This window comes from Vicugna pacos, chromosome 5, assembly GCF_048564905.1.
Source record: "Vicugna pacos chromosome 5, VicPac4, whole genome shotgun sequence".
Lineage (NCBI taxonomy): Eukaryota > Metazoa > Chordata > Mammalia > Artiodactyla > Camelidae > Vicugna > Vicugna pacos.
In genome coordinates this window covers 15,257,030-16,387,313 of record NC_132991.1, presented here as the reverse complement: position 1 = coordinate 16,387,313, position 1,130,284 = coordinate 15,257,030, and the positions used below count along the sequence as shown (strand labels likewise).

Genomic DNA, 1,130,284 nt, shown 5'->3' with positions numbered 1-1,130,284 from the left:
TTTATAGGTATGGGTAAAAAGGTTTGCCAAAGATCAGAACCAGGAACACTTGACTCCAAGAACTAAGATTTGTAGAGTTTTCTTCCAGAGCTACAACTGTATGGAGTTAAGACTGTAATTCTGAATAATAATCTCACTCTAGATTTTTAAAAGTACAAAAGAACAAAAGCTATAATAAGCCATTTAACATTTTCAAGGAAACGCACATTGTTAAAAGCTAATGTCTATAAAGGGCGGAATGACTATTTTTAAAGACATCTGAAAGATTAATGCCAAAATTCTCTCAGTGTCATCTGCTTTTAAAGTCAGTTTCATTTATACTTTTTTTTGGTGCAAGTAAATACATCACAACTCTAAAAGTCCTATATAGCTCTTCCATCTTCCTTTGACAATTTTGTTGCCAATACAGAGAACAGCACAGTTCTAAGGTGAAGAAACTGAGCATAATGAGATCTAAGCACCAGGAGATACAATACTAATACTGCTAAGCACGCACCACAGAAGGTTTCACATCTTGCACTAATTCTTCGAAAACGATTTTGAAATATAATCATTTAGAAACCTGATACAGATTCACATTAGTTTTCACATCTCAATTTCACTATGTTTGACTATGGGATAACAGAAAAGGAGTATCATTAACAAATGTCAAAGTTGTTTTTTAACTGACATTGTCATTGCAATAGGACCAAGGTTGCTGGGCCACTAAATCAAATGCGTTTTTTTTTTTTTCAAGTTCCACCCAAAACACACAAAACAAAAAATACTTAAGTATAATTTTTCTCATTTAAAATTTTTTCCTCTCATATAATGGTAGACACAAGATGGCGGTACTCACTAAGCAGCTAAATTCTTTGTGTTCTTGTAAAGTGGCTGGGTGATTTAATGACAAATCCTTTAAATACGAAATTCTAAAAAGGGATGGTTGTAATCCATTTAAAGTGAATAAGGCACTGGCTAAGGTAACAGCTGCTAGGGGTGAAGAGGAGGGGCGCAATGTGAAGCGGTGAACGAGGATCAGACGATCCTCTTAGGACCCCAAGGTTTTAAGGAATCTTAGAGATCACCTAGTCCAATCGTATAATTTATTAGAGCCCAGAGGAAAAATGACTCGCCCACAGTCACACAACTAATTTGTGTGACCAATATTTGCTAATACGCTACTCCACTTGACAACAAGTGAATGAACGATGGTGAACCACAATGGCCAGTTATTGCCTGAGAAGGAGGCAATGGTATAACAGAAGGATCAAGTGACCTGGCATTAGACCCGAGTTGAAATCCCAGCTCTGCCAGTTATGATTTTGGTAAATGACTTAATCTCTTTAAGTCACCATTTTCTAACCTGTAAAATGGGAAGAAAAATATTTAGCTCATAAATTGTTGGAAGAATTGAATGGTTTAAATGTAAAGCACTTGCCACAGAGTGGGCCTTCCAAAAACGTTAACTCTCTTCCATGGTTAGGATCACCCTAGCCCAGCAGCTAGCCGAAGCTGGGTCTGCTGAGTCCTGGCTACACCCTGCAGGAGAGCAGACTGAGAGGAGGCGTGCCAAGGGTGCTCATGGCTTTGCATGCCTCAAGTTTTCTTATGCATGTACCTGCAAATCTCAACGGAGAAGACCGGCTAGAGTTTGCATGCACGTGTGTATGTTTGAGGGTGGGGGTGCTTGCCTGAGCACACAGGCTCTCATTAGAGCCTTCGCATTTAACATTAAAAATTCACATAAATTTTGAATTCTTCTCAGAAATATTAATGCATTGTTTAAAATGTTTTCCAAACCTTCAAGTGAAAGAGATACTATGGATTTTTGGTACTCACTAAAATAAAAACCCTTTTATCTTGGCACAAAGCCTACACTTCTGGGGTTACCTAAGGCTGTGTGGACATGTAGCTGTCAAGTACAGGAAACCACAGAGAGATATGGCACATCGTGTCTCGGCCACAATATTTAGGAGTCAGTTAAATGCAGCATCCTAACCTAACAGTTATACAGTAAATAAAAGTGATTAAGGAACTTACAAGAACTTGGTAGGTTTCTACAATAAAAAGACAACTTAAGAGGAAAAAATAAAATGTTGGCATCTGTTAAGTGCATACATCTGAGTATTTGTTACTGATATTTAAAAACTGAGTTTCTCAGAATCTGCTTCAACCTGGAAGAGATGGATATATGTGCTCAAAATTCATATTCAACCTTGAAAAAACGTTCTTCCAGACAGTAACATGTTATTTATTAGGGACACACCAGAGATTTGATTATATACAATTTCTGTGCTACCAGGCGGCCAACAAAAGAAAGGCCACATATATGGATGGATATATAATAAAATCTTCAGAACATTATGCATAAAAAGGTTGGAAGTCACCCAGCACCATCAGCAAAAGAGAATTAAAAGGAAAATTAAAGATTATAATATAAAAAAGGTAAAACTATAAGAGTACAGGAAATATTTTGTAATTATCGCGCGGGAGATTCCTTCTTAAGCATGATGTAAAAATCTAGAAGCTATCAGAGGAAAATATTAACAAAACTTATAATGAAGTTTTAACATTTCTGTATGACAAAATATAACAAAGATTAAAAGGCAAATGATATAACAAAAAATACTCCCAACACAAAAGGGTCAAAATCTCTAAAGTAAAGACACTCTTGAAAATCAAAGGGGAAAAAAGAGAAATGGTGAACAGGTAATTTACAAAAGAAATACTAATAACCCCCACCAAAAACTAATACTAATATATAGTTTACTATATACAAGTTCTGGTCTAGTATTTTTCATAATTCATTCATTTACAGCTCACAACAATCCTGGGAGGTAGGTTCTATTAATACCCTTGTTTTATAGCTATGTAAATCTGGCTGGCAATAAGGATTCAGTTTGTGGTAGAGGAACAACGTGATAAATATGCACAGTTAAGCACCTTCCTCAGGGTAACAAAGCAAGGCAGAATCGGCATTAACATTTGGGAAGAAAGGCACACGAGTTTACACAGTCCATGAATGAGTACTTTCTCTAGTGAAAATTTCAAATAGACTATTTAGCACTAAAAATGCAACACTGATACTTCTGCCAAGGGCCTGATTTTTGGTTCTACAGCACAAAAGAACTGAAACGTGAGGCAATCCAAAAAGTAAATATTCTAATTTCACACTATGAAAACCAGTTTATTCTAGGTAAACAAAATGTCAAAAATTATTGAAGTTACATTTTTTATGGGAAAGAAATCCGGCCCTACAGATAAAGTTCTCTTCACATGAATATCAGGAGGCGGGGAAGTTACATTACAGAAGTTATTGGGAGAGAATCTGGCAAAGCACACTGCATTGTTCTTCCCGTATGACCCCCTGGTTATTCAATATCTTTTCATTAGATGCACATAATGCTGTATTTCTTCCCTTGCAGAAAAAATATAATCAGGCAGGCACATTTATAAAATAAATGGAATGCACACAACCAATACACATCAGCTTCTCCTAAGGTTACATATTGACACAACCAATTGGTCAACGGCCTCTGGAAAGAAAGGAAAGGAAAACTGTTCATGCTGTATTTAGAAATAGTGGAAATACACATTCTTAGAGTTAATCACTTGACAGTTACTTGAACAAGAATACAAGCACCAACGTTTCAAAATGCTAAATGTCTACGTGACTTATATAAACAGTTACTGTCATCCAACAAAAATTTACTGAGTAACTGCAGAAAGCAGTACAGCCACAGTATTAGCTGTACTACTGGAAGTGAGCAAAAGAAAAAGAACTACCTTGACCTGAAAAAGTTTGTTAAACCAGAACAAGGAGGTTAATTGTGACATTTGTCAACAGATACAGAAAATAATTTTAAGAGGATATTTAAAGAGAGAAGACAAGGCTTTTGTTAAAGAATGGGAGGGAGTAATTTATTAGTGGAGTCTTACAAAATATGAAATAAACCACTTTTATGGAAAAAGTTACACGGAGAGGTAAAATGTTACATGAATTTGTTGACTTCTGAATGGAAAAATGGAGAAGAAAGGAAAAAGAAGGCCATTTAACAGAAATAGTGTACGGACTGAGGCTGAAGACAAAAAATTTGATGATAGCTAGGGTTGTCAAGGGAACGGGGAACTCTCAAACACTGAGTCTACTTAAGTAAACAATTTGTGGTAATGAATGAAGTTTAAATTCCTCCTATCCTGTGGCCTGACACACCCACTTCTGCATCTATACACTGAAGATATCACACATGTGCATGAGGGGACATACAAAACTATTCACTGAATTGTTTTATTTAAAACAAAAGAACAGGAAAGACCAAACGTCTATTAGTAGGGAAACAGATTAAAATACAAAGCTTAACAACTATGTGGAAATTGACACAACACTGTAAAATGAGTATAACTCAATAAAAAAATGTTAAAAAAAAAGCTTAACAACTATGGTATACTCATATTGCACAATATGATAAAACAATTAAAACTAAAGCTGTATCAACATAAGTCCCCCAAAGGTTAGAATGTTTAGTGAAAAAGCAGAATGGTTTCTGCAATACAATGCAATGTAAAAATTTTAAAACCACACAATCGTGGATGGGAAGGATACACACCTATTTCAGGTTAGAAATTCTCTCTGGAGAGGGAAAGGAAAGGGCTTCTGGTGAGATAGTAAAGGGATTTTAATTACGTTTTCATTATTTTATTTCTTAAAAAAAAGGTCTGTAGCAAATAACAGCAAAAGGTTACATTTGCTAATTCTGAGTAGTAAGTACAGAATGCTTTTATAATGCTCCTTTTTTTTTTGGGTTCTGACATTTTTCAGTAAAAATGCTCTAAAAACAAAGAGAATAATATCAAAGGGTGGATATATTCGAAGTTGAGGAGTTTAGTCCTGAACATCTTAATAATAGAGGGACATACTTTAAGAGAAGCCATGGAGAAAACTTAAGGTAAAATACAGATGGATTCTGTTCTAGCAGGTAAAATGTAATGAGAACTGTGATGGAAAGTGACTAGGGCTCAGACAAAGAATTAAGAGGGGAAGGCTGAAAAGGAAAAAGGAGATTTAATCCGTTCATCCTAATATTTTGGCTGGTTACTGCGTGCTAAGCACTGCTCTGAATGCAGAGGATACAGCAGTGAACCAGGCAGACAGGATCCCTAGCAGTCAAGGTGTTAACATTCTATCAGACAAAATAAACAAGATAATTACTGATTGTGATACATGCTTTAAAACCAGTAATATTAACAGCTGACTCTTAAATTAGCTACTTATTATTCACAAAGTACTTTCCCCAATGCTTTAACTGTATTTATCCATTTGAACCTGTGCTTACTATCCCCATTTTACAAATGAGGAAACTGAGGTAGAGAAAGATGAAGAAGCTTGCCCAGGGCTGCATGACTAGTAAGTGGCAGAGTCAGGATCTGAATTCTGGTAGTCCGGCTCCAGAGTCCTGGCTATTAGCCTCTACCTATAATATACTGCCTCTAGAGATGAAGAGGTAAAGAGGTACAGAAAGAAAGTAACTAACTGGGGGAAGCCAACTAGATACAGGTACTTGCTACCCACTAACAGAGGAAAATATATGAGGTGAAAAAAAGAGGATCTGCTGCAGAACAGTAGTTTCAGTTTTGTACACAGCTGTGTACATTCACGACATTCAGACGGAGAAATCTAACAGGGAGCTGGACAATCAGGACCTAAGGAAAGAAAGCAGGGCTGATGCCATTTACTGGGTAGAATTACCATATAGACGGAAGCTCTGAATTATCTACTGGATTTGGTAAAAAGGTTATCAGAAGATGCAAAGTTAGGAGAAGTCTGTCAGGATAGAAAATGTGTAGGCCAAGGAGAAGCCTGTAGAAAAAGGAGGGAGAGAGGCTGGAGGCTTAAAAGGAAAAAAGGATGAGAATGAGGAGGAAAATCTCAAGTGAAAAAAAAATGAGGACTTGGGGTCAGAAGCACAAATGAAGGGATAAGCCTTACCAGTATTCACTGTCCTCAGAAACTGGAGGGAATGCGGCAGAGAACTGATGGAATTCGTATCTAATCAACGCTTTCTCTATTTTATCTAGAACATTTACTAGAAGAGATGAAGTTGGGATGGCTGCTGGATTTTGGAAGAATGATGGGTGAGGATGGATAAAGAGTGGAGCGGGGAGGCTCATCACAGCTGACCCCAACACGCAGGGCTGTTTAGGCACAGTCCTTCTGAGGGGAATTCTGCCGATGACAAGACTGGAGGTTTCTCTGATTCTGTAACTAAGTCAGTGCAACGGGAAGAAGTGACATGAGACAGCTCAGGTGCTACTTGGCTATCGGACAGGGTAAACGTCCTTCTATGGCCATTTTCAGATTTGACATTCCAGCACTATGTGGCACAGGGCTTAAGAAGCCTAATAATGCCAAATCAAAATGTAAGAAGTTGAACGTTAGGAATGCTAGAGTACTAAAAGAAGTCTATATTTTTATGTAGCAGGGGTCTCAGTCTGAGTCAGAGCAGAAGCTAAAGGAAGAGTTTCACTCAGAGAACCAAAGCAGGGGAGAAGTGGGAGACAAACGGCTCCTGGTGCGCAGGTGGTCAAGCCCGGGACAGAAGGTCCTAGTGAGGATGGTGCCCTGAAGACTAACTACACTAGGAGCTCTGGAGGCAGAACCTTTGGCAGGGACATGAGTAAATTTATGGTAAGCACTAGCAAAAGTGGCAGTGGGCAGTGGGCCGGAGAAGGACAAAACTGGAAAAGCATGTAAGGGCTGTTCATGAGCCCATGAGAGATACCTTGGAGGATCCTGGGATAACTTGGTGAGATCCTGAAGGCGTTTAGATATTGGCAGATGAAGGTAAGAGACCACGCAATAAAGTCAGTGCCATTAATGTAACTCTATACTTGAAGGCTTTATAGATTACCTCGCAATATAGTGCTAGTGAGAGCAAAATGTATTCTGCTGTAATTCTAAACCTGTCATAGTTCGGATTACATTGGGAGCTCCCTCCGTATGTGTTAAATGTAAGACTGAAATAGGGAAATCAATCAGGTTGTAGTAAGATCTCTTGTCACATAACAAGATCTCTTTTAAAGACTACCTGGAAGAAAAAAGACTGGTCTTACTATCTGACCATGCTCTGGAAAATAACCAAAGAACATTCAAAGGTTTAGATACCTGGAAATTGAGCACAGATAATGATGATGTGAGAGCCAAAATTAAGATAATAGGCATGTATAAAGAGAGAATATAGATTTTTTTTGTTCCATACTGAGTTTGAATTGATTATAATTTATTCTTGTGTATATAATTATAATTATAATTTATATTGTCTACTTAGGGATGCTTTTAAGATATGGAACCAGCTAAAGGGAACCATTTAGAATCAGAAACATATTTATTCAGACTTGACTTCAGAGTTATCTCTTATAATGATGAGAAACCAGAAAAGTAAATTATTTCCCTAATACAGAACACCAAAGACACTATCACTAGTTAGAGCATAAAATATTATGTAATTAAGAATTTGGCTAGCCACTGTCCCTGGCTGCTGGGAAGTAGCTTCTAAGTCTTTGGAATTTTTGGAGTAATGGGAATGTCTGTTATTGATGGTGGCTCCTGATACCTCATGCTAATAAGGTGACTTACAGTGCAGACCCTACGTGGCTTATGCTAATGAGATGACTAAGGATGTGGACTGACCACATGTGAAAGACTAACCATGCAACTAGAAAGTTGGGGCTGTCAGCCTATATGATACCAGCATGACCTCTGGGAAGGGAAGGGGGTCAAGAGATTGAGTTCAACTGCATGGCCAATGACTCAATCATGCCTATGCAATGAAACACTAATAAAAACTCTGAGTGCCGAAGCTTGGTTGAGCTTCCCTGAATAGCAATACTCTGCACATTGTCATGTATCTCTGTACCAGGAGGGTAACACATTCTAACTTCATGGAGAGAGGACAAGGGAAGCTCTGCATCTGGGACCCTCCCAGACGTTGCCCTATGAGTTCTTCCTTTTGGCCAGTCCTGATCTGTATCCTTTACAACAGAACTATAATTGTAAGTATAGCACTTTTCTGAGTTCTGTAAGTCATTCTAGGGAATTATCAAACCTGAAGGGTAAACGGGTAGCCAGCGGATCAGAAGTGAGGGTGGCCTGGTTATGTGAAGTAAGAGCAGACTTATGGAGGACTGTGTCCTTAACCTGTGAGGCTTGGCCTAATTCTAATAAGTGTCACAAGTCGCTGCAGTCATCAATCTTTTGCATAGTCTAGTCTCAATCATTACACCCTTACTAATGTATTTTGTGCTGGGTTCATAGCATGATAATATCTGTAGTTAAAGTTCATGAATACAAGTGCGCAACATGAGTGTAATTCCAGTTGATTCTGCCATCCCTAATATCATCAATGAAAAGGCACATGCTTTACACAGACTGTGGCAAGTGCTAGGCTATTCTTTAAGAAACCTTCATTCTTCATGGTATTTTAGCTACTCTCATGTGTTATTTCCTTTACTCCTTCAGAATTCTATTTCACTTGATGTTTTCCCCTCTGTACTACTAGTATAACTAAATGAAATTTATCTCTATGTACTTTTTATCCACAACTAGCATTTCATTCTTATCACAGGATCACAAAAGAAATTCTTTGAGAGCTTTAAAAGTGTTAAGCTCTGTCATCAAAGACTCTTAGCAAAACTCCTGCTGGGCTCCTGGCACATTTATCTAATCCACCCAAAGGTTCTTTGATGGCCTAATGTATTTCATCAACATGAGAAACTTCATTTTCTCTAGCATTTGAATCAGTAGATCTAACATGACCCATTTCCTTTTTATGACAAAAATGTTTCCTTTATAGGATTTTTATTTAGGTTACAATTGGCAGGCATTCTGTTTCATAACTACTAATGTGTCACCCTTCACTTCTTGAATTGCCAACCACATTCTTTCTAACAAAGGATCACAACCCTCTTTAAAGAAAGCACCTAAGGATTATGTTCAGCGGGAAAAGGCTCAAAAATGTTTTATTTCTTCTTTCAGTCAAAGAGCATTTCATGCTCAGTAAAAATAGGTTAAAAACAGCTTGAGGTAGAACCGGTGTTGTCTTTCAGCTGCCATCATCTACCTGCAGACTCCGTAACAGGACGTGTACAACAGAGTGCACATACTTTAATTGCCTGCAGATGCTGCTCGGAGGCATGAGCGAACACCACTGAGAACCTCATGGTCTCCAGAAATGCACACTATACACTGCATTTGTAGAGTGAGCAGACAGAGCTTCTCTCTAAAGTACCTAAGGTTCCGTCCAGTTTAATTGGTTCAAATTCCTATGGCTATGAACAAAATGAACACATCCAGTCTAGTACACTTCAGATTCAATTGTTAAATGGCTTTCTTTCATTATTCCTTAAGCTATGCCCACCACATCAAATTGTTTTAGTAGTTATTAACAGTTAATGTATTTCTTTTGCTTTCTCTGCAATTGTGTCATTGGAGTTCAACGGGGGTGATTTAGTCCACAATTTTTGCTATCATTCATTTTCTACCTGCTAAAAGAGGCTGTGGTTTTGCCAGCACCCTGAAAGTACTGAGATGATAAAACATTCTGCTGTCTCTCTCTCTGGCGATCCTGTATAACAGCCTGACATCAGACGTGCTTGGGACTCAGCACTGTGTATGTTCAAACTGTCTGAAAAAAAGCCATGTGATTTTTGTGGAAATGCCTGCTGTTAAAAGAGGAAACCATATACTCTTCTAAGTATTTGAATATAAAGGAAAAGAGAGGATGTCGTCAAATCAACATAGTAGATTGAGTAATGATTTACAGATACCATAAAGCAGTAATTCTTAATTACTTTCAGACCACAAAAGGATCTCTCCCGGTTGAGAAGCTTATTAGTAAACCCAAGGATCTTCTCTGCAGAAATGCAAAACTGACACATGTGTATGTTCACAGACATTTCTGCATTTAGTTTTGGGAGTTTTTTGGTTCTCCAGAAGCTTATACATGAATCAAATTAGCAACTAGGATATATATTTGCATGCTATATATAACATTTTTGTATTATGTTATATGTAAGTTATAAAACAAGGGTTGTTAACTAGGATTCATGTATAGGTTCTGCAGAAACAAGAACCACATATTTGTGTGTCTGTGTATGTGTACATCCATATGCATATATGTTCTCTTACACAAATTGTTAAGTTTCAAGTGAGAAGGTGGGGCTGAATCAAAAGACAGTAATTGGGCTTCAGGCTTTTTCTCTAGTTACTAAAGTGTATCTGTGGAACTCTAGAGTTCAGAGGAACTTAATTGAAAAAATAAAAATCATTGTATTAACTCTATTAAAGAGATCATGTATCAATCAGAAAGGGGGTTGGTCAGCTATGGAAGTGTGACAAGATTTGCAGAGACAGTGTTTCTCGGTTTCGTTTTTTGTTTTTTGTTTTTTTTTTTTTTGGTTCTATTTCACCCCCACTCCATGCCCCACACAACTAGGAGTCTGATTATACAGCAGAGAAGAGAACTATGACAAGCAGCAGGGGCACCAAAAGAACATAGAAGAGAGGAGCGCCACAGAATGTCACAGGAGGCAGTTATACATGAAAATGACATTTAACACAGCTGTGAAAAGATTTTCCTCTTACCTATCTTTCTTTGCTTCTCAAACATACATAACTTGTTAACTGTACATTTAATTGTCTTTCCTGACAGCTCTACTAGTTATCACAAAACCACAGTCCTACTGAGACATACTATCTTAATCTGTTTTACAAAACAAAATAAAAACAACATGACACTTGTAGAATTATGTAAGTAGGCAAATGCTAAGCGAACTTCTGTTCCTCAGATCATTTTAAATATGGAGATAAAACACACACTATCTTGAGAAAAACATTTTTTAAATGTTAAAAGTCTTTAAAAAGCATACATAGGACTTCTCTAATATTTTTGCTACTTCCTGCGAATCTTTAAGTATTTCAAAATAAAAAGCTAAAAACGAAAGAAAAAAATCCCAACATGTATCCTCTGTAACACACTTGGAAAATACAGAATATTTTTTAAAAAGTCATGTAGGCATAAAAAATACAAGTTTACTTATAAACTGGAACACAATTATGAAGTGGATATTGTCTTAAGTACCTTACAAAGTGAAAACTTAAACACTGCTTTCTAAAAAAAACAGGAAAATTTACAGAAAAACCATTTAAAAGAAAAGTAATTCCCTTTAACAGTCTAAAATGTGTATCTTTGGAAGACAAACATTTTAAATGACAATTTCAATATGTGATCATTTCAATCCACTCGAAAGACCTGAAACATAAATGTCTGAAAATTACAGAAACTAATAAGTAAAGGGTAAAATCTATTTATTTAAAATATAATTATTACCTAATAGTTTCTTTTAAAAAGTGCAGAGTTTGACATAAATTAAAATCTGACCGGTGACTGCTATTTAATAACCAAAAAGCATTTAAAGTCAAGCGCAGATCTGGTTCCAATGAAAACTGAAGATCTGTATGACAACGAAAATTTGGAGTGTGTATGTGTGTGAGTGAAGCCTGGACCTTGGGAAAGAGAAAGACTTTGGGGTAGGGTGGAAAAGGGCGCAAAATGCAGAAAGAAATGGAGAGAAATGGAGGCAGAAAGACTAATAGAACAGCAGCAAGGAGACTGGGAAAAACAAGTAAGGACAGAGAGGCAGGGAGAAAGTGAGGCACTGAAGAGTATAAAAGAAGGGTGAGAGAGGAAGAAGGAAGGGGTAGGGGGACAGACAGAAAGACAGAGGAAAGGGCACATCGAGGGGCACCCTGGAGACAAAGGGAGAAGAAGGATGGGCAAGACTAACAAGAAGGGAGAGGAAGAGACAGACAGACACAGAGAGGGAGATACAGAGATAGCTAGGGAGGGAGAGAGGCACCGAAGGAGAGAGGGAGATGCCAGGGTGAGGGAGTCAGGTGAGCGGAAAGGGAAGACAGACAGACACACAGACTGATTCACACAGGGAGGGGAGAGGGATACTGAGACACCAGGCAGAGATGATCAGAAAGGGAGACAGACTGAGACAAAATGGGAAAGACCTACAGGCAGGTGGAGGATGACAGAGGGAGAGAAAAGACAGAGGAAGAGACAAACATTCAGAAAGTCTCACATACACACACACACACACACACACACACACAGAGAGAAGCTGCGAGGGGCAAAGAGAGATATAAAGAGAAACCTAAAGGGAAGAACAGAAGAAACAAAAAAGAGGAAAGATATTTAAAGAAGAGAGAAAAGTAGAATTCAACAAAGGATGGCTAAAAGCAGTTGTATGTAAGAATTGAGTATATACTGTTTATTTTCATTTTTTTTGTTTCATAGTTTGACATAAAATCTAAAATCTGAGGCTTAAAAAAGAAATGATGATGAAATTCTCCTGGCATTAGGTTGAAATAATATATCTGATTAAAAGACCCTAATTTTAATAATAGCTGTTAATGTTTTCATGATCCTAATTACACAGTTGGAAATCAGAAAGAAACAAAAGAAAGAGGAGTAATTACATTCAGCATTGATTAAAAAAAAAGGCTATTTAATGAGTTTTGTCCAATCTCCTCTAAAAAAGAGATGAGTTATTTCTTAGGTCAAAATAATTGTTTCATATTGCAGAGAGGAGCTGAAAATATCACAGCAATTCCAAATACTGTTAAAATTTCAGCTAAATCCAGGTAAAAAGCAAACAAAACTTCCAAAAATCTTCCAAACAAGTCAATTTCACACTAATGGACATATTTAGTTATTCAGTCTCACCTACGTGGCTAGAGTCCGGTTTAGAAGAATCATAAAATATCAAGGTAGATGTCAAAGTTTGCAGACAGTATGGTTAGAAATCAGATAGTTCTCGAAAATCACAGTCAGTGTTTGCTCTCTTTTGCAACGTGGTATTTGACTATGCTAGTCAGAGCAATGACAGATCTAGGTGTTGCTGTTAAGAAGCACTTTAAAAACAATTCTGATCTATTCTTCCAAAAAAGGAATATAAAAATTAACATCCGTTTTTACAGTTCAGGTTCTTAGTTTCTTAATTTCCAAAAGATGAGTCTTATCCACACTGTATTTGTTCCACAATAAAAATTTTAAGATGAAAAAGCCATACAGCATTTCTATTTTAAGATGAACCTGAAAGAGAAATCATTTTCCAACTGAAAAACTGTTCTGCCATACACAAACACCAATGAGCACACCGATAAACCATTCTATCTCAAGGTACAAAAAGTATCACAAATGTAGGGGGTAGAGTAGAAGAAGCTTGTACTACTGCTGAGAAATAAAGGAATCCTACTCCTTATTCTACCAAGCTAAACAAACATATCTTTGCAAAAATAAACAAAAACCATTTAAAAACATGCTCTCATTTTGGACACAGTCAGGATTTTATCACACAAGCCCCTAGCAAAAATTAGGGTACTAAGTGAGTATGCATACTTCATACATTTGATTACCTTTTGTACACATTATTAAATCAATTAAGAGTCACATACCTTCATCGTATTGGTATTTGCTTCATCATACAGAGTGAATGAAGGTGCACTTTCCATAGTATCTGTAAACTGATGCTCTGCATTGCTCCTCCACAGAGCTCGCGGCACACACAACCAGCTGATTAGTCAGGCATTGGGAGAGTGCAGCTAGAGCAGGCTCCAGCACTTGCCGAGGACTCAGACAATAGAAAGTCAACAGCTGTATGTTGTGATGTCAGTAACACTCTAGCCAGTCACCACCCAGAATATCTAAGATGCATCGGAAGCTATATTGAGCTCTTCATTAGCAATTCAGAAGCAATGATGTAAAAGCCCATGAAACTGAATGTGCAAAGACTATCAGGATTTCTGAGATTTCTCGCTATTAAATTTTTGATGCACGCTGATGGAAAAATGTTGAGATAATTATATTTTTCTCTAATTCCCTAAAGAACAAAATGTATGGAATACAGGCATGGTTAATATATCAGATTTTTAATGACTCTTTGACACTTTTTATGTTAATAACAAAAAGCTTTTTAAAAAAACCCCCAAAGACAATGCCTACAAAAGCTGACATCCCATGACAGTTTCGCATCTTCAAACTGACTTAATTGTCACAAAGAAAGAAAACGCATTAAGAGCATAATTCCTTATTTCTCAGTTTGTGTTTGTTAAAATTAAAATGAGCTGGCTTATACTGGCAAGAGCATTACTTCTTTATACCAACAGATGGAGACAGCAATAGAACTGCGATCAGAAGACGATTCTGCCTTGTGTCAGATGCCTGTTGTCTATATTAGCTCAAGTGGCAGACTTAAAAGAAAAGGAATTAACTGAAACTCAATGTTCAATAACCATGAGAAGAAAAACAAAATAAAATGAAGAAGATAAAAAACTAATGTGTCTACTGGGTGAAACAATGAGTAAGCAAGAGAAACGTGATTTTTAAATTCTAGACGCTGATTTCTGTGATTGCTGGGTAAAGCACCTGCCTCTGTTTCCTATCTTATGAAACAAAGATCATAACTTCCATAAGCATACAGGAATGCTGCAAGGATCATATCAGACAAGACTCATACATTACCTGTACTATTTGAAGAAAAAATGTATAGCACTAACCAGAAATACTACCTTTCTCTGCTACTGAAAGGTTGGTTGTCTTAACACAGTTTATGTAACCCTAACACATCAGCAGTGCTCTGTATACCAGCTTGGAAAACAGCAAAATAAAAGACACTGACTTTATAACTTAAAAATACGTTACTGCTTTTTCAAAATTAGGCTCTATTTCAGACCTATATATACATAAATCCACAAAACCCTCACCGATTATTCAAAGAACAAAGGTAGTAAGACAGTGATCCCTGTCCGAGAGGTTTCACATTAATTTAAAGTTTCCTTAAACACCTATTTCCCAAATGTATAATCCTTTACCATTTCATGTACTCTGTGATAGTCACCTACTAGTAAGAGGTAAAAATCAAGTACCACCCTGAGTACCCAAAACACAAATATCCAAGCCCCTGACTTTTCCTTAAATGAATTCTGCTTCCTTCGAAAGGTACAAATGATATTTTCTCAGATAAAATTTTTGTTACTTATGAGAAATATAAATTCAAGGCAGCTTTCCTTAAAAACCATAATGAAAGCTCTTGTTATGAAACAGATAAACTGAAATGCAGAATATGTGGGATAAATTAAAAACCTTAAAAACCATAATAAAAGCTCTTGTTATGAAACAGAATAAACAGAAATGCTGAAATGTGGGATAAATTAAAATGAGTATTTCTACTAGTCAAAAAGGTCAGGATAAATCCACTTGTATATATGGATGATAATAATTCAAATGATTTTATTTATTTTTGTGCTTTGAAAATTGTTAAGCCTTATGAATTCAAGTAACTCTGAAGTAGTGAAAAATCTTAATTAAGAATATTTTAAAATGTAGTTTCATTACCGTCAATTAGAGGTCTCCCTCTAATTCTGAAAGGAAAGGACAGCTGTTAACAGTGAATTCCACTGATAATGAACCCTTAATTTAGGAACAACCTACAACTTGCTAATAAGACACAACATCTCAATATTCTCTTCGATATTACATCATTAATTACATAAGTTAGCTTTGTCTGTACCCTGTAAGAGTTCAATACAAATAGCAGTGAAACAGATTTAGAAATGTTTCTTATAATATCCTGGAACTGTGCTTAAAACATGCTATCAAGGTCAGGCAATAAAGAAGATTTTCAAAGAATAAAATCCTCAATAAGAGCAAATGAATTAGTAAGATTTAATTTTTTGCCTGCACCTCAAAATTCATACTGTACATCTTAGAATGCTCAACACTTCCTCTGCAAACACGGTGTTTAACTTAACTGTAGTTATAAGGTAAAAACATAATTCCCAACTGAATTATGGGAACTGGGGCAACTATGGGACTAATAACAGAAATTTAATTTTCTAAATCTAATTACTGACACTGCTGATAAACTTTCTTAATTTTTATGTGCCTTAGCTCTTAGGTGCCTTTTTAAGTGCTCAACCCTTGAAGGTGAAAATAACATTTGAACCTAATTCTCTCACTTACTTCCTAAGACATTCTAAATAAAATGAGTAAATGATTACCAAAACCAAGGGCCATCTAATGGAAGCTAATTTTTAGAAATTTAATATTTTTCTTAGAGGTAGAAAATCAGTATTTTGCAACCACTAATGTAATAAATGATTCTGGCAAGGACTGCAAATAGATGACAGAAAACTACTGGATGAAAGATTGTTACTGAACAAGATACTTTTGATTACTGTTAATTTTTAATTTCAAAGAGAAAAAGGTATGCTTACATCAACAACTCTACCTTAACCAAGTGAGCAAGTTCAACATCACCAGTAAATAACAGGACAGGCTAAAATTACAAGCTTCCTGATGTAATGTAAATAGGGGACAAAACCAACTATGCAGTATTTCTCTGAAAATATTTAAACTGAATCTGTGAGGAAACAATTAAATTTATACTATGGACCATTCTATAAGACAGCTTGCTTGAACTCTGCAGATACCAATATTATGAAAGGAAAGACAGGCAAAATTATTAAAGACTTGAGAGACCACCAATGACCACCAATATAAAGCAGTACATTTGAGTGAATTCAGAATTTTTCAAAAAACTATAAAGGATATTTACTAATAACTGGAGTAGTATGAATATGGTTGGTATGTAAATAACATTTTAGCAATGTTAAATTTTGGAGGTGAGACAAAAATACGAGCAAGCGAGAGAGAGCGTGTACACAAATGGGGTGAAATGTTCAGAACTGGTAAAGCCAGAAAGCCATTTGGTCACTCACTATAACCATATTTAAACTTTTCTGTACAACCTTTTCCAGCAGACCTCCTCTCCTTTTTTCTTTTTGAAGTCATATTACTGCAACATTTTTTACTCATTAATATAATAATCTTAGTGTAAACTAGTTAATCAGATGCTATAGCAAGTTTCTATCACACATAATGCAGTTACATCAAAAAGTATATAACATATATTGAGTGCTTCAGTACTGATCACCTAAGATTAATGTTAATACACCTTTGCTACCAATATCATAAAATGTGACATGTATAGCATGCCAAGTAGTAGTTTGCAAATATTAATTAGCCCTCAGACGATAACCCTAAAGGAGACGTTACCCCCTCCCCTCAATTTTAAAATTGAAAAGACAGAGGCATAAATGAATAAAGTCATTTCTCCTATGTACTGTTAGACCCGAGATGTGAGGCTGGAATTAAGTTCTCAGCCTTTGTTCTTAATTGGTACACTATTCCCTCTCTATGTAGAAATTATGGTTAAACAAATATTGGCTCAATTACGAAAGACCTTGAAAATCAAGCATTAGAGTTTAAAATGAAAAAAATCTAAGAAAGGAAGGGCTAAATCAAGAGCTAGGGGATATATATTTACAAAGTACTCATCTATTATCTCATTTAATGCTTCAAATTCTGTGGAAAAATTCAATTCACTGAGATAATCCGACATCAAAGCTTAGAATCAACATAATTCTTGCAAATTTGAGGATAATGAGGCAAAGAAATGAAGAATGCAAACTTGGAGGTTCTTATAATAATATAACAATGTGGATATGAGAAGACCATAGTTGGGGTAAAATGAAGACAGTGGACAGACTTCAAAGCAAAACTTGGCAAGTTATGGATGACTCATAAAAGAGAAGGTTAAATCAAAGATAATCCAAACACTTTAAAAACTGGATAACTGAAAAAAACGTTACAAAAGAACTATAAGAAGTAGGACGTTTAACATGGGAAACTGGTGCAGGGGCAGAAAAGTTACTAGTTTTCTTATCTACTCTTGGCCACCACCCACCAAAAGCCAAGTAAACAAACAAGCAAGTAAGCAAATAAACAAGCCCAGAGTCCAGAGTGGTAAGAACTGAGATATTCCCAATTAGTCAGATGAACTGAATCAACATTTCACAGCCAGTGGGATATACAAAGTGCCAGCCTCATAGACCTCCACAGATAAGTACAGAAAATAAAGTATCAAGACAGTTAAGGGTGAAGTGAAATGTTCCACAGGCAGGACATGGAATTGGAATCATGATTGTAAGGCAAGATTTTTGAGAGTTTCCCTGCTATGGATCTAATGGCAAACAGGAAATTTGTCAATTTCCCTCAAGGATCTTACAACCTATTTTCTACATATCTTTGGATTCCATCCTCACGGCCAATATCCTGATACAGGCAACCATGAGTTCCTGATTGATTTCCCTAAGGGGCTTCTTGATGGTCTCTAACCTTTAAAATGGTCTTACCCCCTTCTACTTTATTCTTTATATCACAGAGGGTCCAGAGAAAGATACAGACATTATAATGATACTGTGGGTAAATGAGGACAGGGAAATTAAAATTAGGTTGCTAGGGAAGCACCTAAGAGGGCACTGAAGGCTAGTGTTGGAGGGTCTGGGAACGTTTTGTGGAGAAAGCAACATTTAAGCTATCATTTGAATGAACTTGCCAGGCAAAGTAGTAATAGAGAAGAAGGATTTGGGGGAGAAGGAACATTATGAGCAAAAGTCCAAAGGCACAGGTTGAGTGACTTTGGTGAACTGAGAATAGTTCAGCAAGGCAAGGGCTTTATGTTCAAGGAAGATCAAGAGTCTTTAAAATGAGGCTGAAGGAGCAGACCAGGCAATGCCTTGAGAGTGAAGTTTAAGAGCTGACTTTTCCTGAGGCTGATTTAGAGAGACAGTGAAGACAACCAGGCTAGTGGCAGGAAGAGATTTTTCACTTAAAGAGTGACAGCTGATACCAAATAAATGAATGAGCACTCTAAGGAAGAGTACATCAAGAGAATAAGCAAGGAGTTTTGATGGTTGACTCCTGGGGAATAAGAATAAATTCTAGACCAAGTTTCAATAATATTGCAACAAAAATGTACATAATAAATACAGGTATCTTGTGAATCTACTCAGCCTTACTTCAGATAGTGAGTTCTGACAGCAAAGGTATCATCAAAATCTGTCTGGTTTCTGAGTGTGCGTATCAAACAAAAAAAAGTTCAGGCAGCAAGTTACTTGTACCTCAAGCTCTTACTTATTTTTAAAAACTTTCTATTTGGAAATAATTTTAGACTTGGAGAAAAGTTGTAAAAATAGCAGAGTGTACCTGTATATACTTTCAATTTCCCCTAATGACAGCATGTTACATAATTAAGAGTACAATTACTCAAATCAGAAAATTAACAGTGATAGAACACTACTAACTAATCTACAGACCTTATTTAAATACCTTAAGCAAATGAATTGTCCAGTTTTGCACAAATACCCTCTGTCCTGATCTAGGATCCAATCAGCATCTCATGCTGCATTTATTTGTCATGTCGGCTTACTCTCCTCCAATCTGTGACACTTTCTCACTTTGGTCTTTTGTGACCTTTATACTTTCGAAGAGCACTAGTCAGTTATTTTGTAGAATGAACGACTGTCAATTTAGGTTTACCTTGCATTTCCTCATGATTAGGTTAGACTAAATTGAGCACATATATTTTTGGCAAGAACAAGAGAGAAGTGAAACTGTGCCCTTTTCAGTGCATCATATCAGGGTGTATATGATGTTGACTTCTCTTATAACTGGTGATTTTTAATTCGATTATTTGGTTAAGGTGGTGTCTGCCATGTTTTTCCTATACAGTTACTACTTTCCCCCCTTGTAATTAGTAAGTATCTTGTGGGGAGATACTTTGTGACTTTGAAAATTTCTTGTTTCTCATCATAGTTTCTCTTGCTAATTTTAGCATCCACTGATCATTCTTGCATGCAATAATTACTACAGTGCTGTTTGCTTGACGGTGATTTTAATTTCCCTCTTTTCTTCTATACTCATTGGAATTCCATTGTAAGAAAATGCTGTCCCTTCTCCTTATTTATCTATTTATTTACATGTATGAATGCCCAGATATATATTTTACCCTGTGGGTTAAAATTCAATACTCCTGTTTTCAAACTTACTTCCTGGTACCACATGATGTTCCAGGATCTTCTTGAATTTTCCCTACCCCAGCCTCAGACTCAACAATTTCTCTAAGGATCTATGGTTCCTCTCTCTGGAGAATGGTATTGAGAAGTCTGGGCATTAAGGTGTTCACTCTAACTAGGGTCTCACTGCTCTTTGTCCTCTCAGGACAGAACTAGAACATGTTTGTATGTATACTAACACATTCACAGAGCTATATTTGTTTTTGAATTCTGCACCTGAAAATATATACTAAAAATCACGGGTTCATATGGATACCTCCAACTCCAAAGAAAACAGGGTTCATTCTAGGTTATTTCTTTATCTGTAACTTCCTTATCCAACAGTGAAAAATTATACTTTCATTATCTACAATAAATTCACTTATTTGTTCAAACTCAGTATGCACAAAAGACAGTTTCATATGCCTAGCCAATACCTCTGTGAGAAACACATTTACTACACACAGTACATTTGTTCTGTTGATCTTTAGCCCTAGAGCATATAATCAAACTCCTGTTTTCCAAAGTTACTTAGTTCCTTTCTTCCCCACTCAAGCCAGTGTGGTTTTGTTACTTGTTTGTAATACAGTTAAGTTCACTTCTTATTGTTTGTATTCCATTTTAGAATCATGCCCCACCCAACACACCCATCTAGACTGACTTTTATTCATTTTTGGAGAGTATGTGAAAAATTATCAGAGTTCTCAGAATCAGAGTTATACAAAAAAAGTTTAGTTGGAGAAGTGTCACTCTCCTCTGCTCCCTAGTATCTTGTTTCTATTATTGCCAATCTTTCTACTTCATTTCAACTCCCCTTTCCTGTAGGAAAACAATTTTATTAGTTTCTGGTTTATCATTCCTTGATTTCTCTCGCAGGAATAAGCAAATACATGTATACACATCTCCCTTCTTATGTGAAGAGTAGCATACTATAGATACCTTTTGTGTTTTACTCTTTTCACTTAATCACACCGTAACAGTTCAGAGACCTCCCTCATTCTTTGTTGTGTGGCTGTCCCGTAATTTATGCTATTATTCTGCTATATGAGCATTTGTGTTTTCAATATTTTGCAATTACAAACACTCCTAAAATGAATAAACTTGCGTACATGCAAGAGTGTCTTTAAAGAAGATTCCCACAAGTGGGATTGCTGGGTCAAAAGTGTATATGTGGGTTTATTAAGTACTGTCAATTGCCCTCTAGAAGGGCTATGCTGGCTGGCATTTCCACCATCAGTGTATAATAAGGGGGCCTACTTCCCAATAGTCCTGCAACAGAATGTGCTGTCATTCCTAAATTTTTGCTTATCTGATAGATAAGAAGTGTTATCTCAATGCTGTTTTTATTTGTATTTCTTTAAATTTGAGTAAGATTAAACTTTTTGTGTGTTTTAAGGGTTACTGTTCATGAGTTCCACCATTTTCCTATGAGGTCTTTGGTTCTTTGTCTCTCAATTTCCTTTTTTTCCCTTTCATCCTTTAATTGTTAAGAATTCTTATCTATGAGGGATATTAGCCTTTTTGACTGTGGTATATAGTGAAAAGATTTTCTCCAAGTTTTTCAGCTATCTTTTAACTTTTTTCATGGTGGTTTTTGCCATGCAAAATTTTCTTATTTTTACATACTCAAATTTACCAATCTTTTACTGCTTTTGGATTTTGAGTCATAGTAAGTCTTTCTTTAAACCAAGGTTAAAGAAGAAAACCCATGCTTTCTTTTAGTACTTCTATTGTCTGTCTCCCTCTCTTTAATACTTAGATTCTTTTTTTACATTTTTTATTGATTTATAATCATTTTAATACTTAGATTCTTAATCTATTTGGAGCTGCTGCTTCTTTTTTTTCTGTGTGGTAACAGCTTTACTGATACATAATTCAAATACCACAAAATTTACCCATTTAAAGTGTTTAATTCAATGTTTTTTAGTATATTTATAGCGTTCTATAAACATGACTACAACCAGCTGTAAAAGATTTTCATCACCTAAAAGAAAAATACTGTACCTTTTACCAGTCTTTCCCTTTTCCCCAAACTCTCTCAGTCCCTGGCAACCACTAATTTACTTTCTGTTGCTATAATTTGCTTGTTATTGACATTTCACATAAATGAAATAATACGTGGCCTTCTGTGACTGCCATCTTTCACTCAGCATAACATTTTCAAGTTTCATCCATGTTGCAGTACCAGCACTTTTTATTGCCATGTAACAGTCCACTGTATGGATATACCACATTTTATTTATCCATTTATCAGTTATACATTTGGGTTGTTTCCCATTTGTCGCTATTACAAATAATGCTATGAACATCTGTGTACACATTTTAATGTTGAGTTTATTCTTGTGCAAGACTGGATCTAATTTTATCTAAGTGGCTACCCAGATATCCTGGTACCACTTTAAAAAGTTCATCTCTACCTCAGTGACTTGAAATGCCACCTTTATTGTTTCCACGTATACGTTGGCTTGTTTCTGGGCTTTCTATTCCACTGCTCTGTTTATTCCAGTGACAGTAGTGCACTGTTTTAGCTGTAGAAGTTTTATAGTGCATGTTTTAATATCTGGTATGGGTAGTCCCTTCAGGTAGCTTTTCTTTTTATAGTTTCTTTCTGGATACTCTTGTTATGTCCCTCCCCTCCCCTCTTATAATTTAGTACCAATGTTATTTAACTTCATTAAAAAAAAGTTTCTTGGTACTTTCACTGGGATTGAGCTAAATTTAGAAACTAAAGAGAACTGACATCTCTATAGTGTTGAGTCATCCTATTTAAGTCTACTTTTGTGACTTACAAAAATGTTAAAATTTTCTTCATACAGGTTTTGCACATTTCTTAAATTTATTTCTAAGTATTTCATATTTGTTGCTATTGTAAATGAAGTTTTCACCACCATTGTAACTGCTAAATGGTAACTCTGTGTATATGAGGCTACTGATTTTTCAAAGTTAATTTCATACCCTGTTTGTTACCTTACTGAATTATTTTTATTGTTTGAATTCATTTTCCCAGTGACCCTCTATGGGTTTTCTAGCTACACTAGCATATCTGGAAGAAGAGAGTTTTCTTCTTTACCCATTCTCATATTTCTGACTGATTTCTTATCTAACTGAACTGGTTAACACCTACATTACAATACTGAATATTACCGGAGATAGTGAGCACTTGTCTTGTTTTTGTATATTATGGAAACACCTCAAGTATTTCCCATTATATAAGATCTCTGGCTTTACGATTAAGATACAGATTTTTTTATTATTTTTAAAAAGTATCCTGCAATTTCTATTTTATTGAGTGTGTATGTCTGTGTGTTTTATTTTTATCCTAAATGAGTGACTTTTTTGGAAGCCTCTTTCAGTATTTATGTAGATAAATGATTTTTCTTCCCAAATCTATTAATACGAAGTATAATTATTAATGACTATGTTAATACAGAACCATCTCTGCATTCCTGGGATAAATCTCACATGGTCATGGCATATTATTTAATAATAACACTATTATCCTATTTAGCATTTTGTATCAGTATTCATAAGGAATATTGGTTTGGAGTTTTTTATTTGTACTATTCTTACCAGGTTTAAGTATCAATACTATATTTGCTTTATAAAACAAGTTAGGAAGCTTTCTATCACTCTTAACACTCTGGAACAATTTATAAATTTTATAATCTAGTCTTTAAAGGTCTGACAGAATTCCTTGGTGAAACCATCTGGGCCCAATGCTTTTTTGTAGAATAATTTCTTAATAACATTATTTCTTCTATGAACATTGATCCATTTAAGTTTTCTAACTCATTTTGGTAATCTGCATGTCCCTAGGAAATTATTCATCTAGGTTCCAATGAGTTGCTATGAGGTCTGCTAAGTAAGATCTTGTGATTTTTTAAAACAAACAAAAAATTGTTTTCAGTAGTTATTTTCAACTTGTGATCTTATTTTGCATTTTGGTAATTTAAAAAATCATAATATAGATTAATTAGGTCTACTGTTTTTCTATTTTCTACCTCCATAATTTCTGCTTTTTATCTTTATTATTTCCTTCCTTGTGCTGTCTTTAGGTTTACTATGTTGTTGTTTGTCTAGATTTTTTCTGAGCTGGAAATTCACTTAATTTCATTTTTACAGATAAATTTGTTTACCACTATGAATTTTCATCTGAACATGTTCACTAGGGTGTTTTATAGATTCCTATTTTAATGGTGCCCTCTTCTGTCAATATTGCAAAGTCCAGGTATTTCAGCCAACTGTTTTGTTCTGAGAGAAGTTGTTTACGAATCCTACAATTTTGAGGTTCTTTGTCTCACTGGACTATGAGTTACCTCCCTTTGCTTTACTCTCCCTTCATCATCCAACTGCCAAAAGCTACATTTCCCTTCCTTATGTGCCTTTTTGTCTCCCCTATAAGCTATGCATTTTGAAGGCTGCTTCTTCAAACTGTATGTACTTTTAAGTCCCTTCCCTATAGGCCTTACTCCAACCTAGATCTTTTTTCTTCCTTTCAGAATTTTCAGGGTAAAATTAGTCTTTCTGGCTAACTGTTTAGATCAAGTTCAGCTTCTCTTTCTGTCTTGCTCCCTTCTTTTTTTCTTTCAATTGAAGTATAGTTGATTTACAATATTATTAGTTTCAGATGTACAACATAGTGATTCAATATTTTTATAGATTATACTCCATTTAAAGTTATTACAGCACAGGGAACTACATTCAATATATCTTGTAGTAACTAATGGTGAAAGAGAATATGAAAACAAATATATGTATGTTTCTAGATGACTGAAGTATTGTGCTGTACACCAGAAATTGACACATTATAAACTGACTAGACTTCAATAAATATATATATAAAAAATGAAAAAAAGTTATTACAAAATAATGGCTATATTTCCTTATGTTGTACAATGTATCCTTGTTGCTTATTTATTTTATACATAGTGGTTTGTAGCTCTTAATCCATACCCCATCTTGGCCCTCCCCCTCCCCTCTCCCTACAGGTAACCGCTAGTTTGTTCTATCTGTGAGACTGTTTCTGTGTTGTTACATACAGTTTTATCTTTTAGATTCCACATATAAGTGATACTAGAATATCTGTCTTTCTCTACCTGACTTATTAATGCCCTCTAGGCCCATCCACATTGTTGCAAACTGCAGAATTTCATTCTTTTTTATGACTGAGCTCCCTCCTTTTTCTTTTTCTTTCTTTTTTGTTTTCTTTTTCTTTTGCCCTTGCTTGCCACAAAGTTTTGTGGCAGGCAGGAATGGAGTAAGGGTGTGAGAAATCACATGCTGCATTTGATTTTTTTTTCTTTTTACTTAAAGTTATTTTGAAGTTTAAATTCTCTTAAATTATACTATGTCTTTAAATTTGTCTTCTTATTGTTAAATATAATACTTGAAGGAAAAGTGGGAGGCAGTAGCTAGACGGCCACGGTTGTTTTCAGTTATCTCGAAGTCCTCCTTGGTGTTTATTTTGGCAACAGATTTACTGAAATATTATTCACATATCACATCCACCCATGTAAAGTATACAATTCAATAATTTTTAGTATATTCACAGAGTTGTGTAACTATCATCACAAACAACTTTAGACCATGAAAATCACCCCATAAAGAAAACTGATACCGTTTAGCTATTATCTCCTAATCCCTCCACCTCCTAGCCAGCCCAAGACAATCTCTAATCTGTCTCTATAGATTTCTCTATTCTGTAAATTTCATATAAATTCTTTTTTATATGTCAGTTGATGAACATTCAACTTGTTTGGCTATCATGAATATGCTACAAACACTCATTATTAGTTTCTGGGTGGACATGTCTTCATTTTTATTGGCTATATACCTAGGAGTCAAACTGTTGGGTCAAATGGTGACTGTAGTTTTCAAGTGGTAATACAATTTAAATGCCCACCAGGAGTGCAAGAGGGTTCCAATTTTTTTACATCCTTGTCAATATTTATTATCTGTCTTTTTGATTACAGTCATCCTAGAGGGTATGAAGTGGTATCTTACTCTGGTTTTGATTTGCATTTTCACTGATGGCTAATGAATATCTTTCCACATTATTTATTGGCCATGTGCATATCTTCCTTGGAGAAATGTCTATTCAGGTCATTTGCCTATTTTAATATTAGGATATGTGTCTTTATTACTGAGGTGTAAAAGATCTTTATGTACTTTTCGCATTTAAGTCCCTTATCAGATAAATATTTGTAAATATTTTTTCCCTTTCTATGGGTTGTCTTTTTATTTTCTTAATAGTGTCCTTTGAAATACAAAACTTCTAAATTTTAAATTCTAATTTATCTATATCTGACATATTTGAAAAACAATTTCCAAAAAACTTTTTATAGTGTTCATAAACGAAAAAAAAATACTAACTAGCAATTCTAGTGGTACAAATATATGTTAAAGAACAATATATGGTTATTTTTGGGCCCAAGAGAAGTGAGTCAAAGTAAGCTAATAAAGTGTATACTGACTTTTTTTAAGGGGTAGAAAGGCAGTTTTTGATAAAGTCACTGCCTTAAATGAGTCTTCTCAAAGGAAATTAGGCCACGAAGGACACATATATCAAACAGTTTTCAAAATGAGGTAACAAAAGTGGAATCAAAAACCAAAGGACCTAGAATAATGAAAATATACATCTGATATCACACAAGAGCAACAGGGCCTCTGGCAAAACTGGCAAGAAGCTTTATTACACAACAGTGTCTGAGTAAACTTACTTAATTTCTTTCTTCTCGTGCTCATTTCTACAACTTTAGGAGAACCAGACAGCTTTAAGGGGAAATTGATTCTTATTCTTGCACTAGGTGTGGGATGTATAATGTAATTAATAACTTTTTTTTTAAACAAAAGAAGTTTTCTGTCCATTTGGGTATATGAACTAGTTTTCCCAATGCTGATTATTCCCTTCTTCGCTGATAATTAATTACATAAAATAGATTTCTGAGAGGCTGAAGGTAACCAATTATGATGCAGTCACCTAATAACGACAAACAAAGGTAACTCTTTTGCCAAGGCAATATGCGCAGACATCATCACATGTGCAGAATAACACTTTAGAAAATGCTATACGGTCCTACACGATATTCAACACTCAGATCACTTAACTCATCAACAAAGTCAGAGAATTAATCCAGAATCAACTGGTGGAACTCAAGGTTAAGAAGTAGAGAATAAGGGTAATTTAGTTGCTTATATCTTAAAATGACTCATCTCAAACACCCTATTAAGTAAAAGAGCTGTTGACAATCAATAGATTCTTCAGCAACTGGTTGTACAGAGGTGAGCTTTGTTAAGATGAGGATTCCCTTGGTTGGAGGCAGGGGAATGGGAAGGCTTCCCTTTGCTGTCTCCTTACACCATCTTTGGTTTTGAAGGCAGAGAAATCACAGAACTGAATGGTTAGACCTCTTAACTACTTGAGCTGGTTCCCTATGTAGAAACTCTTCCCTTAGCATCCAAGTGGTAACTCTTTATCTCCTTCCTCTCTAACCAATATTTCATTTGAATATGGTTTCTTTTAATGAAAAAAGTAAATTTAAAAAGCACTAAGGGGGGAGGAGGGTATAGCTCAAATCGTAGAGTGCATGCTTAGCATGCACAAGGTCCTGGGTTCAATTCCCAGTACTCCCATAAAAAAAAATAATAATAAATAAACAAATAGATTTAATGACCTCTCCTCAACCCCCCTACCCAAAAAGAGCACTGTTAAACTTACATTCACACTGAACTTCATTTCAAAGAGAAAAAAAGAAAAACTCCATCCAGAAATAAGTACTGAAATGAGACCAAGATGATTCTTGGGCATAGTTTATAGATAAGCCTTTCAAAGAGAAGAAGTTATTATGAATATCATGCCAATTTAGACATTTAATTAAAAATAAAAACAGAGCTAACTTTGTTTTTTAGAGGGAAGATATAACAGCCGCACCTTGATGTGCTCAGGGATACTCATCTGGCCGGTGTGTATCAGGCCTGGAAGCACTTCAGGCAAGCAGGGAGCCCTGGCCCTCTCTGCAGTGGTAAGATAATACTTTGGAGGTAAAAAGTAAAGCCTAGGTGTATGTGCCTGCGCCCATACGCACAATATAATTATCCATCTTTGGGAATCAATCAAGTCACTATCTGTAAATAACTCCAGAGTTCAACAGTACACAAAGACACTGGGGATATAACCTCAAGTAGTGAGTACTAATTAACTCTTTGGGGTGCTAACTGGACCAAGTCTACAAAGAGAAGGAGGACTCTGAGGCTACATCATGGATTACCAGACTATGGGCTGCAGATGGTTAGGGTACTGCTGAGTTACAGCAAGGGGTTCATATATCCATCTATATCCAAAGCACTACTATTGACTTTTTTTGAATTTAAAAAGAAATTCTTTCACACTTGAAGTTGAGAACCTGACCTTGGAGACAAATAATAAAGCCCACAGCACCAATCTCAGCAAAGGGGAAAGCACTTTGCCCAGGCCTACAGATTCAATTACTTCCTTCCCTATTCTGAGTGGATCTCTAACCAACCAACTCACCTTAATCTGAACCCCTGCTTACCAAACAGGCTTCTAGTTATAATTTGGCTAGTCCATGCAGATTCATCTGAAGGGAATGCACTGGTAATGCTGACAGAGGCCAAACTCAACCCTTACAGTAAATTAGTAACTGACATTCAGATTTATGCAGTCTCTATGAATTTCATTAAAATATACAACCTGAATGTTTGGTTTACTTCATGTGAGTCTATAAAAATAAAATTCTTGACTTTTCAAAGCTGAGGCCCCAACACTAGAGGCATGTAAATCCATCAACATGATAAATATTCTATGAGGTCTCTCGTACCACCCTTACCCCAACCCATCCCCTTTCTAATAGAGAGGGCATGTAAAACAGTAGAGTTTTACCTATACCCTAGGTCAGTATTCCAAAGAAACGGCCCAGTTTACAAAGAAAGAAAATCTATTGTTCTATTTACTTAAATAATGAATGTCTAGTTCAGGGAGAGTAGAAGTTGTTCAGGAGAGTATTTCAGATAAAATAAGATGCAAGAGTGATACGTGAATCATAAATCAGTTAAGAAAGTTTTCAGCTCATTGCAGCCTTATCTACAATAGCCAAGATATGGAAACAACCAAAGTGTTCATGATGGATGAAGAGATAAATAAGCTGCGCCACAGAAATACAACAGAATATTGTTTAGCCATAAAAAAGAATGAAATCTTGCTATTTGCAACAATATGGATGGACCCTGAAGGCATTATGCTAAGTGAAATAAGTCAGAGAGAGAAAAACAAACACAATAGTCCCACCACTGGATGCCTGAAACAGCAGACAGTATCAATCCTTATGTACATTATGTTTTTCCTATACATACCTTTGATACGGTTTAATTTATAAATAGACACAGTAAGAGATTAACAACCATAACTAATAACAGAACAATTGTAACAATACACTGTAATAAAATTCGTGTCAATGTGGTTTTTCTCCTTAACTAACTTCTTCACCTCTGCTGGAAGTGTGGCAGCAGCTTCTCAGAAGACAAAGCATCTCCAGTAACTTTTGTATCGTTCAGTCCAAATCTATTTCAGAATTTGTAAATGCAGTAAATGACTTGGTGTCACCCATTTTAGGGGATTCCTTGCTAAAGTGTTCATATAAGCTAATGCTTTCCAGCACAACATTTTGCCATCAATCAGGACACATTTTCTGTTCATGTCTTCCATCCACAGATTAAATGCCTTTTCCATCTTAATGAAGCACTTATGCACTGTGGCCATAACGTCTGCAGTTAGAGGTGCAAAAGCTAAACTAGCACAAATTCTTTTTCCTTCTTAACAAATTCATAAATAGGAGATCCACCCTTACCCCAGATCTTAGCAACCTCAGCATACAATTTTTTTTCTTTCAAGTCAGCAACTTTTACCTTTTTTCATTTGTAGGAAGCACTTTACGGCATCATTAAATAAAACAAAGGTTACCTGAATATAAACACTTCAATATCTGGGAAACTGATTTGATAACCAAGGTGGAAACTAAGTGATTAATGGGCGGCATACTAGGGAGAAAGGGATGATTCACGTCCAGGGCAGGAGGCAGCAAGACAGCACAGAGATTTCATCACTCTACTAAGAACAGCTCATGATTTAAAACTTATTGTTTATTTCTGAAATTTTCCATTTAATATTTTTGGATGGCGGTTGACCCCGGGTAACGACAGTCACAAAAAGTGAAATCTCAGGGGATGAGAAGGGATAAACTGGGAGTTCCACATTTGCAGATACTAATATATATAAAATAGATAAACAAGTTTACACTATATAGCACAGGAAACTATATTCAATATCTTGTATTAACTTATGGTGAAAAAGAATATGAAAATGAATATATGTATACTCCTATATGACTGAAGCGCTGTGCTGTACACCAGAAATTGACACAACACTGTAAACTGACTATACTTCTATATATACACTTGTGTGTGTGTGTGTGTGTGTGTGTGTGTGTATGTATGTGTATATATATATATACAGAAAAATAAAGTGAACTCTCAGGTAAGAGAGTACTACTGCCCTATAGGATCTCACTTACATGTACAATCTAAAAAAACCAAAAACCAAAAACCAAGCTCACAGATACAGAAAACAGATTGATGCCTGCCAGAAATGGGAGGCAGGGGAGAAAATGGGTGAAGGGAATCAAACTGAACAAACTTCCAATTATAAAATAAATAAGTCATGGGGATGAAATGTACAGCTTGGTGACTACAGTTAATAATATTGTTTATATTTGAAAGTTGCTAAGTAAATCTTAAAAAGTTCTCATCACAAGAAAAAAATCTGTAAACATGATATGGTGATGGATGTTAACTAGACTTACTGTGGTGATCAATTGACTTACAAATATTGACTTACTATGTTGTAACCCTGAAATTAATACAATGTTGTATGTCATTTATACCTCAATCTAAAAAAGGGAAAGTTTTCAATTTTACTATACATATATCTGCACTTAAGTCTCAAACATCTTTGCATTGCACAAAGCAATAAGTTAGCTTATTATTGCTGAAACAGTAAAGAATCTTCAGTTAGCTCTGTGCAGTAATAATTACTATTAAAGGATATTTCTTATTTTGCAAATAAAGAAAAAGATGAACATGCTTGTGAAAAATAGCCAAAGAAATAGGTATTTCACAGAAAAGAAATTAAAGATTTTTTCATTAAAGAAAAGCAATTAAAAAAAAAAGGGGATTTTCCACTGGCAATGACAGGAGAGAAATCTGTCTGCCAAGTAAATAGAAGGCCCAGAAAAATGGACATTCTTATACACTGTCTGTGGGAGTAAAAATGGTTCAAACTCTTTGCAGGTCAACTTAGCAGAATATATCATCAAAAGCCTCATATTGAACACAACCTTTGCAGGAAGACAACGTAAGAGAGTCTTATCCTAAAGGAAGAATTATAGTGTATATCATAGCACTGTTTAAAAACTGAGAAACTGTAAACTCTATAGGACTGGCTGACTAAATGGGAATACACTCAATAAGAAACTAATTTATTGGCAGTCAAGATGATGATGATGACATTTTAGGTTAAAGAAAAACCAGATCATAAAACAGTATGTACAATATGATCTGATTTTTTGTTACAATAGGAAAAAAAAAAAGGAATGACTTATTTACTTAGTCTATTTGCCAGAGAATGTGGAAAATAACATCTCTAAAAGTCTCGGATATATATCAAATGTTAACAATGGTGTTCTCTGGCTGATAGTAATTTACTGGTGACTAGTTCTCACAGTTTTGATTACATTTTCTTGATTGTCTTCCATGAATGTATATTATATACTTATTTCTAAAAATATCTACAAAAATCTATGTACTAGGATCTAAGGGAAATGTGACTTTCAGACCTATCTTACTCTGCTCTCTCTTATTTCTGAGTACAAGACTTTGCACATAGTAAGCAACTGCTCATAACTAACTGCCTAGGTAGAAATACAAAATACACAGGATAACACATAATAAAGAGTCAAACTCTAGTCATTAAAATTTACTTTACGGTTAGTATGTGCAGCTAGCTTATTTTTAGTGATTGGTCTTTTTTCTCTATACCAAAGTTTTAAAAGTAATCCACTGGGCTTTGGGTACTTTTTCCACTCAGTCTGTTTATTTCAAAAACAGCAATGACTAACATTTATTGAGTGCTGAAAAGGTACCTGTTATGATTTTATATCGAATACCTTGCCAAAAACTTAAGATGCTTAACAAAGAGCCAAGGAGTATACACTTTATAGAATCACTTTCACCAAAAAGAAGACATATGCTAATCATTAAATTAGCTAATAGAGATACTTGACTGAGGATCAGATTTGGGTTTGGGTGTAATAGCAGTAAAAGCAAAAAGAAAATAAGACAGACGTGCAGTTCTCATTCTCAGAAAATGAGAAAATGTACCAAATCCTTCAGAATAGAGAATTTTCTTCCTTGAAATTAAAAGGTAATTCTTATATCTGCTTTCACAGTACATAAACAAAAATTAGATTATATGGGCCTTGCACAAGGATGACACATACATTCATGAATTATTCCCCATCCTAAGGATTTCACAATGTCCAAACATCAGCTCGTGGACTACTTGCTGTTTTAAGGGATAAATGAAGAATCAGGTTGCTATCAGCCAAATAAACTGGAACACCTGAATACAAGATATTTCTGCCAATCACTGACGAACTGAATAACAGAGAAGATGATTATATAATTTTTTGTTCAAACTGGGCAGAGTGAAAGGGGGTATATTATTTTTGCTGGGCAACAGGCATAAACTGGAACATGCGGTCACTCTTCGTTATCAATCTAACAGCAAATGGTAAAGGTAGGAAGTAAAAGAAGGAATAGCTCATTTATTTCCACCAGAAATTCAATGAAATGAACACTGAAGTTGAAACAGGATGTTTATCTTTCCTATAATTGAGTTTGTTCCAGGCAAACAAGGTTAGTTTGGCTTTAAAAAGGTATCTGCTAAAAGTACAGGAATGAGGTAGGGATAAGAAGGTGACTACATCTAGCCAACTTAAAATTAGTTCAGCTGTTCAGGTTGTCTTGAACCTGAAAGCATAAATAAAACTGAAGTGAAAAACTGTATAAAACAAAGATAAAAATTTTCAAAAATCTAGATATTGGTAAGCAATCTCCAACAAGTAATGTAAGATTGGTAAATGTATCAATCCCCAGCAAAATTCTTACAAGAAAAGCAACTGAAAAAGAAATACATGTTCACTAATTACTAAGTACTAGCACCGAGTAAATCATATACACTATGATAGGGTTATTATATTGTTAATACACTACAGACTATATGCTTTATGATATCAGAAAAGTTGTTGGTGAAAGTTTTGGGGATGATGCTCAAAAATACACTGGAAAATGCTGGCTAGAAAGATCAAATGCAAAGCCAACATTCACCTTTTAGAGTAAGTGCTTAAACCTCACAAAACATGAGAATTTGTTCTCAATCTCATTCAAAGCCTGGATGCCTATATGCCTTATTCTACAACTATTAGTCATCATCTGTGAATATATGGGAAGAAAACTAATGAAAGATATTATTTCATTATAACCACTTGACTATCACCATATGATGTCCACCGGCCTGCTTCTCTTAAAACAAAATATCCATGACTCCTTTAATTATTCCCTGATATGGTTTCTAGATATTCAGTCTAGTCATCCTGGTGACCTTTCCTCTGGACTAACTTGTCAGTTTTTCCTTTAAAACTTGGTTGCCTCTAACTGAATAGATGTGGTTGGACTGGTTCCCAGTACAAAAGAAAGATACCTAACCTTAACGAAAAGCCGTATCTATAATTGGTGTACTTTGTCATTTTACTCTTATAAAACAGTAAAGCTGAACAACTAAGCTGACAGTCTTTTTCTCATGAACTGTCTCAAATTGTCTTACTATTTGTGCAACTGTTTTCTAAACTTAAATGAGGTTTATCAACTTTTATTTTGAGTCTAATTTTTTAATCATTTAATATTTTATTTTGTTTTCTCCTAAGTTAAAAGACCAGGGAGACCTTAAAACTATCTCAGGATAATAAAAAGCTGCCATAAAGCACAAATTTATCCAGAGGTAGAGGGTAACCAACAGATTAAATGAAATCAGGAACCTGGCGCACTAAAAAGAAAACAGTTTCTCACAGATAGAGCTGTCCAACAACATAACAGGCCATTTCACAGTGTGCACTACAGAGATTCCTGACATCAGAAGCATTCTTCAGGAATCCGGTGGGATTAGGAAGTCATCTGAGATCACCATGTACTAGACAAGTATGTTGTGATAATTAACACCTACAACTTACTGGGTTAATACAAAAACTTCTGTCTCACACCACATATTTGATACCAGTCAGGTGACTCTAGTATAGTTAGTAAACTAACTAGGACACATGGCTTGTTTTCGTATGTCCTTTGAGCCACAAATGGCTTTTTCATTTTTAAAGATCTGTGAAAACAATATAAAACAACAACAACAAAAGAATATGAGACAGAAATGGTATATGGTCTGCGAAGCCTAAAATATTTACTATCTGCCTTTCATGTGGTGACCCAGAGATTTGGGGTACTTCCATCTTCTAGCTTCCATCTCAAAGTGGCTCAGCTATCTCAACACTTAGCCTTCACCAAGGTCCCTTCTGCTCACGCTCCAGAATAAGTCACGGGGCACCACCTCACTGCAATGGGGCTGGGAAGTGTACTGTGCCAGATGCTCAAGGAAGCAGATAAATTCTGGCATGTGAAAGCACTGTAAGTCTCCACCACAACTTGTATATTGTCTTCTAACTCAGAGATCCTATGATTCGAAATAATTCAACTATAATTTTCATTTCTAGTATAAATCTTAATGAAATGGTTTTAAAACTGATTTAGAAAGAAATGTATCAAAATATCACAGCTGGCGTTAGAGTAAAAATGCTTTATGTTTGAGTTAGAACTAAGACAAAGGAACATGTCTAGATTAAATTCTTCAGTTTGCATAGCCTTCAAATTTTAGAATGCCCACGATGTTCCTAATGAATCATAAAAACTTGAAAGCTTAAACATTAAATGATTGGAACAGAAGACTTGATAGATCTTGTAGAAAAATATGTACGTGTACTGACTTTATAAATAAAAATAAAGTAAGTTCTATGCCATCACTGCAGGGAAAACTTGGTCATTTTAAAATCTCAACATTTCTCACTGAATTGATTTAGTAAGTAAGGAACAGCTGCAAGCTGAATTATACATGACGAGAGAGAAATATTTTATAGATTGTTCAGCCATGTCTACTGGGCATACATACTAAAAGACATAAATTAGAGTATCTCTTTTTCCTTTAATCTAGCAAGTGAATGTTTCATTACTTGGTAAGAAGACTTCATTTACACAAACACACTGAGCTTTAAAAAATTAGTCCATATTTCAAAATCGGTTTAAAAAAACACATAAAAGTCTACATACCTACTCTATACCAGTCTGTTAGGCACAAGAGGAAACTATGTAAATATGGTAAGAAATATTTAAAAACTTACCGAAAAGATTAAATGACAGAAAAAAAGAGAAATTAATTGTACCAAAATATGCTGTTACATTAGGAAGACCGAAAAATAATTTTGAGAGTTTATATCTTACAAGCAAATCACAAAAAAAGGAATACCCTTTCAAGAGATTATCAATTGTCAATATGCAAAACAATGAAGGAGGTACAAGAAATTAAATAAGAGGATGCACTAAAATATTTAAACTTCTAAACAAAGATCACCAATATAACTATGAAAAAGCTAAAAACTTGAAATTGATTTCGGTTGCACATTTCAAAAGGGCTCTATCAGGGCATACTTGTGAAACACTCGTTGGGATAGATCTTTCAACTTACTAGTGATAAGACACAATGAACTACAAAACAATTGTCTAAAAATATTAAATTGCAGATAGCAGATAGGCGGATTGTAGTTTGGGGGGTAGGGAAATGCAAATCCCAAGGGGCCTAGCGCTACTTAAGTAACTAGCACTTAATAGTATAGCAATTAAGGTAATATTTTTAGTCAAAGATTGATGGAAAAACTTAACAAAAATCATAGTAATCAGAAGAAATGCAAAATGAATCCTGTGATTTTCTAACATCTCAGAACATTTTAGGGGACAAAATATTAAACTGGTATTACGGAATGAAAAGAAGGATGATAAGTAACATTCTGTGAAATCATGAACACCAGTGACAAAGGTATCTTAGTTTCATGGTTTCATTAAACAAGTGATTTTAAAATGGAAGTAGATTAAAATGTAGTAACCCCTAAGTTTTGTTTAATTGTACTTTGACTTTTAGAGAAGGAAAGTCTTTAAGAAAAATTCTGCTAAAGATATCTATTAAGAATGCCACAGGTATTAACAGGCAAATAACTTAAAATATTTTAAAATACTTTTAAAAACATGCTTATAACTTTAAATATTTAGAAATATATTTATCCACCTTAAAAAGGGAAAATACTGACCAAATCACCATGAAGTATGTTCAGGGATCGTGGTTTGATAAAAATAAAAATGTCCCCACCTCCCTTGGCAATCAATTCCAAGAGTTGACAATACTTAGACTGAAATTTTCTTCCCTAAATCTGTATTTTAACCCCATTTTCTGTACTCACTCAACAAGAATGTACACATTATCAATAAAGAGCCCAAGTGTTACAGCTCCAAAGACCTTCAATAAAAAATTTTTAATTGTTGGACTACTGGTCCCTCATTTCCTTAGCTTCCATTCCAAGGTGGTGAAACAACAGTGACAATAAAGATAATGACCAACACCTGAGTGCGGCAAGCCAGGTGCTGTGGTCTGAATGTTGGTACTTCTAAAATCCATACGTTGAAATTCTAATCTGATATGATGGTGTTAGGAGGTTAGACCTTTAGGAAGTGCTTAGGCCATGAGGACATAATCTATCAAGCCCTCATGAACGGAGTTAGTGTTCTTATAAAAGAAACCCCACAGAGATCCCCAGGCCCTTCTACACTGCAAGCAGTTAGCAGTATGCAACCCAGAAGAGGGGCTTCCCCAGAACCCAATCATGCTGGCTCCCTGATCTTGGACTTCCAAACTCCAAATCTGTGAGCAATACATTTCTGCTGTTTAGAAGCCACCCAGTCTATAGTATTTTGTCACAGCAGCCTGAACTAAGACAATGAGTCTCTAACACATTTACATGAATCAAGTCATTTAATCCTCAAAATAACCCAATGAAATAGGTATACATGTACCCCATTTTACAGAAGGGGTCTAATGTCCTAAAGCTATCAAATAGAGGGGACAGAATACTATTCAAGGTATTCCAAGTCTAGTGAGCTGTGCTGTCTAATAAGGTAGCTAGTAGCCCCATGTAGCCATTTAAATTTAATTGATATTAAGTGAAATTAGAAATTCAGTTCTTCAGTTACACTGCCACATCTCAAGTGCTTAGTAGCCATATAGGGCTAGTGGCTACCATGTTGGACAATGCAGATATGGAATATTTCCATCACTGCACAAAGCTCCATTGGATTGTACCTATCTGTCTGCAATCTTAGTCACCACATAATAGACCTTACTTGTATGTGAAAAGTGATGTGTGCTTATGGAATTGGCATTTCACTTGAACCAACTAATCTATAACTCAATATTTCCAGTGTTTTATTCTTATTCCCCTCCCACTTATTATCATTTAATGACATCTATTATACCAAATCTTTTAAAACGTATACTTCTCCAGCACTGTAGACTCCATGCCTCAACTTGAAGAATTACAGGTCTAATGTATCCTAAGATCTTAAGTCAAAATTTATTTTGGACTGTTACATTCCTTCATATATGGGTCCATACACTTTGTTCAGTGAATAATGACTATGTACATATTGGCATTTATTATTTCTGTCTATTGAGTGTCCTGTTCCTCTGTTTCTTCTGGTAATAGTATCAATCATCAGTGGCCTTGCTCTCCACTGGATTCAACCTCCACTTTTGGCCCCATGGGTGAGGGCATGACCTAGGCATGTACTATACACTGTGTACTGTACTGGACACAGTTCAGTGTTGAACTTATGACCGAAGCTGGGTCATCCAGAATGTGCCATAAGATTTTCCTTGTTAACAAATCATTTCTATAGGGATCAAAAGCTCTAAGGACCAAAGAAGACAGGATTTATAGGCAACCAGTTTTTCCTGGCAACATGGATAAAGCTGTCTACAGAATGCCTACAGAGGGGACACAAGAGTTAAATGATACTATTTGAGGTTTGGACCTGTTTCCTAACTTCTGGATCTAGCATTCATATGTGTTAGGAAGCTCCCCTTTTGCTTAGTTAGTATGCTTTGGATTTCTATTGCTTACAATGAAAGAAACAGAAGACTGGAGAGAGAGATTTCAAAGACCCTTGGTATTGTTTGGGAAGGAGATAATGACACTAATGATAAACTTACATTAAAGATGCATGGTAAAAAAGGGTAATCACTAAAAAAAAAAAAATATATATATATATACATATACATATATATATATACATGTAATACATAACTTCTACATTAGTAAAGCAAAAGTAAAAAAACAAAAACAACAACAAAAAAACTCCAAATTAAAAAGCCAGAAATAAACCAACAACAATAAAATATTACCTTAAGATAACTATATTGTTAATTACCACTGGAACAAGTGGGACAAAAAGGGCTCTTGTCCTAGACTCCCAGTTCTGGATCTCTAAACTAGAGCCAGGGAGGGGTTTAAAAGTCATTGAATAGAAAAGAAAAAAGGCTGTATGATCCTAGGTTTCAACCTGTGACATATGCTCTTCAGTCTTTAAACAGTGGCACCTTCCCTACAAGGATACGTTATATTTCTAAAGTAAGCTATGCTAATACGATCTAAGAATATAGGTAACTGATAAAATTATAAGATCTAGAGAATATAAGCAGAGGAATTTTAAGTGTCTCCCCCATCTGAATTCTAATGAGTGTTGCTTTAAAATAACAATTTTGATTTTTGTTTTATTAAAGTTAGTTGTTAATGATTCTGTCTCTACAACTAAGAAGGAACCTAAGTCTCCCAATCATCTTTTTATACCTAGTATTTAACAAAGAACCTGAAATAATACATGTGTAATACATGATCACTCAATCAGTTGTTCCTCTTGGCCACAAATTCCTGTAATTTATCACCTGTGTTGTTTTCTAAAAAAACTGCTTTATTGAGACATAATTTACATACTATACAATATACCCATTTAAACTGTCTAATTCACTGGCTTTTTGTTTATTTGTGCATTTTGGATAAAACCTTCATCACAATCAATTTTAGAACATTTTTACGTCACTCCCCTTAAATCTTCCTATTTCCCTAAACCTAGGCAACCACTAATTTACTTTGTGTCTCTATAGACTGCCTATTTTAGACATTTCACACATATGGAATCACACAGTATGTGGTCTTCCATAACTGTCTTACATAGACTGTTTTCAAGGTTCATATACTGTGGAATCAGTTCTTCACATTTTTGTTGTTGCCATGTAATATTTCATGGTAGGGATATACCAATTGGTTTATCCATTCATCAGGTGATGAGTATTTTGGTTGTTTCTATCTTTTCCCTATTATTAATAATGCTATTATGAACATTTGCATACAAGTTTTAAGTAGAATTAATTTTTTTTTCTCTTGGTTATATACCTATGAATGGAATCCCTGGGTCACATGTTAACTTACATTTAAATATTTAACCATTTGAGGAATTGGCAGTTTTTCCAAAGCAGCTGTGCCATTTTATATTGGGTAGTATATATATGATTCCAATTTCTCCGCATTCTCAGTAATACTTGTTATTATTTCACTTTTTGATTATAGACACTGGATTTGAAGTGGTATCTCATTGTGGTTTTATTTTGCATTTCCTTGATGGCCAATGTCTATTTGCTTTTTAAGTTGACTCCTCAACACAATAGCAGGATTATTTCATCAGTACAAAGGAGGACGTTTATTTATTTGCTAGGACAGGATGGATGTGGACCACTTCATGTTTATATTAATTTGCTAGGGATGTCATAACAAAATACTACAACTGGGTGACTTAAACAGAAGAAGTCTTACTCTCTCACAGGCCTAGAGGCTAGAAATCCAAAAATCAAGGTATTGGGGGGACTGGTTCCTTATGAGGGGTCTGTTTCAGGCCTCTCTCCTTGGCTTATTTGTGGTATTTTCCCTCTTTTAAGGACACCAGTTATACTGGATTAAGGGCTCACCCTACTCTACTGCGACCTCATCTTAACTATATTAGCAACAACCCTGTGAAGGAAACTGTATTATTAAATTCTCATAACCCTTTAAAATTAGTAGAGCATTTCCACCACTTAGGGTTACAAATTTGGCTTTAAGATAAACTGTTGAACTGCTCATGTGTATTTCTTTATATTTTAAACACATCATATTTATTTAAACTTCATATTTTATTTGTATACCTAAATTAAGAAATTAGTAAACAATACGATGAAAAGAAAAAAGAAAAAAACTCTTCTGTTACCCTCAACTCTACATTTATAATCTCTAGGGATCCTTTATGACATTCCAAAAAAAAAGGGGGGGAATATTCTTAAACTGAATGTGCTTCAATTCTCTAAATATATATTTAAAAATAAAGGTCAAGAAAGTGATGAGACAGTACAACCTTGGCTCATCAGAGGCTACAGGGGCCCAGTATCTCTGAGTCTCTCAGGACCTCAGATGCCACCCAGGATTCCTCTTACCTGAAAACTCGTGTTTTCTAAATTGAGCCATACTCTGATTCCTCAGTAGAAATAAGACACCTTTTTCTCCCTCTCTCTTCCAGGTCTGGTATTACCATTTTATTTATATAAGTAGAAAGATTTGGTAATACTTAGAAAAATAAGGAGGTGACAGATTGACTATAAAAGACAATTTGAAAATCAATTTTCTGATAACCACAATGAAAATATGAAACGAAAAAGGTCTCCAGCACAAAGAGGCAGAGGTGACGTGGAAACACACTGTCCCAGTAACAATAAGGCAATGAAATCTGTATCAACACCCTCCTGCTTTAAAAACTCTCCAGTAGCTTCCCTTGACTCAAAGGACACAATTCAAATCCTTTAGTTTGGCAATTAAGACCCTCCACTATTTTGCCGAAATGTAACTTTCCGTTGTTATCTCCCCACAGCCATCCTAGACTGCAGCCGAGCTAGGCCACTCACCTCCCACCACCTGTACTCACCGGTCTCCTCTCTTTCTAGAGAATGCTCTTCTACCCATTTTTGCCTGGTCAATCACATCAATTCTCTACACTGGCTCAAACTTCAACTCACTGTTTCTTCTACCTGTTTCATGATCTCCTTTCCACCACAACCTTCCCTAACCTCTCCAGTCCAGCCATTTCTTATTCTTTGGAACTTTTCAAGCATTTATTATCCCCTGTCCTTCATCTGGCATGTAATTATTTGCTCCATTTTCTCAGTTAAATATGCACAAATGGAAAGTCGCCAGCTCTTGAAGTTTGGAGAGAATATGTGCTCAATAAGTATGGACAAGTCTTAATAATAACAACTCAGTGTAATTATTTCCTGTGCATACTTCACAGTTAGCTCAAGCTAAATTAACAGGTGATTTCATTTCTCTATCCAGTTACTCTATGCTTAAAAGACACATTATAATGGCAGACTTACCAGACTATCAATTAAAAGACCAGCACCTCTTCAAAATATGTACTTTGAATACATGCAATTTATTGTACATCAATTATATATCCAAAAAAAAAAAACCTTAAGAAAAGTTCCTACCCCCCATTCAAAGAGTTTTTGGTTGAAATATTATGATATGGGTACTTATATTTAAGGCAGTGTTGCTTGGTACTATGGCCCATAGAAGAGTTGTTTTAGCTCCAGTTGCCAGCTAATGGAGATACCATGGGGCAACAGCTATGCTGGGATACAGACAAACTTCTACCTTTCCAGCTAAAGGTAGAAGTGCTAAAAAGGTAATCAAATGAGCATGTATGAATGGCTCAGCACACAACCCTCCAAAAATGATGCCTATTTACTAAACCAAATGTGTTCACTCTCATCTTAAAAACAAAATTATACAATTAACAACAACAACGGAAACCTTAAAACCCAGATGGTCATCTCTGACACCTATATAAAAATATAGATATCTTACAAGTGCCTGACTTACAAATGACCATATGTGCAAATATTACCAAATCCCACTGACCTCCAAATAAACAAAACGCAACAGTACCACATTCTATCTTCCTTCTAACATAGCCTCAGAATCTTAAAGTACTTCTTCTGTCTCCCTCTACCCCCATTAACTCTTGCTCCTAGTTCTCAGACATGAAGAACACCTTCACGAATTTCTTCTCTTACTCTCACTTGACTTAAAGGAAAATATTATTGAGAAGCTCAGCTTTGCTCATTGCCTCTTACTAGAGCTCCATCCTGAGACCACCTTACTTCCAGAAAATTATTTCACTTTACTTGCTGTCCCATAGTCTCTTGCCCTTTCTCACAAGCCAGTCCTATGTGCATGTATTAACTTCTCTATTATCACTTTAAGGAGATGGGTGGTGCTAAGCTATCAGGTGAGATTATTTCTCTCCAATTTTAACTTGGAACTTACTGTCCAGCTGAAACAATGATAATGGGTTTTGGGTCACAGAGCAACATCAGTATTCTGCTAGAATAACACATTACAAATGTACTTGACCTTGAAATTGCTAAAAACATGTTTTCAGGCCCTTTTCTTAGAGATTCTAATTCAGTAAGTAGCAAGCATTGTATTTAAATAGGTACTCTAGGTTAACTGTCAGTAGAATGGCCACATAATTTATTGTCCAAATCAGGGTGTACTTCAGAGGGAAAGAGGGCACTTTTATAATTCTGCCGGTACAGCAAGTATAAACTGGGACTGTCCTGGACAAACTGTTAACTACTTTATCAGGTAAGTTTGGAAAACACTAACAAGTCATTTTCACTCTAATTCTCCAATATGGCTTAAAGCTAAGCCTTTAATGTGTTTGTATACATACTGGTATTTTGTATGGAATATAGAACCTAAAAACGGATTAACTGTAGAGTGCAGAAGAGCTACACAAACAACATTTAGATATCAACATCTATATAAAACTGTCCGGCCAATAATAAACACGTAAGAGTCTTAACAACTTTAATCATTAGAGAAATGCAGATCAAAACCACAATGAGACATTATACTCACTAGGACGGCTATAATCAAAAAGACAGACAACACTAAGCACTGGTGAGTATGTGGAGAGATCAAAACCCTCTTATGTTGCTGGTGGGAACGCAAAATGGTGCAGCCACTTTGGAAAACAGCTGATCGGCTCCTCAAATGGTTAAACATAGAGTTACTCTATGACCCAGCAATTTCACTGGTAGGTATATACCCAAGGGAAATAAAAACATACATCTACACAAACAGTTGGACAAGAATGTGTATAGCACTGTTGTGTATAACTGCCAAGAACCAGAAACAACTTGAAAGTTCCTCAACTGATGAACTGATAAAAAAAAAATGTGGTATAGTCATATAGTAGCATATTACTCAGCCACAAAAAAGGAACAAAGTACTGATTCATGCTACAACATGGATGAACCTTAAAAACTTTATGCTTAAGTGAAAGACAATCACAAAAAATGGTTTCATGTAAATGAAATTTTCAGAAGAGGCAAATCTAGAGATGGAAGGCGGATTAATGGTTGCCTAGGGCTTAGGGAGGAGGAAAAGAACATGGTGCATGACTGCCAACGGATGTGGGGTTTCTTTTTGAAGTGATGATAATGTTCTAAAATTACACTATGGTGATGGTTGCATAACTTTGTAAATATACTAAAACCCAATGAACTGTAAACTTTAAATGGGTGAATTTTAACGGTTACATTAACTATATCTGAATAAAGCATTTACAAAATATCAGCAGAAAAAAGTCAACATCAGCCAATAAATTTCAACATGATTTATATGTCAGGTATTAGATAAACCCTTTAAAAAGCACACACCACATTTTGAAATCTTTTTTGTACAAATTTGTAATAATGCTTGATCGAGAGCATCTGACTGTAAGCCAGAAAGAAAAAGAAAAATGCCATATGATACTGCTTATATGTGGAATCTAAAAAAAAAAAAAAAAAAAAAAAAAAGGACACAAATGAACTTATCTACAAAACAGAAACAGACTCACAGACATAGAAACTGAACTTACGGTTACCAGGGGGTAAATGGGGGTGGAAAGGGATGAACTGGGAATTCAAAAATTACACCTCTGGGGAGTGATGGAAATGTTAACTATCTTGACTGTGGTAGTGGTTTCATTGGTGTATACATCTATCAAAATTCATCAAATTGTACATTTGTGTAGTTTACAGGAACCATATCACAATAAATGTGCTTAAAAAAAAAAAAAAGGAGCATCTGACTGACCAGAGTTCAAAGGTCTGCTCTTGAAAGCCAAGTTCAACTCCAATTATCTGTGAGATCATAATACACCAGAAGAGCCATATGCTGAGGCTCTTCAACCCCCAATTTCTGCAACTGCTGCTCATCTTAATTCTTGCCTCCTCCTTTCATGGTGATGTTCTGTAAACATTACTGCTAACCTAGACTTGTTGAAAATTTATGTAGATCACTGGTATCTGGCTTTTGTCATAACACATTTGTTGTGATCCTAAAAAGGACAAATCTTCCCTTACCAAAAAGTGGAATCAAGTACTGTATTTCATTTCAGTCTGAAATACACGGAATTTCCTCCAGTTTGGCTAAACTTTAGTTCAGAAAGACTATTTCAGATAGGAATAAAAATAACCTAGATTCCCAAGAAAAGTATTCATGGAACGGATGCCAAGCAATGTTAACAACAAACCAGCTATTAAAATGTTCTACTTCACAAAACTTACTTCATTTAAAAAGTACATACTGGTTTACAAGATAATTAGGACATTACTTAGCAATGACTGGTTGATTTTGACTGCAGTGTGAAGAATTTAAATTTTGGGTTAGATCAAGTTATCAAGTTTAAAGAGATGTAGGCATGCTTTCATATTTATTATAGTGTGTACTTCCTTACCACTAAATCTCACAAGGGTGAAAGGAAAACTCCTGCAGAGAAGACACAAAACAAACTTTTTACTAAACAAAATTATTTTTCAGTAATATCATTGACAACTTATGCTAACTTTTCAATTTTGTAATAAGCACACTCTGAGTAGCTCAGGGTCATTGACAATACAGTTAGAACACTAGCGCTTGAGTCAACAGGGAAAGTCTTCTAAGTATGTAAATAGTAAATAGTTTTAAGTAACTGGCAATTCTAGGAGTAACATTATTAAGTCTAGAAGAACAAAGTCTGATTGTAGTAAGTTTGAAAAGCTATCAATTTTGAAATATTCCTCAATAAACTTGCCTCTATTAAAGTTCAGAGGCTAAAAAATAAATACATTAATTGACCCAAATAATTGCTATACCTGACACAGTATATAGTTGGACTTAGAGTAGAAAGTCCTGGCTGGGTCATTAAATGGTTATGTTAACTTTGGGTAAATAATTTATTATCTCTGAAGCATAGGATGCCAGGTGAGCTGTGAGAAAAAAGAGGGCAAGACAAAAATGCCTGTATTCAAATTTTACAATAGGATATGTAAAAGCAAATCAATTATGGTTATCTGACCAACAACTTTCACTTCGTTCTCTACTGTGCATTTATTTAGAAGGTGTAAATCTCATGCAATCCTTGGAACTTCATATATTTAATTAAAAAGAGTAACCATTGTGACTCTCGCTCCTACTTTATCATACTTCCGTTAATCCTGTTTTGTCTTTAAGCAAAACTGTCCAAAGACTGGGGGAAAGAAGAGTGGGACAAGCAGGATGACGAGCAAAAGAAAAGGAAATGGAAGCTGTAGCTATTTACAATATGGAAATTTTGACGCAAGTGGATCGCAGATAAGTCATGAGCTTCTTCAAAGCAGAGAGTTTATGTCTTTAAGGACTGAAGCAATTTAATTACTAGTCATTTTTGTGATCTTTAGTGTAACTTTTGCAAACAAGAACATCAATTATCCCCTACCAGCATTTCTGTATGCATTTTCACAAATGCCACATAAAGCAAGAAAAAAATGACATGAGAAAAGATATATAAGTTCTTTCTAAAATTAAAGTATAAGTGTTAGGTACCAGTAAAGTAGATATAAAGCTTCATTTAACATTTAAGTCAATCCTCTTAAACTGTCACCTATTTTATCATTGGATTTTCCATTTCAGTACTAAGGTAAATGCAACTGAAAAGTCGTGTAGCTGTATGCAGTTTTCAGAAAAGCCATGAAATAATTTTCATATGCCACAAATACAGCTTGACTACTAGACTAAAAATACCCTTTACTCTTTTTTTTACTTTAATTGAATTTCAAAATCAGCATTCATTGAAAAGAAAATCAACACTCACAGAAAGCTGTAGAATGTGTACATTGGATATAACAGGATAAAATCCTTTCTGTAATCCGGAATGGTAACCAGAAAATGTCATTCTTAATTTATTATATGGATTTAACAAAACGTTAAAGCTAGAAAAGACCTTCCAGATAATGAATATAACACCTTAAACTTGGGTCTTTAAACTGCCATTCCAAAACTAAAACAAGTAGAAGTAATAATTTTTACTAAAAAGCAAGCAAAATGCACTCATAAATGAAAAAGTCATATCTTTCTGGACAATTCATATATAATGTCAGACTAACATATTCTTTAAAAACTTCTACCTTTAAAATTCAATGACTTTATATGCTAACTTCTAAGGAAAGACACTCTTAACTATACCTAATTAACATAAACACCTAATTACCTAAAGTCAATCAATGAACTAGGGAAGACAGATTAATTCTAGAATTTCATCAAGAATATTCAAAACTTTTAAAAAAAGGATGATTTTAAGTACTCTTCCTACCTACTCTTTATATTACTGAGAATAGCAAGAAATCAAAAAGCACAGCAGTATTGTCATCCAAGTTATGACTTAATTTTGTATTAACAAAAATTCAAGAACAAGAAAATAGAATAAAGATGGAATGAAAAAATTTGTGCAGTATATTGCATGTTAGCAGGTATGTCTAATTTGAAAATTTAAAATTTATTCTCGAATATTCTTGTCAGTCACACAGCTTTATTTACAGAAACTAAAACCCAGAAAGAGCACATAGGTTGCCATCAACAGACCAGAAAAATTATATATTTGTTTATATTTATATAAAAATACTATTGTTATAAAAAGGAATTATTCATACACATAACAATTTGAATAAATCTGAAAAAATGTTGAGTGAAAGAAGCCTTACACAAGAGTACACGTGGTATGATTCCACTTATATAAGTCCGAGCACAGGAAAATAAAACATATAGTGGAAAAGAATCAGAACTTTTCGTTCTTGTTTCCTGGGGGATCATGATAATGTTCTACATCTTGATAGCGAGTGATGTATGCAATTTAAAAAAAACTCCCTGAATGGTACATTTGTGACTTGTGCATTTTTGTTTGAATATCCACCTATAAAAATGTAACCAAATACTGAACTCTAGTTAATTACATGAACATTAAAGTGTTCAGTAGTGAAGTATGCTGATCCTTACAATTTATTTTGAAATGCATCAAAAAATAAAATAGAATTATAGGATAAAACAAATAGTGCAAAATATTAATGTAGAATTGAGTAATTCATCAAATTTTTGTATGCTTGGAAAATTTCAGCAAAACATCTATAAAAGGAACCCAGACACTAGAATACACTAGTGATACACCTAAGGACAAAGGGAAAACAATTTTGAACTTAGCATTCTATACTACCAATCAGGTGTGATGGCAGAAGAGACTTCAGGGATATAAAGTCTCAAAAGGTTGACTTCCTAAGCAATCTTTCCTGGGAAAATACTTCAGGTTTATTGACCAGCCAAATGAGTGTAAAACCGAGAGAGAGGAAGGATCCACAGGATCCAGCAAACACTGATTCAACGTAGGAGGGCAGCAAAGGCAAGTCCCAGAATGGCAGCAGGACACAGAATCCAAGAGAGAATATCTGAAGAGGTCGCCATGAAACAGAGACTGAGTAACTCTGAGGATATGCTGATGGTACATTAGTATTTGTCAATCAGAAAAAAAGAAAGAAAATGAGAATCTCCAGGAAAAGTATAATAAAAGAATTATAGGAAATCTATGCTTCTAATGTATAACAGAACAAACTGAGATGATTTTGATAAATTGCTGGAAGCTTAAAAAAGAATCCATTTGATCTCTGATGCTAAGAACATTCTACTTCTCTTCAAGTGATTCACAAATCCTGATATTAAAACAGTAGACAAGAGAATAATAATCAATTACAGATCCACTATACTATTTGATTCTTTTTGTAGGCATTGTTTTGTTTTTTTTTAAAGTTTAAAACATACATAAACTTTCCAAAAAGTTGATTTCAGAAATGTAGCAAGTTCTACAATGGCTCAGTTTTCTATTACAGTTAAAAAAAACAAAAGCGTTTACACTGTTGAGTGTCTTGAATAAAAATAAAATGTTTTTGACTTCAACTTGACGTATAAAAATGATCTAAAAACAGGTTTTCAAACTGTCCTTTAAAACTTTTCTGTGCTCAACTCACCTCAAATAAGACAAAATTTAAAATCACAAAGATACCATTATGATCACCGTAAGTTGCCCTATTCTGTGGTAAGACCTGATGTGCTCTGAGGACTAATTCTAGTTTCTCTATGCGCAACAATATGGAATATAGCCCAGCAAGTCTAAGAAAGGTGCTAAACAGCCAGGGCAAGTATAAACGGGTGAAGTACGTGCTGAGGACGTCTGTAAGATTAGTCCTCCACCATTTCCTTCATTTTAGACAATGGTGCAAAGCAGGAGGGTCTTGGGCCTGGTCAAGTAAAGTCTCCCACTTCTACCTACACTTTAGTTTCTACTCTCTGGGGGCATGAGGGGACAGGTGACATTGATACTGATGCACCTTTATGATAACATTTCAATTGTGTCTGGGACAAGTAGGATCTCCTTTCCTCTGACTAAGCCCTCTCTCTCTCTTCTCTCTCTTCCCGCCCTCTCTCTCTCTCTCTCTCTCTCTGTGTGTGTGTGTGTGTGTGTGTGTGTGTGTGTGTATACACACACACATATGTAAAAATAAAATGTAGAGATGAGTTCCTTAAGAATATACTTCTTGCGGGAGAGTGGGTATAGCTCAGTGGTATGGCACATGCTGAGCATGCTCAAGATCCTGGTTCAATCCCCAGTACCTCCACTAAAAAAAAGAATGCCCTTCTGTCACTAGAATATTTCAAGCAAAGGCTGAATGATTATCTGGTTGATTTCTCTGTCATGTAAGTTCCCCCACAACAACTTGCCCCAAAAGGCATGAGTGGCACATCTCTCCATCTTTCCATTCTAGTACCTGCTAAGAAGAAAGGAAAGGAAGAGAGGATAACTTTATGAAAAGCTGCCCAGGTAACTGTCACTGGACTGATCCTTGAGAACCAGAGGATGGACCAGGTGACTTCTCTCATTCCAACACAAAGACTCATCTATTGGTCTATGTAAATGCAGGTAATTCTAAGAAAAACTATTGCATCTTTTGGGTTAGCACTGAAAAGACAAGAAATCTTTGATAAGTGAAGATTAAAGATTTGGGTTTAGACTTTGCAAATGTTTCTTAAAATCCAGTACATCTGGGATTAAGAGGATCCACAGTGAAAATGATTCACTTAGCTAATAAATATGTATAGTTGACAGCCCCAGATCCATACTTCAAAGTGTTTTTTTTTTTTCCTTTAAATTTCTGGACTGAAATGGTACCCACAGATCCTGAGAAAGAGGATGCGGCTGTGTTTTTTCTGAAACATTCCCCAAGCACACTAGTTCTCAGTGGGGTCAGAGTGATACATTCCCTGCAGAATGTTTAGGAAATTTGTTGGGAAGAATTTTTTTTTTTAATGGAGGTACTGGGGATTGAACCCAGGACCTCATAGGTCCTAAGCATGCACTCTTCCACTGAGCTATACTCTCCCCCTTTAAAGTGTTCGTAATGTAATTGTTCCTTTAAATTCTGTCTTTGGGAGAACACTGCTGAAATTACCGCTGAAGTAAACAAGTGTAATTTTCATCTCCATCCATTTATGCCCCCATTTCATGGCCTTTGAATTTTCTGTTCCTTCCACCCAGAATGTTGTTCTTCCCTCACATAGCTTGTTTACTTCAGTTCAATTAGGTGTTTGCTCTTATGTCAATTGGTCTTCCTGACCACTCTGTCTAAATTACACTCTACACCTCATTCCATCTCTCAATCTGCTTTAAAAAAATAAAAACTGCAATAATGTCCATCTGACATTTGGTTCAGTGTTTATAGAATCATTGAGGATTTGGAGTCATTTATATATTAATTTAATTTAATTTATTTTTAACAGGGAAAATACATGCTAAAGAATCATTTTCTAATTTAAGGCAGAATATTTTCAGTTTCATTTACTCTTTGAAAAGTTACCAGCAGGACTGCAGTAAAGGCAACAAATGGTCTAAAAGGAGACATCAATTTACTCCACCATTTCTGAGTAATTACTTTACCATCTTTGTTGGCCTTTCTCTTCTCTACTTGTTCACTATCGTAACCTGTAGTTAAAACGACTGACAGTTAAGAAACTTACATAAATAAAGTTCAGCTCTTAGGTAAATACTACTACAATGAACCAAATTTATATGAAGGTTACCATGCTGTGGTTATGTACACTTTCAGTGGAAAAAAAATTAGCTAAATCCTAAGTAATAGAGAGACATTGACAAATATACATGAGAAAAAGACAAGCATTTATTCTTCGGTGGTTTCTATACATTGAAAACTTTACAGGCGTGGACTTGTTTCCTCCTTATAAAAACACTAAAAGGACATGTCATTATCTTCATTTTACAGATGAAGAAAGACTGAGAGGCTAAGTAACTTGCTCAAAATCACATCAGCTGTTAAGTGGCAGACTTGTGACATTCAAGCAAGTTTTTGACTTTCGAAATATATATTTCTTTCCACTGGACAAGCTGTTCTCAAAATGTGTTCCAATGATCACTGCAGATCATCAAGACACTTTCAAAGGGTCCATGAGGTCCTTCCTTTTTCCTCTGTTTATCTGTAAGAGGCCAAATTTCTCACATTTCAATCAAAACCATATATCATATCAAAATGAATGCAAAAACAGATATGAGAACCCAGTTATCTTCATATAAGCCAAACATTACGGAGCTTTGCAAAAATGTAAAACAATGCCATTCTTTTCATTATTTTTTTATTAAAAATTTTTTTTCCATAATATGGTACAGTATCCATGGGGGTTTGTTCTAGGACCCCCCTTGGATACCAAAATCCAGGTATATTGAAATCCCTCATATAAAATGGCATAGTATTTGCATATAACCTACACACACTTCTTCTCATATACTTTAAATCATCTCTAGATAACTTATAATACCTACTGCAATGTAAATACTACATGAATAGTTGTAAATACAATACAAATGCTATATAATTGCCCGAACATGGCAAATTGTTTTGTTTTTTTTGGGGAACTTTTCTGGAATTTTTTTTCTTTTACTATTTTTTGATCCACCATTGGTTGAATCCATTTACTTAGAACCAGCAAATATGGAGGGCCAATTGTACTTATGTTAACAACCTATAAATTTATTATTCTTTTAAAATGAATCATTAAATACTAAACAAGTTATCTCAGTATTGTTAAAACAGCAATACTCCCCAAAGTGTCAAACTGATCTACCTGTTTGACACAATCCCTATCAAAATCCAGTTGGTTTTTTTTTTTTTGCAGAAATTGGCAAGCTGATCTTAAACTACATCCAGAAATGAAAAGGATCCAGAATAGCCAAAACAACCTTGGAAAAGATTAACAAAGTTAGAGGACTTACATGTCCCAATTTCAAAACTTTTTACAAAGTTACATAATCAAACATTGTGGACGCGTGGCATAATGTTAAAACATATAAATCAATAGAATAGAAATGAGAATTGAGAAATAATCTACATTTATGGTCAACAAGGGTGCTAAGGCAATTCAACGGGGAAAGAAAAACAAATGGTGCTGAGACAAAAAAAAAAAAAAGGATATCTGCATGTAAAAGAATGAACCTGGACCCCTATCTCATACCACACACAAAGTAGATCAAGGTCATCCATATCACAGGAAGCATATCCTCCCCACGTTGGTGGTCTACAATTTTACTTTTGACCTCCTCATATTCCTCCCCTCATTGCTGCAAAACATTTAATATTTTAAAATTTTTAGTTCTGTATGAAGTTTGTGGTCACACAATAACCATAGCATAATTTAACGGCATTTATATCACTTTCTTCCCCCAAATTATATCTCATTTGCTGTCTTCATAATAGAACAAAATCTTCTGTCCTACAGATAATCTATAGACTTAAAATGCAAATATCTAGTTGAATGACGAACGTACAGCCTCTTGACAAAATCCTTTTATAGCAAGTGGAAAATGAACAATATACATGACTAATATCAGATTCCTTCTAGTTTATATGAAGAAGGGTTGGAAGGTGAAAGTGCAGCAAGCCCTTAAGAAAGAAGAATAAACTGGCATTTACAGAAAACAAGGCACATAAAATGAAAATGGAAACTGCACCTTGGATATACTCAGATGCACGTAAACAAGACAGTATAAATAACACAAGTGAACAATATGAACTGAATGAATGGCATTTTGCAGAGAATATTTGTTTTAAAACAGATACTTCCTCCCCAATACTATACAGAAACATATATATATATATATATAAATATTAGCATTTTTGTAATTGACTTGATAATTTTAAAATAATCAGATTCAGATAAAGTTGTAAAACATAGTACAGCAAGTGCCCACGTACTCTTCATCCAGTTTCCCCCAATGAGAACATTACACAGTTAGCCCTCCATACCCACAGGTTCCACATCTGTGGATTCAACCAACTTCAGACTGAAAATACTTCAGAAAAAAATTTCAGAAAGTTTCCAAAAGCAAAACTTGAATTTGTCATGTGCTGGCAATTATTTATATAGCATTTACATTGTGCTTACAACATTTACATAGCACATGCATTACACTAGGTATTATAAGTAATCTAGAGATGGTATACGAGAGAATGTGCATAGATTATATGCAAAACAATGCCATTTTATATAAGGGACTTGAGCATTTGTGAATTTTGGCATCCAAGGGGGGTCCTGGATCCAATCCCCAGCAGATACAAAGGGATGACTGTTAAGCGTAGTTCAATATCAAAACCAGGGATTGACATTGATATAATCCACAATTTTACTCAGATTTTACCAATTTTACATACACTCCTTTATGTGTGTGTTTCCATGTGATTTGGGGGTGAGAGGTAATTTAGTTTACTCATTCATTCATTATATTAAATAGAGGTACTGGGGATTGAACCCAGGACCCTGTGCATGCTAAGCATGCACTCTACATCTGAGCTATATCCTCCCTTTATGTAATTTTATCTCATGTATATAGATTTATGTAACCGCCACCACAAGATACAGAGCTGTTCAATCACTGAAAGATCCCTCATGCTAACCCTTTATTGTCACAACCATCCTGCTCCCCCTACCCATCCTTAATGCCTGGCAACCATCAATCTGTTCTCTTTCTATATAATTATGTCATTTTGAGAAATGTTATATAAATGAAGCTACATGGTTGTTTCAATTTAAGATTGTTTTTTCACTTCGCATAATTCTTTCAAGATCTACATTGCTGTGTATTAATGGCTTGTTCCTTTTACTGCTGCATAGTATTCCACAGTATAGATCTAGCACAGTTTAAGCATTCACTCACTGAAGGGCATTTGAGTTGTTCCCAGTAAAAAGACACTTATTTTTAAACACAGCTATACTGTAATAAGCAAGCTGCTTTCCTAAGAGGACTTTTAAAGGCCTTATGCTCAATTAAGCCGTTACTTTTTATGTATGTAGAGTTTTTTCGCACAACATTAAAACTTAAAAAAACAAAACAAACAACCCCCACGAAATCGCATAGCTTCCTTTTCCAGTGAGGGCCAAGGCAACAAGGTAAATCTGCAGTTAGTTAAACTTCTAACTCAGACTGTAAGGTGTTATTTTAAACCAGTTACAGAATTTCTTTCATGTGGAAGGCAGGTTAGTGAAATTAATTGCACAACTAGCCCACAAAAGTAATTTATATCTCTCATTGATCAAACAAAAGTTAGGAGAAGTCAAATTATAGCACTTTAAACTCTTAGACAATACCAAATCACTGCCTTTTAAAAACAAAGGTCAAGAATAAAAACAAATGGAGTTTATGTTCTGTATTTAATTTCCTTTGGAAGTAGTTCTAGGGGGTTGTAGATGAAAACATTTGTCAAGCAGGCTGTAAGAACAGTCACTTAAACACGTTACATGGTCTAGTATTTATGAAATACATAGGTTCAAAAACCTCACAACTTGCTTGCAGAAGTGGGCTTATAGATCAGATATTAAGAAAAAGGTTATAAATCTACAATTTTGAGGGCAAAGAGAGAGCAACAAAGATCATAAAGTGTAGGCTTTCAAAACTCACAAGAAAAAAAATTTAAGTTAACAGGAATGTGTGGAAACTAAAGGAGGTAAGAGGCAAAATAATAAAGAATAAAATCTGGGAATAAAAAACCAAACTGCTGGAAAATAAGGTAGACAGCTAGTTTTGAGCCAGGATTAAATAACTCGTATCTTATTTCAACCATCAGCCAATAAATAATTGAAGTAAATCCTAGAAAAATACACACACTCACGTCTTATCAGGTACAAGGAAATTTGTTTAATTATGTAACATATCCTTATTTGTGAAGCAAAGTTAACATAATAAAATTCATCATATAGTTTGATTCTTTCTGCATATCTGTATTATTAGTAAACATCACCAGAATTAGCAGGAATGAAGTGGAAGATTATTTTTCTTTTTTAGAAAAAAGACTACTGTTACACTGAGGGAAAAACAGACATGCTCCCTTCCCTTTATGATACCCATCTTAGTTTATTCATCTCTAGTTATAAGTAATAAGTTATGATCACTGTATGCAAGTATGTATGACTAAAAAGACAGTGTATTGATTTTGTGGTTTGGGGCTGCAAGTGCATTTGAAAAGTTCACTACCATTTGTAATCACACTTCTTTGCCCAACATATTTACAATAGATCGTGAAAGTGTTAACAGTGAAATTTTCTAATCCAAATAGCAACAATATCATATAAACCCATCAGTCTTAAGTGTTTATTATTGTAACATTTTTCAGAATATTAACTCTCAGTACTTCCTTTATTTCTAAGGAATTAAAACTTAGTATTAACTCAAATGGGTACAATGAGGTATCCTAATGTGCCAGTACAAGAAAATCTCTTTCATTGCTTGGCAATTCTTGTCTTCTGCATAGTATCTGAAAAAGCTAATTTCAATTTTATAAAATTTTCTACTGCTGCTGCCATGTAAGGCTCTTCAAAGGAGCATCCAACTCTACTGGGTTCAGTAATTTGGGAGGCCTGCCATAACATTATATACTTCAGCTCACTATTCAGCACAAGGTGCAGCTGCCTTGAACCCTGGCCAGGCATTACTATCAGAAGACTTTATAAAAGAACTGTTTTCATGCAAACCTTCAATTTGTCTAACTGTACAAACTCCAAGGACACTATTATGTGTGAAGATCCAGTACATTTTCAGAAGTGCCTGGGCAGAGAAAGGAACAGTGTGTCAGGCATGTTGTTCCACAGATAAGAAACACTCAAGAACTGATAAATGATGAGAATTAAAAACAGCAACAAAACAGTAGTCAGCCTACGGCCATAACAAATTCAAATAACTTGCTTAATTTTAACTCTGTTAAGGAGTTCAACTGTTGCTTGCTGGCACATTGTTAGCACAAAGAATACGGACCCCAACTGTAAAAACTAGATGGTGAAACATATGCCAGCTAAATAAAATTTAAAAGATTATAATAATTTATCACTAAAATAATTTACCACATACTTTTTAATTCCAGACACTCCATTTGAAATATGTTCCACAAATACCTGCATTCTAATGAAAAAACAACAAAAAAAATCTTCTGTAAAATAAAGAACTCTCCTGCATCTGATGACCAATTTTGAAAATGGTTAACTACAAAGTTGCACTTCCAGTCACTTTATAAATGCAAACCCCCACAGTACTCCTAACAGAACACGTTCTCAGGCTGCAACACCACCATGTGCGTCTGAATGACAAACTCATTCTCTTAATATGCATGAAAATAACAATATTTAATCATAATGTTTAATCATACATACTATGTGTTAGGCACGATGCCAGGGGCTTTATATACTTCATCTCTAATCCTCACAATTCCATGTGTTAAGCATTACCACACCCATTTTATAAATGACTAAAGTGAACTGAGGCTCATTTTGGGGGTCCCACAGCTGATAAGAGAATATAGAGGTCTCCTACATTCTCATCAGCCTTTTCTGTACATATGGCACATGAGATCTGAAAGCATTATTTATCAATTTATCTAACTTATCAGTTAACCAAAGAGTTTTAGACATGCTATGCAGAGTGATGTAACCTAGGGGTACTTTTTGGGGCACTGAGGGGACTTACCTTACACGGTTATATGGTTCGTGTTTTAATTCTAACACACATCCAAATTTCTTCCAGGTCCTGAATCTATGGATCTGTCAATTCTAGGTGTATTAGTTATGGAATATGGAAGATCATTAAGCCAGTAAAGTCTTCTCAGACCCAGAAGTAAGGTCAAACACTTAATCAAAACTCAGATATTGCTTCAGAACCCAAGTTTATTTTGGTACCAAGTAAAGCCTCAGAATTGGGCCTAGAGTTTGACCGCTGATTACAGACATGTCTACAACAAAACATCCATATTCCATAACCATTACTTAAGGACATATTCACTCAGAGAGAAAAGCAAGGACTGAAAAGATGAGCACTCAGTCAACACATAAGGAAGACGCATTCCCTCTCAAATACGGCCAAATATGTCAAATTTTGTTAAACTGAGTTGTGTCCAATCACTCTAGTCACACTGGTAATCTCCCATGCTACACAGATTTTACTGTTGCAAATATTATAAGTAGGTGGGCTGCCAGTTTGACTTTAACCATCTTTCCATTATTCAAAAGTTTCTGTAATCAATGACATTTAGGATAAAAGCAAAGGATTTCTTCAGAATAACAATTAGGCAAACTATACCTTTAGAGATACACATACCTACACACACACACACATAAGTATACACTTTTTTTCTGGAAAATCTTAGAAAAATCATCTGCTATTTATTAAACCTCACTATTTTAGAAAGCACCTCTTCCCCGTTTACTTAGTTGACACGCTGTCCCAATTATACACGGGACATGAGAGCCTCGACAGTTTAAGTTTCCGCATAAAAGCAAGCTCAAAGAATGGAAGCACCCTCCTCTGAACCTAGCAACAACAAAAAAGACAACGACAAAAAAAACTTCAAACACACAGGGATTTGGGGGGAAGAGCCTAAGCCTCAACCATAACGTGTGTAAATCTGACCCCCGAGGTCCGTGGCACTGACAGTCATTCAACTTTCTTTTTAATATTCCCATTGTGCTTTCTCTAGCACCACAGCCAAAATGTACTACCTAACATTTCACCGACCATTCGGAATGCCTTATTTCCTCTAAAAATTCTCGGGGTGCGAGGCCAGGGTCCGCGGCCGTGGGGTGGGCCGCGGAGCCCAGGGCACCGACGCCAGCCACCCAGGAGAGCAGAGACACGTTCGGCACCCGCTCCTGGCAGGCCTGCTGTGGCTGGTTCCCGAGTCCCTGGGGCTGCAAGGGCAGCAGCAGCAGCCATGGCTGGGACTCGGGAACCCTTCCCCTGCCTCCTCCGCTAGGCCTCGAGGGGTTTGCTTTTCACATGGCCCCCGGGTGGGGGCGGTGGGCACAAGGTAGTGGATGCAGCTTCAGCTGCAGCGGCGGGCCAGGCTAGCCGGGGCTCCCTCGGAACCCGACCTCCCGGCGTGCTGCCGGCAGCAGCACCCCGATGGGGCCCCGGCTGGAGCGCCGACGGCTAGGCGGGGAAGGCCACCTTCTCACACACCACATCTCTCCCCTGCCTGCCTCCTTCTCCGTTAGCGCTACCGGTTGGCGGGCGGGGGAGGGGAGCGAGGCGCGTTATTCCCGGGGAGCTGGAGGGGGGAGGGGAGGGCATCTCTTACCCGCGTTACTGAGGAGGAGGAGGAGGAGACGGCTGGAGCGCGGCGCGGCGGGGCGACGGCGGGGCTGGGTGGGTGCAAGTAAGAGTCTTACGAAAGGGAATTAACCCCATCACCAGCCCGGACACCGGCTCCAGCGGCAGCCGCGGCTGGCAGAATCCCGCCCCTTCCCACCACGCACTAGCCCCGCCTCTTCGTTCTCGCTGAGGGTCAGTCGACAAATCATAGGTTGTATATCCTCCGATTGACATGAGCATTATCCAATCACGTCTGAACAAACTGCCTTCTCTCCACCCCTTCATCTCCTCCCCGGCCGCGGGAGCGCCTTGCCAGGTCTTTCTCCACCCTCCAGGGAAAAAGAGCCAATCGGCGGTAAGTAACCGCCCTTGAAGGACGCAAAGCCCGACCAATGGTAAACGTAAGAGGACAGCCATTTTGCCCACTTGTAAAAGAGCCACCTTTTCCCACGAGTTGGAGCCTGAGGTTGGGGAGTTCTGGGAGTTTTTACTGACCTGGAGGTATTGGAAAGACACCATGTTTCTTCAAGGAGTACTTACAGTGCTTTATAGGAATAAAGGAAAATTTTCATCCTCCATTTGAGGGGAAGTGGGGGAATGCTGCTTAAGGGCTTCGCTCCTCCCCTCGGCGATAACGGGTTCTAAGGCCGAACACCTGGTTTCTCCAGCCTCAGCTGGGAAAGGCGGGGTAATTGCCCTTTTCGGCCTGCAGCTGACTACAGCTCCCAACGTGCTTTGCTCTCGCCCGTTTCCTTTTCTCCGTTTGCTTCCCGAGGGGCCTGACGGGAATTGTAGTTCCTGGGAGGTGCCCATGCCGCCTCGTTGGCCAATAAAGGACAGGGCTTTTCAATGATTTAGAGTTTGGGGCGGGGAACCAGTCGCTCCGCAGTGGTGAAGCCTTTTCGCTCGCCTAACAGAAGAGAGAAGCGGTAGGAGGGAAAGGTAGTCGGGAAGTGTTTTCTCAGAACTCTGTAGGGGTTTTAGATTACTGGTATTTTGAACTCTCCTACTTTCAGTTTCTCCCTTTGAAGTCACTTCCGCTTTGAGGAGGACACATGCCAAACCTGTGGCGGGAGTTGGAGATTCTGCAGCGAGTGCACCAGGTGTGGCCTTCGGGGAGTGCCGTGATGTGGCGGGCAAGTTGGGGGTTTCTTGTAAGAGATAGGAAGTGGAATGGAATTCAATTGCATTTTACGAAAGAGTGGGTGAAATGGGATGGGGGGATAGCCCCCAAGTCTAGAGCGTCGTTCTCCACCCCAGTCTTCAATCCCAGAGCCCCACTTTTCTTGTCTTTTGACTTGCTCACTGTTAGGTTGCACCCGCACATTTGTGCGGGGTGCCTCTAAAGCCTTCACCTCTTCTGTTTGACTAAAAACAACCAACTCAAAACTTCTGAGCTAACTCCTCCCACTTTTAGAAACTTATAAAGGCTGGTTCGAAGAAGAAAAGCTACAGAAGTAGTGGGGCTAGGGATTGATACTTAAGAATGGTCCCCATTACTTTTTTTTTTTTTTTGAGTGAGTAAGTAAGTGTTGACAGGGTGCCAACTGATGAATACAGATCATTATAAAGACTTTGGAGCCAAAAGCCTAATAAGCTTAACACATTCGACCCTGGTTTCTGCCCCTGTTGGGGTGCAAAGTTGAGTGTATTTTTGCTGTTGACATTCCCTTTGCGGTACCTTGGGAAACTCATTGAGTAAAGGAGATGCAGGTGTTACCAGAAAAAGCCTTCCCTCCGTAAGCCTGATAGCTTTCATTCTTAAGCTCCCCATCATTTTGACTGAGATTTCCTCAAATTCTAACTCAAATTTTCCTGCGGTTTCACTGAGACTTTCTCTTATGAATCATCTTGTAAATATTTATTGAGTACTTGTACTGTATTAGGCTCTATACCAGACTTTGGGGGAAGAATAGTGCCAAAAAGGCTCCTTGTCCAAAAGTAGTGAGGAAGATAGAGGCCAAGCAAAATTAATGTTCGTGTTACTCATTCTTTTAATCTCTAAGTTAAGTCAAATCTTCATTTGTCATGTTTTGCTAGTTAATTTTCCGTTCTATCTCTGGACTAAAATAAGCATATTTTTTCTTTTTTTTTTTTTTTAACTGAAGCCCTAAGTCTGTGCCCAAATCTCCTGAGTGGTATTTATGCACTAACTAATTGGTTAATTTTATAGTGTAATCCTTTTAGATATAGGAATAAAATCATACCTTTTGGCCACTGTTCTACATCCACCAAAGTCTTGTTTCTTGCTTTTAACGCAGTTGGGAATTTCTTACAATTTAGCATAATAGTCTTCTATAGATGCTTAGTTGTTTTTTTTTTTGTCTGAGCTCTTCCAGTGCTCAAGTCAACAAATAGTAACAATGGCCATCATTTTATTGTGTGTTTCTTCTGAGTCAGGAATGATGTCAAGTGCTTTAAGTACATGTTCCCTGCAACAATCCTCAAGTATTGTTCTGTGACTTTTTATACTTGAAATTGAAACTTAGTGAAGTTCAATGAGATTTTAAACCCTTGATCAGTAAATTTTGGAGCTGAGATTCATATCCAGATCAGTCTCATTCCTGTGCTCTTAACCAGTGCTCATCCTGACTCTGAAATATTCATTAATCCCCCAATATATGCCAGATACATACAGAGAAATGTGAAATTCCATCCCAGGATTCTGGAATTAATGGTGGCAGTCACTTTGTCTTTTGAGCTATCCTTTGGCATCACATAACACGTACTTACTGTATTTGAAAAACAGGAAAACATAAGAAAGTAAAGTTCATCTGTAATCCTGTTACCCAGAGATACCACTATTAAATTTTGGTGGATAGCCTCACAGATCTCTCTCTTACAAAGAGATTATCATTTTTAATGGCTATGTGGTATTACATTGTATGTTTTAATGTACCAATTCCTAGCTCATGGATACTTACATTATTTTTGATTAACTTTTCTTTTGATTGTGGTAAAGAATATATAAACTTCACCATCTTAACCATTTTTAAGTATATAGTACAGTAGTGTTAAGTATATGCACCTTGTCATGCAACAGATTTCTGGAACTTTCATCTTGCAGAACTGAAACTCTGCACTTGCTGAACAACAGCTCCTCTTTTCCCCCTCCCACAGCCCCTGGCAACCACCATTTGACTTTGTTTCTAAAAGTTTGACTTTGGTTGCTTCATATAAGTGGAATCCTGCAGTATTTGTCCTTCTGTGACTAGTTTGTTTCACATAGCATCAAGTCCTCAAGGTTCATCCATGTTGTAGCATGCGACAGGATTTCCTTCTTTTCAAGGCTGAATAATATTCCGTTATTTGCATATACCATCTTTCACTTATCCATTCATCTGCCAGTGAACATTTAGGCAGCTTCTACTTTTTGGCTATTGTGAATAATGCAGCATTAAAATGGGTGCAATTATTTCTTCATATATACACAGAAGGAGGATTGCTGAATCAATTAACTTTTAAAAGCAGTGCTGTCATGAGCACCATATTTGTATGCTTGCCTGATTACCCCTTAAATCTAACTTTTTAGAAGTAGGATTATTTATCCCCAAATACTGTGTAATTTCTAAATTGTTCAGAATGGTTGTTACCATTTTCTTTTCTACCGAAGGTGTTTGAGAGCACCCATTTCCCATCTTCTCTTCTATCCAATCGGATTGCAAAAAGCAGTCCCTCATTTAATTCTATCTAGTTGAATTCTGTTGATGTTGAGCATCTCCTTGTGTACTGCTGTTCAATCTCTTCTGAGTAGACTATCATAGTCTCTTAAATTTAAAGAAATTACTTCTGATGTTTTTAACTCTTTCTCACGTATTTTGTTTACTCTCATTTTGCAATTTATCTATTTAACTTTTTAATGCTATTTTTCTGTGACATAGTTTAAATTATTTTAATGTTGAAATTTGTCTTTTCCTTTTTAGTTTCTAGTTTATTTTTGATGCTTAGCAAAAGCTTTTTGATGATTCAACATTGGATGATAAAATGTGTATATAATTTATATTTGTTTTTAAATTTATTTTCACAGTCTATATATACTTGGTTTTGTTTGGATTCTGTTCTCTTTCATTGTTTTGTCTTTTCTTTGACTTGTACCATACCCATTATCTTTATTTCTGTAACTTTATAATATGTTTTAATATCTGGCAGGTAAAGTGTGCTTTCACTTTTTTAGACATTTTCTTGTCAGTCCTACATTTCTTGTATTTTACTAAGTTGATTTGGGTGTCATTTTGTCAAATTAAAAATAAATATCCTCACTTTTATATTTTAACAAAATACAGGTTTGACATTTATAGGGATACAGAATACTACTGAAAGGCAAGTATTTCATTTCATATTAACAATACAAAATTTTTCATAGGTACAGTAAAGGTTCAATGGGGGCATCCTGTGCTTTGTTACAACGTGTTTTTATTACAGAGTTGGATCCAAATGGTTACATTTTAAGAGTGCATCTGATTTTTTAAATTAGAGAATCACTTTTTATACAGAGGTTTACATTTTATAGGTGGCTTGCTGTAGGCCCTGATGACTTCAGAGTGCTTACCTATAATTTATAACTACTTACCCTGCTCTACCTCATAGCCTTCTCAGAGTACTTCAAATTCAACATACCCCTAAATCTGTTCCTCTTTACTCTATCTCATTTGTTTTGGTCAGGATATATTTATTGAGCATCTCCTTAGAGAAGTACAGGGTAATGGTCAAGAGGATGGGCTCCAGGCTGCCCAGGTTCGATTCTGGGTTCTGCCCTGAACTCATTAGGTGACCTTGGGCAGATTACTTAACTATCTGTGCCTTTTTCCTTATCTGTAAAAACTGAGATAAAAGCAGTCACAGGCCATTGTGAGGCTTCAGTGAGTTAATACATGTAAAACACTTGAAATGGTGCCTGGGGCATAATAAGTGTGGGTTAGGTTTTGTTAATATTGTTTCTGTTGACCTGGTTGATCCTAGAGGACTGAAGTAAAAAAAAAAATAGTAAACAAAACTGTGGTCTTGAGATTATCAAGGCTTTCTGTTTGGAGGGAGTAAACAGATGAAAATAATTGTCATTCCTAGTAAGTGCTTAAAGGAAGCCAACTAATACTAAAGAAAATGTAGGCAAGTCCAGTTGGAAACTACTGCAGCTTTCCAGTTGAGCAGTGGTGACTTGAGGTGGGTGAGGGTAGTGAAACTGGAAAGAAATGAATGGATTTGAAATATATTTTGGGAATAATTAATAACAAGTGGATTTAATTTGGTGGTTAAGGAAGAAGGAGAAATCAAGAATGAACCCAGTTTGCTGGTTTGAGTAACATGTATGGTTGTACTGTTACTGAGATTGGTCACAGAGCACACAATTTGGTGGAGAAATCAAGACTTTAGTTTTGGACATTTAGGCTAGAAATGTCTATAAGATATCCAAAATATCATGTAGGTAATTAGATGTAGTAGCCTGATGCTAAGAGATTATAAATTGTATTACCTGGACTATTTGTGGTAGCTTGCTAAAAGGTTGTCCCTACCCCGACATCCATTCTTCCAAATTTGACCAGGGAATATTTGTAGAATAGCGACTTGGTTAAACTTTAGGAAAGGCTCCTGATTTCTTACAAGATGAAGTCTGAACTCTTAGCATGGCATATGAGAACCTCCCTAATCTGTCTTGTGTTTAAGTCTTTACTGCTTGTCACAAAGCCATCTTTATTTTTTTTCTTTAGCTATACTAAGTGGCTTATGATTTTCTGAAACTTTGTGCTTTTGCAAATATGGCTTCTTTCTCTCTAGAATATCCTTGATTCTCCGTCTGTTAACTTCACTCTTCCTTCAAGGTTCAACTTAAGAGTTACATGAGATATTTAAATAAGGTGTACCATGTACCAAGCATTTTTTTTCCTAAGTGAAGCCTTTTTTGACTGCTTGTTACACGGAGTCAGCACACCCACTTTTGTATAGGTATTCTCATATATACTTCTTTGATAGCGCTTATTGTATTGTGTTGCACTTGTTTATATCTCTTATTTCCACCCCAGATTGAGCTGGGAGGTGAGGCTACATTGGTGCAAATTCATCTTTGTGTACTGGTACCTTCTGCAATGCCTAGTACATAACAGGCACTTAGTAATTTGTTGAATGAGTGATTTTAAGTGGCAGTGTTGCATAATGGAAAAATTCGGACTTTTACATTAGACCAATGAGAGCTCTGGGCTTAATATTGTTACTGGGAACAGGGAAGTAGGAATTACCTCGGTTCTTAGTCACCCGAAAAAAAAAAATTTTTTTAACGAGAGGCAGAAAGCGTGATATAAGCAAGATTTTTATTAGTAAAGTAAAAAAGTAGTGAAAGATAGTACACTCCTTACACTTGGGAGCGAGCCAATTCAAGAGAGGAAAAATGGCGCCACTCCTTTGTTTTTCCGTCTTGGATCCTGGCTTAGGGGCGTTTTTGTGATTGATTGATTAAAGGCTCAGGTTCTTTGAGTGATCAGGGTGATTGACAGCTCAGGTTCCTTGTGCTCTGGCACGCCTATCCCCTTTTGGACAGGTTCTTACTCTAGAAGCACACAGAGAAACCTAAGGGAGGAGGCTCAAACTGTAATGTTAATTACATTATAATGAGCATTGGATCAAGTTACTCCAGGTGCTTCTCTTATGCGCAGCTGCTGCGTTTTAATTTTAGCTGGCCTCTTTTGCTGGCCCTCATTTAGAGAAAATAAAAGTTTCTGGAGTCCCTTATCCTGAGTGCAGATGTACTATCATTTTCTGGATTGTTCCTTTCCCCTTCCTCTCCCCCTCCCCAGTGCTCATTTCTAACTGCCTAACAATATCACCAGTACTGGTGATAAGTTATTTAATACTGCTGAATCTCATTTTCCATGTCCTTAATGTGCAGATAATAATACTTATCTTTGTGAGTTTTGAGAATTGTAGGAGATTTTCTTTAATTTTCTAGTGTACTGCCTCAGAGAAAGAGGTCATTCAATAAGTGGAAGTTATTTTGTTATTCTGAAAACGGTTGTCTTTAGAATGAAAGATTCTAGTGTCTTTGCTTTTAAAGTAATTAGCTATTAACATATGGCAGTTTTTAAAGCCCCGTAAGTGATTTTTAAAATATATAATTTTATAATTTACTGAACTTGATCTTTTATCATTTTAGAATATTCTGTTTTTACTGACAAAATGTGATTTTAATTTATTAAATTTAGATTGTAGCTTGCTGACAGTTCATAAATACAGCTTTATCAGATAAAACATGTAAGCAGAATGTACACTGTCATATAAGCATAGAGTATGTTAAAATATGAAATAGGTACATTTGCGAGTCCAGATCAAATCTGAAGAGTTTCTGTGATTGAGTAAAGGACTTTGTAATCACTGAAGATATTTGAGTAGATGAGACATCTTCTTTGACTACCTCTTCAAACTCATAATCAGACTGTGTGTGAGTATGTCTGTGCTTTATGGATCCATGTACTTTGTTTTTTTGTTTGTTTCATTTTTGGAGGAGAAGTAATTAGGTTTATTAATTTTAACGGAGGTTCTGAGGATTGAACGCAGGACCTCATGCATGCTAGGCCTGCACTCTACCTCTGAGCTATACCCTCCCCTCCAGATTCATGTACTTTAGAGCAGGGGTGTCCAGTAGACCAACATATTCACCATTTTTGGGAACTGGCAGTTTATTCAAGTTAAATTTCTATTTCTAATAAGGAACTTGGAATTACTTATGTTAATACATGTTTCTGTACTTACTTAACTCTGGAAAGATATTTGTTGAGGTTACTAGATTCTAGCCCTCCTCCCTCACCTCTGTCCACCTGCTTCCTATTATCAGTGGATGGGAGGGGAGGAGAAGTGAGTGATCAAGTCTTTCATCATAGGTTACCCAGCATTTAAGATATTGTATCTTCACAGTGTTTACTTGGTGTGTCCATGTAGCTAAATTGCTATAGTAATCAGGACCATTTGCACTAACAATTTTTGTTTGACTATCATGAATTTATAAAATTTAGTTATCTAAATTAACTGACTTTGTTCTCAAGTTGAACAGAAGATTTGCTTGATACTGTGCATTAGGAAGAATTTTCCATATGTAGGCCTTGTTTCTAGCTTAGAACTTTTTAGGGTGTTTTGGTACCCTAAAATCCTAATATGGAGCCTTAATCCATATTTAATAAACTATCCCCTTTAATCTTAATCACTCTGCAAACTGTGTCCCCATTTTCCCTGCTATAACCTGAACTTGTCTTGGAGAGGGGGTGAGGTAATTCAGTTTATTGCATTTTTTTTACTTTTTTTCTTTTTTTAAAAGGAGGTCCTGAGGATTGAACCCAGGGCCTCATGCATGCTAAACAGCACTCTACCACTGAGCTATACCTCCCCCCAACCTGAACTTGCCTTTATGTCCACGTACGTTCTGACTTCTACATTCAAACGTACGGCCCAGCTGATGCATGTTAGTTTCTTAGTTCCTGGACAGCCATGTCTCCTGTGAACTTTATTTCCACATTAGTTCAGCCATGCACTCCAGTCATGGCACCTTATACTTTCTCATCTCTTGGAACTAGTCTAGTGTTGAAAAGGGAGCAAAAACCCAGATAATATGTCTTACTTCTACCACTAGCTGCATGATCTTCTTGGATTTTTATTTTTTTGTACATCATTATCCCATATTTTCAGATTCATTGAAATGTGTTAAGCCAGAGTGTTTGCTTTTTCATTTTTTAAAGTTACAGTTTTAATTTTAGATCATTGTAAATTCATATGCTGTCGTGAGAAACAATGCAAAGAGATCCTGCATACTATTTACCCAGTTTCCTCCGGTGGTAACATCTTGTTAAACTATACTACTTGATCACAGCCAGGATATTGACACAATCAAGATAGAGACCATTTCCATCCCACAGGGATCCCTCATGTTGCCTTTTTAGAGTCACAACATCTTCTATCCATCCCCACCTTACCCCCTAGAATTACTAATCTGTTCTCCATTTCTATAATTTCATCATTTCAAGAGTATTATATAGATGAAATGAAACACATATAACCTTTGAGATTGGCTTTTTTCACTCAGAATAATTCTCTGGAGATTCATCCAGTTTGTTTGTACGTATCAGTTTTGCCTTTTTGTTGCTGAATAGTATTCCATGATGTGTATATATACCAGTTTGTTTAACCATTCACCCATTGGAGGATAGCTGGGTTGGTTTTAGTTTTTGCCTGTTATGAATAGAAATACTGTAAACATGCATATTTAGATTTTTGTGTGAACATAAGTTTTGATGTAACTTTCCTCTAGGGTAAATGCTCAGGAGTACAATTGCTAGGTCATATGGTAGTTGCATATATAGCTGTTTGAATGAAATTGTAAAACTATTTTTCCGAGTGACTGTATACTCCTTCTTCCTAGAAGCATACATCAAGCCAGGAATTGTTTGTTTGCTTGATTTATTTTATTTGTGTTTCAAATCTTTGTGAGGGACTTTACTTCATTGGAGGCTTTATAGCCATACAACCTTGCATTTGAATGGCATAGTGTAGTCATCTGTGAACAAGAACACAGCACTTATTTTGTAGAGTTCTTACGAAGATTATAGGAGATAGCCCATGTTCAAGTTCTTGGCATGTAATAGACACTATTAATTCAAAAGTACTTGAGAAATATTACTTTTATCCCCACCTTCAGTATAACTGGGTCTGTTTTTGCTGGTGTTCATGTTTCAGTGTCATGACATCATCTTAAGAGTTTCTTGATACTATAATGAGTTACAGTGTATAACAATGAGTTCCAAAGAAGGACTACCACTTTGATTTAAATCTTTAATTTTTCTCACATATCTTTTGTAGTTTCCATATATAGATCTTGCACATCTTTTTATTAGATTTCTTTCTGATATTTCTGGTATTTGAATTTTTTGATGTTGTTAAGAATGGTATCAATTTTAACATTTTATTTTCTGATTTTTGCCTAGATAGAGGAATTTGGTGCATTGTGTATATTGATCATATATATGCATTAATCTTACTAAATTTGCTATAAATCTGCTAGATTAATTTTACTCTGTGTACATAATCCTATGTTATCTGTAAATTAAATTTTTTTCTTTCTGCTTTTCCTTTTACTCTATTCACCTGATTGGATTCCACTGTTAAATAAATTTTCAGATAGTAGGCATATTTGTGTTTTTTCTGACCTTGCAAGAAAAACTGTCAACATTTTACCTTAAGTATGATGTTTGCTCAAGGCTTTTGGTAAAAACCTTTCATAGTATGAAGTAAATTCTCTCCTATTTTTTCTGTAACATGGAACCTTTGCTCTGAATGAATTTTGAATTTTATCAAATACTTTTCTCCCCCCATTATTGAGATTATCTTATCAATTTTTTTCTTTATTTTGTTATTCTTGAATTACATTGTTTTTTTACAATGTACTTTTTTAATGGCTTCATTGATATATAATTCACCAGAAAATAAAACCATGAAATTCACTCATTTCACAATTCTTTGGTATATTCATAGGGTTCTGATCATCCCTCATCATGATCTAATTTTAGGACATTTTCATTACTCTAGAAAGAAACCCAATATTCATTAGCAGTTTCTCTTTGTTCTCTGCTCCTCTACTCCACCGCCCAGCCCCATGATTCCATCCCTAGGCAACCACTCACTTGCTTTCTGTATGGATTTGCCTAGTCAACACCTTTCATATAGATGAATGCACAATATGTAGTTCTTTGTGACTGGCTTCTGTCACTTAGCATTTTTTCAAGGTTCATTCATGTTGTAGCATGTATAAGTATTTCATTCCTTTTTATTGTCAAATAATATTCCGTTGTATAGACATACTACATTTTCTTTACCAGTTCATCTTGATAGACAGTTGGGTTGTTCCCACTTTTTAACTATTAGGGATAATGCTGCTATGATAATTTGTATGCAAATTTTTTTGTGGATGTCTATTTTCATTTTTCTTGAGTGTATATCTAGGAGCAGAATTTCTAAGTCTTAAGGTAATTTTCTTTAACATTTTGATGAACTGCCATATTGTTTTCCACAACAGTTATACTTTTATACATTTCCACAAGCAATATTTGAGAGTTCTAATTTCTCCACACTTTTGTCAACATTTGTTATTATCTGTCTTTTTTATTTTATCCGTCTTAATGAGCATAAAGTGGTATCTCATTGTGGTTTTGATTTGCAGTTTTTGTATTACTAATGATGTTAAACATTTTTGTGTGTGCATCTTGACCATTTATGTAACTTCTTTGGAGACATATCTATTCAGATCTTTTGCCCATATTTAAATTGGGTTGTCTTTTTATTATTGAGTTGTAATTGTTCTTATATATTCTGGATATCAGACCCTTGTCAGATGTAATTTGCAAATATTTTCTCCCTCTCTATGGATTATCCTCATTTTCTTGGTGGTATTATTTGCAGAACTAAAGTTTTTAATGTTGGTGGAGACCAATTTACCTATTTTTTATTTTGTTGCTTTTATTTTGGGTATTGTATTAAGAAACCATTGCATAGCTCAATGTCACAGGGATTTATTCTTATGCTTTCTTTTAAGAGTTTTTTAGTTTTAGCCCTTACATTTTAGTATTTGATCGTTTTGAGTTACTTTTTGTGTATGGTGTGAGTTAGGGGTCTAGTTTCACTCTTTTATATGTGGCTATCTAGTTGTCCCAGCACCATTTCTTGAAAAGATTATTCATTTCCTATTGAATTGTTGACACCCTTGTCAAAGATCAAACGACTATAAATATAAGTGTTTATTTCTGAACTCTCAATTCTATTCCATTGATCTATCTGTCTGTCATTATGCTAGTACTACACTGTCTTGATTACATGGCTGCATAGTAAGTTTTACAAAAAGGAAGTGTAAGTCCTCTAACTTTGTACTTTTTCAAGATTGTTCTGGCTATTCTGGCCCTTGCCTTTCCACATGAATTTTAGGATCAGCTTGTTATTGATTGGGCTTTGAAAATTGAACTAGCCTTACATTCCTAAAATAAGCCCATTTCAGTCTTGATATCTTAGTCTTTTAATTTACTGCTGTATTTGGTTTCCTCATATTTTGTTTACTGATGAATGTGAGAAAATGGCTTGTGTATATTTTTTCTTCTAATGAGCTTGTCAAATGAGGTTTAGGCTAGCTTCATTGAATGAGCTTGAAAAGAATATTTCTGTCATTGCATCAAATGGATCAGGTTTGTTTATTGTGTTCTTCAGATCTTAAATATCTTTATAGATTTTTAACCTGCTTTTATAATTAGTTGCTGAGAGAGATGTATTGAAATGTCCCACTATAGTTATAGATTTGGCTATTCTTTGTTTCTTTCAAATTTTCCTTTTATTTCTGTCTGTTTTTACTTGTATCTTTATATACTTTGAGGCAGTGTTTATCATTCTAGTAAATTAAATTTTTTATTATTATAAAATGCCCTTTGTTGCCTTAGTAATTTTCTTAGCCTTCAACATATGTTGTCTTATGTTAATAAAGCTATAGCAGGTGTGTTTTGGAATGCATAATATGTCTTTTTCCATTCTTTTACATCAAATGTTTGAGTCCTCCTATTTAACATGTGTCTTCTTAAAGCAGCATATAGTTATTAATTTAAAATACAGTACGATAATCTTTTTCTTTTATTTGCCATTTTTATTTCACTTACATTTAAAGTCTCTTCTAGTTCTCTCTTTGTCATTTCTCTGTTTTATTCTCTCTTTGTCTCTTCTGCTGTAAATTCCATCCAATAAATTCTTCATTTAAAAAATAAAAATAACAAAATTATCTCTTCAAAGTGCAAAATTTCTCTGACCAGCCACTTGCTTATTTCCACAATAAACCTCTTGGCAGTATATTTTAACAATACTTGATTCTCCTCAACACAGTTCCACCACTTACTTAAGAATGCATTAGTAAATTCCAATTGAATTTACTTTGTTCCCAATTGATTACAGAAATGCCATCTTGAGGTTAAAGGATCCTAAAAGATTAAGAATAAAAACATTTCTTTATTCTGTTCTCAGGTGTTGCTTTTCAAAAGAATTGATTAGAAAATGAGTTCTGCTAGATTTGCTTCCACTAAATTTCCCTAACCAATAGTTGTTGTGTTGATAATTTTAATAACATGGTATTAATAGTTATTTATTGCTCATTCCATCTTAATAGCCCCTCCAACCTTACTGAAAGTAAACTAGTACATATACATTGAACAAAATGTTTTTTGCTAAATCTCTGAACTAAATCCTCTACAGTTTTCATGATTAGAGAGACATGTTTATTATAACTGTTAGTTTCTTAATACTTGAGAAAGAACAGTAAGCCTGAGTCTCTTGTTATTAATGTAATGTTGGTTACAATGGACCTTTTGCAGCAGATAAACCTGTATGGCTGACCTACATGAGTTGTTTTTTTTTAATATAACAAAATTTTTAGACTTTAGAAAAGTATAAATGGGAAAGGGCATTTAAAAATGACTATTTTGAGTATTAACTAAAACTTTCATTTTCTGTTAATTAAATTGTACCACTACGTATTTTCAAGTTCTTTATATATCCAGGTACCTATTTGAATCATCAGTGAGCCAACCACACCATAGTTTTTAGTTCAATTGAAAATTTTTCTGAACAGTCTCATAGTGTTTTAGACTTCTTTTATCTTCATATTTAAACAGTTATTTTTTCTCTTACGATTTTATTAAAACAAATTTTTCTTTAGATAGCTTTAGTTGCATTGTTTATTTTTACAAATATAGTATCTGATTCAGTCCTCATAAAATAAATCACATAAGTTGCAATGTGACCTCAACTTAGCAGACACATTTTTTTCTTGGAATATTTGTTTAACTTTTTTACAATGTAAAAAAAAAGCAAAGATAATAGATAGGAAAATAGTTTTTGTGTATTTTTCTTAGCTTCTTGCCAGTGTTCCTCACTAAAATATGATATCCCTCATACCACTTGCCCTGAAAAGTGCTTCTGAGCCCCTATTACTTCTGGAAAGTGGACATGCTCTTTCTGCTGCTCCTACCCTGGCCAGAATGGATTTCACTTACTCCTAGCTCTTTGAATTTTCACTTTCTAGATAAAAGTCTAGAACAGATTTATCTGATTAGCAAGCTCAGTAGCTGTAAGGCAGGCTGGGAAAGCAAGAATCTGGTATTTCCAGCTTTACTATTGGAAGGTGACATCTGACTCACACTTATATTTGTAATGTGAGGAAGTTTCTAAACATAGCAGGGATACCAGATGTTGGGTAGCTTCAAAAAATGATGCAGATTTACTGTCCCATGTCAATACCCAAATGTGTGTATTCACCCTTGTTCTCTTTCTAGAGTTTCAGACTCATGTATTTCCAAGTCTGTTTGACATTTAGACTTCATATCTTATAGCCATCTCAAACTTTATATATTCTTAAAAGACCTGTTGATTTTTTTTTCTCCCCAGTCCATTTGTTCCTTAGTCTTTAATGTCTCAGTAAGTTGTACAACTTCTTCACTCTTAAATGATGTGATCTCACATATACATTGTGATTTCACATTTGCTTCATTCTCCACATGTACTCCATCAGCAAGTCCTGTTTGCTTTACCACTGAGACATTTCCGAAATCTCTCCAATTCCACTGCTAGACATGACCCTTGCCTTGCCTGTTGCAGCCTGATAATAGGTTTCTTGCTTTTGCACCTTCCTCCTTTTGAACCATTGTCTATTCTATTCTTTACTCAGGGTTTTATTGTTGTTGTCGAGAAGGTACCAGGGATGTTGACTCATTGGTGCTTATGAGGACCTTATCAGACAGTCCTGAGTCATAAATCACCTCTAAATCCAGTTGCCTACTGAGGCAGTGGGGACTTTTTGGACTGGTCAGGTCCTATAGGAATATTTATTCCCTGTCTTTCTATTGATAACTTTGTCCTCCTCTGATAGTTTTTGAAATGTAAGTCAGATTGTGTCACTCCCTTGCTTAAAACTCTCCAGTAACTTGCAGTGAAGACTGAAATGTTCTACATATGGACCATTTGGTATAATAGCCACTATATCATTAGGTACTTGAAACACGGTTGATGCAACTAAGGAACTGAATTTTTAATTGTAGTTAAATTTAAATAACTACATCTAGCTAACAGTGTATATGACAGCACAGCTCCTTTGGCTTCCCTTCATTCTTTTTTGGGGGGCAGTAAACAAAGTTTGTTCTAGAAAGAGCAACTCCTTGAGAGATAAAACCATTTTAAATTTACATGTATGTACTGTTCATTGCTTCTAAGAACTGTTTAGAGCTTTAGCTTTTTAAACTTACATAGTTATCAAAGGAATAAAGCCAACCACAAAATAAGAATCAACAGAATGCAATAATCCGATTGTAAAGGACAATCAAATGTGTTTACACATATTCAAGAAATCAATCATCTAAGTAATAAGTAGCTCATTTGTGTCCTTTTTTTTCTTTCTTTTTTTTTTTAAAGAGTCCACATATAAACGATAGCATATGACGTTTTTCTTTTTCTTTCAGGCTTAATTCACTTTGAATGATGATCTCCAGGTCCACCCATGTTGCTGCCAATGGCATTATTTTATTCTTTTTATGGCTAAATAGTATTCCATTATATATATGTACCACATCTTCTTTATCTAGTCATTCTTTTTTTTTAACATTTTTTATTGATTTATAATCATTTTACAATGTGTCAAATTCCAGTGTTCAGCACAATTTTTCAGTCATTCATGGACATATACACACTCATTGTCACCATTTTTTTCTGTGTGAGTTATCATAACATTTTGTGTATATTTCCCTGTGCTATACAGTGTAATCTTGTTTATCTATTCTACAATTTTGAAATCCCAGTCTATCCCTTCCCACCCTCTACCCTCCTGGTAACCACAAGTCTGTACTCTCTGTCTGTGAGTCTATTTCTGTACTATCTAGTCATTCTTGATGGACATTTGGGTTGTTTCCATGTCTTGGATATTATTTTCTCAGGTTCTTTCCTTCTCTCTTCTCTTTCTGGGACCCCTGTAATGCAAATATATGTGCACTTCATGTTGTCCCAGAGTTCTGTTAAACTATCCTGATTTCTTTTCACTCTTCTTTCTTTTTTCTGTTCTGCAGTAGTGATTTCCACTCATCTGTCTTGTAGCTCATTGATCCGTTCTTCTGCATTTAGTCTGTTCTTGGTTCCTTCTAGTGTGTTATTCATTTCAGTAATTTTATTCTTCAACTCTGTTTGAGCAATCTTTATATTTTCCAGCTCTTTGCTAAAAAACTTTGCTCTGTGCATCTATACTCCTCTTGACTTCTGTGAACATCTTTGCCATCATTCCTCTAAACTTGTTCTCAGATAAATCACCTGTCTCCTCATCACTTATTTCTCCTTCTGGGATTCTATCTTGAGTCTTGGCCTGGAAGATACTCTCCTCTAATGCCTCATATTGTCTTTCTATTCGTATTTTTAGGTCGGTTAGTTACATTTCTCCACCTTGGAGAAGGGCGCTCTGTGGGAAATGTCCTATGCATCAGAGCAGTACATCATTCTTAATGATGCAAAACTTGAAAATTTCCTACTAAGATTAGGTACAAGGTAAAGATGTTCCCTCTCACCACTCCTTTTCTACATTGTAGAAGCGCAGAGTAGAAACTCGAGCTGAACCGTCTCTGAGAACCAGTGATGGGGGAGGAGAACCTAAACTGGGGTTGACAAACTGCTGGAGGCTCAGTGCAGACAATTCTGAGTTTAAAACTACAGGGGAACCCAGTCACTGGGAGGACCTCACACTTCTGTGAATTTTACTTCCAGGAGCTTGCCTGACCAGGGTCTCACAGTAAATAAGAGAAAACCCCCCTCCTGCTTCTGGTCTGGCTTCCCTTTATTCTTGGAGTAGAATCCAAAGGACTTACCAACCCTTTTGTGATTTGACTCTTGCTTGTCTCACTCTTCCTTGGTTTAATCACATTGTCCTCTCTGTTTCTAGAAAACACCAAGCCCTTCCTCAACACAGGGTCTTTGCACTTATGCTGTCTGCCTGGAGTGCTCTTCTCTCAACTTTGAACCTGGCTGCTCTTTCACATCCTTTCAGACTGTAGACCAAGTATCACCTCAGAGAGGCCTTTCCTGGCCAGCCTCCCTAAAGTGGCCATTACCCTCATAAGTTCCTTCATGACATTTGTACAGTACTGTAATCAATCTTCTTGTTTATTTATTTTCAGTTGCCCCCTCAAGAATATAAGCTCTGCAGGGATGTGATTCTTGTTTCTCCAGATTGTGGCATGTAGTACCTATTTGTTATTAATAAATAGTTGCTTAATTCCTGAGAGTCTTAAACATTGGACACAGAGGTTGATCACTTTTTTGGGAGTGAGGGAGGCTGAAGTTTTATCATTCTGCAAATAATGGAGGAAGAAAGCAAATTTGTTTTAAAAATGAAATGAGATTATATGTAAACAGATGAAAGTTTCAATCTAAATACAAAGTGTTATTAGAAAAGCTTTATAGTTCACTGATTTAATTGGGCCTTTTTTCTTGCTGAGTTCTGAGAATTTACAGATACAGGGAATTTTTATGTGGTAAAATGTTAAAATTATATCTGTGGAAACTGGTGAGGAAACTGCTAATCAGGCAGAGTTTATGCTGTGGATTCAAGTGATTAAAGAAGTCATTTTAATATTTAAAAATATCTCATTTAATAATGAGCTAATTTAATTGTTTCAAATTTGGAGTTAATGTCTTTGTATTTTATTTTTTTAAAGTGCAATTTTTCCTTATAGCTACTATAATATGAAAATATACATCTATGAAAGGATTAATTATAAAAGGATTCATCTTTCTATAATAAATACATCTCTTATTTAAAAAATTATTTACTATAAAGATCTAGTTGATTTATAACTTTTCTTTTCTCTTTTTTTTTAAATGGGGGTTCTGGGGCTTGAACCCAGGACTTCATGCATGCTAGACATGCGCTCTACCACTGAGCTATACCCTTCCCCTGATAACTTTTCAATAATACATTTATTACTTAAAACAAGGATGTGGCTTCATTATGGCTCAATTAGAAATACAAATGAAATAGAGAATGCTAGTTTCTGGGAATTGCATTAAGTAATTGCTTTTGGACTCAGTACTATGAATTTTCATAATAGCTTATTCTGGACACATGATTCAACCAGGTAGTATCTATGTAGACCATATATCAAGGCTACTGATAAGTATTTTAATATTATTATTTATGTTTAATTCTCTAATATACCTAGTAATATCTATTTCACCTACCTCTCTGTCTTGTGATTTTTTTTGTTTTTAGGATCATCATGCCCAAAGGTCATAGCATAAGAAAGCCTCTTACACCTCAGGTTGCTTGTTTGACAAGTGAATCTTGCAAACAGCTGGATTTTTTGCCTGACAAACTAAGAGCAAAGCTGCTTCCTTTCCAGAAAGATGGCATCACATTTGCCCTCAGAAGAGATGGCAGGTAAGGTACTTTCTTCTAGACATGCTAAGATGTTAACTCCCGGGCAAGTGTATGAAAAACAACTCTCTGAAAAAATTCTTTTTGTGTATGCAAAGTGTTCTCATTAATTTCTTTTTACTGGATCATGAGATAATTTCAGGATATGTCTTATTTTGCCTGCATTCTTGAAAGATATTTAGTTGGCATTACAGCTCTACTTTAATAACCAATTTTTTCTTAGCCCTCTGAAGATTGTATTCTGCTGTCTTCTGGCTTTCATAGTTGCCTTTAAAAGTGTGCTCCCAAGTCTCAAAATGTTACCCCTACAAGTGACTTACTGATTACAGATGGAAAAATTACACAAAATGGTCAAGGTTCATATTGCCAACAGCGGTACAGCTACAGGTATAATGTGATACACAAGAGGTATACAACATTCCTGAGTGGTGTTCTTCCTGGAAATGCTTGACCTGATAATCACGAGGAGACAGTCAAATGAGTTCAACATGTGGGTCATTTTTTCAGGACAACTGACCTGATCTCTTTAAATGATTAAATGTCATGAAAAACCAAGGGAAGTGGTGAGAATGTTCTAAATTGAGAGAGACCTAAGAGCTAGAACATCTGAAACTTGTCCATAAACCTTGTTAGATCCTGGATAAGTAAAAAGAAAAGTTTTAGAGGACATTTTTGGGTTAGTGGGGAAAATTTTATCTGGACCCTGTTAGAGTGATATTATTGAGTGGATGTTGATTATCTTAGATGTGGTAGTGGTGTTGTAGTTGAGTAGAAGAATGTTCTTATTCCTGGGAAATACATGATAAAGAATTTTGGGATTTAGAATCCTGCTATCTACAGCCTAATTTCTACATTTTCCCAAAAGGGAAGGACATGTATATGTTTGGGGAAACTTTGAGTGGGTTATTCAAAATATTAACAGCATTTTAATATTAACATTTGTGTGGTGTAAGTGTGTTCATTGTATTGTATCTTTTTTGGCTTCTCTGTGAGTTGAAAAAATTTCCAAAACAAATGGAATCTGTAATTTTTATTCCTTTGTTGATCATCTTTTTATTGTATCTGATTTTATTATTTATTTATTGTTTTTAAATTGAAGTATAGTCAGTTTACAATGTTATGTTAGTTTCTGGTGTAAAGCATAGTGATTCAGTTATATATATATGTATATACATATATATATATATATGCCATTTCCTATGCTTTTTCATTATAAACTAATATAAGATATTGAATGTAGCTCCCTGTGCAACAGTAGGACCTTGTTGTTTACCTATTTTATATATACTAGTTAGTATCTGCAAATCTCAAACTCCCCATTTTTTCTGTCCCCACTCTCTCTGCCCCCCAATAACCGTAAGTTTGTTTTCTATGTGAGTCTGTTTCTGTTTTGTAAATAAGTTTGTTTGTCTTTTTTTTTAAGATACCACGTGTAAGTGATATATGGTATTTGTCTTTCTCTTTCTAGCTTACTTCACTTAGTATTATAATATCTAGATCCACTCATGTTAGTGCAAATGGTATTATTTAATTCCTTTTTATGGCTGAGTAGTATTCCATTGTGTATCTATACCACAACTTCTTTATCCATTCATCTTTCGATGGACATTTGGGTTGCTTCCATGTCTTGGCTATTGTAAATAGTGCTACTCTGAACATTGGGGTGGGTGCAAGTGTCTTTGCAAAATAGTTTCCTTCAGATATATGCCCAGGAATGGTATTGCTGGATATGTGGTAAGTCTATTTTTAATTTTTTAAGAAGTCTCCATACTGTTTTCCATAATCGCTACTCTAAACTACATTCCCACCAATAATAGTATAGGAGGGTCCCCTTTTCTTTACACCCTCCACAGTATTTTATCTGTATCTGATTTTTAAGTTTTCTGTCTTTGGAGTTCTATGGTTTCACTATAATTTATTCTATATGGTTTTCTTTTTGTTTATTCTGCTTGGGATTATTGTACATTTTAAATCTGGAATTTGTGTCATCTTGATTCTGGAAAATTCTTACTCTTCAAATATTGATTCTCATCCATTCTTTTTGTTATCTTCTGCAATTCCAATTAGACTCATTCTTGACCTTTTCACTTTATCCTATGCTTCCATTAATGTCTCTTATTTTCTGTGTCTATTTGTGCTACATTATGGCTGTTTTTAAAGATCTCTCTTACAGTTTATGATTCAGCTGTCCTGATCTGTTAACTCACCTATTTAGTTTTTAGAGAACTTGTTAAAAATGATGTATAACATACATGGAAAAAAGTGTGTAGATTATAAGCATACAACTTGAAGATTTTTCACAGTATAGTCATCACCAAAATTAAGAAATGCAACATCACCCACATTCCAAAAACCTTCTTTTTGTCCCCTCCCGATCACTACTGCCTCCCTCCTTTCCAAAAGTAATACCATGATGTCTCACAGGACAGATTACTTTAACATGTTCAACTATATCATTATAATTATTCACATATACTTCTTTGACTCAACATCCTCATGAGATCCTTCCTTAGTGTTGCATATATTTCTAATTGGTTCATTCTCGTTGCTATGTAAAATTCCATTGTGTAAATAATACCATAATTTATTTATTTACTCTACTGTTGATGAGCAGTTGGATTTTTTCTAGTTTGGAGCTCTTACAAATAACAGTACTGTGAACATTCTTACACAGATCTTTTGGTAAACATATATACACATTTCTGTTGTGCATATATCAGAAGAATTGTTGAGTCATGGATATGCATATACTCTACTAAATAAATGCTGCCTGTATGAGTTTGCCAGGGCTGTCATAACGAAGTACCATAATTGGGTGGGTTAAACAACCGAAATTTATTGTCTCACAGTTCTGAAGGCTAGAATTCCAAAATCAAGGTGTTGGCAAAGTTGACTCTTTCTTGGGGATGTGGGGGAAGGCTCTATTCCAGGTCTCTCTCCTTGGCTTCTAAATGGCTATCTTCTTCCAGTGTCTTTGCATGTCATCTTCCCTCTGTGTCAAAATAATTCCCTTTTTATAAGGACAGCAGTCATACTGGATTTGGGCACACCTAATGACCTGATTTTCACTGATTACATTGGCAAGACTGTGTTTCCAAATCAAGTCACATTCTGAGATGATTGGTGGTAAGATTTCAACATACGAATTTTGGAGGACACAATTCAACTTATAACTTAGTCAAACATTTTTCAAAGTGGATGTACCATTTTATGCTTGTATCAACAGTGTGTAAGATTTCCATTTGTTCCACGTCCTCACCAATACTTCATATTGCTTATCTTTAAGTACGTTTTAGGTATTCTGGTGGGAATATAGTGGTATCCATTGAATTTTCATTTACATTTTTCTGATGACAAATGAAATTTAACACCTTTTCATATGCTTGTTAGCCAGTTGGATATCCTCTTTTGTTGGATATCCATGTCTTAATTCGTTTTTCTATAAAGTTGCTGCCTGCCTTTTTCTTATCATTGTCTTTTATCAGATTTATGTTCTGGGTGAGTCTTTTGTCAGGTATATGTGTTGTAAATGAGTGTTCTCAGCCTATGGCTTGCCTTTTCACTATTTGAATGGTGCCCTTTGATAAGCAGAAGTTCTCAGTTTTAGTGTTGTGTTAAATACTCTTTATTGGTATTGGTCTTTTATGGCTGGCACTTTTCGCATTCTATTTTAGAAATTATTTTCTACTCCAGAGTTGTGAAGATGATTTCCTGTGTTTTCTTATAAATTTTTTTGTTTTATTTTCACATTTCAATCTACAATCTACTTGGAATTGATTTTTGTATATGGTATGATGTAGGGGTGATGGTGGACTGATTGGTTATTTATTTATTTGTTTACTTTTGTATACGGACATATGATTGATCCATCACAATTTATTGAAGAGACCAGCTTTTCCCTCACTGCACTAGAGCGTCACTTTTGTCATAAATCAAGTAATTTTGTTTGTATCTTTCTAGATAAGTATTGTCTAATAGAACTTTCTGCCATGATGGAGATGTTCATGTATATATTATTCAATTCAGTAGTTGTTAGCTGCTTGAGGCTCCTGAGATTTTGAAATGTGGCTAGTCCTGCTAAGGACTGAATTTTTAATTTTAACTAATTTTAATCTATTCAAATTTAAATAGCCACATATGTTTAGTCGCTACTATATGGGATAGTGTAGTTGTAAGTTCTCTGTTGTATTTGCCTGATTGCCAGCCTTTGTGTCAGTAACTTTTTTTTTTTTTTAGTATTTTTTCTTTTTTCTTTTTATGAGGCGGTGGGGGAGGAAGGTGATTAGGTTTACTTACTTATTTATTCTAATAGAGGTACTGAGGATTGAACTCAGGACCTTGTGCATGCTAAGCACACACTTTTCCCCTGAGCAGTATCCTACCCCCAAGTATTTCCTAATTACTATAACTTTATAATAGATATTTAAGTGTAAGATAACATTAATATTCCAGCTTTGTTTTTTCAGAATTGCCTGGGGTGTTGTTGACTCTTTGCATTTCCTATAAATTGTAGAACTCATGTGTCAATTTTCACAAAAAAAGTCACTGAAATTGTGAATGGGATTGTTTTGTATCTATAAATTAGTTTGGAGAGAATGGGTATCTTTACAATTTAGAGTACTTTAATCCATGAATGTGACTTGTTCTTCCATTTCTCTAATTACTCTCCATTTACTTTCAACTAAATTATTCCTCCCCTTATTTAATTTCTTTTTCAAGTAGGTTTTATAGTTTCCAATGTATAGTTCTTTCACATATATCATTAAATTTATTGCTAGGTACTTGATAGTTTTGGTGGTGGTAAATATTATTTTCCCCTCCTCTTGCTGTTTTTAAGGTTTTCTCTTTGTTCAGCTGCTCAGAATTTTACTATGTTATGCTTAAGTGTGGTTTGCTTTGCATTTATACTTCTAATACTTCTAAATCTGGGTTGATTTCACCCATTAGTTTTAGATAATTCTCAGTTGTTATCTCTTCAGGTATTATTTTTGGTCATTCTTAATCGTCTTTGCCTTCAGTTGTATCTGTGTTAGACCTTTTCTTAGTGTGCCATATGTCTCATCTTCTTTTCTGTATTTTCTGATTTTTTTAAATTTCTGTGCTTCAGTTGAATATTTTTGTTTACAAGTTGAGATTCTTATTTACTAATACTATCTTTTGCTGTTAAATTAATCTGCTGACTTCACTTAAGGTAGAGACCTTCACTCAAAATACTTGAAACCAAACCCATGCAAAATGTCTGAAACAAGCTGAATTTATTACTCGCTAAGCAAGGGAGAATTGTGCATGTTAGACATGGGATCTTTAAACAAAGCAATTAGTATTGTATCTGGTTTGGGGGAAGTCTACAGACCTTAAAAAGCAGAAGTGTTTAAGGATTTGCTGAATTTCAGAGTATAGTTTAGAGATTAGCTGACTAATGTCAAAGAACAGTCAGTCCTTTCCTTTCTTGAAATTGGAGAGTAGGAACATTTTATTTTCTGTTCATAATATCAGATAGTGTATTTTTAAGTCCTGAAATATCCAATTTCTATCTGCCTGGTTATGTTGATGGTATCTTATTTCTTGACATGTTTTAATTACACTTCTTATTTCTGTAAATATTTAGAACATTCTTACTTTACATATCTGAAGTCCACTGGAGGCTAATTTTGCTTTTTATTATTGTTTATGATGCCTTATTTCCCAATGTATTTGCTAATTAAAAATTTTTTTAATTGAGTTACAGTCAGTTTATAATGTTCTGTCAATTTCTGGTGTACAAAAAATTTTGTTTTAATAATTAGGTAATCTTGATCTCTGGGAATCTTTAGAGACCTAAGTAGTGGGTAAAACCTTCTAGGGAGGATTTGCGAAATTAAGTCCTTGGTTTGAGGTTTCCCAGGTCACATAGGCAGGATAAATTCAAAATCTCAAATTCATTTTTAGATAAGATTATGAATATGAATTTTGGTCATTAATTTTTTCCTCATCCCAAATGTTAAGTTTCCTTACTGGCTTTTAAAAAAATTTATGTATAATTAAATTTAATGAAACGCACAAGTTTTAGGTATGCAGTTCAGTGAATTCCGATATATGTATACCTCTGTGTTTTCAAACACTAGTCAAATTATAGAATACACCCATTGCCCAGAACAGGCCTCTTTTTTAATCAATTGCATCCCCTGAATTAGGCAACTTCTGATCTGACTTCTTTCACCAGAATGTACTTTTTCATAAACAATTGCTCAGTTTTTTTGAACTTTCTATTTTGAAAGAATTTCAGCTTATAGAAAAGTATAGAAGTTACTTCCATATACCTTTTATCTAGTGTAACTAATTTTTAACATTTTACCATTTTTCCTTTTTTTTTAATTTGTTCCCTCCCTTTGTGTGTGTCTCTCTGTCTACACACACACACACACACACACACACACACACATATGCATTTTAGTATTTTTTTCCTGACTCACTTGAGAGAATGTTACATATGTCATGCTCCTTTAACCTACAACATTTCAGTATAGTACGCAGATTTTAAGAACAAAGATAGCCTCTAACATAGTCACGGTACAGTTATCAAATTCAGGAAATATAACTTGTATACCATTCTTTAATCTACATATCTGTTGTCAGTTGTACCAGTAATATCCTTAGAGCATTGTTTTTCTTTTAATAGAAGATCCAGTCTTGGATCACTGTTTGCATTTAGTAATACCTCTTTCTTTCCTTTAGTGTAAGACATTTTCCTCAGTCTTTCATGATGCTAGTTTTTTTTTGTTGTTGTTGTTTTTTGAAGAATAGAGAGGCCTGTTTATTTAATAGAATGTTTCTCAATTTCTTTTACTGTTTTCATGGCAGGATTTAGATTATGCAGCCCTTTCTGGATTAGAACATAAGTAAGATCAAGGTCTTGTCCATGTCAGGATATCACTTTTGAAGGGACACTTTTAATGATGAACCCTCACTGGAAGTATTAACTTTGATTGCTAGTCAAAGTGTAGTAGTTTCTCAGCCTTATATATAGAACTATTTTTCCCTCAATCCTTGCCTGTTTTACAAACAACTAACATGAGATGTTAACACCATGCAAATATGCTTCTCTTTATCCAATTTTTCCTCTTGGATTTAGCATTTATGGATGATTCTTGCTCAAAATAATTTTTGCCATGATAGTTGTTAAAATGTTGATTTATTAATTGGCATTGTACTCTAAGGAAGAGCCTGCCTTCTGCCCCAGCAATTTTTCTCTCTCTCTCTGCCCATCCATCTATGTATCCTTCCTCAGGATACGCTCATGGATTCCTACATATTCTATGGGTTATAATCCTTTACTGTACCATAACTTACTATGTCAAGTTTGAAATTTTTTTTAACAGAGTCATACAGTTTACTTGTGTCTGACTTCTTTGGTTCAACTTGTTTTTGAGATTCATATGTGTTGTTTTGATCTCTGAATATAGGACAGTCATTTTGTTCGTTCACTTGCTGACAGACATTTGGGCTGGTTCTAGTTTAGGGGTCTTATGAATAAAGATAGTACTAGCATTCTTGGACAAGTCCTGTTTTGGGCATGTTTTCAATTCTTTTGCTAGGTTTTAGGGTAGGTGTCTGTTTAACTTTTAAGAAAACTGTCCACCTTTTTTTCCATCCCATCAGGCTATATATATATATGAGAGTTCTAGACGCTTCAAGTCTTTGACTTTTGATATTGTTAGCTTTTATTATTTTACTCATCCAAAATGAATGCATCTTCAAGTGGTAGCTCATTGTATTTTAACTCATATTTTCCTAATGATTAATGATATTGGAGTCTTTCCCTGTGGTGATCTGTCTGTATGAGATGTTTATCTTATGTTAATGTCTTGCCCATGTTTTATTACTGATTTGGAGGAGTTACTTTTTATATTCTGTGTACAGGACCTTTGCCAGCTATATATAAGGAGTATTTTTCCCAGTCTGTAGCTTGCATCTTAATTTTCCTTACTATAATCCTTTGATGAACAGAAATTTTAAATTTTGATAAAATCCAATTTATCCAATTTTTCTTATGTGGCTAATGCTTTTTATGTTGTCACCAATGAGTCTCTTCCTTCCCCAAGATCACAAATAAGATCTATGTTTTATATTGGAAGCTTTATAGTTACAGCTTTTCTGTTTTGATATATGATTCATCTCAAATTTTTATAGATGGAGTGAGATAAGAGTTCTAGGTTCAGATTTCTTTCATCCTGATATCTGTTATTCCAGCACCGTCTGTAAAAAAGTCTGTTCTTTCCCACAAATGACCTAGGCGCCCTTGCGACAAAGCAATAGACCATACATCTGTAAATGTATTGTTTCCCATTGGTTTTACTTTGCCATATATCTCTTTCTGTTGTCACCCCTTTTCTGTATTCACTTATGTTGTAGCTTTCTTAGGCTCGTGTTTTGTTGAGGAATCTCATTTCCATGGTCTACTTTGTGTAAATCTAAGATCGTACTCCGATTGCTCTGTTCTGCTGTTTAAGTCTTTTTTGGTTCCCTATTGATGGTGTCTGCAGAAGCCTTCCTTGTGATTTGTGGCTATATCACTCATCTGTTACTCTTGGTTTGACTTTCTCTTTTTCTAGTCATTGTAAATTTTTCTTACTTTTCTTCAGCACAGCTTTGCATTTTAAAAGATAGTATTTTATCTAATTTAGTATTTCTAGGTGTTTTCAAAGGGAGGAGTTCTTAGACTATCTAAACCACCACAGTACTGGGAGCAGAAATCTTACTGTTAAATTTTCATTTAGGATTATGTTCTTTATCATTATAAGATATCCTTATTATAAAACTACTTAATTCTTTCCTTTTATACTCTAAATTTAGTCTTGTGTAATTAATATCCCAATAACTCTTTGTTTTCTGACCATATTTTGCTAGCATACCTTTAATGATGTATTTTTAACATTTTTGGGGTACTTCCTTTAGATGAGTTTTTAAATTCCAAAGTTAGATACAGTAGATCCTTCTTGCTTATCTATTTTATATATAGTAGTTTGTATCTGTTAATCCAATACCCCTAATTGGTCCCTGCCCCCTTTGGTAATAAGTTTGTTTTCCATATCTATGAGTCTGTTTTGTATGTAAGTTCATTTGTGTTATTTTTTTAGATTCCACATATAAATGATATCATACAGTCTTTGTCTTTCTCTGATTTATTTCACTAAGCATAATATTCTCTAGGTCCATCCACATTACTGCAACTGGTAGTATTTCATTCTTTTATGGCTGAGTGGTATTACATTGTATGTATGTATGTGTGTGTGAGTGACAGAGAGAGAGAGAGAGTTTGTGTGTATCACCTCTTCTTAAACCAATCATTTGTTGATGGGCGCTTGAGTTGCTTCCATGTCTTAGCTATTGTAAATGGTGCTGCTATGAACGTTGGGGTGCATGTATCTTTTTTAATTAGTGTTTTTGTTTTTTCCAGATATATTCTCAGAAGTGAATTGCTAAATCATAGTTGTATTTTTAGTTTTCTAAGGCACGTCCATATTGTTTTCCATGGTGGCATAATTACATTCCCACCAACAGTGTATGAGGGTTTCCTTTTCTCCACATCCTCTCTAGTATTTTTTATTTGTAGACTCGTTAGTGATGGCCATTCTGAAAGGTGTGAGGTGATACCTCATTGTGATTTGGTTTGCATTACTTTAATAATTAGTGATGTTGAAAATCTTTCCATGTGCCTGTTAGCCATCTGCCTGTTGTCTTTGGAGAAATGTCTATTCAAGTCTTCTGTCCATTTTTAGATTGGAATTTTTTTTATATCGAGTTATATGAGTTGTTTATATATTTTAGATATTAACCCCTTATGAGACGCAACATTTGCAAGTATTTTCTCCCATTCTGTAGATTGTCTTTTTGTTTTGTTGATGGTTTCCATGCTGTGCAAAAGCTTTTAAGTTTAATTAGGTCCCGTTTATTTCTTTTTGCTTTTATTTCTTTTCCCTTAGGATATTGATCCAAGAAAACATTGCTACCATTTATGTCAATGAGTATTTTTTCTGTGTTCTCTTCTAGGAGTTTTATGATGTCATGTTTGTGATGCTATTGTTGTATGAATTTATTTCTTTTGATTATATTACCTGAGTCAAAAAAAAATCAACATAGCAGGGTAGCAAGACACCTATCCTGGCCTCACTGTGCTTGCCCAATTTGGGCTTTGTCATTGAGCCTGGCCTCTGCTGCTTCTTGAAGCCAGACTGGACCCAGGGATCCTCTGGCTGCCAGTCTACCTTGCCTCTTGTTTAAAGAAGGGATTCTTGGCAACTCAATCCTCTCCTCACCCCCTACATTGGAACTGTGTCCTCCTCTTTTGTTTTGTTTCCCTGGGATGTGTAGCTAAAAGTGGTCTTTCCAGATACACTCGGTTGTTGTTGTTGTTGTTACTGTTTTTAGTGTTTAATATTTTTGGTAATCCATCCTCATTTCGTCTAGTTTTCAAAGATGAAAAATAGCCGTGTGTTAAGTTTTGAATATGTGCTCCACTAAGCTCAGTGTTAGATACATTATTTAGGTATTTAGTAAGTGATTATTTATATGTATGTGTTTGTGTCTGGATATGTGTTCCTGTGGATATATATGGCTAAAAATAATTGACAAACTTATTAATATGTGTAATTTTTAGTGGATGGTTGAACAAGGTTTACTATGTATGCCATTTACTTATTCACATCTAATAAGATGCAAGACGCCTGTCACTGAATGAATTACTAGGCTTGGCATTGTACACTGTCATTGGTACCTTTATCATTAGTTAATACTCTTTGTATAGATGGTTTTCTGAAATAAACTGTTTTATTCCTTCTGGAAATTCTGGCAGAACAATTTGATTTAGTTCTTTGTCTGCATGGGGGAAGAGAAGACTGGTATTAAAGGCTTTTACCAAAAGAGTAAGAGATGATTTTGTAGTACTTTTTGTATTCTCTGAAGGTATCACTTAATGACAATGTCGTTTCTTTCATTGTTGAAGAATTTTTGTTATATTAGCCATTTAGATACACTGTTTTTTATAGTATTGTAATTCCTACTTGTTTGACTGAATATAAATTGAATTTTTACATCAGTGAACAAAAATATTTTTAAAATACCTGGTAGTTTTGCTACAAGAAGTTTCTTTGTTAAATTATTTTAATATTACGGTGTATATCTCCATGCTTATCTCAACTTAATAAAATAAGGCTAACTAGATGAAAGAATGAACAAACCTTGGAATATGGTATAAAAATTTTGAAGAAATAAGTTACAAAATTTACTTATTATTTTCGTACAGCTTGAGTCATCTAATTCATGAGAAGCGAAATCTTGACATTCCCAGTAGTAGCTCAACTTAATTTGAGTTGTAGAACGTCATCATTGCTTTGCCCCCTTCCCAGGCAGTGAGGGCCTTACAACAGTATCTATACAGAGACTGAGCTATGTTAAAAAGTGTCATTGATGCATATATCAATAGGTATACTTCAGCTTGTCTTGGCTTTCGACGTGCCTTCCTCACTGTTTAATCATTTCTAGCTTTTGATTTAAAGTGAATGACATGTGACTCTTTCTTCCATTTGAACACTTAAGAGGCCTTTGTAGGGTTATTAATTGACCTGTTGTCAATATTGTTATGTCTCAGTGTATAGCGAGACCTGAGGGGAGAGAGAGAGAGAGACAGTTGGTGGAACAGTCAGAACACCTCATTGTGTATTGATTAAGTTCACTCTCTTACATGGACGTGGTTCCTGGCACCCCAGAACAGTTACAATAGTAACATCAAAGGTCACTGGTCAGTGATCACCGTAACAAATAAAATAATAATGAAAATTTTGAAGTATTGTGAGAATTACTAAAAATGTGACAGAGTCACAAAGTGAGCAAGTGCTGTTGGAAATACAGCGCCAGTAGACTTGTCTGATGTAGGGTTGCCACAAACTTCATTTTGTAAAAAATGCAGTATCTGGGAAGTGCCATAAAGCATAGCATAGTAAAATGAGCCATGCTGCACTACTTCCTTAGTCACTTCTGTCATGAAGTAGAATTTTCCCCACATGGTTCAATTTAAGAGATTCTATTGAGGGACTATTAGGAGGTGTGAGTAAAGTTGAAAGAGCCAACAATTAGTTTGAGCCATCAAGTAGGACCAGCAAGACATAGTAAGTAGCTAGTCATTGTCACTCCAATGTCTAAGACAAGGGGAGAAAATAGTTATTACAGAAACCTTGTGAGCACTGCAGCTAAGGAGGACGGGCCACAGGAAGTACCCACTGTTCTGGAGGGACCCAGCCACTTCCAGACCTTCCTCCTCCCACTGCATAATCTCCAGCTGGTACCCCCACTGATTGAACTCTGTGTGAACCTGGCAAGGAGTAATCTGTAGGAGGGAGCAAATGGAAAATAATCAGTACAATTACTTGGACTTCGGAAAACTTCTTCTACAGAATTTGTCTTACCTTTTGCCTTGAAGTTCCATTTTGGTTAATTTTCATGTTATATGTACACAGCCATCATAGACACACACACACACATATGTGTATACACACATATTTCACAGGAGGTAAAATGAAAATTAACACTGAAGTTTAAAATCACTAATTAAAAACAATGATGGTTTATAAGTAAATATGATGGTAAGTGTTTAAAACAGTAAGAGAAATTTATGTCATTAGAAGTATGGAGATTATGGTAGCTCACGGAGAAAAAAAGTGACAATATATATATGTTCATGTATAACTGAAAAATTGTGCTCTATACTGGAATTTGACACAACATTGTAAAACGATTATAAATCAATAAAAAATGTTAAACAAACAAAAAAGAAGTATGTAAAGCTAAATATTTGTTGGATTTTCAGATTCTCTCTCCATTGAGTTTTGTAGCACGGTTACCCAAGGTTTTATACTAGAATGAAAGTTTACAAAGTGCAGAGCTACCCTTTTATTTTATCCAAACATTATACTATGGAAGTTTCAAATTATTTTAAAATAGAATAGTATAAGGAACCTCCATGCAGTAATCCCCCAGCTTTAATAATTCTGAGCATTTTGCCAGTTATTGGCTATTTTATTCTCCCGACCTACATATATACTTTTCTTTTTCTGGAATATTTTGAAGTAAATACAAGAAATTATATTTTATTCATAAATACTTCTGTTTAATCTCTAACAAATAAGGACTTAAAAATAATTACGTCATTGTAACAGCTAATAAATGAAAGATAATTAATTCCTTATTACAGATGTTCCCTGACTTATGATGGTTCAACTTACAATTTTTCATCTTTACAATGATGTGAAAATGATACCTGAATTTTGGTCTTTTTCCAGGCTATGGAATGCTGTACAAACCTTTCTGGAGCTGCTGCTCCAGCTCCCAGTCAGCTACATAATCACAGGGGTAACCCACTGCTATACTCATAACCATTGTGTACCCATCCAACCCTTGTGTCTTTCAGTACAGCATTCAATTAATTACATGAGCTATTAAAAAGTTTATTATAAAATAGGCTTGTGTTAGATGATTTTGCCCCACTGTAGGCTGATGTAAGTGTTCTGAGTACACTGTTAGGCTAGGCTAAACTATGAGGTTCAGTACATTAGGTGTTTTAAATGCATTTTCAACTTCCAGTGGGTTTATTGAGATGTAAACCCAACATAAGTTGAGGAGGATCTGTGTATCTATTAAATCTCCCCGCTTACTACAAAGTGGCTTTGCACTCTTGGTTTTTTTGAATTATGTCTAAACAGGTTCGACACATTGCATTTCATAGGCTCTTAAACTTTTAGATCAGCACATCTATAGGATTATTATAGTATTTTCATTTGTAAACTTGCCTTATTAACCTTTGAAATATTTCCTTGGTTGAGCTGCAGTTTATTTTTAATATAAAGGGACATTCTATGATGAATTTGAATACCCACTAGCACTTTGTACTTTTTATGAATCATCAAAATAACCTAATGGAGCAAAGTTAATGGCTGCTTTTCCAGAAACTATCTATGTAGTGCCTAGTAGGGGGCTATGCACTTAACACTGGTGTGGAGCAAAAGCAGCATGTTTCTTGGCCATAGCTGGCCTCATGGTCCATCTTTTCCACCCATCCTACCGTCATGCTCATGGGCATATTCTTTTTTATTTTAATTGAAGTATAGTCAGTTTACAATGTTGTGTTAGTTTCTGGTATGCAGCACAATGCTTCAGTCATGTAGGAACATACATATATTCATTTTCATATCCTTTTTCACCATAAGTTAACACAAGATACTGAATATAGTTCCCTGTGCTGTATAGTATAAACTTGTTATTTATCTGTTTTATTTGTATTAGTTAGTATCTGCAAATCTCGAACTCCCAATTTATCCCTTCCCACCCATTTCCCCTCCCATAACCATAAGTTTGTTTTTTATGTCTCTGAGTGTGTTTCTGTTTTACAAATAAGTTCATTTGTCTTTTTTTTTTTTAAGATTCCACATATGGGTGATATCATATGGTATTTTTCTTTCTCTTTCTGGCTTATTTCACTTAGAATGACATTTTCTAGGTCCATCCATCTTACTGCAAATGGCATTATTTTATTCTTTTTTATGGCTGAGTAGTATTCCATTATACAAATATACCACAACTTCTTTATCCAGTTATCTGTCGATAGACATTTAGGTTGTTTCCATGTCTTGGCTATTGTAAACAGTGTTCATAACAGCATTGAGGTGCATCTATATTCCTGAATTAAGGTTCCCTCTGGATATATGCCCAGGAGTGTGATTGTTGGATAATGGGCATATTCTTAAAACTCGATGAAGTTGGGGATGATAACATGATGCCCAGTTCAAAAGAGATACTCAAAAAGTATTTGGTTTAATTATTATGAATTACTTATTTAAATATTCATGAGTAGATGAATTATCTCTGGAATCCTCAGGCTTTCAGAATGACTGCAGACAGGAAGGTAGATGGAGGGCAAGAAGAGCCTACTCTAGCAGTGAAGACACAGTCACTGAGACCTCAGTTAGGTAACAGTTCATGTATGAGTATAGACTCAAAGATTAGACCTGGTTAGACTATTGTACATAGAGGAATAGCAGATTTTTATCAGTAGCAAGTCTTCTTTTTTACTGAAAGACTAGTCTTTGAGGAATAGTGACAAAATGAAAAGAATATTACATTGATTAATAGTTACTGATTATGGCAGCAGTTAAAACTGGTCACTGGGAGAGCAAATGGTTGATTTAATCTCACAAAGGGAGGAGACCACCAAAATAAAACAGCCCTTTTGGTCTGCAGAAGAGAAATCCCACTGTTCCTACCTGCTCACTAAGGCAGAGGCAGATGGCCAATATCTTTCTGTAAGTCCTGGTGTGTGAATGGAGGGTGTGAGTGGTGTGTGTTTGGACCAGGGTCATACCCTTTTGAGTTGTATCCCAGTTCTGGGTCTATGATACCTTGTTGATATACATATATCTCTCCCAACCCTTTTTAAGAAAAGGTTTCTATCTTAGAACAAATAATATCTGGCACTTAGATGTTGAACCTTCAGTTTATCATGGTAACAACTGTATAGAAACCAAAGAACAGGTATTATTGAAAGTATTTCAATATTATTCTTTTGTTAGAGGACATTCAGGGCTAGAGTTGGGTTGAGTCAAACACATGGCAGAATCCAAAGAATTCATACTTTTTACAAAAACTGGATTGAAACTAATTTTTCATTGTTTATTTCTGTAAGTACATTTGTCTATCAGGCAAGGTAAGGTTCCTTTTTAACAGGGCATGTTTTTATATTGGGAGCTCTGTTGCTGTCAAAGTGAGGTCTACTGCTCTGAGCCACACTGCCACCTGGGGGTCAACAGGAAAGAATGTCACAGTGTTGTCATAGTGCCAGAAATCTTTGACATTGACTTTGATTCTGTTAAGACAAATACCTTGACGCCATTATCTATTTGTAGGCACCAAAATAATGCTGTCGGCTTACCTAGTGATACAGTATGGTACAATATTATAAGAAAATATTTAAAAATTTAATGTGATAAATATTTTTGTAGTTGAAAAAATTGGGAAAAAATTGTGCTTGGATTGTGTTTAGTAGAATCTTCAAAATTATACTGTCTTGTATTGCCTAAAAGTACAATTAAACCTGAATTTGTGATGATTTCAGTACTGAAAAAAATTTTAATGTAATACTTCCATATTACATTTTTGCCATCTTACATTTTTGCCATCTTACACCTTTCCTCTGTTGCTTAGGGTATTACCAGCTGTCTTGAGACAAAGTTAATGTACACTTCCTGGATCTGTTTATGTCTCTACTGCTACTTAGTACTTACTGAGTATTATGTGAGTACTCGTGATAGTTTCCCATTTACTCCATAAAATTGATTAGTAAATGAATGTACTTTTTTAGCACAAATATTTGCAACATATAAAAACATTTTTATAATGTTGATATGTATACAGTTACTTATTTTAGTGTTTTTCTGAAATATGATTTTCTTTTACCAAGTATAATGCCATTGAATTATTTGACATTTAATGTATAACTGAAGAACAAAATAATGATGTGATTGCACTTATATGAGGTACCTAGGATAGTCAAATTCATAGAGACAGAAGGTAGAATAGTGATTGCCAGGGACTGGGGAGAGGAGGGAGGTAATGGGGAGTTGATTTTAATGGGTACAGAATTTCAGTGTGGAATGACAAAGTTCAGGAGATGGGTAGTCAGTGGTGGTGTTTATACAACAATGTGACTGTACTTAATATCACTGAATTATACACTTAAAATGGCTAACATGGTAAATTTTATGTTATATATATTTGACCACAATAAAAAATGTATTACTTATCTTGTATAACCTATAATGGAAAAGGTACATATATCTGAATCACTTTGCTGCACACATCGAACTAACACAACATTGTAAATCAACTGTACTTCAATTTAAAAAAATATATTTCTGTATTAATAGTATCAAGTGTCAAGTCATACCCTTTCTTAGGGTACATGAATTTGATTTTCAAAAGCACATATCATGTGCTAGAAGCTTTACATATGTAAGGCCACCCTTTGAGGTATATACTTATTACTAACTTTCTTTTATCTATGAAGAAGCTAAAGTTCAAAGAGGTTTGTTTCTAGCAGATTTACCAACAGCTTACTGTTTGCTCAGCTCTCAGGATAGTCCGTCTGAAGTACAGTGCTTAGAAGCTAATAAACGATGTAGCTGAGGCTTGGACCTCTTTCTACTTGACTCTAAGGCAGCTGCTTTTCCTCTTATATTACCCTGCCTTCTGTGAGAATATTGCAGCTTCATGTTACAGTGAAGTACTGACATGGCATTCTGTTATACTGTAGGTTCTGACATCTTATGGTTCAAGACTGGAAATTTTTAAAAAGTCATATAGCATCAGTGTGAGCACCCTGAGATAATCCCAAGCTATGTGTAACATCTGTGGGGCTTTAAAACGGTCATGTCTAATTTGAGTAGATGTGTAAGGTGGAAATGACTCATGTACCATGAGGTCATCAACTACAGTATTTTTTATTTTAAATTAGTTTCCCATCAGATATGAAGTGCTTCTATTTAGAATACCATGAGTTTCCAAGGGAAGAGATTCATTCCTGTGTCTGTGTGCTATTTTAAATTGCATCCTTCATTCCTAACTGCTTTTCTTGCTTTCCTTTGGGAGACTCCTTCCTTCTAATGAAAGAAAAATAAGTTATCTCACCATGATAAATAATTTAATAGAAAGTATCTCAATATAATTAAGATTTTCAAACTCGAGTCATAGAATCACTGTTTTCCAGTAGTGCTATAAACAAAAGAATTTTAGAATAAACAACAAAAAAGGTCTAGACATTCCCTTTATATTTGTAGTAGTCTGATTTCACTTCACATATATACCTTTCCAGTTGTCCTTCAGAAATGGAATATTTGATGTAGTGTGGAGAAAACTAAATCAACCGTACTTTTCTTGAAACCTCTACTTAACTGTCTTTAGTAGCCATGAAAGTAATTCTGCAGTAAGAATGTAATTACTAAATCCCTCCCTAATTACTGGATTTTCTTAATGTATAAAAATAACTAGTATTTGGTAAAATGCCTAGATTTTTAAATAAAGTTATGATATCTGATTATGGTAGAACAATTTACATGTTTTCTTAACATGTTCCCTAAACCCTTGCGGTCCTGAAACACCCTGGAATGCTTCTTTGGAAGCCAAGGTGCTTGTTGCTGACATAGTAATAATTTGATTGTTTGCACATTTTATAAAATATTAAAATGTTCCAAGTTACCATTTTCCTTAAATAACTTATGGTGAGATGTTATCTCCGAAGTGTTAGCTTGTGAGTAGGAGGGAAATTATATGTTACAGTGTTATATAAAACTGACTCATGTAAGTGGGTGAAAAATCCCAAGAATACCAGGACACCCACACTTGTAAAAGCCAATATGTGCCATTTCTCTTTACGCCACGTTCCAGCAGGCTGCTTAATGGAGCTGTATTCATTAAAGAAATCTCTATACTTTCTTTCATTGCCTTGGTGAAAACTTCCTGTTAAAAAAAAGTGAAAGAATGTTTTTTTTAATCATTTAAAAAAATCATTGTTCATAGGACGAAAAGTTTGATTCAGTATTTGAAGTAATTCACTTCTCTATGTTTCATTTTTTTTTCTAAGTAAAATCAAGAGAACACATCTACTTTTAGTGTATTTTAGAGTATTTGTTAAATCCTGTATAAACATGGTTAAACATCTTTTAGCAAGTTGTATTCTGGGTCTTGGTCAACAGCTCATGCTGTTTAATGATAGTGACAAATGAGAAGCATGGTACGTTGATCAGTAGTTTCTGTTTCTGGCAACAGTTAAAACTGGTCACTGGGAGAGCAAATGTTTGATTTAATCCCACAAAGGGAAGAGACCACCAAAATAAATATCATTAAATATTCTTAAATATATTTATTGTATTATCCAAAATATTGCTTTGGTAGGATTTCAGAAATTAGATTTTGTTTGTATGGAGATTTTGTTGTTGTTTGATTTTTAATGAATGCTTCCTAGGTTCTTTCACCACTTGCTAAACTAGGCCTTCTTGTTTTATTGGAGTCCTCATTCCTCTTTTAACCAAGTTTCATTGTCCAAACTGAGACTCTCAACCAGTACTTTAAAATGTTTCTATTTTGTTGACAAGAATGTAAACTTCATTTGAAAATAGCAAAAGGGCAGCCCTTGCTGTGAAACAGGCCCTCAAGAAAATACTTTTTGGTATGATTTTTAATTGTAAGTTCTCTGCAATGGTGGTGGTGTTATCCCAATGTTTTTGAAGAGAAAGCTGTTGGTTTGAGACAGAAATTAACTTGCCCACCTAATGACAGAGTTGGAATTTGAATTTAGACAAAGCCTCTATTCTCCATTTTTATTGTGGTATAGCCGTAATCTATCTACCTTTGTACATAAATCTTTTATAGAGGGGTGTTTTGCTGTTTACGGATGTGTCATATGTGTGATTTCTGTTGCATTGCAGTCCTGTCTCAGACTGTTGAAAAAAAAAAATCTAACAAGCAGTTTGTCTCTTCATCTTCTCAAATGAGCTTTTATTTAAACTGATTTCTATTATGATTATTAAGGTTATTTTTAAAATAAATTTAAAATTATTAATCATGTTCTTAATTTGATAATGATTAAAAAAACTCTCCTTATGATCAGGTCATTTTTGATCTTAGACTGTTCATACCTCATCATATCACTAAACTAGTGATCAAATAAACAATATTTTTGTGAGCTTCTTGCTTTGGTAAAGAAGCATGAAAGTATTTTGAGTTACTTTAATTTCTGTCATATACATAGATTTAGACATGTATGTATGTTTATCTTTGTGTCTGTGTCAGATAAAATTTTAATTAGGCTATGTTGTACATGTGGAAAACTATTGGTTTGCCCTTCTTCCTGAGTCTTTTCTTAGTCAATGAAAAGTTGATTTGATTAGCAGGCACCTTAGAGGTTTAATTTTAAATTAACTTGTATATATGGTGATCATTGCTTGGATTCATGTAGCGTCTTTATTTTTCATCATTTACACTTTAATTTCTATGATCTCATTTTAGGTGTTACTTCTACTGAATACAGACAGATATGTTGGTGGTTTTCTCAATGCTGAATATTACAAATAGGAGTAGAATTCAAGCTGTTTATGCAAACTGATCTTTGTTCTCGCCACCAAATCATTGTTTGCAAATACGTCTGTCAGATTTATGGGAATTTTTAATTCTGTCTTTTTATCTTAATGATAAAAAGTTATTTCCGTAGGTAAAAACTAATTTCCAGAATGAATTCCCAATTGGAGTGACATTTCACAGCCTATGTTTCTCAAACAGGGTCCAAATACCCTGTTTATTTTCTGAAGTCATTTCAAGTATCCATTGTATGCATTGGGCACAGAGAGAGGCCCTTGAAATGCAGAAATGGGTAAGGCATTGTCTTATCTTCAAGAAATACACTGCCTCATAGTAGAACATACATAAAACATTTTATTAGATTGTGATAGAGGTCACAGTAGAAGGGTGTTCAAGGTATGGAGGGGATACTGAGTGAAGAGGAAAGCATGAAACAAAGGTGGTCAGAGAATGTTTCTCAGGGAACTAATGTCTAAGCCAGGTTTTGAAGGACAAATGTGCGTTTATTAAGATAGGGAATGTTCATGGGCTCATTTGAGCAATGCGAACACAGTGTTTAGGGAAATACCATATAGAAGAAGAATCCACTATTATTCTAGATTATTTTAAACACATTTTGTCTTGCTTTTTAAATAAAATGTTGCAGTAACTAGAGCATTTGTCAAATAGAACTTGCACTGATCTCGGTTTCCAACCATCTGTGATAATTGCTAAGCACCATGGTGGCACTAGTGAGTGATAACCAAGCAGCAGGTAGTAAGAGAGAATGGAAGGATTATTCTCCATCCAGATGCCTGGATTATCTGCAAACTTTTTATATATAACTTTATTATAGTTAACTGAAAATTTAACTCTTTGTTGTTTAAAGTATAAATTCTGTGCATGATTTATTTATTCTGTGTGTGTGTGTGTGTGTGTGTATAGTTGGTACTCTCACTTTAAAAATTACTGTCTCCACTTTACAAGCCAGAAAACTAAAGTACAGAGGTGAAGTAATTTTCCTACACTTACTAGTATGAAAGGAGGAGCCAGCATGCATTTGGTTCCAGAGCCAGGGCTCAAAGAAATTGTAAAAAGGTCAGTGGGTCTCAAGGGGCGGCAGTGAGGGAGAGAGGCACAAAATGAAGCTGGAAGCTTGTCTGTGCATCTAGAGAGGCAAAGTAAGGACCTGGGAAGCATTCTTGTTTGATCCTACGATGGGTAATGCTTAGCATGTGTGAATGCTAATGAAAATGATCCAGCAAAGACAGAAGTAGAAGGTCAGATGACAGAAAGGATAATCAGTATTGAAGATTCTGAGACAGGGTGGGACACCTCCAAGGAGGGAAGAAAATGAGCATGGTACAGATGCAGGCGAATTCAGGTTGATATTGGGAAGTTAGAGGTGGTTAATATATCATGTATATCAGCCTATCGGAGTGCTTTGCTTGTGTACATTATCTTTAACTGATCTGTTTGATAACACCTGAAAGAATAACCACCTACCGGCTAGAAGTGCTCATGAAAGTCATCTGGGAGTCTAACTCCTGAAGAGGATGGGACAGGAGGCTTGGTATTTGGAAATTTTTTTTTCTTTAATATTTGGGAATCTTAAGGGGGAAAGCTGTACAAGCATAGTACAAGGGGGAAAATGAAGTAATAACTCTGCTCGGTTGTTTATATGGGAAATGAAAGCCACTTAGCACAGTCTCAAGCTGAGTCCAGGACAAGGCATAGCCAGAAACACAAACTAAGGCATAGGAAGAAGATTTGGACCAAGAGAGACAGACCTCCTAAAATTCATCTACTTTAACGGAAATGAAAACGGATCATCTACAGTGATAGCATCACCTTTAAAGAATCTAAACTTTTTCTAGGAGTTTTTATATACAGTAACTTTTCAGATCACCAAATCATCAAATTCTAAAACTGAAGGATCTTTATATACTATTACTGTCTATTTCATAGAAGAGAGAACTGAGATCCATCCACAGAGGTTAGTGATTCAGCTGAGATCTGAAACACAACGTTTGGTGGCAGGGTCCACACACGAACTGCAGGTTCCTAACTCACAGTTTACTGTTCTTTCCACCACACCGTGCTGCCTCCCATTTCAACAACTTAGTAAACTGTTTTTGCAAGGCCTGTATGTGTATTTGAAGATTGCTCTGATGCCTGATCCTTGCCTCTCCAAACATTTTTTTCTCTTACAGTAATTTATTCATCCATTCTTTGTGCGTTGTGTTTTTCAGATTCTTCACTATCCTAGTGACTCTCCTCTGAGTTGTCAGATATTTAATATTTAATTGGTATTTCTCTTCAAGCATCTTTTTTTTAAATTGAAGTAAAGTCAGTTACAATGTGTCAGTTTCTGGTGTACAGCACAGTGCCCCAGTCTTGCGTCTATCTCTTCAAGTGTCTAATTTAGATTCTCAGCTACTTGGTCTGCAGCATATCTGTTTGGTGGAGACATCAACTTTATTTTGCTACTCAATATTGATGATGTGGTAGGCTAAATACTCCCAGAGTGAATATGCTGTTTCCTTATTAACTTACTTTTTAATTACCTTATTTTAAAATTATATCAGGTTACCCGTTGGAAATTTTAATTTTAACTTTAATTTTTCTTCATTTAGAAATCATTTCATGAAAGCTTTTTAAAGTCTAAAAATTCAGGTCAAGTAACAGTTCATCATCATTCTCAGATGTAATCAGACTGTCTATTCCAGAGGGAATTTGGTGAATAAATGCAGCAATGATATTTCATATTTTTCTGAATTCCATTTTTTTCCCTTTGGTGGATTGAATCAATTTGCAGAACATGAAACTGAATATGTATGTGAAGTTGAATATAAATGTTTAATGACTCAGACTTGTACTCTTGGATATAGGTTTCATTTAAGTTTCTCATAGGAACAGATGGGTAGGATGATGACAGAATTAGGTAACTGCCAGTTAAGGGGGAAATGTTTACATGAACTTTAATAAGCAACAAGAATTAAGGATTTCTGAATCTAAGATATTTTGCATGGGTCTCCTTTGATAAGTGTGATTAAGATTCATTTTATTCATCAAAAGACTGAAAACACTTACCCATGCGTGCAGGAACTGTTACATCATACCTACTGTGCACCAGCAACCAGGAGATACCACTCCCCTTCTGACCTTCTTGTATTTTCTTCTCCTGCTCTCTGGTGGACTGAATAACTCCTCCCACTCCATTTTTGGTTCCTCTTGGTGCTAGTTTGCACTCAGGCTGAGGTTGTTTCTGAGCTGGTTCTGCCTGCCTAAGCTACAAAAGCCACTGCTGCTTTTTTTTTTTTAATTGAAGTACACTCAATTATAATGTGTCAATCTCTGCAATCTCTGGCGTACAGCACAATGTCCCCCAGTCATGCATATACATACATATATTCGTTTTCATATAAAAGCTTCTAATTAAATGGCATTGGAGTAGTTTGTAGAGTTTTCTTTTGAAGCAGGGCTGGTATCTCAGCACATCTTCCCGTTTAATGCTCCCATTTAGCGCTCTCCTCATCAGCTTTTAAAATATTAAATGATAGAAAGATCCTTGTACCACAGAAGTTAGATGACTGGCCTATCCCAGCTGTCATATCAGCACATGTACTAGTTACCTTTCTTCCCATAGATCCTCTTCGGAACCTTCCTCAATTTTTCATGAAACCAACTTGCAGGGGGTCAGGCAAGTAACATATTCCAGTGTGGCAGGTTGATTGCAAAGTGACACATATGTCATGTCTCGGGGGGATACTTGGGTTTGGCCAATTATTGTCATGTCAGAGGACCCATCCAACAATGCCAGATTTCTCAGTTTCTTTAAGATTTGTGTGTGTATGTGTGTGTGTGAAATATTCTGGTTTTTACATAATACAACTAATGTGAATTTCCAGAGAGCTCTCTGGGGCCAAAGCAGATCCTCCTGTAAGCCTGACGGCCAGTTTGCAATCTCTTCTCTGAGGAGAACAGTGTGACATGCATCCTGTACCTCCACTTGCCCTAAAAGCCATCACTGCCATTTCTACCCTGGCTCTGAAAACGTTTGAGGGCTCTGGGCTGTTAAGGAGGAAGAAGAACAAAAGGAGGTGAGAACTTACTTGGCTCAGTGTGTTACCTCAGGTCTTATACTTTTCATAGAGGAAAAGTGTTAAGCAAACTAAACCCTGTTTTCTTTTGAGAATCACTTTTTTGGGGGTAAATTTAGGTAAAAATGATAACAGCTCAATTTGGTTTCAAGAATTGATGTTACTTCTCTGTTGAAATTGACTATAGCACATCTCTGAGTCAACTCTTTTTTTTGTCTCTTTTGCTTCCTAAAATTAGGAGAGTTGTGGATACTGGCATCTTCCACGGATGCAGCAGACTTTAACATGTAGAAGCTCATGATTTTATAAATGAATGGGTTTGAAACTTTTCCTTTCAAGGTCAAAGCACTTGCTTTTCTCCGAATTAAACTTAGTTCCTAAACTTGTAACTCTAAAGTCAGTATCGGAAACCAATCCTTATGTCAGTCAAGAGGAATTTTCTGATACTTTGTGGAAAAATAGAAAGAAAAGTAGGGGTAATGCAATTTCTGGAAAGATAAGAATATTACAAGTGACCCATTAAAAAATTTCTAGTTATGTGCATGATCACCACATTACACTGTTTTAGATGTGTAATATAGACCTTTTGAGATGTGTGTGTATTGAAAGAGGAATAATATGATTAACCTTCATGTACCCATCAACTTCAATGGTTTACCAACCCAAGTAGATCCCCCAAGCCCTATCCCCCAATTGGAATTTTTTTTAATGCAAATCACAGGTTTTTAAATGCTATGTGTGTACTCATCTTTGTTATGTGGAATCATAGCCATAGATTATTTCTGTAACTGGATGTACCCTTTGGGAACAAGTTTTTAAAGTGACCCTTGGAGTCTCATTTGCCGGGAAGTAGGAGCTTTGTATTACTTGTGATCATTTGAAGTGAAGAAAACATACCTTTTTTAGATTTGTTGGGGGAAGTGTCTTGGCGCATTTATGTTTTCACTCAGTAGTCGGTGTGTGTTAGTGGCATAGCAGTTTATTCATATGTATGTGTTAAGTTTACCTATCTGGAGATTGAATAAGGTAATTAATGTTTTTATTCTACTTTATATTACATTTACCTTCTAATTTGAATTCACATCTAATTCAGTCTTTTCCAGGCTAGGATGTCTGTTGAATTCTCAATTTGCCTGGAGACTCTGCTAAATGATTTACATGTTTTAAGTTATTTAATCCTTCTAAAAAATCTTTTGAGAAACATACACTGTTGTCTAGGCTTTACTCATAAATAAAGTAGGCTCAGTGAATTTGATGTTTCTCAGCCAGAAAGTGGCAGAACCCCTATTTGAATAGTTTGCCATCAGAACTAATGTCTTTTAATCGTACCCCAGTGCCAAACAGCCCTTATTTATTTCAGAGGTGTACTGTCAGCTAAAGTGTGGTATTTTCAGTTTATGAGCTCACAGCTTTAGACTCATACTTGTAGTACTGAACTCTAATGCCATAATCTACTATAATATTAATACTGATTATGCATAATAGAAAACCTGCTTTATGAACTTATCTCCAAAACTAATTGATAGGCATTTTGTCTACCACTTATTTGCTTGCAGAGGTCAAACCTCCCATTCTTACTGATAGTGTAATTTGTGAATCACTTATACATCAGCTATCCAGGGGTGATGAAGGTAATCACACAGATTTTTCACACTCATTCCTAATGGGAACATCAGCCTCACTGATTGTGTTCAAGCCTATATCACTATCTAATAGAACTTCCTGTGATGAAGAAACTGTCCTGTATCTGTGGCTGTTCATTATAGTACCTGCTAGCTACTATGGCTTTTTGAGAACCTTAAATGTGGCTAGTGTGACAGGACTGAATTTTTAAATTTTATTTAATTTTAATTAATTTAGATTTAATTTGGCTACTGCCTACTATAATGGACAGCATAGCTCTATGGGATTATAGTTTGTATTAGATATGATTTATATGTGTTATATAAAAGTGTTTCTTTTAAGACAAAAATAGTGTACTTAAATGAATTCAGTCTTAAGAAACCTTACTGGAGCCAAGGAGCATAATTTATTAAATTCAACATCTAAAACCTTTGAAGAAAATGAGAAATGCACCTTACTCAGATAACAGGGACCTTATGGAACTAAACTTACTTTCATTTGTTTTATGTAAAAAAGTCATTAAGCAGGAAGTTAGAAATATTACTTACTTGATACTAGTGCTTCTGGATGAATGGAAAATTTTAAGTTCAAAAGTTGTTAGCCATTTGGTCAATTTACTATTTAAGCAGTAGACGGGAAAATAAAAATTATCACTGGAGTAGGAACTTCTTATTGGCTGCATTTATAAAACATTTTGGAATAGCAAATCTTAGCCAGGTCAGGAAGAGAATTTTAAAAATCTCAATACCTAGGACTCTTCCCACCCCTCACTGATCATCTTCCCACCCTTTGAATATTCTGATGTGTTCCTTTTCTGTTTCAAGTGACTTTGTATAATGAGAAATGTTACTGGAAGTGGTGGTTTGCCTATGAGAATAATAAAGACAAAGGGGGAAAAAAACGTCTTGAGAGCCTAAGTTTTAAAACTTCAATGTTTGGGATGTAGCCACTAAAGATTTGTTACTCGAAATTCTTGCTATTTTTACTTAAAAGGTTTTATGGCCTCTATCAATTAAGTGTACATAAATCAGCCTGCAGATTCCTTTTTTAAAGTTGTTTTTCAGAGTTGGTACCCCCAGAAGTTTATGTTGTCATTGTGACTAGATCCTGCTAACGATGACTACATTGTAAAAAGGTTTTCTTATTTAGGAGAATTTCCAGATAGGTTTTGCTTCTGAAACTGGATGCAAACTTTTTTCTTTATTCAGTTCTTATTTTTAAGATCTTTATTTTTCTCAGATTTTAAAAGGGAGGTAGAAATGTAAAATAACTTTTTACTATTATTATTAATCAAAGAGGTAAACATAATTCCTTGGTGAAGCAAAGGATCCTGGTTTCTTTTCTCAAGGTCTTTCTTGAACAGAATAATAGGACATTTATAACAGGAATTTGTAGTAATATTCATTCTTCTCTGGGCATGCTTCTTTTTCCTTTTATTTGAGCTTCAAACTTTGCTCTGGACAGATTGTTAGAATAACAGAATAAGCTGAAAATGTTAAATCTCATTAAAATGAGATGAAGAGATAAGTTTTATTAGCATATTGATGGCACTGCAGCCCAAAATACCTCATGTATACGAGAATAGTCTTAGGTTTTAATTGAGAGAAGAATGAGGCAGAAGGAGTTTAACAAAGTAGAACCCTGGTTTCTTCTCTCAAGGTCTGTGGCTTCTGTTCAGCTTGGGTTTCATGTTTTTTTTTTAAAAATTGTGGTAGTTGCACAATATTGTGATTATTCTAAAAACCCCTGAATTGCACAGTTTAAAGGCACAAATCTTAACATTATGTGACTTACATCTCAATTTTAAAATACTGAGTTTACTGATGTCCTTCCCAATCCTTCTTCTGGTCCCCCGTTTTAGAAGTTACGGGGAAGTTTGAAGTGTGTCCTGATGTTAGAAGTGGGGATTACTGAATCAGAAGGAGACCCAGAGGCAATCAGTAGAGTGATAGTTTGAGGTTCTCTAGGAATAGGCTACCTCACTTCTGTATCTTCCACCCATGCAAAACACTTTGGGCATCAAACAATGCAGTGTTTCACTGATTCAGATGAGTCAGAGTGTGGCTTTCTTGGAAAAGTCACCAAAGCTTTAGGTGGCTGGTATCCCCCAGGATGAATGAGAACTTCCTCACTCAGAAGATTAACTCTTGACACAATCTGTCCCAAAGCACCTCCATCTCTCTTCTGAAAATAGATTGTCATAGATAGTGCTTTAACAGAATGGGTGTGACAAAATTGTTAGCTGTTCACCTCAAATTCATTTCTTCTTCTTCTTGGGTAGACAGCTGGACTACATTTCTCCACCTTCCTTATGGACAAAAATAAAGCCATGTGACAGAACTCTAAGCAATGAAATATTAGCAAAAGACACTTCCCCCTGTTCTCCTAGACAGAGGCATGTTGGTGCTGGGTATTTTTATATTCTTATGAATGTTGTTGTGCTTTCTTCTGGGACACAACTACTTTAATTGGAAATGGTTTGATTCTTTTAGGTCTGTTTTTTTTAAAGTTTTGTCAAGTAGGAAGGACCAAAGCAGTGTTTCAGTCTAGGGCCGATTTTGACTTAATGGAGCAAAACCCTTCTGCGTACCAAAGTCTGGTGAATTATAAGCAGGAAGTGTTCCTGGCTTGGGACATTGTTCCCCTCAACCTCTCAAATGATTCTTTCCCTGATCTCAGGTAGTTTGCTCCCAGGCATGCCCTGATCAGTGCTTGGCTAAAGAGGGAATCCTCTGTAGATGTCTGGAATTCTCTCTGGGCACCTTCATCCTCTTAGATACTCTGCCTTGTGGAGTTTAATCTCCTTGGTCTCCCTAGACTCCCAGAACCTTTCCAACACAGGGAGGCTGTAGAAACTCCTGGCTTCTGCCTGGGATCCTCTTGGAAGCTCTCCCCAGCAGCAACTTTGGCACTTGCAGGGCTAACATCCTTTGACTTGCGTCTTTCAGGGATTTCTCCCCTTTGTGGCCCCATGTTCAGTGACTTAAAAGTGATTGTTTATTTTGTGTGTGGGTTTTTGTTTTGTTTTGTTGGTTGATTTAAGTAGGAGGATAAAGCTAGTCTCTTTTACTTCATTTTGACTGGAACTCTTTCTATACTTTTAAGAAAATGTAGAAGCAGTATGAGAAGCCTCTGGAGCTTTATTGCTTCTGTTTAAGTGGTGGCTCTTCCACTTATTAACTGTTTGACTTTGAGCAAGTTCCTTGAGCTCTTTGTGCCTCAACTTCCTAATCTATAGAAGGAAAATAATATTTTTTTACATCATAAGGCTATTGGGAAGAAGAAATTTTTCTCTAACCTTCTGGGTTCTTCTGGCTGGTCTAAGAATTAAATTGACATCAGGCAGATTGACAGGAGAAAATCAAACAAAAGTTTAATAACATATATACATAGGAGAGACCCAGGAAAGCTGAGTAACTCACCAGAATGGCTGGAACCCTTATCTTCAGCTAAAGAGAAAAGAGGATGTTGGGGGTGGTGGTTTGGGATTTCAAAGGAGAGGAAGGCAATGCGCATGGAGATGAAAGAGCTCATTTGATAAACAAATATTTGCTGGGATGGGCAGAGACAGTGGGACACAGAGTGGACTCTGAACTATAGGCCCTGCCGGTGTTTCTCCCAGCCCATCTAGCACGTATTCTTTGCAGGTACCTCAGGTGACAGTTCTATTCCAGAAGCAGGCCCTTTACCTAAAACTCTTTAGGCAGCTAAGGGGGAGGTAAAAAGAAAGTCTTCCTGAGTCTTATGTTCCTTATAAATAATCAGCCTAAATTAATCCCCATGCCAAAGAGACACATTTTGGAGTGGCAAATTTTGTTCCCTTACATTGTGTTTGTGAAGATTCAAAGAGTTGGTACATGTGACATGCTTCAAAAAGTGACTGGCATGTAAGCTCTGAGTAAGTGAGTTACTGTTGTTATTACAGAAGATTTCTAGTGCCCCCAAACTCCAACTTCAGAGTGAAAGGTCTTTGTTTCAGTGTCACCTCTACCACTTATTGTAGCCTTATTCAGCCTCTTTTAAATCTCATTTTGCACTTTACAAGAAGTGGATAATAAAAACATTGACTCCTTAAATACTTGTATAGATGAAATAAATTGATAATCGCAGAGCACAATGCCTGGCACAGATTAGGTGCTCTGATCGTTATATTCCAATTATCTGTTGCTACATAGTAAGTTGCCACAAAGCTTAATGGCTTGAAATAGCAGTTGCTGTTTTATTGTCTCCAATGATTCAGAGGCTTGGCTGGGCCCCGCTAGGTAGTTTTCACTCAGGGTCTCACGCAGTTGCAGTCAGACAGTGGCAGGGCAGCAGTCTTCTTGAAGGCTTTCTTAGTCACATGTCAGCCAGTTGATCCCAGCTTTTGGTTGGGACCTCCACTTCCTCATGTCATGGCAACTGAAATCCAGGAACAAGCATCCCAAGAGGATTAGGTGGAAGCTGTACCACCTTTTGTGACAGCTTCAGAAGTCACCTAGTGTTGCTTTGTCTATAGTCATAGACCAACCTAATTCCAAGAGGGGAGTCAACATCACTTTGCAAGAACATGTGTGTAATGAGAGGTAGTGATGCAGTCATTTTTAGACTATATAGTCTGTCACAGTTAGCTGTTAGTCCTGTGTTTGTTTACAGGTATGCAAACATTTTACATAAAATTTTGATGCCCCCTACCACACACTTTATAAAGTTTTCCATGTAAGCTCTTTTTTGTAAGCTCTTTGGTCCATATCCAAAGTACTTTGTGGCCAGCGATGGTATTGGCATTCTTCTAGCTTCCAGTTGAGACTTATAAATCATTAGTGTGCCAACTCCATCTTTGAGGCTAATGCCATAATTCCTTCTCATTGCTATCATTTATGAACTCTTTGATCACTCCTCTGTTTATGCAGGATGTATACATGGGGGGCAGTCTTGGGGAATCACCTCAGAATTATGCCTGTCAGAAACCCCTCAAGGAAATTTTTACTTTAGTTATTATTTTTTCATTCTAGAATTTCCATTTTTTTATAATTTCTGTATTTTTATTAAGATTTCCTAACTGAATAATAGTCATAATAGTTTCCTTTAATTCTTTGAACATCCTTATAATAGCTTCATTGACTTATTTGTCTGCTAAATTCAACATTTGGGCCCACTCAGTTTTTATTAACTGATTTTTTTCCTCCCTGTTTATTTGGATGTCTGGTTATTTTTTATTGAAAACTGTACATTTTAGATAATAAATTGTAGCAGATCTGGATTCTATTTTATATTCTTCCCCACAGTTTGCAGCCAATGATGTTTTTATTCTTATTTTTCTTTTTTTTAGCCTAGATTTCTAGGTGTTGTCTTTCTGTGTGTAGTGTAGTTATCAGCCAATGATTTGGGTAGAGATTGTGCTTGAACATCTTGAATTTTTAAGGCTTCCTTCCACCTTTTGCCTGTTGATCTGTGTGTGGGTTGAGGTACTCATTCAAAATTGCAGTCATTTCTCAAGCCTTCTTTAGTTTTCACTTTTCACCAGGCTCTCTCAAGTCCCCCAATGCGTGTGTCTGTAGTTTCCTAATCAGACAGGGACTGCGTGGAGAACTTAGCCATTTTGTGACTCTTTAATTTCTAGGATTCTCCATTAAATTTTTGGTTTGTATACTGTTTGTCCAGCTGAGACCACAACCTTGGATGAGCAGAGCTGCATGTTTTCTCTGTACATTTCCATCTAAGTCTACTACTTCTTTTTTCTACTTGTATTTTTTATTAATAGGGTAATATACTTTCAAGGCAGAATGTCAACATGTTCTTACTTAAGTATTAACAGGGCTGGCATCTAATGCTAATTCCAGTGTATTTGTTACACAGTGAAAACTTAAAAAATGTTCTTCTGGTATGTTATTTTATATCCCCCTCTGTTGCTTTTCAAACTTTAATCGCTATGTAAGTCTGATTTATTTTACTCTACTTTTAAAGGGTTCTTTTGTCCTTTACTTCTAATTGAGTCCAAACCCTCTGGTTTTCACTGCCAGCCTATCAGTAAAACTGTTGTTCTTAGAGTAGTCAGATTCATAGAGACAGAACATAAAGTGGTGGTGGTAATGACTAGAGGGACAGGGGGATGGAGAGCTTTTGTATAATAGATATAGAGTGTCAGTTTTGCAAGATGAAGCGTTCTAGAGATTGGTTGCACAACAATATGAATATACTTAACACTGTACACTTAAACTGTTACACTTAGGTTGGTAGATTTTATGTTATGTATTTTATCCAATTAAAAGCAAGGAAACTACTGTTCTTGCCAATAGAACTTGGGGGTGTGGAGGATCATGCAGATGAGAGCAGCCGCAGGCAAAAAGGCCATAGACTTCTGCTGTTCTTACCTGAAGCTTTAGTACGACTTTTAAGAATAAATGTTCTCAATTTGTTTTCTGCATCAATCTACAGCCCTGAAATAGTTATTTCTGGTCCTCTTTCTCTCTTTTCTCTCTTTTCTTTCTTTTCTTTCTTTCCTTCCTTCCTTCCTTCCTTTCTTCCTTTTTCCAAAATTTTGTCCAGTTTAATAATTTTTTGTGTGGAAAGAAATTGTTGACCTCTTCACACCACCATAACTGGAGGTCACTTCTGTGACTACTTCTTACAGTCTTCTGCAGCTTTTTACTCATGGTTTGTCCTTCTAAATGATACTGTCCTAGAGTGTAGTCCTTGGACCTTTTCTCTCTCCTTTTTTATGCCTTTCCTAGGAGATTTCATCAAGTCTCTACATTTTAAATATTATCTGTACGCTAATGGCTTCCTCATTTGTAACTCCAGACCAGACTTCTTCCCTGCTCTTCAGACCTGCGTATCTACTTGCCTGTATGACATCCTACTTAGATGTTTATTAGAGATCTCAGACTTAATTAGGGTGAAACCAAACTTCTGATACATGCTACGAGAGGCTGGCTTCTCTCTTAATCCACCTCATCTCACTTACTGATGTCTTCATTCTTTTATTTCCTCAAGCCAGTAACTTTGGGTTGATTCTTTTTTTTTTTTTTTTACATTTTTATTGATTCATAATCATTTTACAGTGTTGTGTCAAATTCCAGTGTTCAGTACAATTTTTCAGTCATACATGGACATATACACATTCATTGTCACATTTTTTTCTCTGTGATTTAAACTGACAAAGGCTTGATCTCCAAAATATATAAGCAGCTCATACGACTCAATAAGAAAAAAATAAACAACCCAATCCAAAAATGGGCAGAAGACCTAAACAAGCAATTCGCCAAGGAAGACATACAAATGATCAAAAAACACATGAAAAAATGTTCAATATCACTAATTATCAGAGAAATGCAAATCAAAACTACAATGAGGTATCACCTCACACCAGTCAGAATGGCCGTCATTCAAAAATCCAAAAATGACAAATGCTGGAGAGGCTGTGGAGAAAGGGGAACCCTCCTACACTGCTGGTGGGAATGCAGTTTGGTGCAGCCACTATGGAAAACAGTGTGGAGATTCCTCAAAAGACTAGGAATAGACTTACCATATGACCCAGGAATCCCACTCCTGGGCTTGTACCCAGAAGGAAATCTACTTCAGGATGACACCTGCACCCCAATGTTCATAGCAGCACTATTTACAATAGCCAAAACATGGAAACAACCTAAATGTCCATCAACAGGTGACTGGATAAAGAAGATGTGGTATATTTATACAATGGAATACTACTCAGCCATAAAAACCGACAACATAATGCCATTTGCAGCAACATGGATGCTCCTAGAGAATGTCATTCTAAGTGAAGTAAGCCAGAAAGAGAAAGAAAACTACCATATGAGATCGCTCATATGTGGAATCTAAAAAAACAAAAACAAACAAACAAACAAAAACAAAGCATAAATACAGGACAGAAATGGACTCATGGACAGAGAATACAGACTTGTGGTTACCGGGGGTGGGGCGGGGTAGAGGGTGGGAAGGGATAGACTGGGATTTCAAAATTGTAGAACAGATAAACAAGATTACACTGTATAGCACAGGGAAATATACACAAAATGTTATGGGTTGATTCTTGACTCCTTTCTTTCATACTGTAGATCCACCACATCAGAATATTCTGTCAATTTTACCTTCAAAATAGACACAGAATTTGATCCTCTGGCCACTGCCCTCACTGCTGCCACCACTTTCAAGCCACCACCATCTCAACCTGAGATTATTAAGTAGGCTTCCAACTGTTTTCTTCAAATGGTCTTTTCCTCCTATCATACATTCTCAATAGAACAGTCGGAAGGACCCTATTTAACATTAGTGGGATCCTGTCGCTTCTCTGTTCAGATTTCCCTAATGAGGATTTCTCATCACACTCAGAGTAAGCACCAGAGGCCTTACCAGGACTCACCAGATCCTACAGAACCTTGCTCCTTCATACTCCTCTAACCTCAGACCTCCTCCTCTCCTTCCCTCAGCTCACTTTGCTCCCCTGGACCTCCAGACATGCATGTGTCTCAGAACTTTTTACTTATTTTCCCTTTGCCTGGAATGCCCTCCCCCGCCCCATGCCCCAGCTTCCTTACTTACATTAGGTCTTTATCCAAAATTCACTTTCTGTTTAAGGCTTTCCTTGGCCAACCTGTCCAAATTTTCATGCCTACTTCCCTGTTATTTCTTATTCCACTGCCTTGCTGTATTTTTTACCCTTAGCACTTATGGTTATCTAATGTACTATATATTTAATTAATTTTGTTTACTGTCTGTTTCCCACACTAAAATTTTAGCCCTGTGATGGCAGAATTTTTGTTGTTTTTATACATTACTACCATCCTAGAACTTGAAACAGTACCTAGCACTTAAGTTTGCAATATGTAGGATGTTTATGTGAAATGTGAAGAAAGGCATGAATTTCCAGAGTAAAAGGTCTCTTTGAGTACATGGAGAATGAAGGAAATACATTCTTGAGAAATTTCAAAGTATCAGGGTTATAAAGATCTCAGAAAGCTTCTAGAGAAAAGAAATGAAAGTCTACAAATTAGCACATATGGATGCTACAAGGTAGTGGGTACAAGTTTATCACAGTTTTGAAAAAGGAATTTTAACCTACAGTTCTTTCTATACCCAAGCAAACTATCCAAAATGTGAGGTCAAAATAAAGTCATTTTCATATATGCAAATGTATAATGATAAATGAAGAGATAAATGACATTTATCTCTCTGAGATAGTGGAGGATTTTGTTTATCAAAACAGGGATGAAAACCAAGAGAGAATACAGTGACCAGTGAAACTGACCCCAAAGTGCAGTGATTGTAAGCTCCAGATGACATTTGTTCAGCAGGCAAGAAGAACAATTAGACCACATTAAAGTAAGGATTTAGTTGTATCCAAGAAGACTGCAATGAAAATTGACAAAGTGGAATTAAAAAGAGACAAGATAATATTGGGAGTGTGGTAAAGTAGCATGTTTATTATATCAATCAAGATAAGAAAGATGGTTGGAAAGTTCAGAAAAAGCAAAATGACTAGGTAAGGAAGTTAGTGTCTATATATTAGGGAGACTGAAACTAATATAATTTTGAGAAATTAATTGAATAGAAGCCAGGCGATGTCTTCTGACCTTGAGGTAGCATGGAAGAGAAGGAAACGTTACCCTAGCACACTTCTTATTTCTGCTCTAAACAGTGTTCATATGAACCCTGATACTGGATATGTTGTGTATTGATTTTCATTTTTTAAAAGAAAGAATTGACTTTATGTCCAAACTATGAACGTCTTAATGATGGTCATAGACTATAACTTAAATTTTATCAACCTAAGAAATCTTAAAAAAAAAAAAAAGTAGATGTGACAGAAGTTAGAAAGGACAGGCATGACTGCTATACTAAAATCTTCATTCTTTATAGTGGTTCTCAAACTTTGTTGCATATATATATATATATTTTTTTTTAATTGAAGTACAGTCACTTTGTTGCATATTGTAATCAGCAGGCAGGCTTTCAAAATCTTGATACCCAAACTTCATCAAACTGCATCATACCGTTAAATCAAAATCTTTGAGGGTGGGACCAAGCTATCTGTTTGTTTGTTGTCTTAAGTTTGCCAGGTGATTCCAGAGTGTAATCAAATTTGAGAACCAGTGGTCCAAAGCTCATGGGACTAGAACTAGAAGTTGAGATATCTTTTATGAAGTTACAAATGTGAGGAATAGTGGAATCATTCTTATGACTATTATTATGGGGCAGAGAAGGAGAAGGTGAGGTCAGAGGGTGCTGGAAGTGAGCCACATTTTCTTTAGTGGGAAGCCAAATCTCTGGTAATGAATCAAGATTCTGCGTTTTGTTTCCAAGTTAGTCTGTTAGTCATTTTATTTTACTTGCAAAGAGGAAATGTCTCTTTAGTCATGTTCCTGATTTTATATGAATCAGTACTATCTTTTTATAAATAGTTTGAATTAATTACAGCTAGATCAGTGAGGTTATTATGAATAAATTATTATTTGGATGTTCAAATCAACTTCCTATAGCAAACAGTGTACATTTTTAAATGAATAGACTGTTTTCTATAAAAGACATTTTAATAAATGCCATTTCCTCTGACAAACATTTTAGACATAAAGTTACATGTTAATAGTCCTTAAAACTATCCAAACAAAACTTTCAGCCATTTGTCGATAAAGTCATTTCTCTTTCTTAGCAAACAACTTGGGCAGAAACTCAACTTTTTGAATGCAAGGTACAAAATAATAATTATGGTTTTGTTGTAAATCTAATTGTAATAGCAGTGTAAATATATTCCAACCTTTTCTTTCTCTAATTGCCTCATCCTTTATCAACATTGGAAATGCATTCAAATCCCTTGGGGCACTTTCAAAAGTCAGTCTCCTGTTTTTAAAAGTTCTTCATTAACAATTATTGACTGGATCCTAGTGCTCAGACCTCAGAGATGCTTTTCTAGTGAAGCTAGAGTGAAAGGATATGAGTCTGTAATTTTCTGTTTCCATAGAAGTCAATAGATAATATCTGGAGTTGATGAATAATGAGATTGCAAAAAAAAAAGTATATTAATATTATCAATGTTGCCTTTCAGGAGTGGTATTGGGACTAGGGTGTGAGGAGGGATGAAGGTGGGGGCAATTGCTCTTTACTATCAGCTCTTCTGTACTATGTGCTTTTTAAAAATAAAAATGGTGCTCATAAACACATTGATTAAAATTAATGGGTATAAACGCATTGTTCCATAATTTGAAATAATAAAATGTTCTTTGTGAGAATCAAAATGGATAAAATCGACATATGAAAATGTCTTTGGTTTGTATTAAAAATGATCCTAAACTTTAAAAAAGATCCTTTTAGGAATTTTCTTACTGAATTTTTAAAGTAAACTTTTTACTGAAACATATCTTTAGTAAAAGGAGGTGAATAGCTGTTTTTCACAAAGGTGAAGAATTCTGTGTTGCCTGAACTCAAAGAGTCCAGGGTATGCTGTCTTGTGTCCCCTCCTCCTGTTCTGACTTGGAACACCATTTTATAGTTTTTTTGTTTTCGTTGTGTTTCTGAACATTATTTAAGTAGAATCGTACATGATGTGCTTATTTACCTTTGGTTTCCTTCACTGAGCATTATGTTTGTGAAGTTTATCCTGTCGTATCGTGTAGTTGTAGTTTGCTCATTGTCACTTCTGTGTAAAATTCTGTTTTAAGGATATGCCACAATTGATGTCTCTGTTGTACTGTTGATAAGTATTCACATTGTTTCCAGTTTTAGTCTGCTAAATATGAAGGATACTGCTATGAGCATTCTTTTGCATAGCTTTTCTGTTAGGTTTGACTAAAATTTAACTAGGAGCTATTGCCAAGGAAATTACAAACATTAAATTATTATGAAAATAAGCATGAAATCAGCTTTCATTTTCAAAAGTCTTGTGTGTGGTTTTAAGAATGCATATGTGACATACCCCTCGACTGTTCAGCTTCTTTATGGATAATGAGGTTGGAACTAATTTCTGTTCTACTTTTTGAACAAATACGTAGTTTGGCCTGTGAAGTGTACTTGATATTAAATGGGAAGTGCTGGGCTTATATACCTTAACCTATGCCTCTTCAGATTTCCCAGTAGCCTGCAGGATGACATCAAAGGGTAAAGGGTAACAGGCTTTAATTCTGATACCTGAGCTGCAAAGCAATCTCTGTCCCCTGCAACATTCACTTCTGGCCCTATGTTTGAGATGTACTGTCGCACCATTTTAGCTGATGGATATGTTCCCATAGTTAGCTCTTCAGAGACCTCTCCACTTGCCCACAAGCCAGTATTTTAGGACAAGCCATCTGATTCTGGCTTTGCTGTCTAATCCTAGTTCTACTGTAATTTACCTCCTCAGCCTTGACCCCGTTCAGTCTTCTCTTTGTTTACTCATAGCCTTTTTCATTTTGGGGGGCAGCTATCAGACTTTGTTCCTCTCGCCAGAGTATCTCCACAGATTATTAAACAGAGGACTCACATCCATTTGTCAATGTTGGAGCATTAAAATGTGTTCCCTCATGAGGTTGCCTTGTATCAATTTTCTGCCCCAAATTGTCTTTATGTGCCAGATTCATCTAGTGTTTTCAATTGGAGTTTGAGAATTTTAAGCTCCCATCACAGGATGAGCCTTTCTTGGGTGCTTTCTGAAAGTGCTGTGTGTTCCATCTTTGATTTACTGCTCATTTAACTCTGATGTCCATCTCAGGGCATTCATTCCTCCTCATCCCCATAGAATACCCTGTGGTCTGCCTCAGTTTACTTAGACCTGCCAGAATTCCAGCCCTGGGTATTCAGGTTGGACCACCAACCCTAGCACTTGATAGGGTCTCTCCAACTGTAAAATATGCAGAGTCTGCTGTTTCATTCAAGGATTTCTCCTTGGGACAGGGATAAGTGAGCATATCAGTCTAGCGTGGACTTACTCCTGATTCCAAATAGCTGTGGCTGTTTCAAGTCAGAGAGCATCCCCCGGCTCCCCTACACTTGAAACAGTGACATAGAACATCCTTGCCTGCCTCTAGAACAGGAAATTGCCCTTCTCTTGAAGACATAGCCCTTCAATTCCAACTCTACACTTTTTCATTTGCTCCTTTCTGATTTGGATAAAGTTTTTCAGATAAGACTTTCCTGCTTTTCAGATGTTCCTCTTTGGGCTAACTGAAGTCTGGAGGAGGGGAAGGGATGGAAGGATAGTTGGTTTAAAGGTTAAGATCTACCTCGGTGTCCAGGATTACATCCTATGAAAATGCCTGGCATCTGTATATGCTATCATTTCAGCTTGTCAGCTACCTTTACCTCTTAAAATGACAAAGTTTACCAAACTTTAGATCCATGCTTTCTTAGTGTTGTCAGAAAAATCTTTCTGATACAATCTCCTTTTACACTAGTTCTTACATTTGGGTTTTATGTTGATTGCTTATCTTGATTTAAAATTTTACAGCAAGAAAAACAGTATCATTCTTACAACTTGCTGAGAGCACTAAAAACCCCCGTTTTTTTATGTTTCATATGTTTGAATGAATGCTTATTTTTAAAATTATGATCTATTTGGGATTATTTTGACAATTAAAAAAATCCCAATTGAGTGAAATTTATATCTTAACTTGCTGATAGCTTTGTATTTCTTCACTCTAACATTCTCCTTTTATTTTTTAACTAAGACAAGGGGACTATCTCATCTTAAAAATCACAAGTACATAGAACATAGTGACTTTTATTAGCTTTATAATTTGAATCACACTGACATCTATATCTCTAGTAGTAATGGTTTGTTTATTGCAATACCTTTTAAAGATAGGTTTATTGAAGTGTATTTACATGTGGTAAAATTCACCCTTTTCAAGTGTGCAGTTACATGTGTTTGGACAAATTTATACAGTTGTGTGATCACCACTAAAATCAAGATGGAGAAGACTTCCATCACCCTAGGAAGTTTCCTTGTGACCCTTTGTAATCAGTCCCCTCCCACAACATCTAACTCTTGGCAACACTGTCCCTGTAGGTTTGTGTTTTCTAGACTTTCATATAAATGGAATCATAAAATGTGTAGTATTTTGTTTCTGGCTTCTTTCACTAACCTAGTACTTTTGAGATCAGTTTGTTAAAAGTGTCATTCCTTTTTTTTTTTTTTTATGAGTAATATTACATTGTATGGATGTGCCAAAATTTGTTTAGCCAGTGTAATGCTGAGGGACATTTTGGATTGTTTATCATTTTTCATGATTATGGAGAAAGCTACCGTAAACATTCACATGCAGATATTTGTGTGGACATGTTTTTTTTTTTTTCCTCTTGCTTAAATACTTAGGAGTGGTATTTCTAGGACATATGATAAATGTATGTTTGACTTTTTCTGAGACTAATATGTTGTTTTTTAAAGTGGCTGTGTATTTTCCATTCCTACCAGCAAATATAAGAGGGTTCTAGTTGCTCTGCATCCTTGCCAACATTTGGCATTATACATCTTTCTAATTTTAGTCATTCTAGTAAGTATGTAATGGTGTCTTACTGTGGTTTTAGTTTATGATTCTCAGATGACAAAGGATGTCGAGCACATTTTTATGTGCTTACTGGTCATCTGTACATTTTTGTTGGTGAAATGTCCTTCAAATCTTTCACCCATTTAAAAAATGGATTATCTTATTATTGAACTATAAGTTATTTATATATTCTGGAAACAAGTTTTTAGCAGCTATTACATATTCTAGCCTGTGGCTTGTCTTACCAGTGTCTTTTGAAGAACAGATACTGATTTTGATGAAGTTCAACTTACCAATTTTTCAATAATTTCTTCTTTTTCTGTCTTGTCTAAGAAAAAGCATAATTCAAAGCCACAAAGATATTTTTTCCTATGTTCTCTTCCACAAATATAATGGTTTTCGTTCTTACATATAGTTCTATATACTTAATTTTCGTATATGGTGGTGAGATACAGGTTGAGGGGGTTGTCTTGCTTTTGCATGTTCATGTCCAGTTATTCCAGCTCCATTTGTTGAAAAGACTCTCCTTTCCCCTTGGTCCCTTTGTTGAAAATCAATTGATTGTGTATGTGTGGGTTTATTTCTTGACTCTGTTCTGTTCTGTTAGTTCATATACTTGTCCTGGTGCACATACCACATTGTTTTGGTTATTGTGGCTCTAAAGCAACTCTTGAAATTGGTTTATTCTTATTATGGGAAGGCTGGTAGTGAGCTGAAATTTTTCTTCTATAGCTTCTTCCCATTGCCCCGTGTATACTCTCTAGAATAAGCTCACCTCCTATTTTATATAACAATCTTTTATTTATTCAAATAAACGTTCACACATTTTAATTTGAACTAGAAGCTCTAGACCTTTTCATCTTAGGATGTTTTTGTCTCTTTATCTTAAGAGCTTAGCACATATTAGAAGCTCAATTAATATGTTGAACTAAATTGAATTAAACTCTCGATGGAATAAATGTTCATTAGTGTCCTTAAAGCAGATTACTTGAATTTAAAATAGTGAAAAGGCACATTTCCAGTGATATATTCATGTCATTAAGAAACCATAGTTCTCTTAATTAAGAAATGAATCTTGCTAGACAATTGCTTTGAAGCTGATTTGTTTCTACCTACTAGAAAGGTCTTGATTTAATTTTTATCAAAAATTTGTGCTATGAGACTCCTTATGAAAAATAGCTTTATCCTACTGTCCCTCTGCCTTTCTCTACAGAGTTTCCAATTCTCTAGAACTATTCCTTATAACTCTTTAAGTCTTTGGTTATTCATACCATAGCTCTAATAATAATGTGCTTATGTTGCAACTTTTTTATTTTGCAATTTAGATAGTATCTGTTGGATTATTTTCATACTTTGTGCTAGGCACTGGAAACTCATTTCTTTTAGCTGAGGAATTTTGAAAGAATTATTAACATTATTTATATCCTTGTTTTCTCCACATTGTTTTTTTCTTTTTCCTTTTCCCCCCACATTATTACTTTCTCCCCCTCTCCATATTATTCAGATATTGGACATCTTTTTTTAAAATAGATTTATTTATTTTTATTTTAATTTTTTGAAGGGGGGGTAACTAGGTTTATTTATTTATTTACTTATTTTAATGGAGGTCCTGGGGATTGAACCCAGAACCTCGTGCATGCTAAGCATGTGCTCTACCACTGAGCTATACCTTCCCCCCAGATAATGGATGTCTTGAATTGGTCTTCTAATGTTTTTAATCTTTTTGCCTATTTTTCAATCCATTGTGTTTTTGCCCTCCTTTGTGAGAATTTTCCTCAACTCTATCTTCCAGTTCTTCTATTGAGCTTTTTATCTCTGCTATTACATATTTAATTCCCAAGAATTATTTTTTGTTCTCTGAGTATTTCCTCTTACTAGCATTCTGTTCTTGATTCATGGGTGAGATCTCTTCTCTGAGGCTACTTAGGATGACTTTTCTTGAGTTCTCTTCTTTTAAAGAGGTCACTATTTCTTTCAACTTGCTTTGTTTCTGTGTATTTTTAATTCTGTCTTTTATATTATTCGCTACTCTTAATTTCTAGTGATCTATCTCTGTTCAGCGATATACTCTGTTTCCCCTCTTGAGGATAAACTCAGAGTTTTGATAGGGTATGGGAGGGCATTGTATCAAGTAGGGGATCTGGGAGTCTCATTGTTTCATACATTTTTAACCAATCATCCTGTTTTCTTCCCTATCTTCACCCTACCTGCGGAATTACCTTGTTCTGCCACTCTAAGGTCTTTAGGGGTTCTTCAGTGCCCATCAAGTTGCTTTTCAGCTTTATGTTCTGATGAAGTAGGGCTCTACTTGTCAGATTTGCCAAGACATTTTTCAGTTGTTCATCTGCTTTCCACCTTCTGAAATTTGCTTGCTATTTTCTCCTTCTGTCCTGTGGGTTTATGGTCTTCTAAAGAAAATCTGTTTATTGTCATTTTTAAATGGATGTACTCTAATAAAGAAATAAGAAAGATTTCTAGTCTAAAGATAGCATTTGAACATGTTCGTGTAGCTCTGCTCCTTCTCAAAACTTTTCTTTAATCAGAAATCTTTATTAAGAGGGGAGGGTATAGCGCAAGTGGTAGAATGCATGCTTAGTATGCATGAGGTCCTAGGTTCAATCCCCAGTACCTCCTCTAAAAATAAATAAATAAACCTAATTACCTCCCCTCTCAACAAAAAATTAAATTTTACAAAAATCTTTATTAATTTCTTTGGCCAAGAATCCAGTGCTAATCTGAATTTTTTTTGATGCTTAAAATCATCATTGTTTTCATTAGTAACTGATTATATATGTGGAATATAGTGGACTTCCCTTGCTTGTCTCCTGCTGCACTCTTGCAACATGTTGGTTGTTGTGCTTTCAATGTGGTGTTCTGCTGTTTTACAGCCCTAGATTAAGAGTGACCCTGAAGTTAGCATTTAACCTTTTTGCCTACCTGCCCTCCCCCTAAACACACACAAAACAGAGAAGACATTTATACTTAGGGTCATTGTTTTCATATGTAGCAGAAGTGTCTGTTTCTTCACATCTTGCACATAAATACTTTTGGTATCTTTTGAGAGCTACATCATTAAGCATCACGGCCATTTGCCCTCCACATTTTACATGCTTATGCTTAAATTCATCTCTTGGTTTTTGATTCTTGTTTTCTGGTGTTAAGCATATCAAGTTCTGTGCTATACATTTCATTGCCTCCCTTTACCTGTACTCTTCTTTTTAAAAAGAAAATAATCTCTTAATTTTTCACATCTTTCAGTGATCTTCTTGGATTTTTTTGTTTTATGTAAAGTAACTGACGTTTATGGACCTAAGTAATCAATTAAAGTATTTCTCCTAATGTGATGAAAACCAGCTAATGCACTGGGTATCCTTACTGAATTTTTGGCTTGTTTCAGTTGCATTGGTTGGTTGTTTCATTTCCAGAGGAGACCTCTTTCATTTGAGAAGGGCCTATGCTTAGATCTGAAGATGATTCTGGAAAAGATAAGGGTTTTAAAAAAATTTTATTTATTTACTTTAATGGTAATAAATGTACATGGGAAAACACTAAAGAGGCACAAAGAATATACAGTGAAAATTTTCTCCTTTTCACTTTCACTTGCTCTTCAAGCCTTTAATCCCCCAGTTCTTCTCGGAAGTAGCCACTGGAACCATTTTATTCTACATCCTCCTGAGGACTATAAATTTTTATGCAAATATGCATATAGATCAGAAATGTAGTGTTTTTACTGTTGCACTTCTATTCAACTTAGTACTGAAAGTCTTAGACAGAGCAATTCGAGAAGAAAAAGAAGTAAAAGGGAGAAGTAAAATGTTGTCTGTAGATGACGACATGAACTTGTGTATAAAAAACCCTGAAGACTACATCATAAAACTGTTAAAACCAAGAAATAAATTTAGTAAAGTTGTAGGAAACAAGATCAGTATACAAAATTAAGTTGTGTTCCTATACACTACTATCAGAAAGATAAAGTTAAGAAAACAATCCCATTTACAGTAGTATCAAAAAGTATAAAATAGGAATAAATTTAAACAATGAAGTAAAAGATCTGTACACTGAAAGCTATAAAACATTGATGAAAGAAATTAAAGAAGATACAAATAAATGGAAATATATCCGATGTTCATGGACTGGAAGAATTGTTGAAATGTCCATATTACCCAAAGAAATTTACCAATTAAAGGCAATCTCTATCAAAATTTCAACAGCATTTTCCCTAGAAATAGAAAAAAAAATCCTAAAATTCATATGGAACCACAAAAGACCTTGAATTGCCAAAGCAATCTTAAGAAAGAAGAGCAAGGCTGGAGGCATCACCCTTATTGATTTCAAATAAAAGTTGACCCTTGAACAACACAGGGTTTGGGGCACACAGTCAAAAATGCTTGTAACTTATGGTTTGCCCTCTGCATCCATTGTTCCTCCACATCTGTGTATTCAAATCAGCCAACCTCAAATTGTGTAGTACTGGAATACTTACTGTTGGAAAAAACCCATGTTTAAGTGGCCATACAGTTGAAACCAATGTTGTTCAAGGGTCAGTTATATATTACAAAACTGTAATAATCAAAAAGTATGGTGCTGGCATAAAAACATGCATATAGACCAATGGAAAAGAATAGAGAGCCCAGAAATAAAGTCATGCATATGCATTCACCTAATCTTCAACAGAGACACCAAGAATACACATTAGGGAAAAGACAGTCTCTTCAGTAAATTGTATTGGGAAAACAAGATGTCCACACCGGAAAGAATGAAATTGGGTCCTTATCTTACCCCAGATACAAAAGTCAACTGAAAGTGGGTTAAAAACTTAAATATAAGATCTGAAACTAACACTCCTAGAAGAAAACATAGGGGGTAAGCTCCTAGACATTGGGGAAGGCAATGATACTTTGTATTTAACAGCTAAAGCAAAAATAAATAAGAGGGACAACATCTGCACAGCAAAGAAAACCATCAACAAAATGAGAGAAGCCTATGGAATGGGAGAAAATATTTGCAAACTGTATATCTATTAAGGGGTTAATTTCCCAGTAATATAAGGAACACATACAACTCAAAAGCAAAAAAGCAAGTAACATGATCAAAAAAATGGGCTAAAGACTTGAGTAGGCATTTTTCTAAAGAAGACATACAAATAGCTAACAGGTGTATGGAAAGATACTCAATGTCACTAATCCACAGGGATATAAAAATAAAAATCACAATGAGATATCACTTCACATCTGTTAGGAATGCTGTTATCAAAAAGTCAAAAGATAACAAATGTTGGTAAGGATGTGGGAAAAGGGGAACCCTTGCACACTATTGGTGGCATTGTAAATTGATACAGCCATTGTGGGAAATAGTATGGAGGTTCTTCCAAAAAATTAAAAATAGAGCTACCATATGATCCAGTTATCCCACTTCTGGGTATATAACCAAAGGAAATGAAATTACTATCTATAAGATTTTTGTATTCCCATCTTCATTGCACCATTATTCATAGTAGCCAAGATAAGCTAGCACTTTGTTGATGGATAAATAGGTAAAGTATTATATCTGTATACAATGGAATATTATTCAGCCTTAAAAAAGAAGTCAGTCCTGCCATTTATGACAACATAGACAAACCTGAAAGACATTAGGCTAAGCAAAATAAGCTAGACACAAAAAGACAAATATTACATGACTCACTTATATATGGAATCTAAAAAGAAAGTCAAACATGGTAACAATACAATAGTAGTATCAAGGGCTGGGGGGTGGGGGAAAAGGGGAGATGTTGATCAAGGGTTGTAACATGAATAAGTTCTGGATACCTAATGTACAGTATGGTGACTGTAGTTAACATATATTGAAATTTGCTAAGAGTAAATCTCAGGTGTGCTCACCACATACACACAAAAAATGGTAACTGTGGGAGATGATGGATATGTTAATTACCTTGATTGTGATAATGTTACCTCAGTATTTTTTGACAGACATGGAAACACAAGATGCTATCAGTTTGAGACTACTTTTCTCTAATCGGCTATCTCTATAACATTATTGTAGCTCTTTATATGTATGGGATCTGATTTCTTTTTCAACTATTATTTTGTGTTTCCTCAATTACAATTCTGCTTTTATACTGAAGCATAGTGCTTTGAACTTATTCTTATAAAATTCCATCTGTTGGTATGGGCTCTGGGTGTTCACTATTCTGATAAATCCACATTTTGTTTCTTTATCCAGTCTTAGTAGAAAAGTTTTACATAACAAGGTAAACTCATAACCCTTTGGCATTGCACCAGAAACTTCCTCTAGGTCCTCATGGATATGTTCTAAGACAGGGATTTCTATATTAAGGGCCAGATAATAAATATTTTAGACTTCGCATGTTGTATAGTCTCTTGTCACTAATACTCAATTTTGTTCTTGTTGCACAAGAACAGCCATTAACAATATTAAATGAATGAGCAGGTCTGTATTCCAATAAAAGTTTATTTTCAAAAATAATTGGTAGGCTGGTTTGGCCCATGGGCACTAATGTGCAAACCCTTATTTTGAAAGTCAGAATTATTTCTGTTTATTGTTAAGTCTGAATTTTCCTTTAGAGTATAATCCAAAGAACAGTACTATAAGAATATTCTGGATTTTCTGAATAACTACTTTAAAATCAGATGTGTATATATTTGGTACTGTCTTTTGCATTTAGGATTATATGAGGCATCTCTCCTTCCCTCCACACCCACACCAAATACTTCTTGTGGAATGCTGAATGAATAAAGGGTTTGACAACAGTTACAATAGAGAAAAGTGGATTGATTGAGATATGACCTGGCCCATAGGGGTGCATGAACACAGAGCATCATACTCATGATGGAGCTGATTTTTTTAGCTTCCAAACTTTAACTTAATCAGTAACTCTGATAGTATGAGATAGAGTTTTTCTCTTTATTACAGCCATAGTTATTATATGACTAGTTGATACAGATTTCAATAGCACCTCAGAGTTGACTTGATCTTTACCTGATAGAGGTGTCCACAGTGTTTCCAAATCACTTCTTAAAATTGGGTTTGGAATTTGTGGCAGAGCCTGATGTTTCTTTCCTCAAGTCCCTTTTTCCCTCACTGACATAACCTTGGGAGTCTGGTCTAGACGACCAGCTAAAACCCTGCTTTCCTAAGCTGCATTTCAACTAGCAGTGGTTATGTGACACAGTGTGGCCAATGAGACATTAGTAGAAGTTTGCTGGGTAGTGATGCTGGGAAAACTTGTTAAAATAGGGTCAGTTCAAATTGGCACATGCCCTTTTGTCCTATTCCTTCCTTCCTGCATCAAACAATGATGCCAAACCTGGAACTGTGACAGCTATCTTTTAACCTACTAGGAAGGAAGGACAAGAAGATTGCAGGGGTGTGGCTCTGACATCCTGGCTGCCGCTCCAGCGTGGACTACCCAACTCCAAGCCTCCTGTTAAGTGACAGGTGTGGGTAGCAAGGGGGAAAATAGTCCGGTCTATTTTGACCATTACCATTTGGCTTTTTATTTTGTGCAGCTAGACTCAATTCCCTCATGCTGAAAAAGTAAATACAGGATATGGATAGTTTAAATATTAAATGGACAAGAGGCTGTTTCTTTTCACCCCAAAGCATCAATTTAGTTTCTGCAAAATGACTCTGTCTATCATATTAAATTAATATTGTTAAATCGATTGTTCTTATTTTGTGGTTTAGTCTTAATTTTGTGAATGTGTTCTCATTTTTAAAATACTTTATAAAATCTATAAATAATTTATACCTAGTTTTGGGTCTGTACTTACTTAACATAAATTTTTTTAAATTAACAATAAGGATTTCGGAGAATATTTTCCTTTGAGATGAGTTTGATGATTACTCAGACATGAGGACTTGCTTGAGGCATTCATTTTGAACCCAGCCAATATTTTAATATTTCACCATGTCTTTCTCAATGTAACCTTTATTGCACATTTGGAAAGAAGTGACTTCTCTCCCCTCTTGTGTTATAGTTTTTACCCTGAAAGGACTTCTACCATAACATCAGTACCATTTAGTACACTTATTTGCTTATATGTTTGTCTTTTGTTCAGACTAAGAGCCTAGCACTGTGCCTGTGCTCAAAGGTGTATTTGTTGAATGACCAAATGAATAACATGTGCTTGGTGATTATTGAAATTGAAAATAGTTTTTGATATACACTTGTCCTAATTCATGGCTACATCTCCACAAGATAGAGACTATAATAGAAGTGCCCAGGTTTTATTAACATGTAATTCAATAAATCCAAAAACTAGGCAAAGATGAATTTATAAACAAGATTATTGTCCTACTGTATTCTGAGAGAGCTCTCAGTTTGTAATAAAACTATTTAACTTATTCCTCCATCTACCTATCAATATTTGAGTATCAATGGTGAACCTGTCTTTATTAAGTAATTTTAATACTGTGAATCATGTTTACTTCTTATAAAATCACGTTAGACTAGATCAAGCAGACCTGACTTACTTCTTAGTTGCTTTCTATATGAACTATATTTTTGTTTTTAACTCCAAAATATTCTGATGTTATTGTCTAATTAAGCCCTAAAAATTCTCCACTAATTGCTGCAGGAATAATCAACTTTTTTGACCTTCACTTTTATAAATAAGAATAAATAATTATGTAAAAGCTAATGTGTGATATAATGGCCCAGTGGGAATTATTATACACCCTGAAAACAATAATAATTTTCTCAAAACAGCTGAGATACATCTTTTTTGTAAAACCATCTAGGAGGATGCAGAGATTATTTCCTGTTTTGCTCTTTATTAGTAAAAGTTATAGGGCAATTTTGTGCTAATGAAGTCAGACTACTGAAGCATAATATTTTCAAGATATTAGCAAGCATTAGGGACTTGTTTAATTTTTTTTACAGCTCATGAACAGAAAATGTAGTTCTTTTGAAAACATTTGGGTTTTGGTATACACAAAGGATTTGTTTATAATACCCCACATCTCTCATGTACCTTGAAATTATTACCAGGCTTTTATGTCCTTCGTGTATGTGATTGGTGTTTCATAATGGGTGAAAAGAACTAAAACAAAAGAAAACACTAAGTGTTATTTTAACTTGTTTTTCAAAGTCATAACATACACAGCAGATGTGAGTCACTTCACATGAAGTCTTTATCTTCTTCCCTATCAACAGACTCTAGAATCCTTTGGGTGTACCTTCCATGAGCTTCTGAACATTGGTGGGTAAGGTTATGTTACCTAGAGCTAGTTAGGATGACACAATAGAAAGATGACATGAGTGTGTTACCTACCTTGTCACCTGGAACCATCCCATCCCTGGATTTCTTCTTATATATTATGTGATATATTAATTCTCTTCAGTGATTAAGCCATTTTGAGTTGAGTTTCTTTTCTTGCACTGCATCCTCATGGAAACAGTGTTTGTAAAACCAGTTTTTAAAGTAAGTCACATTTCCTTCCATTTTTTACGGCTAAATTAAAAGCTACTGTCCTCTGTCACTCCCCTTTATCCTTTGCCAATATTTACTTAGAGTGTATATAATTATTTGGATTTTATTGAACAGAACCTATCATCACCACGATAAGAACAATAAAGCTCTTATGGTATCTTTCCACTTACAAAGTACTAGCTTATCTCAATTTATCACAGCTCAGCTTACTTGGCTTAGACATTTCATAAAGCAGAATAGACTAAGAAGCTGGATATAGAGGTCTAGGGTATATTTAATTATTTGCTTGCAAATAAGATCAGTGCTTATGCTTTTACAGAAATGGAGCAGACTGATTTGGTATGCAACCGAGAAAAATAGTGTTGTTTTATAGTTTTTAACAGACATTTCTGACCCAAGGGTAAGAATCACAGACTCGAATCAATTGTTTAAATATTTCCTATAGAGGTTTTTAGTTTTGTTTTTTAAATCTAGCTTAAAGTAATTAGCTTTAGTTTCAACATAAACATGCACTTTATGTCATAATAATTTCAGGATATCCAGGGGGAAAAGTTCAAAAATGGTTTTAAATGTAGATCTATCTGGAGCACATGCTAGAAGACTTAGGTGCAGATTTAGGGCTTGTAAATGTGTCATAGGTAAAATATGAGAATGGATGATAGCTTTAGAAAGTTACAAGAGAAGTTAACTAAAGATTAGTTACTGAAGAGGGTGAGCAGAAGAGGAGGCACCAGAGATTGAGGCAGAGCAGAGAGCTAAGAGAAGCATCAGGAGCAGCTGGGGGGCCCAGGAGATTTTACACAAGATCAGGAAAGGGGTAAATCTTCTGTTATTATTTGTGACATCTATCTATATGTATACTATATAAACATGCACATGCTCACACACACATAGTAACTTGTACTTGCAGAGAGTATTTCCAGAAGTCTACACAAGAGATTGGTTTTTTTATTGCCTCCAGAGCAGCCAGTATCTGTGACACCCTTGAGGAACAGGGCCTGGAGAAAGATTTTCTACTTTTGTACCTCTTGAATTGTTTGCATATGAATGTATCCCCAGTTTCAAAATTAAATAATATTAAAGCTAAACAAATAAAATAAAGGCCACTTTATCATATTGAACTTTTATAGTTATGTGGAAGATATTTTAAGACAGCACTGTGCCTGGAAAAATATTATGACTTAGTCCTCTGAACTTACGGTCCTGCAGTTTGATCTGTAGGAGACAGTGGGTGGAGTTCATTAAAGTAACATTAAATTAGCATTGGTCAAATATACCACACTAAAGAGTGGTATGGTAGTATGTTATCAACCATTTGTATATTAAATTGTTGATTCCTGCTAATAGATGATTACATGTAAATATCCAAAAGGTCAGTATTCTTCCTGGGTAATAGCCCACTTCTGAGACCAAAGCATCCATGGTAATTGATTAAGCTAATCCTGTTTTCAGATACTGAGTCCTGAGTTCTTATGATTCAAAACAGAATTAGAGCATTTGTCTTATATACGTTCACCTCATTAACTTTTCAGTATAATCCAAACTAATTTTCTTGGAGAGTTTTTCTGTTTTCTTTTTATGAACATGATTTATTCATAAGAGTTGTGGGTGTTAATTATAGAAAAGGTAGTTTTTAATATGAAGAAATTGGAAAAGAGCTTCAGGTTAAACACAAATTATTCAGTTCAGTGAGTCTTGGCTTAGAAATTTAGCTGATGTGTAAAATGATTCTCTGTAAAGTATAATGCTGTTCAGTTTTCTCTTTTATATCTGTATAAGAATTGGGGTTAAAAATAGCAAACACTAAGCATGTGTGTCCATAGATATGGCTGCTGCAAACGCCAGAGTGTGTGTGTCTTGATATTGTAAGTGGATGATTTATGTAAGGAGCCTCAAGATTTTGGAAACAACTCTGTGAAACGAAAAGTTGCTTTTTGATGTCTGCAGCCAAGCTGGATATATGTTTCAAGCAGTTAACAATGAATTTGGAACAGAGAGTATCATTTATTTTTTGTAAAAATGGAAAACTGAACTGCTTGTAAAATTCAGATAAAATTGTATAGCTGTTGGCACACCAAACCAGGTTTGGCAAATTCAGTGGATATTCTTCATTGAAGGAAGTTTTCTTTTCAGCTGTAGGTTAAAATCCCTATAACTTCAATTGTATTTGCCATTTCCCAGCAGGAGAAAAAGCTGTTTTTATTTCCATGGATATAATGTGATTATGGGCAGTCCTTCATTTACAAAGTAGACTTTAGTTTCATTCAAATGTGGTGTAAAATTTCCATGAAGTGAGAAATCAGATTAGCCGTATTACCCTTTTTTATGTCTTTGGTAGCACATTCAGGTCTCCATCCATCATCTTTCTTGTTTTCTTTCTCGCTGTTGACTTCATGCTCACCATTCAGGTTTCCAGCATGTTATGTAGTTACTGCCCTATTTTTATTTATTTATTTATTTATTTTGCTACCAAAATTCCTTTCTGCTTCCTCTGTATTTGTTGCCTCCCTTTTTTACTATCCAAAATCCTCTTAACCATTTTTGCATAATGCTGACAAGTGAGCTCCTGATAACTTAGTTTGGTGGCCTTTTAGCCCTCATCCTTTGCAATATCTTGCATTTGACACCATTAACCCTTTACCCTGTTGCGAATGTGTTTCCCCTGGACTTCTTAGACCCTGATTCTTATTCTCTTCCTCCTTGGTTCCTCTGGTTCATTTCCTTTGTTTTCTTTTTCTTTCTTTCTTTTTTTTTCAGTGGAGGTACTGGGGATTGAACCCAAGATCTCAGGCATGCTAAGCATGTGCTCTGTCACTGAGCTATACCCACCCACCTCCTTCGCTTCCTAAGTAAGAATGTTTCCCAAGGTCCTAGTCATGAAAAAATTTCCCCCACTTTTTGCAGTTTACACTGAACCCCATTCATTTCTTCTTCTGTTGTCATCATCATGCATAGCTACTTTCTCTTTCATTATTGTATTGACTTGATTCCCAAGTTCCTGATCCACATTTATATCTTCCTGCTAGATATTACACTCATAAAGTCAATAAGATATTTATTGGGTTATGTTATACTAGTCTATCTTTTAAAAATCTTCTCTGGGCTCTAGTTTTCCTGCCAGCTACTACCATATTTCTTTGTTCTCCTTAGAGGATAATTCCTGAAGACAATAATCTATACTCACTCTCTCCCCTTCCTCTCCTCCCATTCTCTCTTGAATCCATTCAGGTGAGGCTTTTGTTCCCTACTGTCCTATCAGTTTCTCTTGTCAGAGTTATGAACGATCTCTTGCCAAAACAAAGGATCAATTCTTAGACCTCACTTCTCTGGAGTTCTCAGCAGCATTTGATACAGTTGCTCATTTTCTCCTTCTCAAAACAATTTCTTTACTTGATTTCTAGGGCACTGTATTCTTTTTGTGTCTTTTTATGTTACTGGACACTCTTCAGTTTCCTTTGCTGGATCCTTCTCCTTTTCATGACCTCTAATTGTTGGAGTGCTTCAGGGCTCAGTCTTCTCTTCTCCTTTGGTAGTCTCCTTTAGTCTCCTGACTTTAAATATCACCTATTTGGTATTCTGTTTTAGAATAATTTTAACACCCCCTCTCCTTTGTTACCTCCCTTCAATTTTGCACATTCACATTTTCAAAATGTGTCCCTTCTGCTTCTAGAGTCCTCATTTCGAATAACATCATTCATTGAATTAATTGCTTAACAGGTTTCCTTTTCATCTCCTATCGTATAACTATGTTAAGGTGTTTTTTTTATTGTTTGGTTATTTTTCTTAAGTACTTTTCCTCAGATGGTTTGCTAGAATGGTATAATCTTGGAGATGTTGGTTAGCCTCAAATAGTTTTTTTCCATCCCTTATGAATAATGCATATCTCATCTGGATATAAGATCCATGAGTTCTTCCGCTTTTCTTTCAAGTAGTCTAGATTAACTTCCATTGTTTTTTAGCTTCTGGTGTTGATAATAAAAGTACAATGACAGTTTTGCTTTTTCCCTTTGTGGATAATTGTTCTTTCTGTCTGAACATTTAAAAGGTTTTCTCTTTATTTCTAAGATTAATGAATTTTATGTGCTGTACACCAGAAATCCACACAATGTAACTGACTATACTTCAATTTAAAAAAAAGTTAATGAATTTTATAAGGATATGAATAGATGTTTGTCTTTTCTCTTCAGTTCAGTCTGAAGGGTGCTTATTGATACAGGAAAAGAGGGGGCATGTGAGGATGGCCCTGTCCCAGGTCTCGGTTCCAGGTCTTGGTTGAGTCCCTGGGACACGCCCTGCCAAATGAAGGTCCAGAAAGAGAGAGTGACTGAAAGTTGCTGTGTTGCTGGTTTTTATACGCTCACAAGTGAGAGGACCATTCCAACTACTTTCGGGAGGAGTTGGGGACTCCTAGGAATTGGGCCACTGCCCTCTCTTTGACCTTTCATGGTTAGCTTCGGAGCTGACGTGGAGCCTGTGGGTGTGTCTATCACCATGCTAGTACACTACAGTGTGTATAATGAAGTGCAAGGTCCACTGGAGGTCAAATCTCCTGCCACTTAGGCCTCAACGTCTATTGGAAGTTGATTTTTTCCACCATTTTGGTGCTAATTGCTGTAACATTCCTTCGATGGCTGTTTCCTGCCCCCTTCCTTCCTGTCTCAATTATCAGTTATCCAACAGAGATGTTTCTTTAGCCTAGAGAAATTTTCTTTTATTATTTACTTAATTGTTGTCTCTCCTTCATATGGTGTTGATACTGAGCAGGACCCTGTGGTCCTCCCTGGTACAAATCTTTCCCCCTATTTCTTCTTTGTAAGAAATAGGCTTTACTCAGCCTCCTTGACTTTCCCTGAATTCCAAAGGACAGATTTAAACAGTTGTTAGTCAGGGAAGGGAAGGAATGCGGGAAGGAATAGTGGAGAAACAGTAGTACAGCCTTGGGGCAGGGTCTTGGTTCCTTCTCAAGGAATATACATAACAATACCTTTGAATTCTGCAGAAACAAAGGTCCCCCTCAACCTCTGCCTCTTGTTTATAGAAAAGCTAGTCTCCCAGGCTTCAGATGGTTTTCTCTGGGGGACACTGGGTCCATTACAGTGCCAGCATTCTGATTAAAACTAATTTTTGTTACCAAGGTTGTTGCCCCCCAAGATCATATCCCTGCCCCTCCCTCGAATAGAAACCGATTACTTTTATCTAAGTCTCAGAAGGCAGCTGCAAAGAGAAGAAACAAGAACTGGTTAGAACCTGTGAAGCCAAAGATGGTGGAGAATTTGATTTCCAGTGGACCTGGAGCCTCACTATATGGTCCTTGTAATACTTTAGCGTGCTAAATGACACCACCAACCCCCCAGCACCTTGATTGTTGACAACTACCATGACAAGCAACCAGTACAAAGAGAAAGGCAGTTGACTCCAGCACACCCAGAATGAGGACGTGATGGCAGAAGCCCATGTGGCCCAAGCCACAGCTGGAGCTGTGTCTACTGGCCATCTTGGCTGACTGCTCCCAGTGCCTTCTCCTCACTTGAGTGCCTTTCTTCCTCTTCCCCGCTCAAGCCCTTTCTTTCCTTTTCCTCTTCTGAGCAATAAAAACGCCATTCACTTTGTCCCTCTGCCTCTGCGGCCAGTTCCTTCACACCAGCGTCAAGGACCCATACTTTCGTGGGCCCTCTAATTTAAAGGTCTCTCTGTCTGCTGACAGTGTGTCTTTTCTCCTTTTGAACACCTGTTTTTCACATACTAGTTTTCTGGATCTATCCTTCAGGTCTTTTTTTTTTTCTTTTTCTTTACTATTTCTGTTTATTCTATGTGCTTTGAGATAATCTTTGCACTTTATCTTCCAGTTTATTTATTTAAGGGTCAATAATGATCGTCTGTTTAAAAAAATTTATCTACTCAGTTTGAAAATCATTCAAGAGAGTGTGTGTGTGTGTGTGTGTGTGTGTGTTGCATTAGAGTTTACTTAATTACTGCAACAATTTTTGTGCAGGTGTTTTCTAGCACTTCTCTTTCACCAGATATGTGTTCTTATTATTTACTTGTATTTTGCTCTTTCAAATGTTGAGGCCTCCAGTGGGGAGGATATAGCTGAGTGGTAGGACATGTGTTTAGCATGCATGAGGTCCTGGGTTCGAAATCCGGTACTTCCATTTAAAAAAAAAATAATTAAATAAATAAATAAATCTAATTCCCCCCTCCTCCCAAAAAAACAGCCTAAAAAATAAAAAAGAAAATACTCAAATGCTGGGACCTCTTAATATTGGTGGCCCTATTTTTCTGTGATGGCTCATTGGAAATCAGGTCTGGTTGCTGAACTATCCTTAACAGAAGGAATCCCAGAGGTCAGGATAGATCAAATGCCTAAAGCTGAAGGACAGTCAGCCCCACTAGAGACGCCTAAAGGAAGTCTAAAGCCCTCTGATGTACTTGAACTGTCCTGGTTTCCAAAGTTGGGAAGACCCACCTGTCTTATGTTAGGAAAATCCAGCATATCCTGAGGGCTCAAAGGTAATCTTACCACTCGGGTTTTCCAGTACTTCAAAGCCAAACTATTCCAGGGATTCATAGCTCTCTGTTATTGCCTGGGGCTCTGATGCTTTTCTGTTAGCCACCCACAGGGCAGTTTAGCTCTATGCTAAATTCCCTCTGCTGTTACTTCACTAGAGTTATAAACCTTATCTCGCAGCCTGCAGGTCAAAGCAGCTGCTTAACTTAAGAAAGTTCAGGAACTTGGAACTGGGCATAGAGAAGAACAAACCATAGTCAAGTATCCCTTAAGCCCTGGATCATTCCAGTGCCATTACATTCTAATGACTCTCAGCTGTATTGTATCTCCATTCCCTACCATTCCTTAGACTCACAGATCTAGTGGCCCACTCAACAGTTGGACTTAGATATCTCATGGATATCACAAAGGTTACATGTCCAAACTGAACTTTTGATTGTCATCTCCAAATCTATTCTCTTAGCCTTTCCAATTTCAGTAAATGCATCACCACCGTTTTTCACAGTTAATTGCTTAAGGCAATATCTTAAGATTCATTTTTGACTTCTGTCTCTCATTTTACATCCACATCCTAGTTGGTCAGCAAACCTTATTGGCTATACTTTCAAAACGTACCTAAACTCTAAACTGACCACTTCTCACCACCTCCACCTCTACCCATGTATGTTTCTCTCCTGGTCTACTGCAGGTGGCCTCCTGAATGCTCTCCATGCATCTGCTCTTGCCCTCTACAGTTTATTCTCTAGAAACCAGAGTAGTCTATTTAAAAGGTAAAATACTGATTACCTCCAAAGGATTCTAAGAAAATCCAGACTTTGTGCCATTGCTTATAAAGCTCTCCATGGTCAGATCTCCAGGCACCTTCCAACCTTATTTTCTACCAATTACCATGAATCTGTGCACTTTAATCACATTGGCTTCCTTATTCTTACTTAACTACATGATAACCATCTTATCTCAAGGCCCTTATGCTTGCTCATCAGTTTGTTGAGAGTACTCTTCCTCCAGATTTTCTCATGATTGCCTTCCTCGTTAAACTTGTGACTTGTTCAAATCTGTTTGAATTGCCTATCGTAAAGATTATTCCTGACCACTTTATGAAGTAGATCCTCCCTTACTCCCCCTATTCCACCTTAACATCTTTTAATTTTTTTAATAGAACATAGCACTACTTGACTCATATATTTGTTTATTGTCAGGAATTCTTCCTGTCACCCTCAATGAGGAAAAGACTTTTTAAAATTCACTGCTATATCCTTAGCATTTAGAATAGGGCTAGGTACGTAGAAGGCACTCAATAAATAATATATACTTCAAGTGACATCTTTACCAAATTTGAGTTGTATTTTAAAATGAAAAAGCTGGTATACATATGAATCTTCCTGGAAATAAGTCATGTTTTTCAAAGCATTGCTTTTTCGTTTTCTAGTTTTTAGGCTTGTTAGCAAAAAATGTAATAAACTTTTTACTCTTATATATATTTTAAATTTCATTTAAAGTATTTGTATTTTACTTTTCCATGAAAATACTTATATACCTGGCATCTTTTTTCATTTTAAGAATGAAATTCTATTTTCCCTGTAATGCATTCCTTGATAATATATTTATTACCAAATTCTTCACTTGTGTGTTATGTTAAAAGAAACCAAATAACACTGTATAATGTTAAGGCCATTGGGAATGAAAAAAGGAAAAATACAAATAGAGACTTGATTCCTTTATAATTTTGCTAATCTTCCAGTTTTTTGGGAGTTTTTGTTTTGTTTTGGTTTTGGTTTTTTTAGGTTGCTTAGAAATCCTCTTAGTTAAGAGATTAGTTTTTCTCCTTATGATGTATTCACTGTCTCTACAGGACCCCTTGTGATCCTGACCATATCTGCTATTGTTTGCTTTTTTCTTCTACTTAGAACCTCACTTTATGCCCCCATTCTCAATTTTCGATGGATAGAATCTACTTTTTTTTTTAATTTTTTTTTTCTTGAGGATGGGAGATAATTAGGGTTGTTGATTGATTGATTGATGGAAGTACTGGGGATTGAACCTGGAACCTCGTGCATGCTAAGCACGTGCTCTACTACTGAGCTATACACTCCCCCTCTCGGTGGATAGAATTTATTTCTATAGATTAATAAGAAAGAATAAAGAAAGAAAATTTAGTAAAACATTAGTAGAAACCAAAATTCAGCCTGAAAATAGGATTAGGATACATAATATAGCACATATAATTGTATATGCAACATACTAATGCACTTTAATACAGCATTCTTCTGATCTCTAGGAAAGACCAATTTTAAGGCTTGTTGGTGAGGAGAGAAGTCATTGGTACAATCACTTCTCATTTCGCTCACATTTTCGAGGGGCTACTGCATATTGCCATGGGTGGGCAGTGGGAAGCAGCACATCTGAAACTCTGGCACTCCCGCGTAGCCATATGCCATTGGCAGCTGGAGAGCCTTAAAATCAGTGGCCCATATTCTCATGCACCCTTATAAACACCTGACTGGCTTAGGACTTTAACATTTCTAAACTATTTTGTGGGAAACTACTTAATCAGAACTTTATAAATGGTTGACTTTGGTAATTAAGACATTAATTTGATTTTATTTTTGTTTTTTCCAGGTGTATGGTGGCTGATGAAGTAAGTATTTTCATGATTTTTATGTCTTTTATAAAATTTCCCAACCAGTTATATTGACTGTTTACCATATACTCTGTATCTTTCATATTAAATATATGTCTATATATGGAGAGAAGAGGAGGGCAGAGAGAATGAGAATGAGAGTGTGTGTATGAATGTGTGTGCAAGGTGTACATTTGGAGCATGTGAGTGTTAACAATAGTGATCCAAAATTCTACATTGTTGCATTCAGAAGCATGGATGCAGCCCAAATGAAGCTGAACTCTTTTCCTACTTGTCATAATACTGCTTGTTTTGAAGCTAATTTTTTAACATTTTGTTTTAAAGGTTATTATTAATTGTTTTGTATGAGTGTGAAACATAATGTGAAAGTGGTATTTTACTATCACTAGAAAATTTGATACCTTTAAGTAGCATGTACTTGTATATATTCATATTCATGTTTTTTCCACTAAAGTGGGGTTTCTTATTACATAAACTATGATACTCTATGTACATTCTCAGATTAACATAAATCAATAAAGTTCTGACTTTAAATATTTTGAAAAATGTGTTGCTGATTTCATGATGCCTTTAGGGATAACAGCAAAACATATACATTTAAAAATATATTAGAAATGAAGAAAATGGATACTGAATTTTTTAAAAAATAGAAGTGAAACCATAAAAGATTCTCCCAATTAACTGTCTTATAGTTTTAGTTATATATAGACTCACCACTGGCTTATGTTGACAGTCTCTTCTTGAGGAAGAAAATGAATAAGAATGTAACATGAATGTGAATGCCATGCAAAGTGTTGATATAGAGTATCTTGGTTTATGCTGATTTATAATTACCAAAGTTTTTAGTTTTAAATCTTCATTCTATAGGTATTTGTTTATATTCTTTTTTTTTTTTGAGTTATAATCAGTTTACAATGTTATGTCAATTTCTGGTGTACAGCACAATTCTTCAGTCATACATGCATATGCATATATTCATTTTCATATTCTTTTTCACCATGAACTACTACAAGGTATTGAATACATTTCCCTGTGCTATACAGTATAAACTTGTTTATCTCTTTTATATATACCAGTCAGTATCTGAAAATCTCGAACTCCCAGTTTATCCCTTCCCACCCTCCTCCCTCTGGCAACCGTAAGTCTGTATTCTATGTCTGTGAGTCTGTTTCTGTTTTATATATGTTTATTTGTATAGTATTTGTTTAAACTAGATGTTACAGATAGAACTTCAACAATGTAATTAAAGAGACAGAACACAGACATTTGGGAAACAATGAACAGAAGTTTCTATTTGGCGGGGGTGGGGGGACAGTATAGCTCAGTGGTAGATTGCATGCTTAGCATGCATGAGGTTCTGGGTTTAATCCCCAGAACCTCCATTAAAAAAAAAAATCTAATTAAAAACTAATTAGCCCCCCCAAACAACAACACAAATACAAACAATTAAAAAAAATTTTTTCTTTTGGAACAGGATGAATTCCAAAAGGATCTTCATAAAGTAGTAAATTTGAGAGTCTAAAATGAGTAAGAGAGGCTTATGTTTTTAGTCCCTGAACATGTTTTCAACAAATAGAAATATAAACTCATCCTTCAAAACCTCAAAACTAGGCATAATTATTTTACATAATATGTATAAAATAGTGTATGATATATGCACGGATGTGTGTATATGTGTATCAATAATTTTTTAAAACAAACCGATTTTATGTCCACAGAAAATATACTATAAAAGGTAACATTATCTTGACAGTTTTCCCAAGCAATTCATGGGGAAATCCTTAGTAGCTATGACATGTCATCAGTACTTTGTTCTTCAGTTTGATGTCCTAGAGATTTGAATAGGCCTTAAATGTACAGAATCATTCATGGATTGAGTAACACCTTATCAGCACCTTAACTCTTCTTAACTTTTGTTTTCTCCAGCAAACTCCTATCTTCCCAGTTAACATTAGACTAAGGATTATGCCGAGTTCGTGATGAACACTTAGCCAGAAACAGTTTTTCACTATACCAATTACTTTTCATCTCCTATTAATTACAATTACACTTGTCACTTGTTAAGAGATTTGTGATCTTCTTTCAAAACCATTCTGAGTTTTTGATTTACTAAATTTAAAAGAACAATTTGATGTTTCCTCAGCATTTAAAATTCCACTTTTGTGTCCCTCATATATCTTTTATCTTTTCACCAGCATTTTAGACTCTCATTCTTCTATACCTGCTTGACTTGACAGGATTCAACATAAGAAACCTTATCAGTAAGGTTAAGGAGAAACTCTCAGTTTTACATACATACAAGTACAAAAAACAGGCTACAGAAATAAATATCATGATGTACAATTCTAAGATCATACTTAAAACCACTAATATGCTCTGTTAATGGTAGAGTTGAAATGCATTTCTTTTTTTAATTAATTAATTTATTATTGTATTTTTTTTTGACAGGGGGGAACGTAATTAGGTTTTATTATTTATTTGCAGAGGCGTACTGGGGATTGAACCCAGGACCTCGTTCATGCTAAGCATGTGGTCTATCACTTGAGCTATACCCTCCCCCCTGAAATGCCATTTCTGTGGAATCTTACTGGGTTAGTATGGATGAAGGTTAGTAAATTAGAAGTCTTGAAGTAGAAAGAACCTGTATATATGTAAATTATATGAACCCTTCCTTAACCTTCATTCTGTTTCTTCATACTGTTCTTTTCTTGCTCTAATCACAAAATGGTAGTAAAGTCCATAAGTTTGTACATAAGTTCATTTGTCTTTTTTTTTTCTGATTCCACATGTAAGTGATAATACGGTATTTTTCTTTCTCTTTCTGGCTTACTTTACTTAGTATGATGATCTCCAGGCCCATCCATGTTGCTGCAAATGACATTATTTCATTCTTTTTATGGCTGAGTAGTATTCCATTGTATAAATATATCATAATTTTTTTATCCAGTTATGTGTTGATGGACATTTAGGTTGTTTCTGTGTCTTGGCTATTGTAAATAGTGCTGCTATGAGCACTGGGTGCATGTATCTTTTCAAATTAGAGCTTTCTTTAGATGTATGCCCAGGAGTGGGATTATTGGATCATATGATAAGTCTATTACTAGTTTTTTAAGTACCCTCTATACTGTCGTCCATAGTGACTGCACCAACTTACATTCCCACCAACACTGTAGGAGGGTTTCCTTCTCTCCACCTCCTCTCCACCATTTATTATTTGTAGACTTTTTGATGATGACCATTCTGACTGGTGTGAGGTGATACCTCATTGTTGTTTTCATTTACATTTCTCTAATAATTAGCGATGTTAAGATCTTTTCATGTGCCTATTGGCCATCTGGATGTCTTCTTTGGAGAAATTATCTGGTTAGGTCTTCAGCCTATTTTTTGGTTGGGTTGTCAATTTTTTTTATTATTAAGCTGTATGAGCTTAAGCTGTCTGTTTATTTTGGAAATTAGTCCCTAGTCAGACACATTGTTTGTAAATATTTTCTCCCAGTCCATAGGTTGTCCTTTAGTTTTGTTTATGGTTTCCTTTGTGCTGCAAAAGCTTTAAATTTAATTAGGTCCCATTTATTTATTTTTGGTTTTCTTTCCATTAGTCTAGTAGAAGGATCCATAAAAATATTGCTGCAATTTATGTCAAAGAGTGTCCTGCTTTTGTTTCCCTCTATATTTTTTATAGTATCCAAACTTACATTTAGGTATTTAATCCATTTTTTACTTCACTTTTGTATATGGTGTTAGAGAATGTTCAGTTTTATTCTTTCACATGTAGCTGTCCAGTTTTCCCAGCACCACTTAATGAAGAGACTGTATTTTCTCCATTGTATATTCTTGCCTTGTTTGTTGCAGCTTAATTGACCATAAGTGTGTGGTTTTATTTCTGGGTTTTCTATGCTGTTCCAGTATTCTATATGTCTGTTTTTGTGCCAATACCATACTGTTTTGATTCTTATATCTTTGTAGTATAGTCTGAAGTCAAAGAGTGTGATTCTCTCAGCTCACTTCTTTCTCAAGAGTGTTTTGACTCTGGAGTCTTTTGTGTTTCAAAACAAATTAAAGAAAAATTTTTTTCCAGTTCTGTGAAAAATGCTGGTGGTAATGTGAGAAGGATTGCATTGAATCTGTAGATTGCCTTTGGTAGTAGGGCCATTTTAACAATATCAGTTCTTCCAATCCAAAAACATGATACATCTTTCCATCTGCTTGTGTCATTTTCAGTTTCTTTCCTCAGTGACTTATGTTTTTTAGTGTACAGTTGTTAGTGTGTAGAAATGCGACAGATTTTTTGTGTATGAATTTTGTATCCCTCAACTTTACCAGATTCATTGATGAGCTCTCGTATTTTTCTGGTGGCACCGTTAGGATTTTCTATGTATAGACTTACATCATCTGCAAATAGTGACAGTTTTACTCTTCCTTTCTAATTTGGATTCCTTTTATTTCCTTTTCTTCTCTGATTGCTTCTAACACTATGTTGAATAAAAGTGACAAGAGTGAGCATTCTTGTCTTGCTCCTGATGTTAGAGGGAATGTTCTCTTTCAGCTTTTCATGGTTGAGTATGATGTTAGCTGTGTGTTTGTCATCTTTTCTACAGCCAGCAACACTTCATATCAGGTCTACAATTCACTAACACCCACCTCCAGATACTCTATGCATGGAGGTAATGGAGAAAAGATTCCTTTAAGTGGGTTTTGGGGCTTGGAGGTGTTTTTAAAAACTTTATTAAAATGTCTAGTATAGAGTCTTCTTGCTTTCCTTCAGGTCATCCTTCAGTTTGAAATTGTCTTGAACACTAGCAATGTACAAATGCAACTGATTGGATTTTCAGTTTTAAAGACATTTACTCTGGTTTCTTTGGAATCTGATGTAATTTTGTTCAGGGCTCAGTTATTACAATGTTCTCTCAGTAATCTTGAACAAGTATCAAAATGAAACACCAAGGTGACAGCAACAGTGAGTCAAGATAGAGTCAGACACAAAGCATCTTCTTGAAATATAATGTTCACAATTTACATAAGCATTGAAAGGCACAAAGCACTAATGCCGTTATCTGTATCACCCTTAAGCACTGCTATTATGCCTTAATATTTCCAAGTACGTTGTCACAAGGATGCTGCAAATATTCCTGCCTCACCAGTTTTTATTAAATTGAATGTTCTTAGTGGGATAGAAATTATTTCAAATCAGGAGTGTTTACAATTAATTTTCACCCTATAATTTACCTTTTTCTATCTTTTCTTTTTTTTTTTCTTTCTTTTTTTTTTTTTAGTAATAGGCTTAAGTTTCTACAGAACTTAACAGCCCAAAGGGGCCACATCTGCATGGGGAATCAAACAACAATTCTGAACATACATAAATGCTCCAGACTTTTCATAGCAGCTAGAGATTGTTCTCAATCCAGTTCTTATTTCTTTGCATTAGAACATTTTAAAAATCATTTTCCCCTTTAGCCATTGATTAACCTACCTTTTACCCCTTTATTCAACAGTGTTATTGAGGGGCTTCTATTTGACAAGTTATTACTAATATAGGTTAAGAAACATGCCCACTATCTGAGAAGCTTTCAGGAAGGAAATGAAGGGTGTCAAGTGTAGAATACTGGAAATGTTGGAAATGAAATTTACAGTATTAATATCACTTTTGTGGTACCTTTGTGGATGGAACCATTAATTTTAGCCTCATTAAGTCAGATGGCTTGGTGAAACAGGTAGATTCGAGGTGAGTCTTATAGAAGAAGTAGGTAGAAAACCAGTGCTGAAAAACGGAAAAGGAAAATGGAGGAGTTTTTTGACTGGGTAATCTTCCATGCTTTGCAAGCTGCATTTCACAGAACTGAGGGTGGGACTTGAGATTATGAGGCTGTGAAGTTTCTACTTTACTACAACTACAGCTCCCTCACTTTTTCTGCTTTATAAATGTTGAGTTTCTGTGTAATGTTTTATTTGAAAATGACTTACATTGCTTTTTAAAAAATTAAGAACTGCTTTTCTAGATTCTTTGTGGTCTCTTTGTGTATTACAGTAATGCAAAATGTGTATCTTTCTTAACTTTAACCTAATTATCTTTATCTAATTTTACTCATAAGTGATCCAAAAGTTTTCAATAGAATGATTCAATCTTTGGCATTTTCTGCAAGTTTTAATTTCATTCTCGTTTTCTCAAGCTATAAAGTTAATTCAGAGAGTTAAACTAGAATACATTTCTTTTTAAAAAAAATAATTTATGTCATTATTTATTTATTTATTTATTTATTTTAGCTTTTAGATTTTTATTCCTCTGTATAACATTTAATTTTTAAAGGACGTACACACTAGTGGCCTGTGAATATACAGTATTCTTTAGGGTATATTTAAAATGGTAATTTGTGTCACTTGATTGAAAATTTAGGCTGAGGAATCAGGAGATGTCAGAACTTATGAGTATAAAGCAAAATTCTGATCCTTCAGTTAATTTGCAATGTTACAAAAGCATCCTGTAACCACAGTTTGGGGAGCAATTTGCATGGCATTGTCTCTTTAAACTAGAATATATTTCAGTGGTGATTGTATTTTCCTGTTTTTCTGAAATTTTATCTATTTAAGCATATAGTAAATGACATATTTCCAGAGAGTAAAAGTTTTTAGGACATCCAAGCATCCAATTTTTTTTACCAAAGCAGTTTTGAAAGAAAGATTTTTTTCCAGATGTTTTCTATATATTCCTGCTTCTTTAAACATTGTACACTACTCATAGTTTAACCTTTTTTTTAGTTACTCAAGGTTATCACCTACTGAGACAAGTTTGGTCCCTTACTCAAATCTCTTAGACTATTTGAAGTGTCTACTTCTTATTCTTCATTTTTGCTACTCCAAGGCCTTTCTCTTCCCTGTCCTGAGTGTTTACGTATAATGAAATGGTTCTTTATGTATTTTTATTAATGTTAGTACTGAGGCTATTAATGATAAATAATATTGCCAAAGATAAATGAAGTAATACTCTTTTCTATTCTGTCACTTTTCAGTACACGTTTATTTAAAATCCATATTTTAGGGTATTCATAATATATCAGTTCATCAATTCAGTTGGGTTCTTACTTTTTAAATTCTTCCTTTTGTCTCTAACACTTATTACTTTTTTATTCCAACATTTTCATAATATTTTTAATTTTCTTTCTCTTATTATCTTATGACATAGTGTTCACTGTGAATTTAATAAACTACTTTCTTTACTTTTAATGTCACTGATATTTCAGTAAAGTGAAATCAAGCCCAGATTAGATCTTAACATATGCAACTTCTCCACATAAATTAACTTTCATTATTTATTGTTTATTGTTATAGTCAGTAATACTTTGTAGGTAACATTCATTTTGTTTCTAAACCCAATTTGAATTTATTTCTCAGGAAGATTTTCTTAGATAACATTTTCATTAAAATTACTGAAGTTCAGATACATTACATTTTCTCTTTGTCAACTAGTTCCACAAAGCCAGAGTCAATTTTTTATTTTGACGTGAATAATATTTAATAAATGAGGACTGTGACTAGCATATGATGCCATTATCATAATTTTAATGTATCTCATTTCTTTTTATGGATTAAAATTGAATTTCTTAAGTAATAATTGACAAGCTGTGCACTTTTGAGCATATTCTGTATATAGATTCATTTAAGAAATTTGGAGCTGTTATTAGTTTCAGTAGAAGACAAAGGAAGAGACAGAACAGAGAAGTTATATTGAGTTTATTGGGAAAACAAGGTGCATCCCTATCCAATAAAAATGTCAGAAACCAAATATATTTCACCTTGCTAGGATACATCCCTGGGGTTTGTGTGACATTGCATTGTAAGAGAAATTATCTGTAACTCTGCCTAATACAGAGACAGCCTATTGAAATTCCACTCCAGGGAAGACGACTATATAATTTGGACCCAGGAAAATTTACCTTGACATGAGGTGGTTGATTTTTACCCCCAAAAATCATCTCTGTATTCTCTAAATATATAAAAATTATTTTTTAAGTATTTAGTACTTTTAAGAACATGGATGGTTTTCTCTTTCTTATTCCTTGATAGTTCTGGTTTTTTCTTTATTGCCTAAGCCAATTTAAACAGCAATTTTTCTCTTTGGTAGCACTCTGTGTCTTTTTCTTAGAATGACAAATTGATTTTGCAGCCTTATTTGATTCATACTCTTGTTTCTTTTTCAGCAAATAATGCCTAATCTCATGCTTTGGTGATCATCCTTTACTTTTTAACCTTTCAAAGCTATCTACCCAACTCATTAGGGCTCCATCTTCAGTCAATAGTGGCATTTGGCAACTGGTAGAAGATGTGGCTAGCATTTTGTTTTTGTCTTGCTTGTTTCCTTTTCATTTTATGTAACCATTTATTATTCTTAACTTTTCTTTTAAGTAACCTTTTCTTATGAAGTCTTCCTTTTAAATTCCTTTGTTTTATATATATATATATATATAAAATATATGTATATATGTGACCCATCTTTAAAAGGATCTCAGTTCTGAATTTGAATAGTGAATCTCTGACATTGCTTAATTAACATTTTCAAAAATTACTGGATTAATATTTCAAGTTCTTTCTAATGGTTCTAAAGTGATTGCTATGTGTCAACACAAGAACTGACAGATTAGTACAAGTACTTTGTTCAACGGAAAGCATTCTAATAACCTTGCAAAATTTTTGTCTCTGAAGTTTTTGATTTGCATTTCATTCCTTATTTTGAAAGCAGAAGTAATTTTCTTCTTGTCAGGAGTAAGTGGTGACCTTATTTATTTACTTCACTTCTACCACAATTTTTATGTGCCATTATATAACTGAAGAAAATATTATTTTAATATGCTGTCTGAATTTCTACATGAGGTTCTTTATTGTTTATTGTGATGTTGTCTTCAAATTAATTATAGTGTTGCCACATAAAAAAGGATATAAAACACTACACTGTAATTATTTACACTACTCAAGCATAGCATTTATTCATCTTACGTTTATAAAATCTCCAGCTGAGTTGATCTGTGATCATTATTGGCAATAATCAGTTTGCCAAGTGCAAATGTTCACTATCTGCTCTTTGTTTCTTAGTCCTTGCTTTTATATACTTTTGAAAGACTCCTTTGTTTACATTTGTGATCAGCATATTCACAGTGTTATTGTACAACATGGATAATTTTATATCTTTTATATATTTTTCTTTAATGCCCTCTTTTTATTTTCTCTGTGCTCATTAGAGCTAGAAGTTATTTAGTGATGCAAGTTGTTTATCCTTCCAATTGCTGAATAGTTAAGTTTTTATTATAATGGCTTAATAGCACTTTAATTGATTACCTGAAATAACAGATGATTTCCTAAAGCAATGTGCAAATTAGATTCCTTTTCAGAGCCTTTATTAAACTTGTGAATTCAATCTTTTTCTATTAAAATGTTAGTTTATCTAAATAGATTGTGAAGTTAGAAGCCAAATTCTGTTTTTGTTAAAGCATTCTATGTGCTATACAGCAAAATAGACAGCATGGTGTTTAACTGCCTTGAAGCTGAAGATCCTTTAAGGAAGAACAGTCCCCAGAAATTAATAACAAGTTCAAGAGTAAAATCCTGGAAGTGTTAATTTTGGTTTCATCTTGTTTTTTCTCCAGAGGAGAAAATGACCCAAAACTAGGCAAAAGCACTCTGGGATATTTTCCCCCAACTTTTCATCTGCAGAGTAGTTATTCTTGAAATGCAGCCTGAGAGTCAGTCACGTGAGGATCACATTAGGGGTTCTTATTTTTAAAGTCTAGTTCATTCAAGTCAGAATTGGGGGAGTTGGTGCCCCAAAGTCTGAATTTTTAACTAGAACCTGAATGATTCTTAAGTATAATAGATTTAAAGAACCTGGAACATTACCAAATGATTAGATGAGTTTTTCTTTCTTTCCTTTCCTTTTCTTTCTTTTTTTCCCCTCAGCATTTATATCTCTGTTCTTTGTGATGTTGGGCTCTCATTTTCAGGACATCTCCAAGGCACTAACCCTATAATACATATGGAGAAAATGAACAGTATCTTACTACATTTTGTTCACTTGATTTGAATTTTACAAAACACATTTGTAAAACATATGGAAAACTTGCTTCTGAACCATTGAGCATTACTAGTCTTTATTATCCTGCCATGATCTTCTATTAATTAAGATTTTACCTTAGGAGTGAGAACTGTTTGAATGATAATACATTTACATCTGAGCACTTCACATTGTAGTTACAACGTTTTTACTATGGTATGATCTTGTAAGATTAAATATGAATGCAGAGGGGGTAATAATTTTCCTTCTACCTTTCTCAGTTCTTGGTTGAGACTCCCTGTAATAAAAGACAGATAAACAAGAGAAAAACAAGCAGAAGTTTATTAACATGTATTCAGGGGAGATACCAAGGAAAAATGAGTAAAATTCCTTAAATGGCCCTAGGTACCACCTTAAATACCATCTTCAGCTAAACACAAAAGAAACGTGGGGACTGGGGAATGAGTTATGGGAAGTTACCAGGAAAAGCATGGTAAACAAGGGTACAATATTTTTGTGCATATTTAAGTCACTGCCTGCTCTTTTGGTAAGAGTTTCTTTTAAGTGTCATTTCCCTATTCTGGGTACAGAGAAGGAGATACTCTTAAAATAGGTATTTCTTTTATAAATGTAAATTTTCCTTTCAAAAGGATAACTTCTACTTCATCTTCAGAGCTTCTCTTGTATCTTCCCTTTCTCAAAAGTACAAGTCAAAGTAATCCTTGTTCCAAAGAGGCATATGTTGGGGTGGCGTATTCTTCTACCCTTCAGTGAATGTCACTAAAGGTTTTGAGTATGGTATCAACAGGTCACTGCCCACATCACGGGTATAATGTAAAATTCTTCTAACATATTATGGTCTATGTTCATTGTTCTTTTTTTCTGTTCTGAAGTTCAAAACATTGCAGTTGTTCTTTCTTTTACTGAGTGAAATTGTTTTTCCCCAGGAAACACGTAAGTTATTCCTTATACGTCTTCCCACTTATTCCCTTGAAATGAAAAGTATAGTACCTGGTCTCCATGTTGTTACAGACTAAAAATCCAAGCATATTAAGGAAAGGTGACTTACTCTGAGTGTTGACCTAATCACCAGCAGGAATAGGATGAAATATCATGCAACCCTTGGCTTCATTTCTTGCTTCCTCATTTTTCCTGTGTGGGTTTGACCTTTTTGAAAAGGTCTTCTTTTATTCTGTGCTTAAATATGTGTGTTTAATTCCTGTCTCTCCCTCTCCTCATCCCTTTCATCTTGCCCCCTTTCCCTCCCCTCCCCCCTTTAAATGTCAGAGGACTTCTGTAGACTGTGATTTTATAATAAGGTCACAGTTGATGTCAGATTTTGGCATAAACACTTACCAATTTAATACACAGAAATTTGCTACTTCTCGAATAGCTTCTTGGATATTTTTAAAAGAACTTTTCTCTCTGTCCTTTGCTGCCCCCCTCCAAGTAATATTTGTTCAGAGGGAATATGTACACAGCACGGAAGGCTTAATAATAAGCTTAAAGTCAGTATTTTCCTTCCAGCCCTACCCCTGCAGTCCCTCCCTCCAGTGGTGACACTATCAGTAGTTCCTTCCTTCTGTCCTCCTCCTTTCCTTTCTTCCTTCCCCTCTCTCTCTTCTTTTCTCTCTTTCTCCCTCTTAATACTAACTGGATCCTATTTGCCGTACTAGCTTTCATTTTAATATATTGTTTTGCAGCCTATGGCTTACAGTGTTTCCAAACCAAAATATAATCTACTGCGTTTTAAACAATGATTACATAACATCTCATTGTACCATAATTTCTCTAACTGTTTCTTTAATGATCCAGCATACTATGCAAGTATATCCCTGAGTAAAGTCAAAGTTTTAGGCATGCTGGATGGTCAAATCAGTATTTATATCCACAACAGTGTACAAGTGCCTATTTTTCCAAACCTTCTCCAACACTATTGTCATATCTTTAGTTTCTGTTAATTTCATTCTTTAGGTGAAAAAAGGGTTCTCAAAATTTTGATTTGTTCATTTGTCAGTATGAGTAACATTGGGTATCTTTTGATGTTTGTTGAACATACTTAACATATGTGAGTGTGTTGTTCAGTTCTTTTCTCCATTTTTCTATTGTATTGTTAGTCCTTTTATTTTTCCTTTTGGTAGAAACTTTTCATAAATTGAAGAACTTGCCTTTGGTCTATGTATGACAAGTTTTTTTCTTGGTCTCCTTTTAGGTCTGTTTGTATTTTCCTTGATGTTTTCTGAATTTGATATAATGAATTAAAATGTATATTCTGAGTTCTAATTTTTATTTTTACACATCTTTTTTCTATCACCTTTATGTGTCCCTTTTTAATATAAAAATACTTAACCTATCTGGAAATTGTGTTATAGTAAGGGGCAAGGCAAAGAGCTAATTTATTATTTTCCCAAGTGGTTAGAGGAAGAAAAAGTTTTTCTTGACCCTTTTAGGGTCCCTGGATGGTTCTGAAAATTAAACTGACAAAGACAGATTGACAGGAGAAAAGCACTCAGTTTCTCGTATGTTTTCACGTTCATGAGAGCCATCACAAGAGAATGAGACTCAAAGTTCCCAGAGCAGAAAGTTTTTATATCTTTTAGACAAAGAAACAATAAATTTGTGAAGAACTGGTAAGACAAAGGGGTTTGGGCTAGGTGTAGTAAATGGTGAAGAAGTAACTCAGGAGATAAAGGTTAGTTTAACAAAGTTTGTTTGTAAATTCCTCTGGCACCTCCCTGGACTAATAAGAGTCTGTCTCCAGGAAAAGGAGAATCTATTTCTTACCTTCAGGTGGAAAGCAAGGAGCTTTTTCTGTGTATACTGCTTCTTAAGTGCATTCAGCTCAAAACAGTTTTTATATCAAAGAGGCATTTTAGGGGGCAACATATTCTGGTTTCCTTTATTAGCCAGTTTTCCTAATGGCATTAACTGAATAAACCCTTTTTTTCATTGGCTTAAAATGCCACCTTTATCATACACTCTTTTCATGTGTATTTGGCCGGATCCTACATCTGTTTCATTCATTATTCCTTCCAAAGTACCCAACTTTTTTCATCATAATTTGGATTTAGCCACTTACCTAAATTCTTCAGATGATACTTGGGTATTACTACCAATAGTTGTAATCATTTTTCTGTTGATTCTTTTGGTTTCTAAGTATTGGATCACATTATCTGCAACTAATAAACTTTTTGCCTGTCTATTCTAATATTTATAGCTATCATTTATTTCTTCTGTTTCTGATATTAATGGAAATGTTTTTCCTCCAATAAATATAATACAGCCTTTTTGGTTGAGATATGCACTTTTTCTAATGTGAAGAGATTTTCCTTTTAGTAATAGTTAATAAAGAATTTTATCAAGAATTAAAGCTGAATATTTCTAATTGACTTTTCAGCATCTATGGATTATCATCTTTAATCTATCAACGTTGTGAATTATAGTGACAGACTTTTACATTGAACAGTCTTTTTATTCCTGGACTTGAACTCTTCTTGGTCATGTTCTTCTAGTAACGGTCTCCTGAAGTCTGTATTCTCAGAGTCTATTTAAAATGTGTCAATACTCATGTGTGAAATTGATGTTCAGTTATCTTTTGTGCTGCCTTTCATGCTTTAGTATTCATGTTATGCTGACTTTTTAAAATAAGGAAAGAGAATTTTAGAAGTTTTTTCTTCTTTTAGTACTGTCTGGAATAATTTAGTATCATTTCTTCTTGGCCAGCCCTCTTAAAATATAGGACAGCCCTCTTGTCCTTCCTCCCTGCACAGTTGACAATAGGTTATAGATTTGTAACTTCCCTCTACCCCCAGCTCTTTATTTGGAAGTTTTGTCACCTTTACAGAGGAGTTGCAGGAATATGAATAGTACAAAGAACATCCCCATACCCTTTACTCACATGTGTCTGTCAATAATACCTTAGCCCATTTGTAAAGTTTGACTTTTAATAAAAATTTCCTAGAGACTTGGAAAGAATAAAACTACAGTGTTAGAGAAGTGTATCAGTTAACTGCTGATGCTAGAAATGGTATTCCTAAAGTACACTTGCTCAGACCCAGCCTCTCTGTCCATTGCAGGGCCTCCTCAATGCTTTGTTTTTTTCCTGTCCTCCTCGTGGGCACCAGTAAGCCTGGCTTGGGAGTACAGGCCTGCTTGAGTCCAACTCAAGTGGTTTATCCTCAACTTGGTGTCTTGTCTTTAGAGGGAGAAGTTTTTCGCCCTATCCTGCTGCCCTGTAGGGCCCACCTCCTTTACAGCCTCTCATGATCCTAGTGTTCTGCCTTCAAGGGAAAGCTTGCCCCCACCCATGAGGAAGAGCCATCATGGAAGGCTAATAGTACGTTTCTCAAAGCATGGCCTCTTCCTTCTTGAGTAAAAAGATCAGGCCTGTATGTGATATTCCTATAGTCTGTTCTCTGCTTCTACTGTGAGAAAACAGACCCCTGTGAGACAAGAACGGATGAATGAAAACACACACCACTCATGCTTGTCTAAGAATAAGTAATTTTCAGATATGCCATCTAAACCTCTTTATAGGAAAGAAAGTTATAGCTTAATCTACAAGAACATGGAAATAGCTCTGCTAAAACATACATATATTTTATATATACACACACATACACATATATGTATATATATACACACACACACACACATACATAGTAAATGATAGAACATAGGATTTCAGTCTGACATTTTCCTCTCTGGATTTCTTTACTTCATTTAGTTCCTCATTAAGATGTTAAATATACATACCTAAAAGGGTCCTCTAAAGTAGTCTCTTCTAAAACAAATAGACCACCTATTCTAAAGACAAATCCACATCTCTGCCCTAAAAGGTACAAACTGCTTATAAATTTAAAATTGAGAAAATTTTCTAGTTTCAGAAAATTCTCAATCAGTAGGCATCTTCTGTATACAGTTGGTAAGTAAGAGCAATCACAATATTAAAAATTGAAACTGGTATTCTAGGGTCAGGATCATTGTTATTTAATTGCTCTTAATAATTTTATTACATAAGATGTTCAGAGAGCTTAAAATTGTTCTCAAGTAAAAGAGTAATTCATTATTTTGAAAATACTAATAAAAGTACACCCTTGAAGTTAGTGTGTTCTTTTAAATTCTTCCTGGGTAGTTACCTAGACAGTTGTACTATTATTAAGTAAAGGCTTTTGTTCTTAATAGGTGATTTAGCCTTAATTGTTATGAAACACTGGACAGTTTCACTTTATCAAATTCTTCGGTAGTTAGAGCCAACAGCTTTGAACCACCTATTGAGTGGGGTTATTTCTTTATACCTAAATCACTTGAAGTGTGTTATTGAATGTTATAATTGAATATTGGGCTATTCAGAATTCTTTGCAAAATACTGAAATCCAAGTACGTATTTAAAAAGTTTATTTCAAGGGTATAAATAGTTTCAGACAATTATTTCCCTATTTATATTTATAAATTTTATCTAGAACTCAGCTATCTTATGCTATGTATCACTTCTTTCCTTAATGGGAACATGACATTACAGTAATATACTTCTATTTTCTAATTTGGAATCATGTTTTATTTGTTTGTCCCATCAAACTTTATCTACTGATGGTGCCCCAAAAAAGAAATAATCAAAAGCAAATACCTAAGAATGTTAGCAACTGACTGCTTTACTTTGTGTTGATAAATATCTTTCTAATTACCAGAAATCATTAGTCATTTAACTACATGATCTTTCAATAGAGAGATGATGAATAGAAGATTTGGGGTTGTTAACCATGAAAGAAAACTGGTTAAAAACTGTACAACAGAAATTAATACAAAATTGTAAATCTGCTGTACTTTAATAAAAAAATTAAAAATAACATGGTTTTATTCAAGACAATCAAGGAAAAGGTGGACAAAAGAGATGAAAAGATGAAAAATTTCAACAGATTAAAAATAATCTAAACTAAAAATCTAAAAATATTTAAAAACAGATTCTGGTGAATATTTTAGAACTGAAAAATAATATATCTGGAATTAAGAACTCACTCGTTGGGTTTAATATAATATCAAATTAGGTACAAGAAGACAGGATTAGCGAACTAGAAGATGAAAATATCCCAACTTCTGATCAGATCAGCTTCCCAACACACCAAGGTTAGTTGTTATTCTTATCTGTACTTAGGCTAGTTCCCTCTCTCTTCCCCGTATCCTCAATCCACAGCTTCTCTTTTCCCAGCTGTCTTCTTTTCTACCTATTGTTTCAAGTCCCATTTCCACATATCCCTGTTGAAGACCTACATCCTTGATCTCAGTAGCAGACAAAATTAGGAAAATTTGAAAACTGGTTCATCAATAGGTGCTTAGCAGGCCAACATAGAACACTGCTAGTCATGCTACCTAAAGTGCACAGAAGTCCACTTTGGGTGATTGTCACCAAGTAAATTTAGCAACAAACAGAAGGGGAGTACCCAGTGATACAATCTGAGTCCCAGAGAAAGAATCTTATTTCCTAGGAAATTAAGAGTAGCAAAACAGACCCCTATTTCTAGAGAAATTGAAATTAAGAAAATGAGTTATGAAACCATGGAAAGAAGCAAAACCAGGGACTGATAGCTGTGGCATAGAGTTCGTGGCATGGCCTGTACACCCAGAGTAAGGCCATGGCTCAGTTCCTGGAACTGTGCTCGTGGTCAGAGTCGTTGCAGGAAAGCAGCAACACTAATGACCCCACGCCAGGTAAAGATCTCAAATTCTTGAATTTCTGCTACCTTGGAACTAAATTGTTCCCAGAATCTAGTGTAAGCAGATTCGGCTCTGAGAAATGGAGGGCTTTGAGGACAAGGAAACATATCAATCATTATACCACGTATCAGTGTATAATTGCTCTTTGGTTCGGATTTACAAAATTAAGTTAAATAAAACTTTGTTGTTTTCTCTTGGGGCTATATATACCACCATCAGGTAAATCTTAAATTTGGCTTTGTAGGCCTAAAGTTTGGGTTGTATTCTATTCCTTGGAAGGAGACATAGAATATTAAGGTGTTAATTTTATACTAAAATATGTAGGATATGTGTGCATTTGTGTATGTGGGTGCATATGTGCGTCCATTCCTAAGTTGCCTTAACCTGTTACCAAGCCCTTATCTAACTTAACCTCAATTTTATTCTTAAAATAGGTAGAAAACAAATTTTTATCTTCAACTGGATCTTGTTTCAATATTAAAAGCTTTTAGACTGTTTTGACTCAGTAATTGAATGTTGTGCCTCAGAACTTTGGTAACTAATAATATAACTGCTCTTGGATTGAAAGCTTTTCAGTTAACCTTCCTCCCTTTTGTTAAAAACTGCAGGTGCCTTTTCTGTGCCTGGGTCTTGCCTGCCCAGGGAACTTGAAGTCCTTGATCTTTATTTAGTCGTTCATTCACTCATACGTTCAGATAATATCTGAGCACTTACTCTACACCAGGTCAGAAACAAAATCACTTCCTACATTCCATTTACCACATTCCCTTTGGCAGTCTTTATTCCAATCAGAAGAATGTTTTTTAAGCAATTCACACAAATTTTCTCTTTCGACTTGGGGTTTGATTGATATATCAATCAAATAATGTAAGTTTGCTTGAACTATACTGTGATTACTTTTGGTGGTGTTAACAGCAGAAGTTAAAAGAAAAATACATACACAAAACAAGGTTTTCTTTCTTTTTTCCAGTTTTATTGAGATATAATAGACAAACCATACTATAAGTTTAAGGTGTGCAGCATAATGATTTGACTTACATACATCATTAAATGATTAATACGGTAAGTTTAGTGAAAAAAAAAAAAAGATTTTCTTTATGGTGACTTGATGGATGTCCAAGAATTTATTTTCCTCTTTTCTTCTTTAATTTCACTCAACATTTAAAACTTATTTTACATTCATTGTTTTAGGCTTCTATGTCTTTTTTTTTTTTCTTTGAATACTCTTGTAAGCAATGTCTGTATCTTTTAGTCTCTCTTTCTCATGGTTTGTAATAGTAACTACTTTTTTTAAGTCGGGATGTTTGAGGTATAATTTGTTCACTCCTCTAGGTAAATTCACCTTCTTAGTGTACAATTCTATGAGTTCTGCACAATGAGGTCGTACAGTGGCACCACAACATGTGGAACAGGTCCCTCGTGCTGCTGCCCTTCTCCCACCCGGCAGCCCACGATGTGCTTTCGGGCCCTGTTGTTTTGCCTTTTCCCGAATGACATAAGAATGGAATCATGTTGTATCCAGTTTTGGGGACTGACTTCTTTCATGTAGCAAAATACATCTGAGATTCATTCATGTTGTTGTTTGTTTGTTCCTTTTATTGCTAAATGTTATATAGCACTGTGTGGATTTACCAGTTTTTATCCATGCACCACTTGAAGCACATTTGGGCTGTCTCCAGCTTCTGACTCTTAGGAACAAAACCACTATAAACATGCATTTGGTAACTCATTTTTAAATGGGTACAGCTTAGAAATGAGACACAGATGACATAACTGTGAAAACAATCAAGTGAGAAAATACCAAAGATGTGGGCTCTCTGCTACTTTTGCATCCAGTTAACTGTGAACTTGGACAAATAATTTAACTCTCTGTGCTTACTTCTCTTGTAAAGTGTGCATGGTTTAGGACTTATTCTAGCTTTAAAATTACATGATACTTTGCTGTATAGGTAAAGTATTTACTTCTGTTTTAAGAGGAGAATTATATACCATCACATACATCTTTATAAAATTAAGTTGTATGAAACCAGTATAACTAATATTTAAAATAAGAAGTTGTCTTAGTCCAATCACAAATGACTTGAAAATAATATAATTTGTTTCATAAATTTTAAATGTCATTATAATCTTGAGCTTTTTATAAACTATGTAATCCAGTTGATTTTACTTTGGGAAAGTATTTTGATGGTAATATTCTTAAATAAAACATTTGGTAAATATTTCTTTCAAAATATTTTAGCATTTATTTATTTATTTGCTTGTTTTTAATTTAGATGGGTCTAGGGAAGACAATTCAAGCAATTGGCATCGCTTACTTCTATAAGGAAGAGTGGCCTCTTTTAATAGTGGTCCCTTCATCTCTGAGGTACCCTTGGACAGAAGAAATAGAGAAATGGATCCCAGAGCTAGGTCCAGAAGAAATCAATGTTGTTCAGAATAAAACTGATATTGGGTAAGAAGAACTTTTAATCTTTAAGAAAAAAAAAGCCTTCCAGTGTGTATGTAATATATACCAGCATTTGGAATGAAATAGCACATAATTTAGAATTAAGAGACTAATATGGAGAATTTTATTTTATATTTAAAAATATGAATTATTTATCTAAAACCAAACAGTATGTTTAGTGTCATCAGTTCCTTTATGGTATATTTTTAAAGTTATATGTAAAAAATATATATATATACACTTTAAAATTACTTGAATATGCCTACTTTATATATACCTTAAATATACTTTAAACTATTTTAGGGTATAAAAATAAATTTTACAATTTTTCAGTGATTAACTTGAAGCTCGTGAACTTCTGTTATCGACAACAATGGTAGGTTTTGCTTAGTTGTTAGTTAATGTGGAAGTTTTATGTAAAACAAAATTAATGTTAGCCAATTTTACTTTTTATTATATCAACTTATAATTTTAATATTTTCTACATTGAAAATATTTGCTTTGTGATAATTTGAAGTCCTTACTCTAAAAATCAATCACAGTATAGCTACTTCTTCTCATTTTGTTTTCTAGCCACTGGAGTAAACTGCATAAATTTGAATATTAATAATTTATTTCATGGAATTTCCAGGTGAAGCATGCAAATTATCATGTTCTTAGAAGTTCAAAGTTACCGATTTCTGAGCCTCAAATAAAAAGCAATGTATCCATTAGAAATAAATGTCTGTTAATACTTGGTTAGATTGTTTGTGTCTGGTATTCTACTATATTGTATTCTCTATGATTATTAACATAAAGAAATATAGAAATAAAGTTGGCCTTTATGAGTGTGGAAGGAGGAACCATATAAAATAGATGGCAACATTTTTCTTTCAACCTAAAACTCTAATTCAGTGAAATATGTCTTCATGTGCCCAGGGAAATTTAGACACTTTCCATGGTCAAGATAAAATGTAGACAATAATTATAAATAAATTTCCTCTCTTCTAATAAAACTACATAAACCTTAAGACTTAGGACTTTAGAGAATATAGAATTTATTAAGACCTCTATACCCATTTTCTGTTAGCTATCCCTTATTTAGAAGTTTACATGTAAGTATTCTTAAAATATTTCCCCTCTATCATTTTTTATGTGTTTAGGTCTTCTAATTTTTATTATTATTTTGGAAATATACTTTAGCAGTTAAATAGTGGCTAGTATTTTTATTTGAATAACACTTGGTATATGTTAGATAGCATTACAACCCCAGAGGATGACTTTTCTGCAGGATGTCAGCTAATGGCGGAAAACTTGCCCAGTGTCTTCCAGGAACTTAAAGAAACAGCTCTAGGTATATAGCAACATGTGACAACATGTATTACTGCAAATGCATATACCTCTTTTTGTCATACGCCTGTTATGCATGGACCGCCTGCTTGTCAAGACGTGACAGGATAATAGCTACAGTGACCTATGATGCCCTTGTCTTCTGTATATTCCTCTTAGTATATCTAAGTTAGTTAGTAGTATTAGCCCTATACTTTTCATCAGCAGACTTTCCTATCATTTGAGTGCAGTAGGAGATTCATTAAGTCTCTATATTAAATTCATTCAGGGCTTAAATGCAGTAATCCTTAAAAAAAATTAATTGTCATGTTGGTACTGGCCATTTAGGAGATCTGACTTTTCTGTTAAAGGGTAGAGAACTGCAGAAGATGACACCGTCCTGTGTTTTTCACTGGTGACATAGAAAATGCAAAAGTGACATGTTTTATTGTTAATGCATTTATTTATCTAATTATTTCATTCTGCAAACTCACTGGGAGCATAGCACTGTACATAACAGAGATGAATAAGACACATTCCTTACCCTCACCAGTCTTATGATATAATAAGAGAAATAAATACATAAGTGAATAATTTCATTATAGTATGATAAAGAATATTATAGATGTATGAATTATAGAGATAGTTTAAAAGATCAGAGATGACTTTAGCTTAGTGTATTTCTAGGTGAGGTTGTACCCTCCTCCTCTCTTCCTCAAACCTTATTGCCCCAGGGCAAGGACCATTTTTGTTGTCCCTGTGATAGGGACTCCACTGGCCTTTAATGGGAGGGTTCAGGAATGTGAAATACACTGCAGTACACTGGACAGCCGTGCAGTACTAAGTGTCATCCTGCTCAAAATTGCATTAGCACTTGAGTTGAAAAACACTGCTATCCTCTTTGTGGGAAGGCTTCATTGTATAGTCAACTAATATTTGCGTATCTACTTTTTATGTATGATCCTAGATGCATGGAAACAAACATTCTTAGAAAGTAATGTTCTTATCCTAGTAAAATGTCAAAATATTCCAAAAACCATTTAACCAGAAATTTGCTTTTGGTTAACCAAATTTTAAATTTTGAATTCTGATTTATCATATTTGAAGATGGCAGAATCTTAAGAGATACTACGTTTTAGCAGTAGTTCCATCTCTTCTTTTTCCTCCTTTATTCTCCTTTGTATTTCTTCCCAAAGAGTTATATTGTTTTTAGTAAATTGGTTATTAAGATATATTTAAAGTACATGGATTTTCTTTTCTAGGAGAATATCGACCAGCAAAGTGACAGTTCTGGGTTATGGCCTTTTAACCACAGACGCGGGGACTTTGATAGATGCTCTGAATGATCAGAACTTCAGAGTAGTTATTGTGGATGAATCTCACTACATGAAGTCCAGAAATGCAGCTCGCAGCAGGATTTTATTGCCACTAGTACAGAAAGCCAAACGAGCCATTCTTCTTACAGGAACCCCAGCTCTGGGAAGGCCTGAAGAGGTATCAACATCCTTATACTTTGGGCTTTAAACAAAGAACTGAATCCATCACTGTTTTTGTAAATTTTTAATTTTAAATTTGATGCCCCAAATGCCATTAGAACACATTGGGAATTTCTAGACAGCTGTTTATGATTAAATATATCTTTTGCCCTGACTGTATCTATTCACGTGTAAGCCTTAGCCATGCTTATAGTTATATATAAAAAATAGCTTTTACCTTTATTAAGAGATTTTCATATTTAATACACATTTGTAATATTCTTCACATTTGTGTTCTTATGGTTCTTCTGTGGTCTTAATTTTCATTTATCCAGTCTATTTTATATTATATTTTACAGCTCCCTAGGGTTGGGGTTGAATCTCCTTTGTATCTTTTGTACTACATTACATAACTTCTCTCTGTTCCTCTTTCACTTCAAAATCCACGTTTGGGGAGGTAGAGAGAAAACAGAAGTTCTACGCAGACCAGAAGAGATATCTACTTTGAATGGAAGAATAAGGCATTTATTTGATACCCTATTTAGCTTTTACAATTCTAAGAGGCAGTTGGGGTATGGAGTGATTAAAAAGCTGGGAAGGAAAAATGAAGGATGAAACACTATAGAGGTCAGTATAACCTAGGGAAGCCCTGTCTATTAAGGAGCACTCGGTCATAGAAAAATACACAGGCTTGTTGCTTGGTAGGGTTGTTGTGAGAATTAGAAGAAATATTGCTTTGAAAGTGCAGTGTCCTGTGCCTGGCACACAGTAAACGTTCAACTAAGTGTGTCCATTGTTGTTACTGATTATTAAGCCAGGCCTGAATGATAGCTATTGCAAGCATCTCTGCTGGTATTACCAAGGGTCTGCTTTTGAACGCCACCCTGGAATTCTTCTGAAATACACAGAACAGTGCATAGCCAATGATGATAAAATTCTCCATTTTACCTTTTATATTTTTTGCTCTTGAATACCTACTGGAAGTGGGAGAGTAGACCCCAAGTAATTTACTTATGTTCTAAAATTATGACACTGAATAATGGGATTTATTATGTCCTTATGAAAAATGTATAAGATGTATCATTTAAGAAGGAAAGTATATAAAATATATGTATATTTTAAAAGATAATAGAAAAATGAATACTCAGTTATTGATTATCTAGCATAAGAAATGGAATACTGGCAGTACAATAGTGGCCCTTGTGTGCCATGTGATTACATGCCAGTACCTTCACTCCTCACCCAGGATACCACTATTCAAAGCAAGGGTACATCCTGGTTTTGTGAATCATGATGATTATACAATTGGGGATGTTGAGACTCTTTAAGAAAAAAAATATAAAATTACAAACTCTAAATTAGGAGTTCTGAAACTGGGGTGAGTCCTCTAAGTTTGTTTCTCTTTTTCAAGATTATTTTGGCTATTCTGGGTCCCTTGAATTTCCATATGAATTTTTTGTAGAACTTGGCAATTTTTGCAGAGAATCTAGCTTAGATTTTCATAAGTATTGTGTTGAATCTGTAGATCACTTTGGAGTGTATTGCCATGTTAACAATATTGTCTAGAAATCTATGAACATGGGAGATCTTTCAATTTAGTTGAGTTTTTAATTAAATTTAACTCTCCAACAGTGCTTTGAAGTTTTAACAGTATAAGTCTTATGCTTCTTTTGTGAAGTATTTTATTCTTTTGATACTGTTGTCAATAGAATTTTCTTAATTTTATTTGTGAAATGTTTATTACAAGTACATAGAAGTACAATCATTTTTGTGCATTGATCTTGTATCCTGCTAGCTTGCTGAACTCATTTATTAGTTATAATAATTTTTAGTGGGTTCCTTAGGATTTTCCATATACACGATCATGTCATTTCCAAATAGAGATGGTTTTACTTCTTTCTTTCCAATCTGGATGTCTTTTATTTAATTTTCTTACATAAATAGCCAATTCTTGCCCTGGCTAGAACTTCCAGTACAGTTTTGAATGGAAATGGCAGTTGTGGGCATCTTTTTTGTTCCTAATCTTGTGTCTATATTCATACAAGATATTGATCTGTAGTTTTTTTTGTTATATCTTGGTTCAGTTTCTTATTATATCTTGGTATTGAAGTAGTACTGACCTCAGAGAATGAGATGGGAAGTGTTCCCTCCTATTCTGTTTTTTTGGAAGGGTTTGCAAAACATTGATATTACTTATTTTTTATTAAAAATTATTATTTTTTAAAAAATTAATTAAAAATAATTAATTATTAATTAATTAAAGAATTAAAAAATATTTGGTGAATTTGATGATGATTTCTGGGCCTAAGCTTTTCTTTGTGGGCAGATTTTAGATTAACAATTAGATAATTCATTTTCTTCACTGAGTAAATACCTATTCAGATTGTCTGTTTCCTTTTCAGTCAGTTTTGATACTTTGTGTCTTTTTAGGAAGTTGTCCATTTCATTGATGTTATCTAATATATTGGCATCCAGTTTTCATGGAATTCCTTATAATTCTTTGTATTTCTGTGAGGTTTATAGTGATGTCCTCTTTTATTTCTGGTTTTAGTAATTTGAGTCTTATCTTGTCAGTCTAGCTAAAATTTTATCAACTTTGTTAATCTCTGTAAGAGCCAATTATTGGTTTCATTGATTTTTTTTTTTGTATTGCTTTCCATTTTATTTAAATTCTAATCTTTATTGTGTTACTTCTTCTGTTTGTTTTGGGTATAATTTGCTCTTCCTTTCCCAGTGTCTTAAGGTGAAAATTTAGATTATTAATTTGAGAACTTTCTTCTTTTTTTAATATAGATATATACCAATATAAATTTTTCGCTAAACACTGCTTTCACAACATCTCATTTTTGGTATGTTGTCTCCTCAGTTTCATTTATTGCAAAGTCTTTCCTAATCTCTAATTTCCCTTGTGGTTTCTTTGTTGGAACAGTTGGTTATTTAGAAGTATGTTGTCATATAAAAAGGATGTAAAGCAACAAAGCCACGGTGGAGGACACTTTGGCCATTCCTTAATAAGTTAAAAATCAAATTACTGTAATACCTAGCAGTTTCCTTCCTAGGTATATACCCAGGAGAATTGAAAACATATGTTCACAAAAACTATATCCAGGTGTTCATAGTGCCATTATTCATGATATCCAAAAAGTAGGAAAAAGTGTCCGTAACTGCTGAGTGGATCAACAAAATGCAGCCATAAAAAGGAGTGAAGTGCTGATTCACTCTACAGCATGGGTGAGCCTTGAAGACATTATGCTGAGTGAAAGGAGCCAGACACAAAGACTACGTATTTTATGATTCTATTTTTATGAAGTGTCCAAAATAGGCAAATTCATAGAGCTAGGAAATAGATTAGTGGTTGCCAAGCCTGGGAGAGAGGGAGAATGGGATTAGTAATGGGTATAGATTTTTTTTTTGAGTCATAAAAATGTTCCAGAATTAGATAGTAGTGATCAAAACACAACTTTGTGAATCTCCTAACAGGCACTGATTTGTACACTTTAAAAGTCAGAACAATAAAATCGGAATATGAATTTGTATCTCAAGCAGTTATTTTTAAAAAAAATATTAAAATAACAGACACTACTATGTACAGCCTATTAAAGTTATAAAAATGGAAAGATTTCATGATACAGTTGATGAAAGCATAAATTGGGACCATTGTTTTTTACAGTGCAGAATGGTAACATCTATCAGATTTTGAAAAGCATATACCTTAAATCCACCTGTTTCATTTCTAAAAATGTACCCTATAAACCCATCTAATACAAATGCATATAGGGGGATGGATGGATGGATGGATAGACAAACAGATGATTGATAGATGTAGATGCCAATGCATATATATATCCCTACACCCACGTATATTTATATATGTGTACTCATACATGTAGACTTAACAAAGTTATTAATTTTTAATAACTGCATGAAAGCTAGAAACAGCCTGTATGTCCACTATCAGAAGACTGTTTAAATCTTTTACACTGTATCTACGTAATAATCTTTTACAGTGTAGCTACATAATAATAAGCTACATAATAACAATGTTTTATTATTTTAGTAGATTGCTTATGTGATTTTTAAAACTAAATAAAATTAGACATACATGTGCTTTAATGATGTCTAAGATACGTTTTGGGGGACAAAATTCCAGTTGTGTATGTGTAGTATGATCCTTTCCTGTGAATAAAAGAGAATAAGTACATAAGCTTATGTAGACATACAAAGTATATAAATGTATATTGAAGAAAAGGTTAGCAGTTATTCCTGAAGAATAGGATGGCAAGGATGGGTGGATGGAGGGGAACGAGGAGCCTTGAGGGAAAAGGTAGATTTTCTTTTTCACTTTTTACTATTTCATTAAGTGGATTCATCACAGTAATAATAGTTTACTAGAAAATAGTATAACATGTTGAAGACACTTGTGTTGTTTCAGCTTTTCATGCAGATTGAAGCTCTCTTTCCACAAAAGTTTGGAGCATGGACCGACTACGCCAAAAGATACTGTAATGCACATATCAGGTATGACAAACTATTTTCTGTAAGTTTTAACCCTCTCATATTACCATGAACATTAAACTTCATTAGTTAGCCTTTGTCCTGGTGTTCTTCAAACTTGTGGTAGCTCTAGAATATTTTCAAGTAAAATCTTGTGTGGATGACGCATATGTAAAAAAGGAGTCAATAATGGAAGTTTTTCTTTATTTTTTACCTTCCAAACATTTCATTTTTGAAATTATTTAATTGTATTGATACATGTGCATATTATGAAAAAGTGAAAAGTAAGTACCCATCCCACCTTTGTCTCACAGTCAGCCATCTCCCTTCCCAAGTAACCAGTGTTGGCGGTTTCTCGTGTATCCTTCTAGAGATACTCTATGCATGAAAAAGCACATATGATTATGTATGTATAACATTATTTTATTTCTACATAAACTATTTGCTGTCTCCACCTACAACTTGCATTATCAGTTACTAGAAGAACGTTGCCATTCTTTTTACATGTTCCATGTATTCCACTGTACAGACGCACTGTAATTTACTTATGTAGTCTACTATTAATAGACATTTGTTTGTGGTATATAGCTGATGCATACAATGCAGCAATGAATATCTTTGCAGGTGTTGAGAAGTAATATATTACAGTGGCAAAGAGCATGCAAAACTAGAGCTAGACCCCTTGTGTTTTATATTCCTATTCAGTACTTCCCAGGTGTTTCATTTTAGAACAGTAACTTTATCTCCCTGTACCTTAATTTCTTTAGCCCTATAAACAGAGAATAATTATTCCTGCTTCAGAGAGTTATTATGAGACTTACATTAGCTGATATTTATAAAGGACTTGAGCAATGACTGGTACATAGTGAGCACTCAATAATTATTAGCTATTTTAATATTTTGTGTCATGCACATGGAAATAAATCTGTAAGATAAATTTATTAGAAGTGGAATTGCTGGTACAAAGGACATATGCATTTTTATATTTTATAAACATTTGCAAATTATTCATATACCAATAGAAAACATATACCAATTTATATTCCCACAGCAGTAAGATTTTTCCCCACACCTTGACAACATATTTAAATAGAAATTATTTTATCTTGCCAATGTGATCTGGTAGTAATTTTAATACACGTTTGTCTTATGTTGTTAAAGGCAGTCAAGCATTTTTTCATACATGTAACTCACGTGTACTTCTTTCCTGTCAGTTGTCTATGTTCTTTGCTCTTCATTCTACTAAACTTACTAGCTTTTTTTCTTATTGACATATGGGAAATCTTTGTATATTATAGAAGTCAGCTCTTTACTTGTGATATAAGTCCCTCACTCTTTGTCTTTCTGAAATCACCCCTTATGGTTATTGTATTCTGATGCTTTTTAAAAGGCCCTAGAGCACAGGGGTAGACAGAGAATCCTTCCAGATTGTTTGTATATCGGCAGTTTAACAGTGATCCCCAAAATCAGGCAAGATAGCACACCCCCCCCAAAAAACAAGGACCTTTTTCTATTTAAGACTATACATACAGAAATATTCAATATTAGTATAAACCAGAAACTCATTAAAAGGCCTATTAACCATATGCAAGTGGAATTTATATGAGGAATGCAGCCATAGATTAATATTGGGAAGTCCATCAATATAATTAGCCATGTTAATAATGAAAAGGAAAAGCTACATTTCATTTTTTCCATTTATGCTGAGATGTAATTTGATAAAATTCAGCATTCACCCTTTGTTACAGTTTTTAATAATCTTAAGGTATGCATGTGTGTTACTTATGTACGGGTGGCAGTTGTCTGTGTTCTTTGCCCTTCACTCTACTAAACTTACTGGCTTTTTATCTTACTGATTTACTGGAAATCTTCATATATTACAGAAGTCAGCTCTTCATCTGTGATATGAGCCCCTCACCTTTTTTCTCTCTGTGTGAAGTAATCCCATATGGTAAACATACATATGCATACCTCTCAAGGCATTTTCTTCTAGATTCCATTTCAAAAGTTTTGTGTTATTCCTTTACTTCTTTACCTTGAAAGCACTATGGTTCCATAGACACTGATTTAGATCGAGGCACTTCCTGGCATTTTAAGTTAGTCTGTGGAATGTTAAATTTTTTTCCCCAGAATGTTTGATTCTATAAAGTTGTCATTTTCACACTATAATGTTACAGAAACCAAATTATGGTTAGTTCTTCAGTTTTAGATCCTTATTTTATATTTGAAATGTCATGACTATATTAAAAATAAAGTTAAATGAAGCTTGAGCAAAAATGTAACTTTGCCTTTGTAAAGTTTATTCCATACATAAGTGATAGGAGACAGAAGTGGACATGATGGGAAACAGAATGTGAATGTGATTTAGAGATGAGAAGTCTAGGTATAGGTAACTACCTACCAGGTTTGGTTTGAGAGGCACAGAGAGTATTACTTATTCAGAGCATCCCAGATCCAAAGTCCCTTACATCATTCACTCTCCTGGGTTATATTTAGAGGAAGCTATAAATGCAGATATGATTTGGAGAAGACAGCCCATTGAGTTGTCAACCATTAGCACATTAGAGCTAGAAAAGCTTTGCAGTCACACAGTCCCCGCCTCTGTCGTTTTACAGGCAAGGTTAAATGGCTTGCCCTGTATCTGACTTCCTCTTATATATATTTTTTCACTTTTCCTGGCAGTAAAGAAGATTTAGGGAATGGCAACTTTGATAAATATTCTTTTACATAGAAAAAAAGGACAAATAGGTAATCCAGCCAGGATTGGCTGCTGGCATCCTCTTAGCAGCAGCCCCTCCCTTGATGTCATGCTTAAAGGTTAGGAATGTGTTCATAGTAATTTGCCAAATTTTCTGAACTTTCTTTACAGTTGATATTTTGTGCCAGTTTTACCTCTTAGGAGAAACAATTATCTAAATTGTTATGAGAGGGAGAATGTTGAGTGATAGTACATTTTAAAGGTATTTATAGTCATTCCCCAAAAGTGTTAGTTAATAGGTCATGTCAGCTTCAAGAAATGTCTTTTATGGAACTGCAGTATGCTTTGTCCTTAGCACTGTTGCATTTAACGTTCTCATCTATAGCTAAATAGAGGTCAGGTCTATTCCATTTGCAAATGGCTCAAATCTGAGAGAAATAGTTAACATACTGAATGGCAGAGATAAGTTTGAAAAATAATTTGATAAAAATTCTGCACTTTATGCTTAGAAAGTCTGCTTTGTATGGAAGGGATTTGAGAAATCCTCACCTATTATCAGTAGTTCAGTTTAGTTTAAAAAGACTTCTGTTTTGAATAACCCTAGGCTAAATTAAAGTCAAGTGTCTATCATAAGTGATAAAAAATTAAGTAATATTAGGACACATTAATGAAACTGGCATCCAGAGTAAGTGATGCTTCTGCTTCACTCATTGATTAGCCTGCATCTGGAGTTTAACTTTGAATTAATCCATTCATTCAAAAAATATAGGGAGATGGGTATAGCTCAGTGGTAGAGTGTGTGCTTAGCATGCACAAGGTCCTAGGTTCAATCCCCAGTGCCTCCATTAAAATTAATGAATTAATTAATTAAAATTTTAAAATAAAACGTTGAAAAATATATTTATAAGGTACCTGCTATCTGCTATTGCCTGTGCTAGATATCAAGCATGGATTACAGAGAACAAGACTGAAGTATAGAGAACAAGGCCCCAGCCTTCATTGAGTTTTCGAGTCAAATATTCACCAGATAATTATAGTTGTGGTGAATGTCATAAAAGGGAGGTGAAGGACGTTATGGCAGAGTTTAGTAGACTGAAATAATTAAGTCACTATAATCAAGAGGACCAAGAGGCATCCTGTGAGGAAGTGATATTGATTTGCATCCCAGGATGAGGAATTTTACTTAGTAAGGCTCAGAGCAAGAGAGATTGCTATGCCTTTGAGGAACTAAAAGAAGTCCAGTTCAGCTGAATATTCTTGAGCTAATTGAAGAGAGAGTCTCAAGACAAGATGGAGTTAGGCAGGGGTCATGTTATACAGGGTCTTGTGCTTCACCGTAATAGCAATAAGAAGGCACTGGAGGGTGTTTTGTGTTATTTTTTTGGTTATCAGTGTTGCAGGCTTTTTTTTTTCAAACTACTCTGAAGTATGCTTGAGAAAATTTACCATTTTAACCATTCTTAAGATTAGAGTTCAGTGATACTGAGTACATTCACATTGTTCTGCAACCGTCACCACCATCCGCCTCCAGAACTTTAATGAGCACTGAAACGCTTCCCATTACATTCCCAGTATTATAAACAATTTCCCATTCCCATTCCCCTTTCCCCCCAACTCTAGACCCTGCATTGTGGGATTTTAAAGCATGGAATACATGCATGATTAAATTTACAAGTTTCATTTGTTATTTTTTAAGACAACATTTACACATGACTCAAAATTCTAATCCTATAGAAGCTCATATAATTTCAAAAAAATCACTTTCACCTCAGTTTCCCTTCTTTAGGCAACTATATGTAGTTTTTAATCTTTGCACAGAAATTGTGTATATTTGCAAGCACATTCTTGTTTTTAACTAGTTATTATAAATATCCACGTTATTTTGTACTTTCCTTGTTTGTCCTTTTTTGTACACATAAATACCTTCCGCCTTTTTCTTAATGGCTTTATGGTATTATTGAGAATATCCATAGTTTCTGGATTGGCAAAAAGTTGAGGGGGTCTGCATACTTTTATGTTCTCTAGAAAATGGGAATGACAGTTATGTGTTCAGAGAAATGGATAAGTTGAGGGTTAAACGTTTGGTGAATGTTGACATGGTATGAAATTTTGCTGAACAGGGGAATGAGAGAATGAAATTAGTGTGGTAGAATCAGTACAGCCCTGGATAACTATCTGAGAGCAGCAATTCTAGATTTGTAGTGGAACCAGTCTTCTCTAAGGTTTGATTGCTCCAGCAGCATGAGCGGAAGCTTGGAAAAGGCTTATAGTTGGACCCATCAAAGATTTTTTTCCCACCAGCGAGCAATGCATGGACTATGGGACAAAGGAAATTATACCGTACTGATAAAAACAAAGCTAATGTAGGAACTGAGAAATCAAAGCAAGGTTAGGAAGGATGTGAAGACAGGAAAGATCTTGTGGATATGGTGAAAGCTGACTGAAAGGTCCTGATGAAATAGTAAAGATACAGTGGGTATAAATGAACAAGTGGGCTGGAAGGATGGGGGTCCTAGAGAGTGGAATGTCTGAATTTACTAGGAGGAACTTTTTCAGGATGGATTATAGCTGTGGGAGGGATTTTAGAAGGTCATTGGAGACATGGAATACAAGGAACTGAAAGAGAACTAGAAGTTATATTTTAAGAAGCATATTAACAAATGAAAACATAGCTGAGAAAGGGTTACCAGAGTAATGAGGGGATTTCATATTCAGCTCTACAAATGCCTAATATTACTGATGGCCTACTATATTTAAGACATTATTTCAGAGCTGCCGGCAACACAGAGATGAGTGAGACATAGTGCTTGGTCTTAAGAAGCCGATAGGAATTTGAATAAGAGAAGACCTAGGAGGAACAAGTCTTTAAATATTTAAAGATCTGTCATGTTTTAAAGGAATTAGACTTTTGTCTTCGTGGTGTCAGAGGGTAAAAATATTATCAAGGAATGAAATTTAATAGGAAGGTGGATTTTGGCTTAATATAAGAAATAAAATATGCATAGTTATTTATGTATAAAGGACAGTTAAGCAATAAAAATATGTAACACTCTACAATAAAAATGGGACAGAAAAACACTGTAATTTAACACTACTACCAAGTAAATTGTTTTCATTTTTCTTTATTTCTACCCGTCGGTCTAATAACTTTGACAGAGCCTACCTGCGATGCTATCATCTGCTACTCTCATTTAGCATCACTTGCCCCATGCTTCAACATTGTCTTTGCAAGTTGTTTTACTTTCTTTATTTTTACTAATTTAAAGATAGTTTATTGCTCTTGGGAAAATAATTCATACTTATGTTGACAAATCAAAGAGAAATGAGTTTTTACATAGGTAAAAATCAGCTGAACTCTCACTGCCCAGAGGTAACCAATACTAATGTGTTTTGGTAACTTTCCCTCTAGATAGCTTCTCTGCTTAGATCCGTAATGATAAGTAGATAGGTAAGTAGAGAGAGAGAAAATTTTATACAAATAGGCTATGTTATACATACTTCTTCTATAATATGCATTTTCCACTGAACACAACTTTTAGGATATCTTTCTATATCAGTAACTAAAACATATCATTTTTATTAGCTTCATGGTATTACATTTTATATATGATGCTGTGCCATGTATTTTAGATGTGTTATCTTTAATTCTTTTAACAATCCTACAAGGTTAATGAAATTATGGCCATTTTATAGATAAGTAAACTGAGATTTGGAAAGATTAAGTAACTTGTCCAAGTCACGAAACTAAAAAGTCAAAGACAGTAATGTAAACACCCTTACCACCACTTTTCTTCTGTTCTCTTGCAAATATTTGACTTATTTGGTAATTTAGTGTCTGTGTTTATAGGATTGATTAAATAGAATAAATGGACTAAATAAATTAATATTTAATAAATCAAGTAATTGTTCCTTTCTTAGTCAATTTTTTAAGTTTAATTATTAACTTTTATTCCACCATTTGGTTTTCTATATAGCCATTACTATTTTTTTTTCTTTTTTAATTGAAAGATATGTCAACTACTAAAAGGTCATACAAGCACATAAAATAATCTTTTTTTTTTTTTTTTTAAGTTTCCTGGATGCCTCCCCTCCCATAGCCTTCTGTTCTGCTCTGGTCTGTACTGGTTTTTCTCCAGGCATGGTGCAGAGCTGTCACTTTGAATTTTCTTTTGCCTCTCCTGGATTCCATACCTTTGTTTCTTATTTTCTTGTCTTCTTTTTTAATATTCTATTGTGGAAAAAATTCAGTATATACAAAAGTAGGCAGAATAAAATAATACACCCTCTATGTACTCTTTACGAGCATCAACTTAACTCATGCCCAGTCTTGTTTTCACTGTTCTCCCATTTACCTCTACCACCCCATATTATTTTGAAGCAAAGCCTAGACATCACGTTTTATCCATATACTACTTCAGTATATACATCTAGGGAGTAAGGACCCTTTTTTAAAAAAAACAGGTAATTATACCATTATCATGCTTAAAAGAGATTAAAATTAATAATCTCTTAATAACATTAAAAGTTCAGTCAATGTTTAAATTTCCAGTTATCTCATAAATATCATAGTTTTACAGTTCTTTAAAAGTTTTTTTTCCCAATTGTTTGTTTGAGTTAGTACTCAAATAAGGCTCACACATTACAAATGATAGATCTCTCCCTTAATTCTCTTAATCTCCGGGTTTCTCCTCTATTGCCTTGTTTTTATTTAGTTATTTTTAATTTGTTGACGAAACTAAATTCTTACTGTAATCTGGACTTTGTTGCTGCATCTCCATGGTGTTGTTTAACATGTTCCTCTGTTCTCTATATTTCTATATAATTGGTAATTCGATGTACAGACTTCAATTATTTTTTAGCAGTTCTATTTTATAGGGATGTTGTGTTCTTCCATTAGAAGGCCCATGATAAGTAAGGCCTCTCTTTTTGGGATGTTAGTGGCTGTTAACATTCAGTACATGATTTATTAAATCATTAGACATTGCAAAATGTTAATATTCTAACACTCTTCATTTATTAGTTGATATAACTCTCTTAAGAAAAACCTCCCCTACTCCTCTATTTGGACACTCAGTGGTTAAGTTTATTTAGAAAAGGAAAGGTAAATGCTTAACTTTTCCTTTTTATTTACGAATTTTCAAAATAATAAGTTGCTTTGCTAGCATTTTCTAATGGTGTCTAATGAGGGTATTTATTTTTGAAATTAGTAGATTTAAGTCCTTTAACTTTGTTCTTTTTTAAGATTGGTTTGGCTATTCTGTGTCCCTTGCATTTTCATCTAAATTTTAAGATCAGCTTGTTGATTCCTGCAAAGATGGGATTTTGACAGAGTTTGCATAGAATCTGTAGATCTGTTTGGGGAGTTTTGCCATTTTAATAATATTAAGTCTTCCAGTCTATGAACAGAGATTTGTTTCCAGTTATTTAATTTTTTAATTGCTTTCTTCAGTGTTATGTAGTTTTTGGTATATTATTCTTAACATTTATTTTATCTTGTTTTTCTATCAAGACTGTTGATGAGGTTAAAGAAATTAACTTCCAATTCTAGTCTGCTGAGTGCTTGGGAGTTTCTGACTCGTGTTTTTTCAGTCCATTTCAGTTACCATCTTTCTTGATGGTCAGATTGTCCCACCTTTGACAAAAGGGACCATCTTCAACATGGTGCTTTAGAGAACCCTAAGACTTTGGTTGCTTTCTTGCTGTCTGATATGACAGGATGTTGCAGGGTGATCTTGTACATTTTTTCCTTGGTTCCTCTTAGCATATTTCCTGGTTTTCTGAACACATATTCCTCAATGGCTTCCTAAGAAAAGTTCATAGGAAGTACATTTTTTGAATCCTGATATGTCCGCTTGTAGTTAGTCTCTTGTTTGATACATTGGCTGGGTATAGATTTTTGTGTTGGAAATCATTTTTCCTCAGGATTTTGAAGTCATTTCTCTATTGTCTCCATTGCCATTCATAATCATAATACCCTTCTGACTTTTGATCCTTTGCATGTTTTATGTACATTTGTCTTTCCCCCTATCCTGGAAACTTGTGAGATTGTCCTCTATCCCTGTTATTCTTTGATTTCATAAAAATGTGTTTGGGTTTGTGTCCTTTTTATTCAAATGATGGGCACAAACTAATCCCTTTTACTCTCAAAAGTTGAGTTCTTATGTGTGGGAAGTATTCATTATTAACCTTTTCTTTCCTTTTCCTTGAGTGTTTCTTTCTTGAACTACTTTTTTTTTTTTATGTTTTGGTCCTTAAGTTTCTTATTTTTATTTTTTGTTTTACTTTTTGGGAGCTTTCCTCCCTTACCCCACATTTTTCTGTTGAATTTTTCTTTTAGCTGAGGAAAACAGCTAAAATGTTATAAATTATTAACCATCCTTTCTCAATCTTTATACCCTCTGTATTCACATAGCCTTCTATTTTTGGATGCTTGTTGTTGCTGGGTTGTTTTTTTTTTAAATACTATTTTGTTTTACTTTTTATTTTTAACTTTCGTTTGCTGCATTATATGTTTACTGTGAATTTTTTTTTTTTTTGTAGTGTTTTGGTCTCTGGTTCACATTAGAGGCTTCCCTCAGTGTCTTTTGATCCTTGAATGGCCATTCATATTTTAAACTGAAGAGGTAGAAAGCTCATTAGAAGAGCTTTTTGACTAGAAAAGGATGGGCTTTTCATTGGGAAATCCTCGGATATTATTTGTGGAGGTCATCTTTCTGTGACGTTTTAAATTTTTTAAAGAAAAACGAATTGTCCATTCTTCTGTTGTGAGTGTCTTGGAGGTTTAAACCTGGCTACCATGTGTTTGGCATGAACAAGGGAGGGAGATTATTGTTCTCCATGCTTACTAAGCAGACTCTTAACTCAATCTCTGGTTTCCGTATGGCATCTATCCTCACCTTCTACTGTTCTTGGTTTCCCTATATTTAAACTTTGGTTCAGTTTCTCTTGTAGAATAAAACTATGGTCTCATGCAGGAGGGATGGTAACATGGTAGCATGAAATGGGGAGAAAGGGCACTTACAATTCTTATACAGATCTTCAACCAATGTCCCTATTTTTAGCTACCATGTTGCACTCACCTCCACCTCCTAAAGTACCTGAGGTTTAACTCCTGAAATGGACTAGGGTTTTGTGGACACCTCTCCTTAGGTCCTTGATATTCAGCTTTTTCCATTGTGTTAGCTTCTTCACTTTTTATTCCTGCTTCTAGAAATATGTTCACATTCTTTGCTCCTGTTTCCTTTTCATTCTCTTTGTCCTGGTGGCTTAATGCATTTTTATTTTTTGTGCTCATTTTCATTGAGGATAAATATTTATGTTGATTTCACCATGTTTTAACTAGGATATCTCTTCTACTTACTTCCCCTTTTCCAAAAATTGGTTGAAATCCTCATTTCCTGGGGTTTTTTTTTCTCTCTCTCATTCTCTTTGTTCTTATTTTTTTAATAGCTTTTTAATTTCTTTCCTTTCATGTTAGAAGAATTTTCATAGGAATAAGTTATAAATATGATTAATTTGCCATGTTTAACTTCATGTCCCTTTTCAAAATTTAGTTTGCTTTAGCTTTTGCTTGCTAAAGAATTGCTATTCTCAAGAACTGTAGGGTATATTCATTAGTCAGTTGATCCATTTGTTCATTAATTCATAAGCTGCTTATTACACATCAGGCGCCATGCAAAGTGCTACTAGGAATACAAGGATGAATAGGACATAATCTTTGCCAGAAGGAGCTTATACTTCAGGTATTTACAATTCTAATCCCAGGTTTGCATGGTGCTGCTAAGTTACATTATAACTTTGGGTTATTTCATGAAATAATATATTCATAATTTCTGGTAGATTTTTAACTTGCTTCCAAATGTATCAAAGTAGCCAGAAAAATAGTTCTTGGATTCATATGTTTTGCTTACCTCTGTAATCCCAGAAGTACTTTGTTTAGCTGTACTAAACAGTTTGCCCCAGTTTTTTCAGCTGCTTTTGGTCCTGACCACAGTTATTTGATTATTCAAATACATCTTCAGTTTCACTCTACTTAAGAAACGTAAAACATTACTTTTACCCATGTGAATTTCTTCTACACATTTGAGCTTCTTTTCGCTGAATTGCTTCCTAGTGTTTCAGAATCTGCTGTTTAACAGAGCTCAAGGAGCTTTGCTAACAGGAGATGAGTGCATTCTTGAGAAGCCATCTGTCTCACGCACATGGTTCAGCTGCATCTGAACTCCTGTACTCCCTTAACTGATACAGCTGCCTTTTATTTTTCCTGCAGTTTCAAGTTTAGTGCACTCAGGTGTCTAGTTATACTGGTAAGCATAGGTCTGAGCAGCATACTTGATACTTGAACACTGACTGTACTTTCCAAAATTATTGATCTCCAAAGTCAGTTCACTAAATTTTAAACATTTCCAAAACAAACTGTCTGACTGCACTGAAGAAATTAAGTTCTTTTTCCTCGAGCATTTACCATATCTTTCATTGTATCAACTGACTATGGTTAGGCTGCAAAAAAAATCACAGTTTTATAATTCCTTTTTTCTGCAGCTTGATTCCTTTGTAATGTACATCTGCTCTTTTTTTGTAGATATATATATATATATATGTGTGTATATATATATATATATATTTACTGAAGTATAGTCACTTTACAATGTGGACAGCATAATGCTTCAGTCATACATGAACATACATATATTCATTTTCATATTTTTTCATTATAGTTTACTACAAGGTATTGAATATAGTTTCCTATGCTATACAGTAGAAACTTGTTGTTTATCTATTTTATATATAGTAGTTAGTATCTGCAAATCTTGAACTCCCAAGTTATCCCTTCCCATCCCCCTCCCCCCTGTAACTATAAGTTTGTTTTCTATATGAGTCTGTTTCTGTTTTGTAAATAAGTTTTTTTTTGATTCCACATATAAGTGATATCATATGGTATTTTTCTTTTTCTTTCCGGCTTACTTCACTTAGAATGACAATCTCCAGGTCCATCTATGTTGCTGTAAGTGGCATTGTTTCATTCTTTTTATGGCTGAATAGTATTCCATTTTATAAATATGCCACAGCTTCTTTGTCCAGTCATTTGTCAGTGGACATTTAGGTTGTTTCCATGTCTTGGCTATTGTAAATAGTGCTACTATGAACATTGTGTTTCATGTATCTTTTTGAATTAGAGTTCCCTCCAGATAGATGCCCAGGAGTGGGATTGCTGGATCATATGCTAAGTCTATTTTTAATTTTTTGAGAAATCTCCATACTGTTTTCCATAATGGCTGCACCAAACTACGTTCCCACCAGCAGTGTATGTAGGAAGGTTCCCTTTTCTTGACACCTTCTCCAGCATTTATCGTTTGTGGATTTTTGAATGATGGCCATTCTGACTGGTTGTGAGGTGATACCTCATTGTAGTTTTGATTTGCATTTCTGTGATAATTAGCAATACCAAGCATTTTTTGTGCCTGTTGACCACCTGTATGTCTTCATTAGAGAATTGCTTGTTTAGGTCTTCTGCCCATTTTTGGATTGGGTTTTTTGTTTTTTTTGTTGTTAAGTTATATGAGCTGTTTATATATTTTGGAAGTTAAACTTTTGTCAATCACATTTGCAAATATTTTCTCCCATTCCACAGATTGTTTTGTTTTGCTTATGATTTCCTTTGCTGTGCAAAAGCTCCAAGGTCTTGAAGAGATACTTGTATGCATGTTCATAGCAGCATTATTCATAGTAAGTTAAACAAGGAAGCAACAGGTGTCCATCAGTGGGTGAATAGATAAGAAAAATGTGGTTTGTACATCCATTGGAATATTATTCCATCTTTAAAAAAAAAGGGAAATTCGGACATATGCTATAGCACGGATGAACCTTGAGGACTTTGTGCTACGTGCAGTTAACCAGTCTCCAACAGACAAGCTCTGTATGGTTCCATTTATGTGATGTATTTAGAATAGTCAAAGTCATAGAGACAAAAAGTAAAATAGTGGTTGCCAGGGGCAGATAGGAGGGAATATGAAATTATTTAGTGGGTATAGATTTTGGTTTTACAAGATGAAGGGAGTTATGGAGATGAACAGTGGTGATGGTTATACAGGTAGCTATATTGAGTGTATTTAATGTCATTGAAATGTACACTTAGAAATGGTTAAGATGGTAAATTTTATGTTATATGTATTTACCACAATTTTAAAAAATGAAAAAAAATCCATTAAAAATGGATTGTAAACTTGAATATAAAACCTGAAACTATAAAACCTGTCAAAGGAGATAAAGAAGAAACTCACTGTTAGCTTGGGTGAGGCAAACATTTTTTATATAAGACACAAAAACATAAACTGTAAAAGACAAAAGTGATGAATTCTGCTTCATAAAAATTGAAAAGATCTCTTCCAAAAGCCCTCGTAAGAAAATGAGTGGCCAAGCCACAGGCTAGGAGAAAATATTTGTAAAACACATATTTGATAAAGAAATATATAAATTCATATATATATACAAATATATAAAATGTTAAAGTACACAGAAGGAATTTATAAAAAGCATATATCAAACCTCTCAAAACTCAATAATAAAACAAACAGAAACAAACATTTTAACAGTTGAAAGAGTTGGAGACCTCACCAAAAGGATAAGGTGAGGTCAAATAAGCACCTGAAAAGATGCTCAACATCATTAGTCATTAGAGAAGTGCTAGTTAAAACCACAGTGGAATACCAGCATACGCGCGTGAGAACAGGTAGACTTTTTACAGACTGGCAGTACCAAATGATGGCAGTGATGCTGAACAACTGGAACTCACATACTCTACTGGTGGGAATGCACAATGGCATAGGAACTTTGGGGAGAAGTATGGCAATTTCTTATAAAGCTAAACATACACTTACCGTACAACCCAGCAATCCCATTTTGGGTATTTAGTCAAGATAAGTGAAAACATATGTTTACTCAAAAATGTGTATGCGAATGTTTATAGCAATTTTATTTATACTCACTTAAAACTTGAAGCAATCCAGATGTCCTTCAGCTGGTGAATGCACAAAAAAAATCATGAAATATCCATACAGTAGAATATGTTAGTCAGCAGTAGAAAGGAATGAACTACTGATACACCCAGCAGCAGAAATTAATTTCAAATGCAATGTGCTAAGTGAAAGAAATCAGACCTAAAAGGCTTCATACTGTGTCATTCTGTATGTATACCATTCTGGAGTGTGCAGAACTGTGTAGGAGCAGAAAATAGATCAGTGTTTCCCAGGAGCTGGCAGTGGAAGAAAGAGACTGCTCCAAAAGGACACAAGGGAGCTTAATTTAAAAAAAGAAAAGTCAGAGGTTACTTTTCAAAGTCCAAAGTTAACTCTGTGTGTGTACATGTGTGACTGTATGTGTGTGTGGTTGTTGTTGAACACAGATAAACATGTGTGTTCTTGGCTGTAAATTTCCTATTTGATTATTGTAAGCTAATATAAGTGCCTGTTGAGAAATTCCTTTTTAATTGTACTCAGTCAAAAAGGAAAATAAAAAGAAATTTATGTTTATTCTTTTTTCGGAAAGGAGAAATGAATTTTTACTTACATTGTAAATCTGAGTGAGAAAATGGCTTTATTAATTCCAAAGGAAGTTTTCAAGGTTCATGTTTCACAGTTTCTCTAAAGACATTTGAAAGTCTGTTGTTGTTAATTTTAGGTTGTTAGGAATTCTCCTTTATGTTTAAATATTTAATTCTACCCTAAACCATACTGCTGCTACTTTGTCTTAAAAAAGATGTTTTTCTTATTCATTTCTACCTTTCTTCTTCTTTCATGTTTACAACTTACTTCTTTGCTGTTGTACTTACAGACTTGTTTTGTAATTTTCTTTCCTTGCCACAAAACTAATGAACCTTGAATTTCAGAATCCCTCACTTACCTAGGTCCACTTCAGGGCTCTGGGAGAGAATTTGGCAATTCTCACCATTTTGTGTTCCTGTCAAATTTATACAAGTAGGCTACTTTTAATAGACTGAAAGATCTCTCTTCAGTCCATTGTTGTTTTATATATATATTTATATGTATATATATGTATATATACACATACCACATACATGTATATATGTATTTAATTGTGTTGTGGAGTTTGGTGTTAGCAAGCATTTTACAGATCAGGCTGAGAGAAAAATGTATTGGCAGTTCATTTAGTTTGAGTTTAGTGGGCTGTTTATGAAGTCCTCGGTAGTTTCCACTTTTAGGTATTTTTAGGTAACAGCTAGCCATCCCATTGTAGGAATGGTTTCCAGGAATACTCCTAGAGCAAGGTCGGCAGTTGTACTGCAGCATGAATTTGTCCTCTGGAACCTGTGCTGGACAGATGTGAGTAGTGGAGAAGAAGCAAGGTTGAAATGTGTAGAGCCAGAGGATTAATCTGTAAATAATTCTTCCAGCTCTTACTTCATGCATGGCATAAACTTGTAAATCAACTTCAGCTGCTTTACAATGTTGTGTTAGTTTCTGGTGTACCACATAGTGATTCAGTTAAATATTTTTCATTATAGATTATTATAAGCTGTTGAATACAGTTCCCTGTGCTATACAATAGGACCTTACTGTTTATCTATTCTGTATATAGTAGTCTGTATCTGCTAATCACAAACTCCTAATTCATCCCTCCCCCAACCCCTTTTCCTTTGGTAACCATAAGTTTGTTTTCTATGCCTGTGACTCTTTTTCTGTTCTGTAAGTAAGTTCATTTATATCATTTTTTAGATTCCACATGTGAATGATATCATATATTTGTCTTTCTCTGTCTAGTTTACTTCACTTAGTATGGTCATCTCTAGGTCCATCTGTGTTGCTGCAAATGGCATTATTTCATTCTTTTTATAGCTAAATAGTATTTCATTGTATAAATACACCCCAATTTCTTTGTCTAGTCATCTGTCAACAGACATTTAGGTTGCTTCCATGTCTCAGCTGTTGTAAATAGTGCTGCTGTGACCATTAGGGTGCATGTATCTTTTTGAATTAAAGTTTCCTATGGATATATGCCCAGGAGTGGGATTGCTAGGTCATATGGTAAGTCGATTTTTAGTTTTTTAAGGAATCTCCATTCTGCTTTCCATGGTTGCTGCAGCAAACTACATTCCCACCAGCAGTGCAGGAGGATTTCCTTTTCTCAACAGCCTCTCCAGCATTTATTATTTGTGGACTTTTTAATGATGATCATTCTGACTGGTGTGAGGTGATTCCTCATTGTGATTTTGATTTGCATTTCTGTGATAAGTAGTGATACTGAGCATCTTTTCGTGTGCCTATTGGCCATCTGTATGTCTTCTTTGGAGAAACGTCTGTTTAGATCTTCTGCCCACTTTTTGATTGGGTTGTTTGCTCTTTTGTTACTGAGTTGTATGAGCTGTTTATATATTTGGGAAATTAGGCCCTTGTCAGTCACATCATTTGCAAATATTTTCTCCAATTCCATAGGTTGTCTTTTCGTTTTGTTTATGGTTTCCTTCTCTGTGCAAAAGCTTATAAATTTGATTAGGTCCCATTTGTGTTTATTTTAGCTTTTATTTCTATTGCCTTGGTAGACTGAACTAGGAGAGCATTGCTAAGATTTATGTTAGAGAATGTTTTGCCTATGTTTTCTTCTAGGAGATTTATGATATCCTGTCTTATGTTTAAGTCTTCAAGCCATTTTGAGTATATTGTTGTGTATGGTGGGTGTGAGGGAATGTTCTAACTTCAGTGATTCACATGTGGCTGTCCATTTTCCCAACACCACTTGCTGAAGAGACTGTCTTTTCTCCACTGTATAATCTTACCTTCTTTGTCGAAGATTAATTGACCGTAAGTGTATGGCTTTATTTCTGGGCTCTCTATTCTGTTCTATTGATCCTCATGTCTGTTTTTGTGCCAATACTGTGCTGTTTTGATTACTTTAGCTTTGTAGTATTGTGTGAAGTCTGAGAGGGTTATGCCTCCTGCTTCATTCTCCTTCCTTAGTATTTTCCTGACAATTCTGCGTCTTTTGTGATTACATATAAATTTTAGGATTATTTGTTCCAATTCTATGAAAATTTTGTTGTGTAATTTGATAGGGATCACACTGAATCTGTAAATGGCTTTGGGTAGTATGACCATTTTAGCAATATTAATTCTTCCAATCCGAGAACATGGGATAGCTTTCCATTTGTTTAAATGATCTTTAATTTACTTTATCAATGTTTTAAATACTTAGGAATAAACCTGACCAAGAAAATAGAAGTTTTTTTCAAATTTGACAACAGTTCAGAAAAATTTTACACAATAGGCTAATAATGTTATGAACTTGAATAACATTCCTTCATTAATGTGACTTTTGCTATGTTTTTCTCAATCCACAGCTTATCTGCTCATTCTCTTGACATTGTCTTTCAAAGAGCAGAAGTTTTTAATTTTAATCAAGTCCAGTTTATCAATTATTTTTTTCATGGATTGTGTCTTTGGTATTCTATGTAAAAAGTCACTGCCATACCATGGTCCAACAATGCTATACTGCTTCAGAAGTGGTGCAAATACCATATATTAAAAATATCCTAGTTCTTCCCCCTAGTACCTTGTATCATCGCTGCCATTCATTTCACTTATGCATAAGCATATATAGACAATCGAATACATTGTTGCTATTATTACGTTGTACAAACTATTATTGTTAGATCAGTTAAGAATTGCTTAACTATAAATTTACTTTTATTCATTCATTCTCTAAAATCTTGCTTTCTTTAAGTAAATCTGATATTCTGACCTCTATCATTTTTCGTCTCTCTGAAGAACTTTCAATACTTCCTGAAAAGCAGTTCTTAAGGCAACAAATTCTCACAACTTTTGTTTGTCTGAAGAAGTCTTTATATTTCATCTTGACTTTTGAATGATAATTTCACAGGGTGCAGAATTCTAGGTTGGTGGGTTTTTCTCTGAAATATTTCACTCTCCTCTCTTCTTACCTTCATGATTTCTGCATGTAATTATTATTTTTGTTCCTATACAGATTATGGTGTTTTTTTCATGACTTCTTTCAGGGTTTTTAAATTTGCTTTTTTGATTTTCTAAACTTCAAATAAGATTTATCTAAGTGTAAATGTTTGGCATTTATCTTGTTTGATATTCCCTGAGATTTCTGAATCTGTGGTTTGGTATCTGACATTAATTAGGGGAAATGTTCAGTCATTATTGTTTCATATATTTCTTCTGTTCCTTTCTCTCTTTCTTCCTCTTTTATTTTCAATATGCATATTTTCCACCTTTTATAGTTTTTCCACAGTTTTTAGATGTTCTGCTCTGGTTTGGTTTTTTTTTCAGTGTTTTTTTCTTCTTTAGTTTTAGTTTTGGAAATCCCTACTATTATATTCTCAAGCCTAGAAATTCTTTCCTCAACTGTGTCCAGTCTCTTCATGGGCCCATCAAAAGCATTGTTAATTTTGTTATAGTGTTTATGATCTATAGCATTTCTTTTTGATTCTTTCTTAGAATTTCCATCTCTGTATACAATATCCATCCATTCTTGCATGTTGTGTAGTTTTTCTGTTAACACTCTTTATCCTATTAATCATATTTGAAAAAAATTTCTCATTTCGTAATTCCTACCTTCCTGCTACCTATGACTGATTCTGATGCTTGTTCAATCTCTTTAGACTGCTTCTTACCTTTCAGTATGCCTTCAGTGTTTTGTTGAAAGGTGGACATGATGAGCTGAGTAAAAGGACTTGCAGTAGCAAGCCTTTAGTACCGTAGTTGAAAGGTGTGGAGGGAGGAGGCGGGATCTGTAAGATCTCAGTCTTCTGTTGAGCTTCTGCCCTGGACTGTGAACTTCACCAGTACTTCTCAGTGTTTCCCCTCCTTTAATTGAACAGGAAGACTAGAGGGGGCCAGAGTAGGGTATTTCCCTGCCCCCAGGTCACTTAGGTTCTGGTAAGAGAATTTTTCCTGAGGGCAACCTTGGTTAAGAAAAGCAAAATGTTGGAGCTTATTTCAAAATGATTCCTTTTTTCCTCCTCCTGCTGGAAGTGTGAGGAGGTTTTTCTCTGATATTCGCCATGGGGACTTGGTACAGCTCCTGGAGTTATAACCCACACGAGTATGGGGGTACCCCGCCTCCACTGTAGGACTGGATCCCCTTGAGGTTTTAAATGTCAGAGTTTTTTTTTTTCACACTGAGCTTCTGGCAATTTGCCACCTACAGTTGAGGTGTTCCTACCCTGGCACTGGTTTCCTGGATGTTTCTGCTCTGATAAACTTTTATTCTCTGTATCCATCTGTCTCCCTTGCCAATTTTAAGGGCACCGGTTTGTCCCGTGACCTCACTTCTCTCACAAATCTAAAAAGACTTGTTGATTTTTCAGTTTGTTTAGATATTTACTTGTTGATGGGATGGAGTTGTGAGTTCTAAGCTCCTTACATGTTGGAGGAAAGTGGAAGTCTCCTGCTGAAAGTTTTTAAGCAAGAGAAGAATATTATGATTTGTATTTTAAGAAGCTCACCTTAGTGGTGTGTAGGAGAGATTAGCAGGTAGGAGATGGAGTAGTTCACAACTACCAGCATGCCCTGGGATACACACACCTGTGCAGGCGAAAAGAATTTGACTTTATTAGGAGTTCTACTCAATATCTTCTTTAGCTTATGAGATGTTCCTTCACATTTTATTTATGGTGATGAGGGTCACCATTCTGCCATCGTTGTGGCTGTGTAGTATTACCTGTCATATTACATTTACCTTCAGAATACTTGCTGTTTTCTAATGTAAGGCATTTATACATTTAAGACCTCATGTATTCATCCTCCTCAGATGTATTTGGTGTTTTTTGTTTGTTTGTTTGTTTTGGTCTTTACTGCTCCTTAGGGGCCTTTATTTATTTACTTTGTATTAAAGATTGAAATTCAAAAACATTAAATATCTTTTTTTCCCAAAACTTAGTCTCACATGTAGCATGTATAATGGGTGTAATGATCATAAGAACAGGGAAGCTGTAGTAATGTGTTTCTCAACCCTTTCGGCCTGATGTCCACTTTTCATAGTAAATATTATCTAGTGTTCTAATATTCTGAAACAAAATACATAGGTATATAATCATCTGTATCTGCCTATAATTTTTTAAAAATGCATACAACTCAAGCATAACATAGAGGAAAAATTAAAATTTTGCGAACTACAATAAAATAATACATCCTTTACAATGTAAATAGCTAGGAATGACTGCACTAGAAGTCAATTTAAGATAAGAGTGAAATGAATATTTTTCCATTTTCATTAGTGTGTAAATTTTAAAAATAAATATGGGGACGGAGGGGTGGGAAGGGGCTGGGATTTCAAAATGTAGAATAGATAAACAAGATCGTACTGTGTAGCACAGGGAGATATATACAGGAACTTGTGGTGGCTCACAGCGAAAGAGAATGTGACAATGAATGTGTGTATGTTCATGTATGAATGAGAAATTGTGCTCTACACTGGAATTTGATACAACATTGTAAAATGACTATAACTCAATAAAAAAAAGTTCATAAAAAATAAAATAACTAAAGTATAAAACTTTTAAAAAAAATGGAAACATAAAGCATTAAAGGAAGTCAAAATATTTTGATGAACAAGTTTCAATAATTCAATTTATAACAGTTATAACAAACCTACTACATTTTTTACAATGCCAGCACTTAGTTTTTTTAAACACAGACATTTCTTATTGAAGACAACTACATGGTGTCTATCATTTTATCACACAGAAATTCCATCCACTCACTATACTTTTCTAATGAATTCTACATGCAGATGCACATTTTTAATGTTGTTGGTACTATTCCTGTATGTTTGCTATTAAAATACACTAAACTTAAAAAAAAAAAACCTTAGCTAATTCCAAGTATCTCAAAGTGACGCTATTTGTGTTAAAATACCACTAAATCCCACTAAAATGGATAGTTATTTCAGTAATACTAGTAATTGTAATATAGCCTAACAAAAATTTTTCCCTTGTTAATTATTCTTTAACAGCTATTTTCATTAGTGTGGGTTCCTGGAAGATGATTGGGAATTTTGTGAGTTTGTGTGTGGGTTGTCACAGTGACAGAGGGATGCTGTTGGGCCAGTTGTCCTGGTGCCGAAGTTCAGTAGATCCCCTAGATGTCAGCCCTCATCCTAACCCCTGTCTGGAGGGCTTGATGCTTTTAACTCCTGATATTTTCAGAGACCTGGAGGACAAGCTCTCTACTGCAAGCATTTTAATTTGTAGCTTACTTTCTTTTGTCAAATCAGCTACCACTTGTCTGTCTGACTTCTAAACATTTATTGAAATCACTGATCCTCTGATGTTTTCCCTCTCATCTCTCTTTCATAGTGGATCTCTGCCCTTTTTTTCCCTTTGCTGTCAATTCTGTGGTTTCAGAGGAAGGAGAGGTCACCAAGTGATCCATCTGCTATGCTTAACAGTGGGAGATAATATCGCCTTGTAGAAGTTGTGGAAAATGTTTTAGGTGGCTTCAGTTGTTACATAGACTGGCTGGTGTACTGGCAGTGCCCGATTAGGGCTAGATCTGCTAAACACACTGCCAAGTTTGAGCCCATCCGAAATGCCAGTGGTACTCAAAGAGTTATCAGTTCATCCCAGTCTTGGATTAACTCAGTATAAACACTATGTTTAAACACTAACATTTCCTATAGCTATGAGTAATGTATAATCTTATTCATGACTACTTCTAAAGCTGAGCTTTTTGAAAGTAATTTGCATTCAGAAATAAAAGTAAAAACAGCATCATGGCTCCTTATTAAAATTTTGGAAGAGCACAGTGGTTAAATTGTTTTCTTACTCTGTAGTATTCAGCTTTGCTACATGCTTTTTCTTTATATTAACAGATATTTTGGTAAAAGGGCTCAATGGGATTGTAGAGGGGCATCAAATCTTAATGAACTTCATCAGCGATTAAGTGACATAATGATTAGAAGATTAAAGACTGAAGTTTTAACCCAGCTGCCCCCTAAAATCAGACAGCGTATTCCATTTGATCTTCCATCAGCAGCAGCCAAGGTGAGAACCTGTGTTTGACTGAAAGTCTTACTTGAAATCATTTTAAATTATACTTTGAAAAATTATGCATATCTCATATTTCACAGATGGAAAAGTCCACTTTCTTAAAATAGGTTTAATTAATAGAGGCATGTGAATTGGCTTTGTATCATTTGAAGAAGAGAGCAGGAAGAATTTAAATGTAGTTATCAAATAATGTGAAAAGATTTAGTATCTTGGTCATTAAAATATATATTTCTGCAGAATAGAGGAAAAGAAGCACTTCACTTGCAACATAGACTTAGTATTAAGAATTCTAAGTATTTGTAGGTTGTGAAACCCAATAATTAGCAAGAAGAGTTGTGTTTGTTGCTCTAGGATTTATTTTTTAGGTATGAGTAGCTGTCTTCTAGAATAATTTAGATGTAGCCCCCTGTTCTTGGAATCTTAAAAATCTGTGATCATGTTGTAAGATGTGGAGTTCAACATATTAGAAAACCAAAGTGTGTTTTACCTAATCCTTATCTACATTTACTTTTGGGGAGTAGGATGCTTATATATTCTTTGAATTTCTTCAAATCTGAACATAACTTGGTCGACAAAGACTATTTATTGCCTTGTTTTATCTTGAAAGTGTAGAGTAAGCATTTTATGAACACTGTGCAAAATATTGGTAAAGTAAGTAAGAATGATCTGATTTTCTGTTTCCACCATTTTAACATTACAAAAAGAAGAGCCAATATATGATTATATTACATTTTTCAACTAATATTCCCTAAGTCTTTATGCTTATTTAAATAAAGTCATACCTTTTAGTAAAATGTTTTGCTACTGTATACATTTTCACTACCATGCTCTCTTTAAGTTTTTGGTTTTACTTTATATTTTATTTTATTTAAAATGTTTCTTAAATTTTTATTTTTACTTTACAAAATGTTGCTCTGTAAGAGAAAGCTGTAATTGTTTAATTTATGGTGTGGGTTAGGGGCTTGGTTTTCACTCACAACTTGTCATTGGTTTTGGTCATTAGCACAAAATGTGACTGACCTATCTTCACAGTGATGTTTTAAAATGAGCACATTGGCAACTTTGGAAATTTTCTTTATATGTATACACACACACACACACACACACGTTTCTATATATAAAAAGAAGGTAAGTAAAACATGATTCATTATTGTATTAATTGCTCTCTTCTTTATGCTGAATTTCTTTTTTTCTTTTATTGAGTTGTAGTCAGTGTACAATGTTGTATCAGTTTGTTTTCCTAAACATTGCTATTTTCTTCTACATAGGAATTGAATTCCAGCTTTGAAGAGTGGGAAAAATTAATGAGAGCTCCAAGTTCAGGTGGCACCGAGACTGTCATGGGGTTGATTACTCGCATGTTTAAACAAACTGCTATTGCCAAGGTACTTATTGCTGGGCCATCATTTGTTTGTCTTGATACAAATTATTTAATGTATTTAATTTTTTAATTAAGCAGCTTATTTGCATACTGCATACATACAATATCTTTGCCATTTAATTTTTTAACTCTTTATTACAGAAAAATTCAGGCACATTCAAAGTAAACAGTAGTATAATGTGCAGCATTATTCCTGTTCTGTTCATACAGTGATCCTTTTCTGTGTATGGCTATAGTTTGATAAGGGAGTATATTTTACACTTTCTCATTTAAAGGACTTACATATATTCATCTTTGTTGTCAGCTTTTTCCATGGCTTTACTACATAATTGCTACAAATAATCTTTTTTTTATGGAAGTCAATCATTTTTAATTGATATTACATTGTTAGATCCCTACAGAGATACATGTGCTTATGTTCTTTTTGTCCAAAAGTACAAATCAGGGGGTTTTTAAATCTCAGTGTGTATCAAGTAAACTTACTACACATTGTTTGTTGTTTTTACCAGCATGGTTGAACTTATACATACTAATGAGTGTCATCCTTCTCCCAGTTCTGAGATTTTTTTATAGCATAATTTTTTAAAGAGAGGTTTATTTAAATATAATTTATATACAGTGAAATTTGTCCTTTGAAAATATATAGTGTGATGAGGCTTGACAAATATAGTTAGTCACCAGTACAATCAAGATAAAGAAAATTCCCATTACCTCCAAAAGTTCCCTCGTGCACCTTGGTTATTTCCCTCACACCTACCCTCTAGACTTCGTCAGTCACAGATCTGCTTTCTGTCGCTATAATTTTGCATTTTTCAGAATGTCACAAAAATGTAGTCCTATAGTACGTAGCATTGTGTCTGACTTATTTCACTTTGCATAAAGCTTTTGAATATTGATCCATGTTTTTGCATATGACGTTAGCATTTTCATTTTTATTGCTGAATGATATTCAAATACATGGGTATATAAATATTTGTATATCTATATTTATATGACAATTAAATTTCTTTACCAGCTAATGGCCATTTGGGGTAGTCTCAGATCGGGCTATTATGAATAAGCCTGTTATAATCATTCATGTACAAGTCTTTGTATGGACATATTTTCATCTCTTTTAAGTAAATTGATGGAACTGGAACTGCTGGGTCATATGGGAAGTGTAGATTTAACTTTATAAAAAGCCACCAAGTTGTTTTTCAAAGTGCTATACCATTTTGGGGGAGAGTATAGCTCAAGTGGTAGAGTACATGCTTAGCATGCATAAGGACCTGAGTTCAATCCCCAGTACCTCCTCTAAATATAGATAAACCTAATTACCACACCCCCCAAAAAAACCAAAAACAAAGACAAAAAAACAGCAAAGTGTTGGCATTCCCACTGGCAACATATGAGGGTTCCAGTTGTCCTACATCTTTGTCAGCACTTGGTATTGTCAGTCTTTTTAATTTTAGTTATACTTCTCGGTAAGCAGTGGTATCTAGTTATTATTTTAATTTGCCTCTTCTTAATGACTAATGATATTGAGCATATTTTCATGTGCTTTTTAGCCATTCATTTTCTTTTGAAAAGTGCTTGTTCATATCAAGCCCATATTTATCTTGGGTTGTAAGAGCCCCTTGATATATTTAGAAACAAGTTCTCTAACGTATATGCCATTTGCAAATATTACTTCCAAGTCTCTGGCTCCCATTTTTATATTCTTGACATTGTGGGTTGTTGGATTTTTCCCCCCCTTAACAGAGGCACTGGGGATTGAACCCAGGACCTCATGCACGCCAAGAACTCACTCTACCCCCCAACCCCAACATTATGTTTTTACAGGACAGAAATTTTAAGTTTTGAAACAGTCCACTTTATCAGGTTTTTAATTTTATGTTTTGCGGTTGTTGAGTCCTAATTATTTTTTGCTTAATCCATGTTCATAAAGATTTTCTCCAGTGTTTTTTCCAGAAGTGCTATAGCCTTAATTTATAAATGTAGGTCAGTGAGCTTTTTTGAGATAATTGTTTTATGTGTTACAGAGTAAGAGTGGAGGTTCAGTTTGGTTTTTGTTTTGTTTTGTTTGCATATGGATTTTTAATTGTTTTAGCACTCTTTGTTGAGAAGACAATTTTCCCCTTATCAAGTTATCTTGGCAGTTTCATAAAAAATCAATTGGTTATATATGTGTAGATTGTTTCTGAACTCTATTCTATTTCATTGAGCTATACATCTGACCTCACAGAATACTATAGTTGCTTGATTACTCTACCTTTGTAAGTCTTAAAATCACATAGTGTTTGCCTTTACTTAATTCTGTTTTAAAATTTTGTGTACTGTAGTTCTTTTGCTTTTCTTTATGAGTTTTAGAATTAGCTTCTTAAGTATATACAATTTTGATTGGACTTGTTTTGAATCTGTAGATTAATTTGGAAGAATTGACTTATTTTAATTGAGATATAATTGACATACAATATTATATTGGTTTCAGGTCTATAACATAATAATTCAATTTTTATATATATTGCAAAATGATCACCACAGTAAGCCCATTTAACATTCATCACCATATATAGTTACAAAAATGTTTTTCTTGTGATGAGAACTCTAAATATCCATTCTTTCAGCAACTTTCAAACATGCAATACAGTATTATTAACTATAGACACCATGCTGTACATTACATCCCATGACACATTTACTTCATAACTGGAAGTTTGTACCTTTTGACCTCTTTTACATGTTTCACCAACCCTCTACCCCTTGTCTCCATAAACCATCAGGCTGTCTTTTGTATTTGTGAGCTTTGGGGATTTGTTTGTTTTTTAAGATTCCACATATAAATGAGATCATACAGTTTTTGCCTTTCTCTATCTGACTTATTTAGCATAATGCCCTCAAGGTTCATCCATGTTGTTACAAATGGCAAGATTTCCTCCTTTTTATGTGTCAGTGATACTCGTGTGTGTGTGTGTGTGTGTGTGTGTGTGTCACATTTTCTTTATTCAACCATCGATGGACACTTAGGTTCTCTTGGCTGTTGTATAATGCTGCAGTCAATATGGTAGTGCATATATCTTTTCCCTTTAGTGTTTTGTTTTCTTTGGATAAATACCTGGAAGTGAAATTATATGGTGGTTCTCTCTCTTAATTTTTGAGGAACCTCCATACTGTTCTCCATAGTGACTGCACCAATTTTTATTCCCACCAGCAGTGCACAGGGGATCCTTTTCTGCACATTCTTGCCAATATTTGTTATTTCTTGTCATTTTGATAATAGCCATTCTAACAGATAGGTGGTATTGAGAACTGACTTCTTAATACTGTTGAATCTCCTGATCCATGAGAAGAGTATCTCTTTTACTTAAGTCTTCTTTAATTTCCCCCAGCAATGTTATCTTGAATACATTTTGTTAGATTTATTTCTAAGTATTCATGTCTTTTTATGCTCTTGTAAATAGTATTTAAATTTCTACTTTTTCATTGCTAAGTATAGAATTATTATTGATTTTTGTATATTGACCTTTTATCTTGTAACCTTGCTGCACTCTTATTAGTTCCTGTGACTTTTTTGTAAATTCTTTGAGATTTTCTACATAGACATCATTTTGTCTACACATAAAGCACTTTTATTTCTTCCCTGTAATCTGTATGCCTTTAATTTATATTTATTTATTGCCCATCACATTGAAGGAACACAAGTATAAGTTTGGTAGGACTGGACAAACTTGCCTTGTTGCCAGTTGTAGACAGAGAACATTCAGTCTTTTACCATTAATTATAATGTTATCTTTAAGATTTTTATAGATGACCTTTCATAGGTTGAGAAAAATTCCTTCTTTTCCTAGTTTGTTGTGAGGAGAGATGAGATGTGGATTTGTTTCCTTTGGCAGATAAGTGTTAGGAAGCAGGTAGAAGCAGATAAGAAGAAAGCAGATAAGAAGAAAACAGCTAAAATTTAACAAAATTAAAAAGACTGAGCATAGGCTGTCACGACAGTTCACAATAATATGGGATTCTGACCCAGGGAGCCCATACTCATTCAAAAGCTTTATTTCCATTGGCCTCTGTCAGATACTGACTAGGAGATCAGAGAGCACCCCCATTGGTGGAGTTCAAGCATGATACCCTGAGTACTTCTAGGACCCTCTTCTCACACTGATCAAAAGCCTTGTGCTACTGTAGGAGAAGCAAAGTCCCCCTCCCCCAGTCTGCAAAGCCCAGTCCAGGATCAGCTGCTTTTGGGGTTTCAGTAGAAATAAAATGAAACCCTGAGGGGATGAAACCCTATTGAAATCAGGACCTTATATAGGACAGAAATCTGTTACTGATGGAGGAATCTCTCTCTTGCCCAGGATCACCCACGGTTACATGACATAGTTTGGTTGCCTTAGGGTAGAGGGGCAGAAACACCAGGAAAGCCTCATCTCTAAGACTCAGCTGAAGCAAAGGGCCTGCCTTATATTGACATGCTACCTGAAGAACAAAGAAATCTTCTGCCCCCTACCATGAACTTAACACTGAGAAACCATCAGGATTAATCTACTACTGGGGGAGAGACATCCTGCTATAGTGCAGGCGTGCAAGAACTGCCAAAAGCTGAGAGTGCAGCTAGAAGAATTCTTAGCACACACTTTCATGAGAGAGAAGCGTCCCGTTGTTGAGGGAATCCCAGTTTGTGGTGCACTAAAGGTAAATGTAACAACCTAAATACAGCTCAATACTGATAAGATTGTCTCAGTCCCTCCCATACTATCACCCTGATAGGAAAAAAAAGTATGCCCTTTTCTGGGTGTAAGTATCATTTATCTCACTCTATCCTGTTCTATACAAAATTTCTAGCATTAATGGAAATTATGAACTAATAAAAGCAATTAAAAAAAACTCATCCATTATCAAAGATAAAGCCAGATGGAAAAATAACTCAGATTGTAGAACTATTAGACAAGGACTTTGAGAAAGCTAGGAATAGTATGTTAAAGGAGCTAGAAGAAAAGATAAACAACATAAATGAAAAGATGGAAAATTTCAGAAGAAATATGAAAACTCTAAAGACAATAAAATAGAAATGCTAGAAATAAAAAACATAGTATCTGAGGAAAAAATTCTTTTACTTAGCTTATAAGCAAATAGTTGAGACAAAATATAATCATAAAAAGTCTGACTGTCCTAGATATTTATCGTAGAGAAGTGAAAATTTAGATTTACATAAATACCTTTACAGAAATTTATTTGTAATAACCAAAACTTGGAAACAACCCACAGTTCCTTCAAACAAATTTAATGGAATACTCAATTAAAAGGAATAAACTGTTGATAAGTGCAACAAATTGGATGAATCGAGAAGCATTACACTAAGTGAAAGAAAGCAGTCTCAAAAGTTTACATACATCACAACACATTTTTATAACATTTTCAAAATGATAGAATTGTAGTGATAGAAAATATCAATATACCAATGTAGTTTTCTGGTGTTGATATTGTTCTTTGGTTATATAAGAAATTATCACTAGTATTATCAGGAGAAGCTAGGTTCAGGATACATAGGAACTCTCTATTACTCTTGCAACCTCTCTTGTCTAAACTTATTTCAAAATAAAAAGTTTTTAGATATATATGTATAGTGGACATAATAAATTAATCTAATGACAGAAAAAATTGAAGTTAATCCAAAAGAAGGCAGAAAAGAAAGAAAAAGGAATAAGGAACAACTAAATCAAATAGAAAACAAAATGGTAGGTTTAAATACAGTTTTGTCAATAATTGCATTATATGTAAACTCCCTAAATCCAGCATTTAAAAGGCAGGAATTGTCAGATTGCATAAACTGTATGATATCTATAAGAAGTTCTCTTTAAGTATGAAGGCTTACAGTTAAAAAAAATGGATGAAGACAATTAATCAAAAGAAAGCTGAAGTAGATACATTAGTATGAAATGATGTAGGCTTTAGAACAAAGAATATTCCCAGGATTAAAGAGAAGACACATAAAGATAAAGGAGTCAATTTGTCATTTAAAGATAAAGGAGTAAATTCATCAGGAGTTATTCATCTAATAAAGGAGTCAATTCATTATAATAATATGACTAAATGAATAAAATGAATAAATATGTCCATATCTATTAACTAAAACTAATAACTAAAACTTTTTTAGAGAACAGAAGGGGAATAAATACCTCCCAAATAATTTTATGAAGTGGGATTATTCTGATACCGAGACCAGATGGACACATCAAGAGAACTACAGACACATATCCTTCATGAATATAAAAATCCTTAACTAAACATTAGCAAATCAAATCCACCAATATATTTAAAAGTATTTATACTGGGAATATACTGAATTAATCACTGTAGTTCACCACATTAACAACATAAAAATGGAAAACTATATGATTATCCCAATGAAAGCATTTGACAGAATTCCACATCCATTCATGATAAAACATCTCAGCAAACTAGGAGTAGAAAGGGGCTTCCTCATCCCAATAAAAGGTATTTTTGAAAAACTTAGAAATAACATCACAGTTAATGCTCAAAGACTGAATGCTGCTCCCTTAAGATCAGAAACAAGGTAAGAGTCGATTCTCTCATCACTTCAGTTCAACACTGTTGATTCAACGTTGTTCTTACAACTGTGCAGTAGGCTAGAAAAGGAAGTAACAGCTATGCGATTGAAAAGGAGTAAGGAAAATTGCCTGCATTTATAGACAACATGGTTGTCTACACAGAAAATTCATGAACATTTCAAGCTACTAGAACTAACAAGTGGATTTATCACGGTCATGGCATTCATGTTCAAAATACAAAAAGCATTTGTAGTTCTACATACTAGCAATGAAAAAATTGAAATTAAAATTTTAAAAATATGATTTACAGTAGCATCCATAAGCATGAGCTACTTTGGGATAAATTCAACAAAAAAAATTCATTAAAAAAACCATTAAGCACTGTTTAGAGAATGTAAAGCAGACTTAAATAAGACAGATCATGTTCATGAATCAGAAGATTTGATATTGCTAAGTTGCTTGTTCTTTGTCAATTAATTTATATACTCAATACAATGCTAATTAAAATCCCTGTAGTCTTTTTTTTTAGAAACTGACAAACTGAGTGTAAAATTTATGAGGTAATGCAATGGATTTACTATAGCCAAAATAATTCTGAGCAAAGTTGGAAGACTCACACCACATAATATATATACTTACTATAAAGTTACAGTGATAAGACTTTGTGTATTGGCATAGAGATAGGTGTATAGATTAATGAACCAGAAAACAGAGTTCAGAAATAGACCTTCATATAGATTGTCAACTGATCTTAGGAAAGGACAAGATAATTCAATGGGGAAACGGTAGTCTTTTCAACAGAATACTAGGGCAATTAGATATCCATAAGGGGAAAAAATGAGCCTTGATCACTATTCCACACCATACAGAATAATTAACTTGAAGTGGATCATAGACTTAAATATAAAAGCTAATTTATAAAACTTTCAGTAGCATACCTATTTTAAAATATGCCGTCCTTTGGGTAGGAACATTTTTTAAGATAAAATACAGAAAGCACATTTTAAAGATAAAACAAATGGGACTCAAAACTTTAAAAAAATTTTTTGAGATTTATCTGTTTACTTAGTTTTAGAGGAGATACTGGGAATTGAACTCAGCACATTGTGCACTCTACCACTTGAGCTATTACCCTCCGCACCCAAAACTTTAAAACTTACGGTGTTTAAAAGTATACTATATGAAAGACACGGCTGTGAAAAGGTAAATGCAAGAGACTGGAAGAAAATATTTGCAATACATTCCCCCTACTTCATTTTCCCAAATCATAATTTTTGGTTTGATCAGTGTTCATTGTTTACAGTATAATGACTCTGTTAAACATTTCACAGTTGAGCTATAATTACATTTCTTTTCTTTGACAACTGTTGTTTTTCTTAAAGTTAATAGCTGTCTTGTTTTTTGTTTGCTTGCTTGCTTAGCTTTCTTTTTACATAATACTGAGTATAGAATGTTGCTTAAAGGAAAAGAATATACATGAGAATTTTTCAGATAATTTTCTGCGCATGGTCAGAAACCTTAGTTAGAAGTCAGAAGTGTTGACAGTCAATAAGAAGTAGCACCTAATTCCTAGGATTCTTGAAGAAAAAGAAAAGAGATGAAAATTTAATTGTCCCAGATTGGAACATGTTCCCAAAGATTACTAGCAGCAGAAGACCAGTCCTTGCCACCCCAGCTTCCTAATTTTTAGTCCTTTTTCATTCCCCCTCTATTAGAACAATACTGCATTTAGGCCAGTTAATAGCCCTACAGTGGCCTCGAAGTGTTCAAGTGAAAGGAAGAGTCATATGTATCTCACTTTAAATTAAAAGCTAGGAATGATTAGCTTAATGAGGAAGGCATGTTGGAGGCCGAGATAGGCCAAATGCTAGTCCTCTTGCAAAAGTTAGCCAAGTTGTGACTGCAAAGGAAAAGTTCTTGAAGGACTTAAAAGTGCAACTCAAGTGAATGAATAAATGATAAGAAGGCGAAACTGCCTTACTGCTGATAGTGGTCTGGACAGAAGATAAAACCAGCCACAACATTCTCTTAAGTCAAAGCCTAATCCAGAGCAAAGTCCTAACTCTCTTCACTTCTCTGAAGCCTTAATGAGGTGAGGAAGGTGCAGAAGAAAAGTCTGAAGCTAGCAGAGGTTGGTTCATGAAGTTTAAAGAAAGAAATTGTCTTCATAATATCACAGTGCGAGGTGAAGCAGCCAGCGCTGATGTAGAAGCTGCAGCAAACTATCAGAAGATTGAGCTCAGACGGTTAATGGAGGTGGCTACACTAAAGAACAGATTTTCAGTGTAGATGAAACAGCCTTCTATTGGAAAAAGGTAGTATCTAGGACTTTAATAGCCAGGAAGAGGAGTCAATGCCTGGCTTCAGAGCTTTAAAGGACAGGCTGATTCTCTTGTTAGGGGCTAATACAGTGGTGGCTTTCAGTTGAAGCCAGTGCTCATTTACCATTCCCGAAATAAATCCTAGGGCCCCTAAAAATATGCTTAATCGATTTTGTCTGTGTTCTGTACCACATCGTAGCTAGAAAGAAAGGAATAATTCAAGAGATACTAAGATGGTAAATCAGTAGACACTGGTGATTGACTTATTATGAAGGGGAGTGTAAAAGTAGAATCTAGATGTTTCGTTTGGTCGACTGGTTGAAGTTTGTGCCATTCACAGAGACTGGGAAAAACAGCAGATTTATTTTGTTCATAGTTTCTCATTAACTATGATCTGTGCCAAATTCAGCAAGGCTCAAGCTGTAAGATAATAGAAGATTTCTTTGTACTCTGCAGCATCGTATTGGAAATACTTTTCATTGAATCATTTGAACAATTAGGTCAAGAAATTTAAAGATAATTATAACTATCTAATGATAGTTGATGTGAATTTGAAAATCTAGATACAAGTAAGAAGAAAATTTTGAAGAAAATAATAAGTTTTCAAGTAAATGCCTTTGTATATAGTTACTTACAGGACATGCTGTTTTAGGGACATGATATATGCTTAATTACTGCCTAAAGTAAAATGAGCTCTTCATTATTTGTGATATTTAATTTTTAAAAGGCTGTGACCCCATAATAAATAAATTAATGTGTAAAGTGTGAAATCTTGTTCTTGTCACCTCTTATGAGGAAGGAAGTACTTCCCACATCCATTTATATCACCATTTTAACACTGTCCATTAATTGTGGTGAGAAAGCAGTGGGCTAGAAAGGACCTCTGTGGGTCATCTTTCTCTTAGTTTGTTCTAGGTAGACTTATGCCAAAAGTCTCCCATACAAATGAGTCTCCATCTCTCCTAGTTTTATAGATCTCCAGAATAGGTTTCTTTCTCTGCGCTAATCTTTTCTCTTTTCTTCGTATCCTCCAATGTTATAGGCAGATGGGAATACAGTACAGTGCTTCAAATTAGGTCATGTCAGCAAATTAGGTCATGTTGATATGATGATTTTTCATATGTACAGTGTGATACTATATAATGGTGTTGACATATGTCATCCATGTGCTGTATAACCATTAACGGTGTTCTGCGTTTTGAGATTAAATACTTGTACTTCTTAGGAAGATAGAGGCTGTATAAGTTTTAAGTATGTTATTACATTACTGAGATCTCTTTTTTAGATATTTCTTAATGAGAAATTTAACAATGATGATAAACAGTAAGTGGTAGTTATAAACACTAAACAAAGGAAATGACCATAAAATAATAAATGTTACTAGTAAAAAGTCAATTAGTGAAGGATCTCAGATAAATAGAATTACTTTTCTTCCTCTGTACCATTATTTTTATTTCTGTGTAATATTTGTGGGGAATGCAATAGATGAGAATGAACAGATTCTTTAGATTTAGGATCAGCTTGATACTCTCCTAGGAAAAAACCCAGATTAAGTTGTATGCATGGTTTAGCCAATTCTCAGTTATTTTCTGGTACATGGTGACACGTCTCATTTGTAGAGAAAACTATTTTAAGAGAAATGCCAGTTATTTTTCTATTAAAAGATTAAATCAACCCATAATTTAAAATTTCCTGTCACTATAGGATGGCAGTATTTCTTAGTGTCTTAAAGACTTTCCAGAGGCAAACTGCTTTAAACAAAAAGCACGTTTCCTCTCTGCTGTGTGGCCGCAGCAGCTTAAACAGGTAGAATCCTACTTCTAAAATGCAGTGAGGTTCAGTGAGGTCTCTGCAGAAAAGGGTCTCTGACTCTTAACCAGGCACTGTCAGCCTCCTGTTCATGAGTAAGGAGGTGGTTGGTAGTGAGAAAGTGCAAATAAAGCAATATAGTGTCATCTTGGAGGAGGAAGGAGATACCTATGTTAGCTATATGGCTCAGTAAAGTGGAGGAAGGCTTTATTAAAGATGGGGAAATACCCACTTGAGAAGGAGGAGTGCTGTTAGGTTTTTGAAGTGGCAGGAATGGTTAAATTTGGAATCAGGTGGAGGGATTTGCCTTAGAGAAGAGAAAAAATACCTCTCATGACAAAAGGAAGGGAAGCGAGGATGAGTAAAAGTAAGAAAGTATAACAGAATTCTCAAGTGATGAATTCTGTTTTCTCTGGCCAGTGGGAATTTTGAGAGCCAAGAGGCCTAGGTTCTGATTTTGAACAAAGTGGCAAGGTTGAATTTGTTTTTGCAGTTTAATGAAGAAATACGGTGATAATAAGAGCTAACACTTTTACACCGTTTACCGTGTGCCAGCTGTTCCAAGCATATTTGATGCACTGACTCATCTAATTCTTACTACCACTCGATGGGTAGTAAGTACTTTTTATCCCTTTTATAGATGGAGAAACCAGGGCACAGAGTTTAAATGACCTATTCAAGGCCTTCAGACTGTAAATGATGGAGGCAGGAGCTGAATATAGTTTGGCAACAAAGTACATGCACTTACCCATCATTCCATTAGGATAGCTGAATAAATGTAGTATTTCTTAGTGACCGTGGGTTTAAGGTACCTCTTGTTTCCCTGTTGGTGATTTTCCGCATCCCTGTACAAGTGTGGCGAAGATACAGAATTTCAAAGTCTATCCATTCTATGTGTTATCATTATAAATACCCAAGTAAGATTTATTTATCCTTAACTTTAGTTGTACCTTATTGACATGATCAATGGATGAAGTTTAGAAAGGAATCAAGAAAGTTTTTCAAAATTGATTCAGTTTTTAAAGAATTAGATTAGCTCTTTTGATCAATGACTTTTATGGTCAAACTTCCATGAAATCAACTTCGGTAGGAAAAAAAAAAAAAGAATTGAAAGCTACAGATTGGCTTTGCCTTCTAACTTCATCTAAATTTGAGTAAAGCCAATGGAGTATGTTATTCATGGAAATGTTCTGTCTCATCCAACCTTGCCAGATGGATGGATGGAGGATGGATGGATAGATTAGTTGGTTGATTGATTAGATAGAATGATTAGATAGAACAATTGCTTTATTTTATCTTTTTCCAGAAAGTTTCATGGAAAGGTTTAGGATCCCATGTTCTTTTGTAAAATTGTGTTCGTTAAGGTGTTGAAGTGGGATTGCTCTATTCTTACATACAGAACTGCAGCCCCTCTGCTTCTTAGTGTGAAATGGGCTGCTTGTGGAACTTGGTCAGTGTCAAAAGAGTAGATGTATTAAAAGTGTTATTTTCTGTTTACAGATGTAATTATAAGCATGCCTCGAGGTAAGAAAAATCACACATATAATAGTTCATCCAAACTATCTTTGGAAGTTTTTTAAGGGAAAATTTCAGCCTGGGGCCCTGTGAAAATGTTCAAAACCCTGATATTATAGTATGGAATGATCATTCTTCCCTTGAAGACTGTCTTCTGTCAGATTTGAAAATACTTTTTCAGGTTGGTGAAGTGGTTTCTAAATTAAGAACCTTTGGCCAGGATAAATGGGTAGCAGAAGACAAATCCCTAGCCTTTCTTTGTGGTGTTCTGCGGGGCAAATAGGGCATGAATAAGCAGGGTGTGTCCTCTCTTATTTGTTAACTTTCCTTTCCTCATTTGAGATCATTTTAAAGGATAAAAGGTAAATCAACTCTCACAAATAAGCAAATTAAGAATAAGAAACACTATAACATGAAATAGATAAAAATGGGTACATGAATAAAAACAAAGGCAGAGAGGGTATCACCTGATGAATGGACAGATAAAACGTGGTATATCCATACAAAGGATGAATGGACAGATAAAACATGGTATATCCATACAGAGGATGAATGGACAGATAAAATGTGGTATATCCATACTTGGCAATAAAAAAAAATTAAACACTGAAAAGTGCTACATCATGGATTGAAAACATGGTAACAAAGAAGCCAGTCTAAAAAGACCACATATCGTGTGATTCCATTTATACGCAATGTCGTAATTCGGCCCATGGAGACAGAAAATAGATTAGTGTTTGTCTAGAGCCGGGGTGACACAGAGACCTGTCTTGGGAGTAATTGTTAAGAGGTGATGGTTTTCTTCTAGGGTAATGAAAATATTCTGAAATTGTGGTGAAGGACACTCAACTCTGTGAATATACTAAAAGCTATTGAGTTGTACACTTTTTAAATGGGTGAATTTTACAGTATGTGAGTTTTATCTCAAAAAAGCTTTTTTTTTTTTTTTTTAAATGAACTCAGATTCTTCTTTCTACTCTGGCTGCCCTAGTTCACTGCTTTCCTCAGCAGCTTCCATAGCAGCCCCAAGATGACCACTGCAATTCCTGGTGTCACGTGCAGGCCATAATGTCCAAAGCAAGGAAGAGCTTTCCTCAGAGTCCCTTTGTCAGTGAGGATTTTTTTTGAAGCCTCCAGCAGACTTCCCACATTTATTATTGTCAGAATCACTTGCAGGGGGGATAGAAGTGCTAGGCTTGCTTAGACCGATCATGGTTCACCTCTTGGTGATTAATAAAGGCTTGAGGAATTGTCCTTAAAGTGTGTGCCCACCAGATACCTAAACAAAACAGGCATTGGGTCTGGGGCCTGAGGACTTCAAAACTTAGGGGAAGCTTCTTTTGTGCTCTTGCTCCCTTAGCTGCAAGTGATAGCTATTAAAAAAAAATTACTCTGATGCTTGTTAAAATAGTAAGGAAGACTTTATTCAAGATCATTGTAGTAGGAGTCAACTCTACTGCGACTTAGGAGAGAACGCAGGAAGGACAGGTGGGGGATTTATAGCCTGCAGCAGGAATGAAGGGGTCAGTGGATGGAAAATTACTAAGAGGAGACATCGAAAGTAAGGGAATTCATGCTAAACTGATTGCTCCTGACAGTAGCATATACTTTTCTCAAAAATTAAACCATTCATGTCTAAGTACACAGGCTGGTTCAGTGAAACTGCGAATGGCTCGTTAAATCAGTTATAGTTGCTTTGGTCACTTGCTCCTCTCCTACTTGGATAACTGTGGTAATTATAGAGCTATTCCCTGCCTAAGGTCGCTGACCCTCCTTGAAGGGGAGATGTGTGCATTGATCAGATCAAAACCAAGGTCGAAACAGAATTCTTGCTAAAGGAAGGCCAAGGACTTTAGACATCAAAAGTGGGGATGAGAAACTTGATCAGATATCAGGAGATGATTAGGTATCCAGGGTGGGGACACTGTCGATAAACTGACTTAGCAGGATTCTTGCTAAGACTGGGCCTGGCAAGGGCAGAACAGACTTGGAAAGCCAGAGTTGAGACCTAGTCAAGAAGAGGGCTCAGAGAAGCTTAACTGAAGTTTGGTCAAGGAGAAAGTTTTATCAAAGCTCAAGTTTGATGGGTTTTTTTCACTCTTTCTTTCTCCCTCTTATTATTTTGACTAAAAGCAGACAATTTGAAGTAACTTTCATCAGGTCTTTAATGCAATGTAGGTTTTTCGGTAACTACTTTTATTTCAAAAAGTATGAGGAACACCTATTCACTGAAAAAAAACTAAGAAACAAGTTGTACAACATATTCTCTTTATTTCTGCATTTCTTTAAATGAGGTGTATTGTGTAGACTTCATTATTTAAATTAGAACTTTGACTAACAGACACATTACTAACAGACCAATTTCAGCAAGATAAAATAGAATTGTGAACACATGCACTTTCTGCAACTTCTATGATATCTAAACCAGTTTAACCAAAATGCTGATCGTTAACAGGATCTGCCATTCCATAAAATATGCACTAAAGATTCTTTGAAAGCAAATTTCTGCTCAGATAACTTAAAATATGACAAGGCAGTGACTGTTTTAATTAGAATAGAATCAGAATAGGTAACTTACATGTATAGTTCATTTTAAAATGCAACCCCAACCTGAGAACCTAAGAGAATCCCAAAGTTCCTTTGTGATACAGATGTTTTGTTTCCCCAAACACCTTTTCTCCTAGGAAGCAACATCACAGTGATGGTGAACGGTTTCGTCCCAAGTGGCTGTTTAGCCCATTGGACTTTATTTATATAGTTGAACCTTATAAGATTAACAATGATCATAAGCCTTTCTGAACCTGTGATTGGAAGGAAATTTGCTGGGGGCTCGAGCTTTGGCATCAGCAGTTTGGGTTGTACTGAGGAGGGGGTGATGTTAGCAGGGGGTGATGTTAGCAGGGGAGACTGGCAGAAATAGCTTGCTTTTGAAGAGATAGGAAATACATCTGAGGCTAGTTCCGTGATTATATAGTTGGTAAGTCTGCAATGGTTGGTAAATGAATGTACCTTAAAAATACTCCAACTTGACATGTACTTTTTGAAAAGCTTATCACAGTAAATATAGCTCTTTAGGCAAACATGCAGTTTATTAAAGTGGTTCAGTTACCATGGCAACGTATCTGGAATTTATAGCTCCTTATTTTGAGAGGGTTTCATTTCCACTTTCTGAGGCACTAAAATCCAAGGCTAAAGTTCTTAACTGCCTCCAGTCCCATTGTATGAATTTCTTTTGTTTAGAAAACTTAGACATACAAAATGTAGCTTGCAGAATCAATCTCATGACTTTAGAGTCAGATGCATGAATTTTAAATAGGTATTTTTCAATTTTGAAATGCCTGTTTTTAAGTTTTTAACATTATTATCAAAGCCACATATGATCATAATTTAATGAGGGGAAACAGACATTTCAAAAAATAGCAGTCCCTCAAACTTATTCTCCAGAGGCAACCACTTTCCATTTTTCAGCTGTTTTGTTTTTTATTTTTTTAGATTTACTTCAAATCCCTCAGCACTGTGTTTATCTTCCTTCTTGGTTTGTATTACTGCTTGCTTTGTAATTTTAGCTCTCATCAATTGGCCTCCCAATATAGAAGATGAAACTTTAGCTCTTTCACCCCTCGGCCCCACCCTCACAACCGCACCTTTCCCCATTCCCATTTTTCCTACAAAGTGATAGGTAGGTACGTAGAGTGATAGCTCGATAGATCCATAGATCGACAGATAGGTAGAGATGAAGAGATAGATACTTACAGTTTTACTAATTTTAAATAGCAATTTATACTACTTTTGGCTTGATTGATATTCACCATTATATTATTAGAATCATGTTTATAATATTTACAGGTTAACCAGGCAATATACTGTGGATATGTTTTCTTTCTTTTCCAACTCATTTTCAGCAATCCATCCTCATACTTCACCCTAGTTGGGGTTTTTTTGTGTGTTTTTTTTATTTTTTAATTGAAGTATTGTCAGTTTCTGGTGTACAGCATAATGTTTCAGTCATACATACATATATTCCTTTTCATATTCTTTTTCATTAGAGGTTACTACAAGATATTGAATATAGTTCCCTGTGCTGTACAGTATAAACTTGTTGTTTATCTATTTTATATGTAGTTGTTAGTATCTGCAAATCTCTAACTCGCAATTTATCCCTTCCCAACCCCTTTCCCCCATGGTAACTACAAGTTTATTTTCTATGTCTGTGAGTCTGTTTCTGTTTTGTAAATAAGTTCATTTGTGTCTCTTTTTTTAAGATTCTACATATAAGTGTTATCATATGGTATTTTTCTTCCTGTTTCTGGCTGGTTTCACTTAGAATGACAATCTCCAGGTCCATTCATGTTGCTGCAAATGGCTAATCTAGTTGTTTAATCTCCTCCAAGCATCATTAAACATTAGCATTTCAATAATTTTATCTTCTTTAAAAAACCCCCAGGAGCCTTTGATCAGCTGTAGTCTTAGCTGTTGCTCTTTGGGTTTGTTGCAGAGCTCTCCTCCAGGGTTTTTTTCTTTATTTCTCTGTTGTGCTGAATTTTCTCTTTTTTAATATTATTTTCTTTGTTCTTTTACTCCCTTGTCTTGCTGGACCACATTCTCTAGTAGCCTTACAAGAAAGGATACATTGGAGTAAAACTGTTTGAAACCCTGCATATTTGAAAATTCTTTTGCTCTACTTTTATATCTGATTTTTAATTCATCTGTATATAAATTGTTCGTTAGAAATCATTTTCTCTTGGGATTTTCAGTATTGATGTTGAGATATCCAATGCCATTCACATTTTTTATTCTGTTTTGTTTCAGTGAAATCTTTCCCTTCCCACTCTGGGAGCTTAGAGATTGGTTTCTTTGTTTCCAGTGTTATAAAATTTCATGATGATGGACCTTGCTCTGGGTCCATTTTCATCTATTGTGAAGTATCCTCAGTGGGCATTTTCTTTTTTCTTTTTTTTTTTTTTTTTTTAATTTTCAAAACCTCCACACAAATGCAGGCTCTTCTGGGGATAGCCAGTTCTGATCTGGAATGACTTCCACTCACCCTGCAGCTTCACAATAAGACCTTCCCCTCTCTTCGTCTTTGCCTTAACCTTGCCTGCACTCAGAATCTGCCACGTCCTGTTGTTTCAGTCCAGCCTGAGACTCTGTTTAGGGGGGCCTGTTTGATTCTCCTCTAGCCATAGGCTTTATCTGCATCCCTGAGAAAAGCCAGGTCACCGATGACGGGCCTGGAGGAGAGGCTGTGGAGGCACACAGGATGGCACTGGAAACATAAGCATTCTTTGGTTTTTAGAAGAAAAAAATTAAACATCTTTTGATAAAGTGGGAGATGAAAGCATTTACAAAAATAAAATCTAGCTCCGTAGTTATAACCATAACATGTCCACAAACAGACATGTCCCAGAGATGTCGGGACCCGGGAGGTTGATGCTGGGTTTTTTTGTCGACTGAAGCACCCGGGCGCCCAGTTTCTTTCTCCTTATAGTATAAGGGTCATGGCTATTTCCTTCTTCTTGGTGGGATATTTAAGCAGTTAGCTCAACTCTGGAGACAGATGGGGCAGGAGACACCACCATACTACTGCAGGGGGTTTCTCAACCTCCCCAATCCACCACTAAACAAACCAGCACCCACAAACTCCCAGAAGGACCTCCAGTTGAGAGCCACTGTTCTGGCCTTTCCTGGAGTGGCATTCTAAGCCTGCCTGGCTTGAAGACCCAGTCCTCCCCAGCCAGGTGGGTTGTCTGGCTCCCTGTATTTAACTGCAGAACTCAGTCCTGTTCCCTACATTGTATCATCCCAGCATCTTGGGCTCCACTAGGGGAAGAAGGCAAGATGGATGGAGTTACATCTCATCTCTGGGTACTCCCAGGGTGACACTGGGGCATCCACCACACCTGTCTGTGCCTGCTCCTTCTATCCCCTTCTCCCAGTTGGCACCTCTGAGCCACATTTAGGATCTGAGTAACAAGATCATCAACCAGTTCCTTCCACTCCACCCAGGAGGCACAATGCAGGTCAAGGCCAGACCTGGGGCAAGTCCTGAGGAAGAAGTAAGATTTACAGACAGATGGATGTATGGAGGGACAGATGAGTAAGTCAGGCCATGGCAGAAGCTCCTGAGCACAGTGGTGTCCTGGTCCCAGGGCTGAGCATTCACTCAGTTTGGATGGTGAGTTCGTGCTGGGTGGCCTCCTCGATGTTCTGAAGCAGGTGGATTTCCCGCTGCCTCACTCACTCTGTCACAGCAGCAAGCTTCTTCAGGTCCTGTCGCCTCCTCCTGGCTGTGTTCGGGGTCCCGGGCATTCCCAAGTTTGGTAACCATCTCCTTGTCCGGGGGGCCTTGCCCCACTGCTGCTTCTGCTGCTGCCTGACGGTCAAGACTGTCATGCGCAGATCTTCCTTAGGAGCCCAGGGATCTGAGTAGGACCCTTGCTGTTCACTGGACACCTCAGAGGCCTGGATGGTGGAGAGCTGCCTCTTTCTGTCAGGGCCTGTAGGGCTGAGCCCTGTCAGGGATGATGAGAGGTCCCAGGAGAAGTTTGCGGGCAGTGGGGACCCACCAGCAGGGCCCCCTTCCTGGCGGGAGGGGACATGGCCCTCTAGCTCCATGTGCCAGCTGAGGGTGGCTCCCTCTGGGGTGCTGTGCTTTGGGACATTTCTCAAGGATGGCTGTCTGGTCACTGAAGAAAGGCCCTCATCTTCAGGGGAGCTCAACCCAGGAACCTGTGCCTGGCTCTCCATCCTGCTTCCCTGCTGGGGACTGGATGCCTTGGATAGCTGCTGTCAGTGGGCATTTTCCATTTTGGAAACTTACAGCTTTTAGTTCTGTAATACAGTCTTTATTTTTTTTAATTATTTTTTGTTTTCTCTATTGTTTTCTAGAACTTTTGTTATTTATATATTGCCCTCATGGCTTGGCCTTCTAATTTTCTTATATTTTGTGTTTTCTATGCTTTTTTCCTATCCACTCCCCAGAAGATTTCTCAGCTTAGCAACCAGTGCATTTTTAATTTCTGCTGTTATATTTTTTTAATTTCCAAGAGTACTCCCCCCTCCCCACTCTCCAGCTCTTCCTTTTTTTCTGTTCTTGTTTTAAAAATGTGATCTCTTCTAGTTTTTTTTTTCCTCTCTACATAGTTGTTTTGTTCATATAGGTTGTTTAACAAATGTCTGATGATTCTTGGTTCTTTGCTTCTGTTTACAAGTAAGACATTAAACACTGACTAGAAAGTCTTCATGGATATGTCTTGTAAACTGTGGCCTTCAATAACGAGTGATCTGATTGGGGTGTCTTGTTGAGGAACCGCAGTATCAGTATCTCTAGTCTTTTCTCTTTGGTCACATTTTCCAGGAAAGAATCATTGTCTGTGATTCTGCTCCCCTGCCTAGAGGGCGTAAGCCTGTTTGTCTGTTTTGGGACCCGTGGGGATAAGAAGGTGGAGGGAGAGGAACAGTAACTTTCATCTCATCCCCATGATTTTTGCAGGATGACCAGCTGTCAGTGTAGGGTTCCTCTATCCAGATACCCTCTCCAGAAAATAAGTCTCTGTGTTTTTCTGCCCGGAAGGGTTGAGAAGTTACCTATTGTGTGGAATGGGTAGAGAAAGGATCTGAATCAGTGTTGCTCATAATCAGCTACTTAAACGTTCTTGCAGGCTATCCTTCTGTTTTAGCCTCACCCCCGTCCTCACTTCCAGAGGTGACATTTCCTCATCCCTTTTAGATCACTCCGTTTTAAACCCCGTACTTCTCAACCATCTATACTGGCAGCTCAGGAACTGACAAGTTGGCAAATGAGTTACCAGGCATCTGTCTCCTTTTTAGCTTCCAAAGTTGTGTTGCTATTGATCCCTCTCCAGTTCTCTTTTTCTCTATACATTTTGCTGTCGTTTAAATATAGCATTGAGAAGGAATGGAGGGTAAATGTATTCAGTCTGCTGTCTTTTCCCAAAATGTCTAAGTAACTAGTTTTTAACAGTTAAGAGACACTATATTTAGGTTTTAAATTTAATTCATGCTATCCGCTTTAAATTTAACTCCTGTTTAATTCATCTTATGTTGATTTCTTACTCTTAATTGGTAACCTGGCCTCAAGTTAACTAAGAGAAGCCTATTCAGTATGAACCTTCTTGATTCTCTCCCTTCTACCTCACAATTTCTTTGTATTTTCCCCTGTTCTCTCAAAACTCCCTCCTGTGTTCCTAATCCCATCACTCCTCCTCTTCTGCAATCTTATCCATCCTAGAGAAGGTCCCTGCATTTTCCATTTTTCTTGGCCTCTCCACAGCTTCAACAGCCTATTTGTAAATCTGCTCAAGTTTCTTAGTTAAAAAAAAATAAATCAACCAACTTTCCTTAACCTTTCATCTTCAGCCCAACTTTCTTATTCTTTTTCAGTCTCTCTCCCACAAAAAGATAAAATGCTATTCATTTGACTTTTTTTATCTTTCCCTTTCTCCTTAACTCTATTCCACTTAGTCCTCTATATGAGCTTGTTCTGAGAATTACTTTCTAAACAAGCCACCATCTCTTTCCTGGCCATAGCCTACTTGACTGCCTACTTTCCTTTGAAAAGTCTTCTCTTGTCTTATTTTTTAAGTTCTAATTTTTGTCCTGTTCTTGTTTTACTTTTCAGTTTTTTCCCCCTCTCTTGCCCTTCTTCATCCACATGCCCCTTATGTGTAGGATTCTACTTCCTTAGGCTACCTAGAGAACAAAGGAGCTAAAAGTTCACAGAAACTTACTGATTCTCAAGAAGGCTTTCTTACTTTATTAAGAGAAAGAGATGTGATTTTTTTAGTAAACATTTTTATGACACTAATAAGGTTTAACTTTTAATATTTAGGCAGGTGCTGTAAAGGATTATATTAAGATGATGCTTCAGAATGATTCGCTAAAATTTCTGGTTTTTGCTCACCATTTAAGCATGCTCCAAGCTTGCACAGAAGCCGTCATAGAAAACAAGGTATGCTACCATTTGTCTGTGAACTACTTCTTAGACTACATTTTTTAATATACTAAATGTCAATTGTATGTTTATAATTGAGCTTTTTTTGCCTTCTTTAGATAATGGTATATAAATTAGTATAACATATTTTAGTACAAATTATATGAATAGTATATTCTATTGTGTTGATAATATACTATTACACTTTCTCTTCAGTACCAGTGCTATAATTTTCCATTGATCCAATTAACTGGATTGATGAAAATATGCTGCCTCGATAGGCTATAATGTGAATTCTGTTTTTGTTACTGAATATACCATTTGAGATTGGCATAGGTAGTTAAAAGTTAAAATTTTTGTTTACCCACATGGTGGGTTTAGAATGTGGATGGTTTTGATGGGAAAGGAAGAATTAATTCAGCCAATCCTAGTGCCCAGCTGCAGTTGTACCTTTTAAACTTGCAGTCAGCCTGCTCTATAGCAGATTGTTATTGATATTTCATATAGATGAGTTTGAAACATATGCCCAGGTGAGTCATACCAAACCTACTGGCCTCACTGCATTCTCTCCAGTCCGCCTTGTTCTCCAGCAGTTCCGTTGGTGACAGCATCCTACCACATTTTCCTCCAAAGTTTAAACCTGTCATCCCTCTGTATATGCTAAGGGCTTCTAGAAATGCTCTGAACCGGGCAGAGAAATTTCTTGACAAACTGTGTAAGCTTAATACATGTGAGGCAGCAGAACCACTTGCCTGTGCAGGAAGATTTTTTTAAAAGGAGGAATGAAGCCCCGTTTTTTGAAAACTCTGTATACTTTTTTCAAGCATTGGCTAATCTGTTCATTAACATGACCAAAGAAGTAATTCTAATGTTTCCTTCATAGAAAGATTAATAATAATATAAAGTGCTGTATATTGAAAGGTGCTTTCTCATTATCACATAGTATCTATAAAACACCTTCAGAGGAAGAGTAAATTAGTCTTAGAAATAGTTTTTAAATGATTGAACAATAACAGATTTTTTAATTCTGAATACATTATACCTTAAAACTACTGGAATCTATTCCAAGTCTGTCTCTTCTTACCAGTCCTGCTTTACTGGTGTGTTCAGAATCCCATTTAGTGCCATTAAAAGGTAAAAATGTGGCTAGTCATGGTGTTCGAGGTTAATTTCTCCTAGAGTCTCCCTAGCCTGACAGTGTGTTTTCAAAGACCTTCAGAAGATTTTATAATCTCCCTCAGTGGATACTGAATGGATCTCTGGTCAGTTTCTGTTTTGTGAAACATAGAACGTTGATAAGGGACATTGTATTTAATGATTAACTTGACTATCCCCTTATAAAACCGAACACTTGTATCTCTTAACTACATAAGGCCACGTGTTCCATAAAAGTGCATATAAAAATGAGACACTTTGAAATTCAGAGCTTATACTTGTTTTTACGAAGTTGAGTAATAAGTTCTTTCTAACTCTTCTAACACACTATGATTGCTCCTTTTTCTTAACTCGAATCATTCTTAATAGACAGCACTGCTCAGTTTAGCACTTAATGTTTCCTCACTTTTTAAAAAAGTGTCTTGGTGTCTTGGTTGCCTACCTCAGTGGAGATGACCATATTACATATTTCTTTTAAGTTTAATAATCTGAGAAAATAGAACTCAAATGGTACATTAAAAAAGATGTTTTCCCAGTTAATGTTGCAACATTTCAGAAATAAATGCACTACTCTTCATGAATACATGGGCCAAATCCGCTTCTTCCTTTCTCACATGTCTGACTTTATTTTCACGTTGGGATTAGTGATCCTGTAACTTTAAAATTAGTCTGATCCGTCATTTAAAGTTTGCACATCAGTTTGTATAGAACGTTACTGAAGACAACATGAGCATAATTCAGTAATGATTACAGAGCGCCTATTATTTACGTGGCATTGCGATTGGCGCTGATGGTATGAAGATGAATTAGACAAATATCCCACCCTCAAGTAGCTTAGAAGATTTAAAAATGTGCAGTTGTTCTGAGAAACTATTAAGAAGTTTGGTTAAGATTCTTCTTGTGTACCATTTAACAACCTGTCATCTTTACCCATTTCTGTTTTATTGTGTGATACATAAAAAAGTAATCTGTGAAATATATAAAATGGGGTAGGTGCATAGGAGCTTGTCTTAATTTTTGCCATTTCCCTTGTTGTTGATGCTAGACGCGTTACGTTAGGATAGACGGAAGTGTTCCATCTTCAGAAAGAGTACATCTGGTTAATCAGTTTCAAAAGGATCCTGAGACTCGTGTGGCTATCCTAAGCATTCAGGCTGCTGGTCAGGTAAGAAATTTGAGGTCTAAATATGATAGTGAAATATTGTTGAGAAAATATAAAGTGTATTCACCATAACTCTAACTTTATATCTGGATATCTGGTGTGATAAACATGCATTCTTCTTTAGAGAGTGCTAGGAAGTATAATGGAAGGGAGACCTCAACCTCTCTGACCCAAATCTTCCTACATTTTCAAGGAGAGAATCTCCTAGAAGAGTATAGGTAATTTGATTGTAATACTTTTCCATGACCTTTTTCCTTCCTTTGAATTTGCAGAGAATTTTCTCATCCCTTTCTTACAGCACTTATCTTACTTGGTGGTTTTCACCAGAGTCTGTGAGGCAGGGTGGCCTGAGGGAAACAAGAACTCTTCTGTCTTTCTGGACTTTCTGGTTTTTCCCTTAGAATTAGGTTTGTCTCTAAGTAAATGAAAATGTAAATTAAGAAACACTTAAGGTCTCATGTCACACTGGTCAGAATGGTCATCATTGAAAAGTCCAAAAACAATAATTGCTGGAGAGGGTGTGGAGAAAAGGGAACCCTCCTACACTGTTGGTGGGAATGTAATTTGGTGTAGCCATTATGGAAAACAGCCAGGTATGGAGATTCCTGAAAAAAACTGAAAATAGACATACCCTATGATCCAGCAATCCCACTCCTGGGCATATATCCATAGGAAACTCCAATTCAAAAAGATACATGCACCCTAATGTTCATAGCAGTACTGTTTATAATAGCTAAGACATGGAAGCAACCTAAATGTCTATCGACAGATAAGTGGATAAAGAATATATATTTATACACAGAATAAACACACACAAACACACACACAATAGTGGAATATTACTCAGCTATAAAAAAGAATAGAATAATGCCATTTGCAGCAACATGGATGGACCTAGAGATTATTATACTAAGTGAAGTAAATCAGACAGAGAAAGATAAATATATAATATCACTTATATGTAGAATCTAAAAAAAAATCATGCAAATGAACTTATTTACAAAACAAAAGAAGACTCAGAGATGAAGGAAACAAATTTATCATTACCATCTGCTTAGGATTAGCAGATACAAACTACTGTATATAAAATCGATAAACAACCAGGTCCTAACATAGAGCATAGGGAACTATATTCAGAATCTTCTAATAACCTACAACAAAAAAGAATGATGAAAAATATGTGTATGTGTGAGTCACATCTGACTCACTATGCTATACACCAGAAACTAACACAACATTGCAGATCAACTATACTTCAATTAAAATTTTTTTAAATTAATTCTGTGCCTTTTTTGGACACATTTTTACTTTGAGGGGAAATAATTTCCATTATTTTTATATATTAATTGTAAAACAAGAACTACTTAATACTTTTCAGATCACACGATTTCAAACTGGTTTAAAATGCAATTGCACAAAAATGCAGTTGTGTTATATACATTGAGATACAAGCCAGTAAACTTCGGAGTCTTTCGGATGAAACATGAGAAATTCCAAAGAAAGAAAACAGTATGACTAGAGACATAATTTTCTTGCTTTATAGAACAGCAGTATGAATTAAATAAATAGAGGATGTCACTGCTCTCTGCCTAGTTGCTATGGATACCATGTGTTAGAAATTATATTCTCATTTATAATGTATTTTATTAAATCTTCCAATGGTAATGTGAATCCAGTCTTCATCAGAGGATAAAGTGATTTTGTTTGTGTATATATCCATCAAACTGACTTTTGAAATACTGAAATACCTGTTAAATGTGTTTTTTGTAGTTCACCTGGCTAACTTGCAGTAAGCAATCTTTATTTGCCTTCCATGAATTAAATTATCTTAATTTGGCTTAAAGTGAAAGACTGATTTGTTTTTAACCTTCAGTGTTCTCTTGTCCGTTCAGCGTATGGAAAGACTATTATATATTGCTCTATGTTAAATTCTCAGTTTATGTGCATCTCAGTCTCTTCACTTTATTTTGCTTAGGGTTTGACATTTACTGCTGCAACTCATGTTGTATTTGCTGAGTTGTACTGGGACCCTGGACATTTAAAACAAGCAGAAGACCGTGCTCACCGGATTGGACAGTGCAGTTTTGTGAATATTCACTACCTTATTGCAAATGGGACTCTGGACACGCTTATGTGGGGAATGTTGAATCGCAAGGTAAAGCTTGAACTTAAACCAGGTTACCAACTTACTCATTATTATCCATAGCCTGCATGAGTTAAGAGACTGAGTTTTTGCGTTTTCAGGCAAAGGACATCTAAGTACAGTAAGATGTTGATGTTAATAGGGAACAACTCCAGCAAAGCCTTCAATTGGTGGTACCCTACATGCTGTCCTCTGTAATAAGAGTGAGACATGAGTTTACATGCAGTCCTATTGTCTTCCAAGCCCTTCTTCCATCATTTTAGAGGCTGGGAGAGGATAAGCTATTAAGGAACCATAACGCTTCCAAACCCCACGTCCTTTTTGTAAGCTAAGAATAAACACTTTCTCAGAAGGATTCTTGAGTTCCTGGCTAATTTTGGACAGAGAACAGCCTGTACCCAGATTCTAGAAAAGGTAGGAGGGATGCTGATTGCTCTGTCCACTCAGCTGTCTCTTCTCCCCAGCCGTGAGGGATGTCTATAGAAAGAACTTGACTAAGGCCTAGAGGATGCTTTTCAAGCACTAAGTATAGATACTAAAAATGGCCAATCAATATGTAGGTTCAATTTCAAAGTTTATAAATATTGGAATAAAAGTTTTTAGGAGAAAAGCAAATAGTCTAGCTTCTCTAGTTAGACCTTTTCCTCATTGGGCATAGCAATCACTGTCTTGGTAATTTGGTTGTCACTTTGAAGAATTGTATCACTAAAGCCCATGATATGATAAATTTTTGTTTTATGATATATTTTTGTTTGTTTGTTTGTTTAAACCCATGATACGGTGAAACATAGATTGCTTGTGATTTAAAAGCAAAATCAAGTTACTACCTAGTCAATGTCAGCTGTGAAATGAACTGTGGTAAAATTAATATACTTTTCCATCTTACAGACTCAGGTTACAGGGAGCACACTGAATGGTAGGAAGGAAAAACTTCATGCTGAGGAGGGTGATAAGGAAAAATGGGATTTCCTGCAGTTTGCTGAAGCTTGGACTCCAAATGAAAGTTCTGAAGAGCTCAGGGATGAAATGTTATTCACTCACGTAAGATTATATGATGTATTCTTTTCTGTCTAATATCCGAAACTATGACTTTATCATGTATTATCTTACACAGCAATTTTTAGTTGTTCATGTTATTGAAAGGAGCCTCTGTATAAAGGTGGGAAACCTGTAAGAACCAAAAAATGTCATTGATAGGAGACTGCAACAGTGGCTTTATCTTCTATCAGTTAGAGGTCAGTGTGCACTGCTCCTTAGCAAAACAAGCTAAATAGAATCCAGCCTTCAGAAGAAAACGTGGGAGGCTATCTCTGTGACCCTGAGGGTGGGGAAAGATGTATTAAATCTGCCACAAAATGTAACATAAATAAGTCACATACTCTGTAAAGATATTCGCGTTACAGTGGCCAAATATATAAAGAACTTATAGAATTCAGTTAGTAAAACAAACAAGCCAACAGAAAAATAGACACGCAATGTGAGCATCAGAGGAGACCTGAGTAGCCAAAACACATGAAAAGAAACTCGCCTCACCAAAATGAGTCAGATCGTAAAGGTACCCTTTTCTCTTTACAATTAGTAAGCAATCTGTGGTGTAATACTTTGAGATCATGTGACTGTCCTATTCCCAAAACCTTTCACCAGTGGTTTTAGCATTTGTTGGTCTTTGCTTGAATCAGTTTTGAAACAGTGGTTTTGCTAATTCCATCATTGCATTTACATTTATTAGCTGGCATTATTCTGTAAAGAAAAACTCATTTTAAAAAAATGACTGTGAATTTGGGGATTCTATTATTATTTAGTGTGTTATAATCCTTTACCTTTTTTGTTTTTTCTTTTTAAATCTGCCTAGTGGAAGCTCCTTTAAGCTGGTATGCTCTCTCTCTTTTCTATATAAGTCCCTATAATTCTCTTGAGTTCTTCCTTGCTTTCTGACAAACAGTGTGTTCCAGATTCTCCTTGTTTTTTTCTTTGCCCCTGACCTGGAAGTGAACATTTCTTTAAGGAACCTTTATCTCCTTTTCTGGGGAATGATGTTTAGATATCCGAATTTTTTATTTGCTTCTGGCTTGTTTTTGATGTGTAGAGCTATATACACACTACATACACTTTTGCATCTGGGTCAATCCATATATATGTCTATGTCTGTCTCTATATATGTATGCATTTTTAAGTCATACATTTGTTCATTCTAATACCTTCAGTTCAGATCCAGACCACCAAGTTCTTTTTCATCTTCTCCATATAGCGATACAAACTCAAGTATTTATATTTCCTTTATCCACTAGAAAGACCTCTGGTTCCTAACATCATCAGCATATTTACTCATTTGCTCTAACCTTCCATACATGTAAAATACTTCTAAAATAACTACACTAATACCACACTTCACACCTACTGGATTGGCAACAATGAAAACATTTGACAAACCCAAGATATCAGGAACATTTCATATACTAAACTCTCATATGTTGCTTGCTGGGGATATAAATTGTTTTAACTCCTTGGGAAAGCACTTAGGCAGTATCTGGTAAAGTTGGAAATAACCTCCAACCAAACAGTTCCATTGCTAGGAATGTAGTCTGATGCATGTATATAAGGATACAGGTACAAGGATGTGTATTGAAGCATTTTTTGAAGTGCAGAAAATTGGAAATGACCAAAATCCCCATCAGTGGGAGAATGACTACACAAATTGTCATAAGATACTACTTAGAAGGTAGCATAAATGAACTAGGTTTATATGAATTAACATGATCGGGTTTTGAAAACATAATCTTATTTTTTAAATGCACAACATCCACATAAATGTTATGTATTTATGAATATATATATAGTAATAATATATATAAACCTAGTTTGGAAGAATATGTATTAGAATTATAATACTGACTGCCTCTGGAAGAGGCAGAGAATGGGTCTGGAGAAGGGTAGAAATGTGATACCATCTTCAGAAATAATTTAATTCTTTCATTTTAAAAAAAGATCAGAAGTAAATATTACAATATTAGTATTTGTAAATTTTGAATGGTGGTTATGTGGATATTTGGTATATTATCTATACAATAACAGATGCTATTTGGAGGCCATATATAAACTGAATAAGAAATAATATATTGGAGGAGCCTTCAGTCATTCAAACTGTTTTCTTTTTCCTAGTCCTTTTGGGGCAGTATGGTGTGAGTGTTATGGGGAGTTTAATTTTAGTTTTTGAAAGACTTGATCAGACATTATAGGAATGAAATTCAAGTTTGTACATGTTTTCTCATAATGCAAAATTTAAATATTAATGTAAAGCTTAGCTTCATAAAAAACAACGTTTTTTAATGTGGAATCTAACTAAATTTTTTATATATCTTATTTGGAGGGCTAGTACATTTTTTTCCCTAGGACAATAGAATGCCATTCTGTCAAACTTGCTTAAAAACAAAATAGTATTTTTTCCAAGACTTCTTTATTTTAAAGGCTACTTTCCTTTTAGTAATGTTTATTATATCATATTTTGGCCCATGAAAATTAACTGATATCCTAGGAATTTAAAAAATATATAACTAAAACTATAGTTTGTAGCTGTTCTTTCTCTAAAATTCCCTATTAAACCATGTTTGAGTTCCTTTCTAAGTATTAAGAAGTTGAAACACATCTTCCCACATATATACATGTTTATTGTTTTTAAGTGTATCTGAAGAAAAATGTATATCTGTGTACAAAGTTTACAGAAAGAATCCTAGTCACCCTTACCACCTGAGTTAGGTGTTTATCATTCATGGTCTAGTGTTACCTCACACAGATTTTTCACTGTTTGTCTTTATACACACATGGTTTTGTATCGTTGGAATCATTCTGTGGAGACCATTTGTTCATTTTGCTTTGTTTGTATTTGTGGGTTTTGTTTTTTGACCAGGCTGTGAAACATGTTTTAAATGACATTAGGTGAGCCTGCCACTCATCACTTTGTCTGTATGTCCTCCAGCTTCATGCGTTTTAAGAAATGTTCAATTTGTAAAGAGGTCCTGAGGATATTCAACCAACATATTTCTCTTCAGAATGTTGCCAAAATGTCAGCATTTCCTATGGGAATTTTTCTATTTATACCAACTTCTTTTGGATCCTCTTTAAAGCCAGTTTTAAAAAAAAAAAAAACAACCCTATGTTGAGCATTTTTAGGATACTTCCAATTTTGTCTCTTAAACTTTACCAAATTAACCAACTTTGCCCATTGTCATCAAAAACTTGTTTAACTGAGAAGGTGATGACAGTTCTAATTGGATGGTTTTTAACGGCTTATGAATATTTCTGTAGTGTCAGCATTTTAAGCAATGTTCCTTTTCTCCCTGTCCCGGCGCCCCGCTGCTGCAGCTGGAGGCTAAAGCTGGGGCAGAGAAGAGGGACCTTCCAAAGCCGGAGGAACAGACAGTGTTAGTCAGCGATGACTCAGCTCAGGCCATCAGCTCCAGAGGAAGGGAGACCAAGGAGCAGAGGGAGGATGAACTGAGGCAGGAAGAGGCAGGAGCCCCCAGCACCCGGATTGCCAGTTCCCCATAGTCTTCTTAACCCTGTCAGCCCATCGCATTCAAGACGCTGTGAACTCTGTAAATAATTTTTTTTTTTTAAGAAAACCAATAAGGGTGGTAAAGTTGGCAAATTGGTCTTCAGTGACTTGGGTTTCAGGTGAACTGACTTCTAGCATATGGGCTTTTGACAAATTGGTTTTCCGTGAATTGACCGAGAGCTAATATTAGTATGATTCTGGGTCCTGGGGACAGGGAGACTTCTGGTTAGGAAGGAGAGGAGGAGAATGAGAGGATATTTTCCCGGACAGAATTGTTATATTAGTTTTGCTATTTCCTGCCTTCTTTCTCCCCTGGTGTTCATTACCCTTCAGAATGGCATTATCTTTGTCTCCCTCCTCTCTTACTCAGAATTCTCTTTCTGTCACATAACTGAGCTAACCACTGGGATTAAAAAAACACATGTGGGGCAGGGCATATAGGTCCGTGGTAGAGTGTGTGCCTAACATGCACGAGGTCCTGGATTCAATCCCCATTACCTCCATTTAAAAAACAAATTAAATAAAGAAATAAATAAACCTAATTCCTCCCCATTCCCCCCCGCCCCCGGCAAGAAAAAAAGCCATATGGAACCAGGGCTAGTACTCTACCAGTATATACAGGTATAAGTGTACTAATTTTCAAATATTAAATATTTTAACATAATGGTTGGTGAATAGCCACTTCTTCAGTCCCTTTGCTGTAGTCCCTCACCCCACCTTCTGGACCTCCTCATGGCCCTGCAGCGCACGGCCTCTAGGACTCTGGTTAACGCCCCTGCTATAGCTGTTGTTAAGTATTTAAATAACACCTTGCTTGGAATTAATCTACACCAATGTGAGTCACAGTTCTTCACCCATCCTAGATAGTTACGTTTGTAAAAGAAATTACTTGTTAGTGCAAATGAAAATCAAATTGAAGTCCAGCTAAAATGAAAAGAAATAATTCCACTGCCTTGAGGAAAGCCCCGTTGGCTGCCTCTTCAGTAACCAGTCCTGCCTGGGCATCCATCATCAGGGTCACTGTATCAGATGCCATCCAGTTTCTCAAGCTTCTTCCTTTCTGCTGCATCTGAATGTGCATGACTTCTAAGTACTCTTTCGGTTTTGCAGTGTTTTGATTTTCCTACATTGGCTTCTATGCAGTGATAAAGTAGGTTGTCCCCAGATGGAAGGACAGAAAAGTCGAGCTGTATTAGTCCATATTGTCACTTCCAAGTAATTAAAGGCTGTTTCTGAATAAAATAGACTGACTGGCATATCCAGATAGGAAGCCTCCCCTTAATTTTTTGCCATCATCCTAGGGCTAACCCTTCCCTAGCTCTGGCTGTGGGAAATTGGGCCTTTCCCTTAACCTCTTCAGGGCCTTTGCTCATCCTCTTTATGACCCTTACTGGATGATCAGCAGCATCATTTATCCAGAGATTTGAATCCCTAGATGACTTCTGAGCTTGCTTTCATTCATTCTATGTATATACTATAATGAGAAACTTGGTGCATAAGAGATTCATACATTGGCAAAAGAAAGGACTCTAACTTAATATGGGTAACAAGTCCAGCTCCCCCCAGAATAAATCTCCTTTCTGCTTGGTTTCCCTTCTCCAGATCTGACTAAGCCAGAGCTGCTTCTGTTGTCTTACTTCAGATGGGAGTCTTCTTCCATTTGGGAACAGGTCTCCAGATAGTTTCGTACTGTGGTCTCTGCTTTCCCTCACCAGCTGTTTTCATTTTGTGGGCTTTTCTTTCAGTCTCTCAGTTTTCCTTTCTCCTGTTAGCCTCTCCCTGTCTGTCTAGTCATCCTTACCTGGCTTACCACTCATACCACTCCCTTTTCTCTCTCATAACCATCCTCAAGTCCCTGGTCTGTGTCCTCAAGACCACCTAATGACATCCTTCACCCAAAGCAAACTTACATTTGAAACACCCAGATTTGCATTAAAAATGTATGGAATGATTATTGGTCTGCTAGAAAGAAATTGTGTGTAGTTGGGAAGGAGAATGTTTTAGCACAACTATGAAATTTTAAAATAATGTCCTCAAAATTCAAAAACAAACTTTACATTTTTTTTTAATGCTAACTTTACATGAAATGTTTGTTTTGTTGTGGGCTAAGGAGTACAAATAAGAAATTGTCTCATACATATAAAAAATAACCTTGTTTCCCACATATTGTCTACTTGATAAAATGGTAGCAGCAAAAAGAAAGTAGACTACAGGACTTGTGTATTCATGAAGTATAAATCATTCTTACCCAAAGTGTCTTGTTTCTCAGTGTGCTAAACACTGGTTTCTCAAAGATGAAACATCTTAAATGAGAATAGTTATTTAATGCATGTTTTAGAACTTTAACCATTCTGTAAACATTATGTAATTAGTTTGCATAATAGCCTAATAAGGACAAGGGGGTGGCCTTATTTTATGGATAGAGACATACAAACGTGTCTGTTATAGCTTACATCACACAGTGCTATAGACACGTGTCTTGTTTACCTTTATGACTTCAATTTACTCAGTAAAAATAATTAACATGTATTGAGTATTCCATGTAGCCACTGTGCCAAGCTCTTAACATTCATGACCTTATTTAACCTTCACAGCCACACCATGAGGCAGATACTGTTACCATGTCCCACTGACACTCAGAAAGGTTAAGCAACCTGCCCAAGTTCAGACAGCCAATAAGCGGCGGACCTGGGATTTGAACTCAGGCCTTTCTGATCCAAAATCTACCTTTCTAACCCTGCCAAACTATACTAGTTACATTAGAGTTAGCACACTCTATTTTTTTTATAGAATGAAAAGTCCTCAGTTTTCTATGGAATGAAAAGAACCTTGGAACACTTCACTTTGGTTAGCCACTGTTTATGGGGTGTATACTACATACAGGGCATTCAAAGATCGTTATATAAACATTTATTAGAATTATATGAAATGCAAATCAAAACTGCAATGAGATACACTTTACACCCACTAGAATGATTAAAATTTAAAAGACAGACACCATGTATTGGCACAGATGTAGAGAAATTGGAACACTCATACATTACTTGTAGGAATGGAAAATGGTGCAGCCATTTTGAAAAACAGTCTGGCAGTTCCTTAAAATGTTAAACACAGACTTACCAGGGGGAGGAGGGCATAGCTCAGTGGTAGAGTGCATGCTTAGCATGCATGAGGTCCTGGGTTTGATACTCAGTACTTCCTCTAAACATAAGTAAATAAACCTAATTACCTCCCACTCCAAAACAAAAACAAAAACACAGACTTACCGTTTGACCCAGCAGTTCTACTTCTAAGGGAGTTGAAAATGTATGTCCACATCAAGACTTGTACATAAATGTCATGACAACATGACTGATAATAGCCAGAAAGTTAGAACAGTTCAAATGTCCGTCAGTCGGTGAATGGATAAACAAATATGGTATATCCATAAAATGGAATATTATTCAGGCATAAAAAGGTGAAGTTCTGACACATGCTGCAACATAGATGAACCCTGAAGACATTATGCTAAGTGGAAAAACGTGACATATTGTCTGGCCAGAATAGGCAAGTCTGTAGAGATATAAAGTAGATTAGTCATTGCCAGGGATGGTTAGTCATTGCCAGGGACTTGGGGGATGGGAGAGATGGGAAGTGACTGCTTACTTGATATGGGGTTTCTTTTTGAGGGTGATGAAAGTGTTTTACAATGAAACAGTAGTGATGGTTGCATAATTATACTAAAAATCAGAGAATTGGACACTATAGTAAGTAAATAGGTTATATCTCAGTAATGCTGTTTTTTTTTTAATTGAAGTACAGTCAGTTACAGTGTGTCAATATCTGGTGTACAGCACAATATCCCAGTCATGCATATATACATACATAAATTTATTTTCTTACTCTTTTTCATTAAAGGTTATTACAAGATATTGAATATAGTTAACCTGTGCTATACAGAAGAAATTTTAAAATCTGTTTTTATATATAGTGGCTAACATTTGCAAATTTCAAAGTCCCAAATTTATCCCTTCCAGCCCCTTTCCCCCAGTAACCACAAGATTGTTTACTATGTCTGCAAGTCTGTTTCTGTCTTGTAGATGAGTTCTTAGGATCCTCTTTTTTTCTTTTTTTTTAGATTCCACATAAGAGTGATATATAGTATTTTTCTTTCACTTTCTGGTAAATCTGTTATTTAAAAAAGACTGTATACTGAGTGCAAAGACAAGGAAAACAGCTAACGTTTTCTCGGAGCTTACTGTTTAATTGGGAGAGATGATTATAAGTGAATCATTTTAATGCAGTATGATAAATGTGAACATAGAGATATATCACCAGGCTCTGGGAACACGGGCTAGAAGAGATAACTACCTGGGGCATGTGGGAAAGGTTCCCTCAGGAGACATCTGAGCTGGATTATGAAGGGTGAGTTCAAAGGGAATGTGTCATAGTTCGGGCAGAGGGAACACCGGGAGCATGCCTGAGAGCCTGCAGACACGAGCAGACGTTCTGGGAATGAGAATTCATGCGAACGTGTGAGTGCAGTGCACACGAGAAGTGAGTCAAAGGCGAGGAAGCCTGAACCTCTGGCACTGGTCGGATGCAGAGGAGCCCACATGTGCCAGGCCGGGAAGTTGGACCTTATCCTACAAGTAATGCAGTGTCATCAAAGGCTTTTAAGCGGATGAATAACGTGATGAGATTCCTGTTTTCTAAAGATACTCCTAGTGGCCGAGTGGGAAACGAATGGGAGGGAGAAGAGATGGAGGTTCCTGGCGAATGTGGTATCTGGGGAATGGATGATTTCTGCCCTCCGTCCCGTCCAGTTTGAGCCTCTGGTAAAGGGATTTTCCGTCTCCACTCCTTCTCAGGACTTTGTCCCCCACCCCTGGAGGAGGAGTTGTTCATCTGTATTTTTCAGCCTGAGAACTTGGTTGGGCCAGTGAGTTGCTGTGCTTCCCAGAGGCACGCCTCTCCTGCCAGATTTGGAGTGAGAAGTAGAAAGTCCCATTATGGCTTTGGGTTTGGGCTGGTTTCTTTCAGACACCTTTTATCAAATGTGATTTGAGTGTTCTCAGGCACTTACTGAGATTGATTAATAAGGCCAATCCCTTTTTAGTCGTAAGGCTATCACCATATAGCAGGCTCCTTTGTCAGGGATTCCCAGATGGGGTTTGGGATGCTAAACTCCACCCTGAACCCCTAACAGTGGTGGTGGTAACAGAGAAAGGAGAACTCCAGACATTTCAGAGGTCGAATCAACATAACGAGGCCTGGGAGGACCCTGTCTAACAGCCGCAGGTGCAGGAGGAGGAGAAGGGATTGAAGCAGGCATTTAAGGGAGATGTCAGAACCAGAGGAAGCAGGTAGGTCGGGGCAGGGAAGACTGAAGCCACAGTAGGTGATCCAGTTTAGTCTAAAACTGGAGAATCCGTAGCCAAGGACTTCATGTGAATTTGTTCAGCAGTGAAGAGCCAAGAGATTGTGATGGTTCCGGACAGACAGGAGACCCCCACCCAGGGCCTCTTGAGTTTGGGGAGCCTCTGAACCACTTGGCTGATGTCCGTGAGGCGTTTAGAGGTCAGGCCTAGAGCATAGGAGAGAGGTTATGGCCCATGGGCGCTGGCGAGCCTGCCCCTCCGCGTCACACTTTCACGATCTGTGCCGTGTACCATATAAGACTGAATTCTCATCGTCCTTGTTGGAAGAGATAGCTATTCCCAAAGTCATGTGGTGTGCTGCTTTAGATGTCATCTTTAAAAATAAGTAATAACATTTCCTTTTTTAACCACTTTTTTTTTAACCAGCGTGGTGTTTTACTTTGTTTTCTCTATGACCACAAAGAAAAACTGGTTGTGCCTGAGAGTGGATCACTGCCAAAATTTTATTTAAATAGTACACTGGAATGGACATGGTGCAACAGCTGAGGAAGTCAATCAGTCATTTCTTTTTTAGGAGAATTTAAATTCATTTTTCCAGTTAGATGATTGAAGCCCTTGCTTTTGGTCACTATGTATCCCCTGGTTTGTTTACAGATGTTTGTGAAGGCTTTTTAGTTCCAGTTCCAATCCTCAGTCGTCTGGTCTGCTGTTCAGGAGACCTGCAAGATGTCCCAATCACCCATTTGTAAACTGGTTTTGTTAACTCTTGGGGGATCAGGAGAGGAAAGACATGAGGCAGAAATGATTCCTCCCAGAGCTGCCCCCGATCAAAGTTGTTACACTGACACCAGTGCCTTTGGTGGTGGTGTGTACTGCTGTGCGGGGTAGCACCGGCCTTTGAAGTGCTTTATTGTTTTTTATGAGTTTTACTAGATTTCCCTTTCCTCGCCTTCAGTTCTAATAACTGACTTTTAATCCTATCATCATGGCTGGGGGATTTGTCTCTAAAGAGCAGTAGTTTATACCACGGCGCAAAACAGCAAATATATTAGGTCCCTGAGCCTTTCAAATAAAAACACGCATTTTGCCACCTTAAGCATTTTGCAGCTTTTATTCCCAGGACTTCTCACCAAAAGCAATATTTTTTTTTCTTCTGCTTTTGAAAACGATATTGGACAAAAGACAGGAACACAATAACTGAGTGTCAGCTATATAACTGAAGAGACGATTGTGTTCTTCTGTTTCCCACATTTCTTATGATCCGGGCATGTTGACTTAACTATATTTTCCCCAGCGTCTTGTGATAAAAATTGCTCCAGCCTTAGATGGCTTCTCCTATTTAGAAACACCTACTATTGAGTTCCTTATTTATCACACATTAAAAGGGTCACTTAATAGAGTTGTTTCTTTACAAGGACAAACAGTCATGATGAGTTACAACATTTATCAGGCATTTGTTACTATAATGTCTCTTCTAAATGCAAGAATGTACTTATGAAAGACAGAAGACTTTTTAGCTTAATCTTGCTATTAACAAAGTTTTCCTAGACCATGAAAATATTTTTTGTCCTTCTGTGTTCCTGTTATCTTTACCACTGAGAAATGCTGATAATATTAATAAAGCCAGTAATTTTTCAAGTGTAGGATTTGCCAGAACAGGATGGGTGCTGAGTGTTTAACTATCAGTACAGCTGTTGTAATTTGAGGATTCTGGTCTATTTTGGTGAGACTGATAAAGTTTATTCCTATAAGGAGTCAAGTAATTGATAACTCTAATATTTTTAGAAAACTTGCTTATTTGGGGAGCGTTTTGTCTATGATTCTTTCTTACCACCTTTTTTCTCAGATTCTTTAAGCAATGAATCCACATGCACTTTAATAAAAAATTAATTTCATAGAAAAGGACAATAGAAAAGTGGTTAGAAGCATCTTACTAAGATACAGGAATTTTGCATTCATGTCTAGTATCTGTGTCTCCAGATCTTATTAAGGTCACTTCTACGTTTATTAACCAGACATGTCGCAAACACCTGCTGGAATTTCCGTGAGGAGCTGAGGGTTGTAAGTCGCTGTCTCAGAATGTCAAGGACGGTGTTTTGTTTTAAGCTGACCTACGTGATGTTACAGCTTAGAGTCCTGCCAGCACAGTAATGTCTCCTGGAACTCCCTAGCCATTACAGTCCACGTGCTTTCTTTTACCTCCTCAGTGATTTCCCTTTTTTGGACTGTGTGAAACCCTCATGTCATTTGCTCTCTTAAGAGAAGCTGTTCAGAGTCAAGTTACAGTGACAGACAAATGAGCTAAGTGATGTTTCATGCTTGCACAGAAATTACTCTGTTTTGGTATTATTCAGTTTTTAAAAAGTATTGAGAGAAGCTAGAGAGATTCTCATTACGTACCTAAGAGGAATTTATATATTTGTTTCCCCTTAGAAAGAGTTAGTCCACCACCGTGTGTACATTCACAGATGACCCCTCAAGGGAGGAAAGAAATGGGGCTGCTCACACCACACATACATCTTCTGAGCCACTGGCTCTTAACCTTTGCTGGGTCCTGAATCCCTTTGAGACTGTGGAGGGAGTAAGGAACTGCTCTCCAGAAATGCACATAACAGTACAGGCAGCATCTTATGGACAATTTCAGCGGTTTCTCAGTCTCATTGGAGGCCATCCAAGGTCTTGTGAGAGGCCCGTGGATCACAAGTTAAGCACTCATATTCAGTAAACCCTTCTCTGTTCCCATCCAGTGCGTGTAATTATCGTCAGGGTGTGTCCAAGAGATTTTCTCACTTGTTTCTCTGTCAGTCGTAGCTGTTAAGTGTCAGAGAAACCTCATCAACCAAGTTTCTGATTGCTCAGAGGCCACCGTCAGGAGACGTGACTGGTTATATACGTGGACCCGGTTTCTAGTTGATCACCTCAGAGGAAGTCTTAGTTATTCCTGTTAGGCTTCATGCTTCTGCCAGCCCTGCAGCCAGGGCACTAACTTGTATGGTCCACTCCCTGTAACCACATTCATCATTGTCCAGTTTAACCATCATAACATTAAAGTCATTGCTCTTGATCAATCTTGTCTTCTCCTCTTTCTAAATTTATACCCCAAGTGTATCCTTTGGTTCCCAAAATTATATAAAATGACTCCATTTCCACCCACCACTCCTTTTCTGGATTTTGTGTGCTCCAGTCTCACTTTACTATTATCCAAGCAGCCGTGGTTTCAGAATAGCACCTACACTGGCTGCCCTCCGGCACTGTAAGTGAGCCCCCATTGCTGCGGCAGAGGGAGACGTCAGTGTCTGACGCTGTCAGTCACTCAGCCTGCCTCTGGCACATAATGAGAGTTTCTCAAATGCTGATTTCCAAAATTAGTCATTGCTTGCATTGTAAAAAGAAGTCCTTTTTAAAATAGCTTAATTAAATAGCTTAATTAAAGACGTCAACTGTAAAAGCTGATATGTTAAGGCCCTGAGAATTCTTTTTTTGGAAGATTTCTTAGGTTTTCGTTTCGTATTGTTGGGAACATTGCTCTTTTCTAAACAAATCTGAGACAATTTTTTTTAATGAAGTATAGACAATCTTGTTTTGTTCGATTTTGTCATGGTGGGCAGATGGAGAGCATGAAATGTTTTGGAGACCTGGAGACAAATTCTTTAAAATGTAGAAATGGGACAAAAGATGTTGATGTGTAGGTGACAATGGCCTGCTTTGTATATTTTATTTTATTTATGTTTTGTATTTTATGTTTTTTATCTTATTCATTTATTTAGCTGTTGTATTTGCTCCTGTTTAAAAACATATCTAGAAACAGAGCCAGTTGGAGGAGTGGGGAGTAGGGCAGTAGATTGAAAACAAACATATTAAGTGGAATACTCCTAAAATAAGGGTGGAATCCTTAGCACTCTTTCTGAGTAGCTCTCCAGTCACGGGTAGTCAGAGTCCTGTCTTTCAGGAGGGATATTGGTGGAGTCCTTTCTGGAGAAACTGGGACCAAGAAAATACTGTGGATCCTGAAAGGGATCCCCTGACAGCCACTCATGCCCCGTAGTGAAGTCCCCGCCTTGCAACTTCCAGTAGCATTTTAGTGTCTTCTTCTCAAATATGAATGGTCAGCAAAGACCACCAGGTGTGGGAGAAATCCTCTCCTGGGCAAAACAGAGGGCAAAACAAGCATGTAAGCCGAGAAAGGGATACAGAAGAAGCAGAGATGATGCAGTGAGCTGAAGAAAACTAACAAAAACCTTCGTGAATATTCTCAGAGGAGCAAAAGAAAATATTTTTGCTTTTCCTTTTTCCTGTTTCATGGGTGCCGTACTTTCAGAGAGCTTTCCGAGAGTTTAGAGGGTGAAAAAACAAAAAGAAGGAAAATGTCAGAATAAAAGATAAGACATAAGTGTCTAGGTCCAACATTCTGCTAACCAGAATTCCAGAAAAAGAGAAAGGAGAAAATGAAGAGGAATAAACTATCAAAGAGGGAACAGAAATTTCCAAGAACTAAAGATAATCAATACTATTCAAAATTCATAAGCTATCCTGGGTGCCAGCAGAAAGCATATAGGTCTAGATACACAGAAATAGATCAGTGTGGAACCTGAGAACACCAGGGGTAACAAGAAGGCCCGGAAGCCTCTGAAACAAGAAAAGAGTTTGCAGCCTGCAAAGGAACATCATCAGTGTCATCAGGTATCAGAAGAAACAGAGCAGTATCTTTGAAGATCTTGGAGAATTGTATGCTCAACTAAACTACTAGGAATTAGGGCAAAATTGGGTCATTTCCAAACGTGCAGGAAGGACTCAGAAAGTTCACCTCTCTTGTAAAATCATTACAGTTTCACTAGAAATAGCTGGCAGAATTTGTTCACATTCGCTGAGCATTTGCCAATATTTTGAAAATCCTACAAACTTTCTTTGCAGCCTGTTATATGGAATAGAACATTCTCTTTAAATGTGTAACTGTCTTTGTTTCCTTGGTACCTTTTTAACACCAAACTGCATCAGTCTGCTAATCTCTCTGCTTTCCTCCGCCCTTTTCTTAGGATTTTCCTTGTACATTGTTTTAAAAATCTTGTCTCATGGTTAGTGATTTCATTCCTTATGTTTTAATTTAAATTCTGTAACGTCCACTACTTATTAGATAAGTTTTTTTTATAGTATATGAGAGTGATAATTAACAGTTATACAAAGTCAAAGTTGTACATTTGGGAAGGAGGAGACTTTTTTCCAAAAATATATGTTTTAATTTTACCAATGTGGCAACAGCGTAAATATTCCTTCTCTCCTTCCTACCGCCTTTTCTTTTTTTCTTGGAAATTAAAAAATTTGTGATTATACATATAATCAGAAAATTTGCCATCTCAACCCTATTCAAGTGTATAATTCAGTGACATTAATTAAATTCACAATGCTGTGCAACCATCAACCACTATTTTCAAAACGTTTTTCTTACCCCAAATGGAGACTATAATCATTTAGCAATAACTCCCTTTGTCACAATTCCCAGTAACCTCTAATCCTTCCGTCTCGATGAATTTCTGTCTCGATGAACTTGCTAAATCTTTCTTACGCAGCACTACTAAGAAATACAGATAAGAATTATTATGTAAACTATCTCTTTGCAACATTTATAATTTTGATGTCATCATCTGTAGCGTCTGTCTTTGTAACCTATCGCAGCAGAACAAATTACCCCAAAACTTAGTGCCTTAAAACAGCAATAGTCATGTATTATTTCCCATGACTTCCATGGGTACAGAATTCAACTAATGTACAGCTAGGCCTTTGCTGGATACCCCAAGGCTGGTCGCTGGAAGCATCTGAAATGCTCCTTCACTCATCTGTCTGACAATTGATGCTGGCTGGGGGCCTGTCTGGGACTGTCATGTTGAATACCCACATGTGGTTTTGAGGCGGGAAGCCCAGGCAGGGCCACTACTCTCCTGCCAGTACCATCTGGTTCCCTGACCAGGAAGCTCTATCTCACTTTTTTGCCTCTGAAAGGCTTACTTAACCCTAAAATTCTATTGGTTCTCTGAGCTCTCTCCTGATTGGTTATTTCCCTCACTCCTGATTGGTTATTTCCCTCACTCCTGATTGGTGTATTTCTACAAAGCTTGTTCCTAGTTGGTCAACTTTTGTTATACTTTATTTGCATATGATTTTGCAAAGTGTAAACTGGCAGCCTATAAAAGCCTGTGTAAACCTACAGGCGGGGTCCAGAGCTTGGAGTGTTAACTCCTCTGGGCTCGCTGGCGTAATAAACTTGAGTTCTCCAACTCTCCGAGTGCTGCTTGGCCTCTCGCCCGGATCCAGGTTGCTGCCACAACTGAGCTGTAACACCAAGCTATACCGTTGAGCTGTAACACATTTTTCCGCAACAGTTTCTCCATGTGGCCTGGGCTTCCCCACAACAGGGTGCCTAGGTTTGAAAGGCTAGTGTCCTAAAAGATAAAAGGAAGGAGAGACAGACTGCCAGCCTCAACAACCTCACCCTGAGAAGTCACACAGCGACATTTTCACTGCATTCTGTTGGTCGAGACAGTTTCAGAGGTCCACCCAGGTTCAAAGGGAGGAACAAGACCCCACCTCTAAATGTCGGCATGTCAGTGTCACATTGTGAGACAAGCAGGTGAAATCAGAGAGGAATCAGTGTGGCCGTCTTGGGAAATGCAGTTGACCACCGTGTGTGTCCACCGTGGTACCCCATTCTGGCCCTAGCAGGACTTCTCTAAAATTAGCTCCTTTAATTTGGCTTAACTGCTGGCTCATCGGTTACGGAGATGGGTACCCTACTTTCTTTAATTAGGAGACTGAGATTTACACACTGAAAAAGAGATGGAAAACATGAGACAATGAAATGGCTGTTCTCAGAAAAGAGAACTCTATTTCTTGCAAACGAGATAATTATTAAACTGCGTCTATTAAAGAAGCTGTTTTAATGAATATCTTTAATGCTGTTTGAAAAATACTCCCCAGTCAGGAAGATATTTTAATATGAAAAACATACTGTTTATGAAAGTCGTGTTTATAGTTTGGGCATGAGATCATTTTTCTAGGTCTCAATTGACTTGAAACATTTAAACACACCATCGCTTCCTTTCCCTGACGTACATCTAGAGAGGACACTTTGTAAAGGATATTATTACATAACTTCTCTAGCCGAGTTACCTAACCTCCCTAAAGCGTTAGTGTCCTCATCTGAAATAGGGGAAGAGTAACAGTACCTGCCTCACAGAGCTGGCGTGAGGATTCAGTCAGTTGATACATATAAAGTGGTTGGCACATTGTAAGTGCTTAAAAAAAAAAGAACATTTAGGGATATGGTTTTTTTTTTTTTCTTCCTCTGCCTCACTTTATTTTAGTTGAGGTATAATTGACATATAATTATATTGATTTCAGGTGATTGATATTGATTGATTTGATATTTGTATATATTATGAAATGATCGCCACAGTAAGTCTGGTTAGCATTCGTCACCGTATCTGGTTACAAAATCTTTTTTCTTTTTTCTTTTTTTTTGCATTTTTTATTGATTCATAATCATTTTACAGTGTCGTGGGGATGTGTTAACGATACTCTGAATATATGTAAATGTGAAGACTCATCGCATGATTGAGTTCATTTCCAACAAGGCACTCAAAAAATAAAGGAACATGGTTAATGAAGAGTTCGCTAAGCTGTTTCATTTATGGAGAACACATTTGATTGCCTCTTAAAAAAATTTCACAACTTTGTTTTTCCTAGTTTGAAAAAGAAAAACAGCGTGATATTCGATCCTTCTTTTTACCAAAACCTAAGGAGAGACAGTTGGTGACCTCCTGTGATGAATCAGGGGTGTTCCAGGAGAAAAATCCTGTAGTGCCAGCAGCCCCTGGAAAAACAGCTGCAAGAGATGTCACTGGTGATGGAAGCGATCTTGAGCCTGAAGCCAAAAGGCTGAGATCGGTCACCCCCGATGACCGCAGCAGCCCGTCGGAGGAGAGACCTTCCTGGGCCCCGCAGACCAAAGGTCCGCTCGTGGAGGGGGACTGTGAGGCCAAGACCCAGGCCGCCACGCCAGCCCTTCCTGGTGAGGGCTGGCAGTGTGGTTTCTGCACCTACGTCAACAGCTCAGTGTTGCCATACTGTGAGATGTGTGCGAATCCTCGGGGACGTGGCGGTGAGTACATGAGGGTGACCATGGGGGGCAATGGCAGCGGTGTCTTCAGGTAACCTGTGCTTCTAGGGACAACTGCTGTTATCAGAGGCTTGTGTGACTCCGTACTGACTTCAGCTTTTAAGCTGGAGGAAGAACTTCACATGGTGAAGACAGAATTTATCCCCTTGTGGAATGTGGAAAGCTCCCAGTTCTGTCAGGAATGTATATCTCCCCAGTGTCTGTGACTTGGCATTAATTTGGCACAAATGGACATTTTTGATTAATGCCAGCAGGATGTGAATTCAGTGGGCAGGAATAGAAGCTCTGTTGCTATGGCAGCAAATATGCCTTATAGTCATAGCCCTGCTGTTTTCTTTCCTCTGTAGATAATACTTGTTTTTAAAGAAATTATAGATTATTTTTATTTAAGTAGCAATATGAATCCAGTGTAGCTTCTTTGCCCAGTAAAATATCCATTGTGCCACGTTTCTTGCATGACAAATCATAAAAATTCGTCTAAAGTTCTTTTAAACACCAATTTGGTTATCTGCTTTATGAGTTTATTCTTTTCCGAAACATGCTCTTTAAAGTAGAAATCCTAAACGTCCCTCAGAGTGTGTTTTTATAGCGTGCCGTTGATATAGGCAATTTTCTGATGTTTGTTTTTGAAGTGATTCTTAACACCTGCAGTTGTCTTAAGAAAAGATCATTAGTATTCCTTTTGTTTCCAATTTGAGAGACCATTTTTATTGAAACTAAAAAATGGCAAGTTGACAGTTTGGGGAACTAGAAGAAATCATAAATAAAATTGTATCAGTTGTAGTAAATTGTACACGTCTCCTTGTCCATCATGTGTGAATTCTTCAGACCACGGACATTAACAAAGGCTGAGCTAAGGCAGAAGCTCTGAGGCTCCAGGTCCTTCCTGCCGCCTTGCTCTCCTCTGCCTTATTTTATCTGAAAGAAAGTGTAATGAGTGGCTGAATCTTTCCTCCTTCAATTCTGGGTGTTCCTACCAAAACTGACAAGTCTGCCATCTGGGTGGTTATATTTGTAATGTGGACACCTGTTGTCTATGAACTAAATTGGAACCACAAGCTTATTCCATATAATACCTCCCACAATTTGCGTTATCTCGTTCAATTTCCAACTGCTACAGGCAATAAAAATAAAGTGTCTTGTGACTACAGAATAATGTCAGTTCACATTAAGTATATAAATTGAGTGATGTAGCAACAAAAATCCTAGTTTAATAGGGTCTTACGGTTCTGATTTTTTTTGCGATACCCAGAACAACAATGAAAGTTTCTCGAACCGTGATATAAGAAGCAAACTGTCAAGCAGTCTAAGAAAAACAAAACACTTTTTGTGACCATGAAACAGTCTGATTTAAGAGGAATGCATATTCTAAGTAACAGTGATATTACTATGTAGAAAATTTGTTAGATTAATATTACTACAATTTGGCATAATGCTTTCCAACCTTGATTTGAAGTACTGAAAAGCAGAATTAATTCTAAGTCATCTAAATCTTAAAATCAGTACCTGTAGCCACTATATATAAAAATAGACTTTAAAAAACCAAATTTCTTCTGTATAGCACAGCGAACTGTATTGAATATCTTATAATAACCTTTAATGAAAAAGAATATATGTATATATATGCATGGCTGGGATATTGTGCTGTACACCAGAAATTGACACATTGTAACTGATTGTACTTCAATAAAAAAATTTAAAAATAACTAACTAAATAAACAAAATCAGTGCCTGCCCTATAACACTTTGAGGAAACAGTGAAATTCAAAGTTTAAAGAAGCAATATCAGGTATAGGACTGGAAAGTCCTGTAAAGGTTGCTAATGCCATCTCTATACATTAGATAAAATTTGGTATAATATATATCGACACTAATATTTGTCAGTATGTAACATTTCTCTTGTGCTTTTTTCTTAACATCTATAGCTTATACATAGCATCTTAAGGTGCATACATCCAGGTTTATATCTCTCACTTGAATTCCAGATTGGATGTATCCAGTGGCCTATGTAACGTCTCCACCAGGGTGTCTGATGGGCACCTCAACCTTGATGTGTCCAAAGTGGAATTCCACCATATCCAACACCCAAATCTTCTCCTCTGTCATCTTCCCTACATCATACTGAAAACCCAGAGGCAGCATGTTTGATTCCCCGCCCCTCCTCCCACACTCGATTCATGAAGTTCTGCTAGTGTAACCTCCACAGTATATCTTGATTCCAGCCACTTCATCTTTACTGCTACCATCCCACTGGAAGCCATCATCATCTGCCTCCCAGGACCTCCCTCATAAGCCCGAGGCCGGGCCTTCTCTACATAGCAGCCAGAGTGGTCCTTTGAAAACTTAGATCATTACATTCCTTTGCTTAAAACCCTTGAACGGCTTCCAGTTACACTTAGACCCTCATCCAGGAGCGCAGGCACCCAGGGCCGGGCTCTGTAGACTCCAGAACAGCCCTCAGCTCCCACGGGCCTGCTGGCTTTTCTCCTTCTGCCCCGTCCCCTTACTCACTCATTCTCTTTCTCTGAAGAGACTCTATTTGCTTGTTTACTTGTTGTTGTCTATCCCTGCCATTTGGAATGGACTCTCCAGGAAGCAGGGACCTTTCTGTCCTGTTCCTTCTGCCTCTCCAGCACCAAGAGTAGTACTCGGTGTGCACTGACCCCGATGAATGTCCTGGAAGAATGAACAAACATCTCTGACTTTGTTTCTTTTTATAAGTCCTAGCTGTGACTTTTTTTTTTTTAAACTCTACTTTTTAAACTGGGCTTAGAGTAAATAATGACTTTATCTAAATATAAGTGTAAATTCTTTGTTTGATTTGAATAAACAAATTCATTTGTTTATCTGTTGTACAACTTTGTTCTACAAATAGGTGGCCTCAACCACACCCAGGATCAAAGCAAACACAAGAAAGATGATTCTCAGAAAGACACCTCCAGAAAAATTCAGACTAGTTCTGACTGTGAAAAACAAGTCCTTGCATGTTCAGAACCTGAACCGTTAGCTGAGAACAAGGAGGAAATATCAGAAACCGAGAGTGAAGACAGACTCACATCCCAGCCAGGTGATGGTAAGTCTTGTGTCCATTTCCAGGATCCAAATAATAACCATATGCTTAGACATATAATACTGTAAGCAGATTTGCAATCACTACCTTGCTTCAGTTCCTTGTATTCCTGTTTAAATTAAAAATACCAGCCATTTGTAACTACATCCATAAACACCAGGTGTCTGGAAGAGCAGAGCGGCTGGCGTTCAGACGTCCTCCAGAGAGCTGAACCCCTGCGCGGCTGCGGGTGCTTCCCCAGGCCTGGCCCGCCCTCACAGTGACAGGACAGTGTTCACGTTTGGGGGTTCCTTGGGACCACATAGTAGGAAAGACAGATTATTAACAGCCACTTAGCAGATCATTAATCCTCACATATAGGTTTCTTTTAAATGGCTACAATTAATGGGCATATTTTAAATTTAGGATTTTGGATAATTTTTTTTCAAGAAAGTGTTTTTAAGGAACATAATTTCAAGACTAATGTGAATCATGACTACGTTTGGAACCAATCGTGTAATGTCTCACATTTATGTACTTTTTGGTTGATTCCGTTCATTATTTGTAGCCGTGATGGTTGGCAAAGATCAGCCTGTATGTCGTACATCACTGAGTTTAGGGGCCGGCTGGCAAGAGATTATGAGTACTTCTGGGTTATTTTCTTTGTTACTCAGCTTGTGACCATAGTAACCCACAGGTTGATGTTCTCATTATAACAGCCCCAGAATGGTTAGGATGGACTGTTGAAGTTTTTCTTTTAATTTAGTTGCTGTGAAGCACAGATGTAATTTAGAGTCAGACTCATAGCTTTAAAATGAAATGTTCATTTCGGTGTTTCTGAGTTCAGGGCATCCTCCTTGCTTCTTCCCTCAGCCTTCCCTTCCTCTGATTCCTCGAGTCTTCCCCCAAAGTATCTTACGTGGGTCCTGTTCGGGTCCGTTAATTTTAACAGCCTTTCAGTAGACCGTGTAGACTCAGACTTCACGTCACTGGTTTCCTTGTTCCTGCTGTAGCAGTCCCTCCAGCGCTGATGAAGCTCTGGCTGCAGGACCGCGTACCCAGAATCAACCACTGGCCATTGTCATCAGCTGGGCCCTGAGTCCCTTCATCTCCGGCAGGGAAATACTGGCTTGTTAGCTGTAGTCAGTCGGTCCCTTGATGAAGACATATGTTCGCTTTACTTACACTTACTTTTCAAAAATCACTAGACTTTTAGAAATTGTTTTCTGCAGTGATATTTGCATTGGCCTCATCCAGTCCAGATAATGTGAGCATTTCCTCCCATATCCAGCCCCTCCTTTTTTTTTTTTTAACCTCTCAGATCACTGGTCTGAGACCCCCACAAAAGCGATGTGCTTCACGGCTACCCACTAACATGGATATCCATGAAAACCAGAGGGAAGACAAAGAAGGCCCATCAGACTAAAATGCGTGTTCTACCCACATATGCTCTTTTATTTTTTTGTTTGTTTGTTTTATGAAGGGGAGGTAATTAGATTTATCTATTTATTTATTTACATTTGGAGGAGGTACTGGGGATTGAACCCAGGACCTCGTGCATGTTAAGCACACAATCTACCACTGAGCTCTACCGTCCCCCCACATACACTCCCTTGGAACCAGGGTGGTATATACTGTGCTGGAATTGTAGTTCGTTCTCACTGGAATTCTAGGGGTTTGGAAGGATGGGTGTATCTTCCAAAAGCTGCATCACCTGTAGTTTCGAACCGTTAAATTATACTTCATGGAAACAATGAAAAGAAAAATACATCCCCTAGTGCAGCTACTAGCTAGCTACCTAGAGTAGCAGCTGATTTGGAGGTGTTCTTATAATGCTTTTTATCAGAGAATGACTTCTGATCTTTAGGCATCAATGCATTAACTATAGTTCTTCAAATCTGAAGACACAGTGATTATGAGATGCACTTAGTTTATGTACATCAAGAAAGAAAAAAGCTCTGTCAATTAAGCTATGACACAGTAACTTAATGGTAGCGCAGACCAGATCATAAGACCCTCTGTTGCTTTGACAACACTTTGATTTGTCCTGAGGGATCTGGCAGTCTCTCCTGCATTCCCTTGCTTCGCTTGGCATTAATAGGCAACTCTCTTGCACATTTCAGTGTTTACATATAAGACAGCTTCCCCTATTTGCAGGGCTTTTCTTTTCTTAGGTCCCATGAAGCCCTCGGTTATCCCTTTGCAAGAATAAGATATTTCTCAGTAAGAAATTTTGGGTTTTCCTCCGGTGATACGTGTTCCCTTCTTTCATAGCAACTGTCTGCTCTCCTGCTCTGTATCCAAGTTTTTTGGTCTACATGAAAATTTTTCATTTCAATACCACATCGTAGTGAAACATTTTGAAGACACTTAAAGGTAATGAAACTCACCACATAGTAACAACAACACATGTATCTCAAGTGTGGAAATGACAGCAGCACTGTCGTTATAACTAAGCTCACCCTCAGTGACAGCCACCTCATGCCGGCCACCTGGCCAACCTTGATTGTAAAATGCCATGATTATCGACTGTAATTATGCCAATTTCAGAGAGGTTAAAGTGTGGAAAATGTACGATTTTTAATTTATGAAATATGGGAATAATCTACAGTTCAATTTTGTAAAGGGATCGATGCCTTGATTAGAAAAATTAAAATAGATGGCATTTCCAAATAGAATCACAAACAAATCATAGGCTCCTAGATCTGGAAAAATACTTTAAAAGGTCCCCAGGGAACTAGAGGTTAAGAGCACAGGCCCTGGAGCCAGATTATGGGGCTTAAGTCCTCTTATGAGCGGCCTTGGGCAGATCCATTTGCTCCGGTTTCCTCTGGAAAAATGCACTACTTATTTCTGAGAAGTGTGAACATACATACTGAGAACAGCACCTGGCACATTGTAAGTGCTTAATAAGTGCTAACCATAATTATTATTTAGATCTGCTTGAATAACCCTGTCTCTCCTGCAGAATATATTGGTCAGTGGGACTGAGAAAGGAATAAATAGAAAGAGAGGCTTATCAGAAAGGAGACATGTTCACGCATCTCCTTTTGGGAAGGTGAGACACTGGGCCGTGGGGGATCCGTCATTTCAGTGGCCCTCGACACAGCTGCATGGCTCCCGATCATCAAAATGGTGCTCATTCAGTCTCAACTCACACCCACTCTAGCAAAAGGAATCGATTCTAGACTCTTTCAAGACCGATAAGGATTCAGGAACTTATCCCTTCTATCTAACTCTTTTTAACTGAATCTCTTTTTCCCTTGTTGAGTCATTAGCAAAACTTCAGCAACTGGTCACCATAGAAGCCAACATGCCCTTAGATGTCTCCCCCACCCCCCAGTAGTTTTATTTCAAGCCCAGACACACGTTCTTTGTCAAATACGTTAATACATTTGATACAGCTGTGTCATCCTTCTAATTTGCAGAAGATTAAGGTAAGCTATTTTGGATAAAGGGTGGATATGCCTTCAGGTTCTGGTCTGTCTTCTATTTTAGGATATTTGCAGAGCGCGGACCCTTTGCCAGTATACGATACCTTAATGTTCTGTGCAAGTAGGAACACCGACCGGATTCACCTCTATACTAAGGTAGGCACCGTGTGGGTTCTGGAAACATGCAGAAGGCTTCCTTTTTTCAGGTTTCAGTGGAGATAATTTTATTAACAATGGGATAGATGTCTTTTTTTTTCCCTCCATAAAACTAATGCTCAAATTCCTACGTTAAATCTAAAGATAGGGAGAAGCAAACAGCAGGGCAGTGAAGAGCGCTGGCCCCAGGGCCAGAGTGCCCGGTTCAGATGTGTGCTAACTGTGGAGTCTTGGACACATTACCTAACTGCCCGTGCCTCAGTTTCCTCAACTCTCAAATGCGGAGGAGTTGTTCCAGGACGAAGCAGGCGAATTCCCATAAAGCACTCAGTGCAGGGCCTAGCCGTGGTGAACGCCCACTGGAAGCTGGCTCCTGCCGCGAGCCCCGCAGCTGCTGCCGCGGTCACATCCTGACAAGCCTGCGCCCGAGCCTGAGCCTGAGCCAGCTGAGTCCACGTCGGCTACACTCCAGGGAGCGTTAACAAAGTGGCCGCAGATTCCTGCCACGGCCCGGGTTAGCAGTGCTCACACTTTCTAGTCTCAGGCCCTCTTTGTGCTCCAAAAATTTGTCGAGGACCCCAAAGAACTTTTTTTATCTGTGTGTATAAGTGAATCACTGTGCTGTACACCAGAAATGAACACAACTTTGTAAATGACTATACTTCAATTTAAAAATAAATTTAACTGGAAGTTTGCAATATGCAGATACTAATGTATGTAAAATAAATAAACAGCAAGTTATACTGTATAGCATAGGGAACTATATTCAATATCTTGTAGTCACATGGTGAAAAAGAATATGAAAACAAATATATGTATGTTCATGTATGACTGAAGCATTACGCTGTACACCAGAAATAGACACAACATTGTAAACTGACTATGCTTCAATAAAATAGATATATTCTAAAAAATAAAATAAAATTTTAAAATAGAAAATAAAAAACTTGTTAATGTGGGTTATATTTATTAGTATTTACTGTATTTGAAATTAAAATGGAAACTAAAGCATTCATTTATGGTAATTTAAAGGAGCAATAATAAATCCATTACATATTTATATAAAAAGCCTATATTAAAAATATATTTTTCAAAACAAAAATGATGTTTAATGAGAATGGCACTGTTTTACAATTTTCTAAATTTTCTCTAAAGTCTTCATAGAAGACAGTGGGACTCTCATCTCTGCCTGTAGGTGGAAAACTTCACTGTACATTTATGAGAGAATGAGAGTGAAGAAGGCAAATAATGTTTTACTGTTCTGATGAAAACACTTGTAATTCTGTGGATCCTCAGAAAGGGTCTTGGAGACCACGTGGTGTACAGAATAATGCTTCAGTCATACATATACATACATAAATTTGTTTTCATATTCTTTTTAACCATAAATTACTACAAGATATTGAATATAGTTCCCTGTGCTATACAGTAAGAACTGTTGCTTATCTATTTTATATATATTAGTATCTGCAAATCTCCAGCTCCACCCTCTTTCCACCCTCTTCCTTCCCTGGTAACTATAAGTTTGTTTTCTATGTCTGTGAGTCTGTTTCCGTTTTGTAAATAAGTTCATTTGTCTTTTTTTTTTAGATTCTACATATGAGTGATATCATATGGTATTTTACTTTCTGTTTCTGGCTTACTTCACTTAGAATGACAATCTCCAGGTCCATCCATGTTGCTGCAAATGGCATTATTACATTCTTTTTTATGGCTGAGTGATATTCCATTGTAGAAATATACCACAATTTCTTTATCTAGTCATCTGTCAATGTTAGATTGTTCCCATGTCTTGGCTGTTCTAAGTAGTGCTGCTGTGGGTGCATGTATGTTTTTGAATTAGGAGTGCTAGATCATATGATAAATCCATTTTTAGTCTTTTGAAGACTCTCCATACTGTTTTCCATAATGGCTGCACCAAACTACATTTCCCACCAACAGTGTAGGAAGATTCCCTTTTCTCCCCATCCTCTCCAGCATTTGTCGTTTGTGGACTTTTGAATGGTGGCCATTCTGACTAGCGTGAGGTGATACCTCATTGTAGTTTTGATTTGCATTTCTCTGATAATTAGTGATATTGAGCATTTTTTCATGTGCCTATTGGCCATTGGTATGTCTTCATTGGAGAATTGCTTATTTAGGTTCAAATTTCTAATCTTTCTAAGTATCATAAAATAGTATTTGTGACATCTTTAAACTCATAGGCCTTTCTATTGAAAGAATACCTTTCTCAAGATAGGTTAGAGCTGCCCAAACTCAGTCACAGGCACCCTGCTGACCCAGATACCAGGTGCAGGTAGATGGTGAACCGCATGGTCGTCTTCAGCTCTAACTGAAGATCAGAAGATATTGCTAGAAGATTTAGGAGAGGGCTAGGAGCGTGAGTACCAGAAGCCCCAAGCAGCCTTCATCGTGGGACCACCATCCAGAATGAAGCAGGCGGTGCACAGCGCTTCTCTTAAAGGCTAGGACTGTGGTCCACCAGGTGGAACCTCTAGACTTGGGGGAGCACCATGGACCCCCTGCTCACCTAGAGACAGATCTAAGTGCCTGAGCCTCCCTTTCCCCGACGTGGGGGCAGTTCCAGCCCCTGCTTCTCTGACCATCACAAGATGAAGGTCAGGAAGCCAGAAGACAAACACCAGGCAGAGCACACACAGGAATTCAGAAGCCCTTAAACTCTTTAAACATTTCATTCTGCACAGTGAAGACTCTGCACTGGATCATCTGATCAGTGTTTCCCCCTCTGGGTGGAGATCGGAGAGACCCTGCAAAGTCGTGGCAGAGGGTGGGGTGTGTCTGCCACCAAGTACATACCGTGACAGCCTCCCGAGCCACACTCCGACTTTGTGGCCCAGCCTGTGCAGCCCTGGCTGCCTGGCCTCCTCTCAAGAGTGTCAAATGCATTTTTATGACTCTTCTAAATACTTACAAGTCCCCTTACCATAAAATACTTCTCAGTCAATTTTTGAAACATCAGACACAAAGCAGATGAAATGTCAACAGGGTTTTTCACAGCTACAGGAGCATTCAGATGAAAGCTTTCCTTTTTCCCTTAGGAGAGCTGAAATAAAATCTAGAAGCAGAAATGTGGGTAAAAACCCTCGTTCACTGCCTGAAAGAACACCCCCTTAAAAGGAAGAGCAGAAACAGATCTTTAGCATCCTATGTCATGTTAATAGTAAATGCAGAGTTTAGAACAACAGTTACGTATCTAAACTCTTGATCAATACGTAGGTACTCTTCAAATGTTTTTTTCCAGAGTGATTGTGGGAGCTGTAACCTTTCTGTTTAGCTGAGAGAATTAGATAGAATATGGGTTCAACTCTTGTTTATACAGGAGATTTCCATGTACAGAGATTCTTCTTTCTCTTTATAAAAGAAACACTTCATGTTTAAACCTCGTGTGTAACTGACCACACCCATCTCCGCGGTATTGTTTACCCTTAAGTCTGAATGCAGTGGGACCCTCAGGGCAGTGGAGCGCCTGGCCCTCGTCCTCCACACAGCATCTTTCCTGGGAGCTGTGTGCATAGAAGCTAGTCTGGAAGGTGCTGCCGCAGTTTCTCTTTGGGGAGACTGGGCATGTTATGCCAGAAGAGAATTCTTTGCTTTTAAAATAACTGTCAGTGCCTACAGACAAAGTGGATTAATAATGTCTTCCTAATCTCTGTCAGGATGGAAACCAGATGAACTGTAATTTTATTCCTTTGGATATAAAATTAGACCTTTGGGAAGATTTACCAGCAAGCTTTCAGCTGAAACAAAATCGCTCCCTGGTAAGAATGGTCCTGTGCATTTGCTTTAAGTGAACGTTTGTTGAGTAATTTTAATGACCATTTTTGAGTTTCGTAAAAGCAGAGAACTTTGTGGCCTGCTGCAGAGTCAAATCACTGGTTGCATTTTAATCAGCCCAGGCGGGGACTATGAATTACCCTGGTGCTAAGAATAAACGTGAAATCTGTTTCCTTGGCGAATGATCACACCTAGGGTTGCTGTTTCTGCGGATAGAATCATCCTCACATCATTTAATTCCTCGTTCACAGGATTAGCAGCTGTGATGTTTGTATCTGACAGAATCACATTGTATCTTTGTAGGTTAAGTTCTAACACTGACAGGTTCTGAGAGCAGGGATGACACCGTGTTGGGTGGCTCTTGATTTGAGGTTGGAAGCACTGTGTGCAGCCAGGACCCTGCTGGGGAGGCCTTCCTTCCGATCTGTGGTCTTTTTCTCTCCACTGTTAAGGAGGGTCAGTATGTGCAGGGGCCGACCTGGCATGCAGGACACCACCTTTTACAGGAAAATAGGGATTATGTTTTGGCCTGTTTAGTGGAAAGGAAACATGGCCCGTGGTTGGCTGCACTTGTCTTAAAGGAACAGTAGCCGTGAACTTTTTTTTTTTTTTGGTATCATCTTATCCCGATTCTCAGGTTGCCAGAAAATAGCCAATTACGTATCACTGACTAATAAGAGTAATGGTCACCCTTGTGAAATGTCCCGATTTTGTTACGGATGGATTTATCCTGTGAGAGTTCAGGCGGTCAAGTACACGTGATGCTCAGATGTTGCGCTGTCACTCTGTCACCTACAAGGCCTGCTGTCCCCAAGGCCAGCTTTGCCTTGGCCACTGGTGGATCTGTGCTTCCAACAGCCAGGCCGCTTTTGGGCGCAACGAGCACCTTATTGCTGTCAGCCACTCAGGACACATACTGAGTGTCCTGAAAGGTGCCTTTCGAGAGCCTTTGCCTTGAAAGAGACCTCTGCAGAACTGGCCGTAGATTTCACAGTAAAGATAGGAGAACTGCAGCAAATTGTAGAAAGCCTTAAACCGTGGAGCTCAAAGCCTGTGGGGGGATATAATAACACATCAGTTTTCCGACATTATAAGTAGTCTCACTTTCAAAGGAAGGTATCTGGTGAGCTGTACACTCTTTTCATTATCTCATTTTCTGCCAGATTTTGAGGTTCGTTCGAGAATGGAGTAGTCTAACTGCCATGAAGCAAAGGATAATCAGGAGAAGCGGGCAGCTGTTCCGCAGCCCAGTTCTTGCTTTGGAAGAACTCACAAAGCAACAGACTAAACAAAACAGTACCAAAAGGTATGACTTGTCTTTCTTTCTTTATTTTGTATTTTGTTACTTGTCACAGTTATTTCTACAAGAGGGGTCTGAGGCATTTTATGTAACCACTAATGAAATCCTGATGAGTTAAGAGAAAATTATACATAAAATGACAGCTCATTTTAGAGCAACATAATTGGATATTTTGTGAATTTGAGCAAATCTGCTAGACAAGAGCAAGTTGTCTGCATCTTGTTCACCATGAGTCCCACTCTTTGGGGGAGGGAGGTGAGTCACGGGGTGGTGTGACCTGTGACCCGCCCAGCCTGGGGACTGTTGAACAGCGGGAAGACACTTCCTTGGTCCACCAACAGAGCCTGCCCCAGGCCTGGCTGCCCTGCACTCCCGGGGTGTGAATCTTGGGTGCCATGCAGCAGGGGAGCTGCTTCCATTTGAGGTACAGCCACCCAGGTAGTGGAAGGTAACTTACCAGGATTGTGGGTGGAAACAAAGTAATACGGAAGGTTACGTGTCCCACACTTGGAACAGTTTTGCCTTTATCCCTGCAAGTCCCTTTCTCACCTCTGTAACACTCGCTTTCCTTTCTCGGCATCATAACCATCTTTGCCTCACTCGAATATCGCCTAGTGTGATCTTGAATCCCCATTCTCTGTGGACTCTCTTTCAACAAGAAGCAGGGTCTCAGGGAAAGCATTCAGCCACTCTCTAGTCCGACTCTTTTGCAAAGCACCAAACCAAACAGCAGCAGTGGCAGAAAGAGCCCCTTCCTTTAGCTCTCTGGCTGTCCCCGTATACGTGTCATCTCTCTTCATCTTCACAGGCCATTATATCATGATCTCCAGGCTTTTCTAGGCACACAGGGGAAAAAAAATCATCAGCTACCTGAGGGCGTGCGGCTGATGAAATAAATTATAAGCCCATAGAGTGATAATCTCTTCAGCTGTTTCCAATATGGCTTGGTATATTTGTACATGAGAATAAGGAATGATGTTGGTGATCAATTGTTAAGAGTGAAAATAAGTATCAGAGAGAAAGATGGAGACACAAATACATATAATTGCTGTTACTGACATAGGCAGTGTCTGGAAGGATACCTTAGAAACTCGTATCAGAGGTTTTTCTAGGACATGGTTCTCGACTGGGGTAATTGCTTCCCTGGGTGGCACTCTTGGGAGACAGTGTTAGCTTGTTACAATTTGGGGACACAGCTGGGAACCTCTGGTGGGCAGAGGCCTGGGGTACTGCTCAAACCCTACAGTGAACAGGACCATCCTCCCAAACAAAGACTTCTCTATTTTAATATATCAAGAGTGCCACGGTTGAGAAATTTTGCTGTAGACCATACAATTAGGGGGTTTGTGGCAATAGTAGGACCTTTATAGATTATGCCTGGAGTACAAACTCATGTGACTAAGAACAAAGCAGGAACCGTAAATGCATGAATGAGGTCAGGCGTGAAACTAGAAAAGAGCGGGGTAGCGGGTGGAGCTGTGACAAATTAGAAAACGCATAACCATCTAATGCCACTCAAGTTCAGATTTAAAAATAAAACACTGTATGAGTCAAATGAAGCCCTTTGACTAGTTGGATTTATCCTTGAGCTGCCCGTTTTGGCCTCGTGCCTCAGCCCTTCTGTACTTGTTGAATTTCCTCATGAGCATGTATTGTTTTATATAAAAAATACATTAAAATATGTGTGTGTATTTATACACACACACACACACACACACACAGATATAACAAAAATTGTGATGCCTGTTTTATTCTTCTCAATACTTCTTCCAGTCCTCTCCTTTTCCTCATTCTTATAGCCACAGTCTTAGCTGAAGTTCTGGTCTTTACACAATCATAATTCCCTTCTTAACTGAACTTACAGCCCACTGCAGCCATTTCTAGATGCGTCCCCTTGTTTTTTCTCCATCAGACATGGAGGAACCACCTGAGAAAGAGGGCTGATCAGATGTAAAAGCAAAAGTCATAAAATTGATGCAAACCCAAGTCAGACACCCAGTGTTATTTCTAAAATTATATGTAGGTGATATATTACAGATAAAACTTGTGTTAACAAGCAGCAGACTAATCAGATGTGTCCTTTTAAGAGCTCACTCTGGCGGCAGGTGGAAGATTAGACTGAAAGCAGGACTCAAAGTGGGGAGACAAGTCGCATTGGCTTCCTCTGGTTGCCATTACAAATGACCACAAACTTAGCAGCTTAAAACAACAGGAATTTATTATCTCACCTTTCTGTAAGTCAGAAGTCTGAGTTGGCTGTACTGGTTTCTCTGCTCTGGATTTTATAAGGCTGGCTGGGTTCTTACTGATAGTCTGGGAAGAATCCGTTTCCACACACATTCAGGTTGCTGGCAGAACAACCTGGTGTTTGTAGGATTTGGTTTCCTTGTTGGCTATCGGCTAGGGGGCCACTCTCAACGTCGAGAGACTTCTTTCTAGTTCTAGCACATGGGCCTTACCTCTCAGGATCAGCAATGATATGTCTGTCCTTCTCATGCTTAGAATTGCTCCCTATCTTAGGTCAGCTGATTAATAACCTGAATTAACATCTGCACGGTCCCTTTACAAGGTTACCTAGATGGGTGATCAGTTGAATACCAGGAGACAGGAATCCTAGGGGGATATCTTTAATTTTTTTATGTATTTTTTATTATTTTTATTGAAGTACAGTCAGTTACAATGTGTCAGTTTCTGGTAGTGTACAGCATAATGTCCCAGTCATGCATATATATGCATATATTTGTTTTCATATTCTTTTTCATTAAAGGTTATTACAAGATATTGAATATAGGTCCCTGTGCCATACAGAAGAAATTTGTTTTTTTATCTATTTTTATATATAGTGGTTAACATTTGTAAATCTCAGACTCCCAAATTTATCCCTTCCCACCCCCTTTCTCTGGTAAGCATAAGATTGTTTACTATGTCTGTGAGTCTGTTTCTGTTTTGTAGATGAGTTGATTAGTGTCCTCTTTTTTCTTCTTCTTTTTTTTTAGATTGCACATATGAGTGATATCATATGGTATTTTTCTTTCTCTTTCGGGCTTATTTCACTTAGAATGATGATCTCCAGGTCCATCCATGTTGCTGTAAATGGCACTGTTTTATTATTTATTTTTTTATCATTGAGTAGTATTCTATTGTATAAATATACCACAACTTCTTTAAACAGTCATCTCTCAATGGACATTTAGGTTACTTCCATATGTTGGCTACTGTATATAGTGCTGCTGTGAACATTGGGGTGCATGTATCTTTTTGAATTAAGGTTCCCTCCGGATATATGCCTAGGAGTGGAATTGCTGGGTCATATGGTAAGTCTATTTTTCATTTTTTGAGGATTTGCCATACTGGTTTCCATAATGGCTGGACCAAACTGCATTCTCACTGGTAGTGTAGGAGGGTTCCCTTTTCTCCACAGCCTCTCCAGCATTTATCATTTGTGGACTTTGAATGATGGCCATTCTGACTGGTGTGAGATGATACTTCATTATAGTTTTGATGTGCATTTCTCTGATAATTAGTGATATTGAGCATTTTTCATGTGCCCATTGGCCATTTGTATGTCCAAATTGATTGTTTAGTCTTCTGTCCATTTTTGGATTGGGGTTTTTTTGTTGTTGTTGTTATTAAGTTGTATGAGCTGTTTTGATATTCTGGAAATTACACCTTTGTCAGTTGCATCATTTGCACATATTTTCTCCCATTCCAGAGGTCTAGGGAGGTATCTTTAAAATTCTGCCTACCACAGAAATTAAAAGACTGTTAGAGTAGACCTGGAAAAAAGATGACTTACACTGAGGCATTAGAAATGGGAATGGAGGAAGGAGAAGGAAGGGAGGTGTTAAGGAGGTGGGTGTAGGGACCTTGGTCACTGATGAGACAGGTAAAGAGAGGGGGACTCCAGGGAAACTGACTTAGCAGAACCATGAGAATGAAACCAGTGCACCTGCAGGGGGGATACGTTGTGGAAGCAGGCTGTTTCTGGCTGTAGATCCCAGTAAGTCTCAGTAAATTGGAGTAACTCTCCCTCTCTGAAAGCAGGTGTGAGTGATGGGGCAGCAAAACAGCACTGATTGGAAGTCTGTGTGAGGAGCATTTAGACACTGGGCACCTTTCCCACCCACCGTCCTACCAGTTTGCTTTCTAGAAAAACTGCCAGAGAGGCACCGGTCTCAGAAACACTGGGCTCAGTGGAGATAAAGCGAGAGGCGTTAATTTTGGAAACTGACACTCAATCCCCAGATCCCTTTCTTGGCTCCGCAGCCATTACCCACAGGAGATCTCTGAAAAGATGGAATAACCTCAGAATAAACACACACAGATACTAATTTTCAGGAATTCCCCCCCAAAAGAATGGCTAGATCTCCAACATGATTGTCCTCCAATGACATCCACCAGTTTGCAGGCCCTGTCCAAGCTCACCAAGCTTTTGAGCAGCTCACTCTTAAATGTGAATAGAAGCCAAGATCACCAGCCATTGTACTGATTCCTACATGAGTTGGTACTTGTCAGTGGGCAGGTCTGATTCACCTGCGACCCTGTGGGTTCAGAATGCCAGCTCTGTCCTCTCACCACAGCTGATCTCTGAAGCAAGTCCCCGAGCCAGAGCCCAGCACTGTTCTCACTGTGGGGGGCCACTTTCCAACTTACTCCTCCTTTATTAGCCGTCGTCCTCTGCCGTCCCCATCCAGGAATTACTTTAGTAGACAACATTCTTCTTCCCTATTTGTCAAAATTGGGATTTGCCATAATCCTTTTGAGAGTTCATATCCTGACATGAGCTTCTTAGCAAACCTCAATGGAAAATTAAATATTGGTAACTCACAACTACATTTGAAAAGTTGACAACAACCTGCTTTGGGGTCGATTGATCTGTTTCTTGTGGTTTCCAAAAAACTGTGCTTAAACCTCTCATAGGAAAGCAAGAGGTTATTTTTGGTTCTTAAATCTCTATATAGATTTCTCAGCATCTTTTAAAGTTACTGAATTAAGTTTCTAAGCTTTTAAACATTAAATAATACCTGAGGCAAGGCTTAATATCCCAGGCCCCTCAAAGCTAGGAAGCTTTTGAGTTCATTTAGAATCTGCCGGAATACTCCAGCAAAATGCTTTTGTCAAGGGAATAAAATGAAGAAATGGGGGTTGAGGGGAGTTTAGGAACTAAAAGGGCAAGTTAAAGAATTCACTGTGATTCTTTTTTGCTTTAAGAAAGAGTAGTAGAAATGCAAACGTGAAAAGATAGTCATCCTTACTCTTAATAGTGAAATGCAAATTTAAAGTGATGACAAGACACCTGTCACTGTTAGCAGAGATGTTTTTAACTGACATATCTTGTGCCAGTGAAAGTGTGAGAAAATAGGGACTCTCATCCATCACTGGTGGATCTATGAAGTGATACCAACCCAAAGGAGAGCAATGTGTCAAAAATCTATCCAAATTTAGACCCCCACGACCTTTGACCCAGCAATTCCACTTCTGGGGATTTATTCTGTAGATACTTCTTGGGGAGAAAATAAGGACATCTAGGAGAGGGGTGTTTGTTACAGCATCGTTTGTGGTAGCGGAGACTGGGGCAGCCTTAACGGGCGTTAATCAGAGACCAGTTAGATGTATTATATGGTTTGTTGAAATAATGAAATAATATGCAACTATTAAAAAAATAGGGCAATCGTATGCATGCTGATACGGAAAGCTCTCCGAGATGTGTTTTTATGTAGAAAGAGCAAGGTAAAGGTCAGTGTGTATATTATGCTACCATTTATTGTTAAAAATAAGTATAATAGGGAGTGACTGCTAATGACTACGGGTTCCTTTTTGGGGTGATAAAAATGTTCTGGAATTAGGTGATGGGTGTACATTCTTGTGCATATACTAAAATGCACTGAATTGTAAGCTTTAAAATGGTAAATTTTATGCTATGTGAATTTTATGTCCATAAAAATACAAAGATAAATAAATAAAAGGTATACACCTATACACAGAAAAAATAACCTGTTTCTAAAAGGATGTACTGAAAACTGGCAACAGAGGTAGCTTGGGAAAGGGGGAGAAGAAAAAAAACAGGACGGGAACGGAAGGGAAACTTACTCCTCACCATACACAGCATTAGAATTTTGAAATATGTGCATGTATCACCTAATCAAAAATTAGTAAGATAGCTTATTAAAAAAAGGAAGCCTGTTCCTCATTAATCTACTTTAATAACATAAAAGCAAATGTCTAAAATTTTACCTACAATTGCACAATTCCATTGTGATTTAGTTTTATTGTCAGGCTACCAAATGAAGTATTTGAGAATGTGAAGAAATGCATGTTTAAACTAATTTTTTAAAAAACTACAATAGTTGTAAACTATTAGAGAAACTGGGCCATGCTAATTAGAAGGAATTAATTGGGTAATTGCATTTCACCTACTTAAATTCCCCCGTCACCTTTAATTGGAATAACTTTCCTCTTTACTTCCAGTCCCTAAACCATTATGCGGGATTGATAGTGTTGTGTGATAAGGTTCTGAATCCCACATCAAGAGTGGCTTTATTTCAGTGGAAGATTCCATAAACCCTGTGTTAGCTGATAATAACGGAAACAACCTTGAGATTATAGATGTGATTGAACCTAGTTAACTAGAAAGAGAATCACTTTACCCGAATATGCTGACGCACTATTGTAACTGATTAAGGCGATTTGAGGAGCCTTGAAGAAGAGGCCAAGAGGGAAGTGAAAATGCAGTTAGAGATTTTCTGCACAGCTTGGCAAGCAGTTTACGCTGTCAGTGGTGCAGATATTTGATCATTTCTTATTCCTACACCCACTCCTTCTTCCCCCTATGTGAAAATTGGTCCAAGGGATACTGAATGACTCTTGACTTTCCCAGAAAAACAAGTCTTGAGAAAACTGATTTGGAACAAAGAGATGTGTTTCCCACACATGGAGACCAGTGTAGAGGGAGAAAATTCCATTCCCTAATCTAAGTGTTAGCACCGTGAAAAGACTTGTATTTTGCTTTTTCCCCTATTGCTTTTGCAAGGAACAAATGTGAACGTGAAATTGAGAAACTCTCATTGGAGAGAGAGGAAATCTCCTTCACATGTAATTGTTTTAGGTACATAACCAGAGAAGATGTTGCTGCAGCCTCGATGGACAAGGTGAAGACTGACGGGGGCCATGTCCGTCTGATCACAAAGGAGACCGGGCTCCGGGACTCTGCTACAAAGTAAGGTGGCTTCTATTTGTCAGGCAGAGTAGCACGAAGACGATGCTTTTACATTTATGCATTTGTATTTGCAATAATACTTCTTTGTGGCCATGTTACAGGTGACAAAAAGCTTTCACAATATAATAGCTCTTCTCTCCTCTCCTCCTGGCAACCCTGTGAGGCACGTGGTGCCCTCACCTTAGAAATCGGAGGTCAGGAAGGACCCTGAGACCAGGTGGATCAAGTGACCGGCCCTAGGCCACTGGATACTGGAAGAACCAAGGTTGAATCTGGGCTCTGCCCCCTAATCTTGAGTCCTTTCTATCATAAAAAGTTTTTCTTTTAACCCTTCTAACAAACAGCCATGGAAGAAGAGCCAAGTGGCTATTGTAATTCCCGTGTAGGACTTTTCAACATAATTGAGTAATGGACCTTTTCTTTTTATTCTAACAAATATTTCATTTTTAATTTTAATTCTGTCAACTCTGAGTTTACCTGGAGGAGGCATGTCTTTATTAATAGCAGGTCTCCTGTTCAAATTCCTATCAACACTGCTAGTGCCCTGGCTCTGTCATGTAAATGGATGTGAACGATCTGTTTCCTAAAGGCCAGCAGAAGCTGGACGAGTGTTCACGGAACTGGCCTCTCGGTCCTAATGATGTGTGTGACCCAACACATTCACAGAGCAGGCTAGCCACGGACTTTGGCTGGGCTTTTCCACGAGCCTGTCGTTTCCCAGCCTGAAGAAGCATTTTCTCACTTCTCATTTTCCATCTTCTCCAGACGTCTCAAAGTCTGATTGTGTAATTTGAAGACATCTAAGTTCCCAAGAGAGGCAGCGGGGGGTGGTGTGGAAATCATTAGGTCTATTTACTTGTTTATTATTAGGTTTTTTTTTTAATGGAGGTGCTGGGGATTGAATCCAGGGCCTCATGCATGCTAAGCATGCACTCTAACCCTTGAGCTATATACCCCCACCCCCTCAAATTGATACTTGTGTGTGTGTGAACACACCATGCTTTCTTTTACTTGGCAGGGGATATAGAATGCTGCCTATAACTATTTCATTTCCACAATGAATCACAGAATCTGTGGGCCCTGTTTACTGTTTATCAAGACAAAAACTTCGAAGACCTTTAAATGAAGTAATGATTATATAGAATAGAGTAAGCCTTCATTAGTTACCTATTTAGTGTTTTGCTCTGTTCCAGGGAATTGCTAGAAGATGGAGCCTGTGTCCCACTTCTAAGTCCCTGCGCAGCCCGAGCGGATCTCACTGTGAAGCCTCCTACATCCAAAGGCTATTTGCAAGCTGTGGATGATGAAGGAAACCCACTTTGCCTTCACTGTCAGCAACCCACTTTCCAAACTAAGCAAGAGCGTAAAGCCAATGCTTGGGATTCACGGTTTTGCTCTCTGAAATGTCAGGAGGAGTTTTGGATTCGATCTAATAACAGTTACCTGAGAGCCAAAGTATTTGAAATTGAGCATGGCGTGTGTCAGCTGTGTAATCTGAATGCACACGAACTCTTTTTACGTCTGAGAGATGCCCCTAAAAGTCAGAGGAAGAATCTTCTGGATATTACCTGGACCTCAAAACTCCCATTAGAACAGGTAAATTATAATCATGTGATTGACAGAAGGCAGCCTTGCCCTGAGTGATAAATATTGACTAACTTTCTTTCAACTTTTTAAGATGGGAATTATCAAGTACATATACAGAAGTAGAGAGAATGACGACCCCATATACCCATCACCCAGCTGTCACAGTTACCGGCACTTTGCCATTCATTTTCATCTGTCCCTCACCTCGCTTCTTACTCTCTCCTGGAATTATTTTAAAGCAAATTCCAGACAGCATTTCTTTCACCCCTAGATACTTTCAGTATGTAGCTCTCACAAAGACTGTATTCCTTGCCACCTCCTTGCTCTCTTTCTCCCTTTTAAATGTAACCCCAATCTCCACTAGCACACCCAACACAGTTTTATAATTCCGCAATTATAAGTCCACGTCTGGGTTCTCAGCTTGTCTCAAAAATGTTCTTTACCATTGCTTTCTTCACATTAGGATCAAAATCTGACCCACACTCTGCATTTGGTCATTACGCCTCATGTTCCAGTTAATCTGTAATATCACCCCATCCTTTTTTTTTTTCTTAATCCATTGATTGTTAAAGAAACTGAATCATTTGCTTGTAGGATTTCCCACATTCTGGATTTGTCGCCCTGATTTCCTGAATAATGCGTATAAGAGCTAGAGGTTTAATTCGATTCTGATTAGATTATTTTGGGAAAAGTCCAAACAGATGGTACATTGCATTGAGAGGCGCTTATGGTCTGGTTGTTCCACTTTTTATGATGGTAATGACAAGGGGCAAACAGATAACCCCCAAAATGTAGTTCATTACAATGAGAAGGAAACTTGTATATGTTCATCCCCTTGTAAAATGTCATCTGTGGCAAAATACTATTCTTAGCACAGTAGTTGCTGTATTCACTTTAACTCCCAAAATTCAATTGGATTTCCAGTGTTGTGATCTAAACAGTTTTAAATTCCAAATAGGAGCAAAATGTATAATTTTGTAGTAAGCTTAATTTCAAAGAATCACCCTCTGTCTACTAAAATATTGGATAAATTCCAGACAGGTAGTCAAATCTTGTATTTTTATTTACCTAGTATTGTTGAATTATGACAGAATTAATAAGCTTTTCTGTAAAAATGAATCAGACTTTGAGAGCTAGGGACATACACTAGTCCCCAAATGTTATCCAGAGATCCTGAAAGCCCCTTGGGTCTAACTGGTGAGGGACACGGTACACCCTTCCCCGAGGTGTTAGCTAGACTCCGGTTACTATCTATCTGCTGCCTCCATGTGGAGACACACGATGAAATGACTCAAGGACATCTTGGAAGCGGTCTGTCCAGGAATGTGGAAGCATCCACATTCCACCTAAACCAGAAGTGCTCAAGGGGTAAGGAGCACCACAGGGCCCAGAGGGGGGTGCCCAATGGGAGAGGGAGTGGTTCTATCATGAGGTGAGTTTCGGATGTTGAAGACTGGCCCTTAGTGATTTATCATGGAATTATTGGGAAGAATAAAGAAGCCCCTTCCAGCTCCCAGACTCTGTCAGAGTGGAGACTCCCTGGTGCAAAAGATTTGGTTACAAAGAAAGATGGAACCAAAATGGATTTTTCCTATGAATATGCCATTTGCTTGATGCACAAGACAGCCATATGAAGTTGCTCCTAACAGTGCCAGCCTCTAAAAATTGGTATGTATCTTTCCAACAGAAGTTGGGAAGTTGTTGAGTATAGAAGAGAAAGTCCGTCTGTATTAAAGTCCTGGTGGACAAAGTTTACTGCTTCAATCTGCTGCCTCTTGGGGCTGCTCTTTGGCCAGACGCTGTAGTTAAGGTCCTCGTGCTGTCCGTGGGCATGACCACTTTCTTAAAGCGCTTAGAGCTATGTCACGGGTTCCCACGGCCAGCAGCCGCGAAGTTGATTGTATCTTCCTTGGTCTTGAACAAGGAAGTAAAAACAGCTGCACTGCTGTGGTTCGTGCTGGTTTTACTACCTCACAGAAAATGCTAAAACATGCCCGTTTTAATGTAGGTCATCAATGGTTAAATATAAAGTGTGTATACAGGGACTGGCCTGAATAGTGGCCACTTTAAGTAAACATCCTTATTTATTCCAGATATGCAAGTTACAGAGGTTTGTTCTAGAAGTTTGATTCCAGTCCATGTAACTTGGGAGGTTCCCAGGTAATAGCATAAAAGTTCTGGATGATAGCTATTAATAGCTAACTGTCACGGTATAGAAACAAATGCATTCAGGTCAACAATTAAACAGTATCTGAGTCAGTAATATTCAGAAGTTTTCTTTTTCTAGTGTGTTCTTAGTTTTTCCCAGTTTTATTTTAGTGACTATATAAAGTATCTCAAAAGCACAAAAGCAGCTGATTTTCCAGTCTGTCAGGAGTCTTGGTATTCTATACTTTACTTTGCTTGTAATTTTTTAAAAAATGGGTTAGGTAAGGAAAAAAAAAACCCTCCTTTTTCAAAAACATTTTATTGCTTTCAAATTGCTAGCCTAGAGGGTTTTTCCTACTTACAATAAAAGCTATAAAAAACCCATCCTAATGTATTTTTCCCTCTGATTTTGCTGTATAAACATGATTGCACGATGCAAAACCAACAGTCCCCACAGTGTATGTTGAAAATTGCTGATCTTGTGTTCTTATTGCAGCTTAATGAAATGGTAAGAAGCCCAGGGGAAGGGCATTTCTGGCAGGTGGACCACATCAAGCCGGTGTCCGGTGGAGGAGGGCAGTGCTCCCTGGACAACCTGCAGACCCTCTGCACAGTCTGTCACAAAGAGGTCAGTGAAGCTCGCAGACACATGTGACTCCATCCTGACACATCAAATCGAAAGCTGTGCATATAAGTGTGGAAGGTTATGTGGGTGAACCTCTATCCCTGTCTGGGACTCGGGAAGTATTTTATTCTTTTCATTACCTGACACTTAAGTCTTCTCTTGAGGCCTGTGCAAGTTCTCAGTCACAGGTGAAAAGCAACTGCTTTGCTTTTGACTCATTCTAGGACCAGGGAATTTTCACCACCACCTAGAAGAAAATGAATACAACTTACATATTACACAGTCTTGAAGAGACCCTCAAACTATAAGTTCAGTGAATTGGGGCAGTGACACATGTTTGTATCTGCAGTTTAATAGGTCCTGAAATACCTGGGAACATGAATAAATTATCTCCAGGACCAACTCAGTTACATGTGCAAACATTACAGTGCTGACTAAATATGAAACCAGTTGACCTTAGAACATCTTGGAGCAATTACCTATTACTAAAAATGAGAGGAAAGGAATGACATAATATTGTCTGTCAACTAGGATGAATTTTTAACAGGCAGTTCAGTGAAAGGTTGTAGGACCTGTCTGTTGAGACATAATCTTAGAAGTATACATTCAATGTGCAACTTTGTATCCAACTTTTTTTTTAATTTATAGAAAAATTTAAACATTTTCCCATGTTCCTATGATAAGCTTTCACAATGTTTATCATCTAACATGGCTGCACATTATTCTATTGAGTCGATCTCAATGGATCCACTGCAGTTTATTTAGCCATTCCCATACTGATGGATGTTGAAGTTGTTTACATTTTTTGGTTCATATATACAATGCTGCCAAGTGTGTCTTTTTTATACAAACTTTTTTACATTTTGAGGTTGTTCCTTAAGATAGATTCTCAGATGTAAAATCACTGAGTCAAGTGTTAGAGGTAAATTCCTACCATCTCAAAAATACTAAGTTGTCTTCCCAAATAGGCTCCTCCCTCCTGGCAGTGAACAGCAGTGTCCATTTAACTGCACTGGTTATTGCCGATTGAGTGGGAGAAGAATTACAGTGTTTACTAACAAAGACCCTGATGTTTGTAAAAATACTAGTCAGTTGTGTTTACACTTTTTAGAACTGTTCAATCCTTTGCCAGTGTTCACATCATACGAGCACTTTCTTAGCCTCCTTTTAATATTTTAGATTCCTCAATGCCTTCACAAATGTGATTTTTCATACCTGGGATCTTCTCATAAGCAGAGTTTCTTGTTTATCTCTTTCATTTTCAGATTTAACTTTTTTCTCTCTCCTTACCCCTTCCGCCTGGATCACTTCACACATACGTGGACTTCAACTGGGAAAAAAGTCATCTGATTTCTCAGCTGTGCAAATTATTAGCCCATTCAAGACCTATAAGAAAACAGCAAAAGAGAATATTGTTCCTTCTGTTCACCTTTTCAGAGTCTCATGAAAAATTTTACTCCAGTTATTTTTCTTGCATTGGCTTTGCTGTTGGGTTGGGAATGGCTTCAGAGCCTAGAGGACAGGAGGTGGGTGGGCCCTGCACACACTGCACTCCAGGAAATCCCAAGCTGCCTTACAATCTCCCACTTGGGTGAAAAGAATCATGGCCTCACCTAGTCCCCAAGTGAGGTATTTCCAACTCCTTGCAAGAGACTCCTGAAAACTGTGTTTTCTCCTCAGCATCTGGTCCTAAGTGGATAGAGGACCTCAGAGCTACTGGAGTCTTCTGCTTGTGGCTTGGTACCCCACCCCCAGTGGCAAAGCACTGGGAAAAGAGTGTGGTGATAATGTAGTTTTTTTCAGACTAGCAGAACACAAAGAGTTTTTGAGTTGCTATAGGCAGTACTTTTTTTCTAATATGTGTACACAGTCATTTTCTTTTTTTTTTTTTTTTTTTTTTTAACTTTTAGAGAACTGCCAGACAAGCCAAGGAAAGAAGCCAGGCGAGAAGACACTCTCTAGCATCAAAACACGGCTCAGACATCACACGATTTTTGGTAAAGAAATGAAGTTAAAATTTTTTTGAATGGATGACAGTTTATATGTGGAGAATTCAACAAATTTTTTTCCTGTTTAATATTTTAAGAGTGAAAATTTTCAGAACAAAAATCAAGCATTCACCTTCCCTTTTCATGTTCAATACCTTTTGAAAGTACTTCCCAGAAACTGAGATACAGTTCTCAATGTTTCTGTGATCTTCTTGACTTCATGGAGATTGTCAGTGATGTTGCGGTAAGGTTTTGTTACGCTTTCATTCCCCCGACTATACTTTCATCATGGTATTACGCATAGATTTTTTAAAATATGCTCTCGATTACTTGAAAAACACTGCTGGATTAGTACTGGTTCTGAACTGCGGTGTTTCTAAATGGAACATTGTAAAACCAAAAGAGAAATTCTGGAGGCAAATCATTATTCGGGAATTCTGGCCAGGCGTGACCTGCCTGTTTAGTATGCAAGAAAGACGTACTCACCAAATGCTTCCAAGGTGGGCTTGAGGTGCACATTTTGAGTGTTGTCTTCTTTGTTTTATTTCTTAGTCAGTTGTCTTTACTGAAAAGATGCTTTTGAAAATAAGCTAATTGGACCTATGGTGTTTGGACAATTCAGGGGTTCTGGCTAAAGTAACTATTAAAAATATTTAAACTGCACATAAAATGTAAGATGCCACTTAAACTTCATTTTTTAGTGAGTTTGTTTTGATGCATAAAAGTAGGCTTATTGTCAAAGCACCCTTTCTCTCCTGGTTATCATTTTGTTTTTAAAATCCTATTTTATTAAAAGTGTACCTCTTTTAAAAGGAATGATAATGATAAAACACTTAAAGCATGATCAGATGGAGACAAGTTTTTAAGAAGTACAAGGGTACTATTAAAATGCAACTGATGTTCAAAAATAAGAGTGATGCTGAAACAAAACTAAGGCATAATCCTGCAGTATGTCAGTCATGAGGTCACAGAGTCAGCTACATGAAATCCAGGACCAAGCAAGAACTACTTTACAAAAGGCCTGTTGTTAAATACTGTTTGGATATAAACCTCATTAGTTTGAGCACTCTGTAACTTTAATTAGTAGCTGGTATTTTACAATGTAGAGGGCTTATTATAAATTTTATACCATCATAAATCTTTTCAGAGTTTTTATTGTGTTTATAATATTTCATTGTATGAGATCAAATAGTATTATTTTATAAATTAGTCGGGCTTTCTTTGGCCTCCTTTCTGCTCTGCTAATCAGGCTCTTTGCAGTTTTCTGCCTCATTGCCAGGGTAACCTAGGATTCCGCACGGTTGAGAGCTGAGAAGCCAGCACGCTACTTTTCCTCTGGCATGAGGTGTCTGTAAGTGAGACTTTGGTCTAAGTAGGTCAAATTTGAATGGTGCTTGCTCTATAGATCAAACTAAAGTGGAAATACTAGGGAGAAAGTTCTCAGATGTAGGAACTGCATGATGGTTTGAGGTGAAATGACCCATGAAGATGGTTTCTCTCCTTGACTGATTTCAAAATTCCAATCAATTAAAAATGCTGTAAGAGCATCAAGAAGAATAAAATGGTTAGGAATATATTTAACCAAGGAGGTGAAATATTTCTACACTGAAACTTGCAGTCTTTCATAAAAGAAATTAAAAAAAAAAAACAATCAAATGGAAAGAATTCCACATTCATGGGTCAAAAAGCTTAATATTGTTAAAATGTCCATGCTACCCAAAGCTTTGTACAGACTCAGGGTAATCCCTATCAAAATTCCAATGGCATTTTTTCACAGAAATTTAAAAATACACCCTGAAGTTTGCACGGAACCACAGAAGATCCCAAATAGCCAAAGCAAACTTCAGAAAGAAGAACAAAGCTAACAGCATCATGCTCCCTGATTCCAAACTATATTACAAAGTGTGGTAACCAAAGCATTGGCATAAACACCCAGAGATCAGTGGGACAAAATCACGCACCCAGAGATCAGCCCATGTATGTATTCAACTGATTTTCAACAAACAAACCAAGAATATACAGTGGGGAAAGGACAGCCTCTTCAATAAAGGATGTTAAGGAAACTGAACAGCCACATACAAAAGAATGAAACTGGACCCCTGTTTTAAACCATACAGACAAAACAACTCAAAATGGATTAAGGACTTAAACATTAGACCTGAAATCATAAAACTCCTAGTAGAAAACATTGGGAGTAAGCTCCTTAACATCAATCTTGGCTTGGATTATTTGGATTTGACACCAAACTTTTGTTATACAGGCAACAAAAGCATAAACAAACAAGTGGGGCTATATCAAACTAAAAACCTTCTGCCCAGTAGGGGAGACCAACAGAATGAAGACAGCCACAGAATGGGAGAAAATATTTGCAAACCACATATCCATTAAGAGGTTAATATCCAAATTATATAAGGAACTCATACAACTCAACAGCAAAAAAACACAAATAATCCAATTATAGGCAAAGCACCTGAATAGACATTTTTCCAAAGAAGGCATACAGATGGCCAACAGGTACATGAAAAAGTGCTCAACATCACTAATCATCAGGGAAATGCAAATCAAACCATGTGAAATATCTATCACCTCACACCTGTTAAGATGACTATTATCAAAAAGACAAGAGATAACAAATACTGGTGAGGATTGGGAGAAAAAGGAACCCTTGTGCACTGTTGATAGGAATGTAAATTGGTACAGCTACTATGGAAAACAGTATGGTGGTTCCTCAAGAAATTAAAGAACCACCAGCAGTCCCACTGGTCTATGTCTAAAGGAAATGAAACCATTATCTTCAAGAGGTATCTTGTACTGCCTCCTTCATTCATTGCAACATTATTCACAATAGCCAAGGTATGAAAACAGTGTAACCGTCATCAACAGATGAATGCATAAAGAAAATGTAGTAGATGTATACAACAGAATATTACTCAGCTTTGCAAAAGAAGGAAATCCTCCCATTTGCAACAACATGAACCTGGAAGGCATTATGCTAAGTGAAATAACCCAGAGGAAGAAGGACCAATGTAGCATGATGTCACTTACATTCATGAAATCCTTAAAAAAAAAAATTCAAACTTACAGAAACAGAATGTAGAAAAGTGGTTACCAGGGACTGAGACGTACGGAGAGTTTGATGAAAGGATAGAAACTTTGTTAGATGATGAATACAGAGCTCAGTGGTAGAGTATGTGCTTAACATGCACAAGGTCCTGGGTACCTCCATTTAAATACATAAATAAATCTAATTACCTCCCCTCTCCCCCCAAAAAAGAGATGAATAAAATCTGAGGATGTTGATCACACTGTGCTGTATAACAGAAATTGCTAAAAGGATAGAACTTTTATGTTCTCTTCAAAAAAGAAAAATGTGTATGTGAGAGTATGGATGTGTTCATTACCTAGATGGTGGTCATCTCTTCACAGGTGTATGTGTATCAAATTATCATGTTGTATACTTTATGTATCTTACAATTTTATTTGTCCATCATACCTCAGTACTGCTGGAGGAAAAAGATGCTGTAAGGACCAATGAGCATTTGCCACACAGGACGAGTGGCCCATCCCCACCCTTCCTGCCATGTCTCAAAGCTTTGGGTCCTGCCTTCCCCTAATCTGATCTACTTTCCAAACTGTCCATGTCCAGTGCCAGGCTGTTCTTCCTTTCTGTTCACCGTCACTGAGTGACATCGACCTCCAGACACTCTCTGATGACGGATAGTCACTTTTAGTGGCCCCAGAGCCATGGACAAGATCTCACTGTCAGCATTAATCACAGCCCAATGTACATTTCTTGGAGAGATTTTCCTGTGACAAATGAATACCTTTCTACATTCTCTTAGCTATTGATGGGAAAAGGATTTTTTGCCTACATGCCTTACTAATAAATCTTCAGATCCTTGAGTGAAACCTTTAAAATATAGTTTCTTAAGAAATAGAAGTATGAAGCACTTTAAATTATTATGTCTAAGAATTCAACATTCTTGAACCCTTCAGAATAAAATGAAAAAAAATTGCATTTACTTACAGGATACAAAATCATGGATATCACACATCAAAAATAGGTTGTTGAAGTATCTCTTTTTCTTACGACTGCATATTCTTAACATTTTAGTTGCATATTATTACCCTCTCATTTCACATTTAATTCTTTCAACTGTGAGCTCCTAGTCACCGCACAAGTCTATTTGAATATTCATCCACCAGAAAAACGTCCTATCTCCTCTCAACTTTGTCAGTTGTTTTATGTTGTTACAGGGGTTCTGCCGCCCTGGTTGTGTTCACATTTGCTACTGGAAACAGCACCAGTGTGGAAATGCATTCTGCCTTCCGACGACTGCCTCTGTGCTTCAACAACTTCTCTCCAGGCTCTTTAAAATTACTGTGTAGCTCTGTCTCATTAGTAGCTACTAGCTTTTTTGTTGTTGTTGTTAGAAACTGACATATGAAACACCTTAAAAATGTTAATTATTCTGCATATCCTGAAGTATTCATATTTCAGTCTCTTTGCTCTTAGACACCTGCCTTCCCTACAACCAGAGTTCACCAGTGTATCACGGAAACCCCAAACATCTGTATCTGTGTGACAGCTAGGGTCCGTTTAAGAAAGATCCCAGACAGCCAGAAGCAGCGGCTGGGGTAGCCAGCAGCAGTGAGCGTGGAGACCAGCTGACGTCCATAGCGCCCCCTGGGGAGATAGAGGCGGGCAGTGGGGTCTGCATGGCAGTTGAGTACTATGAGCCCTGCGGCTCCGAGGTGACCTACCTGGAGGTGGCGAGTGCTGTGAAGGAGCAGTATCCTGGCATGGAGATGGTGTCACGACTCAGCAGCACAGGGGCCTTGGAAATCAATGGACATCTGGCATTCTTCAAGCTGGAGAATGGCTTTCCTAATGAGAAAGATCTGAGTACCTGCAATGCTGGGAAGACCCCTGGTTCACTCTGCCCCTACAATGAATGCATCATCCCCTTTCCCATCTCTGCGCTTTAGCTGATTAAGTCCAGCAATGAGCCAGTGATGGTGAACCCCTAGGAAAGATCACCAATAGCAGCCCTCCCTGCGTCATCCTGTGACGACACTGATTCTGGATTTCTGCTCTCTTCTGGTCGCCCCTTTGCTCCTGCTGAGGGCTCCCCACGGCAGGTTTTGCCTCATTTACCTCCAGGTAGCTCAGAGACCCTAGTTTCCACTTCACCTCTTTGGGTACTAGAGGGAATACATGCTCCTGTGGTCTTGGGGGGGTGGAAGAGAGACCCTCTCCATGGACATTTACACAGCCACCTGATACTCTTTTCCCAGGATTAGTGCCCACAAAAGTCTGCTGCCCTCTCCACACACACACACAATCCCAGCATAGTTTTGACTTAACTTACAAAATGAGCTACAAAACTTACCAACTCAGGTCTGGCTGCTTGCTGCTCAAGAAGCAGTACCAAAGGGACAAGTATTAATAGGAAGAAAAGTTGCTTTTAATCATAAAGCTGGCAATCTGGGGAGAAGGCAGAATCACGTTCCTCAAAAACCAACTTCAAAAATTATTTTAAAGAAAAAAGGGGAGGTAATCTCAGTTAACCACTGAGGTGAGGGAGCATACTTGAAGCTGTCTTCCACCACATGCCCTCGTGTGGACTCGTGACCTTTCTGTAGGTGCTGTCTTGTTCACAGCCTGTTTGCAAGATGACTGAGGGGAGGCTAGGGAAGAGACCTGGTCATCTGTTAATTGCTTATTCTCCATTTTTGCGTCTTTGATCTATGGAAAGAACCAACAGGTTAGGCAAGGTATCATGTGGCCAAAAGATGTGAAAGGTGTGCTAGGGTTGGAGATGAATAGAGCATGGGGGTGCCTGATGTCAAAGTTAGGTAATGTGTACCTTTGCTAAAGTGATGAGGCAAAAGGGGTTTACTGTTAAGGGCGGTACCCTGCAAAGAGCTGCTTACCAACCACTCCTGTCAGATACCATTACACTTGTACGGGATTAGGGAGGAAGCTCTGTCTTCTGTAACTGCTTCATGCTGAGAAAGGGCATCGAGGTCTTAAGTGAAAGATACCAACTTGGGTTTGAAGCATCTCTTTGCTGACAGGTTTAGTTGCTGGCTTACATATATGGGCAGAACAAGCTACAATTATTTGGATGGCCACAGAGATACAGATTATTATGAGCAGTAGTGTTAATCTCATTCTCTTAAGGCCAGTCCTTGGATTTGTGCTGGCCGTAGATTCAATCCTGCTCAAGATGGAGCAGCTTATGGCTACCATCTGGCCATCATACAGTTAGCCTTTCCCTCTGGTGGCTGTTACAGTGTCTGTAAAACAACTCGGGAATGTGCATCAGACAGTGAGTCCGTGACTCTTGTCCTGATCGTTAACTGCTTAAACCTGCTCCTTTGTGACACAGAGAAGCCTGAGCGATTTCAGCTTTTCTACAAGTAAGAGTCAGGGGACATAGGGGTCTTTGTACCTATGGAGTGGGGTCGGTGCACAGAATTCTGCTCAGTTCCAAAACTGCTATTACAGTACCTGACCCTAGCAAGTTCTCTGCACATACAGTTCACACACACAGCCTGGTCTTGACTGTAACTTCAGATTGCTACACCCCACCTTTAGTCACCTGTACAGTCCTGCAAAATGTTTTACATGCTTTCCAAACAATATTCCCATATAGAACTATGTCTTAACTCATGCCTCTGCTCTCATCAAATGGAAATTTTGAAAGGCATATATGAAATATTGCTATGCTCTTGTTCTGTTGTTACTGTTGTTTTGAAAGCAGTTCTACAATAAAATATATAGAAATAAATTTAACCAAGTGAAAGATCTGTACAATGAAAACTCCAAGTCTTTGTTCAAAGAAATTGAAAAAGACACAAATGGAAAAACATCCTGTGTTCATGGATTGGAAGAATTAATATTGTTAAAATGGCCATAGTACTCAAAGCTATCTACACATTCACTATAACTGGCATCAAAATACCAAAGGCATTCTTTGCAAAAATAGAAGAAACAATCCAAAAATTTGTATGGAACCACAAAAGGCTCTGAATAGCCAAAGCAATCCTGAGAAAAAAGAACAAAGTGAGAGGTATCACATCTCCAGGTTTCAAATTATACTACAAAGCCATAGTAATAAGAACAGTATGGTACTGGTACAAAAACAGACACATTGACCAGTGGAACAAAATAGCCCAGAATCAAATCCCTGCATATATGGTCAACTGATAACTGACATATGAGCCAAGGATACAAAATGGGGAAAGGACAGTTTCTTCAAATAATGTTTCTGGGAAAAGTGGAGAAACACATGCAGAACAATGAAATTGGACCCCTGTCTCACACTACTCACAAAAATTAACCCCAAATGGATTAAAGACTTAAACATAAGACCAGATAAAACTCCTAGAAGAAAACAGAGAACAATCTCATCAGTATTGGTCTTGGCAATGTTTTTTAACATGATGCCAAAAGCACAAACAACAAAAACAAAAATCAACAACTAGAACTATCAAAAGTTTCTGCATAGCAAAAGAAGCAATTAACAAAATGAAAAATCTATAGAATGGGAGAGAACTTTTGCAAACCATGTATCAGATAAGAGGTTACTTATAGGAAATAAGTATAGGAAAATATAGGAAAAAACTCAGTCAACTTAATAACAAAGAAAAACAAATGATCTGAAAATACATTTTTCCAAAGAGGACATCAGAATGACCAACAGACATATGAAAAAGTGCTCAACCTTACTAATCATCAGAGAAATGCAAATCAAAACCACAATGAGATATCAATTCACACCTGTTAAAATGGCTATTATCAAGAAGAGAATATAGATGCTGATGAGGATGTGATGAAAAGGGAACATACATACATTGTTAGTAGGAATGTAAATTGGTCCAGCTATTATAGAAAACAATATGGAGATTCTTCAAAAAAATCAGAAATAAAAGAACAGAGGTGGAGGTATCACACTTCTTGACTTCAGATTATACTACAAAGAGACAGTAATCAAACAGTATGGTACTGGCACAAAAACAGACACAGATCAATGGAACAAAATAGAGAGCCAAGAAATAAGAAGGCAAGAATATACAATGGAGAAGACAGTCTCTTCAATACATGGTACTGGGAAAACTGGACAGCTACATGTGAAAGAATGAAATTAGAATATTTTCTGACACCATATATAAATATAAACTCAAAATGGATAAAAGACCTAAATGTAAGACTGGAAACCATAAAACTCTTAGAAGAAAATGTAGGCAAAACACTGACATAAATCGTAGCAATTTTTTTGGATCAAGCTGCAAAGGAAACAAAAGCAAGAATAAGTAAATGGGACCTAATTAAACTTAAGAGCTCTGAACAGCAAAAAAATGAAAGGACAACCTAATGAATAGGAGAAAGTATTTGCAAATAACATGACTGATAAGAGGTTAATATTCAAAATATATAAATAGCTCATACAACTCAATATCAAAAAAACAAACATCTCAATTAAGAAATGGGCAGAAGATCTGAATAGACATTTTTCCAAAGAATACATACAGATGGCCAACAAGCACATTAAAAGATGCTCAACATCATTAATCATCAGAGAAATCCAAATCAAAACCACAATGAGATATCATCTCACACCTGTCAGCATGGCTATCATCAAAAAGACCACAAACAACAAATGCTGGCAAGGATGTGGAGAAAAGGGAACACTTGTACACTGTTAATGGGAATGTAAATTGGTGCAGCCACTGTGGAACTGTATGGAGGTTCCTCAAAAAACTAAAAATAGAACTACCATATGATCCAGCAATTCACTCCTGTGGATATATTCAAAGAAAATGAAAACATCAATTTGAAAACATATATGCACCCATAGCAGCATTACTTACAGTTGCCAAGATACAGAAGCAACATAAGTGCCCATCAGCAGGTGACTGGATAAAGATGTGGTATATTTATACAATGGAATACTATTCAGCCATAAAAACCGACAACATAATGCCATTTGCAGCAACATGGATGCTCCTGGAGAACGTCATTCTAAGTGAAGTAAGCCAGAAAGAGAAAGAAAAATACTGTATGAGATCGCACATATGTGGAATCTAAAAAAAAAACCCAAACAAAGAAAGCATAAATACAAAACAGAAATAGACTCACAGACATAGAATACAAACTTGTGGTTGCCAAGGGGGCGGGGGGTGGGAAGAGAGAGACTGGGATTTCAAAATTGTAGAGTAGATAAACAATATTATACTGTATAGCACAGGGAAATATATACAAGATCTTATGGTAGCTCACAGAGAAAAAAATGTGACAATGAATATATATATACATGTTCATGTATAACTGAAAAATTGTGCTCTACACTGGAATTTGACACAACATTGTAAAATGATTATAAATCAATAAAAAATGTTAAAAAAAAAGAAGATGTATGTATGTATGTATGTATGTATATATATATACATACACGATGGAATACTACTCAACCATAAAAAAGAATGGAATTTTGCCATTTACAACAGCATGGATGGACATTGCGGGTATTTTGCTTAGTGAAATAAGAGAAAAACAAATACTGTATGAGTTACATGTGGAATCTAAAAAACAAAACTAGTAAATATAAATCAGAAACAGACTCACAGATCTAAAGAACAAACTAGTGGTTACCAGTGGGGAGCAGGAAGGAAAGAGGGACAAGATAGGGGTAGGGGTAAGGCATTAAGAGATACAAACTACTATGTATAAAATAAATTAACTACAAGGATGTATTTTATAGCACAGGGAATATAGCTAGTATTTTATAATAACTATAAATGGAATATAAACTTGAAAATTTTTAATCAGTATAGTGTACTCCTGAAATTTACATAATATTATAAGTCAGCTATACCTCAGTAATAATAATAATAGCTTGGTGGTTCATGGCCTTTTGTTTTCCATATACATTTCAGACTATTCTAGCTCCACCAAAAACCAAACAAATCAACAACAAAAAACCCATTTGGGACTTATTTGGAATTGTATAGGTTATTATGAGAGAGAACTGACATCTCTGTGATGGCATCTTTTTATACAAGAATAGCTTATCTCTCAATTTATGCCTTTTAATCTCTTCCAATAAAGACTTTAAAAAGCTTACATATCTTTTGCCAAATTTACTGCTAGGAAAATAATTTTTTTTCTGTTGTGAATTGTATCTTTTTCTAAAAACTAAAGTTTGCATAGCATACATTTTAAAAGATTTTTAATATTCAGGATTTCGGTTGCTGTGGGTGTTGTTTCTCACGTATCAAGGATGCCATTTTCTTTATCTTTCCTTAAACTTTATTTTAATTATATTGCTTTTGTCATGTGCAATAAACATATCGCTACATCTCTACAACATCTAATAAAGAGGATTCGAATTTGAAAACAGATCTTCTAAATCAGCACCATGGCTATTCTGACAAGTTCTTTCCTGAGAATCAACCCAGCATAGCTTTTGTCATTTCTTTCCATCAGAACACAGAGATAGGGAAAGTGAAGGTGGGCAGAAGAGGAGATCAAGGCATTCTTAATTTCTGTTTAACACAGATAGATTGAAAACTTGGCCTAGAAAACCAAAATGGAAAAACACTGAAAATGGGTGAATCTGGGTAAAGGATTTAGAGGATTTCTTTATACTGTTTTTGCAACTTTCTAAGTTTTCAAATAAAAAGTTAAATAAAATTTTGAAGAGTAACTAAAGTCATAAACATGACCACACTGGAGTTGCTGCCACACTGTCATCTAAAGGAGTCTTTCCTGTTCCTGATCGTCACCCAGGGCAATGAGCATGTCACATTCATGAACAGTTCTCACCACCACTGAAGGGACAACCCCAGGCTGGCTGGTAGCCACAAATTATGCCCTTTTCATTAGGCTAAATGGAAAGATAAACTGGGCTGATCGGTTGCTTCTCTACGGAAGTGAAAAGGTGAAAGACGGGACTAGTTAGTTAACAGCAGAAGCTGGTATTGAGAGGTGGCGATGCACAAGGGCAGAGAAGCTGACATGGACCGTGAGCAAGCGGGAACTCCAGAGGAACCAAACTGTGGGACAAGAAGAGGAAGCCAGCTGGTACTGGGACAGAAAAACAGTAACCTAAGTCACATTCAAGGTCATACACTAGGGTGAGGAGTGCGAATTCCTGCCGCTCAGGTTCTGTAGAGCTGATGCAAATCCAGAAGCCTCCTCCAGACTCTCTGGTCAGCCCTATGATGCTGTTTCATTTTGTGGCCCTCATTGCTCCCTGTGAATCCTTACATTTGGGGCTTTATTCCTCATAACCAAAAGAACCCAACTGCAGCCCTCTAACCAATAACTTTCCCCATGAAATTGAAAAACACTCAACCTTCAATGACTTTATGTAAACACAAATTCATCAAGTTTTGCCACGAATGCTATTTATATTCACTGTGTTTAACTACATCACTAACCAACCAAAAATTTGAAAACCAGTCTAATTTAAAACCAGCCTGTCTTAGCTGGGAATACCATACATTGGGTGGCTTACCAACAGAAATCTATTTCTCATGGCTCTGGAGGCTGGGATCTGAGATCATGGTGCTGGCGTGGCCAAGTTCTGGTGAAGGCTGTCTTTCTGGACGCCATCTGTTAACTTCCTGCTGTGTCCTCATATGGCAGTAAGAGTGAGAGAGCTCTGTGGGGTCTCTTTTATAAGGACACTAATCCCTTTCATTAGGGTTCCACCCTCATGACTTGATCTTCCAAAGGCCCTGTCTCCTAATACCATCACACTGGGGGCTTAGGATTTCAACATATGAATTCTAGGGGGACACAACCATTCGGTCATCCTTTTATTAAATCTCTTCTTTTCCCTCTAGCTTTCATTCGTTACTGGACCAAGTTTTCACATGGAACCTACGTGAACACAGAGGCAGGTTTGTCAGCTGGAGTCACATACCAGCATCCAGATATGATTCAAACTCGCATGTCAGCCTAGGGACAAAGTGACCACGTGTCATGACTACCACCTGCTGCACGCGAGACACGCATGGGGACCACACCTCTGACCTTCCTGTGCATCTGGCCAGGTCCTTCTGCTCTCGCAGCCTAGTTGCACTTCCTCCTTGCCTAGCTTCTCCCATCACTAACCCTGAGAGCACGTTCGAGGGTCACAAACTTAAGACTGTCCTGTGCACAGAAGTGGGAGGAGGGCTAGGAGAGCACCTGCACCCCCGAGACCAGGCGCATTTCTTCAGGTCAGAGCACCTTGTGTGCAGGAAACCCTTGGAGAGCACGTGCAGTTTCAGCTGGGTGTTACTTGTTTTTCACAGGATTCTGTGTATTAAACAAGCTAATGTGCTGCGTTTCTACCTGAATATGGCTCTGCCATGTCCAACAGGTTCCAGACACCTTGCTCCCACCGCAGGGTTTGAGGATGTAGTCTTTGGGGGTCTTTGAGTACTCTGATCCTTTTAAAGGTGTTTTTTCATTTCATTGATAATCTAAACAATGAATACCAGCTACTCTGGCTCATCTGGAGATAGGGGTGTCCACACCTACAGTTGGGATTGCTGTCACAGTGCTACTAAGTGAGCAAAGACCAGTGCCAGCCTCTGCAACAAGCTGTCCCTTTAAGGGGCACCATACACTGTTCATGTTTGAGAAACTCTGGATTTGCTTTTTTAACTGTGGGGAAATGACCTGCCCTAAGATCATACATAATGTGGCTATTTGCAAAGGTTTCAGATGTCTTCAGTGATGAGGGGCCCCAGTTTCCTGGCTCTTCCGCAGGACTCGCTGGGTTGGACTGTTCGCATTAACCCAGGTAGGTCCTTCTTGGACGCCTCCCCGCCGCACCCCTGTGCCTGGAGGTAGGTCGGCTTTCCCTGCAGGTGGCTGTACACCACCTTCCAGGGGCAGTTTTCAACCAGGACACTCCTGGGGAATCCCATAAGCACACAAAGGAAACATGCCCAGCTCTCCAGCCAAAGGGCAAGACCTGAAACTCCCAGGCTCTTTGGACAGATTTATTTTTAGGGGCGTTCTATGGCTCCGCTGAGCCACATCCTGCTGGGACTGAGCGCATCCTGCTCACATACAGTGCAGGGGAGTTGCCTTCTTACACCACAACCAGTTACGCTACAGAAGCCTCTTGATGGCCAGCCAGGAAGGAGCCTTTCAAACTTATTCAGAGCGCTTTTACTCTCCTGGTGTGACCCCCCCTACCAGGTATTCAGCCTGTCACTTGAGAGCTTAAGAAGTGGAGTTCACTGCTTGCAGTCATTCCCGCACCCCCAATCTTTTGAATATCCTGAAACAACAGGAATGAAGGCTATCAGTTAAGAGTATTCCTAGGCTCCTGTGTCAGCTGCTGAACATGTAAAACCCTGCACAGAGAGGAGCCTCCTGCCACTTGGCCCGGGTAGGACAGGGCAGGCAGGCAGGATCCAGCCAGCTTCCAAGAAGCAGGGGTCAGCCCTGGCCAGAGAGAAGATGACTGGGCCCTCTCCCTACGCAGCTCTCCTTCCGTGACGTTATGCCTTCAGTCCCAGAATAGTCGGGAACGTTTGGGAAATTCACACTCTAAAAATATTTCCTTTTTTCATGTAGGCAAGATAACACAGGAGTGACAGTGGGTTACTAAGAATGCCGCTCCCTCATTATATAATATGGACAAAAATAAAGAATGTTCTGGTCCAAAAATAGGGCTGAGAAAGAGGAATATGAATAAATAGCACTGACAAGTCATTATTTACTCAAACTGTCAAAATGGCTGAAGAACTAAAAAGTTTTGATCCGCATCCCATCACTTGCTAGTCAGGTCTGACTGGCCCCTGGAGGGAGCCCATGGTACCTTCCTGACAAGTGTTTGACAGAAGCAGGTCCGCTTGGGGGAAGGCAAGTTGCAGCTGTACCCATGCCCCCATCACTAGTCAACGGTCAGAGCGGGGACTCCTGGGTTCTGTTCTGGACACCCCCCATGAAACAAGCCAGCCATGTGTCAGAGGCAGATCCCACCAGAGTGCACAGAGCAGTGCTCTTCCTGGGGCGCTGCTGAGCTGGCAGGTGGCTGTGCCAGGCTGGTTATGAGCCACAAACCCCTCTCCTAAGGGGGCAGCTGGCCCCTCAGGGGTCAGAGCAGGGCATCTAGACTCATCCCAGCCTTCACTGTCCCCCACCCAGGCTTCACCAAGTCCTGCTGGTGTCACTTGCTGAATCTCTCACCCCATTACCACAACCATGGTCCAGGCCACTGTCATCTTGTGCGGAGATCACCATGGCGATCACCATTTCCTAATGGGTCTGAGTCTAGTCTTGCTCCTCAGTTCCTCCATTGAAAACCTTTCAGAGCTTCTCTGCTCTCACTCGACAAGCTCCAAATGCCTCAATGGGCCACATGAGGCTCGGAACCAGTCGTTGTAGCCTCGGTAGCTTCCCTGCTTTCTCTCCCCTCTGCTCCAGCCATGAGGGCACAGGGACTGGGGGCCTCTGCAGATAAGTCCCTAGGCCTGGAATGCGCCACGACTCTTCCTGACTTCCCGCCCCAACCCTTTGCCTCAGCAAAGTCTATGCAGCCTTTATATGTAACGTTCTCCACGGGGCCTGTGAGCCGAGGAGGGGAAAAGGGATCAAAAGGTAACAGCTCATCTGAGGAGACAGCAGATTTCAAAGTCACACTTCTTGTTACAAGGCTACCAGGGTCCGAACACTGGCTGCTGGGCGTGTCCTCACGTTAGACCGCAGCTGTCCCCCACAGCTAAGCGTGCACTCATCCCCACGGTGCCACTTAGTACAGCTGACAACTGAAGTACCCACCTGGGCCACACGGGGCGCTTTTCATGGATTATCTTGTTTAGTCTTTGTAACAACCTATTAGGTACTTACTTTTGTCCCCATTTTGACAGAGGAAGAGGTTGGGGGCGGCTCAGTATCTTGTGGCTGATGAAGGCTGGGATCTGGAACTGACCTCTCTTGCTATCTATGCTTTTTGCCGTCAGGCTCCGGGACTTACCAGCAACTGGCTAGGCACCTGTCCACTGGGATGGCTTGTGAAAGACACTTTTATGGTTTGAATTGTGACCCTGGCCCCCTTCCAAAAAATAGTAAGATATGTTGACGTCCTAACCCCAGTACCTCAGACTGGGACCTTGTTTGGAAGTAAGGTCATTACAGATGTCCTCAGTTCAGATGCGGTCACACTGCAGTAGGGTGGCTGGTGTCACGGGAAGAGACACAGACATGGGGGTGGGGACACACTCCACCTCACGATGACGGAGGCAGACCTGAGTGCTGCAGCTGTGAGCCAAGGACCACCGACGACGCCGGCAACACCAGAGCCTGGAACAAGGCAAGGAAGAGTCTTCCCTCCAGGCTTCAGCAGAAGCGTGGTCTCTCAGCACCTTGATTTCAGACTCGTAGCCTCCACAACTATGAGACAATAAATTTCTGCCTTTTAACGCCACCCAGTTTGTGATACTTTGTTATCACAGCCTTAGGAAACCAATACAGTGGCGAATTCTTTTTCTCTCCTGGGAAATACTTTTCCTCACAGGCCTGCTGAGGACTGCAGACCACCAACTCACCAGCTTTGAACCCAACTAACAGCTCCTCCAGTATGAGCCAGCCCAGCCTGAGCACATCCTCCTCACAAGCCATTCGTCTGCCTTATTCTGGGACAAGGATGAAGACAAACCTGCAAACTTAAACAAAAATCATTCTATCATGGTTTTGCATGGAAAAAAAATCCAACTTTTTTTCAACCTGGTAGGGAAAAAATTTACCTCCTTAGAGAGGCTGACTCAGCTAGAAAGCCGCAGAGGGAAATGTGCCTCTGAGCCGGCATCAAGATCTCCACCAGGAGCTGCCAAAGCCCCACGCTGCCCGGGTTGCCCTTGGGGAGTGCAGGAGAGGAGCACAGCCTCGAACCCAGGGCCCGGGCCACATTTCTGTCCTCCCCCGGCAGGGGCCAAGTGCGGGCTTCTGTCCAGCGGCCTTTGTTGGTGGATAAGCTCCCCCTGGGAATGATCCCTGCTGTAGGTGAGAGTGTTTACTAGGGGAATTTATCCACGACCACCTGTCAGACATCACAAGCTGCCAAAGAAAGAACTGCTGGCGGAGAAGTCCTGCTAATATGAACTAGCTCTATTTTGTATTTCAAGAAGTAGGCAAGCCCACTTTCATAGGCTGATGCCAAGCTCCCCTTCTCAGCTAGAGAAATGCAGACAGCAGGCTTCTGGCTTCCAAGAATTAAACTTCTGGTTTCATGGTGCCCAGTGGCCAAAAAATGGAGCTGAGGAGATTCAAACACAAGTTTGCCACTGAGAGGCATTCATGCTTTCATTCATTGTTTGCCTAATTACAAGTCCTATCCCTTGCCCTGTGTGCCCAGAAGAAAGGAGCTCACAGCAAGAGTGGGTTACAGTTGGCCTGAAACAGACTCAATGGGCTTCACACTCTTACCCTCTTCCTTACATGCCTCCCTGCCTCCCGTCCCCTACCCTCCAGCTCCTGGCAAAGAACACTGAGCACACAGCAACCAAAACCCCATCTGGCTTCAGCAAAAGTTTTAAGTGCACCCCACGATCTTTCCTCCCACAGAGGAAGTCACCTCTATTCTTTCTCAGTAAGAACTGTATTACCTCTCTGAATGCACTGGTTACTCTGCAAGCACAGGTCACACCAGTCAGTGTTTAGTCTGCATCTTACTGACATTTTAATGGCCTATCAATGCCCACCTTCAAATACTTTTTTCCCTTGGCTTCTAGAACATCACACTTATGGTTTTCCTTGTACTTCAGTGGCTACTCCTCAATCTCCTCTGGCCGTCCGCCTCTTCCTGATCTCTGGTTCAATCCCCAAACCATCTCTTTGCATTGTATTCACTCCCAAGGGGTCTCACACTGTCCTATGGCTTAAGTACTATCTGTATCTGAATTTCCCAATTTACAGCACAAGCCCTAAACTTCTCCTTAAACTCCAAACTTACATAATCACCTGTGATTGTATTAGTTCTATTGCTGTATAACACATGGCTCCCAAATTCAGCAGCTTAAAATAACAAGCATCATCTCACACAGTTTCTGAGGGGTGGCAATCCAGGAGTGGCTTAGCTCGGTAACTCTGGCTCAAGGTCCCTCAGGAGGCTGCAGTCTTCTGAGGCTGGGGAGAATCCATTTCCAAGCTTACTCACATGGCTGCTGGCAGGAGCACTCAATTCTTCAGGATGAGGGCCTCTCCCTAGGGTTGTCTGTGACATGGCAGTCAATTCCCCCCCAACTGAGTGATGAGAGTGACAGAGAGAGAGAGTGGGGGAATGGGGGAGAGGGGGACCTCAAGACCAGTATCTTTTATATACTAACCTTGGGAGATACCAACACTTTTTCAGTGTTGTGTTGCTCACAGAGACCAGCCCTGGTATAATTTTTCGGGGGGTGGGGACTACACAAGGGTTTGAGTACCAGGAGGCAGGAGGTGGGGAATCACTGGAGTCACCTTAGAGGCTGGCTACCACAGGTATGTAACTGGTATCTCAAAATTAACACATCCTAACTCAAACTCTTCACTCACACCATCCCCCAACTTGCTCTTCCTCCATCTTCTCCATCTCAGTAAATGACAGCATCATTCACTCAGCTACTCAGGCTCCAAACTTTCAAGACCTCCTTGACTCTTCCCCATATCTTTATGAATTTCATCGGCAAATTCTGTGCATTCTGTATTCAAAACATACACCCAATCCGATCACCTTTACCCTCTCCGCTGCTCCCACTCCAGGCCAAATCTTCAACACTCGTAACTAGTTTCACTGCTTCCTCCTCATTCTCCAGAACACACCAGCCAGAGTGAAGATTTTCTCAATGTCAGGTCACAACACCCACCACCCCCGTTCAGAACTCTACACTGGGTTTCCCTTTCAATTGAGAAAACAAATCCAAACTCCAAATGCTCTGTGTTATCTGGTCCTTGTGGGTCTTTCTTTTCTTCACTCTTCATTTCCTCTACTCTCTATAACCACTGTGGCCTTTTCTCTCTGCCTCCAACACACCACGCTGACTCACACCCCTGGGCTTTCCTTCTTTTATCCTCTGTCTGGGTTCGTCTCCGGGCGCCCACCAGGCCGGCTCCCTAACTTCATGCAGGTCTCTCTTCTCAGTGTCACCGCCTCACAGTGCCTCAGAGGCCTTCCCTCATCACCTGCCTAAAAAGCATTCCCTCTCCTCACAGGTAATTTGATGACACTAGGTGTCCCTTCAAGTCAACTCCACGAGGGTCTCTTACCTGTCCTGTTACTGCTGTATCCCCATCTCCCAGAACAGTACCTGGCACATAGCTGGCACTCAGTAAGCATTTGCTGAACTAATGAATGGGACATAAATATAAGTGCTTTGAGAGTTTTAAAAATCCCAGCCTAAAGAAAAATCTGTATTATTACAGTGGTACAGGAATATGCAGGGTGGGAGGGCCCACGTGAGGACACTTCATATCAGTTCCACGGCACTGGTCAGGCTTTTTGCCACACACAGCAAAGCACAAAGGAGGGGGAGAAACACTGGCGATAACTGCTACTTGCCAATTTAGTACAAGTTCTAGGACGTGTATATACTTTCTTAGCCTTCCAATCTATTTAGTGTGGTCTAAAACCCACCTGTCACCCCCCTGGTTCAAACTCTTCAGTGACTCACCACTGCCTGAAGATGGAGCCGGAACTTCTTGCTGTGGTTTACGCAGAACTTCTAATCTCAGTTACCTCACCGTCTCCATTTCTTGCCTCTTTCTACTCTGGGTACGTACCACACCCAGGCAAACTGAAATTCTGGCTATTCTCCAAAGACAGATTTTCTTTGTTTCTGGGGTTGTTTTTTTTTTTTTTTTTTTTGCCCATTCTGTTTTCTTTGCCCAAAACACTTCCTTTGCCTCCCTGTATCAGTTAATTTTGCTGCATAACAAACCACCCAACTCTCTCCCCATTCTGCAGGCTTCTTTGCACGTCTCAGGGTCCCCAGGAGGAAGAGAACACAAGTCCCAACGTGCGGATAACTTTTCAAGTCTCTGCTTGGTAACACTCTACTGACCAAAGAAAGATGTGGCTAAGTCCAGACTGAAGGGCTGGAAAAAAAAACTCCGCTTCATGAGAGCAGCAGCACAATGACAATACACTAGGGGCAAGAAGCAGGGAGGGAGGGAAATACATAGTTCATCTTTGCACACAATTTCCCGTACTTCGCCACCTCAGCTCCCACTCATCTTCTGGTCTCAATCTAGACATCATCTCCTCTAGAAAGATTTTCCCGATCCCTAAAGCCTGACTGAAAAACTTCTCCCATAACACCTTACATTCACTATTACTGCATGTGTTAATCTCCACCACCAATGAATGAATGAACAAATTACTATGAAAAACGTTGGCTCTCCAGTTCATACAGTTGAGCTGACTGCACTCTCCATTTTCTGGCAATGTAACATCAGTCTTCCCTGCCTGACAGGAAGGTCACTGAAAGGAGGGAGTGTGTTCTTGTTTCTGTCTTACCTTCACTGCCTAGAACAGTACTTGATACGAAGTAGGTACTTACACGTATCTGGAAAATAAACACATAACTACAATAAAAGTAAATGGGGTAACTGCCATTAAAAAAAGGCACAAAGTATTTGAGACCCCTGCAAGACTCAGCAGGCTGCAAATATTTAGGAAAGTCTGAGACAGCATATAACTAACTGAAATAAGGACAAAATGCCCAGTAGAGGGGAGAAAGGAAGAGAGTTAGCCAGAGAAAGCAACACTTTCCCTTTTATTGGATTCACAACACCTTTTTAAAATCCAACCTTCTCTTTGAAAAATGTTATTAACTTCCTCATTAGAAAGCAGACAAATTCTTGCCCTTGAAAGGTGTATTTTCTACTTGGTACAGCGCTCAGTCCTTGGGCTCACATGCGGCTCACCAGCAGAAATCAAGTCCAGCATCCCAGAGGAAAGCGCTGTGGAGGCCAACAGGAAAATCAACTGGGACCTCCCATAGCTCATATATACATATATATATGCATATATATATATACATATATATGTACACACACATTTACATTTTATTTCTTTTACAAAAATAACAGTTTACACAGCTCTATTAATTCTTTAAAGTTACATAGACAAGGTCTATTCTTCAGTATAACCATTTTTACTTTGCTTTAAAGTGGGAATTTTAGGCCTAAAAATAGAGGCCTTTAAGGTTACTGAACAGAGGCCACATGGCAACAAAGACTTAACAAATTTTGATCATCACATAATTGGAAATATGTTGCTATTACCCTTACGCTGGGTACTACACATCCCCATCGATTATTTTCATTTTACCTAAAATACAAAAGCAAAACAGTGCACTGAAGTAATATATTCATTACATAGCACATACACCAAATTATACTAACTGCATGATAATCGCTATGTACGGAGGCTATATTTTTAGCATGTGCTCATCTCTACTTCATTAAATACAGTATCCAGCCAGCAACCACGGGAAAGGGGATGCATGCTGTACAGCGAGGAAGGGAACAATCTGCAGGGCACTATCTTACAGGGTCACAAAGTCAGACAAACACACCTTACAGGACACATCAGACTAATCTGCAGTGACATTTAATGTATGGTCTTTATCAGAATACATTTAGGTCACAGTTGTAGGGAAAAACACATAGACTGAAATTCCGGGCTTTCTCTGAGAAAATTCAAAATGCTCAGCAGAAGTTAATTAGTACAATAAAGATGGCCATCAGGTGACAGAACAGAATGTCATTTAGTATTTTAAAAACAAAGATTCTGGGAATAGAAGCTACCACCAAAATATCCAGAAATCTGAGTTAACAGATACTCTACTTTGCATACTTGATACTAATAAATATAGTAAGTGTTTACAGAGACTATGAATGCAGGGCAACAGCCTAAGAGATAGTCACAGAAGAGAGTAAATGAACACAATCCTACCAGAGTGAGTACAGAGAACTCCTGCTATTGTTTTTAGTCTTCCCCTCCCCTCAAACAAGGGTCATCTCTTTGGGGAAGAAATCTTTCAACAGCTGAGGCCCACCCCTCTGCCCCCACCAAGATACAACAGAGCCCAGTGGAAAGTCTTTCAGATGCTGGTATGATTCTCCATCACTGAACTGGACAGGTTCTCTTCATGGCCTCTAGTTCTGACACAGCCTCCCTCCCACGAAGGGGTCAGCACTGTCTCTGAGGCCACAAAAGAGGTAACTCTAGAAGAATCAGAAGAAGGAGGTATCTGATGAAAAGGCACCTGCAAGTCTGAAGTCCTCTTTGGTGAGAACACTGTACATGCGCTGAGGCAGAGCTCGGGAGTAGGGAGCAGGGCGGGGCACAGTGGTGCGCAAAATGAGCTCCCGGCCGGCTGGGGGTGGGAAGTTCGATGTGGAGTTCGGCTTCCTCTCTTCCGGGGACCCCATTCTCTTCAGGTCCTCCTCTGGTGGAGCCATGGCTGCAGCCTTGAAGAGAATCAAATGTCAAACTCAAGAGCAAGTGGAGTGCTAATCTCGGATCATTCTGAAGGACAGATGAACAAGCATGATAAATACATAAAAATGTTCTACATTACTCAGTAATGTAGTCAATTATGTTATGATTGCTCAAAAATCACAACAGAAAATGCAAGAAGCCTGAAACACTGCACGAGCAGCCAGAGATTACAAATAAACTGGTGACAGAGACAGGGATAACGACTGCCAGACAATCTGCTTCGAAAAGTGAGGGTCTTATTCAGACGTCTGATGAAGAGGGACAATGGAGCTGTGCTGGTTTCTATATATTTCTTCTAGCAATGACCCAAGTCCAAGTCTGACGTCCTCAGTCCAGTAAAGGAGCTGCTTCTCTCCAGAGTCTGGAAAGATGATTTTTATTTCTTCTTTCAATTCTTTTTAAGGTTCCTTTGCCAAATTAAAACTGGGGACATTGGTTTTGTTTGCTCAGTGACTAATGTGATGCAGAAGTGACAGAGGTTCATGAAATGTAGCAGTGGCCAAAAAAAAAGAAGTTTTAAATATCAGAGGTATCTATTTGTTTATTAAAATTGCATAAAATACATATTCCATTAAGCTTTCATCTTAACTCTGATCACTGTATTTCTTTCACAATACCATCAATTTGGAGAAAGTAATTCTTTGGGCAATGGAAATATGAAATCATGTTAGGCTAAACATCAGCAAGAAAGGTATGCTAGATCCAGACTGTTAAACAGGTGGTTGGTTAGTCTTTATGACCTCATGAAGTTACAGGGATGGGAAGGAACGAGGAACTATGAGGGACAAAGGCTATTTTGTTACCTCATCAGAAGATTCAGTCAGCTTGAGAAAGGGTGAGAAAAGAAACAGTGATAAAAAGGAAACAGGCAAGATGGTTTAAAAAGAGCTAGATAAGAGATTTCAAGATTATTTCAGAGAGAGCATGCACTACATTAAGGAATATGATCCTATCAAAAGAATATCAAGACAAAAACACACAAAAACCACGTACAACACACCTAGGTGTCGAACTGAGCAGACAAATCCCACTACTCATGCATCTGATGGCTCAACAGGTGACATACCATGTACCACTTAATGGGGAAATGATTCAGCAAAAATACAGCTCTTTTACTGAAGATTAAAATATTTTAAAAAGTGCTCATGGCTTAAAAAATAGATCAATGAATTTTAAGATTAGATGTCTGAGTTATTCAATTTAGCAACACTGAAAAGCAAAATCCAATCAGTTTATTTGCTGAATTCAATTTAAATATGAATATATCACTGACACATGTAATCATGAAGTTTATTAAAATGCATAATTTTTAAAGTTCTAAATATGTAAAGTTGTATGCTATAAAAATTCTCAGAAATTAAAAAAATTTTTTAAATGTTAAAAATCTTGATTTATTAGTAGAATTAAAAAATATTCATTAGTTATGAAAAATTACATGAATAAACTTGAATGGTTTCTATTAGCCAGACATTTAAGAGCTGAGTTTAAAAATGTATCAACCAGGTGCTTGCTATATGGATTTCAGTCTGCCAATTCCCTAAAAATACTTACTACAAGGTTTGAAAGTTTGAAATACTTTAAAATTATATAATGTGGGGTCAATGTATAATTCAGTAACCATTAAAGGGAATTAGCTATACAGTGAGGCCAAGACGATGATACACTTCTGTGTGTAATGATGTAGAAAGATAATTACATTAAACGGAAATTAAGAACAAAGTAAATTATATAATATCCTATTTTATAAAATTTATATATATTTGTATATACTAGATGTTAAATAACAATTATCATCAGTGGGTAGTGAGACTGATGTGATTAATTTTTAGTGTGATTAATTTTTTTCTTTATAATACTCTACACATTATCCAAATTTTTAAAGGAAGATTTTACTTACAGTCTGGGGGAAAGAGGCCCTTTCCATACTGGGGAAAATAATTTTGCTTAACTATTTACAACAATGAGAATGTTACACTCTCTCAGCATTAAAAATATAAATACTTTAGATTTTAAATCCTCTTAACCTACAAATTTTAAAAAATGAGGAAAGAATTTTTGCAGTATGAGGAAAATTCGTGTTGGTGTTAACAAGGAAATGTGCTTGTAAGCTTCCAGCTAGTAAATTGGAGAAGATATTTTAGGATGTGAAAACAAACTTGGTTTTTGGGTTCATGCCAGAGACAAAAACAAAATAAAGTAAGCATCTATTGTTTGCTAGAACTCTAATTTATAATGAAATAAAATACTTGGTTTTTAACTTGAAATCCTTACATTTAGGGGGCCACCCCATAAATAATCTCAGGGTTTTATATTTAGTTCTTGCTAAAAATTCAGAGAAGTATATTTGGCTATGATTTTGAATATTTTAACTAGGACGCCAGATCAACTCAAAGGAGATTATAAAGTTTTTATTTCATGTGTAAACCCATGAAAATTCTTTTTCTTATTTGATGTGAGAATTACACCTTCAAAACTGAGTCATTCTAGCGTCACCACGGTGCCATATATGGGGCAGCCTGTACTTGGTACATTTCAAAATACCTTTTTCAGAATCTTTAATGAACCCAGAAATGAGAATCATCTGTAGAATGCTAGTGACTCTTAACCAGATCAGTACAGAGAGAATCAACACAAAGTATAACTAGTACCATCCACATAAAAAATCCAACATCTTAACAGTTTTAGAGTGGCACAAAGTACTATGTAATTTTTAAACCTTTATCTTCATCAGTCGAGTTCATGACAAAAGTTTTCAAATTGGGCTTTATTTCTGTGCTGAAGATTTATTTCCATAGTCCTAAAAATCTGAGTCTTGCTCTCTTTCCTAGGAAACCTCTCAAGTTATATCTCTTTACCATTATAAAAATAGTTAGATTTACTAACTTCATACATAAGCTAAGTTGTGAACCCATTTGCAGTACATGGAGTTTAAAACTGGTAAAACTAAATCAATCTTCTAATCAAATTAGGAAACTATTCTAATTCAAAAGTAGTAAACATTTTTTTCCACAGTACAGCACTGGTCATTGCTAACCAAGTCCCTATCAGATTCTTTAACAAGGGATTTCAGATCATTCTAACTTCTGAAATTTAGGTACTAAAATAAACTTACCATTTTACTTAAACATGTAAGAAAGTAGATGGATTTCAAAGACTAAGAAGTCACTGTGGAGAGTCATTATTTCTTCAAGGGTCAAACCCATTGTTCAGTTAGCAGCTGTATAATCGGCCATGTGGGGGAATCAAACAGTCCTTACTGAGTAGAGGCCTGGAGAGATCGTGATACAGACAACCAGGGATCTCACATACCCTCTGAGCATTCACAAACAGCTTGTGAATGATCCTGCCAGCATGTCCTCTTCCTGCGCCAACAACTAACACTTCGGGTTGCTCCAGAAGGCAATTCACAAACCTAGGAGAGAGATGTAATGAGAGGACAGGAAGAGAGCTGCTCAGTTCACCCTGGGTCAGTCTCTGTGATTAATTTTGTGGACAAATCCAAAAAATGCTACTTGTGAACACTACTAAGGCTGGAGTGGAAATTTTCTAGCAGGATAGACTGGCATTTGGAATTAAAATTGACTCAAACGACAATCATAAGGCCTTTCAACGACGTTCATAAAAATTTTTTAAAGCCCATGTCTGTCAAAGTGTAAAAAGAAATATTCCGTCTATTTCTTTCAGACTAGAAGTTTAGAAAATGCCACAGTAAATAAAATCTTTTTTAAAAAGGTTTTTAACAATAAAAACCAAGTTTAATTTATACAGCAAAGCAATGATTCATATTTCTCATTTTCTTTTGTGTTTGTGTACAGTTAAATATATGTTTTTCTGAGCAAAATCTCAATTGTAAACTGAGCCATTATGTGCAGGAAACACTGTACTTCCAAGTGTATCACAGATAACGTACAATAGAGCTAAAAGAGTTGAAGGCAGAGAGCCACCAAGCCTACACCACCTGCTCACTAATTCATACTGTTATTTTAGAAACAATTCCTTTGATTAGAGTGTATTCTTCTCATTCAAAAGGAAGGAATTTTCAAGAGCAAAGAAGGCTGGGAGAAAATTTCACTCAACAAAAGATATATTCAAACAAGAATTTGTAAAAAGCTATAGCAAATGCCCTGTCATATAATATTAATTATTTAACATCAATAATGCCATTTCTTGTGGAAAGGCTGATGAAAATTTTAGTTATCACAAATTCAAGCTGCTGAAGTAGCTAATTTGGAAACACTTTATCACATATTAAAACAACATTGTCCTTTCAAGTACCTCTGGCAAAAATGGACAGGGACTCACACTGACAGGCTCCTTTCAAAATGGTCCAAGTCTCAGAAGGAGGAAAAGACTGACCCAGTCACTTGCTTCATCCTGGAGAGGCCATCTGGTCACTCTTTCAAAACATTCACAAGGCTCAGAGGACATGCACATTTGCTACCACAAATCTTGCTTAGAATTAAATAAATAACTAGGAATATTGAGCAGATATACAGTTTTGGTACACCTCCTCTGTACTTAAGGAACAGTGAGAACAGAAAGCAAAGGCCTGGGGCATTTCAAGTACAAAGAGTGACTAGCTAGTTCCTCCACAGGCAACTGCTCCAAGAGCAAACAAGGACATTCCTAGAAAAAGAGACCTGGTAGACTTGGCTCTAAAAGTGGGAAGAATGGAAACATGTGGCAAATACTCAGAAAAACAGGAGAGGTCAAATCCTATGATAAATAAATATTCCTCTGTCTCTAGCCAATGCTTGTTACAAATAATATAGGGCCACCACAAAAGAATCTCAGTATTATATGAAAACTGTCTAAAGAGAGTGGTGGCTTTTCCCACCACAGACAAAAATGAGTTATTCAAATAGCAATTACCTTTCAAGATCTTCCTTTTCCTCCTCTTGTTCGCATTTCTCAGTTCCAAACTTGGCTTTCAGTGAGCGGGCTCTAGCAATTATAGCTTCTACATTAATAATTTGATGGATGATTTCCTAACAGTGCAAAAGGGAGAGACGTATATTGGAAGACAGCAAAAAAAAAAGCAAAGCCTTTTAAAAAATTACCTTTAAAACAGTCATTGCCAAGTGGGGAAAATGCTTGGCAAGATCAGACTTACTTCCAATTTCTTGTCTTCTGGATTGGGGAAGTGCAAAACTTTACTGGAATGAGATATTATCTGCTTTATAATCTTCTTAACTGAAGAAATGTTTTCCAGACTTTCTATTTTTAAAAAGACCAAAGCCATCATTAGGTAAGTTTGGCAAAAATCTTTCAATTTGGAAAGGAACTAATGACTAATCAAACAAGACATTTACCTTCTTCCTTTACCTTGAGTACGGCTGCATGAATTACACAAGGTAACAGGTGCCGAGCAAGGTCTGCAGGTTTCTGTACTGCCAGATAGTGCAGCACCTGAAGGAGACACACAGAGTTAAAAAACATTCCATGCAGTTGTCAAAGAAGAAAGCAGCTATTTTCAAAATTAAAAACTCTGTACCACTGAACTCATATCTGTAACAAGAGTAGAGAAGACCTCTCTTCTCTCAGTACCTACCCCTAACTCATTCAGGTAAGTAGCTACCACTTCCAAAGGTAAGAATAATGTTACTGAATAGAGCTAAAAACGTCAGTCTTTAATAATGGTGAATACTCATATGTTTTTTCCTGCTTCCATATGTAATACATGCAAATTAGGAAAATACAAAGAAAATTAAAACCACCTGCAAATTATACCACCTGCAAATTATACCACCTAAGATAACTATTACTGGTGGAGCATTTTCAATTCTAGGATTTTTTAAGATTTCAAATATACGCAATATATTAAGTAAATTAATATTATATAAAATACTGTTGTGTAGCCTGCTTTCCTAACTAAAGATTTCCTAACATTGCTAGTGACCTTCTGCTAATTTTTTTGGTTTGTCTAAGTTGTTTTCATTTATTATTTTTTCCAAAAATGGAAACTGTTTTATTATTCTTCTGACTGAAAAAACACAGAGAGAAGTACATGTTAACATATGGACCTTACCTTTAAAGTCCTTATTCAACAGTGGTAAAAGACAAGATAAATATAATCTAATAATGTGGGCCTGGCTGATAAATGTTCACAAATCTCAAAAGTAAATAAATAAATACAGAGAAGTATAATGTAAAAGTTCTCTAAAAATCCTACTTCCTAAGGAACAACACATTTTTGTGTTTATTTTCTCAGACTTATTTTTATGCCCATTTAAACACAAAGATACAGATAAAAATGCAATTTCTTAACAAAAACTCATGATATATATACACTTTCTTAACTTTGTTCATTTAATGATTTTTCTTATTTGGCTTGGAGAGTTTTGTGTGTTTTGAAACATTTTTAAAATTAAGAAATACACAAACCAGAGTATTTTATAAATAGTTTAAAGAAAACACAAACATTTGTTTACACACCAATCAGCTTAAGAAACAGAAGATTACTAATACTTTCTAAGTCCCCCGTGTGCCTCCCTGACCAAGTCTCCCTTCCTCACGCTCTGCACCCCAATGGAACTACTGATCCTTCTTCTGCTTTTCTTCATAGTTGTCTCCCATACGTATATAACCCTAGACATTGTGTTGCTTAGTTTTATGTGGTTTTAATCTTTACATAAATGTAATATTTCTGGTTATGCCCCTCAGTGACTTGTTTTCACTCAGCATTGTTTCTGAGATGCACTGATCTGTGCTATCATTTATTTATTTAACTGCTGCATTAAAATGTTCCTCCTCCATCCCCATTTTTGGGCTATTACAAATAATGCTCCTGTCACATTATGTCATACGTTTGCTGGTGCCAATGCAGAGGAATTTCTTCAGGGTATGTATCTAAAAACAGAATTAGGTTATGTATAAGACAATGCCAAATTATTTTTTAAATAATCAAGTCATATTCCAAATTCTTTTACTAAGTGTTTCAACAGATTTACATTCTTACATAGAGTAGTAAGAGTTCCCATTGTTCTACCTTCTTATCAAAATTATTTCAAACTTTTTCCTTAACTTCAGGAAAACAAATTTGCAAGAATATAAAATTTTTGCATATTTTTTGCCTAGATTCATTTGCTAACCTTTTACATCCTCTCTTATCACATGCATCTCTTCTCTGTATGTGCATACAATACATACATTTTTTTTGAATAATTTGAGATCCAGTTCTATACATGATGTCCCTTTATCCCCAAATATCTCAGTGTGTATGTCCTAAAATTATGAATGTTTTCTTATATAATATAAACTATTTTGATTATATAAAGTAAATTTAACACTGATCAAATACTTTTTTAATATTCTTAAATTTTGCTTTAACTTAATTGGGAACTCATTCATATATTTTTTTTTCTTTTTTGGTTTTATTAGGTAGATTACAATTCAACTGCACATATACATTATATTCCATGTAAATATATATACTGTATACTGCACTTTTTTTAGTTTACATACATGTACTGATCATTGTTTCTAAAAACAGATTAGAGCTTTAGCTTTTAAATTTACATAGTTATCAAAGGAATAAAGGCAACTACAAAATAAGAATCAACAGAATGTGGTAATCCAATCATAAAGGACAGTGTGTTTACACATATTCAAGAACTCAATCATCTAAGTTATAAATAATAAGTAGTTCATCTGTGTCCTTATTATTACTATTATTTTTTAGATTCCTCATATAAGTGATGTCATATGGCATTTTTCTTTCTCTTTCTGGCCCACTTCGCTTAGAATGATGATCTTCAGGTCCATCCATATTGCTGCAAACGGCATTATTTTATTCTTTTTTATGGCTGAGTAGTAATAAAAAACACTGATCAAATACTTTTAATCTAACCTATTATCCTTAGCAGAATTTTGTCAAATGACAGAATAATGTCTGTTGTGACCTCTCCCCACCACTATACAGGATCCAGCTAAGGGTCACGCATCGTCTTTACTTATCCTACCTCTTTAATCTCAGTGAATCTGGAAGTTTTCCAGTCTGTTTTATAACATTGACATCTTCAGTATAGTCATCTTCCCCTTTGTGGTTAACAAGATTCCATATTTTAGTCATATTTCCTTAGTTTAAAAAAATTGAGATATAATTTATGTACCATAAAATCCACCACTTTAAAATGTACATTCGGTGGTTTTTTAGCATATTTACAAGGTTATGCAACCATTATCTTAGTCTAGAACATTTTTATCACCCCCAGAAGAAACCCAGTACCCAACAGCAATCACTCCCCTATTTCTCCCACTTTCCCTAATCCTCTGGCAACTATTAAACTGTCTTTCTCCACAGAGCCTACTCTGAATATTTCATATAAATGGAATCATGTAATCTGTGGCCTTCTGTTTCTGGCTTCTTTCACTTAGCATGCTGCTTTTAAGGTTCATCCATGTTGCAACATATATCAGAACTTAATTTTTATGGCTGAATAACATTCCATCATACAGATATACCACATTTTGTGTATTCATTCATCAGTTGAAAGACATGTGGATTAGTATAAGAGAGAGATCTAGTTTTACCTTTTTCCAAAAGGTTATTCAGTTATCCCAAGACCATTTATTAAAAGGGCCACCCATATCCCAGTGATCTGAGATGCCAACTTTTATCATATACTAGATTTCTACATGTAGTTATGGACTTTGTATTCTGTTTCATTGAGCTGTCTACTTATGTGCCAATATTACATTAATTAAATAGTGAGGCTCTGTATGATGCTTTAATATCTGATTGGGTTAGTTGCCAGCCTCTCCCTCCCTTTCCCCCATAGCTTTCTTTTCAATCTGTTCTTAGCTATTCTTGCATGTGCTTTTTAAACAATTCACCCATTTAAAGTGTACAATTCAATGGTTTTAGGTGTATGTAAAGCCAAAATCATAATTTTAGAACATTTCCATCACTCCAAAAGTAATCCTAACAGTCTACTCTCCAAACCCGAGTCCTAACTTGCATTTTTATTTTTCCACATGTGAACTTTAGTACCAACTTGTCTGCCTCCAGGATAAACCCTTTTAGTATTTTATTGGGATTGCACTAAACTTATAATTTAGGGAGAATTGAACTTAATGATATTGAGATTCCCTAACCAAGAACAAGAGATATCTTTCTATTTGCTCAAGTGTGTTTTTCAAGAGTGTTTATTTAGACTTCAAACATTTCTTGTTAAGTTTATTTCTAAGTATTTTAGTATTTTTTTTACCTCTTATAAAGAAAATGACATTTAAACCTTCAAAATGGCTATTACTTGTTTATATTAATGCTACTAGTTGAATATTAACTTTATATATTCTTTTGTTTGAATTAGTTTTATCATTTAGATTTCTCCAGTCTCCAGTATATTGTCACACAATCTGCAAAGAGGAAGTTTTTTCTTTTTAGCTCCTATGCCTCTGCTTTATGATATAATAATTTTCTGCTTAGACCTATTAAAGCAGTCAATTACATAAACAGATTTTCAAATAACCATCCTTGCATTTAATTAACATGTGTTACTTTACTTTTGGGGGTGGGGGGAGTTTATGTCTGTCTGTCTTGTGGATTGAACTCAGGACTCAGTGCACACTACACTAAGCCATACCCTCCCCCCAACATGTTATTTTCTTAAAGTAGTAGTAGTCTGTTCACTTAGGATTTTTGCATTCAATTTCTTAAGTATTACTGATTTGTAACTTTTTTTAATATGTTATCTTTATCAGGTTTAGATACCCTTGTTATAGTTACTTCATAAAAAAGACTTTGGGAAATTTCCTTCGACTACTGTGCATTGAAACAATTTATGCAGCATTGGAACAATCTGGTCTCTCACCACTTAGCTGAATTTGCCTGTGAAACCATCTAGGCCTGCTGCTTTTTTTATTGAGAGTGTGTTAAAAGTTCCCTTGTATGTGTGTTTTGATCTGCTTCTCCTTACATCTCCTATGGTTTCTGTTCTATACAGATGGTTACTTTCTTATCCAGTGCATGAACATTAACAATTGTATATCCTTGTTATGAAATATCACTTTAGACTATAAAGCATCCTTACCTCATTTAATTCTTTTCTGCTTTAATTCTATTTTGTTTGCCATCAGGATCATAACCTCTGCTTTCCTAATGTTTTCATTTACCTGGTAAATCTTTGTCCATTGTCTCTTTTGTAGCCTTTTTGAGTCATGGCATCCCTTGTTTACAGCAGGGAGTTGGGTTTTATATGACTATCTTATATTGTAGTTACTCCGTATGTGATATGCTCTTTATTATGTGTGTTTCTCTATTTGGTGTCCGTTCTTTGCTTCAAAAAATTCTGTGTACTTAGGAAGGTTTTGTTTTTATTCTAGTTGATATCCTTGCATTAATACCATTTATGCTGCCCTTAATTCCCCTATGTCTCTACTTTATGAAAGGGTCTGAAAATTCTAAATGGTATCCTCTGATTACCACCTATTGTTTATGTAACAGTCAATGATTTCATTCTGCTTCTGCTTTCCTCCTCCTCTCTTTTTCCATCCCAACTTTTCTAGTTGCATTCTTTCTACTTTGTCCTAACATAGTTTTAACATATTCTTCTTCTACACATGTCCCCATCTAGCTTTAGTCTTAGCTCTAAAATTAAATCAATGAAATGCTCACCACAAGCCCTTTGCCAAAGTTTCCCCAGTCACCTCTTGGTTGGATAAATTCGTCCTCCTATACTATGTTGTTCAATAAAGCAGCCACTAGCCACATGAAGCCATTTAAAAATCTGGTTCTTATTATGCTAGCCACACTTCAAGGGCTCATTAAAGCCACACGTGGCCAGGGGCTACCATTTTGGACAGCATAGCTATAGAACACTCAGAACACTGTAGAAAGTACTACTGGACAGAGCAGCTCCAGTGGATTCCCCAGGAAGGGTGCATGTATACAGCTGTATGTGCAAAAACTCAGAGAAAACATTTTTATAGCCTTGACTATCTGGACATGTTGGTAAAACAGAGCATCTTTAGTTTTTATTTTTTGCTTTTTTTTTTTTTAAACACTGCTCCACATTGCTGTACTTTTGAGAAATCTGTTAACTGTCTAATTCTCTTTCCCTTGTAAATTATTTTTACATTTTTGCCTGGAGGACCTGAGAATTTTATTTTTTATTATTTTTAAAATATTTAAAGTCTAGTAGTTTTACAGTGATAATAGTTTGAGTTCACTACTCTTAGTCAGTTTCCCCCTGCACCCAGAGAGCCCTTTCAACATGCAAATCCAAGTTTTCTTTTATTTCCAGGTTTTCTTAGGTTGCAGTTTTAAGTATTAGTTCTGTTCTACTGTTTTGATTTTTCTTTTTCAAAGACTCTGATAAAATGAATATTATCCTTTTCCTGTCTTGCATTTCTACTACTTACTCTCCAATCCCTATGACTCTTTTATCTCATTTTCTTTCTTTTGGCTGTTCTGCTGCTTTTCCTTGATGCCTGTTATTAAATTTAAATATGAACCTATTCTCCAGTGGACACCATGTAATTTAGTCTTTATTTTTGGTATGGTTGTCTTTGTCTTCTAGTTCTATGCTGAGTTAAATCAGCAGTAGTTTCATTTCGTGGGGGTTAGGGGTTCATTTGTGCCCCTGTTTTTAGTATTTCTGATTAAACATAATTTTTCACATCCCCCCCTGCTTGTTTGAGAGTATCTGATTCAGTCTGTTCTATTATGTTACAAACTTCTTCTCCTTTGTGGTCAACTTTCTGGGAAATGTTTTTATTAGCTGAAATGATCCAAATTGCATTTTCTGGGTTTTGTTTTTTTTTTCAGTAGTTTTGTGTAGATATGGTCTGCTCTTTACTATTACTGGTCATGTCACAGTCTGAAAGTGCCCTCTTTTGCACAGTTTATTTAATGGATGGTGGGAGATGCGGGAGGTTGATATGCTTATTTCAGTTTCTATAGGATCTTTAATTTTCTCCATATTTCCTTCTTTGCCACCATTACTTTATCTCTAAGGGGTACATCATTCCTACTTTGATACCTGCTTCTTCCTAAGGCAGAGTCTCTCCGAATGTCCACTTTTAGTCCTGCTTATTTTCAAGCCCCTTCCCTGCAGCCAGTGCTATTAACTCTCAAGCCCTATCTATCAGCGTTGAGCCTTCTGGCACTTAGTATTAGGAGCAATCTTTCTGAGGTGACTGTGCTCCATCTAAGTCTTCTTCAGCTCCATCTCAGCTCTTCTTCTTAAGACCCCTTGTGCCCACTCTCTACACCCACAAGCTTACAACAGTGAGATCTCCACTGGAATTTGGTTTATTTCTCTACTTGGTTAATTCAAAGATCACTGTAATCTATAACTTGTAAGTAATGCTGAAGGCATGGATTTGTTTCCTCTACTTATTAATTTCATGGGGTTTTTGGGAGGTGGGTGGGTGGAAGAGTATGTGAGACAACTTGGTATCAGGTGGCTGCTACTGTCCTCCAGAACTCTAAATGTTTTTCAATTATTTCAGAGTAGTCTGCTGAATGATTATACCATGATTTATTGAACAAAGCCTTATTTTTGGAAACTATGGCTGTATCTACTTTTTCACTAAAAACTTTCTTGCTTGCACATTGAACTTTCTGTATTTCTCATTATTTCCTTAATAAAACTTTTTGGTAGAATTGCTACATCAAAGGACATTATCATTTTCAAGGCTTTTGACGTATGCTGTGAGATGGTCCAATGATAAGCATTCTATGTAAAATACGCATGTCTTATTCTTTGGCCCATTTGTAACCAGTTCTAAAATCTTAAATCTGAGTATCAGTTACATAAAAGACTCATTATTTCAATGCTTTGCTTCCCAGGTATGTCCAGAGCTCTCACATCTATCATAGTGAGTTTTTAAAATGCTAGAACAACGATAAGCAGTCTAGTGTTAGAGACCCAAACTCGAGTTACCTTTTCTGCTTCCCGTGTATCATCGAAGAGTCTCCTCTGCCTTCTAGCAGGAATTGGCTTAGCTGTTTCCCAGGCTTCTACCCACATATTGCTTGGAATCTTCATTCGGGCACTCAGTTCTCCTTTCAGAACCATGTTGCCCTTTTCATCAATCACTTCCTCTTCAATATAATCCCGGGGTGAGTACCATCTCACAAAATCTTCCAGAAAACAACCTGGATTAGCTGCCTAAGATAGGCAAAAAAGTTCAGCAGAATCAAATAAAAATCAACAGGTACCGATAAACTTGTTTTCAAGATTATATTTTCACAAAAAGCCTATCAATTCTTTACAAATTCTAGTATGTGACTTGAGTTTGGGTGTCACCTTTAAATCAGGTCAGATGTTAAAGTACCAAAAGTGTTTTATTTTTGCTGTCTCCATTTTATAGAAAAAGAAAACATTTTCATTTGATGAGTATGGAAATAAAAGTCTGATGTAAAGTGAAAATAATTCTCTTCAACAGACTGTTTTGTAAGTTATTTAAAATTATAGAATAGTAACTTCTCAATATGTAGAAAAGAATCAAATAAGCTCAAGTCAAGTAATTAAATAACACACAACATGATCAGAATAATAACACAATGATGGAAAAGTTCTGCTTTTTTTCCTCAAAAAATCAATACTGGTACTACAATAAATATCAGCTAACCTCAAAAATGTTCTATCCAGCCATCAAATTCTTGTGCTTTATATAACAAATTACCATCATGAAAATTGTTTTTGTGCTATTAAGGAATTGGAATTCAAATTACTGTTTTTCAGGCTTCTGAAACCAAACTAATTAAAGTTTTATTTAGTCAATAATTCTATAGAATTAACAGCGATGCATGCCAAAATCCTTTAAGTAACTACATTCGAGGCTGAAAAAAAAAGGTGTTAGTAGTAAGTCATGGAGATCTTTCTGCAAGTGCCCAGTAATGCATTAGTAGAGTACTAAGGATGGGCAGCCCCTTAATACTCAAAGGATATGTATACACACATTAAACACATACCTTCTTGGTTATAATTTTCTACAATATATTCTTCCTGCTATGAACACTAAATTTAATTGCTTGAAATAATAAGCAATGTTAAGCATTACCAAAAAGTGCTATGTAAAAGGTCATTTTCTTTCTTTTTAAATTAAGTTAACCTTAGACCAAAATGAAAACCAACATGATGAAAATGGTCAGCCTTAAACTGGAAAAGCAGAACTGCCAATTTCTCCTTATTGAGGCTCACTGGCTACCAGCTTAACCATCCCCACCAATGTAGGAAATCTCCGAGGGCATAAGAAATCCGACTAGAGTCCTTAACTGACAGTTAATAACAAAAACTTCCGAGGGCTATGATGTCATGGCAACATAAAACTGCTGTGAACTGCAAAAGGTCAAGATTACTGTATGACTCAGGATTCATGCACAAAGATTGGATATTAACCAGGCAACACCACACCCACATGAAAACAGCTCAGAAAACTAGAAAGATAGGCCTTGAATGAAGAGAGCGAACCCGAAAAAGAAAATACTGAACTCCTATACAGCAGAATGTGTTAAAGAAAGACATTTCACACCAGAATTCTTCCTTCTGGTTGTCCTTACTCTACCAGGCAGAACATAGCACTAAAAGGAGAGACCCAAGGCTAACTTCAACTACACCTGATCTTCCCTCTATTGTTACAGGTGTGTACTCCAAGGGAACGCTCCAGAACAGGCCCTGTCCTTCTGGAATTGTGAGGTGCAGGTACCTCAGGTACTTATTAGCATTTAGCCAAAGCTGTGGGGACTCTTCCACAGCCTCTAACACCAAGTCATCCCTATACAAAACGGGAAAGTTAACCTTTCTATTTTAGAGTGACTACATATTTCCTTAAATACATTATCTGATTCCCACATACGGGCAGATGTGTAAGTTGGTTAAGTAAAATACAATCTACTTCTGGTTAAAACAATGTTATTGTAAGAGATCTGTACATTACCCAGGTTAGTCCAAGAGTCTAATGGACCACTGAAGCACAGTGTTAAAAGAATTACACAGAACCTTACCATAAGGTGTGAATGTGTTTCTGTGGGGAAAAGCTTTCACAGTTCCAATTAAGAATTTCCTCCTGTATATGGCTCCACAAGGACATTGCAGCAGGACAGGGACAGATGACTACGAAGGCAGCTAGAGGTCAGGTTAAAAACAATAGCTGCTATGGAGGCTAGTACTTCCTACTCTCTGCACATACCCTAAGCCAATTCCTTTCTCTATCTTTTTGATTTAACACATACCTTGAGGGCCTACTGGCTTTTCTTTATCCACTGTACCAACTATCTGTTTTAAAACAACACATCTCTCTGTCTCACGGCAGAATAGAACTCAGATTTTCTGTATCTCTCTTGTCTCTAAGGAAAACATGCAGCTCTGAAGAGGTTTACTAAAGATATTTCTTTTAGGAAAGACGGAGAAACAAGCAGGGAAGAAAAAGGCTTCCTTTCATTGTCACTTAACTCTGTTAGCAAGGAAGACCAAAGAAGCATAGGTTTTCATGAAGTGTTTATGCTGAAATATCAAACTCAGGCTGGCCTACATAGCACAAAAGCAGGACTGAGTAAGGGCTATGGAATGGAGAGATGGAGGACATCACGAGTTGAGGAGAAAAGTCTGGGCGTGGCAGACCATTCAGAGCATCAGTAATAGAAAAGGAAAGCTCTGTGGCCCACTGGGCTACCCCCCTCCTTTTTTTTTTTAAATATATATGGACTTACCTCTGCTTTCAATAATAAGTAATTCAAAAACAAAAACTTTATTCATCCCTGGGTTTCTAAACTAATAAACCAAATGCCACCATTCTCTGAATCCTTTGTCTTCTAGATACAGGCCTATATCTAAACCTAAAATATTCTTCTCTAGGAAGCAAATGCCTACTCATCCTATACTGTGACTCTTCTGAGAAACCTTTCATGACCCCTACTCAGTAGAGTCAGTCACCTTTTTGATCTTGCTTTCCTAAAAGAACTCATCACATATTAATCACTGACATATCCCCTCCTACCACCTCAACAGACTGTAACTGAGGATAAACACTGCTTATCTGACCACAGTGTGAGCCACAAAGTAGGCAAGAATGAAGCAACCTACGTAAAATCCTTGCATTAAATTGCCTGAAAACACACAAAGGAAGAAAACACCCTAATACACATACAGAAATGATTCAATTCTCAACTTTCAGCCATTATTCAAAGACTGCTCCTCTCTTTTTTTAAACTTAAGAAGTTTGATCACAACCTTGAGGGAATGAAGGTAGGGTGTTGTAACTACTAATGAAATCAAAACGTTTCATGAAAAAGACATTCAGACCTTCATACCACTTTATAGAGTGACCTTCACAGCTTCATCCCAGAATAGCTCAAAGCAGACTCCTGAGCTCTGGAAGTGTGACCCACCTTAAAAGACTCCATATCTGAGAGCAGACAGGCACTCTGCATGCGTGCTCGGAGGTGAGCCCCTTCTGCTGATGTACCTAATTTAGCTAGAACCTCTGACTGCTCTTCTAGCAGATCTTCCGTCATAGGTGCTGGTTCCTGTGAAGCACAAAAGGACAAAGCTCATGAACAGCTTTTTTTAGACAAAGCAGAAGTGTAAAAATAGAATAAAAACAATTATTTCAGCTCTAGCAGTCACAAGATAGGTATCCAAAAGAATTCAGAATTCACAAGTTTTTTGGAACCTACATGAAAAAGTAACAAGTTAAGAATAAGTAAGACTTCCAGCACCCCCAACCCAACAGGTAAGATTATGATGTTTCCTCTTGATGACAGCTGAGAGAGGAATTGGGATGCACTGAGCATTTTCCTGCCTATTATTGATAAAGAAATTAAGTCCTAACAATATTTTAATGAATGTCATTATTAGTTACAAGGTTTTTATTATAACTAGTAAGAGAAGAAAACAGATATACATGAAAACAAAAATAAAGGCAAATGAATTGAACCCCAACTAAAAGCCCCCAAACAACTATCTTTTATGTTGGAGGAGTTGCTTTGAGTTTAGGTTCTACATACATTTAAATTACTAATTCCAACAAGAAGTTGTCAGATTTTTGTTCTGAGAATTTTTTGTTCTGAGAATATATTAGTAGTAACGTCAAATAAAACAGCAGCTAGGGCAAATCTAAAGGGAGATACAACTGTAGAATCATTAAGAGTGTCAGAAAACATTTCATAAACTGTTTAAAGGGGCTTAGGAAAGTTCTCTGGGAATGGATCCCATTATACTTTATATTTTAAATATGAAAAAGTCAACAATCCAGAAACTAACCAAACAAGTCTTGCCTGCTTTGTTGTTAAAGCCAGAAAAACATGAACTCTTCTATTCCTAGATAATAGGGTAAGACCTAGCAGAAGTAAGCATTATCAATAAATAGATTTCTTCTCGATTTCAGGAGCTTACTATAAAGCAAGTTCTCTAAGCCTCAGTACTACTGACACTTTAGACTGGATAGATTCTCTGTTGTGGGGCCTGTTCTGTGCATTGTAAGATGTTTAGCAGCTTATCTCTGGCCTCTGCCTGCCATTGTAGTACCACTCCACTTCATGACAATCAAAAACGTTTCCAGATGTTGCCAAATATCCCTGGGGGACAAAACACACTCCCCAGTTAAGAATCACTACTATAAAGATAAATAATTTTCACAGATATCTGTCAGAAATAAAGTAGAAGTATGGTTAAGGTATGGCATTCAAAACACAGCAACAAACAAAAGAAAATACTTTTTTCTTGTATTATCCTCATTTGTGAAGTAAACCTAAAGGGTTACTTTCAAACACTGCTAGAGAGAATATAAATCTTCCTGGACAACAATCTGGCAATCAATACATGGTAATAAGCATTTATGATCAGGTCCTCTGACCCAATAATTCCACTTTTAGATATATCACTGCAGCATTATTTGTAACAGTGTGAAAATTGGAAAGAATCTGAAATGTACAACAATACGGAAATGGTCTGATACAGGAAAAAATGAAAAGGAACTACTTTGACAAGTGATCATCTCTGGATTATGGAATTACAAGTTCTTGTTTCGTTCCTCTACAATGAACATACATCATTTTTGAAGTCTCACAGTGATATCTGAGGTTGAATAACAACTGGTAAAACAGTATGACAGAGTGGTTAAGAGCTTGGGCTCTACTTCAATAAAAATATATAAAAAGCAAACAAAGAAACAAAAAAGATCTTGGGCTCTAGAAACTACATGACTGTGTTTGAATTCCAGCTCTGTGGCCTGGGGCAATTACTCAAGCTTCCTGTGATTCAATGTGGGGAAGAATAAGTCCTGGCACAAGCTCAATAAATATTTGCAATCAGAGACAAAATACTCAGGTTGTATTATAAGCTTCTTACTCTACTTTCCCTATGATATCAAAATACCTCAGTCAAATTAAAAAATTACATGAATCTCCAATGAAGCAGTACACTCAAGAACAGAGGCCTCATTATTTTCATTAAAAAGAAACTACTTTTTTTTTATTAGTCAGTTTACAATGTTGTGTCAATTTCTGGTGTATAGTATAATGTTTCAGTCATACATGTGATCACTGAGAAGTGATAGGGCATTTTATATGTGCTGAAATTACAGGCAGAGATAAAGTACCTTGCCCAATATCACCAGGGGCAAAACTCTCAAGTGGCAAATGGAAGAGACAATCTAGGACATCTATTTGATGCTGATTTTGAGAACTGTTAGTTTGGTTCTAAGCCACTACCTAAGAACTGCTCTAACAGATTCTCCACAAATTTCTCTTCTAGCCCTGGTTCTAAAAACTGGCTAAAAATTTTAAGCCTTCCCTAGTCATAAATTTTAGGTTGACCTAAGCCTACATGAAAGGAATAAGGGAGTATGTTTAAATTCTTATGAATCAAGAACTTATATAAAGTCTTGTTATTTTATTGATTAATGCACATTTTATGCTAATTTCTAAAGTTTGAAATTATAATGGTTTCACCTGGGATTATTTTGAATTCCGAACATTTTCTGTAAGTACACACAGAATGGTTATAATTTAAAATTTAAAGCACTAAAGTAAAACAGACTAAAAATTTGCCCCAATTTACCTAAAGGTAAGATAAAAATTATATAAAATTCTAGAAAATGCAAAGTAACCACCTTTTAGAGAGAAAAACAAGGCTCAGAAAGGAAACATAGCTTGTACTAGCAGTACAAGTAATAAAAAGTGGTGGTTGGGGGAGGGTATAGCTCAAGTGATAGAGCACATGCTTTGCATACACAAAGTCCTAGGTTCAATCCCCAGTACCTCCTCTAAAACTAAGTAAGTAAACCTAATTACCTCCTCCCTAAAGAAAAAAATAATTTTTTTAATGATAATAAGAGGTGGTGCCAGGACATAAATCTAGTTCTCCTGGATCCCAAAACCCAGGTCTATGCCACAAGACCTCAATATCAACTGCATGCTCCCTAACAAAATTAGAAAAAATAAACACTTGGTTTCTAACATGAAACTATTTTGTCCTAATACTAAAAGTTAGTGATGAAATACCTAAAATATAATTTACTTTTTAAAAACTATAATGAAGCAAAAAGGTAAGGCCTATCAATCAAAAAAACCCTAATTTTGTAAATGATAGCCACCTGAAAAAGAATCAATGTAAGCATGGAAATAAAGTTAACAGTATTCAGAAGAAAAGCTAAAACTTCAGTGCTTATTTTGGACCAGACACTGTTATTCACTTATCACACACTATTTCATTTATAATTCACAATTATCTTATGGTTATATCAATATGCAGGAAAAACATCCAATAAAACACACCACCTCTTCATAATACAAACCCTCAAAAACTAGAAATAGGAGAGAATTTCCTTAATATAATATATGATACCTATACCAGATACCCTCAGTGATTATCATATGCCTTCCTTCTGTGACTGAAAATAAGAACAGAATGTCCACTATTCAACATTATACGGGAGGTCCTAGCCAGTGCAATAAGGAGTGAAAAAGAATTAAAAAGTGTGCAGGTCAGAAAATCAAAATTCAAATTATATTAACAGATAACATGACTGAGTACACAGAAAACTCCAAATAATCTACAAACTACTATAAATAAGTGAATGTAGTAAGACTGTTAGATTCATGGTCTATATACAAAAATTAACTATTTCTACATATCAGGGGAAAAATTTTTAATGAAACTTAAAAATACCACTTATAATATTTGACAAATTATAAATACTGAGATAAACTTAATAAAAATACATAAAACCTCTAAATTAAAAACTGAAAAACACTGATAAGGGAAACTAAAAAAACATTAAGTAAAATGAAGGGCATTTCATGGTCATGGGACTAGACTGTTAAGATATCAATTGTCTCCAATTCAATGCAATTGTAATTCTAAATCTTATTTGATATAATATGAATTAAAATTCCAGGAGGATTATTTTCTATGTGGAAACTATCAAGCAGAGTCTCAAATTCTCATAAAAATGCAAAGAACAACTAAAATAATCCTGAAGAACAAAGTTGAAGATTTATACTGTAAGATATAAAGACATTATAAAGTTACAGTAATAACAACAGTACATTACTGGCACAAGGATAGACACAGACTAAAGAATAGAAATAAATGGTCCAGAAATAGACCAACATACATACAGCCACTTGATTTACAACAAAGACGTCACTGCCACTCTGTGTGGGAAAAGGCAAGTCTTTTGAATAATGGTGTTGGAACACAACTGCACATCCTTACAGAAAAATAGAGAATCTTAATCTCTTCCTCATGCCAAACACGGTAAACTGGAGCTGGATCACAAATGCAAATGTGATAGATAAAATGATAAAGCTTCCAGAAGAAAACATAAGAGAACATCTCTAGGACCTTGGAGTAAAGATTTCTTAATGGAAGACAAATGCAGTATCCACATAAGAAAAATGTCGGTAGATCAGACTTTACTAAAATTAACAATGCCTATTCAACAAAAGGTGTCATTAAGAAAATGAACAGGCAAGCCACAGTTTTAGGAGAAATTGTTATAGGTACATCACCAAGAAAACATCCAAATGGGCAATAAATATATGAAAATGTGTTCAGTGTCATCATTATTCATCAGGGAAATGTGAAATCAAGAGAGATTACTACATACCCACCAGAAAGGCAAAAATTAAAATGATTGAAATTATCAACTGTGCAGAGAAGAGTTAACATAGCAGGCCTCAGACTACTATTCTCAGAAAGGCCTGTTTGCAAAGTTGGCCCTTGGCTGGCTTCTAGGAACTTAGATTTTGGCAGAGTCCCACCATACTCAGAACTGATACAAATGGCTCACTGTGCCTAAACTGTACAAACAATATGGTTTATGCTGAACACCTGCTTTCCTTCTGGGAGTTTGGAATTTTGGCACTTGCTAGGCAGAGGGTGCCATGTGACTAGCCCCTAATAAAAACCCTGAGCACTGAGCCTCTGAGAAATTTCCCAGTAGACAACATTTCATGTGTGGTCACAATCTATTGCTGGAGTTGAGTGTATCTTATGTGACCATACTGCATGGAGACTCTTGGAAGCTTGTGCTTGGTATCCTCTGAACTTTTGCCCATGTGCCATTTCCTTCTGCTGATTTTGCTTTGTATCTTTTTTTTGGTGGGGGTGGGGGCAGCAAGGTTTCTATTTATTTTTTAATGGAGGTACTGGAGATTGAACCTAGGACCTTGTGCATGCTAAGTATGCACTCTACCACTGAGCTATACCCTCCCAGCTTTGTACCCTTTTACTGTATTAAAATTATAGCTGTGAGCATGACTATCTGCTGAGCCCTGGGAGTCCTCCTGGCAAATCATTAAACCTGGGAGTGGTGTTGGGACTCCTGACACACCAAATGTAAGAGATTATGTGAAATAAACTACAATTATTATGTATTGTTGGAGGGAATGTAAATTAGTTCAACTACTTTGCGAGATTGTTTAGCAGTATCTAATTAAGCTAAAACATACTTATACCACATGGCCCCCAAACTCTACTCTTAGGAATGTATCCAAAAGAAAATGAGTGTCTGTTCACCAAAAGACACTTATAAGAATGTTCATTTATTTATAATTAGCTCAAACTGTAAATAACTCAAATTCCTTCAACGGATGAACGGATAAGCAATGTAAGAACTGAATGGCATATTCATATACCAGAATACTACACAGTAATAAAACGTGCACAAATATTGATTCATGCCAACAGAAAAAGAAAGTAAAGAAACAATCCCCTTTAAAATAGCACCCAAAGTAATAAAATACCTAGGAATAAATCTAACCAAGGAGGTGAAAGAATTCTACACAGAAAATTATAAACCACTGATGAAGGAAATTAAAGAAGACTTTAAAAAATGGAAAGATAGCCCATGCTCTTGGATTGGAAGAATCAATATTGTTAAAATGGTCACACTGCCCAAGGCAATCTACAGATTTAATGCAATTCCTATCAAATTACCCAGGACATATTTCACAGAACTAGAACAAATCATGATAAAATTTATATGGAACCATCAAGGACCTAGAATTGCCAAAGCATTACTGAAGAGAAAGAAAGAGGCTGGAGGAATAACTCTTCCAGACTTCAGACAATACTATAGAGCTACAGTCATCAAGACAGCATGGTATTGGTACAAAAACAGACATACAGACCAATGGAACTGAATAGAGAGCCCAGAAATGAACCCACAAACCTTTGGTCAACTCATCTTCGACAAAGGAGGCAAGAATATACAATAGAATAAAGACAGTCTCTTCAGCAAATGGTGTTGGGAAAACTGGACAGTAGCATGTAAAACAATGACGCTAGAACAGTTCCTTACACCATACACAAAAATCAACTCAAAATGGATCAAAGACTTAAACATAATACAAGATACAATAAACCTCCTAGAAGAAAATATAGGCAAAACATTATCTGACATACATCTCAAAAATTTTCTCCTAGAAGAAATAAAAGCAAGAACAAACAAATGGGACCTAATGAAACTTACAAGCTTCTGCACAGCAAAGGAAACCATAAATAAAACAAAAAGACAACGTACGGAACGGGAAAAAAATTTTTGCAAATGAAACTGACAAAGGCTTGATCTCCAGAATATATAAGCAGCTCATATGACTCAATAAGAAAAAAATAAACAACCTAATCCAAAAATGGGCAGAAGACCTAAACAAGCAATTCTCCAAGGAAGAAATACAGATGATCAATAGGCACATGAAAAAATGCTCAATATCACTAATTACCAGAGAAATGCAAATCAAAACTACAATGAGGTATCACCTCACACCAGTCAGAATGGCCATCATTCAAAAATCCACAAATGACAAATAATGGAGAGGCTGTGGAGAAAGGGGAACCCTCCTACACTGCTGGTGGGAATGCAGTTTGGTGCAGCCACTGTGGAAAACAGTCTGGAGATTCCTCAAGACTAGGAATACACTTACCGTATGACCCAGGAATCCCGCTCCTGGGCATATATCCAGAAGGAACCCTACTTCAGGATGACACCTGCACCCCAATGTTCATAGCAGCATTATTTACAATAGCCAAGACATGGAAACAGCCTAAATGTCCATCAACGGATGACTGGATAAAGAAGATGTGGTACATTTATACAATGGAATATTACTCAGCCATAAAAACCGACAACATAATGCCATTTGCAGCAACATGATGCTCCTGGAGAATGTCATTCTAAGTGAAGTGAGCCAAAAAGAGAAAGAAAAACCCCATTATGAGATTGCTCATATGTGGAATCTAAAACAAAAATAGTAACAAAACAAAAACAAAAACACAAAGCATAAATATAAAACAGAAATAGACTCGTAGACATAGAATACAAACTTGTGGTTGCCAAGGGGGCAGAGGGTGGGAAGGAATAGATGGGATTTCAAAATTGTAGAATAGATAAACAAGATTATACTGTATGGCACAAGGAAATATATACAAGATCTTATGATAGCTCACAGAGGAAAAAAAAATACAATGAATATATATATATATATATATATATGTTCATGTATAACTGAAAAATTGTGATCTACACTGGAATTTGACACAACATTGTAAAATGATTATAAATTAATAAAAAATGTTTAAAAAAAATACTGATTCATGCAATGACATGGATGAATCTCACAAATGGTAGTTAAATAAAAAAGTACAGCACAAGAGTGCACAATTCCATCTACATACAAAAGAGTAAGCAAAGTGTGATTCCACTTATGAGATATAAAAACTTAGAAAAAGAGTTACCTGGAGGGGAATACTAGGCTATGATATCCAATACATCTGGCTATTTAAATTTAAGTAAATTAAATAAATGATTCAGTTCCTCAATAGCATGAGCCAGATTTCATACACTCAATAGCTACCTACAGACAACCGTGATAGTACTGGAGAGCAGAGATACACGTCCATCTTCACAGAAAGTTCTACTGATCATTGCTGTTCCAGGATAATGGTAATTTTCTATATCTTGATTTGGGTGGTAGGTACATGGGTTTTTAAATATGAAAAAACTCACCAAGCTGTACATTTAAGATTTGTGCACTTTAACACATTTATACTGTATAGCACAGGGAAATACATTCAAGATCTTGTAGTAGCTCATGGTGAAAAAGAACATGAAAACGAATATATGTATATTCACGTATGACAGAAAAAATGTGCTGTATACCAGAAATTGACACAACATTGTAAACTGACTGTAACCCAATTTTTAAAAAATAAAAAAATTGTGCACTTTAGTTATTAATTTATAACTCAACAGGTAAGTAAATGTTTTTTAAATAACTAGGAGAAAACATATACAATGTACATAACACAGGATTTATAGCTAAAATATGAAGGACTCATAAATCAATAAGGACAGCGAACTAAAAGAAAAATGGAACATAATTTATAGGAAAGGATGGCCATAAACATATTAAAAGATGTTTACATTCATCAAAAATCAGGGAAATACAATCTAGAACACTGAGATACTACTTTTGCCCATCATACTGGCAAAAATTTTTATGACTGGTAATGTCAATTTCTTATTAAATATTAAATAAAATAAGAATATAAGTACCATGAGTTTAAAAACCTTACTATATAGCAAGGTCTAGGACAATAGTTGGTATATATTATGCACTCAATACATCCTTATTGAAGGAGGAAAGTGAGAAAGCAAAGTTGGGGAGGGAGTGGTATTCCCTTACTCCTATATTCATCAATGACAGGGTGTAAAACAGGTGCAACCCTTTTCAAGAGGAATTTTATACCTTACATATCTGTTTATCTAGAAATTCTGTTTCTCATTTCTTCCTGAGAGAAACATTCATATATGAACCCATAACATATGAAAAACTATAAGAATTGGCACTGTAACACTGGAATAGCAAACAACATATACTGTGCATTGAGAGGGGAATAGTTAAATAAGCTGTAGCTCTCCCATGCCAGGGAATATTACAGAGCAATTAAAAAAAGATGAAGCAGATCTACATGTAATTACATGAAAAGATCTCCAAGAATATTAGGTTAAAAAGCTATAACCTGAAAACAAATGTATGTATGTATATGCATGACTGGGACATTGTACTGTACACCAGAGACTGACACGTTGTAACTGTAATTTTTTCAAATTTAAAAAATAAAAAAAAAAGAATTGGTTGCACATATTTTTTAAAAATTGACAAAACTGAATCATATGCACACATGTAGGTACATCACTGCATAGAAATCAGTATAAGAAATTATAACTCAAACCAATAACAGTGGTTACTTCTAGGGATGAGAGTTGGAATTAGTGGACGGGGCTTTGAGGTTTTCTAAACTGAGTTTTTCACAATAAGATGTAATCATATGTTCCTTATGCAAAAAAAACCAACAAAAACTATAGCTATTCCTTAGGTTTTGAGTTGTTGCTCTTCTACACTTCCTAATGGTATAAAATAGATTCAAACCGCATTATTTGAACAGGTAAAAACTAATTATGTAATGAAAGGATTTTTACTTTTGTTCTCTCTACCAATATTTTTGGATTTTGTTTTTTTAAACACCTGAGTACTCACTGCTCAGTTTAATAGGTCACCTTGCACATGATGAGCTACTATCAACTCAAGCCTGAAAGTATTTCTGAATTTCAGAAATAGTAGACCTAAAAGCCTCAATAGTTTGTTTAGATTTCAAATCTACAGATCTTTGAATACAGACTGTTTAAAGAATTGCCCCTACCCAAAGCAATCACCTCCTACTAGGATAAGTTATATACAAACATACCAACCAACCTTAAAGAGCCAGTCCTGTCCTACCTGGGTCACTGGAATGTAGAGAGGTTCTCCATTATGTAGCAGTGTAAGTTTCCCATGCTGATAGAGTCGTCCTTCTGGCTTTAAATTTGCCACCTCCTTAGGTCCTCCTTTCTTGCCACTCTCTTGTCCATTTCCTTTAAGTTCTTCAGTATCACTTAGGCATTCAAAAAATTCTTCTTCGCTGTCACTCCAAGAATCCCATGATTTTCCCACCTCTCCCTTTTCCTTTTCCATATCTTTTAGACTGTCTGGCCCTAGCTGGTCTCCAGCTTTTCCAGCATCCCCTGAATATGTATTAATCACATTATCTGAAGGACTTGTCTTTCTTCCCTCATCACGTGCCTTCTTTCTTTCAATACAACAATTTAACATCTTAAGAAAGCAGAAATAACATTTTTATTTGAATTAGTTACAATAAAATAAAAATCTATCCACTGCTTGAGTATTTAATTTTCATTCTCCACCCCCTCCCTGGACCCTGTTGTGAACGACAGTTACTAAAAGTAATCTACAGGAGCACAATGAGAACTACCTATAATCCATTGTTACATTTAACATTAGAATAATCCCCGATTGAACCAGGACCACATTTATATACTATCACTGGGCAATTTTTACCTGTAGTTTCTGATGCAGTAAACAGCATCTTAGATCTGGGGGTCCACTTGCTAATCTATCAAAGTAGTGGGAAAAGAAACTTAATAAAATTGCTTCAGATATGCATATTGTATACTACATGTATTTTAGCGACATGGATAAGAAATCAAAACTAGATTTCTATAGGTAAGGTAACTGAGATGGAGCAAATAAAATTAATAAATGAAAATTTATTTTATCCTCCTAGTCTATAATTTGCCAACAATAAATATAATAGATATTACAAAGTGTAACAGCCAACTAGCGATAGCTCTTAAGCCAATAGAAAATTAATCTTTTCAAGAGCCTCTAAATCCACCACCCTAGGAATCAGCTAGCAAGCACTATTTCACACTATGCAAAACAGATTACACTCACTACATATTCAGTTCTCAATCACTATTGTGGATTCTCAACATAAAAACCATCTATCTCTATCTCTTTCGGTAAAGGGACCCTGGACAGCCTCTAGTCTAAATCACTTGAGTTTCCAGTAATAAGCCAAGAGAGAATTCAGCTAAGCAGACTGGCAATGACCTAAGAGTAAACATTTTTGGGTCAATCCCCATTTTATATTATTCATATCATGATTCTCCTCCCTCACTTTGGGTAGCCTGGGTAAATGAGCAGTAACCTATACAGTATCAACATACATGCTAATTAAACACTTTAAGTGAAATGTCAATATAAATTACACCAAAAAAGTACAGGTCATGTATATCTGCATTTATGAACTCTAAAGATGTTTTCCCTCCAAATATAAAAATATATGTTCACTACAGAAGATTTAGAAAATTTACAAATATATAAAGAACAACATAAAAATATAACTTCATACCCAAGAGACCTACTGTTACCATTTGAATGTATTTCTTTCCAATTATTTTTATATACATTTCTATATATATTCTATGTATTTTTCAATATTCTCTATCAACATAATTGAAAGCACTCTTCATATATGACACTATATTCTACTTTACTACAAATATTATGACCATTTTCTATGTTACTCGAGATTCTTGGGGAAAAATACCTTTCCATTGTAGAGATACAACATAATTTATTTAACCATTCTTTAATGTTTGATTCTTAGGTTGTTTAACCTTTTTTTCCTCTATTATAAATTTGCTGCAGTGAACACCTCTGAACATAAATCATGTCCTAAGTTTCTTACCACTTTCTTAGAACAGATTACCCAAAAGAGGAGAATTAATGGATTAAAAGTCAATTTTGCTAACAAAAATTCTATCTATTGAAATTATTACCCTGGAATTAGAAAGTTGTTTTCCCATCTGAAACGCATTTCAAGAACAAATTCCTGCCAGAGATGTGCCACTCCTTTTAGTCCTCCATGGTAGAAATTGATCATACAAAGACACAAAGCCAATTTGTATGTTAAACTATCAGATGGTGCAGATTTGAACTGATTGTAGAGATTCTAAATTTAACAAAACAGAAACAAAGCAAAACTTGTTAACAACATATTTACATGTATAATCAAAACTGTATGGGTAGAGACTTCAATATTAAAATTAATCTATCCTACCAAACTAGCTTTTATCAAAGGCCTATTATATTAGTGCCTAAATTGTTCTTAGGCAGTTTCAGTTTTTCAAGATTTCTACAGGGATGAAAAAGTGAGGCTATAGTTTAGTGAGAGTAAAGTTAGAGTTTTCAATTTCTTCTGTGGAATCTTTAAGATATATTCCAATTTTCATGTGTTGTTATAAAAATCTTTTAATTACAAATAAGTACACGCTTGTTGTCAAAACCAAAAACATAGAATCAGAGCTGTACAATCTGAAAATGTAAAGCCTCTGCTTTTCCTTCTCACTTCAAGAAATCACTTCCCAACAATAACTACTGTTAACAATTTGATACATCTCTACACCTGTCATTTACGCTCTCATTTCTCAATTTATCAAAGACTTGAAAAAGGAAAACATGAAAATTTTACTTCATTTTACACATGTTACTGCATTGAAGAATTTTCCACTCTGTCCAGTTGTGAGATAGAGAAGAATCTGTTGCAAAACATAAATTTGACGATTTATGAAAAGTCTAAAATGAAGGAAATCCTATCATTTTTTTTTATTGTTTCCAGAAAAGTTCTTCACCCAAAATATGTATGTATGCCAGTGTTCTACAGAAGGTCACTGTCTAAACGGAGGGCATGATCTCCACTCAAGTTTTTCTAAGGTGGTTTTTAAAATAAAAAGATTCTATTTCACAACAGTACAGAGAAAGCTTTACAGTAAGTACTAGAAAATACTCATGTTTTCTTCATCCAAGTTTTTGATAAATTGAGAAATGAAAGTTTAAATGACAGGTGTAGAGATATATCATACTGTTTACAGTAGTCACTGTTGTGAAGTACATTTCATGACTGTTTTTAGAAATATAGCAAAATCCCTAGAAATTCAATGCACTTAAAACATTTTAGTATTAATTCACTTACATATTCTTCACTCTCTGATGGCGGATTATTATTGTCTGTTGAAGATGCCCCATCTAATGATTTCTCAGAAGCAGCATCAGGGAATAAGAACTTACAGGGAAGAAACAAAATAATCACATTTTCAACTAAATTTCCTATTTTGTTGATCTTTGTAACTCATACAAACATCATTTGACTTCTAATGACTTTGCCTTTAAAACAAGGGGAATGTTCTTACTGTACTGGACAGTTGGGTCTACACTATCTCAAATGTTTTTTATTTTTCTTCAAAAATACAGTTTCAGTGACTAGCCAATTTTAAAATCAGATTTTTCTTAAATGTAAACATCTGGTTCTGTGAACTAAACAGAATGCAAAACCATAATCTGTTCACTATGATTTCAGGCTCATTTAAGGTCGTTAATTTTTTTTTAAGTGTTATTATTAAAAAGACAAAAACTATATAAGAAAAATTTTAAATACTCATATCCAAGAGCTGTAGAGACAGATCATCCACTGGTTTTCATATATGAAATGCTTAAAGTATGACATTAAAGACTCATAATTTTATGAGAAAGTGGGAAGCAGTCGACACCTATAATGACCAACACATCTTTTCCACATGGTTTCTGTTAACGTGTGTGAAGATGTATGTGAGGATATGGAGGGAGGGCAGGGGGCGGTGGTATGAGGGTGTATAGAATGGTTAAAAAAAAAAAAATACTGCAGTGCATATGACAACTGAGCTATATAACTGGAACAAAATTTCTAAGGACACATTTTTAAGAAGAGGCTTCCTCTACAGAAATCTATTTTCAATCCTTTCATCACTATTCTCCCCAAGTGTTTTGTGTTAGTGCTGACTTGTAATTCCTTTGCCACATATTACAGAACATGCTGAACAGATTTTTTTTAATGAGAAGCAACTACCAAGTGCCAACCCCCACTACCAGGCACATTTACAAACAGTATCCTAGTCTCATACCACTGTGTGAGCTATGTATCACTGCCCACATCTTACAAATATATGAATTAAAAATGTGCCTACAAGTCTTATTCAGATAAACAGCAAGGATAAGATTAACATAAAGGTTTTAAGACCTTATATTCTTTTCACTGCACTACTATTGAAGGTTTTTCCTGGAATGTCTTAACACACAAATTGCCAGAATTATGATTGTAACTACAATCATAGTAAGAATAGCTATCATTTAGCAAAGGCCTATTATATTCCACTGAATAGAATAGACTTTATCCTCACAAAAATCTCACAGGGTTTTGTAAGACTCACTTAGATGAGGAAACCGAAGTTAAATGGCCTGTTGAAAGTCACACAGCAAGTGAGGATTAAACCCTGGTGTGTCGGGCTCCTAGGCAGGGCCCACTGCACCATGCTATACCTACGAGACACCTTAGCCCCTCTAGTACTTGCTACGAAGCTTTCTCTGGACTGCTGTAAATGTAAGTTTTCAAAAATACCATTCTGTTCATGTCGACCTTCTGCTTAAACAGGCATTGAACTTTAAGATAAAAATCCAGTGTTTCAGCATGACAGTTTACCTCCTACTCTGCAGCCTCATCCCTGGCCACTCTCTGGGAAGTACCCTACGATATTCTAAAATGCTCAGTCAACATGCTTTCTCATGCCTCTGCTACTCCTCTGCTTCTAAAGCCTTCTTCCCTTTATGGTTTAGCTCAAGTGTCCCTCTTTATGAAGCCTTCCCTGATTCCCACTGAGCAGAGACAGATGCATTCTCTTCTGTGTTCTCACAGTTCCTCTGCCAGAATTCTCACATGAACCATGGTATTCTAACTACTGTTTACTTTCCTTCTTCACTCTAGACGGTACTCTAAACGTGGAGACTTTGTTTTACTTATTTTATATTCCCAATCCAGTGCCTGCCACCTAGGTGGGGTTAAATCTATAATGAGCAAATGAGTGTCACATGTAGACATATAAAATATTACATTCAGTTACCAAGAGAATAGTATTGAGGACATCATTATTCAGTGGTGATTCTTCTACACCTCTATGTTTTCTTATTTTCTTCTTCGCAGTGTGTACCATATTTGAAACTGATAATTTGTGTATTGGAACCGGTGCAGGCTCTGTCAACTTTGACAAAGCATGAGTTATATCAGCAATTTCTATAAAAAGAATAGAAATGAACACATATCACCAACCTCAGGAAGTTAAAGTGATGAGTAAACTGATGACTATACAGAATAGTTTAGTCACTCTTTTCACTCATTTTACATGGTCTCAAAATTATAAAATTTTAATACACATGTCCAGCTTTATATGGATGCATGACTGACAAAGGTATAAAATCCTTTCTGTCCTGGGGACTTCAAAAATAAACCTCTAAAACCCTGCTTTTCAAAGTATCTTACATTTTGATGCAAAGAACTTATTAATCACACTTAATGTTTTAAGCTCAGGGTATAGCCTAGAGAAAACGGTAGCTGTCTGGGTCAACAAAACTTGCTTCCTGAACATATTTCAAATGAGAAAATAGATGAAAAGTTGCCGGAAAATGTGCCAAAGAAAGAATCAAACATTTGAAAATAACTTTAAAAAAAAAAAGAAAAAAGGTAGGTTACCTCTCCCTTCTTCCTCAAATGTGGATCGTCCAAGAATCTCATCAGTTGACTCCTTTCGACGGCAAATTTTAAAAAATTCAGTGACAAAATCACCTAAATAGAAAAAAGGTTACTCATTTTTTAAACATAACTGAAAAAAATCAGTCCTATAAATGAATGTACACATCTTTTCACAAAAGCTATTAAGATATGGTAGAAAAAGAACCATTCAGTTTTTGAACCCAAGACAGATATTAATCCTATTTCAAAGGTAGCCTTGCTCTTACTTTCTATGTCCCAGGATGTTAGAACAGGTTTTCCTTAGAATTCCTCACAGAATGAAAGGAAAAGTAACTGAACCTAATAATATTAAGCACTTACTATTTGCCTGAATAAGACAAACAGTACCTATTCTCATTAAGGTGTATAATATTAAGAATATCACTATATATATGTAGTAGTCTTTTTTTCCTAGCTGCCACTCTACTAGAATTCTGAATCCATTAGAAAACAAAAATTAAAAAGAAATTCTAAAAAGAAAAAAAAATTTTAAGATACGTTTTTACAGGACTAAAAAATCATGCAGGATGACATTACTTCAGCTTCAGTTGCGTGTTAATGGTATACTTTGTTGTCATTATTATAAAATGGGGGGAAAGGTTTGGTATCTTTTAAAGAGCTCCTATGAGATATGTTTGCACAAAGAAATTAAAGCTTAATGAAAACTGTCAGTATTAAAATTATTAGACAATACAATGTATTAATTATATCTAAGTTTTAGAATTCACCAACTAGTTCTGAATAAACTCAGAACATTTTCTGGAGTTCTTCAGAAAAGTAGAAAAATCCTATAATCTAGTCATATAAGCACATAAAGCTAAAGAGGTAAGGTGAGATCATGGGACCGTAACTTAAAATGAGAATACTTTTAATTCTAAGGTCCTCTGTAATTATCACAGAAGTTAGTGCCTGAGGAAATAATTAAGTGAGTAAATTTAGTTATTGAGTACATCGATGATTAAACGAGAGACACTATTGAGTATTTACTATAGATAGGCACTGTGTTAAATGTAGTAACACATACACACATGTACATAATCTTATTTGATCCTCTCACTATGAAGTATGTACTATTGTTACATTTATTTTACTGACACTTGAAGAGATTATGAAACTTGCTCAAACTGATGGATCTAGGATTTGAAACAAAGTCCAAGAATTTTAGAGTTGGATGGAATCAACCCTCTACTATCTCCCTATACCCTAAGACAAATTCACTGATGACAGGAATTTTACTCTACATACATCTTTGTATATTTAATGAGCCCAAGAAAATAATGTTTTAGAGAAATGTATCGATACTGTCATCAATAAATATTTTAGTAACTCTGATCAGTTGAATGGTAATTCAACCGATTTAAGAGATTCTTGAAATAAATGTGGCATGAAAGAACACAGAAATGGGGAAAATACTTTCATGTGTACTAATTACAAGAGAGAAAAAGATGGAAAGAGGAGATAGGTTCAGAAGATTTCAAGAACAAGACATTATCTATGAAATGGGAAGGGAAAGATAATTCTAGACATGGGACATAATAATATGATCTGAATAGCAATGGGTATTTTTCTAAGTATTTCTATTTATGTTATTTCACTGAATTCTTCAAATATCCCTAGGAGGTATACCAAACTATTTACACTCTTTTCCTCTATCAGAAAATAGATTTGCAGATGAAGTTTGGCTCTACAGAAGCACTCTAATAAGATCATCAAATTCAGTGTTCCTTCCATCATATACTACAGGTCCAGAGAGATGGCAAAAGACAAAAAGGGTTCCACTAACTAACATGGAAGATGCAGAGTATGCCACAGAAGGAAAAACAAAGGACTGACAAAAGCATTAGGAGAATCAAACTCAGATCATGGGAAAATAAAAGAGAATTTTGAGGTGTAGATTGGTTAAAACTAAAAGACAAGAAAGAAAGTCTGCTAGTACTCTTCAAGAGTAACTAGAATGATTTTATTTTAAATAATGGCATTAACCAGGGAAGTCACAATGTAAAAAAAATTTAAAATATTTTTTAGAAAGGTGAAATGAAGTGTAAAGAATGCATTCAGCATTCCTGATCTGGATAGACAGATTCGTGGTATTTCAGGAAAGGAATATGAGTATCTTACCTAGCAAACACTGAGGATTATCAGCTTTTCGCACTCTAACAGACCAATGGGGAGCCTGAATAGGGTCCAAATCACTAAAATGCAAAACAATAAACACAAGATCCTAATTATAGCAAACTGAAAGACTCATAAATTTATCAAAATGCAATCTAATGAAAACATGATATACAAGGATAAGCAATCCATTTTGCTTCCCTTAAATTTATTATTCAGAGGCATAAGGTCATTTGGAGAAGCTTAAAAAAATGAAATCTTAAGAAATCAAAGTTCTCAAAAAAGCACAAAAGGGAAAACCAAAATCAAAACAAAGTAATCAAAAAAACAAAAATGATTCTAAACATGCAGTGTACACTGATAATCTAATGAGAGAAATACATTTTAGGAATAAAAACGAAATGAGAAATAAGCATGAATGAATAAATCTTTTTTATTATGCTATTTATTAATTTAAAAAACTACAAAAATTTACACAAGATCAAAAGTGCCCTATTTCCTCAATTAGATTATGGTGCAGTTAATGGAATACTATGTAGCAATTTAAAAATTGACAAGATAGAGCTACACTTATTAAATAAATGAATAAAGAAAATTAATACATAAATTTAAACTTTAAAAAGATACACTCCCAAAATGTCAACTGGTTATTTTTAAATAACAAAATTGTAGTCTTTACTTTCTTCTTTATACCTATTTAAATTATCTGATTAAGAAAGCTTATGTTACTTTTACCATCAGAAAATCTAACACATTCATTTTAATTATGAAAAAGTCTTCACTCACTGTTGTGCAACAAGCATAAGAAGCTACTAAAATTATGTTCCTCTTTCTTCACATTCTTCCTGGATAGTGCTCATTGTAATTTTTAACTTTTCCTGTGCAATTTTCCATTGCATAGGAGTATATCACATGGACTTTTTGTTACTTATGACATTTAATGATCAAATATTATTCCCACATGTTTTAATGACCATCATCTCTTCAAAGCCTTTCAAATGCTTCTTACTAGCTAAGAAAAGTTCCAACAGAATTATGCACTGAATCCCAAACTGCTTAGACACAAACTTGCTAAAACCAAGTAAGATTCAGATTGCTCATTATCCCTGAACTAAGGATCATATCCTCAGAGTCTGAAGCTTAAAATACATCTCTAATACCTATCAATCAATCTAAAAAGTGATCTTTAAAAACAGAAAAAAAAAAACCAACCTTATCAAAAACTGATACAATGAAAAACAAAAATTGCTAACCACTTAGTTAACTTATTTTACTGAAATTTGTGAATCTCAATGTACTACTCTTCATTTTGGTCTCTCTCTCTCTCTGTCTGTTTTGTTTTGTTTTTTTCCTTTTTCAAATAGAGGTACTGGGAATTGAACTAAGCACCTTTTGCATGCTCAGCATGTGCTCTACTAACTGAGCTCTACCCCCTAACCCCTCAATGTACTACTCTTAACATACTTACGAATAAACATCATTATCCACAATGATACCTTCAGTCAGGTGAGGCCATGTAGTTGCTAAATGGAGCTCACTAAAATAAATAAAACATAAAATATATCCATAAGCTTTACTGTATATATACCCTCTGAGTCAACAAATCTACTTCTAGAATTGTATCCTACATAAATAACCAGAGATGTACATATAAATAAGTTAAAAGTGGTCATTATTCATAATACAGTAAAACTGTAAGCACCTGGTTAAGCAATTAGCAGCACATTCATACAATGTCAATGTCTGCAAGAAAAAAACATGCTATATATAATAATAGCCAAAAATTACAAGTAAACCAAATGTCTATCAGCTGATGAAAGGATAAATAAAATGTGGAACTATTCCATAAAATGGAATATTATATAGCCATAAAAAGCAATAATGTACTGATTCATGCTACAATATGAATGAATCTCTAAAATATGCTAAGTGAAAGAAGCCAGACACACAAGGTCACATATGATATAACCTAGTCTACATGAAATGTCCAGAGTAGGCAAATCCATAGAGGCAAAAAGTAGATTAGTTTTTGTCTACAGCTAGAGGGCCTGGGGAGAGCAGGAGGTAAGGGGTTTCTTATGGGGTAATGAAAGTGTTCTAGAACTACACACTGATGATGGTTGCATAACTCTATAAACACTAAAAACAATGGATTGTATAATGTAAAATTGTGAGTTTTATGATACGTAAATTATATCTCAATTTTGAAAATATTATGTTAAAGATGAGGGGTTGGCATACTTTTTCTACAAAGGACCAGAGAGTAAGTATTTTAGGCTTTTTATGGGCCATGTAGTTTCTTTCATATCCTTGTTTTTTGGTTTTTTTTTTTAAACCTTTAAACATGTGAAAACCATTTTTAGCTCATTAGCTGTAGAAAAACAGGCTACTGGCCAGATTTGGTCTACAGATCATAGTTTGCTGACCTCTTACTATAGACAAACATTAAATTTCAGAAAGTCTTCATGTAAAATTATAAAATAAAAAACGAGCCATAAAAATGTACAGGATTGCATATATTTATAAAATATACAAAAATATTGTGCAAGAAGAGTTAACATAGCAGGCCCAAAGAAAGGATTACTTGTAAGGTTGGCCTCTGGCTTGGCATCTGGGAACTAGAATTTTGGGAGGTTCCTACCATTTCCTGGTAAGAGTAGCTCACTGTGCCCAAATTACCTGTGCAAATAATATGGTTTATGCAAACATCTGGTCTTCTTCCAGTGCCTGCTAGGCAGAGGGTACCTACGTGACCAGTTTCTGATTAAAACCCCCCCGGACTGTGTCTCTAATTAGGGTCCCTGGCAGACAGACCTTCATATATGTTGTCACAGGTCACTGCTGGGAGAATTAAATGTGTCCTCTGTGACTACACTGGGAGAGGAAGCATGTCCTTGGTTTGCTCTGGACCTCACCATATGTGCCTTTTCCCTTTGCTGATTTTGGCATTATATCCTTTCGCTGTAATAGATCGTAGCCATGAGCACAACGATATGCTGAGTTCTGTGAGTCTTCCTAGCATATCAACCTTGGGGTGATGTTGGGGAGCCTTGTTGCATATATATATATATATGCATATGTACACAAATACACCTAATTCAAGTATATGAGAAATGGCTGGAAACACATACCTAGCTGTTGTCAGCAATCACCTATAAGTAGGGGGGATTATGAATTTAGTGATTTTTTTTTCCTGTCTAGATTCTGAATCCACTTCTTAAGTTTGGAGAGTACAGAAGCCAAAAAGGCCAGTTACTTCACTTCTCTGATCTTTGGTGATGCTCTACTAACTGGCAACTCCAGTCTGAGACTGCATTTTTAAGTACAGTTTAGAATTCACTGTGGGAGCAGGGCCAGCACTCCACAACAATGCACTGTAACCTTGGCTGTGAACCAGACAACGAGGCACCCTTGGCTCAAGCCTATTTTCTAAGCCAGGTTCTACAATGGTACCAATTAAACCTTTGAATTTGAGTTACCAAATAACTTCCCAATGAATCAGTTTTTCACTTGAATTGGTCAGAGTTGACCACTACAGTTCTCAACTAAACAATCTTCACTACTTAACATGATTTTTGCCCCTTTTCACATGTTTTCTAAATGTTCTCCACTGAGTGTGAATTTATTATTCATAATAAAACTAATTTTTAAGGTAAAAAAAGCACAAACAGTATGAATATCAGAGTACATGAATGATTAGAGGTTTAAAACTATATGCTCCTGAATAATTTTAGTCATCCACCTCAGATTCAGTTCCTACGCTTTTATGACTATGTCTTCTCTACTCCCTCTAACTGCAGAAAAGTTTCTTTGACAAGGAAAAAAGACGCTGAAAAAAGCCTCTTCATTTCCTCTTCCACTACCAAACATGACTTTTCAAAAGCGTAGAGCCCATAACATACGTTAATCACTGTTTGATTTAAACGGTCCACCATATGCACCATATTACTCCTAACTTATCTTTGTGTTCTTCTCAACCACTTGTTCCTTTGTTCAATTCTCATCATGATACAAATTAGGAAGAAATACTTATAACTAAAACCTTCAAATTTCTACCAAGTCAATTTATTTCTCTCCCCCTAAAATTTTCTCTAAGTAAAATCTAAATAAATGAACCCGTTGGACAGCCACAAATGTATCTGTAATCCACCCGGTACCATTTCCCCCTTGTTCACCACATTCCCGCCATGATGGCCACCTTCTATTTCCTTTAGTCAACTTGCCAAGCTCTTTCCTGCATCAAGGCACTTTGCACAGGATCCTCCTTCCACCTGGGATGGTCATTTCCTCACTCTTTGCCTGCCTGAGTCCTCCCCTAATTGAGACAGAATAAATATCACTTCCTTTAAGAACACTACTGATGGCATAACAATCTAAACTAGCTTCTCATATTACTGTCATTACATACTCTATACTATACTCTTCCTTCAAATTATCCTACATTTAATTAGACTGTAAATGCCAAGAAGGCAGACACTGTCTATTTCACTTACTTTTGTATCTTCCTTATTTAGAATAGTGCCTGGCACATATAATAAGAATCAATTAAAAAAGATACACTTTATAGTCTCTCTTAAGTGACCTTAAGTTAAAAGTATTATTTCTACCTCTATGTGACAATATTAAAATATATGTATACACGGGAGTATTTTTTAAACAACCAAATAGTTTAACAAATGAGATATTTTCTATATCAGCACTGTTTATTAGTTTCCAAATATTCTGCCATCAGTGACTAAATTTTCCAACCCCTACACTTTCTTGTGAAACATCTACTTTTAATATTCAGCAATTCTTTCAGAAAAGCAAGTGGGTAATCTATGAGGTCACCTTTGTGTCATTTACTGAAGTCTTAATTTGTGTACTTTGAAAAAGGGGCCAGGAAAAATGCAAACAGTTGTTAATTCTGGGTCATGGCCACATGAAAGTTTGTTGTATACGATACTGTCTGTGCTTTTCAATATTTAAAATGTTTCCCTCAAAGAAGACCAAGAATCACTTCCACAAGGAATAATCAATAAATGGTATTATATGCATTTTATATACTACTTTAAACCCTCTTTTACTTAAGTTACAGAGAAAAAAATTAAAAGGTGAACAGATTGTTAGATGTAGGTCTTTGTTTTCAGTACCATATTCATTCCAGGAGGCTGCATTATTACAAAGTACAGTAAAATCAGTATCAATAATAATCTTAAAAGTAAAGTCCCATAATTCAAATGTTACATTGAAATTCTCACCTAATAGGATCTTCACAGGCACCAAATGGTAACTTGCCAAACTCCAGGCCTCCAACTTCTCCTCCTACAAGGGCATCTATATCTAAACAAACAAACAAAAAACTTTCCATCAGTTATCCAAAAATGGCGAAATAACAATTTAATCTAGTTAGATCAGCCCTTTGGGAGAATATAGATTTAAAAGTGTCAGCATTAAGACACATATAGCAAGTATGAACAAGCCATCAGATATTAAAGACTTCCCTCAAGAACATTATATAGCAGGGGGAGAGATATAGCTCAAGAGGTAGAGTGTTGCACAAGGTCCTGGGTTCAATCCCCGGCACCTTCTCTAAAATTAAATAAAATAAATAAATTACTCCCCCAAAAAGTAAATTTAAAAAAAAAAAAGTTACAGTAAAAAGCACAACTCCTATTTGTACAGTGCTGCATTCAAGCCATGCATTCTATTCTAACTTTTTTTGAACATATATTTATTTTGTATTAATGGAGGTACTGGAGATTGAACCCAGGACCTCAGCCATGCTAAGGATACGCTCTACCACTAAGCTATTCCCACCCCTAGGCCATGCATTCTAAATTTTATCCTTCTGAAACAGCCCTTAAATATTACCCAAGAGAACATTATTCCCATACATCTTTTTTCATTTTCTAAGAATATGATTAATATCATCTGAAAGAAAGATGATCTATTAAAAAACTTTCTCATCAACCTACATTCATCAGTTTTGCTGTCAATTTCTGAGTAGACCAAATTAGTCATCATTAATAAAACTTTATTTCAGCCGACAGTACATGGAAATATTTAAAGTTCAGGAGAGAATTTCTTTTCCATTATGAATAGTTTCTGAGATTAGAGGAGAATTTAGAGGTTAAATCACCCTCCTCAGTTCCACCTGTCTTGAAGAAGTAATAAACACTTCGAAGAGACATTGAAAAGATTTATTTCTCTTTGAAATAATACAGATGGTTGTTTTTAATTATTCAAACTACACTGGGAATTTCTAAAATTAAAATCTACTGTTGAGTTATGAACACTCCACGATTTGCTAAAATCATGTTTAATAATTATCTATACCCTAACTAAATTATTAAAATTAGTCATTAAATATGGCTCAATTACTTGATTCAGTAAATTTTCTCAAGTCAATTCATTCCATTTTTCCAACTAAAGAATGCTCACAATAAAGATCATAATGACTAGCTTTATTATAAGATGTGAATTAAGAGCTTCAAGATTTATAATAAGCACATTCCGTAAATCAGTAAGTTGAAAATTATTACTATTAACTGTACAAAACTTTTAGTTGAATTAAAAGTTGAAAAGCAACACTGTCGAATGAAAGGATGATGGGTCCTGGTAAATGCAAACTTTATCATTTGGTGACCATGTGACCTTGGGCCAGTTATTTTTGATCTCTAAGAATGATAGTGATACTTGTCTCACAGGTAAACAAGAATTACATGAAATAGTATATAAAAGGTCAACCACAGTGTCTGGCTCATGTTACATGCTCAGTCCTATCCCTTTATAAGAGAAAATATTAAAAAGTTAAATGGCCTTCAATCCACTGAGGAAGGTTAATATTCTGATCCCTATTAAAAAAAACTGGCGACAGAACACTAACAAAGGCCTTACTGGCAATCAGAATTTTATTAAGATTCTGGCTCTTGGACTTCTTAGATCATCAACAGACCATACCATCTTGGGAAATCTTTAAAATTGACTAATAATAGTGGCCTTTGAAAAAAGGAAAAAGAGGGTAGGAATTAAAACTTCAAAATTAGAAGCCAGCTATAAATTGTCTAGTGGTTATCGTTGTCTGGGAACTAGAAATACCAAAACAAATATTTGAGTCTTCTAATATAAATCTCAGCTTAGCTTTTATTTCCCTCTGCTGTAGTTTAGATGCAGTTCTTTTATTACATTATTCAGCGGTATATAAAATAACACAGTAGTGGTATATATAATCACCAAAAGCTATATGTACTACATTAATTTTAGTATCATCCCAAGACTACCAATTTATTACTTTCACTTTTATAAACAAATCAACCATTTGGAACAAAAATAAATAGTAAAGAATATTACTTTACTCTATTTCTCTTTGAGGCAGGCAGAATAAAAAATGTATTCAGGCTAATAAAATCCTTGTAACTATTTATAAATTTGTATTAAATTTTTTATTAGCTATACTTAAATATAATTACACTTATATGTGACAGAAACACCTAGGAACCAAAATCTCACTTAATTAGGCTCACTAGGCTGAGCTTTTCTAGAACTTAGATAACGTCTGTTCATATCTGTGTTCCTGGCAGAGACTGGCCTATTATAGGCTAATAATTAATGATTGTTAAATGAATCAGTATATCAATGGTTAAGTAGGTAAAGTGATTTTAATGACATTTTTTATAAAATGCAAGTTAAAGTAAAATATTCTACAGCTCTTCCCGTAAGTATATGTATATATACCCTTTTTTTACTTAGCCATCTTCTTCAAACTCTACTCTCTATAAGGTTCTGTGTATGTCTATTCTCAGCCTACGAGAGTTACTTCTCTTATTATATTCTGAAAGCAGGCATTTTAACCATTCATTACATACTAATTTGTAGCACATGATGTTCCATTGCAGGGGGATGCTTTATAAATAATATTAGCTTTCAAAGACAGATTGTCAAATATATAGTAATGCTGTCTCTAGAGCACCCTACAGAGCTTTTTTAAGAGAAAAAAGTGATAACGACAATGAAATGAGCAATATTACATTTTAAATGAGTTACAAATATTTCAAGTTTAAAATGCTTGAAATACACTGTTAAATAATTTAATTTCCAAATATATTTTCTCCATTTATATTCAATTTGTTAAATATAGCTCTAAATTATCTCACCTGGAGGTTGCTGAGGCCAAAAATACTGCTGCCAATCTTGAAGTACATAGGTGAACCGTATAGCAATACTGACTGGAGGCAAAGGAGTCAAAGGACATCCCTAGGAAATGAATGCAAAGATAATGCCATGTAAATGTTAAGCACCCTTGCTCTATGTAAATAACACAACCCAATTTCAAACTACTGGAATGGATAAATGACTACCTTTATGAAATATGGATTTTCAGATTATAGTGTTAGATATGGTACACATACTCTAGCCATGAAAAACATACGATATTCCAGCCATTAAAAAGGAAAACTAAGTTGCTGAAGTTATTAAAGCCAAAGGTCCAGAATTTAGGAAATCATTTTCACGGGAGAAATTCTCACAGCCTAGAAGTTCAAGAGATGAATCAATGCCAGAGAGCAAATTACACTGAAACAAAATTTTAAACTGTTACCTGGCAAAGATATATGAAGTTCTATTACACAAAATGCTCTTTCAAAATATCTTAAAACAATTTTAATTATACAAATATAATTTCTTACTATTCTTTTCAGCAATGGTGAATGTGAAAAACATGCGATTCATTTTTTAAATACGGTAAAACTATCATATAAAGTATAAGACTAGGTTTGGGGAGATGACGTCTTTTCTTTTAAATAAAAATAAACTCAAATTAAAGCCAGTCTTGAATATTTAACCAGAATTTTAGACTAAGACAAATGGCCCCTCATGCAAAATGGTTTATATAAATGAATCAGAAAATTTAGATCTTTACCTTCATTAAATATTACAAAAATTAATATCATCCAAACATCTCACGATCTCAGCTTCCCTTAATGGTTAACCTACATTAACATGGAACAGGACTTATATATGTGTAGTAATCATCTAGGGAGCTTGTGAAAATGAAGATTCAACAGTATTCTGCAAATCTAACCAGTTTCCAAGTGTTGCTAATACTGCTGCTCAGGAGGACTAACACAGACACCTAGCTCAGCAGCAGCATCTATAAATGTCATTAGTAACTTTAAATACAAACTCAGTCTAAAGTCACAATATAAGGTAGCTGCCCCCCAAAAACGTAATCCAGTTTTGGACTGCTGTGTCCTAGACAAGCAAGGTAAGATTCCACCTGACGAGGAATAATTACTTTTTACTGAGGTCTAGATATCAAATGAGCATTCACCCGTAATAGGGTATAAAACAGTCTAGAAACTGTAACAAGGTCACTTTGACATATAACCTCTGCTAAAGTCACAAAGCAGTGGAAACAACATAGAAAGAGATAACCAAAAAGAAACAGCCAGGACCAAACATGACATAAATATCTTTGTGGGCCCTAGGAAAGTACAGAAAATCTGAAGTGTTAAGTGTGGGGGTCAAGGCACATACTTGCTGCATGTGCAGAAGTGACAGCCCAGGATTACAGACCACACTAAATGGAACCAATAGTACTCAGCCCAGAGTGAGGGTACCGCAAGACTCTCTGCTTAAGGCAGACACTGGGGCAGGGCACTCCTGCTGGGTACAGTGGCTTTGTTGCAAGGTATGGGGCTAGGGAGAGTTATTGTGTGATGGAGAAAAAACCTATTCTCATGACCCGAGCAAACAATCCAATGATTCCAAGACTCGATATGCAATACCTTAGTATCACCATGGAGCAAGAGACTTCAACGCCATTTTAAGACTGGCTTCTAAAATAGTCTGCAGGTAGGGAGCAACCATAAAAATACAAAACCAGTAGAAAGGATGGGAAAGCTAAAAACTATAAATACAGGCTTCATTCAAAATAAGCCTGCAAACAGAATTTCCCTAAAACATGAAGAAATTTGTCTAAAAAAGACAAATATCCAAATCAACAATCAGAATATAAAAACAAGAAATATAAAGAACCTGTGATAGAATGAAGAATGATGTCTTAACTAAAAAAGGAAAGAATAGGGTATGAGAGACATTTCAAATATTTAGAGGATTATGGCAGATTTAAACTCAATTTTATGTGATTCCAAAGGGTAACCACCCGCTGCTGCCCACTTGGCCAAGGAATCCATTTCTAACACTTATATCCATATGAAAATGAAATAAATTGTCAGAGAAGGGTGAGTGCCTTGGAATACTTCCAGCAGATGTTAAACAGTAATTTTTATAAAGATAACTTTATAAAGACAGTACAGCAGAGTCACATATTGGGTAGCTTTAACTATGTAAACCCCTAAAATACCCAAACCAGGTCTCAATTACTGTAAGTTCAACTCTTACCAAATCAACTTTGAGAGATGTTTCGTATGTGGACAAGGGAGGTCTATGAAAGTTCTGAGAGATGATGTAAGAAACTGATTAGGAACTTTTTTTTTTAAGTACAATTAGCAAACAGACATAATGTAAGTCAGACTCCACAGATCAAGGTGGTCCCTAGTTTCAGTAAAGAGGAGTTGAGTTACACAGAAGAGGGACATAAAAGATTCAGGAAAACAGTGTTCACTAACATTTTTTAAGAAGAGGAATGAAGTATTAATATTTGCATCTGACTAGAACTTGATCTAAAATAATTAAATGTAACTGAAGACTTCTGATGAGAGAGCAAAGGAAAACTAATGGGGTAGAAATAACACAAACTGCCTTTTTCAAAAATTTCTCAAAGTAACACATGTAGAATTAAGCAGTACTTAAAGCATTTCAAAGCCCAGAAAAGTTTTGGAAAAAAAATTACACAGACATGGGACTTTCTAAAATATATGCTTCTATGATTTTTTTTAATGAAGATAATCACAAGAAACAGGTAACAATATTTATTTTGAGGAGAGGAACTAAGGATAAAAAGATTTTAATTTGACTTAAATATCTCATATAAAAGTATATGCATACTATTTTTTATTGTCAAACCAATTTATCTGGGTGGTGATAATACTACCACTATGCTATTTAGAGCCTCAATTTATGAAATTAAGTTCTAATCTTAAATATCTTTCTACAAATAATGTGTTAAGAAATTTTCAGCATTTTTCCTCACATTTTTTTCCATTTTCAAAATTTGAAAAACCTTCAGAAAAGTTGATAAATCAGTATAATGAATACCCATATGATTTTCACCAAGTTCACCAATTACTAACATTTTGATACATATACACATATATATCATATTTATATAAACAATTTTTGACTGAACTTTTTGAAAGTAAGTTGTAGGCATCATGCCATTCACCCCTAAATACTTCAACATGTAATTCCTATGAACAAGGACGGTATCCTGTGCGGCCATAACACAATTATCACACTCAAGAAGTTTAACATTGGTACTAATTTCTAATATATAGTCCATATTAAAACTGCCCCAACTGTCTCAATTGCGTTCTTTATGGCTATTTTATTTTGATCAAGGATCATGCATTGCATTTAGCCACTATGTCACTTTAGCCTCCTTTAAGCTAAATAGCTCCCAGCCTTTGTTTTGCCTATCATGATACTGACATTTTTAAAGGGTCTAAGCCAGCTACTTTGTACAATATGCTCATTTTGGAAATATGTGATTGTTTCCTCATGTTTTGATTTATGTTAAAACATTTCCAGCAGGAATGCAACACAGATGATGATATAGCCTATTAAATGTATCATACTAGGAGATATCTAATATCAGTTTGTTAACCAACTTTGATCACTTTTAGTGAAATGGGTGCCAACTTAACCACTTAAGGGGACTATTTCTCTAAGTGGAGAATCCCCTCCACCACTTTCTAATCTGTTCTCTTTTCTAGAGGTATTCACAAATAGCTCCTCAATCTAGACCCTAATTTTCCCCCAGAGTAACACAGGCAAGTCTTCCTTATCTCTATGATAGTATTTTTAGAGAACATCAAGGATTTATTGAAAACATCCAATTTAGCCTTGCTGCTCTCAGTCACAGAACATAAGCCAGATTAATTTTAAACATCAAATTAAAAGGAGACTTGAAGGAAGGAAAAAAAAAAAAAAAACCAACAATTCAGAACCCAGAGTTCACAGCTCAGTTCCTCATAGTCAGAGCCCCAAACAAGCAGCTACCTGAAGCCCTCTCATGTGGGGAAGTTGGCAATATTACTATCAGAGGAAAATATACTATTAGAGTATAAAGAGTCAACATAGTAGATAAATGTTAACCAACTGAACAAACAAAATTAGTTTCAGCATTAATACACAAAAAACTAATTGGATACTTTGTTTCTTTAAACATACACAGTAATTTATGTAGTCAATAACATCTTTCTTCTAACTAATTACATTATCAATATTAGAGAAAAATATTTCTATATAATCAATAAAATTACCAAGTTACTACTTTAATCTGGATTCCAGAGAAGACTGAAAATATCAATGCCAACTCACAATCTTTGATTTGAAGATATCCAGCAAACCTGATAAATGAGTGTACTGATTTGGAACTTTTCGAAGATGAACCATTTCAAAATCAGTTCGGACACCAGGACCCTGACATTCTCCAACATACATTCTTCGCCATTTGTGATGAATCTGCACAAAGAGTGGCACCTGGCTATAGGAATAATTAAGCACAAATAGATTGTAAATTCATTAAACATTGAGTAACTCCTAAATCTCAAATTTTTCCACTACTACATTATTTTAACTCCAAATATTTTTAAATATTAATAAATATTAATAAGGAACACTCCACAGACTTCTATTTGTGAAAACAACACCCTTAGTCCCTTACTCCTTACACTAATCAAATGAAGAACTTATTCTCTATTGGCACTTTGTAGTTCAAAAATTATTTTAAAATGGCTGAGTCATAAAAAAGCAAAATGAAAATTTTCTTGAATAAAGTGATCCTACCATGTCAGGCTTTTCCACGGTCATAACAAAATTTGATTCATAGGTATTAAACAATATAATTGAACTCACATTAGTGGTGAATTATTTTTTACCTCATCATTTATATAGTTGATATAAAAGATACAGTTGATTATCCTTATTTAAAGATTTCCATAGCCACAAGTTAGCCTACTCACTAGAATCTATTTGTAACCTCAAAATCAATACTCGTAGCATTTTCAGTCATTTGAAGACATGTGCAGAGAAACAAAACATATCAGTTACCTGAATGCATGTTCATAACTCAGGTTGAACAAGGCAAAGTTCTGTCATCAAGTTTTAAAATTAGATTTTGCATCAAAATTTAAATAAACTGAACATTTGGAAGCAAAAAACAAATAGTACAATTTATTTTTAATTCTAAATACTCATCTACTATTTCAGTAAGTTTCCCTTTAGAAACACTTTCCCTAAAGTTTTTGTATTCCAATATAATAATGTACAAGTACTGATCCTAATTATAATCAAAACCCTAACGTTTAGTAGCCATTTTTCTTTGTAAGTTATAATTTAAAATAGTTCTTAAAACTCACTGTCTAGGTTTTCCAAAATGTCTACCTACCAGCCAGTGTTTCCCAAAGCAATAGATACAGAACTCAGAAGAAGATTGCACTTAGATTCACTGAGAACAGCATCATTGTTTGCAGCAGGGGCAATCACCACAAATTCTCGGAGTCCATACCTTAAAAAAAAAAAAAAACACTGCCATTAAACAGGGAAAAATGTCAGAATACAAAAATCTATAATTTAGAAACGTGAAAAAACTTCCCTGAAGGAAAGTTAGGTCAGAACTACAGGTACATCTTTCTTTCTTTCTCTCTTTCTCTTTGTCTTTCTCTTTCATGGCTACTGAACCTATAACAACCTGGATTTCCTTCACTTGGTGAAAAATTTCCATCATTCACCTATTATTTTCCCCTATTCTTTACAAATTAGGAGAAATTTAATGAAATCACAGAGAAACAACATTAAAAGACAGTTTTCTCTTAAATATTAGGTTTCAAAACTAAAAGATGAAAGCCAGCACTTAAATCTTATGTTAATTAAGCCCACTAATGTGGAAATATAAAATTTAATAGGTTCCTTAAATGTCAGGAGAACAATTATCAGCCATGATGTACTTGTGCTGTCTAAAAGTGAGAACACAGTTTACTTAAGGATCCTAATTAAAGAATTCTTATATTCTTTCACTCAATAACACATATTAGATAGGAATCACAAAATCATCAGAAAATGGCTTACTCTTCCTATGATATCTTACTTATCTTAGAATAATAAAAACTTCAAATTTAGTTGACAAGTCCTTTTAAAACAACAAATTTGCAGCCAAAATGTACAAACATGTTAAGGTCAAACTGTGATCTTGCCTCCCGAAAATTCCTGTCCTATTCAATGTATTTTTATTTAATAGTTTTTTTTTAAATATAGAAAATGATTTATATAAAGCATTACTCATCTAATTTATTTCAACTATATGTCAAAAGTTATGAATGCTTATTTTTATGAACATTCTCCTCAAGAAATCCTTAAAACAGCAGTTAAAAAAAAGATTTTAAAATGTTAAAAGTTCAACTCATAATTTGTTTACTGTTTGGATAACAATTTATTTCATCTTCTCATCTCGCCTCCACCCTCCTACCCCTGAAGTCAAAACTAGTTATGCAGAGGTAACATCAAATACTGAAAGGAACCCAGAGCTGTGAATTTAAGCTTTAAAGGTCTTTAAACAGTTTTCTTCTTTCCTTTCTTAATGTCCTTGAAAGAAAGAAAACAAAACAAGCAAAAGAAAACAAAACAAGCAAATTCATAGTATCCCACCCACTATAGTGGAACCATTGTCAACAGTTTCTTAGTCATTCTTCCAGAATTATTGCATCTGTCCATGTATTCAGCCTATCCTCAAAAAAGATTATATCAATTTTCTGTACCTTCTTTTCAAAGGCTCATCTCCCCTACTGATCAGTACTTTGTTTCCAGTTTTGTGCTGTTGCAACAATACTGCAATTGTCTAGTTCCACAAATTATATCTGTGGGACAAATTCCTAGAAGTTAAGATGCTGGATAAAAGAACATCTGTATCTTTAACACTGACAAGTGTTGCCAAACTACCTCGTCCACCTCCACAAACGTACAAACTGTACTAGTGTATATGCCTTTTCACAAAAAGTAAGTCAAAGCGAACTGCTTCCTATTTATCTGCAATAAAATTCAATCCTCTGTGCCTTTGTTTCCACTACCTGGAATGTTTCCCCTGGTCAACTGCCATCACAAAATATCATAGATTTTTTTCTTTTAAGATTCACCTCAAATAACATGCTGTCACCTCTGTTAAATATGCTCTCTACTTTGATTTCTAATGTATTATAATTATCTTTAAATGATCAATATACAACAGTTGGCCAAAAGGTACATGAAAAGATGCTCAACATCACTATTCAGGGAGATGCAAATCAAAACCACAATGACATATCACCCTATACCTTTTAGAATGCTTATCATGAAAAAGAAAATAACCAGTGTTGGTAAGGATGTGGAAAAAAGGGAACCCTTGAGTATTGTTCATGGGAATGTAAACTGCTGCAGCCACTATGAAATACAGTATAGAGGTTCCTCCAAAAAAATTAAAAATAGAGCTACCATATGATCCAGTAATTCCACTTCTGGGTATTTATTCCAAGAAGACAAAAACACTAATTCAAAAAGACATACACATCCCCATGTTCACTGCAGCATTATTTACAATAGCCAAGATATGGAAACAACATAAGTATCCACTGATGGATGAATGGATAAAGAAAACATATGCATATATAATGGAATATTATTCCATCATAGAAAAGATGCTATTTGCAACATGGATGGACTTGAGGGCATTATGCTAAGTGAAGTAAGTCAGAGAGAGAAAGACAAAATACCATATTCTTGCTTTATATGGAATCTGAAATAAAAAATAAAAAATAAAAATAAAAATAAAAAACAAATACACTGAGCTCATAGATACAGACAACAGATTGGTGGCTGCCAGAGGTGGAGTATGGGAGGTGAAGGGATCAAAAAGTAGAAATTTCCAGTTATAAAGTAAGTCATGGGGATGTAATGTACAGCACAGTAACTATACTTAATACTATACTGCATATTTGAAAGCTGGTAAGAGAATAAATGTTCTAAGTTCAAAGTTCTTATAACAAGAAAAAGAATGTTTTAACTTTGTATTGTGATACATATTAACTAGACTTACTGTGGTGATCATTTCACAATGTATACAAATACCAAATCATTGTTGTACACCTGAAACTAATACAACATTATATATCAATTATACCTCAAAAAAAAAACCCCAAAAAACAAAAATCCAACCCAGAAGTTAGGTTGTTTTGTGCACAACGGCTTTGTGCCAATCCAGAAACTGGATTGTACTTGATAAACCTCCTACTGGCAATGTTGAGGAATTAATTTTTTTTAAAAAGATCAATGTAACTCATTGATTCAGTTTCCCTACTAGAACTACTTGAGGCCTGATACCATGCCTTCATCGAGTAAACAAACACTAGGTGAGAACTTTAAAAAATGAGCAAAAATCAACAACCCAAAACAGATTAAAAATGGACAAAGGACTTCAACAGACATTATTCCAAAGATACACAAATGGCAAATAAGCACAGGAAAAGATGTGGCCAACATCACTAATTATTAGGGAAATATGAATCAAAACCACAAGAAACTACTTCACATCTGTTAGAATGGCTATTATTAGAAAAGCAAAACAAAACAGAAAGTAAGTGTTGGCAAGGATATGGAAAAATTACAATGCTTGAGCATGACTGATGGGAATGTAAAATGGTACAGCTGCTATGGAGAACAGTACAGTGGTTCTTTAAAAGTTTAAACATAGAATGACCAGCAATTCCACACCTGGGTAAATATCCAAGAGAACTAAAGGTAGGGACCCAAACAGATATCTGAACACCAATGTTCACAGCAGCATTATCCATAGCAGACAAAAGGTGGAAACAAACCAAGTGCCCAGTGACAGATGACTGGATAAACAAAACGTGGGACATACATACAATGAAGTATTATTCAGTTTTAAAAAGGAATGACATTCTGATACATGCTACAACATAGATGAAATTTGAATACATTATGCTAAGTGAAATAAGCCAGTCACAAAAGGTTAAATATTTCATGCTTCTACTTACGAGACACACACAGAGTAGTCAAACTCATAAAGACAGAAAATAGAATGGTACTTACCAGGGGCTGGGATAGAAGGGAATGAGGGGTGATTGTTTAATGGGACAGAGTTTCAATAGGTGAAGACGAAAAAGTTCTAAAGATGAATAGTGGTGATGGTTGCACAAAAATGTGAAAGTACTTAATGCCACTCAGCTGTGCACTTAAAAATGTTAAAAAGTTTTGTTATATCTTACCACAATAAAAAAAAATAAGCATAATAAATGATCAAAAGAATCAGCAAATAATACGTATTTTCAATAGTAAGAAATATAAACAGCTAATAATTCTATTAAAAGATGTTCAGGCTACTGGCCAAGATAACAAAGTAGAGATTCACCTCCGGCTCGAGGCTCAGAGGAGAAAGTGGTAGCCACTTGGTAGACAGAACTAAGGGAAACTGACACCGAGGGTCCCTGTGATCCCAAGCCCTAGATGCTAGTCAGCAGGGACAAGCCTTCAAAGGATCTCAAAATCATTATGCTGAGTGAAAAGAAGCCAGACTCAAATGGTTACCATACGATTCCATCTCTATGACACTCCTGAAAGGACAAAACTATGGTGACTAAGAAGATATCAGGGACTGCCAGACATTATAACAGAGAAGAGGAGTTTCGGGGAGGTTACAAAATGGTTCTATATCCTGACTGGGGTGGCAGTTTAAAAAAATCTATACATGTGTTAAGGTTCAGTGAACTGTTCATCAAAAAAAAAAAAGCCAATTTACTGTATGTTAACTTTAAAAAGTAAACGGGAATGTTAAAAAAACTACTAACAAGTGATTTTCATTAATACATAGAAATAAATCACAAATGATTCAGTACTACATAGAAAGGTTTCATGTATTCATTCTATGAATACTTAATTATGGATGATGTGTCAAATACAGATTTTTGAAACATATATTAAAAAGCTAAAGAGAAATTACATAACAGCATTCAGATTGACAGATGTACTATGTGTTATCTTACTAATTCTCACAGGTGCACAATACTTATTAAAGAAACCAACGCACAGAAATTAAGTAACTTGCCTGAAGTTGCTGAGATAACAAGCACATGAGGTAGAAATTAAACAAGTTTGTCTAATTCACTGTCTGGCCAAAGAGTAGGTGTTTCATTAATGTTGAATGAATGAAAGCATGCAAATGCATGCTCTGTGATATCATGCTGCCTTCTGATATATTTTGTCATGTCAAGCGTATGTATTCACATTTTAGAAGACCAGAAGAGAATGTGGATGGGTTAAATTCAATGGGTAATTTATTTATTAAATTCCTTTTATAGCTAAGTTCACAGTTTTTAAAAGATCACATTAAAATAACAGGAATATTTATGAAACATTACCCAGTTTATTGGCCCTTGCAAATAATTTTTTTAATGTGCTATATAATCTACTTGATTTAGTAATCACAATTGAAGTAAAGAGAAACACAGATATCATCGTTTCCCCTTCCTTAGAAATTGCTTAATGAAAAAGTCAAAAGACCAACTCACACCAACAGAATAATTTAAAAACAGTATATATAAATTTCCTTTAACGAGTTCTTCTTTATTGACCATATACTTATACTTGTATGTTTTAAGATCACCCTCTCCAAAATAAATAGAGATACTGTGAATAATTAAAAAAGAGAAAAAGACCTTTTAAAAGATTGAAAGACCTTTCAAATGTGATATACCTGTTATATTAATGTATCACAATTGTAACTGAGAAATGAGTTTTGGTGTTATGAGTGAGATCAACATTTTATTTCAATTCCATTTCCAACAATATATATTAAATTTTCCGTGATACTGAAGTGTTCTATCCTAGTCATCAGAATTATAGTTAGGCACAACCTAGATTATTACATATACTGTGCAAAAAAGAGTTTACAGCAGACCTATAACAGTTATTTTTAGAAAGGCCTACTTGCAAAGCTGAGGTTTGTCTGGCACCTGGAACTTGGATTCGGGGAGAAGTCTCACCATTTTCCGTAACTGTTAAGACTTAACTGTGCCTAAACTGTTTGTACAAACAACATGGTTTATTCTGAACAACTGCTTTCCTTCTAGAAGTCTGAAATTTTGTTATGTACCAGTCAGAGGGTACCTACGTGACCAGCCCCTAATTAAAAACTGGAGAGCTGAACCTCCAACAATCTTCTCTGGTAGACAATGTTCCATATGTATTGTCACAACTTGTTGCTAAAGGCACTGAATATGTCCTGTGTGAGACTCCTTTAGGAAAGGACTCTTAAGCACTTGCACTTCCTCCAAACTTCGCTTCAGGCACCTTTTCCCTTTGCTGATTTTGCTCTGAAAGCTGTCACTGTAAGAAACCATGGCAGTAAGTGCAACTACATGCTGAGTCCTGTGCATCCTTCTAGCAAATCACAGAACGTGGGGGCAGCCTGGGGGCCTCCCCAACATACTAAAGTTATCTGAGTAAAATAGATACCTACCATCTTACCAGGCAATGAGCTCTTGGAGGAAAGTCATTATTCATACACAACAAATCTTGCATAGATTGTGGAATAATATCTACAGAAACATTTAATAATGAAAAAGTTAGTATGTTCATTCTAGGCAGAATCATACAGTATGATTTAAAGAAATCACTTTGCAGTTTTGCAATTTTTTTTTTTGCAACTGTTTGCAAAAGATATGTCTATGGCTAACTCTAAGATTTGGAGGGACACTAATGTCTCCATCTCTCTGTTTTCTTCAGATTATACTTAGAAGTCTGTCAACTCTGTATCACCTCCTATGCCTATCCTTTGCTCACTCCTGGCCACTTTTAAATGTTCCTGTGAAACCACTAAGCAGCTTCCCATGTATAACCTATATACATAAATGCATTGCTACCCGCTAATAAGACATTAATCTCAATGATCATTATTTATACTCATAAATGCATAGAAAATTCAAAGCATAAAGAATGTTCATAAAAAAGATTTCCTTTTGCTATACAGCCATAATTGCTTAGCAAATTTATATTTTGTTAGTTTGCAAAAAGAACAGAACACTAACGATTTGATGCTCTACTTACCTAGAGCAATAAGCAACTCTAACAAATCAAAGATTAGTGGTCCAATCTTTTGACCTCTGATAATACACTTTTAAAGGTCTATCTCCAAATTAACTGAGCTGATGGTCTGCTTGTAACTTCTACCATCAGTTACAGCTTCAATCACAATCAAATTAAAACTGCCCAATATATACATGCATGCAACAATAAGGCCTTAACTATCTTAAATCCATTCATCTTCTCTCATACCACAGTCTCCTTCATTTATTCATCTCAGAAACACTGATCCTAAGCCTCCTTATTACAACAACTTTTCCATGATGTATGATCTTTCTTCAAATTAACAACACTTAAGACTTCTGTACCTTAAACAGTTTCTTTCATTAATCAGTAGAATGTAGGACCTGGAAATCTCTGGGCCATTACTGGACTTCCCACCAGTTTATGTATTTCCCTCACCCCTTATTTCTCAAGTACATATATTCATTGTTTTATTCTGCATAACATCTTCTCTGATCTCTCTGGATTAAAAGTGATCTTTTCTCCTCTGCACTCCACTGGAACTCTCTGCTTTGGGATGGCACTTATCACTTTTTACCTCCTGTTATTGTTACTTACTTATAGACCTTATCTCCCTTACTGGAAAGTAAATTTCTTTTTTCAACTGGGCTTAGCAGAGTACCTAGCACATACTAGGCACTCAATAACTTATTTGTTGATTTAATTAATTATGAAATGAATGACTGTGTGATTCTTCTTCTGCAAAGATCATACTCTACTTCAGATACAGTGAAACAACTCTGCATATGTAAAACATCTCCTTAATAAAGAGGATACTACTTAATAAAGAGAAGTAAATTCACAATTCAAAATTACAATCACTCTTACAAGTCAAGTTTAAAAATAAGTAGTAAAAACTTACCTTCTAATACTTCATCCTTTCCTTCTTTATCTGTGGATTCTTGTACAAGATAATGATGAGTGACTGAGAACTTGAAGTCAGCAAACGAAATTTCATCTGATTTCTCTTCCCAAGTGCCATAAGTAAATATACCCTGTATTTAACAAAAAAGAAAAGAAAAAGCACCTGCCTTAACATTTGAACGGTAATTCAGTAGTTATCATTAGGTTTATTAACCACAGATTTTTTTTGCCCTTCTTCTGCCTGTTAATCTAGAAGTTTCATCCTATATTTATCCTCCCCATAATGAAAAGGAAAAATACAGAGGTGAATAAAACCAAGAGGAAGTTATTTCATAAATGATTTATCACAGTGTTCCTTTAAAAGGAAAGTTCCCCTAGAATATTAATTATAAACTGACTTACAATATTATAATTTTCAAGTAATTTTTATGAGTCTCTATATAAAATCATGAATATACAGTAAATCTCATGCCTCTTCTCACACCAAAAAAATCTCTCAAAACCCTTTCTTCCAATAGCAGGATCTCTATGAGTAACTTATAACTGAAAATGGTTAAATTTCATAAATGGTAAAAATCAGAAAAAATATATAGCAATAAAATATAATTTTATTACAAAAATCACAAAACTAATAATATCACTATGTAGTACACAGCATTGCTGGACATTAGAAATGCTTCAGAAAAAAAGCCTGTAAAATCAACTTAAGTGATATGACATCTGTAGCACACATTTGCTCAACAGGTTTCTGCAAGCTTCTTTATTACCAAGCTTTGGCATTCAAACATTTTCATTTAAATAGCAACATCTTGACTGGAAAACATTTAAATTAAAGGTTCCAAAGAGCCCCCTTACTCATACAATGTAATTATAAAAAGGGATTTTTTTTTCCCACAAGGCCTCTAATCTCCCATTGCTATTCTCTCCACCAGAGAGGTATACAGTCATTACAGCATAGCACCACTTCAGAAACACCAACCCAGCAACTTCCAATCACAGAGAGTCCCAAACTAGATAGAAAATATGTAAGGAATGATTCTGTGAGTTACTGAGTTTTTAACAAATGTGATATCACCTACCATATTAACACCCAAAAGTTTTATGTGTGTTCCTGGCAAAGTATTTACAATTCTGAATTGAGTTAAATCATATTTTAAATGTCCTAAGAATATCATATGTGAATACATCAAATAGCAATCTCTTTATTAGGATAAATACCATGTATGATACATATCAAAAACTATGATTTTTATATATTAGGTCTCTTTAAAGTGTGGTTAACCTGTGTTAAATTAAGATATATATGGCCAGTACCAAAAGTCTCAAACTGCAACAAGTAATAAATGATATAAATAAGAGCTTGGTTTGCTAGGAGGAATGCCCACTATAAAGCAGTGAAAGCTAAAACTACAGTAGGGGGAAAGGTCCAGAATGAGGGATAAGTCCCCTTTTCAAGCTTGCAGAAAATCTGAATATTCTTTTTAAATGATTCAAAGAAACACTATCCTACCCTAAGCCTGGATTCTAGGTACTACTGGTGACCTTATCAAACAGCTATCTCAAGTGGATTTGGTTCTGTTCAAAAGAGAGGGCATCCAGGTTCTGTATCCAAAACAAACTTTTTAAGATAATTTAACTTAACTGGAAAACAAAACTCCAACCTCCGTCCTGCAATTCCATTATGATACAATCACTTGACATCAAATTCCAGTATGGTGTATATTAACTATTCGACACACAAAGGACAACTCTAGTTCAAAATTAACCTAGTAATTCATCAAAAATAACTTCTAATGGCCATAAGCAGACAATAAAAAGAAATAAGCATATAGACTAGAAAGAAATAAAACTGTCTCCATTCACAGATGACCTGATTATGTACATAAAATATCCAAACTACAAAGTACTAAAACTAACTAATGAGATTATGAAGTTGTAGAATTCAACGTCAGTATACAGAAACCACCTTTGTTTTTATATACTTGCAGCAAACTCTTGGGAAATGAAATTTTTTAAAATACCACTCTTATAAATATCTAGGGAAAAAATTTAATGAAAGATGAGCAAGAACTCTACCTAAAAATATCTGAAAACACTGCTAAAAGATATTAAAGACCTAAACAGAAATATATCATGTACATGTATTGGAAGACACAACATCATTAAGATGTCAATTCTCTCCAAATTGACCTATAACTTTAACACAATCCTAATCAAAATCCTTAATCAAAATTTCATAAAAATTGACAAGCTGACTCTATAACTAATATGAAAATCCAAAGAACCTAGAATTAGCTAAAATAATTTTGATGAAAAAGTATACTACTTGATTTTAAGACTTACATTGCTGTAGCAATTAAGATAGTATACTACTGGCATAAAGACAAATAGATCAATGAAACGTAACACAGTCCAGAAATACATTCACACCAATACTTTGTTTTTTAACAGAGGAGCTACTACAATTCAGGAGGGAAAGGACAGTCTTTGCAACAAGTGGTTTTGAAATAATTAGATATTCATATGGAAGAAAGCACAGCATCTTCACAACCTTGAAACAGGCAAAGATTCCTTTGACAGGACACAAAAGGCACTAACAATTAAAATCAAAAACTGAGAAAATAAACTTCAATAAGATAAACTTGCTTATCAAAGGACACAATTAAGAAAATGAGTGGGAAGCCATGGGCTGGAGAAAAAATACATATATCTGACAAGATTCACAACTATGTATATGATGATAATTTTAAAAACTAAACAATTCAATTTTTTAATGAGCAAAATACTTGAACAGATACTTAGCAGTTATGAATGACTATTAAATACAGTTAACTGTGAAAAATCACTAGATATTATTGAATATCAGTAGTCATCAGTGAAATGAAAATTAAAACCAAAATGAGACACTACTTCACACCCAATAAGATGAATAAAAATAAAAATCTGACAATGCCAAGTGTCAGAGAGAATATAAAGCAACTTGAAATCTCATAAACCGCTTAGAATATAAAATGGTACAGTCTTGTACTTTAGAATATTAGAAATATTCTCAAATGCAAACCAAAATTATAATGAGGTATCACAGTTTGACAGTTTCTAATAAAATTGAACACAAGACCCAGCAAATCTGCTAATATATTCAGGAAAAATCAAAGCATATGTTCATCAAATTGTTCACAGCAGCTTTATTATTAACAGTAAAAAATTGGAGAAAATTTAAATATTAAAGGAGAAAGGATAAACATTTTGTGGTACAGTCATATAATACAAAGAATGATTAGGGCAACATGGATGAATTTTGAAAACATTATGTTGAGCAAAACAGTCAGACAAAAAGAATGCATAATGTATGATTCCACTTATATGAGGCTCAAGAACAGGTAGAACTAATATATAGTGAAAGAAGAAAGAACGACACTTACTTACAGAATTGACTGGAGAAACAAGGAATCTTTCTATATTTTTATTTTAGATGATGGTAACATGGGTACATACATCTGTCAAAATAAACTGTATACCTGAATTTTGTACATTTTACTATGTGTAAATTATAACCCAATAAAGGAAAAAATCAGTATGATACCCACTAAAAAGAGATAAGGAGACATGGGGGAAAATTATAACTTCTGAGGAAAATGTGACAGGTAGGGAGCAGATGCTTTTTTTCCAAAGAAAAGATAATGATAATTATGTAAGAACAACATGTACTAACATCATCATAATTTGGACCCAACAATCCTTTCCAGTTATCTTTCAACTTACTCAATAAATTATAGGTAATTAAGAAATATTCTCAAATGCAAATCAAAACTACAATGAGGTTATCATCTCACACCAGTCAGAATGGCTGTCATGAAAAAGCCCACAAATGATAAATGCTGGAGAGGCTGTGGAGAAAAGGGAGCCCTCCTACACTCTTGGTGGAAATGTAGTTTGGTGCAGCAGTTGTAGAAAACAGTATGGAGATTTCTCAAAAGACCAAAAACAGATTTAACTTATGATCCAGCAATCCCATTCCTAGGCATATATCCAGAGGGAATCTTAACTCAAAAAGACACATGCACCCCAATGTTCATAGCAGCACTGTTTACAACAGGCAAGACATGGAAACAACCTAAATGTCCATTGACAGATGACTGGATAAAGAAGCTGTGGTGTATATATATACGATGGAATTACTATTCAGCCATAGAAAAGAATAAAATAATGCCATTTGCAGCAACAGGGATGGACCTGGAGACTGTCATCCTAAGTGAAGTAAGCCAGAAAGAAAAAGAAAAATACCATATGATATAACTTATAAATGGAATCTAAAAAAAAAAAAAGACAAACGAACTTATTTACAAAACAGAAAAAGATTCATAGACATAGAAAACAAATTTATGGTTACCAGGGGGAAGAGGGTGGGAAGAGATAAACTGGGAGTTCAAGATTTGCAGATACTAACTACTATACACAAAATAGATAAACGTTTGGACTGTATAGCACAGGGAACTATACTCTGTATCTTATAATAACTTATGGTGAAAAAGAATATGAAAACAAATATATTTATATTCATGTATGACTAAAGCATTATGCTGTACACCAGAAATTGACACAACATTGCAAACTGACTATACTTCAATAAATACATATATATACAAAAAAAAAAAAAAAAGGACAAGAAATATTCTCAGTCAGAACTTCGGAGGGCCCAAGATCTCAGCAAGATGAAGATCACTCTCTTAGTTGAGCCCTTTACAATGTCAGGCCCAGACTATTTTAACAGCTTTCCTGTTATAGGATGGTCTCCACATCTCTGTCCTATAATCCTTCTTCCACATGGTTATCCTAAAATACAAACCTGGTATTGTTCCTCTTCTATTTAAAATACATTAGTGGATTTCCATAACCACTATATAGTGGTTATATAGTGGCCTCTAGAGGTGTTTGATCACGTATTCTATCAGTAAAAGATTTTGATTATTCGTCTCCATATATGTATATTTTTATTAATAAATTAATCAACATGTATCAATAGATTGTCCGTATGATACATAAAGCAAAAACAAACATTTAAAAGGAATGTAAACATGTAATATAATTAGAAGTTATAATACACAAGTGGCTCATCACAAGCACATCTAAGGGTGGCATGCACCTACTCTGGCAGAAATACAAAGCCTGCAAAGCTGGCCTATTCCTTTACCCAGTTACCATCTCCCACAGTTATCTTGCATCTACCTAGTGTTACAATGCCTAATAACTTATATTTCCCCAGAGGTGTGCTTTCTCTTTGACTCTGTGCAGAGACTATTTACCCTGCTCTTCTTTATTTTCTCTTAGCATACTTTTATATATTCATTCTTCAAAATGTTATCTCATCCTAAATGTTACTTCTTGCAGAAAGTCTGCCATGATTATTTCCATGAAAGGTAATGATTCTGTCTTGTTCAAATCACTAGAATAGCGTCTTATTCTAGTCATTTATTTATATGTATATTTCTCCATTAGACTGTGAAGAGCAAAAACTATGTTCTATTCTTTGCAGCCCAGAACTTAACAGTGCCTATGTGCTTAATAAGTATCTTAGGAATTACCTTTTTCCATATTCAGAAAATCTCCCATATTTCCCAAATACATTGAAAATATCAGTGTATTTCAGTAAGTATACTGAACATATAGACTGAGATCTAGTCTAACAACCTGAAATAGCACACAACCCAATCCAAAAGGTATTCTGACTTGAACTGACGTATGTCCATCACAGTCTTCAAAGTGAGTTTCTTAGTGAAATTAACTTTATCACTGTATAGGTTAGACACGGATAGGTAAACTCACAGCCTTCCTGGATTAAGAGAGTTTCTATTAACACTAAACATAAGCCATCTTTAAGATTTACTTGCTATCAGAACCAAATTTCACATCTTAAACAATGTACCATAAAAATGTAATCTTTCATTTTTAAATTAAAAATCTATTTAAATTATTGTTTAACAAATTATTAAATTCTTCTTCTACTGACAAAAGCAACATATTCTTGAAAAGGAGGAAAATATAGTAAAGCATAAAACATAGTGAGTTTTTTTCCATTTCTTTTTTTGAGGAGCACAGAGCTGTGGTTCTCAACCTAATTAGAATTTATAATCACCTACAAGGCTTTAAAATAAAGTACTGATAACTAGGCTCCACAACAGACCAATTAAATAAGAATCAGGTTATGCCTAAATATAAGAATTTTTCAAAAGCTTCCCAAGTGATTCTAATGTACAGCCAGGGTAAACAACCACTTGGTATAGAGCTGAAAATCAAAGTTTTCATGCACTGATAGAGGAAATCCATTTGAACGTTTGCAACACTGAAATACAAATAAATATTAAAAAGGCATCTATGTTAGGACCATTGAATATCCACATGCAAAAAAATGAAGTTGGACCCTTTTCTAGTCATGCAAATTAACTCAAAGTGGATCACAGATTCTAAATGCAAGAGCAAAACCTATAGATACCATCAAGAAAGTGAAAAGACAACCCACAAGGACACATGTTACAACATGGAGAATGGGAGAAAATATCTTGAATTATGTACCTCATAAGGGACTTGTATCCAGAATATACGAAGAACTCTTACAACTGAATAATAAAAAGACAATCCAACTTAAAAATGGGCAAAAGATCTGAATAGACATTTTTCTAAGAAGATACACAAATGGTCAATAAGAACATCAGAAAATGTTCAACATGAACAGCCATTAGGAAAATGCAAACCAAAGCCACAATGAGATATCACTTCAGATCCACTAGGATAGCTATAGTTAAAAAGATAATAATAAAGGCGATCAACTGATGGAGTAAAAGGATGCTGAGCTCACCTCCCCTACACAAACACATCACAATACAGCTACATGTGGAGCAATTCATACTGAAAATAACTGGAGACTGACAGACTCTTCTACAACCAAGCTATGAAGAAAGAACCAAAGTCCAGTAGAAAGCAAGGAGAAGCAATCAGAACCCACAGCACTAGGAGGGGACACAGAAGAAGAGTGGGATATCACAGGCTCGGAGATTTTCCCTGGGAAGTAAGCAGTCCAAGCCACTTATTGGGCACCCCAGCCCTGGGGTCCAATGCCAGAAAGATAAGTCTCCTTAGCTGGGTTGAAAACCAGTGAGACTTACAGGAGGGCCATAAGAAACTGAGACCCTGCTCCTGAAAAATACACACACATGCTTGCTTACTTCCAGAAACAAGGTAAAGGAAGAAGACTGAAACTTCCTTGGGCTCTGGTCAGTTTCCCACACCACACAAAAGTGCACCCCAGGCCATACCAAGCACCTGCTCCAGCTCCTTTAGCTATGGTGCTGCCCCCCACAAGAACAAAGGCTGCCATTGCCATTGTGCATTTTGTGGGGATGGAACCAGGTGAGGCTGGTGCTTATGGAGGTGGTGGATGGGAGGCTGTCTAGACCTCTAACTGGTATGTGGAGACTGTCCCAGGACACAACCCAGCGCACACCAGGCACCTGCTCTGGCCCCTACTGCTTCAGAGCTGCTCCCCTTTGGGACAAAGGTGCCACTGCCAGGAGTGGAGAAAGCGCACATTTAGAGGGAGTGGAACTAGCTTGGACTGACCCTGAAGGCTTCTGCTCCAGTACCTTCGGACCCACCCCCATAGGGATACGTCAGCCACCAAGCACAGGCAAAGCTCTGGCTCTGGTTCTAGCTCCTCCATCTCCAGCCCCACTTCCCACCAAGGTGATAGCTGCCATCTCTCATGACCCATGCTCATATCAGATCCAGCTCTACCTCGAAAGCCACTGAGCACACTCAGAATGCATAAAGATGCTCCCACATAAGGACACCCCTTCAAGACCATGACAGGTAACTTTAACCTAATTTCATAGAGACAGAGAAAGTTAAGCAAAATGAGAAGACAAAGAAATCTGTTTCAAACAAAAGAACAACAAAAAAAAAACTGAAAAAACAACTAATGAAACAGAGGTAATTTGCCAGATAAAAAGTTAAATTCACTAGTGTAAGAACGGTAACTGAACTTGGGAAGAAAACAGATGAACACAATGAGAATTTTAACAAGAAACTAGAAAATATAAAGAAGAATCCATCAGAGCTGAAGAATGCAATAACTGAAGTGAAAAACACACTAGAAAGAATTAATAGCAGAATGGGTAATACAAAAGAACATATAAGTGGTCTAGAGTATATAATAATGGAAACTAGCCAATCAGAACAGCAAAAAGAAAAACAAATTTTAAAAATGAGAACAGTTTATGGAAGCCCTGGTACAATACCAAGCATAGAAACATTCACATTATAGCGATTCCAGAAGGAGAAGAAAGAAAAGTCAAAAATGTGTCTGATCCAACTATGGCTTCTCACTAAATTTAGGAACAAAACAAGGATGCTCACTCTCACCACATCTATTTAACATAGTATTGGGAAGTCCTAGCCACAGCAGTCAGACAAGAAAAAGTATCCAAACTGGAAAGGAAGAGGTAAAACTGTCACTATCTGCAGGTGATACGATACTCTATAGAGAACCCTAAAGTCTCTACACAGTAACTATTAGAACTAATAAATGATTTCAGCAAGGTAGCAGGATACAAGACTAATATACAGAAATCTGCTGTGCTTCTATACACTAATAATGAACTATCAGAAAGAGAAAGTAAAAAGAAAAATCCCATTTAAAATTGCATTAAATCACGGACATAGAATACAAACTATGGTTACTAAAGGAGAAAGGGCTGGGGAGGGATAAATTAGGAGTTTGAGATTAACAGATACCCATTACCATATATAAAATAGATAAACAAGAAATTTTATAGCACAGGGAACTATATTCAATTTCTATAATAACATATAACGGAAAAGCCAAAGAAAAAAAATACGTATGTATACATGTAACAATCACTGTGCTGTACACCTGAAACTAACACTGTAAATCAACTACATTTCAATAAAAAATAAAATTAAAAAAATTTTAATAGGAATAAAAGTTTTAATTGAACCCCCTCAAAAATAAAATAAAATTGCATTAAAAAAATAACATAAAATACCTAGGAATAAACTTAACCTAGTAGGTGAAAGATCTATATGCTGAAAACTATAAAACACTGATAAAGTAAACTGAAAATGATTCATATAAATGGAAAGATACCCTGTGCCCTTGGATTGGAAGAACACTGCTAAAATGACCATATTACACAAAGCAATCTACAGGTTTAATGCAATCCCTATCAAAATATCTATGGTATTTTTCAAAGAACTAGAATAAATAATCCTAAAACTTCTACGGAACCACAAAAGACCTCAAATTGCCAAAGTAATTCTGAGGAAAAAAGAACAAAGCTGGAGGTATAACCCTTCCAAACTTTAGACAACACAAAGCTAAGTAATCAAAACAGCATGGTAACAGCACAAAAACAGATGCAAAGATCAATGGAACAGAAAAGAGCCCAGAGTAAACCCACACACCAATGGTGAATTAATCTACAACAAAGGAGGCAACAATATACAACAGAGAAAAAACAGTCTCTTCAACAAGTGGTGTTGGGAAAGCTGGACAGCTACATGTAAAACAAAGAAATTAGAGCATTCCCACACACCAGACACATTTAAAGATTTAAATGTAACACATGATACCATAAAACTCCTAGAAGAGAATACAGGCAAAAACATTCTTTGACATAAATCGTAAGAATTATTTTTATAGATCAGTCTCCCAAATTAAAAGACATAAAAGCAAAAATAAAGAAATGGGACCTAATCAAACTTAAAAGCTTTTGCACTGCAAAGGAAATCATAAACAAAAATAAAAAGACAACATACAGAATGGGAGCAACCCAAACAATGCAATCTACAAGGGGTTAATATCCAAAATATACAAACAGCTCATACAATTCAGGATTTAAAAAATCAAAAATGAGCAGAAAACCTGAACAGACATTCTTCCAAAGGAGACATACAGATGGCCAACAGGCACATGAAAACATCAGAGAAATGCATAAAATCACAATGAGATATCACCTCACACCTGTCAGAATGACTATCACACAAAAACCACAAAAGACAGATGGTGGTGAGGATGTGGAGAAAAGGGAACTGTCATACACTGCTGGTGGGAATGGAAATTGGTGCAGCCACTGTGGAAAGCAGTATGGTGACTTCTCAAAAAACTGAAAACATAACTACCATATGATCCAGCAATTTCACTTCTAGGTATACAGCTGAAGAAAATGAAAATACTAATTATAAAGGATACATGCACACCAATGCTCGTAGCAGCATTATTTACAATAGCCAAGATACGGAAGCAAACTAAGTGCCCATCAACAGATGAATGGTTAAAGAAGATATGGTGTACATATACAATGTAATATCACTCAGCTATAAAACAAGAACAAAATTTTGCCATTTGCAACAACAGATGGACGTGGAGGCTATTACTCTTAGTGAAGTAAGTCAGACACAGAAAGGCAAATACTGTACATTATCACTTACATGTGGAAACTAAAAAATAAATGGATATAACAAAACAGAAACAGAATTACAGATACAAAGAAAAATTAGTGATTACCAGTGGATAGAGGGAAGAGGGGAGGAGCATGATAGGGGGCAGGAAATCAAGAGGTACAAACTGTTATGTATAAAATAAGTAAGCTATAATTATAAACTGTATAGCACAGGGACTATAGCCAATATTTTATAATAACTATAAATGGAGTATAATCTATAAAAAATATTGAATCATGCTGCATACCTGAAACTAATATAATATTGTAAATCAACTGTACTTCAATTTAAAAAAAAGATAGTAACAAGTGATGGTGATGATGTAGAGAGATCAGGACCCTTATATGTTGCTGGTGCAAATGTAGAATGGTGCAGCTGCTTTGCTAAAACAGACTCAAAATTCTTCAAAAGGTAAAAAATAAAGTAACCATATGACCCAGCAATTACAACCCTAGGTATATATCCAAAAGAAATGAAAACATATGTCCATACAAAAGCTTGTACATAAACTTTCAGAGCAGTATTATTCACAGTAGCCAAAAAGCAGAAACAATGCAATTTCCATCTAGTGATGAATGGATAAATAAAAGTGGTATAGCCATACAACAGACCATTATATGGCAATGAAAAGAAATGAAACACTACTAAGTCTACAATATAAGCCAAACTTGAAAACTTTGTTAAGTGAAAAAAGCCAAATTACAAAAAGGTATATGTTGTATGATTCCATTAATACAAAATGTCCAAAATAGGCAAATCTACAGAGAAAGAAAGTAGGTTAGTTGTTGCCTAGGGCTCGGAGAAGTGCTAATAGGTATGGGTCTTCTTTGGGGAGTGATGGAAATGTTCCAAAATTAAAAACTGTCAATATACTAAAAAACACTGAATTGCACACCTAAATTGGTGAACTGTATGTTACATAAATTATACCTCAATAAAAAATTTAGACCAAGAAGTTTCTCATAATCACAATATTTTTTTTTCATAATCACAATATTTTGCAACTATCTACTATTTGAAAAGATCCCCAGCAGTTTAAATCTGAATGCACAGGAATCTTCTTTGAAAACAAATAAGATTTTTAAAAAAACCTCACTAGACATTACATCTATTTCCAAAATAATACAAACATGTGTTTCTGTAGTCACATATGACTCTAAAACCATATGCTTTTCAAGCAGTTTTCCCAAAACAAAACAAATATGCAAGTATGCTGGCAAAGTAGGGTGCAAATAAAAACCTAGAACTCAATTCCAACATATACCTGGTGACCGCTAATGTTACTTCCAAAATACAGCAAAAATGTAAAAGAACATATTTAATCTAGAAGGCTGACTATGCTTTGCTGTCTCCACCCATTGGATTATGAAGGAGACCTGCTACATTTGAGGAATTTTTGTTTGATGTGAAATGACTAACATGTGACATGCTTTATAACACCAGTGAATATCTGTTTCATGGCAAAGTTTCCAGTTCAGTGTTATTATGCAGTTATGGGTATAGACAATTTGATCATGGCAACTAGAAATCAATAAAAATTATATCTAATCATTAAAAAAAAAAACAGCCATCTATGTATATCTTCCACTCTTCACAAGTAGCCTGGCTGGCCCTCAGCCTGGGTTAAAATTATCCCACTAAAAGCACAGTAGAGAGGGTAATAATATTAAGGCTCAGTCCAAAAGCTCTCCCGCATCCAGCTTGGACTTTAGTTTCAGAGGGTTATTAAAACACCCTAACAAGGGAAACTTGGAAACAAAAAGGGAATTTGACATTAATCCCTCCTGAATCAATAGAGAACCACAATTCATCCAGAGAACATTCAACTACACAAAAACTAACAGTAAGAGAGTCGGGGAAAGGGGACACAGCCAACTACAAAAGAACCACACCAAGTATCACAGGCTAATCCTCAGGGAAGAAAACGAGCCAAGCAGATTTAAGTAGGCACAAGCCACAATGGTTGACACAAATAAGTCTCCTTTAAAAGAAACAAGTACTCTTGAACACCAACTCGGGCACTCAGCTCTAACAGGAGCTTGGGCCTACTTCAGCAGCCAGAATTTATACTTCTCAGTCAGCATGACTTGCAGTTTAATCCCAAGCATTTTATCTTTTTTGATCTGACGTCATCATTTTTACAGATGACCTTATTTGTTTGTATATGCATCACGTTTATGAATATTCCCAGGGATTTTAATTAATCCAATATACTTGAAGTTCATTACATTTTTAAAAAGTAAAAGCAGACTGTACAGACTTCGCTGACCTTTAGGATAGGAACTAACACCTACTGAGGGCCTCCTAAGCAAAATAATTTATATGTAATTATGTGTGTATGTGCATGCTTGTGTATGTGCACACATAAAATCTCCTAACACTGTCATATAAGTTTCAACCCCATTTCATAGATGAGAAAAGGTTCAGAGATTTAAAAACCTGTCCCAGGTTACCATACCATTAAGTGATATGGCTGGAATTTGACCTATCACAGCCCAGATCTTCCACTAGAAGCTAAGACAGATAGACAGATGCACACACATTTACACATAAAAATTCAATAGTACATATGCAAACAAGACAAACAGGGGGAACAATATATGAGTCAGAACTTAAGGAAACAGCTGGATAAATGCCAGCTGAGTGAGTCAGAAATAGATTCATTCAGAAAATTGGATCCCAGTTAGCCTTTAGGTAAGGTGAGGCTGAAAAGGAAGAACAGATAATGGGTAGAAAATAGAACATAAATTTTAGGGAACAAATAGACCATTCAGCTGAAGTTTCCTACAAGGAATAGAGTTGAAAAAAAAAAAAAAAAACAAGGTGGTGAGAGACCTGACAATGACTGTCTACAAATATCATTAAGAGTTTCGACTTGAACTTGTAGGCAGTGAAGAGCCTTTGAAGGCTTCTGTGTAGGCTTACAACATGATAACAATATTAGTTTAGGAGAATTCCTAAATGGCAAAGAGCTACAGTAGGGAACATGAAAGGAGGAAGAAGAGAGCAAAAAGGACAGTCAGAAAGTACGATAGCCCAGTGATTATACTGGGAAGACAGTATCTTAGGGTAGATCTCTTGGGTTCACAGAATAGCTCTGTTACTTACTAGCAAAAGAATCTTGGGTAAGTTACTTTTCTGTGCCTCAATTTTTATCTATAAAGTGGGGATAATAAAAGTAGTATCTATCTCTTATAATTAGATTTGAGGATTAAATGAGTTTTATTTATATATATATAAATTTATATTTATATATATATATATATAGTGCTTAGAAAGTGCCTAGCATACCGTGAGCACTCAATAAATGTTAGCTATTGTGAAATGATGTAAAAATTCAGAAATGATGAAAAAAGTTCTAAATTACAATAGAAGCTAGCCTCTTAGACAAGTACTTAGAATCTAAGATACTTAATATCATCCAAGATGGTACTCAGGGTCTCTGTGCATAATTAACTGTGTCATGGGTAAGAACGCTAGGTGGCTAATAAAACATGGCCACAAACATGAACAACAGAGAATACTAAGTTCTGGTTTCAATTTGCAGCAAAGACAGAGACTGATGGACAGTTAGGACAAGTACCAACCCAAAGTAGCACTTGTGGGAATCCTAAGCTAGTTCCAGAAATAATGCAAACCTTTAAATTATCTGAAAGGAAAGGAGAAAGCGGGGAGTGTGAAACCTTGAGTAGTTGCTATAAGTAAAAAGCAAGGAACTTGGAAAGAAGTTGCCATGAAATGTACATTTTTCATTAGACTGTATTCTTTTCCTACTATATGGTTAAATTTGGAGGAAAAGACGCTCACAATTTAAAACTAAATGACAGTAACTTAAGACAGTCCTTGATTTATAAACAATCTCCACTTATGAAAGGTAATTTTTAGGGAAGAACCTATTTTAAAACTAATATGCAGGTCCAATGGCATTTTTCACAATGGAACAAACAATCCTCAAATTTGTTTGGAATCACAAAAGACCCTGAAAAACCAAACTAATCTTTAGATAAACAACAAAGCTGTAGGCATCATGCTGACTGATTTCAAACTATACCACAAAGCTATTGTAATCAAACAGTGGGTCTGGCACAAAAACAGACATACAGATCAATGCAACAGAATAGAGAGTCCAGAAATATACCCATGCATGTATGATCAATTAATTTACGACAGAGGAGCCATGAATATGGAATGAGGAAAGGACATCTCCAATAAACGGTGCTGGGAAAACTGAACAGCCACATGCAAAAGGATAAAAATGAACCATTAAGCTAAACCACACACAAAATTAAATCAAAATGGATTAAAGACTTGAATATAGGACCTGAAACCATAAAACTCCTAGAAAATATAGGTAGTAAACTACTTGACATCAATTTTGACAATGATTTTTTTGGATGTGACTCCAAAGGCAAAAAAAGCAAAAATAAACAAGTGGGGGACTACATCAAATTAAAAAGCTTCTGCATAGCTAAGGAAATCATCAACAAAATTTTAACAGATGAGATAAAATACATTTAAATCATACATCTTATAAGAGGCTAATATTCAAAATATATAAGTAACTTACACAACTTAGCAGCAAAAGAAAAACTCATTAAAAAATAGGAAGAAGATCTGAAAGACAGTGTTCCAAAGAAGACATACATATGGCCAACAGGAACACTGAAGGGTGCTCAACACCACTAATTATCAGAGAAATGCAAATCAAAATCACAATGAACTATCACCTTATACCTTAGAATGGTTATCATCGAAAAGAAAAGAAAGAACAAGTGTTGGTGAGGGCATGGAGAAAAGGGAACCCTTGCACACTGTTCATGGCAATGTAAACTGGTGCAGCCACTATAAGAACAGTATGGAGGTACCTCAATATTAAAAAATAGAACTACCACAGAATCTAGTAATTCCACTTCTGAGTATTGTCCAAAGAAAATGAAAATACTAATTCAAAAAGATATATGCACCCCCATGTTCACTGCACCATTATTTACAATAGCCAAGATACGGAAACAACTCAAGTATCCAATGGTGGATGGATAAAGAAAATGTGGTATACATACACAATGGAGTATCATTCCATTATAAAAAAATGAAATCTTACAATTTGCAACAACATGGATGAAACTTGAGGGCATTATGCTAAGTCTAATAGGTGAGACAGAGAAAGACAAAATACCATATGATCTCACTTATACATGGAATCTTAAAAAAACAACAACAAAAAAGCTCAGACACAGAGAAAAGATAGGTGGTTGCCAGAGGTGGGGTGTTGGGGGTCGGTGAAATGGGTGAAGAGGGTCAAAAGGTACAAACTTCCACCCATAAAATAAGTAAGTTATGGGGATATAATGTACAGCTTGGTGATTATAGTTAATATTGTATTATATATTTTAAAGTTGCTAAGAGAATAAATCTTAAGTTCTCAACACAAGAAAAAAATTGTTACTATGTATGGTAATGGATGTTGACTTATTGTGATTGTTTCCCAACTTGTACAAATATTGAATCAATATATTGTACACCTAAAACTAATGCAATGTTATATGTAAATTACACCTCATTTAAAAAAGGTAGATCTAATCAAGGTCAATATTCAGTTTAAGGCCATTTCATATAAACAATACAACATGAGAAATGTACTTAACTAAAACTAGAAAGTTCTTTATTAATAATTCAATATAAAACACCTCAAAAAGTCCTTCAAACTACTTTGTTACAAGGAAAAAAATTAATATTCGAGAATAAAAATGTAAGAATAGCAAAGAAAATTTTCAAAAAGAAAAACAATGGGAGAATATTTGTCATACCAGAATGTACAATAAATTTACAGTAATTAAAATAAAATGGTGTATATACATGAACACAAAGTATTCATATTCCAGAAATAAATCCAAGTATGTATGGAACTTAAAATCTGTTAAAGAGAACATAATCGTAGTTCAGAAAAAGTTCATCATCCAGGAAAAAAAGATCACCTCCTCATTTCATTCACAAAAACTAACTCTCAGTAGATATTTAAATGTTTTATTAAAAAAATCTTTAGAATAACTAATAAAAACAAAAAAACTAGAGAAGCATAAATTTCTAATCTTAGGGTCATGAGGCCCTTTGTACATGAAATCTAGACATCATTAAAAAACTACTTAAAAATATAAACTCTTACCTTATTTCATATAGAAAAAGTAACTTAAAATGTGTCAAAAATCTACACATAAGATCTACAACCATCACTTTGAAGAAAATCTCTTAGAAGAAAACATGGTAAAAGCTTAATGACATTGGACCTGGCAATGATTTTCTGGACATCAAAAGCACAGGGAACAAAAGAAGAAACAGATCAAGTGGACTTCATTAAAATAAAAAATTTTGTGCATCAAAAGACACTATCTACAGAGTGAAAAAGCAACTCACAGGATAGGAGAAAATATCTGCAAATCATATATAAGAGATTAGTATCTAGAACATATAAAGAACAACTGAAAAAATACTCCTACTGTAATTTAAAGACAAGAAAATCAGTCAGTGTACATAACAAGCAATCAAAAGGGATATTCTCATGTTTAATAAACATGAAGGAACACTCAATCTCACCTCAGTGCTCAGGAAAACATAAAATTAGATAGCTTTAGTCTTTCATATTGACAAAAACATAATGAAAAGTGTTGGAAGACTGAGGATATGGGTGTTTTCACATACCATGCATGGGGGGGGGAGCATCAGTACATTCATCTTGGTGGAAAGCAGGCTATATTTATCGAAAAAAAAAAAAAACCAAAAACAACAACAAAAAACAACAACACACCCACTTTGACCAGTAATTCTACTTTTAGAAATCTGTTACAGAAATATTCATACAAGTATGCAAATGTACGTACAACAATGCTTACTACCCCAGAACTACAACTGCAAAAAGTGCGAACTAAACACCTTTTAAACAGGGATATGTACAAATGCATTATGGGATAGTCATACAATGGACTATAATGCAAGCATTAAAATGAAACCGATGTCTATGCCCCATCTTGAAAAAAAAAAAGCCAACAAAATATAGTTTAAAAAAAGGCAGTTGTACAAGACAGATTATCTTTTTTTAAGTGTAACATGCACACACAGAACAGACTATCAAACAGTAAACACTGTTAGCTCTGAAAAGTAGATGGGTAAACGAAGTGCTGAGGAGGAAACCAGCACTTTTAAAATACAAACATCATTTGATTTGGTTATACTATTTTTGGAATTAAAGGGCTTTTTCAAATTTTAATGAAAGAATTCTGAGCTTAAAAGTAGAAAACGCAAAGGACAGGAACGACAATTTCAGGAAATTGACTTCAAAAGACAACTTTCTAGGCCATATTACAAATATCTTGCCCCAAGTATTTCTCCAGACAATCTAAAGCTGTTTATTTACTTTTCTTACATTTTTCTGAAATCCCACAAGCATTCTTTTAAAAACTTTAAAAACCTGAGGATTAATGATGGAAAGGAATTCAGGCTAGAAGCCCAAAAGCAGTTTCCGAGAATTACTTTAGTCATTGATAGGATAAGGACCTCTCCTTGGAAGAGGAACAATTTCAATTTGACTTTCATTTTTCCTGCAGCAGTTTAGTAAAATATGAAACCAAAATACTTTTTTTTTTAAGGTCAAGTGATTATCATCTATTCAAATATTTTAAATTAAGTTAATAATACTGCTCTCTACTTAATCAAGTAAGATTAGCATTGTATTCTGGAGATGGGAGTAGAAACAGGAAACAAAGGAAAAGAAGTAGATAATTTTGTAGTATACAACATTTAAGCGTAAGGCTGGCTAGCAAAACTTGAGGCCTGGAGACTAGGCACTGGTAAAAGGCTAAGGAGGTAAAAGTTATATTAAGGACAAATTTCACCAACTTAAAAAATTATTTGTCCTGTATGTCAGGGTAGAAAAGTTCATGACCAAGCAAGCCTTTGGATATGTATTCCACAAAAACAAAATACATTTTAAAATAATAAATAAATGCATACAAAGTAAAATTCAATACAGTAGCTTTAATCTTACTCTTTAATTTACTCTGTTAAGTGTCTGATGAGACCTCTGGACCATCTTTCAGGAAAATACACATTCACATTAAAAATCAATCACGTATTTTAAAAAATTAAGCATGTACACAATTTAAAGAGACCTAAAACTCTGGGTTAAGAACTCCCATTAGACGTAACAGGCAAGTCCCTCAGTCCATCAAGAGCTTCATCCTTTAAACTGGTTTAACTCTGATTCTGATAACATGATAAAACCTAACTTCCATTATAATTTTCTTAAACAACTGAGTTCAGAGATATAATTTGGGATTAACTGCTTGAACAGCTCCAAGTCACTGGTTGTACACTTCATGGAGGGAGGAACAGAAAGAATATAGTCCTTCCTTGGGGTTTGCGGGGAACTAGTTCAAGGACATCTCTCCCACAGCCCCTTTGGATATCAAAATCATCAGATACTCAAGCCCCTTACATAAAACAGTGTAGTATTTGCATATAACCTATGCACATCCTGCAGTATACTTTAAATCATCTTTACATTACTTATAATACCTAATATAGACACTATATAAGTAGTTGCCAGTGCCACAAATTCAAGTTTTGCCAGTGTTTTTGATCCTCAGTTGGTTGAATCCACAAATGTGGAACCCACAGATACGGAGGGCTGACTATGATAGCTGAGGAGTGGATAAAATGACTACAGTTAAGAGGTAAACTATTTAACAATCTGGAGGTGACAGAGGGCAGAGAGGTTGTTATGATAAACAGGAAGCAGGGTAGCAATTCCAGATCCACAGTAGGAACTCTAAATGAATGAATGAAACAGGAATAAAACAAATAAACTAACAAAAGGAAGTAGTTGAAAAGAAGAGACTTATTACACGGCTCCAGTAATAAGCATTCTGGGCACTACCCAGAAAACATAATTTAAACACTTCCTCCCCTCTATAGGAAAATGCAGTCAAAATTCTCATCAGCCATTTTTACAACCATATTTTTAGAAAATGACTCATCCATTAGACTTGCCAACTGCAGTACATATAAAATTCATTAGGAGGAAAAAAATCAAATTACTTATTCAAAATCAAAGGAAAAAAGAAAAATTACTAAGTCAACAGAGGGAAAAAAACAAAATATAAAGAAGGCTACTTACAAAAGTAAAGGCAGAGAAATTAAACTAGTTATTTACTTTAAAATGCACCAGACCATCCAGAAAAGACTTGCCACCTTTAGTAAAATGCTTTTAAAAATGCCACCATATTTTAACAAAAATCTCAAGCAACTAAACGTGATCTGTGTACACTGTGTATTTTATGCAAAGAGAATACAAATTCAGAGAGTTAATCAGGTATTCTGGGGAGTAAATCAATTAGCATTTACTAACCACAGACCAGGCAGTGTGCTAATACATGAATTAGCAAACTATCATTACTAATGGTACTGCTTCACACCCTCTGCCTGTACGCTGGAGAAAAAAAAGGTTAAGAGTTATAGCAATAGAGATGTAACTGCCACACCTTCCATAAATGATCATGGCTTTATTATTGTATGTTTCACTAAAAATAACTGTTCGGTCGTATTTATAACCGTCGTTATAACAAAATGTGACCTATAACAAGCCAAGCAGTAAAATTTAAGTAAGGGCATCATTTAATGAAATTGAATATTAATTTATGAACAGCTCATTTAGCAGACTTATGTTTGTTCTTTAGAATTACACTGCAGAGATTTTATTACAATAAATATTGTCTAAAATAAGCAAGTAAATGATTTTGGCTAGGTCTTTTTTGTTTAGAAATATTTTTGTATAGTTCTATTTGTTTTAGTGCCATATGTCCTGTAACAAATTAAAGTTCAAAGTCAAATTAATGATGTATACTGAAAATTTGACTTCTCACACTCAAAAGAACATTGTGGTACAATTAAATGGCAAGCAAAAAATCTTTTAAAATATAGAAAAGAACTAGAAAATAATAGAACTAAAAATGTCTGAAGAGACCACTCATCTATCTCTGATGAAACCTGAACTTTTTCAGCCAGAATACATTATGTAAAGTTTTTATTTTTTCTCAGCTAGGTTCTAAGTTTTTAACTTCTAGGAGCTCTGAGAAACAATACTTTTTATAGCTAAAATGTGTTTAGTAATTCTATTAGTTTATTATTCTACTCTAAATCAAGTATCATTTTAAAACTTCTGGTGAATACTTTCAAGAGAGAGAGACAGACAGACAGAGGCAACAGCAGCAGCAACTGAAACTGAGATGGCCCACTGCCACAAAGAGAGTGAGCAGTAAAACTAGAATTCTATCACCAGAAAACTACTAGAGCTCATCAGTGAATTCAGTAAAGCTGCAGGATACAAAATTAATACACAGAAATCTGTCGTGCTTCTATACATTAAAAACAAACTATGAGTAAGAGAAATTAAGGAAACAATCCCATTTACCATCACATCAAAAAGAATAAAATACTTAAGAATAAGCCTACCTAAGAAAGTAAAAGACCTGTGCTTGGATAACTCTTAAGATAGATGAAAGAAATTAAAGATGACACAAACAAATGGAAAGATACACCATGTTCATGGATTGGAAGAATTAATATTGTTAAAATGATTATACTACCCACGGCAATATAGATTCACTGCAATCCCTTCAAAATACCAAGGGCATTTTTCACTGAAGTAGAACAAATAATTTTTACATTTGTATAGCCAGTTTTTAATAATAATTACAAATGGAGTATAACCTTTAAAAATTGTGAATCACTATGTTGTACATCTGTAACTTATTTAACATTGTACATCAACTATACCTTAATAAAAATTTTAAAAATAAATAAAAGACCATAATTCTAACATAAGCCATATAACTTTAGGGCCCATACTCCTCATCACTATTCTATGCTGTCTCAAAGTTATCTCTAAACATTTTATACTACAATAAAAATTTCGACACAGTAACAGCAATGAACTTCAAAATTTTCCAATTTGAAAGAAGAGGAAATATAATAAAATACTGACCTGTTTCCTTCTGTATTATATCCAGAAAAGCTTTAAACATTATGGTTACTATTTAAAAAAAAAGAAAAAATGACTATAAATCTTAAATAATCCTATTCCTAAAAATGTTATAGGTAGCTCAACATCACTTTCATTTTGATTTACTACATTTCAGGAACACTGTATTTTCATCACTGATCCTCAACCATGAAGTTTCCCAAAACTTTAATTAAAAAAAAAACTCCACTCCCCTGTTCTAATGATCCATGTAACAAATGTTCTGAGAATGCAAATAAAGAAATCTAAATTGCTTATAATGTTTTCATCAGTCACAAGTTAGACCTACTGTTATACCTTAGTTTGGGAAATTTCTCACACAAGAGAAAACCTGTAATTCAAATTTATTTCATTTGCCACATGAAATTTAAGTACTGAAATAAATGTCATTCCAATCTACTGGGTGGGTATAAAAAATATAAACACATTTCAATACTACGATAGTCATTCTTCTTCTGTTAATATTCTAAAATTAATGATCTTTCTTCCATAAATTTTTCAGTGGGATAAGAGTCACTGACTAAACAGTTCTATTATCAGATCATGCCATACCTAAACTTAACATTTCATAAAAAGTACTTCCAATTTTTGATAGATACATAGAATCATGAAATTCCAAGGCTAAAAAGAATTTAAAAGGTCATTTCTTTAATTTCCCTGCCTACAAGCATGATCCTACTCATACCACCAAAATTTTTATCTATTAAGCCCAAGAAACAAACTCCAAAATCTGCCTTTAGAAATCTATTCTAATACTTCTTTATATAATTTTACATTCAGTTAAATCTCTGAAACCAAAAAGACCAGAGTAAAATAGAAACATGGGTTTTGAACGCCTGCATGACCTACCTAGGTCTAATTCTGCTTAATCTAACTTCTAGCAGAATGACCTCGGGCAACAAGTACCCAAGCCTCATTTCCTGTCTATAAAATGGGTTATTACTTCATCACTGAAATTTCTCTAAGGATTAAGTTAACAGGTACAGTCACAGTTATATTGCATGGTAACATAGCTAATTGTCAATAACTGCCATTTCCTCCTCTCTTAAAATCATTTCCCAGCATTTTAAAGTCTAGTATGGAAAAAGCAGGTTAGTCAGATTAGCCCTCCTTTAGATAAAAATCATAAAATCTTGTTTAAAAAAAAAAGCAGCGTACTTTTCCAAGGCTCTGGAGAATGACCAAAATGGAAGCAAAAACTTGAGAGTTTATCCATGAAGAAGTGAAACTGTATCTGATGAGATTTGCATGTTTGTAACTTTTTGTCTAAGACAGCAGTCTCAGTTTTTTTTGCCTCAGGACTCCTTTATACTCTTGAAAAGTACTGAGTACCCCATCTAAGAAATTAAAAGAGATGTGGGGGAGGTTATAGCTCAGTGGTAGAGCATGTGTTTAGCATGCATGAGGTCCTGGGTTAAATCCCCAGTAAAATAGAAAATAGATTTAAAAAATAGATAAACAAACCTAAGTACTTCCCCCCTCAAAAAATAAAAATTAAAAAATTAAAATGAACTAGTTGGACAAAAAGTTTTAAAAAATTAAAAAGGAAAAAGTATAAAATTTAAATTCAATGAACTTATAACATATTAAAATAAAAAAATTTAGTATTTTCCAGAACAAAAAATATGAATGACAAGTGTAGCACTGTTTTACATTTTGTAAATCTCTTGGTCATATAGTTTTAAAAAGACAATTGGATTCTCATATCTGTGCCTTCATTCACTCTTTGCAATCCATTGTTCTCACTGAAGCATGTAAAGAAAAAAGACCTCACATACATAAAGTATTTGGAAAAGGCAGGGCCTTGTCAACCCCTAAAAGACTCTCAGGGTTCAACAGACGTCCTCAGACCACATCATGAGAACTGCTGACCTAAGAGCAGTCTAATATGTGCACAACAAGGGGGTAAGCCCCAAAATTTACATATAAACTCTGCCCCAAATATTGGCTAGCTGCTAAATCATGTATGTGCAGTAGAGACTCCAGGGCACAATAACAAAGAAGAAACCTGAAAGATTTCAGCTGCTGTGACCTCTGAAATGAAAATGGAATTTTAATTCAATTAAGCAAACTGCTAGAACAACAACAACAAAAATACCCTTTAGGAACACAAAAGAATCTAGTCTACACTTCACACAAAATACAAGCACAAAATTAAGAAATTGCTGGATACACACACATAATTAAAAAAAACACACACAAAAAAATGTGACATATACTTAAGAGAATGCAATAAACAGAATCCAACCTCAAAACCTAGATGTTGCAAATGGAGGACAAAAGGAAAATATTTTCAAAATAACTTAAAGATGATCAATCACAGAGAACTGGAAATTGTAAAAAAGAACCAAATATATATTCTAGATCTAAAAACTACAGTAACTGAATTGAAAAATATATTAGGTAGCTTTAACAGCAAATTGGAGACAGAAGAATAAAGAGTAAATGAACTCAAAGATAAATCCAGAGAAATTATCTGAGAGAAAAAAAGACTGAAGACAGCAGAGCCTAAGAGACCTGTGGGGCAGTATCAAGAGGTCAAGTATAACTTAAATCAGAGAGAAAAAAGAGAATAGGAAAGACATATATTTTTAAAATAATGTCCAAAAATTCCCCAATTCTGTGAAATTTCAAAATTTACATATTCAGTATTAATAAAACTAAGCAGGAAAAATACAAAGAAAATACATCTATGTGTATAGATAGATGGCTTAAAAAGATTAAAAAAAAAAAAAAACTTCAAAGTAGCCTGAAGAAAAAAAAACAAAACTAGAACAAAAATATGACTGACACCTAACTTCCCATTAGAAATTATAGAGAACCGAAGACAACGGAACTGTATCTTTAAGAACTGTGGTAGTGGGGGAGCTTTCAAGTTAGAATTCTTCAGGAAAACTATTCAAAAACAAGGTAAAACAAAGATACTTTTAGATAAAGAAAAACAGAATCTTTAGCCAACAGTATGGCAATTCTTCAAAAAACAGAATTAGTATATGATGCAGCAATTCCACTTCTGGGTATATATCTAAAAGAATTGAAAGCAAGGACTCAAACAAATATTTGTACACCCATGTTCACAGCAGCATTATTAACAGCCAGAGAGAAGAAATGACCCAAGTATGACAGTAGAATGAATGGATAAGCAAAATGTGGTATATAAATATAATGGAATATTATTCAGTCTTAAAAAATAAATGAAACTCTAACACATTCTACCACATGGATGAGCCCTGAAGATACACTAATTATTCTAGATCAAACAAAGTAGACACAAAAGGACAAATACTGTATGATCCCAATTATATGAGGGACTTAAATAAGTGAATGCATAGAAAAAAAAGAAGAATAGTGGTTACCAGGGGCTTGGGGTTGTGGAAGGGAGAGGGAGTTTCAGTTTGGGTTGATGGAAATTTGAACAACGTAAAAATACTTAATGCCACTGAATTTTATGTTCAAAAGTGGTTAAAATGATAAATCTTATATACAAATCTTCCTTGACTTATGATGGAGTTATGGCCCAATAAACCCATTATTAGTTGAAAATAGCTTCAGTTGACATTAATACACCTAACCTATCTAATATTATAGCTTAGCCTAGCCTACCTTAAATGAGCTCAGAACACTTAGCATACAGTTGGATAAAATCATCTAACACAAAGCCTATTTCATAATGAAATGTTGAATAGCTCATATAATTTACTGAATGCTATACCAAAAGTGAAAAATAGAAATGGTTGTATGGGTACATAATGGTTTTAAGTGTATCAGTCACTTACCCTCATGGCTGAATGGTTTACTGGAAGCTGCACCTTGCTGCCCAGCATCACAAGAGAGTACTGTACTGCATACGACTAGCCCAGGAAAATACCAAAATTCAAAATTTGAAGTACGATTTCTAGTGAATGTGTATGGCTTTTGCACCATACCCAACAAAAAATCCTTAGTCGAACCATCTTAAGTTAGAGACCATCTGCATATTTTACCACTATAAAAAAATTAACCAACATAATTAACCATATTGAGAGAATAAAGAAAAACCATGTGATTTTATCTCAATAGGTACAGAACAAGATTTGAAATAATAATACTCATAACTTAAAAAAACTTTCAGCTAATTAAGAAAAGGATTTGTCAGTGTTATAAAGGACACCTATGAAAAACCTACATACAATTCTTAGTATTGAAGTACTGAATGTTTCCCCCCTAAAACTGGGAAGAAGCCAAGGGTGTCTATTCAACAATTCTATTCCAAATTTTACTGAAGGTCCTGGTTAGTGCAATAAAAAGAAATGAAAGGTACAAAATTGGAAAAGAAGTAAAACTGTCCCTATTTGCAGACAACATGACTAGGAATGTACAAAATGCAAAAGAATCAACAAAAAGATTATCTTTACATTTAACCAGGTCTCAAGATACAAAAACATACAAAATTTTACTGTATATCTATGCACTAGCAACAAACTATTGAAAAATAAAATTAAAAAGCAATTCAATTTACAACTGCATCATACTACATAAAATACTCAGTAATTCATTTAACAAAAGATATTTAAGACCTCACCAAAAATTACAAAACACTGCTGAGATAAAGATGATTTAATAAGTGGAGAGATGTATCATGTTCATGAATGGAAGCTTCAAGACTGTCAAAATGTTACTTCTCAACATAATCCATAAATTCAACACAATCACAATCCCAGTATAATCATAGTCCTTTTAATATAAACTGACAAGCTCATTCTAAAATTCCTAATGGAAACATTAAGGTCTTAGAATAGACAAAATTTCAGAAAACAAAAACTAGAGAATTTACATTAAGTCCAGGACTTACTCTAAAGCTATGTAGTAGTTCTCAGCTGCAGGCAATTTTGCAGCTCAGGGAACATTTAGCCATGTCTAGATACATTTCTGGTTTTCACCACTGGGAGGGTGCTACAGGCCTCTAGTAGATAGAAGACAGGGATTCTACTAAAACTGTCATACTTGAGACAGCCCCACAAGAACCTGGCCCAAAATTTCAATAGGGCCAAAGTGGGAAAATCCTAAACTACAGTAGCCAAGACAATGTGGTACTGACATCAGGATTTCAATTAGATTAAAGAAACAGAATGCATATTCCAGAAGGTGATCCCCCTAGGTCAACTGTCCAACAAAGGCTACAAAGCAATCCAGTGGAGGAAGAAATGTTTTCAACAGAAGGTTTTACAACAAGATATCCGTATGTAAAAAACTAAACTGTGATCCCACCTGACACCATACACAGCATTAGTTCAAGATGGGTTATACACCTAAATAAAAGCTAAAATGATACATTCAAGAAGAAAACATAGTATTTTCACAATCTTGCAAAGCTACTACCTGTGAAAAGACTTAAAGTAGAATATATAAAGGAACTAAAAGACTCCTACAACTCAATTTAAAAATTCAACTCAATTTAAAACAGACAAAAAACTTGAACAGAAATTTCAAAAAAGACCACACACAAATGGCTAATAAGTTCATGAAAAAAGTGGTCAGTATCAATATTTATCACAAAAATACAAACTAAAACCAGAAAGAAAAATACAACTAACTCCACAAACTACATACCCATTAGGAGGACTAAACTTTACAATAATCAAACAACCAGTTGTTGGTGAGGATATGAAATTACGTAAACTCACATATTGCTGGTGGATAGGTAAAATATTATAAAAGTGTTAGCAGTTTCTCATAAAGTTAAGCATAGACTTAGCCTATGACTCAGTAATTCCACTCCTACATATTTACCCAATAGAAACAAAATTATATGCCTACAAAAGGCCTTATATAAGAATGTTGTTTTATTCATAATAGTGATATAGCTGTCAACAAGTGACACATTGTGGTATATTCATACAATAGACTATTACTGAGAGATTAAAAACACTGATACACGCAACAACCTAGAATAATCTCATGTAAAAAAAAAAAAAGCCAGGCACAAAAAGTATGTACCGTATGATACCAGTGTATGCATCTGTAGAGCGGGTGAAAGTAATCTATGGTTTAAAAGAAAAAAAGAACAGCAGATGCCTTGGTGGTGTGGGGGAGGGGGGAGGGAGGCAAGGGGAGGCAAGAGTGAGGAGCTTGAGAATTTGAGGATCCACTGGAAAGGTTCACTAGGGATATTTCTGGGCTGAAAGAAATGTCCAGTATCTTGAATGAGGAGTCTTACATGTTGTAAATATTTATCAAAATTAAGCAGTTAATTTTTGTGCATTATGTGTATTTCATTAAAAAACTATTTTAAAAAACCTAGTAGGGGTGGGGATGAGAGATAATATTAAAATAAGAAAAAGAATTGAAACTGGGTGACAGGCACATGATGGTTCATTATACTATTTTTGTTTACCTCATATATGGTTGAAATTTTCCTTAATTAAAGGTATTTTAAAAATAATTTCTCTTAATTCCCCTTCAGTGGACAAAGAGACTTGGTAATTATCATCCTTCACACAAATTAGAATCTCTTATAAAGGTATTCTCTAAATTTTCTTTTTTATGCTGAGTAATCCATCCTTCATACTTTCTTTCATCTTACTCATCACAGTTACAGCTCACCTTGAAATCTGTTCGTATTTTCTATGTCTGATTTATTTACTACTCCCTGTAGGGAGAAAAAGGTTGAGAACACTCCTTTTGTCCTTCCTACCTGCCTGGCGGTATGCTACCTACTTTGAATACATTACCCAACTTAAATCCCAAAATTGAACTTAGCATCTAGAATTTTAATCTTACTTGTTTACTTATCAATTACTTTTCTCTCTCCTGAGAATTTATGTGAAATGGCAAACATGGATCTTATCTTGTTAACTATTTCTTCAGACCTGGCACATAAAGGGTACCCAGAGAATATTGTAAATCAAAGAATTAAGGAATGTAATATCAGAGCTCACAACTACCCAGTTCAGCTCTCTTTTTCGATAGTACAAATCATTTCCAACTCTTTCCCAACTTGTTTTGCCTTTAATCTTACTAGCATCTATATCAATTGTAATTGTGTATTTGTTTCAAGTAGAATAGAATGTGTGTTTGAGAACTTCACGTTTTCTCTTTATTCAAAAATGCAATCATAAAATATTTTAACATAGTAAACCAATTTATTCTATATATTTCATTGTATCTTTAAATGATGTGATTTCTATGTTACTTTTTCTGATTTTATTCATATGGATAAAGAAGAAAATCATAATGCTCTGAGCCTCAAATTCTGTTAACATCACCATAAAGCTAAAAAACCCTACAAATATTGAGAACCGAGAGTTCTTTACAGAGGGGTAAAGTGCAGTTAATAATAGATTTACAATAAAAACAATGATCAATTTTACTTGAAAAGAATTATCTAACAAGCAAAGCATCTCTACAAGCCTAAATCAACTCATTAGTTCCCTATAGTGAAATACATAAAATCTATGTCTGTTCTCAGAGCACACGTTTCAGTAAACATTTAAAGTATGGTTTACGAACAAAACCATCAATATCCTAGATTAGGATTAGTTCTGCCCCAATTTTGAATAATTTTTTCACTCTTAAATATCCTCAAAACATCCACAAAGTTAAAATAAAAGAAGGGGAGGGAACAAACAGTAGTAGTATCATAAAATACAAAAACTGAATAAAATAACTACTAACAACAAATCTTGTTAAAACCAAGATTTTTCCTCATTAGTTAAGCAGAATACTCTACCTAAGAATTTGGTAGTTGCAATTTTTCTCTGACCAAAAAAATCTGAAAAACAACTTTCCAACATTCTAAGAGAGAAAGCAAGAGAGAAGTAAACAGCCGAAGAAACAAATAAAATCACCCACAAAGAATGACATACATATAAAATTTTATTATTTAAAAAAGGTTCACAAATATCTTACAAATATTATTTGCCAGAGATTCAAATCCAAGTTCTTCCAGATGCAATTTTATGTTCATAGATTATACATAACTTTAAAAAACATTTACTTCGAATTTATCAAATGCAGACTTAAAAATGGAAGTTTCAAAATTTAGAAACACCAGCAAATAGGTCTGACCTTTTCAAGTGGCTTTCCCAAAGAGTTTCCAATCAGTTTCCAGTCATTCAAGACTTCTTCAACTTTCGATATAAACCTAGGAAGGAGAAAAAAACTTTCTAAATATATAACCACATTTTTCTCATTGTTATACAAATTCTTTAAAAGATTTTTTTCATTTTAGCACCTTTATCAGAGAAGGCTCAGTAAGTTTAGTACTCTTAGTCTAATTCATGGATGTAGAATAAAAATGGAAATAATCTCTAGTCCAAGAATTCTCAGATTTTTATTTTTTTAAAGCCTATGGCTTACCCAACAACTCATTTTGAATTCTGTAAAGTAAATCTCTCTGTATTGAAATGAATATAATAAATTTGGAACAGAAGTAAAAACTAATAGACAAATATTATTAAAGATAATTACAAAACTGAAAATCTCTTCACTACCCTCAAAGTAACTGATTTAAATTAACTTTTCCCTTAAAGATATTTATGAATTCCTTGATCTGCCTCCTCCTCCCCTCAAAAGAAAACATTATTTGGGAACTTTGCCCATTAAAATAAAACAAGTTTTAAGGGACAGCTGGCAAGAAACTTAAAGTAGATTTCTCATCTTTAAGGAATAAACAGCAGATTTTTAAACTATCCACCACCTGACCTTTAAATCTAATGATCAAGTAGAGCCATTAAAGAGAAAGAATTGTGACTAGCAACATGTTCAACATCAGCAAATAAAAACTGTCGAATCTCAGTGGTAGTTTAAATACATATTAAAAGGCACTTTCAGATGATGTTATTATTCTAAGAAGCTGACTTCTTATACAGTTTAAGTATGATGCAAATCTAACAGCAACATTGCTCTCCTAAAACATCTACATAGTGCAGGGTACTAGAGTTAACTCTATTCAAAATTTATTCAAAAACATCAAGTTTTTCCCTTCAGTAACAGCATAAATTAATATTTACACTTTTGTTGTAATGATAGTAATGAGCAATGATAAACCAGTTTTTATGATTCAACTGAACCTTCTAATTAACTCCCTCTTTAAAATTAAAAGATATTAATTAATACAATATTTGGGGAAGTTCAGTCAAATGGCAATTACCAGTCTTTATGAGTGCTCCACAAATAACATGTTCACAAAAAAAGAAATAAAAATTTTAAATGCATACATCTGTGAGCAAAAATGTCAATGTGAAATGTACATTACATTTATAAAGGTAAAGAACTGGAAACTATCTTAAAGTCCAACTGCAGCAATGAGTCCTAAATTAACAGTATATCCATTCAATGGACTAATATGCATCCATTAAAAATGTTTTGAAGATCATTTGAAGAAATGAGAAAATGTCCATATGTTAAATGAAAAAATGGAAGCTATAGAAATAAGCATTAATATAGTTTAATACAGAAAGTTTATAATACACAGATAAGAAGGAATTTTCTCAATATTAACAGTAGCTGTCTCCTGGTGGTAGGATTACAGGTGATATTCTTTAATTCTATAATAAGGTATTATTATAATAAAAATAATTTAAATACAGCTCTAATAAAAGGAATATCTTAAAATACTTATTGTTTGAATTCTATCAGTACTAACTAATACGACAAAAACTGGACTCTATCCTGCAAGTATTGAGATTTGACTAGAAAAATATAGCTTTATCCCTGAAACTTTATCCCTGAAACCTCTCCAAATCTCACCTAAGGGTCATTTCCTCTGATTCCTCACTCTATATTAGGTTCTTTTCTTATATGCTCTTAAAAGACCAGGTTTTTTCCCCTTAACTCTTACTACAATTGTACTTACAGAGTCATTTGTACTATTATTTGATTCACGTCTGTCTCTTCCATTAGACTGTAAAGAGCTGGGACCATCTGTTTTCACTTACCACCACAGCCCTAAAGCCCTGCATTGTGCTTGACACATGGGCACTTAGTATTTTTTTAATGGATAAATGGCAAAGAGTTATGGGCATCTATTTAGTCCTTTCAGTAAATTGTTCATATGGCTCCTAATATACTGACAAGAACTTTCATTCAAACATTAAACTCAAGGTTTAAAAGACTCCAAAGTCTTAACATTTTCTCACAAACTATAAACACTAGTTTCACTACAGAAACTAAGGGAAAGTAATCATTTTTCCATTAAATAGTATTTCCTGATCCCACCCTCCAAGATTCCAGTTCATTTTCTAATTACCTTCAAGACATTACGTTGTTATTTCCAATTCAACAGGTCTGAAACTACTTTTCTGACTTTGCCACTTTATCTTCATTCTTTCAGACAAGAAACTGCAGTTCCATGTTTGATTTTCTTTTTTTACTCTTACATTTCATCAAGCATAGCTACTCATTTGAAATGTCTTACAACCTTCCCTTTATCCTTTCTCTCCAGTCTCCAAATCACCAGCCTAATCAAAGTAGCTCACTCACTCACCTTCAGTTTACCAAATCTTCTGAAACAACTCTCATCATATCACTTTGCCACTCTAAAATCAAGGATCTCTCTCTACTTGTTCTTTAATGGTTCTCAAGTGTGGTCTCCTGACCAGCAGTATCAGCATCACCTGGGAACTTGTTAGAAACACAAATTTCTGACTCTACCTCAGACGTATAGAGTCATAAACTATAATTCTGATGCACACTAAAGTTTGAGAATCACTGGTATTAAAGCACCAAATCTAGATTCCTTTACTTAGCTTTGGACAATATCTAAAACCTGGTCCTTCCTTCCTTAATAATCTTATTTACTTCCCTTCAACAGACAGCCTGCACTCCAGTTTCATTAAGTCCCAAAGGTTTTCACCTGTCTCTGCTCAGTCAGGACCGCCTCATATTTAACCAACTATTTCCCAGTTTCTAGACCCAGCACATCATCTTTTCTATGAAAATACCTCCAACAATTAAAATCCACAACAGTATCATCCTTAAACTACTATTTTTATAGTTAGTACTGCTTGGTTTACAATTTAACTACCTGCTGTTTTGTTTTTTTTAAATACACGGACCAAGGGTTTTGTTTTGCTTTTGTTCTTTTCTGTTGGTATAGTTGTGAACACACAGCACCTGCTCAGTAAAGCCTTGCCAGTGTGGTTACGTCTTACTGACTCTGGGGGGTGTGCGGGGAGTACCACAGGTCAAACTAGTATTTCAGCAGGGATCTTTTACGTTCTCCTATGCCGTCTAATTACAGGGCATCCACAACCAGGTGGATTTCTTCTCCTGATCAGAAAGATTACAAAATGTTGCAACAAGCTAACTACTGACCTCAACACCCAGAAAACTTAAGTGTCTCTGCGACATCGAACTAGTAACTTCTCGATCTAAACTGTCACTCCAACACAAACTTGGCTTTCAACAAATTTCAGTGATGCAACAGTTTCACTCAGCTGTTCAATGGAGTCTAATGGCACAGGAAGCCTGGGCACATTACCCACTGAAATGGAACAACTTGAATCAAAGCGTTCCAAAGCCATAAGCAATTTTAAAAGGTTATTCCAAAAGACAGGATAGAGATGGTGGGAGTGTGGCAGATGGACAACCACCAGGAATCTGAAGAAAAGGCCTACTCCTGAAAAGGATGTAGATGGGAAGGAGGGGAAGCAAAGGCAGCTGCGAAGTTTACTGCTTACAATAACAAAATGAGTTAAAAAGGGCACGAAAACAGGAACGGAAGTGGTAGGCTCGGAAACTGCTGCTGCGGGTGGGCTACAACTAGAGAAGCAGAGGTCTAAGGAGAGTGATCTGAGAGTAGAGAAATCAAAACTTCTTCCGAGAGCCGGAATCCCCGGGGTTTCACTGCCGGAGGCGGGCCGGGGCTTGTCAGACGCGAAACGCGGAAGAAGCTTGCGGCTGACCAGAGAAGGGAGACCCGGGTACTCAGAGGTCTTACTTTTCCCGCAAAGTGGCGTCACCTGTAGTCTTACGTTAGGGAAGGAGAAGGGGAGACACCGGGGCCCAAAGTGATAAGACTCGCTCACCTTTCCCATTCGGAGGCTGTGGTGAAGTCCGTGATTTCAAATACCTCGGACTCGGGCTGTGGGAAGTGAAAGGAAATAAAGTGAGCTCCGAGGCGCTGATGCGAAGGAGCGGACTTAGAGAAATGGAGATAGGTAAAGAGCAAACACCTCACCTCACTGTCGGCCGCCATCTTGTGGAACGCCGACGCGAGCGCGAGGGCCGCCGGGAAGATGAGCTAGAAGGCGAGGGGAGGGGATGAAGGAGAGCGGAGATCCGGCGTGGGCGGGGCGTGGGCAGGGCCTCCTCGCAGCCCCGCCCTCGGAGGCACGGCCACCTTTTAGTGCAGCTTGGAAAAGTCGTCTTGGTTTGAAATCATTAGTCTTTGGTTTTGTGTTTTGTGCTTCTTTTTTTTTTTTTTATGTTTTTGTTCCTGGGAAGGAAGAACTTACTCTGCCCTCAACTTCCCCTTCTCTGGCTGTTTTAACAAAATCTGAAATTTTCTTGTAGAGTAATGAATTCTGGAAAGGAACAAAAGCAAGGAAATAAGACCCTAGACTCATGTGGATACGATTGTATTAAAAAACCTAAAGCACGTTGGTTTGGTTTTGTTTATTTTTATTGACCCTCTATTGATTGATTGCAAAGTACTAAGCTAGATGCTATCATATCCACTCTCCCTCATCCCCCACCGCTCAAAGAACTTACGCAGTTTGGGGAAGTCATGAAGTAAAATCATTATGCTAGTTGTCTGGTTTCTGGGAAGAGCAACATTCTGTTCAATGAACACTTCACTTTTTAAGTCCTTGAGGAACAGAAAGGGTACCAGTGAGCAGTTAATAATTGTATCTCATACCTACAGAAATATTTACAGAGAAAATCATACCATGTCCAGGATTTGCTTCAAAATAATGGGAGTGGGAAGTAGATAGGGCTAGAATTAAAACAAGATTAGCAATGAGGGAATAATTGTTTAAGCCGGTAATGGGTACATATGTATTCATACTAATCTTTCTACTTCTGTTAGGTCTGAAAATTTTCATAATTAGAAGTTTTCTTAAAAATTAAATCTTGGTGGGGCAGTATAACTCAAGTGGTAGAGCACATGCTTAGCATACATGAGTCCCTGGCTTCAATCCCCAGTACCTCTATCGAAAAAAATTTAATCTCATTTAATGATTTTTTTTTTTTTGCAATTCACAAGTAGGAATTTGGCAGCAGAGGACTCAGAAAAACAACTTCAGCAATTTTTTAAAAATTAATCTTAAAATAAGAGAGATATTAAAAAATTTGGTGGTGTTGATGGTACAGATGAGGAAGCTACTGTCAGAAGAATTTTGACAACACATAGTTACTGCTAGTGATAACTATCTCTCGATATTCCTTCTAGTTTCTGTCCACTACACTAGTAGGAGTTGGAGGTTACTACTGCAGCAATCTCTGCCAAGAGGTCTCAACTTCGACCTTCATTCATTTATTAAACACCTACTATAAGCCAATCGCTATGCTAGGCTCCTGGGAAATGAAAATAGATTGCAGATATGGTCCCTGACTTCAAGGAACTCAAGATCTAGTAGGGAAGCTGGAAATTTGCCCCACAAACAGAAAGAAGAGGTGCTACATTTATCAGTATCACTGTTAGCAACGTGGAGGTCAGTGGTGACCTTGACAAGAAGAATCTTGGAAGACAGCTGAAGGATAAGATGGAGGGAACCAGGTTGGGGGCAGGGAAGGCTTCTTAAGCATATCCAGAGGCCTAAGGGTAGGAGAGTCTGACCTATCTAAAGAATTGAAGGAAGACATCTGGAGCACAGTAGCTGCAGTGAAGCTGGGGAGGTAGGCATGGGCCAGACCACATAGGGCCTCCTATATGACCGTTATGTGAAGCACAATGGAAATCACTCAAATGTTTTAAGCAAGCGAGTAATGTGATCCAGTTTATGTTTTGTGAAAGTCTGCTACATGAATAGATTGGTGGCGGAGGCTGGGAGGGGGATTAGGGAAGAAGTAGCTACAGCTAGCAACGATTAAAGCACCCATTGAGAGATGGTGTGGAGGCTCTAAGTTGGGTGGTCAGCAGACAAGGTGAACAGAGTTGATGTGTATTTTGGAGATACCATAGACAAGACTTGATGATGGATTAAATGCAGGGATAAGGGAAAGGCAGGAATCAAAGATAATTTTCAGGATTCTGACCTAAGCAACTATGTGAGGATGATGCCATTTTCTAAGAAGATGGGAAGGAGCGAAACCAGTACTATCTGGTTAGGCAAGTGTTAAATTTGACATGCTTGTAAGTAAGATATTCGGGGAGGGGTTGTAAAGGAGAAAATTGGGCATAAGAATAGGACTCAGAGGCAAGGTCTGGGGTGAAGATATGCATTTGCGAGTACTTTGAGTCACAAGATAGATGAGATGATTTAAGAAGAGAATATAGAAAGAGAAGAAAAGGAGCCTTACATAAAGGCCTGAAGAAATTTTGTATTTAGAGAATGGATAAAGGAAAGTATTCAGAGAAAGAAAGAGGAAAGGAGTGACTAGGGAAATAGGAAAACAAGGAAAGAGTGGTGGCATAGAACCTGAGAAAGGAGAACATTTCAGGATGCTAAATACTGACCGCAGCTGATAAAGCAAGAGGAAGAGGAATATAGGGTCAAGTACGATTGGTGGTGGTAGTTGTTTCTTGGGTCTTTGTCCTTAAAGCAGAGGATAGTAGATATGTTTAAAAGCAGATGATAATAATCCAAGGGATTGAGAAAGAGATCCATGAGGAAGGGGAGATGGAAGAGCTGAAGTTCTTGATAAGGTGAGAGGGAGGAAACCCACAGAGTTGGTAGTTGCACAACTCCAGGGGGCACCATTCACATTGCATGAAGTCATGCTTCAGGAGGTGCCCCTACAGAGATCACCTTGTGGATAGCGCTCCCCAGAGTGGTACCAGGAAGTCAGGGCACGTGTGGCAGGAGGGGATGAAGGATATGTGGTGAGTTTAGGGGTTTTTTTGAGAAGGAAAAGAAAGGAAGAAAAAGATAGAGACAGACATAGACACTGGAATAATTGTACATATAAAAGGAAAAGAGTTGTTCACCTTTTTAATATTCTCACCAAGAGAAGTAAGTTTGTAGGTTTTTAAGGTCAAACAAATCCAGGTTCAGCCACTTGCTAACTATCTGACTTTGGGCAAATTACATGACTCCTCTAAACCTCAGTTTCTTTATTAGTAAAATGGGATTTGTAATACCCCTTACTGCATTGGATTGTGGCAGATTAAGTTCTATCTACATGTATTAAATGATCATCACAGTGCCCTGGCATGTAGTAGGTGATTAATTATGGTAGTAGCATTTATAATAAATGCTTTATATAATGAAAGCCATGAAGTGCTACTCACCTGTAAGGCATTACTTTTTTTTTTCCTACTTGCTTAACCACGTAGAAGTTTTGGTACATACCAAAATCAGAACCTAAAAAAATCACATGGCTTCATGAAGTTAAATTTTAGAAACTGTATGAAACAGCCTCATAGGTTGCTAGGTAAAGTTTTCTTCCAAGGTATTTTTGGCTCCTTGTCTTCTCCCTGGAGAAACTTTTAAAAGAAGTTATTTGTTAAAGCGAAGTGTGAGGCTGGGATGCTAATGATGAAAAGTACCCAGGGGAGACACACTTTTATTAGATTTTCACTGGTTCACAAAGCAGAAAAAATTTTGTTTCTTCAGTATTGAGAGCTATTTTGCAGCATTTCCAAAGGCAAGGGCTATCTTCCATGCAAGTGTATTCCCTCTCTGGTATAACTTTCAGTTATTTCAAGGTGTTACCAATAATGGCCATGGGGAAAATTTTGACACATAGGCAATTTAAAAGATTAGAAACCTGGAAAAATCACCCTTGGCTTAGTCCTCAGAGGCAAGTGGGGGCCTCACAGTTTAATTAGGTCCTAGTGAGAGAGCAGACGTTGTTTGTGAGAGGAGCAACAGCAGTGGGACTACAGCATCCTCATCTGCCTTGATGGCCTCTGTGCAGGGAGAATCAGGAATTTCCTGTGAGACGGCCAAGAGATCAATTCCAATCAAAGAAACAGCTGGAAGAGGAAGACATCTGATGAGAACAAGAACCTCTTTGGAGAGAAACTCCCTAAATCAAAATTATCAGAATTGTCAAAATTACCAGCATTTATTCATTCATTCACTCAGTAAAATTTATCAAGTATCTACTGTCATGACATGGTGGTCAATCCTATAGAGGGACTCAAAGCGTAAAAATTCATTATACCTGCATCTTTGTGGCATGTGTGAGAATTGCTCCAGGGTGAATACTGAAAAACGGAAATGCTGGGTAAAAGAGTACATGCATTTTAAAGTGTAACAGATAGCACCAGATTGCAATGTCCAAAATGAACATTACTAATTTTTATACCAACTAATAGTGTAAAAGTGTAGCCATTTGCCCCACACATTTAATATTATGACCCTTTTTAAAATGTTGCCAGAATGCTGAGCAAAAAATGGTTTGATTTCCATTTCTCTGATCCATAGTGAGGTTGAAAATTTTTACATGCGTTTGTTGGCCATTCGTGTTTCTCTCCTATAAAGAGTGATTTTAAATCTTTCACTTGTTTTTCTGTGGGATTGCAAGAATCTGTGAGGGGGTTTTTTAATATAAAATCTGTCCAGATGAAGCTGACATTCAACCATATTTTGTTGCCTAGGCTCTAAAGAATGTCATTTTTGGCTTCATGTCATATAGTTGGAGATGTCCCTGTTTGCATTCTCCTTGTGAGCTGCCAAAAAAAAAAAAATCTTAGTTAATGAAACCACCCTATACCCCGCCGTTCAGAGCCACAGAAATTTCTCATTTGTCTCTACCAAGTTTCTCTAGACTGTTATCACCCTTGGATCTCAATAATCTCCTTTTTCTCTCTTCTCAGTGCACTGAGACACCCAATTTATCTCCCTTCCTTTTCTCTACCACCCCCTCCACCCACCAACACCTTCTAAGTGGAAAAGAGGAGATTTGGGACAAAGTGTTCTTGGGAAAAGTGTGTTCCTTAAAAGCAGTAGGTCCCTTCATGGTCTTCCTGAAGAAGCTTCCACCTTTTTCTACAACTGTGCTGCACGGGACAAACAGGTTATGCTTAACATGCAGAAGACGTAGCTCACCTCCAAATCACTGCTGCCTCAGAAGAAAAGCTGTTTTTAGAACATTAAAGTCATTTAATTCTTTCCTACTCAATACATTGGGGTTGCCTAGATATTCCAAAATTATTCAGTCTATTCTTAGAGCTAACATTGGATTCAAGACTTTAACTGTCAAAAAAAAAAAAAAAACAACTTTAATTGTCTTTTCAAGCCCCTCCTTACAGAGTCTCATTTGCTACTATTGTTTACTGAAATTCTCTCTCCTCTCTACCTAGCCTGAAAGTAATAATAATAATAAAAAACCCTCTAGAGGGGAGGGGATAGTTCAGTGGTAGAGTGCATGTTTAGCATGTACAAGGCCCTGGGTTCAATCCCCAGCACCACCATATAATAAATAAATGAATAAACCTAATTACCTCCCCCCCAAAATAAAAAAGGCAAAAACAAAAAATAAATAATTAAAAAAAAAAAACCATAGCTCTACTCAGAACTTGAGCTTTTCCAGTAGTAAGCAAAATGGCACTGCATGGAATTCTCCAATTTTTTTGCTCTCCTGGGCGTATATTCAGTTCTAGAAATATTCACTGAGAACCTTCTAAATGTAAAACACATAAACACAATAGGAGAAACAAAGCTAATTAAAACACACTCCTTGTCCTCTAGAGACTAGAATCTAATGGAGAGAAAAAAATAACTCAGGGGTGGGGTATAGCTCAGTGGTAGAGCACATGCTTAGCATGCACGTGGTCCTGGGTTCAGTCCCCAGCACTTTCATTAAAATAGAAAGAAAGAAAGAAAGAAAGAAAGAAAGAAAGAAAGAAAGAAAGAAAGAAAGAAAGAAAGAAAGAAAGAAAGAAAGGAAGGAAGGAAGGAAGGAAGGAAGGAAGGAAGGAAGGAAGGAAGGAAAGAAGGAAGAAAGGAAGAAAGAAAGAAACTATTGCCTTTCCTGAAAAAAGAAAAATACTTTAAAAAAAATCCTCTGAAACAAGGCTGACTCTGTCAGAATGAAAGTGTGAAATGACAGCAGAACAGAGTGGGTTGGAGGGGTGCACACTAGACCAGAGAGGCATGTGAGCCTGGGAAGTTCAAGGCCCTCAGGAGAATGGCTCAATGAGGACAGGCTTTTGAACATGGTGACCACCAGAGGGAGGGAGGACTTAATCACTGTCTTATTTCTCATGTTCTGGGTTTTCCTCATGTCATGAAATTGTTTTTCTTATTTTCTTTTTCAACATCCCAGATTTTTAGAACCAGACAGGGTTTCAGAAATCATATTACACAACACTTTCAACTCATAAATAGGAAAATAAAGCCCAAGTCACATAGCTAGGTAACGTTGAAGAGGAGGGCTCGGTAATCCGAACTCCTAGGCTCCTGGCTCCAAAAAAAAAAAAAAAAACCTTTGTTTGTTTTCATTTCTCAGCTCTTCTGTCTCTTGAAATATCAGTGTCTGATATCACCTATAGGTGGGAACTCTAAGGCGTAATTCAAAGATAATTGCATTCAGTAGCTGAATGTGTGTGTGTGTGTGTGTGTGTAACACAAAGGACTGTATTTTCAAATCAGACTCACACAAATTTAGATCTCATCCAGTATCAAACTTTATGAATAATTTCAGGAATATAATCCATCAACAGGGGCAAGCAAAGCAGGGGGAGGTCTGAGACACTGAGGGCAGCACCCAGGTCTCTCCTTCCCAAGTAAGATAGAAGCTCTCTGTAATGAAACATTTCCATTTTACAGACAGATAACTGAATAGTTTCTGTTAATATTTTTTAGGAAGCCAGGCCCCTTAAATTCATTCATTCACCATGAGCAGTCCTAAAGTAGGCAAAGTGCATTCCATAAACAAGGACACTCCTCCTAACAAATAACCATGTATGTTTCAGGAGGTTTAGTTACCGTCATGTTTGCAATACTGGGTCATCTAATTTCTTTCTTTGTCTGAAAATATCTTGACCTCTCCAGCCCCAGAAATGGGAGAGAAATGGATCACAGGCCAGTTGTCTTAACTCCTTCTTGCCCAATGTTTAAATATTCAATAAAAAGTCAGTAGGCCCCATATGTGTACAGCTTCCATAACACTTCCAGATTTTAAATAGTGGGGAAGAAAAAAAATAATAAGCCTCTAGCTTTTCCATATTTAACTATGATCAGAGGTAGCAGGGGGAAGAGGAGATGGAAGGGTTAGAATTTTGGGTCTGGAGCACGTTTAATCATAGCCTGTAAAAATGTTATTCCAGATTGGTTTCTTTGGGCCAAACTGAGAGGGGTGATTAGGTAGGCATACTGACCCTGGCTGATTAACAACAAGGGAAACGCTTTTAAAAAAACATGTTGTTTCTCTTTTCTGCACCTGGTTCCTTGATTCCAAGGACAGAACCATACAACAGGACATTTTATGTCCCACAGCCACTGCATTAATCCCAAGGACATACCCCAGTAACTCTTTCTTTGTTCTCTTTTTACCCACTGAAGTTTCTGTTTTAGGGCTAAGCTCCAAGGGAGGAAAGAGGCAGTAATAGAAGTTGATTGGAACCACCCGAATGAAGATATGATGGCAGAGCCTTCCAATAAAAAGACCACATGGCCTGATCGGGGGCTGGGGCCAACTCAACCAGCTACGTGGCCAACAGCTCCCCACTCAAGTGTTTTCTTTTTTTCCTTTTCTCTCTGAGCAATAAAGCAGTTCTTTTTTCATGTCCATCTGCCTCTACTGAACATTCTTTCTCAATGGGTGGGCAAGGACCCACGTGTCCTTGGTGGGGAGAGGGGGCTTGCCCCCTCGTTTGGTGCGCTTTCCAATTTGGGGTCCCTCTACCTGTTAACAAAACAAGTAATAGAGACTTCAGGCAAATAGTCATTTCCCAAGGCCTTTTATTTCACTCTGTCTTGATTTTTATAAAAATGTACTCATAAGAATGTCCTTCAAACAAGAGCACTCTTATAATGTTTGCCTTCAAAGCTTCCACTCACTGATAGGTACTTTAGTAAACCAAGCATCAATTGTTTTTGCACTCATTCTGACTTCCACTGCTGCACCCTACAATCTTTTCTCCATAGAACTACCGATATGATAAAAAAAAAATCAAATCTTGTCACTCCCTTGAGGAAAATGCTCTGATGGTTTTATATTGCACTTGGAATAAATCAAACTCCTTACTATACCTATGAGGCCCTTCAAGATCTGACTCCTGCATGCCTCTCCAACCTCAATTCTGATACCTTCCCCGTCTTCCCTCCTTCTGTAACTTTAACATGTTCCATTTATACAGACCTTAGGGCCTTGGTACCAGCTATTCCCACTGCCTGGAATGCTCTGTCTCCAACTCTTCATGCTTGTCTCATCTCTGTTTCTGAAAAACTGAATTCCTTGGAAAAACATGATTTGAATAAATGACTATTTCTCAAAACAAGAGGCAAAATGTGGATTACTCTTTGTGGAACCAACTGAAAGATTTGTGGATTACAGACCAGCCTGACACCAAGGGTAACCCTGCAGAAATGCTAAACATCAGAAACTACAGTGCCTGTAACTTCCTGTTGACATAAAATCTAAGAGAGTATTATTTCTCCTGGGAGTAGTAACAAGGTGGGATGTAGGAAGTAAACCTGTATGTACTTGGATTCGTGTCAAACTGCTTCAGGCTTAATTGCGTGATGAAAGAGTATACACAAACCTAGCAATCTCTGAATGGTTGATTGGTTTTTACCTTGAAGTGTTCACTCACTGGAGAAGTGTGTATATGTGAGTGCGCGCGTGCGCACGCACGTGTGTGTGTGTGTGTGTGTGTGTGCTGTATCAACACAGTGGTGAATATTTCAACAATATGGTCGGGCTGTTTAGATTCAATCCCCAGCTCTACCATTTATTAGCTTAAAATATCTGAGCCTCAGTGTCCTCATCTGTAACATGGGAACGATGGTGATTGTAGTGTCTATTCCACGGAGTTGTTGTGAGGGTTAAATGACATCATTCATGTAGAGGACAAACGTAGTAAGCATTTAATAAATGTTAGCTGTTGTCATGATAAAATATTTGTACCCTATTCAGTTGAGTATATATGTTGTGTTAAGTACAAATTAGAAGAGAAAAGCCCACATCCTTCAGGAAGTGGCAGAAAAGAATCTAGCAGTACACAGATGCCAGGTGACCTTATGTCTAAAGTGTCCCTAAGTCTCCTTCCTTGTGAGTGTGCTTTTGTGGACCACAATTTAAAGTTTCTTTCACTGTGTTTATTACCATTTATACTCAGACAAAAATGCAGTCCATTTGCTCAAGCTTTTGCTTGGGAACATCACGAGTCTAGACAAGAACTATGTTCTCATGTAAGAATCCTCATTCACTAGTGCTTTCTCGAGTATACAACCAGTTTGGAGCTAATCTATTGGAGTCTCACTCTGTAACCTATACTCTGATTTGGAAAGGAGCCCTTTCGACACATTATAGTGATTATAAAGGTATAGCTATCTTTGAAAAAAATCTCAGTAAGTTGATAATAGCAATTGTGCCAACCGTGGAAGTGCATGGGGGTCCAACTCTTTTAAGTGCTTAAACAGCAACTTTGAAGAGTGCACAAAACCTATTTTCCTTCCTGAATGAGACTGTCCTGCCTTCAGGTCTCCAAGCTAAATGCACAGTGGATGGTTGCCTGGGTGACAGCCTGTAAACTAAGCAGTCTCTTTGCAGCTAACTGAAGAGTTTGTGCACCCAGAACCAGCTTTAATTATCTTTTTTTTTAAAAAGTACTTTGAGCTGTGAAACGTTGGAAAATAATCAAAGAAAAAATTCCAAATCTATGCTGCTTTTCAATGCATCCCCTGTTGAAGTGTGGGTTGACAGCTGTCCCAGAAATCAGGGCCACGATGAATTAGGATGATGCTGACTGCTGTTTGGCGTGGTGTTTCTTCAACTGTGTACCACCTTCCTCAGCAAAACGGACCACAGGTAAGCCAAGTCTCTGCTTTTCATCGCATTTTAGATAATACCATAAGTTGCAATTTTTTTTCCCTCCCCAAAGGATATCCCAGAGGAGGAATGTCAGGTAAACTGATAGAGGAAATTGTGTCCTAATCTCAAATAATTATATCCTTAGAGTTGTTGTAATAAATTATTTTTGACTTTTCAAAAGTCCCTTCCCATACTTTATACAAATGTCTCTAGATCATAGGCTAAATTGGTAAAGACCAAAAAAGTATATAAAAATGCTTGTGTCCATTGAATTATGCCCAGGGACCATCTTTTGTTTTAGTTTAATCACCCATACATTTGTAAACTTTACATGGTATGAACCTTCCTGTGACCACTCAGTATTGTATACATGTATTCTTGGCCAGATTTTCTTGACATGAAAAGGAATTTCCATTACTTTAAGTCTTAATAACATAAGATTCCAAATCCAATGTACACTGTAAAAAAAAAATCTTGTTTTACAAGTAGATTAATCATGCATAAAATTAAAGATAAAAGAACTGGACTTCAATAGATGCTAAACCAGAAATCCCTACAGAATGAAATGCTACTGCTTAAAAAAAAATCATCGATCAAAACAATCCTAAAAGAAAAACTGAGAAAAGCTTTCTTAAGAAAAAATTTAAGATGGAGATGTACAAATTACAGATCAGAAGAGAAAATGGAGCTCCCTAATAAAAAGCAGTGTGGGTCTGTCCATGTCGATTGAAAGAGCTACCTAGATATAGGGATACTGCTATATGTCCATTCAATCTTCATCGTCTTTCTCCCGTCACTAAGTGTGCGAGACAACAGATGACCAAATAGCGACAGCACTGCCCAGTACTGTAGTGATTTGATTTGATAACTCTTGGGTTTCAATTGGTTTAAATCTTAATTTTATTTTTTATTTATGAAGTAGATACTACTTTTGAAATGCTCTCACTTAAAGGTTATATTAAAGAGCTAAACCACAATTCTTTAACATATATCATCGCTTCATTGCTGGGGGTAATAACCTTGGGAAAAAATACCTTTGGGATTTTATTTCCACTATATGAATAAATGGGTGATATAAATGTATGTTTCTTGTCTAGTTGTTATTTGACTATCCGATTTTTAGCTTTATTGAGGGACAGGTTTTAATTATCCTTTGTTTCTGAAAGCATTTCTTTTAACCAAAATGATATTGCAAATACTGTTTTCAAAAATAAGTGTATAAATTCAAGCTGCAAAGCAGTTTGCTGGGATAGATATGTATAGTGGTTTTAAATTATTCCATGGCCTGATTTTGAGGTTATCATTTGCTCCTCAGCCTTTAGAAAAGCTCCAAGTACCCTGCTTATTCAATGTTAATGATTAGGATAATGATGATTGAATGACAGCAATCAACCAAATGTCTACTTCATTTAGAAGAGCTTAAAGGAACAGACAGGCATTGGTGCTGGTGGCAGTGTAAATCAGTACAGCCATTTTGGAGAATAATCCAGCAGTACTTAGTGAAATTAAATACACTCGAACCATTCACCTCAGAGAAACTTTTGCATAGTGCATAACAAGGCCTGAACAAGAATGCTAATCACATTGTTATTTGTGGAGTAGGAAGTTGGAGGGAACTTTGATGTCCATCACCAAGGGAAGAGACACTGAATGTGGTGGATACATACTATTCAGCCATTAGAAGCAAATAACTAGAGGTATACATAAGTATAAGGCTAAAGCTTAAAAACAACCTGTCAAGTATGGAGGTTCCTTAAAAAACTAAAAATAGACTTACCATGTGATCCAGCAATCCTACTCCTGGGCATATACCTGGAAAAAAATATAATTGGAAAAGACACATGCACCCCAATGTTTATAACAGCACTATTTACAATCACTAAGACATGGAAACAACCCAAATGTCTGTCAACAGATGACTGAATAAAGAAGATGTGGTATATTTATACAATGGAATATTACTCAGCCATAAAAAAGAATAAAATAATGCCTTTTGCAGCAACATGGATGGACCTGGAGATTGTCATTCTAAGTGAAGTGGGCCAGAAAGAGAAGGAAAAATGCCATATGATATCACTTATATGTGGAACCTAAAAAAAAAGGACACAAATTAACTAATTATTGATAGCTTATATGATTGATTTCTTGAATATGTGTAAGCACATTTGACTGTCCTTTATGTTTGGATTACCCCATTCTGTTGATTCTTATTTTGTGGTTGGCTTTATTCATTTGAACTATGTAAGTTTAAAAAGCTAAAGCTTTAAACTGTTCTTAGAAACAATAATCAGTACATATGTGTTAACTAAAAAAAGTGCAGTATATTGTGTATGTGTATTTACATGCAATATATTGTATATGTGCAATCAAATTGTAACAATTCTACCTAATAAAACTGAAAAAAAAAAACAATCTGTCAAGTTAAAAAATAAGTAATGAGGCAAGGCCTATAGTACAAATCAGTTGTGCAAATTTAAAACATGCACACCATATGCCTTATAAAGATATAGATATATCTGAGGATACCTTTTAGGCAGGTTAGACTGAGTTCCCTTGAGGCAGAGAGGAGTGAGACAAGGGGTCAGAGCCAAAGGGAAAAAACATAAAATGAAACAATGGGAAAGTCAAGCATGGCACAATACTGCTAATGAGGAGTATGATTAACCCGACCCCCTTTAAGGTCCCAAAAAGGAAATGAAAATAGGCCTGCTTTACAAACATTCCTGATGAATATTTGTAAAATACTAGTTGCATTAAGTCTTTTCTGTCACTCAGGCCCACACCTCTCCAGCATGAGATCCCATTTTGCCAACATCTATGCCTTGTTTTCCTCATCTATAAAATATGGATAATGATACTACTGTTCTGAAGGTGCTGTTTGAAATTAAGAAATAAAAGAAATAAAAAAATAAAAATATATAAATAAAAAATAAAAAATAATAATAAAAAAATTTAGAAGAGTGGATGGTATATAGTGAGCATTCAATAAATGTTGGTTATTATTGCTGTTAATACATGATCGTCATTATCATATGACATTACTTTGAGCAAAGATAGGGAAAGACTTGAGGGATTGCTTCTCTATTTCAGTTTATTTTACCTATTAGAAATTTGGAGGAAAAACTTGTGTTTATCCCAGGAACTTTAAATCAAAAGGAATAAGTGGTAATGATCAACGTAAATTAGAAAATAGAGTGAATTGCAAGATTGTGGATTGGATTCTAATCTCTAGGTCAGTGTTTCCAGAAGTTGTCCAATAATAGGAATCACCTGAGTGCTTGAACAACAACAAAAAAAGGTATGTCTTAGAGACAGTGAAAAGATCAGCGGTTGCCAAGGATTAGGGAGTAGTGGGGCTTGAGCAGGTGGAGCACAAAAGGGCAGTGAAACTACTCTATACTATAGTGGTGGATACACGTCACTGTCCATTTGTCCGTACTCCTAGAATGTCCAACACCAAGACTGAACCCTAATGTGAATTCTATACTTTAATGAGTCCATGTGGGTTCACCAGTTGTAACAAACGTGTCACTCTGGTGCTGAATGTTTTTTTCTTTTTTCTTTTTGTTTGTTTGTTTTGCTTTGTTTTTTGTAGGGTAGGTCGTTATGTTTTTTTGGAGGAGGTGCTGGGGATTGAGCCTCAGACCATGTGTAAGCTGAGCATGTGCTCTACCACTTGAGCTATACCCTCCCCACTCTGATGCTGAACGTTGATAGTGGGGAGGCTGTGTCTGTGAGGGTGAGTGGTGGGGGGTGGGAGTGGTTTGGGGGGTATATGAGGACTCTGTGCTTTCCACTCAGTTTCATTGTGAGTCTAAAACTGCTCTAAAAAATAAAGCCTATTTTAAAAGAGTCTACTAAAAATTTTTAACTAAAAAAAAAAAAGAAGAGATTCCCCAGCCTCATCCCAGACCTACTAAGTCAAAAGGAACCTAGGAATCTTTATTTATAACAACCAGACAGCATCATCCTTTTGCTCAAGCTAATTTAGGAAACTGCACTAAGCTAAGGCCACATTTCTTTGAAATCCAAGGAGACAAGTCATGCTACTTACATGTTGGCTCTGTTGCTGACCTCATCCGTTATCATTCTGTAGAAGAGAATGCCTGCCTCGGCCAGTATCAGGTCTTCACCAACCATACATAGCTTCTCGAGCCCATGTTTCATTTTCCATGCCCAGTCAGTCACAAATCCTGTTTAGCTTTACTTTCAGATTTTTGTTTCTGCCTTTCTAGTCACTATCATAGTAATCTTACTAAAGTGCCATGTTCCTTAAAAGTACAACCTAAACACTTCATGGGCTTTCCAACCTGTTCAGATGTAGAGAGTAAAATCCCACATGTTCCACTCTCCTCACTGACGCTGGGTGTAGACCTTTGTTTGTGCTCTTCTCCCAGTCAAAATTGCCCTTTCTCCTTCACTCTCATTCTCCAAATATCATCGATACCTTTCTTTCCATGTCGTGTTGCAGCCCACGTGGTCACTCCATTTCTCTGACATCTATAAGATTCATTATTTGTTGTTTGACATTTTTTTGTATTTTATTTTAGCTATTTTATGTTATGTTCTATTGTGCATATCAATGAAACCTCCTGAAGGATATATAGCATCCTCTTTACTGAATGGATGGATTTATCAAAAAGTACTATTTCTGGGAAAAAAAAGTACTATTTCTGGGGTGAGGTACATGTTCTCTTTGAGAAAGAAAGCTTAAGTAGTCTGGCCCGAGAACGCATTTGTATGTTTGGAACATTGAAGACCAATTTTAGACATTTTCTTGTTTATTTTTCTTAGCTTTTCTCCATAAGGTTGTACTATGAAATGGCCTTTTGTTCTTTTGCTTTTAACCAAATGCCAATTCATTCAATGAAATAGCAGATGCGTACAGACAGTGACTATAGTGTCAGAAGCTGAAGTTGAAACAAAGTCCAAGAAAGGATTTTGCGCTGTTTCCAACAGCAAGAGGCTGCATGAGGGAGGCAGTTTGGTGACTTCAAAAACTGTAATTTAAGATATATTTCAATGATCTGGAAAACAGATATTTAAAATTAGGACTTTAACAGAAGATCTAGAATGGTGTCCACCATGCTCTTCAATGACTCATACTGTGCTAGACTTATGAAGGATTCAAAAGTATAAGGCATGTGATGTCTCTGATCTTAAGGAGTTTACAGTATTTTGGGGAAGATAGGACTTTCATTAAAAAATAATTATAGGGATTTTAATAAACAACAATATAGAAAATAAAATCCTACAATAATTTTCACCAACAGAAAGTACCAATGCTTTATATATATATTATTTCAGATCCTCACCAACCATTTGAAAGGGGATTATCATTTCCATTTTGGAGATGAGAAAATGAAGTTCAGAGAAGTTGAGTGATGTGTCCAAGGTCACACAGCTGGTAATCTGGAGGAGCAATTTGAACCCAGGTTCTGTCAGGCTCCAGAGCCTGTACCCTTTCCATTCTGGTGCTGATCCATCCTTTCTTCTTCCGTACCACAGCAGATCTTGCAAAGTGGTGGTAAAATTATTATTGTTTCTAATTCAAAGCACATGTGCAAAGAACCAAGAATGATGGGATTATAAAGTTTTTCCCTTTTTCAAAATTGTCTTTAAATCTGTTACAATATTTTACACACAAAAGAAGGAAACAGGTGACACTAAAGATAGAATATGTTACACCTGAACCACCCACTACTTTGTTGGCTCTAATTTTATTAAATTGTTTCTTTTCTCTTGCAGGCAATTACATGCAACTAGCAAGATGAATAAAAATAAACTGATTCATGATTTCCTGGAAGTAGTTTCAAGAGGTGATGTGGAACTCATCTGTGACCATATTACCAAAGTCCATTCCATCCTTGGAAACCTTGACTTTCAGCATCCAATGACTGGAAATACACCTCTCATTACTGCAGCAGAAGAAAATCTAGCAGAGGTAACATGTGATGTCCTGGGCCCATGGATAGTCTTCTAAGCTAAGGAGTCCCAAGAAAGAGATGCTTTAGAATAGCATAATCATTGGCCAGAGCTATGAGAACAGCCTTGAGTTCTACCCATTGGGTGGAACACCCTGTTCATGATCAGTTCTGCTTAGCTGCCACTGAGGTCAACCTGCTGTTATAGTCTAGTGCACGCCATCAAGGTTCAGCTTGACTGAACCATCAGTGCAACAAGCTCAGGCACTCAGGGGAGTCCCTGTGATGTGAAGTCTCCCTGAGCCAGCAGTTTTGCTTCAGGCAGTGGAGTGGGGGATAAAATTTCCTGCAGAGAGAAAGATACCACTTTTTCATGGGAAACGAAGATGTCAGTGCAGCCAGGCTGGCTGCATTCCTAAATATACCATTTCCATTTGACAAACAAGTCTTGTTGGACCTTTCCCACTTTGTTAGTCATTGTATCTGAGTTGACTTACCCCCAAATGGGAATATTGGGTCCGTGGGTCACAAGGTCTCCATGAATTAGGTGTTCAGTTTTGACAAGAGCCACTAGTGAGTTGGGGAGAGTATAGCTCAGTGGTGGAGTGTATGCTTGGCATGCACGAGGTCCTGGGTTCAATCCCCAGTGACTCTATTAAAAAAATAAATAAATAAACCTAATTACCTCCCCCTAACGAACCAAAAAGAAAAAAAAGAAAAAGAAAAGAGCCCACTAGTGAGCTAATCTCCAGTTTTCAAAAAAAAAAAGTGATATACTTAGTAGACATGTCAGGGAGGCAAGAAGTCCAAATCCCCAACAGAAGCCTTTAGGTAGAGACTGTCTCATTTTGCCAGAGGCTTCCCGAATTATCAGTCATAGAGACCCTAAAGGGTCAGACTCCAAAGATAATAGTACTTCTCTACCTACTAACTCATCATAATCAGAAGAATCCTCCCTGACACTTAGTGGGATTGGGAAGTATGTGCAGATAATACATTAATTCCTCTTGCACATTTAGAGATAGAAGCCACAACAATAATAGTGCATTGAATTGGCCCAAAGGGCCAAGCACATTAGCTTTCCCTTCCCACTGTGAATCTAACCCAAATTCCAATAGCTGAATTCAGATGATTCACCTCCCTCAAGGGACTGGGCAGGATGGTGACTTGGGAATCTGAATCCAAGTGAACCATAAAAGTTTGAGTCTCACCCTTCCCCAAAGCTTACCAACATGCTTGTGTGGGTGGCTACAAACTTCAGTACCCTTTGAAGATAGGGCAGCTGGGGTTAAAGTACAGGGGATGGGAGGGTAAGAATATGGTAAAAGAGAGAGGCTCCATTCACATCTCCCCAGTTTCATTTATGGATTCTTTCTTCTCATCCATTAAATATTGGTGTTCCTCAACCATCTGGAGATGGCTCGTAATTCTGTAACTCAGCCCACATTACTGACTGAATTCTTATATATACAGAATGTTGAGCTTCCAACCTGTATCTCCACTTACATCTCAAACACAGCATGTCCAAACTGTCTTCATTTTTTCTTCCCAAATCTAATCCTTCTGATGAACACCAGCATCAGTGCTTCCCATTTTATTAAATAGATTCACCATCTATTTATCTTAAATCATTCATTCACTCATTCATAAAATATTTATTCACAAAATAAGATCTCTTGCCTTTATAGACTTACATTCTAATGAAGGTGAAAGACAACAAACAAGGAAACAAAAAGCACTTAATTAAATTACAAATTGCTATTAGTGCTTTGAAGTAACCAATAGAATGAATCCTCTTTTGATAAGGTGGTTAGGAAAGTCTTCACTGATGTGGTTACATTTATGCTGAGACTAAGAGTAATAAAGGATGACATCTGAAGAGAAATTGAAGCAGAGGAAATAACAGAGACAAAGGCTCTTGCTTAGGAAAACTTTCATATTTGAGTTATAGAAAGGTGACTAGATTTTGCAGAAGGAGAGGGAACAGTGGTGCAAGATGAAGCTGGAAAGGAAGGCAGGGGCCAGATCACACAGGGCCATAAAAGCATGCAAGGGAACTTTTAAGAACAGCTTTATTGAGTATAATTCACGTGTCATACAATTCACCCATTTAAAGTGTACAATTCAATAATTCTTTGTATATTCACATGAATTTTAAAATATTTTCATCACCTCGAAAAGAACTCCCCATCCCACCTCTAAAAAGGAAAAAGCAAACAAACAAACAAACAAACAATCAAACCCCATAGGCTTCAGTTGTCACTTTCTATCCTTCCTCCTTCTCCCACCTGGGCCCTAAGCAACCACTAATCTACCTTCTGTCTGTAGGTTTTCCTACTCTGGACTTTCATATGAATGCAATCACACAGTGTGTGCCTTCTTCCACTTAGCATACTATTTTAAAGGTTCTTCCCTTTTGTAGCTGTATCAGTGCTTCATTACTTCTTACAGCGGAATAATTTTCCATTCTATGGATACACCACTTTTTATTTCTCCAGCTGTCCTTTGGTGGAAAGTTGGGTTCTTTTCCATGTTTTTGGTTACTACAAATACTGCTGCTATAAATATTTGTGTACCAGTTTTTGTGCAGTCATATGTTTTCCCTTCTCTTTCATTTGACTGCTAGCATTCCTAGGATTGGAATTGCTGGGTCATATGGTAACTCCATGTTTTATCATATGAGGAGCTGCTAGACTGGTTTTCAAAGCGGCAGCACCATCTACAGCAGCGTATAAGGGTTTATCCTTGTCAACATCTACTGCAATCTGACTTTTTAATTCTAGTCTGCCATGGCAATAGGGAAGCTGGGCAAAAGTGGTTTGAAGTTCGAAAACTGAGAGCAATCTTAATTTTTGGTTCATCATCAGCTCCCAGATCTAATCAATTCTACTTCCTAAATATTCCTGGATTATGCCCTCAGCCACTCCATTTCGACTGCCACCTCCATTATTTGGTCACCATCATCTCTCCATGAGTCTACGGCACCAATCTCATTGGTCTCCCAACTTCCAATCTACTCCACATCAGTCTATTTCAGCAGCCAGAGTAATTTTTAAAAATATTGATCTGATCATGTCTTTCCCCATTTAGAATCTTTCATTGATTCCTCACTGCCCTGAAGATACAACTCTAATTTTTAAAGGGGGTCGGTAAAGTCTTTCAGGATTTAGCTACTGCTGACTTCTCCATCACATTTCCTGCCCCTCCTCCCCCAACCCTGAGCTCCGACCATGCATAACTCCTTCCAGAGCTTTGAATGTTATTTGTCATCTTGTCCACTCTATCAGTCAGCTCAGGCTTCCATAACAAATATACCATAGCCTAAGCGACTTAAACAACAGAAATTTTTTTTCATGGTTCTGGAGGCTGGGAAGTTCAAGATAAAGGTTCTGGCCGATTTGGTTTCTGATGAGATCTCTCTTCCTGACTCACGAATGGTCACCTTCTGTCCTGTCCTCACCTGGCAGAGTAAGAAAGCAAGTTCTCTGGTGTCTCTTCTTAGAGGGACACTAATTCTATCAGATCATCCATAGAACCTCGTTTTACCTTATTAGTTCCTAGAGGCACTCTCTTCAAACACAGTCACATTGGATTTTAGACCTTCAACATATGAATTTTGAGGGGTCCATAGCATCCACAGTACTTTGTTCACACTATATCCTTTGCTTGAAACAGTGTTTCTCCCAGTCTTTGCCTGGTTGACTGAGTCTGATTCCTCAGTTCTCATCACTTTCTCCAAGAAGTCTTCTTGGACTCTCCAAGACAGCTTAATAAGTTTCTTCAAAGTGCTCCCCTCAGTCTCCTGTATTCACCTCATCATTGGATTTGTCACATTGTGTTGCAGTTGCCTTTTTAATTGTCTCTGTTCCTCCCTAGATTGTAAATGCCTTAAAGGCTGGTTATCTGTTTTGTTGGAGTCTTAGCACCAAGAACAGTTCTTGACAAATACTAGTCACTAAATCCATTATTTATTGAATAAATTATGCCTTTATTATTTTTTCCCTCCATCCCATGTCCTCCCATTCACAATACAGACCAGGCAAGGGCCCGGGCTGAGGTGTGTATGGGATGGGTTTACTCTGCCTCCTCTTTCTACACAGTCAAGTGCAAGAGTACAGCCTGTCGTAAGCATCAGGAGGCCACCATTATCATTTTGAAGAGAGTTTATTCTCTCCCTAAAAATACTTGTGGAAATACTTGCAACATTCAAGAATATAAGTCTGCATTTTAGGGTTTTATATTCTAAATTATAGGTGATACTAATAGGATTGATTCATTGTTCCATGTGGATTTAATATAAAGTATTCACAGACCTATAGTTAAAAAAAAAATAGTACCCCCAAACCATCCATTGAGGTTTTTGTTTCCAAAACTTGAAAAAAGCAAATAGCAGTCACCTACATTCAAATCAATCCTTCATTTTTATGCCTCTCCCATTCTCCTTTCCTATATCATGAATCAGAGCTGCATTCAACTAAGTAAGTTTTCTACCCAACCAGAAGACACTATTGGTACTCAAAAATGCTAAGTAAGACTGGTGTGGTGTTGCAGGTTGTTGGATTTCTTCTGGAAAAGGGAGCAGATATCACCCTTTGCAATTACAGCAATCAAACCGCAGTCCATGTGGCTAATTGTGATGTCCAAAGACAACTCTTGGCCATCAGTGGAATCAAGGCTCCCCAAATGCAGCTTCTACAAAGTTCATGGCAAGGTGATCTTGAACAACTTCAACACTTGCTGGTCAGTTAAACTGATGTTTGCTTCTCCCTTTGGGTAGATGGGTAGGTGTGGGATGAGAAGGGAACAGACTACACAGGACTCCTTTCAAAGAAAAGTAAGTTCTTTTCAAATGCAGTCCCAGAACATTTCAGGCAGGAAATAGGAAAAAGCAACAGGATCAAACAGGACACAGGGGTGGAAAACAAGTTAATAAAAGAACACAGCAGCAGCCTATTTACACCTTCCTCTGGCTGAGTGCTAGAAGTCATGGAAAACTCCCGGGAAATGATGTACTTTTAAGGATGCCCTTGGAGAACCACTGTCAACTTGCTCAGAGGACTTCCCTTGACATCATTGCCATTTGTACAATTGCTGTTTAGATCCCTTTGGACCATTTGCAGTTATTACCTTTATACTGAAAAGGGAATCAGAGAGTCTATGCTTTGCATAATATTTAGTTGTGACTAAAGAAATTAAGAGGATAGCTTTTTAAATGCTGTCTTTTTTAGGGTATTGATTTTCTTGTTTAAATTTTCTGCCCATAGATACTCTTTCCCAAAGTAACTTGCAAAACTACATGCATAACCAAGGACATTAATTATTGGCCAAAGGCAACTGCTTACTCTTGGCATTTACCTTCAGAGATCCTGTCAGATCACATGACCTTCCAACTGAAAGAAAATCAATTGCTGCTAGGAAACAGTTTCTTCCATTCCCTTATGGTAGAGATACACACAGATGAAGAAAAAATGAAAGATAGGCTGGTCCCCTAGAGTTCAAGGAAATAAACAACAAAATCTCAAGGACTCTAAATGCTTTTGTTGTACTAAATGATAATCTAAAATTGCCATATATTCATTAACTGAGGCTTACAAGTGTTCTTGGATGACACTACATTTTATTTTAATTGTGTTTTCAACAGCTGTTGTTGTAATTCCATGTCTGTTTTCATAACCACATTTTTCACTCCTAAAGATGAGCAGCCGAGTTTTAAGAAACTGGTACCTGTACCTAGATCCAGAACTTAATCAACAGATGCTGAATTAACACATTCCTGCGAGGTTATTCTCAGCTTAAAATTTCATGTCGGTGCTAACTAATAATAAGCATTGATGTAAGAAATGGTTCCTTTTCAGAGACTGAAAAAAAAAACTAACTAATTAATTCCCACAGCACCCCTCTGAGGTAATATCATTATCCAGAGTTTGTCCCTGGAGAAACTGAGGTAAAGACACTGACTATATTGACACAGAAATAACATAAAATAGAGATGGAAATTCACGAGTTACTTTGGTCTATAAAATAAACACTTTGGCTAATTTGGCCTTCCAGTAGCTTCTTAGTTCTGAATTATCCATTTTAAATTTTACTTTCATTAAGACAACAAATAACATATATATAGCCACCTCCATTAGACTATATAAATACAGGTAAATGAGCTGCCTTATGATTGTAAATCATTCATTCATCCACAAATGTTTACTGAGCATATGTCAAACACTCTGCTCAGTGCTTTTCATAGTCTATCTCCAATCATCAAAACAACGCTGCAAGGAAGATAACTATTATTCTTACTTTGCTGCTAAAGACCCTGAAGGTCAATGACTAAGGTTGCCAGAGTTTGCAAATAATAAAAATACAGGACACTCATTTAAATTTGAATTTCAGATAAAGAACAAATAATTTTTAGTATGACTATGTCTCAAATGAAAATTATTCATTATTTAACTAGATGTCTCTTGTTTTTATTGGGGTGACTTTATCAACTTTTAACAGCATATCCTTGATATAAGCCTGTCAGGAAGGTTAAATAACCAGTTTAAGGAGTTCAGATTCAAACAGAGTTCTATCTTTCTCTCAGCCCTCTGTTCTTTCAATTCATCAACTCCCTCCAAGATATTGAGAAAGAATGTCTTGAAGTTAAAATGCGAATTTGGCCAAGCAATGAAAAAGTGAAGATTAGTATTAATTAGACATACAGTAAAAACATAACTGAAATAAAGCTTCATGTTTTAAAGATGTCTGAAGAGTTCCTGGATATAAACTTCCCAAACCAACATGGCCTGACCCCTCTGATGCTGGCTGTGAGAGATGTGGACCTGTTTGAGAGTCTTGATATGTTAACCCTCTACAGACCTGTGGAGGTTCTGTCTGAGCTCCTCAGACATCACGCGTGAGTATGCGTGGTCAGTCAGCTCCAGTGGAAGGGTGTCGTCTCTGCCATTGTTACTTACAGAAGTCAACTGCAAACCAGGACATGTAGATTGCCATACATATATATTCGTGTGTGTGTATAATGCACGTGCATGTTCATAAAAGGGACTTTGCAAATGCAAAGTCGATGAACGAATGTTAGATGCTGCTATCTATTATTATGATATTGGCCCTTAGTTTTATTTGTTTAAACACTTACTCTCTTGGTAGTTACTGGGAATGTCACATAATTCTTGAGTATGCAGCTCCCTACCCCTAAAACGTTCGTAATTATTTCAGAAAGCATTGTCAACTATCAAAAACAATTTATAGTAGTGATTTACAGGTATCTAAAAATTACATGTCAGCATAGTCTTTTAGGATGGGAGAAGTAAACAATTAACTTTTTAAAAAAGTTAGAGAGTTCATAAGCAATCTTTCATGACAGAATTCCAGTTTCCTAACACTGTCACATATTTATTTTGTAGTCAAATAAGAAGAGATGGCCCAAGGTCTTTCTCAGTATTTCTTATGAATTTTGTTTTGGGGGGAAAAAAGGGAGAAGGAACTTCCAGAACAAAAGTATAGTCAAGAACATGAGCAACTGTAAAAGGATCAGTTAGTACAGAAGTCTGAAGCTACATCAGATTTTAAAGCAACATCTGAGATTGTTACAAATGGAGATTATTGGGCACCACATAGAGATGGTATTCAATAGGCCTGGGGTGGGGTCCAGAACACAGGCGATCAAAGGCCACCCCACGGAGAAACACTAATCAAGGCAGATGAGCCAGCTAAGTTCCCAACGAGTTAAGTGACTTGCTTAAGGCCATCTCTCAAGGTAGTGGTGGCCCCTCAATTCTTGGTCCTATGCCAATCCTTTTGAATTTTGGCCTTTGAAGGAGAAAAGGCCATAAGAATATTGTTGCAGAACATCAAACATGACCCTGTCCCACAACAATAAACAGATGCAAATTGGAAGGTGTTAGGTTGGAGACCATGATCAGCTTGCTCTGGGTCCCAGAATGTGACTAGTGAAGCACATTTAATCATTGTGTTTCCCTCACCGTCATCTGTTAATAGAGTTTTCATCATTTACCCCTGGGCCTCTCTGAGCTGAGGCCTAATTCTAGGATTCAGTACAGCATAGAGAGGAGATTTGTGCTGATGCCAGGAGCCCTAAGATCAGCCAGTTGGTCTTAACAATCACAGGGCAAAGAGGAATGAAAAAGTCATGCAGAGAGAGATTTTATGATAAGATCATTCCACTCAAAGAAGATGCTATGAAATAAGCATATCAGTTTTATTTCAAAGAGAGATTCTATGCCATTCTACTATTGTGAATGATAAAAGAGCTAGCAGTTAGCATTAGGAAAAAAGAAATATTGAGAATAGGCAGTCAGCTAAATCATTGGAAAGAAAAAAACCAATCCATTCAGCTATTTGGGATGACAAGATAATAGTTTACCAAGATGTTTTTATCTTTACTTGATTTATCATATACATCATTAAAGAATGATGAAACTTTTTGTCCAAAATTGGAAATTTTCTGCAAATATTGGAATGTTTTTAGAAAGGAAGTGGCATAAAATTCACAGCCTTTTATTTTAAAATCCTTTTATTTAAAAATCTTGAAAAATTGTCACTCTTTATCTCATACATTTTGAAATCATTGTTGTTATCCCCAAACTGTGTAAGATTACTTTTATTTACTTGATGTCAAAGTTTTTCCTCTCATACTGATTTTGTTTTTCAATAGATTTAACTAAATAATCCTTCATGTTGATTCTATTCTTCCTAGAGATCCTAAACTCTGTGATTTTAGTGGAAAATCAGCAATACATTATGTGTCACAAATAGAGAGTTTTAGGAAACAGCAGTTATTGGACATTCTAATGAATTCTATGCCAAAACCAGGTAAATATTTCTATTCCATTTTCAAAATTCTCCAACTATAAAAGCCCTATTAGAAATCTTTCTTTTTCTACATGTATTTGATGGATCCATTGAAAGAAATCAACTATTTATTGAGCAGTAATTTTGTACGAGACCCAGGACTAGGTACTCTAGGGCATGCAAAGATGTCTAAGAGGTCTAAACTTTCTAAAGTGTTCAGTATGTTCAGGGACACATCACATAAGTCAGAGGAGAAAGAGCTTGTGGTAAAATTGTAAGAGGAAGAGGAACTTCCAGTGGTTCTTCCTTCCACAAAAGTATAGTCAAGAATGTGAGCAACTGCAAAAGGATCAGTTAGTATAATAGGATGAGTACAGAAGTCTGAAGCTACAGGAAGGAAGAGAAAAGGAAGGAAGGAAGGAAGAGAAAAAGAGAGAAGGTTTGATATAGGTGGGGAGAAAGACTCTGAGCAAGACAAAGAAATAGCCACAGAGGACTCGCCACTGAGCCACGTGTGACCTTGTGAAAGCTGCTTGACTTTATTATTTGATTGGCTTCTTGTTTGAAGCTTCTGGGCGGGGAACTAGGCTATCCCCAGGATGGTTTCATGGAACAGTTGAGACTCAACCCGGTCCTTTAAAATGATGAGATTTGACTGTGTGGAGCAGAGGCATCATGCTGTGAGTGAACATGGCTTATCCCAAGGGCAAACAGGAGACTAGAACCATCAGTTCATGTCAAGGAAAAAGAATACAAAAGATTAGATACATAAAGAAATTGGGTTCACTGAGGACTCATTAAATGTCAGGCTGAATGGCATAGTGTTTTTTTCCCAATAAAATAGAGTCACCAAAGAATTTTAAGCCAGGGAATGATGAAAGCCATGTTTTAGGAAAATAAACATGTCATCGTATCGGATGAATTCAAAGGAACAGACTCATGGCAGGGAAGCTCTACAGAGAAACTATAGAAGTACCTGTGTGGGTTTATAAGGACCAGAAAAAGAGTCCTTGGGCATGGTATGTAGTGGATTTGAGAGATGCTGGGTATGGTGAATCTAGAGACTACAAAACAATGCACATAACTTAGTGATGTAAAGTTGATAGAGGAGACACAGAGATAAGGCTTGAGAAAGCTGAGTTAGACACGATTCCAAAGTTTGAGCCTTAGGAAGTGGGGAGATGGAAATATAATCAACAAAATAGGGGAACACTATGGTTTGCTGAGGATGTTGGCGGTAATGGATTCTAAAACACTGCATTGGATGGAATCTTGTTCAGTTTTGTTTCAGTTGTAAGATAAATGGAAGAGCCATTACAAGAGGAAGAAGTTTTCAAGGAAGAGCCCCTGCTTATTTGAAGAAGACAGGAGAGCAGGAGAAGAATGTATATGAGAACAGTGTAGCTCAGGAATTAACTGGGAGTTCACTGTTCGGTGTTCAGAACTCTGTCAATTTAATGTGTCAATTTAATGTGGCTTCAGGGGCTAGACAGGAAGTGTGCTCCAAGTTAAAAAAAAAAAAAGCTGAGCACTTTTGTCTTTGGAAACTAGAAAGCCAATGTAATTTCCAGTTCATTGTTAGGGGTTTCACTTAGCAACTGTGTCACCTTTTTAAAAAACAAACAAGCAAAAACTCATTCATTCTGTGGACTCTTGTTGTCCTCACATCCTTTCCTGTGAAAATTATGGTCCATGCTTTATCAAGATCCCAGATCACCATTTCAAGAAAATCTTTGATAAAATGGAACTGATTTTAAAACCTAGAGCTAGATCTTGCTATGAAGTTGTTGGAGATGTGTCTTATCAAAACATGTTATAATGTTTCTTTTGGCAGAGAGACATGCTGAATCATTGCTTGACATTTGTCATGATACAAACTCTTCTCCAACTGATATGATGACAATCACTACAAACCAAAATATAATCTTGCAAAGCATCAGCAGCAGTGAGGTAAGATGCTCTCTTTAAAGAAACAAACTAACAAAAAATGGATAACCAACTCCATCTACATTTACTGCATTTCCATCTACATAATTTGTGTTGCTTGAATATTTTATAACAGTCATATATTACAATTCTATACTTAAATGTGATCATAAGGAAACTTAAAGCGCAATTACTGACAGTGTTTCGTGAGTTCAATCTCAGAGAGTAATTAGGTAGTCAATTCTGAGTCTCATGCATTGTGTGTGTGTCTGTATCTAATACCACAGAAGATTGTTGCTGTTGAGTCCATACTAAGTAATAAAATGTAGCTTGTTTTTATGGTATATTAATGTGGAAAAGGAGAAGATCATTAACCTGGTCATGTCAAATCCATCAAGATGCCTCCCTATGGCCCTGGTCATCACCCTTGCCCATGATGAATGATTCCACAAAGTACAATAACAGTACTTGTAACAAACATTGTGATCCATAGAAACCTGTGGAATGATTCCCAAGACATACAATAAACTGGTAACAGTGGTTGCCCAAAGGGACAGAACTGGAGATGAACTTCACACTGTATACTCACTGGTATCTTTTGAATTTTTATAAAAATTAACATAGTCCACACAGTTAAAAATATTACTACTCTATTTTTTATTGGTAAGAAAAATATTACTACTGTATATTTTACTGGTAAGAAATAATATAATAAGAAATAATATGGTGAAGTTTTTTTTTAATTAATGAGGTACAGACTATAATATGTATAAACATTATGAAGAGTTTTGGAGACAGTGGAGTAGAGATCTTTCAGCCACTTCCTCCTTCCAAAAATCATCCCCAAACAACAAAGAAAACAAAGACCAAAAAATTAAGCGAAAAAATTGGTTTGAACTAACTATGGATTCATAACACCTTATTAAAAGTAGTACAGAGAGGTCCCGTTCAACTTTTACCGGCTTCCCTCAATGGGAATTACTGTCATAACCGTAGCTGGCTGTCAACACTGGGACGTTGGCATTGACACGATACAGTGAACTAGTCTACAGACCTTATTTGGACTTCACTGTTTTTCACATGTGTTCCTTTTTCTTTCTCGTTCTGTTTGTGTATGTCTGTGTGTATAATTCCATGACATTTTATCCCCTAAATCATCATAATCAAGATACAGAACTGTTCTGTCACCACAAAGGAACCGCCTCTTACCACCCACTTTATAGCCACCTTCTCTCCACTCACCTCTGGCAACCACTGATCTGTTCTCCAGCTCTATAGTTTTGGCATTTCAAGAATGCCATGTAAATGCAATTATCACACATGTGAACTTTTGAGATTACCTTTCTCTACTCACCATAACACTCTTGAGATGGATCCAAGTTGTTGTGTGTTTCTTTATATTGCTAAATAGTATTCTATTACAATTCTATTTTGTTCCACAGTTTATTTAACTATTCCTTCATCGAAAGACATTTGGATTGTTTACAGTTAGGGACTATTACAAATAAAGTTCCTGTGAACATCCATGTACAGATTTTTGTGTGAACTTACATTTTCATTTCTCTAGGATATGTACCCAGGAGTCTAATTACTGGGTCATATGGTAAATGTACATTTAACTTTTAAAACATTGCCAAACAATTTTCCAGAGTGGCTCTACCATTTTCTATTCCCACCAGCAATAAAGGAGAGATCCAGTTTCTCTACACCCTTGTCAACACTTAGTACTGTCAGCATTTTAAATTTTAACCCATTTTTAAAATTTTAACCATACTAGGTATATGGTGGTATCTCATCGTGGTTTTAATTTGCGCTTTTCCTAATGACTTTTTTAAAATATTTATTTGCCATCAGCATAAGTGTCAGTTCAAATATTTTGTCCATTTTCTGATCTGATTGTTCTCTTATTGTTGGGTTTAGAGAATTCTTTATATATTCTGGATATATGACTCACAAATACTTTCTGCTAGTCAATGAGAAAAACTTGTTTTTCCCCCACCTTTTAACAGTTCTTTTATCAAACAGAAATTTTTAATTTTGATGAAAACCAATTTATCCATTTTTTTTCTTTATGGGTCTTGATTTTTATGTTATGTCTAAGAAGTCTTTTACTTGATCTGGGTCCTGGTGACATGACTCTGTTAGTTTATAAAAATTCACAAATCTATGCACTTACGATATGTGTACTTTTCTGAATGTATGCTATACTTGAAAGGAAAGGGAAGGGAAGGGTTGTGCCTTCAAATATCTGAGAAAAGAATATGGTTTTCAACCTAAGGTTTTATATCCAGACAAACTATATATCAAGTATTAAAGCTGAATAAAGACATTTTTCATACACACAAAGGTTCAAACATTTTACATTTCATTAACCTTTTTAAGGAAGCTGCTATGTGCTCTATTAAATTAAGGAAATAGATAAAAAATAGAAAGAAAAAGTGAATTCATGATTCGGGGGATCTGGAATCCAACACAAGAGAGGAGGGGATCCTTGGTATAAAGAAGAAGACAAGTCCCAGGGCTTCAGCTACATGTCAGATCTAGAGAACAAAGAGCTCTGATCATTGTGGGGTGGGCGGTGCGGGGGAGAACACGGTAACAGAAACTTCCAGGAAGAAAGTGGAACCAATATATTATCTGATATATTTAACCAAGTGGAGAGACCACTGGAGGTTGGGAGGATTTAAGATTTAAAAAAATACAAGAAAATGAATTAGATACTAAGTAAAATTGTGAATGAAATAAAAACAGGGGTTTGAGTTTTGGGGGAAAAAAGTTCCATGAGAAAGAAAGCATTATCACACTACACTATTATTGTACTACTATAGTGCAATACATATATAAGTATACTATGATATTCAAATAATCATAATTTGAGGGGGAAGGCAATAGCTCAAGCGATAGAGCGCATGCTTAGCAAGCATGAGGTCCTAGGTTCAATCCTCAGTACCTCCTCTAAAAATAAATAAACAAACCTAATTACCTGCCCCCCCTGCCAAAAAAAAAAAACAAAAAAACAAATAATCATAATTTGAACTTTGTCAATTGATTTAACACAAAAAAGAGAATGAATTTACTGGGAGGATAGGGATGGCGGATAAGAATGTTAAATTGTCAATGGCAATAATAAGAAGCTGGTAGGTAATGTATTACTTTAGTGACGTGACAGATAGCAGGATAAATATATTATCTAGAGATGTGGAGGAAAATACCAAAGTAAACAGATAAAAGGCTGAAACTGGCTGCTTCTTGGGGAAAGAGTGGGGAAGAAAACCAATGACCTTTTTGTTATGTTCTTTTTTTTACCAGTATCTGACCTTTTTAAAATGTGCAAATTTGATCAAAATTAAAGTTAATTAAAAATTAAAATACAGAAATAGTTAAATCAGGACTCCTCTGGGGCATGGGATGGAATGAGGTAGAATGGAAATGTTTATTTTTTAATACTATCTGAATATTTTATCTTTGTGCATTTATAAATTTTTCAAACAGGTTAGCCTGCTTTTTTACCAAAGTTGCTTTCATACAGTTGTTCTCAACATGGGGGTGATATCTCCCCCTGGGGGCATTTGATAATGTTCAGAGATATTTTTGGTGTCAAAACTGGGGCAGAGGTGCTACAAGTGCTACAAGTCAGTAAGTGGTTAGAGACCAGGGATATTGCTCAACATCCTACAGTGCACAGGACAGTAAAGGATTATCCAGCCCCAAATGTCAACAGCAGTGAGGCTGAGAAACCCTGCTGTATAGTAGGTCTTGTCACAACACTGAAGGTGGCATTGTTTTGGGTTACTAATATTATACAGTAATTGGAATAAAATACCTAGCAACCGATCTTTAAAAAGAGTGTCATGCATCAGAAATTGATACACTAAAACATATTTACTTTTCACTTTTTTGTAGTATATTTAAAAATTTTCTTTTTTAAGAAGACTGAAAACCCCTTCATATTAGTACATTTTTTTTTCATGCAGCTTGAAAACGCTTTTTGAACTTTCTATAGTTTTCTTATTGCAGTTGAAATAACTTTGAACTCATTTCTGAGGGAGAAATAGACTCTCTCACTATTGAATTTGCCTCCTCTTCCCTAGTGTTTTCTCTAGGGTTTAAATTGCAAAACCCAAGGTCATCCTTCACTTCTTTTCTTTGAATGAAAGCTCGCTTTTCTTCTCGGTTGTCTGCAATAGGTTTTTATAGTTTACAAATAGAAGCAGCTGCCTTGCCTGTAGGATGCTCCTGAGAGGTGCTTTATAGCCTCTCCCAATCTTTTCTCATCTAAGGAGAATCCTCTTTCCAAATTTAATTACATATGATTTCTACACCTCTTTTCTCTTCTGTATGTTTGGCCTTCTGCTGTTTGCAGATCAGAACGCCATGCACTCTATCTGGTCTGCATCATGTCCTGCATCATTGTCAATGGTTGATGAACTCCATTTATGTTTGGGATGTGCTATTCTAACATTTTCTCTCCTTCACTCAAGACTGAGTATCATTATTTCAATTTTCTGCCTCGCGGCACCCAAGCACACTAAAGTCGTTCATATTTAGAATTCTAAAAGAAATCAGAAAATTCTGAGCTGTTTCTGCTTTAGTCTTCATTTCCACGATAATCTTCAGAGTAGATATTATTCCCAACAAGCTTTTTGTTTGTGATGCTTATGGTTTTCCAGTTTATTCTCTGGAAGAAATTTTTGTTGGGCACTTGTAAGTATCACACATTTTTAATCTTTTACTGTGCAAAACCTGTAAATTAGGTTTGAGTATCCTTTCTCTCAATTTTGCTCACTGTTACTGATTCTTTTCTTTCTGGATCTTGTTGAGAGTCTCTGTTTTAAATTTTTCATGGTAACAAGAAAGTAGAGTGCTTAAGACCTCTGGAACCAGACTTCAGAGTCTGGGTGTGAATCCTGGTTCTACCATAGGCTAGGTTTGTGACCTTGTGTAAGTGACTAAACTTCTCTGGGCCTCATGTATAAAAAAGATGATAATAGTTCCCACCTTTAGAGTTGTTGTGAGGATTAAATCAGTTAACACGTGTAAGGTGCATAGAACAGTGTCTAGCACTGTACATGTAAATGCTAAGTCATCGTTACGGGTTTTGTAGGTACGTGTGTCTTTCAACTTTTCCTAAAAGACCAACTGATGAATGAACTGAGCAGCTGAGAGCGACCACAGCTCATTAATCAATACAGAAACCTGAAATGAGAACCAGTCGTATATCTAACACTTCTGAATGAGGGCGGCTATTTCCAGTTTAACATAAAAATTTCATTGGATCACTGTAATGATATGAAATGGTAGAAATATATTTTGAGATCTCATAGAGTGTTCTAGACTAAGAATCTGAACAAAAACTTTATATACTAAAAAGAAAAATTCCATAACTGCTGAGCATCTGAAACTATCTCCAACTTTTCTACTAATCAAAGCATGCCCATTCAAACAACAATAAGATGACCATATATTACATTACCCGAAATGAAAAGTGATGGTAATTGACAGGAGAAGGTATAGTGAAACACACTCATGAACTTCTGGTGGAGAGAAGTAGTAAGTGTAACCTTTACTTTTAAAGCAATGTGTGTTAAAAGAAAAAAACACAAATTTTTCTACTCTTTAGATCAATAACACTATATTCAGAATCTACTCTAAAGAAATAATGCAAAATTGGGGTATTACTTGTAAAGATGTTTGCAGCACTATGTGTAATAATGAAGAATTAAAAACTGCCTAATATACATTAAGGGGCTTATATTGTAAGACCCATGGGGCTTACTAAATACTGTAATGACCCTCCGATAAAATTCCATTAAAGTTATGTTTACTTAGTAAATTGCTATGTAATTTATACTTGTTTTAAGTGAAAAAGCCTCATACAAAATGATATAAGGCAACTGTATTTTTAAACACTTGGGAAAAAAACAAAGAAAATATCATTTCCATGTTAACAGTGTTTGCTTTTTGTTTGTAGGATTGCAGGTGATTAATTTTTAAAAAAAGAAGTCCTCTCATCTTTGTAATTGGATGGGAGGGAGAAGAAATTTGCCAGATGGTGGTAGAATTTTTGAAATGTAGAGAATAAGCAATGAAATTGACAACAGTCTAGTGTGAAGGTGAACTGGTCCAGGCTGTCCCATCTGCTATTGACAACCAGGGCCCCTAACCTTTGCTGGGAGGTAGAAAATGCTTTAAAAGACACGGACTAATGCATAAAAGTGAACTATGTCAACTAAGTTATTATAATTGAGTATCTAAAATATTTTAATGGCAGTATACATGGCAGGTTCTTTTTTTTTTTACTGTGATAATTAAAATGAACAAAGCAAAAAGAAATGATTTCTAAGCTGACTTTGGAATTAATGAATGAAATATCAGAAGCTTTGTGATAAAGGCTACCCACTTGTCCAACAGGCATCTGCATTTAGGTCAAAGACTTTTTATCCAACAGTCTCCTTAAATAGATGGTTTACCCAGATCACAGAAACCAGAGAACTAACTATAACATCCAGGTTGTGATGGGATATCTTCACTGCTACTTGTATCTATCACTGTTCTAGACATTAAAAAGGGCAAAATCACCAGCAACAACTACTAATGAAGGAACCTGTCAACAACAATGAATTCTAATGAGAAAGCATTTCTTCTTCAGGGAGTTAGGAGTATTTTTCGTAAATCAAGTTGTTTTTCAACCATGTTTTTCAGCGTAATGATTTTTTACTAGAGGGTAAAAGGGAAGTTTGAGAGGTTGCAGGCCATGATTAGATCAGAAAGCTGTCATACTGAAAAACTTTAATAAGCTTTGCTGCCTCCTTTCAGTCTAAGGTTATATCTGCATCTTCCATATGGAGCAGGGATTTCCACCCTCACCATTTGTAAATGATGCCCCAGGGAGGCATTATGGAAAATATCATGTTCCTTTGGGGTTGTTCACTGACTGTAGCCAAAGGATTCTTTCCAGTTACCCACCCAAATGGAATTTGTGGCAGGTTAACAGCCTGGAAGCGGGCATGATAAACTATAAAATATTGAATTTCTATGTGTCTGTGTGATTTCAGCTTTCATCTTCGTTTTTGATTATGCAATTAATCACATCCATGTCTGTCTGAGCCTGGTGCTCCAGGAGTGAATACTTTCCCATTATTTTAGTCCTAAATACTTGATCCAATTTAAAAAGCATCCACAGTGTGAAACTTCAGCCTAGGAAAAAAAATCAACATTCACTCTGCCAACCAAACAGTACATCGAGCAACCTGAGTTTCTGTTTTATGATATTTCAGGAGTTTGACCAAGACGAGGACTGCAGTCATTCCATATTGGCTAGTGAAGAAGGAGAGCCAGGTGGTGATGGACACGATTGGCAACCCAGGACAGAAGGTATCCATCTTCTGCCCTTTGATGTGTTTACAAAGATAACATTATTTGTATTTCCCCCCTAATTTCAGTAACACTCAGTGCAGAACTTTGAAATCATAGACAAGCACACAGGAAAAGAAAAACCACTCATCACCCTATCCTTTGGTCCATATCTGAATCTGTGTCTTGGCCACCTGCCCTGCCAAAATGAGCATCTCTCTTCTGTCTCACCTCTTTGTTCCGCCCCATTCCAGCTCAGCCCACTGTTCTCTGCTCTTTCTTTCTTCTCTGATAACATCTTTCCCCCATATCTTTCCTCTTAGAGTATTTTGTCAGCTCCAGGGATCTGTCCTCTTCCAGGACCAAGCATTTCTCTGGCTGTTATAACACAGGTCCTCCCTGGATGGGGAGAAGGGGCACTGAACAAGGCTCTAAAGCCCCCAAGTCTCTGTCTTTTATTCTGGGAGGACATAAGTCTGGAATTTTCCAAACAACGCCCATCCAAATATGTCATCCTGTCCTACCCGTAAGCACCCTTGCATTGAGCAGACCATAAGGCATCTGCAGATTCTCACTGCAGAAAGTAGTTGCCACAGTGATCACATTTGTCTGTTATCTACCTGCCTGTAAACTTCTTAAATTAAATGTTTACTTGAACTGGTCCAGTCTCTCTCTGGCAGGTCTCCTACTTCCATTTCTAACACGCCAGGGAAGCTGCCCCTTGGATGTCTTTCTTCTCATCCCCATCAGCCACCCTGAATGCAGCAGCGCTGTCCTAGCTGCTGTCTCCTTTGACCCCTTATGTGATGCTGCCCTCTTCTGGGGAGTCCTGCTTTTCTCAAACGCACTCGGAATCTCCTTTCCCCTGACTGAGGGCGAATAATTCAGTAACATTTGCAATTATTAACATCAGGAAGCCTGAAAAACCTAATTAAAATAAACAAGTCCTGATCCCCTTCCAAAGAGTCCTTGTGATGTGCCTTTGACTCTCAAAGACTTCAAAGCTGAGTTCTCAGAAGCTCAAGTGATTACAAGAGGTTAAAATAATGTGTTTATTCTGCTCCATTTGGAGATGACTTGCCATCTGAGGTGTTTATAATTCTTTTTAAATCGATTTGTAATATTTTAGGCTTTCATATAGAAACCATAATACTTACGCAGAGATTCTACTAAGCTCTTGAAGTTTTAAGCTTTCATAACTTGGGTTACACTATCTAAGGAAGCAATTAGGTCTCTAAATTTTCTTCTCATAGTTAGTAAGAGTCTTCAGTAGAGCTAGTTGCTCTTTTAAGTCACGAAGTCTGAAATAAACATGGTTGGGGCATTATTGTGCATTGTGTTCATCTTAAATAGCACTAAATGTCTTTAAATCCATTTACACTCTATTTACATGTTTCTAACATACTCCAAGTTGTTACTTTTAAGGGCTTGCACACTTAATGAAGACTTTATGCATATACCATGTGACTCTTTATTCTGTTGTACATATATACACTTAATCATTAGTTTATATCTGTTTGTTCATTGTGTTAGTCTGTTAAAAAGGGAGCATCACTAACTAAAATATAAATAACTCTACAACTCACTCTTAGACTTTAACAACTAAGTATTCCTGCAGCACACATTTGCTTTATTATGAGCTTTTGTAATATGTATGAAATTTGTAAATACAATTTACAAATTTGGATGCTCCTCTCACCACCACCACCACCAAATCCCTCATCCTTTCCTTAGTATAAAAATCGTCTTGCATTCCTCAATCAGCTATTTTCTCAAAACATATCAGATGCAAACCTTGTAGGCTGGAAACTGAGCATGTAAAATTACTCTTTTCATGAGAATAAGAAACTTGTTTCCTGAAATTACTGGGCTTAAATTTTTTTAATACAGTGTGTATACATCAGGATTGTTAAGTGCAGATAACAGAATCTACTCTACTTGGTTAAAAAAAAAAGGAAATTTTTAAAGATATTAGAAAGTTCATAGACAATTAAAAAAAAAAAAACAACCAAAGGAGAACAAAAGACCCCAGTCTGGGTTGCAAGAAAGAATTCTTGTAACTACATCTAAAAACTGGCTACTGACCCCCAGATCACGCTGCCTTGGCCACAACCGGGAGCTGCTCCCACGTCAATCTTAGAACCTCCATCCTCTGCCCCAGCATCAGCCAAAGGATGCCTGTGGCTTATCTTTGTTCATGTAACTCATGTCAATCTCTCTCTCAAATTAGCTTTCTGAATTCTAGTGGCAGAAAAGGCTGGAAAATGTAGTGTTAAAAAATTCCACTGAAATTCATGATTCAGGAAATTAATAAAACATGGAGAGGTTATCAAAATATTTTGAGCCTTGAGGCTTATCCAATTAAACAAAATAAGTGGAAAGCATGGAAAACATAGGAAACTAAGACTTTTCTGGAGAAAATAATTTTTCTTCATTGAATAAATTAGGCTAGACCAATTTTAAGTTTTCATTTTAATAATAGCTTTAATATTAAATTAATAATCGTCTTCAGACTCTTTTGAATGTAATTTGTACCTCTTCTGCAAGGAAATTATGTTTCTGGCTATGTTTAAATGTTGCCTTTTAGTTTCTCTCACTGTAACATATTCTGGTGGGGTTAGTTTACATCTTCTTACCTGGAAAGATGTATTCAGATAGGAGCAAGTGTTTCATTTTTACACGTGACAGTGCAACTTCTTTTCTGGTCCACCGGGTAGGTTTACTGGCTCCCACGTCCACTCACAGTATTCAGGAGACAGAATAGAGAACAGTGATTCCCAATGATTTCAGAGTCAGTACATTTTATAATCTTTTTTCTCCTCCCACCTTTTAGAAGCCGTTAACTTTTCAGTTTCTAAAAAGGCAGCTATTTTTTATGCTTCCTTATTATATCTTTGTTCCTTGGTTTAAAAAAAGAAATCAACCAATGAGCAGATTTTGAATGCATTAAAGTTGCTTAAAACATTCTGGGTTTATTAGTCCTCAATAATTGTAAAAGTACAGTCATTCTTAAGAACATGTTCACATGAAGACACTGTCCAATTTTCTAATTTCCACAGCAAAGTGCTAACTGTATCTAGTCTTTGTTAGAACATCCTTTTCACTGACTGTTTAGTTATTAGGAATGTATGCTGCATGGTTTTCTTACTTTAACACATCAGCTGGGATGTTGTCCTCAAGGATGACTACAAGAATGGTATGAAAGACATCCATCTTCCTTTCCACACAAAAGTGGCCCTGAGCATGTCATATCACCTCATGGCTATCAGTTTCTTCATCTCTAAAATGAAGAGTTATGGACCAGATGACCTCTAAGTTACTCCCAGCAGTATAGTCCCAAACCTTTCATTTTGTGTTACAGAAATAGTGTAGTGATAGTATATTTTAACAGTTAAAAAAAAATCAGTCATCCCAAGGAACTTCATTTTTAGAGACTACAAACAATACTTTTCTTTTTGGAAACGTTTACTTCAAAAAAAAAATACTACTCTCATAAGTAACACAGGCGTAAAAATTGAACAAGAAAAATGCTTTCAAAATGGTGGTTCCCATGTATTTGACAAAATAGACAAAGTCCTCTAAAAATAATAAAAATCTTTATTGAGATAATGTTGATGATGACAGTTATTAAAGAACTTTCCCAAGATCACCCCTGAAGTGGCAGAGGAGGGACATGGACCCAGATCTCTGATTCACGCCTGCTCAAATCTTCACTGTTACACTTCCCTAGCATTCGATCTGTGGGGCTGATTAAAAGCATGTCTCCTTCAGCACATGCAGACGGGATGAACAGCTCTGACAAATACACGGATGGGACTGAATACTGGGACAAGCACCTCGTCCTCCTGGAAGGACACTCCTCTATGCCCCTACACACCTTTTGCACATGTACATCACAATGCTTACCTGGCTAGGCTCTTTACTTTCTTATTTATAGGCTCCGCTAGGACCACAGCTGTACCTCATTTGTTTCTACATTTTCAGTGCAAAGAGTTAGGCATGGTGTATACTTGCTAAAATTTTGTTGAGTGGAAAAGAAATGAATAGATGAACAAACCTTAAAGGACAGGCAGTTGTGGTTATGGTTCACACTAGTTTTTGTTGAAAATTTGTTTACCGTGTTATATTGTAAGCAAGCATCAATTCTGTAAGCTGGAACTTACTGTCTTAAGAGTTATACTGGGAGTCATTCCCTGGAATCAGATAAGAGATGATCAAATTACAAACATAAGCAAGTTCCCACGGGGCAGCATAAGTGATCTCGTTTAATTCTCACAACAGTCCTGTGAAGTGGGGGACATCAGTTACACCTGACAGAAGGAGACCTTGTGTTCTCCACCAAGGGAGAAAACACTGCTCATCCTAAAATTTTATTTTACCTCTGGAAAGTTTTGTTCTACAATGTTTTTGCTCTTTAAGCAAGCATTTATTTAGGACAGGAAAACATACAAAGATAGCTAACCCTCAGTCCCTGGTTAATATCCATTCTGTAATCATCAAGAACAGGTAAGCCAAATTACCGAAAAGAAAATATTCGATTCCCAGTCGCCACTGCAATTCATTACTTTCTTCTTCCTCCTACTATTGTATCTGTTTCTATAGGTGTTGAGATTATTGTTACTTTTCCAAGAGATGTCAGTCATCCCCAGGAAATGAGCCAAGAAGACTTACAAGAAAACAAGTAAGGAATATTCTTTGAAAGGTTAGCTAGGAATTGAAGTATATACTTGTGGGGCACATTTTTAGTAATTCAACTGCCCAAAACACCCAAAAGCAGGAGTCATAATAAATATTATTGTGGCAAGAGCCAGATAATAAATATTTTAGGCTTTGTGGGCCATGTGGTCCTCTGTTGCAATGATTCAACTCTGCAGTTGCAGCTTGAATGCCACCGTAGATGGTATGTAAACAAGTGGGTGTGATCCAGTCAAAATACCAAGACAGAGTGGAGGCTGGATTTGGGCTGAGGGCCACAGTGTGCTGACCCTGCAGCAGCGCTACCCAAAATCAAAGTTCTGCTGTCCTTCTGTTACCCACCCGTTCAGGGTGAAGGCAGTACAGAACTTGGAGATTTAAACCTTTAAAAAGTGGTATAGCAATTGGACAAAGTAATTTTATGTTCATTGACCTGACAGTGAAAAAACTGGGGCTTATTTTCATGTTTTTGATTTTCTTTTCATTTTTATAGTAATTTATGATGCTACATCTTGTAAAAGTTTCAGTTCACAATGGAATGGAAACTCTGATTCTTCACCAAAGATAGCTTGAGAAGCACTGGGCTGGTGCTTACCTTTGGAGAAGTAAAAGGGTGCATCCCCTATGCCTGCCCTTTGCCCTTCTGATTTCTCTGCTCGAGGAAGCAGGGACTGGGAAAACTCAAGTTCCAGGGGCAGAGGGCAGATGAGATGGGGAGCAAGTCAGAGGGTGGAGGGGTCTGGTCCTTTCAGGAATATAGCCATTCTGCTCAGCAGCAGCACTATTTGGAAATAGTCCTTCAGACAGTCCTCCAGTGATGTCAGTCTGGCCTGTGAACTAGAGGTCCAGCAGACATGGGGAGTGACTTGTAAATCAGACCATCTCCTCCCACTTTTAGTCGGATAACCTCAATGCATCAGGAATGGGCACAAGCACATTCTGTTTCCCTTCCGAGTGAGACCGAGATGGTGAGCTCTAGGATGAAGACGGTGACCACACGGCCTGTACTTCTGCAGAAAGAGGAAACTTCCAAGGAGCTCTGCAATGTGAACTTGGGCATTTTGTTGCCCAGACTTTGCTTAGAACCAAACATCTCCAAGTCTGTAGCCAGAGAAGACATTCCTCACTTTCTGAAGAGGCAGCAAAGAAAATCTGAAGGTGAGTTCATTTAAGTATACAGTGATTTCTTCATTCTTCGGTGAATAAATATTCATCTTTTTTCTTGAGCATTTGAAAATCTTTACAGGGAACTCATATTTGGTTAATTATTATCTGTGGGGTTTTCGGGGGCTTACATTGAGGATGCTCTCTTCCAAGACTTGAGTTAGCCGTTCTATCTAGCCCAAGACTTATTAACAGGTAGCAGCACTGATACCAGCGTCTCCCCTTAGGGCACTGCTGACCGTGCTATCTGCTTACCACTGTCCTAAATCAATTGGCCAACATCACCAGGGACAAACCTGGGGTCCCCAAACTTGCGTTTACTGGCTTATTTCAATGAGGGACATTGCACAGCAGAGGAAATGTGAAGCATCTCACCAAACAAAGGAAAAATTAGGATTATTATTATAGGCTTTGGGGAGAAGGATAGAGCTTAAATGAAATTTAGGTGAAGCAGTGGGGTTTTTTTAATTAAAAGTTTTAGATTTATTGTGTAAAACGTATATAACATTATATTTACTACTTTCACCATTTTTAACTATCTTTTGCAATTATCAACATTATCTATCCCCATAACTTTTTCATTTTGCAAAACTGAAGCTCTGGACCCATTAAACTTTAACTCCCCATTCTTCCCTCCCTTGAAGCCCCTGTGTCACCTTAGATACCCAGTCCTCTGGGAAGTCTTCCTGAACCTCCCCAAGATGGGGTGAGTCACCTTTCCCTTGGACTCCCATAGGATCCTGACCTCATCCACAATGTAACACTTATCATGCTGAACTGTCATTATGTTTCTATGTGCTGGTCTTCACCAGATCACAAAGGCCAAAACCATGGCACCTCCAAGTACCTCCCACCCAGATGTGGCACACAACTATTTAAAAATGTATCTTGAATTAATAACAACAGCAGCAATAACCATATATTGAGTGCCTATTGCTTCAAGGGAAAAATCTTCACTGATATAGGTAATATTAGCTTACTTGTTTTAGAAATGAGGAAACTGAGGTCTTAGGGCAGCTAAGTGCATCCCCAGGGCACGTAGCTAGTGGGTTACAGAGGCTGGGTTCAAACCTGGACAACCTGTCTCTGAAGCCAACGTGCTTAAGCACCTGCCATGTGTGTCTTTAACCCACATCTCCCACTATGTGTCCCACGTTAGTTAGGAGGGAAAGAAAGGATAAACACATGCAGTCTTGTAGTGGAGGTAAGTTTAGAGAAAAGGAGGGGCAGCTGGTACAGGTACAGACTGGAGGAAGGATGGATGGAGAGATTGAATTGGACATCATGGAAATATCCTCTTGTGGTCAAACCATGGAGAATCTGGAAGATGTAACTAAAGTAGCACATCCAGGCAAGAACAACCTGGGTTAGGTCAGTATTCTGTGATGAGAGCTACTCTACAGGTGTTTCAATCTTACCTGAAAAAGTCAATTGGGTTTACCAGGCAGGTATTTGTTCCCTTTTTAAAAAAAAATTGTTTAAATGCAATTTTAAAGTTGAGACAGTCAACATATATTAATTAAGAAAAATTCAGAAAAGACATATGAGGAAGAGAAAAAGTAAGAAATAAGAAGTACAAATACTATTTCAAGATGGTTTCTTTTAGAATGTAATTCAAGATGGTTTCTTTTAGAATGTAATTCCACATATTTAAATAACATATTTATAACTATATTCCTTGATTGTTTCACTTAGACATTATCTATTAGGATGTGACAGTTTTACATTCTCTCTGCACACACAATCTTTGAAATCTTTCTGTTTTAAAAGAACATTGATATTCACTGCCTCCCTTACTATGACTAGGTAAAATGTCATTCACAGCTGAGCCCCAGAGTGCGCTGGGATCACATTGCTTTTCTTTTGCAACATTATATTTATCCCGGCTTTAATACCTGCCTCATTTCACCATTTGCTTACTTTCTCTATATCTGTCACTAATTCATCCCCATCCTGTCTGATGAACCTGTGAGATGCACCTCAAGACAGGCAACTGCACACCAGGTAATCCATTGGTTTGTCTTGTTTTGGGGACCTTGCTCCTGGAACGCTCTGCCTTCCTGTTTCATTCTGTGTGACTTGGTCTTTGGACCTCCTGACCCGCTGCCTCTCTGGGAGTTCCTCACTGTTATCCTGGAAATGCCCTTGACTCCCCTGCTGTGTTGGACCCCTGTGTACTGGGTACCTGGTTTCCTCTCCCTTGGTTTATGCCCTCAGTTTAGGAGGGTACGTTATCCAGTAGCTTCCTGAAAAAGGTTCATGGAGAATATTAATGGTAGTTTTTCAGTGTCTCTATTTCCTCTGATCTCTTTTCTTTGTGTTTATTTTGTTCTCGGTATTTTCACATTGAGGCAATTCCTGTATATCAGTTGATCCTCGGTGATCCATTTGCATTTAAGAAAGGCAGACTAAAAAGCACGAAGGGAGCTTGGGGAATGGGCAGAGACCTGGACAGTTGGGTGAAGGATTCATTTTCCAAGTGTCAGTGTGCATAGATTTCTCTCAACTAGTTTTCCTGAGAGGAGGAGAATCCAAGCTCTTGCCTGTAGGTTATAAGCCTGGAGTGTCACATGTCAGTGTGATGGCTTTCATTTATCCTCATATTTCCACTCCAGCATCCTGTGTCTGCTCTCAGCCACACCTAGCTCCTCAGCGTCTTTGTTTCAAGCTCTCCAGAGAATAAACTTCCAGCCAGAAATGGAGAAGAGCAACTCCTGACTAGTAGGGTAGGACAGGGCATCTGGAACCTACTCCTTATACAGACTCTGAAGCAACCCCTGGTTTCAGCCTCACCTGCATCCCCACCTTCAGAGGTACCTGGTGTCTTCAATTCCTGCTCCTTTCTGGGGTTCTGATTTCTTGCTGAGTTCTCCCTCCTGCAGACAGTGAGCAGAACACAGAAAGCTGACAACTGAATCAGGTGTTACTCATCCCTACGGTTTTCACCTTCAAAATTCTGTTGGCTTTGCTCATGTGCCATTTTATCTCCTGGGTTCTTGTTGTTCTTCTTTACCTTCCTAAATATTCCTTTACCATCACTTTAGTGAGGTCTGTGGAAAGAGTGGAGAAAAGCGTGTACATTCAATCTTTTAACTAGAATTCTATATACATTTTAAAAGGCTTTCAATATATACCGGCAAATTACCTGCTGGAAAGATCTTACTTGTACATTCTCACCAGAAATATTTAAGAGTGCCTTCCTATCTCATGTCATTCCTTACCAACACTGAATAATATCCATCTAAGTATTTATAATACTATCTGGAAGTTTTTTTTCACTCAGGGAGTTATACGTATGCACCCAACTATAAATTATATTCAGTTGTATTTCCGGTATTAACTTGTAATATCTTTTCAGCAGGAAGTCTCTACTTCTAGAGTACAACCTCTGTGAGGGCAAGAATTTTGCCTTTGTTGTTCACAATTATATTGCCATCTTCTGGGACAGTGTTGGCTACTCAGGAGGCACTCAGTAAATATTGGTTAAATAAACTGAGCAGGTGCCTTTTAAAATGTATATAGAATTCTAGTTAAAAGATTGAATGTACACGCTTTTCTCCACTCTTTCCACAGACCTCACTAAAGTGATGGTAAAGGAATATTTAGGAAGGTAAAGAAGAACAACAAGAACCCAGGAGATAAAATGGCACATGAGCAAAACCAACAGAATTTTGAAGGTGAAAACCGTAGGGATGAGTAACACCTGATTTTGGGGCAGGTGCTTTGGCCAGCTGTGGCTGAGGGAAATGCTGTGCCTTTCCTATTGGGATCCTCTTCTGAGGTGAACATTTTTCACCTGTGGTACAGGCTTCTCTACCTGTGGTACATCTTAGAGAGATCTCTCTACGTGAAATTTCAAAATGGCAGCCTGTAGCTAAAAAAAGACCTACAAACATATTTTGGTCAACCTTCAAAGTATTAAAAAACAGAGATGGGCAGGGGGAGCTTTAACATAAAGTCTCCAGCTCTCTGACTTCTCTTGGCAACTGGAAGGTCCAGCAGTGCTGGATTACCCATCTGGAATGGACAACATCAAGTAGAACTGGGTAATGGACATCTCTCTAGATGGGGTACATGACTTCAGCTCACCACTTTCCCTACCTTCCCCACATCATCCATTCATGTCACCTGCTTTGATCCTGGACATGTTGGAGCTTTTAGCTTCAGCTTTAAGCCGAGGTGGTGAGTGGGGCTTTAGGGACCATTCTGATGTTTTAGTAAGAAGAGAACACCTTCTATCTAGGAAATCCCATCTAGTCCTTCCCCTGCTCCTCCAGAATTTATGAGCTCTCTCATGTTTGAGTCCAAACAACAGTTGGGAGACATAAATATTTTCGCATTTCTGCAAGTCTGGGCTTTCTGAGCAAAAAGCACTAGGAGACTTAGGTTAAAAGATGATTGAATGGCAGAGATGCCTTGGAAGTTAGTAGATTGTTCCACAAAGACTGAGGTTTATTTTGGCAGGAGCTATTGGGTTACTTTTTAAGGTAAAAACAAAACAAAACAAAACAAAAACAAACAAACAATACCCAGAAACACATTTCCCCTTTCTCCTGGAGACATTTGCTTACATTTCATAGCAAAGGTCTCTCTTGGAAGGGAAAGATGGGTTAAACTGCCAACACTCTATATAAGCTCTGAGATTCATAATTTCACGATGTCCTCCTGTGGTGCAACCTCACTGCCTGTGCAGGGGAACATCTGGTTCTCCTTGCGTCAACCTGTGGGCAGTTGGGGTGCAGGGAACTGGTGCTAGGATGCCCAGTGAGTGATAAATGCTCTGTTTTCTGTTTCAGTGGTCTTGTGTTTCCAGAAGGAATATAAATATAAGTAAATATGTACATATATGCAAATTTTATATTTATGAAACACATGCATATGTAAAATACAACATTCTATATAGAACAACAACCCCCTTCAGTGGCAGTAGTCACTTTTTCTGTTTGGTTCTTCCATATCCACCTCCATGTGGATTACACCTGGAAAAACTCTTCATTTTGACCACTTTTCCTCAAGTCTCAGCACCCAGATCACTCCATCCCCAGGCTCTGGCTTATTAAGGCAGACTGTGGTCACTCTACTACTAACAATAGCTAATTATTACTATTTTTCTGTTACAGAGTTTTCTACCTCTGATATGAAGTATAGTAGGCGAAGAATTGAGGTAAGGTTAGTTTGAGCATTTTGACTTAAGAATTAAAACCAAAGAATCTTTTTGGAGACAAATTCTATCAAAGAACTCAGAGCCAAAAGCCTCGGCAATGATATCTCAGAAAAACAACAACTCACATATAGTTTATAGAGCAGCAAATAATTTCTAGGAAAGTTGTAACTTGACATGTATATTTCTTTTCTGGAATATTTCCTGTTCTCCATATAATGAAGTGAGTAGCTCTCACACATATTTAATTTGTCTTCTTTTAACATACTGAGCAGTTAGGTAATTCTTTTTCCACTGGTAGAAAGATTTTCCTAGTTGTCTAATTTGTAAGTAGAGCGTTTGGAAAGATCCTTGCCATTCTCTCAACTGTCTGACTCTTCTGTATCCTATAAGCCTTTGAGAAAATGTATAGGTATTGCTTAGTGTTGGAAAAGGAGTTTATTGGCCTAAAAAAAACAAACAAACTTCTACTACGGAGGTGTTTAAGCACTGGGAGAATCTGTATTTTTTCAGAGAGAGAAGAAAGGCATGTAGGCAAAAGAACTAGCAGGTAGCATGTGTCCCACCTATTTCTAATGCCTGTTTCTAGTGTCAGCTTCCTTTTCTTTTCCTTTCTTCCTACACATAGGTGGCAATAGAATGAAAATTAGACATATAGCTCTCAATGACCACTCGTGATCTATGCCTATAAATATTCTGACATAATTAGGTATCAAATCTGTATACACAGGGAAAGATCACCTGAAAAGTGTAAAGTTAAAGAGTTTATAGCTTAACTGACCAAAAAGCTGAATATTATATACTGAGTTACACTGACCTCTAGAGGTTGATAATAATAAAAACTAGCTTACTTTGAAAATAGCTGGAAGGTCAAGGAGAATTAAAAACCATGTAGGGTGTTAACTTTCTAGAGTATGGTGTGGCACATTTCTAAGCCACCCTCATGAAAACAATTCAGCCAAACCAGAAGGAGTAGTTGTGCTCCAGATACAAATTCTGAGTTAGTCTGTAACCTACTGATCACCATTAGAGTAAATGTAATAGCAATTATAAGCTGTTCTAAGCGGGGATTTAAAAAATCATAGATCAATTTCATGCAAAGTAAACAGAAAAGAGAATAGAAATAAAATGTCTCATCTTAAATTTTTAATGTTAACATTAGAGGGCCTTTATTTTAAATATATATCCATGAATTTTTGTTAATATTGGTTTTTAAAACTATTGTCTTACTTTGGTCCTAGGAAAACACTAGGAATGAGATTTTAGGTTTTTAAATTGTGATCTCCAGGACAACTTTGTACTTTAAATGCCTTCCTAAAGAGATCTTAAAATCTCTTCAGATTGCTTTAAACCATTTAACATGATATGCATATGTCTTTTTGCATTCATTCACTTTTTCTTTCTTTCCTTTTAGTTCCCTCTGCCACCACTGTCACTTTTGCCCATGAGATCTGGTCTCTTTACACTCCCCCCAAATCACAAGGATCAAAAAGAGACAGAAGTAAATATTCCAAGCCTCATATCCTTCATACCTAAGCTCTCAGAGCCTGTTAGTCGATCTGATGAATTTAGACCATCAAACAAGCAGAGGGAAGCACCATTCAAGATGCTAGTGGATCAGACTCTCAGGTCCTTTGATAGCTCTTTTTGGTCTAGAAACATGTGCTCTTTTTGGAAGGCTCACCATCAGAGACAACACCCAGAGATGGAGAAGAATAGGAAGTCCAAGGAGACAGAAGGATGTGTCAACATTGAAATATCTCACTTTGAAACAGGACAGTCTTTGGTGTCCTTTGAGAATTTCAAGGAAGGCAATTTTCCTACAGATACGGAAGTAGATACTGACTGCCGTGGTGATGAACTGAGAAAAGCAGAAGAGAACTCTCGGTATCTTTCATCAGGAAAGAAAGAGGGTTCAGTAGCCAGAAACTATGAAGAAGATTTAGAAGTTGGATATACCAAACCGATCAAGTTCCAAGAAGCCCTGCATTCAGAAATAACTCTAAGCCAGGATGTAGAGACTAGAAATGATAAAGCTGACACAAAAAGTGCTTCAGCACCTGAAGGCAAAGCAATTGAGCCAGACCATGTATCAGAAGAGAATAGTGTTCTTAAAGGTTTGTCCAGTGTAGTCCCTGATGGCCCTATGGAAAAGTTCCCAGAAGATCAGAGCAGCATGGATACAAACATAAAAATATCAACAGCAGAGCCAATCAAAACAGAAATGAATGGGATGGTGCCTCTTATTCACATCACTTTCCCTGGAGATGGAACTCCCACGGAGCCAGCAATAACCAAACCAAGCCTCCAAAAAAGAAAGGGAATCCTTCATAACAACAGAAGCTTCAACATACTCCCACACCAAGAAAATGACAGGCGTAAGGTGAAAACCCATAGAAGTAAGTTGGATTCAAAGACCAAGACCAGTAACAGGACACCTCAGAATTTCATGATTTCCATCGAAGGGTCCATGAAGCCTTCCATGCAAAAAACCAGCATAAAAACTCAAGTTTTTCCTGCATTGGGGCTGGTGGACCCCAGACCTAAGTTTCAAAGGAGAATGACGCAGATAGAAAAGAAGCAGTCCACTTACTGGGCTCTGAAACCTAAAAAGCAATCATTCCCTTGCATCTGTAAAAATCCAGGAATAAAAAAGACTTCTGTTCCTCTCTCTGCTCAACCAACAGAGCCAAGGCTAAATTACTTAGATCTGAAGTACAGTGACATGTTCAAAGAAATCAGTTCAACTGAAAATGGGCCTGGAATCTATGAAATGTTTGGGACTCCTGTTTATCGTCACATACGAGAAGCTGAACAGCATGAAAACAAATATTACCGGGAGATACACTCAGCTCCATCGGGCAGATGTATCACTAATAAATGTCGGTCTGCACAGAGTGAGAGGAGCAGCAGTAGCCGAATAAGACTTTCTCAGAAAAGACCACATATTAAACCCCCAAAGTCTTCGCTTGGCATCAAACAAAAGCACAGAAGTTTAATTTCTAAAGAAAAGGGTTGCAAGGCTGTAGGTAGCCACCTACAAGACACCGAAAATGGTGATGGTATTTCAGAACCAGAATGGCAGATAAAGCCTTCAGGAAATGACTTTCTATCCTCCAAAGATGAAGTTCAGCCCATGAACCTGGTTCAGACCCATGAGCAGACCACTGAACAGAACGAATTCCTTCCTGTCTCAGACCTGTCCATTATTGAAGAAGTCTCTGTGGAAGAGTCTGCCGATGAAGGAGACATTTCCAACAATCACGTTCTTGCCACAAGAGTCAGAGATCTGCGTGAACTTGAAGAGCTCCATCACCAGACCTCGCTTGTCCTTTCAGAAAACAGCTGGGTGGTGCCCAGTGAGAAGAGATCGAACCATATGCTGCAAGAAAAGCACAACCCAGCATCTCTTGGTAAAATAAATGCCAACCAAATTTTAACTAACGACGTAGAGTTTGAAAGTGTTTCAGATAAGTCTAAAATACTTGTGAGTTTCTCTTGCCAAGAGAAACAAGAAAGTGCATCTTCCCAAGTGTATCAACATTGGGCACATTCTTTGGATCATGGTCATTTAGCTAATAAGTCAATTATATATCAGACATTTGGAAAAACATTAAATGATGCAGATTCAGTTTCCCAAGAGATTCTAGACTCTGTAAAGAATGAAGAATTGACAGATGAACTATTAGGTTGTTTAGCTGCAGAACTTCTGGCTCTTGATGAGAAAGACAACAACTCTTGCCAAATAATGGCAGATGAAACAGATCCCGAAAACCTAAATCTTGTCCTCAGTAAGAGAGGAAATACTATGCAAGAATTAGGCGGAGAGACAACAAACATCAAAATACAGGTTGGTATAATTAGAATCAGAGATTCATTGGAGTGGGAAGTGCCACCTTACTTCTAGAATTTAGCTAGCCTGACGCCACAATGGAATCACTTTAAGTACATTAATATAGCAAAACTACTTGTTTAAACAGGTAGATATTGTTTTCAATGATGATGTTGTCAATCAACAAATAACAGCAGGGAGATAATTATGGGTAAAACATGGCTCTAGTTGGTGTGTGAGATAGAAGGTAGCACAGCCCCCTGAAGCAGCTCACAATCTAGTTACAAAAAACAAAAAAACAAAAAACTGAAGACATGAAATGATAATTTCTCAAAGATTCGCTGCCCTTGAGCATTTGTTCCCAAATTGTTCACTACGTTAACACAAAAACGTCATTGATGCCTACTGTGTTTCTGGTATTGGGAGAGGAACTAGAGACATGGTGGGGTACAAGACTTAGCCATTGCTCTCAAGGAAGCAGAAGCAACAATCCTGAATAAATTTTTTTTAGAAGTTTGTTTGGCACTGGAGTGGGGGTGGGGGAGAAGAATATCAACAGGTATTTGGCTTTTGTTTGTTGAGTTCTCACTGTAGTATATTAGCCTCCTGTTCTACTCAGATTCTAAAGACGGAAACGGCAGGTTTAGCTGAAACATTATGAACATTAACTCAGGTAATATCATACTGTATCAGGATCAGAAATAATTCTTTTAAATAGCTGATCAGAAGAATACACAAGGTAAACAATTATACCATAGCTAGGTTTATTGAGAACTTAACACATGAGTGAGACGCATCATATTGTCTCCTTTATATGATTCATAACAGCTCTATGAGATAAGTACTACAGGTAATAACAAGTCCCCATTTTGCAGATGAGGACACTGAGGTATAGAAAGTGACACAGTTAGTGAGCAGTGGGGACAGGCATTCTGATTGCAGCCCCACACTCTTAATCACTGCACAGTGGGAATATTCCTTGTCCTAAAAGGCCAGCCCTACCCTCACGGTGAGCTTGGTCTCTGCTGGGAGGTGGGTGGTGATTCAGAGAGGCTTCCTGGCTTGGGTGGGAGATGGGGGTATATGTGTGCTTGCCGATGTATCTGGGATGGGTCTACCACTCTGCCATTTCAAATTCAAGAAAAGCTACCAAGCTAGTAAATATAATCAGCTCATAATCCTACCCTGCAATTGTAGATTCAAAAACTGACCTTTGTGATTTTTTCATTTCCAAGAGTCCTTAAATTTCAGTTTCAATGGAAACATGAGAGGCTGGGGAGGAGGAGCCCAAAGGGCCCTTTGGAGGCACATGTGCTCATTCATGAGGCAGGTGATCCTGTATGATGTCTTATTCGTAAAGGACCTTCACCATGCCGCTACATCACCATCGTCGTATTTTCCTGGTGTGGGGGGAGGGTTCCTTGGTTTATTTATTTTTTAAAATTAAAAAATTATTTATTAATTTTTTAATGGAGGTACTGGGGATTGAACTCAGGACCTTGTGCATTCTTAGCATGTGCTCTACCACTGAGCTATACCTCCCGCATCATCATTTATTTTTAAGAACTCATAGAGGAAATAGTTAATCTTTTTTTAAAACATTTTTTTACTGATTTATAATCATTTGACAATGTTGTGTCAAATTCCAGTGTAGAGCACAGTTTTTCAGTTATACATGAACATATATATATTCATTGTCACATTTTTCCTCTGTGAGCTACCATAAGATCTTGTTTATATTTCTCTGTGCTGTACCGTATAATCTTGTTTATCTATTCTACATTTTGAAATCCCAGTCTATCCCTTCCCACCCTCCGCCCCCTTGGCAACCACAAGTTTGTATTCTATGTCAGTCTGTTTCTGTTTTGTATTTATACTTTTTTTTTTTTTAGATTCCACATATGAGCGATCTCATATGGTATTTTTCTTTCTTTTTCTGGGTTACTTCACTTAGAATGACATTCTCCAGGAGCATCCATGTTGCTGCAAATGGCGTTATGTTGCTGGGTTTTATGGCTGAATAGTATTCCATTGTATAAATATACCACATCTTCTTTATCCAGTCATCCGTTGACGGACATTTAGGCTTGTTTCCATGTTTTGGCTATTGTAAATAGTACTGCTATGAACATTGGGGTGCAGGTGTCATTTTGAAGTAGGGTTCCTTCTAGATATATGCTCAGGAGTGGGATTCCTGGGTCATATGGTAAGTCTATTCCTAGTCTTTTGAGGAATCTCCATACTGTTTTCCACAGTGGCTGCACCAAACTACATTCCCACCAGCAGTGTAGGAGGGTTCCCTTTTCTCCACAGCCTCTCCAGCATTTGTTATTTGTGGGTTTTTGAATGATGGCCATTCTGACTGGTGTGAGGTGATACCTCATTATAGTTTTGATTTGCATTTCTCTGGTAATTAGTGATATTGAGCATTTTTTCATGTGCCTATTGATCATCTGTATTTCTTCCTTGGAGAATTGCTTGTTTAGGTCTTCTGCCCATTTTTGGATTAGGTTGTTTGTTTTTTTCTTATTGAGTCGTATGAGCTGCTTATATATTCTGGAGATCAAGCCTTTGTCGGTTTCATTTGCAAAAATTTTCTCCCATTCCGTAGGTTGTCTTTTTGTTTTACTTATGGTTTCCTTTGCTGTGCAGAAGATTGTAAGTTTCATTAGGTCCCATTTGTTTATTCTTGCTTTTATTTCTATTGCTTGGGTAGACTGTCCTAGGAGAACATTTTTGAGATTTATGTCAGATAATGTTTTGCCTATATTTTCCTCTAGGAGGTTTATTGTATCTTGTCTTATGTTTAAGTCTTTGATCCATTTTGAGTTGATTTTTGTGTATGGTGTAAGGAACTGTTCTAGCTTCATTGTTTTACATGCTACTGTCCAGTTTTCCCAACACCATTTGCTGAAGAGACTGTCTTTATTCCATTGTATATTCTTGCCTCCTTTGTCAAAGATGAATTGACCAAAAGTTTGTGGGTTCATTTCTGGGCTCTCTATTCTGTTCCATTGATCTATATGTCTGTTTTTGTACCAATACCATGCTGTCTTGATTACTGTAGCTCTATAGTATTGTCTGAAGTCTGAGAGAGGGAAATAGTTAATCTTAAAACAAACAAAAAAGAACTCATAGAGATCAAAACATAGTATTTTTGGTCCTGATCAACCAGATGGAAAACATGGTCTAAGCTCCACAAAGAGATACTCGTTTTCCAGCTTTCAGGGCAGGACCTCTCAAAGTTTACTGTGGAAGCACATCTCCTGGGGATCATGTTGAAATGTAGACACCGATTCGGTATGTCTGGGGCCTGAGATTCTGCAGGTCCAACAAGCTCCCATGTGATGCTGATACAGCTGGTCTGCATCTTCTCCTTAGAGAAGCAAGGGCCTAGTGGACCAGGGATCTTCAATCTATCACGGCTGGTCCTGACCACCAGACTTGCTTGTTATGGCTGTGCACACATGCATGCGGGGGTGTGTGTGCGCATGTGTGCAGGTGTGTGTAAGAGAGAGCACCTGTGTGTATGTATATTTGTGTGTACATGTGTTTACATGTATGGAAGTGTACGCATATATGCTTACATATATACTTGTGTGTGTGATTGTACGTGTGTGTTGTGGAAATAAATGAAGAACAGACAAAGGCTATTTATCCAGAGCTCACTCTAGCAAAGGAGTCAGCTGCCATCACTTGCCTTTGGCAGAGACTCTAAAGCAGGCAGAGGAACAGAGAAGCTTTTTAGTGGAAAAAGTATTCAGTTATAACTTCACTGGAGGCTGCTGTCCTGGGGAAGCTGTAGGTGGATTAACGATCAGGGGTCTCCTCTGTAATTGGTTAGGGGGTGCATATTTGGCCTACTCTGCTTGATTCTAAGTTAGAAGAAAGGAAAACTCTACTCTCCACCCTTTCTCTCCATTCCACGGACTCAGAATTTAATGATGACTCTTCTTTTTGTCTTATTCTTCCAGAGATATAGTAATGGGTTTGGGATATATGACCAGGAGGAGAAATTTTTCATCTCACATGAAAAGAAGACAATTTCTGAAAATAGTTTAAAGTATGAAGAACCTATCCTGTGGACCAAGGGTGAGATCCTTGGGAAGGGAGCCTACGGCACAGTAAGTTAAATGGGAAACACGATGAAATAGAAAAAAATCTCCACTCCTCCTTGACCCCTCCCTCCTTGCTAATCTTCCTGCATGCCCTTCCCACCCCCATGTACTCTATTACTTAGAACTCTTTCAGCTGGAGTAACAGGAAACCCAACCCAAACTGGCTTGAGGAAAAGGATGCTCACTGCTTTATGTAACTGAAGGGCCTGGAGTAGGTCTGGCTCTGGGCACAGCTGCTTTCAGGGGTCAAACAGTGTCATCAGGATCTGGTCTCTCTACCTCTCCTTCTGGCTCTCGTTCCCAGGCTCCATGTGCTGGTACCGTGGCCATTGTATTTCTAGCCTCTCATTCTTCGAGGTCCAAGTCCTGTGGGAAAGAAGTCTCTTTGTTCAGCAGTTCAAGATACGTTGCTAGAAGTTGGGAGGATCGTTGCTGAGTGGCAAAACAAAAGATATTCCTCACATTTGGTGAATTGCATAAAAGATCATTTAAAGTCCTAGCACTTTAGATAGTACTTACACAGATTGGTTAAGAAAAAACTGACCCCTCGAATACGATGTGTTACACTTCTAGTGGGGACATTTCAGGAATCAGAGAGAAGGTGGGAAGTCATGAACTCGCATGACAGGGGTGACTGCTGAATTGCCACAGGACCTGCCTTCCTCTCTCTTCCTAGAGCTTTAGCACTGAAATAGCCATATTTTATTTATTTGGTGAGGGGCTTTTCAAGACCACCAACACTCATGTACTCATCATAGATACCTGTGAGGTAAGTACTGTTTCCTCAGTTTTATTGATGAGAAAAAATGAAGTCAAAAAGTTTATACACCTTACCTAAAGTTATACAGCTGGGGAATGGTGAAACCAGGATGCTAACCAGCCCTGGACACCTGATCCCAAGCCCTTATGAAATATGTTCACTATGCTGCTTATCTGCACTCTGGGTCCACTGAAACACCCAGGTTGCTTAAGGACTTTGCATTTAAGTAGGGATGTATCAACTAAGAGAAAGACAACGGTCTGGGAGGAGAAGGGAAAGACAAGTGCCACACGAGGTGTTTTGTGAACAAGTTTCATCATTTATATTTAATAATAAGGTATTGATTTGCTTCTAGGTATATTGTGGTCTTACTAGCCAAGGACAGCTAATAGCTGTAAAACAAGTGGCTTTGGATACCTCTGATAAATTGGCTACTGAAAAAGAATACCGGAAACTTCAGGAAGAAGTCGATTTGCTCAAAGCACTGAAACATGTCAACATCGTGGCCTATTTGGGAACATGCTTGGAGGAGAACATTGTAAGCATTTTCATGGAGTTTGTTCCTGGTGGCTCAATCTCTAGTATTATAAACCGTTTTGGGCCATTGCCTGAGATGGTGTTCTGTAAATACACGAAACAAATCCTGCAAGGTGTTGCTTATCTCCACGAGAACTGTGTGGTACATCGAGATATCAAAGGAAATAATGTTATGCTTATGCCAACTGGAATAATAAAGCTGATTGACTTTGGCTGTGCCAAGCGTTTGGCCTGGGCTGGCTTAAATGGCACCCATAGTGACATGCTTAAGTCCATGCACGGGACTCCATACTGGATGGCCCCGGAAGTCATCAATGAGTCTGGCTATGGACGGAAGTCAGACATCTGGAGCACTGGCTGCACTGTGTTTGAGATGGCCACAGGGAAGCCCCCACTGGCTTCCATGGATAGGATGGCAGCCATGTTTTACATTGGTGCACACCAAGGGCTGATGCCTCCCTTACCAGAACACTTCTCAGAAAATGCAGCAGATTTTGTGCGTGTATGCTTAACCAGGTAAGAAACCGAAAGCAGGAGGAATAGGATAAATTCCCAGAGATTCCAAGCAGCTGGCATTTCCCTTGCAATTTATGGCCCATTATAAGCTCTGCTCAGGTTATGAAATCAAGTAAGGAGTGATTTTGTGCTGAAAAGAACAATTAACCATATTGGATTGTGTTCCTTGTTGCATCAGGGTATGGGGGTCATGCTTCAAGCTGGAAATGCCTCAATTAAACATCTTATCAGGTTCAGACAATACTTCCTCAAATCCATGGGTGTGCAAAAAGCTGCTAAAGATCTATTTATTTACCAATGGGACTTCCAATCTTCCCACAGACTAGCCATGGTGAAATGACATCACCTGTGCTTAGGTCCCCTTCCCTAAGCTGCCTTCCCTCTCAGGGAACCAGTGTTCTCATTTCTTCCTAAAACCAGCTCTCAGGAACATATGTGAGAAGTTCATTCGTATCAAGGGAATGATGTGATCTGATTGATAGACGACTGACAGATTGAATGTGTTGTTCCCTTAGAACTACCTGTATTTAAAGTGAGAGGAAACATTTTGAGCCAAAGGAATAAATCTCTAATTGGAGCATTTCAAGCATCAAGTGGGTAGTGTTTGGGGAAGCAGAAAAGTGCTAGAAGGTTGCCTGTTTCTTTCTTCCTGTCCTCATGCTTTCTTGTATGTATGGGATGAAATTCTGGCTAAAATGTTAGAACAATGAGGGACCTTAGAGGTTACCCTCCTGTGTGGTTTTCAAACTTTTCTTAGTCAGGCACTCTCTGCTTATAAGAAATCTTAATTCAAAGAATAGAACATAGAAGTGGAGAGATGGCCCTGGTTAAGGTGTGCGTGTATGTGTATGTGTGCAGTGGAGGAGAGCTAAAGGGTAGGATAGGTGCGCTGGAGCTCACCCTCCTGGCCTACAGGATGATGCAGAACAGCCTAAAATCTACCCATCTAGTGACACTCAGCATTTAGTTGCATGTGCAGGATGAGGAAGGCCTGAAACCCAAACAATTTCTTGCCTTTCAAGAAAATATGCTTTTTTATTCCTAGATGAAAAATTATGGTGTGTCAGGTTTCAGCAAATACATATGGCTACCTCCAGCTCCCTGAATGGGTTCATTCTGTCTTTCTCAATGAATGTGACTCCATAGGTCTCCCTGTCTGCCGGAGCGTGTCTCTTTTAGACTCTCTGTCTCCCTCTCCTAGCATATGTTATCAGCCTGTGCTGGTTGATTTCAGATCACGTAAGCCAGGGCAGCAACACATACTCCAGGGGTGCAGTTCTGGGCATCCCTAGATGCAGAGACACTGTGGGTATTCCAACATGAATTCTGCTGACAGAGCTCCAGGCACAGGGCTTCCCCTTCCTCCCCCATAAAAAACCTCACCAAAGGGACATAAAGGTGTTAGGAATATCATATTGATCAGCACTAGTTTTGGAGACTGGTCTTAGCTCTTAAAACTACTGTGGTTGCTTTGTTCTGAAATGAACAATGATCTATTATTGAGCCACAGAAACTACTTGCTGTTTTCATTTTCTTTCAAGTTGTCATTACTCTCTCTCTCACACACACACATCTTTAAAGAGAAAGGGAGGAATTTTTTTATGGCTTTCCTTTTAAAACACTGCCTCATAAACTAAGCAATACACAACTCACACCACTAATAATCAACTAATAGGACTGTTGTGAAGGTTAAGTGAAATGGTATATATAAATTGCTTAGCAGAGCAGAGGGTAGATAATTGGGGCTCCACAGTCAATAACTCTTTGGGAAAACACTAATCCACCTTACGAGGCAAGCATGCAACTATCTCCTGAAATTCTATGGCAAACACCCTAAGGACTCTAGACTCTTGCCTGTTGTCTATGACAAAACTCCTTGGAGGTGTGGATAGTCATAAATAAAGGGGTAAGGCACTCTTAAAGATTCAGAAATAGAGATGATCAGGTATAAACTAGGAACAAGGACTGAATAGAAAAGAAAGGAATTTGGGGAAGAAGGAAGCAGCAAGCATGGCTGGGGATAACCCCTACAGGTTTCAGAAGTTCTGGCAAGTCAGGCCAAGGAGTTTTATTTTGTTGCAGTAGGCAGTGAAGAGCAGGGGACTGCAAAGGAGGAGATCTGTGGGGAGGCAGGTCAGCTGGTAGATTCAGCAGAAGGACCTCGAATGGAGACCATTCAGGAATCCAGAGCTTGGACTTTGATGGTGATGAAAGCAGTAAGAGTGTAAAGGGGACTCGAAAACATTTCAGAGGAGGGTGAATCGGTACTTGGTGATGAAGGAAGACAGGATCTCATGGTTTTGAGCCTGGATAATGTTAGAAATAATAGTAAGAGGAACAGGGGAGGAAGTTGAAGAAAACATCTGGAGCTATGGAATTGGAGCTCAGGGAAGCAATTAAGATTGGAGGTGTATATTTGAAAATCATAAGGCTGGTTATATATATATATATAACCATGAAAAAATTAGAGGGCTGAAGAAAATGTTTTTGAAAATGCTCATGGGAGAAGATAGCAAAATATGCGTAGAATTCAGTCTAGTACACAACTGGAAGAAAGGAAGGGAGGGGAGTTGCCCCAAGGTGAGAGAACAGAGAACAGTTTCTCCTAAGACTAAGCAGAGATTGTTTCAGAAAGAAGTGGGTAGTGAATACTTCAAATGCTACAGAGATGACAAGGAGAATGAGCTCATTACATTTGGTAAGGAGAAGGTCATGGTTAGTTTTAAAAGGGCAATTTCTGTATCGAGGTGCAGGCCAAATGTTAAGGATTTAGGATAATGAATGTTGAAAAGTCACTGGGTTTGGCTAAGTTAGAGAAATTTGGCAGGAATAGAATAGGATGGCAGTAGAAATGGTAGCCATTTAAAGATTTTTGAAGAGAGAAGAGATTTATGCATATTTTGAAGGTAGGAGAAAGAGCCTCCAGAAGGGGAGAGGTTTTTAATTTTGAAATGATTTATGGTCCCTTTCTTTTTAAAGTATTTTATTTTTATTTCCATTTTCACCTGGTCTGTTCTTGGTGGTTATTTGCTTCCAAAATTATCAAGATAGCCAATTTAACCAAAAGAATGCCTTTGGTATAGGTCACTGCAGATAACTATTGACTGGTTCATTAGTTCATTGACTAATTCATTGGCAAAACCTTTTTGATTTCTTGAGGGGGTAAAAAAAAAAAACTAAGCCACAATGGTGCTAATTGAATAACTGTCTCCCTTTCATTTATGCTCATTCAAGAGTGTCCCAAATGGGGTTATTAATCACCAAAGCATATTTAAATGTCTACCTCTAAAAGGCTTTTCAATCCTGGATACAATTGCCTCTAAATTTTAAAAGTAAATTTCATGCTAATTAAAAGTGCATTAAACCGTACATCAAAAAGTGTGAATTTTACTGTGTCTAAATTATGCCCCAAACAATTGAGCAGAAAGAAGTACAATGGAAAAGTAGGGACTGGTTTTGAATCATAATGGGTACTAATTTTTGAATTTTTACTATGTGACCCTGTTTAAAAAGCTGTATTATACGTTGTTAAAATTCTCTCAGTGAGTTACGTGTTATTGTTACCCCCATTTTACTGACGAGGAAGGAGCTGGAGTCACTCACCTAAGATCACACAGCTAAAAACCCAAGTCTGTTTGACTGGCAGAGGTTGTACTTCTGTTGTTAGAGTAGGCATTCTGTGTCAAGTAGATCTTGCTGACAGGCAGGTTATTGGGTGTTGCTTCTAACATGTTTTTCCTTCTTAGGGACCAGCATGCACGACCTTCCGCTGTCCAGCTCCTGCAGCACTCTTTTTTGAAGACAAGTCACTGAACAGACATCAAAACTCTTTCCAGCTGCATTACGGATACTCCAGTACTGCTTCATGGTGGAAATGATGGTTAAGGGCCCTTGTTTCCCTACTGGAAAATTGATGTAACCCAATTTAACCAGATCCTGCAGTGTCGCTAACAGAAAGGTTTTAGTTACAGATAGCCTCCTCGCGCTTCAGGCACGATTACCCATGTACAATATGAGAAACTCTTCTTAAACAGTAATGGCAACAACAAAAAACTATTCCAGTATTTACAGTTTTGACTATTCAGGAACTATGATCTCTATTGCTTTATATGATTATTTCCTTTTATTTTTGGCCTGCCAATTTTAAAGCCATTAGTTTAAAATAAATTATAGAAACAAGAACAAAATCGTATTTTCTTGTTTAGTGGGTAAAAAACACTTAAATTCTTGCAAAGGCAAGTGGAGGAGGGTGGAAAGTTAAACGGAGTAGAACAATGCTAGACTGTTTACGTAGGCAGCCGTCTGAACGTTGCAGATCACAGGAACCTCAAAGTTAACAGGAAGAGAGCTAAGAGTCTTGGCCTTTCATTATCAGGGGCTCCCCTAACTCGTTAGAAGTCTCCACCTACAAGAAGTTGGGCGATTGCTGGTGGCTCCTTACACCTCAGGCTGCTCTCCTTGTAGTTTATAGTGTGACTGGAGGTCCTCACTTATTTGCAGAGTGAATCAGGTCATAAACCGCAGCCAGCTGGTGAGATAAAAGCTTGATCTGAGAAGGGGAGAGCAGGTCAGCATATAAACCTTTCCAGGGCACTTTGCTGACTTCCCCTGAAGGAAGGACTCCTCCTCCTGCTGAGGTCACTTCCCACTTTCACTCCCAGAATACCGGAAAACCTCACAATAATGAACATGGACAAGTTGTCAGAATTATCACTAGGCCTTACTTTAAGTTGGCGGACGAAGTGTTTTTTTGATAAGGTTTCCGTTGCTGTGACTCCACTCACCTACTAAATTTCATTGATACCTATATATATTTTTTTAAGCTAAATCTAGATTCTTTTCACTGGCTGCTATCATTTGAAGATGTGACTACAAACTGATTTTAGGTGTTTTCTAACACCAGTTGTCAGGCTTTGTCAAAACCCAAGCTGCTCCTCCAGAAGCTTCTGAAATAAATGTGAAATGCAGTCCGGCTGAGGTAGATGTTACTTTGGCCACATTTAGAAGGGTCTTTGTGGGAATTCCTTCCTTCTCTCTCTCCAGCTAGGATAGTTTTCCCCTCATATTCGATGAAAACTTAAGGGATATGTTTCCTTAGTTTACTTACTTGTACATGATCATTTTAAGTAGGGCTTAATTTTAAAATTTTAGTAGCGATTTCAGCATTCTTTAAAATCTGAATCATTATGTCTGATTCTGGAGCAATTAACTTTACATTCAAACCTCTTAAACCCGATGGGGAAAGGACAGGGACTAAGACAGTTTACACTATGTATACAGATCACAGTAATGGACACATGAAGTTGGTGTTAACAAACCTACCCCTCTTTTATTGATATAGAATACTGAACTTTATCTTGGAATATTTAGCAGAACCTTCAAAAGTTGTACATTTTTAATAGGCAAGTGTTGGTTCTAAAAGCTTTCTGTTGTTTTGTCTTTCACTGTTTTAAGACACGAAGATTGGAATTATGTTCCTATCAGTGGCCACGTGTTTGCTCCTTTTGTATCTTCCTTTAGGAGGTATAGGTCCTGAAAGGAGACTGAGGGATAGCATTCACTCAGCTAATAAAGGTACATCATTTAATCCAATTCTGGCTGTTACTTGGGTTGGTAGTAGTTTCACTTAATGAACAATAGGGCTCAGAGCTAAGTAACTTTCTTAAGGTCACTCCAACTGGTAGGGGGGAGTTAGGATTGCCACCCAGATGTCTGATTTCAGCGCCCTTTCCCTGCTGCCTCTCTGATTTGTAGTTTATAAATGTAATTGGTTACAACATTAAGGTTTACTCAGAGCAAACAAAACTCCAGAGATGCTGATAAATTCACTGGTCCAGTTAGTGATTTTGATTACTTTAATGGTGTTAAAATCTTTTCATTTTTCACTTAGTAGCAACATTGCCTTCCCTTCTATGACTACCTCCCTTCTCACCATGAACACTGCCCCCGTTTTCAATCACATTCAGAAGTGCACTTCAATACATACTGAAAGGGCCTCACAGTCAACCAAAGGAAATTTAACTTCCCAAGTAAAATCCTACAAGAAGTTCCAACTCAATGGCATCTCTCTAACGTTAACCTACTTTATTTAGCCTTTACACTGTGGCCATTTCTCAGAGGCTGAATTAGGGGAGCTGCCACAGTGGGAAAGAGCAAGCGAGCGACAGAGCTCTACAGTATAGGGCTGGGGAGTGTACAGCATTCCATTCACTTGCTCCACCCACTCTCCTGCTTGACTACAACAGCAGTCCCGGGCAGTGGTGGAATGAGTAGCTCCAAGATAAAAACACACTAAATCTGCTCAATGAGCATCAAAAGCCTCCATCACCTATGAGGCCATCTTTATTCCTCAGACTTGCACTGACAAGTATTCAGTTTAGAGCAGCTATGCAATACAGCAACTTGCATTTTGAAAAAGCTTTCCAGGTGATTCAACTCTAAAGCACTAGGGGTAAGCAGTCTGTGTCTTCAATGATGATGAACAAAGTTAACAAGGGTGTTTGTGTATGGCTATGTGAAAAGCTGAAAGAGCAAGCAGTTCCGAGGAAAAGCTGCAGTACTTTTCCTGCTGCCATGCCTTTTCATCCTTGTGAAAAACCATGTCTGAAGTCGCCTCTAAAGCAATTGCTCCTACGCATTATGACTTGACAGACTAAAGAAAACTGATCTTGGGTGTATGCCTGGACATTTGTAAGGTCTCAATAAGCCTGTTAATTTTATGGCAATATGATGAAAAACCCTCATTTGGTGAAGCCTCTATTGCTTTGGGAGGTGTGTTAGGAGGGAACAGGCAGGTCATACTAGAGTTAAAACAAAAATGTACAATTTTTTCCAGTATATTATAACAGCAGGGAAGAAAAAGAGGGAAGAAACAATGGAGTAGGATGAATTACTAAATGGAATCACTAACTTTGGTTAAATGGAAATCGACTTGGTAATGGTCCTAAGTAAAACTCAAGTGTATTACGTGCTTTAAAAAAAAAAACGCCCTTACTGGTGTTAACACAAAATGAAGACAAATCTTTTATGGTGATTTCAAAGCATTTACTTTACATTTAGGCTTAAAATGCATATTGGAGGAAGTAGCTCTTCTATCCTAGTTCTAGTTTATGAAAGCCATTGCAAGGCTTCCATTTCCTTTCAAGTGGGAGTTGCAAGAAAATTGGTGACGGAGGGAAGAAGGGGTAGGAGAGAGAAGCAATATTAAGCCGTTTATGATTAAAATTTTTCATGGATAATCCCTCTTCCAGACAATTCCAGTTACTCAGTGCTTTTTGTGGAGGTGACGCAACAACGTACACAAGAAAATCCCAAAGTATGAATCAGAATGAACTTAAACTCTGGAAACAGGAGGCAAGCAATGTTCTACACACTCAAGTTTACTGTACCTGGATTGGGCTTCATCACTCTCTCCAATATCCCAAATGTACTTCTATTAGGATTCTCTTCAATGCCACCTATCCTATTTAGCCCTCCTCCATCACCCATGCCTTAAGCCCCACAACGGAACAAACAGGTACTATTATCGACATTGTATAGATTAGGAAATCCAGGCACAAAGTCACGCGATTTCCCCAAAGACATCAGCTACTACGTGATGGTGTTGAGACTGAAAAATGGACAATCTGATCCCAGTGGCCATACAAAAAATGGAGTCATCCAAATAAAAAGTAACTTTTACATTAAAGACCTTATTTCCCACATCTCCCAGGGACTGAAAGTTATTTGATTCACATTAACAAGACATGTTAGAGCCTTGGATTTATGTTGTCAATAAACAAACTTTATTAATAATTCCTTATAATAGATACTCAGCTGAAATTCAATGTCTAATTGAATCATGCCATATACACATCTTCCTGTTTTGGATTTTCTATCAGCAAACATCCTATTCAATAGTCCTTGGGGGTTTTGAGTACATTCAGAAAACAAAATCCCAATTATTGCTGATAATAAATGAGCACATGTGAAGTTTTTAAACTAAGTGAAGCTGCTGGAAAACAGCTTAAAAAAGAATGTACTCTTTACTTAACAACAGGCAAATGAAGTTAAACCAACTACTAAACAGGTTTTAAGTGAGGCTTCTTCCCCAAACTCGGAAATAAAGGAAATTAGCCCTCAGAATTCACTTTTGAGATTAATGGATCACAGCAAACAGGTTAAGTAAGTCATGTTTCTGAGATCAAAACTACTCCTAGCCAGACAGCCTTCAAATGTGTCTTGCTTATCAAGCTACCTTAAATTAAGAGATTTCAGGCAGAATACATACTAGTAAATTAACAGAAAAAGAGGAGTCACAGAAACAAAAGCTGGCTGTGCCCAAATTGACACTGTGGAATAAAAAAATGGATGCATAGTATCAAAAAACTTGAGAGCACTTCAGACCCACTGGCAAGATCATCTCTATGGTAAAGACAGATGTTTCAGAGGCAAACTTCTCTTATAACACAAATTACTGATTATTTGGCTTACATATGTGCCAATTTATAGCAATCACATTTCAGATTATTAATATAGCTGTAAATTCTCAAATTAACACATTGGTACCATATCTTGGCACCCTAGGAGGGCAGGGACAGAATGAGCTGCTTTTCCAATGCTAAAATCCCACTAAGTCAGTCTGTTATAACCAAATGGGCACACAAGATTAGCATGTGTCACCAAGTCTTCCCCACGTGTGGGATTTGTTGATCTTTCATCTGGATAAATGTAGTTAGTGAATCCTACTGCCTCCCAAGAAAGCTGAGACTGTTGAATCAAGAATTCTTTATAACAAAAGCTCTCAAATTTTCCTCAGCAAAGACATCTTAAAAATCACCTAGCTATTTAAGCACAGTAGGTGAGAAACAACTATTTTTTTGTTCAGATAAAATTTGGGAATGGTGAGATATCTTGACAGTAGAAGTGTCTTTCTTTAGAGATATAACCATGTTTTTAAAAAATCTTTACTTATCTCCATAGTAAATGCAAAACCCTAACATACCTAATCAACCAAGGGTACTCAGAGTACGTAACAGTGATGCATATGTAAGCAGCAGTTTGTTTCTAAGACTGGTTAAGGAATAAAAACCAGTAATTTAAATTCTCAAATATAACCAAAAAATGTGCTTACAAATGCTTTTAAGGCAAGACATTTGGTAACTAACAAAAACATTTTAAATTTGGTTATCTGAAGTAGCCCTCAGCTAGCCATTTCTTTAGTTCAAAGAGGAGAGATAGGTCAGAAAAGCAAGGTATCCTACATACTCATAATCCATTGGTACAAAGTAATGTAAGCACCCCTCATGACGTTCTGCATGAAACCACATATCATGGCAGAAATTTTCTTGTACTCTTTAAGAACTCTAGCCAGAATGAAGCTGCATACACAGAGGAAGGTCAAGATGCCCATGTAATTGTTTTCAAAGACAAACTGAGGGGCGACTACAAGACTTTTCAGTATTTAATTATCTGCAAAAACAAACAAACAAAATGAACCTTAGGTAAAACAAGAAACAGGAACTAGGACACTTTGCAAGGTCTTACCACGCAAGGATACCACCACCAGTTTTTTTGGTAAAGCAGGCCTCTGAGAATGTGTCTGTGAAAAAAAAAAAAACACTCCTTTGCTTTGGTTCTGAAAGTACTGTATTTTAAAATAGCTAAGGCAAATATTTAGGGGCACAGCTCAATATTAGAAAATTACTTGAAAGAGGTAGAAGTACAGTCTTTCTATGTAATGTGCTTCTGTGTAAAGGTAACACATCTATGATCTAGGGAAAACACAACTAAAAAATGAATCACTCTTTTATAGGATGTTTAAAGATAATGTTTTTTAATAGTTCAAATATTTTTAAAAATCTCATCAAAAATGTATCACCTTAACAGTACTTGCACATGTGGAATTTCACACCTAAATTTGATACTATTTTGGTTTAATTATGGCTACTTACAAGAAGACTCAGTAATAATGTCCATTCATTGGAGTCTTTTTCTTTGGTTGAGCCTATCAGGACCAGGCTGATGAACTACTTTATGCAAATGAGATGGTTAAAGTAAATTCATGGCAATGAACTATAAGGGTTCTCATTTAATGGAAATGAAACTTAAAACGATTTCCATATTTATCCCCATTGTGGTTTTAGAAGCTAATAACCTGTTCAGAGGTTAAAGAGTTTGAATAGCTCACACAATCCTGTAAAAATTATAACTGGCTGCCCTTTAATAAATAAAGTCATTGTAAAGAATTACATTTACAGAGTGAAAAGTGAATACACAGCATTTCAAAATTCAATTTTGGAAGTACTAATAAGTACTGACCCATAACAATATACACTAGCTACCTTTTTAACTGTCCATCATTAGCACCAATAAAGATTCAACAAAATTACCTTTATTCTCACATCTCAAAACAATTCTGCAAATTCTTAGTGAAGTTTAGGTATAGTCACAGACCTTAAATATTCACATTGTTTTCTATGTCATACTGAAAATAAGTTCACTACTTTTCTGGATATTCTTTACAAAATCTTATTAAAATTCCTGGTATCATCACCCCCAATCATACAGTAGCACGACAACTCTATGTCGTTTCACATGATAGCTCCTTAGAGGTTTCACATCTAAATCACCAAGAACAAAACCCTTCCCTCCCTCATCTTGCACTCATCTTAATTCTATACTAGTCCTTGGATTATGTACCACTGTAAAAGTATAACTGTATCAAAATTACCATGTTTATGGATACAATAATATGCCATACAGAGCAATAAAGTTACATGAAATGACAAAGATTACTAAAGTTATGCAAGACAAGAACAAAGTTAGGACATGCTAGCTAGGCAAAGTCCCTAGAAAGAGGCTCCTAGTATCCTAAATTCAAATAACATTGACAAAATAATGAACAATTATCTTAAAAAAATTATAAAGCTACTGGCAAATCAGGTAATTGCTAAATAAAAGTAGAGCACAAGATTAAACTCTAGTATTTACAACTGCAACATACTTGAGTAAAATTACAATTGTGCACATATCAGTGGCTTTGTAACAAAAATAATTCATATACATAGAGGAAAAATTAAGACAGTTTTCAGTTCAAAAGAAGCTGAATCCAACCCATCTCAAAGATTTACCACAGAATTGAAGATTAGCTGATAAACCAGAGCCATATTACTGGCATTTAAGACAAATTTTAAACAAGTTTAAGTCTATTGTTTGTTCAGAAGTCAGAAGACTGTGCAAACTTGACCTCAACGGGAATATACTGAGATGTGCAAACAAATGTAAAACCTCCACTAGCTGTTTACCTGGAGGCTGACTTTTTTTTTTTCCTCAGAGCTTCCTGATAACAACTGTAAGCTATAAATACAGGTACAGTGCACAGTCAGTCATCTTTTTGTTTTATTTATTATTAGAATATAGAAGAACTGAGATAGCAATAGGTTTAATTTCATTTTTATAAGGAAGACTGTATTTACCTGAAAAAGAAATATGGCATCACACACAAACACACTTCAGGGGAGCAGTATGTTTAAGAACGTGGTGCTATTCTGAATGCTAAAGGAAAAGCGATTCCTGTTTACTGTTAAAATATGTAGTGTTAAAGTCCTTTATTTAAGAAAAAACTTACTAATTCTTCACTAATGTAAGTTTTTGTGAATTTAGTTTTCAAATCACAGTCATCTACATAACCATTATTAACAGCTCCGTGTTTATAGTACTGCAACAAGCCAACAAACATTTAAATGCACTTCACATCAAGAGTATGTAAACTTTATTTTTTTCCTCTTCAAGCCTTCAGAAAATTAGGGGCTATTTCAGCAGCCAATCTGGTCAGAACCTCTGAAAGCAGAATCAGTGCCTCACAGTGTAAATGACCATCTGTGGCACTGCATACCCATCTGGTAGTGAAGTGTCCCCCTTCAGTGGCTTCCAGTAAGGCCTAGAGTTTAAGGTTAACATGAAAAAGTGCCACCTTTATTTTAGATTAGTGATGGACTCTGACAAGATAAAATAAAGTTATTCTGTATATTGTTATACTTACAAGCAGCTCCAATCCTGAGTATTTATGGTAATATCTAAACATACAAAAATGTATGTACATTTTTCTCCACTTTCTTGTAAACAGTTGTCAGTATACTGTTTTATCCCTTTATCTTTGAAACATGCAAATCATACATACAAGTATAAATACACAAAAGAAAACAATTTACACTCATTCAAAAGCCAAGCAACAAAAAATAGCTACAGTATTCAAATTATAAATAACAAATGCTTGAGGCATCTTATATTCCTAGAAGCAGCCAGCCATTCATCCTAATGTTCTTAGCTGCAATTGCAGAAATACTGAGTTTTGCACCTTCCATGCTGTTACAGTATTTATAACACTATCATATGTGGAGATAAAGACTTGTTTACTATAATCTCTTCTTTTCAGAATGAAGAATAAAGCAGCACTTACAAATATTGAAGCAGTGGCAACAACAGCAGGTGTTAACCACTGCTAGATCAGGAGGAAGTTTTCCATTCTAACAATTTTTAAATTAAAAAAGGAAAGGAAAAATTGACCTAAACAAATGATTACATGTTCATTCCTTGGGCACTTAACAGCGAGTCCAGCATGTCGAATGTGTCTTTGTAGTCCATATGCTGGCTGTTTGTACTGTACTCGTGATTGACATCAGGACCGTTGGTCTCCACTGGCTTCTTGTCCAGTTTCACGAGGGTGCTGAGATGTCCGTAGCCCACCTGGTATGTGACAGGGGGAGGAGGGGGTAAGGGATGGTTAAAAACAGAGTTGTGAGAGGATATATACTGCTTAACAGAGGAGGAAGAACTAGATGAACTACCTGAACTTTTGGAACTTTTGCTCATTTTGGAGTGATGGTTGTGAGATGCATCATTGATATGCAGCTTCTTCCTTGAAGAGCTGGAACTAGAGGAAATGCCATCACTGCTCAGGCCAACAGGACTCCTCAGCACAGTGGGTGGTATTCCATCAGTACTGTGTTTACTGCCCCCACTGCTGCTGCCACTGTACGAGTGGGAATGCTTGTGACTGCCGGGGTGGTGGCGGTTTGAGGGATGCTCCTTGTGCTTCTCCTTATGGTCCCTGCTAACATGTGGGCTTGAGTGCTTGCTCTTCCCACTGCCTTCATCAGAAGAGCTGTGTCTTTCTGAGGAAGAAACTTTTATCTTCATTTTCAGTTCTTCTTTACTGACACTTTTATCAGTGGGGGGTATTGGAATCCGCAATTTCAGTGATCCACTCTTTTCCTTCTTATCTGCCATGTATCTTTCAGGTTTTTCAGCATTTGTAATGGGAATTTTCATTTTAATGGGAGAAGTTACAGAACTGCTGCTGGCTGCCTGGGACTGTACATGTTTGTGCTGCTGTTCTACCTGGGCAGCTATGTAATGATCCCTCACATCCAGATCAAGGGTTTCTAGCTTACGCTTTTCTCTATATTTATCTAAAGACATTTTCTGAGGAATTACTCCAGGAGTAGCAGAAATTGGCCCATGGTGTTTACTGCTCCCTGCTTTATGAGTATAATCTTGCTTAACAGAAGAATGATCAGAAATTTTGTCAGGTCTGTGATGTAATCCTGAATGCAGTGATACAGAAGGTCCCTGCTGGAAGTTGATGTTGTATTGGCTACTAGACAAAGACGTCTCCTGTTTCTGGGAATATAACTGTTCTGTCCTTGCCGACTCTTGATGTTGAGGCCATTCTTGGTGTGATGACAAACCATATGAGGTACTTGGCATTCCTGTTGCTAGCACTGACAAATTATCAGATGTATGGCTGTCTTGAACAGAAATATTTCCTGAATTTAGAGGTACTGGTGCAGGGAATGCTGATGTAGATGGTTTCTGAAAACTTGGGTTTGTAGGCACACCAGTAACACTATCTACTAAAATGGAATTCTGGACCAAAGATGAACCAAGAAGTGACGTTTCTGATACTTGTCCATCTACTTTTGGTTTCTTAGCCGCCTGAGTAGCCTATTTAAATAAAACACAGAAGAAGCAATGACAGCAAAGGAACTTAATAGAAATTTCTTTGCTTATAAAAATTCTATATTAAATATATGGAAATAAAATCACCTGGGGGTTGACTTTATGTTGCCAGTAAATAAATATCTTGTTTAGAGACATAAAAAGGCTATTAATAGTTGAAAGCACTGGTTTTAGAATTAGACACAGGTTAAATCCTATCCCAGAATTTGAGAATGGAATTTAACTTGTCTAGCTTTAATTTTCCTGTTTGTGAAATGAGGAGAATATTTCCATTGTAATCACTATGAGAATTAAACAAGAAATTTAGAAAGTATTTATAGAAAAGTCTATCGGACACAGTGGCTGACTACATTATGAGTATATGTAGCTTACGATAGGCTGCGATTATTTAGGAATACTGGAAAAAAGACTACTTAACCACAAAAATTCAAACTGATAAGCTATGCAGTTGTTAGATAAGTGATAAATTGATACTCTAGTAAACCTTGCCAATTCTCTTACCCTCCAGTTTCGAATCCTCTTCAACCTACTAGGTGTTTTCTCCAATATTTGTAGAAACTCATGTGTTAGCTCTAAAAATAAAATTTAAATTGAAAATTTAGAAAGTGGTTTTAGATTTGGAATTCTCAAGTGGGCAATATTAAAAAGAAAGCTCAAGAGTTCATCTCTTCACTATCACCCTCCTGATTCAACCATTAGCATATACAGAATTAGACACAATTGTTATTTTCAAAGACAAATCTTAAAAAACAAACAAAACAAAAAACCCACTCTTTCTACATCCCCCTAATTTTACATGCTTACTTAAAAATCTCTGGAAAACTTAGTGGCATTAAAAAAGAATTCCCCCCAAACAGAAAATCTCCATTAGGGAAACAATACAGTGATACTACTGCAGGCAAGATCTACGAATACATTCTTTAAAATTAGTGGGCAAAAGTTTAAGGAAAAAGAGGTTATTTGTATAATCCCAATATACCTTCCACAAGATATTTATTAATTACAAAGAGAAAAGCAGTAACTTTACGGCCTTAACCAAGTGATCATGATCATATTTTCCAGCAAAAAACATATCAACATGATACCCTTGATAAGATGCACTGAGCACAACCCATTTCTGTGGTATTCTTGCCAAAAAAGTGTAACTTCAATCTAATAATGGGAGAATATCAGACAAACTTCAATTGAGGAACATTCTATAAAATAACTGACTATTATTCTTCAAAATGTCAAGGACATGAAAGAAAAGGAAAGACTGAAAAACTATCAGATTAACTTCTTGGTTTTGAGAATCATGTATTATTATGAATGATGTTAACATTAGAGAACCTGGGTGCACGGTGTAACAGCACAGAAACTGTACTATCTTGCAGTTTCTTTACATTTAAAACCATGTCAAAGTTAAATGAAAAAATTTCTCTACCTATACTCATATAACTTCCCAGCAGTCAATATCATTAACGTAACAGTAAACCACCTTAGTCATATTTTCGCAATTTTTTCCCTTAAATTTAGAATTACAATGAGATGAGCCACTTTTCCATAGTGTAGTTATGATGAATTATAGTTTTCTACTCCAAAATAGTGTCACTAATAAAGTTACTGGCTACTTCCAAGACAAATATTAGTAGTATTAGTTAAATGAATTACAGTATCATAAAATATTAAGGCCAATAATAATTCTTCAGTAGAGACTACACAGATTTATTTACCATTTTCAGTGTAAACAGTAAGCTTTTCTATAAACTATTCTAGGCAAATGCTAAGATTGGTAATGAAAATTAAAACAATATAGAATTTGTCTCAAAGAAGCAAAGAATATGCAAAAACCTGGCACCGTTATATGCTCACAAGCAGTGACAACTAATTACTGCTAATGTCTGAAGAGTTTTTTGATCCAGTTTGGATGAAAAAATCTAATGCCTGTACTATTATTTCTTCATTTGAAAAAAAGACCACTTTTCAACTTGGATACTAGTAAATCCAGCAAATACATAATGCCTTTGGGTCCAAAATTAACAAATTATTTTGACTCAATTTCTTCAACAGCTTGATTATCAAAGATTAAATGCACATAAATTTCTGGTTTAAAACCTGGTACAGCAGCAGGCACAAAATGTAAATAAGCTTTGGTTTTCTTTTTTAAAGTATCTTCTATTAAGAATTACAGCGGAGAAACAAAATAATCTATTAAATAATTACTGCTAGTTTAAGTAATTAGCTACATGCACAAAAATCACAGTATGATGCTTAAAATAGAGGCTCTTCTTCTCCCTCAAAATTCGAAATACAAAAAACACCAGGGTTTGTTACTAATCATAAAAACAAACTGAAACCCACAAACTCCCCTTGCAGATAAGCCAAGTATAAGCCAATGTTGTTTTTGGCTCAGTCATTAAATAAATTATTTCAGTAAACACTGATGCTTCAGATACCATGATATAATTCAGATATTCTTAAAATCTTAAATTTTGTTACTTTATTTTTTTTTTGATCAAAACAGAGAAAAAGCTGCTATATAATATGTGGAAATTTTCAGTGTGTTAACTGTCCAAGACTCCTATTCAGTGGTTCTCCAAAAGAATAATGAACTTAATCCTTTTCAGAATAGAAGCAAAGGGGTATTTTGTTCTGTCAAAAAAAAAAATCCCAAAACACACACAAAAAACACTTTACCTACAACTTAAGAGCAGGATAAAAGGTAGATTACTTGATTTTTGTGAGCTTCATTTTAGCATACACACAAATTATTTTTATTAAGATGATGACTACTATATCTTATCAACTGCTAAAGTAAGATGGTGGCATAGTTAACCTCGTTTCAAATCATATATGGAAAAAAAAGCCTCCACTGTTTTTAGAAGATGTTATTTCAACTCACTGAAGATCTCCATGCACTCTGGATAAACTTTAAAAAAACTCTGGTAAGAAAAAGAGGATAATCATGTGGCAGTAATACAGCATGAGATATATACTCCAAGAGAAATTTTTCAGGGAAGAAAAAAGGCCTAGAAAATCAAGAGATCTGACAAAAAAGAATATTTTACCACAAGGGTAGGCAAACTATCACCAGTAAGCCAACTACGTCCTGCATCCTGTTTTTATAAATAAAGTTATCCTGGAACACAACCATTCATTTACAAGTTGCCTATGGCTGCTTTCCAGCTATGGTGGCACAGTTGTCTAGTTCCAGGTTCGTAATTTACAGAGCTTATTACAACAATTTTTCCAGGTCAATCCATAACTTATTAATGCAAGGCAACAATGACACACTTCACCATCACTGGAACAACAGAGAAAGGAACATTACCATGAAAATACCTATAGCTCACTGGTCACATCTTTAACAGTAATACCTGACTTTGTGTGTATACATATTAAACTCAATAAAATTAGTGCACTTTAAATTAGGTATTCTTGTACTATCTACCTGCAGCATTATAAATCATATTTCTTTAAAAAATCTTGAAAGTGCTTTAGATATTCAGTGGTAGTTAATATACTATTTTTTTTTAGGCTAATGAATCCTTATTTTCATCCTGTTCATTTAATCATGTAATTATACTTTTAAAGTCTATTCCCAAACTGTTAATAGCATCAAAATAACTACAGGGGGAAGGAGGATGCTGGATGGGCCAGAACTGGTAACTATTCAATTGGGCATGAGTATATGGGGACTCACTATTTTTTCAAACCTGTACAGAATAAGAGAAAATTTTAAATGTATAATAAAAAGAAAAAAATTCAATGTTAAAAAAGATTTATTTTTCTCTACTTACCATCTAGTAATTCCAGAGTAACTGTAGGATCCACATATTCCCACCAATGTTTTCCATCAGTTGACACAGGAATCTCCCAATTGGACCATTTGCAAGCCAAATGAATGCATACACATGCTATCACTGTTGGTTTGTACTGAAGACAGAAGGTTGTAAGATGCAGACTGTTGTGGAGCAGGTTTGAAAATGAAGAGTCATAGAAATTCAAACATGTAAAACAAAGAAAAACATTTACCAATAAGATTACAGCAAAAACAGAATTACAAAGGTTTTCTTCTTCAAATCTAGAGTACAAAACTTTATTAAATTAAAAGCTAACATTTTAACACTTTTTATGACTATGTTCATAAAAATTTGAATACTAAAAAAATCTATATATATTATAAACATTTTCATGCTTACTCCTCAGAGTATATTATTTTATTAATACTAATATATTAATATTTCTAAATTTTGCTTTTATACCTAAATTCGAAGTATTTTTTACTTATTACATTTCCAATAATTACTATATACAAGTATAATGCTTTAAACTTTTTTGTGATATTTTTGTTTGTTTTGTAACAATATGGCAAAAAAGCAAAGAAAAAGCAGAAGACTTAAAACTGACAAAGTAATTTCAACATCACATTAAAATCAGGGATTCTACCATTTAATGTAGCTTAACATAATTAATTCTCGAGTAAGTCGAAGAGAATTTAATACTTATCTATGTAAACCTATCTTCTTCTCATTAAAGCCACAGAGAAAACTTACCTTTGCTGAACAGCTTCAAGGCCCAATGTTGCTAAATACTACAAAAACAGTATCTCTCTCCTTTCATGACACACCAAAAACTGGGCATGTAACATGTCACAGCTAGCCTTTCTAAGCAAAGTTTTAAATTTAAGGGATTTTTTTGCCTTGTTGTTTAGAATTTCTAGGGACAGAGGTTAAATCCCAACAACACATATCTAAGAAAATATACTTGTTTTTGCCAATCTAACCTTTCAAATAAAACTTAACAGTGTGACAAGAAATTAAGGACTACACAAAGCTAGTTTGGTCCACTCCTCCGCAATGACCCATTTAAAAAACAAATTTAAATCATTAATGTCATTAATCCAGAACAAAATTATGTATTAGATATGAAAGGCTTTTAAAAAACTATTCTTCCAGTTCAGCTTCAGAATTGATGTAAATGTTTACTGATCAACCACAAACCCATGCCATACTTTTTTTTTTATACAAGCTGAAGAGGAAGTAAGTTTTTTTAAAGTAAAAATTACACTTATGCAAATCAAGGCACTGATAGGACTTGACTACTACTAATTTACTACTGGTGGGTATTATCTGGAAAAAAAAATACCCCAGTTATATAAATTTTATTTACTAAATATACTTTAATGATTATTTTAAAGTTAAGATTGGATCAACGTGAAATTTTTAAAAATTGTCATTTAACTATAATTGTAACTAAAAATAGCTTTATACTTACCAAGTTGCTCGAATTTCTACGTTAAGTTTAGCTCTTTGTAATCTTTAGCTGCTATTCAGGCTACCAATTTTAGACTTATGCACTCACAAATCGAGAATATGTCATCAGAAAGCACCACTACACTTCACATTGTGCATTTAACCCCTCTGTGCCAAAAGTCCCTTGTACAATACACCGCAAAGCAGACAGGAAGGTACCACCACAGGAGATGGTCCAGTCTCCTGTTGCAACAAGGGTAAGAGACACATTGAGGGGGCCCTGCATTAAAGGAAGCTATAGTGTGCTACAACAGTGCAACAAAGAGGGTCAGGATAACAACCTGTTGGTAGCCATGAAATAGGATGTCTGTGCCAAATCCTTGCTTGCTGTAAGAAAAGAAAAAAAACGAAAACAGTACTGTCAGCTTTAACGTGCTACCATTGAAAAGTTCTCAACACAACAAAAACTTCAAAGATTTGGACACAAAAAGTAAATTTTACTTACTACTTACAAATATCACAAGAGCGCCATCATTTTCTATACTACTGAAAATCTTCAACAACATTCACTCAAATGTTTCTTGCTATCCCCCAAAGATCTGAGAAACAAGCCGATTTGCTTTTAGCTAGCCAGTTACAAGGGCTAAACTTGTTACTAAGTTAAGCATCTAGTCAGCTAAAAGTTGCAATAAAGCATTCTCCTGGATTTAAAAAAAAAAAGAAGAAGAAGAAGAAAAGATTTTGAAGTCTAACACAAAATACAAAGAGTTGCCTGCCAGACTTAATCCTGTCATCATATTTAAGTTGGCTTAAGTACTTTCACCAAAAGAAACAAAAGAAAACAAAACAAACCCCCACCCCCCCCGCAACTCAGAGCACAAACTGAGTTTTTCATCATGCTACTAAGCATGAAGAGAATAACTCAGAAACATCATAAGGATGTAGACATAGAAAATGCCACTGTATCATTTTTAATTATATAATCCAATTAATGACAACTTTAGAAAAGATACAAGTCTAGAAGGAATCAGGATGATTCAATACTGGTGCCCAATAGAAAAGCAATTTTTAACTAGCTTCTTAAGACACTGAAATTGAAAACAGTCCCCCGCTCCCTTATTCTACTTCTTATTCTTCCCAACAGGGTGCCTCTGCCCCCTCCCCCTTTTCCAGGTACATTCATCATCACTGATGTATCTTTCCCCTCTGCTCACCTAGGATCAGTTCACCTCAACTCATCCCTCTCTAACAGGTCTCAACATTCCTTGCCCCCCTCCTATTTTTATTCGTGGCACCTGTTATTCCCCCGCTGCCCCATGTGGATCATCAACATAAAGGTTTACAAAAGGGATTTGGGTTTAGCAGAGTTGTGCTAAGGAAGAGTGTCAAAGCATCAGATGTCTTGGAGGCAGTGTGACTTAAGTATGGCATTCTTTCCTGGTGGGGAGGGAAGGAGAAATCACAGAAATGAAAGGTCCCTGTAAAATGACATTAGCCAATTCTGCAGCAAAGTAGCATAATAACTTTCTCATCTCCGGGGGTTGGGGTAGGGACGGGTGGGGTGGGGTTGGGGGGAGGGAGGACTTAGAAAAAAACACACATTTACCCCACCCTCATCCCACAAAATAATCAAAATATTCAGAGAAGGAAGTAAAAATAATTTTCAGTTGCCATTGCAGTTTTCACCTCAGAATATATGTACTTTCAGTATCCTATTAAAAGTCACTGCAACAGAGAGGAATGTAGGGAAAATGTTCTGCTGTTAGCTGAAAGTGGTTTTAGGGCAAAAGAAAAAATATATCAAATATGAAAGAACATTTTAAAATGGAGTGAGATGTAAATTATGTTACTTGAAATGTTAGTCAGACAAAATGAAGTTAAACATACATGGGATTTGTACTAAAATTTAAGAATCAGTCACATTTTAAACATTAATAATAAAAAAATCACAGTTAAATATTTTACTTCAGATATATATCAAATTTAGTTTTTATACATGTTTGAACTTTACTACTCAATTTTGCAAATAAATGGGCTTTATGTCTCTAGCTTCTTCAGAAAGCATTTAAGAGACGCTGACTCAAATGTCACAATACTACTAAGCTAAAAATTCAGTTTCATTTCTTACTAAGTATGTACATACATATATTTTCACCTATATTAATATCTTCCTTCAGTATCTTTCTTTACCAAGCTCAGCTTAAGGCAAATATATGGCTCTCCATTATTCAGACAAAAGAGCTTACCCTTGAAAGTTTTCAGGAAAACAAAACTTCTCTAAAGCTTTTTTTTTCTTAATTCAACATTCAGTTTTTCTATACACTATTTCTCTATACAACTCTATACTACACTTTAATACTGAGGATGAGAAAGTGTTATAAAAATAAAACTGTGAAGAATAGGAACCATAATTAATATGTTCTAGTTTACAAATGGCAACATGTACTATTAGAATTAAAAGATATATAAATGGGATTTTTATAACTCCAGTTTTTAACAATGACAACTGTGGTACCAGATAACAGGTCTTTTTTTTTTTAATGTAGTCATTAACACAATGAAATCCTACCTAGGTATAAAATGAATTCAATTTGGAATATATAAAATATGAGAACATTTAGGAAAACACTAAAAAACACAGTCTTCAAAAGTCTTACCCAATTTGTTTAGAATAAACCTAAAGCCTGGTGGTAAAAGAAACTGCAAAATTTCATTTTCAAAAAGAAGTAACAGAAAAAGGCACACTAAAAGTTCCAAGTGGTTGCTATTAGTACACAACACTTTAAATGGTAAACAGGCAAGTAGAAAAAACAGTACTGCATGCATCTGTGTGAAAAATATTTCTAGAGATATGTAGACATAGGATGTATTAACAAGAGCAGAACAACATATACCAACATGCTTTATAAGGAGTAAAGCAAACAATACAAAACTTTGTATTCCTGTTTATAAAAGGTTTAACAGGTACATCACATGCTGTTACATATCATGCTATATAATAATTTCCTCACTACACATAAAAAGGAAATCATTTTTAATAATGATAAAGATTTTTAAAATGTATTAAATCAATTTTGTTCAAATGAACATGGGCAAAACATTCCCAAAGATGACAAATCTGCCAAGAAAGCCATTTTTTATTTGAAAGTTTGAAATTGGCCTCCAAACTCTTAAACTATAATCACTTTTCAACAAGTCAATGCAAGTTTGACATAAATTGGAAATTAATACTATCTTATGCACCAATATGTTAAATAGTTACATCTTAAATACAAACTGAAATGGGATAGGCACAGCCCAATGGGAAGGTAGAAAGAATCTAAATATTTGGAAGCCCTCCAATTTTTTAGTGAAATGAGACGCTCACTTAAATTTAAAGGAAGCTAATTCACCAGGAAGGACCACAAATAGAAGTAGATGAATAAGTAGAACACTGAAAAATAATGTTTCAAATGACATTTTCCCCATTTTAATAAAACTCAAGAAAAGGACAGAAGAACAAAATGGCACTAAAATCATTACAGACATTAAAAAGTATTAATACTTAATTTAAAAGTTTCAAAGATCACTTACCTCTTACTAACTGGGTACATTTCACCACATCTGTGTGTGGGTGTTCAATGGTGATCTCAAAACCTGAAATGAAAAGCACTTTTTTCCCAATCATCACTACAATATTTGTCTGAAAAATGCCACTCATCACACAACCATAAATGTATATTTTTTTATCATTAAGAAAATCCAAAGACAAGTTAGTTTCTCATCACTGACACACTCATTATACCTTCAATGATGAGAAACAGTATCTTCTCAAAAATAATGTTCCAATTACGAAGACTGAAGTTATTCATAGGTTAGTATTTATTCAAAATTCATAATTACAATTAGTTTGAGATTATCTTCAAGTTAAAAACAGCCTAAAATCATGACAAATACAATTATTAAGCATGTTCCACAGTTTAAGGAGTGGATTCCAACTAGGTAACATATTCCTACTCTTTCTTTCAGATGTAAAAAGAACATTTTTCATAAATGTAAGCTCTGGGTCACAGGGGAAAAAATGATCATTTAAATGATATGGCCCTTTTATTTTTTCAGTGTGCCTTAGATCAAAGGGATTCAACCATCTAGCTTGAACTACATTTCATTACTAATAAAAATAAAATTGTTAAGTAAGCAAACCTTCTAGGCCTCAAGATCAAATCACTGTTTCTAAAACCAAAGATGAAATGTTGAAAAGCTTTTAATGTCCAATCAACCCCTTAGGTAGAGCAGGGTTTTTCTTTTCTTTTTTTTAAATAAAAAAGTGGAGGTCATTATACAGTACCTCCAGAAGTAGTAAATGAATAACATCCTAATAAATAATCTGGATTTATAAAGTTATTGTATGGTCTAATCATATTTCTACTGTTACTAAAGCTGTAAAATCACACTTTACTGAAAGCCATAGAATTACTGAAAGCCATAGAATTTTATCTTATCAATTCTAATGTTCTCCCTTAAAATAATGCTATCCATTCTTCGTATTTAAGAATCTGTCAATAATATGAATATGATTCAATGATTTTATGTAATAAAATAACTAATTTAAAAACAACAGTAACATGCTAAATCACTAGATTTGGAGAGAGTAAGATTCTCACTTTTGTTTTTATATTATAAAAACTTTCAACAAGTTATGTGTGTTTCATACAAGCTACTTTTGTAATAAGAAGAATCTGTCATGATGGGAAGCTATGATTATTAGACTTCTATTCAACGTTTGGGAATGATGCATAAATAAGATAAAAATAACTACATAATAAATAATGATTATTTATAAAACACACTATGTCGTGATTTTTTAAAAACATTATCCTTCATCTTCAAATTCTTAATGTTCAGGTCGGCATTATTGTTCCACCTTGCACATACAGAATGGAGGTACAAAAGGTAAAGGAACTTAGATGAAGTTTACAAAGCAAGTCAGAGGTCTATAGATTTAAGTGCAGATCTCCATAAAGCCTACATTCTCCCTCCCCGCACCTTCCTAGGTCCTTCTAAAAGTAATATATGACTTTATATAGTCTAAACCTTCTTTTTAGGCCTCAATCTCCTCATATGATTACAATAAATAATTTTTACACACTCCTTAAGTTGCACAAATCTTGCAGACAATGTAATTTTTAGAAAAGGATTACGAACACTTAAATAACTGTTACATTAAAAATGATGTGATAAATTCATTAATACTGATTATAAGCTCTAGTACAGCAGGACTGCCATGTTATGTTTATAAACATTAAAATAATATGCAGTAGCCCTAAAGGATCATATTATGAATCCAGAATGAAGCATAGTGTCAAATATCTGAAAACATAAGATATCACACTGAAGGCTATGTTTATCATTCAATTAAATTATGCTAAATGAAATCAAATTTTTAAAAACGACTTCCTTATAATCAAGCAGCACTCTTCTGGCCCCAAATCTTATTTTCAAATGAAACTTTTTTCAATGATAAAAATTATTCCAGAAATCTTTTCCTTTATTTAGAATATTACACTGAGGAACACCCACAGAAATACTGACATACGTACCTAGGGTTTGTAGCATTATGGTTTCAAGTAAAACCAGTTCTTGAGTCTGTTGAAGGTAAGCCTGCCAGGTAAAAATAATAATATTAAAATGCTTGGTAAATAAAACACTAGACTATGGGATTGTTAAATCTCGTAAGAATTATAGACTGATTACAAACAAAGCAATTTGGAAATAGGAAGAAAATAAATTGAGGGTGATAGAGAAAACCTGTTTTCTGTGACAAGTCTAAACAGAATTACTTCTAATACAGGAAACATAAACAAAGCAAAAGACAAAAAAACAACCTAAAGATAATGATAATATGAAAGGGGGTAGTTTAAATGAAAAAAGAGATCTTCAGCCTATAAAGTAAAACTTTACCTAGGCATTGGCACTTCAAGACACATTAAGGACAGGAAGCACCAACCCAAGTAAGAATGTCAAATTCAAACTGACCTTTAAAGAAAAGGCTTATCAACTAACTCACTCTAGGATATTTCATGTGGTAATTCCTTGACCATCATAGTAAGTCACTGAGTTAATAAAATAAAAGCAAACCCTCAAATTTTCATATTGAAAGAAAAAAAATTTAGAAGTAAAATACCAAAACAATGTACCATACACTGTTGGGGACAAAAATAGAGGATCTTCTCCCTCAGTTTCAGTAAGTCATTCCCCAAATGCAATTACTTGGAGAATAAAGGTATGAAAAACTTTCTGTCATTTCAGTCTTAGATCATGAAAAATGACTAAGGTGATAAGAAAATAATTTATTATATATAAATATTCATCCATGTAAGGACATATTGCTAAACTCAGAGTGAAAGTACCTTAATTTTATTTGTGCCCCATTTTGAGAAGGTCATTGAGCTGATTTTTAAAACATAAGATTTTTCTATTGGCACAGTACCTGAAGTATTCACAAGAAATAATTCTAAATTTGTAAAGTTAACAGAAATGACAGAAATTATCTTTAAGTAATCACACATTCTCTATTACTGAATGGCTACATTAATATTTTAGTCCTTTACTTAAAGCCGACATCCAGGATAAATTTTGTCATTAATAAAATCAGATATATTTAATCTGGACCTTAAACTTGACCCAAATCAAGTGGAAGTAACAGAATCTGGTAGTCATTCACAAGTTAAAAGTTCCTGATAGAGCAACTCATTTATATACACTTAAAAAAGTACCTTTGAATCAAAGCCTTACATGACTAAGAATGACACTGAAATTCATGAACATAACATGAAATATGTTTCTGCCAGATCACTTCCTGGTATTACATTCCTAAGCAGTAATAGAAATAAGCAGATTGGAAGGCAACACTAATTGAATTATATTTTTTATTAGGTCTAAATAATGAAAAAGTTTCAGATTTACAAAGAAAATCCAAAACACCCAGTTTTTACATACATCACATTTAGTATCCAGCAGTGGCTCTAAGGGATGAAGACACGCATGTGCTACTTTGATAACATGTTCAAGTTTTCGAGCCTGTTCTTCTACTTTTGCAGCCAAAAATAATGCAGTAGGTGATATTATCTGCAGAAAAGATAAAATTTGGTGATTTAAAAACAAATACATTTCGGAAACACCTTCTATTTTCTAAAGGGAGGGGGTGTGCAAGAAAGGAATGCAACATTAGTAGTATGTATTGAAGTTGGGCTATGAGAAGTTTGCTGTAAATTTTTAGAAAGCTATTCATTAAATAGAACTAGTTACCCTAGTTTATAAAGTGTTTTTACTTGTCTTACAACAAGTAGAATACTAAAAGGAAAAAGACTTACCCTTTAGATAAAAGAAAATTTAAATAATATTACTAAACATTGTGGAGGTAAAAACTCAAGCTAAATAATGAAGCCAAACCAAGAAAAGAAAAAAGAAAAGGAAAGAAAATAGAAAAGTGGGTAAAGTATACACAGATTTTCCCTTTTTTGGGGCTGTCACTACTTACTAGGGTTCTTTTAATCAATGATTCATTGTGTGGCTAAGAGCTATATAATCTTGCTTAAGAGACAGAAAAAGAATCTACAAGGCAAAGTAAGACGATTCTGACATGAAACTGCTACCTAATATCTACTACCTCAACACAGCAATATTAAAAATAACTTAAAAACCAGGGAATAAACATGTAAGACAATGCAAGAGTAGAAACCCTGCCAAATGGAGATGAAGAAATTAATTTTTTTAGCTTTAGTAAGTTATGTTCTTGGGATAGAAATAGAAAAAACAGCACTATAAGATACTAAGAGAAACACCAATTTTGAGCAAATATTTACCCCCAGAGTTAGTAATAAGCCAAATAACTGCTGACTCAGAAAACTGGTACACTGTAAACTCACATAACATTCTAAGATTATATACAAGTTATCTGTCATGAAAAGACAGTTTCTAAGTGTCAAGATTCAGGTACATTATTTTTCAAGAGACGAACATCTGAATCTAACTGCATCTGAGGGGTTCATAAATCACTGTACAGAAACAACACTAAAAGGAGGAGGGAAGGAGAGAGAGGGGGACATAAATTACACTACATGACTTGGGTAGTTAATGTAAGGAGAAAATTAAAAAAATATATTTTATTTATTTATTATTGTATATTTTAATTGTTTTGGGAGGAGGAAGTAATTAATTTTTAGAGGAGGTACTGGGATTGACCAAGATTTCGTACATGCTAAGTAAGTGCTCTACCGCTTGAGATGTACCCTCCATAGCGAGAAATTTCTGACACAGGGAAGGTGGACCCTTTCTTAGCTTTTAAAACAACTTATAAATATCACTGATGAGACAAAAAAATTAATCAATGGATTTTGGATCTGAAAGGGGCCTTCTCTAGTCCAACTTCATTTGCAGATGAGTAACTAGAGTAAAAGTAACTTCACAAAGTTCTCTTCCTGGTGTATAAATCTTCAAAGCAGACCTAAAATTAAGTGAGTTTGGCTCCAAACAACCAGAAATGTTACCTTAAAAGGACCAAATAATTCCACTTTGGAATTTCAACTTATTTTTGATCTTTCAAAGTTAAAATTACAACAAGGAAAAGGTTTAAAAAAAATTGAGAATGCTCAAAAAAGCAACTTATTCTTAGTTTTCATAGATATAGAATAAACTATTATTCTTTACAACAGACTTAATTAAGGAATACCAAAATTAATTACTATTCTTGAAATACCAGTTAAACAGCAGCCATGCAGTGCAGGGGGGTTCCTGAGGTGTAGAAAGTATAAGATAACTGAGAGTGGATAATTATCTTCTACCTGGTTCTATCTGTCATTTTTTCCACATACTGAAAATGTCTTACCACTGCTGTCTACTTTGTTTGACTAATTCCTTTTCTATTTAAAATCTTAACTCAAAAGATTCACATTCTCCCAAGGTCCTCCTGAGTCAGAGCGAATCACTCTTTATTCAACAGGAAACAGTGCACCCCTCTATTGCTGCACTTACACTGTATTCTAACTTCTGGTTTACTCATTTGTCTGCCCTGCCAGTCTAGAAGCAGCTTGAACACAGACTAATTTGTGTTCCCATTATCTAGCATTGTGCGGCTGCTGTTCAAAATACTTCCTGAATGAATGACATGCAGATAATTCATATATTAATGTAAATGCACCAATATTAAACTCAAAGTATTCCAAATGTTACAATAAAAATCTAACAGCCAATACCAAGGTAAGAAATGCAAAAACATAAATAAAATGAAGATACTCTTTAGTTTCCCACAATCTCTCATTTATTATCTCCATGTCTAAGGGGGGAATGGCTAACCCAACCTGCAAATGGTGGAACTATTTGTCAGAGGGAAGCAATACAGGCTCAAGTCAGATTAGACTAATATTAATACTTCAACTGCCTTCCTAACTGCCAGATGATCCAGAATTTCTCTTACTTGCCTAAAAGGCACTTCTTAAAGTCTCCAATGTGTTTTTCTTTGTAAAATCGTTTAGGATTCCCAGTCACAGGTCCATCCTTTTCAGACTTTTTGTAAACCTCAATATCAAGAAGTACTTCCAAAGGACATAGCTTTTCTCCTCAGAAGACAGTCTCAGTGGAAACAAAATATGCATACTAGTGAATGATTCTAAAATTATACAAATAATTAAAAAAATAAGTATTCAAGGAGCTAAGCAATGATCTTCACGGTAGAATCCTGGTTTATTTACCCACACTCCTCACAGAAGTCTTTCTGTTTTCCCTCTAAATAGGGCTCAATTCTCACCCTCCTCCAGTGCAACACTAATACCCAACACTCTTCCAAAGTTCCTGGTGAAATCCACTAACTCCATTCACATTTCCTCCTCTACTGCCTGCAAACATTTTACTCCATCAGGGCTGTAAAAACAAAACAAAACAAAACACCTTTTTAGATAAATATTTTGTGAATATTCATGTGAGGCTTTAATTTTAAGGATGACTAAGGTAATCAAACTAGGTAGTACTTTTTGCACGCAAAGCTGATTTTGTTGTGTGGCTTATTAAAAACAAAAAATTCCAAAAGGTTTAAGTAATGACAATATTACTATTTGGTCTGTGGCTTTTAAAGGTGAGCATATTTTTGAAGGCAACAAACACTGATTAGCAAACTTGGTTCAAAGTCAAAGAACAAGTAGTAGGCAAACATGGTGTTTATTTTCTTATAAATAAATAAGATACAATTTTTTTTTCTGGTACAAAGATACAAATCTTTTGTGTTCTGGTACTTAGTTTAATAAATTTTCTCAAGTTACTATAACTAAAGGAAAGAAAAACAGATTTTTAAATAGCGTGTAGAGTTTGCCACTTTAGTAGACATACAACTATTTCAAGGGTATATTACATTCTCAAAACAAGACAAATTTCTACAGAAGTATACCATACAAATGATGTAGAGGGGAAGGTAGAGGTGATGAATCCAGCTGTAGCACAGTAGTCAGACTGCCTCTGTGGAATCCTGGCTCTGTTATCTGACTAGCCTAAGCAAATTACCTATTCTCTCTGTGGCTCAGTTTCCGCATCTGTAAAACGGGAGAAATAGTATCTGCTTATAAAGTTGTGGTGAGGATTCAAGGAATCAATACATGTAAAGCACTTAGAATAGTGCCCCATAGTAATACAACTCAAATATTAGTATTACTATGTTGAAAAGTGAAACAACAACTGTGTATTGTTAATGTTGATCTTAAATTTATAAAGTGATTTAACCCTCTCTTTAAAATTCCCTCCTTTCTTGCTCACCTCCCTTCCATGGTTAACCTCCGTTCTTTAAAAGGTTCCATTGTAGTCCCAACTATAGATTCAAACACTGATATCGTGATACTTGATATTATTTCAATGATTACATCTATACTTGTTTCTTTCCTTCTCCCTGCAGTTTTTTTAACCCTTTCCTCTTTTTCTATTTCTTTGTATGTTTTCTCCTTCTGCCCATTCCTGGCTGCAGTCTTCCCTTTCTGATGCCCTCACTGACAATCTTTACTCTCTGCTGCTGGCTTCAACCTTGATAGCTAGAGGCAAGGTCAGTTTGCATTAACAAGAAGCTTGGGTAATTTCTAAGTCACTGAAAATGGGTGTATCAGTCAGTTTCAAATGAATGAATTATTCTGGTCCTTTATTCTTTTAGTAATTAATTTTCCGCATACACTTTGTGAACTAACTATAGCTGTATTATTACTCTTAAACTTTAAATCTCCTAATCTAATAAAAGCCCTAACAGACGCAAGGAAAACACCTCCAAGCCTGCTTTCTACCTGCTAATACATTACCAACAATCTGTTCTTATATTTCATCTTTGGGTCCTATAGGCTAGTGAGGCCGTTTCTTCCCTGTCCCTTAACTGCCCCAGTACTACCTGTCTCCTGTCTAAGATTAGGATAACTATTTTCTTTGCTTTGAAGAGGCTTTATTAATAGATGTCCAGCTAGTTCTAGGTGCCACAGCTCAAAATTTGGAAATCACTTGTCTAAGGCAATAAAGTCGTAATGGTTTAACTTCAGCAAATACCCACAAAAAGAGGATCCCAGAACAGGAAAAGTGAAGTAAAAACTTAGATGTAAGGGAAAACAGCTCTCCCAACAAAGAAAAAAATGGAACACATCAAATGCCCATTTGTTATTAAGAAAGATTATCAAGTTTGAACAAATTAACCCCAAATTCCAGTACAACGTTAGAAAGTGGTTTAAATCCTTAATTTCTGCTGCACTGAAAGGAATGGCATTTCACTAGTACAGAAAATGTCACTAACTCAGTCTGGCATTTTAGCTGTCTTCCTACCCATATTAATTATATATGAATTTAATACTGTCAGCATAAGAAAATTTATGTAGAGAACTTAAAAAATCTTCAGGCTGACTGTTATTTGGGACATCCAGTTACATTTAAAAGAGAGCTGGCTTAATAAAGACTGAAAAATACTAGCATTCAGTAATGCTGAAAAATAGTACTGATAAAGAACTAAGGCTTCATTTCCAGAGTAATTACATTATATTTAAATATATTTAATACGCTGAACACAATTTGACATTTTAAAATTTATTGAGGGTACCCCACCATCATGAATTTGCTACAAAGATGAAAAAAAAAAACCAATCTGTATTTTAAAATACCCTTGGCATTTCAAAAGGTGGTGTCTACTCTTCCTTACATGTCCAGCTCTTACCAGCCCATAATAAGAAATCATACAGTACTGTGAAATAAGAACATTAACATTGCACAGGTATTCAAACACATCACAATAAACCTTAAAAAGACCACTTTCCTTCAGATGACTAAACAAATAAAAACTAATATTACAGAAGAATTAATATTGTAAAGATCAATTCCCCAAATTGACCTACAGATTCACATAATCCCTGTCAAATCCCAGCTTTTTTTTTTTTTTGAGCAGAAACTGACCAGTTGATCCTAAAACTCATACAGAAATGCAAGGGACCCAGAATAACCAAAACAATCTTGAAAAAGAACAAACTTGGGAAGACTCATACTTTCTAAATTCAAAACTTCCAAAACTAAAGTAATCAAGACTACGTGGTACTGGCATAAAGACATACAGACCATGGACTAGAAGAAAGAGTTCAGAAATAAACACTTATATTTATGGTCAATTGAAACAAGAGTGTCAAAACAATTCAACTGGGGGAAGAATAATCTTTTCAACAAACAATGCTGGCACAACCATATATCCACATGTAAAAAATGAAGTCAATTCTCCTCTTTAACACCACAAACAAAAACTAACTGAAAATGGATCATAGACCTAAACCTAAGAGCTAAAACTATTGAAAAATAAAAAAACTAGAAGAAAACAGGAATAAATATTCATGGCTTTGGATCAGGCAATGCTTTCTTAGATATGGTACCAAAATACAAGTGACAAAAGAAAAATGTTAATAAATTGGACGCATGTGCTATAAATGACAGTATCAAGAATGTGGAAAAAAAAAAAAAGAGCAACAGAATGAAAGAAAATACCCGCAAAGTATTTACCTGGTAAGGACTGTTATCCACAAGACATAAATATCTCTTATAACTTAATTTTTTTTTTCAATAAATACATACTACAGTACTGCAGGAGCTACAGTTGGTTGAATCCACAGATGCAGAACCATGTATATGGAGGGCAGGCCAGCTGCAGACTTACAAGTAGATTTTCTACTGTGTGTGGGTGGGGTTCCTAAACTTTCCATTGTTCAAAAGTTAAGTATACACAAACGGCCAATAGACTCATGAAAAGATGTTCAATATCATTAATCATTATGGAAATGCAAATCAAAACCACAATGAGATACTACTGTATACTCACTGGGATAGTCATAATTTTAAAAAAGGACAGTAAGTGTTGGCAAACATGTGGAGAAGGTGGAATAGTTTTACATTGTTTGTGGGAAGGTAAAATGGTATGAATACTTTGGAAAACAATTTGGCAGTTTCTCAAAAAATGTCTTTTAAAAGCTATCCAATATGACTGAGGTCTACGTTTATCATATAATCTAGCAATTTCACTCCCAGGTACAAAGGGAAACAAAAACTTACGTTCACACAAAACACAAATGTTCACATCGGTATTATTCACAATAGCAAAACCAAGCGGAAACAACCTAGATGTCCATAAACTGATAAATGGACAAATAAAATGAGGTATAGCCACATGATGACTGGAATGCTACTCAGCAATAAAAAGGAATGAAATACTGATATATGTTACACTATGGGTGAATCTTGGAAACATGCTAAGTGAAATGCCATATATTGCATAATTACATTTTATGTGCAACGTTCAGAATAGGCAAATCCAAAGGGACAGAGAATGGTTGTCCAGGATTTAGAGGGGAGAAAAATCCAGTGAACTGCTAATGGGCACAAGGTTTCTTTTTGGGATGATGAAATTATTATAAACTTAAATTGTGATAATGGTTGCACAATTCTGTAAATACACCCATTCCAAATGGATGAATTTTATGGTATGTGAATTTAAATTCAATAAAGATGTTTTTAAAAAAGGAGCTGTTATAGACAATCCTTTTAAATATTCGGTGTACACATACTAACAAAGGAGATTTCAAGGAACTCAATAGCCTAATGATAGCACAACAAATACTAGTAAACAACGTTCTTCTTAACTATGTACAACTTTATCACACATTTACTAATTTAAAAGTAAAATTAGGTTTCGTTTTCAGAAGTTATATATCCATTTCTTAAATAATGATTAACTCTGACATTTGAATTATGCAATCATTAAAGAAAAACCATTAATTTGGCTAACAAAATAACTTGAACAGATTTTTAAGTCTACAAAAACTGAACCATATCATTTAATTCAAATAGCTATTCCTATCAGGCACTCAAAACACCAATCACAGAGCAAGAACAATACAAGCTACCTAAAACATCTATCTAAGGATGTGGGGAGCTTGCAGAAATCTGGTATCCTCTCTCAATCAACACATTTAAAGACTGCCTCCAAATCTTCAGAACTTCCTTCCCCTGTTCTCTCAGCTATTTATTTCCACGCATGGAACTACGTCAGTTTTCATGATCTTAAGATTCTTGACCAGAAAAGAATTGTTGTTCCTATTTTTCCAACTTCTAAATGAGCCCTCAATTTAAAACGAGTTGGAATGTGCACACTTCTATACAGAATACTGTGATGTGACTCCAGTAATTTTATTTGATAGATACAAATGTCTATACTTTTCATTAGTCAACTAGTATTACGTTTGAGTTTATAGCCCAAACCAGCACTGTCAAATAGAAATGTAATGTGAGCCACAAATGGAATTAAATTTTTCTAATAATGATGTTAAAATAGTAAAAAGTGGGAAATTAATCACTTCTACTTAGTGGCTATGTAGACATATATACTAGAGAGCACAGGTTTAGGGCCGTAATAGGCATTCTGAAGAGAAAACTCATTAAAATTATATAAAACACACTGAAATGTATTAAAATGTTCATAGGCAATAGCCCAAAGTGATTATTGTTTCTAGTCATTACCATATTAGACAAGCTTTTTCTTCTCCCATTAGAATATAAGTCCCTGAGGAAAAGCACAATTTGTATCTTATTTATTTATAAGAAAATAAACACCATGTTTGCCTACTACTTGTCACTTAATATGCACTCAATGCTTGTGGAATAACTACTGTCATGTAAACATACAGCATACTGTCACTAAGCACGAGCCATTAAAGCCCTAACATTTAAAAATTAATAGGTAGGTGAATTTCTAGTCCTCATTCTTTTCCTGTTTCAGACTCAAATAATTTAGAGAAAAATTTCCCATGTATAAAAAGTACTTAATATGCCAGCTTTACAACTAGAACCATAATTTTATTTAAGTATAAAGTTAATGTCCCAAAATGCTGAAGGGTATGTAAAGCAGTTTCTATCATTTTCCCCATTCCCTGGAATGTACAGTGATCTGTTTTTCTCCAAAAATTACCGTAAACAATTCTCTGTACTAAAAACATCTTTGCTTTGCCTTCAAAGTAAGTTTATAAATTAAGTGAAGTCAGTCTTTATACAGAGACCTTTGTGTGCCATGGCTAATGCAAACATTCTTTGCATATTTGTTAATGTAAAAATCTGCTCTATTCTAGAGACCATGCTTATTTTAGAATTACTACATTATCAAATTGTATAAAATATTTTCTTAGTTCTGATACATAGTTTTGTTTTTTTATTCTTTTCTTTTTGGGGGGGGAGTAATTTGATTGATTATACAGGGGATTGAACCCATGACCTCATGCACACTAAGCATGCACTTTACCACTGAGCTATATATACCCTCCCCCTAGTTCTGGTACAAATGAGCTAAAGCCACCATAGAAGCATAAGAACTATTAAGACTAAAAGACACATGTGTATGTGTGTGCATAAAAAAGGTCTAAACTATCTGAATATTTTTACAACCATCTAATTTTGGGGTAAAAAAGCTGCTTCATGAAGACTTTATAAAGACTTGTATAACATATAGTTAGTACATTCCATCAGTCAGCATTCCTGTAATTAGACAGAACTTCATATTTCAAAATAACATGAAAGCGTTTTGAAAACTTTCTAGAGTTCTTTTCAGAATCAATTAGAAAAAAATCAATCAACAATACCACATATGTTTTTTCATGTCTGTTGAACTCTCCCAGATAGATCATCCACTTTGTTTAACAGAATGAACTTCAAGTGACTTAATCCTAAAAAATCCCTGTTTTCCTAGAAAGATTTAAACCTATTAAGTACATTTAAATGACAGTCTATTGTGGAGAAATTGGAAATTAGTGTATCATCTCCTTACACTATTGATAATTGGCAGGACAGTTACAAGACAAAGTGGAAATAAATACAAAGGAGGGGAACACAGTCAGGAGACCCCAGAAAGCAATCTGCTACATTTCTGAATATCACTCAAGTAACAGTCAAGTTAGAAAAGCCCCTCTGAAGCATATCTACTTAAAGTTCAGGAAAACTAATCTCTCAAAAAAGCGTAACAAAAAATGTTTAGGTTATATACAAAGATATGTAAGAAAAAAATCAGAAGAGTTGGCCCTAAGCAACAAAATCACACCAGAAAGAATTACTCAATGAAAAATTCAACAAGTTGTATTGGGAAAACTGGATATTCAAATGCAAAAATCCATATACAAAAATTAACTCAATGGACCAAGGACCTAAATGTAAGAAATAAAACAAAAAAACTTACAAGAAAATGGGAAAAGCTTCACAATTTTGGATTTGGCAATGATTTCTTGGATATGATACCAAAAGCAAAGGCAACAAAAGAAAAAATAGAAGAGAAGTTGGCCTTGAGAATGGGAGAAAATATTTGGAAATCATATATCTGATAAGGGATTAATATCCAGAATTTATGTAGAACTCATACAACTTAACAGAAGAAAGACCCAAATAAAATATGGACGAAGGAGTTGAGATGACATTTCTCCAAATAAATGGCCAGTAAGCACATGAGAAGATGCTCAACACCAGAAGTCATAAAAGAATTCCAAATCAAAACTGCAGTGACATACCACTTCACACCACTAGGATGGTTATTATCAAAGAACCAGAAAAGAACAAGTGTTGGTGAGGATGTGAAATTGGATCTGTGTACACTACTAGTTGGAATATGAGATTCTTGCTGTGGACAACAGCATGGCAGTTCTTCAAAAAATGAAACACAGAATTACAATGTGATCCAATAATTCCATTTCTGGGTATATACCCTAACCAAAGTATTGAAAGCAAGGAACTGAGCAAGTATTTGTACACTCATATCACAGCAGCTGACCACGAACAGATAAATGGAGCAACAAACTGTGCTGTAAACATAGAATAGAATATTATTCAGCCTTGGAAAGGAAGGAAATTCTGACACATGCTACAACAAAGATGAGTTTTGAAGACACTATCCTAAATGAAATAAGCCAGACACAAAAGTTCAAATATTTTAAGATTCCACTTATAGGAAGTATCAAAAATAGTGAAATTCATAGACAAAGGAAGAAGAACGGTGGTTGTCGGCACTAGGGGAGGGGGAAATGTGGAGGTTAATTAATGAATAGTTTCCGTTTGAGAAGATAAAGTTCTGGAGATGTATGGCAGTGATGGTTGCACAACAATGTGAATGTACTTAATGCCACTGAACTATACACTTAAAAATGGTTAAAATGATACATTTTATATTATGTATATTTTACCACAATCAAACACCAAAAAAATTTAAAGTAACATCTCCAAACTAGTAACATTTAAAAAGTTTCATAACACAAAACTTAAGTAAAAAAAGATAAATCACATATAAAAAGAGCACGTCACACATCTGAGCTTATCAACCCAGAACAACCAACATGAAGATATACTGTAGTAACAAAAGAATTTTAAAGGAAAAAGAAACCTTTTGGCTATTTAGGCAAAAATAAATCACCATCTTAACTGTCAACAATGCTTTATTATCAGGAAAGAAAAGGAAAAAAAAGTTGGGGGGGAGGGATAAACTGGGAGTTCGAGATTTGCAGACACTGACTGGCATACATAAAATAGGTAAGTTTATTCTGTATAGTACAGGGAAATTTATTTGATATCTTGTAGTACCTTAAGGTGAAAAAGAATATGAAAATTAATATAGGTATATTCATGTATGACTGAAGAAATGTGCTGTATGTACACTAGAAATCGACACAACACTGTAAACTGACTATACCTCAGCAAACAAAGAAAAAAGAGATTAAAAAAAATTTCTTCTGTATACCACAGGGAACTGTATTCAATATCTTGTGAGAATCTTTAATGAAAAGTACATGAAAATGAATATATGTATGCATATGCATTACTGGGACATTGTGGTGTACAACAGAAATTGACATATTGTTACTGACTGTACTTCAATAAACTAAACTAAATTAAATTAAAATTTTAAAAAAGTTGCCATGTATTTAAGATACCAAAGAAAAGAAAGCATGAATTGGGGGGAAGGTATAGCTCAGTGGTAAAGTGTGTGCTTAGCATGCCTGAGGTCCTGGGTTCAATCCCCAGTACCTCCATTAAAAATAAATAAATTAATTAAAACCTAATTACCTCCCCCCCGAAAAACCAAACATAAATAAAAAAAAATTAAAATTAAAAAACCCCCACCAAGATCATAGAAATAATTCCATTTAAAAACAGACAAACCTAATTACCTTCTCCCCCCAACACACAAAAATAAGAAAGTATGAGTCAATAATTTTATATCCAGCAAAACTGACCTTGGGTATGAAGAGCATAAACTGTTATCAAACATACAAGGATTCAGACAATATTATTTCCATGATCTTCAAGAGAACTTCAAAGAATCAAAATTGACTACAGAGACTCCAACATAAGCACTGGTAGTGAACAATATATACAATGCAGAATTAAGACTGAAACATTAAGAGTTTTGTAAAATCTATTTAAGATAATGTAGATACAACTTTTAAAAATCAGGTGTGAGAGGGGAGAGCAAACTAAAACCTTTAACTGTTCTCAGTAATTATACCACTGGTGGCTGTACTGTTATTCTGAGACTTACTTGTGTTATATGAGGTTAACTTAACAAGTGATTATGCAACATTTAAATTGTCATCCCACTTCCTTCAGAACTAAAGGTCATGGAGATGTAATACAAAAGAGGTTAAGTAAAAAATGCTATTGTTGCTTGAATCAGAATGAACTCCTAAGGTATTTTAAATATATATGTTAAATAAATGTATATAAAACAAGCCCAGTTAATGTATTTTTTGTATAATTCATATATTTAATATGTAAACATGTTGCTGTGCATAGTGAATATATTTTTACTGTACTATGTATTTCCTTGTTCTGTTCATTGAAGATGCCTAGAAACAAGACACACACAGTAACAATGAGTATCACTGGTGTCCAGGCTGTGGTCTTGAAATACCACTTCTTACTAAAAGAAAGAAGGATTTCTTAAAAAAATGGCCATTCTAGCATTGGAGCAGAAAATGCAGAAGATGAGCCCGGAATATCTTGCTATAATAGTTACTGAGGAAACTACCCCAAATCATAGAGGTATAGAGTTACTATATGGTCCAGCAAGTCTACTCCTAGGTATATAGTCAAGAGAAATCAAAATATGTATCTACACAAAAACTTATACATAAGTGATCATAGCAGCAATAGCCAAAAAATAGAAATAACACAAATGTCCATTAACTGAAGAATGGATACACAAAATGTGGTATAATGGTAGTTCAACAAGAAAAATAAGTGAAGTACTGATACATGCTACAACACAGATGAACCTTGAAAACATTATGTACTAAGTAAAAGAGGCCAGTCACAAAGGAACACATATTGTATGACTCCATTTTTCAGACGATGTCCAGAATAGGCGGCGGGAAGGTGGTGGTGGTGGTGGGGTGTGTGGTAGGGAAGAATGAGGAGAGATGGCTAAAGGGTGCAGGGGTTCTTCTTGGGGTAATAAAAACTTCTAAAATTGATGCACAATTTTGTGAATGTACTAAAAAACCAGTGAACTGTACACTTTCAAGGGATGAAATATATGGTATGTGAATTTTGTCTCAACAAGGTGGCAAATACAGAGAATCAAGTATTTATTCTGCCTTTCCTATATGAACTTGCACCACTGGGTGTCCAAATAGTAGATTAATCAGTGCATTTTACTAAAAAATACTCCAATTAACAAATTAAGAAATGATAGAATTAAGAGTATCACAATGAATGAAAGATCTAGGCACTGAATGTCAATTGCTGCTAACATCACAAAAAGACCATCAGACATTAGGTGCCTCCTAATGAAAGAATTATTACACCAACTGTAGTCTCTCCAAAGGGATCTAACGTGAGCCTGACCAAATTTCTGGATCCAACTGGCAATTTGCAGGAAATACAAGAACAAAGGAACATGATAAACTGCACCATGAGTATGCAATCAGCAAAAAACCCAGATGGATGGAAACTCCACGGGTCTAATAAAAATTAAGTAAAATAAAGGAGGAGGAAGAGGAAGAGAAGCCTGTACACTGAGAGACATAAGAGATCTATCAAACTGTTAATGGACAACGAATGCAGAATTTTCCCCTTCCTTTGTGGAAGGAGGGAAAGGACTGACACTGGGATGGGGTACATGAAGGCACTTTTGGGGCTATTAGCAGTTTCCTTTTTTGATTTGAGAGGTGGTTACAAAATTGTCTGCCTTAGATTAATTTACTGAACTATATACATCTGGTGGTTTTATAAATTTGTGTTTTATTTCATAACAACTTTTAAAAAGCCACTTCATTTCATATATGCACAGTTAGCTACAGCACTAAAGGACACCAAGTAGATGAAATACAACAGGATGTGAATAGGACCCCAAAGGATAAAGTCAGAGAAAGAAATGTAAAGAGTGGTGTTATCTTGGGAAGCGTAGGAACTTCAGCTGAGTCTTACAACCTGACAGACAGATTAGGGTCACACGAAAAGTGAAGGGAAAGCACCACATGGAAAAATAGGGATGCTCAATGCATAAATGCTAAGACTGATGTCTGGCTGAAAGAGGAATCTGGGGCCTAATTCAAAAGTGGACTTCACTGGATTTTGCCCAATGAGGTAAGTGTATCAAAATTGGAGAGTATTTTCAATATTAACTTGTATACTCATCTCCTCCTTAGAAATCACTGGCATCAATAGTTAGCGTGCCTTATTTCATAAAACATATTAGGGTTGGACAAAAGTGAGAACTACAGCATGGAATCAGGGAAGCTGCTTTGATTTTGGAAAGTCACTTAGCAACTGCATCTGTTTCCTCAGGAGGATAATACTTCAGCTGCAGTAAGTAAAGTGCCTATTACCTAGTGGGATCTTAATACATTTTCATTCACACAATTTATAGTTGAAAAGGAATTTAGAAATCACCTAGTCTAATACTTTCAAATTTACAATCCAGAAAACATGTGTTTGGTCAGTAAATATCCTTTTGAACAGAAAAGACACAGAATATATCCATTTTTGCAGAAAGTTTTACTGGCCAGCACTGCAGTATTTCCCGGCAGTATTAATGGATTTCAAACATGAGACTATTCTTGGACTAATTTGCTTTATTAAATTAAAAGGCAGAAGTAGAAGTGAGCTATAATATACACAACCACTCAGATTTCAAAGACATTTTACTTTAGCAGGTAAAGGAATGAAATACATGTTGATTTAACTCCCATCAAACATGATCATTGTACAGTCATCCTTCAGTAGCCACAGGGGAATTGGTTCCAGGACCCCTGCATGGGTACCTAAATCCATGGATGCTCAAGTCTCTTACATAAAATGGCATAGTATTGATGCATAGACTATGCATATCCTTCCAGATACTTTAAATCATCTCTAGATTACTTATAACAATTAATACAATGCAGAAGCTATGTAAATAGTTGCTGGCATGAGGTAAATTCAAATTTTGCTTTTTGAAACTGTCCAACATTTTTCCAAATACTTTTTGATCTGTGGTTGGTTACATTCACAGATGCACAATCCACAGATACAGAGGGCTGACTGTATAGCAATGGATTACGAGACACACAGGAGAAAAAGCAAAATAAACACCAATAGTCTTCAACTTTAGCAGGCATTAGTATCACTTGAGATGCTTGTTAAGGTAGAGAATCTCAGGTTCCACCACAATATTCTGATTACATAGCCCACTAAAGCATATCTTACAGGAGCATCCTGGTAATTTTCATGCAAGAAGTTGGTGAATCTTCTTGGCACATCACAAAAGCTTTAGACATACTCCTTCCAGTCATAAATTTCAGGGCTATGAAGAGATGCCTAGTAAGAGATACTTGAGGTAGAAATAGTGATAACTGCATGAGTAATAGAGTATAGATGCGGGTACAATTTTTGCTTTTATCATTCTGCTGCTGTGTGACTTCAGACAAAGTATTTAACCTTTATGATTCTTTTCTTCCTTATCTGCAGTAAGAAAGAGGGTATCAGCCTTAAATAAATGCTCAGGAACCACATACCAAAATAAACATAAGGTGGAAAAACAACAACAACAACAAAAAACCAACCAAGAAACTCTTCCCATGAAATCAGTAACATCTCCAGAGAAATACAAAGGTAATGAAACAAAGCAAAATTAAAGGCTGGTAGACTTGCTTAACAAAACATTTATGTCAAAAAACACCATAAATTAGAAGACAAACTATTAAAATATTTACTAATATAATTTTAAAAGCCAAAACAAACTCAAGTAAGAGGCCAAGAAACACATTAACACTTCACAGAAAAGCAACATTTCTTAACTAAATTTAAACTTTAAATTTTAGGAATACCAAAAAAAGTTTCCTTAAAGCCCTCAATTAGAAAAAGATCACAATGTGACCTTTGATCTTAAGGTCCTTGAGAATAAGCAACTTCTTACTAAAACAGATAAAATTCACCAAACACTCAAAATTAATCTAATGACAATGACATAGCTTTAGTCTCCTTAAGTCTTTAGGTTAACCCATGGTTTTCTCAAGCTCAGCACTACTGACATTTTGTACCAGGTAACTTTTTGTTTTGGGGGGCTATTCTGTGCATTGTAGCATGTTTAGTAGCATCCCTGGCTTCTAAATCCCCTTCCCTTAGTTGTGACGACCAAAAATGTCTCTCAACATTGTTAAATGTCCGTTGGTGGGCTAAACTGCCCCTGGTTGAGATCCACTGAGTCAATCTGTATTATCCATTTCTGGTGCCATCTTAAAAATTACTTCCCCAGAAATAGCCACATCTAACCAGTCCAATTCTGTATGTTCTCATTGCTGCTGTGTGCTGGATCTAAGAACTGTTCAAAAGAACAAACAAAACCCTTTACCTGTGCTAAAAACAAAGAAGATACATACATATACACTTGCACAAGCAAAAAGTATTTCTGAAAGGGCACACAAAAACTGTTAAGAGCAAATGCTGCAGGGCAGGGGGCTTAAGATACTCGGATGGAAGGTTTATTATAGCCTTTTTTCTGTTTTCATTTACGATAATGCCTGTTAGTTTTCAATCATAAAGTATTTTAAATGTGTCTATGTGGGGAGGATGTACATAGAGAAAAATGTGTAAGAACTCATTTAATAGACCTGTGAGCAACAAAATCTGATCCATTCTATTGACAAACCATTGCTGAATATCTATTCTATGTTAAGGTACTGGTGAGTAAAGCCAAAAAAGAAAGGAGACAAAACTCTCTTGCCCTTACACTGCTTACCTTCTAGTTTCAATATGGGGGGGGGGGGAGGATTTTTACATTTAACTTTCTCTAGATTCCTATGTTTGAAAGAAATTTAGGGCTTTCACAATAAAAATTTAAACAAAATCCTTAGATAACCAATCCTCCTAAAACATTGGTTTTCTTTCACAAATGGCAATTGTTTATGGCAACTGTTTATGAGCAATCTGAGTATAAATAAGCAACAGTTAGTGCAAACTGGATAAAATCTACTATTAACAAATCTTGAATAAATTCCTATGCCAAGACTATTACTAAAAATCATAATGGGAGAATGCTATATATCGGACAAAGAACAGGGACTGTGAGTACTTCTTTAGAAAGATAAAAGAATGCTTTTCCTTTAAATTATTTAAGTCTTTACAGGGGAAGAAAGGAATGAGAAAAGAACATCTTTAAAGTTTCAAATGATATCTACTTGTCAAGAGCCCAGTCAACTGAGAAGATTACTAAGACTGCAAGCAAAAAGTGGTAATTAAAGTTTAGCACAAGCAAATACAAGTTCCTTTATGTGTATCAGCTGACTAATCTAACTTAGATGTATTAAGTGACAGTCAGATATGACAGATTCTTAGAAGTCATCATAATCATTCCTTAAAATCATTAGTTCTGAATACTGCCCTTAACTAACCATGGTCTCTTGAGACCTTAAAACTACAACACTTTTAAATTTGGCGTATTATATTGTTTCAGTTGCTGCAGCTCAACTAAGAGGCAATGGGACTAAAGAGAAGCAAAGACAAGATTAAAATAACCACATGAATTGGGGAGATGCCATGAGAACAGACCATAACTAACAAAAATACTAAGAGTGGTCTTTACAACCTCATTTTAAGAGAACGCATAGACTTGGAATTAATGCAAGAAACAAATGCATCGTAAATTTGACAAAGCAAACTGATGAACAGTTTCTAGGAAAAGCTGGGTCAACACCCACTGTAAGACTAGCACTAGAGGATGTTCTCCCACAGTACATACTTTGGAGGCACTGCTGGTTCCAGGACTGTTTTATACTTTTACTAGATTTATCTTGAGCTTGATCCAGCAAGGCCATTCTTCAATTACTAATCTCAATTACACAAACCTTACTGCATCCAGTGAGCAAAGGATAGATTTATCTAACTAGGTTACATATAAAAGTCATTTCTGCTGATAACAATCCAACCTAAAAGAGAAACTGACAACAGAACTAAACAATAAAAAACAGTTCTGCTGACACTAATTTTATTCTTAAATACAGCAGCAACTTGACTTTTAGGGAATTTTTTACTTTTAAATTTGTCAATGTGGGAAAATAAAACGAAGCCTCATAAATATTTTTAAATATTTTAATATAATGAACACACATTTATTAAAAAACTAGGTATATTTTGTCATTAGCATCTTAAAATTTAAGCTTGTTATGGTTTAATTTACTGAATGGTATTCAATTTACTGTGTGTTGAAGACTCATGCTTTTTTAAGTTTACTATGACATTCCATTATAACCCTCTAAGAAAATTTTTCCCAGTGATATGGGGGAGTATGAATTTAAAAGTGACTCACATTCAATTTGAGACCAGCCACCCTCACCCTAAAAGAACAGGGGAAAAAAAGATAAAAGAGTGAGGCTGTGCAATTGATGTAAGTGCACCAACACAAATACTTAAATCAATTTTGATATAATAGCAAAGGTAGAAAAGACAATGTTTAGATTTGAAAGGTGTAATTTACTTCTCAAAATAGAAATTAACATCCAATTTCAATTACCCTGCTAATAATAACTCAATGCAAAATGTTGACACTTACTTTCATACACATATAAGGTAATAAGTAGGGTAATGAAAGTGAGTACTCTGGCTTTCTTATTAAATGATGGCATTTAAGTAAAACAATTAAGAGTTAAGAGAATTCAAGTGACCTGGCTTTCATCAGTCAATTTAAAGTTAAAGCTGTGAATCTCGGCTATAAGTAAAATATTTAAAGCACACCAACAAGGCCATAGAGACAAACAAATTATGAAACAGAGAGGGTTCAAAGAGAAATGTAGTCTTGTGGTGAGATCATTACTTAAGTAGAAAAGTAAGCAAAGGGGACATCTGCAGCCATATAACGAATTTCCAGAACTATTCTGATTTGTGATTCCTACCAGCATTCTCCAAAGCTTACTTAAGGAAAGTCGTATTTGTATCAGTATTCATTAGTTCACTACTGCCTTAGGAGACAATTTAAATAAAAATGTAACTTTCTCAATCTGTTATTTCATAACACTATCACTGACCTAAGTTCTGTGCACAAGAAATAACTAGGAAAATGGAAACAGAATAAGACTCACGCAAATTTAAAAGATGAAGAGTAGAAGCAAAGGAGACCTCAAGAGACCAAAACGTATACAAAAATACATAGTTTAAGATAAACCTACATGCCAATCTGATAAACCAAATCAGACTTATGATCAGAAAAGATTAAAACAGGATTCAATCTAAACTATGAAGCTTTTCCTTCCAACTCAAAAAAAAAGGACCTTTTCAGACTTTTCTTAAAAGGTTCTAATGACAATCCACAAATTGCATAGTCTTCTATGGTCCACTTTTCCACAGGCCTCTCAGAATAGCAATCTAAAAATAGCTGTGAGCAAAAAATATGGTGAGAAATAAGGCACAGTTAGATATTTCTAAATAATGTACTATTTTCTTTGTCAACAGGTGCCACACAGTAGTGACGTCTTTCATAACTAAAAAAAAAATTTCAACTAAACAACACGACTCCACTTGTCAAGATTTAGATTATGTTTCAAGTCAGTATTGGAAGGTAAGATTTACTTCAAACTCATTATACATACACACACACCTCTGACGTATGTCTGAAGCAAGACTTGCCATTGCATCACCAAAAATTTAAGTAGACAACTAATGCTAAAGTGCAGTAAGTAAGAACACCTGACAACTTAAATTGCATTAGCAAATGAAATATTTCTGCTAAACATTTAACTCTCTCAAAGGGTCATTTCAAAAGAATGTTACAATTAAACAAAGCCCAACTCACAGTATTCGAAACAATACAAACCCAATACAATTAAGATGTACAAAAGAATGACTGGGCTTTCCCACATGACACTGTACAATACTACCTGCAATTATTCAAATGTTGAGTATAAAATTTAAATGAATACCAATGTAATAAATAACTCTGAGTAAAGAAACGTTTCTGATTTGTCTTTCAGTTCAAAAGTCGTGGCAGAGCCTGACACCTGGTAGCCTGTTATCATAAATTAAAAACTCAACAACCAACCAACCAGAAACCCCGCATTTGAAGCAAAACGTTTATCACGCGATTCACCTTGTGTTAACTTAGAACACTAAACACAACAGTTAAACCCATGACCAACTTTTTTTCTGCGTATCGATTTTTCCTTAAAATTTGACTGTAGTAAAAACACAATAAAATAGTACTTACTTGTCTATTGAATTTGGTGAATGAATGGTGCATATAAAACCTGTGCATATAAACAATCGCAGTGTTTATTGTAAGTTGAGAGCTGGAACGTAACGTTTAGGAAACATCTGCGAAAAACAAGATCTCATTTCCAAAACAATTTTGAAGGAAGATTCCCGATCTGCGGTTCTTTTCCAACGCCTCCCGTTCACTGAAAACCAATCCCCAAACTGTAATAACAAATCAATCAATCAATCATTCCGGTAGGATGGTGGGGTGGCGGGCTGGAGGATAGAAAAGGCTCCACAGCGAACCAACAGTAGTTATAATAACAACAACAACTGAGCATGTCACTCCAATATCGCTATTAAGCGACCCCGGGAAGGATTTATCAAATGGCTACGACTGACTAAACCCAAAATCAAACAGTTGAAACACGCGCGCGCACCCACACAAAACCATGCCAAGAACATAAAAGACCTCTGGTTCGCTCCCAAGGTACGAGCACCGCCATCAAACCGACGAGGAGAGCAGGTTGGCTGCAGAGAACCCTTAACACCTTTCAGTATTCCTAGTCCTTCTCGCTCTCAACCCCTTTTCGGACAAGAGGTCGAAGCAGCCGCCTCTTTTCTGCGATAATCCGTAAAATTCCTCGCTCGTCTGGGCGGCACTCCCATCCCCCGCCGCCAGCACGCGAGGCCCCAAACAGATTACACAACGCAGTCTCCCAGCCCGCATTCCCGGACTCCCCTCCTCCTCCCTTCTCCTGCCGGCCGCTCGCGGCCTCCCGAACCCGAGCCTGCCTTCTCTCACGGCGCGGCCAAGGCCCAGCAGAGGCCGAGGCGGCGGCGCCATGTTCGCGGCGCACCAGGCCCGGGGACCGGGCGAGTGGTGAAGGGGCCAGGGCGTGAGCGGCGGAGGGCCAAGAATAGGAAAGGATACACATTGAGACGCTGTCCCATTTCCTGGATGAGGTTGGCCGCTTGCTGGCGGTACGAGAGCTCTTTATCCGCCTCCACTCCGCAGCGGCGGCTCGGCGTGTTCTCCAGCTGTTCCCGAGTAAAGAACCAGCGAGAAGAAGCTCCACGGCCCGACGCCATGACACTTCCTCCTCCGCCCGCTCCCTCACCCACCCCCCTCCCCTCCTGGCTCGCAGACTCCCCGCCAAGGCCGCGCGACCCCGCCCCACTGCGCTCGCCGTAGACCACGCACCGCCCCTTTTCACCGCCGCCGCCTCCCATGCGCGTGCGCAGGGGCCGCCCTACCGGCTCACCCTAGCGTTTTGCTTTCTTTTTCCTGCCCCTGGCCTCGCTCTCGCGCACGGGACCACAATGCTCCGCGCAGCTTGTCATTTGGAGGCGCCCGAAGGTGGGGGTCGGCTGGAAGGAAAAGGTCGGCGCGGTGCATGCCGGGCTTAGGGTTGGCTGGACGAAGGGGCGGGCAGCAGAGGAGGCTAGAGGTTGGTCTTGGGTCGGGCTGTGCGGGAGGGATGCGGGCGGCTGCGCCGTAGGGCCTGGGCGTGGACTCTGAATTCCCGGCGGCTGTTTGGGCCGGGTCCTGGCGGCGCTTTAAAAAAAGAGAAGAACCTTTCTCTGTCGCAGTCGCGTGTCACCACTTCCATTTTCCTCTAACGTCGGCCTGCGCAGTCTCGTATCCCGGACGGAAAGTTTCCGCCCAACCGGCGGCTCTGGGAAGGACCTTTCTGGGGAAACGCGGAAGAAATGACTCTCCACATTTGTGCCGTACTTCAGTGCTTCCCCCCTCCTCCATCATCTTGGTTGAATCCCACAGCTACTCAGGCCGTGGGTTTATTTTTTAAAACTCGCTTGCCAAAGGTTGTCCGATGAGCAAACCAGAGGAGCCGAATTTATAAACTAGGTTTCGAGTCTCTATGGTTAGTATTTTTGTAAGCCACACTGTGATTTAAGAGAGGATTAGAGAGAAGCAGTAAGTATAAAAGGAACCGAATAAAAATTTTATTTTTAGTATTTAATACAGTAGCACTGCACATATCTGTTCATCAGCCCTTTCTGCTGAAGTTCCCGCAGAGCTCCACTCGGAGTCCGCTGGTCTCTGAGCCGACGCTTATTGTGTGTGCATAAATTTCCTAAGTTTTAAATTTTAGCTATTTGCCATAGGTCACAGAGTACAGGCAGATACACTCCTAAAAGGCAACTGATACTACTTTTCACTGAATTCCTGATTAAATCTCCAGGCTTTCGTCATCACTTGGGGGCGCCTATGCTCAGTGTACTAATACACTTCGGCTCTTCCTGCATCTATTAAGCTACAGTTTTGAGCTCTTGATTTGGTTTCAGTAAGCAGCTATCATGATCCATCGTCTAAAAAAATTCATTTCTTACCTGCCTTGCTTGCTTCGAATGTTAGGCTGCTTAGAAGTTCCAGGATAGATTGACTTAAAGCAACATTTAAAAAAAAAAAGTGTCTACCTCCAACACTTATTCATGATAAAAACTCTAAACAAACTAGGAAAGGGGGGAACTTCCTCAACTTGATAAAGAACATTTGTAAAATCATAATGGTGAGAAACTGGAAGCTTCTTCAGGAGAGAATATCCCCTCTCACCACTCCTTTCAACATTGTACTGGAAGTCCTAGCTAATATAATAAGAAAAGGAAATGAAAGGTAAACAGATTGGAAAGGAAGAAATAAAACTGACTTGATTCACGGATGTCATAATTGTTCATGAAGGAAATCTCAGAGTATTGAAAAAACTGGAATGAATAAGTGATTATAGCAAGATTATAATGTAAGAGTCAGTTGCTTTCCTGCATATCAGCAATGCATAATTGAAATTTGAAATTAAAAACATAATACCATGTACCAAGAGTAATACTTAGGTATGAAACTAAAATATGTACAGGAGGTGTCTATAACTATAAATACAGATATATAAAACTACAAAACGCTGATTAAGGAAATCAAAGTTGGTGTATGTGGAAGAGTATTCTGGGTTTATGGATTGGAAAACTTATTAGATATCAATTCTTTGCAACTTTATCTATAGATTCAGTGCAATCTCAATGAAAAATTTAGCAGACTGTTTTGTTGATATGTACAAATCAATTCTAAAGTTTTTATGGAAAGGCAAAAGACCCAAAATAGCCAGCCCAGTACCAAAGAAGTTGGACTGATGCTACCCGACCTCAAAGCTACAGTAAAAAAAGACAGCATATATTGGCAAAAGAATAGATACGTAACTCAGTGAAACAGAATAGACAGCCCAGAAACAGATCCACAGAAATCTAGTCAACTGATCTTTGGGAAAGGAGCAAAGGCAATACAGTTGAGAAAGGATAGTCCTTTTTCAACTAATACTGCTAGAACAATCGGGCATTCATATGGGAAAAAAAGAAATGAGACACAGACCTCACACTTGTCACAAAGATTAACTCTAAGTGGGTCATATGCCTAAATCTAAAATATAAGACTTTAAAACTTCTAGAAGATAACATAGGAAAAAAATATAGGTGACTCTGTGTTTGGCAGTGAGTTTTTAGATACAACACCAAAAGATCATGAAAGAAAAAATTAAGTTGGACTTTATTAAAGTGAAAGATGTCTCCCCTATGAAAGACACTGTTAAGAGAGTGAAAATACAAGAAGACGTCTTTGCAAAACATATATCTGATAAAGGACTTGTCTTCCAAATATGCAAAGAACTGTTAAAACTCAATAATAAGAAAACAAAGAATGCAATATAAAAATGGGCACCAGATCTGAACAGACACTTCACAAAGATGTGCAGATGGTAAATAAGCATGTGAAAAGGTGCTCAACATCATATGTTAGAAGAGTATTCTCAGTAGTAGTTTATAGTTGTGAAAGACTGAAGGCATGACTGTCCATGAATTGGGGATGGGATGATTTGGTACATCTATGCAGTAACATACTTAGTCAGTTATTGAAAAGAAGAAGGCATCAAAGTGCTAAAAGGAAAAACTGCCAACCAAGCATTCTTCAAAACAGATTCACAGACATAGAAAAAAAACTTATGGTTACCAAAGGGGAAAAATTGGGGGAGGGATAAATAAGGAGTATGGGATTAACAGATACATACTACCATATATAAAATAGTTAAACAACAAGAGATTACTTCAGTTGTCTTGGTGAGAGTTGAGGACTTGACTTTAGTTGGAAGCATTAGGAAAGAAAGAACAGATAAAAAGTGAAAGATACGAAAGTGGTAGAATCTGTTGAGTTTAATGACATGGGGAAAGGAGAGGATTTATGTGACAGTGATTCCATTAATCAGAGTTGGGGCTATAAGAGGTGGAACTAAATTTGGGATAAAGGGATTGAATTATAATTGGGGCATATGGTTCTGTAAAATACCATAGTATTGTAGCTTTGATTTTTCTGGGGGGAGGCCTAAAGCTGTTAGGACTTCTTGAAACATTGTCTCCCCCTGACTCCTGAATAACCACATTTTTCTGGTTTTCTACCTACCTCATGGGGCATTACTCAGTTTCCTGTGCTGGCTGCCTCCATATGACCTCCAAATGCTGATTAATCCCAGGAATTAGTCTTTTGGTTTTCTACTCCGTTTTTTTCCTCAGTGATTTCATCCAGTCTCATATCTTCAAACACCTTCTATACGCTGACGGCCTCTCCCCAACTTCCCTCCTGAACTCTCTAGAATAGTATATCTAACTGCCTACTAGACATTCCTAGTTAAAAATCTAAGAGGCATCTGAAATATAACAAGTTCAACAACAGAGCTCTTGATTCTCTTCCTTTCCCAAACCTATTTTCCCTCATTGTGGTAAAATAAATCTACCTACATGCTCAAGTGAAAAAAAATAAGAGTCAAGACATCTGTGTTTAAAGTCTGGATTAGTTTAATACCTTTACCTGTATCTTGGAGGCTAAATGTCCCTGGAGTTGTTGCACAGAAAAGACATCATTAGAAAGCAGTCCTCTGTACTTGGTTTAAAGAGTAATTTTTTCTAGTCTACATGGTTTTACTTTATCTTAGAGTTAAATCTTTGATCCAATTGATGTTGGAGTTATCCTTATGTCTAATATGGGAAATGAACCTAATTTCATTGCAGCATTTTTTGTAATTGCAAAATATTGGAAATTACATACAACGTCAGAAAGTAGGAGCTTGATAGAACAAACTGTGGTGCGTGCACACGAATCAAGCATAATTTCTTTCCTTCCTGTCTTCCCTGTTCCTCACTTTTATCTAGTGCTGTTGCTTCTCCCTAGAACCACTTCCCACCATCCCCATTCTACTACTCTTGCCCAAGTCCCCATCATTTCCTTCCTTGTGTCTCTAATACCATCTTGATCCCCTTAAATAATTCTTTACACAGCTGCTAATGTGTGTGTGTTTTTAGTATAAGTTAGAGCATGTCATAGACCTATTTTTTAAAAAAAACTCCAATGACTTCCTATAAAACTTAATATAAAAGTCTGAACTCTTGACCATAACCTACTTATCTGGCCAACTGTTCAGCTTCATTCCCACCCCCTCCCCCATGCTAACAAGCTCTGCCACAGCTCTTTCCTCAGAGCCTTGACTGCTCCAGCCTGGCCTGGAAGGCTCTTCTCCATGGCTGCTTCCTTCTGTTATTCAAGTCTTAGTTCAAAGTCCACTTTAAAGCTGTGTTCTCTGGCCCCACCACTTAATGTTTTATCCTCCATCCTGCCCTAGTCACACTATACATTTCCTTGTTTTAATTTCTGCATAGAGTTTATCATAAGAAAATTTTCCTCCCTCCTTCTTTCCTCCCTCCTTTCCTCCCTCCCTCCCTTTCTCCTTCCCTACCCCCTTCTCTGCCCGTCTCCATTCCTCTTTTCTCTGTCCTCCTTTTTTATTTATATTTTTCACCCTCCAGATTGTAGGGTTCATCAGAGAAGGAATTTTACCCTTTTTGTTAATTTCTGTATCCCCAGCGTTTGGAACAGTCCTACAGTCCTGGCACATCATGCAGACACTCTGTGAATATGAATATGCCCATTATCTATTTATGTATCAGTCTATATATCTATGATATTGAATGAAGTGATCAGGTTTCTTTTCATAATAAAACAGTCATTCTACACTGTTAAAAGTGCTCAAATATAGGAAAAGGAGCAGACATTTCTCCCTAAGAATGGGAAAGGAAAAAATAATAACATATGCTTCATATTGCTGTTTTGTTCAACTTTGTTTTTTTATTTAGGCAGATTGGAGTAACAAGCAGAGTGGTGGGTGATTAAAGTCCTAGGAAGCAACAGGAAGAGCAAGACAGACTAAGTAAAGAGAAAATAACGGGATGGGTGTAGTTTAGCAAAAATTAAATCAGCACAAATTACATGCCAATACTCAACTCTTGATTTTCTGGACTAATGGAAATGAGAAGAAGGATGAGTGAATCCAAACCAAGAGAGTAATTTTGAAAAATTATACTTGATTTTAGAATTCAGCCAGAGGTACATGAACCACAGATGTTCACCACCCCTCCCAGGACCAAGTTCATTTTCAGCAGCCCAAGCGAGACGACTGGAAATGAAGTAAGTAGAACAAGGCAACCCTGGCATTGCCTTGCTCAGTCTCCATAGCTTGCTTTATACATTCTGCTCAGTGTTTTAAATTAAAAGAGCTTCTGGTATAAGTAAATTACATACGGACACTTTTCTCCAGAATAGGTAAGTTCTCATTCAGTCTGAAATGTATATTCCCATAGTTTTGTCTTCCTATTTCCCATCGTCTAAACCTAAACATGCCTTATCCATCCTTATAGACTCAGCCCAAGTTCCAGCTTCTGTGAAGATTTGCCCAAAGTTTGAATCCAAGTGAATTTCTCTTACTGAAACCTGTGTGATAGCAGGTTTTATTGCTTAGTGATTATTACATGAACATGTATCTTGCCTCCTTAATTGGGCTTTATGTATATCATTTATTGTTTTGGAATCTAAAGCATTCCTAGCCCTCTTCTGGTTTGATGGAGGGTGTTGAAAGTGAATAAAATGGGTTATTTGGACCCTATTCCAGTATACTTACTCAAAGTGGAGAACCCATCTGAACCCTCTAGGATGAATCTGTTTTTTTCCTCCATATAAATCATTAATGACATTTCTGCTGTTTTTAAATTTTTTTCTTAAAAAAATTATTTTTGGGGGGAGAGGTAATTACGTTCATTTATTTATTCATTTTAATGGAGGTACTGGGGATTGAATCCAGGACTTCATGTATGCTAAGCATGCACTTTACCTGTAAGCTACACCCTCCCCACACATTTTGCTTTATATTTCTGCCATTAATTTTAAAAGTGTTGGGAAAATAATTTTTGATTTGTACACGAAATAATGTACTACTTTTCAGAATAAAAACACATGAGTCATTTTTGTTATGAATAATTTAGATATTTGGATATATTCTATTTCTGGATAAAATAGCTCAAAAATAGGATTTTAGTGATGCATATGTGATATATATTTAAAAACAAAAATAAAAATCTTGAGAGTTTGCCTTTGTAGTAAATTCATTCATTCAAATTGTTTTCTCTCAAGACCCAAAAATGCTAGGGCATTGCCAGCTTTGAGTTTATCCTGAAAAAGAAAAGAAAAGGTTTTATTTTAAAGCATTATTTAATGGTTGTTTTAAGGTACCTATAAAGCATCTTTATCAGGTTTTTAAAAAGTCAGTTCCCCAATGTGAGAAAAAATATTAGCAGGTTAAACAATAAATCTTTTGACCCATGTTTTGCCCCAGTATTTAAAGATTATATTCATATAGAACCACCTTTTAAAAGCAAAAATATAAATGATTTGTAGTATATTTGTGCTTTTATTATTTTCCCTACTTCTCAAATATGTTGACAATCATGGACAAAACATGCTGGAATTTTGGAATTTTTAAACATGCAAATAATGTGTATGTATAAGTAACATATGTAAAATATGTATTTTGTTTTATACTTATTTTTATAATAACAGTTTCTAATGAAACATTTCTGCAAATGCATTTTATATAGAATAATACAATGATAAGTTTCAGTATATTAGAAACAAAATTACACTATGACCCAACAATTCTACTCCTAGTTATATATCCAAAAGAATTAAAAATAGGGACTCATATTTATTTGTATATGATGTTCATAACAGCACTATTCACAGCAGCCACGAAAGATGGAAACACCCTAAGCATATGTCAACAGATGAATAGATTTTTTAAATATGATGTATACATAAATAGAATATTCAGCTCCCAAAAGGAGTTTTATTCAGATATAATTATCATACAATCCTATATAAGTTTAAGGTGTTCAGCATAATGATTTGACTTACGTATATCATGAAATGATGTCCACAGCAAGTTTAGTGAACATCCATCATCTCATATAGATACAACATGAAAGAAATAGAAAAAAAATTTTTTTCCTTGTGATGAAAACTCTTAGGATTTACCCTCTTAGCTTTCACATATAACATACAGCAGTGTTAATTATATTTATCATGTTGTACCTTTCAACCCTAGTATTTTTTATCTTGTAACTGTACGTTTGTACATTTGACTGCCCTCATCCAGTTCCCCCTTTGTCCCTCTATTTGAAATCAAAGTTTGAAACTTGGTTGTAGGAGGGGAGGAGAATTACATGGGGGAGAACCTCTTAGGAAAATGAGCTTTGGAAACCTCTACAAAACCCTCCAGTGGCTTTTAAGGACTATTTGGAGTCAAATACAGAGAAAAGGTACAGTTTAGGACCATCGAACGACAGAGCTGGAAATAGTGCCCAGAAGCTATCTAGCCATACACAACCTTCTCATTGTATGCACTGTCCTTTCACATGGCACTGAATCAAAGGTAAGCTCTTTGGGAGGAAGAAAAGCGATACAGATGAAGAATCTCAGAATATTGTATGAGTATGTACATTTATAAATTTCTCATGAGAAAAAGGCTGCCAGATTTTTTTCACCTTCTCCCTAGCTATAGACCAGATCAGCTCCTCAGAAAGAACTCCTGTGATCTGAGGGGTAACTTTGTGATGCCCTAATTGATACGTGTCCAGCTTGCAAAGGGCAGGCATATAGCCAAGGGTGGAAGGAAGCATGTATGGGGTTGTGTGACATCCATACCATTAATGTCTATCTTTATATCATGACCGCTTCAGGGTTCTCACACAGCCTTGCAGAGTGGGTCATCTGAGGCAGGGACCTCATATTCAGGCACCTTCCCTGAGTCACACTTGGGCCATCCTCCTCCAGAGGAAGATCCAGAAGTGATTACTGCTGCTCTGAGAAAGTGCTTTACTGTTTAAAATAAATTGGTATGTCTGTTTCTGTTTAAGTTCATTGGTCCTTTTTCTAGATTCCACATATAAGTGATATCATATGATATTTTTCTTTCTTTTTCTGGCTTACTTCACTTAGAACGACAATCTCCAGGTCCATCCATGTTGCTGCAAATGAAATTATTTTATTATCTTTTTGTGGCTGAGTAGTATTGCATTGTGTAAATATACCACAACTTCTTTATCCAGTTATCTGTCAGTGGACATTTAGGTTATTTACATGTTTTGGCTGTTGTAAATAGTGACTATACTTCACTAAAATAAATAAATGAGTAAAAAATAAAATAAAAGACTGATACAGAGTATCGTTCAAAGGAGATACATTTCTGTGTGTTGGATGGAGACCTGATCCTGGAGTCAAAAGATTTGGGGTTGGGTCCATGTGCTATAATCCAACAGTTATTTCCTTTTTGTCAGATCACTCAACCCCCGAGTCCTGCTTTCCTTCTCTGCGTCTACATGGTGAGATGCATTTGCCTGACACCTCCCAGTGTTGTTGTGCTCATCAAATGGATTTATTTATTTCATTTACCTTTTATTAGTGAAATTTCACCTTCATGTGGCTCAAAATTCAAAGTGTATAACATGTACATTTCCTTTCACTACTGCTACACAGTCACTACTTTTTCTTCCTAGAGTTATCAGTTTCTTGTCTTTTTCCAGAGATGTTTTATACATATATAAGCAAATACTCATATGTAGGTTTATAATTTTTTTCACATGTATATAGTATACTGTACACAAATGGAAGTGTACTATGTGCATTTTTTGCACCTTGCTTAACTTTATATCTTGGAAATTAATTATTAACATTTTTTATGGCTGTATAGATTCCATAGTATGGATATATTATTATTAAAGTATTCCATTGTTGATTGTTTTTAGTCTTTACAACGTTCATTGAGTATCCTTGTACAGAATGTCATGAGTTTGTGACAGTATAAAATTTTTATTCCAGATTTTTTGAAAAATTGAAAGTGATAAGCGTATAAAATTTAATAATAAAAGACACGTAATAGTAATTATTATTATTCCATTAAAGCCTTAATCAGGATACTTGGGGTAATCTGGTTTCAGTTTAATTTTGGTTAGCTTTATGGAAAATTTTTCATTTTCAACCTTTGTGAGAAGAAAAAGAAAAAATAAATTTAGTATTGCTTCCTACTTTAATACATAAATATTTAACAATTCAAAAAAGACTTTAGTGCCTTAAGGCGAATAAGTGCCAAAGGAGACACTTCCTGTTTAAAGCACTCTGAGGTTTCCCAGTTAATAACTTGCAACTAGGTCATACTGAAATGAAATCTTCTTGGCATCTGTTAATGTGCTTCAGATCTACTGAGAAGATACAATGAGCTATATCCTTATCAATTAAAGCAGAGAATTAGAGTCGAAGAGAAATTTTAGATTCTAGTTCAGAAGAAAGACAAGGCTTATAAAAGGGATTTTGACTAGGACTTCTGTAAGATTTGTCAAGAATTTCTGTATCCCTTTGTTTTCATGTTTGGCTATCCCTTTCCCCTAGTAGTGATTGACAGTGAAGTCTTGGGAAGAACTTGTTTTGTTGGCATGGATGTGGGATGGGAAGGGGATGGCAAAGTTATCTCATTTTAAGGTCATTTTCGTTCAGAAGTCTGTGGGGGCAGAATAGGCAGTGGCAGCATTAAGGCACATTTACCCACCATAAAAGTCAAATGCGGAAAGAAAAAAAAATCCAGTTACTTAAGGGTTCTGGATCCTTGAGTCCTGTTAATCAAGACTTTAGTCTCAATATCCAAATAGCTGGAGTCGTTACCACTTTTGAGATGGGTAGATTTGTAACAAATAGTAAAGGAAAAATTTAGACATTTTTCTTATTTATGTAACATGCAAACATAAATATATTATTATAATGTGCTTCTTTACAGTTTTCTTTCTTGGCCTTAGGAATTTAGTTATACTAGGTTGACTTTCAGCTTTTTAACTTTCCTTTGCCCTTTGATAGGTCAGCTATTTCTGGAGATCAAGTAACAGTTCTAGGAATGTTAAGTGTCGTGGTTTCTCTGTTCTTTGTTATCACATATCAAAGTGCTTGGAAACCAAACACAGTGAGAGCAGAAAAATTCAGAAAGGAGATCATGAAGTAAAAGGTGTGTACCTTTGTTTCTGCATCAAATTCTTCCATGGATTCTATCAGTTTCCCAGGTTCCAGCTCACCTAGTGGAAAGGGGTAATCACTTCCCAAAATGACTTTATCCTGAAAAAAGAAAAAACATTGTTATCTCTAATTCTTTAAAGCATCAGATAACCTCTTATAAACTTAATTATATTTACTTGTTACAAGCTCTCCTGTGGTAACATAACAAATTTCTTCCTGATTAACAGAAGCAAACTGATCTAAAATTTTTAAGATTTAATGGATTCAAACATTTTCTCCAGCAGGTGTCACTGTTAGGTCTTTTAAAGCTACAAATCAACCCCTATCCTCCTTTGGTTTTTTTTATTTGTTTGTTTTGTTTTTTTAAATTCAAATAACTGAAATATAGAAATACTCAAAAATAAAAAGCAGGTGTTTATTTAATAAAGCATGCTGATGTCTTCAAGTGAAATTAAGGATTCTATATTTTTTAGAATGATGCATTGCAGTTGATCCCACAATTTTTGAAAACATACTCAAGTTAAAAAGGCAAAAATTTAAAAAAAAATTGGGTGAAAAGAAAAGAAAAAAACAAACAAATAAAAACCAATCAACCCCCCCCAAACAATTATTATCTCTGTAAACTAGATTGTTTGTTTTTTAATGATGTAACTTTGAACTTCTGTTTGACACTCTGATAGCAAAGCACCCAGGTTTGTGTGTCTACAGGTATATAAAGCAGCATGTCAGGCAGTGTGCTAAAGTCTAGATTACCCTGGTCAACCTAACAGAAATGGGAATCGGTGGGCTCAAGATGGCAGAGTAGGAGGATCCTGAGCTCACCTCCTGCCAAACCAAAATAGAACTACTGACTTTCTACTCTGAGAATGACCTGAAGACCAGCAGAAAAGCTTTAACACAACTGAAAATACAAAGAAAGAACCACAACTTGACAGATAGGAGTGGCGGAGACATGACCCTCTAGTCAGGACTCACACTCCTGGCATGGTGACCCATGAGCCAGAGGAAAATCCCAACCGTGGAGGTCCTCCCTGAGGAGTGAGGGGTCCAGGTCCCACATTGGGCTCCCTAGCCTGGTGGCCCTGCACTGGGAAGATGAGCACTCGAAAAGTTTCTGACTTTGAAAACTAGTGGGGTTATGTTTGGGAGAGCTAGAGGCTGTAGGAAACCGAGTCTCCATTCTTAAAGGGCATATACAAAAACTCATTTGCTCCCAATCTCAGTGCAGAGGCAGCAGTTTGAAAGGAGCCTGGGTGAGACCTACTTGCTGATCTTGGAGAGTCTTGTAGAAAGAGGCAGGGGGCATCTGGGACTCCCCCCTGGGGACTGAGATGCTTGTGTCAGCCATTTTTGTGAGCTCGTTCTACCATGCTGACACTGGCCCTGGTGGGCACTCTTTTGGAATCCTCCCTCTGTCCTGTTAGTGCCAGGGTCCAACCTAACCTATCAGCATATCTGCAACACTCAGCCTTGCCACAACAGAAGAGCTCATGCAGCCCATATAGGGGATACCACTGATGCGTCTGGTTCTGGTGGCCAGAGGGGACGATGCAGCTGGGCCCCATGGAAATCGCCTACATAAGGCCACTTCCCCAAGATTAGGAATTATAACCAACCTATCTAGTACATATAAATAAACTTAGAGAATTAGGCAAAATTAGGAGACAGAGGAGTATGTTTCAGACAAAAGACCATGACAAAAACCTGAGAAAAAGAGCTAAATGAAATGGAGGCAAGCAATGTACCTGATACAGAATTCAAGATAATGATCATAAAGCTACTCACCAAGCTCAGGAGAAAAATGGATGAACAGTGAGGACTTGAACGAGGAGTTAAAAAATATAAAAAAGAACCAATCAGAGCTGAAGAATACACTAATGGAGGGAATCAATGGCAGATTAGATCATATAGAAGAATGGACCAGCGATCTGGAAGACAGAATAGTACAAATCACCCAAGCCAAACAGAAAAAAGAAAAAGAATTTTAAAAAATGAGGATAGTTTAAGGGACCTTGGAACAACATCAGGTGTACTCACATTCACACTACAAGTGACCCAGAAAGGGAAGAGAAAGGGGCAGAAGATATATTTGAAGAAATAGCTGAAAATTTCCCTAACCTGAGGAAAGAAACAGACATCCAGGCCCAGGTAACACAGAGAGTCAGTCCCAAACAAGATGAACCCAAAGAGACCCACACCATGACATGTCATAATGAAAATGGCGAAAGTTAAAGGGAGAATTTTAAAGGCAATAAGAGAAAAACAGCTAGTCACGTACGAGAGAACCCCCATTAGACTATCAGCTGATTTTTTAGCAGAAAATCTGCAGCTTAGAAGAGAATGGCATGATATATTTAAAGTGCTAAAAGGCAAAAATTTACAACAAAGAATACTCTACTAGGCAAGCTTATCATTCAGAATTGAAGGAGAGATAAAGAGTTTCCCAGATAAGCAAAAGCTTAGAGTTTACCACCACTAAACTGCCCCTGTAAAAATGTTAAAGGGTCTTCTTCCAATGGGAAAGAAAAGGCCATAACTAATCATAAGAAAATAAAGGCAAATATGTAGTAAAGGCAGTGGATCAGCCACTTAAAAAGCTAATGTGAAGCTTAAAAGACAAGTTGTAAAATCAGCTGTAACTACAATGAGTAGTTAAGGGATACACAAAGTGAAAAGATGTAAAATACTATGTCAAAAATATAAAATGGAGGAGGAATGTAAAAATGTATTGCTTCTAGAATACACTAGAACTTAAGCAACTCTCTAATTAAAACCATCTGGATAAAGAAGATGTGATATATTTATACAATGGAATACTATTCAGCCATAAAAATGACAACATAATGCCATTTGCAGCAACATGGATGTCCCTGGAGAATGTCATTCTAAGTGAAGTAAGCCAGAAAGAGAAAGAAAAGTACCATATGAGACTGCTCATATGTGGAATCTAAAAAAAAAAAAAGAACATAAATACAACAGAAACAGACTCATAGACATAGAATACAAACTTGTGGTTGCCAGATAGGAGGGGGTGGGAAGGGACAGACTGGGAGTTCAAAATTTGTAGATACTGACATGTATATATAGAATAGATAAACAAAATTATACTGTATAGCACAGGGAAATATATACAAGATCTTTTGGTAGCTCATGGTGAAAAAATATGTGACAATGAATATATATATGTTCATTTATAACTGAAAAATTGTGTTCTACACTGGAAACTGACAACATTGTAAACTGACTATAACTCAATAAAAAAATAAACATAAAATAAAATGAATACATACTCTTTCTAAAAAACACCAAAACCATCTGCTATGTATGTGAACCTCATGGTAACCATAAACCAAAAACCTAATAGATACACAAAAATAAAGAAAAAGGAACCAAACATAATGCTAAAGGAAGTCATTAAATCACAAGGAAAGCAACTAAAGAAGAAAGGAACAAATGTGTTCCAGTGATGTGCACTAACTTGAAAAAGCATGTGCACCCCTATATTCACTGCAAACTTACTTAAAATAGCCAAGGTATGGAAGCAACCTAAGTGTCCACCAATAGGTGAATAAATAAAGAAGATGTGGTATTCAATGAATGACCAATAGGCACATGAAAAAAATGCTCGATATCACTAATTATCAGAGAAATGCAAATCAAAACTATAATGAAGTATCACCTCACACCAGTTAGAATGGCCAACATTCAAATGTCCACAAATGATAAATGCTGGAGAGGCTGTAGGGAAAAGGGAACCCTCCTACACTGATACTGTTTGGTGCAACCATTGTGGAAAACAGTATAGAGCATTCCTCAAAAGACTGAAAATAGACTGACGGTATGACCCAACAGTCACACTCCTGGGCATATATCCAGAGGGAACCCTAAATCAAAAAGACACCTACACCCCAATGTTCATAGCAGCACTATTTACAATAGCCAAGACATGTAAATAACCTAAATGTCCAACAGATGACTGGATAAAGCAGTTGTGGTGTATTTATACAATGGAATACTACTCAGCCATAATAAAAACAACAACATAATGCCATTTGCAGCAACATGGATGGCCCTGGAGAATGTCATTCTAAGTGAAGTAAGCCAGAAAAAGTAAGAGAAATACTATATGATATCACTTGTAGGTGGAATCTAAAAAAAAGAACAAATGAACTTATATATAAAACAGAAACAGACTCACAGACATAGAATACAAACTGGTGGTTGCCAGTAGGGAGAGGGGTGGGAAGGGATAAACTGGGAGTTTGAGATTTGCAGATACTGACTGATATATATAAAACAGATAAACAAGTTTATACTGTATAGCACAGGGAAATATATTCAATATCTTGTAGCAGCTTACAGTGAAAAAGAATATGAATATGAATATATGTATATTCATGTATGGCTGAAGAATTGTGCTGTACACCAGAAATTGACACAGTATTGTAAACTGACTATACCTCAATAAAAAAAGTTGTTGTACACACACACACACACACACACACACACAAATATTATGTAGTCATAAAAAACAATGAAAGCGACAAGGATGGACCCCAAAGATACTACACTAAGTGAAATGTCATAAACAGAAAGACAAATACAATATGATTTCACTTATATGTGGAATCTAAAAACAAAAAAGAATAAATAAAACAGACCTATAAATACAGAGATAAATACTGGTGGTTGCTAGAGGGGAGGAATTGGGGGGGAGCAAAATGGGTGAAGGGAATTAAGGAGTACAAACCTCCATTTATAAGATAAGTAAGTCACAGGGACAATGTACAGCATAGGGAATAGAGTCAATAATATTGTAATAACTATATGGTGACGGATAGTTACTAGACATATGTGGTGATTAATATGTAATGTATATAAATGTCAAATCACTATGTTGTGCACTTGAATATAATATTGTAAGTCAGCTATACTTTAATTTTAAAAAGTACAATGGATAAGGATATGATATTTTTGTATAATGAAATAGTATATAGCAATAAATGAACATATTTTGAAGAAAAAAAAACTGGAAATGATCCTTGTCCTAAGGGAATGCATAATGTAGTGAGAGAGAGATGTTAAGTCAATAATGGCAGTCTGTCAAATTAAAATAAGAACACAATTTCAACCAGAAATTTACATCTAGAAAGTATCCCACTCATATGCATGCAATGGAAACATATATAAGGAAATTAATTGCAACATTATTTGTAGCAGCAAAAGACTATCAAACTAAATTATAGCATATCCAGAAATAAAAAGGAGTGAGGGATACTTACAAACGCTGAAATGAAATAATTACCAAGTTACAGTGTAAAGAGGAATGATCTTGAAGTTCTATTGTGAAGAAGGGAAAAAAGTCTGGGACAATGTATCTGCTGTGCTCATATTTCTGTTTCTAACAAGGGACCTGTAGACACACAAATACATGTTTGTATGTATACAGTCTACTTCAGAAATGGTAGCCAAGAAACAGCAGTGGTCTCCACGAATGAAGACTTATGTTTGGGGGTGTAGGTGATCTGCCTTCTTTTTTTAGAGATATAATTCACATTCCATAAAATTCACCCTTTTAAAGTGTGCAGTTCTGTGGGTTTTAGTGTATATATGTATTTTGGGTGGGTGGGGGAGGTAATTAGGTCTATTTGTTTATTTTTATTTAATTATTTATTTAATGGAGGTACTGGGAATTGAACCCAGGACCTCATGCAAGCTGAGCGTGCACTCTACCACTTGAGCTATACCCCAACTCCCGTATAATCTTGTATTTGTGTAATCATTCCCACGATCTAATTCCAGAACACTTTTAGCACCTCAAAAGTAAACCCCATACTCATTAGCAGGCACTCCTTATTCCCTCCTCCCTCCAGACCCTGGAAAACACTAATTTACCTTCTGTGTCTATGGAATTGCCTCTTCTGATACTTCATATAAATAGAATCGTAATATGTTGCTTTCTTTTGTTTAGTATATCGTTTTCAAGGTTTATCCATGTTGTAGCCTGAATCAGTACTTCCTTCCTTTTTGGGCCAAATAATATTCCATTGTATAGATATACCACATTTTATTTATCCATTCATCAGAAGATGGATGTATGGGTTGTTCCTACTTTTTGGCAGTTATGATAATGCTACTCTGAACAATTGTGTACAAGTTTTTTTGTGTGTGTGAACATGTGTTTATTTCTCATGGGTATATACCTAGAAGTGGAATTGCTGGATCATATGGTAAGTCCACGTTTAATATGTTGAGGAATTATTTTTCACAGTGGCTGCAGTATTCTCCATTCCCAACAGCAATGTATGAGAGTTCCAATTTCTCCAAATCCTCACCAACACTTGTTATTGACCTTTTTTTTTTTTGATAATAGCTATCATGGTGGGTGTTAAATGGTATCTCATTGTGGTTTTGATTTGCATTTCTATAGTGACTAATTATGCTGAACATCTTTTCAAGTGCTCGTTGGCTCGTATGTCTTTAGAGAAATATCTATTCAGATCCTTTGTGTCAATTCAAGCCCATGTGCTTTCTTTTTATTGTTGAGTTGTAAAAGTTCTTTATATTTTTGAAATACTAGAGAGTCATCAGATGTATGATTTACAAATATTTTCTTTATTCTGTGGGTTGTCTTTTCGCTTTACTGGTTGTATCTTTTGAAGCACAAATTTTAAAATTGTGATGAATTTAATCTATTTTCTTTGGTTGCTTGTGCTCTTGGTATCATATTTAAGGAATTATTGCCTAAAAGGGCACGAAAATTTACAGCTATGTTTTCTTCTAAGAGTTTGTAGTTTTAACTCTTCCATTTTAGGTCTTTGGTCCATTTTCAGTTATTTTTCATGTATGGTGTAAAACAGAGGTCCAAATTAATTATTATTGATATTTCAGTGTGAATATCCAGTTGTCCCACTACATCATGCTGGAAAGTCTATTCTTTCTTCATTGAATTGTACTGGCACCTTTGTTCAAAATAAGTTATCTTCATGTTTGTCCTTAAGCCACTTCCACACAGTTTTGATTACTGTATATATCTTTGTAGAAAGTTTTGAAATTGAGAGTGTGAGTCTTCCAACTTGGTTCTTCTTTTTCAAAATTGTTTTGGCTATTCTGAGTCCCTTGCATTTCCATATGAATTTAAGGATCAACTTGTCAGTTCCTGCCAAGAAAAAAAAGACCTGTGGATTTTTAATAGAGATTGCATTGAATCTGTAGATCAGTGTGAGGAGTATTGCCGTTTAGCAATATTAAGTTTTCCAACCAAAGAACATAGAATATCTTTTCACTTAAGTCTTCTTTAATTTTCTTCAACAATGTTTTGTTGTTTAGTGTCCAAGTCTTACACTTCTTTAATTGAATTGACTCCAGTATTTTATTCCCTTGATGCTGATGTAAATGGAATTGCCTCCTCAACTTCGTTTATGGATTATTCAATGCTAGGATATAGAAATATGGGCAATTGTATATTTTTCTTGCATATTTTATATCTGTTTTGTATATTTATCATACAACATTGTTGAATCTGTTTATTGGCCCTGAGGTTTATTTGTGGATTCTGTACGATTTTTTGTATATATAAGGTCATGTCATCTGCAGATAATTTTGCTCCTTCTTTTCTAATTTGTATGCCTTTTATTTATTTTTCCTGCCTAAATTCCTGGGCTACAATCTCCAGTACAACGTTGAATAGAAATGGTGAGAGCAGAACCTTTCAATCTTCTACGATTAAAGTAAAAGTATGTTGATTAGGTATGATGTTAGTTGTGGGTTTTTCATGAATGTTCTTTATCAGGTTGAAGAAGTTCCTTTCTACTAGTGTTTGAGTATTTTTATTGTGAAAGGCTACTGAATCTTGTTGAGTGCTTTTTCTAAATTTATTGAAATGATCGTGTAGTTTTTGTCCTTTATTAATATGGTGTATGACATCGATTGATTTTTGTATGTTGAAACAACTTTGCATTTCTGGGATAAATCCCAACTGGATATAGTGTATAATTGTTACTATATATTGCTAGATTCAGTTTAATAAATATTGTTGAGGAAATTACATCTATATTCTAAGGGATATTGGTCTGCAGTTTTCTTATGATTTCTTTTTCTGGTTTTGGTATCAGTGTGATGTTGGCCTCAGAATAAGTTAGAAAGTGTTGCTTTCTTTTGTATTTTTTTTTGAAGAGTTTGTGAAGGATTGGTTGTAATTCTTTTTAAAAGTTTCAATACAATTTAGCAGTAAAGCCATCTAGTCCTGGGCTTTTCTTTGTGTGAAGTTTTAAAATCACTAATTCAATCCCTTGTTATAGGCTTATTCAGATTTTCTATTTCTTCTTCAGTCAGTTACTATAGTATTTCTAGGAATTTCTTCATTTCATTTCAGTTATCTAATTTGTTAAAAACAATTGCTGATATTTTTTCTTATGATTCTTTTTTATTTCTGTAAGCTCTGTAGTAATACCCTCCTCTTTCATTTCCAGTTTTAGTAATTTGAATCTTTCTTTTTTCTTGGTCAGTCTAGCTAAAAGTTGGCTAATTTTGTTGATTTTCTTAAAGAACCAAGTTTTAGTTTTATTGATTTTATTATTGTTTTTTCATTCTCTAATTCCTTTATATCTGCTTTAATATCTGTTATTTCCTTTCTTATGCTAGCTTTGGGTTTAGTTTACTTTTTCTCCCTAGTTTCTTAAGGGGGACATACAGACTATTGATTAGAGATCTTTCTTTTTAATATAGGCATTTTGCAGCTATAGATTTCCTAGTAAGTACTGCTTTAGCTGCATTTCATGAGTTTTGGGATATTTTGTCCTATATTACATTTGTCTTAAACATTTTCTAATTTCCCTTATGATTTCTTCTCTGTCTATTGTCATTTCATTTCAGCCTGAGGGATACCCTCTAGCATTTCCTGTGTGACTACTAGCTTTGACTTCTCTTGGTTTTTATTTATTTGAGAATATTTTCATTTCTCCTCATTCTTGGAGGATAGTTTTGCTGGATATAGAGTTTGATTTACAAGTTGTGTGTGTGTGTGTGTGTGTGTGTGTGTGTATTTGTGCTTTAGCTATGTCTTCCTCTGCATACTGGCCTCCATGGTTCTTGATGAGGGCTAAGGGGTAGAGCAATGGGGAATATCAACACTAGGGGTAGAGTGGTTGCAGAAATGGAAGACAGAGGGAGAATGTCCAGAAAACAAGGAGAGAGGGCCAGTGAGGCAGAGAAGGGAAGACAGAAAAGAAGTGGTATTTAAAAAAAAATGCAGTGAGAGATATTTGAAGGCAAAAGTGCTTAATAAGTAATGCTACAGAAGAGGATGAAAAAGATAAGGACTGAAGAGGCTGTTGGGTTTGGCAGCCTTATTAAGTGCACTTCCAGCAGAGTGATGAAGGGAAAAATGGATGCACAGGATGAAAAGTAAATGAATGGTGAAAAAATGTGAAGTGTTGACTACTCATATCTCTTAGCTTGGGTTTCCCTCTTCTCTTTAATTATCACTCTCTTTGTGTTGCTTGGGCAATCTCCTCCATAAACAAAGATCTAGTTCCCAAGCTTAAAGTTCTGGGTATGCGGCTGCCTGCTAGACACTTCCATTTGGCTGCCTTACAGGCAATTAAAACTCAACATGTTATCTAATATTGAAGTCCTCATCTTAATATCTATGCAACATCATGGTCATTCTCATTCCCTCTCTTGTTCTCATTTTTGTCTCTCTTACTCGCCTCTCTCACCCACCACCCCCATCTCATCCATTTGCCTTCTGGGTATCCTGTTTGCACCTCCAGGTTCATTCTCTGTCCTTCTTTACTCCTATTTGCCCCTTGGAAGCTGACCTGTATGTACTGTACAGCAGGTTCCCTTGACCTCAGGCTTCTAATTGGGTTTAGCAAATGGGCAACATAGGCAGGGGGTTGAAGAATGGAGGGAAGTGTTTATTCCCCAGCTACCTTCCTTTGGAGTTGTCAGCCTGGCTCTAACTATAACTCTCAGCTCCTGTTAGCAGGCCCTTTTCACCGAGCTCTCTCTGTCTTCAAGTTTTGGGCCTGGAATGGTAAAGGAGCTTCCCATACCTTTGTAAATCATCCATTTATTAATCTTTTCTTTAGTCTTTTCAGTTCAATTCAATTCTTATTTTCTGCTGGAATCCTGAATGAGTCACACTGTGTTCCAGTTATAACAAATTTTTAGTTTCCTAACTTTACTAGGTTTATCCTCTGGTTGGAATGCCCTGTCCAGCCCCAAACTCCTGTTTTTAATTGGTTAATTAATTAATGTGGTAGACAACTTTTTATTTTGACAGAATTTCAAACAGTTAGATAGATATGTCTCAAGGTAATTCAGGGATCTGCCATATAACCTTTACCCAGATTCACCAGTTGTTTATATCTTGCCCCCTTTGCTTTTTCATTTTCTCTGTATAGATATTTGTGTACATATCCACATTTTTCTGAACCATATGCAAGTTGGGGACATTGTGGCCCTTTACTCCTAAATAAATTAGAGTTTATTCCTAAGAAAAATGACATTTTCATATATGACCAAAGTATAGTTCTTAAAATCAGGAAATTTAAGAAATTGATATAATGTTACTGTATTATCCCCAGTTCATACTCAAACTTTGTCAGTTGTCCGCCACTTATTTTTCCTGGTTCAGGATTCAGTTGATATTTAATTTAGGTTTCATGTCTCTGAAGTTTCCCTTAATTTAGAACAGTTAATTTTTGGGGGGGAGGTCACCCTTAACTTGGATATTTTTGAAGACTACAGTCCAGTTATTTTACAGAACGTCCCTCTATTCTATTTTATAGAATTTTATAGAATGTCAGTTTGTGTTTGATCTTTCCTCATAATTACATACAAATTATGAATTTTCAGTAGAAATTTTACAGAAGTGATGTTGTGTCTTTTTCAGTGCTTTGCATCAGGAGCACATGACACCAGTTTGTCATAGTATTGGTGATTTTGGATCATTTAGTTAAGTTGGAGGCCACCAGGTTTCTCTATTATAATGTTACTATTTTTTCCTTCATGATTAAAAAGAAATTTGTGGGACTTTAGTTTGCTTAAAAACCCGTCCTAGGAAACCCACTCAATTAACTGTTAGCCTTGAAACTAGTCTAAGACTTTAACCAATAATGTAAAGAGGCTAATTGTCTTTAACTAGATAGTCATCTCCTTTTTTAAAATCCAGTTTAATAATACCTATCTTAACCATTTTCCCCCTAGAAGATGTTTCTGCCAAGATAGAAACTTTGAATTGGGTTAAGGAAGCGTCTTCTTTTGAAACAAGTTGACCTATGCTTATAACCAACCTGAGAATGGCTTTGTGTGTTGAAGGAATGAATGCTTGAATATATGAAAGAGAGAAGTCTGATTGTTACCAGGCTTGAAATATTAAATGTATTCTGAATACTCTAACTTTGAGGTATCGTGAGAATAAATGACACTTTGATTTCTATTAGAAAGGAAGGATTTTCCTAGGTTTTATGAATATATTTACATAAACTAGTATGGGAAAGTATATAATAAAGTTTAGAGGAAGGCCATGATAGACTAACAACTGTATCTCTAGATTCCACTATTGATGTACTGTATAAAACCAAGCAAATACACCTGCTGGGAGAAGCCCTGAAGACTGAAAGTTATGTTTCCTCACATCTGTGCCAACAGCTGATCTCATTCTGAACTGCGTGCTTGGTATTCACTGGAGGTTCATTTGCCCTTATTTCTACTCCTTTTGCTAAAGATGTTTACAATTCCAAAACACAACATAATTTTTAAAAGTCCCAAGCTTATATTACATTTGTCAGCCACATTAACATGAAATTGAAAGCTAGAAAATAATTTTTCTTTCTAGTCAGGAATTCTTCCATTCCTAGTATTATGGCCTTCTCAGATATATATTGAGGGGGGAGGTAATTAGGTATTTATCTGTTTATTTATTTATTTATTTGTTCATTCATTCATTCATTCATTTAGAGGTACTGGGGACTGAACCCAGGACTTCGTGCATGCTAAGCATGTGCTCTACCACTGAGCTATACCCTCCCCCCACAGATATATTTTAAGTGGGGAGGGATCTGTTCTGTTCTAAGGTGGAGAAAGCAAATGATTTTAAAGCAGAAATGAATAATATTCCTTTGTACTTCATCCTTCGTGGTTAAAACACTTCCCTCTTCTCCTGCCTAACTTGATTTTGGAAGCCTGTTGCAGAATACCAATTTAATTATTTAATTATTTAATGCAGTATTTAATTATTATTTAATAGCTATTGTTCAAACTCCTCTCTATAGGAGGTTAATTATCCACTTGTGATAATCTGATTTGTAAATTTTTTCTACCTATTTATCTATCTGTACAACTTTTATTGATACCTTCTGATAAACTTCTGACCATTTCTAACTTATTAGTGATTTCTTAACAGAGACAGAAGTAGGCATAAAGGAACAGGAAGTGAAGTTCTTGTTGAGTGCATTTCTTGTTCAGAGAAGGGATAGTAGCAGGGAAAAGGTGGGGAGAAGAGATTCTTTAAGAGTCAAATGGTCCTGTAGGGTGAAGGTCACATACTCCATTGCTTGATACTAGTCTCTACTTAATAGATGCTTGATAAATATTTCTTGAGTTAGAAATACTTTTTGTATCTCTGTTTTTACCCCCGTTATCTCATAACTGCAAACTGAGTGTGTTTTAAATGGATTACATACCAAGTCCTGGTTGACGAAGCATAGGATATGTCCTTGCCTTATTTTCCATTCATCTAGGCTCCCTGGGATACCCAAGACTCTCGTGACATCTCAGGCACCCAAGCAATGTATCTCTTCCTGGCTTCCTCAAAGCTAGAACCTTCTTTCTTTTTCCTTCTTCTGTGTGATCCAGGATTCTTTTCCCTTGGAATTGACCATAGTCATGAACCAATTTTTAAGGATATCTGTGTGAATGTAGTATTTGACAACATCTACGTTTTAGTAGGACCTTTCTAAAGACTCTGTTAAACCTGAAGGAATAATTCTACTGGTAGACATTTTAGGTACCATGGCTGCCTTTTCTGAGATCCTGAAATTATACCTTCCCTGATTTTCTTTATTAGGCAGGCATTGGGTTTCTTTATTAGATGATAAAGCAGTGGATAATCCTGATTGATTTCTCAGCACTAACATTCTGCCCCCAACATACATTTTCCTCCCCAAAGCCAGCAGCACACACTGTCTAGGAAGTCAAAGACTTACTGAGCTGATAATAATAGCGATTAATATTCCTGTCAGGGAAAAGAAAGAAGCTGCTCACCTGTTGAGATGCATTAACTTTCCCGCATTTTCAGGGAATGCTGCAAACACTGAAAGACGTAACTTACTAAGGGAATTCAAATAGTGGAAGAGAATTCATTTGTCTTCTGTAAAAGGAACAATTAACTATCTCCTCATTAGCATATTTCATTTGTAGCATTTGCAGTAAATACAACATACCTCTATTTTAATATAAAATTCTAGTATATCAAGGATTCAGTTTGTTCCCTGAGATATAATTTCCTAGAGAAGGAGCCTGATTTAATTCAATCAATGCAACGTAAGATTAGTCTTATATCCACAAGATCATTACACAATTCAATTAGGCAAACATTAACTTAACACCTACTGTGTGTAAAGCACTGGAATCAGTGATACAAATTACTGACATCTGTACAGTCCTTTGGCATATGTTATATTAACTTCTCACATCAACTCTGTCAGGTTATCATCTCCATTTCACAATTGAGGAAACTGAGGCTGTGAGGGTAAGTGAGTTGATATTAAAGGTCATCCAGCTAACAAGCAATCAAGCCAGGACTTGAATTCTCTCTCACTTACCACACCTTCTTGAGAAGGTAGTAAGTTATACTCTTGTTCTCAGGAAGCTTATAGGCATCAAAATGGTTCCACTCTTACGAGGACTGCAGTGCACAAGAAAACATCATTTAGCCAGAATACTTACAAACAGGAATATTAAAATACATTTAAATTTCAAGTCAAGAGGAAATATTTCTAATACATGTGATATATGTACTCCACTGCCTACAGTAGCCATGGAAATAATCAAATCTTGGTGATAAAGGACCTCTTCATTTCTTCCAAATCATCCTTACTCTTTAAAACCCCTGAATAGAGCAGTCTTGAATGTTGAAGATGTAGAAGGCCTGGAAAAGGAAAGAAGAAACTCTGGCTTTTGGGCCTGACTGGTCTCTAGCTTAGGTTCATTTTTTGACCCACAGATCAAATGCCCAACACAAAATCCTATTTATGCTTCTTATAAAAATAGGGGTGTAAAATGCTCCAAATGACACTGTTACTTCTAAAAGTGAACCATTTATTTTACTGTAAGATAAAACACTTTCTATTTTGCAGAACAGGAATTTCTGATTTCTCTTTTAAAAATAAAGAAAAGCACACATGAATAGATGTTTTGGTTTGGGAGGCTGAAAGTAACTTGCAGAGAGAGGCCTCTTTAATTTTTTTAAAAAATGGAAATGAAAGTCACATAACAAAATTAATCATTTTTAAAATTTTTTAATTTTATTTTGGTGGGGGAGGTAATTATGATTGATTGATTGATTTATAATGGCAGATTGAACCCAGGACCTTGTGCATGCTAGGCATGCACTCTACCACTGAGCTAGACCCTCCCCTCTTTAAAATTAACCGTTTTAAAGCATGCACTCTAGTAACATTTAGTACATTCACAGTGTTATGCAACCATCACCTCTGTCTAGTTCTAAGACATTTTCATACCTTGAAAGGAGACCTTGTGAGCATTAAGAAGTCACTCCCCATTCCCAACACCCTCTGGCAACCACTATTCTGCTGTCTGTCTCTGTGGGTTTATCTCTACTAGGTTTTTCACATAAACAGAATCATACAATATGTGACCTTTGTGTCTGACTTCTGTCACTTAGCATGTTTTCATGGTCCTTTCATGTTGTATCATGTATCAGTATTTCTTTTTATGGCTGAAAATAATATAATAATCCATTATATGGATATGCCACATTTTATTTATTCATTAATATGTTAACAGACACTTGGGTTGTTTCTACCTTTTGCCTATTGCAAATAGTGCCGTTATGAACGCTTGTGTACAACCATTTGTTTGAATACCTGTTTTCAGTTCTTTTGAGTATATACCTAGGAGTGACATTGTTGGGACATGCTAATTCTATGGTTAACTTTTTGTAGACCCACCAAACTGTTTTCCACAGCAGTTTCACCATTTTATATTCCAACCAGCAATGTACAAGAGTTCCAGTTTCTTCACATTCTTGTCAGTATTTTCCATTTTTTAAACATTAGTCATCCTGGTGTGTATGAATTGGCATTTCATTGTGGTTTTGATGTGCCTTTCCCTAAGGACCAGTGATGCTGAACATCTTTACAGGTGCTTGTTAGCCATTTATATATCTTCCTTGGAGAAGTATTTATTCAGATCCTTTGCCCAATTTAATTGGGTTATGTGTCTTTTTATGATTGAATTGTAAGAGTTCTTTATACATTTGGATACAAGTCCCTTATAAGACGTATGACCCTATAGTGAATTTTTCATTAAAGTGATTGTACTTTCAGCTCCAGAATTTCTATTTGATTCCTTTTCATAGTTTCTCTATATTTATTGATAGTGTCCTTTTGTTCAGACATTGTTCTTTTGGTTTCTTTTAGTTCTTAGTCTATGATTTTCTTTATTTCTTTGAGCACATTTAAGTCTGTTGATGTAAAGTCATTGTCTAGTAAGTCCAGTGTCTCTCCAATGACAGTTTCTGTTAGCTTCTTTTTTTCGTCTTGAATGGGTCATGCTTTCTTGTTTCTCTGCATGTCCCCTTAATTTTTTGTTGTAAACTAGACATTTTGAATATTATAATGTGGTGACTTTGGTAATCAGATTCTTCTGAGGAAACTTCTCAGAGTTTGTTGCTATTCCTTTCTGTGCTTTATTTAGTGGCTTTTCAAAACTATTTTTAAAAACTTATTCTTTGTTGTGTATGTCCTCTGAAGTGTCTGTTCCTTAAGCTTGGGATCAGCTTGTGTTTTGATAAAGATTTCCTTAAATGCTGTGAAGTTTAATTTAGGTAGAGTTTTTTCCCCTTTATGTCAATTTTCCAGTGATTTTGTAATTCTGAAGTTCTAGCATTTCAAAATGTATGAAAAGTCTTGTAAATTGATTCATACTGTGACAGTTGTCTTTACTGTAATTTCGTTCTTGAAAGTCTGTATGTACCTTTATCAAATGCTTTTACAGAGCACTAATTACGAGACTGGAATTTTGCTATATATCTTATGTGGTTATCTTATTTAACCCTGTCAGCGATCCAAGAGTTAGGTACTATTATGATCCCTATTTTATTGATAAGAAAACTGAAGCTTAGAGAGATCAAGTAATTCACTCCAGATCTATCTCTCATAGCTGTGACTATGTGGCACAGCATTAAACTCTTAAGCATCACCTGCTATTTGCTTAACAAGAATGGGATTTCCAGGACTTCCCCCCCTCCACTTCATCTTCATTCCTATTTTCATTTCTACTCTTAATTGTATTATCATTTTCCACCACATTTCTTAGGCATGCAGGAACAAATCAACAAACTAACAGAAGCCACTGGAAAGTACAAACTACAAACAAAAGACTAGCAGCAGTAGTGAATTCTGTTTGGAATAGAGCGCTGTATGTGAATGGCATATGAATAGTCCTGCAGTTCCTCCAGTTCTAGAAGAAAATTCTAATGATATTTGGTTGAAGATGAAGCTTGGATATTTAGAAACTTAGAAAACAGACAGTCTGATTAAGAGAGTTCATTTACTGCTGTACTTATATGCTTTTAAAAACAATTTAATGCCTTAAATGGTGCTTGTAATACTGACAAGGCACTATATCAAAGATCCAGTGTTTGAACAAAATTGTTTGTTCAACTTGTGGAAGAGTAATATTTATAAACTAACAAGTTATATGATTTTAATGTTCTAGTTGAATTAATAGATTACATTTTAGAAGTAGGGAAAGAAACCTTTAAGAATCTAAGATGTGCTTGTCACCTCTCTTCCTTCCACCTTCAACTCAAGCTAGAGAGAATATTAGAAAATTCTTTAGCTTCTGAAAATCCAGCCTGATCCGTTCTGTTGCTGTAATTTCTGCTGGCCTATTGCCTATAACCATGAAAATGACTTCAGAGAGCTGGAAGCTGGGCCATCAGAGGGTGCAGTGTAGATAAGATAAATATTGTTAGAGGAAGGGAGGAAAGCTCAATACTGGTATTAATACATGCACCAAACTGGACTTTCACTTGTCCATGATGACATAGGGAGCTTGCCCCAGAATATAAATCAATGGACTGCTTCCAGTATTAAAAGCAAAAGTCAGTTAAACTAAACAGTACCTTTACTGACTCAGTTTATATTCTGGCACAAGTTCCTTCTCTCATCATGGACTGGTTGCACACTCTCTGTGGACTGGTATTGGTTTGAGGATCACAATTTGAAACCCCATTAAAAAGGTGGTAAAGTGATTTTTAAAGGGCATATACACACAAGGACAAAGAGAACAGGTTAAAAGGAACAACACAAAGAAAATTCAGAAACTGGAAAACAGATGGACAATAGTAACTGACTTTCAAAGACCAAGAAAGAGAAATTCTTAGCTAGTATAATATAAGTCAAAAAGTAACCTGATTTATATCACCATGCCCCCAAATATCTGTAATTGACAGCACCCGATACCTGTGGAAGTAGAGACTAAGGTGGAACTAAAACCAGGAGGAGTCTTTGTAAGCCTTTTTCAGAAGTAGTTAGATCCTAGGTCACCTCCCTGACTGCTTATTCCAGTGTTTGCTTTTCCCTCATCCTGGTAGAAGACTGGCCACTCAGCCTCAAAAGAGGATAAAAGAGAGGGTCTCTGAACTGGGAAATAACAGGCACAGTGAGAGTGAGAAATGTTCTGAAAGCAAGAGAGTTAAATGAAAATTTACTTATTAAAATTTGAGACTCTCAGCCTTTTTCTCTTACTCTGTTCCCAGAATACTGGCAATCAGGCCTTTACCATTCAGATAAGAAATTGAATGAGCTTCTCTTGGAAAGTGATAAATCAAAAAGGAAGGGCCAAATTTCTGGTTTTCCAAAGAATATAGCTAAGTTGGATTACTCTGTAGAGAAGCCTACACTTGTCAGGCCTCATCTGTATGCAGAGACTTCCAATCATCTTTTTAGTGGCTGCTTGTAAATATGAGCAGACAGCCAAGGATTACAGACATAGGAGGAAATCATTTAATATGAAAGACAGACTCAAAAAAAAAAAAAGGCCAAAAAGCCAGTTGGAGGAAGGCTTGCAGGGAGAAGTAAATTTCCTTATATTATTAGTATATTTAGAGAGGTAAGAAGAAGTATTGCACCCATCCAACAAGAACAGGATGTTTAAAAAAAGGTTAGAAAACAAGAACAATGACAAGCTCTTGGAAATTAAACAAACATGCAAAAAAGCCAATTAAATAGAAGTTCTTTTAATAAAGTTGAGGAAATCTCCCAGAAAGTAAAACAAAAGTTCAAGAAGTGAGAATGTAAGACAGAAAAAAAATAAGGTTCAACTTCAGAAGAATAGGAACTCCAGAAAGAGAAAACAGAAGGAAGGAAATCTTCAAGAAATAAATTAAGAACATTTACAGAATAAAAGGGCTCACCAAATGACTAGCATAATGGGTGAAAACTGACCCATGCAAGTAACATCACTGAGAAATTTCAGAACAAAAAGAAAATCTTAGTCTTTGAAATTGGGGGTGAAGAGGCGAGAATTAAGTTTTATATCAAGGTTCAAAGATTAGTCTGGCATTACATTATTCAATGACTCTAAAAGCCAGAATGCAATGCAAAAATGTCTTTAAAATTAATAGGGAAAACAGTTTCCAAGCTAGAATTATATACCTAGCCAAACAATTAACTCATTGTAAGGGAGGAATAAAGACATATCGAGATAACCAAGGTTTTAAAATTTTTACCTGCCATACATCCTTTTTCAGAAAGCTACTGGAAAATGTTCTCTACCAAGATGAAGGAGTAAACCAAGAAACTGGAAAATCGTGGGACTCAGGAAGCAAGGAATCCAATGAAAGAGAGAGACAGACGGAGAGAGCCCAAGTGGAAAGGGGAGATTTCAAGATGACAGCTGTGCAGCAGATCTAAATAACAACCCAGTTCATATTGGAGCAAGTCCAAGAATCCTGAAGATAGTTCTTTAAGAAGAGAGAATTAATACCCAATGTGTTTAAATGTAGAGAGTTACAAAACTGATGGAGAGTTTGGTGTTAAGTTAGTGTAAACTAGTGTTCAAAAAAAAAAAAAGACAAATGACAAATGCTGGAGAGGCTATGGAGAAAGGGGAACCCTCCTACACTGCTGGTGGGAATGCAGTTTGGTGCAGCCACTGTGGAAAACAGTGTGGAGATTCCTCAAAAGACTAGGAATAGACTTACCATATGACCCAGGAATCCCACTCCTGGGCTTGTATCCAGAAGGAAATCTACTTCAGGATGACACCTGCACCCCAATGTTCATAGCAGCACTATTTACAATAGCCAAAACATGGAAACAGCCTAAATGTCCATCAACAGGTGACTGGATAAAGAAGAAGTGGTATATTTATACAATGGAATACTACTCAGCCATAAAAACCGACAACATAATGCCATTTGCAGCAACATGGATGCTCCTAGAGAATGTCATTCTAAGTGAAGTAAGCCAGAAAGAGAAAGAAACATACCATATGAGATCGCTCATATGTGGAATCTAAAAAACAAAAACAAAAACAAACAAACAAACAAAAATAAAGCATAAATAAAGGACAGAAATAGACTCATGGACAGAGAATACAGACTTGTGGTTACCAGGGGGTGGAGGGTGGGAAGGGATAGACTGGGATTTCAAAATTGTAGAATAGATAAACAAGATTACACTGTATAGCACAGGGAAATATACACAAAATGTTATGATAAATCACAGAGAAAAAAATGTGACAATGAGTGTGTATATGTCCATGAATGACTGAAAAATTGTGCTGAACACTGGAATTTGACACAACATTGTAAAATATTATAAATCAATAAAAAATGTTAAAAAAAAGAGTGAAAGACCAAAAGAATGATTGATAGATAGATAGATAGATAGATTGATTGTTGGGCTGCATTCATCTCATTGAACCTCATAAGAAGCCCCAAACCAGAATTGTCCTGCCATGGGATCCCTGGATTCCTGACTCAGAGGAAATAAGTAAGAAGAGTTCATTATTGTTTTAAACTACTAAGTTTCAGGCTAATGTGTTGTGCAGCAATAGATAACTAATAAAGCTTTTGGTACCTGGAAGTTGGATGTTGCCAGAATGATAACTTTAAAATAATGAAAGTGGCTTTGGAACTGATTAGTGGGAGGAAGTTGGAAGGGCCTTGAGAAGAGTGAAAGACAAAGATCCTTGGAAAGACTTATTAGAAGCTTGATAGCCTGTGAGAAGGTTACCAGTAAGGACTTCAAGGAAAGTGTTGAAAACTATAGGAAAGGAGATCCTTGCTATGCAGTGGCCAAAAATTTACCAACACTGTCACCTTAAGGTAGAGAATGGCTTTTCTCAGATATTTGTTGGTAAGGCTTTTGTCTAATGGTGTGAAAAGCTTTTGCCTAATGAGACTCAAAAAGACCTTAAAAGTTTTTAAGAAAATTGTATTAGCAGAAATGCCACCAGCTTACATTAAAAGGAACAGATAGGACAAAATGAAAATAAACCTTTGGACCTCAAAAGTTGTACAGGCATGAGGCAATCTGTAAAAACTACTCAGCCACAAACATAGACTACCTTTTGTGGAAAAGGAGGGATGACTCAGAGTAGAACCAAGAACCATGGAGAATTGTTCCTGTGCTCTGAGTTCTAATCAAGGAACTGCCAACATGTGCTTGATGGATTTCAGGTTGCTTAGTGGCTCCTTTAAACCTCCTGTTTTTCCCCTTTTGGAATCGAGGGTCTGTAGCAACTCTCTTTTGCCTGTCTCACCATTTTATATTGAGTGTGTATTGGGCAAAGAACTTGTCTCTGTAGGTCATAGGTCTTCAGATTGAGAGAAACTATGTATGAGGAGCATCATCCACAAGTTACTTTAAAGGATGAGATCCTAGACTTTGAGCTGATGCTGTAAATGGATGAGATTTTGAGGGTGGTCGAGGAGGGGGGAGAATATTTTGCATGTAGGAGGAATATAATTTGTGGCTAGAATGTGGAATATGGTAGTTTAAAAATATGTCTTCAGATTCTTTGATATTCCTCCCTTCAAAAGGTGGAGCCTAATTCCACTGCCCTTGAACATGGGCCAGATTAAGTGACTTGCTTCTAATGAATAAAATGCGGCAGGAGCAATGCTACATGACATTTGAGGGGAAGGCATAAAAGAATAGCTTCCACCTGGTGCACACTCGCCTCTCTCTCTTGCTCTCTTTTCCCTTCTCCCTCCGCTGTCTCTCAGATCACTCATTTTTTGAGGAAAGCCACCTTCCATGTTGTGAGGACACTCAAGCAGCCCTCTGGAGAGTAGAGAGGCCCAGATGAGGAGGAACTGAGGCCTCCTGCCAAAACCCAGCACCAGTGTATCCCTGATGTATACAAGTCACCTTGGAAGTAAATCCTTCAGCCCCAGTCCAGCTTTCAGGTGACACCAGCTCAGACTGACAACTTGCTTGCCATCTTGTAAGAGATTCTGAGACAGCTAAGCTGTTCCTAAATTCCCGACACACAGAGACCATTTGAGATAATAAGTGTATGTTGTTTTAAGCCACTGAGTTGGGGCAATTACTTACGCAGCAATAAATTAGCAATGAATCTGGCTAAAATTATGATATAATCATACTGGGGGGATAACTGACCTCTCAAAAAATCTACCCACCTAAATATAGAAAGTGAATTTTCTATGATCATGTTTATCTAGGGAGGCAATAAGTTTTTTCATATTTTTCACAGGGATACACTGGTAACATAACTGGCATTCTTTGCAGCTGTCTTTAAAAATGATAGACATAGATTAAAAGCAAAAAATTTTAGAGGTGGGAGGGGGCTAAAGGATTTTGTAATCTCAGACTCCTTTTTTAAAGCACAGTGTTTCAGAAATAAGAGGTGCTCAGTAAGTGGTTTTGGTGTATGTATGACATGTCTATTTATTCTTAAGGTTGTATTTGAAATTTGATTTATCAAAGTAATGCCTATACATAGATAAACAATCAAATATTACTAATATCTTTCTTATCAAAAACAGTCCTATGTTCAGTTTCCCAACTCTTGTCTCCCATGACAGCCACTTTTACCTTTTAACCGGCATCTCCTGATAGTCACCTTCATAGTTCCAGATAGTAAGCTTATTCTATTGTTTCTTGGTTTATTAGCTTTAAAGAGTATTTACTGACTTTTCATTATGATCATTGAGAATTTCTTTCTTCCCTCCAACTTTTCTCCTCCACTTTCCCAGTAGAATTACAATTTTCAGTTAAGCTAATACTTGATATTTACACCATTATGACTAAACATTATTCACTGCTGAGTCAAGTAAAGTATGGTGATTATCTGCCTTTCTATGGATGTTTGTTTTCTTGGCATTAATTCTTTTCTTTCCTTTCATTTGCTTAATTTCCTGTGGATGGACTGCTTGTTTACTCCTAATGCATTAACAGATCTGTTGAATGCCTGACAATCATTATTTCAAATTCTCAAATAATCTGTCTGTTCCTTCTTTTCTTTCTTTTCTTTTTTAATGGAGGTACTGGGAATTGAGCCAAGTACCTTGTGCATGCTCAGCAAGCACCCTACCAACTGAGCTGTATCCCCACTTCCTTGTCTGTTCCATCTTACCTGACCTGGGGACCTCCCTCCACTGCCTCCTGTCCTCTTGCTATAATCTGGACGATTGCTCCCTAGCCTGGCTGTCATGCTAGGACTTTCATCAGCCATTCTGATTTGGGGGTTGTTTTTGAGAGAATTTGCTAATGTGGATAATTAGGTTTATTTATTTATATATTTTTAAATGGAGGTACTGGGGGTTGAACCCAGGACCTCGAGCATGCTAAACTTGCACTCCTACCACTGAGCTATACCCTCCCCCCAGAATTTGCTAATGTGACTATAACTAAAATGAGGAGGCATTAATATTTTAAAGATAATTCTAAATTATTAATATATACTGCTTCTGTGTCCTGAATTTACCAGCCTGTGAGGTCACGTAGGCTTTTGATGCCCAAATTAGAGTGGCTCGACTCTTAACAGTTTGAATGCAATATTTCAGCACTACCAGCTTTGCAGAGTGCCCTCTGAATTTTTCTGGGGGGTCCCTAAAAGGGGTGTACTCACTAACTAGTCTATCTGCTGGTTACCACAAAGCATTTGCTGTGTTCTTCCTCTTATGCTGAGACCCTCCAGCTGATGCGTATTGCCCTGAATGCTGTTTGAAGATGCTCATGGTATCCCTCATAAGACAGGTGTTGTATATGCCAAGGGCGTCTTTTCCTGATGTGGCCATTTCTAAGAACACCAGGGGTGCTAGGCTTGATGGGAAGTAATGAGATCGACCCTTTCCCCAATTCTACACCACTTTCCCACTCCTCCTCCTCCATTGCTCAAAGTCCAGAGCTCACAGTCTCTTTCAGCTTCTCCTTTTTGTAGTTTCCTACTTACATACCTGCCCATGGCCCTCCTGTCCAAACCAGTAGCAATTAACAGCTGCCAAGCGCGCATTTTGGCAGGGATAACACAAAAGCTCAAAGGCTCAGAAACACAGCTCAGCCACATCATTTATTACCAAACCAGAATGCTTAACATTGATATTCTAGTGAGCTTTTCAAGCTAGAGAAACAGTCAGCTTTAAGTGAGATGAAGTGTCCATTCTGGAGATAGAACACTACTTGCAGCCTTCAAATAATAGACCTCTTTTTCTCTGCTAAACAAGATTTAAATGCCTTAGACTCTACTCTCAATTCCGAGTACCATATTGCCAATCTTTAAATACATCTGTCCATATTCTTTCAGAAAACCCATAAGATTTTTTACCTTGGGAAAATTTGAAAACCTTCTATAGACATCTGTAAGTGATAAAAACAGAATTGAAATACCAAGAATTTCAGACTTTTCACTAATGCAGACTGGCCTTTGCTCTAAATATTAATTTGCTGAATTAGCATTTTACAAGGATACTTCAAAGTGGAGATGCCACCAACAGGGAGAGCAGCTAGCAGACTGCAACAGAGGAAAGACTTTTTCTTGTGAGGTTTAAAGCATTACTGTGCAGGTCTTTTTGGTCAAATAAGAGAATGGTTTTCAAAACAAAGGCTGTGTTACTCCAGAAAAAAAATTGGTACCTAAGTGGTACCTAAGACCCTTCATCATCTTACCCTGCCTCCCTGGCCAGTGCCATTCTTCCCTCTTTGATGTTCCAGTTTTCTTCATTTAGTATATGAGGACAGTTTGATTCAGAATTTACATAATCAGTAAGAGATAGAGGCAGGATTTTAAGCCAGGTCAATTTGACTTCAAAACTAGTGGCTCTTTCCTGCTTATCTCATTATGATGTGTCACGTTGAATGGGTACAGAGGTGACCCTAAGGAAGAGGAGCTTATCTGGGGAACTCACCAGCTTTGTGGATTATCTGGGATTTCCCTGGCATGCGTACGTAATGGTTCCCTGGTGATGCATGGTCTACATTGAAGGAATTTCTGGGTAGGATCCCCTGTGTAAGCAAACCTCATCTCAAACCTCACCATCCTCCTCTTTTCTTCTAGTACCTTTTCTTCCATCCCTTTTTTAGAGAAACCAAGTAACTGGTTGCTGATCCTACACTCTGCTCCCCGTAAGTCATCCAAGAGGCAGACCTAGCTTACCTTTCCGATGACATCTGTTAATAGCTTGAGGGCCACAGGGTCATGAACCAAGGAGTCCGTGTAAAAGGAACCAAGGTATTTCTTTGGGTTGGTTGGATTGTCCTGGGCACACAGATCTGGACGCATGTTGAATCCATGAGAGATTCTTCCTACTGTGAAGGGGAAGGAACCACCTACAAGTAAAACCCATTACTGAGGAGCTAGTGTTCGTTGAAAAGAATTCTTTTCATTCCTCATGTTGTATGCAAAGAGAAGTTACTATATCCCATCTAAGTTAACTGTATTTACAAAGGACCTACTGGGTTCTAAATGCTGAGAGATGACCTAGAATAAAGGATTTTAACTCATCTAGAAATTCAGATTTAAGGAATTTATCCTAAAGAGAGAAGACAAGTGCCTAAAGATATGTGGTCAAGGTTTTCAAATGTAGTGTGGTTATAATAGAAAAATATAGAGGCAGCCTATCAGTTTGGGAATATCAAAATAATGATGTCTTATCCGTAAGATGTATTGCCATGCAAACGACCATCAAAAAGGATGAAAGGATGAAGCTCTGTACTCACTGACATGGAAAGATGTCTCCATATGCTATTGAGAAGGAAAAGCAGATTAGAGAACAGCATGTATTGTTTGATATTGTGTGTCTGTGTCCAAGAATTACAACTCAGTTACCTACAGAGACCAAGCAGGAAATGTAAATGAATGAAACAGGGCTTATTTGTAAACAGTAGTGAAAGTTAAGGACTATTGCTAACAGGAGAACTTGTGGTTGTACAAGAGAGATTTAAATTTAAAAGCAAAATCAAGTAAACTGTGCCAACCCAACTACACTTTTCTGCAAAAATGGAATTTGGTCCTTGAACCATCATGTACTTTATAACTAGAATAATGACTAGAAGGACCAAATTGTGTCTCTCCAAAATTCATATGTTGAAGCCTTAACCCCCAAATGGACCATATTTGTAGATAAAACTTTTAAGGAGATAATTAAGGTTAAATGAGATATTAAGGTGGGACCCTAATCCAATAGGACTGGTGTTCTCATAAGAAGAGGAAGAGATGCCCAAACTCTCCCTCTCTCTTCCTGTGGACATATAAAAGAAAAGACCATATGATAGAAAACAAACTTAAGGTTACCAGGGGGGAAGGAGGACTGGGGAAGGATCAATTGGGAGTTCGGGATTTGCAGATACACACTACTATATATAAAACAGGTAAACTGCAAGGTCCTACTGTATGGCACAAAGAAGTGTGTTCAGTGCCTGGTAATAGCCTGAAAGAGAATAGGAAAAGAAATATATGTATAACCAAATCAGTATGCTGTACACCAGAAATTAACACAACCTTGTTTATGGACTATACTTCAATTAAAAAAAGAAAAGAAAAGAAAAGAAAAAGCCATGTGAGGATACAGTGGTGGCCTTCTACAATCCAGAAAGAGAGACCTCACCAAAAACCAACCCTGCTGGCGCCTTGATCTTGGAACTCAGAAACTGTGAGAAAATTAATTTCTGCCATTTAAGCCGCCCAGTCTGTGGTGGTATTTTGCCATGGCAGCCCAAGCTCACTAGTACAGATGGGGTTCTTACCTCCATGTGCAAAACATACTTTGAGTTTAGGAAACTTCTCAAACACTCCACCCATGATCATGGAGCAAATGGCTGTGGTGGTTTCTGTTGGCATTCCTGAAAGAGGAAACTGTTGTGAGGTGCAGGGCTTGTCACCACGAACAAGAAGTTCAGTGATGCTAATGATGGCGGAGGGATGGATCTTGCTGTACTTGTCAGTGCTGAGAAACGTGGTGGGGATGGGTGTGTTCCCTGTCCCCCAGCACAGCTTGGCTGTGTGCAAACCATTACTTTGGCAAACAGAAACCTCCTGTTTGCCACTTGCAAGTCTGATGGCTAGAACAGTCAAGAAGCCAGAGGGCCTGGCTGTTGTCCTGATCCTCCCAGCTTCCGTTTTGGATGCAGCGAGTCTAGGCTGAACCCTTACTCCTTCAAGTTTTTGCTTCTTGGCCTCTGACAAGTTAATAATGCCCCTGGGCCTATGCTTCTTCCCCTGCGAAACGGGGATAGTGTTACCCGTCGTGCAAGGCTCTTGTGGACCCTAGCAAATGATGACACTGGGAAAGTTCTTGGCCAGAACTTCACCTTGGAGGAGCTCAACAAATATTGGCTGCCTCCCTTTGCTTCCATTTCCTCATCTGTAAAGTGGGGGTGATCATGGTTAGTTCTTGCCACTTAGGAAGTGCTTGATAAATATTAATAAATATTAAGACTCCTACCAAATCTCTGCTGCTTCTTAGAGCTGAGGTTGAAAATACTGGATTAAAAATGAATTATTTCAAGTGCTTTGTGCTTCTAGAAGATGCAGCTGGTCGTGCCCGATGTCTTCACCTCTGTGGAGTCAGTCTGGGCTCTATTTCCAGACTACTGCTTTTTAGACTGTGATTAAGAAATCCTGGTGGGTCCATAGCTGAACTCTGTGCCTTCTGGGAAAGCTTGACTCCCTGGCTGCTGAGAGGGGCTCTAGTGGATGCTCATGCTGCCTTAGGCCTGTCTCTGCTCTGTGGACAGAGATGCCCCTGGGTCGCTGGTTCCTTGACCTCTTGGGAATTCTGGAAGCATGATGGATTCATAGCCATCTGGGAGTGGTTTATGGGCAGAGCTTCCCAAAGGCAGGGGGATGGACTGCACCACTTCCTTTTGGTACTGTGATTCTGCTTTCCCTTAACTACTTGCACTATAACCTCATAATCACTGTCTACATGGGGGCCAAAGTAGAATATTTATAATGTCAGTTGGATCGTGACCCTCCCCTGCTGGGACTCTTCCAATCTGCTAATGACCACCTTTGCATCCAGCATAAAACTGTGAAATTAGCCTATTTGTTTGTGATCTGTGTACTTGCATATCATCTCTCTCCTCTAACCAGGACTCAGGCTTCAGCAGGGCAGAGGATTTGTCCATATCTGGTACATCCTCAGTGTCTGACACAGCCTGGCGTGCTGGAGGGGACCAGTAAATGCATGCTGTATAAATGAGTGATGAAATGACCCTTTATGCAGATGCTCTCCTCTGTTTCTCATGTGGGAATTTGCAAGTTAGTGGGGCCTGTCAAAGTGTCCTGTAAATTAGGATGAGATGTTCTTTGATGCTGGACAGCATTGGGGCTTCTTAGCTTATCCCTTTCTTCTTAAGAATTTAGTGCGGGATAGGTAGGAAGCTGCCTTACTCCAGGAGCAATAGCAGGGGCGTAAAATGTCAGAGCAGACAGAGAATCAGGACCAGCTCTCTCATTTTACAGTTGAGGAACTGGGGTGAGAAGTGACTTGCCACAGGTTGTGCAGTGAAACAGAGACTAGCTGGAACTGAAATTCAGTTTTTTGACTTTCAATGTATTGCTCTATTTAATTTTTCACGGCAGTTACTTTTGTAGTTATTTGCACTACTTGGGCTGAGGACAGAATGGATAATGGCCTCTGTAAAGAAAATCCAGCACTGTTTGTGGGGACCCACTTTCCTTGGGTTGTAGAGGAGCTGCACTTTTCCCTGGCGGGCTGAGAATTTTACATCTGTCTCCACATCATCTTTGTATCAGGGATGGTAATGAGAGCTTGGAGAGGCCCAGTGGAAGTTTCTCCTCTTACCCCTTCCCTTACACTCAGGTGAAACCAGGATTGAACAGAGCAGGTAGCCAAGAGTAGAGGGGGGAGCAGGTAATAGGGAAGTTGAAAGCCTGGTCACCTGTAATCTAGGGCCTCAGATCCTCTGGTAGTGAAAGTTGATCTTCTGCTGGTAACTCCAGCGTTCTCATTTGGTAGAGCTGATGCTGTCACTGGCTTCAAAAAAATCTATTCGACAGGTATGGTTGCTTCTTTCTAGAGCCTTTTTGGGATCTGTATAGTGAGGTGCTTTGGAGTCAGATCTGTGTAAACTCCATTTTCACTTTTTAACAGTATGACTTGTACAACTCACTTAACCACCTAGAGACTCGGTTTCTCCATCAATTAAATGGCTGTTATAATGTCAACCTCATAAACTTTTTTGTGGATAAGATTAAAATTAAATGAGGTAATGTATACAACACCTACCTGAGTAAGAGCTCAATAACTCATAGTCCTGTTAATTATTTATATTCTCTCTTTGACTTAATAGGGTTCCATAGAAAATTGGAAAAAAGAAAAAACCCCAAAGACTTGATTCTGTTTTCCAGATCCCAAGCTGACACAAACCTATGAGCCAAGGGAACCAGTATTTGGCCATCCGTCCATCCATCTGCATATCCCAGGGGTGCACAAATAGGGAACAGTTCAGCTTTTCTGCCTCCTTCAAAGAAACAGTGAGAGAGAGAGGGTTACTTGGATAAGCCAGCATCTATAGGGTACTGTTTTAGGGAAATTGCTTTCCTTCGGTCTATGTTGATCTGAATAAATAAATTATTTTTGAAGGTTCTTTTTCTGACCTGTATAAAAGAGTCATTGATAAACTCTGCTCCTGCTTAGAAACTAAAATGGGCACTTAGAATTAACAAGGGTGTTGATGGATTTATCCTTGAGGTTGATGGATTTAATATATTGTTTGGCGGAAGAAGTTTGGCCGAAGAAGTTGCAGGAAACATCTACTGTTTAAATGCTTTGGCTGAGAGCAAAACACTCGAACACTGATCCCATACCTCAGATGCAGAGGAAATTTCCCCTACCGGTTTCTATTTGGTCCACTCTTTCAGAAGGACTGCTCAGATTGTATTGTTGAAGTCAGAGCTGGAGCGTTCCCTCCTCTCTCTCCACTTGGAAACCTGACGGTGTAGAAAGTGAGGAAGTGATTGGGTGGGAGCCAGGGCCTCATGATTGGGCTGGAGCAGGCTGGCCTGACCTATGCTATTTGGCCACACTGAGCCCAACACTGGGTAGGAATTTCTGGGACCTCCAGGCACTCTCAAAGCCTCAGGACTACAGCTGAGCCCCTGAAAGGGGCTGAAAGGTTTGTTGTGAAAGAACTCTCAGTGCCTCAGCCAGGCAGGTGCGGAAAAGAATGCCATGAGAAAACTTGCTTGAGGACCTTCTGGGAAATGGAAATAACCATCTGAAGGGAATGACCTCTGTTCCACAAAATGTTTAATTTAAAAAGTCCTCTCAACAGGCTTTTACTATTAGTTGCTCGTCAAGGTTCAAAACAGATTTTCCTTAGAGCATTTCTTTTCCAAATATATTGAGGTGCTGGAGTGACATACCCTACCTTTACGTATAAACATTTGGACTCACCAGGCTGATGCAAGGTGACCTGTTTGCACAAGCATTTTCAAAATGGAGAAATAATCTTGGGACAACAGGGTATTCTGAAAATGGTAGGCAAAGGGTAGATGGAAGAAAGGACCTCTAATTCAACAGGTTCTGGGGAGCAGAAGAGATAAAAATCTTTGAAGGGAGAGGAGCTAATTGGCTTCTTCTTTTTTCTTTCTTTTTTTTTTTGAGGGGGGAGGCAATTAAGCTTATTTATTTATTCAGTTTTAACTGAGGTACTAGGGATACCAGGACCTCATGCATGCTAAGCATGTACTCTACCACTGAGCTGTATATACCCTGCCCCTCTCTGGTTTCTGGTCCTGGATGCAGGCTGGAAAGAGAGTATCAATCTCTTGGGATGGTTTGGGCTTGACAAAGGCACATAATCATGGTATCTCAGTCGGATTTCACTCCTCATTAGGATAAAACTTTATTCTATGTACTAGTGATGTTTCATTTCTATTAAATTCAAATCAGCAAATATTTTTGATCACCTTCTGCATGTGAGACAGTGTAGAAAATATAAAAAAAGTCATTTATACCCTCCATATCATGATTGCTCAGATTTACTGAGAACTTACCATGTGCTAAAGCTGTTTTATATACGTATATGTAGCAATTTTACAACTGTTAACTAGTTTAATCTTTTTTGAGATGAACTCTTTTATTACTCCCATTTTACAGAGAAGGAAACTAAGGCAGATAGAGGCTAAGTAACTTAGGTCTTGTGGCTGACAACAAATGTAGGCAGTCTGCCACTACCACTGTGCCTCACAGTCATAACCAAGTCATTTTTGTTCCTGAAAACTGAGCTGAGCATGTGCTGTTGGGTTCGCTCACTAAGAAGGGAGGTCTGAGACATATGGGGAACAATTAGGCGTCCTGGAGCTCGGACTCACCTTGAAATGACAAAGCCAAGTTGGCTCACGGAAACTCCTTCCATTTGCTTCAGCACGTTACTGACGCAAGTTAGATTGTGGTAGGGCTGGCAAGTCTTGCTAACCCAACAAATGTGCTGTCAACCCCAGGACATCACAAGTCAAATGGGGCTGGGATGCTCTCCTGAATCCCCACAGAGACTAGCAGCCTCAAAAACAGCCTAGTTAGAATGATTGATTGATCTAGTCACATAAACGAAAATACCCACTTGGACCCCAACTGACTGCTGTTGGTTTCTGAGCCCCTAAGTAATTTCAATGAATAGTAAAATGACTAGTAAAATGAGCAAGCTGAAGCTTTGCTCATACTGTGCTAAAACAATTTGGGTTCACAAGTAAGTAAACCTCTTTCCAATTTATTAAAGCTTCTAAAAACATTCACTATATCAGTTCACTGCAGCCAATAATCTGGGAGTTTGATATTTAGAGGGACATTAAATCTTTCAGTTCATTAGGAGGCAATTTAACAGGAAGTCCTCCAACTGCTGGGCAGTGTCCATAGGTACAAACATGGAAAACATTCTGCATGTAGTCAGAGCTCAATAAATATTAAATGAATAAATGGTCAGTGATTGCAGTGCCTGATGAGTCCACTAACATCTGTTTAATTCATTATTGAAGATTTTGCATTTGCAATGAAAATAACAGAAAATGATACTATTATAATTCTGAGAGGGGAGCAAATTTTTTTTAAAAAATGCAGTTGACTAAAGAATTTTGTGTCTTTAATTGTGGAACTAAGGAAAGCAGATTTATGAGCAGAAATAACAGAAGGTAGAGGAAAACTGGCGGAGAGAACCATGGGCTGTGGACTTCTGTTGGATATTTCAGAAGTATTTGGCATTGAGTTTTTGAAAATATATTATATTATGCAATATTTCAAATATAGAAAGTTGTAAACAGTAGTACAATGAACTTCCACATACTCACCATCTAGTTTCATCAAATAACATTTTGATGACATTATTTTTGTTATGTATTTTTATTATACTACATTTTAAAAATACATGGCTTAAAAAGTATCTTAATTGAGAGCTGGTTAAATAATTCAAAACATATCCATGTAGTGGACTATGATGCAGTTATTTCAAAATCATGCATTAAGAGAATTTTCATTTAGATTGGAAATTCTCTATTAGGATACAAAATCACATATATAATAGGATTCAAATTTCATTAAAATATAAATCTATGCAGGTATCTGCAAATAAAAAGACAAATGAAATGTATTATAACAGTGGTTATTCATCTTTGGGTGGCAGAATTATGGGGTGGTTGTCCTATTTATGTATTCATTCATTTAATTGAAGTATAGTTGACTCACAGCACTGGGTTAATTTCAGGCACACAGCATAGTGAGTCAATTTGTTTTTTGCTGATTATATTCCATTATAGGTTATTACAAGATACTGGGTAAAATTCCCTGGGCTATGCAGTACGTCCTTGTTGGTTATCTCTGTTTGTATTGTTGTTATCTTCCATATGCTTTTCTGAATTTTTCGCAATTTCTTCAAAATTACTTTATAATTTTGAAAAATGATGATAATTCTTTTCCAAAGCAAAAATAAATACTTTCTTTTTGTGTGTCATTAACCTGATTCTTTCACACAGTGGCTGTGATGAGGGTAGTATTTTGGCTTCCAAATGAGAGTTTAAAAGGGGAGTAAGGGTGCTAGAAAGACGAGAGATTTCACTGGGTTAACTCAGGGCTGTCCAGGAAAGCATTTCTACTTGTCCGCTTTCTAGTAGGATGACCCCCTCGTTTTGGGTAGCTATTTCCACATTTCTCCTTACATCTTGCATGTCACCAGACATCTCTCCTGCCCAGGGACACCCAGCGCAGTACTCAGCCCTACTCCGCTGTTGGCTGAGCGAGCACCACATACTTACTGCGTAGACTGGGTAGAGTTCCTGTGCGTTCAGGTCCCACTCGTTGATATGGGAACCGATCTGAACCCCGGGAAAGCCCAGTTCCTTCACACAGCGCTCCATCTCCTTGACTGCCAACTCAGGGGCCTGCATGGGCAATGTCCCCAGACCCACAAACCTCCTGGGGTGGCTTGCAGTGGTGGCAGCTAGGTCATTGTTTAGAAGCTGGCACAGGTCTAAAGTGTCCTGAGGTTTGGCCTAGTGGAGACAGGTAAGGGAAACCACATCGTTCAAAACCTACTTCTGTAGATATTTACTCTGATCAGCACCTCCTCTGGGCTCAATCATTTGTTACTGTCAGTGGCTTTACCTCTTAGAAGGCTGAGACACAGCTGAGATAGGCACTTGGCCACAGGAGACCCAGAGTCAATCATTGCCAAGGCAAAGAAAACTGCTAGCATATTGCTGATTAATTAGAAAACCTGAGGCTGTGATCAGAAGGGCTTGGCATCCTACACTAAATATGGGATGAAGACGGGCCACCTCTCTTAACTGCAGACAGGAGCCTGCAGGGCTGCACACCTAGGCACCCAAGCTCCCCCAACAAAGGAGCTGGGCCTGGCGAGTGCCGGACATCAGGGCACCTCCTTGTCATGCCTCCTCATGGAATGCTGGGCTGCTCATGGACATCTCCTATTCCTGTCTGTCCTCCTCCCTGTCCTTCCTATTAACAGTGACAGAGTTACCTTAGCAAAATGCTGATGTGAATAAAGTTTGCTTTCTGTTCCCCCAACTCTCCCCTCTTCATTGCTGTCTTTCCTTTCAATAGCACCCTTCCCTGCTGCTAGGAGTTTGGCACTCTCCTGCAATCCCAGTTGTCCAGTCAGAATAGTACCCAGTCTGGTAAATTCAGGTATCTTGAGGTCTTAGAGTATTTTTATTTTAAATAGTGAATTTCATCATAGAAACAGATAAGGACTGAATTACTAATACTGGAATTACGAGCACAGATGGGGGAAGTATTTGTGAGCAGGTGGTATTTCCATTGCTCCTTAAATCACAACATGTGAATATTTATTTAGTGGAGCAGATGCTTAGCACCCTCCCAACTATGTCCAAAAATGTCCTTCCACAGACTTGCAGTCATGCCTGAAACTTTTAGCACGCGAGACTTAATCATTTGGGGAAAGGCATCTAACTCCAGGAATCCTGTTTTGAATTGTATATTTCCATGGAGAGATAACATATCAGGCCATTATCATCACTTCCACCACCTCAAAATCTTCATCACTTTAGAATAAACTAGTTTGTCAGTTACTGAGCCAGGCACTGCAGGAATGAGTCAGCAGACAGGTATGTTCTGATGGAGATTAAGGTTGAGTCTGGAACTGTCCAATGGAAATACAGTGCGCGTTCCATAGCAACATGCAACTACTGGCTACCATACTAGAGCATGCAGGTCTAGAGCAAGGATGGGAGGAGGAAGACAGGCCTGGGAGGGAACGGTGCAATGTGAGAAGCTGAGGACCCTGCTAATCTCTAAAGGGGAGGAGAGTTGGGGGAGCAACATCAAGACTTGGTCATCTGTCTACTTGCTAGGGAGCTGGACGTGAGCCTTCACCCACCAAGGAGATGGATTGAGGTGTCACACTCACCCAGTAGCTAAACATGACAGGAACCGTGGACAGGGCTTGCATGGTCACTCCTAGACACAGACACAAAGGCAAAGCTAATGAGAAGAAGGGCCTAGGTGCTCCTTCTGCATTTCCCAGGACCGAGGAGCCCAGCAAGTCTCCATCCTGCCTTCCTCCTGCTCTCCCTGTCCCCCTTCTCTGAGGGTCTCTGTCCTGGGCCTCCTCATCCCTCAGCCTCAGTTCTAAGGGGAGGAGTAATGGCTTGACAGAAATGTGCTCACTCGAGAAAGACTAAAAATTCATTTTTCAAAGGTTGTTTCAACCCTTCTTCCTGTGAAGTTTTGCTTAAACAAGACATTTCCCCATCCATTTTTTAAGGGCTTTTCATCTTAGATCATATGTGACTGAGTGTATTTCTCAGTTACTTTCCTGGCCCCTTTAATTCATCTCCTAAGTGAGCCTGGGTGGAGTCCCACTGTCTGGTATGCCCAGAACAAGACCCTGGGTGTGGCTCCAGAATCCAGTATCCAGGATGCCTAGAATCTCTTATCTTCACACTCCTGGAGTTAGGGTATCAGGAGAGATGCTGCCAATCCAACCCACCAGCAAGTCCTGTTAGCTCTACTCCACTTCCTTTCACCCACTCACCTCTCCCATCCCCTGCCACTACCTGGTCCGAGCCACCAGCATTTCCTACATGGACCATGGCAGAAGGCTCTGAGCTGGTCTCCTGCCACCACTCTTGTCCTCTTAAAGTTTGTTCCCCACTTGGAAACCAGAGTAAGTGTCAAAACTTGGATTGAGTCTCTTCCTTGCTCAAAACTTCAAAGGACTTTTCATCACACTTACAGTAGAACTGAAACATGAACTTTGCCTCTAAGGCCCCCCACAATCTCTCCCAGGGCTCTCATTGTGCTTCATTGGCCTCCTGCCAGTTCTTTGCATGGCTGTTCCACCTGCCTGGAATGTTATTTTGGCTCATCACAGGATGGGCTCCTTTTCACCCTATGGTCACAGTTCAAATGTCACCTCCTCAGAGAGGCCTTCCCTGACTCTGTCCCCTCTCTATCCCATTGTTCTGTTCCTTTCCTTTTCTGATACTTAGTACAGTCTGGTGTACTGTGTTTTGTTGTTTCTACTGTGCCTTCCCCTGCTTGAACGTACACACCACATGAGCCTATCTGTCCATGTCCTACCCCTAGTGTCAAGAGCAGCGCCTGGCATGTTGAACATACCCAGTAAATGAAAGAATAAATCAGTGTTTAGTGTAAACTAGAGACTACAGCTTTTGATTAGAGCATTGTTAAACATCATCACAGGGTATTATTTATGTTCATTGATCAGTATAAAAGAGATTAAGTCCCTTTCAATTGTAGAATCTTTACATCTTACACAAATGCTTTTGCTTACATTACTTAATTTGGTTTCTCCGTTTTATAGGTTACCTTTGAGGCTGCATGGCTTGCAAGGGGTGGGATGAGTCTCCTGTCCAGCCTTGCTCCTTCTCTACACTCCGGGGTCATTTGTCACCATATTTCTTATTAACATAGCAAATTGCATTATTTGTGTGTTGGTTGATTAAGCTACATGTTCTTTGGTCTCTGGGAGTTTGAAAGGGGAGGAAACAAGTCTAATCCAATTAGAGCTTTTTTTTTTTTTTTTTAAGTATCTATTCAACAGTGTAGCATGAGGTTCCTTGAACTTACCTGTTAAGTAAACTGGGCGGGGGTTGGGGCAGAGGAAAGTGAACATTGTAAAAACTAATTCCTAGGTCCTCCTTTGGAAACTCTGATTCGGTGGATGGGGCCTGAAAAAAATTTTTTATAAGCATCCCAGGCAATTCTTATCCTGAGGGAGGCTTGGGAACAAAGCTCCTTCAGGGAAAGTGATGGAATGAGAGAGACAGCTCTAGGATGATCCTAGCTCTACCATTTACTGCTCTGTGGTCCTGAGCAAGTCATTTCACCTCCTTGCACCTCTCAGGTGACAATAGGTACAACTCAGGTGCCTGCCACATAGAGAGGTGATAAAGTAACCCGGGGCTGCCAGTTACATTTTTCTTCCTGTAAAGACAGCATGGTATGGCTTGCTGGAATCTTCTGTATTGTGCCTTCATCATTTTATTTTCTTACCTCCGCAGCAGCAATCAGATGCACTTGTTAAGTAAGTCCTAGGGACCAGACTGCCTGGGTTCAAATCCCAGCTTTGCCCCCTACAAGTTCCGTGATCTTGGGCAAATTGCTTAACCTCTGTTCCTCAGTTTATTCATCTGTAAAATGGGCCTGATAATAGATGCCACCTCCTATGGTTGTCATAGGAATTGAGTTAATATGTGTCAGGTGCTGAGAACAGTGCCTGGCACAAAGTAAATGCTCAAGCAAGGGTTAGACATGACTGCTTTCTCATGGGTAGCCATGGAATGAAATGCACAACTAAAACTAGAGGGGATACTCTTGATCTAAACTGCAGTTGTGAGCAATGTTTCTGACACCAGTCATCCAAGCCTCGTTTCTACTAGTTTTCTCTTTGAGATGTGGGTCCTGCTCGTGCTTCACTTTTACTTCATTTACAGTAAAACCTTGGTCTTTGTTATAGTTCTTGGAAGTTTTTTCTCTCTCTAATGCCCCTCCCTCCCCCATTCTAGAACAGGGATGTGTATGATCTACAGAGGGGCTTCAGGCTTTTCACAAAGTTCAGTCTGAATGCAATTTAGATATACTTTTTTAAAAATGGAAGTATAGTCAGTTACAGTGTGTCAATTTCTGGTGTACAGCACAATGTCTCAATCATGCATATATATGCATATATTCATTTTCATATTCTTTTTCATTAAAGATTATTATAAGGTACTGAATATAGTTCCCTGTGCTATACAGAAGAAATTTGTTTTTTAAATCTGTTTTTATATATAGTGGCTAACATTTGCAAATCTCAAACTCCCAAATTTATCCCTTCCCACCCCCTTCCCCTCTAGTAACTATTAAGATTGTTTGCTATGTCTGTGGGTCTGTTTCTGTTTTGTAGTTCCTTAGTGTCCCCTTTCTTTCTTTCTTTCTTTCTTTCTTTCTTTCTTTCTTTCTTTCTTTCTTTCTTTCTTTCTTTCTTTTTCTTTCTTTCTTTATCTTTCTTTCTTTCTTTTTCTTTCTCTCTTTCCTTCTTTCTTTCTTTCTTTTTTAGATTACATATATGAATGATTGTATGATATTTATCTTTCTCTTTCTGGCTTACTTCATTTAGAATGATGATCTCTACTCAGCCATAAAAAAGAATAAAATAATGCCATTTGCAGCAACATGGATGGACCTAGAGATCGTCAATTTAGATTTCCTTTTAATTATGAAAGAGATCTATAAACCAATATCTGGCCTCAAGTATCTATACCAAATTCTAACATGCCAAAGACCGCCTCCTCATTTGGGGCTGATAGGTTAACTCATTTTGTGCAGACCTTGGAATAAAATTCTTCAGGCATCTCTCTGTGTGTGTCTTTGAACTGCTTTTCCATTTGTCATTGGTTAGGAAGGTGGCAGTTCTCAGGGGCTCTTTTATTTGTGTGTACAAATTGCTTGTGTTCTGGTTTTCAACCTAGACCACTGATGTCAAAATGTAGACCTGACAGTGTTGTGGTAAGGATTCTGCCTCACAGTCCCTGGGCAGGGCTCACGCGTGTCCAGAGGGCTGGGGTGCTCTTGTTGGAGCACGCATTTCTCGGTGGCACAGCCCACCAGGCAGTAACAAGTGAAAGCACAATGTAGCTGTCATACCATGCTTTAGATTCTTTCAAATTCTTTTAAGTTGTAGGGACTTGTTTAATTCTTAAATACAGGATATGCTAACTGTTCTTAGAAACTGTTTGTGATTCAGCTTTGAAACAAAAACTCCCTTCTTTCATTGGATTGATTTCATTGTAGAGTGTTCTGAGATTACACGATTAAGTTTTTTGGTAAACTGGTCCCATTTCCACCCCTAATGTGTCAGTGGGGACGTTCTGTGTACTGTGAACTGAAACAAACTACAGAAGACATTGGATCCTGAATCTGACTAAGCAGGCGATTGGCATCCTTAATCTGTGAATTCTGATTTTTACTGTTTTAATTGGCTCTGAAACAAGTAAATACTGTGCATTTGAACTTAAATTTTTTAAGTAATAAAATACCACTTTCATCTTTTTGATGATATAGAATTCTACTTTAAAACAGGATATATCTAATTTGAAAAAATTTTGCAACCATACTCTAAAAACATTGTAGTGGAAGGTGCCATCCCTCCCCCAGTGAAGCTAGAACAGCCTGGTCTGGTGGAGAAAAGGAGATCTGCAGTTGGCATCACCTAAATCATGTAATGTGGACTTTAGAGGCAGACATGGCTCTTACATCAGATGCAAATATTGGTAGAATTTTCCATCATAAGTACCTGTTTGGTCCATTTCTCTAAGACGGACTTCTGGATTCCAGCAGTTCTCTTGGACCACTCTAAAGACCTTTCCATCCTTTAGCATCTTTGCTTCTCCCTAGGACAGAAAACTCACATCAGTGAAAGATGGCCTAAGCTTACTTAGGTTAATCCTTCCTTGTATGCTTTAGAATGTGGTTCTCCCCTAACCTTTTGAGGGGTTTTTACTTAATCCTCGAAGAACTCAACTTTTAGTCCTCATGCCTTAATATTGGCTTGGATTTGAAGGGGTGTGCTCTGTGGGTGTCAGTGGCTGGACACAAAGAGATCAAGGTCATGGTCATGGCCTTTGGGACTGTACAACTGAGATGACTGGTCACCTTGTCAATCTGAACTGCTTTCTAAGACCTGAGAGGCTGGCCCAGCATCTGGAAAACTCTAGGTTCGTAACATTCTAGAACTGGAAAGGACCTCTGAGATAGACCATCTTGTCCAATCCTCTTGTTTTATAGAGAAGCAACAGTTGGATAGTGAGAGTAAATATTATGTCTAGCAGAGCAGGGCTCATTAATGTCAACACCTGCAGGAGGAGGCAGGCAGTGCAGTGAATCAGTGTAGCAGCACACACAGAATTTGGTGCTGGGCTGCTGACTTCCACCAGGCATCATGCTTGCCTGTGTGCACTACCTTTCAATACTCAGTGCAGGGGGTGCAAACTAAATGGCTGTACAAAGTATGGCAGTGGCCTCTAAATTGAGCCTTCTGTTGCTAATTCCTAGAGAAAAGGAAAAAGTTCTGATCCAGGTACCTGAAACCAGACTGTTCAGGTTCGGATCCTTATTCTATCACTTACTGTGTGGCCATGAGCAAGTTAAGCAACATCTCTGAGCCTTAGTTTGCTCTTTTTTTTTCCAATTTATAAAACAAATATTTATCTAGCACCTCAGGTGGACAAGATACTTTCTCTGACTGATGTAAAGCTTCAAGGATATATAGTTGAGGAAAAAAAGAGAAGTTCATAAACTGCTACCAAAAAGTTAGGTCAGAAGCATGGAGATTGGAAAGACTGAGAAAAGGAAGAAATTCATGCACAGATTCCCATCCGTGGAGACAAAGGTCAGAATACTTGAGTTGTCTGAGCAGAGGTTCTATAAACCAGGGTTATTATTACCATTATGCTCTTTAGTGATGTTGAATTTGGAACATTTGAATGTCTTCCTTTCTCTGTCACTTAAATTTGAAGTTTCCATGCTGGATGCCTCGGATCTCTTGGAGAATTTGGCAGAACCAGGACAAAGCCTTCTTGTCTTGACTAAACCTATTTGGAGTGACAGGTCAGCTGTTGCTTTAGAGAGGAGAGAAGATTCTTCGTTCTTCTGTCACCCTGTCTTCATTGTAGCCTCTTCAGCTTCATGAGGAGGTATCACTTCCAGCGTATCAGCTAGCATACACGTCCCTTGTAAATTGGACTTGGACTTCTTTGGGCCCAGAGAACAGTACAGGTGGGACAGAAGTCAAGTCACATTCGATGATGGCCACTTCCTTTAAAACATTTTGACAGGTGGCACAGATTAGTTCCGACTCATCCCAGCCAGCTTGGTGCTTTCTTCTGCCTTGCGACATCAAATATCTGTGGAGTCTCAGGCTCTGTCCTGCTTGCCATTCTGTGTAGAAGCTTCTGAGGTTTGTCTCATTTTAAAAATAGGGATAATTAGTATGACTTACTTTAAAAAAATATGACTTACCTTTAAAGAATCTCGTGAGCACAAAATGGGATAAGCTATATAAAGCACTTAGTTCAGTGTCTGACACATGTTTAGTGTTAGTTATTCTTAGTGTTAGTTTTTAATGATGTGTGGCTAATTAGGGACCGGGCTGTCTCCTGACAGTCCCCTGTTTTGAGGGTATACCACTTCTGGTGGTGCTTTGGGGTCTCAAGATTGCCCTTGGGTCCTGTGTGATGACCAAGTGGGCATGTGGTGGTCAAAGGCTTGAGCTTTGCTTGTTGGAGTCCTCTGCCCTCCTCCTCTTCCTCTTAGCTTGATCATGACTTGCACTCAGGCCTTGCCACAGCCTCCTTCTTCATCCTTCTGACCCATGGACAGGACCTTCCCTGTCTCCTTCATGAGGAAGGCCAACCACTTTTCATCTCCAAGTGCGGCAGCCTGTTTATATCTCCCAGGCATGAGGAAGACCTCAGATCCATGTTTTCATTGCTCACAGACTGAGGAACAGGTCAGCAAGCAAGTGACTTGTGTAACTGTGACAGGTGTCTCTCCCCAACAAGAGCTGAGTCTCTGAGCTTAGGATCTCAGGACTGATTTGCCTCAGTTCTGATTCTTTGCTGACCATGACAGCATCTGAACCACCTTCCTGGATTGGGGAATCTCCTGCAACCTGCAAGAGTCTTGGCAGAGGCAGGGCCCAGCCTCCCTCTACTAAAACCCCAATACTTGCTCTCCTTGCCGCAAACTTGGCCCATCAATGCTTGGTTTTGAATCAAAACCAAGTGATGCAGAAAGACAGAAACAGTTGAGTTCATTCTGCCAGTTTTGATTCTGGCTGTGACCATGTGCTCTGTCCATTGGCAGTGGTGCTGGTGGCAGTGTTCTAACCAGGCTGTTCCTGTGGCATAGCCTTGGCTGTGGCTTCAATCCCCTGGTTTCCCTTTGTTCCTGTACAGTTTATGAGTGTGGTTCCCTTGGCATTTTGTAATTCTCGAGGGGCTTAAAATACTTTCAACAAATCCCTTTTCTGCTTAAACTAACTACTATTGGTTTCTGTGGTTTGCAAGCGAAAGTCCTGACAGATTGCACAAATAAGATATAGGAACAGTCTTTTTATTTGGCAAAGAAGGGAGTAGAGAGGGGTGATGGCAAAAGAGAACAAGTTGAGAAACAGACTTTCATTCGGTAGATTCGAAGTTTTATTTTTCTTTTGCTCCTTAATTAGAAAGCTTAATTACCATAAAACACCCAGTATAGCAGGAGTGCCAAGGAACATGGTCTTTGCATTTCAACAGACCTGGGTTTAAATCGTATTACTTACTAGCAGTATAACTGGCTAAGTTAAAGCCCTCTGAGTTTAAATCTCACTTTTTCTAAGTGTAAAATGTGGGTCATTTTATTTGTCACGCTTGTAGCCACCCAGCATCCTTGGAATACTTCCTCTGTATGAAGACATTTTCACATTATGATTCCCCATTCCTGAGGCGGAATCCAGAATTCACTTACCTAGCCTCCCTCATAGCGAGGGCACTGGCATGTGCTCTAGGCTCTGTCAATCAGAAGCCCCCGGGTGTGACTTGGATTTGGAAGCACAGTGAGGAGGCAGGGACCATGCAGAATCCACTTTTTATCAAGAGTGTTGGCTGAGGTGTCAGTCATAGCTAGAGCAGAAGCTGCAATGCTTTGGTTTTCCAGTCTCAGTACCATCAGCATAAGCTTCTTGTCTGTGACCAGAGCAGTCCCCCAGGTACGATTGGGCATTGTATCTATTAGCACAGCCTCTGAGCTTGATCAACCCTCGCAGAAAGTCTTGAGCTGACTTTCTAGTTAACCTAGCTAGAATGCATTCTGTTGTTTGCAATTGAGAACCCTGAGTGATACAGAAGATTCAACAGTAGAATGTTTGTAGAAAACTTAGTACAGCCTAGAGCGCATGCCCAATGAATTAATGGGCAGATTTTTTTAACCATATATTATTAATGGAAAAGTAGGAAATTAGGTTTCTCTGGGAGGTGCACAAGTAAGTTTGGGTTTCAGACAGAGCAGAATGTGTTAAAGCAGACATGGATCATTTAGTTCAACTCTTGCATTTACCATTGAGTCCGTAAGATACAGTGGTATAGAGCTTAGCTGATATAGAGTACTTAGTTGGTATAGAACTGGGAAAAGAACGCAGGTTTAAGAAGCCGTTTTCTACCCCACCAGGCTGACATTTGGTAATTGGTGTCTATTTAGTTGGGAAGTGTTAATTACCATGATTTCCTAAGGAGTCCAGTCTTTTGTGGAGATTGCCCTCATGACCTTGCAGGAGAGTCAGACTTACTAAACTTCTCTTTCCATGCCCTTTATGCTGAATCGACGTAAGGCAAATGAATGACAGCAACTGTGGACCTCTTTCTGAGTGAAAATTACCACAGAGAAGCTGTGTCCCTATGACAGATTCCCAATTCTCATTGTTTTTCAACCAGAATGTTGACAGTTATTGTAGAGAATCAGTTCTTGATTCCTCTCACATTATTTTTAGGAACCCAGGATCCCTGCAAGTATATAAATGTGCCTCAGAAGTCAGCATTTGCTGCTGGGGGAAGGACTGGGGAGTCTCTTAAGGTTCTGTTTTTAATGTTGACCCCAATATCAACCAAGATCTTAAACTAAACTTACAATCAAGTAACTGGAGTAAGATGCTCTAAGTTATTCAACCCCAAAACAAATTGTTTTCTTCTAAAATCTCAAAAGAAAACCAAGTTGTTTTTTTTTTAAGAATTCCCTAACCATTCACGGCCACCCAGATAATTCATTTGAAATATACCTCTAATGTTTTTTAAGTCAAAACAGCATGGTGTAGTGGAAATTATGATCCTGCCGTGGTCAGGGGACCTGGACCCTATGTGTAAACCACTTACCCTCCTAGGGTATCAGGTCCTAATTATAAAATGAGGGCCTCAGTTGTGATAGATAAAGATATAGATATAGATATAGATATAGATATAGATATAGATATATAGATACAGATACAGATACAGATATACACACAATGGAGTACTACTTGGCCATAAAAAAGTAAAATAATGCCATTTTCAGCAGTATAGATGGACCTGGAGATCATCATATTAAGTGAAGAAAGCCAGAAAGAAAAAGAAAAGAAAAATACCATATGATATCACTTATATGTAGAATCTAAAACAAACAAACAAAAAAAGAGGACACAAATGAACTTATTTACAAAACAGAGACAGACTCACAGACACAGAAAACAAACTTATGATTACCAGGCGGGAAGGGGAGTGGGGAAGGATAAATTGGGAGCTTGGGATTTGCAGATACTAACTACTGTATATAAAATAGGTAAACAACAAGGTCCTACTATATAGCACAGTGAATTATATTCAATACCTTGTAATAATGTAGAATGAAAAAGAATATGAAAAGAAATATATATATATATGAATCATTACACTGTGTACTAGAAATTACATGGTGTAATCGACTATACTTCAATTTAGAAAAAGAAAAGAAAGATACATCAAAATTCTTGAGTTGAAAAAAAATTAAAATAAAAAAAAATGAGGGCCTAAAAAAATTAATGTCTAAGGTCCTTCGCAAGATGTGCCACCAAGATCTCCCTTCAAGAAAGGAGGATGTATTCTCCCAACTTCTGAGAGCGTTGCTGGCAGACAGCTGTCAGCTCTCAGCCCCCAAGGGCAGATAGGAAGACCGCCTTAGTTAAAGAGCCAGTTCCCTTAAAGTCCTGCCTCCTTTCCAGGACAGTCCACTCCCATGACTGATTGACATGGAGGTGTAAGGGCTTCTCTCCTTGGCCCCCGCCTCCCAACCTGGGACAACTCTGAAGGTTAGCGTTAGAGCTTCTTTGTAGGGTCAGCTGAGGCCTCCATTGAGACTGCATCACAGCTCAGCATTGTCCCCTTTTCCATCCTGCTTCCTCCTTTTCCCTTTCCCTGGTGTCCGTTCAAAGAGCACTTCCTAGTTGGACCTTCTGTGTGCTCATCCCTGTCTCAGAGTCTGACTCCCAAAAAACTGCACCTGTGACGCTTTTGATTCTTAAGTTCTAGTTCTGATGGTGTCTGCCAATAAGTTCAAATATGGCTGGTATTTCAAATGTCTGGTACTGTGTATATCATTAAAAATGTATTTTATTTATTCTTTTTTATCGTTTTGTTTTGAAATAAGTATAGATTCATCGTAAGTTTAGAAAGAAGTACGAATAAATCCCATATACTCTTCACCCCATTTCCCACAATGGTAACGTCTTAATACCTAAAACAAAACCAGAAATTGTCATTGGTACAATCCACAAATCTTACTCAGATTTTGCCAGTTTTATATGCACGTGTGTGTGTCTAAAGTTCTATGCGATTTTATTATGTGTAGACTTGTATATCAACTCCATATTCAAGAGACAGAACTGCTCCATCACCACAGATACCCTCCTTGCTATTCCCTTATAGTCACACCCATCTCCTTCTCTCTATATATCCTCCGACCCAGTTCCTAACCACTGGCAACCACGAGTCTGTTCTCCATCTCTGTAATTTTGTCAAAAAAATGTATTTTAAAACTCAGTGTTTCATCATCAGATTTCCATTCTCCTTCCCCTGCCCTCAGTGCCCACTCAGGCTCTCCCTCTAGGCCACACAAGCTGCCATGCTGGTTGGGCTTGTGGCGCAAAGGTGGCAGAAATGGTCCAGACACTGTCGCCAGGAAGCAGCCTTCATAATCACTCCAACTCTCACATTACAAGGTTCTGAAGGACAGCTCCACGGGAGGCTCTGTTACAGGCACCTCAGACTCTGTTCACTCGACCAACCCATTGCTTGTCTGTCCCTCACATCTGCTTGTTCCCCTGGCTGGGCTGCTTCTGTCCTTGATGTCGGCATTATCTTTCTCATCGCTCTGAGACCACATCATTTTTTCACTTTCCTCTGCTTGATATGTCACCATCCCATCCTTTTCCCAACACCATTAATTGTCTCCAGAACAGGACCGGCACTGGTCCATTTCTCTCCATCTCCACGGCTCCAGCCCTACCCCAGCCTCTCTGCCCTGAATGACTGCTCCAGCCTCCAGCCTGATTTCTTTCTGCTTTCACTCTTGCTTCCCTGCAACCCAGTCTCCTTGGAGCAGCCAGAGTAAACTTTTAAAACCCTTAATCAGATCTTGCCACCTGCCCACTTAACGGGTTCCCACTGCCCTGAAATCCAAACTCCTTCACCTGGCCTAGGACCCTGTGTCATCTAGACCCTGTATCGTCTAACCCCTGCCTACCTCCACAACTTCATCACATGCCTGCACCTTTATAAACAGGCTCTTCATTCACTCTTTTCAGAGAATTCTAATTTATGCTATTTGTTTTCTGGTTGGAGCCTGGTTGATTTAGTTAAGTATGTACATAAACATATTAAATAATACTATGTCCTCTCTAAAGGTGCGTGTATATATAGGTAACATCATAGGAAAAGGTCTGGAAATACACCCACCCAAATGTTAATAGGAATTACCTTTGAGGATGAGGAATGCTGATCCAAGGGCAAGCTTTATTTCCAATAACTTAAATTTTAAAAGGGGAATTTGTTTAGATACTACTTATGTAATGGAAAATTAACCTTAAAAATAAAAACATGAGATGAAGGCACTGGACTAGATTAATGGCTTTCACTTGATTTTGGCTATGACCCCACATTAAGACGTATATTTTCCACTGTGACCCAGAACATCCATATATATCTATTTATAATACAGATTACAAACTGAGACAAAAGTTTCATGAAACAACATTTACTCTGACCGTGAACAATACATTCTGCCACTTTCTTTTGTAATCTGTTTTATTTTTCAAGGTGTCCTAACCCACTGAATTGATACTGTGACTCACTATTGTGTTTCAGCCCATATTCTCAAACACTGGATTAGATGATCCCTAGCGCCAGAGTTCTGTGGATTTTTCATCTTCAGATAAATTGCCCCCTGCCTTGGCCTTTCCACCCCGCTGAATTTACTGTCTCTTTTGCTCAGCGTGAAATTATCACCGTCTGTGTGCTCTTTGTTCATTTGAGTGTCTTCCTGGCTCCCCCATGAGAGGGAAATCATTTTGAGAGCAGGACCATGATGACTGAAGATCACACAGAATAGTGTGTGTGAAAATGCTAAGTGTGATGGAAATGGTGTGTGTGTGTATTTTGGGGCCTGGACAACCCTCAGTGGATGTACTCAGTGGTCAGTAGATGCTACTGACCCATGGATTTGAAATAAGCCCTGTGTCCAGCCTCCTTTGGTGCTGCCAAGTGTCCCTGCCACCAGGACTCAATCCTGCCCCCGCCTCAAACAGCTCTTGGAAGGAGGCCATGCAGACTTTTGTAAATATTCAACTGAATTATAAATATTCAACCAAAGGACAAGTGATGTTTTTCAATTCTGAACAAAGTTTCACCATGGCAAACAAATACCCCTCCATTCATTCCAAAAGCATTGAGAAACCAAAGGTTAAGAAGAGAAAGAAGCAGGACAGACCAGAGAAATGTTTTGGAAAGACTTTTCAGAAAACAGGAATCTCTGTGGTAAATCAGTCATGGGGGACAGAAAAAATTTGTTCCCCAAAGGAATATAGGAGAATGAAAAGAAATTCCAATTCCAAAGTACTGGATTTTCTCACTGCTCTTAGCCTCATTTTCATATTTCTATATATTTGCATGTTGTTTTCCAGTGACTGTGATCCCTGACTGCAATAATTATGAAAAAATGCCAATTTGGTTCTGTTTTAGTTTGCTTTGTATTGTCTTTGAAACAGAGGAAAGGAGAGTGCCACAGCTTGGTTTTGTTAGCCTGCCATTAAATCCGGTTTTGCTGGAAATAATGTGAGTGATTGATTGGACTGGAAATATTTTCTTCTTGGGTTTCTTTTTGTTTTGGGTTTTTTGTTTGTTTGTTTTTGAGATTTGCTGTTACATTTATGCAGTCTCCTAATACAGAAACAAAATGAAACGAAGGCCACTCAAATCCAGTATCAAGGTTACAAAGTGCAGCCTGAGACATGGAGTGGAAAAAAAAATTATAGGCTGCCCATCCCTGCCCATCTCTGGGGCTTCCGAGTAACCTTGTAATCCTCTGTATTCAGATTGTTTTCTCTTTGGGGGAGACTTGAGGCCAGCTTAGATCATGAGGTCCCAGGCTAGGAACTGGCACTGTTCATAGAAGTACATCCCAGTGTCTATCTAAATTGGCACTTAGTGGGCAGTCTTTGATGAAGATGAGAATGAGCTGCCCCAGAGATTCTGATGTTTAAAACTCTTTAATGGTTCCCCACTGCCTTCAGGATCAAGCACAAAAGCCTAAGCCCGTCCTCCAAGGCCCTGTCTGACGAGACTTCTGCCTACCTCTCTGGCTTCTTCCTACCACTTTGCTCCCTGCACTCTTACCTACCTCTCTCCATTCTCCAGAGAGCAGACAAGGTTGTCTTCTTAAAAGCCATTAAGACCCTCCAAAGAATTTGCATTGTATTAAGAATAAAATTTGGATTCCTTATTAGCCTGTGCTCCAAGTTCCTTTGTGATCTAGTTTCATTTCCTACCATCTCCCTCTTTCACTACATCTCAGCCAAAGTGCCCTCCTTTCTGTTCCTTGAACACAGCTCTTCCTCATATGGTGGCCTTTGCAACTGCTGTTCCCTCAGCCAGAGGCACCCTTCCAGGCTTTTCCTCTAAGTCTTAGCTGGCTCCCTGACCAGTGAGCCCAAATGAATCTTCCCAGTCACTCCCTGTGACAAGACTTTTTCCCTTCCATCCTCTAAAGTGATCATATTTGTCTGTCTCCCCCTAAATTTGAGCACCATGAGGACAGGGAGTGTGTCTGTCTTGTTCATCAGAGTTTCCCAGTGTCTAGACTGGTGGGCCTGGCGCAAAATACGTGTCCATAAAAATCAGTGAGTCAGTGAATGAATAGAACCAGTGGTTTTCAACCTTGAGTGAGCATCAGAATCACCTGGAGGCTTGTCAAAACACAGATTGCTGGACTGATCCTCAGAGTTCCTGATTTGATAGGTCTGGGGGGAGGCCCAAGAACGTCATGTCTCCCAAGTGCCGAGGTGAAGCTGAACTTGCTGGGCTGCAGACCACACTTTGAGAAATGCTGGTACCAGCCATAGCCAAGCACTTGAGTTCTGGACTTCTGTGTGTTTAATATCTCCATTCCTTCGCTCCCTGTCTTTACTTTCTTGTTCCCTTGATTCCTTAGGAATCTGTGTCTTCCAGCACCTTGTGTAAAAGCTGTCCTCACCTTCTCACGGTGCATTGCATTACCCCTGCACGTGGGCTTCCCAGACCCCAAGTGCTCCGGGACCTGCCTTAGTCATGTCTGTGCTCATCAACTGGAGGCTCAGGAGGGTTCCCCATGCTGTTCACGAAGGCACGTGATGCCTTTTAAAATAAAGTCAGACCTGACCCCTGTGCAGCCCGAGACTTGCAGCTCACTCTCGGGTCTCGTCATTTCCAGAATGCTTTGCCCTAAGGCTTCCTCCTCCTGCTTTTTCCTTTGACCAAACTCAGCCTTTAGTAACAGCGGCTTCTCCCCTTTGTCTCTAGTGTTTAATTTCTCAGCTTGTGCTCAAACCTAAACTGTTGTATTTTTTTGGTCAGTCTGAATATACTGTCATAACTGGGGAAAGGACCAGATTACTTCCTTGAGGCAGAGCAAGGCTAAAATTGGTTCTAAGGAAGACAAAAAAAAAAAAAAGAAAAAAGAAAAAGAAAAAGAGAGAGACATTTCTTAATGACTTCTCAATATCCAATTCGATTTTCCTAAATGCTGCTCTTTGGTGTTATCCACAGTTTTCCTAATAATTTTGAGAAACCTCAGTGTTGTTCCCTTGCCTACTATAAAGTCAGTTGAAGGGCAGAAGAGTTGAGCTCCAAGGAGACCCACCCGTGGGAAGGTCTCAGACCCAGATGTCCGTGGGTCTGAGGCCCGCTCAGGCTTTGGGAGAAACTCACCTCTCTGTGGTGTTGGAGCTGCACCCAGCCTCCGTACCCGTATCTCTGCAGGGGAAGAGGCACAGTTAGACAGGAAGACCAAAGCAGAGAGGACTGCGGTAAAGGGCATCCCTGGGGCAGAGCAGCCCGAGCTCCCTCCTTGCAGGCAACACCCTCCCATTTTCTCCCCGTGCCCATGTATCACTTATTCAGCATTTACATTCAAACCAATTAATTTTTTCCTGAAACAGATTTCTTCAGGAAGAAAATCCTGTATCATAGAAGTGCTAGTTTTACGTTTTCTCCAGATGCAGGTTGTGATTTTTAAGTGAAGGTGAACATTAAAAAAATATTTGTTCATGTACTAAAATCCTTTCCGCACCACCGGGAGTACACAGACCATAAGGACGCTCTTTAGGAAAGACTGTCTTAGAACACTAACCCTTCAAACTGTGGGTGACAATCCGTGGGTAGATCACAAAATGAGTTTAGTGCTTAATGGCCCAGATGTTCTAAAAACATGAAATCGTATGTGTCACAGGTGCTGCTGGTGGTCCCACCCATATGTCCTCCCTGTAGCGCTTCTGTGCACACCAGCCCTCCTTCAGCTACTGGCATTTCTTTGCCAAGGGTTTCCCTTTTGCCATTGGAGCCAGTTTGATTAGGAACTTCTAGAAGGGCAGAAGTACCAGGAAATTAGTGATGCGCTCTTCTTGCCCCCCGAAGAACCCATCAACCAATGGCTGGGGGGATCTGTGTATAAACTCCACACACTGAATTCCTCCCGCCTCGGGCAGGATGACTCTGCGGTGAAGCACACATTCTACACTCTCATTGGCTGCCTTGCTTTCCCTCATTTCTCTGCTGGTGCTTCCTGGGGTCACTTCCAAAGTAAACGAGTTGCATTTGAATCCCTGTCTCAGGGTCTGCTTCTTGGAAAACCCAAGCTAAGATAGTAAAGCAATAGAATGGAATGGAAAGGAACAGAATAAAATTAGAATAGAATAGAATAGAATAGAACAGAACAGAACAAATACATCTGAATGCCTTCCGTGTAGTATTAGTTTTATGAAACTTTTTTCCATTATGTATCTACATGTTTCTACTGACTCACAAATATAAAATATATTTCTTTTTGGGGGTTGTGAATAAAAAATTTTGAAAGACTCTGCCTAAAAACATAGGTATATATGACTCATGTAACTATAGGTTTTAAAATTCAGTTTTGTTCATTTATTTATTCATTCTTCATCAAACCCTCATGGGGTCCCACCCTGACCAGTCTTTCGAGGGCTGAGAAACAGCCGTGTATGGAGCATGGTCTTGGGAGGGTGAGGTTGGGATGGGCAAGTAATTGAAGAGCCTTGTCGTGTGTGGGACATGCTGTGACTGATTGACACCCAAGTCCTCTGGGAGCCTGGAGGAAGGCATTGATGCACAACTTGGGTCAGGTTGTGTCATGAGAGGGTGGTTGAAAAGGTGGCCTGGAGTCAGATTGGAGATTTTCTTCCAGTATTCAGCATTTCCATGCTCCAAAGCAATGGCTCTCAAAGTGTGAGGTGAGAAGGGAGGGTGTGGAGGCCAGAGACAGCGATGTCCAGAGCTCATCAACAGCTCTTGTCAGGCACTATGGGCGGAGCTGATGAAGTGAAGTCTCGGTGCAACTCCTCGCTTGTCGTAGTTGGATGAGACCAGCTAACCGCGATCTGGTTCTTATGTCATGGTGCAGAGAAGTTGTCTCAGGGGAGCCAGGTCTTGGCAGATCCCTCTCACCTCCAGACTGAGAGGGGCGGCCTGGCCTGCAGCACAGGGTCTTTGTGTGTCCATGACTGGCATGTGCCCCAACAGACTTAAGATTTGCTGAGTTTTTTACCAGTCTTATTCTATCTGGGCATAAGGTCTGTTGTTGAATTCTAATTCCAAATAATCATGTTAGCTCAGGAAATCTCCCTGCCTCCTCCCAAGTGACTTCGGAGCACCTGGCTGATCACGCAAGGGAACCTGTCAACCAGGGGCCCCAGTTTCTCCTCCCTGCACCCAGTTTCTCCTTTGCCAGCCCTTTCCCACCCCCTTCATGCATTCAGTACCCTGTGCTTTTCCTCTCCCTTCCCCAGGATAAAGTTGCCCAGAGAGGTATGTTGGAGGAAGGGATGGAATACGGCCTCAATCAGTTACACTTTAAACTTAAACTCTCTCTCAAACTGGAAATTTGCCATTGAAATCTTACTTTGATGTAAAAGAAAAGGTTTTATTTCCTGCTTTCCTTTCAGCCTTCTTTCTTTCCTTCCTTACTCTTTCTTTCTTACTTTTTCCTAATTCCCTATGGAACAGTAACCCATAAATTAGTGGGTTAGAAGAGTATTCCTATTCCATTTGGGGAAGGACAGAGAGGCAGAGGCAGGCAGAACAGAGGGGTCTTGTCACACACAACAATCCACTTACGAGATATGTTACTTTCCTGGAGTAACTTGACATCTTGAAGTCAGTGTTTTTCTATGTGTAAAAGGAGGCTAACAGCAGTAGCCATTACAGAGGTTTTTATGGGAATTAACTGAAACAATGAAGAGAAAGCTATTGACACTAGCCAGCAATGATGATGGGGACAGTGGGGACAGTGGTGGTGGAGGCCACGGAGGTGGTGGCAATAGTAGTGATGGTGATGGTGGTGGTAGGGATGTTGGTGGTAATGGCAGTGGTGGAAGCTACGAGATGATAGCGGTGATGGTTGTGGTTGTGAGTTTGGTGGCAGTGGTGGTACCAATAATGGTGATGGTGATAGTGGCTGGTGGTAATGGCAGAGGGGGTGGCATGGTGGTGACAGCCTATTTCATCCTTAGGTCGTGAAATCAGGCATATCCTGGAATCAGACAGTAAGGAGCGCTGTGAAGGAAGGAGCCCTTTGTTGCTCTGTGCTCCATCCCTCCCCTTGCTTAGAAAGCACTTGGAACTCTTCGGAAGACTTTGTGCTTCCCCTGAGCCTTTGCAAAGACCTAACCTATTTGGGGCAACTTGATTCTATTCCAGGTCTGAGCTCCACACAGTCCCTCAGCTCTCATCCTAGGTTGAACCAAGCCAGGGGGCTGAAATTTATGACCCTGGGAATAGTTTTTGTCGGATCATATGCCAGGTGGTATTCACTGTCTGAAAATATTTGACATTTTATCTCTCAGTGAGTTGCTCTTCTTAGAATAAACTTCGTTTATACTAAAAAAATAAAATAAAGTTAGAAGAATCTTTGCAAGCCCTACTGTCTGGCACATAGTAGGTGGGCAGTGAAGTCCTGATGATGGGAAAGTCTGTAACCTTATTATCATCCTTGTTATTATGAATAATCTCATTGCAGATCAGCCTGAAACAACTTTCACCGTGGTTTCTTGGGCCAGAGTGTGGGTCTTGATTCATCAGAAACAATTTAATTGAATGCCCCCTGAATCTGCTCCCGTTCTATATCAGATAGAGCCCCACCCCCAGGAGCTTAACTGTAACTCTGACTAAAATAATTATTAGCAAGTGAAAATGAAAACATTTCTCAATTCCCAGTCCTTTGTAATCATTAGTTAATCATCAACCCCAGCCTGTTGATTCTGCTTTTCTGTTTCTTCACTGCATAAGGAGGTCAAGGTTATTGAAGTGTGTCTATTAATATTTAATAAGGAAAGGCAGGTTTGAAAAGAGATACTAGTTCTTCCAAAGGTGCTTCATCTTCTAAAATAAAACCAAGACTGGCTTATTCTTTGCATTCTTTTATTGGAAAGTTGGAAAAATGGTGAGAAAAGATCAGAGATTGATGTTTTGAAATAATATTTTACCCACCAAGAAATTAACTGAAGACAAAGGAAAATCTGCTTTAGCTATTGAATGATATGAACACCAAGGAATATCTGCTATTTACTAATGTCACTGTAATACTCACTTTACTCTGATTGTATAGATTGGAGATAGCAGGAGAGAGAGAAAGAGAAGGATCCTGGCACCATTTAGATGTATTTTTATTTATCTTACCCCTCCCCATTTGAAAACACAGGAACTGTTTTCTGTTAGTTGTTTCAGCACTGATTTGTCTGCACTCAAATGGAAACCTCTACCGCTAACAGATCCCATTGCTTGACCTGCCGGTTGGAAGCCAGGTTTCAGTGACCCTGTGAGGAAATTCTCAGTGGGTTTATGTGAGTGTGGGGAGTTGGGGAGTGTGCTGATGTCCAGGGAGGCACTGGAGGGCAGGGGGAAGCAGTAAGGGGTGGCACATCCCTTACAGCAGTGATGTGCTCCTGGACCCGCTCTCAAGGTGGGTGTGGGGGTAGAGCTGTTGGGGGGCCACCACAACCCCACATAGCTCTGGGTGTCTAGGTTTGTTTCTGAGTCCCAGGGACCTCATTTGTCCAGCAGGGTTAATGATACAAATCCCATTTGCAATTCACAAGATTTTATGTGACTCAAGTGACATGTATATATTGCTCTCTGAAAGTATGAGTATTATGATTATTATTACTGTCATCATCATTATCATTTAGTATATCAGTTATCTGCTTGCAGCATGTGAGATTGCTAGATAAAAGTCTGCTTTATGGGTATGAAATGCCCTTCCTGTCTTTTGAAGCATAGCTAGAAGGTAGGAAGGGTATGGCGGGTCAGGAGCCAGTGGAAATTGTGCTTGGGAGGTCTCTGGGGCACCCATTGATGGCTGTAGCCTCCCCAGTGCTCTGTGTCCTGGAGCTTCCCAGGGCAGTTTTAACAATGTCTTCAGGGCCCTGCATTGGGTAGGGCACCTAGAAATTGTCAGCTCTTGGTGACCAGTTCTCTGCTCAGACTGGAGGCAGGCTTCTTTCTGGTGGGACAGTACTGGGAGATGGGGTTGTGACCCAGGATACTGGGTAGAAAGTTTTCTCCCTTCAGCAAAGAAGAGGCACCTTTTTGGGCTGCTTTGGGTGTTCATCACTAACATTGTGAAGTGGTGTCTACGGGTTAATAAAATAAAAGGACAACAACATTCAGAACAGCAAGTTCTCACGTAGACATGTAGGCTCCTCTTGGAGGTGTTAGTTTGATAGGGTTGGCTCTTATCATCAGCTGTAATAGGAAAGCCTTTCAAGGATGGTTTAACATTGTTGTATTTTTTGACCTTCAGTGTCTACTACCCATCTTACCTAAAATACCAATGGACACAGAAACACTTAAGATGAACATTCTTCTAGGAGACAGAAAATGGTTTCATCTACTTGCACCATGAAACAAGGAACCACATTTTAATTACGGTTTGGGTTAATGCAGTTTTCCTCCCTTGGGATAAAAAAGATGAAACAAAAGATGAAACATTATCAGTAGGGTAAAAGTACCAGTGAAGGCTGAAGATTGGGTAAAATGTGATACTTAGCCTGAACAAAACTCAAACCAATTTTAAATTTCTTTCCTGTCCTTCACCTTCCTTTTCCAGTACTCATTTAACAGTTCCTAATGACGAAGGGAAATTTTCATCTTTTGAGAAACACAGAGAACAGTCTTTAGAGGCACTCATTGTGCAAAGGCTTCATGTCATTTCTTACAGTGTTGTTTTTTTTTTGATGTTCCTACTCTCTAGTTCGTAACAAGGATTTACAGCTTAAAGAACATCAAAAAGGAAAGGTTCAGACAGTGTTCTAAAATAGACTAAAAAAAATTCCACAAAGCTATCATTTGGTGCTTCTAAAACTTATTTTAAACATTTTGGAAGGGAGCTATGTTTTAGAAGTCCTGGAAACCTATCACATTCCATTTTTAATAGTCTCTTACTTGAAACTTTAACTTTAAAATCTATAGTTGGCACATATCTCCCCAGCAGCTGAATATATGACTTAAATGGAAGTAAAACTGTTTGACTTACATTGTCCAGAAATTTTAAAGAATGCTTCGTTTGAGGAGGGAAAGGAGATTTTGAGAGAGCACCTACGTCTTGTATCAATGTCCTTTCAAAATAAATAGGAAGTCAACTTTAAAAACTAGGAAATCAGAGCTACCAAATAACTTAAAAGTCACTTTTAAAGCAGAGAAACTTGACATCTAATTCCCTAAAGAAGACATAGGTCTGTAACAGAGGCACTGACCCTGGAGCAGTTCTAGAAATAATTCAGCAAATTAGTCATCATTACCTTCTTTAGATCTGGCCATTCTTTTGGTAGAATATGACTGTGGATGTCAATTTTCATCTCCACAGGATCAGAGGAGACGCATGTAAGGGAAGAAATTTTGATATCAAGAGGTCTTCGGGAAAACCATGGAGTTCGTTGATTTACTTAGTGCCTTTCCAGCTGCCTCCGGGCACCACTCAGCAGGCCTGCTTAGCTGGTCTAGGTCCGTTGGAACTGCCTTCTTAAAGTCCACAGTTCTGTTTATTTGACACCTTGGCTTTGGGTCAACAACTCTTTGGTCATCAGGACTTTGGGTACAAAATTTAATGAGAAAAAAAAAAGGACTGTCTAAAAGCCCATGAGGTCAAACATACTGCAGGCTGCTTTTGAGTTACAGCAGGTCCAAAACTGACTCATCTCTGGTTTTAAATACTTTTAAATCAAGATATACGTAGTTTAAGATCAAATATCAGAGGACTTTTAAAGAAAAATCATAGATCTCTGACTCACCTCTCTTTAGTCTTGATTTCATTCCCCAGAAACGGCCAATTGTAATGCTTTTGCTTTTTATATGGTAGTTACCTCTAGGTCTTTAAACAATGCTTAGCAATTGGCTTGTTCATGAGGATTCAGTATGTTGAAAGTTGTGAGGGAAGTTTCATCTTTATTTCTAAATCATAGGAAGAACTCATACTTCATATAGGTTGTTTCCTCCATTGCCTTTTCTTTCACTCGTTCATTCATGCATTTAACAAACTTTTACTGTGTGCAGAACTACTATGTGCAGAGAATATAAGATTAAATAAGAGATAATATGGTTACATATATTGTTATAGATACTTGTACACAGCGTAAGTGTAGGGAGAAGTAGAGAGTGGCTTTTTACACCAAGGGTTGTCAGAGCAGTTTGCGGAGGGCTTCCACTGGGGCATAAAGGGAGGCTCATGGTCATGCTTCTAAAGAGAGCTTGGAACAAAGCAGCCCTTTATTGTTCTGTTTGCCCTTTCCTATTCTAGGAAAGCTTAAAATGTTGGAAGGATCCAAGAGCCCTAGCAAAGCCTTGAACCTGCTTTGGAATGCTTTTTCCAGCTCAATCTCCGCAATGCACAAACTAAGTAGTTAAAGAAAAGCCTTCCTACTAGGCTATTCAACTAGAATCTTGACAAATTTTAACAAACGTTCTTTTCAACTAGATCCTGAATAAATTTTAACAAACGTATGTTTAAATGCTTACCTAGCTTGGAAGAAAATACAGGAAATCCTCAAGATCATTTTTTTTTTTAAGTTCAGTGAGCTAAAACAAATGAGCGAGCCTTCAACTAACATGGAGGCACGTGTCAGTACTCAAAGTAAGTGAAAGCAGCTTTAGAGCACTTCCAAGCATTTTATTCATATCAATTTGTTTATTCCTCATAACAGTCCTATGAGAGGAGCTATTACCAACCATCATTTGATAGAAGAAGAAGCTGAGCACAGAGAAATTGGGTCACTTGTCCATTGTCACACAATGGTAAGTGGTAGAGCCAGAATTTGAACCCAGGCAGTGTGGATTCAGAATCCTGGAACTTTAAAAATTAATACCCTAGAGAGGAGTGGGTGGTCATACCATGGGCTTGTACACAGCTGAGACTCTGTCATTAATCAATTGGAAGAGAGATTTACACAGAGAAACAAGGGAATTGAGCATATATAAGAGTGTCACCAAGTACAAAGGGTAGAATGAGAAAGTCTAAAAGGAGTCTATTTGGAGTGCTAAAAGAGAGGGGAGAGAAGTTGGAGGAGAGATATTACAAGAGATAATAGCTGCAAAATTTCCAGACATGATGAGCCAACAGATCTAGGAATCAAAACCTATGTCAAGAAGGATTAACAAAAAGAACTCCCTTCTAGAAACCTTCTAATGAAACTACAGAATACCAACAATAAACTGCTAAGATTTCAGTAAACTGCTAAGAGTGAAAAAGAGAATGCCTTCAAAACTCAGCAGTTAGACTGACTGCCAGCTTCTCACAGCAAGGATGGGAGCCATTGGACAATAGAATAATATGTTCAAAAGGCTGAGAGACATTAACTGTCAACTTGGAACTGTTAAAATTTTATTTTAACAATGAAGGATAAGTAAAGAAATTTTCAGATAAAAACTGAGTTTGCTACCAAGAGAAACTCACTTAAGGAATTTCTAATGATATACTCCAGAAAGGAGGAAAAAGTGACTCTAGAAAGGATGTCTGAAATGTAAAATTTAGTGGGAAGCAAAGAAACTGGTAATCATATAAATAAATCTAAATGATATTTATAATAATAATAATGATGCCTATTTTAAAGAGTTATGGCACTAACAAAAGGTTGCCCAGCTATACTCTTGGCTTTCCTCTCCAAGGCATGACCTCCTACCAATGAATCTCCTAATTTTAAGATCTTTTGCAATCTGGATAAGATGAGGATTTCCTAAATCAATGAATCCTGGTTCCTTTTTTCTTGCCACTTTTTCAATCTATTTTTTTCCTTTTACATTTTACTATAAGCAGCAAGAAGGAACTAGGAGGAACCTTTAATGCTTTGCTTGGAAATCTCTTAAGCTAAGTATCCAATTTTATCACTTGTGAGTTCTGATTTCCGCATAACTGTGGGACACGCAATTGAGACAAGTTTTCTGCCACTGCATGACAAGGATCCCTCCTCCTCCACTTTCTAGCATGTTCCTCATTTCCTTCTGAGTCCTCACCAGCAGTGGCTTTAGCACCCATATTTCTACTAATGATGTATTTGTGATGGTTTAGGCACCCAGCAACCTCTTTACCTCTTTTTCTTTCTTATCCCTACTTGCTATTTGAAAAGGAGCTGGTTTCAGCCTTTTGCACTTGAGTTTGAATTTGTCTACGCTGGGGAACTGGTCAATTATTGAATTTTTGAGAAAATACCATAGGGCCAAGGACTATGTCTTATCTGTTAAAATCTCAGTGAAAAGCAACTGAATAGGTGCTTGAGATGGTTAATCTTATGTGTTAACTTGTTTGGGCCACAGTGTCCAGATATTTGTTTGAACACTATTTTAGATGTTTCTGTGAAGGTTTTTTTTTTTTTTGGATGGGATTAACATTTGAATCAACAGTTTTTGAGTAAAGCAGGTTATCCTCTATAATGTGGGTGGGCCCTTCTAAATCATTTGAAGGTCTTAATATGAAAAGACTGACCACCCTGGATGAGCAGGAAATTCTACCGGCAGATGGCCTTCAGACTTGAACTGCAGCGTCAGCTCTTCCCTGGGTCTCTAACCTGTTGACCTACCTTACAGATTTTGGATTTGCCAGCCTCCACAATCACATGAACTACTTCCTTGAAATAAATATCTCTCTCTATTTATATACACATCTTATTGGTTCTGTTTCTCTGGAGAACCTTGACAAATACAGTGCTTTATAAATGTATCATAAATATTTGATGAACTAATTTATCAATACATAGATAAACATGAATAGGTGGATAAAATGTATTTTTCTGGAATATTTCTAGCTAAGCTTCACAGTATGTGAAAGGTTTCAGCCTTTATTCAATAGCTTGCAGCAACAGGTGTCATTTCCAGTATTTCCATGAACTCTCTGGCACTTTTTATATTTGGAAAACGAGATGTTCAAGGGTAAAAACAGAAGCCAGCTCTTGGATTTTGAGTTTTAAAGGGCTCAATGTCAGTGGTTGACTTTCCACCATAGACTTCTAGAGGGTTGAAGTCAAGTTTTCACCCACCCATGACCAAATAAAGACCTCCCAGACTAGGCAGAGGGGAGTCAGAGGAGGAGGGGAGTGTGATGACCTCCCAGGGTCTATGCTCTGCCTTCTGTGGCCAAGCCTTGGAGTGGGGGGCGAGGTGGGGGGCAGAATCCCAGTTAGGTTGTGAGATCTTGATCTGGTAGTAGAGGGGACATGTGCCTTGATTTCCAGGCAGTGACTGGGAAGGTGGCAAGGAAATGTGGTTGAATGTTGCACCTGGACAGAGAGGTTTTACATAGGTAAGCAGAGTGCCCAGGGCTCAGCAAGGCAAGAGAACTGCAGTGATCCCAAGGGGAGGGTCAAAGTAGCTGAAAGCTTGTCAGTCATGGAGGGGCCTTGGGGTGAGGGATCAGTCAGCAAGCACCTGTGTGTGTTGCTGGTGGGAGGAAGATGCTTCAGTAAATGCCAATACAGACAATGACCCAAATGAGATAGCCACTGAAACTAAGTCCCACTAAAACCGAGTTCCCCTGCTGAGTTTATGATCAACCTCTCTATCCAGAGCTTTGTTCCCTTGCTTGTCCTGTCCGTTCCCCTCAGGATTGAGGAGTGTCAAAGAAAAACATGGATTGAAACCAAGCAGGACCCTGTGGGACACGCCTGGAGACAAAAGCCCCTCTGTGTTCTCTGTTTCTTACTTGTAGAAAAAGATTTAGTTTCCTAGGCCTTCCTTGGATTTCAAAGAGCAGATTCAAACAGTTTGCTATTTAGAGAAGTGAGAGAAGGCAGAAACAAAGGAAAGGCAGTCAAGCAAGAAAAGTAACGATAGTTTCAACAACAGTTCACCCATGAAGCAGAGTCCTGGTTCCTCCTCAAGGGATGTACATAACAATTTGACACATAGCTTGAGTTGTTCTATGGCAACTATGACCACCCTCCCCAGGTGGAGGATGGTGACTGCATGTGTCCACAGGCATATAGACCCCAGATGGATTGGAACCAAAAGGTTGATGATGAAAATATCACCCTTCTGTTACCTCACCACCAACCAATCAGAAGAAAGTCAAAACTCATCCCTAAATTTTGCCTTTAAAAACTCTTTCCTGAAAGCCATCAGGGAGTTTGGGTCTCTTGATCGTTAGCTGCCTGTTCTCCTTGTTTGACGACCTCCAGTAGATTCTGTACTTTCCTTCACCACAACCCAATGTCACTAGATTGGCTTTGCCACATGGCAGGTGAGCAGAGCAGATCCAAGTTCAGTTCAGTAATACCACCTCCACATGCTAGTGCCTTAGGCTATAAAAGAGAGTAAGGAGGGTCTAGGGTGATGGTTTAGAGCACAGGCTATAACACAGAGTTACAAAATTTGTTTTCTTGAGCAAACGACTTAATTCTCTATGTACTCATCTCCTCGTATATCAAATAGGACATTAATAAAACCTGCCTTGGGTTATTGTAAGAATCAGATGAGTTAAGACATGAAAGGCATGTAAAATAATGCCTGGTATAGAGTAAGTGGTACATGAAGCTGTCATTGTTTTTTATATTACTGTTATCATAGAAGCCCTCCAGAATTTAGACAAAACCTCAAGGAAAATGTGTGGGTAAAGGCAATCCTGAAATAACCATGAATAAGTTTCTGCCATCTGGTGGCATAAGGATTTGTATTAATGATTAAGAGAGATTATAGAAAAGAAGAGAAAATTACATTTTACATACATTTATGTATGTAAATTTTTGCAAGCTCCACTAGGAATTCCAGGTGTTATTATATGGGTGAGGAAGTTTTGGTGGGGGATGGGGGACTGATAACCCCATGTTATATAGGCAATATTACCAATTATCATGTGATTGTATTATCATATGATCATATCATATGTAGGCTCATTTTATCAATGGATGTGAGCCACCTGCAGAGGGATATAGCAATGGAGTCTGAAGTTTAGGTGGAAGGTTAGTTCAGGGGGACAGAAGTGATGAAGACTAGAGGGTTAGCTTTGGAGAAAAGGGATGTTCTCTCTTTTTGAGAGTGAAGGGAGAGAGGAAAGTGTACGAGGGGGCCATGATGTGTTAAACTGAAACCTCGACCATCAAGAGTTGGTAATATCTATGGTCTTTCTGAGTCAGGGTTAGAGGTTTAAAAAGAAAAGGAAGAAAGGAAAGAAAGGAACAGCTTTAAAATGGCACTTGAGGTGCCTGCTAGGTGATGAACAGCAACATCACGGATCCAGTGGACTTGGACTTTAGGAATGTTTAATGGCAACCGCTTGAAAACACAGAAAGAAATTTTTTAATCTAGGAGAAAAACGCAGCTAGCTGTAAATACACACTGTGATTCTGTTAGAGTAGTGAGATTCTGAATTTTTTTTAATCTATATTTTCAAAATATTTCATAATGAAGTTACAGTAGTCTGGTCATTGGAAAGGTTTATAAAAATATATTTTAAAATAACTTATGATGTGTCACATTGTCAGTGTTCTCAAGTCACTGTAACTAAGTCATCTTTGACCGTGAATCACAATGGTTTGCCTTCTTTAAGCAGTTTTCAAATAGGTTTTCCAATGTTCTATCTCACTCTGATAGTATAAACATGACTTTGCTTACCCGTTTGCTTCACTGATTGAGTCAGTAGTCCCACAGCCACATATATTCTGGTCCAGTCACCCCTGAACTTTTTTTTTCTGAACTATTTTTTAAATCAACTATAGGAACCAAGAATTACGATTCAATCCAGGAGCCCATCTGATCACTCACCTTTTGGCAGATCAGAGTAACCTAATCAGATTCTATGCTCATGGAGAGCTGTGCTTACTGGAACTCAGGAAAAGTGATTGGCTCACTCTAAATTAGATTTATGAGTGTCATTCTAAAAGCTAGTGGAACACTTGAATTTATTCATCTTTTTTTTTATAGTGGCTTTGAATCAGAGATCAGTTCTCCTCTCTAAGCCTCTTCATTCAGTATTGCCTCTTCATTCATAATTGATGCCTAATTCAGAAGTGAGGTGGTAGGCATTTACATAATGGGGGATTATGTGCTATTCACTCAGAATGACAATGCTGGCATTGTCAATCACCGCACACTTGTATAGTGCGATGATGGGAGAGGCAGAAATAAATGACTGAAATCCATCACCTGAATTGTGTTTAAAAAAGAATGAATTCTACTCTAGACTGACTTGGAGCTCTGATGATAGAAAATAATAAGTTCATCCTCTAGGGTTGAGAATGGGTTGGGCAAAACCAAAGATTCTCAATCTTAAACCCCAAATGGTAGTCACTAGGAGAGCTTTAAAAATATTGATCTAACTGCCCCCCAACTCTTGCCCTGTCCCTGCTTCCCCTGTCCAGGAAGGCCTGATTAAATTTAAATTTATAAACAACAAATCATATTTTTCGTATAAGTATTTCTCAAATATTGCATGGGGCATACTTATCCTAAAAAATTCATTATTTATCTGAAATTCAAATGTAACTGTGCCACCTGTATTTTTACTTGCTAAATCTGGCAAATCCCAACCGTCTGCATCCCCAAATCAGATTCAGAATTAAAAGGTCTGGTATTTTTAAAAGTTCCCCAGGTGATTCTAATGTGTACCAACATTTAGAAACACTGGGCTCAACCTTAGAAAGTTTAAGCTGTGAAGCTCTGTCAGCTGAGGTTGACAGAAGGCAAACTAAAACAGGAAAGAGGAAAATGGGAAATGATTGTTAAGACAGGTCAGTCCATCACAACTCCTCTGAAGTCTTCTATTTTGTTATAATTTATAGAGGAGAACATTCATGCTACATCTACAGCCCCTTTTGAACTACTATACCCTTGTCCAATGCTGCCTGGACAACTCTCGGTGGTGATGCAGGCCATGCAGGTGATGTAGCCATGCTCTATATCAGTGACCCCTCCCTACCCTCCTCCAAACTATGTCCACTGGGGCCCGGGCTGACCGCACCCGAGGGAGGCACACAGCCCAACAATCAGTTTAGAGTCTGGACAATGGCCTATGAGGTATCATGGTTCAAGAGTTCTGCCCGGTAGGGTGACAGTGATTCAGTTAGACCAACAGAGTCTGTGTGCATTTTATTTCTAGGTACAGAGTGCCAGATGATTGATAAAGGAAGCAGAATCAATCGGGTTAGGTTAGGTCAGTGGCTCTCAAACTTTAGTGAGCACTAGAATAATTGGCAGAGCTTAAAAAACACAGATTGCTGGGCCCCACATGAGAGTTCCCTATTCAGTAGGTCTGGGCTGGAACCTAAGAACTTGCATTTCCAACAAATTTCTAGGTGATGCTGCTGCTTTTGATTCAGGGACCACACTTTGAGAATTATTGGGTTAGCTTCTGCTGCAGTAACAAACAAGCTCCAGAGCTCAGTGGTTGAAGGAAACTCACAGGTTTATTTGTTGTTTTGACCACCTGCTCATCATAGGTTGGCTGGGTGTTCCACTCCACAATGTCAGCTTCCTCACTCTGAGACCCAGGCTGTTGGACCAGCCACTGTCTGGAACCTCCTGGCCACCGTGGCAGAAAGAAGAGGGTAAAACACATCCTAGCTCTTCAAGTTCCCCTGGAAGTGACATGTGTCACTTCTGCTCAGTAGCTCTGGCCAAAGAATATCTTATGGCCACGCTTAACTTCTAGTGGAGCAGGTAAACACAATCAAATGTATCACTTGCTTTGAAGAAGAGAGAGCCAAAGATTGCAAGCTGCTCTAGTGACCACACAGTGACTGAAACTAAAAAGGCACACAGAAAGAGGACAGCACACACAGGGCATGAGACCATTGGAGCCAGGGGTAGAGGAAAACCCTGGCTGGTTTGTGGGGTGGCAGGAGTAATTAGAGACAGAGGCATAGATGTACAGTCATGAAATAGATGATGATGGTTGATGATGGTTGTTGAAGCTGCTTTTGATCCTGAACCACATCTAACATTGTTGCAGTATGTTCTGATCACCGTGGATATGTTCATATAGATGTTCCCACATCCCTGTGAGATTCCCAAATCTTCATTCCTGCATGTACCAGCTTGTCAAGCCTTCTCCCATGGGGTCTTGTCATATTACCAAGTCACCACTAACAGAACATGTCCCAGCAATTACATGTAATTTCATGGTGGCTCGAATCTTCAACTTGTAGATCTCAGACATGAAGGGGATACACAGACCAAAATAAAACATCTTAATTTTTTAAAAATGCATTTTTCCCACATAAAACTCCATGCCCCCAGTTCTGCCCAAGCCCTTGCCTTTGGATGTCTAGTTTTTCTCCTTCGTTGCCTTTTCTCCCAATTCTGCGTTTCAAAATCCCCAAAATCTGAACTATATTAAATATCTTGTAATGACCTTTAATGAAAAAGAATATGAATTTGAATGTATGTATGTATATGCGTGACTGGGACATTATGCTCTACACCAGAAATTGACACATTATAACTGACTATACACTTCAGTTAAAAAAATTAAAATCCAAAAAATCTGATTTAGCAAAACAGAGGTGGAGACCAGCCTAAGCAGACCCAGCTGGACCCCATCTGTAGTGGTGGGAGAGATGCTTCAGTTAATAAACTGACCCATCACAGCTCTACAATAAGCCCCATTACTTTAGGTACCTGAGGGCCATTCAGCTCCTTCAAGTCCAAATAACATGGACATGGACTATTATACCAGGAGTAAATGATTCCTAAGGTGAAAAATGTGTGTGCGGGGGCTTAAATATTTTGACAATGTTAACAACAAAAAGGAAAATGGTAATTTTTCATCATTGCTCAACTGCTCATCTTTTAAAATTGAGCTTAGACATGTCCAGAACATCCCCACTGTACCGGAATTTTGGGTCTACTTAGTTGCTTTCCCCCGCTGCTTGTTGTCTGGCACATGAGAGTACTGCAAACGTTGGGATTCTTTCTCCTTGCTGCTCTCTCCTCTTCAGTACGTGATTGCTTGGGCTTGAGCTCTGAATGTTGTCCATCTCCCAGGACCACTTCTGTGAACACTTCTAGGGGCAGGCAGTATTTCTTTTGGGCTCGAAAAAGAGGTCTCCCTTCTGTGGGCTCCATGCTTTAGTGGACTTTGGTTCTGCCTCTCCTCTGACTTCAGCTCCCCTGGCAGGGTGAGGAGTCCTGGAGACCAAGGGGTCGTGCCCACCTGTAGCCCTCCTTCTCACCATTTAGACCATGGCCCTAGAATTCCCAAGGGCTCTCAGCCTGCTTCTAGGGTGTGTGTGGGTCTTGCCCTGGGTCCTGGGTGCATGATACCCCTAGGCCCAAAGTATGGCCAAGGGGTGGCTGTTTGGCTGTGTGGAAATATGGAGCTTGGAAATATGGGCTGGGAGTTTGAGGCCAGGAGGGAACCTAGGGGTGAGAAGATAAAGCACATAGTTCATGGGCAGAGCTCTCTGCAATATCGTGTTTGGACACAGAACGTCTAAGAACCCAAGCATTTTCATTCAAACTTGGCCTCCACATGTTTCTGAAGGTGTATTTGTAAAAGTAAGTTGGATGGATTTTATCTGACCATTTCTTAGCTTGGCTTGTAACTTATAAATATTCATGATGATGGTGCACAGGTCTCCATGCATACCCTTGCCTCAGACTCTGTAACTGTTAGAGTCTGATCTGGACAGCAGGTGGAGAATTTAAGAGACCGGGACTCAGATCCTGGCCTGGAGCAGGAGGGAAGAATCTGTCAACATCATCCCATGGTGCACACACTGATGAAACTGCTTTGATTGTCTCATTTTACAGAATTAAAAAACAATGAATTGTCCCCAAGTCAAGATCTCCAAAGCCTCACAGAAAAGCCTGGCCAAAAAAAAAGGCTAAATGCTCATGCTTGACTTAGCCAGCTTGGCTCTCACGTTAGTCTGCAAACAACTTGTATGCGATATGCTGTGTTGTAATATTCACAGCACTAATGCTGGAAGACAAAGACGTTTCCAGGCACCGCAGCCTGGTGGCCAAGAGCGTGGGCTCTGGAGCTGGAGAGACCCACGCTAGGAGGTCAGCTCTTCTGTGTACAAGCTGAGCTACCTCAAGCAAGTCTCAACCTCTCTGAGCTTCAGTTTCTTCATCTATAAAAAAGAGAATGATCCCTGCCTTACATGGGTATTATAAGGGTCTAATAAGAAAGACCTGAAAGTGCCTGGCAGGTAAGAGGTAGCTGCTGCCACCTGCTGTTTTTACTTTTATTGCTATAATTGTGCAGCCTTAGACCAGTAAGTTATTTAAATTCATTTTAAAATTAATTAGAATAAAATAAGGTAGCACATTCACATAGTTAAAAAAATTAGATATAACAAGATGCATGTTGAAAAATCTTTCTCCCACCCCTCTCCCCATCCACCTCATTCCACACAGCCTTGTCTTCCCTAGGTAACCACTTTTGTAAGTTTTGGGTGTATCCTTCCAGTATTTCTTTATTCAAAAATAAGCAAATAAAAATGTATATCCTTGTTTTCTCCTTTTTCATACACAAAAGGTAGTGTCCCATATATGCTTTCTTCACTTAACAATATCTTGGAGAGCTTTCCATATCAGTATGTAGAGAGCTTCCTCATTCTTTTCCTCAGCGGGATACTATCCTGCTGTGAAGTTGACTTCATCACTCCCCTAGAGATAGACAGTTGTTTCTGATATTTCGCTCTAGTGAACAATGCTGCTGTGAATGAACTTGAACATGTGCCATTTCATGCAAGTAGGTATATCTGTAGGATTGGGGTAAGTGGATTAAATGCATTGGTAATTTTGATAGATGATGCCTAAGTGTCTACCATGTGGGTTATACCATTTTGCACTCCCTCCAGAATGCACATGGTTTAAGTCATGTGAACATTTAACTCATTTTTTTCCTCTATTAAACAAGACCAATAATGATGCCCCACTGTATTAGTTTCCTGCTGCTGTAGTAAATTACCACAAACCTAATTGCTTTAAACAACACAGATTTATTATCTTATAGTTCTAGAGGTCAGAAGTCCAAGTGGATCTCAGTGAGCTAAATTGGGGGTGTTGGCTGGATTGCATTCCTTCCAGAAGACTCCAGGTGAGAATTTACTTCCTTGCTTTTTCCAGGATCTCGAGGTTCCCACATTCCTTGGCCCATGGCCCTGCATCACTCTGACCTCTGCTTCCCTTGTCACGTCGTCTTCTCTTTCTACCTCTCCTGCCTCCCTCTTACATGGACCTTTGTGATTACATTGCACCCACACAGATAATCCAGGGTGCTTTCCCATCCCAAGATCCTTAACTTAATCACATATTGCTCTGTAAGATATTCACAGGTTTGGGGGATCAAGATGTAGAGTTCTTTGGGGAGCCATTATTCTGCCTATTACAGCTACCTATTACACAGGCTGTTAGGGGAATCAAGACAGGGTAATTATATGTGGAAAGTTATATAGTTTGCTCTTTCCTTGTGTATCTCCCCAGCTAGAATCTAAGCATGAAAGTGAAGTGTTTGGTTCAGCTCTTTTTTTTTTTTTTAATTTTTATTTATTTTTTATTTTTTTATTTTTTTATTTTTTTATTTTTTTTTACATTTTTATTGATTCATAATCATTTTACAGTGTTGTGTGGTTCAGCTCTTGAGTCTCTGTCTATGCATGTACATTATGTCACAGAGTAGACCTTCTCCGTAATTGCTTTATATTTTACGTATTTTATATTTATATTTAGGTTATAATTGGGAAAAATATAAAGCATATGCAAAAAAGCCATTATTATCATCATCATCATTATTATTATTATTATTATTATTATTATTATTATTATTATTTAGAAAGAATATCTAAGAGAGAGGATATAGCTCAGTGGTAGAGTGCATGCTTAGCATGCACGAGGTCCTGGGTTCAGTCCCCAGTACTGCCATCAAAATAAATAAATAAGTAAGTAAGTAAACAAAGCTAATTACTACCCCCCCAACAAATTTTTTTTTAATTGCAAAATGGCATCCATATCCCAGTTGGAAACAAATCTTGTCTCATTTAGACAGAGAGTGGTGGTAAAGACAACTGGGAACTCTGGGGCCATTATTTTGTCAAATTTTGTGAATCAGTAATACAATCTGTTCTTATTCAAGACATATGCTTTATCTCTCCATGAAGAAAATGCATCTGCCCATATCTAAAAAAATTTTTTTTCAATTTCTTCATTTCAACTTCACATGCAGATAGTTTGTCCCACTTTTTCCAGGCTCGTGTCACTGAGTCACATGTCCATGGACTGAAAAACAGACAAAAATAAAGCTAAGGACACACCAACAGTGAGGAGTTCAGTTTTTTGTGCACTGACAGTGCCAAAACAATGATGCGTAAAGCTGGATTTTTTTTTTTTAACTGCAAGCGTGTAATGGTGAAAATGCAACCCCTGCTAGCGCAGGAATCAGGCAATGGCGCAGAACTGCATTGGCAGTGACTGCATTTTCACCATTACATGCAGATGGTTAAAAAAACAAAAGCCAGTTTAACTTAAGAATGTCCTCGATGAAGTAGTAGAAATGACTTACTTTATTAAACCTCAACTCTTGATTATATATCTTTTAAATATTCTATGTGGGAAAATGGAATATCTGCACAAAGGTCTGCGGCTGCACGTACTGAAGGGCACATACCTTAAGGAAAGCACTTGGGCGATTACTTGAATTATGAGCTGAACTAGCCGCCTTTTTCCTGAAGTACCATTTTTACTTGAAAGAATAACTGTCAGACAAATTACGGCTACTGAGACTTGGATATCTGACAGTTTCTTGAAAATTAGCAAAATGAATTTGTTACTTTAAAGAAAGTAATCAGCAATATTTTTTGCCAATGATGACATTGTAGCTTTCAAGCCTTCCAAAATTGGACTTTTGGAAGACTTACATCCACATCCATGAACTCAATAGCTTCCCAATACTATAGGACTTTTCTGATGAGCTTGGTGGTTATAGTAATGAATATGACTTTTAAAATATTGTGTAATGAATTGTGTCAGCATTTGGGAGTTCTCCATAATTCAGGGAACCAGTATTTTCCAGGTGTGACATTACAAAATCATTCCAAATGCAAACCAATGAATTTTAATGTAACAAGAGTACAAAAGTTTCATTGGTGTGACTTCAGATTCCACACTGCAGCTAAAACTTTTATGAAAGTACCAATTGTCAAGTTTTAGTGTAGCATCAAAGAAGAGTATCCAAAATTACCTGAAAAGGCTATCCTGTTAGTCCTTTCTTTTCCAGCTGTGTATCAGCGCAGATAATCTTCATATCCTTCAACCATATCACACAAGCAGATGTAAGATCCAGCAGGGTTCTGCTATGCCACATATTAAAGCGATTTGAAAGATTAAAAGACACTCACACTTCTCTCTCTCTCTTTCTTTCTCTCTCTCTTTCTTTCTCTCTCTCAGTTTTGGAAAATATGATTATTTTTCATAAAATGTTACATTACCATGAAATGAAATCATAGTTATTTTATGGGAACTAGTAAATATTCATAGATCTAACCCATAAAAACAAAAGCTCTTGGGGTCCTCAACAATTTTTAGGTGTGTAATCCTGAGATCAGAAAATTTGAGAACCACTGATACAATGCAAAATAGGGAATAGAACCCTCACCCAGAAAGTCAGGGCAGAGGTAGAGAGCGAAGAGTGGCTGTAATAAAGATCTGTTTCATTACTGATGGGCAGCCCTTCCCAGGTAAACACATTTAAGTAACATGTAGTTGACTTCATTGGTAACTGAGCAGATAATCAGTTTAACCAGAAACCAGCAGGCAAGTCATTGTCTAAATATTCTTGTTCTGATCACCTCTTGATTTTATCACCCTCTTGGGAAAAACAGAATTGGTAATATAAGAAGGCCAACTCTTCTGCTGTCTATGCCCAATCTTCAACACCAGACCAGCCAGTGGGAATTGCATCTCAGGCCTCAGGGTCTGAGTGGGCTGTGTTCCAATTAAAGTATAGTTGTTGACTTCTCTAGAAAAGGAAGCAGTGGAATCAATAGATGTTTAGCTACAGTAGCAAACAGAATTCAGTTGGAGGCTGATGGGTCCAACTGGGTATCAGGTCTCTACATACGTTTGGCAGACTGAAACTGCAGATGCTACCCTTCATTGATATTGGTGTGCAGCTGCCCACACGAACTTTTTCCTGCTCAGCTTTGATTTGGCACTGTCAGGGATCACCTGGCCAACACGGTAGTCCAGCCCTCAAAACCAAAGACAGTGATCCAAGGATGGTAAGTCCAGGAAAATCAAAGTCAACATCACTTCAAGATTTATATGATCCTCTGTGCAAGCAGTCTTCATCTGATCACTTTTCTTTCCTGTGTTTGTTGAGAAATTATCACATAGGGGATGACAAATCTAGTCATTAATTTCTATTACCAAAGTATAATCGGTGCTTCTGACTTTCTATGAAAGTCAGACCATATTGCCCCATTTGTATTCTGTAAGGTCTTCTCCATTTTCCTGAATGAATTTGTTTTCACATCCAGTTTTTGTTTTAATTTTATTTTTTTATTGAAGAGCAGTTGATTTACAATGTTAGTTTCAGGTATACAGCAAAGTGATTCAATTATACATATACATACATACATATTTTCTTTTCAGATTCTTTTCCATTATATATTATTACAAGAAATTAAATATAGTTCCCTGTGCTATATTATTGTAGGTCCTTATTGTTTATCTATTTGATACGCAGTGATGTGTATCTTTTAACCCCAAACTCCTAATTTATCCCTCCCTCATCCCTTCCTCTTTGGTAACCATAGTTTGTTTTCTGTATCTGTGGGTCTGTTTTTGTTTTATAAATAGTTCATTTGTGTCTTTTTTTTAGATCCCACACATAAGTGATATCATATGGTATTTTTCTTTCTATTCCTGACTTATTTCACTTACTATGATAGTCTCAAAGTCCATCCATGTTGCTGCAAAGGGCATTATTTCATTCATTTTTAATATACCATATCTTTATCCATTCATCTGTTGATGGACATTTAGTTTGTTTCCATGTCTTGGCTATTGTAAGTAGTGCAGCTATGAACACTGGGGTGCATGTGTCTTTTTGAATTACAGTTTTCTCTGGGTATATGCCCAGGAGTGGGATTGCTGGATCATATGGTGGTTCTATTTTTAGGTTTTTACGGAGCCTCCATACTGTTTTCCATAGTGGCTGCACCAACTTACATTTCCACCAACAGTGTAGGAGAGTTCCTTTTTCTCCACATCCTCTCCAGCATTGATTACTTGTAGACTTTTTAATGATGGCTATTCTGACTGGTGTGAGGTTCATTGTAGTTTTGATTTGCATTTCTCTAATACTTAGTGATACTGAGCATGTTTTCATGTGCCTGTTGGCCATCTGGATGTCTTCTTTGGAGAAATGTCTATTTAGGTCTTCTGACTATTTTTTGATTGGGTTGTTTGTTTGTTTGTTTTTAGTATTAAGCTACATGCACTGTTTGTATATTTTGGAAATTAGTCTCTTGTCAGTCGTGTCATTTGCAAATATTTTCTCTCATTCTGTAAGTTGTCTTTTCATTTTGTTGATGGTATCCTTAGTGGTGCAAAAGCTCTTAAGTTTAATTAGGTCCCACTTGTTTATTTTTGCTTTTATTTCCATTACCCTAGGAGCTGGTTTGAAAAAAAAATATTGCTGAAATTTGTGTCAAAGAGTGTTATGCCTATGTTTTCCTCTAGGAGTTTTATAGTATCGAGTCTTACATTTAGGTCTTTAACCCATTTGAGTTTATTTTTGTGTATGGTGTTAGAGATGTTCTAATTTCTTTTACATGCAGCTGTCCAGTTTTCCCAGCATCACTTATTGAAGATACTGTCTTTTCTCCATTGTATATTCTTGTCTCCTTTGTTTCACATCCAGTTTTGCCAACCCCAAATAACATGCTTTGTTGAATATGTCTCTGGTTTCTTTGCTAAGGTCAGTATGTGACAGAGAAATGGGGGTTGGTCTCACTAATGTCTGCCCATAAGCCACCTTGATGAGACCTCCTCAGGAGGGGATGATTTGGTATTACCTGAGGCTACTGATCTGTTGCTGCAGCTGGCAAACAAAATGAAAAAGAAACTATATTTCTGTCTTCTACTCTGGTGTGGATTTTGCTTCATTCTTCTCTGAGATCTGGAGATTTTAAAATATTTGTTGAATATATATAGGCATTACTTTTTTAGATCCAGAAGGACTCTCAGAGATTTGGTCCCAACCATCACTTGCTGTTGAGAACACTGAAGCCAGGGAGGAAAGGTGATTTCAAAGTCCAGGGTCACACAGTGGCCAAGCTGGTGTACACAGTCTTCTTTCAACTACTTTACAACTGTAGGCACCTCAAAGACCTAGATCCGGTATCTGTCGGTAGATCCTAGATTTGGGATTTAGTTGCATTGAGCTGCAGCCTGGTGCCTCTGCAGCTGTGGTGTGATAGATATTTATGTTTTCCACTCTAGGATTTTTTTCTCCACCTAACAACATCCACTCCCCTCTCCCTGCTCTTAGCTCATTTGGATTCAGGGAGGAGGGTAACCCTACCCCCTGGTCCAGCCTGGATACTGGCCAAGGTGACTGGTTACAGGTGTGAATATGTGACCCAAATCTGGCCAATCAGACTCAGTCTCAGGTATTTCACTGTTGCTATGGAGAAGGATGACTACTGTTTTGTAGGATATAAAATTAGAAGTATTCATGATCATTTTACTACCACTTGGATAAGACCTGACTGAGAAGCAAACCAACCCTGAGGAAAGAAGAGCTGAGAAGAGAGACAGAAAAATAAGCGGAAAGGGAGAGAGAGAGAGAGAGACAGAGATTGATTTTTCTAGTAACCTTCTGAGCACCTGAATCCAGCTGCATTTGAAGCAAAATCTGTCCCTGGACTTTTTTCTGATATGAGCCAATACACTTCTTTTTTTGTGTGTCTTAAGCCAGTTTAAATTGATATATATCACTTGCAACTGAACTTGGTCTCCCTGGTATGCTAAAATTCTGCTTACTAGCAAAAGTTAGGGGCTCCAGAATGCTGTCCTATTCATTCCACTTGCTACCTGGTTCAGCACATTTTAAAAGGGCTAGTTGCTGGGGGTGATTTGGTCTCTGGGGCATCCTGGTGGAGCCTATTAATGAATTATCTGTCTCTGCTTGAAGCAAAGATCTCACTCTTTGCTCTGATCAGCCTAAGCCCCTGAGCTATAGGTGACCTGGGTTACCACTGAGTCCCCATTTGACTTAGGGGCTCACCTACAGGGACTGGAAGGGGATTGTTCACTGTCCACAGGCCTGCAATAGATTTACTGCAGTGAAAAGGCTTGACTTGCTTCTTTTCTATTTTAGATTTTAGATCTCTACTGGTATTAGTATCTGTCTCTGGAGGACTAGAAATGATGGACTCTGGTGCAGTTACTGAATTAAAAGGAGCTTGGAATATTGTGTGTAGTCCTAATAATGACATCATATGCAGAATATGGGGTGTAAAATACAATGGTTTGCATAACATAATAATACTTAAGAGACTGCTTACCCATGGGCATGTAAGTGAACACATTTTATCTTCTGCATCAATCAAGGGTCCTGGCAAAACTCATTCAAATTAGAAATGTTGAGAGACTTTAATACGGCACTATTTACAAAATTGTGAGCAGAGGGGAGGGAAAATGCTTGGATAGTGCGGTACCCCAAGGCTAGAAACAGTGGGATGCAGCTACCTCTACTAGGCCTGAAGAGACAAGGGGAGGGAGTAATTCTCAGAACCCAGAAACAGAGCTGTGTGGGGCACAGCCAAGCCAAGGCAACACTGCAGGAAGAGAGCAGGGGAAGAAATACTACACCAGAAGTAGATTTACCCTGAAGCTCTTGAAACATGCCTGAAATTCCCTCACGCACGTGGGCCCCTGGGTGCTGATTACTGCCGGAAGTTGTAAAGTGTTCTGTGCGGGGAAGCAAAACCAGTTAGCAATTTCAAGTATTTCTCTGCAAATACTTTTGATATATTGTCTAAAGAGACCATGTACTAAAAAGCCAGCAATCTCCAGCCTCCAGTAGTTTGTTCTGATTTCTTTTCTCATTCAAAATAAATAATCATCCTTTCATCTAATTGTGTATTTGTAATTCTGTATTTTCTTAAAGAGAGCCTCAGAAATGATATCAGCTTTAGGTCCCACAAAAATTGGATTTGACTCAACATCACTCCCCCCACGACAACCTCCCTTGGACCTGAGAGAAAGTTAATGTGACAATACACCATCTCTGTCCACAACAGACTTAGAGTCTAGCGGAGAGATACTGATGGGTAAACAGTGATAGCCTCCCTGTGGCCCCCGAGCAAGAGTTTTCTGTGTCCCATATCACCCCATGCAAGCATTATAGACCATAACCTTTATCTTACTGTCTTTGTCAACAACTGTCAATGTCTTCTTTATCTCTCTCCAGTAATCTAGGAGCTTCTCAGGACAGGAAGTGGTTTTAATCACTGTACTGTTCACAACAGAGTAAGAGAGGAATAAATGAATGAATAAGTGAGTGTGATAAGGCCTCCTGTGATTGTGTAACAGTGCAGAACCCTATGGGGACTTCCCATGACAGATTCCCCCCAATATCCTCTGCCTGCTTCCTGTCTATAGAAAATTTTAGTCAATGAATCAATTTAAAGACATACAGATGGCCAATACGCATATGAAAAGATGCTCAATATTGTTAATCACCAGAGAAATGCAAATCAAAACTACAGTGAGGTATCACCTCACACCAGTCAGAATGGCCATCTTGAATTGTCCGCAAATGATAAATGGTGGAGAGGGTGTGGAGAAAAGGGAACCCTTCTGCACTGTTGGTGGGAATATGAATTAGTGTGGCCACTATGGAGGAGTCCATATATACAATGGAATACAACTCAGCCATAAAAAAGAATGAAATGATGCCATTTGCAGCAATATGGATGGACCTAGAGATTATCATACTAAATGAAGTAAGTCAAAGACAAATATCATATGATATCAGTTATACGTGGAATCTAAAAAAAGATGACACAAACTTATAGTTACCAAAGGTAAAAGGGGGAAAAGGGATAAATTATGCGTGTGGGATTTGCAGATACAAACTACTAAATATAAAATAGATAAACAACAAGGTCCTACTGTATAGCATGGGGAACTATATTCAGTATCTTGTAATAACCTATAATGAAAAAGAATATATATTTGTATATATAAAACTAAATCACTACACTGTACATCAGAAATTAACATAACATTGTAAATCAACTATACTTAAGTAAAAATATCCAATTGAATCAGAACCTCTGGGTGTTAAAAAAAAGGATAAATTTAATCAGAGAAGTGAGGAAATGCAGAAACAAAGGAAAATAGTCAAACAAGACAAAATAAAATAGTTTAGCCATTAAACAAAGTCAAGGACATTCAGTTCCTCCTCAAGGACTGTAGCTAATACTCTGAGTCATATCCTCTGAGCTGTTTTGCTGATACTGAAACCCCCACCAGGTAGAAGTTAACCACATGATGACCAGACTGTAGCCATGACTTAAGGTGCTTCATCTTACACAATTCCAAGAACTGGTCTCAAGGAAATGGAAACAAACTGACTCTGGAACTGAAGATTAACTGTGCTTAACACAGTCAAGATGATGCTGATCAGACCACCACATGAGTAATTTCAAGATGATTGTTGGAGCTGACCGTGCTGTTCTGCACATAGCCCCATCCCTCTGCCTGTGCACCCCTGAAACTCCCCTTTGAAAGCTCTTGCCCTCTGCTGGGCAGCAGGAAGTTGGATCTTTTAGACATGAGTCTGCCCCTCCCCAGGTTGCCAGCCTCCTGAGTAAAGCAACCTTTCCTTCCCTACCAAAACTTGTCTCTCAAGTATTGGCTTTTGAGCGGCAAGCAGCCAAACCTGAGTTTGGTAACAATTGAACACTCTAGAAGGTGCAGTCAGAGCATAATGAAGAAACAGTCTTGTAAAATGATTATAACTCAATAAAAAATGTTAAAAAAAGAGAAAGAAACAGTCTGAAGTATTTCATCTTTCTTTACGGTATTTGACCTTTCTTTAGGTTCATGGACATGGGATTAAAAGTCCTAGATGTGTATAAAACATGCATGCCTTCTTTGTCAAATAAGAAAAAAATACAAAAGAGCACTTACATATTTATCACATTACACATTACATCACAGTGACCTGGGAAGCTTTTTAAAAATGTGAGTGCCTGGTCCTTACTCCGTGACTCCTGAACCAGAATTTCTACAGTTGGGGTCTGGACATCTGTATTTGTAATAAAATGTAGGTAGTTCTAATGTTTATTTCTTGTTAAAAACCACTGTATTTAAACCATATAGCATGTTCATCTGTCCATCAGCATAAACGAAACGTGAACTACAGTGATGATGCATAGCACATTTGTGGTTTGGCCTGCCCAGCACCCCTTCCCCTTTTTCTAGTAATAGCACTCGGACTTCCCTTTGGAGGTCCCCTTGCCCCACCCTCAGTTGATATGGTGTGGGTTGGGCTCACTCCCTCCACCTACCCACTTCCCACCACTAGCTCCGGGGGTGGAGCTGAGATCCGGATTGGCCTGATCGGTGCAGCCCATTCCCCTAGCCACTGGGATTGGCTCAGAGGTGAGCATATGATATCAGTTATTACAGTGACACACATCCTGAAGTCCTTGCGGGACATTTTGGGAAAGGGAGGTCCTTTCTCCGCTAGGATGGCCAGATGTGAGGAGGTTGGTCTGGAGTTGCGAGAGTCAGAAGTGAAGCCAATGGGAAAAGACAGGCACAAGTCATTGGGGGAGAGAGCAACTCCTGAAGACTTTGTTTAATCCTCAGAGTCAGCTCTGCGTGAAGACAGCCCAGCTTGGAGCCTGCTTAATGCATTTCTCACGTAGGCCAACTTGAGTACAGACAAACTTCAGAGATACTGCAGGCTTGGTTCCAGATCACTGTAACAAATCGAGTATCATGATAAAGCAAGTCATGCAAATTTTTTGGTCTCCTAGCACGTATGAAAGTTACATTTACCCTATACTGTAGTCTGCTGAGTGTGCAGCTGCATCATGTCTGAAAAGAATGTACATACCTCAGTTAAAAAACACTTTATTACTCAGAAATGCTAACCACCATCTAACAACACAGGGTTGACACAAATTTTCTATGAAAAACACAGTATCTGCCAAGTGCCATAAAGCAGAGGACAATAAAAAAGGTGTTCCAGTAGCCACTTACAGAGGAAACGGTCCTGGTGACAGTGTATTGTTAGTTCTTTTCTCTATGAATTTGATTTAAGTTCCTGGTCAAAACAAATGGGAGCCAGTGTTATAATGATCATAACAGCTAACGTTTGTTGAGCACCTGCTGTGTGCCAGGCACTGTTCTAAGAGCTTTGCATACACTCACTCATTTAGTCCTCACAGCAGCCTACAATGGGCTTCGCCCCCATTTTGTAAATGGAGAAACCGAGGCACTTGGTGAGCCCCATTTCCATCAACCCTGTGTTCAACACGTTTTCTGCTCTTAGGAAAATATGACAGTGAGCTTTTCTATGTGAGAAGTCACCAATTAAGTGAACTCTTGTACTTTTAAGCGTTCAAATTTCATTTCTGTTTCCAGAAGTGTCTTGCTGAACCCTTGAGAGGATAAGAAAGAATGAGGGCAGCGACGGCGCAAGATCGCAAAGGAGAAGTCAGCGGCAGGCCGCCACCACCTGAGGAGGTCTCTTTTTGCAGAGGAAGGTTAGAAGGATTCTTTGCTGTCTGCAAGATTAACTAAGTAATCAAAGGTAGTGTACTACTTTCCAAAATCTATACTCCCGCAGAAAGAAGACGGATCAGGAAATAATGGCGCGTTGCCATGGCAGAGGAGATGGGGAGTTGGCCCTTCTGCTGTCTCCTGGCAACCGTTTGACAAGGAGCTGCACTAGACTTTGAATTACAGGCAGGAGAGCTACCACTCAGGGATCACTTGAGAGAGAACTTTAATCAAGCTTGTGTTGGGGCCTCAAGAGAAGCCCAGATTTATTAATAGAAAATAAATACAGTGTCAGGCTCCCTTAATGTATATCTCAGTGGACCTTCCTGACTAGTCATGAAAGCAAGGAGAGTTTTGCTCATGAAGGAGCCTTCCACTTCAGTTTTTGGAAAACAGCATGCACCATGCCAAGGAAAGATTAGCTCTTGTTTGCAAATGCCTCCACTCAAGAGCCAAACCGTGTGGCTGATGGACTCTAGGGCACCTTCTGGAACAGAGCTGCCAACAATCTTCTTTTTCTTCCTAATCGTTAAATCTTCTAGATGTTTCCAAGCTACCATATCTATGTCTACTTCATTCTATTTAATTGCTGGTTGCTATTTTGTAAAATGGATGTTCTAGAGCTTATTTTGCCATTGGCTTATTCATGGCACTTAGGGTGTTTCCAGAGTTTTGTTATAACAAACACTGCTGTCCTCAACATCAGGTGAATACTACTTTGTGCCCACGTGGGAGTAGTTTTTCTGTGATAGAAACCTAAAAGAGGTTTGCTGGGCTGAAGGGTATGCACATTTAAAATATTACAGCAACTTTCAAATTGCCTCTCAAGACCCTATTGATTTGACATTCCTACCAACAGCTCCTGTGAGCATCCTGCTCCCTTCCTTCTGAGGGCCTTTGCACATGCTATTCCCTCTAATTGGGATGCTTGTCTGTTTCTCATCTGTCAGAGCTCAGCTCAAGCTTTCCCTTTGGGGAGCCTCCCCTCACTCCCTGTCCAGGTCACGGTCCTGTGTCCTAAGCCATCAGAACACCAAGCGCTCTTCCTTCAGAGCATTTAGTATCTGTACATTCATAATGAGATTGTCTAACTAATATCTGGGCTCCCTGTGCAGACTTAATTCTCCATTTGCCCCTCCCTGGACCCATTCTTTGTCCTTTTCTGTATGCAGAGGTTGATCCCAGGCTCCTTTGTCAGCTGGCTCTCCATTGGGCTAGTAGGGCTGAGACTGGTACGTCCTCCCATTCTAGAAAGCATTCCAGAATGTAAATGATATTGTTAAAGGGATAACCTCAAATTTCACTTAATTAAAAAAAAAATCACACACAAACTCCAGTACTTCACTACGAATCCCAAGTGAACGCCCGCCATACCCTAGAAATCCTATGACAGAGACGTCTGAGAGCTTTGAGAACTAAGATGAGGTCATCACATAAGAGCTTCCAAACTGACAGCTGAATGAGGGGTTTCAGATACGGATAATTCTCATTATTATTGGTACTCATAGTCTATACAGTTGCAGCAAATAGTGAACCATTGCTCCTAGGGGGAATACAGGGTTAGGTTCCTGTGAGCCCCTGGTCACAGCATTTTCATTGACAGATGAAAGCATAACCTTGCTTTATGTGTTTCTGTTTGAAGATCACCCTTACTATAGTATAGTTTTGCACTGAAGTGACTTCTTTAGGGCTCATAGACTCCTACACTGAGCACCCCCAGCTATCTTCCTTGTCTATTTCATTTGTTGGGGTTTTAGATCATTTAGCTGGTCAGAAGGTACTCTGCTGCTATCAGTGTTCTCATCAAATCCAGAATATTGTCAGGGACAGACTTAGCAGAGTAGACCTGGGCTATTTAAGCCTACAAAAGCAGAAGAAATCATCTGGAAACCCAGAGGAGATACTGCAGTGGGTATGCTTGCTGACTCTGAGTTCCAGAGAGTTCTGCAGGAGTAAAGCTCTAGTGGGTCTCCTTGACTCAGTCTGTCCTGTGTCTTGGTCAGGATTTTCAACTCTGAGACAAAGACATATTACCTCCTGCGACTTTGTGCAGTCCTGGCCTCCCAGTGGCAAACCTGCTTGTTTTTGCTGCACTGTGGTCTTTCTAAGTTGATCGTCCGCTGTAACACGCACAGCTCCCAGTCAGCATGGGCTCTGTGGCCACGCTTACTTCACCACTCCCTAACTTTATGGTCCAGCTGCTGAGGTTGGTGCTGCCAGCCAGAAAGATGGGTTGTTACCAGGTGCAGCTGGTCAACTGTATCCCAGAATTAGGTCCATGGCTCAGAGATGGATAAATTGGGTAGACAGGACATCTCAGCGGGTGGAAGGTTACAGGCGCAGCAGGCTTCTCCCTGAGGGGCTAGAGAAACTTGAGAGTGCCTGAACCATCTGAAGGAGTTTCTAGAACTCTTAGAAGAGAGACTACTTCCAGGAAAGTAAATTTTCTAGCTGTTCTGCAATCAATACAACAAAGACAAAAGGGTTTGGTTTTATTTTGTCTAGAACAAATGTAGAACCACACATCAGCTTCCTGATGCAAGCAAACTCCAAATGGGAAAATTTTCCTTCCAACCTCTGAGATGGCACAGGTACCCACCCCAACACCACCTGTCACCCAGACCAGAAGCCAGGGACACACAACAGACGTGTCCTTTTCCCTCCTTCCCCACAACAAATCTGTCATCCAGTTCCATCTCTCTGTCTCACCAATATCATAAATATGGGACAGTCCTCACCCCTGCCTCGTTCCGGGTTCTTGTTTCTTACATTCCACCCTCCACACTGTCACCAGAGAGAACTTCCTAAAAGGCCTATAGGACTATCCTCCTCCCCCATCCCCACCCCGTGCATCACCACAAGAAAAGCCCTTTTTCATCAGCATGGCAGGAGGGTGCAGCCCTGGTTGTTTTTGCCTACAAAGCATGTGCTTCTCACCACCTTGGGGGCTTTTCCCCAGACTCCCCAGTTTTTCCCTAAGTTCCCACACAGAAATTAGAGCCAGAAATGTTCTGAATCCCAGACATTCACGTGCTAACTCTGTGACCCCAGGCAAGTTCCTTAATAGTTCTCAGACTCAGTTTTCCCATCTGTAAAATGGGGATAACCACATTTAACTTCAAAACTCACCAGTAATACTGGCAGTGAAATCAGGGGAAGTGTGGAGAACTGACTTAACATTTTACACAATTGTATTTATTTTTGCTTGGTTTTTTGTTTTTGAAATTTACAAATTTTTTTTTAAATTGAAGTATAGTTGATTTACAATGTTATGTTGGCTTCTGGTATATAGCATAGTGATTCATTTATATATGTATATATATTCTTTCTCATTGTAGGTTATTATAAGCTATTAAATACAGTTCTCTGTGCTATACAGTAGGACTTTGTTGTTTATTTTATATGGTAGTTAGTATTTGCAAATCCCAAACTCCTAATTTATCCCTCCCCTCTTCCCTCTTTGTAACCATAAGTTTGTTTTCCATGTCTGTGAGTCTTTTTCTATTTTGTAAATATGTTCATTTGTATCATTTTTTTTAAGATTCCACATACAAGTGTTTAGAAAAGGAGGAGGTTATTGAGTTTATTTATTTATCTTTAATGGAGGTACTGGGGACTGAACCGAGGACCTTGTGCATACTAGGCACATACTCTACCACTGAGATATACCCTCCCTACTAGATTCCACATGTAAGTGGTATCATATGATTTTGTCTTTCTCTGTCTGACTTAATTCATTTAGTATGATAATCTTCAGGTCCTTCCATGTAGCATTTTACACAATTCAAAATTGTTGGTTTCTCTACTAAGGATATGCATTACTTTTGTTAATGAAAATATTCAAGGGATGAAAAAATAGTCTGGTAGAGTATGCATAGTGTGGCAGTGATGAGCACAGACTCTGGATCCTGACTGCCTGGTTTAAATCCAGCTCACCCACCTACTTGCTGTGTGACTGTGGGCGAGTAACTTAACCTTTCTGTGCCTACTCTGCTGATTTGTAAAATAAGAGTAACTGTAGTTACCTTGCAGGGTTGTGGTAATCATTAAATGAGTAACAGACATGAAATATTTGGAACTGTGCCAGCACATTAGAAGTGCTACATGGGAGTTCGCTGATATGAGTAATGAATGGTAAAACACATTAAATCAATCACACCTGCCTGCTGTCCTCTGCTCTGCCCAAATATTTCCTGGGGTTGCTTTGAGGATTCAATGAGACGATATATGAGTGACACCTGGTCCATGCTGAGCACCTAGTGCCTGCTGAATATGTGCGAATTAGCCTCCCTCCTGCTTCTCTTGCCTTTCAAGCCTCAGTTGGAGGACTTGTCCTTTGGAAAGGCTTTCCTGACCCTTGGCTGTCTGGTTCACCCCCACATTTTCCTACATTAGGATACTTTTCACATGGTGATATCAGTGCTAGTTTACTTCTCTGTTCTGCCCCAGACTCTAAGGACTTTACAGGTAAGGACTGTTTTAATTTATCATTGCATTTCTAGCATCTGGCACGGTCCCTGGCAAAGCAGGAGCTCGATATACATTTTCTGTATTTTGATGAATAAATATGATCTCCACCTTTACTCAGTTTGTAATGTGTCAAGGGTGAAAAGATACAAATATGTGAAAGGTTAATCCCAACATCAAATGTAAATTTTTGGCAAAGAATGAGCACCAGAGGCAGCAGCGGATGGTGCCGCAAGCCCTGGCAAAGGGTTAGGAGACTTGGCTGGAGTGCCCAGGCTGCTCTTGGGCATCCTGTGAGACTCTCGGACAGTGACCTGACCCCTGCGGGCAGAAGTCCCCATGACTGTAGAAGATGGGGACAATAGTGCCAGGCTACATGCAAATGCTTCGTCAACACATTGCTGATTAAGTATAAGACGTGGGATAGCTTGTCAGTTCTAGAGAAACACAGAAAGAGAAGAAATCAGGCCTCTGTGGTTCCATCAGGCTTTCTGGAAGAGGCAGTCTTGAGCCGAGCTCTGAGGGAATGGACAGAAATTAGGCACGTGGAGAGGAAGCTGGAATATTTCAGGGAGGATAGCAACTTGAGAAGAAAAAGTTGAAAGAAAACAAAGAGACAGGAAAGAGTCACATTTCTTTACTTTATTGTCCACAAAGAGGAATGAAAAGAAAAAGGCTCATTGGCTTGTGAAAGCTGGCATTTTATTTCATCTATCATCTTTGAGGGAAAGCAGGGAAAACACCAACTGGAGGCTATGAAAGAAAAGCTGTGGGACGGAGGGGTCTGCCCAAACCTGGAGAAAACTGAGACTCTCCGTTAATTAATTTCATTGAAATTACTCTTTTAAAAATAGCATCGTATTGAGTTTAAAACAAACCAAAAGCAGTAGGTGTGAAGATAGTTAAGCTAATAACCGAGTGTTCTTATTACTTTGAAGTTTAATTTAGCTGTTTAAATGAATTTTAATGTTCTAAATTCACAACTCAGTAAAAAGGTTTTTAGAAAAATAAAACACTGGCACCTAGTTGTTTAGTGATCAGCTCTGAAGAATCAGAAGTGACATAAAAGCAACAATATTTTTATTATTGCTTAACTGTATTTTCCAATTTTTTAAAATAATGTGGTATTACTTCAGGAACTTTAAATGTTCTAAAATAAAAATGAAAGCAAATTAGAATAACCACTGAATTTTCTGAGCCCATAATCTCCCTCCTCTCTTATTTGGCATCTACAGGGCAATAGCCTAAGGGATGGAAAGCAATCGTGATTGGAACGGTGGGTCCTTTTGCACATATTTTTGTTCATTTTTGCACTCTGTCTACGTTTTTGTGATGCTTAAACTCTCAGAGTAACAGTAAAGCTAGAAACTGCCTCTTTTGTAGTTAACCTTTGGCTAGTGCCAGTGAGTGACAGATCCTGTTACTAACGGATGTTGTCCTCTAGGGGAAAATCACGGGTCCACACACAACTGGGGCAGCTACTTGGGCACAGTGCAATTTTCAAACCACTCTATCTGTAATGCACTAGTGATGACGCCTCCCCCCACCCCCATTTTGTCAAACCTGGTTATGGTAGAAATAATGGTCTCCCTAAAGATGTCCCTGTCCTAACCCCCAGACCCCGTGAATAAGTTGCTTACATGGCAAAAGGGACCTTGCAGATGTCATTAAATTAAATTGCAATAGTGAGTTACCTGGGATTATCAAACTGGGCTCAGTGTAATCACAAGGGTCTTTATGAATAGGGAGGCAGAGGGGTCAGTGTGGAGAGGGCAACGTGAAGATGGAAGCAGAGAGAGTTCAAGATACTATGCTGTTGGCTTTGAAGATGGATGAAGGGGCCATGAATGCAGGCAGCTTCTAAAAACTGGAAAAGGCAAAGGAAACAGATTTTCCTCCGGAATCTCCAGAAGGATCTCTGGCTGGTGACACCTGGATTTTAGCCCAGCAAGAACCATCTTGGATTCCTGACCCCCAAAACTGGAAGATAAAAGTTTGTGTTGTTTGAAGTGGCCAGGTTAGTGGTAGTCTGTTATAGAAGGGATAGGAAACTGATGGGCTGGTCTTGAGAAAAGAAAAAGCACCCAGGAATAGTGTGAACAGGAGTCTTCAAAGTCATTGCACTTTGAACGTGCGTGTGAGAGAAGGGAGATGTTACTCTTTCTGGCCCAACACAGGCGTCAACAAAGCTGGCATCCTTAGCAAAAGCACAGGACGGTGAGCGCTGTTACTTGGCTGAGGAGAACACAGACTATCCTGGGAAGGGGTAACTTTGTTTTTAAAAGAAACACCTTTTTGCAGAGACAATATATATGCTTTGTAGAAAACTTGAAGAATATAGAAAAACAGGGAATAAAAATTATCCATAACGCAACAACTCAGAAAACCACTATTTTAGCATATTTTTCTAACAAGTTTTACAATTGGTACGATTAAGAAGTATGAGCAAGTTTGAATCATTTTTTATTTAAGATTGTGTCATAAGCATTTCCCACATCACTATAAATCCTCTGAAAATGTTGCTTTTAATGATGATGCCATACTCAACCAGTTTTCATGTTCTAAATTGGCCTACTGTTATTGAGCACTTAATCTGTTTGGGGTTTCCAGGATAATGAATAACAGTGCAGTGAATATTTCTGTGTAATAATTTTCAGCTGAATTTTGGATTATTTCCTTAAGATAGCTATCCAAAGGTGGAATAACTGGCTTACAGGTTGTGGATAGTTTCAAGATGTATGAAATTTATTGAAAAAAATTATTTTCCATTAGGTTGGTACTAATTTCCTCTTACAGTACTTTATACTGGATGAGAAATATGCATGTAGTAATCTTAAATCTGTGGCTTTCAAATATATTTTATTGACTCATCCTAAAAAATACACTGTGTATCATAACTCAACACACACACACACACACACACACGGAAACAAAGCTTTTTCTTTCAACATAAGGTGCATTGCTACTATGATGTCATGTTCTCTGTCATCTTCTGTATTTTTAAATGCTAGTTTTGATTCATAAGCCGATTTCAGGACCTATGGATGGACCATGACCCAGTCTGAAAAACACTGCTTTAGATCCTGGTGGTAGATCTGAGTGCAATTCAGATTTGCATCTGGGAGGATCACAGGAACTACCCCTTCTAAAAATATCTCAAACCTCAAGTTTCCTGCCATTTCAAGAAGTGTGCTTATATGATGAAGTGATCATGGCACTAGATAAAAACAATATCTGCACTGAACAGCTGACCAAGCTTTGAAAAACCTGAATGTGGCTCTGCCTCAAAACCTAAATGTCATCCTCATTCGTTCCACATTGTAGGTGCTTGTTCATTCACGAAATTATCACAGGTACACGCCTTGTGATGTCTACGCGTTTAATAATGGAAAATGAAGTGACAACAGCAGATCCTTAAAATTTTGAATTCTGTGAGATTTTGATGCAAGTTACACCTTTGGTGCCATGAACACTTTTGTGTGTCTGTGAGTTCTTCTAGCTAGGCTTTAAAAAAAGATTTCCATTTCCCAGCTCACATCTGGGAAAAGCGAATGAACAAGTAGTGGGCTTTTAAAAATAGAAAAAAGGACAGAGAAGAAAGTATTTTTAGATAGGTGTTAGATTAATTTTCTGGATGCAGGTCTAAGAGAAATTCCTTCTCATGTGTTAAATGCTACCAGTGTGATGAAATTATTTTTAAATCTATCAGCAAATATATCTAAAATATATTCTAGGCCATTCAGCTCTAAATTTTATGAGAGACTGAAATGCCAAACATTTCATGAAACATAGTTTTGGTTGTCATTTTCTCTCTTTCTCTCTCTTTTATCAGCTGGCAGAGAGCACTAGAGGAAAGACAACAATGATGAAACAGCTGAATGTCAAAGATCGCAAAAAGGTGCTTCAAAAATTATATTACTATTTATTTATTGATTGATTGATTGTTTTTAAAAATGTTTATTAAGTACCTACTCATCTCTGGGATGATTGTGTGAACACAACGGGAGCTTAGATTCAGAGCTGCCCCTCAAGCAAAAAAATACGGTGAGCATCAGGGTCTGAACGTAAGGTCAAAAGCAGAGTGTGGCACAGGAGAAGTATAGGAAAAGTGCGAGAGGATTTCAGAGGACTGAGGATTGACTTCTCGGCAGAGGGACCCATGATGGCTTCCTGAACTTTGTAGAAACTCTCTTGATCTTTACTTCCTCAGGCTCCTGCTGCCATTTGTACAGATTTATAATAGAGCAAAGTGGCAAGTAAAACATGGATTTTGTGGAGACAGAAAAGTCTTGGGTTAAAACCTTTGCTCTCACTAGCTGTGTATACATGAGCCTCAGCTTCCTCACCTGTAAGATGGAGATAATTCTTACTTCATAGGGTTTTGAGGATCCACTGAGAGTCTAGATTTGTGCCTGGCACATAGTAGAGTCTCAGTAAATGTTTTCCTCCTGTGTCAGGAGAATGGTTCTGTGACTCCATTGTTAGCATATGGGGTCCCACAGCTGGGGGACCCTGAAAGGTGGTTGCCCAGGTGTTAAGTTTTATAGATGGCATACTTTTAAGAAAAGCAGGACAGTTAAAAACAGTGAGAGGTTGCTTCGGTCAGTTTTCTCCTATAACTTTCTCTATGAGGAAATTGTGTGTTATCTTCCATCTTCTTAACACTCATTGATGGCAGCGGCAATGGAGGATTTCCATAGCTGGAACTGGAGCTCTGCGTGGAGAAGAAGCTCTGACTCTCCTGCCCAGTATTACCTTTTATTTTTGATTCATTTTTCCTTTAAAAAAATTCAAAGCACTTCACAGACATTGTCCTTATTAATTTTCACAGTCCCTTCATGTCAGAAATAGACAAAACAATCTTAGATCCCCTATCTGGGCAGATTTAGGAGAATAGACAGAGATAGGGGAAAAGAAGGGCTTTGGCCAGAGGGCCCGCCCAGATGCAGAAGAAGTCTGGTTGAAAAGCTGACATTTGTTTTTCTAAATCACCATCTCACATGTGACCCTGCTGTTAACCACAAGTCCCTCAAGGGTTTGAGATCCTGAGACCAGAATTTGTTTGTTAAACACTCATAGGGCACCACTTGTATGCCAGGAGCTGTTCTAAGTGCTTTCCAGATAAAATCCAGTTAGTATTCATAGCAAGCCTATGAAGTAGGTATGATTATTATTCCCATTTTCCTGATGAGAAAACTGAGGAGCTGAGATATAAATGACTTGACCAGGTGGAACGAGGGTTTGAAGACTATACATTGGGCTCCACGGTCTTAACCATTACTCTCTGTTGCCTCCCATACTATAAAGTAAATGAATCCTTAGCCTTTTCACTTGAAAGACAGCCTCCCCTAGGGTCTTCTATTGTCTGCTGTTTTGGAGCCTGTTTGTTGACATGATGATTTTTGTCAGAGAAGGAACTCAAAAGTCCGTGTGTGTGTGTGATATACATAGATGAAGCAGAACAGAAGTTTACACAGTACAACTCAGATGCAAAAAAAAAAAAAAAGGCAACCTTATAATCACAAACTGAGCCCATCCTACTTGACCAACCCCTCTTCTTGCTCATGCTAAGGAAGACACTTAAATTGTTTTATAAAATTTAATTCAATCTCTTCCAGTTTAAAATTGTCAATTGATGAAGAGGGTCCTAATTACCTCCCTGCCCCCCCAAAATTTAAAAAAATAAAACTGTCAATTGGGAGTAAAGAGTGGATTCAAATTCATGTTCTGTCTCAGGGCTATATCTCCCTTCTCCACTGGCACCTGGGTGTTGGGGGGTGGGGGCCCTTTGCGTTTCCTCTGCCTCGAGGAGATGGCCCTCATCCTGTGGGGTCTCTGGGCCATCTCTACCCACGATGCTGAGGAGTGATGGCTCCTGGCTGGAATTTTGGGTGTCACTGCTAAAGGTGAAGAGCCCTGCTACAGCCTTAGTCACAAGGCCTTGTGCTCTGTGGTCTCCTCTTTGTGATGCCCAGTTTTCTTTGCACTTCCTCATCTACTACTGCTACTTGTGGGTCCTCCTTAAGCCCTACGTGTGGCATGTAGACTGGGGTCCACTAGGACCACTAACTCCACTTGAATGAAGCTGCTCCTTGACTCCTCAGAGGCATCAAATGAAGGGCCATTGCCCAATGTGGGACTCCTTTGAGTGCCCTGACATAGAACCCCAGTGTTTTCAGATTTCTCAAAACGTAACACTGGGCTCCTTCTACCCCTTCTGGAAGTTTCCATCCTACAAAACAATCCAAGACATTTGCATCTGATCTCTTGCCCCATCTCCAGTTCCCCTTTCAAATGTTTTTCCCTTATCCAAGTTCTTCTTCCCTTCTCTATAATCCAAGCTTCATTTCTTATTTAAAGGGAAAGTTTCAGAATTTAGATAATACTTTTTTCACTCAACAAAACCCATCTTTCAAGATTATTCTCTTCAATGTAGATTTCGAATCAACTTGAAACTTAAAGTTGAGCTCTGATTTCTTTGATCCCAGTGGTGTCCACCTTCTGTCGGAACCCTTGAAGAATTGTTGAAGCAATGGTTGGGGAGTCGCCCAGCAACATGATTTCCTAGGAACACTAGCATTCCTTGATTCAGGTACCAGTATTGGAGAATAATGAGATTTCGATTTCCAAATCTTACTTCTGGACTACTGTAGTAGTAGGAGACTGAGATTATGGGTAAATACACCAGAATGGGCTCTTTTAAAAACAACACTGTAAGCTATTGTCATGGCCGTGTTTCCATCTTTCTTCTCTACTGCAGTCTGTCCTCTACCTCCACTAACAAAAATACTTTTTGTTCCTTCTCTGTTTTAAATCCATTCACTTTCTGTCACCTTCAGGAACAAGTTGATTTGCTATTGTGATCTGGGCTTAGCCCAAAACCTCAGCTTGATTTGGTGGCCTCCTTTTCCACAGCGCCTCCCCCAGTGTATCCCCGGCTGCTGAATTCCCTGGAGTCCCTCCCTCCTCAGCCTCCTGCAGTCACAACAGCAAACAGTGCCCCTGCTGCCAACCTCCTGAATGCCTTTCATCCTGCTCCTTCACCCTGGCTGCTTGGCTTGTCTTTTAAGACCTAGCTCAAGTGGCATCACCCCCAGGGAGCTTATTTAGAGCTTCGACATACTTTTTGAGTTTGATGTATCTCTTCTGAGTTACGTGAGGCCTCACTACCCTAGTACGTATCAAGTTGTGTTTTAATTGTCTATTTATCTATTTCTTTCTACCACCACTCTCCCATAGACACACACACACACACACATGAGATCATGAATTCTAGAAGGCCACAGCTTGTGTTTTTATCTCTGTATCCTCAGAATCCAGCACAAGTGTCTGGGACACATTAGATGCTCAGAACTTTTTTATTACTGGGAAAAAGAAAGGAAGGGAGGAAGAGGGAATTCAGGGCACTTCCAGGATTCCAGAGAAGTAAGCATTAGGCTTGAAGATGTTCTATTTATTGGCACTAACACATCAGCTAGGATGACAAACACTGACTCCTGAAGGCATCGGTGTTTGTGCCCCACTCGAGTTGCAACTCCTACATGTTTTATTTTGCCTTTTGGGTCATAGTACCTAGCGCTTAACAAGAGTTCAATGCCTATTTGTGAATTGACTTGTCCAACTTTGTGTTTTGCCTCCCAGGACACAGGCAATGAGGACCTCTTGTCAACTGTGTTAGTGGGGCCCCCATCTTACAGGCCCATGTTCATGTTCTCATTACCTATGGTACCCATAGCCTTTTGAGGTTAAACGGAAATCCAAGAATCCCCAAAGCTCCCAGTTTTCTCAGTAACTGTCAGTTGATACTACCAGCTAGAGGGTCCCCTTGACAAGCTTTTGGCACAAGCTTTACCACCCACACCCCTCCTCCAGTCTCTCAGGAATATAGCACATAAAATCACCAGAAGTAGTAGGTAAAACTTCTTTACAAGCCCCGTAGAGGAAAATGGACCATGTCTCCATTAAACTTCACAGCAGCCATAACTTGGATCAAGACCTCTGCTCCTAGGTTGTCCCAACTGTTTTTTCCCAGGATAGCTTATCACTGCAACCATTCCACACTTTAAATGATGTCTTGTGTAGAATTGTGTGCAGTTTCACAGGATATAACTAGTATTTCAGGCTTTTCCAGTATGTAGGTGGGAAATGAAGTTCTGTTTGCTCTTGATGCCCAAATTAAGATCTGAGCTATCAGCAGCTCTTACGTTCTGTTTATTTCTGGAAGTCTCTAAAGGTGTGCCTCATGAGTGCTTAGAAACCTGTTTGCCCACGAGATGACCATGCAGCATCACTGTCTCTTTCTCTTCCATCTGCCACGTTGTCCATCATGGTCTGTCCCCCAGGACAACACTCATTGCTCCCCAAACTTCCTAAAGGAACCTTGCTGAGTATTGCCATCGATAGTGGTGCCCTGTTGCAAACTAACCTCAGGGATGGTTTGGGGAGATTTCAGTGGACCTCCACAGTCTGGTTATAATAAAAATAAGTCCCTGACCAAACTGCCACCCTTGCAGACATGCATTACACGGACATCCATTAGCAAGCAGCAGGGGCCAAAATGGTCCCTAAAACCTCTTCCATAATTTTAACAAAGTTCCAGCTCCCTGCCGTTAAAGTTGCTCTGATGCCATCCTCACCCAAAAGTTCACTCGAGGAAGTCTCTCTGACATTCCAGAGGCTGGAAGCAATTAGGGTTAGAGTGGCTGTTGGCAACCGGAAAGCCTCTACACAATGGCTGGATATGACACCATTTGGAACAACCCTTCCCCAGGGTGCAGGATTCTCACTTCCTGGCTATAAAAGGTGGGAAATGTCTCTAAAATGTCTCTAAAATCCAGCCTACATTTCTTAAATACCATTTCTTTTACCAAATGAGAATGTACTTCTAACCATGAATCATGTTAATCGACAAGTTGCTAATTTCACCACTGAAAAGCAATTTCTGACATTCGCTGTGCCAGTTAGCAAAGCATTGAAGGAAAGACTGATCTCAGAGGCGCTTCATCGTGGCCCTTCTGATGTAAGGCCAGCTGATGACCCTGGAACACTTAATCTTGCTTTGGACAGCTGAGGTGCTCAGAGATGGTGCTTGAACTAACTAGCACGTCTGTCACCACACCTGGTCAGTGATGGAGTATTTAAAGCAATTTTCAGGAATAGTGGTATGCTCCTGAAGATATCAAGATTTTCAAGGAGGTCTCTCCTGCTGTTGCCAAAGTCTGCTTCTGGAACTTCTAGAGCATTCGTGGCCAGAATATGGACACAAATCCTCTCATCTGCTTTAAGACCGCTATGCTGCACTCTGTTACCAGCCTGGAAACATGTTGCCCAGAAGACCATTACTAGCCTTTATGGTACCTTTGCGCAGATTAGAAAAATATACCCCTTCCTCCCTGTGATGCCACCTGTGCCAGGAGTGGGCTGGACTTCTGGGCCCACTCACCCCGTTGGCCAGGTAGTCTCATGAGGGCCAGAAAAAAGGCCCTGACTCTCCAAGTGTAGACTTCCATAAAACCTCTCACAAAAACAGCTCCTTCAGCTTTTCCCTCAGTTCCTCACCTTTTACAAACAGTTGTCTAAGCACATCATCATCTTCAAAACACACACATATGCACATCCTAGTAAAATGTAGAAAAGCGATCACCCATCTCCCTGGGAACAGTCATTCAGGTAAATGCTGGTCTCGGCTTATAGACAGCCAGGAAAGACTGTGCTTTCCCTACCTCACTGTGCCCTCAGTTTCCCCCAACCCTTCCAGAAACAAACTAGAAGATGCAGAGACAGACAATTTAGCCTGTGACTATTTGCATGATTAAATTAGAACATAAAAAATTGACTTCGAGTCACTTATCAGTTAGGATGCTTTAATGACAATGAGCAGAAAACCCCAAATGGCTTCAACTATAAGGAAAATGTATTATCTCACTGAGCAAGAAGTCTTGAGACAGAACAGGTGGAGGGCTGATTAGTCCATTGGCTCAAATGATGTCGTCAAGCCCCCAGATTCTTTCCATCTTTCCACTTTGCAGTCCATCGTATCAGCTTAGCTCCCTCCCAGTCACAAAATGGCTGCCATGGTTCTAGGCTTCACATTACAGACATGATGATATTTGGCAGAATTAGAGAAACTTTTTGTTTAATGTGCTTTTTTGTTTAATTAGTGGGAAGACGTTTCCCAGAACCCCTTCTTCCCCCAGCACATTTCCCTTCCATCCCTTTCCCAGAACTGCATTACAAGCTCACACCCAAACCAGTGACCAGCATGGAAATGGGGCCACCATGACTGGCCTTGGACTATTCACCCCTGGAGCTGAGATCAGGAAGGATGAAGGGTTATTGTAGAGGTACAGGTGTGAGAGATGCATGTGTTTAAGGACTTGAATAGAGTTTAGGGCAGCTGGTGGGGGCACGTACAGGAGGGACTCAGGAGCAGAGCAGGACGCATTGAGGAGTTGGCCTTTACCCCGCCTGTTGCACCTAGGCATTTAATACTCATTTATAGAAGTTATCTGGAAACTGGAATCTTTAAATCGAAATTGTTTTTTATTCACCATGCCTATCCACTGTGTGTCTTCTAACAATGCTTAAGCAGAAAAGGATGAGATGGCGTATCTCCTGCTCTCCCATTTCCTCTGCAAGGACTCCCTCTGTGAGGCGTCAGTGAGGTTATCTGATGAAGCCATTCACAATAGCAGGGCTCAGGCGTTTTTCTCGGGACCCACATGCACAGATTCTTCTGGAAGCCTCACCTGAACCCGAGTAGCAGTTCTCACCCTAGGAGACCCCTCAGACCGGAGGACAGGAATGACTTGTGTATTCCCAGGCCACCCACACACCTCCCTCCTCACCAACTACTGCTGTTAAGGCAACTTCGGAGAGCATGTGCACGTCCCCACAAAGAGGGTTCCTCACATGTTCCCCAATTAACTTCCTCCCCCAGGCCATTTTCATTTTGAACCCTCTTTAGGCCCTGAACTGTGACTTTGGGTCTTTGCACTTCCCCTCACATCTATTTTAGAATTGAGTGCAGATGTCAAGATCGTGACTGCGATGCCTTTCCTGGAGCACTGTCGAAGATGCTAAAGAAGTGTGTTGCCACATGACCTCTGAGGTCCCCCGAGGAACAGGCAGAGAGGGAATCCACCTCAACAAGGCTGGTCTCAGGGAACGGGGGAGCATAGGTCTCAGTGCTGTGACCGACTATGAACCAGCAGACCAGTAGATGTTTTATTTAGTCTTGCCCCACAGACCTGTTGGGTGGGTATTATCATCCCAGTTTTGTAGGTGTGGAAGCTGAGTCTGAGGTTCAGTAAGTTGATCAAGGTGGGATTTGAGCCCAGGTGTGCTGGCTCTAAAATCTGTGCTTTTACTGTGCATCATGCCGGGCTCCAGAAGAGGTGAGTGGGGCTAGGGGTCCACAGGGCGTGGTAGTGAGCTGACTGACCTCTGGTGATAAAAACCCTGCCCCTGGGGCTCTGTGGTCCTGCCACAGTTTCACCTTGTCCTTACGGGAGCAGCTGGAAGGCTGGGGCAGGGAGTGGGGAAGGTGGGGGGGGGCAGGAGAGGAGACAGCAGATTTTACCCCACACTCTCGGCTCCTTTTGCAAATCAGTATTTGGAGCAGCTGTTTCCTGGGCACTCTCTCTTTGGACCTCACATTTTTCAAGAAATTCAGGCCAAATGCAGGCAGGCCGTTAGTTCTGAGCCTTGTACCAGGTGGGGAGTAGAAAGATGACAGTTCCTCTCAGAATGAAATACTCTGGGAGCTCAAAAGCCAAAATGAATTCCCAAGGGTTTCCCTCCCTTTCTGTCTGAGACAATGGTCTCTTTCCACTGTGGAACCGCTGCTGAATAACCTTTCGTGAACCCCCCAATTTGTGTAAGGAAATACATTTCTTTCTGCCCAGACAGCATCTCACTTACCCGAGTACAGAGTAGGCTGGAAGCCTGGTGGCAGTGAGGCGTATCGTACACAAGGCAGTCACAGCGGCCAAGTGCCCATTTCTGTGTTTACACACCAGCTGCCCCCGGCGCCCGCCAGAAAACCAGGCTCCTTGTATCAGCAGATGGCAGAGCCGAGTGGCCGCATAGCCCAGGAGGAGGCACTGACCATCCTCGTGCAAAATGAAATATCTTGGGCAGAAGGCCTGCGCTTGGGATAGTGATGCTATTTTCATGGATAGATATTCACCAGGTGAGACTCCCAAGGGACACTGCATTTTCTTTCTCGTATTTCTATATAAAAAAGCAAAATCAACTAATACTTTTTGGGCATTGTGTGACATACAAAATATATCCACCGGCCAGAGTCTGAAAGGAGATATATTAAATGGTTAAGATAGATTATGCATAAGGAGATTATAGGTCATTTTAATTTTTGGTGTATATTATCTGGTTTTCAGTCTCTAAGTTGAACATGAAATACTTTCCTACTAAAAAAAAGAAAAAATAGAAATTAATTATTTTATAAACAAAATAAAGAGTTAGGAACACAGCCAGTTCACCTCAGATCTCTAATGTAGAAGGGCAGGAGCAAGACCTGGGGCCAAGTTTTGGTTTTGCTGATGGGTAGCCCATTGTTCAATCACATGTTCTTTATATATTATTATTGAAGTATAGTACGTATGGTCAGTTTACAATGTTATGTCAATTTCTGCTGTACAGCGTAAGGTTTCAGTCATACATACACATACATATATTTGTTTTATATTCTTTTTCATTTAAATTACTACAAGATATTGAATGTAGTTCCCTGGGTATATAGTAGAAACTTGTTGTTTATTTTATATATTCTGCAAATCTCAAACTCCCAATTTATCCCTTCCTACCCACTTCCCCACCTGGTAACCATAAGTTTGTTTTCTACATCTGTAAATCTATTTCTGTCTTGTAAATAAGTTCATATGTGTCTTTTTTTTTAAGACTCCACATATGTGTGATATCATATGGTATTTTTTTGTTCTCTTTCTGGCTCACTTCACTTAGAATGATGATCTCCAGGTCCATCCATGTTGCTGCAAATGGCATTATTTTATTCTTTTTTAGGGCTGAGTAGTATTCCATTGTATAAATATACCATAGCTTCTTTATTCAGTCATCTGTCAATGGGCATTTAGGTTGTTTCCATGTCTTGGCTGTTGTAAATAGTGCTGCTATGAACATTGGGGTGCATGATCTTTTTGAATTAAGGTTCCCTCCGGATACATGCCCAGAAGTGGGATTGCTGTATCGTATGGTAAATCTATTTTTAGTCTTTTGAGGAATCTCATATTGTTTTCCATAATGACTGCACCAAACTACATTCCCACCAACAGTGTAGGAGGGTTCCCTTTTCTCCACAGTCTCTCTAGCATTTATCATTTGTGGACTTTTGAATGTTGGCCATTCTGACTGGTGTGACATGATACCTCACTGTAGTTTTGATTTGCATTTCTCTGATAATTAGCGATACTGAGCCTTTTTTCATGTACCTAGTGGCTATTTGAATGTTTTCATTGGAGAATTGCTTATTTAGGTCTTCTGCCCATTTTTGGATTGGGTGGTTTTTTTTTTTTTTGTTATGAAGTTGTATAAGCTGTTTATATATTCTGGAAATTAAACCTCTGTTAGCCTCATCATTTGCAAATATTTTCTCCCATTTCATAGGTTGTCATTTTGTTTTGCTTATGGTTTCCTCTGCTGTGCAAAAGCTTATAAATTTGATTAGGTCCCATTTGTTTATTTTTGCTCTTATTTCTATTGCCTGGGGATACTGCCCTAAGAGAACATTGCTAAGATTTATGTCACATAATGTTTTGCCTATGTTTTCTTCTAGGAGGTTTATAGGGTCTTGTCTTACATTTACATCTTTATGGCTTCATAAATTATTATAAAGCAAGTGTTACTAGGGTCAAGAACTAGAACTTTCCCAGCCACCCCAGAAGCCTCTTCACCATGCTTCATCCCAACCCCAGCCTCCTTCCCCTAGGCAACCATTATTTGGAGAAATTGTGTACATTTATGCAAACTATTAGCTCATTTTATCACAGAATCTTCTTACCCACATTGCCCTTTCCTGGGATGCCCTTGGCCCTTGCAAATCACTGTTAGCACGCACCCTCCATGAAGCTTTTCCAGATTGCCCCTTTCTGTGTGTTGAATGCCCATGTGTGTGTTGAGCATGGAGGAATCCCACAGATTGTGTCCTGGGTTCTGCTCCCTCTCTTCTGCATTACTTATTACTTACATTTTGCTCATTTCATTTTTCCCTTTGGTCAGTTTTGTCCCTACATTCTCCCCTTCCTGACTATATTGTAGATTATTTCGAAGTAGAGAGCAAACCGACTGCTTATGCGTTCCAGACCCCTGCTCCTCAGAGGGTGGTCCGCACACTAGCAGTGCTGGCATCACCTGGGAGCTGGTTAGAAATGCAGAAAATTGGGCCCTACACCTGGCTTACTGAATTGAAAACTGCATTTTGCCAAGATCCCCCGGTGGGATCTTATGCACATTCCAAGTTGAGAAGCACTGTCCTGGAGCAGTGCTTTCTCATGCTTGACTGTGCACTGGAAACTCCTGAAGGTCTTCCAAAAACACTTATGCCTGGGTCCCACCCTCAGAGAGTCTGTTGCAGCTGGTCAGGGAGTTGGCTTGGGCATCAGGATTCTAAAAAGTTTTCCTGGGACTGGCTTTTTTTTTTTTTTCTCAGAATCTAGAACTTTAAATGCTACAACCAGGAACATCTACAGCAAACCGGGACAAGTTGGTCACCCTAGCCCTGGTAGCACAACGTGCAGGTGGAGTTGAGATGCTCAGCTCAAGAGAGAATGTGGCGAAGGCAGGAGATGCAGTACTATACCATCCTTTAAGTCTTTTAAAAGCAGAGATGGCACTGAGCAATTCTTTTTGTATGTCTTCTATTATAATGTTTTGTACACAAAGCCTTTTGCTTATCACCAATATGCTGTCTCTCCACGTAGTCCACTGTCATGCCCTTGTTTATAATTTTTTTAATGGGAAAGGGAGTTTATAATTTAACACTCACACCTGCAGGCACGTGTACACACACCTACTTCCCACTTTCCAAGGAAAGATCTTAGGGCCCTTCCTCTAAATGCTGTTCTGGGGTGACTTTGCTGCCCGTTTAGACACCCCATCATGGCTCCTCACCCAACCCCAGGCCTGGGTTGGCACCTTGGAGGGCACACTAGCCCTGAGTGTCACTTATGTTTCTTCAAGACTTGCAAAAGATGACAATATATTTATATTTGGTTTTCCAAAGCTTACCCACATAACCAAGCAAGACAAGTATCCTTGAGTGTACAGTCTGATGTAGGGAAGTCAGGTTCCGAAGGCAAGCCTTCAGCCATCTTTAGATTCTTCTACGGCAGACATGAAGGATGTTGGTTAGGAGAAAGGCCCTGGGAGCTCCACTCCTGGGTTCGTTAGCAATGGCACTTAACCTGTGCTTCAGTTTCCTTATCGCTAAGATGGAGATACTTAGGTTGTGTTTACCTCTCAGACTCAAGCTTTCCCATCTCCTCCCACTTTATGTTACTTTTTTGAAAGTAGACTTTATTTTTTAGGACAGTTTTAGATTGCAGAAAATTGAGACGATAGTACAGAAAGTTTCCATATACCCTGCACCCAGTTCCCCTAATTTTGACATTTTATGTTTGTATGGTACATTGTTTCAGTGAATGAACTCCAACTATTATTATTAACTAAAGTTTGTTATTTGTTTAGATATTTTCAATTTTTACCTAATGTTATTTTTCTGTTCCAGGATCCCATCCAGCATATATTGCCTTTAATTGTCACGTCTCCTTAGGCTCCTCTTGGCTGTAACAGTGAAGGCTTCCTTTCAATAGCAATTACTATATTACTGTAACAGTTGTATTATTCACTATTGTGTTCATGAAATGGAATGCATAATTAGTACTCACACATATAGTTTAAACATCAATTATAATGGAGGAGTGAAAGTAAACCAGCTAATATTTAATATATATTTGCTTTTATAAATGCTTGGATCTGTATCAGAAGTCATAAAATAGTCAGATACTTGCAGCTAATTACAATTTAAGAGCAATAATACAAGACTTGAATATTACTGACACTTTTTCTGTATTTTTGACATTTTGAAATAAGAGCTGAATAAAAATATTCATATAGACATCTGGAATTACTGGGTCTGTGACATACGTTTGACAGGTGCTGATGTATTGATGGCTGACTCAGGTGCCCTGAGTGGAACTGGCTTCATTGTCCTGATTTTCCACAACGGTGAACAAAGTACAATCTCTCCTAGACTTATACAGCAGTTACATTTACAGAAAAGCCAGTCTGTATTCAAATGCTGCAAAAATATTTTGTGTTTCTATGGAAAAGTTATAGTTCTACTGTAATTAGAAACATTTTAACCACAACAAACGTCCAATCAGACATATGAGAGCTATGTGGGACCCAAGCAATCATTGTGCTGCAAAATCCTAGCATGGTGGGACTCCCTGCCTCCTCCTCCACCCCCAATGAATGCCAGTGTCCCCTTCCCCTTATTGTGGTCACCAATTAAAGCACCTGCAAATTGCCGAAACGCCCCCAGAGGGCAGCACTGCTGTGGACTGTGGTGCTAGACGGAGCTTAACAGACTTGCCTTGATTTCTTCCTTTGTAAAATGATAGTAGTAGTTAAGGGATGGAGACAATGCATGTAAAACGCTGAGCAAGCACACAGTGCATCCTCCAGATTGTAAGCTAATATTATCTCCCAGTCAATCAGCAGAGATTGTTTGGGGGAACACCGTGTTCTTGGCATCCAGGTAGATGTGGCTGAGGGAAAATGGGGATCAGGCCAGCACCACATTCCCTGCCTCAGACATGAAATAAGCAGTGAATTATTATGTGAATACTTAGAGGTCACAAAAAAGAGAGCCTAGGGAGAGCTGGAGTCAGAGAAATCTTTCTGGGGGAGAGCAGAATGCCTTATTGAGCCAGGGCAGCTGGAACTTGAAGGAAAATATATTTATCCCATGAGTAATAAATAACTCCTAGATCCTTACTTCAGAGTGTGGTCTTCAGACTTGCGGCATCAGCAACCTGAAGGGTTGTTAGAAATCTCAGCTCCCACCCCAAGACCTACAGAGTAAGAATCTGCATTTTAACATTAACAAGAATCTCAGATGTTCACCTGCACGTTCAGATTTGAGATGCGCTGGACTAGAGAACCTTGCTCCTTTGAGAGCACAGACCTTGAGTGTGTGTGTGTGTGTGTGTGTAAGGGAGAGAGGGAGAGAGAAGGGGGCAAATCCTTCCACATTGTGGATGGTAGTTAAGTACTGAAAATCACAAAGGTGGTCCTAGAATAATCTACATCAGAGTGTGAGTGTGTGTGTCTGTGTGTGTGTGTTATTCTAATGAAAATTCTCAACCAAATCTGTTAATCAGAATCTCAAAGAACAAGGAGTCAGCATTTAAATACATTTTAAAAAAAAAGCTTCCCAGATGATTTAAGAATGGGGAGGGAGCTTTTAAAAATATACACATTATAGGGGGATGGTATAGCTCAGTGGTAGAGTGCTTAGCTTGCACGGGGTCCCCCAGTACCTCCACTAAAAACAGTAATAATAAATAAAAAAATGTTAACCCCCCAAACGTTCATTATCACCTATGATATTAGAATCTCTAGCAGTAGGTGAGTCTTGGGTATTTTTGTTCTTAAATGCCCCAGGTGATTCTAATGTTCATGAGCCATGGACAGAGGGATTCAATGGGAAAACCTGGAGGAAAAAAAAAAAGTCTGGGTGGGGAGTAACAGGTGTGTGTGGGGGGGGGATGTCTACAGACATCTGCAGGGTATCTACCTCAGGAGACAGAACTAAGACTAGTGGATAGAAATTGTAGGGGTTTTTTTTTGTTGTTGTTCAAATTATCATAGCGGTTTTTTCTACTTCCTTTCCTCCTTCCCTTCCTAGCAAAAAGGGGCCTTTGAAACGACCTAGTCAAAATCTTTCAGTTTGTAGTTAGATTAGTGATCAAACAGGTAAAGTTAGTTGGCCAAGGTCAACTCGAATATTCTCATTCCAACCCAACAGGAACGTAAAATGGGACCCTCTTCCTAGTTCTAGTGATGTTTCCATTGCACAACAAAAGCTAAATCCCACTCCGATTTCGATCTCAGGCAAAGCAAGAATGAGAAATGAAACTAGTGACTCTTCAAAAAAACAGGGTGCCCTCCCCCTGCAATAGGCAGGCTTTAAATGAGGAATTGGCGTTTTAGAGGACATTAAGTCTGAAGACTGATAGACATATGAAGGTGAAATCTAGATTTGGGAATTTGGATGTTGTTACCACTACGTTCAAGCTGAATCTGATAAATGGCCCATCCCCCTCGGCACCTCTCCGAGGTAACAACAGCAGGCGTTGGTCCCGGCGTGGCCGACGTTGCAGCCTCGCTGCCGAGATTAGCGCCACCGCGCTAGGGTGCGAACTCCGCGCGGTCAGAGGTGGGAACGGTTGGCCGCGCCAAGAAAGCCAAGGCAGGCTTCGATCGGAGTCCTTAAATACCGGCAAGACTTGGATACTCAGAATGGAAGTAGAATGCTGGTGGGGGACTGGCTGGGACAAAGGCCCAGGGACAGTCGCAACTGCGGAGCCTGGGGGGTCCAAACATCTAGAGCGCCGTGTGGTGCCCTTAAGTTGGTGCTGGCGGGCAGTCGAAGCTCCCAGAAGGCCCGACACGAATGGGCTTGGGGGCAGGTGAATCTCGTTTTCCCGGGATGGGCGGTGAGGATGGCAACCCAGGCAGGAGATCCTGCTCAGCTTCTGAAGCCTGTGCAGCTCCGGAGGAGAAAGACGCCAAACTAGGGCGCCGCTCGCTCTTCTGTTCAAGCGCAGCCGCAGGCTTCTCGGACGGCAGAGGAGTCCCGTCCAAGGGGAGGTCTTCTGTGGTCACCATCCCGCAGCACGGGTGGGGCAGGTGTCCCGTCACGCCCTCACCAGGCCCTGCCCCGGCTTCCTGTTGGTCCCGGCTCCCCCAGTAGTCCCCTCGACACCCCCGCGCCTCCGGGCACCAGGCCGGGCCGGATCCCTCCCTTCCCACCCGCCTCGGAGCTCGGGCTTCTGTGCTGGGGCCTCGGGGCGGGTCCCTGCCGCACGCACCTGCCCCCGGGGGCGGAGCGCGGCGGCGGCAACTGGGCTCCAGCCTCTGCCACCGGCCACGCGCACACCCCCCGCCCCCTGCAGCCGGCGCACCTCCACTCCGCGGCGCCCGCCCTCCCTCCGTCTCCGAGCGGTCGGTCCATCCCTCCGCTCGCTCCCAGCCGCGGAGCCTCGCACTTCTGACTCGAGTCGCCCCTGCGCTTGTCTTCGCCGCCGGGATCCGCAGCCCCGCGCCATGGAGCCGGCCGCGGGCAGCGAGCGCCGCAGCCCTCCGGGCCCCGCGGTCCCGCCGCCGCCCCGGGGCCACGCGCCCTTGGCAGCCGTCCCCGGCCCGCTGAGCTCCCCCTCGCGTGAGCCGCCTCAGCCCGAGGAGGAGCGGCATTTGCGGATCAGCGAGAGCGGCCAGTTCGGTGACGGGCTGGAGGGTCGAGGTGAGCGTGCGCCGCCCCGGTCCCCTTTCCCCGGCCTGGCCCCTTCCCCCGGCAGGGCCCGCCTCTCCCCACTGGCGGGTGGGGCCGGGCTCGGGGCTTGGCGCCTTGGAGCGCGCGAGGACGCGGAGCCCGGATTTCCCGCGAAGGCGCGGAGGGCAGAGGGCGGCAGCCCCACCTCCAGCCGCCCGCGCCGCCCAGGCAGCCGCGCCTTCGCCGGCAGCCGCGCCTTCGCCGGAATCCGCCAACCCGACTGCCTGCTGGGCGACCTGTCAGGGGCCCGCGCCCTCCTCTCCGCCAGCTCCGGCCCCTCCGGCGCCTGCTGGAAAAGTTTGCGGGAGGCGTTGTGTGTGTGTGTGTGTGTGTGTGTGTGTGTTTTTCTTTTCTTTTCCTTTTGGAGTCGAGCGCTCCCAGGGGACTCCGGGCCCCGCTTAGTTGGGGAGGGTCCTAAGCTCGGTGCATCCTCCTTCCCGAGCCCTCTCTGAACCCCGCCGGCTCCCCAGGAGAACTTCCCTCTGCGGATTTAGCCTCGAGGAGTCTCTCGGCGACGTCCCCGGGGAAGGGGAGTCGGGGACCCCCGGACCTCATTCACCTAGTTTACCGTGGGTCACGGCCCCACTGTCTGGTAAGGGTGGGGTGCAGAGGACTGGGACGCTTGGGTTCGGTCCACCAAGCTCATTTGGATGGATGCCACTGGAACCTGGTGGTTCCCGTGTCGTGCATCCCCAGTCCCTTCAGAATCCCTCTCAAGACACTGGCCTGGAACCCCACAAACCTCTCTTTCCTGGGAGACCAAACCCGACCTTCCGACGGACAGCCCTTGCCCCCTTTGAGTTGCCCACATGGGGCAGGAGAGACTACCCTGTTCATTCCTGTGTATCTCTCCTCCATCTCTCTTTTCCCCCCTCCCACGTTTCCTTTGGGCTCGGAGAGAGCCCAGTTCTTAGCCACGTCTGTACATTTTCTGCTTTTTGCTGAATCGAAATCCAAATCGGCCCCCTCAAAAAGACTCAGTGGTTATGCTAAAACCGATTAGTGGCCGAAAACGGGATTCTTACAGCCAGGCCCTACAGGGAGAGCCGGCTCATCGCCACCTCCACCCCCTGTTCTTGGAAGCCTTATTTTGTTGGCTGTGGCGGGTTTTTATATTTTAGTCTTAGCAGGTTTTCTTTCCTATTCTTGGTATCTCCTGTACATTTTTATTCCGGTTTTAGTGTTCGGATGCACGATTTCTTTCCTTTTAGAAATTTTAAACTGTAGCATGTGAAACAGAAATGACATGGAAACGGCAATTCCCAGAGAATCGGCGGGGATGCTCGGGCGAGAACTGGAGCCGCTCCAGCTGCAACGAGTTCTTCACCTATGTTGCAATTTCTCCTCCTAGTCTCACACAACTCGATTATCACTTCAGAGCTGATGATTGGTAACATCACAAGCACCCAGCAAAACCTATCAGTTTTACTGTAGGTCGCAATAATTACCTTACACTCTGCAACTAATGTAGGATTTAAAATTTTTGTATGGAAGAAAGAACTCCGGGCCGAGCTTATTCTTGTAGCATTGCAGGTCAGCTGTTAAAGCTGTCCTGTTTCTCCCCACCTCACAAAATGATAGGAGGGAAAAAAGTGCTAGGGCGAGTTAATATTTAGTGTCATTTTGCAGCTCACGCTCAAGTGTAAAAAGCCCTTCTGAATTCCTTCTTAGGGTTCTTTTTCACTGGCCAACTGAATTGCATTTTCCATTATGTTATAGCATGAAAGCATTCACTGTTCATAAGCTGTTACTGTGTGAAAGCGTTGCGTATCACACACTTGCTTCTCTGTTAAGATGAACCCTGTCTCCCAAAGAACCCAGAGCCTTGTAGCATTGAATGCTTCTGTTTGACTCCATTCCTGGCAGCAAAGAGTTAATGATGACTGAGTAATTTTTATTAAATAAATCAGAAGCTTCCCGAGAGAGGTTTATTATAATATCTTATGTTTGTGGTATTTTTTCTTATGGGGCAGGCCGCATCTTTCCAATATTGATTTTTGTATCCCCCAGGAACGGTTCGATGGCAGCTACCTTTTTCCTCATGGTGAGAGGATTCGAGGAGGAGGAAACCTCTGTAGTCCTCTGTGAATCTCTATATCCCGCCTGGCTTGCTAGCTTCTAGTCCTAAATACTGTCTCTAAGGTGTGGGGGGTGGGGTGGGGGGAAGCACCTGGATTTGTACCTATATTTGGCCTTCTCTCTTGCCCTAAATTCCTTCTGAGCTATCAGGACCCTGTTACAGGCTCCATCTGACTTCAGAGTTTCTCTTTATAATCTAGTGCTTGAGGACTTTAGACGTATTTTTCCTTTAGAAGTGATGTGGGCTGGTTCCCAGAAACTTAGTTAGCTCATATTGTCAGTAACTACAGTGCCACTTGGCTGAGCCTTGTAGTTCTAGGAGCAAGAACTCTGTGGTCCAGGACTTTCAGGGACTAAAGAAACGAAAAATAGGCCAAGGTTGTCTTATGCATGTCCACCACCTCCTTTGTAATACCCACTCTTCTCTCCACAAGTGTTTTCCCATCATTCTGCCCCAAGTCTTAGGGCCTTAGGGTGTTTTATGCTTCAGCATTTCCTACTTCCTTCCCATCTAATGAATATTCTCCTTCAGAGAATCCAAGCGTGACTAGCCCTTAGGGGAAAGCAATTGGAACTAATTTCATACTAGCATGGAAATGACTATTGCCTTCAACCTCCCTGCATGTATTTGTATCTCTTCCACCCCAGTAATAAGGTATCAGTCCTTCATTAATACAACCCTTACACTTACTCTAACTAGGCCCAAATTACACATATCTGAAATTTGAGTGGGATTAAAAATTTGAATGTGCAGGCCAGCTGTGGGTAGCAAGGATCTAGCCCTGTGTGGAAATCTGAGGCCTGCCTTGGCTTCTCTAGGCTGTGCTGACTTTCTTCTGCTTCTGAAGCACAGCTTCCTGAAAACTTTCGAAATTCTCATCACATCTCTATGGCTTGCTCGTGTGTGTGTGCAGTTAACACAGGCAGAAGTCGAGGTGCCTGTGTGCAGATCGTTTATGAGCTGGGTCTTCATAGATCATTATACTCCACTTCCCTTTGAAGAGTGGGGAGTTTTCCATTCTTGGTATCGGCTATATTTTTAGGAAGGAAAACTAGTAGGAAAAAAGCAAAGGTTAGATAGAAATAGGGAAGTTTCCTCCCTTCTTGAATGGTCTTCTCATTACATTTATTCCTATTTTTAAAGTTTGAAACTTCTCATAGGGAGGCACATACAGGATCAGGTCTAGGGAAAGACCATCAGTTCTGCTGTTTAGAGGATTCAAGTGCTACCTTACCCAGGCAGTCCAGCCCACGTGAGCTGGCATCTCGAATTCCTCCCGGGGAGTGCTGGCCCATGGCGGGGGGTGGGGTGGGTGGGGTGGTGAGGCATGTTGGTTGGTCTGTGTGGTCAGGTCCAGGCATATTGTTGGAAACAGCTGGCTTTAGAAGGAAAAATAAATGTCATGTGGTGGGATTGAAAACCTGGATCATTGCTGTTTCTCTTAGAAAATTAAATCTATTTCTAGAAGGAACCTTGTTTTTACCCCCCAGTGGATACCCTCTCTGAGATGGTTGCTGTCAAAAAAACCCAGCAAATAAACTGCTTCTTTGTGTCAGTACTTAAATGTTACAGCTTCACCTCTCCTGCAAATCAACTGGCCAGGATGAAAGAAAGATTTTTATATCATTTGGGGAAAGGGAAATAAATTACTGGGAGTCAGTGGCATCTGCTTATTCTGGGTTATGGCTCTAACTGGAGTCAGGAATGACTGTAGTTGAAAATTACAATGGGGTGTTTTTTAGCAGCTCAGGAAATAGACAAAAGAATAAAAAGAAGTAGACAAAAGGATAATTTGAAATCACTTGTATCTAGGGCAGGACTTCATAAGAGGTTTTTCTCTTTTCCATCCATGTGCACTTACTAAGGAACGTTTGGGGAGATTTTTACAGTGAGGATGGAGAAGGTGTTTATATTGGCCTTTCTTGGGTCTGGGTAGTAAATGCAACTGGGAAGTTTTAACAGGGTCCTTGTTAAAATTTTTGAACAGGACACAGTTTTTTGGCAACCAGAGGCTTACTGTGGGGCGCAGTCAGTTTAGAGGGAAGATGTCTTTTATACACTGTGTAGGCGTGATAATGTTGCACGCTGTACAGTATTTTACAAATGGGTGCTTGAGCTCTGACTACCAATTTCTTCATTGTTTGGAGCCGTTGTGATGAGGCTGCTGCACCTCTGAAAGGTCTATTATGGGTTGTTTGGCCAGAGATGGTGTCATAGGCTCCTGTTTATGTTAAATGTTGGACTAAGAATTTGGTTCTCTATGTGACTAGGAGATGCTGTATATGATCTATTTTCATAGAAAAGTATGTAAATCAAGATCATATGGAAGATGTTTCAGTCTTCAACCCAAAGCTGTAGAAGCTTGGGCATTGATTCAGAGTCGTCATGAATTTCTGTGGTTGAGGACTCTTAACTTTGAAAGCATAGGAGACACAGTCAACCTTTTCTTACACATGGTCCACCCGGGAATCTAGCTACTCCCAGTTGTAGCAGATTTGCCTCGCTTTAATATTCTGAGAATTTTTTGACATATGCTTTGTACAAAGGAATAGATGCTGTAAAGAAGAAAGAGGTGGGCAGAAAACATGGCATATTCTTTAGGTCTGATGGCTGTTGGTTGTGTTTAAAGAGAAATGGTCCATATCTTCCTCCTGCTAATTGTCTAAGGGAACAAGGAGGGCATTTGTATTCCATGACTCATTGCTTTGAGCAAAACCCAGTCCACCCTTAGGACCATGCTGGTGGATCTATGCAAATCAGTGCCAAGGCTGAGGACCCCCAGTGCCCAGCCCAATGTGGACTATTCGTGCTATTTTCCTAACGAAAGGGCCTTGTTAGAAGGAACAGTGCCTATGTGAGCCAGTGAACCACTCAGATTAACACAAGGGCAGGGGGATGGCGGGTGTCATACATGAGGTCAGGGAGTGGTATGGTCACAGGTTCCTTAAAAAAGGACAGCTGCCATTAACCTGCGGGAGCCAGAAAGCCTGATTTCCACGTGACTCTCGTGAATGTCAAAATGCATCTTGGATAACTGACTCACTTTGTTGTATACCTGAAACTAACATGATATTATAAATCAGCTATATTTCAGGAAAAAAAAATATGTCTTGGCCTGCGGGCTGTCAGTTTGCAATCCTTGGAATAAGAAAGTGTAGCTCTGGCTGTGGGTTTCTTAAGAAGGAAATGTCTAACTTCCTTTTCTCCTTGTATTTGTCAGGCTTACTAGAAAGCAGCACTCGACTAAAACCTCACGAAGCCCAGAACTACAGAAAGAAGGCATTGTGGGTCTCCTGGTTCTCCATTATTGTCACACTGGCCCTGGCGGTGGCTGCCTTCAGTGAGTATCTGGAGTCTTGCTGATCGATGTATGTGCTGATGTTGCCCGTTTTATTCTCTGACTCCTGTGGGATGCGCTTTTGCTTTTAGTTGCCTGTTACTGATGAGGAAATTTTTTTCAATGGTTGCAGAGTCAGGGTACTTATAAATTAGTAAGATGGCTTCTCTCCTCTGCAGAGGGGAGAAGTGGCTAAGAAGAAGAAACAGAGAACAGGACTGAGAGCCTTGGCTCTCATCAGTATGCGGGTTTGTGGAAGCAGATTCTAGCTGCCAGCTGAATAGTGAAAATATTCTCCTGGTGGATGCCTTCAGCCAGGGCTGACATGTGACAGACATGCATCCTTGAGATTTATATTTTGAGCTTAATGCAACCAGATGAGTGCAGTATTGTAGTCTCTCCTTTCCTCCCGACTATATCTGTGAAAGGTTTAGAATAAAATCATCTGCACATTCTAATGAAAGAAAAATGGGAGGGTCCTCTCTCAAGTTTTCAGTGGCCACGGAAATAAAAATATTTATTATAATCAAGAAGAACTAAGACAACGGAACACTTTCCGCTGATGGATAGTCCTGTTTCCATGGTAGGAAGCACCAGGACATGTGTTTTCTCAGCTAACATGGGCAGCCTATAGAAATGTGGATGCTGTTTATTCTTATTAATCGTGCAGTGATTCACAAGCTTAAGTAATGACATTCAGCGTCAGCTCAACCTTGCTAGAAACCACAGTGCTTTTTCTTTCTTTATGCTGGGGAAAAGAATGTACTTTGTGCATTTCATGATTAATTTATGACCTTAACAGAAAGATCTATATTCTAAGGGATGAATATCATATAAGGTGGCTCATGTGGCAACCCACTGAGTAGGAGAAGAAAGGGCTGTGTCCGCTGGAAGATACTGCCCTCTGTGTCTTTAAAATTCTGCTCTGTGCAGTTACAGCTGCTGATGGAAGTTGGTGTTGGCTCCCAAGAGGAATTATTAGAATTTGGCCAAATGCTCCCTGCAAAACTAGGCATATATTCCTTGAAGCAATTTATATTGGAAACACTGTACCGTGTCTTGGCGTTTTTAAGAAAAGCCACACATTTAGAAGCCAAGGATAATGCATTTCAGGGTAGAAACATTGAAATCTAATCAAGTAGAATTCTGATTCCTGAAAATAGCTACTCCTTCCTCTCTCCTCTTCTTTTTATGCTGAAACAAGGATAACAAGCCCGATTGATGTCCCTGGAGGATAATTTGGTCGCGGTGGCTGGTGGTGGGCTCCGAATCTGACACGCTAATTTACATATGTAAAGAAAGGAATGTCGTGAAGGGAGGTGATTTACAAACAGAATAATAGTTACTCAGACACGTCTGTATGTCTGATAGAGCTGTTACGACTTTATAATGTGGGCGTTTGAATGAGGACCTGAATGTGAAGAAATACTGAGTAAGTTTTTCCTTTGGGAGAAGAATTCTACATTTGATTTACTTAATCTCATAATAAGGAAAAATTAGGAAAATTTTGGTTATGCCTGATCAGTTGGGTTATCTTGACAATTTTGTTCCATTTAATAGGAAAAGACTGTCGCATAATGCTTGTGGACTAAGAATATTGCTTTGTCGAAGGGGGTCCTTTTCTTTTCAAAATGATTTCACCCCCTTTTTAAAGCAAGCAAATAATTTAACTCCTCTAATTTCTTGCCTATAAAATGTTGGCATTGGTATACGCATGATATTATGATCTATGTTGTTGTCTATAGTACATTGAATTTGTTCCCAAGTTGCTTTCAACTGCTTTGGTTCAGTTAATATAGAGATAAACTATATTTTTTCCCATTTTAACAATACAGTAGCTTTAGTGTGTGTGTGTTTCATATTTTAAGCCCTTGGGGTGGTCTCTGGTTTTATTGTTAGGGTTGTTGGTTTTACCCTTTAGTTTCTTAATTGCATTTGCAATATGGAATATTTAAAATCTTTTTTAAAGCATTTACATCTTGACAGATTTTTGTGCAATCCTTTTCATAGTTTTGAAGGGAAAGAAAATCGATAGAGATTAAGCCATAGAAGCTGACTTTTGAAGTTGTTTAAATTAATATTTAAAGGAAAATGGTACGTTTCAGAAATAGCAATAAATATATTTTTTAAACAGTATCAGAAGGTGCCCCAGTCTTATTCTCCGAGGAAGTGGTTGGCAGAAAGGCGGGATAAAATGGAATAGTCTGGCTTGGTGAACCCCTGCTCCATCCAGTGAAATGGTCAGGTTGAACCAATTAGTATTTTTAAAAAGAATTGCTTTGGAATTACTAGAAGTGATCCTTTGAGATGACAGAGAAGTCTTTGGAGTGTGTGTATGTGTGATGTCAGGAGGTGATAATCATGATGAAGAGTTTTTATTGTCATGTCTTCTTGCCACTACTGGATGGTAAACTCTGGGGGCAGGATGAACGTCCGTTTTGGCATGGAATCAATACTGAAGGTTGTTAAATGAATGAGCTGAGAGATTTTTAAAAGCTTTTTTTTTTTTTTAGTTAGGTGGAGGGAAAAGATTTCTTAGAAACAGATTTCATCTAAAGGTTTGTGGAGATCCCAGGCTAAGGTCTCATTTATTTGGCAAACAGTTGAATTTTTTTGAGGCAGTTGGATGGTCCTTCCAGCAGCTCTCCTGCTCAGGGATGTGTCTTGGAGCCACATCTGCTGGTTCAGTTAGAAACTCATCTTTGTCTCCTCACCTGCCATTTTCTCTTGAATCGTAGATGCTGATTTTTAGCTGAGCATCCTCTGAAGAAATGCTGTGGTCTCTTTTGTGTTTGGAAATGAGAGTGATGGATATATGTGGGTTTTGGGGACACCTTTTTTCTCAGAACTGGCAAGATTCAAATTTTAAACAGTGTGTCCACTGCAAATAAAGACGATTACCCTTCACTGCCTATAAGCTTCCAGGTAATCAGGTATGCTGTGTTTTTTCAAATTAGTAGTTTCTAGAAGACCTACTGATAAAACTAGCTTTGGTCAGCATTACTGAGTGATCTGTGATAAATCAGTTATATATGTAACTATGGTTGACATACATGTGTCCGGTATGGTCTGAAAAATTAGGTGAATTTTCAGTTTGTGACTTGAAAGTATTTTGAAAGGAGTATGTGCTTTGAAAGGGATATGAACTATTTTTGATAATACTTGGTAATGTACTGATTTTTGGACCTGTTCAAATGCTGATATAAAACCAGATGGCAATACATCTTGAATATTTCAGAGACAGCTCTAGTTTGGCTTTAAAATTACTTCTGTTTATAATTGGTAGGCAGCATGGAAAATGGCAATCCTGTTACGAACAAACCCTAAAAAAAATCTGTTTTAATAATGAGGCTAGAAAAAGAACAGAAGTTCTGTTTCAGAATTCAGGGTTTTGACATCATTGATATCTCTGTTAGAATGATTTAGGAAAACGCATTCTGACTCTTTCTGAGGTTTGAATGAGTGCAAGTTAATTTTTAGGCACTCGATACATGTTCTGTGGGAAATGAAGATATATTTGAAACATTCTCAGGGGAATACCTTTCCTAAGAAACATAGTTCCGCTTAAAAAAAAGAAAAAAAGGAATCCAAACTAAGATCTTCTCAGAAAAAGCTCACTCAAAAATTTTGTGAATCAGATTTAAGAATGAGAAAAATTTCTGAAGGGAGTGAGTTTATATTGGGGAATTATATTTATATTTATATATAAAATAATATATCTGACTTCAGTGTAAATGCTGGACCCTTAAAAATGATCAAGTGTACTTACTCTTTTTCTTTTTAATTTCTGAGTCCAAGAGTTGAGAGATAGATGAAATGAAATTACAGATTCTTCTGTAAACTCAACAAAATATGTCTGGGAACTTTCTTAGTATTCTCTCCCCTGACACATTTGTGAGGTGGAAAAGGCATAAGACCCTCCCGTGGCTCTATGGTACCCTGAGAGTAACATAGTAATGGTTACCATGGCCTCAAATGTCTGGCCTGCCCCGGCCCTGGCCCCCTCTTTCTCAAGACACCGCAACTTCTCAGGACTGGAGCACGCGTCCTTCAGCCAAACTCATCTTCCACGGGTATCCAGGAGGCTAACTCCTCAGAGAGGCCTCACCAGCCCTGAGGAGTTTTCTCCATCGCTTGTGTATTTCCCTCATTCCAGGTCTCCCTCTTGCGTCCCCAGCTCCAGTAGATACTGACGCGGGTGAGGCCCTCACCTCCGTGCCGGCATCCGAGACTCAGCCCATGACCTGTTTCTCTGAGCCGAAGTCTTCAACAAGCAGCTTCCATTCTGCTCCTAGAATGCTCATTCTTCTTGTTTACTGCTCTTATTTATTTCTACCGATGAAAGAAGTATGTGCACATTATAACAATCCAGGAGGCCAAGGGGTCACAGTGCCAGTCTCTTTCCCATCCTAACCTCTCTCTCCCAGTTCCTCCTCCCCCCCCCCGCCCCCCGCCTTGTTGTCAGTGTCTTGTATTTTCTTCTAGACATTTTCCGTGCATCTGAAGCCCAGGTGTAGTGCCTGGATACACCTGCTGGCAGCTACTTAGGTTAGATCTAGTGTCTTACTTTGCTGGTGCTTAAACAGCCCAGGTCTCTTCCCAGCTACTGTTTTCCCCATGTAGCATGAAGTAGATTCGAGGTGGAGAGTCTTCTGGAACAACTTCCCAGCCGCGTCCTGCCTGGGCTGCCGAGTCGGGTGATGGGGTCGGGGGAGGATGCGGGCAGGAAGTTTGTGAGCCGCACACTGGGCGTGTTGATGGGGATAACTTGCTCCTTGTAAGTGTGCTGGGTGGATGATAACCACGGGGGGCTGCTTCTGAGCAGCTGAAGCAAGGAGGGAGGAACAGGCTGAAACACGGTTTGGGAACTTCATCCTGATAACACTCCCGCCTCTGGGTTCCTCTTTCAAACCCTCATGGTCCTGTCTTCAAAGGTTGATGCCTGTCCCACCCCTGTCCCCACACCGGCGACCCCGCTTAGCAATGCTGGCTCTCTGATGGTACACGGAAGGCGGAGTAGTATTTCAGTCCGGCTTCTCTGAGTACCACGAGGCTTCTCCTGACCCTGGTCCCTCCTTCCTGGCTGGACTCACCTCCTCCCATCTCCTGGCTTCCTGCCGCGCTAGCCCACAAATGCTCCTTGTACTTCCTCAGATGCTGTGTCCTGCTCTTCACTGCCATCCCCGTGCGCCTGTTCTGCCCTTGGCCTCAGAAGCTCTTAGTTCCTGACACCCATGCTTTGTTTTCTTGCCGAATTTTATGTATCTCTCAAAATTGAGATGAAAGATTCCCCTCTTCCGGGAAGCCTTCCCTGACGCTCCAGGCTAATTGAAATGCACCTTGGTTCTCATGGTCCCGTGGACACTGGTCACTCAGGAACTTTACCCAATACTTGCATCGTTGTGCGGTTGCTCTTCGCACTACAGACACTCCTCCAAGGCCGGGTCCCGTCTTCTCCCTTCTGTCTTCTCAGCGCCTAACATAGTTGGCGCTCAGATATTCGTTGGACTAGGATCATTTTTGAGGTCTCTCTGCTGAGGCCAACGTGGCTGCAGCAGGTTGAGGATGTATGTTTGCAGATAAAGATCTCAGAAAAAAGGGGGCAAAGTATAGCTCACTGGTAGAGCGCATACTTACCGTACATGAGGTCCTGGGTTCAATCCCCAATACCTCCATTAAAAAAAAAAAAAACTCAGAAAAAGGAATAGCAGCTTTTTCAAATGAGTGTAAACCAGGGGGAAAGCTGCACCTGGGATGCCTCTACCTCTGTGCATAGCAGGGATGGGGAAAGGGGGATGCAGCCCCCTTGTCTCCCTTTCCCCGTCCCTCCACTCCCCCTCCACCCTGTCTCCTCTCGGACAGAAGGATCCAGGGTTCTGTTGATGGGGACTTGCTCACTGCTACTAGAGCACATCTTTGAGTCTCCACGCTGACAAAGAGCTGCTGTTTCCAGCGGAGAGTGGAGGAGGGGTCTCAGCAGCTGCTTGCAGTTCTGCCTCCCTCCTCCCTGCATTCTGCACACAGCATTTAATTAAAAGTGTGGCCAGGGTGCATTAGCACGGGGGTATCCTTGTCACACTGCCTTGGTGGTGACTCAGGGGAGCTGGACAGGGAGCCCCAGCTGGACTCATCTCATTAGGCTTGGCCCTTCCTTGCTGAGCCTGGGCTCTGCTAGGAAGTGGGCCGGTGCCTGTGGGAAACTCAGGAGGGTTTTTCCCATTTTTTCCTGTTGCCTCTCAGTCTCTTTCTGGTCCTATTTGTTAGCCAGTGACAAGAAGGAGTTTTCTGGTCTGCTTGTATTCCAGGGCTGTGATTTGGTCCTCTGGGAATTGCCTCTTAAAGATGAATTTCAGGCCTAGCTCCTCATTGAGAAGATGTTATTTCCTGGTGCCCTGTCCTCAGGGCTGAAATGTAGGTTATTGAGAATCAGAAGTAACAGATGGTGCCCGCTGAACTAAGAGACCCCTCCTTCCCCCAATAAAGGAACTTGGTCCTCACTTTGCATTCCTGGCAGCCTATCCTTCCTTCCAGCGGGTGGATGTGTTCATCCAGTCCTTAGCGAGTGCCTGTTGCAGAGGGACAGTATGCTGTGCTGGATACCACAGAGGACATTAGGGAGTGGAGCAATCTGTCCGACCTCTTGAAGAGCTTAGGTCTAATGATAAGGGGAAGTCTGTCGACACCAGAGCAAAATGGGAGGGCAGTGGGGTAGGATGGATAACCTGAAACCCTCCCCTACTCCCCCACTAGACACATAGGATACTTGAGAAAGGACATCACTGATTGTTAGAGAAAGGCCAGTCTGCAGCCCCCAGGGGTGCCCCCCAACTCAGAAGCAATGAGGTGAAGTCAGAGCTATTAATGCAGAAGCCAAGGCTGCCCTGGGTGGGAGTGCAGGAAGGCTTAGGAAGGGCTTAGGAAACTAAGATCTCAGTATAAAGTAAATGCACTGGAGGACTTTATCTTCAATGGAAGGATGGATCTGAATAAACTCACTCACTAGCCTAGGAAGACAGTGAGCAAGCTTATCTGACTCAGCATAGCTCTGCACAGGGTGAGGGTTGGGAGTCTTCACTAGAATTTACACGTGTGAGCCCTGACCTCATACAAGTTTGTGTTTGGAATTTTCATAGGTTGACTTCCTAAGAAATAGAGTCCAAGACTCTGAGATTTACTGCAGGAAGTGTCTTGGGGGTGGAGGCTGAGAGAGACTGTCAGGAATACTACCCAAAAGGGAGCGAGGGGCACAGGGCAGAGGGAGAAGTCAGTGCTGTTGCCTCAGAGGCTTGTCCCCTGGGGACTTGAGGCTGGGATGACCCTTCAGAATTGTTAATCGAAGCAAGGTTGCCAGACCAGTCATGGGTGTGGGGTGCCCCATGGAGAGGTGCAACCTTGGGATTCCTTCGGGAGAGGGCAGAGCTGGGAGGGATGTAGCTGAAAGCCATCAACAGCCTTCATCCCAGCAGCTGCAGGGATGGATGCCCAGGTCTGAAGAGAGGATCTAGGGCATACACCATAGCGTCCACTTTAGGAGTTGATACCACCCCTGGGAACCCTCCAGCTGAGATGCTAAGGAGGATGTGGTCCTAGGTTGGAAATACCCAAGGAGTACCTGAAAGAAGCAAGTGTAGAACCTCAGCTAAGCCCCAGCAGATGAGCTTATCATCCAGCACTGGGCAGCTCCGGAGGAAGGGTCCACCATGACAAGAGTGACACAGTGGCATGGGTAGGACTTGAATTACAGATAAGAGCATTACCTGACAAAATCTGTAAAATGAGTATATTTACAGTCAAAAAGGAATCCAGTACATGGAAGGAAAAGACACTGAAAAGAGGAACTGGAAAATAATCAAATAACTATCTATTCTTGTTGTTTTTATGCAAGTCGTAACATGGATGTAGTTTTTAAAAGTTAAGCTCTGTAACAGTCCCCCCTCTCTGTTTCCTCCTCGTCCCCACCCTGGCAATCATTTTGCCTTCGGTTGATTTTTGTATTTACATATGTATGAATAAATGACAGACTTCTAATGCCAGCCCTTTCATTTTTGTCTTTTAGGCATTATTTGTTGACTTCCCACCATAGAAGAAGATAATTTACTCTTTACCTTCCTAGCCCCACACAAATATGCTGACTTCCTGAATTTCCATCCTCCCATAATAGTTCTGGTTTGCATTATTATGATTCTATAAATCTTGCTCACTGAGCTATACGGTCAAGAATGATTATTTCTTTTCTGCACCATTTTTAAATTTTCTCTGGTTTTAATATCTGTTTTGTTTATTCCTGTGTTTACTTTTCTCTGACTTTGCTTCTTATTAAACTCTAATTCAGCACTTTTATTCCAGCCTCAACTTCTCTGTGGTATTTTCAGATGCGGAATTATGTCAGTTTCTTCTCGAAGAAATCTCTCTCAGAACCATTTGACATCCTCTCATCTGATTGGTTGCCCTTTCTACTAGGTGCCTTAGCTGCATCCTCGGATCACCTGTCACCACTGATTTGGGCATTCGCAGTATTTCTCCCCTCCCTTGACTCCCCCGTTTCCTGGATACCATGTTTTTCTCTTTTCTGGTTTACACCCTTATCTTCTCTTAACTCCCTAGGAAGGGGCACATGGGAAGTGAAGCTTTCAAGCCTGAAATGTCATTAATATATCTTGACACTTGACTGATGGCTTAATAGAAAATTCTCAGTAGGAAATAATGTTCCTTAAGCGTTTTGAAGGTTTTGCTCTGTTCTATTCTTATTTCTAGGGTTACTATTTAAATCCTAGCCCATTCTAAATCCTAACCCTTTGTATGAGACTTGCAGTGGCAGGGTCTTTTTCACCACGTAAGTCCCATCTTTGTCTGTCTGTCTGTCTTTTTTCCTTCCTTCCTTCCTTCCTTTTTTTCTTTTCTTCTTTCTGTCTGTCTTTCTTTCTTTCTTTCTTTCTTTCTTTCTTTCTTTCTTTCTGTCTTTCTGTCTTTCTGTCTTTCTGTCTTTCTTCCTTCCTTCCCTTCTTTTTTCTTTTCTTCTTCCTTCCTTCCTTTCTTTTGCCATTTTATCATTTCTGCCTTTTTCCTCTACTTTCTGGGAAATTTCTTCCACTTTGAAGTCCTACCTTTTTACTAAGATTTTCATTCCTACTATCAAGTTGATTTTTTAATTGTCTGAGTGTGCCTTTTAAAAGTCACCCAACTTGTCTTACTGATCTTTTTCATAGATCTTATCTTTCTGAAAAAGTATTAATGATAGTTAAAAAAAAATCTTTTGTTTCTCGTGATGTCTTCCTCTGGGGTGCTTTCTTTTCCTGTTTCCCTTGGGCTCATCATTCATGTGAGGAATCCTCTGAGCGGTGAGCCTTGATTTTCTGCACAAGTTAAGAGTACATGTTGAAAAGCTGACTAGAGTTCTGAGCCTGTGGGTGGACTTCCCTGTGGGTTGGACTGTTTTGTTGGGTGGATTGTGGTTTAATGCTTCCCAGTCCTTCCTCTCGGGCTTCGCAGGTTGCCCGGAGAAGGGCGTTCTGATCTTCTGCCTGGAAGGTGAACGCCTGACTGCCTGAATTTTGCAAGCTGAGTTTGGGAGGAGGAGTGAGATCTCAGCTTTCTGTTTGGTCTGCCGGTTATGAACTTGGTTTGGTTTTCTCACCTTTAGCTAAGTCTGGTGTTCCTCGAACAAGAGACTGTTCGACCTTCTTTAGAGAGTCAACCTCTACTATCTGATAGGACATGTAGGGGGAAGGGCATTGCCCTTCTGTGCAGAGCTGGGGAGGGAATCTGGAGGAGTGCTTTTTAAATAGACTTTGAATCCATCACTGTTTTCAGTTCTCTTTGTTACACTGTACCACCAATTCTTGTTGTTTCTCCGCTTCTCCCAGTGCCCTGAGTGTAAGTTGGGTTGCCTTTTTGCTTTCACACTGCCATCTTAGGAATTTGCTTTCTGGAGTCTGTTAAATCAATTACTACTTGCCCATATGTTTTCTAGCATCCAAAAATAGTTTTTGTTGCCTTTTCCATTTTCTTCTTCTAATGGATTTGTCTTCCTTTTGAAGAAAAATTTCTCTGCTCTTGATTTAGTGAGTTTTTTAGAGGAAGCAAATGTAAAAGTGAGGAACCATCATGCCATATTTCCCTGGAAGTGTCAAACGCAACAATTTGTAATGAAAAATATAGCTAGTGAATCAGAAATCAATGAGAAATTGTGAACCAAAATGTAGTCTGAGAAACTTACCCTGAATGTAGCACAGTCATACTTCTCTGTCATATTTTCTATCCAAGAGACATGGAGGTTAGGAAAATTTCCAGTATAAATGGGTAAGAATTCCAAAAGTAGGAAAAGGGGAAACAGAGAAGAGTTGGTGTATTTAGAGGTACCTGAGACTTTTGGAATTGACGGAAGGAATAGTGTATATACATTTTAAACCGTTAGGGGGGGAAGAGAGAATTAGAAACTTATGTTTTTCAGTAGATAGCAGGAAAAGGGAGGGGGGAAGGTGCAGAAAAAGCATAGAAAGTGCAAAAAGTAGAAACAAATCCAAACGTTTGAGTAGTTAAGTATAAATGGATTAAATCTATCAGGTAAAAGTTAGGTAGATTGGATTTTAAAAATCTAGCGGTGTACTGTTAGTGGGAGGTAAATTTAAAACATAAAGCCACAGAATGGCTTAAGTATAGGGGTAGAAAAAGGTGTATCTGGCATATAGGAACCAAAAGTTAGTGAAGCTTTGTTAATCAGAGAAAATAAGAGACTTGAAGACAGAAAGCATTATTAGGCATAAAAGGTGTCACTATATAAACAAAGGTTCAGTTTATGCAGAAGACAAAACATTTGTGAATCTGTATTTACCAAACAAAACTCCAAAGCCCCTACCACAATTGGTGGAATTGTAGGTGGAAATTGACAAATCATAATCATGATGGTAGACTTTATTCTCATTTGCTTGTTGAAAAATGAAAAGACAAAAAATTAGTGAAGACATCGACTATTTGACATGGAATTCAGTGATTTTCAAACATTTTTGATTGCTGTCTGTAGTAAAAAAAAATGCGCATGTGACCTAGTATATCTGAACTTAAGTTTTACATGTATGTATATATATAACATGTCATCATACCTAAGACACGTTTAATTATAGTATGCTACATGATTTTTGCACGAGGAAATTTTTAAAATGCTGCTGTTGAACTATGTATCATGCTGACCATCGTGTGAGTGACTTGATGCCAGAGATTTTAAAATAAAAAAAATGTGCACTATGATCATTTCTCTTCTCTTTCATTATAAAAAGTGCTGGTCACAACATATCAAATTGATTTTATGTGCCACCAGTGGGTTGTAACTTTAGTTTAAAGAAAAGGGGTCAGTGTTGAACTGTGCATCCAACAAGTCTGTTTAATGTTATGGAACATTTATAAATGTGACCACTTCTATGGTCATGAAAGTAGTCGTATCCAATTACTAAGAAGCTATATTTTACTGTTCTCTCTCCACAGTGCAGTGATCATTTGAAATCAAGAATAGCTAAAATACCTTTATATATTACGATGTATGCTGGGAGATTAACACCTTTCTGAGTATCTCAAGGGGGAGAGAGATGGAATATTTAGAATTTAAAGAAAATGAGAAACTGAAAATCGATGAGCAAAACTATCTAAAGCAAGAGACTAAGAAACAGAAAAACAATGAATCCAAGATAGATGGAAGAAAAAAAAACAGTAGATTAAGAGTACAAATTAATGAAAGAGGAAAAGATACAATAGAATCAATGAAACTAAAAAATGTTTAAAACTAGTAAGATAGGCTTAGCTCTGGTAAGACTGATCACAAAAGAAAAGGAATGAAGAAAAGTAATTAGGAATTAAAGGAGGAGCAATAATTAGTAATAAAGAAAAATTTAGGAAATGATATTATTTATAGTTTTATGCCCATAAATTTGAAAGCTTAGGTGAAATGCATGGTTTCCTAGAATCATAATCTGTCATGATTGACTTGAGGAAAAAGATGCCTGAGTATGCCCTATTTAAATTGAGGAAGTTAATCTAGGCCATTGATTCTCATTCAGGCATGATTTTGCACCTAAGTCCCTGCCCACTACATTACCAGGGAACATTTGGCAATGTAAGGAGACGTATTTGGTTGTCACAACTGGTGCTACTGGCATCTGGTTGACAGAGGCCAGGGGTGCTGCTAAATATCCTACAATGCACAGGACAGCACTCCACAACAAAATGTCAATAGTCCAAGGTGGAGAAACTCTGATCTAGGCCAGCATGGTTTTACAGGTGTTTTTATGAATAGTCAACAATTAGATAATCCCAGTCTCATGTAGTCTGTTTCACTGAAAAAGAAGGAAAGTTTCTCATATCATTTTGAGACTGTTTCTACTTTGATATCTAAACCAGAGACAACAGAGAAGAGTTCATTGATAAGCATCACTCATGAATATAATTGCAGAAATCTTAAATAAGATACCAGCAAGCTAAATCTCTCTGTGCTTATATAACAAAGCAGTAACTAACCATCATTACCGTGTTGTGTTTATTTGAGGAATGCAAGGATGGTGTAATTAGAATATTTATTATGTAATTCACCATGTTCATAAATTGAGAGGAAAAGTTACAGCATATCTCAGTAGACATGCAAAAAGCATTTGCTATAATTCAAGACAAAATAAAAACTTTTAACAAAGAAGGGAATTGTTTAAACCTGATAAAGGGTACCAAACTTAAAATGTCGACAATTATAAATGGTAAATATTAGAAGCAATCTCATAAAATCTAGAATGAAGATAAGGATGCATGCTATTATCACTTCTCAGCACTGCTGTTGATGTCCTAGCCAGCTCAATAAGGCAACTAAGAGAAGTTAAAGTGCATATATGGGTTGGAAAGGGGAAAAAACCCCTCAGCATTCCTCACGTATGGTATATATAGTCTGCTCTACGGGGAGAAAACAAGCGAGTCTGCAGACACTGTTAGAAGAAATAACGTATTTCGGCAAGGTTGCTAAGGATGAATAGGAATTTAATATACAAAAATCAATTGTGTTCCTATGCAATGGCAACCTAGAAGTAGAATTCTTAATTTTCATAATGATACCACTTCTGATAGTAACAAACCAAAAGGAATAAATCTAATATATGTACAATTCCTTAATGGAGAAAGTTATAAAATATTATTAAAGTGCATGAAATAAAATTTGAAGAAAGCTCAGCTAACAAAAATAAATACAATAAAATTTTTGAAGAAAAGTCTGAATAAAGAGAGAAATCCTATTTTCATGATTTGGAAGACATATAATAAAGATATCAATCTGTAGATTAACCTGAATACATGCATTCATTAAGAATTCCAATAATTTTTTTTCAATGAAGTTGATAAGCTCTAAAATTTATGGGGAGGAATAAAGGACTAAGAATAGCTAAGAAGATTTTGAAGAATAAGGTGTATGCCCTTTTCAAAACTTTAAAAACTACAGCAGTTGAGGTTATGGTATTTATTGGGGCAAACAGACCAAGGACATTGAATAGGGAGTTCAGAATTAGTACCACACTTATATGGAAATTGATATGTGAGAGAAGAAACATCACTGATTGGGGGGGAAATAATGGTACTGGAAAATTGGTTGTGTAGAAAAAAATGCAAATTTCTACCTCCCACTATATACAAATACACATTCCAAGTGAGTTAAGAAACTAAACCTGAAAAGCAGAAATGTAAAACCTTTAAATGAAAATGTGAGAATATAGACCCGGCATATGACTGGGCAGTAAAGATTTTGTAAATTTAAGACACAGAAAGTACAAACATCAATAAATTTTTAACTATAACAATTAAAAAAATGAATAAACTTAACATTAGTAAAATAAACGTCAGTAAATTTAACTACAGGCAGACTCAAAGCTTTGCGCATAAGGAAGAAAACCATATAAAGCTGAAGATGAGCCTCTGGGAAAAGATAGTTACAAAGCTTGCGCCTTTTGTATGTATTTGAGGAGATACACGGACTGTTCATAGCACTTTTATTTGACAGCAAAAAACTGGGAGGGAGACAGAGGTCCATTAACAGACTTGACAAACAAACTGCAGTGTCTTAGTACTGTCGATTTCTATATGTAGCACCAGTTTTCTGCTTTATGAGACCCAATGTACCCTTTTTATAACTAATATTTTATCATATACATTTTACTGTCTTAAAATAAATTTCCATGTATATATACATGGTGAGTGTTAGGATTTGTCAAAACTCAGTAGGCAACATACAAAAAACTAAAAACAGACTTGCCATATGATCTAGCAATCCCACTCCTGGGCATATATCCAGAGGGGGCTCTAATTTGAAAAGATACGTGCATCCCAGTGTTCATAGCAGGACTATTTACAATAGCCAAGACATGGGAGCAACCTAAATAATGCCATTTGCAGCAACATGAATGAACCCGGAGATCGTCATTCTAAGTGAAGTAAGCCAGAAAGAGAAAGAAAAATATTGTATGCTATCACTTATATGTGGAATCTAAACAAAACAAAACAAAATATAACACAGATGAACTTATTTACTAGGTAGAGAGACTCAGACATAGAAAATAAACTTAACTTACGTTTACTGGGAGGAAGCGGTGGGAAGGGCTAAATTGGGCATTTGGAATTTGCAGATACTAACTACTACATATAAAATAGATAAACAAATAGATATTAGAGATACTATAGATAAAATAGACAAACTGTGTAGCACAGGGAACTATATTCAATATCTTATAACCTATAATGAAAAAGAATATGGAAATGAATATATGTATTTACATGTATGACTGAAACACCAGAAATTGACACAACATTGTAAACTGACTACACTTTAATTAAAAAAAAAAACTAAATAGGCAATATATATATTGGTGTTTATTCTTTTATTGTTGAATCCTTGCAGTATAATCTCAAGTGAGACAACAAAGCAAGAGGATGACTAAGTAAAGATCAGATAATTGATTAAGTTTGTAGCTATACCATTATGATATTTTTTGCCCCCCCCCTGCTTTTTTGGGGCTATTGTCTACTGATTCTTTACTATGAATTAGTAACCTTTTCTTTCCCCTCCAGTCTCTATCCCCTAGCATCTAATTTGAAATAATACCCTTTCACTCAGTCTATACCCATAAAGCAAATCAGTGAACACATTCTTCTTTTCATATACTTTCTCCATGTTTCTTCCCCCTTTAAAATATTGTATAGCATTTACGTTAGCAGATCAAATAGACATTACATACTCTATTATGTTGCCTATAACCATCATTTAGTCTTAGTTCTATAGGCAAATATATTGCTAATTGTCACTGCTGATCCTTGGACTGATGTTTCATTTCACTTTGTCTGCTAGATTGCTCAGGGAGAGTTCATGGAAACATTTCTCTAGTCTTGCATGTCTATAATATAATTTCTGTGACCTTTATACTTGAAGGTCATTTTGGCTGAATATAAAATCCTTGCTTCATGTCACCCCACCCTACCCCACCCCCAAATATCTTAAATCATTGTCTTATGGCATAAAGCATTGCTGTCAATGTTTGACAACACTGCTTTTCTTTCTCTCTCTTTTTAAAAATATATTTTTATTGAAGTGTAGTTAGTTTACAGTGTTGTGTCAATTTCTGGTGTACAGCACAATACTTCAGTCATATAGGCACGTACGTGTATTTGTTTTCGTATTCTTTTCACCATAAGTTACTACAAGATGTTGAATATACTTCCCTGTGTAATACAGTATAAACTTATTGTTTATTGCTTTTCTTTCTCTTAAAATTGATTGGATTTTTTTCGCAGGTGCCCAAATAATAACTTAAAAAAAGAAAAGACCAAGAGTTTTACCAAACTATGTCTTGGTGATCACTATTCTGGGTCAGCTTTTCCCAAGTACGAAGTGTAGCTTGATGTCTTCCCATTTCAGAAATGTTTTCTTGAATTATGGTTTTTAGTATTTGTTCTGCTCAGTTGCTTTGGTTTTGGGAGCTTCTGGTGTAGATATGTTGGCTTTTCCTTCCCTGTCATCTGTGTCTGTTATCTTTTTGTCTTTCACTTCTTTTTGAGTTTAAAGGTTTCCCTCCTTTCCATTTCCTAGTTCTCTAAAACTGTCACTATTTTTTTTTTTTACTCTCTTGTTCCTTCTGGTGTTCTCTTCATTGCTGAAATGAAAATTTTCTTTTGGTTTGAAGCCTTTTCTGAGTTCATCTGTTTCTTTTCCAAATATTTTATTTCTCCAATCACCTGCTTCTGAACTTTTAAATTCTGGTTTATATATACATATGTTTTCCGTAATGTGTCACTTTCTTTATGTCTCTGTGCTCGTTCTGAGATACTGTGTTAGAGTTTGCATCAGTTTGGTGAGCATGTTTTCCTGGTGTGTACTCACCATATACAGGGACATTTTTTTGATTCTCATTCTTTAATTGAATCATATTTGAGTGCAGTCTTTTTTCTGTGACTCACGTTTAAGTGAAATAAATCTTCCTGTACTTCTGTGAGCAAGAGTCAGTCTGGAGAGCTTTTTGAGCATGACAGCTTCTAGAACTCTTTCTTTTTTTTTCACAAAGTAATTAAAACATATATGACTTCGTTCTTTGGCTCTGCCTTGTGTTCTTTGGTTTTACTCCTGTTCCTCATTTTTCATTATGACTGAGCTTTCCTTTGCCCCAGTTGTTTCTGGCCTGTTTAATTTGGATTCTGCTTCTAGTGACTTCTCAGCGTGGACCCCTGTCCTGGAGGAGAGCTTTGCCATGTTAGTTCAGAGCACGTGGACAGCTTCAGCAGACTTGACCACTGTTCTGTGTACCTGCCCACGAGTTGGACCCTGTAAGGTTTTCTCTCAGTTTGGGCTGCCTTTCTCAGACTGACCTACCCCTCCTTCCAGTGATTAGCTGGTGTTAATTTGGGGGTTTTCTCCTCTTTTTTCACTGTTGATAGTACGCAGATCAGTGCTCATATTTTATGTTTTCTGGCAACACCTTTCACCTAGTTTTGTTGTAAATGTTTGAGTTTTTTGTTTTTCTGGTTTCCTGATGTTTTAATAGAGACATTCAGGGAGATGGGAAAAAAAACCCAACTTACTATCATTTTAATCTATTTTTCCAGATAACCTTGGAGTTTTTAATGTCTTACCTGGGTAACTTTTCCATGATATGTTCATTTATCCCAGGACATTTCTGGCATTCCTGTTAATTGCATTTAGAAACATGATAGAATTTTAAATTACAAGTGAGCTTTGTTCTTTTGATGAAGCACATTTTCAGAATGGAGACTTCTTGCCTTTTTTTTTTTTTTGGAAAAAGAGTAATGTGTATATGTAGACATTGTGTGAGCATTTGGATGGAATCCCAGGTTATTCTTTACTGTGAACGAGGAAATATGGTATCAGAACTGAAGAGATATTTATTGTGGCGTAATTGATGCACAGTCTCCTGAAAGCAGAGGCTGAAACTTTCCATTTTCCATAAAGACAGTATTCTTAGGGAGTGATTTTTAAATTACAAAAGATGGCTATTTTTTTTGTTCTAAGCAGAGACAGATGCGATTTACTTCTGTTTAAATAAGAATAAGTTCTCAGTTGCAAGTACATCTCAGTACCTTTAAGTGATGACATCATCCTGCTAATGACACTAGCCCATCAGTTCTCCAGCACCACCTGAGCCCACTTCCCGGGGCAGCGGGAAGTACTTTCCTCTTTCCAGATCTGAATTTCCGTGTCTGAATTGCCTTCATGGAGATTCTTCAGTCTCTTTAGGTAAAGTCTGGTGTCCTCTGGCTTTTGTTTGACTCCACCTACCACTGGGATTCTAGAAACCCAATTTATGTTGTCCAATCCTAATTTTAGAAAGTGTTTTTTTTTTTATTATCTGCTGAAACGTGCGTTTTTCTCACTTCTGCTTCTTAGTTATTATTTTCTTAGCGATTTATCAAGTACGCCTATGCTGGGCACTGTGCTAAGTGCTTTGCGGACATGATTATACTTAATCTTCACAGCAGTCCTCTGGGGTAACTTTATCATCCCCTCCTCCCTCTTTGGAGGCTGGGAATTTTAAGGCTCAGAGAAGTTATGGAATTTCCTGGAGGTCCTAGAGCGAATAAGAGATAGAGACTGTGTTCACATCCTGGTCAGCTTGACTGCAGACTCTGCTGTCAGTCGCAGGATTGATCTCCGTTTTCCACAAGGCAGATCCTCAGCGTGAGCTTATCCTCCTGGCTTGCCACCTCTTCTAAGGACAGAGCATCCTGGACTCTTGTGCTTTTCCTGTGTGCGGTGGATTTTGGAACCCGCTATCTTGGCTGACCTTGTCTGGACTTGTAGGTGGTAGGTGTCACCGGTAAGTGATATGTGACACTAGGGAGAGGTGTTTACAGTGATGCCCAGAGGTGAAGATGCTCCTCTAAGTTATGTCATCAACAGAGCACTGTTGTCAGTGATTACCTCTGAAGGCGCCGAATTGACACTGATTCACATGAATGCAGCTCGAGTGTAGAAGCCTCATCGTGCTGTAGGCTCCAGTTCAGCCTTTGTCACCTAAAATTGCTGGCGTTTTAGAACAATTTTAAAATTTATTTTTTATGTCTTGCTCTTCAGGCAGGGGCCGTACCAGTACCTCTGATGCTCATGGTTTTTGGATGAAAGGGTAAAAGAGTTCCAGAGCCTAGAGGACAGGAGGAATGGCAGAATCTCTAACAGAAATAAAGAATTTGAGAAAAAAGGATGATTCTGGTATCAGGGATGAGAGTGAGGCTGAGCAGAGGCAGGAGTTGAGTGATCCTGAGTTTAGCTCCTGGTGGTACTTGGAGAAGGAAACAGCTGGTCGTCAGTGGCAAATATGGGCCTAGAGAATGAGGTAGGTGCAGACAGAGAGAAGGACTTTGGGGGTGTTTGCATCAGAGCAGTGGAGTGGGTACCACCACCTAAAATCATGATGAGAGAGGAGGTGCTATGGACTGAATTATGTTCCCCAAATTCATGTTGAAATCATGAACCCCCATGTGATGATATCTGGGTATGGGGCCTCTGGGGATGATTAGGTTTAGATGAAGTCAGGTGGGTGGGGCCCTTATGATGGAATTAGTGCCCTTATAGGAAGAGGAAGAGGCACCAGATGGCTTGTTCTCTCTCTCTACCTTCATGCACCAAGGAAAAAAGGTCATGTGGGGACACAGCAAGAAGGTGGCCGACTACAATCCAAAGAGAGGGCCTTTACTAGGGCCTGACCCTGCTGGCACCTTGATCTGAGTTCACCAGTCTCTAGAACTATACGAGATAACTGCCTGTTGTTGAAACCATTCAGTCCGTGGCAGCACCAGCTGGTGAAGGAGAGGAGAGGGGAGGACAGGACTTGGGGAAGGACTCCCTTTTGGGGTGGGAAGACGATAAGGCATCAGCAGAAGTCTCAGAGGTCAGAAGGGTTGGAGTGGAGTTTGTTAGTGTCCTGTGGCCGCTGCAGCGAATTACCACAAACTGGGTGGCTTCAAACAACAGAAATTTATTCTGTTATAGTTCTGGAGGCTGGAAGCCCAAACTCAGTATCACTAGACTGAAATCAGGGATCAGCGGTGCAGGCTCCCTCGAGGCTTGGTGGAATGAGCTGCTCTTTGCCTCACCTAGTTCCTGGTGGCTGCCGGCATTGCTTGGCTTGTGGCTGTGTTGACTTAGCCTCAAGGCCAGTGTCTTCAAATCTTTCTCTGCTCCACATCTCCCTCTGCCTCTGTCTCATAAGGACAACTTTTTGGTAGTGTCTTTGTCTGGTTTTGGTATCAGGGTAGTAGTGGCTTCATAGAATGAGTTTGGGAGTGTTTCCTAATTTTTAGTCTTTTGTAAGAGTTTGAGAAGGATCAGTATGACTTCTTTGTATGTTTGGTAGAAGTCCCCAGGGAAGCCATCTCGTCCTGGGCTTTTGTTTGCAGGGTTTTTTGTTTTTTTTAAATTACAGATTCTATTTCACTTCTGGTGATTGGTCTGTTCAAATGACCTATTTCTTGATTCAGTTTTGGTGGACTGTACATTTTAGCAACGTGTCCATTTGTTCTAGGTTGTCCAGTTTGTTGGCATATAATTGTTCATGGTATTCTCTGGTGGGTTTTTTTGTATTTCTGTAGTATCAGTTGTAGTTTCTCCTCTTTCATTTGTTATTTTGTTTGTTTGTGTCCTCTCTCTTTTCTTCTTGGTGAACCAGGCCAGTGGTTTGTCAATTTTGTTTACTCTTGCAAAAAACCAGCTCTTCATTTTATCTTATAAAGATATTTGTGATGGCATTTCGGGCCCACCTGGATAACCCAAGATACTCTCCTTCTCTTAGGGTCCTATCACATCTGCAAAGACAACCCTCTCCCCCAACTCCAAGCCATACACACACACCTTTTTCCATATAGGGTGACTTTCACAGGTTCCAGGTATTAGGGCGTGGATGTCTTTTGGCAGAGGTTGAGGGTGGTCAGCCTATCACTGGGAAGAAGAATTGCACATGGATACAAGTGCTTTAAGATGTGAGGTGGGTCCAGCAATGTTACATGCTGCTGAGGTCAAGGTTGAAGAGACTGCCATTGGATTTGGCATTCAGGAAGTCACTAGTGACCTCGCAGAGAACGTTATGTCAGCAGTAAGCCTGGAAGGCAGGCTGACAAGGGATGGGAGTGGGCATCGGAGAAGGAGAGGGACAGTCTGTTGGAGAAATGTGGGGGCATTTCAGGGTTATATAAAAAGGTTGTGTGTGCGTGTGTCTCTGTGTGTTTGTTGTTGGAGTCTTTTGGGAGATTCAGTGAATGACATCCATTTTTTTCTGCCCAGGTTCAGAGCCGGTTGAGAGAAGGATAGCGAGAAATCCAGCAAAGTGTCAACTTGCTGATGAACCCAGAATAGTGAGCAGGGCTTCCCATGCAGCCACACCAGTCTCTTTACATCGGTGCCCAAGTGAGACACACTTAGTGACTTGGTTGCCGTCAGCTCCACGGAGGCAGGGACTGTCCTGCTTAGTTCGTGGATCCAAGGAGCTGACTCAGGGGCTGCTCTGCAGAGGTGGCAGCAGAGGGATGGGGGTGGGGGTGGGGGTTTGGGGCATTGCTCTGCTGGGATGGACACTCACCAGGCATTTCAGTCATTCCCCTACTCTCACCAAAGTCTTACCCTGGCTCTCGACCCTCACCACCCTTCGCTCAGACCAACACCCTGCTGTGTCCCCCTGGTGGTCAGGATGTCTCCCCTGGTCTCAACACTGTGAGCACCTCAGCAGTAGGCACCTGTCCTCTTCTGGGTGGTGTCACCTGCGCCTGGGACACTGCCTGCCTGGAATGGGGTCGGGGTCGATGGGCAGTCAGGGTTTGCCAGATACACTAATGAATGACTAAGTTGTCTCACAGAGTCAGTATTCAGGGCTCCATCTGTGTTTTTGTAGTGTACTTGGGTTTCTTAGGTATTTGCGTTTTGCTTGTATTAGCCTTTGCCCTGGTGGGAACAGCCACAGTTTTGATTGTACCAGGACTGATGAGTTAGCCTGGAGAACAGCAGTGTAAAGAGAGCCAAGGTCATAGTGTAAGCTGAGGTCAGAGGGAAGCCTGGAGTCTCTAATAGTCTGCTCAAGGCACTGAAGAATTCAGTGGTTTTTCCTGTGATGAATTAAATCCATCCTTCAACTGGATTAGTGACTTTTCTTTTTTCTGAATTGCTGATGTAGCCGATGTTTGAGAAATCAATGGATTTTCAGTTTATGTGAAAGCAAGGGGGAAGGGTGAACTTGACTTCTGGGCTGTAGATGCAGTTCTCTGGAGAAATCACATTTATGGGAGGGTAGAGGGGGCGCTCTACTTGCTTGGGCATTCATTTAAAACGAAGTCTACCTGGAGTAACTGTATGGTGCCATTGGCTGCTGAAATTTAGGAAGTCGTAATATTTGATCAGAAAACACCAGCTATTAGTTTTCCTAACTGCATCAGTCCCTCTTGGCTTGTAGGGACAAGGGAAAGATGAACTGAGGATGTCTTCCCCACCTCTCTTTGTCCCCGTCCTGGAGCAGGTCTCTCTGAAAGCCCCTGGGCGCCCAACTTCTCCTGAGTGGTGGCAGTCCTCTTAGGAGCGGGCAGCGTGGAGGGGATGTTACGGCGCTGATCCTTTGAGGGTGTGAGCTGGATGAACCATGTGTCTAAGGCAGCACTAGTAGAAACAAAATACAATTTGAGCCACACATGTGAGCTCCATCTGCCATTAAACACCTCCCAGGAGCTATATTAAACAAAGTAAAGAGAAGTAAAATTAACTTCATTGATATTTTTATTTACCCCAATATAACCGAAATATTATATCTGCATTTGGTAATAAAATATAAGAATTATTAATGAGATATTTTACACCTTTTTCAGGCTAAGTCTTTACAATCCAGTGTGTGTTTTATGCTTACGGCACATTTCAACGTGGACTAGCCACTTTACGTGTGCTTGGTAGTTACATGTGGCTCTTGGCTACCATACTGAACAGCATTGTTCTGAACAGTGTGTGTGTTTGTGTCCTGAGAGGAAGATACTGCAGTGTTAAGTATTATGAGATATTTGAGTAGAATTAATACTTAGATGAAAATTGAAGCCCCCCCCCCTTTTTTTAATTGTTGCCAAACATCTATTACTTCCCTGGAAACAGAGTATCCATGAATGTTTCTAGTGGAGAAACAGTTATAGCTGAGGGATTTGGGTGATGGGAGAACTAAAAGTTATTTCCCCCCAAACGCCAAGAGATAAATGATGTAATTATTTTTTACCTGTTTAAGAATGTTTTGAGGATGAATACACTCACATATAGAAAGACTGGGTGAATGTAGGAATTCGTATAAAGAGGAAATTGATAAGGACTTGAGATTTAGAAATTTCTCCTTTGTGATTGGTTGTTTACTATTTTTAATGATGTGTACAGTGTACCTACTGTGGTGACATTCCTTTTGTTTTCTTTTCTGGCTGCCAGCCCCTCAACCCCTCTCTGTTGGAGATCCTCACCATTTGGGTCTTGATGGGAGGCGAGGTAGAGCTCTGGAAGGCTGGAAGAAACTTGCTTTTCCAGGTCTGAGTCACATAACCAAAGCTAAACTAATTAGAAGTTCCCATGTGGAGTTCAGAGTCTGGTGGGACTGCCGTTTAAGACTCCCTCCAGCGTCGGAGATGACAGCTGCACCTGGGGCGCCGTGGCTACCGCTGGTGGCACCGTAACTGGAGCGATCTGGCCGCGCTCTGGACTGTGTTCCCAGCACCTTGCCTCCCTCGGTTTCCACCAATTTCCTGTGCTTGTTCTGTCATCCTTCCAGTCTGTTCTCTGGTTACTGAACTCCTCCCAGGGCAAATCCCTTCTCTGCTTGTTAATCAGAGTTGGTGAGTGGTGTTGGCACCCAAGAATTAAGCTCTTAAGCTCTTGAGTTTGGGAATTGTTTCCATATGTGTTTGTATCATCCCATGGGACTTTGCATGTAGTTGAGTATTCTGTTATTTGATTGATAAACTAGGTTCTGTTTTTCACTGGTGATACATTTTTTGATGAAAATAGCACACAGTCCATAAATGTTGATCCTGGGGTGTGTGGTTTATAAAGACTTGACATCCACTTGTAATAGTTTTCCTTAACTGTCAGCTGGGTCATGCATTTCACAGCTTAACTGTCATTTAAGATCGAGTGTGGCCACCTCTGCTGCATGCACTTGGTCACAGCCATGCTGCATCACTTTTAGAGAGGTCTCTGGTCTTCAGTGTTTGCATGACATTGTTGAAATTGTATCCAGTGAATGAATACACGTGGTTGTGTTTCGTTGTTAAATTTTTACATATTTTAAGATTAATTTTATTTAGCAAAATGATACATGCTCATGATTTAAGTCAAATATGCTACTGTTGATAACAACTGTTCTCTTTGGGTTCCCTTCCCTCCTTCCATCTCACAGAGCTACATCTTACCCCAGAGGCAACCACTTCCCCCTTGTTCTTCTCTGCTTTACTATAAACCCTGTGTTTCTAAAAGTCATCACTTTTTGGCATTTCTATTAACTAATTTTAGTAGGTGGAGATTTTAACTCCCTTTCCCTGTTGGGAGATAATTCTTCCTGGGTCTCTCATGTTTCTGCATGTCATGCAAGCAGAGGTACTAACTCTCTGTTCCAGATGAGCTTTTCAAAGGTATCTGTATAGTGACTAGCCTTGCAAGGTAGAGACAGTATCTCCTCCAGAGAAGAGGGTGGTTTGTGTACAGCCTTGGGAGGCGGAGATAGTGTTTTCCTCCAGAGCCAAGAGCAGACCTGCTTACTGCCCATGATGAAATATTTAGCTTCTTGAAGCGTGGGGCTCCTCTCCTGCAGCATGACACAAGTCCACTGTGTGTGCAGATATCGCTCAGGCCTCTGTGCATGGCTGGGGGAATGCAGGCTTTGAGAATCAAGGTGAAAATGACACCCTGGCCACTGCTGTTGCCGTGAGTAATAAATGGTCCTTTGTCTCTGACCCAGAAGTCTCACGTCTTCTGCCAGCATCCATGAAACTGGCAGGCTGACTTTTTAGTTTGTTAGTCAGGTAAAATCTCTGTCCCTTCACAAGTTCTCACTTCCATCTCCCCAGATTTCCCAGTTTTAAGGCTTTTGATTAGATCCGTTTCAGGTGTATTTGTCATTTTGACTGTAAGAGTGGTACCCTGATGAGCTGAATAGCATGCTATGATTTTTATCTCCTTTTCTGTGCAACTTGTGTTGCTCTCAAATTCAGTAGTGACCTTTTTAAGGATTCAGTTGATGAGTTTTCTTTCATTTCTGGTCAAGTCTTCCCTTGCTTCCTAACAACTCCATGATGTGTGAAAAACAGCTCACAGATAGACTGTCAGATAATCTTATCAGTTCTTCCTTTTACCTGGAGACCTACCTCTGGGAGCAGCCGCTGTCCTGTTCTAATATATACTGATTGCTTTTGGGGCTGTGCAGTTGCTTTCACCGAGCCTGGTGGCTGGCTTCCGGATCCCCGTTCGCCACCTCTGCTCCATTTGCCGCCTTCTTTAGAGGCCGGCTAAGTTAGATTTTCTCTTCCCCAGCTTCTCCTGCAGTCTGGGGTGTCTCTGTAAAACTCCTGGCAAATGGTACATGAGCAGAGGTTTTTTTCAGGCTGATGCTGGATTCAGGGAAAGTTTTTGCTTTCTTGCTGAAAAGGACAAGAAGGACCCAGATAGTATTCCTTTCTTCCTAGCTTGATTGTGGCCATAACACCAGGATCTCTGGCAGCCATTTCTGTGAACAGGACAGATGGGAATACAGGATGGTAGGGTCCTCGGCCCAAGCCATTACTCAACGCTAGTTTCACTCCAGATTTTTTTTTTTAATTTAAAAAAAATTGGGGGGGGCAATAATTAGGTTATTTATTTATTTTCTTTTTATACAGAGGTGCTGGGGTTTAACCCAGGACCTCGTGCATGCTAGGCATGAGCTCCAACACCGAGCTATACCCTCCCCCTAGATTTTCTTTTTGTAACATGAGTCAATACGTATCCCTTTTTACTTGGGCCAATGTAGTTTGGATTTTCTGTCTCTTGTAATGGAAAAGTCCAAATGATTGTAAAGCCTGTTTGCTATCCCTGAATAGGTAATGGAGAGTATGATCGTGCTCACAAATCTATAAGGTGGTAGTTTCAGAAGATGGGTCTAATGATTATGTGATTGATTTGTGGACAGAGAGTCCTTTCTTTGTTTTGACTTGATTCCCTTCTGCCCTGTTCCATTTGTAATTGTTTTCTGGTGATTGCCTGAAATGCTGTTGGAGAGAGGTGGAAAACAGGGGCTGAGGTAGGGTTCTAATTAAGCTACTGCTGGACCTTCCAGTGACTCTCCTGGAAAAGTCCTTACTTGACAAGTCATAGGTGTAACAAGATGCCGAATTATGCATTATTATTCGTAAATAGTTCATTTCCATCGTTTGATGCTCCTAACATTCTGAATTGCTGTTTTTAGCAAAGAGCAAGATTGTTCCCCTCAAATTGCTCATGATAAAAACGTCTGGTTGAGGGTTGCGTTGCTGATTTGCGGTTTTCTACCTACTCGCAGGTCTTACTGCGTTAGAAATCCATGTGTTATTCAGGATGTTTTGATGACTTCTCTAGAGGAAGAGAGTCCTGAGTGGTGGCGTTACAGTGAAAGTCTAGGGCAATTAAATGGGAATTTGGAAACAATTATGTCTGAGAGTCAAATGTCTCTAAGATGTGATGACTGGCTTCAGGAACCAACTCAGCCAGGATCTTTAAACATAATGCCGTGTTTGACTTTTTTTTTGAGGTGAGGTATAGTTGATTTACGATGTTGTGTTGATTTCAGGTGTACGGCATGGTGATTCAGTTATACATGTATGTATTTTCATATTCTTTTCCATTGTAAGTTATTACAAGATCCTGAGTACAGTTCCTTGTGCTATATATTAGGACTTTGTTGTTTACCTATTTTATATATAGTAGTGTATATCAAATCCCACACCTCTTGATTTTTTTTTTAATGTTAAAAAACCTTTTTTTTTAGTGGCGGTGCTGGGGATTGAACCTGGGACCGTGTGCATGCTAAGTACGTGCTCTACAACTGAACTATACCCACCCCCCCCACACCTCTAATTTATCCCTTGTCAACTCAGAACCCAAGAGAAGGTCTGGTGGAGCAGCTCCTGTTTTGTTTTAGTCATGACATCAGTGAGGAAAGGACAGAGACTGAGTTAGATTGGAGAGAGTGGACATTGTTGGAGTGCTGTGTTTTGTGTGGACGTTGATCTTGGGAGCTAATCCATTCTGTTCTTACGGTGTTTCTCTGTGTTCCCAGAACATTGGGGTTTAGGCGCCATTTGGTTCTTGGGCCCTCTTGTCTGGGGCCCGTGGAGTCCAGCCTCACCAGCTGATGGTTCAGCTCCAAGGGTGTCCCATGCTTGTGGGCTTCCCTTAGGAGAAAATGCCCTTCCCTTTGTCCCTAGCCTTGAGAGAGTTTCCCACTCCTTCAAGGCCCTGCCTGAGCCTTCGCTCATCTCATGGTCAGAATTCATCACCATCCTTCTCCCCACTCATCTTCTACAGCATCGCTCCTTTTGGTTTTAGTTGGTGCTCATTTCATTTTGCCTTGTGGTTGGATGTGTCTGTAATCCTCACTAGAGGAGCCCCTAGAAGGTCAGGCTTGTGATCGACAAATCCTTTCTGTTAGTGATGGACAGAAGATGCTCAGTTAGTTCAACATTTGTTAAGAGAATGAATGGAGCGGGGTGTATATAATAAGGCAGAGACCAAGAGCTGCTTGTTCTCTCTGTGACATGGGACAGCTTGCTGAACTTTCTATGTCTTGCCTCACCTGTAGAGCAAGGAGGTGATACTCACATCTGGGTTGTGGTGAGTATTGGCGCTAATGCATGCCGCCGCTTAGGATGTCACAGCACACAGAAGTGGCAATGGTTGTCATCAGTCGTTGCTAATAAATTGCCTGTTTTACTGCTTTGAATTTACCATGAGTTAAACTCAACTGTTCAGAGACCATGTGAAACCAAGGGAAAAGTGTTCAAAAAGGGCTTCTCCCGTGCTCCCAGTGATGAGGATCTTAGTGCTGACCTGTCATGTTTAGGAAATTGCTGCATCAAGTCACCCTAGTGCCCCCGTTGTCCTTTTACGTGTTGCTGGCCATGTTTATTTTCACAGCAAAGTCTGATAAAACTCCTCCTACCCCAGGACACCCCTCCCCCCGGCACCACCTCCTTGTCTACCGAACAACCCCTGCTGTTAAGCCAGGGGTGTGCTGGGGACACAGGAATGAGTTAGACCTGCGCCTGGCATCCAACATGTCCAGAAGCAAGCAGGACTGATTCCAGGCTGAATCAGTAGAGATGCAGGACCTTTAGTAACCAGACATGCAGATTCTAGTGTCAAGTGATTCAGATTTTGTAATCCCCCTTGCTGTTTGCTCTGTCAGGAAAGATGTTCTCATTGTTTAGAGCTTACCAAATGCAGTTGGTTTTTGTTTATTTGTATTTTTGTGGGGGGGAAGGTAATTAGGTTTATTTGTTTATTTATTCATTTGATGGAGGTTCTGGGGATTGAACCCAGGACCTCGTGCATGCTAAGCGGGTGTTCTCCTATACCCTTTCTACCCCTCAGCTTAGTTTTAAATTAAGCAGCTGAGTGCAGTAGAAAGAGTATGGAATGGGAAGTCAAGAGATGGGAAGTCAGGAGACGTGAGGTCCCAGCTTTGGGACTCTGGAATCACTGCCATTCCGGAGCCTTGGCTTCCCTATTCTTTTGTAATATCTGAGAGTGAAGAAGTCCCTGGAGGCTCCCCCAGCTCTAACAGCCTGTGTTCTAAGGACTTGGGCCCACTTTCTCGCTGATCCTATTCCCACATATCTCTCATAAAGAGGTGCACGCCGTCCCTTTGGTTTCCTGTGGATGGTGCTGAGGCAGGTGACTGAGACATGGCCTTGACCTCCCAACCTGAGCTGGGTGTGATGCTGAGCCCCACAAACAGAAAGAGAAGTGTTCATTTTTGTGGAGTGATGGAGGAAAATGAATACAAATTTGCAAAAAAGTCCGCCTCCTCCAGCCCTTCTCCACCCAGGCTCTGCAGGAGGATGAAGCCTTACTGCCCGAGGACGAGTGCTGTGTGCAGTGGCTTATCCCCTGCCTCGTGCATCTGGAATAGTAGGAGCCGTGCACCATGGAGGAGAAGACTCACTCCCGTCATTTTCCGAGGGCCACGGTTCAGAAGAGGAATCCCAGTTGAGAAGGGTTGTAAGGCCAGGTGGCCTCCTTGGGTTAGTCACACAGGGAGCCTTCTGTACTCATTTCCCAGACATCTCTTAAGTAAGTCTTTGATCAGATAAGGTTGTTTGCCATATGTAATGCCCCCCCCCAAACCACTAGCTTTGAAACTGTTAGTTTTAAAATTTCCCTTTGTATCTGGGTCCCTAATTTACACTTAGGAAAACATGCCTCCTATGAGGGTGCTTTGGGGAATGTGAAAACTATATTGGCCACTGATGGATGTTTTGTTCCTAGAGGAAAAAGGCGCTTATTGGTGACCAGTTGGTCCGTCCATTCCACAGACCCTGATTGAGGCCTCTGTGCTGGACGCCAGGGTCGCCACGTGGAAGGCAGGCGGGATGACTCGTAACCCGAGAGTAAACCGTGTGCCATGGGGATGCTCTTCTAGGGGAAGGCATGGTGCCTGTGTCCAGTCCTGGAGGCCAAACAGTGGACTTTCCAGGTGTGCTCTTCTGTTCCTCTTTGGTTAGGGGTGTGTGTGTGTGTGTGTGTGTGTGTTGTAGGGTGGCGAGGCAGAGTTCCTCAAAAGCCTCGTGCCATCCGCGAATTGCAGGTGGTCAGATTGTTTCTGGCCAGAGCAGCAGGATGGGGCTTGTGTGGGATGAGCTACAAGAAGCTAAGCTGAGGAAGTAGAGGACAGGGGGTACAGGGCCGGCCTGCCTGGCGAGGGGCTGAGGCTGTGTGTAGTATCGAGTAGGCTCGCCTAAGGAGTTTTGCCAAAGGAGGTCCAGTGAGAGCATGGCGCTGGCAGGACCTGGTGGCATGTCAGAGATGGCCATGTAACCTGGGGAGGGGCCAGTAGGGCGCCCTGCTGGCTGTGACTGACGCTTGGATGAGGGAGGAAGGGCTTCAGTGTGCACCTACAATGCGTCGGGTGGACAGAGGGGGATGACTTAGGAAGTTATGGGAGCTGCCCAGGCCCTCTTCGACCACCCACCCAGGGATCTAATGCAGTTGATCTAGGTGGTTATAAAGCTGGGTTAAGGCATACATTGACTCTTCCATTCCAGATGATCAGATGAACTCTGTTTAACTGATTTTTACTGAATTTTATTTTTTATTAAATAATGATTATAAAGCTAATCTTTATTGAGCACTTACTGTATGCCAGGCCATCTTCTAAGCACTTCAGGTGTTTTTGTGTGATCCTTGCAACAGCTCTATGTAGAGGCGGAAGTGTGGAAAGGCTAACAGCTCACCAAGGACCTCTCACCCACATGTGATGGAGGTGGGGTTCCAACCCGAACCCTCTGGCTCCAGGGTGATGGTCGTCCTTCCTCTACGTGCGCTGATGACAAGCTCTGCCTGTGTGAGTCCTGAGCGGGGACAGGGAGGCTGTCCCCACACTTTAGAAATGGGCAGTGGGCAGCAGGTAGGTAACTCCCCAACATACAGATCAGCTGTCAGAAGGGCTGATAGGAAGCTTGCACTGTAATTCCATCTGTGACGAGCTTTGAGAATACAACACTGGAGGAGAATTACAAGTTTTGGTGATGTAGTTAATGAAAAAGTGAAAGATTTGTGGGAGGTGGACGTTTGGCTAAATTTGACCAGTGACTTTAAAGGCTAGTTTTTACAAGTTTCTTCCTTGTGTGTTAAATCCCCTCTTTGATTTAGTCTTTTAATTTAATCCTTTTATCTACTCCTTGAGGATAAACAACCACTTGAGTGAAATTACCATGAAAAGAAAACAGTAATGAATTATTTAGAAAATGATGAAAGATTCTTTTAAGGCCTTAGTAAAAAAAATTTTTTTTTTACTTCAAAACATTATGTAGAAAAACTTATTTTCCTGTGCAAGGAGACTTCTACTTGGTCAGAGTTTTGCCTGGGCCACCTTCTTTCCTCACCATTGTGCCACGTGGCACGGAGCCATGGAACCTGAGGTCTTCCTGTGCCTATTTTTGGCTTGCTTGGTTCCTTTGTATTTTAGGGGGAATTTAAGGAGTGAGTTCGGTGTATTCTGGCAGGCATGGGGTGGACTTTTTAGGGAGCAGGGAGCTGATGGGGTCAGATAAGGCCTTGCTGGGCTAGTAGCGTCGCTGGCAGGGTGGGTGGCGACCCTGTGGATGAGCCCCTCCCCGTGGCTGTGGGGGCTGGGGATGAGCATCTGGGGTTAGGATGCTGGTGTCCAGGCAGAGCACCACCCACTAGCTCTGTGACCTTGTGCAAGACATGGAGTCTCTTCGAGCCTCTTTGATCATTGGCAGATCAGGGATAATGATCCTCACTGTTGGCTCTTTCAAAGACCTGTGTACAAATCAAATGCCTTAGATAGCCCTGGTAAGCTCTGGAATCATTTTGCAGTTCCTTTTCTGCTCTTCCTTCCAACCCAGAGCACTTTTTCACCTCATCACTTGGGTGAAATTGTTTTTTCTTTTTCTTTCTTTCTTTTTTTTTTGTTTAAAACTTATGTAACTGTGCCTTTATTTTTGGGGGCAGGTTTGTTTGCTTATGTATTTAATTGTGGTACTGGGGTTGGAAACCAGGACCTGTGCATGCTAAGCACGCACTTTACCCTTGAGCTATACCCTCCCCTCTGTGAAATTGTTCTTTCTAAGTGTAAATTCTCACAGGCGCCAGGCAGGTATGAAAATGAATGAAGTGGGCGGAGTGGGTGGGGATAGTGGCCCACACCTGTCACCTCCTTGAAATGCCAATCTTGCCCTGAGTAGAAAAAACCTCTTCTAATATTATGGTGCATGACCAAAAATGAATGAATTCACCCTGAAGTTGATGGACCAGACACATGAGGCTACATGTATAACTTTACACACTTAAGGAACATATGGTACAAAGAAATGAGACATAGGTGTATAGTTGTAAACACATATGCCCTAACCATAAGGCTGGTGGTTAGTGGTACACACCAGGATGGCTCTGCTGGTTGTTAAAACACTTGGTAATCAGCAGCTGGCCCAGTCTCCCTGCCTCCACCCTTGCGCCCACCCTTGTCCTCCGCCGAGATCCTCTCGACTTATCCACTAACCAGCACCCGGAAGGGCTAGTGCCTGGCGTGGGCCTCCAGGACCAAGAGCAGCCGGGAAGAGATGCTGTCCTGTGTGGCTGGTGGGGACGAGAGCTCTGTTAGTTGTTAAATATGGTGATTGTCACCTCTGTGTGCAAGTCCACTATTTTCTTCAACATAGATAGATCTTAGAAAGGTTTTTTTCTTTGGTGAAAGACTGACATTTTAGCTGTTGAAGTAACAGTTATTCTCAAATATGGTAGCCTCGTTAAAATGTAGGTTATCTTCTTGTAGTTAGGAGAGAACAAAACAGCTCAATAAAAATTCATTTTAAAGCAATTAAAAACCAATAACTTGAAAGATAAATCTACTTGGCAGGCCTTTATTGATCACCTGCTTTGTGCTTGGGAAAAAGAATAACTTATCCCCAGTAGCGACCATTGGATTGCCTCAGTGAACGTGCCAGGGTGCGTGACTGCTCTGGGTACTAGCAGCCCCGTGTACTTGCCGGATGGGGTGGGAAGGAGCGTCCCAGGGTGCTGTGGCTTGCAAGTAGCAGAGGCTGGGTGTGGACCAGGTCTGAAGGTTCCCAAGCCTCTGGGCTAACCTCGATGCCTGACAGCCTCTCCCCCAGTGGGTGACATGAAGGGAAAAACTGAGTAAGACAGAGGTGATTCTGTCTTTGCCTGCAGGAGCTCATTCTAGAAAGAAGGATCTAGACGTACACATGAAGAGTCCCCACAATGCCATGTTACTTACACAAAGAGAAAAACCTTGTCCTTAGTGTCTTCTCCGGATGCATTTGTAACCCGTCAAGCCTAAAAAGGCAGCCAAAGAGAGCGACACATTCATGTGCTGACCTAGAGGCCTGGGAAGGAGGCAGGGCACACCTTTGGCTCCGGTTTGGGCCGAGAGCCTCGTCTGACATAGGCCTAGCTTCCGGAACGGTGGGATTCCTCCCTGCTCCCGTGTCGCCCTTGGGCGTGACACCTCAGAGCTCCTCAGAGTCACTGGGTAGCCCTCTTGACTCCTGGGCTTTTGCTAGTGGACCGGGCAAAGGTCAGATATGGTAAAGACAGTGTTTAATGGCCCAATGCAGTTCTAGAAAAAGCACATTCTGGAACGGAGGCAGCAGAATCCATCAGCTTTCTTGAGACCAGAAAGAGAGAGAAGCCCAGACAGAGGGGGCACTGCAGGCCCTGCTGGGGCAGCGCCGGCCCTCGCTGTTTTCCTGGTTTGGCTGCAGGCGAGTTTTCTGAAAGGTGGAGGGGCTTTCCACAGCCAGAGCATCTCTTTGCTGCTAAATTGTGCTCGGAGAATAATGACCTCACTCGTTCATGCCAATGTGTCCAGTGACGTCAGAAGATCTGTTATGAATGGGCGACACGTGGGTGCGTTTAGTTAAGAAGATAAAGATTACTTCGGTGTTTATTACAAAGTCATATGATAAAAGTAACACATCACTTTACAAAAGAATTGGAAAATAGTCTTCTACTCTGCCATATCCCAGGGACAGCCATTTTAATATTTTTCTTCATCTTTGCAACTTTTTAATCCATTTTAGGACATATAGCTTTGGTCATCTTATAAATACAGTTTTGTATTCTGCAGTTTGGGGGGGAACTTTATTATCAAAAGATCTTTTGGAGATTGAAACTGTCTCCCTCCCACCATGTCTCTGCCCTGAGGTGAAGTCTTTTTTTTTTTTGCTTATAAAAGTAATACTTGATACAGTTTTAAGAAAGTAAAGGGTACTGAAAGTTAGTGGTCTCTGTTTTAAAAGGCTCCTGGCACCTTCATTTTCTGTCTTCCCCATGCCTTTTCCTGCATAGGTTTTGCGGTAAGCTCTTTGTCTGCAGTGTTTCTCTTAGAAGGAGTAGAATTTTGTTCTGAGGGAATAGGGCACAGCAAGGTCAGCGGCTAAAACTTGGGTGATGTCTGGAAAAGAAGCCCCATCAAGGCAGTTCAGCGGGCTTCATGTGTCTCCTGCAGCCTCCGTCCCGCCTGGACGTATGAGGATGCTGGCACATCTTCAAAGCCATCATCCTCTCTGTGTGGTCCAAGCCACCATGTGTGTGGGAGGAAGAGAGAGAGCAGGGTCACCAGATTTGGTTTTGGAGCATCACAAGTTACACTGCTGGGATGTGGACATTATCCTGGTATTTCACATCTCTTTCTCCTTGGTGGTTGTGCTGTAGAAGAAAAGTTGCTGGCAGAAAACGCAGATGTGTCAGACTCTCCCGGAGTTCTTCCTTACCCTGTTTATGGTGTCTTGGTTGGTTCTACCAGATTAACAGTGAGGGGGTTGATTTTTTCATTTAGCCCTGCCTCATGCAGCGCCAGTCCATTATGGTCTGTTCATCTCAAATGTTTTTATGTTTAAAAAGTATGTGTATAAAACAATATGATTTCATGTTTGTGAAATATCCAGAAGAAGCAAATTTATAGAGGCTGAAAGTAGGTGAAGGCTGGGGGTGTGGGGAGAAAGCAAGAAGTGACATCTAGAGGGTAAGGAGTTTCTTTTTGGGGTGATCACAATGTTCTAAAATTAAATAGTTGTGCAACTCTGAATATACTAAAACCTGTTGACTTGTACACTTTAAATCAGTGAATTAATTATATGGTGTGTAAGTAATGTCTCAACAACACTGAAAAAAAACATGAATATATGTATGTCCACTGCAGTGCTGAACAATGCAGTTAACATAACCCATTGGAAAGACACGTCCCTTAAAGAGAGAACACACACACACACACACACACACACACACACATTCTTTACGCACAGGAATGAATGGACAATCAGGTGTCTGGATGTGAGGGATAACTTTTAATTTTCTTTTCTTTTGTTTTGAGAATGGATGGAGAGCTACTCAGTGGAGTCACCCGACTTGTGAGAGCCAATTGTTAAATTTTAAGGATTTTTGTGAATTGGTGACATCAAGTCGGTAGCAAAGGTGGGTGTATTTACACAACAGAAATTGGCAAATGCAGTAAGTCAGGGCTTTTATGTATTTATTTTTTTCCTTCTCCCAGAGAGCCATCACACCATTCCCCTCCTCCGAGGTCCCCTGCATCACAGGAAGTCTGGTGTCCTCCTGGCAACAGAACTAAGAGCTGGGTTTAGGAGAACGGTGTTGAGAGGTGGGGGTGGGGTGGTCAGTCAGGAGGCTCAGTGCCCAGGGCACTCTTCTGCTCTCCCATGTGCCTTCTGTCCTAAAGCAACTGATTGACATATTTCTTTAGCATTTGGAGGCTAACCTGAGGGGTCTTCTCTTTTTGGGCAGCTGCGCTCTGTGGAATGTCTGCTAATAATTAGTGACTGCTTTTGCACTGCCTGAAAAGAAGACACTTTGATCCCCAGATCCCCAGACCAGGCTTGTTACTGAGTGCTGCTCTCTCCCATGGAGGCTGCCCTGTTGTGGCTCTAGATAAAATTTCCAGCTGTGACTTGTGAAGCTAAGGAACAGAATCTACTTTCTTTCTTATTCATCTCCTTTAATTAATTCAGTCTGATTTAGGCTTAGATATTTAAAAGTCATTTTTTCCAGACAGGAAATATCGGAATTATTCATATCCTCCCCGTTAAGAACTGTGCCGATGTGTCCCCTGAGAAATCAGTGCTACACATCTGACTGCTGTAGCCCTGTGTCAGTTTGTCAACATCTCTCAGTGAGATTAGTCTTTAGACAGCTAGCCACGATGGAAACCAGGGTAATAATAGAGGGTTTGGGAAAACCGCAGGTGATACAAGTGGAGATTAAACCCAGATGAAATTCTCTTCATGCCTATGTGGTTTCAGATTTCATTGGTTCATTACTTTTACTTTTTATTAATAAGAAAAGTAGTGGCATAATGTATTTCATTAAATTATATTAATATTTGGTCTGTTTCCTTTGTGTGACGATCGAAATGAAATTTTGACATGAAACTTCTAAAACTGAGCCTTTCCCTCAAATGGAAATGTATTTATACATTTCTTTTTGATAATTCATATTGTAAAATACAGTTAGGACGCAGAAAGTAAAAGCTGACGTTTGATCCTCTCCTCAGAGATAACGGAGATACTTTTGTGTTAACTGGGATGATACCTTTGAGGTAACATACGAAGTGAAAACGGCAGGTTAGAGAGTAGTGTGTATAATATGATCTGAGTTATATACAGAAAGTACACCCTTAATCTGGAAGTATTTATGCCCTGGACAAAAGTGTGCATTTGTGTGTGTACATACAAATGAGCAAAAGAGAACTTACAATCTTTTCTTTCGTAATGAATGTGAGGTGCTTCACTAACTGGTCCCCTATCGATGGATGCTTAGGAATCACCTTTTTAGAATTCTAAACAATGATGTAATGAGAATATACAACAGCACAGTTTTGTGTAGTAATTGTGTGTCTCCTATTGCTGCTGCAACAACTTACCATAAAGCTAGCTGCTTGAAAATGACACAAAGTTATTGTCTTACAGTTCTGGAGGTCAGAAGTTTGAAGTCAGCCTCCGAGGACTAAGATCAAGTTGTCAGCTGGACTATATTCCTTCTGTTGACTTTGGGTCTCCCCAGCGCTGTTTTCTCGCCTTTTCTAGTTTCTAGAGGCATTTTCATTTCTCCCTGTGAGGCCTCCAGTCATTCTGCAGTCACATCACTTCAACCTCTGCTTCCATTGTCACATCCCATCCTCTGACCCCCTGTCTGCCTGTTTCCCCTATAAAAGACCCTTGTGATGACATTGGGCTCACCTGGATGATCCAGGCTGCGCTCCCCATTCCCCATCCTCAAGGTCCTTAATCACATCTGCACAACCCCTTTTTATCATTAAGGTAACATCTTAACAGTTTCTGGGGATCAGGCATGGATATCTTTGGGGAGCACTATTCTACCATACGATTTAAGACAAACTGCTAGCTTAACTTTATTTGGTTTAACCCATTTCTGTGTCTGAGCACTAGGTCCTAGGGATACAGAAATGAGTGGCACAGTTTTTTTGTTTTTCCAAGGGTTTATAGTATTGAAAAGAGACGGGGACTCATGACGAATGAGGTGTTGGATGATCTGAGGGTCAGAGACAGCTAGAACTTTTTTTTTTCAAATTTAAGCACTGTCAGTTACAATGTGTCGGTTTCTTGTGTATAGCACAATGTCCCAGTCATGCATACACATACATGTATTCGTAAGAGACAGCTAGAAATGAGGGTGGAGGTTCATCGGCAGCAGACCAGCAAGTGCTTGTGTGAGCTCATGAAATAGGACTTGATCTGGTGGATCTGGTCTCCGTATCCTGGGTTGATGGAAGGACACCAGGGGTTCCTTGTACCACCTCACCTTGTATGTGAAATTTTAGGCGTTTTGCATTTTCCTGTGGAAGGGTTGATGACGTTCATTAGATTTTCAGTAGGATTTGTGAACCGGAAGTTCAGTGCCACAGCCGTGGTTGATGGGACCTTGAAGGACCCTAAGAAGGGACATGATGACATGATTGAATTTTCACCCTGGAAAACTGGCCCCTGCGGGACTTGGGGTACACAGGTAGAGGCAGAAACCTCCTTAGGAGGCCCTTATGGTGATGGGAGCCAGATGGTGAGGTTGCGCAGATGCGGAAACAGAGCAGCGTTACTAGTCTACAGTAGATGAGGGAGTTGACCTGACAGGACTGAAACACCTTGGATTGAGGTGGGTGGAGGATAATTTGCCTGTGTTCAGGATGGATGAAGGCCTATTAGTGGACTTAGGGCATACAGAATGATGATCAAGTTTAGGGGTCATGGTGGGAGGGAGATGACCAAATTCAGTTTTGTGTATATTCATATTGTATTGTCTATGGGACATCCAAATGGAGGTCAATACTATGCAATAGATAAGCATAGAGATTTCTAGAATACAGAGGTATAGATACTCATAAACTATATCTCTATATTTTTATTTCTTCCTACCTGATACCCTTCACTCTGTTCCTCAGCAGTAGAGCTAAACCCTTAAAATAAGCAGGGACCTAGGTTAGGGATTTTTTGTAAGGGGAGGGGGACAAGTAGCAATAGCTATAAGTGTTTCATAGTTTTATAATCTACAAGGTACTTTTTACAAACCAAATCCCATTTTATCTATCAGACTCGTGGTGGTAATGGAGGCTGGCAGTGGATAGACTGTAACTGACATGAGGATAATGAAGATAAATAATAATTATTGATAGTGTGTATCGAACCAGGCTGGAGAGAGAGATGTCAGACACGGAGAGGGCATACCTGTGTCTGGATCCAAAACAGTTTGGGAAGAAGTAGCCATGATCGATCCTAGAGACTTGCCAGGACCCGGCATCGGAGAGGGATGGGCCTCTTCGCTGGTGGCGCCGCTTGGGCTGGCCCGGAGGAGAATCAGCTGAGTGTCTTTGGCCCCACCGAATCGGCTCTGCAGATGAGGAGGATTCTGCAACGCAGGCAGGGCGCCCGGCCTTTGGGAACCTGAGTGCCTTGGGTCTGGTGCCAGTCTTTGCATCACTTGCTATTAGCCTTTGTGGAGGGCTGGTGAAGTGCTAGTAAGGAAAGACAGGGAACGCAGTCCCATCCCTCAGGCTGCAGACATGGCATCACAGGCGGAGAGAAATCCTCTTCAGAGGGAAGCCTCTGCAAACTGATGTGCCGGGGGCAAGCCTTTCCCCGGACAGGGACTGAGTTCCTAGATTTGTGTGAGGACGCGTCATCTAGGAGGACGAAGGGGTCAGCGCTTGAAAGAAAGGAAGTGAGCTGGAATACCACGGGCAGATTTGTTGATGTGAGCGCCTAACATGGTGTTGGTTTCAAAGTCCTTTAAAATCGGGGTCTTTAATGTCTAGTAATTGGCTCTTGATGGAAAGGTGTCTTCTTACTGGGGAATATCAGATTCCAGCCAAACTCAGTGAAAAGGGCTTTGGTTTTCTGAAATGGAAGCTGCCACCTCCCACGACATGCCCCTCTCCCGCCTTCCCAGCTCTTCCCTTCGCTCATCAATAAGCCTTTCTTCCCCGGACCGGTCCTCTGCTGCTGCTGCCCATTGCCACTGGATGCTAGCAACTCACTAGCCAAAACAGTGAGTGTCACCAGTCCTGTTCTGTTGTTTCTTATTATCACGTGGACCTGATGCTCGGTTGTCAGAGCCGCTGTAGTGGAAGAAGGCTGGTGTAAGGGCAGGAGTGCTTAAGAGGGGGTGGGGGGCCCACATTTTGCCCAGCTCTGCAGGTCCCCGGCTCTGGGTCTGCTCTTGGGAAGGAGGGTCCTGCCCTTTGAGCCGGGGAGATTGCCTCACCCCAGTTCGAGATGCCTCAAGTTCTCTCAAGTAACCTTGAAAGTGGTCTTGTGAAATTCTTGAAGTAAAAATTTAAACCCATCTTCAAAAAGTGCTGTTTATCTGACTAGGAGGTTGAGTTGTGAAATTAAACACTGGCAAGATGTTCTCAACCTGCCCCAGAGGTGGTAAATTGCAATCTTGGGAGAAAGGGCCGTGTCTACGGAAGCTCCTGGGTTCCAGTCACTGTGGCTGCAGAGAAAAATAGTGGCTCAAAACCAACAATAATGCTGATGCTCTCAAGGTGTCTGGGGTCCAGCATTTGGGAGGAGCTCGGCCGTGTGGTTCTGGCCTGGAGTTCCCGGTGAGGTTGCCATCAGAGGATATGGCTGTGGTTTTGGTCATCTCAAAGGCCTCTCTACTTACACACGTATGAGGCCTGGTCAGGAAGCCCTCCAGCAGCTGGGGGCTGGCAGGGGTGGGGCTCCTTGGACACCTCTCTCCATCCCCATGTCGTCTGTCCATGTTCTCTCTCCAGCACGGTGGCATCAGGGTCATCAGACTTCTTCTGTGTTGGCTCAGGTCTCTGAAGGTGTGTGTCCCAAGAGAACCTGGTGGAAACTGGTTTACCTTGGATAATTTAGCTTCAGGAGTTGTGCTGATTGATAGCTTCAGAACTTCTGCTATCTTCTCTCTGCCCAGGTTCTGGGGAAGGGAATTTGGCACCATCAACTCCCCTCCTTCGGGTCTTGGTGGTGAGTGTCAGCATTACGTTGTGAGATGCACCCATGGGATAAGAAAGTTACTGGTGTAGCCATCTTTGGAAAATGCAGCCTACCCTACCCTCTGGCCAGGGATTTCATTGGAAACTGACTTGTTACAGCTGGTGAGCTTGGGAATTGGAGTGTTGGAGAATCTTCATTAGGAATCTGGTTTCTCTCTTCCCTCTGGAGGTGATGAGACATGAAAGCAAAAAGGAAAGGATGTGGTGGTGGCCAGGGCTCTTGGCCCTTGTTTTCTCTTTTCCATATGACTGCAGGATAGGACTAGACTTCAAAAAACTTTGTGGGCCGTTGACCAAGGTAGGAGGGACTTTCCAAGGGGAAGAAGCCATTCAGGAACACATGATCGGGCATCAGAAGGGGTTAGTGTTAGCTTTGGGAAAGGATTTTGGTCCATATAGTGCCAGCATATCCTGGAAGTGATCAAAAGACTTTTCAATCACTCCCTCATCCTGTTCTTCAGAAGTGAAGGGTCAGATAGCCCAGGGGTAGGGAAGCAGGGGCAGGAGGCTGCTGTCTGTGGTTGGGGAGTGACCGTGGGCACCATGGCCTCTTGTTTGATTCCCCCCTTGGCAGTGGTCTCTTTCATGTAGCACATGCTGGAGGCTGTGAACTGGTCCATCTCTTGGTGTGAGAGTTCTCTTAGGAAAGGATGTAGTTTCGTAACTGAAGTGGACAAGTGGCCACATGGGTGGATTTTGGCCTCGCAGATGTGAAACAGACATGGGCTTATCTTGCCTCTAAAAGGAAATGGTGTCAACACCCACCTCCCATTGTAAATTACTTTGTGGTTGGGTTCTTAGGCGGATCAGTCGTTTATTTAAAAGAAATGAACTACGTGCTTACTGTATGTAAGTCCATGATAGGGTGTGAAGAGGAGAAAGCGTCCTCCCTTTTTTTTTTTTTTAAACAATCTCTCTATTCTTTAAACATAGTAAAAGAGGAACCAGAAATGGTAAAAAACAACCAAAAAAAAAAGTGAGGACCTGCTATCTGATTTGGGGGCTTGAATTTGGGGTCTCAGTGTTTGGAAGAATGTTAACACCAATGATCAAGAGACTTTGTATGGGCAGAAGACCCAAACAAGCAATTCTCCAAGGAAGAAATACAAATGATTAATAGGCACATGAAAAATTGCTCAATATCACTAATTAGCAGAGAAAGCAAATCAAAACTACAGTGAAGTATTACCTCACACCAGTCAGAATGGCCATCATTCAAAAGTCCACAAATGACAAATGCTGGAGAGGTTGTGGAGAAAAGGGAACCCTCCTACACTGCTGGTGGGAAGGCAGTTTGGTGCAGCCACTGTGGAAAACAGTATGGAGATTCCTCAGAAGACTAGGAATAGACTTACCATAGGACCCAGGAATCCCACTCCTGGGCTTATATCCAGAAGGAACCCTACTTCAAAAAGACACTTGCACCCCAGTGTTCATAGCAGCACTATTTACAATAGCCAAGACATGGAAACAGCCTAAATGTCCATCAACAGATGACTGGATAAAGAAGAGGTGATATTTTTATACAATGGAGTACTATTCAGCCATAAAACCTGACAACATAATGCCATTTGCAGCAACATGGATGCTCCTGGAGAATGTCATTCTAAGTGAAGTAAGCCAGAAAGAGAAAGAAAAATACCATATGAGATCGCTCATATGCAGAATCTAAAAAACAAAAACAAAACAAAAAACAAAAATACAAAACAGAAACAGACTCATAGACATAGAATACAAACTTGTGGTTGCTAAGGGGGAGGAGGTGAAAGGGACAGACTGGGAGTTCAAAATTTGTAGATACTGACAGGCATATGTAGAAAAGATAAACAAGATTATACTGTATAGCACAGGGAAATACATACAAGATCTTGTAGCTCACAGCAAAAAAAAAATGTGACAATGCATATATGAATGTTCATGTATAACTGAAAAATTGTGCTCTACACTGGAATCTGACACAACATTGTAAAATGACTATAACTCAATTTAAAAATGTTTTTTAAAGAAGGGGGAAAAAAAACACACTTGGTAGACTACACCTCACCCCCCCGTCCCCCGTCCCGCCTGGGTACCTCAGTGACAGGGAGATGCGGCCAGTAGTGAGCACATGTGGAAAGTCTTGGCTTGTTCCAAGAGAGGGTTGTGTGCTGACTGGGGACAAATGGCATCGTGGTAGTGGGTTGGTTATAGGTCTGATGGGCTATTCTTTTGGGGTTCAGGTTTTTTATTTTCTGTCCTTAGTAGATTTATTTGCCTTCCAGTGGCTACTTTGGGGCCGTTTCTTCCTTTGGTTGTAGGGTTTTGGTCCCTGGCCCCTTCTTAGTCTCTCAGCCTCTGTTTTCCAGATGTAGAAAGCAATGCTGAGCAGGTTTTGCTGCTCTTGGCAGGGCTGGGCCCACAGCCTAGATCTCCCAGCAACTGGTCTGGAGCTTTGTCCGTTAGGATGGTCCATATTGTCCCAACTGTGTGCTTCAAAAATTTTGTTCATAGAAAACATTGTAAATGTCACCAAATGTGCTTGGGCGATATTGCTGGATTTAAACAATTGGATTGGTTTTTCTTCCCATCTCAGGAGATGCAATGATTAACTACATGCTGTATGACTCATTAAACAAACAACACTCTAATACTCTAGCTAAATGAATGTTCCCTTCTAAGTAGTCACTTTGGGAAAGTTCACAGAATGTTTTCCTTGCTTGAGATATATTTTAAACTTTTCTTTTATAGACACCTTTAGAAGCTGTTACGTGTTCAGATTAGTCGGGATATAAGTTCGGTTGCTGGAAGAGACTCCAGGTAGTCGTGGCTTGAACATGCCGCCCAGCATAAGGAGTCCAGGGCTGCTGTGTTGGCGCTTTGGTGTCAGAGGTGCTGTGTCCTTTCTTTCTGCTCTGCTTTCTCTAGTACGTTCATCGCATCCACGTGATTAGAAGAGGTTTCCACATTCTACGTTTCATGTCCATGTGCCAATCAGTGTGAAAGGAAATGGGGGAAGAGAGGGTTTATCCTTTCTATGCAGGGGAAACACCAGAAGATACAGGCCACACTTGGATCTCACAGGCCAGAACTTCCTCACACGGCCATCCTCAGCTACCAGGAACACTGGATATGAAGTCTTCTGGGTACCATGTGCCCAGCTTAAAACTGGGCTTCTATTCCTACAGAAGAAAGGGAGGAATACATATCGCAGGATGGCTATCAGCCTCTGCCACTTAATTATTTTTGATTATCCTCAGAAGGAGCACTTCACTGGGTACAGATTTGATTTTGGGTGTCACTAGATACTTTGAGTCAATTTGGTGAATGAGGATGCTCAAGCACTAGGTCGTCCTCCTACTGGGTAAGGAGGAGCTGTCGTGGGTGCTGAATGGAGTTTCCCAGCGAGACTGATCCTCTGGTTCTGAAAGGCACAGCATCACAGAGGGGCTTCAGTGATGTTCTGAGGAGTGGAAGCTTTGATAGAAAAGAGCATAGCCTCCCAAGGTGGCATCTCTGAAGGAGAACCATTAGATTATGTAAGTTCTGGTAACAGTTTCCGTATACTGGACACCTACTGTGGGCTAGCCATCGCTTGTTGCATGGGTTGTCTCACTGAATCCACATCAAATCCTGATACTCTTGTAATCTCCTTTTTATAGATGAGGAACGGATGTAACTAGTCCAAGGTCGTAAAATGAGGAAGTGGTGGAGCGGGGTTTTGAACCCAGGAAGTCTGGCTCCAGAGTCCCTGTCCATAGCCTTAAGTGAGAGTCCACCCTCTGGATGGTGATGCTTCTGAGTTGCATTCCTCCACTTGTTCCAGAACTCGGAAAGCCAGACTTCTGCCACCCACCCCACCAGGCACCACAGGGGAGGGGGTCCTCCCTGCAGAAGGTCAGCCTCTCGTGGCTGTGCTGAAGGTGGAGAAGGTGGGGGCCAGAGCAGGGCTTTCAAGGCAGAGGAGGCGGCACGAGTGGAGGCAGGAACCAGAGTGGACTCTGAGTCAGTAGTTTAATGAGTTTGGAGTCCATGGTCTATGTGGGTGAGACTGAGTGGTGAGAAATTGGGCCAGAGAGATGAAATTAGGCAGGGGCTTGGTTATGGAGGCGTTGGATGGGCAGAGTAGAGGGACTGGCTTCTTGAAAAACTTCTTGTTCTTGTTTGTTGCTATTTCTGATCATTTATAGATAACAGGATGATATCTTAGCGGGAGCTGCTTGGGGATGTTTCAGTAAACACATCGCCCTCAAGAAGGAGGCATCTGTAGGTCAGAGAGGGGTATATCCATTCAGCTACTTTAAAAGCAGTTTCAAGTCACAAAAATTAATAATAACAGTCGTAGATGTTTGGTGCGTGCCTTCCACGAGCCAAGCAGAACTTAGCACTCATCATCTCTTTAATGCTCTTGATGGTGGTACTTTAATCCTCAACAGAGGCTTGTGGTGTCCCCGAGTTATAGATGTGGAAACCAAGGCACAGAGAGGTTAAGGGACCAACTAGACTACAGTGGGGAGTCAGGTTTTGAAGTGGGCTCTGTAACCACTTTGCTGTGCTCTTTCCCACTGTCTGAGTTAAAGAGAAGGGAGCAGGTGGATGTGATGTCCTCACCTTGTAGTACACTGTTTAGAGTCATCATCAGATCGTCCAGGGGACTGACTGTTCCTCAGAGTGGCATTAAGTGTGGCCGGGGAGAGCAGGAGTGTAGAGTTCTCAAAGTGTGGGTCCCTACCAGCGATAGCAGCTTCACTGCTGTGTTAATTTCCCGTGTTCTTGTTACCAACTACCAAAACGTAGTGGCTTAAAACAAAACAAAATAAAACAGAAATGTGTTTTACAGTCTGAAGGCCAGGAGTCTGAGCTGAGTCTTATGATGCTAAAATCAAGCTATCAGTAGGACTGTTTCCTTCTGGAAGTTCCAGTGGAGAATCCATTCTTGCCTTTTCTGGTGGCTGCCAACATCCCTTGGCTGGTGGACACATTATTCTAGTCTCTGTTCCTCATTGTCAGATTGCCTTCTCCCCTTCTGTCTTGACACTTCCCCTGCTTGCCTCTCTTTAGGACCCTGAACAGTACATTTATGGCCTCCAGACAATCCAGAATGATTTCCCCATCTCAGGATCCCTAACTGAATCATATCTGCAAAATCCCTGTTGCCATATAAGGTAACATTTCCAGGTTCCAGGGATTAGGACCTGGATGTGTTTGGGGGGGCCGTTATTCAGCCTGTCACACTGGGAACTTTGTTAGAAATGGAAATTCTTTGACCCACCCCAGACCTATAGAGTCAGAAACGCTAGGGATGGGGCCAATCATCTAAGTTTTAACAAGTCTTCCAGATGATTTTGGTGGACGTTGAAGTTGACACTGAGCTCCCACAGCTCAGCCTGTAATTGGAAACTGCGTGCTGAGTCAGGGGCTGGGGAAAGGGACATCAAAACTACATGCAGCTTATTGTGGCTCCTTATTGATTTCCATGAGGATGTGAGTGGTAAGAAGAATTAAGATGCAGGAGCCATGATGAAAGCCTATCTTGGCTGCTTACCAGGGAAGCAGGTCTGAGAACTCCAGACCTGGAGTTTATGAAGCAGGAGAGGGGCACGTGGTCTAGCTAAAAATGCCATGATACAGGGAAGAGGAGAGGGGAGCCATGGAACAGAAATGGGGGAGATGACATTGTTTGGGCCCTGCAGGCAAGGCCGTGAGTGTAGGGTTACTTAGGGTCAGCAGGTTGGCCAGGTTGGCTGTTCACCGGTCAGTGGCCGAAGGGATTCTGGAGCCTCTGAGAAAGAGCAGGTGTGGTGGAAAGGGCCAGACTCAGGTGGTAAGAGTCCTGATTTTGCCACCTTCTAGCTGGGCAGCCTGGGCATGTTGCCTGCTGTCACAGCACCTCCCCCGTCACCTGTGGGATGGAGGCAGTTCCTACCTTGCAGGGTGGAAGGGAGGTGTAGGGAGATGCGTAGGGTGTGTGCAGAGCCTCCAGCAACCCTGCCTAAGGTAAAGAGGATCAGCGCAGTCCTCTTGATGATGCTTCAGATTGAGACCGAAGCAGAGACTCTCAGACAGAAAGCGACCTGCGGTGTACATACTTAGAGCACTTGACCACAGCATCTAAGCCATCACTCTCCAGATTCAGCCCAGAACCCAATGCGGCAGCGGCCCACATAGCCAAAGCCTGCAGCTCCCACAGGGCTTATTATCTTTGACTTTTTAGGAAGTAGCAAAAAGTTAATGAGGAATTTTGCATCTGATGAGCTTGTGGGACCTTTGCTGAATCCATTCTGGCAAGATTGCTTCACTAATCAGACCAAGAACCTTAGGGGCCACCCAGCAGGCTTGGAAATATTAGGACTAAGAAATTTCTAAGGACGAGAAACCAGCCTGAGTGGTCTTAAACCAAAATCAGGGCTTAGTCCCAATGTTTATTCCTACAGGAAGGGGGCCTGGAGCTCTGGGCTGGCACTGTCACCAGGCCCGAGAAAGCCACTAGGACACCAGCCAGCACCCCCACCTCTGCGCCTCTCCCCGGTGGGATTACTTCCTCTTTCTCTGCAGCTGGGCTTTCTTCACTCGCCAGGCCACAGGGCCAACCACGTATGGCTGTCCATGAGAGAGGGCTATTCATACAAAGAGACGGAACGGCCCTGCAGATCCAGTTCAGGGTTTCTGGGCCAGACGGTCTGACTGGTCTGTGGTGGGTGCCTGAATCAAGCCAGGCGGTCAGTGGTGACCAGGAGGATACCGTCAGCACCAGGCCCCCAAGTCTGCCAGGCGTGGCACAGAGAGACACTGTAACTTGGTCATTAGGTATTAAGTGTAACGAGAGGTCTTGAAAAGCTCCTTGCTTTCCCTCATTCTTGTGAAGCCCATGACCTGATTAAGTCTCAGGGATTCTAGTGGATTTCAGGTCAGCGATGCCGAGAGATTAAAACGAATAAATTATGCCTCCTCTCCTTTTCTTCTTTCCTAAGGAGATAAATCTGAAGGAGGAGAAGAATAATTAGTCACTTCTCAAATCTCAGAATGAGTCACTATTAACGTTTTAGTTGTATTTACAGCTGGTCTTTTTTTCTGTAGGCATGCAGAAATTAAAATTGTAAGAAAAATTATCTTATGAATAGAACATTACACACAAAGTAATTTTTGATCAATATCCCCTTTCTGGCCTGGCCTCCAGTGTATCTGAAGATACCCACTTTTATGAGTTTGGCATTTATCTTTTTAGTCCTTTTATTATACCTTTCCTTACATCTTTATGTGTAAAGAGATCACACACCAGCCAGTTCAAATATCCATCTTAAAGAAGGAGAAACTGTATACTATGTTTGCACGTTGGTTCCCAGGGTAGAAAGTGAATGAATAAAAAGTAGTAAATCCGTAAATACTTCCGTGGAAGACTGTGAAAAATTTTATTACTCATTTCCAATTCTGATTCCACTGGGGAGGGGCGGGAAGCACTCTTAAAAACCACATAAATTCTCCAGGAAATATGCAGAGCCTTTAGGCTCCTGATCTTGGATTGGGAAAATGTTTTTCCAAGACTGTGGAAGTTTGTGAGCTGTGCATACATTCACTTAATGGCTGAATGAAAAAAAAATTAAATTGGTCTTTATTCTAGAGAATGAGCCTCTAAATGGGTTTTGTATTGTGAGTGGCTCCCGGAGGTCATCATTAAGACTCTTGAGACTTAGCAAATGTTGCCGTTCCCCACCTGAAAAATTAAGGAGCCATAAAGTTAAGCCTTCAGATCTGCTTGCCTGAGCGCCACATAGACCTGCTGTAAAGGAACACTTAGGAATGATGCTCTGCTGCCTTGGGAAGCCATTGTTCTGGAACGTGAAGATGGCTGCAGATTTCACTTGCTAGTTAAGTGAAATAAGTTCTCCTGTGAATAAATACATGGTGAAAATGATGCCTTGGTACGTGAAAGTACTTTTCCCCAGGGTCTCCTTTCATTTCTGAACTGTCAGGAAAATACTACTTCTCTCTCTCTGTCACACACACAGTAAGGCACCGGGCATTGTTTTGGAGGTCTTCAGCTGTACCACCCGCGTGCACGGGCCCACCTGACTCAGCTGTTTCAAGTGTGGAGCTGGGTGGGGGAGGATATAGCTCAAGTGGTAGAGAGCATGCTTAGCATGCACAAAGTCCTGGGTTCAATACCCAGTACCTCCTCTAGAAAGAAATAAATAAACCTAATTACCTCCTCCCTCAAAACAAAACAAAGCCCCAAAATAAATAAAAATAAGTTTAAAAATTGATTTAAAAAAAGATTAAAAGAATAATAATACAGTGCGGAGCTGGTGAGGGTCTGACACGGATTTATTTTACGACCGGGTTTCTCTTGCTTCTCTCTGCCATGCGCTGGCCCCCAAACCCTGGCCGTTGGTTACCAGGTGAACATGTTTGGAAGATCAGGCAAATCTGTACCACCCCAGAGAGATGTCTTTAAGGATGTGCTTCTGATTTTGCGATCGGGAAAGGAACTGTTTTGATCTGAGCAAAACAAATTGTTTTAAACGAAAACAATTCCTTTCAAAGTAACCTTTTAGATACCACCTGTGACATTCTTGATTTACTCTTTTTTGTTATCCCTGTACCAGTTCTTCTGTGAATCCCATTAGCAGTGATTCAAAGTGTGCCTCCAGTCTGCCCAGTCCTCGCCATCTCTGCTGCTTTGGGTCACCATCATCTCTTGCAGGGACCATTCCAGTGGCCTCCTAGAAGCTCTATTTCCAGTCGCCTCCAAGCTGGCTTACCTCTCCCCTTCCGTAGCAGATAGATCATTTTCTCTGAATTATAAACTAAATCCTCACACTCTCTTTAAAATCTGCCATTGCTCTTAAATGGAAATCTAAACTTTTCCCCATGGACCCCAGGTCTAGAGTGGTCTGACCCTGCCTACCCTCTGGACCTCGATGGAACCCTTCCTATGACTCATCCCCTTCTCACTACAGCTGACTCCCTTGGTCCTTCAACACACCCAGATGCCTCACTCAGGTCTCGCCTCTAAGGCGAGAGAGGCTTTCCCTAATCCCCATCTCAGGTAGCACCCTCTGGCCTATATTACTTGATCAAATCACCGATTTTCTTCTTAAGTTAGATGTCATGTCAAAATTTTTTCCTGTCTTTGTTGACTTTTTAACTGTTTGTTTCCCTTGCTTGAATGTGAGCTCAGTGGCGGGGACTTGTCTTTCTCTTCCACCAGGGCATCCTCAAAGCTTAGAACAAGTAGAAGGCACTTGGCAAATGTTCGTGGAATGAATTAGCTCACATGCCCGCAGTGGGTGGTGTGCCCCGCCAGGGTGCAGGTTCCCTGCCCATCCCTGCTGTTCCTGGCGTGGTGGGGAGGGGGCACACCCGGAGCTGCATCAGTCCCTGTTCCAGGTTCTGAGGGGTTTGTTACAGGGTCTGCTCAGTATGGCAGGGAGGAGGGGGGCCTCCATTGTCTTCTCCACTCTCAGACTTTAAAGGCTGTTTTCCTGACTCTTTTTGAAATATTTGAAACTTCTTTGTGAACCAGAGCTTCGTAAGAACACAAGTGATTTTTATGTTCTCTCCTGCTTTGGAATGCGCATTCTGCTTTTCCTCCATTACCATGACAGTTATTTTGCTCATGTCGGTACTCAGATCAAGGCTGGGACATTTGTTCTGGAAACAGTACAAATATATAGTTTTTCAGATTAATCCATTGACTGCCTTTGTGTATCATGCTTGGAGGAGAACTTATCATTTAAACAAAACTAAACACAAAGGCCTTTCATATTGCTTTTGTCTTCTGAAGCAAACAATGCTGACTTGAAAACTAGGTTTTTCTGACCTCTGAGCTGTTAAGTTGGAACAGTAAAAATGGCTGAATTTGTTCTTAGTGGTTTTCTTTCTGCAGGTTCTGCTGATGTTTTGGGGGTGTTGCTTTGTGTCCACACACAGCCTTTCACCCGCACAGCAGAGAAGCTTCCTGAAATCTGCAGGAATCTGCATGTGGATGGCTGACAGCGTGCCAGTGAGCAGAAGTAACAATGAAATATTTAATTCTCACAGCTAAATAAGCTTTTATTTAGACATAATCCTTTCACTCTTCAGTTATATCCTCACCTATAATTTCATTGCTTCAACATTGTATTATTTTTTGCTTATTGTAGTTTGATTTTGAATATACAATTGATTTTTTAATATTTGAAAGTGATTTAGGTTGTTAAAAATATATATGATGGAGAAAAGAGTAAGTTAAAAGTTACTACAGTTTCCAAGCGCATTTTTAAGTGTTAATGTTTCAAATAAATAATTCCAGGTTTTTAATGCATATACTTACACAAAATAAATGATATATAGAATTTTTTCTACACAAAAATATGATCAGACTGTGCATATTGCCCTACACCTTCCTTTTTTTTTTCTCTTGATAATATTCGTTGGACATCTTTGCCTGCTACCACATGCAGACCTACTGTGTTCTCGATCATGGCTGCATGGTGTTCTATGTTCATATCTTATGGTATTTTACCCATTCTAATATTGGTTGATGTTTAAATGATTTCACATTTTCAGTTATTAAAATATGTGCCTGTATTTTAATGTAATTTTGGTGTACTTGCAGGTTTTTAATCATCATACACATTTATCCACATTTCTGTTTAAGATTGGCATCTTACAGCCAATACAGTACCTAAACATTACCCAGTTGTAATGCTCTTAAATTCCACCTTTCCATGACGATAGAGAATGCTTCCATGGGTTACACTGCACTGTTGTTTGCAGAAGGGATTATAAACATTTCCCATGTCACTAGCACTTTGAAGGTGTATTGGTCACTGGTATTTGTCCTGAGACCTGGGGCACGAGGAAGGTAGAGAAGGTGTGAGTGTTTGTGCTCTACTAAGCATTAGAATCCCTCAGGTTTTGAGTATTAGTTGAGACTGAACTTTGCAAGTGTTTATTTCCTTCTCTGTGAATTGTGCATATACATTTTGCTCATTTGTTTCTTGAAGCTTTGGTTTTTTTTTTAACACGTTTGAGAATTTTATGTATCATAGATATCATACTTTTTTATATTTCATGTAAATCTTTTCATCAACCTTTTTGCCTCTTATTTTGTTGCATCAACTTTTGTACTTTGATAGACTCAAATATGTAGAGTTTTCTTTGATATGTCATCAGTTAGAGAATTATGTCTCCAGAGTTCTGATGTTCAGTTCTATCTTTCTACTTCATTTTTCCCACTACAAATATATGTATCTGTAACAGTTCCTTAGTGGGTGAAATGATTCCACAGCACCATAGATGTTTTTAATCATCAGCCATCAACTGTCGTAATACCCTGAGGAATTGTTTACTTCCGATTGAAGAGAATCATTTATGTCCCTTATTCGCAAAGGCCAAGTGGATATAAGAAATATCATAATTTAATACTGTTGGCAGGAAGCAGGTTCTTAGCACCATGAATCATGCTACCCATGTCAGAAAACCTGTTATAATTAGAAGCAGCAATGTTTACACAGATTGACTAGTTATGTTTCTGTGAGATTGTCATCTTTTCCTTTTACGTCTTTGAGTGTACAATTCAAATAGAAATGTAAATACAGTAATAGTTGTTGTCAGCTGGACGGTGGTTCTTCTTCAGAGCATTAATCTATGTCTTCTCTATTCATCAGTAGATTTTCCAAATACTCAAAAATGGTGGTAGGCAATGTGTGTTTGATGTGTTGGCTATTTTCTTGATGTCTCTTGGGTACAGAGAACATAAATCTTCAATCAGTGGTGCCAGGAAGACCTTGTCTCTGATCTCCATAGTTTACGTTGAACTTGGCTGCCTAATGTACCATCCAGATAGAATGAGAGTCTATGTGTAATTCCCACTGTCCTGAGTGCTCAGGGGTCATTGAAGAGATTCCTCCACAGGTGATTTTAGAGGTTGGTAGGACATTCAGAAACTAAGATTCTAGCTTTGTTTGAGAGATGAGGGATGCTGAGGGGAAATCAGAAGTTTTCTTGTTTAAATTTCATAAGAAGACTGAGAATGTTTCTTTTATGATTTTGTTTTGTGCATAAATTGCTTCCTCTTCATCAGTTTTCTTTTTGGTGCTGAATAAATGTGCTTCCTAGGCATTCTGATTAAAGGGTTCATGGATAATAAACTCAATTGGAGTTGGAAAAGACTGTAAAGGAGATTGGGGGTCTTTTGTGAATGAGGAAATCGAGGCCCGGAGAGGTTGAATGATTTGGCCAAGAACACACAACTGATTGTAGGCAGGTCTGCTTTTCTGAGACAAGTCCAACGTCTTCCTTTTCTTTCTCAAGCTGGAAATTTGCAGTGTGCTTTTTGTCAGGGTTGACAGAACTTTCTGAGAAATTGCAAATAAGGACCTAAATTGGGAATAAAATGTAGCTGATTTGCCTCTAGCAATTACACAACTCCAGGTGGATGCAAATTTGTGAGGATGAATTGTTTCTAAGTATGAGTTATCATGGGGTCTCCTGGAACAGTTTCTGGTGTGGCCTCATGAATCCAAACACAATGTGTTCAAGTTCCCAGACTCCTTCTATTGACCCAGGGTTTTCATTTAATTGAATGAAGCAGAGTAGGGATTGAAGCTGAAAACAAACAAATGAACACCAAAAAAGCTGTTCTACATGGTTGCACAACGAGGCTATGTTATGTATATTAATCTTCACATCCTAGAAACGAATAAACCTACAGGAGAATCATAATATTAGAGGCCAACTTATCTTTTTAAAATTTACTTTCTAAATTAACATAGAGTAAAACTGACATTGCTTTTGGTCTATATAGTACTATGACTTTTAACACATGTATAGATTTGTGTAGCCACCACCATAATCAGGATACAGAACGGTTTTATTACTCCCAAAAAAACTCCCTCTGTACTTACTTCTCACGCCTAAACGCTGGCAACCACCAGTCTGTTCTTTGTCACTATAGCTTTGTCTTTTTGAGGATGTCATACAATCGAATTGTACAGTGTGTAGCTTTTTGAGACCTGGTTTCTTTCATTCAACTTAATACCTTTGAGATTCATCCGAATGTTGTGTGTATAAACAGTTTCTTCCTATGTGTTATTGATTAGTATACCATTATTTGGATGTTAACAGTTTATTTTTCCATGAACCTGTTGAAGGACAGACATTTGGGCTGGTTCCAGTTGTTGACAATTACGACTAAAGTGGCCGTGAACATCTGTATACAGGTTTTTGTGTCAGTCAAAATTTTCTTTTCTCTGGTCAGATGCTGGCAGACTTTTTCTGTTAAGGACCAGATAGTGAATATTTTTGGAATTGTTGGCTGTGCAGTGTCTGTTGGAAGTATTCAACTCTGCTGTTGTTGCAGAAAGCAGCCACGACCAATACAAAAACACAGGAGTCTGGTTGAATTTGGACCGCTGCTGGGTTTGGCCTGAGGGTGAATGCTCAGGGACAGGCTTGTTGGGCCATATGGCAAGTTCATGTTTAACTTTCTAAGAATCTGTCAACCTGTTTTCCAGAGTGGTTGTATCATTTTGCAGTCCTACACTTTCAAGAGTTTCAGTTGCTCCACATCCTTGGAAGCACTTGGTATAAGCAGCATTTATTTATACCATTCTGAGAGGTATGAAGTGATATCTTATCAAGGTTCCAATTTTTATTTTCCTAATACGTAATGATTATTTGCTGTCTCTATATCCTTTTGGTTGAAGTGTCTTTTGAAGTCTTTAACCCATTTAAAAAAATAGATTGTTTTTTTTATTACAGTTGAATTCAGAGAGTTTTTTTTTTAAATATATTCTGGATAGAAGTCTTTTGTTTGATACATAATTTGAAAATATGCTCTCAGTCTGTAGCTTTTTTTTCATTGTCTTTATAGTATCTTTGCAGAAAAGTGCTTTTAATAAAGATAGTTTATCGATTTTTTCTTTTATGGATCATGCTTTTGGTGGCATATCCAAGAACTCCTTGGCTAACCCAAATCTGCAAAGATTTCTTCTATGTTTTCCGCTAAAATTTTGATAGTTTTATCTTTTACGTTTAGAGCTAGGATCCATTTTGAATTAAGTTTTTGTATAATGTGTGAGATGTAGGTTGTGGGTTTTTTTTTTTTTTTTTGGCATATGAATGAGCAATTATTCCAACATCATTTGTTGAAAAGACCATCTTTTCTTTATTGAATTGCTTTTATACCTTTGTACAAGATCAGATGGCCGTATCTGTGTAGGTCTGTTTCTGGACTCTGTTCTGTTCCATTTGACCTACTTGTCTATCCATTTGCTAATGCCATACTGTCTTAGTTACTATAGCTCTATAGCAAGTTTACAAATAGAGTAGTGCAATTCCTTTAACATTGTATTTTTCTTTCAAAATTGTTTTAGCTAGTTCCTTTGCCTTTTTAAGTGAATTTTAGGATCTGTCTACATCTAGAAAAAAATCCTGCTGAGATTTGACTGGAATTGTGTTAAATCTACAGATTAGTTTGCATCTTTACTATGTTTACTCTTTCAGTTCATGGATACAGAATGTCTCTCCATTTATTTAGTTCCTCTTTGGCTTCTTTCATTAGTGTTTTGTACTTTTTAATATTCTGTTACTATACATGTTTTATTAGCTTTACCTGTATTAAATTTTTTGGAGCTATTATAAATATTAAAAAAATGATTTCCACTTATACATTGTCAGTGCACAAAAAATGGTTCATTTTTGTGTATTGCTCTTGTATCCTATATCCTTGCTAACTTTACCTCTTACTTGAGTTTTTTTTTTTCTGTTTTGTAGATTCTTTGAGATTTTCTCTGTGGACAATGAATGTCATCTGCAAATAGACAGTTTTCTTTCTTTCTTTCCAATCTATTTGCCTTTATTTCTTTTTCTTGCCTGATTACACTGGCTGAGACTTCTAGTATAATATAGAATAGGAGTGTTCCTGTCAATTTGTAGTTTGCTGAGAGTTTTTTTTTTTGACATGAACGGATATTGAATTTTCACAATTGTCAATTAATGTGGTTATGATTTTTTCCTTTTTTTTTTTATAGTCAATATGTTAGATTACCCTGATCTGATTTTTGAATATTGAACCAGTCTGGCATTCCTGGGATGAACCTCACTTGTCCATGATGTTTTTTGGGGTTTTTGTTGCAGGTGGTGGTGGTGGTTTTTTTTTTTTTTTGTATAACTGGATTTTTTTTTTCAGTAGTATTTTGTTGAGAATTTTTGCATCTGTGTTCATGAAGGTATTGATCTGTAGTTTTCTCTTTTATACTTTCTTTGGTTGGTATCAGGGTAATATGAAATAAGTTGGGGAGTTTTCCCTCTTCTATTTTCTAGAAGTCTTTGCGTGGAATTGGAGTGATTTCTCCCAGTTTTGGTAGAATTTGCTAGTTAAATTATATGGGCCTGGAGATTTATTCTTCAGAAGGATTTTCTTCCCATGAGGTGGGGGCTAAACTCAGGGTTGGAAACATTTCCCTGGTTCACATGGAGCTTCCCAAATAAAAAGCTCTGGCAGTTTTCCTGACCTCCAGTAAGATCTAGAGACACTACAGTGATGGTTAAGACCGTCCCTGCCAATGCCGTTTTGCTTGACATTTCTAGGCTATTATCCATTTCCTCATTTTGCTTCTCTGAATTGATGGGTGTTGGTAAGAATTTCAATATGTTGCTGTACTGAAAAGAAAGCATTTTCTTTTTTGTAAATTTACCGTTTCCTTTTTCTTTTCTCCTCCCTGCCCCTCTTTTTTATTGCTTTTTCAGGCTCCTATTTTTCATCATTTTGTTAAGTATTATTGAAGGGAGGGAATGCTCGTCCTTAGGCTCTGCCATCTTTACCCAGTTGTCTGTAAGAATTGTTCTTCCTTTTTCTATCTTTGGGACTATTTACAATTTTACCTTTTGATTTTGCATTTCATGTCCTATTTTATTGGCTTGAGTTTTAACCTGTGCCTGAGTACTGGTTGCAGAATTGGTAAAAATTGGAGCTACATTACTGGTAAACAGAAGCAGCAGTAAAGGGAACCAAATTCTTGGGTAACCTACAACCTGGGAAAACTGGTTCTTTTAATGAAATTTGAATTGTAGGCACTGTTTGCATTTGAGAGAGAAGTAAGAAGATGATTTAATATCCAAAAGAAGTAATTTGCTGAATTTACTGATGTTACTGACTTGATAGTAAAGGAATAAGCCAAAGAGACATTAATGTTTTCCTTTCCTAGGAGACATGGAGCATATTCAGAAAAAAATTATTTTCATTTCGTACAAACAGTAATTTGGACAGTATGCAATACCCAAAGTCTTGGGAAGGGTTATATGCCATCTTTTGCATTGCTGCTTGTTTTTGTGGCATTTTCTAGATCTTTATTTCTGATTTAGCAGACAGTTTGCTATAACTGGACAAAAGAGACAAGATTATACACAAATACAGCACATTTACATGGCAGCTTGTGTGAGTGACATTTTGCTGGAAGCCTCTTAGAAACTTGTCTTGTTGCAGAAACACCACTGGGGGATTAGTAGCTCATAGCATCTCCAGTGGAAGCAAAAGACTATCTGAAAATGGGAAATTGGAGTTGGAACCAGAAATCACAAATACAAGAAAATGTGGCAGTGTGTAAGCAGTGAGACAGTGGGCTGATTTTCAGATGATCAGACTCTCGTACCAGTCATGATAATGAGGTATGGGGGTCCTGAGATTTTGCCATGACAATTTTCTTCTCTATCTTTCTTCAGTTCTCTACTCTTCACTTAAGACTTATCTTCGGCTTGTGAACTTTGACCTGTCTTCCTATTTTCCTAAGAAAAATCTCATTTTCCTGTTCCTCTTCAACCCTGTGTCCATTCTGCTCAGTGCCAGCTTGATCGAATGCAGCTTCAGCCTTGCTTTCTTGGGTTCCTTTGGTGTCTTTTTCACTTGTGTTGAAAGATGGGGCCAGGCTGCCAGATGGTCCCTTTGCTCCTCTGCTGTGGGCTTCTCTCTCCCCTCAGGCTACTATCTACTTGACTCAGCCCTCTGTTGGCGTTCACGACGCACCATTGTGCTTTTTGCCTCTGCCCTCTCTGTCTGCAGTTGTTGGTGATCCAAAAGGGGTGGCTTAGCACTCCCCGCCCTTCTCTCCGTGGGTGGTCCTGTCTGATCCCAGCCACAGTTCATTAAGTACATCCAGGTGGGCCACAGACTCTCGCCATCACCACAGACAGCATGGAGCTCTCCTCCATTTAGGACAGTGCTCCTTATGCTGAGTGTTTTGTTTGCTTTCCAGGCCCTCCTACACTGGTCTTGAAATCCTTTTCCTGCTCTTCTTCTTTAAAAAACATTTTTTTTAAATTGAAGTTTAGTTGATTTACAATGTTGTGTTAATTTCTGGCATGAAGCATAGTTATTTAGCTATACATATATGTATATGTTCTTTTCCATATTTTTTTCATTATGAGGTATTATAAGATATTGAATATAGTTCCCTGTATATACAGTAGGACCTTGTTGTTTATCTGTTTTATATACAGTAGTTTGTATCTGCTAAACCCAGACTCCTAATTTATTCCTCCCTCCCTTCCTCTTTGGTAACCGTAAGTTTGCTTCCTATGTCTGTGAGTCTCTTTCTGTTTTGTAAATAACTTCATTTATATTATGAAAAAATTTTTTCTTAAGATACATATGTGAATATTTATTTAGAATGAGAAAAGAAATCACAATGAATTATAAATTTTTAGAAGTTGACAAGACCACAAACATCACAAAATCCAAAAATAAAATCTTTGTTAATGGCCTGGAATACTTTTTTTTTTTTTTTTTTTACAATTTTTGGATACATCTTCTTTTGTTCTTCCAATTTTATTGAGATATAGTTGACATACAGCACTGTATAGATTTAAGGTGTACAGCATAAGATTTGATTTACACACATCATGAAGTGATTATCACAGTAAGTTGAATGAACATCTATTGTCTCAAAATTAAAGAAACAGAAAAAAATTTTTTTTCTAGGATGAGAATTTTTAGGATTTACTCTCTTAACAGCTGTCCTATATAATATGCAGCAGTCTTAGTTACATGTACCATGTTGTACATCACATCCCTCCTTTCCCTCTGTCCTCGGCCTCAGTCAGGTCCTCTCCCCTGTGCTTGGCTACAGCCTCCTACGTGGCTTTTCTCCATCATCTACCTTCTTTGAATCATTTACACTCCTCCATCTAGTTTGCCCACCTTGACACACGAATGTCTCTAATCCTGTCCCCCTTGGTTTTCTTGTCTCTCCCCTTCACTCAGGAACCTTCAACAGTACATATTCTTTGACCCAGAATTTCTACTCCTACTAGGATTTAACTTGCAAATTTACAGAGACAAGTGCTTGCGAAGACCAATACTGAGTGGTGTTTGCTGTCATGTTGTTTGTAACAGCAAAAGTGGGTAACGACCTCTCTGTCCATCAGCAGAGCACTGCTTAAATAAGTAAATAAATGTAGAGCTCTACAGTGAACAGAATGCCCTCTGGTATTTAATAATGAGGTATGTACATATTTGCGGATATGGAACAAACTCCAAGGTACATTGGTCAATTGAGAAAAAGAAGGGGAAGGAACATGATAGTGTATATATTAATATATTTCTCCTGTATTAAAGCAGGATGAGTTAATGCACACTTTTGAATATTCATAGAATGTTTGTGGAATGTTACCTAACACAGTTTTCTATAGTTTACTTTTTTAACCATGTTATGTATTACATTTTCCCTAAAGAAAATGGAATTAATAAATAAACAAAATCTTACAGGTGCTCCTTATGGACTATAGGAGCAAGTCTGAATTTCTGAGCCAGCTTTCTATTAAAGCGCCTTTAGATGTGGCTGGGTAGGTGTTTCCAGCCTCATTTATATTCCTTTCCTTTGCCTGGTCTTTGTTAGCCAGCCTGAGCCCACTGAAGAGAGGCACAGACGTCTCACCACGGGTGTGGTGTGGTGTGGGCACAGCCTCAACAGAATGGGCACTGGGCACTGGACCCTTTAGTTACTGGATGGCAGAGACATGTGGGAAGTCCCATGGGGGTAGCGGTGGGGACGGAGGGTGGCCAGGTGGCCGGGTGGCGGGGGTGATGGGGGCAGAGCTGCATAACATAGGAGAGGGAGGGCTGGGGTAGCAGCCGTATACCTTCTGACGTGGAGGTTTGGGAGACTAACCACCAGTGCAGCTGTTCTGCTCTCTCTGCTCTGAATGTCAACCCCAGATGTCCTTTCTGTGACTTCTGCTTGCTGACCTGAGCATGTACCCGGGCCCTCTTTTCCACCTGGAACACTCTGTCCTTAATCTCTGCCCTTGCAGACCCTGCCAGCCCTTCAAGGTGGGCTGAGATCGTCCTCTCTCTCACTCTGGACTGTGGGTTATCACATTCTGCTCTCTGAAGCTCTGAGCCTGTTTGGTTTCTGGGTTTCCACATTTATCTCTTTCTACATAAAATTATTGTTTTTTTCCTTATCTCATGTCCCCTGCTAAAGATGTTAATGGCATGCTGGTAAGACCAGAGTGATTCATTCATCTTTGTATCCCCTCTGCCACGTGAGATTTCCCAGGACTCTTATTGTGTTGAGTGTTTGGTCTGGCCCCTCTGAGTATAGTAAAACTCAGTGTGATGGTCCTGACTTCTTGTTTGGAAGATTCTGTCCCTCTGAGATACCTCAAGTGGTACCTAAACTGATGAATGATGAAAAGAGGTTCGAGCAAGAGGAATTGCTGCTCCTTCAGTAAAGAAAATTAGCAAAGGCATATCTGGGGTGTGATGGGAGGATGGGGGAGACTCGGGGTTGCCCCGGAACCGATGGCTGAAAGAGCCCTCCACTGAGCATTGAGTACACGTCCTTGTCACCCAGACACAAGGTGGTAGTATTGATATCGAATGTGGTTCAACTGCTCACCGCTCAAAAATCAACACTCGAGAGTGGCACTATTGATGGAAAGGAAAGTTTTTTTTTTAATCAGAATGCTGGCAATGGGGGGAGATGTTGGACTCAGTGTTCCCAAAATACCATCTCTGAAGATTCTGCTCAGCCATGAAAGTTTTAAAGGGAAAATAGTAATCTCAGTTGATTATTGAGATGGGGACAGTGACGGGGTGGTCAGAAGTTTAGGCTTGTCAACATCTTGTGAATTTCCCTCAGTTGCTCTCTTGTTCACATTTTGTTCCTAAGGTGACTGAAGGAGAAGCTAGGGAAGAGATTGGTCATCTGTTAATTACTTATTCTCCATTTCTACTTCTTTGATTTACAGAAAAAACCAACAGGTTAGGCAAGATATTGTGTGATCAAAAGATCTGAAAGGTGTGCTTAGGCTGGAGGTGAGTAGGGCATGGGGGTGCCTGGTTTAAGGTTAGTGACAATATAGTTCTGCTAAAGTGACAAGAAAAGGGGTTTCCTGCTGCAGTGGTTTCCTGCAAAGAGCTGCTTACAGTACCTGTAAAATGGGGGCAGTTATAGGACCTGTAAAATGACTCAGGAATGTGCATCAGGCAGTGAGTCCGTGACTATTGTCAACTGCTTGAGGTTGCTCTTTTGTGAGTCAGGGAGGCCTGAAAGACTTCAGGATTTGTATAAACAAGAGGCAGGGACTGGGTGCAGAGTCCTGCTCAGTTTTAGTGTTTGTGTTTCCCAGATCAGCCCAGGAAGCTTAGCAAGGAATCGGAGACTGCAATTCTCTCAGTTTGCAATGTAGATAGATTTTCATTAATGTTTTTACTTACGTGTTTCTCTAACTTATTATTTTATGTGAGAACTTTTCATGTTTTTTAGCTAGCCTTTTTTTTCTCCTCCGTTTTCCTCCCCAAGAACGAAAAAGTACTGACTTGTGAAGCCAGTCGTCACATTTGACATTCTGCTCGTGTTACGAGCCCAAACTTGTTCTGTTCGCTGCACAACAGACGGATAAATCGGGAGATGAGGTGTTGGGACAAGGAATAGCGACTTTATTCTGAAAGCTGGCAGATTGAGAAGATGGCATCCTAATGTCTTGGATAACCGTCTTCCCCAAGTCAGAATTCAGGCTCCTTTTATCCTAAAAAAGAGAGGGTGTGGTTGGTTGTTGCAAACTTCTTGGTGCTGGCATCCTTTGTTCTTGAAGCTGTCCACATAGGTAGATCATGCTGTTCCTATAAATCTCCAACAAGACAAATGTTATCCTCTGTTCTGCAACTTTTTATCTGTACATAAATGGAGAAGTGTCATACCTTTAAAGGTCGGAGCCTTGAGACTGAGCTGTCCTGAATATTTCAGACTATAGGCAACATTCTTTTAAAAAAAGGTGCAGAACCAGTATGACTGAGCACCGGAAACAGAGCACAGGGTTAGAGCTAAAGGAACAGATCTATGGAGTCAGCTTTGTTCTTCCCTATTACACCAGCTGGGATACCTTAAAATGTTTCTCCTATCTCTGTTACCTAGTTAGAGATTTAAGAGTTTGCCTTGTTTGGCTTTATTCCATCTTTCATCGCAGGGGTCAGCAGACTATTGGCTATGGGCCAGTCACTGCCTGTTTCCGTAAATAAAACTTTACTGGGACGCGGCCTTACCCATTCATTAATGGATTGTCTGTGGCTGCTTTCCTGATGCAAGAGTAGAATTCAGTAGTTTCAACAAAGACCATCTGGCCCCCAGACTCTTTGTCACTCTTCAGAAGAAGTTTGCTGGTCCCTGGCTGCCTTGTGTTGAATTGGCCCCCCTTTCCTTCTCCCCAGCCCACCCCACCCCAAGATCACGTCCTCTCCTTGGTTCTTCTTTTGTGTTGATGTCATGACCTATATTCTCAGGACAGACCCCTCCCGTATATCCTCTACTGTAGCTCCTCTCTAAAGTACCCAGATCATGGTATCTCATGAATATTTCCTGAGTTTTTCAGATGCTAAAAACCACCAGCAAAGGGAAGAAGTGAATTACTTGATAATCGAGAGTGTGTTACCCCCAGACCTTCTGGCGCCTAGGGGTTGATAGTGTTGACCACCCTGTTACCTCCGCCTCAACCATAAGCTGATCATGTACCTGTGTCACCCCCCCACCACACCCCAGGTCTTTAAATATGCTTTGCTGAAACCCTTTGGGGAGTTCGGGGTTTTCTTGGGTGTGAGCTGCCCCGTCCTCCTTGCTCAGCCCTGCAATAACGCTTTCTCTGCTCAAACTCCGACAATTCGGTTTGTTTGGCCCCACAATGTGTCAGGCACACGAACTTGCATTTGGCAATGTCATGACGGGCAGGTGCCCAAGCCTGGATATGAGTGAAGGTCTCCGGTGTGTCTGACTCCAGAGAGCAGCCTCTTACCTCCTGTGCTCTGCTGCAGCCTCATGCAAAACGGGCTGAGGCTCAAGCTGGTCTTACTTGATCTTTAAGGTGCGTTTGAACTTCTGCCTCCTTTTATCTCCCCGACTTCTTGCACCTAGAAATAGAAATTCCTTTGTGGCTTCTTTTCCTTGCCCCTCCTCTGACTTTTGCATCTTGAATGGAGGCATTCCTTGAGGTTCTTCTCTGTCACCCTTCTCTTACGGTGAAAGCTTAAAGAGCTATTGTTGTACATAAAACCCTAAATCTGCTTTTCCTTGTAAACTAAATCCTGGTCCTGACCTTCCCCAAAGCTCCAGCTCATTCTTTCTAATGTCTTATTGGACTTCTCTCACTTGTCCCCTTGAGATCGCAAACTCATTTTCTCCCCCAGGATCAGTTCTGTCCCTGCCCTCAGGGTTTCTGTTCATGACACTACTGTTGTTCCAATCACTGAGGTTCAGAAGGTAGTGATCATGTTTCTCCTCACCCTTTTTCCTCACCTCCCGTCAACTTCTGTGTGTCATATGTGTTTGTCCCAGTGTGTCCCATTCCTGCTCCTTCAACCCCAGGCCAACCTTTACAACGCTGTTTACTTACTTTACTTACATTTAATTAATTACTTACGTAGCCTCTTTCTGTGTTTAGTGTTCCAGGCAAGGAATATCAGACTGCCTCACGGTGCCCTCTCCTCTTGGCCAGACTGTGCTTCAGAAGCCTTCTCAGCCCAGTCAGTGATGGCACTCCAGTCCATCCCTCCTCTGATTTACTTATGCATGTACAGTGAATTTCCCAGAAGTGCAGCATCATTATGTCATTGATCTGCTTAGAAGCTCAGCGGTTCCTTAGCAGTTAGACAATTCAGTGGTCCCAACAAGTGGTTCCTTACTTCCCACCTCTGTGCTATTCCTTCTTCCTGGAATGCCTTTCACATCTTCCAAAGCCCATCTCAGTTGTTATTTGTGGTTTCTTTGATTTCCAAGCCACTGTGAGTTTTTGCCCTTCCAAGCCTCCGTATTGCTTTGTTGAGCCCTTTCTTACACAACGTGGCCTTTACATGTGCCGTGGTGACTGGGTGACTTGTCTTAGTGTCAGTTCACTGCGCTACTCATACACTGAAGCAGGGACTCTTCTCTGCTTAACCAATGTCGAAGATGCCTTGAAAATGCTTAATAAATATTTGTTGAATCAGTCTGAATGGGCGCATGGGAGAAAGATCATGTGGTTGGCCATGAAACTTAACAGCTCTCCTTCCAGTATCCCTAATATACTATTAAGTTGCTCAACATATGCCCTTGGTAATATTTAAGTTTTAAAATATTGTTATCTTAAGTTTAAGTCCCAACACACTCCAGTTCAGTGTGACTGCACACAAAGAAGTTAGGGGCAGCTCCCATGGCAGGTTCCCTGTCTGGGCCACTGACTCAGCTCTTTGGCATTGAGCCTGCCTCTTGGCCATTCCGGGCTTCGATTTTCTCATTTCTAAAGTGGATATGGCTGAATATCTTTTTCTGGTAGAGCAGCAGTACCAAGAGGTGGGTTTTGCTCCCTAGGGGACATGTGGCAATGTCTGGGGACATTTTTGGTAGTCACTTACCAGGGATGCTGCTGGACTCCTTCACTGCACAGGACAACACCCAACAGAAAATGATTTGGTCCAGAATGTCAATAGCGTTGGAGTTGAAAACACTAAGGTACAGCCTACTAGGACTCAACTCTCACTTTAATTAATTGAATGAGTATTATAATCCCTGGTATTTTAATTATAATTTAATCTAGGAGGAGACTTACTCTTTTTCTGAGAGGTGTTCTGAGATGCAAGATTGTTTTCATTTTCTTAGTGTTTAAGCAAGTGGGGATATTTTCAACATCATAGAGGCTTAAAATGTATGTAATTTAAAATCATATCCACCTTCATCACATTGGGTCAGTAATTCTCCAGGTTTCTATCTTAGTATTAGAACACTTGAAAGAATTTGTAAGGAAGAAGGTCAGAAAAAATTGGAAACCACATATATGTGGGCTGAATGTGGATTTTAAATAACTGGAGGAATTTAAAGTGAAACTTCTTTCCCTCTTAATCTCCTAAGTATCATGTGTACAGGTGTTGTCTGGGGGAGTTCCTGAAGTTTGATGAGGGTGGAGCCTGGGCAGTGTGGGGCCAGAGAATGCACCCAGTTAGTGATGCTTTACAATTTCGTGAGTCTATCTTGTTAAAAACATCAGAGCCCACCAAAGGAATAAAGCCCATTTGGAGGTAGCATGACTGGTCTAGTGCACGGAGGCCAGTAGTGTGCGTGCACAGTGCTTGCTACCTTAGGGTGCCAGCAACCCAGTCAGCACGTCTTGCCAATTGCAGACACCAAGGAGGGGTTCCCTCTTCCTATGGATGTGTTTGGAGCAAGTTGGGAAGACAAGATCATTTGCTCTTGCTTTTTCCCTTTCTCCTTCTGTTTCTCCATGGATGAGCTGTGGAATGCTACCAGGTACAAGAAGAGAAAAGATAATTTAATGTATGGAGAATCACTGTTTTGGAATGAACTCAGAACCACATTCTAAGAACTTAGTATATGAAGTTCACACAATTGCAATAATTGGCAAAAATATAAAAGTAATTGAAATCTATTGGAGGAATGAAAGTATTTACGTATTAAAAGGTTTAGGTGATTTGGTGTTCACACTTATACCCCAGTGCCACTGACTGATGATAACGAGAGAAAACTCCAACTCTCCGATTCCAGCAGAGTTTGTGTGGCGTAGGGTGACATGTAGAAAACCTGACGACAGTGGCTTAGCTGAATGGCAGGTTATTCTCCTCATGTGAATCCAGAGGAAGGCAGTTCAGAATCCTGCCAGGGCCCTGGACTTCTAGCTTTTGCTTCTCCATCCTCAGTGAGTTTCATGGTCAGGCTCAGAGGACTGTTGCTCCACCTCCGGGCTTGGCATCCCACACACATGGTAGGCAGAAATGGGAAAAAGGTCAGAGCACTCCCTGCTTGCATCTCCTTGGCTGGTCTGGTTCACATGGCCACCTCTAGTTGCAGAGGAGCCCTGGGAGCCAGGCAGCCTGAACCAGCATACTGCTGTCCCACCAGAACTGGAGTTCTCCTGGCAATGGACAGGAGAGTGGATCTTGCGAGGGGTATGGGGGCAGTGGGGAAGCACAAGGAATGTCCACCACTCATTGCTTTTTGCCCGTCATCCAGCAGACCTGTGCAAGGATGGCAAACTTACTGCTTCATTGGCCTCGGAGAAACAGATTGGGGAAAAGAATTTTCTCCGTGTTTCCTGCTGCCTTTCTCTCTCACTGTCTGGGATGAAAGTGATCGTCTTGTATTTGATTTCTTTCTATTGCCAGAAAGACTTTAAAACTGTCTTCTGCTATGTGCAGCATCATTGTGCTATTTGATTTCCCTGCCAGGACCTAAGTGTTCACTTTCCACGCTGGTGCAAAGCCCTTCCAATGCTGCTGCAGCGACAGGCTACAGAATAGGGGACCTTTTTAATTCAAAGAGGAGCACAAGCCCTTTGTGCATTCATGTTGGTTAAGTGTATGGTGAGATGTTCTGTCTGATAAAGATGACCTTCCTTGGCTGCCCAGGTTACTTGTGTTTCTGGAATTTTCTGCTCATGGGTGGGTGGCAGTTGTGTGGAAACTGGTAAGTGGTGACAGCCACCCAGGCGTTGGCCTATGTGCTGTGTGGGTAAGGTGTGTGTGTGCATGCCTGGCCACACATTTTAATGTGCTTCATTGTTTGCCGTGATGACGGAACAAGCTGGGTTTATTTTTGAGCCATCTCAGCTGCCTTGTGACCATCAGAACCTCAGCACCCACCTTGATTTATAGCTAGCCCACTTGAGTCAGAGATCTGGTAAACCTCCTTTGGGTCTGCTTTTTTTCTTTTGATCAGGATGTCCTTCTCTCTGCCTTGAAGAAGCTCTGGGCTGCCTTTAATCCGTTCCTTTTAGGATCTTGTTTGTACTTGATTCCTGGTTTTCCTTCTTCAACCAATTTTTCTTTTTCTCAAGTGTTTGACACTTAGCTGAGTGAGGCTGTCAAAATGTTTTCCTTCTCTCATTAGCATAGCCCGTCTTAGCTTGGTATTCTGTGTGTTTGTGGTGGTTTCTTTGTTTAATCTGCCGAGCCACAGATTAACAGCCAGACCTCCCCCACTCCCCCTCACACATCTCCTGTACAGAACACAGATAGAAAAAATTAGTTTCAGAAAGCATTCTAGACATTTCACAGCACTGAAGAGGACTGGCTGCCTGCTTCACAGACTGGAGGTGGTGTGTCTTTGGATGGTGGGTTGCCATGGTGACCGTGTGCAAGCTAATGCATCCTGGGCAGGGGGGAGGGTGCCTGGCTGTCGGACCCCCATTCTGTCCTTCAGAAATGTCTTATTTCTTACTGCACTCTTGGGATTGGCGTTGGACTCTCCAAGCACACAATGGATGTGCGCAGGTGGAGATGGCTTTGTCAGCTGTGCCCTTACCTCAGGTATTTGCTTATGCGTCTCTGTCACATTCCAGTATCAGGTGTCTCCTTGTCTTCCGGCCTCTCTTATTTTCTACACAGCACTGCATTGGAGATGAGGGATCAAATAAAGGAAATTCAGATGTGTTAAGACATCACTGACTTGAAAATGCTGGAGATGAAAGAAATATTTATTATTTAGAGTTGTTTTTATTTTGTTCTGGGTTTTTTTTTTCCTTTTCTTTTTGAAATAGGTTGGTTGTATGATAAGGGTGTTAGGAGTGGTGATATTTTCCATTTCTTAGGGACCTACTATGTTCAAGAAACTTATCATGTGTTGTCACATTGGATCCTCATAGCAATTCCCAAAGGTGTACAATTATTCTTACTCTACAGATGAGAAAAATGAGGCTCAGGGAGGTTAGGTAACTTGCCTAAGATCACACAGCAACCCAGTGAAATGCAGAATATTTCTCAGTCAAGTACCATGAACCATCCTGATATACACAATAGTCATGAAGTATGTATGTTGCATGAATGAATTCAGCTGCTACTGATGAGGTCTGCAGAGGGCCTATGAATACTGATATGAATGTATAATTCAACATACCTTCTAATTAGAAAAGTAGATCATTGGTGTTTACATGTAGCTGTTCCCATTAGTTTACGTGACCACCTGGAATGCCTGCTCAGCATTGATCAGTGTGTCCATCAAACTCTTTCTTCATAAGCAGCAGATGTCAACTTTGAGCCAGCCCCCTCGGAGTCACAAATTCTGAGTTGCCATTCTCTTTGTTACAAAGGTTGGGCTCCTGGGTGAAACCTGTGCAAATAACTCTAATTAATATACCAATAGAATTTTATTGAGAACTTGATAGAGTGATACCTAAGTTGATTTGGAAAAGTAAATATGCAGAAACAACAGATATTGCTGCTGAGGAAGGGCTAGTATAACCAGAATAACAATGAAATTTAAATTGAAGACATTAAAATACAACAGAATAATGCAAGGCTTGATCAGTGAAAGCAACAGACCAGAAACAGCCTCCTCCTCCAACCATTGTATCTATAAAAAGTGGGCATACAATACGGCAGATCTCATAACTACCTAGAATTATAATAACATTAAGCTATGCTTTTACATCAAAAATACAGTGCATATGGAAGTTTAAAGTAAAAGTTAACATCTTATCTTCCTGTAATCTCACTCCTAAGGTGATTATTAATATCTATTTTTTTGAGGTTTATTACAAATACACCTACAGATATGAACACATTTTGGGAGAGAGGCAGCATGGTGTATTGGTTAAGAATATTGGCTTTGATGTAAGACAGCCTGGTTTCAAATACTGGGTGTGTGACCTTGGGTATGTTATTAAACCTCTGTGTGCCCCAGTTTTTCTTATCTTTAGAGTGATGATAATAATAGTACTTGCAGGGTTTTTGTGAGGATCAAATGGTATAATATATGCAAAACACTCAGATAAAGTCTGGGGCACATCATGAATAAAAGTTAGCTTTTAAGAATGTAAGATCATACCAATCATATTTTGCAGTTAACTGATCATTTATTGTAGGTGCCTGCTGTGAGTGGGTACTCACACACCTAGACGTGTTTCATTCCTTTTAATGGCTGTGTAGTGTTCCACTACATCAATTTATCAAAATTCCCATTGATAGTGTGTTGAGGATTTCCAAGATCACCCTCAGGCTTGATGGTTCACTAGAAGGATTCACAAGACTCAGAAAGGATGTTCTACTTTCAGTAAGGTTTATTATAGTGAAAGGTTACAAACTGAAATCAGCAAAAGGGAAAAGCATATGCTGCATGGGGTGAAGTTAAGAGAAACCAGGTGTAACCTTCCAGATGTCCTCCCAGTGGGGTCACATCAATGTGCTGTAAGATATTGAATGTAGTTCCCTGTGCTATACTGTATGGACTTGTTGTTTATCTATTTTTTACTCAATGTTCTTTTTGTTTGTTTGTTTTGTTTATCTGTTTTGTATATAGTAGTTAGTACTGCAAATCTCAACAGGTCAATTTAATTTGCATTGTGATTATAGAGACTGTAGACTTTTTATATGTATACTGGCCATTTCTATTTCTTTTTTGAGTTGAAGTGGCACATCAAATTCCAAGAATGGAAGGATGTAATAGGGTTGGGGCAGTTAGTTAAATTTCTTTGAAAAAGAATAGGTTTATATTTCCCCCTCATACACACTAAAAACTATTTCAGATGAGTTAATTTTTCTGTAAATACTTGAGGCTTTGTGTGCTGTACCATCTCTGTTGTGTAGCCCTCTTTACTCCCTCCCAAACAGCTCATGGGCCATGAAAAATAAGTAACAGGCCATAGTTTGCTTACTTAAATAATCTGCTGTAAAAAAAAAAAGTCATCTGGTTCTGATTCGGTTTTTATCTGATTTTAGTATGAGAATATTTTTATATCATGTAAAACTCAACTATATAACATTTTTCTACTTGTGGTTCAGTGTTCAGTTATACTCCAGTTATAAGCAATAAGGGAAGTCAACATAAGGGAAAATAATGTACCAAAGGGCAGAGCCTGATGATTAAACACACTTTTTACTGAGGACTTAACTATTTAGTCCCAAACTTTCATAAATGCAATGCAAAAAGAAGGTGAAGAACTAGATATTTGTAAGATACATTTGTGAGAGATGATATTAAAGAGTTTAAGAAACTTAAAGACAGACATTCTCAAATGTGTAAGCAAAAAAGTCCTATTATATTAGAGAAATGGGCAAAGAACTTGGCCAGACAATTTCAAAGGAGAAAATTTACAGGGCACTCGTAAATATAACATCCAGAACACAGTGTCACTGGAAAGAAAAGAAATACAGGTTTAAACATTAAGCTAACATTTCCAGCCAAATTGGCAACCATTGAATAAAAAGATAATATTTCATGTTGGCAAGAACGGTGTGAAGTGGGCACTCTAATATGCTGCTGTTGAGCATATACATAAAAAGTCTTTCCAGAGGGCAGTTTGCAGGTTTGTCTCAAGAGCCTTAGTTGGGGCTCAGATTCTTAGATCTGAAAATGACTGCAGGAATGCTGGAAGATTTACACAGTGTGGTGTGTGTCTTTTCTTGGGCTGCTGTAACAAAATGCCATAGACTAGGTGGCTTATCAGCAACAGAAAGGTAGTTTTCACCGTTCTGGAGGCTGGAAGTCTGAGATCAGGGTGCCAGCATGGTTGGCGTCTGGTGAGGGTCCTCTCTCTGGTTGCAGACAGTCAACTTCTTATTGTATATTCGCATGGTGGAGAGCAGAGAGACAGAGCACGCTCTCCTGTCTCTTCTTATAAGGGCACTGATTCCGTTCATGAGGGCTCCACCCTCATGACCTCATCACCCCAAGAGCCCCACCTCCTCATACTGTCACGCTGAGGGTTAGGATTTCAATGTATGAATTCCTTCAGAACTGTGACCCCATCTTGGGGATGGGGTAGGGTGATTACATAGCTAAGCAATAAACAATCAGGAGAATCATTTTCTCGTCATGAGACATAGAGTGGCGTCATGATGTTGCATATAGAAGCTAGTGGTTGTCAGCGCCGTCTTCTTGGTATTTAGCCTATTTTTTAAGGTTACGTAACCTTCTCCCTGGAGAACAACTCAGAAACCAAGTATGATCATTACTTTAGATTACTGGAATAAAGCAGAAGCAGTAAAATTAGTAGTTTTATTTTAACAACGGGCCTGGAGCCGTAAGTAGCAGCCGGTCAGTCAGGTCAGTTGACCGTTCTAAGGGCAAGCATAAGAGTAAGCAATCTGTTAGCCTAAGTGTGGCCGTTTTATTAATTCTCCTTCAATAACAGTGCTTTTTTTTTTTTAATTTAAAGAAAGTAGAAAAAACTTCTGTGTAAACTTGATCCTTCTTTCTGTGTAATTCCTCCACCTGATCATGGTCTTAAGTAATGAGTGTCTGTCTGTTCAGTGTTAGCAGAATACAGATGTTTATTTCCAGATCTGCCTTTATGTGCTGGCCCCAAATTACAGAGGCAGTGGGTAGTGGTGCCCGGGGTTCTTGTTTCTGAGAATTCGTGGAAATAATGTATAGACCAGGGATTATCTGTCTTCATTCAGTGATTTCTTTAATGCCTTGATAATGAGGAACTGCAGCTGTGGAGCAGCATGTTATTTGGGTTCACTGACAAGAGCAGGTTGTCACATGACTGTCATTTGTCTCTTTGGTCTTGGATGATTTTCTCTTTTCTGTTGTAAAAGTGAAGTGTCGAATTATGGGAAAAGCACTGAACTCCGAGCCCGAAAGCCGGATTCTTGCTGTAGGCCTGTTACTAACTGAACCCTGTGAAACTTGCTTCGCCTTTCTGGGCCCTGGATGCCTATATCCTTTTTAATGAAATACAGGAGTTCGGATGTTGTGGCCTTTCTGGTCTTTCTGATACAGGAAAAAGAATGTGGGGAGAGAGGATGGCCATGTTCCAGGTTGAGTCCCTGGGACACGCCCGCCAAGTGAGGGCCCTTGGCTTCGCACAGGAAAGAATTCAAGTGTGAGCCACAGCTGAGTAAAAGTGGATTTATTCAGAGATACATACTCCATGGACAGAGTGCAGGTCATCTTAGAAGGCGAGAGAAAGGCCACAACGTGTGGGGATTGGGTGCTCAGTTTAAAATAAAAGTAGTTACACACTCCATAGACAGAGAGTGGCCTGCCTCACTCAGAAGGGAGAGCGGCCACGAGGCGTTGAGGTTGTTAGTTTTTATGGGCTCAGTAACTTCATGTGCTAACAAGTGGGAGGATTATTCCAACGACTTTGGGGAAGGGGCTGGGATTCCCAGGAATTGGGCCACCACCCACCCTTTGACATTTTATGGTCAGCCTTGGAACTGCCCTGGCACCTGTGGGAGGACCATTTAGCAGCTGTTGTATTTCTATGAGTGTATATTGAAGCTCAAAGTTTACAGAGAGTTGAGCCTTCCACCATCTTGGTGCTAATTGCTGTCTTTCTTTTAATGGCTGTGCCCTGCCCCCTTCCCTCCGGTCTCATTTCTATGAGTAACAGCCTACTCTTCAGATGTGAGTGCTGCTTTGACAAAGTGTAAATGGAATTTGTTACTGAACAAAAGTTTGTTTCCCCAAAGTACAGTGAGGCCAAATAAAACAAAACGTCAGAATTTGGAGCAGAGAAAGCTTTATTGCAAGGGCTGAGAAAAGAAAATGGATGGCTCATGCTTAAACCCCCTGACTCTCCCACGGTTTTCAGGGAAAAGTTTTTATAGTCAAAGTTTGGGGTGAGGGCTGCCAGGTGTGTGACTTTCTTCTGATTGGTTGGTGGAGAGGTAACAGGGTGGTGCTCTAGGAATCTTGTCTCAGCCTGAAGTTTCCATCCTCCACCTCAGTGGGGGCCTTAGTTTCTGCAGAAGAACTCAGAGATGCAATTATGTATATGCCTTCAGGAGGAATTGGGACCCTGCCCCAAGGCTGTGCGGTGGTTTCTGGATTGTTTCTCCCTGTTTCTGCACTCCCTCCTTTTCCTGATTAGCAACTGTTTGAATCTGCCCTTTGCAACTCAGGGAAGGTCAAGGAAGCTGAATGAAGCCTATTTCCTACAAACAAGAGATGGAGGACACCCGGAAAGAATTTGTACCAGGGAGGACCCCACAGGATCATAAAGATGAATGTCAAAGTCACAAGATAAATTTAAGTACAATCGTCCCTTGTCCCTTGGTATTCATAGAGGATTGGTTCCAGATGTGTGCCCCCATCCCCTGCCCCTCTACAGATACCAAAATCCCCGGATGCTCAAGTCCCTTATGAAATGACATAGCATTTGCATATAACACACAAACACAGACACATATCCTTCCTTATGCTTTAAATCACCTCTAGATTCCTTTTGGTACCTAATACAATGTAAATGCTATGTAAATAGTTGCCAGCACTGGGCAGATTCAAGATTTGCATTTTGGAACTTTCTGGAAAATTTATGTTGTTGTTGTTGTTATTATATTTTTGATCCAAAATTCATTGAATCTGCAGATGCAGAAGCCAAGGATACAGAGGCTGATTATATACTCCTAGGAACATAGACTTATTTGAGTGGCTATATCAGAATTTGTCTGGGGGGGTCTGCGTTGTTATGTAGGAAAAAGAACTCACAAAGCCAGTGTTGATGAGATGAAGTTTCTGTCCTTTTATTTTTTCTTTCTTCTGTCTTTTTCACTACCATCGAAAGTCTTCAGCTTTCCTCCAGGGTGGGAGGGAAGAAATGTGGGGTCTACTGCAAATCCTTTTTAGGAAATTGATGGTAAGAGGTTAGAGAACATTTCTTGCTCATTTATGTGTCTGTGCAACCAGTGTCCCATTCAGCAAGTAGGCTGATAGTTTCTCAGGAATTGAGAGAACTGCTTGATTTAATATAATAAAAAATCAACATATACCATAACTTAAACGGACTTGTCTGTGTTGCCTTTGGAGTTTTCTTCTCCTAATACTTTCTTCTTTTACTTTTAATTCACTTTTAATTCAGTGGGGTGAGTAGAAACCAGTATCATCATTGTCCCCGTACACAACAGACTTCACTCTTGGTGTCTTATGCATTTGGAAGTCAAATGCTTTAGTATCAGTCAGTTTCACCATAGCCTGTTGGTGATACAAAGACTAGATTTATTGTAATTTAGCATAATGATGTTCTTGGCATGTTTAATTCCAGCAATTAGCCTTCTCCCTGTTACGAAGGGAAGCCATTGATTTCCTGCTGTGGAAGTGACAGAGGCAGCGTAGGGATGGAAAACAAACATATTTGCTGTACCAACCATTTTTACTGAGGTGTAATTTACATGGAAATGATCCAGTTTTAAAATATTTCATCACCCCAAAAAGTTCCCTAATGCCCATTTACATTCAGTACTTGTTCCCAGCCCCAAGTACCCGTAGACCTGCTTTTCTGTTTCTATAGATTTGCCTTTCCTGGAAATTTCATATAAACGGAACCATGCAACATGCAGTTTTTATGTTTTGTTCCTTCACTTCAGCATCATGGTTTTGAGTTTCATCCATGTTGCAGCAGGTATTCGTGCTTTCTGTTTACTTGACACATAATACTGTGTAGGTGTAAGTTGTACAGCATGCTGAACTGATACTTGTATATCGCAATATGATTACCGTCGTAGTGTTAGCTAACACCTCTACCACACAGTTTTTATTATTTCTTTTTTGTGCATTAGGTCTCTAGGACTTATTTATCTATTAGCTGCAAGTTTGTAATAACAACATCCCTCACATTTCCCGGCCCCTAGTAACCATCATTCTGTTCTCTGCTTTCAGGAGTTTGGCTTTTCTTAAGGTTAATACAGTGAAATTCATATAGTGATATCCTATAATGTTCATCTTTTTTATGTCTGATTTAACCTTATCTAACGTGATGCCCTCAAGGCCCATTCATGTTGCAGATGGCAGGCTTTCCTTCTCATGGCTGGATAATATTCCATTGTATGTATGTACCACACTTTCTTTATCCATTAATCCACTGATGGACACTTAAGTTGTTTCCATATCTTGGCTACTGTGAATACTGCTACAGTAAACATGAGAGTATAGATATGTTTTCAACATCTTGTTTTCATTATCTTAGATATAGACCCAGAAGTGGGATTGTGGGATCATATGGTAGTTCTATTTTTAATTTTTTGAGGAACCTCCATACTGTTTTCCCTAGTGGCTGAACCAATTTACATTCCTGCCAATGTATGTAGTGTACTAGGGTTCCCTTTTCTCCACATCCTTGCCAACACTTGTTGTTGCTTGTTCTCTTAATAATGGCCATTCTGACAGGTGTGAGGTGATATCTCATTGTGGTTTTGATTTGCATTTCCCTGTCGATTAACTAATCAAAGATGTTGATCATCTGTTCATGTACCTGTTGGCCACTTGGATGTCTTCTTTGGAAGACTGTCTATGTAGTTAACTTGTCCATTAAAAAATCAGACTGTTTGTTTGTTATTGAGTTATATGAGTGTTTTAATATGTTTTGGATATTAACCGCTTATTGATATTTGGTTTGCAAATATTTTCTCCCATTCTGTGGGTTGCCTTTCCGTTTTGTTCATTGTTTCTTTTGCTGTGCAAGAGCTTCTTAGTATGATGGAGTTCCACTTGTTGATTTTTGCTTTTGTTACTTGCGCTTTGGTGTTACACCCACAAAATCACTACCAAGACAAATACCAAGGAGCTTCTTCCCTTTGTTTTCTTCTAGGGGTTTTATGGTATCAGGTCTTATGCTTAATCCATTGTAAGTTAATTTTTGTGAATGGTATAAGATAAGGATCTGGTTTCATTTTTCTGCATGGCTTTCCAGTTTTCTCAACATCATTTGTTGTATCCTCTCCCTATTGAGTGTTCTTGGCTCCCATGTCAAATAGTAGTTGACAGTATAAGAGGGGGTACTTTGTTCTTTTAAATTGTTGTATAGTATTCCATTGTACAGATACATCACCTTTGGTTTATCCATTCAGTTAATGGGCAAATTGCTTCCAGTTTCAGACTTTTATGAATAATGCCGCTATGAATATTTTCATATTGTGAATGTTTTCATTTCTTTGTGTATGTTTTCATTTCTTTTGGTCATATGTTTAGGAGTGGATTTGCTAGATTGTATGATGACTCCATCTTTAATCTTTTAAGAAACTTAAACTGGTTTCCTACATGACTGTATCATTTTACATTCCTACCAGCAGTATATGAGGGTTAGTTTTTCTAAATCTTCTGTTTTTCTAAATCTTCTTGTTACTGTTTGCTTTTTGATTATAGCCATTCTAATGGGTATGCAGTAGTACTCGTTCTTTTATTAATTTGTATTTTCCTAATGACTGATGTTGTTGAGCATCTTTTCATGTACTTTTTAGCCATTTCTTTGGTAAAATATCTGTTCAAATCATTTGCCTGTTTTGAAAATTAAGATGTTTGACTTATTACTGAATCACGCACACACACACACACCACACACACCCTACAGTCTGGATATAAGTCATTTATCAGAAATATGATTTACAAGTATTTTCTCCCAGTATTGGCTGGTCTTTTCTTTTTCTTAATTGTATCTTTTGAAGTGCATAAGATTTGAATTTTGATCATACCTGGTTTGTCAGCTTTTTCTTTTACAGATTGTGCTTTCAGTATCATGTCTAAGAAATCTTGACACTTAATCCAAGGTCAATAAATATTTTCTCCTATATTCTCTTCCACAAGTTTTACAGTTTGACTCTTATATTTAGGTCAATTGTTCAGTGTAGTTAATTTTTTCTTCCAGGAGAAGGAAGGATTTATTACTTGGGGTAAGTAAGGAGAAGGCCAGGACTCCTTCCCACAGCAGTATCTCACATTGTAGTTAATTTTTGTATGTGGTACGATGATAAGGGTCTAAATTAAATTTTCTTCTTTTGTATATGGATACTTGGTTTCCCAAGGCCATTGTTGAAAAGATCAACATATCCCCCACTGAATTTCGTTGGCACCTTTGTCAAAAATTAATTTGCCATAAATGTCAGGATCTTTTTTCTGGACTTTCAGTCCTCTTTCATTATTAATTATGTCTGCCTCTATGCTAATAATTTTTTTTATTCATATACAAAAGATAAAAAATACACAATCATCTGAATAGACACAGAAAAAGTATTTCATAAAAGCCATCCTTTCTGGATCAAAATACTCAACAAATTAGGAATAGAAGGGAACTTCCTCAATCTGATAAAGAACTTCGATGAAAAACTTGCAGCTAACACACTTAATGATGAAAGATTGAGTGCTTTCCACCTAAGATCAAGATACATCCTCTCACCATTCTATTCAACATTGTAGTGGAGGTTCTAGTCAGGGCAGTCAGGCTAGAAGAAGGAAAACAGTGTATCCAGATAGGAAAGGAAGAAGTGAAACTATCTCTACTTGCAGGCCTTATAATCTTCTATACAGAAAATACTAAGAATTCACTAAGAAGCCATTAGAACTAATAAATCAGTTCAGCAAGTTTGCAGGATACAAACAATATCAATGTACAGAATCAATTACATTCGTATGTAGTAGCAATAAAAAGTTTGAAGTTAAGAAAACAATTCCACTTACAATAGCATCAAAAAGAATATAATACTTAGTGATAAATGTAATAAAAGAAGTGCAAAACTTGAATCTTAAAACTACAAACCATTGTTGAAACACAATAAAGAAAACCCCCATAGATGGAAATACATCCCATGTTCATGAATCAGAAGACTTAATATTGTTAAGATGTCATTACTCCCTAAGTTGATCTGCAGATTCAGTGCAGTCCCTTTTGAAATTTCAGCTTCCTATTTTGCAGGAATCGAGACACTTGCCCTGAAATTCAGATGGATACACAAGGAACCCAGAACTGACAAAACAATCTTGAAAAGAAGGAAATTTGTTGACTAACTCTTTTCAGTTCCAAAACTACAGTAATCAAGACAGTGTGGTATTGGCATAAAGACAGATACATTGGAATGGAATTGAGAGTACAAAAATAGACCCTTACATTTACAGTCAATTGATTTTTTTTTTTTGTAAGAAGGCCAAGACAATTCAGTGGGGAAACAAAAGTCTTTTGAACAAATGGTTTTGGAACAACTGGATATCCACTTAAGAAGTGGTAGATTGATGGTGGACCCTCTTCCTCATACCATATGCAAAAATTACCTCAAAATGGATCATAAACCTAAATATAAGAGCCAAAACTAAAAAATCTTAGAAAAAAATAGTAAATCTTTATGACCTCAGGTTAGGAGAAGCCCTCATAGATATTACTATGAAAGCACAAGAGACAAAAGAAAGAAAATACGTAAGTTGAACTTTATCAAAATTAAAACTGTTGTGCTTTGAAAGATACCATCAAGAAAGTGAAAAGGTGTCCTACATAATGGGAGAAAATATTTTAAATCATGTATTTGATAAGGCAATGATATCCAGAATATATAAAGAACTCCTACAAGTCAACAACACAAAGACAACTCATTTAAAAAGTGGGCAAATAATGTGAATAGATATTTCTCCAAAGATGATGTACAAATGGCCAATAAACACATGGAAAGATGTTCAACATCATTAGTCATCAGGGGAATGCAGATCAAAACCACAATGAGATAATAACTTCACACCCACCAGGATACTATCATCAATAAGACAGACAATAACAAATGTTGGAATGATGTGGAGAAGTTGGAACCTGCGGGTGGTAATGTACAATGGTGCAGCTGCTTTGCGAAACAGTTCAGCATTTCCTGAAAATGTTACCGTACGATCTGGCAGTTCAACTCCTAAGTATATACCCAGGAGAAATGAAAACATACATCCACACGAAAATTTGTACAGGAATGATGTTATAGCCTATTTACAGTAGCTAAAAAGTGGAAGTGACCCAAGTGTTCGTCATCCAATGCACAGGTAGTTAAAATACGCTGTATCCATACAGTGGGGTATTATTTGGCAGTAAAAAAGGACTGAAGTACTGGTACAGGCAACAACGTGGATGAAACTTGAAAACGTTGTGCTGAGTGAAAGACCACCTGTTGTAGGACCTTGTTTGTATGAAATGAAATAGATACAGGAAGTAGATTTGTGGAATCAGACGAGGGGCTTGGGAAGAATGGAGACAGCTTTGTTTCTCATGGAAGCTTCTTGGGGGTCATTCATCCTTGAATTTAACTAAATGCTTGTCTTTCCATATTAAGTGTCTTATTGTCTTTTCTCTTCATAGAATGTCAGGTTTTCACAGGTCTGCTAGGAAGAGAGATCACAGTTAGTGCCAGGCAGTGCCTCAGTTTCTAGAGCCTTTTCTGCACTGTTGCATACTTCTTAAGGGATATTGAGATGCACACACAACGCCTACATGCTAATTTCAACTTACTATTTTGGCATACTTATCATCATCATCATCATCACCACTTTTTTGAGTTTTTTGAAGTATTTTATGTTCTTCTTGAAATTAAAAAAATTTATTTATTTAAAAATTTTTATTGACATATAGTTGATTCACGATGTTGCATTAACTTCTGGTGTACTGCAAAGTGATTCCGTTGCATGTTTATATATATTTTTGTCATTTCCTTTTCCATCATGGTTTATTACAGGATATTGAATATAGTTCCCTGTGCTGTACAGTAGGACCTTATTGTTTATCTATTTTATATATGGTTGTTTGTATCTGCTAATCCCAAATTCCTAATTTATTCCTTCCATACCCCACTCCCTCTTTGGTAACCATAGGTTTGTTTTCTATGTTTGTGAGTCTGTTTCTGCTTTGTAAATAAGTTCATTTGTTTCATATTTTAGGTTACATACAGAAGTGGTATCAGTCTTTCTCCTTCTGACTTATTTCACTTAGTATGATAACCTCTAGGGTCATCTCATCAGCATTTCTAATTAGCTCTGGGACATTATGCACAACTCCTTGAAATACATTTCCTCATTTAAAATTTTTTGAAGAAGGTACTGTATCTCTATTTTTCAGGTAAGGAAGAGGAGTCTTAGGTATTTAACAGTCTAGGTTACAATCGATGTGGTAATGAATGCTAAAACTAGCACCTAGGTTTGGTTAATACCAATGATTTTGCCGTTTTTCTTGAGCTTCTCTGTGCTTGAGTAATAAAAGGATTGGGTATGTTTTCTGTTTTGGTTTTTAATACTCTTCCTGGGATGCTCTCCAGGTTTTTGGCTTGCTTAGCAGATGTGCCACTGATCTCAGGCAAACTTCTGGATTCGCTCATGAGCCTATCAGTATGGTGACTGTTGCGATGGCTTGTCTGCAAGTGCCTGTTGTTCCTACCTGGTCACCCGGCTGGATACTGTGCTCTGTCACTTCCTGCTCTGGCGGTCAGTCGAGAGCTCTGCAGGTGGTTTCTGGTGCGTGGGCATGTCTCTCTGGAAAGCCTTGGTATAAATTCAAAGTGTGAAGAGTCCAGTGTGCCAGACCTCCTTAAGATTACCAAAAAATGTGTTAAGTGGGCTGAGTCCAACATTATTTTCTGGATAAAAGTGAAATTCCGATTATTTTTGTCCTGTCTTTGTTCTTTTGCTGTTCACTCTAAAATGCTCCTCCTTTTATTGTCTCTATTCCACCCCCAGTAAACGCTCTGAATATTTCAAGATTCAGTGGTCTGTATCTCTGTGGAATCATACTTACCCAGCCCTCCTCTCCTGGTTAAATTCAGCTCACTTTTCTTCACGGCTTCACTGTACCCCGTCGAAATAGCTGTCACGGCGCCTTTAACCCATCATATTTTGGGCTTGTTTGTTTAAATACTTCTCTCTTCCCTCTAGCCTGTCAATCCCTTATGAGCAGAAAGACAGGAGAGAAGGGGGCAGGGCACAACCATTGAAGGAATGACTACTGTGTTACCAATAAGCCAAGTCTTAAAGGGATTAAGGTAAGGGGCCAATAGGCCAGTAGATAAAATTCTTACAGGGGATAAGACTCACTTTATAGGTTTTTGTGTTTTAAAATTAATACCTGAGGTCCCTCAGGCATTAATTCATTGCTTTCCCTTCTCTTCCATTAGACAACATGTTTAGTACTCTGCATACATCATATTTGATGCCATTGTTTGCTCATTACCCTGTTGGATCAGAGACAAGAGTTGTCACGTAAAACAGTTAAGCCAATTAAGTCATGTAAAAACCACACTTGCTTTCATTACTTATAAGGAATCTTTTCAATTTCCTGTGCTCTTTTTCTTATCTAGACTGAGTTCTGCCAAGCCAGTATTATAGTTGCACGTGATTCTCATTCATTCAGTCTTGCAGTCGTTCATTCAGCAAATATCAACTGTCTTCTAGGTGGTGGGCAGTTTTCTAGGGTCCAGGGATACAGAAGTGAACGAAGCAGGCCCGCCCTGCTCCTAAGGAGCTTGGTGTCCAATGGGGGCAACACTAGACTTGCTTGACAGCATTTTCTTTTTTCTTTTTTTTTTTTACAGGTGTGATTCAGATTTCTTTCTGCCAGTTTTATTGAGATATAATTGATATATAGCCCTAAGTGTAAGACGTACAGCATAACGATTTAACATGCATCATGAAATGATTACCACGATAAATCTAGTGAACCATTTATCTCATATAGATACAAAATAAAAGAAAAAGAAACACGTTTTCCTTGTAATGAGAATGCTTAGGATTTACTCGTGACAACTTTCATATGTAACATAGAGCAGTGTTAATTATAATTGTTATGTTGTATGTTACATCCCTAGTACTTATTTATCTTATAACTGGAACTTTGTACCTTTTGACAACCTTCATCCAATCCCCCGTCCCATCACCTCCCGTCTCTGGTAACCACAAATCTGATCTCTTTTTCTATGAGTTTGTTAGTTTTTGGAATATAATTGACCCACAACACTATGCTAATTCTTGGTGCACAACATAGTGATTTGATATTTCTATACATGACAGAATGATCACCATGATGCGTCCAAGTTTCATCTGTCACCATACAAAGATGTTAACGATTTTATTGACTATATTCCCCATACAGCATTTTCTGTTTTGAGGTTCTTGATAACTCTGGATGTGTGTAGTGGGGTGGTGTTATGTGTAAACACTTCTACACACAGCCAAAGCCTCTTATATTATGTAAACACTTTTACACACAGCCGAAGCCTCTTTATCAGGTGTGGTTAGGACTAGATTTGGTTAACAAAAAAGTAGGGTAAACCTGGGAACATAGGTACCTTTAATGTTAATTTGAGCTTTATATGGATAAAGTTTATGTGTCTGCACTGAAAAACACGTAGACCTTTTCTTTAAATATGGATTCAGTGCCAGGAGTTCTGAACTGAGCTGGTTATAAACCGTGTCCAGAATGGGCTGCCTCTGATTTCCAGTTGCGTGGTCAAAGCAGAGCAAGCACATACGTACGTGTTAAGTCATCTGAGCCCAGGATTCTACATTTTTTATGATTGTTTCTTCTCCAAGTCTTTCACATTGATCTTGTTCACACCTGCTGTGAAGTCGACTATTTTTCAACAAAATGGCTTTGTGAGTCTTTCCAAGACTAATGTATAAAATCTACCATATATATACATATATATACCAATTATATATATATAATTATTGATTCCCATGAATATCTATTTACCTAATATTGGGGAGCAAAGCCTAGTAGTTAAAAGTGTGGGCTGTGGAGCCAGCCAGCACAAGTTCTGTCTGAGCTCTGCTACTTTGAGCTTAAAACTGAATTGTGGCCTCAATTTTTTCATTGATAAAATAAGCCTACTGATCAGACATACCTTATAGGATTGCTGAGAGAATTTATATCAGTTAATATGAATGTAATCCTTAGAGCAATGGCTGGGACAGAGTATGCACTAGCTGTTACTGTGACTGTAAATATTTAGTATTACACAATTGTGTCAACAAATTCAACTAGATAAGCAGGATGGGGAAAAGCAACACTGTGTCATGGCTAAAGACTGGTGGAATGAGAACGGAGTGGGCATCCGGAGAGAATAGCCCGGGTCAGTCATGGCATTTTACCGAAGGCCACTTACTAGTGGCCACTACTCTGGCGAGTGCAGAAGTGGAGGTTGGTTAAGAGAGGCTGTACTCCGTGTCTCGTTGGCCATCTCCTTGCAGGTCCTGTAATTCAGAATGTACATGGAGCTGCCTGGAAATGTATTTTCCATCTCTCATTGGTTTGGCAAAACCCCATTACCTTGCTGCTTTGCCAAAATTTCTCCTTGTCATTTTCTCTGATTCTCTCATAGAGAAGAGGAGACAGAGAAACAGACAGACCAGACAGACAGAGACCCTGAGCCCATGCTGCACGCCTTCCTGTACAGTTTATATTTTGCCACTTCTATGGGACTCCTAGAATTGGCCCCTGTGCTTTCTTCTGAATGTGGCACGTTGTGTTCTTGATGAAATGATATTTACTTGCTGATCATCCGAATTGGTAGATGGAAATGAACCTAAATTAACGAACTCAGCAAGCAGGATTTCTGCCGAGGGGATTGGGGGTGCACCTCCCCGATGTACAGTTGGGCTCCATCCCCGGCTCCCGGGATTGAGAGAATAACTTTTTGCACCACATATGTCTTTGTTTTTATCCTGCTGTGTGTGTGAGAGGCCACAGTGACAGGCAGCATATAAATAGCTGGCTTCCATTTTATTTTTAGTGTTAATGACTTTTTTTTTTTGGAAATGGGATTTCTTATTTAATAAGGTATGGGATGTAATGACCACCTGGCAGAAGTCAGAATGCATCACATTCATTTGGAACTCTGAGTAAAACGAAGGTCCGCATGTAATGGAATGAAATAAGCCTAGTGATGAAATAGATAACCTTTAGGCTGCTTTGGTGTTTAATTAACATTTCCCTCTCTCCCTCTCTTTTACTCTCTCTTTCCCTCCCTTCCTTCATTTTTTATAAATTGGAGTGATGTAGCTTAAACAGTGTTTCTGGATTGAGCTAGACGGCCTGTGTTTTCTGCGGCTGGGTGGGGGTGGGGAGGTTTTGCCCTCGCGGCTCTCCCATTGTTCAAGGGTTGTATCCGTAGGTGGATTTCTTCGCATCTTCATTTAAGTAGTTGCCCATGGCCTTCAAATTACTCCACCTTGAGGGTCTGAAGACTTCATTAAATGACCCTCTTGCTCTGTATCCAGAAAGGCTGTGTGGTGGCAGAGTGGCCTTCGTGGGGGTTAATCACTACAAGGTCCCTAGCTCTTCCTGAGTTAAACCTTTGTGTGTGAAAAAATCCCAGAGTCAGAACTGTCTTCAATTTTTTATGAATCATGCTTTTAGTTACTAGGAGCTATTAACCCTGCAGTAGCAGGCGTTCTGAATGGCCTGGGCCCAGATTGATTGGAGAAGTGGACTAGTGGTCCCTTCTGGACTTGGCTTACCTCCCAACCTCCCCACCAACTCCCCACCAACTCCCCCGCCCCCCATCCCCGGCCCCCTCCCTACTGTGCTGACTCTGTTCCCCCCCCCCCCCCCCCCCCCGAGGTCCACACATTAAAGGCTTTTCATCAGAGCATTTCTTAAGCCATCTCCTCCAAACAGGACTGCAGACAGCACTGGGGCATGCGTCTTTTGCAGAGCGTGGTGGTGACCGGTCCTGCTCAGTTTCTGGGAGATGCTGACGGCAGAAAGAGAGGGGACCTTCCGCTTCTGCTCAGGCTGCTCTTCAGCTCTCAGCCTCATGGGGATGGTGTGGTGTAGCGTGTGGTTTCCTCCTTGGCCATCAGGCTCAGTGCACAGAAAGGGGGTTCCTCGTGTCATCTTAGTGATCGCGCTGACACCCACAGTGGGACTTTTCGGGGATTTACGTGTCCCCTGAGAAGCGGAGGGTGCCTATCTTTCTCATCTCCCCGTGTCTCAATTCTGCCCTCACCTCTAAAGACCAGCTCAAGTTGTCGTCCACCCGTGATGGCAGGTCCCGTCAGTTCACCTGGATTCGTCTCTTCTCCTATGAGCTCATTCTGTACACACAGCCCAGGAATTGATCACTTACTTTCTCGTCTTCCTAAAAGCTTCGTATCTTGTATTCCCAACAGAGAGAACCCTCGGAGCCTGGGCTTTGGAAGCCGAGTAGGGCACTACAGAACGGGTGGCTATTATGACATGGTCTTTCTCTCTTTTCCAAGGATGTATGCTGTATCTGTAATGCCCATCTTATGTGTGCACTTCATGGGCTGTGAAGGCTGCAGAAAGACACAGCATGGCTGTTGCTCCTAAAAGCCAGGCGGGAGGCAGCAGCCTGTGTAAGTGGTGGCATTTGAGCGGCAGTGGGAGTCCCTGAAAGTCAGGCTGTGGGATTTGCGCTTTATCTGGTGGACCCTGGGGAGCTATGACACTTTGTAAGTGCAAGTGGTTTGATGAAGATCTGGTTGTGGGCAGAATTATTTGGAAGCGCGGGGCAAGGACCAGGAGCAGCCAGACCAGCCCATAGGTGCACTATTAGGAGCTGTCACGGGCTCAGATGGCAGGTGACAGCCGGCAGGCTGAGTTGGGGGCTCGGAGAGGGGGAGGAAGGATTGAGGGGAAGATTTCAGGGAGGGAAGCGGGTGAGAGAGTCACGAGCTGATTTGGGCACTGAGTGGGTGACCCTGGGCAAGGTACTTCATGTTTCTGTATCTCCACCTAGAACCTTGTCTGAAAGGACCTCAGCCTTAAACTTCATAAGGCTGAATTAGGTGTAGTTCATCAGTGACTCTTAGAAAAAAATGAGAATCAGTGGGGCGTGGGTCCGGAGGGTGGGAGAAAGCCTGAAATTCGATGATGGGCATGTTAAGTCTCAGCGACTGATGAGTAAGAGCTTGTCTCTTCAAGTTCAAACCCTATAGTGTTGCCATTAGTAATGTGGTGGTCGATTCTTCTCTCGGTGTTCTTGACAGTTGGGGGGCGAGTTCGTCAGATTTGCATCTCTAGGACCCTGGACGCAGGAGGCCCTCAGTGCGTGTTGAGTGGGCCATCCTTCCCGAAGTGTCAGCCTCTTTGCTCCTTGCCTTACCTTTGCAGTTCCCAGGTCCTGTGTATTCTGTCTGTGCATCAGAACTCACCCAGTCCCTGCTCTTCCTGTGGCCGCTCGCTACTGGATATCAAGTCCTCGTGCACAAAGTATTGCGGCAGCCTCGTAGTTACACTGCCTTCAACCCTTGTCTTGCCCGGTGCATCCCAGGGGTTCCTGGATGATAGACTCAACTTGGGGAGCACATCTCGTTCTCCCTCTCGCATTAACTGCCCCCTGTTCCCTGTTAAATAAACCCCCTGCTTTTAAGCCTGCTGTTTCAGGACCCCTACCTGCTCTTCAACCTAACAGGTCCTCCACTGAGAATGGCTTTCTCCTTTCCCAATTTTTTGCATCTCTGATTGCCTCCCTGTAATACTACCTCAAATGCTGCCGATTCCATGCAGCCTTTCTCAAATCTACTGTCAGCAAGCAATACCTCTTATGATCCTTTGCACCCTTAGGACAGGCAGACTTTACACTGTGATGCATTTGCCTCACTGGTGAGTTTCTAGGCCGCAGGGTCCACGTGTATATCCTGGCGTGTGCCGATTTGGAGGTTCTCTACTCCCTCGGGTATATGTCCTTTGCACACAGCAGGTGCCTGCTGAATGTTTGAATGGAAGACTCTCCTTCTGAGAGGAGCTGTGGTGAAGCCTTGGTTGATGGCACGTGCTTGAGTGCCCTCTCCCTGTGCCCTGGGATGGCCTTGTGTTCCCCCTCACATGAAACATCACTCCAGTTTCATCTGCTTTAGGAACTGTGGACTGGACCCCAAGGTGAGAACTGTCCTTCGTGCTGGGCTCTGCTTCTCTGGCCCACACAGGGATGTAACTGGATGGGACTGGTGGGGTTGCTGTGGGCCAGGTGCCTTCACTGCAGAATCCTTATCTCCCTCCCCCTCCTTTCTTGTTCTCTGACTCGCTTTCTTCTCCTGGAGTTGTCCCGGAATGGATTTTCAGTTCCATGAACAGCTTAACAGCTTTCCAGGCCTGTGGGCTGACTGATTCTCCGGGTTCTCAACATGTAGTAGGATTTTTGGAAAGACAGCCATCCTCATATTCACAGGGCAAATTCTCTTGGTTCCAGAAGTGTTCATCCAGGCCCCAAGGTAAGTGCACTTGGGCTTAGGGACACATTACAAGTTGGGTACCGACGTTGAAGGAACACTCCGATTTTTTTCTGTAATGTTTTACTTCCCTTTGGAGATGGCAATTTACAGAGATTGTAAACTGACAGGGTTAATTTTTCTTGTAACACGACAGGGAACCTTATGAAGTTGCTTTCTTCCTAAAGGTAAATTAAATATAAACACGCCGTACTCACTGGATTTGAAGTGCGTCCCTTCTTGTTATGTGTTTAAACCCCTCTCCATCAGTGCCTGGGAGGCCTCTGGGGCCTTTTAGGTTTTGGCATCATGTGACTTAACTGAAGCTTTGTTACCGAGGAAAGAAGTCCCACCAGCCAGAAACCCCAGGGTAGCGTTTGGGTCTGTTTGCTTAAGCTACGCTTTTTTATTTAGTCTTAGTATTCCAGAGCTGGAGCAGTGAGGAGACAGAGTTAAACTGTCAACTGAAATAAATGCACAGCCTGAAAGCTGAGAGTTATGGTTTATTTGGTGGACATTTCTGAGGACTCGAACGCCTCTGAGCCTGGAATGACAGCCTCTCAGATGGCTCTGAGAGGCTGCTCCAAAGAGGTAGGGCAGGAGCTAGGATATATAGAATTTTTGCAACAAAGACTAGGTAGTTGGAACATTAAAAGATTACTTGTTAGCTAAAGAAAACCAGGCATCTCAAGTTAAAGAATTTGGTGCCTTTCTAGGTATGGGAGGGAGCAAACATTTGGGAACGTTGAAATCATTCCTTTGACAAGCACCTAGCTATCTAGGGCCAGTATCCTGTCCTTTCTTATTCTGAGTCCCCTCAGGGTGCACCATTGTGAGTGGCTGCAGAGGCCGGGCTGCAGGCTTGTCTTCCCTGGGGGGTGGCGGCAGCTGCTGATGACTCGATGGCTTCAGCATTCCTTGTTTACTTGCAGTATTTTTCGTTCACATCTCCATGCCCTTGCTGTGTGATTTTCCTAAGAGTTCCTGGCTCTTTGGTGTCTTCATTGCCCTTTGGTGTGGATATATATGCCTGGACCTGTGGAGAGGCTGGCCTTGGGGACTGGGGCTTGTGAAGGGGCTTAAGTTTTATATACATGGTTCTCTTAACCCAGCATCCCAGGTGGGAATATTTTGTTTCAGGGTAAAGCTTTTTTTTTAAAGGACTTTAAAGATTGTAGTTTTCAGGATCTAAAAATAGATACTAAGTCAAAAGATTGACCCTTACTGTTACTGAAGGCAAGTTCATTTGCTGCCACACCATGAAGCCAAACAAACTGAAACGTCGGAGTTTGGAGCAGAGAAAGGATTATTGCAGGGCCGAGCAAGGAGGATGGGGTGGCTTATGCCTAAGAAAACCCAACGCCCTGAAGGGTTTCAGCAAAGTGTAATTAAAGGCCAGGTGAGGGCGAGGGGTCACATGGGTACATGATCAGCTCGTGCACAATTCTCTGGTTGGTTGATGTGGAGGGAACAGGGTGGGCAACACAACCAACCCCTAGGCATTGGTTCATTTCTTCCCTTTGGTGGTGGTTTTTAGCATCTGAAAAACTCAGGAACTACACATGAGATACTGTGATCTCGGTACTTCAGAGAGGAGCTACAGCAGAGGACATAGGGGAGGGGCCTGTCCCAGGAAGGCCCCACAGGGTCCTGCTCAGTTACATTATTAAACCCCTATTTTCCGCCTTTTCATTTTGCCCAAGCCTCATGTGAAAGGAAGTGCCACTCTGTCCGCTGTTCATAGGTGTGGAAAGGATAAAAGGATCCTTTTGGATTTTTCTGGTGGATTAAACGTAGGTGATGCTTGACTTAAGATGGCTTGTTCTAATCACCCCGGCCACTTTATTACGTTTCTATGGTTAATCAAAGCTGTCAGTAACAGCCGCCCCGGGGCCTCACTGCCACCTTGTGATGGAGCTTGGAGTTGTGTTGGGCTGCTGCACCAGTCCCACTGGCGGGACAGGCTGGACTCTGTCAACAGCTGTTATGGGTTGAATTTTATTTTCCAAAATTCGTATTTGAAGCCCTAACCTCCAGTACCTCAGAATGTGACTTTACTTGGAGGCAGATCATAATTAGTTAAGACGAGGTCACCAGGAACCAGCCCTGCCCGCACCTTGGTCTCAGACTTCCAGCCTGCAGATAGATATGTGAGAAAATACAGTCCTCTCATTTAAGCCAGCTAGTCTACCGTGCTTTGTCATGGCCACCCTGGCACACTGATAGAGGCTTGGCTGAGATTAAGGGATCCCCAAGAAAAGGAAGTTGCCCTGGAAATGGCCCTTTCTGCAACAGGTATCGTCTGAAGACTTTCTGCAGCATTTATGTACCTGTCTCAACTCTTCACAGCTGACGGCCCAAATTTTGAACACAGTTTGGAGGTCCTTAGAGCTTTGCCTTCTCTTCATTCCAGACCTCATTGAGCTCTTGTTTCAGAAAGTCTTTTGTGCCTATATAAAAATCCTCCCCAGGAGGGACATTATGGTAAGGTGTTTATACCAAAAATTTGGCTTTGTTTATATTTAATCAATGCAAAAGCAGCTATTTCTTCCCTTTTGTGCTTACTTTTTATTCATGAACTATCCCAATTTTATGTCTTGTTTGTAAGAATATTAATGATAATAACTAATATTTATTGAGCAGTGATTATGCCAGACTCCGTTCTAAGCACTTTATTGCTTTAATTTGTTTGAGTCTCACATCAACCCTCCAAGAGGAAATGGAGGAACAGAGAGATTAAGTAACGTGCCCAAAGTGGCCCAGCTGGGAAGAGGAGATGAAATTATAAGGGTTTTACAGACCATTCAATTTGCAACCATCACCTGGAAACAGATTAGATTTAAAGAGTGAGGCTGCTGTCTCTTTCTACTCCTATTTCTGGGAGGGCTGAGTGTAAAAATTGAATATTTAAGTTTAACAAATGTCTCTACATGGCATGTGGTTTTAATAGAATGAAAACGTCTTCAGGCACTTTAAAGCCTGTCCTTTAAGTTCCTAAAGAACATCCAGGTGTCCATGAAGTGTCTTGGCCATGAACCATCTATAAGGTAGTGGGCAGGTCGCTGTGTGCAACTGGGAGTCCAGAGCTGGGCCTTGAGCTCTGCAGTTTACCAGCGCTGTGATTCTGAACAAGTTGTGGCCTTTGGTGGGTCTCAGCTTCCTTAGATGTACGTGGAAACACTACCCTCCGTTCACATGCCGAGCTCAGTGCCTGGGCACCTTGCCGGTACTTTCACCCTGTAGGTAGTTTGGACAAACTTTCACGTATGAATCCAATACAGGTTACTGCCCACACTTTCTTCTTTCCCTAGCAAGAATCTTGGGTCTTCATCCTATGCTTTTGAATTTTTTTTTAATTGAAGTAGAGCTGGTTTACAATGTTGTGTTAATTTCTGCTATACAGCATGATGTTTCAGTTATGTGTGTGTGTGTGTATTCCTTTCCATATTCTTTTTCATTAAAGGTTACTATAAAATATTGAATATAGTTCCCTGTGCTATATAGTAGCACCTTGTTGTTTATCTTTTTTATATGTAGCAGTTCCATACTCCCAGTTTGTCCTTACCCACGCCCTTTTCCCCTGGTAACCATAAGTTTGTCTGCGAGTCTGTTTTTGTTTTGTAAATAAGTTCATTTGTGTCATGTTTTTTTAGATTCCACATATAAGTGATATCATGTGATATTTTTCTTTCTCTTTCTAGCTTCACTTAGTATAACAAATCTCCAGGTCCATCCATGTTGCTGCAAATGGCATTATTTTATTCTTTTTTATGGCTGAGTGATATTCTACTGTGTGTGTGTGTATATGTATATACACATATATATATATACACACACATACATACATACATATACACACACACTGTAACTTATTTATCCATTCATCTGTCGTCTTTGTCTCTCTGGACTTTAAAAAATGAGCAGTTTCAGAGAGGACTTCTAAAATGATATGGTCAACAAACTTATGGTTCTAGGTACTTTGCCTTCCAACTATACTTTGAGGATTGTATCTTGCTTGAAACAGTTTGTGGGAGGGATTTTTTCCCCTTACGATTTTCACATGGGTGACAGTTGAAGGGGTTGTGTAGACCACTTGAGGGTTGTGTAAACACCCTCTGGGTGTTTGTTCCATGACCTTGGAGGAGTTGAGTGAATACAGGCTTTTGTGGATGTTGCTCTGAACAGCATGGCTGGGTAGCGAGCCTGTGGTTTTTGTTTGAGGCTGATGCCTTTCTCTGATCCAGGCCTCTCTTGGCAGCATTAAATGTTCATGCTTTTCATTTCAGGGATTTGCATTGTTCCTATTCTCTGCTCCTGGGGACGACTGAGAAATTTAGCTTGGATATCATTTAGGGCATCCAAAAGTGTGATTTCACCCTAGAGGAGCCAGGAGAGTTTAGTGATGCATTTGCTTTATCATTTAACCTTCGTTTCTAACCATAGCACACACTTCCTGGGCTGCAGTCTTGTAGCCCTACTCTGGGCTGTTCTAGATCAGTGAACAGAAATCCCAGTTCTCAGGGAGCTCACAAGAAATAAAATACATATTCAATGGCTACTAGTGCTGTGGAGAAAAGTGAAAATGGGAAGGGAACAGAGGACAGAAACGGCAGTTTCATGTTAAATAATATAGGGAGAGCAGGCCTCCCTGAGAAGGTCACAGATGCGCAGAGGATGCGAGGGAACAAGCATGTGGGTGTTTGGTGCCGTGCCTTCCACACAGAGGCACGTGGAAGATGGTGGGGTCCTGAGTGGGGAGTAGGCTTCTCAGAACAGCAGGGCAGCCGGTGTGGCCTGAGCAGGGGTCAGAGATGGGGGGCGAGTTCATGTGAGGGGACAGAGAGTCTGAGCATGGGGCTAGTAAGAGCCTCTTAAAGTTTGAGGCTGGGTTGAAGGTCTCGCCCATGGATGTGGTGAGGCCCTCTTCCCAGCATCCCCTTGGCTTCGGCTCCCTTATGGCCTTGAATTCCACCTCAGTTGCGGACCGGTGGCCTCGCCTTCTGAGGGCCTGGGCCTCCTCCGGGGGTGCTGAGGGAGAGGCCTCATTCACCCTGGGTTTGGTTTGATGGATTTTTTTCCCCCTTCAGTCTGTAGGAGCCTCTTAGATTTTTTTCCCGTGAAAGTTATCACTAAGTGACACATGGGAGAGTCCAAAGGGTGATGCTGCCAAGAGCTAATTATTAAAAGCTTCCGTACTGGTAGGTGGTCACTGTGTGCTCCGAACGCTGCACACGTACCCGCTCCTTCAGTGCACAGCGACTCCGTGGGCTCGGGAGTAGTACTGCCATTCTACGGGTGTAGAAACCCAGGCACAACGACATGAAAGCCTTGGCCCGGTTTTCCGTGCTTAGCAAGGCTGGGTGAGTCTTCAAACCCAGACCGCTGGGTTCGAAGCTGCTGCTCTCAGTAACGGCTCTGCTGATGGTAACATTCCGAGGGAGCGCCGACGTTTCTTTTCCTACGTGAGTAAGCAAAAATGAAGTTCATTCAAATGCAATCTTTCTTCCAAACAATTGTTGCACAGAGATGCCTCCTAAAGTTGAGACGTACGCTTTAGTGCCGTTGTTCTAGGAAGCAGAAGTAGAGATGCCTTAGGAAGGATGTGAGGTGTGTTCCAGCAGGTTCTTTTCTTCCCTGGTCCTTGCAGTAAGAGAGTTGAGGCTCCTCGAATCCCTGGAGGTGATTCCTCTGCCTTTGCATGTGCAGAACTTACCCTTCCCTGCCCCAGCCTCTACCCCCTTTACAGTTCCTTTCTCTCTCAGCAGGCCTCTTTCCATAGTACACAGCTTTCTAGCTTTTGTCCCTTTTTGAAATGGCCATATTTTCCTGGAAACCCTCTGAAAGTTTCCTCAAGCTCTTGAATTTATTGTGCTCTGTCGTGGGCCTCTGCTCTTTGGGGATGTGTGTGTGTGTGTGTGTGAACTCGAGCAGTTCTGATCAAGGTATCTCTTGGTATTTCCACCCACACTCAGGGTGACAGAGATGCGCCTCAAGCTTCGTGACACCATTTGGAAGGAAAAAGTCCTCAGTTATGGGCAGCTAATATTGAGCCACTGAATATTGAAAAAGGAGATTCAGTGGCCCGGAGGTAGGAGGGATAGTTGCCTTTTTGGTTCTCCTGCTTCATGTGAAGCTGCCTTCTTTATGGCTGATTGGAAAATTAGGGTACATGTGCTGATAGGTACAGTGGGAAAGGATGGGGAGACTAAACGTAGAATATCCTTTTATGAAGTTCATGAAAAGCTCTCGCCACCCCAGAGAGTTTGAAGAATGTTCTAAGCTCCTGTAGTTGGGGGATCGGTGGGGGTGGGGTTGGGGGAGGGTCCCTGCAGCAATGCAGGCGGCGTGGGTTGGTAACAGCTGTTTTATATTTGGATGAAAATCCAGTCCAGTTGGAACTGGACCCAGTTCTGGCATGCATGTGAATGTTGACATTCAGTTTTTCTCACCAAAGTGAAGTGGAGAATTTCATATCTTTTCTGAAAGAGACCAGTGTGACGTGTTGTTGAGGCTATTTGCATGTAGACACTTATGAAGAGGGTGTGAAAATTGTCTCTGTGGTATATATTTTCTAGTTCATTTAAAAGAAAGTAATTGGCTTTTTAAGGGGGAAAAGACTGTCGAGTTATTTTTCGAAGAGCTACTTTAGGCGATAGAAGCTTAATTTAAAAAAAAAAAAAAAAGGAAGAGCAAGGCCAACCAGAAATGCTGTCTCAGGATGCTGACGGTACCTTCTGGACTCCAGGTTCTTTTCTGCCTGAGTTGTCCCATGTGTCTCTGACCCTTAATGTAGCATCTCCCTGCCCTGACTTCGTGTTGACTGGCACCAGCAACTGTAATGGTCGGGAAATTGTCTTCATTATAGGATCTTGGAACCGAATTGAACCTCAGTAGTCATCTTGTGAAAACTTTCCCGGAGAGGTTGGTTGGCCAGAGTCGGACTGAGCCAGAACCACTATCCACATCTTGCCTCTGTCCCAAGGTTGTTTGTTGACTTATGAATGCACTGGTCTTGTGTCCAGGTCCGATTAATTTCTTGCCCCCTAAACTGACATCTTTTGCATGATGAATGCATGCATTTTATTCCATGTACAGTTCTCTGTGTTTTGAGGGGAAGCTGGTGAGCTTCTGAACGTATTTGGTTTTACTCTTCTTTTATAGCATCACATAGTCTGTTCCATCAACCTGCTTAATTGGGCTTGACAATTAGGTTTTGGTTCTTAAACAGTATTGTAACTGTCCTAATTAAAATCCAGTGTGTGGTATTATGTCCCTTAAATCGATGGCTGTGACTCATGGGGTTGAGATGGACTAATTAATTTTCAGCCCTTAATGAATTCTAACTCTTTTCATCTTTGTTGTCCTCACTATAAAAGTCATTGAGGTCCAGACAGCAGCATTTAATGTGCTGTGAAAATGCATTTTCTCAATGTAAGAGAATTTCTTTATTAACATGTAATTGGACGGGTAAAATACGTCTGCTTTCTTTAAGTACCAAATCTTCCCTGGCTTAATAATTAATCTTCGATATGTAAGGTACTATTTGCTTCTTGTGATTTTATTTGTTTTTTTTTTTTTTGAGACTAGATTTCTCAATTTGAGATTTTTCGTGTCATGTGTAAGAAAAGAAATCCTTACTTAATTTATTTTATTTTTTAACATTTTTTATTGATTTATAATCATTTTACAATGTTGTGTCAAATTCCAGTGTAGAGCACAATTTTTCGGTTATACATGAACATATATATATTCATTGTCACATTTTTTTTTCTCCGTGAGCTACCATAAGATCTTGTATATATTTCCCTGTGCTATAATCCTTACTTAATTTAGAGGTCAAGAGCTTGTTTTTTTAAAAGCAAGAAATACTCATGCAGTGAGAAGTAAATTGTTTACTACATGCTGGTATTTTAATGTTCCTTCTAATTTTCACAACTTTGTGAGTTAATATCTCACTTTTTAGATGAGAAAACTAGGGTTTAGAAACATTAAACAATTTGCCCTGTCCTTATGGCTGATGTGGGGTAAAAACTGGATTTAAATCCAGGCGTATCTGTCTCAATGTCTCATGTAGCCAACTTGTCTCTACCATCCCTAAAGGAGCATTTTGTAGGGGGAAGTACTTAGTGAAAGAAACTTCAAATTTTCTTAAAAAGAAAATATGAAGGAATGAATTATTCTGAAAAATTACCATTGTCAGTTATAGCACCTACTTGTGGGTAAATAGTTTTATGGTGCTGGGGTTTCACATCTACTTTGTTTTGTAGTGTGAGAAAAAAACAAATGGAATTTTGAAAAAGAATTCTATGTCCACACTCTATATGTTTTAACAAACTGGAAGATTTATCAGTCATCTTTGTAGTAAAAGCTCTTGTGGGAATAGCTGCCCTTTTGTAGATATAATAGTTGAATGGACCTGGGATGAGCTAGGAGTTGAGCTAGGGACGCAGTCACAGGACAGCTGGGGCTGCTGTAGAAAAGTGGGGTGGGGCGTGGATGGACCAGGCTCTCCCCCCACAGTCTAGGAGGGCGTGGTGCCATGCTGCCTAAATGGCGGGTGCACCCCTTCTGAGTGCTGTCCCTGCTCCTTCCTTCGATCTCCAGTAGGAATAATTGAACCTTCCCATTCCTTTTTGTGACTCTCTATTTAAATACTGGATGGGTCCAAGATAGAGGTTTGTAACTCCCCGCAGTAGAGAATTTGGGGATGGAGAGTTAAGTTGTTGGGGAACAGAGCGATTTCCTTTTACCTCCTTTTTTCCTGAGAACATGGCCATGTTCCACTTGGTTGAGCTATAAAAAAAATTGTTACATTGTTTGCACATGCATGTGGACACACACACACACACACACGAGTTATTTATGTACCACTTATGCTGTGAGTTGTTACTTGATCAGAATTACCGCTCCTAGGCTGTATGTCAGATTCCTGGGCCAAGACTTTGTACAGTATTTTTCATTTTAACTGTACCGTGGGAAAGTGTTGTCTGATGCCTTTTGCAATTTGTTACTAAAGTAATCTCGAAATAGCTGCATGCAACATTACACATACAAAATCTGTTACCAAATTGGTCGTCTGGGCCCATGCCAGGGTCCTAGCCCCAGATGAAGACCCCTTGTCTTGGTTGGGAGATTCGTTTTCTGCTCAAATTTGCACAGCCAATAATGAGCATAAGCTTTATTCAATGGCCAAAGAATGGAGAATGGGGAATTTAGTTCACAAATCAACATCTCAACCATTTAGGGCTGAGACACCATAAGTATAGGAGGGTCAAGGTAAAAGGGAGGGAATTGAGTAAAGAGAGGAAGGAATATTTATGAGTTACCCAAGAACAGGGGTGTGGTTTGGACCTGGAACTGGGGCAACACTCCTTTTTCAGTCCTTATATTGGCCAGCCCAGTTGTTGTCATGGCAACCGTCAACTGTCATGGTGCTGGTGGGTGTGTCATTTAGCATGCTAATGTGCAGGAGCTCAAGGTCCACTGGAGGTCAGGTCTTCTGCCTTCTTGGGCCTTGATGGTTCTAGCCAGTTTTTGTCTTTCTCTTTGCAGCTTCTCCCTTTTGTAACTGGGCCTGAAACAGATTAGAGCAGTGATTTTCCATTCCAGAGGGGGACAGGGATATAATTCTGGGACATCAGTCTTAGTAACATTATGGTGGTAAATGTTTCACTATTCACATGTGTAGCAAGATGGAAATAGAACTGGCTGACCTGAATGTCACCCATTACACTTCTGGTTCTAGAAAGGCTAGGCCAGTGCAGAGGAGGCAATAACGTAACCAAAATGTTGTTCTTGCCTTAGGTGAGTCTCTCTGGGTTCTCCTATTTGACTTTGGTGAGAGTAATCATTTTGAAATGGGCAAATCCAGAACACGAAATTGTGACCAGAGTCTATATGTAGACTTTTTTTTCCTAGCTAAGTTCTATGATTAAGGCCTTTAATGCAAGCCTGCCAGAATATTGCATATCTCATTTGAAAACTGTCCTTCCTCTTCCTCTTCATTTTAAATGATAAAACTAATAGTTGCAATATCAAAAGTAGGAAAGCTGGAGGGCTAAAGGAGCCCTTCAGCCATGATTTCCCCTCATTTAGGGTAGAAGTCAATATCCTGTGGGCCCGGAGGCTCACAGTGGCAGGTGGGGGAGAGCAGGGCGGGGCTGGAGGCAGGGGCTGGGGCCAGGGGTGGGAAATGCTCCCAGCTGATGTGGGCGTGGCCTGGGTACTTGGGAGCCTCCTGCCGGAGATTGCAGATGGAGGGAGTTCTGGACGCTTCCCTGCTCCCTCCGTCCTGACTCCTGTACCTCGGAGTCTCTGGGACAGCAGCTCTGCAAATGACTTCTTTCTGGAGCAGGGCTCCAGGCTCCTGCTGGCTCTGGGAACACTGTCTCCTCTCCTTTCACTCCAGCCCTGGGAGAGTAACCGGCTTCTGAATGTTATGCACTCAGAGACTCCCCATCTCAGGTTAGCATCCTTAACCCTGCAAGGTAGAATCTCTTCAATTGCCCTATCTAAGGTGACTTCCATTCCCTGCTGGGACCTTGGCTGATAGAGGGGATTCTTGAGGGGAGGAGAGAACCATCCAGAAGAGAAGTGATGTGATTCCCATAGAGAAAGAACACAGATTTTGGTTATTGAGAGGAGTTGAGGAGCTGATTTAGAGTCCACAGCATACATATCTTTGTGTGTTTGTGTGTGTGGTGTATTGTAACATGTGGTTTATATATGTCTGTCTGTCTAACATGCTAAAAATAGAGGTCAGCTGCCCTCATTAATTTCAGGAACTATTTACTGGGTGCCTGTTTTGGGTCAGCCTCTTTACTCAGCACCAGGGTGCGGTTGGAGGCGGGGCTTACAAATAGGAATAGGATAGTTGTGTCCCCTGGGGAGAGCTTTCAGGCTGAAGTGTGAACAAGCAAACGGTGGTGAGGATGGGATGAGAGTGCGCACATAAAGGTATTTACAAGATTTGGAAAGCTCCGGCTGTGTGGCATCTCAGCAGGGAGGACATATTGGTATCTTTGTTTAATGATGCTTCAATTTAGGAGACTTTAAAGGGTTGTCCCTACCTGCTATCCTCAGATAGCATTTATAACCAGAAGAAAGGAACCCCTGTGTTTTGGAAGAATGGAGGTGGGCCTGTTTGCAAGTGCAAAGGGTGCCCGTTATGTTTGGGACTTGAAATGTTTGCAGATGCATTAGATTTTGGGAAAGGTGTGTCCTCTGCTGGACCTAAACCCTCAGCTTTGTAAGCAGAGAGGCTCAGGCTCGGCTCGGCCATTATCTTGCTGGCTCTTGCTGGTTTTGTGTGGGAGACCTTTCTCTCCTAAAAAAGAAAACCCTGGCCTCTGAGAAGCATTCAGCCTGATTGGTGAGGAGTCCATTTGTTCAAGGTTAAAATTCCTACTGCCACATAATGGGTGGCCTTTTATATTGGGAGAGCTTACTTTGCACGCTAGAATTAGGCTGCTGTGGGGTCAAGTCCTTACAACTGGGGGATGCAGCTTTCCCCAGAACCTGAGTGCTAATGGCCCTGTTGGTGTTTTTTTTTTTCCCCCCTTAATTTAAGGCTTAATGAGAAATAAAACAGCAACAGGTTCTTGGATGACTAAAACCACACTGTAGAATTTCGCAGGCATGTCATAATCCCCTACCTAACATTTTGTGACTTTCTTTAGCATCCTCTTTAGGAGCTGAGAGTCTTCAGAATCCTCATATTTCCTCTCTTTTCCCTTTGTGTCCTTTGTCCCCATTTCACACACTCAGCTGACCAGTCAAGAGTCCTGTCCTCAGGGGCTTGTCCAGCTGTGGACACTGTGGATGCCCCCTTGCTTGAACACTAAGGCACTAAACCTTCCAGCCCTCAGTTTTCTGCTCCCTATGGTTCCTTTTGTTTTTCCACTGGCTCTCCCATCTTTGCCCACCTCCTAAACTTAGGTGATCCCCAAGGTCCTTCCTCAACCTTCTTTCCGTGGAGGACTCCCCTTCCATTGCCCAGGGCCCTCCATAAGCCTAGTGACTCTCCTGGGAGGGGTGGGGGCAGGGGGTCAGCTTGGAGACTGTCTCCCCAAAACGTACATTGTTTTGACATAGGATGGCCTCTCTGGCTCACCTGTTGAAAATCCTGCCTTCCCAGGGGCTGGGTATGGCTCCTGTAATGAGAGAGCTGTCTCCTTGGAGGGTGTCACAGAGGGATGGCATGGAGCTAGGAAGAATCCCAAGAGCGCTGCCTATGTGTCTGTCTCCCCCACCACATTAAATTGTCAGTCGAGGGGCAGGGATTTTTCTGTTCACTTCTGTGCTTGTCACTGTTTTTGAATTCAGGCTCACGTGCCCCACACACAGTGAGGACAAGCAAACTGAAACGTTGGCGTTCAAAGCAGAGAGAGGGTTACTGCAGGGCTGAGCAAGGAGACAGCTTGTGCTCAGAAAACCTGAACTTGCCTATGGTTTTCAGAGAAAAGTTTTTAAAGGCAAAATTTGGGGTGAGGGCTGCAGGGTGTGTGACTTTCTTCTGGTTGGTTGCTGGTGAAGTGTCAGCAGAGGGAGGCTGATGTGGGGTTCTAGGAGGTGAGCGGCCCAAACGAAAAAATGCACGAGAGTTGCCATACCGCCGGACAGACCTCAGCCAGAGACACCATGGGGTTAACAACACTTTATTGCCACAGAGAGGTGCGCACCTATGATACACCTGTCCTGCTTTTATCTGTTTCCTGTCAGCACATGCACAGTCTGAGTTTCTTTGTTCATTAGGCTTACAGAATATCTCTAGCACAAGTGTGCTTCTATTTTCTTTGTTCTAAATCTTATATCATTGATGCATGTGTGAAGCAATTATTTACTGCATACTACAAATATGCTCTGTAGTCGTGGCCTTGGGTCCCACAGCCTTAACTTATCTCAAGACTCTGGCTGTGGCCTTGGGTCCCACGGCCTTAACTCGTCTCAAGGCCAGCTCACAGGAAGTAACAGGGAGTCTTGTTACTTGAAGTTCCCATCCTCCACCTGGGTGGGGGCCTTAGTTTCTGCAGAAGAACTCAGAGGTGTGTGCCTGACTGCTGTGTCCGTCCTTTGGGGAGGAACCAGGACTCTTTGCTGCACTATTGATTCTTGACTGCCTGTCGTTTGTTTCGGCACTCCCTCACTTCCCTAATTAGCAACTGCTTGAACCTGCCCTTTGGAACCCAGGGAAGGTTTAGGAGGCTGAAGTCTTTTCCCTACAAATAAGAAACTGGGGACACAGAAAGGATTTGCACTCCACAGGGTCCTTCTAGGTTTTACCATGTGGTCCAGTCACTGCTAGGCCATGGAACACCTTTGATCATATTAGAAAAAGACCCTCTTTCTTGGGTGTGGATGCAGCCCCCATGCCAGGGGGCTTGGCTAGTCTACCGGCCCCCCTGGACCCCTTGGCAGGAAGCCCTTGGGCAGTGAACAGCCTGCACAGCTGTACAGGGCTTTACATCTATCTGAGCCATCGTGCAGCTGGGAAACCTGCAAGCACAACAGCTCCTGTTAATGGGTTTACCATTTGGTCTTTCTGTAATTTCTTCATCCAAATTGATGTTTTCTTGGTGCAAATTTGAAGAACACCAAAAGACCTTGACAAGTACTAAACAATTTTGGGGAAGGTGATCCTTGGACATAACTTCCTAGGTCTTTGGTATATAGTCTGTACCCTGGCCCTGTTTTACTCTCTTAATGCTTGGCCATGTTTTCTCCCACTATAAACACACAACAAGGGAGATCTTATTTATTTTTATTGTATTCACCCACTCTGTCTCCTAAGTTACCAGGATCTGCTGCTTCTTGACTGCTCGGCAGTATGCATTTTATTTCTCCGAACTGCTGTCTTGATTTATGGTGTTTTCATAGTGGTTTAGGAAATTTTACTCTAAACCCTTAGAAGTGTAATTAAAAATATGAACTGCTGGGCAGTAGTTGGAGGCTTCAGCGCGCAGGCCACATGGCAGATGATGGCTGCCTGGGCCTGCTCGTGGCTGTGGGTCCCTCTTCCAGTTCACCTGAGGGTCTTAACCCCCAGAGCTGCAGCTGGCATCCCAAGTAGAAGGACCAACTTCTACCGAAAAACATTTCAGGTTTTGCAGAAGGAAAGGACACAAGCCTTAAAACAGTGAAATAAAAAACTAAAACACTATCTAGATATTTATTGCAACGGGAGTCCTCTGGTTAATTAAATTATGTTTTACTTTTGTTTGGATGTTTAAATTGAATTTATCTTTGTATATCATCATACTTAACGCTGCAGCAGCACAGAATCCTCAGAATCAATCCATCTACGCACCGTAAAGAACTATGAATTGGCTTTTGTCTCTTCAGAGCAGGGTTTCTCAGCCTTGGCACTATCCTTCTTTGGCCCTAGTGATTTTTGTTGTGGGGGCTGCCCTGTGCCTTCTAGGATGTTTGGCAGTGTCCCCGGACTCTACTCCCAAAGTGCCAGTCGCTGTAACCACAGTGTCTCTAGACATTGTCACGTGTCCCTGGAGAAGGGCGGTGGGGGGGGGGGAGGATGCAACAGTGCCGCCAGGTGAGAAGCACCTTTGTGATACACCGTGAATGTCATTTTCTAGACCGAGCCCCTTCTACTCATCAGTTTTTTTTTTAATTTGATATGTATTTCACATCAGAATATGGAAGCATTCTCATTGTTTGGGTTTTCCTGGTTGCTGTATTGCACACAATGAGAATCTGTTCTGTAGAGAAATGACCTGTTTTCTGTCTTCTTGTGCCTTTGTGGTGTAATAATGATAAGGTGCTAAGGAGCCTGAAGTCTCTGTTTCCTCTGGCCGCAACTAGCCCCGACGACCTTTCATCAGCACACACAGGGCTTGCTCGGGAGCTAGCCAGGGTTTGGATGGCCCCTTGTGGTGGTGGGTCAGTCCAGTGCCTTCCTTTGTGGGCATGGATGTCCTCGGCCTGTTGAATCTTTGCAGATTCAGCACTGTGTGGTACTTCTGGGTAATCATGAATATTTAAAAGGAAATGCATATAAACAGCATCTAAATGTCATAAAACCGCCTCTGGTGCAGCAGTGATTTTCATTAGTTTTCTAATTTGGGGAATATTGGCTTTTTCTGGGCTACACTGATTTCCTTGCACAGGTCATGAAGAGGAATTTATTGCAGATCAGTAAGCACTTAAGGGCCTATAATAAACATATATGCTCTTCTGAGCTATGAGCTTGGGCTGGTAGGATAGCAAGAAGGACATGTGACTCAGAGCCAGGAGAAGAGGATTCTGGTCTTGGCTTTTAGACACGTTGTTGATGGGGCCTTTGTCAAGTTGCCCGCCTCGCTGGACCCAGCACTTTTCCTGTTAAATAAAGATGCTGGACTAGACAGGCCATCTCTGAGGACTCTTCCAGCTTTAAGTGAAAATGTATGATTTTAATTAAAGTGGTAATGAGCTTGGTATTTTCAAATGTAATTAAACTGAGTCAGACAGGTGTCTTTTTCTAAGAGGAGGGTTAGTGGTAGAATATTAAAAAAATTGTATTTATTCCATCAGCAAAACTTGCAAGTGATGGATATAATTAATGTTGCCATGGAGAATTTGTGGCTGGGGAATCGAAGCTGTCTTTGCATCTTTTTCCTTTGCCGTCTGCGCTCTGAAGTGATCCTCTCTGGAAAATGCGTGTCTGGAGGCTGAGGGTGGGGGTGACTGTATCTTCCTGTTTCTGCAAATCTGGAGACCTGGGTGCCAGTTCTATCTTGGCTCTGTGATTTTGGGTGAGCCACTTCATGATTCGGGGCTCCGTTCTCACTTTAGTGTGAGGATTAAGCATTGGTCCCTTGCAGAAACTGTTAATGTAGCAGGCATGCCACTGCTGTCCTAGGGGAGCCTGCCTGCAAGGCTGGCCCTTCGGTGGCATGTGGGAACTTGGCTGCCGAAGCACAGATGTGACACTTTCTCTCAATGATCAGAGTGGCTCACGGAGCCCAAACTGTGTGTACCAACAGTGTGGTTTACGCTGAGCACCTCCTTGCCTGCTGGGAATCTGGGAATTTGGTGTCTGTTAGACAGAAAGTACTTACACAAGGAGCCCCCTATAAAATCCCCGGGGGCTGAGTCTTTAAGGAGCTTCCCCGGGAGACAGCGCTTTCCGCGTGTTGTCCCAACTTTTTCCCAGAGGAATTAAGCACATCCTTCTCCACTCCCCTCGGAAGCTTGTGCTCATCTCCTCTGGACTTTTCCCTTTGCCAATTGGGCTGTGTGTCCTTCTGCTGTAATAAGTCTTAGCTGTGGATGTGACTAAGTGCTGATTCCCGTGAGCCCTCCTGGTGAATCACCAGGGCTGGTGAATCACCAGGGCTGGTGACATCGGTCCTCTGAAACACTTGGAACATCTATACAGTAGAATTCTTTGGATTTTTTTTTTCCTGAGTAAAAATAATTTCCATACCTTAGGCTTCCCCATCCCTTAACTTGGTGGTGAGAAAAGGTCATGGTGGAGGCAAGTGGGAGTGAGCTGGCAAAAATCCCCCCGTTCTGTGGTTAAACCATAGCGTGGTTGGTCATTAGAAAATAAATGCAGGTGAGAAAGTGTCACCGCAAGTGCCACGTAATTAGGCAGTGCCATCTCCACAGTGATTCTACTGGCTACGTGTTTCATGTATTGGTGTGTCCTTCTTTGTTGTTGAATTGGATATAATTGGATTCTTAAGACTGAAGCTATTTGTAATTTGAGGGGAGGTTATTGTTTTCAGAAATCCTCATGTGAATCGGTTCCTAATTTATCTTTGAAGTGAAGCCAACATGAGTGGGGACGTTGTGTTTTGCACTGAGTGTTCTGATTGAAAAAGATGTTCGTGTGTTGTAGCCGTCAGGGGTGTTCCAGTTACAGGCGTTAGACATCCCTCATACTCGTTTAAGCAGAATAAATGAGAACTTATCACCGTGTCATTGGCTGGATCCATGGCCTCAAGTGATGTTGCAAGAATCCTGTTTCTCTCCTTCCTCCTGCCTCTTTCCTTTCCTCTCTTCTCTCCTTTCCTCATCCTCAGGCTGGCTCTCCAGTATGTGGTGGCCTTGAGTAATCCCTGAAGGCAGGGCCATCTTAATATCAACTACCCTCCTGAAAAGGGACAGACCCCCGAAAGGAAAAGATTTCTTTTACCAGAACAAGGAAGAAAGCAGAATGAGCAAAAACAACTGTCTAGTATACGTGTGTCCCAGAAAAAATTTTCCATGGTATCCACAAAGTTGAGTGTTGCGAGTCCCCTGGGCTGGTGGTAGTTGACGGGTGTCTTTGGGAACCAGCTCTGAGTATGGAAACAGAGTATGTCCTATTTTCTCTGACAGGTAATAATTATATTAGAGGCTTGATCTGGGCATATGACTGTAGCTAGAACACCGGTCTTACCAATAGAGGATGGTATGTAGTATTGAGATAGGAGGGAAGTGGGCAGGGCACAATCATTGAAGGAATGCACAACAACCGAGGACAGGACAAACTGGTTAGAACCAAGATGGCAGAAGGTTTGACTTCCAGTAGACCTTGAGCCTCATGGCACACCCGTGGGCGCCATGACAGTTCCTAGGCTGACCATGAAAGGTCAAAAAGTGGGTGGGGGGGCCCATTTCCTGGAAATCCCTGCCTGTTCCCCCAAATAGTTGGAATAATCCTTCTACTTGTTAGTCTATGAAATTACCTGGCCCATAAAAACTAACGATCCTGCACCTGGTGTTTGCTCTCTCTCTTGCCTTCTGAGATGGTCCGCAGTCTGTCTGTGGAGAGTGTATCTACTTTTACTTTAAACTAAACACCCTACACCTTTCAGCCTCTCTCCCTCTCACCTTTTGAAATGGCCCGCATTCTGCCTACAGAGTGTGTCTCCTAAGCCACTCTCCCTTCTGAGTGAGATGGACACACTCTGTCTATGGAGTGTGTCTCTCTCTAAATTTACTGTGCCTCGCTCTTGAATTCTTTCCTGTGTGAGGCAGGAACCTATTCTCTGGCAACAGCATGAAGACCAGCCCCCTTACTAATGTGCTTAAGGAACCTTCATATGTGTAAGTGTTTTTCAAGTATTCTTTTAAATTAACTCTTTTTAAAAATTGAAGTATAGTTGATTGACAATGTTGTGTTAGTTTCTGGGGCACAGCATAGTGATTCAGTCATACATATATATGCTCTTTTCCATATTCTTTTTCATTATAGGTTATTACAAGATATTTTTATTTTTTTAGTTCTATTTATGTTTAGTATTTGTTTGCTGCTTTAGTAAATAAACTACATTTGCTTAAAAAAAATTCACGTAGCTGCTCATCAGTCATCCAAATGTTCAGTGTACCCATGAAATGGAAAACATTTATTACACAATTTAATTACAATTCTAAGAAATAAACATGCATATTAGATGGGGTTCAGTTTGCAGATGCTAATATTCTCCTTGCTCTTGCTCCTTTCTTCCCTGATTTTCATCCTGTGCTGCTTCTTGATTCCTGGGGAGCCAGGCAGCAAAGAGGTTTGGTTTTTGACGGAGGGTCACTCCCTAGCAGGGCTTGGCTGCTGCCCGCCCTAGCCCACGCATCCGTCTCTCTCCTCCCTTCCTCCCCTCCCATCTCCTCAGCCCTACAGAGCCTAAGGAATTCATTTTGAAGACCCTTGAAGTAGAGGGGCAAAACGTGGCTAAGAGTTTGGAAATGTTTAACTCACTCTCCTGATATCTAGTTCTGAGTTACTTACCAGAGATACAGCTGATCCTATCAGGGAGGAATTATTATCACAGGATCAAAAAAACCATGACTCCATATTTTACTTTCTTTTGGGGGCATCAGCCCTGATTTATCTTTGGTTTATAGCTCGATATCACTGGAAGATTGTCCTGGTTTGTGTGAAATGTCAAAAACACAGCTCCCCATCTGTAAAATCCCATGTGATTTCAGTTCAGGCTGTTTGTCTCAGGGTCACCCGCTGCACGATGGGTCTTTGGCAAAGTGTCGTCGTGGAGTGTGTGTGATGCACGTTCGAGGGTTGTATCTTCCGTGTTTGTCCTGGTGACTGACGCCAGGCTTCTCCTGTGAAGTTGTGTTGATCGTGCGATGCATCTGCTGATGCTTGTCATTCTCCTCCTCACTTTCGAATTCTCCTGCAGCACGTGCATAGCTGGTGCCCTTGAGGACTTAGAAACCAAACTTAAGATTTCTTTGTTCTTTTTTCTACCTTTTTGGAGGCGATGGTGACTGAAAGCTGGTGTTACTTGCCTGAGACACGAAAGATCTGGGCCACCCTGAAATATATCTGATAACACAAGCTTCCAAATGTTGTAAAGTGGATCCCATTTGTTGAGTGAATTGCCTTATTCTATTATAAATCTTATTTGGATCTAGTTTTATTCTTACAAGTGAAAAGAATGCTCACTAAGCTTATGCAGTTAACTACTTCACATGTGATGGTGACTTTTACATAAGAGAACGTGTACGTTTTCAGCCCCAAACAGAGTGGGCAGTGTAGCCAAGTGGAGGCCTGACCTTTTTGGCTACTGCAAAATATGTTCTCTGACCTTTGTGTCTAGGACACAAAGTGAGTCTCCAGGACAGCTGTACCGCTGAGGGTATCTGCTTTTGTTCATCCTCCTCTTGATGCTCCATCAGCATTATCCCCAACCAGACAGGCAACGTCCTGTTGCAGTGGAGAAGGGTGCTATCTTAGGGCTGTTAATTTGCGGCAGTCTCTGCCCTTTATTTCAGTTTTACTTTGTGGATATTGACAAAGAGTGGATCTCGGTGATTTTTAACTAAAGAGTAGGCCCAGTTAGTCTAAAATGTTAAAGTCTGGCAACTTTCATCTCCATCTGCACAAGCCCTTTTCGGCCAAATCTGGTTTAAGTCTATGATGGCAAGCAACTGTGTAATAACTGCTTTGCAGTGGCTGTATCAGAAGTGGCTAGGCTTCTTTCTTTGGTTGCGGTGCCTGAACCTCTGTCTCCACCTTGGAAATACATGCAGGTACATACAGAGAGTAAGGAAACCAGAGCACATGAAAGCATACGATACACAGTGGGGTGAGAGCATCCTTTGAACCTCACACTCCCTGTACCTGTGTGAAGTCATCATCATCACCCACAGTTTGTTGTTTAACTTCTCTGATATCTTCTCTGCAGATATATGCATTTATTTCCGCACATACATGCACACGCACACACATGCACACGCACACAAGTTTTAATAAAAATCACTGTTAGTTACTTTGCTACATTTTGCAGCAAATCTTTTCCAAGAGCTTAATGATACCATCTTATAATATGGATGTGTGATAATTTATTAAATCACTCCCTTACAAGTGGATGCCTCAGTGGTTAATGTTTTGCTGTTACACGTCTGTAATAAACACTCTTGTATATATTCTACCTGCACTTGTGTCAGGACGAGTATAGAATGTATTTCTCAGAGTAGAACTGCTGGGTTCAGTGAATGTGCACCTTACATGCTGCTGAACATTACCAAGTTTCCCATCAGAGAGCTTTCCCCACTGACACTGGATGAGACGATTTACATCTCCGAGTCTCACCAACACCCAGCATTTTAAAAATCCTTTTATTTTTGCTGTTCTTATAGGTGTAACGGAACTGTTTTCTTTTATTCGGTTTTGCTGACTTAACACTTAGTGGTTGTTTTGGATTCTCTATTTTCTGAAATTACTTGTTCATGTCCTTTCTTCACTTATCTTTTAGGCTCTTATTTTTTCTAAATGCTAATTTAAGTATTCTTTTGACAAATTAAAGTATAGTAGACATACAAAAGAGTGTCCAGATGAAAATATACCAGTTGATGAATCTTCAAGTTAAAATGAACACACCTGTGTAACCACCACTCATGCCCACTCATCTTTTCACCTGAGAATCCCTTCTTCCACCCACCTCCCGGTGGCTACTCCCTGCCCTGGAGGTAACCACCGTCCTGAATTCTACCACCAGACATTGCTTTGTCTGTTTTTGAACAATATGCAAACAGAATCATAAATTATCTGTCCAGTGAATGCTTTTTTGTTTGCCTCTCTTTCCTCCTCATTATTTGTTGAGATTCATACACATAGTTGCAAGTAGCAATAATTCGTTTATTGTCACTGTTGTGTAGTATTCCATTGGATAAATATACCACCGATGTGCCCATACTACTGTTGACCCTGTGGGTTGTTTCCTGAGTCTTCTACCAGTGGCTGTCTGAGCAGTCACTCCTTCGGTTTCACCTCCCTTACTCTCTAGCGTGTGGAATATGGGGTAAGGGTTTGGGAGTGGATGCTGCGGCTAACCCACTAACTGGCTGTTGCACATAAGCCGTCACTGTTGGGGCCTTTGATGAGTCTACTCTTGAGTTACAGAAATCTCTGAGCTCTGCATGAGATTTGATTCATGTATGTTATCAACTCGCAGCATATTCCCTCTGTGTCATGTGAATTTTAATGTATTTGGTAGATACACTTTAAATTTGGGGTTTGAGGTTAGCCATTTCCTAGTTTCTTTGATCATTATATTCTTTCTGTAGTTTTCCATGCTTCTTGTTGCTTTGGTGGGTTTTATAGAGGAGAATGGTAAGGAGGGTGGGGAGAAAAGGCCTTTATTCTACCATGTTTAACTTTTATTCTCTGAGTGATAATGTTAATGATTTTTTAATGACTTTGATTCAGCCCAAATGAATAACTATTTATTCAGCACCATTTCTTGAAGTCAAGTGTTTGAAGTCCTGTTCAGTGTAATCCTTCCTCACAGTATGTTCTGTTTTTTAAATAAGTTCCTGTAGCACCTCTTTGAACCAAAGGCATTGGATGGGTGGTATGGTAAGGGCCATTTTAGCCACCTGACAGGGCGACGCCACCTGACAGGGTGGCGACTGCTACACCATTGCTTGCTCTAGCTGCCTATGGCATTAGCTTTCAGTTCTGGTATGAATTCATTATTGCATGTTAAAATAAAAACCAGACAGCCTTTTTAGGATTTAGAGATTTCTCCAGCATTGACTGCTCAATAAGCATTTATTGAGCACCAACTGTGTGCTGGTGCTTTCATAGGCCCAGGGGACAGGGAGTTGAATACTATGTAACTAACCTCTGACTTCAGGTTTTCATAGGCTGGTTGGAGAAGACACAAGGTTCGTTTCTGTGTGGTGACAGGTGAGGGCAGCAGGGGCTTTGGGAGCCAGAGGAGAGACACTGAGCTAAGCCAGAAGCAATGGACGGAGAATGAGCTTTCAGGGTTCAAATTCCCAGCCACTCTGTTCAGAACAGAAGGCTAAGGAAGACAAACTGTGAGGGTTCTGTTTTATAAAATTCACCCCATCTCTCTTTTCTGTTCCATAAATGCTTTAATTACAAGATGAAAGTACCAGCCTTCTGGGATTAAGGGCTAGTTAGGGCTTTTAGAGGCATACTTTCATCATATCATTGGGCTGTATCCCCAGCTCCTCCCAGGGGTGTGTGGCACGTAGTAGACGTTCGGGAAGCTTTTGCTGATTGAATGAAAGAGTGATGGGGATCCTCAGGCTACTCTTGCTGGCCTGGACAGGGAGGGTTGCAGGACAGGGGCTGAGTGAGGTCTGAGGACCCCTGGTCAGGCCCGCCACCCAAAGGTAATAGGCAACTTTCTCAAGAGCTGTGCTGGTATCACAGTGATCACAGCACAGGGAGGAGTAAAATTATACGTGAGGGAGATTGTTAGAAATGTGCAGCTGACGTTCAGCGGGAAGCTGGCACCTACCCTTAGTTCTGAAGAGTGAGGTCTTTGGAATGAATGTAGCAACATTGAGTGAGGGTGGATCATTTACTCCATTGAAGGCAGTCCATAAACATTCATCAAAGTTGGGTAACTGTGCTTCTGTTGCAGGGAAATGGGGTGAGAGGATGGTCCAGGTCTTAGGTGAGTCCCCGGGACAGGCTGCCAAGGGATGGTCCTTGACTTCTTGCAGGAAAGAATTCAAGAGCAAGCTAAAGTAGAGTGAAAGTGAGAGAGAGAGAGTTCAAGGCTGTTCTTAATCTTCCTATAGTCCTAGGTCTTTGTCGTTTGCAGATGCTCTAAGTTCTCCTTAAGAGAGTGGGCCTTCCAGAGGGTGCTTTCTCTGTGATGCCCTATGCAGTGCTGGCTGCCTCTCTGTTTGCTCAGGGAATGGTTACCCAGTCACACATCAGGGTATGTTGAACTCTAGTCCTATCTGCTTCTCCCTGAAGACTGTTCACTAAAGTTTGGAGCTACTGGAAGGTTTCATTTCAGTCAGTCAGTCAGTCAGTCAATCAATCAATCAATCAAGCTGAGTGCTTTCATGTGATCAGGCTCTGATGCAGGCTTGTGAGAGACACCAGGGAACAAAGCAGAAAAGCCCAAGGCCTTTGTCATGCTTACATTCTAACGGGTGGAGGGGGCAGGTGGTGCACAATGTTCTACCACACAATGGTGTATGTACTCCAGATAAAGGAATTGTAGCTTGAGGTACGGGGTTGGGTAGGGGGGAGGCAGCAATATTAAGTAGGGTGGCCAGGACAGGCCTATGAGGTGAGCTCTGAGCAGACACCTGAAGGTGATAGGGGAGTGGGCCAGTTGGATCCTGGGGTAAGGATGTTCTAGATATAACTGAGCAGAACCCTATTGGAGCCTTCCCCGGGGGCAGACCCCTTGCCCGTGTCCTCTGCTTTAGCTCCTTTCTGAAGTACCCAGTTAATAGTATCTGTTTTTTTCCCCCCTAGAGGGGGAGGTAATTAGGTTTATTTATTTATTTAGTGGAGGTGCTGGGGATTGAACCCAGGACTTCATGCATGCATTCTACCACTGAGCTATACCCTCCCCCATAACAGTATCTGATGCACATTTCCCGAGTTGTTTTACAGATGTAAAAAAAAAAAAAAACCCTCACCAAATGGAAGATGTTAACTACTTGATGATCATGAGCACCTGGCCCCCAGACCTACTGGCGTCTCAGGATTAATGATGTTAACCCCGTGACCCCTCCCTGTTACTTCACCATGAACCAATCAGAGAATTGTGCACGAGCTTATCACATACCCAGGGACACCGGTCTCTCACCTGGCGTTTAGAAATACTTTGTTGAAACCCTTTCTTCGGGGAGTTTGGGGGTTTAGAGTAGGAGCCACCTGTCGGGGTATGGGTGCCTTTACAATAAGCTGCACTTCGCTTCGCCACAACCCAGAGTTGGTTGATTGGCTGTGCTATGCACGTGCTCAGCTACGCATGCGCACAGGCGAGCACACCCAAGTTTGGTTGAGCTACGCATGCGCACAGGCGAGCAGACCCAGGTTTGGTTGGGTAACACAGGCAGAGGTCGGAGCTAGAGCCCTGGCTGGCAGGTACGTGACTGGCTTTGGGGAGGTCAGTGAGTGGGTGTGGCTGTAGGGGGGAGGTCAGCACATGGGGCTCATCCATCACAAGGACCTAGGTCTACTGGGAGTGTGACAGGTAGACCCGCGCTGGCTGCATGTCGAGAGTGGGGAGGCAGAGGGTTGGTTAGGCGGATGTGGGGGGTGGGATCCAAGCAAGACGCTTTGGGAGTTGTTTCCTGTTGTTATAAACCAGAATGCAAGTGCGTCTTTCGTTGCAAAGTTGCCCAGGTCACCATCACAGGATGCTGCCCTCCTCATAGCAGTAGCTCAAGGGCAGTGTTTTCTAACCTCTCCATTCCCGCTCTTGCTGTGGGTCACAGGTTATTGTGGGTGTGGGGTGGGGGAGGGGCTGTATGGCCATTTTTTGGTCATGAGAAAGAGAAACTCTCATGATCATCCCTGAGGTCTTGGCCAAGGCTTCCCTGTCCACAGACAGACCTGGAGTCTTGGGTGGACAGTGCCCGCAGCCTTTCTGGGCTGATGAAGAGCTCTCATAGGACAGTGTAGGCTTTGAGAACTGACCCATGGTGCAGCTTTTTGTAATTTGCTGAGCAAGATGTGACAGTAGGAAGCGTCGAGGCCACTGTATATACAGCGCAATGAATTTTCAGCAGGCGTTTTGCTGGGAACTGTTTATGGAGATGAAACAACTGTCCTTTCCATTAGGCTGCTCAGGGCTACTTCTGAAGTCCCACCCTCAAGCCTGCCGGGTCGGCCACGTCCCCAGAGGGGCCAGGCAGGTGAGTGAGGCCAGCTGGGTCCAATGCTGTGGGAAAGGCGGTTCCCAAGAACACGCCCCATCCCGACGCCGTTGGGAGGAAGGGGCGGCCCAGCATCGGCAGACTTCTCGTTTTCGAGAGAAGCCAAAAATGCAGGTGTTCTTTTTTTCCCCCTAATTTGTTAAGTCTCTTTACTTAAAAATATGGGTAGCCAGTTCTGATCTTTGAAAAACACTGTATAGGTCAAACTGTTATTGAACCAAAGTTGGGTCCGCTCGCCCTTGTACAGTAAAGCCAGACTTGACACCGGGTTGTAGTGAAGGAAAACTCAATGTCAATTGTAAAGGTGCCAATACAAGGAGGACCCGTAGCTCTTGTTCTAAAACCTCGCACTCCCTGAAAGGGTTCAGCCAAGTACTTCTAAAGGCCAGGTGAGGGAGGGGGCGTTGCAGGGTGTGTGATCAGCTCACGCACAATCTTCTGATTGGTATCAGCTTGGTGTCACAGGGGTTAACATCATCCATCCTTAGAAGCCAGTAGGTCTGGGGGCCACGTGCTCATGGTCATCAAGTAGTTAACATCTTCCATTTGGTGGGGGGCTTTTTTCCCCCCACATCTGTTAAACAACTCAGCAAATGTACATCAGGTGCTTTTCTGGGTATTTCAGAGAGGAGCTAAAGCAGAGGATATGGGGGAGAGGTCTGCCAGGGGAGGGCCCCCATTGGGTCCTGCTCGGTTACAAAACAAGAGCTTTGGAATTTCATCCTCAGGTAGCTTTTTTGCGAATTGTGGTCCAGACAGATACAATATAAAGCTGCTACTGCGCTGCAGCCGAAGGTGAGTAGTTTAATGGGCTAAGCAGTTTTGTTGATTTGTTTTTCTCCTTCTTTTCCTTCAGTGATGACCAAATTCAACATCCTATTCCTCCTTTCTGTAGTACGCTATATTCTTGTTTGAGTGGGAGAAAGAGAGCCTACAAGCTGCTGGAGGTTGTCGAAGTGAGTCAGAATGTGAATCAGTTCATTTTGACTCCTCAGCTCCACCCGTTCTGCCGCCGAGATTGGAGCCAGCATGACGAAGGGGGATGATGGAGAGATGGGTTGGCAAGTTAGTGACGTGGCTGTGGGTGAGGTGGTTGCTAGGCGTCGGAGTGACAGAGGTGATCTAATTAAAGTGGGATTGAGTTATTAATGGAGCTTTCCTGGGCACATGATTTAGCAACTTGGAGCTGTTATGGGGCCTGGGGTGTTGCTAAAGAGTGCTAAGGCTGAAGATAATTATTGCCTGACTTTGGTGAGAATGACAGATGGGTCCTCATTGTTGGATAAATTTCGCCCGCAGTTGAAATGGCGTAGTTCTTTGTTCCATCCTTGAGGGGCGCTTGGCCTTGACCCGCGGTTGCTTTGCTGGCTCCTGACCTCCCTGTGTATTTCCAGGGCACTCTGTCTGCACCTCCCCAACCCTCCCTCCAAGCCTGCTGCTTACTCAGCTGCGTGATTTGCATGTGGCTTTGCCCTGACAATGGGTTGCTTGGGTCCCCTCCGTTTTCCAGCTGTCCTGTTTGAATTGAAGTTTCCAGCTGAAGTGATTTCTGGCTTGAGTGGGACTTAGTTAAAGACGGTCTGGTCTTTAACCAGGCCTGTGTAAATATTTATTTAAGACTTCTGTTGTATGTGTGCTTCTGGGAGTGTAGCTGTCATTACCCCCTTGACATGTAAATGAATGTAGAGTGTAGGACAAGCAAAAAGCCCGGGAGGCCAGAGGTCCCTTAGATGGGGAGTGACGTTTTGCTTGTGTCCCTGGCTTGCCCGCCCCCACCGTGCTGCTGAGAACTCTTTGGGGGCATTTGCAGGCTGCTCATGTAGGTGATTTGGCCTAGAGAGATGGATTTCAGAAACGGAGGCATAATATAGACATGTATGTATTAGGCATTGGCTGTTAGCCAGAAGCTTTCAGGAGCTCACAATGCGGCCTGCATTTTTGTCTTGAAAACTGGGGAGTTGCTCCCAAAACCTATGGCTGTGAGGAGGACCGTTTAGTGTACCTTCGATTCCTCACACAAGCTTTAGCCTTTTCCATCGCAGTGAGAAAGCCACCTTATAAGTAAATGATGCATGTCAATGTCTCCCTTCTGTTAAGGACTCTAGGTGAACCTGGAGCCCTCGTGCTCATATTTAACTTGGTACATGGGGAATAGAACAACAGGACTGTTCCACTTGTGCTCTAAGTCATGCATCCACTGGGCAGGCTTAGCTCACACAAGCAGGATTTTCCAGTATAATTCTGAGAGTATTTGAAACCAGGGACCTTGACACCCATGGAATTAGGGAAACCCTGCCTTTCAGTGGCCATCCCACCATCTCCTTTGTTGAATCCAACAAAGAGTCTCTGAGACAAGGTTGCTTGTGGTTCTTAATAAAATCACGTGGGCATCTACTTCTTTGAAATCAGTAGCCCACTCTTTCAATGCCTGGTATTAAGAAATAACTTGATTAAAACAGTTTAAAGTAATGCTTTACTGCTTAGAAAGCAGGAGGTGTTCTGTGATGGCCAATGGAGTGCTTTTGCAGCTGTTGTTGGAAAGCAGGTTCTGGTCTCATTGAAGAAAGAATTTAGAAATGAGACTCAGAGGTCAAGAAAGCAAAGCAAGGATTTATTAAGCAATAGATAGTATGCTCTCAAGGGAAGACCAGGCAGATCAGGTGGGCAGTTGCCCCAAGTTTCTTTGGCAAGCTGGTTATAGGGGGGAGTAAAAGTCTATGGGCAGAATATTCATTGGTGGGGAAGAGTTTGGGATTGTCTTTCCTGGTCTCCATCCCAGCTCCACCTTTCCGAGGGGAGTTGGGAGTTTTTGTCCTTGTTTAGTCTTGATGAGAAAGTCAGATGAGGAAGTCAGATGTGAAAGGTTACATTTGGATGCTGGAGATTCCTGTCTTGTCCTGCCTTTCTTTGCTTGCCTTCAGGACACTTGTCAACCCAAAATGTGTGATCTCCTAACAGTCTGGAGGTTCCTGCTTCTCTGTGTCTGCCCAAGGACCCCCATTGTTTGCAAGATGTATGGTTTCCTGCCGTTTGGCTGATTCCTGCTTTCTCTGCTCACATCTAACTACCTGCCTGCTCCAGCACCGCTGTCCCATGCATTCTGTGCCGCCCAGTCCAGACAGCGCAGGTAGAGATGGAGCACGAGGTCCGGCCCCAGCAGCTCTTTATCTGTGATACATATTGAGTATCTGTGTAAGATGAGTTAATAGGAGTTAACAAGTTTTCTATTACTGCTAAAAAAAAAAGTATCCACAGAAAGCACACAGTTAAGATATCCTACAAAACTGTAAAGGGAAAAACCAGATACTCGTTTCAGTTTGTTGCTGTGAAATTTTATTAAGCTTAATTCACAGTTACTGAGCCCTCATTGTGTGCCAGGCTTGGTGTCTTAGAGGGCATCTCAGTGCTCAGGGCAAGCTGGCGAGAGGTCTGCTGCCTTTTTTGCACATGCCCAGCCAGCCTGTGAGTTGAGTTCTTTGGGAAGGTCCGGTGCCCCTTTGCACACCTGTGTTGCCTGGTAATGCTGCAGGGGTCCCTGCATGGCTGGCACTGCCCTCTTCCCTGGGCCAGTCAGAGCTACAGCAAGGATGACCGGAGCAGCTCATGTCACCAGCACAGAAGGCCAGGTGTGTCATGATGGCACTCACCTCACACAGCCCGAGCACCTGAGCATGGCTGAGGCTCAGGAAAGGCTTGGAAACTTTGGGAAGCCAGTGGTTCTCTCTTGTCCCAGTGCTGTGTTTACTCCCATGCTTGTCTCTACTCCTCTGTCTGTGTAGCCAATGATGGCCAACCATCTGTTGAGGGTTTCCGAGTTTCAGTACCAAGTTTCCAGGTTTCAGTACCAAGTTTCCAATTCCAAGCATAAATTGATCAATGTAATGCTCAGTCTCAATTCTTAATTCACAGAAAATGAAATATGCTTTGGTCCCACTGGGTCAGATGACCCCCTTATGGTTGGGGGCAAGGGTACAAGGCATAGTGGGGCTATCTGGGGCCCATTCCTGGACCTTATGGGTAAGGCAGAGAGCAGCTCCCAGAGAAGGGACGTGTGCTGAGCTGGGTGAGAGTCCAAACAGGTAGTGGCCTCCGTGCCTGTGTCCACGCCTCTCTTCCTCTCTGAGTGAGCACTTGAAACACTGGTGCCCAGAACAGTCCTGGCTGACCCACTGGGTTGGGTTTCATTCTTTATTGGTGAGTGGACATAAGCTGGTTAAATATGGCTTTCATGTGAAAATCTGCCTTTAGTAAGTCAAACTGAGAACCGTCTTTGAAGCTGGACGTTGCATTGGCACAGAATAGGTCACAGAATTAGGCAATAGTGCTACCCAATTGACTTGCCCTCTGAAACATAGATTTTTTTAAACGAATGTCTCATTTGATAAACTCGGTCTTCATGTCTTTTTCGTTTTTAATGGGGGGAAGGTAATTTAGGTTTGTTTATTTATTTAAACAGAAGTACTGGGAATTGAACCGAGGACATTGTGCACGCTAGGCATGCACTCTACCCCTGAGCTATACCCTCCTCCCCTGAAAGATTTTTGAATATGGATGAAATATGTTTTAATTATTATTGTGGCATCTGCTTTTGTAAACATCTGTCATTTAATCTAAGATGATTTGTTATTGTTTTTCTAAATAGTTTTATTGAAGTCTACACTGGATTTTAAGCTCTGGTGGTCACGAGAATTTCTTTCCACCTGTGCCAGCAAGGTGTCGGCATGCAGATATTACTCCTAATTACTTTTATGGGAACAGTTTGGATAGTGCACTTTCACTTTCAAAGTTTAATATGGTTTCCGGCTCTCAGGTCCCACTTGCTAAATTCTCAAAGTCTTAGCAGTCATTTGATTGACAACTGCTTAAACATTTTCATTCTCAGGCTGGCCCTTCGGTGCCTCAGAGCACACTGGGGAGGGAGGTTGCTGGAGATGGAGGCTGGGATCTATTCACGTCACTCTTTTTTTGATTCCCAGATTTGACAAGTACAGTTAATTTTTAATTTGATTCTCTTGGAACGTTTCCATTGATGTTTTAAAGGGCCATATCAAATATCTGAATAATCTCACAAATGAGAGAAAATATCCATGGGGTCTAAAAATATTCTGAATAATATTTTCTTTCTTTTTAGCTGTCTCCGTTATGAGGTACAGCGCCTCTGCTTTTGGGTTTGCAGTAAGTAACTGGAAATGTACTTTTATGAAGTCTTGCATGTTTCTCCCCAAGCCCACAGACCTCACACTGGCCTCTTAGTTAAGAGGGTGGTTAGCAGATGACAGAGCATGACAAACATACCTTCTACAAACAACTAGAATTTAATAGACATGAACTGCAGGAACACTGATTCTCAAGAACAGATCTGGGCAACCATGTTTTCTGTAGCTGGTTAAGAGGATGGTCTTCTAGGGTCTTAGCCATTTTTCCCCCTTGGGGTTGTGGACTGGAAAATGGGCACACTCTGGAGCGAGGTGCTTGCTGGTGTGGGTTAAGATCGGGGCTCCTGGTGCTAGGATTAGGTGGTCGATAGCCAGACTAGGGGTAACCTTGCTTCTGAGCCTGCTTCCTAATGGGCACTGGTTAGAGAAAATGGGTCTCAGATGCTGAAAATTGGGGTGAAGTCTCCCCACATCCCTTCAAGAGAGTGCTGGTGCTTATAATTTTCTAGAGGAAGAGTGAGGTGTGGTGCCGTGACTCCTAGAGAGAGAGCTCCTATAAACAGTCCTCCTGCGAAGCTTTAGGGCTTCCTGTACCCAAGGATGTGTGCTCCTGTTCCCAAACCCACTTCTACCAATTATTGTGAGAATTTAGTGCTTTGGGGCTTGCAGATTCTTTTTAGATAAATCTTTTGAAAGGTGTGGACTGTCTTTCCAGAAAAATGCACACATGTGCACATACACTCACACACTCTTTCTCACACATTCCCCCTCCCTCCCTGCCCGGCTGTCTCTCACTCATGCTCCTCTCTTTTCCCTCCTTTCGTCTGTCTCTTTTTTCCCCCTCTCACACATTCACTTGTGCATTCAAACAAGAGCGCTGAATTTTGCATCCCATTTCAAAGTGTTGGCACACTTCCTGGAGCCCCTGGGTGACCCCACCCTCACCCTTGGACCCCAGTGGAACAACCTCATGAAGAGCCAGAAACACAGAATCCTCACCCTGAGTCTTTTACTTGGGGTGTACAGAAAAATACTGAAATGATCTTACCCGCCCTGGGGACCAATTTCACATGAGTCAGAATAGGGTAACTGCCCCCTCCAGAGTGCTGGGAGCCAGGGGCCCCGGGGGCAGAGCCCACCACGCCACACAGTGTGGTTTCTCAGGCTGTAGGAGCAGCAGGAGGGACCCGTGCAGCAGGGCACTGGCAGGCGTGTTGGGTGCCCTGGCTCAGAATTCCCAGGACCCACCTTGAGGGTGAAGAGTGACTGGTGCCATACTGATGGGAGCCTCTGTGCGCTGAGTAATTCTCTCAGATGTTCAGAATCACAGAACAATTGCCTTGTGTCTTCACAGTTGTGTCCTGTTAACTCTGGACAACCACTGATGCTGTGTCTTCTTCTCCTAGTTTGATGCCATCCTTGACGTCCTGTCGTCAGCAATTGTCCTGTGGCGTTACAGCAACGCGGCCGCTGTACACTCTGCCCATAGGGAATACATGTAAGTGAATTTTTATCTCTTTCCAGACTGCAGAACCCTTGCAAATGAAGGTTACATAACTAGGCTGTCAGCACAGCTTACCCTGCAACTTTGGTCCCAGTGATGAGAACAAGGTACCTACATGGCCTTTGAGAGTGGCTTGTGTGTCATCAGCCATTGGATAGACCTCTTCGGGGATGGTCGGAGAGATGGGATGTCTCTTTATAGTCTCTCTGTTCCCTCTTCTTGAGTCTGGAGTGAGTATTTAAAGGTTCACTTGTCCGTCCATCCGTCTATTCATCGATCAGCCCACACACCAATCCATTCTTTTTATTTCTTTGTTTAATTGAACTATAGTCGATACACAATGTTGTGTTAGTTTCTGGTGTACAGTAGAGTTATTCAGCTATACATATATACACTCCTTTTCATATTCTTTCTCACTAGGGGTTACTACAAGATATTGAATATAGTTCCCTGTGCCATACAGTAAGTTCTTGTTGTGTATCTATTTTATATATAATACTTTGCATCTGCTAATTCCAAATTTCTGATTTATCTCTCACCTCTCCTCTTCCCCTCTGGTAACCATACATTTGTTTTCTGTGTCTGTGAGTCTGTTTCTGTTTTACAAATAAGTTCATTTGTGTAATTTTTTAGATTCCACATATAAGTGATACTACATGGTATTTTTCTCTGGCTTACTTCACTTAGTATGATAATCTCTAGGTCCATTCATGTTGCTGCAAATGGCATTTTATTTTTTATGGCTGAGTACACACACACCCCCTCTTCCCACATCTTCTTTATCCGGTCACCTGCCAACACCAATCCATTCTTGCTCCCATCCTCTTTTTCCTCGTGTTACCGGAATCTTTGTTCCCTTGACTTTTCACGCTTTCACTTTTTAAGTAAGATGAGTTCTTTGCTGTAATTTACAGGAGACCTTCTAAATTATTTGACTTGTCCTCCGTCCCTCCCTGTATTAGAGGGTACTTGTCGCCCCAGTCTCCACATCCTGTGCCGATGATACTGTCTTGGAGGTACTTGTGTTTGTGACCGTAAAACGTGTCTTTTTCAATTGCCATTTCTTTAGTCCCTTTGAAATTCCCAGGATGATAACAGCGTAGGTTCCAGAGTCAAATTTGTTGGCTTTGAATCTCAGCTCCACAATTTGTTAGCTCTGTGACCCTGGGAAACTATTCTGACTGCTTTACACCTTGTTTCTTCACCTGAAAAGAAGGAGAAATAATTGTACCTCCTCTTAGGATTATTGTGACTATTATGTGAGAGAGATACATCATATATCATGATGATTATAATACAATATTTTGTTATACACATTAACTTAGAACAGTGTTTGGCATATAGTTCACTACTATCATTATTAATTATTAAGCGAGCTCTCCTGGGACTGAGCTGTGTATGGTCATTAGGGCAAGAGTTTTACTCCACCTCTGCAGTGTTTGGACTGTTGAATACAAATGAGTAAATCCCTGTGGTTTGTGGTGGTGCCTAGACGGAAGGTACTCTTGATAGAGATGCTGTATCATACTCAAACGTACAAATGTTAGGTGCCTGAGGTTGTGTGTGCCAGATGGAGAACTTTTGAAAGATGATGCTGTAACTGGTTGGAGAATGAGAACAAAATTTAGTTTCGTCATTGGCTTCAGATGGGGCACTGAAAGCATTAAATAGTTATTTTAATGTGCATTGGATCTTTTTAAAATTTTTATTTTCTATTTCTAATGGAGGTAATGGGGATTGAACCCAGGACCTCAAGCGTGCTAAGCAGGCAAGCTATACACCCCCAAGCCCTGCATTGGATCTTTTAACAAATATAATTCAAGTATCGAATCTGTGTTATCACAGGTATATTGTTTAGGATAAGGTTAATTTTTGAAAAAAGCGAGTCAGTTTATTTGTTGAAAAAATCAGGAAACAATAGGAGTAAACTGGTTTTGTGAAATTTCAAATGATGGTCTTGTAATGATCAAAATTGAATTAACACTGGTCTAGCTGAAGGCACAGCTCATGCGCCATGCTGGCTGGTATTTGAGGAATATAGTGAGAATAGTCTGGAGGGTATAGTGCAGAGATTGGCTCAGCCTGCAAGAGCTAGTTAGTCCCTGTCCTGTCAGAAGAACATCTATTCTGTCATTCTGTAGGCGCCCTATCCAATATGGCACCCCCTAGCGGCTGTCTTAGCGTTCACACGTGGCTAGTTCTAACTAAGAGGTGTTGTGTGAAGTCCGCACCAGATTCCAAAAGCATGATAAGAAAAAAGAAAATAAGCATTTTATTAATAATTAAAAAACAATATGGATTACATGTTGAGATAAGAATATTTTGGATATATTGGGTTAAACAAATTTAAAATTAACTTTGCTTCTGTTTACATTTTTAATGTGGCTTTTAGAAATTTAAAATGACATGTGGCTTATGTTTCTCTTGGGCCTTGCTCTCAAAAGAGAAAGCTCTCCCCTCTGCCTTTCTTGTTTTAGAGCTAATAATCCAGAATTTGATTTGCAATTTTAGAAGGAATTGAGTTCAGTGTTTCTCAATTTCTCTCTTCTAATTTGCTTTTTTATCTGATTTCCTTTATGCTAAAATGAGTCTCTTACATATTAGTCACAAAGCCACAAATTATTGTGGCTGTTCTGTAGTGTTGGGATCTCTGTGAGCATTCACCAGGTGGCCTGGAGTTTTTCCAGTATTAAGACTGATGACAAGGGGGTGGTGTAAAGCTCCGTGGTAGTGTGTGTGCTTAGCATGCATGAGGTCCTGAGTTCAATCCCCAGTATCTCCATTAAAAATAAATAAATTAAAAAATAAACCTAGTTATCCCCCCTGAATACAAAACAACAACAATAAAAAGAATGATGACAAGAAGTGGCGTTGGTTTCACTGTTTTGCATAATCCCCAAATAAATACCATTAAAAAAGTATGCCTGTATTAATATCCTAAGCAAAAACTCAGAGTTGCTTTGATAATTCCCAGGTAATAGTTCACATGATGATGCCTATGAATTTATTTGGAGATTCTTAATCTAGGAATTAAAACGACACTCACAATCCTCTGTATTGTTGGCTTCATTTAAAGGTTTCATCTCTGGCTCATCCCGTGGAAATTAAAAATTCATGAAATCACTGCCAGCTGAGAAACTGATGTTTGCATATTAATGAGCATGAATGAATTATGAGAGGCAGAGCCAGAAAAGCCACTGGTTTTCAGTTAGTTGCTGGAGAAATAATATTTGAGAGAATGGGGAAATAGCCACCAAGTGCTTAGTTGACTCTTCTCATTTTCCCTACTTTGACTCTAAGCTTCAGAGTGAATCTTGAGCTTGGATTTGCCAATGCAAAGAGGGTGGGAACCCTCCTCAGCCTTGCTGCCTGGTGGCTGTGTGTGCTGGCTGTGGGTGTGATGGGTGTGTGATGCTCAGAGGAAGAGTGTGCCTTCAGCACCACCACAGAGCAGAGAGTTTTGTTTTATACTTTTTTTTTTAAATGGAGGGGGGAGATAATTAGATTTGTTTATTTATTTATTTGGTTTTTCAGTGGAGGTACTGGGGATTGAACTCAGGACCTCGTGCATGCTAAGCACGCGCTCTACCACTGAGCTGTACCCTCCCCCACTACACTTTTTTTTATTGTGGCAAAAAAAGTACATAACATTATATTTACCATCTTAGACATCTTAAGTGTATAGTTCAGTAGTGTGACTTATATTCACTGTTGTTGTTAATGGATTTCCAGAAATTTTTTCATCCTGTAAACTGAGACTCTACACTGATTAAACAACTCTGTTTCCCTCTCCTCCGAGCCCTTGATAACTGCCATTCTACCTTCTGTTTCTGTGAATTTGACTACTCTAGGTTCCTCATATACATGGAACCATACAGTATCCGTTCTTTTGTGACTAGCTTATTCCACTTAACATAATTTCCTCAAAGTTCATCCATGTTGTAGCAAATTTTAGAATTTCCTTCCTTAAGGTTGCGTTAATACTCCGTTGTATGTGTAGACCCCGTTTTGTGTATCCAGTCGTCTGTTGATGGATATTGTGGTTGTTTGCACCTCTGTCATTGTGAATAAAGGTGCTATGGACAGGATGTACCAACATCTATTCGTGGCCCTGCTTTCAGTTCTTCTGGAAATACGCGCCGAAGCGGGGTTGCTGGGTCATCTGGTAGGACCATTTGTAATGTGTTGAGGGACCTCCATACTGTTTTCCATAGCAGTTGCTGCATTTTGTAATTCCACCAGCAAGTCGTCTATTTTGCAAAGCTCCGAATTTAATCAGTCAGCTTCTCGTGGTGGGGAACGTGTGTGTGGAGAGGGTGGACCTTTGGGCTTATACGTGGTCAGAGTTTTCAACAGGTGACTGGGATGGGAGGAGGGGCAAGAGAGTCATCTGTTTGTAGGGGAGGGCTTCTAAGACGACACCAGTATGTCCAGCTGAGTGAGGGGGGACAGGAGGACCATGGCGAGGTTAATGAATGGTCCTCTTGGATTAGAAGTCCTGCCTTGGTTGGTGGTTGTTGGTGTGTGGCACTAATTTGATAGCAGGATGCTAAGAACCAGGTGTTCACAGGTGGTTCATTTATTGGTGTGGACTTAGGGTGGGAGTGGGTGGCTGAGGGAGGGTGAGGACAGAAGGTCAGGGATGTGTGTGAGGCCAGGTGTTGGCTGGACGCTTCATCTGGGATTGAGGGAATGTTTGAGGTATTCAGCGAGGAGATGACGGCGGCCAAGCAGGACCTGTTGTCATCAGCGAACAAAGGACAGGGTCAGGAGGTAGCCGGGCAACAGTGAGGGGGGTGTAGTGGGTGCTGTAGTCTGAGGGCAGCTGGGGGTGTTGCAGGAGAAAGCCAGAGAACTGGTTTGGAATTCACCAGAAGGAAGACAGACTTTGAGAATGTGGATGAGAAAGAATCACTGCCTCCACTTCCAAGGTAGGGAAGGCAGCTTTCTCCGGGAGAAACCAGGTTTTATTAGGGCAGGAGGTGAGGGGAAGAGGCAGAAGAGTCTGGGTATGCAGAGACTGGGAGCAGATGACAGTGTTTGGGAGCAGGGCCACACGGGGCCATGGGGGACTGTGGTCTTAAGGGTGGAGTGGTGACTGTTGTCCTGGTGGTAGTGGATTGCCATGAGGCCACACAAAAGAACAAAGCACCATTTGTACACTTATCTCTGAGATCCATGAGGTGAGAACGCCTGGTGTCAGATTGCGTTCAGGGTCTTTTCTCGTTGGTTTTAACAAAAGAGGTTTGCATCCACATACACTGTTTGGGCACATAAAAAAATCTCTGCAAGCACACAAAGGAGCCTGCGGCAGGATCGCCTCTGGGAGGGGGACTGGGGACAGAGAAAGAGGGGAGACGTTTTCCTTACATTCTTTAGACCAGAGCTGTGGACGTGATCTCTGTCTGCACTGTTTAGTATGGTCGCCATTAGCCAGCCCCACGTGGCCCTTGAGTCCTTAACATGTGGCTAGAATGACCAAGGAACTGGATTTTTAACTTTAATTTTAATTAAATTTAAGTAGTCCTATGACTCACGGCTACCATACTGGACAGTACTTCTTTAGCTAGTTTGACCATTTTTAACCTATTTCTAAAAACCAGACCAAGTTGTTAATAAAAGTCCAGGAGACTTGGAAATGAGAAAAAGCCACTGAGGGCGGGAAGGAGGTGCTGGAGGTGGAGGGCATGGCAGAAATTACTGTGGGAGGAACTTGGCAAGGCTGGACGTTGCAGGGAACCTCACTCCTGCCTTAGCCATTCTCAGCCCCGTGCACCATGTCAGGCCACAGGAAGTACCACTGTGCTTCCCGCTGCCGTCACTGTGGACAGCCATCAGGATGCTTGCCACCGAAGGTACAGCTTGACACTCACTGGGGGCCGCTGACATTTTGCATATGATTGCAGCACAGGTGGGAGGCACTACGAAGGCTCCCCAGTCCCAGCTGTCTGTTTGGGCCACGTCAGCTCGCTGAGATGGAGAGGCGCAGGCAGATGGGAGACCGTACCCTTACCCAGTCTCACTGTAATTCTGCCACAGTGAGGCAGAAACACAGCCCGGGACCTTGTTCTCTTGTTCCAAATGGCCCTCCACATTGGCATTATGCTCAGCAGCATTTTGGGAAGCGAATTTGAGTGCTCTGGAGGGCTATTCTTAGAGAGGCGTAAATCCTTTGTGTCTTCTCATGTGTAAAAGGTCGGGCACTCTGGTTCTCACTCAGGCAGGGTATTTGCCTTAATTTCTTTTCCAATTTGCTGAGCCAAATGCTTGGCCTGAAAACAAGCAGTTGAAAGGATGGCTTGATAGTCTTTTAATTCCTGGTTTCAGGGGCACCCTTGCTGGTTTTGAAAACAGTTCCAGAAATTGAAAAAGGAAACTGATGCTGTCAAGACAGGATGGGCTGGTCATTTACTTTTGGTGTCTTGTCTAAGTGGACTGCAAAGGCAAAGAGTTGTTTACACCAAGAACATGTTACAGTAGTCCGAAGTTCTCCCCTAGCCCTCACCATGGGGCATTCCATCTGACCCTAAATGGAGGGCTCTGGGAAGGCAAACTGCCTTTCTTCTGCATTTGTCTAGTGCTCTTAACTTGATAAAGCTCTTGAGCGTGTTTTAGCTCAAGAGCAGACCTTGAACTAGAAGAATAAATCACTTTGAGATACCCTCAATGACTGAGAGCTAATGCAAAAGGTAGAGCCTTGATAGTGAGACTTGAACTCATGTGCCTGGAATAGTTTGGATTTAGTCTTGCTTGAAGGCAGAAGGGCGTTGCCTTCCACTGTTAGGAAAAGAACATATGAAACCTGCCAGACACAGACATGATATTAATGGGTTGTGGTGCTGTGGGCAGGATGTATTAGAGGAAGGAGTGTAGGCTTGGTTGCTGTTACGAGCTGAATGGTGTCCGGCCAAAAGATGTTGACGTTCTAACCCCTGTACCGCAGAGTGATATCTTATTGGGAAGTAGGATCTTTGCAGATTTGATGAGGTCCTGATCCAGTAAGACCAGGCTTCTTGAAAGAAGAGGAGACACAGAGACAAAGGCATTCAAGGAGAGAATGACCATGTGACAACGGGGGCAGAGTGGAGAGTGATGTATGTACAAGCCAAGGAACTCCAAGCATTGTTGGTAAAACACCAGCAGCTAGAAGAGGCGAGGAAGGATGCTGCCCGCTAGGTTTCAGAGGGAGTGGGGGCCTGACGACACCTTGATTTCAGCCTCTGGGACTTCAAAACTGTGAGACGAGACATTTCTGTTTTTTAAAGACCCTCAGTTTGTGGTGCTTTGTTATAGCAGCTGCAGGAGACTAATACTATCCCTGAGAAGAGTTCTCTGTCAGACCTGCATTCACTTGCTCTGTGACCTTAAGGGATTTATTAATCTTTCAAAAGCTCAGTTTTTGCATGTGTGAAAAGGAGGGAGGGCCGTGATGATATTGAATGTAACATCAATGTATGCTAAAAAAAAAAAGAATCAGATCACTTATTTTCTACCTGTAGAGTTCTGAAAAGAAACTTTAGCAGTCATACTAGTATTTTTGACGTATACTTTGACCTGGTCTGCTCTGTTGTGTTTTTTTTTGCTTTTCAAGGGTGTGGAATAAAAGAATTTGCAGAGAAAGATGGAAAAAAATCTCAAATACATGCTGTGGCATATATAGAAAGTTGCTTTTGCCCTTGAGACATGAGGTAGTAGTGTGTTAAGGGCATAAAAAATTATTCTTTGATTTCCTGATTGCCTCCTGTGGACTACCCCCCACCAAAAAAAAAAAAACTGAAACAAAGCAAAACAATACAAGATTATTGTAAAAGGTTGAGGTAATTCCTAGGGGCATAAAGAATACAGTACACTGACTAGTTGTAGGACCTCCCAGAGCTAACTTCTGATGTATGGCTTATGTGTGTGCGTGTGCATGGTTCTATACACATACTTTTTCCCCACATAAATAGAGATGATCTATATATACCCTTTGGAAAACTGAGTTTTCTCTGCTTACCACCACGTTTTGAACATCTTTCTATCTTAGGACAGAGACAATGTTACATTTTTTGATAGCTATGCAGTATTCTGTGTATGGATTTAACATCTTTTGTTTAAGCAATTTTCTACTGAAGACATGGGTTGTTTTCAGCCCTTGGGGTTAGAAACAACCCGAAATTGCTGTCCTTACACATTTGTATTTTAATGCTTGTCCTCTTAGTTCTTTAGGATAAATTACTAGAGGTCTGGGTCAAATAATGTGCTAACTTACAATTTTGAGACCCAGTGTCCAACTCTGCTCCAAAAAGATCACCCTGATTGACATTCCCACTGGCAGGGGTGAGGCTGTGTTTACTCACTTCTGCCAGCACGAAGGGTTATAATTCTTTTTGATCAGAGCCATTTGTCTGGGTGGCTAATTGAATTCTGTGTGTTAATGTGCATTTCTTTAGTTACCAGTCTAGCTGAGCATATTCTCATATGTTTTTGGCATTTGTATTTCTAGTGGGAAGTGGGTTGCCAGAGTTTCAAATGGGATGAAAGGTCTTCTATTTCCGTTCTGGGACGTTTCCCAGACTCTGGCTGTTAGAACTTCAGTGACTAAGGAAGTACAACTTCCTTCCTGCCCTGCCCCCTACCACTCATAAATTTTTTTTTTTGCAGTTCCATATTTTTTTTTCTTTCATAGATCCAATTACCTGTATTTAATTTATGTATTGGTATATTTGTGTATTGTCTATAGCCCTCACGAGATTTAGAATAATGCCTGGCTTTCAGTAGATGCTGGTCAAAGAGCTACAGAATGAAAGGGTAAACTATGGAAACTCTTCATCTTATGTAAAACTTTCATAACCTTCATTAAGATAATAAGTGTTTACTCTCTGCCAGGAATGCTGGGCTGTGGTTAGGCAGAGGTGTTATTTAACCCCTGGTAGAAAAGGTCAGTATTGCTCCTGAAGTCTCATGGCTAGTCAATGGATACAACTGGGTTTTTAAATTTTTAGTTGAATTATATTTGATTTACAATGTTGTGTTAGTTTCTGGTGTACAGCATAGTGATTCAGTTATATATATATATATATATACACACATATACACACACACACACATACATATACATGTATATATGTGTTCTTTTTCATATGGGCCATTATAAGATGTTGAATATAGTTCCCTGTGCTATACAGTAGGACCTTGTTTATCTATTTATATATAGTAATGGGTGATTTGTTAATCCCAAACTCATGATTATCCCTCCCCCTGCTTTGCCCTTTGGTAATTATAACTAAGTTTTCTATGTCTGTTAGCCTGTTTCTGTTTTGTAAATAAGTTCATTTGTATCATTTTTTTTTTTTTAGTGGGGTTTTTAACTGAGGTCTTGCTTGCTCAGAAATTGGCTTGTAACCATTATGCAGCACTGCCTCTCCGAATGACCATCTGCATGTGTTGGTCTTACCACTTTTTTAACCCCTACCCCCACCCTGGGAAGTGCCCCTTCCTAGCAATTAGCTGCAACCCCAAATTCATTAGAGGGAGAAAGAAAGCAGAATGAAGAACTATGAAATTATCCAACTTGAAATGCAGTCCTGGGCTTTGGTTCTGGGGAAGGTGGGGAGATGGTTGGCGGTTGGCCAGACAGGGATAAACTGCCCGGGCCACCTTGGGGCAGTCTAGGAGCACGGTTGGCATTCCCAGGAGCTGGAGGTCATGTCCCAGGTCTCCTGGCAAATGACTGCCGTGACAAACACTGCAGCCCTGTGACAGTCTCAAAAGGCATTGCAAATGAGGACCGTTTGTCTTAGCTGCAGCCTGGATTTCTTCCATGCTTTTTGCAACTTGGGCTTCTGTTTTCGGACCAAACTGGCAGCTGGGTGGGGCCTGCTGGATCCCGGGCTGAGGGCTTTGCTGTCAAGGGACAAGAGCCCATGGCTGCGCATGTCTGTGGCCTCTGGCACTTGCTGCAGGACAGGACGTTCGCTGAGTGGGGAGCGTTCTCTCTCCAAGAACACCTGGACACAGCCCCAGGGACGGGCCCACTTCACCCTGAGGATCGCCACCCTTTGGAGATTTAAGCCTGCACGTCTCAGCGTTGGTCATCATTCCACCTTCACTCTGGGCTGCAGCAGTGGAAACCACTGCCCGTCCTTTGAGGTGAATGGACTTAGTTCAGGAGCCTCTTTGAAGCAGGGAGATTTGAGGCAGTTGAGAACAAGGCTCTTCTCTTTATAACCATATTTGTCAGCAGGAGACGCTGACAGACACTTTCACTTCTCCGAAGGGTCCTGTCTTCAGAGGAGAAAAAACTCTGGGCTCAGCTTCTCCATAGCTGTCTTTGAAGGGCCAGGGTCAGCGTTTTCCTGGCATGTTTCTTCTTTCCATCTCCAGGTCTTGTCTTGCATGTTAGCTGTTGAACACGTAAAATTTGAGTTTGCCTGGTACTTATCATCGACGACTGAGACACCCAAATGTTGACGTTAGTTATGGCTGATGGTGACCTCTTTATACTTTCTGATTTTCTGAAAAATATTTTACAAGGTGCATAGGTTACTTCTGTCGTCCTAGCAAGCGTCCTTTTGGGGACTACAAAAAGCAAGCTGGTGGAGGAACAAAGAATAAAGCTCTCTTCCTCTCTGTGATGCTGCCTCCCTGTGATCATCCTCCTGGGCGCTGTTGTCCTTGCATCAGCACCGCGGGGTGCCTTTACGTACGATCACGTCCCTTGTGAAGGGACCCACCAAGGTGTGTGTAGCCTTCCTCTGGGGGTCAGTGAAATTACACTGATTGGAATTCTGGTGACTTTTGTCTCCCTATCTCCTGCCTTTCTCTAAATAGACGCAGCCTTCAAGCTTTTGGTCAGCATGGGTTTTACAAGCATCTCTCTGTATGATTCAGCTTATTCATATCACTAAAGGGAAGGCATGTAACAGAATACTTCAGTTGGCTTTTGTTTTTGGTTTTGGTTTGTTTGTTTTTTTTTTTTTTTTTGGTTTTGTTGGAATAGTTTCTACCTACCTCATAAAATTGTTATGAGAAACAAACGAGATAATACAGGTAGTTGATAATATATATTATTATGAAAGAGGTGTATATGTATTATAAAAGATATATGTATATATAATATAGGCTCGTCATAGTGTTGTTTGTACATATAGTAGGTATTGGATAAATAGGGGTTATTTTTAACAATGTGCTTTCCAGGCAAAATGGTACAAGGACAGGAGACTCAGATTAATCAAGCTTACAGAGCTGACTATAAAAATGGGATGCCAGTTTATCCGTGGATGCAAAATATCTCCATCATAAGACCCTGTCTCAGTCTCCATGTGATTTCTTCTGTTTTCATCCCCGTCAGTAGACCCTGTGGAAATCCTGGGCATTAGAACAAGCAGGGATTAGATGAATTCAGTGTTTCATGGCATCAGACTCTGAGAGCCTGATAGATCAGTCTGTGTAGCAGGCTCACTGTTCAGGCTTAAAGGGGCCACCTTTGAGACAAGGATACTGCCTGGTATCTGGGGAAACACCCTTTGGAGGGAACCACATTTGTCTTTATGACCATTTTTTTGGTCTGTGTTTCCCTAGCTGACCAACCCATTTCTGTTTTATGAGATTTTTCTTCAGTTATGTTTATAGTATCACTATTTGCAGACAATGGAGAATTCCCCCTCCTTTTTTTTAATTCCGTATTTTCTGGGCCCTAAACATAGAGATGTGGGTTTTATACTCTGGCAGGAACCAGAGAGCCAAGGGATTTTTTTGCAGTTCCTGTTCTGATCTGCTTGGTTTGGAACTAAAAGTTTAACTCTTAAAACAGTCTTCGTTACTGATTTTCTTACCTCGCTTTGGGTGCTGTGTTAAGTGCTTTCTCTAATTTTTGTCTCATTGGCTCCTCAGAACAATACTATGAGATACAGGTGTCCCTGTTGCAGTTTTATAAGTGAGGAAGGAGCCTGAAGGAGATGCGGTGGTGTGCCCAGAGTTAGTTGGAGGGCTGGGATTTACGCTGGTGATTTGCACCAAGCCCCGCTAGACTCCAAAGCTTGCAGTTGCCTTCATTTTGAGGCAGCACTGAGTATATCCTGCTCAGCTGGGGGCCCCCTGGGTTCACTGTGTGCTGATGACAGGTGTGACTGTGGACTCAGGTAAGCAGGACTCAGGAGAGAACAGCCGTGAACAGCCCCAAGCCTTAGTCAGCCCCACAGGGGTGTCTCACAGCTTCACAGCGGGCTGGAACGGATTTGCGGGTTGGTGAACGGATTTGCTTTCATATTCCCTGCAGCCCAGAGAGAAGTGATTTTTCCAGTTTGAGAGACAGAAGTCTCCATGTTCTAGGTCTGTTTCTGCTACATGTAGCCACCCTTCGCTTTAGTTTCCTCGTCTGGTAGGTGAGGATGAAAACGGCTGTCCTACCTGCCTTGGAGTCTCAGGAAAGGATGAAAGGGAAGCTTGTTCCGACGAGCTGAAAAGTGTTGTATGTTTGTGATGTTCGTGTGTTTTTACATATGTATATATACACATACGTATATACATGATAAATATATAAATAAGTAAAGATATAAAATTTTCTACATATAAAAGTAGTATGTATTCTTAGATCCAACTAAACTAATAAACTTAAATTCTTTAAAACAATTTTTACTTCGGTAAGAACAATTAACATGAGATCTACCTTAACAAACGTTTATGTCTAAGACACAATGCTGTTGCTATAGGCACAGTGGCTGTATTGCAGATCTTTAGAATTTAGGCATCTTGCATAACACAATATTTGCCTGTTGCTAAGCAACTCCCCCTACCCTTAAATTAAGTTCTTAAATACAGGGCACTAGGAGGGGAAAATCTCTGAGAAGATTTCGTATATGTGCAGGAAAGTTGCTCCAAGCTTTAAGTGGCAGGGTTAACACCCACCAACCCGCCATAGCACAGACTCTTAGAGAACAGGCAAAGCTGCACTGTTTCTCTGTTTGCTACTGTGTTTGTTGCTACGAAAGGATCATTTAGTGCAGGTGTTAGCACCCACCAACATTTGTTCCTTGGCCTTTTCAGCCAAGAGCTCTTTTGCTGTTTCTGAGCATGTATTTTTTAATGAGAAGGCCTGAGTGAAAAGTACCTCAGTGGCAGGGATGTCTCCTGAAAAACAAACATTAGCCTGACCTTACCTGCTTTTGAATCAAAGTTCAAAGCCTCGTCCTCTCCCAGGGTGACTGAGGCTGAGGTCATGGGAAAGCCAGGTCAGCAGAGGTGTGATTCTTCCAGGATGTGCAGGCATGTGCTGGAGTCTGAAACGGAGTGCCTGCAAAAATAGCAGCGGGGCAGAGGCTCTGTTGACAAGTCCTGTCTGGGAGAATGGATGGAAATTAGGAAGATGACATATTTAGGTATTGTAATATCCCCCTTTCACCCCTATTTTGAGTAAGCATCTTGTGACTCTAGTCAAGACCAGTCTGGCTAAATCCCTGGCTCTTCCTCAGGGTCCCTCTGGCTGTTTAGATTGACAGCTCAGGAAAGGTGGGCACAGAGAGAGACTCCTCTGACTTTTCCAAGTGTAGTAAGGATTCACAGACAAATGCATCTTGAGGAACTTACATGAAACGACAGTGAATCTAAACTTCACCCTTATTCTGAGCTCTCTAGGTTGTCTGCATTTCTGGAGGATGAACGATAATCTCAGCATCTGGTTTCTGGTCACATAGGTGTCCTGTCAGTTTAGCGCGCCTTCGGTTTCCTATGCGAGGAGCTAAGATTTGTTGTGAAAAAGTCCAGTTTTCCTAATCAGATTGCCCTCAAGAGTTGCATTTTCTAACCCCTGACTCTGATATGTACTCACTGATTCTACAATGAATTATTAAGTGTCTGCTAGATGACAGGTGGCTTACGAGGCGCCAGGAAACAAGACCCTTGTTCTCACAGACCTAAAAGGAGGAGATGGGACGGGCAGTGACACAGCTGCAGAGAGAATTAAGAGCTGTGAGGGAAATCAACCAGGTGAAGTGAAGAGAATGTGAGGATGCTGTCTCTGAAGCTGGGGGTCAAGGAAGCTCCCAGAACTGACATTTCAGATGCCAGGACGGAGTCTGGAGTAAAAGCATCCCTGGGCAGAGGAGTTCGTGCAAACAGAGGTCTGAAGGTAGGAATCAGCTTGGTGTGTTTGAAGGTCAGAAAAACAGGTCCTTGAGGCTGGACCCAGTTAGCGGTGGGGCAAGGGGGAGATGAAGATGGGGGTGTGAGCAGGGCTTTGGGGCCCTTGGGAGGAATTTTGTTTATAAGAGCCGGGAGAAGCCTTGGGCAAGTTATTAAGCCAGAGGGTGAAGCGATCTGATTATGTAATTAACGTCGGAGACCTCAGGTGTTTTGTCATAAGGGAATTCTGTATGTTGTTTCTTTAAAACTGAAAATATTTTTATTCCTTTCAATGACTATAACTGTGATGCATATTTGCAGAACAAATAAGTTTAAATTAATACGAATTTTACAGCAGAGCTTTGGTCTCATTTGTACTTACCCTTAACCTTTCCTTCCTCCCCCGTCAAAGATGATCACAGTGAACAGTTTGGTGTATGGATGGCCAGGATAATTTCTCTGTAAAATACAGCTCACCACCCACATGCTTTCCACACACACACACAGACACACGTGACTGGATGTAAATGAAAAGAGGCTCTTTCTGTCCATACTGTTCTGGAACCTACTTCTTTCTCCTAATGTAAAACCCAAGGACATGTAAGAATCTCCTGCCTGTATATCAACATTCTTTTTAATGACCTCACGGAGCTCTGCTGTTGACTATACCATTATTTATTGTGTCGTCTCCTGTTAGGAAATCTGAGTTGTTCCAGCTTTCGTTCTGACTGTGATGCCATCGATTACTTGTGTGTGTGACTCTCGGTGCCCCTCTTTGTGTATTCATTCCTGTAGGCCCTGTGTTTGCAGTGTGGAGTACTTTCTTGTTTTATAACGAGAGACAAGTAAAACTGCAGGTTTAAAAACCCCTTAGTGCGTCCTAGCCCAATCTGTGTCCTGAAGGAGGGTGCAAGATGGTTTGTTGGCAAGAGTGTGTCTCACACAGGAGACCTCCAAGGACAGTGGGGCTGTTGTTTGCCTCTGATCTGTGACCTTGGTTGTTCATGGCGTGGCCATTGTGATGGGAAATGCTGCCAGCCACTAATGCATGGGAGAATGAAGAACATATGCGGGGAGTGGTAAACTCACCTACTTGATATGCACATCAAGCCAGCAGGATTCCCCAGGCGCCTGTCAGTGTGCGGGCACAGCTGCAGGTCTGAATGAGGTTGCTTCTGTGAATATCATGAGTAACTAAAGCCAGAGACAGGCTTACAAACAATAGACTACACAAAGCTCGGTCTGCCCTCTGTGTAATTAACCTGCGATTCTGCATTTCCAGAAATGTGATTGCTGGAGGCAGTGGCAAGCACGTTCAGGATTAAATACACATTTTCTTATTATTGAATCTACATTTTGCAAATATCACATCCTATTAAAAGCAAAGGAGCTTAGGGAGAAGAATTTGGCTGATGAAAGTTCTTGCGAGAAAGAAATGAGTTAAGAATACTTTTTTGCGTGTGTTGTTTGACCTAGTTCCTGTGATGTGACAGTCCAGGAAGACTGGCTTCACTGAGACTTGGGGGAGGCATTGCACAGCAATGGGGTATGCTGTGTGTTGGTGGGACTTGAGGCCCTGGTCTTCTCCACCTCGCTCTGCCAAGTCACTAGCAAGGAGGTGGGCACCTTCATGAAAAACTCTTTGGAGATAGGCTTAAGATATTAGCCAACGTACACCTCTTAGTGGCCTTTTAAAAGGGGGTGCTTTTTTATGTCACGGTCTACCTTGTTACTCCCGTCTCCCCATCAGAGTCAGACTCTGATATAAACTGATGAAAGTCATTGGGACCTCAAGCCAGAAGGAATCAAGGCATCCTTGAGGAAATGCAGACGAGTATGTAAATCAGTTTCCCTTTGGGGCCTAAGCTATATTTGTTTGGCCCATTTCAAAGGGAGGGTGTGTGCTGGCGTGTGTTGGGAAATTTTACTGTGAGGGAAAATAAATTTGCACATCAGTTACTTTCCAGAAATAATTACTTTGATTTATTCCCCCTCCAATCCCAGGGGAAGCCCAGGTTATTAGGTTTAGTTCCAAAGAAGGCATATGCTACTGAATTAAAGAAAAAGCCTTCAACTAGTCATTCACGTTTTTTTCTTTTTATAGAATAAAAATGATTTGGGTAGATTTATTGAGGAGGACTCTATTTGGGTTTCTCAGGGACCCATTTTGTATTGGGAAGTCAGTGTCCTTTCTCTGGCCTCTTGAAAAGTAGAGCTGGGAGGGAATCCACATTGAAGGAGGAGCTGTTTCTTGGGCATCTGAAGAAATGAGGGCATTTCTAGGATGAACTTAGGAGAATTTAGAAGAATTTCTGCTCCCTACGTATCTCTTACTTACAGTTGGAGACTAACTTTTGCTTTTGGATGTAGACGGGGACATGGGACTTCCTAATGTACCTGATTGGTATTTTCCTGGGAAGACCTGGACTGACCACTAGACTGGAAGTGGCCTTAGAGCCTCCAATGCCATCTCTCCTCCATTGTTAACAGTTTCCCTTTTGCATTTTCATCACAGTCCTGAATGGTGGCCCTGCAGCCCCTGCTGGGTTACTATCACTTCCCATGTTAAGATTTTTGAAAATCAATTGTAAAAAAAAAAAAAAAAAGTTCTATGACTTTAAGCTAATAAGTATTAGTTTGAAGTTTAAAATAAAAAACTGAAAGTATAAAAATAAAAATCACCCCTCCTCCCTCCACCCAGAGAAATGGTTAAACGTTCTTTCCCCCCCTCTCTCATACACATTCACAGGTCTATGTGCATTTTTATGAAATTGAGTTACTAGAGGTTGGTTGTATGCCTTGCTTTCTCCCCCACTCATCTTCCGAGAGTGAGCATTTTGCTCTCATTAAGCAATTTTGATACTTCATTTTGCATGTCTGTTAATGTTGCATCTTAGGGATGCACCATCATTAAACATTCCCCTTTCATTAACTACTTGTTTTCCTTTTTCTTTTTCTTTTTTCCTGTTATAATACAGCAGCAGAGAATCTTGTAGATTCTTGAATTATTTTTTTAGGAAGAAAATTCCTTGAAATGGAATTTCTAGTCAGAGATGTGATACATATTGCTACATTGTCCTTTGAGAAGATCATGCCAATTTATATCACAACTGTCCCTGGATTTTTTTTTCCACTTTAAACATGGACAATTTAAGAGGCAAAGTGGTGTCCATTACAACTTTGTTTGCTTTTCACATGTTTTTAAAGACATGATGCTTGGGACGTCATTCCAAATTAATTGTGTTTGGCTAATCTAGATTTTCCGGAAGGGTCATCCAAAGTTTAGCTCACCTAACTGTACCGTCATTTTTCTATCTTGTTCATAGGAATGTCATGAAAAACTCTTGGCAAATAGCTTCATGAAATCAAAAGGTATAATCCAAGGCAACGAGCTGGTTTACTATAATGACATTGAATGATCTTTCAATATTTGGGGTCATGGGGTTTGGGACCTGGAGGCTGTCAGAGTGACCAGGGGCATCTCAGAGTGTCTCTGGTTGCTCTCCTGAGTCTTCTTGGTGAATTTTATTTTCTGTGCCTTGTCCGCTGGGAAGGTCAAGATAGAAATGAAGAAGTGGTGCTTGTTCTTTTTTATCTTTTTTTAATTATTTTTATTTTGGGGGGGGCAGTAATTAGGTTTGTTTATTTATTTATTTAATATACGTACTGGGGATTGAACCCAGGACTTTGTGCATGCAAAGCAGGTGCTCTGTCACTGAGCTATACCCTTCCCCTGTTCTTTTCTTTGTCTTCTATTAACATTGACCATTTTCTTGAATTGGGGCCCACTGGAGAATTTTTCTCTTCATATCAATTGAAAAGATTTAGTTCTTGCCTTAAGTATCAAAAAGATGTCTTCAAGGCTCAGCCCATTTTGGACCTATGTCGCGTATGTATGTTGGCACTATTCATTTGACTGTGTCTTTGACTAATTAATTGACTGAGTATTTCTCATGTTCCTCTTAAATCTCACCTCATCCGAGAGTTCACCATGCTGTCAGGGTGATTGATTTATGGGCATCTTTTCTTTCAGTCTTGATGTTTTCTAAGCCAACACCAGAATGACTCCCAAGATTAGGGCAGGTAGGTCTGGTAGCCTCGTTCAGGACATTAGAAAACTGGGAATTGGAAAGCCCCTGTTGTGTTGATCTCATTACCTCATGCTTCTCTGCAGATTGTAGCGCCCTCGTACCTTGAAAACTCCCTGCCATGCTTGCTGCTCTCCACTCCCCACTTCATGCTGTGTTACAGGGGATTTGGGACTCTGGCACATTTTTTGGGCAAAAGCACCCTTTGCAAATATTCAGAATTTGTTGTATTCCCTCTGGAACCTTTTCTGTGACTTCTGTGAAGTTTTTTTTTACAAGTCTTTTTAAAGTTTCTTTACAAACTTTCTAAAGTTCTCTCGCCTCCCTCCCTGTCTGTCTTTGTCTCTCTGGCGTCTATCCAGACGTACCCGGGCGTCCACGCGTGTGTAGGGATTTGTGGAAGAGCCCAGGGAAGTGAGAATGAGAGAGTGAAAGTGAGACCAGACTCGATTACCAAGGATGTGAGATTCATTCCTGGTTATAGCTCATAGTCATGTCTGAAAATAGTCATGATTGGAAAGGAGATGGGAGGTATACTTAAAAACTGGTAGCTCTCTAGAAAACTCGGTATTTGCCCCCATTTAGATTTGAGGTGAGGCATATTTATAGGGACTTGGTTCAGGGGTCAGGGCTTAGATGGCCAATGATGGGAGCCTCCGTCTCTTCATGTGTCTCCACGAGACACACTGGACCTTCCTCTCCTTGGAGAGATATTTCATTGTAAGTTTTCATTAGTGGGTTTTCCCAGTGAAAGTTTGATTGACGTTGGTAAAGGACAAGGCTTGGAGGATGGGTGTTTACTTTGTCCTTAAAATAAATTCTAATGGCCCCATTAGGATCAAACCAGACACAGAACTTCAGAAACGATAATGTTTGGAAGTGATTTCCTAAAGGACCTATCAGCCCACTGCACTGCGGGGCTGTTATCACCATCGTGTCTAAAGTGGTGTAAGCTCCGATTTTAGAAGTAGCTAACCTACATAGATGGTGTGAGTTACACAAAGGCTCACGTCAGGCAGTCGGTTTGTCTAGCGTAATTGTTGAGTGGATTTTAATTCAGCTCCTCCCTGAGAGACTTTTGACATTGATAACTATTTGACTGAAAGCATTCTACAAATCTTGGGTGGATTTATAAAATTCTATTGTGCTAAATACGTCCCGAAGCATCCCTTCCCTTTCCTTTCATTAAACAGGAGGAAAAAATGCCTTTCTTCTGCCCTATTGGCTTCAGAAAAGATGGTGTTAATTGCAAAGAGTGAAAGTCGACATGTTTTTTGACCTATTGTAAGCAAAGCAGATCTAGCTCTGAAGGGTTTATGCCCAGAACTGTGGTTGGCACTGGAAGAGACCTGGCACAAACCATCTCTCCAGCATCATCTCTGCAGGAACTGCCTCCTCTAGCCTGGTGGGTGAATTCATTGTGCCGTTTAAATGCCCGCAGTGTTCCTATCTGCTTGTTCTTAGGTCCTTCTTGTTCCTGTTGCCTCCTCACTCCACTTACCTTCGCCTTACTGCCCTGAAAGGTGCGCCCTCCTCTGGAAAGCTTTTCTAAACTCCTTATGCCCCCTGGTCTGGAAGAGTTGATGGGGGTCGGGGGTGGGGGTGGGGAGAGGACCCAAGATATCCAACCAGGGGCTGGGGCAGGCGGGGCCCACCTTGTGTTCAGGTGTATTGAGCATAAGCAGGAGGCAGATTCAGTTTCAGTGGGTCCCTCCCCAAATGCAAACTAGGAGGTCAGAATTCATTTGTGTGGTTCCAAACCATCTGTACCTGCACCTTTAACCCAGAAGTCAGCTTCAAAAGCAGACTGTCCGTTCTATTGGGCGCACCTTCATACAACACTCCCGGGGCCCCAACAAAGGAAACCAGGGCCCTCACAAGACTGCTCAGTGACTAGTTTTTTAGTGTGTATATATATATATATATTTTTTTTTTTAATTGAAGTATAGTCAGTTTACAATGTTGTGTCAGTTTCTGGTGCATAGCATAATACTTCAGTCATAAATGAACATCTGATTTTGTGGTACGTGGAAGAACACAGTGATGTCATTCCAAGCAGTCAGCACTGCTGGGTGGCAGGAGGTGGGAACTGTCATTTACTGCAGTGCTGCTCAGACTCAGGGGCCCTGATCCCCTGAGGACTTGTCGGAGCACACACTGCTGGGCCCACCCCAGAGTCTGTGATCAGGAGGTAAAAGAAAGCTGGGAGTGTGCATCTCTAGCAGGTGCCCAGGTGGTGCTGATGCCGCTGGTCCGGGGACCACACTTTGAGTAGCCCTGACTTCCCATATTTGAAGATAGTGGTTCTTACACATGGCTGCACATCAGAATCATCCAGGGAGCTTTGAGAAGTCTTGAGGCTCCACCTGGATGTCTGAGGGTGGGACCCATGCATCATGCTACCCAGATAATTCCAGTGAGCAGCCAACTTCGAGAACCATTGCTCTAATTGTGTGCGGCTCAAATGTTAGTGCCCTTACAAATGGCTCTGGGAGGTTAAAATGCAGATTCTGGTTCAGGAGGTCTGGGAAGGGGCTGGGATTCTAATGAGCTCCCAAGTCAGTGCTGCTGGTCTACCAGCCACACTTTGGGTGGCGAGGATCAAAAATAGTGAAGTAAAACAGGGTTTCTCAACCTCAGTTCTGTTGACACTTTGAGTCAGATAGTTCTTTGCGGGGAGGGGTGCTGTCCTGTGCATTGGAGGATGCTGAGCAGTATCCCTGGCCTCTACCCACTGGGTGCTGCTAACATCCACCCACCCAGTTACAACAACCAAAACATGTCTCCAGACTGCGCCAGATGTGTCCCAGCGGTGGTGTTGGCGGTGGGGGTGAAGTCACTGGTGTGTAACAAGACTTCCTGACATTGGACTTTAGGGACCCATGTCTCTTCTTCACATTTCTTTCTTTAATGGCATTTTTATTCCTTTGAGTAGGAGAAAAACCATTTATCTGCATCTAGACTGATCCTAAGTGCCTGGAAGAGGCCACTCAGTGTCTAGAGTAACTCAGAGCAAGATGAATTAAAGATCAGCTCCTCTGTCTGAGGCAGAGGGAGATGGCCAGTTGGTGATTAAACAGTAGGTGCCTGAGAAGCTGGGGACTTGGGGTGGGGCACAGAAGTGCTCAGATAATTTTTCCTTAAAATGGACTTTTAAATATATATTTTTATTGAAGTATAGTCAGTTGACAATGTGTCAGTTTCTGGTGTACAGCATAATGCTTCAGTCATACATGAACATACATGTATTCGTTTTCATAGTCTTTTTCACCATAAGTTACTACAAGACATTGAATATAGTTCCCTGTGCTATACAGGATAAACTTGTTTATCTATTTTATATATATTAGTATCTGCAGATCTCCAACTCCCACAACAATGAACTTTGAAAAATACTGGGAATGGCTTTATGTACATTTCTAAGTGAAATTTTGCTTGTTCCCATTTCCAATCATCTCTAAGTTTAAAAAAAAATTTTTTTGAATGCCATATCTGATCTCTTTTCTGTTAAATGAAATTTTTGGCATGTGACCTTTTAACAAGCACATGAATAAATTCCCTTAATTGACTGGCTGGTGATGTTTTTATTCCTCGATGTTGTCACAGTTCAGCGACAGCACACACCCTCCAACCCCTACCCACGCAACCACCGACAAGCTATTAAATCAGCCAGGGGTGCAAATTACATATCTCTTTCATGGTTTTGAATTGGCAGCTCTTTTCACACAAAGCATGATAATGGCTAATAAAATTACTGTGTACACACCCATCAGTCTTGATCCACAAGACCCTAATTCTCTAATTTGGTGAAACCACCTCTGGCATTAATGGTGCAGATTGAACGTGTGTTGTGATTACCCAGGGCCTCATTATAGAAGCTCCGTTCGGGGCGGTGTCATTCTTTTCCATCTGTCGGGAAGCCAGTGGGCTGATAATTAGGAAGGGAACGGGCCTTGTCGGGGCTGCCCAGAGCCATGCGGCATCTTTCTTTCAACATGCCCAGGATTCAATCTTTCTTACCCCCTTGTTTAAAACAAGCAGCTGCAGTTTACTGTAATTCAGAAACATTGGGTAGATAAATTAGAGCAAATTGGGGTCCTGGCAACAGTAGGTATGGTGGTGGGAATAATGAACAACTTTCCTCTACTGCCCCCATGATCATTTTCCCCGGGTGGCTGGCAGCCTGCCCTACAAGGCTCTTTCTGTCTTTGGCAAAATAAAGGCACTCTCTGGTAAAGTCTCTGTGAGAGCCGATCCCCCAGACACAGGCACGGTGGATCATTTACAAACTTGTCCCGGTAATTTCTGGTCATGGGACTTTGAGGGGGTCAGGCTATCTAATGGGTGCAGCTGAGAAGCCCTGGTGGGTTGGCAGGCACTTCCAGCTGTCAGAAAGTAGTTTAAAAGACGAGTGTGCATGGGTGAGACGCATGTCCTCTCTTAGGAGCTGACGTCCCCACGTCAAGGGATGCACATCCATGCGCTTTCCTTCTCTCTCATCCACTGAACGGGCATTTTATTTCATGTGGTTGTTTTCTCTTCACGGGAATCTCTGTGTCTTTCTGTAGCAGAGCCAGTCTCTGCCCACTGTAGGGAACAAGCCCCCAGCAGCCCTCCTCACAGATCAGCACAGACAAAGGCCATCGAGGTAGTGTCTGGTTCGCAGACTTTGGGGCAATCAGGCATCATCAGTGGAGCTGACAAAGACCCCGGAGTCTGTGCCCACCCCACTGCAGACATTTTCTACAGCTCAGGGTGGGGCTGTGGAATGTTGGGTTATCATCAGAGCTTCCGATCACGCTTGGGAGAAGTAGAGACACAGAATGAAACGGGAAGCAGGATGGCAGGCAGCCAGAGCCTAGGCTTCTAGCGATGCTGATGGACGAGGCCTCAGCTTGTGAACCTTAAACTCGCCTCTGAACCCTTTGAGCCTTGGTTTCCTTATCTGCTCCAGTTGGTTGATAACACGTGTCTTACGGGACCGGTGTGAGGACTAAGGCGGTAGTGCAGCAGAGCTTGGACCCTGGGGCCGGCCCCTTAGTAGGTGTTGCGCAGGTGGAGCTGACACCCCCGGGTCAAAAGGAGCAGCTCTCTAATTCTACAAGTGTCCTCTGTGTAGCAAAAGGAACTATGTTCAATATCTTGTAGTAACCTATAATGAAAAAGGCACTTTGGACTTCGGGTGGTGAGTTGTAGACCGTCTGTCATAGGAAGGTGGGGGTGTGGACCAAGAAAGAGAGAAGTTGGTGTGTCTGAATCAGTTACATTTTGTGCTTCATCCAGATAGCTCACTTAAAAAAAAAAAAAAAGAAAAACCTCTGTGCTAGGTACCGTGCTAATAAGCTCTGTAGGTGAATTAATTCGTAGCAGTCGCCCCCATTACACAGATGGTGAAATCATGGCAGAGAGCATTTAAGTAGCTCTCCGGAGGGCAGACATGGCTAGTAAGCCCTGGGGTCACTGTATAGCCAGACACTGGTTCCAGAGCCTTGGCTTTGAGCTCTGTTCTCTCCTGCATCTTCTTGCAGCCAGATGGAAGGTTCAGCCAGAGCTCTCACTCTTCCTGCCGATAATCGGGGCATTAAGACGGGTTTCACAGAGCTTGTGTGTAATTCCTTTTCAGAGGTGTCCACATCCTTAGTGAATGAGTTGACAAATCAGTCATTTTTTTGGACGTTAATTCCTTGGAGGAATGTGTGGATGTATCAAATACAGTGACAGGTTGTCTTGTTAAAATGGTCCCTGCCTCTCTTTGGTAGCATCTGCAGGTAGGTGAGCTATAGCAAGGTTTTCTTGCTGCCCCTCACCTTTACATTGGTACGAGAGTTTGGTTTCCAAATGAACCTGAGGGTGGGACGGGTGACGTGAACTGTCTTTGCCCCTACAGTTGGCTCGCTGTGTTTAGGTTCTGCACCCATGGGTGCCGAGGGCTGACTGTACTACCCGTTTTCTCTACAGGACTTAGCATCCATGGATTTTGGTACCTGTGAAGGTCCTAGACCCAATGCCCCACAGATAGTGAGGGGCAGTTGTACTTTGTGCCCCCAGGCATGACCCTGAATACCATTTGTTTGGTACCTAGTTGTCCATACCAGCCCCCCTCCCCTTGGTCACCCCCAAACCGTGCAGGCATGTTTGTGTTTAAAAGCTGCATGCATCACTGTCCTTTTCTGCCTTTCTGATGGAGCTTTTTCAGATAGCTGAGCACTCAGGTCCTCCCCTCCCTCCTCAACAGTGCCAGCCATCGGAAGGTCTACTGGTCAAACTTTCTGTGTCCATCTGGCCACAGGAAGCTCATGTGTCTGTCTGTTTCACACTCATCCGTGCCTCCCTGGTCCACACCCAGATGCGGCTTTGTTCTCAGTGCTGCTCTGCGGCAGACAGAGACCTCCGCCCTGACTCAGCTGAGACTCCTTTTATGGAGCTGTAGCAGATTTTAAACACTGCCCCCCAAAAGGGGAAATCTATAGACTTCAGAGGCCAAATATGTAATGATTTTGAAGGGGAAGAGTCTCACTTTCTTTGACTCGCTAATCCCGTTTGCTTCGATTTGGTTTATTCATAGCCTTCCTTTTGCATCTGTGAGTTTCTTATAGGGTAATAGGGAATTAGAGGCTCCTGCGACAACTGTGCCCAGGACTGTTGCTTTTGGTTGAACATTTGAGTCTGGGAAGATGGCCCAATTCTGAGGGCCTTGCACAGATTTCATCTCAAAAGCAGGAGCATGTTGGAGTGGCAGTCCTGGATCTACGTTTGGTTGTTCACACGGACATTTGTGGTCAGACGCTGAGTTCTTGCATGTTGTCTCCAAGTCACCTTGCTTTCTGTTTGTTTTGACAATACACCGTGACTGTCTTTCCTCTAAACGCTTCCTGGAAGTCCTCCTGCTGCAGACTGGGGCCTTGGGCAAGCTCCTGGTTGTGGGCGGGTGATTGGGCACTGATTCCAGGGGTGATCCCAGGAGGCAGGCGTGAGGGAGAGGGGAGAGTGAGACAGGAAGGGAGGAGAAGCCGATAGAGAGGTGTGGATTTACGGTCACCCCTGCAGTAGGGGCTTGATTCTCTCCTGGCCTCTGAGAAGTATCGGCCATGCCACCCTGATGGGTGGGAGCCCAGGGCTTCCTGCGTGGGCTGCAGCTGTAATCTGAGCTGGCCGAGGGGAGGTGGTGTGGCTCCAGGGGCATCAGCTGTGCCCCCTAGCCCCCCGCAGTCTTTCGGGTGAAACCCTCGCCCCCAAAACCGTGGTTAAAAAACCCCACCTATTTACTCTGAGATATTCTTGTATTTGTTCAGCACTGTAGCAAGTCACATGCAGGCTCCTTGATTTTACCGTTCCTCAAATGGGCAGGGTGATAATGGGTGTGTAAGCACTAGCATTTCTCTCTTAAGGTGGTGTGTTTGGTGGTGTTGTCAGCTTACACTTCTGATTTGGGAACCAAATCAATAGCCTATTTATAGGCAATTTTATAGGGAAATGTTAGCATTTTGTGACTTTTTTTTTTTTTAACGGAGGTACTGGGGATTGAACCTAGGACCTTGTGCATGCTGAGCATGCGCTCTACCACTGAGTTATACCCCTACCTCTAGCCTTTTGTGATTCTAATGAGAGACATCAGTGTCATTTAAAGTTGCAGAATTTTCAGGAACTAGCTCCTCCAGGTGAAAGCTTTTAGGGTTACTCATTAATGTGTTTTTCCCAAGTTACAGTATAGCGAGGCTGCAGTATATTCATGTTATTCAGATAATTTAAAGCCATCATTCTGTTTAGAAAACTAGTTGCCCACCTCAATGGATGAATAACTCTTTCTTTCAAAGTGCTCTCTTTCTATGTTCTCTATTTTTTATCTCTTACTCTAGGAAATGTCAGCCTTTCAAAGCATTCGAGTGTATAGGTCACAGAGAAGTTGCAGAAGTAAGACCCAGTCAAAAACATGGTGAATCTTTCTTGCCATCTGACAGCTCTGTAGTAATATAGGAAAGGAAGCTCACTAATTTACGCATCGTATTTTGTCCTCCTAATTGGCCAGTAGGTAAATGATGCCTGCCGCTCAGTTCGTCCATCTCAGATATGCAAATCAATCTGTGCCTCAACCCTGTTGATTTAAAATAAAAACCTTTAATGAGCCAGAATCCCCATTGTTGCCTTTAGACCAGAATTCGAAGGTGTCAGGACCTTGGTGATGAAATCAAAGTTGCTGACTCTCAAACAAGGAAGCTGAGGTTGGACAGGTTTTTACTGCTGTCCTGTTCTTCCCCACGTTAGTGACAAGGATAGATCTAGAACCCAGGACTCCTGAGCCCAGCCCCGGATCAGTGACTCCGGCAATACTGCTGGTTAAGGTAGAAAATTTTGTATACGAAACTGTGTGGAAAAATTGTGTATGTTAAAATTGACAGAACATCCAAATAAAGAAAACTCTAGCTTGTCCGTGTTTCAAGGCTCAGACGTAGATCTGAGTCCCAAGTGAGCTACGGACTGGCTTTGTAACGCTGGGCAGGTCATGGACTTTCCCGAGCTGTCTTGTTGCCTGAATCCTGCTCTCTCGGCGCTTTTAACTTACCAGATGGCAGTGTTGATAAGTCCACGGGAAGTTCCATGGGAGTTCTCTGTAAGACACGAACTTGTAGCCACCTACCAAGGGGTGTTTGCCCCAGGGAATTCCTACCCATAGGACTTGGCCCTAAGACTGCTTCAGATGGGACATGCTAAATGGTGGGTTTTATCAAGAGTCCCAGATACAGAAGAAGATGCCACAGGATTAAATTAGAAATGTGATCTTTAGAAGTTTACATGTGTTCAGTATCATCTTAATGACACATGGGTGTTCTATCCATCATCTTAACTTACATTGACAATATTTTTGGAAGGGAAGTAGTATTTTTATTGTTCCCATTTTACTTAGAAGTAAACTGATTCTTGGACAAGGGGACATGAACAGCAGAGCTTGGGTGGAAGTTTTCTCCATTGCTCAGGCAGCAGTCCTGTAACCCACCGGGGAGCATGCCTCCCACCTGTGCCCCTCATCTAGCGGGACAGAGAGCAGATGCTCAGTTCAAACTGGATTCATTTGTGCTATCAAGTTTGAGACTTGAGAGACCAGCTGTCTTATGAAGATGACATACAAGGAAATGGTAAAAATGGTACAGCTGGAGGAGGCGCTTTGAGATGTGTTCTTTTCATTGTAAAAGTACAGCGTACAGTAAAATGGAAAGGGAAAAAAGTCTATCTCCTCACCATTGTTACTTTTTAGTGTGTTTCCCACTAAAATTACCACCTTTGGGTTCAGATTTACTTTTGCATATTTCTAATCTGCATACATACAATTTTATATCCTGCTTTTCCACTTACTGTTTCATCTGTTGGACACTTTTTTGTTAATGACAAACACAGTCTTAACTAGCACTTAATAGTCTACGGCGGGGGGGAGGGTACAGCTCAGTGGTAGAGTGCGTGCGTCCTGGGTTCAATTCCCATACCTCCTCTAAAAATAAATAAACCTAAGTGACCCCCCTCCCCCATAGTCTACTGAATTTGTAGATCACAGTTACTTAAACCCTCCTTTAATGGCACGTTTAACTACTCCATTTTAAAAAATAAATAATGCTAATATAAGACGCCTACATTCTCCTGAAGAAAGCTTTTTCTTCAGGGATAGATTCCCAGAAGTCGATCAAAGAGCATGAGTAATTTAGGCCAATTACTTTAAATGCTGTAATCAAGTAGGTTAGAAACACTGGAGAATAGGTTACCAAGGAAATGATACAGTATTTTTATAGGGATGGAAAGGAAGAAAAGATTCAATTAACCAAGTCATACCAATAAGCATGTGTCCTAAGGGCACAGGGCCTTTCATTTTCCAGAGACAGAGGAGTAGTTGGTACCTGATGCCTGCCACACAGAGGAGGGAGTTCCAGAGATGACAAGGAGGCTTCTATTCTTGTATACTTTTTGGGGATCCATTAAAACTGTTCATTCAAGAAGTGGTTTTCTTTGCTTATCTGTGATAGCAGAATTGCCTGCTTTGTGGGATGAACTGAAACTTGTGATTCCTCTCTGTTCTCAGACAGGTGTTCCACAGCGATCCTCACATAGGCAGTGCCCTCCAATTCCAGGGGCTGCTTTTTGGAGGCAGCCTTTTGCTGCTGTGGCCATCAGGTTTCCCTTTCAAGAACCTTGTATCTGTCAGTTTTGCTCGAGTAAGAAAGAACCCCCAAATCTCAATGACTTAAACCATAAACATTAATTTCCCAGTCATTTTCCCATTTAAGCTGAGGTTTGTTGGGTCCCTGTGCAGCCTCAGTCCTCATTCCAGGTCTTGGGCTGAAGGAATGGTTCCTCCCTGAGGATTGTTGTTCTTGTGGCCCAGGATGGAAATGACATAAGGCCAGCCATGTAGAGCTTCTGCTCAGGTGCAGCATATATGGTGTAGGTCATCTTCACTCACATTCCATTGGCCAAGGCAAGTCATGTGTCCAAGCCTGAGCATGGGCAGGATGCACACTTTCCCTCCATAGAGGTGCTGAAAAGCACGTGGCGAGGGTAGGAATGTGAAATCCAACTGCTGTGAACAGTGATGCAATCTGTCTACTGGGAACTGACCTCCTTGTTTTCTTCTGACATCCATGCATCCATCCTCTTGTCCGCAAAGGTACAGAACCTGGCTGTCTGCATGAACTACTTTGACCTTAGCTTGAGACCGTCTCCAGACACAAAGGATTGCTAACCTAGTATGTGACCTTCAGTGTTACCCTGGATTCCCCCATCAAGAGGTGGTGTCTCTTTTCTTTTAATCTCAGCAGGCTCATGACTCACTATAACCAATGTAATATTCTGGAAGGATGCTGCATGACTTCCGAGGCCTGGAAGCTTCTGCCTGATTCTCGGGGACGCCTGCCCTGGGGGAAGTGTGTAGGAAGGAAGCTTAGTTACCCTGAGGGACACTGGTTAGCCACTGTGGTCCAGAGTCCCAGCTGAGTTCAGCCTTCCAGCCATCCCTACCATGGGGTGAATCATCTCTGTGTTCAGTCCTTGTTATAACTCATCTTGGATTCAAAGACTAGGGGTAGAATATCTGATGAGCCCCAGCTTGGGCTGAGTGCCTTGGTCCAAGGCTGGGTGCAGTGGCTGGGTACAGTCCTCCCTGTGAGGAGAGTGGGGCCTGAAGGGGGACCAGGGATGCAGGTCAGGCCCAGCGTACGTTCATGGAAGCTATTGCCTGAGTCAGCTGTTGAAAATGCAAATCTAACCATCTTACTCCGTTTTCAAAGTGGTCAGGCGTCTGCATTGTCTTCATAAGAAAGTTTATACAACTTCGCTTAGTCTGTGTGGTTCTTCAGCCTTGGCCCCTGCCCACCTCTCTCCAGCTTCTTGGCGAGGATCCTTCAAGGAACCTCCACTCCAGCCTTACTGAGGCACTTGTGATTCTTGAACAAATGATCTCGTCCACTTTCGAGGCTTTAAATACAATCTGGGTGCTGATGACTCTCAGTCTATGTCCTCACTCGAACTTTTCTCTGAAACTAAACTCGTCTCTAATGGCCTTCTCAACACCTCCACTTGGATGCCTGACAGACGTCTCAAACTTAGTGTGTCCAAAACCAAACTTCTGATCACCCCCCTCCCCTCAAACCCTGCTCCTACAGTCTTCCTCGTCTCGGCAAACGGCAGCTCATCCCTCACGTTCCTCAAGTCAAAACCCCTGAATCATTCTTCAGTCTTGTTTGTTTCATACTATACAGTAGCAACACTTGTCAGCGGTACCCTCAGAATGTATCCCTGAATAGACTAAGACTTGAAACAGAATATATCCAGAGACTCACCTCTCCCATGCTTCAGTCCTGACCCAAGACACCATCATTTGTCACTTTCTCACCTGTGTATCAGTTGTCACTCTCGCCCCTGAGTGTTACAACAGCCTTCCAACTGCTTTCCCTGTTTCTGCCTTTGCCGAGCGAGCGGCAGCAGTCCTGTTAGAACATGTCACGCCATGTCACCCTCAGGTCAGTGCCTCTGGTGGCTCCCCATTCTTGTAAATAATCCTTCCAGTGGCTGTAAGACTATGTGCCCGTCACCGGCTGCTTTCACCTCTGCCATCTTTCTCCTTCCTCTTCAGCCTTGCTGATGTTCCATCAAGTCAAGCGGACTTCTGTCGCAGAGCCTTGCTCGTCCGTCTGCCTGGAAGGTGCTTCCCCATCTCTGCATGACTTGCTCCCAGGATGGTGCCTGGCACGAAGCAGGTCTGCAGGGAACCTGTGCTAACTGAATGGATTCCGACCTCCCTCTAGATACGCTTTCCTGGAACATACTGTTCTACCAGTGTAACCTCTTTGGTTCTTTCAAAGTTAACTTCAGTCTCAGCTTCTCTGGGGATATTCCAGTATGCTTTAAATGCCCTCTTTCCTACTCTGAGGAAAAGGGTTATGTCTTGTCTTTGTGTCTAGTGCATCATAGGTTTCTTGGCATCTGGTAGACCCTCAGTAAATATTTCCCTCAATCTCAACATTGATGTAGTATTTATTTATTTTAATAGGTGGTACAGGTACATTGTTTACAAAATATATAATAAGCATGTAGGGTATATATGGAAAAGCATGCTTCTGTTCCCCAGTGTTTTCTGCAGAGGCTGTTACCACTCTTTTTGGGTATCTCCCTGCATGCAGAACACTTGTCTATTCTATGCATAGATAAGTAAACATTCAGTATATGTTTAAGAAAAAACTGAAATTGGTGCACAGATAATTGACCTGACAATGCACTTAAATGGTTCACTTTGAGTAACCAGTTTGCTTGATAGTAAGATTTCTTGTTCTCCTGAGAAAGAGCTTTGCCTGAAATTCCTTTTTATTCATTTTCATTTTCTTATGGAGGTACTGCGAGTAGAATGCAGGACCTCATGCATTCACTCTACCACTGAGTTATTACCAACCCCCACCCCTCTGAAATTCCTTTTTAAATCTCCCTAAAACCCACCAGTCCACTTCTCTTATTCACTGTTTTCAACCTAGTGAAGTATCAGCACGTCTGCCCAGATCTCACGAGAGCTGGTAGGAACCAGCCCCCGCGCCCACCTCCACGTCTCCTGCCCTATTCTAGCATCATCTCTTCCCAGGATCATGTTGTTACTGTTACTGAACTAAGTTGCATGGACCCTGCTCAGGACCAGGCCCTAGCCAAGGCCCTCTGCCTCGGAGGGGAAGGTGCTTTTTCTGCTTGGGTTTGTGCAGCCTAAAACGAAACCGGAGCTGAGATTGAAGCAGTGCACGCTTTATTCAGTGGCCAGAGGATGGAGAAGTGGGCACTGAGTTCACAGATCAACTTCTGGCCCACCAGGCAAGAGGGATTTAATTTTACAGAGTGAAGACAAGGGGAGGAGGAGTGAGGCTGGTGATGGGGGGCGGGGGCGTGGGCGTTGGGCTACCCGGGAAGGGACAGGGCTTTCTGAGGGAGTGGGCTGCCACCTTCTTTGTATCCCTTTTTGGTCCTTGACTTCCGGTCATGACCATGGTAGTGGTGTCATTTAATATGCTATTTTAGGAAAATCCATGTATAATGAGACTCATGGTCAGTTGGAGGGCAGATTCGTCGCTGTCTTGGTTCCAGCTGGTTCCATCTGGTTTTGGTTTTTCCTCTTCTACCTTCCTTTCTTCTCTCTTCAAGATGTATGCTAACTCCGGTTTAAGGCAGGAGTCGACAGCTTTAGAGCCAGGATCTGGTGCCGGCAGCATTCCCTTCCCTCTGGTCTCCCTGCTTCCACCCGTGTCCCTCTTTGGTCTGTTCTCATCCAAGCAGCTGGAGTGATGCAGTTTAAAGGGGAGTCATTGCTCTGCTTCATCCTGGTTTCCTCTCCTGCTCGGAGTAACAGCCCAGGGCCTGAGCATGACTGGAAGGCCCTGTGCGGCCCCCGTGCTCCAGCCACGTGGGTCCCATCACTGTTCATGGAATGTGCTGTGTCCCCTCCTGTGTAGGTGCCTTTGCTCTCTGTCCCCTCTGGCCAGAGTGCCCTCCCAGGTAGCTGCACAGCTCACTGCCCCGTCTCTTTGGTTAAATGCCACTTCCTTAGGGAGAAGCTTGACTACTGTGTGTTAAATAACTCCCCCCCACTATTCTCCTTTATGCTGCTCTGTTTCTATGTAGAATGTGCTTATTTCTTCACGTGCTCATTGTCTGCCTCTCCCCACGTAAGTTCCATGAGAACAGGTAGTTATTCACGTTCTTGTTCACTGCTAAATCCTTGCACCAGAACACAGTAGGCGTCAGTCAGTGTTTGTAGGTGGATTGAAAGAGCCTGGGCCCGCAAGTCTCCGCACGCACCCACTTGCAGTGTGTATTGAGAGGAGAGGTCCTGGGTGGGGTCTGGCAGTCGTTAGGATGGCTGTTGCCTGTTCCTTTCTCTCCTTCCATCTCTTGACACCCCTCCCCCCACCAAAAAGCAACGTGAGGCCTAGGGGCCCAGGAAAATGGCCCTGGGAGGCCAGGCTCAGGCGAGGCGTCTTCAGCTAAGCCCTGTGTGTCCGGCTGTCCGGACGTCCCTCCGCAAGCTTAGCAAGTCCCACGCCAGACTCGTTACCAGCTCTCCTGTTCCAGCACCATTCCTCCTGCTTTTGGATGTGCCACTACCTCTTTCCTGCTGGCCAGTCTCGAAATCAGGGTTTTCCTCTCATCCTTCTCTGCTCTCCATTTGGGTACCAAGTTCCACCAATTCTGCCTTCTCGAGGTCTTCCTGTACTGATCGCTCTCAGCTGTCATAGCTGCTCTGCAGGAGCTCATTGCTTGTTTCCTTGGCTGCTGATGTTGTCTTCCTTGCCTCTAGTTTCCTTCCCTTCGACCCCTCCCAACCCTGACTCCAGTCAGAGGGTCTTTGTGAAGCCCACATCACAGCATGGGCCTCCTTTGCTCAAAGTCCTGCGGTAGCTTCCTGTCACCGCCGCAGGCCTCCTCGTCCTCAGATGCCTGTGTTCCGTCTTGATGATTTTTCCCCTCTCCCACGTACCACCTACTCTGTTATTTACTTAACATTTATTTAAATATAATCCTACTTAACTTTCTGTCTAAGCAATAATATCCTTGCAGGCATGGGCTGATAATCCCTTTTTGTCTAATGTACGTTAAAATACATAACTGTTAAATACGATACACTGGTCCTCGCACCATCTAAGCCCCACTGTGCCTACATGGGTGTTGTGCCTGCCATCTTGAGGGGACTTCCAGGACACAGGGTCCCTTCCACGTGTGGCCCTTGCATTGTTGCTCCCCTAGCCAGAGATGCTCCAGGAAGAGCAGCTCCACTTGGAATTTCCACGGATGCAGGACCACACAGTGTTACGTCTTCACACATTTGCCTAAGAAGTTCCCTCTGCCTGGAGCGCCCTACCCTCCCAGGCTTTCTCTGCTTTGTGGTACCTGTCCAGGCTTCTAGGTAAGCCTTAAATGTCCCACTGCAGAGTCATCCTTTTCCCCCACTCTGTCCCTAGGTTGAGTTTCATCACTTTGGTCCCTTTCCTCATTTTGTCCCTTGTTCATTGTCTGTTTTCACATTCCCAACTAATGACTGTCCAGTAATGATTCTCTGGGTTCCCATCCCAGATTTGTGCTCTCAGGAGGCTGGGAATAGATTTTATTTGCCTTAGCCTTGGCTTATAGACCTTGAAATGAGAATGAATGCAATTACCCCGGTGGAGCAGGAGACGTGCCTGGGATTGGTGGGCGTGGGATGAGGGGAAGAGAGACCTGGCAGGTACACCTGTGAGCTGGGTGTTCGTGGAGGGAGGGAAGTGCTGCGTTGATTGAAGAAAGGTACCTAAGGCACGGTGCCCCCTCGTAGTTTCTTAGAGCAGTCACTGCAGGCCCACATAACCTTCCCTGATGGTGATGAGTGGCTCCTAGGCGTCTTTCTCTCTCTCTTTCCTTGTCTCCTTCCCACCCCCGCCCCTAACACACACACTTAGGTGAGCCTCTGTATTTTCAGCCCTCCCATTGCAGCTGCACTGTCCAATATGGAAGTCACTAACTACAGCTGACCGTGAAATGTTAATGAATTAAAAGTATTTAAAATTTCAGTTTTGCAGTTGCATTAGCCACACATGGCTCATGACTACCCCATCAGACAGCACAGAATAGAAAACTTCCAGCATCATAGCAGATTTTATTAGACTGTGCTGGTCTGGAATCTCCTTCTTGAACAAATACCCCATGTTGACTTTTGTGCCTAAAATTGAAGCCAGGGAAGAAGTTCTATGGAAATGAGATTTCACTTGGGTGGGCTGAGTCAGCTGGTGTATTATTACAGGTAAAAGCAAAAGGCCGTTTGCTGAGTGAGGAGAGCTCCTTAGCGGTTCCATAGTGAGGCGATGGATGATCTTACCATGGACAGGGTTTGACCATGTGCCCGAAGAGCTCTGGCCTAAGTGACCATCCCTGGTCCAAGCCACTCTCCCCCTCAGCACAACCTGTTCGTAAAGCTGCAGATGGATGAGGTTGTGGAGAAAGACAGAGGAGAGACGTGAACAGGGGCGGAGAGAGGAGATGGGGTGGAGAGCCTGGGAGACCCCAGCAGGTAAGATGAGTGGGAACGGAGAGAGGAGAGGAGGGAACCCCTGCAGCGGGAGAGGAGGTGGATGTTGGTGGTGATGGAGGGAAGGAGGCAGGGAGTCTTGAATAAAATGGTGACGGTTTGGTATGGCCGATACGGAGAATGAGAAATGGCTCAGAGCACTCTATGCACACTTTCTTCTTCCCTTCGTCCTGCCTTCTAACTGATTTTGTTTATTGCTTTATTTAAAATGGCAGAATACATGGAGTGAAAGAGGACGCAGCACTAGAAACTGTGCATCCCCAAGTACCACGGGTACTCGCCGCTTGACTTTCATTTTTTATTATTCACGTTTGCTTGAACAGCATCCCAGATTACAAGTGCTTTGGAGACTAGGGCGAAAGATATAAATAAAACATTCGTACTGTAAGCTGTGGATTGAATTGGTGAAGTGCCAGGGCTACTGTGTTTTAGATCTTTTATAAATTAGGGGATGACTAGAGAAGCTTCTCTTTGGAAGATAACTTAGAATTGGTGTGGTAGGACCCAGGCTTTGTTAATGTGAATCACAGGCCTATAAACTTGCAGTTGACAAGGGCCCAGACTTCCAGCCTTCTACCATTCTGGATGTAAGCGGGTCTGTCTGCCAATAGATTTCGCTCTTACAATTTCAGAGGCAAAGATGAATGCTGACTGCAGGCTTCTTCCTGGATTTACAGTGCTGCTCACTCTTAGCAGCTTGTGCTCTTTCGCAGAAGGACAAAAAAGGTGCCAGTGGCTTTAACTGTTTCTTCGGATTTTACCAGTCTCCTTTCAGGTGTGAAGTGCGTCTTTGTCAAGTCTAACACTGCGGTGGTTCTTAAACTTCAGTGAGCATCAGAAAGCCTTACTAAAGCACGGATTGCTGGGCCTCACCCCCAGGGTTTCTGATTCAGTAGGTCTAGAGTGGACTCTGGAATTTTCCTTCCTAACACGTCCCCAGGTGGTGCTGAGGACTGATGGTCCCTGGAACACGTTTTGACAACCCTTGGCCCTGTGGGAATTTAAACGCAGCTTTAATCTGGGTTGGTTGGGAGATTATGTGGAAGGGTGTGGTAGTTCATTTGCTTCTTTCTTTTTTTGAAAAATTCAATTAAACTTTATTTAACTATTTTTAATTGAAGTATACGTGATTTACAATACTGTTTAATTTCAGGTATACAGCACAGTGATTCATTTTGTGTTTTTTGTTTCTGTAGATTATATTCCATTATAGGTTATTACAAGATACTGGGTATCATTCCCGGTGCGATCCAGTAAACCCTTTTTGCTTCTCTGTTTTAGATAAGGTTGTAGTAGTTTGTGTTTAGGAAAGGGAAAATCATGACAGGACAGACAAGGATGGAGTAAGGATTGAAGATCACTTCAATAAGCCAGTAGGTGGATTAAAAAATAATCAGAAACATTGTAAAAGCTATCATTTGCCTCTTTGTGACTCAGTGTTTTCCTCCCCTGGGGTGTGGGCTGGAGGGAGGAGAAGTCTGTGTTTACCCCGTGACCTGGCTCCTCACTGCTGTCAGGCAGCGGGCACACCGCCCTCTCCAGGTGCTGATGGAGCAGGTGCCCTCCCCCGCTCCCCGTCCCTCCTCCCCCAAACCAGGAAGCAGCTCGCCCTTGCTGATTCAAAAGCAGCCGTACTTGCAGTATTTGCTCCTGACCCCAATTTTTCGCTGTATCCTGGAGACTGCTGCAGTGCCAGGGCAGTGGTGGTGTGAGGCCACGTGGATGCTCAGAGCCTTTCAGTGGCTGGATAGGTGACCCAGGGAGTCAGGAGATCTGGCTTCTATTTCGGGGTTGACTTCAGACTCCTTGGTGACCTTGGGCAAGTCTCCGAATCCTTGACTTGCCATTCGACTCCTTGTTTTTATGAATCATACCTCTTCCCCGGGCCCTACCCCCCAGTCCATAAAATAGCAGAAAAACAAAAAAAACCCAGGTCTGGTGAGTGGCCACCAGGGCATTTATGAGCTGATGTGCAGAACTCTGAGTGCCCGAGGAGAAAGCTGCTGTGTAAACACAATATATTATTAATAAAATGTTTTAAAAACTGCATCACACCCTCTGCTAATAATAGCTGCTTTCGACTGTGGGAGCTGCTCTGACACCCAGGCGTCCAGCAGTGTTGAAGGAGGGGTGACTGTGGCTTTTGAATTGGCAACACATTTAAAAGAAGATGCAGATAAGTTTTTAAAACATTTTTGAGCATGTTCGTAGGTATCGAGCACACTTGTGAAGAAAATGTGATAGTTCTATAAAATTCAGTGTGAATCAACCAGATCATCAATTTCTTTTGATTTTTTTCATGACATTTCAGAGTTGTTTTACAGTGTGGGCTACTCCACAGGCATTTTGGCTGACATGTTGGGAGTCTCTTTCCTCTTCCCGTCCCCTCTGGTAAGCGGTTGATGCCCCTTTAAACTCTGTTGGGGGGTGGGTGCTCACAAATCAGCCAGTAATTACTCGAGCATTTAAGGATTACATCCACCCTGCAGATGCAGAAAGGGGGACCTGCTATGTGCTGCTGTAGATACTGAGACAGAAGAATATGGTTCCGGCCCTTAAGGGATTATAGGTAGTTTTGATTAAGGATATATAAGCAAATATTATGTAAGAGACACCACTGCGTCTTTTATATTCATCTCCTTAACAAAATCCAACAAGTTCCAAACCCACTCTTTGTGCATTCTGTGCCTGCAGGGACCTGGAGAAAGCTAGGTTCCTGCAGCATCACTTTTCCCTGTCAGGAAGCAGCTCAGACATGTGTTCCTTTCCCCAGAGGAGTTTGGAGGTGGGGACTTCTGAGGATGCTGTGATTGATTGTCTGCTGAGGGTCTAGCACCCAGGTGGCTGCCCTGTTCCTGTCTCAGGGGAAGAAGGCTGCTCGGGTAACAGATCCACCGCACGTCTCTCAGGGGCCACTAGACCCTTCCTCACCAGCTGGGGTGACTGCTCCCTCTCTGCCTTCTGTCTAGACAGTTGTGGCTTATTACCCCACAGTGGATGCACCCTAAGGCCGGGGCCTCCCCTGGGTCTAGACCTAGAACTCTCAGCCCTGGTGCACATGGGAATTGCCTGGGGGAGCTTTTAAACCAGTACAGATGTCCGGGCTCACTCTCAGAGATTCTGATAAAATTGAACTGGAGTGGTCTCTGGGCCACTGTTAAAAAAAAAAATTCCCCAGGTGACTGTTACGTGCCATCAGGGCGGAGAAGCTGAGCTGGGGGGCTGAGTTTATCTGAAAGGGTGAGTCAGAGGGACTCTGCTAGTTGCTCAGGACTTTTTTTAACGGAGGCTTGGCTGTTAGGCTCTTTTCCGGAACCAGCACCTCTCACTGTCCCATAAGCCTGCAGGTAGAAAGGGTTACTTCAAGTACCAGGCACAGCAGGCCCATGGTCATCTTCCCGGCGGCACGGCTGGGACTCGGGACAATTGCTTTGAGAGCATGGGTCCCCCCAAGCCCTGGAATCCCCGTCCTGTCCTCCAATCACTAGAGGGCTCTCCAGTAGGCCACCTCCTTCCTGCATGACTCCCCTCTCGACTGTGGCCCCCCGCCCCCCCGTCCCCATCGCCCCACCAGGACTGTGGTCACCAGTCCTGGGCGCCCTGCCTACGTTAGCCTTCTTCATTCCTGCTGCTGCATCCCGTGTGTTTTGTGCCTGCGTTATCTTTTCCTGCCTCGAGTGTGTGTTTCCCCCCAGGCTCCTTATGGGGATGTGTGGTCCCCGTGGTGGATCATCTACTTGGTATATTGGGCCCGGATTTCCTTCTGCTCAGGTCTGTCTGAAGAGCCCCAGCCTGTTGTCCCTACGTCTCTGTGTTCTTTTGTGTTTCACCCCAGCCCTCAATGATCTCTTCTCTTTGTGTTTTTGGAAGAATAAAACCTACAACCAGTGGGTTCATTTGAAGCCTGCTGATTGGACTCCAGGCAGCCTTGTTTACCTGCTTGCTTCTGATTTTGGCTTCGGAGGAACGTGTCTGTCTCTAGGTTGGTTGGGATTCTAAGTAATGCCACTTCAGGCCATTTCTGTTAGTCCAGAGAAGGGAATCCAAGCTGGGTAATGAAAAATGATTTTATTTAGTAGCTGGGGAAGAGGGCTGAGGAGACCACCAAATGGCAGAGACCTCAGGCTGGGACAGGAATGATGTAGGACTGATTGTGGTCATTCTTGTATTTTTTTCCTCCTTTCTTTCTCTTTTCATTTTCATTCTGTACTGTGATCTTTGTATTACTATCATTTCCTCATGTTTACTTTCATTTTCTTTCTTTCTTTCCTTTCATTGCTTCCTTTCCTTCCTTTCTTTCCTTTCTTTCTTTCCTCCCTCCCTCCTACGGGTGGTTTTCAGCATCCCAAGCCCCATAGACGTCCTCCCAGCTCCCACCCCACACCCCTGGCTGCGTACCCTCTGGCTTTATCCTTGGCCTCATCCTGAACTTGCTCCTGCCTCCTCCTGTGCTGGGTGGGGGTCTTGGTTGACCTCATCCTTCCTTCTTTACTCTCTTTTCTTTTTAAAACATCGCTCCACCCTGCCGTGAACACTCGTCTTTTGTGGTTACCACATCATTCCTTCTTTTTATCTTTGGAAAAAATCCAAAGGTGTCTATCCTCGCATTTCATCAGGAGACATCCAGGGTGGGCTTTTCTTTCCTGTGTTTAAGCCAGCATGAATGTGTAACTTTTTTATGCTCTGGCCATGATCTCCTTTCATCTTCAGGTAGGAAATATTATTCCCATTTGACAGGTGAGGACTTAGAGGCTAAGAGAAGACCAAGATCAAGAAACAGGTTAAATGGTAGAGCTTGGGATGCCTCATACCAGAGCCTCCACTCTTTGCTGTTAAACTCCGCACCCCCCAGTTGGAGAAGGAGTGAAATGTTGCATTGCGAGGTGGAGATGCGGGGTGCATCTCATGGCCTTGAAGACCTTTCCATGGTCATATTCATGGGATGCTGTGTAGGATGGTGAGCCCCTTTCCCACGGGGCTGATTTGGGTGATAAAATGCTGACCTGTATCCTCCTAGAGATGATTCAGTGTCAATTCTGAGACGGGGTGGTCGTGGTGGGAGTGGTCAATTCTGGTGGGTTCCATTGCCTTGGGTGTGTCCCTGTCACTGTGTAAATCCGCATGTGGCATTCTCCTACTTAAGATTCTCAACGTTTTGTTTCCTTGCAGAGCCTGTGTCATCTTGGGGGTGATATTCCTGCTGTCATCCATATGCATAGTGGTCAAAGCCATCCATGACCTCTCCACGAAGCTGCTCCCAGAAGTGGTAAGGTTCTTCTCTTTTCTTGAGTCTTCCCTGTGGGCACCAGCCTCCGGCGTTACCTCTCACTATGGATAGACTGTGGAGAGTTAGGCAGGAGGAGAGAAAATAGACAGTATTTTCCAAGCCCAGAAGAATTCATTGCAGAATGTGAATGACTTGGCAGAGAGAAGCATGGGGCAAGAGGAAAAGATAGTTGAGCTGGTCCTGGCTTCTGTGTCCCTCTTCCTAGATCTTTTGACTACTTTGAAAGTCTTTTACATAAAGAGAAGTGGGGTGACTTTTGTTTGGCAGAGTGACCCGATCTGTGTTGTTTGCATCTGTTGTTCTGCATCCATTCAATGATTATTATAATAAGAATTATATTTTTCCTTTTTACTTCATTTCAATAGATAAATCTATTTGTATTAGGTTCTCTGGAACCACTGACATTCAGGTGCAGAAACTGGAGGACACAATTTCATATTAAAGTGTGTCTTTGACTGCTTTGTTTTCTGGGGGAGAGGCATGATCTGCATTCTGATTCTTTTTTTCCTCCCTCTCGTTATGAATGCTGTGATGAGAAATATTTTTCCAGCCACCTGTCAGGCTATCTTCATAGAAGGCAGCCGATTGATCTATCAGGAGATGAAGATGCTGCCGTTACAATGATTGTCTATACAGACATACCTCAGAGATATTGCAGGCGTGGTTCCAGACCTCCACTGTAAAGTGAATATCGCAATAAAGTGAGCTGCACAGATTGTTTGGTTTCCCAGAACACATAAAAGTTATGTTTACACTATGCAGTTTATTAAGTGTGTAGAAGCATTATGTCTAAAAATATTCATCAACCTTGAGTAAAAACACTTTATTGCAAAAAATGCTAACCATCATATAAGCCTTTGGCTAGTTGTAATCTTTTTGTAATAGTAACACCAAAGATCACTGATTGCAGATCACCGTACCAAATATAATAGTAAAAAGGTTTGAAATATTGCAAGAGTTACCAAAATATGACACAGGGACAAGAGGTGAGCAAATGCTATTGGAAAAATGGCGCCAATGGACTTGCTTGATGTAGGGTTGCTGCAAACCTTCAATTTGTAAAGAAATGCATTATCCGCAAAGTACAGTAAAGCAAAGCATGACAAAATGACGTTTGCCTGTGTACAAGTTGCATAGTGATTTAGTGCAAAAATACAGGCTCTTCTTTTAGGATATGACTTGATTTGAGTTTGCTATGTGTACCATCTTATGTAAATCCTAAATTATAAGACCTTTAATTTCACTTTAAGAAAAATATATGTCAGTCCTCCTGGGGGTGATGGATTTGTGTGTGTGTGTGCGCGCGCGTGCGCACGCACTCATGCATGCGCATGCGTGCTTATAGGGAAAATTGAAGTAGGACATTACAGTGCATTTAGTTGAGCTATTAAAATGACTGCTTTAAACTACCCTCCACTCCCCTATTTGAAACTGAGATTAGAGCCATTCCTTCAGTAATTCCCCAGGTTCTTAATTGTTATTTATCATCACAGCTGGCCAGGAGCATGTTCTTTAATGTCTCAGTGACAGGGAGGAAAGGTGGATATCAGGGGAGGAGTGTACCAACCTATGGACTTTCGTCTTTTTCAGCAGAGCTAGCTCAAGCAAATAATCCCATGTATGATTCTCCGTGCTCTCCATCTCACATTTGTGCTGTCTCACCCTGGTCTTCCTGGTTGCCTGGGATCCTGGATTTTTCCATCCTTTTCCTCCATCAGACTGGCTACCCTGTGTTCCATTCCATCAGAATCTGAAGCTTAGGTAAAAATGTAGACATGAAAGTATTAAGTGTGATTAATTAGGATGTTGGTCGAATAACATCTTTGCATGTTACAGGGGATGGAAATCTGACTCCACTCCAAGAAATGGTTTTTTTTTTTGGTATTTATATATATTTTTATTGAGGCATAGTCAGTCTACAGTGTTGTGTCGGTTTCTGGTGTATAGCATAATGCTTCAGTCATACATGAACATACATGTATTTGTTTTCATATTCTTTTTCATCATGAGTCACTACAAGATACTGAATATCGTTCCCTGTTCTATATAGAATGAACTTTTAAAAATCTATTTTATATATATTAGTTAGTATCTGCAAATCTTGAACTCCCAATATTTTCCCCCACCCCCATAACCATAAGTTTGTTTTCTATGTCTGTGATTTTTGTTTGTTTTGTAAACAAGTTCGTCTTTTTTTTTTTAAAGATTCCACATATATAAGTGATATCATATGGTATTTTTCTTTCTCTTTCTGGCTTACTTCACTTAGAATAACAATCTCCAGGTCCATCCATGTTGCTGCAAATGGTATTTTATGGCTGAGTAGTATTCCATTGTATAAATACACCACAACTTCTTTATCCAGTCATCTGTCAATAGACATTTAGGTTGTTTCCATGTCTTGGCTATTGTAAATAGTGCTGCTGTGAACATTAGGGTGCATGTATCTTTTTGAATTAAGGTTCCCTCTGTGTATATGCCCAGGAGTGGGATTGCTAGATCATATGGTGAGTCTATTTTTAGTCTTTTGAGGACTCTCCATACTGTTTTTCATAACAGCTGCACCAAACTACATTTCCCCCAGCAGTGTAGGAGGGCTCCCTTTTCTCCATGACCTCCAGCATTTATCATTTGTGGACTTTTGTATTATGGTCATTCTGACTGGTGTGAGGTGATACCTCATTGTAGTTTTGCTTTGCATTTAAGAAATGTTTCTTGATGGGAATTTTCAGCCCTAGGCTAGTTGACACATTCATCTATTTAGGCATTAAAAATTAACCTTCAGCGAGGCTCACTGGATATGGAATGGATAGTCCGTGGCCCTCCTGGTTTTTGTCTTGCTAGCCGAACCATTTTTAACTGGTAGCAGTCTCATGTCCTTCAGTGCAGATACTCCTAAGGCAAGAAGTTCACTGACTTCAATTCCACAGCAAGGTATAATGTCTAATACTGCCCTGGATGAGGTTGGAGAGGGTGAGGCTCTCCAAGACAGTACCATTGTATCTTATCTCAGTCCCATTGTGGGATTTAAAAATCACACCCATTTATGGTCATCTCATCAGAACCCTGAGGAAAAGATAGAAAGTGTTACTGTTGTTTTGTTTTTTGAAGCCTTCAGAGTTAGGGAAGGGTAACAAAGGCAGGTGATCTGCCTCCAGAGGGGAGGCCTTCTAATCAGCCGAGTGGCACATGACGGCCAGGCAAATGCTGTCTGGTGGTATCTGACAGTCCCAAATCTTTGGGATCCCACTCTTTGCTCTAGAAGTCTGGGGAAGCCAGCAGGCCACAGCTAGACCCCCGACCCCTGGCCAGCATTCATTCAAAATGAGTGTCTGTCCACGATGCCTCACCTAAATTAGCAGTCACAAAGTCAGGGGGCTTAGAGAAGCCAGTCCTGGGAACTGGGGAAACTGCTGGGTCTGTGGTAATGTGTGCCCGGGGGAAGGGTCGGCCCTCTCTCGGAGTTACCGTGTGGGAATGTGGACCCAGTGTTGTCAGATCTTCCACATTTTTAAGAGAAAGTGGAAACCTATGTTTACTGTGAAATAAGTTGGCAACTAATTATAAACAGTGTTGGAGACCCTGCTTGGGAGTGAGTGGTCAGTTTCCTGCCGACCAAATGCAGCATGTGCCTGGTGGCTGCCCCTGGCTCGTGGAGGATGAGACCAGAGAGACTGGTGTTTTAGGGCCTGGATGCCGTGAATTTAGGTCCAGGTCATAGCTTCACCCTTTCCCTCAAGTGCAGAATTGCCTTTCGTTACAGGATTTCTATCAAGTTGTTACTGTGGGTTTGTCGGAAGCAGCAGTTTTCCTACCCCAGCCTGTGCCCCAAGGGCTTTCTTCTTAATGTCAGCTGCATGGTTCTGAGTGTTAATCATTGCAAGAATGGGTGAGCTTTGAATAAGAAAGCTGTACAGTTAGGAATTTCCCACCTGTGAAGTCAGCTGGCCCTGAGCCATGACGTCGCCTGCCTGCGGGCAGTTGTGCTGGAGAAGTCAGGCCCACCCAGCTCTGGGGGCGGCCCAGGGACAGGCATCCGTGGCAACTGCTTCATGAGCAAAAGGCATGTAAGTCTGCTCCCTGGCAACCTGCACGTGGTCACGTTGCATCGTTAATGAAACAGATTCCAAAAGAGCCTTCTCAGAAACTGTATGAATGATGGTTCTAGAAGTTGGGGAGAGTGGGTAGGGCCACAAATGTGTCACCGAGCAGGTGGGGCCTTCCTGGTCAGACTCCTCCCCCATGTCCTCTGCTGTAGTTCCTCTCTGAAGTACCCAGATCATAGTACCTCATGTACAGTTCCTGAGTTTTTCTGATGCTAAAAACCACCACCAAAAGAAAGAAATTCACCACTTGAGCACGTGTCCCCAGATCTGGCTTCTAGGGATTGGTCATGTTGACCGCTCTGTTCCCTCCAGATCAACCAGTCAGAGGCTTGTGCATGAGCTGATCCCAAACCTGCGACCCCCTCCCTCACCTGGCCTTTAATGATGCTTTCTTGAAACCCTTCAGGGAACTCTCTCTTCCTCGCTGGGCCCTGCAATAACCCTTTCTATGCTCTAAACTCTGACGTCTCGGTTTGTCTGGCCTTACGTGCATTGGGCACGCGAGCTCTCGTCAGTGACAGTAGTGGTAACAGTTCTGGCCTTAGGTCTGTGCGCTGCTCTGACAGGAGCACCATCATCTACCTGTTCTTACAGCCGCCACACCCTGCTTTGGTCGGTCAGAAGGGACAGGTGGTATGCCTTTCCTTTTTGGGTGACGGGGGACTCTGAAAGCAGAAGTGATCTTCCTGAGCTGGCTGGTGGCACTGCCTGGATTTGAACCCTTGTCTCCTGGTCCAGGGCTGTCCGGGCTTGTGGGCTTCCATGGTCCCACTGTTCACTGTCTTTTCAGGTCTGGACGTGCTGTCTTACTTCTTTTATATATATATATGTATGTATTTATGTATATATATTTATTTTTATATGTGTGTATGTGTATTTTTTTATTATTTATTTTTATTATTATTTTATTATATGTATTTTATTATTATTTTTTTTCCTTTTCTGACTTCTCATACTCAGAGGGGGGTGCCCAGGCCCCCAGCTGGTCCCATCCCTGGCTTTTCCGGCTACTGCTGCTCCCCCTACTCCTTGCCACACAGGCCCCTTGGACTCTGTGCCTGTGACCAGGGTGTTGCACCCATTCCTTTGTCTCTTGAAAAACCTGCAGGCAGGTAGACCAAGAAGCAATGGAAAATGCAGTAGGACAGGTATGGAATGAGGGGAGTCAAGGGACGCTGCTTAGTGGGCCTCCAAAGGGATGTGGGTGTGGTGGGCTGACCTGTGGAAGGTGTGATCCCCTCTCTGCCTCTGTACCCCCATGACCCCCGCAGGCAAGTCACTTCACCTCCCGGACCCTGGGCTCCCTGATACAAAATGTGGATAATGCTTCCATCAGAGGTTGATGATAAGGGTTAATGGAGCAGTTTATTTAAATAAGCGACATTGGAAGACAGTGCTACCATGGCAGCAGCTGCTCTTAACATTCTGATGTTTGTTTCTGAATCGCTAATCAGAGTTCCAGCTTGTGGCCCAAGGTCCTTTCAAATGGCCCCTCGGTCTGCTCCTCCTGCCTCCTGTCCCTCTGCCTCTGGCTGGATGGAACTGCTGCAGTTCTCTCTCTGGCTTCAGGTGGCTGTGGCCAGCTCTGGGCCACTCTCTTGGGGAACACTCAGCACACTGTCCGAAGGCCTGTCCTCTAAGCCTGACTCACCACTCGTTGGCTGTGTGACTTTCAGCAAATCGTGACTCCTCTCTGAGCAAGAGTTTCCTCTTTGTGGATGGGTGCCACGCCCCCTACTCCACCCACCAAATTGGGGGAATTAAATGATGTGATGAATGTGGACGTGCTCTGTCAACTGATGTGGACATTACAAAAGAAGGTATTGTTTCTGATCCTAAGGCCCGAGAAGCCCCATCCTTTTCCACACACTTTCTCTCGATGTCCTGTTCAGTTGGACCAGCTCATTAGCCCTGTTTCAGCAGACCATCCATCATTTCTTTATACCTTGAGCTCTTGGCCAGAGTCTGGGTCTAAGCTCCTTAAGTGGTCGTGGGCACTAATAGTGATAACAATTATAGTTAAAATAAGACATTGTTACCAACTGGCGCTGAATAACATGTGGTCATATGTTGATAATAATTGCTATCATTTGAATGCCTACTGATCTCCACACTTTCTGTCTGGACACTGGGGACTCAAAGTAAAAACAGCACTGATGGCTGGAGTTTTTTCATTGCTCTGTAGAGTCCTTGACTTCTCATAGGAGCTGGCTTTTGCTCCCAAGTTGCTCGTGGTTGGGGAGAAACCTGGACACCGATACATTTGGTTTACGTGCTAAGGGCCGTCGTAGACACAATCCTATGAGAACAGAAAAGACTTCCATATCAAGGGGTGTTGGGGCCTTCCTGGAGGAGTGGTCCCTCCACCCGATATTAGAAGGAGGAGTGGGAATTGGCAAAGCAGGCTGGAGTGGGAGGAGGAAGGGGCGAGGCTCGGGGAGGGGGAGGCTCTTACCTGTAGAGCATCAGCGGGAGCCCTGGGTCTGTGTCAGCCCGGTTTCCCTTTCTGCTCCCTTTGTTTCCTGTTGACACCAGTGTCTCTGGGTAGGAGGACAGGATGGGGGAGGAAAATGCAAGCGAGAAGGAGGCCAAGGAAGGAAGGGAGAATAACTGTGTTGTGGGTCAGAAATGACTGCTCAGCATCATTTTGATTCTTCTTCCTTAAGCAGCAAGGTTGCTTTCAACCCCACCCCCCTCCCCTGGATCTGTCTCCCTGCTAGATTCTTACCTGGGATTCCATCCCACCCACCAGAACAAAAGGTCTTCTAGCATTAGAAGGGAGTCCCTCTTAGTTACTCATTTTCTTGCCGGCAGCCCGTCATGAGCTCTGTTTCGTCTCCAGTCCTCATGGGAGATGAGGGTGGTTTCCGGCAGGGTGGCGTCTGCTCTGCTCTCACAGGTGCATCAGGTCACGCAGTACTGCTGCGTGTCTCCCACGCTTGGGGAATGGGCCGACCCTGCAGAGCTGGGGAAGGTCGGTGGTGGTCCTGCAAGAGCGTCCAATGAGAGTCCACTCCTAGGAACAAAACTAGGGGTGAAACTCTTGTCAAGGCTATTTAAGGATTGTCCTCGCAAGTCCACACCCAAGAACTTTCCTCCAGGATCTTCCAAGGGAAGTGACTATGATTCTTGAATGTGTAGGCTTTTGTGTTTGTGACGTGTTCAGCGTTCAGTGTCTAGTTTGGATTGGTAGGAGCTGTTTATGATTTTCAGCTGCTGCTTGTCTTGCCCTCAGTGAGTCTCAGTCTTGTGAAGAGGATGCTTAGCCTGCCTCCTTTCCACACCCCTGTTTTCAGTACAGGGGACCATTTGTCCCCTCCCTTTTTCTTCCCTGTCACTCAGGATATCCCTCTGAGCTCCCTCCTTGCCCACCTCCTGGGAAATCTTGCCTCTACATTCATTCCCTCTCTTTCTGGTATCATCGGTCACTCCCTGCCTGCCGCTTCCTCCACGGGCATTTCCTTCAAGCCCTTCCTTTCCCCCTTTAGTCTCTGCTGCTCAAAGATGCTCTGTCTGAAGACCCTCATCCCTGCCTTCCCAATCCTCTTGTTCAGCTGTCCGGACCGTCTTTCCAGTCCATTCTTTCTGGTGTCCCTTTGGCAGGAGGAGAGAGTTAACAGAAGGAAATGAGGGAGGGTGGTGCGGCCAGCAGTCGAGGTTTGGGACCAGGTGAGCAGTGTCACAGAGATGCTACCCACCTACGCAGTCAGCTTGTTAGCCTCAGGTTCTCGCCTATGGGAGCTAGCTTCTCAAGGCTCTCGGGACTGATACCCTGAGGTAGTGTGGCCTGGTGGTTAAAGGAGCGGGAGCTGAAGTCAGGGAGACAGATTGCAGTTCTGCCACTTCCTGACTAGGGGAAGCTGGGGTGGGTGGCTCAGCCTTCTCTGCCTCAGTTTCTTTGTCTGTAAAATGGAAACAGTAGTGGTGGTCTTTGTAAGACAATTAGGAAACAAAATAAAAAGACGCAGGTGACGTGCTTGGCGAATGACTGTTGCATAAGTGTGATCTGCTGCTGCTGTTGTCGCACTAGAGAAGAGTTTCTGAGGAGGTTGGCGGTCCTTTTCATGACTGTAATTCTGGAAGCTTCAGCTATATTGAACGGTTCAGGAAATGCCTTCAGAGATACTATTTTCAGCCCAGGTTGGGGAATGCTGCAGGCACCTTCTTATGCATTAACCTGTAATTCCTGGATCCGCCATCAGCAATAGAGAGATTCATTTTCCCATCTGACATGCTCTCCAGCATCAAGCTGCATGTACTTTGGGAGTTGCATTGACAAATACTTTACAAACCAGCAGTTGTACCCAGTCAAGATCCTCACCATCCACCCGCCCAGCTGGCATCTCCCCAGCATTGCACAAAGAAAGGCAGAAAGCTGTGCTGTTAGCCCGATGACAGTGGTGTCCCATTCCTGTTACTTCAGACAAAATAATTCCATTACCTTGGCAAGACTGACCTCTTCATTCATCCTAAAGCTGCAAGCCTACCAACTTCTAAACAGAAGAGAACTGAACACTGATGAAAGTAAGTTATTATTGGCTCAAGTGAACACAAGGAGAATAGGGCCCAGAAATAGATCCATAGACATCTGGTCAACTGATTTTCAACAAAGGTACCAGGGCATTTCAATGCAGGACAGACAGTCTTTTTAACAAATGGTGCTGAAGCAACTGGAGAGCTTTATGGACAAAAATGGACATCAACCTTTATATAAAAATTAACTCAAAAGGGATCATAAACCTCAATGTAAAATCTAAAACCCTGAAACTTCTAAAAGAAAACAGAAGAGAAAAAAATCTTTGCAGCCTTTGCATGGACAGAGTGTCTTAGCTAGGGCATTAAAGACTTGAACGACAAAATTAAAAAGTTGAAAATTGGGCTTCATTAAAATAAAAAAACCATCACTCTTCCCAGACTGCATAGACAACACACACATATCAGACAAAAGACATGTCTCTGGAATGTATAAAGAACAGTTTATTTTAATTTTTCAGATTTTTTCCTTTTTCCTTAAAATTAAAAAAAAAATTTGTGGGGGCAATAATTAGGTTTTTATTTATTTTAATGGAGGTACTGGGGATTGAACCCAGGACCTCATGCATGCTAAGCATGTGCTCTACCAACGAGCTACACCCTCCCCACTAAGAGCAGTTTAATAAGAAGACAAACAATCCAATAAAAGAATAGGTATAAGGTTCGCAGACAATTTGTAAGAGAAGAGATAAATGAATGGCCAATAAGCACATGAAAAAATACTCAACATTATTAGTCACCAAGTAATTGCAAATAAAAACCGCCTTAAGATACTGCTACATACCCATTTAAATGGCTAAAATTGGGGGGAAAACCAAAAATATGTGGAGTGTCTAGAGCTTACATACACCGATGGTGCAAGTGTAAAATTGTTCAACCACTTCGGAAGACAGTTCAGAGGTTCGTTAAAAAGTTAAACATCCATTTATTGTATCACCCAGCCAGATGTTTACCTAAGAGAAATTAACATACATGTCTGTACAAGCTCTTACATAAATGTTTACTTAAAAATATTTTTATTTCTAATGTCAAAAACTGGGAAGAATCCAAATGTCTATCAACAGGTACAATTGTGTTACCTCCATACAATGGAATACTACTCAGCATTAAAAAGGCACTGTTGACTGAAGCAAAAACATGGTTGAAACTCAGAATAATTAAGGTGAGTACCAGATCAAAGCAAAAAGAAAGAAATATGATACAGGCATATGATGGAGATACCGGTTCCAGATCACCTCAATGAAGTGAATCTTGCAGTAAAGTGAGTTGCATGAAATTTTAGATTTCTCAGTGCATATAAAAGTTATGTTTACACCATACTGTAGTCTATTAAGTGTGCAGTAACATAAGGTCCAGAAAAACAATGTACCTGCAGACCTTAATTAAAAAATACTGCTAAAAAATGCTAACCATCATCTGGATACTTCAGTGCATACTAGGTGACATCAAAGGTCACTGATCACAGATCACCGTAACAAACAATAATAATAATGAAAAAGTTAGAAATGCTGCAAGGATTCCCAGAATGTGACCAAGAGACACAGTGAGCAAATGCTGTTGGAAAAATGGCGCTGATAGGCGTGCTTGACGCAGGGTTGCCTCAGACCTTCCATTTGAAACAACGCAGTATCTGCAAAGTGCAATAAAAGGAGGGCTGCCTGTTTCCTCCACTTCTATGAAACCTGAGGTGCAGTCTAATGTATAGTGACAGAGGGCAGACAGTGGTTGCCAGAGGATGGTGAGAGAGGTGGGGGAGGGATTACTAGAGTCACTCGGAAACTTCTGAGGATCAGGGAAGTATCCCTTCTTGCTTTTGGTGATGGTTTCACAGGCATAAAAATATGTCAACACCGGTCAAGCTGTCCACTTCCAATTATGCGGTTCTAGGACACCCAGTTGCTGTGCGTGGCCACGAATAACATTGCTAGGCCAGATAGGAATCCTGCTCAGTTCTAATCGGATGAATATTTTAAGTTGCTAAGAAGTGAGGTTTATTTTCCTGACTGTAACGCATACATTCAGGACCCGGGACATGGACAGCTCTGCTAAAAATTATACTATAAGTAGTCAATAATATGAAGATGGAGTGTATGATAAGAAGGAAGAGTGTGAATGGTAGGCTAAATATAACAGCTGCCATCAGAGGTACACAGTAAGGGGAGCTTTTGCTGAAATATGACCGATTTCATACAGTTGCCAGAAACACCCATGAGGTGCCTGCTGGTGGCTGTGGCTTGAGAGTATTAACTCCTTTAAACCTGAAAGCGTGGTGTGCTTGCATACAGTGTGATTTGTTTGTCAGTTCAGGTGTTACCTAGGAAATCGCTGTCTAGGAGTCTTGGATTGGTTCTCTTTTCCTTGCTGTAAGCCTCGGATTTTCATCAGAATGTATGTCGGCGAGCAATCTGCTGCGCTGTTCTCTTCTGTTACGCCTCTTTGCATTTTCTGCCTCGAAAAAAGTGCTTCTGAGCTTGAGTCTCATTAGACCTTCACGGTATTTCTGAAGTAGGCAGAGACATGAGACCCACCACCATTTTATATGAGGAAACAAATCCCCAGAAAAAGAGAGAAAATGACTGTATAACAGCCAGCGTCAGAGTCACACACGACGAACGGAACCGTCTCTTGGCTGATCGGAGGCTCGCTCAGTTCCATGGCCTGCCTCCTGAAACTCCACAGAGTTTGAGACCCGAACGTCGGCTTTTAAGAAAAGCTAATACAGGGGGGAGGGTATAGCTCAGGTGGTAAAGCACATGCTTAGCATGCACAAGGTCCTGGGTTCAATTCCCAGTTCCTCCTCTAAACATAAATGAATAAATAAACCTAAATATCTCCCTCCCAATAAAAAAAAAAAAAGAAAAGAAAAGCTAATACAGCTGGCTCAGTTTCCCAGTTGAGAAAATATAGTCCAGAGATCGATTCCCACAGAAGATGCTGGATAAACTCCACTTCTGGGATTTCCCGCACTCAACTCGCTGGGAGTGAACTCCGCGTGTCCCCACCGTCTTCTTAGTGGCCTTGAAAATTCCAACGTGACGTGTGCTTGGGGGTGCCACTGGGTTATAGTAGCAAAAAACGGAGAAGAGAAAGGAAGGGAGGGAGGGAGGGAAACGTGCTCACTCCTCCCAGTCTGTTCTGGGGCACCTGTGTGTTGAAGGGCACGGGTGTTTATCCAAGACGGGTGTTGCTGGGCCAAGGTTGAGCACTTTGCTATACAAATGTGTCTGTACTTGACCTTGGGAAATTAATCTCTTGGTGGTGGTTTTTCTATCTGGAATGAGAGAATTTATCACTCTAACTTAGCACTCCTTTTCTCTCTGTGAGGTGTTGAGAGTGCTTTCTCTTCTGAAGGAAGAAAAAACTATTTCGGAAGATGTGTGTTTAACATTTTAATTGTTTTTTTCCATTCACTTCTCTAAGTGTGACAGGGACAACACAGTCCTCATGGCATTTCTGTTTTTCTGTTTCTTGTTGAGCTAATGGAGAGAATCATACTGAATGCCTTTTTATTTCTCAAGCTTTGAGTGAAATATGCTTGTTTATCTGGGGCACACCGCACATCCCAGCACAGCAGAGCAGTCAGGAGTAAGCCCCTTCAGTCATGACAGCACCTCTGTAAATTACTTGTTCTCTGTCCGCCATCCTGTGAACAGTGTTACTACGTTGGAATAGTCCATCTGTGACTAGGATATGAGTATTCGATGATAAAGCCATGCATGTTACTGGATTGTTAGCAAAACATTTGATACCGGGAAGTAGTTTTGGAGCACTGGGTAAAAATTCTTAAAAATTTTTTTTAAATTGAAGTATAGTTGATTTTCAATGTTATGTTAGTTTCTGGTGTATAGCATAGAGATTCAGTTATTTATATATAGATGTATGTATGTGTATGTATATATATATATACTTTTTCATTATAGGCTATTATAAGGTATTGAATATAGTTCCCTGTGCTACACAGTAGGACCTTGTTGTTTATCTATTTTGTATATAGTAGTTTGTTAATTTATCCCTCCCCCCTTTCCCTTTGGTAACCATAAATTTGTTTTCTATGTTTGAGCCTGTTTCTGTTTTGTAAATAAGTTCATTTTTGCCTTTTTTTTTTTTTAGATTCCATATATAAGAGATATCATATGATATTTGTCTTTCTTGGTCTGACTTACTTCACTTAGTATGATAGGCCCATCCATGTTGCTGCAGATGGCATTATTTCATTCTTTTTTATGGCTAAGTAGTATTCCAATGTACATACACACCACATCTTCTCTATCCAACCCTCTGTTGATGGACATTTAGGTTGCTTCCATGTCTCGGTATCATAAGGTAAAAATTCTTAATCCTTAAATGATCCTGTGAAAGTGGGCTCTCTAATCATCCCAGCCCCCATGGGCTCAATATGGGGTCTTTACCCTAAAGAACTTTCCGAACAGAGGTAAAACCTGAAACTTGGGCTGACCATGGGCACAGATGAAAGTCAGCTGCTGTAGGAGGGACCCTGGTCTTTCTCTTTATTTTCTGTACGATGGCTGTTCAGAAAGGGAGGCAGTATGTGGGGAGGGTTAGAAGAGGAAACAGTGGAGTTAAAGCTTGCACTGCTGAGAGCTGAGGTCATCTACACTCCGCCCCTTCCGCTAGTGAGAAGCAGCACTGGGGAAAGTTAGCGTTGCACTGACTCTGCCTGCTGTCCTTCTCTCTTCCCCCACCCTGTGCCCCCTCCATTTGGAATTCCCCACACACCAGCCAGCTCCAGTAGGTGCCCATTCTCTGGGCTCCCATGACACCTCGTGCTGATTGCCATGGCAGCTCTGGGCACACTGCCGTGTTATTTTTTGTCCAATTGTCTCCGTGTGAGGGCTTAACCTCACTATTCTACTAGCACCTAATAGGCTTGGCATGGAGCAGGAACTCAGTAAATGTATGTTGAATGAATGAATTCATGCATGCATGAGGCTGTTGGCCCTACCAGGGCACAGGCTAGGACTGCACTTAGGAAAGTGTTGTAACAAAGAGGAGCTTACCTTTCAAGGATCCCCAAGTAGAGGTTGCTTACTATGGACATTTGACACCCTGTGAAAGAAATGTCGCTCACAAAGAGGGCTTGGCTCAGACACCGCCTTCCTCCCACAGTTTACAGCCTGGGAGTCTTTTCTCTTCTGGGCCGTGGTTCTCTTCTGTGTCAGGATGTATGTGAATGGGTGATATGCAGGTGAGGCAGCCCATATTTATGACCCCTTTGACCATCACCCTGGTTTTTGTGTGATGCCTGTCTATATCCATAGGAAATAGAACGTTGTGCTGTTATTACATGAATGGATTTTGTATATATCACACTGCAACTTTAAAAATCAACATGTTTTTAAAACCGAGACTATTTATCATGTTAATTGCCTATCATATAAATGCATGTACTGTAGCCACTCTCTTGTTAATGGGCATTTGGGTAGTTCCCAATTTTTTTTTTTTTTTACTATATCAAAGCTGTTAGAATGAGCACTGTTGTACTGCCGTGGTAATGTGTAGTGTGGGCAGATGGTGTTTCTTGAGGGTAGTATCTTGGAGAGGAATTTTTGGATAGCAGAGGGTGCATGTGTTTTAATAGCTCCTGCCAATTTGCCCTTCAGTGTGGCTGTGCCAGTTTACAGTCTCGGAATGTCACCATATTTGATATCTTCCCAACTAATCACAGTTTTCTAGTCTAATGGGTGAGAAATGGTATCTCACGTTAGTTTGATTTCCCTTGATTGGTGAAATTGATAATTTAAAAGAAATATTTATTATCTGTGTTTCCTCTTTTATAAACTGCTTCTTTATCCTTTGCCCATTTTTTCCCATTCTTGTCCTTTTCTTATGGTTCTTAGGAATTATTTCTATGTTCTGAGAACCAGTCTTATATACAAGTTGCAAATAATTTTTCCTAGTATCTAGCTTTTCTTTTTCAATACGGTACATCTTTTTCTACTCGAAGAATCCCCTGGGCTTCCTTTTCCATTCTGTTGTAATCAGATTTATCGACCTTTTCCCTTGTGAAGTTGTGATGGGTTTGTTTCACCAGAGAAGGTAGGGGGTTAGGAATGCTTTACTGCTGTGGATTAGATAATAACAATGTATGAATGTTAATACATAAATTTTAATTAGTCAGTTTTCCAGTAGCAGAAACCAAGAGTCTGTGTTAGGTTTTATTAGGATAAACAGTGATTTCTTATTTCTGCTCTTCCCTTTCATATGAACCAATCTGCTACTAAAATCCTCTTGGCCTGTCTCTGCCTTTTCATTCACTCTTCCCCAGGGAAGAAGTTGCTTTCTTCTCTGACTGGTGTGTTGGGAGCGAGGGCCTCTCTCTGTCTCTTTGAGATCTGTCTTTCTGCAGAGAGCACCTGTCCTCCTAACCTTTGCCCATTTGATCCAGAGGCTCTTCCTCTCCTGGGAAGATCTGTGCTTTTCCAGTCTGTCTCATTGTAAAGTTTAGATCTGGAAACCAGTTTCACAGCACATCTGAACCATGTTCAGCTTTAATCGTAATAAAACTTACATTTTGCTTTAAAAAAAAAAAGCCTTACTGCCCATAAAGATATGCCTGTATCTTATTTTCTTTCAATACACGTAAGAAATTAGACTTTAAAATTGGATCTTTAATTCGTCAAATTTATTTTTGTTTGGTATGCAGCAGTATCCAATTTTTTTGGTATTTTTCCCCTCAGATGAATATACTGCTTTCCCAATACCGTTCCAAAGGCTGCATTCATCATATGCCAAATCCCCACAGGTGTGTGGCGGCTCTGTGTTTGCAGTTCTGTTGTGTGGACCTGTCGGTCCGTTCTGTTCCAGTGTCATGCTTTTAGAAGTCCTGTAATTACAGTAAGTCTTGATGTTTGGTTACCCTCTTTTCTAGGATTTTCAAAGTGGTTTGACTAATGTTGCACATGTAGTGCTCTGTGTAAATTTCAAAGTCAGTATGAACACTTTAATGAAAAATCTTTTTGGAATATTGAGTGAGTTGCATTAAATTCATTAATTTTGAGAGGATTGGCTTCTTTTCACTATTGAATCCTCCTTTCCATTTCATCTTTATCCATTTATGTTTTGTTTTGCGTCCTGTAGTGAAGTTTTATAATCTTCTCCATAAGACCTCATACACTATTGTTAGGGTCATTCCTTTATAGTTTGTGTTTTGTTGCTATATATTTATTTCATTTTCTAAATTACTATCTCATAAAAAGGGTAATGATACTTGGACATTGATTTTGTTAGCTTGTAACCTTGCTGATTTTTTAAGATTAGTTTTGTTTATCATTGATTATTTTGGCTGTATTATAAAATGACAGTTTGTCTCTCCTTTCCTTTTTTTCTAGTTTTTTTCACGGCGGGCAGGTGGTAATTAGGTTTATTTATTTACTTGCAGAGGAGGTAGCAGACATTGAACCCAGGGTCTCACGCATGTTAAGCATGCACTCTCCCACTTGAGCTAGACCCTCCCCTTGTTTCTTCCTTTTTTTTGGTCTCTCCAATCCTAACGTTGTTTTTCTTCTCTTAGTTATTAGCCAAGGTTTTTAACACTATTTTGAGTAGTTTGCTGCTGGCTTTAGGGTGAAATGGCTCAATGTCTTGTTTGCGAAGAGTTTTTAAAAATCACAACTAGGTGTTGAATTTTGAATACTTTGTGTATTCTGAGATGGACCTTTTCTTTAACATGTTCATATTTAAATTAATCAATATTCTACTATTAAGGCATCCCTGCATTCTGCAGATAAACCCTGTTTGGTCAGAAAATATTACTATTTTAATCCATTGCTGGTTTCCACTTACTATTTCATTTAGAAGTTTCGCATCTGGCTCATAAGTGACATTGGTCTAACGCCCCTGGTCTTGTGTATCGCATGTAATGAACTATATAAGGTTTTCTTTTCTCCTTGTTTTGTGCTCTGGTTGTCCTCTAAGTTGCAGTAGAACTCATCTGCAAAATCGAGGCTGCTGCCCTGCAGAGAGACTGTGAAGCATACTCTGTTAAGATAGTGAACTCTGGGGCCAGGCTGCCTGTGTGAATTCGTGTGTTACTGGGGCGAGTTATTTCACCTCTTTGGCTCCAGTTTTCTCACCTGTAGAATAAGCCTAACGGTAGTGCCTGCCTCGCAGAGTTGTAAGGCTTCACTCAGTTCACGCGTGTAGAGAGCATTTCAGCAAGTGTGCAGTAGTCCTCCAATAGGGGTTTGCTGCTTCTATTATCTTCATCATTATTCTTCTGATTGCGGCTCTTTTCTTGCTGTATCAAATATTCTTATAGCTGCTTAGGGACATTTTTCAAAATTTGTTTTTCTAGAAAATGACCCATTTTATCTAGGGTTTCAAGTTTATTGCATTCAAGTTGCTTGTGTTACTCATATGGTTTTTAAGAAATCTCTAATTCATCAGTAGTTATGTGCCTTGTTTTATTGCTAGTGTTTATTTATGCTCTTTTTGTCTGTGAAGCTAGCTTGCCAAAAGTTTTATTCATCTTTTAAAAAAACACCCAACAAAACCCTGTGTCTGATTTCACAGATCAAGATGATTTGCTTTCTCGTTCATTAAGCTCTCATCTTCAGTAGTTCCTTCTATTTTGCTCACACTCAGTTTTAGGGGGCGGGTAAGTGACTTTTTTGTTTGCTTATTTTTCCCTTTTTAGTTTCTTGCTGTTGGCATAGCATTCATCTGTTCCTGTTTTGTGTTCAAACTATGAGAGACAAAACATTCATTTACTGAAGGACCTAGCAAAGTTAGTTTGCTCAGAAATGTTCTGCCTGGCACTTTTCCACATGTTAGGCGGCTTTCAGATTCTGACCTGATCCACCCTCTGCCTTGTAAACTGTGTCCTGTAAGAACCTCCGGTGTAGCCCCAATGTGTGTAAGTGCAAGGAGCAATTCAGATTCTTACGCAGTGGTTGACCCACCAGTGAGTGCTCTTAGGGCAACCATACGATGGAGGGGGCCAGGAGTGTACCTGTCGTACCCAGTGTGATGGTCAGTTTCATGTGTCAGCTGGTGAGGCTGTAGTCCCCACTTATTCAATCAAACAGCAGTTGTTGCTTGACTTACATTTTGTAGGTGTCATTAACAACTGTAATCAGTTGACTTTAAGGGGATTATCCTTGATGATCTGGATGGGTTTGATAGTCAGTAGAAAGACATTAAGAGTAGAGCTGAGGCCTCCCTGAGGAAGAAGCTCTGCCTGAGAGTCCCAGCTTGCCCCTCCAAATGCCTGGCCCTGTGGGTCCTAAGCGTGCCCATAATCACGCAAGCCGCTTCCTTGCTATACTTCTTTTTTTTTTTTTAAATCCCAAACTCCTAATTTATCCCTGCCCCTGCCCCAACTATACCCCTTTGGTAACCAAAAGTTTTTTTTTTCTCTGCTTGTGAATCTGTTTCTGTTTTGTAAATAAATTCATTTGTATTATTTTTTAAGACTCCATATACAATTGATACCATGTAATATATTTTTCTCTGACTTACTTCACTTAGTATTATAATCTCTAGGTCCATCCACATTGCTGCAAATGGCAATGGTTCTTTCTTTTTTCTGGCTGAGTAATATTCCATTGTATATTATATATACCACATCTTCATCCATTCATCTATTGATGGACATTTAGGTTGCTTCCATGTCTTGGCTATTGTAAATAGTGCTGCTGTGAACATTAGGGTGCATGTATTTTTTCAAATTAGAGTTTTCATCTTTTCCAGATATATCCCAGGAGTGGTGTTGCTGGATGATATGTTAAGTCTATTTTTAGTTTTTTAAAGAACCTCCATACTGTTTTCCATTGTGGTTGTACCAGTTTACCAACAGTGTAGGAGGGTTCCCTTTTCTCCACTCTCTCTCCAGCATTTGTTATTTGTAGACTTTTTGATGAAGGCCATTCTCACCCGTGTGAGATGTGATACCTCACTGTAGTTTCGGCAATACCTTTCTTAATACTTATGTCCTACTGGTTCTCTTTCTTTAAGTACATTCAGAAATTACTGCCCTGAAATATTTTCTTTATATTGAGTTTTAATTTTTATCCAAGCTGTGTTTATAATTGAAATAGCCAATTATTCTATAAAACTCATTTTAAAAAATAACCCCCTTCCTAGAGGCACCCATTTATAACTCCTTTCAAGTTCCACATCTCTAAGTAACTGGCATATGTTGTACCTTCTTGCTTTTTCAGTTACAGACATGGTTTCTTGACTTCTCACTCTAGGTGGCCCTTTAACAATCACCCATGGCTTAATTACCTCCCTGCACATTAACATTGTTATTTTGGTAGGATCGATATTCAACATTATTCTTCTTAGGATTGTAAATGTTATTGGTAGCTGAGCCCTGTAGTCTTCAGTGATTTGTGTTTTCCCTTATTGCATTCTGTTTTGTGTTCCCTGATACAACCAAATGAATATGTAATGGAAATCACACCCCACCCCCCCGCCACAGGAATATAGGTGCACACTCTTGGTTGGCTCCACAGTTGTCCTCTTGGTATCCTTGTTGCCGAAACCTTGGTCTCTGTTCTCTAAAGCCAAATTGAATCCAGAGACAGAATTTTGGGTGAAGTAGAAATCACAGCTTTATTGCATTGCCAGGAAAAGGGAGTCACTCACAGCAGGCTAGTCCCCGTAGGTGGGGTGAGGGAAGCTTTTAAAGACCTGTTTAAGGAACAGTGCACTGATTACAATCTGTAGAGGAGCAGGTCGCTGCATCCTTTCCTTCTTAATACAATCAGTCCAGCATCAGGGGTCTCATATGACGCATTTTCTTCCTCCAGTGATTATGTTTACTTGCCCTCAACCTTTTTCTGGAACAAAGAACCCTCAAGAGGGGTGAGTAAGTGGGAGTACTAGCTTAATCTGTTAAAAAAAAAACAAAACTTGGATAAATAAGCATAGGTGAGGACATTCTGATTTCATGTTCAAATGATTAAATAAAAACCAAGGAAACAAGGGAGTTTTTACAGTTACATCCCATTTATTGTAATTCTGGGGGATTTGTTTTACTTTTCTTTTGGGTTGTATCTTACTGAATCCCATGTTTCTGTCTTTCATGGTTTACTCCATTGTTTTGGAGGAGCACATCCTCCAGTAGCTTCCCAAGAACAGATACATGGAAGACAATTTTTTTTTGAGACTTTGAATGTCTGAAAATGTTAGTATTCTAAAACTTTATTTGGTAGTTTTCCTGAGTTTATTTTTCGAATTTTGAAGGCATGAATCCATTGTCTTAATTTTTAGTATTGCTTTTGAGAAGAAGTTCTAATTTCTAATTAGAAATTTTAATAACAAGTCTTTTTTTTTTCACAGCCCTGTTTTTCGTCTCTGTAAACTTGTAAGATCTTCTGTTTGTCCGGCTAGTGTTAGCCTTGGTGAGGATTTTTTTTTTCATGTATAATGCTAGGCACTTAGACCCTTTCATTTTGTAACTCATGTCCCTCAGTCCTGGAAGATTTTCTTGAATTACTTTATTAATGATTTTTTGTTGTTACTGTTTTTTCTGTTCTGTATTTTCAGGTTTCCTGTTATCAGATGTTGAGCTTGTCTTCTAATTTTGTCTTTTTTGTCTCCTATATTTTATTTTGCGTTTTTGTTCTACTTCCTGAGAGAGTGCCTCAAACTTATCTTCTGATACTTTTAAGTTGTTCATTTCTGTTACCTTGTTTTAAGTTAAAAGAACTTTCTTTGTGTTCTTTTCAAAACATCATTTTCATGTATGATAGAGTCTCTCATCTCCAGTGACATTAACAATGATTTAAAAAATTTTTCTTCTCTTCACCAATGGCTTTCCAAAAATCTAGTGATTATTGGCTGTCTCATAATATGAAAGAAGAATATATTTATGACAGTGTGTGGAGGAGGCTTATCAAATGTGATTTCAATTCAAGGGCAGGGGTTTTTAATGTGGTGTTTGGGTCCATGGATGGAATTTAGGGGGGACATGAACTTTAATTGGAAAGAAATTGTCTTTATTTTCAGTTAACCTCCATCTGAAATTTAGCCTTTCCATCATAAAATTAAGCAATAACCCACAGTTGTAATATTTGAGTAGTTGTGACTTTGTCATCTATAAAAATAGGATATTTTCAATCTAAGTGGTTTTGGCAGGTATTTCAAAATTTTTTTGTGCTTATCACAACTTAAAGTTACAGTGCTTATTAGATCTCCTGTTAGATTTTGCTATTTAATACATTAATTTAAAAGCATTTACTATTAAAGTATAATGTTTAAATTTTATTAAGCATCTGCTGATATAATTGGTATCCTTTATATTCCTTTATATTTTCCTTTATGTTGTTTGTAACATATAAAGGAATTATGAAGAACTTGCAATTGCTTTCTCTGTCCCCCTGGGCTATCAGCTTCCTGGGGCAGAAGGTAACCCCTCTGAACCCCCTCTTCTCAATGTGGTGGTCCCTAACTTCAGCCGAGCCTGGGGTGCCCAGTGCAGAGAACTTTGGTTTCGCCCTCTGCAGTGGATCTGCTTTCTCCCCTGCTGGGGAACTGCGCCAACACCCTCTGGGCGGTTGGGGAGGCGGTCTGGTCCTCTTAGGGACATTAATAAGATAAATCCTCCTGCTTCTAGTCTCCCATCTTTCAGCTCTCTTCCAGGAGGGCCTAGTGGCCCTGATTCCTGAGCCTCGGGGAGTTCTGACGTGCTACTTCTCACCCTCCCCTCTGCCCTCAGTCCCACTGTTCTCTGAACCTTTAAGGCAGCCCGCACTCTTCTGTCTTTTTCCCCTCTCACGCAGTTCTGTGACTGTTGTCCTTTTGTGTTCTTTGTCCGTGTGGGTGCATGCCTTAAAAAAAACCAAAAACAAATCTGTGCTGCCACTTAGTGGCCTTACAAACGCTGACCATGTGTGTTCATTTCACCGTCTCTAATTGGAATCGTTTCTGATTTTTCTGGCATTTTCAAATATATGAAGCTGTGTTCTTGGCATTGTGAATTATTTATTCTTTTGCTTGTTTTTAGCCACGCTTGAAATTCAGGGCCATTGGGTTGCATGAGAGGAAGACTGGCCTACATTTTTTTTTTCAGCTGTGAAGGGCAATCAGTTTTCAGGTGGACAGATGAGGGTTTGATACCTTCAATGTCACCAGCAAGCTGTGTGACCCGATCCTAGGGGGGTTAATTTAACCTCTCAGTTTGGGGTCATAGTTTCTACCTAACAAGGATCTTCCGATGGTTAGGTTTAAAATAGCATTGTTTATTAAGCCTTTGGGAAAGAGTGTCATCTCTGATGGACATCAATAATAGTTATCCGCTAACATTGGTTAATCTCAGACTCCCAGATTTATCCCCTCCCACCCCTTTCCTTGGTAACCATAAGAAAAAAACAAGTTATCTGCTTGTATTGTAGGACTGTTTTTTAAGGAGCTCTCTCGTTTGGTACTGGCTTATTGGCGTGATATTCACCGGCATAATATTCATATGACCAAAGCGAGGAGAAGCAGCCAGCCGGAAGGTGCTACTTCCTTTGCAGAATAGAGCTTCTCAAGGGTGGCGGTGCCACTGTGTCATGAGGGATCAGCTGAAGGGATGCTATGCTTGGTCCTGGTTTGAGGGAACCCTAGAGGTGTTACTTTCTCTAGATCCCTGAGACTCAGGGCAGGAAGGTACATGAGCCCATCTCAGAGTCCCTAACAGTGTTCAGGGATTAGCTTGTCCCCCAGTCAGCCTTTCGCTCCTGCAGTTATCAGAAAAGAGCAGTCAGACCGATGCTTCACTTAACAGAAACCAGCCTGCATCTGAGAGTGGCAGCCAAGCACTTGAGAGTGCTCTCCTTGTCACCGAAGAAGTCATAGTCCTTTCGCTGGCACTGCCTCCCCCTGCTCTCCCGCACCCGTGACCCCTCCAGCATCAGCTTCGAGATGCCTGTGGAGCTGGGCATCTGCTTCCTTAACCAGACTTTGCAGAGACTCAAGAGAAAGGTTGGCCAGCCCTGCCAGGAACTGCTGGGGCCCAGGGCTTCCCAGTCTGTAGTTCCACCAGTGACCCCAGTGTCTACTGGCTGCAGAACCTCCTGGCTACTAACCTGATTATCTAAACACCACTTCTTGACCCTCCCAACCTCAAAATGGTTTGATGCCAATTTAAAAATTGTGAAGTCATTTAATGTGAATCCATGGCAATTTGTCAATATAATTTGATAACCAGGGGAAATTGAGGGCTCATGCTCAGTGTAATTTCCTCCACATCTGCTAGCTTTTCCCATCTGCTGGGGTGGGGCGCGGGGAGTAGGGGATGATGAAAATATCCAAGGACGAGAGTGACTTTTAATTTCACTTGGGGCCGTAAATCGATACACATTTATTATTCAGCCAGCACTAGCATTTCCCTGGGTAATTCTATAACACATGTAGTGTCAGAATGGTTTGAAATTTGTCCTCATTAGGAAAGCGAAGGACGCCATTTTTGCAGGCATAAGCAAGTGAGCGTCCACAGTTGCCACATGCTGTCACACAGCTTATGAAAAGGGAGACTGTTGGTCTCTGGGGAGATGGGCAGGTGGAATTTTCAGACCTGACCTCTGTCTCGTGTTAGTGGCCGCAGCTCCCTGTGACTTGGAATTGCAACTAATAGTGTCACCTATGATAAGGAAGAAGCTTAATATAGGAGGTGACAAGTGGTACTGCAGAAAAAAAAAAATCTCAGCTTTCCAAGAGGATTTTCTGTGAGCAATACCACAAGTAAAAATACTTGGAGACAAGGCTGTGTGGAAAATTGGAGGTGGTGGCAGGGAGGACAGAGAAACTCAATGTCGCAGTGTTAGAAACTGCTGCTGGTGGCTGACCAGCCAGAAACAAGAAACTGCCCATTTTGTGTGATGCTGTGAATTAGTCGAGGGTGAATTTGATTTATAGGTTTTAATTCCCACCCTCACTTCTATTTTGATGTACGGGTGTTGGTGGGAGTGATGGCGCTGGGGGAGGCGTAGCCCATTCTGGCTGCTGGAACAAGATACCATAGACTAGGTGACTGTACCAACAAATACTTATTTCTCACAGTTTTGGATGCTAAAGGGTCTGAGATCAAGTGTCAGCAGATTTGGTTTCTGGTGAGAGCTGTCTTTCCGGCCTGCAGACTGCTGCCTTCTTACTGTGTCCTTGCATGGCAGAGAGAGAGATCCTTTCTCTTGTGTCTGTTCTTACAAGGACACTGATCCCAGCATGAGGGCCCCACCCTCATGACCTAATTACTGCCCAGAGGCCCCACCTCTAAACACCGTCACACTGGGGATTAGAGCTTCAGCATATGAATTCTGGGGGAACACAAACATGCAGAGAGAGTGGGTGAGGTTCATTTTAGCCCAGCATGTTTTGAAGGGGTTGGAAAGTTGTACTGGGACACCCCCACGGCCAAGATCTTGGTCAGTGGTGGGACTGGCCTTCTTGGAGGCTGCTCTCAGACGCTAATGGAAGAGGTGGTTTTAGCAGTTCTCCACCTGAGCTCATCCCAGCCTGTTATTTTGACCTGAAGGTTCAGCTCTCATGGTGTTAAGTGGTCTCCTATGTAAGGATTGAGGATCAGACCCCATCATCCTCCTTCCTGTTTCTTTGCCTGTTCCTTGTACCAACAATTGCCCATCTCCACTGGGAATCTAAATTAAAAAGCCTGGTGTTAGATTGAATTATTTAAAAAACAAAAACCTTTTCATGTGAAAGTAACCACTAGAATAAGACTCAACCATACAGAACATGCCATTGTTACAGGAACAGGGCTGAGTCTCAACAACATTGACAAAGAAGCCAGACAAAACAACACATACTGTCCATTCCATTTGTTTAAAAAAATGCAAGAATAGATGAAATTAGTTTCTCGTGATGTCAGAGAGTGGTTGCAGGGGATTGAAGAAAGGTACATGAAGGAACTTTCTGGAGTAATGGAAATCTACATTTTGTTTGTGGGGGGTGGTTAAATGGGTGGTACCACGGACAGAATTCATCAAATTGAATGTCTAAACCTGCACATTTTATCATATGTTAGTTATACCTCAGTAAAAAGTATATAATGATTAAAACTGAATCCTTTGGTGCCTTTTGGAAGCAGGGAGTCAGTTGTGATAAACCTTAGTTAGCCCTGTGATGGCTGAACTCGAGGTGTGGTGTCCTGGCCGATGTTCTGACCATTTGCCAGGTCATAATCTCTGTGCTCCTGTCCTGCACTTGTCTACACCACTTTTAATCTACTTCCTCCTTTATTCCAGTTCAGAAGGAATAACCCATGGGTTTCTAAATCAGCACTACTCAGCATAACTCTTTGTGATGATAGAAATGCTCCAAATCTGCATTTTCTGGTATGCGAGCCAACAGCCACATACGGCTACTGAGCACTTGAAATGGGGCTGGTTAAAGAAGGAACAGAGCTTTCAGTTTTATTCATTTTTAGTCTGAACCACCACAGGAGTGTTTGAATGTGAAAAGTGCTATTTTTAAAAAAGATCAGAAATGGGGGGAGGATTTAGTCAGGGACCATCTCAACTTGTATGATGGAGTAAGGGAGTGAGTAGAAACAGCATGTGCAAAGGTCCTGAGGCAGGAGAATATGCAACATGTTTGAGGATCAGGTGGGAGGCTAGGGTGGCTGGAGCTGAGTGAGAGCAGGGGAGTTTGGTAAAGGTAAGGAAAGCGGGGTCAGCCTTATCTGGTTGGTCTGGGTTTGGCTTTGCTGAGAGGAGCTCAAATAGATCACCAGCTTATCAGTGTCCATCAGGTCGCAGCACCTCTCATCTGCTAGATTACCAGACCGTGTGTGGGGCAGTGCAGTCCTCCTGGAGAAAAGCTGACCGAGGCTCAGGTCTGGTTGACCAAGACCTCCTCCGCTAGCATACAAGAACTAATGTCACAGTGTCCTCCCCGATGAGGTGTTATCAGCTCTGCCCTAGTTGCCTTCCATCTAAGATTAGCCCGCAGCCTTCACCACATTCCTGCCTGGGCTTGTATCCTTAGAAGGGGAGGGTGGTGTCCAGCTGCTCAGGAGAGATGGAGAGTGGTTGGGAGACTCTGCTGTCTTTGGGGAGCCATCTGCTCTTCCTGCGCCCGTTTCCCCACCTGCAGCCTGGATCACCTGATCTCTGGGCTCTTTCCCAGTTCCAGGGCCCACCCCATGTTTCTACAGAAGGTCTGCTCTCCCTTGTCTGGTAGTGGGCCAGATTTGGGGGGCTGGCGGTGGTGATGGTTGGGGGCCTGTGGAGGGGGCACGTCTGCATGACTTGAGCTCTTAGGTAAAACAGGAGTAGTCCTGGCACAGACCAAAGAATTTGGGGTGGAGAGCTTTTTGAACCCCAGGAGTCTGTCACATTCCTGAAATTCCTCTCTAAGTGATTTTTTTCCGCTGAGTTAAGGTGTTGCTTTTCACATGTTGAGATCAGCGAGGTTGGAACATGACAGAGTTGACATTACTAGCTCTTAGCAAAGACACTCCACTCAGATGGACTGACCATTGGCCTTCATCACACGCCGTCTGGAAGGCAGAGGCCGTGTTGAGAGCAGGCTGGGGGGGCGGGCGTGGGGAGGGTGGTCACTGTCAAGCGCACGTGTCCCACAGCCCTGGCTGCAGGAAGCGGCGGGGGATGTTCAGATCTGGCTCATGTCTGGCATCTTGGAGCATGAGTGTGGCCATGATTGTGTCAACCCAGGATTCTTCTGGTGTCACAGAATTTCAGCCTTGCCACACTGCTGCCCTGATCCCCTCCAGCAGTCCAGGGACACAGCCTGTGCTCGTGAACTCTTCTCTCTGGGGTGATGTTTCTTCCCATTCCAAGGTACATTCCAGAATCAGGTTTGATCATGAGAAAACCAGTCATCTTTGCCTTCCCCTTTCCCTGCCCCACCAGCCCAGGAATGCATGTGCCGAGTTAGGTTTTAACCACACACTCCTGACTTCCACGGAGGGTCAGGATGACAGAGAGCTCTGTGGATGAACATTTCTGCATCTTCCATAAAACAGCCTGTAAAAGACTTTGTTGATTATGACTTTGATATGTCCAGCGTTAGTTCATATCAGAGATGGGATATTTTTTATTGCACTAGGGTAGACACTGGGGTGGGTGAGAAGGGACCTCTCCTCTCAGTGAGCTCCAAGGACAGGAAGACAATGAAGGAAAGACATGTCACAAGACCTGGAGAACATGCTTCAGGGGGGCATGGAGTGGAAGCGTTCTCAGGAAATGCTTCATAGAGGAGGAAACTCTTGAGATGAGTCTGTAAAAGGGAGTGTTTACCTACCAGATGGTGGAAACACATCAGTAGAGTAAACTCATGAGAACTGAAGGCAGCCCATCTGGGTCCCTGGTCCACTGTTGACCTCTCAAGCCTCTGATCTAATCTTTATAATGACGGTGCTTTGATTTCTGTCCTTACCTCACTGTATGATATTATGTATATTATACTAATGTGCATAACCTGAATTATGTAATTATTAGTAGTCGCCACCTCAGGATCCCTGAGATAAACTGCTTTTTTAAAAAAAAAAATTAGTTTTATTGAGATGTAATGTACTTAAAATGAAATTCCACTCATACACTTTGAGGGGTTTTGAAAGATGTTTGTAACCACAGAACTACCACCATGATGAAGATAGAGAATATTTGTCACTCCAGGAAAATTCCATCGTGCACTTTTGCAGTTATCAATTACCTCCTCTCTCCAACTGCTGATCTGCTTTCTGTCAGCACGGCTTTTCTTTTCTAGAATGTGATATAAATGAACTCAAAGTATTTACTCTCCTATGTCTGCTTTCGGTCAATCAGCATAATGCCTTTCAAATGTGGCCGTATTCTTGCTGAACTATTACTGGTTCATTCTTTTTTACTGCTGAATAGTATTCCACTGCATGGCTGTATCCCAGTTCATTTATCCACCAGTTGTCAGGCATTTAGGTTGTTTCCAGTTTTTTTTTTTTGACATGAAAATGCTGTCTAAACTGTGTGCAGGTTTTTGTGTGGACATATGCTTTTTTTCTCTTGGAGAAATACCACTGAGTAGAATTGCTGGGTCCTATGATAAGTCCATATTTAACTTTATAAAGAATGGCCAATCTGTTTTACAAACTGGCTATATACCATTTTATATTCCTGCCCACAGTGCCAGAGAGTTCCAGTTGTCCCAGATCCTTACTGCGATTGGTATTCTTTTTAGTTGTACGGATTGCGATGGGTATGCAGCAGGGTCTCATTTCCCTGTTAACTAATCACGTTGGCTCTCTGTATGCTTGGTTGCAAGTCATGTATCTTTTATGGTGAAATGTTTGCCCAAATCTTTTGCTCATTTAAAAAAAATTGACTCATCTGTTTCATTCTTACTGAATTGTAGAAATTCTTCATAATTTCTGGATCCAAGTCCTTTAACAAATACGTTTGCAAAATTTTTTCCCTAGTCCATGGCTTGCCTTCATTATTTTAATAGAGTCTTTCAAGATTAAAAGTTTTTAATAATACTTCTGGTTACAGGAAAAAGGGTGTCTTGGTGTAGGTTTTGGGTTTTGTTTCTTTCACTGGTGTATTTAAGCATCTTTCATATGTTTAAAATTTGTTTTAATTTTCGGTGTCTTTTACCCACATCCTTTGCCTACTTTCTGTTTGTTTTTTGGTCTTTTGGAATTCTAGGAGCTCTTTATATATTAGGAGGGTTAACCCTTTGTGATAATGAGCCCACGCTCATTAACATGGGAGACGTTTAGGAGTCTGTAGTTGAGGCAACTTGGCACGGTTTACAGCTGGGAACAAATCCAGGTCCTGCCACCAGCTGAGTGACCCTGGGCAAGTCACATAGCCTCTGGGCATCTGCTTCTCCACCTGCCAGGCCCACTGGACTGGGCTGTGAGGTTAAGTGACACATGGTGGGTGTGGCTGCACTTTGGGAGAAGTCATCAGGGCGTGTACCCACTTGGGTTGTCATTTCTCACCATTGGCCATATCTGCTCTGGCTTCCCAACTCTCGGGAAAGAATCCTCTCGGAAACTCCTTTTATTACACTCAGAACTATCTTAGTCAGCCCAGGATGCCGTGACAAAATACCACAGACTGGGTGGCTTCTGTAAAATTCTTGCAGAATTTTCTTCTCATGCTTCTGGAGGCTGGACCTCCAAGATGAAAGGTGCCAGCAGAGTCAGTGTCTGGTGAGGGTTCTCTCCTTGGGTTCCAGACAGCTGCCTTCTCACTGACCTCACCTGGCCTTTCCTCAATGTGTGTAGGTGGAGAGAGAGCGAGCGAGCTAGTCTTCTTAGAGGGGCACTAATCCCACCATGAGGGCCCCATCCTCGTGACGTGATTAACCCTAATTACTTCCCTCACTTTCATCTCTAAATACCATCACGGTGGGCTTAGGACTTCAACACAGGCAGCTGGGGAGGACACACATGGTCCATTGCAGGGACTGATGTCCTGATCAGGCTGATGCCTGCATCTCTGTGACATTATGCTCATGCTCACATTAGATGTGGTGGCTGCGTGGAGAGAACAGGTGGGCTCTGGGTGGGAAAATCACAGCGGACTTTGAGGATGCTGAAAGCGGGTTTGGGGAGAGGGCTTTGGCAGGTCTGTGCCGGCCCAGTTCCTCCGTGGGTCCTTCTGCAGAGTTTAGTTTTTCTGAGACAGATCAGTGCAGCCCTGCTGAGCAAAGCCTTGCCAGCTCTGGGTGAGGCTTCAAGGTGGCCACAGTCTGTTCTCTCGGACTTCGAGCTGATCCTGGGAGCAGAGAGTGGTTGGTAGGAATCATCCCAAGACAGGGAAAACCTGGGGTTTGCACATTGGCTTCTCCACATTTAAATTCATATTTGCTCTGTGCCGGGCGCTGCTGGAGCACTTTGAAAACAGCCTTTTGAAGTAGTGTGTGAAGTTCAAGCAGAAGCAGAACTGCTCTTCATGGTCAGAACAGGGCTTTGCTTCAGGGATGAGGCCATAGCGGATGGCGGGGCTGCGGCTCCGGAATCTGGGTCTGAAGTCAGCAGGACTCCCTGGCAGGAGGCAAATGTCGGTGAAGAGCAGAGCAGAGCAGGACAGCCTGGTCCCGTGAAGGTGGACTGAAGCCACATCCAACCCGCACGGTCTCAGCCCCAGTGACACGGGGTGATCTGCAGAGAAGGCTTTGTCATGAAGCTGCGCACATGCCCGGCTCAGGGCTCAGAGAAGCTGGAGGGGGCTTCCAGTGGGAGCCGGAGGAGCTGAGAGCCTGCCTGCTGCCCTTTCTCCTCCACCTTCCGAATCTCACGCTGATGTCTCTGGTGGAGTGTGACTCGGACCCACTAGCAAGGGACTTCTGGGAAATGTAGTTCCTGCTGATCCCTGTGGCCACACCCCACGGGGGTGGGGGTGATAGGACTACTCTTGTCTCTGTTCTGCAGGTATGCAGAGGGAGAGAGGGAGGGCGGTTCGGTGACTTGCCCAGAGTCATGCAGATATTCAGTGAGGCCTCTGCTAAGGTGCCTTTAATACTGTGCGATGCTTCTCCTTTATTCCCTCAGTAACGCCACCCCCTGTTCCTGCAGGGATTCCACCTCAGAGCCACCCAGTCCATGGAAAACTTCTCTGAGGTGAAGGATGGTCTCAAACAACCCTTCACCCTTGATGAGCCACTGCAGGTCTGAACCATAGTTTCTTCACATTTCGCCACGCATCCTTTTTTCTAGGCAGTAAGTTCCTTAGGTTTCTTTTCTAGGAATGCTTCCCATGCTCTGTCCGCAGTTCACCGTCAGTCCCTAGTGTGGCTGTCTGGCGGCCTGAGTTTGTGCATATATAATGTGTTTGGGCCCTTTGGCAACAATTGCTACCTTTTATTGCATATCAGTTGCCTGCCAGGGGCTGTTGGTATCACACTGCTCTTTATGGAAGAGAGAATAAAGTTTGGAGAGCTTGGGTTTGTTTGCCCAGTAAGCAGCGGAGTCTAGATTTGAGCAGATATTTGCAGGCGTATCACTGCCCTTCGTCAGCCAAGCCCTCGTTCAGCAGTGGGCTCCCCGGCTTGGCAGACCCTGGGGAGGACCAGCAAAGCCATGCTGTCTCCTCTGGAGATGCGTCTGGGGGTAGGAGGGGCACCCCACCCTCCAGCTCCCTGGGACCTAGATGGGGTAAACACAGCCTTTCTCCCCCTCTGGAAATTGAGGGCTTTGCAAACAGGTATTGCATGGAGCCAGAAAGGCTCTGGTCAGGCATGGGCGAGCAAAGTGAGAATTCAGCTTCTGAATCTGTGCCTCAGTCTCCCCACTTCGGCTTTTTGCTGCTGTCTGCATCTAGGTTTGTGATGACATGGGATTCCTTAATCACACTTGCATTTTTTCCGTGTGGGTGCCATCTCCCATAATCAGACTGAGTTCCTACACAAAGCAAGTTGTGATCTGGGGGTCCTTCCCCAGCCCCACCTCCAGCCCCCTTGGCCCCTGCAGTGTCACCTCATGCATGGCAGGGACGTGGGATCTGCCAAGAGGCCCGACTTGAGGAAGTGAAACTTCAGGGAGGTGATTATTTTGAAAAACTTCAAAATGTGGAATAATTTTAGATGTATAAGTCAGTTATAAAGACATTATAGAGAGTGCTCTTACACCCTTCCCCCGGCCTCTGCTAATGTTAATGTCACACGTAGATGACCAGGGTCCCTTTCCCCAAACTGTAAGATTACAACACTGTGAACAAAACTCCAGACTCTGTGCTGGTTTCCCCAACTTTCCCATATAATGACATTTTTCTGTTCCAGGATCCCGGCCAGGACACCCCGTGGCATTCTGTCCTCATGTCTCCTTAGCCTCTAGTCTGTGAGTTTCCCAGTGGTTCCTTGTCTTTCATGACCTAGACACATATGAAAAGTAGTGCTCAGGGGTTTTGTAGACTGTCTCTCAGTATGGGATGTTTTTTCATGATTCAACTGAGGTTATGGATTTGGGGTAGAACACCCGTTCCTAAGTGCACACTCGGACTGCTTGCTGCGGGACAGGCCAATAAATCAAGAGACAAGTTTTTGGGGCAATAGTGACTTTATTCAGAAACCCAGCAGACCGAGAAGATGGTCTAGTGTCCCAAAGAACCATCTGGCCTGAGTTAGAATTTGGGCTTCTTTTATACTAAAATAAGAGGGACTAAAGTTCAAACATTTCCTGGCTCCCGTCAGCCTCCAGAGGGGCTGTGTTAATGTCTTCTTTCCTGCAGCCATTCACAGTTGGGCCTGGTCAGGATGTTTCCCGTGAGCTCAACAAAGGTATTTTAGCTTAACCCTCAGGCATAGGAGGCAGGACTCCCAGAGGTGGGCCATTATGTGTAAATTAAGCTTATCTGTGACATCCCTTTAACGATTAACTTGGAGAAACAGAAGTAGAATATTAAGGTTAAAGTGAAAGAAACAGCTCCAATATGGAGTCAGGTTGGTTCTTCCTTGTCACACACGTCCCGTCACATCAGGAGGCACACGACGGCAGCGCCACTCACTGCTCATCTCCATCACTTGCCGGGGTTCTCCCCTGTGAAGTTACCATTTCTCCCTTTCCGTATTCTCTGTGTTAGGTACAGCTCCAAGTCCACCTGACACTCAAGGGAGGAGGGGATTGAGCCGAGCCCCCAGGAAGGAGTCGCAAAGGATTTGTGGACACACGTTTAGACCACCCACTGTTGACCAGCATCGTGGGGGAGATGCTTTGACGCTCTGCCGATACCCTGTTTCTGGAGAGGAGATTTTTCACATCACTTTGCTCAGTTTTGAACCCTGGGCAAACAGGCTGTCTTCCCTCTTCCCAGCTTTCTGTCACTCGGTCAATCTGAATAATGACATACTTAAGGAACCCTATTTCTTTGAGTATATAAGATGCTTTATCAGATTTCTGCTGGCCGTTGGGTTTTAATACTGGGGAGTCTGGAGGCTCCGTCTCATGGGAGTGGTGTCTGGGAGCCGGAAGCGCAGAAGCCCCACGGCCCCTGCTGCCCGGCCGTAGACAGCGCTGCTCGCTTTTGCATGGGTGACTCACTCATTCGTTTGCAAAGGTAAGCTAACAACTTACCAGAAGTGTAAAGATAACGTCCATAGCGGACTGTATTTTAAGACGCCTTTCGCACCTTGAAGGCTATTTCTGAACCTCCAGTTGCCTTGTGAATTTAAGGGGAAGAAGTGGTTATAAGCGGCTCTGGCCCTAAACGACCCTGTGGCAAGTTCGCTTAGCTCTGTGTCCAAGTGTGCTTAGGCCAGTGCTATACATGTATGTTCCAGAATTGGCGATCAGCTGCTTTTGGAATTACCTGTGGAAAACTCTGCACGGAAGTCACCATTTTTAGCATTTTGATCGATTCAATTATTGATTAGTGATTGCCAGTCATTTTGGCAGAATGGCAGGAAGGGGAATCTCCTGCAGGAAAAGAAATATTTCATGGGTTTCTAAGGAAATATAAATCTGGGTTATCTGGTTTTGATCATCTTTGCCAATTCCCAGGGACACCGGTAACTGAAGGATAAAAACAAGCAATATACTCCCACCTGGTGGCAGCGTACCTGATGGATTGTTTGTTCTGGGGACAAAGGTTTGCAGACAGTCTGCTCTCAACATGAGGTTACCTGTTGAACTCTGGAACTTTCTCTCCTAGGATGATTTCCTGTTCAGCGTCTCCATTTTAAGTGGGATTCTATGCAGCATCCTGGCCGTGCTGAAGTTCATGCTGGGGAAGGTGCTGACCAGCAGAGCGCTCATAACGGATGGTGAGTAAGGCCCCTGTGCCTGATCTCTAGGGGCTGAGCTCCCAGGGACGGAAGATGCTGTTTGGGTCACTTTTAGCAGCCTATCTTGGGGACGTGCTCAACAACTGGAACCTTCTCCCCTCCCCAGGCTGTTTAGAGATCCTCAAGGTTCCCTTTCAGGGCAGATGACTTGTGCCCTGGGAATTTAATATATTCTTCCCGAATCACCTCCACCCTGACTTCTTAATAGGGTGGGTCAGGGCTCCTCAGCCCCTTAATCATGGAGCACAAAGGGCTTCCCAGAGGCTTGGATTTTAGATTCATGACTCCAAATACAATGTCAGTATCTTTCCTGGATCCTATGAAGGCCTCCTTGGTGAATCTTCCATGCTCATTTTCCCCTCCAGCTTGTGAGATGCTTACCTGGGAGTTTAAGTTGCAATCAGCAGGGCTTCGCTCGGGAGATGAGCCACGTGTTCTCTGCCCAAGACCCAGACCAGGCAGAAGTGTCCCTCTTTGTCCTCTGGGTCTGGAGGTCTGGAGGCACATCCTGTGTGGCCCTCATCCCAGAGCACGCGGGGTTCCCAGGGGTCACGAGGAGAGACATGAGCCCCCGCGCCCTGGAGTGCGAGTCACAGGGTAAAAGCTTGCGGGTTGGTGGGTGTGTCTGCACCAAGCGGAGCAGGGATCCTTAGATTTTTTTTCAGGAACTGCTCCCAACCCCAAGCTCTCAAGGCTCTCTGGAGTGCAGACGTGTGGGTGGCCATTATCCTGTTGAGGACGGGCGGATGGCGGTGCAGGGGGCCCTTCTCTTCCATGTGATGAGCATGGTGATGCAGGGCGGACTCGTACTCCTCGTCCCATGCCGTGCTGATGTGCTGATGTCCCACTGGGTGAGGTGCTGCCTTTTGCACAGTGGGGCAGGTGGGCAGGAAGTCAAATGGACGCTTCCAGCTTTTCAACCCCGGCCGCCCTGGGAGTCTCATCACCCGTGTGTATAGGGGTGGGGGATCCTGTGAACAGGCCTGAAGAAGTTGGGGGTTACGTGATCTGACAGGCTGACTGCCAAACCAGGGGGGACCCCAGATGCTCGTCAGTTGACGGCTACCACTGACAGCATCAGAACTGCTTGTGGTTGTTACAGACACAGATTCTGATTCTGGAGGCCGGGGGTGGGTCCCAGGAGGTCGTATTTTACACCAGTGCCCCAGTCCAGGCAGTGCCCACAGAGGGTTGTTGGCCAGTTGAAGGAGCCAGGACACAGTGCCAGGCCAGGGAAGGTGGACCCCGCAGTGCCCAGAGCTCCCCCACCACGCTGACCCGCAGCTCTCAGCAGCCTTCATCAAGCGACCCTTCCTGCAGAGCCTGCTCTTGGCTTCTGTCCTTGCAAGATGCTGCCTTGCTCTCTGGGCTGCTGAGGCGCTTTGCCCATAGGAAACCACTGTTGCAAAGAGCAGAGGCAGTAACCCCATCCCCAAGCCTCTGTCCCAGAGCCCCTGGGGAGTGGCTTGCTTTGCATTCCTTGCTTGGTGGGAGTGTCAGCAAAGTATGCGGCGGTAATTACAGCCTCCTGCTAATTGCATCGTCTGGGATCCCAGTTTTACTCATTCATTGATTAGGAGAGCTAGGGAAGCAGCTGTAATTATCACCACTCTGCTTGTCCCTTGTTTGGGGAGGTGGGGGGGCAGGATGGGGTTTGGGGGCCAGGCCTGCCAGTCATGTTGGGGGTTTTCTTGAAGGGCTACCCCAGGAGTGCCCCTTTCATGGCCTGGCCCAGGGCCATGCGCAGGCCAATTGCTTTCTCTCCAAGAAGGAAGCAAGTTGAGCAAATTGCTTCTGGTGCCGAAAGGGAGGGGAGACAGGTCTCACCTGTCACCTGGTGAGGTGGTGGGTTTCGTAGCTGAAGCTGTGTGCGAACCGGGTCAGGCTGTCTCTTATCAGAGCCTTTGTCACTGGGTCGTGTCCTTACCGCCAGGAAGCAGATCTTCAGATCTTCAGGGGAAAGGGGACGACAGGGGGTGTGTGGGTAGATCCCAGACTTCTCCACGTTGTGCTGTGCAGAGAGCACGGAAATCTCGTCTAATTGGCTTTTCTTGCTTTGTATATTTAGTCAGTGTGTGATCACTGCTCTCAGGACTAGCCTGAAGCTGGCTTTATATTCTTCAAGGCAGAGTAATTTGGTGCCTCAAGTTCATACTGCAGATCGGACACAAGAAGACTGGAAAGGTTCCCCAGGGGAGATTCTGAACTAGGGGCTAGGAGCCAGCTCCAGCCGTGCCCACAGGACACCCGGAGGCTTCTGAGTTGAGGGGCCAGGGCTCAGGGCTGACTGTTCTAAAATACAAAGAGTCTTTTATGGTTTTCCAACACATGATAAGCTTTTAATCAGAATTTTCTGCATACAATCAACGTGCATAATTATATAGATTCTTATCTAGTCACTAAGACCAGACTGCTAGGGCTTCTAATCAAGATAGCCTCAAACATTACTTTGTTCTAAAATGATAACAGCATTTATTCTTGGCAACAGCTCTGGTTGTCACAGGGGAGACGCGGACAAGCGTGTGGGCCTGGGCAGGGTGCGGACAGCACCCTAGACGTGAGTGACCGATGGGGCCTTGTGTGCTGATCAGACGGGTGGTCTGGGGGACAGGGCTCTGAGCTCAAGGTCCTTCGTGTGGAATGGCTGCGGCTGGTAAGGCTCTGAAATTCTGAAGGATGTGGCAGGGCAGGTGCGGAATCGTCCCCCAGGCCATGGGTGCAGGTCCCAGTGTTCGTGCAGGCTTACAAGAGGTGCAGTTGACATGAATCAGGCTCTGTCGTGACTGAAGGTGGGCGGAGCTGAGGAGGGCAGAGGCTCCTGGAAGGTGTGGGGTCAAAGCACTGCACATCGTCAGCTGTGAACTCTCAGGAGTGTGCAGGGGTGGGAGCATGCGTTGTGGGTGGGCCCCCCACTGTCAGAAACTGGGAGGCTGGTCTGTCCTTGGCTGGCAGAGCCTGGTGCCTTGGTGGAGCCGAGAAGACACCTAGTGGCCATTTGGAGGAACTGAATACTCTGTGCATCTTTTCTGAGCTCCCCTGGGCTTCTTTGAGGGCTGGTGCCCATGACAAAGATGAGTGAAGGACTCCAGTTGGCCTGGGGCAGCGATCACCTCCTCGTCTCTTTCCTCCAGCCACCCCCAAAAGAAAATCCCAATTTTGAGAACGCCCACGAGGTAAACTACAGTCCAGGTAGCCCACTGACTAACGGCCTCTGCGGATGCTTCTGGGGGCCTTCTGAGAAAAGACGTGGGTGGCAGACTTCTTTTTTTGTTGCTAAGAGGCCTGGTCTGATTCCATTTGTGAAGAAGATCAGGAGGATTCAAGGGACTGCCAGAGGTCTTACAGGGGCAGAGGGGAACTATGACCGTGACGTAGCAGAGGACGGGAGCGAACTGCAGTTTCCCCTTCTCTGAGCGAAGCTGCTGTCCTGCTGCGGAAGGCCTGGAGGCAGAACTGAGGCTGTGAGATGCGGAGGCCAAGCCGCAGGCGGGACAGAGAGGGAGGCTGTTCCTGAGTGCTGTGTGTACAAGGTGCAGGGACAGACTCAGTTGGCACAGAGCTTTCCACTGTGGTGACGAAAGGCTGCAGGTGCTGGCTGGGGGGGGGTGGTCCTGCTGCCTGCGCTGCATGGAAAACAGAGATGGGGAGGAATGCTGAGCCCCGCAATCCAGAGGTGAGCGAGCCTGGAGGAGCTGCAGAAACGAACACCACGGGGACCTGGGCTGCAGCCTTGCCCCCCGGCCCCTTAAAAAGAGGAAGCTAGGAGGCAGTAGGGGTGGGGGGGGGGCTAATGGCCCCTTGCCTCCACGGTCAGAGGTGGAAGGCTTAGAGATTTGGCCTTGGGACTTGGAGCTGGTGGGACAAACCTCAGGTGAAGCAGGTGTCAGCCCTGTCCTCCCCACACCTCCCGGGGCACCCAGAGGCTCTGTCAGGCTGGCTGTGTGCAGCGGAGGGCCTAGTGAGTGATGGGTGGAGGTGCTCCCCCTGGGTGGTGGGCTGGGGTCCCCTGGTAGACATGGGAGGGCAGGCAGAGGCCCTGCCTGGAGTGGCCCTCGTTAGCCCCAGGCTCCCGGAAAGTCCTGACCCCTCTCGCCACACAGTTCCCTGGACTGGCCTCTGGAGACCGTGGCCCCTGGTGGCAGGAAGACGCAGGCATTTGCTTTTTTGAGGTGACATTGGGTTGGAAGGGTCCACTCGATGTGAACCTGGTAGAGCGCCTCAGGGTGGGTGGGGGAGCCCAGGCCACACCCTGCGGTTCAGGAGGAAGTCCTCTGCCTCGCGACAGCACAGCCCGGCTGAGTAGAGTCCTCTTAGCACCACTCAGACCATTGTCCCCTGCCTCCCTTTCCCCTTGCCCTCCATCCGTTAATTCAGGACTTAATGCAGCAATCAGCTGAGCCCCTGAGAAGTGCCAGCCCCCCGTTCTGGGACTTAGACTACAGCAAGGAGAGACAGAATTCCTGTCTGTAAGCTTACATCTCTGGTGAGACAGAGACAGAGGTTTGTAAAAAAAAAATGGTCATGAAGAGAAGCACCGGGGAGAAAAACGGAGCAGCAGCCGGGGTGGGAAGGAGCAGCAGCCGGGGTGGGAAGGAGCAGCAGCCGGGGTGGGAAGTAGGGTTGGGGCAGCCCTGGGAGAGTCTGGGAGGAGGCGTCCGGGCTGGTGGGTAGGTAAGTCCGAAGGCCCCGCGGAAGGGCAGCAGCGAGCCCAAGGTGGGGAGGGGGTGCTGGACTTGGCAGCGGGGAAGAGTCTGGGTGGTTTTCACATTTGGGCATCTTTTCTATGGGAGGGTTCTGGCTGCTGTTGAGAGGAGTGGATTGTGGGTGGAGGGAGATGGGGGCTGGGGTTGTTGGGGGCTGGGAGAGGTAGACTGAGGATGGCTTTGGGAGGTGACAGTTGGCAAGATTGACTTGATGGATGGATTCGATTTGGGGACTGATCAGATTTTGGATGTGAGAAAAGTCAAGGATGGGCTCCTAGTCTATTGGCTTCAGCAGCGAGGTGGAGGGTGGCACTGTTTACAGAGAAGGTGAGCCATTTGGAGGCAGCAAGTTTTGCTTTGAACATGTTCAGTTTGACATGCTTGTACTTCTGCCACTGAGGGGAAAGGTCAGGACAGAAGAGAGCAGGTTGGAAGACGCTGGTTTATGGAGGGGAGGTGAGAACCGGGGGCGAGGATGGGGGTGAAGAGTTCAGACTAAGCCTGGCACTCAGATGGGGACGAGGAGGCGGCGGCTCTCGCAAAGGAGACTGAGAAGCAGCAGCTGGAGTGGCAAGAGGGAAACCAGCAGAGCGCGGTGTCACGTGGGGCTGAAGGGACGTGTTCCGTGGGGGGGTGGTTGTAGAATAGGGACAAGGAGTTATCTGTGTTAGGTGGCAGCCTGGTGTTACCCATGGCCTTGGGGAGGGGGGGAGAGAGAGAGAGGCGTGGTGGGTGGACAGCTCTTCAGGGCGTCTTGTGAAGGGTGGTAGTGAGTAGGGGTGGCATGGCGTCAAGGAAGGAGATGGAGGTGGGTGATGGAAGATTTATCTCAGTGGGAGTGACTCAGGAGGGAGTGGGAATTCAAAACCAAAGTCCTTTGGTGAATAGGTCTGAAGGAGTCAGACTTACATAGGCAGGCCAGTAGTCAGAGATGCGGCTGAGTGCGGCAGGCTCAGGTGGGTGGTGGATTCGGAGTTAGTTGGTGATGGGGTGTTTTCTGAACCCACATGCTCTGAAGTACAAGGCCGAGTCATCAGCTGAGAATTGGAGTGGGGAGATGATGGTGATGAGCTGTGATGTAACAGCCAATGGGAGGTGTCCTTGCAGGGCCAGCTTCATCTTGGTCCTGTCACTGGGGACCAGCCTGCTGAAGCCTGCTTCTTGGATCCTGAGAAGGGGCTTTGCTGAAGTCATCCCTGCCCCTGCCCTCTTCTTCCTCTCCCCCTGCTCTTCATTTAGAACCTCCCCTAGTTTGTACAGCCCTCAGTGAATGCATTTAAGGTTTAAACTCAGTTTTCCTCCTGGAACCTGGAATTAAGGCTTTTGAGTTGAGCCAAAGCCTGGCGCTGTGACCCAGGTGGAGTAAGGCTGCGCCTGTCGGAGAAGTGGACGGGCCCACCCGGACAGCTGCCGGCGGACAGCCGTCCTGCTGGGACAGGCGAGGAGCCTTGGGGCTCGCATAGTGAGCCTCCAGGAAACCCGCTCACCCTTCTCTTCCCCTGCGGCCTTTGAAGGCTCACGGGTGGAATGGAGATGCCCACATTGTGGGGGACCCCCGAGGTGACATATGTGAAAGGAGGTGGTGATCGCCATCTGTGAGCAGCGGTTCTGGTGGGATGGCCATGTTGGCCACCACGTAGCTAATCCTAGACCTGGCATTTCCTTCCCAGAGAGTGGAAAGCCTCAGGTGACTTGGGGAGACTCTGCAGGGAAAGGACATGGATTCAGGTAGAACCCCAGCCCTGCTGCTCTCAGTCTGTAAAGGCTTTGTTTATTTAACCTCACTCACTCTTCTCAACTTAGTTTTCTCACTGGTAAAATGGGGATGAGACTCTGACGTCCCAGAATTGAGACAATCCAGCTGCGTCGTACGGGTGTAGGGCCTGGCAGGGGATGGACGCGGACAGTGGGGGTGGCGGCTCTCACCTGCGTGAGTGCTTCCAGAACATTCCTTCTAGCACACGCTCCAGAAGGCAGCGGCATGCCTGGCATTTGGGCAGTTTTCTGGGTGGCCAGGCAGGTTCTCCCAGCGCTGCCCTCAGCCTCTCTGCTTCTCCTGCAGGGTTTAACTCCCTGGTCGGGGGCGTGATGGGCTTCTCCATCCTTCTGAGCGCGGAGGTGTTCAAGCACAACTCGGCCGTCTGGTACCTGGACGGCAGCATCGGTGCACTCATCGGCCTCACCATATTTGCCTACGGGGTTAAGTACGTGCGTCTTTCCTCTTTGCCTTCTGGGTGGCCAGGAGTGCTAGAGTTCCCAGCCCTGATAGTCACCAGTCACACCTGTGACCCTGCTGCTCCTGGGGGGCGGACAGGTCCCCAGCAGCGGTCACCTAGTCTTGTGGCTGGGATGGAGCTGAGGCAAGGACTTGGATGAGGGGCTGCTGTCTTTCACTGACTGGTCCTCCCTTTAACCCTTCATGCCCCTTCCTTTCTCTACCGAGGTTGTAAAGGTGCACCAGGCAGGTGTGTCTGGTGTCCTCCCACGTCCAAGCCCTCTGCCACCCGCTACCATCAGTGGGGCAGGCCAGGCCCCCACACTGAGAAAACGTTTTGCAAAAGGTACAGAAGGGCCCCAGGTGGGAAAACCCACCCCCAGTCTTGGGTTCCAGCCCAGCCTGACGTGCCGGCTGGGCTGGAACCCAACATCCAGGCTGGAGTTGGCCTTGGAGTGAATCATTTCTAAAAGGCACAAGCTTTTAGATGCTTCCTTTCTCCCACCAGGATGATTAGAACAGAAGAGGGATGGTATGTGTTGGGGAGGAATCTGCACCCCCATACTGTGCTGTCAGGAACCTCCAACTGTTCAGCCGCCTTGCGGGGAACTTAGTGACGCCTCTAAATGTTAAGCCCCGGGGTGCCGTGTGACCCAGCCCGTCCACGCCGCACCTTCCACACCAAACTCACAGCGGCAGTAGTCCTAGCAGGCAAAAGGTAGAAACCATGTGTGTGTGTCCGAAATGGGACCCACACGCGGGTTATAAGGACCCAAATGTCCATCCACTGGAGTAACATTCACCCCTAAGAAGAATGAAATACTGATTCACGCTACTTCACAAACATGCCAAATGAAAGAAGCCAGTTACAAAAGGCTACATATTGAGTAATGGCATTTATAGGAAGTCTCCCCAAACAGACAAATCCAGAGTCCACAAGTAGATCTGCGGTTGCCAGCGGGTGGTGGGGAGGAGGGGGTAACGGCTCGGGGGGATGGGGTTTCCTTCTGGGATTAGACAGACAGTGGTGATACCGTACCACCTATGCAGAGGCCAAAACTCCACTGAACTGTATACTTAAAAGGCTGCATTTATATTTATAAAAACAGCCCACCCTTCCGCTGTTTCCCAAGTGCTCGAGCCCAGGGCTGCGGAGGCTCGGCATGGGCTGACCTGCCTGCTTCCTCCTTGCAGGCTCCTCATTGATATGGTGCCCAGGGTGAGGCAGACGCGCCACTACGAGATGTTTGAGTGAAGGGACCAGAGCCGGCCGCCCAGCACCTGCAGGACGGCTGTCAGGACGACGAGAGGTCACCACCCAGGCAGACGGTGCCAACGTTTCACTGAACATCCAATCTCTTTTTTGGAAAGCGCGTGCCCACGGGAATGAGTTCTACCCAGCAGGTCGGACGGCACCGCTCCCCGCTCCCTCCACCGCCCCCACCAAACACCCCAGGACAAGGTGCATGGAGGCGGGGAGAGGGTCCCCACCTCCAGAGGGAGCGGACCTTTTCTATCTTCTGCGGTAAGAAGTGTCTGGTGGGTAAGAAAGATAAGAGCTCTGCTTGGCAGAAAGCCCTTCTGTGGTGCTCCAAGCCTGAAATGGGTAGCAACTGACCAGACCCACCTCCTTGGGACTCCACGTGGGCCCCGCCACCTCGTATTCCAGAGTCTCCCGTCCCCTGGCAGATTTTAAGAGAAGACCGTACCCTTCTGTCCATCAGTATATATCTCACTTCCTAATTTCTATCAGTGTATTTCATTAGTTTCATACTGTTTTACTAATCCTGGATTGAAACAACAGATTTGTTCAAAAGGAGACCATTCTATTTTTAAAGTCCTTAGTGATAGATGTATGAGCTTTGCATGGTCGAACTCAGCAGCACATGACCCTTTCTTGTACAGTCAGAACCTGAACATAACATGGAAAAACAGGATCCACTTTGGGGCGATGTGAAACTACAGTTTATTTGTAATAAATGACTCTGTAACCTACCCCGCGCTGCATAGATCTATATGCTGTGTCACGTGGCCCTGGTGCATTACAGTCTGTGAGATGGCTTACCGCTCTGTAAGGAACAAGATGTTCCCTCGGTTTATGTCATGTTAGTCGTAGATTCTGTAAGAACGTCCCCCAACACACACTATTCTGTACCTCTGTCTAGCACTGCTGCTGTGCAGGGGACGGTGTCTGACCAATAAAGACCTTTCCCTGTTTTGTACGGCATGGGGAGGTTGTCTTGAGAGATGTCACCATCCTCGGTGAAGGATGAAGTGGAAGGGGTCGCTTGAGCCTGGGTGGAGCCCCAGAAGGGCTGTCTGACGGGCTTTGTGACCTCGGGGAAGACAGCCACCGTACAATCATCTGGTGGTGACCACACTCGGGAAGGCCGCTCCCCAGCCCTTACCCCGCCTTCTGCTCCTCCCGCGTGCTAGCTCAGGCTGGTTGCGGGGAGGTGGTGGTTCTAAGCGGTCACTAACCTGGGTTCAGACTGATGCTTGCAGCGTGCCTTCCTCCAACAGCATTCTGAGCCGCTGGCTGTGGGACGTTACTATGTTACACAGGAAAAAGGGATGCTGTTAAGATTTGGGAATGCATGATTCAGTAAGTTTCTTTTCTCCCTGTATTGGGGTTCACTATGCCATAGTATCCCCCAAATTTAAGCACACAAGTTTTGCTTGGCACTTTTGCGGACTTCTGTCCCACCCCACTGTGCTGGGTGTCTCCGTTCCGGGCAGCAGCCAGGAGCTCTGCCAGCTCAGAGAGGCTGAGCCGAGGCCCTCCAGCATCGTCTACAACATGCCTCTGTGGGAAGCGTGGCCTCCACTTACCTTGTCCCCAGGGCACGGACCTGACCCACCTCCTCGGGACTCCACGTGGGCCTGGTCACCGCATGACTCATGGACCACTGAGTGCTGGGTCAAAAGTGCTCTTTTTGAAGTGGGGATGTGTGTTCCAGGTCTAACAGACTCACAGGTCCGGGCTTTTAAGAGCTGTTTTACTAGCACATTTTAAAAGATGTTTAAACATCTGATGCAGTACAGTTATCTAAAAAAAGCCTAGCTAGCAATCTACGTGCACATTCAGTTCCCTTCTAGGAGAATGTAGGACAGGGAAAGTGCTCTGAAATTAGTATCAGGGGATGTGATGTAAGGGAACCCTCCACCCCCACCTCACCCGAACTCCGCAAACCTACCTTTCTATTGGCAGTTTCAGCAGAGTGTTTGCAAACGTTGAAATGCAGTCGGCGGCTGCCGGCGTGGGAGGTGCAGCTGGATGTCCTTATGCTGGTGCCCCTGCAGCCACCCGGTCCCCCCCACCCCCAAAACCACTTCCACCTGTCACACAAGAAAAGTTTATTGAAAAATAAAGTTCTCCCTAGTTTTCTCTACAACAGTGGAAAACACAGCAGTGCTCTCTACGCCGGTACAGTACATTGGACAGCAACACCTTATTTGCAGAATCCGGTACTACAGAACCCCGGAAGTGAACAGTAGAAAACGGTTGTAGTGGGAGCTGGTTGAAGACAGACGCGAATGGCCATTAGCTTACAGACACCAAGGGTGTGCCAGCAACTCCAGCAGAGAGGATGTCCCCACCTCCTTTGGCATCGATTGTTCCGCTCTGGTCCTGTTACCACCAGGGCAGGACGGTGAGCTAGTGCTCCCCAAGCCTGCTCCATCCCAGCCCTAGTAGGGGCGGCAGACTGCGTCAGGCTCCCGTCCTGCTGCTCCCGCGAGGCTCTTAGACCTCCAGCACCACAGATGCTCCGAGCGCCCACGGCCACCCCCCACAGTCACAGACACGGCCCTCTCGTCCCTTGCCATGCCTCACCAGCTGCAGGGGGCCTGGGTGATCTTAAGGCTCCACAAAATCTGGGGTAGACGGAGTGATGCCTGGAAGGTCACGTCCAATCTTACATCCATAGACGTTTAAGACCGCTGATTCAGCTGAAGAGAATCCTAAGGGTTCTAAAAAGACACGGGACTCCAGCAGACTCCTTGATATTCCACAACTGCAAATCTATCCGGAATAGGGCCAAGATAAATAAAACTCTGCATTTACCCTAGGGAAGGGAGAGGCTAAAACTCCAATAAAACAAAAAGCGAACTGACATTTAAGGTGATTTGGGAAAACATCATTAAACCAGGAGCAGACTCTGGGAGTTGTGAAGACCCCGTCACCTCCACGGAATTAACCTTTCATCTGATAGAAAAGTGACAGCCAGCAGCTTAGCAGACAGATCCCCGTGGACTGGACAGTGGGGAGCCACCCCGGCCAGCAGGGGGCAGCAAAGGGACTTCTGGGGGAATGAATACCTTCAATGGGTCATTCCTTTCCCCTTACACAAAAAACCAGAAAAGCCTCTATTACTGCATTTCAGAGGACTCTACTGACTTTAAGGGGACAGTCTTTCAGCGAATTCATTTTGTTCCAGCTGAAAAAGTTCTGCAAAGAAAAACCCTGGAAGGGTCCAGAAGATATCAGTGGGGTGGGGTCCAACATGTGGCCAAAGGTCACCCTCTTATCTCCAGTTTACAAATTCTTGCAGCCCAGTTCCACTGGGGCTGACGTCAGGCGCATTTTCAAAGTCAGTCAGTGCATTCAGGGACAAAAGAACATTTCAACCAGCACAGTGGACGTGCGACTTGAGTATCTTAAACCAGTAATTCCTACAACATTCCATCGACTTGGAGTATTTTCCTGTAGGTGTTACTTTTGAATTCATGATAGGAAGTGAGCTCAGCTCTTTATTTCTCAAATTTTATGAAATGCTAATAATAATATTGAACATTCACTAGGGCTTACCCTATGCCAGACACTGCTAAACACGGAATCCTCACAAAAACCCTACGTGCTACAAAAGCTAGGGTAATTTTTTTCTACACCCGACACGAGACAGCTAATTTGGCCTTTTGCTACGAAAACTTGGTTTCCCACTTTCTGGGAATGCCAACAAGAAGGAAAGGAACTTGTCCTCAGCTCTAGGAAATTCCCACCTTCCTAAAGAAGTCTCAATCTATGTACGTCCATCCGTCTCTTCCCGTGAAGGTGCCCTGCAGCCCCATAGGGACGGATGGGACTGAAATGAAGCCAATGTGGAGATGAAAATATTTTTAAATAAATTAAACAATCCAGGCTTGGGAGAGTAACACAACAGAGCCTGTCGTTAATAGACCTTCTTTTTAAAATCAAGAATTTGGAGTGTACAGGGAGGGCAGCAATATTCCAATTATGTACACAATCTAGGTCAACCACCTTGGAGAACAGGGTGGCCTACCTTGGTCTGATCAAAAAAGCACAAACCTGCCCCATAACAGCACAGTTTCGTTCCAAATGGTCGCATTCATGCCCTCACCGCCAGTGGGCTGCACTGAGGATCCCCAAGTGAGCTTATTGTGAGCTAAGTAGTCCCCCCCGTATGAAACCGCGTGTTTGCCAAGGAACAAAAGGAGTGTATATTCTTTCCCCTTTCCCCAGACACAACCAGAGACCTGGCCGAGCAGCCTGGGAGGCTGTGGGCTGGTCTGGAGGAAGCCAGCCCTCCTCTAGGGGTTCCCACGGCTTCACGGGGGTATGTGCGCACGTCTGCTGGGGCCTAGGGACAACACTGAGTTGCCTGCGACAATGCGAGGACACGTACTCTCTCTGAGCTGGAGGAGACCACTAGTTCCCTCTGACAAAACCCAGGTTCCAAAAACCAACCTCAAAGAAAAACGAAAAGGCACATCAGAGAAAAAATACCACCAAAGAAAAGGGCTCTGAAGACCCTCAAACATACAGCAAACAGAAAATGGAAACTCGTAAGCAGTGACGAAAACCCAACCTAAGCAAAAATGCAAAATGCGTCTCCAATCATACATGTGCCAATTACATACAGGCAATAAATGAGGTGTTTACTGGCATTAGAAGTAACGTTCCCCCTCTCAGGAATTTTTCCCTCTGAAAGGGCTTACATTTCAAAGGAAAGCTTTCTCTCCGTTAATTAACTGTTTTCCCTCATGTTATTTTTAAGAAGTTAGGATCACAGTGGAGGGGGAAAAAATCCAAATTCATTTAGGGGAGAAAAAAAAGTACAAAAACTACAAAGACCGGGCAAGACAGGAGATAAACACTTGTCGCACAGGAAGACACTAGTCCTGACTGAGGGTTTCTCTCCCCGTGGAAGTGCCATCGATGACAAATTCGTGTAGTGTCCTGTAAGATTGGCATTGGAAAACCACTTCAGGCTGCGAGCCCACACTGAGAGGTGCCTTCCTCTCCCAGGGCAGGTGGGAAGCACGCCCCTTCCTGCCCAGGGCAGATGGGGGCCCCCACCCCAGTGTCCTCGGGGTCACCGGCCAGCCTTGGGCCAAGTGTGTGGTCGCCTGGGAGTCAGTATACATTTGTTGCTGCCACCTCTATTCATAATGCCCTCACCACCTGGAGTGTGGGTCTGCCCCCGGAGCAGCGGCCCCACGGGCAGAACTCTGGCTTACTTCCAGCCAATACTGGAATGGGGGACGTGAGAGGGACCTTCACATGGGTAAAGTGCTCTGCTGGCTGCCTGACCTGAGGGTCCTAACGTGAAGGAGGAATATGAAAGTGGAAAGGCCCTGAGCTCAGGCGCAGCCAGAAAACAATCCCTGCAGCTTCTGGAACACAAGGCTGGCACAGCATCTTTCTGGGAGCATGGCTGTCCAACTGCCTTTGCTTTCAGAGTTCTGTGCTTTAATCCTCTCTCTGCAAAATGGGTTAATCTGGCAAAGCAGGGGAAACTGGTCTTGGCTCGCAGGCTCCCCCTGCTGGTCAAACGCATGCACTCACACTCTCAACATTGGAAGCTCCCAGAAGAGCCCAGGAGAGGGCGACAGTGGCCCAGGAATTGCAGGTCTGGGAGCTCAAGCAGATTCCCAATAGGCAGAGTGCAGCCTGGAGGCCCATTCGTAGGGAAAAGCAGTTCCCAGCTGCATGGATGGCAGTTGTTGCCCTCCCGCTGCAGGAAAGTGCTCTTGCAAAGCTTAAAAGCACACACTCACAGGCACTCACCCTATCACCACGGTTTCCTTGGACTTCTGCCCTTGGTGCTGTTCTCAGCCAGTTTGTGAGGGGTGGGCCCCTGCATCGATGCTCAGGGCAGAGGCCGCCCCGTCGGCATTCTCCCTGTGCTTGGGGGCCACCTACAACGTGGGGAGACCTGGCTGCCCTCCCCTTCCTCCATTCTCTAAGATGAGAGGTGCAATTAAGACCCACTGAGGGGCTAAGAAAAAAAAGGCTGGCTGTGCATTTGGTGTTAATTTTACACCCAAGAAGAATCGAGAAGCAGGCAGAATCTAACTTCCCATCCCTGAAGGTCCTCACAAAGCAGAATTCTAACTTTAACCTCACGTCCCGAAGACCCTCCAGCCGTTAGCCTTGCCCAGCTGTTCTGCTCTGCACAGCCTGGGCCGGCTGCCCCCATGGGGCTGGTTAGCACAGAGCTGCTGGCCTGGCACATGGTGCTGGGCAACCAAGGGACTCAAAACCACCAGTGAGGGCTGGGTGGATCACAGGACAGCTCATAATGGAGACATTCTGCCCAGGAGAGAGAAGGGCTCACTCTTACCAGCACAGAGATGCCAGGGGCTTCACAGGAGATGCACACTTACACGCAAAGCACTGAATCATGGGGCAGGTGCCAGGGCCTGGGGAACTCGCACAGAAAGCAAAGCATGGGGGCTCCAGGGTTTGGTCCAACCTGCCAGCTGGTTCACTCCCAGAATATGTGTGCCTGGAGTAGCAGCCAGCACCAGATTCCTAGCCACAGGCCACACCCACACCCTCAGGGGGATGGCCAGAGCCTTGCACCTTCATCCTGGCCTGTCCTTGCTCCCCCAGCCAACATCAAGTTCACCGAGAGCCCCACTCCCTGGACTTCAGTGACAGCAGACATTAGAAGAAATATCACACAAGGCCACACAGCTCTGGTGGTGCCACTGGTTCTTAGGGACCAACTTCACTCCTGTCCAAATCTCAGCTCAAAGACAACCCCCGTAAGGGGTAGAAAGCACGACCTCCAAGTCCAAGGGTAGCTCTTTCCATCTCCCGTTGCTACTTTCCTCCTTCCGACATGCGTGAGAGAGTGAAATTAAAAACTCGCAAATGTCAGTCCCCCAGTCTTGCATTTCTTTCCTGAAAGAATCCTAACCAGAAATGATGGCCAGCGTATGTGTGGGTATGTTTTTGGCTGTGATGGGTGGTGGGGATATGACCAAAGCAGCCCATCTTGGGTCCCTGGCTGGGCTCTCTGGTCCACAGAGAGGTATGTCCCCTCACGCCCGGGGGGCGGGGGGTGCCTGGCCCCTGACTGCCACCTGTCAAGCACACAAGACTTTCCTTTGTCCTGCCACCATCCACTTTGAGGACCTGGGTCCCCACAGCTGCCCTCAAGCATGCCACCACAGTGCACCCTGCCCAGAGCAGACAGCAGTAATATTAGTGAAGGCGGATGGCCAACAGTGGAAAATCAAACAAGTAACAAGACACATGATCAACCCCTCTGCCCTCCCCAGGCCCCCTCCCTCCCTCCCAAATAAATAAGTTAATGGGTTTAGGAATGTTCCCATACAAAGTTCTCTCCAACCAGCTCAATCCCTCTTCTGGTTTTGTTTCACTGAAATGAATCTTGAGACTCCCCCCCCCCCCACCAGAGCAGCGGCACAGTCTCCCTATAGTAGCTCCTCCAAAATTAAAAACGAAGCTGCGCCAGGGAGACGCCGGGCTCCCGGCTGGACGGCGGCTCTCGTTTTGTTTTGGTGAGAACTCCGCTGTGATGCTCTGATCGCAGTGAGAGCATTACCACATCGGAACCTTCCACCAAAAAGTTCAGGCTCTGGCGAGAGTCTCTGGATGACTTCCGCCCCTGGCCCTGCCCAGGTGGGGCTGGAACCACTGACCTCCCCAGCAGAGTGCATACAGGGCCCAACTGGTGGCCACTATAGACAGTCTTTACAGAGAGCCACCTGGCCTTTGATGAAGTCCCGGCAAGGGCAGATCCTCTGGTGTCTGGGGTGGGCGCCAGCACAGCTGAACAGCAGGAGGTCACCTTGAAACACACAGTGCTTGTTCTTGGGGTCAAAGGAGGGCACCAGGATGTCCTTGGCCAGCTCTGAGCTTTGGCAGATCACATGGTACCTACAGAGGAAGAAAAGGGCACACGGGTCAGAGACGCAGGGACTGTCCTCATCCCTGGCCCCTTCTGTCTGCCCCTGAGGCGTGGGGAGCATGTTCGGGAGTAGACATGAAATGTCAGTCACTCTCCAAGCCAGCAAGTCTCACCTCTAGGAATCTAGGAATGTGTGTACCCAGATGTGTATGTGCAGGGGTATGTGTTCAAGGCTGCTTAGTGAAGCACTGTCTGTAATGGAGAAAATCTGGAAATAACCAGAATACTCAGCAGGCGGGGAAGGCTGGGATCAACCACAGCACATCTGCAGCCCTTGCAAAAGGGGAAGGTAGAAATGCAAGCTCTAGCATGAGAGCTGTCCTCGAGGAAGGGCAGTAACAGGAAAGTGTGTAAATGTATCAATCGTGTGTGTGTCTGCACGCGTGCGTGTGCAAGGAAAGTCAGAAAAGTGGAGAACGTTACCCACTTAATAATGGTTACTTACTAATGGTTACTTCTGAGGAGTGAGACTGGGACAAAGATGTGCATTATTTAAATATTTTTTAAAATGATGTTTAATTATTTTAATTAATAGCTTAAAGAGATTCCTGCTGTATGGACTTAGTCTCCTGCTGGAGGGGAATCAGATGGTCTCCTGGGGGAAGGTGCTGTCCCAGGGGCACTGATTCCCTGGACCTCTGCAGCCACCTCTGTGACTGTGGCAGTAGTAACCCCCTTCCTCAGGCTGGGATGGCTGCCTGGGAGGTGAGGAGAACCAGGTGTTCCTGTTCCCAGCAGTGTTGGCCTCTCATCTCAAGGAAGAGCCATGTAACTTCTCCTCTTACCTAGCGCCCATTGGTCCCACCCACCCTGGCTCCTCCAGAATAAGGAAGTGTCCCAGGTTGTCCCTCATGCCTGGCGGGGACCAGGTCAGAGAAGGTAGAGAAGGGGGCCAGACAGATCTGTGTTTGAGTCCTGCTTCATCTCTTATGAGCTGTGTGGCCCTGGACAAATGACTGAGCCTCTCTGGGGCTCAGTTTCCTCTTCTGTGAAATGGGGAGAAATCAGCCTTAACTCATAGGGCAAGTACGAAGAGGAATGAAATGAATGCTTACAGAGCAGTTGGCGGAATTGAGGTCCGCGTAAGTGGCCAGCAAATGAGAACGATCTAGGTTCCCACCATCGTCATCATCACCGTGACCACGACACCCTGGCTGACGCTGGCTGGGCTGTGCCGCCCTCGGTGTGAATTTACACACATGCTGACCATCTCTAGTTCGCTTTGTTCACAGAAGTTTTGATTCTTGCTGATAGGGAGGGGATCCAGATGGGAGCCTGAGGTTTCCTGCTGCCTCTGGAAAGCTTCCAAATGCTAGGAGAGTAGCATCAGACCCCCCATGACTCCTATGTCCTCTTGTCTTCCTCCAGCCAACTATCTGCTGAGCCCGCCTGCCCCCTTGCCAACATTAACCTGGTAACTCCCAGCGCATCTGCTGGGCTTCTGGTGAGTTCTCTGAGGCTGCCCGCCCGGCCCCTAGTGCTCAGGAGGGCGGCGCCCCCTCTGTCTTGCTCCTGCGGTCACCAGGGAGCTCTGTGACTTCTCTCCTCGTGTGAGGTGTGCAGCGGGGAGATGGAGGCACCCGGAAAGGTAAGGTCATGGCGAGGGCAGGAAGTGAGGATTTTATGGATTTCCTAACGGAAACATGAGTCAGAGATAAAAACTACCAGGTCTTTCGCAGGATACTCCTCCAGACCCACCACAGAAAGGGGGTCTCCAGAGCTCAATTATACGTTAAAAGTTTCCATATGGAATGGGGCCTTGGGATACAGATTTATGCTTACACTATTTATTTAGGTGTATTACAGCAGCTGCTATGTCCTAACTCAAGCCATCAGGAGCGTGGAAATCTCCACAAGTCATCTCAGACCCCGTGGCACGCGGGGCAGTTGTCAGCAGCCAGGAAGAAGCCCCCGTGCCCCTGCCCGGTCACCTGACTCAGATCCAGGCTAACTCCTGGCGTCTTAGCGTGTGTGCACATGAGTGCGAGGCTGCCGCGAGCAGCCTGCCCAAGGTGATGTCCAGAGACCACCAGTGCCGAAGCCGGTGTTCCCTGGAGCCACCAGTGAGCCGCCCCGCGGCAGCTCCCCAGAGGTTCCACAAAGTGCCGGGGACACTCTTGGATGGGACCCCAACCTGACCCTGGGGAGCTCTCCCGCTGTTGGGTGTGCAGGTCCCTGCCCCAAAGCTCCAGGCGGTCAGAAAGGCACCTCCACCATCCTCGCTGAGCTGCGGCGCCCATGTCCTCAGCGGGGGAGGAGGAGATCTTCCCCATCGCTGGAGCGCATCCTCATCTCCCACCAGTGGTCCCTCACCTTTTCAGGGCGTGTGTGTCACTGTGTGTGTCTCTGTTCCTGCGGGGTGTGTGTGTCCCTTTCTCTCTTTCTCACAGACACCCACTCAGACCCCCAGCACAGTGAGCTGTTTCCTTTCCACCAGCCCCTGTAGTGCCGGCTGTCTCCAGCTGGCCTCAATGGCTTCTCTTACAGGATGCGTGTGGGGGCTTCTGAGCCCCACCTACCCTCAGTTTATAGTTTGCTGCTCCTGAAGAAAAAGAAAAGGGCAAAGCCCGACCTTCCCGTGGGGCTGCCCACTTCCTGGGAGGGCAGAAGCTGCTGTCCCTCCGCGCACGCAGGATGACAGGATGGGAGCAGGGCCCCTCCCGCTGGTCTTACTCCTCCAGTCTCCCCCCTCCCCCTCCCAGGGTCCTTCCCCTTCTCACCCCTGCACCGCCGATCCCAACCCCGTATCCACCAAGTCCCCCCAGACTCCGTCAGGACCCCTGGACTCAGGGCTACCTCCTGGCTCCACAGGTGCCGAAGTACTCACGGTCTAGGCTTCGTGGCTGAGAATTCCCCTTCTTCAAAAAGCAACCCTCAACTCAGTAAGCGACTATTATTCACCACTGACTAACAGTCAATAACGGACTATTTCAGAAGACACAACTTGAAAAGGTAGCAAAGTGACCGAGGACATCCCATTGACACCTGTTCCTAATTGTGGAGCGGGGACACTCCCCCGGGGCCACACTCGCACGGACTCTGGCTCCTCCTGGGGCCTCTGACCTCTGGACCCTTCACCCTGGTCTGGGTCAGGTCGGGACCCATGGGAATCACGCATGCTCTGTGCCAAGGAGTTTGTGGCCACCTCTCCGGCCCTCCAACCACACGCTGCCTGAATAGTAGCTCGGGGACCAGCTGCCTGCTTCCCCAATTCAAGACGGCAGCACAAATGCTCCGAAGGGCTCAATTCACGCCACGTAAATTCATGCTGCCCAGCGAGGTCAGGTGGTTCCTCAAGGTCATGGACACCCCGAGACAGAGAACCAGGCCCCATGACGGAGCAGAAGGAGCAGCACTGGGCTGGAGGAGCCGCTGGCTGCTAAGTGGCCATGAACAGGGAGAAGCCGGGACGGCCTCACTGAGGAGGCCCTCCACAGACTTGCCAGACAGTGGGACTTTCACAACGTTATCAGTATTTGAAAATGCAGAAACAAAGTATTCAATAGGGCCCTTACGCTCAGAGAATTAATTTCAGGCGGCTTTATTGCAAAATTAGCATTCATGGCCGCCTCCTAGGAAGAAAACGCATGTATCTACACCAGGGTGGGTAGAAGGGAGCTGATGAGCAGTCCTGTGGCACAGGGTCTGCCCGCAGGACAGCCCCACACCGAGGGCTCTGCTCCCGGGGCTGTGCGAGGTATGTGGGGGTGGGGTGGGGCGGGCGCTGGCTTTTCTGGTCCCAGCCACCCCCCTCCCCAAGCTCTTTGGTTGTTGGGGCTGTTCTGTTCTGTCTTCAGCACTAGTCACATTTTCTCACCATCACCCAGGATGTCCCCATTTTACAGGTGAGAAAATGGATGGAACAGAGGAAACTGGTCCGTTGGCTTCCCTTCCTGTCCCTCTGCTGGACTGAGACCTTGACTGCAGGACAGGCAAGATATGTGGGGCCCGCAGGAGGCCAGGAAGGACCAGGCTGTGAGGAGTCCCATCGGGTTCCCCCCTCCAGAGACAGGATGGGGGCTGCACGTGGACAGATCTGTGCGGACAGTCTGTAATCCATCCCTAGTGAATCCAGACTTTGACCAAACACAGGGAGATACTTGGGGTCCTCAAAAAGCCCCTTGGTGTGGGAACTGTTTACAAAAGGAGCGAGCAGGCAGCTCCTCCTGGACCTAGAATCTGGGATATGTGCTCTGGAGATGGAAGTTTCTGGCCACACTGGACACAGACACAGACCAACGCTCCCTCTAACGAGGCTTCCCGGGTTGCAGAGCAGGCCGCCAACTTACTCTGCTGGCCTGGCCTTTGCTCTGACGGTAGAATCAAGGCCGCCTCTGATCGCGGTCTTCACGTAAAGAGAACGACAGAAAGAGCACCCCTGCGTCCCTCCTCGGGAGGCGTCCCTGCAGGCGAGCCGCTAGAGGCCACGCGCGCTCTCTCAAAAAGGCTTTCCACCGCACTGGGGAGTTACAGGCAGGCCCGGCCAGGCCAGAACAAGGCGGTGCGCGGACACCCGCACTCTACCCGGCGTGAAGCCAGAACGGGACAGGCAAGCTGTGCGCCCTGAGGCCACTCTGTTCCTTACACATCCTCTTCAAGACTGGGGCAGGACCCCGCCCTGCGGACAGCTCGGGCGGGACAGCGAACCCCTCAGGGGAAGACGCCTCAGGAGAGCTATTATGGTTGGGAGGGGTGGCAGGCGATGAACCAGGTTGTGGCCACGGTGGGTACGCAACATGTCAGGGCACAGATTTAGCACTGGCAGGGCTCACGAGTCAGAGGCCAGAAGGACCCTCACGTGGAGATCTGGGAACTGCAAACACCGAACTCAAAATGCCACCACAAGGGGAGTGCCGGTGACACAGAAGGCCCCCCGCCTGGTGCAGCTCAGGTCCACGTTCCCAGCGTTGCACCCACCTCCCCTGCTCGGGACCCGGCAGAGCCAGGCCTGCTCACACTCCCCTGTGATGCACCTCGTTCCAAAGGGGCCAGAAGAAAGTGCAAAAGTGGCCGGGGCTGTGGGAGGGGAAGACGGCAGCAGAATTTGCTGGGGGCAGTTCTGCACCAGCTCCCTGCCCGTATTTTTCATTCCTTCCTGACTTGGGGGCGGAAGACTGTCACTCTGCTAGGGGCCATCTGGGCCATCCACTGCCAGAAGACCTTTGGGGCAGGTCCATGGTGCTTGTGATTCTCTGCCCACCTCAGCCCCCACGGTTCTTGGGCACAACATTAGCGAACTGAACACCGCCCACAACCTCCAAGCCCGGACTTGGCAGTATTCATGCAAATACACCCCCTCTTCAAATTCTAAATCTATCAGGAGGCCAGATGACCTCATCTAATGAAATGCTACCCAAATGACACCTAATAAAATAACAACCAAAAGGCTGGGCCAACTTCCTCTGGGCCGGGGAGGGGGGTTGTGCTGCGTCCGGCTTCGCTTTCACGCCTTATTCCAACAGCCCCTCAGCCTAGAAACGAAAACCTCAGCCCTCTCAACCTGACTTGAACCCAAATGAGCGGGAGGCCGGCTGGCCAGAGCCCCGCACTTACTTCAGCATGTCCTTGTCCTTGTTGAGGTGCTGGAAGAATGAAGGCTCACAGATGAGCTGGTTCTCCTGACAGACCTGCTTACATGACTGCCCGGGTTCAGCGAGCTTCACCTGCAGGGCACTGAGGGGCGGCCACATCACTTGCCCATGGCAGAAGTCCTAGAATGACAAAGATGCCATCAGCCGAGGGACCAGGGGTGCCAGTGGTGGAGGGACCCGGCTGTGCGGGCGGTGAGGGGCAGGAGGTGAGAGGCAGACAGACCCGGGATGGAGCCGGGCTCAGCTGCAACACGGCCTTGGCCCAGGTCTTCACTTCTCTATGCACCAGCTTCGCGTGCACAGCGCCCTGCCTGCCAGTCACGGCGGCTGCTCACTCATATCACCGTCCACGATGATGCAGTTGAGCTATCCTAAGGCGCTGCCCTTGAAGGCCCACCTCCAGGGCCACCTTCACCCGCTGGTCTGTTCCCTCCACCCTAACTGCAAAGACATTTTCAGAGTCTCCCTCATTTGGCGGCTACCTAATGTGACACTGTCTTGTGATTGCTAGCTTGGACGCTGGGAAGCAAAGGAGCATAGCAAGAAGTCTGAGGCATCAATGACTGAACCTGTGGTGGGGTCATGATCCAACAGAGGCTCTGTGTTTACTGGTTGAAAAATATTACACACTAATTCAACAGCTAGAGAAACAGTCTGAAGACGTGGGAAAGGAAGTGAAGTAACCCGGTACCCCCTGTAAAGAGAGGCGCCCCCAGCATGGAAGGTGGGGTGTGCTCAGGATGGGGCCTGGCCAGTCCCTCCCAGGACGTGCAGGGAACGAGCACATCCAGGGGGTCACGGGCATGGGGAGGACCAGAAAGCAACCTGCACCACAAGGTGAATCAGCAGCCTGGGTAAGAAGAGAAGGTGGGTGGTGAGAAGAAAGACAAAGCGGGACCAGGGAAAGGGCAGGTGAGCAGCGGAAATCTCTCTGACCTGGGACCCCAGCTCTCACGCCAGCCTTGCCTGAATAGGTACCAGGGGTGGGAATGCATGCACCACTAGCACCCAACTCTCTGTCTGCTTGCACGTTGTCGATGGGACCCTAGCAAAGTTCCTCCCAATCCCTGGGCTGCCTAACCTGCAGAAGATGCTGCCAGGGCAGGAACCCTGAAGAGTCACTGAACTCCTTTCGGGGCAGGCTAGCCCTCAGGGGTGCTCAGCGGTGCTTAGGATCCTGGGATCTGAATTCCTCCTGGAGGAAATCACCCCACACACATGGGACTCACGGTACAAAGAAACCTACACAGGACACAGGCTGTCAAAGAAGCAGACTTGAAATAGTCTCAAGGTTGTATTTAAATAGGTAACTGTTCAGATACAAAGAACACACACACACACACACACACACAAAGCAACAATGCAGCAGGTTTCTACACGCTGACATGGAAACATACCCCCCCACCCCAGCCCCCACATACTGAGAGGTGAAAGGAGCAGGTTGAAGGCTGATAAGAAGCAGATGGAAGGCTGATGCACCGTGTTTCCATTTGTATCACGCACTGGAAGAGAGAACCGCACGTACAACGACCACGCACACATCCCTGTAAGGGTGCGCCTGATGCCGCTGAGAAGGGACGCAGGAGATTCAGGAACGGCAAGGGAATTTACTGCTCAGTGTTAATGTCCTTCTGGAATATTTCCTTTTTCCTCATGTTTCCTTTCCCGGCTCTGTGTGGATGAGGAGCTGATTAATAACCCCAGGGCTCCCAGAACTAGGAGAGGGGGCGGGGTGGGGGGAGGCAATGTTCCAGGCCCCACCCTGCTGGCCACGTGGGGACTTGCAGGCGGGCCTGTCCCTGTCGGTCCCCGAGCCACGAGGTGGGTGCAGCCCTAGAAGGCAGCCCAGAGCTGCATTCAGGAGGGCCCTTCTATACTCTTCGCCTTTTTTTTTAAACCTATGCTTGTATTACTTTTAGTGACCAAAAAGAAAACCAAAAAGAGCAAAGGGAAACACACCCCAGGCCCTGAAGGCTGCTGGTTCTGAGGGTACACCTCACCTCTCCCTGTTACTAGCCCCAAACTCTGAACAAAACACATTCTACAGCGCAGCCTCCTCATCAGGAGAATGAAGAGGCTGAGACTGATGACTTCCTACGGCTCCTGCTCCTCCCCGCCGCCTTCCTGAAGGAGGTAATGCCACTGCCTGCTGAGAACAGCAAGCGGCAGGTGGTGAGCGCTCAGCACAGACTTCTACTCCAGTCTCCTCGAATCAGTGCTGGAGACCCCACAAGTAAGGCGAAACTGCCGTTGTCCCCCACGTCACACAATCCTGCAATTCGGGGATGCTCCTGCTCGAGTTTGAGTGAGTTTGGTGAGTTTGGTACTTAACAAACAGAATCCCTTCCCTGCATGTGGTCAGGAAACCTAGAACCTGGATTCGTATCTGCTGAAAACAGAAGATTCCAGAAGGGTCTAATAATTCTGAGATGACAGAAATGCACGGGGTTATTTAAAGACAGTAAGATTCAGCTTAATCTTCGGAAAGTGGCACAGGGCAGGAGGGTCGGCAGAGTGTCCTGTCTCACAGCCCTGGGTACCACCAGAGGCAGGCCATTCAGTGGGCGGGAAGACCTTTATCTGACACCTCAGATTTGTGGTGATCTTGAGCACAGTCCACGGACTTGCTAAGGCGCGGGCAGCACCGTAACTTTGGTCTGGACGCTGTTACTAAGGGCGACAGCATGACTGCAGCCCCGTGACACCCTGAATGGGAATGCTGAGTGTTCACTGGTGGCCGTTGCTCTCTCACCTGACGGCACATGGAAACTTACTGGCTGGCCTTTGACACTCTGTCCATCAAACAGGAAGGAAAACACACAATGATCAACGTAGTTACTGCTGATCAAAGCTGAGCGGGTGCACGGATGTTTGGGAAAGTTTAAATGTCGTCTTTTGGTTTGTTTTTCTTGCTGGCTACTTGTATTTTTTTGGAGAAATCTGAAAACTTCTACAGCCTTTAAGTATTGTAATAAAGAGATTCAAAGTCCAATGGACACCAAAGACTACTGTGCAACTACGGGGGGCGGGAACTGAGATCACTGGACAGCAGTACAATATTTGCTAAGGAGCAGGGAAGTAAGCATTTGGAGCTCGGACTGCTTGGGTTTGAATCTCAGTTCCTTCGTTCATCAGCCAAGTGATCTTCGCTAGTTCCATAGCCTTTCTTTGCCTCCGTTTCCTCAACTGTAAAATAAAGACAATGTCCGCTGCCAGCTCATGGAGCTGTAGAGGGCATTAAATGAAGTACAATGTGTAAAGCGCTCAGAAAAGTGCCTGATATAAGCAGCACCAGCCATGGGTTGCCTTTTACTGCTACTATGTGCAAAGGACTCTTCTAGGCCCTCATTGGGTGACTTGGTGGGGAAAAAAAAAAGGAAGCCAGACACCTGCCTTTATAGCGCTTATATTCAGCGAGGGAGACAGAGAAACAAAATAATAAATTATATGCCGTATATTCAAAGGTGATCATTGCTCTAAATAAGAACGAGGTGAGGAAAAGGCATCGAGACTGTTGGGGAAGAAGGTGTTCAGATAAGGCATCACTGAGAAGGTGACATTCAAGGAAAGACCCAAGGAAATAAAGGAGTGAGCCGTGCAAATATCTGGGAAGGACATTCCAGGCAGAGGCAAACCGAGGTTGGAGGCTCTGACAACAGAGTGTCTAGCAGGTTCCAGGAGGAGCTGGGAGTTCCACGTAGCTTGAGCAGTGTGTGCGTGTTGGGGGCTGGCAGTAGGAAGAGATGGGGTCTGGGAGGTCCCAGGGGGTCAGAGCACACAGAGCTCTGGGGACCCATGTAAAGCCTTGGCATGTGAGCTAAAAGGCACTGGAGAGTTCTGAGCAGAGGAATGAGACGGTCTGCTGTGCTGAGAACAGAAGGCAGGAGCAGAGAGACAGGAAGCTACACAACAGGGCAGGAGAGAGGACAGCCTCGGAGCAGACGCAGGCATCTCTGTTCAGCAAAGCTCCACCTGCTCATGTCACAGCTGCTTTGACGGTCTTCTCATGCATCCATTCAAAACTTCACCAATGACTATTAAAGCCTACGCTGGATGCTGGTAACAGGAGCGTGAATGAGACAGTCCCTGGGCTCAAAGGCTCAGTGTAGTAAGAGAGGCTGGCATTTAAAAATTACTGAACAGTATAAAATAGAGGTCCGAACAGGATGTAAAAGACACTAAGAGGAGAGAGATAATTAACTCCGGGGAAGGGATAGGGGGTGGGGGTGGCAATCAAAGAAGGCTTCCAGGAGACAGGGGCTTCTAAGCTGGGTTTTGTAGGCTCAATAGGAGTTAGTGGCTTATCATAAACATGGTGCTTTGCAGATAACTGGTGTTCAAAATAGAGCTGCTGAACTGCATGAAATGGTTTTGGTATCCAGAGGCTTTGACAGTAGAAGTGGAAAAGAACAATATTCTAATTCAGAGAACCTTTATACAATAGGAGAGACATAAACAGTAATTTCCAATCTGGTTAACAAGCCCACTTAGAACACAGAACATCTGCATTCCTCTCTAAAATGTATTTCAACCAGTCACAAAATTTCCCTAAATTTGCTTGACTGTAAAAATTTCCTGCAGTAACCATAATAAGAAAGGTTTATGAATCAAACTTATGAGAAAAAGTAATGTTCTGAACAAATGAACACAAAATGCTGTGTAAGAAGATGGAGTGGGGATGCCTTTGTAACAGAGGCGAAGAAACAGCGTGCAAAGACGTTATTCACAAAACACCCAAAGAGCTGGAGAAGACTGGGGTGGGGGCAGGAGGCAGGCTCTCCCTAGGAGGGAAGCACTCGGTGGAGGGGCTGGCTTGTCCCTCCCTCTTGGTTGCATGTGATGAGATCTTTTCCACAAACCCTCCACCCTGAGTGGAGGTCTGGCCACACCTTTGATTGAGTTACCATGTCCATAACATATTAGGTGTGTGCGAGCAGATTTCTATGGAAACACATTGTCTGGAACCAAGAAAAACAGACTCAGATACAAGTCTGGAGGCAAGATCTAAAGGAAGGTCAAGAATTTGCAAAATAAAAAGGAGGGGAGATTCAAGCCCATGAATCTGGGGTTTGGGCCAAACTCAGCCAGCTATGTGGGAGGTCAGGGACATAGCTGCTATTTATGTTACAGCCGGGAAATCCAGGGCCAAGCACAGAAAAAGTGGTCAATACATACAGACTGGCTGGATTGAATAATTTCTGTTGCCAGCTGGTACCCAGCACTCTCAGCCTGTGCTGCCTTCAAAAGGAGTGAACTCCATCCACAAGTAGCCCCTGGGGCTGATCCCCAGTAGCGGGTGTAAATTAGTGTTTCTAAGGGCACAGAGACGGTGGCTGTGAAGCTGAGCTGTGACTCATCTCTGCGATGATCTTTACAGTGCAAATCAACGAGCCAACCAGCACACGTCAGAAACAGCTAGACACAAACCTCCCACGTTCCATACTCTTCCACCACTAGCAGTCAACTGGGAGAAATGAAAACGTAAGCCCACGTGCGTGCGAATGTTCAAGGCGGCACTCTATTCTTCACAATGGCCAAAAGGTGGAAATGATCCAAATGCCCATCAACCAGAGAATGGATAAACAAACTGGTCTATCTGTACAATGAATGGAATACTATTCAGCAATGAAAAAGAATGAAGTGCTGATACCTGCTACAGAGTGCATGGACCTCACAAACATTACGCTGAGACATCTCCAGAAGAGGAAAAGTCAGATCAGTGTTTTCCTGGGGCTGGGGGAACAAGTAAGGACTAAGTAGACACAGGCAAAAAAGAGCTCTTTTTGGGGGGATGGAAACATTATAAAACTGAGACTGTGGAGGTAACTGCACAACTCTATCAATTTACTAAAAAAGCCCATCATTGAATTGTACCCTCACATGGAGCGAATTTTAGGGCCTGCAAATTACACCTCAATGAAGCTGTTTAAAAAAACACACGTCAGTTGGTTTCTGGGCTCCTGCAGCAACAAGTAGTTAAGGCTTTCAGAGGACCTATTCTGGACCATGTACTTAAACATGTATTCATCTGTTGATTCCTCCACCAGCCCTATGGGGTAGGTAGCATTGTCCCCACTGCACAGAAGAGGAAACAGCACAGAGAGGTTAGGAAACTTGCCCAAGGTCACTAAGAGTGATGGCAGAGCCAGGATGTGAACCTGGCTGTCAGACTCCCAGGTTCCAACGCTTAATCATTACCCACCCCAGTCCCTCTCGGTTCAGGAAAGGCTGGGCAAACAGCAACCACTGGTTTCTCAAAACAGCAAACATTCCTTACGCTACTGCCAACCTTCTCCCTTGTTCAATTCCTCTCCCTCTTCCCCTGTAACCTGGCGCCTCCACCACTGCCCCCTCCCCTGGCCTCCCCAGACCCACTGCCGTGCAGGCTTGGCCTTGCATCTAGAACGGGCCCCAGGGAGCGAGACTCCCCAGCAGCTGAAGCTCACTTCCCTGCGGCTCTTGGAGTTAACTCCTTTTTTCCCTACAAGTCTCCAGAATGCTTTTCACATAAACTACACAGCTCCTTGCAAAATAATATGAGCACAATCACACTGTAGGGTATTTTATAGGGTCTTTACACGAAGCAGAAAATAGAGTTAAAGAGCCTACGTATGGTTTTCAGAAATCAATCTGAACACGGGCCGTTCCTTCAAAAAACCTGCTCTACCCTCTGGCCTGAGGCCACCTACGCCTTTCCCAAGAAACGCACAGTGAGAACCTTCACAGGCCAGGACACACTCGGGTTAGGGACGAGGGGGGCTCATGATCTTCAGTTACACAAGGGGTCTTCTCCTTGGTACCAACTCCTGCTGCTAGAGAGAGCGCCTTTTTGGGGGGAGCTGATATAAAAGAGTGGGCAGGCCAAATCAACCTTTTCAGTACAGTGAGGGAGAGGGGGCATTAAGGGAAAAGCAATTGTTTTCCTAAAGCCACGATCCATCCCCATCGGGAACTGCCCGGGTTGGCAGGGTAGGTTCGAGCCGTCAGCGTGGCTCTCCTGTGCTCTGAGCACACGCCACGGCCCGGGGCTCTCTCAATTGCTGTCAATTGGCTTCCTCTGGCTCCTGCTGCCCGGGGTGAGTGTGAGGGACAATCTTGAAAGGGTTGTGGGATAAAAGCCCCACCCCCCACCCCCGTGGACCACACGGAGGACTCTGATGAAGGCAGAGACCAGCCTAATGAGGGCCGCGGGGCTCCTCCAGTTGAAGGGACGGGAAGCGTGTGCTACCACCACCCTTCGGAGCTTGAGGCTTTCCTGTTCCCACCGGTAACACCCCTCTCGCCTCTCACTGCTCTTTGAAGATAACCTTTTGGCTGCAAAAATAACGAACACCCCAAGCTCTAGAACACGAGAGCCTGAAGCTGATCGTCAGAGGTAGAAGACCCAATCTGCGAGCCAGTGGGGTCTCGGTTTCCTAATTTCCCTCTGGAGTTGGGGGAACATTACGGCTTCAACACAACCCTCCATAAAAGCCTGGGATAACTCAACACGGGCTCCTTAGCAGCACCGAGAGCATGTGGAATAAGAAATGCCCCAAACACAAGATTCCTGGGGTCACTTTTCTAAAACACCCATGCAGTAGCATCACTGCCCTGCTCCCGGGTTAAAGCCTTTCGTCAGCCTCCTCTTGTCCCAGAATCAAATCTGAATTCTTCAGCTGAGCCTTAGCATCTTTTCATGATGTGTCTCCACCTCCAACCTTGTCCCTCACCTCATCCCTCTTTTCAGTCACATCTAAACTTCCAATAATTTTACCACGGTTTCTCTTTTTGCCCCTAAGCCTTTGCAGCTTGACATCTTTGTTTTTTGGACTCATCTCCTGCAAAATGCTTCCAGACAGAATCTCCCTCCCCTCCCTGCAGCTTGAGTTATGCGGTCCCAAGCACCCCAGGTCGTCGCTATTACAGGTGGAACCAGGGCAGCAGCACCACCGAGGACCTGACCTGCTTCTCTGCGAACCCTGGAGCTACTTGAGGTCAGGGACTCATCCTTTGACATCTCTTCTTTCCCACCTCCCAGCACAGTCTGCAGCCTACCCAACCTGGCAAATATTTACAGAGTGGATGAACGGATAAATGACAGCAGGCAAAATAGAAATCTGTGGATTCCTGTGAACCGCAGAGCTCTGCAGAAAAAAAATTCTATGCCCAGGAGCTAGTGCAAAAGGGCAGCTTTATTGACATGTTTTCTGGAAGATGATTTTAGTGGCATGTTTTCCAAATAATCATAAGGGCCAACCTGAGCCTCCTAGTTCCTGGCCCATGTGAATAAAAAGCACACGCACTCACTCACCCCCTTATTTATTTACTCATTTCTTCAGCTTTTGTGGACCTACTATGTGCCAGGCAGGGGCTAGGCACTTGCCACACAAAGGGGAGCGAGCTGGGTGTGACCCTGCACACGAGCATTTAGCAAGGTCTGTTTGGGGAACGAGACCTTCCTGTCTGAAGGGAAACCAATAGATTCACAACAGACGGGCCAAAAGAGAACTTCTAAGGACTGGCTGGGATTCAAGATTTCCTTAGGGAGGAAAGAAATAAAGCCTTCATATAAATGTGATAGAGTCTTTTTACACATGGTGGTGAGTAACCATTTTCCCTGAGAGGAAGTGGAGACAGGAGAGAAGGCAGGGCGTTCCGGAAGCAGCTGCAGGGCTGCTGGTAAGAGCCAGCTCCGGGGAGGGCCGTGAGAGCGGGATGCACTAGAGCTCACTGCCTGGGGAGCCACAGCTGTGCCCGCCTGCACCTTCAGGAGGGCCCGCAGCGCCTGGAGCTCAAAGAAGATGGGAAGCAGTGGCAGGGGCCACTGCTGTCACCTGAGGTCCTGGCAACACCGCTGGCGCAGGTCTGGACCCAGACCAAACCAGACTCAAACCCTGATTCCAGGATTTAGCCCTGCTACCGAGACTTCCGGCGCCCACCGTCCAGAGAATGGGGCTCTGACTGCTGCCTCCTGGGATCACTGTGGGGATAAATGAATGATGCACTGGGATGTGCCCCTGACATGTTGGCATAAAGTCTGTGCATAAAGGGCTGTTAGAGTTAGGATGATGATACTGTCAATTCTTAAGTTGGGTGTCATATAAAGACCAAATGAGACAGTAATTCAGATGCTCAGCTCTTGTGGTAAAGTCTGATGAGTAATACTGTGGAATATATTATGTTATTTAATAATATATAAGAATACAATACACAGCAGCACTATTTACAAAAGCCAAGACATGGAAGCAACCTCAGTGTCCATTGACAGATAAATGGATAAAGAAGATGTGGTGTGTGTGTATATACACACACACACACATATATACACACAGTGGACTACTACTCAGCCATAAAAAAGAATGAAATAATGCCACTTGCAGCCACATGGATGGACCTAGAGATGATCATATTAAGTGAAGTAAGTCTGACAGAGAAAGACAAACACAATATGATATCACTTATATGTGGAATCTAAAAAAAGACACTAATGAACTTATTTATAAGCCAGAAATAGACTCATAGACAGAAAACAAACTATGGTTATCAAAGGGGAAAGAGGTGGGGGGAAGGGATAAATTAGGAGTTTAGATGAACATATATACACTATTATATATAAAATAGATAGAAAAAGGTCCTACTGTATAGCCCAGGGAACTATATTCAGTATCTTGTAATAATTTACAATGGAAAAGAATCTGAAAAAGAATATATATGTACATATAACTGAATCACTATGCTGTACCCTTGAAACTAATACAACATTGTAAATCAACTACAGTTCAGTAAAAAAAAAAAAAAGACTATAAGACAATTATATAATAAAGTAGAACATACTAGAGAATCACCAGGGCTAGTCTGTCTTTCTTGAGCAGTGTGTGGCAGCCCTGTTCTAAGCACGTCGCCTGTTATCAGCTCATTAACGCTCACAGCAGCCCCGCGAGGTTCTGTCATTATCCTCATTTTACAGGAGAGGAAACTAAGGCAAAGAGAGGCTCGGTAACACGTCCCCAGTCACACAACCAGAAAGTCTCAGCGGTGGGGCTGGACCCCAGGCGGATGGCTGCAGAATGCACCCTCTTGCCACCAGCAAAAATTCAGAGCATCAGACACAGCACCCTGAAGTGTCTGCCCCGCTTTGCCCATCCAGCAGCTGCACGCGGGCTTGTCCGCTGCTCACCAGTCTTGCCTCAGATCTTTCCTCTGAAACCTGCCTTGGCCTACAATCTGCACCTACTCACATTTCAACACAGCATTTCTCCTCTCGGCCTTCAGAGTCCTGCTCCCCTATGGTGTCAAGATCTCTCCATCGCCCCACGAGGCTCCGCTTTGCCCTTGAAGAGCAGCCCCTTATTTCTGGAATCTGGTCAAGGTGTCTAAGTCCCCCTACCCCCGGGGGTTCTCTGTCTGCCTATTTCTAGCTCTGTGTTGCTTTTGAAGCCTAAGGGATTAAAGTGTTATAAAGATGGCAATGACACTTTTGGCCTCACTTCTGTAAGCATGAGACACAGTTTCCCAGCTCTGTTGGGGGTGGTGGGACCCTGGGAACCCTCCCCTGCTTTGGAAGTGAAGTTCTGCTTTTATCTGTTTCATATCCTTGGGTTTCATGTAAAGTTTCATTTGAATAGGGGTCCTATTTTTAAAACTGTTTGAACAGCCCTACAGAGTGCTAACATACTTGGCTGTCTCTCTGTCCCCCTCCCCACTAGGTCTTACATTCAGGGAGCAGGTCTGACGGCGGAGGACATTTCCATCTTGGTCATCCAGTTCCTTAAGTTTCCATTTGACCTTCCACCATCATAAAGAACATTCTTACGCCAAGGACAGGCTGACTCCTTTGGGTGACCACGACAATGCCTACTTTAGCAGTTTAGCAAGCCATTATCCAGCCTGTGGAGTCCTCCAAATCAAGGAAATAACCATAGAAATACGGTGAGCTCGTCACTGTTCATGAGAGCCCTCTGGGGTAACAGGAAGCAGGACTCCACAAAGACAGACAGACTTCCGGACAGCCTTACCTGCTTTTCAATGAAAGCGTTGATTCTCTGTAGCATCCCCTCACATGTGAATTCGTAGGGCATGTATGGCTCAATCTGCAGAAATAGAACATGGTATCGTGAGAGAGGAGGACTCGGGACAGGTGACTCTTACCCCGTCCTCCACTGATGCACATGCACTCAGGCCCCAAACACCTGCAGGCAGCCTTGCAAGGCTAAGACTATGAACTTGGAAGTCAGCAGAGCTGGCTTCACAATTTCACTCTGCTCCTTATCAGTTGTGGGGCCCTGAGCAAATTACCTACCATTTCTGAGCCTCAGATTCTTCATGTGTAAGATGGTGATAAGAAAAACCCACCTCCTGGAAGCTGTGGTGAAGATTACAGGAGAGAAAAAGGAAAGTGCTAAGTTCAGTGTCTAGCACATGGTAGGCATTTAGCCAAAGGTGGGGAGTGTCACTTGTTAGAAGGCAAGCTCCAGGGGGCAGGGTCCATGGCTGCTGGGTCATCTGTATCCCACTGCTGAGCACCAAACATCTGGTGAATGAATGCACACTCCCTGCCCTGAGAAAGGCACCTTATGAGTGGTTTAAGGACTCATGACAGTGACAAAATGTTTGTTTTGCATTAGTAGGTAAGTATGTACCCAAAGAACTCATGGTGCATTACAGAGAGTTCAGCCAGAGGGTCCTAGGAGGCTAGAAGGTCAAAGCCAATGCCTGCTCATGCTGGGCTCTTAAGGCCAGCTACGATTCTAGCAAGACAGGACTGAGGAGGGCCAAGATGCGGAAGACGTCCCAGGTACAGCAAGTAGTGGGAGACAAGACCTGAAAAAAGAGCAGGAGGACAGAACTAGGATCATGGATTCCGGGGAGACAGGCTAGGAAGAGGGTCACTGGATTTCCACGAAAGACTTGAGATTTCTACTCTAAGGAGCCTAGGCTTTATTTGAGGGTAGCAAGCAATGTAGAAAGTGCTTCCCTGACGTGGAGGAGACAACCTGAGCAACACTGTGACACCTAAGGGGAGGGGAAGAAATGTGGATTTGAACTCTGGAATGCTCATACCAAGGCTACGAGGTCTGCGTTTTTAGGGGCAGCTAGCTGGCTTTATTAACCTGAAATGGAAATTTCTCTTGGGAGGAAACCACCGGCTATCCAGTTTGCTATAGCTTCAGAGAGTCCAGCAGCACGTGTCAGCAGGACAGAGGAGCACATTCACCATCTTGCTCTACACTGACCTAGCTCTAATCTACAGGGTGAAGAGCTGGACAAAACATCTGTGTGTTGAGATCTGCTGAAAATGGGTCAGCTGGCAGTGAAGATACCCTTCTGTGGGCAGCCAAGTAGCTGGCCTCAAGACATCTTCTGCTTTTGTGTGTGTTGATTCACACATTACACCTGAAATCTTCAACCACGATTGTTCATTTTATAACATATCTTTGAGTGCATAATTAGAGGACAACTCACACAGGTTGTAAGTCAGCCATCCTTGCCCACATCCATCCAGACAGAGCCAAAAGAGGCTGAGCCATAAGCCCTGTAACATCAGGGCAGGACTACCCTGAAAGAACCGAGGTCCTTTTGCTCCTTGATAGTTCATCTCAGAAGAGCTCAAAATACTTTAACTGATATGTGCCAAGTTTACGCCTTCTCATCTCAAGGTTTTGCACTTGCTGTGCCCTCTCTAACCCAAACACAGTCCTTCACACCAAATGTAGAATTCTTCTTTTCTTTTAAAGAATATTTATTCAGCCTGTGGGTGATTCCAAACGCTTTCTCTAACTGGCTTGAGATACGTCCCTTCCCCTGTCTGCAGGAAAAGATGTGAAGGAATCAGAACAACAACAAAACTACAATTGAGGCTGGCATCCCGGGCTCATTCAAAAGGGGATACGTAGAGTTTCTAGAGTGAGAGAAGCAAACATCAGTGGCCATCTGCCATGGGACCAACAGATCCGGGCACGTGGTGGGAAGCAGGCTGAATACTCAAGGACTGTTCCTACCACGTATCCCAGAGAACAGCCATTAGGAATGGACGTGGATTACCTTGAAGGGGTTCATGCAATAAGTACAGAAGAATGGCTCTTCCTGTGTCCTCCTACCAACCTAACCCATTTTAATCAAAGGGATGTTGACTCATTAATTGCTTTGTAGACAGTTGACTGTTTTAAAAGATAGCCAATTTTCCTACAAAGGAAAAGCAACAACAACAAAAAGTACTCCTAAGCCACCTGTCAGTGAGTCACTACCCATCCTGCTGTGGGCGGGAGCAGGGCTGTCCATGTGGGAAAGCTCTCCAGACCCCTGGCTTCAGGAATAACAAGGGCTAGCGAGCTTCTGATGGAGGGGCTGATGCCAAGATCCGGGCCTCTGTGTGTGCCGGTTTTCTGCATAACAGCCCTTCAGGAACAAGTCAAGGACTCTTTAGGGGATGGGGTGAAAGGGCATGTTGAAACCACACCAGTCACTGATGTCCCCAAGTAGGACCAGCTGTGGAGAACCAAGAGGAGTGTTCTTGGTCATTGTGCTTCATGGAAAAAGGACTGTGACTCTCAGGGCCACAGGAAGGATGCCTGTAGGCTGCACCGTGCGGTCCTGCTGGCCTTGGAAAATTTCCCTTACTTCCCCATCTTTTTCTCCATTTTCTCCTCTTCAACCCCCATTCCTGTCTTCTTTTCTGCCACTCAGCATTCAAAGTTAGGGTATAGTTTCTCCAGGGAACTGCTCTGTTAACCCCTCCATGGCCCCACCTGACAGGTGGCGTGGCATCCTTCAATGAGAGATGGTCTTAGAAAGTACCGGAAGATCAGGGGCTGAGTCCCGTCTCCTCTATATGCTAAGTAGGGAATTTTAAGCCAAACATTTCATGTAATTTCTCTTGATTTCAAATCTAAAATAGGTCATGTCATCCCCCTGCTCAAAACTACCCATCATACTTAGAATAAACTTCAGACTCTCTATTGTGGCCAACTTAAAGCCATTCTGGCTCCTGGGGCCTCTGTTGTGGCCTCCATTATTTCTGATGGGAAGTTGGGGGTCTTCCATTCCTCTGAATGTAATACATTTTTCTCTGGCTGCTTTCAAGATTATTTTCCTTATCTTTTGTTTCTGGCAGTTTGATATGATGTACCTAAGTGTGTTTTTCTCTATATTTACCCTGTTTGGGCTTCACTGAGCTCCCAGAATCTGTAGGTTGATGTCATTCATTAATTTTAGAAAATACTTAGCCATTACCTTTTCACAAATATTTCTTCCAGCCATTCTCTCTTCCCTTGAGATGCCAATTACACGTAAGTTATGCATTTTGATATTCCTACATATTTCATATGTTCCTTTTCATATCATTTTTTGGGCTAATTTAAATAATTTCTATTGACAAGTCTTTAAGTTCACTGATTATTTTCCTCTGCTGTCTACAGTCTGCTGATAAGCCCCCTGAAAGAGTTCATTTCTGATACTATGCTTTTCAGTTCTACCATTTTTTCATTTGGCTTAAGTTCCCATCTCTCTGCTGAAACTCCCCATCTGTTCACATATAGTGTCCACCTTTATTATCAAGTCTTTTAATATATTAATCGTAGCATTTTAAAGTCACTGTCTGATAATTCCAATACCTGGGCAATCTCTGAGTCTGGTTTTATTGATAGTGTCCTCTTTTAATGATGGATCATGATTTCTTGCATTTTTGAATGTCAGGTAACTTAAAAATTTGTAATTCAATATGAGAAAGCTTGGCAGCAGATTTCTGACCCATTTATAACAAGTATAAGGATTATAATGACAATAGCTTTTGTATTAATCTCATTCCTTACTTTATCCACTCTTAGCTTTCCCTTTACTTCATGTCATGTTGTTTTTCTTTTTAAATCTTATATTATCTTAACAAACTAGTCAAAAATACTAGTTTCAACCCAGGTTCTACAACTTACTAGCTGTGCCATCTTTCTTATTTGCAGAAGGATTAAATGAGATTAGATTAAATAAGATGTACGGAGAGATTCTAGACATGTAGAAAGAGGTTCTTCCTACATATCACCTACTATTATAATTATTTATTTTTTTCCTTTTAAGTGGCCTTAAACCATTTTTGGGAAAAGCCTGACCAGGGTTTTAAAACGTGGAGCACTGGAGGTTTCATGGCGTGAACAGAGCCAGCTTCACGTGTGAGGGAGCAGACAAACTCAGTGCCCTGCTCTCAGTGTTTTCTGTAGCCGGCCTTCCCATGAGATTTTTGTCTGTTACCTAAAAAGTTTTGGACTCTGTGACCCATGATTTTCTGCCTCTACCTTAGCTTTTAAATTACTCCTCTTTAAGGGCACGCACACTTAGGTGTTGTGGGTTGAACTCCCTCCCTCTGAAAGACATGCCGGAGTCCTAACTCCCCGTATCTGTGAATGTGACCTCACTTGGAAATAAGGTCTTCACAGATGTAATCACGTTAAGATGAGATCATACTGATTCAGGGTGAATCCTAATCCAGTATGACTGATGTCTTCTAAGAAGTGGAGAAGACCACACACACACATACACACACACACACACACACACACACGGAGGGATAACGCCATGTGGCAGCTGTAAGCCAAGGAGCACCTGGGGCCACCAGAAGGTGGAAGAGGCAAGGACAAATCCTCCACGAGAGGTTTCAGAGGGAGTGTGGCCCTGCAGACATCTTAAATTCAGACTTGTAGCCTCCTGAATGGTGAGAAAATCTATTTCTCTTGTTTAAACCACCAAGTTGTGTTTCTTTGTTATGGCAACCATAGACGCTCATACCCTAAAGGACTCTGAGACTGAAGAAAGAAGAACCTTTGGTCTCTACAAGAGGGACCCCCTGGCGTGGAAGCCTTTGACATGTGAAAGATGCTTTGAGGCGGACAGTGGTACCATGCTCACTCAGTACTCATCTCTTGGCTTGGCCACCAGAGGTCTGGGGAACTTCTGCCCCAAACTGTTGAGACAAGGAGTGACAATGTACGCATCACCCATGGGAAGCTCTGAGCAGCTAGCCCAAAGCTCAATAACTAGACCCTCTCCAAAGGGACCCGGATAACACACTGGAGCCCTCTCGTTCTCTGGGAGGTGTCCTCAGTAGGTTGAAGCTGGCAGTTTGGTGCGCCACATTTTACTTCCCGGAGATGGAAGACAGCCCTTTACACGGGCCACCTGGCTATTCCTCCCAGGATACAAGCCTTTCTAGCTCCTTCCCCTTGATGCTCACTGTTCCTCAAACCATGTCTTTCCAGGCCCACTTCTCAGCTTAGCTTTGCAAATTCCTACTCATCCTATGAGACTTACTGCTGCATACTCCAGACGTCCTTATAGGACGCAGAAAAGACAGGCACTCCTCCATCTCCGGCATGTTGGTCTTGGCACCAAACGTGTTCTGCCTGATAGTGTGCTTGTCGGTAAATACCTAGTCGTCATCCCCTCCACGACACCCATCCATCCGTTAGGTAAATCACTACACTGGGTCCCAAGAATACAGCAGTGAGACAGATATATATCCTGCCCACGCTGCTTATAGTCTAGTGGAAATCTAGACTGGCACTAACAATCATAAGACTGTTATACTATTACATAGGCGATGCCAATACTGACTTAGTGCTATTGACTAAACACTTGCTCTGAGGTCGACAATGTACCTCAATGCTTCATATTCACCGCCTGACTGCATCCTCACAAGTCCCTGCAAAGTAGGTGGAATTAGCCTACGTTAGGGATGAGGAAACTGAGGCTCAGAGGTGAAGGCCTGGAAAGACATGGGTCTGAGGAACAGTGAGCGTCAAGGGGAAGGGGCTGGAAAGGCTAGTCTGCCAGGAGGAATAGTCAGCTGGCCCATGTTCAGGGCTGCCTAAGGGGGCGCTCCAAGTACGGGGCAGAGCTGAAACCCACCCGAGCTGTCTGACTCAAGCCTGCCCTCACAACCACGCCTGTCCTGCCTCTTAACAAAATGTAACACAGTGACAACTGCTCTGACAGGAGGAGTACAGAGGGCAGGGTGCAGAGGGATGGAGTCCCCAGGGTTGGGAGAGAGGATAACCTGACCATCCCTCCAGGGTGCTACGCTTCTTACAGGTGGGGACCCAGCCTCGTTTATGTTTGTGGAAATGAACATACCCTACAGTGGTTCAGAGGGTGCCCTGCATACAGCAGGTGCTTAATAAATGTCTGCTGAATTGATGAACAGAGTCCAGATATGCTCATTACTTACACAAAATTTTACAAGATGTTAAATGGTAGAAAAACGGAATAACTAGATGCTATAAAGAACATTTCTCAGTATTCCTTAATTATTCCTTATCCTTATCACTTATTTATTTTTTTCTTTTTCTTTTTTTCCTTGCAGGGAGCAGGTACATCTTTTTTGATCTTTGAGAGAGCTACATAATCATGTCACAGACGCAAGTATATCTCAAGCTCCTACAACTCTGCTGGGACCCAGGAGTCATATCAAAAGGGTTTGTAGAATCCACGCACACATCTGGACACCAGCTCTGTTTCCACCTCAGAGGACATCCACACAGTCCCCAGGCCAGCCAGCCCTCCAGCTGGGCTCCTTTCTAATTCCAGAGTTGAGCGGACATGGAAACGTTCTCATTACTCGCACAAAGGGCCTGTGATGTGTTCCACACCCTCCAGTTCACATTCCAAATGGGGAAAAATGAATAAAAGAAATAACCTTCTGACTTAAAATGGCTTTCACTGCGTCCTCTACTTCCTCCTGATTGCCGAGGTCAACAGTCCAAACATGGGGCCGGCCAATGAAGACTTCAGCATAAGGATGCTGGGAGGTCAGCTGGAAGGAAGCAAAAGAGAACATCTCAGTATCACCAACAGTGATTTTTTACAGCCTTCAGTCTTAGATGAAGTGTAATGCTCTTCATGGTTCTGAGTTACACAGGAAAAAGTAGTAAGTCATTTTTGTCCTTCCTCTGGACGACTGAAACCTCTCAAGTACCCCATAAGCAGACAACAATAAAAGCAAGAGGGCCCCACAGCTTTCCTTTCTTTTGACCCAGCAGGACACTGACTGTGCCCTCCTAAGTCAGGATCCGCTGGATGTGCAGGCACAGCACCGATGGGTACAGTTAAGGAAACCCAGGCTGTAGGCGCACCCGGTTGGTGTCACGGGCAGTGCCTGTGGGTGCCCAACAGGTCCATGTGGGATGTTTTAAAAGACAGATGCCCAGATTCAAAGACACATGCACCCCAGTGTTCACAGTAGCACTGTATACAATAGCCAAGACATGGAAGCAACCTAAATGCCCATCAGACTGGATAAAGAAGTTGGGGTACGTTTATACAATGGAATACTACTCAGCCATAAAAAACAACAAAATAATGCCATTTGCAGCAACATGATGGATCTGGAGATCATCATTCTAATGAAGTAAGCCAAAAAGAGAAAGAAAAATACCGTATGATATCACTCATATGTGTAATCTTAAAAAAAAAAAGCCACTATGAACTCATCTACAAAACAGAAACAGACTTTGCAGACATGGTAAACAATCTTACTGGGGAAAGAGGGTGGGAAGGGATAAATTTGGGAGTTTGAGATTTGCAAATGTTAGCCACTATATATAAAAACAGATTAAAAAAATGAATTTCTTCTGTAGAGCACAGGGAACTATATTCAGTATCTTGTAATAACCTTTAATGAAAACAAATATATGTACATATATGCATGACTGGGACATTGTGCTGTACACCAGAAATTGACACATTGTAACTGACTGTACTTCAATCAAAAAAAAAAAAAAGACAGATGCCCAGGCTCTCCTAGATCCTCTGATCTGGGATCCTGGACACTTTGGGGGGGGGCTCATGGGAGTCTAGGGCTCCCAGGAGGGCAGCATGAGGGCCATGACCCTGCCTGAGGTCGTGAGATCTGCAGAGCAGGTCTGGCGATGGCCCTACATCTTGATTCCCACTTGGAAAGAAGAGAATGTCATGTCAGGTGACATGGAGGCTGTTACCAGTGGCTTCAACCTCCAAAATCACGCCAAGAAACAATGACCACCTACACTCAGTCATACCCCAGCCCTGAAAATCACCTATATCTAACTAGTATCTGTCATAAAATACTGGCTCGGACAGACAGGTAAGCATATGAAAATTACAATAAAGTCGTTTCAGGCTTTAAAGTCAGAGAATGACACATAATGGCACATATAAGAGATGACAGAAAGAGAAATAATGCTACTAGAAAAACAAAGAATTTGGGAATAATCATAACTGTAACACTGGAGCCTTAACAGTTACAAAGACAACTGCTATCAGAAAAGCAAGGAAAGGCAGCTTTTGTTCTAAAGGAGGTTTTATTTTAAGACCAAAGGGTGGCCAGAGAAACCCAGTGGAATGTTGGTAATTCACAGTTCTTGAAGAGTCCCTTCCTTAAGACAGCTGCATTTACTCCCCAACTTAGTTCCACCTTTATTCCTGGACCCCTTTATGCTTGTGGTATGAAGGGGGCATTCTGGACACATTTTCGGCTTTCACAAAGATGCGGGGTGCTGTGCTCCACCCTCGGGGTGAGGACCAGGGCTGTCAGAAGCCTTGAGACGTGTGGGACGGTCCCGCACAGGGGGAGCTGTCTGCTCCCGCAGGCCTTCACACGCCTGCCAAGCTCTCACGGGGTTCATGAAAGCCACATGAGAATCTTTGCCAACTCCTTGGCACAGTGCTATACACACTGAATTTTTCAGGAACATAACTGCCATGTACATCAAGGGATGTCTGTGCCTATTTTACTTGGAATTCCACCAACACGCCATTACCATTTCAGAAAAATCACGGCAGCAAAGTCAGTGTCACACATGATCTGGGCCTCCAGCACAATCTCTCCAAACTAGTCCCCATGTGTAACTGTCACGTCAATGGCAATTGCATATATACATGTGTATACATCTAGGCATCTTTTTTTTTAAAGCTTCTCTTCTTTTTTTTAAATTTTGTGTATATATATATATTTTTTTTTTATTGAAGTATAGTCAGTTTACAATGTGTCAATTTCCGGTGCACAGCATAATGCTTCCTGTAGCTTCTCTTCTTAATGTCAGTTATAAGCCAAAAGGGCTGACCAGGTTCAGCTCAATGCTTTATTCCTCTGAAATACAAACTTATTCATTGTATGGCAGAATGAGGCATCCCAGTGCCTTCTAGTGTGGGTCTTAGGTATGGAGTAGCACTCCTGAACTATGTAGACACCAAATACATATAACCTTCTTGTAAGTTATTTTCTTTTTATTTCTCTTTCATGTAAGAGTTAGCAAATCATTCTTTTTTAAAAACTGCATATATTAGCAGGGTGTATTTAGAATTTCACTTCAGGAGAGAGAAGCGAATGCTGTGATACACTTAGAATAAAAGAAGGTGACGAGTCTGGAGGGGCTGAGGCCGACTCTCTGTTTTTCTTCAGACCCCACTAACCTCAGAGGACCAGGTGATTCAACTGGCACATCTCCATCCTGCCCTTGGCCACCAATCTCTGTATCCTACCACCCCAATGGTGTATGTGCACTACTCAGGGTGGGAAACCCAGAACATAAATTATTGGGCCTCCCCTCCGAGCCTTTGCTGGCACCCACTTGCAGGAATCATGCAATCCCGAGGTGCGGGTGTCCTTGGCTTTGCCAGAGCCTCGCCCCCTGCTAGCCTGCTCGGCTCGCCAGCCTTCTGACATGCACCTTCTTCTTTTGCTCAGCTGTATGGTCAGTGATAGAACCTCTGAGTGCCCGCAGGCTCACAGAGCTGGGGGAACAGGCTTTGTGTTTTCTCAGCACATATTTTACTTTTTTTTTAACTTAAGTTTAGTCAGTTTGCAATGTTGTGTCAATTTCTGGTGTACTGCCTAATGTTTCAGTCGTACACGTACATACATATATTTCTTTTCATACGCTTTCTCATTATAGGCTATTACAAGGTATTGAATATAGTTTCCTCCGCTATACAGTAGGACCTTATTGTTTATCTATTCTATATGTAGTAGTTAGTATCTGCAAATCTTGAACTCCCAGTTTATCCCTTCCCACCCTCTTCCTGGCCCTGGTAACCGTAAGTTTGTTTTCTAAGTTTGTTTGTTTTGTTGTCTGTGAGTCTATTTCTGTTTTATAGAAAAGTTCACTGGTGTCTTTTTTTTTTTTTTTTTTTTTTTAGGATTCCACATCAGCACATATTTTTAAACTGAACATGTGGCAATGAAGCCTCTGGCTTGGCCTGTGCTAAACACCCGCATATACATTATTAATCAGGTTTCCCGTGTATCAGTTAACATTTTGAGGTTGAGAGGGGCTTGCAATTTCCGAAGCCCACCTAGCCAGAAAGCAGCAGAGCAAATCCAGATCTAGACCCTTCAACCACTTATTTAAAGGATGCTAGTGAGCTCTTAAGACAAAGACCAAAAGAAGCTCAGTATCAACACCAGACTTTTACACACGGTCTTAAAACTTGCCAGCCTAAAAAAACACCAGGACTGAATTTATGTCTGTATTAGACCTTTCCTGGAGCTGAGCAAAATGTCGCACCCTTTTCATCTTGTGGCCTGGAGAACAAACTAATTAATTCTTCCCATTACATCAGGCTAAATGAAAGTTGCCATCAACGTCTCTATTTAGTCATTCACATCTTAGTAGTCTCTCTCCCCTTCTAAGCCTTTTAAAAGGCCCCTGCTTATTTAGAAGGTTGCTCTCTGCACTTGGAAGATACAAAATGCTGAGCCATTATCATTCTGTTCATTTACATTTATTGAGGGTTACTTAATTTTATGAGTAAGGCATTTTGTGATTCATTATTCCCCCTCCGAATGTTATGTTCCCCCTTGTTAATTTATTGAGAACTGTCTGATCTGAGCTACTTCATTGTGTATCAATCAGCAAACTTACTGGAGTATAGTTTGTAAAGTATAAGATGTAATGAACATCTTATTAAATATGAGACGTTACTTTAGAGCAGCTATTAAATCTCCAGTAAGAACATGGGTTCTCTTTATGGAAAAGAAACCCTGGAGCCAGAGAATTCTAAAGGTTTACAAAATATCAGAATAATGATCAAGAATCTACTAATATGTTTCCCAATATAAAGATAAAACTCCAATTTATATTATATTTCAAGTATAACTTGAAGCAACCACATTATACTTAAGGCATTATAGAACTCTGCTCCCTGAGTGTGTACACTGTAGTTTTAAAAATGGGTCCATGAACTGGAGCAGTCACTATGGATAACAGTATGGAGGTTCCTTAAAAAAACTAAAAATAGAATCACCATATGATCCAGCAATCCCACTCCTGGGCATATATATGGAGAAAACTCTAATTTGAAAAGATACATGCACCCCAATGTTCATAGCAGCACTGTTTACAATAGCCAAGACATGGAAGCAACCTAAATGTCCATCAACAGATGACTGGATTAAGAAGATGTGGTATATATATACAATGGAATACTATTCAGCCATAAAAAGAAATGAAATAATCTTATTTGCAACAACATGAATGGACCTAGAGATTATCATACTAAGTGAAGTAAGTTGGTCAGAGAAAGATAAATATCATATGATATTACTTATATATGGAATCTAAAAAAATGAAAACAAATGAACTTACTTATAAAACAGAAAGAGACTCAGACATAGAAAACAAACTTATGGTTACCAGTGGGGGAAGAAGATGGGAAAGGATAAATTAGGAGTTTGGGATTAGCAGATACAAACTACTATATATAAAACATAAAAACAACATAGATCCTACTGTACAGCACAGGGAATAATATTCAATGGCTAGTAGGAGCCTGTAATGAAAAAGAATATGTATATATATGTATAATTGAATCACTGTTGTACAACAGAAAATAACACAACATTGTAAATCAACTATACATCAATTTTAAAAAAGGGGAAAAATAAAAATGGGTCCAATGTAAAAATAAAAACAAACCTTTTTTGTTTTCTAAAAACAAAGAAAAATTTCTTCTCTTAAGATGAAAGCAAAGAAGAGACATATATGCAATTTATATGTATCTATTTATATGGATCAAATGTGGCTTAGCTCAAAAAATTAGCAAGGGCTCAAAAAGACAGCTACATAATTATATATGGTTTGGTTAAAATCTTTCCACTTGTTGAAGAAAAAAAAGGCTACTTTCTGGGGATTTTTGACTCCTGGAGATCTGCAGAAGTGTTGAGAGTTCTTTCTCAATTAAACGCATCTTTGATCAGGAGGATTTTGTGGCTTTTGTGAACTGAAAGAGCAGAACAGGGTGGCCCACCTGCCCGTGAGGTCAAGTTCACTGACTCCTCTCAAAGCCCTGTCGTATCACTGGCTACCAGCCTGCTCTCTGCAACTCCAGCAGAGAAGGAAATGGACATCAGATGGAACCTGCCCTCCTGCATAAAGCAAAGTGACCTGTTTGGGGTTTCCCTGCAACACATCAACATTCATGCTTCTCAAGCCTGAAACCTGCCTCCTCTTTTCCTTTAAAGCACAGCTCCCCCACCATCCCCTTCTCAGCTAACCCAGCACATTCTCCACCTGGCGCAACTCCAAGTTAACTTCCCCTCCTTCATGCACTCGGCTATTTCTCTCTGCATTCCCGTCAACTAGGCTTCACTCTAATCACACTTCCATATCAAAATCTGAGCTCATGGGAAACAGGAAATGTGTCTTGATAAGTTCCCCCAATGTGGTGACTCAGTACCATGGACCCTGTGGGGATCCAACAGACATCTGTCGACTGACCTGCATCCCAGCCCTCCGGTGGGAGCCCAGAACTGATGGAGTCCTCGGAGGGAGGTCACTCCCACAGTGAGTGGGCTCCTACAGTGCTATTCTAACTAGAGTCTCCCCCCAGGACTGGTACAACAAGCTTGATGGGACAGGAGGAAGCAAGTACCTGGGCAGCAGCCTCAACACCTATTCTCTTTATGTCATGAAGAATGAAAACCCTCTGCAATCTTAACAAAAAGCAAATTAGTGAAAGATCACAACTGATAGGATGAATGTACTTTCCCCAACAATTTCACACTGACTGATCCAATCTATGTAACATTCCATCATCCACAGAGAAAAGGTTAGATTGTGTTTAAGAGTGTTTTAAATTTTTTTTTTTCCAGGAAAAAGTACTCAGTTGTAACCCAGTGTTATCAAAATCTTTAGAATGATCAAACTTTAAATTATCATTTAATGCTAACAACCGAGAAGGTGCCAAGTTGGTCTAAAATACTTTTGATGACTCATTTCCCAAAGGCTTGTATATAGAAACTACAGTAAGAAAAGAGATGGATTTCTTTGCTTTTCATACATTAAGAAAATCACGATGAGGGAAAATACCACTGTAATAACGGTTGCAAACAAGATCCACTGATACGGCAAAAATAAACGGGCAAAAGTTGGAGGAGAACCAGGATATGTGTGAAGTCTCAAAGTACCTCCTCCATCATAGAGGAAAATAGTAACTTTATAGTGGAGAATCCTAGCAAACACTGCCTTAGCCAAGTGATCAAAGTTAACATCACCAGTAATAAGACAACATCACATAGCCCCTAATATGATACACAGAGGCCACATCACTTTCATGGGATTCTTGCCCAAAACATGTAACCTCAAACTAATCAGGAGAAACACCGGTCAAATCCAAATTGAGGGGCAGTGTGTAAAACAACTCAGTGGCACTCTTTCAAAATGTCAAGACCATGAATGACAGTGAAAGACTGAGGAATTGAAGCAGACAAGACAAGGAAAGGCCATGTGGAATCTTGGACCAGAAGAAGGACAGTACTGGAAAAACTGGTAAAGTCCAAATACAGTCTGTGGTTTAGATAATACCAAGGTACCAATGTTAATTTCTTGGTTTTGACAATTGCACCGTGGTTTTATAGTATGTTACTATTAGTGGAAGCTGGATGAAGCATATAACCAAACTCTGTACTATTTTTGCACCTCTTGTATGAGACTAAAATTATCTCAAAATAAATAGAAAGCAAGTTCCAACAATTCCACCTGTAGGTATATATACCCCAAAGATTTGAAAGCAAAGACTCAAAGAGATACTTGTACACCAATGTTCACAGGCATTATTCGTAATAGACAAGAAGTGGAAATAATCCAAATGTTCCAGGAATAGATGAATGGACAAATAAAAAGTGGTCTATCCACACAATGAAATATTATTCAGCCCCGAAAAAGAATGAGATTCTGACACATGCTACAATGTAAGTGAACCCTGAAAACCTGCTTAGTGAAATAAGCCAGTCACAAAAGGACAAATACTGGAAGATTCCACTTACATTAGTTACCTAGAATAAGTAAACTTACAGAGACAGAAAGCAGAGTAGAGGTTTCATTTCTTTTCTATTCTATTCTTTTCTATCCTATTCTATTCCATTCCATTCCATTCCACTCCACTCCACTCCATTCTGGGCTGTGGGGAAGGCAGAATGGGGAGTTACTGTTAATGTAAAGAGCTTCTGTTTGGAATGGACATGGTGATGAATGGTATGAAATGGACAGTGGTGATGACTACAATATTATGAATGTACTGAATGCCAGTGAACTGTACACTTGAAAAAAGTTAAAATGATAGTTTTTCATTGTACATAATTTATCACAAAAAAGTGGAGAAAACATTAAAAATGACAAATAATTACCCAATTTAGGCAGAGGTAGAACGTCAGACACTTCCTACACACAAGTGAAAACACAGGAATGATTGATTTAGCCCATGTTTTCTACCCAGAACTCCAAAGTTTCAAAGTCAGTCAGTCACCCACTAAAACAGAGACGCCTACATTGAGATGTTCTCACTGCTGGGGAGTGAAGAATAAGGTCCTTGGTGCCAGACTGAAGGTTCTGGATCTGTGCCCCAGTGCCTCCCACAGCACCTGAAGTCCAAATACTGTGGGCATTAAGTACAGCTGAGGAATGGTCCCCCAAAAAGAACACTCCACAAAAGGACACACACACTGGTAGCTGGTCAGAGGGTATCGGGGCCACAGGTGCATCTTTTTCAGGATCATCTATAGTCATGCTTCATGCTGATCTTCCTCCATCTCTTTCGACTCTTTCACCAATGATGAGGAAGGTCAAGGAGAACTCGAAATAATCAGCTCAATGACCTGGCAAGCCCTCTGACTGATCAGCAAAGAATAATTATGGAAGACGTGTTTTATACACTTTTTGGAGGAAGGGAGGAGATCAGAAGAACTGACCCAGAAAGGTTTAAAAGTAGCAGAGTTGAAAAATGAATGCCTTAAAAACAGTGCTAAGTCATGGGAGAGCTGTCTGGCAGGGCCCTGTGCAGGAGAAGGTCCCCGATGACAAGGGCTCTGTGATGATGACACTTAGAGGCTTCCTCCTCACGAGCAACCTGAAGGTCCACTTAGTAAGTGCCCAGAAATAATAAGAAATCAGTCTTATGGTCTTTTGCCCACACTTGCTCCTGGCCAGATATGGAAACACCCAGCTTGGTCACTCACATGCTCTACATGACTCTTGTTTATTGTCCCAGATTGAATCCAACTCCCCTCAATGGTGATTCATCACCCACTGGGGATTTGAGAGGATCTCCGAAGGCCATTCAAGTGAGGCTTCTGTAAACGGTTCGAGCAATGGCAGGATGGCTTCTCCGGATGGTGCCTGCTGACAGTGGGCTAAGATACCGGGCACGCTACTTCATTCACCCATGATACATCTTTTCTCTCAAGATGATGATTTTTTAAGGAAGGACCTCACAGCTCATCATGGAGAGTAGATTCTTTGAAAATACCTGTTAACCAGTTGATTTTCTCTTTATTCCATAAACGCTAATCATTCAGAAAATCAGAGTCCAGCTACTTAGAGATGTCTGTTCAAATCAGGACAGAGTTGGGGTACAGTGAAAAGACGCCATGCTTTGTAGCGAGATGGAAGTAGATTCAAATCCTGACTCTGCCGCTACCCAGCAAGGGGGCGTAATCAAGCCTTACACCTCTCTGAGCCCCGGCACCCTCTCCTCCTTCCACCCAACAACATGAGAGGCAGGTGACACCACCTACCAGCCCAGGCTACGAGGTGCCAATGGGTACCGAGCACTCCGTAAACAGCTCTCATTCACATTAGCCAAAGGACAATGATTTTCACAGATGCTTACCTCTCTCAGAGTTGGCTTGCCGATGAAGAAGTCTGTGTTCTTGCTGCTTTTGGGTGGGTTGAACTTGGGATTCAGGAAAGCACAGCCATTTGCGATGGCCTCCAGGGGTGCCGGCCCCTCGTAAGGGAACCCCAGTCCCACAAATAGCTGTAAAACAGAGAAGCATGTCACAGGTAAACACATCCGTCAGGACTGGCGGCCCCGGCTCCCCGGGGTCTCTTCTGTGCTCCATTCCTGTGCAGAGACCCTTGGGGGTGGGAGAGGGTGCAGCAAGAAGCCAGCTTACATCAGGGCCTGAAAAACATGCCCAGGGACCCTGAAAGGCCCAGGAAGCCGCTCAGGTCCTGGTGAACCCCCCCCCACTTTGTAAACAAGGAAAGTCATAAAAACAACAACAAAAACCAAGACCCAACAATCACCTTTCTGTGACTCACCAGGAGACACGACTGGAAAAACACTTGCTTAACTAAACAGAAGGTTTCTTCACTGAACCAGAGGAACAACAGGTCCTTTCAGTGATGCCAGGCAGGGGGACAGAAAGGTCACTCGGCGGTTTGATGACGGTTCAAATGGTGCTGCCTTGAAACGACAGCAGGTCGGCAAACACAGGTTCTCCTGTGGGGTGTTCACTGGGGGACACCCACATCTCGGTTTTAATTTTCCCCTCAGTGTGGGGAGAGGGTGGGAAGCTGGAACCGGGCATGGCTTTCTTTCCCTCCAGCAAGAACACCCTGCGTTTTCCCCATGGCAGACAAGAGATGGCAGCAAAAACACATCTCAGAGTCCTTGTCATGATAGCGGCTGTGACAACGGGGACCTGGGGCTGCAGTTCGGTGGCCCTGATTCCTGGGCCCAGAAATGAACCAACATCTCAGAGGAGTGCCTCCCTGCGTACCCTCACATGGCTGAAGGGCTGTGGGTCCTGATGGGCAGTGTCCAAGTCTGGGCTTCGTGACACGTGCCATCTCCCTCCCCGCATAATGAGCCGATCTGAAATCACTTCAGTCCCCAGGGCACATCAAATGGCACAGGATAACCAGGCCCCAGGGTATGGCTTCCTTCTGCCATCGCCTTGGGTGACATCCACATGGCCAGGCCCCGAGAGTAAGGACACTGTGGAACTGGCTATGAACGGCTGGATGCTTGAGTCTCCTTCCCAGGGCCCTCTCCCCAGCAGCAATCCTGCCGTTGCATCTGCTTTAATTGAACAATTATTTGGAATGGTTCTGCCTAGAGAGCCCTGAGTCCAAGCTGCTGGGTTCCCTGGGCAACCCTGGAAGATGCAGAACAGATGTGCTGGGTACTCGATTCCAGGGCTGAACATGCAGCGTGGCCCCCATTACACAATATTGGAGATTCATAAAGCGCCCCTCCCCACCCCCCGCCATTAGGGAATTTTCTGAGGCAAGAAATCTCAGGTTTTCTGGAAAGACTTCCTATCCTGTAACCGTATGCTCTTTTGCACAGACCAAGGTACTTCACCTTTTTGTTATTTTGGAAGAATGACCTTTCAAACCCTGCAGACCTCGAGATGACTGTCAGGGGTATCCACAGTGGGGGGAACTGGGGAAGAAAAGCTTCAAGAAGCCAGCAGAATCCCCACTGTTGTCTGGGTCGTTCCTCCCGGGGCAGAAGAACCAGAGACACGGGGTGGGGGCGGGGTGAGGAGGGAAAACATGGAGCCTGGCCACCGTATGACAGAGGGCGTCTCCACCACCATTTGGACGCCCAGTTTCTGGACCGTATTATGTATGTAGCTAACCGGGGTAAGATTATCAGAGAGAATTTGTGTGTATGGGTTTGGTCTGGGCGTGTGGTTCATGGGCGGGGGGATACCTGACAGCAGCAGGAGAAACTGAAGGAACCAGTCGGAAGGACTGGTCCTAAGATACCCCAGCTTCATTAAATATGAAGAACCCACGGTTACTATCCTTTAGGCTTTCAAACTCTGTCATCTGCCGCCCCCATCAGATTTTGGGGAGGGAGTGCTGGCTCTCCAGAGGAAAGAGGTCCTCCATCAGGTCACGGCTGAGCTCAAGAAAGCACAGGGCTTCCAGATCCTGGAAGATGCAGACAGCGGTTTTCCTGACCTCTGAAAAGCAGGGCCTGCCACCAAGTGTGGATACCATCATCAACTTTAAAGTGCAAAGAACATCTTTGGAGGAAATGTGCAAGGAACACAATGCTTGTCTATTTAAATAGAAAATCCTGGGGAAAAAAAATTTAATTAGCTCCTTCAGACCCACCAATCTAAACCCATTAATTAAAAGGATTTGAAGCTGTTGCTTAATGGACTTGAATGTGACCTAGGTTTAATTATATCTGAATAACAATTTGCACCATCTCTTGTGCCCCGCTGGCATCAGAATATCTCAGTACATATAAAATAAACACTTTAGGCTAACTCTCCAAAGCCTCACCATTTCAGAATGAAGCTTCAACAAAACCCACACAACTTCTTGGCAAGGAGTTTTATCGTCACGCTAGTCAGCACTGCAGGAAATGCATTAGCTGGAAACACCAAACTGATGATTCTTTGCCACTGCTGTCAATAGGCAGTTTTCCCCCTTGCTTTCTGTGGTACTTATTACCTGGGACATTATAATGGAGCAGATGTATGAAGGTCAGACAGCACACCTGAGGTTTGAATGACAGCAAGATGGGCAGAGACAGCCCACCATCACCAAAGGGCATTCTGTGAACTTCTGAGTGCTTCCGGCCCTGCCACACACTGGGCCCTTAACCACACTGAGGTGCTTTTCCCCTAAATCCCCATCCCACCCCGAGTCATCCCGCCCACTTACAGATTTCCTTAGCGTGTGGGCAGGAGATACCACAAGAATGCGTTCAAGTGCAGACGCTTAACTCTTCAGGAGGAACCCAGGCATGTTTTATTGATACTTCATCTGGCTCTCAGAAGCCCAGCATCTAAGGAGGGTATTCCAGATGACAGACTGCCTTCAAGGCTGCATTTCTACTCCATCCATGAGCATTTCTAAACAGAGGAATGACATGCTCCGAAATTGAATTCCTGAACATTAGTTCAGGAACAGAGAACTAAGGAAGCCCCCTACGTTTTCATTGGTGGCGCAGGATTGGGACATCCTTACGCATCAACAGAGCTCAGTAAAACCACTCCGACTTTCACTCTGCATGAAAGGAGAAATGATGCTGGTTTAAACCCCTAAGTGGAGTATTTAGCCAAGAATCCCTTAAACGTGATAAAGGTCATTCTTAGGGAGAATCCATGGGTGTGATCCGTTTCCAGTCCCTCTGGATGGGGAACATCAAAAATTATCAAAAACAGGAGACTACCTGCCCAATGGACACTTTCCTGTCTCATTTTAATTAGCCAAGTTGGTGGGGCGACTCTGAGCAACAAATCAGCTTCAGCTTATTCCCTAAATTGATTCTGTGCACAAAGTGATGAGGACAGCACGGTGATTAACAGCACAAGCTTGGGAGTCAGGCGCTGATCACATCACCTCCTGGCTCTGCAACTGTGGGAAATCGTCGCATGCCTCTTTCAGTGGACAGTCTGAGGTCCATTTATAATGCATTCTCTCCAGCTATGGGCCTTAGTCAAGGTTGATACAAGCTCTCTAACCTGTCTTTTCAGGTGCAAAGGGTTGAAAATAATCGTGCTTTATTTTCTGGGGATGCTGTGAGGATGAAATGAGGTGTTTGATGGAAGGGATGGATTCTAAGGTCTGGGCACATAGGAAATGAACTTGAACGCTAGTCCAGGTTCAGACTGACGCTCAGCTTCACATGCTGTTGCACGTCTGTAACCCTGCGTGATCTAGCCAGTCTGGGTGTGCGGCATTTGTGGTGGTAGGCTTTTATGAGATGCTCAGCACCTGTACGTGTATTTATGAATCCTCAGTGTTTCATAAAGTACCTGGACTGAAAAACGGGGCAGGGCGTCCATCAGAAGAGAGGACACAGTTTACAGTGACTGTGTCATGGAAAGGCAGGTCCCATGAGCTGCTATGGTTAAGCCCTACTTGTTTATTCTTCATATAATGATTGGGAATTATTACATCTTTAGTGACAGGTATCCCTTTTATATCTTTATAAAGTAATCCATACAATGGCTGCGTACGGATAAAATTTATTTTCCTGAGAAGTGACGCGTTCATGTAGCCTGAAGGGTCCCTCTCTGGACATTGCCTTCTCTTCTGCACCCAATGCTGAAGAAGAGACAACAAGGGCCAAAATCTCTCCCCTATATGTTTGGCTACACCTTCCCATGGGCTCCTCAAGACTCTAACCTACACGACCAGAAGCGTCTCTCGTAAAAAGCTACAAGGGCAAAGGAGGTAAAGACAGCAATACTTGTCAAGCATGTTTCAATGTCCAAGGTCAGTCAGAATTGGATGCTAAATCAAAGGCTATTTCCTGGAGACCTGCTCACTGGGTAGACCCCCAGACCATGCCCAGCTGCCTAAGCAGCCTTCCAGAAATAAAACAGAACCAAATGCAACAACTTCAAGACCCAAAGCCCTCGCACTTCAGTCATTTGGAATTCCCAGCACAGAGTCCAATCCACTACACTTTGCTCTGCAAATGCATTAACGTGGAGATGGAGAGAAAGAGAATATGCAGATATGTGTAAAATTATAGATGCTGACCATCGTCAGCTGTGCGGCATGAATGTTTACCATTACAAGGCAGCTCAGGCATCACCTCCCTGAAGGAGCCTTCCTTGATCATCCCTCTCTCACCCCAGCTCCACACCAGGCTAACCGCCCCAGCTCTCAGCAGAGAGGCAGTACCACCGCCTACTCATTGCCGCAGTAAGATGAGTCCTCATGGTACCGAGGTCTGAGGACTTTTGTGATGAAGAGGTAATTCACAGAAAGGGCTTTGCACAGGTTGAGTGTTAGAGAAAACGGCCGTTGCATGAAATCCTGGAGTCATGGGCACCATAAGAATATGAATGTGATGAATGTATGACAATGTGATGGTTCGTTCCTGCCCTCCGCAGTGGGCGTGGCCTGCTATTTCAACAGCTTCCCAACATTTTCCACAACTGAATGGTTGACCCTGCTTACAGCATCCCAGTGAGGTTTTCTGTTTTGTTCTTCTTTATTATTATCTTTCATTATTTGTTTTTGCTGTTTCACTATTTTTTATTACTTTAATTATTACCTCTCCTACTTGTATACTTTTCATACTGTTACAGCTACCTATTTACCTGTCTGCCTGCTCCACCACACCTGTACACTCCTGGGGGCACCACCGCCTTAGTCATCCCCAGATCCAGAACGCCTAGCCTAAGTCCTGGAATATATTCCGTACTTAATACACATTTGTCAGATAAACGAGCAGAAGAATAAATAGCACCAGATTAGATCTTTCCAGTAATCCAGTGTCTCTGTGAGGAGAGGCTGAATGTTTCTGTGCGCATTTGGGTGTGAGATGTCCTTTTGTTCTTGAAGTCGGAGAGGTTATGGAGTCATCGCTACACCCTCTTCAGTCTACATATGTATGTGGGAGGGGAAGGGGAGGTGGGAGGGAACGTGTATGCATGTGTATGTGTATGCAAGTTAGCTGGCATGGGCATGACCTTAGGTACTGGTCACTAGGATGAAATCTGCTTGATGGCCTGAGGGCGAATATTTCAGTATCTTGAAGAGAAATGAAAGACTGATTGCTCAGTCAGTAAGCAAACTCTGGGCTCTTTCTCACAGGGCCTGGGGGGTGGGCAATACCATGGAGAGGCCGGCATGGGGTATGAGAATGGAAGGGTCCCTTGATGGGGAGATCTTGGAGATCCAGGCACAAATGCAGGAGGAAAGCAAGAAATCCCCCCTGGGGGGCGTGGCCGCAAGATCCCAGATGACTAGTGGATATCACCTTGACTCCTTCCTTCCTTCTCTACACAATTATCTGAAGGCCTCTACAAGCCATGCCCTGAGAAGGTATCCACAGAACAAGCAGAGCCCCTCTGCTGTCACGCACGGGAGACTGGCCTACTGGCGGGGGCTGCCTGGAGCCCCGGGCTTTTGAGAGTTTGTGCAACCACCCCCAAGCTCACGGGAAGAGCCACGGTTGATTCTGGGGTGAGGATCAGACACCAGGATGGGCTGGAACAGGGACACTAGTACATACTGCGCTTCTTCCAACCTTGCTCAGGCTTCTACAGCGAAGCTGATGAGCTGTCGTGGTCAGGAAACAGGGTCGTACACCCTTCCCAAGGGCTGGGAGTGACCGGAGGTCCGGGGGGGAAAGGGTGTGCACAACAGCACCAGTAGCTGCTAATTCCTCTGCTTTCCCACAGTCAGACTCTGTTCTCAACTCTGACTGTAAGAAAGAGAGGTACCCATTTGGACTCACTCCAAACGCTCCTCCAACCCAGTGTAGGATGCGAATGCCCACTGCTAGAAGGAAAGTCCCCTGGTTAGGCTGGGGGAGGTGGCCATGAAGAGGTTCAGATGAGGCAGGTGAAGAAAGTAAGTGCATTAGAAGAGATGGAGATTTAAGCCAAAAATACAATGCACTGTCCCAGTCAGTCCATGCTTACTAGCTTAAATTGCACTCCCGGGGTTTGCCAGCCTGAATGACTGGTCTGTGGTCCTTTGATAAATAATGAATTTATCGAAATTTACATGCCTATTAGAAGAGTCTTCTAGATTCAACAACTTCTCAGCTCTTAGAGCCCTGACTCAAGGGTTACACTGAATTCCTCCTCCATCTTCATAGGAGCCTGCTAATGGCACCTGGGCCCCTAATGACATGCAGGGGCAAACTTCTGCTGAGCAGAGGGTTTCCTGGGCTGGGTACAGAGATTCAAAGATGGCTCATAAAGAAAAATAATGAGTCAGAAGCTGATCATGCATCAATCATTTCCATCTGTCTCTAAACCTCACAGGGCACCTGCCTGGCTTCCCTCTCTGATAACGAGACTGAGGAGTGTGCAAATTCTATCCACTCCACACGCGTTGGCTTCTCCGCATCCCCAGGTCTCCATTTTCAATGTGGATTGGAATAAATCACTTTTAAATTGCTCAGAGACATGGAGGAAGGAGTGAGAGGCAGAAAGGTTTATAAATGCAAAGCCTGACTAGTCTTCAGTGTTATTATCCCAAAGCCCAAGATTCATTCGTTTTAGTGCTTGTTGTTGTGTCCTGGGTATAGGGGGCGTCTTGGCGATACACTGACTCATTTTCATCATATCTGCCAACTGTTTTAGCCATAATTCCACTCATAGTGTTTTACTATATTCTAGTTAGATGAACAGGCAATACAACATGGGATCAGGACATCCTCAGAAGGTACCAGGTTTTCAAGGATAAACAGATGCCCCTTACGCTCAAAATTCCAGCCATCATCCTAGGTTCTTGGGCAATCTCTGACATCACGGTCTGGGCCTTCCAGGTCCCTTCTCTGATCCTCCCAGACATCAGGGACCTCAGATTCAGCCTATTTCCCATTCTCTGATGGGGTAAGTGGATGGTGGGTAAGTAAGAACTCTTTTAAGATTTGCAGGGCTGAGTCATTTACAAGGCTGGATTAATAAAAGTGTGCAAGACAGATGACACGCTGCTGAAAACCAGAGCTGCCAGATGTAATTTTAAAGGAGCGTGAGCCTCTCCCGCAATCTGACGTGGGGAAAAGTAACACAAGGCCAATGGCAAAAATAGCATTGCCGTTAAGAGGCCGGACATTCAAATGATTCGAAAATGTCATCCTAAGGCAGAAGGTGAACAGCGCAAACTGGAGAGAACCCTTCACTCCAGGATGGCCACCGTCATCACTGCCGATGACCTTGTAAGGACATACAGTCTTAATTAAACACCCCAGATCCAAATCTTTGGCTAAGGAGAAAAACAACTTCTCAAACTAATTTATCCAGGGCATCCCACACAAGACTGCAAGGCAGGAATGATCAAATGTTTCTGCATACAAGGAACTGAGGCAGACAGCGGATGCAGATTCTTTTGGCCACTGAGTATCCACTGAATATTCTTAAGTTTCTGTGTTTATTCATGAGGACGGTACATTGAGGGCCTAGACAAGCTTTCATTTATAATAAAAAAAAAGTCATGAGTCAAGGTTACCTCCAAGGTGACCTGAGTAACTGGACAAACCCAACCCTCTGGTCTGTTTCCTCACACTTATAATAAAGTTAACACCCCTCTATGGGGTGTCAGATAGGTTCACGGATACAGTGTACACCACGGGGAATAGCGTCAATAGTTTGTAATAACTATAAATGGAAAGGGACCTTTAAAAGTTGTATGAAAAACAAATGAAATTAAAAAAAATAAAGTTAACAGTAACACTTGCCCTGCCTACCGCTTAAGGCTGTTGTGAGACGCGAACAGGACAGGCTATGTGAAGATGCTTTCCAGCATCACAGCATCACACACAAAAATTAGAAATGCTACCACAGCACGGACGTCCAACCAGCCTCCCTCCCCGACCTTGAAAAAGAGGATGCGGTTGCTCAGGGACCAGAGCTTCAAAATTCACTGCAGATAACGAGCTTCCTTCTGCCTGAGGAGACACTAGGGCAGGAATCACACTTGTTTTCTTCCCTCTGGTATCCCTTGCCCAAGGCCTGGCACATGAGAGTTGCTCAATAAATGTGTGTAAAATTCATAAATAAGAGCTTATTAATAAACATGAGGGAGTTTAATAAAGTGCCAGCTGACCCTTCAAGCTCTAACTCAAGTCTGTCTGCAGACCTGCTAACTTCACTGGGTGTGCCCATGGCAAAATGATGGAGGTCACTGGGTGGACTCCGCGATGGTGGCAAACACCATGTGCATCGCGCTACTAAAATAACCCTCCAGCAGCGGCCACGTCCACCACAGGGTCTGAATTCTATGACTGTGACAATAAGACCCTCAGCCCCTTGTCAAATCTCCCACTATTTCCCAATGCTTAGACTCACTGGGTTGGTCCCTGGACCCTCCTGAATGTGTCATCTCCACCTCCGCCACCTGACTCTCACTCCCATCAGTCCCAAATGCCAGGTGCATCCACGCCCCACCCATCTTTCATCACTTACACCTTTCAGGATGCCTTCCTTGCTCCTTGAGCCCAAACGGACTCTTCCCTTGCCTGAACTTCTTTAGTATCCAGTACAAACTTTATGAATGAGGAGGTAGGATTGAAAAGTTAGCTGGGGGACTGATTCCTCAAACAGAGGTGAGTGGGGAGGTGGGGGGAGTTCAGTGCCCCAGGCTTGCTGGAAAGCTGCAGCTCTCAGATGGTCAGATCCCTTTCCTTTCCTGTTTGCCACCATGTCCCCAGCCCCTGATGTGAGCTTGGCAAAAAGCAGGTTCTCTCAGTAAATAAGCTTTAAAAGTTAGCAACCTCCCTGCAGAATCCGCTGACTTTAAAGCTACAACTTGTCCAGAAAAACCACTGCCCAGAAATGACCTAACATCAGTGTTACCAGTGAAAAGAAAGCCTGGAAGATTCTGATCTCATTTTCAACAACAGCAGAAACAAACCTCCACACATCACTGATGAATTTTTACAAAACTACCAAAAACTTACCTTGGTTTCTCGGAGAAGAAACTGCAGGTCGCGCCCACTGAGGATACCGTGGTTTTTCACGTAACTGGGAATGTTCTTCGTGCTGGAGCCATGAACGGTCGCGTGCACTTCCATGTACGTGTGAATGATGTCCAAGTACATCTTCTTATTCTGCAGAAGGGACATAAGGAGAAGCTGTTCCTCTTGTCTTTTTATCCTGGTAACAACCTGTCTCATAGCCGGAGGCCACAGAGGTAGGCATTCTTAACGTGGAGATTGCAGGAGTTTGGCAATCCAACTCCTAAAACTTCTTTTGAAAGTGATCTGATTGGATTTTGAGAGCAAAAACAGTCATGTTAATGCTGCACAATTTTGCAAGAAACATTATCTAGCAACCAACGATAGCTCAAGGCCAATTGTTTTAAAGTATTGTCCTCGCCTTGTAAATTACAGGGGACCCAACACTTTGCTTTTGGCTTATCCTCCTTACGGGGGAGGAAGTTTGGGGAAGGAGAGCTCAGAGAAGACAGTTGGACTGGAATATTTATCTGGAGACGCTAAGCTGTCCCCGAGGAACACAAACATCCTCAGCTCTTGCCAGTATTTCTAGTGATGATTAACTCATGTTGTCAGAACTGGATCCCACCTAATTCGGATCATGGGGAGATGAGAGTTTCCCACAATGCACACTGATTGATTCAGCAGATGGAGAGACCATGAGAGTATTCAGGTAGACAAAGGTGGAAAAGAGATTAAATGTAAACTTTGCTGAGCCCTGAAACAGTCAGGAGTAGTTTTACTCTTCTTAGAAGCAAGACCAAACCTCTCCTCTGCCTTTGGAGGCACTGAACTTCGAGGCACATTTTCTAAATCAAAACCACCTGCAAAGCAGAAGCAAGGTCCCACTCCGTTCCTCTTCAAGTTTCCGTGTGACTAAGTTACACAAGCTGGATTTTTGTGGGTTGCCGTCTGTTTTTTTTTTTTTTTTGATGTTTGAAAGATTCAAGTTCTGTAATGTTTTCCAGTTGTATAAAAGTGGGGCAAGGTTTTTCCATTGGAAGCCTGTTTTCACACACTCCAGGCGAGTGCAAAAATAGCCAGTTTTGTGACTTAAGACCTTGAGGGATATGGGGGTGTGGTGTCAGCAGCTGCAGAGCCACACAGGGCACGGACCAGGAAGCCAGCTCTGATGGCAGCAGGGGCAGTGGCATCCCTGGGGGCGGGGCAGCTCCCCAGGCATCGTGAGTCGGGTTCACGGTGAGCCCTCTGTCTCCACCGCCACAGTGAGAATGTTACAAAATTTCAGGGGATACATGTTTCAAATCATGTATCAAAAGTCTTCATGACTGGAAAAACACCATAGCCCATATGTTACCTTTTATAAGCACTGGATGATTCTGTTTGGGATCTACCAAGTCCATCCCTGCACCCTACCGTATGAATAAAATGAACTCTTTGACTGAAAGTCTAATTTCATGGCATGTTTGACATGGCTGGAAGATGCTAAATTCATTACTTCAGAGATGTATACCCTTCCATTAGCACAGAGGTGACTAGGAACAGTTTTTAAACCATGAGCTTTCATATAAAGCTTGAGCCAAATTTAGGACCACTCCCTGGGGTGAGCTAATTAGAGGGGGTCCATGGCAGAGTTCTTGTGCTAGAGGTACCTGATTACTCCTGTGCCCACAAACCGCCTTCGCAGGGGCTCCATCCCCACCCACAGCCCCTGGTAAGTACGCAGGGGTTTCTGGAACCCTGCCCACTCCCTGCCACTGCTGACTGGCCCAGGGTGTGCCTGACCTGAGGGGGACCCATCCCCAGGCTGGCCAGGATCAGGAAGGCGAGCTGAGCTAATCAGACCCCGTCTCGGGAGCTGAGAATCCTGCACACACATAGAGGCCTGCCAGATGGTCACGGGCTTTAGCGCAAAAAGGCCATGCAGTGTTGGAGTCTAGGCAATTACAGGCCAGATACAAGTTTTGAGGACGTCAGCTGCCTGTTTTGGAGGGTGGGGGTGAGAAGAGAACCAGGTTAGAGCTGAGGGGAGGGGAGAAGATGGACAGTTGGTAATAAGAGAGATCTAGAGAGAACAGGGGTGGGGAGGGACGGAGGAAGAGGAGGAACAGGGAGAGAAGGCAGGGAAAGAGAAGAGGAGCTGGAGGGAGAGGGAGAGAGAAAGACGCAGGGGGAGAGAAAGAGGGAGGGGAAGGAGTGGAGAGAAGGGGGAAGGAGGAAGAGGGGAGAGGAGGAAGGGGGAGGGAGAAGGGGGGAGAGGAGGGGGAGAGAGAAAGAAGGGGACAGGGGAGGGAGAAGAGACTGATGGGGGAGAGAGGGGGAGGGGAGGGAGCCTGAAAGAAGTGAAGAGAAAGAGGAGGAGGAGGGAGATGAAGAGAAAGAGAAAAGGAAGCAGGCAGACAGAAGCAGGAAAACCAGGGCCCAGAGCTGCTCCCAGGTCCCAGCCCATCCTCGGCTGCTCCCTTTCCTCCATTCCCCAGGTCTTTCTGGGACCTTACAATACTAGCTGCTGCCCAAACTTCCCCCATCCTGCCAGACACTTTTATCTGGGCTCCTCTGGGTGGCTGCCTACCACCTAGAGGGAGGCCGGTCAGGACAACGTGCTGGGCTGCCCACAGGGGGAGCGGAGAGGGCAGGGGTGAGGGAGGTGCAGGCGTGTTTTCTTTAAGCAAAAAGAGACATTTCCCTGTGAAAAGTCAGCTACTAACTAGTGAGGAGGGACCAACAGCCCCTGAACCAAGTCCGCAGTAAGTGACATGAGTGACGAGGCAGAACAATGAATGGCCCTCTGGTCCTGTCATGGAGAGGAACACGGGAGGTTAGGGTTCCCAGACAGAACACCTGGGAAGGGAGCATCTGCTGGGAGACACGTGTGCTGCCACCCATCCCAGGATAGGTTGGGTGGGGCTCCTTGAAGTGTGACAAGGGCGCACGTTCAGGCAGGTACAGAGAAGTACACACCAAGGCTGATAAAGTCTATGAACTTACTCACAACAAGGCACCGCCAAGTCTGCAAGCAGAAATTCCCTTCAGAGGGATTTCTGTAATTTCATGAACGAGAAAATCACAACAGGCTATTAGAGGGCAAAAAAAAACCTTTCAAACACAACCCTAACCTTTCAAGTTGCCGTAACAATGAGGTGGTTCTACCCCAGGTCTCTTGTTGCCACTTGTTGGAGTTCTGAAGAAATCTGGCGAGGGTGAACCAAGCCACGAGCCCAGGTAAAGGCGGCCCGGAGCCACGTGTGCTGAGCCACCCCTCCTTCCCGAAGGATCCCAAAGAGGCATCTCCAGCTCAGAACCACTGCTCAGATTTTGGGTCCCCAAATCCAACTGCTTCCTAAATCTCCCCACCTGGGTGTGCTGCAGACACTTCCAACTCAGAAGGGCAGCAGACCAGCAGCCCCCAACCCTGGGCTCCTGACCTCGGGGACTGGCATTCCTCTCCTTGACAGGCACCTGCACCACAATCACACTTGTCACTCCACACATCAAATTAGCCACAAAGCCCGGCTGATTCTGCCTCTGTAGTTTCAAACAGTCTCCTCCTCTCCAGGCTTTGATCCTCGCTCACCTGGCCAGTGCCAAGACGAACACAACCAGCCTCTTAACAATCTCCCTGCGGCTCAAAAAGGTGATACAACTTGTCCACGGTTCCTACAAGAAAGCAGTGGCGCTGGGACTGACTGCAGAAGAATTTGTATGGCCTGATGCCATTTTTTAACCATGCAAAGCAGTATTATTTAATACCGTGCAGTGTTTTTACATACAGACAGTGGGAGTGAACTACAAAAACAGGCAAGAGGATGACAGACACCAACTTCTGGCTACTGATTACTGAGGAGGGGTTGGGAGGGCTTGGGGAGGTGGACAGAGCTTTAATGATGTTTGTGATGTATCATTTTTCTGCTAAACTATTGCACAATATTAACCTCTATACATCTGAGTGGTGGATATATTTGATATATTTCACAATTAAAATGGAAAAAATTTAAATACATGCTATTTACAGCAGCAACAAAAAAACCCAAAACAAAACACCAGAAACCAGTCTGTATGATGCCAAAACCTGCATCATTGCCATCTCACTGGAGGGTTCAGTTCTTGCCATAAAGAGGTTCAAAGGAACCCCTTCTCTCTTCAGTGAATACTATTATCTTTTGTGTTTAAGAAATAAGGCACTGAGGTTTCATAAATTAAGCATGATGGTCCTGCCTGCCTTTCCCCAACCCACAGGAAGACCCTAAGTGGAGAAGAGTGTGTGTGCAGGGTGACGATGTTCTCCAGCAGACCCCTCCCCTCCCTGATTTTGGACATCCAGGCCCAGGGTCAGGGTGACACCCCAGAACTGGGTGTCCTGTTGATCCAAGAACTGAATCAGTATCTTCCCTTCGCTAACATAAGAGACCAAAGTCAAGGAAAATTATCTACTCCATAAACCCCATCACCCACAAATTTGTCAAGACACAGTCACAGGGGGCTTGCGTGGAGTAATCACACCGCAGCACATGACCACCCGGGTCTGCAGGGGAGACGTGCTTCCAAAAGGTCCCAGCTAGCAGCGCGCCGCCCCTTAATGCGCTCAGTCTCCGGATCAATTTAAATTCCCATTAAAAAGAACCAATCAAACTGATTAAAATTTCAATCTACCTAAACTGATTTAAACCTTCCTAAACTCATTAGGAGGCAGGGGAAGGGAAGATGCTGAGGAAAAGGAGAGAACCTGCTGGAGTAAAGAAGCCAGGCTTTCAGTGCTTAAGACTGTAGCTGGAGGCAGCTCTGTTGGCCAAACTGGCCGGAAGACAGTCAGAGCTTGAACAGCGAGCTGTAGGGAAACAATTCAATTGAAAGCAACACTCGCGTGAGTCGTCAACAGGGAGAAGGCAGAACTGCAGACTCCGGAGAGCTTTTCTTTCCCAGCTGGTGAATTAGAGACACAGGAATGTTCTCTGGCAAATGGTAGTCTGCTGGGCTTTTGGTTGCAATGGATATCATCCACCCCCATTAACACCCCTGCTCCCCATGGCAGATACGCACACCCCTTCCTTCTCCTGGACTCCATTCCCCTCATCATATGGCTCCTTGTGACCTGCCATTTTAAAACATAATCATTCTGTAGCCCTGCCCAGAGTTGGTTGGTCCATGGAGAGCATGGGGGGAGTGCCAAGCCAGCGGGCATCCTCCCGAGGGAAGGCGGGATGGGTGTCAAGAACCGATCCCCTCCAGGGTCAAGGCAGTGAGTTTGAAACCAGACTGCTGAAGCAACCACCCGTCTGGCCACACCAAGGTCAGGCTCCAGCAGAGAAAAGAAAGTCCTCACACAGAGAAGGCCAAGTGTGAGAGTGCAGGTCCTGGCAGGGTCTCGGTCCGTAGTTCCTGTTACGTCTCTGCCTGTTGCACGCCTGCCCTTCCCTGGGTTCTCAGAGTCCCCCAGTCCTAAGCCGGGGAAGGTGGGCTTCTCTCCTTTCAGCAGAAACCATCCTGACAAGTACACCTGTGACCAGATTCTATATTTTCACCATCAAGATTTTTTAAAACCTATTTTTAAAGTGGTAGCTTCCTCTTCCTCTCCAACAAATACAGAAATTGGTTTACTCCCTAGTTTTACAAATATATAATGATGAATCACATGTTTTCTTTAGGAAACACAAAGCCATAGAGTGCCTGGCTGAAAACTAGCCACGGAAGCCATCACTAACCGATCCTGTGACGTAACTCCTTGGAAGGTTGGGGTTGGGCGTGCCGGTTCTGCTGAATGAAGATCTTACAGATCTTTCTCTACGCCAGCCTTCTCTGTTCACTTTGGCATCCTGGTTGGACTGCTGTCATAATCCCTGTGTGGAGCTCCTGGTCTGAGTGGTGACATCCCTTATGAGCCTTCTCAGAGTCCCCGGACTACCTGTTCTCCTTTGTCTTTCTCAGCTGGTGCTCACAGAAGCCAGGCTGCCCTCCACTGTCAGACTGGGATGAAGCTACATCAGGGATGGGGGGGCACAGGTTGGGGACCACTGGCATCCATCCTCAAACCGCATCTCAGAGTACAGGGATGCTAGTTCCCTGGGAGGTGAACCAGGGCCAAAGAGAAGCAGGAATCAGGAGAGAGCCGGCCAAATAAATCCTCCTTCTTTTCTCTCTTCCACAGTCTATGTCAAGGTAGAGTCCCTCCGTGCAGACCTTCCGGGGGGGGGGGGGGTCCAGAGTGCCCGGCACCCATGCTGCTGTCTGCATGGCTCCTGGTGAAGCATGACCCAGCAGCAGGGCCACACACTGCATTGCATCATCTGGCACGTCTCCTGGCCTCGCCGCCCCTTCCCTTCATCCTTACTGCCCTGGGCTGGCACCTCCTTCCCCGAGAACTAGTGACAATTCAACCCTGGCCTCAGGCCTTGATTTCTAGAGGTTTTGGGCTAAGTCACTGTTTCTAGGCTCTCAGCCTTTCAATCCACCCTCCCCATTCCAGTTTCCAAAACTGAAGATTTAGTTCCACTCTACGCAAGTTTTCAAAGGCTCCTTTCGGCAGCGAGTGGCCACCTCCTCAGCTCAGCACATGTGAGGATCTTCACGGTCTGGGCTTCCCCGGGCTCTCCAGCGTCACCTCCCACTGTGCCCTCTCCTCCTCTGTTTAAGGTCTACCTACACTCATCCCACACTGCTGGACCACTCCTGCTCTCTCGCATGGACCTGGCCTGCCACTGCCCACCCCCACCACGCCAACGCCGTTTTCCCCTCCCTCCTTTTCTCTCCTGGATGGACTCCTTCTCCCTCACCCTTGACAAGTCGGAGTTCCTGGGCTCACCCAGGTGAAGTTAGCTGCTCCCTCCTCTGTGCTCTGGGTATCTTCTGCTTGCCCCTCTGGGCTGCACTGGCACTGTGTTCACTCAGTGGGACTGTGAACTTCACCAGGGCAGGTCACTGTAGTGAATGCAGAGGCCTGGCACAGAGCAGGTGCTTGGTAAATCCACAGTGGCTGAGCGAGGAAGACAAAGTGAATGCGCGACCACAAGGCATTACCGGAAAAGATGCCTCGGGCAGCGCCCGGCTCCAACCCAAGGTGGCCCTGCCCATCTTCCCAGTCACATTCCAGGAGCCAAGTTCTTCTACCACAAAACCTTAGTTCCCAACAAATGAACTAAAGTCCATGACTTTACCTAAGGGTGTGTGTGAATCAAAATAAAAAAGAGAGTTGCAAACCTTAAAAGATGTACTTCAGAGTTGATTCATTTTCCTTTTAACATAGCGACCAAGCGTAAGGAGTTCTCTCTGAGGAGCTGAGGTCAAAAAAAGGGAAGGAGGGAGAGACAGACAAAAAGAAACTACCTCATCTGCCTGCTCCTAAAGTCGAAAATTCAACCAAGATGAAAAAGTCTTTTATGCCAAGATTAGAAGTCAAGTTCTAAAAATGCAAATCTCTGTGAGTTTCAGCAGCGAAGCAGAAACAATTTACATTACAGAATGATTTCAAGTCTTTGCAGTCCTTGGCTCATTTATTTCAAGTAACCTCCCAAGGTTAAGGTGGGGGGGTTAGGGGGGGGTCCTTTCTGTGTCCTACTCAGGCCTCCGAGGGCTCTGGAAGACCCCGGGATGTTGAGATTCTTAAAGCTGACCCACCTCTGACCCCAACCCCCAATCCTTACCCCTCTAGGAGACAGATGCTGCTCAGTAATTACAGGGGAACCTTGCTCTCTTGACTCCAGCCTGGCCTGTGGTCCAGGTATGCGCTCAGGGAAAACAGAAAGAAGGAACCTGTTTCCTTTGGCTGTCCTGGGCTCCACACTTATTCTCGACTGGACCTCACCTGGTAAATGACCACTCGTCTGGAGCAGGGGGTGAATCATGAGTTGGACGTCAGGCTGCACTCAGGTCTGATGTGAGTGGTTCTAGAACCTACCTGCCTTTGAATTTGGGACGGAGAACACAGAACACGTGGAAGCGAGTGAAAGGGAGGAACCCTCCCCAGTGCTTGACTTACTGTTTATTCTCCACTATTTGGTCACGTGAAGATTTTGGTTTCTGGTCCTAAGAAAGCAGCTGGGAGACTTTGGAGGCTGAATAAGAGTCGTGTGGAAAGAGCAATCAGCCCTGCTTTGGTGACCTGACGGGTCTATAAATCGGGATAATGTCGTTTCCCAGTTCTAGGAGACTCCGACTGTGTGTGCAGAGCTAGAACTGGGAATCATGAAATGCATGTAAAAGCTGTTTAAATGTGTACCTTTAATTTAAGATATAGAGTGCTGATGCTGCCCACCAACCATCGAATGGGACAACTGAGCGATGAGTCCCCAGACAGCTGAGGCCTTCCTGTCACTGACCAAGTCGCGCCCAGGCCTCTCCCTCTCGACCAGCTGGTTATCTAGTTAGTGTTCTCCCCCATCCCCAGCGCTGCCAGGTTTCTGGGATTTCTCTTCCTTAGCACTGGAGCTTTCTGCTATGTAACGGATGCCTTTCAGAGGACCCCAGGGACTCGCCAGCCCGTTTGTAAGAACAAGAAGCCCTTTGACACGGCCTCCTTTCTGCTTTGAGACAGGCAGGGGGTCTTCAGTTTGGAAAGCTGGCTTCTCTCCCCACCAACGGGGATGTAGTCACTCAGGGACAATGTTGCCTCACTCTGCTCCAGCCTGAAAGCCACAAAGCTCCCTAGCTATGTGACTGTGCTCAGGAAACAGGCTGAAAGGTTGAAAGCAGACCACGGAGGCCTAAATGTGTCACCGGGCTCCTTCAGGAGCTCCGCTGATCAGTCTATCCGGGCTGTAACCACAGAAACAGACTCTTCCGTGACAGAGAGAGCTGTCATGATGGAAGGTTAGCAAACTAAGAGGCCCTTGGGCAAAACCGAAGCTGCATTTTTTATGGAACCTCCACGGGGTCAGTGACTCAAGGATGAAATGGACTTGACCTGAGAGGCCTGTCCACTCCTGACAAAGGGGAGGAGATGCTATCCTGATGGGCTCTGGCCCTCACCTGGCAATCAGATGTTGTCTGAAGTCAAAGGAGCCCGGGCTGCTGTGTGGGACCGTCCTGTGCGTCTCCAGGGAAGGATTCTGGAGCCTTGGGGTTGGGTGCTAGCTCAGCAGAGCAGCAGAACAGTGGGACAGTGTGAACGTGGGCTTCCTCTGCCAATGACATGGAGGTCCCAAAGGCCAGCGACCAAGTGACGAGTACCAAGTGTCCCCAAGGTGAGCCGCCAGCCCACATCCCTATACTCTGGGAGGGGAGGAGGGAGGCCACCTGGGGGTGTTGTGGGCCTATTTCCCTCTCTGTCTCACCAGGTAAGAAGGGCCTCTAGGGGACCACTTAGAGGGCTTTGCACACAGCCCTGGGAATTTCTGAGGAACAGAAATCTCTGCACAGATCAGTGCCCGACCCAAGCCTCGCAATGCCTCATGGTCCGAGACTGGGGTCAGGAGGACACCCTGAAGGATGAGTCGTGAGCAGGGCCTGCTTTGGGTTGGGCCAGAGCACCCAGAGCTTCTCAAAGGAATGGATGTCACATTTCTTTTGGTGCAGGTGTGGCGTCAACAGAAGGGTGCCCAACTGGGACCAACTGGGAAGGGCTCTGTCCAAGGGTTCACAGGGAGTGAGGGATACTGGAAACGGGGACTGAGAGGGAGCCAATGATCAGTCTGAGGTGACATCGTCTGTGATAAGGAAACAAATTACTGCAGGTAAGTGAGGAGGCAGAACCCGAGGACCCACAACAGTCCTGCCAGAGAGAAGGACCAGCGTCAGACACGTGCTGAGACCAGGCAGCACTAACACTAGACGGTGTGAGTCTCATTCACGCAGGAGTTTACCTACCCTCCCCGCCACACCTGTCGACCCTCTCCCCACCACACCTGTCGGAAGAACCAACAGCAGCCTGGTTTGGGAGGCTGAGAAGGTGACGTACAAGCTGGGGAAACAGCGATGCCACACCTCCATCTCCACTTTCGGTTTCTCGGGCGAAGCAGCACTTCTAGAGGGAAGGCGTTAACCTGAAGTGATGTTCAGAGTTTCTGCTATTAAGCTGAAGTGGATACTTCCATTATTGCATTTGGGATTATTCTTGGGACTAAAAGTCACAGAAGGGTTTTTTATTACTTGAGAGTTACAAGGACCTGGCAAAATTGTATCCAAGGGGCAGAAGAGCCTACAGTTCAAGGGAGAAGAGATTTTCTTCCTTGTTTCCTATGGAATCCCACTCTTTCAACTTAATGGTTCCATATACAAGGTGATTTTAGGTGAAATATGGAAAAATTGTTTAATGGTGATAAATCTATTTATATGTGGTTCAGAAAAACATATGTAACATGTCTATGTGATTTCATGGACAATAATCACTTAGGACCAAGCTAAAGTAATTATTTGAAGAGTGAGCCCATTTAAAACATTCAGTAATTAATAGTCCAGGTGGGGTATGGATATAACAAAAGTCATAATTTGGTGCTGATGACTGAAGTTTGGAAACTGATGCCTAAAGTGTGGGGTGGAGAGCCTCACGTTACAGGCGGGGACACTGAGAGGTGAGGGAGGGCCATACTGTCATCCCACCAAGCACACGGGTGGGAAGGTCACGGCCACGGGCCTCAAGATCACTCTCTCCACTCCTTTTATCAGGTGGCAGGAACCGAGAAAGGCAAGAGGGCAAGAGGCACAGGGCAAAATGCTTCTGAGCGGCGAAAGTGCAGATGGAGGGAAGAGGTGGGTGCTGGGTTAGAGAAGCAAAAAAAAAAAAAAAAAAAAAAGGAGGTGGAAAACCATTTTCACTCAGTGTTCTCTCTCACTTTGCAGAAGTCCAGGAGTGGGAAGTTTCCTCATAAACCACAATTTCACCGTGCTGCAGCTATCAACTGCAAACATCACACATCAACTTCTTGCCCCCAGTCTGGACTTCTCCCCTGTGAATTTCTCTAGTTTCCCAAAGGAAAATCTTGGATGAGGCAGTGCAAGGCTTTTCCGTGTCTGGGAGGCAGGAAACCTGGGTATAAGTTCTACTTCTTCTGGAACTATCCAGACAAGCATGGACAACTGACTTCATCTCCTGCAATTTCAAATTCCTCAGCTGTAAAATGAGGGGCTTAATGATTTGAAGGTCCTTTGGGCCCTAAATTCCAAGATTTCTGAATTTATGACTTCAAGCACCTTCCTCTCAGCTTTCCCAAGGTCGACACCCTGCCAAAGAAAGGAGGCGGAGTGGCTGCAGATGGCCACCCAGGTCCCCTCTCCCACCAGCTCATGGTCCCTGGGTGTGTGGCCCTGATTGTTAACCTCACAGCTGCCCCCTCTCCAGAGAGCTTCCCTCCACTCAAGAGGGCCAATGTCAGGGGTTCCAAAAGGCAGACCCCTTGTCTCACAGTGGGGCCACTTTTCTAAAAACTCACTCTCCCACCTCCACCTCTCTAAAGACTCAGACCGAGGCTGCTCTCCAGCTGAAAACCTGCGACGTACCCGGAGCATCTGACACCAGCGGGGGATCATTTGTCAACACCTCCTCCTTTAGATCAAAGGTTATTTTCAGTAATAGCCATGAAATTAAATAAACAGGTATAATGGTCAGAAAAGAAATGTAGACTGAATATTTCCTTTTCTGAACTCTGTGTATATCATCTATATAACTGTGTCAGTAAGGAATGAAAATATGACCATGTGAAAACAAAAAAGTGATAGAGGAATACTTTTTAATCACTTAATGCATTTTTTTGTAAAAGGGAAAAGTACGAAACTTTTCTATGGGTCTCTCTCAGTAACGAATAACAAGAAGCCATTTTCCGTTTTCCAGTGTCAGCTTCTGTGGGTCTGTCGCTGACTCTGCCACGATCAGTGCTACTCATACAGTCACGTTACTGGACAGTGCGGCTGTATCTGTCCATCCACCTTTACTCATAGGTTACCGAGGAACGCTTTTGAATAATTTCAAGAAGTTTCGTCCGTATAAAGCAAGATACACAAGTGAAAACCCACGAGGTGACTCGGCAGAGTATGTATCTAACCTGGATCTGTACAGAATGAAAAGGAGTTGCTTTCCTGCAATTTCCAACTTTTCTACATGTGATTCCTTTACAACCAGGGGGGAAAAAAGGATAATACCCGTCTCCAAAATCACAATGACAAATTTGGCAGCCCTGAAGGGCACATGTCATCCCGGTGACGATGTAGAAATCTGGGAGGTGGGATGAATGGAGACAGCCCCATTTTGTTGGGAAACTGAGACGCAAAAACTGCATGTGAGCCAGAGCCCATGTCTACAGGACAGTGCACATCTCTATCCTTCATTCTAAGGAGGAAGCAACTATAAACAAAACGAAAAGACAACCTACGGAATGGGAGAATGTATTTGCAAACGATGTGACTGACAAGGGCTTAACTTTCAGAATATAAAAGCAGCTCATACAACTCAATAACAACAACAAAAAATAAACAACTCAATCAAAAAATCGGTTGAAACAAATATCATTTCTCCAATGAAGACATTGGCCAATAGGCACATGAAAAAATGCTCAATATCACTATTAGAGAAACACAAATCAAAACTACAATGAGGTATCACCTCACACCAGTCAGAACGGCCATCATTAAAAAGTCCACAAACAATAAATGCTGGAGAGGGTGTGGGGTAAAGGGAGTCCTCCTACACTGTTGGTGGGAATGTAGTTTGCTACAGCAACCATGGAAAACAGTATGAAGATTTCTTAAAAAACTAAAAATAGAGTTACCATATGATCCAGCAATCCCACTCCTGGGTATGTATCAGGAGGGAACCTTAATTCAAAAAGATACATGCACCCCAATGTTCATAGCACTATTTACAATGGCCAAGACATGGAGACAACCTAAATGTCCATCAATGGATGACTGGATAAAGAAGTTACAGTATATATATGTATGTGTGTGTGTGTGTATATATGTATACATATACATAGAGATATATGTATGTATATGTGTGCATATAAATATGTATACATATACATATAGGTATATGTACATACGTGTGTATATGTATGTATACACATAGGTATATGTATATATACCTGTATGTATATGTGTATATATGTATGTATGTGTGTATATATACACATGAATGAATACTACTCAGACATTACTTACTACTTAGCTGGAAAGAATAAAGCAATTTTCAGCAACATGGATGGATCTGGAGATTGTCATACTAAGTGAAGTAAGTCAGACAGAGAAAGAAAAATATATGTCATTTATATGAGAATATAAAAAAATGACATAAATGAACTTGTTTACAAAACAGAAAGAGACTCATAGGCATAAAAACAAACTTATGGTTACCAGTGGGGAAAGGGTGGGGGTGTGGAGGCATAAACTGCGAGTTTGGGATTTGCAGATACTAACTACTATATATAAAATAAACAACAAGGTTCCCTGTAGAGCACAGGAAACTATATTCAGTATCTTGTAATAGCCTACAATAAAAAAGAATATGAAAATTAATATATATGTGTGTGTGTGTGAATCACTATGCTGTACACCAGAAATAAACACAACGTTTTAAACTGACTATAATTCAATTAAAAAAAAAAAAAAAGGAGGGAGGGTTTCCCACAGGCCTCACCCTCCTGCTAGTCTCTCCCAGCTCAGAACGAGAAGGGAAGTTTGAGTTTGCGGAATCAAACACACAAGAACAGGATTTACACTGCACTGAAAATGCACCTGCCTCTCTTTGGACTTCGCCAAGGGTGGGGATGGTGAGGGGAGTGGGAAGATTAGCTTCATCAATTTGATTCTGAATCACAAAAAACACAAGACCAGGCCACTGTGTTGTAGAGAAACAGCAACACACAGTCTGGGGCTGAGAAAAGTTTCCTTGATTGATCATGAGAATTAATAAAAGATTTGATTCTATGGTTGTATTTGGAGGCATTCTTCTCCTTGGAGCCTTAATGAATATTAAAAAATACCTCTTTGGGGATACCAGGACTGCCAAAAGATTAGACAGGTCACAAATGTGCCTGCTGGTGCTGTCCCAGATCCTGACTGCAAAGTCTGCACAAGAGGAGTTCATCTCTGAGTAAGACATAATTTAACGTGCCAGGAAGCTCTCTCACTGTTGGAACGGCTATGCGTAGGGTAAACAGCTCTGCTTCAAAAGACTGGGGGCTTTCTGAAGATCCTTATGCTTGGGGGCTCTTACCAGCAGTTGGTGTTCAGCATAAACACTGTCTCCCAGAGCAGATGGCAGACTTGGGTCACCTGTCACCCTGCTTCTCACTCAAAGGAAGGAGACGGGGGAATTGGTCTCTGCCTGGGAACAGCCTTCCCAGGGGTGGGCCAGCCCCCATGCTGATCTGAAGTTATTTGGTCCCTTCTGGGGACCCACCCACATTTGTGTAAAATTGAGAAGGCAGTTTGGGGTCAAGAATGAAGCAACCTGGGTTTTTATTGCAGCTCTTTAACTAACATCTTGTGGGACCTTTGGGCCACTTCCCAAGCTTCAGTCTTCTTATCTGTATCTTTCTTATCTGTAAAATAAAGGACGAGTCAACCTGCCCTAGGATCTCACAGAGCACCCACAGACCAGATGAGACTTTTTATATCACTGTGTGATGGGGTCATCATTCCCCCACATGATCTGACACACACACACGCCACCACGCACCCCACTCTCCACCAGGCCTCTGAAAGCACCCCACCCAGCACTTTGTCCTGGCTGACACAGGGCACACCGTGGACCTTGGAGGGTGTGATGCTCCGTGTGCAATGGGGCAGACCCTTCACCCACCAAGGAGTCTTTTGTCCTTGAGGCTGGGTCCCTGACCCAGGGGATCCCAGCTCTGGGGGGGCCCATGTGGGCTTGCTTCCACCACTGGCTCCAATTTCTAGTCTTAAGATCTACTGTGCAAGGCTGTGCTTGTTAAATTTCCTCTCCGAGGCATTGAGCCTGGTGCCATACGCAGTAATACCCACGGCGTCATGATGATGGATGTATCAGTTGGTAATAATGTGCATAATCTCTCCCCTCAGAATAGCAAGTGTCAACACATCTTTGTTGTAAGGCCGGGACCTGACATGCGATAAAGCCAGGCCACTTTAAACGTAAGACTCTCTCTCTCGGGCTCTCTCCTTGCCCTGCTCCAATCAAACTAAGAACAACCTTCCAAATTCCAGGGATAATCTCTCTGAGCTTTTGGAAGAAGCTGCGGGGCACAGATTGGGATTCTGACTTTGGCACAGCAGAGGATGTTGCCTTCAAAGGATAGCTAACCACTGGTCTTTAAGCAAAGGACTGATTTTAAGGGGGAAGCTAAAAATATCCTCCTCCTTCCCTCTCCTTGAAACAAATCACACGCCTCTTGAAATTTCTTCCCTTCATTCCTGACTTTCTGAAAATGTGGTTAGCAAAATAAAAGTCATCAGACTACTTAGCACACATTTGAATCTAAAATGCTGCAAATAAATATATTTAGGAAAAAACAGCTAAATTGTCTAGTTTAGAAGCAGGCGCTTGAAAACTGAAACAATTAAAATACACTGGGGATGTGAAGCTGAGGTCTCATACTTGTCCATCATCCTGGAAACTCTCCTTCACTCTTTCCGTACCCTCCTCCCTCCCACACAGTCAACAGCTCCGCACCCCCAACTCCCAGGCACCAGGCAAGTTCTGAAGCTCTGTTCCCAAACCAACGCTCACCCCAACCTGCCCTAGGGAGGCACAGAAAAGAGGGCGAGAGACCAGAAGCCAGGAGACCTGGGTTTCAGCGTCGGCTCTGCCATTGACCAGCTGTGTGCTCTTGGGTAAGAGGTTTCACTCACTTAAACCTGAATTCTTTAGGTGATAACCACCTTCCCTTCCAGAGAGGTCCAAAAAACCACATGAGATGATGTGGACAAGTGACTCTTAAACTACAAAGAGCTGTGCCAGGGTTAGCATTCTTCTCGGGACCCTGCAACCCTGTCAAGCCTTTCTTCTCCATCCCGAGTCCACGGCTGTGATGCACTCAAGTGGCACTTTTGACACTTTGCCCAAGCACCTGCCTCCCCTCCTCTCCAAGCATTTACCACCTCCCCCAGCCACCAGACCAACATCCTCTCGTCTGGCCCGTTTCCTACCTCCTTCAATGGTGCATGAGGGTGGGGTGTGTCTACTCCCCCAACGTGACTCCCAGTTTCTGGGGAAGACAAGGACCTAGTCATATATATCTCTGAGCATTCGTCCCTATCAGCAACATCAGAAGTTGCTCAGTAGACAGCTGCTAAATCAAACAGTTAGGAATCGAAAAAGCAAAGACCTCTGGGGTCTGAAACAAGACAAAGAGCAGCAAAAGTCAGAGAATTGGCACAACCAATACCGAACAAGAGATGTTTATCCAGCGAAAGAAACAGTGTAGAGGGGTGGGAAGTAGCCGACTTCAGGGGAGACCTGGGCCCAAATAATGTAATGTTTTAAAGGAACTCTGCAGTGACTGTTTCAGCAAAGATCAGTGACCACTATTTTAGATTTTTTTTTTTGCTGGGGTTGGGGTGGGGACTGAATTTTCATGTATTGTACTAATACGTATGATGTGGTTTGACTTTGTCCTTGGTCACAGTCACATTATTCCATGAAGATACTAGTGGAAATAGAGTCAGATTAAAGTCCTTCAAGAATTCCTGTCTTTATAAAATAAACAACAAGGTCTTACTACATAGCACAGGGAACTACATTTAATATCGTGTACTAATCTATAATGAAAAAATATAAATATATGTTTATCTGTCTGAATCACTATGTTGTTCACCAGAAATTAACACAACATTGTAAATCAACTATACTTCAATTTAAAAAAAAAAAGTCCTACTACCTTTGAAATGGTTATGGGACCCTGCCATGAGATCCAAAATAAAACTGCATTTCTGAAAACAATGTAAACTTATATGTTAAAAATAACTAATTTCTTTCTGCATTTTCTGATTTTAATTAGTTGATCAACTCAATAAAAAAATCCACTCCCCCTTTCATCTTTTAATAAACATGTACTAGATATTTAATAAAAAAAAATAGAGTTGAAGTTGAGTTTTGCTTTTGGTGTGTGGTTTGTCTGGAGGGTACCACGGCTGCACTGTGCGCTCAGACAGGGGCTAGTCTAACTAACACGGTGCGCTCCACAGTGCGGGCCTGGGAAGACCCAGTGGGACATAAGAAGAAAAAATGTGAACATATTTGTGTGTAACTTTCAATGTTTTTAAAATGGACATAACATGAGCACAGTACCATACATTTTTATCAACAAATGAACAGCCAGAGCCTGGGGGACAGACTCAAACTTTTTTCCACCGACATGCCTGCAACAATCGAAAACAAACTGAAACCCAGTAGCAATCCGGCCCCAGATAGATGCTGGCAAATAACCACTGGCCCACAAATGAACCAACCTGGGCAAGTCCAGTCCTACTGGCATCTATGTTCTTAGAAGGAACGGTTGGTTATGGCTGATAAAACCACACTACCGCCTAATCTGTCTTGCTCATCTGCAGTGCTCAATTAAGAAAGAGGAAATGCAAAAGGAGGATGATGTGAGCTTCTGAATTCCAGCAGAATGTGACAAAGGGGAAGTCCTCATTAAAGAGGTTCAAGAGAAGTGGGGAGGGGATAGCTCAGTGATAGAGCGCATGCTTAGCATGCACGAGGTCCTGCGCTCAATCCCCAGCAATTCCACTGACTCCAACCTCCGCCAAAAAAAAAGTTCAAGAAAAGGCATTTGATCTCCTGTGTCCTTGACAGAATTTCTGAGCTCAGGGCTACAGAGCTTCTTGCATAGCTAGAAGTTACCTAACACTTAGGCAAGAACACAAATACCCACATTTATTCTAGGAGCAGCGTGCCATATTCCATATTAGTTCTGATTTCAAATTCATTCAGGTCACCTTCACACAACATTAACTCAGTTACTCACCAAGCCATTTAGATACCATATGTGCACGATTGCACGCCTCTGGGTCTCCAGGAAAAAAAAAAATTAATCCACCGGAGAACCTATCTAGCTGGTGGTCTGAAAGTTCAGCTGGCTCAGCATATGGAGGTAGCACAGGGGCTGAGGCTTGACTCCACTTGAAGACATTAAAGTGGGAAAGCTCTCCTTTAAAAAAGGAGCAAAGCTGGAAAAGGCAGAGGGTATCAGCTCAGCACCGATGTTACCCAGGTCTCTTTCCTTAGATGAGGTTCCCAAACTGAGCATTTATGAAATTTAAATAGGCTAATTTTAAAGTCAATATAATATCAGTAGGAATAACTTCAATGGACTGCAAAACGTGAAATACGTTTAAATTAAGGGAGTTCGTAAAGATGCTTAATTAGAATATCACCATTTGCCAGCACTGATGACCTAATAACGGACCTGGGCAATGATTCTCAATGATTGAGAACATCAAGAAAAACAAAATAACCAGACTTCTGTACCTCCTGACGTTCATAGCCAGCACACCTATGAAGCAGCCTTGCAAAAAGTCATACCTGAATCTGATCAAGCCGGAATGTCTTATCTGCCAATTTCAGAAAATACAGCAGGGAGAGGAAGACGGTAAACCACACCACGGGCACGCAGTTGGTACAGTTCAGACTGTGGGAAACTCTACAGGATAGATAACCTGGTTTCTTCTGCAAATGAGCTTCCATTAAAAAGGCTTAAAGAACAGACCCAATCACAATGGGTGGATCTTATTTGTGTCCTGAGTGAATAAAATGAAAAAAAAAATAGGAGGCTAAATCTGAGACATCTGAACCCTGCGGACTCAATATTAAGAACTTATTATTCATTGTTTCCAGGTGTGAGAATGTGGTTACTCTTTTTCGAGTCCTTATATTTTAGGGAACATAGTGAAATACTTAGGGATAAAATAAGATGTCTCGGGTTTGTCACAAAATAATCTGGGCAGGGGATAAAGATGAAACGTGACTGGCCACAACTCGATAATTGGTGAAGCTCGGTGATGGGTAGAGGGGTGGCTCACTAGTGTGCTTTTATTAGATACTTTCCATGATAACAATACATAAGTCACTATAGTCCACTCTGAGAAAAGCTTTCAAACACTCAAATGCGGAACCTCTCACACCCCTTGCCTCCCCCTTTTTTGGTCTCCTTGACTTTTGGAGAAAGACACAGTAACTTCTGATCTTTGGACTCCTCTAAGTTCACATTTTAGTTCTTTGCCTCTCTTTTATTCACCTTTTGTGCATCCTTCTAAAATCCAAGGCTCTGACCCTCACAAAGTGAAGGTAAGGATTTTGGTATTTCCTGATTTCTTATCACTGGGACTGCCGTAATCAAAGAATTAATTGTATGTGCGGAAAATATCCGGATTCTTCCACAATCACCACATTAGTTGCCTTCCATTGGGGGTTTCCATGCACACTGTCTTCCATTCATAGATCCGTTTTTTTTCTTCTGGCTACGGAGTTCTTGGGGATATAATACTCAACTCCCCGTGGCTCAGAGAGGGCTCCTTCCTCCCACTATTCCAGCCCCCTTCTCTTCTCCTTCACCAAATAACTCCTCCGGGTGGTTCAGGACTGGGTCAGGGTGAGCGTGATACGTCCCCCTCCCTCCAGCATGAGGTGGTATGAACAAGATCGTGCCAGCTCTCTTGTTCTCGGCTGAACAGAGCTTCTAGCAGAGACATAGAGCCACATTAGTGAGCTTACCAATGGACAAGGTGAGGCTCAGACAGATCAAGACACCTGCCTAAGGTCATCTAGTAAGTTACACGGCAGGATCAGAATTGGAACAAAGCTCTTCACCACCGTTCTACAAAACCTAGTTTTTATGCACCTTATTTAGTAAGGAGAACATATACGTAACTTTTCTCTGGCCAAGTGATCTCTGACCTACTCCTACTGTGATAACATTTTTGTTCTTCTTTATTTTTATCTTTACCCCAACTTTGGCTTATCCTGAGCTGTCCCACGTAGGCATGTCCTGGGCAATAGCACTAGCCTCCCTACCGTTTCATTTATACAAGGGTTAGCTTAGCACTCAACTCCTTTGTGGTAGAGACAGCTGGTGGCTACACTCTTCTTGCTTATGAACAGAATTCCACTTTCATTTGGGGGCAGCAATAGTTCCAGATAAAAGATCACATTTCCCAGTTTTCTTAGCAACTGGGGCAGGTCCAGAGTAGGTACACTTTCAAGAAAACTTTTTGAAGAGGGCTGCCTTAGCAGAGATGTCTACCCTTTCTATCTTTCCTTTCTTTTTCTTGCATCTTAAGTGGACTGAGGACCTAATGGCTGGAACTCCAGCATTTGTACTGGATCAAGAAGTAACTTTGAGGATGGATGCCATTACTAAGATGACAGAGTAGAAAGGCAAAAACAGCCTGGATCCCAGATGATAGGCCACTAAAGCAGCCCTGAGTTGCCTGTCTTTCTTAAACGAGACAAAAACAAAACCCTTAATTTATCTGAGAAATCATTTTTTACAGTGTGTATATGTGTGTAATCTAATATTAACATTTGAATAAAGTTCCAAATTTAATTAATACACCCACCCACTGCAACATTTCGATTTTGGGAAACTTTAACTGCAACATTTTATCTATGCAGCTACTCATTTGAATAGCATTTCTTCTAACATCAGTGAGGTCATTCCTCCCTTCCACATTTTCCACCAACAGCTTGTTCAAACATCTCATATTTTGCCTCTGACAGCTGCTCATACTCTGACACTTATAGTCCAGCCACAAGCTAATTCTGCACATTTTGAAATACTTCATTATTTTACTCTGCATCAAATTTTTGCTCTGACACCCTTTTGAGGATTTCTGCCAGCACATCAAAATGTTTCCACTGCTTACTCTGATGGGATTCAGGCTGATAACAAGGTGCTTCTTACACCTTATCTCACCTTCTGAGGGACTGTGTTACTTAGCACAGCTTCTGCTTAGCTGCTCCCTATCTTCTCTATCAGGATCACTATGACCCCATTTTATATGCCCTGAGTTAAAAATGCTAGGTTTATCTTTCTTTTCATAAGCATTTGTCAGAGTCTAATTTTCTGTATTTCACTTCTTCTTGAGAACGCTCAATATTCTTCATCTCCAGTGGTTTTACTGTCTTTCTCTAGTGTTTTATTGTTAAGGACTTTTCATTTTCTTATTGTCACATCCTATGCATGTGTTGATATATATTCATAAATACCCAACCTTATATGCATCTTAAAAACAAATCATACTCATATGTCTAGAACTGGGTGTTGGAAGCTTAGCTTGCCACTTCAAATGTCTTTTGGTGGCATTAAAAACAATATTGCCCTCCGCCCCCAGTTCGTTGGATGTACATTTGCACATCACGGAGCCCATCTAAAGTGGACACGCCACTCACTCAGTGACTGAGGACTTCTCAGATTGGGAGCCAGAAGTGGGGCTTTAAACGGCACAGGAAGGACTAGGTGATTAACAACATGCCAGTCACCCTTTTATTCTTCACTCTCTTTGGATTTAATATACACTGCGATTTAATAGCTACATGGTGTCTCGACATAGATGCTGACCTGAAAAATTTTTTTAATTATGTATGTATGTATGTATGTATGTATGTATGTATGTATGTATGTATGTATGTTGGGGAGGTAATTAGGTTTATTTATTTATTTTTAATGGAGGTACTGGGGATTGAACCCAGGACCTTGTGCATGCTAGGCATGCACTCTACCACTGAGCTACGCCTTCCCCTCAGACCTGAAATTTCTAATGCTTATTCATTACCTGCTTGGTTTTTCTGGCCAGGTATTAGGTTTCAGATTCTCCTGTTTCATATGTAACATTATATAGAGAAGGGTAAGAGGTGAGAGAGTCTAAAGGAGGCAGGATAGTCAGTTGTGCTAAAGTGCATGTCATATATCTGATAAGGGGCAAATATCCAAAATATATAAACTCATGCAACTCAACAGCAAAACCCCCCAAACAATCAGATTAAAAAATGGGCTGATCAGAATACACATTTTTCCAAAGAAGATAAAAAGATGGCCAACAGGAACACAGGAAGGTGCTCTACATCACTAATCATGAGGGAAATGGAAATCAAAACCACAATGAGCTATCACCTCACACCTGTCAGAGTGGCTGTTATCAAGATTAGAAATCACAAGTGTTGCCGAGGGCATGGAGAAAAGGGAATCCCTGTACATTGTTGGTGGGAATGTAAAGGGTGTAGCCATTATGGAAAACAGTATGGAGGTTAAAAATTAAAATTTTAATTTAAAAATAGAACTACCATATGATCGAACAATTCCATTTCTGAGTACCCGAAGAAAATGAAAACATTCATCTGAATAGACATATGCAGCCCCATGTTCATAGCAACATTATTTACTGTAACAGCCAAGATATGGAAGCAACCTAAGTGTCCACTGATGGGTGAATGGATAAAGAAAATGTGGTACACACACACACACACACACACACGAATATTATTCAGCCTTTAAAAGAAAGGAAATTCTGACACTTGCTACAACGTGGATGAAACCTGAGGATATTAAGTGAAGTAAGCTGGTCACAGAAAGAAAAATACCATACGATTCTACTTATATGAGATCCCTAGAGCCGTCAAATTCATGGAGACTGAAAGCATAGTGATGGTTGCCAAAGGCTGGGAGGGAGAGGGGAATGGAAGTTGCTTAATGGGTGCAGAGTTTCAGTTTCGAAACATGAAAAGAGTTCTGGAGATGGATGGTGGTCACACAACAATGTGAGTGAACATTAAATACATGTTTGTATTCAATGTGTGTGCATATATATAAAAACACACACATACATACACACACAGTGGAATATTACTCAGTCATAAAAAACAAAACCCCGTCATTCGTGGAAAACATGGATAAATCCTGAGGGCATTATGCTAAGTGAAACAGTAAGTCAGACAGAAAAAGACAAATACTTTATGATCTGTCTTACATATGGAATCTAAAATCCTGTATTTTTTCCCAGGTCACAAATTATTATTCTTTTTTGGATTTGTTTTCAACCATTTAAAATTATGAAAACCACACTTAGCTTAGGTGGTTGGCCTGTGGGCCCGAATTTGCCCATCCCTGACTGAGAACCCTATGATGTGTCAAGGATGAGATTAACCACCGTATAATAAATAGCAACTGGCTACAAGTGGCAGAACTGGACAACGGCAGCACTGACAACAGCCTGGGCGGGGCGGGGGGCAGAAAGGCAATTTCAAAAGAGAATCTTTTAGTGAAGTTCAGCTCAATAGCTGGGTGACAGGTCCTTGACTAATTCTTTCTTTCAGTTCAGTGTTTGATTTAAACTAGAGGTACTGTGTTTTATAAGAAAAATAGAAAGTTTCCCCAAATTATTTACATTGTCTACACAGGTAGAAAAGTAGTGCTGTATCATTGTGCTAATGGCTTACGACAGCTTCTCTCCCGCACCCAGAGCAGATATTGCTGCTCACTGTTTCTTATTTGACAAGAGAGAGAGGTATCTGATTGCTCAAAGAACTCTTCAAAGCAGACAAAAATGAAAGGGGATACCTCTATGCCAGTAATGTTTTATTTTAATGTAAAATAACAATTGCTGAAATTTCTTTAAGGTGTGTATCAACTTTAAAATACTTGGACAGCAACGTAAATGCGGCCTCAAAATCTTTATGAATTTCCCCATTATATTTTACTGTTGTCTCAATCATCCCTAATTTAACAGCGATTTTTTTTTTTAAGAGGACTCATTTGGATCAAATCCTTCCAAAGCTACAGTCTAAGTCTGTACAGAAGTGACTGCTCATTTTCACATTCATATTTCATCAATTTATGTAATTGTTAATGAAATGATATAATTACAATACAAGCATGTAGCATAAACAGGTTTGGTAACAGATACATCTGACTTTTTTTTAAAAGGGAGGGGGTTCATTTATTTATTTCAGGGGGACAGTAATTACATTTATTTTTAATGGAGGTACTGGGGAATGAACCCAGGACCTTGTGTATGCTGAACACGTGCTCGACCACTTGAGCTCTACCCTCCTTCTGCAGACAAACCTGACATTTGATGTGCACACAATTCAAACTGTTGGGGCAGAAGTGCCTGGCCACCATGGGTGCCTCAAATTCCAAGGACTGTTGGTCTCAGCATGATGGACAAGGAAGTGACAGATGTAAGTTACTCAAGCCTTTGAGAAGTGCAGGTCGATCAAGAGATCTTTCTGTCTACTCTCAACTTTCCAGCATATCCTCAAATCTCCAAAATAGCTTAGAATCATCTGGGGAGGCAGAGGCTGAAAAGCTGTTAGTTTGGTTCCCCCACTATCTGCATCAAAATCACCTAGAATATCTGTAATCCTCAGGCCATCCCCAGCCTTACTGCTTCCAAGTCTCTAGAGGTGGTACCCGCTTTTGCCCAGTTCCTGGGTGATTCTGATGTGTGCTACATCTAAAAACCACCCTGGCACCCTGATCCTTCGCATAAGACACAACAGTGGTGGTCAGCCTTGGCCGCACACTATGATCACCCGGGGAGCTTTTATCAGGCAAATGGAGATTCTGATATAACTGGTTTGGAATGGGTGAAACCTGGGCACTGAGATTCTGAACATCTGTTCAGGCAATTCAAGGAGCAGCAGCTGGGGCTGAGAACCACCACATCATACCAGGGCTAACATTACTGATGGGGCCAACTCATAAAGACGCTTCTCAATTCCCCCAAACCGAAACTTACTCCACATAACCACAGTTTATTAAGCAAATAACGATGTTCCTTAAAAATAGACATTTCTAATGTGTTTTTACCAGAAAAGACCTAGGTTCATGCTTAAGCAGGGCCTAGGGAATGCACACAGCTAAAAATCAGCTTCTAAAGAACTGCAAATTGAAATGGGAAGAGCAAACCTCTGAAGGCCAATTCACAAGAGCTGACTGTGAGGTTTGAACCAGCTAAGACTAAGACACACACCGGGGGGCCTGGGAGGGAGTCCCAAAAAATGTCTGCATTTCTGAAACCCATCATCACTCTTTCCAGACATCTACCTGGGTACCTGGAACCACAATCGTTCTAGAAAGTTATTTTAATCAGGCCAAAGACATGACTTCAAACTTCCCATGGTTCTAGAAGAATTTGAAACTCATTTCCACGAAAAATGACACTGGCTTTTCTCTCTGTAAGGACTTAACTTTTACTGGGATTTGGGGAGGGGGCAGGTGTATCCTAAAGAAAAAAAAAGTACTATATTCCTGCAAAAAAGGCAACTCCCATTATTTTGTTTCCTTACCTTATTTTATTATTTCTCACAGAACGTATCACTGGACTACTGTACCATGTATTTAGTTAGTGGTTTAGCACCTTCATTTCCCTTATTTAGAATATAAGCTCCAAGAAGGCACGCTTACACCCTATCTCCTCTTGCAGGACCAGACCTTAGAACAACGTCTGGCAGACATTACACACCTGTTCTGAAAGAATGAATGAAACAAGGCTCTTGCCGCCTGCAAAGTTAGAAATTGAATACAATCCACTTGGCTGGGGTGGGGCAAACACAAAACAGCTAATGTGGCAGCACCTAACTATATGTATAGCCATGAAAGCAATATGGGATTAAGACATAACCACAGAAAGGCTGGCTTCCATCCCGGCACGGCACCAGCGTTTACACTCTCCGCTTGTGAGATCTTGACCGCAAACCTGCCACGTAGGAGATGCGAAAACTGGGGCTTGGCGAAGACAGGCGGCTTATTGGGCAGCTACAGCGCTGGGAGGGGAGGGGTCTGCCTCCACTTTCTTTTCTTATTTTGCTTATTTGTGCTCTCTCTTTTTTCTTTGTGAGTTTGGCTAGAGGTTTGTCAATTTTATTTACTCTTTCAAAAAACCAGCCTTTGGTTTGACTGGTTTTTTTCCATTTTTTTTTAATCTCAATTTTATTTATTTCCTCCCTGATCTTTATTATTTCCTCCCTTCTGCTGACTTTTGGGGTTTTTTGCTTGTCCTCCACCTTCTTAAGGACACTTTCCACAGCACAGCAAGGCCAGGGTGGGTGCACCTGCTTTTCAGTCACCAAAAGCTGAGCCCAGATGGAGACAATCAAGAGAGGAAGCTGCCAGCCAGTCTTCCTTGAGCACTTACTACATGGCAGACACTGAAAGAACCAACCACTTCCTGACCTTCCTTACTTCATCTCTCCAGTCCTATGACCCAGGCACTGTTAAATTAGATGAGAAAGCTGGGTTTACGGAGGTTTAAACATACCCAGGGCCACAGGGCAAGTGATGGAGTCAAGACTGAGCCAAGAGCCCATGGCTAATCCCTTCACTGCAGGAACATAGCTCCAAGATGCAAACATTTTTTTTTTCTTTTTTCTCTTTCACTGCAAAATACTGGAGTTGCTATCGCTTCAAATTTTATTTTGTTCTTCCTGGGGTCAGGGCCTGGCTGAGCACCGGGGATCAAGTGAGAACAAGACCCCGGGTGCCTGTGCTCAGGAAGCCCGCCATCCAGGCCACAGTCGCTTGCTGGGAAGACAAGCTCCCACCCCATCAGAGGCCGCGCTCGCCCACAGAACCACTTTCTCTGGGTTTCCAGGTGCTGGCGGGCTGCCTCGGTCTGCTGGTTTGCCTGCGTGAAACTGAATTCTTTGAACCCTACATCCAGCTGGAGGAAGGGAGCCCTCCCAAGTTACAGATGTTTCCTCCCAAGGACAAGCAGCCACTTCCACTGAGACCTCTGCGTCTGCTCCGGAGCTGTGGCTCATCTGTCTTTTGGGTCATGGCCAGAATAACGCTTCCCTCCTATCTTATCCCTGAAAGAATGAAACTAGCAAGGGAACACTTGACCCTGGAGACAAGCAACATGAGCAAGTCATCACACGATAATAAAATACTCAGAACAAACGCACATGCATTTCTGCGAGCAGATACTTCTCAACTGTTTCATCAAACTGTAGTTAATAGGCTAAAACCTAAAAATAGGGAGAAAGGGTCAAGAGAAGCATGAGAAAAGGAGGAAGATGAGGAGGGGAGAGAGGAAAGAGGACAGAGAAAGAGAGAGAGAAAGGCGGACCTGCAGATGAGGTGAGCAAGAGGCTGGAAGCCAGGTGAGTTCACACGAGAGTGAGGATGCAGAGTGGAAAGGACTCAGGAATCATCCCGTCACCCCAGAGCCCGAGTGCCCCACCAACAGTCACAACATCGTCACGTTGATATTTATGAAGCAATTACTATATGCCAGGAAGCTACTAAATGTTTTCATGCACACAGATGACCTCAAGCAATCCCTGTGAGTTGTGCACAATTACTCTCTCCATTTTACAGCTGGGAACACTGAGGCTTAGATTAGTTAAGTGTCAGGTGAAAGAATGCACAATGAGTAAGCTGCAGAGCCTGGACACAAATCCTTCTCTGTCTCTGAAGCCCATGCTCGTAATTGCTGTGCCCGCCTCCAGGGCTCTACAGATGGCTGAAGGGCCTGTTAAATCTGACTTTGCCAAGGGTAAATAAGAGACTAAGTATAAAAGATGAGAACCTTATCACCCCCACCCACACATGGACCATCACTCATGCCAGCCTCATTCTCATCCTTAAAGTCCTGACACCTTCAAAAGCCATTTGGGCTCATTTGTGTCCTTCCACCTAGTTTTTAACTTTATTTTTGAATTTCCCCCACTTTTTCACTTGGCCAGGTCAGTATTTGTCTCTCCCAGCTCCCTGAGGGCAGATGTGTCTTTGCAAGTCCTGATAGGTCCTGTAGGTCCAAGTACGTTCCTAATAACCGGTTCTATGACGAATGTTTAAAATATAATGAAAACAGACAGATTTCGTCTTGAGACGTCTTGAGATTTGGGACAAAGCCAAACGGTTTCACCAGTTCAGTTCCTCGGTTCTATACACAGGATTTTAAGTTCCCACCCAGAATACTCCAGAACTTTTCCTGAAATCTATCCCATGCCATCATGGATATATATTCAGGCTCCTGGGATTTGAGGGGCTGGGTAGGAGAAAAAGGAGAAGTTACAGAAAAAGTCCCTTCGCTGGGAGGGGTCCAGGGTAGTGGCTGCAGTCTACCATCCAGATCTTGACTCAGCCATTTACTACCTGTGGGACCTCAGCCTCTGCCTCAGCTGCTCCGGAAAATGGGTTTAATAGCAGTACTGACTTGACAGAGCTATTGTGAAGATCATGCCTGGCACACAGGAGGTGCTCAGATATTAGCCATAATCATCACCACCTCTCCGAGGAGCTCAAACTAGTTAAAAACAGAATCAGAGAATCAGAGAAGGAGGAAGCAAAGGCCAGCCAGCTGTAAAAATTCCAATTGACCAGGGATAACTCCCGTGTCCCTGGAGCTCAGCTGTCCCTGAGGCTGGACCAGGATCCTTGAGGGGCGAGTCCTGAGTTATTTTGAGTACAGGTGGATTCATTCAGTACTCAGGGCTGCACAGCCAGATTTTATGAGCATATGCTGCTTATATGATTTTTATTTAAGTATGAAATTGTATATAGATGCTAAATACGATTTGAGGCAGATACATATTATCTCAAAACTATCTTCTCTATTGGTTGATCACGGTTTCTCAAGGTCATAATACCTCTTCTTGTAATAAAATAGTGAATTCTGCTTCCAGAAATCACTCTACATTGTAAAAGATGCTCCCAATCTGTATTTTCACTATAAAACTCTATCAACCAGCTCTGTCCTTCCGGGGTCTGTTTCAAAGTCTCAAGGACTTGGCTTTGTGTTGATGCAGAAGGTTACACAGGGTGAATCCTACAGTTTCAGTTTTTACCCAAAATGATTCCTCAAGGATTCCAACTGGCGTGGGAAGCTGTCCGGGTGCCAACTCACACAGACACCTTATGTACCTGGGCCCTGCGGCCGTGCAAACAGCACCAGGAAGAGGTCAAATTTCCTCCAACCGGTCCAACACACTCAGATTCTTTGACTCTCATTTTTGGCTTTATAATCTGAATTGCCTCTAAACTCATTTTAATCATACTTCTTTCTGGCTTTTGCTTTCTCCAAGAAACAGCCAGAGATCCACACTTTTATTTCCTTCTACTGCCATGAGTTTGTTTTCTTTGCTGAGTTTCTAAGCAAGGAAGGGATGATGCAAGGCGAGCTCTTTTAGGTGTGTCCGAGCTCCTCTCCAGCAAGAAAATAAACTTCATTCTCCCAGTACGAAGCCAGGCAGCCTCAGGGATCTGCATTCCTGAACCAAAGACATCCAAGTTCTCCTCCCCCTCAGGAAGCCTTCTTTAAACTGGGATGGTGGCAACTTCCTGGGCAATCTCTCTACACCTCTCAAGTCTCCTGGGATAGTACAACTTCGGCTGGGCTGAGACACTGCCAGCAGGTGTGTGGGACCACCGGCCAGCTCTGCCTCTGTCCCTCAGTAAGTCCGCATTTCTCAGTGTGTCCTCCTGGCCCAACCAGCTTCTGCGCGGCGTGGCTGAGTACAGGTGCGCCCCCTCTAGTTGTGACTGTGCTTTTGGAAGAACTCGAACGATGGCTAGAATTCTCATTCAAAACAATTTTTCTATAAGCTGTGCTTAAATAATGTTCTGTTTGGGGGAAATATCATCAGTATGCTATCTCAGTTGTCCTTGTAAATCTGCGCTTCCTCACATTCAGGAAGGCGTGCTGTTCCGACTGTCATAAATTCACAGGCATTATGTCTCTCCACTCAAGAACGATCTTAACCCTTTCTTCACTTGAAGGGAACAATTGTGCAACGCTTTTATAACTCCTCTCAGCATGGCTCTCTGGTTTCTCCCTGTGCAGCCCAGCACATGGGAACCTGAGACCCGCTGGCCACTCCCTGGGATGCAGCTGCGTCCTCCTCCTCCTCCTCCTCATCCTCCTTGTCCTCCGTGGAGCATGGCTTCCACGCGCTGGGACTCACTCAGTGGCTTCTGCTCACAGACAGCCGCTGCTCTTCTCTTGGCTCTCAGGCAGCAAGTTCTTTTCCCCTCCCTAAACCCCACTTTTCCCAGATGGGTTGCCAAACCGTTAGGATTGGAGTAATAGTAAAAAGCCTTGAGGCAAATTACAACCACAACAGCTGTGTTTACTAAGAGCTACAAATGAACTCCTCCCAGTGTTATTAGAGCGGGCAGGCAGTGGCTCGGAACCTTCCAGAAGCACTCCACCCTCGGGGTGGTGGCTGGCTGCCTCAGCCTGCTGCTACGCAAGCCAGTCCTGGCTTTTGTAGGAGACCCTCTGCTGAGCACAAGGGGCCTCTTTTCACCCACAACACTTTGATACATTTTCTTCTCCCAGCTCCAGTAATTTCCATGTAGCTGTTTATGCCTCTGGGAGGGCTGCCAGTCACCAACAGACTAGGCCACTGGATGGTGGTTCTCCTGAGGGGCACCAAGAAAACTACTCTCCTCCTCTACGCCCTCAAATGCCTCCCTAACCACCTGCAGCAAGGTCTGAAATTCCACCATTCATCATTCACACCTTCGGACTGTTGGCGACCCCTCAAAGGTACATGTTGCAGCAAAAGGAACAGCAACAAGAAGACTACCTCAAGGTGGATTAGCTTCTTCTAAACGTCTCCGAGGCTTTGTTTCATCACCTATAAAACTGACACACACTTCATGAGGCTGTGTGGAAGTTCTCTGTACCTCTCAAATTCCTACAAATTCGTATTTGAATCACCAGGTTGAAAGAGACTTCACTGGAATGGGTACCAGCTGACTGCACCCTGGCATGGCTTCAGGTGATTGGCTATCACAGGGAAATAAGAGGGCGGGTCCTTGGGGGATGGGCCTGGGGCTAGGAGGGCGGGATGCAGCTGGTAAAACCAGGGCACACACGTGTCTTCCACTGCACAGGGTGGTTCCCGGCTGTGCGGCAACCATCCACCAGGCATGGAAAGGAAGTGACTGAGGTTTTACTGATCTAGGAGCCCTCTGACTACCTAGTATAGTGTTTCTCAAACTTCCCTGTTTAAAAGAATCGCTGGGAGCAACATACATTTCCCAGGTCCCTTCCCTGGAGACTGGGATGAGATGAGGCTGTGGAGGGCTCCTTTCAGCTGGCTGTGGAACCGACTCCCAGGTGGCACGTACGATCAAGTTTGTTTAACACTGACCTAGATTCTAAGCATCAACTTAAGCTTCCCTGTGTTTCCTTGGAACGTAGGTTGGAAGTCATTTCAGCCAAACCCCTCCTAAAGCAATGCTTCTCTGGAGAACCAGGCCAGGTCCCTGCACAGACCTACAACAGAGCTGCTGCTTGAAATGAGAGCCGCGGGAGGCTCTTTCAGTTGGGTCCTGAAGAAAGGTTTTTACTCCCAGGTGGGAAGGAATCTGAAGACTTTATTAAATTACGCAAGAGCAGTCCGCCTACAGGCTCCGAGTCCCAGGTCCAGAATCACGGCCAAGAAGTCTTCCCAGCGCCCTGGAGAGGAACCTTTGCTTCAACCACAAGACAACTTGGCAGAAGCCGCCCTGGCAGCGGGCGTATCAGGGCTGGGCCCTGACAAGGAGAAAAAGGCAAAGTCTCACAGACAGATTTCAAGAACCTGGGCTTCCTGTTGGAGCCACAGGCTGAAGACAGCCTCTCAAAACTTCCCTTAAGCCTCGAAACTTGACAGACTTCCATCTAAAGTTCCTTCTGTCACTTCGCTCTCTCCAGGGGAAACCTGTTCCCCGAGAGCTCGAGTCAAAAGTGGTGGCTCCTGCCTGGCCTCCCTAGTGCAACGTCACAACCTCAAATACCTGTGGCGGTCCAGTAGGTCATGGGGGTTACACATGGCCCCAAAGGACTGTCGTCCCCACAACAACCCTGAACCCATAATGGGGACAGCCCACCACTCGGCCCCAGCCACTCTTTGGCTAGTGAGGAATGAGAGTCCAACTGGCCACACCCCCTATATTTTCAAGAGAAACTGGGGATTCTGACTTTTCAGATGAACATTCCCAAACGGCAAATTTCCCAATTAAAAAAAAATACTGTGCTGGCTAAACAAAAATGGTGGCGGTGTGGGTGTTCCCTCCTTGGAGTCCCTCTCCTGTCTCCCTTCCTCTTGCCCCTTCCCATCCGCCTTCCAGAAACGCATCCTCTCTGGTTGCCAGGCAACTCAACATCCCCTGGCAGCAGTGACACCGCTCCCAAAACCCTGCCAAAGTCCTTTCAGCCAGCAGCGATGGGGGATTAATGGCTTCCCAGGTAGCCTGCCTTCTCTTTGGACGGAGCTGATGGTTGAGTTATGCTTCATCTGATATTCCTTGAAAGCTTGGAAAGTTCAGGAGCAGCCTATCTTCTGTCCTTCTAGGGGTCACTCAGGCCCAATCTGATGCCTCATTTGTTTGCTACCCCTTCGGGGTTCGCACTCACCCACTGCAACCTCAATCAAGCTCACTGTTTTCTTGGCCAGACAGGCCAGTGTCTTCAACCAGTCTTCATACAGCATGGCTCTGAGTCTCCCCACATTGTACACCTTCTAATCAAAAGGCTCTAATCTGCCTAGATGATAACAGCAAAAATGAACAGACCTTAATGATACCAAGCATCGTTTTCATAGCTTTGTATTTATTCACTCATCTGATCTCTGTAAGAACCCCAAAGTAGGTGCTAGTATTACTACCCATTTTAGATGAGAAAACAGAGGCACAGGGAGCCTAAGGTACCTGCCTGCGATCACACAGCTAGTCAAGTGCAGAGCCAGGATGGAACCCCACCCAGTCTGCTCGACAGCCCATGCTCTTAGCACCCCAAGCCTCCGGGTGGAAGTCTTCCAGAGGAAGGAAGTCACTGCCAGACCCTGGAGTGCGCTAGGTGCCCCCAAATGGATGGGACCTACCGGTCCTTCGTTCTTTACCACTGAAGGTCCACTGCCCACTCTTGGCCTCTCCCCACACTGTTGATTCACATAAGCTTACTGTCAATGAATTCCTAAAATCTCTTTTACACACACGAATGCTAAATCCAGCAACCCCATCCTTTCCCCAGTTGGGGAGTTTTATGGACTCTGTGCCTGGCCTGGCCCAGTTATCATCCCGCTGCCCTATTTCTGGTGGCCCATAAAGTTGTCCTGTGGGCCATTTTCCCCCTGCCCCTGCTCTTGAAAGAATTAGAGGCAGCCAAGAAGGAGTTCAGATTATACAGTCATGGAACTCTGGGGAAAAAAAGAAAAGAACATCCAGTCCTTTGCCTCATTTTACAGATGAGGAAAGTGAGACCCGGAGGGCAAATGAATTCCAAGGACAGGCAGCCAGCGAGCCGTGCAGCTGAAATTAGAACCGGGCATCTGCTTTCCCACCCAGGGCTCCTCCAACCGCTCCAGGCTGTCTCCAATCAACGTTTCTGGGCTTAACCCAAAGAATGATGGAGAGGACATGCTCTCTTCTGCCAGTGGACAGGGAAACCTCAACGGGCTGAAGATGGAAGCAGAAAGCTGGCTGACACGGGGAACAGGCCTCTGATGAGATGGGGAGAGGCCCCCAAGGCTCAGAGAGCTCCAAGACCAGGGTTCCTTCCTGCACACCCTCCTCACACAGACGAGCTCACGACAGTTGCCACCTGGGGTGGGGTACAGCCAGCACTCACCCAAGGCTTTTTCTGAAAATCCTTAAGTCCCCTGGACGGTAGCCCTTAAAAATCTCAAAAGCCAGTGATTCATGCCTGATGTTTCTCTTTGCATTTGGCTTCTCTTCTTGGTTCCTCCCCCATCCCCCAAACGTGCACTTGAATGTGGGAAAAAGCTGTGTGGGGTGACCACCTTTGTCCTGTACCAAGTCCTGAGCCGGGCAGAATAGCAGGGACAGGTGACCGAGGCTTGGCAAGGGCTGCCCGGAGGGGCTGCATCTGCAGGGGTCCACGGAAGTCCTCCTCAGGGAAAAGCAATGTGCCCCCTGCTTCCCGTAAGTACAGTCATGCAGGAGTCTTTTCTGATCGACTCCCCCTCCCCCCAAAAAGAGGAATAAACTGAGGGAGATACAGGGATGCTTCTGAATGCTCTTCTGGTTGGAACCAGAACCGAAAGCTGTGATTGCAGTAAATTTTCCAGAAAAATTTCAAAAAGATTCCAATTTTGTATTTCAAAATGCATAGGCAAATTTGACTTAAGGTTCGGTTAAATATATCTGGTTTATCTCCACCTTATCTGGGAAGAAAAGTCTGGCCAAGTACTTTAAAGGACAGGATGACAAGGTTTAATTTACTTACAAAAATGTGTTCTGTTCAAGGATTTAAGTATAGTCTTTGATGACAAAGGTCTTTGGCAGTTCATTAAAACAACACACTAAGAGCAGTTCACTCCTGTGACGAAATAGAACGGCATTTCTCCAAACTACTCCCATTTTCAATTTTGCATTAATTTAAACAAAGCCCAAGTCAACCAAATTAGTGAGGTAGATAATCACATAGTTTTTAGGATGGCATTCTATCTGAGACTCAGAAGTCACCCAGTCTAGAGACTTCTAAGATTTATTTTCAGTTATTTAAATTCGAGACTGGATTTCACCGGAAATGTAACGTGCTGTAAGTTTAAAATGAAGCCATCGGAGAGTTTTTGAGAAAAGGAGGAACACAACTCAATTCTGAAAACGATCTTGCCGGCTGCTGCCGTGTGGAGAATGGATTAAGAAGGGCAGGAAGTATCACATTTCTGCAAGGCTATGGGTTTGTATCCTCTACTACACACTACAGGTCTAGAAACTGCTTTTGTTCTGTCTCATTTGCACATTTGCACTTTCTTCTTCAGTGGTTGTTAACTACAGAGATGCTCAAAAGATTATTAGAGACTAACTGCACTATTATCTCTTTTCTAATGCACTGCCTAGTGTAACCAGGAGATGCCTCAGAATTCCAACATATAGTTGATTCATCAGAAACTCAAATACGGGGTAAACATTGAATATGAGGAGCAGCCACATTTGTGTACCATTTTTGTTGGAAAAAATGGTAGTTTCGCAGGATATTTGTTGGGAAATTTCATTATTTCATAATTGAAGTGTGATAATAAAACCATATTACAAGTGAAAAAAATCGTCCTGCTCCCTGCTCTGAGGCCTGTGGGCTACGTGTCATTTTAGGGGATGCTTTAAAACCACAGTCTTTGAGATCTAGATAAAAAGGAGCTTTCCAAATTCAGTTGAGACCGGTTGACTTTGGTTGCTGCCAGGCCGTCTAGGGCTAGGGCGAGCCAGGCGCTGGGGTCTGGAGCCAGGAACAATTTGAAGAGCTCAAATCAGGCGTATTTACTCTGTGCAGAGCTGGCTGCGAGGCTGCTGCTGATGCCCTCAACGTGTGCGCTGAGCACCCGCGAGCGACGGGTGACCTGTTACAGCAGTATCTGCCCAGGGCTCCTTCTGGGCACGTAAGTCATGCTCGCAGACCTTGCTTCCTAGCTTCTGAATCCTGCTCTAAACACAGACTCACCCTCCAGGGGTGCGGCAGAGAAACAGCTCCTCCAGCAAGTGGCGCCAAGGAGGCAGGTTTCTGAAAGGGGAGGTCAGGAGCTTGATCCTGGTTCTGGATTTGTCAGACCATGTGCAGTAGAACCTTGGCCAAGTCCTTCCATCTCCTTGAGCCGGTTTCTCCTCTGGAAACCAGGACGGTGAAGGAGGTAATAGCTGCTCTGGCTTCCTCAGGAGTCACCACGCACCTCCCTAAATGATGGCTGTGAGAGGCTCAGAGAAGTGTAAACACCACACTAAAATCAGGCCCTCGCTATTACCAATGCGTTAGTTACTGAATAAGCGGTAGCTGCCGCTGAATTCCTGCTACTAACAGAAGCCAGGCTCAAGGCGGGAGCCTTGTCTTTACAATAGCAGAGATTTTAATAACATCTCACACTTCCTTTTCCATGTATTGCTTACCCATCAGCCTCAGTCATACGGAACATAACCAAGAACCCCAAAACAAGCTCAAAAGGCCTCTGATGAAATCCATGCCTGGGACTGTCGGCCAAAGGTGCCCTCCAAGAGAGACCTGGTTTACGTGGGACGTGGTGGAGTTCAGGGGTCAGTAAAGTTTTTCCGTCAAGGTCCAGAAAATACAAATTTCAGGCTTTGCTGGTCATACAGTGCCTTTCACAGCTATACAATTAGGCCACTTTCGAGCAAAAGCAGCCCCAGACAACGGATGTTGGTTGTCACAACCAATCCAGGTGTGGCTGTGTGCCAATAAAACTTAATTTACAAAAGCAGATTTGGCCCCTGAGTCAGAGTTTGCCAACCACTGACATAGTTCAAAAACTGGAATCTGAGCATCTTTGAACAGGCTTGTTTGCCAGTTTCCCACAGGCTCTACCTTGCCACCCGCCATACCCCCTGCCCCCAGTCTCACATCCCTATCAACTCTGTTTCCTATCTGATCCCAATAATGACATTTATGACAGTAGCAAACGTTTAGACTTACTCTGTACCAGGCCATTTTCTAAACACTTCGCATATATTACCCCATTTAAGCACTACAGAGACTCGATCGTCACCCCCGTGAAAAACGAGGCCCCGTGAAGTTGAGCAACTTGCTCCAGGTCAGGCAGAGGCGGGACAGGCAGGACTTGAGCCCAGCCATCTGGCGCCGAGCCTGCGTTCCTGACCACTACGCCGACTGTACAAACTAAGACAGCAGGTGACGAGGAAGAAGACACCGGGCCTCTCGCCTCCTCTCAGAGGCCACTGCGGACCAGATGTGCCCCTCTCTAAGGGGCCAGGCACCAGAGACCAGCAGTAGCAACGTCTCCAAATGTGCTTCATGGGGAGGGAGCCTGGCAGGTGACTGGAATCAGGCACTACCAATGATAAAAAGTCACATGACAGCAGGCAGTCTGACAGGAGTAGCAGGAAGGCAAAAGTAAAGAGGAAAAAGGAATTATTTATTCACTGATCTGCCAGCGACTCAGGGCCAAGCACTCTACAGGATCCCAGAGATCCCGAGGCCTGTGCTTTGATCAACAGCACCCCCAGCATCATCCAGGTGCTTGTGAGAAATGCAGGGTCTTGGCCCCGCCCCAGATGGTCTGGGTCAGCACCAGCATTTTCTACCAAGACCCCAAGTATCTCACGCGTACCACTAAAGCTGAGAAGCCCTGCTCTACACGGGAGCTGTTACTGCTCCCGTGTCACAGGTCAGCCATGTAAGGCTCAGAGCAGTTAATTACCTCTCAGGCTGGCGAACCGCAGGCTAACGTGTGAACCCCAGCTCGCGGTCCAGAGGCTACGCTTATTCCCTGGAGGGGCTCAGAGCAAGCTCTTTAGGACATTTACTTTGGCTGCAATTGTGTATCAAGGAGTATCAAGAACATCATATGCTGAATCCACAGAAGATTCAGTTGTGCTCAGGATATGATTTTTAAAGGAACATGGAAATAAATAGTACAGTTTAGCAAGATTCCAATTAATTTTCATTTCTAATGCCAATTTTCAAAATCTCTTATTTTTACCAAATTGTCTTAAGTTTTCATTCCCTGATGAATTGAGGCAATAGGCTGCTGAAGGACTTTGAATTCAGCCACAGTGGACAGAGCTCTTCTTACAGGCACACGTGTTAGCTGACGCTAATGACCACACTGTCAAGAACCTAGAATGGTGGGCTCTTAGGCTAAGAAAGAGATTTGTATTTGAGATTAGACTGTACACAGTCTTGGTTGATACTAAGGGTCTTGGGCCATACTTCTCAAATTGGCATCTTTGGGATTCTGGAGTCAGACAGCAAGGTCCTCTCTCCCAGGCACCTCTCCACTGTGTATTATGACATCAGGACAAGACCACAGGGTACCTCGCCCATGAACTGGGGGCTGGTGGGAGGAGTTGAAGAGATAGCCCTTTCCTGCTGAGCCTGTATTTCTAACAGACTGTATTTCTTAGTAGGCATTTGGAAAGCAAGGAAGACATATTTCAGAAGACATACTTCACATGACTACAAGGAACAGAAACAACTCAGGATACTGCAAGGGAACAGAGTGTGATAAAGGGATGTATGATTTGGAACAAGAATGTTTCCAGGGACTCCAGCAGCTGCTTTTCCTTTCTCTCCAGGTTGCATGGAGGGTTTCTGTCTGTCTGTCTGTCTGCACTCCTATCTAGCCCCTCCAAAGCACCCCACATCTCTCATGGTGGCACCTCTCCTCCCTGTGGCTCAGCTCCATCGTCCTCTCGACAGCGCCACCTCCCTTTCCAGATCAATCCTGCTTCCTCATCCCTGGGCTCCTGGAAGGCTTCTGCCATGGCCTCATTACAACTCTGGACACATCATTTTGATTTCTGTCCCCGTAGCTCACTGCCGCTCTGTTTCGCAATGCCAAGTGAAGAATTCCATTGATCCAGCTTGGCTTTCTGAGCCAGCATGACGGATGTGAGCTGGACTGCCTTGGGTTGGAGGACCACCTCCTGAACCAATTGGCCAAGGGTGGAGGACTCACGGGGTGGCCTTCCTCATCCACGTGTCTCTGTAGGTGGGATTCCCTCAAGAGTTGGGGGGAGGACATGGAGTTGCAGTGATAGCACGGCAGCTATCTTCAGAATTTCTAGAGTCTGAGGATGAGGGAGGACCTCCCAATTCATCTGGTCCAAAACCCACACGCCCTCATGGCAAGCCTAACCGTCCCAGGACTGATGGTGTTGCTATCCTACCCAAAGATGTCTGAGGCAAAGGAGGTCGGGTGAGGGGAGAGAATGGGGCAACGGGTGGGAAAATCAATACACAAGACGTCCTAGTCCTGCTGGCTGAAGTCGGTGCTGACCGCGACCCTGGAAACATCACACTTAACGGGGCACCTGTTTTCCGTGCACATCCACTAGGTACTGCGGGATGGGGAAGTTTTAGGAAAAAAACTCAACTCTCACATAATTTGCTGTGTTCAGAAATCTGAAACGATGTCCCAAATTTATGTGAAAACTTCACGGCCTTTTACATCTTTGGGGGACTTTCTCATCAAAGAATGCTGGATAATAATAGTGTATTAAAACGGAACACCCCAGTTTTTGGTACTCAAACGAATTCTAACAGAGACACAATGCTGCTCAGTGTTTTGTAACATCTGGGTGATGCCCAGCATGCAGGTCAGGTCGCCTGCCTAGTTTCAGAGGAATTTCCATATCACACCCCAACTCACTTGGGCCAACATGGTTGTCACTTTTGGGATTCTGACTGGCATCAAGGAAATCTTCCTTTTAGTGGAGTATTACTCTGACCAAAAAACGGTGACTTAAAAGCTTTCAGAACCAATTTATCAGTTTGTTTTCCCAGGGAAACTGAAAAATTTCTACCTAGGAAGAAGTTGCACCTTGTTCCAAGACAAAAGTGTATAATTTCAAGGTCAAGTCCACGAAGACATGGAAACTACTTTTTTGAGCAGGTACTGGGGGAGAAGGGAGTTATGTTGATTTTTTTTTTTTTTAAGGAGCCCACGTCTTCCTAAAACCAGTGCCTTGATCCATTCACTTGATCCAACAGCGGATCTGAGAATGAGAACGCCCAACGTGCCCTTTCCAGCCACGGCAGCCTGAACATCAACTGAAAAATGCTCTATTCACACAGGGTAGATTTCGACACAAAAGAAGCCAAGACGTATCAATTCATGGGAACATCTTAAATAACAATTTATCATCCCGACTGATTTTATTTTACTTGAGAGAAAACGTGGAATAACAAATTAGAAAATAAATCTTATTTATTACCAGCCTCGGTACCACTGACATTTTGTGCCAGATACTTCTTTGTCGTGGGACTGTCCTGCGCAGGGTTGGATGTCTAGCACATCCCTGACCTCTACGCACTAGATGTGAGGGCTACCTCCCCTCAGTTGTGACAACCAAAACTGTCCCCAGACATTGCCAGATGTCCCCTGGGGAGATGAAACTGTCCTCAGTGGAAAACCACTGTATTAAATTAGGACCGAGTTCTAGCTGTTTTTTTTTTTTTTAAGCAAAGACAGTTATCTGGAAATAAATCAGCTTCCCTGGAAATAGGCTAATGTGTGGTCCCTGCCGCAAAATTAGCATTCTAGAACTGACGATGGGGTGACACTGCCTTTCCTTTTCTGAACATGGGGTCAGAAAACCAAGAGCAGGGGATCCTTTACCTGCTCATTGCTTGTGCACCCTCAGCGGTCAGATTTCTAACTGTCTTAGTAAAGGTGACATGGAAACATGAGACCACAGTTCTTGATCATTCCAGGAACTAATTAACTGCAATGTTTGAGAAGAGGCACATTTTTTGAAGTCCTGGAGACCATTCCATCTCATACAAACACATCCTCCAAAAACATCACAACATTAGCATATGAAGGCAGATTTGCATGTCATGTCAACAGGTCACACCCCAGTTGGGTTCCTCTTTTGTTGCACCTTCCCTAGATGTGCCCTGGAAATCATCCAGGAGGACCAAGAGGCCCTCCAGGGCCTGATGGTCCAACGCTTTTATGCAAACCTTGGCCTTGGCCCAGGGCCAAGAATGTTGCTTCGTCCAAGATGTCCCCAGTCAAAGTGCCCGTGGTCAGTCCAAGCAGGCATCTTTCTTTCCTGGTGAGTTGAGTACCGACCACTGCGAGTACTGACCACAGGACTGATCACAGCCAAGAGGATGTGAGGGCCACTGCCCTCCCCCGGCAAAGGGAGCTGTCTACCTTTACAAACCATTTAACAGAAGGCAGAGGAAATGAGTCACTTGGCAAAGAGTCCCTCTGTGCAATGCCTTGTTCCAGAAAGGCCTCCAGCCCCTGTGGGGCCCTGGCTTCCGGAAGCAAGCACAGGATGAGAGAGAAGCTGTAACGTGTCACTTCGAATGGGCACAGAGTGAGGGGCTCTGCTGTGCAGCCTCTGTACAGGTACAGCCTTTATGAGACACCCAGGCGCTGACTGGCCCAATCCCTGCCTACCCTTGTTTACTTCTAAGCAGACCCCATTAAGCCGTGGGCACTTGGCTTGATTACTCTCCAGATCAAAGTTAAATTAAATTACCCAAATGAGCTTCTTTTCAGAGAGAGAGATGCACAGGCTGACTCACCTTCCAGAAGCTATCCACTTTGCCATACACCAGGGACTGGTTCTGCCTTTTGATTTCGTTAATGTGGTGGATGTCGCTGGAGTTCAGGTGCTGCTCAACCACGAATCCCAGGAAGCTGTTGTCTGGGGTATGAGCTGATGTGGAGAGGAAGGGACAGGGTGGTTAGGATTGAATCAGCCAGGAGAAACAACAGTAATTACAAATTTAACACAAGCCATCTTGCACATAATTAAATGTTTTCATTTTAATGCTCTTTCTTAACTGGGGAGGGCAAGGGAGTGCCAGCTCCCACCCGGCCCCAGCAGAAACCTTCATAGGAGAAGAATCCTCCCCAGGATGGATTAACCCAAAGCCAACCCTGAACCAAATCCTGCTGTTTCCAGTGGAGAGTACCTCTGTTTAAAAGCCATTCAGCTGGGCCCTCCCTTCCTTCCGGCATCTTCAGTGCAAAGCTACTATCTCCTGACAAAAATGTCCTCACTAGGTTTTACCAGCTGGTGGCCCGAAATCCACAGGGAGCAGGGCTGCATCAGTAGTTCTCCACTGGGCCCCACACGGTCTCATCTGACTCGAGCCGTGTTCCCCATCCAGGTGGGTCAAAGTGGATTTGGGGGCAAAACCAAGTAATATCACCCCAACCCTGCACCTTCTCTAAGAATCACTCACTCGTGGAAGATGTGATTCTGGGGCCATACTGAATGGATGGATGAGACTAAGACAGGAGAAAAGATGAAGTTCACTGGGACGTGAACCACCCCACAAAAGCCAACCACCACAAAGAATCATGTCTGGTCTCCAGGAGAGACTATTCCGGAAGAGAAAAGGCACTCTCTGGACCACTCATCATCTGAGTTCCAAAACGTCTCTAACACTTTGACCAAGGGAGAAAGCAACCCCACACCCTCCTCAAACTTTTGTCTCCTTTGTCTACAGTCTTACAAAGTAATGTCATCAGAAGGCAGCCGTCAGAAAACAAGGCTCTCTTGGTGAGCCAGAGACCCCCCCTCCCATACAGTCACCAGTCCAGAGAAATCTGCTTCGCAGGAGATGGCCCTGCAGAGGCCCACAATATGATGTGAAGCAACTGCTGGGTTTGACACTGACCTGAATAGAACAGTTAAAAATAACTTCAATGGAGAACTACTCGATATTCAGTAAAATCCGTACATCGTTGCTCCCACACTACTCATTCACAGGTGGGGCATGGACAAACGGACAAAGGTGGTTCCTTTGTCTTGCTTCTGTGTCCTCAGCCCTCAGGAGCCTCTCCCAGGCGGGAAGTGGGCAGAGCAGCCTTTAAGATGCTCTAGGGAATCTCAAGGTCCCGGCCCCTTCATGCACCCACAGGAAGATGAACGGGAGAGGGCAGGGGGCCCTGAACCGAGGACAGGAACGAGCTGCATAAATACTCCTCATCACCATCCGGTCTCCCAGGCCGCAGCCTAATGGAGGTGGCAGAACGAGGAGATAACAGCGTTGTGACTGGGGAGTTGTGTGCAGTCTGGCCAATATGGTACTTCATTTCTGCGTTTTTGAACAAGTGCCCAGAGGCAATGGCCATGGCTGTAGTTGGCTGGGAAGCAAATTACTGAATACATTCCACTGCCAACAAGAGGCAATGGTTGCTTTTTTTCCCTTTGTGAGGAGCTGGCAGGAGGGGATTGGAAAAAGCATCGGGGAGGGGAAGAGAACCTGCCTGCATCTGAAATGTTGAGAAGGCTGCTTAAAGTATCCCTTTGTATGAGACTTTGGGTTAATCGCAAAAATTCTGAAATAGAATCTGACACTTTAAACTTTGAGATCGTGGTTTTTTTATTTTCAGAAAACTTACGCGGTGATGAAAGCTCCACGCTTTGGATATTTGTTCCCGCAGTTCGGTTATCTAGTCTCTAGGTGGGCCCTTCTTAAAGAATGAAATAATCTAGCATCTACAGCATCTTAACAGGTTGGAAAAATAAAGTGATCGTCAAAACCCAAAAAGAAAAGAACTCATATGTTTATATTTTTGTATAAAAGGTTCCCCATGGCTTGAACAGTGAAAGAGAGGGGAAGTAAATAATTTACTCAAAAAACTTGTGCGGAATGCTGCGCATTTATCATTTTATGACTATAATTTGGTACTAAATCGACTTGGACACTGTATGAAGAATGAATTACACATACAAGCTCTCCTGTAAGTTTTCATCCACACACCTTCTTTCAACTCCTCTCTCCAATCTGCAGGTCTTAACTTGGGGACCGACGACTGGCAGGTGCAGTTTAAGAAGCTCAGGTGAGACTTCAGAAGAAGTCTGCCACGTTTCACCAGCACCGGGCAGACCCTCCATGTCCCCTCCCAGGCCACCATGAACCTGTCACAGGACACTGAGTATCTGCAACACGGAAGGATGCTCAGCTGAGACTGGCCAGACAGGTGATTCAGATGTGTGATGCCTCCAAGGAGCCGACCAGCAGCTGGGTGCCTGGTTGGTGACATCCCCACCCAGAGCTCTGGTCTCAGCACAAGCATTCCTAAAGTTGCTTAAAATAAAGCAAAAGCCACACACATCAGCTGATGTGGAGATCGACCCTCAGGCCAGGCTCTGTCTTTCAGCTGGCCTTCAGATGGGCACCCAGACTTCAGCTGGTTTCAAAGAGAAGGTATTTACTTTTCAAGGCCAATCAAAGAAATCCCATCAGCAATGAGACACAGGAAATCTGGTACTTTTGGAAATCACTCCATCCCAGGAGGTAAAAAATATGATTCCAAAGGAAAAAAAAAAAGGTGATACTTGTGTTCTGTGTGCTGAGTGCTTTATAGCAGCCACTTCATTACACCTTCATGACACCACAGAACATGTTTGTACAGATAAGAACACAGAGCAAATTACTTAAACTACTCAAGTTTACATGCCAGGAAATGGCAAATGTGGGGATTCAGAGTCAGACCAGCTGTTTCCAGAGCCCAAGCTCCTTAAAGCATTCTAATATGCAGCTTCAGAGTCCAAATATTTTACTTTCTGGACTCTGAGAATCGTAGCGGTAAATCTGCTTCAGAGGAAAATAATGTTATAAGGTAGACCAAAATACACAAGAAAGTCCTATATAATATATATAAATATAACTATTATATGATATTTAATACATTGTATTATATTATTATATAAAATATCATACATTTAATAATATATAATAGTATATAATTACATAATATACATATATCTATAATATATGGAGTATTTTCTTAGTTTCTAGAGCAACTTATATGTATGTGGGACAAAGTTGATATTTTTACGTGCTATAAACTGGAAGGATTTGCTAAACAATGATGACCTTTAAAGAATTTAGGACATTTTTTTCTTATTAAGAAAATCATTCTTTTATGCACAAGACAAGCACCCATTTACAAATGATTACGAATCAGTTTGATGAGCTTCCTGAGCAGATTACTGTGATGACTTCTTTGAAGAATTACTATTAGTTTAGCTGGAATCTTTAATTCAATGACAAACATTTTTAGAGCACTCTTTCTACAGACCAGGCTTAGAAGCTAGGGACTGAGGAATTACAACACAAGGATGAGTTTCTGCCCTCCCTTGGTAAGTGAGGTATAGACCATCTTTACTAAGCAGTAATCATGTTCTCTTCTGGAACACAACTCAAAATTTTTATCATGTCAAATTGACCCTTCTTTCAACTGCATAAATCTCTTAAGTCTGACTTTTTTTTCAACCACTCAGTTCTAAACATCTCAGACTCGTACAAAATTCATTCTTACAGGTTGTCTGCCAGCCTTTAACCACAGCCAGCCCTGCAGTGTTGGGTACCCCCATGCCACTGGGTGACCACGGGCATAGCCAGCCCTGGGTTCCCTCCCCCACCTCACAGCCAAACAATCACTGAGACCCGGGGATGTCAGCTTCTCAAAAATCCATCAACTCCCTCTCCTCTTCACCCTTCCTAGTTCTGACTTCATCAAGTCTTGTGAAAACTTCAATACATTAAGTTTTTCTTTTCTTTAAATAGAAACGGTTTTACCCTTTTCCCTGGTTATAACAGAAATTCTCAGTGTATAATTTTTTCAGACAGTACAGAAAGATACAGGGAAAGAAAGATGTTACCATCAACTTATCACCTAGAAATAACCATGATTAAGCTCCTTTTTTTTCTAGATTTATGGATCTTTTTTTTTTTATCCTCAAACCAAAATTGGATCCTCCTGTACCTATTCTTTTGTGAATTTCTTCTTTCACTTACACAATGTGCTACCGGTATCTCTCTGGGTTAGTAACCACAGCCCATCACTGCTTGTTAAAGCAGCACAATACTGCAGTGCCTCAACTCCCCCCATCAGATGGGATGCCCATGTCTCTGGTCGGCCAGCATCGCTTTGTTGCACTAACTGCCCTTCCCACAGCGACCAGGCAATTCTGTTCCATTCAGGTGGCTTGAACTGGTGCCAGTCCTGACCCCGTCTCCCCCACTTCCCATGCCTCCAGGGATGGGCACATCACCCAGAAGACTCTGTCTGACCAAGGCTCAGCTGACAGACGGGTTTATGATCCAAGTTCTGCCAATCACAGTAGCTCCGTGACTAGTTGGAGCTACTTTTGGAGTCACCATCCTTCTGCTACAGTTACTAAGTTGGCAGGGCAGAAGTCTAGTGCTGCAAATGTCATCTGCGTGCCCACGTGAGGACAGCCTGCTGGAGAATGACGCCAATCCAGAAACGTGCAAAGCTGAGATATGGCGAGAGTAAAGATATCCTCTGAGCCCTGAGTCCAGATCTGCCTGAAGCCGTTTTCAACAATTCCCAGTGACAAGAGCCAACAAATGACCAAAGAACAAGCCAATTTGACAGAAATCCCATCTATTACAACCTACTGCAAAACACTGAGGATGTTTCCAATTCTTGACTATCTAAATCAACGAATATTATGTATCACTGCATCCTTGTCAACTCTGCAGTGGATTTCCAAGTAGTCTCCACACCTCTAGCCCTGCCCCTTCCTCCCTACCCTCTAACTCCGATCCGTCCTCTGTGTTAACTGACAAGGTGTTGTCTGAGACAAGTATGTGACTAGGGGACTTCCCTGCCGAAAAGCTGCACTTGCTTCAGGGTGAAGCAGGGTGAGTGGACCTATCACTCCAGGTCACCCTTCCCCTGATACCTCTATTCCATGACGACCTATTTGGGGTTTTGAATGCCGCGTTTTCCCATCTTATCTCATGCTGGTGTATGTCTGGCATGTCTATCACTTCCTCTCCCTTTCAGTCTCAGCTCTATTACTTCCCAGCTGAAGGGTCCCCTAACTCCCTGAGCCCGAAATAAGAAACCTTCCTCTGCTCTCGTAGACCATGAAGAGCCAGAGCCCATGCTGCACATCATGCTCTCCCTGGGTGACTACTTGCTCCTTGAGGACTGAGCCATGCTTTGTGCATCTCTGACTCCTCAGAGCCCAGAGCACAGTAGGAACTGAGAAAATATTTTTTTTAATGCAGACTTGATTAAGTCAATGATGAATGCTTAATTGACGAGTGTGACTGACTTTGTAGGTACTGGGTGGCAGAGGCCATGTCCAAACTGCTTCTGGCATCAAATTCTTTGCACACAAGCCCCCAAATCAAAGCCCATCCTTCGCGGGGGTCACCTTTAGCTAAGGTGTCTCACTACGCCATCCTAGAACCTGGCTCAGGCCTGGTATATTACACATATTCAATAAATATTTATTAAATAGATGAGTGAACATATGTTTTTATCGAGGTCACAAAGTAGATGTTGGGAATAAGGGACACCAACCAGGGATACAGGCTTTTAAAATTCTAAGATACAGGTCTCTAAATATCATCATTCATTCAACATTCAGCACATTTACCGAGCACTTATTATCAGCTAGGCAACAGCTAAGGAATTAAGGATCTACCAGTGAACACGACAAGCAGAGATAAACATTGAGATTATACTCAGCCATGAAGAAAGATAGTAAGTAACTAAAATAAAATAATTCAGTGTTGTCTATTAAAAAAGATAGGTAAACACAGCTGGTGTGGTGACCAATACCGAACCCCAGTTAACGATGTCATGCTGAGACACCCAAGGGCTGAGTGTTCTTTTATGCATAAAAGAAAACTTGGATTGATGGTTGGAGAGAAGACAGACAAATGGACTGAGAGTCATAAAACACATGAAGCAAAGTTAATTGTGGGGCCCAGGCTCTGGCTTTCTACTTTACATTTCCTTCACCCTTTTTTTTTTTTTTTAATATTTGAAACATTTTGTAACAAAGCAGGGAAGAAGATTGGTTGCTGTCACTCATGGCATTCATAAAGCTGATGCTGATTCTCACGATGACGAAACCGACAAGATGGTGAAAAGGCTCTACTGAAAAATAGTTACATCACATGAGAAGTAATCTGATTTTAAAAATTGTACATAGTGATGTTATGCTTCAAATTTCATCAAAGTTGGGTTTTTCCCCCCTAAATGGTGGTGATGCTAGGATCTCTGAGAGACAAGAGGCTGGGGAAACTATTATGTACAGTTGAGTTGGAAAGATGAGCGTCTTCACTGCTGACAGAAGGCACACCAGAGTACATTTTTCAAGTGTCAAAAAGCAATTAGGAGGGAATGGACTCCTTAGAAAGAACATCACTCCTGAAGGCTGAGACACAGTCTGAAGGAAATGCAAGCGGATCTTGTGACTTGCTGGTCTGCACAGAAGTCAAAGGCAAGAGGCCTCCTGATCCAAGTGAAAGGCCAGAAAGGCAGTTTGAATCACAAATAGCGCCTTTGCTGGGCAGGCCCTAAGAATAAAGTCGTACATGGAAGCAGGAGATCCCTAGCTGAAGCCTACACGTTTATCATTTGCATGAAAGGGAACTGGCTCATTTCTAAAATTCCTGTTTTGTCAGGCCAAATTTCTGGTCTACAAACCACTATTTCAATCTGATCATGCAGATCAACATGGCAGCAAACTCCATGTCCTTGGAGAAATTCAGAGTTAGAATGTCAGTGGCAACAATTGCTATGAAATGAGCAACTCTTGAAAACCCCACCCTGTGAATAAACTCCGTGGGAAGACAAGGGAGAGCAACACAAAGGCACTGGCCTCAAGAAGCTTCTGGAATGTTAGATTCGTACACTTCTTACTCTTTCCTACACTGTTGCATGGACTGAAAACAGGCATTCTTTAGGGTGTTAGAGTCTCAGCAACGAACAAAGAAGACAAAACCCGTATGAATATTATCCTCAGATTCCAGGGGAGAAAAAAAGGAAAATAAACGAAAGAGAGTGAAGCATAAATGCTGTGTAGTCATACAGTTACAGAGAAAAGAAAGCAGGGGAGTGGTGTAAGAAACTGGGGGGAAAAGGAGGTACATTTAAAAAGGGGCTGGAGGTCAGGGTTAGTCTCAGTGAAGTAATATATGAGTTAAAAACCTGAAGGAGGGGATATGGGAATCTACAGGAAGAATGTTCTGGAAGACAGAACAACCAATGCAAAGGTCCTAGGGTAGGAGTGTGCCTGGCTCATCCAAAAAACAGTAAGAGGCTAGAGATTAGTGAGCAAGAAGACATGTAGTGAGAGATAAGGCCAGGAAGGTGGCAGGGCCAGACCACACAGGGGCTTGAGGCTACTGGATAACTCACCTTTCTCTAAAGCAAGAGGCAGCGTCATTGTGAGCACAGGAGTGTCATGATGTGACTTATATTTTCATTTTGTAGTTGGGTCTATTTGTTCTTTATTCATTAATTCAACAAATATTTATCACCGGTGATGTTATGACTCCAGGTACTGAGGACTCACAGCACTCACGCCCATAGAGACCATGAAGTGGGATTCCAGCTGGGACACCGGGGCTGGGAGAACCACAGAGCAGGAGCGCGGTCTCCAGGAGGGAAGGCTTTCCAGAGGACAGGACACCTCCCGGAAGTGAGCAGGGGGTGGTGGGGAAGTGAGGGGTGGGGCTTCCAGACAAAGGAACAGCACATGCAATGGCCCGGGGGTCAGAGACAACCTGGCAGCCTGGGAGACAAAGCCAAGGGGAGGCAGGACAACACCCAAGAGGCTAGCAGGGGCCAGAACAAAAGGAAAGGGGCTGGAGGTGAAAGGATGAGGCTTTAAACTAACACCTCCAGAACCCCCAATGTGTTCTTGCTCGACTCCATTACAGATCCCAAATTTCCACACGTACCAAGTAGCACTGCACATCCCCCAGCCTTGACTATGGCTCCACGTGTGAGCACTCAGAAGGCAAATTCTCAAAAGCACTCAAAAATTACTTGAGTAAAAATAAACCAGTACAAACAGACTCTGCCTAGACAGCAGGAAATATTCTATGGCTGTGATCTGAATAGTGAGGTTGCTAAGTAGAGCATTCAACGTTACGGAAACTTTCCAACGACAGGAGGTAAATGTAAGCCTGAGACGCAGCTTTCCTGAAACCAGGAATGAGGAATCTGGCGATCTCTACTGCTACTCTCAGCCACAGGCCCCAGGGCAAGAGAAGAAAAAAGTCAGTCAGATAAAGATGTCTTACCACTGTTTTTCCAGAAGCTGGGTGAAGTTGTGCAAGAGGAGGTCACGCAGGTAATTAGAACTAACCAAACACCGAGTAACTCAAGGTGCAAGACAGCAACTTCAGGGTTTTAGTTTCCCCTGTAAACGGTAAAGGCAAATGTCCTCTCTATCTGACGTTTCTGTGGAGGCAGATGCCTTCCACTCACTCACTGCGATACGATGCACCTTGTAAGGGACTGAGAGAGAGAGAAAAGCAAATGCCTTCAGGAGTTTAGAAGAAGTTGGATATACACAGCAGACCCTGCGCCGCTAACGGTTAGAGTGCCTAAACGTAGGGTCAAACCAAGTCCCTGACGAGCCCAGAAAAAGCAACAATTAATTGGCAGCAACAAATGGCCAAAGCCGCTCCAAACAAATACAAAGTCCACTCAAGAGACTATAAAACAGCCTGGGAAACAATGGTTTTAGAGGTAGAACCTTGAAACAATTTTTGATATATGAAGTGGGAAAAAAAGCAGACACAGAATTTTAGTACGTATGTTATTACAACTACATAAAAATGTACCCCTGAAAAAGACAATTATGCTCACTTTAGGGTCTGGGGGCCTTTTTCTATAGGGGGAGGCATTCCCTAATTTTGTAATATGGTTATTTATTTATTTTAAAAACATTTGGCTGGAAAGACGGAGGAAGTCATTTAAATAGAGACTTTAAGGAAAAAATAAAATTTTGCTGTCAGGGTGATTTGAAGGAGGCGAAGGTGGTGAGGAATAAGTATACCCGTGGCCTACGTACACATTATACATCGATTATGTAAGAATTACGATCAGACCATCTGTTAAGCACTAGAACTCGGCGGCACCTTCAGAGACCAGCAGGCTCTGGTCAGGGCAGGGGAGGGATGCGGTGGGGGGAGAGAAGGTGGGGGCCCGAGAGCCAAGGGCCTTCAATACTTTGCTCTGGACTTTGGATCTGACCCCGTGGTCGAAGGGAAGACACCGTGGTCTTTAAGGAGGAATAGCTTGGCCAGGCTGAGTTTTCAAGAGCTGGCTCTGGGGCAGGAGGAGGGCCTCAGCGCCTAGCTCAGAAGCCACACTCAAGTAATGGACAAGAGGTGAAAGCAAGAACCAGAGACCCGTCCTGAGGGAGGAAGAAACTCACTTCTCAGCTCCTTCCTGGAAAAAACCATCACTCAAAGATCTTAGTGTCTTAGTGTCACCTGACCACTCAGTTGGTCCCTACAGAAGCTGCTTAGGAAGGTGCTGGGAATAGTCGACACTGACACATACGAAAATGTCCACCTGCAAACAGAATGCACAAAGAGGGTGGTTCTAGTGAAATTCTGAGATCTGGGGCAAAACAATAAAGAAAAACCATGCTGTTCAACTGGCAGAAACTCCACCAACGTAGAGAGGAAATGAGCTAGAGGAGAAACAGAAGCAGCCTTAAAGTGAGACGTGCACTCTGAATAGTCACGAGCACACGCATTCTGGTCCAGGGCATCACTGTCGTTTCCCTGCTCCTAAAGATGCTTCAGCAACAGTGCATTTTTCTCTTCCCTTATCCTCCTGCTGGACCCTTTCTGACCAGCCTTCCCCCATCCTCTTCCTGCCCTCCACACCTGCCAGAACACTATCCCAGGATAAGACAGCAGGACTTGACAACGACTTGATTCTACAAGTACAACCCTCTATTTCTGCGATCTCCAAACCTTCCATTGTGCATCCCTTCAGGAGAAAACAGTCTAAGTACTCCCGCAGTCCATGTGCCTATTACACATCAGTTATGCAGTGATTACTATCAGCCCATGTATTAATAAGCACCACAGGTCAGTTTCATTTTAAAAACTTAACAAGACACAAACGTTTGACATTTGCACCTTACACTCAAAGGAATGGTCTTCCCCTTCAGACCGTTAGAATAGCCACATTTGTCCAAAGGGTGAGGGAATGGAAGACTTTGCAGGAATGAGCAGGTGAGACTGGACCTGGCGCCTTTATCACGTGGGAAGAAAGAGATGCACCCAAGTTCTCTGTGGACAGGCTCTGGGAAGCAGGGTGGGGAATCACTGTTTCCTGCGGCAAATTCTCCAGCCCAGCCACGTCTCAACAGGATGAAGCTCTCAAACTGCTTCATTTCTGTATTTCCTCCATTCAAGACAGCCTCAGCCAGGAGGAAGTTTTCCATCAGCCGCATACTTGATGGATTTCACAGCCACTGATGATCCCCGCCTTGCTTCACTCCACTGTCTCATTAGGAGTTATAAAATGCTGATTTTTCTAATTTTTCATTCCTTTTGCATTTATTAGCTGTGATTTCTCCATAATTAACAATGTTCCCTCATCAACTATTTGATTATCTTCAGATACAGTTTATTCTAGAAAGGCAGGAGCAGAGCTGGATTCTTCCCCTTTACTTCTCAGAGTAAAGGCACGATGTCCTAGCAACTTGCAAAGGTGATCAATTGATTTTTGTGGGTTCTTCTTGCTCGGAGTATCATTCTGGACTCATGGATTATTTTCCATTGGTTTGAATAACAACTGTGGTCATTATTCTTTTTGTTGCTCAAACTGCCCCATCTTTGGCTCCTGTGTCTTTCTGACTCCCCTCCAGGGCTCTTCCTTAGCTTCCTTGCTTTCTGGTAGGACAAGATGTCCCGTCTTCAACATTTCCTGCCCTAGACCTGGAATCACCTGTTTATTCTAGGAGGAGATTCCTTTAGTGGGAAAGGTGTTTAGGGAATCTCAATCTAAGTGTTAAGAATATTCATTGCTACTGGGTTGTCTTTACTTTTGATTTTTTTCAAAGTGCAGAGTTAGGATAAATTTCTTTTTTAAAAAGAAACTATAAGTTTATATTAATACTTCCTTTTCAAGCTGAATATTAAAATCTTTTAAAAAATTCTTTAAATACTCCCCCCTTCTTGTGTATTACAAATTTGGTTCCTACAGTATACCTGCCATAGTTTCAAATAACAACCTAAATATTCCTTACTACAGTCCATAGACTGTGCTTTAAAGTCACTTGAAATAATTATTTTACCTGAATGAGAGATTAGCACCAGCCTGATTTATCACTACATTTGTTTGTTTCATTTTTTTCGATCTCTTTTTCAATCTTCAGCAAATATTTGCTTTTGGATTTTTCTTTTTAAATTATGTAAACCACTTGGATGGTTCGAAAATCAAAATAAAGTCTATTTTCTATCCCTGTCACTGCAACCCCTCCTCCAAATGGTAATCATTTTTATTAGCCTGCGATTTATTCATTTTTTGTTGGAAAACATGAACACATTCATCTATAGCAACATATACACCACCCCACCCCCTTCTTATACAGAAGCAAATGACTCCACATACCACCCTGGACTTGGGTTTCTATCACTTAATGTATCCTAGACAACTCCCTCCAGACAGTGGAGTCTTCCCTCAGCCCTTTGCACAGTTACACCAATTGTTACACCAATTCAGTTACATTAATGGACCACATTAGTCACTCAGTCCCCTGTTAGGAACCTCTGGATCATCTCCGGCCTTTTCCTGGTACAAACAGAACTACAATAAACGGCCCTGTGCACATGCCACGTCTGATTTTTGCTCACTTATCTTTGGGACAGATTCCTAGAGACCATATGCTCAGTCAAGGGACAGAGGCATAGGTAGCGGTGCGAGCTGGCGACATACGCCCTCCCACAGGGGCAGGGCCAGGCGGTATTCTCACCGTGTCCCTGGGTCTCACCCAGGGAACAGCAGAGCTAGCCAGCTTTCAGACTTTCACTCTTTGGATAGGTGGGCCATGGCACCTCGGGTTTTAAAACGCATTTCTCTTACCGTGAGTGAAGTTAATGTGCTTTCACTCATTCGGGGCAATACATTTCTTTCTCCTCTGCTCTGCTTCTGCACATTTTCCTATTGGATTGTGGGACTTTTTCTACTCATGTTTTAGAAGCTCTTGATACACTGTGATACTAATCCTCCGCAACAGAATTTGCTATGGTGTTAGTTTTTGATGATGTCATTTTTGGCCATACAGATTCTTATTTTCTTTTTCTGAAAAAAAGCAGTCAAATATATCCGTTCTCTCACCCCCTCCCTCCCCACTCCCCAATTCCTGATGAATTCTGACTCATTTAAGAAACTATCTCCTTCCCAGGTTAACAAGAAGTAACCTATTTTTCCATCTTTAGTTAACATTTAAGCAGTGAATTGATTTCAGTTCAATCAACCAACACTGCTGAAATCCTCCATTTGTGGAGAATAAAATAGGCTTTTTTGAGACTTTGAATTCTGACATTCTAAAAGAATTTCTTTCTGGAAGAGCCTCCTATTTCTAGTCCTTGGATACAGGGAAACACCATCCCATGGAGGGACACGTATACCACGTCATTCCAGCAGTTCTGGCCCTTTTGGAGACAGCCAATATTTCATTTCACGTAATGTTAACACCCAAGTCACCTCTTGGGTTACTTTGTGTCATGCCATCCCAGCCCTTCAAAGTGACACAGCAGTGTCGATTCAAAGGTAACTCCAGCCGTGCCTCGCCAAGCGACTGGCCACCTGCCCACCACCACGCCACGCGTCATCCCCCAAGCTGTGCCCAGGACAGGCTCCAACAGCAGACGACAGAGACAGAACTCCGGGAACAGTAACAATGTTTACAACGCACACTCTCATGAACCTCTCTGTGCCACAACAAAGACTTCAACGTGAGCAGGTTTTAAAAATCACTCCTCTCTCTGCCATAACCCTCCTTAATTCTCCCTTCTCACACTTCACACTCAAGGACTAGTCCCACGTGTTTGTTGCTGGATTCAGTGAACCTGAGAAAAGGTTACCTTCAGGGGGATGTGACAGAGAGGGGCCACCATGCAGGGAAAAGGCAGGGCAGGAGGGCCTGGGGTCTTAACTCAGCAAACAGATTCACATCTCAGATACCAGTTCTAGGATGGAAATCTCTGAATTCAACTGATCCCGTTAATATAAGAAAACTGAAGTCCACACTCTGAGCATCCAAATAAACTGCTTAACTCATGGGACTTTCATTCCCAGAACAGGAATTCACCTCATCAAGGGGAATCACCAAGGTCTATGCACGTAAACAATAAATTCATTTTTGGCACGAATGCTATCACATTTGGTACCTGGCTTCACAGCCCTCAGCTAATCACAAATGAACTGAAGCTACAGGCAGGTTAACGGATGGCAGCGGCAAGAAACGGCGAAGGCGGGAAAGGAACTTTACACAAACAGAAAAATGTTGAGAGGCTACAGTTGGGGCCAGTGAATTCATCTTTTGGTATGTCCACTACAACATTCTGCGAAATAACCACCGCTATCGGAAAACGGTACCACGTGAGCAAGAGAAGGGGCGACTGCATTCTGGGCCCAGGGTTTAAGACGTCAGTAAGGTATGAAATAGAGTTTTCAGCCATTCCATTCTGAAGAGGCTAAATCTTTTCCCTGATACGTTTGATGCTTAAATAATGAAGGCTTAATTACTTGGAAAAAGGATGGGAGCCAAAGACCTCATTCCTCATCAATCATCAGGTGGACCCCAAACAGTATCTGTGGGGCTTTCCTACCTGCACTTTATTTCTTGCATTTGTGTTTCTTTTCTTGATTATAAGCTATATTAAATAGAAGAGATTTTGAAGGGAGAAGCCCTTTGTTTCCCTTGCTTTGTTTAATAAACAGTATATTCTGTGGGGAAAAAAAAAATCAAAGTTGACCCAAAGTCCTTTCCTAAATGGCTTCCAGTGAGACTTCATAGTGAAACATTTTTCTGCAGAACATTTTTAAGGCTTTTCACAAAATGCTCACATCGCCTTTCAATATCAATTAAAAAAATTCAGTTATTCCCAAGAAAATGGTTCCACAGCACACATTTCTATAGCAGAAAGCCGTGGGATTAGCAACCCAACAAATACACGGCCGCCTCATTTCTTTCCCCGTTCATCTCTGGTGGTGTTCTGGTAAGGAGAGGTGAGACCCAAATACTCACGGAACATGGTGTAAAACTGCTGTGGGTTCAGATTCCACTTGCCCCAGGGGGTCTTGTGGCCTTTCGACTGGGCATAATTAGCGTGGTTGAACTCTGGCTCTGTGCCGAATGAGTCCAGGACCCGGAGCATGCACCTGAAAGAAAAGATGCCGTGGTTAACACTACAACCTTGGCCTCAAAGTTGAAAAACCGAAAGCTCTACCTCTGTCCTCAGGGACTACCAAAGATGGACACTTGAAATCAGAAATGCCACTGGGCAGGAATTGAGAGGTCTCACAGTAGCTTGTCTTCCAAACATCTCCACATGTGACTTTCGAGCCAGAGCCATCACACACCCCATACAATCTGCTTCAGATGTGTTGACTCATCACAGAATATGCTCAAATACCAGCTAAATAAAAAGTTCCCGAAAGCTGCAGACTGCCGTGACCACTGCTGTACTCCTAGCCTGGGCCGAACATGCAGTGTGGTGCCTGATGAACAGCTGCTGAAGAAGTAAAGAACTACCATTTTTAGAGGTTGCTGTGTCTGAACGTTTATATCCCCCTAGAATTCCTGTGTTGAAATCCTAACCCCTAAAGGTGGTGGTATCAGCAGATGGGGCCTTTGCAAAGTAGTTAGATCATGAGGATGGAATCCCCATAAATGGGATTAGGGCTCTTACAAATGAGATCCCACAGAACCCCCAGCCCCTTCCACCATATGAAGATACAGTGGGAAGTCTGCAACCTCCCCGGCCATGCTGGCACCCTGATCTCAGACATCCAGTCTCCCAAAATATGAGTAATCAGTTTCTGCTATCTACAAGCCACCCAGGCGGCAGCGTTGTGGTCTGGCAGCCTGAGCAGATGGAGGTTTTATTCTGCTTAGAGCACGTGGCATGCCTTATCTCTTTCAACAACTATTCAACATTTTCATCAATTGACTAGAGTACGTGATTCTAGGTAAAGCTTAGAATCTCACTCAATAGGCAGTGGTAATTTTCTATTCATTTGATAGTACCAGGACATCATTGCTTTCTCCTAGAACTTGAAGAAGTGAAACTGAACATGTTTCGTTTGGCTATTCCACCAAAGCCTTAAAACACCATCAGACAAATGTGGTCACCATACTGCCTACTTTTGCATGGTCTTCGAGCTAAGAATGATCTTTACATTTTTAATGGTTAGAAAAAGATATTTTGTGATGTTAAAATTATATGGAATTCAATTTTCAGCATTCAAAAAATACAGTTTTATTTGAACTAGCCAAACCCAGTTGTTCCTGTATATCTTTGGCCACCCTCACACAATACAGGGTTCAGTAGATGTAACAGAGACCACATAACCAAGCAAAGCCTAAAATACTTACTATCTGGCCCTTTATAGAAGAAGCCTTCTAACCGCTGCTTTGGAGTACATAAAGAATGACCAGTCGGAAAAAGGAATCAATACTAAAACAGAATCTATTGATTTTGGTTACATTTACTTCACCACTGACTCTCAAAACATTGATGTAAATTTAGCACATGACTGGCCAATAAAAACAGCACTATTTTGTTATGTGTCACTAATAATTCTGATCAGCTCTTGTTGGACTGATATGCAAAAAGTAAATAAAGATTAAAGCTCATATTTTAGAATCAGATGATGGCAATGGCTTTTAAGCATCTGATTCAGTTTCTTTCTTCCTTATCCCACTACGAGGAAGTCATTCTTCCAATTAGATTACAGCAACATGATTCAGACAAAAAAGAATGCTAACACCAGGTTGGATTTTCCAGGGAGAGCAACAGCAAATCACCATTTTAGCATAATAATATTCACGTCAGAGATGGCACTGTTTGTCTAGACAAGGAAGGAAAGAGAGAGGGAGGGCAAGGGGGAAGGAGGGTGGGGCCCGACCACAAAGTGAAATACAAGCTGACCACAGAAACAGGGTCCTCTTGGATTCCTGTGCAGCTCTCAAGGAACATGCAGTCATCAATCATAGTGGCGATTTGCACAGCATCACCAAGAACATGTCATCAGCCTGGCAGCCAAGAGGTGGACTGAAATGAGAGTCCACAGTCCAGGAGAAAGCAAGCTAGGGGCCCAAGGAACTATTCCTGCTCACTGAATAGCTCAGAGCATTCTTTTCGTCTTCTCAGGAAAACATTCCCATCTCTTAACATAGTTTGGCATTTATTTATTTATTAAACATTTTTTATTGATTTATAATCATCTTACAATGTTGTGTCAAATTCTAGTGTTCAGCAAAATTTTTCAGTCATACATAGACATACACACACTCATTATCACATTTTTTCCTCTGTGATTCCCTGTGCTATACAGTTTAATCTTGTTTATCTGTTCTACAATTTTGAAGTAAGATGCAAAAGGAAGTGGTTGGAGCCCGCGTGTTGTCTTCTGACAAAGATGGTCTTGCTCAAAAAACAGTGGGGATGATGGTAGCCGCTCTGTGGAAGGTCACTGCAGGGGAAGGCAGGGGGAGGAGGTGGGGGGACACACACTGACAGGTGGGGCTGGGGTGGGTTCAGCTCCTGCAAGAGGAGCAGTGCTGGGATTCAAAGGTTGCAGCGCAGAGCAGGGAGAAACAGGCCACCCTTGCCATAGGAACTTTTGTGCCTCCACTGGTGTGCAATCAACTCTCTCTCTACCTTGTGATTTTATTTTGAACTTGCAGTTTTACTGGTATTGTTTTCAAATTGGATGATTAACATAAACCACAATGAGTAAAGATGCCTGGTAGGACCCTAACTTCTGAAATCCTAGCCTTTATACAGGGCCTCGATGGATGCTTTGTGATGTTGGCTTCTTCTCAACAGAAGGCTACAGAATGAATGATCGAATGCTTCCCTTACTTGTAACTCTAGGTGCTTATACTTGAAGCTTTGGTTTGGGAATTGATTGGGTTTTTTTGTTTTTTAAAGCATATCTGGGTTTGTTTTCTAAACCAGAGGCAGGAGACTGATCTCTGTCTGTGACAGGAAAGGCTTAACACTGTAGTTTTCCTTCTTCAGTCACTTTCTGCATCTGCGTGTTTTGGAATTGGGTTTGTGATGTTAATATTTATGCTGTTCCTCTAATGTCTTTTGTGTGTCTGGAGCATCAGGAACAGACGGAAGACTTAAAAGATATTTGCCTGGCCGCCTGAGGCAGCTGGCCTCCTAACAGGGATGGCTGCAGCAACGCCAGATGATTCCTGGAACATTCTCTGCTCGCTAAGCCACACCATTACGAGATGGACGCTTACAATCTCCTTGCCAGGACCTACTTTCTAATTTGGAGTTTGATGTAAAACATGGTAAATCTTGGACTATTTGCATCTCACTCGCCTGGGTGTTCTCAATGCTCAGTAGAGGCCTCACATGAAGCAAAATGGGTGTGCATTTTGCAGTACCTAGCAGGATGTTAGTCACCTGTAGGTATGTCATAAATATTTAATTTCCTGGGTCCCCACATAAATTGCAAAGAGTCCACAAATATTTTTCCAAGATCAACAGGACTCACAGGTTTTCTCCTAAATAAAAAAAAGTGAGATGAAAACTTTACATTTAATGGAATTCATGCCGTCTATCATCACCCAAGATGAACACAAAGAGCACCAACAATTACTAATCTTCAAAAGGGAAAGAAATGAGCAAGAAACTTTCTAGAGGACCTGCTTGGCCTCTGGATGGAATCCTAGCTTCATCACACCACAAAGACAGCAGAGCTGAAGCTCCAACAGACCTCCTGCCAGCTAACATTACTAATGTAGATGATGTATTCAAGAAAGGAGGGATAAAGATTAGAGTCTCCTATAAAATCCCCTCCGAGATGGTGTCTTTTCATCCAGCAAGAATCAAATACCAATCAACAGTGACTATTCGATAGTGGAATCATCCTTTCTGATCGACCTAAACACTACCGCTGTGAATGTGTTTCCATCCAAACCACCTTTCTTATTGATGAGGCTATGTGGGTCTAGGGATGCTCACAACGCCCAGTTCCTTCTGGGTTTTTATCACATGGCTGCTGCTCACAGAACGCCAGAGAACAGCAGCTCTGCCTTTCTTTTCTAATGCTGTTGCTAAAAAGGAAAAAAAAAAGTTTATTTACAAGAAGAAAGATGGCTACTTCCAAGTAATAGATAACATTTGTGGTGGCCTGTGATTCATGAAGACTTCAAGGAAACAAGCCAAAAAAAAAAAAAAAAAAAAAAAACCCAGAAAAACCTGATGCAGAAGGCAGACTGCTATCCTGGCCCAAATCAAGATTTTTTTTATTTTGCTTTTTTATGAAACTAAAGGCACACTTTATATGAAGTATATGAAGTACCACATTTTGCAGATACTGCATTTTTTTTTTTTTGCAAATTGAAGGTTTGTGGCAACTCTGCATTGTCAGATGTTTTGTATTTTTTAGCAATAAAGTGCTTAAAATTTTTTTCTTTCCAGTTTTATGGAAATATAATTGACACACCAAACAGTGTAAGTTTCAGGTGTACAGCACAATAACTTGACTTACATATATCATGATATGAGTACCACAAGTTTTGTGAACAAGTATTATCTCATATAAAAACAAAATAGAAAAAAAATTCCTTATGATAAGAACTTTTGGAACTTAATCTCTTAACTTTCATAAATAACATACAGCTGCATTAATTACATTTATCATGTTGTACATTACATCCCTAGTATTTATAAGTGGAAGTCTGTATCTTTTGACCACGTTCCTCCAATTCCCCCTTTCCAACCTCCTGCCTTTGGTCACTACCAGTCTGATCTCTTTTTCTAAGAGTTTCTTTGTTTTTGAAGTACAATTGACCTCTAACACTATACCAGCTCCTGGTGCACAAGATAGTAATATGATGTCTGTACATTACAAAATGTTCACCACAATAAGTCTAGGTACCGTCTGACTCCATATAAGGATATGAGACTATTATTGACAACATTCCCACTGTGCATTTCATGCCTGTGAAAGTATTTTTTAAGTTAAGGTATGTACATATTTAAATTTTTTTGTTTGTTGTATTTTATTTTTTAGGTTTTTTTGGGGGAAGGTGGGTAATTAGGTTTACTTATTTATTTATTTTTTAATGGAGATTGAACCAGGACCTCGTGCATGCTAAGCACACACACACTACCACTAAGCTACACCCTCCCCGGACATGTTTTTTTAAAACACATAATGCTGTTGCACACGTAATAGACTACAGTATAGTGAATACATAACTTGTATATGCACTGGGAAACCAAAAAGTTTGCGTGACTTGGTTTATTGTGATATTCGTTTTATTGCAGTGGCCTGGAGTCAAAGCCTTAGCATCACAAGGCAATGAAAAGTGCAGTCTCTTCTCAATGAATCCCTGTCCTCTGCCCAGGAGCATTTCACTGCCCAGTGAGAAGATGATTGCTCCTGGAAAGAAAAACATTGCCCCTGCAAAGAAATTCTACAACAGGTGTTTTTGTCCTCTCTGTATTTGAGAAGGTTCTTAATATTTTGAATTTTTATTTCTTTCAACCCTAAAGAGCTTCCAGTTTGACATAGCGTTGGTGATTAAATAATATGAAACTACAAACTAACCTGAAATGGAGAAACCTAGCTCATGCCATTAAGGATTCATTTATTAGTTAAGTTACAGAACACAGCAAAACATCTCTTTACAGAATAACAAGAGAACAGAAACACACAAAGGGATTTCCAATTTGCACTAATTGAAAGAGAGGAAGTGGGTTCAAACTGTAGGTCAACATTTACTATCAGATAGTAAAGCTGGTACTAATTTCATGACTTTTACCCAAATTCATGCACCACTGACACTATCAAGTGTGATATTTATTTAAATTTACTCACCTTTTAAAATTGATTGGAAACGTTATAGACCATAAATAAAAGGCAGTATTAAATTAATGGAAGACAACAAACTTGTATTATTCTTCTTCCTTTTTTGGTGATTTGGTTTTTTTTTTTTAGATTATATGCCATTAAAAGTTACTACCAAATTACGGCTATAGTTCCCTGTGCTGTACAATATATCCTTGTTGCTTATCTATTTTATACATAGTCTGTGTCTCTTAATCCCATACCTCTATCTTGTCCCATGTTCCTTTCCCGCTCCCCACTGGTAACCACTAGTTTGCTTTCTGTATCTGTGAGTCTGTTTCTGCTTTGCTGTATACATTCACTTTATTTTTTAGGTTCTACATATAAGTGATATCGTACAGTATTTGCCTTTCTATTTCAATAAGCGTAATATCCTTTAGGTCCATCCACATTGCTGCAATGGCAGCATTTCATTCTTCTTTATGGCTGAGTAGTATTATGCTGTGTGCATATACGCAGACTACTTTAATAATTCGTCTGTTGATGGACTCTTGGGTTGTTTCCATGTCTTGGCTATTGTAAACAGTGCTGCTATGAACATTAGGGTGCATGCATCTTTTTGAACTAGTGTTTTCAATTTTTCTGGATATACACCCAGGAGTGTAATTGCTGGGTCAAAGGATTGTTCTATTTTTAGTTTTTTTAAGGAACTTCCGTACTGTTTTCAGAGTGGCTGCACTAATTTACACTTCCATCCATAGTGTACCAGGGTTCCCTCTCTCTGCATCTTCACTAACATTTGTTTCTTGTAGACTTTTTGATGACAGCCATTCTGACAGATATGAGTTGATACCTCATAGTGGTTTTGATTTGCATTTCTTTAATAATTACTGATGTTGACTATCTTTTCATGTGCCTGTTAGTCATCTGTATGTCTTCTTTGGAAAAATGTCTATTCAGGTCCTCTGCCCATTTTTGTGATTGGGTTGTTTTCTTGATATTGAGTTGAATCAGCTGTTTACATATTTTGGATATTAACCCCTTGTTGGTCTTATCAATTACAAATATTTTCTCTCATCCAGTAGGTTGTTTTTTTCTGTTTTGCTGAAAATGAGCTCTGAAAAAGCTTTAAAGTTTAAATAAATCCCATTTGTTTATTTTTGCTTTTCTTTCTTTTATTTTAGGAGACAAATCCAAAAACATATTGCTACAATATACGTCAAGGAGTACTCTCCCTGTGTACTCTTCTAGGACTTTAATGATTTCAGGTCTTACATTTAGTTCTTCAATACATTGAGTTTATTGTTGTATATGGTGTGAGGAAATGTTCTAATCTCACTCTTTTGCAAGGAGCTTTCCAGTTTTCTCAGTACTACTTATTTAAGAAACTTTTCTCCATTGTATATTCTTGCCTCCTTTGTTGAAGATTAACTAACCATAAATATGTGGATTATTTCCGGTCTCTCGATTCTGTTTCATTGATCTGTGAGTCTGTTTCTGTGCCTGTACCATGCTTTTTGGGTTACTGTAGCTTTGCAGTATAGGCTGAAGTCAAGAAATGAAATCTCTCCAGCTTTGTTCTTTTCCTCAAGATTGCTTTGGCAATTCAGGGTCTTCTGCGGTTCCATATAAATTTTAGGGTTATTTGTTCTCATTCCGAGAAAAATGTTATAGGTATTTTGAAAGGGATTGCATTACATCTGTAGTTTGCTTTGGGCAGTACGGCCATGTTAAAAATAGTAATTCTTCTAATCCAAGAGGTTGGGATATCTTTCTTTGTGTCATCTTTAATTTCCTTTATCAATGTTTTATTGTTTTCAGAATATAAGTTTTTCACTTTCTTGGCAAAGTTTATTCCTTCGTATTTTATACTTTTTGAAGCAATTTTAAATGATTTTTTTTTTACTTTCTCTTTCTGATAGTTCATTGTTAGATATAGAAAAGCAACAGATTTCTGTACATTAATCTTGTATCCAGCCACTTTGCTGAATTCATTTATTAGTTCTAAGAGCTTTTTGGTGGAGATATTAGGTTTTTCTATATAAAATACCATGCCATTTGTAAATAGTGAGTTTTACCTCATTCCTTCCAATCTGGATGCTTTTTATTTCTTCTTCTTGTCTAACTTCTGTGCCTAGGACTTCCAATACTATGTTAAATAGAAGTGGCGAGAAGGGATATTCTTGTATTAGAATTTAGAGGAAACACTCTTTCTCTGTTGAGTATGATGTTAGCTGTGTGTTTTCTATAAATGATCTCTATTATGTTGAGATGTTCCATCTGTAACCATTTTTATGAGAGTTTTTTTTTATCATGAATGGATGTTGAGTTTTATCAAGTGCTTTTTCTACATCTGTCGAGATGATCACGTGATTTTTATCTTTCCTTCTGTTAATGTGGTGTATCACATCGAGAGAGAGGCTAATGTTGAAACATCCTTGCATCCCTGGAATAAATCCCCCCGATCATTCTTTGTATGATCCTTATTATATATCGTTGGATTCAGTTTGCTAATATATTGTTGAGGATTTTTGCATCTATGCTCATCAAAAATATCGGCCTGTAGTATTCTTTTTTTGTAGTGTCTTTGTCTGGTTTTGGTATCAGGGTAATGGTGGCCTCGTAGAATGAATTTGGGAGTGTTCCCTCCTCTTCAATTTTTTGAAATAGTTTGAGAAGGTAAGTATTAGCTCTTCTTTATATGTTTGGTAGAATTTCCCTGTGAGGCCATCTGGTCCTGGACTTTTGTTTGCTGGGAGGTTTTTTATTTTTTTATTTTTTTTAATGCAAATTCAGTTTCACTATCAGTGATCGGTCTGTTCAAATGGTCTGCTTCTTCTTGATTCAGTCTTGCCAGGTTGTATGTTTCTAGAAATTTGTTCATTTCTTATCAGTTGTCCAGTTTGTTGGTATATAATTATTTGTAGTACTCTCTCAGGATTTTTTTCTATCTTTGTGGTATTGGTTGTTATTTCTCCTCTTTCATTTCTTATTTTGTTTGTCTGGGTCCTCTCTTGGTGAGCCTGGCTATGATAAAAGTTTAGCAATTTTGTTTACCTTTTCAAAAAGCCAGCTCTTGGCTTCATTCGTCTTTCCTAATGAGTATTTTTTGTGGTCTCTATTTTATTTATTTCCTCTCTGGTATTCATTATTTCCTTCCTTCTGCTGACTTTCGGCTTTGTTCTTCTTTGTCTAATTCCTTTAGGTGGTAGGTTATGCTGTTTGAGAATTTTCTTATTTTTTGAGGAAGGCCTGTATCACTATAAACTTCCCTTTTAGAACTGCTTTTGCTGCATCCCATACATTTTGGAGAGTTGTGTTCTCATTGTCATTCGTCCCAAGGTATCTTCTGATTTCCTCTTTGGTCCATTGCTTCTTTTAGCAGCATGTTGTTTAGTCTCCATGCATTTGTTCTTTTCCCATTTTTCTTTCTGCAATTGATTTCATGTTTCCTATCGTTGGGGTTGGAAAAAATGCTTGATATAATTTCTATCTTCTTAAATTTGTTGAGACTTGTTTTGTGGCCTAGTGTGTGATTTATCCTGGAGAATATTTCATGTACACTTGAAAAGAATGTGTATTCTGCTGTTTTTGGATGTGATGTCCTGTAGATAGCTATTAAGTCCAACTCCCATATGTCTTTGACAGGCTGCCTGTGGAGGCATCAGCAATTGTTTTCCTCACTCTGCTCAGATGCAGCCTCAGGTCCAAGTACTTTTTGTCCCTCACAGCCTTTCACTGGCCTCACTATCCTCTGTCCTTGCCTTGCTGTGGCAGGTGGAACCCACACATCCTCTTAGCATGTATCGGGGTGAGCTGTGGTGGAGCCGCCACCATCAGCAGTCTGGGCTGCTTCTGTTGCACTGCTTGAGGAAGCCCCAAAAATGGCTGTTGCTGCCCCACCTAGGCTCCACCCTGGGACCAGGTCGCCTCTGTGTCCCATGGTGGGGCGTTCTGTCTCTGGTCATAGCCACCCCAGATCCAGTGCCGTGTTATTATACAGGGTAAGTGGGGCTTGAGTGTTCGCAGGAAACCTGTATCTGTCCTCTCTGCCCTGCCGCAAGGGCAAGCCAGTGCACACATGCTCTTCACAAGCAGAGTCCAGGCTTCCCACAGTCCTCCTGTTAGTTCCAGTGGTCCTCTAACCCCCAAGGGGGCTTGTCTCCCCAGTATAGGACCCCAGGACTCAGGCGCCCAATCTATGCCTCTCACCACTCATTCCCCCGCGTAGGTCTCAGCTTGTGCAATCTCCCTTTTCCTCTGAGTCCCTTCCCAGGGGCACAGGTCCTGACCCGATCCCTTTTCTTCCCTTTCTACCTGATTACCTGTGGATCTTTCTTACAGCCTTGGTTGTACAGAAGTCTTTCTGCTCATTTTCCATTAGTTTTCAGTGAGAACTGTTCCACATGTAGATGTACTGGGGGGAGTGGACAGGGAGGGAGGTGAGTTCTACATCCTCCTACTCCAACATCTTGATCAATCCTCCATATCACTCTTCTTTAATAAGAATTACTAAACTCAGACTAGACACTTGTATATTTTGCCTGCTGAATGCTGGCTTACAGCTACTCTCACCTTGTTAAAAACGCATGCAAGTGTTAAAAGTAGTGCTGGAGATCTAGCAGCAAACTAAGCCTTTCTCAGAGAGATTGAAAGAAATTTGAAAAATTGATAAACTTCATTATATAGTTCAGTGTTATTTAGTGTCATGCTTATGGTCCATATAAAACTGTTTCAAATACTAAATCATGGTACTAACCCCACACTCAGGGAAACCGTGAGCTCTTCTACTAAATAATAAAAACTGTGCACAGAGTAACACATGTAGTTTGGTCCCACTAAGCATAAGGCTTATCTTAAAAAATGTAAGACCTCAGAATGCAGACAAGCTACACCCAGCTTTCTCTTCCAAGAACAACAAGACTGATGGGGGTAAGGCACAGGGCAATGAGTCATCATCTCAAACTAAAGAACATAAGAAATGACATTGTCCATATTTGATCAAAATCATTTGATTAAACAGATGAGATTGGTGCAGGCAGATTGGTGAGAGAGGAATGCTAAGTATTAGGGAAGGTGAAAGAGGAGGTTGGACAGTTGTTTTCTGTTTGTAAAAAGAAATCAATAAAAATAATGAATAGCGCTTGAAAGTAAAAGGCACTATGGAGAATCCGAACCTCAATTAGGAATGAAAAACACACACTACACAGTTCAAAAGATAATATTTGATAAGCTTTTTCTATTGGCAATTAGTTAACCCTTGTTCAAAAAAAAAAAAAAAACAACCTAAAAACTTAAGAGCAGTATGGAGCACTTACTGGTAATGAACCCAGGATGGTCCAAGAGTTTTCTTGAATTGAGCAAGTCCAACAATATCAATATAAATTAGCTCAACGATTCTGTCTCCTACAGTTGGGCAGCCAGACCGGTTGCCTACAACCTTCTTCATTATTCTAGACAGAGGAAAGAAAAGAGAAAAAAGAAAAACAATTTACTGCAAGGTACTACACTCAGCAACTTTAACAGGCAAATAAACATCCCAAGAATCCTCATCAGGGAGGATGGCATGGTCTTTCCCCGTCTGCTGGGTACCCCAATTCTGCCCCCTCATCAGGTCCACCCAGAGTCCTGATTCTGATTCTTGAAAAAGCCAATAGTGGTGTACAAACACAGCCTTCGAAGCCAAGAAAAATCAGTCTGAATCTGTCTCCACTTAATTTGCTGGTCAAGAAGATTATGGAGTTATTTAAGCATTGATGACAGGACCGGATGTGTTTAAGTAGACAACTGTGGAAGCCACATGAAGTGGTGGGTCCCAAATATGCTTGCACATTGGAACCACATGGGCATCTATTCAGACTCCCAAAGCCTAGACCATCTTCCAGACTAATTAAACCACACTCCACTATCTAGCAGCTGTGAGATCTTAGACAAGTTACTTAACCTCTCTGAATCTTTCCTCATCAAAAACAAAAACCATCCACACACAACAAGGTTGGATACAGCAACCTCTCAGGAATTCTTCAGGTGGCTAAGTGAGGTAACTGAACAGAAAGTATCCCTAAGTATACTAGACACCCAGTGACTTAGCTTCTCCCAAAGAGCCTGTTCTTCTTACTCCAGCCCTTACTGACCTTCTAAATGCCTTCTATTTCCAGCCTCTACAATATAAACTGCTTTTTGATACTGTCTTTAAAAAATATTTTTTCATTGAAGTATAGTCAGTTTACAATATTGTGTTACTTTCTGGTGTACAGCATAGTGATTCAATTATGCATATATATATTCCTTTCATATTCATTATAGGCCATTACAAGGTATTCAGTACAGTTCACTGTGCTATACAATGGGATCCTGTTTATCTATTTTATATATATTAGTGTGTATCTGCCAATCCCAAACTTTCAATTTATTCCTATCTATATACTGTCTTGTACTGTTTTCTAATTTTTTGTTTTATGTCAAATTCTTCCTTCTGCCTAGACTGTACTGCAGAACTGGCATCGTGGTTTATACCTTCTGATTACCCCTCCTTCCGTCCATCCACCTATACAAACCCACCCACTCATACACCCATACCCATGCCTGCACTCAGAGCCAGCATACCTGATCATACAACTTCATATGTTGGGGCAAATACCTGCTAACCATCCTGCCATTCACCTGGAAATTGGTCATCACTGATGCCTCTTATCCCTGCTCACACCTAAAAGTACTTCACCAGTTACGGACACCCGACTGCAAAGGAACAAGATCATAAGCAGGACTCGGCCCTACAGCTCCAGACTGACGCTGCTCCAGGCAGCCTTCTTTCCTCTGGGCTTCTCTGAAAGGGCCAATAACCAATATAACCATATAATCAACTTCTTCCCAAGAACTTGAAAATTGTTTTCTGTAAAGGACCAGGTAGCAAACACTTTCATCTTTGCAGGCCACACCTTCCCCATCACAACTATCTAAATTCGCTCTTATGGAAGGAAAGCAGTCAGTCAGTACACAATGGGTGTGCCGGTGGGCCCATGAAACATGATTAACAAAAGCAGGCCGAGGCCCGGGTGTGGTTGGCAGAGCCATAGTTGGCTGACTGTACAGTCCTCCTGTATTCAGTGGTTCCCAAGCCTGTCTGTACTTTGGAATTACCTGGAAGGATCAAAAGATACTTACACTGGTGCCCTACCCCCAAAGGTTGTGATTTAGTCTGGGAGATGGTCTGGGCTTTGGGAGTCTGAAAAGATCCCCAGGTAATTTTTAATGTGTAGGCATGTTTGGGAACCACTGCTCCATGGGGTTTTCACAATTTTCTACTCAAATAAAACATATCTGGCCCTGTCACCAGTGCTCTGAGACCTCCAGAATCTTCTTGACCAGCAAATTAAGCCTTGGTCTGGTATATCCCTAGTACACCTTTCAGACCTCCTTAGAGAGCACCTGACCCTGGAGAAATGGGGTGCTCCCATAGCTGTGGGAGCACTTCATTTCTCCATTACCCAGTCAGTCATTCATCCTTCCACTCATCTGTCCAGTAAGTAATTATAAGCACCTACTGGGCGCCAGGCACTGTTCTAGGTGCTCAGCACACAGTGGTGAGCAGGAGTCACACAATACTTTGCACTCCCTGTGCTGACATCCTCGCATCCACACTTCAGCTGGTACTAATCACCCAGTAGTAGGTCTCATAATTACTCAATGTATTAGTTGTGACCATCGAAAGATGGGCATCTCTTTGGCCACACGCAGGTCATCTCTGTATGTCCCACACCAAGAACTAGCCCACAGAAAGCTCTGAAGGAGTGACAGCTAGATGTGTGAAGGCACCCACTTCATAGGTTGTGTCCCCAGCGAGTCTGAAAGGAAGCAGGAGGAAGGCAAGGGGAGGCAGCTGTGAAAGGGACAAGAGTGGTGAGGAGGAGCTCGGCAGACTCAGGTTTATCCAGCTCTGAAAGGAGCACTGGAGTTCAGAGGTCAGGAGCTCAGGGTTTGAAGGCAGGGGGACAGAGGGCTGAAATCCCAGCTCTTCCACCTACTCTCCATGGGAACTTGAAGAACTCATTGTTGGTTTGAGCCTCAGTTTCCCCCCCTTTAGAAAGCAGAGAGCAACAGCACCCACTTCCAGGTTTGCACTAAGGACTAAATAAGGTAAAACGCATAAAGCATTCAGTATCTGGTGCGCGGGAAGTGCTCCACCAATGCCAGCAATATTAACAGGCGTCAGCAATGTTATGGTTGTCGTCACCGGTGATACCACTGCTGGAACTACAGCCTGTCTCACGGTCCCAGTCAGGGAACCATGGGTTCCAGGATGGAATTCATTTAACAAATGACAGCTGACATTATCTTACTGAGACCATTGCTTTCATCTCAAAACTGCCTCTCATCAAGTGTTGACCTTGGACCTCATGTAAGTGACCTCTCTGGGTATCAGTATCTTGGAAAATAAAGTAGCAGCAGCAGGGCAGGACACGTAATGTCTTCACACCTCTTCCACCTCCAGAATGTTGGTTCACTCAAGCGATTTCTTTTGGAACGGCTGACATATTGTAACGTGCTAACTTGGCTGTTGGGCGATTATCCAAAAAGGAGCGAAGGGGCTCTAAACATTTCTGCTTAGCCAGCCGTGTCCATCTCAAAGGGATTAAGAGAGGGCTTGAACTAGAAAGCAAATTCCAGTGAAACAGTAAACCTAGGCAGAGTTAACAGACTCAGAGTTGAAGTCTGGCTAATTGAAAAAGGGTTGGATCAGGGCTTTCGAGAAACTCATTCTAACCAAATTAAATTACCAACAGGAACCTGCCCTGTTTGAAGATTTAGAAAGCGTGACGTTGAGGAGGGAATGGCATGAATTTCAGCAAGAGACAGGGAATTAGGAAAGTCAATAATGTGTGCTGCAGATGTTGGAAGCACCTGTAACAGCAAAGAATAAGCTCCTTAGTTAGAATTTTCTGACATTCATTGCTGAAGCCTCTGGAGCCCGCAGCGACAATGAAAACATATTATCCTTTTCACAGTGTATGTATTTAGCTCCGGAAAATAATCTTCTTATCTCCTGTTTAGTGAATTATCACTTTCATTTTCCTCCACAAGAAATTACACACTAATAGAAGGCTTTAAGAGTTTACAATTTCTTTTTTGTATTCTGATTTTAAAATTGAAAAGTAATCTCCTTACTCCTTGAGCTCTGCCAGTGAAGCTGAAATCCTAATGTCATGGCCCAGTAAGTACAAAGATGTAATTAAATCACTCCACTGAACCAATTCACCAAGAGGGCCACCACTGAAAGCGGTCTCTGCGATCTTAAATCCAGATTCCTTAGTCAGGAGTCCCAGGTGAACAAGGACCTGGGAAAAAAACAAAGAAGAGGCACATACTGACTCACTCTGGACCAAGTCCAAACTCCGTAACACACCAAATGATCAACCAATTCCAAAGTCCTCTTTAGGTTCTAATGAAATCTCAACATGGGGTAAATAATTTTTCTAAAAGGCACAAAGAAAGGCAGGAAATGACTTTTCACTGTTGTTTTAGAGAAATAGAGTCATTACTGTATTCAGTAATGCCTATGAGCATAAGATAGGGACAGATAATCCTGCTTTTAAAAAGCAGGATGCATTTGGAAAATCAGAGTGTAAACGAGGACAATAAAGTATCTTTTAACAATACTGAGCTTTTTTTCCACTGCTGGAATACTTTTAAGCTTTTAACATGGGAATTTTCAAACACTAACAGAAGCAGACATGACAATGCAGGCAATTCTGATACACTCAGCAATTATTATTAACTTCAACAATTATTAACTCATGATAAATCTGATTTAATGTACACCCCTCATCTTCTCCCAACTCCTCTAGCTTATCTTGAAGCAAATACTAGACACCATATCTACACTATTTCCTCCTTTCCCTTCTTTGACCTTTTTTTTTTTTTTTTTTTTACTGTGGTAAAACATTCTTTACCATTTTAACCATCTTTAAGGGTATGGTTCAGTGGTATTAAGCACTTTCTCATTGTTGTATAGCCACCACCACCCATCCATCTCCTTTATTTTGAATTTTATGGTTGCCCTTCCATTTAAAAAAATCTGAGCAAGAAGCACTTATGTATATTACATATTCATTATATATGTGTGTATATGTATATATCCATAGGTATACATGCAGGTAATAGAGATATATAAACCCTTCTTCTCTTTAAAAATAATGTTCACTATTCTCCACCTAACAATATATCCTGGAGATTACTTCACAGGATTATATAGAAATACTCTTTATTTATTTTTACAGCCCATCTGGATCTATGACTACATACTCTTTCCTAGAGGACTATTTAGTACCAGGATGTCTGGTCCTACTGTGTCATAAACTCAAGGGATCTAAGCAAAACGGACTCATCGAACTATGACTGCGGGTTCTGCGAGTGTATCTGTATTTTTTCCCCCCAAGGATGTCATATTAGTTTAATTAGGAATACCAAACTCATGTTTCATTTATTTTTAGATACGGGAACAGACTGTTTACTTTGCTCAGTTATTCTTCAACAGAACCATTAATCTAAAGTCACGGCTGCTTCCTGTATAATAAGGTATAAGATCTTCCATGCTCAGGGATATTCTAGAGGTTTTCCAAGCATCTCCTCAGGAACTTCAAAACAGATTGGCTTTAATTTATAGTATCTCTCTCTCTCTCAGGAACATAGGAAGGAGCACCAACCAAAGCAGCAGCGGAACTCACCCGTTAGTTTCTCCAGTCCCAGAATCGACAAATACCAAAAATACGCAATTGTCATGATGTTGTAACAGGAAGTGTTAGAAGGTTGTATTCAGGGGAAGTAAAGAGAATTAAATTTCCTGATGCCACTGAGAGAGACAGTCAGATTGTTCAAAGGAAAATCTTACAGACAGATATCCTGCTTGGCTTCACCCAAGAAACATGTGTGCCAGGCCCTGCTAAGTAAGATTACTGTAATCAGGGAAAGGAAAGCCCAAAAATGTCTGTCCAAGAGACTGAGCAGGTTCACCCTGAGGGAGTATCATCTGAGACATGCCATTTCTCTTAGCCTGGTTTCTGCGCAAAATCAAACTTTAAAGAAAACTGGCATCTAACTGAAGTGAATTCATCAGAAACTCACTTTCTTCCGCTTTCTCTTTTCAAGATTCTGCTTTTCTGCCAGGGACTTGATTGCTTGGATCCATGCATCAGCCATTCGCCGGATCCGGAGTCTCATCCACCGGAATTCTTCATGCTTTTTCATCATACTGTAGAGAATATTAAAATCCGTACGAATTTCTGCCTAGAAACAGACATGCAATAAAAAATGAATAGAAGAGAAGCCTCGAAAGCATAATGGTTTTCATGATGTGACAGTTGAAAACTTGAAAGAGAGAGTCAATTAAAGACAGGACTTCAAACGCCTTTGCTGAACAGCTTTGCTTAAAGGTCCCAGGATTGCAAATTGAAGCAAAGGCCCCTCACTGCTGATCTTCTATAAGGGACATCATTAAAAAATTAGAAGTTGAAAAAGGCAGCACAGACATTGCAAAGCCCTGAGCTATGTTAAAATGTCTGTTTTTCAGTGAATATGCTTGACGTACCTTGAAATTCTCTTCACTCGAATTTATCAGCCTCTAGGATCTACTGCAGGGTAGCGGACTCCTTGGGAAAACTGAAGTCAGTTCTTAACAGGCTACCTGCCACTGTACAGGTTGCCAAAAACCCTCATTCTGTCCACAAAGTCAAGTAGGGAAATAAACACTCACCCTCTAATTTTGTCCCAATCCCAACAAACTAAAGTTGATTATTTGGCTAAGGAATTTAAAAGCCAAGAATATCATTTTCCTACCATAGCTGAAAAGAATTTAAAATTCCTATCAGAATAACTTAAAGACAGGAAGGATATTCTTCTAAAATAGTGGGATACAACCAACAATTCAAATAGCAGAAAAAAATAAAAACACTAGTATTTTTTTTCATGTAACATCTAAAATAGGCTGCATACATCTTTCAGCAGTCACCATAATTCATTCTCAACACTCATCTGACATCACCTTGATCCAACAATTTCCTAAGAATCCCATGAGCTAAGCAGGGCTCAGTAAATACTGGCTCTTGGGCCAAATCTTCCTCCCTGTCTGTTTTTGTACATAAAGTTTTATCAGAACACAGCCACACCCACACCCACTCATTTACATATTGTCTGTCTGCCCTGTGCCACAAGGTCAGAACTGAGCAGTTGTAACCGAGACCTTATGGCCTGCAAAGATGAAAATATTCACCACCTGGCCTTTCACAGAAAAAATTTGCTGATGCCCAGGGTAAAGGATACAGACGAGTTTTGTTTTTTTCTTAATATGCCTTTTACCTATTTTCTGAATTTTTATTTTGAATAAGGCAATAATGATCCAGTTGAGTATAACATTTCTCCTTTTTTAGCTCACTTTTTTTTTAATGCTGGCTTTTTATTTATTTAATTTTTGTTAACCATTTTTTAAATTGAAGTATAGTTAATTACAATGTTATGTTAGTTTCAGGTGTACAGCAAAGTGATTCATATATATATAATCTTTTCCAGATTCTCTTCCATTATAGGTTATTACAAGATTTTGAATATAGTTTCCTGTGCTATACAGTAGGATCTTGTTGTTTATATATTTTATAGAGAGTAGTGTGCATATATAACCCCAAACTCCTAATTTACCCCCCCGCCCAACCCTTTCCCTTTTGGTAACCATAAGTTTATTTTCTATGTCTGTTTTGTAAATAAGTTCACTTGTGTCACATTTTAGATTCTACATATAAGTGATACCGTGATATTTGTCTTTGACTTGACTCCACTTAGTATGAGAATCTCGAGGGCCATTCATTTTGCTGCAAGTGGCATTATTTCATTCTTTTTTGTGGCTGAGTTGAACTCCATTGTGTGTGTGTGTGTGTGTGTGTGTGTGTGTGTGTGTGTACGTACATAACACCCCCCATCTTCTTTATCCATTCATCTATCGATGAACATTTAGGTTGTTTTCATGTCTTGGCTATTGTAAATAGCGCTGCTATGAACATTGGGGTGCATGTATCTTTTTGAATTAGAGTTTTTCTATAGATATATGTCCAGAATGGGACCACAGGATCATATGGCAATAACACCATTTTTTGTTTTTTAAGGAACCTCCATACTGTTCTCCACAGTGGCTGCTCCAACTTACTTTCCCACCAACAGTGTACTGGTTCCTTTTTCTCCACACCCTTAAGACTTGAGCTTTTAATATGGCATCCAAAGCCTTTCACAGCCCCTTACCTGCCTTTCCAATCTTGCTTGTGTTCCAGCTCACTCAAACCCCTATGGCCTTGACCTACTGAACCAGGCTCTACTCCGTGAAAACATCAACCTTCTGTACATGTACATTCTCCCTTCCCATCAGAGACATCTTTCTCTCCTTAACCTGGTATAAACTCATGCATCACTTTAAATTCAACTCCAATGTCATCTTCTCTTTACATTCTCTCCTGACCCATGCAGCCTCAGGTCACCACTTCCTCACTGACTTCCATGGGTCTGTATTCAGTGTTTACACAGGTGTGGTTGAAATTTACAACCATCGCCCTCATTATTACATCACTGGGTGCCTCCATGTCTAGCAACAGGTCTATTCGTGTCAGTAGTCTATCACTTAGGAACCCTCAGGGAATTGCTCAATAAATACACATATGCTAACTGGTTGACAGATTTGGTCACCCTAATTTCCACAGGGCTGGAGACATACGTTCTTCCGTCTACCACTATTTCAGATTACAGATGACATTTCTAGAAGATGCCACATTAATCTCTTGGCATCCGATCCAAATCACAAGCCTAGTAAGAGGTTTCCAAAATCACTTACCAATGAATTATGATCAGCTTCTTCGTAGGGATTTTTTGCTCTCCAAGGTAAATGAGGACACCAATTTTCAACCTGAAAAATATAAATCAGAGACACTAAGCATGCTGGTTCATCTGTAAATGAATTAATGTCTGTACAAAGCCGAGTGCAGTTCCTGGTACATAGGAAGTGGGTTAAGTGAGTTATTACTATTATTAGACTCCCACGCTTTTAGCTAACAATCCAGAGACAGGTCCCCTCTCAGATGAAGCAATAATCAGCCAAGGTCCCAAGCGGCATATGATTACACTTTATATCCGTCCTTCAAAGTACTTCCCAGGGACGGATTCCTTAATCATTTAATCCTTGTACTTCTACACAGGAGGCGGGGGGTGGGGTGTCATGTCAGAAAGTTAAAAGACTTGAACATTGCCAATGGGAAACGGGAAACGGGAACGTGCCTCTATACTGTTTAGCAAAAGGACAGGAACGACCCATTATCTGCTGTGGTGTGTCTTGAACGGACACAGCTCGTCCTCATCTGAGCCACAGAACGCCATCATTCATCTCTGAATTAGGAATGCAGCCAAGAGTTTAAGGCTAACTGGTCAAGGCTTCCCCCCATTTTCTGGCTGTTCACTTCACACTAACTCAAGGAACAAGGATAATAAAACCTATTGGAAAAGGAGATGAGAGAGAGGGAAAAAAAAAAAAACCCTCAGTGATCTTGTAAGAGTCATTCTGGAAGACGGATTGTTCTGTCCCTGCACCAGAGTTTAGAGAGCTGAGGGAGGAGGGAAGAGAAAGGGAAAGTGCCAGATTTTTATGGGAATGACTTCAACAAAGGTTACTGAAGACAATTGGGCAAATTTACACTTTCTAGTAGAGGAGGAATAAAAAAGTGCACTGAGTGATATAGATACCTGGACGCTTTGTCAAAACGGGACATGTAATGCCAAGCTAGCATATCACCCATCTGCTAATACATGAGATTATTAAAGATGGCTAATCAACAGGCACTGGAAAGAATGTTTCTATAGCCAGGTGGACCTATAAAAATGAACACAGCAAGAGAGCAGGGTTGGGGGGCATCCCTGGTGGGGGTCACTGAGGAGGCAGGGAGGTGAGTGAGGTCAGACCTCCTGGGTCAACAATGCAGAATCAGACAAGCTGGTTGGCCTCCGGCTCTGGGTGAGTTTTCAAGGAAACAAAGCGGTTTCACTCACCTAGAAATAACTCTTAAAGCAAGGTGATTTTTACTGGGACTCAAAATAATTGGGCGATTTGCATAAAGCCCTCTTCCACTGCAAACGATCTGAAAGCAGATGCAAAGGGCAGCAAAGCCTGGGGGAGGGTGGAATCCCCAGAAAGGAGAAGGGCAATATTCTCTCTTCTTCTTGGGGAGTAAAATTTACCGTAGTTGTGAATGGCTTCGGAGACTCAAAAGGACTCCTAAGAAAAGTGGCAGCGGTTTTTGTTCATAAAAAAGGAAAATACTCACTTGCCTGGGGTGCCCACGTCTAATTACTGAGCCTTTATACGGCATCAGCACTGAGAAAGACAGCATCACAAAGAAAAGGAGCGCTGCAACATGAGAAAAATAGGGAAGGACCAGCGGAAAAGAAGCCTCCAAGCAGACGAAGCCTCAGCTCGTCCCAGCAGCACTGCACACATCTGTGTCTGGTATTCTGAGACCAGACTGAATTATTTAATTTAAATCAAATTTTTGTAAATGGACTCCGTAAGACAGTGCTTTCAAGCCTATTTATAACACGAAGGCTTCAAATGGATTGCAGACCTGACTGCAAAACCTTCAAATGAACACAAAAAAGTATGAGCAAGCAGGGTACAAATCTGCAGTCAACTTCACACTAAATAATGACATGTACACGGCAGTCCGTCAAGATAAAAAAAATGTCCTCATGAATAGCATGATAGGGAAAGATGAAACATGACTATACATAAAGAAAATCAACCAAAAGGAGAGACATCAGTGAGATCAGATGTTGATAAAGGAGAGGACATTCCGTCCTCACTCCTCTGCCCTGAGAAGAGCCTTCTAGAATTCACTCTGATGAAAATACAGTCCAAGGTGATCTTCTAAAATATGACTCCCGTACAGAATACTGAAGACTTTAATTCCTCTTTGAAACCGATCATTTATCTCAGCTCTCGTTACTCTAAATCACTGGATAATACTGCGCAAGACTTCAAGGGCATCCCTCCAAGTGTGGGATTCAAAATAGTCACTTGTAATGGAGGAAAAAGCAACCACGAACATCTTAGCCCAGAGTGAGGACAGTGGGCTTTTACAGTTGTTGATCTGGTACACAGTTGGTTAACAAAATAACTAAATTACACATCAACCAACTGCTCCATGGGGAGAAGGGGGCGGAAAAAAGACGAAACAAACACTTTTCTTTCTGAAACCTCAGAGGATTACCAGGACTGGAGGAAAGCCATCGTGGCAATAACTCCCAGGACTGAAACAAACAGCCCTCAAATGAGCAACATTTTCCTAAATAAGAACATCGTTCATCATAACACTCGGGGAAAATCTTGCTCAGGGCTAATAATTCAACCTCCGAATCCCTGTTTTGTGTGATCTGCCTCGGCTCCTTCGGTGTTTCCAACCCCCCAGCACAGCATCCTACTAAGACAGCTGGACCCGAGAGTGAGCCTACTGCCTCCCTGACCTGGAAGCTCTTCTGTTTCAAATCGTTCTGACCATCTCTTTGCCTCCTGGCTCTCAGGACCCCAGTGCTCTCCATCTGCCTGTGGTCCTCTTCCTTCACAAATTACCTTGACTATGCTTTTCCAACCTTGGTGCTCGCCCTGGGACAGGATCTGTGGCCCAGGACCCCTCCCCTGCACCGCCTGCCCTATCCCTGCCTGACTCCCCCAAGCTAGCAAGTCCTCCATCAAGCCCTCGGCCAGGGAGGGGACCAGACAGAGGACCAGACAGCCTTAAAACAGTCCACAAATCACCAAGTCTGTGAGTCGAAAACCACCTGAGTTCACGGCAACACGCACACAACAATCGATAGAACAGGATCATTACTCTAATAACCTTCAATTTGAAGGCAGAACTTCTTCCACAGGAACTAATCTTTTTAGTGCACTAGCCTCAGGCCACAAAATGAAGAGGCAGCAAAAACAGAAAAGACCAGACAGGCTAGACCTTTGGGACATTAACGCATATTCTGTAGGGAGGGCACACTGAATCGCTTTTCTTGAGCGAGGAGATCTAAAATTAACCAGTTTGATTTTTGACATTCCTCCTCCCAGTGATTTAAACTTCTTTGATCTCAGAAGGTCTTGCAGTTTCATTGTGTATAATGTGAATCAAAGGAATGTTCCTAAACAGACCTCGGGAAGGTCATGTTTATGTTCAAGTTCCAGAGGAAGGACAATTCAAATCTTTAAGAAAAAAGAAACTGCCAGTAGAGATGCATACAGCTCGAGCTGGAATTTAAAGGGGGAGAAGTAATAAAGTCACAGCAAAAACGAGCAGGCAGTTTAACGTACACGCGCATGTCCTTAAGGGACAACCGGCCTAGGCCTCTGCTGTGATGTTCTGTTCCTTTGAAAGAATAATGATCAGGCTCTGTTACGGCCTCTTCTCTCATGATTAACGTGAAGCGTTTTGCTCTAATGGATCACCAACATACAGAATTTCATGCTGTATCTTTCAGAGAGTAAGTGTAACCAAAACTCAATGAGCAAAAAATGTGTAAGAAAAGTCTGAGATTATCTCTGGATGTTGGTGTTACAAGTGTTTTGCATTTTCTTCTTTATGCAAATCTGCAAATTACAAGTATTTTTTACAATGGATATTTATTAATAGAATACTTTTTAAAGAAGCTATAGAAGCATACAATCATTTACTAAAGGTTTACAGTCAGGCTGTCCAGGAGGAGAACAAACCAAATGAACTTGATTGCATCACACCATTTAAACCCCTGAAGTGTCCTATGACGTGGGTATCATCACCAGGTTACACGCGAGGAAAGCGAAGCTTAAAAGGGCTGAGAACTTGCCTAGGTTCACTCACTAGTGAGCGGCAGGGCTGGGGGACGACTGAGATCTGTTGGTCCCCAGATCAGGACACGTTAGAACTACCTTAAAGGTCAGTCTCAGCCAAAGACAAGGACAAGAGAGCTGCTGAATCTGGGATTCGCCAAAATAAATTCTATGCCCAACCTTATAAACATCGTTCAAGTTTTCTCACTGATGAAATGAAGATGCTGGCGTGTGCTACCTCTTAATAATTCTATTAGCTATAAGATCTGAAAAAGAGAGTTCTACATCATCCTGTCAGGCTAGCTGCATTTATATCAAAAGGATACAATTGGCTACACATCTATTCATGTGATACACTGATTATACACACACACACACACATATACACACACACACTGAGGGTATAGCAAATATAGTCACTCATTAAGGGAGATGCTTAAAAAAGAATCCTTAATCCCTACTCCCCTCCCCTCCCCCACCCACTCCCCTTTCTAAAGTTTTAAAAAGGAAATGCAAATGGTCACAGATGTCTACACCTGTGGGTGGTTCAACTCTCTGGACTGGTCCACTGCATCAAACACCTGAGTGGATTAATATTTTGGTCTAACGACTTGTTAGGAATCGTTGTCACTGGGTGGGTGGGGGTGACAGACAAAGAATTAAAGTGACAATACGCCAAGAAAAAGGGCTTCACACCCATCATGTCCGTCGGTCTCCACGTAGTCCTCTGGGAAGGGCCACGCCTGCATCCACACCAAGGACACAAGAGCCAGTCACCCACGCTATAAAGGTTGTCACAGTCTAGTGACCAGGGATAGGGCTCCTCCCTTGCGGTACAGTGCAATTTTGCCGGAAGCGTGGATCCAGGCAAATGATGTTGAAAGAAAATGAGAATAAAAGATGGGCAAGAAAGCTGTGCCTTCTGCTATAACTGGCTCATTCCATTCTAATAGTCTCAGCGGATTCCTTACATTTCCTTATAGATAAAATATTAACTGCATTATATTAAAATTGTTCATAAGTGCTCTAAATGCCCTTGCTTCATGTCTCAAACTTAATGTTCTTGGCAGATTTTAATGTTGCAAATTTTACAACGTTGTCTTCAAGCTTAGAAAGGTGATAGGTGGGGAAATTACCCCCCTGGAATAAAGACACAAAAAAGCTATGGTCTATTTTTCAAACTATGCTTCAATAAAAAAAAAAAGCTTTGAACAGTCATTCATTCAATAAATATGTGTGCCAGGCACTATGATTTCTGTGAACAAAACAGACAAAAATTGCTCTGGAGATTACTTTCCAAATACTTGTTCTTAATATGGGATGTTGATGGTCACCCCAGGACCTTTGCAATGATTGTTTCCCCTGACTGCTAAATACCTCTGCCAGACATCTGCGCCTCTCTCTCACCTCCTTCAAACTGGTGCTCACACATCCTCCTCTCATCTTCCCAGTAGGGCATTTTTCTGAACACACTATCTAAAACTGACAGAATCACCCTTCATGAGCATTCATGAGCCCCCTCTCCAGTTTTATTTTTCTCCATGGCTCTTATTGTAATCTAAAAGATACATACTTTACTTTTTCTTGTCCATCTCCTCCTACAAAACACCATCTCGATAAGAACTGTTTGTCTTTTTGTTCATTGTTATATCCCCAGTACCCAGAAAAACCCAAGAGAAATGAATGTCCTTGGTACCCAGACTGTGGTCTCTAAGTGTTATTTCCCACCAAGAGGAACCAGGGGTCCTTAGAGAAATGGCTGATGCCAGGTCTAGGGCAGAAATTTTACAAAATGAACCTGGAAGATCTTGCCATACTGGATGACTAAAAACTATTAAAAATTACCAGGATCATGTCCAAAGGACTCAGAAGACAGTATGAATTGGCTCCCACTGGTCAAAGAAGGGGTAATTTGAGAACCAGTAAGAAAATAATTGGAATGGATCAAACATATCACATATGTTTCAATCAATAACTTCATAATCAGGATAAAAACCAACAAGCATTCAAACAAGCAAGCAAGCAAGCAATTGGTCACCAGTGGAAGATGCTAGGAATCCAGAGAGATCAAGGTTTCCCACATGAACTGTCCCTCAGGGTAACCAAATACCAGATGAAGACTCGTTTCTCTTTACAGAAGTATTCCTGATATATTAAGAAGGCATCCCCAGAGACTTAAGAGACACTACAATTTTAATTTACAGTCCTCCCTTGAAACTCCATGCAAATGAATAAATTTTAATTTATAATATGGCCTACAAAATGTGAACACTAACCTATTTGATGAGATTGAGGAATTATGTAATTTAAAAAAATAGAAGTAGAGTTGATTCATAATGTGGTATTAGTTTCAGGTATATAGCAAATTGATTCAGTTATACATATATGTGTGTGTGTGTGTGTGTGAATGTATGAATTGTTTTCAGATTCTTTTCCGTTATAGGTTATTATAAGATACTGAATATAGTTCCCTATACTATACAGGAGGACCTTGTTGTTTATTTTTTATATATAGTGATGTGTATCTGTTAGTCCCAAACTCCTAGTTAATCCCTTCCCTCTACCCTTTCCCCTCTGGTAACCGTAAGTTTGTTTTCTATGCCTGTGAGTCTGTTTCTGTTTTGTAAATAAGTTAATTTGTATCATATTTTAGATTCCACATTCTAAGTGATATTATATGATATTTATCTTTGTCTGACATACTTCACTTAGTATGGCAATCTCTAGGGCCTTCCATGTTCTGGCAAATGGCATTATTTTATCCTTTTTATGGCTGAGTAATATTCCTGTGTGTGTGTGTGTGTGTGTGTGTGTACACACACATCTTCTTTATCCAGTCATCTGTCACTGGACACAAGTTGCTTCCAGGTCTTGGCTATTGTAAATAGTGCTATGAACAATGGAATACATGTATCTTTTCAAATTAGAGTTTTCATCTTTTCTAGATATATGCTCAAGAGTAGGATTACTGGATGCCGTGGTAACTCTATTTTTATTTTTTTAAGGAACTTCCATACTGTTCTCAGGAATTATGTATTTTTAAAAAATGAAGTGGTATTAGTAGTTATATGTTTTAAAAGAGACTCTTTTAAAGATATGTATCAAAACATTCAGAGATGACATGATCCTTGGGATTTGCTTGAAAATAAGGGACTGGGAAAGGTGTCGATAAAATGAGATCAGTCATGAATTGATAACTGTTGAATCTGAGTCATGGGCACATGGGGGTGCATTACCCTCTTCTCTTTTATGTATGTTTGAAATGCTCTATATTAAAATATTTTAATACAATAGAAATTCTCAGAGACTGCATTGAAAAGTTTGTTTTAAAAAACCCACTGGGAGTTCGAAATTTGCAGACACTAATATATATAAAATAGATAAACAACAAGTTCATACTATATAACACAGGGAACTCGATTCAATATCTTGTACTAACTTACGTTGAAAAAGAATATGAAAGTGAATATATGTATATGCACGTATGACTGAAGCATTATGCTGTACACCAGCAATTAACACAACATTGTAAACTGACTATACTTCAAAAAATATATATATATATAAAACCCAAATTGGAGAGGACTGTACCAAAGCCCCAGTCTGCGACATGTACTCCAAGGAGCAAAGAGGTATTGTTTTGGAGTTTGCCAAGTCCTGCCATTTACTCTTCTAATTTTCATAAGGTGGAGGCCGGAGTAAGAAATCTCAATGTAAATGTTGCAACAAGTGAAACGTACAAATAGGGAGATGAAGTTGGGAGACGGAAGAGGCTAAGGGAAATTGAGTGATCAGCTAGGCTGATGACAAATATTGTTCTGTAAACTCAAGGCCATTGAAAAATTCCTTTTTCTAAAGGTGTCTTAGAATTCAGGTCCTAAGAGCCCTGAAAACACAGAGAAGAAAAAGAGAAACGTAAAGGCTGAACTCAAAAAGTGAAAAGAACATGATCATAAATCTCTGTCACCTCCTTTACTACCGAGAAATACTATCTCACAGAAGGAGAGTTTCCTGTTTGAAATGGCTAAACATTTTTAAAAGGTGTGTGTTCGTGTTCTCAGGCAAGAGCCTAGTGATATTTTTAAAGTACTCCCTGAGCCATCCCGAAATGTTAGTTATGTTTTCTCATTCAGGTTTTCTCCCACAACCTAAACAGTCCATTTCTCACTGCTGCCCATTTTGACAAATTAGTCTGTGCAACACCATTTCCAAGATATCTTTAGCAGCCAACACAGCCCATAAATCCAAATCATTGTACTGGTTATTAGGATTTCATTTCATGCTCACATTCACAAACATTTAAGACTTCAACCTTTGCTGTTGGGCATTAATCTTGGCATTAATCAAGGGATTAAGTACGCTGAATTTAAACTCAAGGTTAATAGCACGTTCAGCCAATATTAGCTTTACATATTGCCAAGGGAGAACAGAGAGAGGCAAAGACCTTTATGATTGTAGTTCGTGAAGTATAAGAAACAGATTGATGAGTAAGGCATGAAATTGCTTCTTTTGTTCCTTTATCAGGGAGTCTCTCATGCAGCGTGCACACACAGACACACACACACTCACTTATCCAGTCCAAATTGGCATTTGAAGCAACAGCATGTATGTATCCTAATATCGAGCGATCAATCATGGAGCAATTTGATTACTTCAGAGCAACTATACTAGCAAGTGCAATGAAAGTGTTTAAAAAAAAACCAGTACAAACAAAGGAAGAAGTCTGGCAAGGTATGATGGCTGCTAGTTGCTAGAATAACTGTGTAAACAGAAAAAAACACGTGGGCATCAAATATATCAGCCCACTATCAATGTATCAGTGGGGTAAAGAAGTTTAGTCTCAGTGTTGTAACAGCTGATAGCAGGAAAAGGCTCTGCCAGGGCTGAGTTACTAATACCGGAACCAATGACATTCAGAGGAATTACTTGATCAGGTCTCTTCTCTGTAAGGGGAGTAGTTACGTGGCTCACAAAAACAGGTACGGAAAATGAACCGCCCGCTGGTCTGGAAAAGCAAGGCTGCTTAATGAATCATTCGTTCACTCCCACCACTGGGATTGGCTGAGCACCTGGTTTTCATGAGCTCTATCTTCAGGAGAATTGGAACTGCTTCTTTTTTGGGGGAGGGGGCAGTCAAATATCAAAATTATGAGTATTCGAAAACGAGCAAGGAAGACTGATGAATGAAAACCAGGTAAATTAGAGCCGTATTTTCAACACAAGTGGATCGGGGCATAGAACAGAATGCAAAAGCAATGGCGACAAATGACTTCACCTGGGTTCAGCTTTCCTCCAATGTTAGAGGGTAGCAGGAATGGGAGCACAGGAGCACGAAGCAGCTTCACCTCTCGGAGCTGCTAGGACTGGGCTCTCTGTTACTGAGAGCTGGGGAGAGGTTTTCATGACAGAGGCTACAAGGTGTCTGGTATACCGTGGGGCTCAGCCATGTTTCATTCCTCTCTCACAGTCTACCACCCAACAAGAGCAATGACTACACTTTTAGCATCGCACCCAGTTCCTAGTACCATGTCAAACCCAGAACAAGCATCCGTGGGGATAATGGAAGGGGAAACACTGATGGTTTTACTTCCTGGGATTTACCATAAAAGGTCGGTATGAGACAGGAAGGAAGGGGACAGGGACAGCCATTCAAAGAATGCCACTGCAATTAACACCAGAATGGCAGAAGATTCAACTCCCAGTAGGCCTTGAGGCTTAAGATGGCAGGAGATCTGACTTTTAGTAGACCTTGAGCTTCATTATACGCCCATTGTAATATATTAGCATGGTTAATAACATGCCCATAGGTGCCAAGGCTAATCATAAAAAGTCAGAGTAGGCAATGGCCAACTTCCTGGGAATCCCAGCCCCTTCCCCAGGGTAGTTAAAATGGTCCTCCCACTTGTTAGCATATGAAGCTACCGAGCCCATAAAAACTGGCAACACCGTTCCTCGAGGCCACCCTTTTTGCTCCTTCCTCTTCGAAGACAGACCACACTGTGTCTACAGAGTGTGTGTCTACTTTTACTCTAACCTGAGCACCCACCCCCCACACTTTGTGGCCTTTCTCTTGCCTTCTGAAACATCCCACACTCTATGCAGTAGGTAGCTCTCTAAATAAATCTATCCTTACTCAACTGTGACTCGCTCTTGAATTCTTTCCTGCACGAAGCCAAGGACCCACGCTTAGCAGGGCGCATCCCAGGGGCTCAACCGCGACCTGGGACACGGCCCTCCTCACGCCCCACACCCGTTTGTCCTGCATCAGGCAGACTATAAATTGGTGAGGGTAAAAGCAGACGTTTATAATCCCATAATTCAGTAGACTTGGCACTCTGAGAAAACTAGGGGAAAGAAAAATGCGGGAAGAGGGTCATCTCCTAAGACTGGTCTGAACTTCTGTGCCAAGATTCAACCAGTAACTGACTATGTGGGAGACATTTTACTTCATGTCCTTTTCTTCTAATATCTGTCAAAGCTCTGAAGTTTAACAGAGGCGGAAACAAGAACTGGCTCGTCAATAAAGATTAATGAAAGAATAAAAGTCACCGGCATAGCCACTGATCAAGTCAACAAATCAAATGATGTCTCTCTTGATCACCTTCCCAACTGCAAGAGTAACCTGGCGTGTGACACAGTTTAAATGAAGTAGCAGAAGAAGGAAAAAGCTTCAGGAAAGCAAGGGGAACAACAACAACGAAGACAAAACAGAGTGCCACAAAGCCACGGATGCTGCCCAGGATTTAAACAGCATCAGGACAGAATTAATCGGCTTTAGAAAACATCTGTAATAGCTCCACATGAGCAACGGTGGAGGTGCGCTGCCACTTCAGACGTCTAGGCCACGGTTTGAGCGTGAACAAGTGTCACATCCCAGCGAAAGCAAGGTAAGGAGAAGAGCTGAATCTCTACATTACCAGAAGCCAAGGGATTTAAAGTTAAATTAGACTGGAGAAAGAGAACCAGAAACTGATTCCAATTCTAGAAGAGAATCAATGTCTCACATAAAATGTCCTAGGCTAAGTGACAGCCCACAACTGGACTCAAACAATGCCAACATCCACAGCCTATCACGAAAGTGTCCATTATGTTGACTGAGTACCACTTATTTGCCAGGCTCTGCTCTAAGCATGTTCCCATACATGCTCAGGAATCCTCATGGTAGGATCCGTTACAAACAAAACAAAATTAAAACTATTCTTTATCAAGGAAGAAGAACCTGAGGCACAAAGTTGGTAGCTTTTCCAAAAGCACAGAGTTTGGAAAGCATCCGAACAAGCTGAAGTCAGGTACCAGCTCTAAGGCAGTGCCTCCTGTTGAAGCAGCCATATTGGTTGTGTCCCTCACCTATTAAGATGTTTTGATAAGATGGATACTCTTTTTTTAACGCCAGCCAGAGATTCATGGTTATTTTCAGATTAAAAGTTTCAAAAAGAATTCCTAGTTTTTCCCCAGGGCCCCTTCCTGGCTCAATTACTTGTATCCATTCTTTTTCCACCATTAGAATAATGAAGGCATAGCATGGGGCCAAGAAAACAGTTCTCAGTAATTGCCGACAATCAATGAATATAATAGGTGTTCAATAAGTGCTCACTGAACTGAATCCAGTGGAACAAAAAGAAAAGTCTCATCATTTGCATAAAAAGAGCAGAGAGGTAGGCTAATAAAACACCATTCCATATCCCAAAGGGAGGAAAAATAGTTAAAGGTTCTGAAATCCACCCCCCAGGCTCCAATATTAAGTAGATACGATCCATCATACTGTGTACAGCCCAGTCTGTATCACTCCTCTCAGTTTATCTCCACCAGCATCTCACTTTTCTCTTTTTGGCTACATCCTTCCTTCACTGCCAGTGGGGGTAGGATGGCCATTTCAAAGGAAGGGAACCAGGTCATACATAACTGCTGCCCCTTTCCATCGGGACCATTCTCCCACCCTTCCCAGCGCTGGATCAGGAGATGAAGACCCCCGCTGGAGTGGGAACATGAAATGCTCTTCCTCTGCCTTGACCTCGGCTGTCCTCCTCAAGATGCAAACTCCCAGGAAGGCGTGAAATTAGCTCAGCTTGTCAATCAGGGAGACTGGCTGGACTCTGGATAAATTCTATCAAATGGAAATGGGAAGAAAACTTTGGAAAATTGTACTAAATGAGGAACTTTTCTCTGACAGCAGGAAACGTGCCTCTAGTGACTTCTCACTGGAGTGAAGGTTCCCCCATAGCCCCAGTCCTCACTCCTCTGGAGAAGAAAATGAGAAGGCAGGGCCCCGGGCCATCCACGCTAGAAACACACCCAAGGAAATGCTACAAAATCCATTTGCCAGCAGCCTGCTAATCACACACCCAACTCCCAGGGCTTTTAATTTCCAAGAGGTATTTTAACTCTCATTAACTCTGCAGGTTCCCTTGATGGCCCTGGGGTGGCAGCCATGGAGCAAATTTGTCAAAAAAAAAAAAAAAAAAAAAAAAAAAAGAAGCCTGACTGGATCTTGCAGAGGGATGAGAAGTAAGGATGAAGGAGAGGGACAAACCCACAGATTCCGGGGCCATGTGCCCTAAAGTCATACAGGTTTGGCCTCCATCCCCCTAAAGCTGTCCTAGTCACATTATACCAGAGAGGAGAGGTACCTGAATCCTAACAAGGAAAGAAACACTTCCTTGAGCTTCCAGACGGAGGCATTCTCCTTTCCGCATGGCATCACCAGAGAGCGCTTACTAACTACTGGTCAAACAGCAACAGCACAAAAAAGCAGGGGAGCGAATACAAAAGAAACATCAACCAAGAGCCTGCCAAGTGCACATCCTCAGAAACTAGTCAGCATCCGTTTCATAAGCCCCTAGGACTGTCCCTGTCCATGAGGGATGGAGGAGGAAGCCAGTGAGGTTTCATTCCCTACTCAGTTCCTGCCCTGTAGTTTCCAGTTGGCCCTGGAAAGTCTTTACCCCACCCCACCACTTGACTTCCCAAAAGGTAAAATGGAAATTACTAAAGCATGTCACAAATTCCTTGTGGTCTATAAAATGTTCTGCAACTTAAAGAACAAACAAACAAACAAACAAACTTCTAGTTAAATTAAAGGGTACAAAAGAAAATTAAGCTCAGATTAAAAAAGGGAGGCGTGAATAACTCACACTGTAAATAACTAATTCAGCCAATAAATATGTGAAAATATGCTCAATATCACTAATCATTAAGGAAATGCAAACCACAACCAGAGTGAGATACCACCTCACACCCACTGGAATGGCCTTTCAGAAAAAAGAAACAAAAAAACAAAATCAGACAGTAACAAGTGTTGGTGAGGATGTGGACAAAGTTGGAATCCTTGCACAGTTGATGGGAATGTAAAATGGTGCAGCTGCTGGAGAAAAACAGCTTGGCGGTTCCTCAAAAAAATTAAAAATAGAATTGCTGTCGGATCCAGCAACTCTCCTTCTAGATCTATACCTCAAAGAATAGAGAGCAAGATCTCAAAGAGTTACGTGTACACCCATGTGCATAGTAGCATCATTCACAATAGCTAAAAGGTAGAAGCAACCCCAGTGTCTATAGACGGATGAATGGCAATAAAATGCAGTCTATCTATACAACAGAATATTACTCAGCCTTAAAAAGGCTATTCCGACATATGCTACAACATGGATGAACCATGAGTACACCATGCTAAGTGAAATCATCTGATCACAAAAAGACAAATACGGTATGATTTCACTTACAGGTGTACCTGGACTAGTCAGAATCACGGAGACAGAAAGGATGGTGGTTGCCGGTGCTGAGAGAAGTGAAGAATGTGGAGTTATTGTTTAATGGGAACAGAGTTTCAGGTTGGCAAGACGCAGAGTTCTGGAGATGGATGGACAGTGGTGATGGTGCAGTGGGAGTGTACTTAATGTCACTGAACTTGACACTCGAATGGTTAAGTTGGCAAATCTGGTAAAGTGTATTTGACTACACTTTTTAAAAAACTGGGGAAAAATTAAATAGTTAACTCAGACTTTTTCCCTCCAGGGGGGAAAAAAGTCATCCTACAAAGAGGCTGAGGAGAGTGATGAAGAAGGAAATCATAGGTCCTTCATGTAGAGACAAGACTTTTTTTTTATGTTGATATATTACTGCGGTTTCTTTTCAGAGACATCAGTTGTACTGATTCAACTGATTAAATTCAACACAATTTCAAATTACATGGAGTCACTCTAGACAGTAGCATAGCAAGAACTATCAGAGAAAATCCAACTCTTCAGCTCTTTCAAACTTTCGCTTTTTTTTTAAGTCCTAGAAGAACTGTTCAAATTAAATAGTATGTGAAACTTTACTATTGAAACATTTTTTAAAAAGCTGTTTTTCTGTGTGCTGCTGCTGCAAGCCTCAGCTGTCTGTGGCCGGGAACCTGCTGGGGGTCTGGGGGTGCTCGCCTGCAGCAGGACTGGGTCCACTGGTCTGGCTCTGGGAGGAGGCAGAGCCCCTCTGCCATGAGGTGGCCTAAATTCACATCTGGCTCTACCCCTTAGCTGTGGGAACTTGCCCAAGTTACCTCCCCTCTCTGTGCCCTCTTCAGGGAAAACAAAATTAATTCCAAGGGCTACGTGAGACCGTTCACAGATAATACACATTTCCAAGCTTTTCAAATTCCAGGTTCAGAGACAGAGCAGACCAACCACACACATCTACCGCCCCCCATCCCCTGAAGCCACCAGCAGCTGCTCACCTCACTGAGGTAAATAAAAAAAGAGCAGGTGGACCCATCCACTCCATAGTCTGCGTAGCAGGGATCCGAGCGCCACATGTCTTTCATCCACTGAAACAAGCAGAGGGAGGAGAGAGTGAGAGCACGCATGCGCGCCGGGCTCCGTGGCCCTGTGCAGCTGCTGACAGAGGAGGCCAGGGCAGCCACGGAGGGGTGAAGGCTCAAGCTGTGGCCTAACACTAAGAGTCCAGAGCTGGAGGCAGGAGACAGACACTGGACGATCCTGACTCGAGCTGGGCCTCAGCAGAGGCAACGGGAGGAGCATTTCATCAAGAGCACGCGCCCAATGGGACCCTGGCACCACATCCCCTCCCCGGAGAACTCCAGCTGCGCCAGCCCCAGCGCGGGGCCAGGAAGGCAGTGCAGGACGAGGGCAGGAGTGCAGCGCGTGTCTGAGTGTCACGCGGAGGCCGTGTGAAAGCCTCAGAGGTTTGGTCTCATCATCCGAAGTGACACTTTTCTCTGAACACTGCTGAGCAGGGAAGTGGTCTCCCCATGGGCAGACCATACAAATAGGATTTAAAAAATGGTAAGGGTCAAAGAGTGGCCAAGAGTGCCTGGGCACCCAACCGCACATGCAAATGTGACATTTAAATCACAGTCTGCAGACCTCAGAGCTGAGGCCTGGGGGAGAGGAGTCGGATACTAAATGAAGGCAGCCCTGTGTCTTGGACCCTCGAAGGATTACCTGCTGGAGGATAGCAAAGAGAGGGGAGGGCGGCTTCAAAGACACAGCAGGTGCCTGAAAGGGCCCAGGTTCTTTTGGTCTAACCAGTTAGACACTGTGGCCTAACCCCAGGCAGCTGGCAAAAGCAGGGAAGGGTTGTCATGGCCACAGCCCCAAACTGGCAGGATTGAGGTGCCCTTTAAATGACTCCCTTAAAGGGCTTGCTGGCCCATCTGTGTTGCTGGGGAGGATGAGAGGGGAGGGGCAGGAGGGGACTGCTAGTGCAAATAAAGATGATGGAAATGAACAGATGGCACTTCTGCCTTACCTTGATTTTCCCCTCGCAGTGGGGGTAGCCATCCATAGGAGGCAATACGCATTTTTCTTGAGCCCCATTAATGATATCTGAAAAGGAGGAAAAAGAACAAAGGATACCATGAAGTTTACTGCGAGCGAGGGGAGAAAAGCAGAGAGGTCCGTCCTGGATCCCTGCTCTGTCCCCACCAGAGGGCAACAGTTCCGACTGGTCTGCGGTGAGAACTTGACCCAGCCACAGGCCACCTCCAGGCTGGCCAGAGACCTCTGATGTGTGTGACCCAGCATGGAAGGGGGAGCCAGGCCAACCAGAGCGCCTGCTTGGAAATCTGGACACTGTCAAAGCAAACAAGTGGGAAGCAGGCAATGAAGCCATAAGATGAGGAGTATCCAGCAGACCGGCGAGGCCGTGCTAGGCTAGTGGATAAACCGAAGTCATGACAGCTTCATGAACACATGTGCCTGTCACTTATTTGTAGAATCTTAAAAAGTGACACAAATGAACTTATGTACAAAACAGACACAGACTCACTGACATAGAAAACAAACTTGTGGTTACCAAATGGGAAAGGGGAGGGGAGGGATAAATTAGGAGTTTGGGATGAGCAGATACAAACTAGATAAACAAGGCCCTACTATACAGCACAGGGAACTACACTCAACATCTTTTAATAACCTATAATGGAAACAAGTCTGAAAAAGAAAAAAATATATATATCTGAATCACTTGGCTGTGCACCAGAAGCTAACACAATATTGTAAATCGATTATACTTCAATTAAAAAAAAAAGCCATGTGCTTGAGCCGAGGCAGCCTGCGGTGGGGACGGGGAACAGAAGTGGTGTGCAGACAAGCAGAAAGCCACGCGGCGCATCTGCAAGATGCAGCCTCTTACGGACCCAGTTCTTCAATTTCCACCAAGATCTCCTTGTTCCTCCAATCTTCCCTCCCAGTAAACTCCCTTTCTATTAGCTAGCCCAAGTAGAATCCTATTCCCTATAACTACAGAGTCAAAACTAAAAAGAATGCCTTCAAGAAGCTGATGGTTTAGGGATGGTCAACAGACAAATCAGTAAACAACTGAACAGCAGCGTCAAAGGCATTATGTTAGGACAGGGCAGGGGAAAGACACCCAGCCCGGTCTCTCAGGGTCAGGGTCAGAGAAGGCTTCCTGGATCCAGTGACATCTCAGCTGAGACGTGAAGACGAAGGAGTGAGCCAGTTGGAGGGACAAGGCAGAGATGGTGTTCAAGGAGCCATCCAAATGCAGGATATGGTCTGGCTGGAGTGAATTTGTGTGGGGTAACCAGAGGGGCCACAAGTATGGTAACAAAGGCTTTCGTCATCATGCTAAGGGCATATGGCCAGTGGAGCACTGAGAGGTTTTAAGGAGAAGATGGTTACGATCAGATTTTTGCTTAGGAATGATCATTTCAGCTGAAAACTAGGACAACCTTAAACCTACATACTTCTCTTTTTGGACCAACTATATTTTCCAGACATGCTTGGAAAATGTCACCATTACTCATTGCTGACAGTTTTCTATACAAAGTACTCATCAGAAATTAGATCCAAACTACAATATCATTTGACAGTGGAATTTAAACGATGTCAGGGTCTGCTGGGGCTAAAACAGAAGTCATTGCTATGGGGGATTTTAGTTGTACCCGTTTCTTGAAAAATCAGTTCATCTGGTGGTCTGAAACAGAGATTCTGGACTGCTTGTCAGTGTTTCCAGTGAGCGTTCCACTTGCTAAGGATACTTAAGAGTGTAAAAGCAAGATTCTCCTTATGATAGATTGGAGGCAGTGTCATTTAGTTGTTAACGTGGGAGACACTTAGCTTGTTGGAGATTATTTACCCAACTGTAAAATTAGAATAATTGTACCTCTGTTTCACCAAGGTCTTATTACATAAGTTAATATTTGTAAAAAGTTTGGTTTAGCATTCCCATCAGCTGATTCCAGAAATCACAGGTGTTTAGAAGTTGGCACTTGCTGTATTAATTCCACACAACTTTCATTCACTACATCAGGGAAAGCAATATTTCAAATGCGGAGCTGCTTCTGGAAATGTATTCTCCATGTTTTTGAAATAACTGCAGGCTTGAGTGCTGGATCTCCCTAAATCTCCCCTTCTCTCTCATTTGTTCGAGGACAGCCAGCTCCAGGAGCCACTACAAATGTGCTGCCTCTCCAGAGAGATGCTTTCCAATGACCACTATTTCCTATCGCAATTTTGTGCTGAGGTTTTTTTTTGGTGGGGGGATTAGATTTACGTACGTATGTATGTATTTATTTATGGTACTGAGGATTGAACCCAGCACCTCGTGCATGCTAAGCACCTGCTCTACCACTGAACTATACCCTCCTCCCTATTGCAGTTTAAAATTCCAGTTTTGGCAATACTTACACAAGCAAATAAGAGGCAGCAGAGGTTCCAAGAAATGAAGCAGAGTCTAAAACATCCAGGGGTTGGGGTAATCAGACATTTAAGGGATGCTACGGGGTAAATGCCCCGCTTTCTTCATACACGATAGCTACTATTCTAGTTCCCGATGTTCAGAGTCAGAAGTTACAGAAACTAGATGAGTTGGAGGTGTTGCTGGTGTGGGACAGAGAGAAATCACCAGATGACAAAATAAACTAACAGGTCCATGAAGGTCTGCAGGCAACGTCCAGTTGCTGATAACATGGGTCCTCTTCATTAAGAATTTAAAGGACTAAAAATATGTTACGTGAAGAATCAGCAAATCTTTTCTGACAATAAATATTTCAGGCTTTGCAGGACACATGGTCTCTGTTTGCAATCACTCCACTCTGGGTTGCAACAGGAAAGCAGCCGCAACAATAGTGGGTGGAGGTGGACGTGGCCATGTTTCAATAAAATTTTATTTACAAAAACAGGCGCAGACTCCTGTGTTTGCAATGCTAAGAGCGCCCCTAAGTGAGGATCCTCGCTTCTGCAAAGACCTGTTGAACTGGCTTTTTAAAGGACAACTACAGGCATTGCCCTGCTGGAAGTGCCCTTCCTTTCACCGCTCCACCGTTTCTCCACACACTTAAAGCCCCTCCTCCTTTAAGACCCAGGTCCAGCATCACCCCCTGAAGACAGTCCCAGTCCTTCCTTCTCATGCTGAAATACTCAATCAGGATTGAGTTAGGATTTAGGGCTGCCCTCCTGCTCTTGTCTCTCCCATCACAGTGAAGGATCCTGTTATGTTTACATCCGCCTCCCCTTCTAGGTTGTGGGAAGGCTGCATCTTTCCACTCCATCACCAGGCACTTAGTGACTGCTGCTGGAGTGAATAAACACACACGTGTTCCACCTGCTTTTTGCAGGGCCTGACACTTCAGCTCAGGGAGAACGAGGCTCCGCCAAGACCCCCGCTAGAACAGCGTTTTTCTTATCTTCCAATCAGCAGTGTGTGAGCTAATCCAACAGGGTCTCCCCCACATTTCTACAATCTTATGAGGAATTTTCTCACTATTTTGTTACCCAGTGATTGCTCTGAACAGACAGTGGCTTCCAAAAGTGTAGTTCAATGGCTTGAGGTTCTGGGGTAGGAAGGATCTGAGAAAGGGAAGTGCCTGCCTTTCTTTTGATCCTGGAGCCGAGCTGCTTCCAGAATCCAACCACCAGGAAGGAACCTGAGCAAGGCCCTCCGTGACATCCCAGCCCCTGTGGAGTTTCAGCACAGCCTTACAGGACAGCTCCCTATGTTTTCATCCAAGTGACAAAAACGCAATAAATCATGTTTTTACTAGTTTGTGTCCACAGAAGAGTTTTCTACCTGTGCAAGAGCCTCCAATCTAAGGTTGGTTAAAAAAACAAAAATTCAGGCCAAAAAATGGTTAATGTGATGGCTTTTTAGGGGGCAGTGAGCTTACTGTACCCGAGGCCCTTCAAAAAAGGAGACAGGATTCTGCTGAGATATGTTACTTGAAAGTTCTCCCTGCTGTCCACCCCATCCTCCCCCACATGTCCAATTTTTTTTTTTTAACGGCGAAAGGGCAAGGGGGAAAAAAAACGTTCATGTAAGCAAAGCAGCTCGGCTCTTACTCCAGCTTAGGATTCAGTTTCATCTCTCACCCTCATCCACCGGTCCATGTTGGATCTTGCCCTGAGAACTTCACCTCTGATGTGATTCTATGGTACCTACCGTCAATCAGGTATCACCCAAGAGGCAGGTGGGAAAAATTAGTCTAGTAGGGGCTCGAATATTAGGGTTTCATCTGAGAGGACACTTTTCTTATTATCAAAAATGCTGACAACTCAAGAAGAACATACATACAGCACCAGCAGCAGCGACAGAAGGTGTCATACATGCACCCAGAGCAGGTGCTGCTGTCAAGCACAAAGCCAGATTCTCCCTGACAGTCCTAACATTCGCACGTAGATTGGGAGAGACACAGCGGCAGTTCAAATACACAGTCAGAAGTGACAGAGATAAGCAGATATGGAACCAGACAGACAGATTTTTCACTCATGCTTTCCCCTGCCTGAGGAAGGAGGGAAGGAAAGTGGGAGAGATGGGCGCAGAAGAAAATGGTAAAGACGGTCTCCCAGGGATGGTGAGAAGAGGAAAAGGGGGATTCAGGAAACAAAGGTGGATGATGATGCCCTCCCTTGAGCTATCACCAGACTTCCTAAAGCACTGGCACATCACATGGGTCACATTTTACACTCGCTACATCCTCCTAAACAAGGAAGACAGCTATCTCATCTTACTGTCTGGAAAAGAGAAACTTTAGGCCCTCAGCATCTGTTTCCCAACTCAGCCCACAGTCGCTTGGGACACCTCTCAGAAGCCTGCTGCTTGCCACGCGCTGAGATGTCAAAGCTGCGTCCTTGAAAGACACGGTCCAGACCCTCAAGGAGCTCACCAGGGCTCGGAGGCAGGGACTGCACACAGCAGAGCAAGGCCCACGCCAGCAGAACACCCTCCCTGAGTCCAGCATTCCTGGAAGGTGGGCAGGCCACCCTCAGGGCTGTGGCCCAACGCCCAATGTTGTGTCTGGCACCCTGGCAACTCCATAGTATTTTTTTCAAAAAAATGGACAAATGTAACAAAGGGGTGAAGAGCCCCAGTTCCAGAGACGCGCAAGGAGGAGAAAGAGGCACGGGAGAAAGCGGGCGGGAGGTCCTCACTGGGAATCACCAAACCAGGATCTCTGAGTTCTTGGACCACACACTAAATGCAGCTGAAGAAATCTGGGTTCGACCTAAGGAAAGATGGTAAAAGGAGCAACAGTGAAAGAAGATGCAGGGATGGGGGAAACAGCTTAAACCCCACCTGAGTGACTGATTTTCATACCTTATCTGTATTTAAAAAGAGAGGCTTGCAGTTTTGTGAGATATGACCTTAATGAGTCACATGTTAACTGTCCTGATGTGTTAAAGAATCAAATATGAGATCCATCAGGTACCACACAAGGATACCTGTATCTTTCAGCTGCCCAGTTCAACATGTATATATAGAGATGCCGCTGTGTTTTTACGGTCATTAACTATCAACTATGCAGCATCTTAAAACACTCACCTACTGCAAACCTATTTCAACTTAACGATAACCACTCCTCACTGCTGAACAAAAGATTCAGAAATACGGCTATAAAGAGAGGCTCAAAACAAACCACGCTGGCAGCCAGGTGTCACCCTTAATCTGATTCTATCCATGCTTGTAGGTGGCACCACCTGCAAGAAATTCGACTACATGCTCCTGGGGGGTGGTGAGAAAGTGAAGACATGGAGGGGAGGGGAGGGTGTGTGTATGTGTGTGGTGGTGGTGGGGGCCCGAGGGGGAGAAGGTGGGGTGGCAAGAGAGAGAGAGGTGTGTTTGTAAGTGAGCCCCACACAGAAGACAGTTATGCTAGAATGAAAGTTGACCCTCCCAAGAGGGTCTTCTTTGTCAAAGCTCACTTTTCTGATTATTAATCAGAACAAAGATGACATGTGTCTGAAATGGCACTTCTTTTTAAGAACTTGTAGAACACGGTGCCATTATTTTTTTAATCTAGAACTGAACAGACATCAGATAGGTTAAGGGTGTCTGATTCCCTCACCATTGCTGTTTTAAAAGGAGGGGGAAAAAAGAAGAAATAAGAGGTTTTAAAAACTCTTAGAGATCTCAAAAGACACGACCATCTGCCTACCGTTGGAAGTTTTAGGAAACTGAGGTCAATCTCCTCACCTAGTTCTTCTGCCAAGAACTAAGATAACCATCTTTATGAATGAGGGCTTGATTCAGCCCCAAAGCACCCACACACATATTTCCTCTCCAAAGATAAAGGGTCTCCAGCGATTCTGTTTTGTTTGTAGAACAAGGTAGTGTTTCTCTCAGAACACCTGATAGGAACACGTGGCTTCAGTTATCAGATGGCCCCTGCAAGGCGCCCACGTGGGCACCGCACCTGCCAGGAACTGACTCGGTATCTGCACTCAGCCTCTGCACTCAGCCTGCAGACCAAGCTCTTGCCAGCCCCTCCATCAGCTGGCCTTGCATCAGGAGTTAACAGCAATAAATCAGACAGATACCAGCCATGGTGAGATATATTCTCCCATTAAAAATGACCTTAGCAGTCATTCTCAGCTTGGCAAATATTCATTTAGGGACACTTTACACTTGCATTATGAAAAAAGTGATTTAATTTCTCTAAGTGAATCACATACACATATTCCAGACGCGGGGCCAGCAATAATACAGTAACTCCGCTCACCAAGGGAGCTGGGTGCCGTAACGGGTACTGGGCACAAGCCACTCAGACTCCCAGGGATGGACGCTGGGCACCCTAAGAGTTGTTTGTATTTTGTGTTTTTTTTTTCTTTCAACTTAAGAGGCTGGGAATGCAAGCATTGTACCAAAGAATTCAGAGCTGCAAAGGAGTTCTGAAGCCATTTTAGTTAGCTGTTGACTTTTCCTGATTCATAAAATTGAGGCCTGGAGAGAGGAAGGACTTCCCTCTTTCAGTGACTAAACAAGATTCACTGAGCATCTCCCATGCACAATGCATTCTGCACGTTCAACCCAGGCCTGTCTTCTGGGTCAAGGCTGTTTCCACTATATTGGCTCCAGGTATTAAAAGGCACACCGTCACCACCGCCGCCACCACCACCATATTCATGTTCTACATTGGCAATCTGAAGAGTCAACATCTGAGTCCTCTCTGAATACGCACTTCCAAGGGCCCCACGGACTTGCTAAAGCCTGGAGCTGCAGCACTGCCCATGCACAGCTGCTATGGGCATACGGAAGTCAACAAGAAAAGCATCTTCAATAAACAGTTTTTCAGTTATGAACAGCTTCTCAAGAATGGTATTAATGTGGAAAAAAGAATGAATCGAGGACTACGAAAACACATCACCATGTATAATCAATGTCATAAAATTTCAAATCACAGTAGCAGTCAAATAACCCTAGATTATTTGTGCTTTCTTTTGCCATACTCTCTGTGCTTGTTTGTTTATTTATCTGCAGGATTTCTACCTAATTAAGCTTTTAAGCTAACATTAGGAACATTAGGTTTTTCCTTTCATTGGTAGAGCAGAATTAAAAGGAGAAACAAAGAGTAAGATTCTAAGTAGCAGAGGCCTGGTCTCTAAGAATGTCATATACACACAGGTGCACATGTGTGCTTATACACACATATCATCACCCTCTCCATTCTGATAAGCCCCCCAGGTGCTGCTATTGATAAAAACAGGTCGTATTCCTCAGAATGTTTAGGCAGAAAAGGCTGGTCATCCAGGAATACGTATGCACAGTGGGCAGAAATCAGTTGGGATTAAACACCTGCCACTGACACGGGAAAAAACAAAGCTCGCCATTCTTAGTTCTCAGGGAAATGCAAATCAAAACCACAATGAGACAGTACTTCACCCACTGAAATGGCTACAAGGAAAAATTCAGGTAATAAGAAGTGCTGGCAAGGATGTGGGGAAAATCAGCATCCTTAAGCATTGCTGGTAGGAATGAAAAATGATGCAGCTATTCTGGGAAAGAGTCCAGCAGTTCCTTAACAAGTGAATCATGAAGTCACCACGTGACCCAGCAATGCCACTCCTGGGTACAGACCCAAGACAAGTGAAAACCTATGCCCTCGGGAAAGGTCACAGCATGTTATTCATAAAAGCCAAATGTTCAACACTGGACACAATCCAAATGTTCATCATCAGATGAATGGATAGACAAAATGTGGTAGATCCACACATTGGAGTCCTATTCAGAAAAAATGAAATACGGATTCATGCCACAACATGGATGAACCTTGAAAAAACAAAGCTAAGTGACAGAAGGCAGTCACAGAAGAAAGGTCCAGAACAGATCAATCTACAGGGACAGAAAGTAGGTTAGCGATGCTTAGGAAGGAGGGAAAGGGAGGTTGAAAGTCGGGGGGGGGGAGGTGACAGCCAAAAGGTATGGGATCTTTTTTGAGGTGCTGTAAGTGCTCCAGACTCGACTGTGGTGACAGCTGTCCAGCTCTGTGACTATACTCAAAGCCACTGAACTGTCCTCTTTATATGCGTAAATTCTATGGCATGCAAATTACATCTTAATAAAGCTGTTACAAAAAAACAACAAAAAAACCCCTGCCGCTGATTCACCCAACCACCACTGCACCTAAATGAGTATCAGCAACGCTTTTAGTACCTGCCTAAGAGGAACACAAAGCAATGTTTACCTTGAGGGAGTGGACAATGTACCTAAAACCTGCACATCAGAAAAGGGAGACAGCCCAGGGCAAGACAGAATAAAGGACCAGGAACAAAGACAACAGACAACCAGGAAAGAAGAGGGACTTGGCAGGCCAAGCACCGTTCGCCCACATCTCATCTCCCTTCATGCCACAGTAACAAGATTTTTAGCTGAACCCCTGGCCACCCACTTAGGGCCTCCCCTGCAGCTAGATGTGACCCCATGCAACTCTGTTCAAGCCAAGGAGGTATGAGAGGGAGTTACAGGCAATTTCCAACTGGAGGACCATCTGCCTGGCCAGGTCTACAGTCCTGACCGCCTTCCTGTGGGCTGGAAGGTGGTCATAGGATGATCCAGCAGCATGGGAGGGACTGGGAATCCTGAATGGCAGTGTGGACAAGAGCCAACTGGGAGGCCTGGACTGCTGGGTTATCACTCAGGAGAGAAAGCACGCTGTTGCATTTAAGCACTGTATTTTTGGGTCTCTTTGTTACAGCAGCTGAGTTGTTACCTTAAATAATCACCAGACAAGTAGGATTTCAGCTGAGCTTTAAAGCAGAAGTAAGAATTGGCAGGGAAGAGGAGGATGAACACTGGGAGGAAGAGCGCTGACGACAGACAACACAGACTGAGCACTTACTGTAACCTACGCACGACTATCCCACTTGATCCTCACAGTAACCTGAAGAGGTACATGTGTCATCCTCATGGTACAGTGGAAGACACCGATGCCCAGAGACGACGAACTTGGCCAAGGTCACAGAATAAATCTGCCCTTCCGTGTATTAAAATCACTTGGGGAGCTTTAAAAATGTACCGTACCCTCCAGAGAGTCTGATTTCAATGGTCTGTGGAATGGTTTGGCCACTGCCCTTTTTTATGCTCCCATCAGCTGATTCTAATGGGCAGCTACTGTTGAGAACCAACAGACCAAACAGTGAAGGTGGGTACACTGAAAAAGAGGAGAGGCCAGAGATGGAAAACAGAGCATGTTTTAACCTCAAGTGTTCTACTGAGACAGCCAATCCACCCCCAGTGGGTAAGAAGAGCCAATCATCAACGTCTGCGAGGGCGTGGGAACAGGGAGGAGGTCAATCTGGCCAAAGCAGAGGGCCCAGGGTGGGGCAGCAGGAAAAACAGGTTGAAAAAGTATGCTGGCACCACACACTGCAGCATCGCAAATTCCAGGCTTAGTGCGCAACTGAGCAGCACGGGAACAGGAAGGTCACTGCTTGCACTTGTCTAGCTGGGAACACTGGTGCGGGGGAAGCAACCCAGAGTCCTGGAGTAGGGAAGCAACACGCTGAAAAACGTGAAATCCAAGGAAAGGGGAGCGCAGTGGCCACATTTTGACGATGGAAATTCAACCACGTGGACTTTAAAGACACTGCTGCATAGTCTTTATAGCTGAATAGAGTTTACAACTATTCAGAAGAAGCAGAAGGGCTGTCTTTCACTGGTAAGGAAGTCCATGCCACTTTTCCAGCACAGGGTCTATAAAGATAATTATGAATGTTTAACCCTTTCTTTGATTTACAGCAGCTTCTAATGCCCTTCTCCACCCACTTACGTTTCATTAGACTCTCAATGACACCTACTTTGCAGGTAATGGTCAATTCCAATTTTCACATTTATTTCCAAAATGACGTCGTATAAGCCTGCAAAGCCTGCAAAGTAAAAATCTGTCTTCTGACTAGAGTTAACACTGCTGTATGGTTTTTCTCAAAGTGGCTAAGAGAGGAGATTCTTAAAGTTTTCATGATGAGAAAAAAAGAAAACACTTTCCTCTCCTTTTTTTTCTTTTATTCATTTTAGATGATGGATGGATAATAACTAAACTTACTGTGGCTATCATTTCATAACATATTCAAGTCAAGCCATTGTACTGTGCACCTCATACTTACACAGGGCTGTATGTCAATTATATCTCAATAAAACAAAGGAAAAATGTCTGTCTTGTCCATGCTTCAACTAGATCAGTCCCCTCACAAAATGCCATCTTCCCTCCCTGGCCACCACGCTAGGTGCCTTTTCATTATGAAACAACCTGCTCTGGAAATTGACACCACAAAACATTTCAAGAGAAAGCAGCCAATCGATGTCCTGGTATTTTTGAGTACTTGACCACATCGAACCCAGCAGTGGAAATGGTAGAAAAGGGCGAGTGAAGATACTGTGCTGGAAGGGCAGGGGAGTCTAAGAGATCTCAGCTGGGATTATTTCTCTGCCACATACCAGCGGACAACCTAGTCAGGTGACAGGACCTTCCAGAGCCTGTTTCCTCATGCAGTCGATGGAGTCAGTAAAACCTTCCAACATGTAAGTTACCCTGTCATGCTGGGTACTGTGCCTGACTCTCACTTACTGCCTCGTGTCACCCTCAACCTTCAAAGTCAAACAAGAAATGCTGAAAGAGATAAAGCCATAAGAAAGAGAGATGGCTACATCACACTGAAATATCACACACTAGCTCTCATTCACTCCATTCGCCTATTTGCTCAATATACTTGTCCTACTGTCTGTATATCTCCGTGTCTGTGTGACTCGTCTCTGATTCATTTCATGTCACAATGCTTGGCGGAGCATGAGATACAGCCAGTGACTAAAATGCTTTGGATTTATGGAAGGAAAAAAGTTCAAGTCTTTTAAAATGAACAGCACAAAGGCATATACTATATATTCTAGTAGCTCTGGGGTTGGAAGATAAAACTGAGTTTGCAAAATGATTTAGGTAATCAGAGTTCTTTTTATGCATAAATCTACGTGTATGCATCTTTATGTAAATGCTATATTCTCTAAGTTCATACTTAATTTCTGCTATCATTTCTTCTGCAACAAAATGTTCAGCATTTTAAGTAACAATGTAAGAGACATCAAATATTCCACATGGCTATTATGTTACGTATCCAGTTATAATAAATGGGCATACCAGGCACTAAATTGGGAGAATGTTAGTTTTACGCGTCAAAAACAAAATAAAAAGTTATAATGGTATCGTATTTCCAGAAAAAGTTTCTTATATACTATTTAAAGATATAGTACGGACAGATTTTAATGCATCCTCAGCTGTCAATTTAGATTTAAGAAAGCATCTTGGGAAGTAGATGGCAGACATTAAAAACTCAAGATTACACTTGCAAAATGACGTCTTCTCAATTTGGAGCGTACAGCGATTTTCACACCGATTCTCTTTTTCCAATAAAGAAGGCAGGGCCCTTCACAACTTCCCTTTTTTCATAGGCAGTTTACGGCAGCTATTGTGCTGTTAACGGCAGCATGCCCCTGGAACCTGGAGCCACACGAGTCTCCATCAACCCCTTGAACAACACATGGTTCAATTTTTCTTCTTAAACACGCTGTGTGTAAACACAGCTCACACATTTCGGACTACCCTTATTAGACTGTCCAAGTGTCTGGGGTTTGGATTTTATTAAGAAAAAGAAAAAAATATAGTCACAGTTCATGTATGCATGTGTGTTTGTATTTTTTGGTTGAAACTAAAGAAATCAATATGGAATTAATAACTGTATCAGAATGGCTATATTCCCAGACTATTTTGATTGCACAAACTGCCAAAAAAAGATGTGTTCAGTTCCTATCATACAATGCCCCTTTTTGAATCACCTGTCAGAAGCCTTTAAGTAGCTGTTGGTAAAGGACAGGGATTCTGACTGGACACCCCAGATACCTACAGGCAATAAGAAACTTCTTTGATTACTCTTTTAATGGGGGATCAAGATAAATTTTTGTTTTCCCTTTCTCATATGAACTGAGTTTTTCATTTTGTTTTGGCTGCTTGGTTATAGTCACCCGCCTCCATTTTTAGCATGGAAAAGTCAAGTGTAAGTTAATTTAGAATTAAGGTGACACCCTGATAATAAGTTTTGGGCACTAGAAAAAGAAGCAGAGTGAGAACAACAACAACAACAAAAAAAAAAAACAGAAAAAAGAAGCTGAAGAGCCAGAATATTGAGAACATCCACAAATACATCAAACCCTTGGGTCCAAGTTTTAAAAAAGGCTGAGAGCTGCTTACTTTTTAGGTCTCATTTGATTTATCCAGAGTTGCATGAAATCTGCAAGCCCACTGAAACTACACAAACATCCTAAGCCGGCTAGATACATCCTTGACTAGGGATGTCTCTCAAAAACCAGGTTGTCTTATAATTTAATTCCTCTCCTCTATCCTAGCCCTTGGCAGGTTTTCCTTCCTGTGGAAAGGAAACATGCCTGGTTAAGACCATGAAAACATGGACAATGATACTTAGCTTGTGAAGTTGAGAAAGTAATGTACATATACTTAAATGTTACATGTTAACCTGGAATGCTGTTCATCTTCTCAACAGAAAAGGCTAGTAAATATGTGAACGCAAGTGCTTTCTCGTATGAAACACAAAGGGTTTCCACTGCCTAGGAATTTGTTTCAGGAAGTAGTCTGTTTCCAGATGGGAAGCTGGCTTTTGAGTCAGTTCTTAGAAAGCCCTGATCCTTTGGCAGTGGGATTACCACGTGAAGGTCTTCATTTGAAGACCCATTCCACCAGACCAGTGGCCAGAACAAACTGCACTCACCCACTTACTCTCCAGCCATGGTGGCCAGGAGAAGGACAGTCCTGATGAAAAACACACTCTCCTTGAACCTAGAAATGGTGGCTGTTGGGTCCAAAGCAAGAGCGGGCTGGCATACATACCAAAAGGCAGGAGAAAGTCAGAGCCCTGATAAGAAATAACTCCGATCGTTTGCTGGCCAGGGCAGACTGCAAACTGCACTACTTGTGTAAGGACTACGTGGTCAATCTAACTTGGGATTCTTTATAAAACAAAGTTGAAAGATTATATATTGGCAACAGCAGAGAAGCTTATATTGGAATAATCTTCCCAAAGATACTACTTATAATAAGACAATGAAAAGTAAGAAAAAAGGGCAAACACCAGAAGGGGTCTAAACTTGAGAAGAGAGGAACTGTGCTGGCTAAGACTCTGCCCTGGAGGGGACTCTGGGTGATGGGAGATCACTAGGAATCACTAGAAGGTAAGCAAAAGACTCCAGTTTTAGGATTAAGTTTTGGCAATTAAGGTGGCAAGAAATTAGGTAGGATATTCCCATAAAGAGGGAATCAAAGAAAGGGAGCCCCCAAATCTGCAAATAAACTACCTTGAAATCCTTGAATGATACCATAGCTGGGTATTTGTAGGGGAGATACCAAGGAAAGCTCAAAAGGTGTTCAAAGATTAAGCTTCTGTTCACTGTGGGAAAGTCAGAGGGGTTTAGTCAACACTTCAGACTTTCCATTGAAATCCCAGAAAGGCCCAGGACTTAAGACTTCCTAACACTAGAGCAAAAGCTGAAACACACACACACCTAACAAACCCTAAAACCAAGCCTTCTTAAGCTCAGAGTAGTAAGTAATTCACTGCCTGCTAGAACCAAAATCAACACTCTTCAGAGGACGATAACAGAATATAGATATTTGATAACATGTGATAATGCCCAATATATAACAGAGAATTCACAGACATGTGGAAAAACAGAAAGATGTGAATCAAAGTCAAGAAAAGCAGTCAACAAAAACATATCCCAAGATGACATAAATATTGGAATTGACAGAGAATTTAAAGCAGCTATTATAAATATGACTAAAGACAAAGAAATTGACACTTTTCTTTAAAAAAAAACTAGAAATTCTGGACTAAAATGAAAAATTGACAAATGGAATCAACAACAGTTAGGAGATGGCAAAAGAGAGGATCATGAACTTGAAGACATGAAAATTATTCAATCTGAAAAACAGAGACAGTAGAATAATAGACAATAGAAAAAAATAGAGCGAAACCTCAGTGATCTGTAGAACAACACCGTGTAGGCTAAGCTCTGTATAAACAGATGCCCAGAGGTAGAAGAGAGAAAAAATGGGGGAAAAATAATGTCTGAATAACTTCCAAATTTGGTGACAACCATTAACTTCGATTCAGTATCTCAGTCAACCACAAGCAAGATAAATACAAAGACAATTATGTTTACCGTCACCAAAATGCTAAAACCCAAAGATAAAGAGAAACTGTTGAAATCAGCCAGAGGAAAAAAAGACGTGTTACATAAAAGGGTACAAAGAGAAATGTCACCTGACTTCTCACCAGAAAAAGACGGAGGCCAAAAAGCAAATAGTATTTTTAGAGTGCTGAAAGAAAACTACTGTCAGCCCAGAATTCTCTACCAGAATTCCACATCTCGTCCTTGAAAAATGCTCCCCCCAACAAAAAAACAGCCATTTTCTGATAAATGAAGGGTGAGAAAATTCACCATCTTCAGACCTGCATGGCATGAAACTAACAAAAGTAGTTACTCATACTGAAAGAGAAATGCTATCAGATGGAAACCTGGAACTACAGAAAGGAATGAAAAGCATCAGGAATATTAATATGTGGATAAATATGAAAGATAATCTTTTTTTTTTTTATCTAGGAGGTGAAATAGGAATGATTTGCTTCTGCTAAGTCTTTCATTTCAAGACAAAGAGCCTCAGCTTCTGCAGAGCATCTACATCCCAAAGTCAGAGGCAGGGAGAAAAAAAAAAAAAAGGCAAGAGTGTCAGTCTGTCACCACGGGCTCCAGCTCATTCTCGTGGATTCCAACGAGATTCCAACGTGTTATTCCTTTCCTCTACCCAACATTTATCATCACTTCCTGGCTGCCTGACTTACGGATTTCAAGCTCCAGGGTTGGACTCATAGACAATACCTTACAGAAACTGTTAAACCAGCTCTCACAACTGTGTAAGGTCAAAACCCTTTAACCTATCCCATAATACACACACACACACACACACACACACACACACATACACGCGCGCGCGCACATGCGTACACGCGTGCACAGACACACACGCCCTCTAGTGGTTTTGCTTCTGATTTAATCACGACTCAAAGCTCAAGTTGCTCTTGGAGAAAGTGAACAAAATTTATAATTCCTACCAAGAGGGAGCAAGAAAAATAGGAAATTTCAATGAGCAATCCTAGGAATTAAAATAGGAATGTCACTACAAATCCTATAGATAATAAAAGTGTAAGAATATTATGAACAATTTTTGGCAATTTAGTCTATTATGTAGAAGAAATAACGGGCTTATGCGTTTCTGGCAGTCTTCATAACAGGCCCAAACTGGAAATTACTCACATGTCCATTATCAGGAAAATAGATATATCAATTACGGTTACACTCATAAAACAGAATGCTATTTGGTGATACATTAAAAAAAAAAACCCAACTGATACATGAACCACCACAGGTGAATCCAAAAATGATATCCTGAGAGAAAGAAGCCAGACACAAACTATGTTTATACTGTATGATTTCATTGTTCTGATGCTGAAGAACAGGCAGAATTAATCCATGATGACAGAAATCAGAACACTGGTTGCCAACTGGGGAGGGAGACCGAACGGAAGGAGGCATGGGGGAAGATTCTGGGGTGAGGTGTGTGTTCGGTATCTCGCCTGCAGTGCTGGTTTTACAGGTGTACACATTTATCAAAACTCAGATGGTACACTTAAGATCTGTGCCTTGCATTGTATGTAATTTCGCTCTCACATAAAAAATTAAGCTAAGTTGCTTTAAAAAAAATGTACGCTCTCTATGTGATTAGGAATACAGACGAAGGAACATTATTTTCCTTTGTTACTCTCCATTTATTAATCCTTTGCCAACCACCTTCAGAGGGAAGACATCCTCCAATGAGCTCATAGGCATCTTAAAGCATCTCAAATAACAGTACCTTCAATGGACTCTAACATTAGATGCCTCACTGTGGGCTGACCACGGTAGTGGCTCCCCCGGGGAGGATGGTTACAAAAGCACAGAGAGAACCGATATTTAATCTTTATTCCAGAAATTACAACTTGGAGTTAACCACAATCTGTTGGGAAAGTGGGTTTTGTTGTTGCTGTTGTTTTTTGGTCACTGACTGCATCTAGGCATCCCTTATTTGAGTAGACTAGTTAATTGTGTATTTACAGTGCTTGGCTTGAAGCTGAAACTGGGGTTTAAACAACATCCTTCAGTTGAAAATGTAACTGCAGATGTGAAGAGTCAGCGGTCCCAGGAAATAATCACCCGGAAGACACTCAACAGAAAAAAGGCTGCGATTTCACTCCGCCTGTCTGCAGCCTTTGACAGATATCACTTGACTTCAATTTACAATATTCAACTCTGATTTCTCTGCCTACTTGTAATACGTGGTGTGCTGCCTCTCGAGCTAAGCTCCTAAGGAGGTCCTGAGAAGGGAAGATGGTGGAAGTGAGGGAAACACAAGGAATAACCAGGGAGTCTTCATTTCTCAGCATCGTGTGGAGATAATAAACCAAAGGGCCAGAGAATGGTATTTGTTGAAGTTACAGTGCGTAACCAGTACGGTTACGGATTAATCTCACTTGACTTCTGTTCTGTTCACTGGAACACAGAAATTAATTTAATAGTAACCTTGGCCACAGAACTGCAGAACAGTGAGTAATCTCTGGTGAGCAATTCCCTAACTATATGACAAAACCTCACAGTACGAGCCTGGAGGTATTCACAGAGTTCAAGTAAGCTCAGTGCAAGGCAAGGAGAAAGTCAGGGAGCAGCCTGTTGGGAAGAAGCAGGGTTTACGTGTTCTAGGGGTGAGAGTTAGCTACAGGAAGGGGACGGGAGGACTTTGGGATTAAAGACAGCTTTGAAATGGCAACTTTTCTGAATGGTGCCTATACATATCAAATCTGAAGCTCTTGAAGAACAAAAGATGAGACAGCAAAAATATCAGATATTTAGCTAAATATTATCTAACTACTAGATAAGAGAGGAAGAGAATTTCCAGGAGTTCTTTCAGATATGCCTCCTGTTTGGCTTGGTTCCTCAACTAGGGAATCAGAAGAGAGGGTGCAACTATCCTTACCAGCACTTGAAGTTCCTTTTCCTAATGCAGACACATTCCTTTTTTAAAAATACAATCAAAGAGCTACAGAATCTTCAATATAAACCTTGTTTCCATTTATTCAATTTCATGAAGGTGATTCAAGTAACTTTCAAAATCTTAGCCAGCCTGCAGCTCTAGCTCAAGCTCTCCCTTATCTGCAAAACTTGGCAACAGTACATCAGCTCAAAGAGATACCTTAGGCTGCTCATGAATACTTATAAAATTTTTAGTCTACACTGCCCAATCTAGAACTTTGTTTCATGTTCGTTTTGTCCCCCAACCGGGGTGTGTTTGTGTGTGCACACGTAAGTATAACCCCAAATACTGCAAAGTCAGTAAGACTACCTTCTGCAAGGTCAGTGACTATGTATCCGCTTTCTTTAATAGTCCTCAGAACAACAGAACACCGGCTCACACAACTGATACAGTTTTTGTGAATTAGAGACAGTGACGATGCTGGTACTTGGAAAGGTCAGATATGAACCCCAGGGGAGAAGAAGGAATGACAAGCTCATGTGTTTCTGGGCAAGATGGAAACGTGCTGTCACAAAGACCTAGGTAAAAATATTATCCTCAAATGAGGACCTCTCTCTTTCAGAGGAAAGGGGAACAATCGTTTTTAAATGTGACAGTGCTTCTTCCATTCTTCTTTTGCCTTCTTCATTCAGAGAGAAGTCAGAACCTTAATCTGCATTCATTTCTGTTGCTTTGAAATCATCTCAGCTTTTACATATTACACCCAACCAGCCCCAATTCCAACCCATGGCCCCTGCCAACCAATACAAACAGCCCCCACCCACACATATACACTCAACCACCACCACCAGCACCAAGAAAAACCACCCTTTCCCCAGCCTAGATTCAGTTCTTTGGTGTACTTCTGATAACATCTAATCAAAAGAGACACTAAGGGACTACCCCAAATCACATCTGTGGTCTTGATCTGTCATACTGAAAATAGCTTCCAATTCCTGGAAACTTGAAAACTGTATTTGGTTGATATTAAATTCTAATAAACAAGGATTTGTAACAACAGAATTTGATTTATATGATGTCCAGTTCCCATTATAAATAGCTCCACCAAGTCTCTGATTATTCTTAGGACTGGGAAAAAAAAATAAGTGACATAACTTACTGCAAATAGAAATAATGTTGTAAAAAATTTTCAATCATATTATTTATACAAAGAATTCAATATTAACACATAAAGATATACACACTCATACTCTAAAGGAAAAAAAATTGCTTGCATGACCTTATAATTTTGGATAAACAGAAAACATAAGAGACTTAAGGACTTGGAAGTTTGTTTCTTTTTAAACCTAGGTTGTATTTTCTAAATTTTTATTAGAAAAAAATTGAAATATACACAGTAATAGAAAGAATGATATAATAAACCCTTACTACCTATTGCTTAACTTCAACAGTTAACAATATATTGTTGAACAAAAGTGGCAAGAGTAGACAATCTTGCCTTTTCCCTGAACTTAGGGGAAAGCATTCAGTTCTTCTCCATTAAGTAAGATGTTAGCTGTAGGTTTTTCCTAGTTTGTTGAGAATTTTTTCACGAGTCAATGCTGGATTTTCTCGAATGCTTTCCTGCATCTATTAAGATGATATGTCACCTCTGACCTTTGTTCTAGTAATATGGTGTATTAGGTTAATAATTTCTGAATGTTAAACCAACCTTGCTGAGATAAATTTCAGTTAATCATGACATATAATCCTTTTTATATATTTTATATATTGCTAGATTTGGGTTCTTAGCATTTTAAGAATTTTTGTGTCTGTGTTCATAAAAGTTTGCAGTTTGTTTATTTGTGATGTCTTTGCCTAAGCTTTAGAGTCTGGGTAATACTGGATTGGCAGAATGTGTTGGGAGGTATTCTCTCCTTCTATATTTAATGAAATAGTTTGTGAAGGATTGGGATTATTGCCTCTTTAAATATTTGATAGAATTCACAAATAAAGCCATATGAGCCTGGATTTCTCTCTGTGGGATGAGTTTTAAGTACTAATTCAATCTCTTCATTTGTTATTGAGCTATGCAGAGGATTCTGAGTCAGTATGCACAGTATGTATACTTCTAGGAATTTGCCCATTTCATCAATATTGTCAAATTTGATGGCATAAACTTATTCACAGCTTTCTCTTATAATCTTTTTAATTTCTGTGAGGTCATTAGTGATGTTCCCTTTTTAATTCATGATTTTGGTAATTTACATATCCTCTTCATCAGTCTACTGTGGACTGTAACAAAGCAACAGCTTTTAGTCTCAGTGGTTTCTTCTATTGTTTTGACGTCTGTTTCATTGATTTTTATTCTAATCTTTATTCTCTCTTGAACGCCACTTGCTTCGGGTTTAACTTTGCTTTCTTTTTCTCATTTCTTAGTGTGGAGGCTTAAGGTATTGATTGGAACTTTTCTTCTTTTCTAATATAAAGGTTCAAACTTATAAATCCATTAACATATGTTATAAACTCCCAAATATTATTATTTTTATAGAATCTAAAAGAAGTTAAGAAACAAAAAACACACCTATGGTGTCTACCTACAGTCTTTCATATGTACCCATACATTTATTGTCTCTGCTGTCCTTCATTTCTTTGTGTAGATTGAAGTGTGGATTCAAGTTACCACATGGTGTCACTTCCTTTTAGCATAAAGGCCATCTATTAGCTTTTCTTTTAAGACAGGTCTTAGTTAGCAGCAAATTCTCTGAGTCTGTGAGGATGTCTTCATTCTGCCTTCATTGAAGGACAGTTTTGCTGGAAAGAGAATTAACTGCTAGCTTTTCCCTTTCAGCACTTTGTACAACACTGTCTTCCAGCTGCCACTGCTTCTGATGTGATGAATTGTCTTCCTCTTACCGCCTTCAAAATGTTCTCTTCATCTTTGCCTTCAACAGTTTGCCTATGATATGTCTGTGTGCAGCTCTCTTAGTATTTATACTATGTGGGGTTCAGCGAGCATCGTGATCAGTAGATGAATGTTCTTTATCAGATTTTGGAAGTTTTCAGCCATTATTTCTTCAAATGTTTTTTTCTGCCTTCCTTTCCTCACTCTCTTTTCGGGGCTCCTATTAAACATATATTAGTTACTTGACTTCACACAGGTCTCTGAGACTACTTTTCATCATTCTTCTGTACTCTTTTTCAGATTGGGTAATTTCTATCTATCTTCAGGGCCACTAATTATTTCTTCTGACATCTCAAATATTGTCATGAGTTGCTATGGTAAATCTTTCATTTCAGTTATTTTACTCTTGAACTCCATAGCTTCCATTTGGGTGTTTTGGGTTTTTGTTTTTGTTTTTTTTTAACCAGTTTCTCTCATTGTTGTCATTCTCTAATTGTTGAGTCACTGTCATATTTTCCTTTAATTTTTAAAACATGGCTCCTTTTAGTTCTTATAACAATTGCTTTGAAGTCTTTTTCCGCTAAGTTCAATGTCTGGGCCCACTTACAGAGAGTCTCTATTAATTGCTCCACTCCTCCCAATTATAATCCCACTTCCTGTTTCTTTGTATATCTCATATTTTTTTTTTGCAGACACCAGATATTTTGGATAAATATTGCAACAGCTTTGAATTCAGCCCTCTACCCCACCCCCTCACTGAGAGTTGTTGCTAATACTTTGTTTAACAATCTGCCTAGACTAAATTGGTGGACTCTGTTTCCTCCGTGGTATTTGGCTGTTGATGTCTCTGCTCGGGGTTTTTATTTTTCAATTTATTTTAATTTTTTAAGCCTAGGGTCCTAGGGATCATCTCTGTGTCTGCACAGCTTAGTAGTCAGCCAGCCAATAATTGGTCAGAGGTTGGTCTGTTGGTAGGACGTTCAGTATTTAGCAGGATTTAAATCTATGCAGGCTTTTATTTTCTGCCGTGCTCTCTTGCATTTCCTCTGTATGTGTACAGAGGTTTATGGTCAGCTAAGGATGAGCAGGCAGCTTGAGCTCTCTCTGGTCTCTCCTGAGCAGATTTGTGGAGAGCTTATAAAATCTCCTTATGACTGTTTTACTTCCCGTATCTCTATGCTAAATATCTGGCCAGTCTTCCGGTTCACTGCTTGCTCCAGACCAGAAGGCAACGGCAATGTAGCTGAGCCAGTGGTATTCCCATTCACTGCCAAGATCACTATCGTTACTGACTAGACATGGGATTTTTCTCTGCTCTGCACCAAATCAAGTCAACCCCCTCTCTAACAGTCAAGCTGCTGGTATTCTCAGACCGCCCTGCCCTGACTGACTGGGCTGGGGCAGAGAGCAGCAGCAACTCCAGGCAAAAGATTATCAACTCCCATTGTTCTCATGCAAAGTTTATGAACTTTTCATGCGTAATTGCTCCTCAATTTGGTACATGGATTTTGTCAGTTTCCAAAGCCCTGAAATGGTTGTATTTGACAAGTTTGCCCAGCTTTATTTTTTCTTTCTTTTCTTTCTTCCTTCCTTCCTTTCTTTTTTGAGAGAGCATATGCCAAGCTACAACCTCCACCACACTTGAAGTTCTGCCCCCAGTACACATTGTGTCTTCGGAAAGAACTACAAATATCACGCAGTATCAAAGTATAATTTCTTCATTTTAACTAGTTTGGGGAATCAATTTTCATCTGTCTTCCCCTTTCTGGATTCTATAGTTTTTATCATTTGAACACAGATTTGTGTTTTCTCTTTCTAATCAATTAGCAAGTCTCTTATAGCAAAAATAACAGAAGAAAGAGAGATCACAAGATACAGATAGATTACAACATCTGCAGAATAAGGTCAGCAGTGAAAAGACTTTGTTTTTGACTGTCTCTCATATGCTCTGTAGGGAATAAGAGGTTTTTCTTTCAAGTATTAAAATTAATTCCAAAGGGTGAAAGGGAGAAACATGAGGGGCAAAAAGAAAGAGGAAGCAAAAGAACCTTAAGTTCTAGTCATAAGCCACAAAAGGAAAAAAAGAGTATTTAACCTTCTACCAATAAAAACTGAAGCCAAGGATATTAAGAGCAGGAAATTCAGAAAAACTAAATGCACCAGCCACTCCCTCAAAACCAAACCAAGTAATTTAATATTTGATGTTTATTTAGTGCCCACAAATCCCAGAAACTGACTCTCCAGTTCAGGCAGCCATGTCTGATCATAGTGAGTTTGAGCACCAGGTGTCCATCCCGATGTCCAGAAACACAGCTGTGTAAGGAACTCGGCAACTCAGATACCACTGGCTCTGCCCACCACGCTCCACAAAACGGAATGGATTTAGTCTGTTTCCCGCACTCTTCTCCCTCCACTCCACCCCCTCTGCCTCACTGGCCAAGAACAAAGTATTTCTTTTTCCAAAGAGGCACAATTCAAGTGAGAACAAACGTGTGTTTGAGGTTGCCAAATATTGCTAGGTGAACCACTCTTTGCCTCCAAAAGATTTCACCTTAACTTTCTACCTCCCAGATAAACGTGTGGTCATTTCTGGGTCCAACTACAAACAATACATCCATAGATTCCTAGGCTTTGGAAAAAAAACATTGTGAAACCATCTAACACATGACCCTTCCCCTTACGTAGAACTTAAAGACAGAAGAATATTTATTGTGTTAAGGTTGAGAGACTGAGCTGAAATACAAACTGCACCTTGGTGTAACTCAAGCTTCCTGAAACCACTCCTGGTGGGCATCAGAGCTGCCCGAACCACCCTCCTGCTGCTTCCAACAGAAACCGAACAGCCCTTTCCTGTTTGGCTGAAGCCAGTGACATCACTGACGAGCCACTCAGGTCACTCCTGTTGCTCTTGTAATCCTTGGAGAGAACCTATGTGACGTATCACAGTGGAACCCTCAGTCCAGTGACTACAGAACTACCTACAGAAACTAAGATGGAGAAGAATGAGAATAAAATAGAAGGCTAATCAGGAGAAAAAATATTCCTAGCTCTAATGTTTGAAAATTACTGAAAGAGGACCCCAAGTGACTGCATCTTCCCGGCCTGACTGAAGAAAGCCATGAAGCTGACTTGGGCCTTCTGAACTCCCTATTCCACTGCCAGCCTCAGTAGATACTTCTAACACAATCTGGCTCTACCATGGCTAGATTAAAAACCTTAACCATCATTTCTACATTTTGCGGGCCACTCCAAGTCTCCAGCTGTTCTTTTCTAGCATCTATAAACCCGTTAAGAGCCACCCAATGTCAGTCAGTGCACAGGCATCTAAAACTATGTATCTGGACCTGCCTTTTATAAAACCACAGCCCTCAGCATACGAGACTACCATCCCCTTATACAGAAGCTGATCTGTAGTGGGATGTGGCTGGGATAAAAACCCCTGGTTAGACTCCGTAAGTGTGCCTCAGAAAATCACACCCTGAATCCTTAATCCTAGTGGCTGAGAGGCAAAGTCACCCAGCATCCCAAGAAAATACTTCTGTTGAGACCCTCTGTTAAGACTCGAAAACAGATGAAAATACAAATGAAAACATTAAAATGAAGACAGTTACTTTCTGCCAGCATGGAGATCTTGCCACTACTTAGAGGGGCCAGACAGCGGGTACAGTGCTTAATGAATGCCTGAAATAGTGCAGACTGACCACCATGAAAGAGGGCAGAACAATTTCATCTCTCTCCTCTATCTGCCCTTTACTCAGAAACAAAAGGATTGCAGCCACCAGAAAAAAAAAAATGGACAAGGTCTCTTGACCGAAATGCTGTATGAAGCAACCCAAGCTCTTTTCTCTGCTAGGTATCCCTTCCATCCATTTGGACACTGACACACCCAGAGAACAAGCAGGTGGGCGTCTAGGAGGGGAATGAGGGGAGAAAGTTACCTGCCGGCCGGTGTGGTCCAGCCCTCCTGCCTCCCCACCATCTTCCTCACCCGCAGCATTCTGTGTGAGCATGAATGACGGGGGAGGACGGAAGGGATCTCAGCTCATTCTGGCAAAGCCACGATCACAGACCTGGGAGCTGCTGCTGATCCCTGTGTCAGCCAACTCAAGTTTCCAGGGGCTCAGCCGCTATCAAAATGGACAGTTTTCCAGCGTGGCTCTCCTTCAATTTAAAGGAGGAGAGGGAAGGAGGAATAAAAAGAGGAAGGGAAGGAGGAAGAAAGGGGTAGATATGCAGAAGGAGAAGGAATTAAAAAAAGGGAGCAGAGCACTGACTCACTCGTATCCACGTCTACGGGCTGTGTAATTTCCCCCATGCTGATTGCCCTACAACCAGAGCACGAGTCACCAGCCTAGTGTCAGATTTTCCACTCAGTGAATAGTAACACTTATCATCATACACATGTTATAAAAACACACAGGAGGGGCCAGGGTGCACGGGACACCCAGAAGGAATTGTGATGAAATAGGAATAGACTTCTCCTGTGTGCAGGTCCACTAAGGACCTGAGTCGCCCAGGAGGCATGCTTGCTTGCTATTTTCACCAGTGACAACACTGGGTTTCCCCTGAGCCAGGCACGTGTCTGGGAAGGGGTGAGTGGAGACCCATGACCTTCCATCTGAAAGCTATTTGGAGACCCCACCTTGAGACGTGGCCTTTCAGGTACCTCTCTGTTCTTATCAGCTGAGGCATCTGGACCATCTACAGTGGCTTTTCAAAGAGCTCCAAGAGCAGGAGGTCCTATGTGCTAATAAAGACCCCCTGCAGGTCACGGAGAGTCTATAGCACAACCACTGGTTACAAGACCTGCCCATGGACCTGCCAAAGAGAATTCCACCACCAGCTATGGTTCAAGGCAAAGAATAATGAGGAAGATAGATTAACACAGGGGGAAAAACCACTAAGTGATGTCTGGGACCCTGGACTGGAGAGAATAAACCTAAACTGTATTAAAATCATAGAATTTTGGAGTTGGAAGACCTCAGAGAGAACCCAAATCCTCTAACTCCAAAAAATAAAGCAGAACTGGCTTCATCCTCAAGTGAAAACCATCATTTAGCAGAGCTGGCAGTAGAGGCAAACTCTCCTATGACTGGAGACAACGTGACAGACTGGAAAGGGCCTGGAGTCGGGTCGCAGGCGTTCTAGTCAAGAGCAGGAGACCTTGAGCAGATGGCACTCCTCAGTGCTGCTCTCTAAAAGGGAACTGGGAGGGAAGTTCTAGGGCTGCTTCCTGAGGTACACTGTCTTCTGAAGACATAGACAATCCAAAAACTACATGAGGCACTGTTTACCTGCCAAGGCAAAGGCAAGTTTCTGTCTTACTCGTTCATTCTAAGTGGGCCCAACCCTTTCCCATATTAAAAAGGTCCAATGCCAGACCAAAAAAGATGATACAATTACAGATGTCAACCCAGCCTGGCCTGATCCAGCTTACTGGGAGAAAAAATGTGAGAGAGAAACCTTTTAGATAAACAGTCACAGAAGGTCCCAAAACGGACCAAACTCTGACTGCTGAGACCCAGGCAGAGATGAAGCACTGTGCTGAATGCAGCCTGAGTGAACACCAAATACAGAATATCAAGGGGGTCTAGCAGGGCCTAAGTTTAAGAAGCTGTTAGGAACATGGACTAATCAACAAGCCACCACAGCAGTGGCAGTCACAATTAGCGTAAGTATATCCTCCCAGCAGCCAGGAAACGACCCCAACTTGGCCTGCAGGGGTCTCAACCTCATCCTGGGTCCCTATGACCCTTACTCACTGGCCTCACTCTGACCTACAGACATGCTAAGCAATGTCCCGACTCCCAGACTCTCTCCCTGCTCTTCCCTCCACCTTCAATGCTTGTCCAGGCAGTGACTCCCTCCCTTCATTCAAATTCCAGCTCCAACTGCACTCTCCCAACCAGCCCCAGGTCCATTTCTCTCTCTTCACCTTGCTTTATGTCTTTCATGGCACTTATCACTACTTGACATTATCATTATGTGCAAACTTGTTCAATCTACTTCCTGCCTCGCTCACTAGAATGGCAGTTCCCAGAAGTCAGGTTCTCGTCCAGCACCTAGAAGAGGCTGCACCAACATATACATAACAACAGTTAGTTATGTAATTAATTTTCAGACTCCGTGTACCCCACCTAATCATTAACTGGTCTCGCCCTGATTGGTTCCACTGATGAAGTGTTCTCTGCTGTGCTTTTTGACCATCATGGTAAAGTGCTAAAGAAATTGGTTTTGCTTTGCATTTCGGTCCCTCCAGGCTGTTTCTTTCTGCTGGGAACAGATACTAAAGAGAGAAAAAGCCACAGCATCAGCCAGACCCTCTGGTCACAGTGATCATTTAAATTCGATCGGCCTGCTATTACCCATTTTTTTGGTGGTTGGGGGGTAATCTCTTTTAATGCCAAACCAGCCACAGAGGCTGCACATCCAGTGGGGAACTGAAAGATGATCGGGAGAGGTTTCAGAAAACAGTTTATAGATATGGTCAGACATCAGCACAGACCCATGTACGACATGACTAGAGACAGGAAGGACCGGCTCCTGTGCGTGTGGAGCGAACACAGGAAGGAAGAATGTGACAGAGGAGGGGGATGAGCAAACCGCCTGCCCCCAGTTTATTGCAGTGTAAGTGGAATGGGTGTCTGTCACCTGCTTTAATCTCCCACAAAACCCCCAGAAACATGCCGTGGGGCTTTTATTAGGCAATGTGATCAGAGAAATGCAAAGGAGACAGTGTGTGCTAGGGACGGTAAAAGCCAAAGCTACGAGCACACTGCAACGCGTCAAGTGGCTGAGAAAGCTAGTGGGAGAGGCTCTTCTCAGTTTCACTTCACTGGCTCGAGTATATGCTTTTCAGAAGAGAGAGTGAACTCAAGAATATGTGTGAGAACAATCTGACCCCAGACAGTATGTCTTTTTTTTTTTTTTTAAGCTTTTTACTGCAGTGTAGTTGATTCACAATGTTAGTTTCAGGTGCACAGCAAAGCTATTCAGTTACACATATATACATATTTTTTTTTCAGATTCTTTTCCAATATAGGCTATTACATGAAACTGAATATAGTTCCCTGTGCTATACAGTAAGTAGGATCTTGTAGTTCATCTATTTTATATATAGTAGTGTGCACCTGCTAATCCCAAACTCCTCATTTATCCCTCCCGCCTTTTCCCTTTGGTATGCATAGTTTGGTTTCTACGTTGGTGTGTCTATTCCAGGTAGTCTGTCTTGAATTTGCACAGCCTGCAGAGTTCCAGGCATTCTGAAAGCCAGTCCTGAGAATAAGCCCTAAGGTATCTAAGACCCTCCCAAGTTCAGTGATTCACTAGGCAGACTCTCAGCTAAGATGTGGTTCAGCAAAAGCAACATCAGTATGCGACGGAAATGTCTCTGCCAGTTATAAAATTCTAGTTTTTGAAGTGAAAAAAAACAAGTGAATGAAGGGCTGCAAATGGCAAAATATCCTTCTTTCTTATGGGTGAGTTGTATTCCATTACATATATATGCTGCATCTTCTCTATCCATTCATCTGTTGACATGCACTTAGGATGCTTTCCTATGTTGGCAATTATAAATAATGTTTCTGTTAATAGCAGGGTGTATGTATCTTCTGGAATTAATTCTTATTTTGTGGTTGGCTTTATTCCTTTGATAAATATGTAAGCTTAAAAAGCTAAAGCTCTAAATGTTCTTAGAAACAGTGAACAGAACATATATGTAAATTAAAAATACGTGCAGTATATTGTGTATATGTGTTTATGTGCAATATATTGTATATATGCAGTCAAACTGTAAAAATTCTACCTAGTAAAACTGAAAAATGAAATAAAAAAAAAGTAGCAGCATCAAAGGGAAAATGCAGGGGCAGAGTCCAAAAGAAACCAGGCACAAGCTTCCACATTCTCTCCCAGAGGCATCACACAAGATGCAGTTAATTCCTCCAGTGATGAGTTGTGACAACATGTGTGAAATGTTGTCCGGCTTGTTAGAAACTCGATGCCCAGCATTTTTATTGGGGGCTTGTCACATCGGCATCCTCTGCCTAGTGTGAGCCAAGATTTGAAACTCCCAGAAGGAAAGCAGATGTTTGGCATAAACCACTCTGTTGGCGTAAGTAGTGTAGGCGCAGGGAGCCACTCTTCTCAGGAAATGGTGGGAACCTTCCTGAAATCCAAGTTCCCAACCATGGGCCCATCTTGCAAGCGAGCCTTTCTAAGGATCACAGTCTCAGGCTTGCAACATGAACCATTTGTGCACATACAGCCCTAGACCTCACCCAAGTCTGTCACACCCATGCACAGGTAACACACAGCATGCAGCTGCCAGGACACCCCTGCCTTACACAGCATGCGAGAGAGTGGGCAGGGAGCAGCTGCGGGCTGCTTTGTGTCTGAGCCACCACCCAGGGGCGCTGTTGTTGGCAGGGACTCAGGAAGGGCCACAGAGTGGGTATCAGCACACAGGAAGAGAGAGGCGGCCTCCAAGAGCGGAGCCCAGCAGTAATTCTCCTCCCAAAGTCAGAGCAGGAGAAGCAGCCCCACTGAGCAAAGGCCACGCAGAAGGGGCCAGCCAAGCAGGGGTGCTCAGCCCCCCAGCATAAGCACAGCTCTCAAGAAGTCAGAGTCTGGCTCCTGAGGGGATGGAGGTGACCGCCACAAGGGCACAAGTGGAGAAGCCACAGGAGGAAAACTGGGGCCCTGCGGACAAGAGAGATGAAAGATGTTCAAAAAACACTGGTGGTTCAAATACATGGTGAGGCTTTCAACTTCCCCATGCTGACCGTACTGGCATCCCTCTGCTGGTTATTATTTTCTGAAGGTGATTTGTCTCCGCAAGGCTTTGAGAAGAGTGACAAAATGAGGTTTGAGCAGCTGAAGCCTATTTTGCACATTAGATATTTCCAGAGGGCGTGGGGAGGAGGGGAAGAGAGTAGAACAGTAAAGTGAGGTGGCTTTCAGGTCGGATGCGGCTACAGAAGCAACATTCCTGGAAACCAGTTATCTGGGAAGTTCACAGCAAGGTGGACCAACCAGGCACTACACTCACATACATCATCTGTAGAAAGATGAGTCCCCCAGTCATCCTATTTACAAGGTTTTGCAGAGGAACTTTCTAGTTTTCATTCATAAGAACAGGGAACCATCAATTTGCCTGAGCCTTTGCAAATATTTATATGGTGTTCAGCCACCAACAAGCATCCAGTTCAAGGGTTGGTGAACTTTTTTTTTTTTTAAAGAGCCAGGTCATAAATATTCTAGACTTTTAATGGTCTCTGTCACAACTAATCAACTCCCACCATGAAAGTAGCGAGAAAGTTGCCAAAGGCAACACATAAACAAATAAGCATCAATGTGCTCCAGCAAAACTTTATACAACAGGACTTTGGCTAGATTTTCGCTCACGGACCATCATTTGCTGACCACTGGTTTAATTCATATACAGAATTTGGAAGAGGCAGAAATGGGTCTCAGATGGCCATTTAGGTTTTCAGCGGAAACGATTTTAACCTATTTGATAAGAAATGCATATTATGTGTCAGATAAAGCATTTCAGGGGCCTCTATCCTCATAGGAGGCTACTAGTGCCACGATGGGGAGACAGAATCACACAAAGCCAACAAATAAAAGGAAGGCTCTCACTTCCAGACACCAGCAATAGGATTCTAACTTCAGTGAGTGCTCAAGAGACTAAAAGCAAAACATGACATGAACAGGGTATGCATGAAATACACAAGCCTTGTAACACATATGGAAAACATCCTACCTCTCCAGTAATCAAAGAAACACATGTGAAATATCACTTTCTATTTATTACTGCTGGAAAAGTTTTTTTTTTTAAAGGAAAATACCAAGTATTCAGATAGAGAATGTAAAACAGGAATATTCACATGTCATTGGTGAGAGTGTAACCTGCAATCAGTATTTCAGGTATCTGTACTACAGACTTCTAGTCAGAAACAGCAAAGGTTTACGCTCTGGAGAGATTGAACCAAAAAAGGTTTTGGACCTAGAGCAGCAGAAAGGGTAGAGAAGTGGAGGTGAGGTCCTTACTCCAAGTTTTAAAAGGCCCCGCCTCCAGCTTTGCAACAGACATAGAGCTGCGATGATTTTTGTCCCCTGGGCACTGAAGGATAATCTCTGAAGAAACTAACCAGGGACAGGAAGGCCTAATCCAGACGTCTGGGGTCTTCATATAATGTCCTCTGTGGTCTCCTGTGAGGTAGCCCAACAGCTGTCAACCCTCACCCATGGCCATGCCTGGTGTTCCCAATACCTCCCCGCCCCCATCATCCCCCCACCGAGGATGAAACAAACACCTACAGGTTCCTGGAAGTTTGCAAACACACTCTAATGCAAAAGAAATCAGAACAGACAACATCAACACAGAGAGAGAAAGGACAAAACTCAGAGGAAATAGACACAACATAGAAAACAGAAAATGATTAATATTTTTGAATATAACAAACACCTGACAGATGCCAAGAAATATACTGAATCAAGAAACCAGACCAAGAACAGGATGCAATTTTTTTTTAAAGGAACCTTGAAAGAACAAGCACTCTTGGAAATGAATACTAAAATAGAAGAATTAACACATTCAGAGGAGAGGAGCTGGATATAAAGTTGTGGAAATCTTCCAGAAAATAGAGCAAAAAGATGAACAGAAGGATAATAAGAGAGGAAACTTGGGAGTGAGGAGGGGGGAAGTCAGTCACAAGTGTTGTAATCAGTCACTAATGTTCTAGAAAAAAGAGCGGGGGTTGGGGTAGAGCTCAAGGGGTAGAGCGCATGCTTAGCATGCACAAGGTCCCGAGTTCAATCCCCAGTACCTGCACTAAAAAAAAACTTTAAAATAAAATATAAATAAAATAAAATAAAATAAAATAAAATAACACCCCTCCTAAAAAAAAAGCAGAGGAGAATGGAGACCTGGGATAGGGGAGGAAGAGGGACTATCAAATCAATAGTTTAAGAAAACTTCCTAGACAAGAAAAACTTAAATGTTCCAATGGAAAGAGAGTCCACTGAAGGGTCAGAATCATGATAAAACCCAGCCCACACTAAGCACAGGAAAAGCACAACACAGGGCAGAAAGCAAATCCCACAAGATTCTACAGGGGCCAGAGGTCCCATCCAAGTATGAGAATGCCACCAGACTTCTCCAAAAGAACACTGAAAAGCAGAAGTCAAAGGTACAATGTCTTCACATTTTTAAGAAAAAATTTTCAAAGTTACAATTTGACATTCAGCTGATTTTGCACTCAACCAATTTATCATTTCAGCTAGAACAAAGATATTTTCCACTAACTTAGACTTATTGTGGTGATCATTTCCCAATATATACAAATATCAAATAAATCATTATACTGCACACTTGAAACTAATGTAATGTTACATGTCAATTAAATGTCAATAAAAAGAAGATATTTTCCAACATTGGAAAACATTTGTACCCACATACCCTCTCTTCTTGGGAAACTACGTGAAGATGAGCTGTACCTGGATGAGGTAATTAACCAATTTTAAAAAGACATGGAATCCAGGAGATAGAAGACCCAGCTCCAGAGAAGGGGAGTCTTCCCAGGGCGTTGGAAATAAGGCAGCCCCAGAACAACTGAACAGCAGGCCCAGAAAACCAACAGGCCACATTGCAACAGGACCACCAAAGTCTCCAGAAAGAAAGCTGTTAAATAAAAATGTATCCAATAGACTATCTGATTCCCTGGCCACATCTAAGGACGGATTCTGATGGAAAGTTTAGGGCTAAATATTGGTGAGGCCAAGAACATTTGTTTTGTTCAAGGATGTATATCCCCAGCATCTGGAAAGTAACTATAGCAAATATTTATTGTACCCTCTAAAACTAAGCAAATATAAAAAGTAAATTATTAACTCTGGGAAAAACAAAACGATGAATCAGAAAGGCAATTCAGTATCGCACCATTTTACTAGATAGCTAATTAGCATCTTTAGAGATTAAGTATAACAGCTGGTTTAACTTAAAAAAAAAAATCAGGATACTAGGATTCTTGAGGATGGGGAGAGGAAGTGTGTGGGAGTGGTTCCTGGCAATGGTGGTATGCAGTGTCAGAAAGCTAAATTCCCAAAGAATATGAAAACGAGCATATGTATGTATATGCATGACTGGGACACTATGCTGTACACTAGAAATTGACACATTGTAACTGACTATACTTCAATTAATAAATAAATACAGCTGGTAACAAAGTAAGACCAAAAAAAAAAAAAAAAAAAAAAAAAAAGAAAGAAAGCAAGCAAGCAAGCAAGCAAAATTCCCATCTTCCACAACAGAAAATCAGTAGATAACATTGAAAACTGCAAGGTAAAAAAAAGCATCACATAACATGTTAATGAGAAATATGAAGAGATATACACATAGAAAGAAACAACTAAAAACAGTTAAAGGTATTTACATTTCTCAAGGGGAGGGAAGAATGAATAAATACAGAACAGGCAACTGGTTTTGCAGAAGCCTTGTATTATTTGACTTATAAAATTCTATGTGCATGTCCTAATTTGATCAAAATAAAAATTAAACCTAAGAAAATGCTTATACTTTCAGCCTAGCCATTTGATAGCTAAGAAACTCTCCCAAGAGAATAAGTAATCAGAGATGTAAAGATTTAGGCTCACTACAACAATCTTTATAATAGGAAAAGGGGGGGTGGGGAATGTGTAAAAAGAGGGATCTAGTTAATGAAATAAGAGAATATTATGTAGTTATTTTTAAAATAAAGCTTTTGAAGAATAATGAAGACATGAGAGAATGCTTCTTTAAAAATCAAGATTTAGGAACTATACTGAGTACAAGGATAGTTCTTATGCACTATATATAGAGAAAAAAAGACCAGAAAGAAATAAGCATATGTTAACAGTCATGTGCTCTAGAGAGCAGGATTACGGGTTATTTTTATTTACTCATTCTTTTCTGTATTTTCCCACTTTCCTACAATGAATTTGCATCACTTTAGCAAAGCTTTTTACAGTATTTTTAATTTATTAAGCAGGAAAAATACAGAAAAATTGGAAAACAATTCTGGTATTTCTCTAGAGAAAATGACCTCATTTGAAATAATTAAGGGCTAAGAAGAAAATCAAAGGGCAATCAATGCACAAAGGCAAAAAGTAGACCCAAAAAACTAACTCACAAAATAAGGTGTGCCTGGCACCTGAAACATTTATAATCACATCAGAGTCACCAAAAAGCTTCTGTCTCTTTGATTATCTTCCGTGGTTGAGACTTAAACTGTTTTCTTTGAACACACCCAGGGGTGACCTCCTGGCTTGCAAGTTAATGAAACTCCATGGTCCCAGCTGTGGGCAGCATCTCTGGATGCGAAGTTGAGATCCCAGCCAACCAGGATCTGGGTCCTGGTTCAGGCTTTCATCAACCTGGGCAGATGATACGCTCTCTCTTACCCTGCCACTCCTTGTCCTTGTCTGTTAAATTGGGATAATTCCTTTGCAGGTTGGCTGAGAAAGGAACTAGTAAAGTACTTTAAAGTGATTACTTGTGCCTGGGACACAGAAATCCATCAGTAGGTGGTGGCTATTTTTGTGGTTGTTGTTGTTCTACTTTATAAACACCCCACATATCAAGCCTGTTTAGCCATCGTCACAAACAGAACGTGTTCTCACCACTCACTGACTCCTTCTCCCAGACTTAACGATGTGCCACGGGGGCTAGTCTGAGAATGGGTAAGGGGACAGACTGATTTCAAAGCATTACACAGCAGTGACTAGCTCACCGCGTCAGATTTTTACAACTTCATCCTTTATTCAGAGAGTGGCTATCTCCCAGAGAATTCTATCAACTTGCAAAGGATTTGTGAGCTCTTTTTTTTTTTTTACAAATAAAAAACGAACATTCAAGAGGTATAAGAGATGTGCAGCAGTGAATAACAAAAAGCTATCCTGTTGGAAAGCAAATGCGAATCACAGTATTATTAGTTGGACTGACATTTTCCAAGGTCAGTGTGTTATATCCACGCAAGGCATACCTAGGTGATGATTTTCATCGTAATTTCCTACGTTTTAATAGTGTTTTCAATGACTCTGCTTTTAGTTTCTGCAGCCAAAACCTGTAGGTGGCAAAGTATAAGTATGACGTAGATTTGAAGGTGAAGGAAAATTTGCACCATTATTAAGGAACTGTTGAGGAGACCAGAGATGGGTGAACGAAATTTCCTCCATTCAAATGTGGGAGAGGAGATACGATTATGAAAAGTAAGCATAAGCTGCTTGTTCATTCCTGGCCAAATTCTAGAGATTACTAAACAGATGACTTAAGAGTACTTAGAATACCAACTAAACTACCATTATCCGCAACTCCCTGCCTCCCCCTTTTTCAAAGGACACTAGATCAGAAAACGAGGGAAGGGTGAAATGTCCTATGACATGACTTCTTGACTTTAGTCTTTTAATAATATCCTTGTGGGTAAGACAGGAAAGTGGCTGGCTGTATCTGCACCTGGCCAAGCAGTTACACTGACACAGCACTGATCAATGGGCTCATGTCAACCCGGAAGCCGTCTCCAGTGCCATCACCACACCGCCACTCGACAGCTCCCTGACTGAAAGTCAAAATGGAAATGCCGATGACCCACCCCTGGAAGAAAAAAACGAATAACTGAGAAGACTACTAAAACCTTAAAGAGTCAAGAGGAAGGTAAGGTCTTTTTTTCTGAACTCTACTCTTTTCTGGCGGGCTCTACTCAGTTTCTGGAGGAATGATCATAGCTCTGGCTTCCCACCGGAAGTAGAGAATCTTTTGCAAACTGAAGCATGCTCACAGGAGGGCATCAGAGGGGCAAGGGACACTACACACCAGGAATGGAGTGGTGACAGACCTAAGGATGGTGAGGATGTGCAGCTGGAAAAGGAATACTCTGCAGACATATGACACAAGTCTCCAAAGATTAAGAGTTGTCCTAGAAGGAGAAGCCAAGATCAGCAAGTGGAAACAGCAAACTGTAATGCCTCAAATGCAGGTGGTTATCTTTTATGGTGGCTGAGCCCTACCAGGGTCACAGCACATGGGACAGAGGCTGTGCCCTGCACTCCAGGGAGCACCATTCATCTATAGGAAGGGTCAGAAAACTTTTTCTGTAAAGAGCTAAGTGGCAAATATTTTCAGCTTTGTGGATCATATGGTCTCCACCACAACTTCCCAATTTTGTATTCATAGCACAAAAGCAGTTTTATACAGAAACAAATGGGCAAGACTCCATTCCAAACTTTGTTTACAAAAACAGATGGGAGGCCAGATTTGGCCAACGCACCATAGTCTGCTAACCACTCATGTAGACTACGAGGTCCACTGAAGTTGTGTAAGATCTAGAATAGTTCAGATAAGACTAGAAGATCATTTACCAAGGATTTCAGTAAACTGCAGCCCCTCAATATGGGGGGAAGGTTAGAGCGTCCAAGACTCTTCCATTTCTAAAAGTCCATGAAAACTTAGCTATGAAAGAAGAAACAGAAAAATTGGATCATCTCGCAGTCAGTTCTGACAGCAGTAGGTCTAGAACCCAGATCTCCTGGGTCCTGGTCCTACACTCCTTCACCGCAGCTCATACTCAGTAGCCTGGTATTTCTTAACTTGTGGCAAGCTTATACTTGGAAATCTTCTAAATGCCAGCCAGTCAATCGGTAGCCAGTCACATATTCTCAGAAACCTCCCTGCATTGATGCCTGTGTCTTTGCAGCCCTGACATCACACAGAGAGAACCCAGTGACCAGGAGAATCTGTGTGATTCTCTCCTTTGGAAACTAAGAACAGAGCAGGGAGAGACCGAATGTCATCTATAAAAGGGGGATTCTTGTGGGAGGTGGGGTCAGACCTTCCCCCACGACTCTGTGTGCCCGAGATTCCATCTTTAGTCAAGGGGACCAGAGGAGGTGACTGAAACAGTGAGACAATCTGGATCTTGGACCCAGAGAAACCATAACGACCTATCTAAGTACCATCTTTCAGGAAGCATTAAGCTAAAAACAAGAACCCCATGAAGGTCAAGCCAAATACCACCAATGATGATTTCATGGTGGCCTTCTCAAGACTTATTGTCACACCGACATCCCCAAGTCTGAGAACGGTAAAAACAAACACTACATTCCTCAACAACAGTATTAACTCTGAATAGGCAAAAACAGACAAGAAGTTGATCGTGGATGCACAAACTTTGCATCCGCTTCAAGACCAAAAGCACAAACTCTACCCAAAACATGTGACCTATCTGTTAAAGCCTTAATTATATTTAGCCTATTATGCAAATGAATAGAACATGCCCCCACTTGTTGTTGCCTCTAATACAATTTTTGAAGCTCGTTAGTTTTGGTTAAAAGGTCAACAGAACAAAGTCATGCACCATTTGCCAAAACCATGTTTTGATCATTATAATAATGGTCAGTATTCTCCAAGCACTTCCCTGCGTGCCAGCCCTTCATAGGCACTTATCATGTGATCCTCCCAATGTCCTCATGACCTAGTTTCTGTGGTACAGATGGAGGGACGGAGCCTTGATCTCTCTGAATGACTTGGCCAAAGCCCCACCACTGGTGGAACTCAGATTCAACCCCCAGCAGCCTGAGTGTGCAGCCTTACTCTCGGCTGCTACACACACTTGAGACCAAAACACCCCGAACCACTACGTTAACCCATCAACCCTTGACCATGATTCCAATATCATTGTCTCCAATAACCAGTGTGACTCAGCAGAAATGTAAATCCAAGTGATATGGTCTGGCAGTAATTGTTTAAAGGGCACAAGAGTGTTTCTTGAATGTACCCAGGAGGAATGTGTCAGTGATGCTCTGCATGGAGCACCTTCCCAGGTGGCCTCCTGGCTTCCCTCCTCAGCCCCTGAGCTCTCCGTTCAGTGTCACTTCTTCAGAGAGGCTTTCCCTGACAGCCTATCCAACCTGAAACAGCCCCCCTTCCCTGCATGGCTGTTTCTGAGAGCACTTATCACTACCGGGCATAGCGTGTGTTTGGGTATTTGCTGATGACCTGCCTTCACCGCTGGAATGTAACCTCCATGAAAGATCCTTGATTTTGTTCACCCCTCAAGCTCCAGTGCCTTGAAAGCACCTGGCACAGAGCATATGCTTAGAGTATCTGGTAGGAAAGAAGCAAATCAATCTCTGGGTAACAGAAAAACTGCTGCTTTGTATTTTCATCTTTTCGCTTAGCTGTAATTTCCAAATTTTTAGCAGTAAAATTGTATCCTTTTTTATAATATGAAAGTAAAGTTCTGTATAATGTCTTTCTTTAGAGAAAACTACCCTATTATTACATCAACTCCAAGATAGAGATTATGGCTGCTTTTGGTCACTGGGAGCGGAGAGGCATGAAAACCATGGCTAAATTAATCCTCTGGTGCCCTCAGATGACAGGTCAGCATGTGCAGCCACGGGCAGAACCTCACCCCAGGCTTCCCTGGCCAGCTCAGCTGCTCCTAACGGCCCTCTGCCTTCAGTGGACAGCGGTCCTCCCTACGTGGCACAGCCCGGGGCCAACAGCCACCTTCTTAATCCTCACAGCACCCACATCCCTGGAAGGACAGGAAAGGCAGTTTCTCTTCATCACCGTATTGCTCTGTCTCACAGGGGCCAGAAATGTCAGGAGGGAACAGAGCTCAGAACTGCCTCCTGTGGGGACACCCATATGCCTCCCCTGAGCTCAGATCAAGAGAGCCACTGGAGAGAAACCACTGGAACTTCAGCTGAGTGGTCTGAATGCCAGACACCTACAGATGCAGCTTTTAGTCATCTTCTCTTTGCCCTAACCCAATCGCACCCTGAGATAAGATCTTCAATATTTACTTTGTTCTTCTATCCATTGTGTTAGAACCTGTGTCGCTCCTATTAACCATACTTCATCAAAGCAATGACTGAGACAGTGCTATTAGCATAAAGTTTAGACAGGTTAATGACTGCCTTCCCTTGAGAGTTGAGCTCTACAGCACAGGAAGTCCCCGCCCCACTTTGGGTGAGAAGGTGCAGCCTGGGGTCAGGCCAGTCTCCAGACTGAGTTTGCTGCGACAAGGGCCATATGGCTTCCACCGTGTGACAGTGGGGGTTCCCTCTGTGCCAGTCCCTGTAGCTCACTCCTATCCCTCTCCTCAGATGGCTAGAGAGTTGAAGGTCATTCCTCAGGCAGAGCCAACAGGTCCTCCTGGACTACAGTGAAAGAAGCTCTAGGCTGAAGGTCAAGAAAGATACCATGAGCATCACCAATATGCTCCCTTCCTCCTCCACTGCACGGTGAGCCCTACATCCCCAGCTGAAGCTCTAGCTTCTCATCTGGCTGCGTTCCCACTGCCTGACACCAGCCGGGCAGTGCTGGTCATATGTTTGCTGTATTAGGTTTGGGCTCCGCCCTTCTAACAAGGTATTAACTACAAAGGGCGGGGTCTGTAGGTAAGTGGGGATAAGACGCTGGATGCTGTCAGGTTCTCAATGCACATTATCTCATCACATCCTCACGCTTGTGGGGAGAATGCTGGCGTCATTATCTTCATCATACAGACAATGAAGCAGAGGTTCAGACATAGTGAACAGAATGCCATCAGCAGGAAAATAAGGGTCAGAGTTCTGCTCAAGGTGGAAGATGGTCTGATGTCAACGGTCCAGCCTGTGACCACCAAGCAGCTTCCAGCAATCCCTTCTCCCAGGTCCACTTTTCTCTATGAAATACAGCATCAGGACTGGGTAGCTTACCCACTGACCAAGCACTGACCATCTGCTACACGCATGGCCCACGGATCAAACCCTGAGCTACATCCTTAAGTACATGTCCCGGTGGCCCCAAATTCCCTAAGCTCTTATTTCACGTCCAGCCTTGACTGTTGTCCACGCATTCACTCACAGCCTTCACAATAACCACAGCACAAGTACATTATCCCATTTTATTGATGAGGGAATGGACTGGGCTTCTCCAAAGATACATGGCTAGGAGGTGGCAGAGCTGGGGTCTGAACCCAGGTGGTCAGGGTCCAGACTCTGTGTCTGAACCAGAATTCTAAGGCTGCCGTTCAATCACAGCACCCCCCACCCCACCCCACCAACAGCAGAAACACGAGCACAAGCCCTTCACTTGGTGTGCACTGTGGTTCCATAATGACTCCGTTGTTTTTTTTTTTAATTCAAGTAGAGTTGATTTACATCGTGGTGTTAGTTTCTGGCGCACAGCATAGTGATTCAGTTATACACATACATATTCTTTTTCATTATAGGTTATTACAAGCTACTGAATATAGTTCCCTGGGCTCTATGGTAGGACCCTGTTTAACTATCTGTGTGTAGTAGTCTGTATCTGCTAATCTCAAACTCCTGATTTACATCCCCCACCCTTCCTCTTTGGTTAATCATAAGTATGTTTTCTATGTCTGTGACTCTGTTTCTGCTTTGTAAATAAGTTCATTGGTCTCATTTTTTTAGATTTCACATATAAGTGACATCATATGATATTTGTCTTTGTCTGACTGACTTCACTTAGTATGATCATCTCTAGGTCCATCCATGTCACTGCAAATGGCATTATTTCATTCCTTTTTATGGCTGAGCAGTATTCCACTGTGTACGTATATACATATGTATACACCATATCTTCTTCATCCAGTCATCTCCTGATGGACATTTAGGCTGCTGAACGTCCAAAAGCAAAGCAGGGACAGAAAATGAGACTGCAGTGGGATGATGTCTGTAGTCCGAGCAGTGAGGCAGCCCAGCCCCTCTTACTCCTGTGTGGAACTGAACCCCTCTTTCCTTTGTTTCTAAGCTCAGCACAGAGCTTCAGACCCCCCTCCACGACATATGCTCCATGCTCAGTCTTCTTCTGAGATAGAGAACAGGAAAACAAAACTAGCAGCTGATCTTCATTTAGGCAGCCTAATTTTAGAAGCTGGGGATCTGCAAAGCCAAAAGCACAGCTTAGAGGAAAATCCCTCCAAACCCCACAAGCCTCTGAACCTGAAAAACCTTTTCAACAACCCAGAGTCAGTTACATCCCCCGGGTTCCGCCAAAACAGCTCTAATGCTAAAGTGTTTCTGAATTTTGAAATCCCCGGCTCTCGAATGCTTCTACTGGAATAACGTGTCAGTGAAAGCAGGTAGAGGATGAAGCGGCAAAGACAAGGGAGTCACTGCAGGAAGGCATATGTGATGTGGTCGCTGCGGAACGTCTATTGAATCAATACCATATGTAAGCTGATCGCACCACTGTATACACAGACCTCATTAAGGCAAATTAGAGCAAGTGGGATCTGTCGCCTTCCAATGGAAACAAACACGTCTAATTTCATCATGTCCCACCTCCGATCTGCAAAACAAACAGTAAAGCCCTCACAAGTTCCCAAGGCCAGCCTGGCGATTCCTGTCCCTGAGAGCCGCTGTTCTTCCACTGTTTCTCCCCCAGTGGCTGGTGGGGAATGGCATCCCCACCCCTGCTGAGGGACACACACTCTCATTTTTTAAAATGAAAAAAGCCACGTGCTCCTTGCAGGATCAGTCATGAGTCCAAATGCATTAAGAGTGGGGAGGTCCCTGCCTTTTTGGCCAGAACTCTTCATTCAGAACAATCCCTAATAGAGTGTAGCTAGTTAGAATTTTTTCTTTTTAATCCTACATCCATTTTTATCATTAGCCATGAAGAAATTAGAGTAAATTATCTTATTATGGAATGTTAGTTTCCAGAAAGTGTAGTAAAGCAAAAGCATTTCTCTTCTGAGTAACACAGCAGTTGATTTTTTAGGGATTGCTAAAATATTCAGGAAACCCCCCAAGCTGGCGCGTGACAGGTGCGGTGATTCCGAACTAAGGGTGTGACCACCGCTATCGTGATCAAAGTTTCAGGACAGCAGTTGACCCAGTGTGTGGCCAGGAGAGGGAGGCGTGCGTTCAGTGGGACAACCACTTATTGAGAACCTGCTGTTTGCCACTCTCCCAGCTGCGTATAGGGTTTAAAAGAAAAATGGAGGATATTTTGCCCACACCTTTCAAGAGCTTGGAGCCTGGCAGCCGAGACAGGTGAAGCGTGGAAAGGCTTCTTATGGGAGACAGTGCTCGAGTCTTGAAAAAGATGATAAATAAAGGTTAGCCAGAAAAATGGAGGGCATTCCAGACTCAGGACAAAAACATGCCAATGTATAAGGGTGTCCATGAACAGCATGCGGGGCCAGGCTCGTTCCCAGGCATGGCAGCGTTTAAAATGGTATCACTTACATGCGGAGTCAAAAAAATGACACAAATGAACTTACAAGACAGAAACAGACTCACAGACATAGAAAATAATCTTATGGCTACCAAAAGGGAAAGGTGGGGGAGGGATGAATTAAGAGTTTGGGATTAGCAGATAAACACTACAATACATAAAACAGAACAATAAGGTTCTACTGTATAATGTATAGCATAGGGAACTATATTCAACATCTTCTAATAACCTATAATGAAAAAATATGAAAAAGACTATCCATACATATCCATAAATATATATATATGTATAACTGAGTCACTATGCTGTACACTAGAAACTAAACACAACAATGTAAATCAACTAAACTTCAATAAAAATATAATATCAAATCAAATCAAATCAAACCAAACGGGGACAGAAAGTGTCACATTCCAGAAGCTTTGCCCATTGAACCCTCAGGGGAAGAAAGTTTAAGTCAGGTTTAGGATGACTGTGGAAATCCAAACTGTAACTTGACCAGGGTCTTGGGTCATTGTACCTATTTTATCTGCTTGTTCGGAATCTCTTCAGGGATCCTCCCCTACCATGAAATTCTGGCGCGACCTAGGTCACCCAGGCCTGGCCAATCAGGACGTCCCTGGGCACTGTCACTGGATCACAGAGAGGCATACACTGCAAGCCCAGCCAATGAGAACACCCTTAAAGAGCATTGCCAGAAACCTAGAGCCTCCTGGGGCCATTTCTGCCACCACCTGGCTATGATGATCCAAGAATGAAGCCAACGCAGACGGCAGGATGGCTGAGGTTCTTGAGGACAGTTCCCATGTCTGTATCCAGCAGTGTCAGCTCAGGTGCATCTTCTGAACTCTCTTGATTACGTGGGTCCCAAATTCCATTTCTGTTTCAGGTTTATTTTGCCTCTTGCAATCAAGAGATTACTGACAAATACATGGATTTCCTGCTAAGCCTCCAAGTATTGATAATATAGGTGTCTGTGTACTGACAAAAAGGTCAATTTGGGAACTTCAAGTTTAAAGCACTCAGATGACGTAATAAACGTGTATGAAAATACTTTCTCATCTCTCAAGCACTGTACAAATATTAGTTTCACTATCAGTGGTGAGATTAATAATTAATCAATAGTATGTTACACATAAATATTAATAATAACTAGTCAGTACAGTTTCCATTCTTGTATCAACATTCTAAATGTGGAGCCTTTAAACTGTAATTAACACATGTTCATGTAGTGCTGACTTGGCACCAGCCATGTTTCTACAGAGATCACTTAGCTTACTTAATCCCCATAAACAATCCACATGAAATGGGCACTACGATTACCTCCCCAATTTTACAGATGAAGAAACTCAGGCATTGAAAGATGAAGACATGCCAAGGTCACACAGGTACGAAGTGGTGGAGCAGGAATTTGAACTTGAGCAGCCTGGCTCTACAAACACTGCCTTTCATCATCCTCCATCTCCTGAGCACCAATGTTTGAACTCTCTTTAAACTGATGTTCCTCAACAAATAGCCTGCAGCAAAGCCACTGACACTCCCTAGATCCACATTAACATGTGGCTACTGTCTTTCCAAAATCCGGTCCTTGCTGGCTGTTTTCCTCAGTAAATGCATCATCCAGTCATCCTTAGGTTCCTTCCTTGGGAATCATTATGACATCTCCTCCCTCGCCTGCCTCCCTGGTCCACCAGCAACCCCATCATGTCAGCTCCACCTGACATGGGTCTCAAACCCTCCCCTTCTCCCTGGCTTCATGCATATGTCTTTCAATAATTCTGCACAAGTTAACTAAACTCTCACCCAGCTTCCATATGACCCCCTTCACAAGCATCCAGCATGTTTCAGTTTTCTCTGAAAATACAGATCTCATCTAATCACCCTCCTGCTTTAAACCCTCATCAGCTGTCACTGTTACAGAACAAAACAGAACTCCCTGGTTTTACATTGAAAACTCTTCACAGGTTCCCCAACCTACCTTTTCTGTCTCACCTCCTCTTAGGATAAGCTCTGGAGGGGATTTCATGCTGTGAAGTCCATCTTTGGGGACCTCTCTTGTTTTCCTTAACTTATTTAATTTACTCCCTCATATCTTGATAATTACATACTCCACTTAAAATTAATAAAATGAAATTTCTTTTAAAATATTCCAGTAATTTAAATCCACTCTCTCTGACTACTTTGCTACCATTATTCTGAATTAGTGGCCCTTTCATGAAAAGAAATAATTATCTTCTATATAAGCAGGGGTAAAATGCAGATTGCCAAAAATTTACTGGTTTGTTTCCAGGAAAGAGGTTTCTTAAGGTCAGAATCCCGAAATAGTCTTCTGGGAGTTTATAAAAATCTCTGCAAGTTTTCAAACACCAGTTGCAAAGCTAAAAGTAGTGAGGGCTGGGGGCGGAGGAGGGAGGGGGCTTGCAAACATTCTGGCTAGGAAGTGGGTAGGCGACTGAAGGTCTCAGCTGGCCAACCAGGAAACTTCAAAGTCTCAGGCACCTTTCCGCACTGATCATGAGAGGGAAAACCAGTTTCCTACACGACCTTATAGATCAGGGTTTCTGAACCACCGCACAATTGACATTCAGGGGTATGTACTTCTCTGCCGTGGGGGCCGGCCTGTGCACTGCAGGATGTTCAGTGGCATCCCTGGCCTCTCTCTACTAGATGTCAAAAGCTCCTCCTCAGTTGTGACAACCAAAAATGTCTCCAGATGTTGCCAAGTGTGGCCTGGGGGGCAAAACTGCAGGCCGTTGGGAATCAGTGCTGTTAATACCCAGGCTCACAGGTCAGCACCACGCCTCCTGAACTGTATTTTCTTCCTCCTCCTCCATCACGATACAAATCAAAACACCTTTGACTACACATAAGTCAAAACCACACCAACAATGACACACATTTTCTGGAAGATACTGAAGGGACTGCTTCTGACAAGCAGCCAAACACTTATTGCTGCCCCTGCAAACACTGAAACAAAGGCACAAGCAGACAGATAGGAGGAACACATTTGTTTCTTGCTCAAGGTAATAAGAAAGCACCTTTCTGCTTCATCTCTCTCCTGTCTTTCAGCAGCACTGGGGTGCCACTGACAGACCAATAGCTGACCCTGGGAAAGTCACCTGCTGAGCCCCTGCCAGGGCGGGACTGGGACACTTTGGGTGCAGTGCCAACACCTCGGGTAACGCGGGTACACAAACACGCGAACAGTGCAGGTGCAACTTAATTTCAAGGTCCATTAGCAGCACAAAGGGAGGGAAACTGCACTTTCAAACGTAGGCCCTGCAACTCAGCAGGGACATTTTTCATTTTCAACCTTCAAATGCTAGGGATAACAAGTATGGTTTTTCGTTTGCGAGCAACATCCAAGTTCAAATACACTGCACGTCAACCCCAAGTACAAGACTCCGTTGCACGTTGAGACTGACGTTTGGAAAACTTTGCAAGGCTGTCTGACGGTCAATTTGGACTCAGTCTCAGAAAACATCCTCTCAACGGGGTGCCTGCATTTTTGTTTTTGTGACTGTGTTTCCCGAGTCACCTGGCAATTGTAAGCAATCACAACACAGGGGATGCTATCATCATGTTCTGCCTCTTAGTGAAAGCTGGCCAGTTATTCAGCTGATGTTGAACAACAATATATTCTTGAGAGTGTAAATAAATACATGCCCAAGCGCATGCACTCATGTGTGCCCACGCTCCTCCCTCCCCTCCCCCACCACAGAGAGATAGGCAACGTCCCCATCCCCACAAACGATTACAATCTAGAGTTGTAACCATCACTCTGTAAAGGCTCTACAGCATCAAGTCATCCATGGGAAGATGAGTCACGAGAGACAAAAACGGGGTCATATTTCTTCCGTGGTGTCTTCTGGGGTCTGAGAAAGGGCAAGGAAATACCAAGTCGCACTTCCAAGCAAATCCCTACACGTATAAATGCAGAGGAGGAGTTATGAGGAGGCACTCCCTGCAGACGTGAAACAAATGCTCTCCCCTCCAGCATGATCCAATCCAAGTGGACAGCATTTACTGACTACCTTCAACAACCAGGCTTTACCCGAGACACTGTGGGCAAAACGAGGATAAAGGCGGACACTCTCAGTCCTCAGGAGGCAAGGATGTTCACTGTTGCACACCTGGACTCTTTACCTTTCGTCCACATCAGTACATGGCCAAGAGTGGCAGATCCAATCCTGTTCACTCTGCTTCATAACTTAAGATCACAAATCCGGAGAAAAGCAGAATTGGTCGCTCTAAAACACTAACGCATCATTCTGAAAGAAGATGATTTTGACAAAGGCGCACTCAAGTTCTTTCAGGGATTAAACCTGGAGAAATCATGATTGGTTGAAAGGTGTTTTGTTTTTTTTTCCCCCAACCTGTTTCTTCATTTTTTTGATTCCCCTTCCTCTTCCATAAGATCAACAGGCCTCAAAAAATGCAGTTCAATACTGATTCTTGATTTTCATAAAGTTCATTTCCACGTAAATTTCTCTAGGGGAACATTCATTTCCACATAATAAAAGAGCCCAACAGGAATAAATTCGGAAAGGAAAGCCATTCTGGATGAAAGCCACACAGAACACAGCTAAGGGAGAAAGGAAAGGGGACATACACACAAACGCACACACACACATCCCCTAAAGAAAATAAATTCAGGGAATTCTTCTTCAACTGCCATGGTACCCAATTTAGATGCAGTTTATAGCCAACTGGAAGATACATCAGCGAGCAATAAGACACAACAATAAGCAACCAGAAGCATCACTAAGCATACGACAGCAGAGCAAGCAGTAAAGACACACCAGGGAGAACATTTCTGGGCAATTACCACATGTCTTAATGCAGAAAGGGAAAAAGAAAAACCCCACTCGACTAGGACTGGAACTTTGTAAAAACAAGCTCTCTCACAACTCAAGAGCTACTCCTGCTACAAGAGGGGTGTGAGGATGACCAGCATGGCCCCGGATCAGGGAAAAGGCAAAAAAGCAGTGACAGCTTGACAGTGAGCTAGGACCAGGGACTTAAGTGCCTGTCCTTCCTTCTGGCACCCTCATCTGCAGACATGGCAAATAAAAAATATACATTGGCTATTTCACAAGATATAAAGGACCCTCCAACCTCTGGGGGAAATGAAGGAGGATGCCCACATTCTTCACATCATGTCTGTGTTCACTGTGGCCAACAGTGTCTGGCGAGGGGATGAATGTGCACACACACGCACAGAGGGACTGGTTTTGTTGTTTGCTTGCTTGCCTTTGAATATACAGGTCAGCCAAAGGAACAGACACTTAGACATAAAGAACTTTCTTATCAGACAGAGTATTAAATATTCCAGGGAACTGTCAGCTCTCTAGGTACCTCCTAAGAAAATGGTAGCACATTTCTTCTAGACTCACCCATTTGGGATGACGTACAAATGGAAGCAAGAAAGAAGGAGCAACGCCATCTCTCCTTTACAAGGTACTGGGGGGTCTTTAGCTGAGCTAGGGGATTCCAGTACCAAAGGTCCCCCTCCCCAAATACTTACACTCATAAAACCACCTAGTTCTCTGAGATGTTGAGAAGATTAAATGAAATCACATGCCTTCAAGGGTCAGTAAATGCACTGGGATTTACTGGATGGTTGCTGGTTGATAGTTTCCTCTCCTTCTTTCCAACTTTTTTTTTTCTGGGTCACAATCCGTTTCTCATCTGTATCTCTATCAATTGCCTCCATTCTACCCAACTTCCATGTTCACCTCCGACTGTCAGAAGCCTTCCACAGTCACCCTCTGCTTCAGGTGACCACAGTTTATATTACTTTATGCATGCATATTATCTTCCTGGTTGGCTAGTAAGAATCTCGAAAGTATGGAGTGTGACACACATGAAAGATGCAAACGAGTAAGAATGAGGCTAATTATCCAAGGCATATGCTAAATGCGCTCCCTTTTCCCAAAAAAGAAAAAAACAAAAACAAATACAAAATACTCTGGTTCTAAAAATATTAGAAATACAGTACCAATGGCACATACTTCTAAAGGAGCCCCACTCAGAGCCATTGACTTCGAGAATGTTCTCAGAGAGATGTGTTAACCAAGTGACCCAGTTCAATACACAGGGCTGGGATTCCACCTGCAGAAGTAGCCACCACTTCTCACCCATTTCATTCCCGCAGATCTACCCACAATTTGTTCCCTGGGACTTGCAGCCCTGGCAGGGAAGTCTCCCTGAGAGCCTGGCACACCAACGGCACAGGCAGAGCAGTGAGATCCCTTCTCAGGGAGGAGCAGGACAGCAGGCGTGTTGACACAGGCCCAACGGGACAGAGGCAGTGGGAGGCAGCACTGTTAGAGGCAGAGCGCCCCTCCCCACCCCCGGAAGTACGGTCACGCAGAACCGCTATGCATCCAGATAGGACCTTTTCGCAGCACTCCCTACCAGGAACAGGGGTGGAGGAGTGCAGACTGGAGAGGCCTGGGCTCCACTTATTAATAAGCAGCTCGACACAGTGGGAGGCTTTCTTGTCTCATTACAGAAGCTGTGGGAAACTGCAGTGAAGACTGGATTCATGGCCAAGGAGACACCTCTGTGTTGTAATTAAAAGTTATTTTTAATACCTTTGTTTGGTGGGATACTTTGGATTATTAGAAATCTATTTTGCAATTTAAAACTTGCTAAAGGGCAAAGAACACAGAAGAAAGGTGATACAACCAGCTTGCTTAACGTGAAACAATTAAATGTTTTGATGCTGGGAGGTAGGAATGGAAATGAATCTCTCTCCCACTTAAGTGTATGAATCTCCCATGAGAAAGAGGGAGAAAGAAGCCTAAATGTATACGAAAGTAGAGTTTTAAATTTTCAAAAGTAATCCAGCTACTCATTTTATCCATTAACTAGAGTTTGGATACCACCCCACCAGGAGGATAGACAATGCATTCACAGCCATTCACCCAAACCACCTAGTCCTGATCCTCAGCTCTTCACTTTATCCCAGGTCCCCAGGAAATGACAGTGGTCATCCTAACAAGGGTGCGTCCTGGCTCAACCACAAAGGTCCAGAGGCCAACGCCAAGACAGTGTGACAGGAGATGGGGGGTTCCAACGTGAACTGTGGACAATACACACAATGTGTGATTTGGGTTTTGTTTTTAAATTCATTTCTCTTCTTTCATCCAAGAGTCCAGAAGGGGCCAGACAAAAGGCAGTCCAGTGGGAACTGCATGGTGGTGTGCCTGAGTGACCATGATCAGGTAGGGACCACTAATTGCCCAAGTGCCATTTCCAGAATTTCTCTTTCCCCAGATACACAAAGGAGGCACTTTCTGCAATGGTGGTGGTTCTTTAACAGCAGGGAGGAGAGAATCTATTATGTGAAACCAATTTGTGAAATTGATGAAAACGGGGCCGGGGAAGGGACTCTGCATGGCATGAGCTTCCCAGATCACCTCTGTATTTCCTTCATCCCTGCTAGGAATCTTCTCATTAAAAGTAATTCCAGGAGCTCATTATGTGAAATATGTCATAGAAACCACCAGATATTACACATCATGACGAGACCATAAAAGCATTTTATCATATTCAAAAAAAAATTTTAAATTAGCTTCACAGGGGCCCGACCGCATTTAGGGGATTATCATATACCGGTAAGAACCACTGTGCTCCTACATTCTCCTCCCAGCTCAAAGCAGGCTTTGACTCCACATTAGGGCATAGGATTGCGATTCTTACCTGCCACGTTAATTTTCTCAAGTGCTACCAAGCTGGGAACAGCTGTGGTGGAGTTGGTCAAGTTGGTTCCGGTGCCGTTGATTACAAGGTTGTCCACCTTTGACTCTAACTTGCCAATGCGCTGCAAAATGTTATCCAATAGCACAGCAAGAGTTTTCTTCAAATCTGTAAAAGAAAATGTACATAGTTCAAAAATTCTTTGGCCCCTGCATATTTGTCTGGTGAATGCACGCCCATGCCCGCCCGCTCGCTCTTTACTTCTATCTCCAACATGAAGAACAGGACTTGGCACAGTCAAAAAGCACCACGTGAAGACCTGGCCTAACAAACCACATCTTAAAGACAGAGGCCACGTTCAAGTGGCCCAGAGGGTATGAAACACATCAGTCTGTTCTGCAATACAAGTTTCGCAGTAAGTGACAAAATTATTTCTGGCTACTCGGCTGAGAGAGAAAATTCTTTCAGCATCCTACCAAAGCACTGGATCAAGTTCTTCCTCCTGTCCACGTGGTGGTTACTGACACACAAAATGGCAAGCCCAAAGTACAGCAAGGTCCTGAAGTAACTTCTGGATCAAGTTCATTGGTATTTTTAGTGCTGTATACTCTAGTATGTTCTGATTTTTTGCAAAGTCTTTATTTCTGTTGGGAATACTTAATAGAAGCTACAGTTTCAGATTCTAGGCATGCTGGATAACTTAGAGTTTAACTATATTGAGATTTTGGAAGACACTTAATGACAGATTCATTCAGTCGAGAAATATTTATTGAACAACTGCTATGTGCCGGGCATAGGTCTAGAGGCTCGGGCTATTTTCTCGTGGTGATTCCCTTTCTTACGTATCTGGCTGTGGGTTACAGAGAAGTACACTTCTCTCTGGATAAATTACAGACACATTAGCCTCATGCCTAGATGAGTATTTACTAAGTTTGTACACAAGGTATTCCACACACACCAGAAGAGATTAATTTGGCCCCCTCTCCCCTGGAACTCATCAAAGAAAGATAGTCCAACTTGTGCACGTGAGAAAGATAGAAGGCCAACAGGATAGCCACCTATGTGGAAAGAAGCCAGACTCACTTATGAACTGGGAGTGGGCCAGGGGAGAGGGTCACAGTGTGGGTACCAGGATGCAGAGAAGTTGGGAACTAAGACAAATGGGAAGTTGCCACCTTCTGTTCCACTGGGAACAGAGCAATCGTGTTCTGAGCAGGTGCTCTGATTCCTCCCAGAAAGAAACACACACTGGATCAATCCACCAACTTCAGAGCACAGGCAATGAACCTTGGCAAACAGGCACCCAGGCTTCCTATTTTGCCAGCTCAAGAGAGAAACTCACCAGAACGGAAACAAAGACATGTAATTGACATAGACATTTGTGTCCTTATAGGTTTACAGACAGCACCACTGGAGCGGACAAAAACTACCAACAGAAACAGAACCCATATCCTTATCCTGAAAGTCTGGTTCCAAGTGCTTGGCATAATCTCAATCTCCTCACCATTTCCCCAACACCAAACATCAGACGTCTTCACGATGTTGAGATCTGTAGTAGTTTGTTCGTTCACACATTTTAAAAAATACTTGACCAGGCTTATTTTCTGTTCTTCGGTGTGTACCTTACTTACAGGCAGTAAGACAAGCTGGCCATGACATTAGAGCAACAGGCTAAAAATATGATTACAACGAAGAGTTCCTGAAGGCCTGTTACATGCCATGCACATATATAAGGAATTCCATTTACCTCCACATTCTCCAGGAGGTAGGTATGACTTCATTTTACAGATGAGAAAACTGAGGTTCACAGACAGGAGGTAATATGCTCATGGCTACAGAGATAAAAGTAGGAATGGCGACTTGTGTCAGGACTGCCTTATTCCCTGATGCCTCGTTGTGACCAGTCAGAAGTCCAGAGCCAGGGTAGAAGAAAGAAACCAAACGCGGATTCAGTAACTTTCATCCATAGGGCAGTGGTTAAGGGCTTAGGCTCTGGAGCCAAGCCTCCTAGGTTTGAGCCTTCTCTCTCCATTCCTGCATCCTCATCTGTCAAAGGGTGAAAAGAATAAGCCTACCTCTTTCGGGCTGTCGCGGGGTCTTAATACGTTAAGATTTAGAAGATGTTTTGAACCCCGCCTCGCACGTAAGTACTGCATAACTGCCTGTTACATATATAAATAAAAAATTAAGCCTCTGGAAAATGCTCTTATCCTTTCTAAAGAAATCTCTCCCTGAGTGATGATGCCGAGCTTTATCACTTTATCCAAAGGGTCACGAGATGACTCCCCTCCAGGGGCTGCATGACTCACAGCCTGTCCCTGACACGTCATTAGCTGGCACGGACGGCGGGAGTCAGCCACCAGCTCTGCTCTCACGCTGAACTGAAAGCACTGAATGCTTCTCCAGAGCTTCGAAGACTGCCAGAGGCTGGTCACGCTGACGGGGGGCAATGGTGCCACTCAGAGGCAGCTGTATTCTCTGTAAAGAAGCCACTCCTCAGATAAATGACATCCACCTCCCCCATCTCCAGCCTCTTTGCCCAGAGCCTGTATCACCAGCCAAGGAGTCCACGTGTAAAAATAGCATTTAACTATTACCAGCAACTGTAGTTAGCCAGACACAGAGGCCCTGACCCTCCAGTTAAGTCAGGGTCTCTTAGCTTCAACACAATTGACACTTTGTGTGTGTGTGTGTGTGTGTGTGTGTGTGTGTGTGTGTGTGTGTGTTGGGCTGTCCTGTGCACTGTAGGGTGTTTGGCAGCATCCCTGGCCTCTAGGCACTGATAGTAGCCATCCCCACCTATGACGACCAGAAATCATCTCCAGACACTGCCAGTGTCCCTTGTGGAGATATCAAGAGAGACTTTTGACAGAGGGGTTAGGGGAGAGAGAAGGAAGTGTGAGCAGCCAGTCACTGAACTTGCTTTATGGGAGACTTTCACACACAGAGGGAAGGGCAGCACAGCTACAAATATGACAGGGAGTCCAGTGAGGGAGGGCGGGGGCTGGTAGAAGCCAAGCCCGTGCTGATGGTCTCTCAAGGGCTGGTAACCTTCTGCCTTTTCCTTAAAAGGTAACAGGGCTACTGGACAGAGACCCCTAACCCATAGTTACTGGTGACAGTCACTGATGGCGCACACCCTAGGTAGACCTCAAAGTTGTGACATCAGCATTAAAAAGACCCCTTTCCTCGATTCTTAAATACAGTCCATCAACAAATGTGACCTACTCTCTCTTGTTGACCCCACCTACCAGAGGCTGACCTTTTGTGACTCTGTGACATGAGGTGAATAAAGGAATTCACGATGAGAAGGATGTGGATGTTCACCATCACCATGACTGCCCCAACACTAACACCGCTGCTGTTGCTATGGCTACTATCGCTACAGCTGCTGCTGCTGCTGTTACTGCTGTTACTACTATTACTACTGTTACTACTATTACTACTATGCTGCTGCTCCTCCTCCACTACCATCACCACTCCATTTATTGAGCCCTATGCGTCAGCTATTATTCTAAGCACTTTACATGGATTAATGCATGTGATCCTGCCAACATGAGAATTGTGTTGTCAATCCCATCTCCATTTAGCACATGAGTAAACCACAGCACAGACAGGTTAAGCAACTTGTCCCACGTGACTACAGATCCACGTCCAAACCCAGAAAACCTGGCTCCAGACACGATGGCTCTTATCCACCATGCTATGCTCCCTCTTAAGGACCACTTTGGGCATGCTAGCCAGCAAACACCTCTGACCTGCTCCTTCTGAACACACTCAGATTAAACACAAGGCAGAAGCCAAAAGGTTTTGTGAAATCGTATCCCAACCACCCTCGAGACTCACGGATGCCACTGTTCTGTGAGCAACTCCAACACTAAACATAATGAAGAACTTGTCTTTATCTTTTCCCTTAAAATGAAAATGGAATACAAGGCTATCAAACACCTTGGCCTTTACCTGGGTAGGCATCTTTTCTCTCCCAATCTGAAGAGAAAAAAGTTCATTTTCAACTCAGGCAGTTATCTGAGTCACTATTTTAAGGCATTTCAACACAAGATAAAAGATACTGAGTCAATAAAACACACAAGGACAAAGATGATCCCAAGCCTCTCTTCGTATCCTTACCAACAGGCTGGTACAGAGCTTGGCACGCTGCAGTCATCACTAAGTGTGTGTTATGTAAGGGAATAAGTGATTGAATGAACAAACCAACAAATAAATGAGCTACAGTCTTCCCACAAATAAGGCTAGACAAACTGTATCTTTCTAGGTGATGAAACTGTCTCTCATGTTCGAATTTTACAGTTAAACCTGCAAGAACTGTTAAGAGTTTTATTGCAATTTTAAACTAATACCAGAATATTTTTGTATGTGTTTTAGTCTTAATGAGAACCCATACATTTGATAAGACTGAACATTCAAGAATAATTTCTATACAGTTTAATAAAGGAATGAGGGTGAATAAATTCCTCCAAATTCTAGTATAATATTTTCGTATTTATCACTGTTTTACAGTTATTATACAGTAAAATGCATCCTCAGCAGGATTACAATTTCCAATTACTAACAGGCTTTTAAATTTTTGTTTGTGCTTCAAAGCCTCAGCAATAAAAATTTAATCCCAACATGACAATTGCAATTCTGCATTCCTATAACTTACTGTACATGATAAAGATGAGATCAAAGTAGTCGAAAACATTTAAAATGTTCCCCCTGGGGAAAGTAAGCTTTGGTTTCTATCACACCAGGACTTTTTTGATCAAAGGAGACATCGACAGACTCTAAAAACAGGTGCTCTGGCAGCTTCTGTGAATTTTCATTTCTGGAAAGCCATGACATTAAGGATAAGAAGGGTCTGGAAGACGCTGCCACATCCTTGAGCAAGATAGCCAAGGAGAGATCACTGCCAGCTATACTTTCTCCCATAGCTGGAGTCCAAGGAGACAAGATCTCAGTAGAAAGGGGGTCCTGCTGGTGGGAAAAGGTCTATCAGTTTTTATACGTTTCTCAGCTAAACCCAGGAAACTGGGTGGTAAACCCTGATTGCCCAGATCATCAAGTCAATCAATATCTGGGGATTTATCAAGAAAGGCTGTGCTTGGGAGCAATGCTGGCCCCCCACCACGCTCCCCTGGGACATGCTCCCAAAGCCTGCTGTCCCTCAGGATCAGCTGTGGAGTCAGAGGTACCAGGCTCCACTCTTGAGTCACTCAGTCGGAACTTGCAGAACCCACATGTCAAGGATTCTGGGCGCAGCCACAATCCAGAACTGCGTTTAAGGTGCAGGCACCACAATTCACTGGCACAGAACCAACTGTGAGATGAGCAAGGACTTCATTGGAACTGCCAGAAATCATTTTCATCTTCGCTTCTTCCTAGTGCAGATCCCTCTCTATCTCGGCCACCCCAAGAGGCAGAGCTCGAGCAACAGAACCACAGAGCAGATTCACTTCTTGTTTCAGAGAAACTGACAAAGACAGGGCGTTAATGAGAAAGGAAGGTGCTAATGAAAAAAGAATTAACCCCAACCTCTCATTCCCACTGACTGCCAGGAATGTCAGGTTTCATCAGTTACAAGTTTTAAATTAATTTTAAAATGACCTTTCCATAGAAAGATATTACAGTTAGAGTAATGACCAAAATCCAGTCCATTCATTATGTGCAAGGACATTCGAAACAGTGTTAGTTATAAAAGAGAAGAGTGCTATTTATTATAGATAAGAACTGGATACCACCCAAATACCCAACAAAAAGGTTATATTACATGATGGCCATTTATTCATAGGATGGAATCATCACTAAATTGGAAACCCAGGGAGGGCAGAGAGCAGGTATGTCCTGTTATCTCTTTATTTCCACAAGCTACTGACATCAGGAGCTCAATAAATGTTTATTGAATGGTTGGATGAAAAAGAAAAAAAATGTATGGCTGCTTAAAATATGTAATAGATGAGGAAATACAATAAAGATGAGTATTAAAAGCTCTATAGTCCAGTATTTTAAAATGAGCACACATATATCTCTCATATCTATCTGCATTTAAATAAAAGACCACAGAGAAATTTATCTGGGACTGGGAAAAAAAAAAAGGGACATAAATGAACTTATTTACAAAATAGACATAGACTCACAGACATAGTTATGGTTACCCAGGTAGAGAGGGGACGGGAAGGGATAAATTGGGAGTTAAGGATTTGCAGATACGAATTACTATACATAAAATAGATAAACAACAAGGTCTTACTGTATAGCACAGGGAACTATATTCAATACCTTATAATAGCTTATAATGAAAAAAGAGTATGAAAAGAAATATATGTATGTACATATATGACTGAAACATGAAACACCAGAAATTAATACAACATCATAAACTGACTATACTTCAATTAAAAAAATTTATCTGGGTTTGGGGACACCAAGTATTTTATTTTGTATTCTTTATTTGCAAGGACGCAAAGTTGGGCTTGGGATCCTCTGCCCCAGTGTGTTTTATGGACAGTATCTTTTCTCTTGTGTTGAACAGTTTTGAAAGAGTGACTCAAGTGCCTGCTGGGGTTGAAAATGAATCCGAGGCCGAACCAGGAAAAGTCCCAGGTTTTCGACAGCTTCACGTTCCAATGCTCTGAATTTTTTTTTTAATCAACATTCACGTTACTCTGACCATTGCAAAGGCATTAAATACTACTTAAAAAGGCATCCAGTACAGTGTATTCTACCCTCAGAACTCAAGGATACTGGCCACAGGTACCCTGACATCCCCCCACCCCGAAGCATCTCAGTCATTGATTCTTACTGCTGTATCTCATCTGAGTTCTTAAAGCCACATGGTGGTGGACAACTCACCTGCACCTAAACTCACAAAGGCACCCTTCACCCTGCAGGTGTCGTAGGCAGCTGGAGCAGGTCACAGAGGGAGGGAACCATCACTATCCAGTCAAAGAACAGCTCAGAATTTCAGTATCACTGACTGTCATGCCCTTCTGGGTTAGGGGTATGAATTTAAGCTTTGACTCAGACTTGTACCTAGAAGTGAATGCTATTCTTGGGGTGCTGTGAGAGTGTCCTTAGTATTTCAAGGAACTTCTAGGCAGCAGAATCTGAAAAAGGATCCTATCTAAGTTGGTGGATAATATTAAATGCTCTCTGGAATCTGGAAACGTCCAGAATGGAGTTCTTGGGCTGTTCTCTCAATTTTCCTGACATTTAGCCAGCTGAATGGAATAGGAATCCAGTAACTTAGCCCTTTGCCCAGAAAAGGACTCAGGCTCTAAAAGGAAGCATACCATCAACAAAGTAAAAAGGCAACCTACAGAATCGGAGAAAACATTTGCAAATGATGTGACCGACAAGGGACTAATTTTTCAAATATACAAACAGCTCATACAGCTTAATAACAACAACAACAACAACAAAAAACAAGCAACTCAATCAAAAAATGGGCAGAAGACCTAAACAGACATTTCTCCAAAGAATAAGACAGATGGTCAACAAGCACATGAAAAGATGCTCAACACCACAAATTGTTAGAGAAATGCAAATCAAAACTACAATGAGATATCACCTCAGTCAGAATGGCCATCATTAAAAAGTCCACAAATGATAAATGCTGGACAGGGTATGGAGAAAAAGGAACCCCCCTACACTGCTGGTGGGAATGGTAAACTGGTGTGCAGCCACTATGGAGGACAGTATGGAGGCTCCTTAAAAAACTATAAAATAGACTTACCATATGATCCAGCAATCCCACTCCTGGGCATATATCCAGAGGAAAATGTAATTTGAAAAGACACACATACTCCAGTATTCACAGCATCACTATCTACAATAATCAAGACATGGAAACAATCCAAATGTCCATCAACAGATGACTGGATAAAGAAGATGTGGTATGTGCATACACATGGAATACTACTCAGCCATAAAGAATAAATAATGCCATGTGCAGCAACATGGATGGACCTGGAGATTGTCCTTCTAAGTGAAGTACGCCAGAAAGAGAAAGAAAAATATCATGTGATATTGCTTATATGTGGAATCTAAAAAGAAAGAGACAAATTAACTTACCTACAACACAGAAACAGACTCATGGACATAGAGAACAAACTTATGGTTACCAGAATGTAAAGAAGTTGGAAAGGGATAAATTGGGAATTCAAAAATTGCACCTCTTGGGGAGTGATGGAAATGTTAGCTATCTTGACTGTGGTGGTAGTTTCATGGGTGGATACATCTATCAAAATTCATCAAATTGTACACCTGAAATATGTGTCATTTACTGCACAGGAACCACACATAAAGCTGTTAAAAAAATAAAAGATCAAGTCCATTTTCACCCAAAGTCCCCACTGACTCCAGGGCATCTTCCCTGTTGGGAAAGGGCAGCTGCAGCCCAGCGCCCGAGCTCACCACTCACCCCGGAAATAGTCCCCCCAACAGCTCCCACTTCAGAGACAAAGCGAGCTTGGCCGCACCCAGCTTATCCCAAGCCCACAAAGGAAAGCTTTATCTTTCAAACAAGACAGTGACAATCACATGGCCTGTTTCTAAGAGGCCAAAGTCACTCTGTGGAGCTAACACCTTCAGAAAGGGGCCCAGGGAAGAGCCGAACAGCATCTCCCTGGAGCCCAGAGCAGCAGGTCCCGACCTGGCCGGGGTGGGGCCCCGTGATGGTGTTGTCTCTGCAGCCCAGGCTGATTCTGGCGGACAAGCCTTGCCTGTCTCTTTGGGGGGTGGGGGCAGGCCTGCCTTCCTCTGGAGCACGGCTCATTTCCTTTCCTGTCTAGTCGGGCCCCACCCCCTGTAACCCTGAAGAACAGCTACATAAACAGGTTCCTGAGGCCATGCATTCAAACGAATAAATAGTGTCATGTCTAAAGGGATGATTCTGGCCGGTGGTACCAACTGCATGTACGTGCGGGCCAGGGTGAGCAATAACTCAACATCAACATCATGTAATTCACTAATCTGAGGGCTTCAATAAGCTTTGTCACACACGTAATCCTTACAGCAAGCCTATGACATACATGATATGATATCCTCTCTCTTACAAAAGAGGAGGCTGGCTTTTAAAACATCAGTGACTTGCCCGAGGTCATGCATGTAGCAAGGAGCCCTTCCACAAGCCACATATCAACACAGACTAGCTGCTTTCCAGGATAAACAATAGCTCCCATGGCAGGATCGCACATAATAGCTAGTTAGAGCAGCCTGGACGAGTCCAGAGGGAATCTCTTATTTCCTGTCTCACCAAAAACATTACTGTATTACTGTGATTTTCAAATTAGCCTTAGCTGTAACTGTACCACACAGAGTTGGGATTAGGGGAGGCACTGGTGCTATTCACTCACGGCTCCCACTATGTGCCAGGCATGTGCTAAGGCCCTGAGGTGCAGTGAGGGAACAGATGAGACAAGACTCCCTGCTCTCTGGGGGCGTACATTCTAAGTGGGGGAGAGAAATGATACACACACACAATGAATATATGAGGACAGGTAGCTGAAGTGTCACAACGAATGAGAATGAAGGGAACTGACGGGGAGGAGGGAGTGACCTCTCTGGAGGGAAGACGCACAGGTGGAGAGAAGAGCAAGCACAGTGGCTCAGAGGCAGGAAGATGTTCAGCTATTGCCCAACAGCTGGTCCTGGAAGACAGTGGTGCTGCCAGGCAGGCATGAGACAGGTGGGCTGCTCTTCAGGGTGGCTGTAAGCTCTACCCAAACAGTTCTGATGCAAAGAGCTGAGAAAGGGAGGAGCCAAGGCCCCCAGGGAAGATGAGGGACCTGCATCAGGGGCAGGACACTCTGAGCTTGAGGCAAACACCCTCAGGTGTGCACCCCCTCCTCCAGCCAGGACTGAAAGCAAGGGTGCCGAGTGAAAGAAAAGGGCTTAAGGACAAAGAGGGTACAAGAAAGAGCCTCCAGTTCCTCCCAGAGACCCATACTCTTTTTTTTTTTAACTGAAGTATAGCCAATTTACAATGTTGTGTTAGTCTCTGGTATACAGCTTGGTGATTCAGTTATACACACACAAGTATGTTTTCTTCTCCATATTCTTTTTCATTAGAGGTTAGTGCAAGATACTGAATATCCCTGTGCTGTACAGTAGAAACTGGTTGTTTATCTAATCTGATCTAATCTGCTAATCCCAAACTCCTAATTTATCCCTGTCTCCCTACCATTTACAATAGCCAAGACATGGAAGCAACCTAAAGATCCATCAACAGACGACTGAATAAAGAAGACACACACACACACACACACACACACACACACACACAGTGAAATACTACTCAGCCACAAAAAAGAAAGATGTCATGTGCAGCAACATAGATGGACTTAGAGATTATCATACTAAACTGGAAGGAGAAAGAAAAATACCATATGACATCCCTTACACGTGGAATCTTAAAAAGTAACACAACGAGCTTATTTACAAACCAGAAACTGACTCACAGACACAGAAAACAAATCTGTGGTCACCAGAGACTCATATTCTGATTGCACTCCTGTCTCAAACATCCCCGAGGTCATGTGCCAACTCCTGGACTGGGCTGGGCGTGCCCATGAACTTGGTCGGGCTCAGATGGGGATGCTGGGCAGACCAGGCCTCCACCACAGGATTGCTGGAAAAGCCCCAAACCCCACAGAGGCCCATTTCCAGGTTCCAAGTTTTTTAAAGCAGACAGCCCTTTCCTGAATCACACCAGCCACATCACTGCAGAGTAATCAAGGCCTCCTCAGACACACCAGACAGCCCAGGCTCTTTCTTCTCCCCGCTACCAGTTTCACTCCAAGAACTGCGCATTTTCCTCAAGGGCAGAGAATTTCTGCTTTGGCAATGATGGTTTTTCACATAACCCGGACCTCTGAAAAACAGCCCCTTGGTCAGATTTGTAGGAACAGAGCCAAAAAGAAAACACACCCCCCCCAAAACACCCCCAACAAACCTTCACAGGCTTCTATCTTCAATGAAATTCTACGTTTCTTCTTCTTCTTTTCATAGGAGATGTGGAACAAAACACAAGGCAAAGCTCCTGTCTGACTATGACATCATGGCTTAGGTCTGCAACACCAGGGTCGGGGCTACACTTCCAAGCAACCTTAGGGAGCCACAAAGGCACCACAGTGAGGGTCCCCACTAACCCTTTGAGCGAAATCGTAAATAGCGTTCATGTCTTGGAATGGACATCCCCAGGTCAATGAGGGCCACGGAAGCCCAAAGCTGTAACAGCTCCACCGCCCCCTGACCAGCAACCAAAAGCCCCACCCGGGTCTCCACCCCGATATCCTTAAGGAAACAGACAGAATTTCCTTGCCCCTTTCCTCCCTGCTCCCCCGTGGAGGTGACAGTGGACAACAGGGCGGGCCAAGGCCGGCACCAGGCAGGGGCAAGCCAGGCCAGGCTCCCTCACAAGAACATCCATCCCCCTCTTCCCTCTCCTCCTCCCATCACACTGAGACTCTCAGCTTGCAGGGCCACGGTACCCACGCCCCTCTGCCTTCTCTCCCCACATCAGCAGCGGCCACGCTGCTCGGGGCTCCCTCTGTTCCCGCCGCAGCCCCCTCTGCGCTGCCCCCGGTGCGCATGCGCACAGCCGGGACCCGGCGCATGCGCAGCTCCTGCCTGCACTCTGCCTCAGCCTCCCACCACGTCCCCCACCCACCTGGCAGCTCCTCAGTGTCACCTGGGCTGAAAGACACCTCCTGGGAGAGGCCTTCTTCGACCATCTCCTCCAAAGTAGTGCCTCGAGTACTTTAAAAGAAAAATCCCATCTCCCCGTGTCATTTTTCTTCCTGGAATTTACTGCCATCTGTCATTCTTCTGTTTATTATTTCTCCCCCAAAATGAACGAAGCCTCTGTGAGAGCAGCGACCCTGTGGGTCTTTTTCCAGCTGTGCACACAAAGCCAATGGCACAGATATTTCCTAAAGTGCCAGGCTGGATGAATAAGAGCCGATCCAGGGAACAGTCTAGACCCAAGGAGCTCAGGGACCCAGGAGACAGGAGGCAAGACAGACCAGGTATACAGACCTGGAGGCCAAGGGGGACCAGGCAGCAGGGAAATAGGATATTGATGGCAGGATGGGGTGGGGGTAGGGGTTGGCAGGGATGCTGATGGCTCCCAGCTGCTTCAGCCTGAGCTAGTGACTGGTCCAGGGAGGAGCGTCCCAGCACCCAGAGAATCAAGCTGGTGAGAAAGGTCAGGGTGTGGCTGGACCACAGGGTGGTGGGTGGTGTCTATTCCCCCAGGTCTCTATTCCTGTTACTTAGAGAACACAAGTAGACCAGGCCTGGCCTGTTAGATAAGAGGTGATCACTGGGGATCAGAATTTGGGTCAGGCCATTGGAGACAGAGATCAATTCACCTCAGAAACAAGAGCAGCATTGACTGAGGCGAGTGACACCCTTCATGACGCAATCCCTGAGAAAGCACTGACAGGCATGGCCTTGCCACACAGGCCCGGGCAATGCAGCGGAGGCTGAACTGCAGAAGGCTCTGGCTCCACACACTCCTCTCAGCGGTGTGGAGAAACACCCAGGAACACCCTCAACACCCCAGGAATGAATGCTCTGTTTCACACAGGCTTCCCAGGACATTGTCCAGGCATGGCTTCTGAACGTCCAAATCCCAAAGGAAGTTCAGAAGTCTCTTCAAAGCAGCGGGGATGGGGAGGAGGAGATCCTGTTTGAAAGGGCTTCTACTGCTGTTTGAGGACTCTTCAAACTAACAGCCAACAGCAACCATGTGTAAGGGACTGACAAACATTTTGGCGAAGGACCAGCCAGTAAATATTTTGGGCTTTGCATGCTCTGTGGCAACCACTCAGCTCCGCAGTTATAGCCCCAAAGCAGCCACAGACAATGCACAAACAACAGGGTGCTGGGTTCCAAACACTTCTCATATAAGAGCAGGAAGATTTGGCCCAAGGTCACGGGAGTCCTGGGAAATTGTTGAGTCAAAGATGGACATGATCAGATGAGTGTTATTGAATGAACTATGGAGACTGCTGAAAGATGGATTCAGCATGCTTTAGATGGTATGTGAAATAAACATGGGTATTACCACATTTCTGTTATTGCAGCTGTTATAAACAAACAGCAGTGTTTGTGTTCCAAGAAACTTTCTTTACACAGACAGGCAGGGTTCCAAATCTGATCCACTGGTCATGGTTTATTGAACATTTCTGCTCCAGCATCTCAAGTCAGGAATTTTAATAAATCAGTAATAATCTAATATCAGTGATAATGATTCTTCAAACAGGTGCCACAGCTATTGAAGACACATTTATAGCCCATTGAGAGCTTCTGATGATACCAACATGGGGATGGGAGAAGGAATTTTTTTTTTTTTAAATTAACTGCATTCATTCAAACCAGACACAGGTCCCAGCCACAGAGAATCAGCCCTCCACTCTTTCAGAGCAGACATCTAGACAGCACTCTGTATGTACATGGGCTGCATTTGTGGCAGAAAAAGAGACTGCAAACCAATGGCTCATTTATCCTTATCCCAGCGCCCACAGTCCAGTTCAACCACTGAACATCCTATAGCCTCTGTATCTCCATGTGCTGTCTACCATCAACCACCAGAGCAGCCCAGCTATTGACATGTCCACAACTGCCACTGACAAATCCCCGGGGAAGCACACACCATCAGAAGGGCCTTCCAGCTCTCCAGGACTGGCCCTGAACTATGCCGTCTGGCTCAGTGCCAACTGCTGGTGCCCATAACTGAGAGCCAGGGAGAAGCAGGTTGTCAATTTTTTAATAACAAAATCCAATTATCTGCTTGAGAACTTTCCACCAGAAGATGCCGTTAGATTGTGTTTGCTGTTTCTACTTTTAGTACAGTGGCTCTCCAAGGCGGAAAGGGGGGCAATCTTGCCCCCTCAAGTCTGGAGACATTTTTGATGCTACTGGCATGTAGTGGGTAGATACACCAGAGATGCTGCTAACCATCCAATAAGGCCCGAACAGTCTCCCACCCACAGACTCACTTGGCCCCAAACATACTAGTGCCAGGTGAGGACCTGTGTCTTAGTGAGATTTCACCACGTAATGATCCCAGTGCATCAAACACATGTGCACAGTCCAATTAAATTTCCGAAACTCGGCTCCAAAGACCACCTTGATTGGCATTGGAGTTGATTAGATGAAGGGGGGAAAATAGGTTAGACTTGCCGATGGGGCCGTCGGGTTGTTTCTTTGTTGTTTAGGAGAAAAAGAATTATTTTGCTAAGGTTCATCTGTAAAGGGAGGAAGCTGAAATAAATTTCTGTAGTTTCTTTGAGCTCCAAAGCCCTATGATTATAAGCATAAGGGGGCTGATATTCTAACAGACTACACTGGGGATTTTTATTAACTTTCTAAAAAACATACTGTCTCTTTGAGGCTGAAAAGCTAAGATCAGATCATTGCTCTTTAGATTGCAGACGTGCTTAGCAGTACGTGAAAAAGAAAAACTGGTCCAAACAACTAAAAAAAATAAAGTCCATGTATTTGCCATTCGTGGGGCTTCTTCCTTCCTATGGAAAAGGTTTGAGAGAGTCTGAGATAAACAGCAGGAGGAAATTACTACTGGACCATAAATCCCTTTCCCTCCAAACGTGTAACATGGAATGCAATGAGCCAGAAATTTGAAAACAGCATTTGTCCTACTTGTGATATTTACTTGTATCACACTGGTAACACCAATTTGCTTCATTTTTTTCCTGGTGGTTTACCTATAATGTTTGGGGAATATCACAGAAGATCTAAGTCAATGAGTAATTTAAAACACACTCTGAAAAACCACCTAGTTGGTTTGCAACGTCAGCTCTCAAACTAGTCTCATTTTTTTGATCCACCAGATCAAAAAAGGGGACATTTTATCTAGACATATTAAAAAGCAGTCCCTACAGACACTGCCTAATCTTGATGGAATAGATTCAAAGCAGACTGTGTGATCATTCAAATAGTAGGTAATGAAAAAATGTCCATGTTGTATGTTAAAAGCAACCGTTTCCTGCATAGTTCTACATAAATTTTTAATACCTACGTACAATTAAAAAGTAACCAATTTTTCTGGATTCTTCCAAAAAGAAAAATATGTATGTGTAAAATTGAGCATGATTTCCTGTCTTGAACTCAAGCTTCAACCTGTTGCTATGCATCTTCAGGAATCATCAGTCCAACTCTACCTATGTCAGAGACCTTGACTTGGGTCATCAACCTTTCCTACCTCACCCAACCCCATTCTTGTATCTTACTGATATTATACCCAGGTCCCAAACCCTGAGGCCACTCAAGTCTCTCAGTGACCAGACTTGTCAGTGAACAGTAGCAGACGGTCATCTTCTGCAGATCAAGTCCACTCCAGTACTCAGGGACCACAGGACATCTGGGACATGGATTCTCCAAAACAGTCTGATCCAAATTTCATTTGTGATTTTTGTTTTGTATTTGTGTGTATATGTTTTTGTAAATCGTTTGTGTCCCTATATATATATTTGTATATATGTATTATGTATATATAAAATACATGAGAGATAAACACTGAAATGTGAATTGTGGTTACTTCCTAGAGTGGTAGATTTATATGTGATTTTTCCTTTTTCTCCTTGTCTTTTTTGTTTTTGCTCATCCACAGCTTCCAAATTTTTCTAAAAGCAATATTTTTTCCCAAAGCAAAATAAGTAATATTCCATATGTGTATTTTTTTTCACTCAACCTCACATCAAAAAAGATTTCAGGCACCTGACCAAAAAAGTAACAGACACTAAAAGCTTTCTTTCTAAAGTAGGGCAGTCAGAGACAAGAGTAAGAAACAAGGGCAGTAAAAGCTGAGGAACCAAAGGTTAAAGCTGTTCGCCAGCGTGGAAGCCCTCACGTCCTGCATACTGGCTGGCGGGAGGCACTCACTTGGCTCTGAGTTTCTTGGCATCCCTGGAACTTTCCTCCCCACCCTCCTTACCTCACCCTCGCCGGTCCTAATTAAATTTTGTTTAGGGAGCGATAATGAGAATATTTTTCGACATTCCCTGATCATCCTCCCAGATGAGATCATGCAATCCAGCCGTGCATCAAGAGGAGGAGCCGGCTGCACACACAACCAATAGAGCACAGACCTTTCTGTCCCACCGCCCCTTGGGCTGAGTGTCACTGTGTACAAGAGGTCAGAATCTCCCAAAAGGCACTGCTTTAACCTTCTCAAAGTGGCCCTCTGTGTGCAATTTATTGCCATGAAGGCAGCGGTGAGGGATATACTCAATCCACGACAAAGTGTGAGAGCCTCTGGGGTCCTTTCCAGGAAAAGCTACCTCAATGGAGAAGCCCCAGCGGTGTGGTGCTTACCGTAAGCTGTCATGACACCTGCGTAGGGACCATCCACCACGTTCCTGTTTTCTTCTGCCAGCGCCTTGATGTACCTCTTACTGAGGTCCAGGATCTGCTCCCGGAGCATGGAGCTGCTCTCGGGCTGAGTTCGCTGCTGGATGGTAAAATGCAGGAGCATCATACCCCAAATAAAGCCAAAAGTCACGAGGAAAAAGCCCAGCTTCTGAGAGGACAGCTTCCACGGAGTAAAGAGAGCCATTGCTCCCTCCGGCAACTTCACCTGCCCGGGGCTCTTAAAGCGCAGCGCGGAGACACAAGTTCATGGTGTAGGCTGGGTTTGTGGGTTTCTCTGTCTCACTCTGGCTCCTGCGTCAGCTGATTTTCTTTCCTCGCTTCCATCCTGCTGTGAAGAAAGGGGAAAGTTAGCAGAGTCATGGTGGCAAAACATACTGAAATAAACCAGAGCCGTGTTTTCACTCAAATGGCCCTAAAATGTGAACTTCCTTTTTTCTTCATTTGCCGGTTCCATATCTTATGTTATGACTCGGGATCTGTAAAGCTGAGAAGGGAAACCTGGCTGGGCGACAAAAAGCTGTACAAATACAAGGGTTGTGGGGAGGAGGGGGAAGTGGGCATCTGAGTGTGTTAACAGGTGTAGCAGGGCTGTTCCAGTCTGGACAGAGTTCAAAACAGGAAGCTTGTTTTGCAAGGTGGGGAGGAGATGGAAGGATATTTCATGGAATGTCAGCAAAACCCCAAGTGGAGGGTGGAGTCATACCACCACCGGGCACTTTTGTGCATCTGAAACTTGAGCTTACAAAAGTCATTATTATGGACTCTGGCAAGGATTGGAGCATGCAGCTGGTGAGGGGAGCCCGAAAGTGGATGCCCCCTGGAGACAAGGAGAGGGGAGAGAGCCCCCATGTTACTTAAGCAAGGCCAGCTTTCATTAGCAGTGTCTGGAGCTGAGCTGAACGTCTCAGGGTCACCAGGTGCCCTCTCCCCAGGCACCCGTACAGAGAGGCTATGCCAGGGTACCCAATCGCCTTTCCACTCCAGCTACTGTAAGTGAAAGCTGAACCTCACTGCTCACTTGCACACTTCAACCCAGGAAATGTGGGGCACACAACGTCCTGCTTTTCCGTGGTTCTCATTTTCGCTTACATCACAGGGCAAAATGAGAGGTGAGAAGGCAGAGATTCAATAGAACGCAGTCAGATCCTACCCATTACCAGGGCAGGCTGAGCCAGGGTCCTAAATCAAGGCTTCCCAACAAACGGGGCTGAAGCACAGCTTGCAAATGGGTTGCCAGGAGGCCAGGATACTCGCCCCTTTACAGAGTCCTGGGCCCAAGAACCAGCCAGCTAGCCAACAGCACTATCTTCGATGTGCACCAAAGCCAGAGGCTAAGCGTGATCTCCGACGTGGGACTAAGCCAGGATGTATTCAGAGAGTGTGGATGTTTCAGTTCAAAGCATCCTTCTTCCTAAGCACCTAAGAAGAGATGATAATGAGATCCTGGGGCAGTGAGCTCTCAGCGTCTGCAACGCAGCGGGTCTCGGCGGGTCCTCCTCATCATACAACAGAGGTATCAGTAGCACCACCGTGAGGCTGAGAGTAAATGGTAAATAAATTGCTCATCTGTCCCAGGCACTGTGATAAATGCTTTTTGTGCCTTAGCTCACTGAATTCTTGGAAGAGTCTTATACACTAAGACTATTAATATTTTTATGTTTGACTTTCAAAACAATTTTTTGAAGTATAGTTGATTTGCAATATTGTTAGTTTCTGGTGTACAGCACAGTGATTCATTCATACATATATATTCCTTTTCATCATAGACCTTTGCAAGATGCTGGATATAGTTCCCTGTGCGATACGGAAGAAACTTGTTTATCTATTTCATGTAGAGTAGTTAGTATCTGCAGATCCCAAACTCCTAATTTATCCCTCCCCCTCTTTTGCCTTTGTCTTCTATGTCTGTGAGTCTGTACCTGTTTTGTAAATAAGTTCATTTGTACCATTTTTATCTATTTTATAAATAGTAGTTAGTATCTGTTTTATAGATGGAAAAACAAAGGCACAGGGAGATTACCTTGGCAAAGGTCTGCCAGCTCTGTGGGAGAGGTGGGATCATCTCCTTGCAGCCCAGGAGTCAGTGAGCCCCGCCCTGCCTTCCCAGGGCTCATCCCTCCTGCCTGCCAGCCTGTTTCTTTATGGCTAAGCATGGTCAGTAAATGCTTAAAGGGTTGTGAAAAGCAACAAAGAATATGTGACTCAAATCCAACGCAGCTCAAAAGCCTACAACCTTCACTATTGGCCCTGAACAGAAAAAGTTTACCAACTGCTGAATTCAAGGCCACTGGTTCTCAAAGTGTGGTCCCTAATTCAGCAGCAGCAAGAGCAGCAGTCAGAGGGCAAATTCTCGGGCCCCACCCCAGACCTGCTGAATCAGCAGCTGTTGTGGGGTGGGGAGGAGGCAGCCACCTGTGCTTCAATAAGCCCTCTGGGAGACGTTGATGCCCACTCAAGTCTGGGAGCCCCTGGTGGACGCAGGCAGATGGATGCCGTCAGGAAGCTGCACCACCATGCCGCCACCGCAACGTGCTGGGAACTCTGTCCGGCCCTTCCTCCTTCCACACCCGTCGGTCTGGGAAACCCCATAACCAACCCTGCAGGGTCTTCCTGTCTTCGTTCGAGCAGCTCTCCCTACCTGGCTGTCCCTCCCCATGTCACACTGATAATCCAAACCCAGCCTGTCCCCAAACACCAGCTCCTGTCCCACCTGCTTCAGACCCCCTTCCCACTGCTCTGCCCCCGACGCGCCTTCCTAGTCTGCAGTTGTACAACACTGACTGACTATGTGGGCTGTTCGCCGGTTTCTGTGTGGGAGGCATGACATCCTTGAAGGGACGTTCTGTTCTCAGAGAAAGACACTGGGCCCAGGGGCACAATAAAATACCTGCTGACCGAGTGAGCTTGCCATCTGGGCACTGTGACACTTCACTCAGCCCTTTACACGCAGGCCAGCTGAAAGGTACCGGCCCTCCACTCCCTCCACAGGGGTGCACTGAGCACCTGCTGGCCCCAGGCCCCGGGGGCTGAACAAGGAACCAGACACGGCTTCCAGCCTCAAGGGGCTGGTGCTTTAGAAGCCATCCCTCTAACCAGTGCTGCCCTCAGTTCCTCAGGAAGTGGCTGCACTTTCTTTTTGACAACCCACACCTAGCTAGCCGATATCGCCCCAGGGCTGGAGGGGTTTTCCCAGAGCAAGTAACCTGGGTGCTCTTCCAGGACAGTCTCTGGTCATTTTCTTCTGTTATTTTAGGAGACAGCCCCAAATGCAGACAGGAATTACCTGTCTGCTTGCAGATAGGAAGCCCCACCCAGCTTCCTCCATCAATCCCCTGAAGAAGTTGCTCAAGGCAGCAAAGTTGAAGCAAAGGAAAGACCAAGGCCAAGAACTGAGCAGGGACCCAGGGGGAGGGGGCTTGCTTCTCTACCTTGGTCTTGGGGAGAGTCAGGATCACCCAGCTGGTGCATTCGAGGTGCAAAAAGATGATCAAGACACCTGGGGTCGGTCAGATGACGCCAGCTCAGAGACATACAAATTAGGAGGGAAACTTCTAACTTGAAGTTCAGAGCACAGTTCTGACTACTGAGGGCCCAGGTTTTGAGTGAATACCAAACTCTCAGAAATATTCTTTTCTCCAAAGGAATCCATAGTTTGAAATCACAGCAACTGTATCAGCACGCAGAGTTAGATTAGAATTCGTATCTCCAATCCCTATTAAGAGGGAATTTAAAAAGACTTTTCAAAATCATTATTTGGGAAATACCCCTAACTCCCACAGTAATAGGATAACAATAGGACAGCAATCCACACCAGAGGGTGTTGTTGCCAAAAAGGACTTAATAATAGTCATCAGCAATGGCCATGATGTTAACCACGAGGCCACAGAACAACAGCGATCAAAATGTTGTCAGTCAAGCTAAGAATCTTCCTGCCTCCAGAACTCCTGACAGCTGGATCCTCTAGCAAAGTGCATCCAACAGGCTACACAGTAGATCTCAAGTCTTGGCTGCCAACCAGAGTAGTGACAGCCCAGGGCCATGACTTTACCAATCCTCCTCCAGAAAGAAGTCTGCACCATCTGTGTGCAATGAGCTAAGCCCCTAGTTCCATCACAGCCACTGCCCACCCTAACATGCACCTCCTCCCTTCCTGCACTTCCTCAAAGAGCAGCCCTCACTTCCTCCCTCCCCATTCACTCTGCAACACAATGCAATTAGGCAACCACCTTTCAAAATGTGATCAAAGATCTCTGGCAAGGAAATGTGTCTGTTCTCTTACTGTAAAAAATAAGAGTATGTGAAAGGAGGCCCAACGCCACTCGTCATGAGAGAAATTCAAACCGAAAGCACACACACAAAGTCAAAAGCACAATGAAACACCAATTCACACCCATGAGGATGGCTACCGTCAAAAAAGATAGGTAAGAAAAGTGTTGGTGAGGTTGGAGAGAAGCTGGAACCTTTATACACTGTGGGTGGGGCTGTACAATGGTGTGGAAGATCGTCTGGCGCTTCCTCAAATAGTTAAGCGGAGAGTCTGAACGTGACCCAGCCAACTCCGCTCCAAGGAAGTCTCCCAAGAGAAATAAAAGCGTCTGTCTACACAAAAATTTAAACATGAATGTTTGCTGCAATATCATTCATAACAGACAAAAAAAAGAAACGTTCCACATGTTCAACAACTGACAAATGGATGACCAAAGTGGGGCACATACATACAATGGAGCTCAATTCTTCAATAAAAAGAAATGAAGTACTGATATGTGCTACGACATGGACGATCCTGGAAACATCACGCGAAGTGAAAAAAGACAGTCACAAAACACCATATGTTGTATGATTCCATTTATATCAAATGCCTAGAATAGGCAAATCTATAGAAGCAGAAAGTACAATAGCAGTTGCTTAGGGCTGGAGGGGATGGGGAAGCAGGAGGTGAGAACTAAGGCATGCAGGCTTATTCTGGGAGGCAACGAAAACGTCCTTAAAATGGATCGTGATGATGGGTGCACAATTTTGCGGATATACGAAGAAACACTGAATTATACACTTTAAATGGGAGAATCGTATGATATGTGAAACACAGCTCGATAAAGCTGTTCCAAAACAGAAAGAAAGAAAGCCCCTCTCCAAAGCTGCGGGGTAGGGGAGGAGCGGTATTTGGAGACAGGCAGATAAGCCCCACAGGTGCACCCAGCCCTTCCCTCTCTCCCCACAGCACAGCCAAGCCTAGGCTGTGCCACTACTAAGGGCTGACCACAGCCGTAGCAGCAGAAGGAAATTATAGGGAGAAATCTGCCACCCGTTTACCAGATCCGGCTGCTCTTTCAAGCTCCAGATCCACTTCCCTGGCCACCCTTTAAGGTGTGGTCGGCTTTGCCTGCTAGATGCCAATTTCTCAGACCACTTGAGAACACTCCAAAACAACAGCCCCTGTCCCATGGAGTGAAAAGCCGACTGATGAGGTGGTGGAGCAGTTCCTTCAGATGCCCATCCAACATCCATTTCTTGTATCAGGACCTGTCTCTTTGGAGGATGAATGAAGTTGGAAATGCCCATCCCTTCAGAAGCAATGCCAGCCCCAACCACAGAGATCCGATCTCTTCCTACAGCCCACAGGACCATTCCATCACAGCCTGCCGGTCCCACGTTCACCTGGGAAGCACGACTCACACTTAGTCACTCACAGACCTCTGTGGTCCTAACTGCACCACCTGAACTTCCCTTCGGTCTTTCGATGGTGGCTATCAGAGCCTACCCCTCGCCTCATCCTGAGAAGTGACATTCAAGACATCCCGAGTCTGCTGTGCTCAGCCATGGTGCCTTGGGAAGCCTCACCCCATCTCACAACTGAACCCCGCATCCTGCATGAAACCTCCCTCCCTTGGCTCCCCAGACCGAGGGGGCTCCTCCTCCTTGGAACACCCTCAGCAGTACGAGCTCCTCCTGCAGAGCTTCTTACCCACTGCTCTGTCAAATCATCTTTTCTTTCATCTTTCCTATGGATCTGTAAACTCCCTAAAGACAGGAAGTACCAGGAACGGGACTGCCTTGTACACAGGGGGCGGTTGTTAAGTGTTTGCCAGACGAAAGAGCGGGATGGTGGCAATGAGATGAGGAAACACAAATGAGCAGTGACCTTCAGGACCACCTCCTGATGTGATCCACAAAGAAGCCGGGCACTCTGGGACTCTGTGTGCACCTGACCTGCTGGGAGTTTTTACCCTAAGATCTATCACATAGCAGTGAAAGATCATCACTGCTTAGAACAGATGGAGTTAAACTATAGTGGATATGGTGGTAGACAAGCACTGAAAGGGAAAAAAAAAAAGGGAAAAAGCTCCAAAAAAAAAAAATTCTAGAAGGGACAGTGACTGTGGGAACAAAAAGATGTCCAAGACAAGGGATGGGAGAGGAAATGGTGGGGTGGACTTTGGTGGAGGCTGTTGGTTATATTACTGGGCATCGGAGATGATCACAGGAAGACACTGGAAGGGTGGTGCGGAGAAGCTGACTCAACTAGTGCACACAAGGCCTGGAAACCTCGACCCATTGCTCGTTCCATCTGTCGGCACTGTGGGATCCTAGACAAGTCTGTCTCAGGTTCTGCACATGTAAAGCGCGGAAAGTTGTAGGACCACGGAACACTGTACATACAGCTACATGACTGAAGGTGACCGATCCTATTTACTGGTTTTCAAACTGTCTTCCAAAGGACTGCACGGTCCCCAGAGGTGTTTCCAAAGTTCCACAAACGTTTTAACTTGAATTCTGTTTTCCTTTGTTAAAAACAGCTTGTCTTTAAAAAATCTGTTAGAGATACACACTATATATAAGATATATAAACAAGGACCTACTTTACAGCACAGGGAACTATATTCAATAGCTTGTAATAACATATAATGGAAAAGAATCTGAAAAAATATATCTTTATGTATACCTGAATCACTTTGCTGTACACTTGAAACTAACATTGTAAATCAACTACACCTCAATAAAATTTTTTTTAAATCTGTAGAAAAAGTTTTATACTATAGAGATTCCAAACAAAACTTCCCCAGCTCCCCCTCTATGTACAGTCTGAACTTTGAATTCCTATGCTTCTTTGGTCAGGAAAATTAATGCTTGGCAGTAGTCTTGTTTGCTTATTCAAGTTTTACAAAACTCAGGTTCACCTACATACTCATGTAAAACTGCACAGCAGAGAACACTGAGACCCAAGTTAGATGCTAAATGAGGATCAGTCACAAATTGTAAGCTTCAGAGGCTTCCAGTCTGATTTCCTTATTATAAGGAGTAATAACAGTCTTTACAGAACACTGATGATTCAACTATGAAACAATTTCCTACTCCTTTTCTTTCTAGGGTTGGTATGAATTAACATTGAGTCAATTTCAAGTGCCTGGAAAACTGTGTTAAAAAACAGTAGCCATTTCCATGTGCAATCAGGGTGAGTCTGGGCTGCTACTACTCTGTAACCAAAATGTGGCAGAGACATGAACTGGAGACTTGCCTTAACACGAGTGCTCATCATCTTACCAAACTCTCAACTCTGCTCTCTGGCACAGCTCACTAGCGTAGTGATCGAATTAAAAAAAAAAAAATTGGGATAAATTGGGAGTTCGAGATTGGCAGTTACTAAGTACTATATATAAAATAGATAAACAAGTTTCTACTGTACGGCACAGGGAACTATATTCAGTATCTCGTAGTAATGCATAATGAAAAAGAATATGAAAAGGAATGTATATGTATGTTCATGTATGACTGAAACATTATGCTGTACACCAGAAATTGACACAACATTGCAAACTGACTATAATAAGAAAAAGATATAGGATAAATTAAAATGTATCAAATACCTTTAGGCAAACTAGGACACTACATGAGAGCTTGATTTAACACAAGATCTTGCTTAGGAAAACAATAACCAATTACAAACCCTTGATTTACAGAGGACATTCGGGCCCAGAAAACATTATGTCTTCTAGGTAGAGTCAGAACTGGACTAGAACTCAGGTCTTGCTTCTTAATTCGGTATGGGAAGCGGCGTCTCCCAGCTGCTTGCAGAAACTCAAAACAGAAGAGACTTTTCAACATGAAACACCAACCAGAAACCACAGTCTGGTGACAGCAAGGAGCTGTGAGTCCACTGCGATGTCCCACCAACCTCAAGGGGCCGGTGCATCGGCAAATGACAGGAAGAAAAACACACATTCATGGAATCACTGGTGCAAGGCAGGCAGATGGCCGGGGGGGAGTCTTACTCTAAATACAGTCTTCTGTTGTTAAAAGGAGAAGCTGAGCAGGAGGCAAGATCAAGCAAAGCAGCTTTTTCCTACAAAATAAGCCCCAATTCCTGGGAAGATGCTCTGAGGCTGGATGTTCCGTCCCCTGGACCACCTGGTGCCATTGCCTTGAAACCAGTCGTGGGACTCCCTCGGCAGTGGCCCCCAATCTGAGGTGTGAGTGCTTGACAGCTCTGCTCAACGTGAGCTCTGCTCTCTCCTCCTAATTCGAGGAGCCAAGGAGCCCAGGAGCCTCTGCTTGTGCTGCCTGAACATGTGTAGACGGCCCCACCCCCACCACCCCTCCCTTCCACTTTCCTGACTGGGTCCTCAGATGAATTCTAGCCCTTTATAAACAGGAAAAACACATTCCAAGTATAGACAGCCTGTTCTCTTTAGAACTGGCCAAACAAGTCTCATTTTGAGTCACCAACCAAAAGGCACCCGCTAAAACAACACATCTTTGCTATTCTTGCAGAGGCCTTTTTGATCTCCGGGTTTTACACGATCCATCCCTCTTACATTTGAGATGGATCAAACCAACCAGCTTTCATTTATTAGGCTGCACGTGCTTTCTTGATGTGGGCAGGGGAAGGGGAACCAGCAGCCCGCCCACCTGAAGCGGGGTTTGCCTTGCAGCTGCACAGTTTACTGAGTGTAGCTCAGGGCTCCATCACTGGCACCAACAGCTACATTAATTTTCAAACACTGTAATAAGGCTAATGACTGTATCCAGAACAGGCTCTCCTTCCTACCACCTCTGTTTCATCTCACCCCACTCCCCTCCACCCTCTACTCCAACTACCCTCAACTGTCCCCTGGCCACTGTGTGTGTGCCATCTCCACTAGGGGGCGTGTATGGGCAGAGAAAACTGCTGGAAACACACATTTGAGGACTGTGTTCTGACTTGGCCACCTGGGAGGGAGAAGTGCAGAGTCCTGGCAGGTGGACAAAAGGGAATGATAACAAAGGAGTGAGAAGGAAGCTGTCATTTCTGGATCAGATAAGATCTTCCCATGTTCTGTAAGTTTCATTTACCAGGCTCATAGGTTATTCACGGTTGACAGAATTTCCCTTCAACCAAATAAATGAAACCACAGCAACTCCGAGAATTCTGAAAACATCTACTCAACCAAAACAAAAGGCATAAGTTCCTGAAAAATGAAATAGGTCCGTTTAATCCAGGGCACCTTGATCCTTGGCTCAGCTGACGTTTGTGGCTGGGTAATTCTTTGTTACAGGGGCCTGTGCTGCACATCAAAGGATGTCTGGCAGAATCCTTGTCCTCGATCCACAAGATGCCATTAGAGAGACGCCATTGGGACCTGCCACCCTCAACTGTGACAATCAAAAATGTCTCCTGACACTGTCAAATGTTCCTTAAAGGTTAAAGCACCCCAATTGAGAACCACAGCCTTAACCAATCAGCAGGACCTTACCCACCCATAGGATAAGGCTTGGGAAGGTCCGCCCACAGGACTAGATTACGGAGCAAGGAGAAGCAAACCAAGTGCACTCAGGAGCCAGTCACCAGCCCTGACGACGAGCAGGCTCAGAGCCCGGTGCAAAGACTAGAGGCCACAGGGAGATGGCGCGGGTGTTGGGGGGATTCCTGATGCTGCCCCAAGCTGACTGACGGACGCGTCTCATTTTCTTCCACATCCTTCAGTTCCAACACTATCTTGGCACCCGCCGAGGAGCTCATGCCTAGGCTGGCTATGTCCCCATTTTACTAATTAGTATATGGCTTTGGGGCCCCACTCCACAAAGATCCCAGTCCATAAATCAACAGTCACAGGGAAGGCTGCTATGAGAAGACAAAATCTGGATGATGCTACATCAAACAGTCTTAAACAGAGAAGGACTGTCATCTGGCTTCCAGCCCAGGAAACCATGAACACGTATTACGACAGGTCGATAATGGCTCTCCAGGAGGTAAAAAGGAATGGTCTGTGAAAAGATTACATAGTGTGTAAACTTGTTAGGTAGTTCTCCTCGATGTTGGATGAAGCCCTCAAAGATTTGCTTTCACTCAGAGCCAACGGACAGTCAAGCCACAAAGACATTTTATGATAAGTATATACTTTTTTCCTCTGAGGATCAGGCTTTTGGCAACTCCCTATTTAGAAAACACCTATGAATGTCAACAGGCCCAAAATGGCTCCAATAATAAGGAAAGCCACAGTCATAAAAATCATCAAAATCACTTCCAAAAACTGGGGCAATGCCCTCAAGATAAAGCTCATTATTCAGCAAGCACTCACTGAATCCTACAATCCCATCACCCCGGAAGCCCATTCCTTCAGCTGGAGAGGGACACAGGCTGGGTGCTGGCCCTCGAGTGTTCCAGCTGCACTGTCTACAGAAATGGGACGGCCCTCCAAACACAGGATCCGAGAAAGACCAGCAGGTTACAAGTCTCAAAAACTAGCTGGAGAATGAGAAGATGAGTGCGCACACGTACATGCACACAGTCTGGGGAGGAGGGGCCCTCAGAGGCTCATCAAATGTAAACTGTATAGTGAATTTCCCATCACTTCTGAAATATAGCAAATCCCCATGAAGCACAAAGCCCTAGGCTGTGCTAGATCCTGGGTCATTAATGCCCCAAGTCTGAATTTTCTTAGGGAAGAGCTCAACCATCAGACATTGGTTGATAAGTTTATAAAGGGTGACCTTTAATAAACCAAGGGCAACTCTCCCAATACTGCAAATACCTGGTCCCAAGCCACAGGACTACATAAATGATGAATCAGTTCAGACCAAAACAGAACATCTCATGAGAGTTTCCTGAACTTCCAAAAGCTGGGGCCTCTCAACCCCGAGGCACTTAAGAATCACCTGGGCTCCTTCGGAAAAAAGATGCCCAGGGCTCACGCGTCAAGATTCTGATTGACTTGGTCTGAGGTGTGGCCAAAGCAGGGATATTTTTATTTTTCAGCTGCCTCAGTGATTTTGATATGCAGGCAGACATGAAAACTGTTACATCCTTGGACAAATGTTCCTTCTGTCAAGCCTGTGGGTCCCATCTAGTGGGACCCAAAACATGGTCTATCCCAGCATTTAAAATGATAATGTCTCCACTCCGCACAAACGCAGATGCACTGGCTTACTAGACAATCCGTATGTGAGGCACGCTGGTTTTCTCTTGAAGAATCACACGCTCATCTTCTCAGGCCAATGCCCAAGGAGCCCTGCCCGGTCTTGGGGCTTTTATTAACCGCTCCTTGGCATTTGGCCCGAAGGATGAAGTTACTTGAGGTTAACTTAATAGCCCCCACATCTACCAATGCCTCCAGTAACCAGCACCTCTGTAACCCTGCTACTCAAAGTCTGGTCTGTGGACGGGCAGCACTGACTTGAGCTGGCAGGCTGTTAGAAATGCAGGCTCTCAGGTCTAACTCCAGATCAACTGAATCAGAACTGGTGTAAAGAACGAGATCTGCAGGTATCTGTTTACACATTAAAGTTTGAGATGCATTTTATAAAATCTCATCCAGAATACTAAGGATGGGGGCCAATTGGATGCTAATTTCCAGTGAGAGATGACAGAGACTATAACAATTCTTTTCTTTTTTATTATGTGCACAGAACTTGATGACTTGATATTACTTTTGAATATACTGGATGCATGTCAGGAAGACCAGCTGTCTTACAGGTGCTCCTAGTTACTGTCAGACATATCCAGCTGAGATGAGAAAGCCATCTGCTCACGGCATGGTTTCATCACTGAGCTAGGAGTACATATAAGACAACTGGCCATGCTTTCTAACTGCAAAATATTGATCCACTTCCCTAAAATCAAGGATACAATTTGAATACACGTCTTCTAACTTTAACTCTGATATAGCAAACAATTCTATACAGCGAATCTCTTTAGTCAGCTACCCAACATACACTTTGCACTGCTCACCAGTTAGACATCACTCAGGGCTGGCTGAGTTGCTGCTGTTTTATAGTGACGAAGTGCTCATTTCAGAACACCTATTTAACAGTCATGACTACCGTCCCAGTTGACTTCAAAGTGAAACAGCTTTCAAATCAGGTAAGCATCCTTATTAGATGCCTTAATTTTGCATCAGATGACATGAATCAATATTTAAAGTTTCTAGAAAGGTCTCTAATTCTGGTATTTTCCAGGGCACATAACTGATTTTGTGGCCATTGAAAGGCTTTCAAAGGTTTGCTGAAAGAAACTACTTTTTGACAACTTAAGTTCCTTGGCTGAAAGAAACTCTATTTGAAGGATTTCATCCATCCATTGTTGCAGATCGACTTTGCCCAAACTTTTGTGACAAATGAACTCTTTTAACAACCTCTCTTTCTGTCATACACAGACATGCAGGCACACATACTGTAGGAACTTTTGAATTATTTCTTAATTTTTACATGTATATGATCAATGGAATATTAAAGTAAAATCCTATTTCGTTTTTGAAAAAAGATATTAAAGCTTATGAAGTCCATTCATTTTGATACTGTTTTTGTTAATGTGCAAAATGATTAATGACAAGTTACCATTTTGCCCATTTAGCCTGTAACACACAGGGTTCAATTTAATTACCTAAGAAAAAAGCATGATTGGTCAACAAAATCAATTTCAAAATTACAGTCTTATTAGTATACATACGGTGTGGGGACCCAATGTACATTCAAAACCAGAGAGCGATCTAATTACCGGCTCCAGCACCAATATCAGCCAGCAAACAGCACAATGTTTGGATTTCTTGTATCTGAATTTAAAAACAAATGGTTCCTAAACCTCTGTTTCCTCTGGACACGTCACACAGAACGTGTGTGCTCCGTTTCCCAGGAAGAACCACGGAGGGGACGGCTCGTGCTTCTCACCAGAGTGTCCTTCTTGGGGAGGAAGGACAGCATCTGGGCTTGAGGGGGTGGGGACTGCTGGGTTTCCTGCCCTCAGATGGTGCACTCCCCCTTTCCCCGCCCCCAGAGGGCTTTGCAGCCCATCAGAGCCCATCACCAGGGCGGCTGTGTTGATTCCATCCAGGAGAGATCAGGAAGTCTTGCACTCAAGACATCTTCCAACTCAGCTTCACTCTGATAAAGCTGGAACTGTCACCTTCATCTGCCTTCTACTGTTCTCTACTTCACAACCCAGAAGGGAGGAAGGGTGTGATTCACTGGCATCTCCAAACCCCCCATAAGGTTATTTTTTAAAATTGTTTTCTGTTTGGCTTCTAAGTATCAGGCTAAGACAGCTGGTTTCCAGCAGCTATTTGAAAGCATTTCTCTACAAATAACACACGCAGGTGTATGCATCTTTAATCCTAATAAATTAAAAGGCAAAATGACTATCACAGTCATAATATTTTCTCTTTATAAATATTGATTTAGAAAAAAATACTATAAGATACGCCAAAAGAATTCTGATCAGATGAATCCAACTTTTGGCTAGAAGGAAGTTAAGCTGGAGAAAAATCAGCAGAATTGTCAGTAAAATGCTCAATAATTTATACTTTGGCCTGAGTGTTCCTAATGCATCCTGTCTGTAACCAACAGCCCATTAGGGATATAAATAAATATTTTTATAATGTATCATTTCCAGAAACCTCCTGGGTTGCTAGGGCAGAACACTCTTCTGCACCACTAACCACAATGCAAGCTCTTGATAAATGCTGGTAGGCTTTCAAACTCTTCCATCTCAAAGAGGGATCGGAGATCATATGTGTAAATACATATTTTATTGAATGACTTTCAAAAATAGAAATGATAAAAGAGACGTCACCGCCATTCAGAAGGAAAGCCCAGGGTACCCTCAGGAACCCAGCCCCGGGACAGGAGAACCACAAGGGAACCACTGCCCTAGAGATTTCAAATCCCTGGATATGGCCTGGCCCTGGATACACCTCTTGGCAGAAATTTTCAAAGCAACTCTTACGTGACCTAAAATAGAAGTCAATAAAAAAGGAAATGGCCTGATAAAACCCATCTCTGGGTTTCCTGTATACCGGGCACAGGTTTTGCTCATTAGACTTCACGGATTCAGGAGGATCCTGAGAAGAACGTTCATCTTTCATCTTAGTGTCAAGATTCACCCGGGCATTCTGAACAACTAGCTACGTGGATTTTACTTGATGGCACAGTAAAATGAAACTGACATTGCTTCCCTCTTCATGAGAGTTGCTAAGAAAATCTCAGAGCCAAAATCACTGTCCACTTCAAGGAAGAAAGTTGGCATCTATTTTGTGTTTAAACCTCATTCCTGACTATTTTCTCCCTGTCTCCTTTTTCCTCTTAATTTTAAATGTATCTAATCTTCCTGTGTTATGTGTTTTAATCCTTTTTGAAACATATCATGGTAAGGAATTAATTAGACAAAAAGGAACAAGACAGCTATGGCACACAGAGTAATGGCCATCCAAATGTCCAACACCGTCATCCCCGGAACCTGTTACATTTCATGCCAAAGGGGGAATATAGTATCAGATGGAATTAAGGTTGCTAATCAGCTGACCTTAAAATAGGGGGATGATCCTGGATTATCCTGGTGGGCTCCATGTCATCACAGAATCCTTAGAAGTAGAAAAGGAAGACAGAGGGCAGGGTAGGTCAGAGGGGAACAGTCTCTCCTCAAGAACTCTCTGACTACACACAGTTGTTCGCCTGAAACCAAGGACACTGATTTAACAAGCCTGGTTACTTGGTTTCTCCGGGTCACCTTTGGTTCTCTTCTGGTGGTAAGAGATTAGGAATTTTAGAAGCCGGGAGGGCAGGGATGAGGAAGACAGCACAGAAAGTTAAGTGCAGAAAAGGACAACACTTCAGGGCCATTTATTTGGTCTAAGAGCCGGCAGCTTGTGTTATCGCGGGAGGGAGCATCACTCTGTGATTCTGACCGTAACTGATTTTCACAGTCATGACACTGCCTCACTCATTAATGAATTGTGATCCAGAATTCTGGGCTATTTCTAGAAAAATTTATAGATAAATGAGGCATTGATGTGGGCAGGGTGCAGAGGGAGGGCAGACTGTAAGGTGAGACGGGAAAAGCACAGATAGGGTGAAATGTCCCATATGTCACACAGGCTGACCACAGGGCTTCCCCTCTGGATTCTGGTTGCCACCCACCTAGACATTCTCTGAAGGCAGCACTGTCCTGATCATCAATATTACCTCAACATACATCCTCTAAGCTGATGTCCCCTAGTGCCTACCTCATTAGAGAATAACAGCCCCCCAAATAGGTCCACATCCCCACGCCCAGAACCTCTGGGGTAAACTGAGGGATGAACCACCAAGCCATCTGTTCACGGTCACGCAGTTGCCAGGTGGTGGAGCTGTTAGAGACCCTGACCGTCTGGCTTCCTAAGCACGACTCTAGGATGCCTCAGAGAGCTTGACACACCAAATCACAAAGTGAGTCAGTGGAGTGAGTTAAAAAAAAACCATAGGGATGACATCACTTGCTCGGGCACATAACAACAAGCGCTTTACAAATATCAGCCACTTTCCACTGAGTGTTACGCTTTTCCTACTATTTCAAGGGAAGCCTGTAGGCCAGCTCTTTTCCAAGGAGGAGCTGGGGAGGTATACAATCATCACCAGAAAATTTTTCAGAAAATATAGCCCTGAGAGCGCCCTCCCTCCTCCTCCTCCCCAAATTCTGCTTTATCATTCTGAATTGCACTTCTAGCTGGTGATTAAAACAGAAACCAACTTCCCAGGTGATCTGCAAACACCTACTCATTATTGTCTCTCACACATCCCCTCCCCCCGCCCCAGCCCAGCCAGCCCAGTATCTCTGCTCCGAGGTGCTCCCATGACATGGAATAGAACCCAGAATGAGCTGAATGTGGATCTTCATGGTGGAGATTTAATTTCAAAGGTATGAGGGCGCACAACTAAAATTCAAGCAATCAGCAAAATAATTGCGCTTCATATTAGAACTTGGCAGCCAGGTAAGTAGCAAGAGGGTAACAACATGCACACATTCCCCTTTCAACGGCAGAAACTAGCCTGAGAAGATGGGAGATTACTAACACATGTTACTAGTTTAGCACACAATCTCAATCTTACTGTTTATCTCTTGCAGTTCCATCAAAGTGACATTAGAGTGGCATTTGTGGGTATTTTCCATAGAGCAAAACCAGAGAAACCAAGTGGAGCGCTAGACCCTATCAGACACACATGCACGGAAGGGGCTCGCTGTGTACCCTCCATGGTTCCACACGTGGTGGAGACAGAAGGTTGAAGAGATGGTCCCCGCCTTAGAGACAAGCCCCGCCTCCCCCAGCACCCACACAGCCGTGCAGAACACGGCTAGCTCAGGGCTCCATCAGCACGACACCTGGGGTTCCAACGACTCAGGAGATGGAGAGAAGCCCCTGGAGTTTTCATAGAGACACTGTGACGTCAACTGGGTCTCTTCCCTTCATTTTCTCTCATTTTTAAACCTTCACCTAAAGCCAGGACCCAGGCTAAGATAAAGGGTGAGTAAAATACAGTTCCTGAAGCTACTGACAAGCCACAGGCTTAAGGCAAGGTACACAGCCTGAGAGATACCCAGTTTCTCTGCAGTCACGGGGACTCTGCGAGAATAGCTCTAAACCCGAAGGAGGGGCCCATGGGGCACAGAATAGGAACAGGGTTTTGAATGCATCACTTAACATCTCAAAACTTTGGTTCTGTCTGCCCTTAAAAGGAAGCAGCAGATAGAGGTGGTATCTGAGTCCCTCCCATTTTAAGATTCAAATGAGAACAGATTTTTATCGACCAGCTCCTTGAATGTTTTGATAATTCAGGATGACCACTCTCGTAGCCTAGAAGGGGATCCTGGCAGGAGGGGTAGGGCTCGTGGGCAACAGATGACAAACTGATTTACAGCAAGGGAATTATACATGAATGAAGCCATTATGCAAAAGAGAAAAACACCAAAGTTCATTTTAACTGTGCCCCCTCCATTTTATCCCTTGCCTCGAAAACACTAAATTCATGTCACTTGCTTCTCATGGCCACTAGATTTATATGCCCATTAAAAAACTACTTTTATAATCACCCTATGCAAAATATTATGGCCATTATTATGATGATTTAAAGCCCGCAGCAGTGCAGCAGGATCTGGGGGGAGTTTATTAACACCTTAGCAGAACATGCCATGAATACACCATTGGGATATTCACTTGGTTTTAAGAAGTCCCTTGATTTTCTTCCCAGCGAGTTCAGTCCACACTGAACTCACACCGTGACTGCCCCAACCAACGAGATCAGGTAAACTCTTTCCCCATTTTCTCTGTCCCACGATGCTTCCCCCCATCAAGAGCCACCCCAGCATCAAGCTAAGGCACTGGTTCTCAACCCTTACTGTACTTCAAAACCAACTGGGAGACCTTTTAAATACAAATGTCAGCTCCACCCCCTTCCCAAGATGATGATTTAGTTGGTCTGGGAAAGTCCAGGAAACCAATATGATTTTAAGCACACCCCTAAATTCTCAGAGGCAGCCAGGGTTGAGAACTATTGAGCTAAAGTGTCCCTCTTCCCAGGCAGATATGAAAGTGAGCAGGAAGAAAAGGGGGTGGGGGACAAACATGGGGGAGGAGGGCTATGATGAACCAGAGACACGCCTAGAGGAGGCAGCCACTTTGCAGCTCCAGACCCCAGACAACTTGAGGGAAGATAGCCTGGGGATGGCCAGATCTTCCAATCTTTCCAGAGAAGCCAGAAACCCAGAGCCTTGGGACAAATCTCTGTATTGATCAACATCTGCACTAATTTCATTTTTTTTTTTTTTAAGTTCTGGGAGGGCCACAGTTTAAAGGAGTTTACAGTCTTGCTCACCTGCTCAGGCCACCTAGTTACAGCTGTCTGTTACTTTATCCCAACTGCCTGACCCATTCTTAACTTTCTGAACAGTAGCGGGTATTGTTCTCCAGCAAATGCTGACTTCTGATCATCCAGTGAAGGCTTCAGAGCTCCAGCTTCTCGCCCACAGGCTCTGGCCAGCACAAGCCTGTGAATGAGTCATGCCCAATGGCCAATCCCAAGAAACTGGAGGGGAATTTAAAAGCCATCTAGAAAGAGAGATGCAGATGCCAGGATCCAAAAAGTCTAACTGATCTGCTCAGGACCACAAAGACTGTTGAAGGTGGGGTGACCAACTCTGTCCCAGTGTTGGCACTGGAAGTCCCCTGCTCTGGGAAACCAAGGCAAAGAAGGATGGCTGGTCTTCCTGGATAAAGGACAGAGCCACCCCGCTGTCCCTTGTGCAGACACCCCCATCATCTGGAATTCCTGATGCACATTCACATTCTACCGTCACGATTTGCTCCCTGTTAAGGTCCAAACTCCCTGAAGGGATTCAAGTCTTGCAAAGTGAGTGCTTGGTATCTATTGGGTCAATAAAGCTTTTTGCAGCTCCTTGATCAATAAAGATTCCTGCTGGTGCTGTCCTTGGAAAATACAGGCATCACTGCTCTGGGAATCTCTGAAGAATCTGAAGGTCTGGACCATTCATCAGAGCTCCCTTCTCAGCCCCAATAACTACTTCACCACTTGACTGACAGAAAACAGGAGAGACACAGAGAAATGAATCAGATGAGTAACTTTCAGATGGCTGCTTCCTTCTCTCCTTGGACCACAAAGTCTCCTTCCTGCTCTAATGAGGTTTTTACCCACCATCAAGGGACATGGCATGTAATGTGTTCTGAATTCTCCACTCCGAAGGCAGCTTGTCAGCAGTGAAAGAAGTCAGCCTTGGCATTTCCCTCTCAGAAGCCCGCCTGGGAATCACTCAAGGGGGTCGGAGCCGAGTGTAGAGCGCCGTGCACGGATGGAGAGGCGATCGGGAGTGGCAGTACCACCCAGATTCCAATCTCAGCCCCGACGTGAATTGGCCCTGGACCTCCTCCCTTCGGGAAGTTACAGAAATGGAGATGCCACTGCTTCCTCATCTGTGAAATGTCTACCTTGCAGGGTTTCAATTTGCAAAGGACCTAGTCCAGTGCCTGGCTCTTAATGAGAGACAGGTGTTACTGAGCAAGTCCCAGGACTCTTCCAAGGCGCCCCAGAGGCCTCTGCGAGTCAGGTGGGAGACCTCCTCCTGCTGCCTAATTTCAAAACATATAACCCGCCTTTCCTGTTTTGTTCTGAAACAGTGGTTTTCTTAACATTCCTCAGTTTCCTTTCTGAAAAGATGCAAGCAAATCTGAGTGAAACACGGAAAGCAGAGGACAGTGTCAGCAAAATGTCATCACAACTGACACAAAGGGTTTTTCTAGCTTATCCATCAATTATGATGGGAGGGGGTGGGGTGGTGGAGGGACAGCAGAGTTCAGTCACCAAGCCCGACGCCCAGCGTTGCTAAAGATCGCTGCTTCAGAGAATTTCCTAGGTCGGCATCTAAAAGTCTGAAATCCGTTCCCCTGAATTCATTATAACCCATAGTAATATTTCACCTCTCAGAGCAAAACTACACTGTATGATTCACTGCACACAGCCCTTCCCTCATGGATGCTGTAGTTTAGAATTACGATCAAAATAAGACCAAAAACCAGCTGCAAAACAAGCCCCATGCCCTTATGTTTTACAATCTAAACAGGATAAAACAAAGCAAGATTTACACGTGCCGGGGACACAATTCACACGGACATAATTTTAAGCTAACTGTATCTTAGATTCAAGAAGAATAAATGTGTGTACTATTGTTCTAGCGTAAAATCTGTTGTGGCAGGTCCGACTTTTTACATAAGAAAGTTATGACCTTAGGTCGCTGGATAGAATTACAACTGCTCAAATTTATTCTTGGCAAGCTCTTTGGGTATAATCCACTTTACAAAGATAAACAAGCGGTAGCTATCAAAATCTTACACACACTCACATACAACCACCACCACCACCACTCACAGACTCGAGAATGTCCGTGTCACTCCTAAATTAAAATGTGTCCAGATGAAGTCGGGAAAAATGACCCAAGAATTCACATAACAGGAAGTTCTACATTCTAACCTGGTAAGAGAAAGGAGCATTAAAAAGCATTACTTAGGTCTGCAGTCCGTTTCCTGGTTTTGATATTGTATTAGAGCATATAAGATACCACTCAGGGAAGCTGGGTTCATGGAATTCTCTGTACTCTGTTTGCAACTTCCTGGGAAATTATTATTTCAAAATAAAAAGTTGCTTTTTGAAGGATTACTGATTGAGTTTTTTCCTGTTTGGGGAGATTTTTCACCATACAGAAGCCCAAAGCCCATTCTGAGCACCCCCTTTCTACATATGGGTCCTGGAAGGGACCGACACGAAAATATTTTGAAAAGGATCTGCAGATGTTCCTGCAAAACCTTCCCTGTTCGATGAGAACCACTACCCCAAACAATGTAAATCACTGGAGACTTAAGAGAGGAGAGGCCACCATATTTCCCCTTGGCCGCTGTGTAGAGGATTTGAAGAGGACACGGCTGGAGAACAGGAGCCCAGCGAGGAGGCTCATGCAACTCTGGTGGGGACTGAGTCCGATACAGGCCTCTGCGGGGTCATGGCAGTCAGGATAGGTAGAGATCAGGTCCCAGAAACATTCGGGAGCCCAAATCAGCAAGACAATAAACAACAACTAAGTGGAAGGAATGGAGGAGTCTCAGATGACCTCTAGACTTTCATCGTGGGCAGCTGAGGAGACGGGATGTGTCATTCGCCAAAACAGGAAAATGGAGGAGCCGGTGAGTGAGGGAGAAACAAGATGGCCTGAAGGTTCTACAGGGCAACAGTACCATGTTATGTATCTTCTTTCTCTAGTGGGGAGGTCCCTCTTCCTTGTCTGACTGGGCATAAAGTCCTGGGGATGGACAAGTTGGTACGGGGGTTGGGAAAGGTAGCTATTGTTCAGCCACACCAGCCACATGGCCACAGTCAGTTCATTTTCATTGTCACAGCCAACCACGTACCCAGCGTTTAACCCTATGCACCTCCACTTGGAAAAGAGCTACCCAACCGACATGTCTCCCACAGGGTCTAGAGATACTTGGATTCTGGCATTCCTATACAAAGAACTGAACACTACAGGAAATCTGAATTAAAAATTTTTGTCCCTAAAATTAAACATACTGCAACAAATGTTTTCACATTTTTTCTTACTTATAGGAGTACAGTTACTGAGAATAGGAAGAGGGCCTCTGGCAAAACACCTCCTAGGCAGACTGCCATAGCCCTGCAAGGTTTCACTTAGAAATATCTTCCTTTGAGATAGAGAATTAAAACTCTAGAAACCCCTTCAACAAAAGAATTGTTCCTATGTGTATGAGTCTATTTCTGGTTTGTAGGTTCTTTCATATCATTTTTTTATATCCCCCATATAAGTGATATTATATGATATTTGTCTTTCTCTTTCTGACTTACTTCACTTAGTATGATCATCTCTAGGTCCATCCATGTTGCTGCAAATGGCATTATTTCATTCTTTTTTATGGCTGAGTAGTATTTCTTTGTGTGTGTGTATGTATATATATAGTGTAGTGTGTGTGCGTGTACAGTATTGTCTGTGTGTGTGTATATATATACACACACCACATCTTCTTTATCCAGTCATCTGTTGATGGACATTTAGGTTGCCTCCTTGTCTTGGCTATTGTAAATAGTGCTGCCATGAACAATGGAATACATGTATCTTTTCAAATTAGAGTCTTCTCTGGATATATGCACAGGAGTAGGACTGCTGGGTCACATGGTAACTCTATTTTTAGGTTTTTGAGGAACTTCCATATATATGTGGTTCCCTTTTCTCCACACCCTCTCTAGCATTTATCATTTGATGATTTTTTAATGGTGGCCATTCTGACTGATGTGAGGTGATACCTCATTGTAGTATTGATTTGCATTTCTCTAATATTAGCAATGTTGAGCATCTTTTCAAGTGCCTGTTGGCCATGTGGATGTTTTCTTCGGAGAAATGTACATTTAGGTGTTCTGCCCATATAAAAAAGTTGTTTTGATATTAAGCTGTATGAATCTGTTCATATATTTTGTAAATTAACCCCTTGTCAGTTACATCATTTTCAGGTATTTTCTCCCATTCTGTAGGTTGTATTTTTATTTTGTTTATCGTTTCTTTTGCTATGCAAAAGCTTTTAAGTATAATTAGTTCCCATTTGTTTATTTTTGCTTTTGTTTCTTTTATTCTAGGAGACAGATCCAAAAAACTATTGCTGCAATTTATGTAAGTGTTCTGCCTATGTTTTCTTATAAGAGTTTTAGAGTATCCATTCTTACATTTAGGTCTTTAATCCATTTTGAGTTTATTTTTGTATATGGTGTTAGAGAATGTTCCAATTTCATTCTTTTACAGGCAGCTGTCCACTTTTTTCTGCACCACTTACTGAAGAGACTGTCTTTTTCTCCACTGTATATTCTTGCCCCCTTTGTCAGAGTAATTGACCATAAGTGTGTGGATTTATTTATGGACTTTCTATCCTGTTTCATTGATCTATGTGTCTGTTTTTGTGCCAGTACCACACTATTTTGATTACTCTAGCTTTGCAGTATAGTCTGAAATCAGGGAGCATGATTACCCCAGCTCCGTTCTTCTTTCTCAAGATTGTTTTGACTATTCAGAGTCTTTTGCGTTTCCATACGAATTGTAAAATTTTTTGTTCCAGTTTCGTGAAAAATGCCATTGGCAATTTGATAGGGATTGCATTGAATCTGTAGATTGCCTTGGGTAATATGGCTGTTTCAACAATATTGATTCTTCCAATCCAAGAACACCAGAAATAGACTCAGAGACATAGAAAACAAACTTATGGTTACCAAAGGGGAAAGTGAGGAGGGATAAATTAGGAGTTTGGGATTAACATATACACACCACTATATAAAATAGATAAACAACAAGGACCAACTGTAAAGCATACAGAACTATATTCAACATCTTGTAATAACATATAATGGAAAAAAACCTGAAAAAGAATATATATACGCACAACTGAATCACTTCGCTGTACACTTGAAACTAACAACATTGTAAATCAACTAGACTTTCTAAAAATTTTTTTCAAATTGTAAATTATACACATTGCAAAAAAGCAGCAAAATTAGTAAATGATTTATGCAATTGTTATACATTGTGACACTATTTATAATAGCAAAAGACTAGAATATCTAAATGTCAACAGTGAACATGGTGAATAAACAATGTTCATCAGGATAGAAAACTATACAGCTGCAAAAAGGAATAAGGAATGTTCCAACACTTCCATGGGTGATTTCCAAGATATATTGCTAAGTTAACTAAAAAACATGGGAGAAAAAAAGGAATGTTCTTAGAATAAATTACCAGGAATCTCCTAAGAGGTAGAAGGGATCTCACAAATAGTTACCTCCTGTTTCCTTCTCTATGCCTAAAGGAATCTCTTACAGTCTCACTGATTATCAGAAATTAGTCTCTTCTCTGTACCTCATCCTCCACCCCAATCTTCATCTATGCAAAGTCCATTTTCAAATGAAACATTGCCTTATGAGGACCTAAACACACAGGATCCCTCCTTTTTCCAAATGCTAGAGCACTCTGTTTCTCTCTCATGACTTTTATTAAACGACTGTGCCATGGTTATTTTTGTATTTGAATTATTTCCAGTTATATCATTATATTATATAATACATATTTCTTGAGGGCCTGCTACTGTACCAACTAGGTGCTTTATGGACATCTTAATCCTCACAGCCAATATAATACCTATTTTACAGAAGAATCACCCAAGACTGAGACACTCTAGTAACAGAAATGCTCTCACTACTCTGTCCCAACCTAGGCTGATCCTTCCTGTAAACCCTAGTTTACTCCACATTATCCATGTGACGTGAGGTTTTTATCCCCAGAGCATCTAACATAGATTTCCCACGAATGATACTGAATAATTACTTGCTAAACTGCACTGACGTCTCCCAGCCCTTCCCCCAGCAGGGCCACCTCCTGCTTGCACTTCCCAGAAGTCGATGATTCTATTCACCAGATCCCAGTGTTCCCAGAGGGGATCTGATGCTTGCCAAGTACCCGCCCTGCCATCTCCCTCAGTCTGGAATTTCCACTTCCGGAACCATTTTCTATCATCTGCACTATCATCATACAGTGCCTCCTAGGTGCCAGCTTTAAGGTTTCACAAGTATTAACCTGGCTGATCTTCACAACATTCCCGTAAAGTTGATGCTACCATCCCCATTTTACAGATGAGGAAACTGAGATTCAGCGAGGTTAAGGAGCCTGCCCTAGGCTATTCAGTTAGTAAGTGATGTGGGGTATGCCCAAATTTCAGAGTTAGTTTTCTGGAAGCCACAGCCATCTTTATTTTAACTTTCCTCCCCAGCACAACCCAATTCAAACCACTGTGGTTTTATTTGTAATTAAGCTAGGTCTTCTCCATTCTGGGTTAGTATAATTGATTGTTTTGAACCTAAGCACAAGATTTCCTATGTACAATATTCCCTCCTTACCCAAGGGGGATTCGTTCCAAGACCCACAGTGGATGCCTGAAACCGCAGATAGTACTGAACCCTATATATGCTATAAATGTATGTAATTTATATATATTTATTTATATGTAATTTATATATTATATATATATACATATATATATTTTGCTATACATACGTACCCATGATGAAGCTTCATTTATAAATTAGACCCAGTAAGAGAGTAACTAATAATAGATCAATTATAACAATCTACTACAATAAAAGTTACGTGAATGTGGTCTTTCTCGTTCTCAAAAGATTGTACAAGTTTAATGCCTTTTCCATGTTAACTAAGCACTTATCACACACTAAGGCAGTAGCTTCTACAGTTTGAGGTGTGACAGCAAGACTAGCATGGGTTTCTTTTTCCTTCTTTGCAATGTCATGGATAGAAGACTGGCTCTTACTGTCGATCTCAGCAACCTCATTAAGTGGAGAATTTTCACCTTCCCCTCCTTAAAGAAATAACTTTGCAGCTTCACTCAGGCGTATCTGAATTGCCAGCATCTCCACTCTTGTGCTTTGGGGCCAGTTATTAAGTGAAGTAAGGGTGACTTGAACACAAGCAGTGCAGTATCACAGCTGTTGATCTGATAACCGAGAGGGCTACGAGGTGACTCACGGGCGGATACACTGGACAACAGGATGGTTCACATCCGGGCAGGATGGAGTGGGAAGGCAAGAGATTTCATCACGCTACTCAGAATGGCGCACAATTTAAAACTTGTAAATTACTTCTGGAATTTTCCACGTAATATTTTCATGCTGCAGTTGACCACAGGTAAATGAAATCGCAGATAAGAGAGACTTCTGTGTCTCTAGCACATTTTATATGGTAACTTTTGGTCCATTGTTCTATCCCACTGTTTTTTCTTTGAATTGTTTGTCAGTCAAAGCTCTAGATATCATATTGGCTTTGTATCATTTGTAAACTAGATAGTTTACAAATTTACAGATTCCTTCAGCTGCCACCATCACAAGATCCAGAGAGAAAAAGATATAAAATAAGACCATAAACACGGACGTTGTGATAGAAAAACTGGAGAAATAAAGGTTTACACAAATCAACTGCTTCCTGTGCTGCTGAGGTGGGGACGGGAGGGACACCCTGTTAAGAAATTGTGCAGCCATTCATTTCATTTTGTAAGAAGAAATAAAATTGCTCTAAATTAAAAAGGAAAGTTCTAAGTCATAGGATGTCAAAAAAAAAAGAGCCTATGAAGTTCTTCTGCTGTGTGGACAACAGATCTGCAAGTTCACACACAGGCAGCATTTACCACCCACCGCCAAGGAATGTGGTTTATCTGATGATCATTTGTCTAGGTTACCTTTTTTGGGAAACATCTTTATTGAGATATAATTCACATACCATACAATTCACCCCTGCAAAGGGTGCAATTCAAAGGCTTTTAGAATATTCACGGAATTGTGCAACTGTCACAACAATCCATTTTAGGACCTCTCCATCATCCTAAAAGGGAAAACCCTCACTTAGCACCTTCTAGCCCCCATTCTCACCCCGAGCCCTAGGCAATCACTAATCTACTTTCTGTCTTTATAAATGTGCCTCTTGCGGATGGATGGCTCATATAGATGGAATCATATTATACGTGGTCCTTTGTGACTGGCTTCTTTCCCTTAGCACAACGCTTTCAAGGCTCATTCTCGTTGTAGCTTTATCTATACTCCATTCTGTTTGTGAATGATTATCCCACTGTACGGATAGATCAAATTTCATCTATTTATCCACTGATGGCTATTATGAATAAAGCTGGCACATAAACACTCATGTCCAACGTTTTGCATGGTCCTATGTTTTCATTTATCTCAGGTTTATATGCAGGAGTAGAATTGCTGAGTCATATGGTAACTCTGTTTAACATTTGGAAGAACTGTTAAAATGCTTTCCACAGTGGCTGTACCATTTTGCACTCCCACCAGCAGTGTACGAAGGTTCCAGTATTTCTATATTATCGAGTTTCTAGCATCGCCACATTCTCATCAACACTTTTTTTAAATCTGTCTTTTTTATTGTAGTCTTCCTAGTAGGTGTAAAGTGGTATCTCACTGTAGTTCTGATTTTGCATTTCCCTGATGACTAATGATGGTGGGAACTTTTTCATGCACTTATGGACCATCTGTATTTCTTTGGGGGCAGTTACCCATTCAGATTCTTTGCTCATTTTTTAATTGGGTTGTCTTTTTATTATTGAGTTGAGTTTTTAATATACACTAAATACGAGGTGCTTATCAGATACATGATTTGCAAATATTTTCTCCCATTCTGTTGATATGTTATATGTTATGAATATCTTCTATTTTCAAAACATAATTTAATGAAACTAGAGACTGTCATTCTAAGTGAAGTAAGCCAGAAAGAGAAAGAAAAATACCATATGATATCACCTCTATGTGGAATCTAAAAAAAAGACAAATGAACTTGTCTACAAAACAGAAACAGACTCACAGACATAGAAAACAAACTTATGGTTACAGGGGAGGGGGTGAGAAGGGATAAATTGGGAGTTTAAGATTCGCAGACACTAACTACTATATATAAAATAGATAAACAACAAGTTTCTACTGTATAGCACAGGGAACTATATTCTTGCAGTGACCTATAATGAAAAAGAATATGAAAACAAATATATGTATTTATATGTATGACTGAGGCATTGTGCTGTACACCAGCAACTGACACAACATTGTAAACTGACTATACTTCAATAAAAAAATAATAAAAATTAAAAATAAAAAGTACTAGAATTATGGTTTTTTGTTATTCTTTATAAATAGAAAGATTTTATTTCTGTATTTCTGTCCGGTTATAAAGCATTAAAATGCATTTAAATCAACTTTCTAGCAACTTATATCAAATTATATATTTTTTAATCTAAGTGGTCATATCTCATGAGCTCCTTAAAGTATCATACTGTTTTGTTAGTATATATGAAACTGGCTTCTTGAGAGCAATCAATAGTACCTCCATTGGACAAAATTAATTTGTATTTCTATGAACAAGAATCACTTTCACTACTCTCATTCTTCTATATCTTGCCAAATTGTAAAATAGTTAAAAGAAAATGAAAGACACAGATAACCCAGATGAGTGCACTCGATACTAAACAATCTTTTTTGCCTATTTCAGAGTTAACAATTTTTCCTGACAATACTTTAATAGATGTTTAGTATCAGTCAATCCAATCAGGTAATGGAAATCACACAGTAATACTAACAAGGAAAGCTTAACAAACAATATTTAACTACAACCAAGACCAGGGTAGCAAGAGAACTTCTAGTAAGCAGTAATACTCGGGACCCTAAGGCATCTAGGAAGTCCAGCTGTAAGGAACAGCCACCGCCCCTGGGATGGAGATAGGACACCCAAGGAAGGGGCACCACCCGAGGGTGGAGACCCTGATTGTGCTGGAGAGGGCACAGCTTTGACTCCCTGGATGGCGGAAGCCACTGGGGTGCCAGCTGCCAAATCTTCTGGAACTGCATCCTCTATGGTCCCATGTAAAGCTGTTCACAGGGAGGTACCCCACAGGAGGCAATCTCCTCCTAATCGCCCACGAGGGGCCAGGGGAAGCTTCTGGTCACTGTGTGCACCTGGCAGCCACATGGCACCACAGCAGGACTCTGTAGAAGATGTACACTCTAGAGGAGCCCTCCCAGAGAGCACAAAGAATCAGAAACGAAACCCTTTACTCCTGCGATGGCTGTCCTGCGCCCTCTACTGACGAAGCTTAATGTGCCAACTGCAAAGGAAAAGGACTTACGGGGCCCAGATGCAGCTTCACAGAGCAGGCAGAAGGGACAAATTTGAAGTTGAGAGGCCGTAAATCAACAATGGCACATGTGGTACAAACACATCTGGGAAATGCCAGCTACACCTTCAGGGAAAGACACTCACTCATTACCCTCTGGCTGGACAACCTGAGGCAACCTTCACCAGACGTGAAAACAAGGATTCCGACTGGGGCTTTTCTTAGCCTCTGATTTGCCGAGCGCCAACCCTGAGTGTTTACGCATCTGTCATACTAAGACTCCTCCTCGACTTTCCTAGGAATCTTCACCTTCTCCTTAAAAGGAATATCCTTATCTCTCACTTCACTCCTGTTTCCTACCCTCCTAAACACACACACACACACACACACACACACACTCACAATCAGAAACACACACCACGTTGCAACAACAGGTTATCCTTCTGTGACTGGCCCCACATTAATTCTGATTACTGTGTCTTGAACAGCGACTAAGATGTCAGCCCCTTTTATCAGACAGATCACTCCCTCTACAGAGCCTTCCCATCTTGTGCTAACATTCTCACATGGAAGTCACCATCGTGAGCCTGGGGTTTTCTGGGTCCAATTCTCTTCGGCCTTGAGCCTTTAAACCAGGCTGTGGTTTGTCTCTCTAATGGCCGGCAGGTGAGTGAGAAGCCCTGGGGACTGGGCCCTAGGCTAGTAGAAGGAGCGTGGCTCACTCCCATCCATCACACTCCACAGTCACAGGCAAGACCACCATTTGCACCAGCAACTGCCACTCCAAAGAACACAATGCCCCCACCCCTCCCTGTCATAAAGCAGAACAGTCGGAGGCCATCTGAGAACCTGAAGAAAATCACAGTTAAAGAAGATCCCAGAGGAAGCCAAGGGCCTTCTCTTCACGAGGACGCCTTCCCTGCCAAGTTCACCTGCAGGACGGCGCACTACAATTCAAAGCGGGTGTGGGTGAGAGTTCAGCTCTTACAGAATCGCCTGTAAAAAAGCTAGACGAACAAAGAGTCTGGTGCCAATGTTTCCTGAGAGGTACTATTTTATTGTTTGTTTGTCTGGGGCAAAATTTGGAGCTCAAGACTTGAGTGCTCATAAATGCTGAAGCCAGCAGTGAATGAATATAAGTGCAGGTCTGGCCAAGAAGAGCTTGTCTCGAAAGCTCAGGATTTTGGGTTACATTTTGGGCTTAAAGTAGAAGCAGCAATGGGAACAGAGTGGTTAAAAAGGCCACACTCAGAGCTCAGTCCAGTGGGGACCTTTTCAAGTGCTTTGTTTCACACGCAAGTGGCTGTCCCATGGGCAAGTTTCTTACCATCACAGCCCACGACTCCCAAGGAGGAGGGTGCGGGCAAAGTCCTGGGATAGAGATGCCAGTGTGGGAGTGCCCCAGTGGGAGGAAGGAAGATGGCCTGGAGGGTCAATGTCCGGCTTTGTGATCAAGTGATGCACCCAAGAGGGCAGAACCTCAAAATTACATTCGTTGATAAGGATGCCTCCTTATTATTATTCGACAGACTAGAAATCAGGTCAAGGAGGTTCTCTCCCCCTAGATTACTTACTACCATTTGGAAAACAGGGAGATGTTATATAAAAATCTGAGTTTCTGCTTACAACCAAGAATACTCTACCCAGCAAGGCTCTCATTCAGACTTGATGGAGAAATCAAAAGCTTCACAGATAAACAAAAGCTAAAAGAATTCAGCACCAACAGATCAGCTTTACAACAAATGTTAAAGGACCTTCTCTAGTCATCAAACCATAAGGAAAGAGAACAAAAAGAAGAAAGAAAGAAAAATAAAGACCTACAGAAGATTGCCTTGGCTGTTCGGGGTCTTTTGTGGTTCCTTATAAATTCTGGAACTGTTTGTTCTAGTTCTGTGAAGAATGTCGTGAGTATTTTGATGGGGGTTGCGTTGGATCTGTGGGTTGTTTTGGGTTGTGTGGCCATTTTGATAGTGTTGCTTTTTCCAATCCAAGAGCACAAGAAATCTTTCCATTTCTTTGTGTCATTTTGGTTTTTGGAATATAGGTTAAGTTTATTTCTAGGTATTTTGTTGTTTTTGATGTAATGGAAATGTTTGTGCCAGTTATAAAATTCTGGTTTTCGAAGTGAAAAAAAAAAAGTGAATGAAAGGCCACAAATGGCAAAATATCCTTCTTTCTTATGGGTGAGTTGTATTTCATTATACATATATATGCTGTACCTTCATTATCTATTCAATTATTGATGTGCATTTAGGATGTTTCCATATCTTGGCAATTATAAATAATGCTGCTGTTAATAGCAGGGTGTATGTATCTTTTTAAATTCTTTCTTTGTGGTTGGCTTTATTCCTTCGATAACTATGTAAGTTTAAAAGGCTAAAGCTCTAAATGTGCTTAGAAACAATGAACAGTACATATATGTAAATTTAAAAATATATGTGCAGTAAAAAAAAAAAGTTATCAAGTCATGAAAGACATAGCAGAAACTTAAAAGACATTACTAAATGAAAGAAGCCAGTCTGAAAAGGCTACAAACTGTATGATTCCAACCAAATGACATTCTGGAAAAGGCACAGCTACAGAAACAATAAAAAGATGGTGGTTTCCAGGGGTTTGGGAGAGGGAGGGAGGGAGTAATGAACAGATGGAGCACAAGGGATTTTTAGGGCAATGAAATTATCCTGTTTGATACTATAGTGGTGGCTACATGTCACTATGCATTTGTCAAAACCCACAGAATGTACAACATCAAGAGTGAACCCTAATGTAAACTATGGACTTTGGTTGATAATGTGTCCATGTTGGGCCATTGATTGTACCAAATATGCCACACTGATGAGGGATGTTGAGGGTAGAGGAGTATATACGTGTGGGTGGGGAGGGCTATGTGTGAACTCTGTATTTTCTGCTCAATTCTGCTGTGAACCTGAAACTGCTCTAAAAAAATTAAGTCTAGAGACAGTCAGACAAAAAAAAAAAAAAAGAGAGAGAATACCCAAAGCCTGCTGTCCCTTACACTTCTCCTGCTTACCCTCTTTCTCTTCTTCCTTCCACTGCTACTTACAACATTTAAGATCACAATAAATTAGAAATATAACTTTGAAGAAAATACCTGAGTTTCTGGCATCTCCTGAAAAATGGGACCCTCTGCTAACACTGAACGCTTTCCAAGGTCCGAGGTGAGACGACCCTGGCAGGAGCGGCGTGCTGGGTGCCACTCTCCCATTTTCTGTGGACACAATGCAGGTTGCCTTATCTATCTGTCACTTTACATACCTGTTACCATTTAAGTTTGGCCCTGTACTAAAGGACACGTTAAGTAATATTTAAAAATCGAAGGAGGGCAAGTCATGTGCTGTTTTTACTCAAAGACATATTTCAGCAGAAAGCCGAGTGCCCAGTGCCTGGCAATGGTGCCGGCCAGATGGGAGGGGCTCGCTATCAAATACACTACTAGACCCTCTGTATACACCATTCCATTTCATTCTTACCGTTTTGAGATATTTGCTCCCCATTTTACATATGAGGTTCAGAGAATTAGCTAACTGCCCTTCCCATGCTTATCCGGCTAGTGAGGGATTACAGAATTTGATCCCAAGTTGGCGTGGTTCCAAAACTGAAGAGTGTGAAACAGCAAGTCAGGGTACAGAAAGTTTCTAGTTTTAAAAAAAAATGCAATAGGCTGATTGCCAACACTCTCTAGTTTCCCAGATCTATTTTTCGTTCCACACCTGTAAACAGAAAGTACTTATCTTTAGGGTCATTGCTTCTCTCTTCTGCAGAACTCTTAAGAATCTTGCATCAGGAGAGCCCAAATCCACCACCTAAATCTCCAAACGGGGCTCATTCTGGGGCAAGGATTAGTGACCATGCTTCAGATAGACAATTTGGAAGGAAAAGCGTTAAGTTGAAACATCACATGCCTTCAGTGTGAGATCACAAAGACAGAAAGTCCTAGGGGGAAGTCACAGCACGTAATAGGAAGCAGGGGTTCCTAACCAAGGGGCAGAGCAGCAGAACAAACACTCAACAACAAACAGTCTCTCTCCTGCTCCTCACCAGCAGCCTGGTGACTGAACAAATGACTATTTAAGCTACTTGCTTCAACACACAAAAGGTACTATCCAGTTACAGTCTGAAGAGGTATCAGGGCAGCTCCCGAAGGGGTCAAAAATCTGGTCAAAGGCTAAAAGTATCTTTATCATGAGGAGGGTTGTCCCCTTATCAATGTATGCTGATGTTGATGACACCCCAGCAGGAGAGCAAAGAACTACCCACTCTTTTCTCTGGTCCCTTATGCAACCACAAGATACAATACAATGAGATGAAACTACCCTTTTAATGTGTATCTCCCTGGACCAGACTCCTCAAAGGCAGAACCAGCATCTTACGGCTTAAAACCCCAGCACCTTCTATGGTGATTGCACTCGGTGGGCATGACAGTATCTTCCCATCCCCAGACCTCAAACAGAGTCAAAAAGGATTCTTTTTCTGATCCACACTTTGCCTGTTATACACAGCAAGGTAGGAAACCAAATCACATACAGATATATAACTAAATCACTCTTTATTTGCATTTATCATAAAAATGACAGGAAATCAGAACTGAATCTAACACACTGGGCATGCCCAGGACACGAGGCCTTGGAGAGATCCGGCCACTGTCCGTGAAACAGGCTAAGCCTGGAACTTTGCTCCTTAAACATTAATGTGCCTGTCAATCACCTGGGACTGCGGTTATTCTGTAGATTCTGCATCAAGGGCCACAAGAGTCAGCACTTCTAATGAGCTCCCAGGGGATGCTGATGGAGCCCCACCAAGGAGCAAGCATCTAGGCGCACCAACGGGGACCCTGAACCACCTTGGTTCCTTGCAGCCTACACCATGCCCTAAGGAGCCGGGCTGACCTGCGCAGAGGACAGAGCTGATGCAGTGTGCTTTAGATGAGCAATTCCTTAAGGCAAGGACCTTTTTTCTTTTATTCCATTCAAGGTCTAACAATCTATCAGCAGTCAACCCTATGGGGTGAAATTAGTACGGGGGGAAGACTTTCAAAATCTCAAGCTCCTTTATTACCAGCCCTTGTGTGGATACTCGGCCTGTGCACTGCCAGGTGCCTGGTGAGGGCTTTGTCCTCAGGAGATACAGGTTTCCATGTGCTCCTGCAGCTTCCATCCTTCTCTTCCCAGATCACACATCATAATTTCCAATCTCTTTAGGCTTTATAAAATAACCCAGGCAGGGGGTCCAAATATGTGGGGGCCATAGGCTCCTATTGGAATCTAATAAAAGCTATGAACACACTTTGCCCACCAAATACAGGCTCTAAGGGTTATTTATCATTTCAAGGGTTTTAGAGACTATGACTGAATCTATAAAAGGAAGCCTGCCCACTGTGTTCCAGAAGACTTACTTTAAAGACACAGGTTGACACTTAGAGCACTTTATTTTTAAAAAAAATACAAATGCTTTCCAACAAATATTTCATGGGAGACACCAAGTCCCTGCCTCTGGAAACTTACTGCAGATCACAAAATGCCTGCAAACAGGGTGCATGCCTCATTACAGAGCGAAGTAACAAACGAATAAAACCCCAAATTTCAGGACAAAGGCACAACCATGGAAACAATAACTGACCGGCGCTGCTCTGACCCACATTTTCTTAAAAGCATGCAAGAGATTGTGGGACACGCTGTGTTTATCCACAGAAGGACTGCAGGACGCAGAGGACATGGGGGGACGCAGGAGAGGAAAACTAATTAAAAAGCAAATGGAGAAAAATTAGCTTGGAAAGGGCTCACTGAGCTGCTGACAGCACTGAGGGCTGAGGTGCAAAACAAATGCAGAAGAGATTTGGCAGAATCCAGAAAAGGCGTGAGCAGCATGAGAAAGGAGGCCGCGGCCAACTCCCAGCTACAAGGAGTCAGAGTGACATTTGTGCAGATGAGAAAAGAAGAAGTTCCCTGGACGGAAGGGAAGCGAACAGAGTGGGCAGATTGCTGCTGCAGGAAAGAAACACACGGTAGCATTGCACATACGCGCGCGCGCTCGCGCACACACACGACAGCAGAGACACCCAATGCAATCGAATGCCTTTTTAAGAAGAAATGGAGGATCAACTAGATAAGGGGGACCATGAGCAGCCTAAGGCATCACAAACTGGCTTCTAATTACAAACGAAAGCCCACTTGGTGTGCATTAGATCTGCTCCCGGCGGCACTGGCATAAGCTCCTCCCCACCCACCCTGGCCCCTGCATTACAGGCTGTCCTGCTCCCATCTATTAACGCAGGAAACCACAAGGCAGAGACATCTTCTTAAGCTCCTTTCATCTGAGCCACGTGCTATGGAGACAGCTCGTTTCACAGGGGGCGGAGGCAGCAACACAGGAAAGGGACAGACTCTGAATGGAGGTGCCCAGAGCACAGCCCTCTGAACCAGAGCCACGCCCAGAAAGTAAAGTTTCCTGAGATGAGAGGCTGGGGGAGAAGATCCTATGGCTGTGCGGCACTATCTAAGGTGGCCAGTGGTTTCATGCAGTATATAAAGTCCCACTGGCCACTAAAAGGCTCGGGAACTTCTCTGCAGACCTACCTTCCAACAGGGATCCCTGTGCTGTGCTTGTGTTAGCCTCTGCGGCAAAAAGACCACGGACCCAGCAACAGCCCGGTTATGGTCGCAACGCTGAATTAATAGCAATGAATTAATAGCAGTGAATTAATAACAGTGATAAGGCAGCTAACCTGTTAGTGTTCACCAGGATCCATTTAAAGCCCCTTACTTACACAAACTCATTTATTCCTCTCCATCTCCTGAGGGAGAGGGGTACCATCTTCACTTTACAGATGAAGAAACAAGTCCAAGAAAGTAACTTGCTTGCCCGAGGTCACATCTCCAAGAGGAAGGGGCAGAATTCGAACACAGGACTCTGAACAACTTCACCTGTGGTTCCCAAATTCAAACCTTCCCACTTCACTGTGCCATTAGAGATTGCCATTTTTTTTTTTACAATATCCTAAGAATTAACTAGTAAAAGTCCTTTTACCAAAGAGTTAGGGTCGAACAATGTAATACAAGTTAAGTGGTGTCTGGAAAAGGTGGCAGTGTTTTCCTACAAATTGTCCAATATTCCACGGTACCCTCGTGGCACCCCAGGGCAGCTCAGCACATAGTTCAGAATCCACCAAACTCCACTTTCCTTGCTTCCTTCTTCTGGTGAGGAAGAGGCCTAAGAGAGCAACCATCACACTGTCTGTTCCTTCAAGTGCATGAGTCACCGGGATGGCAAAGAAAGAAAAAAATCTGCCGACAACCGTGTTTCGGTCATCACTGCTGATTAAGCCCCTGCACCCTCCCAGCAGCCTTGCCCATCGGTCTCCTGTGGCTCCACCCTTGCAGCAACCGAAGCATTCCAGAACAAGCTCCTGAGGTCCTTCCACCTACTGCTCAGCCCCTCTTCCACCCCTACCCTCCAGCCACTTCCTGCTCCTGGTTCCTAGGAGACTTATTTCCTCTTCCACGAAGAAGTAACTGCTCCACCAGAGACTTGGCTCACCCCTTCCTCTGGGTTCAAACTCTGCACACCAACTTTGCCGGTCTGCTCCAGTTGTCTTATTCTTGGCCGCCTTCAAGTGCATCTCCCCAGCCCCTTTGGTTGTGAACTTCTGTGGGGTGGGCTCATATCTCACTCATCTGGGTGGCTTCCTCAGAGCCTGTGCACAGCAAATGCTGCCTAGTCTTTCCTGAGTTTTAAGTAATAAAGAGTGGAACAAGGAAATCTACTTCAGGATGACACCTGCACTCCAATGTTCATAGCAGCACTATTTACAATAGCCAAAACATGGAAACAGCCTAAATGTCCATCAACAGGTGACTGGATAAAGAAGAGGTGGTATATTTATACAGTGGAATACTACTCAGCCATAAAAACCGACAACATAACACCATTTGCAGCAACATGGATGCTCCTAGAGAATGTCATTCTAAGTGAAGTAAGCCAGAAAGAGAAAGAAAAATACCATATGAGATCGCTCATATGTGGAATCTAAAGACTCATGGACAGAGAATACAGACTTGCGGTTACCAGGGGGGTAGAGGGTGGGAAGGGATAGACTGGGATTTCAAAATTGTAGAATAGATAAACAAGATTACACTGTATAGCACAGGGAAATATACACAAAATGTTATGATAAATCACAGAGAAAAAAATGTGACAATGAGTATGTATATGTCCATGAGTGACTGAAAAATTGTGCTGAACACTGGAATTGTAAAATGATTATAAATCAATAAAAAATGTTAAAAAAAAAAAAAAAAAAAGAGTGGAACAAGAGAGCCAAGGATGGCCTCAGGGACCACAAGTGGGATTAAGGGATGAATGAATAAAAGAATGAATGCGGGAGATGAATTGTACTGATGGCCCCAATTAATGGTCTTCTTTATCCGTGCTCCATGCAATGAGACTCTGCAGCAACTCTCATCAAGAAGACTCTTCGTCCTTACCCTCCGAGCTGGGACCATTCGTGCACCTTGCTCTGGCTGATAAATGCGGCAGAAGTCAGGAGTGCTGGTTCTGAACCGGGGCTTCCAAAGGCATTCACTGCATGCTTCTGCTCACCCTCTTAGATCCACATGGATAACCTGAGCTAACCTACCGGAGAGGGAGGGCCATGCAGAAGGGAGCCCAGGGGTCCCAGCTGAGACATTCCTGGACCAGATGTGGCCAGTCATGTGGGAAGGCCCAGCTAAGATCAGCAGACTGACCCTAGTTGCATGAGTGAAACCAGCTGAGTTGCCAACTGACTGGCAGAGCTGTGAACATCAATAAAAGACTTACTGTTTCAAGCCACTAAGTGTTGGGGTAGCTTGTCATGTTGGCATGGCAACGGCTAACTGCTGATGAATCAACAGTCTAACTTATGGTCGTCAAGTCCCTAGGAGGCAGGGCTGTGAGGGTCTGGCCCGAGCCACACCGAGGACCAAAGTTCTTAAGCAGAGTGTGGCCACATGTTATGAGGGACCTCTTGATCTGTTGTCAGGTGTTTTTTGTTTGTTCATTTTAATCTAATGAGAGCTTCCTTAATGTCCAATTAAATACCTATCAATGTTTCTTCCATTTTGATAGACTGATTTCATCTCAGTCTTTATAATCACGCTCATATATGGGCAGAAGTGCTGTTGTCAGGTATTCGAATAAAACATTTCTGAACTTGACAGGGACTTATTTCAAGGTAGCTGTGGACTCATCGGCACCCTCATCTGTAACGCTACCAACTGTGCCTTCTGATCTTGAGGAAAGACAGTGACAGAGGAGGACCAGGAACTCACTTCCTGTGACACCTCCTGGGAGCGAGTAATAACAGTAACAATCAGCATTATTCACCACCTGTCCTACCCACCCTCTCTGGTCACACTGCCTGCCTGCAAACCAGCTCCCAGGGGACTCTAGGACAACCATTTCTGGTGATGATGTCAAATCGTTTTGAAAAATATTTGTATGTATGCCTTGCCCCTTCTCAAAGTTATAACTCATCTTTTTTCCTTCAAAGTTCTGTGTTGTTCCCTCTTCAGCCAATACATTGCCTGGTTTCATGCTCAGCACTGAGGATACAAGGGACATGTTCTCTGCCCCCGGGGAATGCCAATCTGATGGACCTAAAAGGTCCTCTTCTCTGGTAAGAGGCTAGGTCAGAGCCCAGCCTTACTCTTTCTGGCTATAAAAGTCAGGAGTGCACAGCAGCTGGGGAGCCCAGGGCCTGCCATCTAAAGTGGAAAAATCCTAGTAACCAAACCTGCCTTGGTTGTCACAGTGGTGTTGCAAGAAGCCCCTAACCTCAACCATGTTTCTCAAATAAAGTACTTTAATGAACGTCCTTGTAGACAGAGGGTAACCGATGCATTGTAGCCAATGCAGTCTCTCTCTCTGCATTTCCTCTGGAAAGTGGCTTTCAGTTCAGTTTTAAGGTCCCCACACTCACTTGCCCTCACACTTCTCCAGGGAACTCTAGCCAATTATTGAGGGCTGCAAGCCTCAGTTTCTCATATATGAAGTGGAAAATTAAATGAGATTGAATGAGATGATATAATATGAAAGTCTAAAGGCTTGGCACAGTCCCGAACACCTATGAGTGCTCACAAATGATTTCTTTCCTTCCTTTCAACTACAAAAACACAGTTGCTTCTCTCCCTCCCTCTCCCTCTCTCTCTCTCTTTCTCCCCTTCAGGACATACTCATCCCCTTCTGCCCAATAAAGTATCACATTTGTAGGAACAGTAATAGCATAAAGTCCTGAAAGTCACATCCCCAAAACACAGACATTCATTCAACTTTTACCCAATACCACGTGGAGTATGATCCACACGAGGCCCCTGAGGCTCTTCCCAACCTCCAGGGACTTTTTCTCTTACTCTCAAGGATCCCGACAACGTCCTGAACAATCCACAGAACAGCTAATGAGAAAACAAGCCACGAGGGTCCTAGCAAACAGCATCCTGTTATCCTACTGAAGCTGATCCTCTGCCAAGTCCAGAGTGGCTTTATTTTCCGGCAAGAGCACCCCTAGGCTAAGCAGGACTCCTGTCACGTGCAGGCGGGGGCTCCAAACCATTCAGCTGTGCCCTCAACTGTCAAGCGCAGGACGGATCATGCCCCCCACTCTAGAGACCTCACTCCCCCAGTCCCTCCTCCCTCACTCACTGAGCACCTGAGATGGTCCCCAGACAGACAGCAGGGACGGCAAAAAGAGCAGCATAAAAAAACGATGTCAGACCTGCCTTCACTCATCACCTTCCTGAGCTGGGTGTGAAACTCTCGGGAAAGCCACCGGGGAATGACTCCCATCACCCACTTACATAGAGAGACCTGGGGCTCTCTAACCTGCTTCCCCCACAGCACTATGTCCTAGCCGGTCTTTATGTGCCCTTCGCAATCTCCACGGTACATTCTTGAGATCATGGAATTGCCTCGACAAGCAGAAAAGCTTGGATGCTGTTCTAGGAAGTAATGTCTTCATTTTTCTTCTTTGTAATCCTTCCATCCTGGAAGCCTACTGGGCTGCCACAGGGGAATTTCCCAGTCAAAACCTGAAAATCGGGTTTGATCTCCCCAGGCCTCGACGTGAACGAGCTTCAGACTTATCCATCATTCACCTGCTGCCTCCCCCGCATAGAACTAGAAACATCCACGCTGGGTACTAATCAACCCAGCTAGACCAAATGGAGCTGCCCTGATGCGGACCCTGTTCCTTATTTCTGATCTCACTGCCACAGACCAACCGTATGGTGGGAGTAGAATGGTCTTCAGTACAAGACACCAATGTCACAAGCTTTTCTCTTGCAGAACAGCTGAGAGAAGATGGGGTCTGTTAGAAAACAGCAGCCTTTTCAAACACTTAAAAGAATAACGCCTTCCCCTAACGTCACCATCTAAAAACAGTCAAGATTACCGAGTCCATTACAAGCGCAAAACAAACAGCACATGACCAAGTCTTTGGAAACAAATGCAGCAGTGAGATTAAAACCACAACAAAACTCCACTACAGTCCCACCAGAATGGCTAAGGCGAAAAGGACAGGACCTACCGGGAGGATGTGAATGAAGGAGGGAGTTCTCACATCCTGCTGGTCAAGGTAAGAGCCAGTACACCCACTTAGGAAAAGGCAGTTTTCTCACACAGCTGAACACGCCACCTCCTGCCACCCAGAAATCCCACTTCTGTTATCCTCCCCAGAGGCTGAGTAAGATAAAGTTTTATTAAAACCAAGAATATGATACAAAAATCAAAATTTCTTAAAGCCCAGCCAAGAAAGTTAAAGTAGACCCAGAGTTGTGTTCAGTACATTTTTGCTTCAGGTGGCTATTGACTTTTATGGCCTGGTGAAGGCCCTGTTTTGACCCCAATTCCTTAGGCACTTCATATAGAAGTAGTGTAAGCTCTTCTTGAGATTTTACCCCAAGTGGGATAAAGATGAAGGCTTTGGGGTTGGTATATGCATATCTGTGTTGCTTCTTTTGCAAATACTAGTGTACGTCACTTTGCTTCCAGGAAGCATAGGCTTGACCACTCCCTGGCTGACTTCTACTTGAAATGTTCCTAAATAGTTAACCTGCCATCCTGTTAGCTGCTGAAGCTAGCAGAAGTCTGGCTGATGACTCTATCTCCCCAGGGCACCGAGGCCCAGGGGAGTCAGCATGGTCTAAATCCAGGTATTTTTCTGAGTGCAGTACATTTACACTCTGGTACACATAACGTCCAAACATTCTAATAGTTAAGTAATAATTTTAACGTGCACAAGCATGCAAAATTTGTCTGTTTGGCTACGTTGTCGTTGGATGAGACCACATTAAAGCAAATGATAAATGTATGATATATAAGTAATAATAAATTCTTTTTAAAATAAGAATACATTTGAAGAAAAATATGTTAAGTAACTAGTACAGGTGGTAACATGACTATGGTAAAAACTGAAATTTGAAAAATACTGGTCTGCTTGGAAAGAAAAAGTTCTGCCAAGATTCAGAAAGCTCCAGTTCTAAGGGCTGACTTGCGGTGTCCTTGGGGATCTTCCAGCTCCTTTCCCCAGACAGCCCTCACTCAAATGACAGCAACAAAGCTGACAAGGTTAGGACAGGGTGACAAATGTGAAATCTTTTACAAATAGAACACAAGGGCTCTTTGCCTTCAAATAAGGTGTGGCCACTGGCCAGCTGAGTCTCATAAACCTTCACTGAGTTCTGACACACGAACAAACAGGGCAATGGAATAAAAGCTGAAACCTCCGTAAATCCTCCCTGAGCTGTGCAAAGTCATTCTGCCAAGCCTGCAGGCACTGACCTCCCGAGGTCTGCTTAGCGGCAGAGAAGGGACAGCGGATGACAGAGCACCAACCATACGTATCATGGAGGCTGGCGTCTGATCTCAATGACAACTGGGCACAAGACTCCCAGGAAGGCAGGACGTTCCGAGGTCACTCGTTACCAGGCTCTCAGAATCACTTTGGTGTCTTTCAGGAGCAAATGGCCAGTATCTCTGGTAAGCAACTTTTTTTTTTTTTTAAACCTGTTTGGTATCATCATAGTGTTTTCCATGTGCCTTGAGAAACCAAGTTTGATCTGGAGGCTAAAACATGAAAGTCCAGCTGGCTCAGGTAGGCAGAGGAGGCGGCTAACCCGGGATGGGCAAGTTAGTTTCCCAGAGACCTATTTCTTCACCGTATACACTACTCTTAAATAATTGCCCCCTGTCCAAAACACACCTGTCCTAATCCCCAGAACCTGTGAATGTGTTGCCTTACACGGCAAAGGGGAATTAAAGTAGCACACAGAGGGTGGGGGGTGGAAGAATTTGGGGAAGGGGATTAACAGGTACAAACTACCAGTTATAAAATAAGTGTCACGGGACATAATGTACAGAACAGGGAATATAGTCAATAATGATAACTTTGGATGGTGTGTCATCCATAAAAATATCAAATCACTACGTTGTGCCCCTGAAACTAATACTATTTTATAAGTCAACTATACTTCAATTAAAAAAAAAATGAAGTTGCACCTGGAATTAAGGTTGCTAATCAGATGAGTTTAAGATTAGACTAGACTATGCTGGTGGGTCCAATTTACTCACCAAGGTCCTAACACGTGGATGAGGGAAGTACAGAGTGAAACGTCAAAGTCTAAAAAGTGTCAAGACAGACTGGCTTTGAAGACAGAAGGGGGCCACCAGATAAGAACTGCAGGCAGGCCCTGGAAGAGGCAAGTTAACATCGTCCCCTAGAAAAGAACGCAGCCCTGCTGGCAGTGAGTTTGGCCCAGTGAGACCCTGTACTAGTCTCCTATTGCTGCTGTAACAAAGTTCCACAAACTTAGGGGCTTAAAACAACAGAGATTTATTCTTTCCTAGTCTAGAGTCCAGAAGTCCTCAATCAGTTTCACTGGGTGGAAATCGAGGTGGCAGCAGGGCTGTGCTTCTCCCAGAAGCCTTAGGAGACAATCCGCTCCTCGCTCTTCCAGCTTCTGGGGGCTGCGTGCAGTCCTTGGCTTGTGGTTCCATGAGGCCAGTCTCTGCCCCCAGGATCACACTGCCTTCTCGGGGCCATCTTCCCCTGCCCCTCTGTGATAAGGATATGTATGATGGCATTTAGGGCCCATCTTGATAGCCCAGGGTAGCCCCTCCACCTCAAGATGCTTCATGTACATCTGTTAAGTCTCTTTTTCCATCTAAGGTAACATCTACAGGGCCTAGGAGTCAGAGCCCGAAATCTGTATTTCAGGGCATTCTTCAGTCTACCACAGACCCACTTGAGACGTCTAACCTCCAGAACCATGAGATAAATGTGTGCTGTTTTAAGCTGCTAAGTGTGATACTTTGTTATAGCAGCAATAGGAAACTCATACACCTGCTGTCTCCCAAATGTGGGCTACAGGTCTGGAGATGGCCTGGGTGAGAGCAAGGAGCTAGCCCATCCCTACTAGTCACAGCAGCATCCTGGGGTCCTCTGTATCTACAGATGACCTCCCCTTCCCCCATTAGATGTGAAAGAATGCCAAGATTCCACAGTTGGTGGTCCTTAGAAGCTTCAGACATCACCCTTCCTCTCTTTCCTCTCACCTATCACCAGTTTCTTAAATAAACTTTACGGTAATTCATACAGCAAAGCTTAGAGGGAAAACGGAATTGACATTCATTTCAGGGAATTCCTCTTAATAACAAGGAGTACACTCCATCCACAAATGTCAAAGGGTTTTGCTCAGAAAGCCAATAATCCCTACCCCAAATACAAGCCAATGTAAGACCCTGAAGGACCATATTCCTCAATCAGGAACACCCTCTTCAGACAGCTTTTCTGTCATTCCAGGGGTAGAACGTGGCACTCTCAAGAACCCATCAATCACCGTTCTTCCTCCGGGCATGTGATGATGCTGGTTTTCTGTCATCTCTGTAGGGCTTTCTATTTATGAACTGTGCCTTTTCACTGATCTGCCTTCGGGACACCACAGCAATTCCTGGGCAGACCCCTCTCCCAGGACTCACCGTGCTGGGACACCCCCAGTTTCTGTCCACGCTCTCCTGTCTTCTCTGCCTTAGTGAGTGTACCCTGCCCCACGATCTCCCTTTCATCTCCCCACCCCTGACTCCTCACGTGAGCGAGCTCCACCTCGCTGTGTCCATGTGCCCACTCAGCAGCTCCACTTGAATGTTTAGGAAATCTCCCAACTGAGTCAGCCCCAGAGCTGGTTATCTATTGGATATATAAAGCAGTGTGTCTCTGTTAATCCCCAACTCCTACTTTATCCCTCCCAGCCCTTTCCCCTTCAGTAACCATAATTTGTTTCCTATGTTCAAGAGGCTGTTTCTGGTTTGTACTGTATATAAAATAAACAAACAAGGACCTAGTGTATAGCACAGGGAACTATAAATAAGCTGTAATGGAAAAATATCTGAAAGAACATATATGTATGTGTATGTATATGTATAACTGAACTGCTTTGCTGTACACCTGAAATTAACAATTTAAATCAACTACACTTCAATAAAAAATAAATTTCAAAAACAGAGCTGCTGATTTCACAGCAGAAGCACCCATCAGCTCAGTCAAGGGCACCACCATCTACCCGACGCTGAACAAAACTAATCACCTTCACCTTCATGCTCTCCTCACTGCCTCCAGGTCCTCATATTTAATTCATCAGCAATTCTGCCAGCCTTGCCTCCAATATTTTCCCTAACTCTATTTTTCACTATCTCCACTGCTTCAACCCCAATGCAAGCTCCCCTCACCTCCCAAGCAAACTCTGGCCATCCACCGCCAGCTTGTCCCCCTCCCTGACTCCCTCTTGCCTCCAACCAGCCTTCATCCTCCACAAGGCAGCTGGTCATCTTTCTCAATGCGAAATCAAACTCCCTTGCCACTGACAAACTATCTCAGGGCTACCAGCTACACAACAGCTCCATACTTGACTGTGATCTGGCCACTGCCTAGCCCTCAACCTCTCTCCCTGTCTCTTCTGATTGACTGGCATGAACCCACGTTGGTCTCTGACCTCTCCTGGGACATGCCAGGCTTATCCCATCTCAGAGCCTTAGAACCCGCTGCTCCTCACCTGTCGATGTACACATGACTGTCCTTTTCCCTCCCAGGGACCTCACCTCAAACGATTAAAACCTGAGAACAGCAAAAGCAACCCTTCAGTCACATGCCTTCCTCCTGCCCCACTCTGCCTTCTTCGGAAAACTTCGGAATACCTGGAAAGGTCTTCGCTGTTTGTTGATGCATGTGTGATGCCTTCCGGTAGAGCACACGCTTGGAGAAGGCAGGACCCTTTACCAAGGTCTCCCTGGCACCTGGCATGTATTGGGAGTTCAATAAATACATGGTCATGAGCTGCTGAGGATTTTACAATCCAAGGGCAGTATCCAATCACCCTAAAACGTATTATCTTAGTCTCTGGTTTTGCGGAATAACGATTTCCCGGGTTCCTGCACCTCACTCCCATCCCCTCTGCTGGCTTCTCTGATCTCTGTGACCCATTCTCTCCTTTCTACCAGCTAGCTGGCTTCCTACCCTTCCATCTTACATTGTTTCTGCTGCTTCAGAGAGCTCAGGGCATCGTGCTGCTTGCTAACAACAAAGTTTTCTTTTGAGTCTCTCCATTCCACCTCCTGAGAGATCACCTCCTGGCCTGGGACGAAGCGGATGCTGTAGGGAACAAGAGCACGCGGGCAGAAGTGCGAATACCCAGCACCGAGAGGAAGGAACCCTCCCAGCAGCAGTAGGACCACGTGCATCTCCTCTGGAGGATGAGTACACGACCACAGGGTCCTCCCACAGGCTGGGAGGGGTGTCAAACCCAGCAGATGGTTGGAATCACGAGGACATATGAAATGAGGGTGGGCCTGAATCAAAATGAAGATTAGGAGGGAAATGAATCTCCATGTAAACAACATGATTCATTAAGAAAAATAAGCAGTGAAAGGACACTTCTGATCTCTTCTTCAATGCCCGTGCACAGGCTGGCTCTTAAATGGAATGCTTCCTCTTGGCCTGTGTACAGCAACCCTGCTCTGTGCCAGGTGGTAAACAGGCTAGATGGTTTTGCTCAAATCTCATCTAATGCCTACAGCACAGCTGCAGAGGAACTACCACCTCCCTCTGCATGAAGAAAAGGGTGTCCAGAAAGGTGCAAGGCCGGCTTATCCACGAGTCACAGCATGCACAGTGGTGAGGGTCCTTGAAACTTTCAGGGGCCACAAAAATATTTATTTTTTAAATCAGAAGTGAAAAAATGAACATAATCCACCTGGGATGCAGTCATAAAATATAATTTTCAATAATCTTCAATTCTTTTGTTTTTAATTTGAAGTATAGTCAGTTTACAATATGTTAATTCCTGGTATATAGCACAGTGATTCAGTTAGACACACATATATATTCCTTTTCACATGTTTTCATTATCGGTTATTACAAGATACTGAATACAGTTCCCTGGACTATACAGTAGGACCTTGTTGTTTATCTATTTTATATACAGTAGTGTGCATCTGCAAATCCTTTTTTAATGGAGGAAGGGGTCTATTAAACCCAACATGCCTTGGGCCCTTGAGAGTCCCAAGGAGGCTCTGAAGTGGTGGAGAGACTTTGCTACGGTCACCAGAGTTGAGCTAAGGCCAGATCAGTCCCCACTCTCTTCCAGAGCACCACTTGGACTCCTTATACTTTCATGCCTCATAGGACCCTGGGCATCTCTTTAGGTATAGAATATTTCCATCACCTGAACCTTTGAAAATGCACTTTTTTTTAATGTAAGAATCATAGAGCTAGAAAAGGACCTCCCAGGACTAACCAAAAATCTGATCACTCCTCCTGTGACTGATCCTTAGCTTGGAAGACCAACTGTTCTTAACATTAAAATAAGTGGGCTCTGTGTGTTCCCTTCCACTCGGAGGGACGCTCCTTCAGAGAGCGCTCATGGTGAATAAGGACTGAGTTCAAATAAGTCATCTAAAAGCTTGTCCCAAAACCAATCTTTGGAATGATCTGGTAGGCTCACTAAAAATGCAGATTCCAGGGCCCCTCTCAGACCTGCAGAACCACCAGGGGTAGAGCCCAGAAATCATTATAAACAAGCAGCCCAGGGAATTCTGACCAGCTGTGGAGAGTAAGGCCCACTGGTCAGGAACACAGATGGGGATAATTTTTGCAGTTTCAACATATTCTAAATTTTTCCAGAATGCAACTCTCGTATACAACGAACCAAGACTAGACTTTGTTTTGTTCTGAACTTCACCACCAGCTACTAAGCATTAAAACAAACAAACAAACAAAAAATCATATCACTGATGACATAGCCACGTCTGGAATGTGAGTCACCAAATCAACGCAGTATTCCATTTATTGGCAATTCTACCAATACACACAGGAATCTGATGACATCATTTTGTCTTCTTAGTATAGTTGGGCCCAAGCATTTAGATAATGAAATACCTATTTGATTTTGCATTACTGTCATTTTCTCCTTTACATTAGTTAGGAAGTTGCATTGATTTTCTGTTTCAATCATGTGTGCTGGTAGGTTATATTGTCTATGACTTGCATTCAGCATGGCAAAGAGAACAGGACAAAATCATTGTCATGAAAGGAGACAAGGGGTGTTATAGGATGAAGTTTGACTTAAAAAAGATCCCGGCTAAAACAGACTCTTTTGAGATGTTGTCATTGCGAATCTCACCAGTAGGGGAGGCCCCTAAAAACATTCCCCACTCACTCACTCATCCGCGAATAAAAAAAAGAAAAAACCATGAACTGGGCCACGGGGGCTGGCAGCTGGAGCAGATACGTACCACAGCACTCCTCACCGGGTACTGAGACCTGGGCCAGACACAAAGTAGAGAAGTTATATGAGGAACAGGAAACAGAAAATTCTGGCCAGTGGTTGCTGCAGCAGGAGGCCAGGGGATGGCGGAAAGGAGGACAGAGAGATAACAGAGTTCTCCGCAGGTGTGGGTCCTTGGGCTGGGTGGCTTCAAAGCAATTCCGTAATAATGACAACAACGATTCAACAATAATAATACTATGAAACTAATTGCATGTACTCATTAGTATCAATCAACTATCGTATCATAGAAAGGAAAATAATTAATGTAGCAACCATACCAAACCCTGGCAGCTTGTATCAGACAACAAACTTCAGATGCGCACAGAGCAGTGTAAGCCCGAGTGTGCATCAGCAGCGTCTGAGGAGACGGGGAGTTGCTGCTCTCATGTTAATAAAAAGAAAAAGGAAATGAAGCAGGCACTTGGCAGGGCGGGGTGCGGCCCCCTGAGCAGTGTGTCAGGCAGTTAAAGATGCTGGCACCGGGCGGCCGGTGGCCGCCGCGGCCGACCGCTCTGTCTTCTCATTAGCATTGGGCAGCTGTTACCTCACTTGACAAGAACACCCGCCCGGGGGAGCTGACAAGCACAGGTCACCCTGAAGGCAAGGGGAGAAAAGGAGCTGAAGACAAATCATCGAAATTGGTTCACGTGCCTGGAGCTGTCACAGGTTGACCGGATGCGGCAGAAGATGGTGACTTCTTTTCCAAGGAGCCTCCAGAGGCTTCGGGGGGCATCCGACTGACTGCTCTTCCCCCCTGCCTCCCCCCATCATCGCATCTTTTTCTCCCATCTGCTGGTTTTCAAATATAGAAGAATATGAAAAAGAAAGAGGCTTTCCAAACAGAGGGGACAGAGAACAAGCACTGGCTTATTACGGCCAAAGCCTAGGAGAGGCCTGCGCTAGCCCACCCCACTCCGCCATCTCCGGAAGAAGACACCCCGCCCTTTAGTGCCCCCAAAAGACACTTGGAGCTCCCACCGCCCCCTGGGCCTATCTCTGCATTTTCACTTAAGACTTTCTGGTTCTCAGGTCAACCTGCCTCAACTAGGTCAGGGAGGGCAAGGCCACATCCTCTTCATTTTCCAGAAACAGCACCAGGACGAAGATCAGGCACAAAGCAGGTCTTTAATGAAGGTAGCTAAGCCAAAAAACAACAGATAAGCTCCCCAAACGGAAGAATAAACCCACTTTTTTTTCACTTGTGTTCGAAATCCAAAGTAGCTTATAGAAAACCCAGGCACTGATGTGACTTAAAGTCTGTGACTGTGCATTTTATTATGCTATATAACACATGACCTTCAAGTCTGTAAGACTAGGAGCCCTGGTGACCATTTACAAGAAGAGCCGAGGAAGAGATAGAAAACTCTAGGCACAGCCCCAAGTGGGGAAGGAAAAGGGGAAGGAGGTTGCAGAAAAGGCAGCCTTAGCTCTCGGGATGTGGGTCATGATGATGTGCTCCAGGCATATTTCAATTTCCTTCCTCTCCCTACAGCAGCAAGAGTCAAGAAGGAGCATTAGTTAATATCAACACGGGGACAGACGGGCAGGTAAGGGTGGCCTGAACTTTCCTTCCCGCAGCACCTCCACGAGTCGAGATAATCACCAAGGACAGCTTCTGCTGCAGCGGATAAAGCCCTGGGTTGTGTGGGATGAGTCGACTAAGGCTGTCGGGATGGCATGTCATGTCACTTCCAGGAAGGAAATCAAACGTATAACACTGTCCACACACAAGTAAGAAACCCAGGATACTGGCCCTGGTGGAAATGTGAGGCCGTCTGCACAGGCATCCTCAGGAGGACCGTCCTCTTTCATTCCAACGATTCCCTTTACACTGCAGGCAGATTGGAGACTCCTTACCTTGGCTGTGTGCAGACGGTCTCGACCTGGCCTTCTGCCACCTCACCCGCCTTCTTTCATCCCACTCCTCACTCCCCGCACCCATCCTTGGTGATGAGACCAGGGCCCAGTGCATAGTAAGAGCTCATCTATTCCTCGAATGAATGAATAAATGGAGAAAGGCTAACAGCCAATGGAGATGACATTGAGAAACACTTGACCTGCACCGAATTGGGTTTATCTGGTTACATTTAGGGAGTGAAGCACAAAGAGTGGCTAAATAGAGAAGAGAGAGAGATCAGTGGTACCACCAACTGGTAACGACTGCCATGGTCCAGGAAACAGAGCTGCGCCCCTTGAAGGCAGCATCACTGCAGACACAAGAGGAATTTCCAGAAGAACTCACAAAGGAAGACAGTGTCAGGGGACCTCCAGACAGCCCTGTCTGAAGCATTCAGGCTGAAAGCTACATTCTCTTGGCAGAAAATCAGTTGAAACCCTTCAAGCATGACTACTGGTGTCCTTACCAAGGTCAGCCACCCACATATTTCTGGAACACTCCCACAAAGTTGTGACTTTCTCAGCCTTTATTGGCGGGGGCAGGAGAGTCAGCTAAAACAGTCATCATTTTCCAAATAAAAAGCTTACTGCTATCTGCAGAGGCCAATGTAATCAAGTCTTAGTTTCAGAGAAGTTGATCTCAAAATACAAATCCTCTGGTATTCCAGAAGCATACTTCTAGTCAACAGCTTTAATTATGCGTAAAGTGTTACGTTTGCTGGACTACGGAAGCTTCTTGCAGGCAAGAACCATGGTCAGTTCAGCCATCTGCCCCACTTTCACACACACAGCATCCAGCTGGTACCCAAGCAATCACCTGCTTCCCTCAAACCAAAAGGACTAAGGAGCAAAAGTGGACCAGCCATTAGGCAGAGCCATTTCCCAAGCAAAGGATGTTGGGGTCACCCTCCCAAAGCTGAAAGTGCAAATAGCAAGGGAGGAGAAGAAAAGAAGAAAGAGCAAGGGATTCCAGGTACACCTGAAGAAGAACATCCTGCATGACAAAGGGAACAAACCCACAGAATAAATATCAGAATGATCAAACCATTGGAGAAAATTACAGAATACAGACATTAAAGAGCTGTCGGACCAGCATGCAGAACAGGGTAAAAATCATCCTGTTTTTCTAAACAGAGATTTAATCTTCCCTCCCCACAGAGTGAATGGAACAACGAGGAACAGGCTACTGTTCTGAGAAAAAGAAAACAAAGCAAGCTAACAAAATACAGCTGCAGGCAGCCCTGCCATGCCAGCTCCCATCAGAGAGCAGGCCGGCTGCCACAGGTGGCACAAAAGGGAAAGTGGCTTTCAAGCAACAGCTGGTCCCACGGCTTCCACCACCCTGCCCTGACGCCCTCCAGGACTCCAGCCCCATCCTGTGAGCTTTGGTCTTAGGGGATACACAGCTTCCGAGCTACCAGGAAACAGGAAAACATCCTGTCTTCCCGTGAGGAGCGGAGGATGGGAGGCATAGAGAAAGGACAGGAATTCGGTCCTCTAAGAATTTAGCCAGATGACATGGAAAAGATTTCCCTGCGAAACACTGACTTACTTTAACAACTCCAGAATGGAGTTTAATGTTTACTTGCAAATCTATCACCAATTTTGGAAGACAGGAAAGAATTTAATTTCTCTGAAATGGTCCACAAGCAACATTTCCTGGTGTGCTAATTTTTACCTTCTGTTAACCAACATGTTTGAAGACAACTTAATATGCCATGAGGATACATTTCAAGGGAACCTGGGAGTGGTACACAAATACCGTTTGTTCAGAAAATCAACTTCTGTCTCTTTGATACTTACTGAGCAAGCATCAGAAACAGCCCAGCGCTAAGCACTTAGAAGCAGAGCTGTAAGACAACCCCCTCAGTGGAAGGGGAAATGAGCCGCAGTTACCGAGAGCTATTAGTAGTAAGAGAAAGCTTACAAAGCAGTGATTCCCCAACCTGCCCCACCGTCAGTTCCACAAGGAGGAGGTGTTGCTTCAAAGTCCACACCTGGCACCTCACTCAGAACCGGCTAGAGTCTCCCATGGTGGATGCAGGAACCCGCACATTTATCCGGCACCTCCTCCAGGGGGTTCTGATCACGGGGCAGTTAGGGAGCAGCTGCTCTAAGAAGCATGGCAAGGGTGGTTTGACTAGGCTCACCGACACCAAGGGAACTCCAGGTGCATATGCTGCTTTGTACCAAAATGCCCCAGAGGTTGCATTAACTCAGCCACCTTGGAGGGAGTCCAGGTGGCCCAAGACAGCCCAGCCTCCCATCCAGCTGGACCCAAGAGCAAAAGGAGTCTTCTTCCAGAAAACTTCCTAGGCATTGCTGTCAGCTGCTTGGCAGCCCTGAGGAACGCTGGGTCAGAGTGCTAGAAATCTTCAGAGCCGGACAGACCTTGAGAGCGAGAGATGTGCGTGTCCACCAGGGCATTTGTATTGCCAGTGACGAGGGGCTCCCGGAGGGCAGCTACAGGCCCGCTCATAGGCTCGGTGAGGCAGAAGAGGCAGACAGAGATCTTAAAATCTGTCTCATGTTTCAGTGTGAAAGTGGGCTGTGGCTACCTTCTTGATTACTTGGGGTTTAAAGAAGCTTTTAGTTCTAGTTACCAACAGCTGCAGCTGCAGAGGACAAGGTCCGAGCAAGGCTGTGTTAGACCGCTACTGGTCCCCCCGAAACCTTCTCCACCCCTACCACAGAAGAAGAAATTGAGCACAGCACAAGCATCTCTGACAGTAGGTGGCCATGTGACCGAATTCTGCCCATGTGACCGGGTAAGAGTTGAAGAAACAAGTGTGACTTCTGGGTCCTCATCTCCCCTTGCCCTTCCTCTCACCCCTTCTTCTCCTTTATCTTGGGCCACAGAAAGGAGAGCAACACTGGAGATGGCAGAGCAACCCAGTGGAAGGAGCCCAGGCCCCGAGGCTTTAGCAGAGAAGGACCAAGCCAGCTGACTTTAATGCAAAAGAAAATGAAACTCTAGCTTGTTGAAGTCACTATCATTCGGAATTTCTGTTAAAGCAGGTGCACATGCATCATTATACAAGGGTTTCTTTCCTACATGGAATAAAAGAACTACTGATCAAGAAGTGACCCCTTCGCCCCTCCTTTTCCTCCTCAGCCTAACAATATGGTGCACATTAGCATCTCCAACTCCAAAGGAGAGCAAGTTACGTCAGGAGCCTCAAAAATCTCCCTTTAATCCCAAACATCAAACTTTAAGTGTGAGACCCACCTGAAAATACGAGCTTTCCTCTTTGGGCCAATCGATGCCTCTTCCGAAGTCAGTCATCTTCCAATAATTACCATGTAAACTATTCACAACTTCTGAAACAAGTCCAGCATCACTTCTCCAATGCTAATGCTGCTCCCTCTGCCTGGAAGGCCCGCCCTGACCTGGAAAATTCCTCATCATAGCCAAGTTCAAGTGTAAAAAATGTCCCAATTCCTAAAGGCTTAGAGTACTTTTTTTAAAAAAAAAAAAAGGAATGTCATATATTGTGGTACATATGCCTGTTAATCTCCGAGTCTGCTGGGCTCTTGATGCCAGAAACTGCTTATTCATCTTTGTAACCCTCATCACCAACCCCCTTCCACTGCATGCATCTCAGAGCCTGGCACAGCAAGAATGCAATGAATGGTGAACTAATGAATGAAACTCTTGAATAATGCATCTTGATTTTAAAATTACTGAAAATTCAAAAGCAGACCCTATGCGTTAAGGAGGTCTCCACGTAAATCAAACCACCACAAGAATCTGTCTTAAACTATTATACCTTAGTCCCTTACGATGGGAGACTCAGAGTTTAAAGGATAAAGGTGGACTTGAAGCTCCATGGCACTCAGGAGCATCACCTGTCATTAATTCAACTTGCACTTCAAAGAAAGACAACTTTGGACCTAATAGAAAAGCAATTGGCTAGTTCACTAAGTCATACTTTTTAAAAATGATCATTTTGCTTTGAAAACAGATCCTACATTGAATCAAAAGACATACACACATTAAACAATGTTTTCAAAAGTTCCCTTAGATACTATATAGATTTGTTTTTACCTAAAGATCTGCAGAAAAAAAAAAAGTACACACACACACACTCCATGCTAGTACTTGAACACCAGAAGCAACAGCCTCAAATCTCTCTTTTCAAAGATAAGGGAAACGATATTTTCACAAACAGCAAGGATAGGTTGTGGTCACCATCCCCAAGCACGAGGCAAATCTGGACCAATGCTACCCTCAGTGGAAATTCCCACTTCTGCCACTTGCTTATAGTTTGGCACAGGGACTAAACAAATGTCTAACAAGAGGTTCAAGAACAAAACGGGCAATGAGAAAATTCAACCACCAAAGAACAAACCATACACAGGGGTAGGAAACAGGAGCCTGTGGAGACCGGCCTCAAATGATAAGCTGGGGGAAGGTGACTTTTAATTCCATAAGCATCACCTAAACCTTTACCCTGGAGTTCCTCCCAAATAAAGCAAGTCTCTCTTATTCTGAAGCTCACAGCATTGAAAAGGTGGAGGGACCTCCAAGACCATTTGTTCTAGATGCCCAGATATATGAAGCGACTTGTTGGAGAACACAAGCCAGTTACGGGCAGAGCAAAGCTCCGAGTCCCCGGTCCTTGCAGATCTAACCGGGAGTCTTCTCCAGCACAGCACGTAGAATAAAGGCCACTCCTTAACACAATCTACACAAAGAAATGTCAGCTAAGGAGATCACCCGGCCCATTCAGAAGTTCTTCCCCAAACGCACACACATACACACCGGCATCAGATACAACAAAGGTTATAGACATTAAAAAGGCTCCAGGCAAACCTTCCAGTGGGATTCACTTCATGCAGTAGATATTTATTAGCAATTCAAAAATGAATGAGGCCAAAGGCAACCCATTCCAAAAGAGCTCATAGTTAGTGAAGGAAACAGAGGGGTCCCCACATGTAAATTATAAAACCACATGCTACATCCCATATTGGAGATAAACACAGGGTACTAGGGGACATTTCTGACTCCATGATTAAATGTTTACTTGAAACTTTCTTCCCTCTGTAATTTCTAGGGTAACTTCTAGAAAATTACTCTCTAACTTAAGTGGATAAAAATGTAAAAACTGTTAGAGGCAATGCCCAGACTAAAATCAAAAGACTATTTCAGAACCTCCGAAAAGATGAATCCTTCTCCAGAACAGGAAACTTTGCCCTGAAAACATTTTTCCAAGTCAAGTTTAAAAATGTCGAGGGTGTTAACATTTGTGAAGACTTAACAAGGATTCAATTCTAGTACAGTATCGTCTAATTTGGATTCAGGTCACCCTCTCGGGTGGGTGAGAAATGCAACATTGGTTTGGGACCTCAAAGGAATCCAAACTGTTGACAGGAATGTTCCAAAGGCTGTTTGTCCTGGAGGTCAGCAAACTTCATTATGCACGACCCCAATGCCGACTGTATTCTGGGGACATTTGAGGTCAGAGGCCGTGAAAAAAATAAGACACATGACCTTCACAGCCACTGCCACTAATAAAATACTGCTGGGTGGTAAGAGCCTGAGCAACTCACTGGGATCATAAAGAAAAGCCTTGTGGATATTGGCAAAATGGCTCCCAGCTTCAATTCTCTCTTAGCTTCCTGAAGTTATTGCACAAGGTCAGAGCAGGAATGAGCGACACGAATGGACCTGGAACACCGTCCCAGAAGTGGTATTACAGCCCCCAGCACGGTTTTTTTGGCATCCTTCACACTAATACCAACAGGCACTCTATTCCACATAAGGCAGAAGCAGAACTGGATTTGTTTTTCTTTTCCATTATAGTTTATTACAAGATATTGAATACAGTCCCCTGTGCTATACAGTATGCTTGTTTACCTATTTTATACACAGTAGTGTGTATCTGTTAATCATAACTCCTAGTTTATCCTTCTCCCTCCTTTCCCCTTTAGAAAACAAACAATGGTTACCATGCCTATGAGTCTGTTTCTGTTTTGTAAGTAAGTTCATTTGTGTCATATTTTAGATTCCACATATAAGTGAAATCATATATTATTTGTCTTTTTCTGTCTGACTTACTTCACTTAGTATGATAATCTCTAGGTCCATCCATGTTGCTGCAAATGGCATTATTTCATTCTTTTTTATGGCTGAGTAGTATTCCACTGTGTGTGTCTATGGATGTGTGTGTGTGTGTGTATATGTATGTATACCACATATATACCACAATTTCTTTATCCAGCCATCTGTCAATGGACATTTAGGTTGCTTCCATGTCTTGTCTATTGTAAATAGTGCTGCTATGAATACTGGGGTGCGTGTGTCTTTTCAACTTAGTTTTCTCCAGATACATGCCCAGGGGTCGGGTTGCTGGATCATACGGTAAGTCTATTTTTAGTTTTTTAAGGGACCTCCATACTGTTCTCTACAGTGGCTGCACCAGTTTACATTCCCACCAACAGCGTAGGAGAGTTCCCTTTTTCCACACCCTCTCCAGCATGTATTATTTGTAAACTATTTGATGATGGTGGTACCTCATTGTAGCTTTAATTTGCATTTCCCTAATAATTCACAATAGTAGAACTGTATTTTAAAGCTACCGTTACCCTACAGACAGCTATGAGAAGAAATGTGCTTTTCCCAGACATCGGCACAGCATATGTTGATTTAGGGAGACACATCTATACAACACTGGCAGTAAAACTAACTCAACTCATGAGAAATGATTCCAGAGGGACGTGTCACCTCCTTCTCCTTCCTCAAATCAAAAGAGGGAGAGAAAAAGAAACAAATGCAAATTGCCACTGGCAGAGTTTCGTGTTTAAGGTGCAGGGAACGATTCAAGAGCAACTCAAGGTTCCCAGCAATTGCCTATTCGTTAACCCGGTAGGAGGTGCAGCGCCATCTGGCACACACGTCCAGCGGAAGATGCATTGCTCAGGATCAATTCTGAGCAGCCAGCAAGTTTATTTTTACCCTTTTATGCACAAAACTACAAGGACATAAATGTCTGCGTTAGGCATGCCAGGAAGACTTCACAAGACTGGAAAATGAGATCCCAAAACGGGAAGCCAGCTTTCATCCGAGCGTGATTAAACAACACTCTCCCAGCTTGCAGGAATCCCAGCAAACCCCCCAGTGTCTCAGCTCAAAATTCCTTCAGAAAGCACGAGGACTCCGGGCATGGAAGGCAGGGGAGATTGCCCTGCATCCACTGATGCTAGAAGACTTGGAGGGGTTCACATCCAAGCCTGGACCCTGGGCAGAGGACTCTGGGGGCAGGTGCACCTCAGCTTGGGCACAAAGCCAGCCGCCAGGGGAAAAGTCAGCCCATCACTGGGTGCTGGGAACCCCTATCAGGATGGCCCCTCTGCACAGTTCTCCCTCTGTGGCTCTTAGAGCCTCATCTAACCAACCAGAATCTACCTTTTCCAAGTGAAATTACTATCTTTTCCTCTAATAGAAACATAACATTTGCCCGATATCAAAGATTTGCTCAAAGCCAAATAATTGATTTTTAAAATTTGTCGTCTTTCTGGTTATCATCCCACCACTCAGATATCTACTGCTAAGATTTTGGTATATTTCACACACACATCGTATGGATATACACATACATAGGTATCACAAAAATAGTACTAAATTTCTTTCTAACAGCCTGCTTATATATCTTAATGACACATTTTAAATGCTTTCTCATGACAAGAAATATCTTTTGGTCACAAGTTAAAAGCTAAATACCACTCCACTATTTTACCATGTTTTCCCTTAAATAATCCCACAGTATTAGGCATTTATTTTTCTCTGAATTTTTCTATGTTAGAAAATAACAAAAATAAACCACCTCTCACTCCCACCTTTGTCATTTCAGAGATTTCCTTAGAAGAAAGGAATGACCAAATAAGAGAATTTTTAAGCTTCTGATATAGTAATATCCCCACATTTTCTTTCAGAAAAGTTATACCAATTTATACTCCACTAGTGAGGTGAAAGAATGCTTGTATACCCTGCACGTTCACTGAAGTTTTTATGAACCGTATTTTACTGGCATTTGAAAAATGACTTGCCAGTCAGATAGGTGCATATGACTACTGCTAATAAAAACCACAACCATCGTACTTCCTATGTGCTGGCACTGTTCTGAGATTTACATTTGTTGAGGAGGGTTCTGTTCTTAATCCCATTGTATGGATGGGGAAAATGAGGCACAGGAAGGGGAGGTCATCTGCCCATCTGATAAGTGGAGGAGCTGGAGTTTGAACCCAGCTTAATTTGGTTGCAGAGTCCAGGCTCTTAACCACTACACCATACAACCACATGGAGAATGCTCTGGAAGAAGCAGAGAACGGATAAGATTCACATCTGGTGGGGAGCTCTCTGGAAATACATCCTGCCAGCTACTCCCTGACCTTTAATTTCATGTTCAATATTACCATTGGTGGGCTGTCCCATAAGTGATGAACAGAGCCATCGGTTCTAAGTCGAATCAGAAAGTGGACTATTAACTTCCCATTGGCTCACTCATCAAAAAGTGACCTGGGTTTATTACTTTGGCATGGAACTACTGGCCTGGTCACATTCATCACGTAAAAGAAAATGGTTTATTTGTTTCCTGTGTAAAGAAGGATTTGGGAATCCAGCAACTCCACTCCTGGAAATACTGAAAGTAAGACTGGAACAAATATTTACACACCCATATTCACAGCAGCATTATTCACAATAGCCAAATGGTAGAGGCAACCACTGGCTTCCATCCACTGACGGAAGAATGGACAAACACAATGTGGTATCCATGTGCGCTGGAGTCTTATTTAGCCTTAAAGAGGAAAGAAATTCTGTCACATGTTACAACATGGATGAACCTGGAAGACATTGTAAGTGAAAGACGCCAGTCACAAGAGGGTAAGTATCATATGATTCCAGCTATGTGAGGTACCTAAAAGAGGCCAAGGCAAATAGACAGGAAGAGAACGGCGGTTGTCAGGGGCTGGGGGGAGGAGGCGGGGGAGTCGTCCTTTAATGGGTACCAAGTTTCAGCGGGGAAGATGAAATAGTTCTGGAGATGGGTGGTGGGGAAGGATATCCAACAATGTGAATTGTACTTGATGCCACTGATCTGCACACTTAAAAATGGTTAAAATGATACATTTTATGTTATATATATTTTGCCACAATTGAAAAAAAAAGGATTTGGAAGCAAAGGGCCTCCCGTGAGCTTCTTATCTACTTAGGGTGTTTCAGCCACTCAGACCCTCGTCAGATCCTCATAAACCTTTCTGGGTAATGCTACCCAACAGAATTTGGGAGGGGGTTACAAATGTTTAAGAAAAGATGAAAATGCTTCTAGAAACATGCCATCTTTAATTGCAGGGAAGAACCTTTACTGACAGTCACGTAAGTGAGCAGTCTGGAATACGAAAGGAAAAGCAGAGACTCAAAGACATGGAATATAAAAATCACACTTGCTACAGGCATCAAAGAACAAATGGGAAAACTAGGTGAGCATTCCCTAATGACTGCTGAGAGTAACACGGACAATCACAGAAAACGGCTTCCCACAAGCCTGCGGATCATCAGACCTCAGGTCTTCTGTGGCCAAGAACATCAGATCCAGAAGGTCTGCCCACCTACAAGCCAGATTTGGGGTGCGCATATTGAGAAGGGTACCTCTGGGAGCCAGAAAGATAGCTTATGACCAGTCAGCAACTCACCATATTCACAGAGCATCACAGAACAGTTCTTAGAAAGACTCACATTCAGAAACGCTGTCTTCGTGACTTATTTAATAGAAGGTCACTATGAGATCCCACAAGACAGCTTAATCACCATGAGACTATATAAAGCTGCTCTAAAGAAAGGAAAGCTAGAGTTAAAGGCTAATCACACATTGCTGCCTAACCACAAATCCAACCTGACAGACATAGGATTAGAGGGAAGACACCAAGACCAGGCAGAGGCCGGGCTCCCTTGCCAGGCCACCACCTTGTATCTTGCTAACTCAAATATAACCCCCCATTGTGTAATAGTCTGACTGGTCTTTGTCCTTGGTTCCTGAAAGGGAGACTATAAATCCTTGGAATTTCCTGAGTAACAAAGTGTCATTGTTATTCTTGAGCCCCCTGGATCACACCTGAGATTGTGTAAGAGAGGAGAAGCCTCAGATTGGGGGCTGGTCACCAGCAAGATCACCCACATGATTTAGCTCATTTAGGGCTTTGAGGCCAATCTGGAGAAGAGGAGGGAGGCTGGAGACTGAGTTCATCCACAGGGCCAACAAACGAGTCAATCAATCATGCCAGCGCAATGAAACTTCAACAAAAACTCTGGACACCAGACTCAGCAGAGCTTCCTGGTTGGTGTATGCAATGATGTGTCAAGAAGGTAACACATCGTGATCCCACGGGGAGAGGGCATGGAAGCTCTGCATTTGGAACCCTCTCAGACCTCTCCTGTGCATCTCTTCAATTGATCTACATCCTTTCAAATGAAACTGTAACCATGAGTATAGCACTTTCCTGAGTTCTGAATCATTCTAGTAAATTAGCGAGTCATGGGAGCCCCCCGGATTTGTAGGCAGTCACAAGTGTCAGTGTCTAGGGACCCCAATGGCAGTTGACATCTGAAGTGGGGACAATCTTATTGGGACCAAACCCTTTAACTTCTGGGATCTGCATGAACTCCAGGTGGTTAGCATCGGAACTGGATTGCAGTCCCCCAGCTGCTGTTAAAATACTGCCCCCAACACACATTTCCCATTGACCTCAGTGCTACACACTGTTTCAGTACTCAGGTCCCCATCACATAGCTTGTATCTGCTAAAATTTATGCAAACTAGAAAATTTCCCCCATTCAATAGTAGCAACAGCTGAACAGTTTTGAGTAATTGCTTATTCCAGACATGGTTCTGAGACCTAAGAATTTAATTCACTCACTCATAGCAACCTCGTAGGGTAAGTACTGTTGTTATTCTCATTTTATAGATGACAGCACTGAGACACAGAGAAGCTAAGTAACTTGCCTGAGGTCACAAGGCCAAGTCACATGATTGAGGGACCGGGATTCAAACCAAGCCCCTCTGCCCTTAGAGGCTGCCCTTAAGCCACAAGTCCAGAGGGAAAGACGTGACTGCTGGCTGCCCACCACTCCCCTCCCAGGGCTCACAGGTCACTGCTCTTCTCCATCTGGCTGGCTCCCATTCTCGATCCTTAGAATGGCTACATGCTGATTTCTTTGGGGAAGACTGCTTTTTTGGGGGGGTGGGGGTGGAGATGATTAGGTTTATTGTTTATTTAATGGAGGCACTGGGGATTGAACCCAGGACCTCATGTGTGCTAAGCATGCGCTCTACGTCTGAGCTATACTCACCCCGCTGTGTGCTTTCTGATGATAGATTTACCTCGTTTTGACTGTAGCTCAGGAAAACCAATTCTGTGAACACATATAGCACAGGGGGAGATTAACTATTTCCCTGAAAGTCTTTCCCAACCAAAATACAAATTAACAGCTGGATGGTTCTAGAAGTAAATGAACGTGACAAATCTCTCTGCAATAAACGAATAGATTCAAAGTTGCTCCTTTTCGTTTTTACCTCCCTCACTGCAAGCAGAACCTCTCTGTAGGTGACACAAATCCCTTTTTTCTTTTTCTCCCAATGATTTAAACCCAACAATGTTAACCAAATACGTCTCCACTTTTATTAAATTGATATTACAGTTTGATGTCCTTGGTGTGCTTACTACTGCAATTAAAACCTCAGTGGTCACGGTGGTAATTTTTCAAATACAAACAATGTGATACTGATATCAGCTATGTGTCCTTCCATTTCATGTACTCCTTTAGTAACTAACGCTTTTGAGCATCCTAGGCACTCGGGACTCAGCGATAAATCTGAGGAAGTCCCTGCTCACCCTCAGGGCACTGACATGCCAGCAGGAGAGAAAGTCAAAGAAGGGACAGGTGAGTGTGTGCATGTATTGCACGTGTACATATGCATAATTTCAGGAAATGATAAATGATATTAAAAATAGAGTAAGTGTAGACCTGGGGGAAGTACAAGAAGATGTGTGTGGCTGGAGTGAAATTAATGTGGGAAAGGGATGGGAGATGAAGACAGAGAGGGGCCAGGTTTGAACTGAAGTATCCAATCCCTTATCACCATCTCCCTCCCTTCCCCTGAGTCTATCCTGTCATCACCTTATACTGGATACTCACTTTTCTGACCTGATCTCCTACCTGACATCTAGGCGTCCTCACAGCCAGTTCTCCCCACAAGCTCAATGACCTGTGTAAACTATAAATCAGATCAGGTCATCTCCATGTTCAGAAACTCTCCGAACACATCCATCACCATCAGAATGAAGCCTCAACTCCACACCACGTGCAGCAAGGCTCACCATGTCCCAGCACGAGCTGCCCTCCAAACTCAGCATCCTGTTCCCTTCACTCTGCCCACACGACCTTTGTGCTGGCCCAGTCTTGTTCCTGCCTCAGGCACCTACACCTGCTCTCTCCTCCTGGAGCTCCGTTCCCCCTGGATACTGCCTTGACTCTGCAGTCGTTCAGATCTGGGCAGAAACATCCTTCCCCAGGCAGCCTCTGGGACCACGGCACTCAACACATGCTCTCTATCCCTCGCCCGACTTGATTCTTCTTCACCTTCATCTCCACTTGACACATGATTTATCTCTTTTTCCACTTCCTCTGTCTTTATTCTGTATCCCCCATGCCTAGAACAGTGCTGGGCACACAAGAGGAGCTCCGTGAACACCTGTCAGATGAAGGCATGGATGGCGCTGATGCTGCCATCAATCTCAGGACCCACCACCTGTGGGTCCAGGCTGTCCACACCCCCTGCCCTGGGACCACTGGTTCAGCTCTCGTCTGCCAGCTCGGGGGGCAACGCCCTCCATCCCACAGAGCCAAATGTTCCAGTGAACGTACCCTGCGCCTCTGATCCTAAGAGCACAAGGACTCCCTACAACATCATGCGACAACCCAACCTTGACACCAAAAGGCCCCGAAGTGCTTCTTGGTTGACACATTTACCCAAGTAGTGAAGTAAGGATTGTCGCCCTTCCCAACCCCTTCCATGAGGACATGGGTGGAAAGAATTTGAGGGGGGAGGAAATGTCTCCAGCGCCCCCCTCTCTTGTACAGTCACTGCTCACTGAACTCCTCCCAAAGAGCGACCACAGGCTCAGCCCTGGGGACATGCTGAACCCCAACAGGCAGTCCCTGGGTCAGGGGATCCCGGGCAGTCCAGCAGGGGAGACAGGCAAGTCTGGCCAGCCTCTAGTCTACCGCTGTAAGCCTCAGTGCTTCATCCTTTCAAAAATCGCAGTTCGGGAAAACAGAGCATCAACCCCTACCCCTCAGGGTGAGAAACCAGTGATGGAAAGGCCTTCTAGCCGGGTGGGGGGTGCGCAGCCCCCTCAGTGGGATTCAGGCCTGAGTGGGAAGGGGGGGGGTCTCCTCGTTGTTGGGGGAGGGGGAGAGGGAGGGAGCAGGGACCCTCACCCTGGCCTGGAATCTCACCCCTAACACTGCCTTCAGTGCTTCCACGGTGGTCAAAGTTAACTCTTCTCCTTGTCTCTGGGCAAGAGCAGCGACACTGAGGACAGGCGCGTGGTGACTGACAGAGCTGACCACCCTCAGGTCTGGGAAAGGCAGTGTCCTGCAGTGGCACTGCCACATGTGGCAGAGATCGGCAGGCCCTCCAGACGAGAGCTTCCCAGCCAGGGGACTGTTCCCGACAGAAGTCGCTGTCTTAGGGCTGCTTGGTCCCCACTCCTATCCTTTCTGCCTGTGAGACTGAACCCATCTCCCGTGTCCCCAGGCCAGCGTGAGTGTTCCACTCAGAGTAACTATCACTCCACAAAAGGCCTACATGTTCCAGCTAAAATCCTAACAGGCTTTGCCTGGACCTTTAACGTTGATCTGCCTGATTCTCCCATTTGGGGAGAGGATGGGTGAGGAATGTGTTTGAGAATCAGCCTCTCGTTTTCTTTCCCCCAGGTTGGCAGCAGGGAGCTGTGGACCTCAGGCATGTGCCTGTGCTCGTAATCCAGGGTCCCCACATGTGTGAAGGGCCCCTAACATCACTCAAGGAACCAGGGAATCCTGCAACACAGAATCCCTTCTCCTGAACCAGGCACGATCTGACTGGAAGGACAGGGTACACGTTGCGGGCAGGGACCTTGGCATCTCAGAAGAACACAGGAAATATTGAAAAGTCACATCTCTCTGCTCTCTGCAGGTTTTGTTTTTCCCTTAGTATACATTTCACCACCTGTGATGCGCACTGGTAAATAAGTGACTGCCAGAGATCTGAGCAGGTTAGGGAAATAAAGACTCAAATCTGGGAAAGCACTATCCCATCACTTAAGTTTCTTTTTCTGGGAACTGAAAAAAACACCACTAAGATATGATTCTAGGGGATGAGTCCCTGAATCCAGGAAGCCCTCATATCAAAATTACTGTAGAAATGAAATAAGACAGCCTCTACAGGGCTGCACAGTTATCATGTAAAAATGACAGTTATTTCCTTTAAAGGATGATAATTAACATTCCCTTTCTATAGCCCACTGTTTTTTAAGTTTTTCTTTTCTCCTAATGTTTTCCTGCATGAGCCACCAGCCGGGTAAGCGACGTCACTGGCAGGCATTTTCTCTGAGAGATGCCAACACTTTCGCCGACACCTTCCCATGCACAGAGGCACTGCCACTCGGAAAACAAGGCGGGGAGGGCGGGGCAGTCTGCGGGCAGAGTTCCTGCCCCACGGCCTGCTGGGATTCCCTTGCACCCGATCACAAAGCCGCGGGATGAGGTTCTGCCCACACGCTCAGGACGACGCAAACAAACGGCTGTGGTGCAAGAAAAACTCTCCTTTGCCTCTGAAATGCTCTCCACTCCCAGGCCAGTTGCCTGCCTGCCACTCAAACATTTTGGGGTCCCTTTGTCAGGCACTGAGTACGGGATGATGGAAAGGCAGGATCCCGGCCCCCACACTGTAGTGGGGAGACAGACATCAACCGATCATTCGAATATAACATAAAAGTGGACTCGATCCACTGGTTCAATGAGTACTTGTTGAGCACCTACTACATGCAAGACGCTGTTCTGGATGCCGAGCACATGCAGAATGCACAAATCCAAGAGTACACAATACACACAGGATATCACAAAAACACATAAGAAACGCATCACATCCTACCCAGGAGGATCCAGGGAGACCTCTCTGAGAAAAAAAACCCTGGAAGGAGTCTTGAAAGACAAAAGATGGTAGAGGAAGGCATCCCCAGCGGGGGCAAGTGTGTGCATGGAGCAGAGACACCAGCGACCAGTGTGAAGGGTGCATTCCCCTGCACGCCTGGAACACAATGGGGGGCTGGGTGCCAAGATGAGTCTTGAGCAGCAGGACTTAGGGCTCCCATGGAGTTGAGTGACTTTGCAGAGCCTGAAGCCCAGGAGAGGTGTGAACCAATTCCCATCTCAGATACCATTTCCTGAACTGGTTTTCTTTTGCAAGCACCACCTCTCCTGCATCAGAGGCTTGACAGGCAGATTTAGTGACTGGATATAAATACGTTTCCAAGACTAAGGCACAGAAGATTCTTCCCTGTTTTAATTACAGAAGATGGCTAGAAACCACTCAGAGGGAGAAGGTTTAAAAAAAAAGGGGGGGGGGAGGTGGTTTTCACAAACCCAAAAGTTAAATGAGCAAGAAACAGCTTCCCACAGACAAACAGCCCTGACTGAATAATTCTGCTCGAACTGTTCATTTTCATCTCTGCTGGGACCAACAGAAGCTGCGTGGTACGTGCTTTTCACGTCCCACGTGGCCCGACGCCACATCACACCTCAGTACGAGCCATGCCAGCCTCCCAACTTGGCCGCCAGAGAAGGAGCCAGCCTCTGACAGATCCAGAAACGAGTGAGTGCACATCTTCTCACCACGGATGATGGCTGCAGAGAAGGCCAAAATATTATTTTTCCCAATAATATTTGATGTTAATTTAACCACTCGACATTCCCGAGGGCCTTCAAACTGAGGACTGAATTTCTTTCATAATGTGAAGGACAAATTCAGATCCCCGTGACTCAAACTTCAACTAGTAAACAACCCATCCACTCTGTCCCTATAGACAAGACATGCTTACTACTCAGAAAATGGTATTCTGAATATCATACTGACGCAGTGAGATCACACTGCAATATTATGATTTCCAACCCAAATCCAATTTATAAGCTTCTACATAGTATATCCAGTTTACTGACCACACCTTAAACCTACCAGCTACTCTAGCTTCAAATGAACCTGACTGCTTTGATACGTACACAAATTCAAATTTCATCTCTATACAAATTCAAATTTCATCTCTACCCAACTGCTTTCCAAATGAAATTCTATAAAGCCCAGCACACAAGATCATAATTAGGTCAGTTATGTTTTTTATTATAGAAGCAAGCATGTTAAATGTTACTACCTTGAAGGCCAATGTTGCTATTAGCAAAGCCACACATGACGCAGACTTGGGATTTTTTTTTTCATCAATTTACCACTGCAAGTTGCCAAGATGTTTAACTGCCATATTTTGGAATATTTCACATGCCTCTGGTTAGAATCAAAATGAAGTGATGGGTTAAAAATTAGTCTTCTCACAAATGAACTTAAATATAAAACAGAAACAGACTCACAGACATCGAATACAGACTTGTGGTTGCCAGAGGGGAGGTAGGTGGGACGGCATAAACTAGGCATTCGAGATTTGTAGATACTGACAGGTATATATAGAATAGATAAACAAGATTGTATAGCACAGGGAAATAATATTCAAGATCCTGTAGTAGCTCATGGTAAAAAAGAATATGAAAATGAGTATATGCATATTCATGTATGACTGAAAAGTTGCGCTGTACACCAGAAATTGACACAACATTTTAAGCTGACTATACCTCAATAAAAAAAGAAACAATTAAAAAGGTAAAAAAAAAACCCAGTCTTCTCTTTATGCACTGTATAATTAATTCCATCTACATAATATCCAAAGACAGGCAAAACTAATCTGTGCTGAGAAACCAGGTGGATGGTTGTGCTTGGGATGGGGGTGAATGGAGATCCAGGCTAGAAGGGAGGACATGGGAGCTGCAGGGTACAGCCCACAATCTGCTTCTTGATCTGTTTACACAGGTGCGTTTGGCTGTGATAACTCATCATGCTGTATGCCAACAATGTGTACACTGTTCTTTATGTATAATTCAATTAAAGTTTAAAAACATTAGAGTAGAGAGCAAAATCTCACCAAGACCCTAAGAGTTCAAAACCTTAATTCTATGTGGCATTTGAAAGAACAAGGGTTTGACATGGACAGAAACTAGATTAACAGAAATAATGAATTGCTTCCCTGGACCTGCTTTCAATCTCTTACATTCATTTTTCTTAAAGATCTCAACCATCTTCCCTATGTTCATCACAGCATTATTTACAATATAGCCAAGATATGGAAACAATCTAAGTGCCCATCAGTGGATGAATGGATGAAGATGTGGTGTATCTACTCAGCCATAAAAAAGACAAAATCTTGCCATTTGCAACAACATGGATGGACCTTGAGGGTCTTATGTTAAGTGAAATAAGACAAAGAAAGACAAATACCAGATGATTTTATTCATATGTGGAATATAAAAAACAAAACAAAAAACAAAATAAATGAACACCCAACCAAACAAAAAAAACAAGTAGATACGAAGAACAGAGTAGTGGTTGCCAGAGGGGAAGGGGAGAGGGGAGGGCATAATTTGTAAAAGGAATCAACCATACGGTGATGGATGGAAACTAAATATTTAGTGGTGAACATGCTGTAGGGTGTATAGAAGCAGAAATATCATGTGGTACACATGGAACTTATATAACGTTATAAACCAATGTTACTTCAATAAAGAGATCTCAGCCATCTTAACAGTCATACACTTAGCACGGGGAACACTCATTGTGGGCCACTATCTACCACCCCCTCCCTCTGTACAACCAAACTGTTTCCAGCAAAAGTCATACAATAATCATCATTCTATGCTCGAATCATTTAGTTTTAAAATAACCACGTGAAGGAGGGCAGGGTATAGCTCAGTGGTAGAGTGTGTGCTTAGCTTGCATGAGGTCTTGGGTTCAATCCCCAGTACCTCCATTAAAAACAATAATTTTAAAAGCTAAAAAAAGTTTTTTTTTTAATTTTACATAAATAGACCGAATTATCTCCCCCACCCCAAAAGAGAAAAAAAAAAAAGCACGTAAAAAGAACAGTAGCTTTAAAGTTACTTCAAAAATTCAGTAAAATATTTCTTCCCTGAACCAAAATATGCATTTACCAAACAATAAGACACCTAGGAGTTTCTCATTCTCTCACTGTTTAAAGTTTTAATCACAGATAAGAATTCTAAATGGTCACAGAGAGTGACAGAACTGAAGAAACTCAATTTCTGCTCCTCTGTCTCAAACTGCACTATCATTGTTTATCACAAAGCCCTATTTAAACAAAAGAACACGTTGCACCATCAGGGCAAAAGGCATGAAGTACTCCTAAAGCAAGCTCCAACAATGCCTAACTGCTAGAACTTTCAAATCAACAGGTATCACTCGGTCCACGTCTGTCAGTTTTCCAAATTAACTTCCACTTAGAATACAATGTCTGCTCAAGGGGAAGTATTTTTAAAAGTGTGCTCATCTGAAATGCTGAAGAGGTAGAGTTAAAGGAACTCTTCTGCACTGCTGGTGGGAATGTAGTCTGTTGCAGCCATTATGGAAAACAGTGTGGAGATTCCTCAGAAAAACTAAAAATAGAGTTACCACAGGGAACTCTAATTTGAAAAGATATGTGCACCCCAATGTTCACAGCAGCACTATTTACAATAGCCAAGACATGGAAGCAGCCTAAATGTCCATTGACAAACGACTGGATAACGAAGTTATGGTATATTTATACAATGGAATACTACACAACCATAAATGGAATAAAATAATGCCATTTACAACAACATGGATGGACCTGGAGACTGTCATTCTAAGTGAAGTAAGCCAGAAACAGAAAGAAAAATACCATATGATATCACTCATATGTGGAATGAAAAAAGAGAAGAGAAGAGAGGACGCTAATGAACTCATCTACTAAACTGAAACAGACTCACAGACATAGCAAACAATCTTATGGTTACTGGGAGAAAGGGGATGGCAAGGGATAAATTTGGGAGTTTGCGATTTGCAAATGTTATGCATTACATATAAAAATAGATTAAAAATAAGTATCTTCTGTATAGCACAGAGAACTATATTCAATATCTTGTAATAATCTTTAATGAAAAAGAATATGAAAAAAGAATGTGTGTGTATATATCTGCATGACTGGGACATTGTGCTGTACACCAGAAATGGACACATTATATCTGACTAGACTTCAGTTAAGGAAAAAAAACTGCTCATCTGAGGTACGTGCAGAGAAATACACGTATATTTACATACATTTATCTCAAATTATTAACAGTAGCAATTATTCAGATCTTAAGCAAATAAAAAAGCTTTTCTCAGAAAAGTATGTTATCACTGGCCCACACGTTGTGATCACAAACAAAGCAGGCTGGCTGAAGTCAGCTGTATTGTTCTCAGTTGCCATAGAGGACGCAGCCCCTTACAGCAGCACCTGGAGAGGACTGCTCCCACAAAGAACCATGCAAACAGAAGTCTTCTGAAGACACACAATAGATGTCCCAAGTTCAGGCACAAAAGCTTTTGTGTTTCCCACGTTAAGACAGCCTTTGCAGCTTCCAGTGAAGGTAGAGCAGGATTTTTCAACGTCAGCACTATTGCCAGTTGGGGCTGAGTAATTCTTTGCTGTGAGCTGTCCCAAGTGTTACAAGATGTTTATCTGCATGCCTGGGCTCTACCCACTACAGGCCAGTAACAAACTCCCCCACCCACCCCAAGAAGTGACAAAGGTCCCTTATCACCACCAGCTGAGAGTCCCTGGGGTGGAGGTCAGAACTCTCTGGATGATTACACAAGAATCAAGCTTGCCCCAGGGAAAGGAGACTTGATTTTTTTTTTCCTAGCACCCTTTTAATTCTTAACAAGTACATCTATTATTCAAACATACACATTTAAATACACAAGGCAACTAAAGAAACCAGGCAGGCGCAATGGCTGGTGAGAGTATAGCCCCAAGGAAATGCCAGCAGCCCTCTCAAATTCTTCCCTTTATTTTCAGATATTTCCCTAATGAACAGAAACAAACTTAACATCTTTCCAAAAAGGCCACTCCAGCCCATGAAAGATAGTCTATAAACATGGAAATAAATGATCATTTTAAAGACAATATTTCTGGACCCTTGCTTGGAATCACTTATTTTACGCCCAGTTCTAACTCTCGGCACTTCCCTGAGGTCAAAGCAGCAGGCACCTAGCCAATCAGAGCAGCATCAACAAGGCAAGCCTCCCCCACCACCCCCACCGAGAGCCGTGCGGAGAGCCGGCGTCAGTGCTGCAAAAAGAGGGGAATTCGGGGACAGGAAACTGGATTGGAGTCCCTGCTTTACCACTTTCTCACCCTGGGGCCCTGACCACATCACAGCCTCCCAGGATGCCAGCTTTTATTTGTGAAATGGAGGGTGATGTGTGCTTTGGAGAGCTGGCATGAGGACTAACTCCTTTGAACTACATGGAGGTTTTCATACAGATGTCAAAGATTATTACCTCTCCTGCAGGGTTATACACATCATGCTTCTCATCTCAACCAGAGGTAACTGCTGGCTCCACCAACAGGTGTTTTATCATTGAAAACAGCCCTCGGGTGTGTTCCAGCAACACCACTAGCAGATTCTGAAGGTGGGAAAGAGTATGAAACAGCTATCGAAGCGCTGAGCCAGCAGTGAAGGGTGGGGAGTCAGGCTGCCTGGGTTCTGATCCCACTGGATGACGCTGGGCAACTTTCTTGATTTCTACACGCCGCGGTCTCAATCTGCAAACTGGGGACAACAGTGGCGCAGCCGGCTGCCATCATTTGCAGTAGTGATGTTCTATAAAGTCACTGTGAACACCGACTGGGAGAATTTTAAACCAGTGCTCCTAGGGGAAGGGTTCCTGTGAGCCTCTGGTCAGAACATTTTTGTCAACTGATCAAGACATACAGCACATACTAATGACTAAACATAAAATAAGCAACAAGGTCCTACTGTGCAGTACAGGGAACTGTATTCAGTACCTTGTAACAGCCCATGATGAAGACAAATATGAAAAGAAATACATATATGAGTAGCTGAATCACTGTGCTGGACACCAGAAATAAACACAACATTGTAAACTAATATTTCACAACATTATAAGCTGATTATATTTCAATAAAAAAGACATAACCATGTGTTATGTGCGTCTGTTTTAAGACACCTTATTTAATATATACCGTTAATTCACTAACATGGAACTCACAGCCAACAGTACTATAACTCATGCTAGAAGCAGCTTATCCATCATACCTGTTTTCTCCACAAGGCACATTAAAGCCTCCGTGCACTTAGGAACTCTAGACATAACTTTGGCTGCAGGCTTGGGGGCCATTTTGAACAACAAAATCACCAACCAAAAAAAAGCGCAAAAATACCACAAGAGTTGCACTGATTAGACCACAAAGAGGACACCTATTTACAGTATGAGACCTGAAACTAGAAGGCAGAGTATCTCCTCATTCAGGCTGAGCTGGGAAAGTGACCTCAGGAACTCAACTTTTCCTCCACTCCACATACGTCTGCAAATGATCACACAAACTGCAGCTACCTACGTGGGCATCATACAAATAAATTTTAACAAGGAGGCAAACTCGCAAATACAGAATCTGCAAATCATGAGGATCAACGGCACCTGCCTCACAGAGCAGCTCTGATGAGACAGTGAATTCATAGCGATAAAGCACTGAGAAAACACTGCCTGCCTGGTGCAGAGTAAGCCCTTCATAAATGTTCACTGTTATCACTGGGGAGTCAAATAGGTCAACAAAATATCAGATGGTGTAAAAAACGTAACAAAATCATGAAAAAAGAACACAGATGGTGATAGAGAACCCAGGATGGGGAATATGGCATGCAACAAAGAAATCAAAAATCATAACTCAGAAAATTTCTTCTCTAAATCCATCTCCCACTCAGTCCATTGATCTTCCTGTCTTTCCACCAAAAGATCACACTCCCCATAGCAGCCATCTTTTTTCATCTCACATACATTCTTTGGACTCCTTGTCCTTTCTGCAAAGTATCACAGGGAACTACATTTCCCAAACTCCCTTGCCAACTGGTTTCCAGGTAGAGTTGGCTGGTGGGAGGCACCGGCGGCAGCTGGGAGGGCAGGTGCAGGGAAGAGGCCGGGGTCTCTCGCCCCCTTTCCATCCACCCACGGGCATCTCTTCCACAGACGCAGCTCTTTCCAGAGGGCCCTACTTCCCATTTCTGCTAACACCTCTAACTTCCATGCCCTCTTCAGCCCTAGGGGTGGGACACCTTCCGTTGGTTGCCAATCTCAGGATTGGCACACATTCTCTTTGGTACCTCACCTTTTTTTATCACCCACAAACTCAATTTTCTGCAGTAGGTTCTCTGCTCCCAGTTCCTCATCCCGTTCTCCTGACTGACATGCTACAAACACACTGGCTCTAAAAGGACGTGACACCCTCCAACTGTGCTGCCAAGACCCAGTCCGCCGCACACACACACACCTGGCCCTCCCACAATCTCACCTCTCACATCCTGACTCTCTAGATTGAGAAAAAATAAAGGTGCTTTGGTTTGCTTTCTTTAAATTTGCTGCTGCAGGGGGTAGAAATTGCACTCACGAAACTGTTGGAGCTACTGCAGCTTTTTATCAAGTACAGTACCCCTGCCACCTTGCAACATGGGCTACTGGCTCCTCCTGCACCAATGGGTTCCCTCTGCTTAAGTGCTTTTTACTTTTAAAAGACTAAGCAGTAGTTTCAACTCATAAATATCTTGATTTTTTAAAAAAGGTCCAAATGCAGTTAAGGGCACATGGGCAATTTACTCCCATGGTTGGCACCAGCCAATCCTGGCTGCTGACAGCGGCCTGAGCAGTCCCTGTCCACTTCCAATCTTCTCATCCCATTTTCTTGCCCTGGGCATAAAAATGTAATGCCTGGCCATAATCACCTACAGGTACAGAAGAGGAATAAACAAGTTCATGTGGACAAAAGGAAGCAACAGTGAGCAAGCAAGTGTTCTGCTAACTTGTACAGCCACTGCACAGGGTGGTTTTATGTCTTTGAATCCCATAATAAAACTGAAGGCTGGCATTTTAGACTTCATTCTTTTTTCACTTTATTTTTTCTAGTCATTTATTTTTATGGTACCAGCCCATGATGGTTTAGAATATTTAAAACCTGTTCTGCTTCTCCAGGCACCCAGAGTCCCCAAACTCTTCAACCAAACTCCCCAAGTCACCACACCCCCTACTTCAATCCTTCCTGCCCCACCCTCAGCCGGGTCCCCTCCACCCTCCTGGCTCGATAGCTCCCTCTACCCCTTCTTTCTAGGTGGCATCTCCCATTAAATGGGTGGTGGTAAACTTCCCAAGAGCCCCTCCCATGAGCTGTGGGTGCCGATTCTGTGAGCCATCCTGAGGCTCAGATCGAAACGAAGAGTTAAGAGACTGATCAGTCAACCACCAACACGGCAAAAACAGCACAGGACTCCGGTCCTGGAGAAGAGCCAAGGAAGAAAAAAGAAGAAACAACTGCAAACCTGTCAGTGGCCCCGAGCCATGTTAATTAACCCAAGGGAGAGCCTCAGTCTGCCCGGCAGATGCTGACTGTCCATCATCCAGACCCGAGAGGCAAAATACAACAGCCTTCGCCTCTCTCCTCCACCGAGGTCCACATATCTGGAGATTCCATACTGGCTCGGGGAGAAAGGAGAGGTCACTTACAGAGTGCGTCGTCTGTGTGCGGCATCAGGTGTGATGAAGTGTTATGGGAAGGGAAGGGGATGTGAGGACAGCAGTAGCTCTGCCCAGCAGGACCCACTGAACTGCCTGTTACAAGGGAGTCCCACACTGGTGGAAGAGGAGGACACGGAGAGAAGGAAGGAAACGTATACACCTCCTTGAAAACGAATAACGAGAAAATCAGATGGATGGCGATGATGGTGATGACATAACAGAAGGAAGAAAGGAAACCGTAGGTGAGGGTGGAGCCAGGTGGCACCAACCCTCCCCAGAGCGCAGGTACCCTGGGGCTCCAGGTAGCTCTCGGCTCCAGGCAGACCACTTTTTTTTTCAGAATTCCCAGGGACAAAAGGATGGTAATTTTAACATATGCCAACATAAGCACCTTTCACAGTTAATGAGACAGGTGTCATCTGTGAGATCAGGAGGGCAGGGAGCGGAGGGGGAAGCAGATGATGAGCGAGTGTTCCACTAAGTCTCTGCACTTGTCTGGGTATCTGAAATATTTCAAGATTTTAAATTTTTTTTTCTCAAGTAAAGCCAGAGAACAGATGCATGATGCTGTTTTGAAACCTCTTGCCACAAGTGGGAATTCTGATTAGATCCCGTCAAAACCAGGCACACCTCATGAAGACAACTGCTCTGCTGTTCCACGTCTGGCCACGCGATGAGACCAGGAGCTGCCGCAGCCCTGACCTCTGCCCACCATGCACCCTAGTCTTTCCCTTGGGCCAGAGGAGAAGCAGGTTAACCCAACACGCCCCTCTGTCAACAGGCAGCAGCTGTCTAGACAGACTGCAGGCACCTCGTGGGCTCTGAGACAGAGTACCAATGTGCCCCACAGACAAAGACTGGGACGGTGACTACCATCCCCAGCTGCCTCTCTTCCCAAAGCCCGTGGTCACATCAAGCTGGCTCAAGAGGCTGTGCCCGCCCCACTCCAGGTAAGATACATGCCGGACTTAGCTGCGCGGCTCACAGCCAACCAAGGTCAGGCACTGACATTTCCTAAAATGTGGCTAATGTCCTGGGAACCACAGAAAGAAATCTGAGCATGGGCAGTGAAGGCTGTTTCATTCTCCTTGCATCTAAGGTCTCCGTATCTGGTACAGCTCTTGCAAGATTACTCATCTTTGACGTCGACGGGCAAATGTCATTAACTTGAAATCCCATAATCTGGATTTGCTGATTATTGTATTTCAATGCTTGTGCTACTGGGATAAAAATAAAGTGAGACAAAACTTTTCCTACCTAAAACCTTTTCTGTTTTACACTCATTGGTTGTTCAGCTCATCTTGCTGCCACAGGCCGGGTTCTGTGCTTGCCACTGGTGGTATGAAGAGAAATAAGGCCAGCCCTTGTCCTCCGGTAGTTTACAGTGTAGAAAGACCCACAGTCAGGAAAACGAGTTCTACCGCCTTCTCGACTTTGGACATATGTGTTCACATGATCAGCTGGGGAGGCTCTGGGTTTCATTTTTATTTTTACCATGAACACTGCATCCTTATCCTCTAGCCACGGCCCCAGAAATGAAACAAGATGGTTCTTGGGGAAAGTCAGGCATAAAAAAACCATGTACTCAATCTACCAACCTATTTGAGAAACATTTTCTGACACCCATTTCCCAGGAATACCCTTTCTTACCCCAGCCTCTGTGACCATCAGAGTTTAAGAGTCATTTGTTTTCAGAAGACAATAGTCTTCCTGATCTAAACTGACTCATATACACATAAATCTAAGCATAAAGCCAGGGCAGCTTCTTCCCAGCTGAATCAGAAGAGAGACGGTCTTACAGTATGGTCAGGGGAGAAGGGTGAGCTGTGTCTCCACCTCCAGGAAGACCCAACCGTTTCCAAACTCCTGGGCATTGTCCAAGTGTGTAGAGTGCTTTATATTCTGAAGGCTATTTAAAGGATCATAAGAAACGCAGACTCATCTGTGATATGGCTTTCAAGTTATAAATGTCAATGACAGCCAAGTCTGCTGTGCTGGAAACTCCTCCAACGACAGGTTGACAACAGCCCAATTCCACGGCTCTGGAGGAGGCTGACAGACAGCTGCTCTTTCAGGAGTTATTTCCAAAGGAGCCAAGAGGCCCTTCCAAAGGCAGCTAGGTATGGCCTGCTGCAGGGGGAAGGTGACGACGCATTTGGTGGCAGACGGACACAGCCCAGGAGTGCCACACGATGCCAACATGTCTATCTGCTCCGCCCCACACAGCACAGGGGGAAAAATCACAGCACAGAAAAGGCAGAAAGATGCCCATCCTTTGCAGAGCATAACCACAGTACCTGGGCATCAGGGACCGCAGACTCAGTTCCGAGCCTCCCTGATGTCAGCCTGCTACACCCCCAGCCGCCATGCCAGGCAGCTCCTGGAGGACAGTGAAAAGACTTCCCTATCTGTCACCACTACAGTAGTTTTAGAACATACCCTTAAAGACAGATTGCTCAGTTGTCCAGTCTCTGAAATGAAGCCCATTCCATGCAAGTGATGTGTGTGATGTGGGGGTGGAGGTGTGCCTGTGATGGATTAAACATGCTTATTCCATCTTAGACAAAATGCCATGTCTTTAGAGATGTGAAATCTCTTTGAGGTTCTGAAGGAAATGTTTCTTGTTTCTCTGGTTTCTCTCAAGGGGACAAACTCTCAAGGTGACAGCTTGAGAGAAGCGTCTGATAAGTCACAGGGTCACCCAATTTTTGAGTTCTAACTAAGGCTTTTATTCACATCAGACATTAATCTGCCTCTGAGTTGCTGGGGTGTTTTTTTTTCCTGGGATGTTGTTAGTTTGTTGTTAGACCAAGTTTGTTCAAAGACCCACATACATAAAAGAAACAAGGATTATGAATGTTTAATGTTTCACTCTGCTTGCCCCATAACCTCGACACCCAAATCCTATCAGCCTGTGAAATTCAAATATTCTTCTATGTTGCATGCCTGATTTACCAAGGTGACTCTCAAGGGTAGCTTGGACAGCGGTTCTAAGCATGAAAGACTATTCTTACAATTAAAACAAGAAAGTACTTAGCAAATTGCTCCCTCCAGAAAATATATTTGTAACTGGGAGCTTTGGAAAATGTACTCCCTGAACATCAACTCCTTGATACAAGCACAGTTCAGAGATCATGAAGTCGTTGTGAGGCACACTCTCCAGCTCACTGCTCTGCTTACGTTCACATCATGACCCGCTTTGTCAGGTCTGGGCTGAGCTGTTCTGAAGAGAGCCAGCCCTTTCATCTAAGAGTAACCGGCCAAACTTTTTCAACAAAGGACCAAATAGTACATATTCTGGACTTTGTGAGCCACCTATGGTCTCTGTCCCACATTCTTTGTTCTCATAACAATTTTAAAGTGTTAAAAAAAAACTTAAGTTGATAATAATGTATCAGTATTGGTTCATCAATGGTAACAAATGGACCATGCTAATGCAAGATATTAAAAATAAGAGAAACTGGGGTGGGGTAAAAGGGGGATATAGGAACTCCACTTTCTGCTTAATTTGCCCGTGAACCTAAAAGTGCTCTAAAAAAAATTAAGTCTATTAATTTTTTAAGAGCAAAATAAATAAGGTGTTAAAATTAAAAAAAAAAGAGTAACTGGCCGTGATCCAGTGTAATAAATTCAGGTTTCATAATGACTGAATAAAGTAATAAAAGGCCATCTGCTCAAGTCGCTTGACTAATTCCAGACAGATAAAATGTCCTTGCTCGATGAACCCAGAAGTTCAGTTTCACCAGGTCGTAACCAGGTAGCTGGAGACACCCCCTCAGGACTGAGGTGCACTGGAAGAGGAACCTCCTGGCCTTTTGGGACGGCTGTGTATTTTGATGGTTCCAAACACTAACACCTGACTCAGCTACTTGGTCCTCTCCCTCCTAAGGGCAAACACCCTGGGTCTGACCTTGACCAGGTTCACAGCTGCTTATTACAGTACTTACAGGGCCTGAAGGATGCACCCCCCCCCATGTCACCCTAGAACAGTCATCGCCCCTGCAGTCACAAGGACAGAGACATTTTTAACTTTCTCCTCTTTAAGGACTTGATCCGTGGCAAATGGACAGGCTGCCAAAGGGCTTCTACCAACTACGCCTCTACCATTTTGGAACCCAACTGCCTTTTAAGATAAACACCTAAAAATAGCCAAGTGAGAGGCCTTATCCTTTCCACACCCAGAGGCATTTATCGAAAAAATTATATTATCTCACCTGTTAGGATCCAAACCCATCCATCTGTAGTTCGGTAGGAGTAAGTCTCCCTTGGCAAAGACAGAGCATCAACACAAAACCACTCTTTGTTCCAAGTCTCAGGAGGCATTAAACCAAAGCTTTTACTGAGCCTAATGCTTTTTGGACTAGGCTACATTAATATACACACACAGTGTGACACACAATTTTTAAAATACATAGCTCTATGACAAGAAACAACTAAGGAGTTTGCAGTATGAGATAAAGCCAACTGAACTATAAGCCTGCTCATTCTACTGTAACAGATTACTTGTAGCTGCTTCACCTTGAAGAATAAAACTAAAAAAGCAGTAAAAAAAAAAAAAGCCATTTTATAAACATATCTACTATGTGCTTCTGATATTGCTAATATTTTCCCCTCTACAAAATTCCTTTATTAAAAAAGGGGGAAAACATGTTCTTTAACAGATACATATGGTGTCTCTGATATTCATGGAATTTATCAGCAGAGAATTATAAAATTGAAGGAGAGCTCAACAGAGGGGTAAGGAAGGAGGGAAGGAAAAAAATAAAGACCCATCTTCAAGCTGACCACCCAGAGGTCTTCTAAGATTAGCCAACTGGTCTACTTTCTACCGAAGACAGTCATGGACCACAAACATGTATCATCTTCTGCTGGAAAATGTCTGAAAGAGTGTTGTTATTTTTAATCCAAAGCTGATTTCCCTCTTTGTATGGTCTGCAGCATCTAAGTGCCCTTCACAGCATTAACATTTTTGTCTGTGTCAGCAATCTCTGAGCCATAGCAGAGGGCTGTGCACTGGGGCCACTTGGGAGAGCAGGTTTGACCTGCCATCACTCCAAATCCATCACCTCCATGAAACAGTCTCGCCTCAAGTGTCTACTCAAGAAGGGTATGAAGGCTGGAAGGAACTAAATCAATGCGGGTGGCCACGTGGCCACTTTTATAACAGCTTCTATCAGACGGCTTTGAGGTGAAGGGATGATTCTGAAACTGGGTTATTGTGGTACAGAAAATGCAACTAACTCCTGTGACCAACACCAAAATTTATTTCAAGAAAACAATCCTAAGCGTCTTGGTCAACATCAAAAACAACTCACTGTGTGTAGCTGTACTGGCTAAGCAAGAGAACACTCAGGTGCCTCTGACCTAAATAGTATCAACTTACTTCCAGTGCTTTCACTCTTTTCTGTATGCTTTCATAAACATTTAATGCAGTATCTTACATGGAAATTTGCCTTTGAATATTGGGATCAAGTGCACAGGCAGTGGTGACTTAAGTCAAAATGTTCATGACGTGCCAAAAGAAAAAAGCTAAAACTTCGTTACTCTTTACCTCGCCTGGTGCTTTCAAATCTGGATTTTTTTCTTTAATAATACTCATGCTAATTAAGAACTCAATCTTGAGTTTCCCTTAAGAATCAGACAAGCTGCTTGCTCCCTGAATCACAGGAAAACTATTGCCTCATGCTTGACTCTGTACATTTTGCAAAATTCATGGTCACCAAGAAACCCAAAGGCCATTCACTTTTATCCTCAGCAAAGCTTTAATGTTCAACTAATCTTAAATATCATTTTCTGTTAAGCCAAGTCTATAACATTAATGAAAGTTTATAGCTATTTCTAGCTGTGTTTATAGATAAAGAAAATGTTGAAGGAAGTTCTTTCTCCTTCCTAATTTTCAATACAGCACCACTCCACAGCTTTCATCAAGATTTCACCCCAAAGTATCTTTTCTATGTATTAATAGGCTGCCTCAATCACTTCTTGGGCTTATGCTTTGATTTTCCTCCGTTAATTATACCTAAACTGTGAAAGTATTTGTAAATAGCAATCATGAGAATGCAACTCAATCTAGAAAGAAAAATAAGGTAGCAATCATCGGGGATAGACAGTGAGAGAGTATGTAGGAAAAAACTGGAATCCCATTTTCAAACATTAACCCCTCTCATTTTATATTTTGGATAAAAGAAACTGTAAATAACCCACAAAGTAACCGACTTGACAAGCTCCACCCTCTAGAGTGGCATTCTATTAGAAATCTCCGAGTATCTGGCCTATCACCCCTTCCCCATTCCAAGCATCTCTAAACACTATTTACAATGGCCAAGACATGGAGACAACCTAAATGTCCAACAACAGATGACTGGATAAAGAAGTTGTGGTATATATATACAATGGAATACTACTCAGCCATAAAAAGGAATAAAATAATGCCACTTGCATCAACATGGATGGACCTGGAGAATATCATACTAAGTGAAGTAAGCCAGAAAGAAAGAAAAATACCATATGATAACACTGATATGTGGAATCTAAAACAAAAAAAGACACAAATGAACTTATTTACAAAACAGAAACAGACTCACAGAAATAGAAAAAACTTGTGGTTACCAGAGGGGAAAGGGGGTGGGAAGGGATAAATTGGGCGTTTGAGATTTACAGACACTAACTACTATATATAAAATAGATAAACAACAAATTTCTTTTGTATAGCACAGGGAATTATACTCAATATCCTGTAGTAACCTACAATGAAAAACAATATGAAAAGGAATATATGTATGTGTATGTATGACTGAAATATTATGCTGTACCCCAGAAATTTACAACATTGTAAATTGATTATACTTCAATAAAAAACATTAGAAGGAAAAACACAAAGCACCTGTAAAGGTGAGCCATGATAAAGCAAGCATGTTCAAGGACCACCTCTGCTGTATCTACTCTGGTTCTGATGATGACACAGGACGATGGAGGCCAATTCCAGACATGTGGGTTTCATGCCTCCTCACCCCTCATGCCCTTCAGCACAGTCATCTGCCAGGTTGACCCCTTTTCAGTTCTACACTCAAGTTTTCCATCCTCTTATTCCCTATGGACAATGTCTCTCTAAATGGAGAGTCTCAGAATCTTGATGCAACCATGGACATAACTCAAAGCAGGCTTTCCCTCTCTCCTTTTCCACAACCTAAGCAAACATGGCTCATAGAGAACACCAAAGCCATCCTGTATGTTGTTGACTCAAGTGAGAAAATAGTTGAAGGGAGTCTACAGTTCTGCCTAGAATATGGTTATGCCTAGAGAAAAGACTTCCAATGATAAGACGACCAAGCGGCACACACTAGAAACAAATCATGACCATCATTATCAGCCTTAAGCCATTCAATCTTCCTTAAGGAATGTCAGACAGTCACAGAGAAAAAAGGTCCTATGTTTACAATACTGGCTTCAAGTGGCGTTCATCTTAGGTTGGGCAGGGAAGCTAAATTTACCACACAGGACAATTTTGTGCAGTTACAAAGATCTAGAGTGGTCCTCGACATCGGGACATACGTAATCTTGACCTTAAATACGTTTGGTTTCATCACACTTCAACAGACTTCCCAGCATCTTTCCACTTCAGTGAGGTCTCTCATCAAGGCTCCACCAAGAGCTTCCCAAAATAGACTCAAACCTAAATCTGCCCCACACACTGCCCAGACTCAAACACAGAGGCCCAACTCTCACAACCAAATCTCTCTCCAAGCCTCTGTCTTCTTGGGTCTGAAGCAGAGGTAATCACAGTGCCTCCATCAGAAATGGTGGCGGGCATTCACAAACCACCACAACACAGCCAAACAGCAACGCCACCACATGACAGAGGCAGCGAGCCCTCTACAAACGTGGGCAATTATTATTACTGTGGTGGCTATTTTTCTAAGGGGATAATAAACTAATAAGAAAATAAAAGGGCAGTTCTAGAGCCGGTGAGAAGCCTGGAACCACTACCTGGTGCCCAGCATGTTACATTTGCATGTTGCTGACAGCTATTATGTCAGGCACGTACAACAGTAACAATGATTTAGAGGCTTGTGTCCTGGAATACCCTTGGTTAAAATGACTTTTCTCCTATAGCTGATCTGCAGGTACTGTTTGATTCACAGATGAGAAAAGAAAAATATTTAAACTTTGTGACTTCTGAATTCATCACTAACTTGGATTATAGACATAATATTTGTAGTCAGTAAAGTTTATCTAAGATTTTGCCAAGACATGACAACAGTGGGCCACAAGACCAATTATCTAGGTTTGCAACTTTTAAAAAGAATTTGACTTAACTATAGTTGATTTACAATTTTGTTGTTAGTTTCAGGTGTACAGAAAAGTGATTCACTTATACATATATTATTCTTTACAGTTTCTTCAGGTTCTTTTCCATTACAGGTTATTACAAGATATTGAATATAGTTCCCTGTGCCATACAGTAAATCCTAGTTGTCTATTTTATATGTGGTATTAAATATCTGTTAATTCATATTCCTAATATATCCCTTTCCCCTTTGGTAACTACTTGTTTTCTATGTCTGTGTGTGTTTCTGTTTTGAAAATAGATTCACTTGTATTTTTTTTTGAGTCCATATATCAGTGATACCATCTTGCATTTGTCTTTCTCTGTCTGACTGACTTCACTGAGTCTGATCATCTCTAGGTCCATCCATGTTGCTGCAAATGGCTTTATTTCATTCTTTTTTATGTCTGAGTGGCTGAGCTATGAACATTTAGGTTGTTTCCAGGTCTTGTCTATTGTAAACAGTGCTGCTATAAACAGTGGCATGCACAGATATTTTTGAATTAAGAGTTCCCGTATTTTTCTGGTTACACGCCCAAGAGTGGGATTGCTGGATCATATAGTAACTCTACTTTTAGTTTTCTAAGGAGCCTCCATATTACTTTCCATACTGGTGCACCAATTTACTTTCCTACCAACAGTGTAGGAGGGTCCCCTTTCTCCACACCCTCTCCAGCACTTATTTGTAAACTGTTTGATGATAGCCATTCTGACCCATATGAGGTGATACCCTATTGTAGTGGTTTGTAACTGTTTTTAATGTTTATTTACAGTGTCAACAGAGAGCAGACCCCTTTACAAAAATCACACATGACCCCAAACAAAAGTTGCTATTTTCATGAAAATTATTCAACAGGCACTAGGGAATTAGTCTTAAGATTGTTTTGGGAGTAAGTTTCTCTCCCTTAGCCTAATGGTTCTCAACGTGCAGCCCCTAAAGCAGAACATCGACACCAACTGGGAAAGTGGGAATGTAAAACCTCAGACCCCACCACACATCGACTGAGTCAGAAACTCCGGGCTGGGACCCTCAACCTGTCTGAACAGGCCCTGCAGGAGACCAGGATATACTCTCAAGTTTGAGAACCACTGCCAATAGGCTGTTCACATGTGGGCTGGGACACCACTTCAGGCTGCTCTTTTCCTTCATGCATCCTATCTGGCATCTTTCTGTTCCTTAAAAACCTGCTATAGGATGATGTCAACTGTTCCTCTCTATTTTTAATTCCTCATGATGAGGCTACGGATGATTCATTCAGTACCTTATGTGTCTCACTTAAATAGTAAGGCTCCTTCTCTCCCACCCCTAATGGAAGGTGACTGCTGCCTGTTATTTCTGAGATAATTACAGGAACGATTCAGTAACAAAAGCCTGTCCTTTACCAACCTCAGCAAAAGCTGCAATAGAGAGTTATAATTGTAATGCTCCATTCTTTTCTATAACGTGTTCATAATAATGTATCCTTTGAAACTGATCATACCACATGTCATAACAAGGAAACACAGAACCAGGAATCAAATTTAGTTTATCGTAAATAGAGATCAAAACTGCAAGCATTTGGGCAAATCTTTTCAACTGACAGGAAACAAGCACGCATTAACCATCTGGCTTTATCTCATTTATCTAAGTGAAATGTTGAAAAAAAAAAAAAGTTGATACAATGCTTTCTATGGGTCCTAAGGTGACTTCACGATATCCAACGATCTTACCACCAGACACCACCCATCATCTAACTAATTATCCAAGCAAGAAGCATTAAGGGGCATTTCCTAAATAATAAATAACCCTTTTCTATACCTTTAATTTGTTAAAGTGTGTATTAATTCAAAGTTAATTTCATACCTGCTGTGAAGCCTCCTGATGAATGATGACTAGCAACATATTATTAATTTCCCTTTCCTTGTTGATTAATTTCACACTTACACTGGATAAGAAAGGCGAGATTAATGATGTCTGGAAGATAATGTTCCGTTCTTGTAAGATACTAAATCAACCTCAAGTGTTCAAGTAAACACAGAACCCAGATAAGGAAATGATGATGAGGTCACCTCCAGGAGGTGTCCAAGGCGCCCCGCAAATAAATGCCCAGACCCCCAGAGAGTGTGTAAGCTGTAAACTCCACTTCACACTCTTCTGGGAGGAGAGGAAGATGAAAGCTGGAATTCAGAAGATTGCAATACACACCGATAAACTTGTGCCTTACCAGTGACCGAAGAGGAGCAGCTATTTATCACAGTCTAGTCCTCAATTCTGCGAGAGCCTCTCTGTGTATTCCTTAGCCTTGTCACACCCTTCCTGCCTTCTCTCCACTCTCCCAGTGACAGTCTCGGGACTCCTGGCTCAATACATGTGAAGCGCCAGATCTCCCTCATCAGAGGACAAGAAGGAAAGGAGTCTGAACCCCGTCTCATTACGCACTTTTCAGAAGTCAGGGAGCCTCAGGTATATATATGCCAATCCTATTTCTGATGACAATGCCTACACTTATGGAGAACCTACTATGTGCCAAGACCCTAGGGACCTGGTATAAGTTATCTGAGCTCCTGGAAGTCCTATTCCACACATTTTACAAATGAAGAAATTGAGGCTTAGAAAACTAAGTATCTTGCATAGGTGACCCCCATTTTCACACACAGATCTGCCAGGCTCCCAGGCCTGGCGTCTTCCATACCACACTCGTTCCCTAAGAGCATGAATAAAAAGGACATCTACAGCTGCCAAGATATGATTCTAGAAGACCCGAAAGCTACGGGCATGCCCTCTTCCTTTAAGAAACCTCCCCGCCTACTCCAACTCACCCAAGTCTTCTTTGAATTCCAACATTTATATAAAATCTCACAATTCTATGCCATCTACTAGATTTCCTAGTGTCCACTAAAGTAGCCTGTATCTCACAAGCCAGCCTGCCCAGCTAAGACCTGCATCCAAGTTCTAAGCACAGTAACTGGTCTCCTCTGGCTGTTGTTCAGGGCACTGCTCACCAGTATAGTAGCCACTTACTGCGTATGGCTATTTGAATTTAAATGAATTAAAAGTCAATACAAGTTTTAAAATTCAGTTCCCTAGACACACTAGCCACATTCCAAACACTCCAGAGCTCCATGGGGCCTGTGGCTGTCATGCGGGACAGCAGAGATCCAGAATATCTCCAGCACGGCAGGAAGTTCCACCGGACAGCACAGGTGCAGGGGCACTTCAGAACACCCTCTTTTCATCCAATACCCTTTCGACACCATTCAGGACACAGCTTCTTCACCACAGAACGAATTAAGGGCCTCATCAGACTATGTGGCCACATCTGTATGTCTTCAGATGTCATCTTCCAAGGAATAACATTCCTTAAGAAGTTAGGTCACTTGGTAAACTTACAAATAAAGCAAGCAGACTGACCTCATAGAACAGAAAGTGTCAGGAATGACCACTCGATGGAATCGCAGGTCAGGATCCACCAGGAACAACCACAGAGACACGCGCACCACCACCCACATGGGGCATCCCTGAGGCATGTCCTCACCAAAGTTCCCTTTGTGAGAAGTTCATCTCCCCTACTCCTCCTGGGCAAGAGAAGGTCCCCACATTTGGCCTCTTGATATAATTAATTTTGTTACTGAATGAAAGATTCTTTAAGTTCTATAGTGCTTTACAATTTTCAAAAGTTACACATACATGATTTCACATAATCTCATAATAACATTTTTTATCCCCTCCCCCTCTTGCCCCTCCCCCTTCCCTCTCCCCACCAGTAACCATTAGTTTGTTCTTTGCCTCTGTGTTGGTTGTTATATTCACAGTTTATTGTATTTTTGAGACTCCGTATGTAAGTGATATAATACAGTATTTGTCTTTCTCTGACTTATTTCACTTACCTAATGCCTTCCAAGTCCATCCATGTTGCTGCAAATGGCAAAATTTCATTTTTGTTTAATGGCTGAACAGTATTCCATTGTATATACATACATCTTCTTCATCCAGTCATCTGTTGGTGGTCACTTAGGTTGTTTCTATATCCTGGTAATTGTAAATAATGCTGCTGTGAACTTTGTGGTGCATGTATCTTTTCGAATTAATGTTTTTGTTTTTTTCAGATATATACCCAGGGGTGGAATTGCTAGGTCATATGGTAGTTCTATTTCTAGTTTTTGAGGAATCCCCATACTGTTTTCCACAGTAGCTACACCAACTTACACTCCCACCAACAGTGCAAAAGGGTTCCCTTTTCTCCGCATCCTCGCCAACTTGTTTCTAATTATTAAAGAAATCAATGCAGTGAAACCACCTTTCAATCAAAGTGGTATTTCCTACCAATTGCTCTCGATTGCTTCACTAAAAGCGGGATAATTAGGGGGAGGGTTTAGCTCAGTGGTAGAGCATGTGCCTAGCATGCACAGGGTCCTGGATTCATTCCCCAGTACCTCCATTTAAGATAAATCAAATGAAAACTTAGTTACCTCCCCTATTACTCCCAACCAAAATAAGACTGATTAAAAAAAGTGGGATAATTAGCAATGAGACAAGTTTTGGTGACAATGACAGTCTGCCAGTAAGCTAGACAAGAGCCTCAGTCCCCTCAGCCAGTGATACCTGACCTGGAAGGACGTATTTAAAAGACTTTCAGGAATTAAAAAACTTGAGAAATTCTGAATATAGCTCCAATTTGAGGGAGGATCCTAAAATACAGTGTTGGTTGCTGCTGGATTAGAATGACTCCAGGTGGGACACACAGAGTGATAAAGAGGCAAGGTCATCAATCTGACCTTTAACTGTTACAACCTGCAAGTGCCCTGCAAGTGGCATTTCTTCTCTCTCCCTCCCTTCTTCATGGCTTTCTCCTTCCTCCCTCCCCGCTATCTATGCATCAGGCCCCTTAGGACTGAACTCCATGCCCAAGACAAGCCAGCCTTCATGGCTGCCAACATTGGTCCGTGAAGTGGTGGACGGACGTCTGCCTGCCTCCTCCCCTGCCCACTCCTTTACGGAGTTACAGCAACCTCCAGATGATCCCAGGCTCAAATCACTATACAGGTCACACCTGGGGCTCTCACCAAGGAATGGACAGGAACTTTGCAGAGCTCAGGCAAGAAGGAAGAGTTTCCTAATAAAAAATGCAAATCAATTCATACTGGGTTCGGGGGAGATGCTTAGAGCCTAGGAAACTCATCTAATCTCTGAACCCCCAACTCAGTCACATCAGCAAGGTTGACTTCTGCCCCTCTTCCTGGCATTACATTACTGCCAGAGGAACCACTCACTCTAATGGGAGGTCCAGCATTAACCCTTTCCTGCCCAGTAGCTCACAACAGCTTTGTAACCTGGTGGGCCTTTCTCCAGCCTCATCCCCCCCACCTCCCAGTCCAATCCAGACCCCCTGCCTGATGAATCTGGGGAAGCACCCCCCAGGCCAGGGCTTTCCACTGCCGTCAGGTGGTTCAGGTACCACTCTCTCTAAGAATAAACCCTGGCCTCTGAGGCTCTCCTCACTCAGGAAAGACGGCCTTGCTCCAGCCAAAGAGTCTACCTCTTCTCCCCGTCGTCCTCAGGTTTTCCCTGCCCCCATCCGACTCACCCTTTCAGCACACAAACCACACGTGCTCTGGGAAACCTGAAGTGCTCGCCCCCTCCCGCATGCCCTAACACCAATAAGCAGACCAGAAGGTCAACTCCCCAAGAAAGGGCCAGGTCCTGCTCTTCTCAGGATCTCTGAACAGCATCTTAGACCCAGACTCTTTTCCAAAATTGATGCTCTGCAAGTATTTGATAATCCGCTGAAAACAGTCTCTATCCATGCTTGTAAGTTCATTATTCTGGCAGGGGATCCTCAGACCATGAAGACCCCTCCCATATCCAGTCTGTTCACTGTGAGCCCGCGGAGGCTGTCTTGCGAATTCCTCTCTACTATTTACCAGGAAAGGCACGTAAGACCCCTAAGCCTTAGTTTCATCTTCTGTGAAACCAAGGTCATAACAGGACCACCCCCCACGCCACCCCCAGGGCACTGCAGGCTAGAGATAACGGTGAAGCACTTAGCCTAAGGGCTAGCACACAGTAGGCATTCAAGAAACGTTACCTTTACCTCTCTGCCTCCCATTATTAGTAAATCTCCTTAAGGGGAAAGGAAACACAGCAGAGTAGAAATACCATGGTCATGGGAATAAAAGTGATCTGTAGTCGGATCACAGCTCTGCTCAGATCCCAGCTGTGCGGCCTTAGGGAAATTACTTCCCCACCCAGCTTCAGCATCCCCATCTATAAACTGGGCTTAATCATCAACCTGAAGGGGTTAGTCAGTCTAAGAACTAAATAAAGGAACATACCTGGAGTTCCCAGTACGTAGCCATTCACCTAATGCCATTTACTAAATGTGACTTTAATTCAGTCAAAACACAGCAGAAAAGAGAGGGATAAGCCCTGTATCCTCACTCACATCGCTGCCACCCCCTTCCATCATGTTCTTAAAGTCCATAAAACAGGCCCCAGACATTTTGAAACCAAGCAGAACCCTGTGGCCCAAAACCTTTCTGTGTCCCGTTTCTTGTTTGTAGGGAAAAGGTCTCAGCCTCCTAGACCTTCTCTGAGTTCCAAAGGGCAGGTTCAAGCAGTTACTAATTAGGGGAGTGAGGAAAAGCAGAAACAAAGGAAAACAACAGTGCGGGGTGGGGCCTGGTCCCGGGTCTGAAGGGGATGTGCATAACAATTTGATACACAGCTCTGAGTTCTTCTGCAGCAACTAGGGCTCCCACCCAGGTGGAGGACGGTGACTTAGGCTGAGCACAAGTACGTGGACCCCAGCCTGGTTGGAACCTTCTGGTTGATGGTTAGAGATTCCTGGAACACCACCCTGTTAAATCACCAGCAACCAGAGGGATCCACACCCAGCAGCCCTCCCCCGACACAAATTTTGCCTGTTAAAAACTCTTCCCCAAAAAAACCATGAAGGAGTTCGGGTCTTGCAAGAATGAGCTGCCCCGTCCTCCTTGCTCAACCCTGGAATAAGACTTTCTCTGCTCCAAACTCTGATGGTTCAGTTTGTTTGGCCTCACTGTGTGTTGGGCACATGAGGTTTCATGAAAAATTGCAGCTGCCAACCCCCACCTCCTGGGTCCTCAGCCCGAGACCTCACACTGTGAATGCCAGAGCATTCCATCGAGAGCTACAAGGAGACCCAGTTCTCTGAGGCAAACACGCGCACCCTCACTTTCATCGCTTCGACAATCTCCAAATACTCCCATCAACTCACATGTACGCTTAACACCAACAAGGCCATTTCTGGAAGGAAAATACACTAGTACAATTGGTTACTTTTAAAAAACAACCTATGATTGAAACCATTCTCACAAAAAGCACACAGTGCTAAGACAGAGAAAAATCTACCGATTAAAAGCGAACATTCACAGGAGTGGGTGAATGGGTACAACCCCAGAAAGGCAGTCCCCAGCAAAGATCACACCACTACCGCTGAGAAAAATAAAGGCTGCTCTTTCAGATGCATTTGCAAGTTTTTGCGAACTCTGAGGGGGAGTCGGAGCAGAGAGAGGCCTGCTGCTCCCACCCTGCCGGCCCTTCCATGGGGCCCGGGCTTCCTGAATTCCGCCTTCCCCAGCTCCAGGCTGGGGCCCAGGAGGCCCAAGGTCCAAATCCTTGGCTCAGGTCCCTGAAGTGCTGGAGGGGAGAGGAAAGGTAAAAAGCCAGTATTCAGAAGTCACAGGAGTTATCAGGTAACCAGGTTCCCACCAGAAACGTGGTCCTGCTCCTCAGAGCTGAAAGATGACTTCCCTCTCCACCCGCCACACCCAGCCCGGCCCCCAGGGCAGGGCCCAGCCACCCCCTGGATGCCCGGGCTCACTCAGGCTCACAGGCTCTTACCTCAGTCCTGCTCAGTCATCTGGTACCAGGACAGTCGTCCCCCCGATGCTGGCCAGGGAAGGCTTGCTGGCATCCAAGGGTGAGTGAGCTGCACTTCACAAAGGCCTACAACGTCTCTAAAGAGCTGCGGACTCACCCACCAGCTCTCCGAGCAACTCTCTGCCTCAAGCTCCCTCACCTCCACCCACCACCTCCTCCAGGTGTCCTCCCTCTTTCCTGCCCAAACCTGCCCGTGGGCTCGCAGGTGTTCCTCACTGAAATGATTAAGTAATGAGGCTGGATCTCACCTGATCAAAGCCTGAAGTTCACCAGAAGTTAGAGATAGCAGAGCAGCGGCCAGCGTGACCCACCGCTCACCAGCCCGGGGCGCTAGGACCAGTGATTTTTACAACCCCTTTCAGGAGCCACTGTCATTGGCAGATGAAGGGACAGAGGTGCAGAGAGGAACCGGCACCAGGATGTGAACCCCGACTGTCTAACCACAGATTCCTCCCCCGTAACCTTTGGACCAGCCACGTCCCTTCCAGCCACCCCTGACCATCTGTCCTCTTGCTGTCCTCTCACCAGTGTGCTGGAGGAAAGGATGACCTCTTGGGCCCAACTTGCCATCATCACGGGCTGGGGGCGGGGGCGGGAGTCTAGCCGTGTCCGCCCCCACTCACCCACAGCTGCACCTACCTCCTCATCAGCATCCCTCCCGAGCTGCTCGGGCAAGCCAGACGGCGCTTTGCAGAAGTGAAAATTGAGGCTTACCCTGCGGCCGGGCTGCACTGCCCCCCCCCCAGTCAGACAAATGTGGCCATTGGCTTGTTTGGTGTAGATCCAGCCTCATTCCTGGCAAACGCCAAAGTGTACTGCTCAGGCATCAGCATTTTCACTCCCCAGACGACTCTGATGTGACTTAGGAACCCCTGGACCACCCCGCTTCTCTAGAGAGGCAATTTTCAAGGCCAAGTTGGGAGGGGGATGTCAGAATCCCCCTCTGCAGCTGTTAGAAAGAAGAGCCACGATGCCCAACAAAAACAAAACAAATCAGCCAAAAATATCCAGAATCTTCTAGGGCATAAAGAGCAAGGAGAGGAGCTCGAGATGGGGATTAGCTTCCTAATTTTGCGGGCCAGGGTAAAGCACTCCCAGCCTTTCCCTGTGAGCAAGCTCATCGTGGTTCAAGGGATGTTGACAGTCCCAGGGATTCATTTAGCTGGCGAGCTGCAAGCGAACAGAAAAGGAGTGAGGGGAGAGAGAGAAAGAGAAAAAGATAGGAGGGAGAGAAACCCTGGGGAAGCCTTTTACATGACACAGTGACAGGAACAATAGACAGACAGACAGACACACACACACACACACACACACTTCGATTTCGACCAGCACTCTCCAAAAGGAAAACAATCCAAGCCACGTCTGTCATTTGAAGACTTGCGAGAGCCACATTTACAAAGGAAAAAGAAACAGGTGAAATTCATTTCAATCATGTCGTTTATTAACCCAATATATCCAAAATATTATTGTAAACATGTAATCGTCATTTAAACATCATGAAAGAAAGCGTTCACATTCTTTTCTTCACACTAAGTCTCCAAACGTCAGCGTGTATTTTACGTTCACAGCACATCTCAACTTGGATCAGCTGCATTTCAAGTGCTTAAGAGCCACACGTGGCCAGTGGCCTCCATGCTCGACAGCCCAGATTCAGACAGAGATGAGCAGGTAAAGAGGAAGAGAACAGGTAGGAATAAGGCCCTGAACAAAGAACTAACGGAGTATGACATCCAGGATCATTTACGACCCCTAATCAGTGCTCATAAGGGGTTAGGGGTAATCAACCTTCAGATTTAACAGTAAGTACATTAGCACAATTTGCTAACTGAGAGAGAGCCAGTGTCACCATTTTGCTGCCCCAAAGTACCAAGCCCACAACTGAAGAATCAAAGCCCATGATCACTCAGAAAAATCACACACATACCAGACACCAAGCTACGGTCAGAACCCTTGGCAGCCACCCACCCACGTGGAGCTCAGGCCTCCAAGGGCTACACAGCAGGAGAGCTTGCCCTCTGCTCTGTGGGCATAAGCTCCACCCAAGGAACTCAAACAGGCCCCTACCACCCATGGGCTGTGAGGAGACGTGGAACACAGGCAGATAAAAAAGGAGGAGGAAAACAGCTTAGCACTTGTGATGGGCAGAATAACAACCCTCAGACATGTCGTTGTTCCTAGAACCTGTGGACGTTGCCTTACAGGGCAAAGGGGACTTTGCTGGTGTGATTAAGTTAAGGATCTTGGGATGGGAGATGATCCTGGATAATCCAGGTGGGCCCAAGGCAATCCTAAGGGCTCTTAGAAAAGAGAGGCAGGGGTGTCAGAGTCAGAGTATCAGAAGCAGAAGTCACAGGGATGTATGTGATCACGTGCTTTGAAGATGGAGGCGGGGCCATGAGCCAAGGAACACATGGGCACCTCTAGAAGCTGGAGAAGTCAAGGAAACAGAGTCCTCCCCTACAACATCCAGAAAGAATGCAGACCTGCTGACATCTGGATTTTAGCCCAGGAGACCTGTTTTGGACTCCTGATCTCCAGAACCAGAACAAGTCTGTGTGAAACCATCCAGTTTGTACCAACCTGCTACAGGAGCCATAGGAATCCAACATACCGTGCGTGGAGTGGTCAGCTCGACACAGACAGTGGTTCCCCCGACTCTGCAAGGTATCAGGATCAGCAACAGCAGCTGTGTTAGCAGTCATGGCAACAGCCAGCATGTGCGGACTGAGGGCTTACTAAATCTCAAGCCCCCTGCTAGCTGTTTCACAAACACTTTTTTTAAGTGTACTTTTCATTTTGGAATAACTTTACACTTACTGAAAAGTTGTACGGATAGCACAGAGTCCCTGCATTCTGTTCACCCGGCTTCCTTAATACTAACCCCTGACACAACCACGACACATTTGTCAAAACCAAGAAATTCACATCAGCACAACGGCCTTAACAAAACTACAGACTGATCTGGATTCCACCAGTTGTCCCAAATATTTCACCTTCCCAAGAACCCTACGGGGGAAGCACCATTCTCGGCACCAGGCGAGGAAGGAGGATGCTGGGGCTGAAAAAGTCAATGGCTGGCTTGTGGTCACAATAAAGAAGGCTGGCAAGGCTTTTCAGCGTGCTGCCTCTGCGTTACCTCTGCACCATGAGCTCCCCCAGACATCATCAGCCCCGTCTTACAGGACAGGAAAACCCGACGAGAAGCAAGTTTCTAAAGGCCTGCTACCAGGAACGGCAGCAAACCTGGGGCTGTCTGACTCCTGAGGCCACGTTCCTGCGACACCAATTCCCTCCCTGACACAGAAGGATGAGGAGCTGCTTGGGGCCACGAAAAGCTCTTGAAACCCCTGAAAATCTCGTGGTGGCTGTGCTGGGAAGGGAAGGGTCATGTCCATTCTAGGGCCATGAGTCAACCTAAGAGCTTCTGGGGGTGCTGGGTCAGCAAAGAGAAACCCACGGGGGCCCACAAGAGCCCTACTTTACAAAGAGCACCTCCAGAGGAACGTGCAGCAGAAGGAACTGCCATCAGTAACTGTCTTAAATCCAGTTCCCATCACAAACCAGGTTCCTCCCTTTGGAGCCTTTACACCATGATTACAGTGAGCTCCTTGAAAACACTCCTCTCCTGGGGGGTCCTGTACTTCAAGCCTTTCCAGCCCCAAGATTCCCCCACCTGAGCAGCAAAGAAGTAGGAAGACGAGCCTCTCACACCGTGAAGTCGTTAATAACCCCACACGCACCTACACACAGCAATGGGACAGGGGCCGGGACGAACTCACCCGGATCACCCATGACAAGCCACCTTGTTCACTTGCCTCCCAGCCTTTATTTCCTTGGTGGCATTCCAGGACCTGGCAGGTCTCCGAGGACTGTCACAGCGATTGTGTGGCTAGCTAGACATTCTCTGTCTCTGGTTCTCAAAGAGTGGCCCCCCACAACCAGCAGCCTCACCTGGGAACTTGTTAGAGCTGCAAATTCTCAGGCCCCAGCCCAGGCTGAGAATCAAACTGTGGGGGGGGGGAGGCAACAAGCAGGGTTTTAACCTGCCCTCCAGGTGTCTCAGCTGCAGGCTACAGTTTGAGAACCATTAAATGATATATTCCCTGCCTCCCCTCCAGGGCTGATCCTTGACCCAGAAATGCATGTGGGAAAATCTCTGTCTGCCAATAAACACTCCGTCATACACTGTAAGGCCAGGGCAGACACTCACAAGCCCGGCTGGGGAAGCAGTGTTCATTCATCACACGGCTGGGGAGCCACAGAAGCCTGTGCAGGCCAGGCCTGCTGCGGCCTGCAGGGCCCATCCTGGGCTTCCTGGAGCTTAAACTGAAGAAAGCTTGAAGATACAAGTCAAGCAAACCTCCAGATGAATATAAAATTACGGATGGTGGCAAATACTCTGAAAGAAAAAAATGGGGGTGCCATGGCACAGAACGAGGGGGCTCGTCGTCCACCTCAGTGGTGGAAGGAGGCCTCCCTGAGAAGGGAACACTTAGGCTGAGATCTGGAGGAGGAGGAGTTGGCCAAGCAAGGAGGGAAGGAGACCAACATTTGCAGTAAAGGAAAAGCTTGTGCAAAGGTCCTGAGGCAGGGGAAAGTGTGGTGCTTAGGAGATGCTGAAAGAAGCCAGAGTGGGTAGAAAACAGAGAACAAGGCAGGAAACGCCCTTGGGAGATAGGGTTAGAGAAGTTGCCCAGCCTTGGATCCCGCTGCACCTCACAGACTTGGTCAGGAGTGTGTGCTGGAGTCTAGCCATAGGAGGCCCATGAATTTGAGGCAGAATATTGACAATAAACATAATAGCTAACATTTATTCAGCAATGGTCTAGGAGCGCCACGTGAAAATGTAATTCTTACCACAACCCAAGAGTGGCTTCTATTATCATCATCATCTTCATTTTACAGATGAGACAGAAGCTAAGTTGCCCCCAGTCACTCAGCTAGTGACGGATGAGTACCCAGTTGCACCAACTACAGAACCCAAGCTCTGGGCTACCTCGCCACATGAGGCAGCAGACTGATGGCAGTGATCTGGTTTGCATTTTCAAAAGCTCGCTGCGGATGCTGTGTAGGTAGAGAAGAGAGGATGGTGACAGAGGCATAGCATCGTCCCAGCAAGAAATGGCAGTGGCTGGGCCAGGCTGGTGGCAGAGAGATGTCCGAGCAAGAGAAATGTTTCGGTGCAGACAAAGAGCGGACTCTGCCAGGGGCCGCGCACCAAGTTTTCAAACTCCTGAACGGTAGTCAGTGCAATCTAAGGGCGGCAGGGCACAGCTCAGTGGAAGAGCACATGCTTAGCATGCACGAGGTCCTGCGTTCAGTCCCCAGTACCTCCATTTAAATAAATAAACAGAGCCTAATTACCCCTCTCCCCAAATAAAAATAAATAAGTGAAAAGAAACTGCCACTTTAAAAAATTTAAAAAAAAGAAAGGAAGTCAGTGCAGCCTAACCTGCGCCTGGCACTTTCCATCAGAGAACTGGACAAAGGCTGAAAAGAGGGCTCTCCATCCTGGGGGATGGACCCAAAACACAGGGCTGCCATCGTGACAAAAACAGTGCTTCTCCACCTCTGCAATGCGAGTCACTGTTATTCCTAAACTGTAGCATTTTAAGGGGGAAAGTCCGCTCTTTGTTTAAAATGGATGTCATTATGCACCAGGCAAGGTCACACATGGCCAAGATACTGCACACAGTATCTCATAAACAAGGACTGGATTCACACTCAGATGTAAAAAGAGGCTTCCTGCTCGCATTTGAATAAGCAGGGCTTCCTCTCATGGCCTTGCCCGCCTCACAGTTCACAGGGAGAGGGTGACGGCATGATCCTCAGGGTGGCTTACTTTTCCAGAAGAGTCCTGCCTGTGACTGACTTGGTAAAATGGTGTGGGTCTTGGGGAAGCCAAGATTTGACCATTTCCTTGGGTTAGATTTAGAGTCTGAGGGGTGTGGTTGATGCTACTTGACTTTAAAAGGGTGGGTGTGGCCACAAGGCTTCACCCCTTCATCTGACGGAGCTTGAGAACAAGACCATGACTGAGATCTGTGTTGGCAGTGGGGGACCCCCAGCCAACCACCAGAGCCACCGGGCTTCCTGTCTCCCACGATGGGTCACGTCCGGGCACCGCTGGGCTGTCATTTCCCCAAGACGTGCCTGGCTTCTGCCCTCTGACCTGAAGTTTGGAAGCACATGGCCAGGCCAGCGGTGGAGTCCGGCGGGCCTCTCCCGGAGAGGGTAGACGCCATTTCCTTCTGTGCATCAGTCACAGCCTCACTTACTACAGTTGTGGGAAGTCCACATGGGCTTCAGAGTTCTGAAGGGCCTGTCCTGGAAGGCTACAGAACTGAGCAAGCAGTCCATCTGAAGCCCTCTCTGGGATAACCGTCCATCCCCCACCATGCACTCATCCCATCTCCTTCCTTGCACTCACTGCCTTAATTAGCTACAAAGTCTTTGGATTGTAAATTGAAACTGTAAAACCTAGGGAGTGAAAAATGCTACATCTTTCTCTGGCTTACTGCAGTAGTAAGCAAATTACTTCTTTTTTTGTAGAGCTTTTGTATTTTTTTCCCTGGAGGACAGTGACCCTTAGAGAAAGCTACAGCCCTGGCCTTGCCCCCACTTGAAGGGCCCAAGAAGCCTCTCATGATGTAGGAGAGATAAAGGGACAGATCAAAAGGAGAACCCCTTCTCTCTGGACCTCAACCCCTACAGCACTGGGCCCAGAACAGTTAATGCACGGCCACAGTGAACTCTGGGGGAGGTGAGGCGTCCCCTCTGAGCTGATCCTCATCGTCCTCGAGTGGCCTGTAAGATGCTGAGTGAGTGGCTTAATCACCCAGCAGGGTCTCCTACGCGATACATAAAACTCCTCAGAGACAGCAAACTTGTTAAATGGAAAGCATTACCATTTGTAACAGGATTAATAACAACACAGGCTTGAAACAGACAGACACCACTGGATTACTCTGCCAGCCTCTTCTGGGAGACCACTGAGTTCGATGGCAGGGTTCTATTTCTTTGTTTTTAAACAAGGCAGCATCTCCCACCATGTGACAGCGGGCTCCCTCTGGGGAAATCACTTCTGGTGCATCTGTCCTGCCCATGACAAGCTGCCTCAAGTACACAGGTCAAAATAAAGCAAAATAAAACAAAAACATACAGTCTGGTAGAAGGTCCAGAGGAATTCTAATTTAAAAAAAAAAGATCAAAGATCTCCAGCTCAAGCATCAACACCTTAAGAAAGGGTTAAGGGGGAGGGTAGGAGGGAGGGGGCCGAATGAAGGCGATCAAAATGTACCAAGTGCCAGCAATAAGATAAAGAAGTCCTATGGATACAACGTACAACACGGTAAATATAATTAGCACTGCTGTATGTTATACATGAAAGTTAAGAGAGAAAATCCTAAGGGTTCTCATCACAAGGAAAAGATATTTTTTCTATTTCTTTAATTTTGTATCTGTGTGAAATGACGGATGCTCACTGAACTTACTGTGATAATCATTTCATGATGTAAGTCAAGTCATGATGCTGCACACCTTAAACTTACAAAGTGCTGTAGATCAATTATATCTCAGTAAAACTGGAAGAGGGAAAAAAAAAAGCTTTATGAGGTCAAAATCCTATGCTGCAGTGTTTCCTAAGCTGTGGTTCTGGAACTACCTGGAATGTTGGCTAAAAAGGTGGACTCCATGCCTTGGGATGGGGTTGGCGGGCTGAGATCTGCCTTTATAACAAGCTCCTCCAGTCCTTTCTTATACAACTGGAATTGGCAAACTGCTGCCCTATCCTGTTAATGCACTACTGACATATAGCTGAAGTCTAGAATGGTTCTTCCATTTAAAAACAAAAACAAAAACAGTAAGCCAGTCTCCATCACATCTGCATGTAACTTGGGAAAACAGAGTTCACCATTCACCGTCCTGAGTCTCTAGTTTCCAAATCTTTCAACAAACACTCATTATTTTAAAAAAATTTTAAAGATTTTGATTTTACATTTTACATCATTGATTTTACATTTGCTTCCTTTTCTATTCTTTGATGAGATCTCTATGGATGAGCAGTGATTGACAAAAGTCAACATCTGGAGACAAAAGGAAGAGGCGTCCCCATGGCAGTGAGCTGGACCACTCCATCCCACAAGAGGTTCCCACAGGGTTCCTGTGCTTGGTAATTACACAAAACGCAGACTTGAATCTTTACAGACCTGGGTCTGAGAAGGTTTAGAGGCAAAGGGAATCAAAGTACACAGAACATAGAAGGGTGGGGTGTAGATCTGGCAAGAACCCAATTCACAACAGCCCAGCCCCAGACTTCCGATACCTTCTCCCAACAGAGTCACACCCAGCCTCACAGAGATAACAGCAATGGGGTTGAAACGGAAGACATTCATCATAGAACTTTGAACTGACATCCCATTACCGGATCACACCACCTCAAGTAGGCGCTGTCTCCATAGTTTTGTAACTCCTCTAATATTCTTGTGAAAAGCATGATTAGGTCATATTATGTTTGTATTTTTAAAAAACAACATTCAGTTCTCACATATAAACATTAAAGATTCCCTAGGGTGTTTCTAATCCTAATATGCATTTTCCCACTTTTTAAATATATTGGGAGGCTCTAATGACGGAACAGCCTGGTCTCCTCTTACACTCTGAGAGGCTGGCCTGCAGAGTGGCTGGTGATGCTACGCTCACACCAGAGTGGTCTCTGGGCCAGAGATGACGACTAGGAATCTCCAGGCACAGGTGTCAGGAGAAACAAGAGACGGAGTTTCCAAATTAACATCTCCTCAACTGGATCTCCATGTCTTTAATGTATTACCAGCCCAGAGGCAGCCATGACCTAGAGGAAAATTTACATGGATAGCGTTTCTGCACAGACACCAAGAGAGCCAGGGCTCAGAAAAAGATGACAGATCTTGTTTCAAGGGTTTGCTGTTTAGCAGGTGAAGCTCTTTCTCCTTTTCCATCTGCCTGAGCAGCCTGGCTGGTGTTTCTTTAAGACAGGGTGAAAAAGTGACATCCAAACCCTTGGAGACAGAGGAAGGGAACAACATTCACCATGCCCATCTAAGCGCTCAGCATGCTGGCAGGCACCTCACTCACTTCTGGCATCTGCCAGCCACTGGGCTGGTTATCTGGTTATTCTCCTGCCCGTCCCCATCCAGTCCCAGCCCTAGCCTATGCCCTGAACAGCTGTGCCACCTATAGACGACATCACTGGGGCTCCATCACCTGCTGGCTTCCCATTGGTTCAGCCCACCAGAGGCCCAGCAAAGGACTGGAGAATGGAGGAGAGAGGGCAGGATCTTTCTTCCCAGCACCCTCGCTCCTCAAATATCATAACTTGGGCACCATTCTTCGTGACCACAGCTCCTGCCGGGCAGCCCCTCTCCAGTTTCAGATCCCATGGGCTCCAGTAACTTCCTCCCCTTGCCCCCTCAAGCCAAGCACATATATTGGTTTCCCACTGTTGTTAGTCCTTGGGTGCCTCATGGTGCCGGGCCAGCACCTCTGAGCTGTTCCTTTCATTAGTCCATTCAAACCATTTGGGGTGAATTCTCTTTCCTGCCACGTGCTTGGATAGTGGCTCTCACTCTAGACATAACTGCTTTTGCAAATGAGATGAAATGCAAAGATGTGGGTCAATGAGCTTGGAGGGGCATTTCTAAGATGCGTTAACCTGGTACAAGTACTCGGCTGGAAGAGCTGATGAGGTGAATTCAGCATCAGTGTGGCCCTGAAGCCAACTCCGAATCTAGCCAGAGGATGGCGGGTTTAGGGCCTCTAGGCTCTGTCTGCAGTAAAGGCATCTGGATTTTTTTTTTTTAACTGACCCTGTGTTTTCTGCATACTCATAGGATGAAGAACTCTGAGGGGCCCATGGAACATGTCAGGCTTCTTTGGGGAATATCATCTGCAAGGAGGCTAACCATAATAGCTACCTTTCACCCACCGAGTACACATTTCACAACTGCCCTTTGTCTCCACCTGAGAGATGAGCAAACAGATTCAAAGACGTGGGCACGTATAAGCAGCCTCCCAGAGCCCCACACCCCAGGTGGGCCTGACCCCAGTGCTGTTCTTTCTTGTCCGTCACACTAGTTCTTAAAAGACAGAAATAAGGATTCTGGTCTCCAAATTACTCCTGAATTGGGCCCAGAGGGATCAGGCTCCCTAGCTGCAGGCAAATAAAAAACACCAAAGAAAAAGACTTGGTCTCAAAAACCAGCTTAGCTCAGAGATTGGTTACGCAAATTCTCTGTACATGAAACAGCTTGTACAGTATGTCTGTACGGTGTTACCATGTACAGTATAATTCTATCATGGGTATACGTATAGCTGTGTGAATCAATAATGCTTGTTTATGCACAAAAATTGTCAGCAATGGTTACCTCTAGAAAGGTGAGAGAGCTGTGGACAGTTTGAATTTTCTACCGTGAGCATGAAACTTAAGTTCTTATTTAAAGAATCATAAAGGAGGGAGAGAGGGAAGGAGCCTGGTTTATCTGAACACAGAGACCACTGGTTTTCAAACTCAGCTACACACTGGGATCACCTGTAATGGCCAAGGTCCCACCCTCAGAAATTCTAATTCAATCAGTCTGGTGTATGACTGGGCCACCAAGCGTTCTGAAGCTCCTGGGTAATTCTAACGGGCAGTCAGGGTTAAGAGCCACTCTATTAGTCCCTTAGGACAAAATTTAAATTGCAGACAAGGAGAAGGGTCTTAACCTTTTGTGTGCCAGGGACCCCAGGGGCAATCAGGTGATGCTCCTGGATGTCTCTTCCAATTAACTTTTTAAAATAAATAAAACAAGAGACACTTCAAAGCAAACACATCATACTTAGATTTAATTACAGTGTTTTTAAATTGTGATACAGTGATAGGAGTGTTTCTTTACTAATATGTCAAGTAACAAGACCTAAACATATTTCTGTGGTCTGCCATCATTTTGAAGTAGTGATACATGTAAATAACATTTGGAGGTATCTGCAACAACTGATGTAGGATATGGATTTATTGGTGACAAAGTTGGGATTCTTCTAACACTAGTTTGTTGCCCATGTTCATAACTGAAGAAAATGCCAAACTTCAGTTAGAATTTATCATATATAAAGATGGAATTTTTTTCCCATCCAAGCTAACAGATTCCCAGATACAGAAGGAGGAGGAGAGGGTGATGTTAGAAAACAGAGCTCTATTTGGGATTAGCAGATACACACCACTATATGTAAAATAGATAAACGACAAGGTCCTACTGCATAGCGCAGGGAATTATATTCAGTAGCTTGTAATGACCTATAATGCAAAAGAATGTGAAAAACAATATATGTGCATATCTGAATCACTACACTGTACACCAGAAACTAACACATTATAAATTCACTGTACTTAAATTAAAAAATAATAAAAAAAATTTTTTAAAAAGAAAACAGAGCTCTAGGATTCTCTTCTCCCAACATCGGTCCTACTACGGAGGCTGTAAGCTCTCAGACAGAGGGAAGGGAAAAAAAACTTCAGCCCTATCACGTGCTAATTTCCAGTAGAGGCTGTTCCTTTTTTTTTTTTTTCTTTTCTTTTTTTTTTTTTTAAGTAACTCTGTAAGGTTCCTTCAAGACATGAAAAATGTACATTTCCTGAAAACTAACTCCACTGTATATTTTAATTACAGCAATATTTTTCAAGTACCACTTCATGTGAAAGGATCCCTGTTTCTCCCACTAAAAAGACTCAACTGTTTTATCTGCCTCAAGACATCCATCACATGAGTGCCAATATCTTGGGGTTTAAATGGAGGTTTTTGGAAACTTTCTAAGTGTTCGATCAATAGGTTCTTTTTCATACAGGGCTACACTGCCTGCATAGAACCTGAACTTTTTTTTTTTCCTTTAATCTGAATTTAAAATAGCATTTACCGTGTATGGGGTGGCTGTCATGCTGCAGGGACAGTGCTAGGCTCTTTTTCTGAAAGAGTCCTAATGCTCACATCCATGCTGTGATACCATCCCACCTTAGTATCACAGAAATAAAATGATTAGGAACTCCAAAACAGAGCCTGATGTTAAAATCAGGAAGAAAAAAGAGGAAAAGAAAGCCCAAAATATATTAACGTCTGTGTTGAAAGTCCAGTCATAAATTAAAATGTAGTTATTTTTAACTAAACAATACAGTATTTTTCTGGGGTGGAGAGGGACAGCCACACCCATGTATCCTAGCAACAGACTGAGCTCAGTAATTCAAAGGCTTATTTTTCCTCATAGCCATCCTTCTCTAAAGAATGACTTAAAACTTCTTTCATTCTTCATTCATGAACTATACAACACTCCGGTTAAATGCAGAGAGATCTGCACAGGCAGACCAGCATGCAGACACGTGGCTGTCCAAGAAAGCAGTCGCCAGTATCCAGAAGCGAGAGAAACCCAGCCATGGAGACAGGCACCCAGCAATCCCGGAAGCCTAGCCTCTGTAATGTCCAACAGGTTGGGGAGGGTCCCCTGGCCACAAACATCATCATCATCTTCCAGTAAGAAGATTCCCATTCCATAACTACAAAAGGGCTTTTGCAATAATCAGGCTCAAACATTTTGATTTGAAATGCCCTCAGAACTCATTTCCTTTGACTTAGTGTCTGACGTGGGGGAGAGGGTGGCGTATTTTGTTTTCTGCCCCCTATGAAATCAGTTCCTCATGAAGGCATTTAATGAGAGGGGAGAGGCTCATAATGAATAAGCTGTTTCAACATTAACCAAACACCTTAACAGAACTTCGGAATCCCTAAAGTCTCCTTAAAACAAATAAAGACAAAATTGAAAATAAATTAGGAGTTCAGGATTCACAGACACTACTACATATAAAAGAGATACACAAGACCTACTGGATGGCACAGGGAACTGTATCCAATATCTTACAATAACCTATAAGGGAAAAGAATCTGAAAAACAACAGATACATACATGGATATGTATAACTGAATCACTTTGCTGTACACCTGAAACTAACACAACCTTGTAAATCAACTATGCTTCAGTAAAAAACAAAATAAAACAAAACATAATAAAGGCTGAGGAAAGGAACCACGAAAGAGAGATCACGAGGACATGAGTGGCAACATCACATACCAGCCCAACAGGAAGTCTCAGAGATCACCCTTTATTCCTGCCTGTCTCCTCCACCAGGGTGGAAATGTACAAGACACAAGCATAGGCCGAAACTCGGGGTGCAGACGGGGGTGTTAAGGAGGAGAAAGAACCAGTATTTATTGAGTCCCATCAAGTTTAAGGGACTTCCACATGTGTCACTAACTCCTTTAATTTTCCCCATAACCTTATCAGATAGACAATCACCTCTCCAATTTGAAAATGAAACCAGAAGTCAGGGAAGTTAAGCAACTTGCCCAGAAGCACACAGCTCATAACGGCAGTCAGAACTGGAAGTCAAATCATCTTGGTTCCGGACCAAGCTCTTTCTCCTGCCCCTCACTCCTCAGATCTTGAGTTACTTTTAGCTCAAACTTCAAGGTTCAGGAAAATGTTATCCCAGGTTCCTAAAAAAAACTTCCCTAGGTCATAATCTTTTGGGGAGAGGGAAAGAACATTAATGAATACCCAGAAGTCAGAAGAAAAGGAGAAGAAAGGTCCAATTTGAAAAAAAAAAAAAACTGGGTTGGGGGTTGGGAATGGATTTCAGAAATAACTGGCGATGATGAGTGTTCAAGTCCTACAAGGAATACGGTTTGTGATCAATTTTAAAAGGTGATCTGCAGAGCACAATGGGTTTGCGCAGAGCCAGTCACTCCAGGGAAACCTCATGCCCCTTCTGGAAGATACCTCAAGTTGGTCAACCAGGCAACAGTGACAGAGACACGGAAACACAGGGCTTCTGTTCCAGCAAGCCACGTGACCTGGTCTCCCTTGTGCCATCACTCCTTAAGATGTCATCCCAGCGCAGGGAGGTGGTAGCTCAAGTGGCAGAGCACACGCTTAGCATGCCCAGGGTCCTGGGTCCAATCCCCCAGTGCCTCCTCTCAAAATAAGTAAGTAAACCTAATTACCTCCCCACAAAAAAATTTTTAAAAAGTCAAAAATGTCATCCCAGGACCTGTCCAACCTCCCAAACCAGTATCCTTCCCAACTACTTTGGCCACTCATCCCATTAGTAAAAAGTGAACATGCAACCCTAATATATGCTAGTCTGTTTAAAAAGAATAAATGTAAATATTATCAAAACATAAGTCCTTCATTTTTAAGGAAAAAAATAACTAAGTTCAAGTTTTCATATTTTCCTCCCATATCCCAAAGGGCTACCCTGAGTACCAAATGTTGGAAGTCACTGCTCTGCGCCTGCAACACTGTGACCACTTGGAGCCCAATGACCGTCACCTTCAGCCGCATCTCTGACCTCCTGTCTGGGTCAGCTGTCCCGGTCTCCACTCCCAGTACTGATGAACTGCTCTTCACGCCCGAGAGTCCAGGGTTCCCTTCTTCCCATCTTCTTCCGGTTCAGAGCCAATCCTTTCCTTACCTCCCTGAACCATTTATTACCAACGCCCTTTCCCCCTTTCAACCCTCGTCTTTCCACTGTAATCCCCCAGCGAGATCCCCACTTGTAACAACAAACTCAAGCACATGGTCTACCTCCTCTTCTGCACTCGGGCGGACCAACAGAACCAGGAAACACAGGTGTTCCCAGGTGACTCCAGGCCCTCGTCATCTGCAGGCCCATTCCCATCAGGAACTGGGGCTTTTTCTTATCCTTAGCTCCATTTCCCTTTCTCCTCAGCCAGCGATTCCAAACCAGCACCCTCTTCCACACTCTACCTCCAGGAGCCACCTGACCCTCCACCCCATCCATCCATTACCATCCTTCCATTCATTCCAACACTTACTGAGGTGGTTGTTCCAGTACTAGAGAGACAGGATCGAATCTCACAGCGCTCACTCCCTAGTAAACAAATCTATGTCAGGTGCTGATGTGATGAAGATGATGAAAATAAAACTTACATCACAGGGAGCAAGCAGGGGCCAGAAAATCCTGTTCATCAGATGTGACCCACTTTGCTCCCTTTCCACTTCTCCCACTTCTGATTTTTCTTTATTGAGTAAAATTCATACAACATTAAATTAATCATTAAAAATGAACAATTCAGTGGCATTTAGTACATTCACAATATTGTGCAACCATCACCTCTGTCTACTTCCAAAACATTTTAATCACTCCAGAAAGACACCCCCACAGACCCATTAAGCAGCCCCCCCAACAGCCCCTGGCAACCACTAACCTGCTTTTTGTCTCTGGGGATTTAGATATGCTGGTTATTTCCTATCAGTGGAATCATAATGAGTCCCCTCCAATCCTGACAACAGCTCCCACCTTCCTGCACCCCACTTTCTCCTCCTCCAAGGCCACCCTCTCCTTTGTGTTTGTCATCCATCACCTGGTTTGTCAGTCCTGAGGCCCCAGGTCCTCTCCAAATCTTCTGAGCTGGCTTTCTCTCATCCCTTTAAAGAAACAAAACAAACACCCACCTTGACCCTACCTCTTCTTGCTCCAACACTCTCCTCCTCTTCTCAGCCCCTGACTCAGGATCTGCAAAGGTCTGCAGAGATTTGCACATGGACAAACGCAATAAAAACTAAGGGGACCTCATCTCACCAAGGCCCTCTGGTCCTGTGATGCACGTGACCTTGGATAATTATGATCGACACTGGGTGCCTCACTTCCCTCCTCTGCTAAATGGGGATCAGGGTAACACTTACCTCATAGGGTGTTTATGAAGAACACTTGAGTCAAAGCATCCCAAGTGCTCATCCATGTGCCAGGCATGCTGTCAGGGCTCAAAAATCACTACTGAGGATGATCAGTTCCATAAAACTGAGTCCGGCTCTGCTCGGGCAGGACCAGGCCACTCTGTCCCTTCCCCGGGGTTCTTCTGGGCTCTGCTTCCAGGGATTGGCTCTTCCAGGGTAACACTATTTTGGGGATGATATCATCAACTTTCCTGGCTTTAACCACCACCTGATGCAGGCAACACCTAAAGCCCCATTTACCCAGTCCTCCCCTCCGGCTCAGGCCAGCTGTGCCCTAACAGAAGGGCGGGGTGGGGGCGGTGGGGAGGGCAGGGCATCTGTGCAGGACATCAGTAGCCCTAAGACCTTTGAACTCAATACACCCAAAGTTAAGGGTCACCCTCCTCTCCACGCCTCTAGCCACCTCTTCCTGGACCTTGACTCCAGGTGCCCAAGATCTCTCCCTAGGATCACTGCAGTAGCCTCTCCCCCGCCCAATTTCATTCTAGTTTTTTCTAGCCCTCATGCTGTAGCCAGAACACCCCATAGGAAATCTAAACCTACCCATATCACTTCCCTGCTTAAATTCTTTCAGGAGCTCACCACTGTTCTCAGGAGCAAGCCCAAATGCCTTCCCCGGGAAGGCTTCTCCTGACCCCACCCCATCTCCAACAGCCCTGCCTCACCTTCCATGCTCTGGGAATAGCTGACAGCTGGGGCGATGTTACAGCTAGCCCGCATGGCTCCTCTGCTTGGTATGCCTTTCCCACCGGCTTCTCCCACATTCTGCACATCTTTCAAGGCTAAGTTCAGATATCACCTTCTCAAGGAAGGTTCCTCCGATGCCCTAGATTGGACTAAGCATCCTTCCTGTCTGACACTAACTGACGTTAGGTATTTACGGGTCTGTTTTCCCCCTTAAACTCTGTGAAGACCCTGTTTATCTCATCCATCCATCCATCCATCCACCCATCCACCCATCCATCCACCCCCCATCCACCCATCCACCCATCCACCCATCCATCCAACCAACCATCCATCCACCCATCCATCCAACCAACCATCCATCCACCCATCCACCCATCCGTCCACCCATCCATCCACCCAACCCCATCCATCCACCCACCCCCATCCATCCATCCAACAAAAATGCCGCAAGAGCCTCCACTGGGCTAGGCACTAGAAATACAACAGGTAACAAGACAGATACGGTTGTTGCCCTCAGGCAGCTGACAGTCCAGCAATGGAGACCATAAGAACCTACCCCCTAAATACACACAGCAGCTGCATGGAGCCAGGCTTCCAGGGTTCAAATCCTGGCTTCACCACTCATTAGCTGTGAAACCTCAGACACAGGACTTCATTTCTCCGTGCCTCAAAATTTAGAAGAGTCATACTACCTCATGGGGTTGTTGGGAGGATTAAAAGAGCTAACAGATGTCAGTTAACAGGAAGTATACATAATGCTGCCTGGCGTATAACAAATGCTTTCCGAGAGTGAGCTGTTCTCTGATTGACACCTGGAGCACTTAAGACAGGACCCCGCCCTTGATGTAGGACCAAGTGAGGCATTCGCCTTTGCACCCCTATGCTCGGGATACAAGTGCTCAGTCATGTTCACTGAGCTACACTGGGGAGCCCTGCAAAGATAGTTCAGCATCAAAGACTCACAGAGCTGGGAGTCAGGCTGCCTCACACCTGACCCACCTTGCCCACATCTGCGCAAGAGCCAGCGGCTCACAAAGCTAGTTAGCGGCAGGGAAAGCACCGGCCCCCAGCTGCTGCCCCCTGCCCTCCTCCAGGAAGACTCTGGTTACCCTGGACGGCACAGCTGCTCTTCCCCTTCCACGTGCTCTTGTTTTCCACAGCAGAAATGCTGATCCCAACACCTAGGGTGCCTCCTTCATCCCCCAGCCTCCCCTCCAAGCTCGTTTTCTTTTTCTCTCTGTCTCATGGCCTGTGGTTCTCTTATTTCCAGGGGAAAATCTGGCCCTTCAAAAAGACCACCAGACATCGTGGTCTTCCGCAGGGTCTTCGGCAGCTCAGACAAATCACAAGGGCAAGTGCAATCCCTGAGCCTCCCAGTTCCTCTTCTGGTCTCACTGGTCCCTCCTGATGCAGGAAGGCTTCTCTTGCATAATCAGAAAGTTTCATTTTGCCGACTCTGGGTGTCAGTCTTTTTTGGGTGCTCCAAGGTTCAGAAGGCAGGTACCCCAGGAAACTGGGTGTAGAATGGAGGCCAAGTGACAGCTCTCATTTGAAAGCCTGATCCCCGAATGTCCAGCCCAACACATAACTCTGACCCATCTGCCGGACTGCTTTGTTTTCTAGCCATGGCTTTTGAATGGCAGGCCATTCTTTGGCACTGCTGACTTGACGATGGCAGTCCAGCAGGACTGTTTTAGAGGCCAAGGTATTACAAAACTGCTTTGTTAGGAAATTTTGCTTTCACACCTCAACTAGCCTAGGAGATGGCAAAAGAACATGACACAGTGAAAAAATAAATTCTGGGGTGCTGTGTGATGTTCTTTATTACCTTCTGTGGTTGGGCTGAACTATCAGTTACAAGTTTCATGCACCTTTGTGTCTGCACCTCTGCTGAGTGTGTTCACACACACGTGTCTGAGGCTCACAGCAGCACAGTGGCTTGTCACAAGCCAGGGTGTCCAGTCCTGGGAGTGCCATATATTCAAGGGCTGGGGTTTTACCTGAACACCTCACAGTAATGATTACACCATACAAATCTGCCTTGATGATAACCGTCATGGAGAGAGCGCTAAAAACAGGGGTAGTAAATTTCATCTGCACACCTGACTATTGAAAAATCCATTCTATTACTTTGTATCGCAACCACTGGCTATGAAGATGTTTGCCCTGAAGATGAGACTTTTGTGAGTCCTTCCTTGACTTTCTTGTAAATGCTACAGCAGACCCATTCTTTTAAACAAAAAAAGTGGAAAACCATTTTTTAGGAAGAGAAACACCATCCGCCTTCTCAACAAAACCCTTTCTACATTTTTATATGAAAGAAGATCTCTAGTAGATCTTTTTCTTGCCAAAGGGAACTTCTACCTAGCCTAAGAGGAATTTCTCTTTGGTGCTATACATAGTGAAGAACTCACCTTCAGAAGTTTATTCAATAAGTGCATTTGTAGAGGAGGTAGCCCAATTTAGCATCTCAAGGCGAGCAAGGTGATTCCCAGGAACTGGAGACCTGAATTAAACCCCCGATCTGGACCATATTAGTAGGAAAACCATATGTCCCCATTGATGCCTGTCATCCCAGCTTCATCATTAATTTAATTGCACCCCCTTTTACTCTCAAAAGTGTTCAGGTTTGGATGATAAATTATATGATCACCTTATAGTTCTGTGAGTCTCTGCAGGCAAGACGCAAATTCCCCATACTTCGGTTTCACATTTACTCAACGAAAACCAAGGATTCTAATTTACATGGTTGTCATAAGCATGGAATTAGACAGTGTGCTCAAGGTTTGGTTCCCAGGAGTGCCCAGTATTCCCTTGAACACCAGCTGTGTGCTCAGGAGGCCCACTTCCCAGAAGAAGCATTTCTCTGTATGTGCTGTCTTCACCTTTTGGATTGTCTGTTTGCAGGCAGACCCTGCGGTTTCCATTTTCCATGGTGATAAGATCTATAAAATGATGATGCAGTCTGTGCCCAGCAGCTTGCACCATCAACTCCGCCATCCCTGCCCAGGATGTAAATCACATGGAGATTTAAACTCCTACACTCTGGATCTTCTAGACTTTATTTTACTCTCTCCACAAAGGTAGGATTAAGATCAAAATTCACCCCCAAACCAAACCTGTATGAACAGTAGGCCAAGTTAATGTGGTTCCCACTTTGGGGGGGAGGGGGTAAGAGGTCCTTCAAACTGAGTGAAAGCCGCACCCCTTGGTCAATGAGTTTGGTGAATCTCTTGCTTTCTCTAGCAAAAAAACAAAAACAAAAACAAAAAACTGGCTTTACTGGCCCAATGATAGGATACTTTCTCAAAGGATTTGAGGTATCTCAGTCTAAAAATTAGGCCAAATAGTACCCACAGTTTTGTGCATGAATCTGTAACAGCAATCAGCTCAGAAAGCAAGGGAGTTTGCTGTTCCCTTTCACGGAGAAAGAGAGGGACAGAAATGCTGTCACTCGCTGATAAGCTTGTCCAGGACCCCTGTGTTCTTCCGAGTCTGACATGAGCAGCCAGTGTCATGCCATGGGGCTGCTCCTACTCCCTTAAGGCAGTGGCTTCGACTCAATGAGAAACTTGATCAATAACTAAACCCATAGGAAAGTGAAGGCTAAAAATGTTAAAGTTCAAGTCCAATCTTCAGCATAACCTTTTCCAAAACAAAGAATGAAAACAATGTGATTCCCACCGTGAGTTAACAGGGTTGTCTTCGGTGTCAGGGCTGGGTGGGTGAAGATCTCTCCCCACGCCCCACTTCTAAAGAACCAGAAAGGAAATGTTCAGCATTTTCATGCTCTAAATACAGACTTAGAAGCTGTGAGCGAAAAAGATGGCCATGGCAACACGAGGACCCCATGTCTGGAGGACAGCAAGGAACAGGGCAGAAGGATATTCTGTGGCAAAGTCATTTCCTCTCAACAGAAACTTTCAGAAACAGAAAAAGTCTGAAGTCTTTCCCAGAAATCCAGTTATAGCTGTGGCACAGCATCCTCTAGGTGGGACTCGCTGGGTGGCGGGGTTGCAACCAGGACAAAATGCACACCTTATGGAGCTGTCCACCCCAAACCCTGATTTCTAGGGATGCCCCTCTCCCCAGCAGCCACTGGTGCGACCTATTTCCTGAGCAGTGTGGGTACTTCTCGGAGCTGTGCTGTCATTCTCTAACTTTGAAGCATACGAAGAGAAAGACAGAAGTTGGGCTGTACACAGGGAATTTTCCTGCAGGATGTCTGTGGTTTTTCTCCACTTGAAAAACTGAACCAGAAACCACACTTCTGTTAAGGATTCAGATCATCAGTACATTTGGCTTTAAACACATCATGTACCTTGTACTGGTTAATCCAACCTCGCTGGGGGAATGTTCTGACACACTTGCCTCCTCATGTCGGATAGAAGAATGAGCCTAGGGCAAATCAAGTGCAATTCTTTGGGCAGGTCTAAGAAGAAAATAAGCCAACTGGAGATAAGCCCACACCTCCTCCACGATCATACCTGGCAGTCCTGGGGAAAGGCCAAGTCAGGAGAAGGTCAACGGGACAGATAGGGCAGCGGACTGGTGAGTAGTGCCTAGAGCGCCCTGCGATTCTGCTCTGCAATCGAGCTCCACGATTTCTATAGCACACACCCCCTGGCAGATTGGTGAGGCCTACAGACCCCTTCTCAAAATGTTTTTGGGAAGAGGGTATGGCTCAGTGGTATAGCGCATGCTTAGCATGCACAAGGTCCTGGGTTCAAGTCCCAGTACCTCCATTAAATAGATTGATCAATCAATCAATCAAATTACTCCCCAAATTAAATTAATCAAAATGTTTTAAATGCATAAAATGAAATAAATAGGATTAGAGACGAAGTCAATTATATTTCAATATGGTTACCAAAAAAATGTTTAATTATGGTATCATAACACATACCCTTGTTTATGAATGCATTAAATAACACTATTCAGCAGCAAGTAGAATAACCACCCTAATTTCTAGGTCATAATGAGGACAGACATTTCAAGATTCTCTGTGAGCCATCTATAATGTGATAGGAAAATCGTGGATTTCTATTGGTGACAAAGTCAGAGACGACGCTAATATTACTCTGTTTTGTGGCCAACATCCAGAAGTTAAGGAATTGCTCGATTTTGGTTAGAGGTTAGTGAAAATCAAGGTATAATATTTTCCCACGCGAGCTCCCCTTGAATCCCTGCAAAGTGATCTGCAGTAGTTCATGTGAAACTCACGCGATAATCTGATTTCACCCCTTTTCTTGGCGCTTTTCCAGAATAATGAGACCCACAACAAAGCCAGAGCCCAGCCGGAGCCCAGCAGGACCACCAACCACATATAAGGGAGGCGGGGAGGGTCTAAACCAAGGAGAGTCCATCCCCCATGGAAGGAGCAGGATGAGGCCAGCATCTCTATGGCCTTCTTCTCAGTCAGCTGTACCCAATGCATGGGCTACAGTTTTTTAATTTTTTAAATGGTTAGTGTTAAGAGCATTTAATTCGGCTGACTCATGGTCGGGGAGGGGGGGCATTATTTTGTAAATCACTTCCCCTTGTGCTGTATTCTAAACCCTATCAGCTCCAAAGCTCCAGACTTAACAGCAAACTTCTAATACCTCTTTATTTCCTGAAATCAAATTTTTAGAGACCCTTCCCAAACCCAATTTCAAACCTATGTATTTATTGCCTTAAAGAGTAACATAAATGATAATAGAAGTAAAATAATTTATAACTGAATATGTATTTCAATATGCAATTAGCTGGGCAAGATCCATCTAAAAGGCTTATGAAGTTGTTAGATGCCTGGACTTTCAAGTAAAATTAAAAAAAACCGTGAGCTGCAAGCATGGACTGACACAGATGATGTGGTGATGCCATGGGGAGAGTGATTTTCCAAAATGGCAAACACCTCTTTGGTAAATTTCCCAATAAAACAAAGCACAGTGTTTCTTTACTGACTGGAAAAGTCAACATTTATTTGAAAAGTGCAAAATATTCTTTACGTGTAAGTTGCCTCTCTAGGTTCAGGTAATAAATGGGTTTTGTCGTCCATGGTCATCTTGCTATGGAATTAGTCAAATGGACCCATGCCACAGTCCCAGCCAGGCCCTGGGCCGGGATCCCCTGATTTGGCCAGGGAGGTTCTTTTTCTGATCAGATTCACGCACCAGTAACAAAACTGATGCTGAGACTGAAAACAGTACGAGCTTTATTCAGTGGCCAAAGAAAGAAGAAGCAGGAACCTAGTTTGCAAATCAACTTCTCAACCCAATTTGGGTGGAGACACCAACTATATAGAAGGGTTGAAGTAAAGGGGAGGGAATTGGAAAGAGTGGGAGGAATATTCATGACTGATCCAAGAACAGGGGTGTGGTTTGGACCTGGGATTGATACAACTCTCTTTTTCAGTCCTTGTATGGGCTGTTCTGGTTGTTGTCATGGCAACCGTCAACTGTCATGGTGCTGGTGGGTGTGTCGTGTAGCATGCTACTGTATCACAATGAGCGTATAATGAGGCTCAAGGTCTGCGGGAAGTCAAATCTTCCACCATCCTGGGCCTATTTGGTTCTAACCAGTTCTTTTTTTTTTCTTTTTCTGTTTTTTCCTCTTTGTGGTTTTCTCCTGAAACTTAGATAAAAGTAACTGGTTTCCATTCAAGGGAGGGACAGGGGTATGATTCTGGGGCAACAGCCTTGGTCTCACAGTGGGATGCAGGATACATGTGGGGGTGTGAGACTATTCTACCCAGCACAGACATTAGTATCCCTGGGCTCCATCCAATCAATGGCAGTAGCACCCCTCAATCACTGACAACCAAAACTGCCCCCCATATTTCTAAAATGCCCCCAGTGAACTTCCTGGAGCTAGCCAAAATCCACACTGCAGTTTCCATGCTCTGCCCACCTCTGGGTGACGTCAAGCTGGACCACTGGGGTGGGCTGGGGCACTCCCCAGGAAACTAGCATTTGCATAATAAGAGAAAGATCCATCTTGCTCAGTGGCTAACCAACCAATGAGGGCCCTTACCCAGAGTTCTGCCCTTGGGACACAAAAAGCAGAGCAAGGCAGGGAGAAGAGTTAAGCAGCCAGGCAGATGGAGGCAGCCAGGAAGCAAAGGGGATTCTCGGGCTTCCCAGAGTTTCAATCCCAGGCTGTTGGTAGCTCCTGGCAGCGCCCGTAGCCCTGATGTTGAGACAGGACGGAAGGGTATAGGGTACAGTCATTCAGGAAATAACACAGCAATTATACCAAGATGGTGAAAGATTCAACTCACAGTTGGCCTTGAGGCCCAAGATGGCAGGAGATTTAACAATCAGTAGATCTTGAGCTTCATTATATGCTCATTGTAATGTATTAGCATGGTAAATGGCACACCTACAGGGAACCATGACAGTGCCAAGGCTGACCATAAAAGGTCAAAAGTGGTTGGTGGCCCAGTTCCTGGGAATCCCCAGCCCTTTCCCAAAGTAGTTGGAAAAATCCTCCCAATTGTTGGTATATGAAGTTACTGAGCCCATAAAAACTAACAGCCTCAACACCTCGTGGCCACTCTCCCTTCTGAGTGAGGCACCCACACTGTGTCTATGGAGTGTGTAACTGCTTTTACTTTAAACTAAGCACCCAACCCCCTACCTCATGGCCTTTCTCTGGCCTTCTGAGATAGCCCACACTGTCTATGGAGTATGTATCTCTCTGAATAAATCTACCTTTACTCAACTGTGACTTGCTCTTGAATTCTTTCCTGCGAGAAGCCAAGGACCCTCACTTGGTGGGGCATGTCACCCTCACGGCATGACACAGCCACCCTCACGCCCCACATTCTTTCTCCTGTTATCAATATGAATTCCCCACTTGTGTTGAAGCAAGCTCCAGCAGGTTTGTGTTGCTAGCACCCAGAGAGTCCTTATTAATTACACACGTCCAACCACCTGCAGGGAAGGCCACCCACTCGACCACCCAAGCTAACGCGGGCCACTCACATCAAAAATGTTCAGGATAAATAGATAAACAACAAGTTTCTACTGTATAGCACAGGGAACTATATTCAACATCTTGTAGTAACGTATTATGAAAAGACTATATGTATGTTCCTGTATGACTGAAGCATTATGCTGTACACCAGAATACTGGTTAAGGATACTCTGCAATAGCATATAATGAAAAAGAATACAAAAAGAAATGTATATACTGAATCACTATGCTGTACACCAGAAATTAACACAACATTGTAAACCAATTGCAGTTCAAAAAAAAAAAAAGTGTTCAGAAGAACGTGTTGTCGGAGAACCGACCTGATTTGGGGGACACCGCTCAGATTTTACCAAAGCTCTCATGCTGTCATTGAAGCTCATTTATTTTGACTCTGTCCTCACTGCCAAGAAATAAATGGGCCAGTGCCCATTCCTCACCTGGCATTTCAGATTCCAGCAGGACAGATCCAGATCATTCTGAAGCCTTTTCTGCCTCAGTGCCTTCTAATCAATCTCATTAGCCACACAATGTAAATAACAAAGTTGTCCTTCCTTGAAAGGCTTAGGAAATTTAGGTATCAGAGAAATTTAGCCTGTAAGGGCCCAATTAGATGAGAGTTAAAAAAAAATTTTTTTCCCAAAGTCTTTCCAACTCTACAAGGCCACAATTTAAAGTCTCTGAATTTTATTATGCTCAGAAATAATACCATCCTCATTCAGAAATGTGGCCATAAGGACTGGTTGCCAGAAAGGTGTTCTAAAAGGAGCCAAGATGACTCTTTCTCTATCTCTTCCACTAATGGACTCCATTATATCACAGAAACAGGCACTGCTGGAATCTAATGAATAAATAACTAGCACCAGAATAGAACTTGTGTCCATTTTAATTCCAGCTACTTTCTACAAGAGAGCCTCATTTAAATTAGAAAAGCAGGGGGGAGGGCAGGCGTATAATGAAACATTTTAGAAATGCTTGAAATGTTTCCTATATCAGTCAACCAGGTATAATGTTAAACAGCAAAAACTTCATTGTTGAATCTAAGTAAATAAACTGGGAAGTTTGAGTCTAACAAAGGAAAGGTTAAGTTTTCACCTGGGCCAGATTTGTTTAGTGTAATTTCCAGAAGACTTATCAGGAGAGCTAAAGGTCACTTGAACCATGTGTCTTCTAAATGGAGATCACAACTCACTGATGGGTTAGGAAATCAATTCAGTGCAAGGGTCAGAAAACTTCTCCTTCAAGAGCTGTAGAGTAAATACTTCAGGCTTTGTAGACCAGACCATGTCTGTCACAACCGCTCAACTCCGCCACTGTAACCTGAAAGCAGCCATAAACAATCCATGAACAAATGGCAGTGGCATGTCTCCAACCAAACCTTATTTACAAAATGGGCTGCGGGCCACCGTGCTGGGTCCTGACCAGCATTTTTTAAGCGAATGAAATAGAGGAGAAAACATCAAAGGCCATCAGAGGTAGAAGGGTAGGTACTGTCTCAAGAAACTTTCCTTGATGTCATACGCACATGTATATGTGAGTTCTGAGTCAATATGTATTTCTTGCTGGAGGCTGAGGGTCAAAAGCCACCATATTAGAAACAATAAATAGTTTCAGAAGGAAAAAAAAGTCTGCTTCTGACTGAAACTGATAAAGAGTTCAAAGGATTTTCAAATTAAAAAGAAAAAAAAGAAAAAAGAAAAAAGAAAAAAAGAAAAGAAAAGTAGATGCAATGGGCAAGTTCTGAGCCTAAAGTATAATCTTAAAAATATATTTTAAAATATGTTAACTTTTTAAAAACATAAATTTGTTACAAGTCGTCAAAACTGATCTTCAAAAGAATGCTAAAATTACTTCTTATGCTATTCAAACATCTGATACGAGTTGTGTATCAGATAGCAATTGCTGCATAACAAACTTCCCCAGAACTCTGTGGCTTAGAATAATCATCAATGATTTCCACAACTCTCCAGGTCAGCTGGGTGATTCTGACCTATGAGAGGCTTAACTGATGTTGGCAAGGCATGTGCAGGAGACTTAGAGCAGGTGCAGTTCATTTGGGGGATGGCTAGTCCAGGAAAGCCTCAGCTGACACAACTTGGCTAGTTCCCAATCTCTCAGTCCCTCCCTTCGACTAGCCTGGGCAAGCTCTCACAAGGGTGGCAGGGATCTGAGCAAGCAAGCCCTGCTGTGTAAAAGGCAATCAGAAACACGTAGGCTCTTTTTAACCTCTGTTTGCATGCCATCTGCTAACATCCCAGTGGCCAAAGCAGTCTCGTGGCCAATCCCAGTAGTGGGGGAGGGGCGGGAAGGGGACTAGTAAATTACAAGGCAAAGAGTATAGATACAGGGAAGACATTAATTGGGGCCATTAGTGCAATCAATCTTCCCCAGATGTTATTTACTGTTTGTCATCACCTCAGCAGAAGCAGAGAGATTTTACATTATTTTAAGTTTTCCCATTACCTTTTCTCATTTTAGTTTTCCATTATGACTTCTATGGCAGGAAGGCAGAGTGAAAAGAACACAGGCTGTAGAGTTAATGAGATCCACTTTTGTAGACTGGCTCCCGCCACTTCTGGCTACATGACCCTGGGCAAGTCCCCTTTGCACCTCGGTTTCATTATTTAACAGTAGAATTGCTGGCAATTACATAAGAAATGTGTGCAGTTCAATGTCTGGCCAGCTTGGAAAGCAAACCTTAGACACTGTGTGTTTGCGAATAGTTGACTTAAATATATTCCAAAGGGTGGGGAGCAAGGAAATAAGTAAATTTCCTGTGATAGGTAAGTTTCTTGACAGAAAAGAACGGTTTCTTTATGTGAAGAAAACATATCTTTACAAAGATTTTTAGGGACTGAGGTTGACAGTAGAATGGCCCCTAAGGATGGTCCCTTCCTACTCCCTGAAACCTGTGAATGTGGTACCTTACAGGTCAGATGTGACTAAATTAAGGAACTCAAGATGAGATTATGCTGGTTTACCTGGGTTGGCCCAATCTAATCACACAGATCCTTGAAATCAGAGACTCCTTCCCAGCTGTGGTCCCAGCCTGATGGTCTCAGAGGGGCAAGGAGTCAGCCCCAGCATTGCTGGTTTTGACGCTGGAGGAAGGGGGCACAAGCCATTGAATGTGGGTAGCCACTAGAAGCTGAAAGAGATGAGGAAAAGCATTCTCCCCTAGAGCTTCCAGAAGGAATGGACACCTCAATGTTAGCCAGTGAGACCCGTGTTGGACCTCTGACTTACTGAATTATAAGACAATAAATTTGTGTTGCTATAAGCCACCAAATCTGAGGTTATTTGTTAGAGCAGTCACAGAAAGATGATGTAATCTTGTTACCTTTATACAAAGGCTGACAATGAGGAAATAGAAAAGTCTCTTGAAGCCACTGAACAGGGAGGAAGAAACTATGGAACTCAGAGAACACTAACCAGGCATGGCATCCAAAATGGAAAGTTGTATCTAATTCTGGTTACAAGGGCACTTAGAGAAAACGCACTATGACAGATTAAGCAACTCATTATCATTGAAAACACTTTTACTGCAGTCTATAGGAGAGTACAATAAAATCATTACCCATACAGTCTCCAAGGATGCCCAGCTGTAACTCTGACAAGCATGTACCAGGGGAAAAGCAATATTAAAAAAAAAATCCTTCCACAGAAACTTTCCAGAGATACGTAGCTCCGACTCTGATCACTCCCACTTCTTTTTACAGATAATATGGCAATAAGGTAATAAGCCCTAGCGGTGTGTGGACATGAACACACACACACACACACACACACACACACACACACAGTCTCAATTTGCTGGGCTTCTTGAGCCCATAAATAATGCTTACCAGGAGGGAGAAAAATGTGTACAAAAATTCTACTGACTGATTTGAAAAACAGAACTCTAAACCAGCACAACCAAACAGACCTCAAAATTAGGAAGACACCTAAGAATATTCTTGGGAGGGGAGGGGATGGGTATAGCTCAATGGCAGAGCTCATGCTTAGCATGCACGAGGTCCTGGGTTCAACCCCCATGACCTCCACTAAAAAAAAAAATAAAAAGACAAAAGAAAAATCCTAAACAAAACAAACAAACAAACAAAGAAAAGTCTTAAGACCAGATGAAAGAAAGTAGAGTAGATGAGTGTGCCAAGCCCAGCCAAGAAGGCACAACAGTAGAATCTCATAGATGCAGGAGATGCTAAAAGATGCCTCACTGGACAAATGAGAAACCAAAGTCACAGAGCACTGAGCTGACCCGCATGAGGACAGCCGGCTAACTGCAGAGAGGCCTCACCCGCCTGAGTCGAGTTTACCCATGATGCCATGCCGCCCAGCTGATCACGTGCCTCTGGTGTCCTGCCCTGTGCGAGGCAACGGAGCATCTAGGCATGCCCACTAGAGCTCTACACTCCTGTCTGAGAAACCCTTGGGGCCAGATGTAATTTTTTTAACCAACCTGGGGGAAAAAACTCTCCCTTTCTGGAGTTCAATGGACATCAGAATAGGAAATACAGAACAGTGAACCTATAGAACAGAGTTGATACTTTAGCCCAAGAGAATCACATTTGACTGCACTAAAAAACAGACAGTGGAAGATTATCTACATAATGCTGCCTTTACATCCAGCAAGCACAATAGTGAGATATCGCAGAAGGGGAGGTGGGGGAAATGGACCATTCTTAGTTACTGGAGCTGAGAACTTTGTTAAAGAAGGAAGAGAGTCTTGATGGACAGAGGGCTGGAAGCTATGTTTGCAAAGGTCTGGGGACCCCTTGTATGATGAACATTATTGAGAGGGAGACGGAGGAAAGCACCCCTTCCCCTCCAAATCCACCCTGAGTGCTGCCTCTAACCTCAGTAGCTCTGAAGGGATGAGTGAAGTACACCAAACACAAATGCCAAGAAATGTACCAAAGGAAAACAGAAAGCTCATACTTAGCACGAGGCATAAACAGTGCTTTCCTAAATGAGATGCATGAGAGAAAGAATTGGTCATTTAGAAAACCCCTCTTTGGGATGAACACTAGTAAATAAAAAAATCGGAGCTGAAAATAACAGATGGTTAAAAAAAGAAAAAAGAAAAGAAAAGCAGCTGCAAGGAGATGGATATCAAACTCCCTGTTCTTTCAACATCATTGTTTCACAGGGAAGCAGTGATGAAGGTACGTAAACAGAATCTGGCCCAGCTCCTGGCAGTGTAAACACTTAGCCACTTTCTCCAGGGCGCGGTGCCACAGAAACACAGAACTCCATGAACCTGGTCATCTTCTGCATTTCTCAATTTCCCAAGGCGGGGAAAAACAGCTTCACTAGGGGAAGCAGGTTATTTCTAGGCTGAGAAGTAAGGACCACAGCTTTTTATTTCTAAACATACAAAAGCAAACATCCCCAAAGACAGTGATAATCAAGGGTTTGTTCTTCTTAGCTAAGCATTTCAACAGTCTCCTAAGGAGTTGACCAGCAAAGGCGAAGACAATTTGAGTTTTTACTCCACCTTTTTTTCTTCAACAAGGGCGCTGCACTGCTTTATTCTACACCGCCTTTGCCACATGTATAGGATTATACATCTTTAGGACTGAACAGAACTTTGGAGCTCATTCAATCCCCTCTTAATTTCCAACATTAGAACTAAAGCCCAAAGTGGTCATATGGGCTGAATTAATGTGTGCTTCATTTTGCATATTGCTTTATAACTGAACTTAACTCTTCTGTGTGGGTCCCGACCAGACCTTGATTTTAAACGCCTTGAGCAGCCAGGGACTATTTATTCACCAGAAACTATCAGAATCAGGGGCTTGAGCCAAGATGGCAGAGCATAGGGACTCACAGCTCGCCCTCTTCCACAAATACACCAAGAATTACATCTACGAACCCATTGAATCGCACAAAACACCTACTGAACTCTGGCAGAGTGTCTCTTGTTTCGAAATACAGGAGGATTCTCACAAAATCCGATAAACAACAAGTTCATACTGTATAGCACAGGGAACTATATTCAATATCTTGCAGTCACTTATAGTTAAAAAGAATATGAAAATGAATGTATGTATGTTCCTATATGACTGAAGTATTATGCTGCAGACCAGAAATTGACACAACATTGTAAACTGACTATACCTCAATAAAAATATATTAAAAAATAATAATAATAAAATTAAGCTTAAAAAAAAGAAATGTTTAGAATCAGGACCAGGTGAGAGCACGGTTGTGCCTGATGCAATGTAAGGAATAAAGTGACAGGAAATGGTGCTCGCTGGTATACCCGACAGGAAAATTCCATGGAGTCCCACAATCCCGGTGGTCAGAGAGATATTTTGCAGGACTTTGGATCTTTCTAGGATCCAACAGATGCTGCGGGACTGTCTTCACAGGCCCTTCACTGGAAGTGTGGAGGGACAGCCCTGACACCTCTGCAAGCTCACCCTGGCCCACTCCATCCTCCCAAGGGTGGAACTCCATGCTGAGAGGAGCCTGGGGCCCTAAGACACAGACGCAGAGACAGAGAGACAGAGAGAAGGAGAAGGAATATTTAAGAGTGAAATGTAAAATCCATCCCAGACTATATTCCTGAGACGTAAAACTTAAAAGGTGACATGAGGAAGGGAACAGCTCACTCAAAGGCATAGAAGTTGCTTAGATTCTCCCATCTAGGGGTGGGCGAGGGACTTGGGCATGCCCACCTGCTCTCCACCAGATTCCACGGGGAGAACGAGTGTGAGCACACAGAGTTCTAGGAATGGGAGGGACAGATGCCAAATGACCGTCACATTCTCTTCCTGGGTCCTTTCTAGAAACAAAGTAGGCACACATGTGTTATCAGCTGTTACCACTATTCCTGTGGCACCAAGGGTCAGAATTGAGCCCCAGCTTTGCCGCTACAGTCTGCTGGTGACTTGGAGCAAGTCCAGTCTCTCTGTACCTCCATGACTGCATCTAGGAAAAGAAGGGACCCGGGGGGTCTTCCCGAAGTCCCTTCCAATCCCTGAGTGTCTAAGACTCCTCTTGACTGTGGTTGGAAAGAAGGTGCTGGCTAGGACAAGGTGAGCTTGCTAACCTTAACAACTATGCATAGTCCAACCAACCTGGGCTCAGGACCTAGACCACCTGGGTTCAGATCCTTCCCCTGCCGCTTGCTAGCTGTGCGTGACCTTGGCCAGGTTTCATTAGCTCCTGATGCCTCAGTCTCCCTATGTATAAACTGGGAAAAACAATAGGATCAGCCTGAGTGCTGCAGCGAGAAGTAAATGAGATACAAAGGAAGCATTTGCATTGCATCAACTATAGAAGACACATTTTTCATCACCATCACTCCTAGATTCTTGCCCACCTGTTCTTGAGGTTTCTCCACCAAAACTTACAGTCCCTGCCCAGCACTAACACAACACACTCCCCTGGGTGGACAGAGATGAGAGAGAGATCCAGGACGGTTCCAGTGGAAGGCTGTTCTGTGTAGATGATAAAAAGCATCTTACCAGCATGACAGGACTTTGAAGCCTTCTGTGCACAGAACAGCAGCATGAAGGAGTGGAGCTGAGGCAGGAGTCGGTGGGCGGTACTCATTCCCTCAAGGGCTAGCCCCGTCAATCACCGAGGGACACAAATCAGGGAGGCTGTTAGGTTTCTACAGATAACCTTAGAATGTTGCATTTTTTCAAGTCAATCAGTTGGCAAACACCAGTCCTTAACTTTTACAGGTAGCAAAGTACTTGGATACACCTGGCTCCTGAGTTCATGGGTGACAGGGTGGAGAAATAACTCCTCAGCCATCCTAGGGAGCCGCCCCAGCTGGGGCCAACGTCCAGCAGGTATTAACACAGGCATGGCAGTGGGGCAGCCAGGTTCCAGTGGACATGCTCGCCCACCAAACCGGGCCACGAGAGCGAATGCCCCCTTCCTGACCAGATTTTTGAGGCTGGACAAAGGGCCCAATAGGAAGGCCCTTGTTCTTTTTCCAAGAAGGTTAGGTGTTCAGACAAGAGAGCTGTGGGGTTGTGAAGAAATAATGTGATGCCTTCAACTTTTCTCATACACACATACGGCCTCCCAGACGTGACAAAGTTGGGCAAGGAAGCACTTAATTGTAGCCACGAAAAAAACAAAGAAATACAGCAGTCCAAGTGGGCAAACAGAGCTCAGTCCCAAGTAGCCAAGAACCTGGTTACAGTCCTCAGGCTCCTGGGATCCACCCTGGCGGCTTTCCAAGAGCTATTAGTTTGCATTAACAATAAGGGCAGATGAGTTAAAAGTGAGAAGGTCTCTTTGAAAGAAGATGTCTTCACATCCAGCACCAGCACCCAGCGTGCACCGCAACCCCTGATAAACACTCGGTGGATGCCCGCAGCTGACTCTGAACTCACAGCTGTGCTCGGACTTTTAATGCGGACATGGGATGCAAGATAAAATAGGGCGTGACTTAGACTTTAAAGAAGATGGCATTGGGGAGATCTTTACTCAATTTCAAATAAAAATTTTAAAGCAGAGCCATCTTCCAGTTCTTAAGAGTGACTCTCCACTTTAAAGCAATTTATGAACTTTAAAGGCAAAAATGTGCCCTGACAAATACCAAGTTTCTTTCTGACCCAAACCTCTCAACTGTCACCAATCTAGCACTCTCCCCTAAATATAAAGTTCTCACCTCTCTCTCTTTTTTTAAGTAGCTAGATTCTGAAATACCTACACCTTCCTTCAGGCAGAACTATCTGTTAACTGATCACCTGACACCAAGACCCTTCCCCAAACTGTGACATCCCCCCAGGGACAACACTCTTGACCACACAGGCATTCCTGAGACCCACTATGATAACATCAGGGGCATTCCTGAGACCCACTATGATAACATCAGGGCAGAATGCCACCCCCACCTGCCACCCCACCTTTGTACAGCCAGGAGGCCAAGCCACACAATGAGGATGGAATAAAATGAGTTTCCACAGCTCTTTAAGCCTCCTGGGAAGAAGCAGGACAACTACTTGCCTGGAGGACCAGAGTGCAAAAGGACAAGGACTTTCCAACCCACGCCTTATGGATGACTGCTCTTTGCAGTTTTCCAGACATCTCTGCAGGGGACACTATTCAATTTCTGTTCCCTGCCAAAACCAACTGGACAGGGACTCTGTGGTGACTTGGACATGGAGCCACATGGAGCATTTGGAAAAGTCAGGTCAAATGTCACAGTGACATCTAGAACCGATCCTGAGGAGCCTCACTTCTCAGAGGAGCCAAAGGGGTCCCCCTTGGCTAAGATCACTGGGGGACTCTGGCATTGCAACGTTTTTGGAGGCCAGCTGGGCAGAAGGCTGGTGGGTTATTTTTAAACTGGGAAAACTGAACGGGGAGGGAGCAAATTTGAATTCCTGTGATCTTCTGAGGTCTCTTCCTGCTCCAAGATGCTACCAAAGAATGCTGCATATGCACATACATGAGTACTGTATCCACACTTGCAAACACAAAGCACTTGAAATGCACAGTGCTGAAGCGATTCAGAGGCCCATGAGCTGTTTTGCAGCAGCGGCTGGAACACACAGACGCTACTGGCAGATCTGAGTGGAGTCCCCCAGCCCTCCAGCCATTGCAGTTGCCTTAAAACCAACTGGCAAACCCTGCAAAGCCCCAACCAGGACTGCAGACTCCTTTCTGCTGGTGACTCCGGTCACAAGTGTCCCAAACCCAGGAACATGGGCAGGAACAAAGGAGATGAAAGAAGAAGCCCAAGCCTCTACCCAGGCACCCGGCTCTGCCAGTCAGGTGCTGGGCAGGGCAGGGCAGAGTTCTCCTCCTCCTCCCCCAGTCCCTGAAAGAGCAAAACGGTCCCCCTCTTTCCCTTCTCCATCACCTCCTCTCTCAAAGTCTCTCCCCTTCAGGCTGACTACGTGGACATCAAGTTGGTAACTGGAGAAGACTAAAATTTAGGCCTCTAGAAAGGGGAGCTTTGCTCTAATCCTAACAGAGCCAAACGAATTTGAGGGTGCCTATCTCAGCCCTCTATCATAACAACGAAAAGAATATGGGGTGGGGGAGATAAAAATTCATTTATTAAGACAGATTTGTGATAGTTTGCCCATCATGAAAAACTGATTTGCGATTTTCTCCAATCAAAACCAATTTAGTTCTGATCTTGAGTGGAGGCTCAGGATGTGGGTGGCTAACTTGAGGGGGTAGGGGCGGTATCTCTCCGAGTAAAAATCAACCAAGTCACTCAGGGCCTGACAATGAGCGTGGGGGAAGGGGAGAAGGCGGTGGGGTGCACCAGCTTCCCACTTGCCTCTCTTGAGAATGAGATCCTACCTCTAACACTCTAATCCGAGTTGTTTAAAGGGGCAGTGCTGCCATTCCATGCGAATCCCGCACAAACCTCAGCTCTCCCCTCCCCAGCTTCACAGCCCCGTAAGTGTCCAACCTTCCCTAACTGGGCGGCGAGAGCCGAGTGCAGACAGCCGAGTCAGCCCCGGGCCGGGCCTGGAGGTCAGTGTCAGGAGTACCGGGCCCCAGACCTCGACTCAGGCATCTCTGAAACCATATGCATCGCCAGGTTCCCGCGGCCCCCAAGCGCCCAGTACCCTGCGGGCGCTCTAAACGCGGCTGGACAATGCAAGCGCCACCCCTTCCCTCTTCCGCGCGGCAGCTACGAAACCGCGGCTTTGTGTGTGACAGCGAGTGTGTGCGCAAACGTCCCCGGGCTTACACACCCCCTTCCACCCAGTCTGCTCACGGCGCCGGGTCCGTGCGCGCGGCGAGCGCATCCTTCGCAGGTCCACCCATCAGGCGGCCTCGCCGCCAGGCCTCTGGCCACCCGGCCTCGGACCTGACCTCGGGAAGCTGGGGGTGACATCCACGCCCCCGTTCCCAGCCGCGGGGGGCGACCGGCGAGAGCAGCGCGGGCAGCCGAGGAATGGCAAAGCAGGGGGACCGGGCGCGAAACGGCGACAGGAGGGCGCCGTGCCCCCAACTTTGCGAGCCACGGGCCGGGAGGGGGCCGGGAGGGGGCCGGGGAGGCTCGCGCCTGGGCAGGAAGTTCCCAGGGCTGCACTGAGCATGCTCTCGGGGATTGTGTGCGCGGGTGTGGGCTCTGCGCTCCCCGCAGCTTCTCCGGCCAGGCAGCCTAGCAGAGCGCGCCCGCGGAATCGTGGGCCGGCGGCGGTCCCCTAGGGGTGGGGGGGCACCCCGGGACTGTCCTGGTCCCCTGTACCAGAGCGCCCGCCCGCTGCATCCCTCTTCCCCTGGGCCCCGGAGCCAGCCTCTCTGCTTCCTCCCCACTGGCCAGTGGCTTGAGCCCTCCCTGCGCGCCCAGGTCCCGAGGACCCCAGCCCAGCCCACACCCACAGCGTGACCCCACCAGGCTCCTCCGCGGCCCGAGAGCCCATCAGCCATCCCTGGCCGCTCGCCTCCAGCCCGCGCAACTAAAGCCTCCTCCGGACAGTCCACTGAAAAGCTCACAACCCCCGCCTCCCCAGGGGCTCTGGGGGCCAGCAGTCTGGCCTGGGAAGGGGCTGCCCCGGCAGGTGGGCGCCTCAAGGCGCGTCCCCGGCTGCACTCCTGGGTCCCGCAGAGCGGCCAGGGCACGCACACAAGCGGAGAAGGGGCAGCAGGCGGAAGCCCCTGGCCGCGCAGCCCTCGCTGCAGACTCCCCCCCACCCTCGCGCCCAGCTCCCTGTGCCCTCCGCGGTCCCCTCTGCGTTCATCTCCCCGGGGAGATGGAGAGCTCATACGCGACAGCCCCGACCCGCTGGCTCTCACCTCCTTGTTGGGCAGCAGCAGCAGCCAGGAGCGCCCGCCAGCCGCCGTCTCCACGGGGCCCAAAGCGCGGCGGGGCACGGGGTCGAGGAGCCCCCAGCCTGCCGCGCGGCTACCTGGGCTGGAACGCGCCCGGGGCCGCCGCGGCTGCCGCGGGAGCCGCAGGGCCGCCGCCGAGCGGGCCGCGGCAGGGACGGTCTGCAAACTCTCAGCCCTGGCGGGGCCGCGCACGGCGCGTCCACACTCGGCCTGGACACGGCAGAGACGCTCCTCAGGGTCTCAGCGGACCCGGGAGGAGGTCTGTCCGCAATTTCTTCCAACCCTCCCCTACCGACCTCTCCAACTTCTCCCCGCTTGTGGGCTCGCAGCTCTCTAAGGCAGGGAGTCCGGCCAGGGACGTTCGGCAAACTCCCCGCCCTCCCCGCGGAGCCCTCAGCCAATTCGGAACGCCCCAGCCTCTCAGGGGCCGTCTGTAAACTCCCAACCCTGTCGGAGAGGGGACTTCCACCAACCTCCCAATCCCACAGCCCAAAGGGAGAAGGGAGCAAGGGAGACAGTTTAATTGCGGCCACAAATAATATTCTAGCAAGGTCAGGAGCAGTGTGCAAACGCTGATAAGACAATGTATCCTCCAGAGAAGCGTAGTCCAGGCCTCTGAGCACCAGAGGCCTTAAAGCAGTGAAGCCCAGTAACGGGAGATTATGGACTCAATCATCTGCGGGTGCAGGCAGCTTGAATCAATGCCCTGAGCCTCAGTTTCCATTTTCATGGAATGGGTTATATGAAGCAGTACGAGTTTCTGCCACTTGGTTTTTGTGACCTTGAACTAGCCACTTAGCCATTTGAATTCAACTTCTTCTTCTACAAACATAATATATGGGGCTTCATGAGGTTATTTTGAAGAGGAAATAAAAATATATATAAACTACTTAGCAATACCTGGCACAAAGAAGGTGCTCAATCAATGAATTCCATTTCTCTTTCTAGTCCCTCCTCCCGCCCTCAGATTTTATGAACACTCTGGACAGGCCAGCTGAACATTGTATGGTTGTAAATTCAAACCGAAATAAAACATGCCCTGAAGGCACCACAAAGAACATTGACTGACACGACATATTAAATCCAACCAAGCCCCGGGAGAGAGAATGCTGTACATTTCCATCGCTAAGCATTATAGATCTTTGTTTAGTACCTAGAATGGAAAGAGAGTGGCCTGGTGGATCACCAGGGGTGGAAATGACAAGGTTCATAACCCCATCAAGTTCCAAGCCCTGTGACCAGTCACTACATCAAGTTACCGTATGAGGGTTTATGTTCAACTTTCCCTTACTTTCCCTGCAGAATTTCTCCACCCTCATTTCACTGTCACCCCTGGGGTCTTTTTTCTTAGACTTAGATCACCCTACTCTGCTGCCCACCCTCTCCAGCAGAGGCATTTAACAACTGAAGATTATGGAATTCTTAGACTCTAGAAATGACTTAGTCCAAGTCCCTCACTTTGTAAGCAAATTATCAGGGCCACTCAGCTGGTGAGAGAGGTCTCCTTAGGACACACCCTGTGGCCTCTCTTGCACTGAGCTAGCCTAGAGTCTGGGCTCATATGTGTCAGTCCTACATTTAATTTCAAGCTGAAGGGAAGGGCTTTAACGTTCCTGCCCAGAGGAGCCCCAGATTATCCGCCAGTTAGATCCTCTGCTGTCAGGAACTGTCCGGGGAATGATCAAGAACTTTGAGGAAATCTGCATGGGCAGGATGACTCCTCTTAATAAGACCTTTTGGTGAAATCCCAAGAATGTTGGGAGGCATGTATTTCCCTCAGTCCCTTGGAAGAAAACTTAACATCTCACTCCCTCTTCGGGCACTGGGAGGGAAATAGAAGAATGGTGACATCTGGTGGCCAGGACTTTCTGTGCTTTGGACATGGGAGGTATAGATTCTAATCCTAACAGATTCACTTTGAAGCCAAGTTCCTGCTGGTGGTTAATAATTGTACCACCTGGTTGCCTAGAAATTTCTGAAAGACATCAATCAGTTAAACTCTGTAGACTCACTGCTATAGAGGATAATACAGATACTTATTATTTCAGGATTTTTTAAATAAGTGTATAGAGAAAAATAAAGTATAAGGGTATAATATTCTTATGTACACACATCATATGAGTTTATATAACACAAATGTATTTGTATTGCATATTTTCTATTTATTTGTATGAATACCATATTTGCAATGCCTTTGAGGGAAATTAATACTATCTCAATTGTTTTTCTTATGGAGTTAATATTGCAAATTAAAGTAATAATTGCTAAAGGACACTGCTTGTAGACATAAAGAAACTTACTAGGATGGACTTGTATATTTCATCATCTCCTCTCAAGAGAGAATTGATTACGAAGTTGGAGAGGAAGATGGACCTAGAGACTATCATACTAAGTGAAATAAGTCAAACAGAGAAAGACAAATAGCATATAATATCACTTATACGTGGAATCTAAAAAAAAATAAATAAATAGAGATAGAAATGAACCTACTTATAAAACAGAAACAGACTCACAGACAGACAAGTAACGTATGGTTACCAAAGGGGAAAGAAGGGAGGGATAAATTAGGAGTCTGGGATTAGCAGATACAAACTACTATATATATAAAATAGATAAACAACAAGGATTTACTGTACAGCACAGGGAACTATATTTAATATCTTGTAATAACCTATAATGAAAAAGAATATTATATATATGTTTGTGTGTGTGTGTGTACATTAGAGAGGAAGAAAATAACACAGTGGGGTTTCAATACCGAAAGCCCTGGCAGCTGCTGGTCATGGTCAGGCTTACTTGGTGAACAGTGATTAGTTTTTAGCATTTCCACCACTTGTAAACAATGGTGTTAGATTCAAAGGAGATTACATTGTTACACAACAATACAACAGTGTCTGTTGGTGTTACTAAGTCTGCTTCACTTCTTTCCATATGTTTGTCCCATGTACCATACTTTAGATGATTACTCAATTATAAACTTAAGAAACACAACTCTGTCCACACAATCAAGTCTATTGTTTCTCAGCATTGCTTATTAAGTTCTATGTGAATTATATTAATCTTTATAACAACTCATGGGACAGATTTTACAATACCCATTTTATAGAATCAGAAGCAGCCAAGCCTTTGTAAAGTTAAGTAAAATGCCCACCAGTAGGTACCATTTATTAGAGTCAGAATCAGGAGTGACTCCAGAGTTTTCCTGACTCCAGAGCCCAGAATCTTTCTACTACACTGTGCTACCTACCCCCAGGAAACCAGGAAGAAATGAAGATCAGAACAGAAACCACTCTGAAGATTACACTAAAAACTAAAGGGGATACATAAGTTACTTTACATAAACCACACTTTCTGACATATTCAAATTGAAAATTATAAGCAATAAAATAGCAATTGTGTATATAAACCTTATAAAGCTGAGACCCATGTGATTCAGTGTTGGAGCAGTGCTCTGTGAAATAAACAAGTGAATTTTTTTTCTTGCCCAGGACCTGAACTATCTTTAATGGCTTGGAAATTATCCCCTATGTAATCCTGGTGGAACGTAAAGCCTCCGATGGTAACAGTGGTTGATCAAAGTTTAGGGCAGCATTACTAGCAGTGGTACCCAGTGATGGATGCCATGGTGTTGATAATGTAAGCTGAGATGTATAGCAGTGTGTGTCTTCACCTCACCAGTTCTATGACATGATTTTAGGAATTGTTTTGAGATGCATATGCCTCTGAATCTGACTCCACCTTTTCTTTAAATAAGTTCCTTTTCTCCTTTAAAGTAGTCAGAGTAAGTTTTTGTTGATTACAGTTAAGTAGCTTGACTAGTACATTAAAATCAGATGGTACAAATCCTCAGGGAAACAGAAGAAGTCAGAGATGGGTCATCTAGTCTGATTAAGGCTGAGGGTTAAAAATTCAACTGCTTTAAAGGGTTTTGATGCAGGCAGCCTATGGTATACATTGGCAGTTTATTAAATTATCAACTGTACTCACCTAGAATAAAGCACCTATTGAAATCAAGCTTTGGGGAGACCAAGTAGCAGTTGAGGAATAGAAGGACTATGGGAACAAGGTAAACTCTGAGCTTGGCGCTGCAACCTACTTTGGCTAACAGAAGGAGGCAAAGTGATGCCCTCAATGGGTCTTTCAAATTTCCTACTGCTTTTGAGCCATTGCCATTGCCACGAGAAGGAATTATTCCACCAGTCTAGTCCAGTGGTCCTACAAGATGGATGAGGGATGTGAAGCATAGCTGCCCCAGCCAAATGCAGCTTAGAGTGGAGCCTCCAGCTGCTCCACAGACAAAGGAGTAAGCCCAGTTAAGAGCGGATGGTCTCAGCAGCTAACCCTCAAATATGAGACATAAATGCTCATTGCTGAACGCCACTGAATTCAGGGTGATCTGTTATGCAGCGTACAATTCTTTTATCCCCACAACAGCTTTAAGGTCTAAGGGAAAACTATATATGCCCATCCCATTGTTCAGAATACCTAGAGTCATGTGAATTGTAACACACACACACACACACACACACACACTCTCTCTCTCTCTCTCTCTCTTTCTGTCACATACACACACATACTTCATTTTATAGAGAATGAAACTTAATTTTCTAGTGCTTTGTAAAAACTGCTTCCAAAGAAAAGGTCGTCTAGGCGGAGGCAAAGAGGAATCAGAAAATTCCAAGAAGGCAGTGATTTTAAATAGAGGGAACAACTTTCTTGGAATATCCCCAACAACAGATTAAATTATGAGGGAAGGTGTTTACCGGAATAGATTTCCAAAAGACATGAGAATTCTGTCAAGAACACCTTCGGATATATTGCATGTTGATTCTTTTCCTTGTTTTACAAATTGTGTGAATGAGAAAGCATTTCCCAATGTGTCCTCTGCTACCCTAGTCTGGCAGACTGAATGGACATTGCTGGTGCTGTGGTGTGTGTATGGCCATTATGTGCTGACAGCTCACTGTGTATATCTTCCCAACTCCATATTCAGTGGTTCAGTGACATCAGGTGACAGCTAGTAATGAGCCATGTTGGCGTATTTATACCATGGAGATCCTGCTTCCGTTATGAATGTGTGCATTGAGTCATAACAGCAAATGTATTGTTTTCACTGGGTCATGATCAAAAGCTCTGAAGGCCATGGCTCCCACAGTGACTGAGTAAATTTCAACTCCCCTCAGTACCAACAATCTATTTGTGTAAAACATTTTTGCCCCTGGAAGCAGGGCAGCAAAGCAAACGGTAACACTACCCACATTAATTTGGAAACTGGAATTTATCTCTGGATGCTTCTGCCGTAGGTGTTCAGGTTTCTGTGTTTCTCTTTGTCCTCCATCCAGCTGCAGGAGCTAGGGGGCAGGGGGTGTGTGTGGCTATTTTATCCTAATGCTTCAGGCTACAAATTATAATTTCTGTCAATGATGAGAAAAGAATGAGTGTTTTCTTTGGATAACTTCAAAAGATGGCCAGGGCCTCGGCCACCCTTCGCTTGGAACATGTCAGTGCCACAGCAGTGCCATTCTTGAGTGAGGTGGGGGACAGAATTGGCTTTGAAACATGCTGGTGGCCCTTGTCTGCAACCAGCAGACCCTTGTACTGCAGTATGAGAGACCTTATGCTCCAGAAGAATTCACCAGCTCACCTGCCCTGGGAGCTAGAAGCAAATCCAGCTGGCATTGCTCGTGAAGGTTAGAACAATCTCTGTGTCAGATGAGAACCTTAAAAGCTACTTTTGTGTGTCCACCCTGAAGAGGAAACTGAGATGCTGCTCTTCTTTAAATTTCTCACACTGTGATGAAACACATCATATGTTTTTGACAAACATACTCAACGTTTTGCTTTTGCTTCATAACTTCCTGTGCATTCCAAGCTTCAGACATACTTAAGGGCCTCGGTGCCTCTCCCAGCCCATTTGACTGAAATTTACACAGGGGTACGCAGGAGATGCTGATGTAAAAGGAACCTTTCTGGAGCTGTATGATACAAACCATCACAGCAGCCCATGGTCAAACATGTTTCCTACCATGCCCTCCCCCAATACACACACAATAAGGGTGGTACTGGCAGGACTTTACCCACACCCCAATCTCCAAAACCTCACTGTTTGATTTATCAATTGACTCTAGTCAGTCTTGCCTAGATAGCTATGCAGATACAGTATCAACCCATCCCCACAAATTTCAGCCAGATTGGTGCCATTAAGCCACTTCTATAGGGGAGTGTCGGAGGCTCATTTGTGTCCGTGCCACACTTAGCCAAGGAAAGCCTAAGTAACAATAACAACGGAAGGTCTAGCCATCATCATAGCTACTTCTACATGCCAGACACAATTCTTGGAGCCTTATGTCTATTAAATCACACAATTCCTCTGAAAGAGATGTTACGAACATCATTTTACCATTGAAGAAAACTGAGGTTAAGTAACTTGCTCAAGATCACAGAGCCAGAATGGAAATGCTTATGCCAGTTATAAAATTCTGGCTTTTGTAGTGAAAAGAAGAAAAAAAGTGAATGAAGGGCCGCAAATGGCAAAATATCCTTCTTTCTTATGGGTGAGTTGTATTCCGTTACTTACATATGCTGCATCTTCTCTATCCGTTCACCCATTGATGTGCACTTAGGATGCTTCCGTATCTTGGCAATTATAAAGAATGTTGCTGTTAATAGTGGGGTATATGTATCTTTCTGAATTAATTCTTATTTTGTGGTTGGCTTTATTCCTTTGATAACTATGTATGTTTAAAAAAGCTAAAGCTCTAAACATTCTTACAATGAACAGTACATATAACGTAAATTTTTAAAAATTTGTGCAGTTAAAAAACAAAAAAAGATCACAGAGCCAGTAAGTGGCAAAATCTGGACCCAAACCCAGAGAGGTTGGCCCCAAGGCTCAGGCTCTTAGTAAGATGGCCTCACACACCTAATTTCAAGCCCTTTATATCCTCCCCCAGATTGAGTTCTAACTTGTGAGAGAGGCCCAAATGGCCCTCCTCATCTTGCCCTTGGCTGTCTCTCCAGCCTCACCTTTCCCTGGCCTCCCCCCATCACACTGTCCCCACACTGACTGACGCTCAGTGCCCTGAAGCTGCTGCACTGTTGGCAAATGCTCTTGCACGAGTCACTCCCTTTCCCATGGCCCATCAAGTGAACAGAAATGTCTCTAACTCTGTCTGAAGTTATCTTTAAAAAGATAAATCACTTTTCAACATTAGTGTTTGACTTATATGTAGTAAAAAAGAAAAATTCTTATGATGTTTCTTATAATGGATTACAATGATCATGGTGGTATGATGCCAAAGTCAAAAGCCACTAAAATGAAAGAAAATGATGCAAAGAATGTTAATGATCAAATCCTCCTTCAAAATTAAAAGCCATTCTTGTTCCTCATCTAATGAGTAAAAATAATACATATTTACCTTGAATATAAACTACTAAAAAAGCCATTAAAATGATAATGATAACCAGAGCTTCCATTTAGTTGCTTGATAAACATTAAACATTTTTCTACTTTTGTAATACCATTTTAAACGTTATTTGAGCCCTAGACTGCAGGAAAACAGTAGCATTTAAGAAACCCTCCTATCCTTTTCTTTTCTGAAATCCTGCACCCTTTTGTGTTGTGGAAATAGCCAAAGGCAAACTTAGATAGAGCCACCTCCCAGGGCCTTACAAGTCCCTTATTTAACTGATTCAATAAAACCTCTTTCCTTCTTTTTGCGATTCTTCATTCATGGATGTTCTCACTGCAATAATCTGAATAAAACCATCTCCTTAATCATCCAGTGCATTTTGTCCTTGACAGTTGGGTGCCATGACTTGGACAGGACTGGGCTTCTCCTTCAGATCCTCTTTAGTCCACCCAAGTAATGGGACTGGCCAGTGTTTCCTCTGACTCCTGGCACTCTGTCCTAGACTCTTTGTCCATTGATCATACGGTAGGATTTTTTTTTTTAATTAATTAATTTATTTATTTTACTTGCTTGATTTCTAGTGCCAGCTTTTTTCGATTTTATGATCTGACCATTTGGGTCTCTGTAAATGGACTGATGGTTTATAGAGATCTTGTCTCTGCTAAGGGAAGAAAGATAATCCAACTGGTTGCTCTTTTCTGTTTGTGTGTCCATTTGTCTATATTTGGCTCAAATCAATTAAGAATTTGCACCCAATAAGAAGAGAAAAGCTCTTTGATATAAACCAATGAGTTTTGTATTTCTGTGTTTATGCTTGACCCGTGGCTGAAATTTTAAAATCAAAGCTATAAGCTCTCTACCTGTATCTGTAAGTATATGTGCCTATGAATTTATAATAAATTCCTATAGCCAGATGATATTAGCAAACTAGATTATAAAATCTCTTAAAAGAGCTCCATTCTGATTGCTTAGAGATAAATACGCACTTACATAAATTGAATATTCCTGAAGTTCTCACATGATACAGGGAGGCTATGTCTTTGGGTCTGTTAATAAATGTATTCACTTTTTGCCACTTGAGAAATTACACTAAAGGAGATGTGTGTTTTTTAAGGAAAAAAGAAGTAGTTTTGTCCTAAAGTAAAATGACTGGCTGCTTAAGAAGGAGAAATAGGAAAGTTTAGGAAGAAAATTGAATGATTATAAAAAGTCGTACAAAGTCTGCAGAAAGAGAATTTTATTTGCTATGGTCACAGTTGGCTAAGGTTTATGATTTATTTATAAGATATTTAAAAAAAACCCAAAACCCTTTAGTGTACATTGCTGTACTTATAGAAAACTATAATTTGGTTTTCTCGTGATTCAAATGACAAAATTTTCTGAGATTATTGGTCTACTCTCGATAAGAGGTTGCAAAAGGTTATTCTTACCCTCTGTGCAATCTGCCTAGATAACAATGATTCTGCGTACTTCAAGAATAATTTCCTGCTCTTTATTTTGACTTTGTCTTGTCCTTCATCATTTAAGAAAACAGTCTTTTCACTTTTTGAAAGAGCTAAGTTAGGGTCCTTCACCAGCACAGTACCTCCTGTGTTTCCTTTTAAGTCTGTTATTGTCACTTTGATGAAATTGGTAGCCAAGTATTATTCTCAGTAAACTTATGACCCTATCTTAACCAGTGTTCAAATCTCCTGACAACTTTTGATTTTTTGCCTTTCTTATATTGGCTCGTAAGTGGTATCTTTTACTCTTGAGGCTGTCTTTATGATTTCCCAGAGAGCCCCCAGAAAATCACAAGCAATTTGTTCTTTTACCTTGTAAAAAGAGATGTGCTGGAAGTAATTAGGTTTATTTGATATGTTATGATTGTTGAGTTGCATGGAAAACACTGTCAAATCAGAGAAGTACGTAATCTTCCCTAGGTTGAACTTGTACAGGTAAAATGTTATTAATATGAATATTTTGAAATGATATACCATATCTTTAAATTATTCTAATGTGAGAACTAACTGTTTTCTGTTGGGACTCTGGTTGACATAATTAAAATTTATTTTAGGACCTGGAGAGACATTTTGGCTTTCAGGAATCCATTCTCCAAACACTCTTGGGAAGGACAATGGCTTAAATTATTTTCAAAGGACAAGGCCCACCATGATCTGGCCTCTTTCTCACTTCTGTACCTCCTCTCATGCATTCTACACTTGAGCCAGCTGAAATTATTTGAAGTTCCCCAAGCATGGATTGCTATTTTACCCCACCATGCTTTGACCCAGGCAGGCACACACACTCATCTACATCTGGCAAATTCTTAGCATCATTCAGGACCCAAGTCGAGCATCCTTCTCTAGAAATCTCCCCTGCCTGTGCCTCTCAGTCAGGGATGCCCACGCCCTCCTCCACACCCCTCAGTACTCACCTCTAGTCTGCACCCACCATGTTCTCCTGGAGAGGTTGTTTCCACGTCCGTCTCCACAGTACGTTTCTAGCCCCTTGAAGACAGGGACTGGGCCTTGTTTAATTCATGCTGGCATATGGCTTACATATAATCATCACTCAAAAAATGCTGGGTTGGTTGAATTTAACTTACAACTGGTTGAATTAAACTGAGAGTCCTATTCACATTGGGATAGTGAAGAAACATGGGCATTTGAAATGGGATGAGTAAGGGTGTTTGATCATGACCTTCTGCCTAGTGTGGGCCCCAGATACCTTTTACAGCCATAATAAGAGAGAAAAGAAAAGAAAAAAACTTCAGAGTTAATATCTTGGTAGCAAACTGGGTCGTGCTGAAGCTGGGGGTATTCAAATTGGTCTTCTCTCTAGGGAAGCACACTACATAAATTAATACACTGAACTGTGGCCTGAAAGGCCCCAAGGCTTTAATAAATAAAGAGCTTCACTGGGCCAAATAAGAACACAACACTGCCAAATGTCCCGCTGTCTCAGTTACAATAACAATGTTTCGTGGGTCTGGGCCAGAGAGTAGCTCAGAGAACATTAAAGAATTTTTGTGCTCCTCTTAAATTCCTCTTTGATTGAAGAGACAACTTTGGCATCTCCCAAAAGCAAAATGGACATGTCCAGTCTGTTTAAGGCTCCTTCCTGACTCTGGCTTGAAAGGAAAGGCTATTTCTGAATCCTTTCTCTCTGCACTGTTCTGCCCTCTGTGGCTTCTCCATTTATTGAGGACAAAAAACCAGCTGGTGTTAAAGGGATAATTCTGCTGAGTATGGTGGAGTCTTTGTTAACAAGATCTCTTTCATAGAGAAAAAGAGAGAAATTCTTGGAATGAATTCCCCTGATCCCACTATATAATATCAGAATATTTAAGCAAGAAGAGACCTTAGAAGTTAACCAATCTCTTATTTTACAGATGAAAAACTAAGGTCCAGAGTGGTGATCAAACATGTTCAAGGTCAGAGAGTAGGGACAAAATTGACTTAGTGTTCCAATCTCATGCTGCATTCATTCAGCACTCCTTGTTCTTTGAAATATCTCTAACTTTCAATCCATTCATCAGTCAAAAGTTACTTTAAGCATCTATCAAGGCTACAATACCTTTCATTCCACTATTAGAAATAAAGCTTAATTGTGATAAACTCATCATGTGGTAGAGACTTCTGGGGCTCCCCATACCTGGTTTTCCTTTCCTTCTGGTCACATGACATGATTAGACTTATCTGCTACCCACAGTTGGTCTAACCAATGGGCTTTGAGAAGAAGGAGCTTGTGTTTCTTCTGGGCGAAGGCACGAGATGCCCAGCAGTCAAGCACTCTTTGTGCTGCTGGTAGAGAGTGAGAGAGCCACCGGTCAGGCCTCCAGGAGCCTGGATCTTGAGTGATTGTATGGAGCAGAGTCCTCCACTGGCCCGTGTGAGATCTGTAACATGTGGGAGAAACTTTTATTGTAAATCACTGAGAACTGGGGGCTATTTGTTATGCAGCATAAACTTATTCTGCCAGAGTTAACATGGCATGAGAAATGATGCACAGTATGTTACAGTGAGGTCTAAATGATTATAGGAGCTGTTTCCCTGGGATCAAGTTTTGGTATCAATTTATAGGAATGAATTAGACATAGATCCTTTCAAGATTTTATAATCTAGTGCTGGGAAGAGAATGTATGTCAACAGTTACAGGGGAGATTTTGAAAAACTGCCACTGAATAGTGCAGAAAATGTGCTATGGGGGAGGGGGGGTGATCCCCTACTGATAGGAGAAATTATGCGAGACTCAATGTTTGACAAGCATTAACTGAGTTCCTCATATAGGTGAGGCATTGAAAGAAGAGGCCTTGAGGGGTAGGTTGGATTTTTGAACTTCAGGGAAGTAAGAAAGTCATTAATATCTGACTGGAGAGGAGATGAAATCTACTTTCATTAATTTTCTTCAGAAACTCAGCTTTGAGATTTCTTGAGATTCTGTAATTTGAAGTTGAAAGTCACTTTGAAATTAAATCCAAAGCATTAGGCCTCTATTTTCTAGGAGTTTAGAAGAGGATGGCATTGGTATGGTTGTTTGAATAAAGCCCTGGTCCAGTAGTCAGACTCTTCCATTGACTGTGTCATTTGGGGCGAATTATTTCTCTGTACCTTATCTTTAATGTCTGTAAATAAGAGAGATGGCCTAGACCAGTATTTTCCACTGTGTGTTTCCGAAGTGTGTACCATGAAACACTTGTTTCTGAAGACATTTGATGAAAAAGGGTTCTAAAGTCAAATCACTTTGGGGAATTCTGTCCCCCAGATGCACCTGAGATGCCTTCCTGGAGATGTGTTGTGCACATTAGCTTATTGAAGACTCTGAAAAATCCTACCACAAAGAAACCTGTTTAGATTAGTTTAATCGAGCCTTTCCCAAGTTTATTTGACTATAGACTGCTCCTCCTCCAAAAAAAAAAAAAAGCCACATCTGTTACCATGACCTGGAACAAGTATCGTTTGAAACATTTTTGAAACATTTTCTGGAAAATGCTGATCACTAACCAGCATGATTCTGTAAGAAGAAAATGTTCCTTTAGTTTTCTAGCTTCTCACAGTCTTAGCAAATTTATTTCTCACTTCACATTTTCTCCAACTTTTGTGTGAAGAGCAGTATACAGATTATTATAGGTCATATCAGTGCCCCTTGTTCCAGATTCAGTAACAAAAAATGTGGGTTGGAAAAATAAATCTTTTACATTTAGTGATTGCTCTAGACTTTCCATAAATTCATTATCTCATGATGGCTCTACAACACTTTGGTGACAGAGGATTGTGATGGACACCATTATCTTTATTTGAGGTGCAAAGCCTCAAACCAAAGACATAGTGCTATCCTCACAGAATTGACAACCCAGTGAGGTAAACAGACAAATTAATCATCATCATCATCATCATCATCATCACCATCAATGCTATGAAACTGTTACTAAATGCTAAGCCCTGCCCTAAGTCCTTTACGTGGCTTTGAACTTAGCTGACCCTCACAACAACTCAGTGAGGTAGATGCCTTATCACCCTCATTTCACAGATAAGGAAACTAAGACACACACAGTTAAGTAGATTATTCAAGGTCACAGAGCGACTAAGCCACAGAACTGGGATGCACATCCTGGACTTTCAGCTCAGAGTCATAGTGTTTAACATGATGGATGTTCTCTTGGCCCTTCTGCTGATCGATATTAGGATAAATGAGCAGAAGTATAACACCTACCTCAGCAGGTGAAGAGGGCTGGACAAGCCTCCTTGGAGGAGGTGGTACTTGAACTGAGTCTTAAATGTTGGGGAAGAATTAGTCAAGCAGAGATGGAGAAAGAGGTTTTCCAGAGAAAGGAAACAGAATACATGCTGATGATGAGACAGCAGGTAGGGCCACTGTGCTTAGCTATGCAGGGCAGA

At 40.8% G+C, this 1,130,284-nt stretch overlaps 7 protein-coding genes, 3 long non-coding RNA genes and 2 other non-coding genes across 42 annotated transcripts; 4 read left to right on the top strand and 8 right to left on the bottom strand.

The window, feature by feature from the left end:
- Positions 1 to 50,056: 50,056 nt before the first annotated feature.
- On the bottom strand, positions 50,057 to 50,129 carry TRNAP-AGG (transfer RNA proline (anticodon AGG)). Its single transcript has one exon. It is a non-coding gene; the product is annotated as a tRNA-Pro (tRNA).
- A 9,126-nt stretch (positions 50,130 to 59,255) lies between these two features.
- Positions 59,256 to 259,098, top strand: ZRANB3 (zinc finger RANBP2-type containing 3). 3 transcript variants are annotated; one of them, XM_072960898.1, is made up of 22 exons: positions 59,256 to 59,487; positions 76,680 to 76,847; positions 135,742 to 135,760; positions 154,784 to 154,962; positions 157,527 to 157,758; positions 162,172 to 162,257; positions 183,781 to 183,952; positions 185,227 to 185,343; positions 206,384 to 206,503; positions 208,686 to 208,805; positions 210,778 to 210,957; positions 211,834 to 211,986; positions 228,595 to 229,009; positions 231,903 to 232,100; positions 235,575 to 235,666; positions 239,344 to 239,445; positions 240,625 to 240,767; positions 247,867 to 247,977; positions 249,171 to 249,573; positions 252,209 to 252,340; positions 254,248 to 254,334; positions 256,103 to 259,098. In XM_072960898.1, exons 2-22 carry the CDS (start codon positions 76,687 to 76,689, stop codon positions 256,121 to 256,123), a joined length of 3,243 nt encoding a protein of 1,080 aa, XP_072816999.1. In that variant the 5' UTR covers positions 59,256 to 59,487; positions 76,680 to 76,686; the 3' UTR covers positions 256,124 to 259,098. The 3 variants fall into 3 exon arrangements, with proteins under 3 accessions (XP_072816999.1, XP_015098763.2, XP_072817001.1); XM_015243277.3 differs by lacking the exon at positions 256,103 to 259,098 and having other exon boundaries at positions 254,248 to 255,463; XM_072960900.1 differs by lacking the exons at positions 254,248 to 254,334; positions 256,103 to 259,098 and adding an exon at positions 253,603 to 253,679.
- Positions 240,157 to 259,226, bottom strand: LOC140696345 (uncharacterized). Of its 3 annotated transcripts, XR_012072538.1 has the most exons (5): positions 259,090 to 259,226; positions 253,553 to 253,723; positions 252,478 to 252,584; positions 241,311 to 241,597; positions 240,157 to 240,512 (listed from the first exon to the last, which is right to left on the bottom strand). It is a non-coding gene; the product is annotated as an uncharacterized lncRNA (long non-coding RNA). The 3 variants fall into 3 exon arrangements; XR_012072537.1 differs by lacking the exons at positions 240,157 to 240,512; positions 241,311 to 241,597 and adding an exon at positions 252,268 to 252,394; XR_012072536.1 differs by lacking the exons at positions 240,157 to 240,512; positions 241,311 to 241,597 and having other exon boundaries at positions 252,330 to 252,584.
- A 3,916-nt stretch (positions 259,227 to 263,142) lies between these two features.
- LOC140696346 (uncharacterized) lies at positions 263,143 to 270,018 on the bottom strand. The gene is made up of 2 exons (XR_012072539.1): positions 269,890 to 270,018; positions 263,143 to 263,356 (listed from the first exon to the last, which is right to left on the bottom strand). It is a non-coding gene; the product is annotated as an uncharacterized lncRNA (long non-coding RNA).
- A 4,057-nt stretch (positions 270,019 to 274,075) lies between these two features.
- On the bottom strand, positions 274,076 to 364,894 carry RAB3GAP1 (RAB3 GTPase activating protein catalytic subunit 1). Its single transcript, XM_072960901.1, has 24 exons — positions 364,798 to 364,894; positions 364,646 to 364,701; positions 360,684 to 360,759; positions 331,050 to 331,182; positions 329,562 to 329,640; positions 323,445 to 323,564; positions 322,376 to 322,541; positions 318,028 to 318,127; positions 315,133 to 315,214; positions 311,361 to 311,429; positions 309,899 to 309,972; positions 307,742 to 307,834; positions 307,116 to 307,285; positions 305,159 to 305,248; positions 303,966 to 304,138; positions 302,680 to 302,734; positions 302,062 to 302,433; positions 292,165 to 292,302; positions 288,716 to 288,943; positions 281,138 to 281,234; positions 280,939 to 281,042; positions 280,698 to 280,813; positions 279,135 to 279,237; positions 274,076 to 275,794 (listed from the first exon to the last, which is right to left on the bottom strand). Exons 1-24 carry the CDS (start codon positions 364,813 to 364,815, stop codon positions 275,558 to 275,560), a joined length of 2,949 nt encoding a protein of 982 aa, XP_072817002.1. The 5' UTR covers positions 364,816 to 364,894; the 3' UTR covers positions 274,076 to 275,557.
- A 9,540-nt stretch (positions 364,895 to 374,434) lies between these two features.
- Positions 374,435 to 423,524, top strand: MAP3K19 (mitogen-activated protein kinase kinase kinase 19). Of its 2 annotated transcripts, XM_006196112.4 has the most exons (14): positions 374,435 to 374,705; positions 380,457 to 380,652; positions 385,184 to 385,372; positions 387,370 to 387,524; positions 389,346 to 389,461; positions 391,275 to 391,390; positions 398,644 to 398,740; positions 403,322 to 403,400; positions 404,313 to 404,572; positions 409,699 to 409,742; positions 411,154 to 413,589; positions 417,546 to 417,695; positions 418,805 to 419,502; positions 423,249 to 423,524. In XM_006196112.4, the coding sequence occupies exons 2-14, from the start codon at positions 380,479 to 380,481 to the stop codon at positions 423,313 to 423,315; spliced, it is 4,581 nt and encodes a 1,526-aa protein (XP_006196174.2). In that variant the 5' UTR covers positions 374,435 to 374,705; positions 380,457 to 380,478; the 3' UTR covers positions 423,316 to 423,524. The 2 variants fall into 2 exon arrangements, with proteins under 2 accessions (XP_006196174.2, XP_006196175.2); XM_006196113.4 differs by lacking the exons at positions 374,435 to 374,705; positions 380,457 to 380,652; positions 385,184 to 385,372; ... (1 more) ...; positions 403,322 to 403,400; positions 404,313 to 404,572 and having other exon boundaries at positions 389,415 to 389,461; positions 423,249 to 423,315.
- Positions 384,642 to 384,773, bottom strand: LOC116280695 (small nucleolar RNA SNORA51). The gene has a single exon (XR_004190186.1). It is a non-coding gene; the product is annotated as a small nucleolar RNA SNORA51 (small nucleolar RNA).
- A 5,402-nt stretch (positions 423,525 to 428,926) lies between the features above and the next one.
- On the bottom strand, positions 428,927 to 467,089 carry CCNT2 (cyclin T2). Of its 9 annotated transcripts, XM_006196110.4 has the most exons (10): positions 466,879 to 467,087; positions 465,958 to 466,039; positions 445,716 to 445,844; positions 444,317 to 444,377; positions 442,311 to 442,373; positions 439,079 to 439,124; positions 437,283 to 437,446; positions 434,005 to 434,075; positions 432,330 to 433,488; positions 428,927 to 432,228 (listed from the first exon to the last, which is right to left on the bottom strand). In XM_006196110.4, the coding sequence occupies exons 1-10, from the start codon at positions 467,034 to 467,036 to the stop codon at positions 432,161 to 432,163; spliced, it is 2,001 nt and encodes a 666-aa protein (XP_006196172.2). In that variant the 5' UTR covers positions 467,037 to 467,087; the 3' UTR covers positions 428,927 to 432,160. The 9 variants fall into 9 exon arrangements, with proteins under 9 accessions (XP_006196172.2, XP_006196171.2, XP_072816994.1 ...); XM_006196109.4 differs by having other exon boundaries at positions 428,927 to 433,488; positions 466,879 to 467,088; XM_072960895.1 differs by lacking the exons at positions 428,927 to 432,228; positions 432,330 to 433,488; positions 434,005 to 434,075 and adding an exon at positions 439,243 to 440,174 and having other exon boundaries at positions 437,309 to 437,446; positions 438,760 to 439,124; positions 466,879 to 467,089.
- A 51-nt stretch (positions 467,090 to 467,140) lies between these two features.
- On the top strand, positions 467,141 to 576,064 carry LOC140696344 (uncharacterized). 7 transcript variants are annotated; one of them, XR_012072529.1, is made up of 7 exons: positions 467,144 to 467,395; positions 472,368 to 472,461; positions 544,856 to 544,939; positions 555,511 to 555,679; positions 563,948 to 564,013; positions 572,136 to 572,308; positions 575,879 to 576,064. It is a non-coding gene; the product is annotated as an uncharacterized lncRNA (long non-coding RNA). The 7 variants fall into 7 exon arrangements; XR_012072535.1 differs by lacking the exon at positions 555,511 to 555,679 and having other exon boundaries at positions 467,141 to 467,395; XR_012072531.1 differs by lacking the exons at positions 572,136 to 572,308; positions 575,879 to 576,064 and adding an exon at positions 572,022 to 572,124 and having other exon boundaries at positions 467,155 to 467,395.
- Positions 473,292 to 533,270, bottom strand: ACMSD (aminocarboxymuconate semialdehyde decarboxylase). 2 transcript variants are annotated; one of them, XM_006196108.4, is made up of 10 exons: positions 533,214 to 533,270; positions 527,113 to 527,157; positions 516,408 to 516,504; positions 512,016 to 512,065; positions 510,382 to 510,618; positions 506,504 to 506,597; positions 503,856 to 503,951; positions 502,267 to 502,439; positions 477,382 to 477,480; positions 473,292 to 473,499 (listed from the first exon to the last, which is right to left on the bottom strand). In XM_006196108.4, exons 1-10 carry the CDS (start codon positions 533,268 to 533,270, stop codon positions 473,437 to 473,439), a joined length of 1,011 nt encoding a protein of 336 aa, XP_006196170.2. In that variant the 3' UTR covers positions 473,292 to 473,436. The 2 variants fall into 2 exon arrangements, with proteins under 2 accessions (XP_006196170.2, XP_072816998.1); XM_072960897.1 differs by lacking the exons at positions 512,016 to 512,065; positions 527,113 to 527,157; positions 533,214 to 533,270 and having other exon boundaries at positions 516,408 to 516,482.
- Positions 576,065 to 579,246: 3,182 nt separating the features above from the next.
- On the top strand, positions 579,247 to 785,302 carry TMEM163 (transmembrane protein 163). 3 transcript variants are annotated; one of them, XR_012072526.1, is made up of 10 exons: positions 579,247 to 579,682; positions 585,013 to 585,132; positions 701,487 to 701,530; positions 702,918 to 703,009; positions 742,943 to 743,039; positions 776,257 to 776,368; positions 783,155 to 783,296; positions 783,536 to 783,653; positions 783,816 to 784,025; positions 784,502 to 785,302. XR_012072526.1 is itself a non-coding variant. In XM_072960896.1 (8 exons), the coding sequence occupies exons 1-8, from the start codon at positions 579,487 to 579,489 to the stop codon at positions 784,560 to 784,562; spliced, it is 864 nt and encodes a 287-aa protein (XP_072816997.1). In that variant the 5' UTR covers positions 579,247 to 579,486; the 3' UTR covers positions 784,563 to 785,302. The 3 variants fall into 3 exon arrangements, 1 of the variants encoding a protein (XP_072816997.1); XR_012072527.1 differs by lacking the exon at positions 783,816 to 784,025 and having other exon boundaries at positions 784,502 to 784,571; XM_072960896.1 differs by lacking the exons at positions 783,536 to 783,653; positions 783,816 to 784,025.
- A 1,347-nt stretch (positions 785,303 to 786,649) lies between these two features.
- On the bottom strand, positions 786,650 to 1,117,372 carry MGAT5 (alpha-1,6-mannosylglycoprotein 6-beta-N-acetylglucosaminyltransferase). 9 transcript variants are annotated; one of them, XM_072960887.1, is made up of 17 exons: positions 1,117,290 to 1,117,372; positions 991,238 to 991,622; positions 974,903 to 975,067; positions 925,472 to 925,548; positions 924,438 to 924,527; positions 909,731 to 909,802; positions 906,988 to 907,149; positions 905,032 to 905,201; positions 901,185 to 901,319; positions 890,072 to 890,205; positions 875,574 to 875,707; positions 834,705 to 834,854; positions 825,189 to 825,335; positions 815,743 to 815,859; positions 809,081 to 809,155; positions 798,046 to 798,203; positions 786,650 to 792,461 (listed from the first exon to the last, which is right to left on the bottom strand). In XM_072960887.1, the coding sequence occupies exons 2-17, from the start codon at positions 991,476 to 991,478 to the stop codon at positions 792,263 to 792,265; spliced, it is 2,226 nt and encodes a 741-aa protein (XP_072816988.1). In that variant the 5' UTR covers positions 991,479 to 991,622; positions 1,117,290 to 1,117,372; the 3' UTR covers positions 786,650 to 792,262. The 9 variants fall into 9 exon arrangements, with proteins under 9 accessions (XP_072816988.1, XP_072816986.1, XP_072816987.1 ...); XM_072960885.1 differs by having other exon boundaries at positions 1,116,958 to 1,117,339; XM_072960886.1 differs by having other exon boundaries at positions 991,238 to 991,619; positions 1,116,958 to 1,117,339.
- Positions 1,117,373 to 1,130,284: the final 12,912 nt, after the last annotated feature.

Coding starts and splice junctions, on each gene's coding strand:
- ZRANB3 (XM_072960898.1), top strand. CDS start 76,687: ATGCCCAAAGGTCATAGCATAAGAAAGCCTCTTACACCTCAGGTTGCT. Junction 208,806..210,777: donor GCATTCAGGCTGCTGGTCAG/GTAAGAAATTTG, acceptor TATTTTGCTTAG/GGTTTGACATTTACTGCTGC. Junction 240,768..247,866: donor AAACAAAACAGTACCAAAAG/GTATGACTTGTC, acceptor TAATTGTTTTAG/GTACATAACCAGAGAAGATG.
- RAB3GAP1 (XM_072960901.1), bottom strand. Junction 331,183..360,683: donor TGGGAAAGCCACTTGAAAAG/GTCAGACCTATT, acceptor TGTTAAATACAG/GGTATATTTACTTATGGCAC. Junction 323,565..329,561: donor GCTCATTGCCTGGTAAGATG/GTAGGTATCTAT, acceptor TTTTTTTTTAAG/GTATGGACTCCGAGAATTTG.
- MAP3K19 (XM_006196112.4), top strand. CDS start 380,479: ATGAATAAAAATAAACTGATTCATGATTTCCTGGAAGTAGTTTCAAGA. Junction 398,741..403,321: donor TTGGCAACCCAGGACAGAAG/GTATCCATCTTC, acceptor CTGTTTCTATAG/GTGTTGAGATTATTGTTACT. Junction 403,401..404,312: donor GAAGACTTACAAGAAAACAA/GTAAGGAATATT, acceptor TCCCACTTTTAG/TCGGATAACCTCAATGCATC.
- CCNT2 (XM_006196109.4), bottom strand. CDS start 467,036: ATGGCGTCGGGCCGTGGAGCTTCTTCTCGCTGGTTCTTTACTCGGGAA. Junction 439,125..442,310: donor ATGTACCCAGTTAGTAAGAG/GTAAGTGATCTT, acceptor CTTTTCTTACAG/CAAGCAAGGATTTGGCACAG. Junction 433,489..434,004: donor AGAGGATTCGAAACTGGAGG/GTAAGAGAATTG, acceptor TTATTTAAATAG/GCTACTCAGGCGGCTAAGAA.
- ACMSD (XM_006196108.4), bottom strand. CDS start 533,270: ATGAAAATTGACATCCACAGTCATATTCTACCAAAAGAATGGCCAGAT. Junction 503,952..506,503: donor CTGGTTCCCTTGGCTCATAG/GTTTGTGTCAGC, acceptor TTCCTCTTTCAG/GAATGCCAACAGAAACCACC. Junction 473,500..477,381: donor AATTTGATGCAGAAACAAAG/GTACACACCTTT, acceptor TTTCTTTTTCAG/GATAAACTCAAAGCTGGCAA.
- TMEM163 (XM_072960896.1), top strand. CDS start 579,487: ATGGAGCCGGCCGCGGGCAGCGAGCGCCGCAGCCCTCCGGGCCCCGCG. Junction 579,683..585,012: donor TGACGGGCTGGAGGGTCGAG/GTGAGCGTGCGC, acceptor TGTATTTGTCAG/GCTTACTAGAAAGCAGCACT. Junction 585,133..701,486: donor CCTGGCGGTGGCTGCCTTCA/GTGAGTATCTGG, acceptor CTTTCTTTTTAG/CTGTCTCCGTTATGAGGTAC.
- MGAT5 (XM_072960887.1), bottom strand. CDS start 991,478: ATGGCTCTCTTTACTCCGTGGAAGCTGTCCTCTCAGAAGCTGGGCTTT. Junction 901,320..905,031: donor TCACTGGCAGAGCTCAAGGA/GTAAGGAGATTA, acceptor TCCTCTGTCTAG/AATAATGAAGAAGGTTGTAG. Junction 890,206..901,184: donor CCATCCTGGGTTCATTACCA/GTAAGTGCTCCA, acceptor CTTTTCTTTCAG/GTGCATGCTCCGGGTCCTGG.